Source organism: Schistocerca americana, chromosome 1 (assembly GCF_021461395.2).
Source record: "Schistocerca americana isolate TAMUIC-IGC-003095 chromosome 1, iqSchAmer2.1, whole genome shotgun sequence".
Classification (NCBI taxonomy): domain Eukaryota; kingdom Metazoa; phylum Arthropoda; class Insecta; order Orthoptera; family Acrididae; genus Schistocerca; species Schistocerca americana.
The window spans coordinates 464185162-465228044 of record NC_060119.1 but is presented as its reverse complement, the minus strand read 5'-3'; the positions used below and the strand labels follow the sequence as shown (position 1 = coordinate 465228044).

General features: G+C 43.3%; 2 protein-coding genes and 2 non-coding genes across 5 annotated transcripts; 3 read left to right on the top strand and 1 right to left on the bottom strand.

The window, feature by feature from the left end:
* Positions 1-75943: 75943 nt before the first annotated feature.
* Positions 75944-108369, bottom strand: LOC124603474 (COP9 signalosome complex subunit 5). Its single transcript, XM_047136398.1, has 5 exons — positions 108316-108369; positions 108035-108200; positions 92218-92452; positions 91868-92062; positions 75944-77135 (listed from the first exon to the last, which is right to left on the bottom strand). The coding sequence occupies exons 2-5, from the start codon at positions 108190-108192 to the stop codon at positions 76692-76694; spliced, it is 1032 nt and encodes a 343-aa protein (XP_046992354.1). The 5' UTR covers positions 108193-108200; positions 108316-108369; the 3' UTR covers positions 75944-76691.
* Positions 108370-108422: 53 nt separating this feature from the next.
* Positions 108423-632951, top strand: LOC124603448 (transmembrane protein 65). Of its 2 annotated transcripts, XM_047136396.1 has the most exons (6): positions 108423-108941; positions 289885-290010; positions 513697-513738; positions 576122-576189; positions 606872-607075; positions 629229-632951. In XM_047136396.1, exons 1-6 carry the CDS (start codon positions 108485-108487, stop codon positions 629340-629342), a joined length of 1011 nt encoding a protein of 336 aa, XP_046992352.1. In that variant the 5' UTR covers positions 108423-108484; the 3' UTR covers positions 629343-632951. The 2 variants fall into 2 exon arrangements, with proteins under 2 accessions (XP_046992352.1, XP_046992353.1); XM_047136397.1 differs by lacking the exon at positions 289885-290010.
* Positions 448787-448860, top strand: Trnas-cga. The gene has a single exon. It is a non-coding gene; the product is annotated as a tRNA-Ser (tRNA).
* Positions 464243-464349, top strand: LOC124554858. The gene has a single exon (XR_006968477.1). It is a non-coding gene; the product is annotated as a U6 spliceosomal RNA (small nuclear RNA).
* Positions 632952-1042883: the final 409932 nt, after the last annotated feature.

Genomic DNA, 1042883 nt, shown 5'->3' with positions numbered 1-1042883 from the left:
CGGCAGAATTTATCTCTGGCTTAAGCCAGCTTTCTGTACCTATAACGATTTCAGCTTCGGTGCTTTCTATCAGCGCTTGAAGTTCCGGTACTTTATCAACGCAGCTTCGACAGTTGACAATTACAATACCGATTGCTGCTTGGTCCCCACATGTCCCGACTTTGCCCCGCACCCGTTGAGGCTGTTGCCCTTTCTGTACTTGCCCAAGGCCATCTAACCTAAAAAACCGCCCAGCCCACGCCACACAACCCCTGCTACCCGTGTAGCCGCTTGTTGCGTGTAGTGGACTCCTGACCTATCCAGCGGAACCCGAAACCCCACCACCCTATGGCGCAAGTCGAGGAATCTGCAGCCCACACGGTCGCAGAACCGTCTCAGCCTCTGATTCAGACCCTCCACTCGGCTCTGTACCAAAGGTCCGCAGTCAGTCCTGTCGACAATGCTGCAGATGGTGAGCTCTGCTTTCATCCCGCTAGCGAGACTGGCAGTCTTCACCAAATCAGATAGCCGCTGGAAGCCAGAGAGGATTTCCTCCGATCCATAGCGACACACATCATTGGTGCCGACATGAGCGACCACCTGCAGATGGGTGCACCCTGTACCCTTCATGGCATCCGGAAGGACCTTTTCCACATCTGGAATGACTCCCCCCGGTATGCACACGGAGTGCACATTGGTTTTCTTCCCCTCTCTTGCTGCCATTTCCCTAAGGGGCCCCATTACGCGCCTGACGTTGGAGCTCCCAACTACCAAAAAGCCCACCCTCTGCAACTGCCCGGATCTTGCAGACTGAGGGACAACCTCTGGAACAGGACAAGCAGCCATGTCAGGCTGAAGATCAGTATCAGCCTGAGACAGAGCCTGAAACTGGTTCGTCAGACAAACTGGAGAGGCTTTCCGTTCAGCCCTCCGGAATGTCTTTCGCCCCCTGCCACACCTTGAAACGACCTCCCACTCTACCACAGGTGAGGGATCAGCCTCAATGCGGGCAGTATCCCGGGCAACCACAGTCGTAGTCCGGTCAGGGGATGCGTGGGACGAGCTGGCCATCCCCGACAAACCCCCATCCAGACCCCCACAGTGATGCCCATTGGCAACAGCCTCAAGCTGTGTGACCGAACCCAACACTGCCTGAAGCTGGGAGCGAAGGGATGCCAACTCAGCCTGCATCCGAACACAGCAGTTGCAGTCCCTATCCATGCTAAAAACTGTTTTGCAAAGAACGTCTGAACTAATCTACAGAGAGCGCAAACAAATCGATAAAATTTAAACGGTTGTTAAAATAAAAGATTGCCTAGTAAATGCAGTAATGCCGCTACTTGCGCACTGCTGACACTGCTCGGCGGCGGAAGGAGACTAAGCGAAATTACACTATTCAGGTACTAAAACGCGATGCTACACTCTCAAATACTATAATACGCCCGAAATTTATGAATTAAACAATGCAAGTACCAAAAACACGCAAAGAAATTAAGAATTAAACTATGCAACAAATGAGTGAGCTAGGAGTATACGACTTGCTGCTCAGCTGCTTATGCAACGGCGGCAGGGAGCACATGTAAATAACCATGCCTGTCACTTTCAAAAAATTACTGTTATGTTATGTTATGTTCTGCTTGATTCAGATCCTCTCACGGTGAGATTTAACTGTTTATAATATCTGTTATATCTTGGCATTTATGTTTAGTAAAAAATGCCACTGCAGCTATATGGTTACTTTATTTAAAAAATACGGCCAGTTTTGTAACACTAATCATATCAGGGGAAGTCCTGAACAGAAAGAAACTGTCAATTAATACCAGGAAGTGACAAACATGGATAGGCCGCCCATTGTGGCCGAGCGGTTCTAGGCGCTTCAGTCTGGAACAGCGCTGCTGCTACGGTTGCAGGTTCGAATCCTGTCTCGGGCATGGATGTGTGTGCTGTCCTTAGGTTAGTTATGTTTAAGTAGTACTAAGTCTAGGGGACTGATGACCTGAGATGTTAAGTTCCGTAGTGCTTAGAGCCATTTGAACCATTTGACAAACATGGATAAAAATGTCAGATCCTTGCCAAAAGTGGCTGGATGTAAGTAACATAAAAATACATCAGTGACCAATACTTAAAATTACAATGTGATACTGGAGAACAATTGGTATCAAACTTTTCCCCTATATGTAGAATTTCACAACACTCTCAAATCACGCCACAGCCCATAATAAACTAATGCAGAAAGGAGACAATAGCTGGAACCTAAAAAGGAATGTACATAAACTGTTAAAATATGGTGCAACAGGGAGAAAATGGGAGAAAACAGAAAAAAACTGGGGAAAACCATACCATGCTCTAGTGGATCTGACAAGTAGAGTACAGGGCAGCATCTCGGCTGTCTGTAAACTAACGCAGAAGCATATGACGGGCCACTAGACAGGTGGCACGTGTGCAGAAGAGCTAAGGTGACCTCTTGAGTATGAGGAAAACACTAGGAATCGGGTGCACATGAGATGATAAAGTCAAATACTACAATTGACAATATAAACTGGATACTATTGGAAGCCATAAGTGGAGTAATGTGGGAAACTGCTAAAAATATTAAAACTCTTTGAAAAAACTAAGAGGAACACACAACATATCAAATCATAAAAAGAACCAAAGACAGAGCGGGATGGGAGAGGGGGGGGGGGGGGGGGGGGGGGCATGGGGCAAAGCAGGCAGTACACAACCAGGTGAACACGCCAGGTTATTCACTGAGATAATCAAAATTAGCTAAGATCAATTCGACTTTGGTTTTGAGAGTAGACTAGGAGATTGCTTTAAGGCACAATAAATCTCGAGTTCTTAGAGAATATTAAGAACATTGCCCTTATGTTCCCTATGCAACACCAAATGTTTGGATGAAATAATGGTAGCAGTGACCTGTCACAGAAAGATGGGTACCCAATTCTGGCGTTATCTTGTATCTTAATTTATAAATGTTTATTTTTTGAAACATTATAACTGTACCATCAGATCTGCTAAGTGTATGTATCCAAACCTGATCACCTTAGCTATTTGTATCACATTATTCCTGATTAATTTCATTGAGCTTGTTTTACATGGCATATGAGTGAGATTAGATCTTGCAGCTGCATCTGATACTGAATATCTAAACTGGACAGTGGGTATTTAGACTGCTAAACAGTACATCTTGTGGTTGGCTACTATATGGCAATATACTTGTCTCCTAGTTTTACTTTATAGACAAAGCAACATTTATTCATCACTTATTTTAGTATACATTTCCAAGTAAGCTCCACTTCACTAAAACTGTCCGTCAAAATCAATCCTTACCAAATATCTCTTGGCAGTTGTGCACAATATATCATGTTATATTGTTGCTTTACACATGCATCTATCATTTCTGTACCATTTCATTTTCCCCTTTAATTAAAAAAGAAGTAACTGCTAATTTGTAAAACTTGGAATTAATGTTGTTGGTTTAGTCAAATTGATTTCTGCCGCTTGTAAATTGGGTGTCCCATAATTAATAGTGAAAACCGACATGTTAAAGTATATGACAACAGAATCAAAAACCTTCCCATAAATAGGAGTCGGTATATCAGCAATTTGAGAGAGAATAGTGAATGTGTGGTTACAAGCTACCAATGGCTTCAGTGTGAAATATTGTCTTCATTACACAATACTGTGCGAGTATTTAGCAGAGGGTTCAGAGAGCCATTTTCAGACTATTTCTAGACCATACTGCTCTCAAACAGTGAGTGGAAAAAGTAAACACACATGTTTTTGTGGGAGCTGTGAAATCTCTTCTTCTATTATGATGGTCATTTCTCCCTTTGTAGGTGGAAGTCAAGAAAATGTAAATTGGTAATTTGAATTCTGTGATCTCTCAGAAATGAAATACGCTTTTGTTTTTAGCTATTGTCACCCCATTTTGTTTACCATACCTGTGACATTCTCTCACTTATTTGGAATTAATACTAAATGAGTTGCCCTTCTTATAACTTCTTCAATGTCATCCTTCAATCCTACTTGATAATGATCCCATAACGTGCAACTACACTCCAGAGAGTGAGTGGACAAGTGTAGTGTAGGCAGTCTCTTTAATAGATTTAGTGCAAGTTTTAAGTGTTCAGCCAATCAAAACACTGTCTCTGGTTTGTCTTCGCCACAACATTGCCTGTGTGATGCTTCTAATTTGTTTCTAGTTGTAATCTCAAGATATTTAGTTGAATCTACAATGTTATTGGTGTGACCTGTACATCTTTTCAGTCTTTAGATATAAATCTTTCATCACGTGGGTCGTCGTATATGATTGCTAAATACACACATCAAAAAAAGTTTTGCATCACCCCAGTTCCCAGAACTCCTGAAGATAGGTGTTGACTGTGGGTATTGTATCACAGACACAGTCCCTTTGACTGTCAAGAGATGTCACTAAATCTGCCCAAAGATATAAACAACCATGCATGAGCAGCGCCTTTTAGAGGGAAGGGGTTCGACAGCCAATCAGTTCCACCCATTCCACTTGGAGGGAGGTACACAGCTCGTGTTGTCTGTTGTTCAACCACGCCTAGATGGTCAATACCACGGTTTGATCATGTCTGCATTGTTACTTTGTGCCATGAAGGGCTATCAACAAGGGAAGTGTCCAGGCGTCTCCGAGTAAACTAAATCGATGTTGTTCGGACACGGAGGAGATACTGAGAGAGACAGGAACTGTCGATGACACACCTCACTCAGGCCGCCCAAGGGCTACTAGTGCAGTGGATGACTACCTACAGATTATGGCTCAGAGGAAGTCTGACAGCAACACCATATTGAATAATGCTTTTTGTCCAGCCACAGCAAGTCATGTTATGACTCAAACTGTGCACAATAGGCTGCATGATGTACAACTTCGCGATCGAATGTCCTTGGCGAGGTCCATCTTTGCCACCACGACACCATGCAGTGCGGTACAGATGGGCCCAACAACATGCCAAATGGACCATTCAGGATTGGCATCACATTCTCTTCACCGATAAGTGTTGCATATGCCTTCAATCAGACAATCATCGGAGATGTGTTTGGTGGCAACCCAGTCAGGCTGAACGCCTTAAACACACCATCCAGTGAGTGCAGCAAGGTGGAGGTTCCCTGCTTTTTTGGCATGGCATTATGTGGGGCTGATGTACACCGCTGGTGGTCGTGGGAGGTGCCGTGGCAGCTGTACGATATGTGAATGCCATCCTCCAACCGATTGTGCAACCATATTAACAGCATAGTGGCGAGGCGTTCGTCTTCATGGACGACAATTCGCACCCCCATCGTGCACACCTTGTGAATGATTTCCTACATTATAACGACATCGCTCGACTAGAGTGGCCAGCATGTTCCTCAGACATGAACCCTATCGAACATGCCTGGGAGAGATTGGAAAGGGCTGTTTATGGATGACTTGACCCACCAGCCACTCTGAGGGGTCGAAGCCGAATCGCCTTTGAAGAGTGGGACAGTCTGGACCAACAGTGCCTGGATGAACTTGTGGATAGTATGCCATGACGAAAACAGGCATGCATCAATGCAAGAGGGCGTGCTACTGGGTATTAGAGGTACCGGTGTGTACAGCAATATCGATCACCACCTCTGAAGGTCTTATTGTTTGGTGGTACAACTTGCAATATGTGATTTTCATGAGCAATAAAAAGGGCTGAAATGATGTTTATGTTGATCTATATTCCAATTTTCTGTACAGGTTCTGGAACTCTCTGAACTGAGGTAATGCAAAACTTTTTTGATGTGTGTATGAAGCTGTTACATCTACATACTCCAAAAGGAACCTAATTGGTATACAGTCTGGATAAGACTTGACTTGGTTAACTGACTGTAAGTTGATATTTACTTCATAATACTCATTTAGGCAGCTGTCCGTGATTTGAATTCTGGTATAATTACTGCATCATATTTGGTGAAGCGATTTTGGAACACTGTGTTTGGTAATTCTGTTTTAGTAGCGCTTTCCTCAGTAACATTACCATTGCTATCACACGGTTAAGATTCTGATTGTGCCTTTCCACTAGTATACTTTATGTAGGACCAGAATCTTTTGTGCCAGATTTTGAGGCAGTGTAATTGAGGAAACTGTTGAAGGCACCTTGCATTGAAGTCCATGTATGCTTTGAGCATCTGTAAACAGTTGCCTTTATTATGGTTTTTGCACTCTTTCAAATCTGACATGCTTTTTTATGTGATTCTGCAACTGTGTCCTGATGTGTTTTGTGTACCAAATGGCATCTGTTCCATCTCTTATTAGTGTACTTGATAAAAGACTCTTAATTGCTGTCAACACTGTTTCTTTGAATGTGATGATTTGGCTGATGTCATAATACATTTGTTTGCTGAGGGTTGTTTGTCACCAAGATATACACTATTTGCACAAATCACACTTCATGTGACACTTGAATTAACAGCACTAAATAGATTTTTGAGGAAGTGTTTCGGACAGTATTTCATGTCTACCACTGACTTCAAACATGTATTTTTGTAATCGTTTTCAGAGTAGATTGAAGTCATCGTCACCGGCCGAAGTGGCCGCGCGGTTCTGGCGCTGCAGTCTGGAACCGCGAGACCGCTACGGTCGCAGGTTCGAATCCTGCCTCGGGCATGGATGTGTGTAATGTCCTTAGGTTAGTTAGGTTTAACTAGTTCTAAGTTCTAGGGGACTAATGACCTCAGCAGTTGAGTCCCATAGTGCTCAGAGCCATTTGAACCATTTTTTGAAGTCATCGTCATAATTTGTGAGTTGGGTACCTATTCGAAAATGTGACTAGGATTAAAATTTTTCCATGAACCCTTCAGCAACCAAATCATCTAAGTTGCGAGAGGGGTGGGGAGGGAGGGGGGGGGGAGTAATAAGAGGAACCAATTATAATTTATTCCAGTTGTCAAGTAGAATCTTTATCCATACTAACCCACAGCAACTACAAGAGAAGCTGCTTCTAACAGTAATGCACAGATCATCACCAAGTGAATTTAGTCTGTCATTTCTGAACACAGTTAGGTCTTTGGTTTAAATGTCAGTTGAGTTTAATCTACACATTTAACTAGCTTTCAGTACCAATAATAATTTCTGCTTCAGTGATTTCTATGGGCATTCGGAACTTTTGGTTCTTTCCGAACACAGCTACGATGATTTACAGCTATAATACCGATCTTTCCTGGTTGTACTAGTGTCCTGCGTTTGACCAGCTCATTTCAAACAATGCCCTTGCTCGTAATTTCCTAATACCTTCTAATGCAAAGAAACATCCAATGATACCACACTCGACCCCCACCCCACCTTGTGCATGGGTGGCGGGGATCAACAACTTCGAAAACTTCAGTGGGAACCCTCATTTTATTATTGCAGATTATGATTCTACTGCAAGATCTACAAATATTTTGTCTCTAGCATAATTTATTTTTTTTGCTGCAGAGGGCGCTGTAATCGGAGGAATAGAAATGAGTACACAATCATAATCTATGACATGCTTCTCAGTGGCCCTTGAATATCCAATGGCACGTGGGACCTCACCTCCAAGGTGTGAGAGTAGGATAGGCCAGTATTTCGTAACTTGTAATTGGAAACCCCATTCACAACGTTTTGTTCCTCTGACATGTCGAGCAAGGGACTACGCGACATGCCTCTGTGGCCATGGCTGGAGGCAAACGGTACTCCGCTTTTCTGAACTGAGCAAGTGTTCAAATGTAGTACTGCCAACGTCAATACACTCAGTGATCTGCTTTTCAAATGAGCGTACACAGGACAGAAGCATATCTGCGGGAATGTCACCACAGGAGTTAGTGAGGCAGTTGATCATGTCTCATGGTCTGTTAGCACTCACTGGTACACCTTATCTTTTAAATAGCCCCACAAAAAGAAATCCAGCGATGTCAAATCTGATGGCCTAGCAGGATAACTGCCAATCCACCAACCAGTGCAAACATGGTCTAATACCTACTGTGCTTCAATTGTGTAATGCGCTGGGCAACTGTCATGCCAAAACCACATACATTGTTGAATGAGTAGGGCAACATCCTGCAGTAGTACTGGTAGTTCCTGTTCCAAAAACATCCGATATTTGTGTCCATTCAACATGCCATTGATAAAGTACAGACAAGTGAGTTTGTTCCCTAGGATGCCACACCATACGTTAATCAATAAAGGATGTTGATATTTAACTTCCCATAGCCAGTAATGCATGTTATGTCAGTTAATGCTACTATGGTTTGTGAATGTAGACTTTCTCAGAAATAGTACCTCAGCAAAGAATATGGGGGTCGCTTGCATTTGTTGATGTGCCCATTCGCAAAACACTACCCGGTTACAGAAATCGGTGCCTTGAAGTTCTTGGTAGGTCCTATGGGACCAAACTGCTGAGGTCATCAGTCCCTAAGCTTACATACAACTTAATCTAACTTATGCTAAAGACAACACACAAACACCCATGCCCGAGGAGGACTCGAACCTTCGACAGGGGTCACTTAAAATGAACATCCTGTATAGATTCACTCTGGTACCAACAGCCATGTATCTGTCTGGTAGTCTGAAACTTAACATACTTTGTGAGTTTACACGCCTGGGGGTGTAGCACAGTCACAAGGTGGTCTTTCATAAGCTTCGCCATAGCAGAAAGGTGGACAACTGCAGGCAGCAGCTGGAATTCCATGAAAGTGTTGTGATGCTGGAGCCACTTACAATTGCATGGCTGACTGCCGAGGTATCTCTTTGCAACCACAGGACATCATTCAGCAATTACATAAAATAATACTGAAACTGAATCCAATGTGTCTCCATAATAAATGAGGATATCAATTATCTATTTCCACAGAATTTTCATGTGTTTCATTTAACAGATTTTTTTATTCATTAACTATTGCAATATAAGATCAACTTCATGTGTTTAATCAGTGCTTGACTGACAAAACTATTGTTGACAGCTGGAGCTGTTAGAGCAGATGCACAGTGGTGTAAAACTCACCCCCTAGTGCTATACTTCGTCATCAGGGTTGTTCACTAGCCTGGACCCTAATAAATCCTAGAACCAATTCAGCTTCATAGTAGATTTTTTTCTTCTTGATGATGCTTTCCCTTTTATGCAAATTTGATAAAACCATATCCTCAAAGAAACATAAAAGGTGCAAATTACAAACTGAGCAGAGCTCAGTGGGGAGTTGAATGTGCTTTCAGTACTGTTACCTTCTCAGCAATCACTGGATGACATCTCATGATACTTTTTGGTGTCACTGGTTGCATAACAAGCAGGTGTTGCTGCTTGACAAGGTTGATAATGATAGCTATCTTAAGAGGGCACCACAGCTGATGGAATTATTTTGCCGAGCCTTTCATAGAGGCCAAAAAACTGCAGGAGGACATCATGTTACTTGGAGAGCCAATTAGCAAGCAGTCTGTCATCATGCAGATCTGGTGTACTCATCCACATGATAATACACCCAGGGCCACTGGGCCTCTACAGTCAGTCTACACTCAGCCCACTGAGAGTTCATTAAAGCCTACACTTGGAGCCTATGCCAAGAAACCAACGAGCTGCCACCAGTGGCAGGGATTAGTGAGCAGAACCACTGCCAGTACGTTGAACCTCCAGGACGCCATCTCAGAATACAACTTGGTAGATTCAGGATGTTATTTGAGTTCTAATAAATGCAGGTGTAGTACTCGGATTATTTATTTTAGTAGTTGTCTCTGACACTACACTGGCACAGTCATACTGAGGTGACGTGCTGAACAAATAGCCATGTTACAACAGTGGCACATTCAGTTTTAATTCAAAGTCTATGCATTTTGCAATTCCTCGTTTTTATAGCGTGAAGTTTACACTACCCCAGTGCCACTCAAGTAGTGAACATTATTATTATTATTATTATTATTATTATTTTTTTTTTTTTGTTTTTTTTTTCCCCCAGTGCACAACATTGACATTGTGGTTGTCTCGGTCATAGTATTTTCTGTTTCTTTCTTGCAATTCACTGTAGCGTAGTTGCTTCCTTTGTTTTCTGGGTTTTATGTCAGTGGGTTCCCAGTTTCTTTAGGGACTTTGTGCTGAAACTCTGGACAGCATTTTGTGCCTCGTAGGCCATTGGTTATGCATGCTGCACTAGAAATTCTTATTCTGCATGCATTATTCCAGGTGACAGGACCTGTGGACTTCTTTGTTCCCATGTTTACTCTCCTCCAGTCCCCACTGACTACACTGGACACTTTGGCACCAGCTTAGTGCCTGTAGCTACCCTACTTGGATGACAAATTGCAGTACAATATAGATGTTCAGTGTCCAGCATCTGCATTCATCACCTCAATGGCTGGTGTTGTTTCACATTTTATTTGTAAGTGGGGTTTTTATCACATAATCTAATGGTGGGAGGTCTCAACCGTCCCTCAATTTGAACTCTTCCTCACTCTTTCTTTGCTGTTTGTTTGCCTTTATGTTGTTCTTGTCCCTATGTATGTTCATATCGCCTTCTCTTTTAGACTGGAGATTTTAGTGTTTTGCAGAATGGCTGACTCATCCTTTTTTATTCATACGATCAGCCAGCCTCAGCCACTTGCTGTATTATTTTAATACCTTCCACTACTTTTCCTTTTACTGTACGTTTTCCCATTTGGTTAGCTTCTTTTGTTCCTTCTTTCCATGTGGGTCCCCATTAGTTTTCCGCCATGTCCCCCACTCCTTTTGGGAATTGTTTTAACTTGAGTCTAATTTTCGTGAGGAGAAAGGGACTGATGACTGTTGTTTGGTCCCTTTCTACCCCAAACCAACCAACCAACCATTATTAATGCTTCAATGATTGAATTCTTGTACAAGAGGGTCCTGCGAAAATTCCTTCATCACTTACATTCCCAAGAAATGAAGATGGTCTGGGACTTGGTGTTTGTGTTGTCATGATTTCATCGTCATTCGTGAAAGTGGAGAGACTGAACTGTGTAAGGATCGGGAATTCGTACAGACGCTGATAACCATGCAGTTGAGCACCACACAAACCAATTACATTTGCTGCTATAAATTATCAAATGGTGAAATTAATTCAAGAACTTGGCTCATTCAGTCAAAATCTAAAGATGCCTACTGCTTCTGTTGCCAAATCTTCAACTTTAAATCCGCACCGCATATGAGAAGTAAATTCTGCAAACCTGAAGGATTTAACTGAAGTCATTACAGTGATGCCCTTCGACAACGTGAACACTAGGAGGATTACATTTCGTCCTTCAAAAAATGAGAGGAATTTTAACAAAGGCTAAAAAAGAACTGTGCCATTGATGGCATGAACTAAGACGAATAATTCAAGAAAAGCAATGTTGGTGACATGTTTTAACAGGAGTAATTGCGGTGGTGTAATTTTTAACATAAACGAATTGAGCATTTCAAGATACTTTGTCAACAGTTTACTAACCTGAAGCTAATACAAATGGTCACATATTTCGATGCACTCAAGAAGGACCACTAATGTCGTCATATTCATGATGAGGAAATTCATTGGCACTACCATGGACTGCAAATTCAGAAGGAAGTGATTGAAATGTTAGGAAAATTGTAACTACATTTTTATTCAAGGGCCCAATTACGAAATAACACTTGTGAAGTAAGGTGGGGAGGGGGAGGGGGAGGGTGGGTGGATTGGGTGGCAGAATACAGAGTTACTCATTATACAGCCACCAATTTTTATACATTTTCATTATATATTGGAATTATCTATTCGTCCGTAAAGCACCATTTATATTTCATAGGCATGTTTGCGCTCAGATTCCTTAGCATTCAAGTCTCCCTTTTGAATATGTGCTAGTCCATGGATGGATAGCCTCACTCCTAGATATTTATTTTGCAATATTTTTTTCGTCTCTGATTCGCTGCGCTGTTTTTTACTGTGAGCAAGACACCGAGTTATCAGCGGTCGATATTCAGTGTTGGCACGCAAGACTGCTTGCTGCCCTCACAATTTTCTCCTTTACTATCAAACTTATTTCCATGTGCCATTTGAGGCAATGTGTCGTGCCGCCCCCCCCCCCCCCCCCCTTCCCCCCATTTTTGTGTATCATTTTAAAGAAAATTTAAAGATTTTTTTTTTTTATCAATGGTAATGTAAAGGTGTGATGTAGCATAAATGCAGTGAAATGTAAAAATTATACATTACTTATACAGATGCACTTTAATCAAGGACGCGCTGTACACAGTGACCAATCCAAGACCGTGCATGGCCTTGGCCGATCCTAGTGCATCTGCTTTAGTGAGCGCTGCCGTGCTCACAAACGGATGCACGTGAATCACGGACGCACTGTGCTTGTATCAAGTGCATCCATTTGTGAGCATGGCAGTGCTCACTTGTCAGCTGCTCAGCCAACATCCACTCATTCAAACCAAGCACCATGTTCACGAACACATGCACTAGGAACGGTCAAGGCCGTGCATGGTCACAGGTTGGACACCCTGTACAGTTCAAAGAGCGCATTATTTTCCCCAAGTATTACATCCTTCAACGTTCCTTAAAACTAACGTAAAACCCTTAACATTCTTAAAAATATACTTTTCCTTGCAGGTATGCCAACTAAGGGAAGGATACTAGATGATAGTCAAACAGCAGAATATTATGCAGTCATCCTTGATTGCATCCCAGAACAAATGAGTTTTGATCATCCATTAGGGGAAGAGTGGGAACAGTGAGACATTAGTTTTATGTCTGGAGTTTTGGTTTCAGTTGTTGGTACCCACTGTGAATGTGGTAACCATTATTGTTTAGTCTATGGATTTCCATTTTTAATACTTGACATTCTTGTTGTGATTTCGTTGTTGGTATATTTGTGCTCAGAGGTAAGGAAAGTATCTTTTTACTAAATTTATGTAGCTGGTTTCTGAGTAGGCCATTGGTATTTTCAAATCATTTCATTAGTCACTCAAAACTATGGTTTTTCCAAGACATATAAATCCCCTTCATTGAAATGTTGCTTTAAGCTTAATGTTTTTGGAGCCATTTTGAAAAAAGTTTGCATCTGGGAACAGTGAGACATGAATAATGGGTGTACAGTGAGACATGACACCTTGTTCCCAGTGATTGTTCGTGGTGTCTGACAATGCATGCTTGCTGTATAAAACAGTGATTTCTGTAGATTTTAGTGTGCAAACTTTTCTTCTAGGTTATAAAATGCCCAGGAGAAAGAAGACTGAGAAGGAAATAGGAAGGTTTTCAGAATCTTCAATGATACAACCTGTCATGCTGGTGATAGAAAATAAAATGAGCATCAGGAGTGCACCTAAGCTGAAAGGCTTATCCTTTCAAAGAAATATTGTGATGATAACACGTCATTTTTCCACCAGAATTGGAGCTTAGTTTGTGTGAATATCTAGTGGTGTGTTCTAAAATGTTTTATGGACTTACTATGAATGACTGGCATACCTTAGCTTATGAATTAGGTATTAAAAATAACATTGTTTTACCCAAAACCTGGGCTGAAAGTGAGAAAGCATCTGTCGACTGGATGAAAGGTTTTCGACAGACTCCCTCAACAGTCTCTTCGAACCCCGGAAGGATGCAGCTTATCTACAGCTACAGGCTTTAATAAATTTAATGTGTCAAATTTCTTTGATAAACTGGAGGAAGTAATCAAACGTCTTCCAAATTTTGCTGATGGATCACGTGGTGCAGAAGTCACAGAAGATTTTGGCCTTAAAGGGTATGAAACAAGTTAACAAGGCAACCAGTGCAGAACGTGGAACACTAGTTATGGCATGTTTTATTATAAATTCTCTCGGTAACAGCCTACCCCCCTGTCATGATATTTCTACGTGTGAATTTTAAAGATCATATGATATTAGGAACACCTGCTGGCACATTAGGGCTTGCCATTAAAGGAGGCTGGATGAACTCAGAATGTTTTGTGAAGGTCAGTCCCCACTTCATCAAGTTCTCTGCCAGCTCAAAAGCAAATCCACCTTTGTTACTGATGGATAATCATGAGAGCCACCTCTCCATAGTGGCAATAGATCTGTGCAAAGAGAATGGGATAACGATTCTGACAATTCCACCTCATTGCACCAATAAACTTCAGCCTCTTGATGTCAGTATCGTGAAACCTTTCCATACATTTTATGATGCTGTTGTAGATACATGGATGATGTCTCATCCGGTTGAAACATTTTCAATTTACAATGTTGCTCACTGTGTGGGGATAGAATATCCATGAGGAATGACTCCTATCAATATCATTGCCGGATTTAAGAAGACAGGAATATTTCCTTTAGATCGTCATGTGTTCAATGAGGATGATTTTCTTCCATCTTCTGTTACTGACAGACCTCTAAATGAAAGCCTGGAAACACACAACACCCGAAAAAGACCTTAAACCTGAAACTGATGTGGGACACCCATCACATGATGAAAGTGAAGCATAGTCTACAGCGTCCAGTTCTTCACTGTCACATAGAAAATCTGCACCAACGTCTTATCTCTCTCCAGGAGGCATAAGAGGTTTCCCAAAGGCAAAACCAAGAAAAAGTTTCGGTCGCCGATGGCCTAAATGAAGAACAATGATTGTGACCAACACATCAGAAAGGAATGAACTACAAATGAAAAGGAAACTAAAAGACATTAAGGGACCTAAAGCAAAGCGAGCTTTATTCCTAGTTGATGAAACTGATGCTGACGAAAGTGAATTAATTTTGCAAGATTCTTGAGATGATGAGACCTTCAATCAGACACAACTGATTCTAGAACCGGAAATAGTTAACTTTGAAAACTTACAGTGCTCACCCAAAGTGGGTGACTTTTTTTAGTAGAGTTTGAGGCAAAAAACAAAATATATTATGTAGGAAACATTCTTTCAATCGTAGGAGAGTCATCCGAATGCGAAGTTATATTTCTTAGGAAAAGTTTGAAACTAGAGAACAAATTTGTGATGGCTGTAGGTCCAGATATTTCGTTCATTGACACAAAATGCATAAAAATGTTATTGCCTAACCCTACTACAACATGTACCAAGACAAACAGACAACAATCTGCTGTTTCATTTGAGATCAGCTTTGCTTCTTATGATGTTCGTTAGAATTTGAGACGACACTGACTCACTGTACCCACCATTAAACATTCGTGGGTACAGTGAGACACTTTCATGATTAATTTTTTTAAAGGTTAGAATAGATTAGATTAGTACTTGTTCTGTAGATCATGAATACGACACTTCGTAATGATGTGGAACCTGTCAGGTTAATACATTACTGGCCATTAAAATTGCTACACCACGAAGATGACGTGCTACAAAAGCAAAATTTAACTGACAGGAAGATGATGCTGTGATATGCAAATGATTAGTTTTTCAGAGCATTCACATAAGGTTGGCGCCGGTGGTGACACCTACAACGCGCTGACATGAGGAAAGTTTCCAACCAATTTCTCATACACAAACAGCAGTTGACCGGCGTTGCCTGGTGAAACGTTGTTGTGATGCCTCGTGTAAGGAGGAGAAATGTGTACCATTGCGTTTCCAACTTTGATAAAGGTCGGTTTGTAGCCTATCATGATTGCAATTTATCGTATCGTAACATTGCTGCTCGCGTTGGTCGAGATCCAATGACTGTTAGCAGAATATGGAATCGGTGGATTCAGGAGGTTAATACGGAACGCTGTGCTGGGTCCCAACGGCCTCGTATCACTAGCAGTCGAGATGACAGGCATCTTATCCGCATGCCTGTAATGCATCCTGCAGCCACGTCTCAATCCTTGAGTCAACAGATGGGGACGTTTGCAAGACAACAACCATCTGCACGAACAGTTCGACGACGTTTGCAGCAGCGTGGACTATCAGCTCGGAGACCATGGCTGCAGTTACCCTTGATGCTGCATCACAGACGGGAGCGCCTGTAATGGTGTACTCAACGACGAACCTGGGTGCACGAATGGCAAAACATCATTTTTTCGGATGAATCCAGGTTCTGTTTATAGCACCATGATGATTGCATCCGTGTTTGGCGACATCGCGGTGAATGCACAATGGAAGCGTGTATCCATCATCGCCATACTGGCGTATCACCCGTCGTGATGGTATGGGGTGCCATCAGCTACACGTCTCAGTCACCTCTTGTTCGCATTGACGGCACTTTGAACAGTGGACATTACATTTCAGATGTGATACCACCCGTGGCTCTACCCTTCTTTTCATCCCTGCAAAACCCTACATATCAGCAGGATAATGCACAACCGCCTGTTGCAGGTCCTGTACGGGCCTTTCTGGATACAGAAAATGTTCAACTGCTGCCCTGGCCAGCACATTCTCCAGATCTCTCACCAATTGAAAACGTCTGGTCAATGGTGGCCGAGCAACTGGCTCGTCAAAATACGCCAGTCACTACTCTTGATGAACTGTGGTATCGCGTTGAAGCTGTACACGCCATCCAAGCTCTGTTTGACTCAATGCCCAGGCGTATCAAGGCCATTATACGGCCAGAGGTGGTTGTTCTGGGTACTGATTTCTCAGAATCTATGCATCCAAATTGCATGAAAATGTAATCACATGTCAGTTCTAGTATAATATATTTGCCCAATTAATACTCATTCATCATCTGCATCTCTTCGTGGTGTAGCAATTTTAATGGCCAGTAGTGTAAAAGGTATCTATACAAGATATTACATTATGCAAAATATTACATGACACTTAACATTTTAATTTTTTCTTTTTTTTTGGGGGGGGGGGGGGGTGGGTGGTGGGGGGAATTACACACTTACTATATCCAAAAATTCATCTAATGAGTAGGAGTAGTTCCCATTAAGAAATTCTTTTAATTTCCTTTTAAATGCTATATGGCTATCTGTCAGACTTTTGATGCTCTTAGGGAAATGACCAAAGACTTTTGTGGCAGCATAATTTACCACTTTCTGATCAAAGTTAGATTTAACCTTGAGTAGTGAAGATCATCCTTTCTCCTAGTGTTGTAGCCATGTACACTGCTATTACTTTTGAATTCATTCAGATTGTTAATAACAAATTCCATAAGTTTATATATACACTCCTGGAAATTGAAATAAGAACACCGTGAATTCATTGTCCCAGGAAGGGGAAACTTTATTGACACATTCCTGGGGTCAGATACATCACATGATCACACTGACAGAACCACTGGCACATAGACACAGGCAACAGAGCATGCACAATGTCGGCACTAGTACAGTGTATATCCACCTTTCGCAGCAATCCAGGCTGCTATTCTCCCATGGAGACGATCGTAGAGATGCTGGATGTAGTCCTGTGGAACGGCTTGCCATGCCATTTCCACCTGGCACCTCAGTTGGACCAGCGTTCGTGCTGGACGTGCAGACCGCGTGAGACGACGCTTCATCCAGTCCCAAACATGCTCAATGGGGGACAGATCCGGAGATCTTGCTGGCCAGGGTAGTTGACTTACACCTTCTAGAGCACGTTGGGTGGCACGGGATACATGCGGACGTGCATTGTCCTGTTGGAACAGCAAGTTCCCTTGCCGGTCTAGGAATGGTAGAACGATGGGTTCGATGACGGTTTGGATGTACCGTGCACTATTCAGTGTCCCCTCGACGATCACCAGTGGTGTATGGCCAGTGTAGGAGATCGCTCCCCACACCATGATGGCGGGTGTTGGCCCTGTGTGCCTCGGTCGTATGCAGTCCTGATTGTGGCGCTCACCTGCACGGCGCCAAACACGCATACGACCATCATTGGCACCAAGGCAGAAGCGACTCTCATCGCTGAAGACGACATGTCTCCATTCGTCCCTCCATTCACGCCTGTCGCACACCACTGGAGGCGGGCTGCACGATGTTGGGGCGTGAGCGGAAGACGGCCTAACGGTGTGTGGGACCGTAGCCCAGCTTCATGGAGACGGTTGCGAATGGTCCTCGCCGATACCCCAGGAGCAACAGTGTCCCTAATTTGCTGGGAAGTGGCGGTGCGGTCCCCTACGGCACTGCGTAGGATCCTACGGTCTTGGCGTGCATCCGTGCGTCGCTGCGGTCCGGTGCACCTTCCGCCGACCACTGGCAACAACATCGATGTACTGTGGAGACCTCACGACCCACGTGTTGAGCAATTCGGCGGTACGTCCACCCGGCCTCCCGCATGCCCACTATACGCCCTCGCTCAAAGTCCGTCAACTGCACATACGGTTCACGTCCACGCTGTCGCGGCATGCTACCAGTGTTAAAGACTGCGATGGAGCTCCGCATGCCACGGCAAACTGGCTGACACTGACGGCGGCGGTGCACAAATGCTGCGCAGCTAGCGCCATTCGACGGCCAACACCGCGGTTCCTGGTGTGTCCGCTGTGCCGTGCGTGTGATCATTGCTTGTACAGCCCTCTCGCAATGTCCGGAGCAAGTATGGTGGGTCTGACACACCGGTGTCAATGTGTTCTTTTTTCCATTTCCAGGAGTGTATATTGTGAGGCTACAGTGAAGATTTCTAGCTCTTTAAATAAGTGTAAAAGGAAAGACAATACATTAAAATATTATTGTACCACTTTGAACATACTTAAACACAATATACATGGTTACCATAAGATATTAAACCAATAAAGATTTTTTAAAAGTGTAACTTAGACTTCAATTTTTGCGTCTCTCTTTTCCCACTCTTCCCCTTCATCAAGAGGTCTGGTGTTCCAGTTCCAACCATAGTCGTAAAATAGTAGTGACAGATACAACTGGAAGAGGAGTGATGAAGGTTTTAATAAAAGTAGTGGAAGAAAACGACTGAAACACAACAGATGGCTGAGACCTCGGATATGATAATGGAGCCAATATGAAAGGAAAATCCACATGAGTATACTTTCGAGTTTTGCAGATCAACAAGCTGGCAATGTTTGCGCTTGTGTTAAAGCTTGAACTTGGTCCTTGAGACTTGGCCAAATGTAGTACCTAGGCAACGACATTTTCTGGCATAATACAGTTACCGTACACACTATTTTCGGCGTCTAAAGAGAGGTGGAATATTGTCACTGTGATCTGTTCTGAACTAACCTTAACAAGACATACAGATGTTAGTTGGGTGGAGGCCCGGATCTAAGGGGGGGGGGGGGGGGGGGGGGTAATTGGAGTATTTTCCCCAGGTGGCAATTTCATGAGGCGCCGAATACATATTCTTAAAGAAGAAAAACAGTGTTTCACAAAGCGCCTAGCATCCAGCGCACTTGGTCTATGTCTTGTTCATATGATTTTGAAACGCATCCCTCTTGGTTTTTGACCAGTTTTGAACACATTATAAGCTGCTTTCCGATCAAATCATAAGTTGGTTTTGAATGCGTGCATGACATGAAGTCTCTGCCGTGGGAATCCACGTCGCATCTAGAAATGTAGAAGTTTCCCTCGGACAAAAGGGGACGGGGCTATACGAGCTAAACCGAGTAAACCCGAACATGTGACGTAAAAATGAGCATTTGTGCCAAAACAGTCACGCTTATTTGGCGTGTGTACAATTGCTGCAATATTAGAAAGGTCTATTAGATTTATCTAACAGACAGTGACAAAATAGACGTAATCAAATCGAGAAACCACACCAGTCTTGGGTACTATTCGTTTTAACCGCTTATTCAGTATTGGGCAACGACATTTTGAGTTTTCTTGTAGCAAAACGAACTTTGGTGGGGTATCAGATTTTTTCGTAAAAAGGAAAGCAGACTGTGTAAAGCTGCAATAAGATTACAGAGGGAAAAAATCCTGGGACCCAAGGCTTGAAGAAATGTGTACTATTTTGCTTGTCTCTTGTCTTTACTGCTTTATGTTTCCTATATTTAATTCTGTCACACAAAAGAGAAAACTATAGGCAATAAAGAGTGCAAATCTTCTGGAGAGATCTTATCCTCCCAGTCACAAATATTCCCAATATTAATTGTGAGAGCTTTTCTTTGGCGTAGGATGTCAAAGCGGCCTCTTGGGAGCAAGAGAGGCACGCTAGGACATTTTAATTTCCGCTGTCCTCAATATAAGCTTGATGGCGTCCGTTGTGAAACATACACCTTTCAATGCCACAGAGCGAAATACAGTGACGTGAGGTAGAAGAATGTTGTGTGAAGAGGCGTGGCACTGCACTTTGGCACCCTTAAGATCAAATGAAATGTCTTAGATTCCCTTGGACGTATATATTTTAAATAACAAACTCTTAACAAAGATGTACTCTACAAAATGAATATTTCCGAAAATTCGTTTCTTTTTTTATGTCCTATCTCAAATGCTCGAGGGGGAGGGGGACGAGCGCCGCTGTCAAGTTTTTTTGCCCCGGTTTGAAAATACCGTAGATTCGTGGCTGGACGGGTGTCTCGTATTAAGAGCGCCAAACCTTTCAAATGCCAGTTGGGGAAATTCTGTGAAACACTCGAAAAGGTTGTCGAAAAAACAAGGGATTCCTCTGTCAGATCTGAATCACTGTCTTTAGTAAATCATTCCCTCAGCTCCCTGTAATTCAAGCTGAAGGTATGCAGTTAGACTCCGCCCTGCAACAAATAAGGGGATTGATTTACTTCCTCAGAAATTACAGGGAGACAGAATTTACATCCGCTACGTCAACAGCAAAATAGTTGATAGCATGATTAGGATGGGACGTAAAAGTTTTCATCCAGTCGCCAAAAGAAGTACAAACGATTTTTGGGCGAGACTGAACACAAGTCAGACATTGTCGCCGATGAGACACAAAAGCAGCGCGAAGCCTAAGGAAGATTTGAGGACCCCAGAGGTCAAGGGGTCTAAGTGACAAAATCATAGTTTCGAGATAACGCAGATCAAAGTATAACGGTTTTCGTAGGAGGGCACATGAGATTTTCACCATTTCGAAAATTTCAGACGAATACTCGGATCCTTACCCTTTTAGTACCAATGATAATAAATAAGCAGAACATCCGGTTTGTAGTTGATAGGTACAAAGAATGGACAATACGCACTTAGACCCTTTTACCTCTCACAATAGAATAAAATGATGCTACTCAGAGTGCATACCCAACATAACAGACATTTATTGTTGTAACAGGATACAGTACAGTATTGCATCAATAGCGTACTGACTGATGTAAGAAATACAAATATTCGGGTTTAACACTTACCAACATTTATGACAATCATCATCTGTGTCGTAGATGTTGTTTCCCAAGTCTGTAGCGACATCATCATCATCACCAGTCTTTGTTTCATGGGATAAACGTTTATAAAATTAGTGGTGTATCAGTGGCACAAACTGCAGAAGCTCCATCAAGTCTTCATATTTTGTGTATTTTAGCTTTGGCTTCACAGACTGGGAAGATGTTTAGGCATTTTTAATGTTCGTTGTTTCTTCATTGGCAGTTTCTGGTAAGGCAGAATACCTTCAGTTGATGTCTTATAAAAAGGGGTATTTGGATTTGCCTTTCCAAAATTAAGTACCTGCATTCCTCGTATCCCTGGCACAGTGTTCCTAAAGTGCCGGTTTAGTGGTTGAAGATCAATGAAGTCTTCATCAGTCATTGTATTAACAACAAATTTTCGACTTGCTGCAGCAGCCAGATTCATCCAGTCTTCCAGCATATAAATCTCACGATGGTTCCTCTTTCCCTTAAGTTCAATGACCCCGAAGTCCTGATCACATTCATTGTATGAATGTCCAGAAACTAGGAAATAGTGACCAACAGTTTCAGTTTGGGAGTTTGTAACACTAAAACATCAAAATTTTAGTGTTAAATGGCTCTTATTCTGGCCTCCACAATTGTCACTGAAGGCTGAGATGTGCTTCAGTGTGGGAGGAAGACTCTGGGTATACTTTGACAGGCAAGATGCTATCTGCTGGCAACCCCTACTTGCCTGTCCTTCATGCCACATAAACATATGGGCAGTACTACTGGTTAAGTTGTGAATATTGAGGTTGTATGTCCACAACCGTCGCATATAGCAGGCTTTCGAGTTCGTCACATGTGGTGTCGGCAACATCTTTTGAAGATAAAGCATATTGCGACATGGTTGTCGTCCTTTAATTCCTTGCATTTCCTTTTGGCTTCTTTTCTTGCTTCTGTCTTTCTCAGATGAAATTCTTTTTCAGTTTCTGTTGTGTCTAGACAAGACAGCCTAGACACAATGAGAGGAAGCCGAAAGGCACGCGTTTAGCTAAAGCTGGATGGCGTGAAGTCTGAAACAGGATACGTAATGAATGCTATAAAGAAAAGTACATAGCTTCTGGAATACTTAACTTTAATCCATCCTTTTGGTACATCTGGAGATTGTGGCGATACAAGTGAGACTCTTTAGATACATGCAGTGTTACTAATGGCGTCTTGCTAGGTCATAGCCATTGACTTAGCTGAAGGCTATTCTAACTATCGGCTCGGCAAAGGAGCGAGGCTTCGTCAGTATAGTCGCTAGCTACGTTGTCCGTACAACTGGGGCGAGTGCTATTCCGTATCTCGAGACCTGCCTTGTGGTGGCGCTCGGTCTGCGATCACACAGTGGCGACACGCGGGTCCGACATGTACTAATGGACCGCGGCCGATTTAAAGCTACCACCTAGCAAGTGTGGTGTCTGGCGGTGACACCACATTCCTCCCCCGCAAATCGGCGAACGGTCGTGTTGTAAGGCTTCCGCCCGCCGTGGGGAGGACCCCATGTTGACGTATGCGATGAGGTGGGGAGCCTAACAACAGGCGAGGCTGTGCCACCCGCACCCGGCCATTCGGTCCGAGGGGAGCTAGGAAACGCCTGAAAACCTAGTCCAGGGGGCACGTCAACATGCGGTGTATGCGCCCGTAAAGAGATAGGAGGGGCCGAAGGGTCGACCTCCATTGCGTCGGGGTATCCGACGCGCGATGACGTCATGTGGTCCGGAGCGGGCAAGAGTTCCATGGCGGAGGACAGCTGGTCACGGGAAGCGATCGGTGGCGCATGACCCAGGGAGGCGCTTGGCGGCTGCAGCGAGGCGTCCACTGCGGGCGGCGCCGGCTGGAGGACAGGCGGCGGTGGCGGAGGCGGCAGCGGCGCGTCGCCATGGAGCAAAATGGAAGGCATCGTCGGTAACACCTGGGGATGAGGCGAGCCAGTAGATGGGTCCCCGGGGCGCTGACCGGACAGCACCGTCGCTGAAAGCAGACGAGGAGCGGCAGAACCCATGCGACGACAGAGGAGCAGCTGATTGAGATGCCGACGCACCTCACCAGAGGCCCCAAAAACCAAATACATCGCGCGGCCGAGGCAGCGAAGAATGCGCCCTGCGAGCCAACGCTGTGAACCTCGATAGTTGCGATAGAATACAACATCGCCTGGAGCAGAAGTCTGCCACTGCACAGGAACCTGATGCGGCGGGTGCAGCAAAGACATCAAGGTTCGATGAGGACGACCGTGGAGTAACTCAGCCGGCGAGCGACCATCTCGGGGCTGAGAGCGATACGATGACAAAAAGAGCAACAACGCGTCCTCCCGAGAATGCGACTCTTTCAACTTCAACATCTGTGACTTGAAAGTGCGGACCAATCGTTCAGCGGCACCGTTTGACTGAGGCGAAAACGGCGCGGATGTCAGATGTTGAATACCATTGGCCTGGCAGAATGACCGAAATTCTGCGGACATGAATTGTGGGCCATTGTCGGAAACAATAGTCTGCGGAAGACCTTCAATGCAAAAGATAGCAGACAACGCTTGGATGGTGGCAGATGACGTCGTGGAAGACATTCGGACAACAAAAGGAAAATTACTGAAGGCATCTACCAGAACCAACCATCGAGCATTCCAGAATGGACCAGCAAAATCGATGTGCAATCGTTGCCAAGGGGAAGTGGCTTTTGGCCATGCAAAGACTTTCCGCGGCAGTACGGATTGTTGTTCAGCACACGCCATGCAAGAGGAACACATATTCGTAATCGCAGCATCGATTCCGAGCCAAGTACAGTGCTGACGAGCAAGTTGTTTCGTTCGCACCATACCCCAATGTCCGTGGTGAAGAAGCCGTAAAACAGAGGACTGTAACGAACGTGGGACCACGACTCTGGACTGATCATTATCAGAACGCAACAACAAAACACCACGTCGAAAAAAAAGTCTCTCCTTGTGAGCAAAAAATCGGCGAACCAGCGGATCCTCGATCTGAGACTTTGACAAAGGCCATTGCGTAGCAACAAAACGCAAAACGGTAGCAAGGGCCGGGTCAGCAGCTGTGGCTGTAGCTACACGACGAAAATCAATCGGAAACGATTCGACCACTTCATCGGTTTCCGAATCAATGAACATGCAAGCAAGTTCGGAAGAATCAAATGCTCTATCCTCAGCAACAGGCAAACGGGACAACGCATCGGCGTTTCCGTGCTTAGCAGTGGACTGATACAAGATATCGTAGCGGTACTGCGAGAGGAAAATAGACCAGCGAACGAATTTCTGCGCTGTACGCGGAGTTACAGGCTTGTTCGGATGAAAAAGCGACGTCAAAGGTTTGTGGTTTGTGATGATGGTAAAGTGACGACCATACAAGAAATCATGGAACTTAGTAACACCAAACACGAGAGTCAAAGCTTCTTTCTCTATCTGTGAATAATTTCTTTGCACAGACGAGAGCAATTTGGACGCAAAGTCAATAGGGCGATCATGCGATCCATCTCTGTGCGCAAGCACAGCACCGATCCCGAAATCCGATGCATCTACCATCAACAAAAGGGGTTTCTGGGGATCGAATGGCGTAAGGCAAGTATTTGAAAGCAACGCCGATTTCAACTGGCGAAAGGCGCGTTCGCAGTCCGTCGTCCAGACGAACGGAACACCTGTACGGCGTAAGCGATGAAGCGGAGCCGAAGTGGAAGAGGCATTGTGCACATTCACTCACACCTTGTGATTCTAAATCGTTTAATGTTCTTGCGACCTCATCACGCAATGCGTGAGGAACATTGCGCGCTCTGAAAAATTTCGGTTGCGCGTTGACTTTCAGTTCCACATGTGCTTCATAGTTCTTAGCGCAACCAAGGCCCGGTGCAAAAATGTCTGTAAATTCTTCACACAGACGAGAAACACTGTCTGAAGGCACAGTTTGATTCACTGATAGGACCTGATTTACTATAGACATATTAAACAACTGAAATAAATCTAAACCAAACAAGTTCACTGCAGAAGAAGAACGAAGAACGTAAAATGACACAAGTTTTGTTTGTCCCTTATATGTTGCAAGAAGAGTGCACTGTCCTAACACAGGGATATTCTGACCTGAATAACTATTTAACTGAACATTTGCGGCAAGCAACGGAGGTTGTTTGTACGTGTCATGATTGAGCAATGAAACTGCAGCCCCGGTATCGAGCTGGAATGGTATGACCTTACCATTAAAGTCCAAATCTACAAAAAGTTTATTGTCCTGCTGACGACAAGAGCGACTGTCTCGTGTAATTTGAACTGACACTGGTACAGAAGCACTTGCGACTTGACGCGAATTCCGGCGACGTCGACGCACAGTATTTGTGGGACGAACACAGTCACTGTTAGAGACAGTGGCACTGGACGAAGTGGAATTAACTACATGAATGTCCATGGGCGAAGGTCCAAGAGCCTGAGTATTCTTGGTTCGATTCCGGCACGAAGCAAAGGGCCAAGAATGGTTGTGATTGTCTGATCTGAGCTTTTTCTGGCAATCACTTTGAACATGTCCTTTTTTATTACAGTAAAAACAAATAGCTTGGCGTGACGGGCAGTTGTCACGCGAATGTCTTGTAGCACACCGCGGGCATGATTTCACTGCATTTGTATGCTGGCGCGGCACACCTGGTTTAGAGCGTGGTGGCAGCTGCGCAGACGTGTGCGAGGGCAGTCGACTGTTCTGTGCAGCGCGCCCGGTGGGCCGGTTAACTTGACACACGGCTGACGAAGTTGCAAATGATTCCTGTGCAAAGTCAAGTGTGTCTTGTCTATCTAATATGTCTATCACTTGCTGAAGGGAGGGATTGACTAGTTTCAAAATCTGGTCCCGTATACGAACATCAGAAACGTTCTGTGCTATTGCATCACGTACCATAGTATCTGAATAAGGGAGTCCACATTCACACTCAAAAGCACAATCCCGAGTAAGGCCTTGCAATGTTGCAACCCACTCCCTATTAGTTTGACCGGCCGTACGTTTTGTACGAAAGAAAGTGTACCTTTTTGCAACTACATTAACTGTTTCCTTGAAATAGGCATCTAAAGCAGACAAAATTTCTTTGTAGGACAGAGTTGCTACGTCGCGTCGGGGAAACAACTTCACTTTCACACGGTACGTTTGCACCCCTACACACGCCAATAAATGAGGCTGCCGCTCGTTACCTTGAATTCTGTAGGCGGCGAGATGAAATCCAAACTGGCGTGACCACTCCATCCATGTTTCTGTAGCTGGGTCAAACGGCCTAAAAGGCGGTGCAACTGCGAGTTGTGGCTGCGGTAGCGGTGGAGCGGCGGCTGCCGCATCGTTTTGCAGTGCACGTTGACCCTGGACGAGCTGTCCAAGGGCATCCAATAACGCCTGCGTCTGCTGATTCTGCAAGCGATAAAATTCGGACAGTACATCTGGCGAAGCCATGACACAAGTAAATGTAAGCAATTAGAAAGAACAAGACCCTTTCCGTTGACTCGTCGCCAAAAAATGTTGTGTCTAGACAAGACAGCCTAGACACAATGAGAGGAAGCCAAAAGGCACGCGTTTAGCTAAAGCTGGATGGCGTGAAGTCTGAAACAGGATACGTAATGAATGCTATAAAGAAAAGGACGTAGCTTCTGGAATACTTAACTTTAATCCATCCTTTTGGTACATCTGGAGATTGTGGCGATACAAGTGAGACTCTTTAGATACATGCAATGTTACTAACGGCGCCTTGCTAGGTCGTAGCCATTGACTTAGCTGAAGGCTATTCTAACTATCGGCTCGGCAAAGGAGCGAGGCTTCGTCAGTATAGTCGCTAGCTACGTCGTCCGTACAACTGGGGCGAGTGCTATTCCGTATCTCGAGACCTGCCTTGTGGTGGCGCTCGGTCTGCGATCACACAGTGGCGACACGCAGGTCCGACATGTACTAATGGACCGCGGACGATTTAAAGCTACCACCTAGCAAGTGTGGTGTCTGGCGGTGACACCACAGTTTCAGCTGCATTTTTTTTTCATCAGGCGTACCATGTACAATTTTCATTTGCAACCTATCACAACTTACACAGGTATCGGTATGAGGCCTGTGAAGCTTAGGTTAAGTTCCGTCCTGAATATATGTCTGTACAAACTTTCACTTTCAGGTTTCACTTTTTTTATCTTCGTGGCAGAATGTTTCATACATTTTATACATCATTGCCACCCTAAAGTTTGAATGTAAGTACTTTCGGTATGGAGGTTTTGCTCTATTATAATGGCTTGAGTACATTGGGAATCTTCTTATATGCTCCTTGATTATTGCAATTCTGTTTGCTGGAATTTTATTTGGGGGCTCCTTCCTTCCCCATTTGTCACGTGGCGAAATGACAGATGGGTTTGACTTTTTGTTACTGTTAACGTTTCTTATCTCTTTGTTAGATATGTCAAGCATTTTTACAAAAAAGTTTTTGCACACTCTAAAACCGTCCAGTTTATAAATATATGATGCGTCTTTGTGCTTACAGCTGTGGTTTTCTTCCTCGACACAGGCTGTACGTCTGCTTAACCACTCACGAACGATGTCTGAAGTTCCCAGCTACCTAGTTTCCAGTAATCTCTAAATATTACTTCTCTCTGCTCATGGGGAATATTTTCATTGCATTTGTACGTAACTTTTCAGCCCCATGCAGCGTCATATTACGATCAACATAAGGTTGTCCTGTGTTTCTCAATGTCTTCCTCTTCTGAGATTTCCAGGTGTGATCCCTTCTTACCCTTTTTTTGTCGGGCTGAGGTTCCGGGGGAACAGCATTGGCCATCAAGTCCTCAATTTGACCTGGTCTTCGTTCTGCCGCTTCTTCTGTGTCATAAAAAAAGTATACTAAATCAGGGTTTTTGTCACCTAACAACGTTGTGGTATCTTAAACTGTATTAAAATGTAAACACGTTAGATATCTAGCTTCAGACGTATACAACTCACAAACATAACGTACCTGAAGAAGCCTCACTGGTTTTATCATCATTGTCATCACAAGGATTCCAATCACTGTCTTTATCAGAATCATCACCATCTCCAAACAGTGGTGCATAACTGCTACTACTAATATAATTGCCACTGTCATTATTATTATCGTCATTACTGTTTCTATGATCAGCCTTGGGCATAGACTCTGGAAACAACAACTTTTTTTAAAACAAATTCACACACAATTTCATTGTTTGTTGCTACACTGATGAGAGGCCTAAAGTTTTCTTACTACTACTAAATATATAAATAAATAGTTACCCAGATATAAATACGTAAGCAACTAGAAAAAAGTAGTATTGTAACAAAACGTACCAATCATTTGCAGCTTAGGTTGAACGTCTTTCTCATTCCCATTTATTGTATACAAACGATGTATTTACAATTACTTAGTATGAAACGCCCAAATGTGACTAAACACAGCACCAAATGGTCACATGTCAGATAGTCTTGTATGAAAGATAATGTGGTGACACGCTTCACCACTAGCACTTATGTCTGCTTCCACGTACAGAATCTATTGCACTTTTTGGCGATAAAGGGGTTCTAGTGATATTGGAACTCTAGTGCACCACGGTTCACCTACAACCCACCAAGTAGTTAATGAGCTTCGCGCTAGATGGCACGCACTGTTGATAAAATCACTTGGATCTCTTTACCACCGAACAGATTAGTATATCACGTCCCATTGCTGTACTTAATCAAATTTTCGTCAAAAATGTCACTTAGACCCCTTGACCTCTGGGGTCCTCATTTAGAATCGAATACTTCTTGGCGGTTGTCGATGAATCTTTGAGTAGCATAAGATTCAAGTTTAAAGAGCTGAATTATTATTCCGAATAATTCGGATCTCTCTTTAAGTCGTGCAAACTTCGTGACAGCCACAACGAGGAAATTGAAATGAGCCATCAGAAACCAGCTACTTATCTGCAAGATGGAGAACTAGCTGATGTACACTCATTTTGACCTCGTCTGTGGCTTTCGATTCCTCCCACAGGGAAGACAGCGTTGGATACATTTCAGTACTTAGGCCCACTCAGGGTATCGTATACCACAATCATCAGAGCTTATCTCATTTTGATGACGATACCTGTCACCATAGCGTCTGGAGAAAGAAGTTTCTCAAAATTAAAACTTATTAAGAACTAGCAGAGATCTATCATGGCGCATGACCGCCTTAATGGCTCACTATTCTTTCAATCTAAAGCGACAAGGCATCTCAGCTGAAGAAACGAGAGAGGATTCGAGAGTGCTTTGCGCAAGGCCCGCAAATTTCAGTATTTCTAAACATATGTATAGACAGTTGCGTAGTTTCCGACTGTTAAGGTTTAATTTGCTTATTGCCAAATATTTTACATACTGTACCTGTTCTTGTGTTCGCAGCTATCTTAGTGCGATTCAAGATGCAGTTATTGATAAGAGTTAGCCAAATACTTTACATTGCTATTGCTATGTTCCGTGATTTTACGTGTTTAAAATGTGGTAATCGATGATTTTATTTACTTTACCAATAAAGAAAACGAGTTGTTTTAAAGCAAGTTTTTCAGTTTCTGTCCTCCCCCCCCCCTTCCCCCTCTGCAACCTCGTGATACTGCAATTTCGTTGAACATAATCAGTTCGCTCACTATGCGTTCCTATACAATATTGTTACGAGGTGAGTACACTTTAACTTCTTCCATCACAGCTGGAATTTGTTGCTCATAACTGAGACAACTTTCGGTTGCAGTGTAAGAAAAACGACCGACAAAACTGCTTCAAATGTTGCTACTACGCGATAATGCACTCTGCTAGCGCCACAAACAAAACCACTTGAGTTTGTTCGGGAAGTCATCTCTCACGCAGTTATTCTTCTGATATTATGTCCTCAGATGTTAATCCTGTCCCGTTGCTTATCGAGCAAGAAAATTCCTTTCGCATGAAAATGGTTTCAAACTCGTTTTGAGGACATCTTTAATTCAGCCCCAGTAAGTTTCTATATTCGTGGAATCGTTAAATTACCTGAACATTGCCAGTCTGCTTTCGGTAATGTGAAAGAATATACAGAGTGTCCCAGGAAGAAATGCTCGATGTTCAGGGGGTGTAAGAGGAACGATAATCCCAAGCAAAAGAGTCCAGAAACATAGGCTCTAAAATGTATATTGCATATCTTAAGAGCTAAGAGTACTGTTCGGTAGTAGAGATGTGTTCCACATTAGCGAAGATGAATGACTGCTCATAGCTCTTAAGGTCTGCACTTGAGCCCATGGTTACTGAACTTCTTTTTCTTGTTTTAAAGAATAGGCCTACCATCTCCCAAAATATGGAAAGCAAAGAGCTTGCAGTAGAAGAGACTTGTATCGCAATATCGAAAATAAAGAATTGCTCATAGCTCCTGAGGTATGCATTTTAGAGCCAATGATTACTAGACTTTTTTGCTTCGTATGATCGTTCCTGTTAGATCTCTGAATGTTGCCACTGCTTATGGGAGAACATGTTGTGTGGATAATTTATCTGTGATGTATGCTGTTGGGTTCAATAAACTAATTGAAAATACTATTAAATTATGCAATGTACTAATACAAATCAGTTACACCCTACCGTGATAACATTATGACGAAAGTCTATTTTAATAAAACGAGAAGTATCTATAACATGAGAATGCCTACAATGTTACTCCCTTTGAACTGAACAGGTCTATGTTTACCTGCTTTCATGTATCATATGCAAGCAGAAAGTAAATTTCGTGTTTCATAAATGAAACTGTGTATCCACAGTTACCAAAAAAAAAATGTAGGAGAAGCCGAAAGAGACATTATTAGCTGTGCAGTCTCATACTACCCCATGTTGAATAGCTTTTGAACTTGTAGTATGCCTAAGATAGACAGAACCAAGCTGAGCATGGTGATAATTTTGTACACAGCATTTGACAGCTGGCTCAGATCGTTATTTAGTCCCTGATGTGCTCACATAAACGGTGCCGCTATGCTGCCACAATATTCACAGGAGAATTGTTCAGGTGTAGTGCGACGGTTTTGATAGTAGGTGGTTCACTCTCACAAACCAGTGGAAGTAGAATTATGCCAGGGTGTGGTGACTCTGTCCTATACAAACACTTGTTTTTCCTCACCCGAGGGGAACATGCCCTAAAGCCCTTATCCATCAAAATCTCTAACTCCTATATAACTCTCCATCTCTTTTCAACCCGAATGTGAACGCCACGAAAATACAGGGTCCAAGCCACCCCTGAAAGAAAATATCGAATTTTAAAACACGCTTCCCAGGCAAGTAGATCCGGAGACTCGGATCTTGAACTGAAATGTCAATCTGTCCCATCTATTCTGGGCCAGTTGACAGGTGGGGGAGGGTTAGGGACAAGAGATCGACTAATCAAATTAAATTGCAAAAATAAACACAAAGGAGGAAAGTCTTAGCTGTTCGGGACATGTACTGGAGAACTTCAACTGGGACATACTCGAGATCAGTGAGACAACACTCAAAATCAAAGCGACTACTGTCATCAAGTCTGGGCGCCACATATTTCAGAAAAACTCAGATGTGAATTCACATATTGGCGGCATAGTTCTGCTACTTCACAACAGGAGAGAACATCACCAAAACCATGCCCACTTCTGGAAGAGTGATTGTTAAGGTTAGCCTTCAAATCAGTTGTGCCTTTGTACCTATTTGCACTTGAACCAATGAAGAACTAGAAAGAAGAGTTCTATGAAGATATGACAACAGGAAAAATTTCAGAAATCTCCATATTTTCCTGAACACTTGGCGATAATAATACAAAGATACGAGTGAAGTCTGCATATCAATAGCGCAAAGCGTTAAGGAAAACGTGGAAATTTACGAATTTTTTGCTGTCAGACCTTCATATAATTCTTCTTTCTAGTTCTTCATTGGTTCAAATGCAAGTAGGTGCATAGGCACAAATGATTTGAAGGCTAACCTTAGCATTCGACTCAAGGATCATGTATATCACTCTGCCTGAAATGGACATGGACATGATAAGGTGTTGCACAGGTACACCAAAAATATGTGAATTTACATCTGAGTTACTCTGAAATAGTAGGAGAGTAGTTGCTTCGCTTTTGAACCTTATTTCACTGCCTTTGATGTTCCACAGTTTATGTATCAAACAGCTGAGCTGTTCAACTTTGATGGTATTAATACTATATCTGGTAGCATAAAGAGTCTTGTTGTCATTGGAGCTATTTCCTTGATATTTATTTTGTCTCTTAATTTGATTAGACGCCTTTTTTTGCCGACACCCTAGCCTCCTCAAGAATGCGTGAGAGAGACTGACACTTCAGCGTGAGTCTGAGCCTCCAGATCTACTTGCCTAGGGTGTGCTTGTTATAAAGTTCGACATTTCATTCAGGTAAAGTTCGGACTATATGTTCTCATGCTGGTCCAATATGGGTTTATAAGACGTGGAAGGTCGCTTCTATGTGACCACAATAATCACATGAGAATTATCGAGGTATAGTGTTAAGATTGTGATAGTAGGTGGCTACCTTTCACAAACCAATGTGAGTAATATCTTCTCCAAGAGTGATGACCCTACCCTATATGAGAGTACAGGGACTAAGTTCGTTCTGTGGCACTCTGCATTGTTGGCAGATGTATCCAAGATGGCGGCGTGTAGACTTGGCAACAGTGCATGATGTCATCCAAGATGGTGGTCTTGACGTCATTCAACATGGCAGATTTTGGCGGGAAGTTAGGTCAATTGGGCTACCTCCACTAACCTAACCCCCACCCTCTCGCCCAGAAAATGGTGGGAAGTACAAATTCCATCAGGACAATGCAACACACCTCTAGTAACCTAAGAAAATGGCGGGAAAAAAAGGTCACTTGGACTACCACCACTAACCAAAGTCATCCGACCGCCACTCTTCCTAGGGATTGGTGGGAAAATGACTCAGCCTGCGCTGGGCAGTTGGAGAGAGGAAGAGCGTACTTTATTTATTTTTTGACAATTTATTTAGGGGTGGATTTTGAGAGATAGAATATTTATTACACTGATACAAAACACACACTCTGATGTGCTTGGGGTCACAATACACAGTTTACAGACATGAAAACTACTCGTAAAAATGCAATAGACACACAGACAACCAGTAAATTCTGAAAATATTGCAGTACACAGCATACAGACCTGTAAACTACTTCTAAATAATGCAGTATATGTGGTATCGATAGCTACGATGGCAGGTGTAGGAGCAAGTTCTTAGGTTGGCACCACGACACAGACACTGACAACAGCGATCTCTAGCCAGTGCTGTGGAGCTCTACGAGCACCGCTCCAGATTCTGCCCAGTTGATTCCGAGGAGACGACCAGCAACATTGTTTCTATTTCATAGTGGGCAAGCCACTACAGATTTTGCCTTTGTAACTTCTAGCCACTGTTAGATTTGATGGATGAATGGCTTCGCACCTACGTGATCATCTGTACGCAAAGTTAAGTAAAAGAGTGATAACCTAATTGCAGTACCAAGTGTTCTACTTCACCTGCTCCTCCTAGCTTCCTACATTTGACCTACCCTTCAGTTTTCAGGAGCAGACCTATGCGCCGCCTTCCAGGCGGAATACAAAAGTACATTGATGTGCAGACACAATATTGACTTGCTCATAAATCATCAAAATAATAATCTATCTAAAGGACTCTGCAAACATGCTTGCTAATTGTAAACTCTCAAAATGTTGCACCAGTCTTTATTTAAACAATTTGGGGCACTATCGCCATCCAGTGTGTTCACCACAAGGTCCAGAGTCCAGCTGACCTAGTACACAGTACCACCACCAGAGGGCACTGACATCCATTCTTTTCCGTGACGTAATCCAAGATGGCGGGAAACAGTGTGGTCACCACAATGTCTGGACCTAGTATACAGTACTGTCATCAGAGGGCACTGTCGTCTGTTCCATGACATAACCCAAGATGACTGTCTGGAGGGGAAAGTGACTCAGCCTGCACTGAGCTGATGGAGAGAGGAAGAAGTGTACTCTATTTATTTTGGAACAATTTATTTAGGGATGGATTTGAGATAGTATCTTTATCACACTGATACAAAACACACACTCTTACATGCTGGGGGTCATGCCACACACCCTACAGACCTGTAAACTACTCCTAAATAACGCTCTACAGACACGCCAACATCTCCTAAATTACCAAAATAATTTCAGTACACAGCATACCAAACATACAAACTACTCCTAAATAATGCAGTACACTGATGTGCAGAACTCATAAACTGTCCAAATAACACATAGCACAGCCTACACACGCAAACAACGTGCACAGCACAGGCACTGCCTGCCGCCTCCTGTCCACTGGACCACACAGGGAGCTATCACACATGCTCCCAGAAGTCAGGAAGCACCGGCACCCCCATGACATGATGCACAGGTGCCTGTTCAGATCCCTCAAGCATGGGGCGGCGGCATCCCTTTCATACTAGACACCTGAGAAATTCCTCTCGAAATACGTGATCACCTAGGCACCACTGCTGGCGTGACCGTACGGGAGTGAAGATCTATTTGCAGAGTGGAGACGCTCGAAGGGCATGCGCGCGTCGACACTGCCAGAAGCCACCACTCTCACGCTGCTGCCGACGGCATATAAAAGTCACCTCACAGTTAAAATTCTTCGAGTGTTATACTGACATAACATGTCTATCTAAATAACGCCAAGTCATCCTCTGGGCCGCGTGAGCGTGTGGTCATCGCTGCTGGTGTGATCCCTCTCTCTACCTGTGGTCGAGCAAAGGCCTAATTGCTGAGCGATGTACCCTCACAGACACTGCAGAAATCCATCCCAGAATAACGCAGGCTACTTTCTCCATAGCGATTCTAATGGGACTTGCGTGATGTGTGGCTGATGCATTGCTGCGCATAGCTACATACCACTGCAAGTGCATCTAGCAATGTTCTCAATGTTACACTGAAGCCACATCTAAAATAACAACCAAGTCGAACTCTCGGATATTGTTTAGTGCCCCAGAAATATCTAATGTGTGCTTTTGTAGGAGCTTTCGTGATGTCTCGGCTTATATGCACGGAAATTCTTGCCCTAACAGAACATGTCTACGAAAATAGCGCAGAATAGTGTCGAATGCATTCTTCCTCGCGATCCTAACGTGGTACCCCGTCTGTCACATGTTATCCTTCCTGCTTTCAACACACAAAAATGTCTCACTGCTATGTAGAGACTCCTATATCCCAGCACAGAGGATATCTTGTGAATGAATTGTAGTTAGTTAGTTAGTTAGTTGGTTGTGTGTTCCATTTATCAATTGCACAGTACGGTAGCCGTTATGATGTGGAACGTGTCAAGTGCACAAGAGATGCACATATGAAACAAGATTTTTAATATATACTTATTACAATACAGAGTTAAAGATTAATATTTCTATTATTTACCCCATTCCCTTAAATGGCACAAAATTTATATACTTTATTTATAGATTTATTTATTGCTATTCAAGAATTCATCTGTGGTATAGAAGGAGTTGTCAAGGAGATATGATTTCAATTTATTTCTGAAGCTATTACTGCTGTCTGTCAGACATTTTATTCCATCTGGTAATTTGTCGAAAATTTTTATAGCAGCGTATTTTACCCCTTTCTTTGACAAAGATAGGTTGATTAAAAGATAGTGTAAGCCTTCCTTTTTTCTGGTATTATAATCATGAATGTCACTGTTGTTTTTAAACTGGTCCATGTAGTTCATAACAAATTTCAGTAGTGAGTAAATGTGGGGTGAGGCTGTTGTAAGAATTCCCAATCTTTTAAAAAGATGCCTACAAAATGTGTGACTATGAACCCTACACATTATTCTAACCATATTTTTTCAGCATTGAATACTTTTTGTCTAAATGCTGAGTTACCCCAAAATATTATTCTGTATGACATCAGCGAGTGAAAGTATGTTAGCTTACTAATTTCTATATTCTCAAAATTGGCAATTATTCTGATTGCAAAAGTTGGCGAACATAGTCGCTTTAGAAGATCCAAAATATGAATTTTCCAATTAAGATTCTCAGATTGTGCATTATGATTGGTTCTTATCGAATTTACCAGCCGAATTACTGATGCCGCCTGTGTGGAAGCACATTTTTTTCTTTCTGCAAACGAGGCTTTCAGCAGCAAAAAAACTATTTTACACAAATCGATATAGTGCACTGACAATTAAACCTTGCAAAGTCCCCCAACATATCGTTAAATACTGAAAAACTTGTACCAGTTACACTGCTCTCCCACTGAGGACAGGAGCTTGAATACTATAGTGCGAAAGCGATCTTCAACCCAGCAATACATCACCGCGTACTGTGTCGATGTAGTAAACATGCAATTTGTATCCTGCGCCATACAAAATCAGCCCTTTCACATCATTTGTACTTATACCGCGTACACAGACACACCGTATACACTCCTCGCAGCACTAGATATTTCCCTGCAAGGTCAGAGGCCATCCACCCCCGACAGGTGACCAGAGCGCCCTCAGCAGACAGAAGTCACTCTCTAGAAATTCTCTAAATTCGGGCTCATTTCCCCTCGGCACAAACGTGTTACTGTTTCTGGTCTAAACCTGCTTCCTTGCTTGCTTTCCTGCACCCACTTCCAGACTCTGGGATTACAAGAGCACATGTATTTTCGCGTGGTTTGCCATAATATTATAACATTTTCGAAGTACTTCCTGATATCAAGCACACAGCAGTATCCTACCAATCGCTCGCACAACATAATTCTGAAGATATAGACTAGAAATTATTTCTCTACAAACCCCAAACTTTAGTGAGGTGGAGCATGCTCTAGACCACTGAGTAACTATAAACTTATACCATCTGCAAAGACCTTTACGTGAAAAAAAATTCGAAAAAAAGAAACAGAGAAAACTGATATTTCCACTCACGAAATTGATGTCGGTTATGTAGCAGATTCCAAACCATCCCTATAATTTACAAACTCAACTAAGGTGTTTCTCATATCTCGAGAACCATGCTAGATGCGCACACCACAATCGATCTTCTCTCAACTAAATAAAGGCGTGAAATGTGCAGAAGCAGTCAACTGGACAATTTACATGGGAGGGAACAATAGTACAGTGCAAACACACCTCCACATTCAATCTTCTCTAATTTCCACGCGATCACGAAAGCTATCCAACACATACTGAGTATTAGTTCACTATTCGGTCGTCTAGAGGACAACACAGTTAATTCATCTACATTCCTACACTCCATTCGGACAGCCCCTACCGTTAACAGGAAACGTGAATCATCCCCACACGGCTCACCTGCGCTGCGTACCAAGCACACACAGGTAGATTCATTATCCTAAGAAATCAGTCACATATACAGGGTGGTCCATTGATCGTGGCTGGGCCAAATATCTCAGGAAACAACTGTCGAATGAAAAAACTACAAAGCCGGAAACTTGTCTAGCTTGAAGGGGGAAACGCAGTTGATATCTGTTTGACCTATGGCAGCGCCTGTAGCGGGCCAACCATAGCGCCATCTGGTTCCCCCCTTCAAGCTAGATGAGTTTCGTTCTTTGTAGTTTTTTTGTTTGATGCTTATTTTGTGAGATATTTGGCCCTGTCACTATCAATGGACCACCCTGTATATTTGATCCCTGCATTTACAACTATGTGTTTCGATCGCAGTCTCAGCTGAATGACATTCGACAACGAGCAAACTATCTATAAGCCTGTTGTTCAAGGTGAACCTATCGCACACTCCCTACTACTAAGTATAATACTTCATCAATAACTGGTATCTGGTGATACAAAATAATACTGACCGAAAATCTACGATGGTTGGACATGTCTCATAAGTTTTTCTTGCGAGTGCTACCACCATGTCTTAGAAAGAGAGTTTAATCGTCTTACAAACCGCCAGGTGTTAAAAAAACCCGATCCCAATTACTACTGTACGTTACTGTGACAAGCGGTCTTGGTTCTACATGTGCATACAAGTATCCGTGTTAAAAGCTATATCGGCTTTATAAATCCACCTATGAATCTCGTGGTTTTTCCAGACAAATACCGAGACGGTGATCGCTGGAGTGTATATTATCAGACCAGCAGTCCGGTTACAAATAGCCCACGATGCAACCTCGTCATAAAATCGCTGAATTTTCAAACTGATTTGGCTAAGGAATGTGGTATGAAACCGCTATTTGCAACCTCCTCACGCTCCTGCCACTACATATTTCTCCAGTACTTGTAACATATTCTGTCTTGATACCATGTCAGAGGTTCTGCGATATATCCACTGAGTTATAGGCGATGACTGATTGAGAAGGATCACAAACAGTAGTAGATGGTGTGTTGATTGGGGTCGTAAGAAATGTACACTAGATTTTCAGATCTCTAGTGTTGCGCCATCTGCTAGAAATGATGTCTATGATTTGGAATCAAGTTTTTGCATTCAGCCACATACCTGCGTTGGATCCTATGGAGAAGTCCTTTAATGATTAAAGTCCCTAGTGAATCATATTTCTGGCACTCTCATATCTCGAGACAAGCCACCTTTCTCGAACCTATTTGCTACAGTAAAATTCCAACATGGTTTTAGGTAGCTCCTATGCATCTTGCAACTACCCCTCAGACTCTGCACTACCATCGCTGTAGCTTTGCACAAGTGATTGTTCCAATGTAAGTCGGAACTGAGTAGAAGTCGGAGAAAGCTATATCTACCACCTTCTGCAACCCGTGAAAAAACAGGCGAAGCTGAATTACTGTGACAGAACTGTGTTTTAACCATTCGACGGAAATGAAGCCTGCTGCTGCAACATGAGGTAGTATAAAAGACAGTACAGGAACTGGGGGAAGGATGTGGATTTTTCTACTGCATTGTGGTGCTTCTCCAAACTACAAGCAGGTACTACAGATTGACATCCCTCAGGACCCATTTACGTCTATCACCCCAACAATGTATCATCGTTCTGTTCCATACACAAGAGAAAAATTACAAACTGTAAAAACTCCACTAACTTCATCTGATAGAGAACTCGATAAGATTTTTACCACATTTCTCTCCTCCCACACATCAAAAACAAATACTGTATGCATGCCAGCTTCGAGCACATGTGACGATACTATTAAATATTCAAGTATTGATCCATTGCACAGATCAGTTTAAAGTTTCATCACCTATACTGTAGGAGGATGACCATATCCCACAGACTATCTGTAAGTCGAAAGAGACGCTCCCTGTGACACTGTGTCGTTGTTTGAAACATTGTTTTTTTCTGTTGTAACACGCTTTGTACACTGCCATACATTTTGTTCTTCCACCACGACTTTGAGGTCTGTGTCGGGTTCTAAATTGCCATTAACACGTTCAGATGCATTGCCTCTCGCAGAAAACTAGACGTCACACGGTGTAAATCATGTTGTTACTGCACCTACGATTACACGCCACACACACTGGGTGATTTTAAATAAAATACATTTACAACATAAGGAAACTAGAAGAGTTTGGCGGCGTTATGGAGAGTTTTCAAACTGCGGTCTGAAAGTGATTGACGACCTCTGCATTGATTAAACTCATCTCTCACAGTGATGGAATAGCTGATGGGTCTGCGTTCTGTTTCGACTGATTCCTCATATTGCAGTCATGTATGCGATCACTGTTTTGGTGCTATCCGCCCCCAGAAGGTGTCCCTCCACCAAAATTCTTTCTCCAACTCAAACAAGTGATGTCAGTCAATCATTATGTGGCAACCAACAGCTTAACAGTGGACAGATGGGATGGGAAAGACACCCGCGATGTACTGAAATAATAAACATTACAGTTGAATGTGTAAACAATTTTACCAATTTTACAGTAATTTCAACATCAACAAATGATGTGCCAATTTCGGTATCATAGCTATACCACCACCTCCCCCACTTTGCAAGGGGGAGACTGGGTCCTGGGAGCCATCCGTGACACATGTATATACACAGACATACAGAAAACAGAGCAAATGCTCTCCAGTGTGGAGGTAACTGCCCACAATCAAGTACAGTGCTACACTACACCTCTCGATCAGTGCATTTGGGCGAGGTGTTGGCAGCTGTGCTACATTTACAAGCAATTTTAGAATATAGAACGAGAGGTTATGTCATGGTTGCATTGATAGATCTGACATGAAATCGATAGAATTGCGAAAAATGACGGGAGAATAGGTATAAATTGATTGAATATACACCAAAGTGCGGGGAAATTGAGGAAGTACTTGCGTTTCTTCTGGTTCACGCAGAACAATTTGTACGTGGGAACAAGTATGCGACAGCAATAGGAATCTGAGAAAACCTTGACATGGAAGCAAAGGGAATCAGGGAAGCAGCCAATTTTTCTCCATCGAGGCAGCATTATACTGTATGCCTATTGAGGTACCAGTGATACATGCGAGTTGACTACTGTATTTGAAGCTTTTCAGGAAGACAGAGAACCATCCACTATAAACTTACATGCATCTGTGTTAAAGGATGAGAGAAAGTGGATGGGATGATTGATTGAGATGGAGCTGTAACGAGGTACGATTTAATGGTAGACTGATGATGCATTCTAGTGAGGGAGAAGTTGCTGCATGTCAATTTTTCCACTGTTCTGTCAGGATGCATCAGTCGCATGACATAACCTGCATTCTACTCGTATATAGCCATGTGTTCTATATGTGGTTTAAAACATTGGCTACTTGCGATCGTTAATGGTAAACATGTCAGTCATCAGAGGACAGTACTGTGTACTAGGTCCAGACCTTGTGGCGACCCCACTGTTTCCCGCCATTTTCCCCCACCATCTTGGATTACATCACAGAATGGAATGGATGACAGTGCACTCTGGTAGTGGTACTGTGTACTAGGTCAGTTGGATTCTGGATCTTATGGTGAATGCACAAGATGGCAGTAGTGCCTCAAATTGTTTTAATAAGGACAGGTGCATGATTTCGAGAGTTGACATTAGCAAGCATGTTTGCAGAGTGTTTTAGATGGATTATTATTTTGACGATTTATGAGCTGATTTTGTGTCTGCACATCAGTGTACTGCATTATTTAGAAGTAGTTTATGCTGTGTATTATTTTAAGAATTTATGGGTTGTCTATGTGTCTGTTCCATTATTTAGGAGTAGTTTGCATGTCTGTAAACTGTGTATTGCGAACCCAAGTACGTCAGAGCATGTGTTTTGTATCAGTGTAATAAATATACTATCTCTCAAAATCCACCCCTAAATAAATTGTCACAAAATAAATAAATTACACTCCTTCCTCTCTCCAAATGCCCAGCGCAGTCATTTTCCCACCAATCCCTAGTAAGAGGTGGCGGTCGGATGACTTAGGTTTGTGAAGGTAGCCCAAGCGACCTTTTTTCCCACCATTTTCTTAGGTTAGTAGAGGTGTGTTGAATTGTTCTGATGGAATTTGAAATTCCCGCTATTTTATGGGGGAGGGGGATTATGTTAGTGGAAGTAGCCAATTGATCTACCTTCCCGCCAAAATCCGCCATCTTGAATGACGTCACGACCGCCATCTTGGATGACATCATGTGTTGTTGCCAAGCCTTCACACCGCCATCTTGGATGACGTCATCGCCTCCATCTTGGATACATCTGTCAACAATACAGAGTGGCGCAGAATGAACTTAGTCCCCATACTCTTGTATACACCAGAGTCATCACTCTTTGAGAAGATACTACTCACACTGGTTTGTGAAAGGTAGCCACCTACTATCACAATCTTCACACTATACCTCGATAATTCTCATGTGAATATTGTGGTTGCACAGAAGCATTGTTAGTATAACCTATTAGGAACTAAATTAAAGATGCTGTGCGCCTATTGTGAAATGCTGCATTGAAAATTACCATGAAGCTCAGCTTGGCTCATTCTGTCTTAAGTGTATTGCAAATTGAGGAGCTGTTCAATATAGACAGTTTTGGCTTTTATTGTCTAAGTATCTGAAGATGTAATACTGTGATCACTATGAGTATATTATATTTGTTATGGTTTCAGTATGTACAGACTGAAAGACAGTTTCGTTAACAGATGACATATTCTAGACAATACTGTCGCCATTCTGTGTTCCTTGCTCCATGTTCTGTTACAACTGCTTCTCCTTTCATGTTAGCTGTTTTGACTTTCTCCACTCCTTTTTGAGTAGGGTATATGATTTCCGTACACAGTAGACTTTCTTCATATAGAGCTCTATGATTTTCGTAGCTTCTGATGCGTCTCTGTTGCCATTCACATTTTTCAATCAATGCTGTGGTGTTATCTATTTGTTTGTGATCCTATGTTTTTGAACACTGTCAATAAAAGCGTTCTTAAGAAAAATGTTTTTGAAGTCTCTAATGATCGAAAGACATGTAACCTGTTTACAGAGTTAACACTGGATCGCTCTAAAAACATTGCCTCCTGTCTGGTGAATGAGCTTTTTAGTTTTTAGTACTCTGTAATAGCACTACCATTTGGGATAGGAAAAGTCACTTTTGGTGCAACTTTTCTCAGTGCGCAAGTTACAGCCAGGTGCGGGCCTGTTTATAGTGAGTTACGCTCACCAGCAGTTATGAAATAAAATAGAGGCCACATGGGTACAGAACCGCTGGAAAAAGTACATGCAGCGGTTTGCGTGGTGCAAGTCAAAGGCAGAAGGGGCCCACTGGCCAACGTAAGTGACATGAGTATGTGATGCGGAGCAGTGTGTTTAGCTAAACAGAGGCGCACAGCTGCATATAAATAGGTGCCAGTTCACTAACAAATCATTCAAGTGTGGCAGCTCTCTTGAACGGTGGGGCGTCTCACACCACCGGCTACACAAAGCAGTAGGGGGATCTATGCGTTCCAGTCCACGGCGGGTCACTGGTTTGACCATTTGAGGCTGACACGGAGTCTGTAGCCAGCCAGCGGTGGGCCACTCCATGGCTCACTACTGCAGACAGTCGCCATGGCTCCCAACACACACTGGAGACATCCTGAGGCGAGGGCCACAGATTGAGCTGCCGGATCTTGGGTGCTTGTTGTCGCTGTGATCTTAGCCACGCCGGTGACGATGCAAGCTGCGAGCGCGTTGCGGCACCCTGGTGCGCAGCGCTAAGGCAGGCGAGGACGGAGGCTGCTGAGTCGGCTGGCAGTGCAACCTGACGCCGCCAAAACTCCACGGCCATACAAGGCCACACACAGCTGTGCATTGCATGGGTCGCTGAGGCAGCCATTCAGCGCAAAGCGGTTTCGCAGACAGCAAAGTGTTGTCCTCAGCATTGCGGGACTCAGTGACGGAGACCGAGGGGAACGTGGCTCCGTAGTTGGAAACAATAAATCACTTGGAAAGCTCGGACGAGTATTAATACGATGCCTTATACCTCTTCCCACTACATTTGGTGTTGCTGTTACATTCGGTGTCAGAAGTTGCTACTATATTTGATGTCAGAATAGTGGATGTCATCTGTCCAGTATGACGTTCGAGCCCACCCTCTGCATTACAGTCACAAGATGTGGTGAGTTTTGACCAGTTTTCTTTTGAGTGTTGGACGTTTTCTTTCTTTTTGTGTTTTTGAGTATGGCTCGTGGCAGGCCATTGTAGATGTTTTGCGTGGGCATAGTATCGTTTGTTGTCAGAGTAAGTGTTAGTGTATTTGGGGCAGTAAGATTTTTTTTGTGGCATTTAATTACTTTTGTATTGGTTTGAGTATGATGTTACCTAGTATGATGATACTGAGGTGTAGGGAGTTGATTAATTTTTGTACTCAATTGTTTTGTTTCAGGATCAATGGGGAACGAAAGTAACACAATTTCAGAGTCAGGAATGTGAGGTGGGTTGGAACCAGAGGTGGTACGGATTTTGTTGGAAAAGGTAGCACAGTTGTCAGTGGACACTATGCAGTTGAGGAGTGAATTGACATTTAGAAGTGAGTAGGAAACCGCATCAGATCAACCGTTGTTGCCTAGGATACCGCAGCAAGGAGATTGATTCAGCTGCCACAAGTTTGATTATTCCATTTTCTGGCAAGGCATCTGAGGATGTTCGTTCGTTTCTGGAGGACTTGGAATCTTCTGCTGTGATGTATGGTTGGTCGGATGAACAGTTGTTACACATAGCCAAGATTAGATTAACGAATGAAGCGAAGACATATGTAAGGTGTTCTGATGCCTTAAGGAAGGCAGAACAGTTTAAGCAGTTGAAGGAAGGGCTTTTACAGATGTACAAGTAACAGAATAGCTCTCAGTACTTCTGGGAGAGGTTGAATACAATGACGAAGAGGCAGGGGGAGATGGTAAAAAAATTTGTGGACAGGATAAGAGAAATTAACGAGTATTCTTACGAGTTGGGCCAGAGCAATGAAGCGAATGGTGTTCTGTTGCAGGACGCTGAGCAAAGGGCACTTGATATATTTTCGAGGAGGTTACCGACGCATATGTCGCGAAAGTGCGTGGAAGTACTCCAAAAGATTTGTATTCAGCCATTCAGCTGGCAATTCAACGTGAGGAAATAGACGTCGCAACGGGGGTACATGATAGACAAGCAGTGTTTAAAGGAGGTATAAAATGTTATAAGTGTGGTCGTACGGGTCACATGCAGAGCCAGTGTACCCAGTCACCGAGGAATAGAGGAAGGTGTGGAAATCAGCAGCATAGAGGATGGAGAAGTGGAGTTAGTAGAGGTGGACAGTCGTTAATTGGCAGGGGGGGCCCAATACTCTCCTAAGGGAATTCCCGTTTAATTTCAGTGCTACAAATACGTATGCACAGGTGGAATGTTCGCTGGTAGGATTCACAAGAATTAAAACGTTTAAGATTTTGTTGGACACAGGGGCGTAAGTGTCAGCAGCTACTAAGAGTTTAATGGGACGAAGGAAGTTAGACTCATTATGTTATAGGTTGCCTGGAGTGGGGGATAAGGAGGTCACACCTTTGGGGTGAGTGACAGTTGACTTTCACATAGGAGAAAGTCCGATTTGATGCATGCGTGGAAGTAGCACCATGGGTAAGCGAGGGCTACGACATGATCCTAGTAGTAGATTACCTGCATCAGCATCACGCCAAAATTGACCTTGGACAACGAACTGTGGAACTTGGTGGAATGTTATTTCAGCTAGGGGAAACCGTTGTCAATGCAGGGGCGTTCAACGTAAAGAACAAACCAATTTAACCATGTACATTAGCATTAAGGCTTAATTCAAATGGGTGTGTGTCTGGTGGCACCGGGAAGTCACTTTGGGTAAGTGAGGAGTCAAATCTACCTCTGGATACAGTATGTGTTATTGAACCATTGGAGGATAATGAAGTTTTGGGGCCATTGGGTCGTTTTGTGAAACATAGTGTTATATGTGTACAGTAGGGGAACAATGGGCGAGTAGTTCCCGTGAACGTGGATAATTTTAGAATTTGAGAAAAGGAGTTTTAGTAGCAAATTTGGATGTGCCAGATGACGAAGACTGGTGTTCGAGAGGTAGGCGAAGCGATCAACCACTAAATGCCAATAGAACTGCATTGCGTGACAAAATTCAAGCATTTGAAAAGAGGAGAAAGAGAGCATATGGAACAATTATTGTGGGAATTTAAGGATTTGTTTTTTCCACAAGGGCCATTACCAGCAACTCCATTAGTTCAACATAGGATACCAACAGGGAATGAAGCACCTGTTTACTGTAAACCATACAGAATACCGAGGTATTTGCAGCCGATTGTGGAGGATTTCATTGACCAGCAGCTTGCGGACGGTATTATAGAGCACAGTAATAGTTGCTGGAGAGCGGGCACTGTTGTTGTGCATTAAAAATGTAAGGATGGAACTAAGAAATACGGGTCCTGTTGTACTACCGATACCTCAATAATATGACAGTAATGGACGCATACCCCATTCCAAACATATCGGAGACTTTGGATCATTTAGGATAGTGCTAGTACTTTTCTATCATGGATTTGATAAGTGGTTATCATCAGTTAGAGGTGACTCCAGAGGATCGTCCAAAAACTGCGTTCTCTACTCCTGGAGGCCATTACCAGTACATCGGAATGCCATTCGGCTTGAAAAACGCTCCAGCGACGTTTCAGAGGTTGCTAGACAATGTCTTGAGGGGTTTGAAACCATGGCAGTGTCTTTTGTATTTGGATGACATTATAGTGTTTTCAAGTAGTATCGAGCAACAGAGACAGTGGTTAAGGGAAGTCTTTATGAGGTTAAGAGCAGCTCGTTTGAGGTTGAGCCTGTAGAAGTGTCAATTTGCTTTAGAAGAAGTAAAATATTTGGGTCATATTATCAGTAAGGACGGAGTGCGAACAGATCCAAGGTTGGTACAGGTGTCAGGCTGTAAGGGATTTTCGAGAACCGGAAACAGTTAAGGAAGTGCAATCATTCATCGGAATTTGCAATTTCTATCGAAAGTTTGTGAAGGGTTTTGCACACTTAGCACAGCCATTGACACGATTGTTATGGAAGGGTGTGAAATCGATTGGACAGAAGAGTGTCAGAAAGCGTTTGACAAACTGAAAGAAGTGTTAACATCAAGTACGGTTCTTGTGTTTCCAGATTTTGAAAAGGATTTTATACTAGCATGCGATGCATCAAATCAAGCATTAGAGTGTGGTCTCAATCAGGAAATTGATTGGAAAGATCATCCTGTAGCCTATGCGTCTAGGCAGTTGAATGCAGCAGCAGAGAGCAATTATTCAACAACAGAGAGGGAGGTGCTTAGCGTAATCTGTGGAATCACATATTCTAAATATTATTTATATGGGAGAAGATTTCGGGTAGTGACAGATCATGCTGCATTGAAGTGGTTGTTGGAGTTGAAGGATTCGTCCACTAGACTCGCTAGATGGGCTGTTAGTCTTAGTGAATCCGACTGCGAGGTGGTGCACAAGCCTGGAAAGAAGCACAGTAATGAGGCTGCACTAAGTAGGAAGGTGGCAAAAGTAGAAGTCATAGGTTATGACCTAGCGGTATGGCAAGAATTATAGGACGCTGACAACGATTGTAAATGGTATCAGACACAGCCACAATTTAATGTGTAAGACGGTCTTCTGTGAAGGGAAACGAAGTTAGGACCAAGGGTAGTAGTGCAAACAAAGCCTAGGGATGTGGTTTTAAAGGAAGCACATGATCACGTATTATCCGGTCATGGAGGGTGTAGAGCAACGAATAGCAGAGTGGCAGAGAGGTATTGGTGGAGAGGTAGGAAGGTAGATGAGGTTCAGTATATTAAGACTTGTATACCATGTGTACAGAGAGCAGATTTGTGTCGGAAACAGATACAGCTACAACGATTGCCAGAAGCGACATGTCCATTCTTTGTGTTGGGGATTGATGTCGTAGGACCGAACACAATCAGGGAACAGAGTCGTTCTGACAATAATAGGCCATTTTTCAAGGTATGTTGGGGATGGTGGCTATGCCAAATCAACAGGCAGCAATGGTCACACAAGCGTTAGTAAACAACTGGATTTTGAAGTTTGGTGTACCGGAGACAATAATTACTGACCAAGGGACCAACTTTATGTCGGATTTAATGAAGGAACTATGTAAATTGTTGAACATAAAGAAGTTGAGGACGAGCGTGTTGCATCCACAGGCGAATGGAAGGACACAATGGGAACACAGAACAATCGGGACGATGCTGAGTTTTTATGTGGATTCTCATCACCATCAGTGGGAAGAGTATATGAAGCATATTGTATGCGCGTACAATGTGAAAGTCCACACAAATACCGGTTTGTCTCCATATGACATAGTGTACAGGCGAAAAATGCTGTCACCGTTTGATTTGGTGATGCTACAGAAAGGAAGGACCACTGAATCTGTACGTCAATTCGTGAGAACAATTCGGGATGTTTGGAAATGGGTACAAAAGATGAATACGAAGGCTTTGGAAAGGCAGGAAGACACAGTAAAGCGGAAAGGAAGTTTGCCACAGTATAGAGTGGGGCTATGGGTAATGCTGTTCAGTCCTTGTACGCAAAAAGGGAAAACGAAGAAGTTCCTCACGAGGTATCAAGGGCCATACTAAGTTGTTGAAACCACATCCCCCATTAATGTTAAGCTTCAGCTGTCAACTAGAACAACAATAGTACACATTGGGAGGTTACGGCCATTTAAGGATTGCCCAGATGTGATTCCAGGCATGTCACAGGAAGGGAAGAGGAAGAAAGAGAGAGTGAAGAGAGGTGCTAAGCACAGAGAAAACCAGGAAGATAGAGTACAGCATGATGTACCGTATGCTTTGCGATCCAGAAAGTAGTAGAGTATTTGTAGTTTTTTTTGGTTTTCTTGTTATGTATAATTGGATTTGCGTAGATTAATTAGGCATTGTATTTTTGACTATAGCCTGCTGCAGACAGCAGTTGTTTGGAAGGAGGAGGAAGGGTGATGGTGATCCCTATCCTCAGGTCACTGAAAAGGGGAGAAAAGGGGAGTGTTGGCAGTACGCCGAGATGACAAGGGAGGAATTATGGAGCTGCCATAGAGGGAAGGTAATGGTGTGTCCAGCCAGGGTGATAAGCACCAATCCGGACACGTGCACGGTTCAGTTATTTTTGCCAGGATGGAAGAAACAGACTGTCCAAGGGACATTGTGAAGCCAAAATTGAGCTTGCAATGGGTCAGGATGCATTGGATCTTCTCCACCTATGAGAATTTGATAGTAGTAGCAAGTTGTTTTGAGTGGGGGGTATTTGCAGAAGCGAAACATATAGAGTTCGAGGGGAGCGGAATTCTAATCAGTGGAACTGTTTGTGACATAATAGGACCAACGTTACACCTGTGAGCGTCAATTTCATGAGTCACACAATTGAATGTTATGTAGCCACAGCTATACTGGCCAAAAACCACTTTAGAGATTTTGCCAAGGTAGAATCTGATCTTGTTAAATCAAACTATAGAGTCAGGTCTGTTGAAATCCGTAAACCAGTTCATTTTAGAGCAAGGGGCAGGAGGGCATATGTATCTGCCACTGGTATTACCACCAGAGTTTTCATATCCTTGAGCACCATATCTCTGAACACTTTGATTCCTGTCAAAAGTTCTGGTGCAACGCTAACTTTCGAAAATCTTAAACTTTCTTGAGAAAACAAAAAGCCATATATTTTGAAATACCTAGCCTGTTGCCCAAACATTTCTTTAAACTATTTCAATACTGTGTCAACGACTAATAATATGCTAAGCTAAGTACCTTACGAAGAGTATAATTCTCTTTGGAAACTGATGCCAATGCTCCTTTTTTTTCTAGTTGTTCAAGGTCAATTTGATCAATACAACTTCCTTGTTTCAATCATATCTAACATTCTATCCATTTTTAGTACCATCTGTGTGATTAAATGAGTGTTCATGCACTTGAAGCCGATTTTCTAAATCAGAGTTGCCGTAAGTTTCCCCAAGTGAAATTCTCTGATATTTCCCTGATTTCCTGACAAGTTTTAGCATTTTTCCCTGATAAATTTTGACATCTCAAGGGTGCTGGTAAGTAAAGACATAAGTTGACAAAAAAATGTATTTCTCCCCCATGTGAGCAAAAATCTTAAGTACTAATTTCAACATCTTTTGTAATGAATTGTTTTTAGATGGAGAAAGCAAGCCAAATGGTATGTGTGTTTCATTAAGACCACTGTTGTTATTTTATTTCAATAAAACAAAACACATTTGGTGACAGAAAAATGCATTTCCTTGGTGTCACAAGATAGATTTGAAATACCTTCACTGATTTCAGAAATAACCTCAAAAAATGTAGATGTCTTGGAAGAAGTGTATAAGGTGGGGAAGAGTTGTGTAAACTAACACCATAGGTGACCGCCAGTAAAATGTTGGTTCTACTATGTTTGTTATTGTTAGTTATTACTCACTGTGTTATGTTTATTATTTTACAGGTATTGTGTGATTTTCCTTTCAAGAAATATGAGTACATAGCATACAAACCTCCAGCGACTGCCACAATTTTCTTCTTCTTATCGTCCATACTTTCTAATATATAAACTTGCGCAATTGTGGGAAATGATGGGCTTCAGATTGGCAGAAATGGCTTGCCATTTTGGCCCGATGTGGAAGTCCACTCGTGTGGCCAACTGTTCATGTGTCACAGACACCATGCTGTTGAAATAAGACTACTGGGATTAACCCATGCAACAGATAACTTGCACAAATACTCTGAGAATCAGTTCTAATGAGGACAGGTAGCAACTCATTACAAAGATGATTGCTGAGCCACAGACAGGCATGTAGAAAAGACAACCACACTATCACAACTAAATTTTCGGCCATAGCCTTTATCGGAAAATGGGGGCACATACACAATTATTCAATCTCTCCGACACAACTCATGCACACTAAACCGCTGTCTCCGGCTGGTGCGTCAACATCTCTCAGAATCAGGTCCACAAACAAACCACTCCTCACGCCTTCCTGCCTCTCATTGGCAGCTGCTAGGCTAGCGGCAAGAAGTGGTGGCAACACTGACTGCAAACTGAGGGAATGGTTAGTAAGGGGAGAAGCAGTAAGAATGAGAGAGTAGGGAAGCAACGTCCAGCCAGCAACAATGCATGCTCATAAACAAACCATGTCATCTACTGAGACAAAAACGAGATTTTTCCAGAGTTTTTTTCAAATTTACCTGGAAAATTTTCTTGTCACGTTTGAAATTCCCAGATATTTCCTGATTTCCAGAACTTGAGGCAACCCTGTAAATACAACTGATCACAGGGTCCATTACTTGACAGCTTGTTTGAAAGAAATCCAAAAAGTTTACAGCAATAATAAAAAAAAATTGTAGGTAGATTTCAAATACACAAGCCATTTTCGATCCCTTTTTTCTCCATTGGGTAAAGTTGTTAGGAAAAAATGAGTTGAAAATCTTCTCCTGTTCTTATTTAAATGAGAATCAAAATTTACAATTTCAGTAGGGCTTTTCTGTACACTTTGATCTATCATGGAGGATGCTATGCCATTCACGCATATTTCAGTTTTATTCTTAATTTGTGAAGATATTGGCTGAAGAAACTTTTCAAAAGCACCATTCTGTGAGCTCAAAAATTGTTCATGATGTCGCTTTTTCCTGTTCATTTGAGCTACTGAATCATATCTTAAATCTGTCTCTCTCACGAGCCATTTCCCAGTCAGAACTTAAAAAAATACACAGCATAGGCAAAACACTATATTGTAAAACAGAACGGACACAACACATGAGACAGTATTTAAACTCCCAGCAATTGACAAATCATTCTGTAAGAGATATCCACTGTCCGATGAATAGAATGCTTGATTGTTGCCACAACAATGAGTTGCAAGAGTGCGGAGGAGCAGTGAGGGACAATGAATCGCATACGAATGAGCAATAGCTGTCTGTTAACAACAGACATTACCATTGCGCATTCTTATCATAAACCTTGGTTCCATTGGCTCCAACATAACTATAGACTTCTGTGGCATACTCCAGTAGCCATGTACATGTATCACAATTGTACATACTTCAGTTACATTACATTCGTATTAAAATGAAAAGTGTTTCAGGAACACCTTACTTTTTTTCAGTTTATCTGTACTGCCAAAATTTTAGGTGATGGTTTTAAAATTGTACCTAATCCTTTGAATGGGCCCTGTGCAGTTGCACTATTTGCACATGCCTAAGGTGAGCTCTGATAACAATAAGAAAGATGCGAATATTGCAGCTCTTCACTAGCTGTGAGGTAATGTAGTCACCAATTAAGTGAAGGCTGCTTTGGATGACGGTTCTGGTCTCTCTGATGGCTGGATTTTTAGCCTTTCTGTGACAAAGCTACAAGCAGCTAGATTAAAAATCAATAAGGAAATATTAAGAAATCTCCTCCAGCAAAACTAGTCTTGCTACTTTCAGTACAAGGGCGATAAACTTATGATACTGCACAAGTAATAAGGCCTCTTTGCACTTCTGCCTACATAATTTTTGGTAACTGTGAATACACAACTTTACTTATGAAATGTCACATTTTCATTCTACTTTACTACGACACATGACAGAAATTAAAAGTAGACCATTTTATAATCGAAAGTGTGTAATGTCATACTAATTTGTGAACGCACCAGTGAACATCAGACAGAAATCATCAATAGCACATGTTGTCCCATAAGCAGTGGTCAATATTTAGGTATATGACAGGAATGATCATTTGATGCAAAAGCTTCTAGTAATCATGAGCTCTAAAATACATACCTTAAGAACTATGAGCACTACATCTTCCATACTGCAAAACAAATCTCTTCTAATACAAGCTCTCTGCTTTCCTTATTTTGAGCAGTGGTGGCAAAAAGTCCAGCTAACATGGGTTCTAAAGTTCAAATCTTAAGGCTTATTGGCATTCATTCATCTTTGCTACTATGGAACACGTATGAGCTCATAGCTCTTAAGATATGCATCATTCACTGATTCCATGAATATAGAAACCTACTGGTGCTGAGTTAAAGATGTCATTAAACCAAGTTTGAATGACATTTTCCTCCAGAAAGGAATTTCCTTGGTGGTTGTTCGATGAGGAGTGGGAACAGTAAACATTTGAGGGCATAAGACAAGAATAATAATTGTGTGAAGCATTTCTTCCCAATCCAACTCATGGATTAGCAGGGTGTGTTATCGTGTAGTAGCAACATGTGATGCAGCTTTGTTGGTCATTTTTCTTACACTGCAGTCCAAAGGTGTCTCAGTTGTAGGCAATAAATACCAGCTGTGATGGACACACCATGGGGAAGAGTTTGCAAAGCACAACACTCATTTTGAGCCATTGCTTGAAAAATATTATGCTGATACTGATCTTTGCTGGATTGTGTGCGTTTTTTTAGGGTTCAGTCATTAAGTTCTTCTTATTAAGTTAATTTAAATGCACCAATAACAATACTTCAAAGGAATGCTCAATCAGCAAAGTGATTATGTTCAAGGAAATAACTAAATGGGTGCATATTACACCCATTTAGTTTTGTTACTTTGTGTTAGAGCATCCTGTACTCCTGAACTTGACTTCTGAAGCTTATCTACTGAATGCAAATATTACACTACGGTTAAATGGTTGCAGCCCATCACACGTCAGTCAGTTACTGAGACTTCATGAATGCTGAAAATCATTTGTGCCAGAATATTTTTTCTTGAAACAAGAATACCCTTTTATTGAAGTGTTTTACCCGAAAACGCTTGCTGCACATACAATACAAAGGATTGGAGCTGGCCCGATTCCTTCCCAAACTGAACAATATGTCACAAATGTTACTCTTTTTTTGAACTGTGACTCTATTTTACAATGCTTACATAATGTCCATGAATTTTATGTATGTGAAATCCAATATGTAACTGTTAGATAAGTACTAGAACTTAGAACAAGAAAATGACAGTTGATAAAATATGCACTCATAGATCTGCACCACAGTCACCTGGTTCATGGCAGGTGGCTGAGGAAGCAGGGTGAGGAAACACTTGACCATGTACTGTTCTGAACTGACGCAGCCATTAACTTTTTGCAGAATTGTTTCTGGTAGTTTTTGCCATTACTGGCAAATTAGAAAGTGAAGCAAATTATTTTTGAGTTTCCATCAGACTGATAACTTTAGCAGACAGCTGAAAGGCAGTTTAAAAAATAAGGGTGTGTGTGGACTAGAACTCACAACTTCGTTTCTACATTTCGTGACATTTACAGCTAGAGCATAAGCTCATACAGCACAGTAATATGTCGAGAAGGCGACAACACATTGGAACTTACCTGTTTCAGGAAGTTATTTGTGTTCAGTTAGACTAGAGTTCTGTGGTCAGTTTCAGTTCTTATAAATGCAGCTTTTTTAAGACATCTCCAACACCACACTGGTGGAGTCGAGCTGAGGTGTGATAGGCACATTACAACAAGTATAATGGCAAACATATGTAGAGTGTTGTGTTGTTTAAAGTAACAGCAGACAACATAAAAGCTGTTGATGGAAATGTTCTTGCCTGCACAGTTCTGCACAATTTTTTGAGAAAGAAAAGCCCTACTTAGGTTGATTCATTGTGCTTTTGACCACAATAATCCAGAAACTAGAAACCTGACTGAAAATAAACCTTGCAGTCAGGTAGTCAGAAAATTATACAACTGAATGCACATGACAAACCATCAAAGTATTTGCAAAGGAAAATAAAAACAATATTTCAATGACCTCATTGTATTAGAGTTGCAAGAACTTACATTAATTATATTTATTTCTACATAGTGCATACTATAAGGTACATGAGGTGTACTAGAAAAATAAAAACAGTAACATACAACATCAGTATTAAAATCCTGGGTATTTGTGAGAATATCCAACATTGTGCTTCTTCTTCATTCAGTGCGAAGTTCAGAAGATCTTAGCATCAGATCATTGATTCTGGTTGCTGATTTAGCATCCTGGATCCTCCTGAATTGACACTGAAATGAATTTTAACTGCAGGAAGTTATTTCTCTATGCACTATCCTAAGAACTTGGTGTACTTTGTTTCTCACATTCCTGTTTGAACGGTCTTTCAATTTTGCATCCCATAAACATGGTTGTTCTCTGTACATATTTATAAAAGATACCCACAGTTCATTACTTGCTTGAACAATGTTGTCAAAAAAGTGATGTTCAGAATCAGAGTGAGAGCAAAGAACAAAAGACCCAGCATATCAACTGCATGTATTCACAGGTAGAGGTCTGGCTAAGTAGAAAGTGGTCTGCTGGTGGAACAACTGGACCCAGGTGGGAAACATGCAATGAACCTGTCCACACACATGCATATGAGACTGTGAATTGGTCTGCCTGCAAACGGCAAGTTTCTTGAAGGATAGACAAAACAAGTACAGCTGACCATGTGGCCACATAAATATGGTAATTGTAAGTCCTTGATGGAATACAAATAATGTAAATAGTAAAGGTTGCAACTCATGGGATAGTTGAGGCATTAAGTTGTCAATAAACACACAAACAGGACTGACAATACTGCTAGCTTTGATCTGAATCATTCTTCACAGCTAATAGACTATGTATACATATATAAACCTGCAGAACTGTGTGTCCTAACTGACAACCTCTTGCTGGCAATGCAGGTTAACTGTGGTAAAGGGTTGTGTCAAGTGGAGGATGTGAAGGGAGAAAGTAGGTGGGGTGTATGGGAAAGGGTTTGGGGTAGAGTGGTTGACTTCTGGCTGCGAATGGCAGAATGTGCTCTTTCTGGTGCACAATCATGTTAATGAGTGGGTTTGAAGGGGGAATATAGAATGGGAGAAGAGGAAGACTGCAGAGAGTAGGATGTGAGAGCAAGATGAGTGAATTTAGCACTGTGGGGCAGCAGTGAAGATTAGGGGAGGGTGGAGGGACATGTGGACTAACAGGGAATGAGGCCAGGATGGTTATAGGATTAAGGATCGGGCTGCACTGCAAAGAAAGTGCCCAAGTGTGTCATTCAGAAAAGCTGGTAAGAGGGGCAGGAACCAGATGGGACGTATTGTGAAGCAGCCATTGAAATCAAACAGGTTGTTCTCACACTCAAACCTCCAGATGTCAGACGCTCACATTGGTACCAAATGATGTATGTTGAAAGAGCATCAACCAAAACACTGATTTAGTTCATTCTATGCGATGTCAACCAGTAGAATATGCATTAACAGTAATTAAAAGTAATACCGCAACTACAGAGCACAAGAAAACTGAATCTGTCAGTAATTGTTCTGTAGAGCTCACATGGGTAAGTTGGTGGAGCATGCAATCATCGCACTGAAAGCCTCAAATTGAAATCCCATGGGTGACAATTTTTTTAACTATTTACATGTGAAACTGTTATATGGGAAAACATTTTCCTGGCATGTAGAAGAACTTTTCAGAGTTTGTAGCAATGTTATTTCGGCATCCTGCTTTCGCTTCATTAGTTGAATGTTATGTACTTATTATTGACCTTATCATTTTCTTTGTTACTACTACTACTACTACTACCACCATTCTCCTTATTATTATTATTACTTCCACATGTGTGATATAATTGTTTCTTTATTTTTGTCTCCTGAATGTATATTCTGTGAACCTTCAAATGGACTCTATAGATTTACTATCGCATATAACACTTTGTCATTGAGGTTTGAACCCAGGAACTTCTATATGGGGATCCAATGCACTACCAACTTCCCCACACGACACATACACGTTAGTTACTTACAGTTATGCTTTTCTGTGCCCGGTAAACTTTTATTACTTTTAATTTATGTTTACGCTCGTTCTGCTGGATGACAGCACATAGTAAGAACTAAATCAGAGTTTTGGTTGATACTCTATCGACATACAATGTTTGGTATTGATCTGAGTGTCTGACATCTGGAGATTTCGGTGTCAGCAGTGGGTTCGACCACTGGGAGGTCAATTCTTCTCTTCATCACATATTGACAGTGACCATTCATTTAGGTATACAGCTACTTAATGGACATGGCTCACATAAAATGCAGCACAGCAGTTCTGGTGTCTGTCACTGCTTTTACAGGTGACTAAGCCTCTGATACCCCTGTCAGCCACAGTTTCTCAATCCCTCATCCCACTCCCCACCTCCTTTCTCCACTCATCCTCCCATTCATATGTGTGCCACTCCTTCTTACACAGTGATCTTGAAATCCTCGGATTCCGTCAGTTCCTCTTCCTTCAAAGCTTAATACTACTGAAACAAATTTCCATGTCAGAGGACCCCTGACACAGCTCAATTTCCTCTGCGAGATACTGTTATATACAATCCCAACTACTTACATCCTTTCTCCTAAACTGAAACCATTGTCCTGCAACATATAGAAGAGAACTCCAACACCAGCATCATCATAATGTATCAGTTTGATGATGCCCTACTCCCACCTTAAGAGTACCACTGCGCAACAATAACTATTCTACCCCCCCCCCCCCCCTCCGCTCCCCAATGAATCCAACTGTCAACACTTCATAGCTCCCACATCCTCCCTTGCTGATCTTATTCCCCTGACATATCCCACAATGTTCTCTCCCAGTATCCCACAAACCCCTGAATCTAAACAAATCGAAAACATTGTTTTCAACCTGTCTACCAAAAGCCTCAGTCCTACAGAAGTTTCAGTCCTATACTATCCCAAGTTCAAGTGTGCTGGCCTTGTCATAGATCTACTCTCTCCTTCGCCTGATCCCAACAGTGGAAACTGTGTTTTGCCACCAACTCCTTCAACCAAAATCTCCCAGTTTGTACTTTCGGCCAACCATGAACCTGCACCAATCCCAACTAGCTACTCCCTGTTACCTTACAGAAATTCTTTACTTCAAACTTGGCCACTTCCTCCCCTCTTATGACCCTTTTCAATCAAAGAGACCTTTCAAAGGGGAAAAGAACAGCCATCCACAACCTCAACCCAGGCTCACAGTTAACCATTCTCCCTGCAGAGAAAGGCTTCACCAATGCAATGATAAAGTATAGTGATAATCTTACTGAAAGAATCCCCTGCCTCTCAGACTCTTTAACCAACAAACCTTACACAAATTCTGACTCACGCCCCCGCAGAATCCCCCCCCCCCCCCCTTTGACCAAATCCATCTCCCTTGTCCCCACAGCTAGTCCACGCACACCCACTTTCTACAGTGTTTCCAAAACCCATAGACCTAGCCATCCTGCATACTTCATTGTAGTTGGTCACAGTACTCCCATGGATAAAATCTCAGCCCTTGTTGACCAGCACCTCCAACTTACTGCCTGCAGCCTAGCTTCCTACATTAGAGACACAAACCACTTCCTTCAACATCTTTCAACCACCTGCACCCCTCCTTTCACTGTTGACACCACTGCCCTATGTACCAATATCCCTATGTCAATTTCATTGACTCAATCGAATCTCACTTCTCGCAACATCTAAATGACTACCAACCACTCGATTCTTTATACACCTGACAGACTACATTCTTATGCATAGCTATTTTTTCCTTGAGGTGAAGATACATAAACAAATCTGTAGCACAATCATGGACACTTGCCTGGCATCCTTCTATGCCAACTTTATGGGCCATCAAGAGGAAACCTTCCTAAATAAGCAAATTCCAGATCCCTTGCCTATGAACAATACCTGCATTTAAATAGCTGCCATACCTCACACACTAAAAAGTCTTTCCTGTATTGTCCAGGCACCTGTCAGCCAAGGGCACCTGTAGTGACAAGCAAGCAGTTGTCCAGTATGTAGACGGTCTTACTAAGACTTTCACAAACAGACATTACCCCCAAAACCTAGTTTGCCAAAAGATTTCCTTTGCCATATCTACACATGACCCTAATCCCCCAAGCACTCATAAACCAGCACCTCCATCCACTTTGCCATGTCTTCGACTACTTATCATTATATCCATAAATGAGGATCATCCTACCCACAATCCTTCCGAATGCTCCCAAAGTGATAATATGCTGCCTCTTCCAATGTGCAAAAAAGCTACTCTATCCTGATGCCACACGTACTTCCAACCCCTTGCCCCGTATTCCTGTGGAATATCTAGGTGCAAAACTTATTCGATACCACTACCTAGCACATCCTACTCTAGTCCTGTCACAGGCATATCCTATTCTACCAGAGGCCAGGTCACCTGGTCAAAGCAGTAATGTCAGGTACATCAGCTCTCCGGTAACTTCTACACAGACTGTTACGTGGGCTCACCCGTGCCAAATTTCTATCCAGTGTGCCTGTTCTCTCTCTCTCTTCTAGCCATCAGCTCCTCCACCCCCTACCTCAATTACTCTTCTCAACCATTCCGCCCCACTTTTCAGTCAAATTTGAGTGCTGAAAAAATGTTGTCAGTCTCAGGACAATGTAGCCATGTATCTGTGTCTGTAGTCTAGCGAAGACTTATCATGGACCAAGTAAAATGGTTCAAATGGCTCTGAGCACTATGCGACTTAACTTCTGAGGTCATCAGTCGCCTAGAACTTAGAACTAATTAAACCTAACTAACCTAAGGACATCACACACATCCATGCCCGAGGCAGGATTCGAACCTGCGACCGTAGCGGTCACGCGGTTCCAGACTGAAGTGCCTTTAACTGCACGGCCACACCGGCCGGCTGGACCAAGTAAGTTTCTCAGTCTTTTTACTTGGCTGTGTATGATTCAGTGCCTCAGCTATAATGTGTATTGTTGGCTTTAATTCCTACATATAGTGTTGGAAGTATGAAAACGGAAACACCAGGTAATTCTGTAAAATGTCTTAACTGCTACTGAATCACACTCTATTAGTACTGTACCTACATCATTTGTCTCCCTCAATTGCTAATTCAGTTGATAACAGCAGCTTTGAAACTAGTATACCCAGTAGCTGAATACTGCACCCCAGTATGGCAACTCAGTGATCACGCAAGGAAATTAGATATCCATCTGAATGAATCAATGAGAATTATTACAGATGCACTAAAATTCACACCAATCCCTTAGGTGTACAACCCCTGAATTTTGAAGCAAAGAAGCAACAAGTCCCCAAGACCTTCCAATTCTGCATCTATACTCTGCAAGCCATCATGAGGTGCAGGACAGAGAGTATGTCCCATTGTACCAATTATTAAGGTTTCTTCCCGTTCTATTCACATACAGAGTGCAGGAAGAATGATTCTCTGAATGCCTCTGTGCATGCAGTAATTATTCTAATCTTATCCTCACAATCCCTATGTAAGTGATACAAAATGGGGTTGTAGTATATCCCTAGAATAATTATTTAAAGCCACTCCTTGAAACTTTGTTAACAGACTTCCTCACGATAGTGTACATCTGTCTTCAGGAGTCTGCGCCCTTTTCTGTATACATTCAATATACCCGGTTATCTGGTATGGGTTCCACACACTTCAGCAATGTTCTAGAACCAATCGAACGAGTGATTTGCAATCAATCTCTTTTGCAGACTGATTGCACTTCGCCAGTATTCTACCTATAAGCCAAAGTATACCACCTGCTTTACCCACAACTGAACCTTTGTAATCATTCCACTTCAAATCCCTACAAAGCATTACACCCAGGTATTTGTATGAGTTGGCTGATTCCAACAGTGACTCACTGATATTATGTTCATAGGATACTACTTTTTTTCGCTTTGTGAAGTGCAAAATTTTACATTTCTGAACATTGGGAACAAGTTGCCAACCTCTGCACCAAATTGAAATCTTATCAAGATCTGACTGAATATTTATGCAGCTTCTCTCAGATAGTACTTTCTTATAGATAACTGCATCATCTGCAAAAAGCAAGATTTTACTATTAATATTGTCTGCAAGGTCATTAATATACAGCATGAACAGCAAGGGTCCCAACACACTTCCCTGGGGCACACCCGAAGTTACTTTTGTATCTGACGATGACTCTCCATCCAAGATGACATGCTATCAAAAAGTCCTCAATCCAGTCATAAATTTCACTTGATACCACCATACGATTGTACTTTTGACAATAAATGTTGGTGTGATACTGCAGCAAATGCTTCTCAGAAATCAAGAAACACTGCTTCTACCTGGTTGCCTTGATCCAAAGCATTGAGAAAAGTGCGAGTTGAGTTTCACACGATTGACATTTTCAAAATCCAGGCTGGTTGGCATTGAGGCCATTCTGTTCAAGACACCTCATTATGTTTCAGCTCAGAATACATTCTACGATTCTGCAACAAATCGATGTTAAGGATATTGGACGGTAGTTTTGTGGATCACTTCTACATAGAATGTGTAAGTGGACAAGGAAAAAAAAAAATCCTGGATTTTTCCCGGATCTCCCAGTTAAAAATATACTTTCTCCCAGGTGAAAATACACTTTCTCCGTGTTAAGTGACAGCATACTTTTCCTCAGGACTGTAAAACTTATCAATCATTTGAATGGTTACGGTTTTATACAGTGGCTTAGAATTTCCCGCCACTTTAGAAAACGAAACTCAGAGAAAAAAACACGTTTTGGAAAGTTCTTTGATGTGCAGCAACATTTACGCTGCATATTTTCGTATTCGAGTTTCACCGAATACCGCATGTTGTGTACTAAACCGGGGACCTAGAAACGATGGAGAGGCTTCGTCCTGCCGTAGCCCTCAGTGGTTCACAACAGGCCTCAGCAGTCCACCCACCTCACCGCCGCCCCACATCAAACCCAGGTAATTGTGCGGTTCGGCCCCCTGACGGATTCGTGCCGTGGACCGGCAAGCCTTCCCGCTCAGGAAGCAGCACATTAGACCGTGCGGCTAGCCGGGTGGGCAACACCGCATGTTACTTTCTGAAGCAATGAAATTGAGATTTCGATGTGCTTTTGTAAGCCAGTCACAGGTCATATCACGTGATCTCGCCAGCCGATGACAGCGCATATTCAGAGCACAGGATACGTAATGTAGTCAGCCAATAGCAACATCGCTGTTAAGTGGCACAAACCCACAAACAGGAAAAGTTAATGGTTTAAATTAATATACAGGGTTGCTGAAAGAAAAGAAAAGAAAAGCTTTCATATATAATATTTGTCTCGAAGCTTAATAAGCTACAAGAGAAGCTAGGTTTTCACATACCGGTATAATGTTGATCTTTTATGCGTGTTGTACACTTTAAGATACATCACACAAATGTGCCAGTAAAATGTTTAATATCGACAAAAATCTCTGATCTTCTGGGCTCCAAATTCTTCTAAATGGCTTGTTATCAAACAGTTGATTTGTAAATGAGAGTCAAATGCTCTAAACTTTAAGAAATTCATCGTACATTCTCGCGCACAGTTCATCTTGCATAAAAGGAAATTTACTTTGAAAATAACGCTTTTTAAACCACAATTCGCAATATTTTCCTGCGATCTGTTAGAAATCTATTTGTTCCAGCAGTTGCCAGAGAGCGCCAGATAAGAGGCATCACCGCACTTGCGCAGCTACGATGACGTAGAAAGCCCCCATGTTTGTATGTGTAAAACATTAAAAAATCTGACATTACGTCATAAAAGAAACAAGACATCAGACGATACTCCAAGAGTGTCGGAATTTCGTGAACCATATTGAAATGAATAATTCGCCTTAAAGTGCACATTCGTATGTCCAGATTCCCAGCGAAGCAGGCCTCGACCTGATATTAAGCTTTTGGAATGTAAATTGTCTTGGAGTACCAGTACTACATTATCTCATGTTCCTTTCTTTATTATGGCATAATTCCATACGTGCTAGAACATGGCCGGCCGCTGTGGTCGAGCGATTTCAAGGTGCTTCACTCTGGAACCACCCGGCTGCTAAGGTCGCAGGTTCGAATCCTGCTTCGGGCATAGATGTGTGTGATGTCCTTAGGTTAGTTAGTTCTAAGTCTACGGGACTGATGACCTCAGGTGTTAAGTCCCAAAGTGCTTAGAGCCTTTTTTTTTATTTTGCTAGAAGATGAAATCGTGCACTTGAAATGCAGTGGACACTTGAAACTAGCCAATAGTGTGGAATTAAACACTTCGTTTCAAATAAATTGGCTGCCTCAGTGGAAAAAATAAATAAAAGCCGAATTTCTTTAGCAAAGCGACAAAAATAATTTCATTGTTCTGCGAGGCGATTAATGCTCGACTGTCAGAAAGGTGGAAACTAAATAAAATAAAAACTGAAATTAATAACATTTTAGCCTTCCGTAATAATGTGAATATATTTTAATTCACTTGATAGCTCCCAGTCAGCCACAGAAATCACTTTTTTTTTATTTGACGTGAGAACAGTAAACGAAGAGGAAACAGCAGAATCACTAAATGTAAACATGGAACACGAGGATACGACCCCCCCCCCCCCTCCCCCCCACAACTCAGACTGCTCTGTACAATGCTTCAAAGCGGGGCAATACTAGATGGTGGCGCCCTCCTCCGCACCCCTCCCTCAAGCGTTTGAGATAGGATGTAAAAAAAAAAAAAAAAAAACAACTTTTCAAAAATATGTTCATTTTGTAGCGCACATTTTTCTGAAGAGTCTGATGAATAAAACATATAACTTCGAGGAAATGTAGGACATGTTATTTGGTCTTAAGTGTGCCAAAGTGCAGTGCCACGCCTATTCGTACAGCATTCTTCTACCGCACGTCACTGTATTTCGCACTGTGCAACTCAAAAGTGTATACTTCGTAATGGATGCCATCGAACTATATTCAGGACAGCGGAAATTAAAATGTTATGTGGTGCCTCTCCTGCTCCCAGTCGGTCGGTTTGACATCCTGCCCCTCTTTTTAACCCTTCGTTGCTACTATGTTTGTACCACTCTTACTACGAGGGGTCTCACAGACCCGACTTGCGTCCCAGTCTGATTTGTTAAGGATAGGGAGCACAAAAGGGCTTCACATCCACGTGTGTTGTCTAGATGAAGTAAACAAACATATTTTGCTTTGGGTTTGAGGAAATTGTTGTCCTTTATTATTACGTAAGCAAGTTAGACAGTGATTCTAACATTTACAAACATTACAGGACAAAAATGGTTGCACAATGTGACTGTCGTGTGTCATAGCACACAAAGTAGAACAATGAAAGCTACGAAAACAAAACTCAGGTATGAACAGATGAGTGGAAAACGTTGTAAGTAAATGGAGAGTCTCCACAATGTCTTTTGAACGTACTGTGTCCACACATCATTTTACCACACCAGGTCACTACATGCAATCTTTACAAATTAAACCTGAGTGTTTTTTGAGACATTTGTAACAAATGTATTGCGTGTTGCTATCTTCACACCCATAGCACCGTCCTCTCTTAGGCACCGTACTCTGGTTCACACTCCCATCATCTTGCTGTTCGACCCCCGCCAGTCTGTTGGCAGATCTTTTGAGAGGTCTGTTGTTATGCTTACTGCCAGCCCTGTGTAGTAATTGGCCTCCGACAAGAGCCTTCCCAAGCGATTTCATAAAGTCTCTCCTCGTGGTCTCCCCCTGGTTGTTAGCTCTGAAGACTATTTATGTCTGCTACATTCAGTTCTTCTAGTTGTTCTTGCTACATCATAGATGTCACACATCTGATCTACTGAATCTACCCCACCCTTAGTAGCATTATACAGAGTTATCTCCAGCTTCATTTCTTCTCCATTTGTTGCATCTATTTTGTTGTCATGGTGCAAAGTACTCATTAGAAATAGGTACCTGTTTTTCTTTGGTACATAACTCACTAATGTGCACGTCTTCTGAAAGCCAAAGATACTTGTAAAAGCATTTCTGCCTCTTGTGTTCACGAATTCTGGGGGAATGTCCGTCTTGTTCTTCCTTACTGTTCCCAAAGTGTTAATTTATGGTCTTTCAGAAGTGGCAAGGCCAGTTCATAGCTCGTAAACCAGTTATCCATTGTTATGTTCCTTGATGTTTTGGAAATACGATTACGCAACCTTTTGATGACATCAGCTGCAGGATTACTCAACTTATGCGGTCCATCTGGCTGCTCACCTAAATAAACTTCCGAATTTGACGTGTACACCGTTCTTGAATTGGCTAGATTGAACACTTTTATTAAATATTTGCCAGGTTTGGAAGGAATGTATATTTGAAAACTACATCTTCCTCAAAATTTGACAAGCATTTCATCTACAGTGACATAGTCTCCGAGAGAATAGTGTGCTATGCAGTTTTTGGTGAACAAATAAAATACATTTCGTATAGGAGCCAATTTATTCTCTTTTTGCCTGTCGGAGCTTATTGACTGATCGCCAAATCTCAGACACTGTGCCAGAAATCTCAATCTCTGTAGGGTCATTGCAGAGTAGAATAATTTCAATCCTGTTCCATCTGTGTCCCAGAGTTTTTCTAAATTAACCCTACCAACCTTGTAGATTCTACCCAAATACAATAGACCAAGAAATGTTTCAATTTCACCTTTATCTGTCTCATGAATGAAGGTCTCAGAGGAAGAGGATCTCTACTTAGCGGATTCGATACATTGGTTAGTAAGTATCGCTACTTCATCCATTATTTCATCCGCGAAAAACAGCTGCTATATTTCTATATCTGTCCTTTTATTCTTTGCCATTCTCCTCACACCAGGAATATGTAACACAATATTATGTGACCTCGTTCTGATACGAGGAGAAGGCATGTCTTTCATCCATTTAGTATGCTTGTCCTTACCAACAAAATATTTCTTATTGTTCTCATATCTATCATTGTCATCCCCACTTTCGTCACTTTCTGTATCATGTACACTATATAGTTCGACGTCTATGTCTCCACCTTCATCGCCTGATTCATCAGTAACGATTTCATTTCGCAGTGCATCATTGCCCAGATCTTCTGTTACATCCCTTATAGCCGTCGTCTGAAGTAAATAGGCTGATTCAACACTTTGAATGTGTGCTACAAACGTATTTGTGTTGGGACAAACGATATCATCATTGCTACTCTGGGTCCTATAGCCCCAACAAATACATATCTGCGGTACTTGCCGTGGTCGGTCTGGCAGACCCAGGCAAGCTATAACCACCCAAGACAGTGGACTTCCACCGTCACCTGACGAGCAAATGGCACAGCTGTGTAAGGTGGAAGCTACACGGCACGCAGCTCGTGTGCAGTGTTGTGAACCCAACGAAAAGGAATCGCTCACACAAGTCAGGGTTCGGGAGACCAACCAGTAGCAATGAAGGGTTAAAAAAAATTAAAAAAACCTTCGCAAATAATACAGGATGGGAAAATTTGTAAACGGAATAACAAGAACTCTTCAGAAAATTTGGACTCTTTATTGCCTATTAGCTAATAACTTGCTGTTCTAGGTGACATAAAATTAAATATAGTTTACATAAAACCAGTACAGACAAGAGACAAGCAAGACAGTACACATTTCTTCAATCCTTAGGTCCCAGCGTTTTTTTTTTTTTCTCTCTAATCTTACTACAGCTTTACATGGCATGCTTTCCTTTGTGCAAAAGAATCTATTACCTCGTCAAACGTTTTGCTACATAAAAAATCACCGAGCGAGGTGGCGCAGTGGTTAGACACTGGACTCGCATTCGGGAGGACGATGGTTCAATCCCGCGTCCGGCCATCCTGGTTTAGGTTTTCCGTGATTTCCCTAAATCACTCCAGGCAAATGCCGGGATGGTTCCTCTGAAAGGGCACGCCTGACTTCCTTCCCCATCCTTACCTAATCCGATGAGACCGATGACCACGCTGTCTGGTCTCCTTCCCCAAACAACCAACCAACCAACCAACATAAAAAAACGAAATGTTGTCTAATACTGAAGAAGCCGTTAATACAGGTAGTACCCAGGCTGGTGTGTTTTCTCGATCTGATTATGTCTATTTTGTCACTGTCTGCTACATAAAAGAAAATAGGGTCTTTCTAATATTGCAACAACTGTAATACACACCAGATAAAGCGAGACTGTTTTGGTAATAATGGTCATTTTTATAATACGACAGAATATTACGAGATCGAAAAGCAGTAGTGCGAAATTTTTGTATAAATTTGGAGTCGTCATATTCTTCCATAATTAGTGTGATGTCCCCGTTTCTTCTCCTTCCTGGTTCTAACAAACGATCTTCTCATCACTAATTCTGTAACTGTTCCTACATTTCACTAACCTTTCCAGAATCACCAGTTTAGTTATCCCATATTTATTCTCTGGTTAGGCATTATTACCTGTTCGTACAAAGCGTTTTCAGCACTACTCCCTGAATAGAACTTAGAGGCTGCTAGCCGGGGACTGTACAACTTGACCTTTCTAATGTAGCGATGTGGTCAAAAATTTTCTGTCAAAATTTTATTTTCTTGGATACACCGTGAAGATAATACATAATCTTTCTTACCTGTTATTCCTATTAGCCGTTTATTTCCACTTGGGTAGTCTGAATCTATGGACTTCGCTAGTAATTATAACAACACTGATCATTCGCATACGAAATAAATCACATAAACACACAGCAGTTGCCATTCACCCGTTCGGCTTTATTCCGCTCAGATCGTATAGCCCCGTCCCCTTTTGTCTGCAAGAAAGTTTATTTCTAGATGCGACGAGGATTCCCCTGGCAGACGCATCATGTTTTTCCAGGTAGCTTGGGGCTGCTTGCTGCTTACACAGCCAACAGCGACATTTCTGTAGCCTGAAGTGGGAGAAAACTACTCGCACGTGACTCAACAGCGCAAGCGCATGAACCTGCTCATAACTGCTTCAATGCCCGTCCCGTGAGCTGAGTGGTATGCCGGGACAGTAACTCAGTGTGTTCGGTCGGGGCGCTCTGTAATACAAAAAACTGAGTAAAGGAATCAATGATCAACTTGAACGGATGTCATCTGACGTCCGCCCAGACCAAACGCAACGAACAGCACCAAACGAATTGGGAAAAAAAAGGAAAGGGAAAAAAAGTCAGCGCGACGAACTGTCTTGCCAAGGGGCCCGGGTTTGATTCCCGGCTGGGTCCACGGATTTTCTCTGCTCAGGTTCTGGGTGTTGTGTTAACATCATCATCATCATCATCATCATCATCATCATCATCATCATCTCATTCCCACTGACACGTAAGTCGCCGAAGTGGCATCACCTAATAAGACTTGCACCAGGTGACTGGTCTACCCGACAGGAGATCCTAGCCACATGACAATTCATTTCACTGCTTAAACAAATCTAATGTAAACAGTTGTGACGTCATGCTTATCGGTGGTAATTTGTTGTTACGAAGCAATGCATACTCTTCCTAAGGCCTTTGACACATTTTGCTGTTGGCAGACACTTGTATGAGCACTGCGTGTTTTTTTTTTTTATGGTGCATTTCCTTTGCAATTTAAGTTTTATTCTCACGCTCGTGTTTTGTTGCTGCAGTATTGTTCTGTAGTAGTAGCAGGATAGTTCTTACCAGTCAAAATTACAAAAAATTAACTGTAAACTAAAACAATGAAAAATTCCAAGAATTCTAAAAAAATTCCCTTGTTTTTACCGATTTTCTCCCAGATGAAAAAACTCCCGGGTCATATACATCCTATACTACTCTTCTTGCAAATGGGTGTAGCCTCTGCCTGTCTTACACTACCCTCCTCCAGACTGCTTGATATCATGCATACCTCTGTGGCATAATGTAAGAAACTACTAGTTTGACATAAAGAAGTGTGGTCCATGAGATGGAATGCTGAAACATTAAACATCAAGATCCATCTGCTAACCTAACACGATTTGATCTAAAGAGAACTGAGTGGATAATACTGAACAGGATAAGAACTAGTCACATCAGGTGCAATGTTATAATGTACAACCAGGGACTCCGAAGCTTTCCAGCCTGCAATTGTGAAGCACAAGACCAAACTGTTCAGTGTTTTGTCAGAGATCACCCCCTGAGAAAATATCCAGGACCATTCACAGACTATATTAATGCTGCTCACTCTGCTATGAATTGGCTTCATCCACTAGATGTTGAACTCTGAATAACTGTATCTATTTTAATTAACAGTCCTAATTTTACAGTTTCAATGTTTTCCTTTCAGAATTATTAATTTTTAGAATTTAATATTTGCTGTAGTCATCAAATGATAAATAAACAGATGGAAAATCCAGTAAACATTTATTCATCACATGCCAAATCTATACAGTCTCATGTTCTGGTTTGGGTCAAGCTGTCTGTTAGCTGCACTGCTTACTTGTTAGAGCTTATGGGTGCTCAATGGTGAGGTTATCAGTGAGCACCACATAACCAATGCTAAAGTAATGATTATTTTTCATGTGTTAATTGAAATTAATATCACACTAAACTGATTTAGGTTGGGCACATAAAATTCCACTTAAAAAAATATTTGTTTTGTAATGACAAGCAAACCAGTTTTCTGCCGACTCTGGGAACTGCCTGAAACAAATGGTGGGGAATAATTTGCGCTGGTGGACTCCATTAACCTACTGCAAGAACTATCAAGGCAAATGTCATGGAGGAAAGATTTAGTCAAGAACATATTCAAGCAGGAGAGCTACAAAACTACTGAGAAGGAAAGTATTATGCTGATTACCGTAATGGAGTGCTATGAGATGTTCTAATCTATTTCTCCATAGTACTTCGATATTGTGAGGGAAAGAAAGTTTTGTTTACATCAGTAGGCATTCATAACTGACAGAGCACAAACTTAGATAGGAAAGGATGGAGAATGAAATTTGCTGTGTTCTTCTTTTGCCTAAAGATATTTACATAAATCATGGAATAACCAACTCTGGATGGCTTCACTGGGGATTTGAACAGTCATCCTCCTGGATACAAGTCCAATGTGATAAACATCACCTCACTTGGTCTGAAAACTAAATTTCTGTGCTTACAGACGTAAGTGATAAGTGGAATTCAGCATGGATTAACTGAGATGACTAATCAAATACCAATTCTTAAAATTTCATTACTGTGTTAAAAACGCACAGTTCAAATATTTTAAGCTGTGAAGCTATGTGTTACCCAGAGCTGAACAGTTCTTTGTTGATGTCCCTGAAAATTATTCTATTGTGTGCCAAGATTAAATTCAGTGTGGATATGGTTACAAGGTCATTTGTTGCAAGATCAACTGAAACTGTCCACAGAAGTTGCTTGGGCATATGAGGGATCATTATTCATCACTGTCATTTGGGATGAGCTGAACCATGGAAAGAACGCTATGTGTACTTCCTTGATCACTATTTTGAAGAATGTCCTCAGCTATTTGCATAAACTCAATAATATTTTCATAGTGCTGTGATAAATAAGTACATACTCACCAACATGACATACATCTCAGAAGAATTTTTCATTTCATCAGTAGATCGGAATTTCACTGCCACGTCACATGACAAAAATGCTGTGGATAGTATTAATGCATAATGAAAAAGACCTGTTTGGAATTAACTCCCACATACACATAGCTGATAATGGCCAAAAGCTTGGAATGTGCTACAAAACTACAGATATTCTGACAGTTACAAATTAGGTCAGTGAAAGTGTTGCTTTGATTGAAAAGAAGAAGGTTGCCGAGTTCACTCCATTCCCAAAACACAAAACTCACATAATTTTTCTTCTAAAGGAAAAAGCAAATTTCCAGTTGGTACCACAGCACATTCCGAATTGCAACCCACTGTAAACTCTTGATAGCTGCAGATCTCCAAACACAAAAGAACATAGTCATGTAAGAGAGGAGAGCAGTAGGAGTGAGAGATTTTGTAGACTTTCTTCTGCATATAATTTGGAAAAGGTCTACACTTTCCTGATTACATGTGGCACAAATTGAGGATCTGACTCCGAAAAATAATAATAATAATAATAATTAATAATAATAAAATAAAAAAAATCACATTATCCCAATGGCTAAAAGTGAAAATAATTGGATATGGCCGAAATTCATAGATGAGTTCATTGGAGACAGGTCACTCATAAGGAAGTTTGGTACCGAAAATTATAAATACTTTGGACAAATTTTCATTTATTAACAAAAACTCCACAGAAGGATAAAACAAACCAAAATCCACAGTGTTTCTGTTAACCTGCTTTTGTGAGTCACAATTTGCTTTACTTATGACACAAAATGCAGTATCAACATTGGTTGGACTAGATGCCATCTCTCTCTTTGTAGGTAGCCCCTAATAAGGCTAAGGAAATGCAAGATTAGGTCTCATGTGTTTGGTTAATTGTGACACATTTCAGCATGGTACGTCCTCCACAAGTTGCCTGTCAATGACTTTTGCCTCGGCACTCCCCTGCCTATGCAACACAAGATATACCTCTGAATTGAGGTTTTGTGTGGGCAGGCGCATGTTTTTTTCTTCTGCAATATTTATTATTAATCTACTTACACCTAGATTCCTGCATGCCATAATAAATAATGTTATACATTAAACATCTAACTATGGTCACTGAAGCTGCCCTGAAATTACAGAATGAATGCTCTGCAGCACACAGTCACGATCTGCGAAATCTAGGACTTTCCCTGATAGTAGTGATCCAATCCATGACACATACTTTTCTTTGATAAATATTTGCTGCAAGTTTATTGAGTATGACAGGATTGCAAGCCACTTAGGAAATAGGGTGAAAGACGGGGAGGAAAGGGATGCAGGAGAAGAGAGGAAGGATGAGCACGGAAGCCAAGGCAAAATGGCTACAGAAAAATGTGAAGAAATCAAAAAAGAAATGGTCATCAGAAGGATCAATTCAGCATACAGATAACATCTCTCCAGAATTTCTTAAATCATTGGGGGAAGTGATAACCAAATGACTATTCAAGTTAGTGTTCAAAATATATGAGACAGGAGGCTTACCATGAGACTTCTGCAAAAATATCTACCACACAATCTTAAAGATAACAAGGACAAGTAAGTGCAAGAACTACTGCACAATCAGCTTAATAGCTCATGTAGCCCAGCTGCTGACAAGGATAATAAACAGAAGAATTGGGGGGGGGGGGGGGGATGAGGATCTGTCAGATGAGGATAGTTTTGAATTAGGAAAGGTTAAGTACCAGAGAGGCGGCTCTGACAAAGCACTTAATACAGGAAGCAAGACTTAAGAAAACTCATGATTTGTTCCTGGTCTTTGTCAGCCTAGAAACAGCGTTCAGTAATATAAAATGTTGTAAGGTGTTTTAAATTCTGACAAAAGAAGGAGTAAGCCACAAGGAAAAAAGTAATATACAATATGTACAAGAAACAAGGAGGTAAAATAGGAATGGAAGACCAAGAAGTGCTCAGATTAAAAATGGTGTAAGACAGTGATACAGTCTTTTGCCCCTACTGCTCAAACTACACACTGAAGAACTAAAGATGGAAATTAAAAAAAAAGTTCAAGTCTGGGATTAAAACTGAGGGCAAAGGACATCAATGAAAAGATTCACTGGTAACATTGCTATCCTTAGTGGAAGTGAAGAATTAATAACATTATGTGTTGAATAGAATGAACACTCCAATGAATGCGGTATATAATAGAGAATAAACAGAAGAAAGGCATAAGTAATAAGGAATAGCAGAAATGAGATTATCAGTAAACTTTATCTCCACAAAGTAGACGCAGTTACAGAATTCTGCTGCTCTGGATGTGAAATAATGCATGGCAGATGAAGCAAGGAGGGCATCACAAGCTGGCTTATATGACCAAAGAGGACATTCCTGCCTAAATGAAGTCTTCCAGTGTCATATATAGGCCTTAATTGATGGAAAAAATTTCTGAATATGTACAGCTGGAGCAGAGTATTGGATTGTGGTGAACCATTGACAGTGGGAAAACTAGTAAAGAAGAGAACTGAAGTGTACAAAATGTGGTGCTATAAAAGGATGTTAAAAATTAGGTGAACTAATAGAATAAGGAACAAAAAAGTCCATCGCACATTCAGCAAAGAAAGGAACATGTTGAAAACACTGATGATAAGAAGGGAGAGAATGATAGGACACATACTACAACACCAGGAAATTACTTCCATGGTTTTAGGAGGAGCTGTAGAGGGTAAAAGCTTTTGGGAGAGATATATCCAAGAAATTATTAAGGATGTAGGTTGTAAGTGGTGCTCTGAGGTGGGAAGGTTGGCACAAGAGAGGAATTTGTGGCAGGCTGCACCAAACAGGTTGAAGAAAGAAAAAAAGTTTAACACATCCAAGGAGCTGCTCACTTACTCATAAGGAAGGTTGTCAAGCATTTGTGGGAGTCTTTAAAAAGAAACATCTCAATTTTTACTGATGGCATAGCACAACGCGTCATGCTAAATCATAACTGATACAGTTTCTGGACGTAACTCATGAATTTTAGACATCAGTTTTGTTATGTATCACACCTAGACTAAAGGAAATCCTGTAGTATATTATCATTTTCACTCTGATGTTTACATTATTTGACAACTGTGTGCTGTTCCATGGTAAGCTATAATTGCCGTAATTGCCATAAAGTGAGTGAGTGAGTGAGTGAGTGTGTGTGTGTGTGTGTGTGTGTGTGTGTGTGTATACGAGCACACACGTGGGGTGGGGAGTGTGTGTAGAATTGATTATTTCATTCGTACTACTAGTTAAGTGTGAGTGAAACTAAACAACAGTCCTATCACTACTCAACACAATCTGTCAATTTTTGTTTCCACCAGACAGTTTCCCAACTTTGTATTTGCAGTACAGTAATTGTTGATGTTCTGTGTTATTGTGCATAATGATCTTGCTTTGACATAACCCAGCCAGCTGTTCCACTGATCAACCACGGCCAGGATTGTAGTTAGACTGCTATACTACCGTTTTGAGTCTCACTTTCAAGTGGTGGTAGAAATACAGTATAAGTTCAATGAAGCTGATTTGAATCTGGATTCTGTTTTAACAAATCAAGAAGTTTCATTACAGTGTACACATTGCTGGAGAGTGAAATATTTATTCTGAGATTAACATAACTGCTCCCATAAAGATCTCTAACAAGATAATAACTACTGTGAGATATAGTTTAAATTCTATGCACACTGTCCAAATAGTGATAACACTTTGGCAACTAAGCCCAAAACGACTTGGGCCACTACACTGCATTCAAAAGACTGGAATGTTTCACTACACTTGAGCCACCTGTCACTCAAAACCTGGTTTAATTTTGTACAAGCACAATGTGAGGACATCTCACTACCTGTTCCTTGACAGGTGGTCCCCTCTGTTGTCAATTTATAGATTTACTTCAATAGATGCAGTAGGAAACATTAGAGCTGCTGTCACGACTGATGGAGACATTGTGTGCTTGCACTGTTGTGAGATTTGTGCATTTACTCATTAGATTTTGATGTTCTGCAACAAATAGTCACACTGGCTGAGTGAATAAGAAATTATGGAACACTAGAGGAAGAACTAAATGATTCTGGGCTGGAGAGAGAAACATCTGAGTGCAAATAGTCTGAAGAAGCCAGAGAAAAACTCTTCCAGAAAGGCACAAAAATGGCTCTTGAAACTGTTACTAGTGCAACTATCGGCATCAGGCTTATAGGAAGACACTTTCCAGATAAAATTCTGTGCATCCAAGAGGGGTTTTGCAGGATTTTTATTTTTGTAGTAGACTAAACAATCTACAGGCAAAGCAAACAGAAAATAAACAAGCTGGTATTGCCCTGACTGCAATGTGCTTCTCTGCATGCCAGAATGTTTCAGACTTTTTCATACAAAATCAGAACTCACCTCACTTTTTTTTAAGGACAGTTATACTTTTGTTATCATCAGTTTCAATATGACAGAACTCAAATAAAGATGAAAAATACATCTTGCAGCTTGATATTTATAGTGTGTATTGCTCTTCACAATATCTGGGCCCAAAATTTTTCTAATTGGCTAGACTTCAAAGTGTTACCAGAAACTTTACAAGTGAGATGTGGCAGAGAATAATGGGTACCAAGACAAACAGTGACACTGACAAAGATAACTGAGTTATGATTAAAACTAATTAATTAATCTCCTCAATACTTCATCATATGCCACAAAAATTTCACTGTATCAAAAAATACACTTCACAAAGATAATTTACCAATTACTGTTCACAGAAGTTAAATTTAAATTTAAAAAATATACAAGAGTGCAGCACTGTATTCCACAATGAATGCAGTGTGCTGCATGGTGGGTTTACATTTACTCTCTCAGTTACACACATTACATCCAAGTTATGCGGGCATCTGGCTTCCTAGCAGATGATCTACAAAAGCTGCTCTGCACCACACAGCCACCAGAGGGAGGGAGGGAGGGAGGGAGGGAGGGAGGGAGGGAGGTTACATTTAATGCCCCATCAACATCAAGGTCATTAGAGTCAGAGCACAAGCTTGGATGGTGTCAAGGATGGGAAGGAAATCGCCCATGCTCCTTCAAAGGAACCATCCCAGTATTTGCCATGAACAATTTAGGGAAATCACAGTAAATGATGGCCAGAGGCAGGTTTGAACTGTCATTCTCCTGAATGCGAGTCCAGAGAGCTAACCATTGTGCCACTTCACTTAGTGCCACCAGTGCTGGCCCCACAGACATTTTACTTATACTGGCCACATGACAGAAAGTAAGACAAGCTGTATCCTGATGCTCAGTGCTGTATTTAGACCAGCACTTGGGCCCTGATCAGTTTGTTCATTCCTAGTGGGCTTTCTGGGCCAGATACCATCGCATTTTATCCATCAGGAACTCGCTCTAGAGCCAGTGCTGCACTGCCTGTGCCAGTCTTCACATCCTGGAACCTCTGGCACGGTGTTTCCGGAAGATGATGATGCTCCCATGTAGTGACATGGCGAACATGCAATAATTCTGTGTTCGTCCTTATAATTGGCTTCACTGAACTTAGCATCTTTATCATTGGGAACTCTGACTTTGACCGGCCCCTTCAGGACTTTGTTTGGCACCTAGGTTGCAAAGACTTCTGTTTAGAACTCTTTATTTATTCACCATTAATAGGGATTCTGCTTCAAGTACTGTCTGTGTTAAAACAGGAACATTTATTTTCTTTGTGATCATTTTCAAACAGACTTCAACAAAAGAAACTTTTGTTATCTTGACTAAAATAAAGTTGGAATTCATTGTATACCTGGGCTTTCTTTTCTTGACCATCTGTGGTGGATGCTTCATGGTGCTTTTACCATCCTGAAGCCATGTTATGAATGTCTTCTCCTGTAACAAAGTTGAATAAACTTACAAACCGAAGTTGTGTTTATAGTAATGAAGGTCCTTGGCAAAAGTGTTTAAAAATTTGAATACTGAAACAAGAGCTATGTCTTCTTCTTATGAAGATAAAAAAAGAAAAAGTATAAAGCCCATAAAGCATATCCATTTCTTTTGTAAGGTGTAATGGTGAACTAGTGCAAAAGATGAAGCACGGAGGCAGCCAAGGCTCATTAAGTGAAATGTGCCGTCATTAATTTGGAACAGTTTATGGAAATCATATGAAGCCAACGCCAAAATGGTTACACCATGCTTTGGATACTGTTCCTTGGAATTGGAAGTGAAAATGAAGATGTTTCAACCCACCTTATTTCACCATAATACTTATTCCTTTCTCTTCTCTTTTAGTTTCATCGGCAGGTAATTTTACTGCTTGTCTTTAATGGTTCTTTAGTGATTTTGTGCACTTTTCTTATTTTACATATAGATTCACTTTAAGTAGATGAGCACTTTTAAATTTATTGCTATGTTACACAACAGGCAGTTAAATGCCTAATGTCTGAAATTGATACTTTTTAACTCAAATGTATTTCTCAAAAAGAAAATTATTTCTTGTAGTTTTAGTTTTACCACAAGGGAATGATTCTATGTCAAAAATTGAATACATTGTATGAACCATCTAGCATGTAGCAAAAATGATAATGGCAACACTTGAGAAGTGTATGACAGATGTTTGAGCTTTGTTTCACATACCACATTTCACTGAATTAAGCACTGTAAAGTCTACATAAAGACTTGTACATGAACTACATCAAAAGAAATAATGGTGCATTTACAGGAAGTGAATAAATAATATTTTATTTTTAAAAGCCTGAATAACACGATCATAATTTGGAAGAGTTTAGATGTTGAAAGCAGCTAACTTGTTGAAAAGTTACCTGCTCAGCTGTAATTAGTACTTGCAGTTTTAACCTCAATGAGACAAGGAACACAAAAACATTTCTCTGGCAAAATTAAACTGTGTAACATTATGTACTCTCCTGGATGCACAATCAGCATATAACTGTGCAAGTCTGAGATCACATACAAACATGAAATTAAACTAGTTCAATCAGTTCTCTGATGTAACAAGGTACAATCATTTCCAGTCACAAGGGCCTCTGAGAACCTATTCACAGAAAAATTTATATAAACTTAAGTCATTTTAAATGTCACATTTGGGTTTTATGTGATTGAACAAGCGGTCCTTTATCATCTGTGCCATCAAGCCATGAATTATCTCAATGGTAGTTTTGCAGCTGTCCTTTGTTGCTTTCATTAATTTGTCCTCTGTACGCTTTTCATGCGGATCAGCACCTGATAACATAAATCCTCCACGACCCAGAGCAGCTTCTGATTGTTCAAGTTTGTCAGATAAATCAAAAATCTGCCCAGTGGTATAGTCAGCATTGGTAAGGAGGCTCGAAGAGCTCAGGGTGTTGACCCAATACTTGTTCCACAGTGAATCAAGAAGACGTCTATCCAAAGTTGATTTAAAATATGTCACTTCTAATGAATAGTACTGCTTGCAGTGTACACCAAAGTCCTCTATTTTATTCAGAGGAATTGTCTGGTATTCTGATGGTTCTTCATTAGCTGGTTTGTACCCCTGTTAAGATAAAGACAAACATTTATATTTATATCTATAAAAAATTGGTATCAAGTTGTGTTACTATTAAATCATTATTCATATTGGTACATAAGTGACAATGAACAAAGACAGCACAACTATCAAACAGCCCAAGTTTATATCTAATACCTGAGAAAACTATTTAACTAGAAAAAGTCTGCAGCCATACCAAAATGATAATTACACATGTGTAGATAATTGACATGAAGAAACTTCATGTGTACTTCCATGTGGGAATCAATATACTATAAAGAGGATATGCACCAAAATTTGTAGTTGAAAAATGGTAAAAAATAAATCCCAGAAAATAAAACCACCACGTATAATATGAAAAAAGTCATCAAGCAAGAGAAAGAAAAAGGTTTTTAGAATTGAGCAGCAGCTCTATAAATAAAGTTGTAGTTGTAGTTGTAGTAGTAGTGGTAGTTGTTGAAATGCCATGTGAAATAATTTAATTTTGACCTCAAAAGTTTATGTCGTGGAAAAATGAAGTGATAAATAAAATTTTACAGACCTACTTCTATGTCACTATCTATTCATGAAGATACCTGAGGAAGTGACCACAGAAACTTTTATATGAACAAATGCCATGAATAACAACACAACCCCATTATGACACTATATCTTCTTACCACAGTGAATGCCATTAAAGGGCGTAAGGCTCACTAACATGTTACCTATGATCAATGGATATGAAAGACATTTTTATAAGATATTTTGGCAAACAAGCACTACACTTGACTGCCTTTTGTACTAAATATTTAGATTGGTAGATGTATGACACTTCATTCATAATAAGACAGGACAGTAATTAGATATTAAGTACAAAGGAAGCATTTCAGTGTAAGCTCATCAGACAAAAAAGTAGTTACCCCAGTGCACACGCACAGATGAACTGTTAAGCCTTTACATACGGTGCACCGATTGAGTCACGTGCTCAACCATGTGTGCTCTGGTTCTATGTGAGCATGAGACAGTAGTGATCAGTGAGGCATTTATGTTTCGTGCGGACATTGTATATAAACATGGGCAAATGTAGCGACTGGAGTGACAAAAAGGGGCAATCATGTTTGACCGTACCCATGGCCATATGGTGTGTGAAATTGCAGGATTTGTCGGTGTTTTATAGCACACTCTGTTCAATGTGTTACAAGCAGTTGTGTAACACACATGGCCATACAACATGATGTCACAATTGTGGTCAGAAAAACAGACTAACAAAGTGGCCAGAGACGTATTTCACAGCCTGTGGATCAAGATCACTTCCAAACTCAACAGAAATTGCTGCAGGCAGTGAATGAAGGTCCATCCCAACCCATTAATTAGAGAACATTGCAACAGGAACTGCATTCAACGAATATTTGGAGTCTGTCACCTTGCAACAGGTCACTAATACCCCTATTTTTCAAGATAACTATATTCACCAGGCTGGAAGAATATGTGACTGGTTTTCTGAACACTCCCACACCTAATTATCTTAACTGGCCTGCAAAAAGACCCAACTTGAACTCCCACAGAAAATCGTAGGACATGTTGCAACAGCGAGTAAAATGCAGGCATCAGCATCCCCGCAATTTGGTGGAGTTGTGTGATCAAATCCCCAGCAAGTGGCCTTAACCTGGAAGCGATGTAACTGCACAATCTTGTGGGCTCACCTCTTAACTGAATCCAGTGGTTATCTAGCCTGGGAGAGGGAAAAAGGGGGGGGGGGGGGGGATTTACACAGTATTACATAATGTCTGTAATGATTTCTCCACGAGTGCCTAATTTTTTGTCTAGTGAGCGTAACATGTGATGCCAAATGATGAAATAACTGTATGCAGCAACATAGTATTCAACTACAGAGGTCAGACTATGATTTGATGTACAAACCTGATGATGATGATGATGATGATGATGATGATGAAGATATAGAATGAAAATAATTTTGGAGTAATTTGCCGAATATTAGAGGCACTGATTTGTCGACAAGCACATAAATGAGACTGAAAACTTTGCTAGCTTCCCATTAATGAGATAAAAAAATGAAATTTATAAATAAACTCACCAGCATGGTTTTTAATCCTTCTATACTCATAACAATGAACAAATAGTGAAACACTGCAGACAATATACGCTAAAATATTCACAAGGGTTGTAATGCCATCACACAAAATGACTTAAATGGTACAATGAAAGAATGTGTCAAATGTGCAATGGTGAAAGTAGATGGTATTGTGCGGGTCCTATAAAAGTCTATGAATGGCAGAGATTAATAAGTAGGTTGTACAGTAAATGTTAATCACCTTTAAACTACTGCACACAACAGTATTTCTGGCAGCTTCGGTGTTTTAAATCTCCTATTACTGTTACTAATTCTGCTGTGTAGATACTGCTAACAGAGAAAATAACAAGTTGCTCATAAAACTATAGTCAGTGAATGAACAGCTGACTTTCGTGGCATCCTTCTTACCTCTACTTTATATTGAACTAAAGGTTATGGAGGACTGAATTGAACCTACAACAATGTAGGCTAGATTGGGGATATGTGACACAGGAAGTTCATTTGTACAATGGGTAAGGTGGGACACTATGGTGGCACCATGTCTGGGATGGTGGGCTGGCAAGTTCTCATAGGGGAAAAAAAATGAGCTCTCTGTGCTACTCTAACTGCTCCTGTTCTCCTAGTTTGCAAGTGGTTCACGAGAAGATGGATCCTGGGGTGTGTGGAAAAGTATTGTATAACAGGTATGCCCAAGCACAATGAACCTCAACTGCATAATTAACTAAAAGTTGTTTGTGGTTTATCTTTAAATGTGTAACAGCTATTCCCATACGGAGACTATCAAAACAGCCTGTGCATGAAATCACAAAGTGAACACTGGTGGGCACAGGGTTCATTAGGTTAAGATTTTAATAGAACCCATCAATCATCTCATCATGAAAGATTTTTCTGAGGAAGTGTGATAATTAATTTACAAGTACCGATTGTCTTGAGCTACTTCATGTGCAGCAACCTCGTCAGAACAGCAGACCTAAAAAGTTAAAGTTATTTACCACTTCCGGCTGCTGGTTACCCAAAATAATTGAGGGTGTAGGTACGTAGACTGAATTCTGTATACATCAGAGTAAGAAAAATTAGAAAGTACTGCCCCATTGACAATTAAGTCATTAGATATGAAGCATAAGCTCAGTTTAGGTAAGGAAATCAGCTAGCTGCTTTCAAAGGAAACGTCCCGTTATTTATTTTACTGGTATAGGAAAAATAATCTGGATGACTGGATGAGAATTTAAAATACCATCCTCTCAAAAATGAATCCACTGTTCTACCAATGCATCACTTCACTTGGTTTCTGTGAAAGTGAATGACATGGGATTATGCAGGCAAAAAATAATATCCATGGTTTGCAGCACATACCAATGTTTTATGAATGGCTGTTTGCCGATGAAATACTACCCAGCTTATTGATGTAAAAGTGCACTACAAACACCAATCATTGATATACAAGGCTGACAACACATTTGGTACAGTAGCGGCAGTAACGCCTTTTATGGCAATTGAGAAAAGAGTGGCATTAAAGATCCCTGTTTTGTTGTAAATATTGATTACTAACACCCACATTAACACTAAACAGGAAAAGTTGATGAAGTAATTTATTAATAAAGTGGTAAACAGCCCCCAGCTGTGTTGTACAGTATGCCCCTTGTAAATGAAGCAAGACTGCTATTACATGTTGCTAATGTGAAAGAAAAATCCTACCTAGCAGAAGACTCCATTTTTTAAAGGTGGTCAGTTGGGGATCTAGATCTCCGAAATTCGCAATGAGATGGTACAAGCAAATTTCGTTTCCAGACACCCTCTCCTCAAGATTGCGTATGGTTGTCTTTAAACTGATTGGTCCGTAACTATTGATTTTGTGTGTGTGTGTGTGTGTGTGGGGGGGGGGGGGTGAGGGGCACACGACACATGACACAGGTGTGTACAACTATACTTTCCGTTCAGTCGGTGGGAAAACTCTGTCTGTAAAAGAGCCATTATAGCTTTCCATTTTGCCATTGTTGAAAGATAGGATACTGTGTTGCATTAAGAATACTGTTTGAGGCTTACATGTCAGCATAATTGTGGTGTCACCGCCAGACACCACACTTGCTAGGCGGTAGCTTTAAATCGGCCGCGGTCCATTAGCACATGTCGGACCCGCGTGTCGCCACTGTCAGTGATCGCAGACCGAGCGCCACCACACGGCAGGTCTCGAGAGACTTACTAGCACTCGCCCCAGTTGTACGGACGACTTAGCTAGCAATGCAACACTGACGAAGCTTCGTTTATTTGCAGAGAAGATAGTTAGAATAGCCTTCAGCTAAGTCAATGGCTACGACCTAGCAAGGCGCCATAGCAATTGATAGTTATCGTATGAAGCATGTCTCATCAAGAACGATGTATACAAATGATGGATTAAAGTTAAGTATTCCAGCAGCTACGTACTTTTCTTTATAGCATTCATTACGTATCCTGTTTCAGACCTCACGCCATCCTGCGTGAGCTTATAGCGTGCATTTCGGCCTTCTCTAGCAATATAACAATAATATTCGTCAGTAAATCAGCTATGCTGCAGGAACTGGTATGAAATACTCCTCAATCTAAAACTGTCGGTATTCCAGCTGAGAAAGAATGTCCACTTATACGTCAACGTGCTGTAATAGGGTATATATGTGAACGGAAAAAATTCCTAGATTTTTCCCAGATTTCCTGGTTAAAAACATGCTTTTTGCTGGGTGAAAATACAATTTTCCATGTTAAGTAACAGTATACTTTCCCTCAGAACTGTAAAACTTATCAATCCTTTGAACGGTTAAGCTTTTGTACACTGGTGTAGAACTTCCCACCACTTTAGAAACTGAAACCCAGAAAAAAACAAGTTTTGGAAAGATCATCGATGTGCAGCAACATGTATGGTGTGTATTTTCTTATTATGACATGCTGCACATTTTCTTATTACAAAAGTATATATTTAAATTCCACCAAACACAGCATGTTAGTTTCCGAATTGAAATTGTGATACACTCAAGTCAGGTTATCTCACCAGCCAATGATACCAGATATTTAGAGCATAGGACACGTGACATAGTCAGCCAGTAGCAACATCACTGTTAAGTAGCATGAATGCACAAACACGAAAAGTTAATGGTTTAAATTAATATACACCGTGTGGCTAGAAGAAAAGCTAAGCTTTCACTTATAATACTGGTCTTTTTTTGCATGTGTAACACTTTAAGAGACATCAATCAAATGCGCCAGTAAAATTTTAAATAACAACATAAATGTCTTGTCTTCTGGGTTTGACATTGTTGAAAGTTGTCGGCTCTCAAAGTATTAAGCTTTAAATGAGAGTCAAACAATCTGTGATTTAAGAAATTTATAGCACATTCTCACACGTAACATAATTCTTCATGCATAAAATGAAATTTATTTTGGAAGTAATACTTTTCAAACCACCATTCTCAATATTTTCTCATGACCTGTTAGAATTTGTTTCAGCAGTAGTCAGAGCGCGCCAGAAAAGAGGCATTACTGAGCGTGCATAGCTGCAGTTACTTAGCAAGCCCATACGTTCATACATATTTAACATTAAGAGATCTTACATTACATCATAAACGAAACAGGACACTGGAGGATACTCCAAGAGCATCAGGATTTCGTAAACCATACCGAAATGTATAATTTGGATTAAAGTGCGCATTTGTTTATCCTGATCCACAAAGAAGTAGGCTGATATTAAACTTTTCAGTGTGGTTTTTGGGATGCAAATTTTCTTGGAGTATCAGTACAGTATTATCTCATGTTTGACTCTTTATTACAGCATGATGCCATACATGCCAAAAGATGTAAGTGTGTACTTGAAGTTCAGCAAACAGTTGAAAATAGCTAATAATGTGGAATGAAAGACTTCATTTCAAATAAACTGACTGCCTCTGGGGGAAAGATTAATAACAGCCTCATTTCTTTAGCCATCCTGCGTGAGCTTATAGCGTGCATTTCGGCCTTCTCTAGCAATATAACAATAATATTCGTCAGTAAATCAGCTATGCTGCAGGAACTGGTATGAAATACTCCTCAATCTAAAACTGTCGGTATTCCAGCTGAGAAAGAATGTCCACTTATACGTCAACGTGCTGTAATAGGGTATATATGTGAACGGAAAAAATTCCTAGATTTTTCCCAGATTTCCTGGTTAAAAACATGCTTTTTGCTGGGTGAAAATACAATTTTCCATGTTAAGTAACAGTATACTTTCCCTCAGAACTGTAAAACTTATCAATCCTTTGAACGGTTAAGCTTTTGTACACTGGTGTAGAACTTCCCACCACTTTAGAAACTGAAACCCAGAAAAAAACAAGTTTTGGAAAGATCATCGATGTGCAGCAACATGTATGGTGTGTATTTTCTTATTATGACATGCTGCACATTTTCTTATTACAAAAGTATATATTTAAATTCCACCAAACACAGCATGTTAGTTTCCGAATTGAAATTGTGATACACTCAAGTCAGGTTATCTCACCAGCCAATGATACCAGATATTTAGAGCATAGGACACGTGACATAGTCAGCCAGTAGCAACATCACTGTTAAGTAGCATGAATGCACAAACACGAAAAGTTAATGGTTTAAATTAATATACACCGTGTGGCTAGAAGAAAAGCTAAGCTTTCACTTATAATACTGGTCTTTTTTTGCATGTGTAACACTTTAAGAGACATCAATCAAATGCGCCAGTAAAATTTTAAATAACAACATAAATGTCTTGTCTTCTGGGTTTGACATTGTTGAAAGTTGTCGGCTCTCAAAGTATTAAGCTTTAAATGAGAGTCAAACAATCTGTGATTTAAGAAATTTATAGCACATTCTCACACGTAACATAATTCTTCATGCATAAAATGAAATTTATTTTGGAAGTAATACTTTTCAAACCACCATTCTCAATATTTTCTCATGACCTGTTAGAATTTGTTTCAGCAGTAGTCAGAGCGCGCCAGAAAAGAGGCATTACTGAGCGTGCATAGCTGCAGTTACTTAGCAAGCCCATACGTTCATACATATTTAACATTAAGAGATCTTACATTACATCATAAACGAAACAGGACACTGGAGGATACTCCAAGAGCATCAGGATTTCGTAAACCATACCGAAATGTATAATTTGGATTAAAGTGCGCATTTGTTTATCCTGATCCACAAAGAAGTAGGCTGATATTAAACTTTTCAGTGTGGTTTTTGGGATGCAAATTTTCTTGGAGTATCAGTACAGTATTATCTCATGTTTGACTCTTTATTACAGCATGATGCCATACATGCCAAAAGATGTAAGTGTGTACTTGAAGTTCAGCAAACAGTTGAAAATAGCTAATAATGTGGAATGAAAGACTTCATTTCAAATAAACTGACTGCCTCTGGGGGAAAGATTAATAACAGCCTCATTTCTTTAGCAAATTGACAAAAATAACTTCATCCTTCAGCAAGATGATCAATACTTGACAGCCAAAAATGCGGAAATAAAATAAAATCAGAAAACTGAAACTAATAACATATTTTATATTTGAATTCATTAATAGGTCCCGGCCAAAGAATTCGGTTTTCTTTCCATCTGACATGAGAGCTGTACACAAAGAGAAAAGAGCAAAATCACTAAATGTAAAAATGGGTCTCATGAAGACTATCCCCTTTCCTCACTACAACTTTGACTGTTCTGCGCTTGCACAAATCCGGCAGCTTCAGCGCGTCAGAAAAATTTTTCTGGGTAGCACCTGGCTGCTTGTTGTTACTACTGATACAGCCTACAGCCACACTTCAAATAATCAGATGGCACTGCTCATATGCGACTCAACAGTGCACTCGTGTGAGCGTGCTGGTGACTGCTCAAATGAACCCAATCTAAACAGTTGTGACATCACGCTTGTTGGAAGCAGTTTGTTGTTATGAAGTATTGCATAATCTTCGTCATAAAGCCTTTGACACATTTTGCTGTTGACAGACACTTGTGTGTGTACTGTGTTTTGTTGTTGTAAATGGCGCACGTCCTTTGCAATTTAAGTTTTATTTTATTTTTTCTTTGTTTATGTTTTATTGCTGATGTGGTGGCCTTTAAATCGGCCGCAGTCCGTTAGTATATGTCGGACCCGCGTGTCGCCACTGTCAGTGATTGCAGACCGAGCGCCGCCACACGGCAGGTCTAGAGAGACTTCCTAGCACTCGCCCAGTTGTACAACTGACTTTGCTAGCGATGGTGCACTGACAAAAAATGCTCTCACTTGCCGAGACGATAGTATAGCACATCCTTCAGCTACGTCACTTGCTACGACCTAGCAAGGCGCCATTATCAGTTACTATTGATAGTGAATCATGTACCGTCAAGACCGAAGTTCTTCATTAATGGATTAAAGTTAAGTATTCCACCAGCTACGTCCGTTTTCCTAAATTCTAATTTCCTTGTCCTGTTCCAGACCTCACGCCAGCCTGCGTGAGCTAAAACGCGTGCCTTTCGGCCTCCTCTAGTAACACGGTGTTGGCTCTCCTGCCAACCAAAACAGCTGCAGTAATGTTCTGCAGTAGCGGGATACAATAAAATTCTTTGTTAGTGTATCAATCCTTACCAGTCAAAATTTCAAAAATTTAACTGAAAACTAAAACAATGAAAACTTCTTGGAATTCTAAAACATTCCCAGGTTTTTCCCCGTTTTCTCTGGGATAAAAAAATTCCCGGTTGAACCGGGGCATATACACACTGGTTAAATGCATCTGCCAAAGTGATGTACCATTCCCAACAATTCTACTTTCATTTATCAAATAATGTACTTTTTCTCTTGTAAAATAATAACCAGTGTAGCATATAGCATCCAGTTAACTTTACATTCAGAGCTTTCTTTCAAGCATGCCTATTTCTCATTTCTCAGAAGTTTAGCCAGAAAAGAGGAGGCCCTTGTACATATGGCAGAACAAGGTTCACATTAAGTGGTGCCTATCAAGGCAAGTAAACAGACCAAACATCAATTAACCCTAACTAACATTCAAAATGAAAATTATATAACATAACCTTTCCAAAACAGTTTCAGCCAGTGCCAATCACTAAAGTTGACCAAGTATATTCTTCCAACAGAAAGTAGTTTGTCATGTATGATGCCGTCTAAGTCTGGAGGACGTTACCAGCACATTATAAGTGACAATATACTCTGTATCGGTAGAGAGCACCAAGTTGAATCTGATATGATCATTGCCTGGAACTAGTTATTTATAAAGGTTACGCAGTGTAACTATGATCTTGACTGTGAATTATAATAAAGTGCTACTAAAAATGGCAGATTGAAGATACCCATTTAGTAAAACGTCACGTCCTGCTGTGTGAAGAAGTCTTTAACTGTCTGCTACACATCCTCTTCCAACAGGAATCATCAACCCTTAAAGGACTTTTTTAAGAGACCAAAGGCACGATAATGACATGGGGAGAGATCAGGACTATAAAGCAGATGCTCAAGTGTCGCCCACTTGCACTGGTGTAACTTCTGCATTACAACATTTGCGATATGGCGACATGTGTTAACATGAAGCTGCAGCACCAAGCACAGAACTTTGTTTACCATTCCACAATGGTGATTTTTGAGACATGGTGCCCCAGACACAATCTACATTCTCTGATGGATGTCTACCAGTGTTTGTCCTTAAGCAGCCAAGAAAAGAATAACATGTTGGTCCTCTTTGGACGCGTTGGTAATAATGTTGTCATAGTTCGCACTTCCACATTTACCGCAAGCACATCTGAAAGACACAAATGCCACATTAATACCTTGGCTACCTGTTGGTGCTTATACACCTGTATCATCTTCATGCTGTGTGCAAGTACACTACTGCAACACCCTGAAACGGAAACTTTTTGATCACCCTTCATACACAGAAAAGAAAGAGATTTTGAACGGGGAAGGTTGAAAAGGAAGGGCAGGTCATTTAGGTCCCAAAATGAGAGAGACCCACCCTTACTGAGGATGAGAGTTGACCACGCTAAACACTTCTCCACCCTGAAGGTAAGTACTGGTCAGCAATTCTGCCTCATAGTGTGTTAATTTCCTCAACTGAATTTTCCGATGATACTATTAAAGTCTATTAATAGGGTCACCATGGCCAAGGGGTAGTGACAAAATACTGATTGAAAGGTCTTTGGTTCAGAATTTGATCCCAGCCACTGATTTGAATAAAAATCACCAGTGTGGCAAGCAAAGAGTTCTGGTGAGAAGGCAGAGGAGCAGATACAAATTCAAGGCAACTTCCTGCCCTAAGGGATGGAAACTACTGCTAAAGGGAAATCCATAATAATGGCATGGTCCTGTAAAACGTTCTGGATCAGAACACCACTAGGATATCTGAGAGGTGACTGCCAAGAGGGAGGTGACCAAGAAAAAAGAGATTGAAAAACTGACAAAAGAGTAACATTCAGCTGGTAATAAGCAAATACACTGTTCAAGAACAACAATATAATACACGAAAAAGGGCAACATACACTATCTGGATTATATACTGAACAGACAAGATATTCCAAAATCACATACTGGATTGCTAGGCATACCCAGGAGCAGTGTGATAACAAATGCCATAGTTGGAATTTCAGTGGGGAGGAATGGACATCCCCATAAAGGACAATCACAGATAATTGTAGACAAACACAGGTAGATTGTACACAAATACAGGTACAATGAAGATAACTGTAAAGAAACCTCAAGTACTATAGTTGATTGACAAAAGAAAAAAATATATAAAAATGTCCAGGAAAAGAAAGGTGTACAAGAATCAAATCAATAGGAAATGCAGGAAAGTTATAGTAAAATGACAGCATGAACACGTAATGAAATTGAATGGGGGAAAGGGTTATCTGAAGAGCAGAACAACATACTGAAAATTCAAAATGAATTTTTAAGAAATTGGACACAAATGTATCAACTGCATGCAGAATTCCACTGTTTAATGTGCAAGAGATAGTAAATAGGTGGAAAGAGAACACTGAGAGTCTCTATGAGAGAGAGAGAGAGAGAGAGAGAGAGAGAGAGAGAGAGAGAGAGAGAGAGAGAGAGGTGATATGACATGACATAACATGACAGAAGAAGAAATAGGTGTCAGGTTGGAAGACAGGAGATCCACTGTTAGAGTCTGAGCCTGACAGAGTTCTGGAAGACTTGCAGCAAAAGGCAGATGTTACTAACATCCCTCTGGCATTTCTAAAATCATTGATGGAAGTGGAAACAAAATGATTATTCAGGTTAGTGTCTAGAATCTATGAGAGTGGAGACATGCTGTCAGGCTTTCACTCGGATATCATTCATATAATCACAAAGATCGGACAGATACATAAATGCAAGAACTATCAACACAATCAGCTTAACAACTCATGCAACCAAGTTATTAACAAGAATAATATACATAATAATGGAAAAGAAACTTGTGGCTCTATTAGATGAAGATTAGTTTGTCTTTAGGAAAAGTAAAGCTAACAGGTAGGTAGTTCTGATGCTGCACCTGTTAACGGAGGTAAGATTGGTTGGTTGGTTGAAAGTTCCTGGACTGAGTCTCGAACTTGGGACCTTTGCCTTTTGCAGGCAAGTGCTCTACCATTTGAGCTACCCAAACATGACTCATAGCCCATCCTCACAGCTTCAATTCCATCAGTACTTTGTCTCCTACATTCCAAACTCGGTCTATCACACAGTTTTAATTTGCCAGGAATTTTCACATCAGCACACACTCCATTGCAGAGTGAAAATTTCATTCTGGGAACATTCCCCAGGCTGTGGCTAACCCATGTCTCTGCAATATCCTTTCTTCCAGGAGTGCTATGTGTGCAAGGTCTGCAGGAGAGCTTCTATGAAGTTTGGAAGGTAGGAGATGAGGTACTGGAGGAATTGAAGCTGTGAGGATGGGTCGTGAGTCGTGCTTCGGTAGCTGAGGTGGTAGACCACTTGCCTGCTAAAGTTGAAGGTCCTGAATTCGAGTCTTGGTCCGGCACACAGTTTTAATCTGCCAGTAAGTTTCATATCAGTGCACACTCTGCTGAAGAGTGAAAATTTCATTCTGGGTGGTTGGTTGATTTGGTGGAGGGAACCAAACAGTGAGGTCATTGGTCCCATCAGTTTAGGGAATAATGGGGAAGAGGGACAGTCATGTCGTTTCAAAAGAACCATCCCAGCATTTGCTGAAGCATCTAAATCAGGGTGGCTGGACGGGGGTTAAATCGTTGTCACCCTGAATGTGAGTCCAGTGTGCTAACCACTGTGCTACCTCATTTGGTAATGGTGATAAGACTTCAGAAAAATACAGACATTTTCGTGGGATTTTTTGACTTACAAAAAGAATTTTGCAATGTAAAATGGTGCAAGACGTTCAAAATTGTGATAAAAATAGGAGTACAAGCAAGTACTGACAGTGAAAAATATGGTAGGGATGCTGTCTTTCTCCTCTGCTGTTCAAGAAGCAATGAAGGAATTAAAAGATGGATTTAGAAGTGGGATTAAAATTCACAGTTAAAAGATGTCAATAAAGAATTTGCTGATGAAACTGCTATAAAATGAGAAAAAATTACAGTACCAAATGAAAGGAATGAAATATCAGATGAACACAGAATACAGACAGAGTAAACCAAGGAAAGTCCTGAGGACTAGCAGCAAAGAAATTGAGGGACCACACAGAACATTGGGTGAAGGAATTCTGCTACATATGAAGTAAGATAACACGCAAGAGCTGAGGAAATGAGGACATACAAAGCAGAACAGCACAGGCAAAGAGAGTAACCCTTGCTGAAAGAAGTCTACTAATATCAAACATAGGCCTTAATTTGAAGAAAAAATTTCTGACAATGTACAGCTGGAGGACAATGGTGGCAGGAAAAAAAAGAGTATCCAAGCCATTTTGATTTAGTACTCAGGAAGTTGAAAATAAATGGACCGATAAGACGACACACGAGGAGGTCCTCCATAGAACTTTTGAGGAAAGAAATATTTGGAAAAACCCACTAGGAGGAGGAGGAGGAGGAGGAGGAGGAGGAGGAGGAGGATGATAGGACATGTGTTAAGATGCCAGGGAATAGCTTCCACAGAACTAGATGGAGCCAGAGAGGGCAAAAACTGTATCTGAGAAGATAAAGACAGGAATGTATTCAACCAATAATTAAGGACATTGAATGTAAATGCTATTCTGAGATGAAGTTGGCACAGGAGAGGAAGTTGTGGCAGGTTGTATCAAACCAACCGAAACAGTGATGATAAATATTGGAGGATGTACTGAATTTTACCTGCTTTGTTGAGAAGGTCATGGGTGGGAAATGTATTGGAGAAATTGCGACTTTTTGTGATATAGCAGTAATTTCTTTTATACTTTAACATCTTATACAAGTCGCTGAGCTTAATACAGATGTAGGGAACGTTGAAGCAAAATGGTCATGGTAACCACTTCCCAATATGTCACATACTTGTTTCATTATACAGGGTGTTTATAAATGAATATCGGGGTTTTAACGCTTTATAATATTTATTACATTAAACTTACAGTTATAAATGATGTGTCAAATGAAAGAGCAACTGAAACAGTTTTACCAAGGACCTTATAAATGATCAATGTGAGCACCATTTGTCACACGGCACACATCAAGTCTACAGCAGAGTTCTTCGCAAACGTTAATAAGTTTGCTTTGCATGGCCTCCACATTCACCCAATCTAACGCCATGCGATTTTTTCCTTTGGGGCTTCATCAAGGATCGTGAGTACGTGCCTCCACTACCAGCAGACCTCCCTGAATTAAGAAATTGGGTTGAAGCAGCTGTTGCTACAATCACTGAAGACACACTTGTCAACATTTGGGAAGAACTCGGCTATAGACTTTATGTGTGCCGTGTGACAAATGGTGCTCACACTGAACATTTATAAGGTTCTTGGTAAAACTGTTTCAGTTGCTCTTTCATTTGACGTATCATTTATAGCTGTAAGTTTAATATAATAAATATTATAAAGCATTAAAACCCCGATGTTCATTTATAAACACCCTGTATATTGCCACATAATAATAATGAAAGTACTAAAAATACACTGTGCAGGTCTCAAATTGGTATGAATCTTTTTCATGGGAATGGGTATACTGAAATTAAATACTACCTCTCACACCCATCCACATTCTTTGATCATCCTGACATTAATAAGTAGTAGTATCAGTGTATGATACTGTTGGGTGATATCAGGTCCACAGCAGAAACTGTACTTAAGCTTTTGATGGGGATTAAGCAGTGTGGCACAAAAAAATTAGTGCTCCTACAGCGTATACACTTATTGCAGAAGCATTCCATTGCTGGCTCCCAGTGTGTTATCCAGAGTATGATACACACCAACTCCAAATGATAGAACACTGTAACTGTATCATAATGGCAGTTAGTCCTTTGTGTATGGGAAAACAATCAGAGAAATAGGAGATTATGTTTAATTATAACCTAGGAAATCATTCTGATGGCTTACACAGGAGGCTGTTAAGCCACACTACATATTATGTCACTGGGAAATGTAGGCAAGAAGAAAATCAGTACAATGTGGCACAGAAGCTGAGTTCGTGTGTTACAAAGTTCTGAATGCTAGAGATGCAACTACATTTATTCCCACCATAGCCAGATGCACTTAAAAGTGACATTAGCACAGAACATAACAACAAACAAACCTTGGGATATGTTCTAAATGCCCCCAGGCATACTTTCCCAGCTGAAATGGTTCTAACAGGATCAATAACAATAGCAACAAATGGTTCTTGAAAATTTTGGTTCAGCATCTGAGTAGATACATCAATTCCAGACAACCAACATCCATATCCTGGGTGACTATGGTACCAGCCTATTGCATTTTCCATGCGTCCAACCTGAAAGAAAATAACTGATAATATGTCACATGAGAATATGGAAACTTTATGCTATGCTAAAAACCAACATTATTATTACCAAATACATACAATTTCAAATCTTAAATAAACCCTGAAATATTCATCTCAAAATGAATACTAGAAAAAGTACCCACCTGTTTCGCAGCTTCTATGTAAGCTGTCATGTACTCATAAGCCTGTGCTTGAGCATTGACTCTTGTTTCCGTGCCCTCAACTGGAAGTGCAAATGAATCCATCACTATCATTGTGTTAGCATCCACTTTTCCCAAAAGCAGTCCCATAACTTCAAGTGTTCCACCTGACCTTGCATGCATCACCATTTTTAAAAGTGCAAGGGCAGATATCTTGATGTCTTTGAAAAAGTGCGGACTGTTAAAATAAGATTACTAATTATTTTTCTCCTAGAATGTTTCCATATCATACAGGTGTTTTTTTTTTTTTTTTGAAATGTCATGAAAGCACATATTTGGTTTATAAAAAAAATGTCATCTCAGTGTGATAAAACTGTGGGCAACAAACAGAAATGGCATAACTTTGAAGAACAGAATTCATCCCCCCCCCCACTCTCACTCTCACTCTCTCTGCAAAGTTTTGCTTCTGTAAAGGTATGGTATGGATACAAATGAAATGTTACTTTTGTTTGTTTGTGCATACTGTGCTACAATTTAAATATCAAATTGATCCTTAGAATAGTTTTGCTTATAAGGCATTTTAATTAGCTGTGTTATTTGTGTTTCACTTATACCAGTATGGCAAGACTGTTATACTGTTGTTGTTGTTGTTGTTTTTGTTGTTGTTGTGGTCTTCAGTTCTGAGACTGGTTTGATGCAGCTCTCCATGCTACTCTATCCTATGCAAGCTTCTTCATCTCCCAGTACTTACTGCAACCTACATCCTTCTGAATCTGCTTAGTGTATTCATCTCTTGGTCTCCCTCTACGATTTTTACCCTCCACACTGCCCTCCAATGCTAAATTTGTGATCCCTTGATGCCTCAAAACATGTCCTACTAACCGGTCCCTTCTTTTTGTCAAGTTGTGCCACAAACTCCTCTTCTCCCCAATTCTATTCAATACCTCCTCATTAGTTATGTGATCTACCCATCTAATCTTCAGCATTCTTCTGTATACTATGTTATATGAAAATCTTAGTTTTGAATAGTTTACCACCAATGGAAATATATTTGAAGTTAGTGAAAGTTTATAAACAGTATGTACATTCATTCTACGTGTTAAGAAATGGGATGCTGAAAACGACTGTGACCATACTTTTTCCTAAAGATGAACCGCTTGAAATTTGTCCCAAAAAGCATTTGTTGGGTACTGACCAAAAGAAAATTAATTTCTCAGCAATACAATGATGGCATTAAAAAGAATCTAATAAATTTCATGCATAGCTTTTTTTCTTTTTACTGTGGATGAGATATTAGTTAACCACTATACACCAGAAATGAAGCTGCAATGAAACTTGAGGCAGGAGCCAGTGACTAAGCATAAATCATTTTGGTATGGAAAATGAATTTTTCTGATTTACTATCTTGCAATAATTGTGAACTGTAATATTTTTAGTACCACGCACATGTCCCCCGACATGCTTTACCAATAGAAAAACAGGGGGATCTGAGCTACAATTTGCAGAAGATCTAGTCTAGTTACCATTCTCTTATAGACAGCCTTTTAAAGAGTTGAGCATACAGACAACAGATTTGTAGCACATTAACTGTCTTATGAAGTTAGTTCACAACAACTAATCACAGTTCAAAAACAACAAATAATGTTCATATAATAATACTACATAGGGGAAATTAATTACTCTAGCCATCACTCAGCTACAGTGTTGCACAGAAAGAAGTGACTAATTCAGCCATACGAATCTGTGATGTGAAGCATGTAATCATTACTTCTATTAACTTCAAAAACAAACTGAAACTACACCTATTTGCCACTCTTTCTGCTTCACAAAAGAATTTATGAACGTCTTTCAGTATGTGTGTGTGTGTGTTTTTTTTTTTTTTTTTTGTATAATTCAGAAGAAGCCCTTATGGCTGAAAGTTTACTTGCCTAGCTATCTTTCTGTTGTGCCTGTCTGTGACTCAACATCTTCACAATATGGCAAGTAGCATCCAATCATTTTCATAATATTGTTTGAAATACTAAACAAAATAATCTGTAACTTCCACTTAGATAAGAAATTTGTGAGTGCAAAATGTTTCAAGTCCACGTAAAAGGTTATGGTAGCCATAAATGGACAATCTGAAAAACCTTCCAGACTAACACTTCAAAGATGGGATCTATTCACTGGAGAACCATTTGACAAAGTTCACTGAATTAAAAGGGAACTAACTGGAAAAGTAAGTAACTTTTGCCCTAAAGCACACCATGTCACTGTCATAGTGACAAATTTGTGGTAAGGTTCTATGGGACCAGAATGCTGAGGTCATCGGTCTCTCCTAGTCTTACACACTACATAAATCTAACTTAGGCTAAGGACAACACACACAACAATGCCCGAGGGACGACTCAAATCTCCGACGGGGGGATTTTCAACTTGCCCCCAAGTCTATCTCACATGTATTATATAATAACGAAAATAATCAATTACTGATCATAAAATGTAAATGAAAACAATCAATTGTTGATAAAATTATTTAACTGGATAGATAAAAAAATCTACTCATTATGCAGCAGCAGAACACGCACATAAAACTGTTGTGATAGGCAAGCTTTTGGAGCCAGTGGCTCCTTCTTCAGGCAGAGGGGTTGAAGGGGAAGGAAAAAGGGTGAAACGAAAGGACTGGAGAGGTCTAGGAAAAGGGACAGATTTTGGGAAAGTCACCCAGAACTGCGGGGACTTACTGTAGGGGATCAGAAGGAAAGACCTCTCGTCCTTTACCTTCACCCTTTTTCCTTCCCCTTTAACCCTTCCGCCTGAAGGAGCAGCCACTGGCTCTTTTGCTTGCCTGTCACAATAGTCTTTTAATTCTGTGTTCTGCCGCCACTTGGTGAGAAGATTTTTTATCTATCCAATTAAATAATAAAACTTAAATGGATAAATAAAAAAACCTACTCACCAAATGATGGCAGGAGAACACACACAAAAAGGTTTAACTTTTACAAGCTTTCAGAGCCAGTGGCTCTTTCTTCTGGCAGAAGAGTTGAAGGGGAAGGAAGAGGGGTGAAGGAAAAGAACTGGAGAGGTTTAGGAAAAGGGGCATGGTTCAGGAAAGCCACTCAGATTCCAGGGAGACTTACTGGACAGGATGAGAAGAAAAGACTGATTGTTGGGAACTGCACTGGACATTATTTGATAACATGAGAGCTTAAAGGTGGAAGACGGGGTAAAATGCAAGGCAGAGACTGTTGATAAAACATTGTGCATGAGTTAATAAGAGATTCAAATTTTGGAAAAAAGTTTAAAATGCTGTACATCTGAAACAGTTCTAGATATTTTATTGCCTTTTTTTTAATTGAAAGATAATTGCTTTATGATTACCAAGAAATCGTCCATTTGGACTTTTCTACCAAAGTTCTTTTACCATAGCACTCTGACCTTTTTTTAATAATTTATGGAAAAAATTTGTTTTCAAAAATGTCAGTCCAAAAGAATTTTTGTTGTTGATTAGTACCATACAGTTCTACATTCCCTGAAAAAAGAGAGCTTCCACTTTTAGGTTGAACAGGTTTCATAAATAATTGAAATTTTTGCCATACATAAAACCTGTTTTATTACATTATCACATAACAGGCTCATAAAAATCAAAACCTACTCTTACTTAACATAATTTTAGTTTTGAAAGATGACTCATTTTTCAAGCATTTTAAATGGTTCCAAAACGTATGTGAAAGGTCCAAAGACTTAAAGGTTTTGATTTATACAACTTCTGTGCACTCTGTTTTGTACTGAAATAAGCCAGTTGATGAACTAGAAAAGTGTTTGACTTCCTCAAATCCTGCCCTGAAATGAGATCCATCCTTCATGAAATCCTCCCCACTCCACCAAGAGTGTCTTTCCGCCGTCCACCTAACCTTCGTAACCTCTTAGTTCATCCCTATGAAATCCCCAAACCACCTTCCCTACCCTCTGGCTCCTACCCTTGTAACCACCCCCGGTGTAAAACCTGTCCTATGCACCCTCCCACCACCACCACCTACTCCAGTCCTGTAACCCGGAAGGTGTACACGATCAAAGCCAGAGCCACGTGTGAAAGCACCCACGTGATTTACCAACTGACCTGCCTACACTGTGAAGCTTTCTATGTGGGAATGACCAGCAACAAACTGTCCATTCGCATGAATGGACACAGGCAGACAGTGTTTGTTGGTAATGAGGATCACCCTGTGGCTTAACATGCCTTGGTGCACGGCCAGCACATCTTGGCACAGTGTTACACCGTTCGGGTTATCTGGATACTTCCCACTAACACCAACCTGTCAGAACTCCGGAGATGGGAACTTGCTCTTCAGTATATCCTCTCTTCTCGTTATCCGCCAGGCCTCAACCTCTGCTAATTTCAAGTTGCCGCCGCTCATACCCCACCTGTCTTTCAACAACATCTTTGCCTCTGTACTTCTGCCTCTACTGACATCTCTGCCCAAACTCTTTGCCTTTACAAATGTCTGCTTGTGTTGTGTATGTGCAGATGGATGGATGTGTGTGTGTGTGTGTGTGTGTGTGTGTGTGTGTGTGTGCGCGCGCGAGTGTATACCTGTCCTTTTTTCCCCCTAAGGTAAGTCTTTCCGCTCCGGGATTGGAATGACTCCTTACCCTCTACCTTAAAACCCACATCCTTTCGTCTTTCCCTCTCCTTCCCTCTTTCCTGATGAAGCAACCGTTGGTTGCGAAAGCTTGAATTTTGTGTGTATGTTTGTGTGTCTATCAACCTGCCAGCGCTTTTGTTATACAATTCACAGATGTCTGAAACTTGAAAAGGTCTCTGGAACCATACAGTTTCATTTGATTAATGATTATGACTATAATGTCAATGAGTCACAGCTGGAATTGGCCAACCTGTACAAATACCTGCATGTAACACTTCATAGGGATATGAAATTGAATGTTTACACAGGCTCTGTTGTGAGTAAAGCAGGTGGCAGACTTCGGTTTATTGTTGGAATACTGTGGAAGTGTAATCAGTCTACAAAGGATATTGCATACAAATTACTCATGTGACCCATTCTAGAATACTGCTCAAGTGTGTGGGACAAGTACCAAATAGGACTAACAGGGGCTATTGTATGTATACAGAGACAAGCAGCACGAATGGTCATAGGTTCGCTTGACTTTTGGGACAGGGTTACAGTGATGGTGAAGGAACTGAACTGGCAGACTCTTGATGATGGATGTAAACTATCCCAAGCAAGTCTACTAACTGGCTTTCAATGATGACTCTAGTAATATACTACCAAACTCTACGTATTGCTCAGATAGGGATCCTGAGGAAAAGATTAGAATACTTAACATATTACACAGAGGCATTCAAGTAATCATTCTTCCCAGTTCCATACATAAATGGAACTGGAAGAAACCTTAATGACTAATACAATAGGATGTACACTCTGCCATGCACTTCATGGTAGTTTACGGAGTATGGATGGAAATGCAGATGTAGATTATAGCACCTATATCTGGGTTTGAGTTAGGACATTTCAATCAATGGTTGGTTTAAAGGGGAGGATAAAACTGCTAGGTCATCGGTCCCTTGTTCTGATTAAAATATTATACAAGGGTGGGAAAGAGAGAGAGAGAGAGAGAGAGAGAGAGAGAGAGAGAGAGAGATTGACAACACAAAACTGGGAGAAAGGAAAAAAAACCATAAGAATGACTGAAGGGCAACAAACACTAAGACAAGAAAAACACAGAGACGCCAAAAACAGGTAGAAGGAATTAAAACAAGAGAGCAGATGACCATGGCTGGCTGAGCCAGCCACTCTGTGAGACATTAAAACCTCTTGCCCAAAAGCATGGGCATGGAGGATGCAGAGGGACAAAGGACATGCGCTAATACCTACATAGAATTATAAAACCCACTCTCGCGGATAAAATGTAAAACCAAATCAGCCAATGAGGCATTGTCTGCTAAAATTAACAGTAACTAGACTGGTAACTGAAGATTATGACGCAGGGCAGCCAAAGAAGGGCAGCAGAACAGTATATGGGCCACTGTCAACCGTGCGCCACTCCAGCAGTGAGGTGGGTCATCACGGCGCAGGAGGTAGTCGTGTGTCACCCATGTGTGGCCAATGCAGAGCTGGCAGAGAACCACGGAGTACCAGTGAGAGGCCAGCATGGAGGACTTCCACACACTCATAGTCTCCTTAATGGCACACAGTTTTTTGTGCATACTGAGACAATGACATTTCCTCTTCCAAAGCCAAAAAACCTGGTGGCATAATAATGAACGCAGGTCAGTGACGGGGATGCCAACCTGCAGAAGCGGTTTCCGTGTAGCCTGCTTGGCCAGCCTGTCGGCAAGTTCATTTCCTGGGATTCCAATGTGACCCGGGGCACAGACACCACTGAATGACTGGACCGTTCCAGGGCATAGATGGACTTCTGGACGGTCGCTACCAGAGGATGGTGAGGGTAGCACTGGGCTATAGCTTGTAAACTGCTCAGGGAGTCAGTACAGAGACGAAATGACTCACCAGAGCATGAACGGATGTACTCAAGTGCATGAGATATGGCCACCAGCTCTGCAGTGAATACACTGCAGCCATCGGGCAAGGAATGCTGTTCAATATGGCCTCTGTGGATGTAGGTGAAGCCAACATGACCATTAGCCATCTAGCCATCAGTGTGAACCACTTCGGAGCCCTGGAACATGGCAAGATTCGAGAGGAAGTGACAGTGGAGAGCCGCAGGGTTAACTGAGTCCACAGGGCCATGCATAAAGTCCGGGTGAAGCTTTGGCCTAGTTTTACACCTTGGAGGTGTACGTGAATGGACCTTGAGTACAGGTGGTAAAGAGATGGACTGCAGTTCAGACAGAAGGGATCGTATGTGAACAGCAATCTTAAGCCCTAACCTGGGTCGCCGCTGTGGGAGATGGTTGGGAAAACAAGACAGTAGTTCGGATGCTCGGGAGAACTGCAAATGTGTGCAACGTAACTGGCAAGCAGTTGTGCACTCCTAACCTTCATTGGAGGGACACCAGACTCCACCAGCACACTGATCACTGGACTTGTCCTAAATGCTTCCCCCACTAGTCGAACGCCACAGTGGTGCACTGGGTTGAGTAAACGCAATGCTGAGGGTGCTGCCCATACCGTAAACCAGACCCCCATAGTCAAGGCGGAATCGAATAAGGGCCCCATAGAGCTGCAGCAATGTAGAGCAATCTGCATCCCAGTTCGTGTTGCTCAAGCCGTGGAGGGCATTGAGGTGCTGCCAGCACCTCCGCTTAAGCTGACGAAGGTGAGGAAGCCAATTCAATTGGTCATTGGAAACCAGTTCTAAGAATCGATATGTCTCCACAATAGTGAGTGGATTGTCATCAACCCTTTCGGGACATGAGGGTTGTATACGTGGCTCGATTGTCGCACCAGAAGCCATCAATGATTTGTGACTACACGGAAAATATGGGAGCATCTACTGTGCATCTTACCATTTTGCCAGAAAATCCCTCAGGTGGTGGGGGAAAATGTTCTCCTGATTATTCGAGGTACGATATTCACTTTTCTAATAGGCCTTGGCCTACTTAGTAAATTTTTATTTTGACAAAAGGGTAATTTTTCTGGCTAATTTCAGGTGGGGATCGTCAATGCTTACTTGCTATATGTCATCATAGCAAAGAAAAGAGGAGAGACACCAAAGAGTCATTTGCAGTTTCGGAAGAGTCTCGTCAAGGAGCTTGTGGGCAATGTCAGGGCTCAACCAACCCCATAGAGGAAGAGGCCACAATCTTAGCATGGTGACCTACACAGGATGGACGGCCTGTACCAAGCTATCGCAAGAATGGACATGGAAAAACAGGGTGACTTGTCGTTTGTAGTGATTGCTCCAAGCCAGGAGGGTAAAAATGGTCCCCATTTTTTTTTGTGAAACTTGCCCGTCCAACCCTTCTCTTCATGTGCCTGAGTGCTTCAGCAGGTATCACAAAGTATCAAAGTACTGAAAGGACTTGTAAAATATGGTTGTTATCTAAAAATTGATATGCCAAAGTTGTAAGATTTGTTTTAAGCAAACTTCATGAAATTTTGAAGTTTATTAACATACATCAAATTTTTCATTCCTCAAAATGGAGTTTTTATTATTCTTCCCACGGACGTCCAATAAGAAAGAAAATTGTAATTTGTGTGTCATTTTAAAGCTAAAACTTTAAAGAATAAGATACAACAAATTTTAATATGTCCAATTCAATGCATCGCCTCTCAACTAAAAAAAAATCAAATTTTTCATTTTTTTCTATTTTAACACCACCTCCAAGTCAAAAAGTGTGCGATATGGAATAATGAAAATAGTATGGCAGTAAAGAGCATGTTTTAAGCTTCATTTACAAAAAAGTTACATCAATAAGTCAAAAACTGTAGATTTTATAAGAGACGAAAGAACCCTAAGGGGTATGGAACCTGCACAGTGCTGCCGAATTGTTCTGCTTTGGGGAAACACGTTCTGTCCTGAAAAGGTTAAGATAAAGTTCTGATTCTGGATGAACAGTATGATGCTGACAGAAGTGCATGACACACTGCGCCTTGTAGATGACTCCCTGTAGGCGCTGGTCAGCAACACCAGTACTGGAGGAGCAGTACGAAATGCAGAAGTCATCTGCATACAGAGAAGGTAAGACAGACAGACGGCCCTACAGCTGCTGCCAGACCATTAATAGCCAATAAAGATAGAGATACACTCAATACAGAGTATGGTGGGACCCCATTCTCCTGGGTATGGGGGGGAGGGGGGGGGGAGGGAACTAAGGGAGGCACCAACTTGGACACAGAAAGTACGGAGCGACAGGACATTTTGAATAAAAATCTAGAGCAGGCCACAGAGACCCCACTCATATAATGTGGCAAGGGTATAATGTCACCAGGTCGTGTCATAAGCTTTTCGTAAATCAAAAAAGATGGCAAGCAGATGTTGGTGTCTGGAAAAGGCTGTTCAAATGGCAGACTTGAGGGACACAAGATTATCAGTGATAGAGTGACTCTGGTGGAAACTGCCCTGGCATGGAGGTAGTAGACCATGTGACTCCAGGACCCAACACAACCGCTGACTCACCCTATGTTCTAACAGCTTACAAAGAATGCTGGTGAGGCTGATAGCTATCCACTTCAAGTGGGTTTTTACTGGGTTTGAGCACAGGAATGATGGTGCTCTCCTGCCATAGCAATGGAAAGACGCCATTGAACCAGATCCGGTTGAAGATGACGAGGAGATGTCGCTTGTAATCAGACAAGAGATGTTTAATCATCTGACTGTGGATCCGATCTGGTCCAGGAGCTGTGTCGGGGCAATATGCAAGGGCGTTGAGGAGCTCGCACTCTGTAAATGGGGCGTTACAGGGTTTACTGTAATGTGTAGTGAACAAGAGGACTTTCCCTTCCATACACCATTTGGGGATGCAATAGGCTGGGGTGTATTTCTTTGACGCAGAAGCTTGAGCATAGTGCTCAGCAAAGTGATCGACAATCGCGTTTGCATTGGTAGATAACACACCAGGGACACCTGTTGGAGTCTGGTACAAAAAAAAAGTCTGATCTTTGTCCAGACTTGGGATGGTGACGTATGGCAACCAATGGTCGAGAGGTACTTCTCCGAACACTCCTGTTTCCGTCGTTTTATAAGCTTGTGAATGCAGGTATGGAGCTGTTTAAAAGCAAATAGGTGCTCTAGGGAAGGGTGCCACTTATGTCGCTGTAAAGCTCACCAACACTCTTTAATAGCCTCAGTGATTTCTGGCGAATAACAAGGGACAGACTTTCACCGAGGGGCACCCTAAAGAACAACGGATCACATTTTCCGCCATAGAAATGATCATTCTACTGACCCGCTCAACCACAATATCAATGGAACCATGTGGGGGAGATTCAATGCCGACAGCAGAGGTGAAAGCTTCCCAGTCCGCCTTGTTTAAAGCCCTTCTGGGTAGACGTCCAGGGGACTGGCACGGTGGGAGTGAAAGGAAGATGCGAAAGTGGTCACTACCACACAAGTCATTGTGGGCTCTCCAGGGGACAGATGGGAGAAGTCCTGGGCTGCAGAGGGATAACTCAATGGTCGAGTAATTCCCATGAGCCACACTGAAATGTGTGGGGGCCCCAGTATTTAAGAGGCAGAGGTCGAGTTGAGACCGTTAAGTTTCGGCATCTTTACCTCAGCCAGTAAGCACTGTGCCACCCCACAAGGGGTTATGGGTATTAAAATCTCCCTAAAGTAGGAAAGATTTAGGGAGTTCATGAAACAGTGCAGCCAATACATTCAGGGGTACTGCTCCATCTGGAGGAAGACATAGATCGCAGACAGTAATGTGCTGCGTCGTCCTTATCCTGACAGCCACAGCTTCAAGAGGGGTTTGAAGGGGCACAGTTTCACTACACACTTGACATGCAATTATAGTCGCTATCATTCTTATAATATCTCCTATAGCCTTGGAGGACATTGCTGGGAAACAGGTTTCTTGCATAGCAATGCAGAAAGCAGGTGTAAAGCTTAACAGTTGCCATAGCTCAGCGAGACGGTGGAAAAAAACGCCGTAATTCCACTGGAGGATGATGTGATCATGAAGATGGGAAGGCATGAGTGCTCAAGGAGGCAGTTTACCCCTCAGGGTCACCTGCTGCCACCTATTAAGTTCCTGAGGAGTCTATATCCATTGTGTCTGAGGGTCCGGCAAGATCTAGGTCCCGCTCCTTGGGTTTCTCTGGCTGCAAGGGATTCACTGATTCAGTCTCTGGGACTGAGGAGGATTGTGAAACTCTATGACCAGCTGCTTTTGAGCTCATCAGCCCCTGGCAGGTGCCATCTTTCCTAGTAGTAGAAACCTGGGATGGGAGGGACCCCTTCCTAGTGAGAGGAGCTGAAGAAGGCTTACGCTTCTCTGGCTGAGAAGTGGGAACTGATGTCCCTGATGGTGGGGGGATAGTGCTCCTGAGGTAGTTGGTGTGGGAGCAACAGGGAGGGAACTGCCCCCCCACAATCAATGGGGCAGGTGTAGTCTTACGGCTATGGGAGCCGACTGGAATTGGCGGAACTGATGAGGCCATAACTGTTTTTGTAGTGGCGGCGTAGGATGTTATAAGCACAGGTTGTAGGTGTTTAAATTTCCTCTTATTCCCAGTGTAGGTCAGTTGCTCCAGGGTCTTGCATTCCATGATTTTTCCATTCTTTCTGGAGAATCCAGCAGCCTGGTGAGCAAGGGGAATGGTGCTCTCTGCAGTTGACACAGATGGGAGGTGGGGCACATGAAGTATTGACATGTGATGGACGTCCACAGTCGTGACATACGACGCTGGACATACAGCAGGAAGACATACGCCCGAACTTCCAGCACTTAAAGCACTGCGTCAGGGAAGGGATATTTGGCTTGATATCACACCGGCATACCATCACCCTGACCTTCTCGGTATTGTATCACCCTCGAAGGCCAAGATGAAGGCACAGGTGACTACCTGATTATCCTTTGGACTCCTATGTACGAGCCGGTCAAAATGAACACCTCATTGCTCTAAGTTGGCGTGCAGCTCATTATTAGACTGCAAAAGAAGATCCCTGTGAAATATTATACCTTGGATCATATTGAAGCTCTTATGGTGTGTGATGGAAACACAAACATCTCCCAGCTTGTCACAGGCGAGCAGTGCCCGTGACTGGGCAGAGGATGCTGCTTTTATGAAGACTGACCCCGTTCGCATTTTGGACAATCCCTCCATTTCCCCAAACTTTTCCTCTAAGTGCTCCACAAAAAAACTGAGGCTTCATTGACATGAAGGACGCCCAATCAGCTCTCATACATATGAGGTACCAGGGAGAATAAGATTTGCTGCCATCCTTAGCCTCATGTTCCTCCCATGGTGTGGCCAGGGAACAGAACAATTTGGGGTCACATTTTTCACACTGTAGTTAGACCTCAACCGCTTACAGACTGCTGGCATTGCGCCACCAGCAAGAGAAGACGTAATACGTTTCATGGCATGTCATCTGCCCTGATGCCACCCACTGCGACCGGGGGCCATCCCCATGTGCGTCATCCAGCCGCAGCGAAGACCAGCTGGTAGGATGGCCATTGCCGGGGCTCCCAATGCCACAGGATGGCGGGCATCTAGTCCTTGGCATACATGGGGAGTTAATGATGCAGACATCAGTAGAGCAATCCCTGTGTAGTCGGGGGAGGGGGGGCTACAACTAGCAGGATACATGGTGGCCCCACCACAATGGACTGGCAGCCATGCTGGATATGAGGTGCAAAGAAGTCCATGGTCATCATCGGTGCAGAAAACAACATTGCATAGTGGATCGAGGAAAATGCACACAGGAAGGTGTCCCCGCCCAAGAGACGAAGAATGAGCATGTTTCATTCGATGCTGAGGTGCTGTTCCAATAAGTTGCGGAGCCTGGCAATGATGTTCAAGTTTAGAGGGAATACCAAGTGCCGAGGCATGAATGGGAAATTTGATTGAGAAAGGAGGCATGCTAGGGTAGTCCGTGTAGCTGTGCAAAGACACTGTATCAGGGTGGTGTACGGGTTAGTGCATCTGCCTAGTAAGCAGTTCAGATATTTTCTGCAAAGCAATAACTGCCAACTTTGGAGACACAGAAATCAGTAAATTACTATGTTTCACATATATTAATTTGCATCAGTGGGACAATATTTTGAAAACAATTCTCACTTCGGCAAAACATAATCATTTCACAAAAGAAAGAAATTAAAATTAAGTGTAGGATTCACTTGCATATGTCATTTAGCAATCTATTTTGACAGTTAGGAATATTAGCAATATTCATCAAGTATATTTATCCACTGTTGTAATTTATTAAAAATACAACTGAATTTGAGATTCATAATGCCATTCGTCAAACACAACACAGAAGTAATCTCTCTGTAATTGGGGGGGGGGGGGGAGGAGGGGGGAGGGGGAATGAATAAGCATCATTTGCAAAGTGTATCTTTTATTTATAATGATAAAAGAAACACAATCCTGGAGTTCAAAACTCAAAATCTTCGTTAAACTTCCTCTGTGTCTGCACTTTGTTCTGATATTAGTGGTACATATTGTTATTACTACTATTTTCAAATTAATGCCTGAGTAACGAGAACTCAGTTAAATCATTTTAATGTGAATATCATCAAATTCCAAAGAACACGTCAGTTCATATAGTAAAATAATTATTATGTAATGTTGGTTGTAGAGACAGAAAATGATTGAATTCAGTTTATTGGGAGAATACTAGGAAAATGCAGCTCATCTATAAAGGAGATCATTAACAGCATAATTTTACAACTCATCTTCTAGTACTGCTCGAATGTTTGGGATCCCCACTAGGTCATGGTAAAGGAATACACAGTAGTATTGCAGAAATGTGCTGCTAGTTCTGTTACCTGTAAGTTCAATCAATATACGAGGGTTATGGAATTGCTCTGTGAACTCAAATAGGAACCACTAGAGTTAAGGTAATGTTCTTTTCATGAGATAATATTGTGAATGTTTAGAGAACCAGTATTTGTGACAGACTGCAGAATAATTCTATTGCCAACAACAAATATCTTGGGTAAACGAGATGAGAAACACTCATACAGAAGCATACAGAAAGCCGTTTTTCCCCTCGCTCTATTTGTGAGTGGAGCAGAAAAGGGGATGACTAGGAGTGGTTCATGGAACTCTCCACCATGTATCATATAGTGACTTTTGGAGTATATATATTTGGAGGTAGATCCAAACACACTAAAAGTTTATTAACATGAACAGCCCATCATCACATTTGACTCATAAACTACATACTAAACAAGATAAAATCACTTCCCTTTCTTGTGTAACAGCACAAGAAATTTCCATCGCGATAATTGCACCTAGAAGCCTAGTGAGTTATCACGAAGATCTGTGGAGACTCAACCCATTTTATAAAAAAGGGATCGGGTTCTTCAATCAATAAATTTCGCAATAAAACAGAGCACGAACACAGTACTGTAGTTGTAACTGGTGTAGGGCGAATGACTTCGGTTCCTTATTATTTCACATGGCCTGTGATCAAACAGCTCAAACAATAATGTGTGCAGAAGCAATGTGGGGATACTAGACATTTTCGAATGCAGTGCCCTATTTTATTAAACTGTGTTCTGATTCACTGTGTTACAAAAATAGATGAAAACAGTCCTGGTTCATTGCATATCCTACCTATGACACTTTCTTGGAATAGAAAGCTTACTGTCCACATTGGCACCGGTTATTTAGTATGAAGCATAAGTGCAATGGATGTTATATGGTGGGTAAGTATTTGACTAGAGCTCGCTTCCTCCAGCCTTCTATTATGGACCCAGATGATGTTCACAAACAATAGCTGGATTCTGAGTAGAATCCGTGTGCAATTCTTGTTAACACATCAGAAAGGAAATCAACCCCATCAAGTACTATAGTTAAGTTGGCATAAGTTAAACCCTGAGAGCTGCAGTGGGCTGGGCGTGGCAACTTTGTTGGCCTACATTAACCAACGGCATAACATGATTTTGTAAATGTCTTCTGGAAGTGCCTCAGCTTTGCCACAGTTCTCTAGATGGCTTCTGTTACCAACTCCTGCCATCAGTGCTTCACAGTTGAAAGCTGGCAACAGCACTGCAAGCTGTGAGGGATCTTCTTATACAATCGACTACAGATAACATTTATTAGAATAAGGAGTGGAGTAGTGCACATGTAAAATCTATAACAACAAATCAAATAATAAGTATCAATTTTGAGGCTAGAATTGCCATAAAACTACAAGTCAAAAATAGTAAAGAATGAAAGCTTGATGTGGTGTCAAGTGGTGATACATATCTCTGACAACTAATTATTATTACAATACATCATTTGCAGCATTTACCTTTTATTGCAGTATGTTAATGCATTTGTCTTAATAATGATTTGGTACTAGTTTCGATCAAATTTTGGACATCTTCAGGTACAATGTAGTTGCAGATCGACCTGTCAATTTTATGGTGCTGTGTGAAGTGACTTGCATAAGCTATGCACCACACAAAGAACTGGCTGGTTGCTCTGCAACTACACTTGATCTGAAGATGTTCAAAATCTAAAATGAAACTGGTAGTCATTATTAAGCCAAATGCGACAATAGGCTGCAATAAAACCAAAATATTAGAATAATAAAGAATAATTTACTTTCTGGTATTTGAAGATGAGAAATTTTGGTGGAAACAAATGACAACAATGGGGGAAGATAAGTGAGAAGAATTGAGAAAATCTACTGTAGAACACTAATTGATAAAGAAGCTTCAAAACAATTCCACTGAAAATGTAAATATAGAAATAACAGATTAAATCAACAGAAGGGGAAAAAATATAACTAAAAGAAGAAATAAGGGATACACAACTAGACACAGCAGATTACTGTTGTATAACAGTAGTCATGATAAACATTGTGATGAGGAATGTGGTAATTTAAAAAAATATTCCAAAGGCAATTTAAAAAATCTGTATGGCAATATGTTAGCCAATAAGATGTTCATAATGGACTAAGAAGTTAGGTTCAATACGAAGAATGAAAATAAAGGCAACAAGTCTAACGATACATCACAATCTGTAATGTGACTTCATTCATTCTGCATGTTTAAATACGAATTAACAAGCTTATATTACTTGCGTAAGAAACAAATTTGTCTGGTTTAGGGTATCTAAATGTTGTGTTCCTTGACATAAAAAAATAAACTGAGTAATAAAACAACTTCAGCGTTGAAACAGACCGCGTGAACGTTGTGGTCAAGAATACAATATATCATGAACAGAAAATAAAACTTATCTACACTTACTCTTTCTCCCATGGTTTCGCAGCAAGTATGTCTTGTTGTTGCTTACGATCATATCTGTATATTTCATCCACTGAGCTAATTGTTTCTATGTTATTCGACATTTCCCATGTCTTCTGAGCGATTGCCGACTGTGTTTCGGACGACGATCCACTTGCCATGATAAATTCTAAAAATTGAGATTAAAAGGGACGTTCCACAACTACCGTTTTCGATAGTAGCGTATGTCTCGTTTCACCTGGAAATCTCTGTTCCTTAACAAATAATATTTATTTCCAACATACCTAACCACAAAAGCTACTCCTCACCAGTATCGCACCTCAACTGTTGACAATACAACAGCGCAATTCTAAGAATTCCCGCCAGGGTTGACAGTAGCACCATGGCTTCGGATCGGGAGTCAGTATAGCAGCGTCCATCCGAAGTTCAACATCACGCGAGTGGTTGTTGACAATGAAGTCCCCGTTTTCGTTCAGTATTCTTCTAAAATTTTCCAATTTATTGCAGAGAGCTGAGAGCTGCCGCATCAATTCTTATCCCGGTTACTCATTTAGTACTCGCAATTCAAACAATATTACTCTTCAGTATTGCGGACTTCGGTTGTTTCACTCCACAAGAAAAGCGCCAAATTTAAGAAATGAAACTCATATGGCCAGATCAGCTGCTCGCAATAACATCCCAGTTTCGATATTTTCGCGATATTTTAAAAACTTACTGACTGTTCCAGGAATAAACTCGAAATTATTTAGTAATTCGTCATGCTTGCTAATCGTGGACAAGTCGGTGTCAGCGCCTTTGACCAAACGCCAGGCTCAAGATTTAATACTTCGACTGACCGGAGAAGAAAGGAACGCACTTCTCTGCGCACTGCAAGAATTTCAGTCCGAGAAAATGAAAGCCGAATATGAAGGTACGTAAATGCAAAGGAACTGCATTTCGCTTGTTGTTGAACTTTATGGCAAATATTTCAAAAATTATAGTTTTCAGATAACGACAGTAGTTTGCATAATTTGATTTTTAGCGCTACTGCAACCATAGAGGCATTGTTTTACTTTCTCTGCTTCGTATAACATTCTAAAATGCCTGTAATTCTCATATTAATTTTCAGGTCGTGCCCTGCAGATAACAGGATACTTTAAATGTTTTTCGCTTTTTTAAATCTTCCTTGTCCCTTCATTATTTTCCTGGATCCAGAAACCTGTTTCTTTACGTATATTGTTCATTAATTTCAGATCCATAACAACTACTAACTTGTTGTTCCAGTTCGCATTGAATCTAGTGACGACCAAGTGTTTGACTTATAAAACAAAGTTATACGAGTCTTCTTTCGCGACTAGTTTCACAACGTGCACAGAATACAGTACGTGATTACAGTTATTAGTTACCGTCAGGTCGAAAACAATGCTAGAATAATATGCCAGCAGTGATTTATTAGACAGCTAACGAGATTCAAAATGTGTGTCCTGTCGTGAACGAACTTGACACATTATAACTTATTTGTCACGGGTACTAAATCGGCCTAGTCTGCGCACGTATTACAGGTGTTTTGGGAACAATTGAAAAAAGATTTATTAGAGACGTGCATTTAAACGATACTTTTTCAAACCAGTCGAATAATCAATTGTTATTTTACTTGGGGTGAGAATATTTCCTTAACAATAATGTTTCAGGATGAAGTCTAGCTTTTGGTATCGGTATTACAGTCGCCCATTGACGCAACTAGGCCAATGATTGTCGGAAGATGCGGTCTGACGAGCGAAGCCGGTGCCAAAATCAAATTGTGCGCGACCTGTGCCTGTTTGATCTGAATATTCGTACGACGGTCATTGTGGCAACGGAAACTTGGTGTCCTTACACAGCTTCTCGCGGCAACAAATTCGGTACCACTTTCAAGTCACGAATTCGAAATTCAACTTCAGCTGAGTTCAGCTTTGTGTAATTAGTTTTGTGTGTATCAGATAGTTTTGTGATTGCGAATTTCAGCTATTTGTTTGGTACTTTTGATTCGCTTGATATAGTTGGCTGTTCGAGTAACCCATGATAGGGATCCAGCCAGTGACCAGGCGAAATGACAGTGGGACAGAGGGAGTCTCAGATCCCAAGTTGCCTTACAATTAAGGAACCAAAAGTCTTGGACAGAACTTGGGGATGGGGGATACTTTCAATTTAATTCAGGGACGATATGTCCCACACAAAAATGTATGAAAGTTTGGTATATGTGCAGGTATAATTGTTTATATGTATGAAGTGTAGATGACATGCTCGACGTGTGAAGTGTATCTGATTGTTGAACACGCATGTCACTATGATCGCTTCAGCCGGAATGCAGGCGGAAGATATCTGTAATAATCGGATGAAAAAGGTTTACGATGTGTCGACAAACAATTAATTATACTTGCATTTTTTCTGCAGCGTTGGGCTCATAACTTTCGTATTTAGTTGCCTCGGCTATTGGCGACTGTTAAGTCTTCATATTGAACAGTCATGCTTTTGTTTCTTCAGCGCTGATCGGTTACTCTCATTTCGGTTACTCTCATTCCAATTATCCAGGTCAGGGACTCGTAATGTTAGCCAAACAACAGATTGTAATAATACTTAGAACTTGCATTTTTTGTGCAAACTACGCTTTTTAACCCGAATGACAACTGTTGACATTAACAAACTAAAAGTAGGCTAAATTAGAATGTCAATGGTGAATGTTGCAGGATTCTAGTGGGAGTCGTTTACGAGATATCGTATTTTGAAAAGTTCGCACACCGACAATTGTGCAATACCTGTTGTTGCATACACTAAGGAACAACAGAAGTGCATACACTAGTTATGTGGATTCTTACCAGTAACGAGACAATTGACCGCCACAGGTTGTGTTCAAAATGACCACCGGCAGCGGCAATACACGCTTCCAGTCTGTTACGGAACGACTGCTGCACACTCGCTAGCATTTCAGCGAGGTTGTCCGAGCAGGCTACAATAATTTGTCGTTGCATATTATCGCGTGTAGTTGGTAACTTCTTGTAGACGGCGTCTTTCAGCTTTCCCCGCAGAATAAAAAGCGAGCATTCATGTATTCTGTCTGTGAAAAAAGGGCCTATGGGCTGCTGGTTCACTATCCCACTCCACGCGGTTGGACACCTTAGATGCTGACTTTCCACCTGACGAAGCCAACGGTGATTGTCAACAGATAGAGTAGTAGATGTTGTGTGACTAGCTCCTCCCGTCGGGTAGACCGTTCGCCGGGTGCAAGTCTTTCGATTTGACATCACTTCGGCGACTTGCACGTCGATGGGGATGAAATGACGATGATCAGGACAACACAACACCCAGTCCCTGAGCAGAGAAAATCTCCGACCCAGTCGGGAATCGAACACGGGCCCTTAGGATTGACATTACGTCGCGCTGACCACTCAGCTAACGGGGATGGACAGTGTCAACAGATCAGTAGAGCATGTTAGGGCTGTGATTGGTAAATGTGGCGTCATCACTCAACAAGATACATGATACATCTGGAGTATCCTGTCTTAATGCCCATGTACAGAAGTTAACACAATTTTCATAATCGTTTCCATGTTCTCTTGAGGGAGAGATATGGGACAGGAATGGAACCTGAGTCGATGGAGAATGCATAGGACAGGTGCCTCCCTCACGCCACATACTCGGGCGATTGCGTGGGAGCTAACGCGCGGATCAGCTGCAAGAGCATTGATGTCCCCCTCTTCCTTCATCACTTGTTTCCTTCTGATACGTTGTCTAGGAGTTATACGACGACTTTCATGTAACTGGCTGAAAAGGTGGTTGATAAATATTGCAAGATGGTTGACGTCTGTTGCCGTGTACACCGTGCAAAAACGAACTGCATTCTTCCTACACTCTCGTCCACTCTTGGCATACTGACTGACTAGCAAGTCGCAATGCACTCAAGGAACACACAAGCATACTGTAAGCAAACATAACAACATCATACCTATCAACTACGCGGGATGAATGGTACAAATGAGTGCCGATGTGGAAACTTTGTACAATACGATGTCTCGTAAACGACTAGCACTAGACTCCTGCAACAGACACCACTGACATTCTATTTTACCATACTTTTAGTTTGTTAATTTCAATAGGCATTATTCCATTTTAAAAAGTATGTTTACCACTTTCTAAATATTATAACACTCTGTTTATTGCCTAAAAATATGAGCCCCTGACTATTAATCCATTTTGTAAAAACTGCACGTCTATAGCTCATTTCATATCTGCAATATCTGCGGTGCAAGTTTTACATGATTCACCCTGTACATTACGTCATCTCTTCAGCATACAGATTAATCTTGAGAGAGGTTCTTTCATACGTGACTGGAAATTGAGCCAAAAGCAATGCAGACTGCGTGCTGTACTGAAGTGGAATGATTTCTTGTCTCACTGTGTACATTTCTTCACAATCAGCTTTTGAGTGGGAAGCGGAATTGCACACGTACATTTTTTTTCCGATACGTATCCACATTGACGTCTGCTTACTCAATCTGTAATCTCAGCTGACATATGCAGAATGTATCATAACTAATAGCGTAAACTGACACAGGTGGAAAAATATGATAATAGAGGCAAAACCGTTCCAATAAATATAAGTCCGCAGACGAGCCGTTCGTGAGATAAAGGTGTGGTTACGAGCTACTGACTTCATTAAGAAATATTGCTGTAGTTGGTACAAACGTATAAACGAGGATATTCGGTGAATGGACTGGCCTGCCCATTCCCCCGACTTAAATCCCACTGAGCACGTGTGGGATGCAGTGGGAAGATGTATTGCAGCACGTCCACCTGCGCCAACGAGCCTCCAGTAATTGTCAACCGTGCTTGCGGAGGAATGGAACGCTCTCCTACAAGAACTAACTCCTTACCAACCTGCCAACATAGGAGTACGTTACAGACCCTCCAGCAGAGCATAAATTGTTGTCCATGGTGATTATACATCGTATTAAGAACCATGTACCGCCGTTTGTGATGTCCAGGGGAACATCATAAATGGCAGCGACTTCAGTACAATTATTCTCTTTGAATAAAAATCTCGTTTCTGTTCTCATTTCTTATGATGGGCGTTTGAAAAGTCTGTGCAAAAATAAAAACTACTTACGTGTTTGTTTCGACATAGTCTTCTTTTAGACTTATAAAGTTCGTCAACACTGTTGTAATTGGTTGATCCAAGACGAATAATAGGGATTGTCCAAGTCTGCAAAATAGCTATTAGTTGCTGCAATCACCTCCTCGTTTGAGTAAAATGTTTGTCTCATCAGCCATTTCTTCAAATTGGGGAACAAATAGTAGTCCGAGGGAGCCAAGTCTGGAGAAATGGGGAGATGTGAAACGAGTTGGAATCCTATTTCCATTGATTTTGCCACAACGACTTCTGAGGTGTGTGCGCTGGTGCATTGTCGTGATGGGAAAGGACTTTTTTGCGATCCAATCGCCGTCGTTTTTCTTGCAGCTCAGTTTTCAAAGGGTCCAATAACGATGAATAATATGCATCTGTAAAAGTTTTACCCTTTTGCAGATAGTCGATGAGGATTATCCCTTGTGAATCCCAAAAGACTGCCGCCATAACCTTTCCGGCCGAAGGAATGGTCTTCGCTTTTTTGGTGCAGATTCTCCCTTGGTAACCCATTGTTTAAATTGTTGTTTGGTCTCAGGAGTACAGTAATGTATCCATGTTTCATCCACAGTGGCGAAACGACGGGTAAAGTCTTGCGGATTCTCCCTGAACAGCTGCAAACAATCCTTGCAACACTTCACACGATTCCGTATTTGGTCAAGCGTAAGCAATCGCGGAACTCATCTTGCGGATAGCTTTCTCATGTCCAAATGTTTATGCAAAATATTATTTACCCATTCATTCGAGATGCACACAGCACTAGCAATCTCACGCACCTTAACTCTTCTGTCATCCATCACCATATCGTGGATTTTATCAATGATTTCTGGAGTCCTAACCTCCACAGGGCGGCCAGAATGTTCAGCATCACTTGTGCCCATATGGCCACTCCGAAAACTTTGAAACCATTTATAAACTGTTCTAATCGAAGGTGCAGAGTCACCGTAATGTTTATCAAGCTTGTCTTTAGTCTCCTGAGGCGTTTTGCCTTTCATAAAGTAATGTTTAATCACCATACGAAATTCTTTTTCGCCCCTTTTTTGACAATCACTCGACTTCCTGATTCACACGAATGACAAACACAAAGAAATAGAGCAATATGGCTGAAACTTATTGTGCGTTCTTTCCAAAGATGCTACTAATTAAACATGATCGGTGGTGCCATCTCTCGGACATTGTACGGACTTTTCAAACGCCCCTCGTATTTCGTTCACTTACCTTCTGTACCCCGAAAGACTAAGCACTGTAGTTAATGTGAGGGGAGGGTTTCAAAGTTGACACAAAATTAGACCAATATACCAGGCGCTTGTAATTAAATTGACAGTGTTCCCTGTGCTGCACTGCGGGCTGTATAAATCGCAGGACGTTAAAACATCGTAGGTATGTTCATTAATCAATGCGCTCTTGGAGTACGCTTATAAAACTGATAGTTACACTTTCTGACACCAGGGGGAAACGTATCACTGTAAGCAATCAGAATGTGGTGTTGACGCATGGGTCGAGGAAAAGGGGAGGTAAGATCAAACACAGGATAACGGTGGTTCTGGAACGTTTATTAGAATTTGATCACAAGTTACAACACTTGTTCTGTACGGTCTTCCGACTCAGCAACATACTGCATCCGTAACACGACATGGTCGACATTACTCGCAGCTTATCCAGAGGGACCAGAGTGATATGTTGTCATACGCTGTCCTTCAGAATAGGCAGAGTCTGGATACATACATGATAGACACAGTCTTTTCAGATATCCCCACAACTAGAAGTCATATGGAGTTAAGTCGAGGGTCTGGAAGGCTACATGTCCTGAAATTGCCTAGAGATGATACGGTCGTTACCAAAGGTTTTTCGAAGCAAACCTTTCACCTGGCAAGCGACATGCGATGTCGCTCTATCTTGCATGAAAATACTGGTGTGGACACAGTTGCATTCTTGCAAAGCTGGAATCACGTGCTGCAAAAAATGGTCCTTATACCTTGTAGAGGTCACTGTATACCTAACACGTCCGCGACCTGTCATCTACTCGAAGAAAAGCTGACCGAGAATGAAGGAGCATCTGAAACCACACCACACAGTCACATAAGCTGCATGCAGTGGATGTTCCTGCAGAACACGTGGTGGAGTAGAAACCAAAATACAACAGTTCTGTGCATCCATGGCACTACGTAGAATAAGACGTGTCTTGTACGTCGAAAGAATATTCCCCAGCCACAAGTCGTCCATTTTCATGCGTTCCAAACATCGAAGGGCAAAGTCAATGCGTTGTAGCCTTTCTTGAGACTGTATTTGGTGGTCATTCTGAATCTTGTGGGGATTCTAGTGCAAAATGCACCGAAAAATCGTTTGAGCTTTTCACCAAGGCTGGGACAATTATTGTGACTCAGTTCTAGCACTGGCTGCAGAATCTGAGGCACGTACTGCACGGTCGGCTATAGCTACAGCAACTTTAGCAACATTTGCCATGGGAATGCGCCACCTCCTGCTGAACCACCTAATTTCCCCTTTTTCTTCAAATGTCTTGAGCACGTTCTTTAACAAATTTATTGACGTGAGACCTCCTCGCTGCTGTTTCTATCAGCGATACTCCCGCAGTCCAGCGTTGCCATTGCTGCCATTTCCATAAAACAATTTAGCGGCAGTGCACTGTGTTTTTTTCTCAATAGCTATTGAGTTTCGTATGGAAAGTTTTAGCCTTATTAACCCTTTACACCAAAAATGACTTCACAAAACAAATCAACACGCATCGCCAAGTGACGTCAAAACAGGAAACATTTCACATTCAGAGTGCTTATAGCGCCATATTTTCACCTGGTGGCGGAAAGTGGAACTATTATTTTGTTTTAGCATACTCCGCGAGCGGACCAATTAATGAACACACCTACGATGTTTCAGCGTCCTGTAATATATTCAGTCCGCAATGCAGCACTCGGAACACCGTCAGTTTAGTTATAACCAACCGGTATTAAAAGCCGACATTACACTTGTACAACATCATGCTATTTTGCGAGTCAAGGTGGTGAGTCAGACCCGAATCGAAGGAAAGAAGATTGGAGTTAAACGTCTCGTTATAAGCGAGGTCAATAGAGAGGGAGCATAAGCTCGAATTATGAAAGCACGGGGAAGGAAATCGGCCTTGCCGGTAGTCAAAGGAACCATCTAGGCAGTTGCCCGGAGCGAATTAAGGAAATCATGGAAAACCTAAATCAAGGTGGCCGGATGCTGATTTGAACCACCGTCCTTCCGAACGCGAGTCCACTGTGCTAACTGCTACGCCTGCTTACTCGGTGACCAGTTGAATCCGCGCGGCGGGTTAACAACCGCCGTAGTGTGGTTTTTAGGCGATTTCTAACCCTCGTTTAGACAAATGCTGGACTGATACCTCAGCTCTGTCACAAACAATACTACAAACAAAGAGTTAAAATATTATAACACACAGAACAAACTTTACACGATCCACAGACACCATGCACGATCTCCCTCCCTTAGGTTATCTCTACGGTGGTGGCGTCAGGAAGGACATCCGTCCATTAGCCCAATCCTGCAAAAGCTAACTTCTTAATAGATGGGGTAAACGCTATGAAAAAGAAAAAAGAAAGGAAGATTAACAACCTACACTAATACAACTTTGTTACAACGTTATTACCTACTGTTACAAGTTACAGTTGCTCTTAAACGGCATACTATTTAGAAATTTCAGATTTATGTATTCTTTTTATTTCACACCGCAGGTCGATTCCTTTAACTGGCTTAAATACAGCAAGAAAATAGACACCAAGCATTGACAGAAACGATATTATTCCACATGCATCGTTGCTTACCCAGCTACAATTGTAAATAGCGACAGAAATCATTTGATGCAAACTAGCGTTTATTTACTTCTCGTTTAAATGGTTAACAAGTTAATCACCCTGTTTGTTTTCGCAGTGTCCGGATCTCAGCTGCATGGAAATACGAAAAGAGTTCCTGCAGATGCATACTGCTCTGACGGGCAGGTCTGTCTGTAGATGGTTTAAAGGATATAAAATGAAATTTAAAAGAATCTAATCGACAATACGTTACATTCTCTTAATGTGTATTACGAGCGGCGTTCAATAAGCTGAAAGCTGGTTAGGTTTATTCAGGATTCCAATACTTATTATTCTCCACTCTTTTGGCTACAAAACCCGATTTTTCAACATAATCTCCGTTCAATGCGACGGCCTTACGTCACCTTAATGGGAGGACCTATTTGCCAACATGGTGCTATTATACTGGTCGACATTGGAGCCAACGCCTTGCTGCAACAAAACCTCCCTATCATCCAACTACTGCTTCCCTGGGCCAAACGGATGGAAGTCGGAAGGCGCAAGATCCAGGCTATGGGGTGGATGAGAGAGAACAGTTCAATGAAGTTTTGTGAGCTTCTCTCGGATGTACAAACTTGTATCAGACCTGGCGTTGTCATGGGGAAGGAAAAGTTTGTGGCGGCGAACACGCTGAAGTACTTTCTTCAATTTCCTGAGGGTAATACAATACACTGTTGATCGTTGCACCATGAGGGAGGACATCAAATAGGATAACCCCATTGACCGTCACCATTATTTTCCCAGCTGAGAGTGCGGCTTTGAATTTTGTCTTAAGAAGAGAGGTAGTGAGGCGCCACTGCATGGATTGCCGTTCTGTTTCCGGCTCGAAGTGATGAACCCATGTTTCATCGTCTGTAACGATGTTCGATAAAAATTGCCACGATTAGCTTGGTAACGAGCACGCAATTCCGCACAGATAGTCCTTCGTTGCTCTACACGATCGTCTGTTAGTCGGTGATGGACCCAGAGGGCACAAAACCTTTGAGTACCTCAACTGGTGGACGAGTGTTTCAGCCCTACCAACACAGACGTCCATTTGTGCAGCGAGGTGTTTGATTGTGATCCGTCGATCATCTCGAATGAGAGTGACCGCAGGAGTCACAGCGGTGTGCGGCCGGCCGGCACACGCAGATCGGAGAGGTTAGTACGACATTGTTACGATGATGACAGACGCCTCGTCCAACGACCACCGTGCTGTTGTTCAGTGCCAGGTCTCCGTAGACATTCTGCAATTGCCTATGAATATCTGCGAAACTCTAGCCTTCCGCCAACTCAGTGACAGTTCTCTGCTTGGAAGGCACCTCCTGCATAGATGCCATTTTGAAGGCTAGGTATAGCACCGCCACCCATCTTCACTTCCTGAAACTACAGGGGCTGAAACGGGAATATTCCATGATGTTTCGCAACAAATTCCATATTTTGTAACCGAAATTGACGAGGAAAAAAATGTTACTTTGCTTATTGAATGTCCCTCGTACTTGTAAAAGTAGTAATAGATGATGTATGATAACTTCCGGCAAGGGCTATTGCAAAATATTAGGAGGCCTCATCATTGAACGAGGAAGCCTACTGGACGTCAAGACTTGTTTTTGTTGCTGTGGCCTTTAGTCCGAAGACTCGTGTGAAGTGATGGAGCTCTCCAGGCTATGTATCCTTCATCCCTACATAATTGCCACAGCCTATATCCATTTGCATTTGATTGCTGTATTCGAGCTTTCGTCTCCCTCTACAATTTTAGCCCCCCTCTCTTCCCACTTCCCTCCATTACCAAATGGACGATTCCGTGATGCATCATGATAATTCTTATCAACAAATTTTTCTTGTAGTCAGGTCGTGTCGAACACATATTTTTTTACTATATATATATATATATATATATATATATATATATATATATATATATATATATATATATATATAATCTGTTCCCAAAAGAACAGATACCATTGATGACCGTGCAGCTTCTCTAGAATGATATAGACACCCTAGTTGCAAACAGGCGTTGATATACATCATTGGGACTTGAACCCGGAACCTCCTGCTTACATGGCAGACACCCTATACAATTTTTTCTTTTTTTTTTTTTCGTAGCGTTTTGTCTGGGTGGGCATCACAAGATATCCGTTCAAGTTGATCGTTGATTCCTTTACTCAGTTTTTTTATTACAGAGGGCGAGAAGCCTAAAATTGTGCAGTCCATGTGAGTTTTTTTATTACCCATTTGAGCCACGGAGTAATGAGTGTGATGGGCAAACATCTATTAGGCGCACTACCAATGTACTGGTGTAGACATGTTGGGAGTGTGGGTCTGACGGGGAGCGTGCAAGGGATAAGTCCCTGCAGGCGCACTGTCCCCTGTGCCCTCGGTGGTTCAGATGGATAGAGCGTCTGCCATGTAAGCAGGAGATCCTGGGTTCGAGTCGCGGTCGGAGCACACAATTTCAACATGTCCCCAATGATGTATATCAACGCCTCTTTGCAGCTAGGGTGTCGATTTAATTATCATATCTTTTTAAGCATCTCTATATTTGCTATTTGATCCCACCTGTGTCACCATAATTCAAAAGCTTCCTGTCTGTGAATTGCTTATTGTCGAGATGTCTCTTTAGTACAAGGCTACATTCCAGACAGATACATTTAGAAAAAGCTTCCTAACATTTCAATTTATACTCGATGTTAAAAAAAATTGTTTCTCAGAGACGCTTTTTTTTGCTATTGCCAATATGCATTTTATATCCTCTACTTAGGTCATCAAGTTATTTTTCTGTGTAAATAGCAGGACTACTTTTAGTGTTTCGTTTCTATATATAACTCCCTCAGCGTCGTTGCTTATATCGACTACTTTCCATTATTATTCTTATTTTAGTTTTGCTTGTGTTCATTCTAGAGCCTCTTTTCAACACTCTGTCCTTTCCGACCAACTGCTCTTCCAAGCCCTTTGCTGTCTGCCACAGTCAGAATGACATCAACAAACTTCCAATTTTTTATTTCTTCTCCCTGCACCTTAATTCCCTTTCCAAATTCTTCTTGGATTCGCTCATGACTCTTAAGATATCGACACCTAAGAAGAGAAAAAACTAGTATGCTTCGTAATGAGCCACATTTGTTGTCACATGTGGTCTATGAGCTATACAAATGCGTACGTCTGCAGATAATAAGTATCTCACATTGTTCGGAATTATTTAGCCGGTCGCTTCACGATTACGGTGAATTCTACCACACTTTGACACATGTAGGACAGTCGAAGCTCGTGTCCACCAACATGGCTATCAAACAGGAAAATCGCTGCCCTTCTTCAGTTCGGAATGCTCGACGCTCGCTAGGTCAATAGCCACCCTGGCCGCCCGCCAAGGAAATCGGTAGCTCTGGGCGCTAGCGGGCATCGTCGCGGAACACAGTGTGATCTTTAATGCTTTATCTCAAATGTCTACCGAATATGAGAGAAAGGTTTGAAAAGCTGCTTGATTCCAGCACCATATAAACTCTATATGTACAAAATTTCCGTGTGTTTAGAGGCTTAAAAATAAACTCTTGTTTATGTGGCAAAAATGTCATAGGTGCACCGTTTCGCTTCGAGGGGTCCATAAAGTTTTTGACGCTAGTGATGTTCTGAGACGATGTTCAAACGGCAGTGTGACGAATATCATTTTACAGATGTTGCTGAAAATGTCGTTTCAGATTAATGCACTACTGACATCTGTAGTGCTAATGATTCTGACACGTCTGTCGGTGTCTCGTACATCAAGCGTTTCATCTCCCCCCACAAAAAATCCAGATAGAGAGTTGGGCGAACATGTTGGCTGCGGTACTGGCCCATCTCTCCCAACGCAATTGGGGACAATATTATCTAAATGTTCTGACATCAACAGCAGAGTGTGGTGAGGCTCCGTCGTCCTGGAAACATAGTCGTTGCCTGACTGCTAGAGGGACATTCGCCAGCATTTCTGGCAATTACGTACTATTTTGTACAAAGGGCAGCCACAGATAGAAAAAATACATTGTTAACATTTAAGAATTTTCAAAACCGTTTTTACTAAAAAAAATCTTGTGAAATAATGGATTTCATAATGAATGAAGACTCTTCAAGCCGCTGTAGCTGTTTTGTAATGCTTTATTACTAATGCTACATGTTTTGCACCATTACAGGTGCGTCCTCAGGCGCTGCAATTGTTAGCCCCCAAATAATTGGGAAGCTACGATGTCCCGTAGTTTAGTTGTAAATAAAAATGCTAATCCATTATAGGCTGTTGTTAATAATAAAATTTGCATTAAGCACCAGTGGGTGTATGTCAGGCTGGTCACAGGGTGTGATAGGACCATTAATCAAATGTGAAAACGGCGACAATTTGTTATGTCAATGCTACGGACTGGTAATGAGTGGCTTCTAGCCCAACACCAACAATTACCACTTCTTAGCATTGGCATAACAAACTGTCGCCGTTTTCGCTTTTGCTTAATGGTCCTGGCACTCCGAGAGTCCAGTTTGACATTCCCCTACCGGTGCTTAATGCCAGTTTTATTATGGACGACAATCCACTATGTATTAACATCTTCGATTTACAACTGAACTATGAATATCGTAGCTTCCCGATTGTTCGAGGGCTAGTAATTGCATCAGCGGAGGACCCATCTGTAATGGTGCAAATGGTGCGTTCCTAATAAAAAACTACAGAACAGCGAAAGCGGCTATAAGAGTCTTCATTCTCTGTGAAACTCATTAATTCATAAGATCCCTTATTTTTGGCAAAGAACGGTTTTGAATATTCTTAAATATTAACAATTTCTGGTGATACTTGACGGGGAAAGATACGATAGGTTCTTCTACCGAGTGTGTTAGACAGAAGATACGAGACGACCCAATCAACAATAGTCGTCTACAGTGTTTTGTACCCCGCCTGGAAGGCGGCGCGTGGGTCTGCTCCTGAAAACTGACAAAGACGCCGAATGAAAGGAAGCGAGTAGGAGCAGGTGAGGTAAAACACGTCGGTACTGCAAGTAAAGTAAAAGAGATTTTTTACTGGTGTATGAACATCTCTAAATGAATACGTATCTTTGGTACAGGTGAGCACGTAGGTGTGCAGCCAGAGTGCAGATAAGAAAGTCTCAATAGCAAGCTAAGCTAAAGCAATGGTTCTCCGCCGTCTGCTCTTTATGAACTGGGGGAAAGTGGAGCGGCGCTCGTAGAGCTGCACAGTGTCGGCTAGAGGGCGCTGTCGTCGGTGAAGATCTTCCGCTCTCGTAGTGCCAACCTACGCTGTGGCATCGGAACTGTCGATACCACACAGCGTCAGTTCAAAAATTTGTAGTAAATCTCCATTGATGGTGCAACACACGAATTGCCTTAAGATATGCAAACTTGCAGTCGTGGCTATTGTGGCTGTTCAATATTCCTTCCCTTCCAATGTCAGCCTCGTCAGTGAACAAAGCACATATTTGGAGGGCAAGGATGTTTACAATTTGGTGTAGATATCATTGGCAGAATTCCACGTGGTGGAGAAAATCAACAGCTGATGGTCTCGTACCTTCCGATACTGGAATGGATGCATGCCCGCTCATGCAGGACGTTCCACACATTGGAGTTTGGAGGTACTGGCTGTGGATAGTGTGCTGGTGCTGAGCATATTCTCATTTCGCTGTAATAGAGCTTCCTCAAACTGAGCCGGCCGGTGTGGCCGAGTGGTTCTAGGCGCTTCAGTCCGGAACCGCGCTGCTGCTACGGTCGCAGGTTCGAATCCTGCCTTGGGCATGGATGTGTGTGGTGTCCTTAGGTTAGTTAGGTTTAAGTAGTTGTACGTTCTAGGGGACAGATGACCTCAGCTGTTAAGTCCCATAGTGCCCAGAGCCATTTGAACCATTTGACCTTTAAACTGAATAGTGCGAGGTCTACCAGTTTCCAGTCGGCCTGATCTAAGGAATACTGTTTCACGAAGAGAGTCATTAGTCTTTGAAAAGTGACGCGATATGGTAACTTCCTCCCTGGAAACAGTTCTGTATAAAGGGGTCTTACTACTGGATTGTTGCATCGTGCCCCCCCATGAATGAGATGTATGTCAGTTAACTTGATTGCAGTGAATCACAAACACAAGGTAACATGAACCATAATAATTTACGAGGGCGTGTTGAAAAGTAATGTCTCCGAATTTTTAATGAGAAAACTCTTAAGGCGTTTTGAAATAAAACAAAATTTATAACGTTCTACATCTTTATTATTCATGTCTACATACGAGTATTTGCAGCCCTCTTGCGCTAGAGGGATCCGAATTGTAGCGTGTAACACGGTAGTCTGTGACGCAACTATCGGTGCGTGAGAAACAGCGTGCTTTAATCGAGTTTCTAATTCGAAGAGTTCGTCTACACATGTGCACCGTCTCTTTCAGCATCACAATGCCAGACCAGAGACGAGGGCTGTGGCATCTGCAAGAATCTGACGCCTTGGGTTTACTGACATAAATCATCCTCCATGCAGTCCTGATTTGGCAGTACCTGATTTTCATCTGCTTCCAAAACGTAAAGAACAACTTCGAGGACTTCACGTTGATAGTGATGGAGCGGTGCAAGCAGAGGTGACATTGTGGTTCCGTCAACAGTCAAACATTCTACAGTGACAGTGTCAACAAACTGGTGTCTCGTCGGGAGAAATGTGTTCGTCGCCAGCGTGACGGTGTTGAGGAATAAATATATAGACATGAGGAATAAAGCTGTAGAATGTTAATGACGTCTGTTTTATTTCAAAAGCTGTAAGAGTTTTCATATAAAAAATCCGAGGCATTTTTTTCTGCACTCCCTCGTAAACAGGGACGTATACACATCTAGCTGTAACGAAAACTTAACTTTCCTAGAGTAAGACGCAATTGTTTTGCAAATCAGTCACTGTTGTGAAAATGATGCATACGAAGTAGTCAAAACAGCTGTAAACATTGGACTAAGGAAGTACAGCGTCAAAAGCTTCAATGACTCTTGGTGGGGAAACGGTACACCTGTGACATTTGTGTTCAATAGCGCAAATATTTATTTTTATCTCCTCCAGTAAGTCTACAAATTTGTATACGTAGCTTTTTACACATTGCGTTCTTCGCAACTCACTGAGCAGTGCCGAGTTCATTTCAAAATGGAGCAATGGAAAAATGATTACTAACTTATGTACACATCGTGATCTCTTCCATACTGTCGCCTTCGCTTTACGCGTAATGCAAACACGTACACTCTTAATCTCAAATGTTTCTGGATTCTGCTAATACATCGAAACAAATAATTACCTGAACGCAGCCGGGTAACGTCATCGACGACCGCCAATAAAGAAAGGTAACTTCTCCGTCATTTTCAAGGCACAAATGAAACGAGAGATCTCTATGCATGACAGCTTAAACCAGCGGCGGGCGGGGCTACGTCAACCAGGAACCAAAAGACGGCGTATACAGAAAGCTAACACCACAGTCTAACATAATAATCGCGACACTCCGTCTCGTTTTTGTTAACCACAGGGATAGCAGCGCCCCAAGTGGCCAGCAAACGGTATTTCTGAGTACGGTATCGGATGAATGCGAATACTAACGTTTATATTGGTTTATAACATAGTTTATACAATAGGGAGTGTATGTGGGGCCATAAAAAATCGACAGTAACTAAAAAAATTTCAATTCAATAAACTTTCCGACAGCTGTACACTTTAAGATATTTTATTCTGAAAGCAACCAGCTTCGGCATTTTATTTTGCCATCATCAGGCCCCATACGCTTTTTCAAATCAACGAGATGGGCTCAGCTGCTGTCACGCTTTCGTATGAAACTACTGCACAACGATTGGAATTCACGATATCCAGTTTTATGAGGAGATACTGTAAGTTCGTTGGTTTGAAAAAAGTGTATGGGGCCTGAAAATAGCAAAATGAGTTTCAGAAACTGGTTGCTTTCAGAATAAAATAAAATATCTTAAAGGGTACGGCTGTTGGTAAAGTTTATTGAATTGAAAAATACGTACCAACCGATGTCCCCTGGCCGTAATGGACGGACAGAGATAACTAAAAAATGACACGATATTTGTTATTGTTTAGTTTCCTAAGGACCTTGCAAGATAAGAACCGGTACATTATAGGAATAATGCCGTTTCCTTTAATAATAAAAAAATCGCTATTGAACATCAAAAGACCTGACATTTTCTGGAAAGATGTTGTGTATTTAGCCAACAAAGCAGAGTTCGCCACACGTGTAGCCAAGTCAGAGAATGTGGAACGTAGGTAACACACAAGGAATGTAATACTTGCATTATTTAACATATCAAGTAATCCATAACAGCTGTAGCTTAAGGGAAAGCAGCACAGACGTGATAATAAATCGTTAAAAAACAATAAAATTGCTGCCCAACCCGGAAGAAACCAGTTCCACTGTTATTCCTAAATCTAAGCCACAAAACGCAATATTATTGAATACATTCGCTTTGGAAGCGAAAGTAATTACTTTTACAAAAATATTCGTGTATTAGAAAGTCGTGTGTTAGATTCGATAAAAATTTTCAAGTGTCAGGGGAAGTGCCTATGCTAATAACAACAGACAATAATAGAAATGTATGCGTATCGTGGGTGAAATGTGTGCCTATATTCTCTTGCTTTCAGCGGAATAAGCGGCAATATTACACATACTCGTAAGTATTGTAGCTAACTGTATGTCACTGAATCAGCCTGATTCATTTGTTTTACACATATTTCACGATAATTTATGTCTCTTGGTAATTTGCTAACGAATGGAACGTATAAATATAACAACTATTTCGTTAATTAAGTAGAAACTAAGTAAAACGAAACATTATCCTTGCGACGAATATGACTGCTTTCTCACCACTTGGAGTGCTGTGTGTCGCTCGAGCTGTCAAACGGTAACAACTTTCACATCAGAGAGTGTTGTGACTGTATGTATTACAATATGGGTAACACACACCGAGAACAACGGTCGCCACCGCATAATCGAAGATAACTCAAGTGAGGCTTCATCAGTAGTAAAGTATTAATTAACATCGGATGAGCGAGTAGTGTCAACGCTGCCCCTCTCTTGTTTAACCTGGGACAGAGAAGGACTCCAGGCAGAAATGGAGCAAAAACCCTGTCTCTATTTATAAGACCGTCTTAGTCGCTTGTGCGGGCATCTTCTACTCCAACACTGGGTTACCCTGCCGCCATACAGACGCAAGCAGATTTTAAAACTGGAGTCTATGACTATTTGAGCCACTCATCTGCATTTTTAACGAAATTAATGTATCACCTCTTTGTCACGCTTCATTCCCTAGCGTAATGTAGACAGTATTCACTGAACAACATCTTGACTGGGAGCTATGTGTACACCTACGACCTTTTAACATTGTTGCGCCTGATGATGCGCCCTTGGGCCTCGAAGCCGGCTGTGTATCAATAAAACAACAATTTCACTAGCTGTCATCTATATATAAGGTCACTAGCTAGTCTAATCTAGATAACTTCTTTAGTGACACTATCCCGGTGTTGTATACCATCGCATGTCGGTACCAAGGCAGTGTATTGCAATCACAGACTTGCTTGGCTGTTTGTAGGCGTGTATGGCGCTTATGTGTAACCGTTAACGTTGCACACGCTTACAATAGCGGAACAAATCTGCGATTGCAGTTAACGCTGCTTGCTCACTGTCGATAATGTCTCACGTTAATTGTCTTTGGTTGTGTGATGGGGCTAGTTGTGGAGATAAAAAAAGAAGGGAGACGACATTGTAGACGTACGCATACTTACGTTGTTTTGAAGCCAGAATGGGCGGGGCCTGCTGCCGTCTTAAATAGCTCAAAACACTAGGAGACTACTGTTCACGATTGCTTCTTGTTCATTATTTCTGTCGTGTACACGCAACAACTATCTTAAATACTAAAAATTGCAGCTCTTACACTAATAAAAGGGGAAGGCATTTTTTTCTGTTCTGGTATGCGTATTTGCTCGAATAATATGACACGTTTGGCCTTGTTAATGTAACTTGTTTTTTGTTAATATATTTCGAATAAACAAGAAGAGAAGGAAGTGACGTCAAAAGCATGCTTTCGAAATCCATTTAATTGTGTTTTTACTGTATTTGAACCGATAGCAAATTAAGCTGGAACTTCGAAATCAATGCAGAATAGAGTTCTTGTTTTATTAGATTGTCACTGTATTATTTTCACTGTAGTTCACACATCTTCTCACTCTGGAACCTTATCTACGTTGCGTCATTCAATGTGAGACCAATAATAGCAATTTTGCACTGTAAAAAAGACTATATTATTTTTAAACATTTTCCAGCAATGTAACATGCAATAAATGTGATAAAGCGTATAGTCTCAAACGCTTACACCCTGTAAAATGGATATTTTGTTTTAACATGTATGTAATGTCATTTTTAGTCATTTTTTAGTAAAGACAGCCAACTTATTTAACATACAAGCCTACCTCTCCAACAGAACGAATTTGCTTCTTTCCACCGAATATTTCTCGCCAGTAACTGTCAGTTTTACAGGAATAACCAAACTTGGCACAATTAGAATATACGCCTACTTTGATCATGATGATGATGATGAGTCCCATACTTCTTTACAGAGCGTAGGGGAGCGGCGCGGGAGACCCGCGCCGCCTTACTAGGCAAGGTCCTAGTGAAGGTGGTTTGCCATTGCCTTCCTCCGACCGTAATGGGGATGAATGATGATGATGAGGACGACACAACACCCAGTCATCTCGAGGCAGGAAAAATCCCTGACCCCGCCGGGAATCGAACCCGCGACCCCGTGCTCGGGAAGCGAGAACGCTACCGCAAGCTTTTTAGCGGTAGCGGGCTGCAAATATGTAGACATAAAGAAGAAAATGTACAATGTAGAAATGTTTACTTTATTTAAAAATCTCTAAGGGTTCTCACATTCAAAATTCGGAGGCTTTACTTTTTAGCACGCCCTTGTAGTTCATTATCTCAAGGTACCCAGTTCTGGAATGCCCACCATTTGTATGACTTTGACTGTAAAAGTCTGAGACATCCCACATCAAATCATGGCTACTCTCAACAGCAATTAAGTTTTTGCCTAACAATGTAGAATGCTTCGTTGATAATTGTTAGGCGTCTCATGCCAAATTTTACAGATCAAATTACTTGAAGCGGTTTGGCGCTACCTGGTATGTTGTGATACGCGTTCTTACGAGTATTTTCAAGTATCAATCCTATGTGTGTCACACTGACGTAAGAAAACGATAGTGACAGTTTGAAGGCTCACGAATCATTGCCATCGTTGCGCGGCTTGAGAAACTACAGCTAGGAGGAGAATTCGTTGTTACATGACGTTGTTGTATCACAGTTTGTAATCGTTCAGGTCGTACTTTTGGGAGGCTGCGGTGTGATGAGCCAGAAAAGTTCGTTACAGCGGGGAGATTACCTATTAACCGCTGAATAAAAAACGGTGTCGCCTGTCATAATTGCATCTGTTGCTTGAAGAGTCGCGGGAAATTGCGTTAGAACCGTTGATCGAATTTTTCTGCTTTATACGGTCCTATTGAAGGGACTCTTGTATCCATGAGAGGGTCCTTTTGAATTGTGGATGAGTTGCGGCAGTAATTGGTACGCTAATGCCGATATTATACAGCATGAAAAAAAAGCGAAGCACGGAGAAGGGGAGGGGGAAATGAAATAAAACTTCAGTAGTCGAGAGGAAATGTGACGTTTATGCAGTGACAAAACTGAGTCAAATTTACAGAGAACTTGGTAGTATGAGCGCACTTATCAGTATGACGTCGCGCCTGCTCTGCCTTGGATGCTTGCCCTGATCCGGTTGGGAAGGGTATCATAACGCTGTTGTATCCTCGCCTGAGGCCAGCTGGCCAACTGTTGTAACTGTTGCTTGATATCTTGGATACTGGCACCGGGGCGGAGTTGAGTCCGATCTGGTTCCATGCATGTTCTATCGGGGACAGATCTGTGGCTCTCGCTGGCCACAAGGGTGTCTCAACGCAATGCAGACAGTTCAGAAAGACACGTGCCGTGTGTGGACGAGCACTGTCGTGTCCGAAATTGGCACCGCGATACTGTCACCTGCGAGGTAACACATCAGGTTGCCGGCTATCCTTGACGTAATGCTGTGTCGTCAGTATTCCCTCACTGACTTCAGCTCACGGCTGGTCACTACCAGCTGTGACCTTAAGTCATATATAATGGCTCCCCGCACCATAAAGCCAGGAGTAACACAGTTGTGGCTCTACAAAATATTGGAAGAATCGGACCCCTTCCCAGGTCGCAACCATGGTCGCCGACGATGGTCATCCGGGGTAATGCAGAACAGCGATTATCGCTGAACACAATACGACGCAATTCGTCAGCAGTCCATGCTTCCTGGTCACGTAGGCGTTCGTGCTGTGGTGTCAACGGCAGCCACACGTGGGACGGTAATTCCGTAGTCTGGCTGCTGCTAGTATCCGACCAATGGTGCGGGATGACACAGAACGTTGCAGGAAGTTCATTACTTGTTCTCGGATGTAGGCTATCCCCCCTTCTGGTCGAGTGTCCGCAGCTCGTGGTCTAGTGGCTAGCGTTGTTGCCTCTGGATCCCGGGATCCCGGGTTCGATTCCCGGCCGGGTTGGGGATTTTCTCTGCCCGAGGACTGGGTGTTTGTGTTGTCCTCATCATTTCATCATCATCCTCATCATTCGTGACAGTCACTACATTCGACTGTGAAAAAAAATGGACTGTGAAAAAATTGGGACTTTGTACGGCGCTAATGAGCGCGCAGCTGAGAACCCCACAAACCAATCATCATCCTTGTGGTCAACCAGAACTTTAGTCTGCCCTCACGTTCCCATGTAGTTGAATATAGAAGCACTGTCACTATTGAATGTCCCACAAATCTGAACATTACATGATTTGGGAAATGGAGATCTGTAGTCAAGCCCCTTTCAAACTCATTCAGGTGCAGGTAACACTGTCTCACACGACTACACAGCGTCTTCGTGTTTATTTTTACAGTGATCACTCAACATCCGACGCTGTTCACACCCATTAAATATCCTACCAGGCCTGGTGACAATAGAACAAAGGGACTCTGTTGGCTGTTCTACCTATCAGTCGGAATTGTAACTCTGCTTATCAGTCCACCTAATTTTTAACATTCTTCTGTCGCAACACATCTCAAATCCTTCAATTATCTTCTTTTTTGGTTTTCCCACACTCCATGTTCCACTGCCATACAATGTTGTGCTTGAAACGTACATTCTCAGAAATTTCTTCCTCAAATTCAGGCCTATGTTGATACCAGCAGATTTCTCTTGGCCAGGAATGCCCTTTTTGCCACTGCTAGTCTGCCTTGATGTCCTCATTGCTACGTCCATCATGGTTTATTTAGCTGCCTAGGTGGAAGAATTCTTGTCTTCTTTCTATTTCACTTCACTGACAGCTGCTATATCTAGATAGAACTTTACCACTTCCCTTGTCAGATTTTGTAGCTTCCCTACCACGTTAAAATTTCTTACATTCCACGCCGCGACTCGTAGAACGTTATCCTTTCGTTGGTTATTCCATCGTTTTCTCCAGGTCACTTCTCCCTTCGCAGTCTCCTCTGGATGATCCGAATGTCGGATTAGTGCGGAATCTCAAGCGAGCGGATAGATCAGTTTTCAGTTACAGGCCATATGACCTGTGGATATACATCATGTGCCTCAAATGCAGTTGTTTCCATTGTCTTCTGCATCCTCGAGCCGTTAATCATTGCTGATCCTTCCGCCCTGAACTTCTGCATGCTTCTCCGCCCTGTTTGACAAGGCCATTGGCTGAATGAGGGTGTTTTCTTTTGCTGGAAGACGTCGGCCGCCAATGCTGATGACTTTTATTCAAAATTTAAGGGGTGGCCGGGTTAGAACCCGCGACAGATGACGTTTTGATTACTAATCAAAGGCGCTATCACTGGACCACGGATGTGTTGTGTATAGAAACCAGAAATACATGAAACGCATTGGCGGCTGCGAATGTGGACAACCATTAGCTATGTGGTGGAATGAAGACAATGGAAATTTGTGCCCGACTGGGTCTCGAAGCCGGATTTCCCGCTTATCGCGAACTGTCGGCTTACTGTTAGGCTATCAGTCCACGACTGAAGGCCAGACAGAAACTTCCATATGTCGTTAACCATCTACACTCGTACATTCATAATGTGTATTGCCATACTGAGGGGACATTTTAATGGAGAATTGCTTTGCCCAGTGTCGACTGATAAATACGATATTGCAGTGCCTGTGCGACTACAGCCATTACTGCGAATACGACAACCATCAGCTGTGCTTGTGGCTGTTTCTTCAGACATGCAAGCATGCATGTAGGGACGGTTAATGATCTTTGGAATGTTGCTGGAGTTGTCGTCCGATCATATCCTGGAATGATGCTGGAGTTGTCGTCCAATCATATCCCACATGTGCTCGATTGAAGACAGATCGGTGATAGAGCAGGCCGAGGCAACATGTCGACACTCTCTAGAGTATATTGGGTTACAGCAGCGGTATGTGGGCGAGCGTTATGCTGTTGGAAAAAAAAAAATAACCTTGGGATGCTGTTCATGGGCAGCCGGAGTGGCCGAGCGGTTCTAGGCGCTTCAGTCTGGAACTGCGCGACCGATACGGTCGCAGGTTCGAATCCTGCCTCGGGCATGGATGTGTGTGATGTCTTTAGGTTAGTTAGGTTTAAGTAGTTCTAAGTTCTATGGGACTGATGACCTCAGCTGTTAAGTCCCATAGTGCTCAGAGCCATTTGAACAATTTTTGATGCTGTTCATGAATGGCAGCACAACAGATCGAATCATCAGATTTATGTACAACTTTGCAGTCTGCGTGCGTGCGATGACTACGAGATTGCTCCTGCTGACTTACGAAATCGCGCCCCAGATGTAGCTACAGAGTGCCTAGCACGCAGTCAAGTTTGTTGCAAGCCCTCATTTAGTCTCCTTTTAACCAACACACAGCTACCACTGGCACCCAGGCAGAACCAGCTTTCAACATAAAACGCAACAGACCTTCACCCTGCCCTCCAACGAGTTCTCGCTTGGCACTACTGAAGTCGCAAATGACGGTGGTTTGGGGTCAGTGGAATATACGCTACAGGGCGTTCTTGAAGTAATCGATTTGTGGCAGTTTATTGCGTCACTACGGTGCAAACTGCTGCTCAAGTTGCCGCTGCAGATGAAGTATGGTGCGCCACAGCCATACGCCGAACACGATGGTCTTTTTCTCTCGTTAGTGCCACGTGGCCGTCCGGAAACCCGTCTTCTTGCGACTGTACATTTTCGCGACCACCGGTGCCAGCAGTCATGCACAGTAGCTACATTCCTATCAAATATTTCTGCTGTTTTGTAGAAGGAACCTGCAGCTTCTCATAGCCCTATTACCAGACTCCATTCAAACTCAGTGAGTTGTTGATAATGGCATCTTCGTCGCCTTAAAGGCATTCTTGCCCAACTCAACTCACCACATCTAATCTGGAAGGTAGCTAACTCTCGTTACAGCGTGTATTTAAAGCAAACCAGGTTTGTATTCTCATAGGGCGCTCCTAGCGGCATTCTTATGCACGTTTATGTCGCACAGTTCCTTCTTGATTTTGCGATTTTTTTCCCGTCAGTGTATAATCTGCTGTAGTGCGCTCGGAATTACGTTACGTTCGGCGTAAAATAATGTATTCATTGGCTGGGCGAAATATCGTCATGAGAAAATGACGCAACGGTAAACCTTATCCTCCTGCTTTGTTGAAGAACTCTTCACCATCCTATATATAGTAAAATTTAGGCTTTTTAAGGGCTTTAAAATGTTGCTGTCATCGATAATTACTAAGTGAAGCGTTTGTTCGTTGTCTCTGTGCTAATAATTGAGGACTTAGTATGAAGTGCTACGCTGAGAAGAAGAGGTGGACGCATCAAACCAGTCAGAAGACTGATGACTTAAAAAAATGAAAAAAGGACGGTGAAATGTTTTGTGAAATGATTTGTCCAAAAATAAGATATAAAGAATAAGCAAGTTTCGGCCACATGTACCATTTTCGAGTGAACTAATAGTGCATATCCGTACTCAATTGCTTACAGACAAATTGTCGCAAGGTGTTATTGATTTGGAAAGGGGGGGGGGGGCACATTATTCTACTTGTAGACTATAGAAAAATATGGTAAGGTGGTCTGAGCATCTTAGATTTAATATTCGAGATGACAATTTTCGCCGAAATTAGTTGATTCTTTAGGACGTGTAGACTTCAGTCCAGTTTTGTACAGTATGGGGATTGCAGCTCCAAGAAATTATTAAAATCATAGATCACTAATTGATATCTTCCCACGGCCACATTGTCGCTCGGAGTACCTTAATGTAGACTTTGCAGAGAAAGCTGTAACAGACAGCGGGCAGAGGCTGTCATTACCAGCCCCACCGCGAAAGATGCGATTAGCGACGAGGCAGCTCGTTAATGCGGGGAGTGGTAGCGTGCCTCCAGCCCACCGTTAACAAACAAGCTGCCTTAAATATTTCAGTACCCGCCCTCGAGCGGCGAGAAGACAACGCGGGAGAGCGCGGATGGTGGAATTCGCTCGTTACACACTCCTCTGTGGCGGTCCAGCGGTGGCAGAAGGCTCGCACAAACGGAGCCGGAGGAACGGCACGTAGTGCGCCAGCGGTTAACCTGAAAGCACCCCCTTGAAATATTAAGTTCGTTAAATAATACAAATTACTCACCCTACGCTACTGTGAGCGCGCGCGTTTGTGTAATGAGTACCAGAAAAGCACTCGTACGTGCGAGGCCTCGGGCAAAAGAAGAAGACGGCAGTGGCGAGGCGTGGCATTTTTTGTAGGGTAGGCTGAGAATCACGACTTTCGAAAAAAGAAAAAAAAAATCTTAGAATAAAAACTTGTTAAATAGAAACACTGCAAAATTAATTAATTACATATTTCTACTAGGATTGAAACTACTATAGAAATTGTTGTAAATAAATACATAAAAATATTTAACAGCTACATATTAATAAAAATATAACACATAGTAACTCACCGCTACATCTTTATGTAAGTTAGTTCTGTCCTCCTGCCCTTTTTTCTGGGCGTAAAAATCGATAACATGAGATATGAAGTCCTGACGTTTGATTAAAGATTTCACAGTTCCCTTCTCTATAGCCAAAATCGCCAAGTTTGACAGTATGTTATTTGTCACTGTGTTGCGAAGGTAGGTTTAATGTACTCATGCTTCTTTCGCAAGACGCACTGTTTGATGGAACTGCAAGAGCTAACGACAGTAATTTTATACATTCAGAGAAGATGTTTTTTAATCCATTATTTCTAATGGATTTAAGGAAATCCTGAGGCGGTAGACGTTTATCCTCTCTGCTGTAAATAAAACTAAATTCTCCTTTCAGTTCTTCAATGTCAGAAAAAGGAAATATTTTAACAAGTTTTTCAAAATGGTTCAAATGGCTCTGGGCACTATGGGATTTAACATCTGAGGTCATCAGTCCCCCAGAACTTAGAACTACTTAAACCTGACTAACCTAAGGACGCCACACACATCCCTGCCCGATGCAAATTCGGACCTGCGACCATAGCGGTCGCGCTGTTCAGGACTGAAGCGCCTAGAACCGCTCCGCCACACCGGCCGGCAACTAGTTTTTCAACTTCACGTATCGGGAAATTTTTTGGTCTACTATAGCCTTAGAACTTTTTCTCATTTACAAGTCCTGTAAAACCTGCTTCGCGAATGTCCTGGAATCTCGTTTCCACGTTTACTACTACTGTGCCAATTATTTCGAATGCTATTCTTCTCAATTTCTGAATACTTGCTTCTGTTTCGTTAAAATTTCAGATAATCTTCTTGAATTTACAAGGCTCTAAGCTTCCGCTATGCATATCAGAATAATTTCCTGACATCTTAGTGTTTCAACAGCCTTAATTCAGTTATTACGAGCTTACAGCGTCTTATGTCCACAGTTTTACATTGTAAGATGTCAAACAGGATACTTGCATGCTGAAAAATCGAATTTTACAGCTGCAGTCGAAACAGAAAAGTTTGATTACCCAGTATGCCATTTAGCCCAATTGCTTGATGCAAAGAATTATCATCCCACCCTTCATTGTTTATCACATCATTAAATGCTGCTCCCATGTCTGTGTAATGAAGAACAATGGTTTGTACAGCGCGTGAAAGGAAAATTCCCTCTTGTTGCATAAGGATTTGGTAATTTAAATCTCATTTCCCTCAGAAGTTCTCATCTTTTACTGGAATGGCCATAAAATGCGTGAAATCCTGATAGATTTGCCACAAAAAATTTTACGTTTGTAATTTTTTTACAAGTACAGCGGAGGATCAAGTTCAACTGATGTGCATTGCAGTGGATAAAGGCAGCATGGGGATATACTTGTTTCACAAGTGAATGGACACCATAATTTTCCCCTGCCATTGCACTGCAGCCGTCGTATATTTTGCGATACTAATTTGCTATTATCAGCTTAGCCGTTGAAACAAAACAGTGACTATGCCTTGTACACTCTGGTGTGTGGAGACGTCATAAAGCCATACGAATTTCTCTTGTATTTCTCCTGATTCGTTATTTGGAAACAAAAAATTACACTCATTTGACTACTAGTTGAGACATGCTTAGTTTCGTCGGCTTGTACTGGTATAAAAGGTCTATTTTTAGTTTTACTTGAAATTTGTACTTTAATACTATCCGTAATATAAGCTGCTAATTCGTTCCATGTGTCAGAGGAAGTGTCTTTAAATACTCAGTCGAATGCCTGCTAAGGAATCCAAAAGTTCTAAATAATTACCTTTTTTACTGACACCTCATATTTGTCATGACCCCGAAGAGCTAAATCTTGCTGCGCTAAAAAGCAGACAGTCGAAATAAGTCTCTTCATAACACTTGTGTTTCGATCAACCACATTATGTTTCAAAGCCTCCAGGCCTGTTGCTTCTCAAGGAGCACGGTCAATTCTTACTCTTCCTAACTGATTGTATTTAACGCTTGTGTGATATGTGAAATGGAACATTCAGCTTTTTAGCTTTCGAAAGGAAATTTTGAAGACTCTTTTCCACTACTCCCCACTTACGTCATTTAAAACCATCATTAGTCATCACCCATTCCAAATAGTACACTGTGATAACAAAAATGTTTGTTCCTCACAACGCTGCCACTTAACTACGGTTTTGATTGTAGCATTATGTTTGGAAAAGTCTTGCAAATTTTCAATAAGATTTCTTAATAGACAGACTCGGCGTCGGCTTTCATTGTTACACGAGGAGTTTATCTTCCAAACAAAGACGATAGAAGAATGCAGGATTTTCTAATAAAAAAATTAGTGGATCTTGTGATGAAATAAACGCGTTCATGTCAGTTTGAGATAGTCAGCAATACCATATGGTGCAAGACAATGATATCAATGTAAGATAACTTACAGTTTTCCTCTCGATAACACAATGACAAGACAAATTGTAGATGACCCCTCATATATGACAGGGTACACCGAAACATAGTTCACAATCAGTTAATCACTGCCACTAATTAACTACAGAATTCATGTTCCAGGTTTCACCATAAGCACGTCTAGTATTGTTGATATGAAAACCTAAATACACGTTACGGAAAATCCAACGTTCCAGATAAGTAACGCTACTAAATTTTAACCTGAGGAACAATGAAATTCGATTTTCCTATCATCTTGTAACAACATCCAGTGATGCATTCACATTTATTTTCTATGAATTGCGTATTCCTTCTTGTTCTTTGTGTTAAAGTAAACATTTAATTAAGAGTTAATGGTTTCTCATTCTGCCCGACTTGCTGGTAGCGTGCTTGACCATGCGAAGTAGCTCTATCTGTTAGGGAACTGCTGAATGACTTATCATTCCAAGGCGTGTATCTACCTGCTGGCCAGAAGTAGAAACAAATCAAACGCCAGCTTTTAAAAACCGTATCCACTCTGTAGAAACCCCAGCCCGCCACATGAAAGAAACGGGCTTGCTGCGCATGCTCGTAAGAAGCACAGAATTCCGAGATGCTATTGGTTGCAAAGCTAGAAGAACGATGCTTTATAATACTGGTGGGTGCATATACGAAGATCAAACGTAAAATATTTGAAAAATATTTACGAGGGTATGTGATCAGATCCAATTAAATTCAGTTTGGACGAATTATTATGGAATTTTTTGCTTAGGCTCAGCCTTAGAGCCTCAATGGATGCATCGCCACTGGAAGACAGAGGGAGCGGGAGGCGGAACGCAAAAGAGTGAGTGTATGTGTGTGTGTGTGTGTGTGTGTGTGTGTGTGTGTAACAGAGAGGACGAGACAGGGAGAGGGGAGGAGAAAGAGGGGTGCGGGGCACGTTTGCTTCTCCGACCGCTGTTTCTATCGCGAACGGTGGGATCATTCATCTCCTTCACGTTACTAGTATCAACTGCTTGCGAGATTCACGTTACCTTCTCTCTTGTGGATCTCCGTTTTTATATTCGCTTCCGCTGACCAGTTTCATTTATATACTTCCTGATTGCCTTGAACTCCAACGTAACCAGAATTTAAAATTGCTGTTTTTCGTCAAGTCTCGATACTATTTGAGCTTTCTGCGGACATTCAAAAACTGATCTAGTGTGACACAAGATAGTACTCTGCAAACACATAATCGATAAGCGTGAAAATTGCTTAGATTCAGCAATTGGAGGTCTGAAGAAACGACTTAAACTTTAGACGAATATAAACGTGTTACTGAAAGCTACAGTACAGTGCCCGTATTGTAAACGACCTTTTTTATTGTATGCTAGCTGACAAACCCGACATTTCCCGGATATTCAAATGCCAGTTTTCTGTTAGAAACGAAACCTTGCATGTACTTCTGTAGCGGTCTTGGTGTGATATCCGGGGCAGTTTCTATTTTGTGTGTGTACAACATGATTTTGAAAGCGTACCTGTGACAACGCCCCTTCATAGCTCTATACAGGTTTTTTTTTTTCCTACTGCCGTTTGCACTTTGCAGTTGAAAGCTGTCAAAAGCGCTGCCAGGTGTCAGCGATTTCCGTAAGCTGACTCGACTGTAGGTGCGTCTTAATAGTAAAGAATAAACTTGTTAAAACATCATGCATGATGCGCCATTTTTCGCGTATATCGGTATTTATGATTCCATATCTCTTGAACTACGATATGTAGGTGGTTCCTATCCCTACAACAATTGTTGCCGGACAATAAAGGATATGTGTACAAAGTTACGTTGAAATCGGTTTTGTGGTTTAGGAGCAAATGTGAAACATATTTACATACACAAATACATACATCCATTTTTATAATGTGTACGGATTTCAGCCTCTGGTCTCACAAAGCTCGCTTTCTTCACGAACACCATCTTGCAAATAGTAGAAACAGGCTCTCTTCCCATGTGTCAGAAAGGTAGTCACAGTGTACCACACTATCGACTGATAACGAACGTATGATTATACAGGGTACTCAAAGACTTCGTTACGAATAGCTTTTTAATCGACAGAACGGAAAATGTTGAAAGGAACGTAAAATGTGTTCCCTATAGTGGTAGCAGAACCAGTAATGTTCTCAACATTCACCAACAGTCTGCCAGCAACTAGAGTTAAAAGGGTACTCAGATCACTCGATGACGATGCTGTCGTGCACAAGTAATCACCGCCGCTGGATTATTGCGGTGGAAAGAAAAGAGATGTAGACAGTATGACCATTGGCTGTATTTTTTTCGGTTATTCTCTTTAATTGAAAATGAATGCCAAAAGATCACATAATTTCTGAAAAACTCAGCACCAGATTATGACATTGGATACATATCACTGGAGAACATACTTGGGGTTGAAATTACGCAGCAATAGGAAACAGAATGATTGTGAAATCAATATTCAGGAAGACTTAGATTGTTGCAAAGATTCTGAAAAAATTCTTTGCATGCCTTAAGCTAACGACCTATAAGGCGCTCCAGTTCCTGGTGAAAAATGGAGAAAGATTATAGTCTAACCATCGGCGTCGACTAGGCCGTTAGAGACAGAGCACAAGCTCTGACGCCCTGGGATACGGAAGTAAACGGACGTGCCCTTTAGAAGAATCCGTTGTGGCATGCAGGGGAATCACGGAAATCCTAAATATGGACCGTCGAATAGTCCCGAATACGAGTCCAGTGCCTTAAGCACTGTGCCACCTCTTTCGGTAACTCCTGCGGGTCTCGTCAAGCCGGCCTCCTCCCCCCTGCGGGTTCGGGGGCAAGAATAGGCCCGCGGTAATCCTGCCTGTCGTAAGAGGCGACTAAAAGGAGTCTCAAATGTTTTGGCCTTAATGTGATGGTCCCCCTTGGGGTTTGACCTCCATTTTTCAAAATTCTACAGCAGTACGAGCCTTTTGGGGAAGGACACCTTACATGGTGTACCACTGGTCCTAAGTGCACTAAGACCTTGGCACTCAGCATTGCACCGGCGTTGTCACCATACCCATTATTCCTCAAATTGGGCCTAAACGCCTGATGGGTTGTCCAAGTTACGCCCATAGTGCATCTCCATCTGCACCAGCGATCATGATGGACTTTCCATGGCACCAGAAATCCAGCACGGTAGCCAGCCCGTTGTGGTGGGGTCGTCATGTACCCTCTAGGTTGTAGCCCCCTGACAACACAGGGATCGTACTGCCGATACCTGAGCTGCACCCTCCCCACGTTGGCCAAGGAGTAGATGCCCGTCTCCTTGGGGCATCAGGACTCCCGGCAATGGTCATCCTGCCAGGTGGCCCTTGCTGCGGCTGGGTGGCGCCCGTGGGGAGAGCCCCTGGTCGGAGTGGGTGGTATCGGGGCGGACGTTTCGCACATGAAACGTCAACACGTATCAGGTCGCTCTGCGGCCGAGTCTTCCAAAAGAAAAGGTACCGTTTCTAGTTCTGGTTCTCCTGCCCTTTCCCCCTTGGCCACTCCATGGGAGGAGGGACAGGCCCGCCGGCTTGGGGCGAAGTACTTCCCCCGCTATTTGGTCTGTTCTCGAACAGATGGGGGGACGTTCGCCACCTCCAAGCCCATGTTCTTTGTTCAACACATTGAGGACGTCTTCGGGGAAATCGAGGCTCTCAGCAAGATGCGATCAGGGTCCGTTCTTATCAAGACCACCTCTGCCACACAATCGGTGGCACTCCAGGCGTGCGACCGCCTAGGGGACATCCCAGTCTCCATTGTCACACATCTGGCACTAAATAGGACGCAGGGGGTCATTTTTCATCGTGACCTCCTGCTACAATCTGATGAGGAGCTCAGGGCCAACCTGGAGCGCCGCGGCGTGCATTTCGTCCGGCGAGTCCAGCGCGGCCCCAAAGACCGTCGCATCGACACCGGGGCCTTTATCCTCGCCTTCGAGGGGGACGTTCTCCCGGAGAAGGTAAAGGTGATGTGCTATCGGTGCGACGTGCGACCTTACGTCCCGCCTCCTATGCGCTGTTTTAGGTGTTTGCGCTTTGGGCACATGTCGTCCCGGTGTGAGGCTGAGCCCCTTTGTGGCGACTGTGGACGTCCTCTTCGTGAGGAACATACTTGCACCCCACCACCTCGGTGCCCTAATTGTCCTGGCGTCCACTCGCCTAGGTCCCCAGACTGCCCCGCCTATCAGAAGGAGAAAAGGTACAAGAAATCAAAACTTTGGATCGGCTCTCTTATTCTGAGGCCAGGAAGAAGTATGACCGCCTTCATCCCGTGTCACTGGCCACTTCGTTTGCCTCAGTTGTGTCCACTCCTTCCGCTGTATCCTCACCTCTATCCTGTCCCCCCTCCGCCTCCTCTGCCCGTCAGGGGGCTCTGCCTCCGCCTCCCAAATCCCTCCCTTCCAACTCCTCCTCCCCCGCGGCCCCCACCCCCCCTGCCCCAGGGGCCACCCTTCCTCCTCCTCCTCCCCCCACGCCACCTGAGAAGCGATCCTCTTCTCAGGCGTCCATCGGGGAAACGTTCCGGACCCCAGCTTCCGAGGTCCGGCGTTCCAAAACGGACCCCGCGCGTGAGGACCTTCTTCGGGTCCAGCCCACCATCCCTGTGCCTCCTCGGCCTTCCAAGAAGGCCTCCAAGAAGAAATCTCTATCCCCCTCTCCCCCAGCGCGTTTCATCTGACGCTTCATCCGTGAGTCGCTGCTCCCGGCCGTCCTCAGTTTCGCCGGGACGCTCTGCTGCCAGGCGTTCCGCCGGCCTTTTGTCGGCAAATGATGCGGCCCCTCCTACACAATCAGGGACAGCGGCCGCAGCTGGCGACGAGTCGATGGAACCGGATGCGCCTGCCGTCAGTTGTAGCGTTGTTGCCTCGCAACCTGGCCCTCCGCGGCCATCGAGGTGACCAGCTCTTCCCCGTCTCGTTCCCCCAACTTTTTGACTAGCAATGGCGTTGTTTCATTGGAACATAAGAGGTATTCGATCTAATCGGGAGGAATTACAACTGCTCCTCCGCCTGCACTGTCCGCTCGTCCTTGGTCTCCAGGAAACCAAGTTGCGCCCGACTGACCGTATTGCCTTTTCCCACTATACCTCGGAGCGGTATGACCTCGCCCCTGTGGACGGTATCCCAGCTCATGGTGGGGTCATGTTGCTCGTTCGGGACGATGTCTATTACCATCCCATCCCATTGACCACCCCACTCCAAGCAATAGCTATCCGCATTACTCTTTCTGCTTTTACTTTTTCAGTTTGTACCGTCTACACTCCACCATCATCTGCTGTTAGTCGGGCTGACATGATGCACCTGATCGATCAGCTTCCCCCGCCGTTCTTATTGTTTGGCGACTTCAATGCCCATCATCCCCTTTGGGGCTCTCCTGCATCCTGTCAAAGAGGCTCACTCTTGGCGGATGTCTTCAACCATCTCAATCTTGTCTGCCTCAATACCGGCGCCCCGACTTTCCTCTCGGACTCTACTCATACCTACTCCCACTTGGACCTCTCGATCTGTTCTACCACTCTTGCCCGTCGGTTCTAGTGGTATGTCCTTTCTGACACCTATTCGAGCGACCACTTCCCCTGTGTCGTTCGTCTCCTGCACCACACCCCATCCCCACGTCCTTCGCGCTGGAACATACTGAAAGCTGACTGGGGACTTTACTCCTCCCTGGCGACCTTTCCGGACCGCGATTTTTCCAGTTGTGACAGTCAGGTCGAATACCTCACGGCTGTTATTATCAATGCTGCCGAACGTTCCATACCTCGTACTACTTCTTCTTCACGTCGCGTTTCCGTCCGCTGGTGGAACGAGGCTTGTAGGGACGCTATCCGTGCTCGACGACGTGCTTTACGCACCTTTCGCCGCCATCCTACGTTGGCGAATTGTATTGAATACAAACGACTCCGAGCGCAATGCCGTAGAGTCATCAAAGACAGCAAAAAAGCTTGCTGGGCCTCTTTCACGAGCTCCTTTACCAGTTTTACTCCCTCTTCCGTTGTTTGGGGTAGCCTGCGCCGGCTGTCGGGCATTAAGGCCCACTCCTCAGTACCTGGCCTGACCTCAGGTAATGAGGTCCTTGTTGATCCTGTGGCTGTCTCCAACGCCTTTGGCCGCTTTTTCGCGGAGGTTTCAAGCTCCGCCCATTACCATCCTGCCTTCCTTCCCAGGAAAGAGGCAGACGAGGCTCGGCGACCTTCCTTCCACTCGCTGAATCTGGAGACTTACAATGCCCCCTTTACTATGCGGGAACTCGAACGTGCGCTTGCACTGTCCCGGTCCTCTGCTCCGGGGCCAGATGCCATTCACGTTCAGATGCTGGCACACCTTTCTCCGGCGGGCAAAAGCTTCCTTCTTCGTACCTACAATCGCGTCTGGACCGAAGGTCAGGTCCCCATGCGTTGGCGTGACGCCGTTGTTGTTCCTATACCCAAACCCGGGAAGGATAGACACCTTCCTTCTAGTTACCGCCCCATTTCTCTTACAAGCTGTGTCTGTAAGGTGATGGAGCGCATGGTTAATGCTCGGTTAGTTTGGATTCTTGAATCTCGACGACTACTTACTAATGTCCAATGCGGCTTTCGTCGCCGCCGCTCCGCTGTTGACCACCTTGTGACCTTGTCGACATTCATCATGAACAACTTTTTGCGAAGGCGCCAAACGGTAGCCGTGTTCTTCGACTTGGAGAAGGCTTATGATACCTGTTGGAGAGGAGGTATCCTCCGCACTATGCACAAGTGGGGCCTACGCGGTCGTCTGCCCCTTTTTATTGATTCCTTTTTAACGGATCGAAAGTTTAGGGTACGTGTGGGTTCCGTATTGTCCGACGTCTTCCTCCAGGAGAACGGAGTGCCTCAGGGCTCCGTCTTGAGCGTAGCCCTTTTTGCCATCGCGATCAATCCAATTATGGATTGCATTCCACCTAATGTCTCAGGCTCTCTCTTTGTCGATGACTTCGCGATCTACTGCAGTGCCCAGAGAACATGCCTCCTGGAGCGCTGCCTCCAGCGTTGTCTAGACAGCCTCTACTCATGGAGCGTGGCAAATGGCTTCCGGTTCTCTGAAGAGAAGACGGTTTGTATCAACTTTTGGCGATATAAAGCGTTCCTTCCGCCATCCTTACATCTCGGTCCCGTTGTTCTCCCATTCGTGGACACAACTAAGTTTCTAGGGCTCACGTTGGACCGGAAACTGTGTTGGTCTCCACATGTCTCTTATTTGGCGGCCCGTTGTACACGTTCCCTTAATGTCCTCAGAGTTCTTAGCGGTTCATCTTGGGGAGCGGATCGCACTGTCCTGCTTCGCTTGTATCGGTCCATAGTCCGATCGAAGCTGGATTATGGGAGCTTCGTCTACTCGTCCGCTCGGCCATCCCTCTTACGCCGGCTCAACTCCATCCACCATCGGGGGATACGTCTTGCGACCGGAGCCTTCTACACTAGTCCTGTCGAGAGTCTTTACGCTGAAGCTGCCGAGTTACCGTTGACCTACCGGCGCGACATACTGCTGTGTCGGTATGCCTGCCGGCTGTTGTCTATGCCCGAACACCCCTCTTACAAGTCCTTCTTCGCCGATTCTCTCGACCGTCAGTACGGGTTATATGTGTCTGCCCTGCTGCCCCCCGGAGTCCGCTTCCGTCGCCTGCTTCGACAATTGGATTTTGCCCTCCCTACCACCTTCAGAGAGGGTGAGAGCCCGACACCACCTTGGCTCCAGGCTCCGGTTCGTATTTATCTCGACCTCAGCTCACTCCCGAAGGAGGGTACTCCGGCTGCAGTGTATTGCTCACGGTTTGTCGAACTTCGTGCTCGACTTGCTGGTCACACCTTTATTTACACCGATGGCTCCAAAACTGACGATGGTGTCGGCTGTGCCTTTGTCGTCGGGACCGCCACCTTTAAATACCGGCTCCTTGACCAATGTTCCAGCTTTACGGCCGAGCTTTTTGCTCTCCATCAGGCCATTCAGTATGCCCGCCGCCACCGCCATTCATCGTATGTCCTCTGCACTGACTCACTCAGTGCTCTTCAGAGCCTTGGGGCTCCCTATCCGGTCCATCCCTTGATTCAACGAATACAGCAGTCCCTCCATTGTTTCGCTGATAATGGCGGTTCTGTCAGCTTTCTGTGGGTCCCCGGACATGTAGGAGTGCCTGGGAATGAGGCTGCGGATGCTGCAGCCAAGGCTGCAGTCCTCCAGCCTCGGCCAGCCTCCCATTGTGTCCCGTCATCTGACGTTTGTGGGGATGTATGTAAGAGGCTTGTGTCCTTGTGGTGGGATGCTTGGTCATCCCTCCAAGGAAACAAGCTCCAGGCAGTAAAACCGCTCCCAACTGCTTGGACAACTTCCTCCCGACCATCTCGGCGCGAGGAGGTCCTTCTGACCAGGTTGCGGATTGGGCATTGCCGGTTTAGCCACCGCTACCTGCTCTCTGGTGACCCAGCCCCGCAGTGCCCTTGTGGTCAGGCATTAACGGTGCGCCATGTTTTATTGTCGTGTCCCCGTTTTAGTCAATTTCGTGTTGTCCTGTCCCTGCCATCTACCTTACCGGATGTTTTAGCTGATGACGCTCGAGCAGCTGCTCGTCTTCTGCGTTTTATAACTTTAACTGGCTTGACCAAAGACATTTAACCTTTTTACTTATTTCATCTGCATCTTTGTCAGGTCCTTTTGATGTCCCCCCATCCCCTTGAGTTTTAGCAGGTTCCTTGTGCTCTAACACCAGTGACTGGGCGCTAATGACCTCAGCAGTTGAGCGCCCTTAAACCCTACCAAAAAAAAAAAAAAAAAAAAAAAAAAAAAAAAAAAAAAAAAAAAAAGCCGGCCTCCTGAAAGATGTCGAAAAAATTCAGAAACGCGCTACTAAAATGATAAAAGGGATCAATGTAGCCCATAAGAAAATGACAGACACTCAGGGAAATTCTCTGGAAATCAAGAGAATATTGGCGCGTTTGCTTGTTCCCGACATGAATACCGGACAGTTCTGCTGTTTACAGTACACTGCGTTAATCATACAGCCTGCTGCACACGAGGAACACACGGCACATGGTCATCGCCATCTACCGTGGCAACGATGCTTTACGGACACATGTTCATAGGACCATTTTTCTCCCACATGCAGTGAGAAATTCCTGCCAGCAGTTTGTCCGTTTTGTTAATGTTCATCATGTGTTTCGTAAAGAGATCGAGAGAGTAAGACATTAGAACGCGTCCGGAGGCACACAGACAATTAGTTTTACAACGCGGAAGGAAGTACCTTCCGCCATATATTGTGCAATGGTTTGTAGTATATACACAGGTGCAGGTGTTGGCTAGAGACCGTACGCCACACGTCGATCTTCGACGTGTCTGCTGAACGCCACAGATGGAACGGTATCTGTTAGCGGAGCAGGGGCGGTTTGGCTATTTCGGGTGACTTGTGTTTGGGTGTCGTACATGCCCGCGCAGCTTAACGCACGGTGGGCTAGGAGGCAAGGAGGTGAGCTGCACATGAATCAAATCCTTGTGTTGCATGCAGTAACGGACTTTTGTCTACTATCCCAGGCAACCACAGAGCGTTTTTTACGCGGTTTCGAAGTCTGGTCAGAGCAAATGCCGTGCTTGTTTTCCACATTTCCTCCAAAAAAAAAAGAACGAGTAAACAATTAATTCATAAATATGAACTGTTTATTTCTTATTCGTTTGTTTATTGATTTATTTAACCTTTCAAGATTAGCTTCAGTTCAAGCAGAAATGACGGACTAAATTCATCTCTCTGCTGACGGTGCACAACGTCAGGAAAGACCAATAGCCGGCCGTTGTGGCCAAGCGGTTCTAGGCGCTTCAGTCCGGAACCGCGCTGCTGCTACGGTCGCAGGTTCGAATCCTGCCTCGGGCATGGATGTGTGTGATGTCCTTAGGTTAGTTAGGTTTAAGTAGTTCTAAGTCTAGGGGACTGATGACCTCATATGTTAAGTCCCATGGTGCTTAGTGTCATTTGAACCATTTGAAGAACAATAAGTTTGGGTCGTGCCTTTCTGAAGAACAAAGTTAGCAGAGTACAGAAACGAGGATTTGACCTCAGCCCGAAAAACCTTTTTGAAAATGGTTGCTGACAAGAGTATCGAAAATCCATAACAGCGAGAGTCTTCTCCGGTTCAATGACTCCCTGCCCTCATATATATACCCACCGTTCATCAAGTGCGCCACAGCAAAATATAAACCGCGTTTCGAAAGTAACGGCCATTTGTCTAGAAAATACACTCAATAAATAGAAAAATTTGTAGACAAAAGAATTAAAAAGAAATAAAACAAGAAAAATTGTGAGAGCGTCTCCAAATAAATAACGCATTCCAGAGAAAAATTATAATTTGCTGGGAGGATCTGTTTTACAGAATAGAAAGAGTGTTCCACAAGGAAACGTTTCAACAGGGATCTGAATGCTTGGGGTTTATCATCCAATTTTTTTTTAGTTCTGTTAGATCTATTGGAAACGAAACCCGTTGAATAGTGCACTACTTTCTGCACAATGTTTAAGAAAGCGTTATCCAAGTGCATACAGTTTTTTCCGTGTAGCGTTCATTGAATGAATGCTGCGGTTTCTTCTGACTGAGTCGGTAATCTCAACAACAAATACCACAATGGAATGCCACAGTTAGAATTCCGAGATACCTGAAGAGAAGCCTACACGAAGTTCGCGATCTGACACCACAGAATGTTTTACTCTGTTGGTAGACTAATTACATCCGGCATGTCACTTTTGTATTGTCCGTATAGGAGGAAGAGGAGGTTAGTGCTTAACGTCCCATCGGCAACGAGGTCATTAGAGACGGAGCAGAAGCTCGGAGTAGGAAAGGTTGGAGAAGGAAATCGGCCGTACTCTTTCATAGAAACCATCCAGGCATTTGCCTGAAGCGATCTAGGGAATTTACGGAAAACGTATACGAGGATGACCGGACGCGGGTTTGAACCGTCATCCTCCTGAATGTGAGTCAAGTGTGCTAACCACTGCGGCACCTCGCCCTGTCTTATCGCTATATTTTGCTTTCATTTATGGGAACCAGGGCAAAATGACTGCCATCTTATCGGTCACTCAGTGCATTATAGTTAGTAAATGTTCGTATGCAGAAAACAAGACGCAAATAATTTTATCAAAATGATAGAGAGAACACAAACCTCAAAATAATAAGGCAGATACCTGGGCCATTAAAGTACTAATACATGACAGCCAAACTTTTCAGTTCCATATGATATTGAAGTGTCTTTGTTGTCCAGAATAAGGATGAAATGTTCCTTCGCACGTGCATGTCAGTGTATGTGATCAGATGCAAAGATTTCTCGTCTGCTCCGAGTCCCTACGTGAGACAATTCAGCATCTGTAGAGATCAGATGAACCAGTCGCAAACATCCTTTTTACTCTCGTCCCTTCGCAAAATAGGGAAATAACATGTTACTTCACTGGGTTGCAGGCTAGGTGTGAAACATGTGAAATGAATTGCAAGATGGTGAGAGAAAGTAAGTGGAATTATTGTTCCTTTATCGATTACACTAATTAGAAAGACGTCGTCACGTCTTACACAGTCAGCAGATATCGGCCGCAATGTCCTTTTCTTGTGATCCTAAATTTGAATTATAGAAAACAGTGCACCCGTCCAGCTGGTTCAATGTGTTTTTGTTAACAAACTAACATCAGTTGTCGCGTTCGTTTTTAACTGGTACGCAATCATACACATGTACGCTCATTTCTATCATTCTAATTTCTCTTGTAAATGGACGCACATGAACGTGCAGTAACATCATATCTAATACTTACAAGCGTGGCTACGACAGAGACCGAACCTGCGACCACTACCTTGTGAAGCAGTGGTGCTAGCTCGAGAACAAAGAGGCCGGCTAACTGATAACTGTTCAAACCAAAGAGGCATGTCATTGATGCTGTGAAATTATTTAAAATATCTGTGTTGTCACTCTGCTCTCGACAGTGTTGTGTGTTAGTAGAGGTCGCAATTAACAGGTTGCGGAATATCAACCTCACATGATTTACACCGTTACGTAACGCAGTCCTTACTAAAATCTGAGAAAGTCTCGTCCTTTGACGCAGGGCTACCTCTTCTGATGAGCGAATCCCACCATCGTGCTGGCATGAAGTGTACACCTATCAGTGATACACGTTTTGGTAGAATGCATCTTGTATGTCAAGGAGATGGCAGCCCGTAGTCTGTATGTTGATTTGCCCTCAATTTTTGGTACCGATAAAGTGTCAAGACCCTTCTCAAGTTCCATGTGAGCTCCAAAATCGCACTAAAACTATTGGCTGGAATATATTTTGTTTGACCAACAACCTGACTATAGCCAAACAACATTAAGTAACGATCACATTCCTACCAAATTTCCGTGGTTTGTGATTTAATTTGTAAGCGCATTGACACTATCGATCGTATTGTCAAGTTTTCTGAATAACAACAAGAACATTAACAACGGTAATTGAAGAGTTTTTATAGTATTGTCAATTTCAAATGCATCATTCTAACTTTAGACTTAAGGGGGACGTTCATGAAAAACTTACACTATTTAAAAGATGCACCAGACGCACAATTTCGAAGATACGGCAGTGAAATTTTGTATCATGATTTCTTGAAATTGAAATTATATTAAAAGTTTTCTTTTCAAAAACTAATATACGTACCTTTTTCTCAGAAACTATTCAAGAGATTTCTGAAAAAATTTTCTCTTCTTAATCTCTCTGCATACAATTAGCTTTCCTCACGAGGCTTTTTGGAAATACTGGGTGATCAAAAAGTCAGTATAAATTTGAAAACTGAATAAATCACGGAATAATGTAGATAGAGAGGTACAAATTGACACACATACTTGGAAAGACATGGGGTTTTATTAGAACCAAAAATACAAAAGTTCAAAAAATGTCCGACAGATGGTGCTTCATCTGATCAGAATAGCAATAATTAGCATAACGAAGTAAGACAAAGCAAATATGATGTTCTTTACAGGAAATGCTCAATATGTCCACCATCATTCCTCGACAATAGCTGTAGTCGAGGAATAATGTTGTGAACAGCACTGTAAAGCATGTCCGGAGTTATGTGAGGCAATGGCGTCGGATGTTGTCTTTTAGCATCCCTAGAGATGTCGGTCGATCACGATACACTTGCGACTTCAGGTAATCCCAAAGCCAATAATCGCACGGACTGAGGTCTGGGACCTGGGAGGCCAAGCATGACGAAAGTGGCGGCTGAGCACACGATCATCGCCAAACGACGCGCGCAAGAGATCTTTCACGCGTCTAGCAATACTTTTTTTTTGTTCTAATAAAACCCCATGTCATTCCAAGCACGTGTGTCAATTTTTACCTCTCTATCTACATTATTCGTGGTTTATTAAGTTTTCAAATTTATACTGACTTTTTCATCACCCGGTATATCAAATAAGAGGATTTTAATAATTTTTAATTTTAATTCTGTAAGCGTAATTTAAAATTCCAAGCATATCACAGCTTGCACTCAGAATTTCAAAATTTACTCTTGAGACAACTTTTATTGATCTAAGTGTACAAAATTTAATAATTTTAGCCTTCGTGGATACATAAAATTTAAAAAACAAAATTTTCGGGAAATGCAATTTAAAGTTCAACCTGACTTTTTTTTTATGTCACCTCTTCAGAAGGCCTCAGGTTTGTTCACAGGATCCTCTTTAGCTTCAAGGCTTCTCTTCTGCTTTCTTGTTTTCTGCCTTCTTTTCCTTATCAAGTCTTCAACTGATTTTACAGCTACAGAAAGGCTCTGTAAATCAATTTTTATCAAGATGTCTTGAGTGAAATTTCCTATCTTAATTCCCATTCCGTCTAATACCTTCATCTTTCGGACGTTCCCATCATTAAGGGCATCGTTTCCATGCAGCTGGTTAGTTACTGTTTCTAAGAAACAGAACACAGTCACAGATGAGCTGTTATACCAAAGAGTGTATATCACGGCCTTCTAGATGTAGCCCATGCACGTTTCTTTAAAAGTAACCACGGAATCCGTGTTCATCGAGCTAGTATTGAAGTATTGCTTCAAAGAGTGGGTGTGGCAGAGAGGTCGCGTCCCACATTTAATTATTTTTCAGGCACTTTGGATGCGATTTCAGTGTTGAGACTTTGGGAACTTCTGGTTGAAATGGCTCTGAGCACTATGGGACTTAACATCTTAGGTCATCAGTCCCCTAGGACTTAGAACTACTTAAACCTAACTAACCTAAGGACATCACACACATCCATGCCCGAGGCAGGATTCGAACCTGCGACCGTAGCAGTCCCGCGGTTCCGGACTGCAGCGCCTAGAACCGCAAGGTGAACTTATTGTCCATGAGTTCTACTAGTACTACAAAATAAATTGAAAGTTGGTATTTCCAGTCAATCTCATGAACGTCCGCACTTAAGCGATTTGGAAAACCTAAATTAGAACAGTCGGATGGAAATTTTAACCACAGCCAGCGCGACCCCAACGTACGAACTAGAGCGTCACCTCGCTCGGCAGTCTAACACATAAGGACGTAATAGGAAGTGCTACTGCCTTATCAGACAAAGGCTCCATAGAGCGAACAGGATGCGTGTGACTCTTTGGAAAGAGAATTCTGGTTGGCACTTGAAATTATTCGGACCCTGTAGCTAGGGATGCAATGAAAATTAGGCAATGTGATGACAACTTCAGTAGAGACAGCGGATATGTAGTTACAAATACATGGAAAGATGCACTTGATAAAAGAAACGGCACAGAGGAAGACTTCACACAGTTTACCGCCTTTTACGAGTGGTGACGCTGCAAACGGCGCTGGACAGCGAGCACAAACGTTATCTATGGGTGCAGAGGATACCACCTCTGCACGCGTCACCTCCGTGACGTAATCTAGCCGATGAAATACCGTCTTCCGAGCATAAAAGTAGGATCTCACCGTTTTGCGGTAGTTAGACTTAGCCCCTGACGATGATGACGGAGACAGTCATCTACAACTTGAGATTTCATCCGAAATTGACGCGGAAAAATAGCCGAGAATGTTTTACCCAAGGACTAGGTCGCGAAAGACTTTGTAGCCAAGTCAGTATTTCATTTAAATCAGTGTCTGAGTGAGATCACAAATTTCCAAGATTTTGATGCATTTTTAGTGTGAACCAAATAGCACCGAACTTGTCCAACCCGGTTGTAGTTCTTTGTTCACGATCGAAAGTAGATTTCTATCTAGAATATACATCGACCTTTTAGATAATTCTACATGAGAATAATTACGTGCTCTGGGAGGGGAATGGATGGGGCTAAAGCCTGCAAGTAGGAAGAGACCTTCGCACCTGTTGGTTATGTGAGATGTCGTTATCGTTAGTTTTGATGTCAGGCACACGTATGTTTCAACCCGCACTGGCTGTGGGAGAAAACGAGAGCCATTGAGTATAGGTTGTCTTGTAGAGACACTATGTGTGGGTAATATTTCCCTCCTGGAATTTCGCCAAATTTAAGGGATCTTAGTTACCTCGTCGTATGATTTGCTATAGTTGGAGGCTCAAATTAGACAATGGTGCGGAGTCTGGTTGCTCGCATCTCTTGCTTATAACCAGTTTACCTTCTAAATGGAACAGTCGTGATCACGTGCAAAAGAACATTGGACGCTATGTATTACGAAAAAAAATCTCGAATGCCGCGCGTAGTCCAAACTGTCCAGAAGAAGTACTCCGCATACCAAGCGGCCAAGATAGGATCGTTTAAGCTGTCCGATTGTACCGCCCGCCGTTCTCATCACGGGGTGAGGTCATGTCTAATATTTAGAGGCGCGAAATTGTCCGTTTCGTTCTCCAGAATACAGGAGAACTAAGAGTAGATGAACTACGAATAGACAAAGGGAGACAACATGTTGCTGCCCAGCATATTAGTGTCTACATTCGTCACGTCGTTGCTGGCAAACGTATAGCTATCCGAATATCTGTCGTTGCACAATGAAAGACATTAAGACAGCTGTCTCTGCAGACCACTGTTAATATATATGAAGACTGAAAGTGGACAGCGTGCAGTTCCAAATATCACGTTTTCAGGAGAATCAAAAACAGGTTATCTCTTTTTGTACATAACTTATATGTATCCAAAAAACTGAGAAGGTACGCTAATACCACAGAATTACCAAGCCAACTGCAAGACATAATGGGACTAATTAGAAAATAAATGGTTTATTAAGTTGGTTGTAAGTGACATACTAGTAAACTGACTGGTTCTAACTGTCGATAAGAAAGTTTTGTTCCAGGTGCCATTAACACAAATGGCTCTGAGCACTATGGGACTTAACTTCTGAGGTCATCAGTCCCCGAGAACTTAGAACTACTTAAACCTAACTAACCTAAGGACATCACACACACCCATGCCCGAGGCAGGATTCGAACCTGCGACCGTAGCGGTCGCGCGGTTCCAGACTGTAGTGCCTAGAACTGCTCGGCCACCTCGGCCGGCATTAATACAGAAGCACTATGTTTTATACGTGATAATTCGAATATAGAATTCAGCAGTAATATTTTAATCAGTAGAACTGTAGCCAGCAAAAATAACTTGTCATTTATTTTACATCCTTTTCACAAGAGAATAACAACATTAAATTCATGAAAAGAAAATCGCAGTATTGTCTGATTCTTACACCAATCCATTCTTGGGAAATGGGTTGATAGATTTACTTGACTCAACAATCTGTTGCAAATCTTGCGGAACAAAGACTTTAATGCACGGCTCTTGGACCCTATGAGGGAAACACTGCTCGACACAAAGCAGTGCTCCTTCTATTAAAGAGTGTTCGGCAGATTTTCTCCGTGATTTGACACTTGAAACAAGTATAGGAACGTGCACCGAGAACACAATAGCAATGAAAACGCGTTTTGTGAAAAGATGACACTTAGAAAATTTTCCATTCCCACTCTTCATAACTCTTGTTCAATAGCAGAGGTCCTTTTGTGTACAAAAATAGTGTTTGCTGTTTGCGATGGCGCTGGCGATCATGTACATTGTATAAATATCTAACTTGCCACGGAACAATTTTTAGGGACTAGTATCCTCGAGAGGATCTCGAGTTGGGCCCTTCGTAGTTTGATTGAGTTGGAACCTCTTAATAATTCGATCTCTTGGTCTATTTGTCGTCTAATGAATTCCCTGTCCACAGAAAAATTTAAAAAAAGACCCTAATAGAATACCTATGTAATCCTTGGGGTGGATTTCAAATTTATAACCCCACATCCTTTTAGTTGGATTGACTTTTACAAAGAGCTGTATAGGGGAAGTGCCTAAGGTAGCCGCTTGTCCCATTTTCTCTTCGGTCAGAGTGACTGCCGTGTTCTGGAACTACCACATTGTAGTCTTGATGAACGTACGAGGAGTCGAAACAGATCTTGTACTTATACTTCCTTTGCAGAAGGGTAGTTCGAATACCTTGTGAATGTTTAAGGAGGAAGTAAAGTACATGCACTGTAATACACCTGTTCTTTTCCACCTTGTATTCTTTCTAAATAACTTTCTAAACAATAGCGCCATCAACTGAGACACCGATCACAGGCCTCGCTAAACTAACAAATCATCCTACAGCTCCCTCCATACCTCATAAATTGTATATTAGGATCACCAACCCCCTTGAAGCAAGGCTGTCAACTTATTAGACTTTTATAGCCCCCTCCCCCCGACTAATGCAGTTTCAAAAATCTGCGCCTCGTTTTTTGGATAGGAAAAAAGCAGCGAGTTTGTCAACTGGCCAAACTAGGCCACAATAAAACAATTAGTGAACAGAAAGAACATATTATCTACATCGAAGGAAATAAAGAAATGGAAATAACCTTTATTTATTTTAATGCATCTGGATTCCGTGTCCACTTATCCAAATTTATTCAAGTTTCCGCTGCACTGACGAATGCCACCCCAGTACTGAAAACTTATTTCTTGTAGCGTGTCTGTTTCCAGTCTACTACTCAGTTCTCTCTCTCTCTCTACCCAACCATACTCCTCTAACACAAGTGAAATGGTTCAGTACTGCACCGTGTCGTTCGGACGCCTGCTCGATGACAGAGCCCGCACACACTCACTGCTTTTACAGCGCCTTAGTTTTCTCGTCAACCGCTCATACACTCGACAACTCCCACATTTCGTCTGTCCAAGTCCTTCTCTGCTCTCCGTGCAGTTCACCCCTTCCTTGAGCTATCATCGGCTTCCCAGCTGGTTGGCTCCATCGGAACTGTTAATAACAATTTCTTAGAATTGTTGTAAATATCATCCGCAAAAGTTTGAAGACACCATCCTTACACCACGCCGTGAGACTTTTAAGTCCTTCAGACCGTGAGATTTTTGCAGTACCGATAAGCCTGTTAACGCATGAGAGCTCTTGCGATTCAGCTAATATTAAGCTGACCGGAGGATCAGCAAGTCCTCTCGCCCACGTTATGTGTGAGTTCGTGTGGACACTTTCACAACAGCTCTCACTTGCTGAAATTATCCATGCCACCCCATTTCCGCTTCCTTTCGATCGTTTTCTTCTGAATTCCTTTGGTGCTCCGTCTCCTGTATAGCAAAATTGACTTTTTGTAGTATCTCTTCTATAGCCTTTTACTTACTTTTTAAAGAAACCACTTTCGTAGTGAAGATCGAAAAAAGCGCGTTTCACGCCGCCGTTGTTGCTATAAAGGGACACAGACAACTCGGGAAACAAGCTGGGAACAGGCAGAAGTGAGTGGCCGCGAGTTATTTTATTTTTTTATTTATTTTTTATTCATCAGTCTTTTGACTGATTTGATGCGGCTCGCCACGAAATCCTCTCCTGTGCCAACCTTTTCATATCAGAGTAGCACTTGCAACCTACGTCCTCAATTATGTGCTGGATGTATTCCAATCTCTGTCTTCCTCTCAATTTATGAGAATGTACGTTTGGAGTCCAGCATTGTACGGTAGTGAAACGTGGACTGTGGAAAAACCGGAACAGAAGTGAATCGAAGTATTTGAGATGTGGTGCTACAAAAGAATGCTCACAATTAGGTGGAGTGATAAAATAAGGAATGTGGAGGTTCTCTACAGCATCACCGAGGAAAGCAACATATGGAAAACGCTGACAAGAAGAAGGGGCAGGATGGTAGGACATTGTTAAAACATCACGGAGTAACTTCCATGGTGCTAGAGGTAGCTGTAGAGGGTAAAAATTGTTGAGGAAGGCAGCGGATGTAGGGATAATTACTCTTGCTCTTCCACCCCAACTTTTCCAGAACAGCTACTGTTAAACCACTGCGTGATGTCCTACGAATAACTGCGCTCTGTGACAACAGTCCTTGTCCCTTTGTTCGAATAACTTAGCACAGCACATTATCACATCCACAGTTCCTTCACAAAATAAATCGCGTAACAGAATTCGCTTTGCGTCCCCAAACGCTGTCAACACTTCTTCACTCGGGGTGTTCTATGCTTACGTTGTGCAGAGGCAAACTTTTGCCTCTCATATTTAGTTGTGCAACAGACTTTGGCCTCCCATAGCAACGCATAAAAAAAGACTTTTTCTTCATTCTGTTGGTAACGAATTTGATGTTAGCCATGCTGTGCGGGATCCATGCTGCTGTTCGTGTACCACACATATCCACGTTTCATTCTAACTTCATCGCTTCACCTTTTGCTTTCGCATCATTAGCAACTGTACCCTTCGATGTCGGTAGTCGCATATGAACCCCTGCGGACAAGAAGTAATCCGAAACAAAAGAGACAAATTTTTGCAACTGCTTTGCGAAGTAATTTGCTTCCAGGGACGAAAAAAATGGCTCTGAGCACTATGGGACTTAACATCTATGGGCATCAGTCCCCTAGAACTTAGAACTACTTAAACCTAACTAACCTAAGGACAGCACACAACACCCAGCCATCACGAGGTGGAGAAAATCCCTGACCCCGCCGGGAATCGAACCCGGGAACCCGGGCGTGGGACGCGAGAACGCTACCGCACGACCACGAGATGCGGGCTTCCAGGGACGAGGCCATGGTTATGCCTCGGTTGTCGGTATGGGTTCGTCAGTCCGAGGGATGGAAATAGCTTTCATCGTGTGTAACAAGGTGACAGCGCATTTTTGGCGACTCCCTGCGTGGATACTAAGTTTCAGAGCGAAAACGTTGAAGTTCTCCGCCCTGTCTTACGTCAAGAGAGCATAGACACTGATGGTGATGAATTACGCGTCGGAAGTGTCCCTTGGAGCTTTCGACAAAAATAGGTCGTATGCGTGTCTCTGATGGGCAAAACACAAACATGAGACCAGTCTTCACACGCACACTTTAAAGAATGCACGTAAGAAGATTTTTAAATGATAGTGGATGTGTTCTTTGTATATTCGTTCACACAAACCATTTCGTGATTAAGGACTACCAATTAAGTTAAAGCGACTGCAGTGAAACGAAGGGATTCAGTAAAGGCACCGCTACTGTTTGTTATTTTCTGATGACACCATCTTGGTTGTGAAGATGTTGTGTGCAGTACTGACACATTATCAAATAATGCAGTTCAAGACATAAGTTCATGGCTTGTAGGGAATAGATGCTAAATCACATTAAGACTCAGTTTTTACGGTTTCCAACATAAAGTTCAACAAAAACTGACATTTTGATAACGAAGAATGGGCGTATGATTAGTGAGACTGAAAAGTTCAATTTCATAAGCGTTCAGATAGATAGTAAGCTGTTGTTGAAAGCCCACATTCAGGATCTCATTCAAAAAAAATATTGCTTTACTTACCATTAGAATAGTATCTGAAATAAGTGCTACTTCAAACACCAAAGTAGTATACTTTGCTTACTTTCATTCGCTTATGAGGTACAGTATTCTTTTTTCGGGTAACTCTCCTGAATCAAAAAAGGGTTTCTGGCTAAGAAACAGGCGATTTGAGCAATATACGGTGTAAGTTCGCGAACCCCTTATCGACCCCTTTTCAGAAGTCTAGAAATTCTGACATTGGCCTCTCAGTACATGTTTTCTGTAACGTCGATTGTTGTGAACAGTACGAGCTTATTCCCAAGAGTTATCAGTTTTCACTCTATTAATTCCAGCCAGAAATCCAATTTGCATTTTGAAAGCACCTCCTTGACTCTTGTGCAGAAATGCGTGAGGTATTCTGCTGCACCCATTTTCAATAAACTGCCACAAAAATTCAAAAATCTTAGCAGTAATTGACATACTTTCAAGTCTAAACTGAAGAGTTTCCTCATGGTTCAATATTCCTATTCTGTCAGAGAACTCTAAGAAAACATTAAAAAATTAAGCGAATTTCTGTGTTACATTGTTGATTTTGTTTATTTAAAGCTACGGCTTGTCTTCTGTATAGGATCCCTACACGTTTCATTTTATCTGTTATTACTCCTGTGTTATAATGTCATGTACTGACTCGTATCATGACATGGAAACTTCGTCAGTTTGGTCCTTCGGTTCATGACATATATTAAAAAAAATACTGAAATCTCTACAGAAATTGTGAATCTGTATTTTATTAAATAAAAGGGACAGTGAGAAAGTTTTAACTACTAAATCGGTACAATAAAGTTACTAGCTAATATTTAGTTTGTTTGTAGTTATATGTCTGCAGTCCTAGTACACGCTGAAATCCCCTCATCATAATACCGTAACACGCCGCTAGAGGATCCAAAAGAAAATGGTGCTGCCCGTTAATGAAGTGGAGATGGGCTGCGCCATTTTCTTTTGGATCTTCTAGCGGCGTGACACGGTACTATGATGCGGTAACTTCAAAGTGTACCATGGCTGCAGACATGTACCTACAAACAAACTAAAAATTAGTTGTTCAAATAACTTACGGGAATTTAGCCGGGTAACGTCGTCGACAACCGCCGATATTTCGACATCCTGCCATTTTCAAGGCAAAACTGCAGCAAGTAAGCGCTGTGTAAGCGAATTTAAAACCTCGGTTTTCAGAGAGACTCCGTAGAGATAACACACACACACACACACACACACACACACACACACACACACACACACACTGAAAACACCAGCACCATCACAACCCAAAGATGACCATCGGCAGTGAAATTAATAATCAATGGGTGAAGTCGCATAAACTCTGTCCCTCTATTTTTTGACAAGTGAGAGAGCAGGATTCTATGCAGAATTTAAACAAAAACCATCATCTCTATTTATAAGGTAACTAGCTAATTTAATTTCAACAACTTCCTTAATAACACTATCCCATTAGCCGCCAGGATCTCCGTGTTACATTCCATGGAATAATCGGTGTCAAGACAATGTTTTGCAGTGGCGGATTTCCCGGCTGTTGAAAGTGTGTGTGCTGCTTTGCTCAGTACATCGGTCCTCTGCAGTCGTGATAGTCTGACCAATATATGACAAACTACAACTGTAAAGGATACTGTAGACCCCCTCCTTATGCAAACCAAGATCATCGTTTTCGGAACCTAAAGGACCTGATCGTAGATAGTGGTCGAAAAACACAATTCACATCATATTTCCGCAAAATACGACCAATCCTGTTCGAAATGCCCCCCGCGTAAGGCAAAAAGGCCGTAGACATTGGTGCCACTACGGTATTATCCTCACTCACCCAGTGCACAGTTGGGCGAAAGCGCAACGCACGACTAATCTATCTTTCAATATAACCATTCTGGCGAAAAGTGAATTCAGGGTGTTCTAACTCAGCTGACAAACTCTCAGGGTCCGAGATGACATGGGCCCTGCCCTGTGAACCAAGGTACCAAGTACGCCCTCACGTTGAGCCGGATGGCGACAACTATCAGCCTGAAAACGCAAGTCAGTGTGAGTATGTCTCCTATAAACGGCATGTCCTAACGTACGATCCACCTTCGTCCTGACCAACACATCAAGGAAAGGCAGACAGCCATCCTTTTCCATCCTCAAGCAATTATTCGCGGGATTGATCTCAGGGTTCTAAAAAGTCGTTCAAATTCTCGCTGGCATGAGGCTAAACAACAGAAGTATCGTCTACATATCTGAAAATAAACATGCAGCTTTCAAAGCCGCCAGTTCCAACGCAAGTTCCAAGGCAAGTTCCTCGAAATGTTCCATAAACAAACTGGCAAATTGGCAATAATAGTTGACAACGGGCTTTCCGTCGTAACTCCATCTGTGTGCTCGTGAGTGTGTTATCTGTACGAAGTCTCTCTGAAAACCGAGGTGTTAAATTCCCTCGCACAGCGCTTAGTTGCTGCAGTTTTGCGTTGACTATGGCTACGTGTGCTCCTACCGAAATATCGGCGGTTGTCGACGACGTCGCCGGACTGCATTATTATAACTTAATTGAACATCGCATACGCCAGGAGAAATTGGTAAAAATTAGTGAAAAGTAAGTTGTTACGACCGCCGCTCGTATACTTTGGCAAAAATTTGTACCAGATCTGAATTCGAAACCAGATATCCGGCTTATCATGAGCAGTTGCCTTAAGAGTTAGGCTGCCAGAGCACATCCGCCTGCCCGATTCAAATGTGCACTGTCACTGATACCTACACCTGTTACATCCCAACGTTCTCACATGAAGTATATGCCAGTTGTACGAATTGGGGGGGGGGGGGGGCAAGATTTTTGCGTAGCACCATGAGAATAATATGTGGAAGCATCACTGGCAAAGAAAATTTGTTTCTGCGATGGAGGCGCGCCCAGTTAGGCTGTTGGTTAAAAGGTTACTGTCCCCCCCTCCCCCCCCCCCCCCCCCCCTGTAGGAGGTTCGAGTCTTCCCTCGGGCATGCGTGTGTGTTTTGTCCTTAGCGTAAGTTAGTTTAAATTAGATTAAGTAGTGTGTAAGTCTAGGGACCGATGACCTCAGCAGTTCGGTCTCATAGGACCTAACCACCAAAACCATCACCACCGCCTAAAAGGTGACTGCTGGCGGTTAGCAGGAGAGTCGCAATAAAGTGCCGCTCCGACATAAATTTTCATTTGTTACTACATATTCATAAAAGACTGCAATTAAAATTGCCGCTATTTTCAATTTTTTCTGTTGCTGTCATCTACTGCTCTGTAAGTGCTTCCAGGCACATTTTTTTAGTCGATGTGTGATGAGACGGGCCGTACCACAGATATTCGACGAAATAAGCTAGTGACTGAAGTGTTGAGCTGTTGATTGGTGCTCTACATCATGTTCTTTTCTTAAGGTGGAAATAAATAATTAATTTTCGTTCACTTTACTGTCACCAGTAATAATGTGAAACAGGTGGATGTCAAGCTTCAGTTGCTCTACGTCGTCAAAGAGTTTTTCACGAATGCAGCAGCACGAACGTCCACAGTGAGAAAGATGATTGAAATATGAACCAATGCCTCGTTGCTAACAAACAGCCGTAGAATAATTTATGTAAAATGTGCATTACTTTCTCGTAAACAAGGAAACTACGTCAAAACTCACCATGATATTTGACTCATCCAACCTAAAGCTATCAAGGCCGTTTCCTTGTTTACGAGGGTTCCCCTGCGAGAGTCACTAGAATTGGTTAGTCAGAAGTTTGACGAGAAGACCACTGAACTTTTTAGGCATGTCTTGACCTCCACGTATTTTCTTTTTATTGGAGAATACTACGAACAAACGGAGGGAGTCGCCATGGGTAGCCCACTCTCACCGATGGTAGCGAATTTGTACATGGAGAACTTCGAGGAGGAAGGCCTGTCGTCATCCGATTGGAAACCTACTTGCTTTTTCCGTTACGTGGACGACACGTTCGTCATCTGGCCACATGGTATGGATAAACTCCTTGACTTCCTTACACATCTAAACTCCATACACCCCAACATCAGTTTCACTATGGAGACTGAAACGTATGGTAAATTACCTTTCCTTGACGTCTTGGTCAAGAGAAGGGCTGACGGCACCCTAGGTCATGGGGTGTATCGGAAGACAACGCACACTGATCTGTATTTGCACGCAGACAGCTGCCGCCACCCTTCACAGAGGAATGGGGTACTTAAGACTCTAGTACATAGGGCGCGCACTATCTCTGACGCAGAGAGTCTACCCCAGGAATTGGAGCATCTGAGAACTGTATTTCGAAAAAATGGGTACTCAGAGTGGCAGATTCAATGTGCTCTCCGCCCAACCACTACAGCATAACCTGTGGAGATGGATGAAATCACGAGGGAGGAGGTAGGGACTACGTTTATTCCATATACAGGCGCACTCTCGGGGAAAATTGCCCGCATTTTGAAGAAACACCGGGTCGGAACTGTGTTTTGTCCTCCGAATAAAACTCGTGCACTGGTGGGGAGCGCCAAAGATGACCTCGGTCTGAGGAAGGCCGGCGTGTACCAGATTCCGTGTCAATGTGGCAAGTCGTATATTGGTCAGACGATGCGTACCATCGAGGAGCGATGCCGTGAACACCAGAGGCACACTCGACTGATGTATCCGAGAAAGTCGGCGGTCGCTGAACATTGTTTGTCGGAAAATCACGCTATGGAGTATGAACGCACGAGGATTCTGGTACAGACGTCGAGATACTGGGACAGCGTTGTTAGAGAGGCCATCGAAATTCGCACCAATGACGACCTCATAAACCTTGACTGTGGCTACAATCTTAGCAAGGCTTGGGAACCGGCGATTGGGTTAATCAAGAGTAAATCGAGCAGACGTATAGTTGTGACGACAACGGCGGACAGAGCCATCACACCGACGTCATCTCAGACGCCGTCGCTATCTCTTCGATCGCGTGACTGTGGCGCCGGGCGCGGACGGCGGAGGGAGTGTGCCGCGGGCGGAGGGTATTTAAATCGGCCGCCGCCGCGACCGAAGCCAGTTCCCCCCGAGCAGCCATAGCGTACGGATCTCCGTACCGGCACGTTCACAGGAGCTCAGTCCGTCAGTTCACCTGATGATGGCGACGTGTATGATCGCCGAAATATTGTGCTCGTTGGACACTGTAGACCGGCAGTACACCCGTGAATATTTTGATAGTCAGTTTCTTGATCTTCATAAGCTGAAGAAGACTCATGAATTTCCGAATCTGTCGAATCTGATCCCTCGTTGACCACTGGTTTTCTTTCCATTTTCATTTTGTCTTTGCTTGGGCTGTTCAGTATGGGTTTTCCCTTGGGATCAACAGGTTTATGTCGTGTTCCAGCTCCATTCATCAACTTCCAGTTGTAGGAGAGGTAGGTTAGTTTCGCAGCTCTGTCCGGCGTGAGTCTGTTGCCTATTGCTGAATGAACACTCTGTAGCAGCAGATGTAACTGGTATGCCCAGAATTTTTATGGCAACTTCTGCCAATTCACAAGTTCTTCTTAAACCTTCCCGCCACAGTAAAGGTTTTACACAATGATTTTTATCTTCTTTGACGATGATTTACTTCTACCCACACAAATTTCCTGGATCGAATTCCTTGTTTATCCCTGCAGTCATCCAAGTTCTCTTTAACCTGAATAACATTTAGTCCAGTGTTCTTTGCTGTGCCATAAACAAAGCTTATTGCATCAAGTTCCTCGTTAGATTGCAGGCTACTATCTTGTACTGCCGGATCAAGAAGATTAGCTGCAAAGTGGGAAACGATTATTTGTTATTAAATCCTTGTTAGTGTTCTCATTTTATCTTCACAGCAGTGCAGTCATACGACAGTAGATGAAGAAAGGAGCAGAAAAGAAAACTATAATATGACTCAAACGTCGCTGCATCTGACAATAAAGCTTCTTCTTGCTGAAAACAGTTTAACATTTAAGAATAAATTTGTCATCAAGAAACACATGCCAGTTGTTTAATATATTATGTAATAACTTTGCTATCAATAATCATTCTTCAGTAATGTTAATAGATTTAACAAGGAAGTGCGTGGCAATACAAAGCGATGTCTTAAGGACAATATTTTTTTTATACCGGCTTATCACTACACAGCTGTTCAATGCGGTTATGTGTGTGTTTGTGGGTGCGCGTACGCGTTCGTGCGTGCGTGCGCCTCTATATGAGTGCGACAGAGAGAAACCGAGAGCGAAAAGTAGAACTGGAGCAGCGAGTTGGAATGCTACTAAAAAAAAATATTCAAACTAACTTCTTTAGAAAGTACTTTTTTATATAAATGCCCAGATTTTGGGCATTTAAAACGGTTTTGGGCAAATTCCCGGGCAAACGCCCATTTGTAAATGTCCTGCCCACTGGGCATTTGCCCAACTCACATCCCTAGGTACAAGTATTCCACGATACCCAGGAACATCAGAGGCACCCGGCAAGGGGATTCAGTAGATGGTCGCAAGTCTCCTATCAAGCAGTAATCTGGCCAATCATCTCATCAGTGTCTCCAGAACTACTTCAGAGGAATGTCGCGCTTGGATCTTCCTTTAGGCTGCGGCCGAGTGGTAACTCCATTCTTGATTAATTCAATCAGTATTCTTCTGAAGCTTTGGTGCGTTATTTTAGAAGAGCAGAACAGACGCTGGAATTTCGTAGATTCTGCTTTGTACGTGACTTGAAGAATCGCGACTAGAGAAAAGGATTTTGTATTCAGGATAATATTCGCTACGTGCGGTGTTGTTCACTTGTGCCCCCCTGTTAGCCGTGCTTGATATGTTAAGTTACCTGTATCAATGAATCATGATTTCACGTTTGGCACTTACATATTGATAGTTGTAAGTCTTCATTGTCTACTGCCGCCGCTAGCGCAGTGCTAATGCCACTGTCAGAGGCTTACTTGTTGGTACCACCCCTTTGTGTAGTGTCGTAGCTTATCGATACTGCCAGAGCCGGCGCCTCGAACATTCCAACCTCCGTGTCCCCGACGAAAGGGGACCGATAGGAGGGTATTATAAGGCGCGGGCACCTGGATACCAGTCTTCTAGTAGAAGATTGCCTGATTGGTGCCGAATGTTACATCGAGTTGTTGATACGAGGTTAATCCCAAAAGTAAGGTCTCCTATTTTTTTATAAGTACATGAACCTGCTTATTTCTACAATGGTTTACATCAGTTTACAGCTTGAACGTTTAGCTATTTTTCGACATAATCACCATTTCTGTCGATGCATTTTTGTAGACGCTGTGGCAGTTTTTGTACGCCCATGTCATACCAGCTCGCTGCCATGCTGTTCAGAAAGTTATGAACCTCTTCTTTCACCTCGTCGTCGGAGCTGAATCGCTTTCCGGCCAAATGTTCTTTTAACCAAGGGAACAGATGATAGTCACTGGGCGCCAAGTCAGAACTATAGGGTGGGTGAGTGATTATGTTCCACTGAAGCTGTTGCAAGAGAGCAACGGTTTGCCGAGCGTTGTGTGGGCGAGAGTTGTCATGGAGAATGTGTACGCCCTTGCTCAACGTTCCTCTTCTCCGGTTCTGAATTGCCCGTTTGAGTTTTTTCAGAGGCGCGCAGTACCTGTCAGCGTTAATTGTGGTCCCAGCGATTCAGCTTCGACGACGAGGTGAAAGAAGAGGTTCATAACTTTCTGAACAGCATGGCGGCGAGCTGGTATGACATGGGCATACAAAAACTGCCACAGCGTCTACAAAAATGCATCGACAGAAATGGTGCTTATGTCGAAAAATAGCTCAATGTTCAAGCTGTAAACTGATGTAAACCATTGTAGAAATAAACAGGTCTATGTACTTATAAAAAAATAGGAGACCTTACTTTTGGGATTACCCTCGTAGTTAGCTCTACTGGCAAACATCAATGTTCTTAGACGCACGCCCGTGTCAGGTCCCAGCTTATAGCTAGCTGGGCTGCTACAAGTTGAGTACAATATATGTACTTTTAGTGCACTTGTGTCAACTAATCTTTTGCCTGCCTATCCAGATACCTATGGTGACAAATCCCTTTTGCCACCTTCCACGCATTTATCATTAGCAGCGAAAATGTAACATTTGGCTCCTCGGAATATAGCGGCTGTCGACTCACATCACAACAATTTATGCACTGTGAACTACAAGGCACTGCAGTACAACGCGGAAAATGGCAGGAGGAAACTTTGCTTTCATCCGATTACAGTAGTTGGAAGCTACCACATATAGAAGTTCGGACACAGAAGCGTTGTGGACAAACCAGTATAGCGTAACAGACGGAGCCTTCGGAACTTCTGTGGAGGATAACTTTGAAAGTGCTCGGGTAGCTAATTTATTGCAAAATGGTAGCTAACGCAATAGTCAGGTATAAAAAATACTGGGAGATGAAAATTGGGCTCACTGAAGCAATAGCCCCACACGAATCCAGTTTTTATCCATGTTATACGGACTGTGCATCTTATGCACAGGGATGTACAACTCAGACTGATTGGCGTGGACAGCACTTTCAGTATCCTGTACTATAACACTGCTAAGAGACGATGGTAGTGCTGACAGATATCTCTTTGAGGGGTGGCCTTCAATGCATCTTTAATTATTTTGGTGCCGGCCGTAGTAGCCGAGCGGTTCTAGGCTCTTCAGTCCGAAACCGCGCTGCTGCTACGGTGACAGTTTCGAATCCTGCCTCGGGCGTGGATGTGTGTGATGTCCTTATGTTAGTTAGGTTCAAATGGTCCTAAGTCTAGGGGACTGATGACCTCAGATGTTAAATCCCATAGTGCTTACAGCCATTTGAATTATTTTGTTACTACCGACGACGAGACGTCGCCGGTGTTGTAGGCCGGACCAGGCAACGCCTGATATCCTACACATCCTTAATGGAGACCACATATGGTAGTCCTCTTGGGCAGCGGATTTGACGAAAACTTGGGAATGTATTGGTAACGCGAGAAATTTGTACGCGAGCGTTAACATACTGAAATGGGAAATCTCAAGGACATAGTAGGAACGGCAACTGAGTGGGTAAATTACGTTCTGTGCCTGTCATACAGTGCACAGTGTTTCCTCAACAAGCACGAGAGTCGAGCGGTCATTCTAGGTTACAACTTTAACATCGTCATAAAAATGGTTCAAATGGCTCTAAGCACCATGGGACTTAACTTCTGTGGTCATCAGTCCCCTAGAACTTAGAACTACTTCAACCTAACTAATCTAAGAACATCACACACATTCATGCCCGAGGCAGGATTCGAACCTGCGATCGCAGCGGTCGTGTGGTTCCAGACTGTAGCTCCTAGAACCGCTCGGCCACCCCGGCCGGCTAACATCGTCATACCCGGGTATGAACGCGTATATACGATAGGTGTTCAACATATACTTTTTCTGAAAGCAGGGTGGTTTTGTTGAAGAATCTAATACACCATATTATTCTCCACTCTTTTGGCTACAGACCCCCTATTTTTGAACATAATCTCCGTTAAGTGCGACGGTCTTATGTCACCTTACTGGGAGAACCTGTACGCCTGCATGGTACAAGTCTACTGGCCGATGGCGGAGTCAACGTTTTGCTGCCTCAGCAACCTCCCCATCATCGACGTACTGCTTGCCGCACAGTGCATCTTTCATTGGGCCAAACAGATGGAAGTGGGGAGGCTAGGAACCCAGCGAAGACAGGCCTTTGAGTACCCCCAACTGCTGGACGAGTGTGTCAGCACTACCAACAGGGACGTCCAGCCGTGCAGCGAAGTGCTTGCTTGTAGTCCGTCGTTCACCTCCAATGAGAGTGTCCGCACGTTGCAACATAGCAGGAGTCACAGCTGTGTGCCGCAGCCCAGCACGCGGGAGACGGACAGGTTTGCGCGACCTTGTCGCGATAACGACACACGCCTCGTCCGACGACTTTTGTTCACTATCAGGTCTCCGTAGATATTCTGCAAGCGCCTTTCAATATCTGCATTGCTCTGGTTTTCTGCCAAAAGAAACTTAATGACAGCTCTCTGTTTGGAACGCACCTCCGTTGCAGAAGCCGTTTTCTAGGCTATGTAAAGCGCCGCCGCCTATCAGAATCTCATGAACCTATAGGGGCTGAAGCGGGAATATTCCACGATGTGCCACAACAAATTCCGCATTGTTTCAGTCGAAATTGGCCGAGAAAAGGAACTGTGTTCCATTACCCGCTGAACGCCGCTCAGAAATATCTGAGACACTCTGGTGAGTGCGTCTTTCCTGGTCGTAGTCCCATTCGCTTAAGACCAGTACTGTTGTTAAAGTAAAATCTGTCATCATTTCACATTTTTGTGTTATTCATCCATCCAATTGCGACTCTAGGATTTAACGTCTCGTCGATGACAATGTCATTAGACATGGAGAACAAGCTCGAAACGAGCAAAGATGGGGAAGGAAATATGTTATGTCCCATTGAAAGGGACCATCCCAGCATTCTCATTAATCTACACTCCTGGAAATGGAAAAAAGAACACATTGACACCGGTGTGTCAGACCCACCATACTTGCTCCAGACACTGCGAGAGGGCTGTACAAGCAATGATCACACGCACGGCACAGCGGACACACCAGGAACCGCGGTGTTGGCCGTCGAATGGCGCTAGCTGCGCAGCATTTGTGCACCGCCGCCGTCAGTGTCAGCCAGTTTGCCGTGGCATACGGAGCTCCATCGCAGTCTTTAACACTGGTAGCATGCCGCGACAGCGTGGACGTGAACCGTATGTGCAGTTGACGGACTTTGAGCGAGGGCGTATAGTGGGCATGCGGGAGGCCGGGTGGACGTACCGCCGAATTGCTCAACACGTGGGGCGTGAGGTCTCCACAGTACATCGATGTTGTCGCCAGTGGTCGGCGGAAGGTGCACGTGCCCGTCGACCTGGGACCGGACCGCAGCGACGCACGGATGCACGCCAAGACCGTAGGATCCTACGCAGTGCCGTAGGGGACCGCACCGCCACTTCCCAGCAAATTAGGGACACTGTTGCTCCTGGGGTATCGGCGAGGACCATTCGCAACCGTCTCCATGAAGCTGGGCTACGGTCCCGCACACCGTTAGGCCGTCTTCCGCTCACGCCCCAACATCGTGCAGCCCGCCTCCAGTGGTGTCGCGACAGGCGTGAATGGAGGGACGAATGGAGACGTGTCGTCTTCAGCGATGAGAGTCGCTTCTGCCTTGGTGCCAATGATGGTCGTATGCGTGTTTGGCGCCGTGCAGGTGAGCGCCACAATCAGGACTGCATACGACCGAGGCACACAGGGCCAACACCCGGCATCATGGTGTGGGGAGCGATCTCCTACACTGGCCGTACACCACTGGTGATCGTCGAGGGGACACTGAATAGTGCACGGTACATCCAAACCGTCATCGAACCCATCGTTCTACCATTCCTAGACCGGCAAGGGAACTTGCTGTTCCAACAGGACAATGCACGTCCGCATGTATCCCGTGCCACCCAACGTGCTCTAGAAGGTGTAAGTCAACTACCCTGGCCAGCAAGATCTCCGGATCTGTCCCCCATTGAGCATGTTTGGGACTGGATGAAGCGTCGCCTCACGCGGTCTGCACGTCCAGCACGAACGCTGGTCCAACTGAGGCGCCAGGTGGAAATGGCATGGCAAGCCGTTCCACAGGACTACATCCAGCATCTCTACGATCGTCTCCGTGGGAGAATAGCAGCCTGCATTGCTGCGAAAGGTGGATATACACTGTACTAGTGCCGACATTGTGCATGCTCTGTTACCTGCGTCTATGTGCCTGTGGTTCTGTCAGTGTGATCATGTGATGTATCTGACCCCAGGAATGTGTCAATAAAGTTTCCCCTTCCTGGGACAATGAATTCACGGTGTTCTTATTTCAATTTCCAGGAGTGTATTTAGGGAAATCAAAACCTCCAATCCTACGGACCAAGGTCGCGAAGTTGTAAGCGTCTGCCCTTGCATTCGGGAAGCAGGTGGTTCAAATCACAGTGCCACCATCCAGGTGCAGTGTGGTTTCCCTAAATCGCTTACGGATAGTGCTGGGTTGTTACTTGGGAACGATAATTGCTGATTTACTTCCCCACAGTTCCGTTAACTGGGCTCGTGCAGTGTCACTAATAGCATAGTCGACTGTATGTTAAATCCTAATCTTCCTTTGTTTCCCCGTCCTCCCTAATACGAACCTAGGTGTGGGAGCTACTGTGCCAACATAGTACGGGGTTGCACAGTGATTTACCAGGGGACCCTCGACGTGCAGCACGGTTGCTCGTAGCGCGGCCTGCTTGCTGGTGCTAGCCGACACTCTGAATGTGACTTTGGTCCTAATTTGTGCTGCGGTCTCTGTGTGATTAGCAGTCGCTGCTCGCCTGACGCCGTGCTCCCTGTGTGAATCCGCGTCGCTACCGCCCGAAACCAGGACAGCTTAAGTGTATAGTAGAGTGGATCTTATTTTTTCGGAATTTTTCTTTCTGCTACCCTCTGCTTCGATTCCACTACACGAATAAATGAGTTATGTGTTATTTGGATTCCATATGAAGAAGGGGGGAGGGTGACCCTAGGCCCCAAAGATTGAAAAAAAAAGCGAAAACCCTATAAAGGTATCATTTACTTTTATTCAAGAAACCAGTTCACTGTAGTAGCTGATCAGCTAATTGTTTTCAAATTCATCATTAAAGTTCTTGTGTTAACTGTAATGACTCAATGTCTAACACTGCCAAGTACAATATTTGCAATATTTGTGAGGCAAACACGAGAAAATCAAAGTTTCTGTAACAGATGTTTATTATTTGACAAACTTCTTTGTTTGTGCCCTAGAAAGTTAAAGGGTACTCTTGGATTACTGCTTCTGTTTCTTGCCTTTTTTTTTAAATACTTTACTGGAGTTCTACGTGGGATTGACGCCTCATTCTGACGGGTCATTTACAGCTTTCAATTTATTGACTTGGTGTAGAGCGTTGATAAAAATCATTTTCGAGCCACTGCAAATGATCTGCCTTAAGAAACTCTTGTCTTAATTCTGGTAAAAAATAATATTGTTTTATTAGAAACAAACTGTTCAGTCATATTAGTGATGATATGTGGGACTTAACCGATTTAATATTTTCGTCTGGTGGTTCTGTCTCATGATCCAATTAATTGGTCATTTTTATTTTTGAATCAGAATACAAAATAGGTTCGAAGAACGCGAAGGTGACAGATTCAAGAAGCAGGTACCACATATTGTTTTCCAGATTTTTGTAAAGCCACACGAGAAATATCAGAATCAACATGGTATTTATAAAGCTTTGAAAGAATACTGAAAACCATACACACTGCTTTGGCTGCAGTAAGGGCAGAGAACCACGTTTCAACTTACGTACTGACAAGGAAAATACAAATATCACAAACTGCATTATCTTCCTGTGGTGATATCTCAAATTCATCACGGAATAGAATTTTTTTTCAAGCAATAAATGTCTTTTGCTATCCACCTTACATGATGGATAGTCCCTGGAGGACGGAAACGTTCTCCACGAAATTGTGCTTCCCTAATGGAGATCCCAGTGAATACTAAAAATTCCTAGTAATCCTTTCTTAGTTGTTATCAAAAAGTATCTCGAACAGAATAGAGTATTCGAAACGCATCGACTTGATCCAAGTTTTCCTTGACTTTTCTGTACTGAATTCCAGTTTGGAATTTATTAGCATCAATTGCAGACTAAGTGTTTTGTAACTTTTTTAAAGGACGGTTGCAGCCGGCCCTGCACTTTTACAGCCCATCTCTTCCTCAAAAACAATTCTGAAAATTATTTCATTTATGTGGGCCCTACAAGTTATACAACAGATTTTTCCAAAAAGTTTTCAATAAAAACTCACGCACCTTGAAAACAGCCTGTATTTGATGCTCCTGTGTCAAAAACTGCCGTATTAACATAAGACTGTGCGTACGTTGTTGTAAACTGCTCTTTTCCAGTCGTGGATAGAAATGCATGCACTCCAAGAAGTTGCTCAGCACCACAGTTTGATGAATCGCATAAGGTCTTTCTACCATGTCCTTACCTGTTATTGCTGGTGGTAATTATTTACTATCCCAATCGACGTAGCACTTTGCAATTTCGTATTCTTAAATTGAGTCTTGATTTCAGTAGTCTTTTATCATGGAGTTTCTCTCGGGACTTGTAAACAGAATTCTGTTGACTGCAAAAAGTTCGATATTTTGAAAAAAAAATGTTCAAATGTGTGTGAAATCTTATGGGACTTAACTGCTAAGGTCATCAGTCCCTAAGCTTACACACTACTTAACCTAAATTATCCTAAGGACAAACACACACACACCCAACCCCGAGGGAGGACTCGAACCTCCGCCGGGACCAGCCGCACAGTCCAAGACTGCAGCGCCATAGACCGCTCGGCTAATTCCGCGCAGCTCGATATTTTGACCTAGCGCTTGTAGCTATCAGGATGTGAACTGTTTTCCTGTGATTGACCCTTCATTTTTAAAGGCAGCGGCAAGCGTTGTAACTAACCATTTCTGCTTGGCGACCTTTCATCTGGTGCTTAATCAAAAATTGTTTGTCTTCTTCAGTATTAATGATATGTAAAGCACTGGCATGGGCTACGTCAAAAATGACAAAGCTTTTGAACAAATCTGTTTCATTATGAACGTCCGACGATCTTCCACCAGTAGTTGCCTCCATTGTTAATACAGAGCTTCTAATTTTGTATACAGTTTATCAGCTCCTGTCTCAAAACTGTTGCACTTCCTCAATTAATCATCACCTACCAAACCACTAGGGTGGCACTCTGACGCACAGTTAATTTCCACACGCTCTAGTTGTAGAAGAATACCTTTAACGTTTCTTTCTCACATGGCAGATAGCTTCCAGTTATTTCATGAGGGTAAAAACCGAGTACATAAATTTTCTTTCGTTCACGAACGGAAGACGAAGACATCGTACATGTCAATCTTGTCACCTTCTGTGGAAGCTGAAATACTACTGGGAGGATCGTGTTTGGGTGGAAAGAGAACGGCTCAGCTCTCGCTGCCCTTTCGCTGTCTTGGAGTCACTGAACTGTCATGCGATCTAACCGCCTGAATTATTAAAACGTGATTCGTTAAATTCAGTTTGAGGTCCTTTAAAATACTTACTTCTTAACTTATGGACGCTGCTTACAACATCTGAAACGGAATGGTTGCTGAGCAACTACTGTTGATCTGAAGATGTTTTGTAATCGAACGAAAACTTCTATCATTGTGGAAAAAGTGTGACAAATAGATTTAATAAAAGACCTTATGAGAAGTATTTTAATTATTTTTCATTACTGAGTTCCTATCATAATTTACAGCTCATGTTCATTTCTTATAATTAGTCATTATTTACTTCAAAATTAACTGGTAATTAAGTGTCATTGTCTTTATTAAGGCCGATGCCAAAGGATGATTGGTTCGGATGACGGTCTCTAGTACCCAATTTCACTGGTTAAAACACAGTTAAGGGAATTGTCTGTTTCAGACTAAAAATATTTCGCGAGCGATATCTACATTTCCATCTCCATATACACACATAAAAAAAAGTTATGCATTACCTCGGTTCCGAGAGTTCCGCAAGCTGTACAGAAAATTGGAATAGAGATCAACATAAACATCATTTCCGCCCTTTTTATTGCTCATGAAAACCACACATTGCATGTTGTACCACCATACAGCGAGACCTTCAGAGGTGGTGGTGCAGATTGCTGTACACACCGGTACCTCTAATACACAGTAGCACGTCCTCTTGCATTGATGCATGCCTGTATTCGTCGTGGCGTACTATCCACAAGTTCATCAAAGCAGTGTTGGTCCGGATTGTCCCACTCCTCAACGGCGATTCGGCTTAGATCCCTCAGAATGGTTGGTGGGTCACGTCGTCAACAACCAGCCCTTGTCAATCTATCCCAGGCATGTTCAACAAGGTTCTGGAGGACATGCTGGCCTCTGGAGTCGAGCGATTTCGTTATCCTGAAGGAAGTCATTCACAAGATGTTGTACGATGGGGGCCTGAATTGACGTCCATGAAGACGAATTCCCCGGAAATATACTGCCGATATGGTTGCACTATCGGTCGGAGGATGGCATTCACGTATCGTACAGCCGTTACGGCGCCTTCCATGACCATCAGCGGCCTACGATGGCTCCACATAATGCCACCCGAAAACATCAGGGAACCACCAACTCGCTGCACTCGCTGGACAGTGTGTAGATTAGATTAGATTAGATTAATACTAGTTCCATGGATCATGAATACGATATTTCGTAATGATGTGGAACGAGTCGAATTTTCCAATACATGACATAATTAGGTTAATTTAACAACATACTTAAGTTAATATAACAACTTTATTTTTTTGTGTGTTTTTATTTTTATTTTTTTATTTTTTTTATTTTTTTTTATTTTTTTAATATTTTTTTTTCTTAATTTATATCTAAAAATTCCTCTATGGAGTAGAAGGAGTTGTCATTCAGAAATTCTTTTAATTTCTTCTTAAATACTTGTTGGTTATCTGTCAGACTTTTGATACTATTTGGTAAATGACCAAAGACTTTAGTGCCAGTATAATTCACCCTTTTCTGTGCCAAAGTTAGATTTAATCTTGAATAGTGAAGATCGTCCTTTCTCCTAGTATTGTAGTTATGCACACTGCTATTACTTTTGAATTGGGTTTGGTTGTTAATAACAAATTTCATAAGAGAGTATATATACTGAGAAGCTACTGTGAATATCCCTAGATCCTTAAATAAATGTCTGCAGGGTGATCTTGGGTGGACTCCAGCTATTATTCTGATTACACGCTTCTGTGCAATAAATACTTTATTCCTCAGTGATGAATTACCCCAAAATATGATGCCATATGAAAGCAATGAGTGAAAATAGGCGTAGTAAGCTAATTTACTAAGATGTTTATCACCAAAATTTGCAATGACCCTTATTGCATAAGTAGCTGAACTCAAACGTTTCAGCAGATCATCAATGTGTTTCTTCCAATTTAATCTCTCATCAATGGACATACCTAAAAATTTGGAATATTCTACCTTAGCTATATGCTTCTGATTAAGGTCTATATTTATTAATGGTGTCATACCATTCACTGTACGGAACTGTATGTACTGTGTCTTATCAAAATTCAGTGAGAGTCCGTTTACAAGGAACCACTTAGTAATTTTCTGAAAGACAGTATTGACAATTTCATCAGTTAATTCTTGTTTCTCAGGTGTGATTACTATACTTGTATCATCAGCAAAGAGAACTAACTTTGCCTCTTCATGAATATAGAATGGCAAGTCATTAATATATAATAAGAACAACAAAGGACCCAAGACTGACCCTTGTGGAACCCCATTCTTGATAGTTCCCCAGTTTGAGGAATGTGCTGATCTTTGCATGTTACGAGAACTACTTATTTCAACTTTCTGCACTCTTCCAGTTAGGTACGAATTAAACCATTTGTGCACTGTCTAAGGCGTTCAGCCTGACCGGGTTGCCTCCAAACACGTCTCTGATGATTGTCTGGTTAAAGGCATATGCGGCACTCATAGGTAAAGAGAACGTAATGCCAATCCTGAGCTGTCCATTCGGCATGTTGTTGGGCCCATCTGTACCACACTGCATGGTGTCGTGGTTGCAAAGATGAACTTCGCCATGGACGTCAGGAGTGAAGTTGCGCATCATGCAGCCTATTGCGCACAGTTTGAGTCGTAACACGACGTCCTGTGGCTGCACGAAAAGCGTTATTCAACATGGTGGCGTTGCTGTCAGGGTTCCTCCGAGCCATAATCCTTAGGTAGCGGTCATCCACTGCAGTAGTAGCCCTTGGGCGGCCTGAGCGAGGTATGTCATTGACAGTTCCTGTCTCTCTGTATCTCCTCCATTTCCGAACAACATCACTTTGGTTCACTTCGAGATGCCTGGACACTTCCCTTGTTGAGAGCCCTTCCTGGCACAAAGTAACAATGCGGATACGATCGAACCGAGATATTGACCGTCTAGGCATGGTTGAACTACAGACAACACGAGCTGTGTACCTCCTTCCTGGTGGAATGACCGGAACTGATCGGCTGTCGAACCCCCTGCCTCTAGAAGGCGCTGCTCATGCATGGTTGTTTATATCTTTGGGCAGATTTAGTGACATCTCTGAACAGTCAAAGGGACTGTGTGATACAATATCCACAGTCAACACCTATCTTCAAGAGTTCTGGGAACTGGGGTGACGCAAAACTTTTTTTGATGTGTGTATAAAGAGGAGTGCTGTAGAACAGTTAGTGTTACGATTTATCGGTTTACATCACGAGCTCCATGAGGCTGTTCGTGGGTGATGCTGTTGTGCGTAGCGAAGGTAGAAAATCATAGCAAAATGCAGGGTGACTGACATAGGATCTGCACTGTGCAGTTAGCCTCAAAATATTGCTTATAAACAGGCTAAAATCTTACTGTAAGCAGGCATACCCATGAAATATCTGTGAGTTTATGTGTGGGCCGATTTTGAGGTATTACAGATCGATAACACCCTCACCAAAGTCTCAGTAGGCAGCGAAAATGCATGTTTCCGGCAGACGTCGATAGCGGTCGCGCGGGGCGCAGCGGATCCAGTGATGCGCGCCCGCTGCGCCGCGGCTGCAGCATTTCTAACCACGAGCACCCTCTGCCACCGTGATGTAGAATGGCCTGCGGCAGCTACACGGCCCTGTCTCAGTTGCAGTCTTCCACAGTCTTCAGATCTAGATTGCCTTTGACAGTTTCCTTCACTTGTGCGTTAGTAACTGAAGCCTCAAACTGTCGATGCTGAGCTTTATTGGTGTTTTCTCTGTTGTAAAGTTTCTTCGCAATCCTGCTACAAGGAACAAGTTAAGTAAAACTTCTGTTTACTGTATTTACATGTTCGGAAATTATTTCTGCTCCTGCCCAGTTTCCTTACGACAACAGTTGCTATGCCGCTCTGTGACCCACCTCTCCTTACCGTTGTACACAAAGTAGTACACAACAGATTTAAAGTAGAACGAACACATAAAACCGATCTTACGAAAGACAGATGTCAGACTCGGATTCATTGGAAGAATCCTCAGGAAGTGCAGAACACCTACGAAAGAGGTAGCTTATAAAACTATCGTTCCATCAATAGTTGAATATTGATCGTCACCCTGGCACCCTTACCGCGGATAAAATAAAGAAGATTTAAAGAAGAGTTAACTGTTTCATAACAGGGGTGTTTAGTAACCGTGAACACATATCAGAGATGTCAGAAGAGAGACATTGTGCATCAAAGTGTGGTTTACTGTAAAAAATTTCGAGCATACGTTGCTAGAAGTGTCAACCAAAATATAACTTTTCGCGAAAAGACCGTGATGGCTAATCTAGAGAAATTAGAACTCACACAGAAGCTTACCAACAATTGTTCTTCCCACATACCACTCACAGTTGGGCAGGAAAGGGGAGGGGCGACAGTGGTACACAAAGTACCCTCCGCCACACACCATAAGGTGGCTTGCAAATGTAGATGTAACCATGTCTTGCATAAATATGTCCTCTAAACGGATGTTGGAGTATCGGTGAAATTTAAACCCGGGATGACGCGTCAAGATGTTGTCACTGGTTCCGCAAAGACGGAAATAAATTTCGTGAGAGACTGAACACCGTGCTCTCACACGATATGCGTTATTGTATCGTGTTTCTAGGACTCTTTTAATGCATTACTTCTATGCTTTCCTTTAATAGAAGGACCGATGAAAAAGGCTCCGCTTGAGGCCTTTACTCCAGAGTAAGTGCAACAACAGGGTCGAGTCCGATGCATGTGTACACTGAGGTGACAAAAGTCGTAGGATACCTCCTAATATAGTGTCGAACCTCTTTTTACCTGATGTAGCGCAACAGCTTCACGTGGCATCAACTTAACAATTCGTTGGAAGTCCCGTGCAGAAATATTGAGCCATGCTGCCTCTAGAGTCGTCCATAATTGCGAAAGTGTTACCGGTGCATGATTTTGTACACGAACTGACCTCTCGATTATGTCCCATAAATGTTCGATGGGATCCATGTCGGGCGACCTCGGTGGCCAAATAATTCGCTCGAATTTCTCAGAATGTTCTGACATGGTTCATTATCATCCACTAAAATTCCATCGTTATTTGGGAACATAAACTCCATGAATGACTGCAAATAGTGTCCAAGTACCCGAACATAACCATTAAACAATGATCTGTTGATTTGTGCTAGAGGACCCAGTCCATTCCATGTAAACACAGTCTACGGCATTATGGTGCCTTGATGACAACATGGGTCTATGGCTACGTGGGATCTGCATCACTCTCGAACCCTACCACCAGCTCTTACCAATTGAAACCGGGACCAGGTCACGGTTTCCCAGTCACCAGGATCTAACCGATACGGTCACAAGCCCAGGAGAGGCGCTGCAGGCGACGTTAAAAAATGGTTCAAATGGCTCTGAGCACTATGGGTCTTAACTGCTGAGGTCATCAGTCCCCTAGAACCTAACTAACCTGAGGACATCACACACATCCATGCCCGAGGCAGGATTCTTATCTGCGACCATAGCGGTCGCGCGGTTCCAGACTGTAGCGCCTAGAACCGCTCGGCCATGCCGGCTGACCCAGGCGATGTCGTAATTTTAACACACGTCAGTCTTCTGCTGCCGTACCCCATTAACGCCAGATTTCGCGGCACTGTCCTAACGGATACTTTCGTCATACGTCCCACATTGATTTCTGCAGTTATCTCACTGAGTGTTGCATGTCTATTAGCAGTGACAACTCTGCGCAACTGAGGACCTTCGGCCATTGCGTTGTCCGCGGTGAGAGGTAATGCCTGAAATTTGGTTTTCGGGGTACACTCTTGACTCTGTGGATGTCGGGATATTGAATTTCCTAACGAATTCCCTAACGATATGTCCCATGCGTCTAGCTTCAACTACCATAGCGTTCAAAGTCTGTTCATTCCCGTCGTGCAGCCATGGTCACGTCGGAAACCATTCACATGAATCACCTGAATACAAATGACAGGTCCGCTAAAGCACTGCCTTTTATACCTTGTGTATGGGGCAATACCACCATCTGTCTTTTCTCACTTCAGTGAATAAGCACCAATGTGTAGGCGGGGGATTATTGTGGCATTCGTGTCTTTCTGACATGTGTGCGGTACATGCGGCAACGTGAACTATGGCGAGCTTATAACCAAATGGATCCAAAGAGGACTCGGCTGCCGAAGGACAAGCATCAGTATTCACCCTTCGGAGAATAAAGAATGTCTACGGGGCAGCGGGGCTGTCTAAAACCACCGTTGCGGTGTGGTGCGGCAAGGGGTGCTGCTGCTTCGTAATAAAGCGCGACCCCATATCGCATACGACGAAAGCAGACTTTACGCCAACTCAAATGGGAAGCACTGGAGCACTTGCCCTATAGACGTGATTTATCCCACTGCCAGACAAGCAGGTTAATGACTTCACGGAAAAATGTTTGCTGTCGCCTATGGACCCTTGATTGCAACCAGGCAGGCACATCTTCGTCCGAAACAAATCAACCGCAGCGAATATTTTTCTTAAAGGCTCCAAAAATATGGAAATCGCTTCAGGAGAGATCAAGACTTTATGGAGGACTACGCTGCGTAAGTTTCGCTGGGAAGGCCGTACACATACCCCATACAGTCCCGATCTCTCCCCACGCGATTTCGAAAGGTTTGGGACGCTGAAAAAGACATTCGTGGCCGTCGATTTTGTTCCAGACGAAGAGCTGCTCGCCTGCGTACAATCATGGATCCGTAGGCGACAGCAAACGTTTTTCCATGATGCCACTGACCGTCTTATCTCCCAGTGGGATAAATGTCTTAACAGTTATGGCGAAGTAATAAACAGTTTACTTACTTTTTCTATCCGTCTCGTTTTCATTTGACTGACCTTTATGTTATCAAATGTCGCAAACTATCACGAGCTAGCCTTTGTGGCCTTGTAATTGTTGTATTATCTACATAAACAACATCCATATCCATGCTAATATTATAAAAGCGAAAGTAATTCCGTTACACTTTCACGACTAAGCTGCTGAACCGATTTCGACAAAATCTGGTATGGAGATAACTTATACGCTGAGAAAGAACAATGGCTACTTTGGAACGTGCGTAGCACAACATACTTACTGATTTGAAGAATATAACTGGAAATATGGAACAATAATTGCTCTTTGAAAAAGTTATTTACTCTTTGACTTTTGAACTTCATCATATCTGTGATTCAGCTTTTTGATATATTCTACTTAATATGATGTTTATTTTTATACAATCCTCTATGTGTTTAATCCGTATTTCCATACTATTACGAGTCACAACAGTCACAAGCCCGTCATATTTTAGCCGGTGAGCGTCATGCGTTTCTTATAACTTCTTAGTTACGTTCTAATTTCCGTCAACAGCTCGTAATCATGCGGGTAGCATTGCTGCTCCTTGATCATGGATTCCCGGGTTTGATTCCCGCCCGTGTCGCTTTTTTTCTGCTCACGTCTGGGTGTGTGCGTTTTCCTCATCATCACTTCATTATCGTCGACCTGCAAGTCACCGAAGTGGAGTTAAATAGAGAGACTTGCATCAAAGTCCCGGAAATCCAATCCGGGGTCTCCTGGTCAACAAAAATTCAAATGGTTCAAATGGCTCTAAGCACTAAGGGACTTAACATCTGAGGTCATCAGTCCCCTAGAGTTAGAACTACTTATACCTAACTAACCTAAGGACATCACACACATTCATGCCCGAGGCAGGATTCGAGCCTGCGGCCGTAGCAGCAGAGCTGTTCCGGACTGAAGCGTCTAGAACCGCTCGGTCACAACGGCTGGCCCTGGTCAACAAAGCCGTACGCATATTTCATTTGTTTTTCTGATTCGCGAGCCCAGCCGTGGATAACAGCTAGAATACAATGCCTATGTAATACTCAACGTGTTTAATCCATGGCAATCCGTACTTTCATAGTAATTTGATAAATCCGAAAGTAACTCCGTCATACGTTTTGACGGCTAAACCGCTGAAATGATATCCGTGAAATTTACCGTCAGATAGCTTGAATCTTTATGAAGAAGATAGTCTACTTCACAAACTATGTAGTCCAAGTTATTTATTGAGTTGAAGAATATTACGCAAATTAAGGAAAATATTTACTCTTTGAGAAGGCTATTCACTCTTTCATTTTTGAATTTTATCTTTTTTGTAGAAAATTATTTTATTGCTGGATATGTTTTACGTAATATGATTCAACGTAATCAGTTTCAACGTGTTTAATCCATACTAATACCAGTGTTATTAACTGCGAAAGTAACTCATTCTGTTAGGTTGTCAAGACTGTACTGCCGGACCAATTCCGATGGTATTTGGTGCTGACATAGCTTGAAGCCTGAGAAAGACCGTAGGCTACTTAAGAAAGTTTTATCTTCCTTAGTATTATTAATATTTTAAGTATAGTATACGTGAGTGACATGCAGACGACGCTGCCGCGATGGTCGGCTACTCTTGGTGGCTGTAGAACACTCCGCGACAGTGCAGATCCAATGTTATTGTGCGCGTAGTTTTTGATATTCAGTTCCTACACCATCTGGCATAGTGGAGATACGACAATAAAATCGGACGGTATGCCCGAGAACCTTATTTAAAACTATTTCTATAAGACTCGCAAACGTAAGTCTGATACACTTCACAGTTACAAGAGAGCTCAAGCTGCGAAAGTTTTTCGAATCTTGCAAATCTCAGTGGAGTCTGACGTGCGCCAGAACTTGGATGCAGAACGTCAGGCGGCCTTAAGAGCTACAGAGACATTAGAACAATCACAAGCCCGTCGCATTTTAGACGCTGAGCGTCAAACGTGTCTTACAGCTTTCGAGACGCCATAAGATTCACAACGCCGGTGTAATTTAAAGGCTGTACTACAGATAGTCGTACCTTTTAAGTGTGGAACGTGGGAGACTTTTGGTGTGGTTGCATTTGATTATGATCTATTAACTGACTATGTTCAAATGTGTGTCAAATCTTATGGGACGTAACTGCTAAGGTCATCAGTCCCTAAGCTTATACACTACTTAACCTAAATTATCCTAAGGACAAACAAACACACCCAGGCCCGAGGGAGGACTCGAATCTCCGCCGGGAGCAGCCGCACTGTCCATGACTACAGCGCCTTAGACCGCTCGGCTAGTCCCGTGCGGCAACTGACTATGTTAATCATAAATTGGTCATCATAGGGGGATGGATAAAAATGCAGGCGCCGTAATGCATTAAAATGGTAGGGAGAAAAGGTTGGTATGTGCTGCTCTGGTGGCAAAATCTCACATCCAGTACTACACTGCTGGCCACGGTAAATGCAACACCAAGAAAGACAAGAGGTAGCACAACAAAATTTATTTTGTAGATAACATGTTGGCCAAGTATCAAATGATTACGTTTACAGACGTCTGTGACATCTGGTTCCTGCCAGAATCAGTAGCCACAGTAGCCGCCATTGTTGGAGATCACCGCTGCCACACGTCTCGGCATTGGGTCAAAGAGACGTTGGATGAGTTCTTGGGGTACAGCAACCCAAGCAGCTTCCACACGTTGCCAAAGATCATCTGGTGTGGCAGCTGGGGATGTAATCTGGGTCACTCGTTGAGCAACCATGGACCACATGTTTTCTATCGGCGAAAGATCCGGAGAGCGAGCCGGCCAGGGAAGCACTTCAATCTGGTTATTGAAGAAGAACCTTTGGACAGTGCGTGCCACATGTGGTCGCGCATTATCCTGTTGAAATATGGCAATGGCCGAGCCCTGAATGTAAGGAAGGACAACTGGCTCCAGCACCTCGGATATGTAGCGCCGGCTATTTAAAGTACCGGCAATGCGTACTAGAGGCGTGCGAGAGTAATATCCAATACCGCCCCGTACCATAATACCCGGTGCAAGACCAGTGTGGCGGTGCATAATGCAGCTGTCCAGCATCCTCTCTCCACGGTGTCTCCACACTCGAATCCGACCATCGTGGTGCTGCAGACAGAAGCGTGCCTCGTCAGTAAAGACAACGTCATTCCATTCTGCCGTCCACATCCGTCCGTCATCACACCATTGGCGACGGAGACGTCTGTGGTTCTGCGTCAATGGTAGACGAAGCAATGGACGTCTTGCGGACAGACCACTCTGCTGTAAACGGCGTCGAATGGTACGCGCAGACACTGGATGATGCGTTGCAGACGCAATGTGCTGCGCTATGGTTCGGGATGTCACTGAGCGATCCGTCACTGCCATGCGCACAATTTGCCTATCAGCACATGCAGTGGTGCACCGAGGTGAATGCGATCGACCACGTCGGTCCGTCGTACCCTCCTGCATCCAACGGTCACATATCCGCATTACAGTTGTTTGGTTTCGTCCAACACGACTAGCGATTTCTCTGTATGATGATCCACAATCTCGGTAAGCCACTATCCTTCCTCTGTCGAACTCGGATACTTGATCAAACGATGTTCGCTGTTGTCTACGAGGCATAACTGATCGTCTTGTGAAACAACCACAAGGTAAACACACGTGCCGAACGTACACTCGTCGAAATCGCCAAGCCTTAAATGGCGCTATGAGGTGGCGCCACAGGCGCGCGAGATGTGCGTCTGCGCTGAAATTCTAATCAGTTGCATATCTCATCGCTGCAAACCCATGGTGTAAATTTCACTTGATTCGGATGCTTCCTTCAGGGTGTTGCATTTACGGTGGCCAGCAGTGTAGTTGAGCCAGAGAAATCGCTAAAAACTCTACTTCTGCAGGAACGCATTTTAAAAATATAATTATAAAATATAATCTATCTTTTCCGATTCGAAATACAGCAAAATATCAGAACACGTCTGTTACATACCTACATACCGGCACCGTGTACGTTTTCAATAGATATATTTCTACACTACTGCATGACACCTCGTAAAATGCCTTGCTTATTTACCCAACACCAGTCATCTTCACTGAACTACTGATGTGTGAGCGAAGCAGCGGGTGACAGCTAGTAATACAGTAATTTAGAGTTTTTTGGATGGGACAGGGGGATTGACTCAACGTAACGCGCGAGGGAAAACAGTTTAGATCTCCCAACTAGTACGGCGAAATTCGTATAGCCGGACCTGCCTGACAGAAGAGTTAATTCGCTGCGGTACTTTGTGGCAGCCAGCACGCCGCGTCGGTTCTCTTTTGTCTTATCTACTCGGACGCGGAGTAATCACTGATAACAGATTGCCGCTACCGTAGCGGGAGTGCTGCTACGTTTCCACCAGGGTGTGACGGCTTGCAGATGCGGGTCATTCGTTCTCCCTAGCGACATCATGGCGGCGTACATTTATCGACTGATTACAGCCACCAACGCAGGTGCTTAGTGCTGAAAGTCACGATATTTGTCCGGTGGAAGACACGTTGCAGTACGTAGGACGGGTGCGCACGTGGGAGAGAACAGGCCGCTGAATGAATACATCAACATAAAACACTTCATTAGTGGAGGGTAACAGTGGCGTAACCATCATCATTATTTACACGTTTATTACAGTCCAGACGTGTTGGCTCGACGGGAGACTAGATCGTGAACTCCGTTTACAGTGTTACGGGTTGTTACTCTTTAAGTAAAATATAACACCAGTAGTATATTTTCTACTTTTTAGGACTGAAATATCCTGGGAACGCATTTTTTTTGACTTGTACGAACTTATGCTTCGGTTGAAAGGAGAAAATAAACTGTCTGATACCGCCACATCTTTGTTGTTTCTGCAGAGCAGCAATTTTGCACAGTACTCAGATGTTGGTATGAAAAAACTTTGTCTTCTGCTGTCCAGATAATGTGTACCGTTACTCCAGACTGGCATGTTGTGACCCATTGGCATGTGTGCGCGTGGGCTATACAACACTGTTCTGCTCTCACACTTAAGCGTGTATCTGTGTGTGAGGATGGCAGAGCGAAGTATTTGTGAAGTACGTCGTGTTTTGTTTATACGGCTGTGGATGATTATGGAATGGAAAGAAAGGGAGAGGACGATACCTAAAGCAGGTATCATTAGAGTTTCGCCAAGATCCTCTTCACTGTGATATTTATGACAGTCAGGAATTTTATGCCATCAATCTTCTATAAACAGAGTATGCTTCCACTTAGCCCATTCTGTTGCAGGTAGCGTTTATGTAAAGCAGCTACCAGCTATTAAATTAATGGAAAACTGTATTTAAGTAATATTCTAATGAAGTAAAACGGAGTCCATAGCATACTTGGTTATCTTTTGATGCGTTGTTGTAATGCATCTCAATTCAGAAGTTTTTGGTTGACTGTCTGTTATGTATGACATTGCTCTGACATGGGCTATATAAGCTCTTTTTACAATTAGGAATAGATCTTTTGCATTGGATCTGAATGGTTTAACTGACTTGTAAAATAAACCCTTATAATAACCGGAAAGTCGAATTTCTGTTCCTTACAAAATTTAAATATTTTAGTTTTTCACTGTTATTACCAGTTTAGAGCGGAAACAGTTCATATTCAGATGAATGCATTGCATTTATGGGAAGTATCGCTGAAAGTTCGCCGTATATTATTAGTGCCATGAAAAAAAATTGAATGCTGGAACCTGGAAACGACAATTAAGGAAATTCCAGTGCGTAAGGTAAATAAATTAACAGTAAAAAAAACAAACAAAAAACAACAGTGCAGTTACGCCATCCATATGTTCATTCTTGTGTATTTGTGAACAGCGATGAGCTTCCTGTTACGTTACAAATTCTTGGAATCTGATATGATTTTTCTCCTCAGGGCAGCTCTGAAAAGAAAAAATAAATAAAGTTTCAATGGTGACGTATTATAATGTGCTGCATCCATCTGAAACTAAACTGTTTCGCTTCTTAAATGGGATTGCTAATAAATAATAAAATTATTCAAATGTTTCATCGTTCGGTTGCTAAGTGGACAAGTATCAGACAACACATTCAGAGGTTCGGAGCTTAATTTTCATTCGCTACCAGGATTTTTTCCTTCTTATCGCTTTTTTCATCTCCAGAAGCGATTTTTATTTGAGAAAAATGGAGAGTTTTACAGTAGTTTGTAGTCCACATTAAACTGTAGTTCCCATCTTACAATTGGCTGGGTAAGTCGGTTCAAACACCGGAGCACTGCGTTGCTCAAGTCAATCTTCGTGATGGGGACAGCTTTGTTTCAGATGATCTACAATTACGTTATCGTAACATAAAGTCGCAAGTTCCTTGAAAATGTCAGCTATTGACAAAAAGAAAAAAAAATTCAAATTGACATAAATCTCACAAGCTTCAACAGTACTGGGGTGTAGAATTTTTACAAGTATTTTACGAATAATCTCTTTCGTAGATGAATTGCAGTTTACCAGTATCACAGTAATAAAACGAAGCCTTACCTGTGCATTACCTACGGCTGCGACTGTATGATAATAACATTTCATGCCCTTCCTCATTGCTACTCTGATATATTTATCCGACGTGACGGGCTCTATTTTTTGCGTTTCGTGGAATGCACCACAGGCGAACGCCGCCATGGTTTCTTTGAAAAGCCCACGGCCGATTGCTTTCCTCTTCCTCATCCAGTCTTACTCTATGGTCCGTATCTAATGACGTCGCCTCTACCCTTAACTTACGTCCTTCGTGAAGTGAATAACTAAACATTTCTTTTAATTAAGAGCTACTTGTTTGACAGAAGGAAATATTTTGTGAAAATCCGGGAGGATATTTCACAGTTTTTTTCAGATAAGCCGTCCTCTTAGTTTAGCTGTCTCGATTTAAGAAAATCTTGCTTCTGTCAGGATGTTGGTACAAGACTTGAACCCCTGTAGCTACGACCCTGCGCGAAGCCACTACTTTGACAACTATCAATGACATCCTATCAGTTCCCTATTGTTCTAATCATCGTATCACGAACGTCTCCACGCCAGCTTCTAGATGGGCTTTCTCGTATTCTTCTCTAAGGCAGGAAGGGAGGGAGGAAGAGGGGGCGGGGGGGGGAGGGAGAAAGAGAGAGAGAAAGAGAGAGAGAGAGAGAGAGAGAGAGAGAGAGAGAGAGAGAGAGAGGGGGGGGGGGGGAAAGGAGGGGGTGATGGAGGGAGGGAGGGAGGGAGAGAGTGGGAAGAGACATTCATTCGATCGTCCAGAGGACCTGGTTGTGATGAAAGAGACGTGTCGCTTCAGTTGCCTACGTGCTTGTGCCTTTAGTTCTCGCATGTTTTATTACTGTGTCATTTCCGACATTATAGATCCTAGAGATGCCACTACTTCTACAAAAATCTGTTTCGTTTCTTCTTAAACAACCAAATCTCTTACTCCAAATTATTCGCTAGTTGCGAATTTCAACATATCAGCTGCAATGGGTAAAGATGTATTATCCGATTGTGACATCTGATAACTTAGTGCCGGACAAGGGCTCAAACCCGCATTAGAATGTGTCACAATGGATAATATATCTATATCAACTGCAGCAGAAGTCTTAAAATTCGCATTCAGCAAATAGTTAGGAATAATATTCCATACAGTTGATGATCGTCAAATCATATTGAAATCTCTACCCATAAATGCATGTACTCCAAACAATAATTGTTTTCCAGCTACTACACTTCGAGGTTCACAATACTAAAGATTTTTGACTGCTATTGCGCTCTCCATAATGCAGAAGTTTGTCGTTTGATGACGAGATGACACCAAAATGATTGAACGCGTTGCAGTCTTTAATTACCTGTGCCTCAGTATGCGAGACTTGTACGTCATAGTGGCTTACCAACGTATCTTATATTTTCTTCATGTACTCGAAAGTCATCGATGAAATTTCGAAAGTTCTTCGGGGATAGTTTCTGAATATTTAATATAAAGGACCCGCTGTGTCTGGTGGCTAGTTATAGAATAATTTATCTTTGTATCTGTATTGTACTGAAAATATATCTTCACAACAGCGCAAATTTCGACTACATGTGCTGTATGTATTGTGCGGAAACAAACTGCTTCCATTCATTCATGGTACTTTCTAATGACAGCAAAAATGTTCGCCGGCAGGAGTGGCCGAGCGATTCTAGGCGCTTCAGTCTGAAACCGCGCGACCGCTACGGTCGCAGGTTCGAATCCTGCCTCGGAAATGGATGTGTGTGATGTCCTTAGGTTGGTTAGGTTTAAGTAGTTCTAAGTTCTAGGGGACTGATGACCTCAGAAGTTAAGTCCCATAGTGCTCAGAGCCATTTGAGCAATAATGTTAACTTTACCCCATGACCTCAAGGTTGCATTCTGCACTGCTCGGTTTTTATAGTAAGATACATCAGTATGGATAGTTTTACTGATGAAGAGTTCAGCGATATACAACTCGTATATTCTTTCACAGATCGCAGTGGAACAGCGGCACAATGACGCTATGCAGAGCTGTTCCCACAGCGGCGGCTAGTGCATCGCAGTGCTTGCAGTTGTTACGTTACTTCGTGTGTCCTGTTGTACGATTTCGTGATTTATAGTTCGTGGATTTACACAAGAACAAAGGCAAACGCGGTAACAAACCGAATAAATCATATTATTACTCTGTAACGAGTCACCGGAGGCCACGGATTCCATCTACCAAAATACTCTGAAAATGTCCCTGCACAACCTCCGGGATTTTGTTGTGCAATTCGGTTCCACTCTGTTTGTTGTCATATATTTTTCATTACTTTGAGGTCCCGAATCGAATAATTTGTATCTTTCTGTGGCCTTAGCTAAAAATTTGATCGATAGAAAAAAGTAGTGTGCAGATTGTAAGCAAACCTCATACTGCTTTTATCACGTCATAACCCGCTACCTTCTAGCGCCGTCGCGAAGAAACGCTGTACTCTACTGTCATCCAGTACCCCCGGCTCGCCTACAGAGACATTTTCTAATTGGCTAGAAGACCCGAGGAGAGTTGGTGCTCTACACTCTGATTTAAATAAGTTGGCATCCGACACTTAATTCTTAAGTGTTCATGTTTTTCTCGACAATGATTGTCCGCAGGCAGCCGCCATCTGGCTTCACACTCCGTGGCGATAGGAAGTATATGTCTGCAACCAAAATCACGTAATAAAAGCTGAAATTCATATATCCTACAGCGTCGTTAAGAACGTCAAAAAATCTGATCTCATTTTAATTAGGATCGGTGCAGTGCTTTGTGCAGCGGGAATGGTAACAAAGTGGGAGCAGACAATACTAGGCTCTCATTGGCGTTTCTTTGGCGGGCACAGTCTAGTCCGCTAGCTGCTACTTAAATCGGACTATAGTACAGCCTTGTCACTATTCGTTTGAGTCTGCAATTTCTGAAGAACCTTCGTCCCATCTAACACAATACGGTCCGCATAGTATCGTGACACAGCTGTTACGTTGGTTTCGACCCACCATGCATAAAGGCATAGCTGTAGAGAGACTAAAAAATCCAGAGGCAGAGGGGTGACAAGAGAAATGCTGATTAGTAGTGTGGCGATTCTGCTGTGTTGATTTTCGTGCGCAAAGACACAGGTAAAATATTTAAACCATTTTGTGCACTGAAGTAAGCTAGCGATAAAATACTGAGTAAAATGTGCACTTGGCTTTTATGCGTGGATGAACTATGACATTTTTGCGTATACAGTGTTTACAGATCGGTAGGTTCCTTGTGAAACAAAGTGTGAGCACGGTATCAGCTTTTCACGTTTCGAAGACCATGCTTTGATGTGAACAAGCCTTGAATTGTGTCATATCAAATCACTGTACTGAAACAGTTCGTAGGTGCCACAGAGTAGGACATTTATATGAGCCTGTATTCCGTAAGCACGTTCATGCTGCGTATTTGAAATTGTGCGCACTGGAGAACTGTAATCCGACGACGACAGTTGAGCCAGTACAGGAGTATACCTGTCATTACCTGCGCCAGATGTATAACAGACCTGGAAACATTGTTTTCAACGCAGAACCGCCAAATAGCAGCATCGCACGTCATCGTTGCCACACTGTCTCGGAATTCTGAAACGTGGTGTGGTGCAGCCAATGCGGGTATTTTTGGAAAAGGCTGTTAAATGCAATCAGGCTACAAACTACATAAGTAATGTGGTATTTGTTTTCTCTTGAAAATAAAATGTAAAATGTTGTTCCAATCGTAATATTGTAATTGATAGTTCAATGACAACATTGTCATGGTAACAGTACGAAGAAATGAGTGTAGTGTTCGCTCCTGTCCCTCCCTACAGTTTTTGTACTACTTAATAAAATAAGTCACACCTGCTCACATTCATTCAGTGTGTCGGCCAAGTATCACAGATTCTGATTTCTCACGTAATAAAATAAATAACTGTGTCACGTGAAGAGATTTGCAACCCGCCGTTATACAGTGTCCGCGCGAACGTATGATAAGTGTGTTTTGTCCTGATTGGCCGAGAATCGCAGCTTGCGCGGTATTCGAATTTGACAACTGGTGTAATGTGTTTGGGGCTGGTTTGTTAACAATATGACCTGAGTTACTTAGGCTGACCACATCAGTGTATTTGAAAATTGGAAATTTGTGGTTAGGTCTTATGGGACCAAACTGCTAAGGTCATCGGTCCATAAGCTTACACACTACTTAATCTAAGTTAAACTAACTTACGCTAAGGCCAACACACACACCCGTGCCTGAGGGGGGAATCGAACCTCCGACGCGAGGAACCGCGCGAACCGTGACAAGACGGCCTTGGCCGCGCGGCTACCCCGCGCGGCGTATTTCAAAGAACTGAGTTATTACATGTGTACTTATTATTCAAACCCATTTGCGCTATACGAGGTATGTGAAAAAAGTAATAAGACTGACAACACTGCGAGCTATCTGGCAAGACTGTTGTATTTGTGTAGACCGATGTGTTTATACCTTCCACATGTTCAGGCCGAGTTTCAGCTCCATACAGCCATCACGTGAGTTTTGAGTCGACATGAGTGAAGTGGTGCTTTTGTTTTATGTTACGAAAATGGAAAAGCTGAAGTTAGAACAACGTTATGCCATCAAGTTTTGTGTTAAACATAGGGAATCCGCGAGTGTGCCTTTGAAACAGGCTTATGGGGAACATTCCATATCAAGAGCACACGTTTTTCGCTGGCACAAATCATTTTTGGAAGGCCGAGAAGACGTTGAAGACGAACCTCGATCAGGGACACCTCCAAAATCAAAACCCATGAAAACGTCGAACGTGTACTTGCTCTTGTGAGATCAGACCGACGTTTAACAATAAGGGTGATGGGTGACCAGTTGAACACTTTCACCGTACATCAAATTTTGACCGAAGTTTTGCACATACGAAAAGTTTGTGCCAAAATGGTGCCGAAAAACCTCACAACTGAGCAGAACGACAATTGAAGAAACGTATGCATTGATCTTCTCGATAGGGCTGCCAATGACCACGAATGGTTCACTCGAGTGATCGCAGGTGATGAATCCTGGATTTTTTAGTATGATCCTGAGATAAAGCGGTGAAGTGAGGAACGGCATAATGAGACATCTCCCTGTCCGAAAAAATCTCGAATCCGCAAATCAAAGATCAAAGCAATGCTGATTTGCTTTTTTGACAGTAGAGGTACTGTGTATAAAAAATTTGTTCCCGCAGGACAAACGGTCAACCAAGTGTTTTACAAAGATGTCCTCGAAAGGCTCAGGAAAAAGGTGAATCGAGTGACTAGTAGATGGCTACATGCCACACGGCCCCATGGCACACGGCCACTTCCAGCATGGAAATTTTGTTCTCAGAAAGCATTCCTGTTGTTCCACAGCCCCCTGTTCACCTGATCTGAGCCCTTGTGACTTTTTTCTTCTCCAGAAATTGAAAAAAATGTCTTAAAAGGACGTCGTTCTGGGTCCCTGGTGAACATTCAAAAGAATGTGACCGACGTGTTAAAGGCTCTACCAGTTAATGCCTTTCATCGCTGCTACGAAGACTCGGAACGACGACTCCGCCGGTGTATAGCTGCCTGAGGAAACTACTTTGAAGAGGGCAATACTGTTGCTTGAAAAAAATAAAAATTTTGATAGATAAAAAATCAGTTTCATTACTTTCCTCACACACTTCATATACTTGCGGCTACTGTACTAATTGCCAGAGCATGAAGTTTAATTAATTTATTGATCATGGTTTTAGCATGTTTGAGTAAAGGTGCAAGCTGAGTATATTACAGTTTTATTGCTTTTGACCTGCGCACTAAATGCAGACTCATCTTTTCACCTCAGAATTCCACACGTGGAATTAATGTCTCTACTAGCTCTCTTAAGGGGGGTAGGATGTCAAACGGTCCGACTTGGAGCAGGAGAGGCATCACAGGACATTTTAATTTCCAGTGTCTATACTTTTACAAATAAATTCATAAAATTTTGTCAGCATCACCAGGAAGGATTCAGGATTCACACTCACTGCAGTGGAAGTTCGAAAACATAACGAAATGATTATTTTTGCATGTGAAATTTCATCATTTTTTTCACTTACTAATGGCTGCATTTGTTGCTGTAGGTACACTTTTCTTCATAAGTTACAGAGATTCTTCGATGAATTTTGCACAGCATACATACCATACTTACAGGTGTATGAAACTCTAGAATTTATTTAATTTATGAAAGAACGAATGAGCTGTTATATTTTAAACTTCATGTTTAGAAAAAACACAAATTTTCCTTATTAATTACCTCAATTTTTTCCACAGTTTTTAATAGATTTGGAAAATTCTAGAGTTTCCTCTACCTGTAAGTGTGGTTTCTACGCTGTGCAAAATTCATCGAAGAATCTCTCTTACTTATGAAGAAAAGTGTACCTATAGCAACAAATACTGCCATTAGTAAGTGAAAAAAATGATGAAATTTCACATGTAAAAATAATCATTTAGTTATGTTTTCGAACTTCCACTGCTATAAGTGTGAATCCTGAATGCTTCCTGGTCATGCTGACAAAGTTTTATGAATTTATTTGTAAAAGGATAGACAGTGGAAATTAAAATGTCCTGTGTTTGTGGTGCCTCTCCTGCTCCAAGTCGGTCCGTTAGACGTCCTACCCCACTTAAGTTCATTCAGTCTAACATAACGAGATTCTCTCACCATATTGATTAGACGGGAACTTACATTATTTAAATACATTTTGGTCGATCATTCCCCTTGTAGTATACGCGGCTTCCCCATACAGGTTCTGAAACAGCGGAAGATGATAGTGGCGATGAACTTACGACGAATCTGGAAATGTTGCGTCCGTCTGTGACGTCTTCCCGAGCAACGGGATCTCGTGTAGCGAGGCGACACTCGTTGATGACGGCAGCGGCGGCTGGCGGCTCACATAAACTTTTACGATTCGTTATCAGTGGCGCCACAAACAAGGGTCACGCGGAAGAAGTCGTAGCGGAGCGAGCAGCTGTCGCCCCCACCATTCCGCGGCGCACGGGCGGTCGGTGACACACGCCCGCGGCCTGCGTTGTGTGCGATCGCTATAAATAGCCGGCAGAGTGTGCGAAGTTTGGGCGCAAACCTGGAGCGGCCCAACCCGCTGGAGGCTGTGTGCGGGCTATTTATAGCAGCGCCGTATCGACGGCGCGACGCGACCGGAGCCGCTCTGTCGAAGGCGACGGCCCTCCGTGCCCACTGGTCAAATCGCGGGACCGGCGTCCTGTGCGTTAATTCTTCCAGATTTGGGCTTAGCATCGGAAGGTACAGACGGAGGACAAAAATAATGGAAGCGCTTGAACTTGACACATAAGGATACGAATAAGAAATAAAGAAAACATAGGTTAGCCTTGACGACTGGTAGAGATCGTGGTTTGTTAAATGGTCCAAATCGCTCTGAGCACTATGGGACTTAACACCTCAGGTCATCAGTCCCCTAGAACTTAGATCTACTTAAACCTAACTAACCTAAGGGCATCACACACAACCATGCCCGAGGCAGGATTCGAACCTAGGACCGAGCAGTCGTGCGGTTCCAGACTGGAAGATCTAGAACCGCTTGGCCACAGCGGCCGGTGTGTTTTGTTAAAAGACATCTTGTTAACACAATGTATGTTAAACATTTGGCTGACCGTTATCCGGTCTTAGACCCATAGTCAGCGGCATACAATACAGAAGACAAACAAAATGTCGTGTGCATATCAATATCTACAACATAACATTTCTATACATAACGGTAGAAACCTGAGTTTACTTCCGTGTTAAATAGTTCTATATCAATGACGAGCGAGTCAATTGTAAATTCTCTGTGATATCAAAATCAGTGTTGATCTACAAAATATAGAACCCTCACGATATTTTAAAATCTAATCATGACCGTGCCTATGTGATCACTATAAGATATAACGTCCGTCATGCCTTGCGGTACACTGGGCGTTGAGCGTATATGTTACAGTTGTCAAATGTAAAACGGTAACTTACACATGTCACGTTGCACTGCCCTGTCACGGAATTTAAAAAAATGGTTCAAATGGCTCTGAGCACTATGGGACTTAACATCTGAAGTCAGTGGTTAGCACACTGGACTCGCATTCGGGAGGACGACGGTTCAATCCCGCGTCCGGCCATCCTGATTTAGGTTTTCCGTGATTCCCCTAAATCGCTCCAGGCAAATGCCGGGATGGTTCCTTTGAAAGGGCACGGCCGGCTTCCTTTCCCGTCCTTCCCTAATCCGATGAGACCGACGACCTCGCAGTTTGGTCGCTTCCCCCAAACAACCCAACCCATCTGAGGTCATCAGTCCCCTAGACCTTAGAACTACTTAAACTTAACTAACTTAAGGACATCACACACATCCATACCCGAGGCAGGATTCGAACCTGCGACCGTAGCAGTCGCGCGGTTCCGGACTGAAGTGCCTAGAACCGCTCGGCCACCGCTGCCGGAACGGAATTTAAACATAAAACTTATAGATAGGACAAAGAGTCCGTATTAGACATATCTTATTATCCCTGAGATCATATGCATTAAATACCGTGGTTGGACAATTAGTGCATAAGAGCACAATATACATGGTGCTTCAGCTCCCCCTACTAATACATTTTATGCAACCCACAACATCTTCAAAAACCACGCGCGAGATTTTCATATTCTCTCACTCGCTATGTGCAAATTATTAGTCTTACAGAAGAAAATTAATAGCACCTTTTTGTAGGATATTTGAAATAGTTAAATTTTTTACTGATTTATGTTTTCGCTGGACACCATAGAGAATTTATGACACACACGCCACCGATTCAGATACTTATCTAAGTAAGCTTACGTACTGTTATGAATACAAATATTGCTGTGTAATGTAGTACATATCGATATGCTTGCAATTGTTTGCCCTCTGTATCAGATGTCTCTGATGATGGGCCACATGCCCGAATACCGGTCTGGCAGTTAAATATTTTATTTAGAGCTCACTGAGTTAACAGGCTGTGTTTCAATAAGCTGCAGAGCTCTAATAATTTAAGATTTTCAGACGTATTGGTGTTAGAGAAGCTGCACTAAATCCATTATAAAAATTTCATAATTCACGGCGCATCTCAACAAACAGTGATTTCCGTCGGTGTAATGAATCAGAAACACCGTCTCGGTTATTATTTTTTATTAATTATGATCGGCTCCGATCTGAATAGCAGATAATCTTCAAATCCAAGACGAGGAAACGAAAAATGAGGTTCTACAATATAAATAATATCGGCTTGGTACAGCAAATAACATAAAAACAGCATAAACTTACTCATATCCAGTACTGTAAAGCACAGTTTGTCAATAGTGGTGAAAATGTAACAAAACTACGTAAAAATGTATGGAAGCTGCAGTGGGGAAAGTTACATAGTAAGTTAGGTGGAATGTGCACGGCCAGTGGCCACTACGTTGATACAGTGTAAAGAAGACTCTTCCGTCATAAAATAAAGGAAATTATAAAAATAAAAAAATGTGCTAATCACATATATTTCAGTATGGATGAATTGCTATACACTGAGGTGACAGAAGACGTGGGATAGCGATATGCACGTATACAAACGGCGGTAGTATCGCGTACACTGGGTATAAAAGGACAGTGTGTTAGCGGAGCTGTCATTTGTATTCAGACGATTCATGTGAAAAGGTTTCCGATGTGATGAGACCAAACTCCTGAGGTCATCGGTCGCTAAGCTTACACACTACTTAACCTAACTTAACTTACGCTAATGACGAAACACACACCCATGCCCGAGGGAGGACTCGAACTTCCGAGGAGGGGAGCCGCGCGAACCTCGGCATGACGCCTTGACCGCGCGCGGCAGATTCATTAGCTTGCTTTTCGTAACATAGTGTGTCAAACATCATATTGTATGTCACATAACTGGCTTTCTATTCATTCTTAATCTCCAGTTTCTCTCGTGTTCTGTTTGCCACATCTACATCTACATTGGTATCTGCATGACAACTCTGCAGTTCACTTTTAAGTAACTGGCAGATGGTTCATCGAATCATTTTCATTCTTTCTCTTCTGGTCCGTTCCCGATTTTTTCCATGCGAGTTCTGATTTCTCTGATTTTGTTACACTGATCATTTCTCTTTAGGTGGGTGTCAACAAAATATTCTTGCGTTCGGAGGAGATCGTTGGAGATTTAAATTTCGTGGAAACTTCTCGCCACAACGAAAAGCGCCTTTGTTTTAATGATTGACGCACCAACTCGCGTATCATATCCGTGACACTCCCCTATTTCCGATAATACAAAATGAGCTGCCCTTCTCTGAACTTCCTAACTGGTAATGCTACCATATCACTCTGCAGTACTACAGCAGATGATGGACAAGTGTAATGTAGGCAGCCGGTTCCTGCTTCTAAGTGTTCTGCCAATAAAACGCAGTCTTTGGTTTGCCATCCACACAACGTTATCTATTTGGTCGTTTCAATTTAAGCTGTTCGTAATTGTAGTTGCTGGATATTAAGTTGAGTTGGTAGCCTTTAAATCTGTGTCATCTACCGTGTAGCCGAAATTTAACGAATTCCTTTTTGTACTCAAGTGCATGATCTCACACTTTTCATTATTTAAGGTCAGTTGCCACTTTTTGCACCATAAAGGCCTCTAGTCTCAATCATTTTTCAAATCGTTTCGATCTTCTGATGACCTTACTGGGCGGTAAATGACAGCATCATCCGCAAACAAAGAGTCACACGCATCCTGTTCGCTCTATGGAGCCTTTGTCTGATAAGGCAGTAGCACTTCCTATTACGTCCTTATGTGTTAGACTGCCGAGCGAGGTGACGCTCTAGTTCGTACGTTGGGGTCGCGCTGGCTGTGGTTAAAATTTCCATCCGACTGTTCTAATTTAGGTTTTCCAAATCGCTTAAGTGCGGACGTTCATGAGATTGACTGGAAATACCAACTTTCAATTTATTTTGTAGTACTAGTAGAACTCATGGACAATAAGTTCACCTTGCGGTTCTAGGCGCTGCAGTCAGAAACCGCGCGACTGCTACGGTCACAGGTTCGAATCCTGCCTCGGGCATGGATGTGTGTGATGAACTTAGGTTAGTTAGGTTTAAGTAGTTCTAAGTTCTAGGGGACTGATGACCTCAGATGTTAAGTCCCATAGTGCTCAGAGCCATTTGAACCATTTTTGAAGGCGCAAACAAAGACGGCAGCTCAGATTGTCTCCTAAATCATTTACATAGATTAGAAACAGCACAGAGCATATAACACTTCCTTGGAGAACCCGTCAATAAACACAGCACATCATCTGCATATCTGAATCTATATTTAATTTTCTAAATCCAGTGTGTCTTTCTGAAAGAACACTTGTTCGAAGTCATCCATGAAAATTTCAGATAGTACAGGATTAAGAAGGGAAGCCATAACTAGGCCATCGGACTGACTATACTTGTTCTGAAACTGGAATTAATATGTCATGTCTCATATTGTTACCACATTTTGCCCACTGAATGTTAATTACGTAACTTTATTTTCTCGTGGCCACAGTTACAACCTTGTGACTACCCCTCGTATTCTTAAGCGATATCAGTAATTATTAACTTGTATTTTTTCTCCTGAAATGAAATGTCTTGTGGTCTTTTTGTTTGAGCAGAGTAAGAAGTGTGTTGTGGAAATTCACGTGTCTGCCAAGATTACACAGCAGAGATGCCTTTAAGCCTTTGTTACCGATATATACTGATACGGGCCAGTGTCAGTGCGGTAAGACACTCAAAGACAAATAAAAAAATAAATAAATAATAGAAAAATAAAAATACTCGCACCACGAAGGAATTATTGAAATAGGATGGAAATCGTAGATGTGATGCACGTGTACAGAGAGACAAATTATTACAGTTTCAGAAGAAATTGGATGATTATTCTAGAGATATGGCTTCACAAACTGAGCAAGTCACTGATGCACAGGTCTACCTCTGGCCCTTATGCAAGCATTTATTCGGCTTGGCATTGATTACAGGAGTTGTTGGATATCCTCTTGAGGGCTGTCGTACCAAATTCTGTCCAATCGGCGCGTTAGATCGCCAAAATCCCGAGATGTTTGGAGGGCCCTGCCCATAATTATCCAAACTTTCTCAGTTGTGGAGAGACCCGACGACCTCGCTGGCCAACATAGGGTTGGGCAAGCACAAAGACAATCAGTAGAGAGTCTCGCCGTGTGTGGAAGCGCATTATCTAGTCGAAGAAGTGGCACCCCAGATCTTCAATTCTGGCGAGCGACAGTCAGGTTGGTATCCTAGCACTGTCCAGGGCGTCCCCAGAAACGTCTTCGGCCTCGGATCTCATTGAGAGTGGAATTGTCTTTAGTGATGAATTCCGCATCCAAGTGAGCACCGACGGCTGGTGAAGACCTGTCTGGAGACTCCGCGGGCAGCGATGGGACCAACCTGACTGTCACCCGCCAAATGGCCCGATGACCAGCAGTGGTGGCCTGCGGTCTCTTTTCGTAGCTTCTTTTCGTAACAGGATCACTTTGGTTGTCATTTGCGGCACCATTACAGCACAGCGGTAGTTCGACGATATTTTACGCCAGATTTTGTTGACCTTCATGGCAAGTTACTGCCTGTATCGGCGTTTGCCAAACCCTACTTTGGCCAGCAAGGTCGCCGGACCTCTCTCCAGTTGAGTACGTTTGGAGCATTAAGGGCAGGGCCAGCCAACCGTCTCGGGGTTTTTACCATGTAAAGCACCAATTAGACAGACTTCGGCACGATATGCCTCAGGAGGATATCCAACAACTCTGTCAATCAAGCTGAATAAGTGCTTCCATAAGAACCAGAGGTGGACAGACGGATCTGCTCAATTTGTGAGGCTCTCTCTCTTGCATAAATCTTCCAATTTTTCTGAAGTTATAATCATTTGTTTGCCTGTTCATGTGCATTACATCTACAAATTTCCGTCCTATTCTGATAATTTCTACGTGATAAGTTGTTCTTTTTTTTTCTTACAGTGTATATTCAGACCCAGTACGACGGCGTGGTGGTCAACATATGCACATTTTAGTTTTCTGTGGTTTCACTAAACCAGTTAAGACGGGATATTACCGTTAAAAAGAACGCAACCGACATCCTTCTGTATTACTATTCGTATTGGTCTCCGCCTGTAATGGTCTCGTCGTCTACGAAACTCTAAACGCTAATCTCTCTTCCCTCACTTTTGATTACATTCAGCCCGATATTCATGTCACTAACCCCAGATTCATTCCCCTGCGGTTATTTTTTCCAAAGGCCGAACTGGAGGTACTAAATATGCGGAAGTTTATTTTCTTTTTATAGCTCTCCATCTGTCTATTTTTTTTTCGGTCAGAGCTTGATGAGAAGGCCTCCAGTTTGCGAGTGTAAGGTTTCTAAAGAGTGGCCAGTCAGTGGAACAGAATTGCTCTCACGCTTCACGGCAACTGCTAAGTAAAGTTTGACTTTCTCTCGCTTGCTGACGAGGGAACGCTCGGCTAACTGCAGTACCTTCTATATTAAAACTCGCAGCAATACTGGGCTGCCTAATGGATTCAGTATTGATTAGTGAAGCCTATATATCCCCATCCATCATTTTTGTCTTCGGTTTCCATGCTAGGGAAAGGGGAGGGAGGTGTTCTCTCTTACCGTCCGCTGACGTCGGCGCCCCGTGAAACACTAAACACCCACCAGTTAAACATGTAATGTGGCTCTTTATATTTAACGGTCAGCAAAGATTCAATACTAATTAATAATGGTCGCAAATTAAGAGTGAGATCTTTTCATATGCTTGGATAGACGTAATGTGTAATATCGTAATTTCTGCTTCTAAATGTGTGTGCCGTACAGTCGGTGGCAAAAAAAAAAAAAGAGTGCACCATCCTCATGTTTTACTCCTTCCTAATTTATTCGCGAAATGTCCTGCGTGTAAATGAACCGTATGTGTCTGTCGTTTCCTACTTTTACCATCATGATCACTGTGTGAAAATGTGCAAGAGGAAATAAGTTCCTTGTCTCGTTTTGAAATAAATCTCTTCTTTTTCCTGGCCTTTATCCCATACTTACACGAGTCGGCAGGTGAATTCATGGATTTGGCAATGGCAGTGGTAGAGGGTGGGATGCCCTTTCTTTGGCCACCCCTCCCCTTCGGGACAGAATTTGTGTACCTCATCGATGTGCGCCTAGTATTGCCACATGTAAAAGTCTGCGAATGTTTTATAAATGTTGGCGGATAATACAACTGAGATGGAACGTGGATACCAGTCCGGTATTCAATCAGTCGGATGTGAGAAACCGCCTAAACAAACCACATCCAGGCTGGTTGGCACAACGGCCGTTAATCTGCCTGGCAGATTCGATCCGGGGCCGGTGCGTCTCTCCGAATCCCGGAAGCCGCGTGCTAACGGGCACGGCTAACCGGGAGAGCCCTGTTTTGAAATATACAATCTCTGAATTTTAAGAGTGTTTGTCACTTGTAGCGTTTCCCACGGGATATTATGGAGTGTTTTGTGACGCTAACGCGATAACTAAAAAAATAAATGGCGAATCTCGGAAATTCGTCTCCGAATGTTCTCTGAGTCTTCAGAAGGGTTGAATTGGCAGCGGAGGACAATCTCCAGGCCATTACAATTGTAGCGCTATCTTTAGGAGAAAATCGTCCCAGACCTTGTTGTAGGGACCAAACTGACATTCTCATGAAGGGATGTGTCGAATAGGAGAAAAATACAGATCACCACAACTCTGTGGTGAGACGAAAAGGTAGTGGGGAGGGGGAGGGGGGAGCAGTCCAATCCAACTCTTATCAAAAACAAATCCGTCTTCATTTCTCTCATTAATCCAATGGGATAAGAGTTCTGTCTGACGAGCAAGAATCGGTGGGACAAGGATTTTACGAAGCGGTCTCCCTTTCTCGATGAATTACACTACCTTAACACGTAAACAAGTGTTTTCTTTTTTAACTTTAGGGAATATTCCACAAGTTAGGAGGTCTGCCTAATTTGTAAATGGGGCTCCCACCTCCTCCGTGATATTTTTGAGAACAATTAATATTTTCATTGTATTTTGTATGATTGGTTGTTCACTTTTCTCGCAGTTATAATCTACATAATTTATTTGATTCGTTTTTAATTTAAAAGTAGCCATTTTGTATGCAAAACTTCTTTAATTGATCCTGCTCTGCAGCTGGAAATTGCTACTTCATAATCAGCCGTTTAATTGCAAATATATCAGTAACATCATAATTATCAAATATTCGACATCCGATGCTGGATGGAGGTCATCTTTTATTGTGTCCAAGCGTAAGAGATAGTTCTATTACACGGCAGTGGTTATCCATTAAAGATAACAAATTGTAATTCTAACCATTGCAGCGAAGTATAAAACTAGAGGCAACCATCCTCGCTCGGGAGCGCAAACTTGCAGCCCTTCTGTTATGATTTATCGCACCAGCTAGGACAGATGGGCGGGTCGGCTATGGAAAATTTGCTTGGCTAGATTAAATGGCTAATCTATTTGAAGTAGGCTATGAAACGTTTTGGGCGAAGTATTTTTTCTGATATGAAATATTGGTCATGGCACTAGGCATTAACTTGGGAGGAATTAAGAAGCGAAGTGTCGGCCGCGGTCGGTTTACCGGCAGTAGGAGTAATCTATATTTGCAAGTGATGGATTTGCTTTTAGTCTAAAGCAACTTCAGACGACATTTGACTGATGGTGCAACAGCTTTATTTCGTTAATGATCCGCGAATTAGCTGTGATTAATGGTTACCAGTTCAGAGTATAATTTGTTTTCTTTTTCAAAAGTGAAGCACAGGTGCCCGTTGAGTAATTTGTTAGCCACAGTTCTCGTTTGATATCGTAGCTGAGTATATGGTACTTAAGAGGCCGTGATGAATTTACACTTTTGCCACGTCTTTAACGATGCGGGTAAATTTTGAAGCTTATTCAATTTAAGAGACCGTGCTAAATTTACACTTTTGCCACGTCTTTAATGATGCGAGTAAATTTGGGAGCTTATTCATACGCTCATCTAGTTCTTAGAACGTCGAGTGCCCTATGGTACGTTGAAATGGTCTCATGACGTCTCTTAATGAAATAGACACACGTTTACATAGGTGTTCAAATGGCTCTGAGCACTATGGGACTCAACTTCTGAGGTCATTAGTCCCCTAGAACTTAGAACTAGTTAAACCTAACTAACCTAAGGACACCACACACATCCATGCCCGAGGCAGGATTCGAACCTGCGGCCGTAGCGGTCTCGCGGTTCCAGACTGCAGCGCCTAGAACCGCACGGCCACTTCGGCCGGCTTACATAGGTGTACATCGTGTTTCAGCAATGATTTCACTAATTGTAGTAAAATCAGTTCAGAGTTATTACACTTCTCTGATTTTCAGTAGGCTTGGAAGTTGTAACTGTTTTAATTTTGTGCGAAAGGAAATCTGACAAATAACTTGTTGGACCAGCTCTTCGGTAAAAAAGCTTAATGCACAACGATTTAAATTTTAAAGTCCCACCACCGGCTTTAAAAAACCACCTCTCTGTGGAAGGTCACGTATACATGTTCTGAGGATATTATGCCGTACGTTTATAAGGACAGAACTGTTCACAATGCTAGTGGCTAATTCGTGGCTCGTGTATTCTTTTAGTCTGCAGGCTTCACTTTTCGTCGAAATCTAATGAAGTCAGTGCAGGCAACCTTTGTGGCGATTGATCATGTTGATCATACTTGAACTTAGTTCATCAATGAACAGGACGAATTGTGTGAATTGATGATTAGCAGTTTATGACTTGCAAAATTCCGATGATTTGTAAAGACGCGTTGGTGACGAAAAGGATACGAACCGTGTTAACGTTAATGTTCGCCGAACTGAAATATTAATGTATGTCGAAATTTTTCATGTGCTTCTAGGACTACGTTCTGTTGTTTGCAGACTAACTGTGCATGCGAAACGAAATATGTGGACTGAGAACTGTACCCATGTCAAGAAATTAGTTGAAAATACTTACGTATCCGCCACTCTGTAGTTAGGAAACCACCTACGGTATTCCGAACCACCAGCAGTATTTTCATTACGAAACACGGAAATAAATTCCTGTTGGAAAGTTGAGGAAGTGTAAGGATTTAGGGCATTCTCTTATATACGTAAATTTCCATGGACACGATATGCTTTAATATGTAGTTTTGTTCGCTTCACCCGAGTATCTGTCTGTTCCAGATGTGAATTACAGGCGTCCATTTCAGGCAGCTGCACGTCCACAAGCACTGAAAAATAGTCCATTTTTATGTATTTTTTTTAACTCGAAATTCTCTGTATTACCGCATCTTAAAGTATATACCATTCCAGCCGAAGCATCCTGCGCAAACTTCGCAAGCCGCTGTTTGACGGAGAGTCCTTCGTATCGTCATTAGTAATTCCTTAGTTTTGCAGTGCACATGCGGAATAAGGAAGAAATATTTTTCTGTATGGCACCGTTCTTGTTTTCTTTCTTTGTCACCAGTCTCCACACTGGTTTGACGCGGCCCACCACAAATTTCTGCCACGTGTCAACCTCGTCTCCTCAGATTAGCGCTTGCACCCAACGTCACGAATTATCTGCTGTATATATTCCAGTCTCTGCCTTCGCATACAGTTTATATCCTTTACAGTTTCCCGTAATACCATTTATTTATTCCTTGATGTCTTAACATATGTTCTATCGTCCTGTCCCTTCTTTTTGTCAATATTTCCCACTTGTACACGCCAAATCACTCTTACCTAATCGGTAGAACCTTTCGCGGAATAGATGATCAAGCAATACTATTGCTTCACAGTTTGCTTGAAGTATGGTTTATTACAATTGCCCCATTTAAATTTAGTGCGCCATGACGTGGGCGTTTCCTTTCTGACAATGTCGCTTAAAGTACTCTGTAAGACTTACATAAGCAATAAACTAGCTAATGAGAAGTATGATACCGATTCCTAGAAGCTTTTCATTCATCTCGTCTTTATAAAGATCCAAAGACTGTAACAGTATTCAAGAATAATCGTACCAGTGTTCTGATGCAGTCCTTACCATACGTGTATTGTACTTTCGCGGAAACTCACTGCAGCATTTTGAAAATTTTATTTCGTGTCGGGGCAACGTGGAGAGTCTTGAGGTGAAAATTTCATGTAAAAATGTGCGCAAATTTCAGGCAGTTTGGAGATACAGCTGTTTGAAGTCGGCTTGTAGAGACCAAACGTAGGCGTATAAATCTGATGATAATGATAATATTTGGTTTGTAGGTCGCCCAATTGCGCGGTTATCAGCGGCCGTACAAATTCCCAATCTTTATGGCAGTTCAGGCTCGCCACTTTCACGAATGATGGTGAAATGTGCAGACAACACATTCACCCAGTCCCCGAGTGGAGAAAGACCCCGTCCCGGCCAGGAATCGAATCCGGGGCCTCGTGATCCAGAGGCAGTAACGCTAGCCATTAGACCACCAGCTGCGGACGTATAAATCTGAGCCAGATGACTTAACGTCATTAACCGACTATTTATATGAATACTCTGAATATAATTTGCGTATACCGTCCTGAAATAATTACCACTTCTCCTGAAATCGCAACATGTCATGCATATGTCATGATGTTGGCTTTAAATTTTGAGTTTTACTACGATGTTCTGAAATGTGCCCTTTTACGAGGGCGGTTCAGAAAGTAACCTCCGATTGGTCACAGTGCGGGTTGTGGGGGGAGTAGCGACGCCATCTGTGAGTTCACGCACTCAACAGGTCAGTCGGCATCAAGCCGTGGTCGAGTGAACGTAGTACCTGCGCTAGTTTAGTTTTTGTGGCAGTTTGAAATGTGTGCTGCAATAGAAAACCCCGCCAAATGTGAAGTGCGTGCTGTCATAAGGTTTTTTACAGCCAAAGGATATTCTGCAGCAGCTATTCATCGTGAGCTTTGTGCCGTGTACGGACCAAGAGTTATGAGTGAAGGAGTTGTCCGTGAATGGGTACGTTTATTTAAAAGTGGACGAGAAAACGTTCATGATGAAGAGAGGAGTGGTAGACCATCATTGGTGACTGACGAACTCGTTCAGACAGTTGATGCAAAAGTTCGTGAAAATCGACGTTTCTCAATGTCGGAGTTGTCTACTGGTTTTCCACAGATTTCTAAGACTCTCTTGTACGAGATAGTGACAGCAAGATTGGGTTACCGTAAGTTCTGTGCACGATGGGTGCCCAAAATTCTTACCGACCACCACGAAACTCAAAGAATGGCCTCTGCATTAGACTTTCTGTCACGTTATGAGGACGAAGGAGAACCATTGTTAAACAGAATCGTGACGGGTGACGAAACCTGGATTAAGTACGTGAACCCTGAGACAAAAGAACAATCAAAGATGTGGGCACATTCAAATTCGCCTACCAAACCAAGAAAAGCCTCGCAAGATTTTTCTGCCAGAAAACTGATGGCAACGGTGTTTTGGGATGCCAAAGGGGTGTTGTTGGTTGAATTCATGGAACGTGGTACGACCATTAATCAAGACGTGTACTGTGAAACAATAAAAAAGTTACGACGGGCTATACAGAACAAACGCCGTGATATGCTGACTTCCGGTATCGTTTTTTTGCACGATAACGCCCGTCCTCACTCTGGTCGCAGAACAACGGCCCTTCTTGAGTCCTTCAAGTGGGACGTTATCAACCATCCACCTTACAGCCCAGACCTGGCGCCAAGTGATTATCACCTCTTCATGCATTTGAAGAAATGGCTCGGGTCACAGCGGTTTGATGACGACGAAGAGCTCAAAGATGCGGTCACAGGCTGGCTCCAGGCACAAGCGGGTGATTTTTATGCAGAAGGAATTTCAAAGCTTGTGAAGAGATACGATAAGTGCCTCAATCGCTATGGAGACTATGTAGAAAAATAGTGCAAAGATGTAGTTGTAAGATGTATATATTAAAATATTTTTATTTAACTTGGTGTATTTTTTTAAATCAACCGGAGGTTACTTTCTGAACGGCCCATGTATAACTAAACTGGGTAGAGTGATCTAAGCATTCGTAGGTCTTGTGATAACAGTGTCGGCCTGAACTCAGAGAAGCGACAGTGCTTAGACTAATCAATAAAGGTTTTCGCACTCTTTCGCTTTCGTCCGCAGCTCGTGGTCGTGCGGTAGCGTTCTCGCTTCCCACGCCCGGGTTCCCAGGTTCGATTCCCGGCGGGGTCAGGGATTTTCTCTGCCTCTTGATGACTGGGTATTGTGTGATGTTCTTAGGTTAGTTAGGTTTAAGTAGTTCTAAGTTCTAGGGGACTGATGACCATAGCTGTTAAGTCCCGTAGTGGTCAGAGCCATTTGAACCATTTTTTCGCTTTCCTGCGTTGTGCACGATCGACACAGCAAGCGCCATATTGGACTGTAGTAAAAGCGTCGTATTTCACAATTTTATGTCAGAAACTCGCGGCTCGTAAATCTGTATACCTTCTGATGCGCCGTCACATGCAAGAGCTTCGAAAAAGACGCTTTGGGAGGACCAGCCGATTCGGATAGGATCACAACATCTACTTAAACAGCTATTCCATTTTTAAAAACTTTCTTCCGTTAGATTGTATTAATTTTGTGATAGTTAATTCGAATTACACAGTATCGAAAAAAGAAAAGAAACTGTAAAACGAGAATAGACTAACAAAGATCACTTTGTACTGTTTCAGAAACGGCTATTTTTCTGTTCGATCCGTCAGCCGTCATACTTTCGGCCGTTATTGTTCTACGCATAAAAAAATAAATTCGCTTTCCTGCATTGTGCACGATCGACACAGCAAGCGCCATATTGGACTGCAGTAAAAGCGTCGTATTTCACAATTTTATGTCAGAAACTCGCGGCTCGTAAATCTGGATACCCTCTGATGCGCCGTCACATGCAAGAGCTTCGAAAAAGACGCTTTGGGAGGACCAGGTGATTGCCATAGGATCACGACGTCTACTTAAAACATCTATTGCATTTTTAAAAACATTTCGTCCCCTTGATTGTATTAATTTTGTAATATTTAATTTGAATTACACAGTATCGAAAAATGAAAAGAAACTGGAGGACGAGAATAGACTAACAAAGATCACTTTGCACAGTTTCAGAAGCGGCTGTTTTCCTATTCGATACCTCAGCCGCCATACTTTCAGCCGTTCTACGTATAAAAAAATAAATTCAACAGCAGGGTTTGACGGGTTGGCGAGGTAGATGAAACCACAAAAAAATCAATAAAATGTTAAAAAAATTTAGTATTTTCAAAAACTGATCATTACCACATTATTTACTGCGTAGAAATTATTTATTCTAAGCATTTAGATATCACTTAACGAGTTGTTTTAAATGCTCCGCACAAGATACTAGGAGTTTAGTCTAGTCTCTTAAATTCGATAGTATTTAGTTATCTCGAATAGGGGTGGCTAAACATAGTCTGAGATCGTTATTTTTTAAGTTTGGTTACAGATGCCTCGAAAGAGCTGATTATCATTGGGCACAATATCGGAACCATGAACTCTTGGTGTTCTCTTTTGGAATTTTTGATTGTGCAGGTAGATCAACTACACTCATGCTCATAAATTAAGGATAATTGCAGAATGTGGTGCCACACAACGTGGCACTACATAAAACTGGCGCTAATAGCATAGGCACATAGGGAACACACACGACACAGATATGTAAGTCCACGGTATTGGTGATAAGTTGAGAAAACCGTCCCGAAACACATGTGCTACAAAACGGCACTGTTTGTTGCGCGTGTACCTCGCGATCAATATGGGATATGATCGCCATGCACACGTACACAGGCCGTACAACGGGTTGGCATACTCTGTATCAGGTGGTCGAGCATCTGCTAGGGTATAGCGTCCCATTCTTGCACCAGTGCCTGTCGGAGCTCCTGAAGTGTCCTAGGGGTTTGAAGACGTGCAGCGATGCGTCGACCGAGAGTATCCCAGACGTGCTAGATGGGGTTTAGATCTGGAGAACAGGCAGGCCACTCCATTCGCCTGATATCTTCTGTTTCAAGGTACTCATCCACGATGTGCAGCTCGGTGGGGCCGTGCGCTATCATCCATCAGGAGGAAGGTGGGACCCACTGCACCCTTGAAAAGGCGGACATACGGGAGCAAAATGACGTCCCGATAACACCTGACCTGTTACAGTTCCTATGTCAAAGACATGCAGGGGTGTATGTGCACCAATAATAATCCCACCCCACGCCATCAAACCACGACCTCCATACAGGTTCCTTTCGAGGACATTAAGGGGTTGGTATCTGTCTGGTTCCTGGTTCACGCCAGATGAAAACCTGGCTAGAATCACTGTTCAGAGTGTACTTGGACTCGTCCGTGAACATATCCTGGGACCACTTTTCCAATGACCATGTACTGTGTTCTTGACACCAGGCTTTACGGGCTCTCCTGTGACCAGGGGTCAGTGGAATGCACCTTGCAGGTCTCCGGGCGGATAAACCTTGTCTGTCCAGTCGTCTGTAGACAAAGTGTTTGGATACAACTGTTGCAGTGGCTGCGGTAAGGTCCCGAGCAAGGCTACCTGCGGTACTCCGTGGCCGTCTGCGGGCACTGATGGTGAGATATCGATCTTCTTGTGGTGTTGTACACAGTGGACGTCCCGTACTGTAGTGTCTGGACACGTTTCCTGTCTGTTGGAATCGTTGCCATAATCTTGAGATCACACTTTGTGGCGCACGGAGGGCCCGTGCTACTACATGCTGTGTTTGACTAGCCTCCAGTCACCCTAGTATTCTAACCCTCATAACGTCATCAATATGTGTTCTTTGAGCCATTTTCAACACACAGCCACCGTTAGCACGTCTGAAAACGTCCGCACACTTACTCGCTGCACCGTACTCTGACATGCACCAACACACCTCTGCGTATGTGGACTGCTGCCAGCGCCACCATGCGACAACCACAGGTAAAATGCGCCGTATGGTCATACCCCGAGGTGATTTAAACCCGCAAACCGCCCACCAGTGCGTTGTTTCACCATGTATCAGCATTATCCTTAATTTATGAGCATGAGTGTATATGTAGAGGGGCGTTTTCATGAAAGAAGTCAGTCAATGATAATTAGAACTATTCGACAGCATGACACACATTCCTCCATTCAGTACAGTAGATCCACACGTCACAATTAACCATGTGGTGTCGTCCTATCGCATTAAGAAAGTTGCACTTTACACCTTGCAGGAGCATTTATACGTATAATCATTGTTATAATCATTGTTACACGAAGTAACAGCTGGTACTGATCTGATGGAATTGCATTTTCCTGGAGAATGTTGGGTCTCAACATTATATTCGAGAAGGATAGAAGCTGAAGTAATGAATTAAGATTTGTGTCGAAGATTAAGCTTCAACTTACCATTTACTGTGATATTTTCTGTACGGCCTTGGCACAAATTTTAATTCGTTACGTCAGCTTCTCACCTTAACGAAGACAAAGTTGAACCTCTGTGTGTCTCCAGGAAAATGTAATTCCATCAGATCGATAGATCACCTATGCATGAGGTGCAGGTAGGATTTCCCCATTATGTAAAAACCAGGTTGCTATTCTAATATCGGAGAACCTCGGCAATATTGACGATTTAAGAAGGGGAAAATCAAGATGGAGTGATGTGTAAATTGAAGGTTGTGCTGAGGGGGGAGGGGGTGGGAGACACTGGATTAGGGTAGTCCAGGCAGCTGTGTTACCACAACGTTAGTGTGCTCTTGGTCCCGATTGTCCCAATCCTCAACGGCGATTCGGCGAAGATCCCTTAGAGTGGTTGGTGGGTCACGTCGTCCTTAAACAGCCCTTTTCAATCTATCCCAGACATGTTTAATAGGGTTCATATCTGGGGAACATGCTGACCACTCTAATCGAGTGATGTCGTTATACTGAAGGAAGTCGTCCACGAGATGGACACGATGAGGTCACGAATTGTCGTCCATGAAGACGAATGCCTCGCCAATATGCTGCCGATATGGTTGCACTATCGGTCGGAGGAAGGAGGACGGCATTCACGTATCCTACAGCTGTTACTGTGCCTTCCATGACCACCAGCGGCGTTCGTCGGCCCCACATAATGCCCCCCTAACACAGTAGGGAAGCTCCGCCTTGGTGCACTTGCTGGACAGAATGACTGGAACTGATCGGCTGTGGGACCCCTCCGTCTAATAGGCACTGCTCGTGCATGGTTGTTTACATATTTGGGCGGGTTTAGTGACGTTTCTGAACAATGAAAGGGACTGTGTCTGTGATACAATATCCAAAGTCAACGCCTATCTTCAGCTGTTCTGAGAATCGGGGAGATGAAAAACTTTTTTTGATGTGCGTTAAACGTTTTTGATGTGTGTTGAGAAATACGTCCGATTACATCAGAGGCATGCTTACGACTCTCTCAGTCTGCAGAAATACCAATATCCAAAGGGTTAACAATTTTTCTTAACAAACGAATGTCTACTACTTTCTGTACATTATTAATTGCGATAATTACTTCATAAATAAAGCCAGAAATAAACATAGTAAACAGTACATGATTGCGTAGTTAATAATAGAAATTTTGCCGATAATTCATAATTTGAAATTAACAATTTTAACTGTACATTCAGAACTAGTACTTATCGATTAGAACATCGAAATTAAAATATTTTGTAAAGTAATTCCTTTTTTATAAATTTTAGCTTGATATCTAACATACTGTGTATAAAATTACATGAAAGTTTTCAGAAAAGCAAGCGAGGTAATACTGACCTGAGCAAAATTCGAAAAATAGTACTGGTATCGACAACTACTGTTGAGGAAAAGTAATATTAGAGGAGAATGTCTCGTTACAAGCTTCTGTTTTTATCAAGAAATAGTAGACTGGTAAAATTATAGAAATTACAGGCGCGGTAGAGTAGTTCGGTACACGAAATAATCGTTCTCGTGACAGTGTTATAAGTCATTGTTACTTCGCGAATGACTCTCATCAAGGGACAATATACGATTGACTAAAAAATGATTACACCAAGAGAAGCAAAAAATCAATAGAGCTGTTACAGCATATGATTGAACAAGGAATAGGTGTAGATGAAAATTAATCCTAAAAAGTGTAACTAAATCTCTGCATTACTTTGGTTAAACCCAACTAGTATGCATGCGACACATTAACCTTGAACTTTATACTGAGCTGCTAGAAAGAATAGCATGAAATATGTTGGGTACATTAAGCGACGGTACCTATGATTACTCTAAGTAGTTGCTCTTCTAAATAGCGTTCCATACGAGCAAACCAGTTGTGTCTTTTCCAGTGGTTACTCGTTCTTTAGGTGCTGGGGCTATGCACGGCTCTGTTTAAAAAGAACAGCTCGAGGTAGTCATAGGGAGGAGCCGCGCACGTCTCCTTTCATTCCTCGCAGCTAATTCGCTGAAATAATAATAACCTGTAGCTGTGATGCTACAGTCAAGTAGTTTATGCACTGACTAGAATTACGAGTTGATGAGAAACACAAAAATAAAAAATAAAGTTAAGTCGAAACAAGGCTCCGGGAGTAGACAACATTCCATTAGAACTACTGACAGCCTTGGGAGAGCCAGTCCTGACAAAACTCTACCATCTGGTGAGCAAGATGTATGAGATAGGCGAAATTCCCTCAGACTTCAAGAAGAATATAATAATTCCAATCCCAAAGAAAGCAGGTGTTGACAGATGTGAAAATTACCGAATTATCAGTTTAATAAGTCACAGGTGCAAAATACTAACGCGAATTCTTTGCAGACGAATGGAAGGACTGGTAGAAGCCGACCTCGGGGAAGATCAATTTGGATTCTGTAGAAATGTTGGAACACGTGAGGCAATACTGACCCTATGACTTATCTTAGAAAATAGACTAAGGAAAGGCAAACTTACGTTCCTAGCATTTGTAGACTTAGAGAAAGCTTTTGAGAATGTTGACTGGAATACTCTCTTTCAAATTCTAAAGGTGGCAGGGGTAAAATACAGGGAGCGAAAGGCTATTTACAATTTGTACAGAATCCAGATGGCAGTTATAAGAGTCGAGGGGCATGAAAGGGAAGCAGTGGTTGGGAAGGGAGTGAGACAGGGTTGTAGCCTCTCCCCAATGTTATTCAATCTGTATATTGAGCAAGCAGTGAAGGAAACAAAAGAAAGATTCGGAGTAGGTATTAAAATCCATGGAGAAGAAATAAAAACTTTGAAGTTCGCCGATGACATTGTAATTCTGTCAGAGACAGCAAAGGACTTGGAAGAGCAGTTGAACGGAATGGACAGTGTCTTGAAAGGAAGGTAGGTATAAGGTGAACATCAACAAAAGCAAAACGAGGATAATGGAATGTAGTCGAATTAAGTCGGTTGATGCTGAGGGAATTAGATTAGGAAATGAGACACTTAAAGTAGTAAAGGAGTTTTGCTGTTTGGGGAGCAAAATAACTTGATGATGGTCAAAGTAGAGAGGATATAAAATGTAGAATGGCAATGACAAGGAAAGCGTTTCTGAAGAAGAAAAATTTGTTAACATCGAGTATAGACTTAAGTGTCAGGAAGTCGTTTCTGAAAGTATTTGTATGGAGTGTAGCCATGTATGGAAGTGAAACATGGACGATAAATAGTTTGGACAAGAAGAGAATAGAAGCTTTCGAAATGTGGGGAGAAGAGGAGTTTGTGGTACAACTTGACAAAAAGAAGGGACCGGTTAGTAGGACATGTTCTGAGGCATCAAGGAATCACAAATTTAGCAGTGGAGGGCAGCGTGGAGGGTAAAAATCGTAGAGGGAGACCAAGAGATGAATACACTAAGCAGATTCTGAAGGATGTAGGTTGCAGTAAGTACTGGGAGATGAAGAAGCTTGCATAGGATAGAGTAGCATTGGGAGCTGCATCAACCAGTCTCAGGATTGAAGACCTCAACAACAACAAAGTTAAATGAATAATTTAATAAAAAGGATTGTATCCTAAAGTCTGTAATTGATGTAGACGACAGAAAATGGTGTTGAATGATGTTTATTTAAGAAAGGACATCTCAAATAAATGGGAAGTGGGCCTACGATATTCAAATAAAATACTGACAAAAATACCCTTATCAAATTTGGTAAAGTAATGTTGGAAGCATTACAAGACTGGTAGCCAAGTCCTCAAACTAAATAGCCATCGACGATATCTGAAAAGTAAGTCTATTTCGTGCTGACAATACACGAAATATTCATGAGCTAAAAAAAGATCAGAGTTCGACATGATGATTATCACAAATTAACACCGCAATATAAGGAATAGTAACTCATACACTGTGTATCCTTAGTTCCGTAATACAAGCGGAGTAAGTTAGAGTCCCATGCTGGACCACATTCAGACCTCTCGAAATATAAGGTCTCCTCAAAAGTTAGAGTACTGTAGCGGCTGTTCACCACTTGGAATTATTCACCAGTACGACTGAAAGACACACGGTACCGAAGGCAGGTCTGCCTTCTTCCGGCACTCGACACAATTTGTCCAGAATCGCTCCCTTGAGCTCTTCACTCGAGACGTCCCAGTCTCCATTTGACTCCCATACTGTTCCGCTGCTATCTGCTTTTCCATTGGCTGAAGGCCATCCTTCTCCCCCCCGCCCCCCCTCCCCAAATAAATAAATAAATATAATCGATAAGCTTTACTGACGTGATCTGAATCAAGGTGACCACTTCCCAGAGTAAACTAACATTTACACCAATATTTAAATAAAGAAATGTCAAAAAATGGTTCAAATGGCTCTGAGCACTATGGGACTTAGCATCTTAGGTCATCAGTCCCCTAGAACTTAGAACTACTTAAACCTAACTAATCTAAGGACATCACACAACACCCAGCCATCACGAGGCAGAGAAAATCCCTGACGCCGCCGGGAATCGAACCCGGGAACACGTGCGTGGGAAGCGAGAACGCTACCGCACGACCACGAGATGCGGGCAAAGAAATGTCATAAACATTCAATTATACTTAGATAATTTCCAATAAATGTAAGTAATAGCTGGCTCATAAATAAATAACGCAGCATTCTTGCGCAAGTGTGCTCACAATAAATGACAACAGATTGTTCTTAAGTAAACAGTGATTTATGCCTTCTTGACAGAAGCGTATTTTGTTTCACGACAACTATGTGGTAGAAAAGTGGCTACACTTGGATTAATGTATGGAGTGTGTTGTTCACGTTGGCTTCAACAACCTTCCGTTAGTTGTCAGCGCTGTAGTTCGAGGGTGATATCTTTGCATATGGTCAGAATTAGCAAATTCATGAATGTCCCGGGTTTCTACATTACTGCTTCATGTCCGCTCCGTGAAGTCCAGTTTCATTGACAAAGAGTGTCTGGACTGTTTTGTTTTCTCCGATGCTGTGCCCTTCAGCAGCGCCAACAGATCAGACCGAAAGACAGAACAAAGCTACTTTTAAGTACAGCGCGAGTTTACCCTTTCATTACGGAGCTACTGTTTTGTTGTAATGCACGGCGTGTTCTGTTGTTAACTGGGGTATTTGACGCTGTCAAAATCAACATCAGAGGTGTCCTTTAATTAAATGCTTTGATGCATCTTTTGCCTTACGATCGACAGGACTGGCGCTAACCACACAGTTTTAGCTTGGGTAATTACATAAGGCAAACATTGGCCTGCATTGGTCTTTCCAAGCGCTTTCCCATTCCGTCTCGCTTTGCTTATGTACCCTGCTATACTGGATCTCGGCATGTACTAATTTTACAGTCGTTAACATACAGATCTAGCTGGATTTTGAAGCTCCCGCTTATGTATCGTCGCTCCATTTATCAAGTAACATCAGTCTACATATGTTGCAGCACATAGCTTTCTTAGATGACTGCCCATTGCTTAACACCCGTAACAAACTCTGCGCTAGCTGAGAGGTCTGCAGCACAATATGAAGAAGGTAATCACATCTAAGCAGTGCGATATTTCTACCATAAAATACAGCATGAAATTCAATGTTTATGTATTCTGTTCTTGAGTAGAAGATAGTTCTTCCAAGCAGTGATCAAGATTTCATTAACAAAAAAGTGATAAGAATTTGTCACCTGTGGTCATGTACTGAGAACAACATGTCTGCAGTTCGGCGTCAGCGATTAGAATTTTGAATGAAGTTTTGCCTGCTTAGCTGCTGTCCGCATCAACAGTACCTTATTTTCATTGCATTGTCTAGCACTTAGAGGAAAATCATTTGTACTCTTTGGGTTTCATACTCGTAGACATTGGGGCATAAGGTACACGTCGCCTTCAGCTTCTGCTGGAACAGTGCTGCTGTTCATAACCAAGTTAATTAAGCTCTTTCATTTTGAGACAGAACTTTGAGAATTAGTTTTATACGGAATACGTCGATCCTTTTTCCGGTCATATGTTCGCCGAATTTGCCCCTGGAAAACTTAAGTCTTGTTGTGCGCCACACCCGTCTCGACGCATATACACAGTATTTAGTGGACGGTCTTTGCTAGTGACATGAAAGCTCATTTGTGATATGTCGTTCTTATGACTGGAAGCTGGACATATTACATCTTCGGGTTAAGTTCTTATTAATAATAAGTTCTCTTTCTTCTTTGGGGCTTACCTTCTTCCTCAGGCACTATGTTGCGAATGTCCGTATATGCTTTTATATATTTCGTCTGTACTCTGTAGGAATGGCAGCAAAACACTGGAGACACTACCAAAAGGACCTCGTAGAAACACAGTATAATCACAATTTAATGCGGCTAGATCAGTCAAAGTAGGGGGGAAAATAGGAATAGCGACCGACAGAAGTTTACGTCTCTCCGAGGCTGCTTGTGAAGAGATTTCTCGGTTTCCAATCAACAGAGTACTTGCTTAAAGATTTTTAACAGCTGTTTTCAACGAAATCTATTGAACTGATAAAGTTCCTAATACACACGTTTGTTCTGAACCTGCAGTTACAAACAATACGGATGAAATAAGTCTGTCTTCAGTTTTGTGAACGTAATTATATAACACGCATGCGAAAAATTTTATCAAATGACGGTGTGTAAATTGTCTGCATTGTTTTTTAACTTACTCATCATCGATAAGTGCAACAAATTTACGGAAGTTCTGAAGTTCTATGAATAAAATTGCCTTATAAGGCTTCTAGAGCTCCTTGCAAAATTAGCGCCGTTGTTACTGAAGCAGGTTCGTCTGGCCACGGCACTAGACATATGACACCTCAAGCTCAAGAAGTCCAGCGTCTATCGCAGGATGCACTAAGTGAAACTTGATAAGTACGTGGCCAAGTTCAGTGTTTTCCACGCGACGTACAGCACGGTAGCACGGATACCCTGAGAAAATGTATGTGTGTCGATCACCCGTGGCAGTACTGCAGGGCGGGACGAAGAATCCAGAAGCGCCACATTAGTTTGGTGCATAAGTTCCTAGCGTTTTTGTTTTGCATTTTTATATTCCTGTTGCTATGGGTTTAATTATCGATTGCAATTTTTTATTTTTAGTTCAGTGTTGCTGTTGGAGTTTACATATTGTCATTTGGAGATGGCGAGTGGTGCTGTGGATGCTAAAAATGAAATGCCATGTAGAGAAATCGGAACATTTCCGATACATTCAATTCCGTTTGACTCCAGTAGGGGGGTGACCACAGCGGAGACAGCTAGAAACGTTTGCTCCGTGTATGATGATAATGCCATTGGACAGGGCAAGACAAGGAAATGTTTTCTCGTTTGAAGGAGGATCGTTTTGACATTCTCCACGTTCAGGAACACCTTATGGGTTTGATGAAGATCGTTTAAACACATTAGTCCACAGTGATCCACGTCAATGTACTCAAGAATTGGCAAATGTGATGAACTGTGATCATTCCACCATCGTGCGACATTTGCGTGCAATGGGAAAGGTTCAAAAATCGGGTACATGGGAACCGCACACTCTAACACAAAATGACAAAAATCGGCAGGTGGCCATATGTGCATCTTTGTTTGCTCGTTATCAGTTGGCTCGTGAACAACGCCGACCATTCCTATCCTGTATCGTTACTGGCGACGAGAAATCGTGTCTTTATGCTAATCCCCTTCCAAAGACCAACGCGAATCCACAAAATATAATTTTATGCATTTGGTGGAACGAAGACGGTATGGTGTACTACGCTTTGGTTCCCCGAGATGTAACCATCACTGCTGACACTTGTTGTCAACGACTGAGATGCCGCAGGCGCAGACCAAGAACAACGCTCAGGAAGACCGCGTGAAATGATGAAATGAAACGATCGTATGGCGTTGATGCCGGCAAGCCTCGTCGGGGGAAGTTCGGCCGCCGAATTGCAAGTCTCATTTCAGATGACGCCACATTGGGCGACTTGCGTGCAGGTGGCGAAGGAATGGTGATGAGGATGAGGTCAACACAACACCCAGTCAACGAGCCGAGAAAATCTCCAACCCGGCCGTTAATCGAACCCAGGCCCGCTGCATGGTAGGCAGACACGTTAGCAATCAGCTAAGCATGCAGATTCAGTGAACTATGCTACTCCACGAGAACGCTCGCACCCTTTCCACTACACTGACAAAAAACACCGTACAGGAGTTGGGTTGGGAAGTCATTCGGCACCCACCTTATTCACCTGATCTTGCACCCTCAGATTTTCATCTTTACCTCTCTCTGTCAAACAACCTTCAAGAAACTTCTTTTTCGGATGAAAATGCGCCCCGAACATGGCTCGACGAGCGCTTTGCCTCAAAGCCACATGATTTGTAGACTCGCATAATCGAAAAGTCGCCGCAGAATTGGCAGAATTGTAAATATTGATGACTGAATCTGCGTTGTGTGTTTCTGTCTTGTTTATTAAACTTATGGAAAAACGCTACGAACTTATGCTGTAGCCCAATAGCGGTGACGTAATCAAGAGTCCAGGGGCAGTAGCGGTTAGGAAACTGTGGCACAGCGCAGATGCTTGATGTGGCTGCCCAAAGAGAAACTGATTTCCATCTTTTCTGTGATCCGGTATATGTCCATTCTCATAGTTCCCCATCCGATCGACATGCGTGTCCAGCTGTCACGTGGCATGGTTGACTCCGCTTGTATCGGAGTCGCTAGACCTACGAATCCCATGGTCTCGCTTATCGATGACAAAGATGTAAGAAGCCCCTATACATTTTACCATCGCATTTTACTTTTAACGTAACGCACCATCGAAATGTGCATTGCGTGACTAATTGACCAATCTCAGTCTGGTTCATTGGCTATAAAGCCCTTTGGACCTTAATCCACTAGATTAGTGTGTGTTGGGATTGATGAAAGTTGAAGTCTGGATAGGTGAAGTAAGCACACGATAAAAATTACTCGTCCACTTTACAAAAGAGTGGTAGTCTCCTAAAAGAACACTAGGAATTCCTCAGAAGTGCTACTCGCAGTGTTTGAGAAGAGAGCTAAAAATAGTATTGTCGCCGCTGATCGGTGCGTGAAAATTTAATTTAAACTGTTCTAACTTATTCGCCAGTTTTGTGTAAATAAAATGCTTAATAATTTTGTGGTGCCGCCTATTTTGTAAAGATATACATGAGTAATTAACATTCAAAAGTCCCACATTTCCAGCCTTTCGTACATCTACACCCATAACCGTAAGCTGCCTTGTTGTGTGTGGTGGAGGGTACTTTGTGTAACATTCTCACTTCCCCCTTTCGTGTTCCGGTCGCGAATGGCTCGCAGGATGAATGATTGGCGGTAAGCATCCGTGTGAGCTCGAATCTCCCTAATTTTATCTTCATAGGCTTATCACGAGATATACGGAGCAGGAAGCAATACATTGGTTGAATCTATTAGCAACGTACACTCTTGGAACTTCAATAGTAGATCACAGCGTGACGCGGAACGCCTCTCCTGCAGCGTCTGCCGCTGGCGCTGACTGACCATCTGCGTGACGCTTTCGTGCTTCCTAAATGAACCTGTAATGAAACACTCTGCTCTTCTTTGCATTTTTATTTCCTCTGTCAATCCTATCTGTACAGGTTCAATCAGAAGTTTCAAACCCTTTGTTGGCTTGGCTGTAAGTCTGCTGCGACGAGCAACCCTAACATCCCGTTGTTTAGGCGTAGCATCCTCGACTAGTAATGAAAAGTCCTCGGTCCTACGTTTGAGCCCCGTCACTGCTTAAATTTTGAATAAAAATCGTCAGTAATGGCGGTCGAAGGTTTCCGGCGTAGGAACTGACCCTCGTTCTGCCAACGGCCTTGTCAGAGGGGGCGGAGGAGCGGACAGAGGTTCACGCCACTCTCCTCCTCTCCTTCGAGTGGGAAACTGGACCTAACAGGGGGAAGAATCAGCAGTGATCAGCGGCATGAGGCTGCAGAAGGCAACGGACAATCCCGTATTAAAGACACGTGATGTGTATCCACAGGACATGTGGCTGTAATTGAAAAGGTACCATGATGATCTCTCCATTGGCAAAAGATTCCGGAATAGTCCCCCTTACGGATCTTCCAGATGGGACTCCCAGGGATGAGGCGACCTTGACAAAAAGATTGAAACAAAACGATAAATGTTCTACAAGTCGGGGCATGGGATGTCAGTAGTTTGAATCTGTAAGGGAAGCTAGAAAATCTGAAAAGGGAAATGCAAGAGCTCATTCTACATATATTGGAGGTCAGTGTAGTGAAATGGAAAGAAGACTAGGATTTATGGTCAAATGAGTACAGGGTAATATCAACAACAGTAAAAATAGTATAACGGGAGTAGGATTCGTTGTAAATATGGAGGTAGGGCAGAGAGTGAGATACTGGGAACAGTTCAGTGGCGCTATTCTTCTCATCAGAATCGACAGAAAACCAACACGGACAACAATGTTCAGACGTCTTAAGCAGAAGATGAAGAGATAGAGGAAGTTTGTGAGGGTATTGAATGCGTAAATCTGTACGCAAAATGAGATGAAAATCTAATAGTCATGAGGGCCAGGACGCGGTTGTAGCGGATGAAGTTGAAGAAAGGGTTAGGAAGAATGAGAGCTTGGTAGTAGGAGTCAGAGAGGCTCTTAGAGTTGTGCAATAAATTTCAGCTAGTAATAGTGAATAATCTATTCAAGATTCACAAGAGGAGGAGATATACTTGGAAAAGGCCAGGAGATACAGAAATATTTCAGTTAGATTACATCATGGCCAGGTAGAGATTCCGAAATCAGATATTGGATTATGAGGCAGATCTAGACTCAGATTACAATTTAATAACAATGAAGAGTAGGCTGAAGTTTAAGAGACTAGTCAGGAGGAATCATTGGGGAAAGCAATGGGTTACAGAAGCGCTAAGGAATGAAGAGCTATGCCTGAAGTTCTCTGAGGCTATAGATAATGCGATGACTGCGAGGAAACCATGTTGTAATAGAAGAAATACTTCAGCTGCTCGAAGAAAGAAGGGAGTACAAAAATGTTGAGGAACATTCAATAATACGAACGTACAAGTCACTTAGGAATGAAATAAATAGGAAGTGCAGGGAAGCTAAGGCGAAATGGCTACATGAAAAGTGTAAAGAAATCGAAAAATAAATGGTTGTCAAATGGTTCAGATGGCTCTGAGCACTATGGGACTTAACATCTGAGGTCATCAGTCCACTAGAACTTCGAACTACTTAAACCTAACTAACCTAAGGATATCACACACATCCATGCCCGGGCAGGATTCGAAACTGCGACCGTAGCGAAATGGTTGTCAGAAGGAGTGACTCAGCGTATAGAAAAGTCAAAGCAATCTTTGGCGAAAATCAATGCAAGGGCGGCAACATTAAGAGTGGAATGGGAACTCACAGTTAAATGCAGAGGAGAGAGCAGATAGGTGGAAAGACTACATTTAGGGCCTCTCTGGGGGTGGGGGACGACGACTTAACCTGATGTGATGGAAGAAGGAACAGGAGACGATAGGGGGGAGATATCGTATCCAGTATTAGAATCAGAATTTATTAGAGCTTTAAAAGACTTAAAAACAAATAAGGCAGAAGGGATCGATAACATCCCTTCGGAATTTCTAAAATCATTACCGGAAGTGGCAACAAAACGACTATTCACATTTGTGTTTGTAGAATGTATGAGTCTGGCAATATACGATCTGACTTTCGAAAAAAAAAAAAAAAATCCATACAATTCCGAAGGCTGCAAGAGGCGACAGGTGCACCAATTCCCGCCCAATCAGCTTAATAGCTCATGCATTCAAGTTGCTGACAAGAATAATATAAAAAAGAATGGTAAAGAAAATCGAAGATGTGTTAGATGACATTCAGTTCGACTTCAGGAAAGGTAAAGGCACCAAAGAGATAGTTTTGACGTTGCGCTTGATCATGGAAGCAAGACTGAAGAAAAATCGAGACACGTTCATAGAATTTGTCGCCGTGAAAAAAGCCTTCGACAATGTAAAATGATGGAAGATGTTCGAAATTCTGAGAAATATAGAGTAAGTTTAAGGAAAGACAGGTAATATACAATATACGCAAAAACCAAAGAGGAACAATAAGAGTGCAAGGGCTCGTATTAAAAGGGGTGTAAGGCAGGGATGTAGTCTTTCATGCCTATTGTTTAATCTACACATCTAAAAAGCAATGACGGAAATAAAAGAAAGATTCAATAGTGGGATTAAAATTCAGGATGAAAGGATGCCAATGATAAGATCCGCTGATGACATTGCTGTCCCTAGCGAGAGTGAAGAAGAATTACAGGATGCGTTGAATGCAAAAACAGTCTAATGAGCTCTGCAAATGCATCGAGAATAAACCGAAGAAAGTAATGAGAAGCAGTATAAATGACAACAGCGAGGAGCTTAACACCAGAATTAGGGATCAAGAAGAAGACGAAGTTATGGAATTCTGCTTCCTAGGCAGCAAATTTATCCGTGAGGACGCAGCAAGGAGATGATAAAAAGCTGACTAGCACTGGCAAAAATGGCGTTCCCGGCCGAGAGAAGTCCACTAGTATGAAGCATAGGCCTTAATTCGAGGGAGAAATTTCTTAGAATATACGCTTGGAGTGCAGTATTGTATTTTAGTAAAACATGGACTGTGGGAAAACCGGAACAGAGGAGAATCGAAGCATTTGAGATGTGGTGCTACATAATAATGTTGAAGATTAAGTGGACTGATGAGGTAAGGCATGAGGAGGATCCCTGCAGAATCGACAAGGAAAAGAATGCATGGAAAGCACTGAAACAAAGAGGAACAGGCTGATAGGACATCTGTTAAAACGTAAGGGATGACTTCCATGCTACGAGAGGGAGCTGGTGAAGGCAAAAACTGTAGAGGAAGACAGAGATTGGAATACATCCAGCAAATAATTGAGCACGTAGGTTGCAAGTGCTACTTTGAGATGAAAAGGGTAGCACAGGAAAGGAATTCGTGGCGGGACGCATAAAAGCAGTCAGAAGACTGATGACTAAAAAAAAAACCCGCCTCCTGAAATATGTGACGTTCTTCCTATAGTACCTTTCCCTGTTTATTAACTGAACGACGCGACAAATATTTGAGAATATCGCTGTTCGAATTCTGTCCCAGCCACGCAGATTTACGTTTTCAGTCGCTTCCGTGACTCACATGGCGTACCGAGAAGATGGCAGTCGTGAGTCCCTTTACTGCGACAAGCTCTTCCCCTCCAATAATAGAACTGTCGGTCGCACGTCAGAGCTGGGAATGTACTCTCCAAGGTCTGAACTCCCTACAAGACCGGATTCAGTGCGCAGACAAGAAGGAAACCGGATCAGTTCCACCGACAACACAGAAACACTGGTATTCATATAACTTCGATCAGACTGGTGCTACTTCTACTGTCAGTTTCTCGATGGACTGTTGGAAACACAGCGGTGATGAAGATAACGGACATTGTCATTCCCCATTTTGTGCTCACATTCATTGCTGTGATAGGTACTGTACTTCTGTTATTCAAACTACGACAGAAATCGTAGCAGAACTTTTTACATTACCTGCAAGAGTGTTTGAATATTTTTTTTCGTTTCTGCTCTGTTTTTTTTCTTTACAGTGCCTTTATAACACTAACGGTAGCTGCAGGTTTATTTACTCTCAAAATAATCGCTTTCGGTACATTTTACTTTGATTCTGGTGATCAGAAATCTGACACCGACGTGATGTTAGAACTATGTCAGTGCGAGGCTAATATTGGAATACTTCTTGAGAAAACAGTACTGATTCTTGATATCCTGAAAACAAATGTTTACGATAATCCTTACCGCGAAAGTCCTTCATCAACAGGAAAATAACTGGTTCCTGCGACACAAAACGGGAAAATAACACGAATTTCTTCCCCTTTTGGAAAGAGGAAGACATCACAGAAATCTCCCTGGGAGCAATCTCGACTGTATACGACAAAGAATTATCTGAGTTCCTGGGCGATTAAGAAAAGCCTTCGCATACTGAATAAGATAAAAACTCAGGCCTGCTTCTAGCCGTTTCTCTTTCTTGCGTTGAACTAATTGAAAGCAAACCAACACTCCAGTCTGTAGATATTGTCCTTCCTCCATACCTGATTACGTGGATATGCATCTCTATGTAGTGAAGAAAGTGTTCGTCAATCTAGTGACCACGCTACTTAACTTCTTCACTTTTGTTGGGTGATTGTGGAAGATCCAGAGGCATAACTGCTAGCTCTTCTTTGTGTTAAATCCGTTTGGCCACTTTTGACAAATACTGATTTAACTTGTTAATATTAAACCAGTTTCCAGAACTCCAGCACGTTACTCTCTGGTGTGGTAACTATCGATCCAAAACCTTCCTGACATGAAGTCTTTTATTTTTAAGTCTTCAGCTTTTCTGGTGCTGTGATACAGTCCACTGCTTTATCTGATCCAGACCAACTGGACACCCCCCATGTAATGCGGAGCTGACCAATGGACGTCGAGAGAGGCGGACCCTCCAGTATGAAAGGATGCGGGGTGTACTGTGCTACCACTAGAGAAGCAGTAACAGCAGAATTGGTCTGTCAGGATAGCTCAGTGGCTTCGGACGTGAACTAGTCTTTGGATATCACCTAAATAACAAACACGTAAGGGTATTTAAGCCCTTCTAAAGCTGTCCAGATGGAGAGTTGTTGATGTGATTGTGAAACGGAAACGGGAAGGAACAAGTACAGCTAAATCAAGACCAGACAGACCCATGAAGCTGCGTAAGGAGTTAAAAATAATGGGGCACAATGGTCGAGCAACTCCTCACAAGTCACTGATTTCTGTAGACAATGCTAAGCAACTCTTGATGTGGTGTAGAGAACTACACCACTGGACAGTGTGTGTATCTAGAAACGAGTGATCTGGAAAGATGAAATCACACTGTATCCAGTGGCTGTCCGATGAAAGAGTTTGGATTTGGCGAATGGCTGGAGAACTTCACCTGCTATCATATATAGTGCCTACAGTGAAGCACAGAGCAGATTATGTTGCGGTACGGGACAGCTTTGTCTACTGCGTACACTAAAGGAAGAGTTCCGAGACGATGACTGTATCAGCAAGACAATGCACCCTGTCTTCGTGATGTAACAACTGTTCCCGTTACACTCCTCTTACGAAATTTTCGGTCACTTCTTTCTCTGTTGCTTCGACTTAAAAATGAAATAACGAATTAGACAAGCTGCTCACATGTAAGATCTTAAAGACAGTTTCCGATTCAATCCCAAAGGTACACTGCTCAATGCTTTCTCCTTCGTAGCTGTTGCTGCTGCGCTTCTGGACCGACTGTATCCTCAAGAAAAATTCTGTCGTGTCTGATTCCGCAGAAGCGATGAAGAACTATGATTACATGGGAGAACAGTCCGCGAATGCCAAATGAAATCGTTCAAGATGTTGAATCGTTCGCAGACGCATGTTGGAAATGTAAATAAGTAATACGAAGGAACGAAATACCAGTTAGCAACGGAATACCAACCGGAGCAGAGGTCCCTGCCGTTGGAGTAGCCTTATCGTTGAATCGTACAACGGAAGATTAGACTAGATATTGCGATCTCTTGTCTTACGTCAATGGACTAGAACATAATCATTGTCAAAGCCTTCAGAATGACCATTGCTTTATCACACTATGTCAGCTCAAGGCCACTACAGTGATGAAACACCTCCGTTTGTTTAGTCCTATAGTGGCTCTATGATCATATCAGCCTTTTTGACCTAATATACGACGACTTAGATGGCACAGAGGTGCATTTAATTTTGTTTACCCTCAACTGCTGTCCTTGCACCCTTCCACTGTTATCTGTTACAGTCTTTCTGTGTATCCCATTACTGCCACAAAGATAAAATTAGATATGAAAATGACGTTCGTAAATTCGTTTGCCCAATTCCTGTTCCCTTAATTCGCCACTCGTGTTTTCTCAACAGGACTTACGTCCCAATCGCTGTTTATCGACGGAATTACCACAGAAAGGCCACTGACATGTCTCAGGTTAGGAGTGAATGTAGGAAGTGCTATTTAGCGCCTGTCACTATTTTTGGGGCTTGCCATGTGTTTTATGATTCCTTGTACTTCGTTTCTAAGAAAATTAGTTTCTTTTGTACGTACAAGTTTCAAAGGAGTTATGTGGAAAAGGTTCTGTGGCCAGTCGCTTGCGAAATCTGTCTAAAGGCCTAAATTTTATTCCGATTTCTTAGATTATTTAGCTTTTAATTTATAAGAAAACGAAGTGAGATTTACGACAACATGTAATTACAAATCTCTTTCAATCAAATCTCTTTCCCTTTCGACACCTCTTATCTACCTTTAAACAAAGCGCGATAAAAACAAGTCTCTGTTTCTCAACCATTCACACATGGTATTTAGCAGAGCCTAGCTGTCTGTAAAGCGACGACTCCTGTTAGATTTCTCTAGCCACCTGGACGAATTGCTGTGTTCTGTATGTTGGGGGCCACATGGCTTGACGTCCAAGTATATTGCTGTCGGCTACTGTTTCCTTGCCTCATTACTCTGTTTGGTCAACATTTGCAGTACCTAGCAACCTTTGAGTGGCCAATAATAATGGTAAAAATGGAACGCTTGCTACAGACTACGTCAGCTGTCACGTGGCCGTCGATATAAATTATGTCATCGACGCGCAGTGGTTAAGACAGGACTCGCAGTCGGAAGTCTGTGGTTCAGATCCCCGTGCAGACCTCCAGATTTAGCTTATGCATGCTTTCCCGAAACTGCTTAAGCGAAATGCCGTAATCTCCGTTAGAAAGAGAGAGCTAGTGAGACGTCGCAGAAGACTTCGTCCTCGACGGAGCGTTAAATTCTGATCTTGCTTCTTAATACCCCCCTTTCTACTCCACTTTTGAGCGGCTAACAACGTTTACTCTGCAACTGAAAACGAGGAATTACCCCAGCTTGCAACTGTGCTGATGTCCGTTGTATCATCCTCATAAACATTTTAAAAATTTTTATGAATGTGAATTGTGGCTTCACATATATCACCCATGGATTTCATCCTTTCTCGTCGTTCGGCTATTTCATTACACAGCGGTGACAAAAATCATGAGACAGCGATATGCGCATATACAGATGGCCTCAGTGTCACGTGCACAAGGTATGAAAGGGCAGTGCATTGGCGGAGCCGTTAGTTGTACTCATGTGATCCATGTGAAAAGGTTTCCGACGTGAGTCTGGCCGCACGACGTGAATTAACAGACTTTGAACGCGGAATAGTATCTGGAGCTAGACGGTTGAGACATTCCATTTCGGATACCGTTAGGGAATTCACTATTCCGGGATCGGCAGTGTGAAGAGTTTTCCGAGAATACCAAATATCAGTTATTGCCTCTCACCACGCTTAACGACCTAGAGCAGCGACGTTCGGTAGAGTTGTCAGTGCTAAGAGACAAGCAAGACTGCGTAAAATAACCGCAGAAATCAACGTAAGACGTACGACGAACGTATCCGTTACGACTGTGCGGCGAAATTAGCGTCAACAGACTATGGCAGCAGATGACCCACACGAATGCCCTTGCTAACAGCACCACATCGCCTGCAGCGCCTGTCCAGGGCTCGTGACCATATTGGTTGGTACATAGACGACTGGAAAACCGTGTGCTGGTCTGATGAGTCCCCATTTCAGTTAGCAAGAGTTGATAGTACGTTCGAATGTGGTGTAAACCCCATGACCCAGCTGTCAACAAGGCACTGTGCAAGCTGGCGGTGGCTCCATCCCGGGGTGGGCTGTGTTTCCATGGAATGGACTGGGAACTGTGGTCCAGATGAATCGATTATTGACTGGAGATGGTTATATTGGGTTACTTGGGGCCGCGCGGTTTGAGGCGTCACGTCACGGACTGTGCGGCCCCTCCTGCCGGAGGTTCGAGTCCTCCCTCAGGCATGGGTGTGTGTTGTTGTTCTTAGCATAAGTTAGTTTAAGTAGTGTCTAAGTCTAGGGACCTACGACCTAAGCAGTTTGGTCCCTTAGGAATTCACACACATTTGAACATTTTTGGCTCCTTGAAGACCATTTGCAGCGATTCATGGAGTTCACGTTCCCAAACGACGAAGAAATTTTTATGTCACCGCCCGCAGTTGTTCGTGATTGGTTTGAAGAACATTCTGGACAGTCGAAGCGAATGATTTGGCCACGCAGATCGCCCGACATGAATCCCGTCGGACATTTACTGGACATAATCGTGAGGTCAGTTCGCGCACAAAATCCTGCACCGGCAACACTTGCACATATATGGATAGCTGTAGAGGCAGCATGGCCCAGTATTTGTTCAGGGGACTTCCAACGACTTGTTGAGTCCATGTCACGTCAAGTTGCTGCACTAGGCCGGGCAAATGGAGGTCAGACACGATATTAGGAGGTGTCCCATGATTTTTGTCACCTCAGTGTAGTGTATCTATGTAATGTATCAATTTGGAACTTCGGTTAACAATGGTTTTTTGAGGTTCGTTATAAACACACATGTTTGCCGCAACTTTACGTGTAGAGGAAATAAGTTGAGAGGTACAATGATGCCCGTGTGCGTAAAAATGATACGGCTTGGGCCTAAATTTTCAAATTTAATTTCGCCATAGGTGGGCGGGCGTAGTTTTCCGGTTCGAGTTCAGCCTCGTGCATGTATCTGTATTTTGTATGTGTCGTTACTATATGTGTCGTAAACTGCTGATGGATGTGAAATAATAATCAGAAAATGGACTAAAATAAACTGAAGAAACATTTGTAAATAAATATAATGTGTAAAACCCTGTGTTTAGAGCAGAAGGGATGGCAGTTATGGATTGATGCAAGTAGCTTCTGGGCTACTACAGCTACAGTACAGAGTTACGATGTTGATGTCCGTAGTGCAAGCATTGTAGCCGTGAGAAGAATGTTATTAGGAACGACTGCCTGTAAGAGATTACCTTCCCACTGTTCATAAAACTTCAGTAAACTTTTTTTAAAGTTAGAAACATCTGCAGAACTTTCCCGAACGAGTCTCGGAGCAGTTTACTCAATGTTCGTTAGAAAATGCTGCAACTGCTTAATTTGTCATGATATCCCGCACACGCCCAGCATGCCAACAATTTTTCGCTGGTTTAATTTGTTCTGCTGACGAAATGCTGTATGACGATGTTATTGTGCTCTAAGAACATCATAGCATAAAACGAGATTTTTTTTAAAAATTGAGCAGACACGAGAAGCGAGGTGCATAAGGTGTTATACTGAAGAGTGGAGTGCGTTTATTTTCTTTTTGTTTTGTTTTCTTAGTTTGATTATTTTTCTGTCGGTTTCTTTGTAGTTATTGATGCTTTCTTGTCGAAAACCCGCTTTCAAAATCTGTTCTTCCTGCAAGACGTACGTCGGATGAAGTGTAGACGTCTCAGGAAGGGAAATGCTTTTCTCATGTTAACTTCTGGTTACAGCCATCACATTTCATAATTATCACGATCATCAAAAATCCTTCTTGTTATATTTCTTTTTCTTACACTCCCAAAGATAAGTAGACTTATCACATCAACCACTAAGTAAAACGTCTTGTGAGTACTGAAGTTTTTACTTGTCGATGCCATCTTCGAATAAGGTCTCTCAACATTTCTTTACGACGGCTGATCGAAATGGCGAATTTCTTTACGTGATTGTTGGTTACCTGTAAGTAGTCCTAATGCTTGAGTGTGTACAAGTTTATTTTAAGGATGGGGTGCTCGGCATAATATGTTTGTTTCGAGATTAAATTGCAATTGCGAACCTGCATTCATGCAGTATTGCACTCCTACGCATATGTTTGTTGCGGATTGTCGAGAGACAATATGCGTGTCTGTGCCATTAGCAGCTGCATTTTTAATTAACTTTCCGAAAAATAGTAGATTAATTTTAGTCGTGCTGGTAGTATAAATCAGTTCAAAAAGCTTGCAACAGTCGTAACGGTAGTAGTTGTGGGCTGCACTTAAATTATACGCACAGGAGGCAGTAATCCAAATAGCAACTGAATTCAGTGATGCAGAATGCATAATACAATTACAGTATATTAACCTTCGTTCATCTTCATCCTTTTCTGCGTCCTCGAATACTGTGCCGTCGCCCTATTCCGTAACGCGACCGTAATGTATTCCTCATCACAAAGTTCTCCTAATTCACAAAAAACAATGTTTTAATTCAACTTTCTATCAAATTAGTTTCTTTTCCGCGTCATCAATAATGGACCATCGGACGCTTAAGACATTGTTACAGGAAGATGTCGCCATCTGGGTGCATGCACTATCCTCTGTTTTCACCACATTCCCATTTATGATTATCGAGGAACGTATATTTCCAGTGATTCTTTCATATAGGCACGTCAGTTATAACGTTTTGATACAATTTTCTTCCTTTACAATAAAGAGAAATTTTTAATAAATCTGCTGAAGCATGTACGAACTGACCAGTCCAGTCGTTTCTGCGGTTGTTCTCAAGAGTATCTTAAAAATAAAATTAAAAAAAGAGAAACGAGTGACGCGGTGAGTTGTTGAAGCCTCGAAATCGACGTATTGGAATGTAAGACCATTGTGACTGGTGACAGACGTACTGAAGTAACAAGAAATGCGAGAAGGTCTCCGATCCAGTTCCGTGTCGTATTGTATTCTTCGGACCGAGAGCAGCAAGCCTGATTGTTTTATTGCAGTACAGGAGACTTTACGGTCTCACTGCGAACTTTTGTCGCTGCTCATCCCACACCGCTTTTTCACTATTTACCCACCTTGTTTCTTCAAAGTTTTATGATGGTATAGGAAATTTAAAAGGGGACCTCGGAGACGTGTCCTTTACAAGCTTACTGCTTCAAGTGAAATGCACTTTGAGATTTCTTTTCTTGTAAGCAATGCTTGGTGTCGTTATCACTGCCTTTGGTTTCGTCTCACTCTGATGACATATCAGTTCCTTTGTGAAGTGCTTGTCAGACGTACAAGTCATTAATTCATCAACATATGCAAGTACACCATTATCCTACGAATCGCTGCGCAATTTGTGACAGGGCGCTCTTTTGTCAGCATCGAGACTTTCACGGCCACTTCGAAACCGTATTTCTTTTGCGGACTATTTCGGGTTCTTCCGTCAGCGGCTGCTTGATTAATATTGTGATGTTTCATCAGTATGAGTGGGTGACATTCTCAAACAATTAACATCCATATCTCGTGGTGAACTCGTATTACGCCACATGTTCCGATTGATTTACCCAAGAAGATTGGAAAGAATAATTGCTTGCGTATGTACGAGCATGCTATTATTAATGTAATTTTATCTTCAGGATCTCTACGGGTGTGATGAAAAAGGGGCGGAAATCAACAGATTTCGCCTTAAAAAGGAGTTGTTGGAATTTTCTGAGCGTGTATTGCGTGTCCTGCTTCGTATGTGCATGCTTCGAGTGTGTCTGCCAACTGAAAATTTTGCAAAATATTTGTTACACTCTACCACGATTCACAGAACCTGACCATTCACGCAGTCCTTTCCTCTGCACATTCCATGTCCTCCGTTAATCTGACGTATGGGATCCCAATTATTTGAACTGTATTTGAGCATGGGGCGCGCAAGTGTTTTATAAACAATCCATTTCGCAGAAAAACTGCAGTTTCCTAAGTATTCTGCCTCTATATCAAAACGTGGCAACTATGAAAATGAATCTACGTAATCAGTTCACATCTGCACAGATTATTACTCCCAGAAATTTGTCTGACATGACACTAGCTGTGTTACATTAATCGTGCTAGTGAAAAGACTGGTACATTTTTCCGCTTCGCGATGTAACGTTTCTCTATATTCGGAGCTAAAAACCACTATTCGCACCAGTGTCGTCTGGCGGAAGGAATTACAACTTTAACCGGCTAATACTTCGTACAGTAAATGGTTTTATATGAGTCTGTAACTAATATCGCCCGAGAAGTCATTAATGTGTAACGCGAACGGTAATGACGCTGTTAGATTTCCCTGGGGTGCACCAGATATTACTTGTGTGCCTGGATGAGTCTCCAGCAAGGAGGCAATCTGTCAAGGAATGTAAATTTTACATTTATACTAACATCCTAAGGAAAACATCTTCAAAATTCGGTAATATCAGCCTACTATAATATCGGTATTATTATAGGGATGTGAAGGAAAAAATTAATAAATATAAATATTTGAAACGAAAATATTACTGAATATCTTTCGACCCCTGATCGATGAGCATACCAGGTAGTGGAGACTTGAAAAACAAAGAAATAAAGGCTGTTGTATATACACAATAACGACGTCAAAATGCTAAAGCGCAATTGGTTGAGCTGGACTTACCACATAATAAAAACATCAAATCACATACTGCATGATAATATGTTAGAAAAATAGATGGAACGTGAGGAAGAAGTCGCAGAAATATATGGAGGGACAATATCCGGAATGACGCAGCACGGATAAATAGCAAAACCGGATTAACATCCAGCGAGTGAATCACACAGCAAGAATTGGATGAGGCTTGTAGTGCAGGTAAATGGTCGGTAAATATTTTGCGATACAAAAGAAGAAAAAATAACGGATACCGATATTTCAGAGAGTGTGTCCCTACGTCTTTAAACTTCTCTTTCATAACTGAACGAACAATCCCCTTAACGGTCCAGCAGCCGAAGCCAGCGATGTGTATATCATTAATTAAAGTAACGTGTTTGAAATATAGCGACCTGCTAAAACTTTTACTTTTTAATTAATATTTCGCCTGATTATTGTCGAAGATTGTTATAGCTAAAGGACGACGCACTGGTACTTAATATGTGACAAACAAGAGGAAGATTGGGTTTCTAGGCAATGCCATTTACGAAGTCATTAGATACGGAGCACTAAGTCAGACTGAACATCAGTTTTTATCTCTCTCAGCTGATACAAATCATTCACTTTACTGTGACAACGGAATGTGAGATATTTCGTTCTCTTCGGTGAGCAAATACGGTTTACAATATGGGTCTGAGCGTAATGAATTAGTAAGAAAAAGCTGATACATATAAATAATACTGACCGGTGTTCCGTGAATAGATCTAAAAGTTATTATTTCTTAATAAAAAAAAGCAGTCTTGCTCGGCTAAACACATTTTTAAAAATATGGTGGCCGGTAGCAATATGTTTTAGATCAAGTGCAGTTCACATCCATGTCTCGTACATACCGTTCCTGCTCCGTTTTACCGTCTGCGCCTGCCACCTTTGAAGTATTGTCTGAGGATGGTCTAAAACAGATTGAAACTGGTCACAAATTTTTAAATAAACGTGTCTATGGTAATGAGACTACTTTTTTAAATTTTTATTAACTATTTTTTATTAAATATTGTTTGTAGATCGCTGCTTTTTCAATTACAATTGCAAATATAATTTCTTTTCCTCAAAATAGGTCACGTTAACAGTCCACATTAAATGTTAAGCTAGTGTCAGAAGTTTTATATTCCTACATACTTTTTGTCTCCGAGGTGAGACGGCGGCACAGGTAACAAAACCAGTCTCGTAAGTTAATTGATCTCAAGCAGAAAAACCAACACGGCAAAAAAAGAAGAAACTAATAATGTCAATCTTGAAGGACTTAAATACGTTGAAACAAAGGGAGGGCGGTGAGGGGTACATAGCTCCTTTAAAATGGAACCATCCCGCCATTCTCCTCGAGCGATGCTTGGAGACTACAGAGAACCTAAATTTGGGCAGCCGGTCGGAATTTAAATCCTGCTCCTCCTAACGTGAGTCACGTGCCCTATCCAGTGACTAGTTCTGTAATACGGGTAGCCTACGTTGCACTTCCGCATGCTATCTCAGTTAATTAGTGTTACACGTCTGCTTGCTGATACTGCTACTACCTGGCAAGAATTCAGTAATCTGATTTTTTTCCTGGCCTTCTGCCTCTTGTTCGTACGTTGTTTTTTGTTACACCGTACCGGTCATGTTAAGGAGCAGGCGAGTAAGCAGCACCGTGGAAAAAGGTTCATATGATGTGTGCATTCTACATCTACATCTACATCTATACTCCGCGAGCCACCTTACGGTGTGTGGCGGAGGGTACTTATTGTACCACTATCTGATCCCCCCTTCCCTGTTCCATTCACGAATTGTGCGTGGGAAGAACGACTGCTTGTAAGTCTCCGTATTTGCTCTAATTTCTCGGATCTTTTCGTTGTGATCATTACGCGAGATATATGTGGGCGGTAGTAATATGTTGCCCATCTCTTCCCGGAATGTGCTCTCTCGTAATTTCGATAATAAACCTCTCCGTATTGCGTGACGCCTTTCTTGAAGTGTCCGCCACTGGAGCTTGTTCAGCATCTCCGTAACGCTCTCGCGCTGACTAAATGTCCCCATGACGAATCGCGCTGCTTTTCGCTGGATCATGTCTATCTCTTCTATTAATCCAACCTGGTAAGGGTCCCATACTGATGAGCAATACTCAAGAATCGGACGAACAAGCGTTTTGTAAGCTACTTCTTTCGTCGATGAGTCACATTTTCTTAGAATTCTTCCTATGAATCTCAACCTGGCGCCTGCTTTTCCCACTATTTGTTTTATGTGATCATTCCACTTCAGATCGCTCCGGATAGTAACTCCTAAGTATTTTACGGTCGTTACCGCTTCCAATGATTTACCACCTATGGCATAATCGTACTGGAATGGATTTCTGCCCCTATGTATGCGCATTATATTACATTTATCTACGTTTAGGGAAAGCTGCCAGCTGTCGCACCATGCATTAATCCTCTGCAGGTCCTCCTGGAGTACGTACGAGTCTTCTGATGTTGCTACTTTCTTGTAGACAACCGTGTCATCTGCAAATAGCCTCACGGAGCTACCAATGTTGTCAACTAAGTCATTTATGTATATTGTAAACAATAAAGGTCCTATCACGCTTCCCAGCGGTACTCCCGAAATTACCTCTACATCTGCAGATTTTGAACCGTTAAGAATGACATGTTGTGTTCTTTCTTCTAGGAAATCCTGAATCCAATCACAAACCTGGTCCGATATTCCGTAAGCTCGTATTTTTTTCACTAAACGTAAGTGCGGAACCGTATCAAATGCCTTCCTGAAGTCCAGGAATACGGCATCAATCTGCTCGCCAGTGTCTACGGCACTGTGAATTTCTTGGGCAAATAGGGCGAGCTGAGTTTCACATGATCTCTGTTTGCGGAATCCATGTTGGTTATGATGAAGGAGATTTGTATTATCTAAGAACGTCATAATACGAGAACACAAAACATGTTCCATTATTCTACAACAGATTGACGTAAGCGAAATAGGCCTATAATTATTCGCATCTGATTTATGACCCTTCTTGAAAATGGGAACGACCTGCGCTTTCTTCCAGTCGCTAGGTACTTTACGTTCTTCCAGCGATCTACGATAAATTGCTGATAGAAAGGGGGCAAGTTCTTTAGCATAATCACTGTAGAATCTTAAGGGTATCTCGTCTGGTCCGGATGCTTTTCCGCTACTAAGTGATAGCAGTTGTTTTTCAATTCCGATATCGTTTATTTCAATATTTTCCATTTTGGCGTCCGTGCGACGGCTGAAGTCAGGGACCGTGTTACGATTTTCCGCAGTGAAACAGTTTCGGAACACTGAATTCAGTATTTCTGCCTTTCTTCGGTCGTCCTCTGTTTCGGTGCCATCGTGGTCAACGAGTGACTGAATAGGGGATTTAGATCCGCTTACCGATTTTACATATGACCAAAACTTTTTAGGATTCTTGTTTAGATTGTTTGCCAATGTTTTATGTTCGAATTCGTTGAATGCTTCTCTCATTGCTCTCTTTACGCTCTTTTTCGCTTCGTTCAGCTTTTCCTTATCAGCTATGATTCGACTACTCTTAAACCTATGATGAACCTTTCTTTGTTTCCGTAGTACCTTTCGTACATGATTGTTATACCACGGTGGATCTTTCCCCTCGCTTTGGACCTTAGTCGGTACGAACTTATCTAAGGCGTACTGGACGATGTTTCTGAATTTTTTCCATTTTTGTTCCACATCCTCTTCCTCAGAAATGAACGTTTGATGGTGGTCACTCAGATATTCTGCGATTTGTGCCCTATCACTCTTGTTAAGCAAATATATTTTCCTTCCTTTCTTGGCATTTCTTATTACACTTGTAGTCATTGATGCAACCACTGACTTATGATCACTGATACCCTCTTCTACATTCACGGAGTCGAAAAGTTCCGGTCTATTTGTTGCTATGAGGTCTAAAACGTTAGCTTCACGAGTTGGTTCTCTAACTATCTGCTCGAAGTAATTCTCGGACAAGGCAGTCAGGATAATGTCACAAGAGTCTCTGTCCCTGGCTCCAGTTCTGATTGTGTGACTATCCCATTCTATACCTGGTAGATTGAAGTCTCCCCCTATTACAATAGTATGATCACGAAACTTCTTCACGACGTTCTGCAGGTTCTCTCTGAGGCGCTCAACTACTACGGTTGCTGATGCAGGTGGTCTATAGAAGCATCCGACTATCATATCTGACCCACCTTTGATACTTAACTTAACCCAGATTATTTCACATTCGCATTCGCTAATAACTTCACTGGATATTATTGAATTCTTTACTGCTATAAATACTCCTCCACCATTGGCGTTTATCCTATCCTTGCGGTATATATTCCATTCTGTGTCTAGGATTTCGTTACTGTTCACTTCCGGTTTTAACCAACTTTCCGTTCCTAATACTATATGCGCACTATTTCCTTCAATAAGAGATACTAATTCAGGAACCTTGCCCTGGATACTCCTGCAGTTTACCAATATTACGTTAACTTTTCCTGTTTTTGGTCTCTGAGGACGGACGTTCTTTATCAACGATGATAATGTCCTCTCTGGTAAGCCGTCAGGTATTTTATCGTTTCGCCCAAGGGGGGGTCCCTCTAACCTAAAAAACCCCCGTGTGCACGCCACACGTACTCTGCTACCCTAGTAGCTGCTTCCGGTGTGTAGTGCACGCCTGACCTGTCTAGGGGGGCCCTACAGTTCTCCACCCAATAACGGAGGTCGATGAATTTGCAACCATTATAGTCGCAGAGTCGTCTGAGCCTCTGGTTTAGACCCTCCACACGGCTCCAAACCAGAGGACCGCGATCGACTCTGGGCACTTTGCTGCAGATATTAAGCTCAGCTTGCACTCCGCGTGCGATGCTGGTTGTCTTCACCAAATCAGCCAGCCGCCGGAAGGAACCAAGGATGGCCTCAGAACCCAAGCGGCAGGCGTCATTCGTTCCGACATGTGCTACTATCTGCAGCCGGTCACACCCAGTGCGTTCAATAGCTGCCGGAAGGGCCTCCTCCACATTACGGACGAGACCCCCCGGCAAGCACACCGAGTGCACACTGGCATTCTTCCCCGACCTACCCGCTATTTTCCTGAGGGGCTCCATAACCCGCCTAACGTTGGAGCTCCCTATAACTAATAGGCCCGCCCTCTGTGACTGTCGGGACCTTGCCGGAGAATCGGCCACTGGCCCAACAGGCGAGGCATCCTGTGGTGGCTCGGAAACGATGTCATCACCACTAGGAAGCACCCCGTACCTGTTGGAAAGGCGTAAGGCAGCTGCCACGCGGCCAGATCCCACCTTCGCCTTTCGGCCAGGCACGCGCGAGCCCACCACTGTCCGCCATTCACCCTGGAGTGATGGCTGACCGGTAAGATGCTCACTGCCGGAAGACGCAGCGACATCAGGGGTTCCATGTGATTCCAAGGCCGCCGAAGTAGGCATAGGTCTCACCACAGTTGCCCCAACGCCACTACGAGCCGACGCCTGCGCCTCGAGCTCGATGAGCCTAACAGACAAAGCCTCCACCTGCCCCCGAAGAGTGGCCAATTCTCCTTGCGTCCGCTCACAACAACCACAGTCCCTACACATGACTATGTTTACCCTACTCTATACGGTGACAAATTCCCAAGATAATCTTCTGATGAGCTACTCTGATAATCAAGAAACACTCACTGAAATACGAGACGCGAAAACTACGCTAGGTTTTCCCAGAAAAACTATTTAAAAGCTAAGCGCAGCAAATAAGTACAAAAACGCTTTATACAAACAGTACTCGCTGCTGCTGGTGCTCTCGCTCTGGTTGTCACAAGACAACTGCTGATTCAAGTGACTAGTGGCTAACGGCCGCGAAACAAGCAAAAGACGGTTTTAGGGCGCTTTCTGTTCTAAACGATCAAGAAAACACTAAGAAATCTAACACGAAAACTACGTAAAGTTTTATCAAGAACTGTTAGTTACTATGCAGAGCAGATAAACACAAATAGAATCCCTTCCTTAGTGGAAGGTCGTAAACAAAATGCAAAATAAACGCTTTATACAAACAGTACTCGCTGCTGCTGGTGCTCTCGCTCTGGCTGTCACAACATTCGGAAACAGAAAGATGAGAGCTTAATGTCCCTTCGACATAAAGGCCATTAGACACGGACTACAAGTTAACACAGGAAAAGTAGGAGGGAGAGAGGACGAATGCATTTCAGGGGAACCGTCTCGGCTTTCAGCTTAATCAAATGGTTCAAATGGCTCTGAGCACTATGGGACTCAACTGCTGAGGTCATTAGTCCCCCAGAACTTAGAACTAGTTAAACCTAACTAACCTAAGGACATCACAAACATCCATGCCCGAGGCAGGATTCGAACCTGCGACCGTAGCGTCAGCTTAATCGATTTTGAGAAACTTAAACCTGGATTGTTCATTCCTCTTTAATATGAGTGCAGCAATTCGTTAACGGTCGTTACATCAAAGCACAGTAGGCGGTGAAGACTTGCCTAGTTAAAAAGACATTGAAGTGGAACATTTTGAAGTACAATTTTTCTCTTGCGCTGGAGAAACCATGAAGTGAAACTTTCTGGCAGCCGTTCTCAGCTTTACTTACGCCAATACCTCATCTCCTACCTTACATACTACACAGAAGTTATCCTCCGAAATTTGCAGTACTAAAACTTCTGGAAAGAAGGATATGGCGGAGACATCACTTACCCACAGCCTGGTGGGTGTTTCCAGATGAAATTATCGCTCCTCAGTGGAGTGTGCGCTGTATGAAACTTCCTGGCAGATTAAAACAGTGTGTCGGACCGAGACTCGAACTCGGGACCTCTGCCTTTCGCGAGCATGTGCTCTACCTACTTTTTTTTGTTCATAGTCATTCGTTGGATATTTTCAGGGCGGACGTCCCATGACGCCTGTTTAAGTTCATCGTTGGTCCGTTCACTCAGTTTTTTATTACACAGGGCAGCTAACCCTCTGACCGACGCTGAGCTACCGTGCCGGCACCTACTGAGCTACCCAAGTACGACTCATGAACCGCACTCACAACTTTACTTCCACCAGCCTCTAATTTCCTACCTTCCAAACTCTCCTTCCTCAGGAGAACTACTGACAGTCGTGACTCGTTCTTGGGTACCTCAGCCGCTAGAGCACTTGCCCGCGAAAGGCAAAGGTCTTAAGTTCGAGTCTCGGTCCGGCACACAGTTGTAATGTGCCAGAAAGTTTCAGATCAGCAGTCAATCCGCTACAGAGTGAAAATTTCGTTCTGGAACTACGACGTGCTTCATATTAAACAACGACTTGTGTGATTTCGAGCATCTGGCTACTTTCTTTAAAGATTACGAGTAAATTAAAGTCCCTGATACGGAATGCCACCTACCGAGCTATACGTGTAATGCTGACATCTTTTGACCTCATGACTTGGCAGTGATTTTGATCAAATTTACTTCCTCTATGCTTTGGTAAGGCAGTCCCTAAGTACAAGATGGCAGCTGCTTAATTTTTATTTGGGATTATTTCCCCTAGGTCGGTTGTCTTCGCCATGTTTAACAGCCGTCCTGAAGGCCTTCAAATCCGAAGTTTTCAGCAACCTCGTTATTGGCTGCTCCTCTTCTGGTCTTAACCGTTTGACCTGACTGCCTGCCAAACATCGCACTGAGAAACAGCCTTCAAAAAATGTTCAAATGTGTGTGAAATCTTATGGGACTTAACTGCTATGGTCATCAGTCCCTAAGCTCACACACTACTTGACCTAAATTATCCTACGGACAAACACACACACCCATGCCCGAGGGAGGACTCGAACCTCCGCCGGGACCAGCCGCACAGTCTACGACTGCAGCGCCACAGACCGCTCGGCTAATCCCGCGCGGCAAACAGCCTTCGACCATATAGATAGAAAAATCTTATGAAACATATTAGACAAGAACGGATATTGTCAGCAATAATTAACGTGACAGAAAGCCTTTATAGAGATACAAATGCTGTATGAAAAGACATACCAGCAAATCAGTGGGTCTCACAAGGGTGTAGCTTATAACCCACTTTTTGTACTACATACGTTGACGATATAGCTGAGACATGGAACTAACAAACTGATCCAGGCTTCAGATTTTCACATAACATTTTTTAATACAATGCTTTTCGCAGGTGAACTTGCAGTCATATAGGATGACAAAACTTCAGCACAAAGATCCTTCTGTGGACTGAACCAGACTTCTAAGGAATGTAGTGTGAAAATACCCATTCCAAAAACAAAAGCAGTGGATCTCAAAGGTACAAAACCTCTGTGGTCAAAGATCATGTAACGAAACAAAACAATCAAACAAATTAGTCACTTCATTTATCTGGGAAACATTTTAAGCTACCAGAAAGAACTCGACATTGAAAACAAACTACAGAAACATCAAATGATGCGAACAATAAATAGGTAATTGAGAAATGAAGTTAAAGAAAGAAGCAAAAATTAAGTTTTACAAGGTAATGGCCGTCTCCTCGTTGCTATTTGGAAATGAAACTTGAAAAAATACTAAAAAGTAGAATCTAAGCGGCAGAAATGAAATTTCTGAGCGGAGTGAACAGCTGTACAAGATCATATAGATTAAGAAATGAAGCCATAAGAGCAGAGTTTGGGATATATGCTTTAAATGAGAGGATCAAGTCCAACCGTCAAAGCTGGCTAAAACATCTACAGATAATGGCACATTCGAGACTACCAAAACAGGCTGATTTTCTTCCATTAGAAATGGTCTGTGAGAGCCTGCGACTGTGGATACAATGGGTTTGTTTATAAATATCTTTTCTGCTACCAGTCACAATTTTATTTTATTTATATTTTACATCATGCATTTTAGGAAATGATTCGTATTTTCAAGTGCGCTTTTCTCTGTGCTCTATGCCATTTTCTCGTAACGTTTTTGATACAGTTTTCTTGTGGTCCATTTGTGTGGAGTCTCACACATATTAAACATCACACACAAGTTTCTATGCACATCACAATTCTCTGTACATCGAGAATAACAAACTTACAGAAACAAACAGTTACCAAGAGGTTCTTAGATGTAGCCGATAGAGATAATGCTATAGGTCTTTCACAGAGTTTGATATACTTTTGTGCAGAGGGTATTGATTTAATAACAGTCTGGATCATAATTTGCTTGTATCTGTTTACGATGGTGCTTATTTCTGAGTGTTACTATTTTTATTTAAGTATACTGTCGAGGAAATTCACTGATATAATTTCAGATTTATTGTCTAATATTTTATCTTCGTGCTTTTTTTTAATTTCAAGACATATTCAGTTCTTCTAACACATAAAAAACATTAAGAAAAAAATGGCATAGTACAGGTACATGGAGAAAAAGACACTTGAAACGGGAATCATAACCGGAAACGCGTCGTGTAAAACAGAAACAAAAGAAATTCGTGTCTGGTAGCAGAAAAGTTATTTATAAACAGACCAAACAAGCCTTAAATTTCCGATCTTTAGAAACAAGATCCGCAGGAAGACAAAGAAGATGGCGGGATAGAAGACGAACAGGCGTATGGCCTAGATCATGATCAAAGATGAAGAACAAGAAGAAGAGACTGCTATGATACAAATTATACTTTTTAAAGAACTACGAAATAAGCATGGAATTTTAGCAGTGCTCAGGGGAATTGAAGTTGGTGTAAATGGCATACATTTCGCAAAATTGTTGGCGCCTATGTAAATGGAAGAGGCGTTCGGAGTTTATGTACAAAATACCTTTTGACGAGCCGGCCGGATTGGCTGTGCGGTTCTAGGCGCTACAGTCTGGAGCCGAGCGACCGCTGCGGTCGCAGGTTCGAATCCTGCTTCGGGCATGGATGTCTGTGATGTCCTTAGGTTAGTTAGGTTTAATTAGTTCTAAGTTCTAGGCGACTGATGACCTGAGAAGTTAAGTCGCATAGTGCTCAGAGCCACCTTTTGACGGTTATTTTTTGTGTTGTGACGCTTCATCTACGAGCAACTGAGGACGTCTTTGTGCGTGTGTGAATGATCATAGCACTACAGGATCAAGTCTTACTATTTTTGTTTCTTTTCTTTCCCTCTGCCGTTTCAGAATAAGAAGAATCACTTTGTTGTTGCGCAGGAAAATATCTTGACAGACGATAAAATTAAGGCAAGGAAACTCCAACTCCGAAGTGGATCGAGTCATTGTCTTCTTCAAAAGTCCATTTTCATTTCGAGCCATTACTTTCACAGTATTGGCCACCTGAGAATTCGCTATTGTCTTCGGTCCATAATCAATTACTACCATTCTGTTTTCCATTGCAAATAAATATTGTCGCGAAGCGATTCCTTTTGCCTACATCTTCGCTATAAATATTACTGCTCATACACCGATGGGGTTAAAATTACCTTTGTTTTGGATGACCTTTGTCTTGTTTATACTTGGAGCACATAAAACCCTGACATCGTGGCAGTACCTAAGCTGGCCGTTCTTAATGCGAGAAAGCAAAGTCATGTAAAAACTCTTGTTGATTTGCCCTGAGGAAAGTGATTTATAGAGAACATCTTTATTCTCAGTGGGAGCTTTGGTAATTGCTGTAAAAGCGTATGAAAATCATGTAAACACAAATCCTACAGAGAGAAATAAGGGATCAAGTTATAACTCCATATCGTATAAAATACATCTACTATCAGGTTTAATAGTCGTGCGTCAGTATAAGCTCTCTAGAATGAATCCTCCTATTGATCGCAGACAGCGTCGAAAAGAAATGGAGACCGAGAAACGGCTACAAAAGAATAACGCTAGCAGAAGATATACTTTACTAAAGCTCACCTAACCAATACATCGACCACATGGTGGTAATAATGAGTATTTCAGTCAGGCAAACCAACAGCCTTTACAAATACAGTTGATGTTAAAGAATAAATATTTACACGAGCATCTTGTTCTAATAATACCTTCCTATCATTAAAAAAGAAATAAGGCTTTCTGTATTAGGGAGAGGATAAGAAGGATTCTTTGTTATAAAAAGTTAGGCTTATTACGTATATAACGATGTCTATTATTAAAATAACCGTTTTTTTGTAATGATAACTGTGTTAAACATACGTGTTAAATAAGCGAAGCAAGTCGGTGGAGGAAGCTTGTAGAATCAAGCCAAAAAGCATCGACTGAAATATTGGTGCATCGCAATGTCTGTATCCGGCTTTCAGGAATTTAAGTCCTCATTTCACACGCCGTCTAGGTAGTTGCTAGCATTTGGATGGCCCTTTGAAATGAGAGGGAAATGTCCAATCTTGTTTTGTTTCATCTCTGGAATTTTAGAGACTTTCTGACACTTTTTTCTGCTGCATGGACATTCAGCCTGGATGAACTGAGCGAGTTCTACGGGAAATGGAGGAGGGACGTGGGTTGCGGGTGGGGGTATTGGTAGAGGTTCGTGGGAGGGAGGATGGGGAGGGCGGGGGGGCGGTGCGGTAGATGATTGGCTTGTTGCCTCTTTACATACAGCAAGAATACCCACCTCTTCTTCTTCTTCTTTTTAAGATGATGGGCCCATCCACGCCCGCACCAACGTGGTGACCAAACCAAAAGTTCTACTGTCACCTCCGTCAACATGTTAGTTATCTAGTAAGTGGATCACAGGATGCTGGGCTGTGATGTTATCCGTGCGTCTGGGTAAGACTACGCATTAACACGGTCCATCAGGTTATAGATAGTGGACGAAACACGAGTGAGGGTAGCGATTTGAAGAGCAGAGGGAAAAAAGTGCCAAGGCTCGTGCCGTGGGAAAAAAACCTCTGCGACAGTGGGATGGGTAGTAAGAGCAGTAGTGGCTTACTAGCTGCGATAGTTCATGCAAGGTTGGATTTGTTAGTATGGGTATCATGCATCATTACCGTGGCAAGCGATGGCGATGTATCCCAGTTGCTGCAGCCGCTACATTCCTGGAACAATCAAGATCGTTATACAGTAGTGGGAAATCGGCCATAGATCATCTGACTGTGTGGGGGATGTGTGGAGCTTGTTTGCATGCAGTGTACGGTACGGCTTCCCTGCGTGGTGCCAGTTATTCGGCAGTGTATTCCAGCTGGATATCCAGTAATGGCGTCTGATTAACAGGGTCTCACCTGTACCGTTGTGTTTGCGTGTGCTTGGCCATAGATGTTAGGTCCTTACAAGTATGTCTTTTGGTCTTTTATGTTTCCGTCTCTGGTTGTGGTCGTAGTTCCCCAGATTCAGAATAAACGGGTTCTGCGAATGTCTGGAGTTTCTGTATAGTCTTGTGGTGAGTTTGTGGATTACCTCTGAGAGTCTCAAGTCGGTATTCCCGGTGAAGGTCCGCGATGCGTGTGTATTGTGGAGCACTGCTTATGATTTTGAGTACTTTGTTTTGTATGAGCTGCAGACGGCGCAGGCGTGTAGGCGCAGCGTATCCCCAGACAGGAGCTGCGTACGTCATCAGGGGTCGAATAAGTGTCATGTACGTGGACCTCGACACCCTTCTGTTCAGTGCGCGACGCCTGTTGAGCATAGGGTAGAGCTGTTTGAGCCTCGCGCTAGCTCGGTTGGTCGTGTGTTGTATGTGGTCCCCCCAGAGTAATTTCCGGTCCAGCCAGACACCGAGGTATTTGACTTTCTCACGGAAACGTATTGGGCGTGCATGTAGAGTTATTGGTCTAACAGTATCGGTGTTTGCGCAGTTGCTTCGGTCTTCTAGTGAACAGAACGGCTTCGCACTTGTCGACGTTTACTGTAACACGCCATTTCTCCAACCAAGGCTCAGCCACTCTGAGTGCAGTCTGTAAGCGTGACTTAATGTTTGATGGTTTACAATCTTGCGCGAGGATGGCTGTGTCATCCGCGTAGATTGCCATCGTTGTGTTGTGTGTGGTTGGGAGATCGTTTATGTAGAAGTTAAACAGTAGGGGCCCTAGGATGCTTCCCTGGGGTACTCCCGCGTGTATACCGTGTCGTGTTGATTGTTTTCCCTGCACTTCAGTGTTGAAACTCCTGTCTGTGGGGTATGAGTGTACTAGACGCACCAGTCCGTCGGGGAATCGCGCGTCGCTACGTTTGCGAATGAGGCCGTTGTGCCATAGACGGTCGAAAGCCTTTTCGATGTCCAGGAACACCGCCCCTGTAGCTTAATTTGTGTTGAAGCCATGTGTTATGTGTTCAACGACCCGTAAGAGTTGTTGTGTTGTGGAATGGTGATTCCTGAAGCCGAATTGCTCCGGTCTCAGGATGTCATTTGTTATGCAGTGCCTAGTGATGCGTTTGAGAATCACCTTCTCAACAATCTTACTGAGCGAGCTCAGAAGACTGATGGGTCGGTAATTTTGAGGGAGGCTGTGGTCTTTCCCCGGCTTCCTGACCATCAGGACCTTGGCCGTCTTCCAAAAGGCGGGGAAGTGTTGGTGTTTTAGTATGGCATTCGTTATGTGTGTTAGGTACTCAGTAGGCTTTCGGAAAGCTGTTCCACTTCTACATGGCCTAGGTATGCCCATCCTCCGTATCTTCAAAAAATGTAATTCGAGATTGTGTAAGTTTTTATATAGCTGATCAAGCTAAGAAAAGTACTAGAACACTGAGACTAGTTGTTTAGCTGTCCTCTACTTCATTCATGTTAATGAAGTTCATCAGTTTGCTATCATGAACGTTTGTGATTTACGCCTTGGGCGTTTTATAACAGTGTGTCCAAGCACCAAATTGGTTGTGTTTGTTACGAGATTGACGACAGCACCAGTGCCACTCTTTTAAAATACAGAAGACAAGATGAATGTTCTAAAAAGTACTAGCGAAGGATATTAAAAATAAGTATAATTCAGTAGGAATTTTCGAATCTGTATAAGTAAATTAATAAAGAAGTGATTACGATTACAAACTCACTTAATAAAAGTTATTTACAGCAGTTTTGTTGGGAGAATAGCTAACACTTTTATTCACGGTGGTCAGGAACAGTGTGGAAAGCTTGTAAGGGTGTTTCCTCCCGCCGGAGGTTCGAATCCTCCCTCGGGCATGGGTGTGAGTGTTGTCCTCAGCGTCAAATTAGTTTAAGTAGCGTGTAAGTCTAGGGACCGATGACCTCAGCAGTTTGGTCCTTTAGGTATCCACACACATTTGAACTATTTGTAAGGGTGTTGCAGGATATTTTACGCTAAGAAATAACTGTTAAGAAAAAAAAAATTCGATGCGTTGCGCTGTATCCGACTTACTTAACAACGAAGTTAGACAATCCGGTCGTTGCGCACGCAAATTCAAGCGGCCCGACAGATGTAATTAGTGTCAGGTGTTCTCGTAGCGCCTGACAGCACACGTGACTGCTCACTCTTTAGCTCGGGTTCGATCCTTACTACCGACCCATGTTCCATTTTTGTATCGCTCGCTTGTTCGGTTTCGGGAAACCAAACGATGAACACGCTTGGCGACATCGTCTCTGGTTGGGCGCTTGGATTTGCGCGGGCAACGTCCTGACTGGCTAACTTCGATGCTAATTAAGTCGGAAACGACGCAACGTATCGAAATTTTTTCTTAACAGTTATTTCTCTGCACAGCCTATCCTTACAAGCTTTTCAGAGTGTTTGTAAGACTCTTTCGTGTTTTGAACGTGCTGTTACGAAGTACATGAACTTATATTGCAAACAATTTCGAGAATGCACCAGTGACGAGACTTAGCGTGCACCGAATTACCATGACAATGGGTATGCAGAAGCAGCAGTATTCAAGGAGTGCTGTCGGAAATACCGTCTCGGATATTGCTTCTACAGATGTCTTCCTTATCTTTCTCGTTGACATCGTTAGCGGGCTGATCAATTGTTTATTGGTAAAGCATCCAATTTTCACTTCCTCTGTTGAGACGTCTGTATACTTGTAGCACCAAATGACGTAGGTCTCTACTGTAAAACGTCAGTTTATTTTCCTTAACTATGAAACACGAAATGGGTCTGAGCACTATGGGACTTAACATCTGAGGTCATAAGTCCCCTAGAACTTAGAACTACTTAAACCTAACTAACCTAAGGACATCACACACATCCATGCCCGAGACAGGATTCGAACCTGCGACCGTAGCAGCAGCGCGGTTCCAGACTGTAGCGCCTAGAACCGCTCGGCCACTCCGACCGGCACAATAAACTCAGTTTCGGTGTGAGCTAAAACTACTGCTGTTATTGTCTCCTGCTAAGACCACTGTTGTTATTGTCTCCTGGCATTAATAAAATCAAAATCAAATCAGGATATAAATTCTCGTTGACGATAAAGGTCGTTAGAGAGGTGAAACAAGGAATGTTTCGGTCTGAGGAATACTCGAGAACATGCAGTTAGTTTACGTAGTTCTTGCTAATCGTGTCATCTCTAATCGTTCAGAAATGCAGAGAGAGCGTGTGGCTTACAGAACGACAATGCGCGCACCAGAAACAAATGCACTTGTTACAACTGTAAACGAAATAAACCGCTAATGTGGCTGATAAATTTGTTTATTTAAATTCGCGTGCTCTTGATCTACGAGTGTTGTAGTTCAAGTCACTATTTGTAGTTCAAACGGTAGATTTCAATAGCTCGGCCTCAGATCTGCAATTGCCCTCATTGACATAAAGTAAGTGCCGCATAAATTATAATTAATCAATATACATTACAAATACTGTTCATGTGGATGTTAATGATCTTAACTGTTGCACACACACTCACAACAAACTACCATCACCATAAAAACTATTGCAATTATTGTCTCACTACAGATATTTAAACTGTATGTTGTACTTTTAGTTCATTGGTCACATGAACGTCGTGGTCCTTCTGGAAGAATGTTAGAAATTAAGTTGGCAAATAAAGTAAGAAACGAAAGAGATCCTGAAAATAAGGCAAGGAAAGAAATATACTTAAGACCTTTAACGAGAGAACAGTTTGGTTAGTTGGGCATCTTATAACGTGTTCAAGATTAGTTAACACGAATCTGAATGGCACAGTAAAACGGAAAAGTTGTAGGGACAGAAAAGATTAGAAAAAAGATGAAGTACAGCTTATTGAGATCTTTTAGGGTATCTTGTACGAAGCGATGAAAACACGAACGCGATATGGGAAAAAATGGACGCCACCAAACCAGTCCAAAAATTGGCTTTTAGTATTAGCGAGTGTTATCTTCTAGAATAACTCCGCGAGATCGTCTTTTCAGAAACTATTGCCACCTGCGTGTGTGATGGTGCAGTTAGTTCCATGTTGAACCAGGAATCAAGCGGTCGTTCTTGATCCAAGTTCAGGTACGAAAATGCTGTGTGTTTTTCGTATAAATGTCTGTATGCAGTTTGGCCAGACATTCAGAAATACAAACGAAGCCTCTCTCAGAAAGAACAAATCCGAACAGGCTCGTTTCGTATTTCTATGAATTCTAAAGACAATGGTATTGAGCTGAATTGGTCTCGAGTGATTTGTATCGCAGGCGATGGACGCAGTTTGCAAGTAACGAATAGTGGAAGACTTCCTTAACCATTACGGCATTGAGGTTAGTTAAGACTTTACAGTAATGGAGACTGATAGCACGAGAAACTTCCGTCTAGTGACTCGGAGCTTGTTTGTCTAACACCAGCTGCACCGCCTCAGGCTTCTTTCTCTAATTATAGGAAGACGCCTCGAGGTACACCGGGTCCAAATCAGTACTGCACACGAGCAAGAGAAAGAGACAAAGAGCTATAGAGAGGGCGAGAGGAGATGGGATGGGAATAATGGAATGGGACCAAGCAGAGAGAAAGGAAGAATGGAGATGGATTGGAGGTTGTGCAGCCGTTACTGGCGAAATCCAGTTACCTCCGGCGGCAGCGCCGTAGGTATAGCAGCACGGTTGCTCGTTAGCCACTACGGTAGTTTTTCCCTCGCCTGCGAATAAAAATGTCTCAGGGGCCATGCGCTCTTTTATAGCGAGTAAGTCAGGGAATTCCCTCGCCCCCCCCCCCCCCCCCCCTCCCCACGAAGGCTCTTAACTCCATATCTGTATTAATGCTATGTGGCCTGCGAAGAAACTGTGGACACATAACGTCGTTATTTTCTACGCCGGTCTGCAATATCATAATGGAAGACTGAAACCTGCAAACAGTACCGTAACTCCTACTTACAAGGGCAGCCTGAGAGTACTCGTGCCCAAAAGTGACGATAAAACTGTTGTGTGAAAACAAAATTACGTTCAAATATAATACCTACTTTTTATTCTAATTATGGGGATGGAATGTAACCATAGACTCTGCACATAATATATATAACAAATTACTGGTTTGGACATCCACTCGATTCTGCAGTCAGTTTACAAGAAGAAAATGAATAGCAGCTGGTAAATTTTTTCTCGTTTCTTCATCATTCGATTAGTTTAACGTAAGTTCCATCTCCCCCTATTTCATGCTAATGATTTCTCTGCTACATTCATGCATATTACAGTGTGTCTGGCTCTGTAATTTACACATTTACTCATTTACTGCTCCTTCCAGGGCCAAAATAACTCTACATGGGTATCGTACTAGGGTCGCGTTAATCTGTCGCTCGTTCTACTGATGACGTTCCATAGACTTCACGCCTATAATTTAATACCTTATTTATCAATTAATTTTTTAATATTCTTCGTTAGCTCTGCATTTCAAATTCTCTCTTTCCAGAATTTCGTACGGTTCATGTTCTGTTTCTACATAATACACTCTCCAAATGTAAGCTGCTTCCTCAATTTCATGTAAATTTTTTATTCCAATAAAACTTTCCATCTAAGCAAAAATGTGGCCGTGGCCGCGTAATGGGTAGAACACTAAACGGGAGGTCCCGGGTTCAATCTCAGATGAGGTGGAGATTTTTCGTCGTTAAGTCCCTCCAGGACGGCCCCAGATTCACTCAGTCTGCTATCTGTGAGTACCGTGGATTTTTCCTGGCTGTAAAAGGCAACTAGGACAATGGTCCTCCGTCCTAGTGTCGCAACGAAGAGAGGCCACAATCTGTCTAGGTGTTTTTTGGAACAGAGGCGTCAAGTACTACAATAAAAGCCGAAGAGAAGCTATTGATCTTTGAATAGAAATTCACAAGAAAGACATTTGGACCATTCCGCAAAGAGAACGCCTGGAGACGTAGAAATAACCAATAACTTCATAACCGAACATCGTGCAGAAAATGAAATCGCGAGGGCTAAGTTTGCAAGGGACATTACCAGAAGGTCGGACACATGCCGGGCTAATGCTGTACTTACGGGAAAACTCGGTGTTATATGCTCAACTGGAAGGTCAACGAAGTGATAGGACGGTGAACTGCAAAAAGACCTTCAGCAGCTGGGCGTCCAAGAGAAGTGGATCAAGAGTGCACAAGATGGCCATATGTGTAGGTACATTGAAAGGTCGGTGCGTGATCTTTAGGGTCCGTGATCGTTGATATGTACGTATGCATGCGTACTTAATGATAAAGAAGAAGCATACCAGTTGTTGGAACTGGGTACATTTTTGTGGTGTCCAACTAATGTAGTTAACCTTCGAATACGTCAACTACAAACATGAGTGAATGTAACGCCGTGGAGGTTCCTTCACCAAACTACAACCTTTTTCTAAATAATTACACGGTTTGTGGCCATATTGTGGTAACAGCCTTGACAATAACTTCAGTCGAGCATTTGTTCCTTTGCAAATCACAGAACCTGCCACGAAAATGTTTTGCGGCAGTAAGGGTTAGAAAAAGAAAAAGATCTGTAAGAAGAAGCTACTTGACCTTTGCATCCTCTTAATCTGCTCTAACTATAATGCCCATTTGATACGTTTCAGCGAAAGTGGGCGGTCATCCAGACGAAGATAGTGTATACCACTTCTCTCTGTGCTTGTGTTATACTCTGGAAACGATATCAGCAGTTCTCAACGACTTCAGTTTATCAATGGCTGCGACGTATTATAATTTCTCTTGTTATCTCAGTTGCTCTGACTGTACCCTGTTGTACAGTTTGTCTCATACTCTCAGATTCGTACTTGGGGCACAGTTTATGCTGGCGCAGCTATCTTTACTTGTTCTGACTGCGCGGATAAGCCTAGTTTGTGAGTAAAAGAGAAGGCAAATGAATCATATCTACGCTTTGCTCCGTGAGCAATTTCTTCGGTTTGTGTGATCAATTTGAATAAAATATTTTTACGTGAGTGTCCGTATCCCATTGTCAGTGTGTATACGTCTGGTCAGAAAAGACCTTCATTAAAGGCCGAAACGTTAAGGTGCTTTACACAATAGCCCAGACCCACATTCAAACTACCTATTTTACTTTATTCTCTGCTGCTATATAACAAGCATTCATCTCGTCCGCTATACAAGAAATGAGGTCACAAAAGTCATTGGATACCTCCTAATATCGCATCGAACCTCCTTTTGCCCGGCGAAGTGCAGCAACGGAGTGTGGCCTTGACTCAAGGAGTCGTTGGAAGTCCTCAGCAGAAATATTGAGCCACGTTACCTCTATAGCTTTGCACCATTACGGTACCATTACGGAAGTGTTGCCGGTGCAAGATTTTGTGCACGAAATGGCGCCTAGATTATTTCCCATTAATGTTCGATGGGATTGAAGTCGGGCGATCCGGGAGGCCAAATAATTTTTTCGAATTGTCCAGAATGTTCTTAGAACGAATCGCGATTAATTGTGGCCTGGTGACAACGCATATTGTTATCCATAAGAATTCTATCGTTGAACGGCTGCGAATGGTCTCTAAGTAGCAGAGCATAAACATTTTCAGTCAATCATCAGTTCATTTGGACCAAGGGACCCAGTCCATTCCATGTAAACACCGCCTACACCATTATGCAGCCACCAACAGCTTCCACAGTGCTTTGTTGAAAACTTGGGTCCATGGCTTCGTGGGGTCTGCACTACACTCGAATCCTACCGTCAGCTCTTACCAACTGTAATAGGGACTCATTTGACCTGACCACGGTTTTCCAGTCGTCTAGGGTCCAACTGCTATGGTCAAGAGCCCAGGAGAGGCACTGCAGACGATGTCGTGCTGTAAGCGAAGGCACTCGCGTCGGTCGTCTGTTGCCGTAACCTATTAACAGCAAATTTCATCGCACTATCGTAACGGATACGTTAGTCGTACGGTCCACATTGATTTCTGCTGTTATTTCACTCACTTTTGCTTGTCTGTTAGCAGTAGAACTCTATGCAAACGCCGCTGCTCTCGGTCGTTAAGTGAGGGCCGTCGGCCACTGTGTTGTCCGTGGTGAGAGGTAACGCCCGATACTATGTATCTCGAAATATTGAGTTCCCTAACGTTTTCCGAAATGGAATGTCCCATGTATCTAGCTTCATCTACCATTCCGCCCTGAAAGTCTGTTTATTCCGGTCGTGCGGCCACAACCATGTCGGAAACCTTTTCATTTGTATCAACTGAGTACAAATTACAGCTTCGCGAATGTACTGACCTTTTATACCTTGCTTATGCGATATTACCACCTCCCGTATATGTATATATCGCTAGAACATGATTTTTGTCACCTCAGCGTATGAAACAACGTAGCTCTCGCGCGATCGAATTGAAACGTTTCCTACTGTGAGATGCACCGAAGGAGCAGAACGTTTAGTGAATAAGGGAAGCAGTGACATAACATGACAAAATTCCACTGTGACGTAATGTCTCAAGGTTAAAGTATATTTGCTATCTCCAGATAACATCACAGGGCTCAGGCCTTGTACAATGCACATACGATTGCGATCGCTGCTGTAGAACAAAAGAGGTTCTCAGCATTTAGTCTGCCTGATAAGAAGTTTATGTGAAAACCGTCACGCAGAGGTGAAAATCGACATTACGCTATTCATATTTTTATACTGCAGGTAGGCGGGAGACGAGAATGCAGTCTGTCTCTACTGCTTGTAAGTGATGAGAATCACCGTTATGCTGTCCTCAAATTTGTTAGGAAAATAGGAAAGGAGATAAGGGTTTAACGTCCCACCGACAACCCGATCATTAGAGACGGGGTACAAGCTCGGATTAGGGAAGAAAGGAAAATCGGCAATATTATTTGCAAAGGACCATCCTGGAAATTACGGAAGATCTCAGTACGAGTCCAGTGTCCTACCACTGCGCCACTTCATCCAGTGTGACTTCATAGGAAGTGTCACGCGTGTATTTGTATGGCTCGGAAGACTGCGACGAATCCATGTGCTGTGAATTGCTCATGTTGTTGTGGAAACGTAAAACTAACCTGCTTATTGAACTAACAACATGATTAAGATCCCCATCCGTCAGATGAATCATTATCAACAGTTTTACGCGCTTTCGCAACATACTATCAGATTTTGTATTTGATCCAGGACATTGGCAGAAAGTCTGCTGCTGAGGAATTTCACGTCACCGTCTTTTCTTTTCTCGCCAGCCAAATACTGTCGACGTATTTTTCTTTCACCTCCAAGATTTCAATCGATTCGAGTGTGTATGCACTATGACGTCTGAATGGGAGGTACGACCGTAAATGGTTACACCAAGTTAATTAAGAGATGCGTTGTAAACATCTCAACTAACGGGCACTACTTAAGTAATCTAATGTTCGCTTACACTACTTATATACTGATTGTACAGTTTTAACTTTCCAAGTACCGTGATAAATTAGAAAATAGGTGTTGCTCATCAACAAAATCGAAGCCAGAAAAATGACATTTGGCTTCACTTTTCCGTCCGTTGCATCGGGAGTCGGTTTTTAAGTGGAGTATGTGTCTATTTTGTGATAACAATACAACAAAAAACCAGGCGAAAATTTGCAGAGATGCAATGATCTGAGAAAAGCAATCTCAGAGATGTTTTTATATGGTCTTTGAAATCTGACATTCCAATACATCGTAGGTATTAAAAATATTGTGGACTGAGTAGAGCAGCGTTATACTTACGCTAAGCAAAAACTGTATGTCTTTTATTCGCAAAATTTATCAGTCGTGTTTCCGTTATTTTATGCATATTTACTGAAGAAGTTATTAGGAAAGAAAGATTAGGCAAAGAAAGATCGACAGCAAAAGATGGCGATGAAGCAAAAGAAGGTACTAGCGATAGTTATATTGTCGACAATGTAAGAGAAGTCACTGTTAGGAGATGAATAAAGTAATTTCGCTGCTTGGTGGACGAAATATCTAATGTAAAGCCTATGAAGCTACTTACGTAGCCAGTTACCTCAACACAGAACAGATTCCGAAATCCGATGGACAATGGTAATGTTTTCATACCCAATTTAGAATAATAATATTTAGGGGAAAAGACATGGAGCGCGGATACCGAACCATTGCGGACGATTTTCGCACATCATCTGTGTGGTCAACAATGAGGTTGCCTTACTGTTTCAGAACAAAGGAAACTCGGATTTTACTTTTGTCTGTATGGTCTAGATGATATGGGTGAGTTGGATAATGATTTATGTAGCTTAAATGTCTTTTAAAGGAAGAATATTCTAACACTAACGGCCTGTCTCTGATGAGCAAGGATTCACCAGAAATACATACGATGTTCTGAATAGAGGCGAGAAGAACACCAACAAGAGTCCTGAATTGACACACGATTTAAGTTAATCTGGAAGTTTCATTAAGCGTGTACATCGTTGCAAAGTAAAAGAGTTATTTAGGCGTAGAAGAAATTACATAATAACATGGACTTTCGTCAGACGGTTATGTCATGTGAAAACATCAACAGGCAATCACATTCCACACACAATCTAACCATAAGTAGCTTTCTATCGACTGGCCGTTCAAAACGGAAGCATGTGTTTCTGCAGGTTCTGAAGTGCAGATAAGGGAGAGTTCTAGGTCGCCGGAAAGCGAGCGGCTGCGGCGGTCAGCACCCGGGTTCGGGAAACGGATCGCTGCCGTCCAGCTGACCAAACACGCAAAGCAAATATTTGTCGGTCAGTACAGTCTCTCCGACACTACCGCCCACGCCCACCCAGAGGGAACGCTTCGCCGATCTAATGGCTTTGAACCCGTGTCGGGCCAAGGGGTAGCCCAATGTTTTCGTTCAGTCACGTGTCTCTCGGCGTACACCAGTCTGTTGGATAAGCGACTGAGCAGTAATTGAGCAGTCCCTCGACGCGATGGTCTACAGTTGAATACGTGTGATAAGTTCTTGGAGTATAGTACGCGACGTTATTACTACAGACATATTTCACTGACGTTAATTTGCTGCTGATTTGTGGGGCATATTTTGTGTTGTTTCGTAGTCATAAATCGTGTGAAACTTAACTCGCTCTGTAAACCACGTCTGTGCAGAACAATGGAGAAGTCTGCCGCTATTTGGTTATTACTAGGAAAAGTTTATTCAACGACCTAAATGGCAATTATAACACTAATTAAACGGTTCCGATAGTCACAGTACACATATTCAGATCAAGTCACCGCCTAGGTAGTATGTTAACAAATTACTCCTAGTTCAGTTACATACGACTTCAAAACTAGACACACAAAATTCGTTTGGTGTTTCGAAATTCCATGTTAAATTTACGTAAGTAACTATGAAAGCATATCAGTTTATAGCGAGAGCCATTAAATTGCTAAATGACGTAGTAGATAGTGTCGGAAGTTCCATGCGGCTTTTCGCGGATGATGCTGTAGTATACAGAGAAGTTGCAGCATTAGAAAATTGCAGCGAAATGCAGGAAGATCTGCAGCGGATAGGCACTTGGTGCAGGGAGTGGCAACTGTCCCTTAACATAGACAAATGTAGTGTATTGCGAATAAATAGAAAGAAGGATCCTTTATTGTATGATTATATGATAGCGGAACAAACACTGGTAGCAGTTACTTCTGTAAAATATCTGGGAGTATGCGTGCGGAACGATTTGAAGTGGAATGATCATATAAAATTAATTGTTGGTAAGGCGGGTACCAGATTGAGATTTATTGGGAGAGTCCTTAGAAAATGTAGTCCATCAACAAAGGAGGTGGCTTACAAAACACTCGTTCGACCTATACTTGAGTATTGCTCATCAGTGTGGGATCCGCACGAGGTCGGGTTGACGGAGGAGATAGAGAAGATCCAAAGAAGAGCGGTGCGTTTCGTCACAGGGTTATTTGGTAAGCGTGATAGTGTTACGGAGATGTTTAATAAACTCAAATGGCAGACTCTGCAAGAGAGGCGCTCTGCATCGCGATGTAGCTTGCTGTCCAGGTTTCGAGACGGTGCGTTTCTGGCTGAGGTATCGAATATATTGCTTCCCCCTACTTATAACTTCCGAGGAGATCACGAATGTAAAATTAGGGAGGTTCGAGCGCGCACGGAGGCTTTCCGGCAGTAGTTCTTCCCGCGAACCATACGCGACTGGAACAGGAAACGGAGATAATGACAGTGGCACGTAAAGTGCCCTCCGCCACACACCGTTGGGTGGCTTGCGGAGTATAAATGTAGATGTAGATGTAGATTGTGCCGATTTAACGTGCTGCCTACAGTGATGTCCTTATACATTTCTCGTGCATAGTTCTGATAGCAAATTAAGAGTTACAGTCTGTTAATTAAGAGCGTGGTCGCCTTACTTGAAAGATATCGCCTTACTTGTTTCGAACCCAATAGAGGGAACGTTTGTTCTGAATGCAATGTCCAAAATCTTATTTTAAGGTTCTTCTCAAAATTGGGTTTCGGCTGACAATTTAAGTGCGCAGAAGATGTTACATTTTTATCAAAGAGGTTTGATGCCGATCACCAAACGTTGGTTCATCGACAACAATGAAGACTGGATACTGCAGGAAGCCAACGACCTGAAGCACTGCAGCAAGCTTTGCAGCGACTGGAGAAGAGTGTGCAGGTACTAGACTGACCCTCACAGTCGCCTGATGCCAATACTATTGAAAATGTAGGGTCTTACATCAAAAAGAAGTTGCAAGGAAAAAAGATCTTCACTTCGAAACACTTATCAACGCAAATTCGGCGCATTTAGAGGCCTCTTCCCAAATAATAAGCGGAAAACGTCGTTTCAAAATGATTCAAATGGCTCTGAGCACTATGGGACTAAACTTCTGATGTCATCAGTCCCCTAGAACTTAGAACTACTTAAACCTAACTAACCTAAGGACATCACACACATCCATGCCCGAGGTAGGATTCGAACCTGCGACCGTAGTGGTCGCACGGTTCCAGACTGTAGTGCCTAGAACCGCTCGGCCACACCGACCGGTAAACATCGTTTCAAGCACGCCTCAGAGATGACAAGCAGTTATCGACGCTGCGGTTGACTGGTTTTATTATTAATTGTAATCGCATTTTTCTTTTGTTCATATATGATGCATGTATATGTTTCAGTTTGTTGTCAGATACATTTTACTACTTAACAGACCACGGTCTGGAATCCTCAACTATATTAGCTTTCTGCTGGAGTATTTGGAGAAAGATATGAGAAATATCAGCCGTGGTTCCCAAAATCCATTGAACCGAAGATCATGGCGAAGAGTACCCCAGTAATTTTCTTACAATTTTGATGTTAATTTTTGATGCTACAGCCCTTGGTTACGTGGTATCTGCGTTCTGAACCATTTATTAAAACCGATATTTAAAAAAAAAAGTTTATTTTTCTAATGTAAAACAGTAGTTGGAATCCATTTCTACTAATCTGTGACAGACTTATTCAGTAACATAGAAGAAAACATTAACAATGTATGATTTTGTATTGCTACACATGTTTTAGCTGGGTGCCTAAGTGGGTAACTGTCAGAGAACAAATCTACAAATTCTGTATTCAGTTCTCATTCGAAGCTAAAATTGTTTCCAATTATTCATCGCTTCTTTCGCCTCTGACTATGATTTGAGAATGTGGGGAATGCCAAGTTGGATCATGGCTTGGAATACACATTAAACTGTAGGTGATGCTGTTAGTGGCTGTTGCAAATCGTTTCAAAGGTGGGAAGAAGGCCTGGCATACCACCTCTAGTATGATCATGCCTGGAAAAGCACTGTGGCATTCCAACCAAACTGTGGGTTAAGGAGAGCATTTTGTATGTAACATCATTTTGTTAATATTAGTAGCTATATGGAAGATTAAATGTTTTATGTAACAAAAACATCAAGCGTAAATTTTACATATCTTTAATATTCTTAGTTCGAATAGTCAACCAACTACTCGTTCCTTTAAAAGTTCTTCCAGTGAAAAACATGTATGTTTAAGAAATGTATAAGTAATCAGTCTAGTATATGAAATAAAAGTGTCATTTTGGATAATTGAGGATAACTGTGCGGTAGCGTTCTCGCTTCCCATGCCCGGGTTCCCGGGTTCGATTCCCGGCGGGGTCAGGGATTTTCTCTGCCTCCTGATGACTGGGTGTTGTGTGGTGTCCTTCGGTTAGTTAGGTTTAAGTAGTTCTAAGTTCTATGAGACTGATGACCATAGATGTAAAGTCCCATAGTGCTCAGAGCCATTTGAACCATTTGAGGATAACTAGTTGAAGTTAGGAGAACCGTGTTGGGTGCAGAACTCCACCACTTTCAGAAACTACTAATCTAGGAGTTTTGTACAATCTCTTATGATATTAAAAAAAACTATTTGCGAATATCTTTCTACAGTAATCACCTGTAGCTGGGTAATGTTATTTGACTAATGGCAATTACATTCCTCATGAAAAAAATTAAACATTTTATTTTCAACAAATTCGAAATGTAGTTACTTTACTGACCAGATATACAGTAAAAGATGCTCTAATTTTCGCCGAAATGTTGAATTCAAAACAGAAGTATAATGCACAGTGCAGTGAATGCATTGTTCAAGGGAATGGCAAATTCTGCATTCGGTTCAACAAACATTAGCCTCGTTTTATGCCAATTTACGAGTGAAAGGGGGAAAAGAGGTCGCAGAAGCTGTTTGCATATTCAAAGCGAAAAGGGCCCATTGTGCTTCGAAACTGGATGAAAACAGAGTGTCTGTGTGGTGTTATCATAGGATACGAAAAAATTCGTGATTATCGTAGAAATTGTAGACGTTAATAATGTGTTCGGACCACCATATTCATATTCTGCAGGCAGTCTTTGTAGACTGCTATTTTTTAGTTTATTCGAACTTGTAATTACTGCCGTAAGGATAACATCAAAGTTCTGCTGTTCATTGGTGCGAATATTTTTGTGTAAGAGACTAACAGGAAAGAAACGCTCACGCATTGCACTATTTAAATAAATGAAGCGTACAGTCCCAAATTTGCCGAGAATATTGTAAGTGGGTTTCCATACGTTACCAGAATATCTTATTAAGCCGCTTGTTTCTCGAATTAAGGTTTTCCGCAAGAGAACAGCCGGTGCATTGTCCGCGATATTACAATGAAGGGAGACTTGGCCTTCCCAGGAGCCGGCAAACACCTTACATCTGCATCTACGTAGATACTCTGCAAGTCACGCTTAAGTGCATGGCAGAAGGTTCATCGAACCACTTCACAATAGTTCTCTATTATTCCAATCTCGAACAAATACCTATATCTTTCCGTGCGAGCTCTGATTTCCCTTTTTTTTTTTTTTTAACGATGATCGTTTCTCCCGATGTAGGTCGGCGTCAAAAAGATATTTTGGGATTCGGGAGACAAAATTGGTGATTGGAATTTCGCGAGAACCTTCCGCCGCAATGAAAAATTCCTTTCTTTTAATGGTGCCCACCCCAAACCCCGTTTGATGTCCGTGACACTCTCTCCTCTATTTCGGGATAATATAAAACGTGATGCTCTTCTTTAAACTTTCTGGATGTAGTTTTTCGTTAATCCTATCTGGTAAAGAACCCAGGCCGTGCAGCAGAACTCCAAAAGAAGACGGACAAGCGTAGTGTAGGCAGTCTCTTTAGTAATCTGTTGCGTGTTCTGCCAATAAAATGTAGTCTTTGTTTCGCCTTCCTCACAACATTTTGTATGTGCTCTTTCGAATTTAAGATGTTTATAATTTAAAGTCTAGGTATTTAGTGGAAATTCCGGGCGTTAGATTTGACTTATTTATCATGTAACGGAAGTTTAGTTGATTCCTTTTAGCACTCATGTGGATGACCTCACACGTTTAATTAATTAGGGGCAATTGCCAATTTGCGCACCATACAGGTGTCTGTTCTAAATCGTTTTGCAATTTTGTTTTGATCGTCTGATGACTTTACTAGACGATAGATGACAGCATCATCTGCAAACAACCTAAGACGGCTGCTGAGATTGTCCCCTACATCTTTTATAATGATAAGGAACAACAGAAAGCCTGTAACACTACCTTGCGGGATGCCAGAAATCACTTCATTTACTCGATGACTTTCTGTCAGTTACAACGAACGGCGACCTCTATGACAGGAAATCACGGATCCAGTCACATAACTGAGACGACATTCCATCAGCATGCAATTTCACTACAAGCCGCTTGTATGATACATTGTCAAAAGCCTATTGGAAATCTAGGAATACGTAATCAATTTCAAATTTCTTGTCAAAAGCACTCAACGCTTCATGTGACTGTATTACACACGAACGGTGCTTTCTAAATCCGTTAAACTTCGGTTATACGATAAATCTGTCGATAGACCATTCTCTTCGAGGTAATTCATTATGTTCGAACACAATATGTGTTCCAAAATCTTGCTGCATATCGAAGTTAAAGATATGGGCCTGCAATCTAGTGGATTCCTCCCACTGCCTTTCTGGAATATTGATATGACCTGTGCAACTTTCCAGCCTTTGGCTACGGATCTTGCGTCGAGCGAGTGGTTGTATATGATAGTAAAGTATGGAGCTACTGTATCAGCATACTCTGAAAAGAATATAATTGGTATACATTCTGGACCGGAAGACTTGATTTTATTGATTTAAGTTGCTTCACTACTCCGAGGATATCTACTCTTAAGTTACTCACGGTGGCAGCTGTTCTTGATTCGAATTCTGGAATATTTACTTCGTCTTCTTTGGTGAAAGAATTTCGGAAGGCTGTGTGTAGTAACTCTGCTTTTGCAGCACTGTCGTCGATATGCAGCAGTATTTCCTTGAGCAACCCACACTCTTGTTGGTTACCCTTACTTGCCGAATGTTTATGAGCAGAGGGAGGTTTCGCTCAGACCCCAGCTGTCAGAATACTGTTCCTTTTGTTAATTCACCGTTCTTGACAGGCTGCTACGAGACAGCGTTTAAGGCTATTCGCAGCGCTGATCGCTGAGAGAAAATAATTTAGTTCAGTACTCCTATTGCCACAAACGCAGGGAAACGCCGTGGATGAATGGTTCTTGCTAACTCTTTACTTCTACTGGCCAACGAAATTTCACGAACTGCTTTTCAAACAATTAAGACGTTTTGGACATTATTATTACGAATTTAGACGTTACAGGCATCGATCCATGAGGTCTGAGAACTCCTTGGTAACATCAAGAAGCATCAGATGATGGACGTTGGTGACCTCGAACCAACAGACGGTGTCATTTATTTCAGAGCTGTATCTTCAGTACATGTATGTGAAAGCACTCCAAGGACTGGTTTCGAAATACAGGACTTGACATATACCCTAAGAAATCTTCAACGTTTACCGATATCGAAATGCGATTTCCGCTAAATGGTACTACATAGAGGGAGGTGTGGAGGCGAATATTTTGCGAAACAATCAACACACGAAATGTATTAAGTACCGGGGTAAATACGTGTAAGTATTTTTTTAAAGGAACCATGTAGCTCGTAACATAGGTAGGTGCAATATCATAACAAACTTTATGTTCACAGCGAAAACTTTCTCACAAAAGGAAGCTGGAAAATGTGCTTACTGTGAAGCTGAAGTCTGCCGACACTGTACTTTTTTTCCTGCCATATTGCGCTTTATTTACAACGGAATGGAGCCGAAGAAGCATTGCCGTAGCAGACTTCGGGCTGACATTTAGCGCAGCTTCTAGATTTTTCTTTTGTGAAACTTTTCACTTTGAACTTCAGCATATGCTACATATTGTACTGAACAAAATTCAGCAGTAGCCTGTTGGTATGGCATACGCGCAGCGCGCTAGCTAACAAGACAGGGAGGTGAGCTAGCGTCACCGAATCCGCGCCGCGAATCAACGACCGTTGGTATGCTGCGTGGTTTCTAGAGGGTTTTACTTGCTCGTTTAGGGACATCCTGGGCTACTCCCCGATTTCCATCTTAGAGAATACGCTGCACAAACAGTTAAAATACGATAACACACACAAAAGAGTTTACACAATTCACAGACCGACGGCGCACTCTACCACTCTCCCTTACATTAACTGGCGGCTGTGGACAGTCTACAGAGAAAAAATAAAATAAATTTGTCAGATTATGAAAACAACGAACCACCTACGACGGGATAAATACTAAGGGTGAGTGGGAAGTTAATTAACTTTTGCAGCTAAAAGTATTTTAACAAGCGAACAGCTGTAATCTAGTATAAAATACGTCACGATAAGCCTTTACTTGAAGTGCTTCCCTACAAATGTAACAGAAATGTTACTTCTTTGTCCGGTTTTGCAATGCATAAAGTATTATCCCGAAACAATATTTCAAGGACCACAAGCTATTGTGAAAAAAAAAAAAAATACAGAAACGGGGCGTGAGTCGTGCTTGGGGGGTAGCTCAGTTGGTAGAGCACTTGCCCGCGAAAGGAAAACGTCCCGAGTTCGAGTCTCGGTCCGGCACTCAGTTTTAATCTGCCAGGAAGTTTCATATCAGCGCACACTCCGTTGCAGAGTGGAAATCTCACTCTGAAAAAAAAAAAAAAAAAAAAAAAAAAAAGATACTGTTTCAGTGCAAACCCATGCCCTTTTTGATTTTAGTTCCTGTTGGAGTTTCAAACAAATTCTTTGCAAATGATTGTTGCTGGTTATGGGTAGCGCAGGGAAAGCTAGAAGTCACATATATTGTGATTTGGCACATTAAACAATAAACCGAAGAACTCAACTAAAAAAGAGTCCACATGCAGACTTTAAAAATCCCGTACCAGTTTGACAGTACAGATGTTAGTTTACTGTGAATAATAATTTGTGGTAACAGTTTTACTCAAAATTGTTGCATTTGCAGTTCTTTGCAAATCACGCAGCCTCACACCGGCTGTCAATATTCCGGTCCAGATGGTATACCAATCAGGTTCCTTTCGGAGTATGCAGACACAATAGCGCAATAGCAGTCATATACAACCACTCACTTGACGAAAGGTCTGTTCCTAAAGACTGGAAAGTAGCACACGTCACACCAATATTCAAGAAAGGAAATAGGAGTAACCCATTGAATTACTTACCCATATCACTGACCTCAATTTGCAGCAGGATTTTGGAGCATATACTGTACTCGAACATTATGAATCACCTTCAAGAAAATGACTTATTGATACATAACCAACACGGATTCAGAAAATTATCGTTCTTGTGCAACACAGCTATCTCTTTTTTTCCCATGAAATAATGAGTGCTGTCGACAAGGGATCTCAGATCTATTCCATATTCCTAGATTTCCAGAAGGCTTTTAATACTGTTCATCACAAGCGACTGTTAATCAAATTAGGTGCATATGGAGTATCGTCTCAGTTGTGTGACTGGATTCGTGGTTTCCTTTGAGAGAGGTCACAGTTCGTAGTGATAGGCGGTAAATCATCGAGCAGATCAGAAGCAGTAGGTTCTGGCTGTAGAAAACCATTAAGCGCTGCACTGGGCTGGCCAGGTGGGGTCACTGACACGGTAACCGTACGAACTTCCTCTCACCGATTTGATTCATACTGACAGGGTGTGTAGAGCACGACTAGGATTTCAACATATATGAATAGCAAGACGCAACTCTCAACCGTTTTCGAGAAAAAGGGGTTTGAAAATTTTAAACGTGCATTTCATACTTCGTATGGTCACTAGTGATCAGTGATTCTGCTGGCAGGTGAGTAAACGCTTAGTTTGATATGCTCGAGGTCCGTGGATCGAATTTCGCTTCTGGCACTCTATCAATAGATATCCGTGGTACGCCGCGAAATTGTCTAACGACAGAGAACTGCTTACCCAAGTTTGTTTTGCAATAGACACATTGAAAAGACTACGCACATGCAAAGATTCGGTGTGCGTTATAAGTGCTGTATGTCGCAATAATTATCGTTTTCCATGTTTCTGTGATCAGTATCATCTTAATTTTTATAGTGTTCCATAGGTTACACATTATACTCACCACACTTGTAGATGAAATAATGTAATTAAAATGACTATTGATTTCATTGAAAGTTCTTGTTTATCCACTTTTTCCAATCTCATTGCGAAAATTTTTTCTCTTCAGGATAAAAGTTATGAAAATAATAAATGAATCATTCAGCAACGACAGTTTTCAGTCATAATAATTACGTGAGAAGAAGAGGAAAAAAGAAAAAAAAAGTGCAGGTGGGGGTATTCCATCCACGGACTTCGAGCTCCTGCAACTAGCCGCTGAACACTCTCGGCTGCGGACTTCTTCAATACTAGCGGCCATACAAAATGTTAAATTTTTAAACTCGATTTCCTCTAAAACAGTTGAGACTTCCTTTTTACATATACCGTAATCGTAGTCGTGTCCTACAAACACTGTCAATATGAAACAAATCTGTCAGCGGGAGTTCGCACGGTCCCCTTGTCAGCGAAAGAAGTAAGCATCCTCTTTTGTATCCCGCCTGGAAGACGGCGCGTGGGTCTGCTCCTGAAAACTGAAGGGTAGGCCGAATCTAGGATGCTAGGAGGAGCAGATGAGGTAGAACACTTGGTACTGCAATTAAAAGTGGTTTTACTTAGCTTTGGCTGAGATGAGCACGTAGGTACGAAGCTGTACATCAATCAAATCTAACAGTTACTAGTAGTTGGACAAACTATCATTGAAGTAACAAATTCTGTAATGACTAGCCCTCTGTGAAGTAGAAATAATGTTGGTTGGTCGTCTACTCTGAACTAAATGGGCTGAATCCGGAGCGGCGCTCGTAGAGCTGTACAGCGCCGGGTAGAGTGCGCTGTCGTCGGCGTCGGTGTCGTAGTGCCAACCTAGCAGAGCGCACCTACGTTGTGGCATCGTAGCTATCGATACCACATCCTCCTTGACATCTGTCAACTGCGACATAACGATTGTAAAATATCATAATCATTTTTAAAAAAAGGCATTGAGTTTAAACTGTGAGTACACAACATGATCATGTAAGTGTTGTTTCAGGGTGTATACGACCCGGGATAAACGGGAGATCCGGGAATTTTTTTAGAATTCCGGGATATTTTTGTTTTGTTTTAGTTTTCAGTTAATTTTTTGTAATTTTGACTGGTAAGAAATAATACAAATGATATTACTGCATCCCGCTACTGCAGAATATTACTGCAGCAATAAAACATGAACGAGAGAAAAAAAACTAAAATAAAACTAAAGTTGCATAGGAAATGTGCCATGTACACAACAAAACACAGTGCTCATACAAGCGTCTGCCAGTAGAAAAATGTGTCAAAGGCTTTAGGAAGATTGCAATGCTTCATAACAACGAACTGCCTCCGATGAGCATGACGTCAAAACTGTTTACATTAGATTCGTCTGAGCAGTTGCGAGCGTACCCATGCGCATGCGCAGTTGAGTCGCACATGTACCTTCTCCCGCTTCTGGCTACAAAAGTGTGGCTGTTAGCTATATAAGCAAGCAGCAAGATGAAACATTTTACTGTCGCGCGCAAGCTGCCATATTCACTGGGAGCAAACCGGGGTATCTGCTTCGGGAGGCAATTTCAGTCAAGCATTAATCGCCTTGCAGAACAATGAAGATATTTTTGTCGGTTTGCTAAAGAAATATGGCTTTATTAATCTTTTCCGCTAAGGCAGTCAATGTATTTGAAACGAAGTGTTTAATTCCACACTATTGGCTAGTTTCAACTGATTGCTGTATTTCAAAAGAGCATGTTTTCAAATTATAGCACGTATGGAATTATGCCATAATAATAAAAAAAATGAGACAATTCAGTACTGGTACTTCAAGAAAATTTACAACCTAATCTGGACATATGAATGTTCACCTTACGCTGAATTATGCATTTTAGTATGGTTCACGGAATTCCTCGGATGCCTTGATTCTTTTATGACATAATGTAAGATCTTTTAATGTTTTACACGTACGAACATACGGGCTTTCTGCGTCATCGTAGCTGCGCAAGCGCGGTGACGCCTGTTATCTGGCGCTCTCTGGCAACTGCTAAAACGAACCTCTTTCTAACAGGTCCCGGGAAAATATTGCGAATGATTGATTGAAAAGCGTTGCTTTGCAAGTAAATTTCCTTTTACGTAAGATGAACAAAGTGCGAGAATGTGTGATGAATTTCTTAAATCACAGAGCGTTTGACTATCATTTAAAAATCAAATATTTGAGGACGACCAGACAGTAAAAATTTCGAGCCCAGAAGATCTGACATTTATGTCGGTATTAAAACTTTTACTGGAACATTTGTGTGATGTATCTTAAAGTGTAACACTCGCAAAAAAGATCAACATTATATGTGAAAGTTTAGCTTTTCTTGTAGCTTATTAATCGTAGAGACCAATATTATATGTGAAAGCTCTGCTTTTCTTGTAGCAACACTATGCATATTAATGTACACCATTAACTTTTCCTATTTGTGTGCACGCGCTACTTAACAGCGATAGTGCTATTGGCCGACTACATCACGTGTCCTAAGCTCTGAATATCCGCTGTATCGGTTGGTGAAATCACGTGACATGAGCTATGACTGGCTTACAAAGCGCATCGCAATCTCGCTTTCAATGCTTCGGAAAGTAACATGCGGTGTTTGGTGGAATTCAAATTTATACTTTCGCAATAAGAAAATATGCAGTGCAAATGGTCTTTTTTCTAAGTTTCGTTTTCTAAAGGGCTCAGAAATTCTTCGCCAGTCTATAAAACCATAACCATTCAAAGGATTGATAAGTTTTACAGTTCCAAGGAATAGTATACTGTCACTTAACACGGTAAAAGTGTATTTTCATCTGGGAGAAAGTGTGTTTTTAACCGGGAAATCCAGGAAAAACCCGGGAATTTTTTTTCCTTGTCTGCGTATACACCCTGTGTTTGTTTGTAAACATCAGTCACTATCATATTGCGTAACCACAGTTCTTTGTTTCTCTTAGACTGTACGTTGTTTCTCTGACCTAGTTTTGTTTGTGTGCAGCTTTTGCAGAATGTTAAAACAACCTTATGGTGTCCTTTACAGTTAACTGTCAACTCATCCCTCTAAAAATTTCTTTAACATATTCATGGCGTAATTGGTGCAGTAAATATATTTTTATTTTACTTCTAAGCTGCACTTCTATGTATATGTATTTATTAGGTTACAACTCGCAGTTACAGTCATTAACTTTGTTAGAAGCGATTATGAGGTTTTACAATCGATATGTCGCACTCTATAGACACGAAACAGGATGTTTACATAATATTTCTTTGGCTGAGCGACCCTGGCGGTCCGGGCCAGTATTGCACAGCAGGTTTTTGCATACCTACCTTGAACATACTGCAGGGTGTGCTAATACCAACCACTGTCAACAAAGTGAAGCGTTGTACTTGTCGTATTCCGAAACGTACCTTTCAACGTTTTATTGGCAGATAAAGCATTTTAAATCGTGACACCGGCTCATTTCTGCCACTTTGTGAACGTTACTTACGAAGCTTCTGTCACGGCTGTTTAAGGCACAAGCGACACAAGCCGCTGTTGGGGGAGGGGGGGGGGGCGCTCGGGGTCTCCAAGTGCAAGATTAGTAACGAAACCTGACGCAGATGAAAATATACGAGGGAAAAGAAAGGAGGGCGTGGGAGCCAAATCATAAGGCCCTGGCTTGGAAAATATTCGCTGTGATAGTTGTACATCACATCACGTGCATATCTTACCAGAGGAGGCCAGGACCTTCGGGTCACGGATTTACTTCATACCTTGTAGAGTTTAGTAGTTCATTAAAACAACATAATGTGCCAGTAGTAAGGTGTACTACTCAAGCAATTTCGAGAAAATCGTAAGAGATTTACGCGTGAATGACATACCGGTGCGTTGCGACCCTGTGCGCGAGATGACGACGCTCGTGCGGATAGCGTTCAAGCTGCGTAATCGGTGGATCACTGGATCGAGTCCCGCTAGTATTTTGCTTTAATTTATATTTTTTTCAAGACTAATAATATTATTTCATACATGTTACATTTGGAAGGTAGTACGATTGAAAGCCACGTTTTTCTGCATGAACTGTTATTGAATTTCCAATGCTATTTGGTTATTTGCTAATTTTTATTACCACAACATTATAATTACCGAAAAGTTTTCTTGAAAATGTGTGCCTGTCGTTATTTCCGAAATCCCTTACACCTGCAATGGGTAAGGTACCGAGAATCGCTTTGCACCTGGACGCTTCGATGTGCAGACAGAGGTTTCAAGGGCGAGGGACAGGCTTGGGCATTCCAAGTCAAACATCGATAAATAGAGGTGTATACAACTTTACTCAATTATACAATGAGTTACCATATGCCAGAATATGAGGGTAATTTACGATTAATCATAGGATGTGCTTTCCACATTAAAAATTGCACGATGATATTTTCCATACGGACATGGGGAATATTAATTAAAACGGCATCTATTACCTCGAATGAATGCAATTTTCCTGTATTCGCAAGAAATCTTCAGAGTTTCTAATGGAAAACGAAGCTCGAAGACATTTTGAAAAAATTTCTTCCAACCAACAATTTAGATGAAAGCGCATAGCGCAACATTTTCATAAATATCGGTACTGGAAATTTGGAATGTACGATTGAATGTATTTTAATAACATTTTCACGAGAAGCAGTTTCTCCTTCGTGTCCGTCAGATATGAACAAGTTTGAGTGCACTTGATATAGTTTTTAACTGGCTTTTAGAAATAAAAGTCGCATAATATTTGCTGTAAAATAAAAATTAGTTAACAGCGAAATAACATTGGAAATTCAAGAAAAGTTCGTGCAAATACACGTATCTTTTCATCATATTACCTTTCAAATGTAACATGTATGAACTAATACGACTAGTCTTGAAAAATATATAAATTAAAGAAAAACATGAGCGTGACTCGATCCAGCGAGCCACTGAACACGGAGGTTGAAAGTAAAGCGCGTGACAGTCGCCATCTCGTGGTCTTCGTTGTTGTTGTTTCTGTTGTTGTTGTTGTTGTTGTTGAGGTCTTCAGTCCTGAGACTGGTTTGATGTAGCTCTCCATGCTACTCTATCCTGTGAAAGCTTCTTCATCTCCCAGTACCTACTGCAACCTACATCCTTCTGAATCTGCTTAGTATATTCATCTCTGGGTCTCCCTCTACGATTTTTACCCTCCACGATGCCCTCAAATGCTAAATTTGTGACCCCTTGATGCCTCAGAACATGTCCTACCAACCGGTCCCTTCTCCTTGTCAAGTTGTGCCACAAAATCCTCTCCAATTCTAATCAATACTTCCTCATTAGTTATGTGATCTACCCATCTAATCTTCAGCATTCTTCTGTAGCACCACATTTCGAAAGCTTCTATTCTCTTCTTGTCCAAACTATTTATCGTCCATGTTTCACTTCCATACATGGCTACACTCCATACAAATACTTTCAGAAACGACTTCCTGACACTTAAATCTATACTCGATGTTAACGAATTTCTCTTCTTCAGAAACGCCTTCCTTGCCATTGCCAGTCTACATTTTATATCCTCTCTACTTCGACCATCATCAGTTATTTTGCTCCCCAAATAGCAAAACTCCTTTACTACTTTAAGCGTCTCATTTCGTAATCTAATTCCCGCAGCATCACCCGATTTCATGCGACTACATTCCATTATCCTCGTTTTGCTTTTGTTGATGTTCATCTCATATCCTCTTTTCAAGGCACTGTCCATTCCGTTCAGCTGCTCTTCCAAGTCCTTTGCTGACAGAATTTCAGTGTCATCAGCCGGCCGAAGTGGCCGAGCGGTTCTAGGTGCTGCAGTCTGGAACCGCGAGACAGCTACGGTCGCAGGTTCGAATCCTGCCTCGGGCATGGATGTGTGTGATGTCCCTAGGTTAGTTAGGTTTAACTAGTTCTAAGTTCTAGGGGACTGATGACCTCAGAAGTTGAGTCCCATAGTGCTCAGAGCCATTTGAACCATTTTTTAATGCCATCGGCGAACCTCGAAGTTCTTCTCCATGGATTTTAATACCTACTCCGAATTTTTCTTTTGTTTCCTTTACTGCTTGCTCAATATACGGATTGAATAACATCGGGGAGAGGCTACAACCCTGCCTCAATCCCTTCTCAATCACTGCTTCCCTTTCATGCCCCTCGACTCTCATAACTGCCATCTACTTTCTGTACAAATTGTAAATAGACTTTCGTTTCCTGTATTTTACCCCTGCCACCTTCAGAATTTGAAATGAGGGTATTCCAGTCAACATTGTCAAAAGCTTTCTCTAAGTCTACAAATGATAGAAACGTAGATTTGCCTTTCCTTAATGTTTCTTCTAAGATTGTATCGGACCGATACATCATTGATGCGTAAAACTTCTCTTGTGATTTTCTCGAAGTCACCTGAATAGTACGCCTAACTACTGGCACATTAGGTTTTCCTAATGGACAGCTAAAATTGTACAAAGTTTGAAGTAAATCCGTGATCCACACGCCGTGGCGCCCCATTGTTACTATCTGTTTCGTTGAACTGCATATCACCTGATGATGTCCGTAAAGAATGAAATCTGTCGTAACTTTATAAACGCACTTAAAATAAGAGCTGAAGTTGTGTTAGTTGCGTTAACATCCACGGATGCCAGACGCTGTCTGCTGGGTAACGGCCCGGATGACTCTTTTCACGGGGAGGCGTGCCTCGCACCTGTGGCCAGTGCGGGGGGCCTGCCCGCCTCCCGAGCACATTAGCCAAGGCGGTCGAGTGCCAAATCACCACGTCCCTGCGCGCTGGCGCTGCGCCAGTTGGACAAGGCTGCAGGCAGGAAGCCGGCACTTGGACGCCCCTCGCGGCCTCCATTCACTGCACGCTGACGGGTCAGTGACGACTCTGTGACGTCACCGCTGCTCCCCCAGCTACGTCACCCAAATGCCGTCGTATCAGAATGTGGCCAGCTGGAGGACCGGGACACAGGATGACACAACTTCGACATTTGCGTTTTGCTGTTACTGCGATGAAATTTCACACCCAACGGATAAGATTATTCTTTTCAAGGACAGCTGATGGAGAGTTAAATACAGTAATAGCGATAGAGTTCAACAAGCTCTACTGGTGTTTCTTCTTCTACTAAAGCAATTTTATTCTTAAGCAAGTTAGTCTGCTTCACGGGCAGCTACGTACGGTCTTGTGGTCGTATTCAAATGATGGCCAACATGTGACACATGCTTGAGTCAGTTTTGTAGCAGAGCAAACCATCTTGCATACCGTGTACAACGTTAGCGGTTTTGCATGTACATTGGAGAAGTGAACGTTAAGTGAAATTTTTTCACGTTTATCTCAAAGATGCAAGCGTCTGCTCACATTTATCGGTGTAGTTCCGCTTGCCTGTACAATGGCCTCCACTCTTTATTTCAACTGAAAGTCTGCAACAGATATTCATAACATTTTTTGGTAAAACATTTTCCGCAGCTCCAATATATTTGTAGATATTCGTGTACACATAAAAGCTGCTTTTAGTGAATGAAAGTCTATTGACGTCTAGTTTCGGTACGAGTACAATATTTAAGTCGACGTAAAAAAAAGCCAGTATAGTAAAAAATGTTTATAGGATGTTTTTATTACAGTGTATTCTCACGTCGACCTGAAAAAGACACTTCCTGTCGAAACTTTAATTTCTTGGTAGTATGTTTTTATTGTAATGTATTTTCAGGTCGACTTGGAAATGGTACTACCTACTGAAACTAGCGCGTAATTCAGTAAAAGCAGCTTGGAGTGTTAACATGAATTTCCTGAAGGACATTCATTATACGATCTGGTCTGCTACAAAAATGACGTATATATGTTACAGGTATCACTTGCATACGTCCACAAGGTCGAAACTTACCAGTCGTGACGAAATAATAAATTACTCAAGAATAAATCAACCTAACTTGATGCCGAAATGGTCTTAAGAGGCTGTGGAAACCTGCGGAAAGAAACTAATTTGAATTCAAACGCTTAGGAGGATATGGTATATGATAATCACATGCTGCAAAACTCTCCAGATCCCATGCGCTTATTTCTATAGGATATTGTATCAATGTCTCAGTAAAAGATGTGGACGACATTCCGAACAATTTTTGAGCGATTTTTGGTGAATACGTGTTAAATATTGAGTGGCACTACATCGGAACACGTAGTTTTAGACATGCAGTTAGAGAAGTTGGAAATCGCATCTCCACAAACAGTGTCATTTACGTAATTACGTGCAGTAGGACTCAGAACGTCATTTGGTTCAGTTTCAAATTATCATTTAAGATTTTCTGGATTTCGGTCTCGAGTAACGTAGTGAGTCTTCCTGACACTTGACGAGACTGTCATTTCCGATAATCCCTTACGTATAAGAAAAGTTACGGCGTACCGAGATTTCCATGCTAGCTTGCATAGATTTTGAATCTCCGTCCCTATTCTGCGTGTTGAATGACGCAGTCGTGCGTGTGGAGTATCAGTGAAACTAGCAAATCGCTTCTCGATCTGAAAACAGCTTATCAGCAGCAAGAGGGGCATTGTCTCATGCCTCTGCAAACTCCATTTTTCTAATTTTAATGTCCATGTAGATAGGTTACACTTGTAGATTTACTTTCGTTCCGAGTAATGTGGAGAAACATCATTAGTAATTAATTCTATTGGACTCATAGTAAGGTGGAATGCGATTTGCATCTCCCCCAGGCTATGTTGATCTACCGTGGTTTTCCTAAACTATTTCGATCGAACGGCGGGATATTCATGTATCTATGCCGCGGCCATTTACCTCTTTTTTCCTTTTACACTTGATGTATGAACTTAGCTACCTCAGTGTGAATGAGACGTTAAACGTTTGTCATTTTTCGTCAGGTATTCTGAAAAATAGAGCATATCTCGTCCTGTACGTTTTCTTTCATCATGGAGATATCATATCCCCTTTTTCTAAAGCTGTTGTACGAACAAGTTATACGAAACCAAAACGCGATGCCCAGTAATATTATTACTTTATATTATGAGTATAATACAAGTATGTTGAGGAACATTGTATCTTCACTCAAACGAATTTCAGTTCGCTGCTGCAACGAAGAACTGGTTACGCAGTTAGCAGTAGTTTATACATGGCCAGACGGAGTTCAAGAAAGCTGGAGATTTGACTTTCTACGAGGATATATTCTTGCAGAGGCGAAAAGTTATCAAAGACAGCCGAAGTGTGAAGTGTTTTGGGTGCGACATTGCTCAACGCATGATGGAGCGGTTTACAAGGCTGCATTCGGTCTAACAGATTGAGATTTCCCTAAGGATATCGAGACATCGTGGCCCACCATCCACATCCCTGCATTGTCCAGATTATTCACCGCATCTTCGGAAGTCGTAGTTGGCGGGACGTGAAACGTTGATGTTCCTTCATGGTAAGACATTGCTGTTGGAACGGTCCTTGTGTCCCTTTTATTTGAATGATAACACTGGTTACAAGTTCGGCACAAGTTGAGCCTGACGCACAACACAGGCTTCTGGCTATCTGCGGAAATGCAAAGAATGAACACTTTGAAACAGTGCAAGTCTGTGAATAAAGTCCGTATACTGCTATGAGAAAGCCGGCTAAACACCATTGTCCAGGCTGGCAGCATGGGTCGTCAGCAAGAGGGTAGCTGGTGCGTACGTTGTAAGTATGTACACTGGGTACGACAATGGCTTGTTGTCACTGTGCAACAGCTTTATCCCGCTTCGGAAATAACGGGATCGTGGCACGTGGCGTGACAGGACGAAGGAGGGCGGTGTGCTCGCTGTCTGCTGGCGTAATATGTGGAAGCGCCAGTTGAGATAGAGAATAAAGTCGCTGGCTACAGCAGTTATCAATGGAGTGCGTTGGTGGATAAAAACCAGTCAGTAATTGTCGGGATTCCGTAAAAACTAAGAGAGTTGTTAGAAAGAACCACAGAGAACACGTAACGTAAGTATAGTAAGAATACTATCAGTGCGGCGAGCAATCTAGAACTAAAATCACAGTCGAGTGCAAGTTGCCCAAACTGAACATTCGTGAACGCCTGGCAATTTGTAAACCACCACCAGTAACAACCCAAATGGTGTAAGACCGTGCAACACCGTCCAACTGTTATTGGAAAAGAAGAAGGGCCAACGATGTTCTGGAGAGGCACAGATGGCATCGTGAAGTAAGGAGCTATCGGGTATGACTTAGGGCAAAGCTGGCAATGGTTGAGGGAACTCTGACGGCACAACAATACGTCACAGACATCTTGCGTCCTCAGATGTTACATCTCATGCGATAGTTTAGTGTGCCATTTTTCAACAGGGCAATGCCCGCCCCTACACGAGACGGGTCTCTATGAACTGTACGCATAATGTTGAGATACTCCCGTGACCACCAGGATCTCCAGATCTGCCACAACCGCGCAGGATTAGCCGAGCGGTGTACGGTGCTGCAGTCATGGACTGTGCGGCTGGTCCCGGCGGCGGTTCGAGTCCTCCCTCGGGCATGGGTGTGTGTGTTTGTCCTTAGGATAATTTAGGTTAAGTAGTGTGTAAGGTTAGGGACTGATGACCTTAGCAGTTAAGTCCCATAAGATTTCACACACATTTGAACATTTTTGAGATCTGCCACAGATAAAATATGCGTGAAACCAGATCGTATATGAACTCCGTCCTAATGCCAGTATCCTGGATATCAAGGTTCAAATGGTTCAAATGGCTCTGACCACTATGGGACTTAACAACTGAGGTCATCAGTCCCCCAGAACTTAGAACTACTTAAACCTAACTAACCTAAGGACATCACACACATCCATGCCCGAGGCAGGATTCGAACCTGCGACCATAGCGATCGCACGGTTCTAGACTGAAGCGCCTAGAACCGCTCGGACACACCGGCTGGCCGGATATCAAGGAGTAGTGACAACAGTTACGGGGCAGCTTGCCTCAGGAGAGGATAAAACTTTACTACCATTTTCCCAACCGAATCACTGAATGTATGCAGGCCAGCAGGGATGAAATGTAATACTGGTGAGTGTGCTGATACTGCCAAGTCCTTTGTAAATTTGATTCGATATTGTAATCATTGATATAACATGACATACCCTCTCTACTCGTAAAGTTCCAGTTGTTTCCTACTCCCCTTTAGGGGATGCAGTGTAATTAGCATTTCAGCACAAAGGCTCGAAGTAGGTAAGAATAATGACATAAGAGTACGAGTATGTAAGGAAAGAGCCCGGAACAAGTTTCTCATTGAGAAATAGTGTTGGAATTATGTTTGTTTAGGAGAAGGTCGTGTTATGCCTCTAGTAAAAGGGTAAAACGTCCACCAGTATGTGTCGGAACTCGACAGGTACAGGACAATGGTCTATCGAAAGTGCGGTTCGTCTTTCAACAATAGTGCTGCTTGCGCTGGTGGTATTTCATGACTCTCTTTGAGTGTGCAGTCTATGGGTTCAGCGAGAGTCATAACGACATGCATAACTCAACGAGCCAAAACGACTAGCCCCCCGTGAAGACAGACATATTGTTCACATGAAAGTGCAGTATCGTACAACCACGTCACGTTCTTTGAGTCAGGAAAATGGCTTGTTAGCATTAAGACAAGGATCCACTTGGGCATTGAGACGGTGTCAGAAGCAGCACGCACGGACAGTCAGCATAGCGACCAGGGTTCCTTCTTTCCTTGGTGCAACAGCAGAGGGAAGGTGGGCCGACGGTGGTCCCTCGAACAACACTGGACATTGTCACCACGTCGTATGTTTAGACGAATACCGGAGATACTAGTGCGCACAGCATCACTATGGGCATATGTGTGTGTGGAAGCTCCGGGGAGAAGTAACGTTGCCACAAGTATTCGTCATCGTCATAAGGGCCCAGATGGCTTGAGTACCATTGGCTAAACAACACGATGACGCCTGATTCAAATAGCCGGTAATTGTAACTGCAGCCATTACTTTTCTGGCGAGTTACGTTGGGCTCTCTGGGCAGCCAGCGGCTATGTCGTTTCTTTGAGGTCTCTGTGACGCTATCTTTCAACGAGATGTTGCAAGACCATATGTTACCCATGCTGTCCTGACCTGCCTCAACACACTGCGTGTTCGACTGTTGTCATGGCCAGTACATTCTTTAATCTCTTATCCACTGAAAACATATGCTCATTTGTTGACGAGACACTGGTACGCCACAATTCATTGGCCACTAAGGCTGTTGAGCTCTAGCATAGAGTCGAAGCAACATGAAATTTCGTGCCCGTAACTGTCATCCCAGCTTTCGACTCAGCGTCCACCTCGGTTGGCGCCATTGTCGCTGACAGAGGTGGCAACTCTGTGTACCCAACTGCCAATCCTGTACAGTCCCAAACCAGCTGCAAGTTTAATCATGTATGTTTGCTACTATGCTATTTATACACACAACAAGTAAAATAACGTTTCTAGCTACCCTTCCTGATGTTACAAAGTCAATGGCCTGCATGTATACGTGCTGTGACGTACGGAGAGCAGTTTTACTAGTGTGGAGTAGTGGATTTCATACCTCACAACGTCGAAACGCTTTCGAACTGGCATGTAATTTGCTGAACTGATTGTGGTCTTTCTACCTGCTGTTTCACCCCGAACGATACGCAAAGTCCAATGCCTACCTGACGTCAGAGTTGAAGTGTCTCATACGTCGGACACCTGCGGTCTGACTGACATCAAATTCTTTGATGCCTGTCTTGCTCGTTCTGTTATCTCCTGTCTCACCAGTAGTGTTACCTGAGAATGATGCATAACGCCCGTGGCATCGAACGTTACGTTGGGTGGCGGTTGAGGGTAAGTCGAGCTCAGGATGCCATGGAACATCAGTCCAGGACGTGGGTGAATAGAAGCCTGGCGACTGGGTGTCTGTGTGACGCCAACTGAGCGTAAGACTGCAGTAAAGAACCAAACATTTATTGTTTATGTTGTGACTTGGCAAGACAGCCAAGCCACTAGGAGGTGAAGCCGAAAGGCACGCGTTTAAGCTCACGCAGGCTGGCGTGAGGTTTGGAACAGGACAAGGTAATGAATATAGCTTCTTGAATAATTAACTTTAATCCATAATTGGTGAACATCTGTCTGACGGTACATGCATCACAAGATAAATAGCAAATAATAATGGCGCCTTGCTAGGTCGTAGCAAATGACGTAGCTGAAGGCTATGCTAACTATCGTCTCGGCAAATGAGAGCGTAATTTGTCAGTGAACCATCGCTAGCAAAGTCGGCTGTACAACTGGGGCGAGTGCTAGGAAGTCTCTCTAGACCTGCCGTGTGGCGGCGCTCGGTCTGCAATCACAGACAGTGGCGACACGCGGGTCCGACGTATACTACCGGACCGCGGCCGATTTAAAGGCTACCACCTAGCAAGTGTGGTGACTGGCGGTGACACCACAGTTTATAAGAATAGACAGATGATATAATGGCGTCGCAGGCTGCTCTTGGCAGCCGTGTAGGAGCAGTGTACGACGTGCCTGGAATACGCCAGCACCAGAGAGTGACTTGCGTTGACGCTGCTGTGATGATGTGATAACAGGGGCGGTACAAGGCTGGTGAGGTAGCGACAAGACACGTGCGTCAGCTATGCTACCGGCGGCGGCTACCGGCAGCCGAGTTACGTTGGGCTCTCTGGGCAGCAGAGTGGCCAGCAGAAGTGGAGTCTGCCCATAGGATTCGGAGATGGGCAGCCGATATCGCACAACTCCACGATGTCTGAAGAGTGGCTTGCACGAACCTGGACTGGCACCACAGATTTCCCAGGATGGAATGTGGCAGCAGTTGTAGTAATGCCCCAAAGTGGCTCGCTGATCGAAGGTGTCTAAGTCCTCCTCAACGGACTCAGCATGAATGGGAACGCTGCGGCTAACAGACTGGCCGGATGCAGACTAACGTATCTCCACTGAAAAGTGAGCAATATTTACATGAGATTGGCCCAAGCTTTTTATGCTACTGTATCGGTTTCTTCGCCCTGTCTCATTAGACTGCTGCGGCCTGGACGTGGTGAAAATAGGCCGTCGTAGCTGCTGCATCGTTTTGCTGCGTCCGTAGCTTAGCCTCCTGGACTGCATTGCTCAGCTTGGGGGTGAAGTAAGCTGCCCGTGGTCCGCTCGCAATGCTGCGATATCAGTGGTCTTCACTTGTTGAAATTCCTTTCGACGGTTATGAACTTGACATGCTTCCCTCTGCTTCTTGTGTTGCCAAGAAAGGTGTCTGAATTTTTACTTGGCTGCATCAGATACAATGCTGTAAAAAAATTAATGCAACTGGAGAGACGAGGTCGATTTTAATCCGATGGCGGCATATGCCACCTGGGGGATAGTAGATGTACTGATAATGGTTTCAACATCGTCCGCCAACAGACAGCGTAATGGTATAGCTATCGGAGCGTCATCTGTGTCTACCTTTTGATAGGGAATGATCACATCCAGAAGGCTCAGTGTGTGCAAACGTGTGAAAGAAGCAGGCCACCATGCCATGGGGACGCACTCATGTTTCCTACAGCCAACTGAGCGAGTTTGAGCCGGCCGAAGTGGACGAGCAGTTAAAGGCGCTACAGTCTGGAACCGCACGACCGCGACGGTCGCAGGTTCGAATCGTGCCTCGGGCATGGATGTGTGTGATGTCCTTAGGTTAGTTAGGTTTAAGTAGTTCTAAGTTCTAGGGGACTTATGACCACAGCAGTTGAGTCCCATAGTGCTCAGAGCCATTTGAACCATTTTTTGAGCGAGTTTGAAATGGGATACATCGTTGGCTTTTGAATGGTGGGATGATCCATTTGGAGAATTGGCACACAAGTTGGTCGTGCTGCGCCAGTTGTGCGACGATGCTGGTATCAATGGTCACGTGAACGCTCTCACATCCTTAGACAAAGTATGGACGTCCACGCAACACAGACGCCCACCAGGATCTTCGTATTGTAAGGACAGCACTGGCAGATTGTACAGCATCTACAGCCCAGATAAGAGGGCTTGTGAGCACATACATGTCAACGTAAACCGTTGCAAACCAGTTATTAGCAGTGGGACTACACACACACACACACACACACACACACACACACACAGTAGCCCGTCTTCCAGTCATGCCACAGCATCGACGTGCATGGATCGACTGGTGCCGTCAAGGAATCTCTTGGAAGATGGAATGGTGCGACGTGGCCTTCATTGATGAAAGCAGATTCTGCCTGAACGCAAGCGATAGTCATCTGCGTGTACGACAAAGAGAGCTCTCGTGGAGAGCAATCGTCCACTACACACTGGTCCCAACCCATGTAATCATTTAATGGACTCCATGGGCGCCGGCCGCGGTGGTCTAGCGGTTCAGGCGCTCAGTCCGGAACCGCGCGACTGCTACGGTCGCAGGTTCGAATCCTGCCTCGGGCATGGATGTGTGTGATGTCCTTAGGTTAGTTAGGTTTAACTAGCTCTAAGTTCTAGGGGACTAATGACCTCAGCAGTTGAGTCCCATAGTGCTCAGAGCCATTTGAACCAATAAAACATGTACACACCTTATTATGATGATTGCGCACAATGGCGTCCTATCCGAACAAGAACAAGCATGAGAGTGTCTGGCGCTTTTTGTTTCACGCCGACACAAAAAAGAACAAAGATGATATAATAATAATAATAATAATAATAATAATAATAATAATAATAATAATGACTTTCAGTAGAGTTTCTTTTACGTATGACAAATATAATCGTGGAAAAATATTTAAGAATTTATAGTTTGCCTAATCTGGGCCATGGGACGTCATAAAGATCAGCTGTATACCTAATCCAGTCGCACATGAGTGTGTTGCAGTGAGATGTCAATGACCATTGCATTAAAAAATTTCTCTTATCTAAACTATGACTAGTCCCTGGCAGTTTACTAGCCTTCAAGGGACAATATTTTCCCTTTTGCGTGCTTTTGATAATGTAACATTTCGATAAAACACAATTGCAAAACAAAACCCAATCTTTTTAAATCTCTTCCTTAGATATTTTTGTTTTCTGCATTAAAACTTCCCATTTTCTGACTTTGTTTAATTAATAAAATCATGAAGCTATCCCATTCAAACGCTCTAGTAAACGTGAATGAGTAATTACGACTAGATTGTATTAAATATGTACGATGCCTTGCAGGATGGATTCCAAAAAATAATTGCAATAATAGAAACTATTCAGTGATAGAAACACAGCCTACAGGTTAGTCACAAAGAACGGACAGAGGTAGATGTAGAGTACATTGGCTATTGCGAATACATAAATAAATTTACTTTTGTTTCTTCATTCAAAACAGACATTTTTCAGTAGTATTTAAATGGCGCCAGTGCGAAATATGTTTATTTTTCGGTAATTTTAGGTAGACAACAAAATGTCTTTATCACAGTTATTCTTCTATACGCTAATGATGTGACAAAGTCCGATGAAATGATCAGTTAGCAGAAAAGTTTAGACAAACAATCCGACGTGCCCCAAATCACAGTGAACTCGCATGAGATGACTCTGTCGGATTCCACACTCGGCCAGATCGGTTACGAATCCGCAGTTCTACCTCTATAATAAAAAAAAAATCGTGTGACCGCAACACACATGAATTTCCCTTTGAACGTTTTGCATCCAGTTCGCCACAATTGCCTTTCATAAACATGCATTTCAGTTCAATCCATTCGCGCTGTGCGTCATATCGCCGGAATAATTCCCTCCTGTATGTCGTTCATTTACGTTATATTCAACCGCTCTTGTGAAATTTCAGCTTTGTACTTCCTGGTATGACAATGTTCGCTGCGCCCTTTCTTTACTGTACAATAAAATGCAGATTGCAGCTTTTCTTGGGGACTTAAATATGTAGCATAAAAAGTAATGACCCTGCAGTATGAGGAATCCTAAGAATGAGTTATGCAGTTTTGGTAATTTTCGACCATTCTAGGGGCTGTATTACAGCTAACGACACATTCATTACATTTTTTTTTTTAAAGGAGGTGGAGATGTGCCATTAAAACAGCGGCGAGAGTGTGTAGAAAATTTGCATGTGATTTTCAGGGCGTTGCAGAAACGTTTATCGTATGGACATATTCACATCAGTAGAAGGTTGCATATTTGGGAACATTTCCATTCTTCTACCTGTATCGATAACACTTCGCTGATTATGATTTAGATTCGCTCTTTTACACTGCCGCTGCCTTACTATCAGTGACACCGTAATATTTACAGCTCCTGTCGGCTATCTGTTAAGGATGTTCTAATTCATGCACAACTTCCATAAAAATAAAAAAGTTCCAGTGTGACAAGAAAATGTTAGATGAATCAAATTCCATAGTCTCTAATATCAGTTTAAGAATGTGTCTGGAGTAGATGCAGAAATTTTGACGGCTTCTTGTATTCATAATCTGACATTAGTAAATGGTTGATGAGACGGCGTCTACCTTCTACAACTATGACGATCTTTAAAGTCGGAAAAAAATGCACTTATGTGTGGTTCTCTACTGTCATCAGAATTTTACACACAATTTTTCATCTGCATGCATGAGATGTATTCTCTGACAACATTTTTGGTTATTTCACATTTCATTGTCTTCTCTGATCAAGCGAGGGTCTTTAAGGCCTTCCTTACAACGGCCCAGACAGTACACGTACCAGATTGTTGTAACAGTTACATTTCACAGCTTTTTCTTTTGGCTAAACGCATTTATCTCGTACAGGAACGTCAAATGATTGTAATAATAATGTAATTTGTCAAATTTATAGTTTATAACTGTTTTAATTAAGTGACGTGTCTGAAATGACACGAAAAAAGAAAACTAGAGGCGTATATTTACCAATCCTTCACTATAGTGAACCGTTCTTATATGAAAGAAATTTAGGCACTGGATTTCTTTAATATACATGACTCGCATTTTAACACAGAATTTCTAGGTAGACTGTCATGCACTTCTTACTTGAAACTTACTTTTTAAATGAATATATTGATTGTAATTGCAGTGCTAATAGTAGGATTAATAAAAATTTGAATCATTTTCATACAATGTGAATGTGATTAAAATGAGTGAGGATAGGTACAACTTGAATAATAATGATGCTAATGTTAATGTGAAAAACTTTCAGTGCACGAATATGAGCTCACGAAAGAGGGATGGTAGACAGAATGGAGTGCGGACTGCAATAAGATTTATGGGGAGAACTGTCGTCGTGATATGTGATACGTCGCCAATCTTCATTTGAAGCTGAAAATAGTAAAAATTTTTTGATATCGTTCGACAGTACTTTTCAGGATCACATTCATGTAGAAAAGGTAGATTTTGAGATGGGGACTCTGTTATTAAGTATGAATGCAGGAACATTTACCGGCTAGAGACATTCTTCAATAGCTTTCAAACGAACCTGTTAAAAGCTCGAAAGGTAGGGCTGCAAAAATTGATCCAATGATAGTATCCTCACTAGCCCTCACCTTTCTAAAATATCTGCACGTGGGCCTATTTTTGTAGAAACGTACATTTTCTTTCAGATTTAGAAGGATGTAGGTTGCAGTCGGTACTGGGAGATGAAGAATCTTGCACAGGATAGAGTAGCATGGAGAGCTGCATCAAACCAGTCTCTGGACTGAAGACCACAACAACAACAACATTTTCTTTCATACTTTTGCAAGCGATGACAGACAACTTCCTTTTGGAGTCGACAAGAAAAGTGAAAAATATTGATTGATTGAGCATGCTTTTCCGTGTAACCCTGCCAGGCATCCTGTTTCGGTAGCAAGTCTAATGAAGCAAGCCGTGTGCTCTTTGGTTCATTTACTATTTTATTTCTGACGTTTTCTCGGCGTGACTGGTAGGTGGTATCTAGCTCCGGTTGGAATACAAGTACCGAGAAGACGCAAGAGTTTCATAGACGAGACTGGGGAAGACATCTGGGTCAATCATCGAAATATCCCGGTTTTAAAGCAGGGTCGAGAGGCGACCAACCACAGAAAAGAATGAGTCCTTTATTTGAATCCGTTTCCTCCTGTATTAATTCACGGAAGGACTTTGCTGGTGTGATGTCATTGATGTGAGTTACTTGTGGCAGGTACCCTCCTCGTTTGCTTTCTGTTTTATATTAATAGTAGGTGATACTAGGTTCGTTTAGTTATTTTTTCTTTCGTTTGTTTCCTGAATGGAAGGAAGTGCAATTAATCATCTGTTTTGTTTACATTGTTATCTAATTTATTCAAAATATATTCCTATAAACTTCATTTGGTGTTTTGCTTTTAGGTGCAAAGGCAAATAACGTTTGTGGTTATCTAACAGGCCAACACGCTATATATAGTTGTCCGCATGCGAAAGATGATTTAATAGAAATTCACTCCGCAACATTAGAATGTTTACATTCGTGCTTCATTGATGGTGACACTGGACGCTAATCTTACTGGAAATTTGAACCTTCTAAAGCTGAATGGTACGTTGGATGAAATGAGTGGAATTTTTGGTATCAGTACTTACTCACCTTTTTCTTTTCCAATTAATGTTTCCGCTTCTGTCATTATTTTTAGAAGCTTTTTTACTAGGGGTCACTGAGCGAATTCACGAAATGTGGTGGTGAGCATGCACTTTCGCCATGGTTCATCATTGGAACAACGGTTGAAAGATTTTTTTCTTCACTTTTTCTTCGTTGATTTCTTATTGTTCAATTAAGTAATTTTTTGCTGAATTTGTTCGCCCACACAACTATTATCAGTTCTTCCTCTGTGTTTACTACGCTGCACGACTCATACGTTAAGAAGATTTCGCCGAAGTACGGATTAATGCGATATGTTGTGTTTTAGAACATTCGAGAATATTCTACTTAACAAATGAATTCATGCGAAAGAGACCGAAGATGTCTTGGTAACCACCACTTGCACCTCCACAACCACGACAGCTCTCACCGTACAGTCAGTGCGGTGCACAACGGGCGAACCAAGAGTAGCAAAATGGTTCAAATGGCTCTGAGCATTATGGGACTTAACATCTGTGGTCATCAGTCCCCTAGAACTTAGAACTACTTAAGCCTAACTAACCTAAGGACATCACACACATCCATGCCCGAGGCAGGATTCGAACCTGCGACCGTAGCAGTCGCGCGGTTCCGGACTGAGCGCCTAGAACCGCTAGACCACCGCGGCCGGCACCAAGAGTAGCAAGCGCCAGATATAAAAAAACTTGTGACCGGAGGTTGGTAGTTTTGGAGACATCGTCAGTTTCATCCACAAACACTTCTATTTATATATTGACATTGCGTTACATTCTCTTTCTCAGAAAACATTTGATCAGGCGAGCATCCGCGACTGAGGGACATATTTATAGAATAAAATCTCCGCTTTATTTGCCAGTAATTTCTTAATTTATTGCACATAGGAGGGGATCCTTGGCAGTATAGTGGTTAGTATCTCAGCCTGTGCGCAATAAATTACGAAATTACTGGCAAATTAAGCTGATTCTTTATTCTATAAGTCTGTTTCATAAACGTAACATGTGTCCAGTTCATTAGTACTCCTGTTAAGCCGTGCACTACGTGTAGAGTTGCCAAGATTTTTGTGTGTACCTTCCTTTGTTCTGCTTGTCTTATAATGTGGGACGAACCTGACTTGCTTCCAAGCGTTGGAAATTATTTAGATGCGGCCAGAATTTTGGATGCGAGACCCTCGCCCTATCCGGCGAGTGACCCAGTTTTCCTTGCTGGCGCTTGTAATGCGTAGTTACGAAACGCAGAGCTCTGAATCTTCGGATGCTGTAATTCTCCGCTCCGTCGATAGAAATTGCTGAAAGTTATTTTTCGGTTTCCGCTTGTACTTCTGTTTTCCTTCTCACTCCTCCACTTCGAAAAGTGGCATCGTCATCTTACACACTTGTTGCTGCACATTTCGTTTCCTCGCGAATAGTCCTGTTCCCACCTTAGCATTGATACCGAGTGCGTATGTCAAATACTTTTATTAATCGGTCGTATAATCGTTGAACGACAATTTCTTTAATATCATCTCACTTAACTCATGGCTTTGTGTGACATGACTCATTTTGAAACATCATTGAAGGAAGTAGTTATCGTCGAATTTTCTTTAATTCTCGTAAAATATTCATTGTAGTTTATATTCATTATGCTTCTATGATTTGTCCCGCCTGAATCACTAGTTCTTATACATATCCGCTAAATTTAAAACATAGAAGCTATGCACGCCCTATCAGTGCGTTAAGTGTGCCAATTAATGAACTGGCACCATTTTTAAATCAGAATATACGTAAGTGATTGACTATTCATCTAGTATAATACTTGTTACAATACGTTTTAAAACAAAGTGCAAAACTAAATCAAAGGTCCAATAGTCTGCCATAGCCGCATTTATTGAAGTAGTTAAGATATTGACACAATCGGTTTCGCAATTTTTAAGTAGTTTCTTCTGGTGTATATAAGGCTGTGTCATATCGTATAGTGAGCTATTGCAGAACGCAGAGTAACAGTTGGCGTGGCTAGGCAAAGTACGGCAGGGCCGAGCGGTTCTAGGCGCTACAGTCTGGAACCGCGCGAGCACTACGGTCGCAGGTTCGAATCCTACCTCGGACATGGATGTGTGTGATGTCATTAGGTTGGTTAGGTTTTAGTAGTCCTAAGTTCTGGGGGACTGATGACCACAGAGGTTAAGTCCCATAGTGCTCAGAGCCATCTGAACTATTTTTGATGACAGTCAGCCACTGCGTATGCACTATGGCGGTGCATAAATTTTCGCCGCACTCTCTCAAATGCCCCTGTTGTCTTTGGTAGAATGAGACAGGAAGCTACGACCTTGCCAACCATTTCCTCTTCAGTTAGTACTGTATTATTCTTACTTATATTTCTCAGTAAATTTCGTTTAATTCAGTCCCAGTAAATAATTACTTTGACCACATAGCATCTCTGCCTGCTCGTAGCCGCCCGGAGTGGCCGTGCGGTTCTAGGCGCTACAGTCTGGAGCCGAGCGACCGCTACGGTCGCAGGTTCGAATCCTGCTTCGGGCATGGATGTGTGTGATGTCCTTAGGTTAGTTAGGTTTAATTAGTTCTAAGTTCTAGGCGACTGATGACCTCAGAAGTTAAGTCGCATAGTGCTCAGAGCCATTTGAACCATTTTTTTTGCCTGCTCGTATTTTGACTAATAAAACACCTAGGTCACTGTGGACCCTTTCATTTACCTTAGATTTAGTTCATATCCTTTTTTTCCTCGCACCAGTTCGCTGTTACGCGACCATGGACGGAAATTTCTCCATCACATTTGTGTTGATATTATTATTTCAGCATATGTATTGACGACTTAGAGCTTGTGTACATCTTAGTAAGACTGATGGTGGACAAGAAAGCTAAAGCAACTGATGTACACTCCTGGAAATGGAAAAAAGAACACATTGACACCGGTGTGTCAGACCCACCATACTTGCTCCGGACACTGCGAGAGGGCTGTACAAGCAATGATCACACGCACGGCACAGCGGACACACCAGGAACCGCGGTGTTGGCCGTCGAATGGCGCTAGCTGCGCAGTATTTGTGCACTGCTGCCGTCAGTGTCAGCCAGTTTGCCGTGGCATACGGAGCTCCATCGCAGTCTTTAACACTGGTAGCATGCCGCGACAGCGTGGACGTGAACCGTATGTGCAGTTGACGGACTTTGAGCGAGGGCGTATAGTGGGCATGCGGGAGGCCGGGTGGACGTACCGCCGAATTGCTCAACACGTGGGGCGTGAGGTCTCCACAGTACATCGATGTTGTCGCCAGTGGTCGGCGGAAGGTGCACGTGCCCGTCGACCTGGGACCGGACCGCAGCGACGCACGGATGCACGCCAAGACCGTAGGATCCTACGCAGTGCCGTAGGGGACCGCACCGCCACTTCCCAGCAAATTAGGGACACTGTTGCTCCTGGGGTATCGGCGAGGACCATTCGCAACCGTCTCCATGAAGCTGGGCTACGGTCCCGCACACCGTTAGGCCGTCTTCCGCTCACGCCCCAACATCGTGCAGCCCGCCTCCAGTGGTGTCGCGACAGGCGTGAATGGAGGGACGAATGGAGACGTGTCGTCTTCAGCGATGAGAGTCGCTTCTGCCTTGGTGCCAATGATGGTCGTATGCGTGTTTGGCGCCGTGCAGGTGAGCGCCACAATCAGGACTGCATACGACCGAGGAACACAGGGCCAACACCCGGCATCATGGTGTGGGGAGCGATCTCCTACACTGGCCGTACACCACTGGTGATCGTCGAGGAGACACTGAATAGTGCACGGTACATCCAAACCGTCATCGAACCCATCGTTCTACCATTCCTAGACCGGCAAGGGAACTTGCTGTTCCAACAGGACAATGCACGTCCGCATGTATCCCGTGCCACCCAACGTGCTCTAGAAGGTGTAAGTCAGCTACCCTGGCCAGCAAGATCTCCGGATCTGTCCCCCATTGAGCATGTTTGGGGCTGGATGATGCGTCGTCTCACGCGGTCTGCACGTCCAGCACGAACGCTGGTCCACCTGAGGCGCCAGGTGGAAATGGCATGGCAAGCCGTTCCACAGGACTACATCCAGCATCTCTACGATCGTCTCCATGGGAGAATAGCAGCCTGCATTGCTGCGAAAGGTGGATATACACTGTACTAGTGCCGACATTGTGCATGCTCTGTTGCCTGTGTCTATGTGCCTGTGGTTCTGTCAGTGTGATCATGTGATGTATCTGACCCCAGGAATGTGTCAATAAAGTTTCCCCTTCCTGGGACAATGAATTCACTGTGTTCTTATTTCAATTTCCAGGAGTGTATTTCAATGGCGTACTAGACCTGAACTCGGCGCAGTTCGTTTGCTTTCTCGGAAGGAGGGAGGTAAAGGTGTGCTGTGCTCTGATCAAGACGCTGCGGAGCCCCTTAAGAGGCATCTAGGCATCGGCTTACCAATATCGATCTCGACAGTCCAAAACATAGTTGAGCTGCCGCCAAGTTCTTCGTACTTCGCAGCGAAGCTTCGCCAAACTCAGCCGGCTTGTCGCTCACCGCTGAGCGCACTTGTGAAACCGGAAGTTTCCCTCCCTCGTCGGACATACAACGCAAGCCGAGTGAAAATAAAATACCATTAACGTAGAACGCCCGATAGGAGCTTTATTAGATCAACAGGTCACATCGTCACCGCTATGAAGGCCACATATTGTAGTATCCGAACTATCGGCGTTGCAACAGGACCTAGTCACAAGAACGGGGCAATATTATTTAAAATGAGACCAGGTTCGGATACTTGCACATATTTACGTAATATGCTTAGAACACTTGTTATCAATCAGGAACAGGAACACTGCTGGCAACAAAAAATGTTACCGATTTGGTGAAATAACAATAAAAATCAATGAAATTAATTTCCGTAGAGCGTTTTCGAAGAATTTAGGGTGTTTTTCAGGGAAAAATTTATTACCCTGTACAACTAACCCTTATTCTGATTTCACATTCCTAACCTGCCGTTTCCTGTACGCTAACTATTCTTAATTGTTTTCAGCAAAGGTGAACTCTGCTGCCTGTGGCAGACGCGAGAGCTGCTATTGCCCTCAATCTGGAGCGTTGTGGAATAGTGCTGTACGATATGTTACTAATTTGTTTTATTTGCTACAGCTTATAGTTTCAGGTATTACGAGCGACAATTTGTGTCCAGCTGCACTGTGGAAGCGACAAACGAGCCAGTGCCCACACAGTGCCCGTGAAAACGGGCTCTTTGATACTGCTCTGTTGATCTACGATATAACTTCTCCATTTTACAGGTTTCCGGCAGTCTGCTGTCACGCACTGTTGGCGCGCGTTGGAACTCCTCGTTCCGCAGCGCGAGCCGTAGCGCTTGGAAGCAGCGGCTTTACAGAGCAGAGGCCGCACCGGGAATCTGAACTGATAGGTGCAAGCCCACTTCTTGCGCCATTGAAGGGTTTCCAGTACACGACTGAATAATGTTAGACGATCGTGGTTTTTGCAAAAAAAAGTTCTGCATACTCTGTCAAGTGTGCATTGCAATGATCGATGCATAGCCACTAATTCATACCAGAATGTTGTGAACAATGTTCACTGGTTTTCTTAGCGCGTACTGTAATTCCCGGGAACCTGCACTGTGTGCTAGTACAGGAGGATCAAAGCCAATTCTGTGTTATGTTGCACACGTGTATGTAACGTAGAGCGTGGGGAAAGAAAGGAAAGGGACGAGAGAGAATTCGTGACTTCTGTCCGCACAGGGCATTGTGGTGATGCAATGGCGAAAGCTGAAAATTTTTGCCGGGCAGGGACCCGGACCCGGATTTACCGCTTTTCATGAGCGGTTGCCTTAACTGATGTCCGACAGAAGAGACACCACTCCAATATGTTCATTTCTGTTCCAGCGCGACGGCTCCTTGACGTCTGTTTCAGTGCGGGAATCAATAACTTGCGAGAAGGGTGGCTAACAGACGAGGGACGTAGAATTGCAGCACGCGTTGAGTTGGAAATTTGAGTCCGGGTAGCCGAAGCGGTTGAGACAACGGCTCACAAGGAGCGGTAAATCTGGGTTCGAGTTCCGGTCCGACACAAATTTTCAGCTTTCGCCGTTGCATTTCCACAATGCCCTGTGCGACTGGAAGTCATAAATTTCCACCCATCCTTTCCATAGCTTTCCTCATTCTCGACTTCGTATAATTTTTTTATTTTGATTGTGGACAAAAAATTAGTTGAGTTGGTAAAGATAAATAGGACACCTTGTATATAACAAATAATTGAAGATGTTGAGTGGAAGTGTTGTAAGATGAAGAGATTCTCTCAGAAGAGGAAATTGTAGTAAGTAGCATCAAACTCGAAACTTTCTGGCAGATTAAAACTGTGTGCCCTGCCGAGACTCGAACTCGGGACCTTTGCCTTGTCGCGAGCAAGTGCTCTACCAACTGAGCTTGCCCGCGAAAGGCAAAGGTCCCGAGTTCGAGTCTCGGCCCGGCACACAGTTTTAATCTGCCAGGAAGTTTCATATCAGCGCACACTCCGCTGCAGAGTGAAAATCTCATTCTGGAAACATCATCCAGGCTGAGGCTAAGCCATGTCTCTGCTATATCCTTTCTTTCAGTAGTTCTGCAAGGTTCGCAGAAGAGCTTCTGTTAAGTCTGGAAGTTAGGAGACGAGGTACTGGCAGAAGTAAAGCTATGAGGACGGGGCGTGAGTCGTGCTTGGGTAGCTCAGTTGGACGCCGGCACGGTAGCTCAGCGTGTTTGGTCAGAGAGTTACGTGCTCTCTGTAATAAAAAAACTGAGTCAATCGATCAACAACGAACATAAATGGATGTCTTACGACGTCCGCCCCGAGATAAAAAAAAAAAGTTGGTAGAGCACTTGCCCGCGAAAGGCAAAGGTCCCGAGTTCGAGTCTCGGCCCGGCATACAGTTTTAAACTGCCAGGAAGTTTCATATCAGCGCACACTCCGCTACAGAGTGAAAATCTCATTGTGGAAGCATCAAACTCGTCATAAGTCTGACGAAGAGAAAAATAATAAGCATACGGAAACCATCGTGCTTCACGTTCATCTTTTTCTTCAAAGAACTCAGACTAATTTCATATGCGGCACTGCACTTGGAAAATCGTTGCTTCCAAACGAGACGGTGTGCTTTGTCTTTTTTGTTCTATCCACAGACTGTAAGAAGGCGGACGAGAGGGCGTGGCGTTTGGCGAGCGCATCGTGTTCGCTTGTGGCCGACGGGTGGTGACTTAAGTTGTGCTGGTTGAGCAGGACAGCTGGCCGGCAAGCGGCTGCGCTCGACGTTCGGCCGCCCCAGCAAGGTGCCGCGCCTGGGAGACGTGGACCCCACGGGCGCCTACTGTGCCGTGCCAGAGGAGTGGCTGCTCCGCAAGACCGGTACGCCGCCAATCCAGGCTTGCCCGCATCGCCCGCACGCAGCCCCCCACCCACACGCGCAAGCGCACAGTGGCAGCAGGGACAGCGCGTGCCGGAAGTTCGCTCTTCTCCCTCACCTGAACATTGATGTCACGTCAGCTGCAGAGTCAGCTGCTAGGGTCTCCCAAACTGAGCAGGTTCCGACAAACCTCGAACCACGTGTCCACAACGACCCAACTTACCATATTCCTACATACTGCGATGGCCATGATCGAACTAACGTGCTTAACACTGAAAATGACTCAGACTGGCAAGTCTGTCGGTTCAAATTACCCTGAAAGTTATCCCCTATGTAGCCTAACAACTAGGAGGATATCCGATATGGACTGGCCCTTTAAACTGAAGTAGACAACTACCGTACAAGACTGCAACACTCTTATTCCCCTTCTCTTATCCTTCAGTTTGCTTGTTCATAAAGTACGTTTTGCGGCTGCCAGTCACATTTTTATGTTATACACTGAGGTGAAGTCGTTGGAAGTCCCATGCACAAGTACTGACCCATGCTGCCTTTTACAGGTGCCCGTAATTGCGAAAGTCTTGCCGATACAGGATTTTGTGCAGGAACTGGCCTCTCGATTACGTCCCATAAATGTTCGATAGGATTCTCGTCGGGCGATTTCGGTGGCGAAACATTCACTCGAATTCTCCAGAATATTCTTCAAACCAATCGGGAACAATTGTGGCCCAGTGACATGGTGCATTGTCATCCATAAAAATTCCATCGTTGTTTGGGATCATGACGTCCATTAATGGCTGCAAATGGCGTCCAAGCAGCCGAAAATGCAGCAGTCCATTCCATGTAAACACAGCCGACAACATTACATAGCCACCATCAGCTAGCTGACAACTTGGGTTTATGGTTTCGTGGGCTCCGCGCCACGCTCGAACACCAGCAGACAACATTGCGAGACCTTCCTCCCACAACCCGTCAGACCACAAAGTCACGTATGCTGTCAGAGGCGTGGCCAAGTGGCAGGCGCCGCCGCCTGTAACATCGGCAGTCTGTAGCATCGTTGAGTGAGAATTTGCTGGGTTCCTATCCGAGATTTGTTCCTCAAGACCTCTCTAAAGCCCCTCGAAATTTGTCGCAACATTATTGACACACGCTGTGTATTTCAGTATAGGCAACTCAATAATACAGAACCTCAACATCCTAAACATCAAGGATAAATACCATGATGCACGAAAAACTCACTTGAAAATGGAAAAATTCACAAAACGTTTCGTGCAATAAATAAAAACACACTTAAAAAATTGTATCACCTGGGTTCCGAGAGTTCCGGAACCTGTACAGAAAACTGGAATATAGATCAACATAAACATCATTTCTGCCCTTTTTATTCCTCATTAAAACCACACACTGCATATTGTACCACAATACAGCGAGACTTTCAGAGGTAGTGGTCCAGATTGCTGTACACACCGGTACCTCCAATACCCAGTAGCACGTCGTCTTGTACTGATGCATGCCTGTATTCGTCGTGGCATAATATCCACAAGTTCAAGGCACTGTTGGTCCAGCTACTCAACGGCGATTCGGCGTGGATCCCTCAAAGTGGTTGGTGGGACACGTCGTCCATAAACAGCCCTTTCCAATCCATCACAGGATTGTTCGATAGGGTTCATGTCTCAAGCACTTGCTGGCCGCGCTAGTTCGAGCGATGTCGTTATCCTGAAGGAAGTCGTTCAAAAGATGTGCACGATGGGAGCGCGAATTATCGTCCATGAAGACGAATGCCTCGCCAATATGCTGCCGGTAAGGCTGCACTTTCGGTCAGAGGATGGAATTCACGTATCGTACAGTCGTTACGGCGCCTTCCACGACCGACAGCGGCGTAATCCACCCCAAAACAGTAGAGAACCTCCACCTTGCTGCACTCGTTGAACAGTGTGTCTGGGGCGTTCAGCCTGACCGGTTTCCCCTCCAAACACTTCTCCGACGATTGTTTGGTTGAAGGCATAACCGACACTCGTCAGTGAAGAGAACGTGATGCCAATCCTGAGCGGTCCATTCGGCATGTTGTTGGGCCCATCTGTACCGCGGTGTCGTAGTTACAAAGATGGATCTCGCCATGGACATCGGGAGTGAAGTTGCGCGCCCGCATCTCGTGGTCGTGCGGTAGCGTTCTCGCTTCCCACGCCCGGGTTCCCGGGTTCGATTCCCGGCGGGGTCAGGGATTTTCTCTGCCTCTTGATGGCTGGGTGTTGTGTGATGTCCTTAGGTTAGTTAGCTTTAAGTAGTTCTAAGTTCTAGGGGACTGATGACCATAGATGTTAAGTCCCATAGTGCTCAGAGCCATTTGAACCAAGTGAAGTTGCGCATCATGCAACCTATTGCGCAGAGTTTGAGTCGTAACACGACGTCTTGTGGCTGCACGAAAAGCATTATTCAACATGGTGGCGTTGCTGTCAGGGTTCCTCCGAGCCATAATCCGTAGGTAGCGGTCATCCACTGCAGTAGTAGCCCTTGGATAACCCGAGCGAGGCATGTCATCGACAGTTCCTGGCTCTTTGTATCTCCTCCGTTTCCGAACAACAACGCTGTGGCTCACTCCGAGACGCCTGGACACACCCCTTGTTGAGAGCACTTCCTGGCACAAAGTAACAATGCGGACACGCTCGGACCGCGATATTCACCGTCTAGGCATGGTTAAAGTATAGGCAACACGAGCCGTGTACTGGAGCGCTGCTCATGCATAATTGTTTACGTCTTTAGGTGGGTTTAGTGACACCTCTGAACACTCAAAGGGACTGTGTCTGTGATACAATATCCACAGTCAACGTCTATCTTCAGGAGTTCTGGGAACCGGAGTGACGTAAAACTTTTTTTGATGTGTGTAAATAGACAAATAAAAGAAAAGCGTGACTGGCAGCAGCTAAAGTTATTTTATAAACATTCTCATTGTTTTTGAAAAACATGTCTGTTTAAAAATGACATAACAGAACACCCAGGACTGGCGCTCTTAAATATGGGAATTTGCCTGAACCTGAGCGTTATTTTAATGGTTGCTTGGCTACCAAAAGCCTCCAAGGTGAAGAGGTTAAGTCACTTTAACCTGATGGAGTATATCCTACAATGTCTGGCCATTCACTTGTCTGTTACTCCATCCTTTCATAGTACTGACAGAGTAATCGAATTGAAATATCGGGATGCGCTGAAGATTCCACACCGGTAAACTTTAGAATTCTCGTGAAATTGATAGTTGTGCTGCCGGTAGAATAGCGACTGTTTTTAGTTTCAGACTGAATAGATCCTTGTAAGCTAGGCTTCCGCGACCTTTGACACAATCAATAAATTTCTTCAGGGTATATGATCGCATTGTCAATATGCATACTTCTCTGCCGGCCGGAGTGGCCGAGCGGTTCTAGGCGCTTCAGTCTGGAACCGCGCGACCGCTACGGTCGCAGGTTCGAACCCTGCCTCGGGCATGGATGTGTGTGATGTCCTTAGTTTAGTTAGGTTTAAGTAGTTCTAAGTTCTAGGGACTGATGACCTCAGATGTTAAGTCCCATAGTGCTCAGAGCCATTTGAACCATACTTCTCTGACGTTTCGGCTACTGTTTCAAATGGCGAAAATGTCGGTGAATTTTGCGTGTTGGCAGTTCCGCTACATACCCTGAAAAATTTTGTTGATAATGAGCAGGTCCTACTACACGAAGCAGAGAACTGTGCCCCGTAACACTATTTCCATGGCTGATCCTTTGTTTTTCGCGTTGCGGCTGCTATGAGCGATATGATACGTTCGAAAGTGACTAACAAGTAAGAGTTCACACCATCAAGTAATACTGCTGGTGCAATTAACATACTGGAAGAGTGTCCCAAGCTGCACGGCTCCTGGCGAATTAGTCACCGAACAGCTAATGGAGGAATACGTAACCCAGAACTCTCCTTCCTTTACATATATATTAAGATAACGATCACAATTATCTGAGCAATATACCTAAAAAACGACTGAAGGTTCATACTGATAAGTCTGTGAGTTAACACGCATTACGAAATTGTGAGCAGTACCTTATTCAGATAGGTCGCATCAGATGAACCAGATAAAGTGAGACCCACCATGTCCCAATATTCTCACGCCCCATCCTTTGCTCCTTAGCATTATGTACACTATGATCGATATGAGATACACCTATATGATACTAACAGACCGACTAGGTTACATAAAATTGGAAGTTATACTTGCAATATCTTTGCTAGTGTTAGGGTTTAACTGACCGAGGCTAGGTATGTTTCGCAATGAAGCGGGATAGGTAAAAGAGTGATTTACATCGAGCGACCCATCTGTTGAATTATTTTTCATAGGAGTGAAACGAAAGCAATAACAGCCACCACTGTATAGATACCCTTGTTCGTCTTACAAACTGGTGATAAATATAACAGAGGTTTAAGGATATTAACGAACTGGAGAAATATATCTAAGAGAAAGTATACATGTCATAGTTTTGTGACGTAATAATAGAGAAGTGGAAGAAAGGCATAATTTTAGAGGAAAACGACAGATGGAGCGAAAAGGGAAAGAATAAGTGCTTCTGGACTTCTATGACTTTTTAATTGGTTGTAGTGAATACCCTCTTACAAAATTAAGAGAGAAGGTAAACTCGAGGAAGAGCTGAAGATACGGAAATAAACCAGTTCGACGCCGTAAGTTCGATATTTAAGAAGCAAATAACTTGCTACAACACATATTCAAGTAAAAATATGTATTCGGATAAGTAGGAAGTTAAATTTAGAAGACCATACCAAAGGAACATATAGCAACGAGACGAATACTAATAAGGAAAAAGGAGATGATTCTCTGAGGCATTGTACATTGTTACAATTAAAAATGTTGAGTTTATTCTAGCAGATAAGTAAATATAATATGATAATGAACGAAATAATTAGGTCCAGAGAAGCCAAAGATATTAGTAACTGAGAGAGAGAGAGAGAGAGAGAGAGAGAGAGAGAGAGAGAGAGATGGGCAAGTAACAAAACAGATCTCATTAAATTAAATTAACAAAAACCAGGGAGCATCATCGTTGGATTGCTTGAGAGATCACATCTGAACAAAATCACGAAGGCTCAACGTAATTTCTAGGACATGATAAGAAATGACGTTAAGCTACAAAGTGAAAACAGGAAACTTTCGTTGATCACAAATAGGCGTAAGCGGTGCACCCTAAGGTCCTTATGACAAGAGCTGTCTTGCAGCGTGGCAGAAGACAAGGAGGTTAATTTGGAAGAAGGTGCAGTATTCCGAAATTGATAGAGCACATAATGACTGAGCTCATACGCAAATGCAGTAGTCGATGACACGCCTAAAAGATGAAGAAATCATTGTGAGGTCGAGGAACCACTTGATTATTTAATATGGTTTGCGGAATCTATGAAACGTGGGACTTAGCATCAAGTTTTCAGAAAAGCATAATGACCACACAATTACAGAACGCACGAACACACAAACGTGATTACATCGGACGGATGGAAACTTGTAAATGATGACTACAATAGTACGTGCTAGGGCAGAAACAGAAATTGGAATTTAGTTTAAGAATAGGTGCATAGGCTGGAGAAGGAACGCTGACCTTACGGTTGATAAAGGAAAGAAGAGAAGAAAGCAATCCGTACAGTCTCATGACATTAGTGAACGTCAAAAATTCCTTCGACAATGTAAGAGGGAATGAGACGTTCGAAATCCTGAGACGAGCGGGAATAAACTATAGAAAGGGATGAGTCACATTTAGTATCAACCAGACGGTAACTGGCTTCGATAAAGTACGTTTGGAGATATCATAAACTGACATGAAGGAGAGGCTGGACTGCAGCAGTATTTAGACCGTGGAAATGTGTTGCTACATACGGGCATTGAAGATTGAATGCTCATATTAAGTACGGAATCACGAGGTACTGTAAAATGAAGTCGAAGGAGATAATGAATGGGAGATAATCATGAAGAGAACAGATGTTCCCGAGACGTTTGCTAAGCAATTCAGAAATAGTGAATTTGAAGCAAAGTGTTTTTCTGGATTAAAAAGTGCGTATATGTGGACTACATATTTGGTTGCCATCTTTATTAACTTAAATTTTGACACTCTACAACCAGTAACTTGTACGAACACAGAATCTCGCCATCTGATGATAGAATTTGTTGAGATTGGCGATTACACGAATAAATCTAATTTATTAATGCTTTATCAGTCATTGTTTCTTCATTTTGCCCATAAAGTGCCTGTAACATGTTAGTTGGTCTGGGAGACGCTATTTGTTACCTTCATATCCTATTAGAATAGTTTAATGAAACCACTGTTTTGTTTATTACGTCTTCTAAGCATTTATTACATTTATTCACAGCTAATTTGCGCTTAGTTACTGATGTATGAAACGTTCTATGATTTCAAATTTCGTCTCTAATGTTGTTCATTCCTTTTGTGTGTTCTTTGGTTTCCTGTAGCCAGTTATTCTTCACTTTCTTTAAAGTGAATCTCTTAAATTGATTTTTGTTGAGCCTTTTGTTGTCTATTATACAAAAATGTCAATGGAATTTCAAACACCTCTAGCGCATGATGTAAATGAAGCTATCTAATAAGGATGTAAAGTTCCCTTGTTCTCCACTTACTGCAAATTCCGTTTCATTCTATTGCCTGAGAGTACTCCGGCCTTGATTTTCTGTTGCTACAATAGGGCGAATCTTCCAAAGTATATACGGTGCAGTGTTTTCAGCGATACAAATATCTTAGTAATTTCTCAAATGGTTCAAATGGCTCTGAGCACTATGGGACTTAACTTCTGAGGTCATCAGTCCCCTAGAACTTAGAACTGCTTAAACCTAACTAACCTAAGGACATCACACACATCCGTGCCCGAGGCAGGATTCGAACCTGCGACCGTAGCGGTCGCGCAGTTCCAGACTGTAGCGCCTAGAACCGCTCGGCCACTCCGGCCGGCAGTAATTTCTCAATTGCGGTCTGCAGGATATTAGATGATGTAGTAATTTCATGCAAGTCTTCATTTCTTTCGAACACTCCCTATTATACAGACTTACTTCAAGGAATATGAACGAAAATACTTCCCAAATAGTTCCGTGTTGTCACATATGATATCTAGAGGTCTTCCTTCGACACTGTCATGTGGAGCCTTTTATGTGGCTCATGCAGTCGTAGACTGCTAAGTCGTCAGCAGAGCCTAAGCATTCCATGTCGCATATTGCATGCAGAATTCACGATATTTTGGCCTTTGCTATCACTTTACCATTGTCGGATAATTTTAGTTTAGAACCAAGTTAGACAGAATGGTGGAAAGTCCCTTTCTAATCAAAAGACTCAGAGGTCGAAGGTTATTCACTTCATATATTGATTTCGCAAGAGCTTTGCAGGTTATTTATGTGTACAGTCTTTTGAAATTTGGCATTTATTTGCCTTTAAGGTCATATTCCTAAGTCAAAATCTGCCTACAGTTGCAGCTGATCTTTCACAACTTCATCCACCCACAATTTCTTTGAAACTTCCGATCACACCGGTTGGTTCGAGTAGGTACATACATGTGAGTTACATATTCTGCCAGTAGAAGTCTCCGCACCTTTTTCGTAGACCCTTTTAGGTTTAAACTTAATTTCATAACGTTCTTTTTTCCATGTAAAGCATTCTTATTAGGTAGCTCCATTTACATCTTGCGCTGGAGGTGTTTGAACTTCCATTGATATTTTTGTATAACAGACAAAAAAGACTCAATAAAAACCAATTTAAGATAATCAATTTAAAGATGGTTAAGAATACTGTCCTACTGGCCAAAGAGTTTTTTCAAATTTTTCGGTAAAAAATTAAATTCGAACCGTCGCATAACGCTCTTGATGTAAGGTATCAGTTACACAAAGCCCCGCTGGAACTGATACTCTGCATAAATTTTAGTTTTGTGGACATAGTTCTCGCAAAGTGCGAAAAATTTTTACCCTGCTCACAGCACCACATATCCTTTTAAAGATCCGAAGATGTTGATTGAGAATTTAGGTCGACGATATTATCACCTTGCACACTGAAGAACTAAAGACACTAGTACACATTCATTTCACAGATCTCACCAATCTGGATGTATGGATTTATTTTGTGGGAGTGCACATGTGATCAATTAAATAAATAAATTGTACACTAGTATCCGGCTTCGGTGTGTTAAGTGAAATTGAGTTATTATTACAAAAAATATGTTGTTCTGACAAGAATAACGAAGAATGTTGTACCTATTTTCAATGTCGGGCGGTACTGTACCCTTCCAACATGCCTAATATCGTGCAGGGCTCCCTCGAACACGCAGAAGTGCCGCAACACGACGTGGCATGGACTCAACTAATGTTTGAAGTAGTGCTGGAGGGGACTCACCGTGAATCCTGCAGGGCTGTCCATAAATCCTTAAGATTACGTTGCAAGGCATTCCAGATATGCTCAATAATGTTCATGTCTGGGGAGTTTGGTGGCCAGTGGAAGTGTTTAAACTCCGAAGAGAGTTCCTGGAGCAACTCTGTAGCAATTAAGGACGTGTGGGGTGTCGCATCGTAATGCACAATGGACATGGACGGATGCAGATGATCAGACTGGATGCTTACGCACATGTCACCTACCGGAATCGTATCTAGACGTATCAGGGGTCTCGTATTACTGCAACTGCACGTGTCCCACACCATTAAATAGCCTCCACCAGCTAGAACAGTCCTTTGCTGACATGCACGGTCCATGGATTCATGAGGTTTTCACTGTACCCGTACACGTCCATCCGCTCGATTCAATTTGAAACGAGACTCGTCCGGTCAAGTAACATGTTTCCAGCTGTCGACAGTCCGCAGTCGGTGTTGAAGGCCCAGGCGAGGCGTAAAGCTTTGTGTACAAGGGTACACGAATGGGCCTTTGGCTCCGAAAACCCATATCGATGATGTTTCGTTGAATGGTTCAAATGGCTCTGAGCACTATGGGACTTAACATCTGAGGTCATCAGTCCCCTAGAATTTAGAACTACTTAAACCTAACTAACCTAAGGAGATCACTCACATCCATGCCCGAGGCAGGATTCGAACCTGCGACCGTAGCAGTCGCGCGGTTTCGCACTGAAGCTCCTAGAACCGCTCGGTCACTACGGCCGGCTTCGTTGAATGGTTCGCACGCTAACACTTGTTGATGGCCCAGCATTGAAATATGCAGCAATTTGCGGAAGGGTGCACTTCTGTCACGTTGAACGATTCTCTTCAGTTGACGTTGGTCCCGTTCTTGCAGGATTTTTTTTTCCGGCCGCACGATTTCGGAGATTTGATGGTTTACTGAATTCCTGGCATTCACGGTACACTAGTGATGTAATCGTACGGGAAAATCCCCACTTCATCGCTGCCTCGGAGATATTGTGTTCCATCGCTCGTGTGGCGACTATAACACCACGTTCAAACTCTTAAATCTTGATAACCCGCCCTTTGTAGCAGCAATAATCGATCTAACTGCGCCAGATACTTGTCTTATATAGGCGTTGCCGACCGCAGCGCCGGATTCCGCCTGTTTACATACCTCTGTATTTGAATACGCGCGCCTATGCCAGTTTCTTCGGCGCTTCAGTGTGGTTTCGTAACTGTTCTGCTGGTGTTCACCTGACCTGTTTGTTCTTCTAATTGGCTTAGGAAGAAAGAAAATGTAAGTGTTTGGCAAAAAGAATACGCCACTGTATTTGATCGGATCCGTGTTATCGCCTTTCTTGTTCGGTGGGTGAATAATTTCGTCTTGCGTGATCGATCACTATGTCGTATCTGTTAAAAATGTGTAGGCACTTCCCTTATGATTCACTACGTTGTACAAATACGGGGTTTAGTGGAAAGTGTAGCGTGGACTAATTCTCGATGGGATTGTGTCTTGCTGTCTACTTTTGAGCGGTGCGAGAAGGGAGACGCGGTCTGTTTGCACGTAGCTTTGAGGGGCAGCTAAATGGCCTTGCGGCTTCGGGAGAGTCGCCATCAAAGGGACCGCAGGAAGCGGCCTGGCCGTGTGGCTGCTAACTGGCCTGCCCAGCCCTATAGGGCGCCCAGTCCGCGTTTTCTGCACCGTGGACTGCGAGCGCAGCCCGCTTTTGCCTCGGTGCTCCCATCCACTGCTTGTCTGAGAAGCATTTTATCTTTCTCACAACACACTGACGTTTGTGAAACAGCAACGCCTTGAATGAAACCGTACAGAGTGTATGTGCAGAAAAATGTACTCACATTAAGACTGTAGGGAGACGACGTGCGTATAGGCTCAGTATTGTTCTCTGTCACTGAAGAGTTCTCAAACGAAGTGAAAACACACGAAAAATTAACACACAAGTTTAAACAACGTCGTGATTAACCGCCGAGAGCTTCTGATAAAATTACTCTATTGAACAGGCTGTTTCGGTCCACGAATAAACAGATTGATAAAAGCGTTAACAACATCATACTAGACGATATAAAGGAATAATTGATTTATAATATCATGTACAACAGCGAGGAATTCAAGGATTTTATTATCTGGCGCGATTGATTTTATAATCGGCCGTTGTGGCCGAGCGGTTCTAGGCGCTTCAGTCTGGAACCGCGCGACCGCTACGGTCGCAGGTTCGAATCCTGCCTTGGGAATGGATGTGTGCGATGTCCTTAGGTTAATTAGGTTTAAGTAGTTCAAAGTTCTAAGGGACTGATGACCTCAGAAGTTAAGTCTCATAGTGCTCAGAGCCATTTGATTGATTTTATATATATTATTTCTGAAATCAACTTCTCTTCTTCTCAATACATAGTAATCGTAAAACAGTGAATGAAGTGTCTTTAGACTGGTTTTTTAATCGGCTTCTGATATTGAGTACCAATTTTGCGCTAAAACTAACTATTTGTAGAAAATTTTAACATAAGAGAGTCTCAACCATCATAGGCAAAAGGGAAGGATATCATGGATGTCCAAGTTCATATCTATATTTCACGAAATTGATTTATTAATCATGAATAAACGAGTCCCTTTCCATATTATCTTATTACAAATACCATTTTATTTGTTTTACAGTACTTATTAACTGCATAATTTATGTACAGCATAGTCATGACAATTAGCGTGACCACTGCGGTAGCACGTTGTGTCTGCCCGTCGTTCACGCTGACTTTCTGAACGAATGTACTTTCCGAAACCACAAACATACTGTGGAATTCTGAAATTCATGAGATGCGTCAGGGTTACCGCTACATAAACTTATACTACAGAAAAATACTGTTGTTAATTTAATAAGAAACCTGAGCGCTAAACAGGGCTTAGTCAGTGGAGCACGCTCGGTTATAATGAAACTCAATTAATTTACAAATAATGCTCAGCTGACAGACACCGAGAAAACTGTTGTAATACTACGGATAAACGTAACTTCATCTCATCCAAGCATGCCTTGTCATGACACGAAGACAACTGCCTATTAGAATTGCATTTTCGATTACTATAAACAAGTCGCAGGGACAAATTCTTCCAAGAGTAGGATTGTATTTACCAAATCCCGTCTTTAGTCACGGAAAACTGTATGTAGCCTTTTTCAACCAACATTTTTGTAATCCTTAAAGGAAATGAAAAACAGGAAGTAAACGAGGATTACATTCTTACGTGAACTATAGTTTACGCCGAGGTAGAGGTACTATAATACTCTGTAAAGAATTTTGTTCAAAATCAAGTGCATGGGAATGTAGGTTTATACAAGTATGCACTATAAATTCATGATTATTATTTCACGTCGTTCGGTTCATTTTTCAAGATGTTTTTTCATCATTCCCACAGCTATCTCGACGACTACAAAATGGCTCTGAGCACTATGGGACTTAACCTCTGTGGTCATCAGTCCCCCAGAACTTAGAACTACTTAAACCTAACTAACCTAAGGACATCACACACATCCATGCCCGAGGCAGGATTCGAACCTGCGACCGTAGCGGTTACGCGGTTCCAGACCGAAGCGCCTAGAACCGCACGGCCACACCGGCCGGCTCGACGACTTCACTTTTTCAAATGTTGTCGTTAATTAAAACGTTAGAAGTGCGAAAATTTCAAATGGGTCTCCTGATTTCATATCGTCCCGTACAGTAATAGTCAATCTGTTTTACCTACCGCCCACTTTTGTATCATGGTTAGTAGTAAAATTTTTTAACGGCCCACCTGTTGCACAGTAATGTTGATTTAGAAAGTGGGGAAGTGACGTTCCTTTGTAAAAATTATAAATCAGAATTACAGCATGTTGAAGCATATAATAATAATAACCAAATAATTTACGTCAAAATTTTACGAAAAGCTATGAAAATATTTGTAGAACCCTTGTCACCTGCTGACCGTCGTGGAAGCAGGAACACCCACTAGTGAGCGGTAGGGACCGGTTGACCACCACTAGTCTAGTATGACGTAAATGCTTTTAATAACCTGATGATTGCCCTTGAACCGATACTGGTTCTTCGATAAAGAAATTTTATCAGCATCTCGTGGCAGTAAATATCGCATTCTTCAAATATTAACGAGCGGTGGAGCACCACCTTCTGAAAACAACATACAAGTCTCTTGGGTGTGGCGCCGCATCATATTGTAAATATCACCAACGAGACCGAAACGTCGGTGACAGTTATTTCAAAAATGACATGGTACCAGACCGATTCTGGTCGCAGAAACCTACACAATTACATGCAAAAGATTGCCTTTTGAGCTGTATTAGCAAGTGAGTGAGTTTGAAAGGAGCAGAATGATCGATCTTCTTACTACGTTTCTGTCACGGTCTTGAAATTAAAGGGTGGATGTGTTTTCACAGGTTCCCTCAATCGCTTCAGCTGGATATCGTTAAGGTCCCTCCAATGAAGTAACGCGCTTGCGTCTTCCCCTATCCTTGTCCAACTGGGTTACTCCTGAAGTGGCGTTTAGCTTCCTCCATTCCGCATATCATGAACCATAATATTCAATTCGTAATACTTAAATGATACAATTTTTGTTGTAGAAAGATCATGCAGTGAACTTCGTGCGTAGGTATATGCAAGGATAGAAGCTCAGCCATTGCCATCTGCATCTTTCAACGCTCAGAAGTACGGGTGCTCTGTAGATGTCACTGGCAACGCTATCAGAAACACGTTGACTGTTGTCTGGTGGCATTACATCGTTTCTCCAGTAACATCAGCGTTGACACTTATTTGCATTCGTAGATGACGAGATACATGTTACTTCGCGACGTTCTCGTCAGTTACAGCAGCATCATTAGGCAGACAGATGAGAGGCAAGGTAAGTCAACATTGCACTCCCTGCTCGTGCGCGAAGACCCGTTAGCTGCTGCTGTGCTCTGCGCTGCGCTGCTGCGTCCTTGCATGAGATTTGTCGGGGTTGCGTGCGGGCTGGGACAACAGGTGGAGGGACTGCATGACGTCACACCCTACGAGACGCCGCTACGTACTTCAGCGGACAGCGCTCTATGTTTGTGTGTATGGTTGTCCCTTACTAACAACGCATGAAGGCACTCTTGTTAACTGTATCCAATACTAACAATGCTTTCCTTTGTCTACATTAACAGCATGTTTTCGTTTTCAAGTGTACTCCAACTGACTGGCATATTAAATTTATCGACGAGCAACGTGGTTCGTGTGTCAGTGGAATTTGGAGAAATCATAGTTGTACACATTAAGGTTTATCTAATGAAGAGTTTGTGTAAACGTATTTCATACCTGCGGACGAAAGTACAGTTGGTAGTTGGCGAAAATCATGGAAGTTGTTGTTCAGGTGTCAGGTGTCTCAGAATTATTTAGCTGCCATTTGCCATTTTAGTACATCGATGGTAGGCAATGAAAATATCGTAAGCCCAGTTTGTTAAATTTTGTAGGTGAAGCAAAAACGGTTTCTTTCCAAATAATATAAAGTGTCACAGAAAATTGCTGCATGTATAACAGTATAGTTGAAGCCTAGTTATTCACAGATTAGGGAAATCCGTGCACTTTCAAATCTCTTTAATTATGGAGTTACTAGTTACTGGAACTACGAGATCTAGAGACAGATGAAATTACGTGTTTTCATCGCCTACCATCGACACGTGCTTGGTAATGGTATTTGTAGTAATAAAATGGATTCATTTAAAGAGTGTCCATTGTTCGCGATTTGCGCTTGAATAACACTTCAGTTTCCATTTTCAATAGCTCTCCACCGGAAATGTGAACGAAATAACGTTAGAGTCTCAAACTCTAGGTTGAAAAGCTTTTATTTATTACAGTTTCAATGTTCCACATCCCTAATGGATAACTTTGTCTTAGTCATTCATTCGCTGTATTTTAAAACTCATATTCATGTACTCTGGCATACCGCTTGATTTTCGTGCTGCTCTTATCAGTGTCCTGTGAACTACATGCTTAGTGACTCGTTCTACGGCTAAGAAGCTTTTCCTCAAGAACCTGTGATAATAAATAAAATAAAAATTACTGTCTAGAAGACGTCACACATATTCGATATTGATGCAGAATGATTTATTTCGAAATTAATCCAGTAATCCTCAGAATGAAAAAATAATGTGTGTATTTCTATAAATATTTTATATTTAGGCGTACAACTGTTCTGTCACCTTAACTACCTTTTGGCGTTTATCTTATTTATGTATATCACCTCATATCATCTCACAATTAAAAGCGGTTGCCAGACGTTTGTCAGTGGAGTAATCACTTGCGGCAACAGAAGAAACAATCAGTTTCGTGTGATCTTAAATTCCCGGGTTCGATTCCCGGCGGGGTCAGGGATTTTCTCTGCTTCGTGATGACTAGGTGTTGTGTGATGTCCTTAGGTTAGTTAGGTTTAAGTAGTTCTAAGTTCTAGGGGACTGATGACCATAGATGTTAAGTCCCATAGTGCTCCGAGCCATTTGACCCATTTTTTTGATCTTAAATATAAAATTTGGATGAACGCTTAGACAGCGCAAGGGCGCTGTTTGTTAACTCCAGCTATTCACAAAAGCGCCTTAATTATTCTACAGTTAACTCTTCACATTATGGACAATCGCACAGTATTGATCATTAACTCCTAACGCTCAGTTCTGTTTCTAAGTCCTTCATCTCCCCCTTTCTCGCAATTTCTCTTCAGTGGAGCGATTACATGTGTTTGTTCGACGCCTTTTCTGCTCGGGACTCCTCCATAACGCCACTGTTTTTTCTTAGAGTGCGTTGACTATATGTATTTTTGCTTCTATATTCTTAAATATACTGGTCTTTACTCAGTAGAATCTCATAAGCGCAAGAAACAAAAGGAATGCAATTTATAATTATTCGAATAACTGCAGTTTTTCCCAGTATTCTGCCCTGTTATAATCACCAATGCTTTTAGATTCAGATTAGAAGTTCTATGTGGTTGAGAGAGCTGAGAACACCCGCGGAGGCCCGTCGTTACGAGTGCTCGGTGCGCTGTGCATTCAGACACGCTTGTACTCTACCCAGCATTAAAGTCTGATGTTAGTTCCGCCACTGTTCGCCGCCTGTCCTGTTTTACCAGTGGGCACAGCCTACGTCTATAATGTGAGGGTGGTCACTCAATCCCACGACTTCTGGACGTGGTTTCAGCTTTGTTTCGCTATGTGTTGAAGACGCTCACCGCACCACTCCTCGACAACTCGTGCAGTTTTCGAGATGCTCGCGCCGAGCCTCCGGGCATCATAACCTGCCGTCAATCAAACTCACACATACCGCGCGCCTTCCACATTCTACACAAGGACAGCACGCTCACTGGTACCACGTGGACTGTGCGTGTGTCTGAGTATCTGTCATTCCTCGCCAGGTTTAAATGGAATGTCGCCTGAACGGGTTTATATCGATAGTAGATAGGTGGTCATAATCTTCAGTTTAATAAGTCACAGCTGCAAAGTACTAACGCGAATTCTTTACAGACGAATGGAAAAGCTGGTAGAAGCGGACCTCGGGGAAGATCAGTTTGGATTCCGTAGAAATGTTGGAACACGTGAGGCAATACTAACCTTACGACTTATCTTAGAAGAAAGATTAAGAAAAGACAAACCTACGTTTCTAGCATTTGTAGACTTAGAGAAAGCTTTTGACAACGTTAACTGGAATACTCTCTTTCAAATTCTGAAGGTGGCAGGGGTAAAATACAGGGAGCGAAAGGCTATTTACAATTTGTACAGAAACCAGATGGCAGTTACGAGAGTCGAGGGGCATGAAAGGGAAGCAGTGGTTGGGAAGGGAGTGAGACAGGGTTCTAGCCTCTCCCCGATGTTATTCAATCTGTATATTGAGCAAGCAGTAAAGGAAACAAAATAAAAATTCGGAGTAGGTATTAAAATTCATGGAGAAGAAGTAAAAACTTTGAGGTTCGCCGATGACATTGTAATTCTGTCAGAGACAGCAAAGGACTTGGAAGAGCAGTTGAACGGAATGGACAGTGTCTTGAAAGGAGGATATAAGATGAACATCAACAAAAGCAAAACGAGGATAATGGAATGTAGTCAAATTAAATCGGGTGATGCTGAGGGGATTAGATTAGGAAATGAGACACTTAAAGTAGTAAACGAGTTTTGCTATTTAGGGAGTAAAATAACTGATGATGGTCGAAGTAGAGAGGATATAAAATGTAGACTGGCAATGGCAAGGAAATCGTTTCTGAAGAAGAGAAATTTGTTAACATCGAGTATAGATTTAAGTGTCAGCAAGTCGTTTCTGAAAGTATTTGTATGGAGTGTAGCCATGTATGGAAGTGAAACATGGACGATAACCAGTTTGGACAAGAAGAGAATAGAAGCTTTCGAAATGTGGTGCTACAGAAGAATGCTGAAGATAAGGTGGGTAGATCGCGTAACTAATGAGGACGTATTGAATAGGATTGGGGAGAAGAGAAGTTTGTGGCACAACTTGACTAGAAGAAGGGATCGGTTGGTAGGACATGTTTTGAGGCATCAAGGGATCACAAATTTAGCATTGGAGGGCAGCGTGGAGGGTAAAAATCGTAGAGGGAGACCAAGAGATCAATACACTAAGCAGATTCAGAAGGATGTAGGTTGCAGTAGGTACTGGGAGATGAAGAAGCTTGCACAGGATAGAGTAGCATGGAGAGCTGCATCAAACCAGTCTCAGGACTGAAGATCACAACGACAACAACAATCTTCTGGCTGATCAGAGTATATTATACTTGCTAAGGTTCGACATTGCCATATCGTCTGATTACGCGCCTGTATCCGTTGGTTTGCAGGTTTCGTTGGAAAAACAAAATCCGAAATTTGATCTTCAAACGAGAAATTTCTATATTCGTAGATGTGTTGCATAGATCGAGAAGCTGTCCCCCTGGATGGCCGTGGAAGAGACTTGATCACAGACGATACAGCAAATTGCTGTCGTGTTCGTCCTCATATTCTTGTAGGGAGCTGAAGCCAAAAAAGGAACGTGCCATTTTGTGACATCTACTTGGAGGCTACCCTTGTAGGGTAAGCTCTCTCAATTAGCAATGGTTCTTTACTGTACAATGCACGTGTATGATTGTCGGTCAACTGCATTATAGTCTTCTTCTCTGGAAGTCAAAAATGACATCGATGACAGGTTCACATTTGCAATGGTATTAGTGTTTTAGAGGCATGTCTCTTCGTGTGAGCTGTGGTATGACATTGGAATCTAGTAGACGATGATAAAAGGGCTGATGAAGCGGGAAGTCAGACTCATGTCGTTAAGCTGGGTGTCGATTAGATTTACGTGACAGCTATTTAACTATTCTACAACACGTCTCAGCTACCTAGAACGCCAATTCTAAATCGGGATAATTCAAAGTAACTGCGGGAGCTCTCTGTATGATTTAGCAAAATTTCTGAAGTGCGTTGTTGTGGCTCTGAAGTTCGGTAGCTGTGTTTGGAAGGTGCTGTTTGTATGAGAGTACAGGGGCCAGAGTTATTTTCAGCCTCTTCAGTAGCTTAGTGCTCCTCGGAATTTATTTCTGGTATGGTAAATAGATTGTGCTGCCAGCCAATACGTTGTTTAGGAGGTGGTATGATTGGTATATGGAACAGATCTACTAGTGCCGAAATGGTCAGTCTGATAAGGATGTCTTGTCAAAATCTAAACATGCCTATCTTAAGACTGCATCTGGTCACTCGTAGACTTTAGGATTACACGCAGATCAGATTTCGACCTGTGTCAGGTCATTATCAATGCAGTGCGGAATTGTAGCAGTTGTTCGTGCTCAAGTGAATGCATTCACTGGTATGGTAAATAGATTGTGCTGCCAGCCAATACGTTGTTTAGGAGGCAGTTTTATTTATACAAAACTAGTTTTGTTAGAAGACGCGGGGACGCTCGTGAAAGGAAATTTATTAGTTTTCCGAGGTGCAGCGTGAGCAGCGGTTAGGACGGAAGTCCATCGGCAGCAGCAGTTGTTCGTGCTCAAGTGAATGCATTCACTTGAGCACGAACAACTGCTACAATTCCGCACTGCATTGATAATGACCTGACACAGGTCGAAATCTGATCTGCGTTGAGACTATAAATGTCATATTAAAGCAACTTAATTCTACGACTGATTGCTGCTCTATCTAACCCAATATAGCCGGCGGTTGTGGCCGTGCGGTTCTAGGCGCTTCAGTCCGGAACCGCGCTGCTGCTACGGTCGCAGGTTCGAATCCTGCCTCGGGCATGGATGTGTGTGATGTCCTTAGGTTAGTTAGGTTTAAGTAGTTCTAAGTTCTAGGGGACTGATGACCTTAAATGTTAAGTCCCATAGTGCTCAGAGCCATTTGAACAATTTTTTTAACCCAATGTAAATACTTGGTTTGTAAATAAAACTGCCTTTTGCTGCTGCTAGGTACTGTATTTATCCCATACGCGTGGTAGTGCGACCTCCAGACGAGATGTGAGGGAACGCAGATCAGCAAATCGTAAGTAATTACTTTTTTTACAAAAAAAAAAAAAAAAAAAAATGCGAAGTGAACTGTTTAATAATCTAAAACTAACAAAACTGTATCGTTATAAATCCCACTGATGATGCCTTAGAACAGTAGAAGGCGAAAAGCGTATGGCGTAAATAAAGTAACTAGCAGCAGGAAAAGGCAGTTTTATTTACAAAACTAGTTTTGTTAGAAGACGCGGGGACTCTCGTGAAAGGAAATTTATTAGTTTTCCGAGGTGCAGCGTGAGCAGCGGTTAGGATGGAAGTCCATCGGCAGCTGCCTCGGGCACTTCAAGTGTTCGACATTTCCCATTACCGCAGAGCAAATTGCCGCTGCTGCGTCGCGCCGCGCCGGACGGTCGAGTGTAAAATTGTTTGTGGTCAGCGCGGGGCCACTCGGCTCTGTGACAGAGGCAGCGTTTCGCCCGCGCGGAATTCCTGTCTCCGATAACGGGATAAATCTATTGAGCGCTTACATAAACATCGAATTTGTGTTTTACTGTAGAGTACTTTCTGCAGTACGCTAAAATGTCCCAGAATAAAGTACGTATAAACGCTTCGATAAATGTATAAAATGCATTTATACATGGGTTTAAATGGAATAGCATCTGACGGTCAAGCATTGCATTTTATACGTTACTTGACGGCTGTTAATAGTCACCTTTCAAATACGCTTCGATAAAAAACTGATACGATCTGAATACAGATATAAGAGAAGTACTTCGTTTCTTCTTTAACTTTCAAAATAACTATTACGTATGTATCGTAGCCGTGGATGACCGCTACCAGCCGGCCGAGATGGCCGTGCGGTTAAAGGCGCTGCAGTCTGGAACCGCAGGACCGCTACGGTCGCAGGTTCGAATCCTGCCTCGGGCATGGATGTTTGTGATGTCCTTAGGTTAGTTAGGTTTAACTAGTTCTAAGTTCTAGGGGACTAATGACCTCAGCAGTTGAGTCCCATAGTGCTCAGAGCCATTTTTGAACCTTCCGCCGGCATTTGATTTTGGTTGTTATGCAAATCTATTTTTAAGGTAAGCTCTTCCATATACCGCCAGATGGTGGTGCACATTTAAGCAGTCTAACACCAGAATTTTATATAGTTCACATCATGATTGGGCATAGTTTACGAAACACAGTGTTATTGGCTCGGCTCTGAGCACTATGGGACTTAACATCTATGGTCATCAGTCCCCTAGAACTTAGAACTACTAAACCTAACGAACCTAAGGACATCACACAACACCCAGTCATCACGAGGCAGAGAAAATCCCTGACCACGCCGGGAATCGAACCCGGGAACCCGGGCGCGGGAAGCGAAAACGCTACCGCACGACCACGAGCTGGGGACACAGTGTTACTGATTGTGTTCTGCCTGAAACTTATCACACAATTTCAGAATAGATAACAACAGCATACGCCATAGCTATAAATATTCCAGAAGCTGAATCAAGTATCAGAAAATTGCCAACGTGAGCAATTTGAAAATAAATACCCTCGGTGTGGTGAAGCAACCTTAGGTCAATTAAGGCAAGTCCTCCGGTTTAGAGACTGGAAATTTCCACATGTTACACCAATACACAAGAAAGGAAATAGCCCAATGAATTGTGGCCCCAAATCTTCAGTCGATTCGTAGCAACGCATACTATGTTCGAACATTATGAAGATACTTTGACGGAAAGGACCTGTTGTCACAAACAGCACAGGTTTAGAAAATATTGTTCTTGTGGGACACAACTGCAGTCTTTTTTTTTTTTTTTCACGAAGTAATGGATGCAATCGTGAGAGAACCTCATGTTGATTCTGTAGACTATTTCTAGATTTCCAGAAGGCTTATGACACCGTTCCTCACAAGCAGCGTCTATTCAGATTGCTTGCCTTTGGACTATCGTCTCAGCTATGCGACTGGACTAATGATCTCGTCAGAAAGGTCACGCTCATGGTAACTCACACTGGCAGTCATTTAGTAAAACTAGATATACCTGGGATTCCCTAAGAGAGTGTTATAGGTGCTCTGCTGTTGTTAATCTATATAGACAATTTAGGAGACAGTTTGTGCATCGCCCGCATCTCGTGGTCGTGCGGTAGCGTTCTCGCTTCCCACGCCCGGGTTCCCGGGTTCGATTCCCGGCGGGGTCAGGGATTTTCTCTGCCTCGTGATGGCTGGGTGTTGTGTGATGTCCTTAGGTTAATTAGGTTTAAGTAGTTCTAGGTTCTAGGGGACTGATGACCATAGATGTTAAGTCCCATAGTGCTCAGAGCCATTTGAACCATTTTTTAGTTTGTGCATCCCTCCTAAACTGTTGTGGATGATGCTTTCGTTTACCGTCTAGCAGTCATCAGATTGCAGAATGATTTAGAGAAGATATATGTATGGTGCGAAAAGCGGCAAATGAAGCTAAACAATAAATACTGAGGTTCTCCGCACGACTACTAAAAAAATTTCGTTAAATTACGGTTACATGGTGAGCAACAGAAGTTTAAATGTTGTACATTCAACTAAATACCTAAGGATTACAACTACAAACAATTAAAAATTGGATCCATCGCACACAAAGTTTCTTGAGGAAGGTGAACCAAACACTGCATTTTATTGGGAGGGAGACGTTGCAACAAATCTACTAGACCAGCTACTCTACTCTTGTCCATCCTGTCCTGGAGTACTGCTACGCGGTGTGGGATTCTCCCTTGATAGGACTGACGGAGGACACTGAAAAACTTAATAGAAGGCCAGCTTCTTTTGTATTATCGAGAAGTAAGGGGAGACTGTTAACGGATATGATAAGGGTGTTGAGGTAGTAATCATTAAAACAAGTTGAGGTAGTAATCGTTACAACAAAGGCGTTTTCGTTGCGATAAGATCTTTTCGTGAAATTTCAACTACCAACTTCCTCCTGCGAAGGCCAAAATATTCTGTTGACTCCCACCTGCATAGCGAGAAAGACTGTTGTTGTGAAATAAGAAAAATCAGGCTTCCCGCGGATATATGTGGTTCAGTTTTCCTCACGTACTGTTCGAGAGTGCAACAGACGAGGAATCGTCTGAAATTAGTTACACCAATCCTCTGCCAAACACACTGAATTGCAGAGTAACCCCGAAATATAGGTATCATCCACTGAAAGTTAGAGAGGAAGGAGACGTAATACTAACCAACGATGTACAGAAACGAAGCCCTAGAACGACCGCGATGGCTTCGACGCTATGGACGAGCAGAATCGATGAACGGATGGAATGTGTTGTTAGTTGGCTGCAAGAAGTTGTGACACCAGCAGCTCGATTATACACTCCTGGAAATTGAAATAAGAACACCGTGAATTCATTGTCCCAGGAAGGGGAAACTTTATTGACACATTCCTGGGGTCAGATACATCACATGATCACACTGACAGATCCACAGGCACATAGACACAGGCAACAGAGCATGCACAATGGCGGCACTAGTACAGTGTATATCCACCTTTCGCAGCAATGCAGGCTGCTATTCTCCCATGGAGACGATCGTAGAGATGCTGGATGTAGTCCTGTGGAACGGCTTGCCATGCCATTTCCACCTGGCGCCTCAGTTGGACCAGCGTTCGTGCTGGACGTGCAGACCGCGTGAGACGACGCTTCATCCAGTCCCAAACATGCTCAATGGGGGACAGATCCGGAGATCTTGCTGGCCAGGGTAGTTGACTTACACCTTCTAGAGCACGTTGGGTGGCACGGGATACATGCGGACGTGCATTGTCCTGTTGGAACAGCAAGTTCCCTTGCCGGTCTAGGAATGGTAGAACGATGGGTTCGATGACGGTTTGGATGTACCGTGCACTATTCAGTGTCCCCTCGACGATCACCAGTGGTGTACGGCCAGTGTAGGAGATCGCTCCCCACACCATGATGCCGGGTGTTGGCCCTGTGTGCCTCGGTCGTATGCAGTCCTGATTGTGGCGCTCACCTGCACGGCGCCAAACACGCATACGACCATCATTGGCACCAAGGCAGAAGCGACTCTCATCGCTGAAGACGACACGTCTCCATTCGTCCCTCCATTCACGCCTGTCGCGACACCACTGGAGGCGGGCTGCACGATGTTGGGGCGTGAGCGGAAGACGGCCTAACGGTGTGCGGGACCGTAGCCCAGCTTCATGGAGACGGTTGCGAATGGTCCTCGCCGATACCCCAGGAGCAACAGTGTCCCTAATTTGCTGGGAAGTGGCGGTGCGGTCCCCTACGGCACTGCGTAGGATCCTACGGTCTTGGCGTGCATCCGTGCGTCGCTGCGGTCCGGTCCCAGGTCGACGGGCACGTGCACCTTCCGCCGACCACTGGCGACAACATCGATGTACTGTGGAGACCTCACGCCCCACGTGTTGAGCAATTCGGCGGTACGTCCACCCGGCCTCCCGCATGCCCACTATACGCCCTCGCTCAAAGTCCGTCAACTGCACATACGGTTCACGTCCACGCTGTCGCGGCATGCTACCAGTGTTAAAGACTGCGATGGAGCTCCGTATGCCACGGCAAACTGGCTGACACTGACGGCGGCGGTGCACAAATGCTGCGCAGCTAGCGCCATTCGACGGCCAACACCGCGGTTCCTGGTGTGTCCGCTGTGCCGTGCGTGTGATCATTGCATGTACAGCCCTCTCGCAGTGTCCGGAGCAAGTATGGTGGGTCTGACACACCGGTGTCAATGTGTTCTTTTTTCCATTTCCAGGAGTGTAATTGAATTGAGGCGGGCGCTGTCCTAAACATTCGGCGAGGAGGAGATATTTCTTGACTTGAAAATAATTAATTTTCCAGCACCATCACAATTAACTTCAATACGAAATCATCGGTATCAGCTGTCATTGACAATGTGGTGCCATCAATGATGTGGAATTAACTATGGCATCTGTCTTATCGAAATACATTACTTCTTTAGCTGTGTGACTGCATTTTAATTATCATATAAACTGCCGAAAAAAATTCTCTCAAGATTTATTGTTGCAACGGTGGATATGGATTATATGAAATGAATACATCTACAGATCAGTAGCACAAGTGGTTCTGAGGTACCAGGTATCGACTCATTCTGAAACACCCATGTTAGTACGTCGCGTAGCCTCCACGGGCAGCATTGAAGGAGCTGACTCCGGTATTCAGTCGATCGTAAAGATGACGAATACTGCCCTGCGATATGTTATGCCACGCCTGTTTGAATAGTTCACGTAGTTCTGATAGAGTTGTTGCTTGACGAGTCAGTTCTCGTCCCATCACGTGCCGCACGTGCCGGATTGGAGACAAGACCGGAAATCGTGATGGCCTGGGAAGTTGCTTCACGTGTTGGAGAGCTCGTTGGCTTTCACAGTCAGTATGTAGGCGAGCATTATCCTGTCGAAACAACCCACCACTTTCGTGTTGCAAGGAAGGCAAAAGAACGAGTCTAATAACATTCTGCACGTACCGAGCGGTGGTTAGTGTCCTCTCCAGAAACATGAAAGATGAACGACCATATGGCCTCGGGTGGGGCCACTGTGATTTGGACGAATGCACTCTACGAGACAGCGCTCACTAGATCTATGTCGTACGCGCAAACGACCGTGACTTGCGTGCAGGCAGAATCTGGTTTCATCACTGAAGACCACGGCCCGCCATTCCTCTGACGGCACTAGTCGTATCGTGCATTTCGATGCTATGACGTGAGTGGAAAACAGACTAGAGGTATGCGTGCCCATACGCCACTGCTAATAACCGGTTCGCAACAGTTCGTGTTGACATGTCTGGGCTCACAAGAGGTCTTATCTGTGCTGCACGATCCACTACTGCTGCCCTTACAATACGACGATCCTGGCGGGCGTCTGCACTGCGTAGACGTCCAGGCCGCGCGGGATTAGCCGAGTGGTCTCGGGCGCTGCAGTCATGGTCTGTGCGGCTGGTCGCGGCGAAGGTTCGAGTCCTCCCTCGGGCATGGGTGTGTTTGTCCTTAGGATAATTTAGGTTAAGTAGTGTGTAAGCTTAGGGACTGATGACCTTAGCAGTTACGTCCCATAAGATTTCACACACATTTGTAGACGTCCAGAAACTTGTCTAAGTGTGTAAGAATGTTCACGTGACCACCAATACCAGCATCGTTGCACAACCGACGCAGCACGTCCAACTTGTATGATAGTTCTCCGAACGGACCATCTCACCATTCCAAAGGCCACAATTTGACCCCTTTCAAACTCGCTCAGCTGGCTGTAAGAAGTACGAGTGCATCTTCATTGCATGGTTGCCTACATGCTTCACACATCTGCACCGCAATGATCCTTTTGGCTGTGACCATTCTCTGTTAAAAGGCTGACGCAGTGTAAGTAGGCTGTTTAGGTTTTTATGTTGGTAACACCACGTAGCGCTATCTATTTAAGTCGCTGACTGCGCTGTGTGCAGTCTGCGGCTGGTTGGACTTGTTTATGGAACTTCCCCTTTGTATGAAAAGAATGACTGCTGGAAAAATTCTTACATTATTTGATATTTAAGCAGCTGAGCAAAACTCAACGTACTCAGTGTTCTCTTTACTTCTTCTGATCATCACTAAACTGGCACACAATATTTTAGCGCAACGCATCTGACTTTCAATAATCCCTACAAAAGAATGGCCCTGACTAACAATAACTTATACCTTTCATGAATTACTTACCTCACGAAAATCTTCGTTACCACGAAAATGTTCGTTACTCGAACTACTGCAATACAGTGAGCACCAATACTGCCAGCTAAATAAAAGATTCTAATTAGTGGAGGCATTAACTACTGATAGGCATAGTTAGCAAATGAAAGGTCTTGATAGAGAACAAACAATGTATTTACCTTAATAGTTGGCTCTGAGCACTATGGGACTTAACATCTGTGGTCATCAGTCCCCTAGAACTTAGAACTACTTAAACCTAACTAACCTAAGGACATCACACACATCCATGCCCGAGGCAGGATTCGAACCTACGACCGTAGCGGTCACGCGGTTCCAGACTTTAGCGCCTAGAACCGCACGGCCACACTGGCCGGCCTACCTTAATAGTGTTCAAAAGTCTATATATATAATGACTTTCATGAATAGTGTTCAAAAGTCATTATATATAATGACTTTTGAACACTATTAAGGTAAATACATTGTTTGTTCTCTATCAAAATGTTTCATTTGCTAACTATGCCTATCAGTAGTATATATCGGTTCGTGACATCCAGTTTTACAAATTTCCTTTTTCTGACGGTCACACGTCCAGATCGTCCGCTCATGTTAACATCTCAAAACTCTGGCATCTCTCTCCCCACATCCACCACTGCTGGCAGCTCACCTCCAACTGCCCAACGCTAGGGGATATTCACATCCAACTGCCCAACACTACACTGGCGCATAACTTCCAAAAACGAGTCCAACCAGCCACAGACTCCACACAGCGCAGTCAGCGATTTTAATAGAGAGCCTACTTACAACAGATAGCCCTCTGGTTGCTATGCAACTATGCTGTCTGTTGGCGGACGACATTCAAGCCGTTATCAGTACATCTACTATACCCCACGTGGCATATGCCGTCATCGGATCAAAATCAACGTCATCTTTCAAAGTGTATTTATTTTTTTGCGGCAGTGTAATATGCTCAAATTCTCTTAGCTTTTGAACTTCTTTGTCTGAGTTCATACGAAAATTGGTTATGATCGTGTCAAAAAATTAATTATTTTCAGCAATCACTGGCGTTTACAGCATGACTGAAATATTGTTCATTTATATGTAAGTCGATCGCGCTAGTTAGCAATTCCCAATCTACGAAGAGGGAGGATGCTAGACGAGGCGTTTAGAAAGAAGTTCACCTTCTCCTTCAACGGACACAAACTGATCAAAAGTCTCTCGACACCCGTATGTAATGCCGAATCGACCACTAGATATCACGAGTGGCGGATCAGGCAGCGTAAAAGGAGGCGGGGAATATTGTATTGAGAGTAGAGAAAGAGTAATAGCAGAATCGGCCAGTCAGGAGAGTTCTGTCGCATCGAAAGTGGAGTATAGTCCGACTGAAACTACGTGACAGATGACGCATGTCACTTGTCGCTATAGTGTTGCAACATCCACTACCGGCTACCGCTCGATTATAAGCGACACATGAACACGACAGGTCACTTATCAAATGCTGTTAATGGGCAACACGGAGCAATGTTGGACGTGGTGCCGCGAGGTATGATGGAAGTGGAAGATGCACCGTCGACAGCTGATTTTAAGTGAGCTATGACTGAACTACGACAGACGACGCGTTTTGAGGCCCTGACTTTAAATTCATGTCCCAACCTAAACCACAATCTCGCTATGAGAGAAAACTGCGATCAGCAAATTACGATCGCCTTGCTCATGGCGTCTACGAGAAAACTCGGGAGAGTACAATTTCATAGTATGTTTGTTTACATAGGAATCTTCCGCAGAAAAATTTCAGTTTTAGTAGCAAAAGCAAACTGTAATTTCTTACTGTCATTGGTTACATGAAACTATTCTCACACTGCCGCGTTACCAGCCGATGAGCAGTCCTGGTAGGCATTCAGTTGCAGATTATGGCGACACAAGCAGATTCCAAGCGAAAAAACAATGATAGGAAAAAATTACAGCAAATAAAAAAATAAATTCGATGATAAAATGACGCGGCAAAGTATTATATATAAAAAAATTATATTCAAACCAATCAATTAAATAACAATGATCGTCAAAGTCTTTTGATTAGACTTAGAGAAATTAAAAATTTCACTGCGTTTGACGAGATTCGAACCATTGACCGTTTACACATCAGGTTTGTACGCTAATCACTTTAGGCCATTAAGCTGCATAACGCTCTTGTTTCGATGCCTAAGATGTTCCAGTATCAACGGTTGACACCTTCAAAAATTCGGCTTTACGCAATGCCATGCGAAGCTTATCTAATGCAAGCCTATCTCTGTGGTTGTAATAACTGCATAAGCGACGCTGAATTGCGTTTTGTGCGGAAGGATACAGAACTCTGAAGATAGACGATGACTGTGGATATTGTATCACAGACACAGTCCCTTTGACTGTTCAGAGCTGTCGCTAAACCCACCCAAAGATGTAAACAACCATGCAGGAGCAGCGCCTATTACACGGAGGGGGTCCGACAGCCGATCAGTTCCAGTCATTCCACAAGGAAGGAGGTACACGGCTCGTGTTGTCCATAGTTCAACCATGCCTAGACGGTGAATATCGCGGTCCGATCGCGACCGCATTGTTACTTTGTGCCAGGAAGGGCTCTCAACAAGGGAAATGTCCAGAAGTGTCTCGGAGTGAACCAAAGCGATGTGGTTCGGACATGGAGGAGATACAGAGAGACAATAACTGTCGATGACATGCCTCGCTCAGGCCGCCCAAGGGCTACTACTGCAGTGGATGACCGCTACCAGCCGGCCGAGATGGCCGAGCGGTTCTAGGCGCTACCGTCTGGAAGCGCGTGACCGCTACGGGTGCAGGTTCGAATCCTGCCTCGGGCATGGACGTGTGTGATGTCCTTAGGTTAGTTAGGTTTAAGTAGTTCTAAGTTCTAGGGGACTGATGACATCAGAAGTTAAGTCCCATAGTGCTCAGAGCCATTTGAACCATCTGATGACCGTTACCTATGGATTATGGCTCGGAGGATCCCTGACAGCAACTCCACCATATTGAATAATGCTTTTCGTGCAGCCACAGGACGTCGTGTTACGACTTAAACTGGGTGCAATAGGCTGCATGATGCGCAACTTCACTCCCGGCGTCCATGGCGAGATCCATCTTTACAGCCACGACACCATGCAGCGCGGTACATATGGGCCCAACAACATGCCGAATGGACCGCTCAGGATTGGTATCATGTTCTCTTCAGCGATGAGTGTCGCGTATGCCTTCAACCAGACAATCGTCGGAGACGTGTTTGGAGGCAACCCGGTCAGACTGAACGCCTTAGACACACTGTCCAGCGAGAGCAACAAGGTGGGGTGCCCTGAGGCTTTGGGGTGGCATTATGTGGGGCCAACGTAATCCGCTGGTGGTCATGGAAGGCGTAAGATACGTATATTTCGTCCTCCGACTGATAGTGCAACAATACCGGCAGTATATTGGCTAGGAATTCGTCTTCATGGACTACAATTCGCGCCCCCATTCCTTCCATCAGGATAACGACATCGCTCGACTAGAGTGGCCAGCAAGTTCGCGAGACATTAACCCTATCGAACATGCCTGAGATGGATTGAAAGGGCTGTTTATGGACGACGTGACCCACCAACCACTTTGAGGGATCTACGCCGAACCGCCGTTGAGGAGTGGGACAATGTGGACCAATAGTGCCTTGATGAACTTGTGGATAGTATGCCACGACGAATATAGGCATGGATCAATGCAAGAGGACGTGCTACTGGGTATTAGAGGTACCGGTGTGTATAGCAGTCTGGACCAGAATCTCTGAAAGTCTCGCTGTACGGTGGTACAACATGCAATGTGTGATTTTCATGAGCAATGAAAAGAGCGGGAGTGATGTTTATGCTGATCTTTATTCAAATTTTCTGTACGTTTTCCGGAACTCTCGGAACCGAGTTGATACAAAACTGTTTTTGATGTGTGTAACTGGATGTCATACCACCTCCGCTAGGACCTTGCCTAGTCGGTGGTGCGGTTCTGCCGCATCGTTCCCTACGCTCCTCGGAGTATTGGACCTCATCATCATCATCATCATTGGTGTCATCTAAGTAACAACATTTCAACCTGTCTAAAGCTGCCCAGTTCGACTGTTGCGGAAGCTGCCCAGGTCGACTGTTGGGGTTGTGATTGTGAAATGGGAAAGCGAAGGAACAACCACAACTAAACCAAGGCCATGCAGATCTCATGTGCTGACGGACGGGAACTGTTGAACATTCCGGAGTGTGGTTGGCAAAAATCGCACGAAAACAGTGGAAGGAATCACTCTTGAATTTCAAGGTGCTACCAGCAGTTCAGCTAGCACAATGCTCCTGCGTTGGAAGTTAAAGAATGGGATACAATAGTCGAGCAGCTCCTCATAAGCCACACATTTCTGTAGGCAGTGGTAAGTGATGTGTAAAAAGCGACGACACTGGACGTCGGATGACTGTTTACGACTATCTGTGGCAGTTCGTTGGAAGGGTTTGGGTTTGACTAATTGCGTGGAGAACGCTACCTTCCGTCATGAGTGGTGTCAACAGTGGAGTACAGAGGTGGATGTGCTACGTATTTTTTTTTGGGGGGGGGGGGGGGCGGTTGCGGTGTGGTCCCCTTACTGACTTGAGAAAACGCTAAATACGGAAGCATTTAAAATCATTTTAAAGAGTTGTATACTGCTTACAGTGAGGAGCAGTTCGAAAACAGTTCAGCATGACAATGCATCCTATCATAAAGCAGTAGAGGAACAGCTAGGAACATTTCAGTCTGACGATGCACACTGTCACAAAACAGCGTCTGTGAGACAATGGTCTGTGGACAGTAGCATCCCTGAAATGGCCTGGCCTTCCCAGAGTTCCGATCTGAGTCCAATGAGGCACTTATGGGATGAACTAGAACTTAGCTCCAGAGGCCAACGTACATCACCAGTATTTTCTGTGGTTTCGGTGGTTGAGGATGAATGCGTTATTTTTCCTTCACAGACATTCAGACAGGTCAATGAAAGTGTCTTTAGCACAGTTCAAGCCGTCATAACGATTGGAAACACCCCAGGTAACGTTCACTAATAGATGTCAGTATACTTTTGATCAGGTAGTGCGTGTTAGGATTCTGCCTTTACTGTTCTACACGTCAACTGACGGAAGACACACTTCCAGAAGGAGTTTTTTATTCTTCAACGGAGAGTGCGCTATTGTGAAGCAGATTATAATTATATGAGAATGCAGGCTTTCTCGGCGAATCTCGATGATAAAATCTTCTCGAGTTGACAGCCGAGTCAATGTGTTGTTCTTCAGTAACGTTTCAGCAAGTTTCTTACTTGCCATCTTCAGGCGAAGATGGCAAGTAAGAAACTTACTGAAACGTTGCTGGAGAACACATTGACTCGGCTGTCAACCCGAGAAGATTTTATTAACAGATTACAATTGTTTACCTTAAGGGGCCTCTCACCCACACCCTCACCTTTCGCGGCCAATCCTCTTACCTGCTGAGCTATCCAGAAACGACTCACGAAATGACGTCACAGCTTCAGTTCTGCCAGTACTTGAACCCCACTTTCTAGACTTCACAAAAGCAGCTATGCATATCCTGCTCAACAAGCACTGCTGGAAGGAAGCATATCGCGGGAAAATGACTTGGCCACAGCCCAGACTCTTCCACAAAGTTTTGAAAACAACCCATTGGCAGTGAGGTATCCTTGCCTCCAGGTCTGCTAGTGTAGCAAGATATGTAGGAGAGGTTTACTGGAGTTTGCAAAATAAGGTAGCGATTCTGGAAGGACGGAAACTGTGGAGATGGGTTGTGAGTTGCGCCTGGATAGCTCAGTCGATATGGACAATGCCGGCCAAAGAAAGCGTCCGGATACGATTCTCAGTCCGGAACAAAAATTATGAACACTCAGAAAGTTTCACAGCAAAACACTCTTCCAAACATAGTGCTTCGTTAACAAAGCTGGCAGAATATTAATACAAGTATGCAAGTTCTCTAAAGTGCATTTAAGTAAATACTGACATTCAACCGAATTATAGACACCTCCCAAGTGATATACCGGAGCCAGGCACGCAAATCACTCACGACAGTACATACACCACGTGTGCTCAACATGATTGGGGTCGGGTGGCCTCGGCGCGGAAGCGAGTGCTGTAGTGCCTATGGAGTGTTCATCGAACCACTTTGCCACAATCAGGGTGTGATCGAGTGGCGCTTTGTGTTGAGAGTACCGCTGTTGTTGACGCACATATGCACGTGACCTGCGAGCACGTCCTTCTGTAGATGACATGCGACGAATTGTGGCGCAGAGTGAGAGCTGAGTAAAATATTTTCTTTCCTATTGCCGCGTAGAATTAAGAACTCTTCGTTTCGGCAGCTTCGTTCATCGCTATTGTCAGGAAGAATTGACTTGCGATGCCGCTACCAACACCACTCTATCCCAGACACAGGACTTTTAAACTAACTTCCCGATGAGCTAGGAACTTGAAACTTTCAATATACCTTAGAAATGGAAGAAAATGCAACTCTCCCTTTGTCCAGTGTGTGGCGGAGAGAACTTTGTTTTTATCTTTTGCTTTTTTATATTATTTCTTAGGAAAGTAACAGTTAAACTTATTGATGTATTACTGGTAGGTAGGTGTAACACTTCTATTTCAGATATAGTCACGTAAAAGACAAAGAAATTAAATATAGCAAATGTCTATAATATAATTCCAACAAAATGTTTATAATCCACTGAATAAATTCACACGGGCAGTGCTAAAAACCAGTAATAATTAATTAAATTAGAACTTCAATTTAACACTTTTTATAACTGACTGAAAGATGTAATTTCTCCTAGCTCCATACAGCTTCCTAACCCCATACACGCAGTTCTGAAAGTGTGATTGTGAATTTTTAATAGCGATGAAAATACTTGTAACATTTATAATAAAAACCGTGAGGCGCATGGAATACATAACTGTTACATGGATATTTTGAAATCCCCTCCCCCGCTGTGTTTCCTGAGAAATCAAATAAAATAACCCTTAAAACTTAGATCATACAGTTAAAATTAAGTAACAACTGCTCAATATTTTAAAGACACTTTAGTAAATAATTAAAAAAAAAGAAAACAGAAGGACAAATGATTCAAATCAAGAGGTGCCAGAATCACAACCCAGAGGCAAAAGTTTAACAAATTACACTCCTTGTTACAAAGTTATAATACAGTTAATAATCAGTCCACATTCGCATCGATGTAAGAATTAAGTTTCAAATTCATATATTTCTTTTCTTATAAACGGACGCAACATACCCCAGTGCCAACAATACGTCAATAGCGACCGCCCTCACGCAAATAACATTAACCAATTGGCTTTCTAAAACAGAATAAACAGAACTTTAATACCCAAACAATTATGAAACACTTACACCAAACCTATGCCATGCGCGAGGTAACATTAAAACTTATTTTTTAAGGAAAGAAAGAAACTTCAAAACCTTAATTGAATAACACCAACAAGACAGCTGGAAGACCAGTTAAAACAATTAATGTTTTATTTGTTTGATGATGCAACAGGAATCAAATTTACGCAGTACCAGAAACTGCAGATTAGATTTAGGTAACAGTAATTCACTTGAGAACTGCCCACCAAGCTTAGACACTGGAAGCGCAGTTAATCAATTCATGTTTCATATTTATAATCGTACCACAGAAATCAAATTTACACAGTAGCAGAAACTGGAGACTAGATTTAGATGGCAAGTATTCACATAACAACTGCAAAGGCCCACCAAGTTTAAACACTGAGCTTAAAATTTAAAAACACTTAATATGACTCCTTCAATAAAATTCTTCAGGGTATCAGACCGCATCGTCATAATTTTAAAATGCGCCAACGTTTCGGCCAGCGTTGCAGCTAGCCTTCATCAGGGCCTTACGTTAACTGCTAAATGAACACACTTGGATTCCTTATAGCTGCACGAGAAAACCGTGTCGTTACTTGATTGGCTGTACTAGGAGGAGGAGGAGGGGTGAAAGGTATGCTTTATTGGTGTTTCCTTTATTATCTGTCATTGGCTGAAATAGCTGTTTTCTATTGGTCTTTATATTAATCCACCCCATTGGAGGAGACGGACGAATAGCGAACAGGTGATGGCTGTGACGTCACACTGTTTCCATGCTGTCCAGAAGCCGGCTGCGGCGTGCCATTGCTTTGTGTGCTCGCGACCACTACTGTGGCTCTCCGCGTGTCCGCATGGGCCGCCACGGCTCTGCCGCCGCTCCGTAGCCCTGCTATTGCAGGCAGCCAAGACCTCGGAAGCTTGTACCCGTCCTCTCTATTCATGTTGGCGGGTCTTTTGGCTATTTCTATCGCCTCTCTAATCTTTCTTTTGAAAGTGAGAGGCTGTTTCGCCAGGACGCGGGCTTCTTGAAAAAATATTGGTTTCCCGCACTCTTCTCGGTGTTCCGCCACTGCTGACTTAGTGTGTTGTTTCAGGCGGATATATCTTTCATGTTTCGAGAGCCTAGTGCTGATCGGACGTCCCGTCTCACCTATGTAAACTAATCCACACGCACAACCAATTTCATACACGCCAGCTGTGTGTAGTTTGTCAACTGCATCTTTGGTAGAACCGAGCATGTCTGATATTTTGTTTCTGCTTCGGAAAATTGGTTTGACGTCGGCTTTTCGTAGAATTTTGCCAATACGTTCGGTGACCCCTTGTACATATGGTAACACAACAATGCTCTGTGCCTCCTTCTCCTCTTCCCTATTAGTCTTCTCCCTTGTCGACATGGTGCTGTCTATCATCTGCTTCCCATAGCCATTAGTTCCGAAGATGGACCTGAGGTGTTCAAGTTCTGTCTTCAGATGTTCTTCGTCGCTTATCCTGTACGCTCTCTTCGTTAGAGTGTGCAGGGCGGACTTCTTCTGCGTGGGGTGATGGTGGGAGGAGGCGTGAAGGTACCTGTCCGTATTGGTTGGTTTCCTGTACACTTTGTGGCCAAGTTTACCATCAGGTTTTCGATAAACTTCCACGTCGAGAAAAGGCAGCACCCCATTCTTCTCTGTTTCCATTGTAAACTGGATTTTCCTATGGTGATGGTTAAGGTGCTTGTGGAAGTTCTGTAACTCCTCTTCTCCGTGGGGCCAGATGACGAAAGTATCATCGACATAGCGAAGCCAACAATTTGGACGTAATGGTGCGGACTGGAGGGCTGTTTCCTCAAATGCCTCCATGAAAATTTCTGCTGCGATAGGCGATAGGGGTGAGCCCATAGCTACACCGTCAGTTTGTTCATAAAATTGACCTCTCCACCTGAAATAGGTGGTCGTCAGACAGTGGCGCACAAGCTCACATACATCAGGTGCCACGCGTTCTTCTAGGATGTTCACAGTATCTGACACTGGGACATTCGTGAATAGGGATTTGACGTCGAAGCTAACCATCAGATCTTGGTCCGTAACACGCATTTCCTTTAGGAGAGACACGAAGTGAGTGGAATCCTTAACGTAGGACTCGGTTTGATGCACTAGGTGTCGGAGCCTAGGTGCCAGTTCTTTCGCTAGGTAGTAGTTCGGCGAATTTATACTGTTTACTATGGGCCTTAAGGGGAAGTCGGTTTTGTGTACCTTCGGTACACCATATATCCTTGGTGCCTGTGTTACTTGCGGGATGAATCTTCTGGCCTTGTCGAAATTGATTCTAGAGTGCTTGAGCAGTGCCTGCGTCGTTTTGATTACCTTGGCCGTCGGATCTCCCTGAAGTTTCTTGTAGATAGGTTCTGCGAGAATATCTTCCATTCGTTTTTTTGTAATCAGTCGTGTCCAAGACTACAGTGGCGTTGCCCTTATCTGCCTGTACCACTACTAAGTGGGGATTGTCCCTGAGTTCCTTGATGGCATGGTATTCCTCAGCGTTGATGTTCTGCTTCGGTGGCTTTGCTTTATTCAGAACTCTGACCGTTTCCTGCCGGATTTTCTCCGCCTCGGCCTGTGGCAGATGACGTACCGAAGCCTCTACGGATTCTATGATATCTTCTTTTGGAGCTCGCTTAGGTGCGACTGCGAAATTCATCCCCTTGGCCAGGATTGCTGTGGTTGCTTCGCTCAAGGTGTGGCTGGAGAGGTTGACCACTGTCCGTCGCCTGTCCAGCGTCAATGTTTCGTCCGTGGCTTTCTGTTGTAGTTTGTCGTACTTTCTCATCTGGCGGTTAGTAATACTATTGCTGGTCCTTGATGCTTGCTGAAAGGTTAACCTGTCGACTTTATCCCAGTCTTCCATCTGAAGTTTTCCGGCCAGAAATAGGTGCAGATCACACAAATTCCTGTTGTGAGCATCGAGACTTATGCGGATGTGGTGAATCCTTTCCCGTAGCAATGCTTTACTGGCTTTAACACAGATATTCCTCGCCTTGTTCGTTTTTATGTGAGACGTCAACCGCAAAGAATACGGCACAACACTCGTGTCTCTGCATCTCTTCAAAAAAGCAAGGTCATTCAGCAGTTTAAATCTTTTTAAACGCAGTGCTTCTAACTTCTTGATGTTTCCGTGGATTTCCTGCCCATACAGGTTGGTTAAATGTAAGCGTAGGCTTCCGCGGCCGTTGTCTTCTTCAATAAAATTCTTCAGGGTATCAGACCGCATCGTCATAATTTTAAAATGCGCCAACGTTTCGGCCAGCGTTGCAGCTAGCCTTCATCAGGGCCTTACGTTAACTGCTGGCTGCCTGCAATAGCAGGGCTACGGAGCGGCGGCAGAGCCGTGGCGGCCCATGCGGACACGCGGAGAGCCACAGTAGTGGTCGCGAGCACACAAAGCAATGGCACGCCGCAGCCGGCTTCTGGACAGCATGGAAACAGTGTGACGTCACAGCCATCACCTGTTCGCTATTCGTCCGTCTCCTCCAATGGGGTGAATTAATATAAAGACCAATAGAAAACAGCTATTTCAGCCAATGACAGATAATAAAGGAAACACCAATAAAGCATACCTTTCACCCCTCCTCCTCCTCCTAGTACAGCCAATCAAGTAACGACACGGTTTTCTCGTGCAGCTATAAGGAATCCAAGTGTGTTCATTTAGCAGTTAACGTAAGGCCCTGATGAAGGCTAGCTGCAACGCTGGCCGAAACGTTGGCGCATTTTAAAATTATGACGATGCGGTCTGATACCCTGAAGAATTTTATTGAAGAAGACAACGGCCGCGGAAGCCTACGCTTACACTTAATATGACTATTCATACAGCAGACACCTACACATTCATGGCGCCGACAAAACTGATACTTGCATACCACAATCAATCGTATTGTTAAGTACAACTCAAATGACTCCACCCTTCCTGAAGCTGAGGTGAAATCACAGTGCCTTAGCCTCCGCAGAATAGCACCTTTCCTGCAGCATAGCGGCTAAGCCGCCCCACTCTGCCCCCTATCGGCGAGGCAAACCTCGCGCGTGAGAAAATTATCGCTGATATCGACTGCAGACCGTCTCATATTTCACATTCTAACTCCCAAGTTTTTCTTTACAAGTCTTACAAGTATTTTCATAGCTATTAAAAAATCACAAATTTTCATAACTCTATCTATGCATTTAGGAATCAGTATGGAGCTAGAAGCAACTATTTTATACGACTAAGCCTGTTTTAAACACTTGTTATATTAAGAAGTTCTTTACTTAAATAATTATAATACTCTAATGTAACTGAATGGGCCCTATAACCAATTCATATTTTTCGTTGACTTTGCTTGAGTCGAGTCGTCAACCTGTGTGAGTTGTAATTACGAGGGGCAGGGTGTAAGTGAGTTGTTACAGTCTGCAACTTCAATCATAGAGTTATACTGCTGTAGATGAATTATTATTGTTATTTTACTTTCGCATGAAAGGGTGGGAAAGAAGTGGTTTTGAACTCTCTTTGGATATTGTGCTACAGTTTATAATACACATTTTCAGTGCTATCATGGTGACTGTAACAAGACGTGGCGACATCTTCGTGAGTTGTCACAGTGTAGCAATGAAAAGACAAAGCAACGTGATGATTTACAGATGAAATGACAACCACATGTTACAGATTTCGCTGAGCACTGTGGTATCACGTATCGATACCAACCTATTGGCGTCTTAAAATTGGCTATGGATCTGCAAGTTTCCGTCAGCCGCCGACAGTGGTCGTATGGGATCTGGCGGACCCAGTTTTGCACACCCTCTGAGCCACATCTCCAGCGGCTGTATACTATGGGCGCCCTCTGCCGCCACGGTACAGGGCGGCTGGTGGCGGCCACGCAGCCCACTCCCACTTGGCACTATGCAGACGCCAACTAGACGCAGCTCTTACACCATTGATAGTGCTTTGGTTCAGAGAGCGTCATCCTTGTTGCTATTCTATTAGCTGCATTATTGTTGCATTATTTGTAATGAGTCATTTCGTTTTTTAGGTCTTCGGTCTTCTGACTGGTTTGATGCGTCCCGCCACGAATTCCTGTCCTGTGCTAACCTCTTCATCTCAGAGTAGCACTTACAACCTACGTCCTCAATTATTTGTTGGATGTATTCCAATGTCTGAATTCCTCTACAGTTTTTGCCCTCTACAGCTCCCTCTAGTACCGTGGAAGTCATTCCCTCACGTCTTAACAGATGTCCTATCATCCTAACCCTAATCCTTATCAGTGTTTTACACACCTTCCTTTGCTCTCCGACTCTGCAGAGAATCTCCTCATTCCTTACCTTATGAGTCCACATAATTTTGAACATACGTCAGTAGCACCACATCTCAAATGCTTCGATTCTCTTCTGTTCCGGTTTTCCCACAGCCCATGTTTCACTACCGTACAATGCTGTACTCCAGACGTACATTGTCAGAAATTTCTTCCTCAAATTGAGACCGATATTTGATATATTTGATACTAGCAGACTTCTCTTGGCCACGAATTCCCTTTTTGCCATTGCCAGTCTCCTTTTCATGTCTCCTGGTTATTTTACTTCCTAGGTAGCAGAATTCCTTAACCACATCTACTTCGTGGCCATCAACCCTGATGTTAAGTTCTTCGCCGTTCTCGTTTCTACTACTTCTCATTACCTTCGTCTTTCTTCGATTTACTCTCAATTCATAATCTGTACTCATTAGACTGTTTATTTCGTTCAGCAGATCATGTAATTCTTCTTAGCAATGTCATCAGAGAATATTGTCATTGATATTCTTTCACCTTGAATTTTAATTCCACTCCTGAACCTTCCTTTTATTTCCATCATTGCTTCCTCGATGTACAGATTGAACAGTAGGGGCGAAAGGCTACATCCTTGTCTTACATATTTTTTTAATCCGAGTACTTCATTCTTTGTCGTCCACTCCTATTCATGCCTCTTGACTGTTGTACATGTTGTATATGACCCTTCCTTCCCTATAGCTTACCCCTACTAATTCCGAACATCTTGCAGCATTTTACATTGTTGAACGCTTTTTCCAGGTCGACAAATCGTATGAAAGTGTCTTGATTTTCTTTAGTCTTTCTTCCACTACTAATCGTAACGTCAGAATTTCCTCTCTCGTACCTTTACCTTTCCTAAAGCCAAACTGATCGTCATCTAGCGCATCCTCAATTATCTTTTCTATTCTTCTGTAGATTATTCTTGTAAGCAGCTTCGATGCATGAGCTGTTAAGCTGATTGTGCGATAATTCTCGCACTTGTCAGCTCTTTCTGTCTTCGGAAATGTGTGTATGAAGCTTTTGCGAAAGTCAGATGGTATGTCGCCAGACTCATACATTCTACATATCAACGTGAATAATCGTTTTATTGCCACTTCCCCGAATGATTTTAGAAATTCTGACGGAATGTTACCTATCCCTTTTGCCTTATTTGACCGTAAGTCCTCCAAAGCTCTTTTAAATTCCGATTCTAATACTGGATCCCCTATCTCTTCTAAATCGACTCCTGTTTCTTCTTCTATCACATCAGACAAATCTTCACCCTCATAGAGGCTTTCGATTTATTCTTTCCATCTTTCCTCTCTCTCCTCTGCATTTAACAGTGGAATTCCCGTTACAGTCTTAATGTTACCACTGTTGCTTTTAATGTCACCGAAGGTTGTTTTGACTTTCCTGTATGCTGAGTCCTTCCGACAATCATTTCTTTTTTGATGTCTTCACATTTTTCCTGCAGCCAATTCATCTTAGCTTCCCTGCACTTCCTATTTATTTCACTCCTCAGCGACTTGTAATTTTGTATTTCTGAGTTTCCAGGAACATTTTTGTAATTCCTCCTTTCATCGATCAGTTGAAGTATTTCTTCTGTTACCCATGGTTTCCATTTTCTGCTGCTGTTGATATTACACTATACTCATCTGACCAGAAATCCTTGTCTTCTTTCCACTTCACTTCACTTCACTGACCCGTACTACATCTACTGTAGATTGAGCCTTTGCATTTCCCTTTTCAGATTTTATAGTTTCCCCACCATGTTCAAGCTTCTGACATTCCACGCCCCGACTGGTAAAACGGTATCATTCCGTTGATTATTCAATCTTCCTCTCGCGGTAACCTCCCCCTTGGCAGTCCCCTCCCGGAGATCCGAATGGGGAACTATTCCGGAATCTTTTGCCAATGGAGAGATCATCATGACACTTTTTCAATTACAGGCCACATGTCCTATGGATACACGTGACGCATCTTTAATGCAGTGGTTTCCATTGCCTTCTGCATCCTCATGCCATTGATCATTGCTGATTCTTCCGCCTATGGGGGAAGTTTCCCACCCCTAGGACAAGAGAGCCTTCTGACCCTCTGTCCGCTCCTCCACCCTCTTTGGGAAGACCGTTGGTAGAATGAGGGTAAACTTCTTATGCCGGAAGTCTTAGGCCGCCAATGTTGATTATTAATCAAAATTTAAGCAGCGGCGCGATTCGAACTTTTTTTATTTTTATTTATTTATTTATTTATTATGAATCAAAGACGCTACCCCTAGGCCACGGAAAAAGTACAAGTTACGTAAATCTTCTGGTTACTGTGATGACTTGTTCGCTAAGCGTTTCTGCTCCTGTTCAGCTTTCCTGCGATATTTTTATTTTTTTTTCAAACGGTAGAGCTCCTCCATGCCTACATCAACGTGGTGACCATCTAAATAGCTCTACTGTCACCTCCCGTAAGTTAGTTGCCATCAACGAGTTCACAGAATGTGGGGCCGTGGTGTTGTCCGTGCATCTGGGTGAGATTACGCACTAACAAGGGCCCATCGATATGGCAGAAGTGGACGAAAACGATCAGGAGTAGCAGTTTTAAGGGCAAAGGGGAAAGAGTGCCAAAGCAAGTGTCAAGGGGAAAAACATCTGCGACAGTCGTGACTGGTAGTAAGAGCAGTAGTTTTTGTGCAGCTGGTCTTCGAGCAGGGCTGCCTGTTCGGAGAGTTGCGCTGCGTCCTCTCTGGTGAGCTGCATGCTGGCTTCTCGAGCTTTCGCGGTGAGTGCTGCTTGCTTCTCTTCCTAGACAGGTGACCCCTGTGGCTTGAGGCGTCGCTGCCGTTGCCGATGGGGCGACGGGTGTCTTCGTGGAGCCCTGCTCCTGTGGCGCTGCTGGAGCGGTTGCTGGGGAGGCACCCTTAGAACGGTCGTCTTCTTGGTAACGGTCTTCTGCGATGGTGCAGGAGCGGTCGCCGGAGTTGACATCCCTGCGGCTGGTCGGAGGCCTTGTTCGAGCACTGCGTGTAATTGTCTCAAGGCCTCCTCCTTCTCAGCAAGCAGGACAGCTGGGAACGCGGCCCTGTCTGCCGCTATGACGGATTTAAGGGCTGCTGTTGCTTCATCTACGACGGCGCGAATGCCATCGCTCATCTTAGCGACGGGAGCTGCTTCGCCACTGAACGGTTTTCCCCGCTGCGCGTCTGCGTCGTTGCGGCCGCAGCCGCCGCACCGCCGTCGGTCCGGCTCCGGCTTGAGAGAACTGGGCAGCCACGCCAGCTGGCAACGTGTTGTCTGCCATTACGAGCGCAGGTCTGAGAAACTTCTCTGCCGCGGTCGCAGTTGCGATTGTCGCGCTCACCGGACCACTTTACATACCGCGCTGCATAGCGACAGTATTTGGCCACGTGGCCGTCGCCCTGGCACTTGTAGCGCAGGAGCTGACGGACCACGCCGGTCACTGGGAAGCCCAGTAGCTTCGTCAGAGAGAAGACGTCGCTTGCGCCGTCTGTCGTTTGCACCACTACGACAATTAGCGGCGGTCTCCTCGTGTTAGTCCGATTATGCAGTCTTGCAGCTGCGGCACACGACAGCCCCAAGGCAGCCCGGTCGTCCTCTCTCTTCTTTGCAGAGTCGTCTTCTCTCGCGCCGGTGGCGCATCGACGATGTGGGCGGCTACAGCGCTCTTCATTGCACTGTGGTCGGCCATGCTCGCTGCTTGGACGCAGGTCAATGAGTGTGAGTTAACAGACTCGAAGATCATCTCGTGCCTAGAGCAGCTCGACATCGTGTGGAACAGCGCTATCCACCGGATACCTCTGCACTGAATGTACAAAGGGGGGAAAGGCTGAAACTCTTGCTCGTTCTTCTTGGGTCGATCGGCAGTCTCGGTGAGCTGCACGACCGACGCCCCCTTCGTGGTGACGGCTTTCTTCTGCCCGACTTTTTTGCCCCTGCTGTGGCGTGGAGAGACACGACAGTGTGCTTCGTTGTGCTAACAACGCGACAACTAGCTATATTCGCCACTACCACAGCAAGACACTTCTTCGCGAGCTCTCTCTTTCGGCATTAGTAACGGCGCGCGGGAGCAGCAGAGCGCTCGCCAAACTGGCTCGGATCGACATTCCTACGACGACAGTTGCCACAACACTGTGTAGCCCACCTTTCTTTCTTTCTTTCTTTCACTGGTGCCATGTTCCGCGCTGACGCAGGGTCGGCATTGTTAGGAACGGATTTGGCAAGTTTAGCGGAAAGGGGTGGCCAGATGCCGTTCCTGCCGCCACCCCGTATCCCCCGTGACGGAATTAGTGTACCCCTACTGTCTGCGTCAAGTGTAATTAATGGAATAATGCGAGCGTGTTCAGATGACTGCGAGTCATGGAACTGAGGGGGAACGTGAGGAGCAGACCGGTATTCACCTAGCGGGATGTGGAAAACCGCCTAAAAACCACATCCAGGCTGGCCGGCACACCGGCCCTCGTCGTTAATCCGCCGGGCGGATTCGATCCGGGGCCGGCGTGCCTACCCGAGACTAGGAAGCAACGCGTTATCGCGCTCTGCTACCCTGACGGGTACTGTGTAGCCCACCTCTCCTTACCCTTATGTATGAAGTTGTACACAACAAGAACACTTTATGATTTCTTGGTGAAATATAGATACGTCGGCAGTTGATTGTGTAAGCACAAAATTGTATGGACAGTTCTCAGTGCAGTTGTGTAGTGTATGAATCACGATTACTACGTGCGCATTTTAACAATAACCGGCTTTCTCACAACTTTTCCTTGCTACCAACCAAAGAAACATGCATACGATGTTCGCTACCAGTCAGAGAAACATCTATGCAGTGTTCGTGTGTTGACAAAGTCAGTTTTTCGTTATAGAATAATTTCCAAGCATTTACGAAGCTTGTCAATAGAACGTCAATTGTCGTTCATTAAACTGGAGATTTGTCACTAGATAGTCGGCCGCGGTGGTCTCGCGGTTCTAGGCGCGCAGTCCGGAACCGTGCGACTGCTACGGTCGCAGGTTCGAATCCTGCCTCGGGCATGGATGTGTGTGATGTCCTTAGGTTAGTTAGGTTTAAGTAGTTCTAAGTTCTAGGGGACTGATGACCACAGCAGTTGAGTCCCATAGTGCTCAGAGCCATTTGAACCATTTGTCACTAGATAACAGCATAATAATGCATAAGAGCCACACAATGTTACAAGCTGCAACTACACTGGTGTGCAAAACTAAAGACGATGTCTCATTGCCAAGTAACACAGCTCGATGAAACTTTGAAAGATCATTGAAAGAACTGCTGTAGTATAGTAACCCTACATAATGTAATAAAGAAATACGCGAACAGAAATGACATTTTTATCGAAAACCAATAATTGCACTGAAATCAGCGCGGTTTGTGATGGTCCCCTGGACATTGTGAAATACGTTACATGTTTCTTAAAAGAGTGTGTGATCACGGACGGCAGTGCACGGTCTGCAGTGCGCTCCTCTGCCGCTGTAAGGTCGCAAAGGTGTTCTTGTGGTAGCACTTTCCACTCTACCAGCGCATTTGACTACAGCTCAACGGTCGTCGCCGGCAGCTGTGATCAAGCGATTCTAGGCGCTTCAGTCCGAAACCGCGCGACCGCTACGGTCGCAGGTTCGAATCCTACCTCGGGCATGGATGTGTGTGACGTCCTTAGGTTAGTTAGGTTTAAGTAGTTCTAAGATCTACGGGACTGATGACCTCAGATGTTAAGCCCCACAGTGCTCAGAGCCATTTGAACCATTTTTGAACGGTCCTCGGTGCGTTAAGACGTGCTGCAATATGTTTCCCCAACGCATCCCGCACGAACTCGATCGGAATTAAGTCGGAGGAACGGGCATGCCCGTTTGCTGAATATCCTCGCGTTCCAAGAGATGCTCTACTTAATGCTGTTCGCTGCGGACACACGTTGTCATCCTTAAAAATGAAGTTAGGACCGAATGCACCCTTCAAAAGACACACATGTGGAAGAAGTACAGCAGCACAATAACCTTGACTGGTGAGTGTACCGTGTTCAAAGAATTTGATGGTCGGCTACGCCCATGTAACGTTGCACACCGTAACAGCTGGGCCGCCAAAACTATAATGTTCGACAGTGCTGGAGGTATCCTCGTATGGCGAGAGGAGGGACCGTGTAATGCACGCAGGAACACTGCCGAACATAACCGTTTTGGTATCCCATATGCTACGGTGTGGGGAGACAAAATGTTGCATGGAGATAGTGATACCAAATCTTTGAACACTGTGCACTCACCAATCAACGTGAGTCGAACTGTGCAGATGGAGGAGCTCTTGGAACGAAAATATATGCGGCAAACGGATTGTCCTGCCTTCCCCTGCGATTTATATCCCACCGACCACGTGTGAAATGCGTTGGGAGGATGTGTAGCAGCAAGTCCACATGTGCCATCGACCGTCCAGCAGTTGCCAACCGCGCTGATGAAGGAATCGGACGGCCCACCACACGAACTGCTTAGCAACCTTGCGGCCGGCAACGGAGTGCATGCATTGCCGTCCGTGGTCACCAAACACCCTTCACCTGTTCTAATGTCCAGCGCACCGTCACGAATCGCGGTGGTTTCAGTGTAATTATTGTCTTTGAATAACAGTGTCCTTTCTCTTCATCTCATTGCGTATTTCTTTCTTGCCAGTTACTGTAGTGGTTTTTTCTTTGCATGGCCCCAGGTTTCATCGAGCTATGTTAGTTGACAGTGACGCATCACGCGAAAGTTACTTTCGTTCTTAAATTTTTCACGTCAGTGTAATTACAATAGTAAAATAATACTTGTGAAATTCCAAAACAGTTTTTGTGTATTGTGTGGTGCTTTTACGAAGTCGATGCTAAACGTAACCTGTGATTCGAAATCGGCAACACACAGGCACAAGATAGTTATTTACTGCTTTCCCAATCTTTAACATGAAAAAAGAAGAAAAAGCTTTTCTTCCTTAAAGAGATTGGAAACCAAGATAGGATACATGAGAACTTTCAGTCAAATCAGTGTAGTCTTTGTATTTATATTATTGCATCCACATTTGTGTCAAGTATAATGTGTAGCCTATGCAGCACTACAAGAATCAGGCTGATACTGATCGTAGAAACATAGAAAGCTATAGTTATTGCCACATATAGCAGATGCAATGAACACCGAATTTCTGCATGTCCATGCTTTTTTTTTCCCCTGTGAAGCTTGCAAAACAAACTTGCTTTACAACCATAAGCGATTCTCAAATGGTTCAGATAGCTCTGAGCACTATGGGACTTAACATCTGAGGTCATCAGTCCGCTAGAACTTAGAACTACTTAAACCTAATTAACCTAAGGACATCACGCAATCCATGCCCGAGGCAGGATTCGAACCTGCGACCGTAGCGATCTCGCGGTTCCAAACTGAAGCGCCTAGAACCGCACGGCCACATCGGCCGGCTAAGCGATTCTCAGTCGGCACACACTATCGAAGCATAGCACCGAATATTGGTGCAAGTAATTCACAAAAACTATTAGTACTGGTAGCACTTACGAATCTAAGTGTTTCCTCGCTCGGCTGCTGACTCCCTGAACACGAGCTGCGTACAGGGATCATAAACACACCTATAATTTTCAAACTCTACTTTCTCCAAAAGTGTTAAAGAGTAGCGTCTTCCTGTATACATATGTCAAAGACTTGGTCGGGGCGTCGGCCACAGTGGCCGAGCGGTTCTAGGCGCTACAGTGTGGAACCGCGCGACCGCTACGGTCGCAGATTCGAATCCTGCCTCGGGCATGGATGTGTGTGATGTCCTTAGGTTAGTTAGGTTTAAGTTGTTCTAAGTTCTAGGGGACTGATGACTTCAGAAGTTAAGTCCCATAGTGCTCAGAGCCATTTGAACCTAGTCAATACGAATCAAGTCGGCGAGGGGAATTTTTTACAGTTCCTTTTGTTGGATATGGTAAAGACGCTTGATCTTTCGATTACCTTTGGAAACCAGAAGAGAGGTAGTGCCAGGAGCAAAGCTAACTGGATGGCCCTGTCGGTATGAGTATTTCCCGTGAACGTTAAGGTTCCGGATTTGAGTCACGGACCGGCACCTAGTTATAATCTGCAAATGGTTCAAATGGCTCTGAGCACTATGGGACTTAAAATCTGAGGTCATCAGTCTCCTAGAACTTAGAACTACTTAAACCTAATTAACCTAAGGACATCATACACATCCATGCCCGAGGCAGGATTCGAAACAGCACACAGTTCGCTGCAGAGTGAAAAATTCATTCTGTAATCACACCAGTTTGTTTACATCAGTGGTTAGCGCAGTGGTTTGCTATTATTAGAGAGTGGGAGGTGGGGAGGGAGTTGTAATGACAGCCACGGCCCCGTCCCACGCTGTGGATCCGCGCCTGGTCACTGCGGTATTGGAAATTGACGGGTGTGGGCGCGACGGCGGCCACGTGCTGTCACACAGGTGCAAGTGGCGTCTGGCTTGCTGAGCGATGATCGATAGCCTCTCGCCGCCGCTGCCCGGATGGTCAGTGGGACGCGGCGGAAGGCTGCGAACGCGTCGAGCCAGGTCAGTGCCGCGCTGCCGGCCGCCGGGATCGCACGCGCAGCCAGCGGTGAACTCGACCGCCGTGCATTCCTGCATGTGTACTCCGCAAGACACCTCGCGGTGTATGGCGGAGGGTACTAATGGTATCACTATCATATATCCGCTACCCTTGACACCGGGGCTAGGCAAGAGAATGGCAATAAAATGTTCCTTCAACACAGTGAGACAGAATTGAAATCAACGTTAGCCCAGAACACACAATCAGGCAACAACAACAATAACTGCAGTTATGGTCCTTATCCACAGACGGGGAAAGATAGTAAATATAGCTTCTGCAATTAACCATAAGACCCTAAGACGACTCCCACACTTAATTTAGTGCACCCACATAGCACGCAGATAAGCATTGGTCTATGAGAACTCCCATCACCAATTCCACTACAACAAACAACCAGCAACTATCTACACGTCTACCTTAGCAAATATCTCAATACAATCTTCTATGCAATGAAACATGTAAGTGAAACACTGTCACGTATCGAGTAACGAACTAACTCTCTTTGTACAAATGGCGTAAACGAAATCAATTGCTGGCATGGTTCCTTTGAAGGGGCACGGCCGATTTTCTTCCCCACCCTTCCCTCACCGCTTGTGCTCTGCACAGTGCTGGATGACTTAACCACCAAGATGCAGCAGTTTGCTAATAAAGCACTCAGGTAGTGTTTCCCTTCCTCTTTGTGCAGAAATGCATCCAGGGAGGTCACAGTTTCTTCAAATATAATGTGCCGTCACTTACACAGTAATGTACCAAGTTGTTTATTATTTTATTATAATAAAACGTATAAAATCTTTTAATATAATAATAATAATAATAATAAAAATAATATTTCACAGTAAAATTCAGTTGTCAACTGCAAAAGTATTTTTATTTCACTTTACCGGTTCCGACAGAGTCGTTTGTCGTCTTCAGATGCTAAGTATTGGTTGAGCAGATGCCAGTGTCTTCTTAGTAGGATACTGCCATGATATGTCCAAAATGTGCGTACTATATATGATTATTGTAAACAGACACTGACATTCATAATTTAGAGTAACTGAATCACATGTATGTTCATGTGAATCTGATATGTCAGCAGCAAGAAACACATGTTTTGCTGAAAAATAACAGTTATGAATAAAACAGTCGTAATTATTTAATTATATTAATGCATAGTATATCGCTTTAGCATGAATTTGAAGACTCATTCAAAATATTGAGGAGAAGAACTGAGGGTGGAATTTGTCCAGAAAATATTTATCCCAAAGAAACAAATGAGCCAGTACTGCACGAAAACAATAAAACGTGCAAAAGTCCATTGCTGTGAGGCTTAACAATAAGTATAGGTATTAATGCCGTGCCATACCGACTCTTGAAGAATTTATAACAACGTTCGTTAATGCAGGCAATTTACTATTAAGAAACGGCCTCTCTGACCACGATTAGACTTGTACTCAACCTGGAAAAAATGGTGTAACTTGACAACTTCACGCAGTAAACTGGCCGTACATAGTACCAACATTCAGAAAAAAATTCTAAAAAAATGATAAAAACCATAGTAAAGACAGTAAATGATGCCGATTCCAGAACATAATTAGAATGACACGTAGCCTAAGCAGTGATTTGTAGCTTTAAAAAATTGTAGTAGAAACCCAGCTAGAGCCAGACCGCACTGCCACGACGCTGCAGAAGCCAATGAATCTTGGCAAGTTAAATAAATTCAGTTTGAGGTTCGTCTTATGCAGATACACCGGTCACTCGCTGTGGAACACAGAACCGCTGAAAACGTATGTTTTAAGAGACTTCTCACTAGTTTGTCTTCAGTGCCTGCTGGTGATTTAGCGAATGACGCCGCCAGCAGTTAGTTCCTTAGTTACAGTTGGGCTCAGTCTGCCACCAACGCGACCCTTCACACTGAAGCACGTACTACACGGTGCACCGAGTGCGTCTCCTCCAACTGGCTAGTGGGAACGGCGCACTGCAGCGGCTCGGCGTGCGCTCGTATACACTGGTCAGCGGCAGCACGAAGACTGCAGGCCACTCAACGAGGAACATCGTAGGAGCGAGAGTGCCGGCAGCGCTCCTATATCGGGCAGTCGATGTCTGACGCGCCCACTTGCGGGCCGCTATGATGCTTGCTGCTAAGTTACAACATCAAAGATACGGTAGAGGGAAGACCTCTATCGATACGAGCAGGTACACGGCTGAGTAGTAATCTATACTAATACATGGTGGCTCACAGACAGACGGCAGACTACTCGGCAGTTGCGCACGAATTGTTGCCCGCCACGAGCAGATACAACAACAAATAGATAAACATGTAATAATTACATAAAAAAGCAAGTAAGCTAATGCAAAGGCCTGTATGTACTGAATTGATCTCGTCTTTTTCATTATATTACATTAGGTGATGAAAATGACCTCGTTGTGCTCCAGTGCACATTTATGCGCGCCCTAACATGTTTATATACACTTTGCGCAACTCTGCCACATCAGTTCTCAAAACTTCATCGCGAATATTGTTCTTCTTCTAACGTTAATGGATTATTTGCGTACACTTTTCCCTTTAGACTGCTCCCCATATAAAAGTAATAAGTGGCTAAGTCTGGCGAAAACGGCAGCCACAATCCTTGGCTGACAGTACTTTTCTTCTGTGAATCTTACATGAATTCGTGAAGGGTGAGAGGTCACCCCATCCTGTAGAAAGACAGTGTACGTACGATCATACGAGGGGGTGGGGGGGGGCAGTTGTGCATAAAATTCTTCATATATTCGAATATATACAGCACTGTTTAATACTGTTTCAGAAAAAGGGACCCACAATGTGGCTCGCTGTCACAGCATACCACAGTCCGATTTTTTTTTCACCGTGAAGAGGTTCCTCATTAATCGTGTAGGGATTGTTTGTTGAACAGTATCTGGTGTTCTGGGAGTTCACATGTCCTGTTAGAATGATACAGGCTTCATCACTCATGAAACAGAGCAGCGGATCCATCATTCCACTCTTAATTGTTTGACAGAGCCACGTACAATAATTCACACGTTTTGCTTTCTCTTCCACCTTTAGTTCTTGGACACATGTCATTTTGAAGGGCCTCAACCCTGTTCGGTGTAAGACGTTCAAAAATGGTTCAAATGGCTCTGAGCACTATGGGACTTAACATCTGTGGTCATCAGTTCCCTAGAACTTAGAACTACTTAAACCTAACTAACCTAAGGACATCACACACATCCATGCCCGAGGCAGGATTCGAACCTGCGACCGTAGCAGTCACGCGGTTCCGGACTGTGCGCCTAGAACCTCTAGACCACCGCGGCCGGCAAGACGTTCACTTGGTGCAAAAATTTACGTATCGTCTTCTTTGGACTGTGAATCTTTCGTGTTCGAATATCTACGATCACAGCAGGTGTACGAACAAACGGGGATCGATTCTTTTTTGCGTTTTCAAGAGACCCTGTAGTTCGCAACTTCGTCACCAAATCCTGTATACTTTTGTGAAGACATTTATTTCACACGTCTTAACAAAGCCGCAATAGCGACTGATGACCTCAGATGTTAAGTCCCATAGTGCTCAGAGCCATTTGAACCATTTTCTTTTTTTTCCATTGGCACTGGTGGCAAGCTATTATTACTGATAATAACTTGCCGCCAGTGCCTATGAGTTTAATTTGCGCAACACAGCACTGAAGATGATCACTATGTGACGAAAATCGGTTTTGCTGTCAATAAACCATCAATATTACGGCAAACGCTGATCTTCTCTCTAATCTCTAACTGTCGATTAGTATTTAATCAGTTGCACAACTCCAAGCTAAGGGCAGGATCTCCCGGATGTAAATGATGCACTTTTTGTTTATGGTAAGGACACAGATTATTGAACTTCAGTGTACGCTGTACCTTAGATTGTGAAATGCCTAATCGTTGAGAGATGCGTCGTGTACTGGTACCCGGGCTACGGTGAACACCAACCATAGTATCCTCTGTGTTCTCATGTATCGAGCGCTCGTAATGATTATGAACTCTAGGTGGAGAACCTTTTCCCGTAACCTTCGAAATACTCCGCTAATGGTTCGTGCCTTCGGAATCCTCCGAGTTGGGTAACGTACGCGATATTCGTTAATTGCAGCCTTAGCATCACCATCACATTTGCCGTAATAAACACGATATTCGCGTATTCCTCTGTCGTAAATTTGAAAGGTATCCCTATTTCATAAATAATCTATAAACTACAACAGTTACTATGTGGTTTCACTTTTTTTATATTTTTTTATTTTATTTGGCCGTTGAGTGTGTACTCAATTTAGCCATCGGCAACACAGTGACAATGTACACATAATTGAATAAACAAATACAGAAATGCAGATTTACAAGAATAAAAAGCTTAACTGTTACAGTTTTGTACTTAATGTTTTAAAAATTGAATTGAATTGAAAAATAATTAAAAGTGTCTTGGCTTACAATTCACACCAATTCTGAAATATCTTCATCAGCAAGACATATTTATAATTGACGTACACCATTAAAACCTACAGATTGTGACCATTACTCTTGATGGAGTTAACGATCGCTTTATATAGACGAACGTCTTTAGTACACAAAAGAGAAGAAGCTGATTGAGGAAGATGGTAGCCCATACTCAGCAATATCTTCAAAAAGACCAACCGTTCACGGTCAAATTCGGGGCACATAAATAAGATGTGGTTGACATCAGCTTCCGACTCAGGATCACACTCACATGCCGGTGAACTGTAAACGTTGATCCGATGTAGATGCTGCGGGAAAGAGGCATGATTGAAGCGGAGTCTTATGATGGTAGAAATCGTGGATCGGTCCAGATGTGTCCTCATGAACCACGGCTGTGAAGGAATCCGAGGTTGTAACACTGCGTAATAACCGCCTTTTGTCTGTTGAGAAACGTTCCACATTTCCTGCCATTGTTGTCTTGCGTGATTCTTGACTGCAGGTAAGTAGTCTGTATAAGGAAGCTGCAGATCCAGGACGGTGCCTGACGTTGCTGCTTGTTTGGCTAATGCATCGACTTCATCATTATGGACGATACCAGAGTGGGAAGGTACCCACAACAAATGGATCGTCCGGCCCGTGCGTGTGCTGCGAATATATTCAGATATCACATCCAAGATATAACTGTTGGTCGTTTTGTTCCATCGACTGTACTGAATGTTTTTAAGAACGCTTTGCGAGTCAGATACTATCAATATCTTGGGGAAGGAAGTGCTAGAGACAAACTTAAGTGCTTCCAAAACTGCCACTGTCTCCGCCGTAAAAATAGAAGTGCTCGTAGGCAGTCTGAAGGTTTTGCGGATCTGGATCTCAGGGCAGAAAAAAGCGCATCCTGTACACTCTTCTTGCGGAATTTTGGAGCCATCCGTATATACACAGAGAAAACCCGGCCATTGTGCTTGAACGAGACGATTGAAGCCAACGTTGACATTAGTACTGTCCAGCCAGGTCGTACTTAAATAATGGACTGGGATCTGAGAGCAGAGCGTTTGAAGATCATATTCAAAAATAGGTAGATGCGCTGAACGCCGTATAGAATGTATGACAGGTGACCAAGTGTCAAAGCTGGCGCAAACGGCTGGCACTTTATTCCTTCTGTGGGATGCAATCCACAGTCGATAAATGCAGTCTCTACTTTGATAGACGGAACTGTCCATAATGGCCATGCCTTGAATGTAGAATTTGTCCGATAACATTTGGCGCCTAATGCTCGAGGGCATCTCCCCGGCTTCTATTAAAAGGGCGTTGGTGGGCGTCGATCGCATGGCTCCAAGACAGGTACGAATGGCTCTCTATTGAAGAGTATCTAATTTGGAGAGATGAATCTTTGACGCAGTGTGGTAGAATTGACAGCCATAGTCTAATCGAGATCGAATTATCCCTCGGTACATGGTGAGTAAAACACTCTGGTGCCCTCCCCACCAGACACGAATGAGTGATCTGATTACATTTAAACCTTCTTCACACTTGGTAACTGTGGATCGGATGTGGGGCGCCCAGCTTAACCGAGAGTCAAAAATCATCCCCAGAAATCGAACGTGAGATTTTATTTGGAAGGTGTACTTGCCACAGGTAATGTGATCTTCAGTGCGAGCTGTCGTCGACTTGGAGAAGGGAACGACTGCTGATTTCTCAGCCGAGATCTCCAGCCCATTGATAGAGAGCCACTCATCGATGTGTGCGATGGTTGTGGTTAATGCCGTTTTGGCCTGAAGATATGAAGCAGCAGTAGAATAAACACATATATCATCAGCATACTGTAGGATTTTTGTTGGGGGAGTATGTATGCGTTCTAGGTCGTGCGTATATAGAGTATTCAGGAGAGGACTTAAAATGCACCTTGCGGCAAGCCCTGGGAGACATAAAAAGGTCCGATCATGGCACCTTTGAAACGGACGTAGATCGTTCTTTGAGTAATCAGGGTACTGATACCGTAGATCATTCGTGAAGGAATTCCGAATCCTGCCAGCTTGTCCAAGAGTATCGGTATTTGTACGTGATCATATGCACCCTTAACGTCAAGAAAAGCTGCCACTACAGTCTCTTTCGTTTGAAAGGCTGACGTGATATTAATATTAAGCAAAAACAGGTTATCCATGGTCCCTTTGCCTTTTCTGAAGCCGTATTGACTCCGAGGCAACAAATTACTTTTTTCAAGCCACCATTCTAGTCTCCTTTTTACCATTCGTTCCAGTGTTTTTGCAACGCACGACGACAAGGCAATAGGTCTATAATTAGTACCGACATTTGGATCTTTACCACGTTTGAGAATTGGAATTATTACTTGCGTCGTCCATGTTGATATGAGGTCTTTCTTCATCCAGTACTGATTAAAAATGTTCAAGAGAAAGTCTTTCGCTTCTATAGGCAGGTGTGCAAGCATAGAGTAATGTATGTGATCAGTGCCAGGGCAACTGTCGCTCGATACTTTAATAGCTTCGTTGAGTTCTTCTATGGAGAAAGGACGAAGGAGAACATGGTAGCGGTCTTCTTCAGCAGGGAACCAATGGTTTAAAAATGGCACCGTGGGAGGAGCGATTGTATCTATGAATTCCTCTAACCAGGCCGTGGTAGCAGGAGGGGAGGAAGACAGTCTTCTTGTTCTAAAAGCTTTTATTTTATGCCAGATGCTTGCCATACTGGTTTCATTATTTAGGGACAGGCAAAATTGTTTGCAACTGTCCTTCTTGGTTTTCTTTAGGAATTTGGTAACTCGCGCATTCACTTTTTGTACAGCCAAGAAGTTGTCCAATGAAGGATTCTGACGATAGGTTTTCAAGGCGAGTCGTCGCTTCGCAACTTCCCGAGAGCTTTCCGAACTCCACCAAGGAGGAGAACGGTGCTTCATTACTGTAAACTCTTTTTTCTTAGGGATGCTGATGCCAGCTGCGACGTTCATAGCATTGAGTAAAACTGGGTATGCATCGTCGTCCCGTAAGTCGCGTCTCGTATTTGCGAGTGCCCGCCGAACCGTTTCCTTATAAGAGGCCCAATTGGCTTCCTTGATTTTACACGTACTATTAGAGTAACAGATGTGCGTAGTATCGACGTTGATGTTAATGTGAAACTCTATTGGGAGATGATCGGATCCCATTTAATCCTTTTTAACGCACCAATTAGATATTTCTGTAAAGCAGGGGGTGCAAAGAGTTACATCAACTGCGGAGGGTCTACGGAGAGGTGAAATTATCATAGTAGGAGAGCCATCGTTGAGTATCACTAGGTTATTATCTTCGATAACGCTTATCAAGGTCCTGCCGTTCCTGTCTGTAACGTCTCCTCCCCACGCTACGTGGTGGGCATTCACGTCTCCAGCTACGATAAAGTGAGGACGAAGCTGACATATTACTTGTCTCCAGTCATCTTCCACGATACTGTGGTGGGGAGCGTTATACAACGAGACAACTGTAAAGGTTTTGTGGGCAGTTCGTATCTCCACAGCAACTAATTCAAGGTTGGTGACAGGTACGTGTAACGGGTGTGGTCGATGCGGCAGCGAAGTTTTTACCAGTATAGCTACGCCGTCCCACCAATCGAGACGGTCTTCCCTTACTATAGAATAATTTTGAAAGCGAACAGTTCGTTCGAATTTGAACCAAGTTTCACATAACAGAACGATATCAGGCTGACTTACGAACAGTTCTCGTTGCAAGCTTTCTCTATTAGAATTAGTCGATCTCGCATTCCACTGCAATACTTTTAAAGCCGCCATAATTTAGGGAGAGAGAGATTGAAATATGCCAGTAACGAGGTGCCGGATATAGGAATTGTTCATAGCACTATTTTGTCTCATGTTTTGCATGACAATATCAATCACATTTATTATCTATAAGTTCAGCATGACCTTGAGGCTGTCGTTGATTCGGCGCTTTTGGGGTTGCTAATCTGTGAGCAGCAGGCTGGTATGGATTTTGGCTGATAGGAGTGAATGAATGTTGCATGGGATGTAACAGGCTGCGGTACTGAGACCACTCACGAACGTTACTTGGGGAGGCCGGTAAGCGACGTGTGTCTGATGGGGCACAGTTGCACACTGAGTTGCGTCCCCACTTCCGCGTTGTTGACTCTGCATGCTTGCGGCGGGCAACGGCGGGAAGAGTTGTGGGTTTTGAAAGTCCGGAGAGCTCAAATTTGTTGGAGCAGGAATGATCGGAGCCGGCAAGTGATGTTGTTGAACCCAGGTGACGGATGCATAGGTTGGCATACGAGCAATAGACAGCGCATCCCTGAAGTCAATGTTATTGAACGTAGCTAATTCTTGAGCTCGTCGCCGTATATGGTATTCCGGGCAGGAATGGTCCGTGGATGCGTGTTGTCCCCCGCAATGAGCGCAAATAGTGATAAGTGAGACACAGGATTCAACATTATGTGGACCACTACATTTAATGCATCTCATCTGAGATCGACATTGTTTGCTGATGTGCCCGTAACGAAGACAATTAAAGCACTGCCTGACAGTTGGTACATAAAGGTCTACGGGACATCTTGTTCCGTGAATAGACACGGCTTCCGGTAAGGTTTGAGAGTCGAAGGTTAACAAACAGGTCTGCAATTTAACGATTTGGTCTTTACCATATCTCTTCGTAAACCTCCGAACGCCTACAACAGGGAAGGGAGATTGTACGACTTCCAAAATCTCCGCTTCTTCAAGGTTGGTGTCTACTTTCCTGATTACTCCCAGCTTATGGACAACAAACGAAGGAATGTAAACTTCTATATTTTTTGACTTTAATACCTCACTGGTAACTAGGAAATTAGCCTTGTCTGGGGTTTTCAGTTCCACCTTGACTTTTGTTTTTCCTGCTGAAGAGATGTTAAGGATAGAATTCTTCACTTCTGGCAAGGAAATATCCAATAATTTCCCTAGTGCCATAGGGTGCAAGCGGCCTAAGTTTTTGTCCAAACATTCCATGTAAACTACGAATGTTCCCTTATCTGTACGTTTGTAAAAGTTGAGAGACCTCGGAGTAGGTGCAGGTCCCACAGGAGGGGTGTTAGTTGCAGCATGTTGGTTAGGAGTGAGCCCAGAAGCAGTTGCTACAGGGGGTCAGCTACATTTGAAACGTCAGTTACAGGTAAGAGTTGATTAGCGTCTGCTATGAAGGTTTTGGAATTTCTTAAATCCAGACTGACCTCACTTTGTCGCTTGTTTCTCGTAGCAGAGAAGCTGGAGGAATCCTGTACCGATAAATCCATATGCTCTTCTGCCGGCTGTATTCCAGATTCTCCCCGAACAACTGCTAACGAGTGGCTGATCACAGCCGTCGTGTTGTCCAATGTAGTTCCTGGAGGAGCTGGTAAGGGTGCTGCATCTGGATGTAGCCGCTGGGCAGGTTGTTGTTGTTGATGTTGTCCCATAGGGGCGTCGAAGTCACCACCCCCTTCTCCATACACCCCACCATACATGGCGAGGCTTGCCGTCACCGATAGTAATGTCAGGTGTTAATATGCCTAACAGAAAACCGTACCAAACGAAAGCTGTTACGCGCGTGTACTAGTAGGTAAACACAAGCGTCACACGGAAGAGCGACCGCGTAGCACGTCTTAACACTTCCGCTTCTGCAAGCGAACTGAGGTTTCACTTAAATACACTGTTATTATGTTCTTTCTCTGAACATCCGCGCGGGATTAGCCGAGCAGTCTGATGGCGCTGCAGTGATGGACTGTGCGGCTGGTCCCGTCCGAGGTTCGAGTCCTCCCTCGGGCATGGGTGTGTATGTTTGTCCTTAGGATAATTTAGGTTAAGTAGTGTGTAAGCTTAGGGGCTGATGACCTTAGCAGTTAAGTCCGATAAGATTTCACACACATTTGAACATTTTTTTTCACTGAACAATACAGAAGACTAACTCGTTTCAAAGTTGGAAAACGACTGAAACAACTCACTAACGGTTGCCAACAATGACATAAACGTTTCTACATTCTTGATGAAAAGTAAACAAATTTACTTGTATAATAATCTTTGCTTTTCTGGATGTTAGGGATAACTACTGCAGATACACGTCTGCGACATGTTTTATTAGATTCACCAGATCAATAACTACAAAATAAATGGAAATGGTGCTTTACTTTAACCTCGTACAGTTTTGCGATGGCTGCATATTAGCGAAGTTGCTAAATTTTAGGCAAACTCTTTTATTAGCCGTAACTCCATAACTAAACATTTGCGGACCTATGCTTATATGAATTTTTTCTTTAGTTTTCCTTGTAAAATAACATATTAAAATATTTGCATATCTTCAAGAATCACCCTGTATATGTACAGAATATTAGTGTTCTGCAGGTTCGAATCCTGCCTCGGGCATGGATGTGTGTGATGTCCTTAGGTTAGTTAGGTTTAAGTAGTTCTAACTTCTAGGGGACTGATGACCACAGATGTTAAGTCCCATAGTGCTCAGTACCATTTGAACCAATTTGAACTATTCTGCACATAAATAGAAATACCAGTTACGGCAATTGTATATGTGGGCACTCGTGGAAATGTACATTGCCAATTACAACGAAGATATCTCATGTTAATTACACTAATGGGAGATGCCTAACGTTTTTGGTTTGTAAAAATTTTTGAAGTTTACTTTAACAGTTTCTTATTGCTTGTGTGCTGTGGTTTGAGGATGGACAATGTAGACCGCAACAAGTCAACACAAATAAAAATTTGTGAACGCAGCTGTGACAGAAACTGATGAAAAAATAAACGTTAATAATCCAAGTTGCTGGTTCTCGCTCCTAGTTACATGGGAACTTCATAAGCAGTTAGATATCGAAAAATGATACTTCTTTGCTTAATGAGTAAGAAGTTATTAGCGAAAAAGTGGGAGATGATTCCATAAGGATTGACTCAAGATAGAAGACAACATTTAGCAAAACATGCGAATAAATCCTTACTTAGAGAGTCGGATTCTGCGTTGTTTGTGATGCTAATGGCAACAAATCAGAAAATCTTAATGGTGATGAAAATAAATTAGAATATAATAAGAAACACGATCATGAGAAATCTGATAAAGCGACGAGAAATGCTCCTGAGAGAGATTTGTCTGAAAGGAACTAGGTTCATCGAGAACAATATACGAGTGTAAATACTATACGAACAGATTATTGGTCCATTCTTCAGGTCGAGGATAACTTTTACCAGGACCTTGTAAATTACTTATCTGTACATGCGGCGTACAACTTTTAGGAAACGCACTACTGACAGGGTAACCGAGCACCAGACTGTCAGTGCACAACAGGCAGGAACAGGCCGTGAAGAATTGAATATTCTTCTCGAAAGTCACACAGAGTAATGCAATACCTTTATCACGTACTGTTTCACTGCATTTTTTGAGGTAAATGTGAAATTCTATACAAAGAGTAAGGGGCAAGGAAAATTGGGTAAAGGGTACATTATATCTAAATATATATCTCTCCGAAATTTTCGCATCTCACACGCATTACGTGATCTTAATCCTTAAAATACGCAGAAACAGCCCGAGCAGAAACAGCTGTCTTACATGTAAGTTGGAGATTCTTCCGCGAAACACGTCACTAATGCAATGGGATGATGGAATGAATTGCGACATGATCATGTACTTCCTTCTGCTTATTTTCGGGGCAACAGTAACAACTTAAGACACGATTCCTGCAAGAAGCACCGGTGTATTGTAACCTCGGGAATGATTGATTACGAATTACGTCCTGAAATTACAATTTACAGAAACCCTATAAAGACTTCGATACGCGTTGTAACAGACTGATTGGAGCAGATGTGTCCTGTCGCAAAGCGAGGGAAAAGCTTTAAAACTGTGTGCACAGGATATTACAAAATTCCGTGAAGCGACAACTACGTCGCCTTAATTTCGCTGCGCCGTTGAATTTTGTTTGCGGATAGGGAGTGGCTAGCAGCTGAATTTTCATACTCTGTGTGGGTATGTTTGCTGGTGGCTACCGTCAGCCACACAGCAGCGTTGTTTCGTTTATTAAAAGCGGCCTCTGTGGCTGATTTCACGCGAGTTTTTTACGTTCGCGCAATCCAGATTTGGTGCAGCCGTCCCTCGCTTCTAGAAAAAGCCGAAAAATTGTTGGGACCGTTTCGGGAAGGGTTACATTTTATTCATACACCACAACTGCGCCGCAGTCCTATTACGGGAGGGACGAATGCAGTACGAACCTGAATTTTGTCCTGCGATACTGCCCTTGTAGCTGTCCATTACTTTACGGTTAATGATACCACTGTGTGACCACAGATACAGCTACGTAAACGAAATTAAAGAAGGTAGAACAAGGTTTTGCCACTCTAAAAGCTTTTTATTGAAAAAACGACACCGAGATAGATTAATTTTGAGCTTTTTTCTCATCGCTTTTGAACATTTCTGAGATGGACGATCACGGTATTACTTATTAAATATTAAAGTTTAACAGTCTTCTAAAAATCAAGTTCCTCGTTCAGTATCTGAAGAAAATCCACTACTTAATTACTGTGTCTGGAAAACTACCATAGAAGCATCGATGGAAGGTCGTATTAACAAAATTACTGATTTACTGACTCATATCTCTGTGTTATGTAAGAGAGAGGAAATATTACAATTGACTTCCCATAACGAATATCTCGAAGTGTTGTCTAACACCTGCAAGTTTCGATTGAAGAAAAGGTTGCAACAACGGAACAGTGGGAGTTTACGGTTGAATCTAAAAATCAAATTAATTTTATTAACCACGAGAGGATCTACACATTTCAACAGAGATTTATTGTGCCTACTGGGAAGACTAGAAAAAATTACTTCCCTCACGGCAAAAATACGGTACTGTCCAAAGGAAAACAGGAAATGCAAAGACAAAAATGAACAAAATGGATCTTTCACTCTGCATTGGAGAATGTAGCAGGGAAATAGGAAATGCAAAGAAAAAAAATGAACAAACTGAATCTTTCACTTTGCAGTGGAGTGTACGCTGTTTTGAAGCTTCATGCCAGATTAAAACTGCGCCACGGACCGGGACTTGAACCCAGGCAACGCTTTTCCCGACTGAGCTATCCAGGCACGACACACGACCCATCATCACAGACTTCTCATGGAATCTCCTGCACGTCTTACGAAATCGCGAATCTGAAGATTTGTCGTGGAAACAACGTGTAGGCCGCAGCAAAATCATTTCTCCGCGAGATCATTTCTTGCAGGAGTCCTAGTGCAGAAATGTATGAAACAAACCTTCTATGGAGTTTGGAAAGTAGAAGAGAGGTACTGACAAAATGGATGCTGTGACGAGGGTCTTTATTAGTGCCTTGGTGACTCAGTCGATTAGAGCTCTACCCACGATCAAGCACAAATTTTTAACCTTCGAAGAAATTTCTAAAGGTGAACAACTATAAGAGACCTCAAGATTTCCACAGAAACCTCCTTATAGAAGGAGAGCGGGGGAGACCATTGTACCTTGGTACACTTCTCCGACGTACGCGTCTAAATAGCCCTGCAATGCGAGTTTAATATATTTTATTATTCCACTTTTAAATGAAGACGATCGCTTTTGACGTGCTACAGTCTTTTTTGGAAATTGCAAAACTGACTCCGAAAAATTAAAAATTTTCAAAACGTGGAGATATGTTCCAGCGTAAAACATGATCATACACCTAGAAACCAATATTCTACTGAAATTTTAAAGCTTTTCAGGAGAGAAAAATTTGTCAGTATTGTATTTAATTATCTTCTATTACATTATTAGTCTACTACGTAACAATAATTACTAAGTGTAATAAAATTAAAAGGTATTATCAAAAACCAGTTACAAGTGAAATACATTTTGAAAAAGAAGCTATTGAAAATTAGCACAAATTTCCGTTCTCAAGACAGGAAAAATTATTAAGACAGTTAAGAGCCTCAGTACATTTACAGAGAACTCGTGTTCCATGGTAAAAGTTCCATGGTACAAGTTTGTGCACGACCGACGAAGTATGGCTTAACTGTGCAACAAATTGTATAAATAGATCAAAAAATATGTAGCATTTTACTCGCCGTAAAATTCTCTACGTGAAGGATTAGCTATATAATATGATTCAGCTCCCCCTACCCGCTATGTTACAGCTGTCCTTGATAAACAACGCACGGCATTTTCGTATTCTCTCGCTCGCCAGTCGCTAACTATTAGTTCTACAGAGAAAATTAGCAGGGAGTTTTTGTTGAAAATTGAATGTCAAATTTTGTACTGGCGTGTTTTCGCTGGAGGTCATGGCTTTCGAATTATTCAAGAAAAACATACAAAAGTTACCTTCGAATGTACCCCCACTCAGCCGCCGGTCAGGATTTCTAGTATGTTGTTCATGGTACTCCCTCCTACCACTCTACAAAAATTTCCGACTGTACAAACTATTCCCGATATTCGACCTTTTGTTTGGTCTTTGTTGGTTGGACTATTGCGCCACCAGCATAGTCGGCTATTTCATTGACATTATGAATTTAAACTTGCTCATGAGCGTAATGAACGAAAAACAACTTTCCTAAACATTACACTGAAACTAATTTTGTTGACAGTTCGATCCAAACTAACCTTTAGAACCACAATAGTTCCGTAGTCAGAAGGCCAGACGAATTGTTTTTGTTTTGTGCTGTTCAAATTCACAAAACTGTTACGTAAAATTTACGCAGCCGTCAATTTTACGATATGTAAGTACTCGACTGAGCAGGTGGCGTAATAAGGTCAGTCAGTGAAGGCCAAAAAGGTCGAATGTGGGAAATCATTCGTGCAGTCGCAAATATTTGTGCAGCGGTAGGAGGGAGTGGCATGAACAACATCCCAGAAATCGTGACCGGTTTGCGGTTGGGAATGAGGGTGCATTTGAAGGCAACTTTTGTACGTTTTTATCGAATAACTCAAAACGTACGGCCCTTACCGAAAACGTATCTCAGTATAAAATTTAACTGCATTACATTTCCTACGAAAAGGCCCGTTCATTTTTTCTGTGGGGTTGATAGTTTGTGCGTAGCGGGCGAGAGAATATGAAAATCCCGTGCGTCATTAAGGAAGGCCATCTATAACAAACCGGGATGCATAAAACGACAACAGTAGGGGTAACTGAATTACCCTGTATATTCCAACTTGTGGTCTAGGGTTAGCGTCTTTGATTCATAATCAAAATGTATGCGGTCACGGGTTCGATCCCCGCCACTGCTTAAATTTTTATAAATAATCAGCATTGGCGGCCGGAGACTTCCGGCATAAGAAGTCAGCCTCATTCTGCCAACGGCCTTGTCAAAGAGGGCGGAGGAGCGGATAGAGGTTCAGGGCACTCTCTTGTCCTTGGGGTGGGAAATGCCCTTAAAGGCGGAAGAATCAGCAATGATCAACGACATGAGGATGCAGAAGGCAACGGAAACCACTGCATTAAAGACACGTAACGTGTATCCACAGGACATGTGGCCTGTAATTCAAGAAGTGTCATGATGATCTCTCCATTGGAAAAAGATTCCGGAATAGTCCCCCATTCGGATCTCCGGGAGGGGACCTCCACGGGGAGGTTACCATGAGAAAAAGATTGAATAATCAACGAAAGGATAACGTTCTACGAGTCGGGGCGTGGAATGTCAGAAGCTTGAACGTGGTAGGGAAACTATAAAATCTGAAAAGGGAAATGCAAAGGCTCAATCTAGATATACTAGGGGTCAGTGAAGTGAAGTGGAAGGAAGACAAGGATTTTTGCTCGGATGAGTGTCGGGTAATATCAACAGCAGCAGAAAATTGATAAACAGGTGTAGGATTCGTTATGAATAGGAAGGTAGGGCAGAGGGTGTGTTACTGTGAACAGTTCAGTGACCGGGTTGTTCTAATCAGAATCGACAGCAGACCAACACCGACAACGATAGTTCAGGTATACATGCCGACGTCGCAAGCTGAAGATGAACAGATAGAGAAAGTGTATGAGGATATTGAAAGGGTAATGCAGTATGTAAAGGGGGACGAAAATCTAATAGTCATGGGCGACTGGAATGCAGTTGTAGGGGAAGGAGTAGAAGAAAAGGTTACAGGAGAATATGGGCTTGGGACAAGGAATGAAAGAGGAGAAAGTGTAATTGAGTTCTGCAACAAGTTTCAGCTAGTAATAGCGAATACCCTGTTCTAGAATAACAAGAGGAGGAGGTATACTTGGAAAAGGCCGGGAGATACGGGAAGATTTCAATTAGATTACATCATGGTCAGACAGAGATTTCGAAATCAGGTACTGGATTGTAAGGCGTACCCAGGAGAAGATATAGACTCAGATCACAATATAGTAGTGATGAAGAGTAGGCTGAAGTTCCTGACATTAGTCAGGAAGAATCAATACGCAAAGAAGTGGGATACGGAAGTACTAAGGAATGACGAGATACGTTTGAAGTTCTCTAACGCTATAGATACAGCAATAAGGAATAGCGCAGTAGGCAGTACAGTTGAAGAGGAATGGACATCTCTAAAAAGGGCCATCACAGAAGTTGGGAAGGAAAACATAGGTACAAAGAAGGTAGCTGCGAAGAAACCATGGGTAACAGAAGAAATACTTCAGTTGGTTGATGAAAGGAGGAAGTACAAACATGTTCCGGGAAAATCAGGAATACAGAAATACAAGTCGCTGAGGAATGAAATAAATAGGAAGTGCAGGGAAGCTAAGATGAATTGGCTGCAGGAAAAATGTGAAGACATCGAAAAAGATATGATTGTCGGAAGGACAGACTCAGCATACAGGAAAGTCAAAACAACCTTTGGTGACATTAAAAGCAACAGTGGTAACATTAAGAGTGCAACGGGAATTCCACTGTTAAATGCAGAGGAGAGAGAGGAAAGATGGAAAGAATACATTGAAAGCCTCTATGAGGGTGAAGATTTGTCTGATGTGATAGAAGAAGAAACAGGAGTCGATGTAGAAGAGATAGGGGATCCAGTAACATTCCATCAGAATTTCTAAAATCATTGGGGGAAGTGGCAACAAAACGACTATTCACGTTGGTGTGTAGAATATATGAGTCTGGCGATATACCATCTGACTTTCGAAAAAGCATCATCCACACAATTCCGAAGACGGCAAGAGCTGACAAGTGCGAGAATTATCTCACAATCAGCTTAACAGCTCATGCATCGAAGCTGCTTACAAGAATAATATACAGAAGAATGGAAAAGAAAATTGAGAATGCGCTAGGTGACGATCAGTTTGGCTTTAGGAAAGGTAAAGGGACGAGAGAGGCAATTCTGACGTTACGGCTAATAATCGAAGCAAGGCTAAAGAAAAATCAAGAGACTTTCATAGGATTTGTCGACCTGGAAAAAGCGTTCGACAATATAAAATGGTGCAAACTGTTCGAGATTCTGAAAAAAGTAGGGGTAAGCTATAGGGAGAGACGGGTCATATACAATATGTACAACAACCAAGAGGGAATAATAACAGTGGACGATCAAGAAGGAAGTGCTCGTATTAAGACAAGGCTGTAGCGTTTCGCCCCTACTCTTCAATCTGTACATCGAGGAAGCAATGATGGGAATAAAAGAAAGGTTCAGGAGTGGACTTAAAATACAGGGTGAAACGATATCAATGATACGATTCGCTGATGACATTGCTATCCTGAGTGAAAGTGAAGAAGAATTAAATGATCTGCTGAACGGAATGAACAGTCTAATGAGTACACAGTAAGGTTTGGGAGTAAATCGGAGAAAGACGAAGGTAATGAGAAGTAGTAGAAATGAGAACAGCGAGAAACTTAACATTAGGATTGATGGTCACGAAGTCAATGAAGTTAAGGAATTCTGCTACCTAGGCAGTAAAATAACCAATGACGGACGGAGCAAGGAGGACATCAAAAGCAGACTCGCTATGGCAAAAAAGGGATTTCTGGCCAAGAGATGTCTACTAATGTCAAATACCGGCCTTAATTTGAGGAAGAAATTTCTGAGGATGTACGTCTGGAGTACAGCATTGTATGGCAGTGAAACATCTGTGGAAAAACCGGAACAGAAGAGAATCGAAGCATTTGAGATGTGGTGCTATAGACGAATGTTGAAAATTAGGTGGACTGATAAGGTAAGGAACGAGGAGGTTCTACGCAGAATCGGAGAGGAAAGGAATATGTGGAAAACACTGATAAGGAGGAGGGACAGGATGATAGGACACCTGCTAAGACATGAGGGAATGACTTCCATGGTACTAGAGGGAGCTGTAGAGGGCAAAAACTGTAGAGGAAGACAGAGATTGGAATACGTCAAGCAAATAATTGAGGACGTAGGTTGCAAGTGCTACTCTGAGATGAAGAGGTTAGCACAGGAAAGGAATTCGTGGCGGGCCGCATCAAACCAGTCAGTAGACTGATGACAAAAAAAAAAAAAAAATTAAATTCCAACTAGCTTCAATACACTAAGGAGCACTTAAATGTGTAGCACTCGAAATATTAACAAATGCTGCGCAAAACACATGCTCATGTCTAATAACAACAAAAACGGTAGAAAATGATTGCTGGAGGGGGTCTCTAGTGTCAATTCCCTCATGTGATTCTAAAAGCAACCGCTAGACTAACCTGCTAATGGAATAATATCGTATCTTCCTTGGTACACTAGGATCCACGTACAGCACTCTTCCCATCTTCTGCAGTGACTTGGGACTTGATTCAAAGAAAAAGAAAAAAAAAAAAGCTTGTCGTTAGGTCCTTAACGTCGCAGTCGTATTAGCCCTTTCGCGGTGAGCAGCGAGAAGCCTCTTGGTAAAATTTACCGCAAAATGAAACAATAGGCAGTATGGGCCCTGGTTAACATGACATAACCCTCGGACTGTCCACAGTAGATAGGCGACAGACTGCAGTCTTAGCAGCATCGAATCTGTCACAAATCGTCGTCTCGAGTCCTTGGTGCCGATCACGAAACTCGTGAAAGATTCATTGGGGACCAGTACAAGGTCGTCTGACGGAAACCAGTTGAAAACAGGACAGTTAACTGCAAGATGAAATCCAGTGGTATCTGCTTAATAATTGTCTGCAGAACTCTAAGAGTAAAATATCCCAAGGGGTTTGTATCAGAGGCTCTGAGGAGTTGGACTGTCTTGTGCTTTTCAGCTGCAGTAAAGACGGGCTCGTTTATAGTTAATTAAGCGATACTGAGTATGATCTATAAATGAATCGGTGAGTTGGAAAAGGGGTTGTATCACAGGAAGTAAATTTTTCAGGAGAGACACAAAGTTTTTTTACTACACAACGGGTTTAAGAATGCTGTCGTGGAGTTGCCATATAGCAATTGGCCCCAGGGTAAAACAGTATACGCCATTATAGCATACTTCAGCATCGACTGTGGAGATGACCTCTCTTCGAGCCTATTGCTGCTGATGAGGCAACTAGCGTTCTCTTTGCAGCGGAAGGGTTGTCTTATGCAAGTTTATATTATTCATATTCATTATAGCAATAAAAGAGTGTGTTATGAGCTTAAGGAAGTAAATCAGAAAACTGCAAGAAGCAGTACACTACATTTGAGACACTGATGAAAGTGGATTTAATTACGAACGAACTTTGGTGCGACACTATCGAAAAAAGTGGAAAATCAAAAGTTGCTTTGGTCCAGTCTGCACACAATAAAACTCATAGTTGCACAATGCAAGTTGGACTTTCAGTGAGTGGATACCTAACGGAAGAAGTGTACATTGTTTTTGTCTGCAGCAAAAAGATTTCGAGTCGAAAGTTAAAAAGGCTACTGAAGATAATCGACCTCTAAACATAAATTTGGAAGCTTGCAAAAGTGGGAAAATGTCAGTCATTTAAAATCCTTTTTTGTGAATGTTGTTAATGATAATATCGCAAATAACCAGAAGTGTATACTGTTTTGTGATTCTTGGAGCGCACACAAGGACACAACAACAGTAAATTAGTCATTTGCGAGTAAAGACATTGAATGCATGACCATTCTGGCAAAAACAACAAGTCACGTACAGCCTTTGGATGTCTATTTCTTCCGGCAACCTAAAATGTAAGCAAGAAGGATAACTGACTCAATATGACTCTCGACAATGACTTTGACACTAAATTAGGAAATAGAATTTTCATAACGAGATTGCGTACGATTATTCACAATCAGCTGTCTGCTTCATTTATCAGCCTGTGCTCAATGTTCCTGTGGGGCGACTGGATACAGTACTCCCGCACCTGTTGCTGAATTAAAGAATGTGAGTCAAGTGGCATTTTGATTTTTCGGCTCAAGAATATGATTCTGAGCACTGTCCAGATATTTGTTTTGCCAAAAGTACCTATTGTGATCCTGCATATTGTTCTTTGCATTTTGTTCGGGAATCTCATGTACATTTTTAAAGTCCGATGGTGGGCATACTAAGAGTAACACGATCGAATGCTTTTACCATCCTAACCACAGTCGTACGTAATAATTCTAAATACGACTGGAACACCGAATTCCTGTTAGAGTCTAGAGACTTCCCTTGTGTTGAATGATCGGATGGTATGCATCATTAAGTGATCAACGAGGTAAAGGCAGTGAATTTAAAATAGTTTTACTTCTGAAACTGTTGAGAACCGACAGCGAACGACAGTGTGCCCGTTTCTTCCTGAATCTCCCTGTTTAAGTCGTCTAAGTTCCGTGAGCGTTTTGAAAGTAAACACTTTCACCGGCTCGCTTTTGTAAGAGTTTAGAGTTCCCGAAAGGCGTCAAAGAGACTTTCTACGCAGGGGTTAATCGCCGGGTGGAGGTCGTGGCGTGCAAACGTGCCGTAGATCCGAGTTCATGGAAATTCTCACCATGACGGCACAAAGAAAACACGCCGTCGCTCGATGCCACTTATGCATAAAGAACACGAGGCCCGCGCCTCGAGTGCCCTCGGCACAAAGAGTAGAGCCCTGTGAGTCGGCTGGCAGCTGCCGGCGCTGTCCTACTCAAAGGCACCGCCCCCCTGCCACCTGTTCGACGGGGCCCCACCCGCTATGCTCAGGCTAAGAGATACATGCATGTGAATCAGCAAGGAGAGTCAGTTTCAGTCCTAGATATTAAGGAAATGTAGGCTGTTATATCGGTCGCCGTCATGAAATAGGAAATACTAAAGGATGGTTTCAACATAAACGTTCCTACAGAGAATCTTAAAGCGCTCGAACGGACGAGTTTACACTACTGGCCATTAAAATTGCTACACCAAGAAGAAATGCAGATGATAAACGGGTATTCATTGGACAAATATATTATACTAGAACTGACATGTGATTACATTTTCGCGCAATTTGGGTGCATAGATCCTGAGAAATCAGTACCCAGAACAACCACCTCTGGCCGTAATAACGGCCTTTATACGCCTGGGCATTGAGTCAAACAGAGCTTGGATGGCGTGTACAGGTACAGCTGCCCATGCAGCTTCAACACGATGCCGCAGTTCATCAAGAGTAGTGACTGGCGCATCGTGACGAGCCAGTTGCTCGGCCACCATTGACCAGACATTTTCAATTGGTGAGAGATCTGGAGAATGTGCTGGCCAGGGCAGCAGTCGAACATTTTCTGAATCAAGAAAGGCCCGTACAGGACTTGCAACATGCGGTCGTGCATTATCCTCCTGAAATGTAGGGTTTCGCAGGGATCGAATGAAGGGTAGAACCATGGGTCGTCACACATCTGAAATGCCGGCCGGAGTGGTCGAGCGGTTCTAGGTGCTACAGTCTGGAAACGCGCGACCGCTACGGTCGCAGGTTCGAATCCTGCCTCGGGCATAGATGTGTGTGATGTCCTTAGGTTCTTGAGGTTTAAGTAGTTCTAAGTTCTAGGGGACTGATGACCACAGATGTTAAGTCCCATAGTGCTCAGAGCCATTTTCCATTTAACTCATGATGGACGGAGGAAGGACGACGTAAAAAGCAGACTAGCGCTGGCAAAAAGGGCATTCCCAGCCAAAAAAGTATCAAACATAAATCTTAACTGAAGGAAGAAATATCTGAGGAGGTACATTTCTAGCACAGCATTGTAGGAAACCGGAACAGAAGAGAACCAACGGATTTGTGATGTGGTGCTGCAGACGGATGTTGAAAATTAGGTCGACTGATAAGGTAAAGAATGAGGAGATTCTTCGCAGAATCTGCGAGGAAAGGATTATATGGAAAATCCTGACTAGAAGAAGGGTTAAGATAATAGAACATCTGTTGAGACATCAGGGAATGACTTCCTTGGGACTAGAGGGTAAAAATTCTAGAGGAAGGTAGAGATTAGACTACATCGAGCAAAATATTGGGGTCGTAGTGTGCAAGTAGTACTCAGAGGTGAAAAGGTTGTCACAGGAGTGGCGTGGCGTGTCACGCCCGACTCACCACCAGTCCTCACAACTTCAGTTTCGTCAGTACTTTTCTCCTATTTTTCAAACTTCAGTAGGAGCATTGCCTGCGAAAGATAAGGTCCTGGTTAGAATCCTCACCGACACCCATGAAGTGTTACACAACTCCGCAAGGTCATCTGCAGAGTGAAAGATTCATTATGGAGACTCCTCATCTTATTTACTGTTATATTTCCGTTAAGTAACTTGCACGACTGTCTCATTCGGCAGCTGAGTCCTACGCAGGATGGATATGAGTCCAGCCATTATATTCTAGCGACAGTTCGGGGATAGTTATTGATTCGTTTGACACGAAGAACCTATGCTCGTCAATGGGTCGTTATCGAATGTTCATGTTGTGGTAATTGAATGCTACTGGTACAACGAAGATGAATTCTAATGTAAAAGATTCCATCTACGACTTGTTACTTTATGCCGACTGAAATATTTTGTGTTCAGTAATTAATTACAAGAGTAGTGTAGGACGTACATTTTTGATAATTTTAATGTGTCCAGAGCCTTGATTTGTTTTTCAAAAGAAAGCACAGTGCTTTATATACTATAAACTTTCATTTTATTGGTATTGGTCACTTTCGAACTTTTAGTCTTTATCAAGCAGCCCATAAGCATAATACACAATGAAACATCTAACGCACCTAAAACACCCGCCTGTATAAAAAGCACTGCAGATAACTTTTACGCAACACGTCGCCCAGACGTAACATGCAAGTGAATCCATCAGCCACATATGAAACTTCTTACAAACATTATCATGACCTATATTTAATATTGTAAACAATCTACTCCTGTTTCTTGTAGATGATGTTAATGTGCATAAGGGTTCGACATATGAACTGGTGGATTGATTTGTATGTTACATACACTCCTGAAAATTGAAATAAGAACACCGTGAATTCATTGTCCCAGGAAGGGGAAACTTTATTGACACATTCCTGGGGTCAGATACATCACATGATCACACTGACAGAACCACAGGCACATAGACACAGGCAACAGAGCATGCACAATGTCGGCACTAGTACAGTGTATATCCACCTTTCGCAACAATGCAGGCTGCTATTCTCCCATGGAGACGATCGTAGAGATGCTGGATGTAGTGCTGTGGAACGGCTTGCCATGCCATTTCCACCTGGCGCCTCAGTTGGACCAGCGTTCGTGCTGGACGTGCAGACCGCGTGAGACGACGCTTCATCCAGTCCCAAACATGCTCAATGGGGGACAGATCCGGAGATCTTGCTGGCCGGGGTAGTTGACTTACACCTTCTAGAGCACGTTGGGTGACACGGGATACATGCGGACGTGCATTGTCCTGTTGGAACAGCAAGTTCCCTTGCCGGTCTAGGAATGGTAGAACGATGGGTTCGATGACGGTTTGGATGTACCGTGCACTATTCAGTGTCCCCTCGACGATCACCAGTGGTGTATGGCCAGTGTAGGAGATCGCTCCCCACACCATGATGCCGGGTGTTGGCCCTGTGTGCCTCGGTCGTATGCAGTCCTGATTGTGGCGCTCACCTGCACGGCGCCAAACACGCATACGACCATCATTGGCACCAAGGCAGAAGCGACTCTCATCGCTGAAGACGACACGTCTCCATTCGTCCCTCCATTCACGCCTGTCGCGACACCACTGGAGGCGGGCTGCACGATGTTGGGGCGTGAGCGGAAGACGGCCTAACGGTGTGCGGGACCGTAGCCCAGCTTCATGGAGACGGTTGCGAATGGTCCTCGCCGATACCCCAGGAGCAACAGTGTCCCTAATTTGCTGGGAAGTTGCGGTGCGGTCCCCTACGGCACTGCGTAGGATCCTACGGTCTTGGCGTGCATCCGTGCGTCGCTGCGGTCCGGTCCCAGGTCGACGGGCACGTGCACCTTCCGCCGACCACTGGCAACAACATCGATGTACTGTGGAGACCTCACGCCCCACGTGTTGAGCAATTCGGCGGTACGTCCACCCGGCCTCCCGCATGCCCACTATACGCCCTCGCTCAAAGTCCGTCAACTGCACATACGGTTCACGTCCACGCTGTCGCGGCATGCTACCAGTGTTAAAGACTGCGATGGAGCTCCGTATGCCACGACAAACTGGCTGACACTGGCGGCGGCGGTGCACAAATGCTGCGCAGCTAGCGCCATTCGACGGCCAACACCGCGGTTCCTGGTGTGTCCGCTGTGCCGTGCGTGTGATCGTTGCTTGTACAGCCCTCTCGCAGTGTCCGGAGCAAGTATGGTGGGTCTGACACACCGGTGTCAATGTGTTCTTTTTTCCATTTCCAGGAGTGTATGTTGTGACGTGTTGCACAGAAGTTCAAAATGGCTCTGAGCACTATGCGACTTAACTTCTGAGGTCATCAGTCGCCTAGAACTTAGAACTAATTAAACCTAACTAACCTAAGGACATCACACACATCCTTGCCCAAGGGAGGATTCGAACCTGCGACCGTAGCGGTCGATCGGTTCCAGACTGTAGCACCTAGAACCGCACGGCCACTCCGGCCGGCTGCACAGAAGTTATCTGGACGTATGTACTTGGCTGTACCATATGTTAATTGACAACTCTGCCATTTTGTGTGTGTTTTATATACGTTACATGTTTTATGCTGTGTTTGATAAGTTTATAGGCTGTTTGATATTGACTAAAATGGCGATACACAATAAACCAAGAACTGTACAGCCGTTAGTTTTCCTTTGAAAAGTTCGCTTTAGTCTCGATACTTTTTAAGGTCTGTTGGGTTTTGTTTGGAACTGTCTACTTAAAACCGATGTCCGGCGAGATCTAGTTGTTGTAGATATGGGAATTGTCATGGAGTTTCGCTCAGCCTTTAGAATCGAAATAGATTCTCTCTCACCTTTTGCGACTGCGTCGCCTAACCATCTGGTCGGTATATCCGCGGAAGGGTCATAAACTAGATCTTCATATGGCCACTACAGAAAACCAGCAGTGTGAATAATTGGGACGAAAGTAACGGGAAGGAAACGGTATGGGAAAGAGATAGGAAGGAAATAATTACTTCCTGCCGCAGAGGACATTGCGGCAATGGAGCAGCGAGGGTTGAAAATTTGTGCCAGACCAGGAATCGAATGCGGACGCTCCAGTTCTTTAGAACAGTCACCTTAAACGCCTCGACCATCTGGACAACTTTCCGTGATACCCGAATTTCCAACTTCCTGCTCGCCGCACTGCAACGACCACCGCCCGTTAACAACCTACTCTCAGGTGTCTGATTCCCGTAGAAGTTCGGATATTGGGTGTACATCTGCATTGAAACATTTTCAACAAACGGGTGAACATTATCAAGGGTACAACTCTAGGAAGTGACGAGAAGAGGGCGGGGGTTAAAATTGAAGGAAGGATTTATGACGTCTCCCTGGAGTTACCTTATACTGAATCACTGGAGACCATAGGCTCCTTACACTCTTGGCCAATCGACGTATGGGTACTTACTATACGTAGCAAGTTCTGATAGATACAGCATTGCATCTTGCCATGTTCTCCAAAATGGTTGGGAAGCCATTCAGATCAGTGAGCGATAATCTACTTTCCACATCTTATGGAAATTAGTGGGCGCTGAGACCGAGGTGCGCACACTGCGTGATGTCCTCATGCTCGTCCACTTGTGTGTTATCGCTGACCCTGCAGACGAACAAGGGAGACCTCTGGTTCCTAGTATCAGCAGGTAAGCTCATCAGGCAAAATATTAGACAACCTCTTATAAGAGCACATTGGTAGCTATGTCACGTGACCACAGATCTCGTCAGCCATGGGAATGAAACACTGTGTATGTGCCAGAAGGTTGTACGGAATCAGTGACGTACAGTGGCCGACGTGGAGACGTGGTATAATGGCAGAAAGGACCTTAGTGTTTGAAAGTTCTCAAGACCACACCGTGAATGAAGTCGGCCTAGTTGTAGATATATCAACGCCAACAGTCCATCATGCCTACAAGTAATGGTTTATTATTCGCAATCATGTGACACGGAAGATCGTGCGAGGTGGCGCAGTGGTTATCACACTGGACTCGCATTCGGGAGGACGACGATTGAAACCCGCACCGGCTATCCAGTTTTAGGTTTTCCGTGATTTCCTAAATAGCTGCAGGCAAATGCCGGGATTGTTCTATTCCGAGCTTGTGCTCCCTCTCTAATGACCTGGATTTCGATGGGACGTTAAACCCAATCTTCCTTCCTTCCATGCAACACTGAGTAACTACAATGGCCATAAAAAGATTTTAGGCAAAAGGGAGTGGAGATGAGTGTCACATCTTATTAATGACAATCACCTTCAAAGACAACCGTAATTGCTGCTGTCCATGCATGCAGGACCATCTCAACAAGTTTCTGAGTGCAGTGGTCGTTTCGGTGGGGTACCTCATATAAGGCCATTGGTTACAGCGGCACATACAGTGCACGACTACGTTAGACAAAACAACACTGCATGTGACACACATTGAAACGCCATCTCTAGCCTTGATAATGAGCTGAAGCAGGTAATGAAAACAGTTCACATGCTCCTTCAGACATGCCATTTCTAGCTCTTTGATAATTGAATCCCATAGAGTTAGTACCTCAGTGGTTTAATGGATCTGTTGAGGTGCGATAACATGTCAGAGTTTCCAAACCCAGGAGCTTATGCATTCCAACATGTGAACAACTCTGTTGTCACGAAAGGAATGTCGAAACCGTGCTCATGATGAAGGTTTAGAAGAAAGGGCTTACTGATAATAAAGTTCGCCCTCTACACACTGCAGCTTAAAGGCTTATTCGGCTGTCCGACCACTCGACTCCCAGCATCATTTGAAAAGCGGATAATCAGCGACTCTTCAGACCACACATCAAGTCTATAGTCAGTTATTGTCCTCTTCCAGTGTTGTTTGGACTAATGAAGACGTGTAGCATTATGTGCTGCTGTGAGCAATGGTCCCATAATACACACATAAAAAAAAGTTCTACATCACTTTGGTTCCGAGAGTTCCGGAACGTGTACAGAAAAAGGGAATACAGATCAACGTTAACATCATTTCATCCCTTTTTACAGCTCATGAGAACCACACATTGCAAGTTGTACCACCATACAGCGAGACCTGCAGAGGTGGTGGTCCAGATTGCTGTACACACCGGTACCTCTAATACCCAGTAGCACGTCCTCTTGCATTGATGCATGCCTGTATTCGTCGTGGCATAATATCCACAAGTTCATCAAGGCACTGTTGGTCAAGATTGTCCCACTCCTCTACGGCGATTCGGCGTAGATCCCTCAAAGTGGTTGGCGGGTCACGTCGTCTTTAAACAGCCCTTTTCAATCTATCCTAGGCACGGTCGATAGGGTTCGTGTCTGGAGAACATGCTAGCCACTCTAGTCGAGCGATGTCGTTATCCTGAAGGAATACATTCACAAGATGTGCACGATGGGGGGGCGAATTGTCGTCCATGGAAACTAATGTCTCGCCAATATGCTGTCGATCTGGTTACACTATGGTTGGAGGATGGCATTCACGTATCGTACAGCCGTTACGGCGCCTTCCATGACTACCAGCGGCGTACGTCGGTTCCACATAATACCACCCCGAAACAGCAAGAAACCTCCACCTTGCTGCATTCGCTGGACAGTGTGTCTAAGGCGTTCAGGGTTGCCTCCAGACACGTCTCCAGGCATATGCGACATTCGTCGGTAAAGAGAACGTGATGCCAATCCTGAGTGGTGCATTCGACATGTTGTTGAGTCCTTCTGTACCGCGCTGCATGGTGTTGTGGTTGCAAAGATGGACCTCACCATGTACGCTGGGAGTAAATTTGCGCATGATGCAGTCTATTGCGCACAGTTTGAGTCGTAATAATACGATGTCCCGTGACTACAAGAAAAGCATTATTCAACGTGTTGGCGTTGCTGTCAGGGTCCCTCCGAGCCACATTCCGTAGGTAGCGGTCATCAACTGCAGTAGTAGCCCTTGGGCGGCCTGAGCGAGACATGTCATCGACAGTTCCTGTCTCTCTGTATCTCCTCCATGTCCGAACGACATCGCTTTGGTTCACTCCGAGACGCCTGGAAACTTGCCTTGTTGAGAGCACTGCCTGGCACAAAGTAACAATGCGGACGTGATCGAACCGCGGTATTGACCGTCTAGGCAATGTTGAACTACAGACAACATGAGCCGTGTACCTTAAAAAAAATGGTTCAAATTGCTCCGAGCACTATGGGACTTAACATCTATGGTCATCAGTCCCCTAGAACTTAGAACTACTCAAACCTAACTAACCTAAAGACAACACACAACACCCAGTCATCACGAGGCAGAGAAAATCCCCGTGTACCTTCTTCCTGGTTTAATGACTGGAACTGATCGGCTGTTGGACCCTTCTGTCTAAGGGCGCTGCTCATGCATGGTTGTTTACATCTTTGGGCGGGTTTAGTGACATCTCTGAACAGTCAAGGGGACCGTGTCTGTGTTACAATATTCACAGTCAACGTCTATCTTCAGGAGTTCTGGGAACTGGGGTGATGCAAAACTTTCTTTGATGTGTGTATGTACCCAGCACCACATGTCCAGTGTCACTCTGAAACTTGTGGGGACAGTGGCAACTGCAGTCGGCTCTGTAACTGATTGTCATTGATAAAAGGTGATACTCGTCTCCGATCCTTGTTGGCTGGGAGCTTCTTACGACGACAGTTGTTACGCCGTGTTGGATAGCTGTGAGTGGCACACCGTTCTTTACAGACAGCTTTGAGAGTCGTCTTTGACACACCAACATAACGGACAGCTTCATTCACAGATTGGTCACAGTCACATCCAGACATGATAGCACCTTCCTGCCATTGTGGTATGTTCCCACGTTGACCCGTCCTACAGCACTGGTTCCATATACTGTACTAGGCTGTAAACAGCATTTGACTGCCGGCCGCGGTGGGCGAGTGGTTCTAGGCGCTTCAGTCCGGAACCGCACGACTGCTACGATCGCAGGTTCGAATCCTGCCTCGGGCATGGATGTGTGATGTCCTTAGCTTAGTTAGGTTTAATTAGTTCTAAGTTCTAGGGGCTGATGACCTCAGCAGTTAAGTCCCATAGTGCTCAGAGCCATTTTTGAACCTTGCTAACAGCACACCGCCTGAAGCGCCTCTCCTGGGTTTGGAACCATATCGGTTGGACCCTAGTCGACTGGAAAACTGTGACCTGGTCAAATGAGTACCTATTTGAGTTGGTAATAGCTGATGGTTGGGTTCGAGTGTGGGGAAGACCCCACGAGGCGACTGATCCAAATAGTCAACAAGGCCCTGTGCAAGCTGGTGGTGGCTGCAGGTGGTGTGGGATGTGTTTATATTGAATGGAATCGATCCTCTGGTCCACCTGAATTGATCGTTGACTGGAAATTGTTATGTTCGGCTACTTGGAGATCATTATCAGCGTTTCGTGGATTTGATGTTTCCAAACAACGGTGGAATTATTGTGGATGATAGAACGCCATGTCAACGGATCACAAATGTTCGCGACTGATTTGATGAACAATCTCGATAATCCAAGCGATGATTTAGCCATCCAGATCGTCCGACATGAATCCCGTCGGACATTTACCTGACATAATCGCGAGAACAGTTCATGCCCAAAATCCTGCACCGGCGACACTTTCGCATTTACGGACTGTTATAGAGGCAGTGTGGCTCAATATTTCTGCAGGGGATTTCCAACGACTTGTTGAGTCCATGTCAAAATGGTTCAAATGGCTCTGAGCACTATGGGACTTAGCTTCTGTGGTCATCAGTCCCGTAGAACTTAGAACTACTTAAACCTAACTAACCTAAGGACATCACACACATCCATGGCCGAGGCAGGATTCGAACCTGCGACCGTAGCGGTCACGCGGTTCCAGACTGAAGCGCCTAGAACCGCACGGCCACACCGGCCGGCCCAAGAGTCCATGTCACGTCGAGCCGCTGCACTACGCCAGGCAGAGGGAGGTCCGGTGAGCAGAATAAAGTATACACGAGCAGAATAAATTGTACACAGGCTGATGACACACATTAATTGGGGTAATTAACATTATGGTGGCTGGATGAGTAAATGGCCCCCGCTAGCAGAAGTGGTCAAGTGCGTTAAGAAAAAGCTGAAGTTTTAGTATTCACTGTATAATTCTTAAGCGCCTTATTGCGACTGCTAACTACACTCGTGCATCGGTGCAAAGCTTCCACTATTATCATGTTGTAGAAAACCGTTCTTTCACTTTGCAGGTTGCTGTGGTACGTTCAGAACAAAAATGCTCGGCAGTGCCTTTTGATGCAGGCTAGGGCAGCGCTGTGAACGTCTCATAGAACATTAATGGGAGTCGCGTGGAGCACACAGTGTGCGCCGTGAGCCCCCCGCAGGCAGCGCGCGCCGCACAGTGGATGGCGCTAATTACGCTCCCCACATGGCCTGCGCTGGATGACGGCTCCTTGTGGACGGCCCGGCCCGCTTCTCCTCGCCTCGCTCGCCACGTAGGGAACTGCTGTGGGCTGGCTGACAGTAAAATTACACATTGCTCTCTTTGCACACTGTGGTAGTCCTTTGCGAGATGCGCGGCCTTACGCTATATAGGGCGATCCAGTTGCTCATACCGATGGTTTTTTTTGCATACCTCGCGCAATATTTTCCTATTCTCTCGCACTCTATGCACAAACTTTTAGTCCTACAGAAAAAATGAAATTTAATGTAGTCTAGGCCCTTCAGTCCGGAACCGCGCTGCTTATATGGTCGCAGGTTCGAATCCTGCCTCAGGCATGGATGTGTGTGATGTCCGTAGGTTAGGTTTAAATAGTTATAAGTCTAGGTACTGATGACCTCAGATCTTAAGTCCCATAGCGCTCAGAGCTATTTGAACTTAATGTAGTCAAGTGTTGTACTGGATTCAATTTGGCTAGAGGCCGTAGTTTTCGAGTTATTCACGAAAAATGTACAAAAGTGACTTTCAGACGAGAAAACCGTGGCATACAGCATAAATATATCCCACTACAGAATATAACTACGTTAAATTTGATACAAAAAGGTGTTGTTCTTTTTTCAGTAGGATTGATAGCACATGAAAATCTTGCATGTGGTTTTTGAAGGCGCTGCAGGTTGCATTAAACCCAACAGTAGGGCCAGCTCAAACACCCTATGTAGCAGTGGCGAGGGAATTGCCTGGTATCATGTGAAGTGTTGTGTGTTGTGAACTGTGAGATTCATTACCATTTTGTTGCCAGTCCTGAAACTCAGCATGTGGAACACCACTACAACTAAAATAAGAATCTTCCACTGTGTGAAGAGTTCACACCAATGGCAGTGTAACACGTAAATTCTCATTGTCGGAGATGCAGTACTAGCTCTGTTGGGAAAGGACTAAGGCCGTTTTTTTTTTGATTCTTGACGACGTCGGGGTCGTTGGAGACGCATAGACCAAGAACGCACTGCTCGCATTAGAAAGGGCTTAAGGCTGGGATGCAGTCTTTTGCCCTTCCTGCTTAACATGTGCAACAGAGGAGCAATAATGGAAATCAAACAAAGGGTCATGAGCAGCATTAAAATTAAAGGTGAAAAGATACCAGTACTAAGGTTCACTGATATTGCTGTCTTCAGTGAAAGCACGGAAGAATCGGAGGACCTCTTGAAAGTAAAGAACAGCCTAACGTGTGCACGCTGCGGATGCAAAGTAAATCGCGAAAAGACGAAAGAAAAAAACAGCAGCAGAAATGACATTAGCAACAGACTTGTCATTGAAACTGGAGACCACGTACTAGAAGTGAAGGAATTCTGCTACTTCGGAGGCAAGGTAAACATGACGGAAGAAGCAATGAAGGGCCTTAAAAGCAGACTAGCATAGGCAAAGAGGACATTCCTGCTCAAAAGAAGTCTACTGGTGTTAAACAGTGGACTTAATCTGAGGAAGAAATTTCTGAGGACGCTCCTTTGGAGAGCAGCATTGTATGAAAATGAATCATGGACCGTCAGAGAAACGGAAAAGAAGAGAATCGAAACGTGAGATGTTGAAAAGTAGGTAGACTGAAAACACAAAGAATGATAACGTTCTCCAAGCATCGACAAGAAGAATCTTGTGGATAATTGATAAAAAACGGGCAGGATGATAAACATGTGTTAATGCATTGAGCGACAACTTCCGTGGTACTAGAGGGAGCTGTAAGGGATAGGAACTGCAGTGGAAAACAGAGCTTGGAATACAGCAGCAAATAATTCAGGACGTTGGGTGTAGGTACTACTGTGAGGTAAATTGGTTCGCACATGATAGGAATTCGTCGTCCATCACATCAATCCAGTTGGAAGACTTATGATAAAAAAGTTGCCGTATTTATTTGTTTCATCTGTTAATCGTTTATTTTGAGGTGCTCTCTTATATCTTAAGAAAAAAAAAAGGTTCAAATGGCTGTGAGCACTATGGGACTCAACATCTGAGGTCATCAGTCCTCTAGAACTTAGAACTATTTAAACCTAACTAACCTAAGGACATCACACACAGCCATGCCCGAGGCAGGATTCGAACCTGCGACCATAGCGATCGCACGGTTCCAGACTGAAGCGCCTAGAACCACTCGGCCACCCCGGCCGGCTATATCTTAAGAAATACGTTCAGTAAATGGGCATTAGATAATAATAACAGTACTAATAATAATGACAGGTACAATAATATCTGCGTAATGCGAAGCATGTTATCTTACGAGAGGGAGGATAGATTCCACACGTCGCCTCAACGAACACTAGCCAGCCTGAGCGTAGTTTAGGCAAATGCTCGGCTGATTTCCAAATTCTGCTTGTAGAATGTGGTGCACAAACAGGTAAAACACGAAAACACACAGAACAAAGTTTACACGATTTGCAGACAGAGGGAGCACATGACTTCCTTCCCTTAGGATACCTCGACGATGCGTCAGGAAGAACATCTGGCCGCAAAGTTAATAACATAAAATTTGCCAAATCCAGAAAAAGCGGACTCCATACTACCATAATAATGAGATAAGCACTAGGAAAAAGAAAGAGAGACATACCAATGAATATTTGATATTTCTGAAATGCCAGTGTAATTAATGCTGTGTTAAGTAATTCCCTCGTTACGTTTATATCGAATGTGAGTAAGGACGTTTAACAGAAGTGTGTGGCAGCAATTAAGTTGGAACGAAGTCTGGAGCGGAGATTGAGTGGCCTGCAGAAGACGAGAAATGATACGATAAGGATAGCAGAGGAGACAGAGGAAAGAAAACGGGAATAGTTTGGGATGACTAAAGAATGGATAGAAAGCGGGAATAGACAGGGTTGAGGAAAGAATGGACAGACAATGTGACAGAAATACTGGTTCGCTGGTGGACAGAAGGACGACGGCTGGGATATGTGGAGGAGGAGACTACGCTGGTGGTCACAGGTTCAAACTTAATCTCTTGAATGCAAAATATGATTATTTTTATAAGACTCAGGCTATCTTGGAATTTGTTCCAGAGTCACACGCCTGGCGTGGACAAAGATTTAGTGTTTTGTATAGGTACAGTCAAGGTGCTGTACATATTATACTTTTTGTTGCAGCTGTGGATTGTAAGGGGAGGGGGGGGGGGGTGCGGAGGAGGCGATGTGGCCTTGTTGAAAGCTATTTCTGTTCATTTAGCCAACGACCAAAATTAGTGGTATTAGCTCAAACCAAGAGGAACCTCACGAGACTATCACAGAATTTCTTCCGAATTTCATCAGTGGCCACAACTCACTTCGCTGAGCACTCTTCCTAAGGATTCCCCAGTACACACACGTCCATTTGATTACCAAATTAAGTATGCTGAATTATTAATCCATACAAACTTCTTCCTCTGTTGCACAAACCAATGTCATCGTCGTCTGTACCAACCTGAGTGACATGGCTTTTACGTTCTTGTGATCAGGGTCTCAGCGTTAGGCATGACTATGGAAACCAAATGCTATGGCCTCTCAGCGGGTCATCAACTCACTGTGTTTATCTTAGTTGGAGCTGCTTTCATCTGCAATAACTGACAGGACTACCCGATAAATAAAATATAAAGCAGTAAAGTTATGACGTTCTTTGCTCAAACATGTCGCACATATGTGGGTGACGTGTGCTTCCCAACGCATGTAACTCCTGTGAAATATTATTGGAAAATTGGGCCCCTAAAACTATGCGTAGTTCTAACTCAAGCCTTTTCATTTATTCAGTTTGACAGAAAGCACTTCAGTGATGTTGATGTCTTGTACTTTTGCTTATATCTCGTAGGATGGATACCCTGGGCTCAGATTCACAGGTACGTCTGCGAACGTTTGATCACATAATGTATGTTATGAAGCTAAGGCAGTTAAAGAGCTAGTCATACGGCGACGATAGACGACTTGAATGTGAGTAACATATCATTTCGATAAGATCTATCAAAACAACTGACAACACATATAGTTGTGGCTTCTGTCTGTAAAGTAACTATTAAGAACAAGGTAGTAACTTTGGATGAACGCTAGTTTCTCGACAACCGTCATATGGGGGGGCGAAGGTTTAGCGTGGCGCTACCAAATTCGCTAATCAGCACTTGAGGGTCACCTGACACTGTGTGCGTTTCCGTGATATAATCAGGCCGTTGTGTCAACTTCAATTGGAATATGACAAAATGGTGTAGTACGTGACTACTCTGCAGACGGGCGGTGCTGATTGTACTTCTAAACAAATGCCGGATAGCATACTTCGTAAAATTAACTACTCGACAGTATTGTCCTTGTATTACTATCACGCTGTTACACTGAAGAAGACGAACAGATCCATAAAAAATTAAAAATTAAATGACTTTTCAACAAAAACGAAGCTTTAATGACTCGGCGAGACAATCAACGAGTGCTCGGGAGCCGGCCGCTGTGGCCAAGCGGTTCTAGGCGCTTCAGTCCGGAACCGCGCTGCTACTACGGTCGCAGGTTCGAAACCTGCCTCGGGCATGGATGTGTGTGATCTCCTTAGGTTAGTTAGGTTTAAGTAGTTCTAAGTCTAGGGAACTGACGACCTCAGATGTTAAGTCCCATAGTGTTTGGAGCCATTTGAACCATTTGAAATGCTCGGGAAGAGTGTGATATCACTTTGCTTCTGTAAGAAAACAATGATTTCAAGCAGTCCATGCCAGTAACCTTAACTCCGTCCTCAGGCTTGGCGGACACAGCGGTACCGACCGGCCGCCGTGTCACCCTCTGCCCACAGGCGGCACCGGATGCCGTTACGGGGGGGCATGCGGTCAGAACACCGCTCTCCCGGCCGTATGTCAGCTTCCGAGACCGGAGCCGCTACTTCTCAATAACTAGCCCCTCAGTTTGCCTCACAAGGGCTGAGTGCACCCCGCTTGCCAACAGCGCTCGGCAGACCGGATGGTCACCCATCCAAGTGCTGGCCCAGCCCGACAGCGTTTAACTTCGGAGATCTGACGGGAACCGGTGTTACCACTGCAGCAAAGCCGTTTGCCTAAGCTTGTGGCGAGAGGATAATTATACAGGGTGATCCAGAACTCCACCGACAAACTTTCATAAGCAGTAATATGAACCAAAACAAAAAAAAGTGTCTAGTAAACGTGGGCTCCAGAATGCGTACCTTAAGAGCTGTGACTACCTGTCCGGTAGAAGAGGCGTGTTTCATAGGAGCGAAGATGAGCAAGTGGTCGTAGCTCTTAAGTTATGCGTTTAAGAACCCAAGTTAACATTTTTTTCCTGTTTTGGTCCATATTACTACTTCTGGAAGTTTCTCTTTGAAGTTCTGGTTCACCCTGTATAAAAGGGGGCTTGCATACAATGCCGTGGAAACAGAAAGAAATAGTTTTGTAACTGTGATATATTATTGCACTGTTCACTGCCGTACAAAGTGTAGACAGATGCTTCAATACAATTTTCGGTACAGGACGTACATTTCAGCGGGTAAACTTGGTAGACAGTGGTGTGTTGCGGTGCTCATGAAAACAGCCGTTTTTAAAGGGTAGATACCACGATCAGAGACATCAGAGTTGCTTCTGAGGCTAAATGCATGACCTGTGCGAATATTTATGATGGCCCTGGAAAATAAAAAGGATGCGGCACAGTGAGAAACCGGACGCTGTTTTAATTATCGCACTGTTTAAAGAGGCCCGAAAATATGGCTTTTTTGCGACTGCCACACGCAGTAGCTGACATAGGAGAGCACTCAGAAAAGAAAACAATAGGAACTGCCACACACTGATAGAACGCAACTCCCGGCAACAAAGACTTTTGTGCAGGCGGATTAATTTCGAGTTCGTTTGAGCTTGGATGTGGCTTGATAAATGAACATCAGGCGGACTTCATGACGTCCGTTCCTTCTACAGTTTTAAAACAGTGATTTAAATTACGACATCATGGAAGCTACCACAACCTGATGTAATGTGTTTTTGTTGGCGGACAAAAAAGTTACAGGCGAGTGACCATCTCCAAAATGATTAATATTACAGAAGGTTAAAGGAAGGTTCCTTGTCATCAAATGCATAATTACTGTCTGTTCTATTTGACACCAAGGAGCCGTCCTTTCATTTCAGGTAATATTAACTCAGAAGTTGAAGGTAGTCTCTTGACCACACTGGTTGCCCGTGAGTCAGCACACATTACAGCAGGTTTTGGTAATTTACATGATACCGTAATTTAAATATATTGAAGCTATTCACCACTATTAACAGAATAAATTTTAAAAATGCGGTTTTTTGTGCCTCTTATCGCTTATAGATAACCACAAACTGGTCTAAGTTGTTAAAAGAAGGAGTTATAAATGAATTATCTATAAAGTGTAGCTTCTGAATCTAGTATAAGCTCCCTAATGGAACGAAGCAGGCTTTTGATAGTTCCTGACTGGTTTTTAAGAAACGGTGCGTTGCATCTAGTATGCTTAAAAGTTATATCTTTTGAACTACACTGGATTATTTACAACAAACTTCATGAGTAAAGCGTAATAGTTGTCAGAATACCCAACTCCTTAAACAGATGTCTACAATATGATGGTGGATGAGCACCACGTATTACTCTTACAGCACGTTTTGAATCAGTGAACACATTCTTTCGTAAAGATTCACTATTAAATGAAAATAGACAAAATACGTCAACTTACTGATTCGTTTCTACTCAGGATTTCAACGGGGCTATCTCGCCAAGTGTTACACTTATCACTGATGTAGCAGCTGTCCACAGTCGTAGCACAACTGAATATGTTGTGTGTATTTAAAATTGAGGGTGAGACCATTCCTAGAAAACCAGGTAAGGAAACTTTTAAGAACACTTTTTACCATTTCTTCAGTTGCTGTACATATTCTTGGATTGTTTACTAGTGTCATCCGCAAAAAAACCTAATTGTGCTTGACGGAAGATCGTTTACATATAGGTGGAGTAGTGCTGGACCGAAGATTGAGCCACAGGGAACCCCATACGTGATTTCTCCCGAATCACTACATTGGCTTGGTTATTAAGTATAACTTTCTGCGTTTTTTCGCTTAGATAACATTATTTATTGGTCGGCTATACCAACAATTCTACAAAATTCCAGTTCATCTAGGAGAATATTGTGGTTCACACAATCAGATGCCTTAAATAGGTAACGGAAAATACCAGCCGGTGCTTTTTTTGTTGTTTCATACTTGTAAAATTTGGTGACTGAACGTTTAAACGGCATTCTCAGCAGAGGAACTCTTCTGAAACCCAAACTATCATTAGAGCACTACAATGATTTATTGTTGCCTCTGGTATGTCCCTGTCTTCATCCGTCTTGAGAACAGATGTCCAGATTAATGAGGAGCCCGTGCCATGGACCAGCCTGATATTTTTACATTAATAAATCTCGGCCAGACATGAAAGAAGCGATACTTGAGAAAAAAGAATTCTCCGACCTCTCACTTAGAACTCTGGCACTTTCTCGATGAGCCTCCTTGCTTGCCTTTATCTAACGTATTCCATGCTTAAAAGTGCTGCTCTATGAGGTCAGTAAAGTGTGCGAGAACGCGATGTGTGGAGGTCCGTTCATTCTATATTGACAAATAGACGCGACTTCATTTACTTTTATTTATTGATTCCCGTTCAAAGTGTAATACGAGGGCAACTTTTTTTTTCTTTTTTTTTAAATGTCCGATAGGTCGCGTAATGGAAACCACAATGAAACTCAAAAACGTTTTATCTGCAACTTTTAGCTGCATCTTCCAGCTACTTCTCGCTGCTCTGACTTAGACGTTTGTCCAGCTTGGTACTAATTTCCAAAAACGCTCGTCACTGAAAGCAGCCGCCTGTGCTTTCTGCCAGTTCTCTACGCCGGTCTCGCTGTGTTTGCCAAAATGTTGTCCACCTAGCCAGCGGTTCACGTGAGCAAAGAGCTGAAAATCAGAGGGAGCCAAGTCCGGGCTGTAAGGTGGGCGATCAAACACTTCCCATCGAAAACGCAGCACCACCGTCTTTGATGCAGCTGCATTATGCGGTCGAGCATTATGATGAAGAGGGACGCCTGATGACAACATTCCTCTTCGCTTGTTCTAAATTGCCTTTCGTAGACGATTTCCTCGTTTCACCTGATCCACTCACTGAACAAGATCATCGGCTGACACTTGCTTCCTTCCCAGACTTCCAGCACCATGAATTGCCGCATTTTGCTGCTACAAATGATAGTTACGTTGTGTGGGTTGCGTGTACGTTATGTGGGTTGCGTGACATCAGGTAAAACTCCTCAGCACGAAAAAATGGAATGACAGCACGCACTTCACACTTGGCGGGACAGGCATCTCTAAATGCTCACTGTGCGCTAATAACTGAAAAATGCGACGTGACGCGATCGACAGGTATATTAGAGACACTACGGACCTTGTAAGAAATAAAAACAAAAAAATAGCCCTCGTAGTAACTCCTTGCCCGTTGGCCGACTCCGCTTGGGTGGAATGACCGTCAGATACGTCTGCTCCGTCCTTTCTTCAACTCGTTCGTCGCGTCTTGTCAAAGTACCGAAAGAAACTGAAGAGAAATGCAAGACACTGTTACCAACATCATACTGCATCCTAAGCTCGTGTGATATTGCCAGTGCCAATATTAGGTGTATGACCACATGTACAAAACAGCTTTAAACTTCTAATTACTCTACGAATCAGTTAACGTGGTGTATTCGGCGTTTATCAGGTAAGCGAGAAAAGATTTCGAAAATGTTTGAAGTTTTGTTTAAAGTTTGCTGGAAGTCACTAAGTACTCTCGTTACGAAACACTAGGCAAGTCTGGGTAATTTGCGTTCTGTTTTAAGGTTGGTTCAAATGGCTCTGAGCACTATGGGACTCAACTGCTGAGGTCATTAGTCCCCTAGAACTTAGAACTAGTTAAACCTAACTAACCTAAGGACATCACAAACATCCATGCCCAAGGCAGGATTCGAACCTGCGACCGTAGCGGTCTTGCGGTTCCAGACTGCAGCGCCTTTAACCGCACGGCCACTTCGGCCGGCCCTGTTTTAAGGAAACGCTAAAGTTTTTCACACAGCTGGATGTTTATCACGTCTTATCTCATGTATTACGAGAGGAATTCAATAAGTAATGCAACACAATTTTTTTATTTAATTCAGGATTCCAATATACGAGGGTGAATCAAATGAAAACCTTAAATATTTTTTTAAATATTATTTATTGTGCAGAAGTGGTACAAAGCTGTATCACTTTTCAACATAATCTCCCCCACGCTCAGTGCAAGTCTTCCAGCACTTACAAAGAGCATAAATTCCTTTAGAAAAAAATTCTTTTGGTAGTCCGCGCAACCACTCATGCACCGCGTGGCGTACCTCTTCAAGCAGAACGGAACTTCTTTCCTCCCACTGCGTCTCTGAGTGGTCCAAACATATGGAAATCACTTGGGCGAAGTCTGGTTAGTATGGTGGATGAGGAAGACACTCAAAATGCAGGTCTGTGATTGTTGCAACTGTTGTACGGGCAGTGTGGGGCCTTGCATTGTCATGTTGCAAAAGGACACCTGCTGACAGCAGTCCACGTCGCTTTGATTTCATTGCAGGCCGCAGATGATTTTTTTAGGAGATCTGTGTATGATGCACTGGTGACAGTAGTCCCTCTAGGCATGTAATGCTCCAAAATGACGCCTTTGTCGTCCCAAAAGAGAGTCAGCATAACCTTCCCTGCTGATGGTTGTGTTCGGAACTTATTTGGTTTTGGTGATGAAGAATGGCACCATTCCTTGCTCACTCTCTTCGTTTCCGGTTGGTGGAAGCGAACCCAGGTTTCGTCCCCAGTAACGATTCTTGCAAGGAAGCGATCACCTTCTCGTTCAAAGCGCCAAAGAAGATCTTCACAAGCGTCAACACGTCGTTCTCTCATTTCAGGAGTCAGCTGCCGTGGCACCCATCTTGCAGACACTTTGTGAAACTGGAGCACATCATGCACAATGTGGTGTGCCGACCCATGACTAATCTGTAAACATACTGCAATGTCATTCAGTGTCACTCGGTGGTTTTCCTTCACTATGGATTCAACTGCTGCAATGTTCTGTGGAGTCACAACTCGTTGTGCCTGACCTGGACGAGGAGCATCTTCCACTGAAGTCACACCATTTGCCAACTTCCTACTCCATTCGTAGACTTGCTGCTGTGACAAACATGCATCACCGTACTGAACCTTCATTCGTCGATGATTTTCAATAGGTTTCACACCTTCACTACGCAAAAACCGAATAACAGAACGCTGTTCTTCCCTGGTGCAAGTTGTAAGTGGGGCGGCCATCTTTATACTGATACTGCGACGGAATGTGTGCAGCTGCACCACCTACAGCCCATTCTGCACGCTGTTTGTAGCACGCTTACCAACTTACAGGATAATGGCGCGAGATTTCTTTTTAAGGAAAAGCCAAAGATTTTCACACAATTAGATGTTCATCACGTCATGTTTCGTGAATTACGAGAGGAATTCAATAAGTAATGCAACACAATTTTTTTATTTAATTCAGGATTCCAATATACAATACTATTCGCCACTCTTTTGGTTACCAAATCCTATTTTTCAACATAATCTCCAGTCATTGCGACGGCCTTACGCCACCTTGCTGTGAGGGCCTGTATGGCCGCATGGTCCCACTCTACTGACCGACGTCGGAGTCGTCTTGTTGCGTCAATACTTTCCACGTCATCCACGTACTGCTTCCCGTGGAGTGCATCCTTCATTGCGCCAAACAGGTGGGGATCTGAATGTGCGGGGTCCGAACTGCAGAGTGGGTGAGGAAGAACAGTCCGATGAAGTTTTGCGAGCTCCTCTGGTGTGTGCAGACTTGTGTCAACTCTACTTACTGAGACATGCAGCTGTGCAGCGAGGTGTTTGACTGTGGTGCGCTATTCACGTCGAATGAGAGTGTCCGCACGTTCCAACATTGCTGGGGTCATAGCTGTGTGTAGGCGGCCGGTGTGTGGGAGATCGGTCAGGTTAGCGCGACCTTGTTTGATGGTGGGAGACGCCTCCTTCAGAGACCCACCGTGCATTTGTTCACTGCCATGTCTTCTGTAAGAACCTATGAAGATCTTTGGTGCTCTGATTTTCCGCCAAAAGAAATTCAATGGCAATCCTCTGTTTGGAACGCACCTCCGTTGCAGACACCATTTTGGAGGCTACGTATAGCGCCGTCACTAATCGGAAATTCAAGAAACTATAGGCGCTGAATTGGGCATGTTTCACAACGTACCACAACGAACTCTGGAGTTTTTCAATCGAAACTGGCCGAGAAAAAAAAATGTGATCATTTCTTACTTAACGGCCCTCGTAGTAGCTTTATTAAGTCCAACATGAACTGTGAAAGCAAGAAGCGATGTGACAAAGTGCAAAAAAATTGTGAAATAAAATTGTAACGTCGCGACAGGCTAACATTTTATTCTTATACTAAACGCAAACCTGTGCTTTTATGGAAATGGAAATGCCGTGTGGCTAGAGCCTCCCGTCGGGTAGACCGGTTCGCCTGGTGCAAGTCTATCGAGTTGAGGGCACTTCGGTGACTTGCGAGTCGATGGGGATGAAATGATGATGATAAGGACAACACCCTCCCTGAGAGGAGAAAATCTCCGACCCAGCTGGGAATCGAACCCGGGGCGTTAGGTATGGCATTCCGTCGCGCTGACCACTCAGCTACTAGGGGCGGACTGTGCTTTTATTATGTTGACTGAAGAGCTGCTCCTACTGACAATAAGGGATCCGTAACTTCTCGTTGGAAATACTACCGTCACAACAACGTGGCTTTATTTCCGCTAGGAAGTCCAAGGGAACAGTGCTACAGGAGGCAGATACGCTGTTTATATTAGAAAACACATCGACGTTGGTTGAGGAGACAGGAACGCGCTGGAGTAAATATTGAGCAGCATCTGGCATTTGACAACGACATAGCTAGCTTATATATCTTTTCAAAATTATGGGAACCCAGTTGTTGCATTTCGAAGCAATGATTAAATACGACAGCACTGCTATGCAATTATGTTGCAACGAGGAATTTGCCTGTAACTGTGCACATACCACTGTACAGCAAATGCGGGCAGTGAGTGAAATATTCGTATGTATGCACGTGTACCTTGGATCTAATGATGTACAATCGAACACTGCGTACCATTTGTACGCTTTATAGCTTTCACTGGTAAAGAAAACGTCTGGTCAAGAATACTCTTGTAAAATCTGTGTACATATTCACGCTGTTTTTCTGTACGCTTATTTTCTGCAGTAATGTATTTGTGACAACAGCCTTGGATCCAGATTAGGTTCACTACGATTTACGAGAAGCAGCGAAATGTCACAGTGGTTTCTACCTGGTCAAACGGATTGGTTTTTGCAAGGTTTTTCTATGAATGATTCAAGCAACAAGGTCACCGTCGATTCACTGTCCAATCAAAATGTAATGATCTCGTTGTCAACGGGGCATGGCATTCTATCGCTCTTTTCATTCTAATGCCCTCGCTGTCGCCGAAAGCTTCCTACCTTTTCGCATTTTCGAAAATTTTGCGTAGCTGTTTTCGTTACTGCTCCCAAACGAGGCAATTTAGGCATTTACCATTACTTTTCATGGTACATAAACGTTAATAACGAGAATCCAATAATTTTGTGTGGCAACAGCAAATAGAGGTTATTGAAAAACCGTTCTCATAATAACTGCTACGTTAAATATTGTTTCGATCCCATTCAATAGATGATGACTCTACAGAGGTAGGTACACGACGGTAGAAATAACTCACTGGACAAAATACACTCTAAGGCAAGAAAAGTGACACACCACGAAACAATTATCCGAACTGCACGGAAATCGGTAGATGTGATGTACATGTACAGGGAAGCAAATGATAACAGTTTCAGAAAAAATGGGTGATTTATTCAAGAGAGAGAACATAAACAGAGCAAGTCAATAACGCATTTGTCCACTTCTGGCCCTTATGCAAGCGGTTATTCCCCTTCTCATTGACGGATATCCTGCCAAATTCTATCCAATGGCGTGTTAGGTCGTCAAACTCCCTAGGTGGTTGAAGGGCCCTGCCCTTAATGATCCAATTGAGGAGAGATCCCGCGACCTTTCTGGCCGAGGTAGGATTTGGCAAGCACGGAGACAGGCAGTAGAAACTTTCGCCGTGTGCGGACAGGCATTATTTTGTTGAAGTGTAAGCCGAGGATGGCACGTGATGAAGGGAACTGCTGTGCTGTAAGAGTATCACGGATGACGACCAAAGGGGTCCTGCTAGTACAAGAGAGTGCACCCCAGAGCATGACTACTGGTTGTCGGGCCGTATGGCTGCTGACACGAGGTCGATATCTCACCACTGTGCGGGGCGTCCCCAGGCACATCTTCGCTCGTGATTGGTGCTCAGTTCGAAGTGGGCCTCATCACTGAAGACAACTGCACTCCGCTCAGTGAGATTCCAGGCCGAAGGTATGGTTGGTTGGTTGGTTGGTTTGGGGAAGGAGACCAGACAGCGTGGTCATCGGTCTCATCGGATTAGGGAAGGATTGGGAAGGAAGTCGGCCGTGCCCTTTCAGAGGAACCATCCCGGCATTTGCCTGGAATGATTTAGGGAAATCACGGAAAACCTAAATCAGGATGGCCGGACGCGGGATTGAACCGTCGTCCTCCCGAATGCGAGTCCAGTGTCTAACTACTGCGCCACCCCGCTCGGTCCGAAGGTATGTCTGGAGGCCCCAGACACCAGTGAGATACTAGTCTGACAACCAGGAGTGATGGCTTGGTGTGCCATTCCTTTCAGAGCAGCTCCCCTTTGGTTTTCGTCCGTGGCACCTTTGATACACAGCGATACAAGGACTCGTTTTGTTGCCCTTCATGGCAAGCCGCCCTGGGCTTACATTTCAGCAAGATAATGGCTGTCTGCACACAGCAAGAGTTTCTACTTCTTATCTTCGTGCTTGCCGAACCCTACCTTGCCCAGCAAGGTAACCGGATCTCTCCCCAATTGAGAAGGTTTGGAGCATTATAGGCATGGCCCTCCAACCAGCTCGGGATTTTAACGATGTAGCGTGCCAGTTGCAAAGAGTTTGGCACAATGTCCGCTAGGGGGACATCCAACAACTGTACAAATCGATGCCAAGCCGGGCAACTGGTTGCATAGCGGCCAGATGTCGACCAATAGGTTATTGGCTTATCCAATTTGTGAAGCTCTTTCCCTTGAATAAAACATCAAATTCTTCTGAAACTGTAATATTTGTTTGTCTGTACATACAGATCGCATCTATCGATTTACGTCCAATTCGGATAATTCGTTCGTCATGCGTCATTTTTTTGTCTTAGAGTGTATTACTCACCACCTAAAAAGAACAGAGTGGTCGCATTTGAGACCTGAAGACGGTGTGAAACTGATAAACGGCGGTCATGGGAACCCAAACAGCTGCCAGAAGTCGAGGCAGTGAAACTGCGTGTATGTGCCAGTCTGTTGTGTGGCGTATGGGCAGTAAGGTGGGTCGACATGGAGAGGTGACATAGTGGCAGAAAGAAAATATCAAGTAAGGGTGTACCCATGACAATATCGCGAATGAAATTGCCCGATGCCTTAGTTTGTCAGTGGGGACTGATCAAGGTGTATACAAGGAGCGCTACTACGCTATCTACAGAAACTGACGGTAGCTGAACGTGCATTGGAAATGAATATAAAATTACGTTAACGTCACTTCTGTTATCATGAAGGTTAACAGTTCCGGGGATAGCACACATTCTATCATCTGTTCGTTTACAGTTATCCTCTGATTTCTAGCAGAAATATTTCGTTGCTATCGTCACGGACATGTTCAAAGAAACTGGAAAATAGAAAAGCCAATGAGTTTTCCGCTTTATTCGTTGCTCTGTTAACAACTTAACCGAGTTCAACTCTTTCAGCAGAATTTCTGAGTTTCGCAGCGTGATGAGAAAATTCGCTACAGTAGAAGTTTCGTGAGTAACTAACTCCCTTACAACTTAGATAAGCTAGGGAATTCTCCTGTCAGCAATCAGATTATTCTCAACAACTTTTTGTTTATGTTGAACACTCCGTGCCGGCGCTAGAATAAAACAACTGCAGATTACGTTACTTCATAATTTTCTTTATTTTTTTGCATTGCATTGCAATGTTGAACGAAATTATTATTTTTTTTCAGTAAAAGAAATGGTAGTTACTCGATTAACCAGTAGATGTCACTGTTCCTGAGAAGAATTAGTGGGAACAATAACTTCGCAAGAAAATTATATCGATATCGTGGACCTGATTGTGGGTGCTGATGTATTCCACGGAAAGATGTACCTCTTTAAACGCTTCCCACAACACTTAATTTTAAACACAAACAATTAAGAGACTCTATATTCCTAATAATTTATATTGATCTACACTAAAACCGCTCAGTTTTTGAGAGAGTGATGATTTACTATCAGAACTGACGTTTAGGCTATTGTTATAGGCTGCCTTAATGAACGACAACTCCTGTCGTCATTAAAGGCAATCTTAAAAGAGTCTGTGATCATGAGTCTTTACGAACGTTGCCTTCTAGATTGCTTCATGCATTTTCTTTTATTAGGACGTTTCGGCTACTGTTATCATCAGACAAAAACTAGAAATCGTAAAGCAAAGTTCAGTGTCGGTTACCATAAAACCTGTTCTTAAGTGGGACGTGACTGACGCCCGGCTTAGGCATAGTTTAGATTGCAAGTGACCCTGACTTTTGGTTTACTAGTTGCAAGTTACGATCTGTGGGGATCCTATAGCCAACAAAACGTGATGTTAAACTTCCGTGGTGCCCAGATGAGTATGGGTAAAATCAAACTCATGTACTTATCAGTTGGTTAAAGACTAATTACAAAATAACTTTACTGTCATGCAGAAATGACAGATAGCCTATTCCTCATGTTTTTTGCTTCTTGTTGTCCTGTGGAACTGTTTGCAGGGATAACGCAGCAAAAATCGTCATGAGCAGAGAAATAGAAAACGACTGTTATTCGAAAGTAAGTGCAAACGTATCTTACTAGTTAACCCCAGTGCAAATTATCTGACTGGTATCTGGAACTACATGCCTGTTAGCATCGTCTTGTGAGTCTATAATAGTGTTAGTCACCTTGTTTAACTGACTTATTTTACTTGTCCTATTATCAGATGCACATGCTTACATGCGTGTGCAGTTTATACTAGTAGGCAAGTAATAGCAGAGTAGTATGAGTAGAAACGCTACCGTCTTTTTCGAAGTAGTGTAGTTTCTGTACATAGAGTAGGGTAGTAATTTGCTTCCTTTTTCATGTGTGTTCATAGGGAAGCAAAATGCTTTTAACTGGTGCTGCAAAAGTAGGCGTATCGTAAGGACTAGCGTATGCAGTTTACAGAAATTTGTGATAATAGTGTTCCTTTGTCACTCTGGAACCCGTGAAGAATCTTATTATTTCTGGACAGTAAGATGTACGACGCGACCAAAGCCTTCTATACCTCTTTATCAGTATTCCGCACCGTAGCATGGGCAGCTGTTTTAAGTTTGTGACACGTAATTTTTATGAAGCAGCTGTAGTCATAGTATGACCAAGATATTCGTTTCTTGTGTTTACTTTTACACGGTAGGTTTTTTTCACACAAAAATGTATTTGAGTAATTCACGACGCATCACGTCCACTAAACGTAAGCGCCGAGATCAAAAAAGTTTGATGGACTTTCATATGACTTGCGGGTACGAGGAGTACAAAAACAAAACAAGGAAAAAAAACCTAATGAATTTCTGCCGCCGGGCGTCTGTAGCGCAACTCATTCCCAGTTCATTGCCGCCTGTGTTGTCGACTTGGGTTGTTCTGTTCACCTACAGTGATTGTTTTGGCTAGCGCTGTTTTGTTCTTGTTTCGTTTTTTATGATAGAAAGTTTAAGTGAACAACGTGCAGCTGTGAAATTTTGTTTTCTACTCAGCTAAAATGCTGCTGAAACTATCTTAATGTTGAAAACAGCTTAATGGGGTAGGTAGTATTACTGTTAAAAAGAATGAGACCATCTCAACCAACAGTACACAAGTAGCTAATGTTTTAACAACAAAATCTTAAGTGTAGATGAAAAAATTGGTGAGAATAGCTCAAAAGAAAAAGCCAAGCAGTATACAGAAGAGTCAGTTTTGAGAAATCATTGACATATTAATTTTCATCTAACAACCTCTTGTGAAATGAGGAAAATCATTAAATCTTTGAAAAATAAATGTTCTGTTGGAGTAGATGATGTCTCTAACAAGATACTAAAACAATGTGTAGCAGTTACAGCTGATGTTCTGAGTCAAATCATCACTAACGCAGGGCATTTTCCCAGACAAGTTAAAATATGTGATTGTCAAGCCTCTCTACAAAAAAGGGTACACCACAGATGTCAATAATTACCGGCCAATATCCTTGCTTACACATTTTAAAAAATCATCGAAAAAGTAATGTACTCAACAGTGGTTAGCCATCTCAACAGTAATGGGATTTCAAAAATGCTGTTCTACTGAAACAGCAATATACAATTTAACTGCCCACGTAATGGAGTCTTTAAATAGTAATATGTCACCAATAAGAATTTTCTATGACTTATCCAAAGCATTTGACTCTGTGAACCATGACATTATGTTACAGAAATTACAACTCTACGGTATAAATGGAACAGCATGTGAGTGGTTTAAGTCAAATCTACAGAACAGGAAGCAAAAAGTTTCCCTATATGGATTAAGTGATTTAAGGAAGTTTCCCAATTCATCAAACGAGGGTGAAATTACATTAGGTATTCCACAGGGTTTGATCATGGGTCTCCTTCTGTTCTTTATGTATGTGAATGACCTCCCTTCTTATCTGAAACAAGAAGCTAAACTGACACTGTTTGCTGATGATACAAGCATCATTATTAATCCAGTAAAAGAAACACCAATAGAAAATGATACAAATAATGCCGTTGGAAAAGTTATTGATTGGTTTTCTGCGAATGGGCTTGCTCTGAACTTTGAAAAAATCACAGTATATGCAATTTTCTACTGCGAGGAGTACAGTTCCTTCAATAAATATAACACGTCAACAGAAGTCAGTACCCAGGGTAGAACATACTAAGTTTTTGGGTGTACATATATATGAGAGCCTTAATTGGAAGATTCATATTTTGTATCTCCTAAAGCGTCTAGGTTCAGCAACTTTTGTAATCATAATAATTGCTAATTTTGAGGATATAGAAATTTGCATACTTTCACTCTCTAATGTCATACGGAATAATATTTTGGGATAACTCAACACGTAGGCTAAAAATATTCACTGTTCAAAAGAAAGTGGTTAGAATAATGTGTGGGGCTCATAGTCGCACATGTTGTAGGCATCTGTTTCAAAGGTAAGGAATTCTTACGACAATCTCACAGTACATTTACTCAATTACGAAATTTGTTCTCAACAACGTGGACCAGTTTAAAAACAACAGTGACGTTGATGATTATAATACCAGAAGAAAGAAAGACTTACACTATCCTCTATTTAACCTGTCTTTGGCACAGAAAGGGGTAAAACTTTTTGATAAATTACCAGATGAGATAAAATGTCTGGCAGCAGTAATGGTTTCAAAAATAAATGAAACCATGTCTCCTTGAAAACTCCTTCTATGCCATAGATGAATTCTGGAATAGGAATAAATAAATCTATGGGTATAACATATGCATTTTGTTCGATTTAAGAAATGGGGTAAGTAATAAAAATTTTAAATTAAAAAAAACCCTTGATTTACCTATGCGTTTCTTATGCGCTTGACACGTTCCACATAATAACGCTTTCCGTGAAATTGATCGCTGGGACACGTAACTAACTAGCTAGCTAACTAACTAACTACCTACCAAATGGGAAAAACCCAGCTGTATGATTGGTTGGCTCGATTTAAAAAATGGCGACTTGTCGATAGATGACAAACCTCTTTCTGGACGTCCATGAACACCCCGAATCGACGAAAATATCGAAAAAATTCGAGAGCTTGTGCTCATAGACCGTCAACAGACAATTGATCGACTGTCAGAGATTAGTGGGTTACCGTGGAACTCGGCTCAATCCGATTTGTGGCAGACAGGAAACATCTCTGTTAGACAGTTTTTGGCTAAAATGGAATGATTCCGCTGCCCCATGCACCTTACTCGCCTGACGTGACTCCATGCAACTTCCTCGATAAAAAAGGCCCATGAAACGACACCGATTTGGCAACATTGAAGAACTCAAGAAAAAAACGAGGGAGGAGGTGTCAGCAATTTCTAAAGATGACTGCAAAAAAATGTTTCGAACGGTGGAAGCACCGATCGGACAAATCTAGTAGTTGTAATGGAGAGTATTTTGAAGGGCATAAGGATATTTTGTAAACGATTTTAAAAAATACAGCTTTTAAAAAATAATTCCTGTTTGTGGGTACCCCTTCATATTACGAGGGTAGGTCAATTATTATCCGCAATTTAGTTATATTTTTGTTTATTTTGGTAGTACTGTCGTTTCACGTTGATGACGCATGCTTTATTTATTTGTTGTTATATCTTTGCAATTTGCAAGCTGCTAGGTTAGTTTCGTTATCGCTGCCGTGCTGTTAATCATGGCTGCTCCGCTGTCTATTTGCACCAAAGAAGAGCAACGTTCAGTGATCCGTTTTTTGTTATCTGAAGGCGTATCAGGGGCCGAAAATCATCGAAGACTTTCGGTAGAGTACGGGAACAGTGTTTTGCCACAACGGAGTGTCTAAGAATGAATAGAAAATATCCGAAATGGTCGCACAAGTGTTACGCACGATGAAGGAGCCGGACGACCATTTACCGCCACAAATGAAGAAACCATTGAGTGTTCACGTGAAATGATTCTCTTAGACAGACGATGTGGCACATTGTCTGCAAATTAGTCACGATTCTGCCTACGAAATCATTCAGAATAGACTTGGGTTTCATAAAGTTTGTGCAAGATGGATCCCAAAACAACTCACACAGTTACATAAACAAACGCGGTTGGACATGTGCAAAAAACATTTGGATCCGTGTGGTAACGAAGGGGATAACTTTTTATACAGGATTATTAGTGGTGGCGAAACATGGATCCATCATTGCCAGCCGGAGAGTAAACGGCAGAGTATGGATTGGAAACATCCAAATTCGCCATGCAAGAAAAAGTTCAAGACCCAACCGTCCGCAGGAAAACTGATGCCTACGGTTTTTTGGGACACACAAGGTCCAATACTGGAACATGATGGGGAAAGGGGCACAACAATAAACAGTGCACGTTTCAGTGATATGCTTACTGCTAGGCTAAAGCCTGTAATTCGAAGAAAACGCCGAGGATTGCTGTCAAAAGGTGTTGTGTTGTTGCACGACAATGCCCGTCCGCATACTGCTGCCCACACTGCTGAAATGCCCCAGAAAGTTAAATTTGAAGTATTGGATCATCCTCCATATAGTCCCGATCTTGCCCCTTGGGACTATCAGTTGTTTGGTCCACTCGAATAGGCATTAAGGGGCCGTCGATTTGCCTCGGACGGAGCAGTGAAAGAAGCAGTGCCTTCCTGGCGCGCATGTCAACCGAGAACCCTCTTTTATTAGGGCATCAGGAAGCTTGTACAACGATGGACTAAGTGCTTTGAAACGCAGGGAGACTATGTCGAAAAATGATGTTCTTCTAAGTTTTCTATTTGATTGCAATAAAATTTTATAATTACTTTGCGGATAATAATTGATTTACCCTCGTATGTTTGTAAGAAACCATTTAAAAATGACAAAAGACAACTACTTGATATGTACACTGTGATGACAAAAGTAATTGTGTTCCTCCTGATATCGTGTCGGACTTGCCTTTGCCCGGTGTAATGCAACAGCTCGACGTGTCATGGACCCAAAAAGTCAGCCACGCTGTCTCTGCTGGTGCAGGATTGTGTCGCATAAATGTACGATGGGTGTCCAAATGATTCTCTCGAATTGTTCTTCAAAACAATCGCAAAACATGAAGTCCACGAATGGCTGAAAATGATCTCCGCGTAGACGAATACAACAATTTCCAGTCAATTATCGTTTCAGTTGGACCAGAGGTCCCAGTCAATTCCATGTAAACACAGCCCACACTATTATGGATCCACTACCAACTTGCACAATGCCTTGTTGACGACCAGGGTCAATGGCTTCGTGGGGTCTGCGCCTTACTCGAACCGTACCGTCAGCTCTTACCAACTGAAATTGGGACTCACCTGAACCACGCTGCTTTATCCAGTCGATTAGGGTCCAACTGATATGGTCACGAGCTTAGGAGAGGTGATGCAGGCGCTGTCGTGCTGTTAGTAAAGACACTTGCGTCGGTCGTTTGCTGCCATACCCCATTAACACCAGATCTTGCCGCACAGTCGTAACGGATACGTACATTCTACGTCCCACGTTGATTTCTGCTATTGTTTCACGCAGTGTTGCTTTTCTGTTAGCACTGTCAACACTTCCCAAACGCCATTGCTCTCGGTCGTTAAGCGAATGCCGTTGGCCACTACGTTGTCCTATTACAAAATTGCAAATTCTAAGCAGTCAAAACCCCTTCAAATGCTTGACTGGCTGTAGTATCTATACCGCACTGCGTCTTGTGAACAGTTTTTTTTTCTGAATCATCAGTCTTCTGACAGTTCTGATGCAGCCCGCCACGAATTCTTCTCATGTGCCAACCTCTTCATATCAGTGTAGCACTTGTAACCTACGTCCTCAGTTATTTGCTGGATGTATTCCTATCTCAGTCGCCCACTACAGTTTTACTCTCTATAGTTCCCAGTTCCCTCTAGAAGCTTGGAAGTTATTCCTTTCCTCTTCGATTCTGCGGCGCGCCTCCTCATTTACGTTATCAGTCCACTTAATTTTCAACATTCGTCTGTAGCATCATATCACAAATGTCTCGATTCCCTTCTGTTCCGGTTTACCTACAGTCCATGTTTCACTACCATAAAATACTATGCTCCATACGTACATTCCAGAAATTTCTTCTCAAACTAAGGCCGATATTTGTTACAAAGTAAACTTATCTCGGACAGGATCGGCCTTTTTGCCAGTGCTAGTCTGCTTTTATGTCGTCCTTGCTCCATTCGTCACGAGTTATTTTACTGCCTAAGTAGCAAAATTCCTTAACCTCATCTACTTCATGATCACCAGTCCTGATCCTGAGTTTCTCGCTGTTCTCATTTCTGCCACTTCTCATTGCTTTCGTCTTTCTTCGATTTACTCTCAATCCATATTCTGTACCCATTAGACTGTTCATTCCATACAGCAGATTCTGTAATGCTTATTTATTTTCTCTGAGGATAGGTGCGTCATTAGCGACTCTTGACATTGATATCCGTTCACGTTGAATTTTAATTCATCTCCTGAACCTTACTTTTTTTTCGCCGTTGCTTCTTCAGTGTACAGATTGAACAGTAGGGGCGAAAGACTTCACCCCTGTCCTACATCCTTTTTTATTGGAGCGCTTCGTTCTTGGTCTTCCACTCTAACTGTTTCCTGTTGGCTCTTGTACACATTGTATATTACTCGTGTTTCCGTGTAGCTTACCCTTGTTTTCTCAGAATTTCGAACATCTTGCACCATTTGACACTGTGGAAAGATTTTTCCAAGCTGACAAATCCTATAAACGTGTCTTGATTTCTCTTTAGTCTCGCTTTAACCGCAACGTAAGAACTGCCTCTCTGGCGCCTTTACCTTTCCTGAAGCCAAACTCTTCGTCATCTAACACATTTTCAGTTTTCTTTTTCATTTTCCTCTGTATTGTTCTTGTCAGCAACTTCGATGCATGAGCTGTTAAGCTGATTGTGCGATAATTCTGCCAGTTCTCGGTTCTTTTAATCTTCAGAATTATGTGGATGAGGTTTTTCCGAAAGCCTTATGGTATACCGCCAGACTCGTACACTCTACACACCAACGTGAATAGTCGTCTTGTTGCCACTTTCCCCAATGATTTTAGAAATTCTGATGGAATGTTATCTATTCCTTCTGCCTTATTCGATATTATGTGGTTTAAAATTCTTATTCTAATACTGGATCCCCTATGTCTTCATTATAGACTCCTCTTTCTTCTATCACGTCATCAAACAAGACTTCCCTCTCATAGAACTCTTCAATGTACACTTTCCACATATTCCCTGTCTTCTCTGCTTTTAACAGTGGAATTCCAATTGCTCTCTTAATGTTACCACCCCTGTTTTTAATTTTACCGCAGGTAGTTTTGATTTTTCTGTATGCTGAGTCAGTCTTTATGAGAATCATTTATTTTTCGATTTCTTCACATTTTGCATACAGCCATTTCGCCTTAGGTTCCCTGCATTTTCTGTTTATTTCATTCGTGAGTGGCGTACATTTCTGTATTTCTGAATTTCTCGAAAATTTTTTGTGCTTCCTTCTTTCATCGATCTCTTAGAATTTCCTCTGTTACCCACGGTTTCTTCGCGGTTACCTTGCTTGTACCTAAGCTTCTGTTTCCAACTTCTGCGGATGCCTTTTTTAGAGATGTCCATTGCTGTTCGGTTTCATATTTATCGTTGAGTACCATATTTCAAATCAGCATCTTTTGGGGTCCCTGGCTCCCTTATGGTACATACGTTTACATTCGTCCTATGGATTCTCGTCACTGCGAACGACCTGTACATCGAAATTTTGTCTGGTGTGGTTTGTAGGTTTTCGTAATTGTCTTCTTTCTAAGATTTACGAAGTCGAAAATATCCTCGCCACGTAATGGTTGTTTCATTGCGAAGGAAGATAAGGTTTTAAGGTAATTAGAGACGAAGCATCCGCTGTGCACTATTCAATTGAAGCATCTTGGTGTATAGCTTAATAAATTTTGGGAAGCAAGGAAAGCATAAGTCTGGGTGTTGCACTGTAACTTGAGCCTTCGTCCTCCAGTGTCTTAGCACTTCAATCGGTAAAAGAACTTTACTCCACACATTTTGAGAAGGAAGACACTTACGTACAAAAATTTCTCTAGTCGCACGTTTAAGAGTCCTGTATACAGATTTTCAGAAATTAGGAAAAAATGAAGATTATCGCAATTACAGGAAGGCATAAAGAAACTGGCAAGAAAGATGAACGCTTTATTTCCGTAGTACTGCTGGGTACAAATACACGTACTACCTCGTGCAAACTGCACCGTGATAGTACTGCGTCCTTTGTACGCAGCAAACAAAACCATGATTGAGAATAGGACAGCAGTTGGTGATGTGAGTGAGAGGACAAGCGTGATGTTAAACCTGTTACGTCCAGCCACCGTTTACGGGGATACCCGTTGGCAAATTGTGGGGCTAGTCAAAAGCAGAGGTGGTCAGGTGATTAAACGTCCGTCATTATGCTGTCCATACACGATTTTGAAGCACAGGATGCAAGGCACAGAAGATTTAGCCAAGAATGACTAAGGTACAGAACGCTTGCCACAGGCCATTATTTACCGTTATGCACTCGAATAGAATCACGACCTCTTCCCAAAATACGGTCAGCCATTGCTACAGCCATCGGATATCCCTGCGTATGGCTCCCAGGGGTCTTCACGTAGGCAGTACGTTTGCCGCGCGAGACGACGTGTGTACCGTTGGCCGCTCGATACAGGAGGGAGCGTTTGCAGTGGACACGCCAACATGAAAGCCGGACTGCTGATCAATGTGCACCGGGCCGTCTGTTCCATAGTCGAGTCCCAGTCAGGCTGCAAATTGATGTGAAATGATAGTTAGCCTTCATATAGATGTGTCCTGATTTGACATCAAATCAGGAGCATGCAGTCTCTTGATATGCCATCAAATACAAATACCATTATAGAGATACCTGTTACCTTTCCCCACCCCTGGTTCTTTAGAGAACACCTTCAAACCTCTGATTACAAAGTTTAAGAAATGTTTGAAATTACTGATAATTTGTGAGATCTCAGAACAGGAAGAGCGATCGTAAGCAGATAATGAAATGTAGTATCATACAAATTTTAAAAAGGTCTATAAAACTTTCTAAAATTTTCAAAAAATGTCTATATATTGTATCAATCGGGACAATTTTAAAAAAGCGATGACCACTATCAGTAGCTTAACTACCAACTCCGCATCTCAGAACAGACAAACCGAAAGAAAAAGTGCTGTAAGTGACAAGTTACGTAAAGATTGTTACTGGCTAACTCTTTTTGTTAAAAAATACAAGGAATTAACATGCTACAAATAGTATTATAAATGCAACTAGTACTGTACAACGTCACTGCATCGTCCATAAAATTTTTATTTTAAATCTTCAGATGAAAATCATTTAAATTCAGCCTAAAACGAACCCAAAGGCATATATACACTGAAGAGGCAAAGAAACTGGTAAACCTGCCTAATATCGTATAGGGCCCCGTGAACGCGCAGAAGTGCCGCAACACGGCGTGGTATGGGCTCGACTAGTATCTGAACTAGTGCTGAAAGGAATTCAGACCACAAATACTGCAGGGCTGTCCATAAATCAGTAAGAGTACGAGGGGGCGGAGACTTCTTCTGAACAGCTCGTTGCAAGGCATCTCAGATCAATAATATTCGTGCGGAAGTGTTTAACCTCAGAAGAGAGTTCCCGGAGCCACTCTGTAGCAATTCTGGATGTGTAGGATGTCGCATTGTTCTTTTGGAATTGCCCAAATCCATCGGAATTCATAATGGACATGAATGGGTAGAGGTGATCAGACAGGGTGCTTGCGTACGCGCCACCTGTCATAGTCGTATCAGGAGTCCCATATCGCTCCAACTACACACGCCCCACGTCATTACAGAGCCTCCACCAGCTTGAACAGTCCCTGCTGACATGCAGGGTTCATGGATTCATGAGTTTGTCTCCATACTCGATACAATTTGAAACGAGTTTTGTCCGACCAGGCAACATGTTTCTAGTAATCAACAGTCCAATGTCGGTGGTGACAGGCCCAGGCGAGGCTTAAAGCTTTGTATCGTGTACTCATCAAGGGTATACGAGTGGACCTTCCTCTCCGAAAACCCATATCGATGGTATTTCGTTGAATGGTTCACACACTGACACTTGTTGATGGCCCAGCATGAAATCTGCAGCAGTTTGCGAAAGGGTTGCACTTCTGTCACATTGAACGATTCTCTTCAGTCGTCGTTGCTCTGGTTGTTGCAGGATCTTTTTCCGGCCGCAGCCATGTCGGTGATTTGATGTTTTATGGGATTCATGAAATTCACAGTACATTCGTGAAGTGGTCTTACGGGAAAATTCCCACTTTGTCTCTACCTCGGAGATGCTGTGTCCCATCGCTCGTGCGCCGACTATAACATCACGTTCAAAGTCACTTAAATCTTGGTAAGCTGCCATTGTAGCAACAGTAACTGGTCTAACAACTGCGCCAGACACTTGTCTTATATAGGCGTTGCCGATCGCAGCGCTGTATTCTGTTTACATATCTCTGTATTTGAATGAGCATACCTATACTAGTTTCTTTAGCGCTTCAGTATATATATTGTACGCAAATAATGTTGCCCATAGAGACCAACCACGGAGCCCTGTGAATGCCGAATAACGAAAACAGATATAAATTGTGATTCGTTATTCGCAAATACCAAATATTTTTCGAAACATTATTCACTTATACAAATAAAAATACTTATTCGTCATTTGATAATAGATAAATCTGAAACCCAATACCATTTTTGCTCCAATTCTTTGCCATTTATTAAACGAATGTACTTTTTGTTCCTTTTAAATTAGTTTTCAGAATACCTCTTTTTTTCAGATGTCTCCTCAGTAACTTTCATTGATTTTCAGAGATACTGTGATACTAAAGAAAATATATAGTAGACGTGTTATGCACTACTGAACTCGTGTTTAACAATGATAACAATAACTTTTTTCAACTAAAATCGACAAATCATCCATTCTGCTGTAGGTTTTGGCAAAGAACTCGTTGCAATTCCACTTTTAACTTCACTTGTCAAATCACATTCCAAATAAAGTCTTAATTTTACGCCATGATATCATTCTAAACCTGTGACCCATTTTCTTTGACATCTCTGTGCCTATTTTCTCTCTGTAGGTTGCTGTAAGCCCCCCTTGGTCATGGACAGAAATAAAGAACTACAGTACTTGTTTATGAATCGTACCAAGCAATGTGGCATAGCGATTAGCATATTAAAGCTGCATTCGGGAGGACAAAAGTTTAAACCCACATCCAGCCATCCAGATTTATGTTTTCCGTGATTTCCCTACATCGCTCCAGGCAAATCTAGGATGGTTCCTTCGGAGGGCATGGCCGATTTCCTTCCCCATGCTTGACTCAGAGCTTGTGCTCCGACTGTAATGACCTCGATGTCGACCGGACGTTAAACGCAATCTTACTTCTGTTCTTGATTCCTTTTTTCATAAATCGTAGGTAAAACATTCCTGCAATAATTGCAGTTGGTGTACAAAGGTGAGAAGCGTCTTTCAGTTTGAACCCAATGTGTCTTAAGGACTTTTTGAAACTCAAGCTCTATGTATTTGCATATACGCAAGTCGGATCGAAAAACTATTCCATATTCTAACGCCATGCCTAAAACACTCTGGGTGACTTTGGACGTCCAGCAGCATTCTATAAAATCTGATGGTGTTAGTCATCTGGATCCAAGGATTCTTGCTTAGTTCACTCATTTTGTAGCAATACGAACACGAACGAATCGAGTAATTATGCACTATCTGATCAAAAGTATCCGGACGCCTGGCTGAAAATGACTTCCTCCATCGGTAATGCTGGAATTCAGTATTGTGTTGGCCAACCCTTAGACAGCTTCCACTCTCGCAGGCGTACGTTCAGTCAGGTGCTGGAAGGTTTCTTGGGGAATGGCAGCCCATTCTTCACGGAGTGCTGCACTGTGGAGAGGTATCGATGTCGGTCGGTGAGGCCTGGCCCGAAGTCCGCGTTCCAAAACGTCACAAAGGTGTTCTATAGGATTCAGGTCAGGAGTCTGTGCAGGCCAATCCATTACAGGGATGTTATTGTCGTGTAACCACTCCGCTACAGGCCGTACATTATTAAAAAGTGCTCTATCGTGTTGAAACATGAGTCGCCATCCCCGAATTGCTCTTCAATAGTGGGAAGCAAGAAGGTGCTTAAAATGTCAATGTAGTCTTGTTCTGTGATAGTGCCACGCAAAATAACAAGGGGTGCAAGCCCCCTCCATGAAAAATACGACCACACCATAACACCACCGCCTCCGAATTTTAGTGTTGGCAGTACACACACTAGCAGATGACGTTCACCGGGCATTCGCCATACCCACACCCTGCCATCGGATCGCCACATTGTATACCGTGTTTCGTCACTCCACACAACATTTTTCCACTGTTCAATCGTCCAACGTTTACGCTCCTTAGACCAAGCGAGGCCTCGTTTGGCATTTACCGGCGTGATGTGTGGCCTATGAGCAGCTGCTCGACCATGAAATCCAAGTTTTCTCACCTCCCACCTAACTGTCATAGTACTTACATTGGATCCAGATGCAGGTTGGAATTCCTTTGTGATGGTCTGGATAGATGTCTGCCTATTATACATTACGACCCTATTCAACTGTCGGCAGTCTCTGTCAGTCAACAGACGAGGTCGGCCTGTACGCTTTTGTGCTGTACGTGTCCCTTCGCGTTTTCACTTTACTATCACATCGGAAACAGTGGACCCAGGGATGTTTCGGGGAGTGGAAATCTCGCGTACAGACGTATGACACAAGTGACACCCAATCACCCGGCAACGTTCAAAGTCCGTGAGTTCCGCGAAGCTCCCCATTCTGCTCTCTCACGATGTCTGATAACTACTGATGTCGCTGATATGGAGTACCTGGCAGTAGGTGGCAGCACAATGCACCTGATATGAAAAACGTATGTTTTTGGGGGTGTCCGGATACTGTTGATGATATAGTGTATCAAGGAGAAACGCATATCCGATAGTGTTAGTAATATGAGAAAGGTGTTGAAGACTAAAGAGTTTTGTGACTGCATTCTCATCGTTGACTGCTTACGTAGAGTTCTTGCGCATGTTAGGAGTGGGAGGAGGAGACGTACTGACAGGTGCAGAGACAGTTGAACGGCGCCGAGTTGGTGCTGTATTGGGTCTGTAATGCACTCGGCAGCCCCTTTGCGACAACCAGGCCCCGGCAGCCACTGAAAGCCCACTCACTGACTCACAGGCTGCGGCACCCGTTGGAACAGGTCGGACTGCACCACAGGTAGCTGGCTTCGCGCAGCCAGTTGTGAGTAGGCTATCTCGCGGAGAACGTGCGTGGCTGCCTCCAGTAGACATGGGCAAACTGAAACTCGTAACTGTTTCGAAACAAATGAGACAGTACAATATAATGTTTCGAAACAGTGAAACAGTTTGTGTTTCGTAACTGTATAGGCCTACACATTATATCATATTGAGCGCCTACTGTGTAAATATTGTCATATAAACACAAATGAGGTGCGAGAGCGCCAATCATATCGCAGAAAGTATGAAAATTTGACTTTGGTGTCTTGGCAGTTTCGTATTTCCTGCAGCAAATGCGCTGCTTTCATGTCATGTGACTTTCATATCTTCCAATTGGCGGAGGTCAGAGTTTGTATGGTTGACATAACAGATTTTGCCAAACTCGTTTCCCTATATTCTAGTGCCTAATTTTGATTGGTTTTATGAGTAATGATCTGTATGTGCTCTTGAAAGGCATATCATGGGATATAATTTATTGAGATAGAGTTCTGGGAAGCAAGGCACTGAATTAACATTTATGAGTGTGCCACTCACACTTTTCTTTGTTACAATTAAATTTTCCATTATTTTCGGTATGTTTCCTTGAAGTATAAAATCCAGACTAAAATTTAAAGCAATTCATACAGTGTAATGCCTTTGTGATACCTACATCATGGCACATCTGGTTCTACGCCACTTACAATTCTTGTTAAGGAAGTTTGTTCGATGTACAGGTATATGGAGTTCCCTCACGTAATCACAGCAAGCAGATATATTATCATTTTATTACAAACTTCCCCAGGAAATCAGAGTTAAATTTAAGTTGCTGTTGAAATGCAATTTTTATCATAGTATCTGAAAGCCAAAAACAAAAATATCAAAGTACCATTATTGATATCCCTGAGAATTATCTGCTGGCCGGAGTGGCCGAGCGGTTCTAGGAGTTTCAGTCTGGAACCGCGCGAACGCTACGGTCGCACGTTCGAATCCTGCCTCGGGCATTCATGTGTGTGATGTCCTTAGGTTAGTTAGGTTTAAGTAGTTCTAAGTTCTAGGGGACTGATGACCTCAGATGTTAAGTCCCATAGTGCTCAGAGTCATTTGAACCATTTGAGAATTATCTATGATACACAAGTATTAAGATGCCTATATTGCGTAATAACAAAACATAGCACATTTACAACATACAAACATATACATACATAAATAAAATAATTATTCTCGAACACATAAATAAATAAACTTACTCAAAAAAATTAAACTCACTGAATGGTGAGCAAAAACGTGTTTTTTACGTGCAACAAATCAGAGAAAAATGTTCTTGTACGGTAGCTACATGTAAGATTTAGTGGACTAAACAAAATACAGTCAAATACAAATTCAGTGCACATTGGCCAGAGAAGAACAAAGTCATCTGAAATTTTACTGCTTCATTTCTGAATAGATCTACTGTACCTATTCAAGTTGTTGTTTAGAAATATCATTTTTGATCCTTTTTAGCTTGAAAGACGGGATCGTCTGTCTCTTACTGTTTGCCCCTGCTTTGAAAATATGCGCTCACATGGAACAGAGGTGACCATAACACAAAGACGTCATTTCATTATTTCAAACAGCGTAGGAAACAACACATGATTTTATTTCCACCATAGCAATGGATCTTGTGATCTTTGTATCAGTGGAATCTTCATATATTTATCAAGCTCGACTGTAGTTGCAGCACGTGTATGTTATAAGAGATGTGTAATTTGACTGAATATTTTCGCACTTTTATTATTTTGAATGCGAATAGTTTGCGTTATTTTATTGTTTGTTGGTGTTTTATAAAGTAGATATTACGCCGTTTCGGAATAGGGCAGTCAATTAGAAACGAAGCTTTATGTTCGGAAACCTTAACCTTCGTGCTGTTGTGTGTCAAAACGATTTCGACACACTTGAAAGTGTTTCATAAAGTGAATGTTAAATGTGTTTCAATATCTGTACCGTGCCCGAATCTCGTCCGAGACAGAAAGGAATGAAAAGTCACTGTTTCGATACAATTAGTCCGTCCCAAGCATAAGTGGACTGGAGCAGCGTTATTTTGAAACAGCGATACAGTTTCTGTGTCTGGCAAGTGATCGTATCTGGTTCCCGTATCCGAAACACCACTATTTCGAAACAGTGAAACATAGCCGTTTAGAAACACTGAAACAGTTCCACATATCGATACACTGTATCAAAACATAGAAACAGCAGTGGCCAAGTCTAGCCTCCAGTGTCCGGGCACTTGTCGAAGCAGCCAGGCCATGCTTCCATTCACAAGGAAAGTAAATGTGAGGGAACTGTGGGTAACAGAAGAAATACTTCAGTTGATCGACGAAAGAAGGAAGTACAGAAAGTTCAGAGTGAAAATACAAATCTCTTAGGAATGAAATAAACAAGGAGTGGAGGGAAGTTAAGGCGATATGGATACATGAAGAATGTGAAATCTCGGAAGGACTGAGTCAGCATATGGGAAAGGGAAAACAACCTTCTGTGAAATTAAAAGCGGTAACGTTGTGAGTGCAATGGGAAATTCACTGTTAAATGCAGCGGAGAGAACGGACAGGTGGAAAGAGTACATTGAGAGCCTCTCTGAAGGGGAAGACTTGTCTGATGACGTGATAAAAGAAGAAACAGAATTCAGAAGAGCATTGGAAGACATAAAATCAAGTAGGAGAAGATATTGATAACGTCGGTATTTCTAAAATCGTTGGAGGAAGTGCCAACAATGCATTCGTTTGTTGGTGTGTAGTACATATGAGGTTGGCGATATGCCATCAAACTTTGGGCAACGCATCATCCGCACAATTCTGAAGATTACAAGGGCAGACAGTCGTGCGAATTATCACACAATCAGCTTAACGGCTTATGCATACAAGTTGCTTAGAAGAGTAATGGGCAAAAAAATGGAAAAGAAAATTGAGGAGGTGTTAGATGACGATCACTTTGGCTTTAGGAAAGGTAAAGACACCCGAGGGGTAGCTCTAGCGTTGCTGTTGGTAATGGAACCAAGACTGAACAAAAATCAAGACACGTTTATAGGATGTGTTGATCTAGAGCCGGGGCACCTCCCGTTAATCCACCGTGGTTATCCGGGTGTGTCAGTGCCTCTATGGGGTTGAGTATGCAATTGCTGGTCCCCTAGGCTTCAGCTGGCTGAATCTTAAATATTTTCTCTAATCACTACCACTAGGCACTCTTCTTTTAATATTTGGTACAGGTGTCTTTGGTAAGTGATTGTTGAGTGTTGTGTCGTGCTTGTGTTGTTGGTGGTAGAAGATAGACGAAAGTCTGTGGTGCAAGCCTGTGAACAGGTGGATTACTGCGGACCTAGGAGGTGGAGGGTGGCGAGTTCATCGCTCTGGCCGCCTTTTACCCCTCGGGAAAGAACTCTGGTACTCATCTCGTAGTATGGAGTTTCAACCTGAGCCATTATGTTGGCGATTGCTGTTCAAACACTGCCTCCAAGACGCGTACACCATACATACTCTACCGCGCCAACATTTGGGGTTACACTCGTCTGGCATGAGACGTTCCCGATGGATGGGAGGGGGGGGGGGGGGCACTGGGGCCGAACCACACAACAACCCTGAGTTCGGTGTGGGGTGGTTCAAATGGTTCAAATGGCTCTGAGCACTATGGGACTCAACATCTGTGGTCATCAGTCCCCTAGAACTTAGAACTACTCAAACCTAACTAACCTAAGGACATCACACACATCCATGCCCGAGGCAGGATTCGAACCTGCGACCGTAGCAGTCGCGCGGTTCCGGACTGAGCGCCTAGAACCGCTCGGCCACCACGGTCGGCGTGTGGGGTGGCAGTGAGGTTGGTGAACTGGTGTGGCCTGTTGTGCGGTTGTGAACCACTGAGGACTAGGGCGTGACTAAGCGTCTCCGTCGTTTCTAGGTCACCGGTTCAATACACAAACACAATGCACAATAACCTAGGCCCCGTCTGGAGCGAGAAGAAGTAGTCCACACCCCATACCTGGGATTGAATCCAGCACCAGATATAGTGCTCGACTAGCAGGGCCGTCACGGCCACATAGAATACAGAATGGAGCACGAAAAACCGGCTCGAGTATTAGACTGTTCGTTGTCGCCCGCCAGTAAAGTATCATCTAATGTTTCGAAGCTGTTGCGTGGACGTTGAGTATTTTCAGTGCAAAAGCAGTTGTGACTTAGATATGAAGTGTGAAGCAAACATCTCAGCGAGATGTCTCCTCTTCAAGAAAAAAGTGGAATAGTGAAGGCGCACGTATCTACCGGTTCTTTTACGGAAACGCGTGACATTTTTGCAAAGACGTTTCCCGACATTTCCGTACCAGCAAAGAGCAGCATACGGGATTTGGTGACAAAGTGTCGTAATACAGCATCAGTTGCAAAAGCAAAAAGGAATCGAGCTCCATCTGTTCGTACATCTGTCTTGTCAACGTGTTGTACAGCATGTAATGATGAAGCCCTACAAAATGACATATGTCCAAGAACTGAAGGAGGATTCCAGAACGAGATTTTCACTCTGCAGAGGAGTGTGCGCTTACATGAAACTTCCTGGTAGATTAAAACTGCGTGCCAGACCGAGACTCAAACTAGGGACCTTTGCCGTTCGTGGGCAAATGCTCTACCGTCTAAGCTACCCAAGCACGACTCACGCCCCGTCCTCACAGCCTTACTTCTGCCAGTAGAAGGTTCTGAGTTTGAGTCTCGGTCCTGCACACAGTTTTAATCTGCCAGGAAGTTTCTGAAGGAAGATGATAGGGCAAAACATGTGAATTAGTTTACATGGCTATATGGAACAACTGGAAAAATGATGTTGGATTCGCTTCTCTGTTTCAACACTGATGAAGCCTGGTTCCATCTGACAGGATATGTGAACTTCCAGAACAATCCCTAAGCGATTAATGAGGAACTTCTTCACAGTAAAGAAGTTGGAGTGTAGTGTGCCGTGACAGCAAGTCGCTTTGTGGGTCCCATATTTTTTGAAGCATTAAACAGTGCTGTGCACATTCGAATCTGTGAAGAACTTTACGCACATCTGTCCCCCCTATGAGTGTACGTACACTGTCTTTCAACAGGATGGAGCGATCTTCAAAACTTCACGCGAGTCAGTGTCACGAATTCATGAAAGATTCACAGAAGAGAGGACTTCAGCCAAGGATTGTGGCCGCCATGTTTGACGGACTTAATCACTTACTACTTTTTCCGGCCGCGGTGGCCGAGCGGTTCTAGGCGGAACCGCGCGAATGCTGCGGTCGCAGGTTCGAATCCTGCCCCGAGCGTGGATGTGTATGATGTCCTTAGGTTAGTTAGGTTTAAGTAATTCTAAGTTCTAGGGGACTTATGACCTCAGATGTTAAGTGCCATAGTGCTCAGAGCCATTTTTGAACTTGCTACTATTATTTGTGGGGCAGCCTAAACGGAGAAGTGTACGCAGATAACCGATTAACGTTAGAAGAAGGACAATATTCGTAATGAAATTTTGAGAACTGATATGGCAGAGATGCGCAAAGTGTAAGTAAAAATGGTACGGCGCGCACAAAAGCACACTGAAGCACAACGAGGTCATTTTCATCACCTAATGTAATGTAATGTAAAAAACAAGATCAATTCATTAAATACAAATCTTTGCATTAGCTTATTCGGTATTTCTTTATTATCTAACTGTTAAACGTTTACTTATATGTCGTTGTATCTGCTCGTGCCGGGCTCCAGTGTAATTCGCGAGCAGTACTTTCGTGCGCCACCCTGTTTAAAGTAGTGGGTTAAATCCATTGTCTGCAATCCAGCATACCCCTCTCGAGCAGGACAGAATGGAGAAAATGAAACCTGGTTGCAGGACAGCCTGCTTCTGTGGAATAGCTCGAAGGTGGTGCCGAATTTAGTCTCTTAATCCGGCGGATGACTCACCATTAATAGTACTATATTCTCTCCATGAGACGCTGCAAACAGGTTTGGAATTTAACCCAAGACACCGACGCGAAGTATGATGATTCGGGACTTCGATATGGCCAAATTTGTCGAACATTGTCTACGAAAATTTCATCTACCGCTAGGATACGATCCGGTGGCTACCTAGTAGAGTAAAATGCAAAAACAACGAACACAGATCACAGCTACAGTGCGGCGTTATACAGCTGTGGTCGGGATTGCTGTTTGTTGTTGAAGCCACTTACACTGAATTTCAGACAGAGATTCTGCTCCTTAATGTTTTCTCGGCTCACCACTAATTGCCAATAGCGGGAGAGCGCCTTGTTGGCCGTGCGGCATTTCCTGCCGGCAGCCGGCGCCGCAGCTGACGTCACGGTGCCTACGTAATGAGCCGCCGATTGTTTCCGAAGTGCGTGAGTAATTGACCGCCGCGAGGGACCACCAGGCCTCCATGCTTCCGAGCGGATGCTCTACGTGGCTGACGGACCAAATGAGCTACCGTCCTGCCTGACAATGGCAAGGGCCCTGCCTTCTCACTACCAGCGCCGACTTCTTCTTCTTTGTGTGTGAGGGTGTGTGAGTGCGCTCGCGCCTTAAAGGAGCAGTACCGATTAATCTGGTGGGAGAGACACTGATGGAGGCCGCACGTTTACCTTTTGGCTGTTGTATCTCCCTCTCTGGCCGCGTTTGCGCCACATTTATTTCTTTGCTCGTACACTTAGTTTATGGCCGTAGTTTCTCCATGTTACATCGTCTCCTTGGAGAACCTGTCAGGCGAAGCAGATACTCCCATGTTTTACGAGCGTACAGCAGTTCACTGTTTGCAAAATATGGGAGTTTCTTCGCGGTTTCTCCGTTGTAACATTATACGCGCGACTGAAATGAAATTCAGTCTGACTTGGTCATGAGATATCGATTGTAATTATACACCGAGATGACAAGGCATGGGATAGCGATATTTGCATATACAGATGGCAGTAGTATCGCGTACACAAGGTATAAAAGGGCAGAGCATTGGCGGAGATGTCATTTGTACCGAACTGGTCCGTGTGAAAAAGTTTCCACCGTGATTGTGTTTAACAGACTTTGAACGCGGAACGATAGTTGGAGCTAGGCGCATGGACATTCCGTTTCGGAAATCGTTACGGAATTCAGTGTTCCGAGATCCATTGTCAAGTGTGTGCAGAGAATACCAAATTTCAGGCATTACCTGTCACCAGACAGTTAACGACCGAGAGCAGCGACGTTTGCCTAGAGTGTATGGAGATGGTTTCTGTTCTTTCGGACGTTGGTGATGTTGCAGCGAAGAAGAAATTGCGATGAAATCCAGATCATTAGTTGCTTACAGGCATTGAAAATATGTTCCCCGACCGGGACTCGAACCCGGGTTCTCTGACTGAGGCATGGAGGACACACAGGATAGTGCGACTGCAGAGACTTACCTCTGGCACGCTCCTTGTGAGACCCACATTTCCAGCTTACTGTCCACACACTACATTTGTAGTGTCCCTGCCCACTATACTCATTACTCGCGCAGTCAATCTACCGATTCCCGTAAGAGTTTGAGCAATGTGAGTGCATCCGCACTGAAGAAGATCATTGGTCGGTAATCCTTATCTGTATGAAGTTGACATCTGTTCTTCATAACATGTGGGCAGGGGAACTACAATTGTAGTGTGTGGATAGTAAGTTGGAAATGTGGGTGGATAGTAAGTTAGAAATGTGGATCTCACAGGGAGCGTGCCAGAGGTGAGTCTCTGCAGTCGCACTATCCTCCATGTCCTTGATGGCTCAGTCGTATAGAGCATCTGCCATGTAAGCAGGAGATACCAGGTTTGAGTCCCGGTCGGGGCACACATTTCCAACTGTCCCCGTTGATATTTATCAACGCATGTAAGCAGCTAATGGTCTTGATTTCACTGTAATTTCATTTGCCTAGGGTTGTCAGCGCTAGCAGACAACCAACACTCTACGAAATAACCGCAGAAATCAGTATGTGACAGTGTGGCGTAATTTGGCGTTGATGGCCTGTGGCAGCAGACGACTAAGATGAGTGCCTTTGCTAACAGCAAGACATCGCCTGCAGCGCCTCGATTGGATCCTAGACGACTGGAAAACCGTGGCCTAATCCGATGAGTCCAGATTTCAGTTGGTAAGAGCTGATGGTAGATTTCGAGTGTGGCGCAGACCCCAGGAAGCCATGGACCCAAGTTGTCTACAAGGCACTATGCAAGCTGATGGTGGCTCCATAATGGTATGATCCAACTGAAACGATCATTGGAAATGGTTATGTTCGGCCACTTGGGAACCATTTGCAGCCATTCATGGACTTCATATTCAGTAACAACGACGACATTGTTATGAATGACAATGCACCAAGTCGTCGACCCACAATTGTTCGCAATTAGTGTGAGGAATATTTTGGACAGCTCAAGCGAATGATATGGCCACTCAGATCGGCCGACATGAATCCCATCGAACATTTATGAAACATGATTGGTGTTACGTGCACAAAATCTTACATTGTGTCCCTTGCACTGGGACCGATCTCGTGTCCGTATGGAAGTGTGAAACCGTTTCAGGAATGTTTGCGAATCATGTAACTGAGGCGGGACGTTGATACCAGCCTGATATTCAAGTAGTCGGATGTGGGAAACCGCGTAAAAACCATACCCAGGCTGACCTGGCCACCGGTCCTCGTCGTTAACCCATCGGGTGCATTCTGTCTGAGAGCGGCGCGCGTCCCGGATCACAGGAGCGGCGTGCAACACGCGCGGCAATCGGGGCGGCTTTTGTCTCTACGTTGTTACGAACAAATACAGGTGTTTAACCATCATAAGCAGAGATAACTAAAGATGTTCTGTGGATTAGGTTCTCACATGCAGTAATAGCATATCTTGGTTTTCTTCGCCTCTCAGTATGATAATGTTTTTTCTGCATCTTTCAGTAAAAGTAACATGTTAAGCATAATTATTTATTGGCCATGAACAAAAACTAATAGTAATGTGAACAATGCAGTCTTCTGAAGAGTAGCCTAGGCGCAAAACTAACAACAACCGCCGGCCGGTGTGGCCGTGCAGTTCTAGGCGCTTCAGTCTGGAGCCGCGTGACCGCTACGGTCGCAGGTTCGAATCCTGCCTCCGGCATGGATTTGTGTGATGTCCTTAGGTTAGTTAGGTTTAAGTAGTTCTAAGTTCTAGGGGACTGATGACCACAGATGTTAAGTCCCATAGTGCTCAGAGCCATTTGAACCATTTAACAACAACACAATGAATTTTTAATTCGACGAATTGCCCTCCTCGGAATATTCCCCCTCCCCCCCCCCCCCCCCCCCACCCAAAAAAAAATCACTATCCTGTAATACTCAAAAGATACAGAATTCACCCGGATTTATGAATAAACTGATTATTACCTTTTTCTGTCATTCTTCTTATTTTGTGTTATTTTGGATAGAGGTGCGAACACGTAACGCACCCAAGGACATTGTCGAAAATGACCGTTTTGGTGTCCAGGTGTTATGGTATGGAGAGGCATTTTGTTGCATGGGCGTACTGACCTCCAAATCTTTGAACACGGTACACTCACCGCCAATTGTTATTGTGACACAATACTCCGTCCCCATGTGTCTACTTTCACGGTTGCACTCTGCTCTGAGTTCATTTTTATGAGTTACAGTGTGGGACCACATCGAATTACGCAGGCGGAGGAGCTGTTGGAACGATAGGATATTCGTCGAATGGTCTTGACCTGCACGTTGCCCCGCTTAAAACCCACTGAGCACGTATGGGGTGCATTGAGGAACCTTATTGCAACACTTCCAATTGCAGCAATAAGCATTCAACAACTGTCACCCGAGCTGGTGGAGGAATGGATCTTATCACCAACATTGTGGGCAGAATAGCAGCTTGCACCAGAGCACGCATTGCCGTCTGTGCTGATCACGCACTCTGTTAAGAACCGTGTCCCGTGTTTAGTAACGTCCATAAAACCATTATGAATCGCGGTGACGTCCGTGTAATTGTTGTGTTTGAATAAAAGGGTCATCTCTGTTCATCTCATTGCATATTCCTTTCAGTTGCCTTCTGTAGTACACCTTAGCAGTTCTTTCTGTGTACGGCACAAGTTTCACCGAGCTATGTAACTTGCCTGTGACACATCATTTTACTGTCGTCTTTTAAGTTTTCCACACCATTGCAGAATGGAGATGAAGTATTGAAGGCAGCAGAGGTTCACATAGGTAAAACGACAGTGCCTAGTAGTAATCTTGGATAACTCGGAATATATTGAATGTAACTGATGAATGGAGAAAAGGTAAAAACGCAGCAAATGAATCGGGTGAAAAGGAATATATAGACGTTTAAAAATGAGATTGGCAGAAATTGCAGAAAGGCTAAGCAGAAGTGGCTAGAAGACAAATGCAAGGCTTTAGAGGCATGTATAACAAGGGAAAGATATATCGGTTAAACGCCTAGAGGAAGACTAAAGAGATCTTTGGAGAAAAGAGAAACAAATACATGAATATCAAGAACTCAGGTGGCAATCTAATAGTAAGCAAAGAAGGAAGAGCTTAACGGTGGAAGGGCTCTACAAGGTAAGTAAGTTCAATATTACGGAAAAATGGAGATGCAGAGGAAGATGAAATGGGCGATATGGTACAGCGAGAAGATTTGGCAGAACACTGAAAGATGTAAGTCGAAACAAGGCCCCTGGAGTACTCTACATTCTCTCAAAATGGAGAGGACTAGCCATGATAGAGCTGTTCTTCATGGCGTAAAATGTTTCAGACAGGCGAAATACTCTCAGATTTCAAGAAGACAGATGATTCCAATTCCAAAGAATGCAGGTGCTGACAGATGATAATAATAACAAACTATTAGTTTAATAAGTCATGCTTACAAAATACTGGCACAAATTCTTTACAGAAGAATCGAAAAACTAGTAGAAACCGAACTCTGAAAAAATCCGTTTCGGTTCCGAAGAAATGCAGGAACACGCCAGCCAAACGTACGTTCGTAGCATTTGTAGACTTATAGAAACCTTTTGACAACGTTGACTGAAATATACTCTTCGAAATTCTGAAGGTAATAAGGATAAAGTACAGGGAGCGTGTACAGAAACTGGACAGTAGTTATGAGTCAAATGGCATGAAAATGGAGCAGTGGTTGAGAAGGGAGTGAGACACTGTTGTAGCCTATCCCCGATGTTATTCAGTCTGTACATTGAACAGGATGTGAAATAAATCAATGAGAAATTTACAGAAGGAATGGTATTGTAATTCTGTCAGAGAGGGCAAAGGATTTAGAAGAGCAGTTGAAAACAACGGGTAGTGTCTTGAAAAGGGGTTTAAGATGGACATAAACCAAGTTAAACAAAGGTAATGGAACTTACTCGATATAATAAGGCGATGTTGAGGGAATTGTATAAAGACTTGGGACATGAAAAGTAGTCGATGATTTTTGCCATTTTGGGTAGTACAATGATTGATGATGGCCGGAGTAGAGAGATATAAGTATAAACTGCGGACTGGGTATAGCAACGAAAGCAGTTCTGAAAAGGAAAAATTTTAATATGTAATATAAATTTAAGTGTTAGGAATTCTTTTCTGGAAGTATTTGTCTGGAATGCAGCCTTGTGCGGAAGTGAAACGTGGACTACAAGCAATTCAGAGAAGAAGAGAATAGAAGCCTTCGAAACGTGGTGTTGTAGAAGAAAGCTGTGGATTAGATAGGTAGATCACGTAACTAATGAGGTGGTACAGAATTAAACAGCGAAGGAAAGAAACTTGATAAAAGAAGAGATCGGTTGATAGGGCGTATTCTGAGACGTCAAAGAACACTCAGTTTAGTATTGGAGAAAAGTGTGGTGAGTAAAAGTTGCAGAAGGAGACTAAGGGATGAGTGCAGTAAATAGGTACAGACTGACGTGTATTTCAGTAGTTATTCGGAAACTGAGAGCGTTACACAGGATAGTCTAATGTGGAGAAATGCATCAAACCAGTTATCGGACTAAAGACCACAACAAAAACAGCGGTGTCAACAATGAATCTCAACATTGATATCCTTTTACTCTGAATTTTAATCCCACATCTGAAACTCTCTTTTACTTCCGTCATTGCTTCTTCGGTTTACAGACTGAGCAGAAGAGGAGAAGGACTGCAAACCTGTCTTGCGCCCTTTTTATTCCGGGCAATTGTCTCTTGGTTTCCCTTTCTTATTGTTCACTCTTATACACAGACATACTGTATTTTAAACGCCTGAGCTATAGATCGTAGCTAATGTTCTGAGAATTTCAAACTTCTTCCTTCATATATATTCTAGAACGCTTTTTCGAGGTCGACAATTGCTATGCTTCTTATGTATTGGTAACAGATTCTCAGTTTTCTTTTTCATTCTTCAGTGTAATTATTATCGTCCGCACTTTGAATTTATGAGCTGATGAGCTGATCGTGCTAAATTTCTTGAACTTATGTTCCCTTGCTGTCTTCGGGATTGTGTGGATTATATTCTTCCGAATATGTGATAACATGTCTGCGGCCTCATAGATTACACAAAACCAACTTCAATAATCTTTTGATGCTCATTTCTCTCAGAGCCTACAGAAATGCCGTAGGAATGTGGTCTATTGATCTTCCAAAACTCTCTTTCCTAAGTCTTCCAAAATGAATCCATTATCACGCCAACAGGCATGTCTTCCCCCTCGTAAACACAATGAGTATACTCTTTTTTTCTACTTTATTCTCAGCGTTTGACGCTGTAAATTCGTTTGAACTCTTAATGTTAAAGCCTTTGCTTTTAATGCTTTAATTCCACCGAAAGTTGACTCTTCTATACACTGGACCTGTACATTGAACGATTATTTCCTTGTCTTTTAAATAAATGGTTGTAGCGTTGTCATAAGTTGCATTGAGAAGTATCTTTTTCTATTATTATTGTTTCTTGACGGTGACTAGTTTCGGACATCTGTGTCCATTTTCGAACCATCCTACAAAGAAAATAATAGTTGACATGACAGTTTTGTACAAAAGAGGCACATATTTCGAATGCAATTATAATACACTAATATACATGTAAGGTATACAAATTTGTCATGATTTAGTTTTGCGGATTGCCTTACTAATTACGTACTGTTTCGTAAGTGTGACAAATACAGACTATAGCCTATGCAGAAAAACTGCCCCTGCAGTGATGAGAGCGGCACTATGGCAGACTCAACAGCAGTAAAATACACTACATAGGACGGGCATTAGAGAACTGGTGTGCACAGGTACCAGTCGTTGCCAGGTAAAGCTCTAGAGGCCGTTGACAGCGTCTCGCATCTAAGATAAAATGTTTACTCACTAAACAATTCATTAACTTAATATACATTTAAATATCCTACAATGCAAAAAATCCTTTTGTTAAGACCACTCATTAGTCTCCAGTGGGTCGAATTACTCCAAACTGCAACACGTTACTTCGTGACATGACGTCACCTGTAGAATACTCCTCAGTTGCATGAGCTACGCTTGGTGTTATACCGTTACGCATCACACATCTTTGTGTTCAGACCGTAAAAGTTACATGTCTATACTACAAATCAAAACAAAAAAAGTGCGGCATCTCTGCTCCAAAAGTAAGCTGCCAATTTACAAGAAGACTGTTCCCTAAGCAGATCTTCTCCACAGCAATCCAGAAGTTTATATTCAGAACCCTAGCGGAGAAGAGAAGTTAACCTAAAGCCAAAAAGTGGAGCATTATGGTCAAAGATAAAAGCATAGAAGCAAACGATAAGCATACAGTACGTAAATCATCTGCGCTCTAATGAGCAAAAGTTACATTTCTTTTTGTTACACATTAAATCCATAGCATAACTAGTGCGGCAACACATCTAATATTGAAACGATAAGTCATTTACAACAGATTTGCATAGTATTACATACTGTGCTCTAATGAGCACAATTTACATTTCTATTCTACAAATTGAATCCATAGCGCAACCAGTGAAACAGCACATCCAATACTGAAGCCTTAAGCATACAAATTACGTACGATGCATAGCAGTATAGTTACTGAGCGCAGCTCATGCAACTGCAGCGTCCTCTGCAGGTGACATCATGTCATGAAGAAACGCATAGCAGTTTGACGTAATTCGACCCACTGGAGAACAATGAATGGTCTTAGCAAAAGAATATTTGGTATTGTAGGATTTTTAAATGTATTTTAAGTTTATGAAAGAAAAAGAATGCATTGTTTAGTGAGTAAACATTTTACCTTTGACGCGCGCCGCCGTCAACGGCCTCTAGAGTTTTACCTGGTAACGACAGGTGCCTCTGCACACCAGTTCTCTAATGCCCGTCCTATGTAGTGTATTTTACTGCTGTTGAGTCTGCCATAGTGCCGCTTTGATCACTGCAGGGGAAGTTTTTCTGCATAGGCTATGGTCTGTATTTGTCACCCTTACGGAACAGTGCGTAACTGGTAATGCAACCTGTAAAATTAAATCATGGCAAATTTGTATACCTTACATGTATATTAGTGTATTATAATTGCATTGTAAATATGTGCCTCGTTTGTATAAAACTGTCATGTCAACTATAATTTTCTGTGTAGGATGGTTCGAAAATGGACACAGGTTTCCGAAACTAGTCACCATCAGGAAATAATAATAATAAAAAAAGACACTTCTCAATGCAACTTATGACAAAGCTACAACTATTTACTTTAGTTATAAGACAAGTTGCGGATCTACTCTTCACCTGCAGCATGCTGCAAGTTCGTATACATTTCCTTTTCGATACTTCACATTCTTCCTTTATATATTTCGCCATAGCTTCCCCGCACTTCCTGTTGGTTTCAGTCTTAAGTGACTTTTTCAGCTCCTGAGTTTTTGATTTTCTTTTTTCAACGATCATCTGAAATACTTCTTTTTGTACTCAAGATTTCTTCGCAGTTGTCTTTCTTGTTTCTCTGTCCAACTTCTACGATTTCTGTGGGTGTCTATTCCTCTTTTACTGTAGTATTATCCTGAAGTAAACATTGTCATTGTTCATTATTTCAATATTCACCTTCTGCAAACACTAATTCTTTCTGTCGTTTCTCTTAACCTTAAACCTACTCATCGTTATTAAACTGTGATCGGAATGTATATATTGCACGTAGGTACGCCACACAATACAAAGTCAGACATCAGTAGAAATAGGCTGCTGAATATTTGTGTATTTGCTTGAGCAGGTCAGCAGTCCAGGTGTAGGAGGCTACGAACCGTACAGTGCTGAAACAGTGGACACAGGGACCACACTTTCGCAAGCGTAATGGAACTGTGCAGCGGTTTTTCCGTGAATTTATATTTTTGTGCTCAGCATAATTGGGCGATTCTGTGTACTTTGGCACTGCTGGGTTGCATGTTGGGGCTATATTTTTCCCCCACTTGATCGAATAGCCAGGTGGACATTTTTTAAAAACAAATCCTTTAGAATTTTCCTAGTTAGCACATGTATTCAGTTGTTGGGGGTGGCGGCTTGTGGATATTAATTCTGTGTTTCCAAAAAGCGCGTTGGTCCTTTTTGTTGAGTGTAAACTGTAGAAGCTCCGACTAATTAACTACTCCATTTGTAAGAGGGAACTTAAAGCAAGTGTAAATTAATTATTCTGCCTGGCCATTGTGCAGTGGCAAGCCTGGTTTCGCGTCCTAAAAGATGAAAGCGAAAGGAAAGTCGATTTTCCGTGCATCATTGTTTTCTGCATGGCAGAGCGCCATAAATTACCCTTGGGCGCTACCTAATGTTTGCTTCGTCTTGCTTCCTCCACCCGTTCCTCTCCCTTCGCACATCACTCTTTTACCACAGCGCTTCACCCACACATAGCTGCGTACTGAAACACAGTCCCACACTGCATTCGTACGCGACTGAAATATTGTAGGCCATTCTCAAAACAGGTATGTCATTTCTTTTTCTTTAGCCACAAATGTTTGCAGCTTTGAAACGTATGTAATGAGCTAAAACTAGTTTTCCGGGCGGGACTGAAAACTAAGCACATACCTGCTCTTCGCTGGTGGTGCATTACTAACTGAGTTAGCTAATCACACTCCCACATCTACAATCCATAATCTGCGCACCAAAGTGAAGGGCGTACTCGCATTAGTGTTTTCTTCCTGTTCCATCCGCTTATGAAGCGCCGGCTGCTTAAAAGCGTGTCTGCCTCCCGTAATTAATCTCATTGAGTTTATGGCGGGTCTTGACCCATCGAACACAGGCCAGTGTGAGGTGGAGCGTACACCATTAAGTTAAGTAGTGCTTTTTACTCTGTAAATATGTACTGCTTGTGTTTTCCTTTTCTTTTTCGTTTATAAATGTATAGCTATGGCGTTCTTTTAATCATTGGCAAAGGTCTTCTTAGGCACTTGGTTTTATTGTCGTTCTGAAGAAGGTGTAGTTATCTACGCCGAAACCTGGGTTAACACTTAACATTAGGTGCTTTTTTCGCAATCGAGGCGGGTTTTTAGTTCTGTAATATATTAACCAACGATTGCTGACGCGCTGCTATGTGTAAGGTTCTTAAACGTGTACAGGTATTCTGTAAGCTGGCCGAAGACGGCATTCGGTATAGCGGATACATTGCTCGTTAACAAGTAATCGCAAACCGATTGTAGGTTTCCCTTCTTATACACTTTTATACAATGGTTTGCAAACCTTGAGGACGAAAGTAGCTTTCTCTTGTTGTGTAGCTGTAAAGTAATAGTGCGATGAAACTGAGTACATAAATTGAAAGAACTACTGTAATATACTACAGAAGGTAACTGGAAGAAATACGCAGTGAGACTTAAATACAGTAACTGAACTGAAATTACCGCGATCCCTGGCGAATCCCTGGGCATTACAAAAGGCGGGCACTGATCTTAATACGGTGTGTGATCACCATCGTTATATTCAACGAAGTTCCTGGGTACCTGACATGCTCAACCTCTCTCCATATGATGGTACGTCCAGCATTGTCGAAAATGATCATTGTGGTAGTCCAGGTGTTGTGAGGAGGCATAATGTTGCATGGTCGTACTGACCTCCAAATCTTTGAACACGGTAAGCTCACTGGTCAACGTTATTCTAGCGCTGTATCCTTCACCATGTGCGTATTTTCGAGGGTGCGTTCGGCCCTGACTTCAGTTTTATGGATGGCAAAGCACGACAGCATCGAAGTGCACAGGTGGAGGATCTCTTGGAACGAGAGGATATTCGGCAAATGGACTAGCCTGCCCGTTCCTCCAACTTTTATACCATCGAACACATGTGGGATGCGTCGAGGAGACATACTGCATACGTTCACATGCACCAGCGACCATCCAGCAGATGTCAAACACGCTGCTGGAAAGATGGGACGCCTTACCACAAGAACTCTTTACCAAACTTTTGGGCAGCATAGAAGTACGTTGCAGAGCATACACTGCCGTCCTTGATGATCACGCATCCTAGTAACAATCATGTTTCGCTTTTTGTAAGGTCCAGGGGACCTTCATGAATTGCGTAGTCTTCAATGTACTTATTGTCTTTGAATGACAGTATAATTTCTATTCCTCTCGTTGCGTGTTTCTTTCTGTTACCTTGTGTGCCATACTGCAGCACTTCTTTCTATTTATGGTCCCAGTCTCGTCGAGTTATTTCTTCGCACACACGTGATTTCCATTCAGTAGGACGAATCTCGTTCACAAGGGAAGTATTAAATCTGTAATTATTGATATTAAGTCCTTCGGAAAATTTTTGAACATGTCATGCTGAGACGGTACTTACTTATAGCTTCACAACAGATTTTCGTTATTGATTTTTGTAATTGTACCTGTTCAAATACCTTTCAGGGGCAAAGTGTTTGCGCTACATATATGAAGTGGCGACTATGGCGAGCCTAATTCCATATCAGCTTGGGGTCCAACTAGTGCCGGAAAAAAGGAGCGACTTCGTCAGCTTAGACTACTTCCACAGAAATGTGGTTCTCGTATCGCTGCACATAATGGGTGAAAATTGAAATTTGTGGTAAGGTCTTATGGGACCAAACTGCTTAGGTCATCGGTCCCTAAGCCTACACACTACTCAATCTAGCTTAAACTAACTTACTAATTTACACTATGGACAACACACACACACACACACACACACACACACACACACACACACACACACACACACACACACAACCATGCCTCACAATAGGCGTGGGATTCTAATATTGTGATATTGCGTACGTATTGGTTTATCTTTACTTGCAGTTTTCTGTGTTCCCCGTAGAATTCGAAATTGATTCATCTGTGAATAGCAACATAATCGCTAATCATTTGATGTTTCTCAGTTCTTAGCCATGGAGTCCGAACTCTTTCCGTTCTGATCGGAAAGATAATGATTTTTACCGGTTATTAAGAGCTCTCCGGTTATTTTTTTGTATTAACTTTCTAGACAGTCCACTGTTTATGCCCCACTATGTATACGTTCCTACATCTTATATGAAATTGTTGGACCGTTGCGGGCTTTTGAAGAGCTGACAATATATATTGCGTCATGTGCTCAGAAGTGAGTAGCCGACGGGTATTAATTTACACTGTTTATATACGATTTTATTGAGTCGAAAATTCAGTACTTTCGTACAACTTCTTATCAGTCGTTAAAGAAGGTGGTCTTTTCATTGTTGTACAATGGGAGAGCTGTTTCCGTGGCACCGTCGACACTTTGGAGCTGTACTTTGCCGTCTTTTGTTCTCTTGTCTGGAGCCACCGGCTTTCTTAGGGACGATGGGCTTTTACTCTCGTAACCTCATTGCATAATTACGTGCCCTTGTTATTGTATTAACTGCTTTAATTGCCGTGTTAGCTTTCCTTTACTGCGAAATTTCGTACTCTTGTGGAGTGCTACGTTCCTTGGAAGTAGTATGACGAAATAAGCGAAGGAAAAAGTTAGACATTCAACTAATTAAAACGAATATGGCGAACTTTCGCAGTAAAAAAAGCGATGATATGAACTGGAGTTAATTCTCGAGCAAAGTGACATTTAGAGAGCAGTTAATAAACTTTTCGTGGAGTCCAAAAACATGAAAGTGCAATAAAGACCGGTCCATAAAAAGAAATCGGTTCCTCGGTTGAAAATCGTGTAGTGAAACGAGATTTGGAGTTATTTACCAAAGTGAATTAGAAGTTCAATGCCACCGTTGGTGGATCGATTTAAAAGAGATATAGGGTGAACCAGAGCGCCGGCCGGTGTGGCCGAGCGGTTCTAGGCGCGTCAGTCTGGAACCGCGCGATCGCTACGGTCGCAGGTTCGAATCCTGCCTCGGGCATGGATGTGTGTGATGTCCTTAGGTTAAGTTAGGTTTAAGTAGTTAGGTTTAAGTAGTTCCAAGTTGTAGGGGACTGATGACCTCAGATGTTAGGTCTCATAGTGCTCAGAGCCATTTGAACAATTTTTTTTAACTAGAGCTTGTAGTACGTCAGAGAACTTCTCCAATGCGGGGACCTTATAAATTTTATTTTCTGTGTCTTTCAGAATTCTACTGAACTGAACATGGAGATAAATGGATTTGCGACCGTTTTTATAACTACCAGAGCATGTGAAAAAAATTGGAATCGTGATATCTTATTACAGGGACGGATGAACGGGCATTACATTGTTTCAAAGTGTAATAACGAATTCTGTGAACTAAATCGGTCGCGATGCCATTCTTCGATAAAATATTTTCGGTATTACTACCGCGTCAAATTAGAATAAAAATTTGAGCTTTCAGTGGGAGCTCTCATCGTCTTCGTCAGAAACAAGTTTCTCTCGTTATATGACCAGATATCGTCAGCGATGTTAGCAGGGGACGTAAGTACATTGGCAACGTAAATACATAAGCTAATTTCTTTCATAGACAGGCAGAGAGGGAGAGAGAAGAGAGAATAAATGTAGGCCAAAAGTATCGTCAGCGACATCATTGTAAACAGCGCCCCAGCTCGGATTGAAAATGGGCGGGGAAGGAAATTGTCCTTGTTCTTATCGAAAAGATCATCCCGGGATTTACCTTACCCCTTTCAGATCAACATTTTTTTTCTCGTGGAAACAAAATTTTTATTCATGTGGTAATGGCTTTAGGTGACTTTTTAATAGTCTAGATGCAAGATTTATACAAAAATATGTACCCGTTTTCAAAACATACTAATTGTGAAATATTCTCTGTTGAAATAAACAGTAAAATGATCATTGCATAGTTAAAAATAACAATAGCAATATGTAATTATACAGTGGAATATAGCGAACCAATCACGTCCGTGTATTCTGGTGTTCACGAGCTGCTGCATACTGCTTCACTGACTTATTAATATTTTCATAGCGATGCCCTACACCAGGTAGCACTTGCGCTTGGCGAACAGGTTGATCATTCACAAATGTGACCTCAGGTTTCCATTGGGAAAACATACTTCTTTTGCAACTAAGACACAGTAAAATTTAATGTTACGTAAATGTTTTCAGTCGTTGAACAAGCATTCTCAGATCCGTGAAAAATGGAAACGGTTACCATTTAAACGTTTGTCTCTACTTTACGTATATCTGAAGATGGTTTTGTCTCTACTTTACGTATATCTTAAGACCAGTTTGTAGTGAAATGTTTATGGATCGCGTGTTTACCTCACTGATAATATCATTTCTTATAAATGTGGATGGTTTGACGAGGATACGAACCCGTTTCCTACCAAATAGGTGTCCAGTGTCTCGACTCCTGCACCATCTATCTCTGTAACACCGTCTTCAGTAAATCGTAGCATTCCCTGCATCAGTAAGGTTAGTTGGTCAGCAGAGTATCCTGTACTTCCTCCTTATGTATTTGTGTCTAGCTATGACGCAAGAAATGCACAGAGAAAAAACTGAGAATCAAATTACTGACTTTCAATGTGGGCGATGCTACCCTGCGAAGAGAGAAGACAAATGTATTGCAATGTATAGACATAAGTTCTCTTTGATATTGCTTCAGTAATTCATATGCGCAGTCGCGGTTACAGCGCTTATAACAATTTTATATCTACTGGAAAATTAGTAATAAATGTTTAATCCCATAATAAAAAAATTTTATCTATCGAAATGTTTCACATTTGTTCTGAAATATACTGTGTTGCATACGTTATTGTGAAATGCAGCGTATCTGAAATTTAATTATGTTTTCTGTCGTAGTTTACATAAACGAGGCAGTAGCGTGTGGCCGACGAACGATGAGCTAACGGTACGACTGTAACGATATGAATTCCAATCAATACCGATGAACAAAACTGGAATCGCCTCAAACAGAAACACACTCAATTATAGCTCCAAAATCAAAGGCCAGTTCCAGAAAAGCGAGGTAACAGTTGTTTTCGGGTATAGATGTAACGAGGACTTCAATGGCGAGATACCAACTGATGGTACAGCTTCTTCACCTTTATTGTTATTTCAATTCCCCATGAAGCGGTGGGCTGGCAGCAGGTAAAACCGCTGTTCAGCCATAGATTACACATATTTAAGGGCAGTTTTAAAATACGTAAAGAACAGATGACAAGAGACGATCTTACTTTAAAAAGCACATTGGTGGACACAATTTATGAATTTTAAATTTCTTAGATGATTTTCTTGTAGTTCAAATACACTGAAGCGCCAAAGAAACTGGAATTGGCATGCGTATTCAAATACAGAGATATGTAAACGAGGAGAATACGTCACTGCGTTTGGCAGTGGCTATATAAGACGAGTATCTGGTGCAGTCGTTAGATCGGTTACTGCTGCGGCAATGGCAGCTTATAGAGAGTGGATAGCGATGAAGTGAGTATTTTCCCGTAGGACCATTTTACGAGTGTACCGTATCAGGATCCGGTAAAACAACTGGAGGCGGGCTGCACGATGTTGGGGCGTGAGCGGAAGACGGCCTAACGGTGTGCGGGACCGTAGCCCAGCTTCATGGAGACGGTTGCGAATGGTCCTCGCCGATACCCCAGGAGCAACAGTGTCCCTAATTTGCTGGGAAGTGGCGGTGCGGTCCCATACGGCACTGCGTAGGATCCTACGGTCTTGGCGTGCATCCGTGCGTCGCTGCGGTCCGGTCCCAGGTCGACGGGCACGTGCACCTTCCGCCGACCACTGGCGACAACATCGATGTACTGTGGAGACCTCATGCCCCACGTGTCGAGCAATTCGGCGGTACGTCCACCCGGCTTCCCGCATGCCCACTATACGCCCTCGCTCAAAGTCCGTCAACTGCACATACGGTTCACGTCCACGCTGTCGCGGCATGCTACCAGTGTTAAAGACTGCGATGGAGCTCCGTATGCCACGGCAAACTGGCTGACACTGACGGCGGCGGTGCACAAATGCTGCGGAGCTAGCGCCATTCGACGGCTAACACCGCGGTTCCTGGTGTGTCCGCTGTGCCGTGCGTGTGATCATTGCTTGTACAGCCCTCTCGCAGTGTCCGGAGCAAGTATGGTGGATCTGACACACCGGTGTCAATGTGTTCTTTTTTCCATTTCCAGGAGTGTATGTTTCACTTTCTGTCAGCACCTCTCCTCCATTACCCTCACTCCCAACCCCCCCCCCCCCCCCCTCTGTCCGTCTACCCCACCACCTTTCTCCATTCACCACCTCCATGCCCAACTCTTGTCCTTCTCTCTCTGCACCTCCCCCCCCCCCCCCCCTATCTCCATCACCCATTCCCTCTCGCTTTCTGTCTATCTCTACCTCCCCTCTTCTCCCTCTACGTTATCATGCTGACCCAATAGGAGGTTGCTGATTCTTATCTCTACAGTACTTCTTTCCCTACTGTAACCAACATGTATAACAAATTTGCTTGAAATCGTTCCAGGGGGTTTAACAAGGGCTTTGTACGTGTGCCCTTGCCTGCGTATGCGCATATCAAATATATTTTACACATATTTAAAATATTTCCTACGTATTTGTACACATATTTCACCTGTATCTCGCCCTGCAGTTTCGTTTTCACGAGGCTCAATTTCTATGACATAATATCTCCGGAACTATGGGCTGTACAATAATACAATTTTGCAGGTACATTCGGTGGTATATTTGAATACTGTATGCGAAACGCATGGGGAATAATAATAATAATAAATTAAAACGTCATGCATGATGCGGCAATTTTTCAAAAAAATGATTCAAATGGCTCCGAGCACTATGGGACTTAACATCTCAGGTCATCAGTCCCCTAGAACTTAGAACTACTTAAACCTAACTAACCTAAGGACATCACACACATCCATGCCCGAGGCAGGATTGGAACGTGCGACCGTGGCAGTCGCTCGGTTGCGGACTGAAGCGCCTAGAACCACTCGGCCACCGCGGCCGGCTGTGGCAATTTTTCACACGGCACAATGTTTATGATGTCATATCTCCTGAATTACATGTCGCCTGATGATATATTTTTCTAAATACATTCGACGCAAATGTGGATACCGCGCGAAATGTGTTGTGAGTAGCGTTAGTATTAAAGAAATAAATAAACTAAAAAGCCATGCTTCTTGCAGCAGTTTCACTAGATGAACAATAAAATTGTAGTACGCGATAAACTTTTTTCCTTCATTTTTTGTGAGGGTCGTTAGCTAGAAAATGTTTTCTGAAAATTTGAAATTATGTGCAAAGTTCCTTGCAAGTCTCTCAGTGCTCTCATTCTCAAGTAGTGTTGGTATTCGGAATACACTATGTGTCTCTCCTTAACAGTCGACATGCGAATTTTTTTTCTTTTGTTTCACAGATATTTGTAGTTACGTTTTTGCAATGTGTAACTGGTGTCAGCTCAATGAAATACTGCTCACCACGTCTACATCTACATCGACATCCATACTCCGCAAGCCACCTGACGGTGTGTGGCGGAGGGTACCTTGAGTACCTCTATCGGTTCTCCCTTCTATTCCAGTCTGTGGAAAGAGGGATTGTCGGTATGCCTCTGTGTGGGCTCTAATCTCTCTGATTTTATCCTCATGGTCTCTTCGCGAGATATAATTAGGAGGAAGCAATATACTGCTTGGCTCCTCGATGAAGGTATGTTTTTGAAACTTCAACAAAAGCCCGTACCGAGCTACTGAGCGTCTCTCCTGCAGAGTCTTCCACTGGAGTTTATCTATCATCTCCGTAACGCTTTCGCGATTACTAAATGATCCTGTAACGAAGCACGCTGCTCTCCGTTGGATCTTCTCTATCTCTTCTATCAACCCTATCTGGTACGGATCCCACACTGCTGAGCAGTATTCAAGCAGTGTGCAAACAAGCGTACTGTAACCTACTTCCTTTGTTTTCCGATTGCATTTCCTGAGGATTCTTCCAATGAATCTCAGTCTGGCATCTGCTTTACCGACGATCAACTTTATATGATCATTCCATTTTAAATCACTCCTAATGCGTACTCCCAGATAATTTATGGTATTAACTGCTTCCAGTTGCTGACCTGCTATATTGTCCTTGATGCGACACCCATTGATGAAGGATATCTTCAGTTTGTTACCCTTTTAAAACAAAATGATATTTAAAGCGGAATTTTACGTTATCATGCGATAGAGCAGTCCGATATTAGTCTTTGTGCGATATTAGATCTATCGATATGTGTTAACGGGAACAAAAAAACGCGAAGATCAACCAGCAAACACCAGCAGCGACAGCACCGCCGTGGCCCACACTGACTATCGCCATGCACCTCGAAGCGCTGCTCAGTCGCTGCTGGACTACTGGTCACTAGTCTTGTTTTACTGTCCCCGTCAACACATATCGATAGATCGAATATCGCACAAAGACTAATATGGGACTGCTCTATCGCATGATAACGTAAAATTCCGCTTTAAAAATCATTTTGTTCGTAACAAGAAACAAACCGACGCTTCTGTCGACGTTGGGTGTTGTATAAAAGACTTCATGAGTTGTATTTGTATAGGCTGCCTCCAGCTACACATTACAAAAATGAAATTGCAAGTGTCTACAGATATGTATAATTTGGACACTGTCTTTGCCTTTAGAATAAAGATGTCTACGCCTTGTTGGAAAAAGCAGGCGATACTCGTCATTCGAATCATGTCTCTTCCACAGACATTACAGGGTGAGGTAGATAAGTAATGAGACTCAGTCTAGAAAAACAAATTTATTGATCCAATTTGTACAAACCGTTAATATTCTTCAAAGTACTCGCCTTGGGCGTCGACACAACGTTGCCAGCGCGTTTTCCAAGCTTCAGAGGCCCCACTGTAGTCCGTTTGAGTTTTCCCAGTTAGTGCCTTCGTGACAGCACGTTGGATGTTCGGAATATCGTCGAAACGATGACCCTTCAGGCATCTTTTGATCTTCGGAAATAGGAAGAAATCAGGAGGCCTCAAGTCAGGGCTGTATGGTGGCTGTGGCAAAACTTCAACTCCCGGGTCAAGTAGGAACGCTGTGTGCGCCGGAGCGTTGTTGTGGTGGAGACGCCAGCGTTGAGCAAGGTCCTGTCGCTTCCGTTTGACGGCTCTGTGCAATCGCTGAAGGACTTCTTTGTACACTCCTGGAAATTGAAATAAGAACACCGTGAATTCATTGTCCCAGGAAGGGGAAACTTTATTGACACATTCCTGGGGTCAGATACATCACATGATCACACTGACAGAACCACAGGCACATAGACACAGGCAACAGAGCATGCACTATGTCGGCACTAGTACAGTGTATATCCACCTTTCGCAGCAATGCAGGCTGCTATTCTCCCATGGAGACGATCGTAGAGTGCTGGATGTAGTCCTGTGGAACGGCTTGCCATGCCATTTCCACCTGGCGCCTCAGTTGGACCAGCGTTCGTGCTGGACGTGCAGACCGCGTGAGACGACGCTTCATCCAGTCCCAAACATGCTCAATGGGGGACAGATCCGGAGATCTTGCTGGCCAGGGTAGTTGACTTACACCTTCTAGAGCACGTTGGGTGGCACGGGATACATGCGGACGTGCATTGTCCTGTTGGAACAGCAAGTTCCCTTGCCGGTCTAGGAATGGTAGAACGATGGGTTCGATGACGGTTTGGATGTACCGTGCACTATTCAGTGTCCCCTCGACGATCACCAGTGGTGTACGGCCAGTGTAGGAGATCGCTCCCCACACCATGATGCCGGGTGTTGGCCCTGTGTGCCTCGGTCGTATGCAGTCCTGATAGTGGCGCTCACCTGCACGGCGCCAAACACGCATACGACCATCATTGGCACCAAGGCAGAAGCGACTCTCATCGCTGAAGACGACACGTCTCCATTCGTCCCTCCAATCACGCCTGTCGCGACACCACTGGAGGCGGGCTGCACGATGTTAGGGCGTGAGCGGAAGAGGGCCTAACGGTGTGTGGGACCGTAGCCCAGCTTCATGGAGACGGTTGCGAATGGTCCTCGCCGATACCCCAGGAGCAACAGTGTCCCTAATTTGCTGTGAAGTGGCGGTGCGGTCCCCTACGGCACTGCGTAGGATCCTACGGTCTTGGCGTGCATCCGTGCGTCGCTGCGGTCCGGTCCCAGGTCGACAGGCATGTGCACCTTCCGCCGACCACTGGCGACAACATCGATGTACTGTGGAGACCTCACGCCCCACGTGTTGAGCAATTCGGCGGTACGTCCACCCGGCCTCCCGCATGCCCACTATACGCCCTCGCTCAAAGTCCGTCAACTGCACATACGGTTCACGTCCACGCTGTCGCGGCATGCTACCAGTGTTAAAGACTGCGATGGAGCTCCGTATGCCACGGCAAACTGGCTGACACTGACGGCGGCGGTGCACAAATGCTGCGCAGCTAGCGCCATTCGACGGCCAACACCGCGGTTCCTGGTGTGTCCGCTGTGCCGTGCATGTGATCATTGCTTGTACAGCCCTCTCGCAGTGTCCGGAGCAAGTATGGTGGGTCTGACACACCGGTGTCAATGTGTTCTTTTTTCCATTTCCAGGAGTGTAGAATTCGGCATTGACAGTCTTCCCCAGAGGGAGAAACTCTTTGTGAATTAACCCCCGCTTGTCGAAAAACACAATCAGGATTGTCTTGATGCGGGACTTTGACATTCTTGCTTTCTTCGGCCACGGGGATGCCGGTGTGTGCCACTCCGAGCTCTGGGCTTTCGTCTCCGGGTCGTACTGGAATGTCCACGATTCGTCGCCTGTTACTACGTTGTCTAAAAAGTGTGGATTATTTTCCAAATCATTCAACATCTCACGGCAAACGTCCACTCGTTGTTGCTTTTGTTCAGCGGTGAGCACTCGGGGAACCAATTTTGCGCAAACTTTCCTCATCATCAAATCTTGCGTAACAATTTGGTGAACCGTAAATTTATTCACGGAGACCTCATCGGGGATCATTTTGAGACTTAAACGACGGTCGGAGTCCAGGAGTTCTTTCACTTTGGCCACCGTTTCATCCACACGACTCATTGAAGGGCGTCCAGATCGTTCCATGTCTTCAACGGATTCCCTCCCGTTTTTAAATTCATTAAACCACCGGAACACTTGAGCTCTTGATAGGGAGTCTTCTTTGTAGGCCTCCGTAATCATAGCAAAAGTTTCCGAAGCAGTTTTGCCGAAGCGAAAGCAAAATTTGATTGCATACCGCTGTTCTATCGAGCGATCCATCCTCAGCGTTTTCACAAGTGTCACGGGCACACAAACAACGTAATACGCGAAGCTCGACCCTCACTGCACCAGAGCTCCGACGCGACTGCGAACCGGTTCTATTGTTAGCTCAGATCCCCCACCACGTGACGTACAGGTGGAGACCGCCCTGCGAGCGACTGGGGCGCCGCGCGGCGGCCAGTCTCATTACTTATCTACCACACCCTGTACTCTAATAGTAGAACTACAGTGGTGTCCAAAACTTAAGGAGGGAAGTAAATTTCGCATGATGTGTCACAGCCAAGTAACATAGTTCGACGAAACTTGGACTATACATAGAAAGAACTGCTACAGTATAGTACAGAGGTTATTGCAAGAAATACGCAAAGAGACGAACGGTTATGGCAATTTTACTGAAAGACAATAACTGCACCGATGTCACCGCGATTTGTGATGGTCCCCTGCACGTTAAAAATGGCGGTACATTGTTCTTAATAGGGTGTTTGATGATCAAGGACAGCAGCGCATGCTCTGCAACGTGGTCTCATGTTGGGCACATGGTTGGTAACAAGTTCTGGTGGTAGGGCGTTCCATTCCTCCACAAGTGCGGTTCAAACTGATAGATGATCGTTGGTGCAAGTGGACATATTGCAATACGTCTCCGTCTTCTCAATGTATCCCAGACGCTCTCGTGGGAGGGAGGGAGGGCGGGGGGGTGCAGGCTAGTCTATTCACCGAGTGTCCTCTCCTTCCACGAGCTCCTCCATCTTCGCTGTTCGATGCGGTCACGTACTCTCATCCACTAGGGCAGAATGCACTTATGAAGAGACGCACATTCAAAAGGAGTACAGCGTCACAGTAACGTTGAGCGGTGAGTGTACCGAGTTCAAAGAACTGCAGATCAGTACGGCCATGCAACATCGTGCCTCCCCACACCTTAACACCTGGACCACCGAAACGATCATGTTCGACAATGTCCCTAGATGCATCACGTGTTCCGAGCACTCGCCCTATTAGGGTACGTCCAACATGATCGTTCAGGAGGCCAAGCATAGGAGCACATCGCAGAGCATGAGTTGCCGTCTGCGGCGATCACACCAAAATAAGAACCATGTCCCCCCACCTTTGTAATGTTCAGGATGCTATTGGTTTTGTATAAAAGTGTTATTTCTGTACATCTCATTACGTATTTCTTTCAGTTACCTTCTGTACTATACTGTAGCAGTTCTTCGTACATATGGACCAGGTTTCGTAGCGTTATGTTATTTAGGAGTGACAAATCACGCGAAAGTTACTTTGCCACTTAAGTCATGTACACAATTGTAATATTTCAATATTCTCGTTAACCATGCTTGATCTCCGATCAGTTTTAGTTGCTTGTTTCTGTGGAGTCAAGCTTTCTTTTATTTTATTTATTTATTTATTTATTTTTTTTTTTTTTTGCAAGGGTTTCGAATTTCACCTAAGCCATATTATCTACAATTCCCCATGTAATCCGCAGTCCAATTCCAAAGAGTCGACGGACCCGAAATGATGAACGAGGGTAGTGGCGCGGTGGTGTGACACAGGGTTCGTATTCGCGAGGGCGGTGGTCCTAATACCACTTTTATCATCGATATTTAATTTTCCCGTGGTTTGTGTAAATCACTAAAGGCAAATGCCGAGATGGTATCTTTGAAAAAAGATACGAACAATTTTCTCCCTAGTCCTTCCCAACGAGCTAGTGCTGCGTGGATGATGGACACGTTGTCGACGGGTCGTTAAACCCTAATATTCTTTACTATTTGGATGTGCGCCTCCGCAACTAAGCGGTCAGCGTAGCTAAATGCCATGCGAGAGGCCTGCGTTTTAGTCCCGACCGAGTCATAGATTTTCTCCGTTCAGGGTCTTTGTGTCGTTTTGTCTTCACGATCGTTGACACGCAGTCGCCGAAGTGGCGTCAAATAAAATGACTTGCATGCATCAGGTGGTTGAACTTCCCGAAACGGGATTCCCAGCCAAAATATGCCATACGCACATCACATTTTACCGTTCGGAGCGATGCTGCAAACAGACCCCGCGTGTGAAGCTAGCTGTCCTCACCACCTCCGCCTATCTTCGCCAAACGGAATAGTTTCGAATCCCAGACAGATATTATTGATACCACTTTCTGCAACTGACCGGAGTAGGGAGAAAACCGCCGAAGCGAGCACGAAGTGTGTGGCATGGTTCGCATTTGTGACTGGAGAAAGGGACGATTATATCCAATGGGTCTCACTAGGGGAATCATTGTGGACAGGTCTATGGTGGCAGAGGATGTTCCTCAGAATTACTCTACCGAATGCGCCTTTAGTTTCTGTCGGAGAAACGAACTACGAATGCCAAGTGTCGACCTTTGGGGAGGATGTGCAGGTGCCTGCCGTGGCAAAAGCAGGCATCGGCGCGGCCCGGCGCCCTTTGCATTACGCCCCGTCGCCCACCGCCGGCTATCGCCGCCCACAGTTTGCCAATTAGCGGCCAACCCGCAGCTCGCCAGCTGCACCCGGCTGTAATTTCCTGAGCCCGTCCAGGCGTCCGTACGTCCGGCACCGTCGGTTTTTCATCTTCCACTGTGCCACCGGTTTTTTAATTATTGGTGCGCAATGCCGGCCTTCAGAATGAATGGCACCAGAGTAGCACTCCAGTACTGAAAAGTGTAGTGTAGTCTCTTCAACAGTACAGAAATTTTTACCGTTAACACTGGCAACGTCTTGCAAGAAGGTTGTCACTGATTTGGACAAACAGGAATGAATGATCGAATGCCTGGAGCACGTTCAGTATTATTTCAAATTTAAAATTAGTCCATTTGAATGACAAATAAACGGAAATAAGGCACATATTTTCCTTATTTATCAAACAATGTCCCTGACAGAGAGAAAGGCTAAATCTGAAACAAGCTGATAAAATTTAAATGACTTTTATCCATAGTGGATGCTGTCGAACTCCGTGACTGTTCCTTTATGGGGTTGTAGAAAAATATCCGCTACCAGTCACAATAAGAGGTTGTTTATTCGTCACACGACCGTTTTCGGGCTTCCGCCCATCTTCAGGTATTTATACATTCATGTACATGTTTGTACTGTTGGAGATCACTGTATAAATACAAAAGAATTATTTTCTGGTGACTGCACAAATACAAGTGGGACAATTGTAAGTGGTAAGGCAGCATTTGGCGAAAATATGTCGGTACTTACAAAAAGATGAAGCACCATTATTACAGTTATGCTGTGGTGATAGTTTTGCCACTTAGTTACACACTTATGGTCATTTCACGTCCATATATCAGTTTTACCAAGTATAGCTCCGTATTACACTATTATGATGTGCACTCGTGAAATACACTAGCCGGCCGGTGTGGCCGTGCGGTTCTAGGCGCTTCAGTCTGGAACCGCGTGACCGCTACGGTCGCAGGTTCGAATCCTGCCTCGGGCATGGATGTGTGTGATGTCCTTAGCTTAGTTAGGTTTAAGTAGTTCTAAGTTCTAGGGGACTGATGACCACAGATGTTAAGTCCCATAGTGCTCAGAACCATTTGAAATACACTATGTTTACATACAAACATGTGGCCTGTGGTCAAAGAACTTAGATGTAGCAGATGTAAAGATGTTGCTCACACAGAAACTTGTAGGTTCTGGTCAAAGAACTTAGCCACAGGAAGTGCAAAGGTGTCGCATATATAGAAATTTAAAAAGCTATTATAGACTGCGACGTTTCTTGACACATATTATGATATTTTTTTGATTCATATTTTTGACGGAAAACTTAGATCTAGGAAGTACAATGTTGTTATATATATGAAATTACTCAAAGCTATTACAAATTAAAAAATGATAGCTAGAACTGTTTTGAGCCACACTGTTGTAAGAGAACTTAGATCTAGAAGGTACAATAATGTTACACATATGAAATTTTTGAAAGCTATTACACATTATAGAATGCCAGTTACCACAGCATAACTGTAATAATGGTGCTTCATCTTTGTGTAAGTACAGATATATTTTCGTCAAATGCTGCCTTACCACTTACAATTGTCCCGCTTGTATTTGTGTAGTCATCAGCAAATAATTTTTTTGTATTTATACAGTGATCTCCAACAGTAAAAACATGTACATGAATGTATAAACACCTGAAGATTAGCGGAAGCCTGAAACCGGTCGTGTGACGAATAAACAACCTTTTATTGTGACTGGTAGCGGATATTTTTCTACAACCCCTGAAAAAGTTTCACTTTGTCATAGACCTCGATCCCACAGAAGAATTTTTATTTCGAAGTTTCTATCTTATGTAGTAAAAGATAATACTGTATTCACATCTGTTAAAGCAAAAGTAACTCGCGGTGAGGCCCCGAGGACTATGTACTTCTGTGTGTCCACCATGCCATGATCGGCTAACGACGTACTTGATGCTCAATGTAGGACACTATACTCATCTCCCAGACGTATTAACTTTCTGGCTTACAACTGCTCGGTAGCTCCTGCCAAGCCAGAAGATTGAGTGACGTTCACTATCGTCCTGTTCCATTTCTCCAACCGAAGTGTATTTTTGGCGCTTCGGGAATCGAACCCAGGTCCTCAGTGTGGTAAACCATCTGACCGCCAGAAACGGAGGCGTACTTTAGTGTTTCTTTTACCAAACTATCATTTACAGTTACACAAAATCATTTCTAAATAATAGGTACGTAGCCATATACAACTGCGAACTGTTGACGCACTCATTCGCATAAGGCACGAGTGATAGTGTGCTTGCTGCGAAAGGAAGGAGTCCGAGCTAGGGTCTTAGTGTGTTATACCGAGTTAATTAGTCCACTGTAGCGTATGTTCCGCTGAAAAGTAGAAATTTAGCATCTCACTGGCTCTTTATACGCCATTACGAATGAAGCTCACTGGAAAAAATTAGTCACTACCGTTGTAATACAGTCTCGCGGGCATAGATAACTCATTTCATTTCTGTGTAATTGCCTAGGAAGTTTCTGTTTGTAGGAGGCAAGCACCAGTGTCCAATCATTTCGCCTACGACTACGTCTATGTCGGCCAGATTTTGTGCGAGTCATCTGCGACGTCAGGTGCTTGATTCCAGGTGCTCCAGTAAATATGATTCTTTTCCATGATATGCCAACATATGTAGGTTATTGATCCTGAAAGCACCATTCCAACAATGGGGTGAGTAATGTTGCAGTTCTCAGCACGATGACGGCCTAAATGGAAAAGCCCTGGTTTTCCAGCAATTATTGGTATTTCAGTTTAAGATACTCGTCATCTTCAATTCCGGGTAAATGCAGCACTCTCGGATCATCGCAGGTGTTTCTGCAGTTTCCGCTATGGCTTGTCCTCTCAGATCACGTTGATGACTTCTAAGATATCAAACAAATCGATGGTTCTTATGTCTCTGCTAGCTATGGATATCACTAACATCGCTATCGTGATTTCTGCGCTATCGTTGGCGATAAAGGTGAATTAGTCCCACCAATCGGCCACCAACCAAACTTCGGAAGGACGATATAACTGGCTGCCAAATGGAGCTAACGGAGTTAACGTAGGGCAGCCAGCTGCCACTGGAATCCGATATCGCGGAGTATTTCACTTGACTTCACCACAGCCACTTCGCCCTTGTGCTCCTCATGGTCTTCGACTCCGTCCTCAGTGTTCGTCGAGGAGTGATTTATCCGGTGCACACTGCACAGTTTTTTACGAAGTATCCTTGCCGAATATACTTATTTCCTCATCGATTACTAATGTCTGAGGATAGAGTTCAGAAGTCACAGGAACCTCGCATCCGAAACTGCAACTCTTCAATTATTTTATTGTTTTTCCTCTGCTCACACGGATCCATTTTTTTCGGACTGCATGCATAAATAAACTAACTGTATCGAGACTGGGCTGATTATATACTGTTGATCACAATAATTTTGCGAAAAGGTGTTCAAGATCACAAAATAACATATTAATTTCAAAACATATCATAAACTTTTTATACAAATATTGACTTACCATGTAAAATTCAAGAACACAGAGATGGCTGTCTGTTCTTCAGGCCTAAAAACACAAATTTTATTAGGAAAATTAACGTTATTATTTGACGTTGTCAAACAGAGTGACAGGCGATCAGTTATGTCAAAATATTTGGATAAAAATTCCAAGTATCGCAAAAATGTCTTTATTGATGACTTCTTTCAGCTCATTGACGAGTAATATTCAGACCAAGAAAAGTTATTACTTAACGCAGTATGTATAAGCCACCGGGCCATTACACATCGTCAGCAAGAGTGATTCAGCTGACACACATTGTAACAAGTAATAATTTTTATTGTTATGATTGGCTCATAAATGAGCTGAACCAGTTATTAATAAAGGAACTTTATGGCTGTGACTTAGGATTTTTATCCACATATTTCAAAAAAACTTTAAACTAAAAAATACGGCAAGTCCACATTACTGATCTTACAGTTGTAGAGATTTTGAAACAGTTGGCGGAGCAGCAACAAAAGCAGATGAAATAACAAGAACAACATGACGCAGTGGACCAGGACCAGATGCAGCTCTTGGGGCAACTGTTGACCCGCCTGGGAATAGACCAACCGCATCGTAACCCGCACTTGTGCACCAGCAACCGCAGTGACTTTATACGTACACGATCATACTGTGGCAGGACATATCACAGAAGCCCTGGAATTTCTTCCTTGCATGGCATAGTCTACAGGTTTACCGGTTGATACCGAAGCTTCCCCCCCACCCTCTTCCTCCCGCCTCCAACTCTCGCCTGGCAGAGGTCTTTATTTGGGACGAGCTCGTGGACAGTTTATCCCACAACTATGAGCACTGTGTGCATGTACTTTCCAAAAGACTGCAGATCTTTCAGTGTTACAGACACCAAGGAGAGTCGTACTCGAGTCTACAGATCCACGTATTTGATGTACAACTGTGGCTAACAGTAAGCAGGCATTTTTACGCGGAACAGGGTGGTATACAATGCGGCCGATCAGCAATTCCGAGACGACGCCCTAAAATTACCAGATCTCAGTCTGGAGGAAGCCCTAGTCATTCCGAGAGCTTTCAGAATGGCGCAGATACTTCGAATGTCATCGCTGCTTTTCGAACTCGGCCTCCCCTCCCCTCTCCCCCCCCCCCCCCCCCTCCAGGCATCCACGCCAGACGCCACAGGCCAGACCATCACGCAGTCGTCGTCAGAAGCTTCCTTCCATTCCAGTTCGGAGTGCTTTAGTTACAACCTTGAGGCTTGTCCCCAGCCACTTCACCACCCTCTGTCTGAGCGCCACCTGGAGTCTCCAGAGGCTCTCAATACCAATGCAAGTCGATGTTATACATGTAATACAAAGCGCATATGGGTACACGCTATCATTGCCAGCTACCGGTTCATTTCCAAATGAGTACGGAAGCCACAAGTACGTTGTTATTCGCAGAGCTCTATAAACGGCGGGTCAGGTCCTAATGGGTTTTACAACGTCGTTGGTAGGATGGGGGCAGGCACCAATCCCAGTTTCAGGTATGCAGATCCACATGCAAATCTGAGACTTGTCGTCTGCACTTTGTGGTAGTCGATGCAATGTTTCTAAAACGTTCGGCATTGATTTGTTTAAGGGATTCCACTTATCTGTTGTGGATTCTGTACAAGTGACGTCCCAGTCCAAGAAATCAGTGATATCGGCACTGCTTTACCTGGTTCCAATAAGAATTAGGTTTCGAATAAGAATTATACCTCATTTCGATGCTGTTATTCGGTTTGCGCGCTCTTGGCCCGTACCTTACGCTGTCCGAGACGTCGTTCAGCGTGATCTTGACAGGTTTGTAGACCAAGCCTTATCTGGTCTCTGGATCTCCTCCATTACGATGGTGTACAAACAGGATGGATAACCCTGTATCCATGGAGACTTCGTCACTGCCCACATTCTGTGTGATAGACACCATTAACTAGACCAGTGGAATTGTTTTCTCTTGTCGCTCTGGAAGATTCAGCTCTTGGTAGAATAATTTTAGATTTCCTTTGACGCAAGCAGTTATCGTCAGTAACATCCGTTTTGGGCTGTAGCATTACCGAAAGCTGCTAATCTGTGTCCAGCATTCCGGCTGGTTTTCAACAATTCCTGAAACTAATTTCATGCAATATTTCGAACTGTTAAAATTATTTGCATAATGTAATTGTCACGGGAACCGCCCAACACGAGGTTTCACTCTGATACGCCGAACAGACCAGACACCAGGTTCATTTCAAGATATTCGCATTTTTTCACCTCAAGTTGAATACGTGGGACACGTCATAGGCAAGGAAGGTGTGCGATTGACAGAGGCAAACCTCTAACTTGGTCGCATTCTTCCTACGCCTTAGAAGCTTTAAAATGTGCTACTGGTACCGGACACAAGTCATTAGAGGCTTGTCATTGCCAATGCCACTACAATCGCCACACATTGAACAAACTTCGAAAAACTGTTGTCGCTTTTGAGTGGACATCCGAAAAATTGTTGTCGCTTTTGAATGTACATCGGAATATCAACATAACTTTCCTACCCGTTTCTTTCTTGGTCGCCCCCTCATCCTCGCAACTAACGAATCCTAATATGGACTTAAGATGGAGCTATCTCATTTGAATTTTCTAACGTAATGATTTCACATGGTCAGCGACAGATCCTTTGTCATGACCTTTGACCTCGAAATTTCGAAAACAGAAGTTAAAGGGGTTACTTTCGACTGACTAGAATGCCGAAGCCTGGCCAATTCGGTGGGTCGTAGGACCTGGCCTCTTCTTGTAAGTCATACCTGTGCGATATAATTTCTCCCACGCATGCTAGCCCAGCAAGTAATACAGAATAGCTTTTGTGTGGTGATTAGTAGGAGAAACGTACTGTGACCGTTGGACTGTGAAGGCAGGTCGTGAGTCAGTGAGAGCAGTGGCCACGAAAGGAAAGAGCCGTTTCGAGTTTCAGTTCGTTACTGTTTTAATCTTTTATGAAGTTTCAGCTGAGTGAGGTGAAAGAGAGGGTAAGTGTCAGCGCTAGCATTCAGGAGCAGTGAACTAAATTTGCTGTTCGGCATACAGATTTAGGACATATGCGATTTCCGATAACAGATGCCGGGTAACGTCATTTGGAAAGAGCACCAGTGATATCCTAATAATTTTTATTACATACGAACATATAGTTTATTTCTAATCGTTGACGGGACGTTAAACCATAGTCTAGGTTTTTATGAAGTTACAGATTGTTGTTCTCTTGATGTTCTCTTTTTGTCGATGCTGTTTTCTAACCCACCAATGTTCGTTCCTAATGACGTCATTTCTAGTTTTGTGTAATCTACGATGTGAAATTTTAGTACACCACTTATTAAAAATAAATTTACTGCCCAGAAACATGACTTAAAACACTATCTCGCATCTCTATAACTGTGTTGTCTGTAGCGTAAATGAACAATATTGCACGTAATCTCGGGCAGGTGGGAGGAACTAGTTTAGCGATCTATAGACCTCAGTAGAATAACCTACCTGAATGGAATTTTTTGCTATAGTTTATTTTGGCAGTTCAACTTATTTGAGAAGGGGATACTGGTTTCTGTATCTGCCTCATTCGGTGCCAGCAGTGCAAATTGACTGAAAAAATTCTGTACATTTGAGTTCAATAGTATTTCTATAAGCAGCGTTGATATCGCTGCCGATTCAGTCTGTTTCACATTCCACAGCTGTACATTCGTGTAAGTAACTGCCCTGCAACTGAACATAGGAGCTAGAAATGCACATTTTCTGAGGGTAAACATATATTTTGTACCAAGAAATACCCAGTACACATAGTTCTAATTTAGACGACGCGACGCATTTTTTCCACGCGTTTCGATACGGATGTCTCTGCATCGAAAGCTATCTTATTGCATTCTTATGTTAAAGTCTCTGAAACGGCGCAGAATTGTTTTCCACGAACAAAGGAGCGCCTAGATAGAGGCTTTTTACTCAGTGTTAACGAAATATTATACCTCCTGGAAGACCGGAGAACGCTTTTAATACTGGATTCTATAAGATTAACAGAGGTTCATCTGAATAATCTCCATCCTTCGCAGCAGCAACAGCCAACGAATTTATGCACAGCCCTTCATTTTTTACAGTACTTCACCAGAGCACTTGAAATAATGAAATTCAACATTTATAATCCCTTAAAGTGCTTCTTTAACCAGCCACCAGTTTTTTAACTCTTTATACACTTGATGACTTCACTTCCACATTTTGAACATTACTTTTTTCACGTTGGAGATGTTCAATTTTGATAGCATGGCCGCTTATTGTAGTTACTGTTTCAGTTGGCCGCAGATATGTGTTGAACGTTAAAGTAAAAAAGTAAAAGTAAGTTAAAGTAAAGTAAATACGAGGGTGAAATAGCTACTTCTCCGCTCGCGTAATCGTTAATAAACAACAGTAAACAAAATTTTGTGAAAATTTAACGCCTCACTGTCCGATCTGGGACTAGATGACTGCCGAATCAAACACGAAACCGAAGCCATAATTAAAACTCGCATTCTGCTCTTTTCGCATGCGTTGTTTTTCGATAATTCTGCCGAAAAAACAGTACCAGCTGACGTTTGTATCACCAAACCATTGCGCTGACGGCGGTTGCAACAGTTTGCCACGGTCTACGGGTTAAATGCTTAAGTCTGAACGTATGAACTGATCTCTCTTAATCACAACACGTAGGAAGTAATAGCTGCCTGATGTAGTGTAGAGCATATCAATGTACCGTTCAACAAAACTTAAACTATGGAGTTATTGGTAAAGTATATTTGGATAACAACTATGCAAAGACGCGTTGTCATATAATACAACTTAAGTTTTACTACTTTTACTTACAAATCGCGGTTTCAGAGTAAAGTACACTTAACACATCAGGTTTTAAATTAGAAAGTATTGAACTAGGTAACTTAATGTTGCGTGAAAAACACTCTTTATCATTTTGAATGCTTTAATAACTTTGAAGAAGTCTTCTTTTTTGTCATCAGTCTTCTGACTGGTTTGATGCGGCCCTTCACGAATTTCTCTCCTGTGCTAACCTCTTCATCTCAGAGTAGCACTTGCAACCTCCGTCATCAGTTATTTGCTGGTTGTATTCCATTCTCTGTCTTCCTCTACAGTTTTTGCCCTCTACAGCTTCCTCTAGTACCATGGAAGTCGTTCCCTCATGTCTTAACAGACGTCCTATCATCCTGTCCGTTCTGCTTATCAGTGTTTCCCACATGTTCCTTTCCTCTCCGATTCTGCGCAGAACCTTCTCATTCCTTACCTTATCAGTCCACCTAATTTTCAACATTCGTCTGTAGCACCAAATGCTTCGATTCTCTTCTGTTCCGGTTTCCCCACAGTCTATGCTTCACTACCCTACAATGGGGTACTCCAGACGTACAATCTCAGAAATTTCTTCCTCAAATTAACGCCGACTTCTCTTGGCCAAGAATGTCCTTTTTGCCGTTGCTAGTCTGCTTTTGATGTCCTCCTTGCTCCATCCATCATTGGTTATTTTACTGCCTAGGTACCAGAATTCCTTAACTTCATCTACTTCGTGACCATCAATCTTGATGTTAAGTTTCTCGCTGTTCTTATTTCTACTACTTCTCATTACCTTCGTCTTGTCCACCCCAATAACTGAACGGTCAGTGCGTTGGATAGACACGCACGGGGCCCAGGTTCGATTCCCGGCTGGAGTGGGTGATTTTCTCTCCTCGGGGCCTGGGTGTTGTGCTGTCCTCTCATCATTTCATCTCCAATGTCGACGCGCAAGTCGCCCAATGTGGCGTCGCACTCAATGAGACCTGTACTTGGCGGCCGAACTTCCCTCCTGGGAACTCCCGGCCACTGACGTCATACGCTCATTTCCGTTTTACCTTCATCTTTCTTCGATTTACTCTCAGTCCATATTCTGCACTCATTAGACTGTTCATTCCGTTCAGCAGAAGAACCTAATGAACATTTAGGTGGGCGTTTCTGAAGCATTTTAACTCTGCTATTTTCACTGCTTACCTGTATGATGTTTCAGTAGACCGCTTTCTTCTGAAACGGGAATGCCATATTAGTACAACTCATTTTTAGAAATCCACATGTAAATCTGCTTTGTTTGAAATGGGACGCAAGTTCCAGTATGACAGTTATTTATAGTATGCTTTAACGAATTTGTTATCGGTATTTTTGTTCAGTGCAGCCCTTCTACTTTACTAAAGACCAACATGATGAAATAAGCATTAGCTCCGTATCTTGATATTAATATAAGAGGTTTTTCATTAATAAAGGGAACAATAGCTACAAATAGTGAATTTAAATCCAACATTATTGATAACATTTTCGGTTAAAAACTGAGGAAGCAAGCCAGTCCCCTACTGCACCCAGAGAACAACATAGATAGGCCAAAAAGGAAAAGGTGCAATTTACCTTTCATACGTAAAATTCCTAATAGGATAAGGCAAAAAGTTTCTCTTTGTTCTTCTATGTGCCACAAACATTATGTAGATGTTTCTTCAGTTCCAAGCATCTGTCATTCATGAAAGAGGAGTTTATAAGATCACTTGTCAAGAGTGTCAGTTCTGCTGTATTGACCAAACTGGCTGATCAGTCTGTAATAGGCTCCAAGGACACTACAGAAACTGGAGATTAAAGAGGTCACAAATATCCTTTGCTGAACATTACTTAAGGCAGAGCTATGAATACGTAATAAATGTAGAGGTCCTACACATACTATGTATAGGGAAAGGGTGCAAAGCTGACTCAGTTAGCAATTTAAAACAAAGTATGTGTCCTCAAGTGTAGTGTTGAATGAACAGATTCAATTCATTTATTCACCCCTTTGCATCTTGTACATTCATTAACACAAATACCCATTCCGGTGCACGTAGCTCTACTTCAATGTATGTTTACTCATAGCCAGCATAAATATTGTTGTCCTAAGGAATGTCATAAGGTTGTACAACACAAAAATAATTGTTAGAATCAGTCAAAAGCGTGTTTTAACATTAACTACGTATGAAGTGGATGATAATATAGCGTTACTGTGACACAGAACATAAACCAAGATACTGCAAATCTCAGAATTTTTTTTAAACAGCTCACTGATTAACATCGGACGTGACAAAAGGATAGGATTATATGCTCGATATAGAATTCATTAACTACAAATACACTGATCAGAATATAATAAAAATATATTGTTCTTTGAAATAATTAATAAGAAAGAAAGAAAGCTGACCCCCTTTACAAAATTAAAAATGAAAGGTTAATAACCCTGCGTTATTACAATTGAAAAATACAATGCAGCTTGAGACGGCTGATTGCAGCATCTTTAGATAGTGCGAAGCAAGCCTTTTCCCAGCTCAGCACGACAGTGGTTTCAAACTCTAACATTTCCACCGCGTCATATTTGACCATTCAACACCTGATCATGGAACGGATTCAATATGGCCTGCTTGCCTCCATATTCTCACATTCGTGATGATTTAACGTTTTTAGTTGGGTTTTTATCTCTTCGTACCGCGGAAACCATTTAAAACTCACTAACCTCGACGGAAGTTAAAGGGGATCTATGTTCTTACTGCGCGCGCGCCAAAGCGCTGGTATTTTCGCTATTTATGGTACTGTAGATGGTCAAAATTAATGGTATTTTTTGCTCAGGTAAATATCGGCTTGTACACTACTGGGGTAACGACATAGTTAATATTATTTCATAAGAACGTTTACAATTTTATTTCATATTATAAAAACAATAAATTCAAATGTAATTACCCGTGTAAGTTGCAGTATACAGTTACATAAGCAAATAAATCTACATAGAGGGTAATTAATGGGAACACATGTGGTATATATATTCGTCTGTATATTGTTGTTACAAGATCTGCTTGCGTTCCTCTGCATCACAAAGTGTGTACAAGTTGTGCTTATAAACTTTTAACAGTTAATTGCCAATTGATTTGTCGTTATATAATGTTTCTAATTTTTTTGTGGCATAAAGGAACCGATTCAGTCGTGCAGCCCTATGAAGTCAAAATAAACGCCAATGTCAGTAACGTGTCAGCACCCAGGAGAGAATGTTTCGAATGTATCCGAACTTGGAGAATGAATTACAATAGCTTACCAGCATTACGTAACTTGCAGTGATAAGTTATATACTCAGGCATAAAAGCACCTTGGCTAGTGTTGTCCGGATAATAAGTGTACAATATCAGTCGGGGTAGGCCTGTCAAAGTGGAAATATGGAAGTGCCAGTACGCCTTGTCGACGCCAAAAGGCACGTGAATACTACGATTAGGTTGAGATGACATGTTACGTACATAGATCCAACAACACCCTGTGTAATGCGGTACGGAAGATAAACTGTTATGCCGAGATCTGTTGGCAAAGAGCCGCGGAACAATATAGAAAGTCCTGTTATGCCTGTCGTCGTCAAAGATTGCAATGTAAGAGCGTCAATGTTACGAATAGAGCAGACTGAATTATCTCCGGGAAAAAAAAATTGTCACATCGCAATATTTTAGGTCGTGTAGGGCATACCGCTATGAGAGCGATGCATTTGTAGAACTAAAGGACAGAAGAGGGTCGTACAGAGCGACGAGACTACTAGGGGTGAACGAAAATGTGAAAAAACTAAAAACAAAACACGTTACCATGCTTAATACACCGTTGGCATTCAAAACAGCTTCCAACCGTCTTGGAATGGATAAGATATATAGTTCCTGTGTGCATTTTCGAGGGAACATGGTACCATTCTTCCTCCAAAATTGTGGCAAGTTCAGGTACGGTGACGGAGGTGGATAGCGATCATACACCCTCTCACTAAAGTAGACCACAAAAGCTCAATCAAATTGAGATCTTCTGCCTGTTGTGACCAGGGAAGATGTGACACTCCAACCTCGCAATGTCAAAACCAGTCCTGGACAACGCGAGCTGTGTGAACAGGGCACCTGTCGTCTTGGATCACAGCGTCACTATCGGGGAACAAACACTGTACTGTGAAATGGACCTGATCAGCCAGTGGTAACATAATTCATGGCTATAACGCTACCTTGCAGATTAATCAAGGGGCCCAAGGCTGCCAAAATCGTCACCGAACCCTCGCCATGTTTCACTCTTGGGACGTTAACTAGAGCAGAAGCTAGAAATAATGTGAATCAAGTATCATCCGACCAAATGAATTTCTTCCCGTTAGTCCTTAGCCCAATTTTTAAGGCCTTGGCCGCGCTAGGTAGCCGCACCGTCTCAGGCGCATTGTCACGACCCGGGCGGCTCCCCCCGTCGGAGGTTCGAGTCCTCCGTCGGGCATGGGTGTGTGTGTGTGTTGTCCTTAGCGTAATTTAGTTTAAGTTAGGTTAAGTAGTGCGTAAGCTTAGGGATCGACGACCTCAGCAGTTTTGTCCCATAAGACCTTACCACAAATTTCCAAATTTTTTAAGGCCTTAGATCCACGTTTTCAATCACCAATTGGAATTTCAGCCCGATTAGCAATTCCCTGCTTACGGAGCTCCCTCCGAGCTGTTCTACATCTATATCTACATCTACATATACATCTACATACATACTCCGCAATCCATCATAAAGTGCGTGGCGGAGGGTACCTCGTACCACAATTAGCATCTTCTCTCCCTGTTCCACTCCGTAATAGAACGAGGGAAAAATGACTGCCTATATGCCTCTGTACGAGCCCTAATCTCTCTTATCTAAATCTTTGTGCTCTTTCCGCGAAATATAAGTTGGTGGCAGTAAAATTGTACTGCAGTCAGCCTCAAATGCTGGTTCTCTAAATTTCCTCAGTAGCGATTCACGAAAATAACGCCTCCTTTCCTCCAGGGACTCCCACCCGAGTTCCTGAAGCATTTCCGTAACACTCACGTGATGATCAAACCTACCAGTAAAAAATATAGCAGCCGGCCTCTGAATTGCTTCTATGTCCTCCCTCAATCCGACCTGATAGGGATCCCAAACGCTCGAGCAATACTCAAGAATAGGTCGTATTAGTGTTTTATAAGCGGTCTCCTTTACAGATGAACCACATCTTCCCAAAATTCTACCAATGAACCGTAGACGACTATCCACCTTCCCCATAACTGCCATTACATGCTCGTCCCACTTCATATCGCTCTGCCATGTTACGCCCAAATATTTAATCGACGTGACTGTGTCAAGCGCTACACTACTACTGGAGTATTCAAACATTACGGGATTCTTTTTGCTATTCATCTGCATTAATTTACATTTATCTATATTTAGAGTTAGCTGCCAGTCTTTACACCAATCACAAATCCTGTCCAAGTCACCTTATATCCTCCTACAGTCATTCAACGACGACACCTTCCCGTAAACCACAGCATCATCAGCAAACAGCCGCACATTGCTATCCACCCTACCCAAAAGATCATTTATGTAGATAGAAAACTACAGCGGACCTACCACACTTCCCTGGGGCACTCCAGATGATAGCCTCACCTCCGATGAACACTCACCATCGAGGACAACGTACTGGGTTCTATTACTTAAGGAGTCTTCGAGCCACTCACATATTTGGGAACCAATCACATATGCTCGTACCTTAGTTAGGAGTCTTCCGTGGGGCACCGAGTCAAACGCTTTCCGGAAGTCAAGGAATATGGCATCCGTCTGATACCCTTCATCCATGATTCGCAAGATATCATGTGAAAAAAGGGCTAGTTGCGTTTCGCAGGAGCGATGCTTTCTAAAGCCGTGCTGATGCATGGACAGCAACTTCTCTGTCTCAAGGAGATATTCGAACTTAGAATATGTTCGAGAATCCTGCAACAAACCGATGTTAAGGATATTGGTCTGTAATTTTGAGGATCCGTCCTTCTACCCACCTTATATACAGGCGTCACATGCGCTTTTTTCCAGTCGCTTGGGACTTTACGTTAGGCAAGAGATTCGCGATAAATGCAAGCTAAGTAAGGAGCCAATGCAATAGAGTACTCTCTGTAAAACCGAATCCCAACAGGAACTGGCGATTTATTTATTTTTAACCCATTCAGCTGCTTCACAACCCCAGGGATGTCTATCACTATGTCCTCCATACGGGAATCTGTACGAGACTCAAACGGCTGTTGTGGTGTTGGCAGGGTTCGCAAGTGCGACATTCGGTTCTGCAATTACATTTGATGATGACGTCCTCTTATTTTTCATGATCACTCAGCACATGCTTCGACCACGTAGTGACTTAGCGGATGATGTTTCCCTCTTTCCCTGTAAGCGGTATAAATCTTCTATAAGGTGCCTCTTGAAACACCAAACACTTCGCCTATCTTGGCTACGGAAGCATCCACCATACGAGCATCAACAACATGCCCACGTTCAGACTGACTTAGCTGCGACACAATGCATTCACAACTACGCAGGACACTGTTCTTACTGCGACTGGCTCTCGCATCGCACTGAGGACACCACGCACGTGCCGTTTGTGGTCAAATGCCACAGCGCAACCTGCAGGCTTTACCAGCATCTGCATTTATGTTGAAGCACGCATTTCTAGCAGCGTTTCCGTATTTGTGTCCTACCCCTGTACATCGGTCAAAGAAACTGCAATATGTACATAGACATAAAAATAGGTATTGCTATAACATATATATCCTGAAAATTTTGTGTCGCAGCATCTTTGTACGTAGACCTAGTGTGGCTATAATAATACTTCGGCGTGTGTGTTTATGTTCAAAGTTCAGGAAATTGTTAAGCCTTGTTAAGTATTGTCTGGTATTCGGCGAAATGTGGATTTCTTTGGAAACGATCTCCATTGCAATAAAGAGACGAAGGAGTTAAGATACAAGAAACACAAAAGATAACACAAAGACTAATTCATTTCTACATCAGTTAGATGCTTACGTTAATATAATTCACTAGTAAGTCCATTTAAGGCAAAATAGTCTTTCATACATATCTTTTTTTCTTTGTGCTTTAGGGCTTCACAACCCCAAGAAACCTTTGCCACCACCAGCATGTGCGGCATAAAATCATCTTAAATGTGAACCGCCGTCTAAAGATATACATGCCGGTTAAAAACCGATAATGGCAATATTTGTCCCTAATAAATAGCATTATTAATATTGGCGGGTTGCTGTTTTTACTGCATGGTAAATATTCACTTGATTTTCACAAAACCACGGTCTTACCATGACAATTTTCGACAAATCTGCAGTTACTGACGAGAAACACGCGTGTGTTGGAACGGCAGGCCAGGAACTTGTGAACAAAACAAGACGCTGAAACCGCGTGCTCATGGGGACCACGAAAAACGGCTTTCCAGCCCTGTCACGGCCAAAGTGCGAGAGGTTGGCCAGCGTGAAGGCCGCAGGCTCACCACGGCTCACCAGAGCGCCCCCTACTTGGAGGGTGCGCGAAGAGCTGGTACGAGTGTCTGGCCCTAATTGCAGGGCCCCTCCACCACAACACGACGCGACGCTGCACTGTCGCATAGCACGCTCTGTAGCGCCAAGAAAGACCCTGCATCCATGTTATCCGTGCTACCGACATTTACGAGGGGTAGGTGGAAAGCGCCGACAGAAAATCTTATTTCATAATACCAAAACTCGCGCGTATTATCGAAAGTACGGTCGTATGGGACATCAAGCGAAATTTGTGACCGGATTGAGGATTTCTTGGCAGGGAGCGCGCGGCATGTTATCTTGGACAGACTCGCATCGACAGTGATGTAGAACTACTCCCTGTCCCGCGTCCGGCCATCCTGATGTAGGTTTTCCGTGATTTCCTTAAATCGCTCCAGGCAAATGCCGGGATGGTTCCTTTCAAAGGGCACGGCCGACTTCCTTCCCTAATCCGATGAGACCGATGACCTCGCTGTCTGGTCTCCTTCCCCTAAACAACCACCCAACCAACCAACTATTCCCTGTAAATTCAGGTGTTCCCCAGGAAAGCGTTGGGATCCTTTCTGCCCCTGCTTTGTATTAATGACCTTACAGAGAATATTAATAGTAACCCAAGACTTCTCGCAGCTAATGTGGTCAACTGTAATGAAGTACTGTCTGAAAAAAGCTGCACAAATATTCAGTTGTATTTTATAAGATTTCGAGTGGTGCAAAGACTGGGAACTTTCTTTAAATGTCCAGAAACGTAGAACTGTGCGCTTTGTCTTTCTTTTCATTTTTTTATTGAAAAAGTAAATGAAGTCGGTAATCAGTCGCGATTCGATATGCTACTTTATTGTAGATCTAAATTTCAGTACAGTATAGCTGTCATCAGTGCGTATGATAGCTATACTTCAGCTGAAATCTACCTCTACAATAAAGTATCGTATCGAGTCGCGACTGATTTCTGACTTCCTTCTTGTTTAAATTACATCACGGTCGCTGTGCGTAACGCTTCCAATAGAGTCCAACTTGAAAACCAAAAAGACTACAACTACAATGTGTCGCAGTTGGAATCAGTCAACTCAGTTACCTGGATGTAACAGTTTGTAGGGAAATCAAATAGAACGTTCACATAGATTTCGTCGTAGGCGGGCGACATACTGCTGTTCAATGGTAAGATACTTGGGAAATGCAGTCAGTCTACAAAATACTGGTGTAACACACTGCTCAAGTACGTGCGACGCGTACCAAATACGACTTCTAGGAGGTATTTACTGAATTTATACAAAAGAAGGGCTGCACGAATGATCACACTTTTGCTCGATCGATTGGAGCTGAAAAGGCTGAAATGGCAGGCGGTTGAAGACTTGCGCGTCAGCCCCCTACCTGTCGCTCATCAGGGATCATGAGGAGAAGATTACACTAACGCACAGAGGCGTTCACACGGTTAATCTTCCGACGCTCCAAACATGAATGGAACGAGAAGAATCCTTAGTAACTGGCACAAGGGGAGTACCTAATGACAATGCACTCCACAGTGCTTTGTAAAATATGGGTGTGGATAAATACCTGTACCTACAGCGCACTAACAATAGATACCTATTCATTTTTAAACAAATAGAACAAACAGTTGCTATAAAGTTATCGAACCAAAATAAAACGAGAATTAAAAGAGATAGACACAAAAAGTAATCATATATCCATATTTCTGTATCCATCTTCCTATATCCGTCTTCTGTTTTCCAATCATCTGAATTTAATACTGCCGTCTGTATACGGCCAGGAAACTAATTCAGAGTATCCCTGTAGACAAAGAAGAAACCCAGTGTAACCATAGCTAAAAAGAAACAAATTGAACAAGTAATGATTATTTACGAAATCAGAGACACGTTTATTTTACAAAGAAATGACTCAAAAACTATGAAAAACATGCCGTGGGCACTAAGCAGAAACATTCAGTTGAAGACGGGTACAGTCGCGGAAGCCTACGTTCGTCCAAATGACATTTCCATCAACATGAAAATATCTTTGTTATGTTACCTGAGTTCATTGCCTGCTTTACATGCAACTTCTGACTTACGCAAATTTTTTTACACTAGGGCAATCAACTGTCTTTTTTTGTTTTTCATATACAGTAAACTCAAATTTTGATTTATAGATTGATTTTCACCTTACAACACATGAATCAAAACAGTGTGACGAATATTTTTTGAATTCGTTTCTACATCAAGTCCTTACTCCTCATAAACGTTTTAGATACGGTACAGTCAGGTGTTGGTCTTTCTTCTCTTAACGCTAATTCCGTGTTGCAACTTTTCCCCGTTTTAATTATAACTTTATTATTGCACTTATTACTATAAAATTGTAGTTCATCTTAAACTGAATAAAATGATACAATTCAAATTTATCCGGATTCATGAAATTTCAGCAGCAGTCAAACACTGTCAGCGTCTGCTCTTTGCAGAGTTATTGGTCTATCTCTCCTAAGAATTCGACGTGAAATAACTCGTTTCTTATACGCTGTACCCATTTACATAACTTGTTCATGCAAAGCCTCCTGGTCTATCTCTGCACCCGACCCTCAAGTGACGTCATATATCTCTGCTTCCACATCGCACTCTGCGGCTTCTGCCTTAATAATGCGCCAGTACTTTGTATGACAGTCTTCATGAGCGACGGAGACGAGATAATAGTGCTTCGTGCTGTAATCGTACTGATTTGACAGAAACAAGACCAAATTGAAAGGTGAAGGTACTTCATAAAAATGCAGTCACAGAACAAAACATGGAAACAATGAGCAATATGGTACTGGATAGTTGGCTTTTAAAGCCGTATGAAAAATTTTACGCCATATGGGAACCATAAGAATAACTACGTTCCATTTTTCCTGAATAATAATCTGTGAGAAAGCTTCGTGCAACATAGGTGCCGCGTTTGTTGAATGCTGACGAAAAGAAACTATGAACCGTCTTTATGAGCAGTGTTTGGACCGTTTTAAGATAAACCAGACTAATTTTGGTTTTTTCCTCTTCTGTTGTTGCTTTGGATGGACTGTGTCCCTCACATCAATATCGAAACAGCGATCAAAGCATTGGGCGGAAGGCGATGTCGGTATGTGAAAAGAGGCAGGAGCGTTATAGCCTGTGTTGTTTGGAATAAAGTAGCGTTTCTTCTCATTCATTGTTTTGCAAAAGGGCGGAAACCATTATATTACGCAAGTCACCCAAACTGTAGGCTTTTCCATATTGTGGTAGGATGTGGTGGGTCCGCATGTGTGTTCTTTGTGTAAGGAAAATTTAGTCATATAGTTCCATTTTCAGTGTATCCGAAAATTGGCACTAGTAAACCCAAACAAATACAAGAATGGCAATAAAAAGAAAAATTGATCTGCTCCAGGTCGAGTACTGTTGTATAAGGGGCGTTCAAAAAGAAACGCGCCAGAGGCATAGTTACATAAAGCAGTACCTGTATGCTAGAAGTACTGACCCTGGCTGGTGAGGCACTTGTCCCACTCTGACACAAGGCGGTGAATGGCTGTCTCATAAGATTCCCGTGGGCTGTGATGTTAACGAGTTCCACACGTTCAGCTGGACGTCGTCGTGCGAGGTGACTCGTTTGCGCCTCAGAGCCTTTTTAAGGGGACCAAAAATGACGTAATCACAGGGACAACAGTGAATGCGCAGCGTTACTCGCAAACCTTGGCCACCCTTCGCCAAGCGATCAAGTCAAAACGATCAAGTAATCTCACCTGTGGGGACTTTCTGCTCCACGACAATGCAAAGCTTCATACGGCCGAAACAGTCGCGGCACTCTCGCAGAAATTCAAATGGGAGGTTCTCGGCCACCCTCCATACAGTCCGGACCTCTCTTCCTGAGATTATGCCATTTTTGGTCCCCTAAAAAATCCCTCTGAGGGCAAACGATTCACCTCGGACGACGACGTCCAGCTGTACGTGCGGCACTGGTTAACATCGCAGCCCCGGGAATTTTGTGAGACAGCCATTCACCGCCTTGTGTCACAGTGGGACGAGTGTCTCAATAGCCAGGGTCAATACTTCTGACATACAGGTACTGGTTTCTGTAATTATGCCTCCGGCTCGTTTCATTTTGAACGCTCCTTACATGAGAAGCGACGCACAAGTATTCTGTTTGCCATCATAAGACAAGTCGTTCAATATTGCGATACATTTTTGGTACATATATACTTCATTATTTATGAGACAGTTTTTGAACTGGCATAGCATAACTGTTGCTCATGTTTACCCCAAGTATTGTTTCTCCAAGTTATGTCGCCTTTATTCCAGCTTTACTTTCTGTTGTTTGCTTCATATTTTTGATATGACTATGCCGATCCGTAGCGTCCTTGGCAGCTCGCGTTGGAATTCCTTGGGAAAGAAGACTGGATAATTACGATATCGACGTCGGCGCCAGGCGGATAACTACTTAATCAATGAAGGATCTCATTTCTAGGTCTGCGACTGATAATTTGACATAAACAATTTTCTCCGTCAGTCTCTTCTTTTATTTGCACAACTATGCATATTGATGGTTCATATCATCATCTTCATATGGGAAATGACGAGAATTACTTTGGTTTGCTGGTTAGTGAGGAGAAGGAACGACTTTTTCTTTTTGCAGCAGCAAACCATATGACAAACAGTTTAGTTGTGGTGAGATGAAGAGGAACAAATGAGATATTGTATACTGTTACTTCATGTGTGCAGCGACGTACACATACAACCTCTAGTAATAGCGTTATTGGAGATGGTTTACTAGGATACTGCGAGTGTCTCCGTAAAAATGAACTCTGAGACTGCATTGGTTGCTAGCGTCACAGTGGTATAGTCTCTAGACGGATGTGGCTTTGGTGATGTCGGAACAGATAGTGACTAACTCCGCTGTACACATTCAGTTAACATTTTGAGATAAAACACATGCTCTTTAGTTCTTGAATATTCGCTAAGATCTCTCTGTTCCATCGTTCGGACAACAATGACCTGTTTCAGTGTATCATATAAACTGGTCTTCAGCAGTGTCGTGGTGCACCTCTGCCATCGGTACCACGTCGTGCGCTACTGTTTCCGGCATGGTAGATGACACTGGTACCATTAATCCACGTGTGATACGCTTCCATCACAGAAGTACGCCCAGAGCTCACAGACTTAGCCGTTTGAGAAATCTTGCATTCCCTTCCATCGAAAACAGACGAAACTATCATTTTGAAAGTGGGGCATACCGTGTACATATAACACAGGCGAGGTAAATGCCTACTGACAGATTGTGTGTGACACTACGTATTTAGTTTGCTGGTGCAGGTCACGACATATACAGTCACTCAATCTTCGAGATGATAATAACGTTACTCCATAAAGAATGTATCATTATTTCGGTATACTTACACACTATCTGATCAGCTACAATTAACTATTTTAAAACGAACTATTTCAACATGCATTGCGATTGAATCAAACTTCCTGGCAGATTAAAACTGTGTGCCGGACCGAGACTCGAACTCGGGATCTTTGCCTTTCGCGGGCAAGTGCTCTACCAACTGAGCTACCCAAGCACGACTCACGCCCCGTCCTCACAGCTTTACTTCCAAACTTGCTGTGGCTAAGCCATGTCTCCGCAATATCCTTTTTTTCAGGAGGGCTTGTCCTGCATGGTTCGCAGGAGAGCTTCTGCAAAGTTTGGAAGGTAGGAGACAGGGTACTGACGGAAGTACAGCTGTGAGGACGGGGCGTGATCATGCTTGGGTAGCTCAGTTGGTAGAGCACTTGCCCCCGAAAGGCAACGGCCCCGAGTTCGAGTCTCGGTCCAGATAGTTAATCTGCCAGATAATTTCATATCAGCGCACATTCCGCTGCAGAGTGAAAATCTCATTCTAGCGATTGAATGGTTCTATATTTAAAAAAAAAAGAAACAAAAGAGATTCATGTTTCGTCTCTAATTTTACAGGTTTCAGATGGAGCGGTTTTAGGTGATTGTTACAGGATTGCTTTTGCTACGTGCTTCTGTATATGCGCGATGTCACATCCTGCTTGCGATTTTCGGAAATTAAGAAATTAAGCGCGGGAGGGGGGGGGGGACACTGTTGAGAACCGAGTTTCCAGATCTCTTTTCTGCAAGGTTAATGCAATATAAAGAGCAGCCTCCACCACTGACAGTTCCACATGTCGCATTTCCAGCGACCAGCAGCGAGGAATATGAGTCACTGTGCAATCTCAATTTTCACCATATCATGCTAATATATGCGCAGTTTTATGCACGATGAAACGTTATACGCTGGAGAGAGAGAGAGAGAGAGAGAGAGAGAGAGAGAGCTAATGGTAGGCCTACAGTTGCGGTGTATGCGGAGGGTTGAAAGGGTGTCTTTATTTTCCATCACTGGCGGGAACGAACAAGAATTCTGACAACCCAGGGAACACTGACTGAATGAAGTTTGCTGGCGGAAGGACTGTTCTATATTTCTACATAGCAATCTCAGCCCTTGCCGCCTACAGCGAAGGCCCCGTTCGATCGATAATCAATCACGCTCTTCATTCCTCGCTGCAGCACAGCGCATTCGTCCTCCTGCAACAAAATTTTGCATGTTTACGGCAAAGAGTAGCCGAATTTCAGTTCCATATGTGCGTATAAAGTAAAGACTGTGCTAAAAAATACTGTAGCTCGATGAATTTCTTTAAAACAGTTACTTTAGATTCAAAGTCGCATTTAGGTTCCTCAGACTTTGCTCAGCGGACAGCCGTTTTTAGGTGTAGAAGTATCTACCGTCCAGATTTAGAAACATTATCTTCAGCTTCTTTTTGCGGAAGAGGGGTGAAATAAGTAACTGGTGTATCACTTCTGCCCGGCGGTGGAAACAGTGAGGTCATACTTAACCATATTAAGGGGAGTTGGAACGCCCTAGCCTGATAATGTTAAATTTAGTGACTTGGCTTCCCTGTATTTCAGGAACCACTATAGCCATTGAAATGAATCTTTTACAGGACATTAAACCGTATGTTCTGAGTCTACTGAACTACAGTAATTGCATTTCAGCCACTGCTTTCGGAAATACAATTTCTTAATTACACAGTTAAAATTTAGTGTACTTTTTTGTACATTATCCTAAATAATTTTATTTATACATAACATTATGTTCTTCTTTTAGTTCAGTAGACTCAGGATATGTTTGTTACACTACTGGCCATTAAAATTGCTACACCAAGAAAAAATGTAGATGATAAACGGGTATTCAGTGGACAAATATATTATACTAGAACTGACAGGTGATTACATTTTCACGCAATTTGGGTGCTTAGATCCTGAGAAATCAGTACCCAGAACAGCCACCTCTGGCTGTAATAACGGCCTTGATACGCCTGGGCATTGAGTCAAACAGAGTTTGGATGGCGTGTAGAGGTACAGCTGCCCATGCAGCTTCAACACGATACCATAGTTCATCAAGAGTAGTGACTGGCGTATTGTGACGAGCCAGTTGCTCGGCCACCATTGACCAGAAGTTTTCAATTGGTGAGACATCTGGAGAATGTGCTGGCCAGGGCAGCAGTCGAACATTTTCTGTATCCAGAAAGGCCCGTACAGGACCTGCAACATGCGGTCGTGCATTATCCTGCTAAAATGTAGGGTTTCGCAGGGATCGAATGAAGGGGTCGTAACACATCTGAAATCTAACGTCCACTGTTTAAAGCGCCGTCAACGCGAACAAGAAGTGACCGAGACATGTAACCAGTGGCACCCCATACCATCACGCCGGGTGATTCGCCAGTATGGCGATGACGAATACACGCTTCCAATGTGCGCTCACCGCGATGTCACCAAACACGGATGCGACCATCATGAAGCTGTAAACAGAACCTGGATTCATTCGAAAAAATGACGTTTTGCCATTCGTGCACCCAGGTTCGTCGTTGAATACACTATCGCAGGCGCTCCTGTCTGTGATGCAACGTCAAGGGTAACCGCAGCCATCGTCTCCGAGGTGATAGTCCATGCTGCTGCAAACTTTCCAAAATGGTTCAAATGACTCTGAGCACTATCCAGTGAAGATCGCGAGACAAGACTTGCTGCGGCTCGAGAACATCAGGCTTTAACTCGGTCTTTGGAAACTTCTTCTGAATGGGAGGCACGACGTACCTCTGTTCGAGAGTGTTATGCATTATCTGTCTCCTCAGAACCTTTCGCTCACGGAGGGGTAAAGCTACTTCTCTCCAACGTAACATCATAGAAGCTGAAATTTTGGCGGGAAGTGGCATATCTGATTTTTCGTACCCTGAATCTCGCGTGTTCCTAACAGTTTACCGTTTTATTTTGGAGTGTAAGATTACCCGTGAGTTTATGTTATGGCATTATGGTAAACAATGCACAACGCCAGACGTTATACGTTGAGGGCGTGAACCTTAATGTCAGCTGATGTTAGAACGGCCAGCTCTTTGTAGCACTCTCCCGTGATATTGAAGCAAACAAGCTCTTCCTTCATGTCATCAGCCATACTACTTCAAACGTTGTCCACAAAGAAGCTTTATAAGTCGAAATAAATTCCACGCCTACGAAGTACGGCCACAACAACAAAAATAAATAAACAGGTAACGCTGGGTTTCTCAATTGGTCCTAGAGAATTACTCAAGTGCGGGACCCACACCGTGTAGGACTAAGAGGGAATGCTGAAAGTTTACTAAGGAGGATAGTACGTATGTGACTGGTACTTTTGACCCAGAGTGGCAACACGAAATGTGACTTGTCTATCTGGCCCAAGAGCATCATGGAAATGATGAAAAACCGGAACAGGCAGATGCTTCAAGAAAGACGCCAACTATATCGCCAAAGATGAACTTACAAAGTTACAAGTGCTGCAACTAAGTGAGGTATCAAGGACTATAACACAGCCCTAAATGTATAGCTCCTATAGGAACCACGAAGACAAGATTAGAATATCTATCGAACAGAGGCATTTAACAGTTATTCTTCCCGCGTTCCATAAGCGAATGTAATAACAAGAACCCTTAATACGTCGTGCTACGGGAGGTGCCCTCTGCCATGCGCTTCATAGTGGTCTGCAAAGTATGGATGTAGATCCAGATTTTTGGTTTTGCAGCTAATATCTGTTCCCATACTGAGCTATACCCAGTTGACCAGAAAGTAGAACCGGTTAAATTTTTGTGTGGTTCTGGTTCTGAGGTTTAGCTTGTAAAATAGTAGTGAATATCTCATAAAATGTTAGTCTGATTTTAGCTTTACACATTCAGAGCTGTGTGTCCGTACAATCCTATGTAATTCTTTGAGGCCTCTTTATTAGTTTGGATCTTCATCTGATATGATAGTCCGCTCATTTACTAAAATAAACTTGGAAAACGCTTATTTGCAACAATATCCATGTGAAAATTTTAGAACTTGAGAGTAGTCTTCCATTCTTTAGTGGATTTCCATTTTCTAACGTGATATCCTGCTAGCCATGGATGAAAGCCTACAGGCAGATTTGTGGAAAGCGTTTGACGCGTGAAGCCCACAGCAGACTTAACGATGACAGAAGCATACGGAATAGGTTCCCTGATACGTAAGTGCTCGTTGTCAAGTAATATAACCCAATTTTTGACGTCGAGTGTTCATCACACACAAGAGTATCGTCAGGACTGCCCCAGGGAAGTGTGATAAGATCGCTCTTATTCCCTATACACGTAAATGGGAAGGCGTCATTATTTAGTGACTATGAGGATACACGATGGCTTAGACAAAGTTCTACCTGGAGTGACGATTGATAGCTTGCTCTCAATCTAGAAAAATACAAGTTAATGCAGATGAGAAGGAAAAACAATCCTGCAATATTTGAATACAGCATTAGTAGCGTGCTGCTTAATGTGTGCTGCTTGATACAGTCACGTCGATTAAATATCTAGGCGTATAGTTGCAAAGCGATATGAAATGAGGTGACCACTTAAGGACGGTAGTAATGAAAACGAATGGTCGACTTTGGCCTATTGGAAAAATATTAGGAATGTGTGGTCCATCTGTAAACGAAACAACGTACGTATCACTAGTACCACCCATTCTTGAGTACTGATGAAATATTTTATATCCCAGCCAGGTGGGATTAAAGGAAGACATCGAAGCAATTTAGAAGTGAGCTGCTGTACTCGTTAATGGTCGGTTCTATACTTGTTGACGGTATGTTCGATAAACGTGCGAGTATTACCGACATGCTTCGTAAACTAAAATGGGATTCCTTGAAACACTACTGGTCAAAAAGGAGGCAGTGAAACAAGATGCCGTAGAATCGCAAAGACAGCAAGGTTCCAGCTTCCTAAGACGACCGCTTATGGTGGCTTCGTAATTGCGTAACTTTTTAAAGTTACAGCACGGGTCGCCAATTCTCCGTTAATCATTAATTGGCCACTTTGCACAAGATTGCCATCACGTAATTTCACAGCAGTGTTGGAGAGGGTATAAGTATGAATTATCTTATCTTTCCACTCTTACGTCTTCTTCAGCCTTGAGTAAACAAAGTGGTGCTTCTCCTAGGAATCTGATGCAATGCACGGCGTCTGTATAGCCCAGGAGTAAATACGGGCCTGAGTACATTAGTAACTACCCTGTGGAGGAATAGGTGTAAAAAGGTTTTGTTCTGTTTCAAGTGACAGGTCAATATCAGTGTCGTGATGCATACAGCAATGGATGAAATGACGACTGTGTGGCACGTACACCGTTCGCAGTAAATTATTAAGCAGTGATGAACAATTAAAAAAATTCTGCACTAGAATATGTTTTTATTATACTATTCACTACGAGTTTCGTCTCATCATCATCATCATCATCATCATCACCATCATCATCATCATCATCATCATCATCATCATCATCATCATCATTTCCAAGCACAAGCAGTTTCTTGCAACTGCGTGCGACGTGGTCAGAAGGTTATGTTTCGTCCATGTGTGTGAAGCAGTACGTTAATCGAAACACTAAAAATTAAGAAATAAATTAAAATCATGGCATCTCAAAAGAAAACAACAAATTCACTTGCATACGTCTTCTTTACAACCAAATTAACGTACCAGACAATAGACTCATTATAAGACGAGAAGACCAAAAATGGAGCAGGAAAGGTTGCAGCCAGAATCCAATAATATATGTATTCAAGCAGAACAGTGGTATGAGCCTCACAACGATTGTGTAAAAAAGATTATGAAGGGATTGGCTTGGTATCTATCTCTCTGTTACTTTCTGGAAACATTTTGCAACGTCTGAAAGTTCACGGAGGGGAAAAGGACTTGATCAAAATATGTGGCCACTAATTTTTTCTGGTTATGTGATGCGTGAGGTACAGACTGTATTTCGAAGTAAACAGCACTTTTCTCCTGGGATCTAAGACCGTTATCTGTGCTTTCCGGCCGGCCGGAGTGGCCGAGAGGTTCTAGGCGCTACAGTCTGGAACCTCGCGACCGCTACGGTAGCAGGTTCGAATCCTGCCTCGGGCATGGATGTGTGTGATGTCCTTAGGTTAGTTAGCCTTAAGTAATTCTACGTTCTAGGGGCCTGATGACCTCAGAAGTTAAGTCCCATAGCGCTCAGAGCCATTTGAACCATTTTGTTCTTTCCGAACACTGGTGGAAGTAGCGAAGACCTCCAGTCTCACTCCTGGTTTACAGCACAGTTGGCGATCTGTAGTGTCGATTCGGAGACTGACCAGCCGACTGGAAAGTTGCTCGTCGGTTTTTTGACGATCTTTGTTGTTGATTCCTCGAACTGTGCTACACTGTATTATGGAGGCGTTCTGGATTGGACTGGTGGACACTATGCACGGTCGAGTGGTAGGGTACTTGTCGAACGCACATGGCATTTTTTTTAGATTAACAGAATGACCAACAGAATATATAGCAAATTCTGAGAATGAAAATTTTCACATATTAGTTGGTAACTGCGGAAGTATTCGCAGCAGTCTCAGAACTTGCAGTCACCCAAAAATTATGTTAGGAATTGAGAGATGACTGAGAATTGAAGTTGAGAATAGAGAAATCAACAACCACACGTAGACAGATCAGAGTCCTCAGGTTGTGGAGTGTTTTTAGTACCAAGCAGAAACACCAGGCCTATAGAAATGCAAAATGAATCAAACTGCGAACTCCTATGGAGGATAGCTACCGAATGTTTCGACCACCAGGTTCAGACTCATCAGTCCTAGAATCATTCAAATACATCTTGCACTCGAAACTACGGAAATACTCCGAGCATACGGTGATAATTTGTCCAGTGTCGACAAGGGAAACGGTGAGTACGTTATCGGCGACGAACACAAACGATATTGCGAAGTAATACCGAACAACTGCTCCTAAGAAATAGACAGACTGCTCTCAAATCCTCCTCCCTCCCTGCAAATACTAAGAAAAACCTTTGGCTACACATTTTGAGTTAATCTAAAAAAAGCTACAGAAGACCTGGGTATTTGATAAATAGATCATTTGTCAAAGGTACCTCTCGCACACTAGCCAAAAGGAAAAACAGGCATGGAACGGTTTTGTGATGGGAATAGTGATGATTACGATGATGATTTCTTGGCCATCTAAAGAAGTGCATGTCTGTCCGCCAACTGCATTCCCCCACTTATCATGGATAAATATTAACCTTAGTCATCTGATGAGGGATTTGGTGACCGTCTCAAAATTTTCGGGAATGGTATACTCTCAGACTAGGTAGACCAAATTAGATGTCCATTCAGAAACAACGAAACCTAGTATTACCACTCCTCATGTGATGACAAATCGAAGAGCTGACAACTGACTTTTGATTTTTTCGCCGTTTAAATTGAAATTAAGTGTTGGGAATGTTGACGGTTTTCCATTCACCAGTGCCCTGTACTAGTAACACGATTTCCCAGTGACTATGATAAGCAATTTTGCGACATCTATAATATGTTATTAAATACAAGAGAGGACAAGAATGAATTTTTTTTTCTTTATTTGATTTTAGAACTGTATGTTTTCAGCGCCTTCAACTTTTCTGAAATTGAAATCTCGTTTTGGAACTTGTTAATGATAGTTCATCAACCAAACATCCTGAATTACGTACTTCTTAGTGAGTTTTCAGCCTAAACTTCTGGAAGTGGTTTAGTTATTTTTTTCCCTGTTGGTCTGTTTAGGGGCCCTGTACGGAAGGCAAATGATCGACTTCGATTTATTGGGAGAAATCTGGGAAAGAGTGCTTCATCTGTAAAGGAGGCCGCGTATAGGACGCTAGTGCGACCCATTCTTCAGAATTGCTTGAGTGTTGGGATCTCCACCAGGTCGGATTAAAGGAAGATACCGAAGCAGTTCAGAGGCGGGCTGCTAGATTTGTTAGCGGCAGGTTCGAAGAACGCGCAAGCACTACGGAGATGCTTCGGGAACTCAAATGGGTCTTTTTGAGGAACAGTATTGAGATAATTTACGCTACTGACCATTAAAATTGCTACACCAAGAAGAAATGCAGATGATAGACGGGTATTCATTGCACAAATATATTATACTAAAACTGACATGTGATTATATTTTCACGCAATTTGGTTGCATCGATCCTGAGAAATCAGTACCCAGAACAACCACCCCTGGCCGTAATAACGATGTTGATACCCCTGGGCATTGAGTCAAGCAGAGCTTGGATGGCTCAAAATGGTTCAAATGGCTCTGAGCACAATGGGACTCAACTGTTGTGGTCATCAGTCCCCTAGAACTTAGAACTACTTAAACCTAACTAACCTAAGGACATCACACACATCCATGCTCGAGGCGGGATTCGAACCTACCACCGCAGCAGTCGCACGGTTCCGGCGCTTGGATGGCGTGTACAGGTACAGCTGCCCATGCAGCTTCAACACGATACCACAGTTCATCAAGTGTAGTGACTGGCTTATTGTGACGAGCCAGTTGCTCGGCCACCACTGACTAGACGTTTTCATGTGGTGAGAGATCTGGAGAATGTGCTAGTCAGGGCAGCAGTCGAACATTTTCTGTATCCAGATAGGCCCGTACTGGACCTGCAACATGCGGTCGTGTATTATCCTGCTGAAATGTAGGATTTCGCAGGGATCGAATGAAGGGTAGAGCCACGGGTTGTAAAACATCTGAAATGTAACGTCCACTGTTCAAAGTGCCGTCAATGCGAACAAGAGGTGACCGAGACGTGTAACCAATGGCACCCCATACCATCACGCCGGGTGATACGCCAGTATGGCGATGACGAATACACGCTTCCGCCGGCCGGGGTGGCCGAGCGGTTCTAGGTGCTACAGTCTGGAACCACGCGACCGCCACGGTCGCATGTTCGAATCCTGCCTCTGGCATGGATGTGTGTGACGTCCTTAGGTTAGTTAGGTTTATGTAGTTCTAAGTTCTAGGGAACTGATGACCTCAGCAGTTAAGTCCCATTGTGCTCAGAGCCATTTGAACCATTTGAATACACGCTTCCAATGTGTGTTCACCGCGATGTCGCCAAACACGGATGCGACCATCATGATGCTGTAAACATAACCTGGATTCATCCGAAAAAATGACGTTTTGCCATTCTTGCACCCAGGTTCGTCGTTGAGTACACCATCGCAGGCGCTCCTGTCTGAGATGCAGCGTCAAGGGTAACCGCAGCCATGGTCTCCGAACTGATAGTCCATGCTGCTGCAAACGTCGTCGAACTGTTCGTGCAGTTGGTTGTTGTTGGCAAACGTCCCCAACTGATGACTCAGGGATCGAGGCGTGGCTGCTCGATCCGTTACAGCCACGCGAATAAGATGCCTGTCATCTCAACTGCTAGTCATACGAGGCCGTTGGGATCCAGCACGGCGTTCCGTATTACCCTCCTGAACTCATCGATTCCATATTCTGCTAACAGTCATTGAATCTCGACCAACGCGAGCAGCAATGTCGCGATACGATAAACCGCAATCGCGATAGGCTACAATCCGACCTTTATCAAAGTCGGAAACGTGATGGTACGCATTTCTTCTCCTTACACGAGGCATCACAACAACGTTTCACCAGGCAACGCCGGTCAACTGCTGTTTGCGTATGAGAAATCGGTTGGAAACTTTCTTCGTGTCAGCACGTTGTAGGTGTCGCCACCGGCGCCAACCTTGTGTGAATGCTCTGAAAAGCTAATAGTTTGCATATCACAGCATCTTCTTCCTGTCGTTTAAATTTCGCGTCTGTAGCACGTCATCTTCGTGGTGTAGCAATTTTAATGGCCAGTAGTGTATCAAATTGACTGCAGAATGATTTTACTGCCGCCACGTAAGGACCACGAAGATAAGATTAGAGAGATTAGGGCTCGTTGGGAGGCGTATAGATGTTCGTTTTCCCCTCGCTTTATTTGAGACTGGAGCAGGGAAGAGAAGACTACTAGTGGTGCAATGTACTCTCCGCCACGCACCATACGGTGGTTTGCGGAGTACAGATGTAGATGTAGAAGTTAAGGTTCACAAGGAAAACAAGTAGGAACAAGTTGTAAAGCAAATCACTAGAATTGGTTTAAAGATGCACCAGAAATTGTAAATCACTCAGAATTTTGTAATGGGAATTCAGATCCGCCTCAGCACTTTTGTGATATCATCACAGGCTACTTTTATTCTGCTCTTATTTCCTGCGTTCCTGGGATCTATAGAACCCTCTCTACTGTATATCGGTAGCTCGTCACCTGCAAAGTTATTTATTAGAGCCCGTACTTATCTGCGTCCCTCCTCTGTTGTGGAAACAGACTTACGATGCATATTTTTGAGGAGCTTCACTCACACGTTACATTTGTTCACTTAAGGAAACACAGTGTTTGGCTAAATGGTTCAAATGGCTCTGAGCACTATGGGACTCAACTGCTGAGCTCATTAGTCCCCTAGAACTTAGAACTAGTTAAACCTAACTAACCTAAGGACATCACAAACATCCATGCCCGAGGCAGGATTCGAACCAGCGACCGTAGCGGTCTTGCGGTTCCAGACTTCAGCGCCTTTAACCGCACGGCCACTTCGGCCGGCCACAGTGTTTGTGCTGCCTCTGTGTGTGTAGTCCACTTTGATGTTCACAACCACTACAGAACTAAAACAGTCTCGGATTTAAAAATAGTCAACAAGGGCTAGATACGCAGCAGTAATATAAACATCATGTTTTGTGAAGTGAAAGAGTGTAAGGTACGAGTGGAGTTTCTTAAAAACCTGTACTGTGGTGTTTTCGTGTGTATTTTTACATTAGAGGAGCATCCAAATAAGGACGGATATTTCGAAAATAACTTTGTAGATGATAAGCTACCGATATACAGCATTATAGAGAGGATCCTACGGGGCCCTGGAGTGTAAAAAATGAGATCTGAATGAAAATACTCATTGATGGCGGCACAAAGTTTCTGAAACATGTGTGGACATTTGTAAGTAACCGTTGTTTTCATGATAGGTGGACCTAAATTCCTGTAATTCAGTCCGAAAACACGGTTACTGCTAGTGATTCTAAACTGCTCTAACGGTTATTTAGAACTGCGTCCTTATCAGTACTTCTGAAATGTCTCAAGCACTGGACCACTTCATTCACTAAAAATTCAGTTAACTAAACGAAGCATCGAAAATTAACACTGCGTAAATAACTAACTGATGAAATGATAACAAAGTGTTTGAAAAGCTTCTGGTGATGTCAGTGGTTTTAAAGAACCCAGTGAAACGATGCTGTTCGACTATACGAGCACTGGCTGAAAGCGAGCAGTCAGCTTATTGTAGTGGCAAGAGGCACTGATGCGGCTCGGTCGGATAATGTAGCTAAAACTTGGACTTCTAGTGTGCAGAGAGGAAGGGCATTGGGGCGTAGCAGTTAATGGAATGCCGCAGAGAAGAAAATCAGCCTCTGGCTGTTCCCTCGAGACAACGAGCGCATTCCTCACGCCGTGCCGGCCGCCGGCAGAGTTGGCGGACTGAGGCATTCTTTGTGCAGCGCCAAAGTGCCGCGAGCGAGTTGCGCAGTCTGCACCAGGCAGTAATTAGCTGCCGGCGGCAGTTTGCTTCTTCGCTGAGTGATACACAGCATACTTTTTTAGGATGTGCGAGACATGAGAGCTTTCTAGACGAGCCGCTGAAGAGCGAGTTGTTTAAAGCTCGCAGTATCGAAAAGCAAAAGGAAGGAAGGATGACCGGGGCTTAATGGGTCATGAACGGCGAGGTCAATAGAGACAGACCACAACCTATGATTAGACAAGAATGGGCAAGGAAAAATGGCGTGCCATTTTCAAAGTGACCTTGTCGGACTGTCGAATACATGTATGTCGAGTGGACAGCATAGAACAAATTAATTCGTTTCGTAGATGCGTAGTGACTAGAAGCTCGTACAGGAGCGGATCCGAAGGGGAGAAAGGGTTTTTTTTGGTGGGGGAGGTCATGATTCTTCCCCCCCCCCCCCAAAAAAAGCGAAATCACAGTACCAGCCACTGATAAAAACAATTATTATGATTTTATTTTTATTATTATTTAAATCCTAGGCATCGGCAGCATATTTAAAAAATGTGTTGCTGTAAGTTACATTTGGGGGGGGGGGGGGAGGCAGATACTAAAGACTGTGATCGCCAGCTACCCTATTACCATAGACCACCTTTCCTATCCTCATAAAGCACGTTACTTATTCCGTATGTAAGGCCACAACGAAGGAAGCCAATCCACTATATGGTCAGCAGCCCGCACATCCTAGGCTGAAATCAAGAAAGAGCTTCTAGACAACTACTGAGGCTCTCATCGAGAATCCACATGCGGCAAGGATCTCGCGATAGCGGGAGAAATGTCGATATTTGGGAGAATGGATGGCTCCAAAGGAAGAACTTCCGCCTGGACATTCGGAGAACTGGTCAATATGGAGGTCTCTCAATAGATTACGATCAAAACACAACGAGCTGCAAGACCAATCTGCGGACTTGGGGTTTCTCTGTGGACTCAGTTCTTTGCCAGTGTGGCGTTGAGCAGACTAACAGCCACTTCCTTCAGCGTTTCTCATCACCAACCACCTGCACCATGCAATACCTTATGAGAGATACACCACACAAGTATCCAATCTTTGGTCTTCTTTTGTGTAAAATTATGTCAACACACACTCACACACACACACACACACACACACACACACACACACACACAGACACAGATACGCACGGTAAATAAATATTCCGTATGTAGTATATTTTGAGCTATTGGTTCGGACTGTATTTTGGAAGAATAATGATAAATTAATTAATTAATTGAACCTTCGATCTGCGGCTGACCTCGTGGATGTGGTAATGGCAGAAAACAAAAATTCATAACATAAATTTTGTATGGAACTTGACTGCGTTTACATTCAATAAAATTTTTCTGTTTTTGCGACCGCATTGTCAATATATATAAAACTACTGGCGTATGGTGCGGTATGTCATAGACTAAAACAGCCGGATTCCTATGTAGTGGATGGGTCGGCTTCTCCTAATGTTGAGAAAAAAGATTCCGAGCTTTTCCGCTCACCTGAAGATGTGGCCTCTAGTGCCAATAAGCCGACAATGATTCAGTAATAAAGGACTACACACAGCTTAAGCGGTTTATTAATACTCAGGATGACTACTCATAGCTGTGGTTGCCTTGCCTACAAGTTACCTACTTTTACAAATTAATCCATTTATTAAACATTTATTTCCGCTTGTTGTTGTGGTCTTCAATCCAATGACCAGCACATGAATCTCCGAATGACTACTGCAATTTACATACATTTGAACATGTTTGCTGCATTCATAACTTGGACACACTCTGTTTGTACAACGCTCTTCCCGCCCACACACTTACCTACGTTATTAAACCGACGAAACCTTGACGTTTCAGGATGCGTAATAACATCCTTTTCCTTCTTTTAATCAAATTGAGCTAAAATTACTTCTTGCCACAGTTGAAAAGTTTCTCTTCTCTTCCTGTCTGAACTACTTATCGGACACGTTTCACTTCCGTACAAGGAGACACAGCAGGCAAATTCTTCTAGAAAAGCGTTCCTAACACTTCAGTTTATATTAGATTTTAAGAAATTCGTGTTTATACTTTTTATTCCAGTTACGGATCACAATTTATTTTAAATATTATCTGAATGGTTTCGGTCCATAATGATCATCTTCAGACGTACAAAACACAAACTTATCGTACAAAGTACACCGAAATTACAAAATAAGGCATCAGAAATCATTTCAAGCATTCACGGAGCAGTCATATACTTGAGTGAACACAGTTGTTCGCTAATCATTATTGACTCGGCATATGTGAAAATGATGCAGTCAAAATAGCGAGCGAGACAAGTTTTGTCGTGTATGTATAAATAGACGAGAGACATGCACATTCTGTGAAGAGACTCTAGGACTGCCGTGCAGCGACGACTGGCTTGCCTGCGGTGTGGCACGTTACGTGTCGCTTCCGCACAGCGGGAGGCCTACTCATGGCTTGTGCATTAGCCATTTATGTAATTAACGAATGCACAAAATCATTTCTGTGGGTGTCAATAAAGTACGCTACCAGAGCACTAGCATATATGCTGTATTGTAAAGAAAAGGGAAGCTGTACTTCCTATCATTAATACATATATTACAAAACAGGTCTGAAAATAACATTTCTCAGTTTAAACTATAATTGAACTGAAACCAGTGTGCAGAATAAACCCTAAAACACAGTACGCACAAGCACATTCACAAAACGAACATCCTACCACTACGAGCCTGGGACACGAGGGCTTTCTTTGCATTCTGGGACAAACATCAAAAATATTTCACGACATTACGAAAAAGAGTCAATACGAATTAAAAGGCAATAGCTAATTATGAATCCAGGCTTCAACCAGGACAAGCGCAATACGATAATACATCCTACTTCATGAACAGCAATAGACACCCAGTTTTACAGTTGCGTGATGGAATGGAGAGGCTACTGTCAAACAGAATATATTAAGCGTATTTGTGTCCATACCAATTGTTTATATGAGCTACAGATAAAGTTCATGGTAAGTAAATAGAAGCGTCGACAAAATAATTAAAACAGCCATCACATAAGGGCACGTAAATTGCGGCCGTGCAAGATTCTGCTGGAGCTTCGCTACAGATACGATCTGCTCATCAGAGCTGTAACATAAAACGAAAGTCCAGTTAAAATGTATTACAAAGAGCCATCATACAGCAGCATATGAAACTCTATACACATTACAGCCAATTAAACATTATTCTGCCCTAAGGCATAGACAAGATAATACTTGGGGAGAAAAACCTTCGATATGCATTGAGTGCTGTATTTATTAATTTATCTTGATTCAAAACATGTATAGATTTAGGTAACATAGGTAGCTTGAGGCTCGAATAAAATAAAATATGAACGCCTCAACCACATCCATGAAAAGTACTGTTGGAGCTTCAGTACGCTTGCACACTGCTCATCAAAGCTGTAGCATAAAAGAAAATGTAGGTATAATTACATTACAATGAATAGTTAATTCCTTATAACATATTTATGGTTGCCAGAAGTATACGGGAAATCTCTTCTGTCTCGTGTATATGTTTGTACAGCCATATATCCAACCTTTTCAGAGTAACGTATTTACTGATTGGCTCCAAACTATTTATTAATGTCAATTAAAGTTTCATTAGGAACTATTTTTTAAACTTTCTTCAATTAGCTATTTATAACACCATTCTGCATCATCCAGTAATTTTAATGACGATAGGTCACTAGTAGAGACAAGAGAATATTAGAGTTGTAAGATGGCGCTTTGGCATAACGGTATCCTAACCAGATGACGACTAACACCTTAACACATGGGTTTTTCCTACTGGTATCCTTTATTACGTACTAGAGAGGTATGAAGATAAACAGCTTGCAGTGTGAAACTTCCTGGCAGATTAAAACTGTGTGCCGGACTGAGACTCGAACTCGAGAACATTGCCTTTCGCGGGCAAGGGCTCTACCATCTGAGCTAGCAAAGCACGACTCGCTACCCGTCCTCACAGCTTCAATTCTGCTAGTACCTCATCTCCTACCTTCCAAACTTCACACAAGCTCTTCTGCCAACCTTGCAGAACTAGCACTCCTGGAAGAAAGGATATTTCGGAGACATGGCTTAGCCACAGCCTGGGGGATGTTTCAGAATGAGATTTTTCACTCTGCAGCGGAGTGTGCACTGGTATGAAACTTCCTGGCAGATTAAAACTGTGGGCTGTGGCTAAGCTATGTCCCCGAACTCGCTTCGGCGGTTCATATACTAAAATTGGAACGATACAGAGAAGATTAGCATGGCCCCTGCGCAAGGATGACACAGCCGGCACGGTAACTCAGCGTGTTCGGTCAGAGGGTTAGCTGCCCTCTGCAATAAAAAAAAAAAAAAAAAATGAGTTAATGGATAAACGACGAACTGAAATCGGTGTCTTGCGACGACCGTCAAGAGCAGATGCAACGAACGAAAACGAACAAATTGAGATATATATATATATATATATATATATATAAAGATGGTAGAGCACTTGCCCGCGTAAGGCAATGGTCCCGAGTTCGAGTCTCGGTCTGGCCACACAGTTATAATCTGTCAGGAAGTTTCATACCAGCACACACTCCGCTACAGAGTGAAAATCTCATTCCAGCTTGCAGTATCTCTTGCTACACCATAATATTGCAAGTTAAGTAATGAAACTTGCTATTCAGGAAGTCAAAAGTTATTGACGTCTAATAGATACAAAGAGCGATTCGCAATTAAATTGTAAAATGCAATTTATTTCCTCTTCTTAAACTCTGCCTTGTATTGATCTTTTGGTACAACTTAGAACAGGGTGCAGAATTTGGAGTCGGATCCGGACATCTACATTTTCCGAGAAATTCTCTTACAGAGTCAGATTTGAAGCTTCAGGCACATTAAGCAGATCCACTACGAACGTAATAAAGCATAAGCTCAGAAAGAAAGGACTGTTGCGTGCGAAACGGTAGTGCCCAGGTTCTACTCGGGACGGTACATATAATTAATGTATCTGCACATTTCATACAATGTGTAATTAAATAGTTCGTAAAAATACACTCGATTCCGTAAAGAAGTGTTCCGCAGTTTATAATGCTTCTCGATATAAAATAGAAACACGGTAACAATCAGTTGTGTCGGCGCCACAATAATGCATTGGAATTTAGGACCATTACAACCGTTTCGAAATTTCTAACATTCCATGTCAACAAATATCGAAAGTGTAAAAATATTGCGACACAGGAAGCTTCACACGGAATTCAAAGGTGTTCGATATTTTGCGTAATTTATCAATATGCAGTATATGATTAAAGCGAATAGTAAAGTTGAGATACTAGTAAGCGTTCTAGCTGCAGAGAATGGCTACGGGAGCGATGCCAGCTGGATCACTATGCCGCAAGGAAATACGAAAGGTCGAGGTCAGTATCTGCGTGCATCTTACTTCTTACTTCATATTGCCTTCATTAACTAAAAATATTTGTTTTGCAAACGGCAAATACAAGAGTGCCTTCATATGTGTGTGTGTGTGCGTGTTCGTAGTTTCCACTAACATGGTCTCTCTTCTCTTTCTCTTTTTATAGGACTGTGTTTCTTTTAGCATGTAGCCTGCGTTTCATTACGGATTTGCGAGTGTTAGCGGTAACAGTGTGTGTGCTGATTTGCGACGGCGGTGCCTTGGGATTCCTCGTAGCTAGTTGCAGTTACGGCCAGGCGGTATACTGCTAAGGTTTAAGGACTCACTAATACCAGAACATTTACAATATCTGACGATGATTGTTCTTCAGATAATTAGTCAACGACGTCACCGCGTATTCGGAACTCGTAAAGCAGTAGCAATTTTTCGTACCATGTTCGTGTTTGCATACAGTAAGTTCCTCCTCTAGCACTGTCAGCATCACACGGCGCTAATTCAAGGCACCGAAAATATATGGAGTACGAACTTTGCCAATTAGTCAAAAAGCCTAGTTACTAATTCAGGATCAACACCACTACACAGTAGGCAATATTGTATCACAACCTACTAAATTGTGTTTTGGAGAGGATATTCTCTGCAAATTATCTGTGATGGAAAGGACACGAAAATAAAGCAGGAAGCTATTCTGTCTGCAGGAATACAAATTGCTTGTGCTTGTTGCTTACGTCACCAAGTGTGTTGCTTTCACATCGCACACTCAGTCCTGAATTCTCCAGGAGCGTCCACGGGTGTAGCTAATTTCTGTACCCCGGTCCTCGTACCAGTCTTTATGTTTTGAAATAGTCAGTGCTTCATCTGTCGCCGATTTGTTTGCTTTGTGCCTACATTAAAGAGTCACAGATAGCGCGGAGTCTCTTAATTTTCTGAACTGAAAAAAAAGAGAAACACCAGATTTTAGTCATATACGTTAGACTTCTTTGCTGCTCTTCATTTCAGTTATCCTATTCCAGTAAGGTACATGTATCTTCTAGGCTTCATCTCCTATGTGACTAATCATTCTAATCATTTGGCGGTCCTTTGATGCTCGTAGCAGCTAATATTGGAGGCCTTAACACATGTTTTCACCAATTATCGTCCCCCCCCCCCCCCCAGAACAGTTTTGTTTGCATATTTCTTCGTACATACCGTGAAAAACATTTTATTTCCTTCTTAACCACCCAGTCTAACATTCACTAGCATCATATTCAACTTCTTTATCTTCTTTACCCATTTTCCGGACGTCAGAAACTCACTTCCGCGCACCTGTGTAATATAAAGATAAAAGATATTTGCTAAAGTTAATGTCTGACTCTTGTTTATTATACTTCTAACGCCGAGTATATGCTGGTCCTATTGTGTCTGAATCATACCTCTTCAGCTTGTGGGGTACCAGGACAGAGTACAGGTGAAACGCCCGAGAGAACTTCAGAAAATCAGTGATGTCTTTGAAATTTCTCCAGTGTCTACAACAGCGCCAGTTTCATGTCTGTAGCAAGATGTTTGCTGTCGTTACTGTTTCCTACACTACAGCAATACATTGTTTTATTTTTATAAGTAGTAGTTTTTACGACATGCGTAAGTGGATGTCTATTTGAGTACATATTTTAGCAGGAGAGGAGGTTAAGGAATGCACACGTCTTACAACCACGGCTATAGGGGTAGGGTGGTCGGGGTAGAGGGAAATCAATCTGATTTACTCATTTCGCAGTATGAAAGGCGTCTTCGAAGAGTGGAGGTCGTGCCGACCTAATTAGTGATGATACGCGGACAGCTGACCTCTACTGGCCTGTTCGTGTACAGTGTTCCAGTCTTGGCTTTTCGGTGACGCCGTGAGCCGTAAACATAAGCAAATCATTGCCGCCTGGCTGTGACCTTCATTATCTGTAATTACGCTGACGCGCCGCGCCCGCGCCACTGTGTTCACGGATGTCCTCTTGTTTCGCACGCTGCGCGCGGCCGGCGGGCCGCCCTGACCTGCCGCTGGTTCCTCTACTCTCTACGGCAAGTAAGCAGCGCCTCCTGCCATGGTTGCTTGCAGCTGACGCACAACACCAAAGCTCTGCAGCGCTCAGCAACACGGGCAGCCACAGTGCGCAGACAGCTTCTGCATGACGAAATTTATTTCTTTATCAACGAAGGCTATCACGACCTGTTTATTTTGGTTGCTTATCAATCTTCCAGGTCGTATGGTCATGGCCAATGAAACTCTTTTGTCCGCGACGTTTCGTCCAGAGCTGCGTTGGATAAGGGTGCTTTTGGTTTCGCTGATACGTCCGACGTTCGAGAGGGACATAGGTACCGCCTGCCTGCAAGACTCAGCGGAAATAGGAGCACCTCTCATGAGGTACAACGCTGCTCTGGACGAAACGTCAAGGACAAAAGAGTTTCATGGATAACGACCGTACAGCCCAGAAGATACACCAGCAACTAGTTTATCAGTTTGCTGTTCGTCAAGCCAATGTTCACCAGCATCTATTCACCAACGTTGAGTTTTACATATATACTCCACAGGACATCTGACGGTGTATGGCGGTGGGTGTTCCTGGTACCGCTTTCTCTTACCTCTTTCCCAGTTACATTGGTGAACTGGGCGTGGGAAGAACGATTGACGACAAATTCCATATGAACATTACTTCTCTTTTATAATATATATTATTACAAACTTAGTAGCACATATTCAATCTTGATTACTAGTTTCAATGATAAGCAATGATCATTTTCAGATCTAAAAATAAAACGAAACGAAATTTAATAAATATTCATTTCTACAGATGATATAGATAGAAAAATATTTAAAAGTAAAGACATTAATATTGTACCTGTATATTCAAATTACATAGACTGATATTGTTTAAAATATAAAATACATAAAACGGTACCTGATGCATTAATGTTGGAATTTATAAAAGTTTAAAATACTGAACTATAAGTGTAGTTTCCGCCAAAGGGCGTCGGAGGCGTGTTGCGGTCGTGCACGTTGGGCTGGGTCTGTTTGTGACCGCGCTGCAACGAATGCGGCGAGCTGCTAAGGCCTTGTTTTGCCCAGTGCGGCTGAAGTAGAGTCGTAAAACTATCCTAGGCTACCGCAGATAAGTAAACGTAGGCGATGGCAATTTTCTCAGTAGTTTTGGTCAGTTAAGGTCGTAATCGCGTTACCTTTACGTTGGATGTGTTGCATATTTATCGGGCGTTACCACATTTCGATTACCTTGATTGCGTATGCGATTAGTGTATTACTAGATCCCCCTAGAGACAGGACTAGAAACTGAGTGAAGATATATGAATGGCCTCGTAACCTAATGAAAATTTGTGTTCTACACAGGTGTCCTCCTGTCTGTTACTTACAAATAAACACTACTGATAGCAAAATTGAAGCTATCAATATATGATTCAGGATTTATTCGAAAATTGTTGATTTGTAACGTGAAACAGTGGGGCTCTGTAGTACTGATAAAGAAACAATACAGATTTATCATATAGCTCTATGAAACGCAATACCCTAAAAAAAATCAAAAAAAAATCCACGCAAAACTAAAACACTAGAGACATCTATTCAATACTTCGTGGAACGTATATGAAACATGTTTAAGTTATTCATAAACAACTTTCTCAGTTGTATAATAATGACATGGAACTCGGGCCTTTGATCGTAATGAAGAACTTTCTGTTGAGCACAAAAACAACAAAACTCTATGGCGTGATAGTCAGGTTGCTATTCCACCACTCAAGGGTGTCTCTAGACACGTCTGGGGCCTGAAGTCTCATTTCCTGGAAGATAGTTGTCTTTAGTGATTAGTCCCGCTAGCCGCCCTGAGCTTACATTTCAGCAAGATAATGCCCGCCCGCACACGACGAGATTATCTACTGCTTGTCTTCGTGCCTGCTAAATCCTACCACAGCCAGCAATTGGTATGATGCTGCCCGCCACGAATTCCTCTCCTGTGACAACCTTATCATCTCAGAGTAGCAGTTGCAGCCTATATCCTCAGTTATTTGCTGGATATATTCCAATATATATCTTTCTCTGCAGTGTTTACTCTCTACAGCCCCCTCTAGTACCATCGAAGCCATTCAGCTGTGTCTTAATAGATATCCTATCATCCTGTCCCTTCTTCCTGCCATGTTTTCCATATGTTCCTTTAGCCGGTCGCGGTGGCCGCGCGGTTCTAGGTGCTTCAGCCCGGTACCGCGCGACTGCTACTGTCGGAGGTTCGATTCCTGCCTCGGGCATGGATGTGTGTGATGTCCTTAGGTTAGTTAGATTTAAGTAGTTCTATGTTCTAGGGGACTGATGACCTCCGAAGTTAAGTCCCATAGTGCTCAGAGCCATTTGAACCACATGTTCCCTTCCTCACCGATTCTGAGCAGAACATTCTCATTCCTGACTTTATCAGTACATATAGTTTTCAACGTTTTTCTGCAGCACCACATCTCCAATGCTTCGGATCTCTTCTGTTCCAATCTTCCCACAGTCATTTTGCACTACCATACAATGCTGTGCTGCAAACGTACATTATCAGGAAATTATTCCTCAAATTAAGCCGCGCTGGGTAGCTGAGCGATCTGAGGCGCCTTGTCACGGTCCGCGCTGCTCCCCTCACCTTAGGTTTGAGTCCTCTCTCGGGCATGGGTGTGTGTTGTCTTTTGCTTAAGTTAGTAAGCTAGATTAAGTAGTGTGTAAGCTTAGGGACCGATGACCTCGGCAGTACGGTCCCCTAAGACCTTACCACAAATTTCCAAAATTTTCCTCAAATTAAGACCTATGTTTGATATAATAAACTTCTCTTAGCGAGGAATGCCCTTTCTGCCTGTGCTAGTCTGCATTTTATGTTCTCTTAGCTCCGTCCGTCATAGATTATTTTGTTGTCGAGAGAACAGAAATTCTTAACTTCATCTACTTCGTGATCACCACTTCTGATTGTAAGTATCTCACTATTCTCATTTCTGCTACCTATCAGTACTTTCCTTCTCAATCCATGTTGTGTACTCATTAGACTGCTCATTCCATTCAACAGATCCTGCAATTCATCTTCACTTTCACTGAGGATGGCAATGTCATTAGCGAATCTTGCCGCGGATATCCTTTCATCCTGAATTTTAATTCCACTTCTGAACCTTTCTTTTATTTAGGTCATTGCTTCTTCGACGTATATATTGAACAGTAGCGGCGAAACACTACGTCCCTATCTTATACCCTTTTTAATCCGAGCTTTCCACTCATTATCTTCCATTTTCCGTCTTGGCGCTTGTACGTACTGTATATTACTCATCTTTCCCTGTAATTTACCCCGGTTTTCCTCAGAATTTCGAGCATCTTGCACAATTTTACGTCTTTGAACGCTTTTTCCATGTTGACAAATCCTATGAACGTATCTTGATTTTTCTTCAGTCTTGCTTCCATTATCAACCGCAACGTCAGAACTGCCTCTCTGCTGCCTTTACCACACCTAAAGCGAAATTGATCGTCACCTAAAGTACCTTCAGTTTTCTTTTTCCATTCTTCTGTATATTATTCTTGTAAGCAACTTGGATGCATGACCTGGTAAGGTGATCGTGCGACGATTTTCCCATTTGTCAGCTATTGCACTCTTCAGAATTGTGTGGATGATGTTTTTCTCAAATTCAGGTGTTATATCGCCAGACTCATATATTCTATACAGCAACGTGAAAAGTCGTTTTGTTGCCATTTCCCCCAATTATTTAGAAATTCTGATGGAAAGTTATCTATCGTTTTTGCTTTATTTGGTCTTAATTCTTCCAAAGCTCTTTTAAATTCTAGTACGTGGTCCCCTATCTCTTCCCTGTCGATGTCACTTCTTCAGCCACAGTGCACATGTCCTGTGGAGGATATATACATTACGCGTCTTTAATGCAGTTGTTTCCATTGCTTTCTGCATCCTCATGCCGTGAACCTCTGTCCGTTCCTCCGCCGTCTTTAAGAAGGCCGTTGACAGAATGAGCGTGACTTATTACGCTGGAAGTCTTCGGCCGCGATTGCTGATGATTATTATTCAGAAGTTAAATAGTGGTGAGATTCTAATCATGGATCGAGGACGTTTTGATTACTATTCAGACGCTACTCTTTGACCACGGCTGTATCTGATGATTTAACGCTCCAGTTGGACACAATTTGTCACGATTTCCGTCAAGAGGACAGCCACGAACGCTGTCAATGCCAAACCGAATAACAACTTTCATAAGGGCGAGACGTGGGCCAACGCGTTACTGACTTGCTCAGTATGTGAAACTTTTTCTCTTGAATAAATCATCCAGTTTCTGTGAAGTTGTAATCATTTGTTTGCAAAGGTACATCACATCTACAGATTTCCGTCCCATCCGGATAATACCTCGTGGTGCGTCGCTTTTTTTTCCTTTCATCTTAGAGTGTAATTAGAAGTAACAGTACGGAACAGTTGGCTAGCAATGAGCCTTGAAGACAGCGCAACATACAAATGGGAGCTCTTGTTATAAGAATTTTGCAAACCTTCGACAAGCCTACGTTACCAGTGGTGCATTGGTACGTACCAACAATATGTAGCAAATTCCGGTGGGTTCTCTGATTACCTATCATGTGGCGCATACGTCCCAAAGATTGTGAAAAAGTTAAGGACGAATTTATGCATTCAATACTGCTAACTTAATTACCTTTTCATTATCCACACTGTCTTTCCAAAACCATTGGTGAAATTCCTTGAAACAGAAGAGTCATTTTCTTTTCTGGGTAATAGTCTAGAGTGTTAAGATAAGCTTCAAGTGCAATTCGAGCTGCTGCAATTACGTCATTTTTGAACAACTTTTGTAGTGCGGGCTGCCACGCTGCAGTATGGATAGCCTGCCCGTAAATGCTGCCCTGGAAAGGAGAATAACTAACTGATTAACATCAGAATGGGGAACGGGGCAATACTGGAGGAAGTGGAAGAATTATCATAATGTAGGAAGCAAAGTTACTCAACATGACCGGGGCAAGAAGTATCAGAAGCAGATTGCCGTAGGTGATGAAAACTTTTCCTCATTAAAAATGTTCTACTGGACTGGATACTGATATGGAAATTACTAAGAAGTTCCTGAAAGTGAACGATTGGAGCTCAGCCTTGTACGTAAGTGAAACGTGCACGGTCGGAAAAGAGAAGAACAGCTTGGAAGCATTTAAAATGCGGTACTGTGGAAGAACCTTAAAGACTAAGTGGACAGGTAAAATAGGAAACGAAGAGGTACTAAAAAATAATGGGAGAGGAAAGTAATCTAGCGGAATCGAGTGACTGTCCGTCATGGAGTTACTGTCTGCCACGAAGTTTCAAAATAGCATACACTCCGCTGCAGGGTGGATGATTCGTTCTGGAAACTATCTCTAGGTAAGGCAAAGCCGTTTCTTTAAGATATACTTTCGTTCAAGTATAGTAGTCCAGTCAGGTACGTAGCAGAAGTGAAGCCTGCAAATTAGGAGAGAGGTACTGGCAAAATTCAATTTGTCGATACAGCCACAACGGCAAAAATTAGTGACGAACAGAAGGTTGGCAATGCCTTTGTTTGAGACTGAAATTACAACTGTCTTACAACAGTGGCAAAGAACAATTATAATGAATCTGACGTGACGAATTATTTATAAAACTGAAACAGAAAAGAGTAAAATTAGAATAGTACAAAATCTTCAGTAGACTACATTCGTCACGATGACATTAAATGATTTCGGTGTCGAAAATTTCATGTAAATATTGCATGTAGAACGAACAACACGCTGAAATCAAGACTACGATACAAATTAGCTAATAATAATAGGAAAACATGCACCCAGTTGTTGGCGCAATTACATGGGAAGACTGCAGTAAAGTCAGAGAAACGTAAGAATTTTTAAATTTGGGTATTTTAAAACTCCGCCTTATGCAAAACACAAGTAGTTCTTCTATTCACTCAGACGGGTTTCGACACCTATCTGTCATCTTCTGTGCGTCTCGATTTATTTCTGTGAAATTTTATACAGAGTTCTTCGTTGTTCTTCTATTTCAGGCCGTGAAACAATAACATGTGCATTTTTCAGTTTATTGCGATTTCTGATCTGAAATTACATTACATGTAACAATCATTTAACGGTTTTGACAACTATCATGTGCAGAGTGATCGTAAACAAATATGCTTGTTTTTGAAACAATTTTTCTTGAGTTGTGGTTTTGTATGTCATTATGCTTACTTTTTCGTCCATTTGTGCGTCTCTGGTAGGTTTCCTTTTGTACTGCGACTCTATACATCGTTTTCCACACCTTCTTGTATGTTTAATTATAACCTGTTTTCACACGTTTGCAACAGAAAACGGGATATGATCAAACACTTACGTCGTCATACTCAAAGAGAGGCGCTATCTTATTGGTTCAGAGTTGCAAACAGAATTTTGTTGACAGTTGTGTATATTCGTTCAACAGAGAGTGAAACCGGGAGCCGGCACATAGCCTACTCTTCTCAAATAGCACCAAGAGGGCCGCCGAACTTTACATCCCCATCCGACGGGTGGATCATCATCATTAGCGTCACGTGCCCACATTTCATCATGGATTGTGGAGAGTTTTGAAACTTAATGCAGGACGTGAGAGAAAAGACTAGTGATCAGAAACTTTACGCCACCACTTCTCCTCCTCTGGCCAGCCAAATACTGGCAATGAAAATGTTCCACCACCAGGATCCGAACCGGCGTGTCTCCGAGTCGAGAGACACCGCACATGCGTGCGTTAGCGACCTCGGCAACAGTGGCGGGTGTGCAACTGTCCGCACGTTATCGATTTGGCCTGTAAGTGTGCATTACGAACAATACAGCAAACGCCCCAGCGCTGAGCTACACATAGAAGCTGAATAAGGGAACATCCGAAATTGATTTGTGGTTTCGGGTTCTCTTCACCGACTAGGGAATAACGTCGAAAACCTGACGATCGTCTTGTATGAGGCTGCCACGTAGCAGTGTACGTCTCAGGCAGCTCAGAAGTTCACCTGGCTGTCGAGGGTAATATGAGGGCAGCGCAGTATCGGCACAGTATTCAACAATGTATTACTTAGCCATAAATTCAACATTCCAGTAATAAGTTCGTCCTTTAAGAGAAAAATGTGCGAATACAGGGCGCTTCGCGCGTGAACAACTCCTCCGTACAAGAGGAAAGAATCATCGGAATGGAATGCCCTACGGTACATACTGAGGTAAATTTGATTCATCACACTTGAGCCCTGTTGAAACTTGGAGTTCATCTACGCAGAAAGTCTCCTGAGACACTGGATGACGCCAGGTGTTGCATTATCGATGAGTGGGTTAGTCTTGAGCAGCAATGTCTCTACCTCCTTGTGGAGAGCATCCCAAGGAGAGCCAAACGTGTTCCAATGCAACACTGTACTGACTGCTAAACAATAGCAGATTTTGGTTCCTTATGGATACACTGCCTTTATTTTGGTTATTCTTTTGTATTTATGTCATTGTTACATTATTATTTTTTAGTTTTATAACGCCTTTTGGTCCCACCCGTGGTCTAGGGATAGCGTCTTTCTTTAGTAATCAAAATGTCCTCGGTCCCGGGTGCGAAACCCGCCACCACTTAAATTTTGCTTAATAATCAGCATCGGTGGCCGAAGATTTCCGGCATAAGAAGTCATCTTCATTTTGCCAACGGTCGGAGGAGCGGAAAGAGGTTCAGGGATCTCTCTTGCCGTAGGGGTGGAAAATAATCCCTAAAGATGGACGAATCAGCAATGAACAACGGCACAAGGATGCAGAAGGCAATGGAAACCACTGCATTAAAGACACGTAACGTGTGTCCACAGGACATGTGGCCTGTAACTGAAAACTGTCCTGATGATCTCTCCATTGGCAAAAGATTCCGGAATAGTCCCCCATTCGGATCTCCGGGAGGGGACTGCCAAGGAAGAGGTGACCATGAGAAAAAGATAGAATAATCAATGAAACGATAATGTTCTACGAATCGGGGCGTGGAATGTCAGAAGTTTGAACGTGGTAGGAAAACTAGAAAATCTGAAAAGGGAAAGGCAAAGGCTCAATTTAGATATAGTAAGGGTCAGTACAGTGAAGGGAAAGAAGACAAGGATTTCTGGTCAGATGAGTATAGTGTAATATCAACAGCAGCAGAAAATGTTATAACAGGAATAGGATTCGTTGTGAGTAGTAATATAGAGCAGAGAGTGTGTTTCTGTGAACAGTTCAAAAATGGTTCAAATGGCTCTGAGCACTATGGGACTTAACTTCTGAGGTCATCAGTCCCCTAGAACTACTTAAACCTAACTAACATAAGGACATCACACACATCCATGCCCGAGGCAGGATTCGAACCTGCGACCGTAGCAGACGCGCGGCTCCAGACTGTAGCGCCTAGAACCGCTCGGGCACCCCGGCCGGCTCAACAGTTCAGTGATAGCTTTGTGCTTCTCAGAATCGACAACAAACCAATAACGAAAACGATAGTTCAGGTATGTATGCCGACGTCTCAAGCTGAAGATGAAGAGATAGAGAAAGTATACGAGAATACTGAAAAGATAATGCAGTACGTAAAGAGAGACGAAACGCTAATAATCATGGGAGACTAGAATGCAGTGGTAGGGGAAGGAGTAGGAGAATATAGGCCTGGGACAAGAAATGAGGGAGAAGAAAGACTAATTGAGTTCTGTAGCAAGTTTCAGCTAGCAACAGCGAATACTCTATTCAAGAATCACAATAGGTGGAGGTATACTTGTAAAAGATTTCAGTTAGATTACAACGTGGTCAGACAGAAATTCCGGCATCATGTACTCAATTATAAGGCGTACTCAGGCGCAGATATAGATTCAGATCACAATATAGTAGTGATGAAGAGTAGGCTGAGTTTTAGACATTAGTCAGGAAGAATCAATACGCAAATAAGTGGGATACAGAAGTACTAAGGAATGAAGAGATACGCTTGAAGTTCTCTAAGGCTATAGATACAGCAATACAGCATAGCTCAGTAGTCAGTACAGTTGAAGAGGAATGGACATCTGTAAAAAGGGCAATCACAGAAGTTCGTAAGAAAATCATAGGTACAGAGGATGCAACAGCGAAGAAACCATGAGTAACAGAAGAAATACTTCATTTGATTGATGAAAGGAGGAAGTACAAAATTGTTCTGGATAACTCAGTTATACAGAAATACAGGTCGCTAAGGAATGAAATAAATAGGAAGTGCAGGGAAGCTAAGAGAAAATGGCTGCATAAAAAGTGTGAAGAAATCGAAAAAGAAATGATTGTCGGAAGGACAGACTCAGCATATAGGAAAATCAAAACAACCTTCGGTGACTTTGAAAGCAAGTAAGGCAACCGTAAGAGTGCAACGGGAATTCCACTGCCAAAAGCAGAGAGCGGATAGGTGGAAAGAATACATGGAAAGCCATTTACAAGAGATAGGGGATCCATTATTTGAATCAGAAATTAAAAGAGCTTTGGAGGACTTAAGATCAAATAATGCAGAAGAGATAGATAACATTCCCTCAATTTCTAAAATCATTGGAGGAAGTGAAAAAAAAAACGACTACCCACATTGGTATGTAGATTGTATAAGTCTGGCGACGTACCATCTGACTTTCGGAAAAATATCATCCACACAATTCCGTAGACTGCAAGAGCTGACAAATGCGAGAATTATCGCACAATCAGCTTAACAGCTCATGCATCAAAGCCGCTGACAACAATAATATACAGAAGAATGGAAAAGAAAATTGAAATTGAGGATGTGTTAGATGACGAAAAGGTAAAGGCAGCAGAGAGGCAATTCTGACGGTGCGTTTGGTAATGGAAAGAAGACTAAAGAAAAATCAGCACACGTTCATAGGTCTGTCGACCTGGAAAATGCCTTCGACAATGTAAAATTGTGCAAGATGTTCGAAATTCAGAGAAAAATAGGGGTAAGCTATAGAAAGATACAGGTAATATACAATATATACAAGAGCCAAGGGGCATGAATAAGAGTGGACGACCAAGAATGAAGTGAAGTGCTCGGATTAAAGAGAGTGTTAGTCTGGGGTGTAGTCTTTCGTCCCTACTGTTCAATCTGTATATCGAAGTAGCAATGATGGAAATAAAAGAAAGGTTCAGGAGTGAAATTAAAACTTAAGGTGAAAGGATATCAATGATGACATTGGTATCCTGAGTGAAAGTCAAGAATGAACAATCTAATGAGTGCAGAATATGGATTGAGAGTAAATCAATGAAAGACGAAAGTAATGAGAAGTAGCAGAAACGAGAACAGCGAGAAACTTTACATCAGGACTGATGGTCTCGAAGTAGATGAAGTTAAGGAATTCAGCTACCTAGGCAGTAAAATAACCGATGACGCACGGAGCAGAGAGGACATCAAAAGCAGACTAGCAATGGCAAAAAGGGCATTCCTGGCCAAGAGTAGTCTACTAGTATCAAACATAGGCCTTAATTTGAGGAAGAAATTTCTGAGAACGTAGGTCTGTAGTACAGCATTGTATGGTAGTGAAATGTGGACTGTGGTAAAACCGGAACAGAAGAGAAGCGAAGCGTTTGAGATGTGGTGCTACAAACGAATGTTGAAAATGAGGTGGAATGAGGAGGTTCTGTGCAGATACCATCTAACGTTTGACAACTGTGGCGCTCGACGACCTGCATACTGTGAGATCCCCATCATTTTTAATGGCATAGAGATTTCACAATTGGCACAAATGACATTTGATACGGACATGCATAATAATATATACCATTGGCGGTGAGCACGATGCCAGAAAATAGGTCTGGTAACTAAATTTTTTTACAGACAACTCAAGGTGTGCTGCAAGATGTCTTTTATCAGGTGCAAACAGTCGCCAGGAAGGACACGTCGTTCGGATTCCATGTTAAACTGTGGGTCCCCTTTCTCCAGTTGGATTACTTGGACAGGTCAGGGGCACGCAAGTCGCCCAAGTGACGTCCAAGTGAAACTTGCACTCGGGCTTTGAGCCACATTAAATTATCATTTTTTTCAACCTCCGATCGGTCGCGAACTGGAAACCACAGTGAAAATCAAAAATGTTTTATCTGTAACGGTTAGCTACATCTTTCAGCTACTTCTCCACATAGTCGCCTCTCAGACTTCGACATTTGTCGTAGTGTGTTATCGATTTTCAAAAATGGCTCTGAACACTATGGAACTTAGAACTACTTAAACCTAACTAACCTAAGGACATCACACACATCTCTGCCCGAGGCAGGATTCGAACCTACGACCGTAGCGGTCGCGCGGTTCCAGACGGAAGCGTCTAGAACCGCTTGGCCACACCGGCCGGCTATCGAGTTTCTAACACCCTTGCTACAGGAGGCAGCTGACTCTGATTTGGTCAGTTCCCTTCGCTGGTCTGCAGCTCGTTTCTGTGCCAAAATGCTGCGCTGAAGCCCAGCGGTTTATGTAAGCGAAGAGATGAAAATCAGTGGTTGCCAAATACGGGCTGTATGGTGGGTTAATGATTTTTGTTAACATTAATGGAACAACAGCGATGTCAATGCAAAATTTAAAAGTTAAAGATTAAAACAGACTTGCTCGCATAAAAATATTACAGTGGTGATCGATTTCAGTCTATTTGCAGACCATCTGCAGACAATTCCCAAGTGGTGACAGGCGGAAGTGGTGAACGGAGCAGGTACAATCTGTTGAGTAGTTGACGCTTGTGTTTCAACAGACGGTAACTGGTCCGTTCACCGCCTCCATTGCCATCATCGGAGAACAGTCGGCAAGTAGATTGAAACCGGTCACCGTTATGATATACGTTTTTTTTGCGATAAAGAATGTTTTAATTTTTAGCTTTAAAATGCATAGGAGCGTCTTCGTTGTCACTTCACTGAGCAGCCGAGAACTGTTATGAAGAAGGAAATACATGACAGGTTTGTGATGTGGTGCTGCATAAAATTAGGCGAAACCTCGCAGCAGGCGCCCACATTTGGCGGGAGGCACCATTATTGTAGGCATCTTGACGTGTTCACTGTGCGCTGAAAACTGTAAAGTCGAGGCCCACAGGAAAGAGATTGTAGACCGTGGCGTGTGCGTCACAGCACGTGACACTGTAAGTCTTTCGAGCACCAGCAGGCGCCTCCAGTGGAGAGTGAGTAAGTATTTCAGGCGAGTTTAATAGTTCTTGGCTGAGTGTTTAAATGCATGCAAGTTCTCGATAGCACACGACAAAATTAAGGCCTTTAGTGTCATATAAATGAAGTATTGATTTCTCTGGGTCCTGTACGGAGCGGAGCGTTCGCTGAAGTGTGATGGACAAGCCGACTATTGTGACGTTGCAAGTTCGTCGCAGGGCCAGTATATCTCGTTGGCCCGATGGAAACTGTATACGGTCTTACTAGGGAAAGTGCGCAACACATCTGTGCAAAGTTGCATTGGATTTTCGCTGTGGTTTTACTTTTGTGACCCATCGGTGGTTGAAAAAACAGCTCTCGTATTAATTACACTCCTGGAAATGGAAAAAAGAACACATTGACACCGGTGTGTCAGACCCACCATACTTGCTCCGGACACTGCGAGAGGGCTGTACAAGCAATGATCACACGCACGGCACAGCGGACACACCAGGAACCGCGGTGTTGGCCGTCGAATGGCGCTAGCTGCGCAGCATTTGTGCACCGCCGCCGTCAGTGTCAGCCAGTTTGCCGTGGCATACGGAGCTCCATCGCAGTCTTTAACACTGGTAGCATGCCGCGACAGCGTGGACGTGAACCGTATGTGCAGTTGACGGACTTTGAGCGAGGGCGTATAGTGGGCATGCGGGAGGCCGGGTGGACGTACCGCCGAATTGCTCAACACGTGGGGCGTGAGGTCTCCACAGTACATCGATGTTGTCGCCAGTGGTCGGCGGAAGGTGCACGTGCCCGTCGACCTGGGACCGGACCGCAGCGACGCACGGATGCACGCCAAGACCGTAGGATCCTACGCAGTGCCGTAGGGGACCGCACCGCCACTTCCCAGCAAATTAGGGACACTGTTGCTCCTGGGGTATCGGCGAGGACCATTCGCAACCGTCTCCATGAAGCTGGGCTACGGTCCCGCACACCTTTAGGCCGTCTTCCGCTCACGCCCCAACATCGTGCAGCCCGCCTCCAGTGGTGTCGCGACAGGCGTGAATGGAGGGACGAATGGAGACGTGTCGTCTTCAGCGATGAGAGTCGCTTCTGCCTTGGTGCCAATGATGGTCGAATGCGTGTTTGGCGCCGTGCAGGTGAGCGCCACAATCAGGACTGCATACGACCGAGGCACACAGGGCCAACACCCGGCATCATGGTGTGGGGAGCGATCTCCTACACTGGCCGTACACCACTGGTGATCGTCGAGGGGACACTTAATAGTGCACGGTACATCCAAACCGTCATCGAACCCATCGTTCTACCATTCCTAGACCGGCAAGGGAACTTGCTGTTCCAACAGGACAATGCACGTCCGCATGTATCCCGTGCCACCCAACGTGCTCTAGAAGGTGTAAGTCAACTACCCTGGCCAGCAAGATCTCCGGATCTGTCCCCCATTGAGCATGTTCGGGACTGGATGAAGCATCGTCTCACGCGGTCTGCACGTCCAGCACGAACGCTGGTCCAACTGAGGCGCCAGGTGGAAATGGCATGGCAAGCCGTTCCACAGGACTACATCCAGCATCTCTACGATCGTCTCCATGGGAGAATAGCAGCCTGCATTGCTGCGAAAGGTGGATATACACTGTACTAGTGCCGACATTGTGCATGCTCTGTTGCCTGTGTCTATGTGCCTGTGGTTCTGTCAGTGTGATCATGTGATGTATCTGACCCCAGGAATGTGTCAATAAAGTTTCCCCTTCCAGGGACAATGAATTCACGGTGTTCTTATTTCAATTTCCAGGAGTGTATTTTGTAAGATGTCGCAACAGTGCAGCCAGAAGGATTTTGATGAGATTAACATCGGCTGCTGAAGCCTACGGTATTATCATTTATATCTTTTGTTGCGCAGCGTATTTGAGTTCCCTAGACTAGTAGTGCAATAATTTGAATCTGAAGACTATTCAAATATTTCTATTACAGTTCTGAGAGTGATTCCGTTTCAAACCAGTACTACTTCCGAGAACCGCCTGCGCCCGGCTGTTTTACCATTGCCGAGTATTATGCCCTCGTTGTGCTATAACGTGCCTGCCAACTGATAGGCTCAATCCACAGGCCCGAATGGAGATAAGCGCGACTGGTTTTCCCATGCGACTGATTGCAGATGGTGCTGCGTACGGCTACCTGCGCAGAGGAACATATCGTCAGGCATCCCCGAAGCACCTGCTCTGATGCGCTCGGCCCTCACGGGATGCGTCGTACACGTCGCACGGGAATTCCAATATCCTCTCACACGGAGGAGGTGACGCCTGGCGTTTCTGCAGGGCTAGGGACGTAGGGCATCCTGTTGAGTGGTTCCCTCGGAAGGGCAGGGGCAGATAGGGGGCACCGGTCGGGAGCGTCAGAACCGGCGGCGAAGGTCGATGTGACGTCAGGCGCGACTGCCCACCTAGCAAGGCCTGAAGAGAGCTCCGGCGGGCCGTGTGTTCGCTCGCGATAGCGGGATCGAGTTGCGCCAGCGGTCGGAGTTCATTTTGCTGCTGGAAGACTCTACGGAAGAAGAGAATTTCATCACTAATGATAAAGCTAATATTCGCTTTGTAAATAAAAACCGCCTTTTTCTTGCTGCAGTGTAATCCATTTGTTCCAGACACGTTTCGCCTTCTACTTTAAGGCATCTTCATTGGGATCGAGAATGACACAGTTTCATTTTGATATGCAACATTTGTAGATTGTAAAACAGTTCACTTTATGTCTCTTTCTGTTTGGTTTGTTGAAGTACATGTTACTGTCCTAAAGAAGAGTATGCTGAAAACTAATGTCTTTTCTGTTCTCGTTATCTCTCCCCCTCTCTCTGTCTCCGTTTGTCTGTCGCTCTCTCTGTCTGTCTCTGTCTATCTGTTTTCTCTCTCTCTCTCTCTCTGTGTGTGTGTGTGTGTGTGTGTGTGTGTGTGTGTGTGTGTGTGTGTGTGTGTGGGAGGGGGGGGGGTGGAGGAGGTATGAGAGAGAAGAGAGAAAGAGAGATTGTTTTCAGTAAAATATCTACAACTACTGACAGAAGATTAATAGTGCTCTTCACCAATTAGCACAAAAAACATGGATATTGAGAAGACTAAAGTTCGTAACGTGAAAATGTACTTATGTTTCGCAAGTGAAGTTGTTGTGCGATCTCCAGCATGTGACCAGATGAGAGGAAACGCAGATGCCAGCTAAAAACTCGAATAACTGCTAGTAATCATTTATTTATGTAAAAAAAGACTTGAACTCTTTTATAATCTATGGATACTGGGTATCAAAGCGAAACTGTATCATTCTATATTCCACTGAAGATGCCTTAAAGTACAAGTCGAAACGCGTCTGAAACAAATAAAATACAGTGCAGCAAGAAAAAAGTGGTTTTTATTTACAAAATGAACATTTCATTGCTTGCTACGTATGATAGTTACGCAAATAAACGTGCTATAAGTTAATATCCGTCTCGACTCACAAGTGTATCGTCTTACGTTAGTTTTGCGGTGGATTCATGGTTTCCTGCCAGGGAAGTTCGAAGTAATTGACAAAAGCCGTCTAGTGAAACAGTAGTGACATCTGTCGTTCCTCGTGGGAATATTTAGTCCCCTGCTGTTGTTAATCTATGTAAACGATTTAGTCTGGGTAATTTTTTCAGATCTGCGTTTTCACACGTGTCAATGTTTTGTAATGTCATGTATCGTGAACAATGTGCCGTATAATGATATAATCTTACGTGCGAATTCAGTACTATATATGAATAATGTGTGTAAGACGTGTCCCTTTCTTTATTTTGTGAAGCGTGTCAGCGAGAAGAAGTTTCGAAATGATTTGAAAGTGTCTAACGTTTGTTGCAAGTCACTACGTGCTCTTATTCTCCAATTCTGGACGAAAACAGTCTGAGTAATTTGCGCGCCTGAAGACCTATACAAAGTTCGTAATTTTAGTGCTTAACTTTTTATGTTAATCATTTAACACAAGATTATAGCTATTAATTAGTGGATAATCACAGCATTTTAAATTTTTAAATCTGGTCAAGTTATATGAAGTTATTTTTGTTGCCTTTGGAATCCGTTACATACGGTAGGCAACCTGCAGCTGGTCCTGTGTGATAAGGTTAACATTTTGGCCTTTTAGTGACATACCTATCAGAATAGTGTGAGATGTGGCCATTGACGCTAACCGATAAAAAGTGTGAGAATTTAAACATAATCAGTAAAAAAATCAGTTACACTTTGGTTACACGATAAATTACACAAAGTTAAAGGTAGTCGTTTCAACTAAATACCTGGGGATTGCAACTGCGAACAACTTAAAGTGGAACTACCAGATAGAAAATATGAGGAGACGAGCCAAAGCCTGCATTTTATTGGCAGGTAGAAGATCAAACAAATCTACTAAAGAGACTGATATACCATACTTGTCCATCCTCTTCTAGAAAATTGCTGCTGAGTGCGGGGTTCTTGCCACACAGGATTGACGGAGGACATCGAAACAGTTCAAAGAAGAGTAGCTCGTTTTACATGACCACGAAAAATTGGAGAGTGTGTCACGCATATGATACGCGAGTTGGAGGAGGAGAAGATTAGTGTTTAACGTCCCGTCTACAACGAGGTCATTTGAGACGGAGCACATGCTCGGAGTAGGGAAGGACGGAGAAGGAAGTAGGCCGTGCCCTTTTTTAGGGAACTATCCCGGCATTTGCCTGAAGCGATTTAGGGAAATCACGGAAAACCTAAATCACGATGGCCGGACGCGGGTTTGCACCGTCGTCCTGCCGAATGTGAGTGTAGTGTGCTATCCACTGCGCCACCTCGCTCGGTAATACGCGAGTTGGGTGGCAGTCGTTAAAACGAAGGCGATGTTCGTTGTGGTGAGATGTTTTTACGAAATTCCAGTCATTGGTTTTGTCCTTCGAATGCGAAAATATTTGTATCCCACCTACACTGCAGGAAATGACCATCTGAATAAAGTAAGCGAAATCAGAGCTCACACTGAAAGATTTAGGCTTTCATTTTTCCCACGTGCCATTTCTAGTTTGTAAAGATCGAGAAATTGCCTGAAAGTGGTTGCATGAACCCTCTGCCATGCGTTCAAGAGTGAATTGTAGTGTAGAATTAGAGGCCCGTTTTCGTTACGGTACTACCATCTGCAGATATCTACATGAGAAAGAACAAAGCACATGCCTTATAACAAAGGAAGTGCATGTTTTCAGTAGAAAGATATCCGTAACAATATACAGCAACGTGGCATGCCTATGGATGTATGCTAGAAAGAGCCCATCAATATGATCAAGTAACACAGCGCCGTTTCCTTAACCCACTGCCAAGCGCTTAAGTGTGAATTCCAGAGTAGACATAAAAGATCGTTTTCCTTATGGCTTTACCGTCTTCAGGTATCCAAATGAGAAAGAGCAAAGTTTGTGCATGTCTACACTCGAAAGATTCGCAAAAATTGCACAGCAATGTGGCATACCAAGTGCTCCATTTGTAAAAAAAGAAGTTCCTTTACTGTGACCTTGATGAGGGTGTTCTTGAATTTTAGTCTTCTTAAAATGTTATTTCAAAGATTTTTTGGGCATTAAAAAAGTGTAAATACGGCATGTGTACCGGAAAAAAATAAAACTCCCATGTGCACCAATTGTCTTTCATTACATGTTTTAACAATTGAGTTAAATAGTATTTCTCAGTTTACTATGTGTTACACTAAAGTGAACGTGCGTAAATTTGAGTTGTAAGATACTGAATAAAGGCAAGAAGCTTAAATGTTTTAACTTATAGTCCAAAGCTCTGAAGTGTTTCCGTTGTACGTCCCTCCACACTTTCCTACTGTTGGTGTCCATAACGGCCTAGTTGACACGTACTTTTGAGGGCCATTCACCTTGAGAAAAAACACTGAAGAAGCAGTTTTTGTTAACGGAGAGACTATATTGTCAGTAATGATCTGATTCACATTCACTAGATGACACAGGAGATATCGTGATGGTAGTTTTCAACGGGGGCTAATTTGTTGGATAGATTGCTTTGTTTTCACGATTTCCACAAAAGTTCTCACAGTTGTCAAAAAGATAAGCAAGAAGTGCTTTAATCATATGTCGCCTGTTCAAATGAAATCGAATTGCAAGTGACTTTACAATTTTTCCCCTAAGGTTCTGTCGTACTACTTCTCAAAATATGCGGTCCTTTGTTTTCTACTTGTGCGCACCGTCTCAAATCAAGCGTTGAGCATACCTATGGATGTACGCAAGAAAGAGCCCATTACTATATGCTCATGCAGCACAGCATGGCAAGAAGAAATATACTCATGCGGCAGCAGAAGAAGATAGCACAGAGAAGCTGCAAGAGCGCTCAGAGCTACAAATTGTGAACATAAAATATTAATTTCGTGAAAACTTAGTAAACACAAGAGAATTAAAGTACAATAAAAAATTTGGCTACAAGGAAATCTACATGGATAATCTAATAATTGCTTAAAAAGTAAAATGTTACTTTATGAGTGAAAGAAACTCTATCAACAAAATTATAGCTCTTCTCAGTAATACAGATGCAGGCACAAAAAGAGTTAGATAGGCTCCTCGTATACAAGGTTGTCAGAAGCAGTCTGAAAAGCTTGTAAATGTGTGGCACGGTAGGTCTGCTGAGAAGTAACTGTTACGAAAAAAATTCGATACGTTGCACCGTTTCCGAGCTAACTGAAATTAACCAATCAGGCCGTTGCGCGCGCAAATTCAAGCGGCCCGCAAGAGGCGATGTGGCCATACGTGTTCTTCATTTGGTTTCCTAAAACAGAACAAGAGGGCGATGCCAAAATTGGCCTGGGACGGTAGTAACGATCTAACCCGAGCCAAAGGCTGAGCAGTCTCCTGCACTATCACCTAGGCTATGAGAACAACTGACACAAACTGAATCTGGCGGATAGCTCGAATTTCCACACACGATGGCCTGATTGACTAACTTCAGTGCTAATTAACTCAGAAACAGCACAACGTATCGAATTTTCTCTTGACAGTTATTTCCCAGCACAACCTACCTTGCAACACCCTCACAAGTTTTTCAGACTGTTTGCGACACTGTACTTACATAGTAGACGCTAGCGTCTCTCGAGGCTACCTTCCACCCTGCCCTGTGATGTGTAGTGAGCAGTTATACGTGAGATATCTGTTCAAATGGTTCAAATGGCTCTGAGCACTATGGGACTTAACGTCTGAGGTCGTCAGTCCCCTAAAACTTAGAACTACTTAAACATAACTAGCCTAATGACATCACACACATCCATGCCCGAGGCAGGCTTTGAACCTGCGACCGTAGCGGTCGCGCGGGTCCAGACTGTAGCGCCTAGAACCGCTCGGCCACACCGGCCGGCAACATATCTGTACTGTTCATTGAGTGTAAGAAACTCATATTTCGAATTAAAAAAAGGAAATGATTTCTTCCCTTCACATGTACGCCTAAGTGACGGCAGCTGTAGCGTCTGCTTCGTTTTTCACTTATTTGCGTCGCATTTAGTTCCATGTTTAATATTTTGATCGTTTCTCGTTGTGGATAACTGCTGAATATTGGCTTACAATTACTGGCGGTTTCACTTTTTTCATAGCCAGGATCCTTTCTCTTAAGAGAATTGTATTCAAGCCTGTTGCCTCTCCTTTAACGGAACTCTTGTGTCTCCGGCAGCCTTATTCGAAGGAAGGTCTGAGACTTGTTAATAAGATATGAGACGGCAGTGACACGGAGGTGAGTTAACACTGGCAGGGAAGAGGCGCCTCAGCGCTGCGTTTGAGTTTCTTAGGGTCCAACAGACTCCTCGTCAAAATAGACGACAGAAGTTGCTCGTCCCGCGCCATGAGGATTCGCTAGCCTTGACGGCGCCTAGCTCACGTACTCGTTTCTTACGTCAGCGCTCAGACTGGTTTCCTCTGCACGCCCTGCTTACGGCCGTGGTGGCATCGTGTAACCAAGTCCCTACGTTACTGATGGCGCAGCTCTTGACCATCTTCTCGGCTAGCAATACTTTTTTAAAATTCAGCCCATACCTTCATATGTGTACGTGACTAAGAAAAAGAACATTACGAGTGTGTAGTAAGACTAGCGAATGTTATCCACCTGTGTAAATTAAAAATGATCACATTTGTCTCACGCTTACTCCATTCCGGTTTTATGGGGTTTCATTACCCAATTTCTGAAGATTTTTCACATTTCAATAAATATTGTCTCTACGTTGCTCTCCTCCAGAACCACGCTACATCTTGCTTCACACAGTGTTTCGAGTGCTAGCAAATACAGTGAACAGACGAATATAGTGTGCTGTGGTCCAGCATTCCTTGCTTACTGGAAGTGTATTAAATTCTGAAGTATGAGTTCTCTTCGTTAAGACTAAACTGAAATGTTATCGTTGCTTCAGGATCTTCCCCATTTTTACATTGGAGATACTAGATAATACATCTATATCGATACTCTGCAAATCTCATTTAAGTGCCTGGCAGAGGGTTCATGGAACCACCTTCACAATTCTCTACTATTCCAGTCTCATATAGCCCGCGGAGAGAACGAACACCTACATCTTTTCGTGCGAGCTCTGATTTCCGTTATTTGATCATGGTGATCGTTTCTTCCTATGTAGGTCGGTGTCAACAAAATATTTTCGATTTGGGGGAGAAAGTCGTTGATTTGAATTTCGTGAGAAGATTCCGCCGCAACGAAAAAACGCCTTTGTTTTAATGATGTCCACCCCAAATTCTGAACGTTTCAGTGACACTCTTTCCCCTATTTCCCGGTAATACAAAACGTGCTGCCCTTCTTTGATCTTTATCGATGTAATCCGTCAATTCTATCTTGTAAGGATTCCACACCGCGCAGAAGATGGACAAGCGTAGTGTAGGCAGTTTCTTTGGTAGTTCCGTTACATTTTCAAAGTGTCATGCCAATAAAACGATAAAACCCAATATGATTTTACACCTTTAGAGAGTCGATCCACACTAATTTCCATTTATCAGATGTTTTAACCCTGAACTGCTGAAGCTTAGCTTCGTTGGGACCTGCTTTGCACCCACAAGACTCGTGATCTCAATACTGGAATAAATTATGTTCACTGATTACTTAGCCGCCCACTGGTTCAAATCAATCTCCTCGGATATCTTGAAAGAATGGTCTCAAATTACTGGAAAAAAATACATCTACATCTACTTACATACTCCGCAAGCAACACTACAGTGCATAGCAAAGGATACGTAGTACATTATTGGTCATTTCCTTTCCTCAACCACTTGCATACAGAGTGAGGGAAAAGTAACTGACTGTATGCCTCTGTACAAGCCTTAATCTTTTTACTCTTGCGAGAGGCGACCGTCTCACAAAAGCAGACGGTTACATTTCCATGGAAACAAAATAATTTTATAGATCCTTTGACAAACCTTCCAAATCATTTCTTTATCACTGGCCTTCTGCGATTTGCTCTTAAAATGAAGGGCGTATCACTCCCAACAGGACTATTTACCTTCTTAGTAAAGCCGTCATCACCTCCTATTAAGGGATGACTAAAATCATATCCGGTGAGCTTGTATCAAAAATTCCTGTGCGGTATTCTAACGACAGCAACAACGTGATAGAAAAGGTACACACTTTTTAAACGGGCTGGTCTTCAAAATATTAGTGTGGTATCATAAATATTGTTGGTCCCTCTTTTTTCCATACAGATAATAATTTAAGATCGATTGTTCTGTCAGTAACATATTTCATGTTTTCGGTTATATGCTTGACTTAATCGTAAAACTACTACCGATTATGCACATATAGCAATCTTAGCCACAAGAATACTGATGACCGTCAGATGAATCTTTTTAAAATACGAACTTCTGGTCATACGTACTGGAGAGAGCTTGTCATTGTGACAAAAAAGACGCATAGTACGGTGGCAAATCGGTGGCAGCTGTTATCTCGTATCATCTGATAAACAACGTGACGTCAGACAGCGTGCTTTGAGCCGTGTGAATGGGCTCGTGCGACCGTATAGCGTATGCTGTAGGCTACAGCGCTGATGGTAGCTCATGACGGACGAAATGATTCGAAAATATTTAAAGAATTTTCGTCCTCCTGGAGTTATTACGAGAGAAGGGAATTCTGTAGCAGCACTGCCAGCGATATTTTATTGCAGCACCATCTCCGATATTAGATTTTTTTAAATTTCCGTTCACCGGATAAAATACTGCTGAAATTAACGACCACCTTTACAGCTCGATATAAATGCCGATATCCGACCGACCGTAGAATTTTTTCTTGTAGTTAGCTCGACTTTTGTGTATGTTCATTCCTTGCATGTGTGAAATATGCTACATAGCAATGACAGGCAGATTTATTCGTTACTGGCGTTATTGCCGTTGTCACTGTTTGCATATCGTTGGCCTTCCTGTGCGTAACTTTGTTATTATTGACACTATTGTTACTGATATATTTATATGATAGGATGTTGTTTCTGTTGTCACATATAGGGAGAGATGACTTTTAGAATTAAGCCCTCTTCGTCGACCATGTCATTACAAAGGAAACACAAGTTCGGGTTGGACAACAATGGAAAAGGAATGGGTTCTTGTCATTTTCAAAAGAATTATATCGGTTTAGGAAAACTGGCAAATCTAAATCTGGATGACTGGAAGAAAAATTTGAGTCCCGTTTCATCCGAAAGATAGGCCAATGCCTTAGGCACTGTGCCACCTCGCTCTTTACTTCAAAAGGGAGGGGAAACTTTACCAAAGATGCATGTACGAGGCCGTGCTGAGAAGTAATGCCTCCAAATTTTTTATTGGAGAACTTTTTAAATAAGACAAACGTTATTAACATTGTGCATCTTTATTCTTCATGTCGACGTATTTGCGGCCCTCTGCCGCTAGAGGGCTCCGAATTGTAGCGTTTAAGATGGCGGTGTGTAAAGTGACTATGTCGGTGCGTGACCGAGCGAGGTGGCGCAGTGGTTAGACACTGGACTCGCATTCGGGAGGACGACGGTTCAATCCCGCGTCCGGCCATCCTGATTTAGGTTTTCCGTGATTTCCCTAAATCGCTCCAGGCAAATGCCGGGATGGTTCCTTTCAAAGGGCACGGCCGACTTCCTTCCGCGTCCTTCCCTAATCCGATGAGACCGATGACCTCGCCGTCTAGTCTCCTTCCCCGAAACAACCAACCAACCGGTGCGTGAGAAATAGCGTGCCATATTCGAGACTTGAATTCGGTGAATTCGTCCACATATGCAGCAACCTCTCTTTCAACGTAACAATTCCAGACCACGCAAGACTGCTGCGACAACTTCAGCAATCCGACACCTTTGGTTCACCGTCATTGATCATCCTCCGTACCGTCCCGACTTGACCCCATCTCATCTTTCTCAAAAATTAATGAATACCTTCGAGAACGTCCCTTTGATAGTGATGAAGCGATGCAAGCAGAGGGGGGTTTGTGGCTCCGTCAACAAACATTCTACAGTGGTGGTATCAAGAAAGTGGTCTCTCCTTGGGAGAGTTGAGAAATGAATGTGCAGACATTAAGAATTAGGACGCATAATGTAAATAACCTTTGTTTTATATAAAAAGCTTGAAGAGTTTTCACATAAAAAATAGGAATCTTTACTTATGGGCATGGCCTCGTAGATTTTGCTGCAGGTGCTTTTTAGCTTTAGTTTACCCGTATTAATACCTGGCGTCACTAAGACACATTTGAACAGTGGCACTACACTCGGAGGTAATGGGCTCCAGACTGCATGAAATAATAAAAAAATATCCATTGCTGGTATTTGGTCAGTAGGGTGGTGGCCTACAGTCTTTGGTCCGCTGCTCGCGGTAGCGTTCTCGCTTCCGGAGCAGGGGCTCCCGGGCACGATTCCCGGCGGGGTCAGGGATTTTCAGCTGCCCAGAGATGACTGGGTGTTGTTGTGTCGTCTTCATCATCATCATGTATCCCCTTTACGGTCGGAGGAAGGCAACGGCAAACCACCTCCAACAGGACCTCGCCTAGTACGGCGGTGCGGGTCTCCCGCTTCGTTCCCCTACGCTCTGTCAAGAAGCATGGGACTTCATTTCCATTCCATACAGTTTTTGATCACCAGTATTTGTGCCAACGTCTTGAGTTGTACTGTAAATCTGTGCAGTGTATCATCAAGAGAGTGTATGTGCCGCCTGCGATGCTACTGCTTCTTTTCTCTTATATCATCCGTTCGTTATTAGGAATAACCTTGAGATGACCGTGAGGCATACGACTGACAATCGCTTGTAGTAGCTGCTTGGACTTTAATTTAGCGATATGTGCCCTCGACAAAACAGTGTACTCAAGCTTCTACACTTATAAAATACGTGTCAAAACAATAGGGGAGGAATATCCAGCACTCCAACGACACGATGGCTGCCGGTGTGATGAATACTGCAAAGGGGACACGTTAATCTGAATAACACTGACTAGTACCATACAGACTTTCGCATAATATTAGTATACACAACATGCAATAGTAAACAACAGTGAAACCAATAGATAAAAAATTTTTTAATGTATAAATAACTTTTATTGTACTGAAGGTACAGTGCACATTGTAGTGGTTGGTTGTCTGTGTAATTGTGTAAGTAACGTTCAGAATTAGTAAGAATGTGTTTGAGTTAGCCACTTTTCTAAAAGTGCCTGGTGCCTGTAACAGGCATAAATTAACTAATATGTGTCACTGAAGTGTAATCTTTGAACATTAAATGATTTGACTTGAACATGCACAGATAGTTTGTTTCTTCGCTGCAGTTATCTTCGACACAGTGCATACTATTTGAAGGAACTAATGTAAATACTTATCCGTGCTAGAGTCGTTGTGCTACTTATTGCATACCTTACACCTTTGTCAGAGAGCTGGTTTTGTACTTATTTCGTTGAACGCATTTGCTTCTCTGTGAGTATATTATTTTACCTTGCTCCCACATTAACGTATAGAGAACTGTGAAATACACTCCTGGAAATGGAAAAAAGAACACATTGACACCGGTGTGTCAGACCCACCATACTTGCTCCGGACACTGCGAGAGGGCTGTACAAGCAATGATCACACGCACGGCACAGCGGACACAGCAGGAACCGCGGTGTTGGCCGTCGAATGGCGCTAGCTGCGCAGCATTTGTGCACCGCCGCTGTCAGTGTCAGCCAGTTTGCCGTGGCATACGGAGCTCCATCGCAGTCTTTAACACTGGTAGCATGCCGCGACAGCGTGGACGTGAACCATATGTGCAGTTGACGGACTTTGAGCGAGGGCGTATAGTGGGCATGCGGGAGGCCGGGTGGACGTACCGCCGAATTGCTCAACACGTGGGGCGTGAGGTCTCCACAGTACATCGATGTTGCCGCCAGTGGTCGGCGGAAGGTGCACGTGCCCGTCGACCTGGGACCGGACCGCAGCGACGCACGGATGCACGCCAAGACCGTAGGATCCTACGCAGTGCCGTAGAGGACCGCACCGCCACTTCCCAGCAAATTAGGGACACTGTTGCTCCTGGGGTATCGGCGAGGACCATTCGCAATCGTCTCCATGAAGCTGGGCTACGGTCCCGCACACCGTTAGGCCGTCTTCCGCTCACGCCCCAACATCGTGCAGCCCGCCTCCAGTGGTGTCGCGACAGGCGTGAATGGAGGGACGAATGGAGACGTGTCGTCTTCAGCGATGAGAGTCGCTTCTGCCTTGGTGTCAATGATGGTCGTATGCGTGTTTGGCGCCGTGCAGGTGAGCGCCACAATCAGGACTGCATACGACCGAGGCACACAGGGCCAACACCCGGCATCATGGTGTGGGGAGCGATGTCCTACACTGGCCGTACACCACTGGTGATCGTCGAGGGGACACTGAATAGTGCACGGTACATCCAAACCGTCATCGAACCCATCGTTCTACCATTCCTAGACCGGCAAGGGAACTTGCTGTTCCAACAGGACAATGCACGTCCGCATGTATCCCGTGCCACCCAACGTGCTCTAGAAGGTGTAAGTCAACTACCCTGGCCAGCAAGATCTCCGGATCTGTCCCCCATTGAGCATGTTTGGGACTGGATGAAGCGTCGTCTCCCGCGGTCTGCACGTCCAGCACGAACGCTGGTCCAACTGAGGCGCCAGGTGGAAATGGCATGGCAAGCCGTTCCACAGGAATACATCCAGCATCTCTACGATCGTCTCCATGGGAGAATAGCAGCCTGCATTGCTGCGAAAGGTGGATATACACTGTACTAGTGCCGACATTGTGCATGCTCTGTTGCCTGCGTCTATGTGTCTGTGGTTCTGTCAGTGTGATCATGTGATGTATCTGACCCCAGGAATGTGTCAATAAAGTTTCCCCTTCCTGGGACAATGAATTCACGGTGTTCTTATTTCAATTTCCAGGATTGTATGAATGAACTGTGGAGACAGACAGACAGGTGTTTGGGATCAGATATTCATTCATTACTTAGGAAATGGATATACCTAGCAACAGAATCATTTTCCATGCAAGTAATTGTTAAGATCATTATGAGCCATTCGAGAGAGAGTTTGGGCTCGCAAAATTACAGAACTTCACGTGGCACAATCTTGTGAAAACTTTCATTGTTTAGCTGTAAACTTGCTATAAAATATGCTTGATTACAGTCATCTCATTAACTAGCTGCCTCATGCCTCTACAGCCACTGCTCCTCATTCCACCAACTGCAGCAAGTTCAGCGTTTAGCTCCTTCCAGTAAAGATGCTCCCGTGTTAGATACTGCTTCCTTTGTTGAGTTAGCCATTAACCAGAGCAAGCTACATCTTGATGTCCATATCATCACTGCAAAAGCTGCCTATTAAATAACTCTAGAGTGCTTGGCCAACATTTACCTAAAGACGGCATAATTTTACAACATAGTTGGCAGCTGCAAAGTGTTATTTTATACAACCGTATATTAGAGGCTTTCTTCACGCACCTTATCTGTGATTTTCATTTCGCACTCTCACAATGAATTTTCAGAAAAAGGTGGACTAGCAAGCTGCTTCCTTTCTTTTGTGATTTCCCCTGACTGTGTACATCTCTTGTGAATATGTGAGGACTGCTCTCTCTCTAATTACATTTAAGCATTTTCAAAATAATGTTTTATTGTTTATTCTACTGTTTAACTTCTACATACATGCGAAATTACCAAATGCAGTTTCAAATTTATTGATCTGCCAGATGGCGTCCGCTTTGAAAACCTCTTACACTGCGAGTGATTCCTATTCGATTAGTATAACTACTGCTACAAGGCGCAAGCATACTCAAATCTGATACCTATAACGGCATCATTCTCTGGTTATTAAAGCAGAAAAATGAAAATTAACGTTGATACACTGTATAATAGAAGTGGTAGTATGTGAGTCGTTACATACTTTACAAAAGGAATGAAGGAATATTAGCATTTAATGTTAAGTCGACAACGAGGTTGTTATGCATTATAAAGCAACCGTCCCGGAAAATTTAACTATGGGTAGTCTCATGAGGATCTGAACGTCACTTCTCTGGAAAGCGAGTCCATCTTATTCGAGCGGAGTAAGATCAGGTTTTGTAATTACTTCCTCTCGTTTTCTACTCTTCCCTACAGTGCAACCATAACAGTAACCTACTCGAAGATTGGCCACCAGACCAAGGGACTGCAAGACAGCGGATTTACAAGTGAAAGCTGCGGTAGATATGATTCCACATACGTACGCCATTGGTCTGGGGAACGGGAGTTGGGAAATTACTTTGAAGTGTTACTAATGCTCTTCCTGCCTTTTGTGAGTACTTCTAATCTTATGGCTAATCGCGATTTTGCTAGAAGAGCTCATACTCCCCAGAGAAAATAATAAGCATATGCAAGTGAGTATTATCCCTCTGAGGGAAAGGAAGTGCTACTCCATGAAACACAAGTCCAACATTTATCAAACTTTGTGAAGGTATTCATAACAATCCGAATGTTAAATAATTCAAATTTCATCGTATTGGGAAACAATGTCCATCATCATCAATACAATGCGTGACCCCCCATGGGCATGAAAACGTTTTTATATTAGTTGCAGCGTAGAGGGGGTCAGCCTCAGAATTTCATATGTTGTGTCAGTTCCTGAAGAATCCTGGCTGGAAGGTGATACAGTGTCCAGCCATATTAATGTGACCACCATCTGTGCTCTCCAACTTGCAATAACAGCTCACAGAAGGCAGATGGCAGCACTAGTAGCGGAGGATACGTAAATCGTGTCGGGACGCGGTGTACAGTGCAGACTTTGTCTTCATGCGGACATCCAGAAGGGCTTGATCATTGGATTTCGGGGCATGGATGGAAGCATTTCCGAAACGGCTAAGTTCGTAAACTGTTCGCGTGCCGAAGTGCTTTGCAAAGTGGCGCTATCCAAAACCGGTGCCAAGACAATTGTGATGCATCACAGGCCATAGATGACAGGGATGAACTACGGCTGCAGAGAAATCTACGAGCGAATAGACGTGCAAACCAAGGGTAGACGTGCAAACTAAAAGTATACCAACAGGATCTCCTCAAGAACCATTCAGCGGACGTTGCTGCGTGTGGGCTTTGCAGCTGGTACCTGGTTCGTGCACCCATGCTGACTGCTGTTCATCTTCGACGAAGGCTGGAATTTGCACGCCAGTATCGCAAGTCGACATTAACTGAGTGGCAATAGGCGGTCTTTTCGGATGAATTACGTTTTACGCACTGACGGAGAGATGGCCGACACCCTGCTGCAGTTGTCGAAAGGTTCATGCCGGATGTCTGGGGAATATTTTCGTGGCATTCCCTGCGCGACCTAGTCGTTCTGGAAGGCACAATTATGCATCTATCATTGGAGACCATGTTCACCTCTACAAGCGTAGAGGCACGATGAGATGTACGAGCAGGACACTGCAACGTGTCACACAGCTCGCTGCGTACGTGCGAGATTCGAAGAGCATTAGGATGAGTTTACCGTTCTCCCCTGGCCACCAAACTCACCGGATTTAAGCCCAATCGAGGATTTGTGGGACCACCTCGATTGTGCTGCTCGTGCCACGGTTGTTCAAACGAGAAATCTAGTACAGCTGGCCGCGACACTAGAGGCGGCTTGCCTTCCACATACCTGTCGTTACCTTCGAGAACGTCACTGACTCTCTTCCTGCACGCCTCGCAGCGTTCCGCTCCACAAAAGGTGATTCTTCAGGCTTTTGATACACTAATGTGACTGGACACTGTAAAAGTGTATGTGTACCGATCCGTACCAGATAAAGCCCATGGGTGATAAATCAAGGGCCCGGAGAGGCTGATTACATGAGCTGTTAATCGAAATACATTTCAGTTACATTTATATTTACTAGGACAATACTTCATACCAATTCAGTGTGATTTGTGGCTACACATTCACAGTTATCTCGCAAACGGCTCGTTTGTGGACCTTATTTACTGTGAAGTTTTTGATTTTGATGTCGTACACTCTCATACGTGTCAGTTGTCGTTATTGCGATACAGCCTGTATAAAATCATATTCTGTTTCACACTCAGACACCACTACCGTGCCTCGGTCGAAGTAAGAAAGAAATGTAGGGCGAAACACAGCGCTCTGTTTCCAGCGTGACAGTTTCCTCGCACAGTGTGACAGCTGAGAGTATGTCTCACTGCTGTGTCTGCCCTGTCGCGGCTGTTTTAGTACCGGCCGCTCGACGTCCCAGTTGGGCCATTTCGCCATCTGTGGCTCGCTGCAAATCTCAGATCCGGACAGCGGAACGCAGTTTCCGTTCCCTCCGGTCCCGAGCCCCGCGATAGGAGGCTGTCATATTGTCTGCCGGGCCTGGCCGACGAGGCGCGACAGCACGTCGCGCGGGCTGCATTATTCATGCACGAACCTGGCGCCTGTCTCGTCTCGTCTCGTCATAGTGCGCCGGTGCCGTCATCTGTGACGTCACTGCTGCCGGGCCTGCTGGATGGGATGTGGTGGGGGCTCGCGTGACCTTGGCGGGCCTAGTTCCACGGCGACGCAGTGGCGCGGTGACCTCACTGCCCTATCCGGCCGCTGAATCAGCTGGCCCCATTCCGGCCGAGCGCTCACCGCACAACACCAGCTCCCAGTGACGATGCCTGCTGGCACGATTTTCACTTTACCTCTTGTTGCGATGTTGTTTCTTTCTTAGCTTCGGCCTAGATCGGCATTTTCTTGCCTGCTCTTCCGTCAGTGACTGGTATGTTCAGCATCCACAGGTGGAAACAACGAGAGAGTGTATGAGAGAGTTGGCATGCTAAGACTGATGGTGTGCATCTGGAGGACAAATATTTGGGTAAATTCCAAGATGCGAAAAGAAATGCGACCAACATGTAACTCCTGTAGTTGGTAAGGCAATCTTAGTTACTCACCACTCAGTCCAGAAAATAACTTTTTCTCTTTCTGAAAAGAAAAGCACTGGGACAATTCTGGAGTGCCATTTAGACGGGACTGAACACACAACTGGAGTCTGTAAAAAGGTGTCGGCTTAACTTCACTCACTACGCACGTATAAAAAAATGTATCCTTCCAACCTTGCCGCGGTGGCAACACCAGTTTCCCGTCAGGTCACCGAAATTAAGCACTGTTGGGATTCGATAGCACTTGATTGGGTGACCATTGGGTCTGCCGAGCGCTGTTGGCAATCGGCGTGCACAAACTGAAGAGCCGCTTGATTGAGTAGTAGCGGCTCCCTTCACGAAAACTAACCCTTTCAAGCATAAAAAGAAACTCATGGAATTACTAACACTCTCCATACCTGATTACAGTAGTAGTATTCTCAAAAAAATGGTTCAAATGGCTCTGAGCACTATGGGACTTAACATCTATGGTCATCAGTCCCCTAGAACTACTTAAACCTAACTAACCTAAGGACATCACACAACACCCAGCCATCACGAGGCAGAGAAAATCCCTGACCCCGCCGGGAATCGAACCCGGGAACCCGGGCGTGGGAAGCGAGAACGCTACCGCACGACCACGAGATGCGGGCAGTAGTATTCTCCAAGGCATTTCGTGTGAGAACTCAAAACCTGCTGGAACTGGCACTAAGTGTTTGTGTGCTACATATTTGTGACGTTCACCGTTTCGCCCATATCACTCCTGCCTACTAATAGTTTATCATGGCTACGAGCCGATATGTTTTCACTATCATCTTCTCTATCACTGCACTCCCTCTTATTTATCTTCAGCCTTTACATTATTATCTGCACAGCTCAGCAGAAATACTCGTTCTTAACGAAGTAAAATCCTCTCCCAACCGCTTCTCAAACTCACTTTCTGTATCAGGAGCCCGACACTGTTCTTCCTCAGAAGAAATCCAATTCCTTACAAATAAGACAACTTATGATCCATCTATCACTATAGGTATCTCTTTCATGAACTTGTCTGCAGCTCACTTTCGTCAACTCTCCCCCCTCCTCCCTAACAACTTTTCCCTCGCGCTTCTTCACAGTTCTTATCAAGCAGGCATGATAGAAGACATCGAACGAATACGTAGACCTATTGTCAGGTCGAACCCAGATTCTTCACTCGCCGGGAGCGGTCAACCTAACTATTTCGGCTATCCTAGGACGTCACACGGCCAGATTCAGACTTCCGTAAGTCGTCGTCTATGTGCCAGTAACCTACACACGTGCACTTTCCGTAATCCCCGTACGGAGGAGACATTTGACCGAAAGTTGCTAGCCTGGTATCGTCGGATAAATACAACATTCCAGTGCCTGTGTTTGTAAGAAATACGATGGAGTGTTCCTTCGGACATGCATATGCGCATTTTTGGGTCTAGCCGTGAAGAGTACATGGATGGCCGAATTGGTTATGGCCACCGTTCGCAACAAGCAAGAAATCTAGTTTCGAATCATCGTCCGACACAAATTTTCGATGTCGCCATTCCATTCTTCAGTTGGTGGTTGCCAGTATTCGCAGCTGCGAATACATTGCCTGTATTTCAAAACGGCTGTAACCGCCGCAGTGCCCGCTTCCTTGGACATGCATGTATGTCCGAATGAACATTGCGTCATATTTCTTATAAACACAGTCAGTGCAGTATCATAATCTTCCCATTTGAAAAAGACACAAGACACTGGAGCAGTATTGTAGATTTGGTGGGATACCATCTTGTATACAGTTTGATTAACTGACGCACTGCGCATTTCCAGAATTCTAAATCATCCATTCGCCTACAACACTGATGCTTTCAGGTGTTCGTTCCTTCTGTATCGCATCACTCTACTATTTCTACGTATTTAAACGATTTGAAAAGCTCCAGAATTTGAGTGGTATCTTGAAATCACCTACTAAGGGTTCTGTCTATTCTGTGTATTACCTTGCACTTTATCCATTTGTTATTCGATAATACCTCCACTTCAGTATATTATTCGCCGTTGCTTTTTCATCTCACACAAGTCCTGTCTCATATTCCTGATGCCATCGAGAAATTCCTTGAATATCTCTAGTACACTCTACATTATTTCACCCTCAATGCGTAGCCTTTACAAAGAAATTTGCACATTTCATGTTACCACAGTACTAGAATGTGAGTACTGATCCGTCATTCGTTTGTACACTGAGGTGACAAAAATCACGGGATACGTCCCAATATCGTGTCGGCCCCCCTTTTGCCTGGAATAGTGCAGAAACTCGACGTGGCGTGGACTCAACAAGTCGTTGGAAGTCCCCTGCAGAAATAGAGCCATGGTGCCTCTATAGCCGTCCATAATTGCGGAAGTGTTGCCGGTGCAGGATTTTGCGCACGAACTGACCTCTTAGTTACTCTTATGTCTGCTAAATGTTCGAGGGATTTTTATGTCAGGCGATCTGTGTGTCCATGTCTCTCGCTCAAATGGTCCAGAATGTCCTTCAATTGCGAAACATTGTGGCTCGGTAACATGGCGCAATCTCATCCCATCTTTCTTTGGCAACATGCATTCCATGAATGACTGCAAATGGTTTCCAAGTAGCCGATCATAACCATTTCGAGTCAGTGAGCGGATCAGTTGGACCAGATGATACAGTCCACACCATTATGGAGTCACCACCAGCTTGCACAGTGCCTTGTTGACAACTTGGGTCCATGGCCCCGTGGAGGCTGCATCACTCTGGAACTCTGTCATCAGCTCTTACCAACACTCGCTTCGGTCGTCCGCTGCCGTAGCCTATTAATGCCTTCAGCCGCACTGCCGTGACGGATACTTTCGTCGTACATCCCACATTGATTTCTGCGGTTATTTCATCGAGTGTTGCTTGTCTATTAGCACTGACAACTCTTCGCAAATGCCGCTGCTCTCAGTTGTCAACTGAAGGCCTTCGGCACTACGTTGTCCGTGGTGAGAGGTAATGCCTGAAATTTGGGACTGTAGGCATACTTTTGACTCTGTAAATCTAGGAATATTGAATTACCTAACGATTTCCGAAATGAAATGTCTGATGCGTCTACCTCCAACTACCATTCCGCGTTCGAGGTCTGTTAATTCCCGTAGTGTCGGAAACCTTTGCACGTGAATCACCTGAGTACAAGTGACAGCTCCGGGAGTCACTGCCCTTTTATATCTTGTGTACGCGATACTACTGCCATCTACATTCGTTCATCGCTCTCTCATGACTTTAGTCACCTCATTCTATATACTCGTATGATTGTAGAACTTAACTGCCAGAGTTAGTTTCCAGAAAAAATTCATGGAGTAGATCGTGTCAGATTGTGGAATGATCCTTTTTAAATTGTTTCTTAATATCACATAGGATTTTAGACCGCGTCATGTAGGAAAACGAACTTTTGTTACTTGTTTATTAATATTCAGCTCTTCGAGGACACAGTTACAGCTATGAAAGTGAAATTTTCAGCCGGCGTAGTGGTGGTGGTGGTTAGTGTTTAACGTCCCGTCGACAACGAGGTCATTAGAGACGGAGCGCAAGCTCGGGTTAGGGAAGGATTGTGAAGGAAATCGGCCGTGCCCTTTCAAAGGAACCATCCCGGCATTTGCCTGAAACGATTTAGGGAAGTCACGGAAAACCTAAATCAGGATGGCCGGAGACGGGATTGAACCGTCGTCCTCCCGAATGCGAGTCCAGTGTGCTAACCACTGCGCCACCTCGCTCGGTACCGGCGTAGTAATCATGGTTTAACAGTATCTACGTACCGATTGCCAGAAGTAGTACGATGATGGACACAAAGCGAGAAAATCGATATGTGTATAATCATGTACACGCGTGTGCATAAAGTATGTAGAAATGCAGGCAGAAGTTGACGGTATTAAATTCTTGGGATTACATCTTGATTATCATTTCAGTTGCGAAGTGCACGTCAAAAAACAACCGAAACTCCTAAACAAGTTCTTATCTGCGGTGAGTATGTTATCAGACATAAATCACATGAAAAAAAACAAAAAAAAAAAACGGACAAATGTGAGAAGAACTTGCGCTCTTCGAGTCAAACAAGGGTTTTCTGAGTTCAAAACCGTGAATATGCATTATTTGTGATACGAATTCACAAAACACCTGTAGAAGCCTTGTCAAGGAACTGGGTATACTAATTATTATGAAAATTTGTTGTAAATAATATAGAACTTTTTCTAACAAGCAGAAGCGTACTATGAACAAGAAAAATCTACATAAGGCACTTACTTTACTCCAAAATAGTGCACACTATTCAGGGACACACATTCTCAACGATTTGGCAGCAACGATAGAAAGTTTAGCTACAAATAAATTCACTTTAATAGGAGTCTGAAGACAAACTTGTGGCCAACTTCTGGTACCGAGTTGTCGAGTTTCTGAACAAATTTTTGGAAATTTGTGGTAAGTTAATGCGGGACCAAACTGTTGAGGCCAACGGTCCCTAGACTTACACACTACTTAATCTAACGTAAACTAACTTACGCTAAGGACAACACGCACACCCATGGCCGTGCGATGACTCGAACCTCTGATGGTGGGAGCAGCCCGAACCGTGGCAAGGCGCCCTAGACTGCTCGGCTACCACGCCTGGCTGTTTTCTGAACAAGACCAGTTGATGTAACATATGTATTATTACTGCATTTTTATTAATATCACATAGTATAAGTAAAAACTAAAAATCGTGCATGTTCTAAATCCACGAGGATCTCCTCAATATGAATCCCTGGTACGAAGAGTTCATCTAATGTCATCGCACGAAGTGTACTCAGTGTTCACTGGATGATGTGTAGTATTCCGATTACAACGCTATGTGCTGGACAATAAATACTTTTTGTGCTTTTAATTGATTGCAATTAGGGAAAAACAGTAAATACATGTTTCTACAACATGTTTGTCGGTATTCAGACGGCGTCCAATCTGAGTCAGAACTCGAGCTTTCGAAGATAATCACCATTTCCTTCTCTCAGGTGGACAGCTTGCCTCTTTTATAGTTGTGCTCAAGCTTGTCACTGGTCGGGTGACGTGGCTTGGAATTCTATTGGCGGAGGACAGAGCACGAGATTCACATACGCAAATGTGAGGAAGCGTACCCACCCTTCTTTTTCCTTCCCCAACCGAGGCGCGATTAGGCGGAAGGGAATCGAAGACAACACACAGCAGTTCCAAATTGTTTTATTTCTTTGAAGACGCTCCGTTTCAAGTATCGTCTCAAGTATCTGTTGAAACCAGAAACTATTGCTGCACACACAAATTCCTACCGCTTCTTTTATTGCGAATCCTATTGTTCAGGTGATACCACTCCGCCAATAGAACATCCATGCGCTATCACTCGTAGAATCTCAAGTTTGGTCACTACTATAAAGGACGCCCACTTTGCTATCGGCAGGTAGCCATCTCCTGACGAAGAAGATGTTTATTATCTTCGGAAGCTCGAGTTTTAACTCAGATCTGATGCGGTCTGTACACCGAAATAATTATATGCAAAGATGCCGCCGCGAAAAAGTTAGATTTAATAAACAGAGATGGGTGGCGTAACAAATAATAAAATGATTAAATAGTTAAAAAACCTCCGTAGTAAGATGTCCGTCCTTTGGTTCATAGACAGTGGCAAGAATTTCCATCTTGATGTTTGGCTCCCAGAAAGTCTAGCCAAGACGGTCTAAAGCTATGAAGCGTGATATGTGCAGCTATGCCCTCGGAAGAGCAGGACGCTAACTACAACCCGCAAACGGTGATGTAATTGACAACTGCGCGTCCAAGATATTATGCATGCGAGACCATTAGCCACGTATGGTTGCATGCAGGGTGAGTCACCTAACATTACCGCTGGATATATTTCGTAAACCACATCAAATTCTGACGAACCGATTCCACAGACCGAACGTGAGGAGAGGGGCTAGTGTAATTGTTTAATACAAACCATACAAAAATGCACGGAAGTATGTTTTTTAACACAAACCTACGTTTTTTTAATGGAACCACGTTAGTTTTGTTAGCACATCTGAACATATAAACAAATACGTAATCAGTGCCGTTTGTTGCATTGTAAAATGTTAATTACATCCCGTTCTCCTGATCTTACACCTCTGGACTTCTTTCTGTGGGGTACGTTAAAGGAGAATGTGTACCGTGATGTGCCTACAACCTCAGAGGATATAAAACAACGTATTGTGGTAGCCTGCGGCGACATTACACCAGATGTACTGCGGCGTGTACGACATTCATTACGCCACATTGCAATTGTGTGCAGCAAACGATGGCCACCACATTGAACATCTATTGGCCTGACATGTCGGGACACACACTATTCCACTCCGTAATTGAAAACGGAAACCACCTGTGTACGTGTACCTCACCCCTCATGATAATGTACATGTGCGTCAGTGAAAAAGACCAATAAAAAGGTGTTAGCATGTGGACGTAATGTGCTGTTCCAGTCTCTTCTGTACCTAAGGTCCATCACCGTTCCCTTTGGATCCCTACGTTATTCGGTGCTCTCCGATACACGCGATCAAACAGCGGAGGAGTGGTACTCAAGCGTCAACTTTAGGTTACAATATCTCCGGATGTAATTAACAATTTACAATGCAACAAACGGCACTGATTACGTATTTGTTTATATGTTCAGATGTGCTAACCAAACTAACGTGGTTCCATTTAAAAAAACGTAGGTTTGTGTTAAAAAACATACTTCCGTGCATTTTTGTATGGTTTGTATTAAACAATTACACTAGCCCCTCTCCTCACGTTCGGTCTGTGGAATCGGTTCGTCAGTATTTGATGTGGTTTACGAAATATATCCAGCGGTAATGTTAGGTGACTCACCCTGTATATCCACATTGTCAGTTTGGAGTGAAGATACGTAGACAAAGTTTACAAGTGTGAGTATAGAGATGTAGAGAGATGCTTATGTATATTCATTTTCCTTTGCAGCCGACCGGTGTGGCCAAGCGGTTCTAGGCGCTTCAATCTGGAACCGCGCGACCGCTACGATCGCAGGTTCGAATCATGCCTCGGGCATGGATGTGTGTGATGTCCTTAGGTTAGTTAGGTTTAAGTAGTTCTAAGTTGTAGGGGACTGATGACTTCAGATGTTAAGTCCCATAGTGCTCAGAGCCATTTGAACCATTTTTTTTCCTGTGCAACTAGTGGTTCGATCCTACAACTCGATAACACTGTCAGACAGATCTCGAGTCCTGAATGAATATCGGGAACACCAAAAAATTCAGTGCATCAAGTGGCTTTGCTCTACCTCCCGAGTTGAACTTACGTTGCTACGCTTTCAGGTTACTCGTAGCCGCTCGCCATCTCCTTCCACAGGTCTTTGCTGCGCTGAGAGCACCTTTCTACGGAGTCCATATAGAGTGTGTTAACGGTATCACTTATCATTAGGCCTATCTACTGAGTTGGTGCACGAGGTAGTCACATTCCGTGTTGGCATCACTTGTTCCACACGAATATGTCCACTGCATAGAAATAGCGGATGTTGTACTTGAGGACATCAGTTAATTGTCTGGAATTGTATTTTCAGGTTTTGTTTATTCCGTGTCATGTTTTCTTCACTTTCGCAATGTTTTATCACATTTTGGCTCTGAGCACTGTGCGACTTAACTTCTGAGGTCATCAGTCACCTAGAACTTAGAACTAATGAAACCTAACTAACCGAAGGACATCACACACATCCATTCCCGAGGCAGGATTCTAACCTGCGACCGTAGCGATCGCTCGGCTCCAGACTGTAGCGCCTAGAACCGCACGGCCACTCCGGCCGGCTTATCACATTTTGCGTTCCATTTTTATAGTTATCGTTATCTGAGTATTTTCCCTTGATTTACTTGACCAGAGTTCAAATTTTTCCCGCTTTTAACGCACAAGTTGTTCAATAATAACTCCACAAATATGGGACAAATTATTGTTCGAGTGATCTCCTCTGCCCTGGAAATATTTATCGCATATCTGCTGGCTGCGTCCCACCGAACTGACGTGTAATTAAAAATGTACAATGCGAGGGCTTTATTTTTGCAGCTTCGAATACGGCCAGAATTTAAAATAAGTATTAATATTAGAGCTTATGTACTAACACTACATATGTAAGTGAATATTCTTCAGTAATCTACGATAGGGTGGAAAAGCTTTTGAAAAGGGTTTCAACTACACTGGTGTCCAAAATTAAAGCAATAAACTGCTATTTCTCCGTCATGAGTCTGATTCACGATATAATCATACAAGTTGTTAACAGATGTCGTTACGATCGTGTTTTGCGCGGAAGATGACATGCCGATCAACGGACAACCACGACAACAGTGGCACTTATCAAGATAGTGTTTGCAAGGTGGTCCCACATCACAATCGCTGTGTACACAGTCACAGACAGTTCAGTAGTCACAGAGAAGACCCCCTACAGACTCTCTGATGTGGAGGGCCATAGGAAGATTCGAAGCAGGAGAGTCGTAAACTGATATGACCCGATGGCTTGATATGAATCGTTCTCTTGCCTCTCGGATGAGGCGACAGTTTAATAGAGACCGAAACTGTAACCTAGGGACCAGGACAGGGCCGACCACGTTGACATCAGAAAGAGTGGCCCGGTATTTGGCTGTAAAGAGACGGCGGTACCGCCTTAGTACCGCACTGCAACTGGCATCTGACCTCACAGCGTACCTTTCGCGTGTTGTATCAAGGCAAACGGTGTACAGAAGGCTTCAGCAGAGTGGCCTTTATTGTTGGAGGCCTGCTCTCTGTTTACTACCTCTGGCGTGTCTCCACAGAAGGGAACGTCTAGAGTGAAGCCGTCAACAAGTCACCTCGACGGTCGAGCAGGGGGCCAATGTTCTTTTCACAGACGAGTCCCAATTTGATCTGGAGAGTGATTCTCAAGGATTCGCGTCTGTGGAGTACGCGGAAAAGGATTTTGGGACCAAAAGATTGTGCAAAGAGACCGATATCGAGCAGGATCTCTAACGGCTAGGGCAGGGTTACGTTGACCATTCGAACGCACTTTCATGAAATTGTGCGGGTGAATAAGTAACACTTAAATGCTGCCAGGTACCGCGAGGAGATCTTGGGATCTCACCCGCGATTGGTGGGAGGTGCTGTCGGTCCACACTTCGCATTGCCGGACGATAATGCTCGACCTCGTAGAACACTGGCGATTTTTTTTTTTTTGAAAACGGAAGATACTGCGCGCTGCGCGCTTGGCGTGGCCTGTTCAGTGTCCCGATTTGAATCACATAGATCATGTCTGGCATGCACTAGGGAGATGGGTTGCATCACATCAGCATCCACCAACCACTCTCCAAGACTTGTGAGCAGCCCTGCAGGAAGAATGGGTGTCATTGCGTCTACATGAGATTGATGACATCATTTCTAACATTCTGCGTGGTGTCTGTTTGTTCTATATCATGTCTCCCTACCACTTTCGCGCAACGACGCTCTGAGCGTGTTTTTTAGGGAATTGACTAGTTTGAACCTGGGACCTGTTGCTGGTTAGGAGACGCCAGACCACACATGACATGTAGAATTCAGAAGAGTTCACTGAGACTAGCGATGATATAACCAAATACTTAATGATTTCAGCGTCAGCTCCACTGCACTCCCTGTAAAAGAATCTTAATACTAACTAAATTTAGTGGAAGGGGTTCAAGGCTTTCCTATTTTTAGTTGTCTGGTAAAATAACGTCGAAAAAGCAGTTAAGTTTACCATTGGAAATTTTATTCTACTCACAAAACATTGTTTATAAATTGCACTATCGATAAAAGGAAATGTTTTAATACAGGATGGTAAAAACCAACTGCGTTCAACAAAACGGTGAACGAGTATTCCCTGAATGGGTTTCCAAGTTCTACAATGGATCGAAGGATGACCTATGCCATATCACATGTATAATCTAGGTTTAAATTAAGTTTCACAAAAGAGAAAACTATCAAAATGGTCTACAGTGACCCTCAATTATCTTTATTTACTTATCTAATTTGTCGTAAATTACAGTGGCTGATGTGGCTTCTCAATAACTATAGAACAGTAAAATCATCGCGTTTCAGATTTTTACTTCAAGTGGCAAATGTGAACACCATGAGCTTTAATTGACGATCGACACTAGTATTACGCAAAAAGGGGATGTAACAGATGAGACTTCTGCAGTTCTGAGTGAAGCCTTATGCGCTCAAAAATGCGGCATCGCGTGAGTTCATTACCTTGTCGATGTTCGTCAGGGGGCGGCGGGCAGCACAGCTCCACTCACCTCGCCGTCTCCGAAGCAACTCTCCCCTAACTTCTCCTTACTACAATTTACCGCAGTTGGTTTAAAAAATACTATCTGGCTGTGTTTTCATCTGACCAATCAGGGTCTCAATGTTAACCTTAAGCTCCGCGTACAAAAAATCCATCTATCCAATGAGAAACGTTATACTTTTCGTGGTGTGGCAATGTTTTTAAAGTTTGCAACGTAACAGAGACGCGAAAAAGTCTCACGCTAAAACTTGCGGGTGGTGTGGCCATTTTTGTGTTATCGTAAGATCTATACTGTTCTTCTGGAGGGCTCTAGCTTTTTACATGGGCTGGTGGGTGGTCCTAACGTAACATAGACGCGAAAAAGTCTCACGCTAAAAACTTGCGGGTGGTGTGGTCGTAGCGGTTAGCTGGCGACGTGGGTGTCCGTCCCTTATCGTAGGGCCTTCTAACTTAACGCGGTTCTGCTCTCGGCTTCTGTTCTCGTTTCTCCCCTCGGAACTGCGTCTGTCTCACGGTGGGAAGGCATGACATGCATTTAGGCATTCTTGTGTTAGTCTGTGGTATTCCATTTGCTCACTCGTTACTCGTATTACTTTGGTTAATTTAGTGTCACGATTTATTCGGAGCTATGTGGCGTACTACTGGATTTGCTTATCATGTCGGGGTTTTCATGGAAGGTGTTGGATTTGCCTGACACCCTACACATTCACAGCATGTCCCGTCGTTGCTGGGCCTTTATTGGCGCCAGAGGTGGTCACACCCACACTGAGCACATTAACAAGCTGTCAGAATGTGTGTGCAAATCCGTTAATTTGGCAAACGCGAAGAACATTTTTATCTTCCGTTATGCATGTTGCAGTTGATTATGTTCTATATTCTTTATATTGTTTCTACATTACTATCACCAGTTCGTACAGTTTTGTGGCAAAATGAACGCAACCTTGTAAAATTTTTTGTTGTTGTTTTAATTTTGGACACCAGTGTAGTTATGAAGTGTGATGAATGGTCAGTTATATTTAAAAGTACGTTTAAGATTCTTCTAATAAATTTTCTTAAACTGGTTCAGTATTTTATTTGTAGTTTTACGTGTTTTTTCTCAGAAAAGCCTCGTAGCCTGAAGTCTATGAAAAAGTAATATCCAGAATGAGATTTTCACTCTGCAGCGGAGTGTGCGCTGATATGAAACTTCCTGGCAGATTAAAACTGTGTGCCCGACCGAGACTCGAACTCGGGACCTTTGCCTTTCGCGGGCAAGTGCTCTACCAACTGAGCTACCGAAGCACGACTCACGTCCGGTACTCACAGCTTTACTTCTACCAGTACCTCGTCTCCTACCTTCCAAACTTTACAGAAGCTCTCCTGCGAGACATGCAGAACTAGCACTCCTGAAAGAAAGGATATTGCGGAGACATGGCTTAGCCACAGCCTGGGGGATGTTTCCAGAATGAGATTTTCACTCTGCAGCGGAGTGTGCGCTGATATGAAACTTCCTGGCAGATTAAAACTGTGTGCCCGACCGAGACTCGAACTCGGGACCTTTGCCTTTCGCGGGCAAGTGCTCTACCAACTGAGCTACCGAAGCACGACTCACGTCCGGTACTCACAGCTTTACTTCTACCAGTACCTCGTCTCCTACCTTCCAAACTTTACAGAAGCTCTCCTGCGAGACATGCAGAACTAGCACTCCTGAAAGAAAGGATATTGCGGAGACATGGCTTAGCCACAGCCTGGGGGATGTTTCCAGAATGAGATTTTCACTCTGCAGCGGAGTGTGCGCTGATATGAAACTTCCTGGCAGATTAAAACTGTGTGCCCGACCGAGACTCGAACTCGGGACCCGAGTTCGAGTCTCGGTCGGGCACACAGTTTTAATCTGCCAGGAAGTTTCATATCAGCGCACACTCCGCTGCAGAGTGAAAATCTCATTCTGGAAACATCCCCCAGGCTGTGGCTAAGCCATGTCTCGGGACCCGAGTTCGAGTCTCGGTCGGGCACACAGTTTTAATCTGCCAGGAAGTTTCATATCAGCGCACACTCCGCTGCAGAGTGAAAATCTCATTCTGGAAACATCCCCCAGGCTGTGGCTAAGCCATGTCTCCGCAATATCCTTTCTTTCAGGAGTGCTAGTTCTGCATGTCTCGCAGGAGAGCTTCTGTAAAGTTTGGAAGGTAGGAGACGAGGTACTGGTAGAAGTAAAGCTGTGAGTACCGGACGTGAGTCGTGCTTCGGTAGCTCAGTTGGTAGAGCACTTGCCCGCGAAAGGCAAAGGTCCCGAGTTCGAGTCTCGGTCGGGCACACAGTTTTAATCTGCCAGGAAGTTTCATATCAGCGCACACTCCGCTGCAGAGTGAAAATCTCATTCTGGAAACATCCCCCAGGCTGTGGCTAAGCCATGTCTCCGCAATATCCTTTCTTTCAGGAGTGCTAGTTCTGCATGTCTCGCAGGAGAGCTTCTGTAAAGTTTGGAAGGTAGGAGACGAGGTACTGGTAGAAGTAAAGCTGTGAGTACCGGACGTGAGTCGTGCTTCGGTAGCTCAGTTGGTAGAGCACTTGCCCGCGAAAGGCAAAGGTCCCGAGTTCGAGTCTCGGTCGGGCACACAGTTTTAATCTGCCAGGAAGTTTCAAAAAGTAATATATTTACCGTTTTCATACAATTCTTAAAAAGAGTATATTTTGTATGACGAGATGTTCGTTACTCTCCCAATGACGTGGATGAGGATATATAGTTCCATTGCCTGCAACAGAACATGTTTGTTGAGATAAAGAAGGGAGAAAACGTTAGTTACTAGGCACAACGACAGTAATACGCCATTAGACTCTTTCAGTAGATTACATATTTAGACGTTATGTTGGGATGTGTTGTATATTGTGACAGCAGACAAATTCAGAGAGGGAAATTGGGTGTCTGGATTTCATTCATTGGGCAGATTCTTGGCACGTGTAGTGCTGCGGCATAGTAGTCTCTCGTATGTTATGTTCTGTTGCTTGGGACCTGACCAATATTGTACGTTGATATTTCAGATGACGCTAGATCTTTTTTTTTTTTCTTTTACATACCCAGGAAAGTTTCAGGGGAATCTTTGCTTAGAAGACAGTGTCCTTTCGCGAAATGCCTTAATGCCAGCCGGCCGAAGTGGTCGTGCGGTTCTAGGCGCTGCAGTCTGGAACCGCGAGACCGCTACGGTCGCAGGTTCGAATCCTGCCTCGGGCATGGAAGTGTGTGATGTTCTTAGGTTAGTTAGGTTTAACTAGTTCTAAGTTCTAGGGGACTAATGACCTCAGAAGTTGAGTCCCATAGTGCTCAGAGCCATTTGAACCTTAATGCCAGTTTAAAGAAACAATATTTGTGACAGACTAAGAATCGATTCTGTTACCTCGGTCATAGACTTCGTGGAAGAAGCAAAAGATCGAGATAATAGAGAATCGGGGAGATACGGAGATATACTGCAATTGTTGGCCTACTCCATTCGTAAATGGGACAAGGAAGTGAGTCACTTTATGCCACTTATCATCATTATCTTGTTTATGTAATTATTTAGTAAGCACTAATAGTGATGATGCGAAACGGTTGCTGTGACGAGTTCTTAGGCAGTCAGATAAATTCACTTATGGTCTATTTTATTTACGTTTTTGACTTATATATTCATTGCGTTTAGCAAACGTATGACTAATTTAATACTAATTTGTAGAATTTTTTTCGTGGACCCTGATTGGGGGAACTTAATGACCACAATGTAATATTTACAATTAACTATAAAACAGGTCTAGACTGCTGAAGAGAGCAGTACATCTACGCCTACAGCTGACAGTACGATGTCAGCGTCAACCGATCAGGCTAAGTCAAGAGAATTAGGCACAAGAAAATATATTTATTAGTAAGCAGAACGTCAAAATTACGTAGAATAATATTGTACTAAAGAGTAAATACAACTATTGTGAAATAAATATACTAAGAGCTTTAAACAGGGAAACAAACAAACATCACATGCGTTGTGTATAGATTGCGCTCTAGGGCATCCTGGAAAAATACTCGTAATTGAGATGTTGTTCGTTTCTGTGGAGATGGTGGACTCCGTTCCGAAGATGTAGCAGCAAGGCGATTTCCAAAGAGATGGTTGTAAGTATCCACAGGTGACGTCAAGCAGACGACCTTCCATAGAAGCACGAAGTACTTGGTTACTATGGAGATGCTAGATGCTGATCTTGGGCGGTTTCCATTGAAATGGCCTTTTTAAGGCTCTTACTATATTTATTTGATAATATCTATATTAACAAGCTGTTTCATGTAATGGTCGTAAACGGTCACCATTTAGAAATAAATATGCCTTGCGATCTAGAAGGTTTTATAAACTAAATAGTAGATCTGAAGATGGCCTATTCTTGCTGAAACCGGTGATGGAAAACATAGTAGAATTTTGATGTAGGTTGCATTATACAGTCAGTCACAAATGAATATACGAAGTATACTCCCTTGTGTACTATACAGGGCACTCGGACTATTTATGTAGATGTAGATGTGCAACGGAGATGTCGTCAAGTAGACGGTTCTTGTTAGCAGTTTTCAGTTTGGTATGACCGACACCGTACGGGATTTCCAGTACCTCCTCAATGCTAGCAACCGGTTTGAAGTTGGCGCATTTTTCTTTTTCACAGACAAAAAATTTGTTTTCACTGGAATTAGTGAAGTAGATAGGAATGAATAGACTTTTATCCAACGGTAATTTATAATAGCTTCTTCTGTAGCCATTTCATATCTATGGGTCAGCGTGGCGAGAATTAATAATCAATATAAGAAATTAATGCAACTGTTTGAACGCATTAAACAAACAGTGGAGTTGATAAACTGTTATTACTATTGGAAGAAAATACCTTATTTTTTTTTTTTAAAAAAAAAGAGGAAAAGGCTAGTGACAGTTGATTAGGCCATAATAGTTTGAAAAATTTTCTGTTCAATTACACGAAATATTGCTAACAAATAAAGCATAAATCAGTTACATTATGAGCACAGCACAATTTAAAAACAAGAGAGCGCGTGTTTCATTGGCACGCAGATACACAACACAATTTATGTCAGGCTCTTTGCCGCCAAGGCGAGGAAAATGCCTCACTCTTATCCCATAATCCGTCGCCTGATGACTCAGTTATAGCGGTGATAAAAGGAATTTTCTGCTCTAACGTTAGACCAATTTCTCACTTAACACCCTTTAGTCGCGTGCTCTGTCGCTGCTTTAATTCGATAAATCACTGCACCACGGCTGCAGTTCGCATGCCTGCGGCTAGCACTGCGCTCGCCAGCCAACACATTTAAACGTTCCACCTGCACGTTAATTAAAGCCTCGCCGTCATGCTGCATGTGTATTTGTCTGACAGTTAAAATAATCGTTAGGCAAAAATAGATAAAACAACTGTTTTAGCTAAACAAAATAATTGGCAGCGCCTTTGCAGCTCCGCAGCAATAACTCGCCACGCTGGAGCATTACATTAAATGATGCTTACACCGGCTTTGGCGGGCGTGAGATACGTTGTTTCTAACCGTATGCTGTGCGATCTCTTTTCCAGCCGAAGCAGTTCCTCCACCGTCCTCGACCGAGCTATGGCAAGGTGAGTGTCTCTAGCTCATTTAATCTTAACATTAATTTAGTCGTGTGTCCTATGCTGATACCAACACCATTAATGCAGTATGCCTAGGTGAATAAGTGTAGTAGTGTCAGACAACGATTAAAAGTTCTAAGGCTTTTTCTGACACTTATGGCTTCTTCTACCAGTACTCGGATGTGTGCTGCAGTTGTTGTGGTCTTCAGTCGGAGTATTGGTTTGACGCAGCTCTTCATCCTAGTCTAGCCTGTGTATCACTTTTCATGTAGGCATGGTACATAGGTACCGCCATTGACCATTAATCAAATTCCCTAGGTTCCGGGTTGGAACATAATCTGTGCTTAAATTTTTGAATAAAAATCATCAGAAATGGCGGCCGAAGACTTCCGGTATGAGAGGTCACTCTCACTCAGTCAACGGTCTTGTCGAAGAAGGGTGGGAAACTGCCCGTAAAAGATGGAATAATCAGCAATGACCAATGGAAATTTGAGGCAGAAGGAAATGTAAACCAATGCATTAAAGACACGTAAGGTGTATCCACAGGACTCGTGGCTTATAACTGAGAAAGTGTCACGATGATCTTTCCATTGGCAAAAGATTCCGATTAGTTCCCCACCCGGATCTCTAGAAGGGGACTGCCAAAAGGAAGGTGACCGTGACAAAAAGATGTAATAACCGACGAAGGGATAATATTCTAACAATCGGGGCGTTTAATGACAGAAGATTGAGCCTGCTAGGAAAGATAGAAAATCTGAAAAGAGAAATTCAAAATGTCGTTCTAGATATAGTGGAGGTCAGTGAAGTGAAACGAATAGACGTATATAGTGTAATATAAACAGCAGCAGAAAATGTTATAAAAGCAGTAGGTTTCGTTATGAACAGTAGGTTCAGTATAGGAAGATAAGGCAGAGAGTGAGTTACTGTGAACAGTTCAGTAATAGGGTAATTCTCATCGTATTCGGCAGCAAACCTACGCCGACAATGATAGTTCAGGTATGCTGACGTCGCAAGCAGAAGGTGAAGAGATTGAGTAAGTATGTGAGGACGCTGAATGGGTAAGCAAAGAGGGATGAAAATCTAATAATTCCTGGGGTATTGGAATGCAGTTTTATGGGAAGGAATAGAAGAAAGGCTTGTGGGAGCATATGGTGTTGGTCGTAAGAATGAGAGACGAGAAAGAGCAATTGAGTTCTGCAAAAAATTTCAGCTAGCAATACTGAATATTCTGTTCAAGAATCACAAGAGAAGGGGGTATGTTTGGAAAAGATTCGGATACACGAGAAGATTCCAGATGGATGCGATCATGGTCAGACAGATATTCCGAAATCAGGTACCTGATTGTAAGAAGTGCCCAGAGGTGGATATACAAGAACGGATATATAACGTGTTTATCCGGAAACGTCATCAAATGGCTCTAAGCACTATGGGACTTAACATCTGAGGTCATCAGTCCCCTAGACTTAGAACTACTTAAACCTAACTAACCTAAGGACATCACACACATCCATGCCCGAGGCAGGATTCGAACCTGCGACCGTAGGAAAGGTCATCCTACGACGCTACATAGCGTCGAAATTACAGACGCCGGCACCTGCCTATAGTCCACCCCTTCGGCAACAAACTTGACTTTGTACGCTGATGGACCATAGGTGGAACGACTCGCTATGTTGTTTGTTTTTCAGTGAACTGGAAGCCACGATCCCCAATGGAGAAGATGGAACAAGCTCCTCCATAGACAGACCTGGTCTCCTATGAATGCGATACTCTGTTTCCCTGTTGGATGATAGTTTCTGACACATGTTTCCATATGCAGTTCATTTTTCTCGTGGAACCCTCTAAAATCTCCAGAGTTTTTCGGTATACAGAAGAAAAATAAACTTTGGATGGAAATCCGTATCCGTAATCATCATCCACCAAGGTAACAGAGCATCGCATTCATGGGGGACAAAGTCTCTCTATGCAGCACTAGCTCCGTCTTCTCCACTGGCGACTGCGGCAATCAGTCGCGGTCACTTAGTTAACAAACAACACAGGTCTATAGCGAGACGTTCCGCCTGCGATACGTCAGCGTACAAGGTCACGTTTCCTGTCGAGCGGATGGCCTAGAGGCAGGCGCTTTGTGGCGTCGTTCGATGCACGTTCCGTGTTCCTCACGACATCCTCTGCAACCCCTGGAAGTTTGTCGGTATCGTTTTGTAACACACTGTAGGTTCGGGTCACAATTTAGTAATTATTAAGAGTAGACAGAAATTTAAGTGTTGCACAGAAGGATCAGTGTGAAAGGAAGTGGGATATTGAAGTACTGAGGACTGATGAGATTCACTTGAAGTTCTCTAAAGATGTAGATAGTGGACTAATGAATCCAGTGTAAGCAGTTCAGCTGAAGAAGAGATGACATCTCTTAAAAGTGCAGTCGCAAATATTGGGCAGACAAACATTGGCACAGGGAGAGTTAACGGCGAATAAACCTGTGGTTACAGAAGAAATCAATTGAAGGGCTTATTTCAATAGTGGTACAAGTCCATTTTTGTTCATCCCGAGATACAGAGTCCTGAAGTTAAACGAGCGTTGAAAAATCTGCAGTTGAGGTAGCAGAAATATTCAAGTATATATACGTGAATATTTCTGGTATCTCAAACGTAGATTTTTCAGCGCTCATTTAACTTTAGGACTCTGTGTCTCAGAATGAACAAAAATGGACTTGTACCACTATTGAAATAAGCCCTTCAATTGGTCGACGAAAGGAGGAAGTACGAAAATGTTCCGGGTAAGACAAGAGTACAGAAATATAGTACTGTTAAAAATGTTTTCTTTTACCTACTTCTGTCTTTCCTGTCACATTAGTAAATTGTTCCGCTTTCACTCCTTGGTTATTTGGTTTTCTTATAACCTTTTCTTAAGTAACATGGAATAAGCGGTGGGAATGTTCTATAATGAATATTCTTTATCGAAACGAAGTATCGGCTTATGAATATGATCTTTGTGAAAAGAAACGTTTTTTTACAGTTAATCTACGTAAATTTTCTGTTGTTTACACATAGAGTTTATTACTCTGCGAGGCAAACTGTTTCCCTATCCCTGGTGGCAGCACCGCCATGCTTAAACACGAGAGGAAGAGAAATGAGGTAGTAACAGCGTCCGGTGTTGCTGTCAAGATCATTAACAGGATGTTGCTACATAACGGAATGAAATTAACTAGCGCTTGCATGTGTGTCGTGTGCCAGAAGGGACACTCTTAAAACATTTGTAGAGTGAAAACATGGTGAGTTTACGGTTTTATTCATGCGTCAATCATATTTTTACACGTAATACTTTGGAAAACATGGAGCTCTGAAAATTAATGAAACATTTACAGCAGCCCTATACACTTCAGTATTTTTACAAGTGGAGGATTCTCACATGTTACGTTATCTGTACGCGCCATTGAATAAGTCTCCATTTATAACAAGGGTAGGGAACAAGGCTTACGATACGTCTCCCCTTGATTGCTCGAGACGCCTCGTGGGCACTACCTGTAAAACCTCTCGCCGTTAAGCGTTGTTATACCCAAGAAACAACAACTATCCCTAAGACAACCTGCCTCAGTGATGCCGCTGCATTACACAGCTTTATCTGCTGTTTCAGTCGCGCATGATGATGTCGCATCTACGCTGACTGATTTGCTGCATTTCCTCGTCCGTCATTATATCTCTCCTCCTGCACTAGTCATCACATATTATCTGGGAATGAAATTACAATGAAATCTAGACCTTTAGTTGCATACAGACACCATTTTCATGTAGATAAGGCTGCATACAGATACCATTTTCATATAGATAAGGCTTACCGGCCAATGATCTTCTTCAGTGCGGATGCACTCACATTGCCCGAACTCTTACGGGAATCGGTAGATTGACTGCCGCGAGTAACGAGTATAGTGAGCAGGTCCACTACAATGTAATGTGCGGACAGTAGCTGGAATAGTGGGTCTCACGGGGAGCGTGCCAAAGATAAGTCCCTGCAGTCGCACTATGCTCTGTGTCCTCGGTGGCTCAGTAGGATAGAGCGTCTGCCATGTAAGCAGGAGATCTCGGGTTCGAGTCCCAGTTGGGGTACACATTTTCAACTGTCTTCGTTGATATTTATCAACGCCTGTATGCACCTAAAGGTCTGGATTCCACTGTAATTTCATTCTTCGAGAGCTGCAAGATCACCAGTGGTATCTGTTCTTTCGGATACCATCTTCATATATTGTCTGGGATGTTGCACATTCTTTGTAGTCTTCTAATGTCACAACAGTAAAAGCTAACATTACTGCAGTATAAGTAAACTGATCGGGTAGAGCAGTAGTTAGCGTTTTTGGGTAGTAACACTGAGGTTCCAGGTTTTATTCCCGGTGACCACCACTTATTTTTCTCTTGTGGAAAGGCCTGGAATGAAGTCCAGTTAGCCTTGTGGAGCTAACTGACAGATCAGTTAATCCACCAACAAAATTGGATCCCTAAGTGAAACTATATATGTAAAAAAATTAACACCGATTTTTTTCCATAGTGACGAATGATAAATAAAATGTAGTTAATGCTCTAACAAATACGTCATTTTCGTAATTTTTTTAAACAAAATGATAATGTGTCAATGACAGTTGCTAAGGCTTATTTCTAACTATAGTCATTATTCTGGACAATGGTACATAGCAGGTCACACTTAATTTTCAGTAGGCTCCTCACATTTATTTTTACTGCTACCATACACGTGGCCTATTTTCACACCTGTAAGTAGTGGTAAATAAAAATGATAGTAGTGAATTCTGACCACCGGCATTCGCCAAAAGTGTAATCTGTTTTATAAAAATCTGTTCCTAGTGTGTTGTCTTCACAGACTCGAAGATACTGCACTTTGATTGGTATTTAACAATCTCAAAATACTCCTTTCATCAATGTAATTGTCTTAGACCCTAAAATTTATTAGTCGGTTCATAAAAATCAGGAAAATAGCTGCTAATATGAACTAGTGCTGATGAGAAATGTTGAAAATACAACTAGATTTACAGCAAAAGAAATAAAATTAAGCATGAAGGTGTCCTGAACTGATTTTGGTAAACTGAATTGGTTTTCAGAGCGGAAGTTTCCAATGTGTTTGAAAATTTGTGTGTATTAATAATTTTTCATAATAGCAGTGAGACTTGGGGTCCAATGGAGATTATTCAGAATCTGAGAGTTGTTCAGGGATCAATTGGGAGGTGCAAGTTGGGAGTTACTAGGGGAGACAGTGTTACAAACATATTGATCTGGGAACAAAGTGGACTAGAGGACGTTGTTATGAACACAGTGAAAATGACATGGAGGCGGGTAAGACAAGCAGATGGGTGAATTGACGGAAGATGAACCGAGGAAACTCTTTGCTAGCTTCCAGGAGATAAGATACAACTGACATGAAGGTCTAATGGGAGATAGATAGGCTATTTATAAATGCACTACTGCACAATAGAATGGTCTACCAGGAATTATAGCAAGTACCTAAATTTTAGTTGTTGTGAGCACACAGCAGAGTAAGAAGAAATATGTAGGTGCGGGCTTTAGTGTACAGACCTGCCACCTCCGGTACCCGGCTGGTTATTGAAATGGTTCAAATGGCTCTGAGCACTATGGGACTCAACTGCTGAGGTCATTAGTCCCCTAGAACTTAGAACTAGTTAAACCTAACTAAACTAAGGACATTACAAACATCCATGCCCGAGGCAGGATTCGAACCTGCGACCGTAGCGGTCTTGCGGTTCCAGACTGCAGCGCCTTTAACCGCACGGCCACTTCGGCCGGTGGCTGGTTATTGAACTGAGCTAGATTGACCATAAGGGAATGTCATTCATATGCTGCTCCACTGTGTGCAAGAGTCTACTAATTGTAGTCGCTGGCGAGAGGTGCCGTGCCAGTCTGCCGGCAACCGATGCGCAAGTGTTTTCAGTGGGTGAGAGATATGGAGGATGTGCTGTACAGGACAATCGAAAATCATCTGTCACATTTGATTCCATAGAGAACTCAACCTCTGACGTGAGTAGTACAAGTGTTTTTAATGTTTTGATTTATATTTACTGCACTGAAGATGTCAACAAAGTGACCGAAATCTAGATATGCAATAAACATCATTGCGACGATTGCTGTATCCGCTATTACTTGAAAAATCGTATGTAACAAAATAAGTCAAGACACCACTGGAAACATGCGGTTTTCTGTTACCTTGGTGAAAGGTAACGTCACGGACACCTTGAAACCTGAGCATAGCCACCGCGCTTAATATATCACATTGTAACGGTTACCGACCAAATTATCGACTGTGCGAACGTGGGTGTTCACAGTACTGTATATACCGAGCGGCATTCCACATCATCACATCCGATGCAGAGCCCTCATGTCGATGACAAATCCAATCTGACATCGTTCGTTCTCCTCGAATGCTCCACACACCGTTAGGTCTATCGTGATGCAGTGCACAGAAGCGCTACTCTTCTGGAAGACGACGCAGTGCTACGCCCGTGATCAGTACTATCATTGGGCGCCCAGCTGTCGGCACCTCATTTTTGTCTCTGGTTCAAATGAAGCGGCAACAAAGATGACCGTGCTGACAGCCCATGCTGTCCCACATGTTGTCCTTGTGAACGCAAACAAGTTCATCCCCCAAATCGAGATATGTGACGTGGCGTCACCGAACAACATGTATGTCCTGTAATGCGTTCTCCTCGCCACGCTGCTGCAATGCAGCAACGCTTTGAATATGGCCTCCTTGGGGATCCTGGTCAATGCTATCAGAGATATCATGTTACAAGGAATGGCAATCTGAACAGTCCACGATCCTACCGCTGTCGTCGACTTCCCACACGTACTCGTAGATGCTTTTCCTTCTAACACGATGCGTAACACCATCTTCTCACAAACAACATTTAAATGCAACTTTGTGGATGAGATTTTTTTGAACCATTAATCTTCTGACTGGTTTGATGCGGTCCTGTACCAAAGTAGCTCTTGTAACCTTCGTCCTTATTTGCTGGATGTATTCCAATCTCTCTTTTTCTCTACAGTTTTCACCCTCTCCGATTCCTCGGAGAACCTCCTCATTCCTTACCTTATCAGTCAACCTAATTTTCTTCTGCAATACCATAACTCAAATGCTTCGAATCTCTTCAGTTCCCGTTTTTTCACACTCCACGTATCTCTACCATACAGTGCTGTGCTCCAAACGTATATTCTCAGAAATTTTTTCCTCAAATTAAGGCCTATGTTTGACACTGGTAGACTTCTCTTGGCGAAGAATGGCCTTTTTGCCAGTGCAGATCTACTTTTTTGTGTCGTCCTTACTCCGTCCGCCATGGGTTGTTTTGCCGCCTAGATAGCAGAATTCATTAACGTCTAGTACTTCTTGGTCACAAAACCTGATGTTAAGTTTCTTAAACTTTTCATTAGTTTCATCTTTCTTCGATTTACTTTCAATTCATATTCTGTGTTTATTAGACTATTCATTCCATTCAGCGTGTCCTGTAATTCTTATTCACTTTCACTGAGGATAGCAATGTCATCAGCGAATCTTATCATTGATATCCCTTCAGCTTGAATTTTAATCTCCTTCTTGAACTTTTCTTTTATTTCTCTCATTGCTTTTTCGATGTGTAGATTGAACAGTTGAGGCGAAAGACTACATGACTGTTTTATACTCATCTTAATCCGTGCCCTTAGTTCTTAGTCTTCCACTCTTAGCGTTCCATCTTGACTCTTGCACATAATGTATATTACCCTTCTTTCCCTATACCAAAGCCCTATGTTTCTCAGAATTTCGAATATCTTGCATCATTGACGCTTTTTGCAGTTCGTCAAATCCTATGAACGTGTCTTGATTTTACTTTAGTCTTGGTTCAATTATCAACCGCAACATGGCTCAGATATTGGCTGCGTGATCTTTCCTTATGTACAGAACTAGCTTAGCTATTTCACTCGCTAAGACTGTAAGTTCTGCACAGATTTTGTTTGTTTGTTTTTCTTTAATCGAATTTGTCTGTTACGCCCATTACTCATATGTTAATCTACAAAGCCGATTTGTCATGGTGACTGTTAAATAGCTTCCTTTGATTTAGTTTACAAACTGCAACATCTTCTAAACTTTTCACGCTAATTTAGGCCATAGAAGATAGTCTTTGCCGAATGTACTGGTGACTAAAAAGCAATTCTGGTAGCTGGAGTCGGAGATTTTGTTCATCCTGTCTTTTGAGTTCTTGTTGTGATATTTCCATAGAACCTTTCATCCCCTAACATATTTCTTTATTTCTAACCGTGAAGTGAAATACCAATTTTCGTAGATGCAGCTTCAAAAACGCATTAGTAGTTCTTTAGCAATGATTTATTTCCCAGAAATACTTTCGACCGCTAAAGGGTTGAATTTCCAAAAATGCTGACACATCCATTTTTATATTTCTAAGCGACTAGGCAAATACAAATTTTAGTAGATTTACCTTCAAAAATACTTTCATAATTAAGTATTTCTATAAAAATTTCGTCCCCTGTTTCACCCCATTAAGGGTGTTTCCGGAAACACTGAAACATGTATTTACACTCCTGGAAATGGAAAAAAGAACACATTGACACCGGTGTGTCAGACCCACCATACTTGCTCCGGACACTGCGAGAGGGCTGTACAAGCAATGATCACACGCACGGCACAGCGGACACACCAGGAACCTCGGTGTTGGCCGTCGAATGGCGCTAGCTGCGCAGCATTTGTGCACCGCCGCCGTCAGTGTCAGCCAGTTTGCCGTGGCATACGGAGTTCCATCGCAGTCTTTAACACTGGTAGCATGCCGCGACAGCGTGGACGTGAACCGTATGTGCAGTTGACGGACTTTGAGCGAGGGCGTATAGTGGGCATGCGGGAGGCCGGGTGGACGTACCGCCGAATTGCTCAACACGTGGGGCGTGAGGTCTCCACAGTACATCGATGTTGTCGCCAGTGGTCGGCGGAAGGTGCACGTGCCCGTCGACCTGGGACCGGACCGCAGCGACGCACGGATGCACGCCAAGACCGTAGGATCCTGCGCAGTGCCGTAGGGGACCGCACCGCCATTTCCCAGCAAATTAGGGACACTGTTGCTCCTGGGGTATCGGCGAGGACCATTCGCAACCGTCTCCATGAAGCTGGGCTACGGTCCCGCACACCGTTAGGCCGTCTTCCGCTCACGCCCCAACATCGTGCAGCCCGCCTCCAGTGGTGTCGCGACAGGCGTGAATGGAGGGACGAATGGAGACGTGTCGTCTTCAGCGATGAGAGTCGCTTCTGCCTTGGTGCCAATGATGGTCGTATGCGTGTTTGGCGCCGTGCAGGTGAGCGCCACAATCAGGACTGCATACGACCGAGGCACACAGGGCCAACACCCGGCATCATGGTGTGGGGAGCGATCTCCTACACTGGCCGTACACCACTGGTGATCGTCGAGGGGACACTGAATAGTGCACGGTACATCCAAACCGTCATCGAACCCATCGTTCTACCATTCCTAGACCGGCAAGGGAACGTGCTGTTCCAACAGGACAATGCACGTCCGCATGTATCCCGTGCCACCCAACGTGCTCTAGAAGATGTAAGTCAACTACCCTGGCCAGCAAGATCTCCGGATCTGTCCCCCATTGAGCATGTTTGGGACTGGATGAAGCGTCGTCTCACGCGGTCTGCACGTCCAGCACGAACGCTGGTGCAACTGAGGCGCCAGGTGGAAATGGCATGGCAAGCCGTTCCACAGGACTACATCCAGCATCTCTACGATCGTCTCCATGGGAGAATAGCAGCCTGCATTGCTGCGAAAGGTGGATATACACTGTACTAGTGCCGACATTGTGCATGCTCTGTTGCCTGTGTCTATGTGCCTGTGGTTCTGTCAGTGTGATCATGTGATGTATCTGACCCCAGGAATGTGTCAATAAAGTTTCCCCTTCCTGGGACAATGAATTCACGGTGTTCTTATTTCAATTTCCAGGAGTGTATATATATTTCTAACCGAGAAACCAAATATAAATTTTCGTAGTTCCAGCTTCAAAATTGCCTTAATTGCGACATATTTTCAAAAAACCTTTCATTCCCTAAGGGATGGAATTTCGAAAAATCCCTTCTTCAACGATGTCTACATTATGAGATCAACATCCTCTCCAAATTTCAAGTTTCTGTCCTTACCCCAAATTTGGGAACCACTGTGCTACAGCAATAGAAGAGAAGTGAACATGAAACCAAAATCTGCATTCACAACGCTGAAAAGTTGCCGGGTAGTATTGTTATTACCCTTTACATACTGTCATTTTCTCACGGTGTAAGATGTACGAATCCACAGTTCATCTAAATAAACCACTGCCCGCTTTAATACTGATGCTTTATTTTTCGTAAATCTAATCTAATCTCTTAGCAAGTATATTCTGTCCTTCGCACCTGATGACGTGTTGAATGTGGCACCTACAAAAATCAAGTCTCACAGATGGATCAATTTTTCTCGCGTTTTTTACGATAACAGCAGTGAAATTTTCGCAAATATGGTATTGCTTTGTATTTTCGTAATATTCCAATAATCTGTCTCATTATCTAACAATAATCAATATCATCAGTGAAATATATACTGTCAGGAATTCCTATGCTATGTAGGTGACGTTAACAGCAAGTCGTCGCAGTCTCTCGCGATGGTATTTTTCACGATTACTTTTCGTGCTCTTACTTGGATGGAAACGACTTGCGCTACTTTGTATCGGAACGTGATTGCACCTTGTGGTGTGACCAAGTTCGTTACTGTTACGTCCGGGTGACCAGTTCGCCTTGCCGAGCAATGTCTGTGGTTTGTACGTAGCCTCGTACAGAACGTTCGGTTAGTGAATTAGATTGTTGGGGTTGGCCGTTGGGCTGGTCTATTGAAGTCGAGTTTTCGGTAACACTTCTGGACCATTTCGCTTTACCCACCTGCGACGGCTGAGGTCGCTAACACGCACCTGTGCGGTGCCACTCGGCTCCAAGGTAGCTGGCTCGTATTCAGATGCTGGAAGAATTTTCCAAGCCAAGGCTTGTCCAGGAATAGGAGGAGAGGGGATGGTGTAAGGTTCCTCATCACCAGACTTTGTGCCAATGTGCTGGATTCACTTCCATACATCTCCGAAGTGTCTCATGGACATGTTAGAGTGTCGATGATGACTCGCCCGTTTGATGTGTACATTACGCCCAGCGGCGCCATTGATTTTATTAGTGAGTAGCAGTCTATGTACCGGCACCATGTCTCACCCCCTCCCATTCTGTCATCACCACGCAACAAAAACTTGGAACCAAATTACACCAACATCTCTTATACTCACACAAACTCAACACACACACAAAACTTTCACATATCGTGAGGAAAGAGGCTACTGCGCACCAAGGAAGAAAACGCTTAAGAATCAGGCGAATGAACCTTAACCTCGGGATGTCCCAGTTGCAAAACCAGACGGGTCTTTCATTTTATTTCTCACTTTAAAAACAACACACTTAGGTGACAAAAGTCATGAGATATCTCCTAATATCGCATGGGACACATTTTGCCTGGCGTGTTGCAGCAACTCGATGTCGCATGGTCTCAATAAGTCGTTGTAAGTTGCCTACAGAAATACGGTGCCGTACTGCCTCTATAGTCGTCCGTATCTGCGAAAGTGTTGCCGGTGTAGGGTTTCGTGCACGAACTGACCTCTCGATTATGTCCCATACAAGTTCGATGGGCTTCCTGTCGGGCGACCTGTTTGGCCAAATCATTCGCTCGAATTGTCCAGAACTTCTTCAAATCAGTCGCGAGCCATTGTGACCGCTGACATGGCGCATTGTCATTCACAAGAATTCCATCGTTGTGCGGGAACATGACGTCCATGAATGGCTGCAGATGGTCTCCAAGTAGCCGAACACAACGAGGACCCAATCCATTCTGCGTAGATATAGACCACACCATTATCGAGCCACCACTAGATCGCACACTGCGTTGTTGCAAAACCTGTGTCCATGGCTTCATGGTTTCTGCGCCACACCATCAGCAGTTAACAACTGAAAACGGGACTCATCTGACCAGGCCATGGTTTCTCAGTCGTCAAGGGTCCAACCGATATGGCCACGAGCCCAAGAAAGGCGCTGTAAGCGATGTCGTGCTGTTATTCAAGGCACTCGAGTCGGTCGTCCGCTGCCATAGCCCATTAACGCCGAATTTCGCCGTAAGTCGTACGTCCCACATTGATTTTTTCGGTTATTTCAGGCAGTGTTGATTGTCTGTTAGCAGTACAACTCTACGCTAACGCCGCTGCTCTCTGCCATTAAGTGACCACTGCGTTGTCCGTGGTAAGAGATAATGCCTGAAATTTCGTATTCTCGGCGCACTGACTCTGAGGAGCTTGGAATATTGAATTCCCTAACGATTTCGGAAGTGGAATGTCCCACCTAGCGGCAACTACTATCTTGTGTTCATAGTCTGTTGATTCCCTTCGTACGGCCATAATCAAATCACAAACCTTTTCACATGAATCACCAGAGTACAAATGACAGCTCCGCCAATATTCTGCCCTTTTATACCTTGTGCAGACGATACTACCGCCATCTGTGTATGTGCGTATCGCTGTTACATGACTTTTGTCACCTCAGATTATATTGATGTCCATCTATTTATGAAATTAGAATTAATTTAATACCTTCAGCTGCTAACGGGCGTTAATATATATCAACGGGGACAGGTGAAAATGTGTGCCCCGACCGGGACTCGAACCCGGGGTCTCCTGCTTACAGGGCAGACGCTCTATCCACTTTTTTTTAAAAAAATCTCATTTTGTTCGTTTTCGTTCGTTGTATGGGCTCGGGGCGGACGTCGCAAGACACCCGTTTCAGTTCGTCGTTGATCCATTAACTCAGTTCTTTTATTACAGAGGGTAGCTAGCCCTAAGAACTCTATCCACTGCACTAATTGCACAGCACATCCAGCTGAGCCACCGAGGGCGCAGAGGGTACTGCGACTTCAGGGACTATCTCGCGCACGCCTCCCGCGAGACCCACACACCTTGTATGTCCACACACTACATTCGTTGTGTCGCACCCCAACGCACTCATTACTCGTGGAAGACATTCTTACCAAGTCCCATAAGAGTTCGGGGAATATGTGTGCATCTGCACAGCAGAAGAAGGTCATGGCCGGTATTGCCAGAACTCGGACAGGTTCGAAAGATCAGACACCATATCCATATAAGTATCTATTGATGATGTGCAACATTTCGAGGACTATCTCCGTTTTTGTTTTCGCGTGCTTTTGCCTTAAAATCTCTATGTTTCACTGTCGCGTTAATTATCATGTGGGTTTTCCTCCTGGATATGGAAACGACGAACGCTTTATTTCTAAAGTCACGATATTTCACGCTCTTATAATAAATGAGATCTCTGTAACGCTGATGCAATTTACAATATTTGACAACAATATACGCCAGAGTAATCTCATTCTACATACAGTTTTTCTTTTCGGTACCTTATATTTTGAGTTCTTTGATTGTAAAGTTTGGTAAGGTGCTAGTGTTCCGCGAGGCGTAAAGCGACGCTGTGTGTACCCACAAATTTGTTTGGTAGCTTGTTTCATGTCTCTACTTCAACCTCTCTGAGCCAGCGATCATCTACGAAAACTGCAAACTAAACTCGTGCCACCTATCGGGGCACCAGTGAAAGAAGGCACCGGGAAGATAAAACGAATTAGAGCCGCCACGGCTCAGGACAGTGGTCTCTTTCGGTGCTAAGGTGTCGCGCACATACATTGCCACGCCTCCTCTGCTATCTGTTTTTATGGAAGGCAGCGACTTGGGAAGGTCTCACTTGTTGTTGTCTTTTAGCCACGCTTCCGCAAGTGCCGCAGTGTGTATATTTTCCTTGTGTAGCTTACACATTAGTAGTGGTCGTTTATTTCTCATTTGTTATACGTTGGCAAAGAGGAGATTAATGTGGTGCTGATCTTCCTCGTTAGCCATTGCTAGAGGTCCTCGGGGAGAGCGGAAGGGGGAGGGGGCTGCCCTACTGTGGTTCTCTGTACTTCTGTGTGTGTGTTTTTTGGTGCGTGTGGTGAGGTATTGATTGGGTGGGCGTTTCTTGGTGAGTGTGCAGCGTGTTTCGTGTTCCTATGCCTCTGTTAAAGGAGCACGTTTCTTACTTGTGTCGTTATCACGATCCTCTCAAGGGTTTGTGTTGTTGCTCTGTTAATCGAACTTTTTACGTCCTCACGTCGGCGTATAGGGATGGTAGTCAACAGCCCGATGAAGTCGTCCTTGTAGGCTACCTCACTGGCGAGGTTCTCTTTTGGTGGAAGGGGGTCTGATTCGTCCACGGTCCCTATTGATGCCCTCGTTTCGGTGCTGTTGGCCTCTTTGGTGTGTTGTGCGCATTTTTAGGATAGTGTCGTGTTGCTTGTGTTTTGTTTGCACCGAGACAGGCTGTGAGTTCCCACCGCACCTTGCGCACTTCACCTGTTCCGTGCAAATTACGGTCGCGTGTGCAAAGTGGAGGCACCTACCGCACTGCGCCGGCTGAGAAGCAGGGGGGAGGGGGGAGAGAAGGCGGGAAGGTCGTGTTATGGTTCATCTGTGTTTTGTTTATAATGTATTACAACACCGCCACCTAAAGGTTTGTCTACAATTTGTTGGTCATACGTAATTACACGAAAATTTTCTGTAGGGGCGTTGTTCTGCAGATAATGCTCCAGGGTTACTAACGTCAAGTCCTTGATCACGTAACTGTTATAGTAACGATTCGTCTGTCGGACGTCGCGGTACCTTCTCGATAATGGCAGAGAGGGAGGGAGTTGGTCGTCACAGAAACTGGTAGCAGGTCAATGTTTCCGCGTTAGCTGATGGTGTAGCCACATAAACACATCTGTCTTGTCACCGAGGTTTCTCAGCAGCTAGTGATTGCCCTTCTGCCCCATATATTTTTCGTTATTACTCTGCCAAAGGCTCTGGCGTAGTCTATAAAAACAACGCAGCTGCTGTGGGTCAGCTCTCTTCTTTCCTGAATTATCAGTAGAAAAACGGCAATTTTTAGTTTATGTCACTGAAAGAGTGTATGGCACTGCAAAATACGGGTGAAATGCCCCAACGTGCTCAAAAAACTTTACATCTCTATCTCGAAATCTGTCCACTTCAGGGCGTTGTGTCAGTTTTTTGTTGTAGGCTGCTCCATGATTCGCCACGGCAAGAACGGTGACCCTTCGGCGTTATTAGTGGTGAGTGAGGCATGGGTCATTCAACAAAAGCGGCACATTCTGAATTTTCACACTTTAGATGTATAACGTAAGTTGAATTTAATTTTTAATGCCGCTGATCATTACAAAATGTGTGTTTATACAGTGTCTGTATCTTACATTACAATGTCCTAGAAAGTATCTGTTCCTTCAGACATGTATGTATGTCTGAAGGACTCTGCAATGTAAGATAAAGACATTGTATAAACACAGACTTTCTAATGATCAGTCATATAGATGCCACGATGGGCTAAAACGACGATAATAAAAAATGTTTGTTTCTAGAAATGTGGGAATCAAAAGTGCGAGCCTAAGTGACTCAAAGGGCTGAAGAGTGACCCAGGCATTCTTTTTGTTGAAGACCACGTACGAGGAAAAAGAGTATGCGCAGATCATCGTCAACAGTATCAGGAGAAAGCAACTGAACATCTGTGCAATGCAGTGCGTTGCTGCATACAAGAATAAGAACGAAAAAAATGAAATTTCTGCTATAAAGAAAGCTCATATTGAAACCTTTTTCGCGGTGAAATGTATTCCTGCGCTATATAAGCCCAGGATCTTATGTTTTCGTAAATTGTGTTTCGTAAATAGTACCTAATTGATGTTCCTTATTAAACTGTATTAGTTTTCATAAATTGTAATTTTGCATTTCGTATTTTTCCAATGAAACAATTTCAACTTGTTTTTCATTTTTTTTCCTAACTTAAGTACTAATTTTGCGTGCTGGAGGTTCGAGTGTAATACAACATTACAGTATTTTGTGTGGAAAAGAGGCAAAAGTATTACATGAAGGGTCATAACAAGAACAGAAAAGTTTTTAGAAAAGCAAGAAAAGTGACACAACTCAGCTAATTAATAGGAGCTAACATTCCACGAGGACAGAACTACACTTCCATAGTACTGCTGCACTAAAATACTTGCATTTAATTTAAACAAAGCTTATGCTGTTTCGATATAAGTTTTATAGAAATTTTAAATCGATTTTTCTTAAGTATTGCATTTATGAGTTGTGTCGCTGTTCTTGTCGAGGTGCGATAAATGAGCATTGATGCTACCCAAGCGAAAGCCGCTTTGTTCTTCTAGCAAGACAGTCTGTGTGATTGGGCGAATGCGGAACGTGAGTATTCTGTTGTACCCTGAGTTCAAAAGGCTGGTTCCTTTTTTAGTTATTAACGTAGCCACTGTTTCCTTTCATGAATATGGAAACTAAAACACATTTCATTGGTTTGTGAATTTCTTTTGCTCCAGCGTTGGTTGAGATATCTGTGAGTTTATCTTTCGCTTCTTAATATGTGTATCGAAAGATTTCAATGTTGAAACTGTCTGTTCCATGAGTTTTCCTTTTCGACGTTTATTTAATGCAGTCTGTATTTCTTTCGAATCGATACTATTGATATTGCTGGTTGCACATGCCAAAACTACTATCTTATCAGCGTAATCCTCTTCTGGACTTCAGGGTGTTTTGCAGTTCTGCAGCCAATGAGTTGGATTGAAATAAATGTGATTTGCAGCGTCCTTTTCTCCCTTGTTGAGATATTTCATGTCTTGCGTGTTGAATTCTTTCTCCCATGTACCCATGTGCTCCATGAATCTCTAAGTGCCTCTGCGCCCCAACAATCCGTAAACTTCTGGGGTGGTTCCGGGTGGGGGTATCACATTTTGTTACTGCCCTCCTACTCCCCCCCGCTCTTCCAAATATTTGGCGTCATTTACAATTTTTTCTTGCCACAGATGCCTTCGATTTAATAACAATAACAACGGATCAGAACTCCATCGCCAATATGCAATAACCAAAACGTAATGCAACAAGGTCATATGCAAACGTAGGTCCGCGCAGGATAGGATGGCCGACGCACAGTGATCAATTTCCGTCCAAACCGCTGGGCAAGTTCATTCAATTGTTCGGAAAGGATGGCCAACATTGTTTTCCGGCTTACGCCCGGTCGGCGAAGGCAGAATCGAGGCGTACGCCCTGCAGTCTTTCTCAAACGATTTTACAAAACTACTCGGTAAAGAAAAATCATTTTTGCGTCACTTATAGCTTTATGTGTCAGCTTCATAACGACATGCCCATCATTTCGTTAATGGTCATAGTTATCGCCATATTTGCATTTAAGTAAGACACTGCCAGAAATTCGGAAAAGTTTGCAATAAAAGATAAATAAATAAATGTGTGATTAGGGTCTCCCGTCGGGTAGACCGTTCGCCGGGTGCAAGTCTTTCGATCTGACGCCAGTTCGGCGGCATGCGCGTCGATGGGGATGAAATGATGATGATTAGGACAACACAACACCCAGTCCCTGAGCGGAGAAAATCTCTGTGTTTACTGCATATACATAATGTGTTGCACCGTATGACGTATAACTAATATACTGAATTTATCTTTTGACTTAGATGGAGGACTCTATCTGTCCCCAATCTCGCGAAATTGACCTGAAATAGCGCGATGATCTGCGATTGCGTGCCTAGCTAGAAAGTCAGAATGAAATATCCACAAGATTCCTCGTATTTCATAAACTATTTGAGATCTCGAAATCAGATTTTGGCAAATGATAGCGCGCAAAGAGGAGAGTATTTTGCCACATGGTTATTATGCTGAGTTTCATTATCTACTGAGTTATTCCACTAACTACAGACTTTTCCTATGAAAGATTTGATTTTTAAGAACCATCTATAGTCGGTGAAAAGAGAAATGCTGTGCGTTTTCGAAAAAATAGCAGAAGGCGTTACTCTTTTATTTTTGTATCGGGAATGTGCCTTTTCATAAATAAGTGATCTTACTTTCCCTCAGTCCCTCATTTAATGAACCTAATAAACCACTATATCTGAATTGTCTCACAGTTGCGTCTGCACAACTTGTTGATGTAGTGACATTCTGTAAAGTCTGTTATGTTTTCGCAGAAGAAGCAAATTTTAGCATGGCAACAAGAGAAATGTAGGTTTCACTCAAACTTTGGCACTCATGACGCTGGCTGACAAGTCAGGAGAAAATAAGTGTCGGCTGCTGTTGCATTTTGACGAAATGCTTTTTATATACTAACGAAACCAGAGGTGACAATACCGGTAGATGTTTTTAAATGGTCGCCATCAAGTGTGGGCATGGAGAGGCTCCACTTAATGTTTACAAAAAATATGAGTGTAGGCTTCAGTTTAGAACGCCCTGCGCGACTACACATCTACCGACCACGTTATTTTGCGCTCACTTTACTGTGATGTTGTTGCCATCAGTGCGAGAACAGCAGAGCGTAGCTTCATTGTGCTGCTCTTCTATTGCATACACGAAGTGCATTTTTTACAACTCTTTATCAGTAAACCTATCCACAGTACTGCTGTCTATAGTACTGCTATGTCTCACCATTAATACACAGCTTAAGTTGCCAGAAAACGAAACCCTAGACAGAACTGAGCAGTACTGAATGCTTTTTGAAAGACATCATGTTTACACCAGTGACTGTTGAACTTTTTATTTCCACTATTGCAATTTGGGCCTTAGGCCATTATTAAGTATATAACAGCAAATGATAGCGACATATAAATGTGTCAGCCTGTATAAAGTTGACATGGCTGAAAGCCAAAACATCTGCACTTGATAATGGCCTAAGGCCGAAATTGCAATAGTGGAAATAAAAAGTTCAAAAGTCACTGGCGTAAACATGATGTCTTTCAAAAAATTCACATGACTGTAAATCTCAGTTATGAAAAGTTAGGTACTGAATGCAACATTGAGGATGAAGAGTTAAGTGAACTTATCTGTTATCAACAGTAAGTACAACGAGTGAATGGAACATGTTTCTTCACAAACAATATACGCACACATACTGTCGGCATCTGAGCTGTTGTGCACCACTTTCAATGCAATACAGATACAAAACTAACTGGGGCAAGAAATAAAAAATAACTCCGTATCGAGCTGCTGGAGACCGTGGGTGACTTGTACCAAAATACTCAGAATGTGTAATTGAACAACCTCTGAAAGTTTGTCGGTGGAGTTCTGGTTCATGTTTTAATATAACAATGATATGCACGTAGTGCATCGCTTTAGTATAACATCCAAGAATTCAAAAAAATATAGTGTTTGAAAAGCGCTTGTGAGAAAATTCAAGAAGAACGTGTGTCAAGCTAATAATTTAAGGACTGTGACACCAAAAGACTGTCAAAATTGTAACAGCGTTATAACTTACACAATATAGCATCAAGCTGAGCGCTCAGGATTAGCAGTCTTTGATGACTCACCGGAAGATAACTGGCAGATGCCCAGTCGAAATATCACGCTATGAATTGAACGACGACCAGCTGCAAGTCCGAAATTGTTTAAACAATCGGTACTTAACTTAGAAATCCCATTGTGAGCACAGGTGTGAAGGTATGGCTATGTGATAATGCAAAGGAGGGTAAAGCTGTTGCTTTCATTCGTTTCCATATATGTTAGGGAAGTCAGTCTTCCTGTTATTTAGGTTTTACTAGTGGGGCATCTTTTCCATTCTGTTTCCCATTACTCAGCTTCCTGTGGTTTCCCGGTTCTAACTGTGGACTTACGAACTAGATAGGCTTCGTAGCTGACAGCAGTTGCGGTCGGCTTGGAAATTTGCGCCTTTACCTTACTGGGGTGTTACGGGTTAAGTCGTTAAGTCCTTCGCGTGGGCAGGCTCTCACGAAAGCAAAGTTTCCTGTGTTAAATGTAGCTTGTAGCTTACGGAATTTCTTGCCATTTTCAAGACTCTGTAAGTCTTCATGCTACCAACGCTCCGAAAATCAGCTGTGATATTTTAAGACGTATGTATGCGAAATTATAAGCGTTTATAGTAATTTCTGTTTTGTGGAAGGGAGAAAGGCGAGTATCATTTACCATCATGACGGACCCAGCGGATCAGCGCTTGATTTGGTGTCGGGTGTGGGGGGAAGTAGGGTAACTGAGATTCTTTGCGGATTGTAATTTATTGGCCGACATAGGCATGCAAGGAGGAAGCTGCTTCCGTGTTTAACACACCGTGCTTCGAACACTCGCAAGAACGCCACGAGCAAATGACGGTCGCTCTGGCGGCCGCGTAAGGCCGAAAACAAAGGATGAGTCGAGAAGAAATCAAAGAGTGTGAAATCAGGTGACGGATTCGGGACCTTTCGATGACGAACAAACCGCTGCTCTATCCATAATTTGCACATCAATGTCGTTTAGAAGTGGCTAAACATTCAACGGCGAATGGAAGCACCTAAATAACTGCAGAAACGAAAGAAACCTTGGAATAATGATTCCTTACATACAGAGGAATCGAAATCTGTAAACAGAATTCAGCTGCCGTCATTTTCGGAAGAATTAATAAACTGTACAATGTGGTGGTGGTCGTTAAAAAAATCATGTTTAAACGGAGCGTCTTCTTGATCTCGAGGCCCGCACGAACACAGAAAAGCTCACGGTGCCAACGGTTAGGAAACCTCTCGGACCAAAAGGAAGCGGCGAGTTCTATGGCCCAGCAGGCGTTCAAAAAAATGTGTGTGAAATCTTAAGGGACTTAACGGCTAAGGTCATCAGTCCCTAAGCTTACACACTACTTAACCTAAATTATCCTAAGGACAAACACACACACACCCATGCCCGAGGGAGGACTCGAACCTCCGCCGGGACCAGCCGCACAGTCCATGACTGCAGCGCCTCAAACCGCTGGGCTAATCCCACGCGGCCCAGCAGGCGTCAACTAACTATTTGACAACCCAGCAAGTAGGCACAAGAACTATTTTTTTCAGCCGTAGGCACACTAGTAGGATGTGCCGACCAGCAAACAAAACATCTGAGCATCGCCACTCAGGTCTGTTCTGCAAAGTGTGCTTCGGAAGTCCACCAGCTGCCGTCTCATCCGCGACCGCCTCTTGTCGGTAATTACGCACCTCCAAGCTACAGTAAAGTTTAACGGCGCGTTACGTCGGGTACAGTCTAGTAACAATGTCCGGATTCAGTCTCCGTTTCGTAATACTACGGGAGAGCAACAGCGCCAGCCATGCGATAATGTCACCGTAGTCTGCCACCCGCCTTTTCGTTGCCGTAACCTAGTTCTCATGGTGCTCTCAGTTATACTTGTGTAGTTATTGATTAATGTTATTTGTATATGTAGTGCTGCGAATGTGCCTGTCAGTGGAAGCTGCCCAAGGTTAATAAGAGTACGTTGTTCTGTGCTAACTTCAGAATGTATCTCTTTGTGTCAGCTTCTAAACCGTTAACATCAGAAATTGAGTCCGCCTTGACGCAAAACACCTTGTTATTCGTTTATTTTTTTATTATCCCAAACTAGTTTCGGTGACAAATATCACCATGATCAGTGTTTTTTTTTTAATCTAAAACATGCAGAAAATGGCATGGTTGTAGAAACAGAGTAAAACATTATTACATTTTTACAATTCGTCTTTGCAGTATACTTTTCTATTGGTACTTTCATACTACCTTATTTGTTGTATGTTACAGCTAGTTCTAAGCAACTATTGGCTCTGTTTGCGACATATTTTCTGTGCTCTTTTTATCTGTTGCCGTCTTTTTACTTAGCGGACATCGTGTCATCTGCAACCATGTGAGCGGCTGTTAGTAAACAAATACTTAGAGGTGAACTTCGTATGTCAGCAGTATATACTTGGGTTGTGGTAGTGTTGTGGAAACCAGTTATTTGGTGTGATCTGAGCTGTTGCTTAGCTAATCGTGTACTCACGTACGTTGGATTGTATGCGGTTGCTTTTATACTCAGAAAAACAAAACTTTTGCACTTTATTTCTGATCCAGAATATTACGCCATCTTGTTGTTCGCGTGTGTCGCGAGAGGCGTATCGCATGTGGCGAGAAAGGCTATGGAAAACTGTAGCGCGAATTACGACGACTTCTGTTCATTATTTATGTCTCTGTGTGTGATGGGGAAGTGGTTCTTTTGCGTGTGTGTGCTTTCTGTTCTGTGTCCTTGGTCAGTTCTCTCAGAGCGGTAAAGAGTGTGTTGTTGCAGAGTGATGTGTTTCTGAAGAAGAAAAATTTGTTAACATCGAGTATAGATTTAAATGTCAGGAAGACGTTTCTGAAAGTATTTGTATGGAGTGTAGCCATGTATGGAAGTGAAACGTGGACAATAAATAGTTTAGACAAGAAGAGAATAGAAGCTTTCGAAATGTGGTGGTACAGAAGAATGCTGAAGATTAGATGCGTAGATCACATAACTAATGAGGAGGTATTGAATAGAGTTGGGGAGAAGAGGAGCTTGTGGCACAACTTAACCAGAAGAAGGGATCGGTTGGTTCTGAGACATCGAGGTATCACCAATTTAGTATTGGAGGGTAGCGTGGAGGGTAAAAATCGTAGAGGGAGACCAAGAGATGAATACACTAAGCAGATTCAGAAGGATGTAGGCTGCAGTAGGTACTGGGAGATGAAGAAGCTTGCACAGGATAGAGTAGCATGGAGAGCTGCATCAAACCAGTCTCAGGACTGAAGACAACAACAACAACAACAACAACAACATTTTTCCCTTCGACTATAGCCTTTTGTATGTAGTAATTTTCTTCTATCGTTAGTTGTCGGTATAGACTGTTGCTATTTCTCAGAATGCGTAGATCGTTTTCAATATTAGTGGGGTTATGGTTTTTGTTCATTAGATGTTCTGCAAAAGTTGAATGCGTGCTGTCACTTTTTAGAGATCTCATGTGCTCTGTGTACCTCGTTCGGAAATTTCTGCTTGTTTGCCCTATGTAGTGGGCCCGGCAGGAGTTGCAAGTGATATATTCCAGGTTGCTGAATTTGTCTGAGGTTTTTCTGACTGGTCTTAGTCTTTTCTTTTACATTACAATTGTTTGATAACTTCAGGCCACCAGGCGTTTACCATTTAGCGTATACTAATGTCTGTGAGAGGAAAATTACCATTATTACACCTGGATGACTGAATGCTCTGGCAAGACACTCCTGTTTTAAGGCACTTGTTCGAGGATGTGAGGTTATTGGGTAAAAATAATAATAATGTTGTTCATTGCGATAGCAAATATGACGATTCTCAGGATGATCCACAGACGGCCACCGCTCTCATTGTCAAAATTGTTTTACCGGACTCCGCTGACTCGAAATATAAAAGGAAGGACCATCTAAAGGTGGATAATCATCTAATATCGTGCAGACTGTCGATTCACGCCTCTATCTGATGCCTGCTTCGAATAAAACAAGAAATATATGGAAGACAGTGTGAGTGTGTGTGGCGCTATTTCTTCTTATCTGAGTGTTTTATTCTCACTTTGGGTAATTTCCAAGAATGAATGCCTATCGAAGTCGCGAGGACCAAACGATAAATATCGAACGTGCGATTGTAAATCGAACACGCGAGTCTGGTGGCGAGCGTTATGACCAATTATTTGTGATCGTCATTTTTATCTGTTTTCCGTCGTTCCCTTAGTTGCTCTAAATTACATACCTCCGCAAATTAATGGCAAAAAGGGAGTTGTTCCTGGAGCGTACACATCACATGGACTTTCACAAGACGACAACACTGTCGACGACTAAGGTAAGTCATCTCCTTTGTACGAGGGTAATCAAAAAAGTAATGTCTCATATTTTTCATAGGTACATAGACCTGTTTACAGCTTGAAGATTTAGCCATTTTTCTACATAATCACCATTTCTGTCGATGAATTTTTGTAGACGCTGTGGCAGTTTTTGTTTGCCCATGTCATACCAGCTCGCCGCCATGCTGTTCAGAAAGTTATGAACCTCTTCTTTCACCTCGTCATCGTAGCTGAATCGCTTTCCGGCCAAATGTTCTTTTAACCTAGGGAACAGGTGATAGTCACTGGGCGCCAAGTCAGGACTATTGGGTGGGTGGGAGGGTGATTATGTTCCACTGAAACTGTTGCAGGAGAGCAACGGTTTGCCGAGCGTTGTGTGGGCGAGAGTTGTCATGGAGAATGTGTACGCCCTTGCTCAACATTCCTCTTCTCCGGTTCTGAATTGCCCGTTTGAGTTTTTTCAGAGTCTCACAGTACCTGTCAGCGTTAATTGTGATCCCAGCGACTCAGCTCCGACGACTAGGTGAAAGAAGAGGTTCATAACTTTTCTGAACAGCATGTCGGCGAGCTGGAGTGACATGGGCATACAAAAACTGCCACAGCGTCTACAAAAATGCATCGACAGAAATGGTTATTATGTCGAAAAATGTTCAAGCTGTAAACTGATGTAAACCATTGTAGAAATAAACAGGTCTATGTAGTTATAAAAAAATAGGAGACCTTACTTTTGGGAATACCCTCGTAATTACAGGTATTTTTGTAACGGTTTTCTTTTGCCATTATTGTAGTGACCACCTTAAACATACACATACACATAACGCCCGCCATCAGAGTCGCGTGATCGGTTTAGGATCGCACGTTCGATATTTATCGTTTGGACCCCGCGACTTCGATAGGCAATCATTCTTGAAAATTAACTCGCTTTGTAGGACCGAGTGAGGTGGCGCAGTGGTTACACACCGGACTCGCATTCGACGGTTCATATGCGCTTCTGACGTGATTTCTCTAAATCACTCCACGCAAATGAAGGAGTCGTTCTTTTGAAAGGCACGGCCGATTTCCTTACCCATCCTTGACACGATCTGAGCTTTTGCTTCCTCTCTAATGACATCCATGTCGAGCGGGACGTTAAACCCTAATCTCCGTACCATTCTCCCTTCCGTTGTGTGGGCTTCTGTGAATCCCCCCTATCATAGCTACAACTATCTGGTAAATAGGACACTACAGAAACTACAGAGGGGTCCAAAAAATGTATCCACTGTTTAAAACTCCATAACTTGCAAACTAATTGACGGGGTTGTCTCACTTTTGGTGAAAGTGTAGCTTAAAGTCCAACTTAAAGATATCACTGTAGGTGTTCGAAATTGGCACCATTAACATCCACACACAAACGATGCCGCCGAACTGCAGCACGAACTACTGACTGCAACGTATTCAGTTGGATATTTGAACATGAATGTACGGTGGATTCTTGAAGTTCATCCAATGTGCGTGGCTTTTGTCGATAAACGACGTCCTTCAGTGTTCCCGACGGGTAAAAGTCCAGAGGATTTAGGTCTGGGGAACGTGGAGTATACTCCACAGCGCCTCTACGGCCTATCCATCTTCTTCATAGATTTTCGTCGAGATAAGCCCTAACACGATTTTGGTAGTGGGCTGGGGCACCATCTTGTTGAAAGTAAACTCTTCCGTCTCCATACATGTCTCGGATGGCAGGTAAAATGGATGTATGAAGCTTCTGAAGGTACACCTCACCAGTAACTGTGCCGTCAAAGAAGAATGGCCCAATCAAACCCCGGTAAGACAACCCACACCACACATTCACTCCTGGCAAATTCATGACTTTGTCTACATGGACGTTCGGATTTTTGGCGGCCCAGTAGATGCAATTGTGGCGATTTACTGTACCATTGAGTTTGAACTGTGCCTCATCAGACCACACAATCGTCACTGCAAATTCTTCATCGTTGCGCACCATGTAAGTAAACCACTCGCAGTATTCCATTCTACGATCTGGGTCGTCCTCGTTCATTGCGTGTAGCAATCGTGGGATGTAGCACTTCCACTTTGCTGTCTTCAAAATTCGGCGAACACTTGAGCGACTCACTCCAGTTTCACGGGCACTCTGTCTTACAGACTTCTGTGGTGAGCGAGTGAATTGTTTTAACACAGCCTTCGGCTTCAAATTTGTCTCGAATGCAACGAATCGTTAAACGTGTCGGTGGCTCTGTTTGATACTCATTTCGCCATTGCCGTTGAACCTCATTAATGTTTTCGTACTTAAAATACCTCTACAGCACTGACTTCCTTTCATCGAATGTAATCCTTGCGCCAGCCATGTTTACTCGAGTAACTAGGTGCAACTAAGAACAAAACACTGACTATCTGGCGACTGTCATCTGACAAAACAAAACAACGCAATACAACGCTTGTGTGGCGATTGCCAGAACTACAAACTATTACACTACCAAAGATGAGACAACTCCGTCAATTAGTTTCCCAGTTATGGACTTTTAAAGAGTGAATACATTTTTTTAGACCCCTCTGTATGTTACAGGATCGTAAGGTCGCTTCAAGTAACAGCGGAACTTGGTACTGCAAAACGTCGCCTCTAGTCTGCCCTTCTCCCCCGTTCCCTCCCCCCTGCCTCTGAACACTTCAAGTACATTAGGTGACGCTGTAACTTTTACTTTGACGTACTAGAAGCATTAAACGAAGAAAAAAGTGTGGTAACTGAAAGACGCGGGCAGGAACGTGTGAAGCCTGACACCGCTCATTATGCACGCAGTGTTTTAAGCGAGTGCGCACGCAGGCGGTCGTTAAAGTGGACCACTTCTGTCGTCGACACAGTCACGGCAGCTACCAACAAGGCAACGCTGTGTGACTCGTTACTAGGAGGCACTTTTCACCCACTTCATCCCTATGTGTATACATAAAGTAGTGCAGAATACTCTGTATATTCACAGAGCGAGATTCACAGCAAAAACGCGACTCAACTGCGAATATCCCAGGAAAGAACTGCACTTCGGACAGAAAACTACACTTCTCCTGCGCCCTACATGAGAAATCACTGTGTTCATGTGCGGACGTATGAGTGTGGGCAGCTTACCTACTCCAGTTCCTATTCTTTGCTTTCAAGATCACGTATTACTAATTTGTCCACCGATCTCGAATCATTTTTGTTTTCATACATTGCATGTTTCAATATTGTGACAACAGTTTGCAGCCAGAATTAATGGAGCGTTGTTGCACGTTAAAACGCCTATCTAAGAAATGTAGACCGAAATAGACAAAGCATCACATATCTTCACTAGTGTGGTCCAACCTGCCGGCCGCGGTGGCTGTGCGGTTCTAGGCACTTCAGTCCGGAACCGCGTGACTGCTACGGTCGAAGGTTCGAATCCTGCCTCGGGCATGGATGTGTGTGATGTCCTTAGGTTAGTTAGGTTTAAGTAGTTCTAAGTTCTAGGGGACTGATGACCTCAGATGTTGAGTCCATAGTGCTCAGAGCCATTTGAACCATTTTTTTTGTGGTCCAACCTCATCCATGTATTTAATTCCCACATAAAACACAGGACACCTTCACAGTGTTAAAGACGATCTATGCGTCGAGAAAACACAATGATGCCATGAAATCGCAACACCAAGGAGATGTGCGACATAAAAGAAAGTTGGTAGGCGTGTTTCTAAATCTGAAAGATAATGTCTATTATAATTCCGCGCCAGTAGCCTAAATGTGGAGCATCTAGAGCCGTTGTGGGGATACAAGTCACATTTTCTTTAAATGCAGGTGAGCATTCATTACTTTTGAGATTAAACGTGGTGTGTTTATGATAGTCAAGAATGCCTTTAAGGCGACAGAGACGCCTTTATTAACACCTCACTGAGTTGAATGAGACCATATGATGTGGCTACGGGAAGCTAGATGTTCTTTCTGCGATATTGCAGAAAAGCTTGACAGGAATATAGTCACTGTACATGGTTGTTGGTAGCAGTTGTCACGGGGACTCCGGATGCCCACTTGGCTCTACCAAGAGGGACGACCATCGTGTTGCTCTGGCACATCGTACTGCATCTGCAGCAGAAATTTCAGTGACAGCTGGCACCACAGAGACACAACGAACTGTTGGAGTTCGGTTACTTGAAGGACACCTCCGAGCCAGACGCCCTGTAGCGTACATTTCACTGAGCAAACTACCACCGTTTGTGATTTCAGTTGTGCCAAGCTAGATCTTACTGGAGGACAGTATTTTCTGATGAAAGTTAGTTCTGCTTCGGAGCCAATGCTAGACGTATTCGATCTACACCTGGAGTTATAGTCTGGGATACGATTTCGTATGACACCAGGAACTCTCTCACGGTAATCCCGCGCACACTGACTGCAAATTCGTACGTCAGTCGTGTGATTCGATCTGTTATCCTGTCATTAATGACCAGCATTCATGTTTTTTTTTTCCAAGAGGATGACGCTCGCCCGCTGTTGTAACCCAACATGCTCTACAGACTGTCGACATGTTGCTTTGACCTGCCCGACGGCCAGATCTGTCTCCGATCTAGCGCATATGGAACGTCAGCGGACGACAACTCCAGCGTCATCCACAAACATCATTAACCGTCCCGGTATTGACCGACCAAGTGCAACGGGCAGGCAACTCCATCCCATAAACTGACATCCGGTTTGTGTACAACACAATGCATGCACGTTTGCATGCTTGCATTCAACATTCTGACTGTTACACCGGTTATTAATGTATCAGCATTTCACGTTTACAATGGCATACCTCGCGCTTACATTAACCTATGATCTTACAATGTTAACCAATTAAATATGTTACCTAGACAAATGTATTCCGAAAGTGTCTTTACTCTGTATTAATTATTTTTCGTTTTACGATTTTCTTCCGTCAGAATAAGTTTACACCGCATGTGATGTGTTCCTTTATGGCGGTTGTGGGGCTTGGGGGGGGGGGGGAGGGACTGTTATAGTAATTAAGGAGATATGAACGTAGCCTGCCCCGCTAGCCGCGCGTGTTAGCATGCCCCTCCCAGGATTCGGGGAGGCGCGCTGGTCCCGGCGGATTAACGACGAAGAGCCTTGTGGTGACTACTGAGCCGACACTCACGAACCGCCTCAGTTACATGATACACAAATATTTAGAAAACGTTCGCACACTTTCACGTTGAATAACACTAGAGGCAGCAGTTAGGCTACACAAATTCCGTCCCTGTACGGAAAGGGGCGGCGACAGGAAGGGCATCCGTACACATTCTACTACTTAGACAGTGACATCGAAAAATTAATAGTTTATAAGATAAAGACCATGAAAAGGAAGAAGAAAGAGGTATGAATGTGACAGACCTGACAAAAGCAGCCAGTATAATCAGCTGTTAGCCGTGAGCGTTATAGTGGCAAGACGAGTGTCGCTGTGTAGTCATAAAGTTCTTGAGCCAACGTACATACCGGGTCTAAGGAATATGCACGTCGGAAATTGTTATAGATAGCGAAGGAGGTTTCAGTTGTAGGAAGACATTGGATTCAACACAGTAAATTAAGACACTCATGTCCATTTGGCCCGTAAAACTCTACATAGTGTAGGAAACAGATATTTCAAGGAAATGGCGTTACGAAACCTGTGAAACAAGAATTCAACCGAGCAAGTAGATGACTTTGGGCTGGAATGGGAGTATAAACACCAGCGCAATTCATGAAGAAAAATTGTTAATGGCGAATTTGAAGCTTTGTGTAAAGAGAAATGAAATCACTTGTTCGGTTGGATAGAGGGTCATACAGTATGTATGTACCTTTCACCTAGAATGAAAAGAACACTGAAGACCTGTTTGATGACGATCAGTTTGACTGTAGGAAAAGTAAAGGTACTAGAGAGGTATTTAAGACGCTGCGGTTGATAATTGAAAGAAGACTGAAGAAAAATCAAGATACATTCATAGGATTTGTCAACCTGGAGAAAGCGTTCGACAATGTAAAATGATGTAAGATGTTCGAAATCCTGAGAAAAGTAGGAATGAGCTATAGGGAAAGACGGGTAGTGTACAATATGTGCAAGAGCCAAGAGGGAATAATAAGAGTGGAAGACTAAGAACGAAGAGCACGGATTAAAAAGGGTGTAATACAGGGGTTCGTCTGTCGAACTTACTATTCAGTCTATACAAAGAAGGAGTGATGGAAATAAAAGGAAGTTCCAAGAGCGGAATTAATATTCAAGGTGAAAGGCTATCAATTATAAGATTCGCTGACCACATTGCTATCCTCAGAGAAAGTGAAGAAGAATTACAAGGCCTGCTGAATGGAATGAACAGTCTAATGAGTAAAGAATATAGATTGAGAGTAAACTGAAAAATGAAAGTAATGAGAAGTAGTGGAAATTAGAACAGCAAGAAACTTAACAACAGGATTGGTGATCACGAAGTAGATGAAATTAAGGAGTTCTGGTATCTAGGCAGCAAAATAACACATGATGGAACAAGGAGGACATAAAAAGCAGACTAGCACTGTCAAAAAGGGCATTCCTGGCCAAGAGACAGTGGCGGCTGTTGTGTGAGAGCACAAGAGCTCGTGGACACCCTAACTTTCGACAACTTGCGGATTTGTAGGTTATTCTTCTTTGAATGATGTTAAACGAAACATAGATGCTGCAATCTGAAAGACATGGCACTTAAATTTGCCGCGCTACTGCTCATCGTACTCCGTGAAACTTGGCATCAGGGTCGCGAGCACACCTCCAGTTGCGCACGTTTTTTAAGGAGCTCTTGCGCATGCGCAACTCGCGTGACGTTATTGCCTTAGGGGGCAAATTACGGATTTGATGAATAAGTGCATGGTTCACGACGTGCACAGCTAGCCATTGCCACTTACTAGAAGTATACGTCAGTGCCACCGGGTGGTAGCATGCTGCGGCAGACTTTTATCCCCGTTCGCTCGACATGATTCTTGCTAGATGATAGCACAATGTATACCGTAGTATATATACGTCAGTATATGTTAAAGTTGTACTGATAGTAGACTTATTTTGTGGATTTCTGAATGAGCTGTAGTATATTAAGTTATGAACTATGAAGCGCTGAGAATCATAAGGGCGTAAAGCAAATCACCGTCTATTGTGAGATTGTGACATTGATTCATGCTCCTGAAATCTCTTGATCTTATGTTGAGTCCGGTTTATCTGTCCAGTAGGCCCGCATTGTGTACATGAAAATTCACGAGAAGCTATACCACTGGTTTCTCTGATATTCACTTAAATGTGGGCTCGACGGCTGTGTGCTTTAGGCCTTATGGATCTCAGCGTCTCACTTGTAGTCTACTCAAGTGACCATGTTGGTAGACATTACTACCTTAGATTAATCATTTCCACAAATGGCACCTTTTCTTTGGAGCTGGTTGTTTACTGTGCGGGAATCGGCTTTCGTGTGCAGTGTAAACATGAACTACGTTGTATGTAGTTTAAATGTTAACAGAAAAGTAAAGCTGCAAGTTCGATTCTAGGTCCGGCACACAGCTTTAACCTGCCAGGGAATTTCATGTCAGCGCACACTCCGCTGCGGAGTGAAACCTCTTTCTAGGAACAGGAAAGTAAATTACCAGGAAAAGCTAGTCGCAAAGGAACTAGGGCCTCCGAGAACAGATACTTTGATTGAGGGAGTGACTAAATCAAATAAACATGTCTACAAAAGAACTTTTAACAAGGAAGTGTTGTGGGGGTACAGCGTAAGAATATTTGATTTTCGACCAGGAAGTAAATTCGTGAACTAATACACCTGTTAGGGATATTGTACATTTGTGCGAAAAAATGGAAAAGCACGAAAACTCCCACTTAAAAAAATGCGAAATGGAGAGTTGCGAAAGCTTCCACATTATTTAATTATTGACCTAAACTGTACTTCGTTATGTACAAAAAACAACACAATTCCATAAAAACAATTCTTTATTTTGTCAGATTACTTATGCATCATATTATTATTATTATTATTATCGTTACTGTTGTTGTTATTATCGGCAATGGCTGTAGTTGTATACACTTGTTGATAAGCATAACTGTTGTGTAGCAGATGCTTTAAGTGTCACAATCTCAGGTTTATCTGAATCTAAAAGTTTGTGAAAACCAATATGTATACTCACGAGCCGCTACTGCGAAGAGAAGTCTTCTTGTATCAAACATAGGGCGTAATCACAGGAAGAAATTTCTGAGAGTATGTGTTTGGAACATACCACTGTATGGCAATGAAACATGGATTGTGGGAAAACCGGAAAAGAAGAGAATTGAAGCATATGAGGTGCGGTGGCACAGAAGAACGTTGAAAATTAGGTGGAATGATAAGGTAAGGAATGAGGAGGTTCTCCGCAGAATCGGCGAGGAAAGAAAAGATGGAAATCACTGACAAGAAGAAGGGAAAGGATGGTAGGATATCTGTTAAGACTCACGGAATAGCTTCCATGTTGCTAAAGGGAGCTGTAGAGTTTGAAAACTGTAGAGGAAGACAGGCATTGGAATACATCCAGCAAATAATTGAGGACGTAGGTTGCAAGTGCTACTCTGAGATGAAGAGGTTGAGATAGGAGAGGAATTGGTGGCGGGCCACGTCAAGCCAGTCAGAAGACTGATGACTACAAAAGAAAAAAAAGAATGAAAATACGATAAACTCTGAGGGTTTATCGACAGTGTCTTGAGGAGGAAATGAAGAACGGAATCTAAATCGGAAAATGTATTCCAGTGACGCTACAAAGCATTGTTTGCGGTTCACCAACGTACAAACTCGTGCTTTCTGCCGAATGATTTACTGAGCAGCGCAGTAGGTGTTACTAAGCATAACTCGGAAATTCTGTAGCGTCGTTGAATGACGTAGTTGTTGTCCTCAATTTGTTCCTCAAGACCCTCTGAATAACCCGTCGAAATTTCTCGATTCGTATTCTTACAGCGTATATGTAGAGTGTCTTATACTTAATAGCGAAAGCTAATACAGGGTAAAGATGGAATGAAAAACTTTCATGTGAAAATCGGACCGCCAAAGACCCGTTTGCGAGATAGTGACGAAGCTATGGTTACGATCCGCAACTGTCTTCAATAGGAAGAACTCTTCTGATGAGTACAATTGTGTCTGAAATGTAAACTTCTCGATTAAGTCCCTGTCTAACTGGTCTCAAATTTCACCCCAGACCCTTGGTTGGAAATTGTCGTAGGTTTTGGTGCTGACGTAAGACGACAGCTAACGGGTTAGTAGGGTCCCAGATTGATTGGTCGAACCGGGCCCGCATCATGGACTCTGCGATCAGCTGACCTCAGTCGTATGAACGTCCCTATTTGGCGTCATCACCACTCCTTTCGATAAGACTGAATAATTGGAGCAGGGAATTGAAGAGATTTGTCGAGGCTAATTGGATCTGTCTGAAATAACTTGTAACTCATTGCAAAAACGAGTGTAGTTTTGGCTCTAAATGCGAGGACGAGTCATGGAACACCTGCTTTAACAACCATAAGTGTACAGTAAATTGCTACACGTAATGTGGTGGAAGTTGACGTTGGCCATGGGTGAAATTAGAGCTCAATTATATAATGCTTTAATCAAAATGTTTTAATTTCAGAAACATATGTGCTAACTAGGAGAATATTCATTATTTACTACCGAAGTCAACGACGGCCTGTAACTGAACTTCCACAATTATGTCAAAAATGGTTCGTTTTCGAGCTGATGTCTAGTAGAATGTATTTGCTGCTGTTATCGCATTCTTTTCGTTTTCGCTTTTAATTATGATACATCCTGTATTTGCCATCAGTCACACACTTTGATGCTTTCAGAACTGCAAAAGATTAGAGTTATTTACACTTACCATGTTATTTGAACAGCGTTAAAGTGATACAAGAACATGCATCGTTGAAAAAAGAAATAAAAATAGAAAAACCACTTCGTTTCCACGTAGATGAGTGGAATACGTTTTCCAGTCATGGAAATTAATGCATCGATGCGTAGGTACACGTAACAGAAACGGAAGCAGAGGCAGAAATAAATACATTTCCAGCCAAAGACGTTAGTGTGCAGTAAACCAGTGGATACGTTCTCGCATGCAGATGTCCTACCGGACGCAGTGTTAGGCATTTTGACTCCCCAAAGCAGGGTCCCATACCATGCAGCAGTACTCCAGAAAAGGACGAATAAGCTTAGTATAGGTAGTCTACTTAGTACATTTGTTGTATCTTCTAAGTGTTCTGCCAATAAAACGGTCTTTCATTCGCCTTCCCCACACTACCTTCTATTTTTTACTTCTTAAGCAGTGTTCCAGATTTTAGGTTTTCATTTCATTACAATAACGGAGGAGCTCGAACGAATTTGGAGACACCGTATTTGCCATGTAACAGGCCAGTATCAAAGAAATTCTGACGGAAATCACGAGGGAGGCTTTGTAAGAGGTACAATTTTCTTTCCGCTAAGCACTTTGGGAAAATTGAAAGGACGGATATTCTCAGACAAAACTCACACTAGAACCCTAAGAACAAGAAAAGAGAGATGTCCCAAGGACACATATTTTTTTCCAATCCTCTCGCAACAAATGGAATGAGAAAGGACACAAGGGTGCGAAGTAGACCTAGCCTTCGTTATATACTAGTTCAGCTAGCCGAGTATAGATTGGCAGAATGTAATTTCGTCTATTAAGACTAGACCGACAATGTGACAAAAGTCTTCCATCAGTTTTCTCTTGCATTCTTCTCCCTGTCCTATAAACCCGTAACCGTTTACTTCATTGCGGCTATGATTCAGGATACGTTTACTCCTGCATTTTAAGCAGCACGCAACCTGCAATGCAGAGCCGTTTTGCTTGCAGCATACCGCATGCTTGGCACGGCGCTCACAGCCGAACAAATTGTAACAAGGGACTCGACATACTGGCGCATTCAAGGTTTGCGGCGACAGCATTTCAGAGGCAGAAAAACTTATCACGACCGACTAGGTGTTTGTCTGAGTTTCAGAAGACTTTTTCTATGGTGGCTTGTTCCTTATATCTAAGGAAGTATCACTTTTACTTCATTTGATGTACTAAGAAAAGCTCTTCATAATGATATAGCTGTGAAACGTACTGTGTTAACTAACATGTAACTTAGAAGCTTAAAAACACGAGGCAAAGTCATTCTATCGGCATTGGAATATCCACTACTGCGCTAACGCTTAAGGCAACTGGGCCAGAATCGCGCTCACCTATGAAGGAAAATGGCCGGCAAGAACAAGTGTGATTGTAAAATGTAATCTATCATGGCTGGAAATGTCACTCTTATTAATTCATTCCACTCTGCTATGCCCTGTTCGAACGAAGTTCTTGCTGGAACCCATGATTTTGTCCCCATCTGCGGAAGACTTTTCCAAAGCGGTTCGTTTAGATTTTTCGAAGATCCGATGCACACCTTTGCTCGTTACTGACTGCAGTAAAACTCTGTTTTGGGCGTGCTCCCGCGCTGAAATGTAACGTCACGTATTTCGAAAAATCAAGTGCAATTGGCCGTTGTCGGATGCTTCTGTCCACTATTGCTATCACCCCATGGTGAAAGACTGCTACACATCTTCTTCAGCACTGGAATCCAGATACCATTCAGTTTCACTCATTGCTCCTTCCGACTAAAATTACTGGGGGTGTTTACTCTCTGTATTATCTTTCAACTTGTCCGTTTATGGCTATCAGTATCCAAGCAAAGCATGATCTGTCTGTCTCACGCATTTTGCAGGTACTCTTGTGTTGCTGTAGACCTTGTGAGTGATGAGAAAGACACGCCATGGTTCGACAGCCGCGTTGGAAAACTGCTGCGAAAGCAAAGCCCTGTAGACAAGGAAAAACTGAAGAAAGCCGAATATAGTGCAACAAGAGACATGCATGAAACGTTCAACGAATTAAAAAGTAAAGCTCTACCTAACGATCGGACAGAAAATCCTGAAAATCCTCCTGCATTTGCACGCAGAGAAGTTGCAGCGCTAGAAGACTGCCGTGGAATGAAGGAAGAACTGCAAAGGTTCGACAACATAAATCCGTGTAATATATTGCGCGTAAATAGGCAGAAAGTTCCGTTGTTGTATGATTACACTATTACCAACCAACCACTGAAAGCAACCATATACATTAAATATTAAGGAGCTGTTTAAGGTGGCACGACCACATAAAACTATTCGGAGGTAAGGCAGATGCCTGACTGATACTCATTGTAAGAATCATCACGAAGTGAAATCCCCAACGAAGGAGGTAGCTTACAGAACCCTTTTTCGATCAATACTTGAACATGGATCGTGAGACTGGGACCGCTTACCATGTGGGATTCATAGAGGAAACACAGAAGATCCTGGGTTGAGCAGCTTATTAAGTCACAGGTTCGTTCAGCAAGTGCGAAAGCGTCATGGAGATACCTAGCCAGTCTCATTGGTGATACATATTGCCCGTCAGTAGGGGATCAGACTCTGATGCCGACCGCTGTCAGTCGAGCAGCGGTCATGTATCAAATAGTTTTATCTTGTGACGTTATATCGTTATATCCAAATGGTTTATAAATGTTAATCTACGTTCAGATCCGATGGTGGCACCTTTAGTGTGTTGAAACCGGTTATTGAGTAAACGGTATTTAAGCGATCTTGGCTTTTGAATTATTTCTACAACAGAGTGATCGACCCACTACACACTATGTGTTCACTGCTTCATAATGGATGTTTACCATCCTAAAACTTTGGTTAACAGACGGCAATGAGCAAGCGAGCCTTTAGACCAGTGATTATAATCACTATCCGTACAGGAAACACTGACTTTGTCAACAAATATCTCAGTCTAGAGTAGCTACGTTACCGCGGTCACTGGCGTGTCGAAAGAAAGGGATTGTGCCACCACTGGATAGAACGTGTATGTACGCCATAACAAACTGTGTCGGACAGTATCTGGATTGTTTGTCGCGTTAGGTATCACATATTACATTGTGTATCCAGATTTTGCATTACTTTTCGGCCAAAGCTGACAGAAAGTTCATTCGAAACTCTACAGTATATAGAGAGCTAAAAAAAAAATACCTTTGAAGGGAAATATGTTCCTTATATTGCTGTAATCGTTAGTGGTCTTCTCAACCATTAACTCTGCTCTTGGGCTTTAATGCCTTCGCATTTTCTTTTTGTTTGGTTTCTTACCATAAATTGTGTGGCAACTGGGAGAACATTATTAGATAGCGTTATTTCTGATGCAACAGCCCATATACTTGAAGTTTCATAACAATTACTATCTCATGCATCTGTAATTGTACACGGTCAACTACCTGAAAGTGGATGAGTAAGTAGCCTTTAAGAAAGAATATTTTAACAGAGGTAAACTATGTTTACTGTCACATAATTTCATAAATTCACATGTTTTTGTCAATGTTATGAGCACAGCACTAGGAATTCCAGACTGCCGACCACTGCCTGGTGATTTATTGCGCTAAAATATGATACGAAACATACCGTAAAGTGAAATGAAACCTATCATAACGTTATTGTAGCAATCTGTTTGCTGCTGTTGTCTTACGACATACCACCTCTTATTATGACACTCTTCGAGCAATGGGCGTTAGGGCAGCCTGCTTTCTGTTTTTTGATCGACACACACCTATATAATATTTCATTCACGGACCTGAGTTCCCAGCATTTAAAACATTCTGTGACTGGAATAAACTTCTTTGATGCAAGTGATAGGCTGTAAATTACTTTGAGTGGCAAATGTTTATATATTTTAAAAATTTTGTTTTTGTCCGATATAGATTTAAATGTAATGTAGTGTCAAGAATCGATCAGTGCTCAAAAATTCGAGAATATCTAGAATCCATCTCTTGCCTCGATTGCATGTATTCTGTTTTATAATCGGTTGCCTGAAGCATTCCCCCACCACTTCACGTGTTAATGGAAGCATGTCAGTTCACAAATCATTATGTAATTAATTAACGTTGGAGCAGGATCACTGCATCGACAGGTTCGTCTGCTGCGCTGATTGAATTGGTGTGTCACTTACAGTTTTGCGTCTGAAGCTACCACCTAAAATCCTTAATTATAAATTTATAAAATCACGCCAAATGATCACAACACAGAAAATGTTTCAATAAAAATATGAGGACACATTAATCTACACTCTTTTTTCTTTGCTGCTTTGAACATTACAGCCAATTTTTGCGTATTGCACGCCGTTTATGAAGTATAGTAATAGTTAACACAAAGATAGTGCAATGGCGCGAAGTGCATTCAGACTACTAGAAAAACATGAATGGGCATGTGTGAACGTAGATTTTCCTGGTTCTTCAATTTGATTTGAAGCGTCATATGTTGTAGCTTACTTTGTTGATTGTTCGTAAGTTACAGATATTGTAAATTTAGCAAACTTTACCTGTAATTGTCCAAAGTACTTGCGAAACAAATGTGTTTATTCCAAAAGACTCCTCTGCTCATTAAAACAGCAGCTTTCTGAATGTGTCAGTTCCTTCTCGCAAAGACATATCTCTCCATGTCTGTAATACGCGCCATTTCTGCGCCTTGGATGCAGCCTCCATTATTACCTGGACGGCCGGCACAATGAGCTCTGGGATTTCCAACTCTCACGCTTACGTAGTTTCACGCTCGATGCACGCTTGTCAAACTCTACGGGGCCGCTTGGTGCTTACTCTCCTCTGTCTCTCTCAAACTGTCTACGATCGCGACCAACGGACATATATTGTTAGACAGCCTTTTGTTTGTCACCGGCAGTATATGGAACTTTCCCAACGTACACTTTTTAGGTTCTTTAGAAGCGGTATACTAGATGTGCTATGCACTCTTTACCCCTTCCGATAATCTGTTCAGTAAATGGAATTATACGACACGTACGATATTGCAGTGCCCGTGTTACTCCGAATTAGGATGCAAAGTTCCTTCGGACATGCATACCCGTCCACCGCGAGACCGCTACGGCCGCAGGTTCGAATCCTGCCTCGGGCATGGATGTGTGTGATGTCCTTAGGTTAGTTAGGTTTAAGTAGTTCTAAGTTCTAGGGGACTGATGACCTCCGATGTTAGGTCCCATACTGCTCAGAGCCATTTGAACCATTTTGCATACACGTCCGATGGAACAGGCTTGCGAATATGGACAACCATAGGCTGTATAATGGAACGACGACAATGAAAACTTGTGCCAGGCCGACAATCGTTTTACCATTTGGCATGCATGACCGAAGGAGCTTTGCATCGGTATTGGGAATAACACAGGCACTGCAATATCGTTGCAATCCTCCGACACGGGCAAGCGACTTTCAAGTAAAATGTGTCCCAAATTGCTCTGAGCACTATGGGACTTAAATTCTGAAGTCATCAGTCCCCTAGAACTTAGAACTACTTAAACCTAACTAACCTGAGGACATCACACACATCCATGCCCGAGGCAGGATTCTAAACTGCGACCGTAGCGGTCGCACGGTTCCAGACTGTAGCGCCTAGAACCGCTCGGCCACTCCGGCCGGCAAAATGTGTCCCCTGTACGGAATTATACATAACGGATGTACGAGGATTTGCTGTAGACACATGGTTGACGACATATGGAAGTTAGGGTGTGACCGTGAGACATGGTCTAATAGCCAAATGGTTAGGCGGCCGCTCGCGATATGCGGAAGTCCGGCTTTGAGTCCCAGTCCGGCACAAATTTTCATTTTCATCATTCCATTAGACAGCTGATGGTTGTCCATATGTGCAACTGCGGATATATTTCATATATAAATTTGGAACTGTTCTTGAAAATTGATGCCGGCCAGAGTGGCCGAGCGGTTCTAGGCGCTTCAATCTGGACCGCGCGATCACTACGGTCGCAGGTTCGAATCCTGCCTTGGGCATGGATGTGTGTGATGTCCTTAGGTTAGTTAGGTTTAAGTAGTTCTAAGTTCTAGGGGACTGATGTCCTCAGCTGTTAAGTCCCATAGTGCTCAGAGCCATTTGAACCATTTATTTAAAAAATGGATTTTATTTTCGATTTATGAAGATTATTTCATTTTCACTTCGGAAAACCCAATCGGAAAGAAATAGATTCGTTGCACGAAACGCATGGTTTGTTATCACGAAACATGCTCTTCATCTACACAGATATACAAATACATATTTAGCAGATGTTCATAAGGCTGAAAATAACTAGGGAGCATTGTTCATTCTTGGTCTTTGTGTGATTTTATAACAGTGGAAGTGTTTGGCAATATTAGAACGGAAAATACATTTAAAATAATTGTACTTTTTAGAATTTTTATGAGCGACGAAACTACCAGCACTTCCTTAGTGCTTCCGTTTCTACAGTATTAACGTTTACGTCAAACACTGGCTTTAGCATGTTAATAACGGTAACTTGCCTGCAAGCGGAGAATAAATTGAGGAATGCATATACGTATTTTTCTCCTTTCCATAACCTTTTAGGACTGATACAGTCCCTAACCTACTAATATGGCGAAATTTGATTCGGTATCTAACCGTTGCTTCTCCGGTGCTCTCATCCATGCACTGCTGCCGTGTGAGCTACCACAGACAATAGACGACAGACGGGTGAAGTAGCAGTGAACGTCCCGCTAAAGCGACACGAGCACTGCATCTGCGTCGCCTCCCTGCCGCCAGCCGGGCCGTCACGCTGCGGTGACGAATGCGACCACTTGTCCCTGGCGGCCAGGCTCAAAAGGACGTTTCTTTGTGCCTGCTGCCTTCACTGTTTTCGCGACGACTCCGGTTATGCTCTCGCACAAAGGCGGCTGTGGGTGACTTTGTTCGGTACAGCCAACAGCGAACAGCGCAGTAGAGAGAAAAGTACAGGATGTGTATATGCACCGTAGCCAGTCACGTGTTTAGGATTATTAATCGTGTAACAGTAATGTATTAACGACCCGTTTCGTTATCAGGCATCAAAGCATAAAAATCACTTAAACATTATTTACGATATTTATACTATTAAACAGATTGCCGATAATTTCTTGGGTTGCTAGGGACCAACCTGCGAAGGTTATCAGCCCCTAGACTTACACACTACTTAAACTAACTTAGGCTAAGAACGACACACACACCCATGCCCGAGGGAGGACTCGAACCTCCGGCGGGAGGGGCCGCACAATCCGTGACATGCCGCCTCAAACCACGCAGCCACTCGTGCCATCATCAGAGGATCACTTATGAAGGTGACATGGCGCGCCGTGGCCTTCAGCCTAGAAAGATTCTGGCTGCAGGCAAGTAATGGTCGTTTGCGCGTACGTCAAGACCTGGTGATCGCTGTCTCGCAGATTGAATTCGTCCAAGACACACTTATGGTCTGGAGTGCGACAGGCTGCAAATCTCGTTCACGTTTGCTTTTTCCGGAAGGGACGCTAACCAACGCTTGGTAAGTGCAGAATGTTGTTAGACCTGTTCTTTTGCTGTTCTTGGTACAGGAAGGTGATGTGTTACTCCAACAGGATAATGCTCGCCCACACACTGCCCGTGAATTCAACGCCTGTGCAAGACTTGCAGCAACTTACCCGGCCAGCACGATCTCCGGACTTCAGGCGAGCGCGTGTGGGATTTGAGTGACTTACGCGACTCGTCGAGCAACAACTCTTACAGAACGGAAAAAAATGTTCAAATGTGTGTGAAATCTTATGGGACTTAACTGCTAAGGTCATCAGTCCCTAAGCTTACACACTACTTAACCTAAATTATTCTAAGGACAAACACACACACCCATGCCCGAGGGAGGACTCGAACCTCTTATACAGCTACATGGACCGCTTAATCAGGGTTGCAATAACGTGTCGCAGGACAGTATTCGCCTTCTGTACGATCGACTGGATGCCAGATTCAGCTCTACATAGCCGACCGTGGAGGCTACAACGCGCACTAGCATGAGCGTTTCAGTAAGGGTCGATACGTGGTATCTCAGAACCATGCGTGCTATTGATATGTAAATGTAGTCATTTCATATATTTAATGTGCACTGTTGCAACAATAAATAAAATTTGGAAACCTCTAAAGGTGTATACTAATTTATACTGTTCATTTTAATTGGAGACATTGCAATATTTCGAAAACTATACATCGGACCAAAACAAGGTATGATTCCTATTTGTTTGTTTCGGGGGGAGGGGGGGGACACCCAACGATACCACAGTCGATCCGCCACCCCACCCAGTACGTGGGTGGTGGGGGCTACATTTTGTTGCAGTTTACGATTCTACGTCAAAATGTACATACTTGTTTTGTCTGAAGCTTTTTCTTCGTTTCGTCACACATGGCCCTGTAATCACAGGAATAGAAATGGGTACACTGGTCAATGGACCGTTTAACGAAATCGCTGTAATTGCTGTGTAAATTTCGTTAAAGAATTTTATTTGCTTTTAAGTTAATTTTGTTTACCTTACTTTCTTTGCGTGCGAACTTTGTTGTAGAACCTCTCTCTTATTTACGTGTGGTAATAAAAATTTTCACTTTCAAAGAATTACGTACATTTAAAAATTACGTGAACTCATATTAACTGATTAAGAATATTTGGTTGAAAATTAAATTTTTCACATGATTCGGCCTTGGCACACATTTTCTAAATGCAGTGGATTTTTTGTTAAATATTTTTACTGAATTCTTTCCCGGCGTTAGCTTTTGAACACAAGATTATCACTATTAGCAGAAAATGGTTAATTATTACCAAGCCGACATTTAATTATCACTGATCAAACCTACTTCGCTATACATTAAAGTTATTTGAAAGAACCAAAATTGTTAAATTTCAATGTTAACTATCCGTCTAAGAATGCACAAATGTGTAACTATTTTTTTTAAAATCTCAGTCAGTCTCTGGATCGCTGTAAAAGAAGAACATTCTCTTAGTTCACTGTTAATGTTTATCTATCTGTTCCCGATTTACGGGTTTGGTTGATTTTTCCTTTAGCGGAACAATTTTTTAAATGTGCCGCCGCTGCAAATCGATCGGTCGCGGCACAGCCCAGCAACACCGCTAAAAAAATGCTGAAAACTCTTTAAAGAAATATTATAGATGACATGGGCAAGCTAATTTACATTAATAATACACACTTTTGATAAATTCTGATATATTTAGATCAAACAATAATTGAACTCACATTAATTTGTAACGCCTCCTCTAATGGCGGCTAAATCTAGACAGAGACAAAAGAAGTCTACCCATTCACCAAATACATCGATACAGCTTCCTACCGCTTTCAGCTCTAAACGAGGAAGACCAAAGAATACATAGTGCATTGTGCTTTTATAGTATTGCTGACTATTAACATTTCTTTGTAATTTCACGACATTATTTCCCTCTGGCTGAATTTATCTCTGATATCTCAGATATTGACACATTTCGCAATTACATATTTAATATAGAAATATTACCATCCTAAATACAGAGAGAATATTACTACAAAAAATATTACAATAATAACAAATGTCTTTTACACAAAATTCAATAATATTTTTTGTTAAATAATTACATTATATACAAATTGCTCAGAGTGGCGTATATGGTACAAATAAATTTCAGTTTGTTAATGTGTGAGTTTGCCAGGGAACGTTACAACCGGCAGACGTGGTCCCCATCTGAGACAAAAAAATGGGAACTATAATCTTTTTTGATCCGTCCGATGTTTAGTTTTCGAGATATTTCAATGTCTTCAATTAAAATGAACACGGGGGTGGTCCATTGATAGTGACCGGCCCAAATATCTCACGAAATAAATATCAAACGAAAAAACTACAAAGAACGAAACTCGTCTAGCTTGAAGGGGGAAACCAGATGGCGCTATGGTTGGCCCGCTAGATGGCGTTGCCATAGGTCAAACGGATATCAACTGCGTTTTTCAAAATAGGAATCCCCATTTCTTATTACGTACTCGTGTTGTACGTAAAGAAATGTGAATGTTTTAGTTGGACCACTTTTTTCGCTTTGTGACAGATGGCGCAGTAATAGTCACGAACGTATAAGTACGTGGTATCACATAACATTCCGCCAGTGCGGAAGGTATTTGCTTCACACCGGTAAATGACAAACGACGGCTCGCTTGGTGTGAGGAACGTAAACATTGGACAGTGGAAAAACGTTGTGTGGAGGGCCGACGAATCACGGTACACAATGTTGCGATCCGATGGTAGGGTGTGGGTATGGCGAATACCCGGTGAACGTCATCTGTCAGCGTGTGTAGTGCCAACAGTGTAATTTGGAAGCCGGCCAGGGTGGCCGAGTCTAGGCGCTACAGTCTGGAACCGCGCGACCGCTACGGTCACAGGTTGGAATCCTGCCTCGGGCATGGATGAGTGTGATGTCCTTAGGTTGGCTAGGTTTAAGTAGTTCTGAGTTCTAGGGGACTGATGACCTCAGATGTTGAGTCCCAAAGTGCTCAGAGCCATTTGAACCATTTGAAATTCGGAGGCGGTGGTGTTATGGTGTGGTCGTATTTTTCATGGAGTAGGCTTGCACCCCTTGTTTTGCCTGGCAGTATTACAGTACAGGCTTACTTTGATATTTTAAACACCTTCTTGCTTCCCACTGTTTAAGAGCAATTCGGGGATGGCGATTGCATCTTTCAACACGATAGAGCACCTGTTCATTATGTACTGCCACTGGCGGGGTGGTTACACGACAATAACATCCCTGTAATGGACTGGTCTGCACGGAGTCCTGACCTGAATCCTACAGAACAGCTTTGTGACGTTTTGGAGCGCCAACTTCGTGCCAGGCCTCACCGACCGACATCGATACCTCTCCTCTGTGCAGCGCTCCGTGAAGAATGGGCCGCCATTCCTCAAGAAACCTTCCAGCACCTGATTGAACGATGGAGCGTGCCACGAACCTGTAAGTCATTTTCAGCCAGGTGTCCGAATACTTTTGATCACATAGTGTACATTTTATCCACTAATATGAGAACTTGGCATGAGGTACTAACTGACAATGAACACGTTATGGAACAATAAATTTTGAAGACCAGGAGGTGAGAACAAATTCCGTCGAAACCGGTTATCGAAAATAAATAGCTATTTGAGCCATCTTGGCTATAGAGAGTTTTTTTTTACCAAGTAAAACAGATTGCTCCAGCTCATTTCTCAGCGTGGGAAACTTCTATCAAGAAGCTGGACGGTATCTGACTGGAGGCTCGTAGTGCAGTCCACCGAGTAGCTCTTTTGTCCCCTTTCAAATGATGCGAGGTGTCTAGTGTACCGACGGCGTAATGAGGCATTGCACCCACAGTGTGTCGAGGTGGTATATCGTGCGCTAGGTGGTTCTGTGACGTTTTGGAGGTGTTATTCGTCCCATGACTTGTGCGCACTCATTCAAGTTACCATGAACAGGAACCGAGGTATTTATTTCTACATCCTCGGTGGCCAAGTGTTGCCCTTTCTTCTACAGCTCATGATGAGTATGGTGTGGACACTCCCGTCTTCAAAGAAACAATAACCGAGTTCACGGGGCTTCATGCATACGTTCCTGGCTTGTTGAAGATGGAGGCTCCTTTTTATAACACTATTGGCTCGCTAAATAGAAAATGATGGGACCTTTCGGAACGGCGAGCGAAATGTAGCAGTCAGCATACACGCACTTTGATAGTTGTGTGGTATTTAATCACCAATGATGGGATTCACATTGATGTGGCATAGATGAAGCAACATGTGGACTTCCTTCCTCGCCGCAGTGAGGCCATTATGACACCTGGAAGCATCGCTACACGATACTAGCGTCATATCTGCTAGAAGCATTGTATTTTCGTTATGCATGTTCCACACGAACAGATCAAAGAACATAAAACGAAAAAAGTTGCATCAAAGAAAATAAATGTAAATGATCCAATCGGAAAGACGCTTTTAATATCGTACTGCTCATAATACAGTACGCTGGTCTAATGAATGAATAACCCGATTCATAATTACGATAAAACTGGGCTTTAAACAATAAATTCAATATTTACTAACCGAGAGCTATCTTCTGCCGATTTATCTCAGTGCAGCAGCAGGTCCACAGATTCTTATATCTGGTCTGATGGCTGGCAGTTTGCGGGTTTACGACGACGGAAGGCCGCCTGCAGCCGTCGTAAATCAGGACTACGACCGGCGCTGCGATAAGGACACGTGTGTGTTGCTGCTATACAGATAGTCCACCCCGCTTTACTGTACGCCATGAAACTACATTGTACGCCAAGAAATGACTATCGTCCTCAGTCGTAGCAGAGCTCACGCTAAAGAACAAGAGAGTCGTTTCTTTTTATGTTGACACTGTGGGTCATGTGATCGCCTAAGGTCCTGTTCCCTACTGTACTAAATGGCCTGACCATCAAAGCAGTTTCGGTGGTTTGTTGTCTATTAACTAGGTAAAAATGTCCTGGAGGAAATATTTCCTTTGGAATCTTCAGTCTTACTAATAACAAGAAGCCGTGCTTTTCCTCCTATCGTCTGCTTAATTTTTCGTCTTTGGATACGTCGACTGTCCGTCAATATTATTGACAGATTTGTGTGATCCAACCGCTTTCCCTTTGCTTCTCCTTCCAACAAATTAACCACCCCAACACGCCGTACCAGATGCCATACTAATTTATGTGTTCTTCTGACAAAGGTTTTCTGTGAATCCCTTTTCACGGCCTGGAATCGCATCTAATAGAGTAGACTTGTCTTAAGCAATGAGTCCCTCTTCGAATACAGCTCCGATGACCAGAGAAGACGCGTCTGTAGACGCCCCAGACAGCAGTAGGAGACCAATCTAGCTAACGCCCCACACGATCCGACAACCAGGTCTTGGGTGCCATTTCTTTTCGTAGCAGCACTTCTTTGCTTATCAGCCGCTGCACCCTTACAGCGCAGCGTTATGTCGACGATATTCTACGCCATCTTCTGTTGCCATTCATGGGAAGCCGTTCAGGCCTATATATCAGCAAGATACGAGGTGTGGCTAGAAAAAAACCGGACTAGTACTGGTGAAACAATAAAACGAAAGCAATAAGGCTGAAAGTCGCGTGGCCTGTCACGTGACTCTCGCTCCGCCTACTGCTCGAGTTTCATCTGCCTCCTGCACTCAGTCTGCCCGTGGCGTCTGTTTTAAGTAGTTGACGTTTTGTCTGTGCGTCGGAAAATGTTGAGTGTACAGAAAGAACAGCGTGTTAACATCAAATTTTGTTTCAAACTAGGAAAATCTGCAAGTGAAACGTTTGTAATGTTACAACAAGTGTACGGCGATGATTGTTTATCGCGAACACAAGTGTTTGAGTGGTTTAAACGATTTAAAGATGGCCGCGAAGACACCAGTGATGACACTCGCACTGGCAGACCATTGTCAGCAAAAACTGATGCAAACATTGAAAAAATCGGTAAACTTGTTCGACAAGATCGCCGTTTAACAATCAGAGCAGTGTCTGAGTTAACAGGAGTTGACAAGGAACAAGTTTATCGATTTTTTCAATGTTTGCATCAGTTTTTGCTGACAATGGTCTGCCAGTGCGAGTGTCATCACTGGTGTCTTCGCGGCCATCTTTAAATCGTTTAAACCACTCAAACACTTGTGTTCGCGATAAACAATCATCGCCGTACACTTGTTGTAACATTACAAACGTTTCACTTGCAGATTTTCCTAGTTTGAAACAAAATTTGATGTTAACACGCTGTTCTTTCTGTACACTCAACATTTTCCGACGCACAGACAAAACGTCAACTACTTAAAACAGACGCCACGGGCAGACTGAGTGCAGGAGGCAGATGAAACTAGAGCAGTAGGCGGAGCGAGAGTCACGTGACAGGCCACGCGACTTTCAGCTTTATTGCATTCGGTTTATTGTTTCACCAGCACTAGTCCGGTTTTTTTCTAGCCACACCTCGTAATGCCCGCCTGTATACGTCGAGAGTTACCTTCGTGCTCGCCAAACCCTACCTTGGCCAACAAGGTCGCTGCATCCCTCCCAAATTGACAACGTTTGGAGCATTATGGGCAGCTCGGGATTTTGATCATCTAACCCGCTAATTGAACAGGAAGACATCCAACAACTCTATCAATGAATGCCAGTCCGAGTAACTGCGTGATAAATGTGACAAGTGGAGAATCGCTTAATTCGTGAAGCTCTTTCTCTTGAATAAATCATCCAGTGTTCCTGAAATTGTAATCGTTTGTTTGTCTGCACATGCACATCGCGTCTACCGATTGCCGGACCTAGACACTCTACTGCGTCCTTAGCAGTGGCGGGAGCAAAGCATACGTGTTGTCAGCTTCTATGCAATTCGGTTGGCGTCATTCATCATCGTACAGAAAGGAGCTGATCCAGAAATCGAAGACGAGCTTAGAATCGGCACGGACATTGTTTTCAGACCAATGAGTGAAGATGACTCATGCAGCACATCTACACACTTGTGAACTTCCTGAAAGGTAGAAGTGTGCTCGGCGGTGTTCATCAGTCGTCTGCGCTCTGTCCACACTGAATATACTTTAACGTTACGGTTATCAGTCGCTGTTCGAACATTAACTTCAAATAAAATTCACAAGGCTTTACAGTTTTGTATGGATGATTTAAATTGTTTTCTTTTTCACATAGAAATTTATAAGTAATGTATTTCTCATAGTTCGCATTAGGTTCTTGTTTTTATGTTTACAATTTTTCTTACCACAGACGTCACTATCAGTAGGGGCTGCGTGGTTGATACATGTGAAATTACGTGGATGCGAACATTGCAAAGATACCCAATAAAAATGGTAATATATATGCATATGCCACAAACTTGTCTTCCTCAATTTTCCTCTATATCATTGTAGGTTAGTCGGTTGCCTCTGTCGTCCACCAACAGTCTCTGTTGAAAGATCTAAAATCGTGCTCACATACCTGGTGAACGCAAACACCATCGACAGAATTTCGGGTGTTGTTCAGTGCTATGTCCTGAGTGTTTTGTTTCGTTTATTGCCTACAACATCTTCAAAACAGTGAAAAGTCTGTAATATATTCCATTTTAATACGGAAAGGTCCGGTTTACCGTAGGCGCCTGTATGCAGACTCTGAGGTCACCATTGCTGCATATCGATCGATACGAGAACAAATGCAACCTCTGTGAGACGTGACAATGCGCGGTTAAGCTTCTCTGGGCTCAACTACGAGTATTGCGGTTGCTTACTTTCCAGCGCGCGCCAGCACAGCAGTCGTTAAAGTACAGTCTGCTGATGTGGTCGATCGCGAGCAACCTGTCGCAGACAGTAGTTGAATGGTAGCCGAGTAGTGTACTGATGGTACTGTCGTGTGTCAGAAGAATATTGAATAGTAAAGAATACTGAAAAGTAAACAATATCGTCCACGACTGAAGCATCCATGAATTTTATTCGAATATCGTAGCATCATTTTGTTACTACACGGTCCTGTCACAGTAATGTGACCACCGCTTATGCTCGACTTCAACGTGCAATAATCACTCACAGAAAGCATGTGCTACCACAAATGGCGGAGAGTATATAAAGCGTGTCGGGGGGACGCGGAAAACAGTGCAGTAAAGCAGAAACGAAGCGATTTACCTGACTTCCAAGTCCGGATGTAGGGAGGGAATGGGAGGGGGGGGGGGGGGGAGGGGCAAACCGGGGTCTATTCCTCCGGTAGCAATTTATGGGGGTGACAAATATATATTATTGAAGAAAAAAAACTTGTTTCACAAAGCGTCCAGCATCCAGCGCACGTTGATCTATCGATGGTTCATATGACTTTGAAACGCATCCCTGTTGATTTTTGAACACCTTCTAAGTTGATTTCTGAACGAACCATAAGTTGATTTTTGAGTGGGTGCATAGTGTACGCCTCTGACAGGGAAATCCTCGTCACGTCTAGAAATAATAAACTTTCCCACAGACAAAAGTGGACGGAAATATACGAGCTGATCCGAATAAATCCGAACGGGTGAATGCCAAGCGCTATTTGTTTATGTGGTTGATTGGGTGCGCGAATGATAAGCGTTATTATAATTATTAGCGAAATCCATCGATTCAGACTACCAGAGTGGAAATAAACGACTAATAGGATCAACAGGCAAGAAAGATTATATATTATCTGAAATTCTGACAGAAAATTTTTGCCAGATCGCTACACTACTAAAGGCCAGTTGTACAGTCCATGGTTACCAGCCGCTTAAGTTGTATTCGCGGTATAGCGCGGAAACGCGTTGTACGAACACGTAATAATGACTAACAGGAGAGTAAATGCGGGATAACTAAACTGGTGATTCTGGGAGGGTTAGTGAACCTAACCGGACAGTAAGTTTTGACAGTGGCAGCAATAGTTACAGAATTAGGATTGTTTGTTAGAACGAGGAAGGAGAAGAAACGGGGACATCACACAAATTATATGGAAGAATATGATGATTCCAAATTTATATAAAAATTTCGGACTACTATTACTTTTCGATCAACTGGAGCTTTTGAATGAAATGCGAAACTATTTTCTAACATAAAACTTTTTGCTTGTAATAGTCCTAATACTAATTTGATATTGGTACTTCGTGAATTATATTCTGTCGCGTTATTTATGTAAACGAGGTACATAAAAATGATCATTTGTGCCGAAACACCCTCGCTTCTTTGACGAGTGTTGCAATTGCTGCAATATGAAAATGGTATAATTCGTTTTATCTAGCAGGCTATGACAAAATAGACGTAATCAAATCGAGAAACCACACCGCCCTTGGGTGCTATTCGTATTAATTGCTTTTTTCAGTATTAGACAACGACATTTTAATTTTTTATGTAGCGAAACGTTTGACGAACCTTGATGAGGTAACAGATTTTTTCGCAGAAAGGGAAACGCGCTGTGGAAAGCTGTGTCGAGATTAGAGAGAAAAAAAATGCTTGGACCTAAGGTTTGAAAATATGTTTACTGTCTTGCTTGTCTCGTGTCTTTATTGGTTTTATGTTTCCTATATTTAAATTTGTCCGCAGCTCGTGATCTCGCGGTAGCGTTCTCGCTTCCCGAGCCCGGGGTCCCGGGTTCGATTCCCCGAGGGGTCAGGGATTTTCGCCTGCCCAGAGATAACTGGGTGTTGTTGTGTCGTCTTTATCATCATCATTCATCCCCATTACGGTCGGAGGAAGACAACGGCAAACCACCTCCATTAGGACCTTGCCTAGTACGTCGGTGCGGGTCTCCCGCATCGTTCCTCTACGCTCTGTCAAGAAGGATGGGACATCATTTCCATTTCCATATTTAACTTTATGTCACGCAAAAGAGAAAGTTGTTAGCTAATAGGCAATGAAGAATGCAAATTTTCTGGAGAGTTATTATTCTCCCGGTCACAAATAATCGCACCCAGTATTAACTGTGAGTTGTTACTTCTTCTTCTTCTTTTTTATGGGAGATAGGATGTCGAACCGACTGACTGGGAGCAGGAGAGGCATCACAGGACATTTTACTATCTACTGTCCTGAATATAGGTTTGATGGCTTCCATTACAAAATATACACGTTTGAATTCCACAGAGTAAAATACAGTAACGTGCAATAGAAGAATACTGTGTGAAGAGACGTGGCACTGCACTTTGACTTACTTAAAACCAAATAACATGTCTTATATTTCCTCTAATATATATGTTCTATACGTCAAACTCTTCAGAAAGAAGTGCGCTACAAAATGAACATATGTTTAAAAAATCTCTTTTTTTAAAATTTTGACGTCCTATCTCAAATGCTCGAGTGGGAGGTGGGGTACGCAACTACCAAGTTTTTGCTCCGGTTCGGAAATATCGTAGGTCCGGCGCTGTCATTGGCTTTCGAGCCAAGGGTGGAAGCATTTCCGAATTAGATATGTTCGTAAACTGTTCGCGTATGGCTTGGTAAGAATACCGTGTGTGGCAAAGACAGCTTTCCAAAACGGGCGCCGAGGCAACCGTGGTGCATCACGCACCGTAGATGACAGGGGTGAACGATGGCTGCGGAGATGTGTACGGGGGACCGCTGAGCAACGGACCGTCCAGACGAACTAAGAGGTTAGGAACAGAGTCTCATCAACGAGGGTTCAGCGAATGTTGCCTCCACAGAAGGTGCATGGTTCATGCAACCATGCGGACTGCGGTTCATCGGCGACGAAGGCTGGAATTTGCATGCCAATACCGCAACCGGATGTCCACTGGGTGTCGACAGGTGCCCTTTTTAGGTGAAACACTTTTTATGCTCCGTCAGATAAATGGCCATTGGCGTGTGAAACGCCTGAAAGTAAACCCCCTGCAACAATAGTCGGAAGCATCCAGGCCGGAGGAGGGAGCGTTATGGTCTAGGGAATGTTTTTGTGGAATTTTCTGGATGCTCTCGTCATTCTGGAAGGTACACTGGAGCAGCACAAGTGCGCATCTATCCTTGGGAATCAAACCCACCCACACATGCAGTTTTTTATCCCTCGGCATCTACCAACAGGACAATTTAACCTGTCACATAGCTCGCAGTGTACGTGCGTGGTTAGAAGAGAACCAGTATGAGTTTACCCTACTGTCCTGGCCACCAACTGCCAGGAATTAAACCCAATCGAGAATCTGTGGGAACACCTCGACGGGGCTGTAGCGCCATGAATCCTCAACCGAGAATCCTAGCGGAACTGACCACGGCACTGTAGTGGGAATGACTGCACATCTCTGTCGGCACCGTCCAGAACCTGACTGATTCTCTTCCTGTTATTTTCGCAGCGGTTTGTGTTAAAAAGGTAGTTACGCTGGCTTTTGACAAATGGTCACATTAATGTCACTTGGCAGCGTATTATTCGGTAATAGGTTTCGACAAGGGACGTGATAAAAATTATATTAGTTACATCTCAAGCCATTGTGATTAATGAACATCATACAACCGATCGTCAAATGATGGTAATTAAGAAACAATGAATATGTGACAGGGAGAGGAGTAGCTATCAGCGAAGTGAGCAAGCTAGGGAGCTCGCAAGACGCAAAACTTCCGTGAAATGTTTGTTGTCGCAGCTCACCTTACCGTCGTTATGCCGCTCTACCACTGGATTCAGAAAACCCATACATGAGAAGCATCTTGGCCAACTCTTCATGAGCAAACCTATCCATACTGTTATTTATAAGTGTTGGCGTACAACGAACGGTGCCTGAAAAACAGCCGCGATGGAGAACCGAGCTGTGCGGAATGCAAGCTTGAGGGCGGAGAGTGAGACAGGGATTACTGTTGTCAGCAGGACGTACCGTGAGTGAGTAAAGCACGTTACACAGATACATAGCGCAATCCCCGGCATTTAACTGTCGTTCAGGTATTTTAAGTGCGACACAGATACAAAAACAAATGTAGACAATAAATTGAACGAAATGCAAATTATTTTTATTCAGCCGCCGGAGACTATGGGTACCTTGTACCATAATGCTCGGAAAATATGTCTGTTTATCATCCAAAAATTTGACTGTGGTGTTCAGGTTCACCCTGTGTAGATAAAACCTAGGTACATTATTAACTGCAGATCAGCATACTAGGAAATTTTCAGGGGCATTAACTGAGTGTCGTCTACCGTAGTAAGGGACTGATGAGCCTGTAATTTGGTCCCTTTATGCTGCAAACCAACCAACCAATCTACCGTAGTCTTTTGCATGTTAATTTCTTCGAAGCAGATTCGATTTTCTCCAATACAGCCGGCAGTGGTGGCCGTGCGGTTCTACGCACTTCAGTTCGGAACCGCGTGACTGCTACGGTCGCAGGTTCGAATCCTGCCTCGGGCATGGATGTGTGTGATGTCCTTAGGTTAGTTAGGTTTAAGTAGTTCTAAGTTCTAGCGGACTGATGACCTCAGATGTTGGGTCCCATAGTGCTCAGAGCCATTTGAACCATTTTCTCCAATACATAATCATATTTTGTTGTGTATAGTAAAAAACAATATGTAAGGGGAACTGAAAATTACAGAACAGAGCAAACAGTCTAGTTTTGGTCCAGAACCCCCACCACACACACACACACACACACACACACACACACACACACACACACACACACACACATTGTCAATACCGTATTCACAGCGAAACGTTCCTTGCAGCGTACACATCAGTGGGTGCCATGGGCAGTAGAAGAGCTGTCCCCTTAATCGGACTTCGCCGCATTCGAAGAGTTCAATACAGCTGACGTACCCCGTTATAGATTTGTTTCGAATTTCTGAATGCTGTTTTTCTTTGTGTTTTCTGCAGTGCCGATTGCTGTCATGGTCGCCACAGACTGTGTAGTACGGTAGTCACTTCTCTAACGCTACCGCCAGAATACCGTACATTTTCAGCAGCCGCCTAGTTACTCTGTTCACGTGAGTATCGACCAGAACGTCGCGAACTAAGTTGATGTTCTGAAGGAGAGTTCCTTCACAACATGTCGGGCGATGAGATGGACAGGGAACATATTGAACAGTCCTCTGCCGGCCGGTGTGGCCGAGCGGTTCTATGCGCTTCAGACTGGAACCGCGTGACCGCTACGGTCGCAGGTTCGAATCCTGCCATGGGCATGGATGTGTGTGATGTCCTTAGGTTAGTTAGGTTTAAGTAATTCTAAGTTCTAGGGGACTGATGACCTTAGCTAGTGCTCAGAGCCATTTGAACCATTTTTGAAAGTCCGCCTTTGACCAGACTCTGCGTTAAAGTATTCCCTGAAGACCTGAATACCTTACGGACGACCAAGCAAGGTGGCCCAGTGGTTGAGTCGGCCCTTGGCGGCCGTGGCGTGCGGAAGTGAGCCGTGTTTAAGTCTCCGCTGCTGGCGGCCGAGCGCTGTTGTTGTCGGTGAGGGTAACGCCGCAGAGCGTCCGTGCAGAGCAGATTCGATTTCTGACAGAACCTGTAAGGAAACATACATTGAAGTTTATGTTTGACAATAATTATGCACCACTTAAATCGTTTGAAGCAGAGGATTTTCTGGAAGAAGTAGTTAAGTTAATGACCTCGTTGTCGACGGGACGTTAAACACTAACCACCACCACCAACAGCTGATGATATAATTGGAATTCATCCGTCGATCAGTAGTAGTACCGTCTATCTTATGTTAAAGAGTCCCGAAAAAGTGACAAAATTGTTGAATTGTATGGCAACAACTTAAAGATCAGACATTCTGATGGCAATGGTTATAACATTAAATTTACTCACGCTGTAGCGTTCTCGCTTCCCACGCCCGGGTTCCCGGGTTCGATTCCCGGCGGGGTCAGGGATTTTCTCTACCTCGTGATGGCTGGGTGTTGTGTGCTGTCCTTAGGTTAGTTAGGTTTAAGTAGTTCTAAGTTCTAGGGGACTTATGACCACAGCAGTTGAGTCCCATAGTGCTCAGAGCCATTTTTTTTTTTACTCACGCTGAACTTGGAATCAGAAGTATTAGATTACAAGCAGGAAATCCCGGATTCGAGTCCCGATCGGGGCACACATTTTCATCTGTCCCCGTTGACGTATGTCAACGCCTGTAAGCAACTAAGGGTGTTCATTTCATTGTAATTTCATTCTAACGAGCAGCAGGGTCACCGATGGTATCTGTTCTTTCGGACATGTCCGAAAGAACAGATACCATCTTAGTATATAGAAGTATTAGAGTTCTCGCACTACCATTTGAAATAACCCCAGAGCAGATTAATGCAGTGTTGAAGCCGTATGGCACCATTCTAAGTAACATTGCTGAGAAGTGGTCCGATGCACATAAATTCCCGGTCTCAAATGGTGTGCGGCAGGTTAAAATTGATAAAGCATATTCCCTCCTATGCTAACGTCGGTGGATACAGGGGCATTGTTATTTATGAGGGGCAGCCACGATCATGAGCTGGATGTGGCTCCACGGGACACGTACGGGCTCAGTGTCTGCAGCGCCGAGTGACACAACTACCGACGGGGGAGGCGCCTGTTCCACCCACTGTGTCACAGATACCGATAACGTGCGTCGCAGCAGCTCGTAGAACCCCATCAGTGGCAGTTATTAATAACACTATGGGCCACGTCGAAGACGACACTCGAATGAGAACGACCACTGCAGAAGAAACTCTAGAACATAGAGTTACAGATCATCCCATTGACACTGAACGAGGCAGCGAGGCAGACAATGGCACGACCGTAGCTCCGAACAACGAGAAGCAGTATTCACACGAAATTGAAGCACAGATGACAAACGACGAAACACCAGCGAGCTCCACCAACGAAAATGAAAAGAAAAAAACGCAGGATTACCCATCAAGGAGCTGACAAAATTGCGCTCACTTTGAGAGGAGAAGCGCTGGAGGTACTGCAGAAACTACATGACATGCCATCAACATAAACAAGTGTCGAAGAAATCAAGAAGGGCAGTACTGTCAGATCGAGGTACAGGAAAATTAGAGGAATCCACGAATACCGTAATGATTCAAAAAGGCGCAGCAAACACGAATAACCAACCTACAGACCCATCGAAGGGGAAAAAGAACCATGGAGAGCCAACCATCTAGGAGCATGGGAGGAGGATAAGGAAGACGGTATTCAAAACCAAGCAATGGCAGCAACACCTGAAGGCAAGGCAAGAAGAATAGGAGGAGAGGGACTCCGTCCAACATGAGCCCCCCCCACCCCCCACCCCCCAATCCAATTAGCAGACGCTGAATCTACCGTCTCTGGAGAAACGTTTAGTAACAAATCGCAAAGCAGTGAATCCGCGACTTTTGGCACAGAACATAGTGATCGCCGTACTGACAATCTCGCTCCTAACAGTGTGAGCGTGTCTGCAACACCACAGGACAACTCACCTTGACAGGAAGATATCGAGGAGTGTAATCCGCCGGCAACACACGGTGGCGGACGCGAGCCGTTGAAGATAGGTGGTACTGATGTTGACATGGAAGACAACTTCTATTGACACACAACTGTGAATCGAAGTCTGACAGAAATGTGTAGCAGCACTGATCTGCAATCGTACAGTATAGCTACAGTTAACACCAACAGAATCACTAGTTTGACAAAAATTGAATGCCTACGTGGTTTTATATATGATTTCGATGTAGACAACGTCATGTTGCAAGAAATGTGTACGGATAGAGTGGAACATATTGCAGTATACAATGCTATCCTCAATAGAGGACCTGAAAGCGGCACTGCCACGTTATTCAAGGACGAGATTACACCTAGAGGTGTTAAAAAGTTAGTAAGTGGAAGAGGAATTTCTGTCGAAACAGACACAGATCAGCTTATTAATATTTACACTCCATCCGGTTCGCAAGCCAGACCTGATCGATCTACCTTCTTTTAGGAAAGTACAGTTGGGTTAATTACTCCAGCGAACGAGAACATCATCCTTGCTAGTGACTTTAACTGTGTTCTTTCCGCTGTCGACCAATCCTAATCTATGCCTGGAACTGGGAGACATAGTGAAAGGACTGCACTTCATCGACACCTGGGAAAGCCAGCCAAGAACGAACCCAGGGATCACTTATATTACTAGCCATTCCATGAGTAGGATAGACCGCAACTGCGCCTCTCGCCGCCTAAAAAATAGTGTTCTCAGCGTTGAAACTTCTCCAGTGAGTTTTTCTGACCATTTGGCAGTTGTGGCTACGATTTACATGCTCAGGGAAAGGACATTTCTGGGTAGGTGCGTCTGGAAATTCAGTATCTCACACCTGATGGACACTAGAGCACGAGTTAACGCGAGGTTGAGAAATGTGCTTAAGTAATATGCTGCGCTACAGAAATAAAATGGAATGGTTGGTAACACATGCAAAACCTAAAATACGAACTTTACTCAAACGCTACGCTTTTGAATAGAAACAGTGGGAAAGACACACAGTGGAATTCTACTTCCAGTGCCTAAGGGAACTATACGCAGATATCGCCAATGTATCACGTCACACCATGAGAATAAAAAGGATCAAGGCTAAAATAACTGCTCTGAAACGCCAGCAAATAAAGGGAGTTAAAATAAGATCGAGAGATAACAGCGGCATTGAGAATGAAAAAACTGCGCTTTTCCACCTTCTGGCCAAATTCAAGAGGACGCCGGCTGCACATAAGTTCTCTCCTCAAGGATTAGCAAATCTCTAGTCGAATTTCAAAACAACCTCATGCAAGAGTACGCGAAAATTTCCCGGCAACGAAAATGGAAGGCCCAGATGGGTGGCTATTTGCCGGCAGTATTGAACACAGTGTGACAAAGCAAAGAGCGCCGTCCACGTATGTAGTAGGGTCTTACTGCCTTCTCGCCCTACAGAAAGAATTTCATTTAACGCAAGTATTCTTATCCTAAATGGAAAAAGTGTATCCTCAAAGTTCTTTATATTCACATAACGTCTATGATTCAGTTTCTAGAATGCTTGTTCATTTCTGAGTGCACGGCGCATGGTTAGTTCATTTAGAACAAAGTTTTGTGTTTTGGAGAAATAGAAAGGCACATTTAGCTCTTAGGCAACAGGCATGCCCGAAACTACCATTTCTATTTCAGTTAAATTCTTACAAAAAGGAAACCAGGACAGTACCTTCGTCATTCGAAGGACGACGGTTCCAATCCGGCCATCCCGATTTAGGTTTTCCGCGATTTCCCTAAATCGCTTCAGGCGAATGCCGGGATGGTTCCTTTGAAAGGGCACGGCCGACTTTCTTCCCCATACTTCCTTGACTCTAGGCGACTGATAAGCTAGCTTTTTGGTCCCCTCCCCCAAATTAAACAACCAACTACGGACGAACACATGAATGGGGTGTTCAAACCACGATAGTGCTCCTGCGTGATGATTGGCCAGCTTAGTTTTATTGTATTTGTTCTTGCAAGGACAGGTTGCAAGTTCGTATGGGAGAGACTGTTGCAAGGACAGGAAGAAGCAGGATGATTCAGTAATGATTTCACCTAAAGAAAATGTGCATTGCGTTGGACTGCCTGACAAGAAACCTGAGCGATCTATTTAAGCTCGTCAGAAGAGATACCTTCCACTTTGCATGAGATCTCTTGGCAGTAAAAACACCTACTCATCTCGACACAATAAAGGTTAGAAGGTAAAACCAACAGCACAAATATCGCCATCTTTTAATCAAGACGGAGTGCAAATAAAAGCAGACATATTACCTTTTCCTTCCTCTGCCGTAATATCACGAAATGTTAGCTGCAATTTTAAGTTAGAGTAAATGGGAATTTGAGTTGCCCTGCTAATCTTATTTCGTTATCGTTACATTTCACGATGGATGAAAGCTTTTCTGGTCGACGCAGACTCGGTAACCCGAGTGAGAGCATAAGGATACACCGAATAAAAACTTTAAAGATAAAACCTTACTACTAAATTTTCGAATTTTTACATTTAAAGTATGACGTTTAAAGCTCCTCTAGTAATTTGCTTGCAGTGCCACACGTAGGGTAGCCATGAGTAGGTACCAGTGGACTGGGACTTCCGAATAAATTTAATGTGTACATGCCTGTAGTTTATTGACTCTGAGGTTGAAGCGATCACTGTTGTGTGGTACTATCAACCGTACACATGGAATGTACGACATCTTTCACTGTCAATGAAGATATCTTATCTGGTAATGATTATAGAATTTGGTTTGCTGTGGACGCTTAAAAGCTGTGGCATTTTAGTACTAAACAGTGAGCGACACACTTAAGTGGAAATTGTTAAGGTCTTTATACAATACAATATTAATTAGAACATGTTTCACACCAAACTGCAGACACGATTCAGTCACAATGAGAACTAAAAGTACGTATAATAAGCAGTTCAGTTTTCAGTTAAGAAAATTGTGAGGTCGAGTGACAGGTACGTAAAATAGTTTTGCAATGTGGATCGTTATATGAGGTGACAAAAGTTTCATGGGAGATATCCTAATATGATATGTATTGCGGTCATTTGGACAGGAATGCATGTCCAGAGAAACAGACACTGCTGCGACTACAGCTGTTATGAAATACATTAAATGTATTCGCAGCTGCGAATACCGACAGCCATCAGCTGTAGAATGGAAAGATGACAATGAAAATTTGAGCCGGCCCGGGACTAGAAGCGGGATTTGCCGCTTATCGGGAGAGCTCACCTTACCGTTTGGCTATCCACGCGCGACTCATAACGGCTTTAGTCGTCGCAGTGCCTGTTCGAGATGCATGCAGAATAACCCAGGCACTGCAATATCGTATATATCCGCCGACACCGGGCAAGCGACATTCAAGTAAAATGTTTCACCTGTATGCTAATATATGTAATTGATGCACGAGTACAGGTTGCAGACACACCATTGACGGCATATGGAAGTTTGGGTGTGGCCGTGAGTCGTGCACGGATAGCCAAATGGTAAGGCGATCTTACGCGTGGCCAAGCGGTTCTAAGCGCTACAGTGGGGAACCGCGCGACCGCTACGGTCGCAGGTTCGAATCCTGCCTCGGGCATGGATGTGCGTGATGTCCTTAGGTTAGTTGAATTTAAGCAGTTCTAAGTTCTAGAGGACTGATGACCTCAGAAGTTAAATCCCATAGTGTTCAGGGCCATTTGAACCACTTGAATTTGATCTTACGCGATAAGCGGGAAATCAGGGTTTAAGTCTGAATTCGGCACAAATTTTCATTGTCGTCATTCCATTCTACAGCTTATGGGTGTCCATATTTGCAACTGCGAATTTTATGTAATCCTAATGCCATGCCGTACCTCTTTTTGTCCGGCGTAGGGCAGCATCTCGACATGGCAAAGACTCAACATGTCGTTGGAGCTCCCTTGCAAAAATGAGCCATGCTTCCTCTATAGCCGTCCATGATTGCAAAAGTTTGCAGCGCAGGATTTTGTGCACGAACTGACCTCTCGACTATGTCCCATAAATGTTCGATGGGATTTATGCCGGCGACCTATATGGCCAAATCATTCGCTCGAATTTCTCAGAATGTTCTTCAAACCAATCGCGAAGAATTGTGGCCTGGTGACATGGGACACAGACGTCCATAAAATTCCAATGTTGTTTGGGAACATGAAGTCCATGAATGGCTGCAAATGGTCCCCATGTTACCAAACATACGAAATTGTAATCAGTGGTCGGTTCAGTCGGACCAGAGTACCCAGTCAATCCCATATAAAGACAGCCCACAGAATTATGGAGCCTTAAACAGTGCTTTGTTGACGACTTGGGTCCACGGCTTTGTGGGGTCTGCACCACACTCGAAACCTACTATCAGTTCTTACCAACTGAAATGGGGATTCATCTGACCAGGCCACGGTTTTCCAGTCGTCTAGGATCCAACCAATACGGTCACGTGCCCAGTAGAGACGCTGCAAGCGATTTCGTGCTGTTAGCAAAGACACTCCCGTCGGTAGTCTACTGCCATAAGCCATTAACGTCTATTTTGCTGCACGGTCCTAACGGATACGTTCGTCGTACGTTTCACATTGATTTCTGTGGTTATTTCACGCAGTGTTGCTTATTTGTTAGCACTGACAACTCAACGCAAATGTCCCTGCTCTCGGTCGTTAAGTGAAGGCCATCGACCACTGCATTGTCTGTGGTGGGAGATAATACCTGATATCTGGTAGTTCAAAAGGCTCTGAGCACTGTGGGATTTAACATCTGAAGTCCTCAGTCCCCTAGACTTAGAACTACTTAAACCTGACTAACCTAAGGACATCACACACATCCATGCCAGAGGCAGGATTCGAACCTGCGACCGTAGCAGTCGCGTGGTTCCAAACTGAAGTGCCTAGAACCGCTCTGTCACCGTGGCCGGCTATTTGGTAGTCTCGGCACACTCTTGACAATGTGGATCTCTGAATATTGAATTCCCTAACGATTTCCGAAATGGAATGTCCCATATGACTGGTTCCAATCACTATTCTGCGTTCAAAGTCTGCTGATAATTCCCGTTGTGCGGCGATAACCACTTCGGAAACCTTTTCACATGAATCAGGTGGGTAGAAATGACAGCTCCACCAATGCGCTGTCCTTTTTTACTTTGTGTAAACCATACTATCGCCATCTGTGTATGTACATATCACTATAGCACGACTTTCGTCAAATTAGTGTAGTGGTTACGTACACACAACCCAGCAAAATTTAAATTTGGATCCCGATTTTGTTTAAAAGGACGTCAGACTAGTAACTGTCATAAGGGTGTTTTAGGACCTCGAAGAAAACTTCATCGCAGTTAATAGTGAATATAGTATGCTACTATCTTCATTAGGAATGTTGTTATAATGTGATTCACTTAACTGAAGAAACCTGTGTGTTTTGAAGCTTTTAAGTACTTTCTAGCGTCTTAGTGTTATCATCTTTCTATGTAGCTACACAATTTGATCGTCCTTTCATCGTCTTTTCTGTAGTACTTTCGTTGAGATGCCGTTTCTTTTGAGGGTGTGCATACTCATGCCATTCCTGATTAATTTTACCACGTTCCTTCCATAAGATTAGGTTTTCTTTTAGCTGTTTGTTCTTTCTTGTCTAACTTGGTCATTATTTAGTAGTGTTAGGTGTCAACTGTCGGGGGCGGCTACCTCTCGGCAGTCCATAGAGGGTCCGAGCACCGGATCCTCATGTACTCTGTGTAAAATTTTGTCAGATAATGCTTGTTATAGCCCGTGGTCAGAATGGAAAGAAAAGAAATTGCGTTTTAGACTTAATATTTATTCTTATATACAGTTAAAATCACTGAAGTTACATGTTACAAAAATTTCTTATTGTCACTGATACAGTACCTGTCAGCGATTACTAACTGAGTGTCGACTTTTTCTTTTTCAGTTGCTATCCACAACGCCCTTCCCTTCGTTGGATTCGGATTTCTCGACAATTTCTTCATGATTCTCGCTGTAAGTATGGCTGCTGATTTATACGCTAATGTTAGTGAAATTGCAACATACAGAAATAATCCAAGATAGGAATATGTATAAAAACGTACGGGCAATAAGGGTTTATGATGAAGTGTGATACGATGACATTGAAGTGTACAGTGACCCAGGGTTCAAAGGTTTTAAACGTGAAAACATTTTAACAAAATGATAGTCAACGGTTGTCATATGTTTCGTAAAAGATATGTTTGTGTAGCTACACTGTCAAGTGTTACCAAAACCTTCACCAAGTTAGTAGTGATTTCGGTCATATACATAGACCTCCTTCGGGCACTGTTCAAAAAACTCGTTATATTGGTTTTCTGATGCAACTGCTAATTGATACCGTAGTATTGAGTTAAAAAATAACCACCAGTGAAGTTATTACATGTCACTTATACACTTTTGCTATCTGGACACATTTGCTCTCTCGCTGCACAAGGTAGCACACATGTCTCTTGTAAGACGTGCCTAAGTTACACTTAATCCGCTCACATAGCGGCTCAGCTTTGGAGGGTATAAAATACTTTACTGTTGTTGAATGATGCTCTGGAAAAAAAAGTCAATTATTTGTATTTCTCGACCCGTTTTTATATGATGAGTATTGTATTACACTAATATGCAAGGCATAAATATGGTTCAAAATAACTCACATATAGTACAGTGTCATCGTCGCCATTAAGTGTCCACGAAACTCACATACACTCTCCGACATAAAACCTGGCTGCCGAATCGAAGTCCGCACCGATCGTAACATGGGACAAATAACATCAGATGAATTCGCAATTGCGAATTATGACTACCAGTAGCTGTAGAATGAAATGACGACAATGAAAATTTGTGCCAGACTGGGACTCGAACCCAGATTTCCCGCTTACCGCGAGCGGTCGCCTTGCCATTTGGCTACCCGTGCACGACTCTCGGCCACACCCAAACTTTCAGATGTCAATACCAACAGCAACGCGGCCACGCTGATAGTATTCTAAGTCCAGTTGTCTGCACAACGTGGCAAAATGTAGGCTGCGGCAGTTTCTGGAGAAAGTTTTGTCTCCTGTTCGAGATGTTCAGCTATGTCTGCACCCGTGGTCTGGCGGCAAACAGCACGTCGTCTAAATGCAATGTCTCGCGGTCGAAAGCGTTCATTTTCAAAATTTTTATAGCCCCAGTAGCCCGAACGCTGAAGGCCTGAGTTTAATTGCAGCACAGATCCAGTGTATTTCAGTTTCTGTCAGACAGGTAATAACGGTTCCGTTCAGTACCTCTTTTGCTGCCTTTGAAAGCCGCATTCACTACACCTCTCCAGGGCCCCTTTGCTGACGCACGGAAGCTGCGCTCCCTCGCCCTGTGTCAAAAGTGTCAGCTACCGCTCAGCTCATCTCTTTGGAGAGTATAAAATACTTTACTGTTGTTGAGTGATGTTCTACAAAAAAAGTCTGTGATTTGCATTTATCGACCCGTTTTTATATGATGAGTATTGTATTAAACTAATATGCAAAACATAAATATGGTTCAAAATTTATTTTATAGGTAGTGATCCAGAGTGTGTCAGTACGTTGTTTAGTGTAATTATTAATTTTTTATATCTACATGCAACTTTTTCCTCACGAATTCGTATGCGTTCGTCAAGCGACATTGAATGACTGTGGGATAATCAGTTTTACTGCCGTCTTTCGATTTCTAACGATAAAGGCATGCAATAAACCGTGTGAATGTCCTACAGTGCTTGCTCTATAGCAACGCAGGTACGCTGCACATTCTGAAGATCTCGTCTGGATTCAAGGAGAACTTATCGCTGACCGAAAGTGATATTTAAGGTACTGAACTGTATTTGAATCAACAAAACTGCCCAGTCTTGAAGTTTCCCAAAGTGGAAGAAAGTTGCTGAAGGCGATGTCCGCGAACGTCTGTAGTGGTGCCTAATTACTATTACACAGTTTTAGTACAGAGGAACTATACACATTTCATAGCTATTCCTCTGACACATGGGTCGTACATTACAAACAAAACCCAAATTCGTCTAGTTGAGGGTCGAGTCAAAGCTCTTCAGAGACGTTCGTGTAGTGAAGAAGCTTGGGATTCACAAAGCAGACATATGTGACATATATCGAACTTGTGAGAAGACTCAATGTGTAAAGGTTCTCTTCAAATGTTGTCAAAGAATTTCTTCTAGAAATCTGTCAATCTATTAAATAAAACGGAAAATATGGATCTAGAATGCTCTGGTCTGCACCGTGATTAGAATTGAGAGCTCACGTCGTCCTCGTATGACATGAAATGTATGGAACCACAGGGCTATCTAGACGCTGCTGGGATATGGTCTCTCTCGTCACAGTATTGGTCGATGTCTCTTATAACGCGACGTTGAAGAACAGTTTTTATGTGAAGTGCGGCATTCCTGGTCTCCAAAAATTAAATTTTCTGTCTCATCGTCTCATCTTAAATGAGGATTATGTAGTGTCAGTCATCGAAGTGAAAAGGGAATGCCAAGTGAATTTAACGGAACAGTTCAAGATCACACGCGGAAGTAAATCCTCTGTCACAAGGTTGCATAGTATTTACAACCATGTTGCCAATTCCTAGCTTTGCTGGGGACAGCCGTGTAGCGAAATGCTTGTCGAGCTTGTCTTATTTGGTTTCTCAGAGGACAGACGCGAGCGCATGTTGTTTTTATGTAGCGTTATTCCGGATACTCTGTAACGTCGTCTTTCACGCTGTCTGTATTTGAAGTGTTCAATTATATCTAATAATTAAATTTTTCCCGAGACATTTAAGTCTCATCTTTATCAGTGATAATGACGGAAACTCAAGAAATGAAATCTATAAGACCACGTCTAACGCTGGGGTGTTATTCCAATGCCGGAGAGCCCTGGCAATAGTGACAATGTTGGGGGGGATTCGATTTGTGTAGTTAGTGCAGCACTGTTGACCATAGGGCCGCGGTCGTTTAATGTTTAGCACATCTGCAAATAACCAAGAGGATCTGGGTTCGAGTCCCTGCCGTAGCACAAATTTTAATTAATTTCTTCAGCTTCCATCATCGTCTTGAATTAGCTTTAGTACATAATTCCTCATTTTTAAGCTTTCCAGGGTGGAATGGGAGTGTTAACGAACATTTTCAGCTCAGGGATAGCAAAGCTAATTATATTAGTTTCCGCTCATGCAGCATATGGCATGTGAAATATTGACTCATATAATTTTCCATCACAATTACAATTTCCCCAGAATACAACCGAATAAAACGTAGGCAATCCCCGCTTGGTTAGTAGAGGGCAGGCCACTAAGATCTGTTCTTTAAATTCTAGCCGGCCGGTGTGGCCGAGCGGTTGTAGGCGCTCAGTCCGGAACCACGAGACTGATACGGTCGCAGGTTCGAAGCCTGCCTCAGACATGGATGTGTGTGATGTCCTTAGGTTAGTTAGGTTTAAGTAGTTCCAAGTTCTAGGGGACTGATGACCTCAGAAGTTGAGTCCCATAGTGCTCAGAGCCATTTGAATCATCTTTTAAATTCTAATTGTGCGCAAAGTTAAGTGGATAACGCGAAATTACAGCCGCATAGATACTAAAGTGGGGGATTTGGTTAAACCTGAACCTGATGATATAGAAATGTTCCTCCCGCATCTATGCCCACTTGAGAGTTTCCACTCTAATAAAGTACAACGATATCAGAAATCTCTATAATCCTGCAAATTCCTGACGGAAGTAGTGACTGGAAGTTGGTGACTATCTCCAGAAGTTCACACATTCAGTACAAGTGAAACAGGCGATCGTCCTGATCCCAAAAGCGTGAAATCGAATTAAGCTACTCTGCCGATGCTGCGAATTGTGGTTCAAATAGCTCTAAGCACTATGGGACGTAACATTTGAGGTCTTCAGTCCCCTAGACTTAGAACTACTTGAACCTAACTAACCTAAGGACATCACACAAATTCATGCCCGAGGCAGGATTCGAACCTGCGACCGTAGCAGCAGCGCGGTTCCGGACTGAAGCGCCTAGAACCGCTCGGCCACAACAGCCGGCTCTGCGAATTATGCTCAACGTAAATATGGCTGTCATTCGCTGAGCTGTACGCTGCAGATGTGCTGGCCCCCTTGTGAAGACAATATCGTCAGTCCTCTCTCGCAACTAGAGGATAATGCGGGCTCAGCCGCGATGCCACGGCAAGTCTTTCCTCTACTGCTACCGTACTTGGCGTTCTAAGCCGAAGTCGGTGCGGACACCTCTGTGTCCTAATCCCAAGTGCACCCTTTTTTGGCCCTCATTGACACCCTGCTAATTCGTTCCTGTCAACCAGTGCCAGTTACCAATTGCAAAATTGAGAAGCACTGCGGCCCAGCTGCGAGGTTCCTCTCCAGCTAGAGAATCCCGCCAAAGTAACGCCTCTCCTTCAGATGCCAGTCATAACACGAAACTCTCCCCTACTACCAAAAAAGATTGACTTCACTGCTGCACTCCTGACGCCGCGCACCATTACGGCAATCTCGTGTTTTTTCGCCTATGCCGTTGGCCTCGCAGTTGTGAGGATGAGAAATAGACCCTCTATGAGGGTATACTTAGTTTCCAGTAACCCACGCTTTCTCCACGCAGTTGATGGCTATCTACATAGATGGTCCGCAACACACGGAAAGGCGCTGCACTGCACTCGGCGCCACACTGCCCTCTAACCAGACGTTAGGTTGTGCAGACGTACAGGTGGGCAAAAGGTTGCTGCCCCCTGGGCCGACCGGGCTGGCCTCAGTTCTCAGAATCCTTCACTCAGTCCCGTTTGGCCACAGCGTCCCCTGCTCGCTCAACTCAGACCCAATGTGTTGTATATTTGCGTTCGCACCAGAATCATTCACAAACCAGTTAGTCCGTCACCATGTTAATAATTGAAAATTCATCTGTGTGTTAGTTTTAGTTGCTTTATCGCAACCTCGTTCCTATTTAACGTTGAACAATACAGTTGATGTTAAGAGTTTATGCAACATAGCTCCCTCGTCCCCGTAAATTAAAAAAAATGTTTCGATCCTATGCTAGATATACAGAGAGTTTCGCAATTTCTATTACAGGCTTCTATGACTTGTAGAGGTGAGATGTTAGACACAGTTTTGGTTAAAAAAAAAAAAAAAAAAAACTAATCTACGTGAATGTACACTTGGTCTAAAATAATAGCGTACTTCAAAAAGTAAGTTCTTGTTATTGTGGTGGGCAAGTAACTATTATCAAATAGTCCATTATACGAGAGCCTCAGTGTGAACGCCCTCATCGCCGGAATATCTGCGATTGCTGCGAATTAGTTCCTCGACTGTCTCAACACTATCTGTGATCGTTATCGACGGCCTTCCTTTCCCAATCAGTGTGTCGGTCAAGGCTGGACGCGACATTGCATTTCGTCCACATACAGTCAGAATGTTACGGTGAAACTCTGTACGATACACACCTTTCGCCAATTTCAGCATTGGTGCGTGTTTCCAGTTGCCGCGCCTTTTCGCTCCCACACCGCAGCACAGCTGTGTCGGCAGGAAACCGAGAACACGTAGTCTCTTCTGACAACGCGCCACTCCTGTTGCTCCACGGTCTTAGCGTGGGACGACATATGTGACTTAGTTTCTGCAGTCCCTTCTTAAGTTTGAAGATAGGATCTCTTCAAAATATCCCGCTTCTCGATGCGCACACGAACTGAGAAAAGGTCCCCGTCGCCCCTGTCCCAGTTTTACGTGTTTATGATATCAGATGATATTTTCGTGTTCAAACTATTTTACATCCGAGCAGTATTTTACGCTACAAGGGTTCGTCATCAGAACATCAAGTCCCCTCTACAGCCTTTACAAGCCTGCAATAGAAACCGTGAAACACACTGTGTTTACGTATTGAAACACGCCAAGGAATGTTTTTACCGTGGGTTAACGTACGACAGTGAAACGCCCTGTGAACACCCTCCAGTTACATATTTGACACGTAGGGGATGTAAGCTTGCAGCAGGTAATGAGTCACACAATACGTGGATCAGGCTTTTACTCTGAAGCACCAAAGAAACTGATATACGCATGCGTATTCAAATACACATATATGTAAACAGGCAGAAGACGGAGCTGAGATGTAGGACTTAGGGAATGGCAGATTTCGGTGTGGACAGGGCCTTACTCGGTTACCGTTGGATGCCCATTTAAAAAAAAAAAAAAATCACGTACACTTTATTTGGAACCAATTGCATAAAAGGTTGACAATAAGGAACAATTATCAAATTTGACTGTTAAGGACGATATATAATTAAAAATTCCTTAGACAAATTGCATTCACGGCTGAAGGTCTTATTGACCAGAAATTCAAATTATTTGTCGGCTCAAGCCCCCGATAGTAATAACTCAAAAAACAATTTGATGGCTGAAGGCCTAGATAGCAAATTCTTACAAAAATATTATTAGAAAAAGGGACAATCATATTAAAAGACAATATCTAATTAAAAATTCTTAACCCATTAAGTTCCAAATTAATTTTTTTAATTTGAATTTTTTATTCCGTAATTATAATGTACATAGTGTATGAACCACAATAAGTGCAAAATTGGCCAAAGAATATTTATACATGCTGATATAATGGCCGTCCTCAAAATAGGACGCTGGGATCTAACAGTATCGTATAGCATACTAAACTATTCAAGTCTTAACTATTTATTTCTTGCGAAATGGTACAAAACACTTCACACACAATGTTACACGGTGTTTAACACAATATGTTTTTGGTTTCCCGTTGCATTTAGCTCGTATACATCTTCTTTGCGTGCTTCTTTTGTCAATCATATGACCAATTCCATCAAACATGGTGTCTGGTATCATTCTCAATGCACTTGATGGGTATTCCATTGGACGTCCAATATTCGGTCTTCCAGTGTCCAATTTCGGGTATGTAACTGTAACAGCACGTCTGAAATCCAGCAAATCCAGTGCATTTTTCCATGTACTAGTCTGTGGAAGAGCCAGGCATTTACGAGGGCCATTTCCAGCATACGTGTAAATAGGACCTAGTACCATTTTTGTCTTCTTCGTCTGTCATACAGTCTACTTCAGGAGGACATACGGTGATATTAATATGGTCCTGATCATCTGACACCGCATTATAGAATGCGTCACTGTTTATTATTTCTTCTATTTCTTCGTTAGTGAGGTATATCTCGTCTGAAGGCCATTATAATCTATAAAAAATAAAATGAAATAAAATGTAATAAAATAAAGTGAAATGAAAGAATAATGCATTAGCACAAACTACAGAAATGGGAATGTGTAAATACCTCTGTCCATCTGGAACTGTATTATTTACTAATGGGTAACATATTCATAAATATAGTTACATAATACGCTGTAAATTTCAAAGTAACTTCATATCCTGTAATATATAAAAGAGGGGTCGTTACTTACCTCAGCAACAAAATCTGGTAAAATTATCACGTTCTAAAAAGAAAATACATCAGCAGTAGCAGAGTTTCATAATCGAACGTGCAGCAATACAAGTAACTGAAATGATAACACCAAGTCCCAGTGTCCTATTTCGAGTACACCAAATTTTATAACAATGGAAAACAATGAATATAACTCCAGTTGAGCTAACAATGCAAGTAGTTTAAAAGACACATTGCTGACTATAAATAATCACAAAAAGATCTTTTCCACATATTTCAAATATTACTAAATTGTCGATAAAGTAAATACCTATAATAACGAAAAGCGTGCCTTAGTATTCAATAATCAATTAATGGTAGGATTTATTGCTTTTACTTCCCTGCAAGCATACGTTTGTTATAAAAAGCATCAACAAATGACGGAGAACAGTAATAGTTGCAAATTAATAATTTATTGTGTATTTATAAATAAATATGTGCTCTGTCCTCAAAATAGGACGCTGGTGCTTAATGAGTTAAGACAAACTGCATTCACGGCTGAAGGCCGTATTAACAATCATCACCATCTGATCAAATCAAGAGAGAAGTGGGCCTCAGATAGTGCTCCAAGGATCGACCTGGGAAAGTCGCTCGACTTCGTAAACGATGAGACAGGCAGCCAAGAGTTGTATTCACTTAATCGGATGACAACTCAAACTAGTGACAGTTTAAACACCGGCCAACACTCTTGCAAAATCTACCTAACGTCTGATAACCAACACAAAGATGGAACAACCCAGGCAAGGCGGAACCGGCGGACAGCACTGCGTTTTCTGAATCCGGTGTTTATAACATACAGAAGCACAAGGAACTACTACGACCCAAGTAGTCGTATGCGGAAAGAACTAATACGTTGTTCGACTCTTCACTACATGTACGCACTCGAATTTTAAGCAGTGAATGCTCCCGTGATGCACACTGCAACTGGAGGTTTTTGAGGATCCACATAATGCCCTCGCGCTAACTAAATGATACCGTGTCGAATTGGGAGGCTCTTCGTCGAATATTTTTAATTTTTGTATTAATGTCCGCGCACCATGGCTGTGCTTGGCAGATTGCGCCACAGCTCTACAGGAGCAATGTGCGTAAATTACCTGCCGCAGAAAGTGTCTGCAACTCATTGAATTTATAGGTGCACCTCTCTTGCAATCGGGAAAAAAATTACTTTGAATCTAAGAGTACCTACCCCTCCAATCATCTCAACGTTTAGGGCTGGGGGTGGAAAGAGGTGATATAAAAGCATTACCCAGGGTCGTCTAGAGTAATTTCAACCAAATTTGTTGTATTATACTGCCGTTTATTGATTCGCTCTCTTGTCTCTCTGTTTGTCAGTTCAGTACCAGTTTTGCAAACTGATTTTAAACCAACTTCCGGTTAACTAGAAAATGGAATTTTCAACGTAACTTAGAGATGGATGGCAAAGCAATATTAACTTGCTTTATTGTCTGGTGTTTGACGGAGGATAATCTGTGTACCGCTGCCATCGCGAATGATTTGTAGAAAGAACGGTTGTTGGTAAGTCTCCGTGTGAGTTTGAATCTCTGTAATTTTTACCTTCACGGTCTCTTCGCGAGATATATGTAGGAGGAAGCAATATATTCGTTCAAGCAAGTGAAGAGGAACTGAAATAAACCTGATATTAACCACATGTCTCTCTTACAATCTCATGGAGATTTTTGAAATCGACTAAAAGTTTTCACACAAAAAAGCAGAAAATAATTATTTAAATAAAAATAAATTTCAGTATAACACATTTTTATATCGGAATAAAACTAGAAAATAATTTCTCCTAGTACTGTATAAATTACTAACCCACACAGGTGGTTCTGAAAAACAGTTATTGTGAATTTTTAATGGGTATGAACATACCAGCAACATTTATAACAGGAAACGTGGGGCGGATGCACTACTTAATTGACACTTGATTGGTTCAGTTTCAGACTTGCATCTACTGCACGCGCCCCACGTTTTTCGTTGTAAATCATAAAAGTGTATTCATAGCTAAGCCAAATTCACTATCACAAATTTTCAGGACTATCTGTACGGTACTGGGGATCTGTACGGGCCTACATTTATTCCGATGTTATATCGAAATTTATTTTTATTTAAATAATTATTTTGTTCCACTTTAGGTCAAGTTTCCTGGCATATTCATGGTATACTCTTCACTATCAGACAATACATTTTCTGTTTTCTTAAAATACTTTTAGAGGCTCATTCCTAAACATAATATCTTTGTACCATCTATTGCGTGGATTGTGACATTTGGACTTTCAGCCATGTTTCCAAGCATTCCGTCCGCTGAGCACTTCGCTGCCAGAAACTTGGGAACTCTTCGGGTTCTGGAAGCTTATCCACTGCCGCCGTACTATCCAACTGGGAATCGAAAACCCCAGAGCAAGGAGACCAGCAGTAAAAGTCCCCTGCTTTCCTGCCACGAGTGCTTTTTTCCGGTTTTCCAAACCACGGGTAACGGCGGAGTTAGATAAACTGGGTGTGCTGCCGTCGGCGGATTCTGCACAAAGGAGAAGCGTATTGTCAAGACTTCTCTAACTGTGTCTGACCACTCAGCTACCGGGGCGGACTAACTGTAGGGAAAGCAATGTATTTTTCACATAATTTATCACACCATTTGCGCTTTATTTCACGTTGAACGTATATTTATTTTGGATTTTGTACTTAATATTTCTTTCCCTTGTTAGAACAGAAAAGTTGTCTGAAGAAAGATGAAGGCTAGCTCTATCTATGTTTGTCTTTGCCTTGGCTCCGCAGTATCCTCGAATTTTTTTAAAAGACAAGATTTTCGCCATAGACTGCGATATTTACACGCATTATAAATGTCACAATTGCAATTTATGTTTTGAAGTCATCTTCAAGTGTTTAACCCGCTGATGTGTGCTTATATGGATCTTGTAAGTAATCGTCATATACACCATCTGTATGTAGCAGATAAAAATAAATCTCGTGATAATGGATTCGTGGTTTCTACAGATGCCACTACAATGAGCGATCGCTACTTTTTTGTGGCACGAAAGCAATTCTCGGCGATAGGAAGGCGATTTTCTGTTCGGGAAAGAATGGAGGAAGGTAAGGACAAGAATGGGAGAACGAAATGGACCATGTCTTTTCAAAGGAAACAATCCGGCATTTCCCTTAGTATATTTAGGAGAACTACGGGAACCCTGAATCTGTACGGTCGGATTGGAATTTGAACCTCGCTCCTCTGATTGCGATAACAGTGCGTTAACGACTGCGCCACTTGGATCGATCGCTCTTATGTAACACATCTGCAGAAGAGCAGTATTTTTTGAGTCATCAGTCTGCTTGATTTTTTTTTGTATCTGCAGATGATACAATAAAAATGTGATACGTTAATATATGCAAGGATTTGTAAGCACTTTTATATATAGGCGTTCGAATTTCAATTTATAATGACATCCAACCGTCTGAAACCTCGAAAATCCATCACTAATGCCGGCTTTGTTAGCCATGGTTCACAGCATGAGAGGTTATTCTCGTAATTTGCCTTTATCCAACTGATTTAAATCAGCTGATTTTTCGTATAGATTCATATTGATACGAACCGGGCAGTGTAAGGATCGTACATCTCAACTGATGAAAACTGAATCTCTGTTCTAATTAATAAAAATGCAAAACATTTCTCGCGCGCTGCCGAGATTCTGAAAAATAACTGCCCCTTACTGATTACTGAACGATAAAAAGGAAAAAAACAAGAGCGGTGTGGCTCTCGTGTGATACGTCAGCCGTATGAGCTTATGGAATTGCTGTAACTGGTTCTTAACTTGGGTGATGAATTGCGTCATATAGTGATTTTGATTTTTCAGATGCGCAACAGAGAGGAAAACAGTTGAATAACCAGAGTGGCCGCAGACAGCTTGCCTATGTCATATTTTTTTTTTCTAAGTGTCTATTCCTTTACACAAATCTCAGCAAAGAGCAACACAACGGAAATAAATGTAAAAACTTATTCACCCAGTGTGATCTAGGACCTTGTTTGGAAATTTTTGGAGTAAATGGACATAAATTCTTAACGACTGTGGGATTTTGTGTGTATCCACCCAAACGATCTCTACCAATCACTTCAAAATTTCTCTAAGAGGGTAACATACGGTCAATTACAGATTGAGTCGGGCCATGATTACTCAGTTGGTAAAAAAAAAAAAAAATATTGTCTACAAAGGCAAAATTCTTGGTGTCTGCTCAGCGCTCAGTTTTGATCTATCACGAAATTTCAACCCTGATTTTTTTTCCAATACAGGTCGTAATCGCTGTAAAATATTAAAATCAGGTGACTATAGAGGCTATGGAACACAGATTTCATTATCATGCACACCGAAGAAATCGTGAAATTTTTTTTGTAGGTGCACTATCATTTTGGAAGATGCAAATTCTTGACTGAAACAGTTCCTACTTCACTCAGTGATAATGGTCCCCTACAGTGATTTCGTGGACTTTACCTGTGTAATTTATAGGACTCCCCCAAACCATTACCGAACACCCACCATGCTTCATAACTGACAACACTGTCCCGGTTGTATGTGTGCAGTGTAAAATAAAATGATTTGACTAAATATCACAATCGAAACGGCCGATACATCAGGCTTTGTATTTAGTCCACAAGAGAAAACCTTTTGTTACATCCACCTGGGTGGCAAGTGGCTTGCAAATAACAACTCTATCATTAATTTTTTGTACAGTTCGTGCAGTACGTCTTTCGTTTGGCATTGTTTCCTCTAGACTTACACTTATTAAAATTGCAGCATCACGAAGACGACATGCGACAAATGCCAAATTAGCATGAAGGTCGGGAGGAGTAAAGCCATCCACGGTGCGAGCCATATAAATCTGAACTACTTTAATGAGATATAACATCTAAATCAACAGTAGGACACATTTACAATTTTGGACATGATAATGCACAATTGAGAGATGACTTACATAAATACAAAGTCCTCATAGCAAATGTTGTAAGTGCTCTCCACCAGAATCGAAGCACAACTGTACTCGTTTCACCATATTCCATGACGTTCTGTGAAGTGTGTTCGCGCCAATGTTGCTTATTTCGTGTGTAATGGCCTCATGGATTTCCACGTTTGTCCGTGGTTTATTCTTGTACACTCTGCCTTTAAAATAACCCCCCGGATAATTCGGTCACAAAAGAAACTGGCTACATACAGCATGGAAGGTGTGTGACGCGTTGCTCCATCTTGTAGAAACTAACGTTCTGTAAATTCAACATCATCCAGTTGCTCCACAAATGTATTAAGGGTACCCGTATAAACTGTAGTGTCTAGATCGTACCAAAGGAAATGGGGCCTACAATCCTGGAAACTGACATCCTGCACCGCACTTCAGCCTTTTTATGGTGCAGTGTGTTTCGTGGATATACGGGGGTTTTCATCTGTTGCTATGTTTTTTTTATGTAACCTGACAGATGGAACCATAACTCAGAGAATGTCTGGAAGTTGAATAAGAAACACCCCCGAAACCATCGACAGTAATGCATTCTTTTCTCACGACTCTGTATCGTCGCAATGCCGACTTCTTTTTAAGTCTCTGATATGCGCCATATGAAATACTTGTCTCCTAGCTCAATTGATGGAATGATTTCCTTGGAAAGTTCTGCAAGCGTCATGGAGCCTTATCAACAATCTTGGCGCTCATTGATGGTCAATTTTTACTGCTGTCACTGTTTAGTACACCAGTTATCTCCAGGTTCCTTACAATCTATAAAATTGTTGCCTTTGTTGTGACATCGCGCACGTATAATTCTATCCATAATGCCCGTTGTGTTGTAATCAAATTTCATCCAATATATTTTCGCAATATAAATCCGCTCTCGGAGTGAGTACTGCATGTTTCTACGAGATAAAAACTGCGAATGAACCATTAATTTGCTCGCTATTGTCACGAGACTCAGACTATACACTTACAGACTTCACAAACCGCGGTCGACGAGGCTAAGAATGAACTAACGTGAGCCGAGCAAGCGCGGCGTTATACGGCACAAAGGACCTCACGAGCAGAAACAATAATTAATCAGCTTGCCAACGACTGGAGGTACTTCTGATTCTCCTAGAATAACTGAGATCATTAGAACATGTTTTCCGTTTCTACGAGCATTCGGAGAGAAATTATAACCTATTGAAGTCGTTCAGATTTATATGGATCGCCCTGTAAATTTAGAAAGATCATGGGACGGTTTATCGTTCAGAAACCACAGTTGAATGTTGAATATCTGTGATAAGCTCGTGTTACACTTCGTGCAAGAAGGACAAACGTCTACGAACACATGCTGAAACTCGACAGCGACGTAATGGTGATCTGTCGAGACTGGGGTTTACCATTCTGCTTTACTGCTGTACGCGTTGGTCGGGATCCCACGACTGCCGTACGAATATTGAATCGATGGCTTCAGGAGGCCATGAATGCCACAGGGGATCATAACGGTCCCACGCAGTTAGTACCAGATACATTGATCGCTTGGCCATGCGCGATCGTACATTCACGTCACATACCTTGTGTGAGGAAATGTGCTTCTTTGTAGCAAGACAGGTACCCACATGAACAGTGTGACGATGTGCGGAACGCCGCATACTGTCGGTAAGAGGTCCATCGTTGCGTCTGCTCGTGACACGCCAGCAGGGAGTGTAGCACCGACAGAGTTGTTCGCAAAGACAACTTTGACCGCACCTTAGTGGCACCAAGTCGTCTTTTCAGACGAGTACCTTTGTACATACAGTATTACGTATCCGTGATTGGGCAAACCCAGGCGAATGAACGTTACAAGATTATATTCGTCTTCGCCATACGGGTGTAACACGTGGCAGCATGGTGTTGGGTGTCACGAGGAACACAATTACGTCTTTTCTGCTTGTTAAGCCGGTAACTGTGCCCTCTCTCCGAGGCGTTCCGCCTGTTGTCCGTGCTGACCTAACCTGCCTCGGTAGAGATGGTGCTTCACGTTCTCCACACATCTCACCACTGGAAACATCTGGTCGTGCGTTGCAGGGACAGTGGCATCCTACCACCCGTCAGCCACTATGACTGATGAACTCCGACTGAGTCGAAGCAGCACAGAATGGCGTATTCGTAGCTGTCATCCAAGCTCAGTTCGCTTTCGGGCCATTGTTGTTACTAGAAGTGTCAGCTGTGCATACCATATTCACACTCTGGGTAGGCCAAACCAGCTACAAAGTTAATCATTTTGCGTTCCTACAACAAGTAAAATTTCGTTTTTTTGTTTTTCTACTGGTAGTTTGCTGGCTAGCAGTATATTAAGCTCGTCAGTCACTTTCAAGATACTAATCTTATTAGGAACAACAATTCTTTGTAATACACCTCTGGTACCGTAAATAGAAGGTGTAGTCAAATGCAAACGAGACAAATGGAAGAAGAGAAAGTGAATGTTTATTAATCCACTGTGAGACAAGGCGATTAGTGCCTTTATGGAAAAATATTTGCAGTTGCAAATCAAAAACTTCGATAGATGGTCTAATAATAATAAGGCAAAGCATGTGGCCTGTGACCAGGCTAGAAGGAGGTAGGTGAGAGCCTCCTGGGGTTGAACCCGGGACCTCCACGGTCGAAGCCGAATACCCTAGCTGCCAGAACATCACGTCCATAGATAAAAAAAGTGAGACAAGTGTCAGCACGCTACAGATTGTCGTGGAACAATCTCCAAAACTGGTGTTGCATAACAGGATATTCAATTTGTTTATGCTATACCTGTACTTGTACTGGTTGTCGAAGCCATGCTACCAACAGTGCATCACACATGAGGTGGTTGGAGCGAAGAAGACACATAGAAAGAACATCAAGAATGTGATTAATTCCCATTCTGGGAAAAGGGAATAAATAGAATGGCCTAAGGTATCGGCTAGTCGTAATATGTCTGGAATCAACAAACCTGCAATGCACCCCACTAGCTTTCGAGCGTGCCTGACAGATGAAAAGAGTGAACATCTTGACGGAAATGGAGACATACGCGTTCACCTAGTTTAAAGAGGAAGGAGTTAAGAAACCGGAGAGTAGTTCTATTGTGTCAGTGTTATCAGCAGTATGATAAATCACATTTTTCTGCAGCGAAGTCCCATTCTCCTCAGATGGAGATTTACCTTGTAGAGAAATACTTGATCTTCAAGGATAAGTTAGTAGCCGGCCGAAGTGGCCGTGCGATTCTAGGCGCTACAGTCTGGAGCCGCGTGACCGCTACGGTCGCAGGTTCGAATCCTGCCTCGGGCATGGATGTGTGGGATGTCCTTAGGTTAGTTAGATTTAAGTAGTTCTACGTTCTAGGGGACTGATGACCACAGCAGTTAAGTCCCATAGTTCTCAGAGCCATTTGAACCATTTTTGAAATAGGAGTAGATTTAATAACGAGCAAGCAAATATGAATGCGCGTAAGCTGCTATGAACAGCATGGCAAGGTAGATACGACACCCACACACACACCATAGTAGCACAAGTTTACAGCCAACAATCCCCGGTGAAGCTCAAGAGATTGAAGAATTATATGATGAGATAAAAGAAATTATTCAGACAGATAAGGGACCCGAAAATTTAATTTTAACCGAGCTGCCCGTTTAAGTATCTAGCATTCGACGCTCCGATCCGTAGAACGCCACTTTTGTTTTTCCTGATGACGACATCCTCGTGAGCAGTCCCGAACCGGAGATCGTTACGGGCGACTATTTTAACTCCGGAAAATTTTACCCAAGAGGATGCCATCATCATTAACCATGCATTAGATCTCCATACCCTCGGGAAAAATTAGGGCTGTCGATTCCCCTTGCTTTCAGCGGTTCGCAATGCCAGCGCAGCAAGGCCGTTTTGCCTGATGTTACAAGGCCAGCTGAGTCAATCATCCAGACCGTTGTCCCTGCAACTACTGAAAAGGCTGCTGCCTCTCTTCAGAAATCGAACTTGCGTCTGATCTCTCAGCAGCTACCCCTCCGTTGTGGTTGCACCTACGGTACGGCTATCTGTATCGCTGAGGCACGCAAGCCTCCCCACCAACGGCAAGGTCCATGGTCCATGGGAGGTCCTTAACCCTATGCGATCGATAAGCTCTCTGTTTTTCCATGCAAGTGTACTTGGAAATCCTTTGACCGCTGTTAGTTGCTTTCAGAGTACATCGCTCAGTTTACATCTCTCGTTCGTCTACGAAGCGATTAGAATCCTCGATACATATTATTTCCTTCGTAGTGGCATATATTTGTGCAGTTTGTAAGTTGCTTAAACGGTACAGGCTCAGCATATTTTATTTCTATAAGTGTTGAGCTCGTAGTAAGCCTGATTCCTTCTATCTTCTATTTGCGGTATCTTAGGTCGTTCCTTGATAAATTTCACATCCGTTGATCGTTTGTAAATATTTGCCTAAAGGGTTTGTTCATTTGTATGTATCCAAGTCTTTAGTGATGTTCGTGCTTCTGACAGCTGATCACTGTATGATACCCTTTGTGTGTGTGTGTGTGTGTGTGTGTGTGTGTGTGTGTGTGTGTGTAAACTGGAAATTTGTAGTAAGGTCTCATGTATATGTGTGTGTGGGGGGGGGGGGGGGGGGGCAGGAAATGTATGTAGTTGTTAGAAGTGTTATGCTAATGACCTCCATTTCTGTGCCGCATTCTGAAGCATCTCACAGTTTACATAAAGCGTGATTCCAGGTTTTAGGTATATTTTGCAGTTTCCTACTTACTGCACAATTCTGATTTTCAGTTTTGTGCAAATTAAAATATTCCTGAAAACGAGGCATAGAAAGAATTTCTAATCACTATATGGGATCTTCGATTTGAGAGGACATAGAATAAGAAGTGGTAAATATGGACAGTGGTGCTATAAAGCCATCAACCGTCGGAGAGTCGCAGCATACCTGTAGGTGCCCGGCCTAGCTCTTGGAGATACGCCAGCAAAGATGCAGAACTGCTGCACTAGGTCCTATGATGACGTAAACAGTGCTACATTGCGTGTTACTGCACGGTAGAGACGACGCCTGTGGAAATCACAGAACTACAATCGCTGAATTTCAACTTACTAACGAATCTGCGGCGTTAATACGGAGTTTGTGATATCCGTTTGTTGATGTGACTATGTGTCTCGCCATCGCTACCGTCCCGCTTGTTTTACCATTCCGCCCTTCCATTTCAAACATTTACGGAGCATAATGCGTTTCGTGATGTGAAATTTGCACAGCTGCACTGAGCAGTTTTCTATCAGGGGACTCTGTTATCGATTGACGATTTCTCGCGTCGGGCTGCTCACGGTGGCGTATGTGTGGCGGCACGGCGTTTCGGTGCGTGATTTGCGCCGGCTGATGGCACGATAGCATTTCCGGACCGACCGGCGCCCACCACACCCCTTTTTACGCGACCCTGGGAGAGGCCAGTTGCTGGATCGATGGAGAGTAACCCTGTTCAGGCCGCTTCGTGACCTGTGCACTCGCCTGTCTACGGGCACTGAAGCGGACTCATTCGTATTAAGGCCTATGCTAAAAGTGCATGAGCAACCGATGAGTGGCCTAATTTTAACGGTTGAGAAAAGAGTTTTGAAAGCCCACGACTATAAAATTAAAAATTTTATTTCTAAAATAGGAACACTAATTGCTGCCATCACTATTTCTGTGTAAATATTGCACATTTTTGTTACACTTTTCAAATTTATTCTTTTCCGTTGTAATATTCTCATGTGAATTCTTTCATTCTGAGTTGCTGCATCCAAATTTCGTTCTGTTAATTTATTTTCTTATTCTAACTTCCCAGCTTAAAGTTCCTAGGCCCTAAAATCTACGCGTGCGAGGGCCATCCGAAAAGTAAATTCTTTAAATAAATTCTTTAATAATGCTACAGAGACTGATCATCCGCTTTTTGACACATAGTTTATCTACGTTTCCGCATGCCTTTGACATCAAGGCACCTGTCGTACGTCTTCTCATCACGTGCCCGCCTGGCTATTCATCCAGTCACGACAGCATACTTCAGGTCATCACCACGTGCGATGCGTTTACCAGCAAGGACCATAGGAAGCATGCTCGAAGATGTTCCACTGGATGTTCTCTCGCAGCGGGGCTTGTATCAACCGGGCAGTAAGCAGCAACATTTGTACCTACCGGGGAGCAGAACAAGTCCATGAGAGACCTTGCCTCTTCGGCGGTTCTGGATAGCCGATGTAGACGTTCAAGGATAGAGTATGCTTCACTATTGACTGCTGTGTTGCGGGGCATGAAGTCGACGGGTAGCACCCCTTCACTGTCCCAGAATACAGAAGCCATCACTTTTTGAGTTAATGCTGTTTGTTTGAACTTACGTGGTTTCTGTGGCGACTGGGGATGATGTCACTCCTTAAACTGTCGCTTCATTGAGGAGGTTTTATGAGAAACCTACGTTGCATAGTAAGTAACAGTCACTACATCTACATCTACATTTACATTTTATACTCCGCAAACCACCCAACGGCGTGTGGCGGAGGGCACTTTACGTGCTACTGTCTGTTCCAGTCGCGTATGGTTCGCGGGAAGAACGACTGTCTGAAAGCCTCCGTGCGCGCTCGAATCTTTCTAATTTTACATTCGTGAGGTATAAGTAGGGGGAAGCAATATATTCGATACCTCATCCAGAAACGCACCCTCTCGAAACCTGGACAGCAAGCTACACCGCGATGCAGATCGCCTCTCTTGCAGAGTCTGCCACTAGAGTTTGCTAAACATCTCCGTCACGCTATCACGCTTACCAAATAACCCTGTGACGAAACGCGCCGCTCTTCTTTGTATCTTCTCTATCTCCTTCGTCAACCCGATCTGGTACGGATCCCACACTGATGAGAAATACCCAAATATAGGTGGAACGAGTGTTTTGTAAGCCACCTCCTTTGTTGATGGACTACATTTTCTAAGGACTCTCCCCATGAATCTCAACATGGCACCCGCCTTACCAACAATTAATTTTATATGATCATTCCACTTCAAATCGTTCCGTACGCATATTCCCAGATATTTTACAGAAGTAACTGCTACCAGTGTTTGTTCCCCTATTCGATAATCATACAATAAAGGATCCTTCTTTCTATGTATTCGCAATACATTACATTCGTCTATGTTAAGGGTCAGTTGCCACTCCCTGCACCAAGTGCCTATCCGCTGCAGATCTTCCTGCATTTCGCAACAATTTTCTAATGCTGCAACTTCTCTGTATACTACAGCATCATCTGCGAAAAGCCGCTTGGAACTTCCGACACTATCTACTAGGTCATTTATATATATTGTGAAAAGCAATGGTCCCATAACACTCCCCTGTGGCACATCAGAGGTTACTTTAACGTCTGTAGACGTCTCTCCATTGAGAACAACATGCTGTGTTCTGTTTGCTAAAAACTCTTCAATCCAGCCACACAGCTGGTCTGATATTCCGTAGGCTCTTACTTTATCAGGCGACAGTACGGAACTGTATCGAACGCCTTCCGGAAGTCAAGGAAAATAGCATCTACCTGGGAGCCTGTATCTAATATTTTCTGGGTCTCATGAACAAATAAAGCGAGTTGGGTCTCACACGATCGCTGATTCCGGAATCCATGTTGATTCCTACAGAGTAGATTCTGGGTTGCCAGAAACGACATGATACGCGGGCAAAAAACATGTTCTAAAATTCTACAACAGATCGACGTCAGAATATAGGTCTATAGTTTTGCGCATCTGCTCGACGACCCTTCTTGAAGACTGGGACTACCTGTGCTCTTTTCCAATCATTTGGAACCTTCCGTACCTCTAGAGACTTGCGGTACACGGCTCTTAGAAAGGGGGCATGTTCTTTCTCGTATTCTGTGTAGAATCGCATAGGTATCCCGTCAGGTCCAGTGGACTTTCCTCTGTTGAGTGATTCCAGTTGCTTTTCTATTTCTTGGACACTTATTTCGATGTCAGCCATTTTTTCGTTTGTGCGAGGATTTAGAGAAGGAACTGCAGTGCGGTCTTCCTCTGTGAAACAGCTTTGGAAAATGGTGTTTAGTATTTCAGCTTTACGCGTGTCATCCTCTGTTTCAATGCCATCATCATCCCGGAGTGTCCGGATATGCTGATTCGAGCCACTTACTGATTTAACGTAAGACCAGAACTTCCTAGGATTTTCTGTCGAGTCGGTACATAGAATTTTACTTTCGAATTCAATGAACGCTTCACGCATAGCCCTCCTTACGCTAACGTTGACATCGCTTAGCTTCTGTTTGTCTGAGTGGTTTTGGCTGCATTTAAACTTGCAGTGAAGCTCTCTTTGCTTTCGCAGTAATTTCCTAACTTTGTTGTTGAACCACGGTGGGTTTTTTCGTCCCTTACAGTTTTACTCGGCACGTACCTGTCTAGAACTCATTTTACGATTGCCTTGAACTTTTTCCATCAACACTTAACATTGTCGTTGTTGGAACAGAAATTTTCGTTTTGATCTGTTAGGTAGTCTGAAATCTGCCTTCTATTACTCTTGCTAAACACATAAACCTTTCTCCCTTTTTTTATATTCCTATTTACTTCCATATTCGGGGATGCTGCAACGGCCTTATGATCACTGATTCCCTGTTCTGCGCTTACAGAGTCGAAAAGTTTGGGTCTGTTTGTTATCATTAGGTCCAAGATGTTATCTCCGCGAGTCGGTTCTCTGTTTAATTGCTCGAGGTAATTTTCGGATAGTGCATTCAGTATAATGTCACTCGATGCTCTGTCCCTACCACCCGTCCTAAACACCTGAGTGTTCCAGTCTTTATCTGGTAGATTGAAATCTCCACCTAAGACTATAACATGCTGAGAAAATTTATGTGAAATGTATTCCAGATTTTCTCTCAGTTGTTCTGCCACTAATGCTGCTGAGTCGGGAGGTCGGTAAAAGGAGCCAATTATTAACCTAGCTCGGTTGTTGAGTGTAACCTCCACCCATAATAATTCATAGGAACTATCCACTTCACTTCAGGATAAACTACTACTAACGGCGACAAACACGCCACCACCGGTTGCATACAATCTATCCTTTCTAAACACCGTCTTTGCCTTTGTAAAAATTTCGACAGAATTTATCTCTGGCTTCAGCCAGCTTTCCGTACCTATAACGATTTCAGCTTTGGTGCTTTCTATCAGCGCTTGAAGTTCCGGTACTTTACCAATGCAGCTTCGACAGTTTACAATTACAGTACCGATTGCTGCTTGGTCCCCGCATGTCCTGACTTTGCCCCACACCCTTTGAGGCTGTTGCCCTTTCTGTAATTTTCCGAGGCCATCTAACCTAAAACACCGCCCAGTCCACGCCACACAACCCCTGCTACCCGTGTAGCCGCCTGCTGCGTGCAGTGGACTCCTGACCTATCCAGCAGAATCCGAAACCCCACCACCCTATGGCGCAGGTCGAGGGCCCACACGGTCACAGAACGGTCTCAGCCTCTGATTCCGACCCTCCACTCGTCTCTGTACCAAAGGTCCGCAGTCAGTCCTGTCGACGATGCTGCAGATGGTGAGCTCTGCTTTCATCCCGCTAGCGAGACTGGCAGTCTTCACCAAATCAGGTAGCTACCAGAAGCCAGAGAGGATTTCCTCCGATCCATAGCGGCACACATCATTGGTGCTGACATGAGCGACCACCTGCAGATGGGTGCACCCTGTAGCCATCATGGCATCTGGAAGGACGCTTTCCACATCTGGAATGACTCCCCCCGGTATGCACACGGATTGCACATTTGTTTTCTTCCCCTCTTTTGCTGCCATATCCCTAAGGGGCCCTATTACGCGCCTGACATTGAAGCTCCCAACTACCAGTAAGCCTACCCTCTGCGACCGCCCGGATCTTGCAGACTGAGCGGCAACCTCTGGAACAGGACAAGCAGCCATGTCCGTCTGACGATCAGTATCAGCCGGAGACAGAGCCTTAAACCGGTTCGTCAGACAAATTGGAGAGGCCTTCCGTTCAGCCCTCTGGAATGCCTTTCGCCCCCTGCCACACCTCGAGACGACCTCCCACTCTAATTCATCCTCAATGTGGGCAGTATCCCGGGCAGCCACAGCCATAGTCCGATCGGGGGATGCGTGGGACGAGCTGGCCGTCCCCGACAAACCCCCATCCGAACCCCCACAGTGATGCCCATTGGCAACAGCCTCAAGCTGTGTGACCGAAGCCAACACTGCCTGAAGCTGGGAGTGAAGGGATGCCAACTCATCCCGCATCCGAACACAGCAGTTGCAGTCCCTATCCATGATAGCAACTGTTGTGCAAAGAATGTCTGAACTAATCTACAGAGAGCACAAACAATTCGACACAAAATTTGAACGGTTATTAAAATACAAGATTGCCTAGTATATGCAGTATATGCAGTAAATGCAGTAGTAACAGCATGGCCAGTGATTATGTTGCCATCCCTGTCGTAACGACCGAAGAACGCTTATGCAGCACATACTCTCGCAGCTTTCTGGTTATCCATGAGTATGCGTGACACCCATCGTGCACAGATTTTTTGGTGCCCTGAGTGAAAAGTTCCGTGCACAACTGAACGAGTCACTTGTTGACATGGTTCATGCACGTCGCTAACCGTGCGTCGTCGTTTCTCTCGAATGATGCGATCCACCTTTTGTTTCAGCTCATCTGTGATGACGGATGGTCGCCCTGATTCTTCTCCGTCATGAAAATCTGTTCTTCCATTCTCATGCACCACTTTCGGACACTGGCTACATTCATTGCAAAAAAATGGCTCTGAGCACTATGGGACTCAACTGCTGAGGTCATTAGTCCCCTAGAACTTAGAACTAGTTAAATCTAACTAACCTAAGGACATCACAAACATCCATGCCCGAGGCAGGATTCGAACCAGCGACCGTAGCGGTCATGCGGTTCCAGACTGCAGCGCCTTTAACCGCACGGCCACTTCGGCCGGCAAATTCATTGCACTTTCGCCATAAATGGTAGCAAGTCTGCGGCGAGTGTCACAGGGCGTAACGTTTTCCGCCTGCACAAAACGCACCTCAGGGTCGACGAGATTCTCTGTCGCCACACCCAGGGTCACGGTTATCTCTGCACATATCATTTGACGAGAACCAACGTACAGTTGCATGTGGCAACTGTCTGCATCACACTTAACACCAGAAACCAATAAATGGATGCTACAAGCCAGGCGCGCGCACTGGACGTGTAAACGTTCTTTCCTCTCTGAAAGGCCTTTGGACGATACTCTGTAAGCAAATTTTCTTTTATTTCTTGTCCCATTCGTCAATGGTGCGTGGGAAAAACGACAGTTAGTAAACCTCTGTATGAGTTCCGATTTCTCTGATTTTATCGTTATATGATTTTCGTGGGAGGAAGCAATATGTTGGCTGACTCTTGCTTGAAATGTAACTCTCGAATTTTGAAGTGTTATTCTCCGTGGAGCACCGTGCCTCTCTTGTACGATATGCCGTAGCAGAACCATTAAGGAAGGAAGGGAGCAAGGAAGATTATACTTGAACGTCCCGCCGACAATGCGGTCATTAGAGACGGATCTCAAGCTCGGACGGCTTTCCCGTATGGGGAAGGAAATCGGCAGTGTCCATCTGTGAAAGCCGTTCAATTTCGAATGAACTATCCCGGTATTTACCTGGAGCGATTTAGTGCAACCATTGGAAACCTAAATCTGCATGACCGGACAAGGATCTGAACCTTCGTCCTACCGAAAGCGAGTCCAGTGTGCTAAACTCAGCGCCACCTCGAGTACGACGCGCATCTACGTGACGCTCTCGCGTTTACTATGCGAACCTTTGGATAATCTTCTGTATTAACCCAATGGCCGATCTACCTCCACTTAAACCCGTCTGGTAAGAGACTGAAGAGCAATGCTCAACAATCGGTCGAGTGAGTTTTTTGTGAATACCCTCTTTGATGGATTGACTCAGTATTATGCGGTCGTTTCACTTTGTATCACTCCTGACGAATACGCCCAGTTATTTTGCGAGTGTTGCTGCTAATGAGCATGGATTGAGAGTAAACTGACAAAGGCAAAAGTAACGCGGATGAGGACAAGTGAAATTAACGATAAAAATTATCAAAATTGGTGACCAAAAAGTTGGCGAAGTGACAGAGTTCTATGACCTTGGAAGCACAATAATACTTGACGAACGAAGCTGGGAGGATGTAAAAAGCAGATTATCATAGACTAAGAGGGCATTCCTGGTGAAAAGATGTCTATTAGTATGAAATATCGGCCTTAGTTTAACAAAGAAATTTCTGAGAATGTTTGTTTGGAGCACAGTGTTTTATGGTAGTGAACGATGGACTGTGGGAAAAACGGGAAAAAAGAATATCGAAGTGTTTGAGACATGGTGCTGTAAAGGATATCGAAAATTAAGTGGACTGGTAAAATAAGAAGTGTGGTGCTTCTCTACAGAATTGGTGAGAAGAGAAATATTTGGAAGACATTGACAATAAGAAGTGGACGGTGATAGGACATCACGGAATAACTTCCGTCATACATGGGGGAGGTACAAGGGCCAAAAACTTAGGACAGAGACTGGAATATGTGCATCAAATAGCTGAGGAAGATTGGAGCGAATGCTTCTGTGAAATAAAGAGATTGGCACAGGGGTGGAATTTGCGGAGAGCCGCAGCATGACAGTCTGAAGACTGATGAAAAGACTGATTGCTGTGAATTCATTGCCAATAGAATAATCGAATTATAATAATTTTCCGCCTATTGATGCACAATATGTTACATTTTTTTTTTTTTATTTTGGGGATCAGCAATAGCACCAGCCACGAACAGGCTTACTTTTCTTTCACCTTCATTCACAAGATAATTTATACATGTTGTGAACAATAACGGTTCTATAACATTGCGTTGGAGTGCCCATGAACTACTTATACATTTCACAATTTTGTCCCTTTGAAAACGACGTGTTCGGTGTTATCGGAGCAATCCCTCAATCCAGTCATAAATCTGCAGATAGCCCCGAAGTCTGGTAAACGTCAGCATTGTTCCAGTTCTTGTTCGTTAACGTTCTATTTGATGCACCTCACTTTCTGTTAATTTTTTCAATTTTCGTGCCCTCATCGCGTTCTTCAAAAGGTGAGGGCGCACAACCAAGGAAAGTAATTTGGCCGTCTTCATTGATGGATTTGTTATTAATAGCCAAATTTCAGTGACCTTGAAATGTACCACAAAATCGCGTGGATTCTGTTTTATGCTGCAAAACTTCAAAATTGCAATTCGGTAACATTGTTCAGTTCAAACAGAGCGCGCTTTTGTATGTCTTCAGAGTCTGAAACTGTTGTCTGATCCAACACAATTTTGCAATGTCTGTATTTTACAGTGTCTGTATAGTACTATGCAATGTCCTTGAGACATGCAGAGACGATTTACAGCAGTATGAAGTAGAAGAGATGTATTCGCAAACTGTCGCTGTACAATTTATTAGTCACACATGAAAATTTCTGCCAGATCGGGATTCGAACCCGGATTTTCCGGTTGGCGGGAACGGTCGCCTTAATAACTTCGGTTCTCAGTGCATGCTTCCTGGAATGTTCCAAATCTGCAAATGTTGCCGTGTCCACGTCCCTTAGTTCTCGCAAACTTTCTGTGATTCCCTCACAGGGAGAGACATTGTTATTATCGTCGTTTTGGCCTGTCTTGACAAGCAATCCAATTTTGCAATGCTTGTATTATGCAATGTCTTTCTGTCACGCATACAGGTTTGACGGAGCAGACACATCTGACGAACTATAGCCGAATGCAATAGAAGAAATGTTGAGTTTTGGAAACAAATGAAAATCGTGTACGGCCAAGTCGGAACTGTATGGAGGATGATCGATGACAGTGAACGCAAGGGGTCGGGTTTTTGCAGACGTCGCAGCGTTCAAACTGTATTACGCTGGAAAGTAATGTCTCCGAATTGTTTGTGTGCGAACTGTTCATCCTTTTTAAATAAAACAAACATTATTAGCATTCTACATATTTATTCTCCATGTCTACATATTTGCAGCCCTCTTCCGTTAGAGGACACCTAATTGTAGTGTGTAACATGTCGGTGTATGACGGAATTACGTCGGTGAGTGAGAAGCAGCCTGCTGTTTTCGAGTTTCGAATTCAGAGGAGCACTCTCTCCTTCAGCACGACACTGCCGCATCACGCACGAGCGCTGCCACATCTGCAACTTGCCAAGTGCAGGCTCACAGTAACACCCATGCCAATTCTACACTGACGTGACGAAAGTCATGGGATGGCTATATGCGCATATATAAATGGCGGTAGTATCGCATACACAAGGTAGAAAAGTGCAGAGCTGTGGCGGAGCTGTCATTTGTATTCACGTAATTTTTGTGAAAAAGTGTCCTACCTGATTATGGCCGCACGACGGGAATTAACAGACTATGAACGCGGAATGGTAGTTAGAACAAGAAGCATGGGACGTTCGGAAATCGTTAGGGAATTCAACTGTGTCAACAGTGTGCAAGAATACCAAATTTCAGAGATTATTTCTCACCACGGACAACGATCGAGAGCAGCGGCCTGTACGTAGAGTTGTCAGTCTAACAGACAAGCAACACTGCGTGAAATAACCGCCGAAATCGATTTGGGATGTACGGCGAACGTATCCCTAAGGATAGTGCTTCGATATCTGGCTTTAATGGGCTATGGCAGCAGGCGACCGACGCGAGCGCCTTTGCTAACAGCACAACATAATGTACAGCCCCTCTCCTGGGCTCGTGACCACATTGTTTGGAATGGAATGTCGTGGCCTGGTCAGGTGAGTATCGGTTTCAGTTGGTAAGAGCTGATGGTAGGGTTCGAATGTAGCGCAGACCCCACGAAACCATGGACATAAGTTGGCGATAAGGCACTGTGCAAGCTAGTGATGACTCTACAGTGGTGTTTACACGGAATGGACTGGGTTCACTGACCTGTTTATTGACGGGAAATGGTTGCGTTGCGCTACATGGGGACCATTTGTAGCCGTTCAACGATGAAATTTTTATGGATGACAATGCACCATGTCAGTGGCCCACAATTGTTCACGACTGGTTTGAAGAACATTCAGGACAGTTCGAGCGAATGATGTCGACACGCAGATTGCCCGACATGAATCCCATCGAACATTTATCGGACATACGAATAACTAAGAGCTCAGTTCGTGCGCAAAATCCTGCACCGGCGACACTTCCGGGGTTACGGTCGGCTATAGAGGCAGCACGGCTCAATATTTCTGCAGGGGGCCTCCAACGACTTGTTGAGTGCACGCCACGTCGCACGTCGACTTGCTACACTACACCGGTCGAAAGGAGGTCCACACGATATCTGGAGGTACCCCCCGACTTTTGTCACCTCATTGTATAATAAGGGGAAAATGTTGGTTACATTGGTGGAATGAACTTCTTTATTCATGTTCACGCTGACCTGAGTGGGTGGACCCAAATGACAGTGTGAAAAACACCTTGAAAATACAACAGAATCATCACGTTAAATGGTAGCAGCCAAACAGTTGGAGATTAAATATTTATTGAAATCCTTGACCACGGTTTCGGTATATCTGAATATTCCTTCATAAGAAGCAAAAATACACCTGAACAGGAAGACACCTTCATTAGCAAAAAACTTCGTAACGTGACTTAGATAGAGGAAAAAAACACTTATAGCTTTAAGTAACCATGAAAAATACCAAAGTATTACAAGCACAAATCATTTAGTCACTTACTAAAATCACATCCTGCAGTGAAGATGCATAAAACAATCGTGCCAAAGGCGTCATCAGTAGTTACAATTAAAATATCGCCATTACCTGTACAGCAGAATTATAAAGAGATGGTCGATGCGAACACGGCATACTATCAGTACTTTGCCTGTGAACTAGCGTGAAGCGTGTATAGGAGAACTAGGACAGACAATTTCACCGAAAGTAGGCACTTTTGGTCTGCGCGAGACACTCGCGCACATTAAAACACCGAGATACATACTCACGCGCATCAAAATTTTAAAGGTTGTGCTAATTCAAACACTCTGTCTTAGCAAATAAAACATATCACAACCATTTAAAATACGCGCATACAATAGAAAATCTGAACACCAATTTGCCTGTGTCCTAGTGTCAAGCAGATGAAGCTTACGCTAAGGAAAATACCCCACGAGAGAGGGCACTTGTGTTACGCGTGAGAATCTTGCGCAAATTAAAGGATAGGATACATGCTAGCGAAAACAACAAAATGTTGTATATCTAAACCGTCTGTCGTCATGAATAACAAACATAACAGAATCGTTTAAACCACACATACACATCAAAAACCCCGAACAACAATTATCAGAAATACGTAAAATCCCAACAAGACAGGAAAGGAGCATCTCACCAGCATCAACAAACAAGAAAACTAGCCTCTAGTCAGCCCAGACTATATTATGTTAGAGCAAGAAGCGGTTTGAAACTATCCAAGAAAAATTTGCACCTGTTCATTGAGGACGCTTGAAAATTTCTAATTCCTCCTACAGGTCCAGTTTGTAACCCTTACTCTCTTCGTGTAGCAATTCTGCGTCATCCAGTTTACGTGGCGTATGTTGTAAGAGCAATACATGTTCAGCAAACGTGGAATTGTACACGTTTTCCCCATTTTTACCTAGCATGTGTTCTTTATATCTTGGTTTAATGTGTATACCTGTCAGTCCAATAGTTGGGACAGTCGTTACAAGTAATTTTATAAACTCCAGATTTAATGCCAAGTTCTTCCCATGCCCCAATAGTATGAATCACTCTTTGTTTTAAGCTATTGTTTACGGTAAAGGCAACTCTGTAACCGTATTGCTTCTGCAGAGCTCTCCTATCTTGTATGATGCGTTCCCCAAAAATGGAATAGAAATAAAGTTATTACCCTCACTCTTTATCGCCCTGTTATCTCCTAATGTTGAACATTTTACAGATTTTTTTTCTAACAGTTTGGTCAATTAACATAGGGTCGTAACCATTGTTAATAGCTATGAATTTTACTAAAGAGATTTCTTTTTATAAACAATCCTGTTCTGAAGGTGTGTGGAAGAAGGCAATTTTGTGAGCTTGTGGATGACAAGAATCTGCTGGGATAATATTATTAGAAAAAGTAGTTTTAGGAAAAATGACGAAGATAATTGTGTTGTCGAGTAACTTAAGCTTCAAATAAAGAAAACTGAGTTCTCTCTCATCGTTTTATATCTCCGTTGTGAAATTTTTTCGTGAAAACTATTAAAAACATGAAACATTAGTTGCAAATCTTGGTCACTCCCTTGAAATACTATGAGTATGTCATCAACGTAACGAGCATAGAAAGAAATCATACTACCCAATACAGGATTATTTTTGAAAAAATTCCGTTCTAAAGCATTCACAAAGATGTCAGCCAAGATACCAGCTAACGGGAAATCCATGGCTAAGCCGAATGGTTGTTCATACATTTTGCCATTGGCTGGTATCATTTAACTTGAAGATTTTTAACAGCTGCTGCTTCAGCCATGGTTAAAATTTTGACAACAGAATCACCTGTTGCCAGAAATACGCCATTCACATGCAGCGGATTAAACGCCACGTTGGGCGTCGGTGAACTCTACGCCCTTGGCCTCGACTTGTCGAATCACTCCGCACTCCTGCAGTCAGCTAAAGTCCAGTTTCCGTGTTTCCTGGCCCATTGAAGACGTGTAGGTTTATGTGTCGCTGAGAGAAACGGGTTTTTGCGAGGTGTCCTACTGCATGCTACGCCTTTCGCTATGTTCGCTCGAAAACTGGTTGAGATGCTAATGCATTCACTGACAGCAGCAACTCCTGTCGAGTTGGTAACCGATTGTTACTGACAAGGTGTGACATTCGCTTTCGGTCCTTTTTATGACCTCTATTCTCGCTCTGTGTCACACAGCTGCGAGTGGGGCACCGTTAACGGTAGATACGTTGATCAGTCCACATTAACATCCATATTGATACACCAACAAATCTACCAACGTCATTCACGATGTGGTGACCGGCACGCCGAAACATGGTAGCTAATATTTTCTGCCACACACACACACACACACACACACACACACACGCACACACACACACACAGGCTCACAATACCATTTTACACCTCTACAGCTCTTCTATGCGATTACTGTGCCCTTAAGTGGTGAGGGGGAGGGTGTTGTTCAGTAAGCTTGTAATTATAAATCCAAAACATGAGGTCTGAAGCGTTTTTGTGTTTGCCTAGCTTTTACGATCCAGGGGTGGCCCTACAGAGCAGCTGTGGTGTTTTTGTGCGCAGGGAGACTACATCGAGGTGACGATGGGCACGATGATGGTGCTCTCGACGATGGCGGCGGCGGCGCTCGGCAACACCATCTCCGACATCCTGGGCATCGGCTCCGCGTGGTACGTGGAGCGGGTCGCCGCCAGGGTGGGCGTGCGCGCGCCCAAACTCACCCCCGTTCAGCTGGACATGTCCTCCTCGCGGTGGGCAGCCAATATTGTGAGTACCACCCCTTCCTACGGCACCGCGCCCGGTGCCTTCATGTTTGCTACACTCAATTGTAAGCTTAAAACCCCTATTCTAGACTATACTCCACGGTCGTCATCTGCCGCAAATTAACGGTAATCAGTGTTTAGCTGAGAGGTAAACCAAGCAAGGTTACGAACTGTGACCATCAGCCCAGTTACCATCCTATATCTCTGTTTCGATTTAAATACACAGACTGTTCCAATACGGTTCATCCAGTTTAAAAGCTTCTTTAAAAAATTGCTAGTTTTACTGATAGTTTCTATTGATTGATTTTACATTGGCAACTGCTTTTCTTGGAGCGATGAAATATTTTTTTTTTGTGAAGTTGCCTCTATTCCAAACGATAAATCGAAATAGAAATTAATCTGACCGCATGATTTCCAAGTAAGTGTACTGGGTCGCTGATAAAGAAAAGCAGATTCTACATAAGTTTGCTTGACAAATCGTAACATTCTGATTTAGTCACGGAGAAGTTTTGTGTTAATTTTTGTAGACAACATTTTCTTTCCTGTGTAGTTTCTGGTTCTCTGTTTTCTCGCACTGTTATGCGTAATTTGTCCATATATTGTACATTTTCTATTCTTAAGATTGTGTTTGCTTTATTGTGAATAACTTTCCACGCATTGTAATACTATTTGAAGCCTGCTTTCAATAATTTTAGATTTGACGTTTGGACACCAGCACGGTGACATAGCTATGAGGCACACTGTAATCAAGTAGCACACTTTTATCAAAGAAACTGTAATGTTTGTAGCAATATACTAAGACAATTTTTCTAGTCCTGTCTTCCTCAGTTGTTTAATATTATGGTATATTGACAATTTTTTACTTTTTGTAACGTCTGACTTCCACTGAATGAAACACACTTTTAGTGCCATACGCGTTTTGCTTTTATTCTCTGCAAGGCATCTTCAGCGGCCTGGAATATGTACATATTTTTACTACTTAGTTTACATTTTGGGCACTGTACCTATAGGTTATAAACATTTCTAGTCGTTGGTTTTTGCTATTATGTAATAATATTTTGATGTGTACTTACAGGTTGCGTGGGTGATTTTCTACATATTAATCTTCTGTTCCATTTTTGGTGCCGTTCCTCTTCTTATAAATGCTACTTGCGGTTTTTTCCCCCACATTTCACAGCACTAGGAACTGAACAGTGATTATGCAGTGCCAAGCTCTCGAATCGATGGTGCCGTTTACCATTACGAATCATTTAATAATAAATGGGACTATGCATGTTAATGATAGGAGAGCAGCTGATAATGACCTCAAAGTTGTAGTGGAAATTGAAAATGTAGAGGGAAGTAGGAAGATGGGGTCGTTCAAATAGTGGGGGAAGCTGAGCAGCAAACTGATATACACGGTGATTATAATTAAAGTTAAACTTTCAAACCGCTGTAAAAATAACATCATGGTCAGGATGAAGTCAAATTGCAACGGAATGTTATCGGAGAAGGGGGAAAACGTAAGGCAGAAGAAAAATAAATAGCTTCAAAATGTAGCAATAGATGGCGCTGTAAGCATCATAATTTACACTACTGGCCATTAAAATTGCTACACCAAGAAGAAATGCAGATGATAAACGGGTATTCATTGGACAAATATATTATACTAGAACTGACATGTGATTACAATTTCACGCAATTTGGGTGCATAAATCCTGAGAAATCAGTACCCAGAACAACCACCTCTTACCGCAATAACGGCCTTGATACGCCTGGGCATTGGGTCAAACAGAGCTTGGATGGCGTGTACAGGTACAGCAGCCCATGCAGCTTCAACACTGACAACAGTTCATCAATAGTAGTGACTGGCGTATTGTGACGAGCCAGTTGCTCAGTCACCATTGACCAGACGTTTTCAATTGGTGAGACATCTGGAGAATGTGCTGGACAGGGCAACAGTCGAACATTTTCTGTATCCAGAAGGCCCGTACAGGACCTGCAACATGCAGTCATGCATTATCCTGCTGAAATGTAGGGTTTCGCAGGGATCGAATGAAAGGTAGAGCCACGGGTTGTAACACATCTGAAATGTAACGTCCACTGTGCAAAGTGCCGTCAATGCGAACAAGAGGTGACCGAGACGTGTAACCAATGGCACCTTATACCATCACGCCGGGTAATACACCAATATGGCGATGACGAATACACGCTTCCAATGTGCGTTCACCGCGGTGTCGCCAAACACGGATGCGACCATCATGATGGTGTAAACAGAACCTGGATTCATTCGAAAAAATGACGTTTTGCCATTCGTGCATCCAGGTTCGTCGTTGAGTACACCATCGCAGGCGCTCCTGTCTGTGACGCAGCGTCAAGTGTAACCGCAGCCATGGTCTCCGAGCTGATAGTTCATGCTGCTGCAAACGTCGTCGAACTGTTCGTGCAGATGGTTGTTGTCTTGTAAAAGTTCCCACCTGTTGACTCAGGGATCGAGACGTGGCTGCACGATCCGTTACAGCCATGCGGATAAGATGTCTGTTATCTTGACTGCTAGTGATACGAGGCCTTTGGGATCCAGCACGGCGTTCCGTATTACCCTCCTGACGACCAAGGCGAACAGCAATGTCGCGACATGATAAACCGCAATCGCGATAGGCTACAATCCGACCTTTATCAAAGTCGGAAACGTGATGGTACGCATTTCTCCTCCTTACACGAGGCATCACAACAACGTTTCATCAGGCAACGCCGGCCAACTGCTGTTTGTGTATGCGAAATCGGTTGGAAACTTTCCTCGTGTCAGCACGTTGCAGGTGTCGCCACCGGCGTCAGTCTTGTGTGAATGCTCTGAAAAGCTAATCATTTGCACATCGCAGCATCTTCTTCCTGTCGGTTAAATTTCGCGTCTGTAGCACGTCATCTTCGTGATGTAGCTATTTTAATGGCCAGTAGTGTAATAGTGGCCGACTACAAATGACAAATGACTGAAGTAGACTGAAGATCCCCAATTTTTTAATCATGAACATTCAGGAACTGACTTTCGACTGGAGTTACGCGGCCTCTGTGTGGTAGGTATTAGGTGGTGGTTTCATCGACGCTGCTTTACACTGCCTAGCACGTATCTGCTACCACAGAGTGAACGGATATCGGCAGGAATCCTATCGAGGTAGGCAACTATACGATATGGTAAAAAAAAAGAAAAGAAAAGAAAACCGCAGATGATCAACCCGCCCCGCCGCAGCCAAGGTCATATCACATCGCTGAGGCCAAAACCCGGATAAAAAGCATCAATCAGAATCAAATGGGATTATTTATTTCCTTGTGATTCGCGTAAAACATGTTCAATATGCTGTCCACCGTTTTCTGCAAAACGTTGAAGTCAAGAAACAGAATGTTCCACAACTGATCGAAGTGTTTGCGGGGTGATTTTCAGAATGCGTTGCGCAATGCGTGCCTTCAATGCAGCTAAATTTTCAGTCGGAACACTGAACGCAACATATTTTTGAAAAATGGCTCTAAGCGGTATGGGACTTAATATCTGAGGTCATTAGTCCCCTAGACTTAGAACTACTTAAACCAAACTAACCTAAGAACGTGACACACAACCATGCCCGAGGCAGGATTCGAACCTGCGACCGTAGCAGCAGCGCGGTTTAAGACTGAAGCGCCTAGAACCGCTCGGCCACAGTGGCTTGCCAACATCTTTCAGGTAGTCCAACAGCCCCAAGTCACACGGATTCAGATCAGGTGATCGGGACCGGCAGGCTGTTGGGAAATGGGCGCTGATAATTCTAGGATTTCCGAAATGACGCTCAAGCAGCTGCTTAACTACATTTGCAATGTGCGGAGGTACGTCATCTTGCATAAAAATGATCCCATCCACACATCAACGCTGTTGGAGAGCTGGAACGACGTGGTTGCGCAAAAGACACTCATAGCGCTTACCAGTGACGGTATAGGTAACAGGACCAGAAGCACCTGTCTCTTCGAAAAAATATGGCCCTACAATAAATGATGCCATAAACCCGTACCTCACAGTGACCTTTTCAGAATGAAGTGATACTGGTTGATTTGTGTGTGGATTCCCGTGGCCCATATTCGACAATTGTGTGTACTGACACATCTTGTCAGATGGAAGTGGAATTCGTCTGTCCACAAAATCTTCCATGGCCAATCATTTTCCACTTCCATGCGAGCAAGGTTTCTTTTGCTGGCAGGTCAACAGAAAGAAACTCGTGCATATGGATAATTTTGAATGGATAGCAAAGAAGAATGTTCCGTAAGATTTTATGCACCATGCTAACGGGTATGTCCAGTGTTCGGGCAGTTATCCGTGCACTCGAAGTTTGCACGCCACCTCTCGCCTCCCCCTGCGTTGCTGTGCCCACTGTTCCCATTTACTTCGAATCAATTCGTTTCCTCCCTCTACCAGATTGCACACCAAAAGAACCCGTCCTTTCGAATTTCCGAATAATTTTCTTCAGACCCACGGCAGTCATCGGACCAACGCACTTTTTCAAGCCATTCAGTGTCCGGAACTTCTGCAGAGTGACATGTGAACAGTCATCATTCTTGTAATAAAGCTTTAGCAGAGAGCGATCCTGGATTGAGACAGTCATGGCGAACGTCGCAGACGCGAAAGAAGGTAAAACTGTGTACCAGATGTGTTTATACCAACTTCAATGGGTCGTGCGCATGACAGTTGTTTTCATTTACGTATTCTGACACATACAGGGCCATTTACTAATTAATTTTCACACTAGTTTTTTTCTTCTGCCATACGTTTTTCCCCTTCTCCGATAATATTCCGTTGCAATTTGACGTCATTCTGACCAGTTGTGTTGTTTCTACAGCGTTTTGAAAGTTTGTAAATAATCACCTTTTATACATCGATCGGCAGTTGACAGGTAAGTACGACAGGTTGTGTCTGAGCATTCCAAACTTGGACAACAGCAGTATTAGTGCATCAAAACTCATTGTGCTTGTTGTCGCTACGTTAAAATTAATAGCTGCGGAGTCCTCACACGACCTATTTCTAAAGGAACAAAGTGTCATGAATACAGTTGGTCTGCAGGAAGTGATACGTGCCGCAGTATGGTGGTGTTTTGCTTAGGATAGTGGGTGCATTGAGATGGTGATGTGCTGTTCATGATTTTGGTCACTCAATCATTCTAAGATCAACAAAGTTTGTTGCAAGATGGTATACCTACTCCAACAAGTTGTGCATGCAATAAATGCTGAATGCAAATCACACAAAAAAAACGATTATTTGGAGAATAATGTCACATAGTTTCCAAAAATCAGTCAGTACTATTTACGGACTATGAAGGTGTGTGTGGTACTCCCTCCCACCATTAACAAATGTTCCATTAAAATTAGAGTCTTCCATGTCATATACTGCATGAAAACTCCTTTAAGAAGAAGAAAAAAAAGTACCCAATAATCCAGTGAAGCAATGGAATTAAGTGAATATAACTTAATCTCCAAACGTCTGTCAGGACTACTTAAGTTCAGTGCTGCACTGTTCTTCATGCTTTTTGGCTGTTTTTATCTAGTATTCCTACAGCCATCACATTGTTATCCCTATGTAGGAGACATGGTTTCTCAGCCCTGACAGAGATGGAAATTTTCCTTGTAGATATCTACTAAAACCACCACACATATTTGAAAGTATTTGTCAGTTGGACTTCTCCTTCTACGAAGATGCTGAAGGCTGCTAGGCACTTTAGAGCAGAACAAGCAGACATGATGAATTACCGAGATGTATATATACTGAACAAGTGAACCACACACTCACACACACAAACACACACACACACACACACACACACACACACACACACACACACATGTCTATATCAGGGAGGGACTGCCCTTCATGATACTCACCCTTTCGGTACAGATGGTACAGCGCATGAAATGGACAGTAGACCTAGCGCTGTATCTGAACATGGTTTCGCACAGTGTGGTGCAGCACACTAGCAAGCCGGTAAACTGTAGTGTTGCACCTTAGCATGGTTTTTCATGGGATGGTAGAGCGTACTAGCCAGTCAGTCACATCCTCAATTACGACATTTGCTGCATGTATTCCAATCTCCGTCTCCCTCTAGTACCATGGAAATTTTTCTCTGATGTCTTAACAGGTGTCCTATCGTTCTGTCCCTTCTTGTTGTCAGTGTTTTCCACAAATTCCTTTTCTCTCCGATTCTACGCAGAACTTCCTCATTCCTTACCTTATCAGTCTACCTAATTTTAAACATTCGTCTGTAGCACCACACCTCAAATGCTTCGATTCACTTCTTTTCCGGTTTTCCCACAGTCCATGTTTCACTGTCGTACAATGCTGTGCCCCAAACGTACTTTCTCAGAAATATCTTTCTCAAATTAAGGTCAATGCTTGATTCTAGTAGACTTCTCTTGGCCAAAAATGCCATTTTTCTTAATGCTAGTCTTCTTTTGATGTCCTTCTCGCTCCGTCCATCATTGGTTGTTTTGCTGCCTAGGTAGTAGAATTTCTTAACTTCACCTACTTCGTGACCATCGATCCTGATGTAAGTTTCTCGCTGTTTTCATTTCTGCTACTTCTCATTACTTCTGTCTTTCTTCGATTTACTCTCTGTCCATATTTTCTACTCATTAGACTGTTCTTTCCATTCAGCTGAAAGATCTTCAGCAGAAAGATCATGTATCCCTTTTTCACTTTTCCTGAGGATACCAATGTCATCAGCGAATCTTGTCACTGACATCCTTTTATCTTCAATTTTAATTCCATTCCTGAACCTTCCTTTTGTTTCCATCATTGCTTTCCAATGTATAAATTGAACAGCAAGGGCGAAAGACTACATCCTTGTCTTACACCCTTTTTAATCCGAGCACTTCATACTTGGTCTTCCACTCTTATTATTCCCTCTTGGTTCGGAACATATTGTATATTACCCGCGTTTGCCTGTAGCTTACCCCTACTTTTCTCAGAATTTTGAACATTTTGCACCATTTTCCAGGTCGACAAATCCTATGAACGTGTCTTGGTTTTTCTTTAGTATTGCTTCCATTATCAACCACAATGTCAGAATTGCCTTTCTGGTGTCTTTACCTTTTCTAAAGCCAAAGAGATCGTCATCTAACACATACTCAATTCTCTTTCCCATTCTTATGTTGACTGTTCTTGTCAGTAACTTGGATGCATGAGTTGTTAAGCTCACTGTGCGATAATTCTCGCACTTGTCGGGTCTTGCAATTTTCGGAACTGTGTGGATGATATTTTTCCGAAAGTCAGAGGGTATATCGCCAGACCCACACATTTACACATCAACGAGAATAGTCATTTTGTTGTTAGTTCATCGATCAACTGAAGTACTCCTAGTGTAACCCGTGATTTCTTCGCAGTTACCTTCTTTGTACCGACAGTGTTCTTTCCAACATCTGAGACTGCACTTTTTAGAGATGCCCACTCTCTTCAACCAAACTGCCTATCGACCTGTTCCTCATCGCAGTATCGCTAGCTTCGGAGAACTTCACGCGTACCTCTTCATTCGTTAGTACTTCCGTGTCGCACTTCTCCGCGCATTGATTCTTTCAGAATAGTCTCTTATACTTCAGCCTTGTCTTCATCATTAGGAAATCGTGATCTAAGTCTTTATCTGCCCCTGGATGCGTCGTACAATTCAGGATATGATTTCAGAATCTCTGCTGCTCATGATGTTATCTAAGTGAAATCTTTCCGTATCTCTCGGAATTTTCCATGAATACCTCCTCCTCTTGTGATCCTTGAACACAGTTTTCGCTAGTACTAGCTGAAATTTATTGCAGAACTCAATTAGTCTTTATTTTGTCTCATTACTATTATCAAGCCCATGAGCTCCCCTAAACCTTTCTTCTACTCCTTCCCCACAACTGCATTCCAGTCTCCCACGACTATTAGATTTTCATCTCCCTTTGCGTTTTGCATTACCTGTTCAGTCTCCTCATATACTTCTAATCTTTGGCTTGCGACGTCGGCATATACACCTGGATTATCTTTGTCGATGTTGGTTTGTTGTCGTTTCACATGAGAACAACCCTGTCACTGAACTGTTCACAGTAACACAGTCTCTGCGCCAGCCGCGGTGGCCGAGCGGTTCTAGGCGCTTCAGTCCGGAACCGCGCGACTACTACGGTCGCAGGTTCGAATCTTGCCTCGGGCATGAATGTGTGTGATGTCCTTAGGTTAGTTAGGTTTAAGTCGTCTAAGTTCTATGGGACTGATGACCTCAGATGTTAAGTTCCACAGTGCTCAGAGCCATTTTTGAGCACTCTCTACCCCTACCTTCTTACTCATTACGAATACTACTCCCGTTGTACAGTTTCCTGCTGCGGTCGATGTTACCCTGTACTCATATGACCAGAAAATCTTGTCTTCTTTCCATCTCACTTCACAGACCCCCCACTACATCTAGACTGAGTCTCAACATTTCCATTTTCAGATTTTCTAGCTTCTTATCAAGTTCCAACTTCTGAAATTCTACGACCTGACGCGGAGAACGTTATCCTTTCGTTGATAAGTCAATCTTTTTCTCATAGTCATCTCCCCTGTGGCAGTCGCCTCCCGCATATCCCAATGGGGGCCTTTCCGGAATCTTTTGCCAATGGAGAGATCATCACGACACTTTTACAGGCCACATGTCCTGTGGATACACATTATGCCTCTGTAATGCAGTGGTTTCCATTTTCATCTGAATCCTTATGCCGTTGATCTGTGCTGATTCTTCCGCTTTTAGAGGCCGTTTGCCATCCCGAGGGCAACAGAGTGCCGTGAAGCTCTGTCCGCTCCTTCGCCCCCTTTGACAAGGCAGTTAGTAGAATGAGGGTGACCTCTTAGGCTGGTAGTCTTTCGGCCGCCAGTGCTGATTATTAATCAAAATTTAAGCAGGGCGGGTTTCGAACCCCAGACCGAGGACATCTTGATTATTAATCTAAGATGCTGTCTTTAGACGGTGGGCGATGAAATATTTTATATTCCTGTTATTGATTCTTATCGTTCACGCACAATTCTTAACTTTGACTTCGTGAGATACTCTTACCCAATATACCGCTTATTTATTCAACACACTATCACAGTTTTTTAACCATTGTACTAATTAACACTCTGCCTCTCACGGCATTTACCTCTATACTTACCAATCTCACATTTCATATTCCATACGATTTCACATAATGCCACTCTTCAAAATCCTGACTGCCTGTACTTCAACGATTCACTACCTCCCCGAAAACGTACTCGCGCTCCAAACAAAAACATCGCATTATTAACACTACAGTTCTCAACAAAGAACTTGGCCTCAGTAGGTATGGTACGTTTACATGCTGTAACCAGCTACAAGCTTTTATAAGACTTCTGACGGCCTAATCGTCATCGTGTGTTGCGAGCAACTCAACGTAATCGCCGTCTGCAGGCCAATGTGAGAGCGAATGCCTGCTCACGTTTTATGGCAGAGACGACTAGGCCAGCCTTCTCAACTATAAAAGAAATTCATCGACGCTGCTGGACAGACCTAAATGTGTCCTTTATCAGTCAAACTGGGAAGATATATGTCCCAATTAAATTAGAATGGACGTTTTCATATGTTACTGCCCCATGCTTATTTTCCTTTCGCGAAAGTTTAATGACTTCGAAGTAGTAGATTTGGAACTAAAGCTGGAAACGTCAAAGGACAGCGAGAATGCGTGCGAATGGGTGGATTACAGTTACTCTTTACAGACTATGCCCTAATGGAAGAACACTTCTGCACGTGGAGGAAAGTGTTGTTGTATTTACCGTACCTTGCTCTAATAGTTTGTAACCAGAGGATGCCTAGAATGACGTAGTGGGAATCTTTTCTCATAAAGAGTCTTCGAAGATGCGAATACTATTCATTAAGAGAAGATTGCATGTACTAGTTTTTAGCATGTCGGGATCAAGATTATTTGGTTCAGTGCTCCAATGTCAATCGAACGACTTTTCCGTATATTGTCACTTCTTTGGTGTCGAACTGTTAACTAACATGGCGAAGCATCTGACAATGCTTTGGTTCACCTTGGGCAGACGTTCTACCTATACGGTTCGTTATCGCATAGCTCGGCATGAGAGGGTCAGGGCGACAAACAGCTACGACGATTTCCGTAGATTGTAAAAAAGAGCTTCCTGATTTCATACCTACCTCTGTTACATCATAAATGTATTCGATATATTAATACCTGGCGAATCTGAAGATCAAGAACTCAACTGAAAATCATTTAAACTAGTGTCTAGTAGAGATGGGGGATCCGCTCTTGAACTAATTCATAGAGTTGAATCTTTCAAAGGAGTGAACAATCAGTGATTCAGAAAAAAAGAACGGTAGCTCCAAACGTTTCCCACGGCAGAGAGAGAGAGAGAGAGAGAGAGAGAGAGAGAGAGAGAGAGAGACGGAGCATATCAGCAGCGCCACTGCTGGTCAGAGCACAGTGCACGCCACACAACACAGCCAGCGCCGGCCTCTGCCCTGCTTCTACCTTGGCTGCCTGCATTGTGCAGTGCCCCATTGGATTTTGTGTTTCACATATGCCGTGCCGTCTCTGTGCGTCGTCTGCCGCGTGCAGCCAGTGTCTGGCGCAGCTTAACTTCGCATCGCACTCTGTCGGCGATCGTTTCAGTCGCACGTCCTGCCCTCTGGGCAGTTGATGCGAGCAACAGGACAGAGAGCCACCTAGCGGATAACATAGGAACTACTTGCAACAACCTGCTCGCAAGAGAACAGACGATTTGTCTCGGAGCGGGTGAGTTCACCGCTCCCCCCACCCTCGGAACTCGCCCGCTCAACGCTCACCCCACCGTTCTCGACTCTAGCCAGAGCTTTGAGCAAAGCGACTCAGGTGTCACTCTGGTCTCTGCGGTCTCAGCTCACGCAGTAATACAGCTCGCTGCTCGACCTGCTCGACTCAGCGCCTCTGCATCGGAGTTCGTCCCTACTGGATATTGCTCTTCGTAGTAATACCGCTACGTATATTACATTATTATGTTATGTATACATCAATTGTTTTTATTTTATTTTTATTTGTTTAAACTGATTAGATTAGGTTCTTGATGACTCCTCTTACTATAGGATTTTTATTATGGACACTCGAATTTACGCTGTAATTACGAGCGAACCGATAAATGTATCGCAAAATGTGATACACCAATAATTTCCTTGTTTTATTCTGCGTAAGGCTATATGCAGCACTTTCGTTTTACAGTCAAATTTATATTTTTTTTTCTTATTCTGGTACGGATTTTGCGATTTTAGGCGTCTTCGGAAGGAAACGTTCACATTAAAAATATATGGCTTGCGATGTATTTGTATGAGGTTAATGAAATTTTAATGCATTATAGCCAAATATATTGTTAATGTAAATCTCAAGTTACAACATTTTCCGATCACCCAAAAAACCACGATAGTGCAAAATAAATCAATAATCATAAACTTTGTCATATCGTGGAAATTTCAATACACAATACAAAATTCTTACTCATTATGTGTGTTACTTCAAAATAGGATCAAATAATATCAAAATACAGGTATAGTACTGGAATAAACCAAGTTTAAAGGGCAATGTGCCTTCCATTTATTTTCTATTGTAAATGAGTGGTGAGTCATGAAAAAGAGCTAATTCATTTCAGGGAGTGAACAGTTCTGATCCAATCTCTGAAAAGAACAGTTTTGCCCATCTCTAGTGTCTAGTATTGTGACATGGAAAATATTTTTTGGTGCAAAAAAATTTATCATACCATGAGAAGGATATCAGCCGTGAAAACATGTAATTGCTTAACCACTGGCATAAAAGACAGATTTCGTGATTGCTTCTCTCGTGTCAATGTGTTCCATTACAGTAAACTGCGACTGTTTTCCTTCGTACATCCCTGTGTTAATTTGTCAAGTAGGCACTCTTGTATAAAATTGACTCTCCAGTCTCTATAATAGATGTGGAAGTAACAGGGAGCTCGATTATGGGAGGGTTATTCGTTTCCATTGTTCCATGATTCAGTCACTGTGTTGGCGTGCGCACTGGGAGTATAAATGGGAATGTCATTCGATCAACGATGTCACACGCACCGGTCGTTTGCAGCGGATCTCTGTTTGTAACAGCGTGCAGTTTTTGGAAACACTTCTGCCTCCGTGAATCCTCCGCTGTCTGCTGAACCCCAAGTCGCAGCCAATTGTGCGTTAAGGGGGCGGGCAAGTCTCCAACGTCCAAGTTATTGAGCGATGGGTGGAAATCTCGTGCCTCGTCGTCCGCAAGCAGCTTCACTGCAGTTGATCCTCTTTCGATAAACCCTTCAAAGGTAGAAAAGAGCTTCGCTGATTTCATGATACTTATTCTCTTTTGACGAACGGTGACAATCCTCTCCTCGTCACGCCTCCTCATGTCCGAAAGAAGAGACACATTTTGATCTTGCAGCCAGTATGAATCAAACACAAAGGAATTAGTGACATTAGCTGCTTGTGGGCATTGATTTAAATCAATGAGGAAAGTTGAAATTTCTGCAGGATCGGGATAAGCAGGAGACGCGAGTTCGAATCCCAGTCCGGAACAAATTTTCAACTTTCCTCGTTGATTTAAATTAATCCCTACTAGCAGCTAATGTTCAGGACACCGAATCGATATTACGATTTTTCTATACATACAGCACCTGTTGCACAGGATGAAACATGAACCACCCACAAACAGTGAGGGCCACACATACATTTTCTTTATAGGCTATACATATGAGAGAAACGTTGGTTATGACCCGTAATGCAACGTGGCCCACTCGTAGTCAGTCGCTGCGCTGCCTTCAGTGTATCGTATTTGTTGTTTACATGTGAGGTTCCGGATCCAGCACGGGCTACGACCTGTTTGAGATTCCTGACATGATTACGTGAGACGAGGGACATCGTCGCACCTACGAGCATTATTTTGGTGACATCCACACCACGGTATCTCTGCCGTTATATACGCTTTCGGAAAATAGTTAGACCTTGATTCTCAGTATTCCGTGATTAAGTCCGGTAGTGTCTCTTAAATGCGTGCACGTGCTACGGGTCAGACCACGTAACCGTTAGGATGCTATCCTAGGACTAAAACCTGCACATTCACCAGCTTCAGAAGGTTCAGGCGTTAGTACCATCCGATGTCACAGCTAGTATGGAATTTGTGCAGTGTTGTATATTTTATACAAGGCTATTACAACGGTCTGAATAACACATGCTGCTGCTGAGGGATCTCACTAACAAATTTTGTCGGTAAACAGTAAGCTTTTAAGGTTTTGTATAAATCGCACAGAACCTGAAAGTCTTCCAACAACATCAGCTGCATCAGCTGAACATCAAAGGCTCAAATGGCTCTGAGCACTATGGGACTCAACTGCTGTGGTCATCAGTCCCCTAGAACTTAGAACTACTTAAACCTAACTAACCTAAGGACATCACACACATCCATGCCCGAGGCAGGATTCGAACCTGCGACCGTAGCAGTCGCACGGTTCCGGACTGCGCGCCTAGAACCGCGAGACCACCGCGGCCGGCAGGTGAACATCGGTATCTGGGAACGTCACGTGCTGCTTGTGTGCAGCAACCTGTTGCGATAGCATCGTGGAGCTGCGTCACGTATTGCCGACGTGAGAGAGGCGTTTAGTAGTTCTTTGTTAATCTATATTCTCTTTCATTACGCTTTCGTCAGTTTTGGTGGCAAAGAAGTAGTAGTATCGTCATTGTGATCTATCTTATCTGACTGCACAGTGTATTTGAAAAGAGTTTACTTCCTGTCTACCTATACAGCTTACGAAGAAGTCTATGACTTGAATCTTCTTTTTCTGGAAATAAAAATCGGTTATGACAGTAACATACCTCGCATATGACTTCAAAAATTAAGAGATGCTGCATCCCAGATATTGCTAAATATACATTATGAATAAAGTTTCAGCCTATTTTTATAATCACTTTAGTGCGTGAACTCTTATTTGTAGCCAACATCGCTGACGCACACCTGTGAAATGACGCTCAACTCGGAGATACGCCGGTTCGAATCCCGGTGGTAAAATAAATTTTCACCGCCAGCATTTGGCCAGTAAGGGGAGGAGAGACAAGAGCGTAAAGTTTCAGATCACCGGACTTTGCGCCAACATCCTAGATAAAAGTCCAAACCTCTCCGAAGTGACTCATAAAGTGGGGACTTGTGACAGTGTTCATAAAGATCCGTCCTTCGGATGGGACCTTTAAAACTGACGGCCCCTTGGTGCTAACACAAACATGAACCATACTATAAAATATAGACACGTCCACTACACTCATCTACGCTCAACAACACCCATACATCTGCCAGAAAGGGACGATGATGTAGGGAGATACAAAACTCTTTCTGACTAAGTAGCTGACCCTACCAATCCTTTTCCCAGCCTACAATGTAATAAGGCTCTTTCTTTAGTGTTTGGTGCTGTTCGTTTAAAATAACATCGTTTTTCAGAAATATCTGCCCATTTTAACGTAACAGTACATTTTCCGTATTTATCTTTGTAAGAACAGCGCTCAGCAAGGCAATAATTTCGGAAGATAAAACAACCCGGATGTGTCACCCCAGTGATTTGTGCATCCGAAATTATTGACTAGCCTCAGGGCCATGACATTAGTGTGAGTGGCAATCAAAAAGTTTCCATTCGAAGGCCGTACAGTCCAGAATCGGGATGTCAGTAAGGCGAAATCACCGTGAACACTGCGGCAATCATCCCACCGATGCACAAGGCTGAAGATAAAATGGTTCCAAGCACTATGGGACTTAAAATCTGAGGTCATCAGCTCCTAGAACTTAGAACTACTTAAACCTAACTAACCTAAGGACATCACACACATCCATGCCCGAGGCAGGATTCGAACCTGTCACCTTAGCGCTCGTGCGGTTCCAGACTGAAGAGCCTAGAACCGCTCGGCCACTCCGGCTGGCGGTTGAAGATACCCGTTTGGTAAAAGGGCATTGTGTTGCTGCTTGGAGAAGTCCGTAATTGCCTGCTGCAGATCCTCGTCCGACTGGGATCGTCGACCGTCCAAGGCTTTTTTTAAAGGACTAAAGGCGTGATAGTCGGACGGTGAGGGATCAGGACTATAGGGCAGCTGCTCGAGTGTCTCCTACTTGTCCACAATGGATGAGGTCGGCCTCCCAGATCGACCAGCGTCTTCTGTCGATTCGCGACCAGCACGGAACTAGGCTATCATTCTACAATGATAGTTTTCGGCAGAGAAGCTACGCAATATACACCAATCAAAAAAAGTTTTGCATCATCCTGGTTCCCAGAACTCCTGAAAATAGACGTTGACTGTGGATGTTGTATCACAGACACAGTCCTTTTGACTGTTCAGAGCTGTCACTAAACCCGCCCAAAGATGTAAACAACCACGCATGAGCAGCGCCTGTTAGACAGCCGATCAGTTCCAGTCATTCAACCAGGATGGAGGTACACTGCTCGTCAACCATGCCTAGACGGTCAACGCCGCAATTCGATCAGATCCGCATTGTTACTTTGTGCCGGGAAGGGCTCTCAACTAGGGAAGTGTCCAGGCGACTCGGAGTGAACCAAAACAATGTTGTTCGGACATGGATGAGATACAGAGAGACAGGAACAGTCGATGAGATGCCTCGCTCAGGCGGCCCAAGGGCTACTACTGCAGTGGATGACCGCTACCTAAAGATTATGGCTCAGAGGAACCCTGACAGCAACGCCACCATGTTGATTAATGCTTTTCGTGCAGCCACAAGACCTCGAGTTACGACATGATGCGCAACTTCACTCCCAACGTCCACGGCGAGGACAGTCTTCGCAATCACGTAACCATGCAGCGCGGTACAGATGGGCGCAAAAACATGCCGAATGGACCGCTCAGGTTTGGCATCACGTTCTCTTCACCGATGAGTGTCGCATATGCCTTCAACCAGACAATCGTCGGAGACGTGTTTGCAGGCAACCCAGTCAGGCTGAACTCCTTAGACACACTGTCCAGCGAGTGCAGCAAGGTGGAGGTTCCCTGCTGTTTTTGGGGTGCATTATGTGAGGCCGACGTACGCCTCTGGTGGTCATGGAAGGCGCCGTAACGGCTGTACGGTATGTGAATGACATCCTCTGACCGATACTGCAACCATATCGGCAGCATTGGCGAGGCATTCGTCTTCATGGACGATAAGTTAGCGCCCCCACCGTGCACATCTTGTGAATGACTTCCTTCAGGATAATGACATCGCTCGACTGGAGTGGCCAGCGTGTTCTCCAGACATCAACCCTACGGAAAATGCCTGAGATTGAAAAGGGCTGTTTATGGACGGCGTGACCCAGGAACCACTCTGAGGGATCTACACCGAATCGCCAGTGAGGAATGGGACAATCTGGACCAACAGTGATTTGATAAACTTGTGGATAGTATGCCATGACGAATACAAGCATGCATAAATGCAAGAGGACGTGCTACTGTTAGAGGTACCGGTGTGTACAGCAAGCGCGACCACCACCACTGAAGGTGTCGCTGTATGGTGGTACAACATGCAATGGGTGGTTTTCATGAGCAGTAAAAAGGATGTGTATGAAGTTTATGTTGATCTCTATTGCAATTTTCTATACAGGTTCCGGAACTCTCGGAACCGAGTTGATGTAAAACGTTTTATAACTGGTGTATATTCTTCACTCTCCCGTGGATGTCTACCAGTATTTGCCCTTCGGTAGCCAACAAAGCGTTGTTTGCCCTTCGGTAGCCAACAAAGCAGTAACAGCACATTGGCAATAATGTCGCCATAGTTCACGTCTTCACATTTATGGCATGCATTTACGCAAAGACACTAATGCCACACCAATCCCTTTCCTATGGTTCAAATGGCTCTGAGCACTATGGGACTTAACATCTATGCTCATCAGTCCCCTAGAACTTAGAACTACTTAAACCTAACTAACCTAAGGACATCACACAACACCCAGTCATCACGAGGCAGAGAAAATCTCCGACCCCGCCGGGAATCGAACCCGGGAACCCGGGCGCGGGAAGCGAGAACGCTACCGCACGACCACGAGCTGCGGACCCTTTCCTATGTGTCGGTGCTTGTACACCCACATCAGAGTTGCACTATGTCGGATATATGCTGCAGCAACGCCCTCAAACGGAAACATTTTGATCGCCCCTGATGTAACTTCCACGTTTAGATTCAAGCTGCACAAGGCAGTGTTAGAGTGGCTTTTGGCATCCTTGCTCACGTCTACAGAGCATATGGGAAGTTATAAGAGCAATCCAAGCCAGCCTTTTCATTCAAAACAACCTACGCCGTCTGCTCAAAAGTATGTGGACACCTATTAGTGGGCATTAATGTTTGGTGTGTCCACCTTTCGCCTTTGACAGGTTGAACTCTTGTGGGGACACTTCCAAAAAGATATATCCATGCCTCTGAGGGACTGAAGCCCATTCTTCCTCAACAAACCAAACTAAAGAAGTTAGTGACGTTGGACGCGGGATCTAGGGCAAGGTCGACGTTCTGACTCGTCCCAAAAATATTCCTTTAGGTTCAGGTCAGTCCGTTTCGGGCAAGTAAATATCCAAAAACTACAATCCCATAGAGTGTGCCTTGAGGCAGGGTATACTGCCATGTGATACAATCATCGTCTACGAACTGCTCGTTTAATGTATGCAGTATACAATGCTGTAAAGTGTGTTCACATCCTTCCACGTTTCGTTTATTCTTAATTGAATTGGAGGACACCCTAACCACGAAAAGCACCCCAAGCCGTAACACTACCTCCTCCTTACTTCACTGTTGGCACTACATAAAATGTCAGGTAAAGTTGTCCTGGCACTTGTCAAACCCAAATTCTTCCATCGGATCGCCACAGAGTATAGCGTGATACATCGTTCCAAACCAGCCATTCATTGTCCAGTAGCGGCGCTGTTTTCGCCATATTGCGCGTCTCTTGTCATTGACTACAGAAAAACGTTGCTTATGAGTAACTGCACGGTCAGTGTAGCCCTTTCCTTTTAAGTTCCTACCTATAGTTACTGTGCTGTTTGCACTGCTAGTAACACCCTGGAACTCACCAGTGACCCGGCCGTTGTGGCCGAGCGGTTCTAGGCGCTTCAGTCCTGCTACAGTCGCAGGTTCGAATCCTGCCTCGGACATGGATGTGTGTGATGTCCTTAGGTTAGTTAGGTTTAAGTAGTTCTAAGTCTAGGGGACTGATGACCCCAGATGTTAAGTCCCATAGTACTCAGAGCCATTTTTGAACTCACGAATGATTCCTTTCGCGATATTTTTTTGCCACCCTCTTCAAAGCTCGACGGTCCCTATCGGTCAGTACCTGAGGTCTTCCTGGTCGTGGTTTAGCTGTGGTCGTTCCTTCGCTTTTCCACTTCACACTCACATCACCAACAGTCCGTTTGGGGAGCCTTACAAGCTTTGAAATGTCCGTGATGGAATTGTTACTCACTTGACATCCAATAACTAGTCAACGTTCGAACTCACTACTCTGTCCCATTTTCCTGTTACTACTCGTCTGCTGACACCACGTTACTCCCTCCACCTTTTATACTGGTGGGTCCGCCTCTCGCGACATCTAGTGATCAGTTACGTAGGGCCGTCTACATACTTTTGATCAAATAGTGCACAAAGCGTAAGCCTATAATCTGCATGTCAATCAGACTTACGCAATTGCGGAACTGGTTACAAAGGATTTCGAGACTGAGCGCGGACCTGCACTATAAAGAGATCATCAGGCTCTTGTGAAATACTGATTGTTGCTGGAAAAACTGTGATTTTCAGTTTACCACGAAAATTGTGTAAATTCGCGAATAGTGAAACAGGAAGGCATGATGTGTTTGCGAGCGCCCTGTACATAATGAAGAAAAAAGCAAGTATAGAGCAAGTGCACAAGTTTCCCACTGCATGAGCTTTGCGAGCTACCTTCCTATCAGGACGTTGGGATACATTACTTTCGTGCTTCCTCCATTAACAATTACATTTCGTGCTCCCTCCGTCAACTGAGAGACAAGCACTCAAAATTTTGTACCATTGTGGTTAACGTTGTTAGACAAATGGTTCAAATGGCTCTGAGACCTAACATCTGATGTCATCAGTCCCCTAGAACTTAGAATTGCTTAAACCTAACTAACCTAAGGACATCACACACATCCATGCCCGAGACAGGATTCGAGCCTGCGACCGCAGCGGTCGCGCGGTTCCAGACTGAAGCGCCTAGAACCGCTCGGTCACTTCGGCCGGCGTTGTTAGACAGTAAAGTGTGTTGTTATGCATTAAATTACATTAGCTATACACATATGCGCGATTGTGGAACAGTTTTCCATACAGGTAAATACATAATGCGAGGGTATTTTCTCAATGCATTCTATTACGAGGGTTGCCCAGGAAGTAATGCACCGCATTTTTTTCTTCAACAATTCTTTATTGAACGTAATGAGAATTACACACACGAAAGAGTGGTGTTTTATCTACACACCCTATTTTTCCACGTAATTTGCATCCTGTTCTGTGGCCTGCCTCCTGTGCGAAACAAGGCTTTGTATGCCCTGTCGATACCAATCCATGTCCCGGTGGCAGAGCCAGTGCTTCAGTTCGTGAATCACCTCCTCACCGTCCTCAAAATGTCATCCACGAATAGCAACCTTTAATGGTCCAAACAAATGGAAGTCTGGGGGGGGGGGGGCGGGGGGGCAGGTCAGGTGTGTCAGCCGTGGATGGTCTCCCCGACCGCTGCAAGTCGTGGAGCTCTGCCGAACCGCCATCTGATGACCTCACCCTCCGTGTCCAGCGACTACCTACTTCTGTCGACGGCAGATGCTCCATAGACTTTGCACAAGCGGTTCTGAATATTTCTCACAGTTTCTTTCTCTGCAGTGAGTCATCCAGTGACGGTGCGTTGCTTGTAACGGACATCACATACAGACGCCATTTTGAAACTGCCCTGCAGCTACGCTATCTGTCGGAAGTGATGGAAACTTGGCGCGCTCATTCAGGAGACTTCAAATAATACATAAGTAACACTTCGCATTCGCAGCATTGTTTTCGGCTGAGAAAAAAAAAATGCGGTGCATTACTTTCGGGGCAATCCTCATATTAACGCAACAGACGAGAAAATATCTGTCACAAGATGTGGTACGCAGGTAGCACGTAATGTCGTTTGTATGGATGACGTGTTCACTGAAACACACTAGGAACACGAATAGAGAGGGCGGGTGAAGGGTCCTGGCGCCCCTTCTGTCAGGTGTCCCGGTATGACAGACCGAGTGCGATCATAGGGCAGCGGGCTTACCGGAGACCACCGCGACCGTCTCAACAGCGCACACACAACTATTGTCGCTCCTCCGTGACTGAGAGCAGGAAAGCCAACCACGCTTCTGATCTAGCGCTCGACTCGTAAGTAAGCCGGTTCGAATTCTGTGGTGGAAAATCTTCGCCAACGGTATGTAGTCAACTAGGGGAGGAGAAGTGCTGGCGTAAAGTTCTTGACTTTGCGCCCATGCCCCACATTAATTCCAAACCTTTCTGCAGCGTCTCACACATAACAACACAGACACAACACCACACTCATCACAGCCACCCACACGACACAGATACGCGCTTGACACTTCGTAACAGGTCAGAGGAGGGCAAAAGCAAAGACCTGCACTAGGCTCTTGTACACTCATTTTCCGATATGGAACTCGAAGTTCTGTTAAGAGCAGGAAAATATGGCCGTCCACAAGCTCGCCGCCGTTTATCAGTGGGCTACAAACTACAAGGAAGCCGTGAAACCCTCTCTTCGATCCTCGACCAATTGAACTTTAAGGCCAATAAAATTCTAAGAATTATATCGTTGGTGGTCTTATAACACCGTTAGAAATTTAGTATATTGAAATATTTACTCCACAGATTATTATTGTGTGCCGTGAGAAAGGCCGCTGCAGCACGGCCAAAACATTGCTTGTTTTAGTGTTTTAACATTTTAATTCTCTATATGTAAAAAGAAATTACCTGACTGACTTAATCATCATCACCACCCAGCCGAGTGCGCTGATGATAGAAACTTGAAATCTGGAGAGGATGCTTTTTTTTACTGCAACGTTGTTTTGTGAGGGATTGTTTGCAATTCCACGCCTAAGGGGATGAAGTAGAGGATGAAAGGTCTTTTGAAAATATGTCGCAATTAAGCAGTTTTGAAACCAGAACTACGGAAATTGGTATTTGGTTTCTCGGTCAGAAAAAATAATACATGCTTCAGCACTCAAAAAAATGGTTCAAATGGCTCTGAGCACTAAGGGACTTAACATCTGTGGTTATCAGTCCCCTAGAACTTAGAACTACTTAAACCTAACTTAACCTAAGGACATCATACACATCCATGCTCGAGGCAGGATTCGAACCTGTGACCGTAGCTGTCACGCGGTTCCAGACTCAAGCGCCTGGAACCGCACGGCCACGCCTGCCGGCGACTTCAGCATTTTTGGGTATTCAATCGCTATGGGGGTAAAATAGCGGGTGAAAGTTTCTTTTGGAAATAAAGTACTAAAGCATTTTTAAAGCAACCCCCATGGAAATTGATGTTTGAAATCTCGGGTAGAAATTAACAGAAAGTGATTCACTGTTTCTGGAAATTCACCTCGAAGTGGATGAAAGTGTTTATAAAAATATTTCTTTACATTAAGATGTTTTTAAATCTAAATCGGCTTTTTAAATTGGAATTAAATTTCTGGAGAAATATGTGGTGGGGGATAAAGTTTCTATTGAAACATAACCACAAGAATTGGAAAGACAGGACGTAAAAGACCTCCGGATCCAGCATCCAGAATCGCTGTTTGGTGAGAACGACATTCAGAAAAGACCACGCGTGTAAGTTTAGAAGATGCATGATTAGTGAACAATATTAAGGTTCAGTTTAAGAAAATAAAAAAAAAAAATCTATGTGGACCATACAATCTACACAAGCGAAACAGCGGGCGCTAAGCTAGTATTTTACAAGATGGCTTGGCAGTACACGCAGAGAGATTTAAGTGCAATTGACGCAGGCCGTGGAAGGCTACGTATTTATAATAAGGATCCCTCCAGTTTATTTTGTACTTCTTTGCAAAATAGTGTCCCGCACTTTTTATAGCCAGAGGATAGGGCAAGGGAAGTACAGTAAGCTGAGGTAATTTTGGATGTGTTCGCAGGGCCGCGTGTTCGGCGTGACGCTGGGCTGCCTGCTCGGCATGACCCCGCTGCTCTTCCTCAACAAGCAGCCTTCCAGCCCCTCCCAGCAGCAGCAGGACGCAGAGCCCACATGAATCACCGCCACCGCTGTGACATTGCGCAACTGTAGTTCTAGTACACCCGTATGCCATCCTACGTGGACAGAAAATTTTCCTTTGTGTTCATTGGTATCTGGATTGTGCTGCACATTAGTCAGCATGGATTGTTTTGGATATGAAATCTTTTCTCTCCTTCTGTGAACTTTCCTGTGAATGCTAACATGTATATGTGACGAAAATGAAACACCAACACAATTAGATTTTATATAAAAACTAAATAAAAAGAAATGCACCTACGGTTTACGACACCTTCTTGTTTACACTGCTTTTCAACAGGTAACATGCATAATAACAATAAATTTTTAATTTTATTTTAGCACTTATCAAACATTACTGATAAGTCAAGAAAAGAAGCTGTTAAGGCGGTTTGGTTTGTTATTCATTTTGTATTAACCTCATACAAACCAGTACATTTTAACCGTATTTTAGATTGTAATTCACTTTTTTACAATTTTTGTTGCATTATTATTTCTGTTTATTTTTAACCAGTGTTGCAGAGCTTCAGTGTATTTAAAGATCGACATGACAAAGCCACTAAAATATGCTGTGATGTGTATTTATTTACAGATAACTAGTTTTGGTCAAGTCTCAGATTAACATTACCTCAGATTAAGGGAGGTTTTCTTCACATCAAACACATAACTGGAAACAACCATATTAAACCTTATGAAATGGTAATCCGAGACTTGAAGACGATTGCTTGACAGGTGGGTTGTCCATAAATAAAGCCACATTACAGCAGCTTCCAATGCTTTTGTGAAGTAACTTCTTAAAACTATTTCTTTTCTATCATTTTATGGCTGACCATTATGTCTTCTGTTATTTTCAGTAATGTTATTTTCATTGATTTTATCGTCTTGGTTGAATGTTTGACTTCTGGGGTATGCTCAGTCTTTGAACAAAACTTTTTGTGATATAAATATAAGAAAAGAACTTAATAAGAGTAACCATAGTCCTTTCATATATGGAACGGAGTCTGGCCATCTCCCTACTCTGTAGAAGTACGTTTTGTTTGTGCTGACGACGATGATAACCACATATCTCTTGTGATCTAAGATTTTATGAAATACTTGTTGATTAAACAATTCTAACGCGTGCTGACAGATGTGCTTATCAGAGCTTCAGACGACAGAAAAATATTTCTTGACAAGATTCCGTAGCTGGGTCACATCAGTGTTTTACTCCTAGCCATCTTACAGAAACCAAAATTTGCTAAGGAGCCCCTGAATTGCTTTACTGTCCGTGCAGATCTCTTCTTCTTCTATTTCTTAATTTCAAAGCAGTGGCTGTAATCAGTGGAAACCTTACACTTGTATTAAGTATGCTAATGATTCTCAGACACAATTTAACACAGAGTACGTATGGAAAAATGTTGGCTACATTATTTGTATTACAATAGCAAAGCTAAAATAACGTACATGTTGTCAACAAATAAAATTGTTGATCAACAAACAAAACTCTTTAACAAAATACTGTTATTGTTATTTTTGAGATAGCTTCTAATGTTACATGGTTTGCTTGTTAAGCAAAGAAAATAATATGGTTTGTTAAATGGTTTGCACAGCAAATTTGTAGTGTTACAATACATCATTATTTGATTATTTTTGTGAGTTCTCTTGCACCTCATCATCAGTTTACGATTTTTTGAAGACTGAAGATAATCTGCGAATGTATAAACTGCTTTCATGCAGTCACTATTCCAAAAATGAACATTAATGCTCACTATTATAATAAAAAGATGATCCCAATGTTTTTGGATACATAGTTATATTTACTGCTGTAAATTGTTACTCCTGTTTTAACATACATTAATTTGTGGATAAACTGTTTGACAATATAATATTTTAATGTTTCAGCTTCAAAATGTATAATGTTGGTCTCATTGTTAATATGAACTTATTGTTTATTTTTGTTAACAGAATAGTATATGTATATATCTATGTTGTAAAAATATTTATTTTTCAGCAAATTTATGATATTGCTTGATTGTTCTGACAAAAAGTATAATATATTTTATAAATTAAATTTTAATTAATTTTTTATTAAATTAAATGAATTACAGCCTAACTACCCATAGCTATACATTGTAACAGATTGCTGTCATTCAGCAAGTTCTCTAGAGAGATTTCTTTTTTTTCTCAGATGTATAGTTTGGAATTGAAGCCTATTATAATTCATAGCATCAAAAATTATTTCTGTGAAACGAAATCTACAAGTGCTTCATACACACAAATGATAAGAAATAACAATGCTGTAACTGCACTAACGAAAATATTAGATATATGAAAAGGAGAAATACAATGTAATATTATTCCTTTGCTTAAGGAAGACACTTAATAGCTGTCTGTCCCTGCTCAAGGTATAAGGGAAGGTAGAAGCTTTGTAGCAGCAGATATCACACGCATCTCTGTATTATGTAACACTCTCACATCTGATAGGACCAAACCACATAATGATTCACACAACTCACTCAGTGAGCTTCAGTAGGATGCTTTTCCTTTTCTATTTTGTAAGAAACTAGATAGCATCAAACATGTATATTGCTGTTGTAACTAATAGCTTAGATACTGAAAATTCTGGTGCTACATGAATGTTACGTAGTAGTACACATGACTCTGAAGAAAACTGGCATGTACTTACAAGAACTGATTTCAAAAAATGAAAGTACTGTAATGAGGTCCACAAAATTTATCACTGAGAAGATCCAAATATCTAATGAATCATTATATTACTATGAAGTTTGATTGTGCCCATGTATCTTCCATAGTTGTTATCAGATGGAGCAGGTGCAGATTACCAATTTACATTTGACATTTATCTTTTTTTCCTTGAATTCTTATGAAGTTCAAAAACTAGTATTAAAATTAAGTTTATACCTAATTCTGTGTAATTGGTTCAGTTTTGGTTTAATGAGCTTTTCTCTTAGGAATTACTAGAAACCACAATTGTCTAGTTTTTAAATTATCCTTACAGGATTTATTTAATTTTGATATTTAATATGTACATAATTACAATTTTGATATCTGTGTTCTTCCTATTCTATTTGCACTGTGCACTGAAAGATGTGAATATTATAGGATCTGGCACCTTATGAGGGTAGTCTGAGTCATGTTCATAAAGTGCTCAATTTATGATATGTAAGTAAATGAATTTAATTACTAGTCAGTGTTACAGTTCTGCTACAGACTTACAGCTATTTCCATTTTGAAATCTGTCAGAATGACTCAGTGTTGTGTTAAGTGTGACATGATTCTGAAATGGATTACAGTGCTACAATTATTTACATCCCAGTATAAGAATTGTGGTGCTTTAACTGTCTTGAAAGTCTGACGTTTTTCTATTAATTCCAGCTGAAACTACCCACAGATGTGCACATAATAATTATAAACAACAGAAACAGTGTCAGAACAGAAATATATTTTTAACGGCCTCAGAATGTTAAAAATAGCTGGTGTATATTTCATATGAAACAGATCTATTTCATGTTATGAGTGACTGCCAGTACTTCACAAGAAACTTCTTGTAATAACTATTTTCGCAGAAAGCAACTTCCTTCTTGTATTGTTTGAGAAAATAATTAAAATATCCAAGCAATAACAGACTGTATCTTTGATTTCTAGCAGTATTTTGTCAATTTTCTGTCACCATTATTTTCAAATCCCGCATAAAATGAAGTTATGATCACCACATTGCTTCACTGGAAATTATCCTTACCTTTTCCCATCCTTACGACTAACCTTGTTATTAGGAGACCTACAGCTCGATGTGGACACAAAATCACCACGTAACTTACCATTTTTGCAAAATAAAAATCATTGATGGAGATAAATAAAGCGATAGGCGAGGAAAAAATACTGCAACAGACTGAGGACTGCAATGTGAAGACGCTGATATTTCAAATCTGTTCTGACATGAGGTTTTCATACAAATGGGTTTTAGCGAAATTTGACACATGCTGACCACCATTTTTGGAAATCATAATATCAACCTGTAGAAAATGTAGTGATGTCTTTATGACTGTAGATAGTGGTAAACACCAAAACGAGATATATGAAGATAGTAACTGTTGTCGAAAGAACAGATACCACTGATGACCCATGCAGCTTCTCTAGAATAAATGATAATTAATTGAAACCCTGAGCTGCCGACAGATGTTGTTGATATACCTCGATGGGGACAGCTGAAAATGTGTGCCCCGACCAGGACTCGAACCCGGGATCTCCTGCTTACATGGCAGACGCTCTATGCGTCTGAGCCACCAAGGACACAGATGAAGAGAGCGATTGCACGGACTTATCTCTGGCACGCCTGCCGTGAGAGGCCACTGTAACTGTTATGACGACATGATTACAAATCACTGTCTCAGTACTGATACTGACAATAAGGCCAGGCCTATTTGTAGCTACGAGATCTAAAATCCATTTACTGCGTGTGCAGTGTCGGACAAGCTGCTCAAGACAGCTTTGAAAATGTTTTGAGGGATATTAGGCTGTGTACCGGAAATAGCTGGAAGTTGCGGGGGCACAAATATATTTTCCAAGTTGGAAAACTTTATTACGACAACAAAAATATATTTACATACAATAAATGTGAATGCTATTAGGAAATTACATCAACATAACAAAATATGATCAAAGCTAAAATTCAGACTGATGTGTCCTGCATGGTAGCATATATTCAATAACTGATTGTCTCAGATCGTAGTCAATTAAGATTTTTTTTCATTCCACACAAAAGTGTAAAAATACCAACTTAATCAGCAGTGACTTAGAGTGTCGACTGGACTTAACCATAAATTCATGATTAATAAACAATAAAACTTATTTAGTCTGTCCGTGAAATGAAATTATGGTGTGGTACTACAGGTTGGAGGGCCCTATATGTGGTTGCTCGGCCACCTAGTTAGTGCAAGTCTCTGACGCCACTTCGGCGACTTGCGTGTCACTGGTGAAATGATGATGAGAACATCACAACATAGCCCACCCAGTCCCAGCTAGGCTCCCTGAACGTCATTCAACCATGCTGGCTACTCAGCGATGGATGCGGACGTCTACCCATGAGACCACTAGAAAAATTACGATGACAGGAGTCACTGGGCTGGTTTACGAAAAGGATAATAGATCTTACCTCCATTCAGTAGTGGCCCCCATTTGGCAAAATTAAATCCTTTTCGGTAGTGTGGTGACAGTAACTACTGAGCACAGTTGACAGTCTGCAAGAATACCACTCGAGGGCCACGGGAGGCCAAGTTGGAGGAGGCGAAGTTTCCTGGGTGACGGCTGGGTGTTGGTAGTGGCTGCAATGCAGTATCCTCAGGATGGGGCTGCTGCCGGGACCGTGTGATGCAGATACTACACTACTGGCCATTAAAATTGCAACACCACGACGATGACTTGCTACAGACGCGAAATTTAACCGACAGGAAGAACATGTTGTGATATGCAAATGACTAGCTTTTCAGAGCATTCACATAAGGTTGGCGCCGGTGGCGACACCTACAACGTGCTGACATGAGGAATGTTCCCAAACGATTTCTCATACACAAACAGCAGCTGACCGGCGATGCCTGGTGAAACGTTATTGTGATGCCTCGTGTAAGGAGCAAAAATGCGTACCATCACGTTTCCGACTTTGATAAAGGTCGGAATGTAGCCTATTGCGATTGCGGTTTATCGTATCGCGACATTGCTGCTCGCGTTGCTCGAGGTCCAATGACTGTTAACAGAATACGGAATCAGTGGGTTCAGGAGAGTAATAAGGAACGCCGTGCTGAATCCCAACGGCCTCGTATCCCTAGCAGTCAAGATGACAGGCATCTTATCCGCATGGCTTTAACGGATCGTGCAACCATGCCTCGATCCCTGACTCAACAGATGGGGACGTTTGCAAGTCAACAACCACCTGCACGAACAGTTCGACGACGTCTGCAGCAGCATGGACTATCAGCTCGGAGACCATGGCTGCGGTTACCCTCGACGCTGCATCAAAGACAGGAGCGCCTGCGATGGTGTACTCAACGACGAACCTGGGTGCACGAATGGCAAAACGTCATTTTTTCGGATGAATCCAGGTTATGTTTACAGCATCATGATGGTCGCATCCGTGTTTGGCGACATCGCGGTGAACGCACATTGGAAGCTTGTATTCGTCATCGCCATACAATGGGGTGCCATTGGTTACACGTCTCGGTCACCTCTTGTTTGCATTGACGTCACTATGAACAGTGGACGTTACATTTCAGATGTGTTACAACCCGTGGCTCTACCCTTCATTCAGTCCTTGCGAAACCCTACATTTCACCAGGATAATGCACGACCGCATGTTGCAGGTCCTGTACGGGTCTTTCTGGATACAGAAAATGTTTGACTACTGCCCTGGCCAGCACATTCTCCAGATCTCTCACCAACTGAAAACGTGTGGTCAATGGTGGCCGAGCAACTGGCTCGTCACAATACGCCAGTCACCACTCTTGATGAACTGTGGTATCGTGTTGAAGCTGCATGGGCAGCTGTACATGTACACGCCATCCAAGCTCTATTTGACTCAATGCCCAGGCGTATCAAGGCCGTTGTTACGGCCAGAGGTGGTTGTTGTGGGTACTGATTTCTCAGGATCTATGCACCCAAATTGCGTGAAAATGTAATCCCATGTCAGTTCTAGTATAATATATTCGTCCAATGAATACCCGTTTATCATCTGCATTTCTTCTTGGTGTAGAAATTTTAATGGCCAGTAGTGTAGTAGCCGCTCTCTTTAGGAATTTCTTGCAGTGGCTCAGGGACTGAACTGCTGACAACTGGCCAGACGCCGCCTAAATACACGCCCAGTGTAGTGATAGCTGCTCGATGGTTGGATGGCACATGATTCACAGAGACGAAGTAGTGCCTCGGACTGTGTCGCTGTTGTCTGGGATGAGCGTGCCGCCGGCGACGAGGCTGGCAACTCTTGTGGTGAAACTAGAGCAGCATACGCCCGTGGTACCTGCTTGAGTTCCACTTCAAACGAAACCGCCGTGTTTCGGACACAGTTCAGCTGGTTATGGTTGATACACGGTTCCTCCTGTACTGCTGCTGTCTGGGTCTGCCAAGGGAGTGTCCCCTGCAGAGCCAGAGCATAGGCAACTAGCAGACCATGCTTGTAATGGAGGTAGCTGTGGTCGGAGGTGAAGGCTTTGGATACATCACAAGCAGCGGAATAATCTTAAAAATAAATAGAAAAAATGGATTCTATTACTAACTTCAACAGGAAAATCGACCCGAATAAATTGCAAAATGCAATAAGTGAACTAAAGTACGTCTCATCCACCTTTAAATCTTCGTGGTTGATGGGATACATATGTCCCACTGAAGTAATGTGTAGTTTTGAGCGTTTGTGCGTCTGTGTCGCATATCTCTCTATTGCTAGCATGTAGCGACATGCTTTCGTGACTCGGAGAAAAATACAGCGGACCATGGAGTGGACATACAGAACGCTGCGAGCCGTCAAATGGGGCAGCGTGTGTTCATAGGTGACAATATTCGTTTGTTTCACAAAATCCAGATCGAATCACGGTCTTCTCCATTCCAAGAATGTCCTGAAATGACTAATTATGTTTGCTTATACATCATAGACACTGTTTCGAAACGTTACTCCACACCCCAGAAATTCTGTTGGTTTGTAGGCTACGTAATTTTAATGTTGTGGGACGTATAAGCCCCAGAAAATTTCACAGAATGTAAAAAACGTTGTTGTGTGGTATGTCAAAGCCACCTTAAAATATTATGTTGTCGGGTTGATTGTCAGGAGAATAAATGTGTTTTGATAACTGGTTTCATATACGAGGGCTGCCCAGAAAAAATCCACAGAATTTTTTTTCTTCAACAATTCTGTATTGAAAATAATGAGTATAACACACAAGAAAGAATGGTATTTTATCTAAACAGCCTATTTTTCACGTAATCTCCATCCCGTTCTATGGCCATCCTCCAGCACGAAACAAGGGCGTGCATGCCGTGTGCATGCCCTGTCAGGGCTGTAGGGTGAGTGGGGTAACATTGTCCAATCCTGTTTTGTGATGTGTTCAGCAGTCCTCATACTTGTGTGGCGCCGAGCGTTATCGTGTTGCAGCTGTGGCGCCGAAGGCGTCGGAAGCGCGTCTTGAGTTTTGTTAATGTGTTGGCACATGCTTCTGAATTAATGGTACCGCCTCTTGGCGTCACTTCAGCGAGAATCACACTTTCACCGTCCAAGAACACGGTGAACACGACATTACTGATGGAAGCAGTTGCTTTGAATTTTTTTCTGTGGGGAGTATGAATGGCGCCATTCCATCGACTGTCGTTTTATTTCGAGCCCAAAATGGTGAATCCAATTTTCATCACCTGTCTCAATCCAGGACAAGAAGGCCTCCCTCTCAGCTTCAAGAATTTGAAACAAATCAAGACAAATGTTTTTTTCTATGCGATCTGTGATCCACCGTTGGACGCCGTGGGACCCATCTTGCACACATTTTCGAATATCCAAGAGTGTGTATAATTGCATCCACACTTTCTTTGCTGATTGACAGATGCAACGCCAACAGCCGGTCATAATGCGTCTGTCCTCACCAATGACATCAGCTCGTTGCAATATCTTAGGTGTGACAGCCGTGGATTGTCTCCCAGATCGCTGCAAATCGTGGAGCTCCACCGAACGGCCTTCTGATAACCTCGCCCCCCGTGAGCAGCGGCTAACTATACTTCTGTCACCAGCAGATGCTCCATTGACTTTGCACAAGCATTTGTGAATCTTCTCCACAGTTTCTTTCTCTGCAATGAGAAATTCAATGACGACACGTTGCTTGTAACGTACATCACCTACAGTCTCCATTTTGAAACTGTCCTGCAGCCACGCTATCTGTCGGAAGTAACGGTAACTTGGCACGCTCTCTTAGGAGACTTCAAATAATACATCGTAATGTTTCTCATTCGTAGCATTGATTTCGGATGAGAAAAAAAATGCGATACATTGCTTTCTGGGCTGCCCTCGTACTTTTTTTCATAATTGCGGTCCTGATAAAATCATTGAAAAATGAAAAATTTAACTCTGAAAATCCTAAGTTCATATGAAAGCATGGGTTTAGTTAGGGTTGCGGGATGCATGTGACCCGTTTTACCGATTTCCAAAACCAGTCAGCTTAAAAATTTTTTGGTAGTGAAAGTATTTTATTTACCACCTTCAAGACAGTATTTGACCTGTTTTTCAAATATGTACAGAATAAATTTTAACCACGAAAGCGTTAAACCTTGCTGGAGACACATTCAGCTAATTCCATGCAACTTCCACAAGGTAGAGACTGGATAAAATAGGAGTGCTTCACTTGAGGAATCTTAAGTACAATTGGATTTACTGTTAAGTTGTTTTTATGTCGTAGTGGCATCGGGCGACAAGCAAATCTTCAGCGGCAACAATAAGTGGTGTTGTTACGTGAACAACCTTTAACAGATGTACTTCAAGCAGTCGTATCCACACCTTACAGAAAATAGAAAGTGGGTCACTACAGCCGAAACGACAGAAAGACCGCTCTAAGGTGTTACGTTTTCGACCAACATCAGGCTCCTTACAGTCAGTACATTTTTTTTTCTATGAGTCTTGACATTTCACCAAAGTCCTCTTCTTGGCAGATAGTTCATTGTGTCCTGTTTTGCTTTTTTTAAAATCAGGAACCAGCGTATTTCACTTATGATATAGCTTAAATTTTGGATAAAAAGTAAATGATACAAGACGCTTATTGGTTACGAGACAGACTACGGACCTGACAACGTTCGAATAGCGGCGACAGCAACTGGATACCAGCACATATGAGGCACGGAGGTTACAGGCAGAATGTAATTGTGAGTTTAAGAATTGAAAAAGGCTGGAAATTAACGGAAAATAAGTGCGAATGCTTCTTTTTTTGTCAGAATTTACAATAAAAGTACCATAAAACATGACGTCGTTTTTCGTTTCGTGATTGCGTAGCAGACAAATGAGCTGTTGTGAAGGTTTTTTACTCGGTATATTAGTAACATTAAATCTTTTACTTTGTGGAAAATTTTTAAGAGTTTTAGGGCTGCGTTGAGCCTCACGCATTCACATATTTTCGGTAAATGTTTGATGTCGCTGGATTCTTTTCCTAGATAGTAAGAAACAGTACTGCTACCATAAAAGATAAACAGATCTTCTCAAGGACTTTTTTGTTGACATTTTGGAGATTATATTTCAGTATGACATCAGACTATGTATCACACATTGATTAGGCAGCATGTTGCTTATGTTGTTTGTATACAGTAAAATTGCCCGTGGTCGTATGGCTTGGTGCAGTAAAACTGCTGGTGGCGGATTATGCAAGGTACACATTATTTCTGGTTGGCGTGTGGCGGGTACAAATGATGCGAAACTGGTAAACAACTTTATTTGAAGTTACATGTTTCGGTTTTCGACCAACATCAGGCTCCTTACAGTCAGTACATTTTTTTTTCTATGAGTCTTGACATTTCACCAAAGTCCTCTTCTTGGCAAATACACTCCTGGAAATGGAAAAAAGAACACATTGACACCGGTGTGTCAGACCCACCATACTTGCTCCGGACACTGCGAGAGGGCTGTACAAGCAATGATCACACGCACGGCACAGCGGACACACCAGGAACCGCGGTGTTGGCCGTCGAATGGCGCTAGCTGCGCAGCATTTGTGCACCGCCGCCGTCAGTGTCAGCCAGTTTGCCGTGGCATACGGAGCTCCATCGCAGTTTTTAACACTGGTAGCATGCCGCGACAGCGTGGACGTGAACCGTATGTGCAGTTGACGGACTTTGAGCGAGGGCGTATAGTGGGCATGCGGGAGGCCGGGTGGACGTACCGCCGAATTGCTCAACACGTGGGGCGTGAGGTCTCCACAGTACATCGATGTTGTCGCCAGTGGTCGGTGGAAGGTGCACGTGCCCGTCGACCTGGGACCGGACCGCAGCGACGCACGGATGCACGCCAAGACCGTAGGATCCTACGCAGTGCCGCAGGGGACCGCCCCGCCACTTCCCAGCAAATTAGGGACACTGTTGCTCCTGGGGTATCGGCGAGGACCATTCGCAACCGTCTCCATGAAGCTGGGCTACGGTCCCGCACACCGTTAGGCAGTCTTCCGCTCACGCCCCAACATCGTGCAGCCCGTCTCCAGTGGTGTCGCGACAGGCGTGAATGGAGGGACGAATGGAGACGTGTCGTCTTCAACGATGAGAGTCGCTTCTGCCTTGGTGCCAATGATGGTCGTATGCGTGTTTGGCGCCATGCAGGTGAGCGCCACAATCAGGACTGCATACGACCGAGGCACACAGGGCCAACACCCGGCATCATGGTGTGGGGAGCGATCTCCTACACTGGCCGTACACCACTGGTGATCGTCGAGGGGACACTGAATAGTGCACGGTACATCCAAACCGTCATCGAACCCATCGTTCTACCATTCCTAGACCGGCAAGGGAACTTGCTGTTCCAACAGGACAATGCACGTCCGCATGTATCCCGTGCCACCCAACGTGCTCTAGAAGGTGTAAGTCAACTACCCTGGCCAGCAAGATCTCCGGATCTGTCCCCCATTGAGCATGTTTGGGACTGGATGAAGCGTCGTCTCACGCGGTCTGCACGTCCAGCACGAACGCTGGTCCAACTAAGGCGCCAGGTGGAAATGGCATGGCAAGCCGTTCCACAGGACTACATCCAGCATCTCTACGATCGTCTGCATGGGAGAATAGCAGCCTGCATTGCTGCGAAAGGTGGATATACACTGTACTAGTGCCGACATTGTGCATGCTCTGTTGCCTGTGTCTATGTGCCTGTGGTTCTGTCAGTGTGATCATGTGATGTATCTGACCCCAGGAATGTGTCAATAAAGTTTCCCCTTCTTGGGACAATGAATTCACGGTGTTCTTATTTCAATTTCCAGGAGTGTAGTTCATTGTGTCCTGTTTTGCTTTTTTTAAAATCAGGAACCAGCGTATTTCACTTGTGATATAGCTTAAATTTTGGATAAAAATCGTCAGCAATGGCGGCCGAAGACTTCCGGTACGGTCTAAGGCGCTGCAGTCGTGGACTCTGCGGCTGATCCCGGCGGAGGTACGAGTCCTCCCTCGTGCATGGGTGTATGTGTTTGTCCTTAGGATAGTTTAGGTTAAATAGTGTGTAAGCTTAGGGACTGATGACCTTAGCAGTTAAGTCCCATAAGATTTCACACACATTTGAACATTTTTGACTTCTGGTACAAGAAGTCACCCTCACTCTACCAATGCCCTTGTCAAAGAGGGCGGAGGAGCGGACAGAGGTTCAGGGTCCTAAACCTCTGTCCCCTCCTCCGTCCTCTTTGACAAAGGCATTGGTAGAGTGGGGTGACGTCTTGTACCGGAAGTCTTCGACCGCCATTGCTGACGATTTTTATCCAAAATTTAAGTACCTTTACGTTCAAGCAACAGTACAACACTTCTGACTATCATTTATGGATGTATAACAAAAAAAATTATGATACGTCCACTTTCGCACCAGCTGGGTGTTGTTTTCGCACTACCAAGCAGCAGAAAGGACTCCTGCCACCACATGTTTGTCGATGACTAAAGGATGTAACTGCAATTTAAAAAATCCGTAGCATCTTTTTATATTTATCCATCTCACCACTACCACAAAACCTTTTCGTACTTTTGATACTTGTAAATCCAGCAATCACACAGTGGCGTCTTATATATATTCAGACTGCGAAGTTGGGGTTCGTGTCAGTGCATTCCATGCTTAGCTACCGTAGACCTACTTACCACCCAGATCATACAAATTTCCCCTGACTAAGAAATCATTGCGAACGCAGCATAAACTAGAGTACGTCCATTCGGAGTTAATTTTCAGAGGCCAAGCAGTTCTAGTCTAAGCACATTACCTGTTGCTAAGCACTGTACCTGTCTAACACTTTGGAGCAGGAGAAGGATCACTGCGAGACGGATCTGTTGTTGTAGCTGGCAAAACTGAGTTTGATATGAAAAAAGAAACGAGTCTGTTAGAGCGTTTTACGAAGATTGGTTGGTTGTTACATGTGCGGGTAACGGCGACCTCTTTAGATCCTATAATGTGTGTGAGTGTGCAGGAGCAATATTTTCAAAAAGGAATACCACGTTATATAGACACCTACTATAAGCTTGAACGCAAAAAATTCCTTGTTAGCTATTTGCTTTTGATGGAAGGCATCTCTCCCTTGCACTGGTATCTGACAGGTTGGGTCATGCACACGGACCACTTGAGATGGCAGGGGGAAGGCGACAGGAATTTCTGAGGCGTTAATATCTATGGGTTGACGCCACCTGATGCTTTTGTTCAGGTATTAGCGCGGTACTTCACGAAGTCGTTGAGATGCCGACAGCCGTAGCGGGCCCTGGGGTACGCTGCCGGGGCAGCATGCGTGAGTAGTGAGACTGAGAATCTTTTTCACATATGTTTAAGCGGTCTGTGATAATGTAATTACGCCTTTCCTTACGCCATCGGAATGAAAAAGCGCCCAATCGTTCAAATATTCCACAAACAGCGATCGAATTCCTGGCCAATTCTTTAAATAAACCATGTTCGACACACCATCTTGTACCCTGTTAATTTTTAAATAAACGGTATTCCACACGTTGTCTAAATTGTTTAAGCAATGCTCCATATACTGTGATCGATCAATCAGTACTTCCAGAAGGGGGAGGACGGCAAGGAAATCTAAGGAATATCGATTTAATTAATTAATTAATTAGTAAATCAAACTCATATAGTTCTAGGGCATGACTGTATGAATAACTTGAAGCAGCTTCTGAATACCTAAAGTGGCGCAACTGAGATATTTTCCATTTTTCAAACAATTAATTTGGTATCAGAAGTGGTGCCGGGTGTCTGAAAGCTGGGAGGGGTGACACAGAAAAGCACTTACCCAGACAGTGCATTAAGGACCTGTCAATCGGTTGGACGGATTGTCCCCAGGGAGTCATAATCCTCTAATTTGAACAATAGGTTAAGGACCTGCCAATCAAAATAGAACAACAGGCTTGTCCCTGAATGTATACTTGCCCGGCTCGTCCTGTGGAGGTTCGAATCCTCCCTCAGGCATGGGGGTGTGTGTTTGTCCTTAGGATAATTTAGGTTAAGTAGTGTGTAAGCTTAGGGACTGATGGCCTTAGCAGTTGGCAAACGGCGAACGAGGGATGACTCCTTACTACTCACGAACAGTGACTACGTAACTGCCAAGTGTTCCTACATGACTGCAGAATAATCATACAACTTCTCGCAGCCCAATTACACGACCTCGTTCAAACGTTAATAATGGCATCTTCGTCGCCTTAAAAGCGTTATTCACTAACTTCAACTCGCCGCGTCGAATCTCACGGGTAAGTAACGTGCGTGACGGTTACATCGTATGTTTAAAGCAAACCTGATTTGCATTCTCATATTGAAACTACAAGCGCCACTCTCATGCGGCTGGCGCGAAATTCGAATAGACATGTTTCAGATGTACTAACTATCGATTACGTCATACAACACTTTGGTTCAAAAATGTGTGTGAAATCTTATGGGACTTAACTGCTCAGGTCATCAGTCCCTAAGCTTACACACTACTTAACCGAAATTATCCTAAGGAAACACACGCACACCCATGCCCGAGCGAGGACTCGAACCTCCGCCAGGACCAGCCGCACAGTCCATGAGTGCAGCGCCCTAGACCGCTCGGCTAGAACATTTTGGTGCTGCAATCATTTTTCCATTTAACACACACACACATATATATATAAAGTTGAACTTTCAAACCGCTGTATAAATAACACCGCTGGTCAGAATGAGATCAAATTACAACGAAATACGAGTATTATCGGAGAAGGGGGAAAACGTAAGAAAAATAAAGTCACAAAATGTAGCAATAGATGGCACTGCAAGCATCATAATTTAATAGAAGTGGTGGTGGTTAGTGTTTTAACGTCCCGTCGACAACGAGGTCATTAGAGACGGAGCGCAAGCTCGGGTTAGGGAAGGATTGGGAAGGAAATCGGCCGTGCCCTTTCAAAGGAACCATCCCGGCATTTGCCTGAAACGATTTAGGGAAATCACGGAAAACCTAAATCAGGATGGCCGGAGACGGGATTGAACCGTCGTCCTCCCGAATGTGAGTCCAGTGTGCTAACCACTGCGCCACCTCGCTCGGTTTTAATAGAGGCCGGCTACAAGTGACAAACGAATCATACAACAATGCCTAAGTTGTACGTTTGACGTTAAACAAACTGTACTACTCAGTGTGCAGAATGTACAGGTGTGATACTGTTAATTACGTAAGCCTATATACCACGGCAAGGTCATATCACATCGGATGGGAAAAAGCGGTTTTTAATTGGCCTGAGACCAAAAACCGTATAAAAAGCATCACTCACATCGGTTTTTAACTGTCCTAAGGCCAAAAATCACATAAATAGCATCAAACAGAATCAAATCTGATCATTAATTTCCCGTGTGACTGGCGCAAAACATGTTCAATATGCTGTCCACGGTTTACTGCAACAAGTTGAAATCGAGAAACAGCATGTTCCACAACTGATAGAAGTGTTTCCAGGGTCACGTTCAGAATGTGTTGCGCAATGCATGCCTTCAATGCAGCTAAGTTCGCAATTGGAACACTGAATACAACATCTTTCAGGGAGCCCCACATTCTGACCAGTGGTTTTATTGCTAAAGCGTTTTGAAGGTTTAACTTTAATTGTAATAACCCTGTATAATTTATGAGGGCTGCCCAGAAAGCAATGCACCGCATTTGTTTTCTCAGCCGAAAACAATGCTACGAATGCGAAACGTTGCGTATATATTTTTTGAAATCTCCTCAATGAGCGCGCCAAGATTCTGTCACTTCCTTCAGATAGCGTAGCTGAAATACAATTTCAAAATGGCGTCTGTAGGTCGTTGTGGCTATGGCCTCTCGTCGGGAAGACCGTTCGCCGGGTGCAAGGCTTTCGATTTGACGCCACTTCGGCGACTTGCGCGTTGATGGGGATGATATGATGATGATTAGGACAACACAACACTCAGTCCCTGAGCTGAAAAAATTTCCGACCCCGCCGGGAATCGAACCAGGGCCCTGAGGATTGACATTCCGTCGTGCTGGCCACTTTTTTTTTTTGTTCGTTGTATCTGCTCTGGGCGGACGTCGAAAGACACCCGTTTCTGTTCGTTGTTGATCCATTAATTCAGTTTTTTTTATTACAGAGGGCAGCTAGCCCTCTGACCGAACGCAGCCACTCAGCTGCCGGTGGCGGACGCGTCTGTAGGTGATGTACGTTAAAAGCAACGTGTGCCGGCTGAAGTGGCCTTGCGGTTCTAGGCGCTGCAGTCTGGAACCGCGAGACCGCTACGGTCACAGGTTCGAATCCAGCCTCGGGCATGGATGTGTGTGATGTCCTTAGGTTAGTTAGGTTTAACTAGTTCTAAGTTCTAGGGGACTAATGACCTCAGAAGTTGAGTCCCATAGTGCTCAGAGCCATTTGAACGAAAAGCAACGTGCCATCATAGAATTTCTCACTGTAGAGGAAGAAACTGTGGCGAATATTCACAGACTCTTGTGTAACGTCTATGGGGCACCGACAGAACTATAGTTAGTCGCTGGGCACCGAGGGTGACTAAGGCGGTTCGGCGGAGCACCACGATTAGCAGCGATCTGGGAGACCTTCCACGGCTATCACACCTGACATGTTGCAGCGAGCTGATGTTGTCATTCGCGAAGGCAGGCTCATTATGACCCGGCAGTTGGTGCTGCATCTGTCAATCAGCAAAGGAAGTGTGGATGCAATTATATGCCCTCTTGGATTTTCAAAAGTGTGTGCAAGATGGGTCCACGGTGTCTTGATTTGTTGCAACGTTTTGAAGCTGAGAGGGAGGCCTTCTTATTCCGCATTGTGACTGGTGATGAAACCTGGGTTCACCGTTTTGGGCTAGAAACAAAACGACAGTCGATGGAATGGCACCATTCGCACCCCCGACAGGAAAAGAATTCAAAGCAACTGCTTCCACCAGTAAGGTCATGGTCACCGTGTTCTGGGTCTGTGAAGCTGTGATTCTCATTGATGTGTTGCCAAGAGGTGGCACCATTAATTCAGATGCATATGTCAACACATTAACAAAACTCAAGACCCGCTTCTGGGGACTTCGGCGTCATAGCAAGCCAAGAGATATTTCGCTGCAACCCGATAACGCTAGGCACCATACAAGTCTTAGGACTGCTGAACACATCATAAAACAGGATTGGACAGCCACCCTATAGCCCTGATCTAGCTCCGTCGGACCTCCACTTGTTTGGGCCATTAAAGGATGTCATTTGTGGAGGAAATTTTGAGGATGATGAAGAGGTGATTCAATCAATGAAGCACTGGCTCCGCCACCAGAGCAAGGATTGGTACCGACAGTGCATACACGCCCGTGTTTTGAGCTGGAGAAAGGCCACAGAACGGGATGCAGATTATGTGGAAAAATAAGGTGTATAGATAAAGCACCATTCTTTCTTGTGTGCAATTCTCATTAAGTTCAATAAAGACCTTCATTACTTTCTGGGCAACCCTTCCACTATGAGGATGCGAATCATGTTTGCTTCAAATACATGCTGTGTCTGTGCCTCTTTATTTCAAAATTTGTTAAGCCTACGAGGACATGTTTTCCCTTTTGTATCCAGCCTCCCTCCCTCTTTTGAAAACTGAAATTGTAATTCACATTTAAGAATGGAGAGTAATGTTCAGAAATTACCTTCCATATTTGAATGGACTCTAGTGATCACCGAGCGAGGTGGCGCAGTGGTTAGCACACTGGACTCGCATTCGGGAGGACGACGGCTCAATCCCGTCTCCGGCCATCCTGATTTAGGTTTTCCGTGATTTCCCTAAATCGTTTCAGGCGAATGCCGAGATGGTTCCTTTGAAAGAGCACGGACGATTTCCTTCCCAATCCTTCCCTAACCCGAGCTTGCGCTCCGTCTCTAATGACCTCGTTGTCGACGGGACGTTAAACACTAACCACCACCACCATCTAGTGATCAGAGCATCATTTTGTCGCGTTTGAGGAGAGGAGCGGTGATCTGAAAGGCTTACTTTTTTTAATCATTTCAAGAAACAATTTCGTTAGAAAGGAGAGACGGTGAGATTTAGGAGAATGTTCACCCGAACTACGCAATCAAGTGAGAGAGTAACTAAGCAGTAGGCCTTACTTTGTATCACCTGACTGTAATTGAAATATTTTTTTCTTCTGAATATATCGAAATATATGGTCTCAGAGGAGGTACACAGACACTAAAGAAATTTTGGAAAACTGATTTGTAAAAGAAAGAACTGAACTCACTCCCTTCCTCCCGCTTCCTCTCATTCTCTTTTGGACTGTCCTATCTCTTGTCCTTTTATTCTGTCATGTAAAAAAATAATAAAAAATCAGACATTTTTTGGCTAAATTATACTTTTTAACTTCTCTCTCTCTCTCTTTCGCTCGCAGACACGAACACACACGCTTATTCGTTTCTTCAACATTACACACCTAGAGTGTGTCGAGATCTCATCTAGTCGGCGGGTATGAGGTTTAATCAGCATTTACCAACTTTCGAAGTCGGATGTTGTCATTTAATGCAAAGGCACGAGATTTTACTGGACAAGTTCCTGTAGTGATGGCTAATCAAAGATATTGTATTCCATAGTAGGACGCTTGAAGACTTGGAGGAAACTGATGTTATTAACAGAAGGCAACCTTATCATGTGAATGACCAGAGTAGGGAGCTCCTGAATGAAAAAAAAAATCTGAATTTTGTTTTCAAAAAAATGGTTCAAATGGCTCTGAGCATTATGGGACATCTGGGGTATCTGTCCCCTAGAACTTAGAACTACTTAAACCTAACTAACCTAAGGACATCACACACATCCATGCCTGAGGCAGGATTCGAACCTGCGACCGTAGTAGTAGCGTGGTTCCGGACTGAAGCGCCTAGAACCGCTCGGTCACTGCGGCCGGCGAATTTTGTTTTCGTGAAACACTGTGTCTGTCGGATCTTTCCGGTTCCAAAGTTTGGAATTAAAAATTAAATTTCCCTTTTACTGTGATTTTTTTTATGGCAGTGCAGTGTTCTAGTTGGTAGCGGCTCGTGTCTCCGGTTCAGTGGTAGGAATTTGGAGCTAAAGGAATGTAACCAGTTGCTACAGAGTTGATAGGAATACATACGTTGTGAAGTTTTTATCCTCGTCTTACAGGTCAAGCGCAGGCTAGTTACCCTTTTCTACACTATTTCGTTAATACTGGAGTGTTTGAGTTGATTCCCGTAATGACAGAACAGCCTCATGTAGTGAGGCCGCACACCCTATCGCACTGGGTGCATCAGAGGTTGTTCTTTAATGAACTTGATTGGTGTCTAAATGTATAAATTTTCCTCTGTCCTGTCATTTGAAACCGTTGCTTTAGCCTTTTTAGACTTCTTAGTCATTTTGTCGTCAAGTATGTAAATGAAGGTGGAGGTTGAGAGAAAGGAAAGGACGGGGATTAATGATGTCAGCTGCATCGGGATATTACGCGGAGTCAGCGGCGACGAGTGAATATGTGTACCGGATTGGGAATCTAACTCGGGATCTCCTGCTTACTAGGCACAAGCGTTAACCACTGCGCCGTCCGGACACAGAGTGATCGCCACTGCGCGTAATATCTCGTCGCGCCTCACGGCCTATCCACACTCCGACCGAGCGCCATCTATCCGCATGTTCGAAAGAATAGATAATAAAGAATAGATACAATTATTTCGCCTAGATGAATAATGGATCCAACTTCTTCACTGCGGATGCACAAATACTTCCGACTGTCTTTGGGAATCTCAGCGTAGCGAACATGGACAAAATGGACAGGGGTTTCTTTGGCGATTACAAGGGTGGGTTCGCTAGTGTAGATAGCTATTTGCCACTTCCTTATTTTTATTCGACCCTCTCTTTTATGCGAAGCCAAGGCTAATCAGCAATAGTATCAGCATACAGCTTGATGTTCCCAGGACTTGTCTCGAAGGCGTTATTCTACTGTTACGATAGACTCCAAAGACATTGACTGGTTTTGGAGATGTCGGACGCCTTATGGGTTGAAATCAAACGATTTCCTTTAAGAATTAATCATTTCAGCTACATCTCTTCAAGAGGGGGTTTAGCTGAAACAGAACGATATTCACATAACACAACATTATAATACATCCGGGAAAGTAATTTACGTATCAACCACATGGTGGGGTTTCAAGATGTGGTGATCATCTGAAACCATTATTTATCGCTTTCATGACACTTCTAATACAGAAAAAAATTAAGTTGTCATATACTCACAAATTTTTCAATGGCAGTTAGTATCTGAATTAAGTATTCACAGAAAATTTAAAATTTTATTGGGTGAAACAGAAACATGCTGACATCAACAAGTGCGTAATTCAGAAATTAAATAAACTTTTCATATTCAGATCTACAGCGTGCTGAATCAAGGTCGTGAGAACGTTTTCTTAAAACTTTTGCTCGCCAATTTTCTATGTGGTTGTTTGCAAAGAAGAGAGGAATCGCAGACAGTACTAGACTTTGAGCGAGATTGGACACAACAGCTAATGTAGCCGTCATTTCAGACAGCGGTCACATTATCACTAGGTTAGTGAGCTACTACTGTGTACCCTGCTCTGTCATTGCTGAAGTGATGAGAGAGATGGATAAATTACAACGTAAGAGCCGAGATAAATTGTATTTTCTGCATTGGATGACCTTACGCTACTCAAAATGATAAATGTGATAAACTCATGTCACCATTTTGAAAATAACTCAGATTACTTAATATAAATGACAGAAAATATCAAGTGAATTTAGTAAGATGATTCTGTGATCGACGAAGATAACTCGATGATCACAGAGTTGCCGAACGCATTCTGCAATATTGCCAATTATATTAGCCGCGGGAAGATTGCGTTTCCGCATCCGATATATTTCATGAGTCAGCTCGGAAGTGAGGAGCACAGATAGCGTACTCAGTGTGATTAAGGTCCAAAATACCTAATGTGTAAGCCAGCCGCGTCTACTCCTATTTCTATAACTAGGTTTAGTGCTAGAGCGTAGGTACTAATAATACTTAGATGCTAATGAAAGAGAGCGTTCGCCCTGGTCTCTGAAGTCAAACAACTGTGACGTAATTTTTGACATTAATTTTCATTTCAAAACGTAAAAGAGTAAAATTTCAGTTTGCAAAAGACTGAGGTAAAATATTTTAGCAAGCAATATGCAGGGTGGTCCATTGATAGCGACCGGGCCAAATATCTCACGAAATAAGCATGAAACGAAAAAACTAGAAAGAACGACACTCGTCTTGCTTGAAGGGGGAAACCAGATGGCGCTATGGTTGGCCCGCTAGATGGCGCTGCCATAGGTCAAACGGATGTCAACTGCGTTTTTTTAAAATAGGAACCCCAATTTTTTATTACATATTCGTGTAGTACGTAAAGAAATATGAAAGTTTTAATTGGACTACTTTTTTCGCTTTGTGATAGATGGCGCTGTAATAGTCACAGCAGGCCGGAGTGGCCGAGCGGTTCTAGGCGCTACAGTCTGGAACCACGCGACCGCTACGGTCGCAGGTTCGAATCCTGCTTCGGGCATGGATGTGTGTGATGTCCTTAGGTTAGTTAGGTTTAATTAGTTCTAAGTTCTAGGGGACTGATGACCACAGTAGTTAAGTCCCATAGTGCTCAGAGCCATTTGAGCCATAATAGTCACAAACGTACCTGGTATCACGTAACATTCCGCCAGTGCGGACGGTATTTGCTTCGTGAAACATTGTAAATTATGTTAACTGGGGACCTAGAAACGACGGAGAGACTCCGTCCCCGCCGTAGCTGCAGTGGTCCGCAACCCCACGACGACTACCGCAGTCCACTTCACCCTCCGCCGCCCCACACCGAACCCAGGGTTATTGTGCGGTTCGGCCCCCGGTGCACCCCCCAGGGAACGACTCACACCAGACCAGTGTAACCCCTATGTTTGCGTGTTGGAGTAGCGGTGGTATACGCGTACGTGAAGAACTTGTTTGCAATCGCCGACATAATGTACCTGAGGCGGAAAAAGGGGAACCAGCCCGCATTCGACGAGGCAGATGGAAAACCGCCTAAAACCATCTACAGACTGGATGGTTCACCGGACCTCGACACAAATCCACCGGGCGGATTCGTGCCGGGGACGAGGCGCTCCTTCCCGCCAGAAAAAGAGCGGCCTGAGCTGGCGAGGCGAGCGCATCGCTGCTGCTGCGCGCTTCGCTTACTCGGCCGTTGAGAGCTCGTGAAGAGGTTTTCTGTGCTGTGGGCGCTGCGTAGAGCAAATTGTCGTGCGTTGTTTTGACAACGCGTGCAAATTGTCGTGTTCCGCGCCTCGCAGCATGGGAAAGAAGGGTGCGCAGAGGAAACCTGCCGCTGCGAAGGGTCCTTCGGTTGTGCGACTCTCTGAGTCTGCCGACCGTGCAAGGAACTCCCGAGAAGACGAGTCGCGGCCTGTCCCCCCATTGTACGTCAAGTGCAAAGGCGGGTGGACAGCGCTGTTCGACACCATGACGAATTGCGTTCGGAACGAGGTGGTCTACGAGTCTGTCGATACAGGCTCGCTGATCTGCGTTCGAGCCGCAAACGTGGCCGACCACAGGGCGATCAAGGTCGCAGTGGCCGACCACATCGTCGACGCGCCGCCGGCGCGTGAGAAGGCACCTTCCGTAGGAAGGATGAAGACGACTAAGGCACTCCTCAGGGGGTTGCCTTGGTGCTGTGACGAGGCAGCGGTCCGGGAAGGGCTGCTGCGAGCCGGGTTTGGTAATGCAGCCGCAAGGTTGCACAACCGGACCAACAGGAAGAGGGCGCCGCTCTATGCCGTGACCGTGCAAACGGTCGACGGCGGGAGCGACATCTTCGACTTGCGGAAGTTGCTGGGCTTCCCGGTTACGACGGAGGCTCTCCCGACCGCCATGGATCCTCAGCCCCAGTGCTTCAGGTGCCAGGGCGAGGGCCATGTTGCGAAGTACTGCCGCAACGCGGCGCGGTGCGTCAAGTGCTCAGGTGAGCACGACAGCCGCGCCTGCGACCGCGGCAGCAACGCTCTGCCGACTTGTGTCCGGTGTGGCGGCCCGCACGTCGCCAGTTGGCGCGGTTGCGCGGCTTTCTCTAGCGCAACCGTGCCGGGGGCGGCGAAGCGGCTGCGGCCGCACCGACGCAGCAGCAGAAGAGAAGACGACGTCGGAAACGGCGTAGGGCGGAGATCAGCCCGGTGCAGCTGAGGGACGGCGCAGCAGCAGATCCACCTGCCAGGGGCGGGGACGGCCGCTCGGAAACGGGCAGCCAGGACGCAGCTCGCCCTCCCGCGAAGAGATGTGACCTCGAGCTCGGCATCGCCGTGAAGGAGGCCACAGCAGCCCTCAAAGCCGTCATGGCGGCGGAGAGGGCTGCCTTCGCAGCCGCCGTGGCTGCAGAGAAGGAAGAGGCCTTGAGGCAACTGCGAGCAGTCTTCGCCCAAGGCCTCAGTGCAGTCGTACCTGCGAACACTCCTGCGACCTCGCAGAAGGATGTTCGCGCGCCTGTCCCAGCGGTTGCCCCAGCAGCACCGCAGGTGAAAGGTGCAAAGAAGAAAACCGCCAGGGCAGTCTTCATCGCGCAAGCGTCGCCGCGCTGCCGCGCCGAACTTTTATGTTACAGGGAGTAAGCCACTGCGGCCGGCCAAGGAGACAACGAGGGAGCCCAGCCGCGGCACCGGACTGACCCAGCGAACGACCACGCAGTACATAGGTAACGTTGCACGATACCTCACGCTAACCCCCCTCACCTTGCATGCTGTGTCGCAGCTAGCAAACCGCTACTGCTCTTACTACCCGTCCTACTGTCGCAGAGGTTTTTTTCCCTTGGCGCTGGCCTTGGCACTTTTTTTCCTCTGCTCTTACAACCGCTACCCTTCGTTCGCTTTCGACCACTTCTATCTCCTGATGGACCATGTTAATGAGTAGTCTTACCCAGACGCATGGATAACATCACAGCCTGCATCCTGTGACGCCTTGATTCAAAACTAACATGCATACGGAGGTGACAGTAGAACTTTTGTGTTGGTCACCACGTTGGTGCGGGCGTGGAGGGGCCCCATCCTTAGTGTCCCGCCAGAAAGCCGTGCGTTAGACCGCACGGCCAACCCGTGTTGAAATGGACCGTTTACCAATTGCGGAAAAGGTCGGTATCGTGTTGATGTATGGCTACTGTGATCAAAATGCCCAACGGGCGTGTGCTGTGTATGCTGCTCGGTATCCTGGACGACTTCATCCAAGTGTCCGGACCGTTCGCCGGATAGTTACGTTATTTAAGGAAACAGGAAGGGTTCAGCCACATGTGAAAGGTCAATCACGACCTGCAACAAATGATACCCAAGTAGGTGTTTTAGCTGCCGTCGCGGCAAATCCGCACATCAATAGCAAACAAATTGCGAGAGAATCGGGAATCTCAAATACGTCGGTGTTGGGATGCTACATCAGCATCGATTGCATCCGTACCATATTTCTATGCACCAGGAATTGCATGGCGACGACTTTGAGAGTCGTGTGCAGTTCTGCGACTGGGCACAAGAGAAATTACGGGACGATGACAGATTTTTTTGCACGCGTTCTATTTAGCGACGAAGGGTCATTCACCAACAGCGGTAACGTAAACCGGCATAATATGCACTATTGGGCAACTGAAAATCCACGATGGCTGCGACAAGTGAAACATCATCAACCTTGGCGGGTTAATGTATGGTGCTGGATTATGGGAGGAAGGATAATTGGCCCCCATTTTATCGATGGCAATGTAAATGGTGCAATGTATGCTGATTTCCTACGTAATGTTCTACCGGTGTTACTACAAGATGTTTCACTGCATGACAGAATGGCGATCTACTTCCAACATGATGGATGTCCGGCATAAAGCTCGCGAGCTATTGAAGCGATATTGAATAGCATATTTCATGACAGGTGGATTGGTCGTCGAAGCAATATACCATGGCCCGCACGTTCACCGGATGTGACGTGCCCGGATTTCTTTCTGTGGGGAAAGTTGAAGGATATTTGCTATCGTGATCCACCGACACGCCAGACAGCACGCGTCAGCGCATTGTCAATGCATGTGCGAACATTACGGAAGGCGAACTACTCGCTGTTGAGAGGAATGTCGTCACACGTATTACCAAATGCATCGAGGTTGACGGACATCATTTTGAGCATTTATTGCATTAATGTGGTATTTACAGGCAATCGCACTGTAACAGCATGCGTTCTCATAACATAACTATCCGGCGAACGGTCCGGACACTTGGATGATGTCGTCCAGTATACAAAGCAGCATACATAGCACACGCCCGTTGGGCATTTTGATCACAATAGCCATACATCAATACGATATCGATCTTTTCCGCAGTTGGTAAACGGTCCATTTTAACACGGGTAATGTATCACGAAGCAAATACCGTCCGCACTGGCGGAATGTTACGTGATACCACGTACTTATACGTTTGTGACTATTACGACGCCATCTGACACAAAGCGAAAAATGTGGTCCAACTAAAACATTCACATTTCTTTACGTACTACACGAATATGTAATAAAAATGGGGGCTCCTAATTAAACAAACGCAGTTGATATTCGTTTGACCTATGGCAGCTCCATCTAGTGGGCCAACCATAGCGCCATCTGGTTTCCCCCTTCAAATGGTTCAAATGGCTCTGAGCACTATGGGACTCAACTGCTGAGGTCATTAGTCCCCTAGAACTTAGAACTAGTTAAACCTAACTAACCTAAGGACATCACAAACATCCATGCCCGAGGCAGGATACGAACCTGCGACCGTAGCGGTCTCGCGGTTCCAGACTGCAGCGCCTTTAACCGCACGGCCACTTCGGCCGGCCTTCCCCCTTCAAGCTAGACAAGTTTCATTCTTTGTAGTTTTTCCGTTTGACACTTATTTCGTGAGATATTTGGCCCAGTCACGATCAATGGACGGCCCTGTATAGGTATAATAGGACTTCCGTTTTTAGCTGCTTTCAGTTATGCAGTTTAAAGCCTGATTGGTAGGTTGCGAGCACTTTCAAATGTACTGTTAGAAGTTTTATAGCCCCCGTGCCTCATATGTTTCTATATCCAGTTGCAGTCTCTGCTATGCGAACGTTCATTCAGGACCATAATCTGTGTCGCCAGGTGTTCTGAGGCAGCCCCTTTCAGTCATGCAAGTAAGCAGTCCTTACAAACTGCGCATAGGCAGTTGCAGAGTGAGCGCCGGATACCTCACACTTCCTATATCACTGGGTCACTTCCACTGTCTGACATCATGCCATGGACCGGTTTTTCTGCTGCTATTTCCAAATGGTCCTATGTCTATAGTGACCCAACAGTTTTGATTTTGAGTGTACATCGGTGGTAGTACATGCCTGATGTCAATAGAAATAGTAGTTAAATGAACATCAACAGAATAGGTAGCGTATTTGTGCGCTAATTTCTTAAGATCGTAATGTCCAAGTTCAGAATTTGCTCTAGGATCACGCAACAGTCTCGTGGCTACTGCTCAGTGAAACAGCGGTTCACTGAAATTTGTTTTTGTGGAGTAATGAACCGTCATTTGGGGACGGCGTCGTCTTGACGGATGGATAATGAATGGTTGTAGCTACATTTCTTTAATTTTGAAATGTGTGGGGGCACTATCTTTTTATTGCTATACACGCCGCGTCATGAATTCATGAGCAGCTGAATAATACATAGCTGCTATGTTTAAGAGAGAACTCTCCTGTAGTCATGGCGAATGAAAATAGGTATTCGTGTCAGACAGCAGCGATGTCTACAGACCTTGTAATAGTGTGTGGCGTGACACACAAGCGCAGGACGGCAAGAAATCACGGTAACGTCCCTCGGTAGGAAACCTAATTTACATAATTATAACTACTTATTCGATAAAAGGAACGTAATGTAGCTTGGAAAACTTGAGTTTCTACCAGCACATAAAACGTTCAAACAGCTGAAGGGAATGCAGTCAGTTGACGTCCCCGGCAACCGCCAATATTTCGAATGGTTAACACGTCATTTCGAAGCCACAAATACGAGACGAAACTGTGCAAGCAAATTCAAACCCTCCGTTGGCGTAGCTATAGCGATCGAGTATAATGACTTTTCTGGAGGTCTAGAAATCTACTCCGTAGGAATCAGCATGGGTTTCGAAAAACACGGTCGTGTGAAACCCAACTCGAGCTATTCGTCCACGAGACTCAGAGGACCATAGACACGGGTTCACAGGTAGATGCCGTGTTTCTTGACTTCCGCAAGGTGTTCAATACAGTTCCCCACAGTCAAATGGCTCTGAGCACTATGGGACTTAACAGCTGTGGTCCTCAGTCCCCTAGAACTTAGAACTACTTAAACCTAACTAACCTAAGGACATCACACACATCCATGCCCGAGGCAGGATTCGAACCTGCGACCGTAGCAGTCGCGCGGTTCCGGACTGCGCGCCTAGAACCGCGAGACCACCGCGGCCGGCTCCCCACAGTCGTTTAATGAAGAAAGTAAGAGCATATGGACTATCAAACTAATTGTGTGATTGGATTGAAGAGTTCCTAGATAACAGAACGCAACATGACATTCTCAATGGAGAGAAGTCTTCCGAAGTAAGAGTGATCACAGGTGTGCCGCAGGGGAGTGTCATAGGACCGTTGCTATTCACAATATACATAAATGACCTTGTGGATGACATCGGAAGTTCACTGAGGCTTTTTGGCAGATGATGCTGTGGTGTATCGAGAGGTTGTAACAATGGAAAATTGTACTCAAATGCAGGAGGATCTGCAGCGAATTGACGCATGGTGCAGGGAATGGCAATTGAATCTCAATGTAGACAAGTGTAATGTGGTGCGAATACATAGAAAGATAGTTCCCTTATCATTTAGCTACAAAATAGCAGGTCAGCAACTGGAAGCAGTTAATTCCATAAATTATCTGGGAATACGCATTAGGAGTGATTTAAAATGGAATGATCATATAAAGTTGATCGTCGGTAAAGCAGATGCCAGACTAAGATTCATTGGAAGAATCCTAAGGAAATGCAATCCGAAAACAAAGGAAGTAGGTTACAGTACGCTTGTTCGCCCACTGCTTGAATACTGCTCAACAGTGCGGGATCCGCACCAGATAGGATTGATAGAAGAGATAGAGAAGATCCAACGGAGAGCAGCGCGGCTTCGTTACAGGATCATTTAGTAATCGCGAAAGCGTTACGGAGATGATAGATAAACTCCAGTGGAAGACTCTGCAGGAGAGACGCTCAGTATCTCGGTACGGGCTTTTGTTAAAGTTTCGAGAACATACCTTCACCGAAGAATCACGCAGTATATTGCTCCCTCCTACGTATATCTCGCGAAGAGACCATGAGGATGAAATCAGAGAGATTAGAGCCCACACAGAAGCATACCGACAATCCTTCTTTCCACGAACAATACGAGACTGGAATAGAAGGGAGAAGCGATAGAGGTACTCAGGGTACCCCCCGCCACACACAGTCAGGTGGCTTGCGGAGTATGGATGTAGATGTAGAAGAACCATAACGCGGCGTATGCAGAAAGACAAGACATACGTCGTTAACAAATAGCACCACTACACAATCGAAGTAAGATGGCGAATGAGTGAAATTACTGATAGTGAATGTCAATTACCAGTAGGTAAACAAGTAGTATTATCTCTGTCCCTTTGTCTGACCAAGGACAGAGCAGGATTCCACAACGGCCCTCCATGGTCATGATCGTATGATCAATGATGTGCCACAACTGGTTGGATACGGTAAACGTCCGTGTTGTGTACACAGTTCCGCGTAGTCAGCGCGTACACAACTTTCCCACTAGGCTAAGCGCAACAGCGCAGGCGTAGCGCTCGTCCGTCTCCGCTCTACGAGATGGACTGCCATAAAGACGGACCAAATTCTGCTTCCCCCGATCCGCGTATTAATATGTAACGCAGCCAATGAGATTGCTGCTAACGTAGAACCTTTTCTCCTCGCGGATCACACTCGCGCAGTGATACCTGAACGGTCGAGGTATTATAACGAGTGTACAGATGTCCGATTAGTCAGTCTGCATTTGTCTGCACCACTCTGTACCAGTCTACATTTGTCTGTACCAGTCTAAAGTTTCAGTCTGCGCCTAATAAGATTATCATATACCTGTACATAGCCATGAAGATAAATGAATAGACACTTTTTCAAGTATCAGAGATATGTGAGAATAAGATTAACGTACCAAGACCAAAGGAACTTCAGATTGTCAATTGTAAATAGCATCCAGAATCAAGTTGAGTAATTTTCTGCTTTTTATTATTTTAATAAATGTGTTTGTAAATTAATCAAGTTCTATTTCAAGTTGGTCACCGTCAATCTGCTACTCTAAGAGTGCAAGTAGCATTTCTATCGTCTCACCTAACGGCAGAAGATAAACACGCCACGATAAGACCACGAGACATATTGCTGACACTCGCCTACTTCGTTAGAGCGAGAAGTCAAATAATCTGATGGTGTGTGTACCGAAGGTCTTACAGCACGCTCACCACAATCCGCCTAACGCAAACGAAGATCATCCTTTACAGACTTAAAAAAAACCTAATCTTAGACGGTGATCTAAAGGCACATGTTTCCACAGAATACAACGAATTTAACTAAAAGTACTTCTTGTGTAATGCAAGAAGGCTATAGACTTAGGATCACCTCGATGTTTGAATCACTCACCCGATTTTTCATCTGCCTTTCACAATAACCATTCTAGTGAAATGTGGCTTCAAAGTGGGTTGACCCAGTTGAAACTTTCAAGGTTTTAATGGAAAAATATATATATATATATATATATATATATATATATATATATATATATAATGTAAAATGAATGGATGAAAATGGGGAAGAAATGGCTTTGAATATTTTTGTTATTTACTCTTTCAGTACGAACTTTGTTGTAGAACCCTTTTTTTTACGTGTGGTAATAAAAATTCATTTAGACATAATTACGCACATTTAAAATTACTGATTAATAACATTTTATGACTTTGAAAATTATTTAAATTAAATTTTTTACGTATTTCGGCCTTGGCACACATTTTCTAAATGCAGTGGGTTTTTAAATATTTACTGAATTCTTTCCCGGCGTTAGCTATGGAACACAAGACTGTCTCTGTTAGCATAAAATGGTTAAATATTGCTAAGCCGACCTGAACATTTAATCATCATTGGCAAAACACACTTCACTATACGTTTAAGTTATTTGCTTTAGAAATTGAAAGAACCAACAGATTAATAACTTCAACGTTAATTATCCGCCTATGAATGCACAAATGTAAAACCAGTAATAAATTCAGTCAGCCTCAGGATCGCTGTAAAAGAAAAATATTTCGTAATTCACTGCTAATTTTACCTGCTCCTGATTTACGGGTTTGGTTAATTTTATAGCGGAACAATTTTTTAAATGTGCCGCCGCTGCAAATCGTTCGGTCGCGGCACAGCCCAGCAACACCAACGATAATCGCTAAAAGTGCTGAAAATTCTTTAAAGAAATTTTATAGATGACATGGGCAAGCTAATTTACATTAGTAATACACAATTTTGATAAATTATAATGTATTTAGACCACAACAATAATTAAAATTACGCACCTTTATAATTTCTCCTCTAATAGCGGCTAAAGACAGATACAGACAAAAGAAGTCTACTCATGCATATAATGCTACGTCACAGGTTCCTCTCTCTCAGCTCTCGAGGAAGACGACAAAGAATGCACGTTATGTAGTGCTATTTATATTATTGCTGATTATTAATATCTCTTTGTAATCTCACAACATTATTTTGCTCCTGATTTACGGGTTTGGTTAATTTTATATCGGAACAATTTTTTAAATGTGCCGCCGCTGCAAATCGTTCGGTCGCGGCACAGCCCAGCAACACCAACGATAATCGCTAAAAGTGCTGAAAATTCTTTAAAGAAATTTTATAGATGACATGGGCAAGCTAATTTACATTAGTAATACACAATTTTGATAAATTATAAAGTATTTAGACCACAACAATAATTAAAATTACGCACCTTTATAATTTCTCCTCTAATAGCGGCTAAAGACAGATACAGACAAAAGAAGTCTACTCATGCATATAATGCTACGTCACAGGTTCCTCTCTCTCAGCTCTCGAGGAAGACGACAAAGAATGCACATTATGTAGTGCTATTTATATTATTGCTGATTATTTATATCTCTTTGTAATCTTACAATATTATTTTCCTCTGTGGCTATATTTTACATTTTTACATCGCAGATATTAACATATTTCGTAATTACATTATGAGTATAGAAATATTACAATCATAAATACATCGAGAATATTATTACAGAAAATATTACAATAATAACCAATGTCCTAAATACAAAATTGAATAATATTTTTTGTTAAACAATTACATTACATACGAATTGCTTCATAGCGGCGTACATAGTACAATTAAATGTCATTTCAGTTTATTAACAGTGTGTGTGCTGCCAGGGAACGCTACAAGGTCTGAGATGGTGTGAGCCCCATGAATCACCATGAAGCCTCTTCACATTTAGAGCAGGTAAACGAAGTTCAGACTTGGCACCAAACTGATGGTAAAGCAAGTGAACATCTTCAAGATCCGGATACGCAGCAGCAACTTTAAACTGTATTTTGTGAAGTGGAAAAGGGTAATGGAGTTCCGCAAAAACATACATTGTCTTTGTGTGTGCACTTTCACAACGACGAAAATGCAAATGAAAACGGATATTTCGAAACTGACTGTAAGTAACTGTAAAATATAGTCACGAAATATTTTCGCGCAACAAATTACGTTTTTAGACGAAGTGATTTTGTTTAACTCCGTAACCAAACTCGTAGTAATATCATTTAATTGCAGATGACAAGCTACCGTATACAGTAATGTTGAGAGGGTGCGACAGAGCCTAATAATGTAGAAAAATTAAGGTGGTAACAACTGACAAATACTGTTTTTAAGCCTACTTTCGTTAGAATAATTGTTACTTAAAACATGTTTATGTTTTACAGAACTGATTAAAGGTACCCACTGATGATGGCGCAAAGGTGCTGAAGCATGTTTGTGCATTTATAAGGAACAATTGTTTGCATAATAGGCACGTCTGAAACCCAGTAATTTTTATTTGCTGACATGGCTAATGCCACACCTTCAAAACCAAGTGATGAATAATATGTAACTGAAATTACGTAATCCATTTATTTTCGTATTTTACAGCGAAATAGAGTACTGCGCTAAACCCAAAAACTTCACCTTTATAAATCGTCCTGTGCGAATTCGATATATGTGAATAATTTGTGACAACCTACGAGCTATTTTAGTTTTTCCTGTAGTGGGTTAATTGCATGCATATGTAACTAAGTACAGGACTTGCATTTCAATCTCTCTCTCTCATTCCATATATATTATTTGCTGCATGATGGCATTAGCTGCCACATAGATCAAACGACGCCACTGTTGTTATCAAAGGTTTCTTAAAGATAATTGGCAAATACACCGGATCATTTAGTTGAGAAATTATTCGTATGCATTACACTGGTTAAAAAAGGTAGTTCTGAAATGGGAAAATGAGTAATTTTAAGTACGAAAGCACCTAGTCCACCAGATTTGATAACCTCTGCTTTCCACCTATTCCATCACCGAAATAATTTTATATCACATAGGTGTTTAACATTGAAGGACAAATTATATCATGTATCGGACTTTAGAAGCGGAGTCTGTTCACTGCATTTTTATCCCCCCTCCCGCCCAAAAAAATAGTGTTTCACAGCTAAGCAGAGAAACTGATACTTCTCCTTTTTATTCACAGCCTGCCATGTGTTTCAAATGATCACTATCATCATAACCATCACAGTCACCATCTGCACGTCCGGGTCTTTGCTTGTTACGTCTGCTCATGCAGATTCCATCTGATTGTGGGCCTGGCATGACGTCAGACAGTGGAAGTGACCCAGTGATATAGGAAGTGTGAGGTATCCGGCGCTCACTCTGCATCTGCGTATGCGCAGTTTATTCGTCCTGGCGGTTTGAACTTGGGTTACAGCACTTTTGCTAGTCCTCCATCCTATTGGTGTACTGTTTACTCTTCTTTCTGTATTGTTCTATTTTTTCATTTAGAGGCATTAATCCAAATCCTGTTCTTATTTCTGTATTTCTCTTTCGATCTGAAGTTTCTGATCTTGCTGAGTGTCGGAGAAATCTCATTCCCACACTTTGTATTCTCACAAGTAAACCTACCGAAAGGAAAGGATACTCTTCGACTTTGATCGGCCGTCAATATGTTTTAGTGCAGAGCAAAACAACAGAGATTTTTTTATACTTGCTCATACGGCCGATAATGGATGAAATACATCATTGAAAAAAGTGAGTTTAATATTGCTAAAGAAATGTCCTAGAAACGGTAACATAAAAGCTTCAAATAAAAGTTCTATGGTTTTTAATGTACACAACAACGGAGCATACAGATTTGTCGAAAATGTCCTTTTTCTCTAAATCCCCTCCCCCTAATACTTTGTTTTTCGTTTCGACGTTTGAGTAATAGCAAAACGTATAGCATCGTAGAGTCGAGGGACATGAAAGGGAAGCAGTGGTTGGGAAGGGTGTGAGATAGGGTTATAGCCTCTCCCCGATGTTATTCAATCTGTATATCTTAGAAACTAGATTAAGGAAAGGCAAACCTCCGTTTCTAGCATTTGTAGACTTAGAGAAAGCTTTTGACAATGTTGACTGGAATACTCTCTTTCAAATTCTGAAGGTGGCAGGGGTAAAATACAGGGAGCAAAAGGATATTTACAATTTGTACAGAAAGCAGATGGCAGTTATAAGAGTCGAGGGGCATGAAAGGGAAGCAGTGGCTGGGAAAGGAGTGAGACAGGGTTGTAGCCTCTCCCCGATGTTATTCAATCTGTATATTGAGCAAGTAGTAAAGGAAACAAAAGAAAAATTCGGAGTAGGTATTAAAATTCATGGAGAAGAAGTAAAAACTTTGAGGCTCGCCGATGACATTGTAATTCGGTCAGAGACAGCAAAGGACTTGGAAGAGCAGTTGAACGGAATGGACAGTGTCTTGAAAGGAGGATATAAGATGAACATCAACAAAAGCAAAACGAGGATAATGGAATGTAGTCGAATTAAGTCGGGTGATGCTGAGGGAATTAGATTAGGAAATGAGACACTTAAAGTAGTAAAGGAGTTTTGCTATTTAGGGAGTAAAATAACTGATGATGGTCGAAGTAGAGAGGATATAAATGTAGACTGGCAATGGCAAGGAAATCGTTTTTGAAGAAGAGAAATTTGTTGACATCGAGTATAGATTTAAGTGTCAGGAAGTCGTTTCTGAAAGTATTTGTATGGAGTGTAGCGATGTATGGAAGTGAAACATGGACGATAAATACACTCCTGGAAATGGAAAAAAGAACACATTGACACCGGTGTGTCAGACCCACCATACTTGCTCCGGACACTGCGAGAGGGCTGTACAAGCAATGATCACACGCACGGCACAGCGGACACACCAGGAACCGCGGTGTTGGCCGTCGAATGGCGCTAGCTGCGCAGCATTTATGCACCGCTGCCGTCAGTGTCAGCCAGTTTGCCGTGGCATACGGAGCTCCATCGCAGTCTTTAACACTGGTAGCATGCCGCGACAGCGTGGACGTGAACCGTATGTGCAGTTGACGGACTTTGAGCGAGGACGTATAGTGGGCATGCGGGAGGCCGGGTGGACGTACCGAAGAATTGCTCAACACGTGGGGCGTGAGGTCTCCACAGTACATCGATGTTGTCGCCAGTGGTCGGCGGAAGGTGCACGTGCCCGTCGACCTGGGACCGGACCGCAGCGATGCACGGATGCACGCCAAGACCGTAGGATCCTACGCAGTGTCGTAGGGGACCGCACCGCCACTTCCCAGCAAATTAGGGACACTGTTGCTCCTGGGGTATCGGCGAGGACCATTCGCAACCGTCTCCATGAAGCTGGGCTACGGTCCCGCACACCGTTAGGCCGTCTTCCGCTCATGCCCCAACATCGTGCAGCCCGCCTCCAGTGGTGTCGCGACAGGCGTGAATGGAGGGACGAATGGAGACGTGTCGTCTTCAGCGATGAGAGTCGCTTCTGCCTTGGTGCCAATGATGGTCGTATGCGTGTTTGGCGCCGTGCAGGTGAGCGCCACAATCAGGACTGCATACGACCGAGGCACACAGGGCCAACACCCGGCATCATGGTGTGGGGAGCGATCTTCTACACTGGCCGTACACCACTGGTGATCGTCGAGGGGACACTGAATAGTGCACGGTACATCCAAACCGTCATCGAACCCATCGTTCTACCATTCCTAGACCGGCAAGGGAACTTGCTGTTCCAACAGGACAATGCACGTCCGCATGTATCCCGTGCCACCCAACGTGCTCTAGAAGGTGTAAGTCAACTACCCTGGCCAGCAAGATCTCCGGATCTGTCCCCCATTGAGCATGTTTGGGACTGGATGAAGCGTCGTCTCACGCGGTCTGCACGTCCAGCACGAACGCTGGTCCAACTGAGGCGCCAGGTGGAAATGGCATGGCAAGCCGTTCCACAGGACTACATCCAGCATCTCTACGATCGTCTCCATGGGAGAATAGCAGCCTGCATTGCTGCGAAAGGTGGATATACACTGTACTAGTGCCGACATTGTGCATGCTCTGTTGCCTGTGTCTATGTGCCTGTGGTTCTGTCAGTGTGATCATGTGATGTATCTGACCCCAGGAATGTGTCAATAAAGTTTCACCTTCCTGGGACAATGAATTCACGGTGTTCTTATTTCAATTTCCAGAAGTGTAGTTTGGACAAGAAGAGAATAGAAGATTTTGAAATGTGGTGCTACAGAAGAATGCTGAAGATTAGATAGGTAGATCACATAACTAATGAGGAGGTATTGAACAGAATTGGGGAGAAGAGGAGCTTGTGGCACAACTTGACTAGAAGAAGGGATCGGATGGTAGGACATGTTCTGAGGCATCAAGGGATCACCAGTTTAGTATTGGAGGGCAGCGTGGAGGGTAAAAATCGCAGAGGGAGACCAAGAGATGAATACACTAAGCAGATTCAGAAGGATGTAGGTTGCAGTAGTTACTGGGAGATGAAGAAGCTTGCACAGGATAGAGTAGCATAGAGAGCTGCATCAAACCAGTCTCAGGATTGAAGACCACAACAACAACATAGCATCGTTAATACCAAATACAATCGTATATGCTGAAGTGGTATTTCAAAGAAGAATTAGCCAGAAATATCTCCATATCGCGCTTTGCGCGCCCGATATGTGTCCGCTTCAATGCCAGTCGTCAGGTTGGGTTCTTTAATAAGGCTTTCCCAGATAAATATATTCTAAATGTATTTTCTGCATATGTTTACATTTTTTCTTTTAATTTAATGAAATATGAAATATCTTGTTTTGTATTTGAGTTTTCTTTTTAAATTTGGTGAATTTTTTGTTTTGCAAGTTGCAACCTTTTCACATTCACTCATGTGATATTTGAAATTATTTGTACATTATTGTTGTAATGGTTCAAATGGTTCAAATGGCTCTGAGCACTATGGGACTTAACATCTATGGTCATCAGTCCCCTAGAACTTAGAACTACTTAAACCTAACTAACCTAAGGACATCACGCAACACCCAACCATCACGAGACAGAGAAAATCCCTGACCCCGCCGGGAATCGAACCCGGGAACCCGGGCGTGGGAAGCGAGAACGCTACCGCACGACCACGAGATGCGGGCTATTGTTGTAATATTCTTGTAATATTCTTGTAAAAATGTACAATAATAAGAAAGGCGCAGAACTGTTCGGATCAAAAAATGCTAAATGCATTTTGATATAGAGAATTTCTAACTTATTTCTGACGAATGCGTATTTGGAATAACACTTCATTATAAACGACTGAAATTTGCCTTAGCGATTCTATACGTTTTGCTCTTAGTCCAATGTCGAAATGGAAAACAAAAGAATGGGGAAGAGGGGTTTTCGAAAAAAAGACTTTTTCGAAAAATCTGGATGCACAATTGTAACGTACATTAAAAACCACTGAAATTTATCTGAAGTTTTTTTCGTATGTGCTACCGTTTCAAAGGCATTCATTGAGGAATAATAAACTTCCTTTCTCTAGGGCATGTTTCACTCCCTTAACGGCCGTACGGGCACGTGTAAAAAATTTGTGTCTGTTATTTTGCTCTACATTATAAAACATTCAAAGCCGATCAAAATCGAAGCGTATCCCTTGGATAGATTTGCATGTTAGTGTATCGTTTTCCTTTGTTATCTAGATTTCGCTTCCTTGTTTTACAGTTGTTGACGACAGCTTTTGTAAAATTCCAGGGGTGTCTCTTTTCTTAATTTACTGTGGAAAGGTTTCTGATGGTATCGTTCTTTACATTAAATTCTCTGTTTTAGGTTGAAAGCTAATTTTTTCTTTATTATATTTATTTAAATCCCTTTGCAGGAAGAACATTTGTTGGCATACTACAAAGATCTGTTTCGAAGAATATTTCTTTAAAATTATCTCTGATTGTGAAGGGCTTTGATAGTCGTAGTATTCTACTTGTATCTAAAGAATCAAATAAGAAAGTGACGAGATAATTCAAAACAAGAATGTGAAAGTGAACAAAGAAAAACAGCTTTGTTCAACGTGCCACCTGGTACGTATTTTTTCACAGGAGGAGGACTCAGAATTAAACTGAAACACTGTAGGAGGTTCAACTGAAGGGTAAACGAAGGAAAGACAGCAGTAAAGAGCAGCGACAGAAACAGAGTTAACAGACTACTATGGATGGGTGTTTAAAGTTTACGAATTCTATCGATAAGCAAGCAATGTTACCTGAGCCTAAGCTAAGGTAGGTGAAAGGAAGCTGTTATTATAAAACGGCATCTAATTGCCAGAAGGTCTGGGCTGGAGTTTTGAGTTAGGTTTTTGAACTCTTTCGTTTGGGAAACCACATAAGATTTTAAAATATGTTGACGAGCGATAAAGCTTCTACAAGAATATGAAATAAAGCAGAACAATGTACGAGTACTGAGTAATCGATCTTAACTGAAGCCACTCTCCGATGGAACAGGAAGGGCAACTATGCCATTACACTGTGTACCTTCAGAGAGCACCGCATGATAGACTTCAGAGTACAGACATGGCTGTATATTTCTGTTTATCACAGTGGCTTTCTTACAGCGGAACTTCGGCCATAACTAATAAGATGCCCTTGTTACAGAAGGCAGTATTTCATGTTCTTTTCTCGTAATTTGATTCTTTCTTCCTTATGTCGCTATCAGTTTGATATGTAAGGTAAAAAAAGCACACATCTTATAACTGCTCTACTACACTTTATTTAATATTGAAATTCGGTTCCGCCGGCTATGCTCACGACTAACAGTTTTACTGCCCATATTTATTTCGACACATTTGTGCTGTGATTAGCGGTCGTGTTTTATGTAATAATTATTGAAATGAAAATTAGCTCTAAGAATATTGTATATTTATTGTGATTACTACCTTATTCTCTAGGCTGTAATGTCGTGTGAAAGTCTTAAGAATGAGGTCGTGACACCCTGACGATGGCACAAATGTGCCTAAACGCGTTTTGGCAGTTAAAAATGTTAGTTGTTTGCATAAAAGGCGGAACCAAATTGCAAAATTTAGTCTGGAAACGCCGCTGCTTTTAGCGATGTAAACCAAAATATGAGATTTTATTTAGTTTTCAAACGACTTCTGGGCTTACTCAGATAACCTCTGCTGAGACCTAATTAGCATCTACAAATATGTTACCTTTAAAATGTAACAACACCTTAAAACTAAAGGTACTGAATATCTGGTCACAACAGTTGGCAGCAAGCTATAACATATTAAGAGAGCTTCGTAAGCGTAGAAAATATGCGATATGGAGTGTGCAATACAAGGAGAGATAACTATTGCATCTATAAATAAGTGACCTTGCAACATCAGAGAAGCATCCACACTGACACATACTGACAATGTAAAACATTTGGATCTCAGTTTACAATACATAAAATGAATTATCATCAATTTAAAATAACAGAATGAATAGGAAATAACATTCCAGTGTAAGTCATATCATGACACTAGGATACAGTACAGCCACACAGAGATACAAACTGCATTACAAAAACAGAACAAGTATGAAAAATTAATGAATATCAAATACAGTATACACGTTATCCAACAAAATATGCAGTGCCATGTATCTGCATATACAGAGCGAACATTAATAAAACAGACAAAGTGCAGAGACGGATTCCTGACTAAAAATGGAGGAAGAAAGCTGCTATCAACATGTGCATGGAAATGAACGGTGTGCGTGCAACGACAAAAAATCGTCCCTGAACACAGTACAGAGCTGCGTCCCATCCACGTCACAACAGATATTCAAAATGGCCTCCATGAGATGCAGTGCACGCGTAAAAATTTAGGGGGTTTATGGTCTAGTGATCTAGCATGCCGTGCTACAGGGCCTCCGCATCCTATTCAGCTCCAGGGAAGATTACGTTAAGGTGTCGGCGAACTCTAATGGGGAAGTGGGATGGTGCTTCTGAAACCTGGTTCCGCAGGATAGAGTGGATCAGGTTATGGTTGTGGAGGGGGCCGTAGTCAGTTACTGTCAGTTGCACAAAACACACAAACTTTTATTTTGCTAAGAACCACTTAATTACACATTGCCTTAAAAGGATAAAAATAAAACAATATGGCTGAAGACCTAGTTAAGAAAACTTGAGATACTTCCTGGGCTGAAGGCCCAAAACCACATCAAAAACAAGAACGGCTGAAAGCCTGAACACAAGTTATAAAAAAATTGCTTTAAATAACACATGTGGCTGAAGACATTACTTAAAAAAATATTTCACGTAAATAATCGGCTGAAGGCCACACACAAGACATTGAACAACTCAGGGCTTAGGGCTTAGATAACAAGAATTTCAGATAGAGCAAATTAAAAAAAAATCGTTTTAAAGAAATGAATCTTCAAATTTTAATTTAAGACGGGTGAAGGCCTTATCTTATAAATATTTCATGTAAAAGCTCGGCTGAAGGCCACACACTGGACATTGAACAACTCAGGGCTTAAGGCCTGGATGACAAGAATTTCAGATACAACAAACTTTCAAAATTTAGTTTTAAACAAATCAATCTTCAAATGTTAATTTAGGTCGGCTGAAGGCCTTATCTTAAAAATATTTCATGTAAAAGCGTGCAGGCTGCCAGCGGTCCTGGCCTGACCCCGTGCCGCGGAGACTTCCTCGCTGCTCTGGCCCAACCGACCGACTGCCACACACACCACCACACGGAAATATAGCGGTCACACCAAAGATGGTACAGCAGTACTAGTATCCATAAGCGTTGGTGCTGCCACTGACGGAGGCAAGTCAGCAACTCGTTATGGTAGTAAGTGAAGGAGAAACAGGACGCCAATCGATTGTGACAAAATGCCAAAGAACAAATGGCATGAACGCGAGCCGGCCATGGCTCATCTGCGTCATGCAGAAACCGCATAACCCGTCGTATTGCCATAGTCACATTCCCAGGCAGCCCAGGCAGAGTACTCCGTAGGAAGCCCAGGTATGTTCCTCCGCCGAGGTGTTGTGGAACAATAATCGGTCCAAATATGTGGTGGCCAGGAATCCCTGTTCACACGCTGAAGCTAAACCGATGCTGATGAGGCGCCTCAAACATTCTCCCAAGGGTTAACTGTAGCCGACAGGTGGTAAAGGTTGCCTCGTCAGAACGTAGGACTGATGACGGGGATCCTATAACTATGATGGTTTGTGTAAAAGCATCGACAAAATTCTTCCAGGAGAGGAAAACATTCCGGTAATCCTTCCACTCGTTGCAGGCAATAGGGATAGTAGTGGCTTATAACACTGCACTCTGCTACTGCTATACCTTAACCTCAAAACTGGAGGCAGTTTGCAAAACAGGATTATTTTGTTATAGCAATTATGGTATAAAGCAACAGAGCGGTGTTACCCTCTGAGAGGAATTTTGTTATGTTGACCGTGTTGTTCCTCACGGAAGTGGCTTATCGGAAATGAAAGTCAAAATTACGTACGTATTGGAATAGTAACAAACAAAATTTTGCCTAGCTATATTGTTTACAGAATAAGGGAAACGGTCGCCAGCCTAATTAGGCAAGAGAAAGATTAATGTTCTCGTTTATGAAAAAGATATAAGTAACTATAATGGACAAACACAACCTAGACTTAGCCACACGCGAGTGCAATGAACTCTGACACACATATGTTTTAAGATTGAAGCTAACAACTGGAGCAGCACAAACTATTTGCAAAAATTATAAGAGATACCGAAACACCCTATTACTTTCAGGCTTATATAAAGTGAATGGTCTTTATAACAATACTATTAACATGCACTTATAATACACAAGATACACAAACACTTAGCAAACTTGAATATATAATGTTCAACAACTGCAGCTTTCTCACTTTTACTACAGCGAAACACAATACTGACCGAACTGCAAGAACTGACTCAACTTTAAGAATTTACTGCAGACAATAATGTGATCGTTTGCCTTATAAGCCTCAGTCTTAAGAACTTTTAATATTGAAGTTAGCAACAACACTTTAAATAAGCAGTTTTACTAGGAAAATTATTTCAGCAAGCATCAATAACTTTAACTCACCCTCTTGCCACATTAACTTTAACTTTCTCTTCACTATGTTCAAGAGGCATTAATTAGCATAACATTGGTCATAAAAGTTCTCCGACCGGTGGCTCGTCCCCGACAGACTATCAGTTCCACCTTTTCCACCTAGGCCAACCACAATTTGCGCGCGCTACCCAGTTCCGTTCCCGAGGGGAACCACTACACCTTTTACATACAGAATAACTAAGAGCCCTAAGTGAGGATCAGCAATTTACATAACAGCAAACAAATATATTAAATAAGACAGAACATTTTCGCATATTGACACTTCTACAAAAATTATTCACACAAAATTACAATCATATACAGTAAGTTTTGTTCCCTCCAAATGGGACAAAGAATTTAAATTACAGATACATTACTTTGCATAGAATCAAATCACGACATCAAATATTTGACAAAGAAAAGAGTACACAATTTTATGTTATCGATTCAAACATATTTACAAAAGATCAACTATGTGACATTAAATAAAGCAAAAGCAAAAAATAAATAAATCCATACAGCATAAGAGCTGTGGTGTTACAGGCTGTCATGCAGGATATACATTATCGACTTTGGCTTGCACCACGTTGGCGGGACACCTGCCGGAGCTCGTACTCGGTTCGTCTCAATATCCTGTAGAAACCGCTCCTCCATATCTGGTGTACGCACAGTCCGCAACATGCCTGCACGTTTTGTGTGAAAGGACCCATGAGCACACAAACGCCCAAAAAGGTTTGAAATGCTGGGTGATGTGGTTGGTGGCTGTGAGGGTACTTGTTTTGACATATCCGTGCTGCCTCTCGACTGTATCCATCTGCTTGCCCATACCCGAACACAATCTTGGTTCGTCCCCAACATGAACACCGGACCATTCTGCTGCTTAAAGTACGCTGTATCAGTCACACAGCCTGCAACACAGAAGAAACACACGGCAGAAGGTCACAGGGACTTTCATTCGTCAGCGCCATCTACCGTGGCAGCGATGCATTTCCATACACATATTCATAGGACTTTTTTGCCTTCATTTCTAGCCAGGAATCTGTCCCTGCAGCTTTTCGGTTTTATTAATGTTCATCCTGTACTCTCCGTTATTATGCTTAGATTGTCGGGACATGAACTATGAATAACTTTCTGGCAAATCACGCTGAAAAATTAAAGTAATGATGCGGACACAGGAACGCTACATTTGCTTCAAACTTCACGTTATTTGTAATTTCACAAAATTGTTGACAGGCAGCAGTTTTTAGTGAAAGAGACTCGTGAGAAACGTATGTATTGGTGCAAGTTCACAGTACAGAGATATATGGGCATTTACATGCATGTCAAAAACGAATGATTCGAAAGCAGTACGAAAAATGAATGGACAATGTATTATAGAATACAGTGTGTGCGAATGCTTGATAGCAGTACGGGAAATATCTATAACCAGCTTACTGTGTAATGACGCTGTTGATTCCCACAAGTTTCTCTCTTCTGTAATCCACGTTTTTTCGTTCGTTGCTACCTCCCTGGGACGTTACTGCTGAAAAAGAAGGCCTCGACAAGGGCGTGTGTGACGAACGTGCTGGCCTGGGAGAGACAGCAACCACTCACCACGAAATACAGCCGAGCTGTCGAGCCCCGTGGAGGGGGGGGGGGGGGGGGGAAGCTCACCTAAAGAGCAGGATTCACCATTTGGATCACCCACAGAACGACAAAGCTGTATCATACTCGTCCAGCTTCAAATTAGAGCCGCGGACTTTACAGCAATATAACATTTGGAAAAAAATAGAAAAAATTAAACGTTGATATAGCAAATGAATGTTATGGAACATGCAACAAATTAGAGATTCGTTAAATTTCAGCGACAGTACCAAGTTGCTTACCGCTTTGTAGCGGAACGGGGCTCTTTGATTGTCTATGATGGAATACGAATATGTTTGCCGAATGTGACTTCCGTTCGTAATTAAATAAGTCCCTGTGTTTACTGTGCAAAACCGCATTAATGTGGCATATTAAAGGTGTATACACTTCTCATACTAAACATATATATAGTTGATATTCGTGAGACATATTGAGTCTCGCCTTTATCTATGATAATGATGCTGGTCGAAGAAATGAATTTAATTTTGTTCGGTGCCAGCATTCGAAGCTGGACCGCCTGCTTAGTAGGGGGTTGAGCTAACCCTACGCCACACTAGCACCTCACCACCTACGCTGACCGCAGCCCCTGAAGCAGCCTCCCGCCAATCTGGTTGCGGAGTCTTCAGTACATCGCATCCAAAATGGGGCACGTGGCTGGATGCGTCATTCGGAGTCCTTCACTAGCGCAAAAGGCCCAAACGCCTGCTGCCTACAGAACAAAACGAGATAAATGAGGCTAAAATGTAGCCACGCTCCGATTGGTCACAGCTGTGTCAGACGATCTCACACCAACCCACACACACCCACACACACACACACACACACACACACACACACACACACACACACACACACACTCAACCATCCCCACACTACATCTACATCCATACTCCGCAAGCCACCTGACGGTGTGTGGCGGAGGGTACCCTGAGTACCTCTATCGGTTCTCCCTTCTATTCCAGTCTCGTATTGTTCGTGGAAAGAAGGCTTGTCGGTATGCTTCTGTGTGGGCTCTAGTCTCTCTGATTTTATCCTCATGGTCTCTTCGCGAGATATACGTAGGAGGGAGCAATATACTGCTTGACTCTTCGGTGAAGGTATGTTCTCGAAACTTTAACAAAAGCCCGTACCGAGCTACTGAGCGTCTCTCCTGCAGAGTCTTCCACTGGAGTTTATCTATCATCTCCGTAACGCTTTCGCGATTACTAAATGATCCTGTAACGAAGCGCGCTGCTCTCCATTGGATCTTCTCTATCTCTTCTATCAACTCTATCAGGTACGGATCCCACACTGCTGAGCAGTAGTCAAAAAGTGGGCGAACAAGCGTTCTGTAACCCACTTCCTTTGTTTTCGGATTGCATTTCCTTAGGATTCTTCCAATGAATCTAAGTCTGGCATCTGCTTTGCCGACGATCAACTTTATATGATCATTTCATTTTAAATCACTCCTAATGCGTACTCCAAGATAATTTATGGAATTAACTGCTTCCAGTTGCTGATCTGCTATTTTGTAGCTAAATGATGAGGGATCTATCTTTCTATGTATTCGCAGCACATTACACTTGTCTACATTGAGATTCAATTGCCATTCCCTGTACCATGCGTCAATTCGCTGCAGATCCTCCTGCATTTCAGTACAATTTTCCATTGTTACAACCTCTCGATACACCATAGCATCATCTGCAAAAAGCCTCAGTGAACTTCCGATGTCATCCACAAGGTCATTTATGTATACTGTGAATAGCAACGGTCCTATGACATTCCCCTGCGGCACACCTGAAATCACTCTTACTTCGGGAGACTTCTCTCCATTGAGAATGACATGTTGCGTTCTGTTATCTAGGAACTCTTCAATCCAATCACACAATTGGTCTGATAGTCCATATGCTCTTACTTTGTTCATTAAACGACTGTGGGGAACTGTATTGAACGCCTTGCGGAAGTCAAGAAACACGGCATCTACCTGTGAACCCGTGTCTATGGCCCTCTGAGTCTCGTGGACGAATAGCGCGAGCTGGGTTTCACATGACCGTCTTTTTCGAAACCCATGCTGATTCCTACAGAGTAGATTTCTAGTCTACGGAAAAGTTATTATACTTGAACATAATACGTGTTCCAAAATTCTACAACTGATCGACGTTAGAGATATAGGTCTATAGTTCTGCACATCTGTTCGACGTCCCTTCTTGAAAACGGGGATGACCTGTGCCCTTTTCCAATCCTTTGGAACGCTACGCTCTTCTAGAGACCTACGGTATACCGCTGCAAGAAGGGGGGCAAGTTCCTTCGCGTACTCTGTGTGTGTTCCAAAAGTCTACAACTGATCGACGTTAGAGATATAGGTCTATAGTTCTGCACATCTGTTCGACGTCCCTTCTTGAAAACGGGGATGACCTGTGCCCTTTTCCAATCCTTTGGAACGCTACGCTCTTCTAGAGACCTACGGTATACCGCTGCAAGAAGGGGGGCAAGTTCCTTCGCGTACTCTGTGTAAAATCGAACTGGTATCCCATCAGGTCCAGTGGCCTTTCCTCTTTTGAGCGATTTTAATTGTTTCTCTATCCCTCTGTCGTCTATTTCGATATCTACCATTTTGTCATCCGTACGACAATCTAGAGAAGGAACTAGACTGCAGTCTTCCTCTGTGAAACAGCTTTGGAAAAAGACATTTAGTATTTCGGCCTGTAGTCTGTCAACCTCTGTTTCAGTACCATTTTGGTCACAGAGTGTCTGGACATTTTGTTTTGATCCACCTACTGTTTTGACTTAAGACCAAAATTTCTTATGATTTTCTGCTAAGCCAGTACATAGAACTTTACTTTCGAATTCATTGAACGCCTCTCGCACAGCCCTCCTCACAATACTTTTCGCTTCGTGTAATTTTTGTTTGTCTGCAAGGCTTTGGCTATGTTTATGTTTGCTGTGAAGTTCCCTTTGCTTCCGCAGCAGTTTTCTAACTCGGTTGTTGTACCACGGTGGCTCTTTTCCATCTGTTACGATCTTGCTTGGCACATACTCATCTAACGCATATTGTACGATGGTTTTGAACTTTGTCCACTGATCCTCAACACTATCTGTACTTGAGACAAAACTTTTGTGTTGAGCCGTCAGGTACTCTGTAATCTGCTTTTTGTCACTTTTGCTAAACAGAAAAATCTTCCTACCTTTTTTAATATTTCTATTTACGGCTGAAATCATCGATGCCGTAACCGCTTTATGATCGCTGATTCCCTGTTCTGCGTTAACTGTTTCAAATAGTTCGGGTCTGTTTGTCACCAGAAGGTCTAATATGTTATCGCCACGAGTCGGTTCTCTTTTAAACTGCTCAAGGTAGTTTTCAGATAAAGCACTTAAAAAAATTTCACTGGGTTCTTTGTCCCTGCCACCCGTTATGAACGTTTGAGTCTCCCAGTCTATATCCGGCAAATTAAAATCTCCACCCAGAACTATAACATGGTGGGGAAATCTACTCGAAATATTTTCCAAATTATCCTTCAGGTACTCAGCCATAACAGCTGCTGAGCCAGGGGGCCTATAGAGACATCCAATTACCATGTCTGAGCCTGCTTTAACCGTGACCTTCATTCAAATCATTTCACATTTCGGATCTCCGTCAATTTCCTTCAATACTACTGCACTTCTTATCGCTATAAACACGCCTCCCCCTTCACTGTCCAGCCTGTCTCTGCGGTATGCATTCCAATCTGAGTTTAGGATTTCACTACCCCACAAGTGCCCTCCATTCTGAATGTGAAAACACTTCACTGTAATGATTATATTTAATGTCAACAAACGAGCATCTTTTAAAAAGGAAAACACAGTCATGACGATAATAAACGTTATATCTGTACGAAAATAGGTGCAGTCCAGTTTCTTTTAGTTTTATGAGCAACGTCAGTGCAGTTTTTCCATTCGACTGCAGGATAAAATTTCCAGCTCATTCTTTTGCTATATCTGACAAAGTGCACTGCCACCAAATACAGACGACCAAAATTCAGAGGTTGGGTTAAACATCCCCTATACATCTCCACACTGCATAAAATTGGGAAAAACACTTCCACTATTTTTCTGCGAAAACTACCGATTCTCGAGTAATAACAACATACCAAAGTCATACTGCTGCGTCTATCACATCTCCTTTTTTACTCTTCAAGATCCATGATGACGGCACATAATCATCCCAGTTCCGTTGTTTTATGTGCTAGGTGTCCGTTGGAAGAAGGGAGACAGTCGTCTGTGAGTATTATTCTTATGTACAAGATATAACTGCACGTTAGTCAGACGGTAGAGTATAGCACTGCACGCAGTCACTCAAAACCAAATTTTCTGAAGATGGAATGCATTTTCTCCATTTTTTGGATGTCTGTGTCCAAGTGTGTGTTGCGGATAGCTCCAATAAACCTGGCCCAGACCTCCCGCTGGTGGATCTATCGCGCATTGTGTCGAGAATGCTGTCTAGAGGATGATCCGCAATGCAGTGCGTCTGGAATAGGGCTCGAAGGTGGACCCGCCAGTGAGAGGACTAGGTGAGGTTAATGGCAGCCATCCATGACACTCGCATAGACATAGACATAAAAAAATACAGAAAATGCTCTCGTCTGTAGAATATATGATTGCAAGTGACTGGGAGCATCGGAGTACAGTACTATACTATACCGTCCGCTTAATGTGCTGTTATGGCTTGTACGTAAGAATAATATTCATGAAAAACTGTCTCCCTTCGTCCAACTGACAGCTAGCACACAAAATAGCAGAACTGGGATGATTATGCGCCGTCAAGGTGGAGCTTTAAGAGTATAAAAGGAAGTATGATAGGCTCAGCAGGATTCCTTGGTTTGTTGTTGTTGTTGTTGTTGTTGTTACTCGAGAATCTAGACAACATTGTAACGAAATATCGGTAATACAACTTGCGTTGAAGATGTTATGCTCTTTACTAGGATGAATTTGAATGTGCTTACATCCCCTACAGAATCGTTTTGCGAAGAGTCTTTTGCTATTTGCGGGCTGTAGCACTGTCGAAACTACCGTACAAGCGGTTGAAATCGAGAATTTGTGACGATGCATAGTCTCTGTATGTATGTGTGTAGAGCTATCAGCGGCGGACGGTTGCGGTTCGAATGCATAACTTGATAACTGCACTCTGTAGGTACGAGGAAGGGAAATTCTCACTTTCCAGGATGCTAAGTGCACACGACAAACTCTCAACTAACGAATAACTTATTACTAGGATATAAAAATACCTGAAACATATAGTTTGTAGATGTCCTGACATGGTTGTAGGAGCGCATCGGTGTTGGATGGCGTAAACGATGGTAGCGACGCTCATCTGGTAAGCAATAACATGATATACGCATGGGAAAAAATATCAGAGCAGCAGCAGAAATCAACTCTGTACACATGTGAATTCCCATTTGCAGATCCGTACACAATAGAGCGGAAGTCAGACGATCGTGTAGAACTGTGCCAGGCTTTGAGTTTCCATCGTGCATCACTACATGAGTCTGCAGATAAGCTCTCTGACGTGACGTAGCAGTACAGGGATTTGTTTACTGACTGCCAGTTTCCAATCTGCACCACTCGTGGAGTCTCATCTAGGTGCGAGGAGAGTGTTACAACACTTTTCCTGATCTTCCTACCCAAAATGCAAGCATTTAGATCATCAGGAAGAGCGAAATTCTTAGGTTTTTTTTTAGTAGGTTCGTCTATAGGACACATAAATATCCTCGTATAAAATCAAACAGCGCCTGTGTATGACGGAAATATGACCATATACATACGGAAAAAATATCGAAAAAATATGAGAATGATATAAAATTAGTAAAAATCGAGGAAAACCTGGTACAATTACGAAAAAATGATGGTAAATACGTAAAAATGAGGGAAACACTACTAAATACGTAAAACTGTGAAAAAACGTGCAAAATGAATACACAACATTAGAGAAAAAGTACCTTGAAATGCGGGGGACTGAGGTAGGTTGGGGGTAGCCGGAGACTCGAGACCTAGAAGGGGTAGCCGGAGACTCAAGAACAAGAAAAGTATAAAAAATATATTGTGTCTCACTGTTTAGAGGCACAAAACGCGTGTGTGTTTTCAGCTCGTTACTAAATTGCAAATAAGGAGAAGTCCGAGTTGATAGGAGCTGAAGGAGTCCAGGTTGCAGTAATGTGCGGTACGGCACACTGTTAGAGAATGAGTATTATTCAAGAAACACATAGTACAGTGGAATTACTTATCTTCAGTAGTTTGTAGGACTGCAGCTGCGGCTATGAACTGACAACCCCGTATAACATGGAATACCATGAACTAATACAACATATTCTCAGGGACTAAGCCTGATGGGCCCTCCTCAGAGAATCAATGCAAACATTACAGAACTGGCTGAGGGCTGATTATGAAAGTGCGTCTGCCTAGGTTGAAATCTAGCTAAGAAGTGAACGAGGCACACTCCAGTTCCGTCGAGCTGCACAGCCTGCTAGAGTGCACTGTGCTCGGCAGACGACGGGCTGCCAACCTTGTGTTGGCGCGGCGTTGTAGTAGTATCTGTGGAAAATGATACCCTCCCCCTGTAAACTACGTGGGTTTTCGTAACACATACTTCAACAAAGTTGAAATAAGTATTATACTGAGGCGCTATATTAAAGGAGGCAAAATACAGGGTGTTTCTAAATGAATATCGGGGTTTTAACGCTTTATAATATTTAATATATTAAACTTATAGTTATAAATGATATGTCAAACTCAGTTTTACCAAGACCCTTATATATGTCCAATGTGAGCACCATTTGTCACACGTCACATGTCAAGTCCTTGGCCGAGTTCTTCCCAAACGTTGACAAGTGAGTCTTCAGTGATTGTAGCAACAGCTGATCCAATCCGGTTTCTTAATTCAGGGAGGTCTGCTGGTAGCAGAGGCACGTGCACACGATCCTTGATGAAGCCCCGAAGGAAAACATCTCATGGCGTTAGGTCGGGTGAACGTGGAGGCCAGGCAAAGCAAGCCCTGTCATTGGGCCGCTTGCGGCTTATCCAGCGCTTGGGTACAGTGAAGTTCAACCAATCGCATACTTCGCTATGCCGGTGAGGTGGCGCACCATCTTTCTGAAGTTCTCTGGCTCATCTTCTTCCAACTGAGGGAAGAGCCATTGCTCTAGTGTGTCAAGGTAAGAAGTGCCAGTTACAGTAGCTACACCAAAAAACTCGGCCTATAGACTTGATGTGTGCCGTGTGACAAATGGTGCTCACACTGAACATTTATAAGGTTCTTGGTAAAACTGTTTGAGTTGCCCTTTCATTTGACATATCATTTATAACTGTAAGTTTAATGTAATAAATATTATAAACAGTTAAAACCCCGATATTCATTTATAAACACCCTGTATATGTGTCCCAATCCATAACTGTGTTCTCACACATGGAGTCGTATATAGATCAGACTAAGAACAGCCGACCAGTTGCAAAGGATAAAGTAATCTTTACCTAGGTTTCAATAGATATAAATCTATCTTCTTCAGAAGACGGCCTGGGGACAATGAACATCGTAATATATATTAAGGTATGAAACATGAGTCAAGAATAAAGTTTAACATATATTAGGAAAATATTGTATTACAAGATGTGAGAAAGATTCTTGGTACTTACAGTATTATAACAACATGAAGTGATATGTCCTTATCGTTTAGGCAAACATCTGCATAGTTACATTAATCATATAAAATATAGCCCTGACAACAGGGTTTGTCAAACAAATAAAATAGGTACATAGAAGTTGCAGAGCGCCTAAGCGACTGAGTAAAATCGGCCAGCGTAGTAGCACAGCGGCCAGGGCAGGTGGCGCTCATGTCGCGAACTATGTGCCGATAGGCGTACTGAAGCAATATTTGAGACATCAATATTAATTGCATTCTTAAATAGAGTGATAATAAATAAATTTGGCAAGCATTTAACACTCCCGTTATGACATTGTGGGAGGTATAGGAACAATAACGTAGATACATACATCAAAAAGACAGGTGGCACTTCCGCCGTGAGTTACATGCAGTGGTCTATATAGCCAAAATATAAAGTTATATTACCATATTAGTGAAGCCCATAGAACGTATATAAGTCAAAACATCAAGAACAATCAGTAATGGCTTTTAAGAAAATTACGAGACCTGGTCTACAATCCAGTTACTACGTAATATAGAATAAGAGAAAATTACATGAGGGCCGCTGTAGTGCCAGCCATACATCGTGAAAAGAACACATTATATAAACGATAGTATACTGGAAAATTTGAAAGTGCATTATAGCTTCCTGAGGAAATAGACTACTGAGGTTACTAGCATTAAAGTTATATATTACACAGTACGGGTTTAAAGCCTTCGAAAAATTGTTTACAGGCAAGGTTCAACTGATCATTCAGAATATTACCGTCTTTGAGCTCTAGATGTTTAAAAATAAATAGCTCTTCCCACAGATCTAGTCTCCGTCCTTTGACCTGTCTATGTAGGATAACCGTGTCTTCTAACTGTTTAGGCGTATGGCCGGTTATCAAGAGGTGTTCAGCAAAGGTAGAGTTGCGAATATTCGTTCCTTTTTTACCTAACAGATGTTCTTTATATCGTGTTTTCACAGCTCTGCCGGTTTGACCAATATAATAAGAGGGGCAGTTATTACAGGTTAGCTTGTAAATGCCTGAATTAGAAAACCAATCGCTGGCAATCTCTACTGACTGTACAAGATTTCTTTTTAAACTGTTATCTGTAGAAAAGGAGACGTTACAGTTATATTTTTTATTTAGAAGACGTTTAATCCTATACGATAAGTTACCCAGGAAAGGGATGGAAATAAATTTTTTTAGTTTCTGTGGTATCCGTGGGGAGAATATTTCTCAAAGTCGAACATTTTTGGGAGATTTTCTTATTGAGCAGGTAATCGATCATATTCTGGTTATACCCATTATTAACCGCAATCGCTTTGATGACATTCAATTCCTTTTTTTGATCCGCAGGTGATAAAGGAGTGGTTACCATTCGGTGAATGGCGGAATGAAAAAATGCCAATTTATGAGCTTTTGGATGGGTTGAGTCAGCAGGAATGACATTATCAGAATATGTTTCTTTGCGGAAGATATTAAAATGGAAGGAATTATCTTCTATAGAAATTGTTAAATCGAGAAAATTAAGTTCACGTTTATCATTTTGAAGTTCTTTTGTGAAGGAAATTTTTTCATGTAAACCGTTGAAAGTGTTAAAGAGATGCTCTAACTCATGATCAGTGCCATCAAAAGCAATGAAAATGTCATCAACATACCGTGCATAATAGCGGATTTTGTGGCGTAATTCTGAACTTGAATTGAAGAACGTCGTTTCCAGGGCGTTAATGAAAACCTCTGCTAGAATACCGGCGAGGGGGCTACCCATTGCTAGACCATCTGGTTGTACATACATTTTCCCGTTAGATGTGAAGTAATTGTATTTTAAAATGACCTTGAGCAAACCAATGAGTTCGGCAATCTGAGTTTCACTTAATTTTTTATGTTTAAGAAGATTCTCTTTTACAAGGTCTATGGTTTCATCAACCGGAACATTTGTGTAAAGGCTGACGATGTCAAAGGACACCAGTCTAGTGTCAGGTGTACAACTTATAGATTGAATATTGTTAATTAATTCCTTACTGTTTTTTTACAGAAAAATTATTTTCAAAAGTGAAAGCATCTTTAATTTTAAAATGGAGGCGCCTAGCAAGTGTGTGATGTGGACTGCCTATACCATTCACTATATAGATATTACCGAATTACAGCTAATTCTCACAGTCAATGCTATTCCTTAAGTATTAAGGAGAAGAATCAATGCTTTTATCAGATTGAAGCCATTCCCTAGATAGTCCTGTAGGAGAGTGGACCGATGCCACATAGATCATCTTTAATAGCGTGAGGGTGTGTACTCGGGAGACATGGTGTTGGGAAGAAATTGCTGTATTTTCCTACACATGAGCAAAACTATCTAACATGAGACCAGGACTTCTTTATGCAACAGGAATGCTACCAGAGCTATGGTGATGCTACTGTAATCAGGCATAAGACTATTACATCTCCTCTGGCTACTGATCGTGGCGCTTAATCCCTCGTAAGAAATTGCTGCTTCTTGGTGTGCATTTTCGTACGTCAGGGCTTGTGTAGTACCTCAATGTATCAGCTGTGGAAAATATTCATGTCGTTTTTTCCTCACTCTACTTCCTAATCACACTTGGGTGCATCCGTCAAAACCGATACTACTACTAACGACAAGCACAACTGACACGGGAAGTGTGGTTGAGGGTACGACATGAAAATACGTATAAAATCGATTATTTTCGTAAGAGACAGAACAACAGTCTCCTGACTCCATTCCACTTGGTTTCCAAGCAGCTCAAGCGGCGGCTATACACGATGCCATCCCATGATACCACAGTAGTGTAGAAGGAAGTAGTCTCATTGATTTAAAGTATGTCATTGTAGTGAATGGGGTAGGAAACTTGCGGGGTGGTTGTATGTCTGATTTTTTACAAATATATCCTGCATTAGAGTATTAAGAGCGTTGCATTTCAAACGACTAATACGTACTTTCGAAACCATATGGCTTTAACAATACAGCATTTTCGGGTGCAGAACTGTGTAACCATAGAAGTGTGTATTTAAGCTCTACGGTCATTTTTCCGTGCTGGTACCTTCCTGGTACTGACTCCAGGCAGCGCAATAATGTTTCAGAATTGATAGCACAGTAGATTTACGTGAAATGTTTCAAACTCCATCTGTTTGGAGCTCCATCATATACAAGCACACGTTTCTTCTTAACTGTCTATAACCGCACCACTCTCACGTCTACTATACACCGATAAGAAGTGCTACACTCCTTGACATGCACGCATCTAGAGCGATCTTTTGCATTTGGATGGGTGCCGTGGGTAAGAGTGGTTTGGAACAGTCTTCACTGGACAGCAGTCAAGGATGCAGCTCACCCTGTTCCTTCATGAGATGTCTAATGTAGTGGGTGTAGGATCCTCATACTTCTGGTCAGCTGCAGATGTCTAATGTAGTGGGTGTAGGATCCTCATACTTCTGGTCAGCTGCAGATGTCTAATGTAGTGGGTGTAGGATCCTCATACTTCTGGTCAGCTGCAGATGTCTAATGTAGTGGGTGTAGGATCCTCATACTTCTGGTCAGCTGCAGATGTCTAATGTAGTGGGTGTAGGATCCTCATACTTCTGGTCAGCTGCAGATGTCTAATGTAGTGGGTGTAGGATCCTCATACTTCTGGTCAGCTGCAGATGTCTAATGTAGTGGGTGTAGGATCCTCATACTTCTGGTCAGTTGCAGATGAAATTCTTGACTGTGTTACATGGAGCATTGGTCAAGGGCAATGTGGCAGGGATCTGTCAGAGAATACACTGTGACGCCCATGCACACAGGGAAAGATGGCCAGTCGTAATCGTAATTTCTGCACTATGATTGATATACTGGGCATATGTAGATAACCTAATTGCATCCGTATAGGATGCTATCTTATATACTTTGGTATATATGGCTGAACGGACCTATTACACAGTCACCTGTCTACATTAACGATTTAGTATGTTACCTGCAAAGTAGTGGACAGGTAACTTAGCGATTATACAGACATTGGGAAGCATGCTGACGTATCATTGGACGGTGCTGAAATTATGAAAAACTGGATGCTAAAATTGATTGCGCTATGAACTGTGGTGTGTATTACATCATCCCATATCAACCGTGTCTTTCCCATCCCATCCTTCCAGTGGTGCTCTGTTGATTACCACATAATGATTGACTGACAACACTTGGTTTAGATGGAGAGAACAATGTCACTGTGGAGCATGGGATTAAATGTAGAGGTCATCGCTTGCAGACAGTTCTTCGGAAGCGTTCGTCAATGCTGTAGACACATCCCACTTCCATATGCTGCAATGTCCTCCACATTTTTTTTCACCAGTAAGATAAAAGTACCTCTTTTTATTTCTGCTACTTCACACGTATCGTAAGCAGGATCTTCCAGCAACGGTCAACACTGGAACAGTAATCATGTACATGACTGCAAAAATTAGGAAAAAATGCTCTGGTATCCTGTCACTGTATGGGTCATCAGCTGTTGTAAATGCTCTGCAATGCCGCAAACTCTTCCAGTCTCCAAATATTACTACGTTTTCCACATTTTTGTTGATGAGAAATACTGCCTCAGTGTGTTGTGTGAGATGAGTAGTTTTCACCATGTGATTTCCAGATTTCTATGAGAACCATGGATCTAAACATGTTAATGTCAGTTTAGCACCTGAAACATACCTCAAAGTCATGATAGAAAAATGAAGTGTATGGTGGTGTACGAAGTTGTAATGCTTAGTTGTGTTATAGCTGAAAAATGATGTATTAAACTGCTTATGAATGAACAATACAGGAACCCTCTCTTGTGATGACAGTCTTTTGGATATGATCTTCCTCCAGTACAGTTGACAAAACTTAACACAGGTTTGTGAAATCTACTTTGACCGCTGGCCACCTGCCCCAGTGGAGAAATACACTTCTATTTAATATGTTCGATGTCAACAAACAGACAATGTTTATTTTTCGATATATCAGAAGAGGGATATAAGGCAAAATCTTATAGGAGGTAATATTGCAAGGAATGGTATAACTGATTAAAGCTTAGATGCAGATAGTTCCCTCAAAACTACACCCATTCTGCTCATAAAATTAACAGAAATCGGCTGTACCTCTTTTCATGGAATTATGGCTGTTTTTATTATTATCATCACGACTGCGTGTTTAAAACTAGGTGTTGCCGCAAGTCCTGTGTTATGTTATACTTCATACTCTCTAATTATGAAGTAGATACTATTTCAATTATAGCTTATTGTGTAACCTAGAAATGACAGTGCTTTTTTCCGACATAGGAGTATATTATGTGAAACAGGTTGTAATATTAAATTGCTTACAATGCTAGAATGCAAGAATCTGCTACTACTGCAAAAGATTGGCTCCTGGATGAAAGACATTTTACACGCAGTTCGGTAGAGGGTATTTATGGAGAAACAATGTCAAATGTAAGCACGCAGATGGTATTTGGCTTCGATTAACTGAGGATAGAGAGAGAGAGAGAGAGGGAGACGCTCTGAAAACTATGGAGGTTCTATTACAAGACAGGCACTCATGAGTTGTTTCGTAAACAATTGGTAAAATGGGACTTGCCATAGTCTACAAAACAGCAGTGCCCTCTTGAATTATAGCCTGTTGTTGTCAAACGTAAAATCATAGTTTTTTTCCGACATGTGAGCAAATGGCGTGAAATACTGTGTTCTCTAATGTTATTTCACGTGTCTGAAATGTTTGTAAGACACACATGCATGACAGTTTATTTGCAAACATTGATTTGAACGCGAGAAATACTTTCGGGCCATGTAATTTGTCCATCAAGCTGAAACAAATTGCTGAACATAGAGGTTTTTTCTTCGGAGTTTAAATTCTCGCTTTTTCTTTACTTTGATGATGGTTTCGAAATAACGAGGACATTCTGTGGTGATTGGTAATTTTCGCTGCAAAATAATAGAAGTTTTTCTTCGATTTTATGCAATGTGGACATGTCTAGGCGGTGTATAGCCCAACCTCTGATTTTTGGTCATCTGTAATCGGCGGCGGTGCACTTCGCTGGATGTCACAAAATAATGAGATGTGAATTTTATCCTGCAGTCGAATGGAAAAACTGTACTGACTTTTCTCGTAAAACTAAAAGAAAATGGACTGCACCTGTTTTCGTGGAAATAGGACATTTATTACAATTGCAATTGTGTTTTCGTTTCTAATAGATGCTCGCTTATAGGGGGTGCATTGATGTTAAATACAGTTGTTACAGTGAAGTGTTTCCACATTCAGAATGAAGGGCACTTGTGGGGCAGTGTGGGCATAGTCGAGTGTGTGTGTGTGGGGGGGGGGGGGGGGGGGGGGCGTGAGATCGCCTGACACAGCTGTGACCAATCGGGGCGTGGCTACGTTTTAGCCTCATTTATCTCGTTTTATTCTGCAGGCAGCCGGTGTTATGACCTTTTCTGTTAGCGAAGAACTGCCTAATGGAGCATCCAGCCACATGCCCCCCTGGGGCTGCAGTATTGAAGTCTCTCCAACCAGATCGGCGGCAGGCTGCTCCAGGGGCTGTGGTTGGCATAAATGTGAGCTGCCTGTTTTCCAAGCAGCCGACATTTGAAAAACCGATCTGAAGAGTTCACTGGAATTTCGTTGTTGTTCCAGGGGGGTTCAGTCTTTTGCCTATCTGTGACTGATTACTACAGACTGGAGACAGTACATTAGTACTACCAGAAGAATCTCTTTGTGCACCACTAGCGGCAAGATAGATCAGCCCTCTATCTCTCCATACGGTGAGGAGAGGGAGGGATGAGTGGTTGTAGGGGGGAGGGTAAAACTGACTCTGAAATGGTTAGTTCGTGAGCACCCATCAAGAAGGTCACAGCTGCAGCTGCCACCACCTATGCAATCTTTTGGGACGACGATATTGCCCAGCACCTGTGTTGCATTATGACCCATTGATTACAAGTGCTGTTTTTCCCCACAACTTCGATGTGTAATTAGAATATTGAACCATATTCCACCAGTTGTGTGTATTGGCTTCGATTACATGGATTTGCAGGGTGATTGCCGAGCAATGTAGGGAACTCTGATATAAAACAGCGAATTTAGGCACTCCTTGTGTAGCGCTATGCATATAGTTGTGTAACTGGGAGTGGTCTTTATAAGTAATTACGTGATTAGGATCGATATCTATCTCAGTTTCCAAACCAAAGAAAATAAAGTACACTAACCTGAACTTCGTCTCCCGCATCTGGGAAGTTTCTGTGTGTTAGGGGTTGCACTAGGTCTCTGTTCTGAAGGACCAGAGTCCCAGAAACGGCATCGCCATTTTGAATATCCCTCCAGTTCCCGGGTGGGGATTGAGGTGAGACGTCACCCCAGCACTGACTGAGACAGCGAAACTCGTGCCAAAATGCGAAACTCGCGCCAAAATGCGAAACTCGCGCCAAAATGCGAAACTCGCGCCAAAATGTGAATTTCCCGCCAAATTCGAATTTCCCACCGAAATTCGAAATTGGGTGAGGGGAAGGGGATGGAGTGGGGGGAGGGGGCGGTGAACCCACGTGCACAAGCTGTGCGGGCGGTGGTGATCAAATTAATTAATTTTCCTTTCAATTTGATATAAAAATTGCGTTAGTTCCCCCTCATCCTGAAATGGTTATAAATTAATTCAAGTTTTGTAAGAAAATATTATATTGAACCAGAGATGGTCAAATGCGGTATTGATTGTGTAGTAGCGTTGCTGCTCAACAGCGATCGCTGATGTTATGGATAATGTATTAGAGTAACTTGAGATAGAGAGATGTATGGAGGATTCTCAAGTGTAAAGATGTATTGTATCCGAGGTGTACTGATATATACTTACTCGCTATGGGCAGTAATGATTCTTTTTATTTGCAAGACACTGATGTTTGCTAACTGTAAAAGGAATCTCAACAGAATCTGGAAATACTTAAGAAGTAACGACGAAGTAAAGAAGTATTGTATCCGAGGTGTACTGATATATACTTACTCGCTATGGGCAGTAATGATTCTTTTTATTTGCAAGACACTGATGTTTGCTAACTGTAAAAGGAATCTCAACAGAATCTGGAAATACTTAAGGAAAAGAAAGTTGTTTTGTTCCTAATGCAATGCATGTACCCGTAAGTGATGATTGAGACAATGTATGCCACTCAGATCCAATGATTTTATAAAGCTGATTGTTAATATATAATCAGTTTATTGCGTGGGTTAATTGTGAACATTATTATTTTTCAAAGAGTCAAAATATGAGTTTCAAAGTTAGTGCTATATTGTTACTTACCCCAAGTCAATACTAGTTTCCAGATCCATGTCGTTTTTGATTAACTACTTTTCTCAAGAAGTTTTTGTCTCAATCATATTGTATTTAATTAAAATGTTTACTAATCAACAGCCTTGCACAATAGCTGTTTGCTGACAATATAATTTAAAGTACTAAGAGAGAGCAGTGCCAAGAGCGTTCCCATTGCGCACATAAACATAAGAAATTTGATTAATTCAGGGATAACATTCATTAAGAACAAGGACCATTATTTTCAAATTCATCAGGGTTGGTTTTATAACCAGGGCCAATTGCAAATGATTAGGGTTTCATCAAATTCAGTTTTTGCGTTACGAAAATTCATGCAGTTTTGGTTTGGTTTAGAGTTATCGACGGTTTACATTCTCGCAGCTAAATTAAATTTACATTCTCGCAGTCAAAAAAGTTTAGTACACAGTAAAGTGCATGAGGGACGAGATAAAATACACATTCACATACCATACCCACTCCAAAAGTTGTGTTTCAGGCTACTGTCAGTGACGTAATTTCAAACGTACATATTATCGCTATTAAAAGCTCAAGAACATTTTTCCGGTGTTCAGTTTCAACATTCAGTAGCTTTTGATGACCGACGTCGACAGTTCGTGCATTTTTCAGTCTTTCGGAAAACACGATCCGCTTTTTCTATGTATTCAATTGCTCGGTAGTCTTCACATGACTTTCGAGATGAGAAGCAACGTGCCGCCAGTCGCCTGTAACGCTCTTTGCAGGTTTTAGAGTCCATCAACTCATGTCTATCTGATTTTGCTAGATTGTTCAAAGAATAGCTACAATGCAAGGGTTGAAGTGCTGGTAGGTCCGCGTTTTTATGACACTCTTCAGCTTCTTTAAAGCGTTGGGAAAGACCTCGCATGACCAAAGTGGTTCGATCGCCATCGTTAGTAATTTCCAGCCATCTTCCGTGATCTGACGCAGTTGTCTCTCCAAGCTCATCTGCAGTAGTGACTACAGCAGCTGATGTTCCTTCGATATTTTCCGTGTCGGGTCGCCTAATTTCAATTCTGCTTGATGCGTCGTTCTCGGAGCTTCCCTCATAAAGCAAATCTTCAGTCGAGTGGAGGCTTCTTGAACATCTTGTGGGTGGTCCACTGTCAGCATCGCTGCTGTCTTCGCTGGTCACAGAGATGTTCTCGTCAGCTTTGTGGTGAAGTCCTGAAGATGAAGACGTAGCTTCAGTAATTCCAGTAGCTCCTTTGGTCTGTGGCTCAGTATCCGTCTTTACACCCTCGACGCTGCTTGGTCGTTCTCTCTTGGATTAAATATCAATGTAGAACATCCTTTTGCTTTTTATAGTCTTCTCCCTTAAGCGCCCGTCTTTTCCTATATTCACTGCCAGACAGACATTTTCTCACGTCGGACATGTCTCGATCCGGCCTATAAAGAGCGATTATGTGAAACTAACTGTTGAAATCGGCATTTTTTAACGTTTATCTTCATTTGGCTTTCCTAGTCTCTGCTTTTCTCATATCTTAAGCTAAAAAATTAAAGAAAAGTGGGAAGGAAGTGGCCCTGGTCCAAATAAAAGAATGATTCCGGCGTTCGTCTCGTCGAGCTGAGGAATCCTTTTCTTTTCCTGCAATTCATTGAGATTATTTCTCATTTCATCGAACCCATAGAATATTCTCTCTGAATTACTAATTAGGCCTTCGAAATTTTATGTGGATCTGGTTTCTGGCAATTGTCAGTAATCATTTTTTCTGGGTTAAAATTCCTGAAACTGATACGTTTATAATTCACACCAGGGCATTATAGAACTTCATATCGTGCATTATTAAAGACGTAACAAGTCAATATTCGTACAAGGAGCGAGTGCAAGTGCAATGAACAAAATAAACATTTTGTTGATACAAAAATTTAAATTTAAAATTCTGCTTAAACAATTAGGTGGTTCAGACTAGGTTGTTCAGCCTGCTTTTAGAATTGTTGAAAAAAATACACGCACACAGGCAAGACTCCATGTTTTCCAAACAAACACCTTAAAAGAAACTTCCTGGCAGATTAAAACTGTGTGCCCGACCGAGACTCGAACTCGGGACCTTTGCCTTTCGCGGGCAAGTGCTCTACCAACTGAGCTACCGAAGCACGACTCACGCCCGGTACTCACAGCTTTACTTCTGCCAGTACCTCGTCTCCTACCTTCCAAACTTTACAGAAGCTCTCCTGCGAACCTGCAGAACTAGCACTCCTGAAAGAAAGGATATTGCGGAGACATGGCTTAGCCACAGCCTGGGGGATGTTTCCAGAATGAGATTTTCACTCTGCAGCGGAGTGTGCGCTGATATGAAACTTCCTGGCAGATTAAAACTGTGTGCCCGACCGAGACTCGAACTCGGGACCTTTGCCTTTCGCGGGCAAGTGCTCTACCAACTGAGCTACCGAAGCACGACTCACGCCCGGTACTCACAGCTTTACTTCTGCCAGTACCTCGTCTCCTACCTTCCAAACTTTACAGAAGCTCTCCTGCGAACCTGCAGAACTAGCACTCCTGAAAGAAAGGATATTGCGGAGACATGGCTTAGCCACAGCCTGGGGGATGTTTCCAGAATGAGATTTTCACTCTGCAGCGGAGTGTGCGCTGATATGAAACTTCCTGGCAGATTAAAACTGTGTGCCCGACCGAGACTCGAACTCGGGACCTTTGCCTTTCGCGGGCAAGTGCTCTACCAACTGAGCTACCGAAGCACGACTCACGCCCGGTACTCACAGCTTTACTTCTGCCAGTACCTCGTCTCCTACCTTCCAAACTTTACAGAAGCTCTCCTGCGAACCTGCAGAACTAGCACTCCTGAAAGAAAGGATATTGCGGAGACATGGCTTAGCCACAGCCTGGGGGATGTTTCCAGAATGAGATTTTCACTCTGCAGCGGAGTGTGCGCTGATATGAAACTTCCTGGCAGATTAAAACTGTGTGCCCGACCGAGACTCGAACTCGGGACCTTTGCCTTTCGCGGGCAAGTGCTCTACCAACTGAGCTACCGAAGCACGACTCACGCCCGGTACTCACAGCTTTACTTCTGCCAGTACCTCGTCTCCTACCTTCCAAACTTTACAGAAGCTCTCCTGCGAACCTGCAGAACTAGCACTCCTGAAAGAAAGGATATTGCGGAGACATGGCTTAGCCACAGCCTGGGGGATGTTTCCAGAATGAGATTTTCACTCTGCAGCGGAGTGTGCGCTGATATGGAACTTCCTGGCAGATTAAAACTGTGTGCCCGACCGAGACTCGAACTCGGGACCTTTGCCTTTCGCGGGCAAGTGCTCTACCAACTGAGCTACCGAAGCACGACTCACGCCCGGTACTCACAGCTTTACTTCTGCCAGTACCTCGTCTCCTACCTTCCAAACTTTACAGAAGCTCTCCTGCGAACCTGCAGAACTAGCACTCCTGAAAGAAAGGATATTGCGGAGACATGGCTTAGCCACAGCCTGGGGGATGTTTCCAGAATGAGATTTTCACTCTGCAGCGGAGTGTGCGCTGATATGAAACTTCCTGGCAGATTAAAACTGTGTGCCCGACCGAGACTCGAACTCGGGACCTTTGCCTTTCGCGGGCAAGTGCTCTACCAACTGAGCTACCGAAGCACGACTCACGCCCGGTACTCACAGCTTTACTTCTGCCAGTACCTCGTCTCCTACCTTCCAAACTTTACAGAAGCTCTCCTGCGAACCTGCAGAACTAGCACTCCTGAAAGAAAGGATATTGCGGAGACATGGCTTAGCCACAGCCTGGGGGATGTTTCCAGAATGAGATTTTCACTCTGCAGCGGAGTGTGCGCTGATATGAAACTTCCTGGCAGATTAAAACTGTGTGCCCGACCGAGACTCGAACTCGGGACCTTTGCCTTTCGCGGGCAAGTGCTCTACCAACTGAGCTACCGAAGCACGACTCACGCCCGGTACTCACAGCTTTACTTCTGCCAGTACCTCGTCTCCTACCTTCCAAACTTTACAGAAGCTCTCCTGCGAACCTGCAGAACTAGCACTCCTGAAAGAAAGGATATTGCGGAGACATGGCTTAGCCACAGCCTGGGGGATGTTTCCAGAATGAGATTTTCACTCTGCAGCGGAGTGTGCGCTGATATGAAACTTCCTGGCAGATTAAAACTGTGTGCCCGACCGAGACTCGAACTCGGGACCTTTGCCTTTCGCGGGCAAGTGCTCTACCAACTGAGCTACCGAAGCACGACTCACGCCCGGTACTCACAGCTTTACTTCTGCCAGTACCTCGTCTCCTACCTTCCAAACTTTACAGAAGCTCTCCTGCGAACCTGCAGAACTAGCACTCCTGAAAGAAAGGATATTGCGGAGACATGGCTTAGCCACAGCCTGGGGGATGTTTCCAGAATGAGATTTTCACTCTGCAGCGGAGTGTGCGCTGATATGAAACTTCCTGGCAGATTAAAACTGTGTGCCCGACCGAGACTCGAACTCGGGATCTTTGCCTTTCGCGGGCAAGTGCTCTACCAACTGAGCTACCGAAGCACGACTCACGCCCGGTACTCACAGCTTTACTTCTGCCAGTACCTCGTCTCCTACCTTCCAAACTTTACAGAAGCTCTCCTGCGAACCTGCAGAACTAGCACTCCTGAAAGAAAGGATATTGCGGAGACATGGCTTAGCCACAGCCTGGGGGATGTTTCCAGAATGAGATTTTCACTCTGCAGCGGAGTGTGCGCTGATATGAAACTTCCTGGCAGATTAAAACTGTGTGCCCGACCGAGACTCGAACTCGGGACCTTTGCCTTTCGCGGGCAAGTGCTCTACCAACTGAGCTACCGAAGCACGACTCACGCCCGGTACTCACAGCTTTACTTCTGCCAGTACCTCGTCTCCTACCTTCCAAACTTTACAGAAGCTCTCCTGCGAACCTGCAGAACTAGCACTCCTGAAAGAAAGGATATTGCTTAGACATGGCTTAGCCACAGCCTGGGGGATGTTTCCAGAATGAGATTTTCACTCTGCAGCGGAGTGTGCGCTGATATGAAACTTCCTGGCAGATTAAAACTGTGTGCCCGACCGAGACTCGAACTCGGGACCTTTGCCTTTCGCGGGCAAGTGCTCTACCAACTGAGCTACCGAAGCACGACCTTTGGAAGGTAGGAGACGAGGTACTGGCAGAAGTAAAGCTGTGAGTACCGGGCGTGAGTCGTGCTTCGGTAGCTCAGTTGGTAGAGCACTTGCCCGCGAAAGGCAAAGGTCCCGAGTTCGAGTCTCGGTCGGGCACACAGTTTTAATCTGCCAGGAAGTTTCATATCAGCGCACACTCCGCTGCAGAGTGAAAATCTCATTCTGGAAACATCCCCCAGGCTGTGGCTAAGCCATGTCTCCGCAATATCCTTTCTTTCAGGAGTGCTAGTTCTGCAGGTTCGCAGGAGAGCTTCTGTAAAGTTTGGAAGGTAGGAGACGAGGTACTGGCAGAAGTAAAGCTGTGAGTACCGGGCGTGAGTCGTGCTTCGGTAGCTCAGTTGGTAGAGCACTTGCCCGCGAAAGGCAAAGGTCCCGAGTTCGAGTCTCGGTCGGGCACACAGTTTTAATCTGCCAGGAAGTTTCATATCAGCGCACACTCCGCTGCAGAGTGAAAATCTCATTCTGGAAACATCCCCCAGGCTGTGGCTAAGCCATGTCTCCGCAATATCCTTTCTTTCAGGAGTGCTAGTTCTGCAGGTTCGCAGGAGAGCTTCTGTAAAGTTTGGAAGGTAGGAGACGAGGTACTGGCAGAAGTAAAGCTGTGAGTACCGGGCGTGAGTCGTGCTTCGGTAGCTCAGTTGGTAGAGCACTTGCCCGCGAAAGGCAAAAGTCCCGAGTTCGAGTCTCGGTCGGGCACACAGTTTTAATCTGCCAGGAAGTTTCATATCAGCGCACACTCCGCTGCAGAGTGAAAATCTCATTCTGGAAACATCCCCCAGGCTGTGGCTAAGCCATGTCTCCGCAATATCCTTTCTTTCAGGAGTGCTAGTTCTGCAGGTTCGCAGGAGAGCTTCTGTAAAGTTTGGAAGGTAGGAGACGAGGTACTGGCAGAAGTAAAGCTGTGAGTACCGGGCGTGAGTCGTGCTTCGGTAGCTCAGTTGGTAGAGCACTTGCCCGCGAAAGGCAAAGGTCCCGAGTTCGAGTCTCGGTCGGGCACACAGTTTTAATCTGCCAGGAAGTTTCATATCAGCGCACACTCCGCTGCAGAGTGAAAATCTCATTCTGGAAACATCCCCCAGGCTGTGGCTAAGCCATGTCTCCGCAATATCCTTTCTTTCAGGAGTGCTAGTTCTGCAGGTTTGCAGGAGAGCTTCTGTAAAGTTTGGAAGGTAGGAGACGAGGTACTGGCAGAAGTAAAGCTGTGAGTACCGGGCGTGAGTCGTGCTTCGGTAGCTCAGTTGGTAGAGCACTTGCCCGCGAAAGGCAAAGGTCCCGAGTTCGAGTCTCGGTCGGGCACACAGTTTTAATCTGCCAGGAAGTTTCATATCAGCGCACACTCCGCTGCAGAGTGAAATTCTGGAAACATCCCCCAGGCTGTGGCTAAGCCATGTCTCCGCAATATCCTTTCTTTCAGGAGTGCTAGTTCTGCAGGTTTGCAGGAGAGCTTCTGTAAAGTTTGGAAGGTAGGAGACGAGGTACTGGCAGAAGTAAAGCTGTGAGTACCGGGCGTGAGTCGTGCTTCGGTAGCTCAGTTGGTAGAGCACTTGCCCGCGAAAGGCAAAGGTCCCGAGTTCGAGTCTCGGTCGGGCACACAGTTTTAATCTGCCAGGAAGTTTCATATCAGCGCACACTCCGCTGCAGAGTGAAAATCTCATTCTGGAAACATCCCCCAGGCTGTGGCTAAGCCATGTCTCCGCAATATCCTTTCTTTCAGGAGTGCTAGTTCTGCAGGTTCGCAGGAGAGCTTCTGTAAAGTTTGGAAGGTAGGAGACGAGGTACTGGCAGAAGTAAAGCTGTGAGTACCGGGCGTGAGTCGTGCTTCGGTAGCTCAGTTGGTAGAGCACTTGCCCGCGAAAGGCAAAGGTCCCGAGTTCGAGTCTCGGTCGGGCACACAGTTTTAATCTGCCAGGAAGTTTCATATCAGCGCACACTCCGCTGCAGAGTGAAAATCTCATTCTGGAAACATCCCCCAGGCTGTGGCTAAGCCATGTCTCCGCAATATCCTTTCTTTCAGGAGTGCTAGTTCTGCAGGTTCGCAGGAGAGCTTCTGTAAAGTTTGGAAGGTAGGAGACGAGGTACTGGCAGAAGTAAAGCTGTGAGTACCGGGCGTGAGTCGTGCTTCGGTAGCTCAGTTGGTAGAGCACTTGCCCGCGAAAGGCAAAAGTCCCGAGTTCGAGTCTCGGTCGGGCACACAGTTTTAATCTGCCAGGAAGTTTCATATCAGCGCACACTCCGCTGCAGAGTGAAAATCTCATTCTGGAAACATCCCCCAGGCTGTGGCTAAGCCATGTCTCCGCAATATCCTTTCTTTCAGGAGTGCTAGTTCTGCAGGTTCGCAGGAGAGCTTCTGTAAAGTTTGGAAGGTAGGAGACGAGGTACTGGCAGAAGTAAAGCTGTGAGTACCGGGCGTGAGTCGTGCTTCGGTAGCTCAGTTGGTAGAGCACTTGCCCGCGAAAGGCAAAAGTCCCGAGTTCGAGTCTCGGTCGGGCACACAGTTTTAATCTGCCAGGAAGTTTCATATCAGCGCACACTCCGCTGCAGAGTGAAAATCTCATTCTGGAAACATCCCCCAGGCTGTGGCTAAGCCATGTCTCCGCAATATCCTTTCTTTCAGGAGTGCTAGTTCTGCAGGTTCGCAGGAGAGCTTCTGTAAAGTTTGGAAGGTAGGAGACGAGGTACTGGCAGAAGTAAAGCTGTGAGTACCGGGCGTGAGTCGTGCTTCGGTAGCTCAGTTGGTAGAGCACTTTCCCGCGAAAGGCAAAGGTCCCGAGTTCGAGTCTCGGTCGGGCACACAGTTTTAATCTGCCAGGAAGTTTCATATCAGCGCACACTCCGCTGCAGAGTGAAAATCTCATTCTGGAAACATCCCCCAGGCTGTGGCTAAGCCATGTCTCCGCAATATCCTTTCTTTCAGGAGTGCTAGTTCTGCAGGTTTGCAGGAGAGCTTCTGTAAAGTTTGGAAGGTAGGAGACGAGGTACTGGCAGAAGTAAAGCTGTGAGTACCGGGCGTGAGTCGTGCTTCGGTAGCTCAGTTGGTAGAGCACTTGCCCGCGAAAGGCAAAGGTCCCGAGTTCGAGTCTCGGTCGGGCACACAGTTTTAATCTGCCAGGAAGTTTCATATCAGCGCACACTCCGCTGCAGAGTGAAATTCTGGAAACATCCCCCAGGCTGTGGCTAAGCCATGTCTCCGCAATATCCTTTCTTTCAGGAGTGCTAGTTCTGCAGGTTCGCAGGAGAGCTTCTGTAAAGTTTGGAAGGTAGGAGACGAGGTACTGGCAGAAGTAAAGCTGTGAGTACCGGGCGTGAGTCGTGCTTCGGTAGCTCAGTTGGTAGAGCACTTGCCCGCGAAAGGCAAAGGTCCCGAGTTCGAGTCTCGGTCGGGCACACAGTTTTAATCTGCCAGGAAGTTTCATATCAGCGCACACTCCGCTGCAGAGTGAAAATCTCATTCTGGAAACATCCCCCAGGCTGTGGCTAAGCCATGTCTCCGCAATATCCTTTCTTTCAGGAGTGCTAGTTCTGCAGGTTCGCAGGAGAGCTTCTGTAAAGTTTGGAAGGTAGGAGACGAGGTACTGGCAGAAGTAAAGCTGTGAGTACCGGGCGTGAGTCGTGCTTCGGTAGCTCAGTTGGTAGAGCACTTGCCCGCGAAAGGCAAAGGTCCCGAGTTCGAGTCTCGGTCGGGCACACAGTTTTAATCTGCCAGGAAGTTTCATATCAGCGCACACTCCGCTGCAGAGTGAAAATCTCATTCTGGAAACATCCCCCAGGCTGTGGCTAAGCCATGTCTCCGCAATATCCTTTCTTTCAGGAGTGCTAGTTCTGCAGGTTCGCAGGAGAGCTTCTGTAAAGTTTGGAAGGTAGGAGACGAGGTACTGGCAGAAGTAAAGCTGTGAGTACCGGGCGTGAGTCGTGCTTCGGTAGCTCAGTTGGTAGAGCACTTGCCCGCGAAAGGCAAAGGTCCCGAGTTCGAGTCTCGGTCGGGCACACAGTTTTAATCTGCCAGGAAGTTTCATATCAGCGCACACTCCGCTGCAGAGTGAAAATCTCATTCTGGAAACATCCCCCAGGCTGTGGCTAAGCCATGTCTCCGCAATATCCTTTCTTTCAGGAGTGCTAGTTCTGCAGGTTCGCAGGAGAGCTTCTGTAAAGTTTGGAAGGTAGGAGACGAGGTACTGGCAGAAGTAAAGCTGTGAGTACCGGGCGTGAGTCGTGCTTCGGTAGCTCAGTTGGTAGAGCACTTGCCCGCGAAAGGCAAAGGTCCCGAGTTCGAGTCTCGGTCGGGCACACAGTTTTAATCTGCCAGGAAGTTTCATATCAGCGCACACTCCGCTGCAGAGTGAAAATCTCATTCTGGAAACATCCCCCAGGCTGTGGATAAGCCATGTCTCCGCAATATCCTTTCTTTCAGGAGTGCTAGTTCTGCAGGTTCGCAGGAGAGCTTCTGTAAAGTTTGGAAGGTAGGAGACGAGGTACTGGCAGAAGTAAAGCTGTGAGTACCGGGCGTGAGTCGTGCTTCGGTAGCTCAGTTGGTAGAGCACTTGCCCGCGAAAGGCAAAGGTCCCGAGTTCGAGTCTCGGTCGGGCACACAGTTTTAATCTGCCAGGAAGTTTCATATCAGCGCACACTCCGCTGCAGAGTGAAAATCTCATTCTGGAAACATCCCCCAGGCTGTGGCTAAGCCATGTCTCCGCAATATCCTTTCTTTCAGGAGTGCTAGTTCTGCAGGTTCGCAGGAGAGCTTCTGTAAAGTTTGGAAGGTAGGAGACGAGGTACTGGCAGAAGTAAAGCTGTGAGTACCGGGCGTGAGTCGTGCTTCGGTAGCTCAGTTGGTAGAGCACTTGCCCGCGAAAGGCAAAGGTCCCGAGTTCGAGTCTCGGTCGGGCACACAGTTTTAATCTGCCAGGAAGTTTCATATCAGCGCACACTCCGCTGCAGAGTGAAAATCTCATTCTGGAAACATCCCCCAGGCTGTGGCTAAGCCATGTCTCCGCAATATCCTTTCTTTCAGGAGTGCTAGTTCTGCAGGTTCGCAGGAGAGCTTCTGTAAAGTTTGGAAGGTAGGAGACGAGGTACTGGCAGAAGTAAAGCTGTGAGTACCGGGCGTGAGTCGTGCTTCGGTAGCTCAGTTGGTAGAGCACTTGCCCGCGAAAGGCAAAGGTCCCGAGTTCGAGTCTCGGTCGGGCACACAGTTTTAATCTGCCAGGAAGTTTCATATCAGCGCACACTCCGCTGCAGAGTGAAAATCTCATTCTGGAAACATCCCCCAGGCTGTGGCTAAGCCATGTCTCCGCAATATCCTTTCTTTCAGGAGTGCTAGTTCTGCAGGTTCGCAGGAGAGCATCTGTAAAGTTTGGAAGGTAGGAGACGAGGTACTGGCAGAAGTAAAGCTGTGAGTACCGGGCGTGAGTCGTGCTTCGGTAGCTCAGTTGGTAGAGCACTTGCCCGCGAAAGGCAAAGGTCCCGAGTTCGAGTCTCGGTCGGGCACACAGTTTTAATCTGCCAGGAAGTTTCATATCAGCGCACACTCCGCTGCAGAGTGAAAATCTCATTCTGGAAACATCCCCCAGGCTGTGGCTAAGCCATGTCTCCGCAATATCCTTTCTTTCAGGAGTGCTAGTTCTGCAGGTTCGCAGGAGAGCTTCTGTAAAGTTTGGAAGGTAGGAGACGAGGTACTGGCAGAAGTAAAGCTGTGAGTACCGGGCGTGAGTCGTGCTTCGGTAGCTCAGTTGGTAGAGCACTTGCCCGCGAAAGGCAAAGGTCCCGAGTTCGAGTCTCGGTCGGGCACACAGTTTTAATCTGCCAGGAAGTTTCATATCAGCGCACACTCCGCTGCAGAGTGAAAATCTCATTCTGGAAACATCCCCCAGGCTGTGGCTAAGCCATGTCTCCGCAATATCCTTTCTTTCAGGAGTGCTAGTTCTGCAGGTTCGCAGGAGAGCTTCTGTAAAGTTTGGAAGGTAGGAGACGAGGTACTGGCAGAAGTAAAGCTGTGAGTACCGGGCGTGAGTCGTGCTTCGGTAGCTCAGTTGGTAGAGCACTTGCCCGCGAAAGGCAAAGGTCCCGAGTTCGAGTCTCGGTCGGGCACACAGTTTTAATCTGCCAGGAAGTTTCATATCAGCGCACACTCCGCTGCAGAGTGAAATTCTGGAAACATCCCCCAGGCTGTGGCTAAGCCATGTCTCCGCAATATCCTTTCTTTCAGGAGTGCTAGTTCTGCAGGTTCGCAGGAGAGCTTCTGTAAAGTTTGGAAGGTAGGAGACGAGGTACTGGCAGAAGTAAAGCTGTGAGTACCGGGCGTGAGTCGTGCTTCGGTAGCTCAGTTGGTAGAGCACTTGCCCGCGAAAGGCAAAGGTCCCGAGTTCGAGTCTCGGTCGGGCACACAGTTTTAATCTGCCAGGAAGTTTCATATCAGCGCACACTCCGCTGCAGAGTGAAAATCTCATTCTGGAAACATCCCCCAGGCTGTGGCTAAGCCATGTCTCCGCAATATCCTTTCTTTCAGGAGTGCTAGTTCTGCAGGTTCGCAGGAGAGCTTCTGTAAAGTTTGGAAGGTAGGAGACGAGGTACTGGCAGAAGTAAAGCTGTGAGTACCGGGCGTGAGTCGTGCTTCGGTAGCTCAGTTGGTAGAGCACTTGCCCGCGAAAGGCAAAGGTCCCGAGTTCGAGTCTCGGTCGGGCACACAGTTTTAATCTGCCAGGAAGTTTCATATCAGCGCACACTCCGCTGCAGAGTGAAAATCTCATTCTGGAAACATCCCCCAGGCTGTGGCTAAGCCATGTCTCCGCAATATCCTTTCTTTCAGGAGTGCTAGTTCTGCAGGTTCGCAGGAGAGCTTCTGTAAAGTTTGGAAGGTAGGAGACGAGGTACTGGCAGAAGTAAAGCTGTGAGTACCGGGCGTGAGTCGTGCTTCGGTAGCTCAGTTGGTAGAGCACTTGCCCGCGAAAGGCAAAGGTCCCGAGTTCGAGTCTCGGTCGGGCACACAGTTTTAATCTGCCAGGAAGTTTCATATCAGCGCACACTCCGCTGCAGAGTGAAAATCTCATTCTGGAAACATCCCCCAGGCTGTGGCTAAGCCATGTCTCCGCAATATCCTTTCTTTCAGGAGTGCTAGTTCTGCAGGTTCGCAGGAGAGCTTCTGTAAAGTTTGGAAGGTAGGAGACGAGGTACTGGCAGAAGTAAAGCTGTGAGTACCGGGCGTGAGTCGTGCTTCGGTAGCTCAGTTGGTAGAGCACTTGCCCGCGAAAGGCAAAGGTCCCGAGTTCGAGTCTCGGTCGGGCACACAGTTTTAATCTGCCAGGAAGTTTCATATCAGCGCACACTCCGCTGCAGAGTGAAAATCTCATTCTGGAAACATCCCCCAGGCTGTGGCTAAGCCATGTCTCCGCAATATCCTTTCTTTCAGGAGTGCTAGTTCTGCAGGTTCGCAGGAGAGCTTCTGTAAAGTTTGGAAGGTAGGAGACGAGGTACTGGCAGAAGTAAAGCTGTGAGTACCGGGCGTGAGTCGTGCTTCGGTAGCTCAGTTGGTAGAGCACTTGCCCGCGAAAGGCAAAGGTCCCGAGTTCGAGTCTCGGTCGGGCACACAGTTTTAATCTGCCAGGAAGTTTCATATCAGCGCACACTCCGCTGCAGAGTGAAAATCTCATTCTGGAAACATCCCCCAGGCTGTGGCTAAGCCATGTCTCCGCAATATCCTTTCTTTCAGGAGTGCTAGTTCTGCAGGTTCGCAGGAGAGCATCTGTAAAGTTTGGAAGGTAGGAGACGAGGTACTGGCAGAAGTAAAGCTGTGAGTACCGGGCGTGAGTCGTGCTTCGGTAGCTCAGTTGGTAGAGCACTTGCCCGCGAAAGGCAAAGGTCCCGAGTTCGAGTCTCGGTCGGGCACACAGTTTTAATCTGCCAGGAAGTTTCATATCAGCGCACACTCCGCTGCAGAGTGAAAATCTCATTCTGGAAACATCCCCCAGGCTGTGGCTAAGCCATGTCTCCGCAATATCCTTTCTTTCAGGAGTGCTAGTTCTGCAGGTTCGCAGGAGAGCTTCTGTAAAGTTTGGAAGGTAGGAGACGAGGTACTGGCAGAAGTAAAGCTGTGAGTACCGGGCGTGAGTCGTGCTTCGGTAGCTCAGTTGGTAGAGCACTTGCCCGCGAAAGGCAAAGGTCCCGAGTTCGAGTCTCGGTCGGGCACACAGTTTTAATCTGCCAGGAAGTTTCATATCAGCGCACACTCCGCTGCAGAGTGAAAATCTCATTCTGGAAACATCCCCCAGGCTGTGGCTAAGCCATGTCTCCGCAATATCCTTTCTTTCAGGAGTGCTAGTTCTGCAGGTTCGCAGGAGAGCTTCTGTAAAGTTTGGAAGGTAGGAGACGAGGTACTGGCAGAAGTAAAGCTGTGAGTACCGGGCGTGAGTCGTGCTTCGGTAGCTCAGTTGGTAGAGCACTTGCCCGCGAAAGGCAAAGGTCCCGAGTTCGAGTCTCGGTCGGGCACACAGTTTTAATCTGCCAGGAAGTTTCATATCAGCGCACACTCCGCTGCAGAGTGAAATTCTGGAAACATCCCCCAGGCTGTGGCTAAGCCATGTCTCCGCAATATCCTTTCTTTCAGGAGTGCTAGTTCTGCAGGTTCGCAGGAGAGCTTCTGTAAAGTTTGGAAGGTAGGAGACGAGGTACTGGCAGAAGTAAAGCTGTGAGTACCGGGCGTGAGTCGTGCTTCGGTAGCTCAGTTGGTAGAGCACTTGCCCGCGAAAGGCAAAGGTCCCGAGTTCGAGTCTCGGTCGGGCACACAGTTTTAATCTGCCAGGAAGTTTCATATCAGCGCACACTCCGCTGCAGAGTGAAAATCTCATTCTGGAAACATCCCCCAGGCTGTGGCTAAGCCATGTCTCCGCAATATCCTTTCTTTCAGGAGTGCTAGTTCTGCAGGTTCGCAGGAGAGCTTCTGTAAAGTTTGGAAGGTAGGAGACGAGGTACTGGCAGAAGTAAAGCTGTGAGTACCGGGCGTGAGTCGTGCTTCGGTAGCTCAGTTGGTAGAGCACTTGCCCGCGAAAGGCAAAGGTCCCGAGTTCGAGTCTCGGTCGGGCACACAGTTTTAATCTGCCAGGAAGTTTCATATCAGCGCACACTCCGCTGCAGAGTGAAAATCTCATTCTGGAAACATCCCCCAGGCTGTGGCTAAGCCATGTCTCCGCAATATCCTTTCTTTCAGGAGTGCTAGTTCTGCAGGTTCGCAGGAGAGCTTCTGTAAAGTTTGGAAGGTAGGAGACGAGGTACTGGCAGAAGTAAAGCTGTGAGTACCGGGCGTGAGTCGTGCTTCGGTAGCTCAGTTGGTAGAGCACTTGCCCGCGAAAGGCAAAGGTCCCGAGTTCGAGTCTCGGTCGGGCACACAGTTTTAATCTGCCAGGAAGTTTCATATCAGCGCACACTCCGCTGCAGAGTGAAAATCTCATTCTGGAAACATCCCCCAGGCTGTGGCTAAGCCATGTCTCCGCAATATCCTTTCTTTCAGGAGTGCTAGTTCTGCAGGTTCGCAGGAGAGCTTCTGTAAAGTTTGGAAGGTAGGAGACGAGGTACTGGCAGAAGTAAAGCTGTGAGTACCGGGCGTGAGTCGTGCTTCGGTAGCTCAGTTGGTAGAGCACTTGCCCGCGAAAGGCAAAGGTCCCGAGTTCGAGTCTCGGTCGGGCACACAGTTTTAATCTGCCAGGAAGTTTCATATCAGCGCACACTCCGCTGCAGAGTGAAAATCTCATTCTGGAAACATCCCCCAGGCTGTGGCTAAGCCATGTCTCCGCAATATCCTTTCTTTCAGGAGTGCTAGTTCTGCAGGTTCGCAGGAGAGCTTCTGTAAAGTTTGGAAGGTAGGAGACGAGGTACTGGCAGAAGTAAAGCTGTGAGTACCGGGCGTGAGTCGTGCTTCGGTAGCTCAGTTGGTAGAGCACTTGCCCGCGAAAGGCAAAGGTCCCGAGTTCGAGTCTCGGTCGGGCACACAGTTTTAATCTGCCAGGAAGTTTCATATCAGCGCACACTCCGCTGCAGAGTGAAAATCTCATTCTGGAAACATCCCCCAGGCTGTGGCTAAGCCATGTCTCCGCAATATCCTTTCTTTCAGGAGTGCTAGTTCTGCAGGTTCGCAGGAGAGCTTCTGTAAAGTTTGGAAGGTAGGAGACGAGGTACTGGCAGAAGTAAAGCTGTGAGTACCGGGCGTGAGTCGTGCTTCGGTAGCTCAGTTGGTAGAGCACTTGCCCGCGAAAGGCAAAGGTCCCGAGTTCGAGTCTCGGTCGGGCACACAGTTTTAATCTGCCAGGAAGTTTCATATCAGCGCACACTCCGCTGCAGAGTGAAAATCTCATTCTGGAAACATCCCCCAGGCTGTGGCTAAGCCATGTCTCCGCAATATCCTTTCTTTCAGGAGTGCTAGTTCTGCAGGTTCGCAGGAGAGCTTCTGTAAAGTTTGGAAGGTAGGAGACGAGGTACTGGCAGAAGTAAAGCTGTGAGTACCGGGCGTGAGTCGTGCTTCGGTAGCTCAGTTGGTAGAGCACTTGCCCGCGAAAGGCAAAGGTCCCGAGTTCGAGTCTCGGTCGGGCACACAGTTTTAATCTGCCAGGAAGTTTCATATCAGCGCACACTCCGCTGCAGAGTGAAAATCTCATTCTGGAAACATCCCCCAGGCTGTGGCTAAGCCATGTCTCCGCAATATCCTTTCTTTCAGGAGTGCTAGTTCTGCAGGTTCGCAGGAGAGCTTCTGTAAAGTTTGGAAGGTAGGAGACGAGGTACTGGCAGAAGTAAAGCTGTGAGTACCGGGCGTGAGTCGTGCTTCGGTAGCTCAGTTGGTAGAGCACTTGCCCGCGAAAGGCAAAGGTCCCGAGTTCGAGTCTCGGTCGGGCACACAGTTTTAATCTGCCAGGAAGTTTCATATCAGCGCACACTCCGCTGCAGAGTGAAATTCTGGAAACATCCCCCAGGCTGTGGCTAAGCCATGTCTCCGCAATATCCTTTCTTTCAGGAGTGCTAGTTCTGCAGGTTCGCAGGAGAGCTTCTGTAAAGTTTGGAAGGTAGGAGACGAGGTACTGGCAGAAGTAAAGCTGTGAGTACCGGGCGTGAGTCGTGCTTCGGTAGCTCAGTTGGTAGAGCACTTGCCCGCGAAAGGCAAAGGTCCCGAGTTCGAGTCTCGGTCGGGCACACAGTTTTAATCTGCCAGGAAGTTTCATATCAGCGCACACTCCGCTGCAGAGTGAAAATCTCATTCTGGAAACATCCCCCAGGCTGTGGCTAAGCCATGTCTCCGCAATATCCTTTCTTTCAGGAGTGCTAGTTCTGCAGGTTCGCAGGAGAGCTTCTGTAAAGTTTGGAAGGTAGGAGACGAGGTACTGGCAGAAGTAAAGCTGTGAGTACCGGGCGTGAGTCGTGCTTCGGTAGCTCAGTTGGTAGAGCACTTGCCCGCGAAAGGCAAAGGTCCCGAGTTCGAGTCTCGGTCGGGCACACAGTTTTAATCTGCCAGGAAGTTTCATATCAGCGCACACTCCGCTGCAGAGTGAAAATCTCATTCTGGAAACATCCCCCAGGCTGTGGCTAAGCCATGTCTCCGCAATATCCTTTCTTTCAGGAGTGCTAGTTCTGCAGGTTCGCAGGAGAGCTTCTGTAAAGTTTGGAAGGTAGGAGACGAGGTACTGGCAGAAGTAAAGCTGTGAGTACCGGGCGTGAGTCGTGCTTCGGTAGCTCAGTTGGTAGAGCACTTGCCCGCGAAAGGCAAAGGTCCCGAGTTCGAGTCTCGGTCGGGCACACAGTTTTAATCTGCCAGGAAGTTTCATATCAGCGCACACTCCGCTGCAGAGTGAAAATCTCATTCTGGAAACATCCCCCAGGCTGTGGCTAAGCCATGTCTCCGCAATATCCTTTCTTTCAGGAGTGCTAGTTCTGCAGGTTCGCAGGAGAGCTTCTGTAAAGTTTGGAAGGTAGGAGACGAGGTACTGGCAGAAGTAAAGCTGTGAGTACCGGGCGTGAGTCGTGCTTCGGTAGCTCAGTTGGTAGAGCACTTGCCCGCGAAAGGCAAAGGTCCCGAGTTCGAGTCTCGGTCGGGCACACAGTTTTAATCTGCCAGGAAGTTTCATATCAGCGCACACTCCGCTGCAGAGTGAAAATCTCATTCTGGAAACATCCCCCAGGCTGTGGCTAAGCCATGTCTCCGCAATATCCTTTCTTTCAGGAGTGCTAGTTCTGCAGGTTCGCAGGAGAGCTTCTGTAAAGTTTGGAAGGTAGGAGACGAGGTACTGGCAGAAGTAAAGCTGTGAGTACCGGGCGTGAGTCGTGCTTCGGTAGCTCAGTTGGTAGAGCACTTGCCCGCGAAAGGCAAAGGTCCCGAGTTCGAGTCTCGGTCGGGCACACAGTTTTAATCTGCCAGGAAGTTTCATATCAGCGCACACTCCGCTGCAGAGTGAAAATCTCATTCTGGAAACATCCCCCAGGCTGTGGCTAAGCCATGTCTCCGCAATATCCTTTCTTTCAGGAGTGCTAGTTCTGCAGGTTCGCAGGAGAGCTTCTGTAAAGTTTGGAAGGTAGGAGACGAGGTACTGGCAGAAGTAAAGCTGTGAGTACCGGGCGTGAGTCGTGCTTCGGTAGCTCAGTTGGTAGAGCACTTGCCCGCGAAAGGCAAAGGTCCCGAGTTCGAGTCTCGGTCGGGCACACAGTTTTAATCTGCCAGGAAGTTTCATATCAGCGCACACTCCGCTGCAGAGTGAAAATCTCATTCTGGAAACATCCCCCAGGCTGTGGCTAAGCCATGTCTCCGCAATATCCTTTCTTTCAGGAGTGCTAGTTCTGCAGGTTCGCAGGAGAGCTTCTGTAAAGTTTGGAAGGTAGGAGACGAGGTACTGGCAGAAGTAAAGCTGTGAGTACCGGGCGTGAGTCGTGCTTCGGTAGCTCAGTTGGTAGAGCACTTGCCCGCGAAAGGCAAAGGTCCCGAGTTCGAGTCTCGGTCGGGCACACAGTTTTAATCTGCCAGGAAGTTTCATATCAGCGCACACTCCGCTGCAGAGTGAAAATCTCATTCTGGAAACATCCCCCAGGCTGTGGCTAAGCCATGTCTCCGCAATATCCTTTCTTTCAGGAGTGCTAGTTCTGCAGGTTCGCAGGAGAGCTTCTGTAAAGTTTGGAAGGTAGGAGACGAGGTACTGGCAGAAGTAAAGCTGTGAGTACCGGGCGTGAGTCGTGCTTCGGTAGCTCAGTTGGTAGAGCACTTGCCCGCGAAAGGCAAAGGTCCCGAGTTCGAGTCTCGGTCGGGCACACAGTTTTAATCTGCCAGGAAGTTTCATATCAGCGCACACTCCGCTGCAGAGTGAAAATCTCATTCTGGAAACATCCCCCAGGCTGTGGCTAAGCCATGTCTCCGCAATATCCTTTCTTTCAGGAGTGCTAGTTCTGCAGGTTCGCAGGAGAGCTTCTGTAAAGTTTGGAAGGTAGGAGACGAGGTACTGGCAGAAGTAAAGCTGTGAGTACCGGGCGTGAGTCGTGCTTCGGTAGCTCAGTTGGTAGAGCACTTGCCCGCGAAAGGCAAAGGTCCCGAGTTCGAGTCTCGGTCGGGCACACAGTTTTAATCTGCCAGGAAGTTTCATATCAGCGCACACTCCGCTGCAGAGTGAAAATCTCATTCTGGAAACATCCCCCAGGCTGTGGCTAAGCCATGTCTCCGCAATATCCTTTCTTTCAGGAGTGCTAGTTCTGCAGGTTCGCAGGAGAGCTTCTGTAAAGTTTGGAAGGTAGGAGACGAGGTACTGGCAGAAGTAAAGCTGTGAGTACCGGGCGTGAGTCGTGCTTCGGTAGCTCAGTTGGTAGAGCACTTGCCCGCGAAAGGCAAAGGTCCCGAGTTCGAGTCTCGGTCGGGCACACAGTTTTAATCTGCCAGGAAGTTTCATATCAGCGCACACTCCGCTGCAGAGTGAAAATCTCATTCTGGAAACATCCCCCAGGCTGTGGCTAAGCCATGTCTCCGCAATATCCTTTCTTTCAGGAGTGCTAGTTCTGCAGGTTCGCAGGAGAGCTTCTGTAAAGTTTGGAAGGTAGGAGACGAGGTACTGGCAGAAGTAAAGCTGTGAGTACCGGGCGTGAGTCGTGCTTCGGTAGCTCAGTTGGTAGAGCACTTGCCCGCGAAAGGCAAAGGTCCCGAGTTCGAGTCTCGGTCGGGCACACAGTTTTAATCTGCCAGGAAGTTTCATATCAGCGCACACTCCGCTGCAGAGTGAAAATCTCATTCTGGAAACATCCCCCAGGCTGTGGCTAAGCCATGTCTCCGCAATATCCTTTCTTTCAGGAGTGCTAGTTCTGCAGGTTCGCAGGAGAGCTTCTGTAAAGTTTGGAAGGTAGGAGACGAGGTACTGGCAGAAGTAAAGCTGTGAGTACCGGGCGTGAGTCGTGCTTCGGTAGCTCAGTTGGTAGAGCACTTGCCCGCGAAAGGCAAAGGTCCCGAGTTCGAGTCTCGGTCGGGCACACAGTTTTAATCTGCCAGGAAGTTTCATATCAGCGCACACTCCGCTGCAGAGTGAAAATCTCATTCTGGAAACATCCCCCAGGCTGTGGCTAAGCCATGTCTCCGCAATATCCTTTCTTTCAGGAGTGCTAGTTCTGCAGGTTCGCAGGAGAGCTTCTGTAAAGTTTGGAAGGTAGGAGACGAGGTACTGGCAGAAGTAAAGCTGTGAGTACCGGGCGTGAGTCGTGCTTCGGTAGCTCAGTTGGTAGAGCACTTGCCCGCGAAAGGCAAAGGTCCCGAGTTCGAGTCTCGGTCGGGCACACAGTTTTAATCTGCCAGGAAGTTTCATATCAGCGCACACTCCGCTGCAGAGTGAAAATCTCATTCTGGAAACATCCCCCAGGCTGTGGCTAAGCCATGTCTCCGCAATATCCTTTCTTTCAGGAGTGCTAGTTCTGCAGGTTCGCAGGAGAGCTTCTGTAAAGTTTGGAAGGTAGGAGACGAGGTACTGGCAGAAGTAAAGCTGTGAGTACCGGGCGTGAGTCGTGCTTCGGTAGCTCAGTTGGTAGAGCACTTGCCCGCGAAAGGCAAAGGTCCCGAGTTCGAGTCTCGGTCGGGCACACAGTTTTAATCTGCCAGGAAGTTTCATATCAGCGCACACTCCGCTGCAGAGTGAAAATCTCATTCTGGAAACATCCCCCAGGCTGTGGCTAAGCCATGTCTCCGCAATATCCTTTCTTTCAGGAGTGCTAGTTCTGCAGGTTCGCAGGAGAGCTTCTGTAAAGTTTGGAAGGTAGGAGACGAGGTACTGGCAGAAGTAAAGCTGTGAGTACCGGGCGTGAGTCGTGCTTCGGTAGCTCAGTTGGTAGAGCACTTGCCCGCGAAAGGCAAAGGTCCCGAGTTCGAGTCTCGGTCGGGCACACAGTTTTAATCTGCCAGGAAGTTTCATATCAGCGCACACTCCGCTGCAGAGTGAAAATCTCATTCTGGAAACATCCCCCAGGCTGTGGCTAAGCCATGTCTCCGCAATATCCTTTCTTTCAGGAGTGCTAGTTCTGCAGGTTCGCAGGAGAGCTTCTGTAAAGTTTGGAAGGTAGGAGACGAGGTACTGGCAGAAGTAAAGCTGTGAGTACCGGGCGTGAGTCGTGCTTCGGTAGCTCAGTTGGTAGAGCACTTGCCCGCGAAAGGCAAAGGTCCCGAGTTCGAGTCTCGGTCGGGCACACAGTTTTAATCTGCCAGGAAGTTTCATATCAGCGCACACTCCGCTGCAGAGTGAAAATCTCATTCTGGAAACATCCCCCAGGCTGTGGCTAAGCCATGTCTCCGCAATATCCTTTCTTTCAGGAGTGCTAGTTCTGCAGGTTCGCAGGAGAGCTTCTGTAAAGTTTGGAAGGTAGGAGACGAGGTACTGGCAGAAGTAAAGCTGTGAGTACCGGGCGTGAGTCGTGCTTCGGTAGCTCAGTTGGTAGAGCACTTGCCCGCGAAAGGCAAAGGTCCCGAGTTCGAGTCTCGGTCGGGCACACAGTTTTAATCTGCCAGGAAGTTTCATATCAGCGCACACTCCACTGCAGAGTGAAAATCTCATTCTGGAAACATCCCCCAGGCTGTGGCTAAGCCATGTCTCCGCAATATCCTTTCTTTCAGGAGTGCTAGTTCTGCAGGTTCGCAGGAGAGCTTCTGTAAAGTTTGGAAGGTAGGAGACGAGGTACTGGCAGAAGTAAAGCTGTGAGTACCGGGCGTGAGTCGTGCTTCGGTAGCTCAGTTGGTAGAGCACTTGCCCGCGAAAGGCAAAGGTCCCGAGTTCGAGTCTCGGTCGGGCACACAGTTTTAATCTGCCAGGAAGTTTCATATCAGCGCACACTCCGCTGCAGAGTGAAAATCTCATTCTGGAAACATCCCCCAGGCTGTGGCTAAGCCATGTCTCCGCAATATCCTTTCTTTCAGGAGTGCTAGTTCTGCAGGTTCGCAGGAGAGCTTCTGTAAAGTTTGGAAGGTAGGAGACGAGGTACTGGCAGAAGTAAAGCTGTGAGTACCGGGCGTGAGTCGTGCTTCGGTAGCTCAGTTGGTAGAGCACTTGCCCGCGAAAGGCAAAGGTCCCGAGTTCGAGTCTCGGTCGGGCACACAGTTTTAATCTGCCAGGAAGTTTCATATCAGCGCACACTCCGCTGCAGAGTGAAAATCTCATTCTGGAAACATCCCCCAGGCTGTGGCTAAGCCATGTCTCCGCAATATCCTTTCTTTCAGGAGTGCTAGTTCTGCAGGTTCGCAGGAGAGCTTCTGTAAAGTTTGGAAGGTAGGAGACGAGGTACTGGCAGAAGTAAAGCTGTGAGTACCGGGCGTGAGTCGTGCTTCGGTAGCTCAGTTGGTAGAGCACTTGCCCGCGAAAGGCAAAGGTCCCGAGTTCGAGTCTCGGTCGGGCACACAGTTTTAATCTGCCAGGAAGTTTCATATCAGCGCACACTCCGCTGCAGAGTGAAAATCTCATTCTGGAAACATCCCCCAGGCTGTGGCTAAGCCATGTCTCCGCAATATCCTTTCTTTCAGGAGTGCTAGTTCTGCAGGTTCGCAGGAGAGCTTCTGTAAAGTTTGGAAGGTAGGAGACGAGGTACTGGCAGAAGTAAAGCTGTGAGTACCGGGCGTGAGTCGTGCTTCGGTAGCTCAGTTGGTAGAGCACTTGCCCGCGAAAGGCAAAGGTCCCGAGTTCGAGTCTCGGTCGGGCACACAGTTTTAATCTGCCAGGAAGTTTCATATCAGCGCACACTCCGCTGCAGAGTGAAAATCTCATTCTGGAAACATCCCCCAGGCTGTGGCTAAGCCATGTCTCCGCAATATCCTTTCTTTCAGGAGTGCTAGTTCTGCAGGTTCGCAGGAGAGCTTCTGTAAAGTTTGGAAGGTAGGAGACGAGGTACTGGCAGAAGTAAAGCTGTGAGTACCGGGCGTGAGTCGTGCTTCGGTAGCTCAGTTGGTAGAGCACTTGCCCGCGAAAGGCAAAGGTCCCGAGTTCGAGTCTCGGTCGGGCACACAGTTTTAATCTGCCAGGAAGTTTCATATCAGCGCACACTCCGCTGCAGAGTGAAAATCTCATTCTGGAAACATCCCCCAGGCTGTGGCTAAGCCATGTCTCCGCAATATCCTTTCTTTCAGGAGTGCTAGTTCTGCAGGTTCGCAGGAGAGCTTCTGTAAAGTTTGGAAGGTAGGAGACGAGGTACTGGCAGAAGTAAAGCTGTGAGTACCGGGCGTGAGTCGTGCTTCGGTAGCTCAGTTGGTAGAGCACTTGCCCGCGAAAGGCAAAGGTCCCGAGTTCGAGTCTCGGTCGGGCACACAGTTTTAATCTGCCAGGAAGTTTCATATCAGCGCACACTCCGCTGCAGAGTGAAAATCTCATTCTGGAAACCTTAAAAGAAATTTTAACCCTCTAACAGGTTATTTTCTTGGATGACTGGAAATAACTGAACCTAAGAAATAGTTTACTGTTGGGAGGGCTTTAATAGTAATTCCACAGAAACAGCTGGATCATTCAGCATCGTTCGTAACACACTTATTTACCATAACCTACCTATATAAATAAAAATCAGTTGTCGCATGTATGGAAGATCATCACCTTAGAATGACTTGACCGATTTGATTCATTTTTGTTGTTGTGTCCGTTATTGCCAGGACAAGTTTTGTATGAAAAAAATTTTGGAAAATCCTGCGTAAAAATCGAAAATTAAAAACATTGTGAGTGACCCTCACCTGAGAACGACTCAACCGATTTGGTTGACTTTTTTCTGCAATAGTATTTTTGGTAAAAAAAAGAAAAGAAAATAATTCTGCGTTCAGTTTGACAGTTCTACTGTTTTCATAATGAAAAAAATCAGCTTGACAGTATAAGGGGAAAGGTTGTTACCGAAAATCCTGAAAAGTTCTTGACCTATTTGCTACAAATTTTTACACGACACTAATGAATGTTCGGATCCACATAGGCTGTATATTTTTGTAACATATATAATATGTACATGTGTGTTTAACATATAAAGGGAAAGCAAGGTGGCGCAGTGGTTAGCCTTCGGAAGGACGATGGTTCAAACCCACGTCCAGCCATTCTGATTTAGGTTTTCTGTCATTTCCTGAAATCGCCTCAGGCAGATGCCAGGATGGTTCCTTTGAATGGGCACGGCCGACTTCCGTCCCCATCCTTCCCTAATCCGAGCTTGTGCTCCGTCTCTAATGACCTCGTTGTCGACGGGACGTTCAACACTTATCTCCTCCTCCACTTCCTACTCCTCCTCTTCGGGAAGCGTAGTTACCACAAATCTCAAAAAGTTTTTGACCAATTTACTTCAGATTTTTACACGATGCTCTAACATTCGGACGGGCATTGGCAGATAGACTATATATTTTTGTAATATGTAAAGGGTGAAGGTTTATTGCCTCAAATTTCGAAAAGTTCTTGACAGATTTACTTCCAATTTTTACGAAATGTTTTCCTGATCATTCAGGTGGAAATGGGCATACAGAGGGAGGCGGGGGGTGGAAGGGTGGGCGGATAAACGGAGAGAGAGGGGAGGACGAGGTTATGGTCAGAGAGACGGAGTGAGGAGGAAATGTATGGAGAGAGAGGCAGGGATGAGATGATGTGCAGAGTGGCGGAGGGACAACGAATTTAGGATGTATATGCAATTCCTAGACAAATTTCGCAATTGCAAAGCGTGCCAGGTTCACTAGTAATTTCTGTAAATATACAAAGCTAAGCGTTTCTCAATCGATTACTTTAGGAGGAATAACCACTTGAAGTTGTCACACCAACGTGCTGTGGTCTTGATCGACTGTACATGAAATAAAATCTGATTTCAGCAAAACAAAATATCTAATATTATTATGTTAAGATCAGTTTAAATGCCTCTGTCTAGCTGCGCTTTTGTCCGCCCTGTGAAACGTGGTCTTACCCTACCCGTGCCTACAACTTTTTTTAAAAACTTCTCAGACAACAGCCAAGTAAGCGTTACAGGAAAGTGCAGCCCCCTGAGAGAGTCTGGCTTTATGCGTCAGTAAGGCCCAGTTCCGAAAGTTTTTTTCTGTTTCTTCTGAACTCACTGTTTCATACCCTATGCAGCGCGTAGCAGAGACTGTGCATCTACAGAGATAGGGAGAAGATTTCTCGTGACGGCAAAAGGATGACGTTCTTTTTATTTTTCATAATATTTTGCTTTATGATTCTTAAATTAAGAACGTAATAGAAGGTAAACAGAAAAATATTAACTCGCAGCTCCGCGGTCGCTGATTAGAAAGAACCGCCACTGGACGAATGTCATCCTTACCACGCATCATCTTTTTCGTGTCTATCTATTCAACAAAGGGCAACAAACCAGTCTTCATCGTCATATGACATCGCTTTCCTTCCTTTACATTCTAGCTTTTGGGAGAACGCGTGCTTATCTGCCGTCCTGTCAATTTTTCAAGTAACCGAACATAAAAAGATAAATTTTCCTTTCTGCAATGTTAAAGAAGAGAAAGTCTGACCTATGAGCAACGTGCATGCACAGTAGTAGTTGTAGTGTACATGAGAAAGAGCTACCTATTACATCAGTGTAAACTGATGTGAGCGCCTCTTTTTACAGGCTTAGGGAAAGCAATAAAAGTGCGTCTGATCATTCCTGACGACCTCGGCCAACTGCCAAAACGAATTCTGGATTTTTCAGATGTGAAGAAAGCAACAGTAGCTACAATGGTTCTTCTCAAAATAAAGGCAATTGAAAAAAATTGCTTTCATACTGAGCGGCCACATAAACACAACAATAGCTACTCACAAAACAATACAAGGAAGAAATGAGTTCTTACAAAATTCCTCTCCCCTTGCCTCCCTCGCTTTGTCCAACAGGGGCGGCAACCTGACACTGTATTGCCGCCCCTCAGATGTGCCACCCCCTCAGGGCGCACGTTTCGCCTGGCGCCGGCCCTGTCGCTCCTCATATAACGCGATTTATCTTACGATACGGCGATGTCTGCAGAAGCAGCTGAGAAGAGTGCCAGCGAGGAGTAAGGAGGGGAGCGCCGCGGGGATACAGCCTTTTGCTCGCTTCCTTCCGACTCCTTACACGTCATGGACTGTTTTACTGCCACTCCAAACTATATTGATATAATGGTGCACCAATAGGCTTGATTGACATCCTCGGGTGTCATTATTCGCCGGTTATGGTCTTACAGTTCCTTCTTCCATTTTTAGTTACAGTGCCATTGCCAAAGGTGAAAATCCAAGTGAAACTGGAATGTAAACTACTGGCCATTAAAAATGCTACACCACGAAGATGACGTACTACAGACGCGAAATGAAGAGTATGTTGTGATATGCAAATGATTAGCTTTTCAGACCAGTCACACAAGGTTGGCGCCGGTGGCGACACCTACAACGCGCTGACATGAGGAAAGTTTCCAACCGATTTCTCATACACAAACGGCAGTTGACCGGCGTTGCCTGGTGAAAGGAGAAATGCGTACCATCACGTTTCCGACTTTGATAAAGGTCGGAATGTAGCCTATCGCTATTGCGGTTTATCGTATCGCGACATTGCTGCTCGCGTTGGTCGAGATCCAATGACTGTTAGCAGAATATGGAATCTGTGAGTTCAGGAGGGTAATACGGAACGCCGTGCTGGATCCCAACGGCCTCGTATCGCTAGCAGTTGAGATGACAGGCATCCGCATGGCTGTAACGGATCGTGCAGCCACGTCTCGATCCCTGAGTCAACAGATGGGGACGTTTGCAAGAGAACAACCATCTGCACGAAAAGTTCGACGACGTTTGCAGCAGCATGGACTATCAGCTCGGAGACTATGGCTGCGGTTATCCTTGACGCTGCATCACAGACAGGAGCGCCTGCGATGGTGTAATCAACGACGAACCTGGGTGCACGAATGGCAATCCGCCACTTTTTCGGATGAATCCAGGTTCTGTTTACAGCATCATGATGGTCGTATCCGTGTTAGGCGACATCGCAGTGAATGCACATTGGAAGCGTGTATTCGTCATCGCCATACTGGCGTATCACCCGGAGTGATGGTATGGGGTGCCATTGGTTATGCGTCTCGGTCACCTCTTGTTCGCATTGACGTCACCTTGAACAGTGGACGTTACATTTCAGATGTGTTACGACCCGTGGCTCTACCCTTCATTCGATTCCTGTAAAACCCTACATTTCAGCAGGATAATGCGCGACCGCATGTTGCAGGTCCCGTACGGGTCTTTCTGGATACAGAAAATGTTCGACTGCTGCCCTGGCCAGCACATTCTCCAGATCACTCACCAATTGAAAACGTGTGGTCAATGGTGGCCGAGCAACTGGCTCGTCACAATACGCCAGTCACTACTCTTGATGAACTGTGGTATCGTGTTGAAGCTGCATGGGCAGCTGTAGCTGTACACGCCATCCAAGCTCTGTTTGACTCAATGGCCAGGCGTATCAAGGCCGTTATTACCGCCAGAGGTGGTTGTTCTGGGTACTGATTTCTCAGGATCTATGCAACCAAACTGCGTGAAAATATAATCACATGTCAGTTCTAGTATAATATATCTGTCCAATGAATACCCGTTTATCACCTTCATTTCTTGTTGGTGTAGCAATTTTAATGGCCGGTAGTGTACTGGCGAAGTTTTAACTGCATAAAACGAAACTATTACCGTAACAAACAAAAGGGAATATTTTGGTAGTATTATTAAATTACTGATACTGTTTCCACTCACACAAATGAACCAACATTATTTCGGAAGTAACAGTGCACTGCAGGCGTGAGTCGACTTAATAGATTTACGTCGCCTGAACTTCAAGTCAATCACAGTTACAATTTTCACTTAGCTGCATTCATTACAGTGTTTTTAGAACAATGCATGCTATCCTATCTAGAACAATCCACCCCCCTCTCAGCATCTCGCATGATCTTCTCTGCTGTACACAGTAGCTACTCACGAGGCTTCCGACACGCCCTGAACGCCTCATGTCCGCGATGGTGACGACGACCAGCTCCGGCGACAGCGCCTCAAACCAAATTAAGAGCGCCGGCGCACTACCTAAGTGTTCAAATATTGCCCTAGATGGGATGACAGTGCGCTCACAGTCTCATTACTATGTTGATCACATCGCTAAGTAAGAGTTTTAATAGATCGTCTAAATCTACATCTCTACTCCGCAAGTCACGTTACAGTGTGTAGTGGAGGGTATTTCATGTACCAGTACCATTTTTCAGCTTCCCCGTTCTATCCGCGAATAGCACACGGGAAAAGCGACTATCAGTAAGCTTTGCTTGATATCTAATTTCTCTTATTTTCTCGTCGTGGTCACGTGCTCACTACGTGAGATATGTATGGGTAGAACTAGTATTGTTTGGCGATGATAACCTTATGATTTCGTTAGTGCTGCCAGAAACGGAGAAAATCGGCATTATTTGAGAGATATTTTTTTGTCTCCTAGTGATGCGGACGGCAAGCTGCCCGTGGACGTGAAAGCATGTGTCCACTAGCAAGCAATTTCTGTTAGCACTTGTTGAGATGTTTACATCTGCTCAAAAACTTAGGGTTACTTCTCTAAGTCACAGGGGCAAGTTTATTTCAGGAACTCGCTGCAAGTACGGAACATGCTGAAGTGCAGTTATTCTTAAAAACCAAAGCAGTTGCTACTATTGTTGCGTTATTAATGAATAAAAATTGTGACGAAACACAAAAATAAATAAAAATTGAAAAAAGATGTTGAATGAGTACATATTGATTTTACCAAGAAACACTGTTCAGTTAAATAAAATTGAAGGACATCAGTTCAATTAAAAACTTTGAGGATGTTTTATGAAAATTTCGATCATCTCTTCTCTATTGTATAATCAAACATTCGAAAACAGGAAACAAAAATGCGGCGCGGTATCTCACCAAGAGACTTCCTTTTAGTTACTCTTCGATTTTTGAAAGCAATATTTGTTACTTTTATCGCAAATGTAGTGCCTGTACGTTTACAGTAACATTTAAAAGTCAGCTACAATTTAAAGATGTCCATACTGTCATTCTGCTATCCCTATCCGAAATATGATTTCAGGATTACGATATTAGAGTGGTTGCGAAACAGGCAAAAAACTGCAACGACCCAATGAGGAAGGCTAAAGTGTTATCTAAAATGAAGGAAAACAAAACAGCCGTGAAAGTATACGTCATGTAGTGCATGCACGTTTACAAAAAAAAAAAAAAAAAAAAAAAATGGCTCTGAGCACTATGGGACTTAACTTCTGAGGTCATCAGTCCCCTAGAACTTAGAACTACTTAAACCTGACTAACCTAAGCACATCACACACATCCATGCCCGAGGCTGCATTGGAACCTGCGACCGCACGTTTACAGTAACATTTAAAAGTCAGCTACAATTTAAAGATGTCTATACTGTCATTCTACGATCCCTACATGATAAAATGGTTGGTAAATCATTCCTTGACTGGTGGTGCCAATTATATGCGTTTGGGGGCTACAATGGTATATTTGCTTCAGCCATCTGTCTTTAAGCTATTCTCCTTTCCGACACAGTGATATTTTCGCACCGGTACTTAAAACAATGAATATTTGTGAATTTGAGTCAAACTTCCATGCCATGGCAAACTCGGCAAGTACTTGCAGCAAGATACAAGAGATTAAAAACGAATTTTCACCCTCTAGTGGACTGTACGCTGATTTGAAATTTCCTGGCAAATTAAAAATGTGCTGGGCTGAGACTCGAACAAGGGAACCCGGTCTGCCATACAGTTTTAATTTGTCAGGAAGTTTAGTGAAAAATACTGTTTCCACTAACTTGTAAATCTCTTGAAGATGTCAAAACTAGCGGACGTCGACGGGGAGGGGGAGGGGCGGTTTCAGATATGGTGGTTCCTAACACCCACCCATTTCTGTAATTGTATGGATAATTCGCCGTACCATAGCAGCAAGTTCCACAGAAAGCCTCATAAATATGATTTCAGGATTACGATATTAGAGTGGTTGCGATACAGGCTAAAAACTGCAACGACCCAATGACGAAGGCTAAACTGTTATCTAAAACGAAGGAAAACGAAACAGCCATGAAAGTGTACGTCATGGACCTGATAGGATACCAGTTCGATTTTACACAGAGTACGCGAAGGAACTTGCTCCCCCTTCTTGCAGCGGTGTACCGTAGGTCTCTAGAAGAGCGTAGCGTTCCAAAGGATTGGAAAAGGGCACAGGTCATCCCCGTTTTCAAGAAGGGACGTCGAACAGATGTGCAAAACTATAGACCTATATCTCTAACGTTGATCAGTTGTAGGATTTTGGAACACGTATTATGTTCGAGTATAATGACTTTTCTGGAGACTAGAAATCTACTCTGTAGGAATCAGCATGGGTTTCGAAAAAGACGGTCATGCGAAACCTAGCTCGCGCTATTCGTCCACGAGACTCAGAGGGCCATAGGCACGGGTTCACAGGTAGATGCCGTGTTTCTTGACTTCCGCAAGGCGTTCGATGCAGTTCCCCACAGTCGTTTAATGAGCAAAGTAAGAGCATATGGACTATCAGACCAATTGTGTGATTGGATTGAGGAGTTCCTAGATAACAGGACGCAGCATGTCATTCTCAATGGAGAGAAGTCTTCCGAAGTAAGAGTGATTTCAGTTGTGCCGCAGGGGAGTGTCATAGGACCGTTGCTATTCACAATGTACATAAATGACCTGGTGGATGACATCGGAAGTTCACTGAGGCTCTTTGCAGATGATGCTGTGGTGTATCGAGAGGTTGTAACAATGGAAAATTGTACTGAAATGCAGGAGGATCTGCAGCGAATTGACGCATGGTGCAGGGAATGGCAATTGAATCTCAATGTAGACAAGTGTAATGTGCTGCGAATACATAGAAAGATAGATCCCTTATCATTTAGCTACAAAATAGCAGGTCAGCAACTGGAAGCAGTTAATTCCATAAATTATCTAGGAGTACGCATTAGGCGTGATTTAAAATGGAATGATCATGTAAAGTTGATCGTCGGTAAAGCAGGTGCCAGACTGAGATTCATTGGAAGAATCCTAATGAAATGCAATCCGAAAACAAAGGAAGTAGGTTACAGTACGCGATCCGTACCAGATAGGGTTGATAGAAGAGATAGAGAAGATCCAACGGAGAGCAGTGCGCTTCGTTACAGGATCATTTAGTAATCGCGAAAGCGTTACGGAGATGATAGATAAACTCCAGTGGAAGACTCTGCAGGAGAGGCGCTCAGTAGCTCGGTACGGGCTTTTGTTAAAGTTTCGAGAACATACCTTCACCGAAGAGTCAAGCAGTATATTGCTCTCTCCTACGTATATCTCGCGAAGAGACCATGAGGATAAAATCAGAGAGATTAGAGGCCACATAGAAGCATACCGACAATCCTTCTTTCCACGAACAATACGAGACTGAATTAGAAGGGAGAACCGATAGAGGTACTCAGGGTACCCTCCGCCACACACCGTCAGAAGGCTTGCGGTGTATGGATGAAGATGTAGATGTAGATGTAGAATCACTGACTGCAGAGGCAAACCTTATCTGTTTACCGCCGTACAGTTTCGATCTAAATCCGACCGAATTTGCGTGGTCCAAAATAAAACAAAATTTGGTGTAGAATAATGTTACTGGTGACATGTCGAAGGAGACTGCTGAATCTTGTTAATGCTGCTTTCCTTTTAGTTAATGCACATGACTGGCAAGATTGCTGCAGGGAAGTGCAAGAGCTGGAGCAAGACTATTGGACACTAGATGGAATAATGGAGGTTGCCATCGATGAAGTTATCATAAATACCACGTCCTCAAGAGATGATGCTGATGATCTTAAATCAAACACAAATGACAATGGTCCTCAGTGAGCATCATTTTGACAATTCTTTCAGGCACAGCTAATAACACTTTGTAACTTGACAACTGCGCTGTGTTTAATAAATGTAATGTGCAGATTCCCAAAATCAGCTTTTGACTTTCGATGGATAGTGTGGTAAGTTGTATTTACATCTACTTTCATTTTCCATTATTTTCGATAGATAAACAATATGTAAGTTGCAGGGAAAGCTTTCGAGCATGAATATGTTAATATATTAGGTGATTTCCGATCCAACGAAAGTCTGACTTGGCGGGAAATATTTCCGTAGTGCCACCTCCGTTTTTGTGTAATGCGCAGAAGGTGGGTAGTGGTGGCAACACTGCTGCAAGTAGCCGACGCTTCCTTCCCCTCGCCGTTCCTCTTCACTCTGGCAGTCATAATGCGGGGGCACGACCGTTCCCAACAGCCACTGGGCTAGTCGTCACCTTTCCGTGGGCAAACAGTATGCAACCCGACTCTGCCCGGAAGGTACGCTGTCAGAATTTCAGCACTAAATCTCATTGTGATGCACAACGCCTGCCTTCTATATTCTGTCACTGCATTTTGTTGAGAAACTTGTGACACATTCATGCTTGCCAAACGATCGAATGACAAAACGCGTTACTCTTCGTTTGATTTTTCTCTATCTCCCTACGAACCAAATTTGACAAATATCCAAGATTGCTGAACAATATTCAAGAACCAGTCTTACGTGTGGTGGCGCAAAAGAGCCACTGGGCCATCGCTGGCGGAACAGTACTTTCCATAGCGCAGAGTGAGCTGGAATTCCATCCCACTCATTAGTGAAACGAATTTGTAGATGACTGTAACAGGAAAACGAGGTGCCGAACCCATAAAATCTGGCCTGTGGAGCCACTGGAAGAAAGTAATTTCATCGGATGAGTCTTGTTTTGCACTGCTTCCAACTTGCGGCTACCCCCCAGGGGCTCAGCATTCATTTGCTGAGTACGGGCTTGGCGACCCCGGGGTCCTGAGCTGGGGACTGGTCAGCGCCGTCAGTCTCCTGTCACCGTAAACGCCGGACATGCTTCAGCGACCACCGCATGGCGCAGCGGTGGAATGTTGTGTGCTGCGGGGAATGGTAATCTTGGCTTGACCGCCTGGATTGCGAGGAAGGTAAACCTCTATAAAAAACCCTCAATCTTACGGTGTGCTGCGCGCCTATAAGATGCATGGCTTTTGGGGTGGAACAGTCGCAAGCGGGCAACCTCTGGGGCACCTGCCGCACCCCAGTTGTATAAGGCTTACTCAGGCACGCGGGGCTCTGTCTGAGCGGACCTTTGGTTCCCTAGCTGCTCGTGGGACCACAATGGACCCTTCGACCTCTACATTTCCCCCTACCAGTGGATTGGGTGGGCCACTGGTAGGAAAACACACCCAATCGAAAAAGCGACTTCGTGCTGGGAGTCCTCCAACGCCTGGTGTTACTAGAGATTTATCAGACTGTCGTAACAGAGCACATGCTGATATCCAGAATGTGTTTTTGATTGTCAAACGGAAGGAAGGTAGCTTTGAGAGAGTATCTCCCTTTTACATCCACAAGGGTCTTGAGGGAATTGCAGGAACACTGAAATCTGTGAAGCGTCTGCACAATGGGACTCTGTTAGTTGAAACTTCTAGTTCCCGTCAAGTCACTTCTCTTAGGAAAGCAACCTGTCTCGGAGAGTACGCTATCGAGACCGAGCTCCACTCCACTTTGAACTATAGTAAGGGTGTTGTGACATGTAGGGACTTGGTGGATATCCCCAAGGACGAGTTGAAATCTGAGTGGGCTGACGAAGGTATTGTCGACGTGCAGCATATTATGAAACGAGTCGATGGGGACCTAGTCAAATCCGACTCGTTTATTCTCACGTTCAATTGCCCGAGACTCCCAGAGCATGTTAAAGCGGGTTTCTTACGTTTTCCAGTACGGCCATATTTCCCCAACCCAATGCGCTGTTTTAAATGTCAGCGCTTTGGGCATACTACGTTGTGGTGCAATGGGATAGCCACTTGTGGTAAATGTGGTCAGCCTGCCCATGAAGGAGCCGATTGTTCATCGCCTGTGAAGTGCGTGAATTGCTCTGGGAGTCACCCTGTCTGGAGCCGGGTCTGCCCCATTTATCTCGAGGAACGGAAGATACAGGAGATCAAAACATCTAAGCGCATCCCCTATGGTGAGGCCAAGAAGCTCTTTAAGGCCATGCAGCCTCCTGTGTTTACAATATCTTTCGCTTCCACTCTGCAGAAACCGGTACAGTTGGCCACTGTTGCTACACAAACGGAGGTTGCTAGTGTCAGCACTAATACCTGCATTTGCCAGTGCACTTGTGCTGCTGCGGTTGTTTTGCAACCTGCAGCTCTCCCCACAACGTCGGACAAGGCCGTGGTTGCTGACATTGGGGTACTTCCTGCACCTCCCCATATGGCACCTTCTGCCCAGGCGAGTAAAGCTCCAACTGTTGACAAGGTTCTGCATTCTAAGCCCCCCAAGATGAAGACGCCGAAGGTGAAGGTTTTGCCACCTGAGGAGACTAGTCAGGGTCAGTCCGATGACGATGGCATCGTACTATCTGACATCTCCCTTGGGTCGCCATCGGAGCTGATGGACATTGATGTCGACCGGGGGCGATCTTCTCGCCCCAGGAATAAATCTCCGGCCAGTAAGGGCTCTCCTCCAAAGCACAGGGGCAGGGTGAAAATTCAGCCACCCTGATCACTGGCTCCCATATTACAGTGGAACCTGAATGGGTTCAGGAAGCATGTGGTCGAATTACAACTCCTTGTACGAGAGCGCCCCTTGTGCTTATGTCTCCAAGAGACACATTTCCGGGCCACTGATGCTCCTTCTTTACGGGGCTATACTGTGTAACGAAAAGATGATCTGATGGGGGAAAGGGCAAAGGGTGGTGTTGCGGTTTTTGTCCATGACATGCACCACTCATCTGAGCTCCCTCTCGTTACGGACTTGCAAGCAGTTGCAGTTGACCTTCTTGTGGGGCGGAGGCTCACAATTTGTTCCGTTTACTTACCGCCTCAGGATGCAATAGACTCTGAGGCTCTCACAGGCCTTATTACCCAACTCCCCCGCCCATTTCTCCTTCTGGGGGACTTCAATGCTCATAATGTCTTATGGGGCTCTACGACTACTTGCCCCAGGGGTCGCATTCTGGAAAGCCTCATGGCATCCGAAGAACTGTGCATCCTCAACTCTGGTGCTCCCACTCATTTCTGTACTGCTTCTGGGTCGTCGTCAGCTATTGACCTTTCCTTTTGCTCTCCAGCACTCGCGGATTCTGCTCTGTGGGAGGTTGCCGCTGACCTCCATTCTAGTGACCACTTCCCCCTTTGGATTCGCCTCCTGGATGAGACTGTGGCATTACCAGTGCCGCCCAGGTGGCACCTCTGCAGAGGTGACTGGACACTCTTCCGCGATTTAGCTGTTTTGGAACACCGTGCCAGCGTCCACGAATGGGTCGACCATGTTACAGCCGTGATCTCCCATGCTGCTGAATTGTCGATCCCACGGTCCTCAAGTCATCCCAAGAGGCGCCCTGTCCCTTGGTGGACCACTGAGTGCCGCTCAGCCATCCGAGCCCGCCGTGCAGCTCTGCGCCGCTTCAAGTGCCGTCCCTCAGCTGACAATCTTGCGGCCTTTCGGGTGGCAAGGGCCAAGGCGCGGCGAGTGATTAAAGAGAGCAAACGACGGTCATGGCAATCGTTCCTGAACTCCATCTCCCGCTCCACTAGTTCTACAAAAGTATGGGAAGCCATCAGGAGGATTTCCGGGAAACGCAGCCAACTACCTGTCACGGCATTGCTGCATCAGGGTTGTCTACTCACGGTGCCGAGAGACATTGCCCAGACACTGGCCATGTATTTTGCCGAATCTACTGCCACTATTATCTGTGATCCAGATTTCTGTCGCTACCGCACTGCCATCGAGAGGGATCACTTGGACTTCCGGTCTCCAAATTCTGAACCCTACAACTGCCCCTTCACAATGTGGGAACTGGATTCGGCGCTGTCTGTGGCTCATGATACTGCGCCAGGTGATGATCAAATCCTGTACAGCATGCTGGAGCACTTGTTGCTGCCATCCAAGGAAGTACTCCTGAATTGTTTTAATATGATATGGTCATCCGGCACGTTCCCTGACTCGTGGAGGGAGGCGATTTTGGTTCCCCTCCTCAAACCGGGAAAGGACCGAATGCATCCCAGTAGTTATCGGAGTATTGCTTTGACGAGCTGTGTCGGGAAGACATTGGAACGCATGGTCAACCGTCGCCTGGTTTGGCTGCTCGAGACCAGGCAGCTCCTTAGCCACTCTCAGTGTGGCTTTCGGAGATGTCGTTCAACTATAGACAACTTGACCCTGCTTGAGGCGGCCATCCAGCAGGCCTTCCTACGTAACCAGCATTGTCTAGGTGTATTCTTTGACATTAATAAGGCGTATGACACTACTTGGCGCCGCCTTATCCTCAATCAACTCCATCAGTGGGGCTTCCGCGGCCATCTCCCCATCTTCATTCGGTCCTTTCTTTCCCGCCGCCTCTTTCGATATCGGGTTGGTAATGTGCTATCTGATTTGTACGTGCGGGAGAATGGTGTTCCTCAGGGAAGCTTTTTAAGTGTCACCATCTTTGCCGTCGCCATTAACAGTATCACGTCCACTATCCGGAGTCCTGCCCAGTGCTCCTTGTTTGTGGACGATTTTGCTGTTTTCCGTTCTTCCTCCAGTCTTGTCACTGCTAGTCGGCAGCTGCAGCTTACGATAAAGAGATTAGAGGCATGGACTGCGAAGACGGGTTTTACCTTTTCTGCAGACAAATGTGTGTGTGTTCATTTTAATCGTTCTCGACGTGCTTTTACCTCCCCTGAATTGCGTCTGAGGGACACCATTCTTCCTTTTAGAGACACTGTGAGGTTCCTGGGCCTCACTTTTGATTCCAAGTTGTCGTGGTTGCCGCACCTTAAAGACCTTAAGGTGCGGGCCCTGAAGGCGCTGAATATTTTGAAATGTCTGAGCCATCGGTCCTGGGGAGCAGATCGGGCGCGTCTGCTGCAGTTTTATAGGGCTTTCGTCCCGTCGCGTCTTGCCTATGGATGCACTGTGTATGGGTCAGTGAGGCCTTCGTATCTGAAGATTCTTGACGCAGTACACCATGAGGGTATCAGGCTGGCTACTGGTGCCTTCCGTACCAGTCCCATCCCCAGCCTGTGTGCTGAGGCAGGGGAACCGCCGCTCGCCATCCGGCGGAAACTCCTCATGGTGCGACGGGTGTGTCAATTCCTTGCCTGTCCTACCTCCCCTGCATACCCTAGTGTTGCCCGACCGCCTATGGAATGTCTCTTTTCCAGTCGTCCAAGGGCAACGAGACCATTTGGGATTCGTGCCAAGCATTTGCTTGAGTCCCTTGGTGTGGAGCGTGTGGCACCCCAACTCCAGGGTTTTACCCGCCTGCCTCCCTGGTTGCTCCAGAGGTTCAGCGTCCTTTTAGACTTGTCAGAGTACCGGAGGAGCTGCACTTCTGCGTTTGTTCTTACCTCCTTATTTTACGATATTTTAAACCAGCATGCCGACCATGCACCAGTATTTACGGATGGCTCTAAACAGGGGGACTCTATTGGTTGTGCTGTTGTTTTCCCTGATCGAGTCGTCAAGTTACGGCTTCCTGCAGCGTTTACCATCTTTGATGCCGAATTGTTTGCGATCTTGCGGGCATTGGAGCAGATGAGATGTGTTCCCCAGTCTTAAGTTTCTCATCTGTTCTGACTCCCTGAGTGCCCTTCAGACCATGCAACACTTGTACCCAGCGGATACGGTCGTCCAGAACATCCATGATGCCCTACTCCACCTGCAACGGCAGGGGAAGGAGGTTTCTTTCTGCTGGGTGCCGGGGCACGTGGGTATTAGGGGAAACGAACTGGCGGATGTGGCTGCCAAAGATGCATGTTCCCTCCCTCACGTTGTTGAAAGTGCCGTCCCCCTCCATGCTGTTACCACACTTTTGCGTTTTCGTGTTATGCGTCAATGGGAAGAGGGGTGGCTGGCAGTCGGTGAAAACAAGCTGCGTCTGGTCAAGGCCACCACGCGGCCATGGCGTACGTCCTACCAGTCATGCAGGCGGGATGAGGTTCTCCTCACTCGCCTCCGCATCGGGCACAGTCCCTTAACGCACGGTTTTTTACTCCGGCGGGAGGACCCCCCAATCTGCAGTGCTTGTGGCGTCCAGATAACTGTCCGCCACATTTTATTTGACTGTCCTGTATTCTCTGACCAGAGGGCGGTGGTTTCCTTGCCACCGGATTTGCCCTCTATTTTGCATGAAGACGCAACGACTGTGGTTAAGGTCTTACGGTTTTGTGTCCTGTCCAATTTGTTGCCTCGGATTTTAGGGAGAGGATTTTAATGTGCTGCTGGGTGACTGGCTCACCCAGGCTTTAGGTAAGAGGTCCGCCAGTCACGATTACCTACTTGTTTCACTTCGATTGCTGTTCTCTTTTCCTTGTGTTTCCTTTCCTTTTTTAGTGCGTTTCTTCTCCTCTTGTTTTGCCTCTGTATGTGAGGATTTGTAACTGCGTCAGGTCTGTGTCTTTTAGCCGTTCTCCTTGTTCGCTGTCCGTCTTCGTCCCTTCACCGCATGTGTTCCTGTTTCTATGCGTTTGGGCGCTGATGATCACGCTGTTTAGCGCCCGAAAACCTCAAACCACACACACACACACACACACAACTTGCGGCTGGGTTTACGTCCCAAAAGTGAAACACGGTGGGGGTTCAGTGATGATACATCGTGTTATTTCACAGGTCGCACTGATACTATGCATGGTCACATTACTGCCAAGGATTATGTGATAATTTTGGCCGACCAAGACCATCCCAAGATACAATGTTTGTTGCCCAACGGTGACGATGTGTTCCAAGACGACATGACTCCATACTCACACAGCTCGCATCGTCTAGGACTGGTTTTGTGAGCACGACGATGAATTGGTGCATCTCATGCAGCCATCTCAGTCACCAGATCTCAATACTAGTGATCCTTTGTGGTCTACTTTGGAGGAAATGGTGCGTGATGGTTATTCACCTCCGTCATCATTACCTGAACTTGCCATAACTTTGCAGGAAAAATGGTATAAGATTCCCCTAAAAACCGTACAGGAACTGGTCAAGAAAATTCTTCTCGGTTTGTGGCCGCATTGTCAGCTATAAATTTCCGACATTTCGGCGGATGTTGCAAGACGTCTTCCTCAGGGCATCTTGCAATAGTCGCCGTAACGTCGGAATTTTATAGCTGACAATGCGGCCTCAAACCGAGAAGAATTTTGTTGACTGTGACAACGGCCATGGAAGCCTACGTTTGCATACGGGACTTGTATTTACCCATTCCAAGTTGACTGGAAGCGTTTTTAAATGCCAGCCGCTTCCTCCCTACACTGTATTAATCATAGTAATGCGTTCCTGGTGTTTCCGTGTTTTTGTCTACCCCCTGTATATTCGGAAGTAAGGTTTCTTTTCAGTGTGCTGGACCCATCGTTGGGTAGAGTACATAGCTATGCCTACAGAGAGCGCCACATTTAGGCAGTCTCCAGCGTGGCGCCACATAGATATGATCAGTCGGCACACACGGGATGCGACGCCGGAATTTCCTTATTGAGAACGCGCGCCTCACACCGGCCCATTGCTCATTGTTGTGAGATATTTCTATGTACAAGGAATGTTTATTGATCCGTGTAAATAATAATGTAAATAAATGTAATTTATACTGGGCTAATGCTGATTAGGGAAACGTTTTGGATATGTGTCTAAGAGTAAAAAACGCACTCAGGGCCGGGCTTAGCTGGCGCGAAGCCATGTCTGGACTCCCGCTCCGGGCTCTCCCGCATCCCCCTCCCCTCCCCCCCTTCACTCCTGTAACACCGATTATACATCTTCGTCACATTCAAAAGAATTCTAAGTTTCGTCATTGACATACTACCAATATATCAAAAGACTGTTACTACAGCAGACCTACTGTTGTGATAGGAAAATAATTAATCAGAGAAGAAATCTTAATAGGTACAGTAATTACTAAAATGTTAATAATAAAAACTAACTTATTTACGGGATCCTTCCAATTTAATGAAATTCAAAATCAAATAACGTTTATAAGTGTTGTTCAGGATATACACTTAAATGTTTTCATCACTTGACTGTGTTCTATATTTACAATAAATTAAATGAGTTGCAGGTTGTAAACACTAAGAGTTTTCTGCTTTACACACTTTACACAAAGCATCTTTTCCTTGCATTTTGACGAGCAAATTCGTCAGTAATATCTTCAAAATTCAATTTTGAATCCACTTTCTGTTCCACTGACAGCATGGCAAGGGAAGACGGGTATTCTTTCGAGATGCTGCTTCTGAAATAATTCTTGATAAGCTTTAAAACGTGGAAAGCTCCTTTCAGCGGAGGCGACAGTCACTGGCACGGTTAGAAAAATTCTGTAGGCAATATAAATGTTGGGAAAATGCTTTCCAATGTCTTTTATGTCTTTCAGTATTGACATAGAAGTTTTCACATCCTCTGGCACAATTTCTCTGAACACTTTAATTTCTGTCAAAAGATCTAATGCAATAATGTCTTTCGAAGATTCACAATTTATGTTTACACTTAGCTCTTTATCAAGGTTTTTATGTAGCATTTTCAGTTCTTCGTCCTGACAGTATTTTAAACTTTCTGGAGAGAATAAAAAGCTGTATATTTTAGAATACTTTGCCAGTTGGCCAAACTTTTCTTTCAATTTTTTAGCACTGTATCAACGATATGGTGGAAGAATCGATTTTGTATTTCTCCTCTGAAGGTTCAGCTCTGCAAACTCTGCAAACCATTTCGTCACCTTCATAATCAAATTGTTTGACTTACTGCAATTTTCTTTTCTCTAAATTTTGGATTAATCGGCAAACTTTCAGCTCTTTCGCTGTTATCTAGGCGTTAACAAAACCTTCTTTGTGGAAATTCTCAAGAAACTTCACTAGAGTTTTGAGTGATTTAGTTGCTACTTTAACATTCATTTATTGTGCTTGAAGTGCCTTATTTGCTGCGTTAATAGCGAAGAGAAGATCATATCATATGTCAACGCCTGCAGTAAACTCGAAGCTTTCCAACTGCTCCACAGCAATTGAGTGTGCTTCGCTCTTTGCTTTAGATTTAAAAGTGCTATTGCTCACCTCAGGAAGGTCATCTCTGACTTCTCTTGTTTGGTACTTTATAGCTCCGACACTCTCCACCTTACTTTTCCATAGACTGTCTGAAAGCTTCTTCACTGCTAAAGTTGGTTCCGTGCACAATAAGATTTCCCCTCTGTGAGTGGATGCATTGAAAACAGTGTATATTCTTTGAATCACACCAAAAAATGTGGGTGTTTTTACTATAGAATTCGCCGCATCTAATAGCACGTGATTATGACTGTGGCTGGCACATGGTATATAAAATGCTCTTGGATTGCACTTTAAGATACTGGCTTGAACATCACTTCGATAATCTTTCATATTTGTTCCATCATCGTAACTTTGGCCTCTGCATTCATGAATGTCGAGTATAAGTTGATCTAGTTTCGACAACAGGGTTTCAGTCAAACTTTCTCCAGTTAATGAAGTGACGTTCAGGAAATCGAGGAAGTGCTCTTCTACAGTCACAGTGTCTTCTGATAAATCTACAAACCTAACAAAAAATGTCATTTGTGCATTGTGGCTTGTGTCAGGAGTAGAATCAAGTATGACAAAAATATTTTCTTTCTATTAGAAAATTAACAATGCTGTTTTTTGCTTTGTTGGCAAGCTAATTTATGGGTTCATTTTGATTGTTTTCTCAAGATAATGTTCACGAATTTCTTGAGTTTTTATCCGCCTACAAAACAAGGCCAAATTCTGCTGTCATTTCGTTCAAACCAAGAAAATTGCCATTGTTTTCTTGGTAGAGCTAGATTATGTTGCTTTTTAGAACCTGACAACAATGTTCACTCTTTTTTTTCCATTATCTCAAGGTCTGTTTGATTACTACCACTTTTTGTTTCAGACGTATCTCATATTCTATTCACCTTTTTGTACAGTGTATATGGTTAAATGGTTGTTCATTGTCTTGAAGCCGATTTCCTAAATGAACAGAGTCCATTGCTTGACAGCTTGATTGATGGTGATCTAAAAACTGCACAACAGAAACGAAAAAGATTGTCGGTAGATTCCGGATACACAAGCAATTTACAACCCCTTTTTTCTGGATTTGGTAAAGTTCTTACCTAAAAATTAGTTGAAAATTTTCTTCTGTTCTCATTTAAGAGATACTCAAAATTTACCATTTTAGTAGGCCTTTTTGTGCAATTTCATTTATATTGGAGGATGTTAAACGTATTTGGCCAAGTGTAGAGGTCAGAGTTTGTGATTACTTTACTATTACTACTACTACTACTAGGCCTACCTGAATGTGGGAGAAGATGAGATCTGCATTTCAACGCTTCATGTTCACTTGTATCTAAAGCACCACATGACGAGAGGCTACTGTTAATGCTATTGTCCTTTAATGGCACTTTAGTCTCACTGTCTGAAGTTGCTGGCTGAAGAAATGTTTCGGAAACGCCTTTTTGTGAGTTCAGAAACTGTTCATGTTGTAGCTTTTTTTGATCTTCTGAGCAGCTGAATCGTATTTTCTAAATCTTCCCTTTCATGAGACATGTCCCTGCTGGCACGTTGAACTTCACAGAACACGCAAAAACACTGTTTCTGCACACAGAGCGCACACACAACACGTGAAACGGCGTGAATTGGAAAAGTATCGTACGTTTAAACTGACGACAATCATGCTGGCAAACACTTTCTGACGGATGAATGTGATGCTTGATTGTTAGCCACAACAATGAGTAGAAAGGGCACGGAGAGGCGCTGAGAAACAATGTATCGTGTACCTCTTAATTTAGGCATGAGCAATAATGTGTTGAAAGTAGATACTGCTACAGCACATAAATGTCATAGTCCCGGCTTCCCTCGACTCCGATTCAGATATAATCTTCTGAGACGTACTCCAGTGGCCATAGTCGTGTCGCAATGGCAATATAATAATTACATTACATTACAAGTAGTTTCAGAAACACCTTACTTTATTTTTCAGTTTATCTCTAATACCCAAATTACGGTTGACAGTTTTCAAATTACGTTCTAATATTTTGCACGTGTTCCCTAGAAGAGGGAGGCTCTGCGCTGTCGCCCCGTTTGCAGATTCCTAAAGTCGGCCCTGAACGCACTGTTTAGCGGATTCTCTGAACGCGAGTCACGGCCGACTAAAAATACTTGCCTGGCCGCGCTTTGAGGACGTCAGCTATGTCTTGCTATTGCCGAAACACAGCTGTCTAGTGCCTGAGCTTCGCAAAACTACAAATGATGTTACTGTTCAGTGATTATCATTTACTCTTGATGGTAAAAGACTACTACTCTCAGTAATTCTGTTAAATTCTATTATCTTTAAATTACTTCAAACCTTTGGCCTCAAAAGAGTTTAAATAATGCAATTTAAGAACACATTGTACTGTCTCGACATTTTATAAGAAGAAAAGGCATAACACTCACTCACAATGATACTCATAAATAATTATTTTATACCGCAATACTGCATTTTATTTATCAAATAGTGTCGTTCAGCCTCACCATTAAACTCCTTGACACATTCAGATATTCGCAAACACAATCTTTTTTACTTTACTACAGAATGTTTTAAGTCAATCATTGCACTTCAAATTCAGTTCAGATGTTACCAACATCAACATGTCTTGTAAAAACGACACTTTAACATCGATTTCTGTTTAGTTACAGATATTCAGGACAATGGAGAGAGAGGCAGAGGGAGGGAGGGAGTGAGAGAGAGAGAGAGAGAGAGAGAGAGAGAGAGAGAGAGAGAGAGAGAGAGACAGAGAGAGAGAGAGGCGGGGGTTGGGGAGGTTAGATAACAGGATATTGGTCCAAAAATTGTGTCTTATACTGTGTCTTATATATGTTCATAAATGTTTTTTGTTTTTATCTCATTACAGCATATTTAAGTGAAACATTGCACTTCACGTTCTGTATCACCACTAAATTGTACTCATACATTGAGGAAATGGAGCATTCAGCTCCTAATTTTAAATGACCTACCCTGAAAAACTGCACAAGTGAAGTGTACAACCCTTTAAGTGGAATCTTCTGTATTTTCTCTGCAGACACTTTGAGACGCCCTGCTAAACCCGCAGGACAGGACCGGTAGTTTAAATTGTGGAAAGGGGCCAAAAGAACGGGCTGTCAGTTACACTCGAAAATACAACTTAATTATTTGATCAAACATTAAAAGAGCCCGAAAAAATTTTTTTAGACACACACCCTTAATCCCTGGGACTTAATTACCGGCTGAAAGCCACTTTAATTTCAAAATGGTTGAAGGCCAGTAACTTAAAACGCAAGCATAATGAGAAATTTAAAAGGCAAGCCTTATCTTACATCAGTTCTTTATTTAGACTGAAGGCCCAAAGAATTGAGATTTTCAGAGCAAAAAATTTGAATTCAGGATCGGCTGAAAGCCCAACACTTAAGGCTAAACAACATTATAACCTTTAAAATGCCAAAGGTCTTACGTGACACAGTTCTTTAAATCAGGCTGAAGACCTATAGAATCATATGCCTTAAGGGCAAAACAACCTTAATTTTAAAAAACAAAAAAATCTGCTAGAAGCCATACAAGTACCAACAACAAGAAAAATAAAAAGGGGCAGTACACCCAAGGGTGCTCAGATGTTCGAAGATCGGCCTGGAATTCAAACACTAACGCTCACTTAGGTGAGACAGGCAGTCTGGCCACGATCCCACCACAACCCAACCGACCGACCGACAGTCAACGGACCAAGCGACAGGATAATATCCCAACAGCACACAACAAAATTCAAACGACAATACGTTAACAGTTGGGGCTGGCTGGTAGATAAAGTAAAGACTCAAATTTTGTGTCCCGGATCGGTGAGCCACGAACCTCATAGCAATGGAACAGTCCCTCACACTCCTACCGCGCGTGGATGCCGCCAGCGGCGCCCGGCCAGACACGCGCTGCGGATACTTCGTCGCTGCTCCACGCCAACCGACCAACTGCCCAGGCCCGGAAACGGTAAAAGGACCAAGTATACATCGGCCGATGAGACGACCAACCAACGGTCGTCCCGCTCCAATCTCCCTCCGTCAGACAGTTCATGTGTGTCGCCAGCGTTCGGCGAGCACTGGCTGTCGGCACCTCACCGGCGCTCCGTCCCAACTGTACTGCTGGTCCGTCCCGAACTGATTGCCAGACACACAACGACCCGGAAATAATATCGGTCGCTCCAGAGATGGTACCACAGTGCACTTATCGATACGTGCTGCTGCTGCCGCACACGGGCAAGTAAGGCAGGACGTTAGTGACGCGAGTAAATGGAATAAGAAAACGAGGCGGCAGTACCGTAATAGAAGGTAACAAATCATAAATGGGATAAACGCGAGCCATGCACGGCTCACACTTCACCAAAATTTGAGTTAAAAACTAATTGTAAAGGCAAATTGGAAATGAATTATTTTTTTAAAGATATGTTTTTAGTATTCACAAGTAATTTATTGATGAACTACACATTTCATGATTTTTTAAAAGTAGTATAATACTTTATTTACATCTCTCATTGACATTTTTGCCACTTCATGTGTTCAGAGCTACCATGTTAGCTATAAATTTCATTTTGTGGTGGAAAGTATAGAGACTATATTAAAAAATTGTGTGTACTTTGCCACATATTACTTGACAGTAGACTCTTCTCCGCTGATACAGTCAGTTAACAAATTTAAAAAATTGTACACAAAAATATTCTATGTTGTCTTCAGTTTCTTTAAATACCTGCCACATTTATTACTGTTTACAGTGTTATTGATATTTTTAGTGGAATTGTTTATCATTATGATACAGGATTGGAGGACAACATTTTGTGTCATGTCCAAAGTTATCTGACATTTGCAAACATAACTTAAGCGAGACTTATTAAGATCACAGCTCTCCAGCTTTAAGCAACGTATCTTGTGCAGGACAAAAAGTTGATGTGAATCAGCAATGAAATTATCTGAATATAAATCTAACATTGCTTTCAGCATGAACCAAACAAGGCCACTGTAACAGCAGTTTCAGTAGGAACTGTCAACTTCCCACTGTCATACTCTGTTATGAAGTAATTTTGGATGGATATTTCAACTTCCTTATCAGATAGCGCCCTAGGGGAGCAAATCTCACATTTTTTTTTTTTTTTTTTTAGAAAACGCTCCTTGTTTACACCATAAACAGAAATGTACAAATTTTCTGGTATTTGTGACACTTCAAAATTCTCCCATAATGCTGCAGAATATTTGTCAACATTCACACATTTATTGAACATTCCATAGTAAGGAAGCAATGTATGCAGAGGAATAATTTTATTCAAAGAATTTAATAGTACCACATCTTTGAATCTTGATTTCTTTTCACTCTGAATTATCTAACGTAACTTACATAATAATTTGTCATACTCATTTGACTGTAATTGCTAAATCTACCTTCCAGACTGTCGTTCTGAAACTTACTCACTAATATATAATCTGGAATCAGTAAAAAAAACCGATTACGAGCATTGATTAATGCCAGAAAATTTTGAAAGTTTAAAGTATGGGAGTTACATACACTGTCCCTCCAATTTTTTAACTATATAGAGATTTTGCTTAAAAAAAACCTAATTGTAAAAAGCTGTTTACCCTAATAGGCTACCTACATTGATCATTAAGCCTTTCACCTTCATATGCATCTTTCACATTAACAATGTGCCACCAGTTACAAATAGAGATTTTGCTTAAAAAACCTAATTGTAACAAGTTGTTTAGCCTAATAGGCTGCCTACATTGATCGTTAAACCTTTCACCTTCATATGCACTTTTCACATTAACAATATGCCACCCGCTACAAACTATTTGTATGAAGGATGAAATATATTTAGAGCCTGCAAAATCTCCCTCTCTTGGAGCTAAGATCTGTAAAGCAGCAACATTTCTATCATCAAAAATTCTGAGTGCAAGGTTAACATTTTCTTCTGATAACTGGATTTTTAGGAAAATAAATTATTGTATTTCACCATCAAACCTTTTTCATTCTTGTACATCAGTTCTAAATCCTGGAAGTTTGCAGTAACTACAACTTCAAAATTGTAAAAATCTGGAATCTTCAAGACCGTCAGGTTTATTAGACCAGTCATCATAGGTGTATTTTAGTAAATATACTCTGTCGAAAATTAGAAAGAACTTTCTAATATTGTCATTAGCATGTTGAATACAAGGCTGCAAAATACCACTAAGGGTAAGTAACTCATAAGCTTTTCGATTTACTGTATTATTATCTGAAATTGAAGCCAACACAATAAACCCAACTTTTTCTACTTCAATAATTATATTAGTAACATATTTCTTAGCTGTTGAGCAGTTAAATTATTAAATAATATGGTAGTCAGAACATCTTTAAATTTTGAAAATACACTGGATATCACGGAAACCAGAGCTGCTTTGATAAGATTATTGCTATCAGTGGAACTGGCACCACAAATTGTACCTCCCTTAAAGATCAAACAAAACTCGATGTAGGTCTCATCGAGGAGCACAGTTCTCACAAGTTCATGATCTTTCAAAAATGTTTTCTTAACTATTAAATACTCTACAGTGCCATCTACATTTACACTATTTAATCTGACCTTACTTATCAGCGTCCTGACAATGCATGGATGTGGCAAATATAGGTAACAACTATTGTGCAGAGCTGTGTATGCTGACGGTGAATGAACACATGGAGAAATTGCCAATAACGTTGTATTCCTACAATATCTACGACTTGTTATTTTTTGTTATGAACTGAATCTGCTCAATTATCAGCTGCAGATGTGAACAAGAGTCACTTGAAAATTTATCTTCTTGCACTTTCATTCTATTTCCAGCCACCAAACGCTTTTTTGAATTGTCTTTCAGACACTATTGATTCAGTATATTTCGATATTCTATCAAATAACTTAACGGACTTATATTCAGTGGACCCTTTATGCTGGGTAATTTTTTAACCCTTAACAGATAGTAGGACAATTAAATCAGTATTAATAGTAACAGAACCTAAAATAGCTAGTAATTCGTTACTGACATCGATAACACAGCACTGTGTTCTGATCATACTCGATATGGTATCAGCTTGTTGATATCGGTTGCATTTGAAAAGTAATTGCGTATGTTTCCCAAATTTTTAAAAGCGATTTGTTCTTCATATTGCCTGTAACCTTCCAAATTTTCTTGCCACTGCTTTCCCAAGATTGTCACGTTCCCCATCAAATAATCTTCTACATGAGAGTCCATCTGTTATCAAGTAATCTAGTAAATGTGGAAAATTGAAGGCACTGTATTGGGTTTCAACTTGGGATATCTTCTTCCAAATGTCTTTATTTCTCCATCAACTACAAACTTTTCTGTCTTGATTAGGCACTCTTCAGTAAAATGTTTCACACATATTACTGGTTTCTTTAACTTTGAGAAATCGGTGAGTATTTTCGTTAGCCACGTGTTCTTTAGTTCTTCGTTTGGAAAGGAAAACGTGCTGAGAGCTTCACTTTGAGATCCGTAATTAGTTTTACAGCCAACCACGCTACAGCCCCCCGGTATTTGTAGTACCTGAGCTGTGGCCGTTTCAGTTACTACCTGTTACTACCCGAACGAGTTGCTCACTTGCCTTCGTCAGTGGTAGCAGCAGCGTTTATCGATACTAGTACTGCAGTACCACCTTTGGTGTGACCGCTATATTTTCCATGTGGTGGTGTGTGTCCGTAGTCAGTGGGATGCGACAGAGCAGCGAGGAAGTCTTCACCGGGTGTGGTCAGGCCGGGGCCGGGACCTCTGGTGGCGTGCACGCGCGGTCGGAGTTGTGAGGCGCTAGCTGCGAGAGCTGCAAAGTTCGTCGCCCACCGAACCTGGATACCGGAGTTGAGTAATCAGTTAACCTGTTATGAAACTTCAACTGCTGTGACATCTCTTCGTTCATTGCCGGTTGTTGATTCCTGGGACGTTCCCGCAAGCAGCAACGTATGGTGTGCTGGAGTTGGTAGATTTTGCAGCCGTCTTCCTGTATGGTGTTTAACTATTCGAATGATTGTAACTTATTAGTGAAGTGCACCAGCGGTATCTTCTGCCTCGTGGCCGTTAGCGTTTCGGTTACCTGCCCTGGTCGTTAGCGTAGCTTTCCGGCAGTGTGGTTTCCTCACCGTGTAGATGCTGTCCGGCACGGCGTGCAGTTCAACAGCTTGATGTTGTTCTCCTTTTTTTTTCTTTTAGTGATTATTGTGCCTTGACTGTGTTTAGATGGCAATTATCAAGGCGTAGTGCTGCTGCGATCTTCGTCCTCGCTGATAGTTTCGGTTGTCTTGTCGTTGGTTGGGTGGATGGGAATTGATTTGGTTTTTGGTTGGTTCACCAGCCGTCCCTAGGTCGTGCTGCCAGCCAATTATTTAGTGTTTACGCTTGGCTGCCTGTCTCACCTGACATATTGTTAGGGTTTCCTCTCCAGGCCGACCCTTGGAACACTTCTGAGCACCACTGTTCTGTTGTTTGAGACTGTGATTTTCTTTTGCCTCAAGTACTGTGCGAGGCCTTCAGCTTTGTATTAATTTAGTTTGTTTTGACGTTCAGTATATGGCCTTCAGCCGAACCTTATATGAAATATTTTAAGATTAGGACTTCAGCCTACTTCAATTAAAATTTGAAAGGTCTTTGTCTAAAACCTTTAAATTTTTTTTACTGGAGTTCTTGTTATCCAGGCCTTAAGCCCTCAGTTCTATTTTGTAATTGAGGCCTTCAACCGTGTGTATTCCTTAAAGCAATTTTAATAACTTGCGTTCTGGCCTTTAGCTGTATTGTTTCTGAATTCTTTTAAGGGCTTGTATGATAAAGTGTTTTTGCAAATAAAGTTTGTATGTTTGTGCAACTAGCAGCAACTGATTTGTCTTATTATTCAAGCAAATAAATTTATTCTTTATAAATCACATTTATTCAGCTAGAAACATAAAAACTGAAATTAAATTCATAATATTTTATCCCTACTATCTCTAGGTGGTTTACCACAATTTCTTGGATTCCTACCAAAATGAATTGTAATACAATCACTAACAGAAAACAACATAGCAACCCTATCCACAACCTGATCCGTTCTGTCCTGCGAAACCATATTTCAGTACCAGTATCGGAAGAAAGAATTCAGTGCAGCTTTTGCGATGTAGATATACACATTTCAAAACGTATTTGTACAAATTTAATTAGTTTATAATGCAGCCTTCGGCATAACCTCTCAATCAAACACAAGTGTTCTCTGCCTATCAAATAGTCGCAAAAAGTAATTACATTAGCATTTATGATGTACTTACTGCTCAAAGAATTGCAAATTCATAAACTTTTCTTTGGTAACAATACGGTAGCTGCTAGTGCTTAATTCACAAGTCAATACAAAGATCCACGCGCTGAGCAGCAGACCACGAGGCGCACGGCTTACGAATACTGGATCTACTCTGCCTATGTCGCGAACAACGTGGCTTCCGGTGCCCCAGGCCAGTATGTGTAGTCGGTCGTGGCTGCGGGCGCTGATGTGATCGGATGCGCGAATTGCGCGCTATGTCAGTGTGAGGAGAAGTTTTAATTAGCGACACGATAGCAATGGACAAGCGTGGGTGGATGAATCGGCTGCTCCATTCACATCAACATCCTGCTCCGCCAATGGCCATTGATAAGTAAAACTGTGCTCGCAAATTTTGTCTGGAGCTGCTGCAGCATAGTCGACGACGGTTTCGGCTCCATCTCTTGAGCAACAAACGACTGTAAGACTGTTCCAGTTAGTTAATGATTTTAGAACTGTTACGGCATTATACAGTGATTTAGTGAATTTTTAGTTTTAATAGTAATTACTGATGAGATCGACAGGTAGTGCAAAATGGCTAAGCAGGAATGGTTAGAGGACAAATGTAAGGATGTAGAGGAGCATATCGATAACGGTAAGATAAATACTGTCTACAGGAAAATTAAAGAGACCTTTGGAGAAAAGAGAACCACTTGAATGAATATCAAGAGCTCAGATGGACACCCAGTTGTAAGCAAAGAAGGTAAAGTAGAAAGGTGGAAGGAGTATGTAGAGGGTCTATACAAGGGCGATGTTCTTGAGGACAATATTATAGAAATGGAAGAGAATGTAGATGAAGTTGAAATAAGAGATATGATACTAAGTGAAGAGTTTGACAAAGCACTGAAAGACCTAAGTCAAAACAAGGCTCCTGGAGTAGACAACATTCCATTAGAACTACTGGGAGCCTTCGGAGAGTCAGGCCTAACAAAACTCTACCATCTGGTGAGCAAGATGTATGAGACAGGCGAAATGCCCTCAGACATCAAGAAGAATATAATAATTCCAATCCCAAAGAAAGCAGATGTTGTCAGATGTGGGAATTACAGAACTATCAGTTTAGTAAGTCACGGCTGCAAAATATTAACCGAATTCTTTACAGACAAATGGAAAAACTGGTAGAAGCCGACCTCGGGGAAAATCAGTTTGGATTCTATAGAACTGTTGGAACACGTGAGGCAATACTGACCCTACGACGTACCTTAGAAAATAGATTAAGGAAAGGCAAACCTACGTCTTTAGCATTTGTAGACTTAGAGAAAGCTTTTGACAATGTTAATTGGAATAGTCTCTTTCAAGTTCTCAACGTGGCAGGGGTAAAATACAGGGAGCGAAAGGCTATTTACAATTTGTACAGAAATCAGATGGCAGTTATGAATCGAGGGGCATGAAAGGGAAGAGTGGCTGGGAAGGGAGTGAGACACGGTTGTAGCCTATCCCCGATGTTATTCAATCTGTATATTGAGAAAGCAGTAAAGGAAACAAAAGAAAAGTTCGGAGTAGGTATTAAAATCCATGGAGAAGAAATAAAAACTTAAGGTAATTCTGTCAGAGACAGCAAAGGACATGGAAGAGCAGCTGAACGGAATGGACAGTGTCTTGAAAGAAGGATATAAGATGAACATCTACAAAAGCAAAACGAGGATAATGGATTGTAGTCGAATTAAATCGGGTGATGCTGCGGGAATTAGATTAGGAAATGAGACGCTTAAAGTAGTAAATGAGTTTAGCTATTTGGGTAGCAAAATAACTGATGATGGTCGAAGTAGAGAGGATTTAAAATGTAGACTGGCAATGGCAAGGAAAGCGTTTCTGGAGAAGAGAAATTTTTTAACATCGAGTATAGATTTAAGTGTCAGGAAGTCGTTTCTGAAAGTATTTGTATGGAGTGTAGCCGTGTATGGAAGAGAATAGAAGCTTTCGAAATGTGGTGCTACAGAAGAATGCTGAAGATTAGATGGGTGGATCATATAACTAATGAGGAGGTATTGAATAGAATTGGAGACAAGATAAATTTGTGGCACGACTAGAAGAAGGGGTCAGTTGGTAGGGCATATTGTGAGGCATCAAGGGATCACCAATTTAGGATTGGAGGGCAGCGCGGAGGTTAAATATCGTAGAGGAAGACCAAGAGATGAATACACTAAACAGATTCAGAAGGATGTAGGTTGCAGTAGGTATTGGGAGATGAAGAACCTTGCACAGTATAGTGTAGCATGGAGAGCTGCATCAAACCAGTCTCTTGACTGAAGACCAGAAGAACAACAGTAATTACTGCAAAAACTTAGAAACTTTAACTAATAATTGCCCCATGTCACTATTACCAAGCAGGTCCCATGTCCATTCCTGGTACTGAAATAATCTGTCTGTCGTTGATTTGAAAATAAAGAACTATATCAAAATTAATCACAGTGCCAGTTCGTTTCTATGTTTTTCAATAATTTCGAAGTAAAAGTATTTTTTATGCACCTCGGTAACATCAGTGTTGAGATTAATATTATTTAGAGGCAAAAATAAATTCCATTATCTGAAAGAAAATTCCTGGCACTTCTAACTGAAGATTTTATTTAATAGGAAACAATTATTCATAGCTGCTAATTTCAGGTAAACTTGCGTTGCTGTTTTGTGTGTTGGCCTGGTTCGTATTTCGGTGTTGCAGTTTTGTTGATATTCAGTGGTGGTCATTTTATGTAAATAATTCTAAAGTCAGTTGAAGTCTTCTTTCGTGTTTCACTGCCAATTGCCAAGATAACAAAAGTGAGTAAATGCTACTGTGAGGTTACGCAACTATTTAACATAACAGTAACAAGCTCCAGTTAGTGTGATATTTATTTATTCCAAAGTCATTTCATTGTGTTTAGTAACGAGTGTAATAATAACATATTCTTTCTCATTATTTCGTGATGTGTTTTGTTAGATTTATTTACTGCAAAGTCATTTCATTGTGTTTAGTAAAGAGTGTAATAATAACAAATTCTTTCTCATTATTTCGTGATGTGTTTTGTTAGATTTATTTATTCCAAAGTCATTTCATTGTGTTTGGTAAAGAGTGTAATAATGACAAATTCTTTCTCATTATTTCGTGATGTGTTTTGCAAGCGCAAACGTGTGTGTAGCCTTCTGTTTCCCCGCGCATTCAAATTGTAGTCATTGCTATTGGCAAGTTTAATTACTTAGTGAAAAGACAGAGCCCATTTGGGCAGCAACGTTTTTTCATTTATTCCAAAAGTATTAGTAAAGTTTATTGTTTAGTATCCATAGCCCCGCGGTACCCCTTTCTGTTGGAAGACTACGTGCACGATTGCTCAATTTTGATAATTGAACTAAATAAACTGAAAGTAGAGAAGGCGGAATAAGCTGTCCTTAGAGATGACTTCTTGTAAACCTCTCCCTTACTAACCGGTGTTACATTTTTCTTCGGAAACGATAGCATTGCCGTATCGAACACGGTCAAACATATTTTCGCAAAAGCCAGTTATGTAAAGGGGGATGTTACATTGTACACCGCGTATATACCGCCGATTCTCCACCTGTACTGATACTGATTAACTATTGCCGGATGCCTTTGCGTACATCCCGATAAGCTGCCCTTTCATCTGATAAGCGTGTTCCATAGGCTTTTTTCTTTATCTGTTCGTTTTAGTACTTTTTTTCGTATTTTACCCTCCCACTTTATTTCTAGCATTCTCCAACAACACCACATTTCAGACACTCCCACTTTTTCCCCAGATTTCTGATGGCCCATGTTTCATTACCATAAAATACTGTGCTCCAAAAGTACACTTTCAACAGCGACCTCCTCAGATCCACATCATCATCTGATATCAACAGGGCTCTTTTATTGAAGAGAGGGTTCCTACTTGCCTCCTGCACCAAGTAAGTGTCTGAATTTAATTAGTGGTCGTGTTCACAAACTAGGTAGGCCGTGGCTGCAGCAGCAGCACACTGCCGACGTGTTACCGTTTGTAGGCACGACGCGACTGCTGCCTTCACTTCCAGTCCCGCTAATGGGCTAGTCCACGCTCAGTTAAATCACCGGGGTGAGCTTTTGTGCTGGTTCCGACATCCTTCACACATCACTGAGCCTGTTTGGTAGGCTCATTACAGCTTCAGGCCAGTACCGATGCACAGTTCCGCCTCGATCGAAAGCTAGCGCGGGATAGCCTCTGTCTCTCTCGTATTGCATGCACTAAGCACCACTGCCTCTAGTAATAGAAAATTGAAAACAACGAAATTCCCCCTTGACCGCTCTAAATAGCAATCACGTCTTACAAATTATTGAACAAATAGTACGTGTTTTGATACATAGCATTTTAAATCATTTACGCAATTTCAGCTCTCAAACGAGAAAAAGTTGCGACATACACTGCCTGAAAACAAAGTGAAGCACGCAGAAGGGAAGAAGGGAACGAAACATCAAAGGTTAAGAAGGTATGTGTATGTGAAATCTTACGGGACTTAACTGCGAAGGTCATCAGTCCCTAAGCTTACACACTACTTAACCTAAATTATCCTAAGGACAAACACACACACCCATACCCGAGGGAGGACTCGAACATCCGCCGGGATCAGCCGCACAGTCCATGACTGCAGCGGCTAGACCACTCGGCTAATCCCGCGCGGCGGTTAAGAAGGAATTTGATGTTATTTCTATGATTACAAAATCGAGTCAAATTTACAAAGAACATGGCGGTACGAGCCCACTTACCAGTATGACGTTGCATGCCCTGTGTCTTGGATTCATGCGCTGACTCGTTTGAGAGGGATGCCACAAATCCGTTATATCCTCTCCTGTTGTAAATGACCATTGGTGTCCTGGGTACTGGCATAGATACGGAGTTGACGTCCAAGCTGGTCCCTGACGTATTTATAGGCGACGGATTTGGGTAAATTGCTGGCCACGGAAGCCTTCGACATCACGGAGACACTTCACCTGACGCAGGTGCCACGTGTGCACCAGCGCTGTCCTGTTTTTTTTTGTTGTTTTTTTTGTAAAAAAGTGAAAAATAAAACTCAGTCATACTGCCTCATGAGAAATAACAGATGTGAACGCAGTAAGTCCGCGACATGCCGTTGTGCCGTCAGAGTTTCCTCAGGCACTGCCAGCTGTGAACTGAAATCATACCCGATGACCCACCATACCATGACGCCACGAGTAACGCCGACGTACCTCTCCAAAATATTGGAAGAGTAGGATCTCAAAAATGGTTCAAATGGCTCTGAGCACTATGGGACTTAACATCAGAGGTCATCGGTCCCCTAGAATTTAGAACTACTTAAACCTAACTAACCTAAGGACATCACACAACACCCAGTCATCACGAGGCAGAGAAAATCCCTGACCCCGCCGGGAATCGAACCCGGGTGCGTGTTGTTTCGCATGGAATGGTAATTCCGTAGTCCGACTCCTGAGTCTCCCGGACGGCGGCACAGATATCAAGGGGTTACGATGATGTGTGTGACGTACAATACAGCGATCTTCCCTAGTCGTGGACAGACTTGTTCGACCGGAACATTGACGACGAGTATGCCTGCTGTCGCGTTCCCTTTCAGTCCAATATCGGGCACTGTCACATCTGAATGCCCTACAAATCTAGATATTGCACGATTCGATCCACCGGCCAAATAGAGATCCATAATGATGCCCCTACCAAAGACTGTCAGGTACTGGTTGCTCTGACACACACAAGTATACAGCATCTCCGTGTCCACAGGGATCACTCAGCATATGACACTGTTCACGCTGCTTGTTAACAACACTAAACACCAACAACTCTAAGGGACTCTGACGGCTGTTCTGCCTGTCACAAAATTTCAGCTATAATCATTTATGTACATCTGATGTTGCGTACGAGTGCGAAGTAACATTGAAATACGAACAAGTCGTCTGGGTGATTTACTTTTCTATTTTTGTCAGGCGGTGTAATATTATGATTTAACAGTGTTACAGAGACAGCCAAAAATGTCACTGAAGACTAAGCACACTGAATTACAGTTTTTAAAGTACAGATGAACAATTGCGTGTAACAGTTTGTAATTTAATAAAAAAATAAAAAGAAAACGGCACGAATTTTCGCTATCGTACGGCTATTTAGCTGGTAAGCATTTAACTGTAACACGGATTTTCTCGCTTATGGAGGCTGACAAATGAATAAAATTAATAACTTTTAACCAACGTATTGTCACGCGGTAAATGTTTCTGGATCATCTGATAAATTACTAATCGAAGACTTCCTGTGGCGGCAGGTAGCTGGGTTTGGTGCGATAAGGTTCGGACACCGAAGAAAATTCAGTCTAAAGCTGCCAATATATTTATTAACCATTTCCGAAAAAAGGGAAATTCTTTCCAGACGTCCAAAAACATTGGAATTTATTTGCTCTGACTCAGTCGTTCGTTAGTTCGTTCAAGAGCATTAAAATAATTGCCTGCTTTTTACTCTTAACTGAATGTACTGTCCTCTGTTATAAGAAGGTTGAACAGAAATTACTACTCCAAACAGTGTTCTAAGAGCACACATTTACATAAAGACAAAACTAATCGGCGTTCGCTGCTCAGGAAATTAAATCAAAACCGTTACTCAAAAACTACTACAAAAATCAAACTGTGTAGTGCCCAAAAAATTCGAACACTGAAATACATAGCTACACTATGAAACATACACTGCTCGCTAACGCATTAAAAATCTGAATTAAAAAGAAAATGCTTAGAATTTGCACAGTGGAAACGTGAGATGAGAAACGAAAGGCCCAACTGAAAAACTACAGCATAATCAGCAGCAACAGAGCAAACTGCGACAGCTAAAATATGCTAAAGTAAAACTATACTACTGGGAGAAAATTTTTCACCTTCCTAAAAATTCTTACTTGAACTGAAAATACTAATCCGCCCATTATAATGGGAAAGCTGTATTTTAAACTCTTATTTTACAAGAAAATAAAACTCGCAGAAAACCAACTTTACTTTCTTTACAAAAGTCTTACAAGGCAATGCTTTTATGATTATGCAAATTGAAACGAATTAAACTGAAATGACCTTAACTGAAGTGGGGAGGAGGTCTGTTCTGTTGTAAGAATCGCTAACATTATCAGTACGCATCAGCAAAAGTTATCACCTGTGAAACATATCCGTAATGCAAATCCATTCTCTCTCTTCCATAAAAGCTACGTCTGTAAGTCCTTCCATCAGATTAATAATGCCTAACAATTTTCTTCAGAAAAATCCTTGTCGAATATCCACTACCTTACGGTTCTGTAAGCTTACTCCATGTGCAACACTCGTTCCGCTCTACAACTGAGCCAAAGATACACAAGTTCAAAGGTACTTATCACTGCCACAAGTCGACTAGTCCACAGATGTCACTGCGACTGCCTGGCTCACGAAACATGTAATTTCCACTCATTCTGAAACTATCCACAAATAAATGTCCAGTCCACCTATATATGTCCATTTTTCAACTTCAGACCACAAATTTTGTATATAATAAAAAAACGAAGCGGAACTCAAATTAATCTCAGCTTAACTTTGTCGTGCATCCGCATTTCACCAACTTCTTACTAAGTTGTCTGAAACAGCAAAATTTAAATAATGGACCCACACTACAATAAATAAAGTCTGTCAAAATTTAGAAACAATGATCAAATATCAACCCAAACAACAATAATTACCATAGGTACAGAAAATATAGGGACCGAAAGGCTATTTACAATCTGTACAGAAACCAGATAGCAGTTATAAGAGTCGTGGGGCATGAAAGGGAAGCAGTGGTTGGGAAGGGAGTGAGACAGGTTTGTAGCCTATCCCCGATGTTATTCAATCTGTATATTGAACAAGCAGTAAAGAAAACAAAACAAAAATTCGGTCTAGGAATTAAAATCCATTGAGCAGAAATAAAAACTTTGAGGTTTGCCGACGACACTGCAATTCTGTCAGAGACAGCAAAGGACCTGGAAGAGCAGCTGAATGAAATGGACAGTGTCTTGAAAGGAGGATATAACATGAACATCAACAAAAGCAAAACGAGGATAATGGAATGTAGTCGAATTAAATCGAGTGATGTTGAGGGTATTAGATTAGGAAATGAGACGCTTAAAGTAGTAATTGGGGAGCAAAATAACTGATGATGGTAGAAGTAGAGAGGATATAAAATGTAGACTGGCAATGGCAAGGAAAGCGTTTCTGAAGAAGAGAAATTTGTTAACATCGAGTATAGATTTAAGTGTCAGGAACTCGTTGCTGAAAGTATTTGTATGGATTGTGGCCATGTATGGAAGTGAAACGTGGACGATAACTAGTTTGGACAAGAAGAGAATAGAAGCTTTCGAAATGTCGTGCTACAGAAGAATGCTGAAGATTAGATGGGTAGATAACATAACTAAGGTATTGAATAGAATTGGGAGAAGAGAAATTTGTGGCACACCTTGACCAGAAGAAGGGATCGGTTGGTAGGACATGTTCTGAGGCATCAAGGGATCACAAATTTAGTATTGGAGGGCAGCGTGGAGGGTAAAAATCGTAGAGGGAGACCAAGAGATGAATACACTAAGCAGATTCAGAAGGATGTAGGTTGCAGTAGGTACTGGGAGATGAAGAAGCTTGCATAGGATAGAGTAGCATGGAGAGCTGCATCAAACCCGTCTCTGGACTGAAGACCACAACAACAACAACAGCAGTACAGAAAAAGACAATGACCTCTTTGGCTGCCGGCCTCGATGGTCTAGCGGTTCTAGGCGCTCAGTCCGGAGCCGCGCGACTGATACGGTCGCAGGTTCGAATCCTGCCTCGGACATGGATGTGTGTGATGTCCTTAGGTTAGTTAGGTTTAAGTAGTTCTAAGTTCTAGGGGACTGATGACCATAGATGTTAAGTCCCGTAGTGCTCAGAGCCATTTTTTGAACCTCTTTGGCTGAATGGCAGTTAAGAGATGTTCGAAAATTCCTAATTTGAAACACAAATTAACAAGTCTCATTATAAGCAACACACAATACAATGACAAATACGTCAGGTTGATGACAGTTTAACTAGTACTCACTAGGAGTGTATATATATTTCATGCTGGCGCTGGAGCGCGAAAGAAGAATACAGTAAGACAACCTTTAAGGTACTATCTGGCCAGTATAGGCCTCGAGCTAAGAAAGAAGACGTTTCTATCCTATGATTACGGAAATGTACACTACTAGAAACCAGCACAGACGACTGTCACTCGTGATAAACGAAATCTATTTTACGAGGGACATATTAAAGTTGATTACTTGATGCAAAAACACTGAAAATTAGATCGGATGTGGTTGGCAGCTTTTTTTTCTCACTGTGTACTCTAAAACAAAATTGGCAAGCGGTAGAAACGGATCATGAAGGGATGTGGGATAGTATGACTGTTGAAGGCCACAGGTCGTACATCAAGATCGAGGCTTTACGCGGCAAAAACCCAACAAAAATCCACAATGCATTAAGTGAACCATAGTGGACAATAGTACAGTTTCACATTGGGTTAATCGTTTTCATGGTGGTCGTATGAGCATAATACAAGACTCGAATTGTCCATATTGATGAAACGTGGATTGGAGACTTTGCACCGAAGTTGAAATTACTGACCAGTGAGTGGAGAGCTTCAGGTTTTCCACGTCTAAAATGTTTACGACATGCTCAGTTAGAGCTCAGGCAAATGATAATTTTTGGTTATGATCAGCAAGGAACAATCATGACGGAGTCCCATGTGGAACAAATGTCACTGCAGCGTATTATCGCAACGTCATGCAAACCCTGTGCGGAAAAATGCACATAACCGGACCTCAGTTGCTCGAGGCTGGGCCACTCCTGTCTCCACGACAATGCTGTTCCGCATATCGGCGATGTTGTCGCCCAAAAAACAGGGATAATACGGATTGGAAGTGTTGCCGCATCCTCCCTACAGCACGGACATGTGGCCACCAGTCCTTGCTTTTCGTTTCACCGAAGATTGTTTTGACTTTTCTATTTGCTTGGTCAGTACTTCCGACAATCGTTTCTTTTTCGGGTCTTCCCATTTTGCTGTAGCCATTTTGCCTTAGCTTCCCTACGCTTCCCCTTTATTTCATTTCTAAGTGTCTTGTATTTCTGTATTCCTCAATTTCCCTGAACATTTTTGTACTTCCCTCTTCCTTCGATCAACTGAGTATGTCTTCTGTTATCCACGGTTTCTTCGCATTCACCTTCCTTGTACCTATGTTTTCCTTCTCAACTTGTCTGACTGCCGTTTATAGAGATGTCCATTCCTCTTCAGCTTAACTGCCTACTGTGCTATTCATTATTGCAGTATCTATTGCCTGAGAGAACTCCAAGAGTTTTCACTCCTTACGTCTTCCATATCCCACTTCTATATGCACTGATTCTTCCTACTGGGCTCTTTAATCTTCAGCCTACTATCCACCATTACTGAATTGTGAGTCTGTTATCTGCCCCTGTGTACGACTCACAATCCGGCATCTGGGTTTTAAATCTCTGCCCGATAATGACGTGATTGTAACTGGAACTTGCCCTATCTGTCCCGGCCGTTTCCAAGTATACGTCCTTCTCTTGTGATTTCTTGAACAGAGTATTCGCTGCTGCAAACTGAAATTGATTCCAGAACTCAGTCATTCTCTTCTCTCATCCCTAGTATCAACGTCACGTTGTTGCGTAACCCTTTCTTCTATTTCTTCAACAGCCACATTCCAATGCCCCATGACTATTAGATTTTCATCTCTCTTTTTCGTACTGAATTACTATTCAGTATCCTCATAAACTTTCCCTACCGTCACTCATCTGTTCATATTGACCGCTCTCTGACCTACCTTCCTATTCGTAATGAACGCTACTCCCGTGATATAATATTTTTCTGGTGTAAGGCGCTGCAGTCATGGACTGTGCGGCTGGTCCCGGCGGAGGTTCGAGTCCTCCCTCGGGCATGGGTGTGTGTGTTTGTCCTTAGGATACTTTAGGTTAAGTAGTGTGTAAGCTTAGGGACTGATGACCTTAGCAGTTAAGTCCCATAAGATTTCACACACATTTTTGAACAATATTTTTCTGCTGTTGAGATTAGCGTGTACTCATCTGGCCAGAAATCTTTGTCTTCTCTCTATTTCACTTCATTGACTATATCTACGTAGATTGTTCCTTAGAATTTCCCTTTTCAGATTTTCGAGCTCCCCCACCACGTTCAAACTTCTGACATTCCACGCCTCTACTCGTCGAACGTTATCCTTCAGCTGATAATTCAATCTTTTTCTCACGGTCACTATCCCTTTGGTAGCATCTCCCGGGGATTCGAGCCAGATAGATTGTAAACTGTGAATGGTTACTAATAATGGCGAATCGAAGTCTACATATGTACCGGCCTCAGCCGCCAACCAATCAGTGCAGGAAGATGTGTGGTTAGGAGCGTTCGCGCAGTCTCGGTTTGAGATCAGTTTCACCGACCATATAAATGCGTATCATCTCGTTATCAACTGCGTGGAGTAGGGCCGTGACGTCAGCTACCTTAGGCAGCGGGGGAAGAGCAGTGCGAGGCTCCAGCGCCGGGCGAGGGTGGTGCCGCATTGGCAGGTCTGCAGCTGCGGCTTGGTGTGTTGCTGCTGGGGCACCGCATGAGGTGCTGCAGGCAAATACAGAGCACGGTAAACCCACGTCGTAGTGTCTGCATGCGTTGGTCCTCAGGGTGTCACGAAGGAGGAGCAGTAGGTACTTGCGAAGAGCATTCCGAAGAGTCGTCGCTGAGCATCTAGAGGGCGCAGGTTTGTTGGAAAGCTGCGGGAGGCCTCGCTGACGGTGGCTTGCATTTTTTTCTGATGAACACAGCCTCTGTAGCTTGCCAGGAGAATTTGCCCATTTTGAGCATACGCAGCAGGTTTGTACCGCTGATGCTCACATCGTCTGCTTTTGAGATTGCCCCCAAATTTGACAAACAGTGGAGGCATAGTAAAGTGTCTAGCGACATGTCACTGTTCCTGAAAATTATAGGCCGGCCGGTGCGGCCGATCGGTTCTAGGAGCTTCAGTCCGGAACCGCGTGACCGCTACAGTCGCCGGTTCGAATCCTGTCTCGGGCATGGATGTATGTGATGTCCTTAGGTTAGTTAGCTTTAAGTAGTTCTAAGTTCTAGGGGACTGATGACCTCCGATGTTAAGTCCCTTAGTGCTCAGAGCCATTTCAACCATTTTTTTGAGAATTGAAATTTGGAGGTAGAGTGCAATTGGCGCGGAGTTTCTCAACAGTAACGGTGAGCGAGTAAAATCTGTCCACCTAGAAGAATGTGCGATGCTCTGCGTTGTTACTATTTCATTCGGCACTGAGTACTTGGATACTTCACTCGGACAACTGCAAAGTGAATAGATTTGAGTTCTTCCTTAAGTTCGTCTTCCATCATCTTCAGCGGAATTCCACAGCTTTGATCGGCTTCGGCTTGACAGTGGGGAAAGTGTAATAAGGAATATTCTGCTCCCCCACCATGTTCATAACTGTAATGTGGTCATATTTACAAAAAGTGTCCCCACAGCAGCGCTTCACCGTAAAAGACATCTTGCAATCGTTCTTGGAAATTTGGAAATTTGTGGTAAAATCTTATGGGACCAAACTGCTGAGGTCATCAGTCCCTAAGCTTACACACAACCTAACTTAAACTAATTTACGCTAAGGACAACACACATACCCATGCCCGAGGGAGGACTCGAACCTCCGACGGGGGGAGCCGCACCAACCGTGACAAGACGACCCCAGACCGCGCGGCTACTCCGCGAGGCTCAATCGTTCTTGAGCTATTCGTAAAACGTCTAATACGTCTCAAGATACTGGAGGATGATAGGCGGCAGCGTCCGCTTCAGTTCCTGTTGTGATCAAGCTGCTACTCCAGCAGGCAGATCTTGAGCAGCAGCAGTCGCAATGTAGTATTACTGCGTCTCTACGGGCTGAAGCAGTGGAACTGTCTGTCCTTTGCAAACCTCTGCCGCAGTGGTTTCATGAAAACTAAAGAAAGCTGTGTGTCCGTTTACGGGGCGCAAAGCCGGCTTGCAGCTGCTTTGCACTGCACCCTGGTCCACAGACTCTTTCGCGCAACAGTCCGTCAGTTCTTTCGAAATAGCACGCCTCGCGTAGTCCACTTCCGAGTCCAGGTCCGTCGTCAACGGAGCGACCGATGGAGGGCAAGTCCTGCCTGCGAGCGATCGGCCGCCTCAACAGCGCGTGAGGCAGCTACCTCGGCCGCGCAACATATACACATCACGCTGTTAACGCATCCTGCGCTCAACTCGCCTAGCTAGCGGCTTTGCGACGCTTTAACTATTCCAGCAGACGGATGTTTGTGCCTGTCACGTTAGATGCGGACGCGTGTGACATGGTGCGCGGACGAAATTTAGTGCAGCAATTTGTAGCATCGCAGTCGGCTGCGCGCGTTGCTGCCGTGCGATGGTGGTGCTTCTCGTGGAGCCCGTTGGAATCTCGCAGGTACACAGAGGAATGTTTATGTTGCTGTTGTCCTCTCGCGTGTACACAGCAGAAAAAGCTGCTGTTGTAGTCCGGCGTGTACACAGCGCGGTGTGTACAACCACTGTTGGGATTATTGCGTGTCTCTCGCTTGGATTCTGTAGAGGACGCCTAGCGATAAGAAAACCCGCCAGCTGCGCATTTCCGTGATAATATTTGGCCGTTGTAGTGGCCGGATACTGCAGTTACAGCATTCATCTTTTTGTCTTCTATCAGGTTCCGCTAGTTGTTGTAATTATTAAGAAAATCATTCCCAATGCATCAGATTTCCAGTACTTCCAAACTTTTTCTTTTTTCTTTTTGATATTTTGAACCTAAACTCAGTTATACAGATTTTTTCGGACAAAAATACCTCGAATGCAGATATAACACAAGCAGTAGAAAAAGTTACAGAAAGGGCGAGAAATATATTAAGTATACATCTAGTTATTTCAGATGACTTATCGTTAGAATGTTTATCAATGGTGCAGGAGCAGAATAGTGGCTAAACCACTCTTCATGTGTTACAAATCATATCTAAAATTTATGCATTTTTGCCGTTAGTATCATAGGGAGGTAGTAGGGTTTAAAAATGGTTCAAATGCCTCTGAGCACTATGGGACTCAACATCTGAGATCATCAGTCCCCTAGACTTAGAACTACTTAAACCTAAGGACATCACACACATCCATGCCCGAGGCAGGATTCGAACCTGCGACCGTAGGAGCAGCGCGGTTTCGGACTGGAGCGCCTAAAACCGCTCGGCCACCGGGGCCGCCAGTAGGGTTTAACGTTCTGTCTATGCAGAAAGCATTAGAGATGACGCACAACCTCGGGGCCGCGGGGTAGCCGCCCGGTCTCAGGCGCCTTGCCACGGTTTGCGAGACTCACCCTCTCGGAGGTTCGAGCTCTCCCTCGGACAAGAGTGTTTGTGTTGTCGTTAGCTTAAGTTAGATTAAGTAGTATGTAAGCCTAGGGATCGATGGCCTCAGCAGTCTGGTCCCATAGGAATTAACAACCACCACAATGTCGGGTTAGACAAGGACGGAATGAAATCGACCGAGTACTTTTTAAAGAATCTTCCCAGAATTTGTCTTAGGTCATTTGAAGGAATGACTGATTAGCTTTATCTGCAAGATAGTACAGATTTTTATACTCGGCTACCAAATGGGAATCCAGTGTGTTCAAACACAGAGCAACCTCAATCACTCAATTTTCTGTTCACACCATACCTATAAATATTACTCTGTTCCGTTCGATCTATTATTGCTGACATCATTATCGATCGGTTTTGAGACGTCATTCTTCCTTCTGGTTTTATGCAGCCCATCACGAATTCCTCTCCAATGCCAATCTTTACATCTTATAGTAGCACTTACAACCTACGTCCTCAATTATTTGCTGGATATATATACCAGTCTCTATCTTCCTCCAACGTTTTTACCCTCTGCAGCTCGCTCTCTAGTACCATCGAAGTTATTTCCTGATGTCTTAATAGTTGTCCTGTAATCCTTCTTATCAGTGTTTCACATACATTCCTTTCCTCACCGGTTGTGCGGAGAAAATCTTCATTCCTGTGCTACAGAAGAACGTCCAAACTTAGGTGAACCGGTAAGTCCACCTAATCACAACGTTCTTCTATAGAACCACATCTCAAATGCTTTGAGTCTCTTCCATACCAGTTTTCTCACAGTCCAGGTTTCACTACCATACAATGCTGTGCTCCAAACGTACTGTCTCTCAAATTTCTTCCTTAAATTAAGGCCTACATTTGGTATAAGCAGGCTTCTCTTGGCCAAGCATGCCTTTTTTGCCTGCATTTTTATGTCGTCCATGATCCGCGTATCACGGGTTCTTTTGATGCCTAAGTAGCAGAATTCCTTAACTTCGTCTGCTTCGTGACCCCCAATTCTGATATTATGTGTCTCACTGTTGGAATTTCTGAAACTTCTCATTACTTTCGGCTTTATTCGATTTATTCTCGAACCATATTATGTATTCACTAGACTGTTAATTCCATTCAACAGAGCTGCTTAACCTTCGTTGAGGATAGCAATGTCATCATCGAATCTTATCATTGATATTCTTTCACCTTGAATTTTAATCTCATTCCTGGATCTTCTTTTCTATTTCCGACATTGCTTTTTCTAGAATGTATAGTAAGGGCGAAGGAATATAGCAGTGTCTTACACCCTTTTTAATCCGAGCACTTCGTTCTTGGTCTTTTCCTATTGGTCGCTCTTAGTTCTAGTAAATGCTGTATATTACCCGTCCTTCAATATCGCTTACTCAAATTTTTCTCATAATTTTGAATATATTGCACCATTTTATATCGTCGAACGCTGTTTCAAGATCGACAAATCCTATGAATGTGTCTTGATTTTTCTTCAGTCTTGCTTGCATTATTATACACAACGCCAGTATTGCCTCTGTGGTGTCTTTACCTTCCCTAATGCCAAACTGTTGGTCATATAACACGTCATCATCAGTGTTCTTTTCCACCTTCTGTATATTATTGTGTCAGCAACTTGGATGCATGAGCTATTAAGCTGATTGTGCAATAATTCTTACGATTGTCAGTTCTAGCAATCTTTGGAGATGTGTGAATGACGTTTCTCCGAAAGTTTGAGGGTATATCGCCGGTTTCAAACAATCTACACACCAGTGTGAATAACCGTTGTGCTGCCACTTATCTTAGAAATTTCGATGGAATGTTATCCATCCATTCTGCCATATTTGATATTAAGTTTTCCAAAGCTCTTTTAAATTCTGATATTAATACTGGATTCCCTATCTCTTCTAAATATACTTCTTTGTTTTCCATCACACCAGCGAAATCATCTTAAATTAGCACAGTCCGAGCTCTAGATTGGGTTGTAAGTATACAGTTTGGTCGTGGGTTGGCGAAGCTGTATCGAACGCTTCAACAAATCCCAGAATTTTGAACATGTTGTCCCAGAAATGTTGCATAACATTAAATTTAGGCCATTTAAATGAATACGAATAAACTGCATCTGCATGGTAAGACAGGGATTTGTACTTCGTTCCCAGACTGCAGAAGTACGTCGATCGCAAAATGTTTGTCATTCTGTTCACAACCTACACATGTGAGGTTTATTCAAATGAAACATGGTCAGTACGTCTACCTTTGTCTTAAACGTAAGTGCGGGTACGGTGGCGCCATCTTTACAGAACCTTAGACGAGCCATCAAGTCGAAACGCCGAGGTAAGTTGTCCAATGGCGCTATCCTCCTGCATGATACTGCCCGCCCACACACGGCCAACGCGGTAAAGACGACATTGCAGCAGTTTCGGTGGGAAACGCTGGAACATTCACCCTACAGTCCCGACCTATCACCGTGTGACTTACGTGTGTTTGGATCACTGAAACAAGCTATTCGCGGACATCGATTTGCGACGGACGACGAAGTGTGTAACTGGGTCCTGGCCTGGATCCGACAGCAGCCTTATAACTCCCTCAAGGACGGAATCGACCGGCTAGTGTCGCAATGGGATAAATGTGCCAACATTTTTGAGTATGTGTACTGTGTATAACTACATTTTTCAATTAATAAAATCGTTACCGTTACTTTACTCTAGTGACCAGGGTTCATTTGAAAGCCCCTCATAGATTGGAGTGTCTGTTCCACAGAGTTTATTATTGCTGCCATCATCATTTTCACTGTCGATAACCCTTAAGGTATCAGCTAAACTTGTGCCTACGAATGATCACAAAGTAACGCAGTGCTTCACATAAATAAAAAACTATATCGGTTGTAATTTTTTTGTGCAGTTGCAATTAAAGGATCTGTAATTAAAATTAAGTGTTCAGGATTTGGGTCAACTGAAGTTACTGATACAGGATGTTGTTGCCTTTGCCCCGTCACATAACAGTGTGGCGTGTGGTGTCATACGTGAGCAAACTGAAAAGATCACTGACAGTATTTTTTTTCGGCTGTGTTAGTTAATGAAATGCAGGCTATGGTGACATCTGTAGCGTTGCCCGAGCTCTAAGGTTAGGTTGTAAGGATGTATGTTGGGTTGTGATTTTGCGAAGGATTATCGATCGCATCAGCAAATTTCAGAATTTTGTATGGGCTGTCACAGAAACGCTGCCAAAAACTTCGAGAGATTGTAGAGGGTGGCTTGAGGAACAAATGGAGGACAGGAACCGGTGTCCGGAAACGTCATCCAACGACAAAACAGGGCGTCGACCGTAAACGTGACTTTGTCCGCAGACGGACCGTAAGCAGAAAGTCTCGCAATGATGCTTTTTATTCAGTGATTGCGACTAATTACCACGATCGCGATTGCAGAAGATGGAGCTAGCTGCCTGAAAGTGCTTGTATCCTATGAATGCAATGCTCTGTTGCCTTGGTGAATGATGGTTTTCGATACGCTTTGCCATCGACAATTTACTTCCCTCCTGGAAACCTCTAAACTTTCCACTGTTTTTCGGTACACAAGAGAAAAAAAATTGCGGATGGAAACTCATGTCCGAAACTATCATCCACCAAGGCAACAGAACATTGCACTCGTAGGTGACTAGGCCTCTCTACACAGCTCCACCTTCTTAACTGGCAATATTGGCAATCACTCGCGATCACTCAATAACAAACGACATAGCGAGACGTTCTGCCGAAGATGTGGCCTACTGCAGGCAGGCGCCTGTAACTTCGCCTCCCTGTAGCGCCGTTATAAGACGTTTCCGGGCATTGGTTCGTATTCTTGACTTGTTCCTCAAGACACCTTCTACAGCCTTCCAGTTTGTCGCAACATTTCTGGGTCACTCTGCATATTTCTTTTTAAGTTGTATTTTTTTTTATGTCTGTACTTCTTTCTGTATCGGTTGCATGTGACATCACGAAGAACTTGAGATGACCTCATCCTCATTCCATTAGGGTAATATTGTTGAAAGTTGTGCTCCGTTTTCTCAAATCATTCAATGCGAAAACCGTCGTGACTGATTCCTCCTTCACTTTTCTCCGTTTCAGTTGCTTCCGCCTCCCTCGCTTTCTCTCTCTCTCTCCCTTTCTCTCTAACCTCGCTATCGAGGAACGTTAACTTTTAAGGAAGGGGAATCTAAACCCTTAGTGATTTTGTAGCATTCACCTCTGTCGGTTATAAGAAACAAGTTTCTGCCGAGGGAAACGCACCACCTCACGATTTTTGCAAATAGTGCAACACTGTTCGAGTTTTTGCCGACTAGAGGCAAATTTTCCCGACTGTCGATAAGGCTCTCGCATCGCTGCATCTGTCGCTCGCCGTATAACAAAGTTGGGAAGCTGCTCACCGGGGCGTCGAAATGTAGTCAACGAGTGGGTGCGTGGGAGCCAGGCCGCGTGGAATACAAATAACGCGCCACTTTGTTCACGTCGCATGTCAGCAGACGAGGCAAATTAAATCTTGACATGAAAGCGCTACTCATTCCTTTGATCCGACAAGTAAATAAAGGCCAACAAAAATGTCACTAACCGTGTCGCCTGTTTTGATGTCTACCAACCATTATTAGAAGATAAAAGTGTGCCATATGAAAATATCAGAGCAATGTTTGGCTGAAATCATGTTTTATAGTCTGTGATCGGAAGCGACTGATTGACAGAAGCTTCTTTTTCACCATAAAGGTCACACGATTGCATTACGGTCTGCGATCCTCAAATAGGCGCTGATGATATTGGTGCATAGGTTCTTTTATTCTTTTTCTTTTTGTACTTGAGTGGTTTACTAGTTACACGTGTGAGATTTTCCATAAATTTGACTTCTCAGAAAAGGGATAATTACGCATCACATCCAATGACAAATATAACAGAAACTCCATACAGGCTGGCACCTTGTTCCCTTTGAGTGGTATTAAGTGTCCTTCTGATAATTACGCATCATGTCCAATGAAAAATATAATAGGAATTCCGTATGGGGTGGCACCTTGTTCGCTTTGAGTGGTATTAAGTGTCCTCCTGTTCTGGACGCTCTTGTTTCATTTTCGCTTATCAGTGCGTACTCCAGCCAAACATGCGCAAGGTAGTATCGTCATGCAGAGACTTCGACTGTTTGCCTACCTGCAGGCTGTTTCAAATGCTTTCGTTTGAAATGAACTGCACCGTTGCACCTCAGTGACAAACACTTCTATACATAGAATTAACACATAATGTAGAACATTAGGTGTATTCTGGGGAATCCAATTACATTTACAGTGATCAAGTCATTTAAGGAAGCTGTGTGTGCAGTAATAAGTGTTAATTCTCCCTCGCTGTTCGATCTCAGAACCACACTTACTTTTGGTTTATGATCTGACAGAAGTTAAATTGCAGTACTTCTTACAAAATTAATTTTAACAGTTCCGCCATTAAGTGGATTTTTTTCGAAAATGAGTTCCTGAACACAGAAGGTTATTCACTCGCTACGTAGTCATGTACGCGATATTACAGGAGAAATTATTATTATCATTGAATGTGCTGGAGGTAATGGATAAAAATTTGAGTCCGTACTTGAGTAGGTTCTTCGAAGAGTCCATCCATCATGCTGGAGAAATGTCTGAGTCCTTTGTTTCCGAAGCAGATCTTCGCGACGCCGTCCTTGTACCACAACGACTCTCCTCTGGCCGGTGAGGGGTGCAGCTTTCGTCTGCCGGAGCAGACGGCGAACGGGACGCTCGTCCTTCAAACTGCCAGAGGGATGCTTTCACGCGGAACTGATGTGGTCCATCTGACCACCTAACTCACACTTGCTTCTTATTTGGGTCTCTGCTTCGGCTTATTTATCATTCACGGATAATTTCCTGAGTAAAACAAAGGCACAACGCAAAAGCACGGATTTTTTTGAAGGATCCACATGTTCGCCTGCGGCGGTCTGAATGAACTCGCAAAGGCGTCACTTCTACTAGAGTGGCAATTTGAGAAAGTCCAAAAACCACCCATTCCGACTAATCACTGTATTGTTGGCCACACAACATCTAAATATTTAAACTGAGGGCCTAAAACGAAGGGTAGTTAATATAAAGAGGTGACTTCTAAATAGATTCTTCAACTGAAAAATAGTTTTAATGGGGATGGGGAATGTTTGCTGTACATGAAATACTAATTAGTCCTAAATTGCAGCTCTCTATTCCCTACCAGCCATAAATACATCGGACATCTGCAGTATCTTCTAAAGTATGTTTAATTAAAAGGGAACACCGCATAACATGCTTTCTGAGTCTGATCAGTGCAACGGTAACAAATTGTTCTCTTGTTAACGGCTTTAAAAAGGACCGACGCATGTGTGTCCAAACAACTGGTGGCGGCTAGTATAAAGTCAGACAGTGTTATTGGTTTCTCCACAGAGAGAGAGGTAGACACAATCAAATCGTGGACAGCTCGATCAGCGACTAGTCTGACCTGTGCTCTATCGTCATTGACAAAAAGGAGATGGAATGAACCGTTCGTTCAGTGTAACTAGTCGTAATGTGTAGGTAGCACTTAACACATTTTTTCTCTGCATCTTATCACAAATGTGGCCCTGATGGTGCCTACAGCTATGAACTGAAACAATGTAACATGCAAAACACAAAGGCATATTCAAGAAAGACTAGAATAAAAGTCCACATCTGGAAGGATTACACAAAAGTGACTCGTAATGTTCAAGAACCAAATCATTATCAAGAAAAGAATGATTTAAACAATAATTATTCAATGGGAATTTTGAATAGGATGTATTTGGCCAAATTTTGTCTACAAGTATAAAAATCGGTGAACTTTACAACGAGAAAAATTGGACTGTGTTCCGAAAAATATGACTAGCGAAGATTCTTATTCACCCTTATTTGAAAAGGACTATATAAGAAAGTTATCATCGCAGTTGGGAATAGATCAAATAAGCTCACCCATGTGTGCAACATACTCAATTCAAATTACAAAATTTGAGTACCACATGCATACACAAAATTTCAGACATGCGCGTACTGCTCCACCATACTGTATAACGGAAAACTACTAGCCTTCTTTTTCGACGTGAACGACTAGAATATTCAGCATTAATAATAGCATACTACACATTAAGATGTGGTTATATCTTACCAGAAACTGCGACCTGCTTCACTGGAATCTTCGTAACGAGACTCTTTTTGCCACAGTCGCATATTCAAATAAACCAGACAACTACCGGCATTGTAAAGACTCCACCACACCGGGAAGACGAAACTGTCACTCGTCTACTTGGTCATTCAAAGGTAATAATACAACCGTAGCTGGTGAGTCAGAGATCCAATTGCCCTATTTGTCGCCACATGCCAAATTCCAGATGTGGGACTAACGTCCATGGAGCTATGAAATTAGGGCTGCTAAAACAGGAGCCACGTTCAAATACAACTTATAAATAAGTATACAGAATGGTTCAGATACGTTGCTCACCTCAGATATTTCCTGAACAGTTTAATATATCGTAATTCTCCTTCCATTCTGATGAACACTAAATGACGTACAGTCTCATTTCATAGCATTAATTACAGAGATATCGGGATCAATTGCATTTTTTCAAATGGTACTGTACATAAATTCAGCTTCTATTATTGGAGCCCCAAAAGAGACGAATTCAACGGCGTTTAAATTCCGTTAGGAGTTTCGGAGAAATTAAAAGATTTATAACTTATGAATTTATGTTTTGAACTTTAAACTGACTGCCGCATAGTGAGGAAGTGAGCGTTGTTGGAGCTGTCGCCTCAGCCTTATGGGACATTCCAGATTGCCGCAGGTAAGAGTGTTTATATAGGAGCAGAATAGTGAAGAATCATTTAATTTAAAAGTGATATTCGTTACACTTGGCTATGTAAGGCTGGACTGACACACCAACTGAAACGGAAAGGAAGCAGCATTTAATGATGACGCACCTGTTAGCTACAGTAACAATTCTGATCGTATTTCTTCCAGAGGCTTGCAAGAAAGGCGCACGTCGGAAATTGAATGGATAAGTTAAACAGGGAGTCGAGGTATAAAGGTTGTTAAAATAATAATAACTTCACGTCAGGTCAGTTAGTCACATGATCCACAGACCATTTGAACCATTCTTTCATCGAAATGTGGAACGATCAGCGTACAGGATATGTGTACATCATTACTGATAACATTAATGAACACATTACTCATGCAACTACACTCTGTTTTTTTTTTACTGGCTACCAGTTTATAAGCAGAAATTCGTCAGTGGAGTAAAATGAGTTATCCAGGAGAAGTGATTTTAGATTAGATTTGAAACTTTCTTCGAATTTTGTCATATCAGGCAAATGATCAAAAAATTTAATTGCTGTATGCTGAACTCCTTTCTGTGCCACTGACATCTTAACAATGGGTAATAACGATGGGTAATAACGATCATTTTTCACTCTAGTGTTATAGGTATGGACCGTTCTTCGGAAACTGTGATGGAATATTTATGAGGAATTTCATTAGTGAAAATACGTATTGTGACGGCACAGTCAAAATGCCTAACTCCTTGAAGAGGTGCCTACATTACATTCGTGGGTGGACACCATCTATTATTCTTACTGCTCACTTTTGTGCATTCAGTACTTTCTTTCTAAGTGATGAGTTACACCAGAAAATTATTCCGTAAGACTTCATTGAGTAGACATATGCAAGATATATCAGGAGACTGATACGTCTGTTTCCAGCATCGCAATTATACGAAGAGCAAAACTAGCTGAACCTAATCGTTTGAGAAGCTCAGTAACATGCTTTTTCCAGTTCCAGTTTTCGTCAATACGTACAACCAAAAATTGGAGCATTGTACACTGTTTACTGACCTCTGCTCATGTGTTACATCAGCTGTTGGTATGACTGTTGTACAGAACTGAATGTACTGTATTTTTTGAAAATTTAGAACGAGTCCATCTCCACAGACTCAATAATTATTCGGAGAATATCATTTAGCTACCGTCTTGTTGCTTTCCCTCTAATGGGATTTATTTAATGTTAGCATCATCTGCAGAAAGTACCGATTTTGTCGGTTCGTCATGACTTTAGTGTCAAGATACACACTTACATTGCAAGCAAACATCAGCAACAGCAACAAAAAGGAAAGCACCAAAGAATGCCATCACAAACAGGTCCTTCAAATTACATTCAGTTAATCAGATGTTTGAAACTACTGCCGTTTATAGCAATACACGTTTTGAATCGCCGGTGCAAGGACTCCTGCACGAACTGAAGATATCATTATCATTGAAAATGCTGCATCAATGTCATGTTTTAAACTCTTCACGCCATCGGAACTTGTGCGTAAATTTCATCTTTTAGTTACTCCAGAGAAAAGGGTCTAGTGGCGGCAAATGAGGCTAACGAGTGGATTAGCTGATAACGCTTTCACGTCCTGGCCAGTAATCAGGAAACAGCTTGTGTGGGCGCTTCATCATTATGTACACCCAAATATATGGAGCATTCTAGCCTATTTACTGGCTCCTACTCATGTGCTACATCAATGGTTGGTATGGCCCTGTTGTGTGTTTTCCCAAAATTTGGAGTGAGTCCGTTTTCAGAGCATCACTTTAGAATTGTTTGGAAGATATCACTGTTGTAGTAGCTATAGGCGAGAAGTGAGTCGAACTCCCGTAGGGCTTGTGCAACATAGTCTACGAGTGGAACTTCTGTAAGAAACTGTGCACACCGTTTACCCTTTCTTCGATGAAATAAGGTGTAATCAAGCAGATTCTAATTACCTTGCACCAAACGTTCACACTCTATTGCGTACGATGTTCAATCGGCCTCACCCAGTGTGAAGAAAGAACCTGTTGTCCTGATGTCGCATGTGAACGGAGCGACCTAATTCCATGTCTCTCCTGCAATCCTAATGGTTAATCCGTTGGTGAAGTGATATGTGGTAACTATGGAAGTTGTTTGCGCGCGAAGTGCGATCAACGCTGGGCTGAAATATTTCGGAAGGACTCGCAATTCCTAATGGAGTTAACATGTCAATTATGAGCCACAGCTGCAAGAACCACATTTAGTTTTTCGACGTGCTCGTTGCATGCTTCCATCCACTGCTATTCCAGTAAAACGATTTTTGCACATTCGCCGAACTGTCATTCTCGTTGGACATTATCTCTCAGAATGCCATTGTGCGTACAACTAAACTTTTCTCTTCACGTTTCTTGTGCATCCTGCATAAGGAAGTAGTGTAACTAGTATCCGTCGGTTTGTGAAGTTTATTTTTTCAAGCTAACCAGCACTGTACACGTGTGAACTGTACAGACAGAATGAAAGTCGTCTGTACACCTTTACATCGGTACCGCCGTGGTGGAACACGCTGTTCCTCCTTACTCGACATGACCTAGTTCCTTATTTGGGTATAAAATCACGAAATTCCGCATAAGACAGCAATCATTTTCATGTTCTAAACAGACAAATCTTAAGTTCTACTAGTTGAATTACTTTGAAATTAATAATTGGGTTTTGAACAATGAAAGACCGTTAAATTCTACTCTTTTGAAACTATGATTCTCGTAGCAGAAATTACTATAATTCTAATTGAAAAGAAAACATGTTGATACCGAGACCTTAGTAATTAATACAGCAATGAAAAAGACTAAGCGTTGTTAGAAGGAACTTTCTCGCACTTCATATGGGTGAAAACAAAACATATCTTCAACATATCCGAAAATATTTGAGGTGAACATCTTAAGTGAATCACCCTGCATTTAAAAATGGCAATAGCAAGATAACTGACGATGGAAGGAGACTGGTAGTTGCGAATGAATCGTTTCTGATAAAGAGAGATTTACTAACACCTAGTAAAAATGCGTAAGTCTGGAATTATTTGTCTGAGGTATTGGTTTGTATGGGAGTGAAACGTGGGAGATGAAAGGCTCAGAGAAGAAGAGGACAGAAGCATTTGAAATATCGTGTTGTAGAAGAGTGCTGAAGATTGGGTGCCTGTATTGGGAAACTAATTGCCGGCCGGGTGGCCGAGCGGTTCTAGGCGCTACGGTCGCAGGTTCGAATTCTGCCTCGGGCATGGATGAGTGTGATGTCCTTAGGTTAGTTAGGTTTAAGTAGTTCTAAGTTCTAGGGGACTGTTGACCTCAGCAGTTAAGTCCCATAGTGCTCAGAGCCATTTGAACCATTTGGGAAACTAATTGATTTATTTATTTACACGTCAAGTGTAACTGAGGAGCAAATCTTCAAGGTCATGAAACGGGTCAGTACATGAAATCGCATCATAAAAGTAACAGATAAAAATAAAATGTTTATGAACCCGAAAAAGTCAATCCATAAGTTTAAGAATAGAAGGAGAGACCCATGAGAAAACTCTTCAGTTTCGATTTGAGAGCCCGTGGATTACTGTTAATATTTTTGAATTCGAGTGGTAGCTTATTGAAAATGGATAGAGAAGTATACTGCACACCTTTCTGCACCAGAGTTAAGGAAGTCCGATCCAAATGCGGTTTTATTTCTACCGAGTATTGCTTATTCTTGGGAATAAGCTAATATTGTTAACAAGAAATGACAGTAAGGAATATGTATACTGAGAGGCCAATGTCAAAACACCCAGACTCGTGAACAGGGGTCACCAGAGGTTCGTGAACTTACACCATTTATTGCCCGAACCGCGCGTTTCTGAGCCAAAAATATCCTTTTACAACAGGAAGAGTTACCCCAAAATATAATACCATACGACAGGCTCGTCCAAACTGTGCCCCTACGGCGCTAGCGCCCGCGATCGCCCGCAGCCAGCGCCCCGGGCGAATTCGTATGTTGCTGAAGTGGCCAAGCCGTGCCGCTTAGCTGGCCGTGCAAACCGCCCGACCGCCAGCCGATTGATATACACTCCTGGAAATTGAAATAAGAACACCGTGAATTCATTGTCCCAGGAAGGGGAAACTTTATTGACACATTCCTGGGGTCAGATACATCACATGATCACACTGACAGAACCACAGGCACATAGACACAGGCAACAGAACATGCACAATGTCGGCACTAGTACAGTGTATATCCACCTTTCGCAGCAATGCAGGCTGCTATTCTCCCATGGAGACGATCGTAGAGATGCTGGCTGTAGTCCTGTGGAACGGCTTGCCATGCCATTTCCACCTGGCGCCTCAGTTGGACCAGCGTTCGTGCTGGACGTGCAGACCGCGTGAGACGACGCTTCATCTAGTCCCAAACATGCTCAATGGGGGACAGATCCGGAGATCTTGCTGGCCAGGGTAGTTGACTTACACCTTCTAGAGCACGTTGGGTGGCACGGGATACATGCGGACGTGCATTGTCCTGTTGGAACAGCAAGTTCCCTTGCCGGTCTAGGAATGGTAGAACGATGGGTTCGATGACGGTTTGGATGTACCGTGCACTGTTCAGTGTCCCCTCGACGATCACCAGTGGTGTACGGCCAGTGTAGGAGATCGCTCCCCACACCATGATGCCGGGTGTTGGCCCTGTGTGCCTCGGTCGTATGCAGTCCTGATTGTGGCGCTCACCTGCACGGCGCCAAACACACATACGACCATCATTGGCACCAAGGCAGAAGCGACTCTCATCGCTGAAGACGACACGTCTCCATTCGTCCCTCCATTCACGCCTGTCGCGACACCACTTGAGGCGGGCTGCACGATGTTGGGGCGTGAGCGGAAGACGGCCTAACGGTGTGCGGGACCGTAGCCCAGCTTCATGGAGACGGTTGCGAATGGTCCTCGCCGATACCCCAGGAGCAACAGTGTCCCTAATTTGCTGGGAAGTGGCGGTGCGGTCCCCTAAGGCACTGCGTAGGATCCTACGGTCTTGGCGTGCATCCGTGCGTCGCTGCGGTCCGGTCCCAGGTCGACGGGCACGTGCACCTTCCGCCGACCACTGGCGACAACATCGATGTACTGTGGAGACCTCACGCCCCACGTGTTGAGCAATTCGGCGGTACGTCCACCCGGCCTCCCGCATGCCCACTATACGCCCTCGCTCAAAGTCCGTCAACTGCACATACGGTTCACGTCCACGCTGTCGCGGCATGCTACCAGTGTTAAAGACTGCGATGGAACTCCGTATGCCACGGCAAACTGGCTAACACTGACGGCGGCGGCGCACAAATGCTGCGCAGCTAGCGCCATTCGACGGCCAACACCGCGGTTCCTGGTGTGTCCGCTGTGCCGTGCGTGTGATCATTGCTTGTACAGCCCTCTCGCAGTGTCCGGAGCAAGTATGGTGGGTCTGACACACCGGTGTCAATGTGTTCTTTTTTCCATTTCCAGGAGTGTATTTGCTCGCCCGTTTTCCCTTCGGGCAGAGGACGTCTCACAAGTGCTTCAACTAGAGCTGATTGACCTGCAGTGCCATATCCGTCTGAAGGACCGCTTTCTTATGTGTAAAACTTTGGATGACTTTTACAGCTTTCTTCCACGAGAGAAATATCCTCTATTGCACAAGCACGCGGCCAAAGTTCTCTCAATGTTTGGTTTCACGTATATTTGTGAGCGTTTTTTCTCTCTTTTAAAGCTTGCTAAAACTAAGAACCGTTCATTCCTTGGCGATAAAAATTTGACCAATTCGTTGCGGTTAGCAGTCTCACGGAATATTGTACCAAGCCTAGACAAAATCGTTTCCTCGAAAAAGAAAAACGTGTAAAATGTTAATTGTCTTCTTTGACAATGTTGACTGTAATTCTATTTTAATAAGTTTTCAAACTTGGTCAGTTAAAATTATTACGTACAAAACAGCAAACTAAGGATCCGATTTCTAAACTCTGAAAAGGGATACAAAAAATTGTAGCACGAAGTATAACAAAAAATACTTACTTGTAACTACTAGCAGTAAGAATGAGACTCTATATCCCTTACATAAAATTAATTCTAAAATAGAATATTTTGCTTGCGTTAGATCTGACCGCGGGACAGTCCAGCGCAGAGCAGTGCTGTGCGGTCTCACTCGCTCCGTAGCTGTCTCTGTCTCTCTCTCTCTCTCTCTCTCTCTCTCTCTCGCTCCTACGCCGACACTAGCGACACACTGTCGCGGACGGGGCGCTGAACTACACTGCGTTGCGCCCGCGGGACGCGGACGCCTGCCGGGCGCAATTCTTGGATGAGCCTGCCATACGACATAAGTGAATGAAAATAAGCAAAGTAGACTAATTCGCGTGTCGAACGATCACTCACTTCAAATACCGTTCGAATAGTAAAAATGGCAGCATTAAGTCTTTGAACAAGATACTGAACGTGGGCTTTCCATGACAGTTTACGATCTATCTCAGCACCTAGAAATTTGAACTGTTCAGTTTCTCTGATCATAAGTCCATTCTGTGAAATCAAAACGTCAGGTTTTGTTGAATTGTGTGTTAGAAACTGTAAAAACTGAGTCTTACTGTGATTCAGCGTTAATACGTTTTCTACAAGCCATGAACTTAGGTCATGAATTATACTATTTGAACCTGAGCCAATGTTGCACACAACATCCTTTACTACCAAGCTAGTGTCATCAGCAGACAGAAGTATTTTAGAGTTACTCATAATACTAAAGGTCATATCATTTATATATATAAGAAATAGGAGTGGCCCCAACACTGATCCCTGGGGCACTCCCCCACTTGACTGTACCCCTCTCAGACCCCACATCACAGCCTTTCTCAACATTGTGAATAATGACCTTTTGCTGTCTGTTGCTGAAGTAAGAAGTGAAACAATTGTGAGCTACTTCCCGTATTCTGTAATGGTCCAACTTCTGGAACAATATTTTATGATCAACACAATAAAACGCCTTTGTTAAATCGAAAAAATGTGCCTTGCTTTCGAAACACTTTGTTTAACCCATCCAGTACATTACAAAGAAAAGAGAATATAGCATTTTCAGTTGTTAAGCGACTTCTAAATCGGAAGTGTACATTTGATAGCAAATAGTGTGATATAAAATGATCAATTATCCTTACATACACAGCCTTTTCAATAACTTCAGCAAACACTGATGGTATAGAAATACGTCTACAATTGTCTACATTATCCCTTTCCCCTTTTTATAAAGCGGCTTTGCTACTGAGAACTTTAATCGTTCAAGAAACTGATCATTCCTAAAGAAAAAATTACAAATATGGCTAAATACAGGGTTAACATGTGCAGCACAGTACTTTAATATTCTGCTAGGCACTCCATCCTAACCATGAGAGTCCATAGTCTTCAGTGAATTAATCATAGACTCAATCTCTCCCTTGTCTGTATCAAGGAGGAGCATTTCTGACATCAATCTCTGAAAGGCATTCGCCAAGAAAGTTATGTGATCCCTGTAGAAACTAAATTTTTGTATAATTCACCATCAGTGCTCGGATAATGATTGTTAAATATTGTACATGTATCTGACTTATCAGTAACAGAAATATTTTTACTACGAAGTGACTTTATATCGCCGACGTAGTGCTGCTGACCAGACACTTCCTTCACAACTGACTATATGGTTTCAATTTTATCCTGTGACTTAGCTAATATACTGTACGTAAACAAAATGAAAAAAAAGTTATGACAAAACTGAAGAAGGGCTCAGCCCTGAGGTATAAAAAAATAGGTAATTTAATAACAGACTAGGGAAGTGATGGCAAATACTGTAGAAAAAAGACCAAAACATGACTGTAGCGAGCAACATGAACTGTATGTAAATTACAGTAGCTAGATTATATTAGATTAAATATACTTTTCATTCCAATTGATCCACAGTGAGCAGGTGCTCTAAGATTCATAACTGAAAAGAGTTGTGCAGTATAGGTGACCGCACAGAACTACAACAAACCATTTTCGGCCTTTAGATAGCAACAACAAAAATCTTAAAAAGTATCAAAAGTAAGATGCCAGTACGATCATAAATGTCGTAACCACATTGTTCTGCACTACGTCGTATGCAGCAGTCCAACTGTGAATAAAAGTGAACCTCTTGCGCATGGGACAGCACCGTGTGTTGCTCTGCCTCTCAGTAATTTTTGAGGTATTTCAGAGTGTGCAGGTAGAACTAGGAGTGCAGGAAGCTACCACACAAGTCAGGTCGATGTCTGTAAACAGCTGCGGCTGACCGCTACTGAATTACGAGCGGTCCTCCGTTGCAGAACTCATTGATCTGCGGTCATACGAACCTCGGCTTAGCTGATTCAGTTCGAGTAGAGAAAGCACGAGAGGCGAAACCTGTTTCTGCTTTATCTTACCGATAGAGGCGAGGAAGAATACACTTACGTATCTTGCAATAGTGATAACGGGACCTCTTAGTTAGCGTTTGAATTTAATTTTAGATAATATGAATCCTTTCTTTTCCCAAAATTTCTTCGTCTTCTCCCTTTCTTCCTCGTTCTGCTGTATAAGTCTTATTACTTGTAGCTCTGGTACTTTGTATTATGAACATACATCAAGAGGCGAATTCTTTCAACATGTCTGGAGCCGTTCACTCTGATAAGGTGACCGTATAAATTCAAATGTCTCATTCTGCATCAGAGATTATGTTCAGATTCATTTGTACATCTTATCTAATGTAAGGTATGGGGACCTCTGTAGTAAAACAGGTGGCTTCTGGACTCCTCTCGGTAGACTATACTATCTAGCTAAAGAAACAAATAAATAACCAAGACTCGCTGGTCGTGACAGATTTGCTCTTAAATTCTGTTACTTCATTCAGCAGACTATTTCATCCTGGATCCTATTTTTCACAAGAATTCTTTACGTTGATTTCATTCATTGATAATAATGTACACAAGGCCATTTGCAATCAGTTTCAGGCAAAATACTTTGGCCGGCCGGAGTGGCCGAGCGGTTCTAGGCGCTACAGTCGCAGGTTCGCATCCTGCCTCGGGCATGGATGTGTGTGATGTCCTTAGGTTAGTTAGGTTTAAGTAGTTCTAAGTTATAGAGGACTGATGACCTCAGCAGTTGAGTCCCATAGTGCTCAGAGCCATTTTTGCCAAAATACTTTGGCCAAACAGGAAGGAAACAGAAAACCCGTTTCCAAGCATACTTTGATTGAATCAGAATAGACAAAGCTGATAAATCTCCTATAGCAACCCGTATCCTAGGAACAGGCCATTCAAGTGTGCTGACATTGGAAACATTGGAACATGAATATCATGGAAGAATTAGAAAGACACTAACGTAAAGAACTGCAACACCCAAAAATGTTAATAGAGAGACTGGAAATTCGGGAATATATTTCTCTAGGTAACATATTTAAGTGATCAGCATTATAAGATCACATGTTAATGTAAGCACGAGATAAGCCATTGCAAATGTGAAATACTGGTACCTTAATAACCGGTGTAACCGCCACAATGTTCATTGTAAGCACGCAGACGTGCGTGCATTGTGTTGCACAGGCGCCAGATGTCAGTTTGTGGGATAGAGTTCCATGCCTGTTGCACATAGTCGGCCAATACAGGAAGGATTGTTGCTGGTTGTGAGTGACTCCGGAGTTGTTGTCCGATGATGTCTCATATGTGCTCTATTGCAGACAGAACCAGTGATGGAGCAGGCCAAGCCAACATGTCATCTATATATAGAGCATGTTGGGTTACAACAGCGGCATGTGGGCGGGCGTTATACTGTTGGAAAACACTCTCTGAAATGCTGTTCATGAATGGCTGCACAACAGGCCGAATCACCCGAATGACGTACAAATTTGCAGCCAGGGTGTGGGATAACCACGAGAGTACTCTTATCATACGAAACCGCAACCTGGACCATAGCCCAGATGTAAGTCCAGTGTGTTGCACGCAGACAGGTCTGTGGCAAGCCCACAGCTGTCATCGTTTTAACCAACACACGACCATCACTGGCAACTTTCTTCACGAAAAAACAAGCCACCTCCACCATGCACTCCGGTGAGCTCTCTCTTGACATCACTGAAGTCTCAAGTGGCAGTGATTTGGGGTCAGTGGAACGCACGCTACAGGGAGTTTGGCGCCGAGCTGATCTTGAAGCTACCAATTTATAACAGTTCGTTCTGTCACTGTGGTGCCAACTGCTGCTGCGGATGCAGTACGATGCGCCAGAGCTGTACGCCGGATACAATGGTATTCCCTGTCGGTAGTGCCCTGTGACCGTCCGCAACCAGGTCGTCTTGCGACCGTACATTCTCGTGACCATCGCAGACAGCAATCATGTAGAGTGACTACGTTCCTGGCAAGTCTTTCCGCAGTCTCGTGGAACATCCATCTTCTCGTAGGTCTATTGCACGACCTCGTTCAAACTCAGTGAGGTGTCGATAATAGTGTCTTTGTCACCTTAAAGTCATTCTTGACTAACATCAACTCACCACACCATATCTCAAAGGTAACTGACGATCACAACTGTTACAGCGAGTATATAAAGCAAACATGATTTGCATCCTAATAGACAGGTGCCAAATTTCATCAGACATCGTCTTTGAGATGCAGAAACACGCAAAGAAGCTTACGCTTTATGTCGCACAACTCTTTCCTGACGCTGAGATTTTTTTCCGTCAGTGTATAAGAAATGAGGGGAGAGATCGTGGACGGAAGGAAGTTGCTTAATGAGGTAACATCATCGAAAAGTAAATAGTTCACAGCAATTTCGTGCACAGTTTCACAGCAATTTTGTGTAATAGCTATCTAGTACACCAACACATTCTTGTGTGTATAACTATTTATTTAAATTTAGTAATATATAAACCAAATATCGTGAACTATTAATTTACAGAAAATATAAAGCAGTCCCATACGCTAGCAATACCTTTGCTTATGTCAAAACATAAACAGAACACATACCAGTGTTCATTATACACTGAAGAGCAAAAGAAACTGGTACACTTGCCTAATATCGTTTAGACCCCCGTGATCACGCAGAAGTGCAGCAACACCATGTGGCATGGACTCGACTAATGTCTGAAGTAGTGCTGGAGGGAACTGACACAATGAATCGTGCAGAACTGTCCATAAATCTGTAAGAGTTCGAGGGGGTAGACATCTCTTCTGACCACCACATTGCAAGGTGTTCCAGATATGCTCACTAATGTTCATGTCTGGGGAGTTTGGTGGCCAGCGGAAGCGTTTAAGAAGACTTTTCAAGGAGCTACTCTGTAGCAATTCTGGAGGTGTGGCGTGTCGCATTGTCCTGCTGGAATTGGCCACGTCCGTCTGAATGCACAATGGACATGAATGGATGCGGGTGATCAGATAGAATACTTACGAACGTGTCACCTGTCAGAGTAGTATCTAGATCTCTCAGGAGTCCCATATCACTACAACTGCACACGCTCCACACCATTACAGACCCTCCACCAGTTTGAACAGTCCCCTGCTGACATGCAGGATCCATGGATTCATGATTTTATCTTCATACCCGCACACGTCCACCCACTCTATACAATTTGAAACAAGGCTCGTCCGACTAGGCAACATGTTTCCATCAATCAACAGTCCAATGTCGGTGTTGGGGGGCCCAGGAGAGGCGAAAATCTTTGTGTCGTGCATTCATCAAGGGTACACGAGTGCGCCTTAGGCTCCGAAAGCCCATGTCGATGATGTTTTATTGGATGGTTCACACTCTGACACTTGTTGATGATCCAACGTTGAAACCTGTAGCAATCTGCAGCATGGTTGCAATTCTGTCACGTTGAATGATTCTCTTCAGTCGTCGTTGGTCCCGTTCTCGCAGGATCTTTTTCCGGACGCAGTGATGGTGGAGATTTGATGTTTAACCGGATTACTGATATTGAGGGTACACTCGTGAAATGGTCGTACGGGAAAACCCCCACTTCAGTGCTACCTCGGAGATGCTATGTCCCAACGCTCGTCCCAAGTTCAAACTGACTTCAGTATCGATAACCTGCCATTGAAGCAAATAAGACAGGTCACCCCAAATATATCCAGAGCGTAGAAAATATCGACGTGTGGCTTTTGCCAAGATATAGCGCGTAATATGGTGAATTTACTGACGTTAGCAATTAATGGTAATCTTTTATACTCGCATCGATTACAGTACCCGAATCAGAATATACCTAATTTCCTAAATTAGCTATATACTTTTTTGTGTAGCGTTTGAAAGAAACTTCTAGCAGACCTTCAACGATACAACTTTTATGGGACTTGATCGATTAATATCAAGACAAAATCGTCCCAAAGCACTGTCCCGCCGTGTGGAGAAGAGGATTCACAAACATTTGCCCTGTTTGCCAAATGTAAACAAACACGTAGCTCAGTGTGGTTCTTGTGTTTTCCTGTGCGCCTTAAGGCCATCATTCTGTCTTCTGCGATTGTAGCAATTAGATATCTTGCTCGTAACGCTACTGAGATATTCATAATGTATACGACAGTCGAAAATGTGAATATCGTTCATGGAAAATATCGCCAAATTATTAGAACAGTGGTGAAAATGTGTGCTGAAGGGTACTATATCGTGCAAAGCATTCACGATCAATCTTTGCAAACATTATAAACAAAGTTCTAGGAGCTGCGAGTGTGGAGAGTAAAATACGCCATAGGAAAAAGAAGAGCAACTGATGAAAGATGTTAAACTAACCTTCTAGAAGCAGTAACAGACAACGCAAACATCACTAATAGATATATCGGAAGTACGAGAGGCAGCAACCAAATAAGCGTTCTACGGACACCTCATTCCATCGCATTTCATCCTCTTCACATTTCGCTGCATCTACAGCTTCATGACAGTGATTTCCAAATTTGGTTATAGTTCCCCAAATGTTATCTACGAAACATGCAAAGTGACGCGGCGTATCTATGAATATTTTTTTAAGGAAGGAGCGTAGTTTACAAACCACTGGCCAGTCAATCTTCGCAATATGCACTAATCGTCAGTTGAAAATCCACGCCGACTCAAAGAAGTGGATAAAAACAAAGCTCTTGGTCTATGAATGTTTAGTGCGTATTTTTCAAGATCTGCATCATTGGTCCATGTTTTATTGATGGGAATCTAGATACAGTCTAGTATCTCGAGTTCCTACGATATGCTGCTGCCGCAGTTATTGGAAGACATTCCAGTCAGTGTGATATCGTGGCGACGGATTTCCCTCCCATTCCGCACATGTATGGCAGATCATCTTAAGACAACATTTGGAGAGCGTTGGAGAGATCGTTGAGGAAACGCATGTTGGTCTGCACACTCATGAAACTTAACACTTCTGAAATCTGGTTTGGCAGGACAGAGCGGATCAAGTTGTGGAAAGGGGTCAAGGTCAATTACTGTCAGTTATACAAGAAAACAAGCACCTTTATTCCTCAAACCAATGCCCGGTTTTCTTTTTAAAACAACAAGGATCAATTCACGGCTGAGGGCCCAAGTAACTTCTCAATAATAAAATTAAATAATTCCTTTTAAAACACCAGGATTTAGAGAAACCGCTGAAGGCCTTACTTAAGTCAAATTACAATATCTTCTCGGCTAAAGGCCAAAATAACATTTCAGATCAGCAAAGGAAATTTTTAAAAGGCAAGCATTGACAATGTACAACAGAAAACCATCTTAAGAAAACTTGAAATATTTTGACGGCTGAAGGCCCAAATAATTATTGGAAATTATTAAAGACAAACCTTAAGATAAGCATTTACACAGTATGACTGAAGGCCATTTTAAGATTTTAAGATAATTAAAGAGAAACCTTACAAACAGGAATTTACACATGGCGGGCTGAAAGCCACAGATTTTAAAACAAACGTGGCTGAAGGCCTAAATACAGAGCAACAAAAATTTTAATTAAAACACGGTTGAAGGCCTAATCTTTAAATAGTTGTCATGAAGTTCGGCTGAAGGCCATATACTAAACATAAAACAGACCATATTAATATACGGCTGAAGGCCTGGCACAGTACCTGCGACCAAATAAAATGACAATCACAAACAATGAACAGTGGTGCTCGGAAGTGTTCCAAGGGTCGGTCTGGGGAGGAAACTCTAAGCACAGTTTAGATGAGACAGGCAGCCAATAGTAATACTAAACAATCGGGTGGCAAAACGACCTAAGGACGGCTGAAGAACCAACCAACAGCCTAATCAGTTCCCTTCCACTCGACTCACTCGCTGCTCTTTTTCAACCAACCGACTGACTACTCCGGTACGCAGACAGCATTGATCTGCTCAGTGGAAATCACAGAAGCTACACATGGTTCCACGTAAACAGACCTCCACAAGAATTCGATCAATCGTAAAAGCAATCACTAAGGAATAACAAAGACGAATCAATTCGACACTCAGAGAGTTTGCACAAGAGGTCGGCGAACAAACACACGTCGTCCAATGAGACGACCGATCGAACGACCAACCCAGGTCGTTCTCACTGAAGTTACGTGTGTCGGCAACGGTTGTCGAGTCTTGGTCGTCCGAAGCTGACTGCAGCTCCAACCCGACTCAACTCGATGTCCGTTCGTAATCCGGAGACAAGGCGACACTGGCACACTGTCTCGGACGCAACCATGCAGAGGTAAATCTTGCCCATTGGCCACGACATCTCTGCACAGGGAAGGAACCGACCCACGTCCGGCAAGGTGACCAACTGACGAGGCCCAGAAACGGTCAAAAGACCAAATGCACGTTGCCCGATGAGGCGACCAACCGAACGACCTACCAACGGTCGTCCCGCTCCAATCTCCTTCCGTCGAAAAGTTCATGTATATCGCCAGCGGTCGGCGAGCACTGGCTGTCCGCACCTCACTGGCGCTCCGTCCCCGTCTTCACTGCTGCTGCGTCCCGACTGAACTCCCAACTGGTCCTCCAGACACACGACGACCTGGATACTAGCGGTCGCTCCAGAGATAGTACGACGGTGCACTTATCGATAAGCGCTGCTGCTGCTGCCACTCACAGGCAAGCAAACCAGCAACCTAGAGACACCAGTAAATCGAATTACAAGAAAAACGAGGTGACAGAACCATAAAAACAAGATGACGAGCAATAAACGGCAAGACCGCGAGCCGCGCACGGTTCAGCTTCTGTACTTTTATGTGTGGTTAGGAAACACCGACTCCCGAAGGCTGAATGTCTTATAACACAGGCACGTGCTGCAGTTAACTTCAGATGAAATCCGGGGTGGCGTGTTGTTTTTCCAGAATAACTTCACAGCGTGTATCAGCGCTCAAGGTCAATATTCTGAGCACTTGGTACGATAGCCCTGGTAATAGACACACGAACCATACCTGAGCTTCGTTTTTGCTTATATCTGACACAATAGGACAGACGTTTGTGGAACCTCCTTTTCCTGACGGCGGGACAGTGGTTTGCGGCGATGTTATCTTGATACCATTTGATCAAGTGCCGTAAAAGTTATGTAGTTTAAGTCTTCTGAGGAGCTTCTTTCAGATGCCACGGAGAAAAGTATGTTGTCGGAATCGGTGTCGTAATTCGGCGACTATAAACGATAAGAATTACTTGGAACATCAGGAAATTCGTCATGTTGTTCGCTGTAACTTGGTGACAACGACACCTAGATATGTCATGCATGATGTATTTGGGGTAGCCTGTCTTAGCTGTTTTTTCCTGTGTATTAGCACTTTAATAAGAACAACAAGCAAAATACAGAGCGTGTTATTTCATTACTGTATGGTACGTCACCAAAGTGGAAAATAAGTGAAAGCATCTCCTACAGTTTTAATAAACGACATCGTTTCTACAAAGCTGTTATTTTAAGTGAGTAATTTATGATGGACTACTAACTAGTTTAGAGCGTAGACTCATACTCAATAGCATCTACAGACACAATAACAAACCAAAATTAAATGGAAGCCAAAAGCTTTACAACTGGATAGTATGTAGCGTTTTCTCAAAAACAAAAAAGTGTGAAAGGTTTCAGGAATTACTGGAACCAATTGCCGTCATTTCTTCAATTTTTATTTATTCATAACCGGTTTCGAATCGCCTGGCAATTCACCCTCAGATGATACAATTTAGTTTTGGAGTATTGGGGGGTCGTGCGTGATTTTATTCTTGCTGCAAGCACTGCTCTGGAAAACACAATGTATGCTTTCCAGTATCGTTAAATATCAATACCCCCACAATACTCCAAATTAAATTGTGTCATCTGATGATGAATCGCCAGGTGATTCGAAACCGGTCATGCATAAATAAAATTTGAAGAAAAAACGGCGATTGGTTGCAGTAATTCCTGAAACCTTTAACAAGACAGTCGCAGTGTTCCAAATCCAGAATGGATATAAGTTTTAAAAAAGTGTGAATCCGACATCCTCCTAAGCAGAACAAAATAGAAGTAACGTGCCATACAAAGCTGTAAATACTAACATTGTCTATGTAAGCGACATAAAATACGGGTGGAGCAATAGTACGTCGATAGAAGCAGTCATAATATACAGTTTAAAAAGGTACCTATAACCACGAGCAACTGGAAGACCTGAAAATTGATAGCCACAAATCAAATGGTTCAAATGGCTCTGAACACTATGGGACTTGTAATATTAGTAATTTTCGCCTCACAAACATTAATATACGCTCAATAGTACACGCCTGATGGCCTAAAGTTATCGAACAATTGTAAAGTAAAAGAAATGAACCATCGCATAGCAGCGACAGAATCTATCTTTGTCGTTCTTGAGCGGTGCCTATAAATCTCTATGTACGTGTATCGATCAATAATATAAAAAAAGAATTCTGTTGTTTCAAGACAAATGAGGCATTGGGCACCTCACCTTTTACTGTTTGTATTCCATGAAAGGCGGACGCTGACTTGTTGCGATTCGCATCGGTATTTTATATTTTATGTTAAAATATTGAGTGGATATGCTAATTGTTATTTTTCCAATCAGAAAACGTGTAGTTTCTTGTAACTGATTACGAACAGACAGCATCAAGAGGACTTTTTGACTGTTATGTATAAAGTATTAACCACAATGGTCATCTATTGTAATTTAATATGAAAAGGTACGTAGCATTAAAAAAACGTGTGTTAAAGATAAGTGTGCTAATTTTAGTAAATTAACCTTGATGATTTCCATCTCCTCATTTACATAAATGATAATTATTTTGTGTTAATTCATCACCAGAAATTACGATCACGCTGATGGGCCGAACGCAGCATGAGGCAGAAGGAACATTATCGTTTTCGTATTATTTCTGAACCAACTCTTTTTTTAAATTGTGTATTGTTGCATTTCTTTTTAAAGTCTATAAATCTTCTGGTCCCTTAGAGTTGTTCCGGGTATGACTACATCGCGACTATAAAAATGCACAGAAATGATAATGTTTCTTCCGAACGATCTCAAATATATCAATATGCTGCTCTTATTCAGGTATTTGATGCTCAACGTATGTTATTGTAATAGTGTAATCAATCCCTGATTCTGTTCCCAAGTGGCCCACCAAAATATTAACTTTTTCGACATAAAAAAATAACAAATAAAAAATAAAAAAATAAATAAAGAATAACAATTCTTTTTCTTTTCGCCCCCCAAGAGCAACGCTACATACTTAACATCTGAGGTCACCAGTCCCCTAGAACTTAGAACTACTTAAACCTAACTAACCTCAGCACATCACACACATCCATGCCCGAGGCAGGATTCGAACCTGCGACCGTAGCGGTCGCGCGGTTCCAGACTGAAGGTCCTAGAACCGCTCGGGTAGCCACAAATCACACATACACAATTCCATGCAGTTCCGCCACATGTGTAGTAGTGTGCGAGGGTAAATTTGGAACTTTATCAAATGGTGTAGATTTAGATCTTAGGGTATTATCGATACACAGTTCCAAAGCACATCTTTAATGTAAACTTATAGTTACACTTACGGTGGGGTGAGCGTACCACATAAACTAAAATAAAAAAAGCGGGATCACACATAAACGATAAGCACTGTTACAAATTGTTTTAGAAATGTTAAGACATAAACCATCACCAGTACAAGGAATGAAACTAATAATAATTTTAATGTATTGATTGCTTGTAGAATAGTAGCGTAGTACATAGTGTCTCGTCTCGAAACTACAGCAAATTCGAGGCTCCGTTGATGCTGCGACGATTTTAGGTAGAGATATTTTGACCTGCGTTGTCGGATGGAAAAATCAAATTAAGCCATATAGTTCCAGAGACCTTCTCAAGTCTAAAACATCTATGATGTATATACACGCAAACTAAAGCGACAAATGAGAATTTCTACCAACACTGTGTCAAACTCCTGGACTTCGTGGCTGCCGTCTGCTTATATACATAGTGGGTGGAAAATGCAGTATCTCCATTAATACACACATCAAAAAAAGTTTTGCGTCACCTCGCTTCCGAGAGTTCCGGAACCTGTACAGAAAATTGGAATAGAGATTAACGTAAACGTCATTTCTGCCCTTTTTATAGCTCATTAACACCACACATTGCGTGTTGTACCATCATACAGCGAGACCTAGAGAGAAGGTGGTCCAGATTTCTGTACACGCCGTTACCTCTGATAGCCAGCAGCACGTCCTCTTGCATGGATGCATACCTATATTCGTCGTGGTATACTATCCACAAGTTCATCAAGGTACTGTTGGTCCAATTGTCCCACTCCTCAACGACGATTCAGCGTAGATCCCTTGGAGTGGTTAGTGGGTCACGTCGTCCATAAACAGCTCTTTTCAATCCGTCCCAGGCATGTCTGGAGAACATGCTGGCCACTCTAGTCGAGCGATGTCGTTGTCCTGAAGGAAGTCATTCACAAGATGTGCACGATGGAGGCGCGAATTGTCGTCCATGAAGACGAATGCATCGCCAAATGCTGCGAATATGGTTGCACTATCGGTCGGAGGATGACATTCACGCGTGGTACAGCCGTTATGGCGCCTTCCATGCCCACCAGCGGCTACGTCGGCCACACATAATGCCACCCCAAAACAGCAGAGACCCTCCAAAAAACGCTCAAATGTGTGTGAAATGTTATGGGACTTAACTGCTAAGGTCATCAGACCATAAGCTTACACACTACTTAACCTAAATTATCCTAAGGACAAACACACACACCCATGCCCGAGGGAGGACTCGAACCTCCGCCGGGACCAGCCAGGGACCCTCCACCATGCTGCACTCGCTGGACAGTGTGTCTAAGGCGTTCAGCCTGACCGTGTTGCTTCCAAACACGTCCCCGACGATTATCTGGTTGAAGGCATATGCGACACTCATTGGTGATGCCAATCCTTAGCGGTCCATTCAGCATGTTGTTGGATCCGTCTGTACCGCACTGCATGGTGTCGTGGTTGCAAAGGTGGACCTCGCCATGGACATCGGGAGTGAAGTTGCGCCTCATTCAGCCTATTGGGCACAGTTTGAGTCGTAACACGACGTCCTGTGGCTGCCCGAAAAGCATTATTCAACATGGTGGCGTTGCTGTCAGGGTTCCTCCGAGCCATAATTCGTAGGAGCGGTCATCCACTGCAGTAGTAAACCTTGGGCGGCCTTAGTGAGGTATGCCGTCGACAGTTCATGTCTCTCTGTATCTCCTCCATGTCCGAACATCATCGCTTTGGTTCACTCCTAGACGTCTGGACACTTCCTTTGTTGAGAGCCTTTTCTGGCACAAAGTAACAATACGAACGAGATGGAACCGCGGTACTGACCGTCTAGGCATGGTTTGAATTACGGACAACACGAGCCGTGTACCCCCTTCCTGGTGGAATGACTGTAACTGATCGGCTGTCGGCCCGCTCCGTCTAATAGGCACTGCTCATGCATGGTTGTTTAAATCTTTGGTAGGGTTTAGTTCAAATGGCTCTGAGCACTATGGGACTTAACATCTGAGGTCATTAGTCCTCTAGAATTTAGAACTACTTAAACCTAATAGCCTTAGGACATCACACACATCCATGCCCGAGGCAGGATTCGAACCTGCGACCGTAGCGGTGATGCAAAACTTTTTTTGATGTGTGTATTAATTTCAGACGTACAGTACGTTCTGGAAGCAAGTACATGGCTAACAGAGTGCATATGTCATGTAAGTGTAGTTATGAATGGGAAAATGCAACATTGTAGTCTCAGTCATAGAAAGAAATTTGCTAGCGTATGGTAATTAACTGCAGAATCATTCAAGGGAAGTTACTGTCAATCATTAAGGGCAACAGTACGTATGTAATATATGAAATAGAAAGGTTTTTGAAATCAGAGACGAATAACAAAAAGAAGAAAGGAAGGAAGATTAGTGTTTAACGTCCCGTCAAGCACGAGGACGTTAGAGACGGAGCACAAGCTCGAATTAGGTAAGGATGTCGAAGGAAATAGGTCATGTCCTTTCAAGGGAACATTCCCAGCATTTGCCTTAATCGATTTAGGGATACCACCGAAAACCTAAGTCTGGCTGGCCGTAGCAGATTTGAACCGCTGTCCTCTCCAATATGAGTCCAGTGTGCTAACGACTGCGCTGCCTTGGTCAGTCGGGTATTAAAATAAATAAGGCGTTTATAAACGGTTTATAGAAACTAATTTCGCTTACAGTCATTCATTCTAAACTTCAGCCTTAGAAGCACACTAGTTTGGTTGTAAGAAGGCCAGAAAAACGAATGGTTCAAATGGCTCTGAGCACTATGGGACTTAACTTCTGAGGTCATCAGTCCCCTAGAACTTAGAACTACTTAAACCTAACGAACCTAAGGACATCACACACATCCATGCCCGAGGCAGGACTCGAACCTACGACCGTAGCGGTCGCGCGGTTCCAGACTGTAGCGCCCAGAACCGCTCCGCCACTCCGGCCGGCGCCAGAAAAACAATACTGTTTCATTGTCATTTTCAATTTGTTAAAATTAACAAAGTTATAAGGTAAATTTTACACCAAAGTCACTTTTACAGTGTGCTAAGTGCACGAGAAAGCTGGTGTCGTAATAAATAGCTCAGTCAATGAAAACCTAAAAGAGTCGAATACGGGAAATAATTCGTGTAGCAGCAAATTTTTGTACTTTGATGGGAGGGAGAGTGATAACATACTAAATATCCTGAACAGTGGAAGGGGGCTTTGTATTTGAAGGTCCACTTTCGTACGTTTTTTTTTTACCTTGAATAACGCTAAAATGGCTCCATCTAACAAAAATCTATCCCGGCACAAAATGAAACTACACTGAATATCCTACGAAAAAAGATGTATTCATTTTTACTGTAAGACGAACAGTTTGCATGCAGAAAGCCAGAGAATACTGAGCCGGCCGAAGTGGCCGTGCGGTTAAAGGCGCTGCAGTCTGGAACCGCAAGACCGCTACGGTCGCAGGTTCGAATCCTGCCTCTGGCATGGATGTGTGTGATGTCCTTAGGTTAGTTAGGTTTAAGTAGTTCTAAGTTCTAGGGGACTAATGACCTCAGCAGTTGAGTCCCATAGTGCTCAGAGCCATTTTTGAGAGAATACTGAAACTCTCGCGCAACGAACATGCGCTATAGCTTATGTTGGTATTGCAGGCCAATTTGAGGTTTTTTCCCGATTTCATGGACAAGTGTCTGTATGAAATGGTTCGTCTCGACTTCCTCAACACCGGTTTTGTACGTGGTAAACAATTATTGTTTACACCGTGTCGAATAGAATATACAGCGAAAGGCTTGCGTGGATACCAAAGTGACGGCGTATTTGTAGTTCTAAAGAAACACGATTCATATTTTCACTGCATTGTAGTGTTCTCATATGTCTCAGTATTTGGAAATACATCCACAGCTTTATACGTACTGAGCAAGCCATCCTACGGTGCGTGACAGAGGATACCTTGTACCACTGCATGCCTTTCCTTCTGTTCTACTCTCAAACGGAGCGAGGTAAAAAAAACTGCCTATATGCCTCTTTATGAACCATAATTTGTCTTATTGTGAAATGTACATTTGTGTCAGTCAGCTATAAATACTAGTTCTCAAAATTTTTTGAGTAGTGTTTAGCGAAAAGAACGTCTTTCCTCCACGAATTCTCATTTCACTTCACGAAGCACCTCCGTAATACTAACACTCAATTGTTGATCAAAGTTACCGATAACGGATCCGTCAGCATGCCTCTTCAAACTGGTTCAAATGGTTCTGAGCACAATGGGACGTAACTGCTGTGGTCATCAGTCCCCTAGAACTTAGAACTACTTAAACCTAACTAACCTAAGGACATCACACACATCCATGCCCGAGGCAGGATTCGTACCTGCCACCGTAGCGGTCGCACGGTTCCAGACTGCAGCGCCTAGAACCGCTCGGTCACTCCGGCCGAGCACGCATCTGAACTGCTTCGATGTCTTCCTTTATTCCAAGCTGATAACCTGATGGGGATCCCCCCCCCCCTCCTCCCAAAAAAGAGCAGTACTCAGGGATGGGTCGCTCTAATATTCTGTACGCGATCTCCTTCAGACGACTCACTTTCCCAAAATTCTTCCATCAATCCAAGGTCAACCATTCGCCTTCCGTAGTACCACTCTTACGTGCTCGTTTCATTTCATATCTTTGTAACGTTATGTTTGGATATTTAATCGATGTTACTGTGTTTACCCGCCCATCACTAACACTGTATTCGAACACTGAATGACTATTTTTTTTATTCATATGCACTATCTTATAGTTTTTGCATTTCATCACAGCTAATTAAGGCATACGCTACGCAAGGAAGACAAAGGGCTGTTTATTGATATGAATCAATGCATTTCACTGTAATTCTCGGAAATTAGGCATCCACGTCATAGCACGTTTCTATGATACACGAAAGAAGTACGAAAGGCGGAAAATACGAATTTTTGTATGTTCCAACGCAAGGTTCCTCCGATTTTGTGGCACTGTGTGGTCAGCGTGCAAGTTAATTTGCTGATTACTACGTTCTTCTGTTTTATGTTTATGGAAGCAGTTTCACGTATGACGATACCTCTCTACGCTTGTAAGACGGAACCGTAAATGAGAACCCGTTGCGGTCGTTTGTGACGCTGCAACGGCCAGAACAGCGTTTGTGCCGTAATAGCATTATGCGCGGAGAGCAGCCTTGTGATGTGACACTAACGCGATTCCAGCTGAGTACCGCGAGAGAGACAGCATCCCGGTTATATCTCCACACCATGAAGTCGTACCTAATAGGAACATTGATAGTCAATAATCGCAGAATCAATACCGAACTACCGTTTACATCTGCTACAAGTTACCGAAGAGGATGGACGGTGTATTCTGAAAATACCGTTTACAGTTAGACGCTGTGAGTTGATAAGTGTCACGTATGGGCGTTAATTCTTTTGGGTGTCTCCGTCAGTACAGGGTGTTTCACGTACCACTAAACCGAGTACACTTTGACCGCCGTGGTGAATGACCATTCGTATACCAAAAGTCCTACACCTCTCTGCTGGCTCTTACGTGGGTGTTTATTATATACTGTTTGGTGGAAGTTCCATCAGTATACGCTAAATGACAGCATGTAGTGGTGATTTTCTTACCCAACAGTTAGCGAACCTGTTGCTATTTGTAACTGTATACGAAAAAGTGCATTAAAATCAGGTTGCGCAAAATCCGTCGATATCGTTTAACTGGAAAGCGATCGGTGTTTTCAAATTTATCATGTACGTTACTCGATTAATTCTCAAAACAGATCACTGGTTAGTATTTTGTTCATATGTATATATATGTCACTATACTAAGATCTTTGAGGTCATGTGCAGAATTTATCCGTTTCACGGTTACTCTGACCACTGATCGCTTGTTGCTCCTAGATTACAGATGCACAATTTATTAAACAGTGTTGACGCAAATGACAGTGTGGAACTAAGGAATACATACATTAACCGTCGGTGTACAGACGAAGGCTCATTTGTAATGGTTACAGCGCCTACAACTAAGATAAACAAATGTCAGTCGTATATTGCCCAAATTGCAAGCTGTTGTTATTCAGGAGTATTTGTTATTTTGATGATCAATCACACTGATTTATGTACCTTACTAGGTTTTCTAGGCCTAATAAAGCACGTAAGTCAACTTTAAATCAAGATATTTATTTGTGGATGGTCGAAGTTCCATTGTGGTTTTGGAATACTGACCACAAACGGAAAGGTAGCTGACAGCTGAGGTGTATCTGTAGATCCATACTAATTTTGACCACCTACATTTTTTTCCGATAGTTCCTCTGCATTTCAGAAAATGTATTGTACTAATTAGTATGTATGTTTTCATACAAGCCCCTATGTTCACTAACATAAATATCACAAAACTTTAAAAAACAGTCATAGTAATCACGTTAGACTCTGAAAATCCTCAGGGTGCACCCGGTGTACGATACTACAGAAGCGCTGTGTACGGCGTCGCGCTCGGACGAGTATTGGGACGCAGTTGGCCACCGTTTCCTCGGACTTTGGCAAGTGGCCTATTCGTTCCAGTCCAACCAGACGAGTTTGGAGCGGCGTTGGAAAGAAGTCCGAGAAAATTATTACGCAATTAGGCTTTTAGATTGGGGTGTCAGTACCCATATAGCTGTGCACAAACTAGATGTGTTTTTGATGATAGGAACTATCTTCGCAATACTCAAATGGAGACATTGGCAGAGTGGGCTCTTACCTTGTTCTGTAAATCAAAAAGGATACAAATATTGTCCTCATACTTGTTAGAAGTTATTGTGGGAAAAGACCGGTCCAGTAATTGTTGTTGCACTAATTGGACATCTCACTCCTGTTTTAACATCTCGCAGATATTTTTGGATTAACTGATGTAGATTTTCATAACTCCAACATCCACTGTTCTGCAATATCACATACCCCGATAAATACAGTATTGCTTGAACAGCAAAATGAACGTTTCATGATAAGCTTTTCCATTATGCACAGACTGCAATAACCAAATAAAGCAACGATATCTGGATTGGTTAGCCTATGCGCAGTCGTTACTTTGTAAGCCTAATGTTTACGTTTGTGCACAGCTCTGAGAGCAGACGCTGCTGACTGAACAATATGAAGTGCTGACGGCTTTCTCGCTTCCAACTCGCCTAAATCGGTTAAAACCGTTACGCCACCTGCCAAAGTCAGAAGAAATTGGCACAGCGTATGCGATGTTCGCGACCTGTCTCTCTTACTGCTAGCAGCGTAACACCAGACACAGCACTTGCTTCGCATTGAGCCATATCGCTGAGTAAGACTCTGCTTTAATTGTGTGTCTCTGTTTTCCAAACCTCTCACGAGCTTCCCTGCATATCTCCCTGCCGCCGTTGGATAAGTAGCTGAGCAGCAAGTCGTATACTCCTAGCTCACTCGTTTGTTACATAGTTTAATTCTTAATTTCTTTGCGTGTTTTTGGTACTTGCATTGTTTAATTCATAAATTTCGGGCGTGTTATAGTATTTGAGAGTTGTAGCATCGCGTTTTAGTACCTGAATAGTGTAAATTCGCGTAGTCGTTTGTCTACTGTTTTTGTTTTTGAACGGCCAGTGTCGGTTGGTCACAGTCAGTGTGCTCCCTGCCGCCGTTGGATAAGCAGCTGAGCAGCAAGCAAGTCGTATACTCCTAGCTCACTCGTTTGTTACATAGTTTAATTCTTAATTTCTTTGCGTGTTTTTGGTACTTGCATTGTTTAATTCATAAATTTCGGGCGTATTATAGTATTTGAGAGTGTAGCATCGCGTTTTAGTACCTGACTAGTGTAATTTCGCTTAGTCTCCTTCCGCCGCCGAGCAGTGTCAGCAGTGCGCAAGTAGCAGCATTACTGCATTTACTAGGCAATCTTGTATTTTAATAACCGTTTAAATTTTGTCGATTTGTTTGCGCTCTCTGTAGATTAGTTCAGACGTTCTTTGCAAAACAGTTTTTAGCATGGATAGGGACTGCAACTACTGTGTTCGGATGCAGGCTGAGTTGGCATCCCTTCGCTCCCAGCTTCAGGCAGTGTTGGCTTCGGCCACACAGCTTGAGGCTGTTGCCAATGGGCATCACTGTGGGGGTCCGGATGGGGGTTTGTCGGGGACGGCCAGCTCGGCCCACGCATCCCCTGATCGGACTACGACTGTTGTTGCCCGGGATACTGCCCGCATTGAGGCTGATCCCTCACCTGTGGTAGAGTGGGAGGTCGTTTCAAGGTGTGGCAGGGGGCGAAAGACAATCTGGAGGGCTGAACGGAAAGCCTCTCCAGTTTGTCTGACGAACCGGTTTCAGGCTCTGTCTCAGGCTGATACTGATCTTCGGCCTGACATGGCTGCTTGTCCTGTTCCAGAGGTTGCCCCTCAGTCTGCAAGATCCGGGCAGTTGCAGAGGGTGGGCTAACTGGTAGTTGGGAGCTCCAACGTCAGGCGCGTAATGGGGCCCCTTAGGGAAATGGCAGCAAGAGAGGGGAAGAAAACCAATGTGCACTCCGTGTGCATACCGGGGGGAGTCATTCCAGATGTGGAAAGGGTCCTTCCGGATGCCATGAAGGGTACAGGGTGCACCCATCTGCAGGTGGTCGCTCATGTCGGCACCAATGATGTGTGTCGCTATGGATCGGAGGAAATCCTCTCTGGCTTCCGGCGGCTATCTGATTTGGTGAAGACTGCCAGTCTCGCTAGCGGGATGAAAGCAGAGCTCACCATCTGCAGCATCGTCGACAGGACTGACTGCGGACCTTTGGTACAGAGCCGAGTGGAGGGTCTGAATCAGAGGCTGAGACGGTACTGCGACCGTGTGGGCTGCAGATTCCTCGACTTGCGCCATAGGGTGGTGGGGTTTCGGGTTCCGCTGGATAGGTCAGGAGTCCACTACACGCAACAAGCGGCTACACGGGTAGCAGGGGTTGTGTGGCGTGGGCTGGGCGGTTTTTCAGGTTAGATGGCCTTGGGCAAGTACAGAAAGGGCAACAGCCTCAACGGGTGCGGGGCAAAGTCAGGACATGCGGGGACCAAGCAGCAATCTGTATTGTAATTGTCAACTGTCGAAGCTGCGTTAGTAAAGTACCGGAACTTCAAGCGCTGATAGAAAGCACCGAAGCTGAAATCGTTATAGGTACAGAAAGCTGGCTTAAGCCAGAGATAAATTCTGCCGAAATTTTTACAAAGGTACAGACGGTGTTTAGAAAGGATAGATTGCATGCAACCGGTGGTGGAGTGTTCGTCGCTGTTAGTAGTAGTTTATCCTGTAGTGAAGTAGAAGTGGATAGTTCCTGTGAATTATTATGGGTGGAGGTTACACTAAACAACCGAACTAGGTTAATAATTGGCTCCTTTTACCGACCTCCCGACTCAGCAGCATTAGTGGCAGAACAACTGAGAGAAAATTTGGAATACATTTCACATAAATTTTCTCAGCATGTTATAGTCTTAGGTGGAGATTTCAATTTACCAGATATAGACTGGGACACTCAGATGTTTAGGACGGGCGGTAGGGACAGAGCATCGAGTGACATTATACTGAGCGCACTATCCGAAAATTATCTCGAGCAATTAAACAGAGAACCGACTCGTGGAGATAACATCTTGGACCTACTGATAACAAACAGACCCGAACTATTCGACTCTGTATGTACAGAACAGGGAATCAGTGATCATAAGGCCGTTGCAGCATCCCTGAATATGGAAGTTAATAGGAATATAAAAAAAGGGAGGAAGGTTTATCTGTTTAGCAAGAGTAATAGAAGGCAGGTTTCAGACTACCTAACAGATCAAAACGAAAATTTCTGTTCCGACACTGACAATGTTGAGTGTTTATGGAAAAAGTTCAAGGCAATCGTAAAATGCGTTTTAGACAGGTACGTGCCGAGTAAAACTGTGAGGGACGGGAAAAACCCACCGTGGTACAACAACAAAGTTAGGAAACTACTGCGAAAGCAAAGAGAGCTTCACTCTAAGTTTAAACGCAGCCAAAACCTCTCAGACAAACAGAAGCTAAACGATGTCAAAGTTAGCGTAAGGAGGGCTATGCGTGAAGCGTTCAGTGAATTCGAAAGTAAAATTCTATGTATCGACTTGGCAGAAAATCCTAGGAAGTTCTGGTCTTACGTTAAATGAGTAAGTGGCTCGAAACAGCATATCCAGACACTACGGGATGATGATGGCATTGAAACAGAGGATGACACGCGTAAAGCTGAAATACTAAACACCTTTTTCCAAAGCTGTTTCACAGAGGAAGACCGCACTGCAGTTCCTTCTCTAAATCCTCGCACAAACGAAAAAATGGCTGACATCGAAATAAGTGTCCAAGGAATAGAAAAGCAACTGGAATCACTCAATAGAGGAAAGTCCACTGGACCTGACGGGATACCAATTCGATTCTACACAGAGTACGCGAAAGAACTTGCCCCCCTTCTAACAGCCGTGTACCGCAAGTCTCTAGAGGAACGGAGGGTTCCAAATGATTGGAAAAGAGCACAGATAGTCCCAGTCTTCAAGAAGGGTCGTCGAGCAGATGCGCAAAACTATAGACCTATATCTTTGACGTCGATCTGTTGTTGAATTTTAGAACATGTTTTTTGCTCGAGTATCATGTCGTTTTTGGAAACCCAGAATCTACTATGTAGGAACCAACATGGATTCCGGAAACAGCGATCGTGTGAGACCCAACTCGCTTTATTTGTTCATGAGACCCAGAAAATGTCAGATACAGGCTCCCAGGTAGATGCTATTTTTCTTGACTTCCGGAAGGCGTTCGATACAGTTCCGCACTGTCGCCTGATAAACAAAGTAAGAGCCTACGGAATATCAGACCAGCTGTGTGGCTGGATTGAAGAGTTTTTAGCAAACAGAACACAGCATGTTGTTCTCAATGGAGAGACGTCTACAGACGTTAAAGTAACCTCTGGCGTGCCACAGGGGAGTGTTATGGGACCATTGCGTTTCACAATATATATAAATGACCTAGCAGATAGTGTCGGAAGTTCCATGCGGCTTTTCGCGAATGATGCTGTAGTATACAGAGAAGTTGCAGCATTAGAAAATTGTAGCGAAATGCAGGAAGATCTGCAGCGGATAGGCACTTGGTGCAGGGAGTGGCAACTGACCCTTAACATAGACAAATGTAATGTATTGCGAATACATAGAAAGAAGGATCCTTTATTGTATGATTATATGATAGCGGAACAAACACTGGTAGCAGTTACTTCTGTAAAATATCTGGGAGTATGCGTGCGGAACGATTTGAAGTGGAATGATCATATAAAATTAATTGTTGGTAAGGCGGGTACCAGGTTGAGATTCATTGGGAGAGTGCTTAGAAAATGTAGTCCATCAACAAAGCAGGTGGCTTACAAAACACTCGTTCGACCTATACTTGAGTATTGCTCATCAGTGTGGGATCCGTACCAGATCGGTCTGACGGAGGAGATAGAGAAGATCCAAAGAAGAGCGGCGCGTTTCGTCACAGGGTTATTTGGTAACCGTGATAGCGTTACGGAGATGTTTAATAAACTCAAGTGGCAGACTCTGCAAGAGAGGCGCTCTGCATCGCGGTGTAGCTTGCTCGCCAGGTTTCGAGAGGGTGCGTTTCTGGATGAGGTATCTAATATATTGCTTCCCCCTACTTATACCTCCCCAGGAGATCACGAATGTAAAATTAGAGAGATTAGAGCGCTCACGGAGGCTTTCAGACAGTAGTTCTTCCCGCGAACCATACGCGACTGGAACAGGAAAGGGAGGTAATGACAGTGGCACGTAAAGTGCCCTCCGCCACACACCGTTGGGTGGCTTGCGTAGTATCAATGTAGATGTAGATGTAGATCTTGTTGCACTAACACTCCTGCTGTAAAGGACTTTGTGGAGAAATGGCTCAGTCACAATCATTCTGCAGTGGAGTGCGTTCATATGAAACTGTGAAATCTGGGAAGTATTGGCAGAACTGTAGCTGTGACGGAGGTTAGTGAATCGAGCCTGGCTATCTGAGACGATAAGTGCAAAGCAAGGCGCACAATATTAATCTGCCACGAAATTATAAAACAAAGCAAACTGTGCTGCAGAGTGAAAGAATCAATCTGGAAATAACAAAATTGGTTATAAATGTCGTTGTTGCGATAATTCACAAAGCCAAGCTTTCGACAGTAGCCACCACTTTTGTATGTCCATCCTTTTAGCAGGACGTCTCTGGGACGACGGCCGTTTACTATCTTGACAAAAAGTAAAAACACCTACAGCCGTCCTTATGATTTTATTTTATTTTATCGCTACCAGTTTCGACGTTTCATTGCGTCATCTTCAAACAGTTTTGATGCGGTACAGGTTGATACGATCTCCATGCGTAACCCATTAGTTGCCAACATTACTGGATTCGCAGATAATCTGAAACTCACGTGTCAGCACTCCAACCATCAACTGTCAGTGATGTAACACATCCCACTGTGATCAGAGATTGTATTAGCATCAATGATTAAATGTCACTCGGCCCCTCTTTGTTTTCATCACAACGTACCAAGGTACATTCTTTACGCCAGTCATCTCTCGCGTCAGATACACATATAGAGATAGTCATCTACTTTTTCTCAGTATGCACGTGAATAAATATATATGCACTAGGCTTCACGCATTTTGGCTGGGACAATTCGTCTCAGAATTCAAAATATTTCCCAACACCCTTGATCCTGATCAAAGTTTTCTGGAATCCTTCTTGGTTGTAAGGCAAATAACGGAACGGGGAATCTCCTCCCAAACTGGGCTTCCTTTGCGCCACTACATGCTCGCGTGTACTTACTCTCACTCTGCTGGCCCCACAACCGCAGTCGCTTTTGGCCTCGTCATGTAGCCTCTTCCACAGTATTCTGTCTTCGCAGCTTCTTTCCTTGCTCCCAGTACCTGGAGATCTTTGACAACCTGGCCTCCAATTTCATTTTCGGCCTGCCTAGAGATCTTTGCCCTTCCGGTTTATTCTCTGAGGCTTCTCTCAGTAAAGATCCCTGCTCTCTCCTATATGCATTGCTGGCCCATCTTAGTCTTCTTGTCTTGGTTTCCGAAACTACATCTGGTTATTGTTTAGCTCCCTGAGCTCCCTGTTGTTTCTTCTTCACCGTTCTTCTGCCTCATAGATTGGTCCAAATATCTTTCGCAGGATTTTATTTTCAAAAACTGTTATCTTTCCATCTAGCCTCCATATTTCAGCCTCCTTATAGTGATACTGATCTGATTTTGGTTTTATATTTTCTGACTTTGGTTCCTCTTGATAAAATGTTAGATGACGGTAGTTTGTTGAGTATGATGCTCTGGATGCAGCTTTGATCCTCCCCTCTATTTCTTGTTTCTCGTCGTTTTTATTGTTTATTGCTACCGCAGGTATTTAAACTCATCTAATTCTTCAAACACATGGTTATCAATTTGTAGAGTTTCCTGTCTTTTTGTTCTGTAATTTCTTCGTACCCTCATGAGTTTTGTTTTCTCATCATTTACTTCTAATCCAGCCGCCTTTACTTTTTGAATGAATCGTTTTGGCAGTATTTTAAGGTCATCCGGATTTTCAACGATTAGTGCTACGCCATCTGCAAAGGTCAGCACATTTATTTTTGTTCCTACTTTAATTCCCTCTTCTGCTTCACTTGCTGCGTCCAGCTCTTCCTGTATTACAATGTTGCTCGCGTGATACTTGGCTTAAAAGATCCTGAATTTTCAGTGGGACATTACTCGTAAAGCTGTTTTCACTTTTAAGGTTGAGAGGAGGAGGTTCCCTTGGTCATCAGGTGGAGCCGAAAGCCGGAATTGGAGATTCCATTCCAAAAACTCTCCTACTTGGAAAAAAAATAGAAAGCAGAGGGGCTCCTCTTGACGCAAGACTCAGCTACGAAATTCGTCGAGCCAGGCAGCTCGAAGAGAGAGAGAGCTAAGACCCATGTCTGCTCAAATAAGATTTTGTGCTTATTCATAATTATATCTGCGTGATTCCGTTACTTCTTCGACAGCCAGCTGCTTTCCTGGCGAGGAGTTGCCTCTACCTTTCGTGCTGTATTTACTTTCCTAACAACCATATTTATCATGAATGTAGGTGCTACATGTACTGATAAAACAAAACAAGACAAAAAAAGTGAAAGAAAATCCTTTCTTTCCAACTAACCGACGTTCATAAAACACCAAGATAATGTTGTATCAGAAATTTTGTATGGGTAAATGTCTGTTGTTTCAGTATACGTTTGAGCTTTTCAGACTGTAGATCGTATGTTGTGAAATGATGTATGATAGTAGTATTGCTGGGATGGTGGAGACACGACACCTACGTCTTTTGCACGTATTGTCAAATATTTTTGCGGTTATACACTACTGGAAAACAATTAGTAGACATGGAAAGAAGACGTCGATTTTGAGCTGATGGCGGAATACGCTACCTGGGCGATAGTAGTGAGACGCCCTGCTAAACCCGCAGGACAGGACAAGTAGTAGGAATTGTGGAAGCGGGCCAGAAAGAGCGGCTGGCAGTTACACTCCAAACATAACACTTTATTTAGTTGTCCAAACATTACAGTGCAACTTCTAAGCTTGACTATGGACAGGAAACGTCTTTAATTCTAAAACGGCTGAAGGTCCATGGATTAAATACAACTGCTCTAGGCTTTAACCTTAAATAGTATTTAAGGCCAAGCGATGTAAGACTTGACTAGTCAGAGAGATTAAACTTTTTTAAATCGGCTGAAGGCCGATAAACTTAAAACAACATAACTACAATAACCTTTGAATAGGCAGAAGGGCCAAGCTTTGTGACCAATAAGAAACCTTACTAAAAAAAAAAAAAAAAACTTCAACCAATTTTCCAAGGCAGAAGGCCCAAGGCCTTTAACCTCAAATAGTATTTAAGCCCAAGTGATGTAAGACTTGATAAGTAAGAATCCAACATTTTAAAGCGGCTGAAGGCGCATCATTTTAAGAACAATACAACTACGATAAATTTTCAGCAGGCACAACGCCCACAGCATTATCTTAAAACAGTGTAATACTTGATAAGTAAAAACCTTAAAACTTAAAGCGGCTGAGGGCCCATGCTTTTAAAAAAGATTACAACTAGAAATAAATTTTCAACAGGCAGAAGGCCCAAGCTTTATCTTTAGGCAATGTAACACTTGCCCAATTTAGAAAAAACTTACTTTTAAAACGGCTGAAGGCCTTTGTTTTTAAAAACACAATTACAAGCATACAAATTCCAACCATCGGCTATGAGCCATTAAAAACACACAATTAAATGCCAACAAGAAGGCAGTATAGACAAAAGCGCTCAGAAGATTCCAGGGGGCTCGGTCTGCCTTGAAATCTTACCGTTCACTTAGGTGAGACAAGAAGTCGGCCCAACTATGCTCGATCCGCCAGCAACACAACCAAGAGACAGTCAGGGACCCACCGACAAGACAACTTGCTAATCATCGACCAGTATACAAGAATTCCAAAGCCAGATCGTTACAGACATAGCTGCCCAGAACAAAAAATACATTAAGCTGTCAAAAACTACACACCATGTTGGACAGCGACATCAGGTGAGGAAAGGACACTGCCTGAATTTACGTCAGCAACCAGAGCAGGTAATCGGAACACTAACAGCCACAAGGCAGAAAATTCCGCTGGTGCACTTGACTTTCAAACCGACAAATACAGTTACTTCCACCACACGGTGGCTAAATCTTCACCAACTCGAACACTCGCTGTTGCTCTCAGAATACCACCAACAGCTGACCACCAACCAAGGGGACAACGTGAACAGACGTGGCCTCCGTAATTAAAGCATCACTCAACTTTTATCTTCTGGGTCGGTGAGCCACGAACCTGGTAGCACTCAGAACAGCCCCCAGATGCTCCAACACTGCATAGAGACAGCCAGCGGGCCCGGCTGACTGTGCCACGCGGAGACTTGCTTGCTGATCCGCTCCTACTGACAGACTGGCTGCACACCGCCAAGCCGGAACTATAAGCATCAGACCAAAGATGGTATATGGTGCAAATATCGATACACACCACTGCTGGCACACGTAGAAAGAGGAAGAACCATGACATAACCGCGGGAAACCAAATGCATAGTAACAGCCAAGTTTTAAAGCAACCCATAAGCCGGGGTCAGCACAGCTCAAGTAGATGTGCTGATAACGGTTTCAACACTGCCCGCCAAGAGAAAGCGCAGTGCCATAGTCATCAGAGCGTCATGCTCACAGCCAAGTCTCAGTGTGGTGGAAACGTGTGGAACAAGCAGGCAACCACGCCACGGAGACGCACTCGTGCTTCCAACAGCCGACTGAACGAGTTTTGAAGACATCAATTTGTGGTTATCCGTCTGGCGGGGTTGTTCTTTCGGAGAACTGGCACAAAAGCTGGACGTGCTGTGTCAGTTGGTCACATGAGCATCATCACACCCGTAGACGAGATTCTGGACATTCATGCAGCACAGACGACCGCCAGGATCTTCCTATTGCAGGGGCAGCAGTAGCGGGTCGTACAGCTACCACAGCACAAACAATTGGGCTAGTGATGAGCCCAGACAGGTCAACATGAACTGTTGCGAACCGACTATTAACAGTGAGACTACAGACACACACATCTCTAGCCCATCCTCCAATCACACCACAGCACTGACCTGTACGGTTCGATTGGTGCCGTCAGAGGATCACTTGGAACGGCGCGGCGTGGTCTTCAGCGATGAAAGATCGCAAAGGATGTTTGTTTGCGTGTATGACGTACACCTGGTGAGCGCTGTCTCGTAGAGTGCTTTCGTCCAAGACACACTGGCCGCACACAGGCCTTATTGCGTGGGGTGCGATAAGCTACAACTCTCGTTCACCTTTGGTGTTTCTGGAGGGGAGGCTAACCAGCGCTTGGTGCGTGCAGAATGTTGTTAGACCCAATCCTTTGCCGTTCTGGTAACAGGAAGGTGATGCGTTGTTCACACGATACTCGTGAAACAAGTGCTCTGCAAGACGTGCAGCAATTTCTCTGGCCAGCGCAATCTTCGATTTGTCTCCAGTCGAGAACGTGTGGGATATGATGGGACGAGAAATGAGTCGTGCGACTCTTCAGCCAACAACTCTTACACAAATATGTGAACAGGTCGAACAGGCGTGGCATAACGTATCCTAGGACAGATTTCTCAATCTGTACGATCGACGGGATGCGCGAGTCAGCTGCTGCATTGCCGCCCATGGAGGCTACACGAAATACTAATATGGGTTTTTCAGCATGGCAACTCAGAACCGCTTGTGCTTCAAAATGGCTCTGACCACTATGGGACTTAACATCTGTGGTCATCAGTCCCCTAGAACTTAGAACTACTTAAACCTAAATGACCTAAGGACATCACACACATCCATGCCCGAGGCAGGATTCGAACCTGCGACCGTAGCAGTCTCACGGTTCCGGACTGAGCGCCTAGAACCGCTAGACCACCGCATCCGGCGCGAACCGCTTGTGCAATTGATATGTAAATGTAATCATTTCATGTACTCCATATGCACTGTTGCAACAATAAATCTTGAGTGATTTGGGAACTTGTAAAAGGGTGTACTAATTTTTTTTTCACGACAGTGTATTTCTTGACAGTCGGAAGACATAAATAGTACAAATACAGACTACAGAGATAAGGTTTCATTTATGTCAGAGGGCTCAATAAGTTTTTCTCATAAGGCCGGGACCTTTAAGACCATCCACTGCTGCAATTTCCTTCTCTGCCTTCAGCCTTCCTCCCGCGCGGATACAGAAATTCATAACAGAAAACTCATTTCCGCCCTGCTGAGAAACTGCCGCCGATTCCATCCGGACGCAGACGAGAGGGACAGAATGGAAAAGGAAGGTTATTGCGGGCAGTCTTATTTTTTTTTGCTGCCTTCCATTTCTTTACCATGTGTTACATTTCTGAATCTAGGATGTGATCCAATGGACAGCATATAAAATTGTCTATGGGAAGCCTCCGAATGGCCAATAGGAGACGAGAACCTTCCAATTTGTATGAACGGTAATAAAGGATTTTCTTGAGATTAAGCGTCCAAATCTTCACGAAAACATGCTGCGAAACGCAAACAGCATATATTGCAAGGAAGATGGTCTGTGCCATTTGACTGCAAAACTATGCGTTTTCGTAGGTAGCTGTCAACACACAAAAACAGGTTGGCATGAAACAGGTGCTAGAAAGCTTTTCTCTACGACAACAGAACATGGGGTGATAGATTCTTGCAATCATGTTTATGCTATAGCAGACCACTTGATATTTAATGCAGTAGGTTTTCAAAGTGCTTCCCTTCTGCAGCATTCCTAATTCCGTGACGACTTTCTGGATTACGTAAGTTTAACTGCACGAATATCTGTAGAAACTGCGCTATCAACATCGTGGAGTGTTGCAGGTGCTGCTTTGAAGACTTTGTCCTTTAGATTTCTGTCTATAAGAAATAATTGCAGGGGTTGAGATCTGGATTGTAAGGGGGTCTTTCCATACCATGTCCAGCGAATACTAAGGTGTCATCGGCAACGATATGACCTCTGAACGTCTCCTGAAAGAAATCGAAGATGTCCACAACCCTGTGTGGACGAGCATCATCCTATCATCCTGCATGTACCAGTAGTTTCGGGATATTTGACCGTGTCGTGCAGCCGGTACAAATTCACGTTCCAGTACCTATCGGAATTTGTCTGCTGAGGTCGGTCCCCCAATGAAAATTCATCCAATAATGCATTGTGCACTGATTGCGCACCAATCAGTGACTTTTTGTTGATGAGGTGGGGAAGCAGCTTGAACATGTGGATCCTCGGCAGACCAGCCATGCCAGTACGTTGTTCTCAATGGCGAGTGTTCAACAGAGACAAAAGAATCGTCAGCGGTGCCCCAGAGAAGTGTAATAGGACAGCTGTTATTTTATGTACACGCAAATGATCAGGAGGACAGGTAAGCAGCAGTCTGTGGCTGCTTGATGATGACGCAGTGGTGTAAGGGAACGTGTCGTTGTTGAGTGACTGTAGGAGTACACAAGATGACGTAGACAACATTTCTGGTGATGAATGTGGCAAAGGGAAATTAATGCAGATGAGCAGGAGAAACAATTCCATGATGTTCGAATACAGTGTTGGTAGTGTGTTGCTTGCAACAGTCAGGTCGATTAAGTACTACGCGTAACGTTGCAAACCAATATGAAACGGAATGACCATGTAAGGACTGTACAGAGAAGGCGAATGGTCGGCTTCGGTTCATTGGGGGAATTGTAGGAAAGCGTGTTTCACACGTAAAGAAGATTGCGTATAAGACATCTGTAGGACCCATAGTTGAATACCGTTCGAGTGTTTGGGGTCCGCGTCAGGTTGGATTAAAGGAAGACATCGACGCAATTCAAAGGCGGGCTCAAAAATCTTAGGGGGGCGTCGTCGATAATTGCCGATAGTTCCACAGGACCAGACCCTGACATTTTCAAAGAAACTGTGGAGAAATAACACTCATACCATATAGACACTAGCATTTTCACAAACCAAAGATGACCGACGTCAGGAGTTATTGATAGTGAAATTAATAATAAACTTTTGTCCTCTTGTTTTTCGACAAGCGAGAGAGCAGGATTTCATTCAGAATTTGAACAAAAGCCACGATTTATATTAATCAACAGCTTTCTTAATAACACTGTCCCAATAGCGGAAAGTGCGTGCCAGAATCTCCGCATCATATTCCATGGGATGACCGGTTCCAAGATAGTGTTCTGTAGTGGTGGATTTGTTCTGGTGTTGTAAGCGTGTGTGCCGCTTATGGTTAGTACGTCGGTCCTCAACAGCCCTGATAGTCTGCTCAATATATGACATGCCACAACTGTAAGGAATATGGTGGCACCTACCTTACTTAAACTAACATCATCCTTTACGGAATCTAAAAGGATCCTGATCTTAGATGGTCGTCCAAAAACACACTTCATATTTCCGCAAAATGCGACCAATACTGTTCGAAGTGTTCCCTGTAAGGCAAAAAGTTCGTAGACTTTGGAGCCACCTTGGAATTATCATAATTCACACGGTGCACGGTTGGTCGATATCGCAACGCATGTCTGATCTGCCTTCCGCTGTAACCATTCTGGCGAATGGTGACTTCGAGATGGCCTGTCTCTGAGTCCGAGATGAAATGGGCCCTGTGAATCAAGGTACGAAGTTCCCCTTCACGTTGAGTCGCGTGGAGACAACTGTCAGCCTGCAGATACAAGTCAGTGTAAGTAGGCTTCTTATAGATAGCATCTCCCAACGTATCATCCACCTCACCTGACCAACGCAGCATGGAAAGGAAGACAGCCATCCTTCTCCACCTATATCGTGAAAAAAAGGGCTGAGCATTGGCGGCACACACGCATACAACAGCCGAGCAAATCCACCAGCTCAGAACACTGTCTTGGCACTGGTCATCCCATGGAATGTAACACGGAGATTTTGGCATGCACTTTCCGCTATTGGGATAGTGTTAGAAGGAAGCTGTCGATAAATAATGATGGTTGCTTTTGTTCAAATTCTGCGTGGACCGCTGCTCTCTCCCTTGTCAAAAAACGGAGGGACAGAAGTTTATGCTACCTCCCGTTGACTATTAATTTCACTATCGACAACTTCTGACGTCGGTATCTTTGGTTTGTGATGGTGCTAGTATGTACAGTGTGTGCGAGCGTTACCTTTCCGGAGTTTCTCTGAGAACCATGGTTCTAAATTTCCTTGCACAGCGCTTACTTGGTCCAATTTTGCCTTCAAAATGGAAGGATGTGCTCCTGTCGACATTTCGGCGATTGTTGACGATGTCATCCGCTTGCATTCCAATTACAATTATTTGAACACTGTATACGCCACGATAAAATCAGGTCTCACAGAGAGGTGGCTACTAGATTTGTCACCGATAGGTCCGAATAACAAGCAAATTTTACGGAGATGCTTCGGGAACCCAAATGGGACTCAATGGACGGAATGCAACGTTCTTTTCGAGGGGCACTATTGAGAAAATTGAGAAAACCGGCATTCGAGGCTGACTGGTGAACGATTATACTGCCGTCAACATACATTGCGCGGAAGGACCATGAAGATAAGATCAGAGGCATTAGGGTTTGTACGGAGACACGTAGACAGCATTTCTTCCTCCCTTCTATTTGCGAGTGGGACAGAAAATGAAATGATTAGCAGAAATACAGGGTAGCCTCCGCCACCCACCGTACGGTGGCTTGCGAAGTATGTACATGTATTTAGATGTAAAATCCTGTTTGGTGACGTTGAGATGGAAGAGCGCCTAGTCACTAAAGTAGATTTCATCCTTATCGACTACTCCATTTTCAAAAGCCTTAGTCATCTCATTTGCAAAAGAATGTCACCGATTCCGAGTGCTATCCTTCAAATGTTGGCACCGTTGAATTTAATGAGGGAAAAGATTAAGTTTCTCTTTCATTATCCTCTGGAGCGGCCATCATACTGGATGTTTTGTTGATGTAGCGGATTCATCACTGGATAAGCTTCGCACTTGTTCCACTTTCTCCGGGGCTACAATCGAGGTTGATCGTCATGACTGGCCCTTTCTGGAATCCCGTCTTCTCAAAACAATTCATCTTCCTTTTACGAAACAAGGAAAACATTACACAAAATGTGTAGCAAGGGTGCTAAAATTGTGTCACCACAGTTTTACTTCAGTTCTGTACCGTAATATCACCGAGAAATTGTAATGTAGGATAGCGCTGTTCTTGTACCAACTGTGCTGTTGAATGCGCGTCTCATCACCACGGCACGTCTACAATGTGCGCCAACTTTATCTACGAACAACAAACTATGTTTCAGTGTGTGTGGTCCCACTTTGAAATGTGAGCTGAGACATCGATGAATTAGCTATAGAATTTTCAGAGCAACAATACAACAGTATCACAAAGAGGATCATTTACAGCATAGAGTTAAACCACAGTAGGCAATTGTTTTCTAATACCTTTTTCTTGCCACTCTGTACGAAAAATAACGATGTAGCAATACAGAAACCACTTATCCAATTTTTGCGATTATATTACTATATGTACTGCTTAAATCTACGAACCTACTACGGTGTCGTAGCAGGCGGAGAGGTGATACTCCGACGTGGCGCGTCCCAGGTGGCGGATAGGGGGGTCCTCACCAGTTTACTGGCGGACTTGAGCGAAATAAAATAGCTCTCGCGGACCAAACACTAAACAACCTCTACGGCTAACAACCGTAGTTGTAACTCGGAGCTTGCTCCATACAAGGTTGACTACCTTTGAAAGTCAAACATGGAAGGAAATCTTTCAAGGAATAATCCACCGCTTGGCAATAACCAAGGAAGACTGCACTCGGATACGGTGGGCAGTCACCTGAAAGATAACTTGGATGAGTCGGAGCATCTGAAAATACCCAAAACGGACAGACGAGCAAAACTCAAGACAGGACAAATAAACTACATTGCGACACACAATATAAATTCCCTCATACAACCAGGCAAACTCAAAATTCTGACGGATGAAATGGATCGCAAGGGGATTCTCATAACCGGACTTCAAGAAATGAGAAATACTGATCAGGAGCCGATAGAGTCACAAGGATATAGGATTTATAAGGGAATACCAGGGAAAAGAGTCATGAAACAGTGTCCACAATTTGGAACAGGATTCGTGGTGAGTCTGAAAATAATAGAGTCCATAATAGAATTTAAAGCACAATCTCCCAGGCTCTCAACATTAACTCTAAAGGCTACAAATAAAATGTACACAATAATAAATGCCCATGCCCCGACAAATGATAAAAATAATAAAAAAGAACACAGAGAAGAGGTAGAAAAATTTTGGGAGCTCTTAGATCAAACGACGAATAACATTAATAAAAATCACATCAAAATTTTAATTGGAGACTTCAATGCCCAGCTAGGAAGGGAAAAGAGATATAGAGACATAATAGGGAAATGGACAGCACAAAGAAGAACAAACAAAAATGGCATAAGACTAGTGGAATTTTGCAGAAACCATGACATGATCTCAAAGTCGACGTATTTTAAGAGAAGACCAAGTAAACTAAAAACTTGGAAACATCCAGACTGGAAAAAAGGAGAATGGCAACTGGACCATGTCTGCATGGATAAGAATTACCACAAGGAAATTTACAATGTGAAAGTACTGAGAGGGACAGATACCGGATCAGATCATTACATGATAAAAATTAAAATTAAATTAACCCCATTAGCAAAGAAAAAATCCCACCAAAAGAAGAAGAGAACCTATGACCCTCATAAACTGATACAAAATGAGGATTATGAAGCACAAACCAGGGATATAAAAATAACAGATGATCTGGAAGAAATAATTCCCAAATTGAAACAAATAGCTGAACAAGTTGCCCCTATAAATCCAAGGAAAAAACACCAGTGGTGGAACGATGAATGTGATGAAGCAGTGTTGGGTCGACACCAAGCCTGGTTAAGGCATCAAAATGAAAAAACAGAAAAATCATATTTGGAACTCACAAAACAAAGGAAGACAACACAAAAAATAATAAGGAGAGTTAAACGTCAGTACCAAAAAGATATACTTCTAATGATAGAAACAAATAGTGAAAAAACAAACTCAAGAGACTATTACAAAATATTTGGCAGACAATTACAAAGATATGATCCTCCAACATTAATGTTAAAAGATAAAGATAATAACCTAGCCCATAGCAATAGTAAAAATACAGAAATTCTAGCAGAAACATTTAACAAGTTACTAAATTGTGAAGATCCCCCAGAACTTCTTCAGATAAACACAGAAACCCCAATTAAAACACCAGCAGAAAATATAAATCCACCTACAATTAATGAGGTCTACAGAGCTTTGAAAGAACTCAAAAACTACAAAGCAAGTGGAGAAGATCAAACGTTTGCTGAACTTTGGAAATATGCAGCAGAACCAGTAAAGATAGCATTACACCAATGCATAGTAAAAATCTGGAATGAAGAGAAATTACAGGAAAATTGGACTACTGCTATAATACATCCATTACATAAGAAAGGAGAAAAATCAAATCCAGACAACTATAGAGGAATTTCCCTTTTGGACTGCACGTATAAGATCATGTCAAGAATACTATACAACCGCTGTAAAGATCAACTAGAACTGGAACTGGGAGAATATCAAGGAGGATTTAGATCCTGGAGAAGCTGCCCAGAACAGATAATCACCTTGAAATTAGTTATGGATGTCTACAAAAGAAGGCAAAAACAACTAGTCATAACCTTTGTAGATTTCAAAAAGGCGTATGATTGCATCCATAGATCTTCAATGATGAAAATATTAAGGAATTTTGGACTTCATCCTAAATTAATAAAAATGATACAGTTAACCTTAACAAACACCAAATCCAAAGTAAAATTTAGAGGAGAAATATCTGAACCATTTACGATTAAAACAGGGTTGAGACAGGGAGATTGTTTATCACCATTGCTATTCAATTGTGCTCTTGAATATGTAATGAGAGAATGGTACAAGGAAAATCCTATGAATATTAAAATTGGAACTAAGAAAGATAAAATAAACCTAAATTGCTTGGGATTTGCTGATGACCTAGCATTACTAGCTAATAATATTCAGGAAGCCACGAAACAAATAACAAGCTTACAAAATATAGCACAAAAATTAGGACTCCAGATATCATTTGAAAAGACTGAAATAATGGTAACGGATCCACTTGTAATAGATCACATCACAGTGAACAATAGGGAAATTAAAATAGTGAAACAATTTAAATACCTGGGTGAAATTATAACACACAAATTGGACGAGAAACCTGCATGGCGAGCAAGAACTAATAAAATGATAAAAGCTCAAAAACTAACATGGTCTACGTACAATAAAAAATGTCTATCAATTAAAACAAAATTAAAACATTACAAGACGGTGGTTCAACCAGAGGTTACATACGGAAGTGAAACTCTTTTTAAAGTCACCCAGAAAAACAGAATTGACAAAATTTTAAAAGTAGAGAGAAGAATTGCTAGAACATGCATAAATAAGAAATATCAAAAAGCTGGGCAATGGCGGATAGTTCCAAATGAAGTGGTATACAGAGAACTGGAGCCCATCACCGATACTATACGAAAGAAAAGGATCTCTTTTTGTGGTCACATTCTGAGGACACCAGAAACCAGATTATCAAGGAAAATTATTGAGAAACTCTGGAATTTGAAACAACAAGGAGGATGGCTTAAGGAAATAAGAGAGGATATGGAAGAACTGGAAATAACTCTGGATGATTTGCAGAACAAAACGCCAAATTTAAAGAAGTTGAGGGACACAGAAATAAGATTTAAACCAAAAATTGACAAACGACATACAATGAAAAGGGTATTTACAGATGAGGAACGACGAAAAGCATCGGAACGAATGAAGAGATACTGGGCCACTCGGAAGGGGAAAATACCAAAGAAGAGGACCAGAAATGATTGACTGAAGTGGTCCAATGAGGCCGTAAAAGCAGAAGAAGAAGAAGTACTGCTTAAATCATGAACAGTGCTAATAAACAACTGATGATATATTCAGGTGACAATAGTCATGGGACATCTCCTAATATCGTTTCGGACCTCCGTCTGCTCGGCGCAGTGCAACAACTCGACGTGGAATGAACTCAGCAAGTAGTTGGAAGTCCCCTGCAGAGATACTGAGCCCTGCTGCCTCTATAGCCGTCCATAATTGCGAAAGTGCTGCCGGTGCAGGATTTTGTGCGCGAACTGACCTCTCGATTATGTCGTATAAATGTTCGGTGGATTCATGTCAGGCGATCTGGGTGACCAAATCATTCGTTCAAATTGTTCAGCATGTTCTTTAACCACTCGCAACCAGTTGTGGTCCAGTGATATGGCACATTGTCATCCATAATAATTCAATCGTTGTTCGGCAACATTAAGTCCATGGATGGCTGCAAATGGTTTCTAGGTAGCCGAACATAACCATTCCCAGTCAATGATCGATTTAGCTGGACCAGAGGACCCGTTCCATTCCACGTAAACAAAAGCCACATCGTTATGTGATCACCACAAGCTTGCAAAGTGATGTGCAATCTGGGTTCATGGCTTCGTGGGGTCTGCGCTGCACTCGAACGCTACCATCAGTTCTTACCAACTGAAATAGGTAGTTATTTGACCAGGCCTCAGTGTTCCAGTCGTCTAGGGTCCAACTGATGCAGCTACCAGCCCAGGAGAGGCGCTGCAGGCGATGTCGTGCTGTTAGCAAAGGCACTCGCGTCGGCCGTCTGCTACCATAGACCGTTAACGCCAAATTTTGCCGCATTGTCCTAACGGATGCGTTTGTCGTTCGTCCCGCATTGATTTCCGCGGTTTCACACAGTGTTGCTTTTCTCTTAGCACTGGCAATTCTACACAAGCGCCGCTGCTCTCGGTCGTTATGTGAAGGCTGTAGGCCACCGCGTTGTCCGTGGTGAGAGGTAAGGCCTGAAATTTGGTGTTCTCGACACGCTCTTGACACTGTGCATCTCGGCATATTGAATTCCCTAACGATTTCCGAAGTGGAATGTCCGATTCGACTAGTTCCAACTACCTTTCCGCGTTCAAAGTTTGTTAATTCCCGTCGTGCGGCCGTAATAACGCCGGAAATCTTTTTGTATGGATCACCTGTGGACAATGGCAGTTCCGCCAGTGCACTGCCCTTTTATACCTTGTGAACGCGATACTGCCGCTGTAGATATATGTGGATATCTCTATCTCCTGGGTAGTCATCATACCAAAGACCCTAATTTGATTAGGAAATGAAACACTAAAAGTGGCAGATGAGTCCTACTATTTAGGTAGCAAAATAAATATCGATGGCTTAAGTAGGAGGTGCACATGAAACAGAGACTGGCAATAGAAAGAAAAGCGTTTCTGAAAAGGAGAAATCTGTTAATATCGAATATAAACGTAAGCTATAGAAACTCTTCTCTGAAGGTATTCGTCTGGTGTGTATCTCTGAACGGAAGTGGAAAGTAGACGATAAACAGATAAGACAAGAAGTAAATAAAAGATTCTGAAATGTGGTGCAAAAAAAAAAAAAAGGATTGGGGTTGGATGGGTTGATCGAGTAACAAATGAGGAGGCACTGAATCTAATTTCAGAAAAATTAACTGTGTCAGCATTTAACTGAAAGAAGGAATCGGTTGGTAGGACACATCCTGAGTCAACAAGGAATCGTCGATTTGATAGTGGAGTGAAGAGTGGTGTATAAAAATGATAGACGAAGATAGAGGATTGAATTCAGTAAGAAGGTTCAAACGGATGTATTTTACAGTATTTACACAAAGCTAATGACCCCTTCACGTGATAGAGAGCCAGCTGCAGTAAAGCAGACTTTGCATTACAGACCACAGCTACGACAATATCACTTCGAAGCATAAGAGGCAATCAAATTTCATTTGTATATTCAAAGTGCATAATTTTGTTTTATTACTACGATTCATGTTGCCATCTTTTTCAAACCAATAATTTGAAATTACTTCTCCGGGCCGTCAGAAAGTAAGGTCCAATCGGTTGCGAGATGGAAACTACAATTAAAATCAAACGTGTTTTATTTGCAACAGTTAGCTACACCTTCCAGCAACTTCGCTACACTGTCGCCCTCCGAATGCGACATTTGTCGTAGCATTGTATGAACTTTCCAATATTCAAGTCATAGAAGGCAGCCGCCTCTGCTTTCTGCCAATGCTCTAAGCTGATCTGCAGTTTGTTGTCTGTGCCAAAATGTTGTCTTCATAGCTAGCGGTGCATGTGAGCAGAGGTGAAAATCAGAGGGAGCCAAATCTGGGCCGTATGGTGGGCGATAAAACACTTCCCATCGAAAACGCTGAAGGAGCGCCCTCGTTGACCCTGCAGTGTGCGACCGAGAATCGAAGAAGAAAATATGTGATTTTTACGTTGTGTAGGCTGCAATAAATCAGGCAAAATTTCGCACAGGCACTCGTAATGGATGGCGGACAATATTTTTTAGGCATCTTTACGTGTTCACTGTGCGCTCAGGACTCAAAAGAGCATTGTGACGCGATCGACGAGCGTACTAGAGACACTGTCCAACACGTATGCAAAGCATCATGGGATTTTCACTGTGATTGCCATTTCGCAATCGAGCAGACCTTACTTTCCGAACAACGCTCGTATGATTAAATCAAGCCGGCCGCGGTGGTCTAGCGGTCCAGGCGCTCAGTCCGGAACCGCACGACTGCTACGGTCGCAGGTTCGAATCCTGCCTCGGGCATGGCTGTGTGTGATGTCCTTAGGTTAGTTAGGGTTAAGTAGTTCTAAGTTCTAGGGGACTGATGACCACAGATGTTAAGTCCCATAGTGCTCAGAGCCATTTGAACCATTTTTGATTAAATCAAGAGTATCAGGAAAGCTTTTTGCAGGTTCATGTATCAATAATTTTCAGCTGCCTCTGAAAATTATTAATTTGCAATTTAAATGAAATCAGAATGGTTTAGAAAATCCTGTCAGACATCAACAAAAATAAATAAGAAACCCACTGATTCTTCTCTCCGTCCTGGAGAAACATGAAACAAATTTTCAATGTCGGTTATCGAATTTTGATGCCATTTGAGAGCTCCACATCTTGTTATCCTGTTGAATGTACTGTAGTCCCATTTTTTCATGTTAACTGGCCTGTTGTATAAACGTGTTTTTCAAACTACATTTTTGGGTTGTTTGTGTAAGACGACATTCAATAGCAGTGCCTTGGAACTGGAGACCTCCTCCGTGTAACAGAGTACTGGAACGGTTCTTCTTCTACAGCTCGATACCGGGCTGTACTAGGAAGCGACAGAGGAAAGTTCAGGGACTCAAGTCCGGTAATGTGCTGCACGGGTTCGCATCCGCCCTGCCTGCAGGATATCTTCGAAATTGCTTTCGTGTGCCAGGGGGAACGAGATAGTTTCCTGCTAATTTCGAACCAAATAAACATGAGTTACGTAGCCACCGCTAAAAGCACAGTATTCCTGTCGCAACAGTCATCAGTGCTGTATTTGAAGTCTAGTACAATAGCAGACAGTCTTTTCTAGAAGAGTCTAACGAATTAGAAGTCTACACACTAGATTCCAGGAGGGACATGTGCCCTTTTAGAGAGCAGCATACTCTAAGCCTTATTTCATACCAATGAACCATTTTAATAGATAATTTATATTCATTGACGAATAATGATCAATAATTGACATTACGATGTATTCCAACTGTAACTGTTACTTCATAGTTATGTATTAAGTTATCTAATCATGAACGTGTTTTCTGATTGGCTACTTATGATGTCATACTCAGAACGGTGGGTGTGTCCAGCCCTATTAATACCCGTTCCATCCATGCACAGTCAGCAGTTACACGAGCGTCGAGGGTCGACGGAACTGGTGTGGCAGTGTCCATACACCGCTCGAGGTATAATTTATTACTATTTATCTTATTTTTATATATTTTTATATGGCTATTATAACGTCTACACTACTTTGGCAATACATCTTTGCAGAGTCTGAAGATGGCTCTATGAAAGAGTCGAAACCGGTCACTCACTAAAAAAAAAAAAAAATTTATGACATCTTCTAGTGTCTTGAAGCTACCTCTGTTGGGAGTTAAGACGGGACAGCGATATCCACATACGCCGATGGCGACAGTATCACATTCGTGAGGTATAAAATGGCGGTGCATTCGCGAAGCTGCAATTTGTAATCAGGAGATTCTTGTGAAAAAGTTTCCGAAGTGATTATGGAATTAACAAACTATGAATGCGGAATGGTAACTGGAGCTTGAAGCATGAGACAATCCATTTGGAAGTCTTTAGGCAGTTCAACTTTCCGCGATCCACATTGTCAAGAACGTGCCGAGAATTCCAAATTTCAGGCATTACCTCTTACTTCGGACAGCTCAGATGCCGTGTGGGGCGTACTACGAACGTACCCTTAGGACAGTGCGGCGAAATTTGGCATTAATGGGCAACGGCAGCACCACACAACCGACGCGAGCGTTAAATCGCCTGCAGCGCCTCTTCTGTGCTCGTGAATATATCGGATGGACCATACACGACTGGAAACCCGTGGTGTGGGCAGATGAGTTCCGATTGCAGTTGGTAAGACCTGATGGTAGCGTCCGAGTATGGCGCAGAGCCAACGAACCCGCGGCCACAAGTTATCAACAAGCCTCTGTACAAGCTAGTGGTGGCTCCAAAATGGTGTGTGCTGTGTTTACATGGAATGGACTCGGTTCAAAAAATGGCTCTGAGCACTATGGGACTTAACTTCTGAGGTCATCAGTCCCCTAGAACTTAGAACTACTTAAACCTAACTAACCTAAGGACAACACACACATCCATGCCCGAGGCAGGATTCGAACCTGCGACCGTAGCGGTGGCGCGGTTCCAGACTGTAGCGCCTAGAACCGCTCGGCCACCCCGGCCGGCAATGGACTCTGGTCGACTGCTCCGATCATTGACTATAAACTGGTATGCTCGGGTACTTGGAGAACATTTTCAGACATTCATGGACTTCATGATCTCAAAAAAGGATGCGCCATGTCACCAGGCCACAGCCGTTCCCGATGGATTTGAAGAACACTCCAGGCAGTTTAAGCAAATGATTTGGCCACGCAGATCGCCGGACATGAATACCATCGAACATTTGTGGCACGTAATCGAGAGGTAAGTTTGTACACAAAATCCTGCTCTGGCAATACATTCGAAATAATGGACGGTGTAACGTCACCGGTTTTTCTAGCTGGTAGTTGATAGATTAGTATTGATCGGCCCTGGCTAAAACTCGGCGAAGTCGGAAGAGCAATGATACTGTTATTGGGTAAAGACGAAGTTACAAAAAACAGTGCTGAACTGAACTCTCGACATGTGCGTGATATTTACTTCAGCAATTGTAGCCAATATTACGCTACTCGTCGTAATTTACTCGTTTATATTCGATGGTTTAACAGTTGCTATTAAAATTTTAATGATAAATTCAATTCAGTTCCACCGACACCAACTTCCACATAGTTTGGTTGTAATTTCAAATCTCTAATAAGTCGTAACATTGCGATTGCTTCCTAACGTCAAAGAGTTTATATATATGCGCCGAGCGCTTCAGTCAAATATTATCGCAGCACGCGAAAGATCACAGTTATGTCTCTAAAAAATTTTGTAATTTGGGATTACAAATGTGTAAATTGGCATAAAATGGTGGTTTATTTCATAATAACAATCACTTCCTAACAAGGCCGTGAGGAAGAAACTTTCTCAGGTGGTTGGGGGGGGGGGGGGGGGGCGGGGGAATTTATAAATTGTCTGCTTCAAAACTATTACCAAGTTCCAGAGTCCATTTGCAATTACGAATGAAGTTAATTGTCTATCACTGGTCAATGCCTAACTAGAGCTGAGTTCGAGTTGTCTAATTAAAAGTTCACTTCGGTCTAATATAAGGTAGTCCTCTATCTGAATTCTAAACGATGTTATAATTGAAGTCAATGTTTCGTTTCACTGCGTCATAGTAGATCGCAATTATCAATCCTCGAAAAACAATGTAACCGCGCCTACATGTACGAGTATTCAAACAAATCTGACCAGCTTCGGCTAACTCTTGGAACGTAGTGACAATGGATCAAATTTTCCTTAGCCATTACTGTCGATTCTCAAAGAGTACTCTCACGAAGTATTCTTTGAGATTGTTGGTTCTACTCTGCTAATTTTAATTACAATGATTTTGCAGTTTACTATGATTTTGAGTTTGAGTTTACTGACATTGTATCTTTCTTTTGTAAGCTGATAAATTGATATGTATTAGGTTCTTGTTTCAATTACACGTTATTATCCAAATAACAGTGTTAAATGGAACTTTGGTTACTTGTTCACTTTTTATGGAATTTGGAACTTGTTTTGGGGAAATTTTTGGGGTATTGGTTGCTATTTTTTCTTTTTTCATTTTTCGTCCGAGGAAGTGGCATTACAACGGGCGTGGAGTGACCATGGCTCAATATCTCTACTTCCGTCTTACAACGGCATGTTGCGTCCATGCCACATCGAACTGCTGCACTAATTCGGGCAAAAGGAGGTCCGGCATGATATTAGGGGGTATTCCAGGATTTTTGTCACCTACAATAATAGCAGAAAAAGATCTTTCCTGCTTTTTTCCTCTTATTAATTAGTAAACAGTGTTACTAAAATGAAAAGAGTTTTATTACTATATATTAGTAAGTAGTATGACTACTTATTTATTAGCAAAGCTGTCAGTGGCACCGAAAGGACTCTAATATGAATCAACAAAAATTTTTGATCATTTATGCAATAACATGAACTATCTGACAAGTGCAAAACAAGTATTACATGTAACTTGAAATCATTTCTTCTGAACAAATTTTTCTATTCCATAGACTCATTTCTATTCAAAGATTGGTAGCCTGTAAAAAGTAATTAATTTGTTGTGTAGTACTGTGTGATGTAGTTGCAAGAGTAGGACTGAGAAATAATTTATTCATTAAAGTCATGACTAATCATGTACACACATCCTTTAAGTTGGTACGTTTCACGTCATTTCGATGAAAAGTATCGTTGAAGTGATTAATAAAATATGTGCTTAACTAACTATGTAACTAAGCTCTGAAAGTGTGGATATTAGGTTTCATTGAATAGAACGGGAGCTACAAGCATAACCAGAGATACTCAGAAGAAATAACCAAGAAGTTGCTGTTGCGTGAGTATACTTATTTAGAAGTGTTGGTTTAATACGGAATGTTGCAGATATGAAAACACACCCTGGGTCACATGTTTCAGTCGACAAAGTACATTCAAATAATTTTTGACAAAACGACATTTTTATACAAATTTGGAACAGTAAGGAGCTAAAAACAAAACAATCAAACAAAAACAAAACATACCGTGTCAGTGCATTCGTCGAAAAATTTCAAAATTTATGTTATTAATTTAGTGAAGCTACGTATTGGTACACTGTAAATCTCAGTATTATGAAATGTTCTCAAAAGTAAAAACGTTTACGTAATGCATCGATTTTTGCTGATGTTAGTGAGGGGCATTCCGTTTGGCGTGACAATCCACGCTTGGTTGTGGTCTAAGGACAAACGTCTTTAGAAGCATTCAAAGCTGTTTGATGCTGCGGAATTTGGCGGTTGCCGATACAGATTCAGATGGGGGCGTTTACAAGAGACGATCTATTGAAAGGCGATATAGGTGCCGCAGAGCAAATAGCGAACATAGAGAGAGAGGGAGGGGTGGCGCTGCTTTGACAAGGTGGTCGCTGTGGTAGAGGGGAGGAAGGGAGGCAGGTCCAAAAGCGAACGCCGCGGTATTTACATTTCAAAGGAGCCGCGCGGGTCGCCTTTGTTGACTTAGGCGGCGAGCTAGGTCGATTGCTACAAAATCCGCAATAATGGAATACACACAAAGACTGGCTGCCGGATTTGTTCTGGCGGAAAGAACAGCAAACGGTCTTTGTGAAATGGCTACACAAAATGTATAGCAACGTTAAGCTGTCGATCCCTTGAGTAAGCCGTCTCGAAACGAAGCTGTCCCCGTAGTTTTTTAGATTAACTACTGTGCTCTGCTTCTGCATCTGCATACAAGTGCATACTCTGTAAGCCACTGTACAGTGCATGGCGGAGGGTGCTTCGTACGGACCTTATAGTTTTTCTAGCTGAGTCCATTCGCATATTGAGAGAGGCAAAAATGGCCAGCCGAAGTGGCCGAGCGGTTCTAGGCGCTACAGTCTGGAACCGCGCGACAGCTACGTCCGCAGGTTCGAATCCTGCCTTGGGCATGGATGTGTCTGATGTCCTTAGGTTAGTTAGGTTTAAGTAGTTCTAAGTTCTAGGGGAGTGATGACCTCCGAAATTAAGTTCAAAATGGCTCTGAGCACTATGGGACTTAACAGCTATGGTCATCAGTCCCCTAGAACTTAGAACTACTTAAACCTAACTAACCTAAGGACAGCACACAACACCCAGCCATCACGAGGCAGAGAAAATCTCTGGCCCCGCCGGGAATCGAACCCGGGAACCCGGGCGTGGGAAGCGAGAACGCTACCGCACGACCACGAGATGCGGGCTACGAAGTTAAGTCCCATAGTGCTCAGAGCCAGAGGCAAAAATGACTCTCTATATACCTTTTTACGTGCCCTAATCTCTCCTATTACCATAGTTCCTACACGAAATGTACTATGGTAGAAGCATAATGGTTGAACAGTCTTCTTAGAATACAGTGTCATTGACTTTACTCAGCGTGGTTTCGCGAGATCTACATCGCCTTTCAAAGACTCTGTAACGTTACATGAGCTAATCGGCAGCCCAGAATTGCTACGAAGTTAGGTGTATTTGATGTAAGGCTGAACGCCAGCAGGCAACGTACTCTGAAAGTGACTGCACAGTGCATGGCGAGGGGTGCTTCGTACCATAGGTTTTTTAACTGAGTCCATTCGCATACTGAGAGAGGCGAAAACCCTGTAGGCGCGACAATGGTCGCGCTTAACAGAATGCGGAATTATCAGCTATGGCGGACTCGGAGACAAGCTGAAAGATGGCGGCTTACAGCCCTAAATAATTTACAGTCAACATTAAATGCAAATCTGAATACATCAGCGATTGCAGAAGTGAAACGTCAATATCAATATTTTTAAAACAACAGTGGCTAAATATTTTTACAGTGCCCCCCCTCCCCCCCCCCCCCCCACCTTAGTAACACCGAGCGAAATGGCGCAGTGGCTAGCACACTGAACTCGCATTCAGGAGGACGACTGTTCAATTCCGAGTCCGGCCATCCTGATTTAGGTTTTCCGTGATTTTCCTAAATCGCTCCAGGCAAATGCCGGGATGGTTCCTTTGAAAGGGCACGGCCGACATCCTTCCTCTCCCTTCCCTCATCGGCCGGCCGGAGTGGCCGTGCGGTTCTAGGCGCTACAGTCTGGAACCGCGTGACCGCTACGGTCGCAGGTTCGAATCCTGCCTCGGGCATGGATGTGTGTGATGACCTTAGGTTAGTTAGGTTTAAGTAATTCTAAGTTCTAGGGGACTGATGACCTCCGATGTTAAGTCCCATAGTGCTCAGAGCCATTTGAACCATTTGAACCTTCCCTCATCTGATGAGACCGATAACCTCGCTGTTTGGTCTCTTCCTCCAAACAACCCCCCCCCCCCCCCATTAACAACTTTTAATCGCTGTTTCATAAATACCACATAGGTAATTATTGCACTGACATGCAAGTATGGTATTCCATTTATTACTTTATGTAGGTATTTACTAGTTTATGTATGTCAAATTTGGTACTACTTAATGTGCCAAATTAGAGAGCTAATGTGCCACATTAAGTATAGGCGTGTAACGTTACATGAGCTAATCGGTCGCCCAGAATTGCTACGAAGTAAGGTGTATTTGATGTACGCCTGGACGTTTGCGGAACCAGGACTTACGGCGGACCGCCACTCCAGGACAGCTCCGGACGAAGACAGGATGTGGATGAATCCCACAAGAAGGAGCTGGACAATGGTCGCTCGCTTAGCAGAATGCAGAATGATCAGCAATGGCGGACTCCGAGACGTGGTGAAAGATGGCGTCTTACAGCTCTCTGAGAGTCTGTAATAATTTACAGTCACCTAATAAAGGCAAACTGAATACATCGGCGATTTCAGAAAAAATGAGGTGCATCCAATGACAGTAATTATATCAATATTTTTAAAGCAACAAAAGTTAATAAATTACAGGTACTCAACATATTCACAATGACCCCCTGATCAACAACTTTTAATCGGTTCGTGAGGTTTCTGTGGTGTCACCGCCAGACACTACACTTGCTAGGTGGTAGCCTTTAAATCGGCCGCGGTCCATTAGTATACGTCGGACCCGCGTGTCACCACTGTCAGTGATTGCAGACCGAGCGCCATCACACGGCAGGTCTAAAGAGACTTCATAGCACTCGCCCCAGTTGTACAGCCGACGTTCATAGCAATGGTTCACTGACAATTACACTCTCATTTGCCGAGACGATAGTTAGCATAGCCTTCAGCTACGTCATTTGCTACGACCTAGCAAGGCGCCATAGCATTTGATAATTAATATTGTGAAGCATGTACAGTAACGAGAGATGTTCTACAATTGTGGATTAAAGTTAAGTATTCCAAGAACTACGTTATTTTCTTTATAGGATAATTACTTTACCTTGTTCCAGACCTCACGCCAATGTGCAGACGCAGGCCTTATTGGATGCCCTTGGACAGCTCGTCCAGGGTCAACGTGCACTGCAAAACGATGCTCCGCTGCTACCGCAGCCACAACATGCCGTTGCACCACCTTTTCGTCCTTTTGATGCAGCTCTGGAAAGCTGGACGGAGTGGTCACGCCAATTTGGATTCCATCTCGCCGCCTACAGAATTCAAGGTAACGAGCGGCAGCCTTATTTGCTTTCGAGTGTTGGCGTCCAGACGTACCGAGTGATAGTGAAATTATTTCCCCGCCGCGACGTAGCAACTCTGCCCTACGACGAAATTTTGTCTGCATTAGATGCGTATTTCAAAGACTCAGTCAATGTAGTTGCCAAAAGGTATACGTTCTTTCGTACAAAACGTGTGGCCGGTCAAACTAATCGGGAGTGAGTTGCAACTTTGCAAGGCCTTACTAGGGATTGTGCTTTTGAGTGTGAATGTGGCCTCCCTTATTCAGATCCTATGGTACGTGATGCAATTGCACAGAACGTTTCTGATGTTCGTATAAGGGAACAGATTTTGAAACTAGTCAATCCCTCCCTTCAACAAGTGATAGACATATTGGATAGGCAGGACACACTTGACTTTGCTCAGGAATCGTTTGAAACTTCGCCAGCTGTGTGTCACATTAACCGGCCCGCCGGGCGAGCTGCACGGAACAGTAAACAGCCCTCGCGCCCATTCGCACAGCTGCCGCCAAGTTCTCCGCTACGTTTGCCGCGCATGCAGGCAAATGCAGTGCTAAAGTCATGCCGGCGGTGTGCTACTAGACATTCGCGTGCGAATTGCCTGTCACGCCAAGCTATTTGCTTTTTCTGTAATAAAAAAGGACATGTTCAGAGTGTTTGCCAGAAAAAGCTCAGATCGGACACTAAAAACCATTCCAGGCCCTTTGCTTCGCGCCGGAATCGGAATCGAACCAAGAATACTCAGGCTCGTGAACCTTCGCCCATGGAAATTCATGTCGTTCATTCCACTCCGCCCAGTGCCACTCTCTCTAACAGTGACTGTGTTCGTCCCACAAATAGTGTGCATCGATGTCACAGGAAATCACGTCAAATCGCAAGTGATTCTGTACCAGTGTCAGTTCACGTTGCATGAGACAGTCGCTCTTGTCGTCAGCAGGACAATAAACTTTTTGTAGACTTGGACATTAATGGCAACGTGATCACATTCCAGCTCGATACCGGAGCTGCAGTTTCTCTGATCAATCACGACACGTACAAAAAACTGGGCACACCTCCGTTGCGTGCCGCAAATGTTACGTTAAATAGTTATTCCGGTCAGAATATCCCTGTGTTAGGACAGTGCAGCTTTCTTGCAACATACAAGGGACAAACAAAACTTGTGTCTTTTACGTCCTTCATTCTTCTTCTGCTGTGAACTTGTTTGGTTTCGATTTATTTCAGTTGTTTCACTTGTCTATCGTCAATCAGGTCCTATCAGTGAACCAGACTGTGCCTTCAGACAGTGTTTCTCGTCTATGTGAAGAGTTTGCAGACATTTTTGCACTTGGCCTTGGTTGCGCTAAGAACTATAAAGCACATTTGGAACTGAAAGTAAACGCGCAACCGAAATTTTTCAGAGCGCGCAATGTTCCCCACGCATTGTGTGATGAGGTCGCAAAAACGTTACACGATTTGGAATCACAAGGTGTAATTGAACGTGTGCCGGCTTCTCTCTGGGTATCACCCTTAGTAATTTTGCTAAAACCTTCCGGAAAATTGAGACTTTGTGTGGACTTCAAAGCTACGGTGAATCCACAACTAGTGATAGCAACTTTTCCTTTACCCCGCCTGGAAGATCTTTTTGACAAACTGTGCCCGGGTAAATATTTTTCGAAGTTGGACCTAGCAGATGCGTACTTGCAAATACCACCCAGAGCGTCTTGGTGGTTAACACGCATCTTGGTTTGTATCGATTCAAAAGACTGCCATTCGGGTGTGCATCCGCCCCTGCATTGTTTCAGCAATATCTGCAAACTGTTTGTGCCTCGGTCCCTACTGCAGCAAACTATCTGGACGATAGAAGAACATTTAGCCAATCTCAGGACATTATTTCAGGTCTTGCGACAAAATGGTCTTCGCTTGCGGAAGGACAAATGTGTGTTCTTTGCTCGTGACTTACCCTATTTGGGACACGTAATCAATGCCCAAGGCATATATCCCAGTCCCGAGCACCTCCGTGCCATACAGGACTTGCCTTCGCCGCAGACTTTGAAGCAGCTACAGAGTGTGCAGGGAACAATTAATTATTATCATCGCTATGTTCCCCATGACTCTTCTATTTCAGCTCCACTTCCTCGCTTACGCCGTAAAGGTGTTCCGTTCGTCTGGACGACGGAATGCGAACGCGCTTTTCGCCAGTTGCAATCGGCGTTGCTTTCCAATACTTGCCTTACGCCTTTCGATCCCCAGAAACCCCTTTTGTTGATGGTAGATGCATCGGATTTCGGGATCGGTGCTGTGCTTGGGCACAAGGATGGATCGCTTGATCGCTCTATTGCCTTTGCGTCCAAATTGCTCTCGTCTGCGCAAAGAAATTATTCACAGATAGAGAAAGAAGCTTTGGCTCTCGTGTTTGGTGTTACTAAGTTCCATGATTTCTTGTATGGTCGTCACTGTACCATCATCACAGACCACAAACCTTTGACGTGGCTTTTTCATCCGAACAAGCCTGTACCTCCATGTACAGCGCAGAAATTCATTCGCTGGTCTATTCTCCTCTCGCAGTACCGCTACGATATCTTGTATCGGTCCACTGCTAAGCACGGAAACGCCAATGCGTTGTCCCGTTTGCCTGTTGCTGAGGATAGAGCATTCGATTCCTCCGAACTTGCTTGCATGTTCATTGATTCGGAAACCGATGACGTGGTCAAATCGTTTCCGATTGATTTTCGTCGTGTAGCTACAGCCACAGCTGCTGACCCTGTCCTTGCTACCGTTTTGCGTTTTGTTGCTACGCAATGGCCCTTGTCAAAGTCACTGATCAAGGATCCATTGGTTTGCTCACAAGGAGAGACTTTTTGTTCGACGTGGTGTTTTGCTGTTGCGTTCTGCTAATGATCAGTCCCAGGTCGTGCTCCCACGTTCGTTACAGTCCTCTGTATTACGGCTTCTCCACCAAGGACATTGGGGTATGGTGCGCACGAAACAACTTGCTCGTCAGCACTGTACTTGGTTCGGAATCGATGCTGCGATTACGAATATGTGCTCTTCTTGCATGGCGTGTGCCGAACAACAATCCGCACCATCGCGGAAATTCTTTGCATGGCCGAAAGCCACTTCCCCTTCGCAACGATTACACATCGATTTTGCTGGTCCATTCTAGAATGCTCGATGGTTGGTTGTGGTCGATTCTTTCAGTAATTTTCCTTTTGTTGTCAGGATGTCTTCCACGACGTCATCTGCCACCATCCAAGCGTTATCCGCTATCTTTTGCATTGAAGGTCTTCCACAGACTATTGTTTCCGACAATGGCCCACAATTCATGTCCCCAGAATTTCAGTCATTCTGCAAGGCCAATGGTATTCAACATCTGACATCCACGCCGTTTTCGCCTCAGTCAAACGGTGCTGCTGAACGATTGGTCCGCACTTTCAAGTCACAGATGTTGAAGTTAAAAGAGTCGCATTCTCGGGAGGACCCGTTATTGCTCTTTTTGTCTTCGTATCGCTCTCAGCCCCGAGATGGTCGCTCGCCGGCTGAGTTGCTCCATGGTTGTCCTCATCGAACCTTGATGTCTTTGCTGCATCCGCCGCATCAGGTTCCTGTGCAGCGACAGCCAACTGCTTTTGCTCCAGGCGACGTAGTATATTATCGCAACTATCGTGGTTCACGGCGTTGGCTCGCAGTGCGCATTCTTCGCTGCCTCGGCCGCGTTATGTATCTGGTTTTGGGGGCCTCTGGTGAGGTGCGTCGCCATCTCAATCAGCTGCGCCTCTGTCGTCGCACGGGTTCTGTCGCTCCCCGTCTGCTTTCAGCGACGAAGCCGTCCGGTCAGCGCCCTGGGGACCCATCTACTGGCTCGCCTCATCCCCAGGTGTTACAGACGCTGCCTTCCATTTTGCCCCATGGCGATGCGCCGCCGCCGCCTGTTCTCCCTCCGGCGACGCCCGCAATGGACGCTTCGCTGCAGCCGCCAAGCGCCTCCCTGGGTCACGCGCCGCCGATCGCTTCCCGTGACCAGCTGTCCTCCGACATGGACCTCTTGCCCGCTCCGGACCAGATGTCGTCTTCGGCCGTCGGCTGCCCCGCCCCGATGGAGGTCGAATCTTCGGCCCCTCCTGTCTCTTTACGGGCGCATACACCGCATGTTGGCGTGCACCCTGGACTAGGTTTTCAGGCGTTTCCTAGCTCCCCTCGGACCGAATGGCCGGGTGCGGGTGGCACAGCCTCGCCTGTTGTTCGGCTCCCCACCTCGTCGCATACGTTAACATGGGGTCCTCCCCACGGCGGGCGGAAGCCTTATAACACAACCGTACGCCGATTTGCGGGGGAGGAATGTGGTATCACCGCCAGACACCACACTTGCTAGGTGGTAGCCTTTAAATCGGCCGCGGTCGATTAGTGTACGTCGGACCCGCGTGTCGCCACTGTCAGTGATTGCAGACCGAGCGCCACCACACGGCAGGTCTAAAGAGACTTCATAGCACTCGCCCCAGTTGTACAGCCGACGTTCATAGCAATGGTTCACTGACAATTACGCTCTCATTTGCCGAGACGATAGTTAGCATAGCCTTCAGCTACGTCATTTGCTACGACCTAGCAAGGCGCCATAGCATTTGATAATTAATATTGTGAAGCATGTACAGTAACGAGAGATGTTCTACAATTGTGGATTAAAGTTAAGTATTCCAAGAGCTACGTTCGTTTCTTTATAGGATAATTACTTTACCCTGTTCCAGACCTCACGCCAATCTGCGTGAGCTTAACAGCGTGCATTTCGGCCTCCTCTAGCAACACGGTGTTGGCTCTTCTGCCAACACTTCAGTTTCAACATACGATCTCAGATAAAAACACTGCACTGTAGCTACCATCAGTGAAAGCTGTATATCGGGATTTATCATTTCTGAATTTATTACTTTTTTATATATTTTTTATTATGCTAATGTTTGTAACCACATCGTATCCTCCAAAATTATATGACTAATGAGTATAGCACCAATACCTCACATTTTGTCATACTTGTGTTTTTATTTAATGAATAGTTTACTGTTGTGGCAGTGGCTTTATTTAAATGTTGGTTGAAAGTGCTATTAAGAAATTGTTGGTTGCAAGTGCTATTAAAAAAATGTACTAAGTTAAAAGTGGTCAGCCACATGTATTAGCGGACGCCACAATTGAAAAGAGAACCAAAAGACACTCCAGTCAAGAAGGCATAAATAATTGTTTAAATACTATTAACGACAATTTGTTGTCTTTTTAAATGAGCGCACTTGTGCAAGAATACTGGCGTATTTAATTATGAATCAGCCATCACTTAAAGTAAATTATCTAAATGTAATCAAATGTTTATAACATTCTCTTTCAGCCAACAGAGAAGCAGACAGTAGCGGGACACTATGAGAGTTAAGTGCAGATGGGGACTTTTCGAGGAAGAGCTCAAGGGGGCGATTAGGGACACTTTTACATTTGGTCTTGAAGAAGGCAGGCCTGGCTGTGATATAGCGCTTCATTCAGTCGTGTTGAAACGTCCCCTTAGAAAAATTAATTAATTACTGTGCTGATAAATCTCTTACATTATTTGATTTTCCAACAGCTGAGCAGAACTGAACTCACTCAGACGTTTCGCTCTCTACCTATACTGATCAACACTAAACTGACACACAATATTTTTAGCGCAACGCAATCTGACTTTCAAAAATCCCTACAGGAGAATGGCCCTGACTAACATTAACCTATACCTTTCACAAATCACTTACCTCACAAAAATCTTCGTTACTCGAACTACTGCAATACAGCGAGCGCCACTACTGCCAGCTAAATAAAAGATTCAGACTACTGAAGGCACTAACTACTGATAGGCATAGTTAGCAAATGAAAGATTTTGATAGAGAACAAACAATGTATTTACCTCAATAGTGTTCAAAAGTCATTTTATATATATATATATATATATATATATATATATATATATATATATATATATATCATGTCATCCAGTCTTACAAATTTACTGTCTCTGTCCAAAACTCCGCAATCTCACTCCCCACATCCACCACTGCTGGCGGCTCACCTCCAACTGCGCAACGCTACGCGCTGTTAACATCCAGCTGCCCAACACTACAATAGCCAACAACAATGCAAACCAGCCACAGAGTGCACACAGCACAGCCAGTGATTTTCATACAGAGCGCTACATGGCGTTACCAATAAAAAAACCTAAACAGCCTACTTACATAGCCCACATGCTCCCCACAAAAAATTTTACATATTGTTTTGGGCAGTGGCCAATAATGGTTTGATAAAATTTTTCGTAATTATAATAACAAAAATATCAAATGCACACACTTATTGATACAATGTTGGTCAATAGCTAAAATTTTCTCACAGTCCATAAAGACAGTCCTGATCATTCATCACAGTAAAATTGCAGTGTTTTTTTTCCCTCAAAGTCTGAGCAGTAAAAGAAAATACACATGGAAGTAGTGGATTTCCATGCAGTCTTGAACACGTGGTGTTGTCCTTCCAAAGGAAAGACAGTGCTGACTCCTGACATACAGACAGGTAATGGGCCACAACAGAGCAATCCCACAGCAGAGTCAGTCGAAGTTGAAGAATATTGGTAGGTTGGTCATCACAGAGCAGACCACTGTAATCCTGTGAGAGATTACGGTATTGGTGGGCCATCAAAGATTCAGAGCCACTGTAGTCCTTGTAGAAATAATGGTATTGGTGGGTCATCAAAGGTGCGGAGCCACTGAAGTCCTTGTAGAGACGGCCAGCAGCCATCTGTTGCCACTGTGCAGGTGCACAATCACCATCGAAGAGTCTTGTACTATATAGCAAGTTCATGAACCACCGTTTTTGAAACGTCCTTATAACCATCAATGTTGGTAACCAGTCCCTTGCTGCATTATTAACACACGTGCAAGCACTAACAGTCCCAACTTCTCACATATTGTGCATATACTATGACCATCAGAAATATGTGCAGTGAAATGATTGCTTACAACTTACTTAATTTGATGAACTGGTGTCAATTACAATTTTATAACATGAGAATACAATAACAAAGGTACAAAATACATCATTAAAGACCATAACAATACAGATAACATTTGTAGTAATAGGGGCTTTACAAAAGAATAGAAATAAACATATACATCAGCGTTACAAGAATTATGACATAAGTACATACATAAATGATCAGAATAACTTTTGAAACATCAACTTCACACATGAGCATTAAAACAAAACAGAATAAATAATGTCTAAACATCTTTACAAAGTAAATAACATATTATAAATGCAAATTATATTTGAGGATAAAAATATTCCTCATCATAGTGAGTGTAGCTGAGTATTAGAAAAATTCTACAACATAAGTCTTATCGGATAAACATATAGAGACAGGAAGAACACAAATACACAACGGTACACAAACACATAGTGGAGTAACTCAGAAGGAAAGGACAGGGTTTGTTTTACTGCAGTATTTTATGCAAGTAGGCTGTTTAGGTATTATTACTGGTAACGCCACGTAGCGCTCTGTATGAAAATCACTGGCTGTGATGTGTGCAATCTGTGGCTGGTTTGCATTGTTGTTGGCTATTGTAGTGTTAGGCAGCTGGATGTTAACAGGGCATAGCGTTGCGCAGTTGGAGGTGAGCTGTCAGGAGTGGTGGATGTGGGGAGTGAGATTGCGGAGTTTTGGACAGAGACAGTAAATTTGTTAGACTGGATGCCATGAACTGATATATATATAATGACTTTTGAACACTAAAGAGGTAAATACATTGTTTGTTCTCTATCAAAATCTTTCATTTGCTAACTATGCCTATCAGTAGTTAGTGCCTTCAGTAGTTTGAATCTTTTATTTAGCTGGCAGTAGTGGTGCTCGCTGTATTGCAGTAGTTCGAGTAACGAAGATTTTTGTGAGGTAAGTGATTTGTGAAAGGTATAGGTTAATGTTAGTCAGGGTCATTCTTTTGTAGGGATTTTTGAAAGTCAGATTGCTTTGCGCTAAAAATATTGTGTGTCAGTTTAGTGTTGATCAGTATAGGTGAAGAGCGAAATGTCTGAGTAGGTTCAGTTCTGCTCAGCTGTTGGAAAATCAAATAATGTAAGAGATTTATCAGCACAGTAATTCATTAATTTTTCTAAGGGGACGTTTCATAACAATCATAAATTAATTTTTGTAAGGAGACGTTTCATATGTCGACCTTTAGCCGAGGATACCTCACTGGAATCTTCTGATTTTTTCTTGTAGTTTGTGTAATTAGTGTAGCTTTTGTTTATTGCTAGCGCGTAATTGTAGAGAGAATCTCCTTTGTAGTTGCAGTCTTTCATTGTTGTACAGTAAGACAGTTGTGGCATGCATGTAGATTTGCACCAAGTATTTCGCAGCTGCGCTTGCAATTAACCAGATATCATTTTCAGTGCTATGTTAATGTGTTTTCTTATTTTGCTCTTCAAATTGTGCTTTTCTGTGTTGTCGTGTGAAATATTGTGACATAATGTCGTGTGAAAAACGTAACACTAGGCTCCAAAGTAAACTGAGAAATAACAGTGACGACGAGCGTAGCTTATCAGCACCACTGTGTAATGAATTAACAGACATTCGAAGTAGTAATTTCGTAATTGTGCATAGGGAAATGGAGCGGGCGGCAAATAATGGTGTAGACAGTGAAACAAATAGTGAACAGGGAAGCATTATCGATCGATCGGTCGGCAACAGCTCGCCTCAGGAATCCGAAATGACAGAACACAATATTGCAAATACTGTAGTCTCAGGTTTTGGGTCCTCACCGTTTTCTCAAATGAGTCAAGACACATTTTCTGCTTGTCAAAATGTGAATGTTGCCGGTGAAAAGGCACTGCCAAAAAGCATAGAGAAACAGATTCCAGACACTAATACATTATTATTGCAATTACTGCAACAAATGGAACAAAATCAGAGACAAACACAGCAAAAGCTTCAAAAGTTAGACACAATGGAACAAAATCTTCAAAAGTTAGACACAGTGGAACAACACCAGAGACAAACACAGCAACAGTTAGACACAATGGAACAAAATCTTCAAAAGTTAGACACCACACTTGAACAAACACGTGAAGATTTATTTACTGAGTTACATAAAATGGAATCGAAATGTCAAAAAGTCTGTAATGACGTAAAAACACAAATTTGTGAGCATTTCCAACCTATTTTTTTGCGGCGTGAAAATACAATACAGAATCACGAAGCAGCCATAAAAGAACTGCAAACTATTGTTCATGAAAATCATGAGACCTTGCAAGCTAAAATTGACTCAGTTTCATCTACCGATTCGGTTACGCAACTTGCAAAAACTCAGGAAAACTTAAAGGACACAGTAGATACTCTGAAAATTGGTTCAGAAAGACACATGGAGGAAATTAGTTCATTATCAGAGAAAGTAGTTGAACTTTCGGATCAGCTAAATAATTTATCTACGAAGGTAGATGATAATCTGAATGACACAAGACCTGTAGCCATCACTGACACAGAAAAGTACGAACAAATTAGGAAATTCAAACAAAGTCAGAATCAAATTAATACGCAACACCAAAGAGAAATCCGGGAAGTACAAAATCAGTTGACACAGGTAATACAAAAATTACGTATTTCAGAGGACACTCGCGCTCCAACACAAGGAAGAGGGACTCAGAAATACGGAAAAGCCGCAAAATAATAACACAGGGCACTTCGGAAATTATGAAAGAAATTGTCAAGGTTCACCGAATTTTGAGATGGAACCGCCGAAACGAAGTAACAATGAGCGATATGCGACTCGCCGACATGATGATTTTGTCTATAAGCTGTTTATTACTACATGTAAATTCAAAATATTTAAGAATTCCGGCAACGACAATCATCCACAAGCGTGGCTTCATCAATTCTGTCATTGTTTTCCTCCCAACTGATCATTATAGCACAGATTAGAATTTATGTGTGGCTATTTAGAGAATGAACCAGCTGAAAGAATGCGATCGGACATTCACGATTGTCACAGTGAAGGGGAATTTTATCCTGCCTTCCTCTCAGGATATTGGTCTCAAGTTACTCAAGACCAAGTAAAACATAGCATCATAATGATGAAACATTTCGAACAATCTGAATTTTCCAGTCTTGTGAAATATTTTGAAGACATGTTGCACAAGAATCAGTACCTGTCAAACCCATACAGCCCCTCAGAACTCATCCGCATTTGCTTAATCAAATTGCCTGAACATTTACGACATATTATTTTGGCAGGGCGTTGCAAAGGGACATTGAAGCTTTTCAGGGACTTTTACAAGAACTGGAAATTGACACTGACAATCGCGGGACGCGAAAACAAGAACACAACAATTACAGGTCACATCCGTCACAATTCCGCGGTGAAAGAAATAATAACTGGACACGACAAGGCTATTGTTACAACGCAAATCGTGACCAAAGCAGACACCACCAGTATGACCACCGTTGGCAGAGTAGTAATAATTACAGGGAAAGATCACCTCTCCGCGGTAATGACTATCACAGAGGCAATCAGAGAAACAGACAATATGGGAACCAAAACAATTATTATCAAGGGAGACAGAAAAACTTCAGACACAACGGTCCTCCGCGCAGTTACGACTCAGGGAGAAGTTCTCCACCACGTGACCGACAAGAAATTAATTACAGAAATTACCGACATGACGACAGACGATATAATCATAACGACAAACCTGAATTGCATCAGAACTGGCGGGATTCAAACAGGGATGGACCCTCTCGGCAAGGTGAATTTGTAGAAGTTAGGTCTCCTAATCCCAATAACGGCGCACGCCAACAAAGAGATAGCAGACAATGACTCGCACCGCAGGCAGCCACGTGCGCCGGCTGGCTCAGAGAAAAATAACATAGACGCTAACCTTGAGAAAAATTTGAGCATTTTTACCGATGTACCATATACCACATGATAATTCCGTTGAAGCTGGGGCTCTGCATAGTAGGAAGAGTAAAGGCTTGCACCACATTTCACATGTAAAACCGTTTATTGAAAGCTAATCTGCTTTTTAACTTTGTCTTTGGCATAAAACTTTTCACTTTACATTACTAGTATGCTTTGTCAGACTTAGAATCTATTAACATGCAACAATGTTTGAAGTTAAATATCCAGTCAAGAACCAAGAGAACGTATTTAAACAGAAATTACGAATGCATTGTTATAGTGAACAGACGACACAGTATTGTTATTTGTATATTCTTGCTTATTAGCTGCACAGTTACATAACGACTACCAGGCTTACGTACTTAGAACATGTAACAGTACTGCTAATGAGATTTTACTCCAACATTATGGTTTACTTGAAAATACATTATGGATTTAAAATGCTTTCTGAAAGATACCAGATGACACAGTGGTTAGTTTATTTGACAGCTACACGATTATATCACGACGCTACTAAAGTGTGACACAATTTACATTGTTGCTTTTGCAGTGTATCTGTTTTATATTTGCACAGTTTTTCTGTATTATTCTGGAATGTAAAACATGTTTTAGTAGTAACTTTTGCGGTATAGCTACAATGAGACAGCCTTTTCCGTAGCACAACAATACGTTACAGCACAGTACTTTCTTCATCACGGCAATAAGCGTAATAACTAAGATATCTATACGCAAAGGATTTCACTTTCCTTTATGATGAGGTAAGTACATTGACTTCAGCAGCACTGAACTTACTCAGACATTCAGCTCTTTACCTATACTGATCAACACTAAACTGACGCAATATCTTTAGCGCAACGCAATCTGACTTTCAAAAATCCCTACAAAAGAATGGTCCTGACTAACATTAACCTATACCTTTCACAAATCACTTTCTCTCAAAAATCTTCGTTACTCGAACTACTGCAATACAGCAAGCGCCACTACTGCCAGCTAAATGCTAAATAAAAGATTCAAACTAATGAAGGCACTAACTACTGATAAGCATAGTTAGCAAATGAAAGATTTTGATAGAGAACAAACAATGTATTTACCTCAATAGTGTTCAAAAGTCATTATATATATATATATATATATATATATATATATATATATATATATCAGTTCATGGCATCCAGTCTTACAAATTTACTGTCTCTGTCCAAAACTCCGCCATTTCACTCCCCACATGCACCACTGCTGGCGGCTCACCTCCAACTGCGCAACGCTACGCGCTGTTAACATCCAGCTGCCCAACACTACAATAGCCAACAACAATGCAAACCAGCCACAGATTGCACACAGCATAGCCAGTGATTCTCGTACAGAGCGCTACGTGGTGTTACCAATAAAAAAACCTAAACAGCCTACTTACAATGTGGTTGATACATTCTGGACGGCGAACGGCCACTAAGAGACTAACTTTTACCTTACATCTCGAAGAAGGCAGACGTTCCTATGGTAATGTGCTTGATTCAGTCATAGGTGAGCCGGCCGAAGTGGCCGTGCGGTTAAAGGCGCTGCAGTCTGGAACCGCAAGACCGCTACGGTCGCAGGTTCGAATCCTGCCTCTGGCATGGATGTTTGTGATGTCCTTAGGTTAGTTAGGTTTAACTAGTTCTAAGTTCTAGGAGACTAATGACCTCAGCAGTTGAGTCCCATAGTGCTCAGAGCCATTTTCAGTCATAGGTGATTATCATATTGTTTGGTTTGGGGGGGTCATCAGCGCCCGTGAAATCCCCAATTTTTACACAGTCAAATTATTTTTTTCACTAACCAGTCTACCCACTGTCACGAATGATTGTGCTATGCAATGATGAGCACAACAAAAACACCCAGTCCCCGAGTAGAGAAAATCCAAATCATGCCCGGTAATCGAACTCGGGACCCCGTGATCCAGAGCCAGCAACGCTAGCCACTAGGCCACGAGCTGCGGACTCAGGTATACGTGATGGCTTATAGACGGTAAACGGCCGCTACCATAGTTTAATTTCTCAAGGGACTTTATATTTCGAGATGATTGGATGTTCTCCAGTGTAGGACTAACTTTTGCAGCTTGATTTACGAAATTGGTTTAATTTGTGAATAACCATTTTTTGAGCTGCTGGATGTTGCACATATTTTTATTACGAAATGGATTAAGTACTTGCATGTCTTCGATGACCGTTTAGTTTGGAGATTTTGTTACTATTTTAGTCATGCTCTCAACGTAACTTCGCTGGATTTGATAAGAGTATTTTCTATCTGTATTTTAACTGAATATAGGACCACTTCACGTTTACTAGTATGTCCTTTCTTGAATAAATATTATTCAGTATAATTTTCTGTCGTCTGCATCAGTTGTAAACGTTAGAACAGAACCCCCTTTCATTAAATTATTCGTTTATCTTTTATTTTATATATATTATAACGCATGGACTATTTGACTGGAGGATCACGGCTACATATTATTTGCAGCGGATTAGCAGCCGGGTTTGAAAGCAGACGTGCACGGCTCGACTATGCCTTCATCGAGCTGTCCTTTTTAAACATAATGGTGCGCAGTCCGGAACCGCGCGACTGCTACGGTCGCAGGTTCGAATCCTGCCTCGGGCATGGATGTGTGTGATGTCCTTAGTTAGGTTTAAGTAGTTCTAAGTTCTAGGGGACTGATGACCACAGTAGTTAAGTCCCATAGTGCTCAGACCCATTTGAACCAGAATGGTGCGCCCCCCCCCCCCCCCCCAATATCTAAAGTACGATAAGCACAGTCGAAGACGAAATTGGTTTGCTCGTATGGGATGCTGTTTAGAGGAGCAATTACAATCAGCAGTAACCGTTAGGTACCGTCACAAGTCCCATTTAAGTTCCCCGAGCACTTCTGCTACACGTTCGTATGTGTTTGGTGAAAGCAGTCCGTTTCTTTCACGTGAAGAAAAAGACAGGGAGACCCGTGGTCTAGGGGTAGCGTCTTTGATTCATAATTAAAATGTCTTCGGTCCCGGGTTCGATCCCCGCCACTGCCTAAATTTTGATAAATAATCAGCATTGGCGGCCGAAGACTTCCGGCATAAGAAGTCAGCCTCATTCTGCCAACGGCCTTGTCAAAGAGGGCGGAGGAGCGGATAGAGGTTCAGGGCACTCTCTTGTCCTAGGGGTGGGAAATTGCCCCTAAAGGCGGAAGAATCAGAAATGATCAACGACATGAGGATGCAGAAGGCAATGGAAACCACTGCATTAAAGACACGTAACGTGTATCCACAGGACATGTGGCCTGTTAATGAAGAAGTGTCGTGATGATCTCTCTATTGGCAAAAGATTCCGGAATAGTCCCCCATTCGGATCTCCGGGAGGGGACTGCCAAGGGGGAGGTTACCATGAGAAAAAGATTGAATAATCAACGAAAGGATAACGTTCTACGAGTCGGGGCGTGGAATGTCAGAAGCTTGAACGTGGTAGGGAAACTAGAAAATCTGAAAAGGGAAATGCAAAGTCTCAATCTAGATATAGTAGTGGTCAGTGAAGTGAAGTGGAAAGAAGACAAGGATTTCTGGTCAGATGAGTATCGGGTAATATCAACAGCAGCAGAAAATGGTATAACAGGTGTAGGATTCGTTATGAATAGGAAGGTAGGGCAGAGGATGTGTTACTGTGAACAGTTCAGTGACGGGTTGTTCTAATCAGAATCGACAGCAGACCAACACCGACAACGATAGTTCAGGTATACATGCCGACGTCGCAAGCTGAAGATGAACAGATAGAGAAAGTGTATGAGGATATTGAAAGGGTAATGCAATATGTAATGGGGGACGAAAATCTAATAGTCATGGGCGACTGGAATGCAGTTGTAGGGGAAGGAGTAGAAGTAAAGGTTACAGGAGAATATGGGCTTCGGACAAGGAATGAAAGAGGAGAAAGACTAATTGAGTTCTGTAACAAGTTTCAGCTAGTAATAGCGAATACCCTGTTCAATAATCACAAGAGGAGGAGGTATACTTGGAAAAGGCTGGGAGATACGGGAAGATTTCAATTAGATTACATCATGGTCAGACAGAGATTCCGAAATCAGATACTGGGCTGTAAGGCGTACCCAGGAGCAGATATAGACTCAGATCACTATATAGTAGTGATGAAGAGTAGGCTGAAGGTCAAAACATTAGCCAGGAAGAATCAATACGCAAATAAATGGGATACGGAAGTACTAAGGAATGACGAGATACGTTTGAAGTTCTCTAACGCTATAGATACAGAAATAAGGAATAGCGCAGTAGGCAGCACAGTTGAAGAGGAATGGACATCTCTAAAAAGGGCCATCACAGAAGTTGGGTAGGAAAACATAGGTACAAAGAAGATAGCTGCGAAGAACCCATGGGTAACAGAAGAAATACTTCAGTTGATTGATGAAAGGAGGAAGTACAAACATGTTCCGGGAAAATCAGGAATACAGAAATGCAAGTCGCTGAGGAATGAAATAAATAGGAAGTGCAGGGAAGCTAAGACGAAATGGCTGCAGGAAAAATGTGAAGACATCGAAAAAGATATGATTGTCGGAAGGACAGACTCAGCATACAGGAAAGTCAAAACAACCTTTGGTGACATTAAAGGCAACGGTGGTAACATTAAGAGTGCAACGGGAATTCCATTGTTAAATGCAGAGGAGAGAGCAGATAGGTGGAAAGAATACATTGAAAGCCTCTATGAGGGTGAAGATTTGTCTGGTGTTATAGGAGAAGAAACAGGAGTCGATTTAGAAGAGATAGGGGATCCAGTATTAGAATCGGAATTTAAAAGAGCTTTTGAGGACTTACGGTCAAATAAGGCAGAAGGGATAGATAACATTCCATCAGAATTTCTAAAATCATTGGGGGAAGTGGCAACAAAACGACTATTCACGTTGGTGTGTAGAATATATGAGTCTGGCGACATACCATCTGACTTTCAGAAAAGCATCATCCACACAATTCCGAAGACGGCAAGAGCTGACAAGTGCGAGAATTATCGCACAATCAGCTTAACAGCTCATGCATCGAAGCTGCTTACAAGAATAATATACAGAATAACGGAAAAGAAAATTGAGAATGCGCTAGGTGACGATCAGTTTGGCTTTAGGAAAAGTAAAGGGACGAGAGAGGTAATTATGACGTTACGGCTAATAATGGAAGCAAGGCTAAAGAAAAATCAAGACACTTTCATAGGATTTGTCGACTTGGGAAAAGTGTTCGACAATATAAAATGGTGCAAGCTGTTCGAGATTCTGAAAAAAGTAGGGGTAAAGCTATAGGGAGAGACGGGTCATATACAATATGTACAACAACCAAGAGGGAATAATAAGAGTGGGCGATCAAGAACGAAGTGCTCGTATTAAGAAGGGTGTAAGACAAGGCTGTAGCCTTTCGCCCCTGCTCTTCAATCTGTACATCGAGGAAGGAATGATGGAAATAAAAGAAAGGTTTGGAGTGGAATTAAAATACAAGGTGAAAGGATATCAATGATACGATTTGCTGATGACATTGCTATCCTGAGTGAAAGTGAAGAACAATTAAATGATTTACTAAACGGAATGAACAGTCTAATGAGTACACAGTATGGTTTGAGAGCAAACCGGAGAAGGACGAAGGTAATGAGAAGTAGTAGAAATGAGAACAGCGAGAAACTTAACATCAGGATTGATGGTCACGAAGTCAATGAAGTTAAGAAATTCTGCTACCTAGTATGGGAATGAAGCATGGACTGTATGAAAACCGGAACAGAAGAGAATCGGAGAATTTGAGATGTGGTGCTACAGACGAATGTTGAAAATCAGGTGGACGGATAAGGCAAGTAATGAGGAGCTTGAGCGCAGAATCGGAGAGGAAAGGAATATGTGGAAAACACTGACAAGGAGAAGGGATAGGATGACATCTTTTAAGACATCAGGGAATGACTTCCATGGTAGTAGAGGGCAAAAAGTGTAGAGGAAGACAGAGATTGGAATACATCCAGCAAATAGTTGAGGACGTAGGTGCCAGGTGCTACTCTGATGTGATAAAGTTGGTACAGGAGAGGAATTGGTGGCGTGCCGCATCAAACCAGTCAGAAGACTGATGACAAAAAAAAAAGAAAAAAAATGCACTTTCGCAGGAACCATCCCGGAATTTACCTGAAGCGATTTAGGAAAATCACGGAAAACCAAAATCAGGATGGCCGGACGCGGGTTTGAATCGTCGTCCTCCCGACTGCGAGCCCAGTGTGTTAACATCTACGCCAGCTCACTCGGTTTTAATTTAAGCTGTACTTAATTGGACCAAACAATTTCATACACAGTTTTGCGCATTCACTTCCACAGACTGAGGTAGCGCAGAGGACGATACATTGGGCTTGCATTCGGGAACAGTCAGTCTCTAATTTCTGTCCAGTGGTACTGATTTATATTTTCTGTGGTTTCACTAAATAGCGTATATTATATTCCGGGGTGGCCTTTTTCAAAAGCACACGATCCATTTTGTTCCCCATTCTGAGAATTTACTGCCTTTCTACCGGTCTTCTCAAGAACGTTGGACGCCCTTCGTTCCTCTTTCATCCTTCCGTGATGCTTAAGTTTTGGTTTGTGTACGTAATGCTGCTGTTTGTGGAATGCGACATTCGTCTAGCACCCAATATGTTATGAATGCACGAAATTATTACTTGTTGATTCAGTTACCTACTTGTGTCTTCATTGTCGATGAACTTTCACCTCAACCTCAGTTTTACAAATTAACATTTGAGACTGCATTACTGTGCAGCTCAAATGTCTATCGCGGCTCTGTTTTGTGTACAGATTTATCAATCACTCTTTTACAAAACTGACATTGTGTTTCTGTCCAGCTTCCCGAAGTGTTACGTAGATATCACTTTGTGAAGTGGATGGGATTTGCGCGTCAGTACGCACGTAATGTCATCATGGTTACTGAGGCAGTGGACAGAGGCCATTAGCGCTAACGGACGGGTGAAAACCGATACGCGGTAACTGGCATAGCTAGCGATATCCCGGGGGACAGCTCGCAATCTACGAGCCCTGTCGTCCAATAGAACAACTGAGAGCATGTCGCAACGGTCTGCTGATAACACTTCTACTTTATTCAGCGCTGTGGCTCACTCGCGGAGAGAGTTGTGCCCTGATTATCCAGTAACGCTGGACGACTTCAGCACTGGACGAACACATTCAATATCTTAGCCAATGATTAGGTTTTAACGAATAATCGCAAGAGTATTGAAAGCAACACCTGTTTTTGTTACTTTAACCAGGGATTTCATAAGAGATTATGACGCTTGATTTATCCTCTGAAATGTTACCCTTTTATATTAAATCTGACCAATATATAATTTAACTCAATTTGACTGAAATTATTTAAGTTTCGGAGTGGTAAGGACTTTCGTGAAGCTCATCAGAATAAAAAAAAGGGAGTATTAACTGGAGTTAACTAAGATAAAATTGGTATTAGAATTCTCATTGTAGACCACATACATCTACCAACTACGTACGTACGTACGTAAATAAACTGCATCGTACAGATACAATATGTGCATTGCAAATATTTTTTCAGTGTGTGGTTCAAATGGCTCTGAGCACTATGGGACTTAACTTCTAAGGTCATCAGTCCCCTAGAACTTAGAACTTAGAACTAGCGTAGCGGTCGCGCGGCTCCAGACTGTAGCGCCTACAACCGCTCGGCCACTCTGGCCGGCTTTCAGTGTGTGCCCTACCTGACATAGTAATCAGGTACCCCTGAGTTGTCTGGTAACAGAAATTACCTCGATATCTTCATCTCCGCTGATTCTTACCTCCAGTTCAACAGTCACACACACTTACCTGCATGGCTCAAACTTCTATCAATAAATCTGCAATCTCTGCTTAAGGCTGGCAAATTCAGCTCAGCTTTGAATACAATGAAAATTAAAAGGTACATTTCGAAAACATGAATCTTCAGTAAACTCAAAGAAAGGCATGGAACACGTGTAAAAACTGATTCAACAAAACTGGAGGTGAGAATATACTAAGTTCTTAAAAATTCTAGCTATATTCAGACATAATATAATGATCAGTATCTTAATGCGGGCAACATACTTACGTAAATACAACAGATAATGCGCCTTTGTATTAGCATAAAATACGTACAACAGATTAAACAATATCGCAGAACATTATTATTGATTCCTGAAACACTGAAGTGAAAAGCATTGAGGTAATTCTCTTGAAATCTCGATGTTGTTGTTGTTGTTGCCATGACGGTCTTCAGTACCTCCACATTAGTTACGTGATCCACCCATCTAATCTTCAGCATTCTTCTGTAGCACCACATTTCAAAAGCTTATATTCTCTTTTTGTCTAAACTCTGTATCGTCCATGTTTTACTTCCATACATGGCTACACTCCACACAAATACCTTCAGAAAAGATATCCTGGCACATAAACCTAAACCAGACGTTAACGAATTTCTCTTCTTCAGAAATGCTTTCCTTTCCATTGATAATCTAAATTTTATATCCTCTTTACTTCGACCATGATCAATTATTAGAATTATATTTATACCTTCAGCTGCTGACGAGCGTTGTTATATATCGACGGGGACAGGTGAAAATGTGTGCACCGACTGGGACTTGAACCAGGGATTTCCTGCTTACATGACAGACTCTCTATCCAATTGAGCCACCGAGGGCATCGAGGATGGTGCGACTGCAACGACTATTTCGTGCACGCCTCCTGCGAGACCCACATTCTCACCGTGTATGTCCACACACTGCATTTGTAGTGTCCCACCCCAACACACTCATTACTTGTGGAAGACATTCTTACCAAGTCCTGTAAGAGTTCAGGGAATATGTGTGCAACCACACAGAAAAAGAAGGTCATGGCCGGTATTGCCAGAACTATATGCTTATATGGATATGATGTCTGTTCTTTCGGACATGTCCGAAAGAATAGACACCATTGATGACCTGCAGCCGTCTAGAGCGAAATCAGAACTATATTAATACCTTCAGCTGCTGACGGGCATTGATATATATATCAATGGGGACAGGTGAAATTGTGTGCCCCAACCGGGACTCGAACCCGGGATCTCCTGCTTACATGGCAGATGCTCTATCCATCATTTTTTCTTTTCTTTTCTTTTTTTTAAGTTCGATGAACTACCGTTCTAACATCTTATTTTATTTTATTTTTTATAATTTTGTTCGGGATTGTTCGTTTCGTTTGGTCTGGGCGGACGTCACATGATATCTGTTCAAGTTGATCGTTGATTCCTTCACTCAGTTTCCTTATTACAAAAGACAATCGGCCCCCTGACCGAACACGCTGATCTAGCATGCCAGCATCCATCTGAGCCATCGAGAGCACAGACGATAGTGCGACTACAGGGATATCTCGCGCACGCCTCCCGCGAGACCCACATTCTCACCTTGTATGTCCACACACTACAATTGTAGTGTCCCACCCCCAACACACTCATTACTCGTGGAAGACATTCTTACAAGACACTATATCCATATAACTACATGATCGGTTATGTTGCTGCCAAAATAGTAAAATTCATCCCCTACTTTAAGTTACCCTCAGCATCACTTGATTTAATTCAACTACATTCCATTACCATTGTTTTGTTTTTGTTGGTGTTCATCTTATATCCTCCTTTCAAGACATTGTCCATTCCGTTCAGCTGCCCTTCCAAGCCTTTTACTGCCTCTGACAGAACTAAAATTATTTCTTTTCCCTGACTGTATTTTCTGTAGCGAATTTTTCTCTGTTTTCCTTTACTGTTTTATCAATTTACAGACTGAAAAACTTCAGGGAAGGCTACAGACCTGTCTCACTCGCTTCTCATCCACTGCTTCCCTTTCATTCCCCTCGCCTGCCCTGCCGTCTGGTTTCTGTGTAAGTTGCATACAGCCTTTCGCTCCCTGCATTTTACCCTGTTACCTACAGAGTTTCAAAGAGAATATTCCAGTCAACGTTGTCAAAAGCTTTCTTTAAGTCTACAAGTGCTATAAACGTATGTTTTCCTTTACTTAATCTACCTTCAAAGGTAAGTTGAAGGGTCAGTATTGCCGTGCATGCTCCTGATCTTCCTCCAGGTCAGCTTCTACTAGTTTTTTCATTTTTCTGTAAACAATTCGTGTTAGTATTTTGCAGCCGTGATTATTAAACTCTTGGTTCGGTTATATCGACACCTGTCAGCACCTGCTTTCGTTGAAGCTGGAATTATTACTTTCTTCTTGAAGTCTGGGGGGGGGGGGGGGGGGGGGAGGCGGAGCGTATTTCGCCTGTGTCTTGTATCTTGCACACCAGATGGAACAGTTTTGTCGTGGCCGGGGCTCCCACTACATATTAAATCAGCACTTCCTACGACATTGCAGCAGGGAGAAGTGGGAGTGTTTTGTGTGCGTGCCACGAGGCCAGCTAAAACAAATTCTGGTGCCTCGCATTCCTATTGCCCGGCTCCATTCAGAGCTCGCACTGTCCGTTAAGACAAACCCTACTGTTTCCGTTGACAGATGTACTTCTGCTTCTATCGTCTACTATTTCCAGGTTCTGACAATGTTAGATATCCCCTTTACACAGGTATCGTTACAAAGAGTCGTCAGTCGCATTTTCTCTGGTGTTTCGACAGATATTTGCAACTTCTTTTTTGCAATGCGTAGCTGGAGTCAGACCAAACCAATACTGCTCGTTGTAACACCGCGGTTCAGTTTGCGGTGATAAAAGCTATATAAAGAACAATTCAAAATTAAGAATAGAATTCTTAGAGGGGAAAATAGTGTAGAATAAGAGTTCGGTAATTGCAGATCAAAATTATAGTATATCAGCAAGAAGTTTAGTGTTTAAGTACAGCAGAAGCCACAGAAGCTCCGTCGTGGAGAAGGCAGTGACGTTAAACTCTTGTGATGAAAAACCTATAAAAAGGCCTGATCGTCATTACTGCCGCCTTCTTTTCTTGATTGTTTCATTAAAGGGCGGGGATCCCGTGTCAGTCAGCGAGACAATAATTAGATTGGACTTTATCGTGTTAAGATTCGCGATAAACTGTTAGAATATTACGGAGATTAAAAGTGATGTAGTGTACGATCTCTGACTGTTGGTAGCAACGAAGTATTAAGGGGATTTTAGGACTTTAGTGCTAGATTGGAACTTTAAGGACATATAGACGACAGAAACTCAAATTATCTGCTGATACGAGTGAATTCAGAGGTATCGGTATTCAGATATTAACGTGTGGACTTTTGAAAGTGGCGTGTGCCGTAAGTTGCGAATCTAGACGTAGAGCGCGCGCTTATAGGCCTTTTCGGACTATTTAGATTCCTCCAGGCTAGGAAACTTTGAAATAGACCATCATCCATCACCTTCTTAATTCTTGAGTATAGAGTGAAAGTGAAATACAAGAGTGTTGTACTTATTTCATTTACCTAGTACTAATCAGTGAAGGTTTTACGGAACCAAAGCTATTCAGCAGTAAGTCAGCACCATCCAGCGGAAAGCGTAGGCATTAACTAACACACAAACTGAAGTGAACGTTTACGTGTTTTACGGACTGCTTAATATGAACTTTTGTGACTCTTTGACGTCCCCACTCCCTTCGAAAGGTGGCGCAGGCTGTCTTAATCACAAGAGGGGAGAGTTTTAGCCGGGCAAATTACTAAATAAAAGCGATATTTACAAGGCTCGCAGTAATAGCAAAACACAAGGCTCGCACCCCATCGGAGAGTCGTCGCTGTCACGTCGGGAAGTAAAGCCGCAAAACCTACCGACGATACGTATCTACGAGGAGACGTCGACGTGGAGTACCTAAAAAGGGAACCACAAGAGAGTTGGCGATGCTTCATCCTCAAGTTTTCCCTGCGACACCCAGCGTCAGCGGAAACCGTCAGTTTATGGTTCAAGTGGCTCTGAGCAGTATGGGACTTAACATTCGAGGTCATCAGTCCCCTAGAACTTAGAACTATTAAACCTAACTAATCTAAGGATATCACACACATCCTTGCCCGAGGCAGGATTCGAACCTGCGACCGTAGCAGCTGCGCGGTTCTGGACTGAAGCGCCTAGAACCGCTCGGCTACTAGAGCCGGCGTCAGTTTATTTCCCGTTACAAAGAAAATAATTTTTAAAACGGGATTTTACTTGCCTATCCGGTAGTACGATCCCAAATTAGTCCAGTGCGATGCTAATTTTACCGATGTGTATTGACAGGGACGGTAAAACTCTAAGTATTCCCAATACTACAGCAGCGCCAGCACGACCTTGGTCCGCGCTGACCGCTGCTTCCATACAGCAGCACTGTTCAGTCACTGCTGGAGTACTGATTATTCTTCGTGTTTTGCTGTCTCTGTCAATACATATTGATAAAAAAAAGGTCGGGATAGACTAACCTGGGACCGCTGTCTCAAATGGGTACGTAAAATTCCGTTTTAAAAATCATTTTGTTTGTAACAGGAAACTCTGCCTTGACACAGTCAGTCGCATGAAAGACGTTATGAGCTATATTTGTTTCGGCTGACCCCAGTTACGTACTGCAAAACCGAAATTGCAAATACCTGCTGAAACATCAGAGAGTTTGCGACTGGCGACTCTTAGAAGAGACACAATAATTTGCAGAAAAATATTGTGCAGTAAGGTTGACGTTGTCTCTAGACTGCTCAATAACGTTGTCAATAATATTGTGTAATAATAGTGTGGTTCGGAATGTCGGTCGATAAAGAAGCTGATGCTGTGACAATTGCTCTGATTTTTTGTCTGGAAAAAAGTGTCTGAAAAACTGTTTGAAGGAGCATAAATTAATGATCATAACTTTTTGTGTGTTGATGGTCCGCTATTTGATATATTACTGGAAACGGCCCTCCGCACCCGTTCTCGGGATAGATTTCTGCGGGTGGCCATATCCTCACCATAAAAAAAAAAAGATTTAACAAAGAGAGACGGTGTTCTGTCAAGTCAGCGCGCATTTAATACGTTCCGGTAACTTGATACGGGCAAGTCTTTCGAAGACTTGGAATTTACAAGTGCAGTTTCACCTTATAGTGTTTGAGACATAATTGTGGAAAAGTCTCATTTAATAATACGTACACCAATTGATTATATTCGGATAAGTAACGTATACACAGAGATAAATATCTATATACACTTCTAGTCATAAATTTGAATTAATTAAATTTTTTAAAAACATCTTCGTTTGTAACCGTTCCTTACACTTTCTGAGAAACAAATAACACGATCCATTATTCTTAACACTTACGTTGCTGCACACATCTGTCCTATCAGCTAACAATGCGGGCAATGATTTATAAATTTCGATGCGTTCCAATGTTCAAGCTCTTTCGTCTTGTTTTGAACTCATTTTCCACACAGCTAAACAAGCCTAACCGGGTATAACATCCATGGTCTGTGTAGCATACGAGAGACCGTCAAGATTATTGTCAATACTGCCCACAGACGGCACAATATTTCCAGGCAGCGCAATATATTTCCAAAGCTTCTGTTGTTCTCAATATTAATACGGAGCCTCTCAATCTCACTCCTAGTCGGTCAATATTCTTGCACATTTGGAAAGTATTGTCAACTTTATCAGTCGTCTAGAGGCCACTTGAGAGATAGCTGATTCCCACTGCACCGCTTCAGCAGACGGAGTCGATTAGCGTCAGATCGTTTTCCAGGTGACAAGTGACCTGCGCTCCTACTGCACGGATGCGCGGTTATCAGAGACGCTCGCGCTGAAGTGACCGTCTTTCGAGATGTATTGACTCGATAGACACTAGGGGATATGTAAAAAGTTCAGCAGCGACTTACGTGCATTCCCGTCTAACTCAATGACAGTTTGCTTGCTATTTGGCTGAAGTGTCCTTTTCTTACCAGAGTTACACAAGTGTCGTGTGCTTTCGAAATGGGCTCATTCTACCGACAACTAATACTATAGTGAGATTGCAGCAAGCGCCGAGCTTTCTGCTAGTAGTGACGCAAGTGGAATTGAGGAATGCTTTGGAGCTATGCAGAATTGCGTCCTTTTCGTGTTGCACTTTATATTATAACTTTGTTCTCGCCTTTGATCTCTTCAGAACAGGTGGTGATGGGTTTTCGTTTTTCAGTGAACCATACATGTATTCAAATGACCTACAGGCTCTAACTTGCAAAATCATGTTTCAGAAGGTTGGAATCTTAGTTTAAATATTATGCTATGATGTCCAGTCTGATTTTGAAGGTGCTTGCACTTATCAATGACAAATAATCGTATAAACAGACCGGCTATAACTAAATTTTCGCTACTTGAGAGGGCCCTCATGACAAGCAAGTAATCGTAGGACAATGAAACATAGTAGGAACATTTATAAGGACACTTGGAAGAGAAATAATAAGTAAATCACTGAAACAAACACTTTAAAATTTCCGTATGAGAGGGTAATATTTGCTAGTTGTATACCTCTTTTACGTTGAAGGTTACAAAGCACTGTGACGACCACCTGCATCCATGACAGCCTGGAATCGCACTAGAGATAATATTTCATAATATTGTCCGCTGAACTGTTCGAACGATGGAGCATCGAGCATCCAGCTTTCGTGCCACAGGTTGTGTATTCTCAGCCGTGGAAGCAATAATTTCTACAACGATTTGTGGAAAAATTGGTCGTCGACCTCTTCCAGGAGCAGTTTCCGAATAGGCAGTTAATTCGAATTTCCGAATCACGTTCTTCAATCCCGGTGTGGAAATAGGATCTCTCTAAATTCCTTTAATGCATCGATACTCGAAGGGCAGCAGTACTATTGCTGTTGTTTTGATAAACAGCTTTACGAGTAAAACCCTGCTCAGCTCGTACGGAACCATGTCGACTCTTTGCAACTGTCACGCACATTGATGCTTGTGTTTCATCTCTACATTGTGGTATCAGTACTGACGCCTAACGTCAAGTCAATAAGTACTGCAAACACGTTTTTTTCTCAGCCTGTTCTTGAGCCGTGCGTAGCTCGTATTCTTGCCGTTTATTTCTTGTCATCTTGTCTTTACGGTACTGCCGCTTCGTTTCTTATTCGATTTACTGGCGTCACTAAGTTGCTGGCTTGCCTGGCCGTGAGTGGCAGCAGCAGCGCTTCTCGATAAGAGCACTGTCCTATTACCTTTCGAGCGACCGCTAGTATTTCCGGGTCGTCGTGTGTCGAGAGGTCAGTCGGGGATGGAGCCCCAGTGAGGTCTGGACAGCCAGTACAAGCCCGATCGTTGCCGACACACGTGACTTGAGTGTGAACGACCTTGATTGGTCGTTCGGTCGGTCATCTCATCGGACGACGTGTATTTGCTCGCCAACCGCTTCTGGGTTCTCTGTGTGTGTCGACTTGTAATTCGTTCTTGTTGTTCCACAGTGACTGGTTTTAGTATTGTTCGAACAGTCTGTGGAAGTGTTTTCGTGGAACCTTGTGTGGCTTGTGTGGTTTGACTGAGCGGTTATTTTAATGCTGTCTGCGTGCTGGATTGGGTCAGTCGGTTGGGAAGGAGCAGCAAGCAAGTCTCCGCAGTGTGGGGCCAGGCTGGGGCCGCTGGCGGTGTGCACACGCTGTCGGATCGTGAGGCGCTAGCTGCGAGAGCGACAAGTTCGTTGCCCACCAAACCTGGACGCTGAAGTTGAGTAATCAGTTAATCTGTTATGAAACCTCAAGTATTGTGGCACCTCTTCATTCATTTTCGGGTTATTGCCCCTTCACCGTTCAGGCTAGCAGCATTGTACGATGTGTTAGAGTCAGCAAAATCTTGCAGCCGTCTTCCTATGTTGTGATTAATTATTAAATTGCCTGTTACTTATCAGTGATGTGCACGAGCAGTATTTTTTCGCCCTGTGGCCGTTAATGCTCCAGTTACCTGCTTGGTCATTAGCATAGTTTGTAGGCAGTGTGGCTTTTCCTCGTCGTGTTGTTGCTGTCCAGCATGGCGTGTAGTTCGACAGCCTTTTAAGTTATTTGGTTCATATTTGCTTAGAGTGGTTATTGTTGCCCTGGCTGTTTTTGACGCCAATTTCTGGAGTCGTAGTGCTGTTCGTATTCTCGTGCTCAGCCGATATTCTCCATCATTGTGCCATTGGTCGGACGAAAGGGAATTAGTTAAATTGTTGGTCGGTCCTTGGGCCTCTAGTTTGGGTTGCCATTCGATTACCTAACTTTAACTCTTGGCTGCCTCTCTCACCTAACCTTACGTTTGTGTTACCTTCCCAGGCTAACCCTTGGAACACTTCTGAGCACCACTTGTTTTGTTTGTTTTAAATTGTGATTTTGATTTTGGCCATGTATTAATTCAGTTTTTTTTAAATTTTACATAAAGGCCTACAGCTATATTAAATTAAACTTTTGAGCATTGAATGTTTTAGGAAAAGAATTTATTCTTAGAAATTGTTCTATCTGAAGTTGTTTGTAATCCAGGCCCTAAGCCGTTAGTTGTTCCTTTTGTTATGTCAGGCCTTCAGCCAAAGATTTGTGTGAACCCCTTAATAAGGCCTTCAGCCGTGTGTATTCTCTAAAGGAATTATTTTATGTAAGAAGCAAGGGGTTTATTCTAAATTATTTATCTGACTTGTTGTTCAGGTCTTCAGCCCTTGTTTCACGTTTGTTTGTGGCCTTCAGCCGTGCAATAAGTTAATCAGGCTTCAGCTGTTCTGTTTTAAATTTAAAACGAATAGTTCTTGCTTAGAAAAACTTGTTTTTTAATGTGCCTTAATTATAGTTGCCCTTCAGACGTGTAGTGTAGGCCTTCAGCCGTTAATTCTTTTCATTGCATGTTTTTTTTTTAAATTTTTACCTTCTATTTTAATTGCTTTTGATTTCTAAGCCAGGCCTTCAGCTGTTCTTCTGTTTGCTGTGTGGTTTTTGGCCTTCAGAACAGAAAGCATCTCAAGTTTTCTTTAACTAGGCCTTCTGCTGTATTATTTATTTGTATTCTTTTAAGCCAATGTGTAAGTAAGTGGTTCTTAGAAAAATAAAGTAGTGTGTTTGATTGTGCACTGTTTAGGGTCTCATTCACAACCTTAACCCTATGCTGTGCGCTCTCTGACTACCTACCGTCAGGTTTCAGTTTTGATTGAAAAAAATGCGGAGTTTGCTATTGAATCTAGATTAATATTCCCGCTTCAGACTCTGTAGTTTCATGAAGTTCCGATAGGTGGCAGCACTATACGTAGCCTTCAAAATGGCGTCTGTAACGGATTGCGTTCCAAGCTATCATTGAGTTTCTTTTGGCGGAAAACCAGAGCATAGCAGATAGTCATAGGCGCTTGCAGAATGTCTACAAATACCTGGCAGTGAACATGAGCACGATGAGTCGTTGGGGGAGGCGTCTGTCATCATCCCATCAAAGCAGCGCAAACCTGTCCAGTCTCCTGCGTGCTGGCCGGACGCACATAGCTGTGGCTCCTGTAATGTCGGAACATATGGACACTCTCATTCGAGGTGATCGACGGATCACATTCAGACACTTAGCTGCACTACTGGACATCTCTGTTGGTAGTGCTGACTCACCCGTGCATCCTTTGAGGTACACAACCTGCAGCTCAGATCTCGCACCTTCCTAGGTCCATCCGTTTGGCCCAATGAAGAATGATCTCGGCGGGAAGCGGTACGTGGATGACGGGGATGTGATTGATGCAGAAAGACGCTGGCTCCGATCTCGACGAATAGAGCGGCACCATGCGGGCATACAGGCCCTCCCAGCAAAGTAGCGTAGGGCTGTCGCATTGAACGGAGATAACGTGAGAAATAGGGTTTTGTAGCAGAAAGAGTGGTGTATTGGAACCCCAAATAAAACCAACCTACTTTCAAAAAAAAAAAAGTGTTGAACGCTCTTCGTCCTATCCCGCAGCGCACAATCGGACCATTATTCCTATACAGTTAGGTACCCATATGGTAAATAGTTTTCCGCACACACTGGCTCAAATAGCGAAAGTTTGATTATAACCACCCTGTATACAGCACAAGGTATGGCATTTTTCACACGCTTGGCCTTCGCGAGTTTATTATGTTGTATATGTTCGTTTTTCACGAGTTCCACCATGTGGCCCACATCTCTATGTGTGAATACCTGCTTCATAAAACACGTTCCATTCACTTATGTTACAATCTGCTTTGGGGCTGCAATATACAGGGTGAGTCTCTTACTGTTGCCACCAGATTAACTCTAAAAGTATGATAGTAGCGGAAAAGTATGTGGGACAAAGGTTGCATGGACGACGGGGACCATATTATGTCGTTGGTTTTTTGTTGCTAGGTGGGATCACGTCAGAGATGTGAAGGTCAACTTTGTTTTTCTAGATGGGATGCTATAGTTTCGTACTTATTTTCTGATAGCGGCTATCAAGACGAATCCAGTCATGTGTAACAGTAAGGTCTTTGACAGTCAACAATGGACAAAAAGATGGCATGAACGTCCATAGACAGAAGGTGTTCGAAGTGATGACCATTGGTATCAATGCAGCGCTGAAATCTTCTTATCATGGATTGAGTGGTATTCCTTATCACTTCGGCACTTATCGAAGCACATGCTCTGACAATTCTCTCTCGCATATCGTGTAAATAGTAAATATTCACCGAATATCCATCTAACGTGCCATTGTCATGTAAACACGATTCGACGGTTTCGCAATACGACACTAATAGGAACGGTAAGACTGCTATCGGCGAACCAAGCGAAAGTGAGTGATGTATTCCTTCGAAGAACAAGTCGATATGCTTCTCATTCACGGAGAATACCAACGGAATTCAGTGAGATCTAGAGATTTATACGCTGAAAGATATCCTCAAAGTACTCACCCTACACGTTGTACATTTGAGTATGTGCATGATAAATTGAGAACAACTGGATCTTTAACGCATCGGAAACATATCCGGCAAAGGAAAGTTAGTAACGAGGAAAGGGAAACTGGTACTCTTGCCAGTGTGGTTCGAGATCCTTGTGTTAGGTCGCGTTAAATCGCAAGGGAATCTGGAATGAGCCAGAGTAGTGATGTTCATGTTCTGCATCGCCGTAAATATCATCCTTACCATATCAGACCCCACCATGAATTAACTGGTACGGATTGTATGCGTCGCATCGAATTCTGACAATAGGCTCAACTTCAGACTCAGAGAGATAACACCATGTTACTTTATTTACTGACGAGGCTACATTCACGAACCATGGAAATATTAATTTGCATAACATGCATTATTGGGCAACTGAAAATCCATGTTAGGTGCGGCAAGTTGCACACCAAAAACCGTGGTCGGTGAATGTATGGTGTGGGATTCTGGAGGACAGAGTTATAGGTCCCTATTTCATCGAAGGAAATCTTAATGGTAGGAAGTACACCACATTACTGAAAGAAACATTACGTCTGTTATCGGAAGAAATACCTTTAGGAACAAGGAACAGAATGTGGTATCAAAACTATGAGTATCCGGCACATTTTTCGCTAATGGCTATAAAATCGTTGGATTGGACGCAGAGGAGATGTTTCATGGCTGGCTCGTTTGCCAGACTTGCACCTCTGGATTTTTTCTAATGGGGATTCGTAACAGACGTTGTTGGGAAAGACGTCCCAACTACACCTGAAGATACACGAGAGAGAATTGTCAGAGCATGTGCTTCGATAAATGCCGATGTGATAAGGAATACCACTCAATCCACGATAAGAAGACTGCAGCGCTGCATTGATACCAATGGCCATCAATTCGAACACCTTCTGTAAATGGACATTTATGCCACCAATCTGTCCTTCGTTGACCTCCAAAGACCTTCCTGTTACACATCATTGGATTCGTCTCGATAGCCGCTATCGGAAAATAAGTACCAAACTATAGCATCCCATCTAAAAAAACAAAGTTGACCTTAATATCTCTGACGTGACCCTACCTAGCAACAAAAAACAACGTCGTATTATGATCTCCGTCGTCCCATGCAACATTTGTCCCACAAACGTTTCAGCTCCTATTATACTTTCAGAGTTATTCTTGGTGGCAATAGTTAGTGACACCCTGTATAGACGAGCACCGTTTGCAGTTATCTTACGTAAGACCTTCATAACAATCAAGGTAAGGCGACGTAAATACAGTACTTCGAGATATGAGACGGCAGAAACTGCTTCATCTAAACTTATCTCCTCCACCGTACGAGCTCCTAGTGTTTCAGGTTATTAGGCAGTGTAGGCCAAAAATGACATACACGTTTGTGCTGCGAAGACTGAATCGATGAGGCACAATTTATCACACTCTGAGAAAGTATAGCGCGGTGTTTGCAGTCGATGTTCTGATACAAATTCAAATCCCAGCTGTGTTACTTTGGCGTAACTCCCACCCCCACTTTCGTTACGCTTTGCGATAGTTTTGACGTCTCGGGAGCTTTATGCTAGTTGTCAAACTGCGTTTTTGATGAGTGTTTTTCAGTGTCTGGCGCTGTATCTCAGGGCAGAAACCAGGTTCATGATTGTATATGTCCTGGTTCAGCTTCAAAAGGATCGGCAGGCTTTCAAACTGGCGATTGAGAGTAATGACAATGGGATATACTATAAATTCTCCTAATAGCCATATCCAACTTTGAGCCGGCCGGAGGTGGCCGAGCGGTTCTAGGCGCTACCGTCTGGAACCGCGCGACCGCTACGGTCGCAGATTCGAATCCTGCCTCGGGCATGGATGTGTGTGATGTCCTTAGGTTAGTTAGGTTTCATTAGTTCTAAGTTCTATGGGACTGATGACCTGAGATGTTAAGTCCCATAGTGCTCAGAGCCATTTTCCAACTTTGAGTTGTGTCTAGTGTAGGAATGTTTGTGAAATACAGAGTTACAAACGAAAGAAATGTTCCGAACCTAGGGCATAACGCACCGCCTAGCTTACAAATAAATGCTGAAATCGACCTGCTCGTCCCATACAGTGTTACCTATTGTGTACACTGCCTCAATGAGATACTAAGGAGAGTTATGGATTTAGGCTTGGACAGTGGCGCCATATCTGGAGATCAGACGCTATGCACCACACCTTCTCCCCCTCCAGCATACCAGAGTTATCCCAAACGACCCCAATAAGTACAGTTTACTTTTTAAATGATCTAGTTAATATCTGCACTGACTTCCCAATTGTCTTTGCCTGCCCCTGTAACTATTCCCCTTTGCTACTTTTTCCTGCACCAAGTTAACCATTGCCGAATGCCAAACAACTTACCCCGCAATCTTGTCTCTTCTTATGACGAGGATATTACATAGACTTGTTTCTTCACCTCCTCTTTCTAGCACTCATTAATTTCGTGTTTTATCACCCTCTTAATTTTTAATATCCTTCTTTAGCGACACGGTTAGAATGTTTCCAGTTTCTCCTGTTGAGGTTTTCGAGGCTTCGCGTTTCATTTCCATACAGTACTGTCCATCAGATATGGACCTGAAGAAACTCTATCCCTACTTTATCAACGGCACAGCTGTATTGCTGCAGAAACCTTTCCTTGTCGCCCTTACTTTGCTTATCCTGCAATCAGCTTTCTAAGGAAGAGAATTATTTCTCTTCCTCTTCCGAGCGAGTGTGCATTGTCGTTAAAATACGATTCCCTTATTTGAGAGTACCGGCGTTTTTATTCCCGTTTTGTCATCGTGATTTAGGTTTTACATGGTTCACACACTGGAACAATGGCAGGACATTCCTTCAAATGTGTTGCAGGTGATTGATTATCATTCTTATCCTACTCATCTGTTTCTTATCAGTTGAAATGAAACTCGAAACCATGAGCAGGAAAGTTGAAATCAGAAAGTTTTTTTCCTTAAAATCTTTTAAAGGGAGGCATCTTGCCTTGAAAGTACCTACCGATTTCCAAACTGATCTGAGCTAGTGTTTCACCTTCAATAACCTTGCCACTGACGAGAAGTTAAATCATAATGATTTATCATTTTTACCGCTTTTTCTTAGCTTTATTGGTCCTTGAGTAAGGTGTCGGGTCCTGTAGGATTTTAGCTATTTGAGGTGTGTCGTCTGCAACCTTAGATGTTGGCATGTGTTCCTCTTGAATATTTCTGACTTCAAATTTCTTTCACTTCCACCATCACTTCTTCGGCGGATGCAGTTTTTGATCAATGACTGCTTTTAGTGTACCCAGTACTACAAGGTACTGTAGTAGTACAATACTGTGCTGCATGTACCCATACTGTAAATAAGAAGACATTTTTGCAGTTGCTGTTCTTCTAACTTACAGTCTCTATAGATGAGCAGCATATTCACACCCAAGTAGTTACTACGGACATATGCGGAGCATGATGGTTCTTATTTCTTCAAAGTAAATTTTCACATAGTACAGATGCAGTGATCATATATTGCTTCACAGACAGCGAAGTCACAGAAAGGTTGCTATAGTCACAAACATTGTTGCAATAAATCAAAACACACCTTTTAATGTCTGTTACTCATATAACACGTCCTGTCAGCCGGAATTAAACAATCAGAGGGGCAACACAAATGGTTCACAAGGCTGGACTAAAAAACAGACTAGCTAGCCTGAAGCTATACAAGACGAAGATTAATAGAGGAATGAACAGAATTACACCGAGCAGAGTGAACGAAATGCACAGATTACAGAAAGAGTGATAGAAAATGGCGCGAGCTTTTGAAGACCCGTTGCAGGATATTACTAAACTTATTAAATTAAAGTAGTTTTCAAATACTGTAGATTAGGAAGTTCTTCTTTGTCGGTTGTTGATTTTGTCTTTATGTTTTGTTTCTGTATTGTTTCTCTTGAGTATCATTTATTATTCAGTGCTTTTTTATGCCTATGTAATGGGAATCCCATGTTTATGACTGTGGGCTCCATCTTGAACACCCAAATTTAGGTACTGAAAATCTAGAAGTTTTTAATGAAGGACTCTTGTTTATTTATATGGCTGCCAGTACATTCAGAAAAATCAGGTGATCAAAAGCGTATCAACAGATCCCCAAAATTTAGAGTAATTAGGTTATAATTGGCACTGAAAGTTTGGGCCAGGTGAAATGTTTCATTAACGGTATCTTTCAAAATAATTTTGTGTTAATATAAACAATTCACTGAAAAGAGGAAAAATGTGGTCTTTCCTTCCGAATTTGCTTCTAGCACATAAGATTTTTCTCTGTGTTAAATGCACGAAATTTTATAGCTGCGATATTTTTTGATGTCATCATTCCTGACTAAACTACTTAGCTCATTGCAACCAGGACAAAAATCTGAATGATCTGAGTAATAAAGTTTTGTGTGTGTTTGTGGGGGGGAGGGGGGGGAGGGGGGGAGGAGAAGGGGGGCATTTGTTTCTACTATTTTGAGAACATACGTGCTGTGTTCTTAATCCAGGAAATTTTACATCAGAATTTTGAAAAGAAAGCGAAAATTTTATATAGACCTTATTACATGAAATACACTCCTGGAAATTGAAATAAGAACACCGTGAATTCATTGTCCCAGGAAGAGGAAACTTTATTGACACATTCCTGGGGTCAAATACATCACATGATCACACTGACAGAACCACAGGCACATAGACACAGGCAACAGAGCATGCACAATGTCGGCACTAGTACAGTGTATATCCACCTTTCGCAGCAATGCAGGCTGCTATTCTCCCATGGAGACGATCGTAGAGATGCTGGATGTAGTCCTGTGGAACGGCTTGCCATGCTATTTTCACCTGGCGCCTCAGTTGGACCAGCGTTCGTGCTGGACGTGCAAACCGTGTGAGACGACGCTTCATCCAGTCCCAAACATGCTCAATGGGGGACAGATCCGGAGATCTTGCTGGCCAGGGTAGTTGACTTACACCTTCTAGAGCACGTTGGGTGTCACGGGATACATGCGGACGTGCATTGTCCTGTTGGAACAGCAAGTTCCCTTGCCGGTCTAGGAATGGTAGAACGATGGGTTCGATGACGGTTTGGATGTACCGTGCGCTATTCAGTGTCCCCTCGACGATCACCAGTGGTGTACGGCCAGTGTAGGAGATCGCTCCCAACACCATGATGCCGGGAGTTGGCCCTGTGTGCCTCGGTCGTATGCAGTCCTGATTGTGGCGCTCACCTGCACGGCGCCAAACACGCGTACGACCATCATTGGCACCAAGGCAGAAGCGACTCTCATCGCTGAAGACGACACGTCTCCATTCGTCCCTCCATTCACGCCTGTCGCGACACCACTGGAGGCGGGCTGCACGATGTTGGGGCGTGAGCGGAAGACGGCCTAACGGTGTGCGGGACCGTAGCCCAGCTTCATAGAGACGGTTGCGAATGGTCCTCGCCGATACCCCAGGAGCAACAGTGTTCCTAATTTGCTGGGAAGTGGCGGTGCGGTCCCCTACGGCACTGCGTAGGATCCTACGGTCTTGGCGTGCATCCGTGCGTCGCTGCGGTCCGGTCCCAGGTCGACGGGCACATGCACCTTCCGCCGACCACTGGCGACAACATCGATGTACTGTGGAGACCTCACGCCCCACGTGTTGAGCAATTCGGCGGTACGTCCACCCGGCCTCCCGCATGCCCACTATACGCCCTCGCTCAAAGTCCGTCAACTGCACATACGGTTCACGTCCACGCTGTCGCGGCATGCTACCAGTGTTAAAGACTGAGATGGAGCTCCGTATGCCACGGCAAACTGGCTGACACTGACGGCGGCGGTGCACAAATGCTGCGCAGCTAGCGCCATTCGACGGCCAACACCACGGTTCCTGGTGTGTCCGCTGTGCCGTGCGTGTGATCATTGCTTGTACAGCCCTCTCGCAGTGTCCGGAGCAAGTATGGTGGGTCTGACACACCGGTGTCAATGTGTTCTTTTTTCCATTTCCAGGAGTGTAGAAGTGCATATAAAGAACACTCCTGGAAATTGAATTAAGAACACTGTGAATTCATTGTCCCACGAAGGGGAAACTTTATTGACACATTCCTGGGGTCAGATACATCACATGATCACACTGACAGAACCACAGGCACATAGACACAGGTAACAGAGCATGCACAATGTCGGCACTAGTACAGTGTATATCCACCTTTCGCAGCAATGCAGGCTGCTATTCTCCCATGGAGACGATCGTAGAGATGCTGGATGTAGTCCTGTGGAACAGCTTGCCATGCCATTTCCACCTGGCGCCTCAGTTGGACCAGCGTTCGTGCTGGACGTGCAGACCGCGTGAGACGATCATCCAGTCCCAAACATGCTCAATGGGGGACAGATCCGGAGATCTTGCTGGCCAGGGTAGTTGACTTACACCTTCTAGAGCACGTTGGGTGGTACGGGATACATGCGGACGTGCATTGTCCTGTTGGAACAGCAAGTTCCCTTGCCGGTCTAGGAATGGTAGAACGATGGGTTCGATGACGGTTTGGATGTACCGTGCGCTATTCAGTGTCCCCTCGACGATCACCAGTGGTGTACGGCCAGTGTAGGAGATCGCTCCCCACACCATGATGCCGGGTGTTGGCCCTGTGTGCCTCGGTCGTATGCAGTCCTGATTGTGGCGCTCACCTGCACGGCGCCAAACACGCATACGACCATCATTGGCACCAAGGCAGAAGCGACTCTCATCGCTGAAGACGACAAGTCTCCATTCGTCCCTCCATTCACGCCTGTCGCGACACCACTGGAGGCGGGCTGCACGATGTTGGGGCGTGAGCGGAAGACTGCCTAACGGTGTGCGGGACCGTAGCCCAGCTTCATGGAGACGGTTGCGAATGGTCCTCGCCGATACCCCAGGAGCAACAGTGTCCCTAATTTGCTGGGAAGTGGCGGTGCGGTCCCCTACGGCACTGCGTAGGATCCTACGGTCTTGGCGTGCATCCGTGCGTCGCTGCGGTCCGGTCCCAGGTCGACGGGCACGTGCACCTTCCGCCGACCACTGGCGACAACATCGATGTACTGTGGAGACCTCACGCCCCACGTGTTGAGCAATTCGGCGGTACGTCCACTCGGCCTCCCGCATGCCCACTATACGCCCTCGCTCAAAGTCCGTCAACTGCACATACGGTTCACGTCCACGCTGTCGCGGCATGCTACCAGTGTTAAAGACTGCGATGGAGCTCCGTATGCCACGGCAAACTGGCTGACACTGACGGCGGCGGTGCACAAATGCTGCGCAGCTAGCGCCATTCGACGGCCAACACCGCGGTTCCTGGTGTGTCCGCTGTGCCGTGCGTGTGATCATTGCTTGTACAGCCCTCTCGCAGTGTCCGGAGCAAGTATGGTGGGTCTGACACACCGGTGTCAATGTGTTCTTTTTTCCATTTCCAGGAGTGTATGTTGGTGCGTGTGAACCTGCTTTTTCACAAGCAGCAGTTACATTTCTGATAAGGCGAGGACTAGAGCTATGCCATGTCTTCGGGATTTCCTCGTCGGTATTTTTAACATTGTGTGATTTGACTGCCGTTCTGGCCAGCATATTCTCGATATCTCTCACCCACTGAAAACATCCGGTCATGGGTTGCCGAGATAGTGACATAGCATTCCCTCTCTCCAGTTACTACGATTGATGACCTCTGGCATGGTCACATTACACAAATTGTGTAAGTGGTGGTAGGTAATAAAATCAACATTATGCCTTTCTAACTTTTTCAATATCTTCTGCCTACGTCCTCTTACTAATCCATTCCATATGGAAACATTTCTGTACGTCTTTATTGCACTCAGAGTGCCAGATTTGCAGCTGGTGGCCAAACTTGAAACTAAGTTTTTTCCGGCGAAAATTAATTGCGCATTGATGCACTAGAGTACATACATTCTCAGCTGAACTTTGAACTTCTTGATGGATGACTCAGTGTTGCTTTACTATTCATCTGAACTCCAGTTACGTTGAGTGGCTAATTTCGTATATTGACATTGATATCTGATAACTGTATCTCATTATTTCATTGGGAAAATAGATCTATTACGCACAATTTAAACCAGTTATTTTCTGTGAACTACTTAAAGCACCATTCAGCTACAGTCTTGCCTTTATCACATAGGTTTAATTTTGAATTCTTGCTTAATGGATTACTGTTATCAGTAAAGGCTGCACTTTTTTAAGAGTCCTGTGATCAAGTTTTGGATCAGTGGCTTGATGGTAAAGTGCTAGACTCCATATCTAAAGTTCCCGGGTTCAATCTCCGATCAGTCCTAAGATTTTCCTGTTACTCGTCAGTTCATTCACTTCTCGCACGTGTTTGTTGATGTGAAAAATGCCGAGTTATACATTAAACTGCAGGTGCTTCTGTAACGGGCTGAGTAAGTCAGTTCATAGATAGGAGCATGGCAACAACATACCCCCTTCAAAAGGACGGTGCCTAGTAAAGTACTGTGGTGCGCGAAACAGCCTTCGGATGATGAAAGCTTTACTTCAATCAATTTGTACAAAGTGATGCAGATAACAGAAGCAGACCCGTCACCAAAATGTCTATTTCTGATACTAAATGATTTGATCCCTTGCTTTCTGTCATGCAGATAGGATTGCATGCATTTCATTGTCACATTTAATTTCAATGTGTATATGCATCTTGTAAGGTGTCAGGCAAATCCAACACCTTCCATGAAAACCCTAACATGATAACAAATCCGGCAATATGTCACATAGATCCGAATAAATCCTGACATTAAATTATCCAAAGTAATACGATCAATTAGTGAGCAAATGGAAGACCACAGACTAACACCAGAACGTCTAAATGCATGTCATACCTTCCCACCGTGAAACAGACGCAGTTCCGAGGGGAGAAACAAGAACAGAAGTCGAGAGCAGAGCCATGTAGGCTAGAAGGCCCTACGATAAGGGACACCCACATCACTGGCCGACTGCCGGGAGGTCTATCCCTCAGCCCATGTTAAAAGATAGAGGCCGTCAGAGGAACAGTATAGATCTTTTGATAACACTAAAAGGGCCACACCAGCTGCAAGTTTTAGCGTGAGGCTATACGTGTCCCTGTTACGTAGCAAATATTAAAAACATTGCCCCACCACGAAAAGTATAACGTTTCTCATTGGATAGACAGAATTTTTGTAGGTGGAGCTTAAGGTTAACATTGAGACGCTGATTGGTCAGTTGAAAACACAGCCAGATACCTTTTTCTTAAATCAACTTCAGTTAACAGTAGTAAGGATAAGTTCGAGAGAGTTGCTACCGAGACGGCGAGGTGTGTGGAGCTGCGCCGCCCGCCGCCCCTGATGCTGCCTAACCACCGGAAAGGTAATGAACGCATGCGATGCCGCATAAGAGTGCATAAGGCTTCACTCAGAACTGCAGAAGTCTCATCTGTTACATTCCATTTTTACGTAATACTAGCGTCGATCGTCAATTAAACTTCGTGGTATTCACATTTGCTACTTGAAGTTAAAATCTGAAATGCGATGATTTTTCTGTTATATAATTATTGAGAAGCCACATCAACCACTGTAATTTACGTCTAGTTACCTAAGTAATAAAAGATAATTGAGGGTCACTGTAGACCATCTTTGATAGCTTTCTCTTTTATGAAACTTAATTTAAACCTAGATTATAGATGTGATATGGCATAGGTCATCCTTCGATCCATTATAGAACTTTGAAACCCATTCAGGGAATATTCGTTCACATTTTTGTTGAACGCAGTTGGTTTTCATCATCCTGTATTAAAATATTTCCTTTTGTCAATAGTACAATTTATAAACAATGTTTTGTGAGTAGAATAAAAATTCCAATGGTAAACTTAACTGCTTTTTCGACGTTATTTTACCAGCTAACTAAAAATAGGAAAGCCTTGAACTCCTTCCACTAAATTTAATTAGTATTAAGATTCTTTTACAGGGAGTGCAGTGGAGCTGACGCTGAAATCATTAAGTATTTGATTATATCATCGCTAGTCTCACTGAACTCTTCTGAACTCTACATGTCATGTGTGGTCTGGCGTCTCCTTACCAGCAACAGGTCCCAGATTCAAACTAGTCAATTGCCTAAAAAACACGCTCAGAGCGTCGTTGCACGAAAGTGGTAGGGAAACACGACTTAGAACAAACAGACACCACGCAGAATGTTAGAATCTATTACGCAACATGGTTCGTAGAAATACAATAGTTACACAAGAATACAACAAGCTGTGAAACAGAATTAGATTGCACAGAAATGTGTAGTTTCGCGGCGATGTATACGCATAAAATTCTCTCGGGCTTCTACGCACATCGAGTGGGTTTTAAACCACTAGACGCGGCTGGAAGCCCGAGAGAATTTTATCAGTGTTAGGCTCTGTCCTCTTACACACAACTATGATGCAGAAGGATGAGCAATTTTATACACTTTTTGCCGAACAAGAAGTGTGGCTTTTGACCTACAACTTGTGCGTGTGGAAAGAAAGGGATTATCTCTAGCGAGCGTCTTCATTGCAGCAAGTGCGGTCATATACTGATCACGTGAGAGCGAGATAATGATGTACTACTAGTCCGTTTCGGTGAAACAAGCGGCTAAAAGTAGCCGACCGCCTTCTGTATGGATACAATGGCGCCGAACCTAAATGTGATTCTAATGTTTCAAAGGCAGGTAGCGGCTTTCCTCTAAAAGAGAGTAAGGAGATTTTACGATATTGCAGTGCCTGTGTTATTCAGATTTACAATGTAAAGTTCCTTCTTACATACATGCATGTCCGAAGGAACTTTGCATTGCAAATCGGAATAACACAAGCACTCCAATATCCTATTTGTCCGCCGACACGGGGCAAGCGACATTCAAGTAAAATGCCTCCCCTGTTTGGGAATATATATAATGGATATCGAGTACAGGCTGTAGACACATTGTTAACGACATATGGAAGTTTGGATCTGGCCGTGATTCGTGCTCGGATAGCCAAATGGTAAGGCGACCGCCCACGATAAGCGGGAAAGCCGGATTCGAGACCCTATCCGGCACAAATTTTCGTCGGCGACATTCCATTACACAGTTGATGGCTGTCCATATTCGCAACTGCGAATACATTTAATGTATAAGATGATTTTGGTTTTTTATTGTCTAAAACTACTTTTGCTTTCTAATGCTTATAGTTCAGATAGTATGATTGTTATAAAGGAAGAGCCAATTAAACTCGAGCCTGCCCAGTTAGCCGAGCGGTCTAACGAACGGCTTTCCGGAGTGGGAAGGAGCGCCTGGTCCCTGGCTCGAATCCGCCCGGCGGCTTTGTGTCGAGGTCCGGTGAGCCGGCCAGTCTGTGGATGGTTTTTAGGCGGTTCTCCATCTGCGGGATGGTTCCCCTTATTCCGCCTCAGCTACACTATGTCAGCGATTTTTGTGCAAACAATTTCTCCAAGTACGCGTACACCACCATTACTCTACCACGCAAAAATAGGGGTTACACTCGTCTGGTGTGAGACGTTCCTTGCAGGGGGGGGGGGGGGGGGTCCACCGGGGGCCGAACAGCACAATAATCCTGTGTTCGGTGTGGGGTCGGCGGAGGGGGGAAGTGGACTGCGGTAGTCGTCAGACGTCGTGGGGTTGTGGACCGCTGCGGCTGCGGCGGGGACGGAGTTTCTCCGTCGTTTCTAGGTCCCCAGTTAACGTACAACATACAATTAAATCCGACACCCATGAAGTTTATACCGGTCATGGCAACATTAAAATGTCTATTCCAGTTAGAATCTAAAGTATTTCGGGAAACCAAAATTATACACTCCTGGAAATGGAAAACAGAACACATTGACACCGGTGTGTCAGACACACCATACTTGCTCCGGACACTGCGAGAGGGCTGTACAAGCAATGATCACACGCACGGCACAGCGGACACACCAGGAACCGCAGTGTTGGCCGTCGAATGGCGCTAGCTGCGCAGCATTTGTGCACCGCCGCCGTCAGTGTCAGCCAGTTTGCCGTGGCATACGGAGCTCCATCGCAGTCTTTAACACTGGTAGCATGCCGCTACAGCGTGGACGTGAACCGTATGTGCAGTTGACGGACTTTGAGCGAGGGCGTATAGTGGGCATGCGGGAGGCCGGGTGGACGTACCGCCGAATTGCTCAACACGTGGGGCGTGAGGTCTCCACAGTACATCGATGTTGTCGCCAGTGGTCAGCGGAAGGTGCACGTGCCCGTCGACCTGGGACCGGACCGCAGCGACCCACGGATGCACGCCAAGACCGTAGGATCCTACGCAGTGCCGTAGGGGACCGCACCGCCACTTCCCAGCAAATTAGGGACACTGTTGCTCCTGGGGTATCGGCGAGGACCATTCGCAACTGTCTCCATGAAGCTGGGCTACGGTCCCACACACCGTTAGGCCGTCTTCCGCTCACGCCCCAACATCGTGCAGCCCGCCGCCAGTGGTGTCACGACAGGCGTGAATGGGGGGACGAATGGAGACGTGTCGTCTTCAGCGATGAGAGTCGCTTCTGCCTTGGTGCCAATGATGGTCGCATGCGTGTTTGGCGCCGTGCAGGTGAGCGCCACAATCAGGACTGCATACGACCGAGGCACACAGGGCCAACACCCGGCATCATGGTGTGGGGAGCGATCTCCTACACTGGCCGTACACCACTGGTGATCGTCGAGGGGACACTGAATAGTGCACGGTACATCCAAACCGTAATCGAACCCATCGTTCTACCATTCCTAGACCGGCAAGGGAACTTGCTGTTCCAACAGGACAATGCACGTCCGCATGTATTCCGTGCCACCCAACGTGCTCTAGAAGGTGTAAGTCAACTACCCTGGCCAGCAAGATCTCCGGATCTGTCCCCCATTGAGCATGTTTGGGACTGGATGAAGCGTCGTCTCACGCGGTCTGCACGTCCAGCACCAACGCTGGTCCAACTGAGGCGCCAGGTGGAAATGGCATGGCAAGCCGTTTCACAGGACTACATCCAGCATCTCCATGGGAGAATAGCAGCCTGCATTGCTGCGAAAGGTGGATATACACTGTACTAGTGCCGACATTGTGCATGCTCTGTTGCCTGTGTCTATGTGCCTGTGGTTCTGTCAGTGTGATCATGTGATGTATCTGACCCCAGGAATGTGTCAATAAAGTTTCCCCTTCCTGGGACAATGAATTCACGGTGTTCTTATTTCAATTTCCAGGAGTGTATATTACAAAACAGAACTGGAACCACTACATGTAAATTTTATTTAACAATCTGGGATCACAAACGTTATTCAAATACACTGACGGAAAAAAATTGCAACAGCAAAATGGAATGGTGCGACATAAATGAAAGCAGGTAAGCGTATTTTGACATCTGAAAGATGCGTCAGCCGCATGACAGCAGGAGTGCTCGTGATGTTATTCCACGCACCCGAACTGCAAATTGTTAGTCTGGTTATTTGACCTGTTGTGCTCCCATTCATTAGTAGCATTCAACAGGATAATGTTCGCTCACATACTACTCTTGTAACACAACATGCTATACAGAGCGCCGACTAGTTGTCTTGACCTGCTCGGGCATCAGATCTGTCTCCAGTCGAGCACATATGGGACATCATCGGACTACAATTCCAGTGTCATCCACAAACAGCATTAAGCTTCCCTCTATTAACTCACTAAGAGCAACAGGCACGGAACTCCATCCCACGAACTGACATTTGGCACCTGTACGACACAATACATGCACGTTTGCACGCTTGCTTTCAACATTCTGGAGGATACACCGGTTATTAATGTAGCAGCATTTCCTTTTGCATTGGCTTATGTTGCGCTTACGTGAACCTGTGTTCTTGCAATGTTAATCACTTAAATATATTACCCGAAGAATCACTTCGTGATCAGAATGAATCTGTAGATGGATATATGAGAATATGAAATCTGAGCTTTGTACAAAATTTACTATCTCAGATAGTTTCACACTCTATTTAAGGTACCTTGGAAAGTTTTCTTCTCTGGTTTCCGGACTATGACTTATACCTTGCTTCATCTGCAATACGAATCATGCCAGAGACAGTCACATCATTCTACTCCACAAGTAGAGTGGTACTTATATTGATACGTACTATGTACGTACAGCAATTTTTAGAAAACGTGAGCATTCTTACAAATAAGTCTTCATGCATTATCGCACTGTGTGTACCAGTGGAGCCGGCAAGTAGAAATTTAAGATGGAATTATTACGACACTTAATCAGTGAAATGTGATGCTGTTGAGGTTAACCCTGCATCTTCTTGTGGATGTTTGGTTGTGTTTAGACCGAATGTATCACCCAAGAAGTTGTGTTTATTTATCTCAGCAAACAATTTACTACAACATTGTACATGAATTTAAAGATCACACGAAATTAGCACCTACAAACTGTATTAAGAACATTCAGAATTTATTACCCAAGTTTGAAATTGATAGGGAATATGGGCTGAAAAACGATAGCGACTGTTTTCTGCGAATCACAGCGAACTGTTATGATTGTGTGTATCGAAAATGGTAAAACGATGACTAGCGCTTACTATACAAACTGTCGTAAAATATGTTCTTGTACCAGGATTAGTCGCCTGTTCAGAGTTTGGCCTTCTTGGCGTCATAGGTGCACGACGTGGAATTTGAAGCTGTCCCACGTAATTCCTTCCTTAACAAAAAAAAAAAAAAAAAATAAATAAAAATAAAAAAAAAAAAATCTTAGAAGGAAGATTTTTCGTCGAGGTTATATAAAGTGGAACCAGAATTTTGTAGACTCGGAAACATATTCATTCCTTGAGGGTGTGTAAACTTGTCTAGCCGCATGTAGCCCCAACGAAGATAACATTGTAAAACATTTTCGTTTCAAATTATTGTTCATTACCATGTTTTTGTACAACAGGGTCCGCCGAGGCAGCATCCGTTACGACGAGATTTCGTAGCCATCGTCGTATTTCTTGCTGACAGCATTTTTTTCATTTTAGTGGTAAACAGTGGACCTAAGCACAAAAAATACGCCACACTTAAACATTATAATAACCAAAGTAGTCGCAAGAGAATTCCTTTTTTCATCGTAAAGTGTGGTGTTATTATTCTGTCAGATGGAGAGGTCCGTACAGGTTTTGGGGGTCAGCAATTAGGGTTCGAGTATAACTACGTAAAGCAAAATTTCTGTGTTGGAATTACACTGGTGTGCAAAACTTCCGTATAATGTGTCACTGCCGAGCAAAGTGGTTCGATGAAGCTCTAACAGCCGACCGGTGTGGATGAGCGGTTCTAGGCGCTTCAGTCTGGAACCGCGTGACCGTTACGGTCGCGGGTTCGAATCCTGCCTCGGGCATGGATGTGTGTGATGTCCTTAGGTTAGGTAGGTTTAAGTAGTTCTAAGTTCTACGGTACTGATGACCTCAGATGTTAAGTCCCATAGTGCTCAGAGCCATTTGAACTATCTAAAGCTTCGAACATGCATAGAAAGAACTGATACAGTACAGCACAGAAGGTAACAGAAAGAAATACATAAAGGCAATAATTACAACGAAGTTGCCGTTTTTCTTGATGGTTCAAAAATGGTTCAAATGGCTCTGAGCACTTTGGAACTTAACATCTGATGTCATCAGTCCCCTAGAACTTAGAACTACTTAAACCTAACTAACCTAAGGACATCACACACATCCATGCCCGAGGCAGGATTCGAACCTGCGACCGTAGCGGTCGCGCGGTTCCAGGCTGACGCACCTAGCACCGCTCGGCCACACCGGCCGGCGCTTGATGGTTCACTAGATATAAGAAACGAAGGGACGTGGTTCTTCATAGGGGCATGTGATGACCACGGAAGGCAATGCGTTCTCTGTAACGTGCGTCCTTGTGGGCCGCAAGGTACGGCGTTCCATCCGCCCATCAGCAGGGTTGACAGGTGCTGGACGGTCGCTGGCGCTTGTGGAAGTGTTGCAATACCTGTCCCCACCGCATCCTGCAAGTGTTCCATGCGAGATTTAAGTCGGGGAATCGGACAGGCCAGGCGACGGTAGTCAACGGAAACCGGTTGATTAAATATACATATATCGTCAGCAGCTCAAGGTGGCAATCATGATACTTTTAAGATTCTCTTGTAGTTAAAAATGACTGATTTCAATAGAAAATACTATGTAATGTCGAATGGCGTTTCCGTGGAGGAATGCTCCTGTTTGCCTGGCGTAAGACTTCTTGAGATGATGAGTCTGCCTGAAAGAAGAAGGATGGAGGAAATGTTTCGTCTAAAAGATTCAAAGATGAGACTGAAAGCGTTTGTACACTGCGTAATAAACGCTGTAGTTTAATAGGCAACTAGGTCAGTGCACGGACAACTCTCGTAGTATATTCTTGATGGGAGGCGTTACCATTTTATCTGAAGCCAAGAGTATCTACATCTACATCTACATAGTCACTCTGCAATTCACACTTAAGTACCTGGCAGAGGATTCACTGAACCATTTTCATACTACTTCTCTAGCATTCCACTCTCGAATGGCGCGTGGTAAAAAGGAACACCTAAATCTTTCCGTTCGAGCTCTGATGTCTCTTATTTTATTATGATGATCATTTTTCCCTATATAGGTAGGTGTCAACAAAATATTATCGCATTCGGAAGAGAAAGTTGGTGATTGAAATTTCGTAAATAGATCTCGCCGCAAACAAAACCGCCTTTGACTGCTACCCCAACTCGCATATCATATCAGTGACACTCTCACCCTTACTGCGTGATAACACGAAACGGGCTGCCCCTCTCTGCACCTTTTCGATGTCCTCCGTCAATCTTACCTGGTAAGGATCCCACACCGCGCAGCAATATACCAGCAGAGGACGGACAAATGTAATGTAGGCTGTCTCTTTAGTGGGTTTGTCGCATCTTCTAAGTGTTCTGCCAACAAAGAGCAGTCTTTGTTTCGCCTTCCCCACATGTGGTCTTTCCACTTTAAGTTGCTCGTAATTGTAATTCCTAGGTATTTAGTCGAATTGACAGCACTTAGATTTATGCGATTTATCGTATACCCAAAATTTATAGGATTTCAGTTAGTACCCATGTGGATGACCTCTCACTTTTCTTTGTTTAGTGCCAGTTGCCACTTTTCACGTCATACAGAAATTCTCTCTAGATCATTTTGTAATTGGAATTGATCGTCTGATGATTTTACTAGACGGTAAATTACAGCATCAACTGCAAACAATCTATGAGGGGCTGCTCAGATTATCACCTAGATCATTTATGTAAATCAGGAACAGCAGAGGACCTATGACACTATCTTGCCTAACGCCAGGTTTTACTTCTGTTCTACTCGATGATTTACCGTCCATCACTACGAACTGTGATCTCTCTGAGAGGAAATCTATAATCGAGACACACAACTGAGACGATACTCCATATGCACGTAATGTGATTAATAGTCGCTTGTGAGGAACAGTATCAAAAGCCTTCTGGAAATCTGGGAACATGGAACCGATCTGAGATCCCTTGTCGACAGCACTCATTACTTCATGGAAATAAAGAGCTAGCAGTGTTGCACAAGAACGAATTTTCTAAATCCGTGTTGGTTATGTATCAATAAGTCATATTCTTCAAGGTGATTCATAATGTTCGAGTACAGTTTATGCTCCAAAATCCTACTGCGAATTGAGATCAGTGATATGGGTCTGTAATTCAGTGGGTTATTCCTATTTCCTTTCTCGAATATTGGTGTGACCTATGCTACTTTCCAGTCTTTAGGAACAGACCTTTCGTGAGCGGTTGTATATGATTGCTAAGAAATGTGCTATTGTGTCTGCATACTCTGAAATAAACTTGATTGGTATACCAAATGGTTCAAATGGCTCTGAGCACTATGGGACCCAACTGTTGAGGTCATTAGTCCCCTAGAACTTAGAACTAGTTAAACCTAACTAACCGAAGGACATCACAAACATCCATGCCCGAGGCAGGATTCGAACCTGCGACCGTAGCGGTCTTGCGGTTCCAGACTGCAGCGCCTTTAACCGCACGGCCACTTCGGCCGGCGATTGGTATACCATCTGGAACGAAAGACTTGCCTTTCTTAAGTGATTTGAGTTGTTTCGCAACACCTAAGATATCTACTTTTATGTCACTCATGCTAACAGCATGTTTTGTTTTCGAATTCTGGAATATTTACTTCATCTTCTTTCGTGAAGGAATTACGGAAAACTGTATTTAGTAACTGCGCTTTAGTGGCACCATCATCGATAATATTTCCTTCGCTATCGCGCAGTGACGGTATTGACTGGTTTTTGCCACTGGTTTACTTTACATACGACCAGAATCTCTTTGGGTTTTCTACCATATTTTAAAGACAACGTTTCGTTGTGGAAACTACCGAAAGCATCTCGCATTGACGTCCTCACAAAATTTCGATCATCCGTGAAACTTAGCCAGTCTTGGGGATTTTGCGTTCTTCTGAATTTGGCATGCTTTTTTCTTGCTTCTGCAACAGTGTTCTGACGTGCTTTGTGTACCAAGGTGGATCAGTCCCGTCTCTTATTAACTTATGCGGTATGAATCTATCTATTGCTGTCGATACTGTCTCTTTGAATTTGAGCAATGTCTGGTCTACACTTACGTAATTAGCTTGGAAAGAATGGAGACTCTCTCATAGGAAGGCATCAAGCGAATTTTTATCTGCTGTTTTAAATAGATATATTTTGCTTTTATTTTTAGTGGTTTTGGTTGATATGGTTTTGAGCTGTTTATAATTTCTACCTTTTGCCACAGGTTTTTCCAGAATTGCTTGGCCCCTTCTCGTATAGTGTGCAGTACTGTCATCATTGAGGACAGGCATCAAGCTTGTGTGGTACATATTGTTTTAAGATTTAATTCCCTGAGTGTAAATGTACCTCTCATAGTAATCGCGCTGCGAGTTTTTGTTTTTTGTGTTCCTAAGGTCAAGCTGCACACTGAGACACGTCCGCTTTCACGGGAACGCCTCTCAAATCGCGTACTCATGCGCCGTTCCTGAGTCACTCGTTCCGGGTTCCCGGGTTCGATTCCCGGCGGGGTCAGGGATTTTCTCTGCCTCGTGGTGACTGGGTGTTGTGTGCTGTCCTTAGTTTAGTTAGGTTTAAGTAATTCTAAGTTCTAGGGGACTGATGACCATAGATGTTAAGTCCCATAGTGCTCAGAGCCATTTGAACCATTTTTTTGAGTCACTCGTTAATTCACAGAAGAGCCGACGCTAGCCGACCCATGCCGACAAGTCATTGTGCAGGGCACGTATATTTCGGTTTCGACGCTTCTTGGAGCTGTGTACAAAGCACTATAGATCACGGCAGCACATCAAATGGATGTGATTTAGACAGTTGAGTTTTCGAGATGGATGCATCCAACCGAGAACCTTCGATGCACCTTGGGATTGCAACAAGCGATAGATATTCTGGTTCCGCTTAGGTGTTTGTAATTTACGTTTGGTTTAAGATTGTTCAGAATTGTGTTGGATTTTGGATTAGAACGGGTCGTGGGGAACGTTAAGCCATTGGTCTCTCCTTCGATCTTATCGCAACACGTGGTATTCTTTGTCCGTTTCTATCCATAAATTCAAGTGACTTATCAGCAGCTTCTCTCACTTGCAGGATCATGTTTCAGAAGGTTGTAACCTTATTTTGAAATTTTTTTGTGGTATAATGTCTGGCGGGAATGTTAAACGGTTTGATCTGTTCTTGTGTTAGCCCATGACGGATAATCTTATGTATCTTGTCTTTTGCATACGTTGAATGTTTTCCCTCGTACACAAGTTTCACCACATATCCGAAATATGTGTATGTGAACATGTCTCACAAAGCGTGCGCTATTCATTTTTTTACTGTTAATGTCAGGATAAGGAAGTGTGAAAGCTGAGCGCTCGCAATTAGAGAATATGTTTCAGGGCTTGAAGTAGGTTAATAATTTTATATGAACTTTCAGATTCAGTTACAACAGAGTGGTAGGCTTTCAATATGACTAGCCCTAGTCCTCCCCCCCCTCCGCCCCCTCCCCCCCCCTCCCACGAGGAGGATTAGATACTGCATGTAGACTTCCTCAAGAGAAGGAAGGAAACTTACCAAATCAAAATTGATTCATCAGGCTGTGCAGGTGGCAATTCCAGCTCCCACACCACGAAAAGCAACGAGATCTACGATGTTCCGTCCGAGCTTGGAAACTCGCAGTCTACACATAGACGTCCTGACGTCATTAGATGATCCCAACAGAGACACTTCTCATGCAAATCAGCACGCATAAAAAGTCTGTTTCAATGTTGATGAAGTACGTGGCACATTTTCTATCGAGAATTTTTGTACTTGAATTGTGGATAATGGTATCTAACCACTTTAAGTAGTGACAGAACAAAAGTCTCATGGTTGAGTAGAGTGGCTGAGGCAGGTCGATGTGCTTGTGCATGTTACTTTTCATAATTGACACGAGCAAGCTGCGTTTTTATAACCATGGTAACCTGCATTAATGATACGTAAATTACGAGAAACCATTGTACGATTTACAGTTTTCACTTTATTAACAGACAACTTGCTTTTGAATTGAAAGAAATAAAACCCATTTGTGTTTATAAATTGAGGAGGGCACTTGCTGGTTTAACGCAAAAACTACAAGACTAATAAATAATACAACGGAAAACTATACAACATCAGTTAAACGTCAATCACAGACCCCACTTGCCACCAGTCCGAGCAGAGATGGAACTAACAACCAGCACAGTCAATAGCAAGAGACAATGTGTGTACAGAATGTCTGCACCTGCCCTTCGACATCGATGAAATATTCCGTTGCATTCTCCCGCAGGCAACCGCAGCTAATCGAAGGTCGGCTTATACAGGTTGTGAACGCTAACTGTTTGGAACGTACCACAGTGGTGAATGGGAAATCAAGATGAACAGTTTGATACAGGGCACTTGTGATCTATATGGCCGAAACACAAACTTAAATTTTCATACAAAAGCAACTTACAGATTGCAAAGTTTGCGTTTACGTAAATGTTATGTCACAAACTTATGAATTTTAACAGCATAAATTTAACAGCTACATCGTTTTGTTTCTCTGTCTTCTTACTACGAGACAACTATGCTTGTAAGGAATAAGTTTAGATCGAATTCTAAACGTGTTTATTTCTTTACAACAAGTTAAAAACCTTTACCTTTCATTACCCTCGTAGGAAAGGTTAGGTTACTAATGTTAGCGAAAGACAGTGGTATAAGAGAGCGAAAGGATATTAAAAATCTCACGTTACGTGCATGCGCTTTTGTTCAGGTGGGTTTTGTAGACCAACATGAGGTCGTTTCCCTGCTTCGTAGACCAAAAGGTCATCTGTCAAGTTATTCTTCTTGACTTACCCTCCATCACTGTGGTACTTTGCAAACAGTTAGTGTTCAACAAGCTGCGACATGGTCGCGAATAAAACAGTGATCCGAATATAGAATAAATTTCTTTTGCTTTACATCTGTGATCATAAATTTTTTGTCATCAGACTACCGGTTTCGGTCTATAATGACCATTTTCAGATCCGTGTTTTTATAGAACAGATATCAAGATGGTCATTTTAGACCGAAACCGGTAGTCTGATGACAAAAAAATTTTGACCACAGACGTAAAGTAAAGGAAATTTAGTGAGTGTTTATATCCTATAGCTTCCACAGAACAGACGCGGCAGGCCACAACAGTGACGCTCGGCCCCTGAAGTCACACCACGACGGCAACAGCACGGCTTCGCGGGTAGTCGCCTCCATAGGTAGTTGCCCACGCTCACACGCCACTCCTGTTACATCTAGGCCGTGCCTACACACATGTGGCACTAGCTGTCAACATCTCCAGTTCCGTGGCTACACTCACGGGTTCTTGGATGTGAAGGTTGTGCCACAATGTCTGGTGTACGAACTGTAGTTCACACAATACAACAACACATTTCGAGAGACAATGCTCCCATCTAGGGCTGCACTCTACCGAAACTACGATGCGACAGTTTTGGTACAGTATGTAAATGACACAATAAGTTGCAGGATTACAGGTGGCATTGATAGGGAGAGAAACAAAAATGTATTTATGCAGACTGAAGCGACAAATGAAAATTTTTACCGAGGCCAGGGGTTCGAATCCCAGCTTTGATACAAATTTTTATTCTTCACTTGAGTCTCCATAAATACATCATAAATATTTGACACTTAATATGGTCTCTGGAACCACATAGTTTCAGTTGATAAATAAATGTGTGAGAGACATACTGGGAGACGACGACTTCTCTTCGTTTATTATTTATTTCATTAATCGTTTTATTCATAATTAGAATCGCACTTACTCGTGTATGTTATAATTTACAGAATGTAAATTGCATTTATAAGTAATAAAAATTAACTACTCGCTTAACTTTTGCGCTTTTGTGTAACCAAAGCAATTACCTTTGATTCATGCATAAACACAAGAAAATAAGTATAATTATTATCGTTAATTTGTACTCAGTAGAATGTTCCTCATCAAGATCAAAGGCAGGAGTATTCTTTTATTACTGATAAGTATGAAAGTTGTTTAGCAATAACAGAAACATGTTTTATATATTCTAGATGAAGTATTGCAGCGACATTTGATATATTTTTGTTTCGTGTTTTTTTTTAGTTTTACCCTTTTTTTAGAAAATTGTGTATTCTGGTGTTACATGTTCAATCTGCATTTTTAAAATTTTTTCTACAACATCTCTCTCTTTCACGATAAAAAAATAAATAATTTCCGCATAAATCTGAGTTAAACATCTACAATTTCAATTTTGCTCTATATACTGTTCATTTTTTAAGTAACTGACAGGAGTATAACTAGGTAGAACAAAAATGTTCTGTTTGCTACGAGGCGCTTTATATATTTTCACTCAGAGTCTATATGGTTAGCTGCTTCCCGTTTCTGTGGGAATCTGGGAGGACTCTTATCGTATGCGAAAGCAAGGCTATCGAAATGAGCTAACGCCCGACACGTATGCAACACACATAACGTAGAGGTAACTTGGTGACGGTTTTAACTGAACAAAGCTATTGAGAAAACTACCACCGTCAACGCTCAGTTACGAAACTCTTAGGTAGCCAACCTTCTTTTACAACTATACACTCATCATTAGGTTCTTGACACTAAACATTGGACTATTTAGCCTCGTCTTGGATTAAAGTCGTCCACTTCTGTCCTTGTCACATCACATACCACAAGCACACAACAAGTCGTGTTTTCTTGATCAGATGTGTGCGCCAACAATGTCCAGTAGAAGCGTCTGATTGGCGTACTGCCGTAGACGGGAACTGCTAACCACGAGGAGCTATTGCATACATGCAACTACTGAGTCAATCATAATGTCATTTTATTGGCTACCTCTTCTGCCCTCGTTTCCAAAGATACCACTTACAGCTTCCGTCCACGACGCCAACATCTTGCTATACATCAGCGAAATATTTAATACTTAAACCTATGCATCTGCCTCTAAATAAATCCAAAAACTCTTAAAAAATCGAGATTCGCTGCTTTTTAAGAGAACATTGTCGTATTTACTTCCGTGGACGTCTGCTTAGATGCTAGGTCGTCTTCTATTCCCTTTAAGGAGTGGCTTGTTTGATATTTAAGCTGTACAAGATCTCTTAAATTTATGCTGAAACAGTGGGTACCCTGTTTCGTCCAATACAGCTTCTTCGTTTCTGTGACAGTCTGTTATTCCCCTTTGTATGAGATTTAGTGTAGTCGTTGCGCCAATGCCCCTGCCAATAGTAGTGACTTTCCGCTTCATCACTGCAATGTCGTCGTTGTCCTGCTTGACTTTCAATAAAATCCGTCTGAACGGACCTCGGACCTACTGCCGCGTCATCCTCAGCCGATAGGCGTCACTGGTTGAGGATATGGAGGGGCATGTGGTCTCCCGGCATTGTCAGTGATCGCGACTAGAGCCGCTACTTGTCAGTCGAGGAGCTCCTCAATCGGCCTCACAAGTGCTGGGCGCACCCTGCTTGCCAACAGCGCTCGGCAGACCTAGACCCTCACCCATCCAAGAGCTAGCGAAACCCTACACCGCTTCGGTGATCTCGCGCGAACCAGAGTTGCCACAGTGGCAAGGACGTTGACCTTACTTCAGTGGCACCTCGGTAAGTGCTAAGATAAGCAGCACTGGATTCATGGCGAGAGGATATGATTTTTCGACGAGAAATTATTCAATTAGTTAGCGCTCAAAGCGATGTCTCTTCAACTGTGCTGCTTCACCTCCGAAGACATTCCTGTAGTAGTTGCAAATAGCGGATCTCACGTGTGACATTTAATTAAGGAATGTACAGTGGGTGGGTATTCTGTATAAAGTCCGGAATGTCATCTGAATTTGCGCTTTAAGCACATCTGTACTCAGTACATCCGCACAGTCAACCGATCTGGAACAGTGAGTTCTCAGCTGAGCATCTGCGATAGATGCTGAATAACGCTTGTGCGCTCGCAGCTGTCAGATCTGCCCTACAGCCCGTAGCACAGTTTAAAACAGAAAAGGCGTGCCACATCATGTAAATGTTATCCTAGGAATTTTCGTTCTTTGGTACCTATTCATAAGCTGAAATTCGCAAACACTCCGAAATGCTACAAGAAGACTTATTTCAGATTATCAAAGAAACTGAAGAAGTAACCAAAAAACTATAAACCTAGTGGAGAAGGCTCTATTGCAGCAGAACTTTGGAAATGGTCTCTACCAATAATAAAAAATGAGCAAAGATTTAAGTTTGAGGTAATCTGGAAAATAGAAAAAAATCTCAGGAGAAAGCAAAGTAGCTTGATACACCCATCACGTAAGAAAGGAAAGAAACGGAATGTTAACAACTGCAGAAGAATTTCTTTGTTACCAGTTGCATATAAAGTATTTTCCAAGATTGTGCTAAACAAAGCAGAAAGGACTGTGTACTGTTATTTAGGTGAATATGGGTGGTTTTAGGAGCGGGTGATCACGTTCTGAACAAATATTCGCCACAGATTACTGAATATGTATGTGTGAAGTGATTTTATGGTGCTAATTTGACTCATACCTGAAAGCATCTTTCGTCCAAAATTACATGATTTTGGCCACAGTTATTTTGTATCGAATCTTGGCCGATGGTATGCTCTAGAACTGACCAGTCATCAGCGTTCGCTACAACTCCAGACAATTCCCGGCTGTTTTGTAATCTGCCTAGAATTGGATCTAAGCTTACATCCAAGAAATCGCGAGCACATACAACACATGAGCACACCCTTTCGTAATAACTTTGGTATTCATTGTTGTAGGACTATACAGCGTCACGTATCGGGATCTCTAGTCATACGACAGATAGTAGTACAATATTCTTGGGCAGCCCATTTCCCTCTGTCTTCTACATATTGACCAAACATGGTCTTAGAAATATTTTGTGCCATGGAAAGAACACCAAACACATATTAGTGATCGATCATTAGTGAATGCTAAAGAGCCGAGCATTTTACGGCTAGCGGAAGTTTCTGCCGGAGTGGCGCTTCAATAGGCATGGTGAATATGTCGTCGCTAATGAATACCTGTGACGGACCAGGATTGGAGCCCCAATTTCCTGCAGTTAGTGAGAAATCGCTTTAATTATTGGGATATATGAGCACGTCTCAAAGCATACAATCTGTCACTGGTGTTTCCACCTATTATTTCCCAGCAGACACAGGCTGTCCTCTATTCAGAAACTGGAACGAATATTATGGAGGATCACGACTTCACTTACCACGAGGGACACACACCAGAAATATACCAACTGAATTCATTTCACTGCCATGAGGTGGATGGAATCGATAAGGCTGAATAGAACGAAATACAATGCCACCTAAATTTTGAGAGCAACTGCATGTTTTTGTACACCTTCACTTTCTGTACTTTGAGCGAGTTCCAGTTATTTTCTTTTCAATACCTGCATATTGTTCACTGAGTCATATTTCCTTAGTTTCCTGTGCTTCAGAATTATTTCGTTGCCGTGCGAGCTGGACTGCGTGCTTTATCAAAATTATGAGCATATCTGATTTCACTTATACCTACATATTAATTTACAGCTCTGTTTCCAACTTTATTTCTCCCTGAGACATATGCCTCCACCAGAAACGCAGTATTTTTTTCTTATCCTGATGCTTAAAAGCATTACGTATTACTAATATACATTATCCTTTCTTAAGGTTTTTAATTGCCACTTTATGTCGCATCTTTTATATATGGTCTTGTATTTGGCTCTGCAATTCCTCAGATCATTTTATATGTGCGAATACCAGCAATGTGATGTTTCCATCAGTGTTTGTTTTCCATAATCTTTACACAATTGTAACGTTGGTGGTAGAATATATCTGCTACATCTCGATTGCAAGCGCCCCTATCTGCAATTGTAAAGCGATTTCCTCTGGTCATAGACTCGAGTAGCACAGCACGTCCGTGTTCAGTATTCGGAAACACGCCCCTTACTTCACTGTAATGCTGACATTCTGTTTTGCCTGTCTAAAGGAGAATCGACCGCGGTGTATCAGTCTTCACGCGTGCCTCGTGTGCTGGCCAAGGCTTGGACTACGTCGGCTTTGCTCGGTCCGTCTCAGGAGAACCCGCTGCAGCGTGACATTTCATTTAATACTGGGGTGCACCATTTTTCGGTCGGCACGACTCTCTTCAGTTCGGCAGAATCGTGGTGTCAGCGCTGTTAATCCTATGCTGTTTGCTTGTGGTATGAAGGACGTTCGCATGTCCAGTGGCTATTTGCAAAGAAAGAGGCTATCTAGCTATCTATCGTTACAAGTCTTTAAAAATAAATGGAATGACAAGGAAGTATATGTTATGCAGTCAAGTAAGCGACAGATACTGTATGTTTGTTACAAAACCACATTGCAATACCATGCAGAATAAATTTAGAGATTTAGTTGATAGTGAAAGAGCAAAAAATTACAGCGATCGTCAGATGGGAATCATTGCTCTGTACATTACGAAGCACTTTGTGCTAAATTTGTAGGCATGTAACGCGCAGTGAAATTGGTGGTACGAATACAACCACTTCTGAAGTCGCATACATTAGTCCGATATCAGTTGCGACAGTTTTCGATGGAACTGAATGAAGGAATGGTTCAAATGGCTCTAAGCACTAAGGGACTTAACATCTGAGATTATCAGTCCCCTAGACTTAGAACTAAGTAAACCTAACTAACCTAAGGAAATCACACACATCCATGCCCAAGGCAGGATTCGAACCTGCGAGCGTAGCAGCCGCGTAGTTCCGGACTGAAGCGCCTAGAACCACTCGGTCATAGCGGCCGGCGCCTGAATGAAGAGAACGGAAACTTTATATATTGCTGTGAAGTATATTAGTTAGCTCATGATACATGCCTGGAGCGATTTTTCGATTTAAAACTCGATATTGTTGAGTCTATGAAGGAAAAAAGAACGAAAACTAGAACATCCGAAATGGATTGCAGACTCCACACTTTAAATGGACTTAACTGGACACATAAGAAACAACTTATTTATGATTTGATGAGAATGCATTTAAAAAGAAAATCGAACTGTAGAAGGAACATCTTCTGACAAACTTAGTCGGCTTGTTACAGTGCACGGTCTGACTAAAACTGAATGAAACACAGTTTTCGTGCCATACGCGTTTCGCCTTTTTTCTCTGCAAGATATCTTCATTTTCCCAAAATGTAAATTAAATAGTAAAAATATGTATATATTCTAGGACACTGAAGAGCCTTGCAGATAATAAAGGCGAAACGCGTGTGGCACGAAACTTGAGTTTCATTCGGTTGTAGTCAGACAGTCCCAAAAGTAAAAATTATCAATACACCATAATATTACACGCAACTGAGGAAGACAAGACTAGGAAAGTTGAAGATGTTAGTCCACTTGCCTAAGCTCACTGGCGTTAAACAAAACGAGAGCTTTGAATGATTCATTGCAATCTTGAAAAAATTGCAAGGATAGTTTTTCTGAATGTTTTGAGGACATTGCCAGTCTTACATATGTTTATGAGCTGTTTTCGAGGCCGTTTGAGCCGGCCGAAGTGGCCGTGCGGTTAAATGCGCTGCAGTCTGGAACCGCAAGACCTCTACGGTCGCAGGTTCGAATCCTGCCTCGGGCATGGATGTTTGTGATGTGTTTAGGTTAGTTAGGTTTAACTAGTTCTAAGTTCTAGGGGACTAATGAGCTCAGCAGTTGAGTCCCATAGTGCTCAGAGCCATTTGATTTGAATCGAGGTCGTTTGCCTTTTCAGTTGAAAGCGCCACTGTACATTTGCAGATATAACTGATTCACCTGCAAGGTAATTCCCATTTCAGAAGCAAATGCCTTTACCTTGAAACTGACCAGGACGTCTACATTACATTCCTCAGGTGGTTTCGACGTCTCCATAAGATGTCTGTAAAAGTGCTACGATATTAATATCAACATATGTATGTGAAAGACTTTTTTTAGATTATGAAACTAAATAAGTTACAATTTTGTGGCAAACTGAGTGCGAAAATCAGTGAGATAGTCTGCATCTGTTTGTATGCTCACAGTTTGTTCCAAATAAAAATTATTTGTTTTGTGGGCCAAATATATCTAAATAACATTGAAAACGTGTTTAGTTTTTTAGTCTATGTTGTTCAGAAATGTGAACTACAAAGGTTCACAGCTTTACCCTCTTCCCTCTCCCCACAGTCTGATGTGAGGCTCAGGGAAATGTGCAACAAGGCTGAGTACTAAGGTACTCGTGCAGAGGCATAGCCTGCGGACCGAATTAGAGTTTACAGCTTGTGTAGTATCCAGGGGGTGAGAGGCCACCATGGCGGAGTGGTTGAGGTGCGGTGTGAAGTGGTGCTAGCCAATAGCGACCGGGAAAAAATAGTTGAAAGGTAAAACACTTTTATTCAACTTGAGCTACAAAATTCGTAGTGTTGTGATATCATGGACGTGCTCCCTGAGGCGTGCGGCCTGGAAGCCCCACTGACAGCTGTTGAAGCCATTTGTTGGTGGCAAGGCTGGTCGTGGCATCCGAGCGCAACAATGCTGACACTTGTTTACCCCACTCAGTAACGCGCATCTCAGCTAGTACACAGGGTGCTCCATTGATAGTGACCGGGCCAAATATCTCACGAAATAAGCATCAAAAGAGATAACTACAAGGAACGAAACTCGTCTAGCTTGAAGGGGGAAAACAAATGGCGCTATGGTTGGCCCGCTAGATGGCGCTGCCATAGGTCAAACGGATATCAACTTCGTTTTTTTTTTAAATAGGAACCCCCATTTTTTATTATATATTCGTGTAGTACGTAAAGAAATATGAATGTTTTAGCTGGACCACTTTTTTCGCTTTGTGATAGATGGCGCTGTAATAGACACAAAGGTATAAGTACGTGGTATCACGTAACATTCCGCCAGTGCGGACGGTATTTGCTTCGTGATACATTACCCGTGTTAAAATGGTCCGTTTACCAATTACGGAAAAGGTCGACATCGTGTTGATGCATGGCTATTGTGATCAAAATGCCCAACGAGCGTGTGCTATGTATGCAGCTCGGTATCCTGGACGACATCATCCAAGTGTCCGTACCGTTCGCCGGATAGTTACGTTATTTAAGGAAACAGGAAGTGTTCAGCCACATGTGAAACGTCAGCCACGACCTGCAACAAATGATGATGCCCAAGTAGGTGTTTTAGATGCTTTCGCGGGTAATCCACACATCAGTAGCAGACAAACTGCGCGAGAATCGGCAATCTCAAAAACGTCGATGTTGAGAATGCTACATCAACATAGATTGCACCCGTACCATATTTCTATGCAACAGGAATTGCATGGCGACGACTTTGAACGTCGTGTACGTTCTTCCACGGGGCACAAGAGAAATTACGGGACGATGACAGATTTTTTTGCACGAGTTCTATTTAGCGATGAAGCGTCATTCACCGACAGCGGTAACGTAAACCGGCATAATATGCACTATTGGGCAACGGGAAAACCACAATGGCTGCAACAAGTGGTACATCAGCAACCTTGGCGGGTTAATGTATGGTGCGGCATTATGGAAGGAAGGATAATTGGCCCCCATTTTATCGATGGCAATCTAAATGGTGCAATGTATGCTGATTTCCTACGTAATGTTCTACCGATCTTACTACAAGATGTTTCACCGCATGATAGAATGGCGATGTACTTCCAACATTATGGATGTCCGGCACGTAGCTCGCGTGCGGTTGAAGTGGTATTGAATAGCATAATTCATGACAGGTAGACTGGTCGTCGAAGCACCATACCATGACCCGCACGTTCACCGGATCTGACGTCTCCGGATTTCTTTCTGTGGGGAAATTTGCTAATGTGATCCACCGACAACGCCTGACAACATGCGTCAGCGCATTGTCAATGCATGTGCGAACATTACGGAAGGCGAACTACTCGCTGTTGAGAGGAATGTCGTTGCACGTATCGCCAAATTGTGAACCATACGTTTGTGACTATTACAGCGCCATCTATCACAAAGCGAAAAAAGTGGTCCAACTAAAACATTCATATTTCTTTACGTACTACCCGAATATGTAAATAAAAATGGGGGTTCCTATAAAAAAAAGCGCAGTTGATATCCGTTTGACCTATGGCAGCGCCATGTAGCGGGCCAACCATAGCGCCATCTAGTTTCCCCCTTCAAGCTAGGCAAGTTTCGTTCTTTGTAGTTTTTGCGTTTGACGCTTATTTCGTGAGATATTTGGCCCGGTCACGATCAATGGACCACCCTGTAGTGACGCGTCATGCGGTAAGTGCTTGTGTCGTTACTCCCGCCAGAAGTTCCGTGGCGACTATCAGCAACTGGAGCAAGAGCTCGCCACAGCAGCCGACGATGGCGGGAGCTGGAGCACTTACCCTGTGTTTGTGTGTGCGGTGCCGCACCACCACGGACGTAACTGCTGCCCTCCAAGAGTGCTACTGAAGAGAGCCTGGAAGTGGCTCTTTCGTCATACAGCACAGGTGGTGGTCTTATTACTGGGAGCTGGTCTGGCAGAGATGGTGATCCACATCAGTGTCGGCTGCTTGTTGAACCATAACCTTGTGGTGACTGCTGTGGTCCTAGCGTCGTGGTGGGTACTGTCAGACAGTTCATCTCTCTGCTAAAAATCAACGAGTATTTATACTGATTAATGACACCTAACGCGAAGCAATGCCTCCATGGCTCAAAGATATAGTAATCCCCTGGACCACACCGCAGCTAAGCTGCGTTTCTGCTACGTTTCCAGGATTGCGAGGCACGGCCTGGTCCGCCACGTGGTGGGTAAATAGTCCGCTGATGAAATAGTAATACGAGAGCCTCAGCGCCCATCGGCTGCCCATGGCTTTCGACACAGCCCAAGCAGAGCTGCTATTTCCACAATAGCGACCAAAAAATAGCAGCATCGACATTGACATGAATATTCCGCAATTCACAGCTGACTGGCAGGCAGAGGGTTCATCGAACCACCTTCAAGCTATTTGCCTGCCTTTCCACTCCCTAACTGCGTGCGGGAAAAACGAACATCTAAGCCTTTCTGTGCGAGCTCTGATTTCTCTTATTTTATTACAATGATCGTTTCTCGCTGTGTAAACAGGTGTCAACAAAATATTTTCGCTTTTATAGGAGGGCGTTGCAGATCAAAATTTTGTGAAAATATCTCGCCACAACGAAAATATTTTGCTTTAACTCGCGTGTTGTATCCATGACATTATCTGCGCTATTTCCCGATGATGAAGAAACTGAGCTTCCCTTCTCTGCACATTTTCAGTGTGTGGAAAGAATCCCTTGCTTTACAGCAATAGTCTAGCAGAGGACGACAATCGTAGTGTAGGCAGTCTCTTTAATAGATATGTTGCATCTCCTAAGTTCAAAAATCGTTCAGATCACTCTGAGCACTATGGGACTTAACATCTGAGGTCTCAGTCCCCTAGAACTTAGTGCTACTTAAACCTAACTAACCTAAGGACATCACACACACTCATGCCCGAGGCAGGATTCGAACCTGCGACCGTAGCGGTCGCGCGGTTACAAACTGAAGCGCCTAGAACCGCTCGGCCACACCGGCCGGCAATCTCCTAAGTGTTGTGCCAATAAAACGCAGTCATCTATTTGCTTCCATAATTACCTATGAGATCGTTCAAGTTTAAGTTGCGCGTAGCTATAATTACTAGATAGTTAGTTGAACTGACAGCCTCTATAGTTGTTTGATTTATCGTGAAACCGAAATTTAACGGATTCCTTTCAGTACTCGTCTGGATCATTTATCACTTTTCACATCCTACAGATATCTTACCTAAGTCATTTTGCAATTGGTTTTTGTCTTCCGATGACACTGATAGACGGCAGATGACAGCATCATACGAAAAAAATCTAAGGGTTCTGCTCGGACTGTCTGCTAAATCGCATAAGTAGATTAGACACACTAGAGAGCCTGTAACACTTCCCTGGGGAACGCGAGATACTAGTTCTTTTTTACTTGACTTTTCGTCAATTACTACGAACTGTGTCTTTTCTGTAAAGAAATCAAGAATCCAGTTGCACTGCTGAGAAGATATTCCATAAGCATGCAACTTGAATAGAAGCCGCTTTCGATGAACGGCATCAAACGCCTTCTGGAAATACAGAAATATGGCTTCAATTTCAAATCCGCTATCGATAACACTCATTAATTCGTGAGAATAACAAGTCAGTGTTGTTTCATAAGAACAGTATCTTCTGAGTCAAGGCTAACTGTACGTCAACAGATCTTTTCTTCGAGGTCATTCATAATGTTCTAACATAGTACATGCCCCAAAATCCTACTGGGTCTGTAATTCATGAGGTAACTTCTACTTCCCTTCTTGAGTATCGACATAACCTGTGGAATTTTCCAGTCCTTGGATACGGATCTTTCGTCGAGCGAGCGTTTGATATGCTTAGTTAAGTACGGAGCCATTACTGTATATCTGCATATTTTGAAATTAATCTAATTAGTATAAAGCGTGGCCCGGACGACTTCTCTTTCTTAAGTGACTTAAACTGCTTTTTTAGATCGAGGACATTTACTATGTAAGTCATGTTAGCATCTGTTCTTGATTCAAAATCTGGAGGATTTGGTTCTTCTTTAGTGAAAGAAGATTGGAAATCCGTATTTCGTAACTTAGTTTTGGTGGCGCTTTCAGCGGTAACATTACCGTCGCTGTCGCGCAATGTAAGTATTGACTGCCCCTTGCCGCTGATGTACTACACATACGACCAGAATATCTTTGGATTTTCTGCTAGTTTTCCAGACAGAGTTTCATTGTCTAAACTACTAAAATCATCTCCATTGAAGTTCGCGCTAAATGTCAAGCTTTTATTAAACTTCTCCAATATTTGGGATTTCAAGTTCGTTTAAATTTGGCATACGTTGTTCGTTGCTTCTGCACCAGTACTCTGACCTTTTTTTGCGTACAATGAGGCGTCAGTTCTACCTCTTACTAATTTATTTGGTATAAATTCCTCTACTACTGTCGATACAATTCTTTGAACTTAAAACGTATCTGGTCTGTATTCTAGTACTTCGGAAGGAATGGAGGTCGTCTTTTACGAAGGAGTCAAGTGAATTTTTATATGCCTTATTAAATAATTTTGCGTTTATGTATGGTTGGTTTGGATGTTACACTATTCAGTTTGCCTGTAACGACCTTTAAGAATGGATTCAGAGTGTAAACACACTAATGGATGATAAAGAAAAGAATCTAAAATTTTAACATCTCGTCGATGCGGGAATATTCAGGAAGGAAATTATAAAATCGGATGTTTCCATTCTTTGAACGTTAAGATAATGAGAGACATCGTACTTGCGCAGTTGGACAAGAAAGTAGGGGAGAATACAGTTGCGAATATGCATGACCCCTCGGAGATTTGAACCCTGATATTATATTACTTGAATCCAACTTGCAGTGGACGTTAAAAGCAGAAATTTGATTTATTACTGCCCGGAGTCTGGCATTTTTTGAAGTGATTTTTTTATCTTTCCATAAATCGCGCGAATATCTTTTAGGGAGTCTAGGGAAAATGTTAGTCCGATATCACACGAAGATTTTAAGGCGACTCCTCCGTGAAACGTGTCTAGCATACTAAGCACAGTTTCGTCCCGCTCGGTTCGATAGTTGAGGTGCACCTCTAGTGACGCATTTCCGCGCAAATATTAATAGAGGGCAGCAGAGTAACCGCTCCCACACGAAGCAAACTCTTTTTTTCTTTCAGTGCATACGTCAGTGGTATACAGTACGCGCATTAAATCTTAAATTATAACTTCTTTGGCATGGGACTAAAAATTTAAAAATTAAATTAATATAAATAAATTCCTGCACAATAAGTTGTCTTTATGTTTCTTTCGTAACCCATTTCTGGAGTATGAGTTTTGTAGCCTGTGGCTGTAACTAAATTATATGATGCTTATAAAGCAAATACACGTCTCTTACAATTAGACTGCTGGGCACTAAAATCGTAACCTTATGAAGGTAGAGTGCAACAAACGTCAAATTAAACTAAATGGTTCCATCTATATGCTGACTAAAGCGACGAATGAAAATTGATACGAAGATTGGAACGTAAATAGTGGCAACTATTTATTCACAACCGATACAAAAGAGTTACATGTTTGTACCTGTTACTGCCCTTCAAAGTAGTCACCAGCGTTGTGTAGAACCCGTTGCCAGCGATGTGGAAGGTGTAGTGTACCGTTAGCAGAGCCTGTTCTGTTGATGGTGCGAATGGAGTGGTCTACTGCCTGTCAAATCTCTGGAACAGTTCTGAAGCGAATGCCACGAAGTGGTTCCTTCATCTTCGGAATCAAATCAAAGTCACAAGGGCCGAACAGAGCAGCCACAGGTTCCGCTGTATGCCCCCGCTCATTGTCGTGCAAAATGACGGGTGGATTGCTCAGAAAGTGTCGCTTCTTCTTTCGCAAACCTGATCGCTGGTTATGCTCCAAAACGAATAGTAATACTGTGCATTGGCGGACTGCCGTAGAGGAACGTATTGCGTTACGATAACACCATCACAGTCGTACACGAGAATCACCATGACTTTCACCACAATGGAGCCCTGACCCACTTTCGACTTTAGCGACGACCCCTAATGACGCCATTCGTTGGGTTGGCGTTTCATTTTTGGCTCGTGTGATGTGGCCCACGTCTCATCCAGTGTCTCCTTTGCGTTCATAGCGCTCCGAGTGCGTCTCAGCATCGTCGTAGCGCATCCATTTCTGCATTTCCGTCAAGTCATGCGGCACCCATCGTGATGCAATTTTTCGCATGCCCAGGTGTTTCTTCAGGATGCAAAGCACGGTCGTATGCGTTAATCCGGTTTCGTGGGCGAGCTAACGAATCGTATAGCGTCGATCACTGTCCACTAACGCGGCAACAGCATGCACTTCTTCTTCAGAGACGCTAGGACGACCTGCCCGATGCATGTCTGCCACAGTTTGCCGACCTTCGTTGAAGGGTTTTATCCAATGTGCCACTGTTCTGTACGGCAATGCCGATTCCCTGCACGCCTCTTGAAGACCTTGATGACACTGTCGTGCTGTACGACCTCTGGCACATTCAATCTTGATCCAACTGCGTCGTTCCTGTAGTAGTGTAGTGACACCGTTACGTTAGACCGCTCGCTCACAAGTGACTGTATTTCCCTCGATTGTGCGCACGCCGGTGACGTGGAACGGGCGAGTCCATTTGCTCGGAGGTAAGGTAGGTATGTCAACAACGTGTGCTATCAGCGACCACAGTAGATTCCATTGCATAGTGTTTCCACAGCAGTGTTGCCACTATTTAAGTTCACACCTATGTACCAAGGTCGAGATTCGAACCGTGGTCTCCTGCTGAGTAGGCCGGTCCGCTAACCATTACGCCACCCTGGACGCACTACTCTAGCACGCCTCCCTCTTCAGTCCAAATTACCATTTCGATCGATTCTGAGATGCTACTCCAATATAGTTCGAGAGCCCTTGCAGTGCTGTTCGAGTCTAGGGGGCAAACCAAGTAGGCTGAGGAGAGAATGGAAATTTGGTGAGGCGGGAGGCGTGTAGCGTATTCTACGTAGTGATTCACAGCAACCGTGGCATAGCACTTAACGCATCTGCCTACTGAATAGAAGAACTGGGTTCGAATCCCGGCCTTGATACATATTTTAATTCGTCACTTGAGTCTTCATACACAGGATGAAACTCCTAGAACTTGCACAGAAAATATTGCATAAATGGGAAGTGCTATTGATGTGCGGTTTTCACAGAATGGGTTGGTAGTCAGGGGCTCATATTGTTACTCAAAACACAGATTGTAGTAATTCTTAGACAGTGTATTTTTGTGCAAACATACAGTTTTAAATGGAACAATGGCTATCGACATTAACAAATTAAAAGCAGGGGAAATTAGAATGTCAATGGTGTTAGCTGCAGAAGTCTAGTGCTAGTCGTTTACGAGATATCGTAGTGCGCAGAGTTTTCACACGCCACTTGTTTATGCCATTCAACCAGCGTATCAGCTAGGTACGATGTTGTTATGTTTGCTTACAGAGTACTTGTGTGTTCCTTGAGTGCATTGCAACTTGCTAGTCAGCTAGTGTGTGACAGTCCTAGCATCAGATCGTGAGTGGACAATGGGATTTACCAATACAGAAAAATGTGACATGCTCATGGTATATAGAGAGTGTAGGACAAATTTAAATATTTAGGCGAAATAATAACATACAATCTAAATGAGAAGCCATAATGGCAGAATAGAATAAAGAAACTGAACTACGCAAACTACATTACCAAAACTACATACAACAAAAAAGCCTATCTATAGATGCAAAATTTAAACACTATAAAACAGTTACACAACCAGAAATAACGTATGCAGCTGAAACTATCTTCAAAACAACTAACACAGCAGAAATTGACAAAATACTAAAAATAGAAAGAAGAATAATTAAACATGTATAAATAAACAGTATAAAATAAATGGACATTGGAGAATAGCATCAAATGAAACAGTATATAAGAAAATAGAACCAGTCATGAGCACGATCAGGAAGAAACGCATCTCATTCTTTGGACATCTGATGAGAACTCCAGAAAACAGAATTAGTAAAAAAAATAATACAAAAATTGTGGAACAGGAAGGGCGACATTAAATGGATCATAGAAATTAAGGAAGATATAAAAGAACTCCAATTTACAGTAGATGACGTAAAAAACAATACAGAGAAAACCAGAATACTGCAAGACCCACAAACCAGACTACAAATGATAATCAATAAAAGGAGTACAGGAAGAGTGGTATCAGATGAAGAAAGAAAGAATGTATCTGAAAGAATGAAGAAATATTGGGCAGACAGAAGAGCAAAACACCTTTCATATAAGAATAGACTCTAACAATTATATTACCTAAATATGATATTAAGTTATTGTTGAGCCAAATTGTATCCCTGTGTAACAACTCATTTAAAACTTTGTATTTTTGACTAGAGTGGTCCAATGAAGGCTATAAAATAAATAATAATAATAAAAATAATAAAAGAGAGCGTAGGAAGAAGGCAGTTTGTTCTTGTACGCTGTATGCGGCCAGATATCCCAATACACGTCACCCATCTTGGCAGTTACTCATTAACCTCTTCGACCAGTTACGTGAAAGTGATAGTGTAACATCTAGACGACGTAACACAGAAACGAGTGACGACAGAAGATGGGTAAATTAATGTTCTGGCTACTGCTGCAGTTGATCCGTACGTTAGCTCCTTCGCAGTTGCATAAGGACATGAGTCAGGCACGTGTCCCACGCATTCTCCATCGGCGTAAGTTGTTCCATCCCTGTCACATCTCTGTCCATCAGAATGTGGCGTTCGCTGTGTTATTCAGTGGTTTGGTATTTAACTAATTTGTAAATAGAAATGATAATCTTATTTTATTACATTGAGTAATTACTAAATAATTTTTCTCCCGGCTAAAGATTTGATCAAGTTGCTAAAGAACTCCAAGTTAACGTCGTGTTAAAGTGTTATCTGTAAGTTGTGTAAGTGTCACTAAATCGCAGTTCATACAACAGATTCTATACAACTATTGATTAAGATGGAAGCAGTTATCTTCAGCAAAATGATCATTAAAACCACCGAATATCAGCCGCGCACAACACTGACATATGTTACCTGAAACAATATTCTTCGTAACTCGTGCGTAATTAATTTCGGCTCCATGCATCAGCTAGAAAAGTTTCTTATAAGGATCTTGCTATGAGCACTGTTTTTAAATAACCAATCTGATTCGAATCATTTTCATTAAAATGAGTTCAGGACCACCGGTGCACATTTATTTTTACACATTTGTATTACGTTCAGCATTTATGTCTGCAGAGTTGCGTAATTAGAATTTGCCGCTGTGAAAATTGTTAAGATGGCGGCAGACAATTGATAGAGACTTTCTATTATTAGAGCAAATAAGTATTTTAAATGCTTATTGAACTTTACAGAAACTCTACTTTCGTATTGTGCACTATTTAGACTTCATCAAGCAAACATTTGATTTGTTTCTAAGGAAAACACAGACAAAAACGCGATACAAATCGCTATCATCAGTGGCTGCGCTCCTTGCAGCGGAAAGAAACAATTATCACAGATAATGCTTACTGAGAGAGGAATTACAGTTATAAATAATTATTCACTCATGTTTATAATAATAATGAACTCTATTTTCAAGTAATAATTAACAAATAATTACAATTTCTTAACAGACCTCAGTTAGATATGCGTCTTGCGTGCTGAACCTACAAAAGCCAACCAACAAAAGGTAAAAACAAAGGAAGACAAACGCAGATCATAAAAGCACTTTACAATTATCATTGTCTTTGTATGATACCCATCGGTATGTCCAATTATATCATAGAATATTATATAAATAATTAATATTTATCATCGTGTTCACTGTTTTTCCATACGTCGAATGGATAACGTTTATAACTGTTAGAGGCATAATTTCCTCTCGTCGCACTGTAGCCAAAAATTTATCTCGTGGATGTTACAAGGAGCGCATGGAAATGATTATGAGAGTTCTGTTAACTTCTGTACATGTGCTTTAAGGCAAAATGTTCCACATGTATCCTGTATCTTGTTTAGTGATGAAGCTACATTTACAAATCATCGCCAGGTAAACCGCTGGAACATTCATTTTTGGTCTGTTGAGACTCCCCGTTGGCTTCCTCAGGTGGAACGTGAGCGTCCGAGAAGTGTAAACGTGTGGTATGGAACAGTGAACCATCAGTCCATAGGTCCGTTTCTCATAGACGGAACACTGAACGCACACAAGTGTCACAGCCTCCTAACAGACCATCTTCCACGAATGCTAGAAGCCGTTTCTCTGCAGACTAGGAGGTACCTGTGGTACCAACATGATGACTGTGCAGCACATAGTGCATATTTTCAGGAATTTCTTCCAAATCGTTGGACTGGACGCAGAAGACCTGTACATTGTCTGGCCCGTTCTCCGGATTTGACGCTTGTAGACTTTTTTTCTGCGGCGAAAGCTGAAAGACGCTGCCTACAAAAACATATCCGTCATACCCGATGATATGAAACGACATATTACTGTAGCCTGCTCGAAAATCTCCACTGAAATGCTAGTACGCGTGCAGCCGTCGTTCATACTAGTCTGGAAACGTATATTGCAGCTTCCGGTGGTCATTTTGAGCTTAATTTGTGATAGTCGTTACCGGTGTGAATCCACATAAGTAGTGTATGAATTTGTGTTGTTCTTTAGAGTGTGCTACTACTGGTATTGTATACGTGTGTGGGAACTTCTCAAAAATTCCGTGAACGACTCGCGCTAGAATCCTGCAACGAGCACCACTGACATCCTAATTTACCCTGCTTTTAGTTTGTTAATGTCAGTAGCCATTGTTACATTTAAAAAGTGTATAAAATATGGCGTTTCAGTCTTCGATCGCTATACTTTATTTTCAATTACCGGTTTCGGGATAGCTGGTAACAGCATCCAAAAATTCATTTCACGATAGAAATGGAAAACAATGGGGCGATTAACTATTTAGATTTGACCGTCAGAAAGGAGGGAGGCAGGCACGTTTTCGGCGTCTATAGAAAAGACACTTGCTCCGACAACATCATAGAAGCGATGTCGCACCACCCGGCACAGCATAAAAGACCGTACTTTCATGCAATGTGCAACAGAGTCCTGAGATTGCTACTAAATGAAGATGAGTTGCAGAAAGAACTAGGTATTATTAAGCAAGTAGCAGCAGATAATGGATACAGGACACAAGATGTTACACGTATGTTTAACAAGATCAAAAATAAATCCGCGGGTATCAGTAACGATTCTAGGAAAATTAAAGTTAAGAAGAAGTTCGTCACCCTGACATACAAAGGGCGTGTGTCGGAAAGAATTGCAGTGGCATTTCAGAATGAAGGGCAAATGCCACATAGACTAAGACATAAACCAGCAACGACAAAACAAATACAACAATTCCGGAGTATATAAGATCAAATGTGCTGAATGTGACTGTTATTATATAGGACAAACAGGGTGGAATTTTGAAATTCGATACAGGGAACATTGCAGTCATGGCAATCGAACAGCATTTGGAACACATGTAAAAGAGAGTAAACATGAAGTGAGTTATATAAATGAACAAATGGAGGTGCTACATAAAGCTCCAAAAAGTCTCTATCTCAACGTGCTCGAAGAGATTGATATATACGCTCATCAAAGAAAAACCCCAGGCCTACTACTTAATGAGCAAAGCGATTTTATGCACAGGAGTTATTATGAGATTTTTAAAGACCTGTTTTACGCTTACTCTTGAATGCAACAGCACGCCCCAGTAAGAACCAACTACAGCGGAACGGCCCTCAGTGTACTGGCGGCGAGGTGAATTGGGCGCGGCGGAAGAGGACTCGGAGTGGCGTTGTATACGTTCTGACCTAGGGAAATCCACTCCACCACCAATCAAAACAAAGAAGAGGAAACGCACATTTTCGAAAGAATATCTACATTTTAATTACGTTTTATGTTTCTTTATAAAGAAATTTTAAATTAGTGTAAATTTTTTCGTTTCATGGTCCATTCAAAAAAAGATTATTCATGTTATTTCTTTAAAAACTGTTTAATTAAAAAGTATATTCGCCATTAATATATACGGTGAAATAATGACAGATGCACAATTGTTATAGGTAGAGGGCACTTTTTACTGTTACCAATCAGGTTACTCTTAAAAACTGCGATATAAGGTTTTAACAAAAAAAAATTACTTTACTTATGACAGCGAACCGATTGTTCTGTACGGACAAGTTACTCTGTAACTGCAATATATGGTATCTTGGCACTTAATACGTTCCAAAATTTCTTGTTGTAAACTAAAGTATTTCTATCACTAACTGTATCTCTCTTATTAATTATATTTTTAACTTTGTCTAACAGATCTGAAGATGGGCAGCTAGCCCGAAACTGGTAATTGAAAATAAAGAATAGCGATCGAAGACTGAAACGCCATATTTTATTTAATGAACGATCGCGGAATTCCATCAAGACAATCATGTCTAGTTTTGATAAAAAGTTTATATTGCACAAAAAATACTTTTTCTAAATATTATTATAATCTTTGAATTGGGTAAAACTACGAACCTCTGACTGCTGAACCACCATGTATCCATCAAGCGTCAAATTGACGTGAAATGGACTTCGTAATAGCATATGTAAATGACTAATATTTCAGAACAAGTCTACATGGCAGCTAGGATGAACCCCATCCCCATTATGTACATAAAGGAAGATTGCGCAGCATGTTTGCTGTGTTGCTTTTTATGAGGAAATAGAGATATGCCTTGTGTAAGAAGATTAATCCACCGGCACGTGTCAGAATTCGACAGCTACTGGATCGTGGTCTGTATGGGCTGCAATTTATCGTTTCAGGATATTACTGCTAGGACAATGTCAAAATTGACGACTAGCGTGCGAATATGAAATGGGGGTGGGTTTAGAAGGGCCGTACTCAACGGCATGCAACATCTCAGCGGGCGACTAGCGTCCGAGAGGACAGACATTGTCCACTAAGCTGTGCAGGGTCGTACATCCCCATCACATGTATTGAGTCAGGGCTTGGATTTCGTAATAAGTATCCACATGGACATTGTGACAATATACCACACACTGTCTGCATTGCGCCTTATATTGTAGTTCCATTCACTCGGCAGCAGAGAGAAGCGCCCTGAAAATGGTGCGCCCAGCAACACCGTTGCACTCTTTTAAGACGAGTTTGGATTTTGCGTGCGGCATCAAGATGAACATACGCGGTGTAGAGGCGGCGAGGGGAATGTACGTTGCATATTGCATTCGTGATCGTCATACCCATATAGCACCAAGTGTGATGGTTGATGGTATGGGACGCCACTGACGCCCAACTCTTTCGCCTATTGTTCTCGTAGCCGTTAATTTTGGTAGCAACCGTTTCGATTCTGATTCGTTAATACCCTATCTTCAAGATAACGAATACTGTATGTTGTCTGTGCTGTCCCGACCTATCGTGATACAGAGGGTGTTCGACTGTTGCCCTAGCCAGAGCGTTTTTCGGAGCAGGAAACATCTCGTAGTGGACTCCCGAACGACCGGTATGTCACCACTCGCCAGCCGCTTCAACTGTTGAAGTCTGGCACGGAGATGAAGCGGCATTGAATGACATCCTGTCAGACAGGCTCAGTTCGTCTCTTGCCCAGCCAGGTTAGATCCACCATAGCTCCCAGAGGCCGAAGTTCTGTGCGCTAAATTTCTCATCCTGTACACCCCGGAATTACCTACAAAATGAATCGTGAAGGAGGAGCTTACAACAGGTAACGCAATACTTTTTTTTTCGAAAAGCAGTTTGGTTTTATTCAGGATTTCAGGACATCACATTATTCCCCTCACTTTTGGCTGCGAATTTCTATGGTCTCCGTCAATGCGGGACATGATGACACCTTACTGGGAGAGCCTGTTTGCCACCAAGCTGCCACTCTACTGGTCGACGTTGGAGCCAGCTTCTTGCTATATCAATAAACTCTCCATCATCCGGTTACTGCTTCCGGTGGAGTGCATCCCTCATCGGGCCAAACAGATAAGACGTCGGAAGGTGTGGGACTCGGGCTGTAGGGAGGATGGGGGAGAATAGACCAGTGAAGCTTTATGAGCTCTCGGTTGTGCAGGCTTGTGTGAGGTCTTGCTTTGACATGGAGAAAGAGAAATTCGTTTGCATTTCTGTGGCTACGAACACACTGAAGTCGTTTCTTCAGTTTGCCGAAGGTAGCACAGTGTTGCACCGCGAGGGAGGACATCAAAAAGAATAACTCCTTCAGTGTACCAGAAGTCCGTCGTCATGGATTACCGCCTGAAAATGAACTTATTATTCGGAGGAGAGACACCATGGATTGCCGTTTGTTTCCGGTCTGCCTCGTAACGCGCAAGCATTTCCTCAGAGATGGTTCTTATTTGCCCTTTATAGTTTTCTGTTAGGCGGCGGGGGGCACCCAGCGGACACACACTTCTGAGTAACACAACTGATGGACGAATGTGTCAGCACTACCAACAGAGATGTACAGTTGAGCAGCGAGGTGCTTTATTGTGATCTGTCGATCATAGAGACAGATTTGTTGAAAGGCGTCCTGCCCAGTGACTCACCGTGCTTTTGTTCACTGCCGGATCTCCGTAAACATTATGCAAGCGCCTCTGAATATCTGCGATGCTCTAGTTTTCTGCCGAAAGAAATTCAACGACAGCTCCCTTCTCTGCTTGGAACGCACCCCTGTTACAGGTGCCATTATGAAGGACAAGTACATCGCCACCAACCATCGGAACTTCATGAAGATATAGGAGCTGATGCAGGAATATTCCACAGCAAATTCCGCATTTTTTAAACCGTAATTGGCCAATAAAAAATTTTGCATTACTTACTGAACGCTGCTCGTATTATTCCTACTATAATTTACAAGTATATTAAGTAAGATTTCTTTCTTTCCTATCCTTCCTGGTATTGCAATTATAATGCATATCGTTGAATTTACACTACAAAAATTTCGAAGAACAAATAATGGTGGAGGACTGAACTATAGCCCATGGTAGGATATATATGACTGTCACTCTCAAGTCCGAGTGCAACATGCACCCCACTGAGTGCACCACAGGAATCAAGTATCGGTTTAGTTTGAAGCTTCTTTCTTGTGCACCACTGGAATCAAGGATCGGTTTAGTTTGAAGCTTCTTTCTTGTTGAAACTGTTCTAACGTTTGTGTATGTGGCTTCCTTTAACAAGCAGGCGTGGTATCTCTTCTCCACAGCGAGAACCTGGTCGGTCTCTCACAGCGCATGCTCCCCACGGCTCATTTTTCTACCTGTTGCAACCTGCTTGTCATGGTTGAAGTCGTCACTGCAATAAATATGTACTAATACCATTATTGCTGGCCCCTGTTTTGATCGAAGCGAGACAGATTATTCCTACTCATTGGTCATAGGCCTGAAGATGGCGTAGTAAAACGCTGAAACTGGTTGCCCAATAAAATAAGGTTGAAAATTGGCGGCTGAAAGGCGTTTGATTTCACATTCTCTATCGAACAGCCGAGTCTGACAATCATCGCTGAAACTATGGACACACAGAGACTAGGAATGTATGGCTGAAAGGCCGTACCCAACATTTCTTCTTCCGACGACTCACTTCGCCGAGTATTAGGTTTGCTGGAACTTCTTATACAACTGGTTGAATATCTACAGCTCCACAGGAGGCATTCGGGCGGGTGTAGCATCTCGCGTCTGAGATTCTTCGACTCACATATTAATCTCGCACGCATTACAGGTGTATTAATTATTCAACATTTTAAACATAGCTGCACAACAGCGACGGTTCCACGTAATAAAATTATAAACAGCCGACCAGTTGCAATGGATAAAGAAATTCTTTACCTAGGTTTCGACAAATATAAATTTTTCTTCTTCAGAAGGTAGCAATTTTACATTAGTAAGGACTTATGTACCATCGCCGTTTTTACAATTGTCGGCATAGATCCAGGTGTCTAAAATAAAATATAGCCCTAGAGTTAGGGTTTGTCACGTAAATATAAAATAGTTCATGGATCTTTCTGATGATTTGACATTGTACGAGTCAGTTTTCGATATCCGTTGTTGTACAGGTTGTAATCATAGCAGGTGACCAGTACATCTGGAAAATGGTAGTTGTTCGTACTTTCTACCTGCACAGTAAATTTTATGTTGGCTTGAAGACTGTTCAGAATCTTTACATGGTGTGAAGACAATTTGCCAACCTAGCAAGAGATTCATATCGACACAGAACAAAAGGGACAATGGCGCGATGTCAGGAGTATGCCACATAGTCTGAGCATGTTGAGAAGCCTATGTTGAAATCACTGTACGATCCACCAGGAACATGGAACATAAACTGTATTGCGGTTTGGGACAGATGAAGAAACGGGCTGTAGCAAAACATGTGGGGTGTGATACTTACCAAGTAATGAAATTTGCCGACACACAAGTTGTGGCTGTGGAGAAGAGCTACCTCGACCGTTCGTCCAGTGCGGCTTTACAAAATTCACGAATATGACAACTTTAGCAAGAAACAAAATTCTCAAGAGAAACAGCTCCTGGATTCTCGTACTGCGGGTAACAAGGGAAACATCGCAGCTGTTATAAGAGGGAAAAACCCTCAGGCATTGGCGTCTGCAAGTACAGTGTTTCAAATATTTCGTTACCATTTCATCTGGACAGTTATAAAAATCACAGCCATTCTATTAATATTGGGGGTTTCGGAGAAATTAGGTTAACTACACTACGACTACGTGTATAATACTGATACCTTAAGTCGTCCAATTGTTGAAATAAATGCTTGATTTTTTTTTATAAACTGTAAATGTCAGTTCCACTTCGCGTAAGTTCGTAATAGCAAAAACTCTGCTTCCTACCCTAGCATCGCATGACTTAGATGTTGGTTTCAAACATTAACAATGTAGAGATAGTCACGCGGGCGCTCTGTATATAGGCATGATCTAGCAAGTAAGATGGACAATGAACCTTTGATGTGCTGGCAAAAGTCAGGATCCGCAGGCAGAAGTCAATAAATGGTCACGAAAGGCTCAGCAGTCTTGTAATTTTATTTCTCCTGGGACACTTTGTTTTTGCATGCGAAATCGTTTCTTTGAAATTTCTGTATCGTCTTTAACTAATGTAGTACCAAAATTCTGCGCTAAATCGATGACAAAATGAGGATATCGGAGAGATAGTGTTTTGTGTTCAGTCATTCTGAAACCTGGCTGTGTATAGCGACGTACGACCCGTTCGGTGGATTACAACTTGCCGGTTTCTCCTCTCCCTAGAGCAGTCTATGTGATATGCAGAGCTAGCTTCCTTCCTTCACTTCTCGCACGTCTTTGAGATGACGATTGTGACACAGATAACCAAGAATGCTAAAAGTTGTTCGCTCATATTTACTTTGATCGTGCCAGTATACAATTCTCCACGATTAAACATCCATTTGGGTTGAGATGGTTACCGCAACTTTGATCTGTATTTCAGACTGTTTCTGTTTAAAATAAGTCGTTTATGGCCTAGAAGGCACGAAACCATTAATTTATATCCTGTGACAATTCTTTAATTTTGCAGTAGAACATGAATTCATTTTGTCAGGCCAGTACCAAGTTGGAAGTAGTTGATTCAAAAACAGCTATGCTAGCTTAATATAATCGTAAAACACATTAATTAATTTCATAAGTAGGTGAAACAAAACAAATTCAGTTTTAGAACAAGTCTTTCAAATCTCTTATTTAGGCTGTGCTATAAGTTTTGATTTTGAAGCTGATATTGAAAAGACAATACACAAATTCCAAGCTGTCTGAAGTTACCATTAGCAGAACATATAGCCATAAAGAACAAAAGGAGACCATAATGAAATTCTATAAAGCGATGGCGGTTCATGTGTTATTCTATGTAAGCGAAATCTTGGTAACCACAAAAAAAGAAAAAGTCTAATAGCAGAGATGAGGTTCCTAAGCAATACGGAGGGCTGTGCAAGAAGAGACATGATAAGAAATAAAGATATTAGAAGAGAATATTTTCAACATGAATGAAAAAAATTCAAGAATATTGTGAAGATTGGAGACAATACCTCATTTGAATTCCTCAGAAGATCCTTAACTACAAGACGAATGGAAAAAGAGATATTGGACGACTTCGAAAAAGATGGGAATGAGTTTGTGAGCTAGAAATTGGCAATAGTCTAATCCTTGAAAGGATGATGATAATGAAATAGGTGTAACATAGCATACTCATACCAGTTAAGTAGTTTCCAGCACTGATATACCGGAATGAACGATTTCAGCAAGTTCCTGATGATCAACGATTCAACAAGCGTCACTCCATCACAGTTTCCTGTTCTCTTATCTGTAAATTTTGTGTGCTGTCAAGTCATCGTTTATGGAATATTTACTTTTAATCTGAGTAGAGGTCGATAATCTCTATTGAAGTTGATGTTTGTGTTCTGGCGTAACCACAAGTGCCCGAACGAAGATGAAGAACGCAAGAGAAGAGAAGCCGGTGAGACGACGTCGGCCAATGGTGTGCTGATTAGGACCGCACCATGACGGGAGCGCCCTCTAGCTGAATAGAATATAAGCGCCGCTCCTGCCAGCCTCAGTCGACAGTATGTGGACAGTATTAGCACAGTGCTAGCGGAGAACACTACGATAGCAGCGACGTGTGATCCATATCAGTTCCTTACGTGGACCTTGTATACATCAAATGACTTTGATTGTTTGTGTGTCGCCCATCGCTTGTGACGCCATTCTAAATTCAAAGTTAAGTATTGTCTATCTTTTTTATTGTAATAAAAACTACTAGTGTGGTTTGCTTGAATTGTTGTATACTCCCCTTCAGTGTCTCTGCACTCCCTCCTGCCTTGTCTTCCTTTTTCAACTCCTGCCGCAGCTGTCTCCTGCCCCTTGGTACACCCCCTGAGCCCCCTATTCCTTTCATCCCGCACCCTCCCCCCCTTGCACCTTGCTCTCCCCTCTCTTTTTTCATCCTCTCAGGCCTATCCATCGATAGGTCCCTCCTGGCAGTTTTTATTCTTTGTCGTGTGTGCTTCTTCTTTTAAAGTGGTTTTAAGTTGCCTTTGTTCTCAAGTGTTTTAATACTGTGCCCAAGTTTTAACCTGTGCATGCGACTTCAGTGTCTTTTTTTGTGCTCTACGAATCGCCAATTGTGTTTTTTAACTTTATGTAGACTTTTTTAACTGTCCGGCCATTAACGTCTCCGTGTCAGTGTATATTTTCCCTCCATTGTCTCCCCTTACTCTGTTTTTATGCCCCCCTTTTTTATCGACTTTATATGTCTAATTTTCTTTTTTTATTAGCTGTCTTGTTGCTCGGCTGAAGAGCGGTGGATTATGCCGCTGCTAGCTCTCCCCTACCAATATGGGGCAGGCGAATGAAATCACTGTAAAGGAAAATAAGAAATTGTTGTATAGCACTCCGAGAACGCAGCGTTCTTTAGGTAATCCTGTAAGCGATGAGTGGGCAGGACCCCACAGTTTGGATAGCGAATGATACCTTTGTACTGCACGACTTTTATCCATGTAACTACATCAGATTACGAAAACCCTAATTATTACCCTATTCGACTGAGAGAGCAAGCAGTAAATTTTAATGAGGTATTCGCTCACACAGAAAGGTGCATAACTGCAAATTGTGCTTGACATGGATACAGAGGGGAAGTGGTTAATGGATGAAGGTATTCGACAGCAGACACTTTGGAGCGTGGAGATATCCGCTTTATCTCGCAACCTCAATCCCGTGCAGCAAATTTGGGATTCTTTTGAGAGGCGTGTTGCTGCTCATAGACCTCTTACCCAAAGCGTTACCATCCTTGCCAGAGGGGTTGTATTCTTTGCTTTTGTAGCTACTACACAGAGAAGTCCCAAGAAGAGACAGGCAATCTATTACTTTGAGGTAATGAGAACTAATCGTATAGATTGTGATGGAACAGTTTCAGCGAAGATAGACGACGCAGTTTAAACAACACCGCCCTAAATAAAATTGGAAGTTGGTAACTTACTCTTTGCCACATGTTTGTCACCATCCGGTAGCCATTACTTAAGAACTTTAGGGTAGCGGTATAAATTTTTATTACTGTAACTAATAATGGCCACGAACAATTCACTAACACATTATCTTTCCACGTTGATTTTCTCTCTGGTCTACAGCTCAGTTTGGCACATAAACGTTGTCATTATTTCCTGCTTTTTCACTGTTTTTATGCTAATAAGTGTACTTTTTTCTATAAAGGTGTTTCCTGCGCCCGTGAGACTTTGGAAACAGTATGAGGCAGCAAAGGCATCGAAAATCATATATATATATATATATATATATATATATATATATATATATATATATATATATATGTATTTCTCGTCATAATGGTACCTAGAGTTCTGTTATCATAGATCTGGATCCGAAAAAAGCATAGAATATATACGCTCGTCTATGCTAGCCACATTTCTTTTCACAAAACAATCCGAGGAAAAAGGGAGCGAGACGAGCTAAGCCTGGCTCAGGAAGAACCGGTGAAAACCCCTGGGATTCTGGTTCCCCGGTAAGTCTCGTCTCCGACGAAGAGCGCTACGCTTCTTGTCAGGCGAATCAATTCCAAGACACGGAGGCTGAGGAGCTTCGTGATCCGTTCTCCGGCTTATAGTTGTCGTTCCTCCACTGATTTAGAGTTCGAGTTTCGCGTCCTGTTAGTCAGCACGCGGAGGAGAACTGTAAAACTCTGCAGAAGCGCAGCTTGACGCCCTTCACTCGTCTGCGAGGAGAAGCTTTCTAAATTTAATTGCATACAGACGGCTCTCGGAAAACAGGGATGTCCATGGCCACGGGCATAGGGCCATGGTTGTATAGTCAGCGAAGCTGCACTTCTTGTAATCAAAGTCGTAAAGAAAATTGTGAAATTCTGGGTGTTTCACGAGTATTCATCTAATTTCACAGGACTATATCTTTCCCAAGAACCAGAATAGAAATGTGTGGACAATTTCAACTTACGCAACGGCACTAAAATTTTAACTTGGCGCCAGTTGCACGTTTCTAGTCTTGTTTGCCGTGTTTTCGGTGAAGTTTCTGTTTCAGACGATACACTGCTAGACGCCCTTCAAGACATTCATAAATAAATTGTAGATTTTACTGAAATCTTTCTGGTTGTGGAGATAATTTGGTTTCACGTTTAGCATTCGGTGAAGAGGCTATGAACCATTTTACACTACTGGTCATTAAAATTGCTACACAAAGAATAAATGCAGAAGATAAACGTGTATTCATTGGACAAATATATTGTACTAGAACTGACATGTTATTACATTTACACGCAATTTGGGTGCATGGATCCTGAGAAATCAGTACCCAAGACAACCACCTCTGGCCGTAATAACGGCCTTGATACGCCTGGGCATTGAGTCAAACAGAGCTTGGATGGCGTGTATAGGGTACAGCTGCCCATGCAGCTTCAACACGATACCACAGTTCATCAAGAGTACTGACTGGCGTTTTGTGACGAGCCAGTTGCTCGGCCACCAGTGACCAAACGTTTTCAGTTGGTGAGAGTTTTAGAGAATGTGCTGGCCAGGGCAGCAGTCGAACATTTTCTGTGTCCAGAAAGGCCCGTACAGGACCTGCAATATGCGGTCGTGCATTATCCTGCTGAAATGTAGGGTTTCGCAGGGATCGAATGAAGGGTAGAGCCATGAGTCGTAACACATCTGAAATATAACGTCCACTGTTCAAAGTGCCGTTAATGAGAACAAGAGGTGACCGAGACGTGTAACCAATGGCACCCCGTACCATCACGCTGGATGATACGCCAGTATGGCGATGACGAATACACACTTCCAATGTGCGTTCTCCGCGATGTCGCCAAACACGGATGCGATCATCATGATGCTGTAAACAGAACCTGGATTCATCCGAAAAAATGACGTTTTGCCATTCGTGCATCCAGGTTCGTCGTTGAGTACACCATCGCAGGCGCTGTCTGTGGCGCAGCGTCAAGTGTAACCGCAGCCATGGTCTCCGAGCTGATAGCCCATGCTGCTGCCAACGTCGTCGAACTGTTCGTGCAGATGGTTGTTGTCTTGCAAACGTCCCCATCTGTTGACTCAGGTATCGAGACGTGGCTGCACGATCCGTTACAGCCATGCGGATAAGATGGCTGTCACCTCGACTGCTAGTGATACGAGGACGTTGGGATCCAGCAAGGCGTTCCGTATTAGCCTCTCGACCAACGCGAGCAGCAATGTCGCGATACGATAACCCGCAATCACGATTGGCTACAACCAGACCTTTGTCAAAGCCGGAAACGTGATGGTACGCATTTCTCCTCCTTACACGAGGCATCACAACAACGTTTCACCAGGCAACCCCCGTCAACTGCTGTTTGTGTATGAGGAATCAGTTGGAAACTTTCCTCATGTCAGCACGTTGTAGGTGTCACCACCGGCGCCAGCCTTGTGTGAATGCTCTGAGAAGCTAATCATTTGCATATCACAGCATATTCTTCCTCCTGTCGGTTAAATTTCGCGTCTGTAGCAAGTTTAATGGCCAGTAGTGTAAAAAGCAAAATCATGTCACATTCAAGTACGAGAGAGACTCTCAAAAGCTTCATGTGTATTTTTTTTTTTGGAAAGACAGTTACAGGAACGATGTACCTGATACGTTGGAGATCTTACAACACGCTTCTTAAGTAAGAAGACGTGGCCTAGTATCTAATGATAGCAGCGTATCCGTACACGCGAGGGTTGTCGCTGGAAATATGCGCATCCGTTACATACGGCGACTGTTCTCCGTAAATCACGTCCGCCCTGGTAGCTGAGTGGTCAGCGTGGCAGACTGTCAATCCTAAGGGCCCGGGTTCGATTCCCGGCGGAAATTTTCTCCGCTCAGGGACTGGGTGTTGTGTTGTCCTAATCATCATCATTTCATCCCCATGGACGCGCAGGTCGCCGAAGTGGCGTCAAATCGAAAGACCTGCACCAGGCGAACGGTCTACACGACGGGAGGCCCTAGCCACACGACATTTCCATTTTTTCCGTAAATCACGTGCTGCAGTGGAAGCGCTCGGTCATGATCGCTTATAGAAGAGGCGCTGTAACTGTGAAAATCGGAGGAAATCCTCAACTACTCTGCAGCATACAGCAGTGCTTTTTGAAGAGGTCCCTTTCATCAATTCCTGTGGTTTTGGACCAGACCACAGTCAATACTAGACATATTGTGTTGCGCATATTCTGAAATCACTCTTACCTTAAATATTTAATTATTTCTGGCTAACATACACGACCACATTAATCATCGTACCGCAACTAACTCTTTTTAGTGAAATTCTATTAATATTATACAACAAATCATTCCTTGGTGCGAATCCATCTCTCTTGTTTCCTCCAGCCAAGACCCTCAACCGACAAAAGTTAAGTTATTCTGCTACCTAGCCAGCAAAATAACTCAAGACTGACGGAGCAAGAACAAAAATGCAGACTACCACTGGCAAAAAGGACATTCCTGGCCAAGAGATATCTTCTAGTATCAAATATAGGTCTTCATTTGAGGAAAAAATTTCTAAGAATGTTCGCCTGGAGCACAGCGTGGTATGGCAGCGGGACATGGACTGAGGAAACACCGGAACTGAAGATAATCGAAGCATTTGGAATGTGGTGCTACAGAAGAATCTTCAAAATCAGGAAGAATGCAGAGGTAAGAAATGGCGAGATTGTCCGCAAAAAGGGCAAGGAAAGGAATATATGTAAAACACTGACAAGAAAAAGGGACAAGATGATGGGACATCTGTTAAGAGATCAGGGAATAATTTCTATACTTGTAGATGGATATGTAGAGGGTAAAAACTGTACAGGAAGACGGAGATTAGAATACTTCCATCAAATTATTGAGGACGTAGGATGCAAGTGCTACTCTGGGATGAAGAGGTTGCCACAAGAGAGAAATTCGTGGCAGCCCGAAAAAAAAGTTGAATAATTTGGCAAACGAGTATGACGAGTCAATTAGTCTATGCAATAAGCTAGGAACTCGACCTGCAAATAAACATTGTTCAGGGCAAAGACATTATCTACTGCCTTAATTGTTTTAACGAATTAGAGCAAAGGTATTTTCGTGATACTAATATAGTGGAACATTTCTTAGCCAATAGCAAGCGAGGACTTTGTTTCCAGGTTGGTGACGCCGTGCCACGTTAGCAAATGCTACGCTAGAACCACCACGTATTCTTCTGGCCAGACTGTAGGTCTTCTCACGTATTGAACCGTATTTGAAATATGCGATACCCATTTTTATATTAGTGTTGTAACCTGGATTCGTCTCAATTGTGAGAACATGCGGAAAATTTCTTTACTCACCATGACGCTGCATCACATGCAAGAAAATTTCTTAGCAGTTAGGTGCCTCAGCGACAGATGGGCCGTAAGGGTTGTACGGATATCGCGTTGCATCGTTGGCTTCCAGGGCAGCCTGATCCCATAGTATGTGACTTTTTTATGGGTGCTTGCGAAAGACGTTTATGTGACTCCCCTCGTAAAAACTCTGGGTTAACTGTCATGTCGCACGGCAACAGCTGTGGATGCAGTTACCTACGAACATTCTTCTAAAAGAGTGAGACTTTGCCTCGTTGGTTTTTTTTGTGTCCGGTGGAGAGTACAATAAGAATTTATGAAAGATAACTTTGATTCTAAACACTATAAAAAGAACCCTAAAGTTGTATGCCCTTACATGTACAAGACATACCCTTTTGAAACTAAAACCTTTGTAGCTCGATGTGTATGCTCAAATTCATCTCTAGTTTCTATTTTCATTCATGCAGAAGATATAGTCTTGTGAAACCGAATTAATATTTTTGAATCACACTGTAGTACTTCCACACACAAAATCTGTGAGCCTCGGTGTCTGTGTGGAAGAGGAAGGTCTAAACTGAGGACACCACATCTTCAATATACCAACTGAGCAACAAAGTATGTTTCCCCAGTCGCGTAAGTTGGTAGTCCAAAAGGCTTAAGAGATTCGCCCAGAAGAAAAGGGAAAGAAAAAGACAGCAAAGAAGTTATAATGAAATTCGTGTTAATTGTGGTAGATAATGTATTTGCACTCGAAAAAGCTTATTTTGCTAGTCGAGTTCAGAGTTTATTGGACAGACTAATCGAGTCGTCATACTGGTTTGAGAAATCATTCAACTGTTTTTTTTTTTTTTGAGTCATCAGTCTTCCGACTGGTTAGATGCGGGCTGCCACGAATTCCTCTCCTGTGCTAACCTCTTCATCTGAGAGTAGCACTTGCAACCTACGTTCTCTAAATTATTTGATGGATGTATACTAATCTCTGTCTTCCTGTACAGTTGTTACCCTCTACATCTCCATCTACACGAATCGAAACTATTCCCATCATCTTGTCCCTTCTTCTTGTCAATGTTTTACATATATTCTTTGCCTTGTTCGTTCTGCGGACAAGCTCGTCATTTCTTACCTCTGCATTCCTCCTGATTTTCAACATTCTTCTGTAGCACCACATTCCAAATGCTTCGATTCTCTTCAAATCCGATGTTCCCACAGGCCACGTCTCACTTCCATACAACGCTGTGCTCCAGGGGTACATTCTCAGAATTTCTTCTTCACGTTAAGTCCTAAGTTTGATGCTGGAAGATTCCTCTTGGCCAGGAATGCCCTTTTGCCAGTGTTAGTCTGCTATTTTGTGTTTACTCCGTCAGTCTTGAGTTATTTTGCTGGCTAGGTAGCAGAATTCCTTAACTAAATCTACTTCGTTATCACCTATTCTGAAGTTAAGTTCCTTACTGTTCACATTTCTGCTACTCCTCATTACTTCGGTCTTTCTTCGACTTAGTCTCAATCCATATTCTGTACTCAGCAGACTGCATTCCATGCAGCAGATCCTGTAATTCTTCTTCACTTTCATTGAGGATAGTAATGTCATCTTGAATTTTGGTTTCACTCTTAAACCTCTCTTTTAGTTCCAGTATTGCATCTTAGATGTATGGATTGAACATCCTTTTTAAGCCGAGCACTTTGTTTTGGTCTTCCACTCTTAGTATTCCCTCTTGGCTCTTGTACATGTTATATATTAGCCGCCTGTCCCTATAGGTTACCTCTACATTTCTCTTGGACCATTTTTAATATTCGAATGCTTTTTCCAGGTCGACAAATCCTGTGAATGTTTCTTGATTCTAATTTAATCTTGCTTTCATTATCAACCGAAACGTATCAACCGCAACGTCAGAATTGACTCTGTAGTGCCTTTATGTTTCCTAAGGCCAAACTGATCGTCATCTATCAGATGCTCAATTTTCTTTTCCATTCTTCTGTATATTATTCTTGCCAGTAACTTGGATGCATCAGCTGTGTTGCTCGTTGTGCGATAATTCTCGCACCTGTCAGCTCTTGCAGTCTTCGGAATTGTATGGATGACATTTTTCCGAAAGTCAGATGGTATGTCGCCAGACTCATACATTCTACACAACAACGTGAATAGTCGGTCTGTTGCCATTTGATGATCTTAGAAATTCTGATGGAATGTTATCTATACCGTCTGCCTTATTTTAAAATTCTAATTCTGATACTGGATCCCCCATTTCTTCTAAATCGACTCCTGTTTCTTCTATCACATCAGACATATCTTCCCTCTCACAGAGGCCTTCAGTGTACTCTTTCCACCTACTGCTCTCTCCTCTCCATTTAACTTTAAAATTTCCGTTGCACTCTTCAAGTTACTACTCTTGCTTTTAATTTCACCAAAGGTTGTTTTGACTTTTCTACAAGGTGTTACAAGGAGGTACGGCCAAACTTTCAGGAAACATTCCTCACACACAAATAAAGAAAAGATGTTATGTCGACATGTGTCCGGAAACGCTTAATTTCCATGTTAGAGCTCATTTTAGTTTCGTCGGTATGTACTGTACTTCCTCGATTCACTGTACCATGCACAGCGTGTGCAGGCACTATCAGCAGCTGATTGGCCTCCACGGGTACACTTCTGCGAATGGTTCATCCAACAATGTGTCAATCCTCATTTCAGTGCAAATGTTCTCTTTACGGATGAGGCTTCATTCCAACGTGATTAAATTGTAAATTTTCACAATCAATATGTGTGGGCTGACTAGAATCGGCAAGCAATTGTGCAATCACGTCATCAACACAGATTTTCTGTGAATGTTTGGGCAGGTATTGTTGGTGATGTCTTGATTGGGCCCCATGTTCTTCCACCTACGCTCAATGGAGCACGTTATCATGATTTCATACGGGATACTCTACCTGTGCTGCTAGAACATGTGCCTTTACAAGTACGACACAACATGTGGTTCATGCATGATGGGGCTCCTGCACATTTCAGTCGAAGTGTTCGTACGCTTCTCAACAACAGATTCGGTGACCGATGGATTGGTAGAGGCGGACCAATTCCATGGCCTCCACGCTCTCCTGACCTCAACCCTGTTGACTTTCATTTATGGGGCATTTGAAAGCTCTTGTCTACGCAACCCCGGTTCCAAATGTAGAGACTCTTCGTGCTCGTATTGTGGACGGCTGTGATACAATACGCCATTCTCCAGGGCTGCATCAGCGCATCAGGGATTCCATGCGACGGAGGGTGGATCCATGTATCCTCGCTAACGGAGGACATTTTGAACATTTCCTGTAACAAAGTGTTTGAAGTCACGCTGGTACGTTCTGTTGCTGTGTGTTTCCATTCCATGATTAATGTGATTTGAAGAGAAGTAATAAAATGAGCTCTAACACGGAAAGTAAGCGTTTCCGGACATATGTCCACATAACATATTTTCTTTCTTTGTGTGTGAGGAATGTTTCCTGAAAGTTTGGCCGTACCTTTTTGTAACACCCTGTATATGCAAAGTCACTTCTTCCGACAATCATTTCTTTTGCCGATTTTTTCACATTTTCCATGCAGCCGTTTCGTCTTAGCTTCTCTGCAGTGCATATTTAATTAATTCCTCAGCGACTTGTATTCCTGTATTTTCCTGAACATTTGTGTTCGTCATTCTTTTACCGATCAGCTGAAGTATTTCTTCTGTTACCTATGGTTTCTTCACAGTCTTTGTACCTATGTTTTTCTTCCCAACTTCTGTGATTACCCTTTTAGAGATGTAGATTCCTCTTTAACTCTGTTGCCTACAGCGCTATTGCTTGTTGGGGTATTTACAGAGTCAGAGGACTGCAAGAGTATCTCTTCATTCCTTAGTACTTCCGCATCCCACTTCTTTGCGTTAAAATGCTTCCTGACTAATCTCTTGAACTTCAGTCTACTGTTGTCCACTACTGCATTGTGATCTGAGTCTATATCTGCTAGTGGGTACGCCTGACAATCCAGTATTTGATTTCGAAATGTCTGTCTGATCACGTTGCAACCTAATATCTCCCGGCCTTTTCCAAGTTTACCTCCTCCTCTTGTGTTTCTGGAGGAGAATTCGCTATTACTAACTGAAATTTGTTACTGAACTCAATTAGTCATTATCCTCTCTCATTTCTAGTATAAGCCCCATGTTCTCCGGTAACCCTTTCTCCTAGTCCTTCCCTTACAACCGCTTTCCAGTCCCCCATGACGGTAAGATTTTCATCTCTCTTTAAGAACTGCATTACCAGTTCAGTATCCTCATACACATTCGCTCTCTCTTCATCTTCAGCTTGCGACGTCGGCATGTATACTTGAACTATCGTTGTCGGTGTTGGTTTGTTGTAGATGAGAACAACCCTATCACCGAACTGGTCACATAACGCACTCTCTGCCCTACCTTCCTATTCATAACGAATCCTACTTCCGTTATTCCATTTTCTGCTGCTGTTGATACTATCCTATACTCATCTGACCAGGAATTCTTGTCTTCTTTCCATTTCACCTCACTGACCCCCACTATATCTAGATCGAGCCTTAGCATTACCCTTTTCAGATTTTCTAGCTTTCCTACCGCGTTCAGACTTCTCACTTTGCACGCTCCGACTCGCAGAACGTTATCCTTTCGTTCCTTTCGTTGGTTATTCAATCTTTCTGTAATGGTCGACTCCCCATTGGCAATCCCCTCCTGGATATCTCGATGAGGGAATGTTCCAGAATGTTTTGCCAATTGAGAGATCATTACCATACTTTTTCAATTACAGACCACATGTCCTGTGGATACACATTATGTGCCTTTAATGCCGTGGTTTCCATCGCCTTCTGCATCCTCAAGCCGTTGATCATTGCTGATTCTTCCACTTTTTGGGACACTTTACCACCCCAAGCGCAAGAGAGTGCCCTGAATCTCCGTCCTCAACTCCGCTCTCTTTGACAAGATCGTTATCAGTCTTCCGCCTCCAGTGATGATTATTACTCATAACTGAAGCGGAGCTCAAACCCGGGACCAAGGACGTTTTGATTGCTAATCAACGACGCTACCCCGAAACCAGGGGAGATTTTAAGAATGGAGAAAGCTTAGCGCCGGCAGCTGACTGCGATGCATTGCGCGGCACTCTACGGCGACGGTGCGCGCTAGCTCAAAACCGGTGAGTTCAGGTGTCTGTAGCCTTTCGCGATTGCGGTTTATCGTATCGCAACATTGCTGCTCGCGTTGGTCGAGATCCAATGACTGTTAGCAGAATATGCAAACGGCTGGTTCAGGAGGGTAATTCGGAAAGCCATGCTGGATCCCAACGGCCTCGTATCACTAGCAGTCGAGATGACAGGCATCTTATCCGTGTGGCTGTAACGGATCGTCCAGCCACGTCTCGATCCCTGAGTCAACAGATGGGGACGTTTGCAAGACAGGTCGACGACGTTTGCAGCAGCATGAACTTTCAGCTCGGAGACCATGGCTGCGGTTACCCTTGACGCTGCATCACAGACAGGAACGCCTGCAATGGTGTATTCAACGACGAACCTGGGTGCACGAATGGAAAAACGTCATTATTTCGGATGAATACAGGTTCTATTTACAGTATCATGATGATCGCATCCGCGTTTGGCGACATTGCGGTGAAAGCACATTGGAAGCGTGTATTTGTCATCGCCATACTGGCGTATCACCCGGCGTGATGGTATGGGGTGCCATTGGTTACACGTCTCGGACACCTCTTGTTGGCATTGACGGCACTTTGAACAGTGGACGTTACATTTCAGATGTGTTACGGCACGTGGCTCTACACCTCATTCGATCCCTGCGAAACTCTACATTTCAGCAGGATAATGCACGACCGCATGTTGCAGGTCCTGTACGGGCCTTTCTGGATACAGAAAATGTTCGACCTCTGCCCTGTCCAGCACATTCTCCAGATCTCTCACCAATTGAAAACGTCTGGTCAATGGTGGCCGTGCAACTGTCTCGTCACTACTCTTGATGAACTGTGATATCGTGTTGAAGCTGTACCTGTTCACAGCCATACAAGCTCTGTTTGACTCAATACCCAGACGTACCAAGGCCGTTATTACGGCCAGAGATGGTTGTTCTGGGTACTGATTTCTCAGTATCTATGCACCGAAATTGCGTGAAAATTCAATCACATGTCAGTTCTAGGATAATATATTTGTCCAATGGATACCCGTTTATCATCTGCATTTCTTCTTGGTGTAGCTATTTTAATGGCCAGTAGTGTAAATATAACCTGAGGTCTGCACAACTTTCGTTACTACAAAAAAACTTTTGTACTTAATTAATAAAATGTCTTGTGACGAGGACCTCCTGTCGGGCAGACCGTTCACCTGGTGCAAGTCTTTCGATTTGACGCCACGTCGGCGACTTGCGCGTCGATGGGGATGAAATGATGATGATTAGGACAACACAACACCCAGTCCCTTAGCGGAGAAAATCTCCAACCCAGCCGGGAATGGAACCCAGCTCCTAAGGATTGACAGTCTGTCGCGCTGACCACTCAGATACCGGGGGCGGATATTTAATTAATGAAACGGATCAATAGCGGTGGCTGCAAAGTACGTCATTGGTTCAAAACGGTTTATCTTTCAGTCGTTTGTTATAATAAGAGTTGACAATTTTATTATCTCTATTGTAAGATACAAATAAGTAATGCATATGCAATTCTGCGATCTACCACAACCGGGGTGGCCGAGCGGTTCTAGGCTCTTCAGTGTGGAACCGCGCGACCGCTACGGTCGCAGGTCCGAATCATGCCTCGGGCATGGATGTATGTGATGTCCTTAGGTTAGTTAGGTTTAAGTAGTTCTAAGTTCTAGGGGACTGATGACCTCTGATGTTAAGTCCCATAGTGCTCAGAGCCATTTGAACCATTTTTGATCTACGAAAGATGTTCATGTCGACGTAAACAACACCTTTGCTATTAATTAAAATAGAATATACATCTTTTTCATAGCATCCGTGTGGAATATAATCTGCATAAACATGTATTCAGTTCGCGTTTGTCCTAATATCTCCAAATTCACTTATTTTGCACATTTACGTTGTAGCGTCCGCTATAATTTTAAATCTACTTTCATTTGCCAATCTTGATAAATACTTGTTGCGCCAGCAATGTTGGTTCTTATCCCGTTTTGCGTAAAGACGTTAACTGTTATTTATGTCCTAATGAATATGTTTCAATAAAAGTTATTCATTTGAAAACAACTAAACTTTTGAAGAAAAATGCTTACTTTGTCAATGCCCAAACTTTTAAAGATGTGTTTCGAATTACCTCATGATTAATTCGTGCAAGTTAGAAACGTTTACTTAAAACATTATTTTTCTATTCTTTTTTAAATCATGTAATGATTTTTTTGTCCTAGACTTTTCTCTCCTGGGAGTCTCTGAGTGTAAATCAAAAAAGAATTTCTCTGACAAGGTTTTTTACGATTTAAAAGAACCATGTTCCTTAGTGCAACATTTTTTTTGCAGTAACTTTCTTTAAGTAACACAATGCACTCACTTTTTGTAAATACATTTTCACTAAGCACAGAATACACACGTGAATTATTCGCTACATACGAGTACAAACGGAACAAAAGCTACCGCTTTACAATAGCAAGCGTAACTTACATACAGCATAAGAAATGATCTGACTCGAAGTGATTTTAAATACCTTTTTTCTCTTATATCTTATGATAAAGATAATAATGTTAGTTTTGGACACGTTATGCACTACGATCTTATCAAATATAACTAATGTCTTTTTATTACATTGCAATCCATATAGACTTTCTTCGAGGCTAATACATTTTCTTAATTAATTTGTCGTTTAAGTCCATATAATATTATTCAGTGTTCTTTTATTATTTACTTAAAATATATCGGCTTGAATATTTGAAAAGGGACACTATACACGTCAGTTTCCTGCATCCCATTTCTTCCTCTCCAAGGACAGCGTTGCATTTTCTTTGATATACCTCTGCACATTTGATGGAAATTTGCCGTGGCTCCCCTTACGCCTCAGCAATTAACATCGTGGATACACAATAATAAAACATAACATGAAAACTAATTACATACTTCACACTTCTCAAGTATAGATCCATGTATTGGAAAGTAATGCCTCCGAATTTTTTCTGAAAGTTCTTAAAGCTTTTTAAATAAAACAAACATTATTAACATTCTATACCTTTATGCTTCACGTCTACTTATTTGCAGTCTTCTTCTGCTAAAGGACTCCAAATTGTAGCGTGTAATATAGAGATGCGTGACGTAACTAGGTCGATGCCAAAGAAACAGCCAGCTGTAATCGATTTTCGAATTAGGAGATTTCGTTCCCAGAGGGACACCCTCCCATTCACCATGATAAAGTCAGATCACACACAAGCACAGCGGCCTCTACAACAATCCAACACCTTTGGTTCTTTGTTACTGATAAACCTCGATACAGTCTGGACTTACCAGATTCGATCTTCATCTGTTTCGAAAACTCAAAGAACACCTTCGAGCACTTTGACAATGATGAAGCGTGGCAAGCAGAGGTGAGGTTGTGGCGCCCTCAATAGAGTCCACCATTCCACCGTGACTTATCAACAAAATGGTCACTGTTAGGAGGGATGTGTTCGTCGCTCGGGTGACTATGTTGAGAGGTAAATACATAGACATGAAAAATAAAGAATTATAATTGTTTGTTTTATTTAAAAAGATATAAAAGTTTTCACATTAAAAATTCAGATGCATTACTTTTCAGCACGACCTCGTAATTAGCCTCCATCTGATACGTACACAATGTAGTGTGACACTTCGCTACGTGACGAGCCCGCAGTCATTAAGGAGCGCCACGTCACATCAGAGATCCAGGCGGCTGCCTAAGTAAGAGCAGCTTAATGTCACGTTGATAAAATCACGGCTGGGTTCCTAATGCACAGATTGCATGCAGATCATTCATGTTACGCCAGCTCATACAATGATATAAAGTTAGTAGCGTTCGGGCTTTATTTCCTTGTGGCATTTGTGCTATGAACCATATTTCATATTAATAAATGGTCCTGCTTCGTATACCGCGTTGACATCCGACGTTAATAAATAATTTAACACGATCAATACACTTGCAATTGTCAGTAGTTTATTAGTCGCTATTGAAACTTCGGCGGACTTTCATTATCAATCACATGGAAGCATGAAAAATATCTTAGACACAGAAAGATTTATTCTGGAGGCATCGTGGATTCAAAGCATGTACGGTAAGTTGTAGTTACACATATTGATGGCGTACAGTAGAAAAGTTACAAACGAACAAAATCGGCTGGCGTACACATGCTGACACCACTTGTTCTTGATTACGTTTTGTGAAGGCAGTTGTTCTTTCACTCACATTACTATAGACATCCAGCGAACACAGAGCCTTGATCCGCTCCATTTACTCCTATGCCAATGAAGCTTGTACATCTGATGCCACCAAAGTTGTATCATTCGCTTCGGATTCTTCTTGAACGCCACGTACTTCTTGATTACACGTCTCCCCCGTCCCCTCTCCTTTACACCAATATTTACCAGGTCACCACTTCTTCTTCCCGCCCCTCTCTCTCATACATATTGAATACAGCTGACTATCTTATAAAAGCTGTGATCCAAAAGCAACGTGAGTTTTTTTAATTTCATATGTTTTATACATCCGATTTCCGGTATCTTTTTTAAATCTTGTTAGCACACATGTTCCTGATGTACGTTTGCAATTGTAGTTTTTTGAATAGTTAGTTTATTCTTAACAGTCCAGAAGGTTACATGAATTTTGACTTACGAGAGAGATGGATCAAAGAATTTGCATTTAATTTTGCTTGAGAAATGGAATAAAGGACATCACGGCATTCTAAATGTTGACTGAGGCTTTTAGCGAATCTACTCTGATTAAGACCAGAGTTTACGAGTGGTATAAACGTTTCAAAGAGGGCTGAGAAGACGTTGAAGACGACGACCACCTCGGGCACCCTAGCTCATCGGTTACTGTTGACAATGTGTAAGAAGTAAAGAAAATGGTTCTGGGAAATCACCGAATCACCAGAGAGATCGCTGATGACGTCGGCATATCCTTTGGCACACACCAAGAAATTTTTAGGATGTTGTGGGCATGAAGCATGTAGCAGCAGGATTTGTTCCGAAACTGTTGTTGAAGCAAAAACAACATTACGCAGATATTTGCTCAAGAACCGCTGAAGGAAGTTGACAACTATCCAGAACTTCTGAAGAAGATTATAATAGGTGATGAAACGTAGGTATACGGGTACGACATGGAAACTAAGGTCCTGTCGTCCCAATGGAAACTGTCTAAAGAGCCAAAGGCGAAAAAAATCCGACAAGTTCGATCACACGTGAAAGTTCTTGTCATTGTTTTCTTCGATTATAATGGAATGATGCATCATGAGTTCCTACCTTATGGCCGTAAGGTCGATACGGAATAGTACCTGAACGATATGCGTCGTTTGCGAGAAACAATCCGAAGAAAACCACCAGAATTGTGGCAAAAACCACTCATGGAAATCACACCACGATAATCCTCCGCTCACACCCCAACGGTTGTTCGTTATTTTTTGGCAAAAAGCAAAGCCTTCATGATACCTCAGCCGCCGTATTCATCGGACATGGCCCCCGGCGATTCTTTTAATTCCCGAGGCTGAAGAGAACCATGAAAGGACGTAGTTTTACCACCATTGATGAGATAAAAACAGAAACGCTGAAGGAGTTGAAAATCATAACGAAAAGTGAGTTCCAAAATTAATTGCTTCCAATGTTTGAAAAAGCCCTGGCACGAGTGTTTTTGAGCTTATCTGAGAGGAATTATTTTGAAGTGGACCGAGTTGATATTGATGAATAACGACACTTTAAGAAAAGCAAAACTTCCCGTTATTTTTTGATCACATTACATACATCCAGCCATGGCCTGGCCTCCACCATAATTACACACATCTCATGTTCCATGTATCCGTGCGACCCAACTTCCCACATTACAGCAATTCCCAAATACCGAGCCTCCATATACCATCAGAACCATTCAGTCTCCTGCTTTGTAGACGTATATTTTGGAGTAACTGGTGAATAGCTAAGAAAATAATACTGAGGACTAATATTCTTATTGTCATTCTATTTAAGTCAAATTCTTTTCTTTTGACACGGAACCTTTGGTTCCATGACAATATTGGGGTGAGGTTGACCTCAGATGGTTAAGTGATTTTATTGTTTTTCACCAGATGGAGGAACTTTAAGTGTCCGAAACATGACGTGGACTCAATAAAAGGATTGTGGATTAAGAAACTGTTGTACGGTTTCTTCATTTTATCAAAGTGATGCATTTCATAACACGTTACTGTCATCATACAGCACAAACAAGTCGTGTACTGTAATGGTAGCCTGTAACTGGTCTCGTTCTACATTTTGTCGATAAAATCTGTGCAAATGATCTACGGAACTTATAATTAAATAACCAATTAGCTGAATAAGAACGAATTATAGGATTCAAAATGGCATAATATATTCCGTATAATGCCAGTGCAGCTTTTGTTCAGTTGGCACTTTCCACATGACAATATTCTCGACCGTGATCTACGGGACGCTCAACTATTATTTCTTTTCAGAAGACCAGTTTTTGGTAAAATAATACGACTGTAAGTCATATCTGCCTTAACAGAAGATATTTCAGACTTCTGTTCACGGTTAAACGTAAAAATAGTTAAGTGGAAACTTCCTGCTGCTGCACAAAGTTTCCAGCCCAACCTCGCCGACTTTCTGGGCGGTGTTTATCTGTTGCGTTGGCGGCAGCTGAAAATACCTTTGCCGACAGGTCAGTCTCCTACCCAGCTGTAATGAAGATAATAAAGTTGCCTGCCAGATAAATCGATCCAAAGGGCTACTCCAAACAAAACAATTCATTACGAAGATTCAGTTAACATTAGGGACAGAAATAAAATTACCACCGGGCTGGCGAATTTGCCTTCGCGCAGGACCTCATCACCAAGCTATAAATCACATAGCCGGTCGCTTCCAAAAACGGAAATGAAGGAAAGTGGAAGATATAGCTGCTGCTTGAATTTCTAGAGTTTTATCATAAGCGCAGAGTACGTTTTGTTATATTTTATGTATTACTCTCGACATGCTATTTTGTTTATCTCATTGTAAATATAATGGTATATCCTCCGACAAGAACACTATCCGCTTGTAACTTGAAGAATTTAAACACTGAATCCTTACGGAACAATAATACGCAAACAGTGAATAAGTACTTTTTAGGACTTTATTTTTTTAAAAAATTATCTCACTACTGGCAGTACTCTAACCCACCATCACTGTATGTATCGACAGATATTTAAGTCTCCCATTTGTGCGACCACTGTCTCCGAAGTTTCTGCATAGTTAATTGAGTTATTTCAAATCCGTCTGCGCAAATACTGGAAATACGTATTTATTTTGCTATTATGTTTCGTTCTATTCGTTCAAAACATTGTCAGTGGTCTACAATCATATATATATACTACCTCTTTTCTGACTCACATAGGTAAGTACAGATGAATACGAATAAAGTCACATCGTAATTATAATGCAAAGCTTAGGTAAAAATATCTTTAAATAAAGCCAAAACCGAAACCAGGAGATACGTTGACACCCCTAAAGACCCTTGTATAGTCAACTTTGATTTCATGAGCTACCCAGAATACTTTGTTGTGCTTTCCCCCTTGCCGCAGTGGATACACCGGTTCCCGTGAGATCACCGAATTTAAGCGCTGTCGGGTGTGGCCGGCACTTGGATGGGTGACCATCCGGGCCGCCATGCGCTGTTGCCATTTTTCGGGGTGCACTCAGCCTCGTGATGCCAATTGACGAGCTACTCGACCGAATAGTAGCGGCTCCGGTCAGAAAAAAACCATCGTAACGACCGGGAAAGCGGTGTGCTGACGACGCGCCTCTCCTATCCACTTCCTCAGATGAGGTTGACACGGCGGTCGGATGGTCCTGATGGGCCCCTTGTGGCCTGCAGACGGAGTGCTTTATAAGTACTTTCTTACATTACTAAATAAACTCCATTTTCGTTCACTAAACCTTAATCTCCAGTTTCGTTGACTAAACCTTCACGGATTTGTAAAAAGCTTGAGCTTAATGGCTATTGTTCCAATATGGTGATCTCAGAGGCAAAGTTGGTTTCTTGGCTGATTTTTTAGTCAGGTTAGCTACATTGCCTGGGGTGATCCTTTCCTCACGGACACGAAAGGGCTTTTACATGAAATATCCCACCAGTTTCGGCTCGTCTTTGCAATCCAAAATAGCCGGAAATGCCAAGAACTTCATACGCGTTTGCCAATAGATTACTTTTTTACTTGAACGTAATTTAACCATCACTTTTGCACTGGTGTCGTGAAATAACGTTGTCTAAATGGATATACTGTACTTTAGTCAACTAGGCACTGTCAACGTTACTAGACAATTTAAATGGCAGTAATACACTGTCGTTATTTTTTGCTCAACCGACGTTTGCCTAACGATTGCGGTAAATCCTTCGCATCGACTGGCTGGAAGGTTCTCAATCATTTGTTTGAGTAGAAACCGTCATTCCTGTATGATTCATGACATTATCTGTATAAACTGAGAAAATAATTTTACATCTTGTAGAATATCTTCTTAAAAAATTATTTTCCGTTTAAGTATAGTATTCACAGCGCCCTTTGCTTTTTTAAATTATGCAATTTTCTACACACATTATTTATCCGCTGAGCAGTAGCTTCTTCGTTTGAACTCCAGCTCTCTTAGCCCAAATACGTCATCCTATGTGGGTGCGCCATTCTGTCTGTACCTTCCATCGCTCGAATGAGAGAGACAGACTTAGCCATTGCACCATCCAAACTTTCCAGGTATCTGATGGCAAAGAATCAAAATCCGATAAAGTCCAATACTCCCGTCACTAACATTGTATTTATTACACTGTAGTCGCTGAAGAAGTATTTTTCATCTTTTATTTTTGTAATGATATCAACAAGGTAGCTGTCGAAATCACAATTTTTGGCACCGAAATCAATTTTCAACAGTTTTACATACGAATGAGCAAAATCAGCTACAACGTGGAGCCGTCGTGCGAAAAGCAATGCCGGAAAATTCACACTTCGGAGGAACGAATATTGGGCAGCTTTGAAAGCTGATGTATCCCTTGCCTAGGGAGTTTATTCAAATGCAACCGAATATTGGGAACCTGACGGGACGAAAATAGGTCACCGAAAAGAAGAAATCTATAAACTTCAAGTAACACTGTTAATGGGAGGACAGAACACAACTAATAGTACAAGAACGAAGAAGGGGCTGAGGTATTTTGGGAGAGGAGAACACGGAGGATTAAATATTATGAACACTGAAAGAAAGTCTTCCTTTCTGATTTATTAAGAGGTGTTACTTGTTTGCTGGAGGTCTTACTCGTTTGAGTATTACGAGACTCATCAGCCAAACAAAGGTGTTGGAGTTGACTTTTCGTACTAGAAGCAGCGAATTCATATGGATGGACACACAACACACGGAGACAGTGAACTGTGCTACTGCTTATGAATTTTTAGCATACATATTGCCACAAGCCCCACTACATCAGTTTAGTCATTCCAGACCTAAAGGTTGCTGCCAGTGAATTCAGTGGGCATTTCAACTATGCTGCTGGACCCGTCGTTCTGACGCTGTTGTATAATTGGCTGTAATTAAAATGTACAACAATTAATGTTAATATGTTGACGCATCGACGTCGTCGATCTCGACTGCAATGGGCACAGCAACAGTGGCCCGTGGATCAATGGAATTATCCCTTAGTCGAGTGACGCACATCACTTGTTACCCCTGGTTGATGGCCGTATCCAGACACGCCGTCATCCCCACAACTGCTGCTCGAAACATACACCGCACCAAGGACGCAGACAAGTGTCAGCTACTTATGGGGAACATTCACCTGGGCTTCCATGAGACCTGCGGGTAGCAACCGAAGCCAGCACGACGGCCGTGAGCCATGGACTACCTGCATCCCTTCAAGTTTGACGTGTTCCCCGACGGCGATGGCGTCTTTCGGCCGGAAAACTTTCCACTCATAAATTCAGTATGGTACTACATTGGTCTGAGGACCATGGTGTGAATTCACTTTGATGTCTTGGTCACCAAATTCTTCTGATATGAGTCCGATAGAACGCGTCTGGGACTTGGTCGGGCGCCAGCTCTGCGGCCGCTCATCACTGGCTGGTAGTGTATCAGAACTGCGTGACCTGTGCGTAGACGTTTGTGCGCAGACGTTTGCTGCCAAATAATCCTCGAAACCTATCAAGGGTTTGACGAATCCTTGTAAAGTAAAACCGCTACTGTAGTCAATTCGAAAGGCGGACCAACATGCTGTTAAGCAAACGGTCATAATGTTTTGTCCTATTAGAGTAGATTTGATTGTCAGAAATTAAAACTTTCATTTAGGAGCCATCTATAATCGTAAAAACAAATTACGTGGTAATTAGGGACGGGTTACTATGCTGGACACAGCAGAGATAGCGGAATCAGATATTGCAGCATAAATTTCCGTTTTCATGCGGCATGAGGGAGGTGCAGATTAGTTGCACTCATATTTGATCCTAAAAACATAAACAAGTGAAGCGAACCAACAATAACCAATCAGGTGTGCATTCAGACTGTAACGAGGATTAATATTTTGAATCAATGTACACATTAAAAATTTTCCTCTTATACGTAACGAAACAGATTATTTTAGTAGTATTCTTGCATGGAAAGTTAATTGAACAGTGGTATTTACTAAGTGATTCCGCGCAAGTGTGATTGTGTATACAATCCATATTCTACATAAATGCTTGTATCCTTGTAGCTGCCGGTACGTCAATAATAAAATCTTTGTAGCCAGCGATTATCTTCACTATCACACATAGACTCTAATAATTGAACTAGCAGAAAGTACATGACAATTTTACAGGTGTTGTTGCTGGGTACTTGAATGTTTATATATGTATTCTGAATTCGGTTGTATCATGTATGGTAAATTTGTCAAACATAAACTTAGGTAAGAATATACAATGTCAATTGAACGATTAATATATGGGATTGCCTTTCTTAGATAAATAATTTTCAGCAGTAACTAAGGACTACAACGAACAGTAAAGACTAATTTCAGTGTATTATAGCTAATATTGAATTACTATTGTCTGAAAAACATAATTTTATCTACAAACGTTCTTTTGGTAGTATCATACAATTTTTTAATTAATTACGTTTGGTTATGGAAGGTTACAGCAAATAGAATGAAAGATTTTGGGAACACATTGAAGGCATTCATTTTTACTTGTGAAAACTCAAGTTGAACCAAGAGCCTTTCCATTTGCGCTCGACTACTGGGATTAAGGTCTTCCCTAAATTGCATTTCCAATGCAAAGACGTCTGTACAGAGAGTTTGCTTTATCATCCTGTTGGGAAGATAGCTTGAACTTTCATCGGCTGAATCATGTTTTGAAAGTACAACATTCTTTTATTTATGAGGAAGAGGAGGAGGTCAGATGTAAGAGGTGGGAAGCGGAAATCAGTAGCAGTGACTCATGAAAATAATTCTACAGAATGACATAGATTGATGAATGCATCAACAATGTCAAGGCGGAAGTAGGGAAGGGACAGTCTGAATTAAGACCAGCTAGGAAAACTTAGATGGGAGATGGAGGACCAGTGGAGAAAAATTACAAACGGAAATCCAAAAACTTTCAAATGAGAAGGATTCCGTAAAGAACAAAGTGGAATCAGTAGATACGGGAAAATGAAAACTGCAAAATGAATTGGATGGCTGTGTGTATGTGTTTTGGTGGTGGCGAGGGGAAGGGGGGATGTTAGTCTTCTGACTGGTTTGATGCGGCCCACCACGAATTCCTCTCCTCCGCCAACCTCTTCATCTCAGAGCAGCAGTTACAAACTACATCCCCAATTATTTGCTTGAGGTATTCTAATCTCTGTCTTCCTGTACACTTTTTGCCCTCTGCAGCTCCCTCTATTAACATGGAAGTCATTCCCTGATGCCTTAACAGATGTTCTATCATCCTGTCCCTTATCCTTGTCAGTGTTTTCCACATATTCCTTTCCTCTCCGATTCTGCACACAACCTCCTCATTCCCTACCTTATCCGTCTTCCTAATTTTCAACATTCGTCTGTAACATCACATCTCAAATTCGGCGATTAGTTTCTGTTCCGGTTTACCCACAGTCCATGTTTCACCACCATACAATTCTGTGCTCCAAATGTACATTCTTAGTAATTTCTTCCTCAAATTAAGGCCTATGTTTGATACTAGCAGACTTCTCTTGGCCATGATTGCCCTTTTTGCCAGTGCTAGACTGCTTTTGATGTCCTCCTTGCTCCGTCCGTCATTGGTTATTTTGCTGCCTAGGTAGTAGAATTTCTTATCTTCATCTACTTCGTGACCATCAATCCTAATGTTAAGCTTCTGTCCTCATTTCTGCTGCTTCGCGTTACTTTCGCCTTTCTTCGATTTAGTCCCAATGCATACTCTGTACTCATTAGTCTTTTCACTCCATTCAGATCATCATGCAATTCTTCTTCGCTTTCACTCAGGACAGCAATGTCGTCAGCGAATCGTATCATTCATATCCTTTCACCTTGAATTTTAATTCCAATCCTGAACCTTTCTTTTCTTTCCATCATTGCTTCTTCAATGTGCAGAATGTCTTACACCATTTTTACACCGAGCACTTCGTTCTTGGTCATCCACTCTTATTATTCCCTCATAGCTCTTGTACATATCGTATATTACCCGTTTCTCCGTGTAGCTTACCCCTATTTTTCTCGAAATTTCGAACATCTTGCAGCATTTCACATTGTCGAACTCTTCCTTCAGGAAGACAAATCCTATGAACGTGTCTTGATTTTTCTATAGTCTTGCTTCCATTATCAACGGCAACGACAAAACTGCCTCTCTGGTGCCTTTAGCTTGCTTAAAGCCAATCTTCATCATCTAACACATCCTCAATTTTCTTCAGCATAACTCTGTGTATTATTCGTGCCAGCAACTTGGATGCAAGAATTTTTAGGCTAATTGTGTGATAATTCTGGCAGAAGAATTGCGGAATGCAATAACACGATAGTTCAAAGTGTTAAAGCAGAGGTAAATCAGTATGAACTGAAACGTCCCCTTTGAACAATTTATACATGACTGTGCTTAAACTGACACACAATATTTTGTTAGCGCAATGCAATCTGACTTTCAAAATTCCCTACAAAAGAATGGCCCTGACTAACATTAAACTATACCTTTCACAAATCACTTACCTCACAAAAATCTTCGCTGCTCAAGCTACTGCAATACAGCGAGCGCCACTACTGCCAGCTAAATAAAAGATTCAAACTATGGAAGGGACTAACTACTGATAGGGATAGTTAGCAAATGAAAGATATTAATAGAGAACAAACAATGTATTTACCTTGATATCATCATATATAAATATAGCAGTTCATGACAAATTTCAAAACTCCGCCATCTCTCTCCCCACATCCACCACTGCTGGCGGCTCACCTCCAACTGCGCAACGCTACGCGCTGTTCACATCCAGCTGCCGCTGCCCAACACTACAATGGCAGACAACAATGCAAACTAGACACAGACTGCACACAGCACAGCCAGTGATTTTCATACAGAGGTGGCGTTACCAATAAAAAAACCTAAACAGTCTACTTACAGAACAACAGAATACAGAGATGGGTGGCGACAAGTCAAGTTGCAAAAATTATAAATGTACCATGAAGTGGACTAGGTAATGCCAAGTGTTCTGCTAACAATTGTAAGTGTTACACGTTGAACTTTATTGCTGGATGTAGAGATTGATTCGTGCTGTGTGTGTCAGATGATGCAAAGATCAAATTTGCGAAAAGGCTCTTAGAAGGAGAAGTCCAGTTTTGGTAAATCTTATGAATAGTATATCAAGTAATTATGAGGCGTCTGAAAAGGTGTTCTTGAGTAAATTTTGGAGCGAGTCCAAACAAAGACGACTACATTACAAATTCTTTAATGACCTGAGTTATCTAAGCGTTTACCTGTGTTAGAATTTTCGTTCCTTTATGACAGTTATGTACGTCATGTACTCCAGTTTTTTATTATTTGACTTCGATGTCCTACATTTCCAGTTTTTCTTTCGCGTATACATAACAGAATAATTGTGCTGGCGGTCTTATTACTCCAGTAGCCAAACTGCAGAACACCATACACACATTGTCAGTACTTACTATATGTAGAGAGTTCTGCCCCTCTCCCCCCCCCCCCCCTCCCCACCAACCAAAGGAATACGACAATAGGCTGCTATGGAGCTCTTCCAATTTACTATTAAAAGCTGTTATTCCATTGGTTTTAAGATCTGCCGAAAAGATTGTTATTCCGTTATCGTATGTCCCTTAATGCACTAAACTGCCGAATCCAACATTTTTCGATTAGTACTCCAACATATAGCTATTTGCAGTTACTATTGCTTTCAAAATCACTGTCTTCCCAGTGGTTTTCTTCATAGTGTGATGAATAAGGACAAACTCTAGTAAGAGGAATGCAAAGAACAGCGAGTGAACTGAATGTCTTGCTGGCAAAGATATAAATACCTTAAAAGAGCCAACGCTTAGAGAAGACCCAATGCTTTAACTTTTAAGAGCTTATAAGTTCTTCACATTACCATGACATCGTTTTTCGTTCCTTTATGGCAGTGGTCTCCTGCAAATACTCCAACTCTCGTTTCTTGACTTCGATGTAGTACAATCCCTGTTTTCTCTTTTTAATACACATCAAACATTAACAGTGCTTTTAGGAGCTTGCTACTCCAGTAGACTAAATGCAAAACACTAGGCTTACAAATGGAATGTGACAGTAGGCTGCTGTGGAACACTTCCGCTTCCAGCGTCGTTTAGCGCTGTAGAACTTTAACAATTTTCTTCCAAACAAAGCCGCGCGGGGTAGCCGCGCGGTCCAGGGGGTCTTGTCACGGTTCGTGCGGCTCTCCCCGTCGGGGGCTCAAAATGGCTCTGAGCACTATGGGACTTAACATATATGGTCATAAGTCCCCTAGAACTTAGAACTACGTAAACCTAACTAACCTAAGGACATGACACAACACCCAGTCATCACGAGGCCCGATCGGAGGTTCGAGTCCTCCCTCGGGTATGGGTGTGTGTGTTTTCCTTAGCGGAAATTAGTTTAAGATAGATTAAGTAATGTATAAGATTAGGGACCGATGTACTCAGCAATTTGTTCCCATTAGACCTTACCACAAATTTCCAAATTTTTTCAAACAAATTACCAATAAAATCTCTTATTCCGTTAGTTTTAAGCTTTGTAAACGGTGGTTATATTGCTAGATGTACAGCATGTTAGCAGGTTTCGATGTGAATGGAACTTTTAAACAGTTTCTTTCCGTGTGTCCCTTAATGCAGTAAATGGTCCGATTACAACATATTTGGCCAGTTCAACTTCTGGCTAGTCGTGTCTACTACGCCCAGCCAAAGAATCAACTTCTCAGTGGCAAAGATATGGATACCTAAAAGAGGCAAATTGTATAGACGACTCAACGCATTACCTGTTAACAGCTTAAGAGCTTGTCACATGACCATGACGTCGCTTTTCGTTCCTTTATAGCACTGGTCTCCCCCTTATACTCCAGTTTTCGTTTCTTGACTTCAATGCCGTTAAGAATTTGGTCAGAATTTAATAAAAAATGCAAATAATAGCTATACGTCTCTAGACACTTGACTGTCTTGCTGGAAAAGATATAGATACCTAAAGGAGTCATTGTGTGCTGGCCAACTGCATACATGTTGCATATTCTTCGTGTTGGAAACTTCTCAGGATTTTTTTTATTGGTTCACGAGTAAAACAAGCAAATGCTATTATACAAAATATTTATTAATTTCTGCCATATTCATTTACACATAGAAAACTAGGTTTTCTTTTAGTTTTAATAACATCCATCTTCATTTTTAATTTACAATTTAATTCTACATCTGAATCATGTATTTCTTTCCCCAGGCAGTAAGCTGACGAGTACAAAGAAAATAAGTTGTCAAATTGTAAAACATATTTTTATTCCTGTAAATTTTCTCGTTTGTGGCTTTAATAATTATTTCCATTCCTTCCTGTAAATCTTCTTGCTGAGAACATTTGGGTAGTTTAATTGTACCTCTCACTGCCCTACATAACACTACTGTTATAACACTCTACATGTGTCAGGGAGTCTTCTGCTTCATATTCTCGTGAGATTTACGTGCAGAACTTTAAGTGTACAACGTCTGCGATACATAAAGAAATAACACAGTTACCGGTCATGTTCGATCTGACCTATGATTATGGAGGATATACATTTACATATACAGTAGTCTACTTCTTTAGAATGTTTGTTAATGGGTGGTGTGTTTATGTGTGTGCTTACAGGAAATATCATGAGAGGTTTTTTTTTTTTTAAAAAAATTAATGAAGTTTCCTGTTCGACCCGCAAATGGAGTTGAGGGAAATACGTGTCTGTGTACTCGGCGGCACGGAAGCATCCGTGCTGGTATTGGCAGCTGGCTGATGAGTAACGCGAAATACCGTTGCGAATCGACTTGCGAAAATCTGCTACATGCTGAATTTCCATCGGACGATGCAGCTGTGTGTGTGGGGACGCCACAGTGCCTCGTAAAATGAGCCCAGTAGAGTGCTGGCCGGTTGGGTGACATCCTGGTGCTCTAAATTCTCTCTATATACACTCCTGGAAATGGAAAAAAGAACACATTGACACCGGTGTGTCAGACCCACCATACTTGCTCCGGACACTGCGAGAGGGCTGTACAAGCAATGATCACACGCACGGCACAGCGGATACACCAGGAACCGCGGTGTTGGCCGTCGAATGGCGCTAGCTGCGCAGCATTTGTGCACCGCCGCCGTCAGTGTCAGCCAGTTTGCCGTGGCATACGGAGCTCCATCGCAGTCTTTAACACTGGTAGCATGCCGCGACAGCGTGGACGTGAACCGTATGTGCAGTTGACGGACTTTGAGCGAGGGCTTATAGTGGGCATGCGGGAGGCCGGGTGGACGTACCGCCGAATTGCTCAACACGTGGGGCGTGAGGTCTCCACAGTACATCGATGTTGTCGCCAGTGGTCGGCGGAAGGTGCACGTGCCCGTCGACCTGGGACCGGACCGCAGCGACGCACGGATGCACGCCAAGACCGTAGGATCCTACGCAGTGCCGTAGGGGACCGCACCGCCAGTTCCCAGCAAATTAGGGACACTGTTGCTCCTGGGGTATCGGCGAGGACCATTCGCAACCGTCTCCATGAAGCTGGGCTACGGTCCCGCACACCGTTAGGCCGTCTTCCGCTCACGCCCCAACATCGTGCAGCCCGCCTCCAGTGGTGTCGCGACAGGTGTGAATGGAGGGACGAATGGAGACGTGTCGTCTTCAGCGATGAGAGTCGCTTCTGCCTTGGTGCCAATGATGGTCGTATGCGTGTTTGGCGCCGTGCAGGTGAGCGCCACAATCAGGACTGCATACGACCGAGGCACACAGGGCCAACACCCGGCATCATGGTGTGGGGAGCGATCTCCTACACTGGCCGTACACCACTGGTGATCGTCGAGGGGACACTGAATAGTGCACGGTACATCCAAACCGTCATCGAACCCATCGTTCTACCATTCCTAGACCGGCAAGGGAACTTGCTGTTCCAACAGGACAATGCACGTCCGCATGTATCCCGTGCCACCCAACGTGCTCTAGAAGGTGTAAGTCAACTACCCTGGCCAGCAAGATCTCCGGATCTGTCCCCCATTGAGCATGTTTGGGACTGGATGAAGCGTCGTCTCACGCGGTCTGCACGTCCAGCACGAACGCTGGTCCAACTGAGGCGCCAGGTGGAAATGGCATGGCAAGCCGTTCCACAGGACTACATCCAGCATCTCTACGATTGTCTCCATGGGAGAATAGCAGCCTGCATTGCTGCGAAAGGTGGATATACACTGTACTAGTGCCGACATTGTGCATGCTCTGTTGCCTGTGTCTATGTGCCTGTGGTTCTGTCAGTGTGATCATGTGATGTACCTGACCCCAGGAATGTGTCAATAAAGTTTCCCCTTCCTGGGACAATGAATTCACGGTGTTCTTATTTCAATTTCCAGGAGTGTATTAATTCATACATACACGTCAAGATGTGGTGCTGATACGTACATGGATTTGGAACGCGTTTTGGTGCAATATTCCAACATTTTTTGTATTATTGATCTTGGCAGCTCAGTTGGCTGATGGCGTGCAAGTCCTATGCATTTGGTGTGGTTGCCAAGTGACAGGACGAAACACATTGTAAAAGACGGGCAATGGAATAACATACACATAGTGCATCGACTCTTTGGCGGGTAGTAAAAGTTTGTCTTCGTTTATAGTGGAGGCAGTACACCTAACCGTATTATCTTAACGTCAGGGGGATAATTCTACTAATCTGTATACGTTTGATAAGTATATTAGTCACTCACTGTCACGCCATATTGCTCCTGATTGTTGGGCAGTTCAAAGAAACTCTTTGTAGAAGGCTACTACTGTGGTTGATGGGACACCTGTCTCCTGGTCCTCCATTGGGTTAGGGACTCTTTGGGATCTGTGGCTGTGCTACGATAGGTCAAACAGACTTACTTGGAGAAGTTCGTCGGTGCATGTCTGTCACGTGCCTGGCAGTAACCTCTGTGTGTCTCAGAGGCAAAGAAGCGATCAGAAAGCCCACCTCGCGAGACATGTATTTTTACAATTCCGTTGCACTGTCGTTATTTGCTGAACAATATTCCTCCTGCCTATAATCATATGATCCTCAGTTATAATGTTTTCCCATCCTTGATGCAGAAAACGGTGAGAACATTTCTCCGACATGTGTGTACTAGAAATAGAGTTTTTGAAGTCTTCTTTGCTAAATATAAGCATCTCTTCAGTTCAAAAAATGGTTCAAATGGCTCTGAGCACTATGGGAATCAACTGCTGTGGTCATAAGTCCCCTAGAACTTAGAACTACTTAAACCTAACTAACCTAAGGACAGCACACAACACCCAGCCATCACGAGGCAGAGAAAATCCCTGACCCCGCCGGGAATCGAACCCGGGAACCCCGGCGTGGGAAGCGAGAAAGCTACCGCACGACCACGAGATGCGGGCTCTCTTCAGTTCAACATTGAGACCTGGACGTACATACACTTGCAGAGGAAACGAAGACGCTGGCGCCTTCGAACTACAAAAATTTAAATTGCTCAAAAGATGGATGCCGAGTTTGCACGCTATTGGTGTGTTGGGTCGGCACTTCATTTTTGAATAAACGTGTAACGCCTTTGACATCAGAGGAAGGCAGAGGGGAAAGGGTAGTGAATTTCAGGAGTAATGTCATTGCCCGAGGGCTGGATGCTGTCGTCGGAGTTTCCGGGAAAAGCTGAGTTGATGTCATCAGTTCCAGAAATGTTGATGCTGACGTCAGCAAAATTCTTGCCCAAGCCTGCAGTGACCGTCTATAGCGGCAACCTATAAACAGGAGTGTCCGCTTTGCTCATGGCACTCCGCAACCATCAAGGGACCACTTCACTCAGTTTCGTACTAAGTTCTCCAATGCACTAGTCCACTTTGAACGATCCAGAAAAGCAGTCAGGCTGACATAGAAATGTGCCACGCGTCACATTACCAATAAAACACGAAATTACACTTGTCTGGACGTTAGCAGGTGATGAACGATTGTGTTCTCTTTGGCGGTACTCGAAGAACCCGTGTCCTCTGCTGACCGCGTCCGCAGCTCCGGGGCCACAGCCTTCTGGGGCACCAAAGCAGTCAGCAGCGCCGCTCACGATTAGCGACGATAGTTCAGATTCCCCCTGACAACGGTCCTTGGCTCAAGCGAAACAGTAGTCGCAGAGTACTTAGTTGTTGAAGTTCTGGCGGAAGACCGAAATATCTATTGCAGTTCCTTTGAATTATCACATTAAGTGTTCTGGCTACGTTTGAAGAGGCCAGGAGGACAGGTCATATCCCAGGATCATTGTCACCGATAGGGGTGGGAAAACATCAACGAACGTCGTTTCAGAATGCGACTGCGTGGGTGATTCTTGCAGCTCCAGGGTCACCAGAGTAGGCTTCTCCAGAGATTTCTTCTTTTTCTTAACAACTTTTGGCGACCGAGACTCTTGTCAAGGCTTCTTAACTAGGGGCGTAGCAACCGAAGAACTGCTGACAGCGCCGGCCGCGGTGGTCTAGCGGTTCTAGGCGCTCAGTCCGGAACCGCGCGACTGCTACGGTCGCAGGTTCGAATCCTGCCTCGGGCATGGATGTGTGTGATGTCCTTAGGTTAGTTAGGTTTAAGTAGTTCTAAGTTCTAGGGGACTGATGACCACAGATGTTAAGTTCCATAGTGCTCAGAGCCATTTGAACCATTTTTGAACTGCTGGCAGCCCTGGACCAATTACTGGCTACTGTTGGATTGCTGGACTGTACCTTTCCACCGACACTGTTCCCGAAACGGAACCCTGTCCTCAATAGGCACTGGAAGACAGTGTTGCTTCTCCAGCTGGGTGCAGTTAGTCGAGCTTCTCAAAGATGGTACAGCTGGAAACAATGGAGGAGTAGACGTATCGTTCGCATGATTCAGTTTACTGAAGGTAGGTATTGAGGTGCTGCCGAAGGCCTGGCCACAATAGTTTCTAAGATGGATACTTTTGAAACAGGATATTTAATTGTGGAAGTACACTTGGAGGATCGGGGTGGGTGGTTATTTTCGCACCAGGCACGGACAGTTAATAGCGCACATGGCGTTTCTTTGTGAAGTGACCGCCCAAACTCTTCTTCAAATGAGGTCGTATGGGCACCAGAAAGACAAATGCCTGAAGTGTTGGCATTTAAGGCGCCGAATCGGGGGTAGGAAATACAGCTTTACGCAACTGCCACAAGCACAATTGTGATCTCTGATAGCGAATCACCTCCAAAAGCAACGATAAGTGCTCCAGTAGTAACTTGTTGTCTTGTGGGCCTCGACGTACACGACGGGTGAAATGGATTCCACCCTTCTCAGAGTGTTCGTATAATTATTCTTCGTCCGTCTGCGGTTTAAAGTGCCGGTGAAAAATTATACCCTGCACCATGTTGAGGTTCTTACACGATGTTACGGTGCCTGGTGACAAAAGAGAAACGACAAGGTCTAGGAAGGACTTAATTTACTAAGGGGAAAGATTTCTCCAAATATGTTTTCAATATTCTCCACAGAGAACACGGAGGACTTAGTGGCTTCTCCCAGACTTTTGCAGTCTTCCGTCCTACAACTGTAATCTATGCTGTCTGTCCCAGAGCAAATGATGGCTACAGCCTACTCTTTCGCTTGGCAATTGAAACTCTACCGTCTCCGATTCCTACTAGAGGACTTTAAAAAGTATGTTACTCATCTATCCAAGTGCATAGCAGATACTAAGGGAAGTAAGTTTCTACCAGCCGCTTTTCCCCCCATGGCGCGGCCAAGTAAGGAAAATTTCCTGGGGGCGTAACGTTCGGCACTGAAACATTACGGTCGGCCGGCCGGGGGATTCTAGGCGCTACAGTCTGGAACCGCGCGACCGCCACGGTCGCAGATTCGAATCCTACCTCGGGCATGGATGTGTGCGATGTTCTTAGGTTAGTTAGGTTTAAGTAGTTCTAAGTTCTCGGAGACTGATGACCTCAGCAGTTAAGTTCCATAGAGCTCAGAGCCATTTGAACCATTACGGTCGGAAGAAGCCGCCATAGCGCCGCGGGCATCTGGTGCGATGGCCGTTGTCCGGAGTCACTGTACCCATAAACGGACAGACAAGGCATGGTCGGGAAGGTAACAAATCGGGTTCCAATAGAGCGTTCCATGTGTAGTCACGGGATACCACCAATCAGCTTGAGACATGCTGGCCCCGGGTTATGCGTTGGTTTCAACCTTGACTGTTACTCTGCGTTCGGTTTCCCGCGGTTACGTTATGCCATGGTTCTTCCTATTTCTATGTGTGGCACCAGCGGTGTGTATCGATATTCGCACCTTGTACTATCTTTGGTCTGATGCTGATAGTTTCCGGCTAGCCAGTGTGCGGCAGTCGGTCGGTTGGTGTGGATCAGCCAGGAAAGCTCCACGCGGCGAAGTGGCCGGGCCCGCTGGCGGTCTCTACGCAGTGTCGGAGTGTGTAGGCTACGAGGTTCGTGGCTCACCGACCCAGGACATTAAAGTTGAGTGGTGATTAAATACCGAAGCCAGTCTGCTCACATTGTGCCGTTGGTTTTCATGGTTGGCTGTTAGGGATATTCCCATGAGCAACAGCGAGTGTTCGAGTGGGCGAAAGTTTGGCCACCATCCGTTGGAGTTTAACTGTATTTTGGTTATATGAAGTCCGAGTGCACCAGCGGAATTTTCTGCCTTGTGGCCGTTAGCGTTCCGGTCACCTGCCCTGGCCGCTGACGTAAAATTCAGGCAGTGTCCTTTCCTCACAACACAACACGTGTGCGACAGCTTATGCATACTTGGTTGTGGGCGGCTACGCCTTTTACGTTTCGGCTTTGGAGTTCCTTGTGTTCTGGTCGGGTGGAAAGCAAATCGTTTTGTCGGTGGGTCCGTTGACTGTTGTTGGTTGGGTTGTCGGGATCGGATATAGTTGGGCCGACTACCTGTCTCCCCTAAGCGAACGTTAATATTTCAAGTGCAGACCGACTCCCGGAAACTTCTGAGCGCCGCTGGCTGTACTGCCTTTTCTTATTGGTGTTTGACTGTGTATTTTAATGGCTCATAGCCGATGGTTTGAATTTGTATGCTTTATCTTGGGTTTTAAATAATGGGCTTTCAGCCGTTTTAAAATTGGAAGTTCCTTACTTGTCAAGTCTTGCATTGTTTGGGCCTTCAGCCTCATTAAAAAAAATTAAGGATAGAGCCTTGGGCTTTCTGCCTTATAAAATTTATTGTAGTTGTGTTTTGAATCATGGACCTTCAGCCGTTTTAAAAGTAAAATTCCTTACTTCTCAAGTCTTAGATTGTTTGGGCCTTCAGCCTCATTTGAAAAATTATTTGAGGATAAAACCTTTCGCTTTCTGCCTTTTGAAAATTTATTGTAGTTGTGTTTTTTAATCATGGGCCTTCAGCCGTTTTAAAAATTTAAGAGGTTGTGCCCTTGAGCCATAAGATTGTATGAAATATTCAATCGATAGTTAAGCTCGCAAAATTTGCACTGTAATGTTTGGGCAAATAAATAAAGTTACACGTGTTCGAGTGTAATTGAAGGCCGCTCATTTTTGGCCCCTTTCCACAATTCCAACTACCTGTTCTGTCCTGCGGATTTAACCAGGCGTTTCACAGCTATCTGACGACGTCCATTTGGATTGGCTACAATGATGACCATTGATCGACCTTCATTGCCCGGCTCGCACTTCAGTAAAAAAAACTGAACAGGTGTTGGGGAAACACGGATGCGGGGACCAAACATAAGTTGTGTGGTGTAAAATAAAGAAACAAAGTGAGAAGAACTCTGAGTTACTTCCTACTAGCAAGCTAGGTTGTTAGTAGGAATCTGCCCTAGAGCCAAGGTGTAAAAAAAGATGTAGAGTGAGGCTGTATCGTAGAAAAGGTATAAGTATTGCAAGGAATTGGAGCGCCATGCGCATTCAAGATATTTTTAATTTTATTCCATACTGAAGTGTCGAAGAAACAGGTATAGGCATGAGTATTCAAATATAGAGATATGTAAACAGGCAGTATACGGCGAGGCAGTCGGCAACGTCTAAATAACACAACAAGAGTCTGGCGCAGTTGTCAGATCGGTTACTGCTGCTACAATGACAGGTTATCAAGATTTAAGTGAGTACGAACGTCATGTTATAGTCGGCACACGAGCTACGGGACACAGCATCTCCGAGGTAGCGATGAAGTGTGGATTAACCCGCACGACCATTCCATTTAACGAGTGTACAGATGTGCAACCCTTCCGAAAATTACTGCAGGTTTCAGTGCTGGACTGTCAACAAGTGTGAGCGTGCGAACCATTCAATGAAACATCATCGATATGGACTTTCGGACCCGAAGGTCCACCCGTTTACCCTTGATGACTGCACGTCACAAAGCATTAATCCTCGCCTGGGCCCTTCAACACCGACAGTGGGCTGTTGATAACTGGAAGCATGTTGCCTGGTCGCACGAGTCTCGTTTCAAACTGTATCGAGGGACTGACGTTGACGGCTATGAAGACAACCTCATGAATCCATGGACCCTGCATATCAGCAGGGGACTGTTCAAGTTGGTAGAGGCTCTGTGTTGGTGTGGGGCGTGTGCAGTTGGAGTGATATGGGATCCCTGATACGTCTAGATATGACTCCGACAGGTGAAACGTACGTAAGCATCCTGTCTGATCACCTGCATCCATTCATGTCCATCGTGCACTCCGCCGGACTTGGGCAAATTCCAGCAGGGCAATGCGACACCCCACACGTCCAGAATCGCTACAGAGTGGCTCCAGGAACACTGTTATGAGCTTAAACACTTCCGCTGGTCACCAGCGACGTGCTGTTCAGTATAGACCCCTCGTAAGCTTATTGATTTATGGACAGTCCTGGAGAATTCATGGTGACAGATTCCTCTAGCACTACTCCAGATATCAGTTCAGTCCATGCTACGTCATGCTGCGGCACTCCTGCGTGCTCGCGATGGCCCTACACGATATTAGGCTGATGTACCAGTTTCTTTGCCTCTTCAGTGTAAATCCAATCGTGGGCCACAAATATTGATTAGTTGTTAATTTCGGTCAAGTGTGGCTGTCTTCAGACGTGAGTAATGTATTGTAGCGTACTACACCGACTCAGGGGCCAAGTTGATTAGCGTTGACCGGAAGTAATAACCTGATGGACTTGTTTGACAACAAAATAAATTTCTTGTCACATCGAGTCGATTCAGTACGTCTTCATTAGCTATCCGATATATCCATGCGATCTTCAACATTCTTCTGTAGCACCAAACATAAAAAACCACTTTCTTCTTGTCTGAACTGTTTATCGTTCAAATTTCATTTCCGACAAAGCTGCACTCCCTAACACTAAAATTTACATTCGATGTCAATGAACTGCTTCTTTTAATAAACTCTTCCCTTGTAATTGGTGCTCTTTAGTTTGTATCCTCTCTGATTTTGCCATTGTCTTATTTTGCTGCCAAAATAGCATAATTCTTCTACTACATTTCCTTATCCAACTCCACTACTTTCTGTTATACTCTACTCATGATGCAAATATTACAGTTCGCATGTGTATCCGGTTGTCGCATGTCTCAAGTGTTTCAAACAAAGCACCTTAAGCAGCTGAAATGCAGTTTTATATGGAGCGTGTAACGTTTCCCGCTTAACAGGAAGTGTCTTCATTTTTGAGAGAAGTGTGCGGCGTTGGATGTGGCCGAACACGAGAGCGCTCTTCTATTCTTCACTGGCGAGGAGACGCCCCCCGCCCCAGAAAAAGAAGTAATGAGAGCTGCCTCAACAACAGCACGACCGCGCAATATTGTCTTTGTTCCTCACGCCAGTGTACGCCCCACAGGCGGCTGGAGTACACCCATTGTTCACGCTTCGACAACAGTCAAAGCACGGCTCCACCACCACGAGGTCTTTTCAGAGCGCTTTTAGCAAACGAGGCGTCACTACTTGGCTGCTGTTTCAGTTTTTAACAGCCTGAAATTCATGACAATTTAATGTCTAATTTTGTATTCTTTCAGTTAAAGACCAGTACACAGTTTCACGCTGCCCATTCAGACGTTGTATAGACACCGCTATTCCCAAGGTTTAACATGTACTCCGAATCCTTGAAGGACGCACACTTCACCTGACTTTCTGCGTACGACTCACTTCTTCCATCCGAGTCATGCACCGTTTATAAAGTTCTTCCACCTCCTAAGAAACTCAAAACAGCCTAACTCGAGCCCCGACACCCCATTCTGTCGCTAAGTAGAGAACCGTGATCTCCTTCCATGCTTATACGAGCACATTCCAAATTATTATCGCCTGTAAACACTCCACGCCGTTTTCCAGGGCATTTTCAACCTATAAGAGTCTACCCATCCTACTAACAGTAACTCGTCGCACACCTCTCGACGCAACTGAAGCCTCCTCTCTGTCCTTTTTCAGGCCAACTGAATTCCTATCTCCTCCTCTTCTTCTAAAAGTAAGTTACATGTTGCTACAGTAGGCCACGTAACTTTTATTCAGTGCTACATTACATTTCAACGTTTGGGGTTTGACGTATAGGCACGCCTAAGAGGCATCTGGCCATTTTATTGATGTGGAGATAGGAACTACCTGCTTTCATCTGTTTTCTCACCCACCCCTATCCTTTACCTTAGATTTAGTTTTTTTTAATGTAATTCTCTTGTTTTTTGAACCGAGCGAGGTGGCGCAGTGGTTAGCACACTGGACTCGCATTCGGGAGGACGACGGTTCAATCCCGTCTCCGGCCATCCTGATTTAGGTTTTCCGTGATTTCCCTAAATCGCTTCAGGCAAATGCCGGGATGGTTCCTTTGAAAGGGCACGGCCGATTTCCTTCCCTATCCTTCCCTCACCCGAGCTTGCGCTCCGTCTCTAATGACCTCGTTGTCGACGGGACGTTAAACACTAATCTCCTCCTCCTCCTCCTTGTTTTTTGATATATTGTAATGCTGTATTTTATGGTCTTTGCTGTATAACGACCTGTATATATTTCTTTTTTTTTTATGTAAATCGACAAATGATTACCGGCCATCTAGTTTACATCTGTTTTCTCCTCCGCCTCCATGCTTTACCTTAGATTCCATTTTTGTTCTTATTGTAATTCTCTTGGTTTGATATACTGTAAGTATGTATTTTATGGTCATTGCTGTATAACTGTCTATTTTATACACTTCGTTTTCAAGAAATTTGGCGTGTTTGTTTGGCTTACTGAACGCTTTAAGCGCTACCTTGTGCTACAACACACACCACCCGGTAATCGTATTTTTTGCTTTGTACGTTATATCCTGTTTCATAACTCAGTTGTATTCTGATGTTGGTTCTGGTACATGGCGACATACCGTCTGTATGAAGCTCCATACCTCCTCTGCTATGTTCATTTTAATTTATGGCCTTCTAAACATTGGTAAATTTTGTCTTTTGTTTATTAATTAGAAGAAATCTGTGTTCTTTATCAATTAATAACCCTTCTGCAGATATTCTAAAGATGAAATTACTCGAAACGCGTCAATAAATTTGAGTTGCTGAACATCAGGTGACTAACGACCATAACAACAGTTATATAGAATCTACACTTAATGACACACATAGTACTGTTTTTCAGCATTCAGTAGAACTTCGTTAATCCGACCTAGGATGGTCCGACTCTCTCTTAATGCGGCCGTCCCATTTCCGATGTTTGTTTACCTAAAGGGTCCGCTGCTACAGTCAGGTCTGGCCTTCTCGATGGCTCGCTGCCTGCGATATGAATCGGTGGACAGTGGACCGTTGCTAGGTGCGATAGTTCGATAACTTTTAGTATGAAATAACTTGTTGCTAACTCGACCAGTAAGTGCTATTGCGCACGTATTTGTTTTATTTGTTTTATAAATTAATAACAGTGTTCTTACACATTAAAGTGCATAAAACTAAATTATGGCATCAACTAAACCTCCTTACAGCCGGACTTTGAGTCCAGTGACGTAACTGAATGGGTCAATACAGCTGGTACAGCGGAGGCAGGGTTAACTGACGACCAAATCATTGACTCTGCATCTCGAACAATCGATGAGAACGAGGAAGAAGACGAGACAATTAAGACAATGAACCTAAGGCTGGCGTTTTACATACATATGATAAAAACGCATTTGATATAGCCCTTCAATACATCGGACGTCCGCCAATGGTAGCTGAGTGGTCAGCGAGAGGGAATGTCATACCTAACGGCGCAGATTCGATTCCCGGCTGGGTCGGAGATTTTCTCCGTTCAGGGACTGTGTTGTCCTTATCATCATCATTTCATCCCCATCGACGCGCAAGTCGCCGAAATGGCGTCAACTCGAAAGACTTGCACCAGGCGAACGGTCTACCCGACGGGAGGCCCCAGCCACACGGCATTTCCAATACATCAGACGAAGCTCTGGGACTGTCCCAATAGACATCGGGCAAAATGAAACTTATCGTCCGCTAAGCAAAAGAACATTACAGACTTTTTTCGTGCTGCTTATGATGTATGATTTCTCATGTTCTAAAAGTGAATTTCAAATCAGTTGTGTGTCAATGCAGTACTGAGTAAGATGTGTACAGATGTTAAACTTAAGTTGACAGTAACAATAGGTTACCGTACGATACAAACGTATTTCATTATACAGACACTACTGCACATTGCACTTTCGTGTGCGACTTTTTAGTATGTTTCCAGTTTCTTTTAGTTTTGTTACATTTTTAACCCGGAGGAGTATTTCAATCAGTTTTTTACATTTGATAATTTAAGTTATGCTGTACTGTTTTGTTATGTTATGGGTCAATAAAGTTGTCCTCTGATAACCGACCTTTACTGCGTTCCGACCACGCTCCCTGTCTCATAGGGGACGGGTTAGCGAGGTTGTACTGCAGTCACTAAGTCTGTGTAAATAACGTTCGAAATTTTCTATCAATCGTTCACTTTCTCGACAACAGCAGTCCGATCCTTGGTCACGGAGACATTCGAGAACATCTGCGTGAACGTCCTCGTCGTTGGAAAACCTCTTTCCCCCGAGGTGTTGTTTTAGCTTACCAAAAACATGGAAATCGTAAGGTACAAGATCTGACCTACGTCCGTGCGTCCTGAGTCAAACTGACGGCACAAGTCCACTACAGCTGGACGCTGTACTGTATCTCTCGGGGTGGTCATGAATTTGAAATTTAGAAATGCCATGTAGCGATAATTATTGTATGAATAGCTGGCGATGACATCAAAGAATAATCAAACGCATTGTGTTGCAATATATTCCATGGACATTCGAGATTCTGTGACTGAAATCTCTTTTATTTGTCTTCCTCTGTTCTTGGACTCTAAGAGGAAAGAACGACTGTCTGAGGTTCATCTTGCTGTAACAGTCTATGTAAGTTGTAAACGAAACTAAAATATATGTGTTCATGACTTAAAATTTGTGTACGGTACGCAATTATTTGTAATCATAAACCTTGCTTGTCCTGAGCAGACGTGGCCTTAACGGAACATTGACCATTGTTAGGCGCCATACTAGAAAATATTTAATAATTTTCTTTCAGCTTATCTTCGAGACGTGCCGCCTGTTAGGTCACTAAACTTTCTTTCAGATTCCACGAGATACGCGGCCGCTACGAATAATTTAATATATTTCACTTTCAGATTTCCTCAAGGTTGCGAGATAACATCCCAGGCAGAAAGGCCTGGTCACAGGATTCTAGTTCTAGTATAAGATTTCATCTACGAAAGACAGTGTTTGTTACCTTATATTGGTATTAGAGACGAAACCACGATCTGGAGTTACGGGTTTTATTACTTCACATTGAACTGACATACGAAATATTATCTGGTGCTTTAAGAACATGAGTTTTAACTAAACTTTTGATATATATTGAGGAATATCTGTCATGATTCAAGAGAGAGACAATTAATTATTTATAATCCCGTAACCGCCCTGAATACTGAGCCAATTTTCTGATTGCTGATCCGCGTCGTGCTAAATTAAATTAGATTATACTGTTAATAGTATTATTAGAGTTAGTTCTCTTTTCTTTGACGTCATTTTATTAAAAGCTATCAAAGCTTATATAAACTGAAATAAATTACATTACAAAGCTATTTCGCAGTTGGTCCAAATACCGCCAGAATTTCACGGTGAATCTGTTTGCAGTTTACATATATTGTCCATACGAATTGCACTGCCACACACGCGTCAGCTTTGGAATATGTCGCCAGCTACCACACCCACCTCACTCGCACACTTGATCCATCTGCCGCCATACCGCAGCAGAACTGTGTCTCCAAGGAAACCGGAACATGTACTCTCTTTTGACAATAAGTCACTCTCGCCGAACAATAATCTTTGCGTGTTGAGCTGTGGTAGATTTACTTTAAGCTTAGAACCACGCTATGTTGTGCTTTGATTGCATTCCTCTATTCAAATTGCTTACCTACTTCAATTAATCACAAGCACAACAAAATTATTTAACACAGAGAGCAAGCACATATACAGAAGCACAGAATTAATCATAAAAGGACCGCAGAAATAAACGGTCAGGCCAGGTAGTGTATGTTGCTTAAGGGAAATCACTCAGAGGAAGCGAACTTTGAATTCAAAACTTTTTTTTATGTAGAACATTTACGAAATTAATTAGGAATGAAAACTCATGAAATTACAACAGTTCATCCAACAAATTACTCCAGTTACAATACCCTCACTGAAGTCCGCCCCTGGTAGCTGAGTGGTCAGCGCGACGGAATGTCATACCTAACGACCCGGGTTCGTTTCCAGGCTGGGTCAGAGATTTTCTCCACTCAGGGACTGGGTGTTGTGTTGTCCTTATCATCATCATTGCATCCCCATCGACATGCAGGTACCCGAAGTGGCGTCAACTCGAAAGACCTGCACCGGGCGAACGGTCTACCCGACGGGAGGCCCTAGCCACACGGCATTTCCATTGCCCTCACCGAATGCCAACACCGGCCGCCTTTGATCAGCTTTACATAACAATTGACGACAGCATGAACAGGAATTTCTAAAAGACACATAAAATATAACAATTATCACCCACGAAATATTTCAATAAACCACTCAGTTAACATAAAACGCCCTTTAAAAGAAAACCCACCCGTGGTCGAGTCTATATGTAATTTTTTACCAGCAAATGGATAAATAATTAACATCACTTAAACCTGATGAAACACATAGATTGACAAAACGTGCAGAGATCAGCACGAGCTTAAAACAGTTATCTCTAAAACAAATGAAACTTTAAACCAAGCCGGCTTGTACAGCAATTACAATTAACGGCTCAGATCTAAAAACCTATTAGCTGCTCCGTTCACAAACAAATTGGAAGTACATGCAGTTGTGGACTGCGTGAGCGAGAATGTGCTTTAGATTAATAATAGAGAAATAAAACTGCACGTAGCTTTCCACGGCTAATTTACAATTTCAGAGGAACCATAAAACTTTGTAAAACTAGCAACGCTGCAAAGCAGCACAACAAGGAGTTGTAACTTTACACGGAAGTTCGTTCCTAGCAGCTCATTACAATCAAAGCGCAATAGTGACGACGTTAAGGGAGAAGCCACTTTGAACCAGTTTCCGCACGACGAAAGCAAGTAACCACTTACATTTAAACCGGTTGATGCGCACTGTTTTCAATATGTAGCGCTGCAGAGCCTCCACAAATAGACCGTTATTTATCCAATGTGACTGCTCGACAACCGTGAAGGCAGGATTTGGCAGACGCTTCCATTCATCCAAATTCAATCCACCAACTCCGTTTACTTTTGACCGTGAACGCCACCACGCACCGCGGCTACACTGGCCGGCTCCATCTAGAGTTCAGTGTGGCAATGGATACACAGCACACCGTGCCCCAGTACAGGCCCCACACCACAACGGGCCTGGTACAACTTCATAGATTCAAAACGAAGATATTCAAACTGGTGGATAGCACTTTAGCCAAGGCACGGGGCAGAACACACCGACAGACCTTTCCCGAGCCGGTCCGCGTATCAACTTTAGCTACTCGATGGCATGACTCGCCCGTGTCCCAGCTGGCAACGATACCATGCATCAACGAGGTGGAAGCAAATATTTGAGATAGACAGAATACCGGATCAATTGGAACGACACGTGTAACATACTTTCTGGCGTCCCAAATCTCAGGTTCTAGAGTGTCCAAACAATCTGAACTGCGTTTTGCTGATTTGTATGAAACTCACATACCATAACTTTCTTACAGGTCCTCTATATTTTGCGGCCGTCCTCCGGATATCCAGAGGAGAAGGTGGGCACAGAACAGGAGCGACTGTGAAGACGAGAAGTAAAGGCAAAGATTTCGAATCGAACTTTGAAGGCTGTAAGGAGACTGAACAACATGTATGTAGATGTAGTGGCAAAGTGGAGTGATAAAATTATACAGATTTTTGGTACGACGTTTTTTTTAATACTAACAACCGCGTCACTAACCAGTGCAGCTAACTAATTAGGCACTGATAACGTCTCGAACAAAGCTCACTTTCTACGGTCGAGGAAGATTTCGTGACAGAAGTCAGATTCGTCTCCTGAAACGATGTCTGAAAAGCGGGCAGAGCTTCAGGAAAATGGGACAACGAGTATATCCGTCTGCATTCGGTACGCCAACGAAAGGCATGTGACAGAGAATACATAATGCACCAGGTTCATTTACTCCGTTTGATCATTCGCATGTAGTGAGCGAAGACAGATCGATCGTAAACCGCTGTAAAGGCGTGCCTTAAAATTCTACCCCCGTGATCATTACACGAGGGAAAGGCCACAGTAAATAAAATGTTTCTCAATTCATAGTGTAACGCGGGCTGTAGGAAGTTAGAGAGTACCGCTTTCCGCAACGTACATCATCGTTTCTGTGACTAATCCCACTGGAGTATGTCGAGAATTTCTGTGTCGTTCTCTCTTAGATCAAAAAATGTTCAAATCTGTGTGAGTTCTTAAGGGACCAAAGGTCATCGGTCCCTAGACTTACACACTACTTAAACTAACTTATGCTAAGAACAACACACACACCCATGCCCGAGGGAGGACTCGAACCTCCGGCGGGAGGGGCTGCACGTTTTTCCGACTCTTCTCTAAATATTCTCTTTCTGCTCCGTTACGCCATCTCACTTTCTGTCCCGTTAATCGAACTCAGTACGGTTGCCAGAAGAAATCAGCGAACCCAAGACTTATTCGGAAGCAGATTCTGCACGTGACCTCTACGGTGGGCTGTCATTCAGATAAATATGTCAGCATTATAGTTTTTCACTTCTACATTTGAAACGTCCCCTTTGAACAATTCTACATGACTGTCCTTAAACTGATACACAATATTTTTTTTTTAGCGCAACGCAATCTGACTTTCAAAAATCCTACAAAAGAAGGGCCTGGCTAACATTAAACTATACCTTTCACAAATCACTTACCTCACAAAAATTTTCGCTACTCAAGCTACTGCAATACAGCGAGCGCCACTACTGCCAGCTAAATAAAAGATTCAAACTACTGAAGGCACTAACTACTGATAGGGATAGTTAGCAAATGAAAGATATTAATAGAGAACAAACAATGTATTTACCTTGATATCATCATATATAAATATAGCAGTTCATGACAAATTACAAATCTCCGCCATCTCTCTCCCCACATCCACCACTGCTGGCGGCTCACCTCCAACTGCGCAACGCTACGCGCTGTTCACAGCCAGCTGCCTAACACTACAATGGCGAGTATTACAGCAATGCAAAGCAGCCACAGACTGCACACAGCACAGCTAGTGATTTTCATACAGAGGTGGCGTTACCAATAAAAAACCTAAACAGCCTACTTCTACATTTAGCTTAGATCAACCCGGACAACTGCGCTCAGGTATTTGATTCCTGTAACTGTTCGCCGCTCGCGTAGTCAAAACATATCGTGTCATTTGTCTAATGATACGGACTTATATCAACCAACGGAAAAATGTCGCAACACCAAAAAATAGTTAATGTAGAGTAACGAACTTCCGGCAATATATTCGTAGGTGATATATTTAAATGATTAACACTGCGAGATCACAGATTAATGTATGCTCGATATTAACCATTGCAAATGTGAAATGTTGATTCATTAATAACCGGTGTAACCGCCGAATGTTGAATGCCAGTGTACAAACGTGCATACATTGTGTTCTACAGGTGCCAGATATCAGTTTGTGGGACGGAGTTCCGTGCCTGTTGCACTTGGTCGGTCAAGACAGGGATTTGATGCTTTTTGTGGATGAAGCTGGAATTGTAGTCCGATGACATCCCGTATGTGCTCGATTAGAGACAGATTTGATGATCGACCAAGCCATATCGACAGTCCGTAGATCATGTTGAGTTATGACAGCGGTATGAGGGCGAGAGTTATCCAATTTTAAAATACCCGCTGGAATGCTGTTCATAATGGTAGCCCAACAGTCGGATCACCAGACTGACGTACAAATCTGCAGTCAGGGTGTGTGGACGTATCACGAGAGTGCTGCAGCTGTCGTACGAAATCACGATCCCGACCATAACTCCAGGTGTAGGTCCAGTGTGTCTAGCACGCAGAAGGCTTGGATGCAAGCCCTCAACTGGCCTTCTTCTGACCAAGTCACGGCCATCACTGGCACCGAAGCAGAACCAGCTTTCACCGCGAAACATAACAGACCTCCACTTTGCCCTGCAATGAGCTCTCGTTTGACCCCACTGAAGTCGCAAATGGCGCTGGTTTGGGATCAGTCGAATGCACGCTAAAGGGTTTCTAGCTCGGAGTTGTACTTGAAGTAACCGATTAGTAAATGTTTTTTGTGTCACTGTGGTGTCGACTGCTCCTCAAGTTGCTGCTGCAGATGCCGTAGAATGCGCTGGAGACATACGTCGAACACGGTGGTCTTCCCTCTCGGTAGTACTACGTGGCCGTCCAGAGGCCGGTCGTCTTGCGACCAAGCAATCTTGTGACCGCTGCTGCTAGCAATCGTGTACAGTGGCAACATTTCTGCAATATCGCGGAAGGAACATCCAGCCTGTCGCGGACTTACTACACGACTTCGCTCAAATTCATAAAGCTGTTGATGATGGTGTCTTTGTCGTCTTAAAGACATTCTGTGCTGACATCAACTCACCATGTCCAGTCTCAAAGGTAACTAACGCTCACTACCGTTACAGCGTGTATTTAAAGCAAACCTCATTTTCTTCCTCACTCTTAAGCGACTCGAGCGAAACTTCTGTATCCATCATCTGTCAAATGTAGAAAAACGAGTACCAGCTTTCGTTTATGTCGTACAACTCCTTCTTGGCGTTGTGATTCTTTTCCGTCAGTATATGTTGACAGTCAATTACCAGTATTTGCGGTGAAGAACTGGCCGTCTTCAGTTCTGCCTGCATTACGTAACTACTTACTGTTGCCTCAAACCTGCTGAACTGCGACGTTTACGAAAAGGTTGAAGGAACGGAAAAGGTATTCGGTACGTCAGCTTCTTTCCTTTGGTTCTGTAGTCTCGCAAACGAAGTACGCGATTCCGAACAGCTAAAACCGAACTGAAATGATTTTAGAATATGAAGCTGTGTCTCTTCCAAAATACATCTGTGTAGTTTATCTGTAAAGTTCTACATCTGTGCACAGTCGGTGTTTGACGGTTAACCAAACCGCAGATTACAGAAGCACACGGAACAATACCGTGCAACAGGCAATTACGGTTGGCATATTCGCAATTCCGTAAATGAGGTATTATTTGGCAATAAGCTAAACTTTGCTTATAACAATGTACATAAAGAACATTCTACTGAACAACGTTACATTAGTATTTACTTAATTTGCAGACTAATAGTTACAGCTATTAGTGTAGAATGGTTTTAGGTTAGTTTGCACCTCCAAGTACGCGTGGCAAAATGAAGCCAGTAACACTAAATTGCAGTGCTCGTTGTCAAGAAGTACGATGCAATCTTCCCTCGGACATGCATGCATTTGTTGTCAAAAATGTTGCACGTGTTTTGGTAGTATTAGTGATTATTTAACATGTACAACAATCGATCACAGGATATATACTAAAGTCGCTACAAAGCGAAATAAAGTGCTGCAAAGTATTTGAAATGTTAAATGTTTACTTAACGTGACTCTGTTGCGAGTAAAACAATGGTTTAGGAGTCGTATAAGAATTTCGGAGAAGACCGTGGAAATAAGGAGAATGACGCGAGCTCTGGACGCTCCAGCACATCATCAAACGCGACCGAAATGATCAACAATGGCCAAATCACAATCAGAGAAGTCGCTGATGACGTTCGCATATAAGTTGGCAAATGGAATAAAATTTTTCGTATGTTATGGGCATGAAACGTATGACTGCAAACTGTGTCCAAAAATTGATGAATTTCGAATAACAACGGCGAATGCAAGCACCACTGGAGCTACTATATGAAGTCCAGAACGATGCAGAAATACTGAAACGTGTCGTAATAGGTCATGAAGCACCGGTTTACGAATATGACTTAGAAACTGAGGTAGAAACGTACAAGTCGAAGCGTTCTGGATCTCCAAAGCCGAAAGTGGGTCGAGAACTACGGGGTCGATGACGCGAATATACGGCATCTCCCATCCAACTTCTAATGGCGTACCCCGCCAAGCAGACGAGGCTTTCGCGGCCGAGTATTGGCGGTATAGCCATAACATCGAGTAAGGAGGAAATGCTGTATCATACTCACTTATGGAAAGCTCAGAAATGGCAGACCTGCCTGCAATGGGCTGGCACCACACTCTTGCAGTACTCTTTCTAGCCTCGGAAACAGGACGAATTACCGAGATACGGTATGGGTAAGAAATAGGAACAAGAGAAAAGTCATTCAGTGGAGCTTGGAAAGTTGCCACCTGGAGCGTTAGGGAAAATGCTCTTAAGGAAGTCGAATTAGCAAACATTTGAAAGAAGAGCAAATAGATTTTCCAGTTTTGCAGCAGTTACAGAAATAAAGAAAAAAAAGTCAGGAATTAAATATGTAGACGATTATACTATGAATTACAGCGGAGTAAAGCAGGAACAAGGAGCAAGCAAAGGTGTTGTCATCTACATTCATAAAAAAACAGGAAGAATAAATACTGGACTATGAATATGTAAATGAATGCATTATAGTAGCATGAATTAAAGGTCGAAGAGGAATGTCAGAGTAATAGCAAAAAACGCCCCAGAAAAAGGAAAAATTGACGAGTCCTAGACCTTTTAGAAACAGGTACTAGTAATCTCAAAAAATAAGTTTATTTATGGGAGATCTCAGCGCTAGAACTGGAAATATACCAATTCGAAAAACAGTAAGCAGATTTAGAGGAAAGTATGTAATGAAAATGAAAAAAAAAAAAATACTTAGACTTCGCAACCTTTAATCGTTTAAAAATTACCAATTGTTTCTTTAGGAAGAAAGACATACACAAATTTACCAGGTCAGCAAGAGGATATGGATCTACTGTATATTATATAATAAAAAATGTATTATTTCCCGGCCACGTCAGAGATATAAGACTTTATCGAGGAGTCGATACCGGATCAGATCACTTCTTGTTGCTGTCAGTAATTGACATCTATGCAAAATGGAGAAGGCCGAAGAAACCAGTTCAAGATCAAAAGGAAGAACAAGTTCTTAAGTTATTTTTAAAAAGAAAATAGCATTAGAGATCTTCACCAAAAGGGGATGACAAAAAATTAGCAATTTACAGACGGTAGAAGACTTGGAAGAAGAATGGAAAAGTTTAAAAATAGCCGTATCGAACGTAGCTAATGAGATTCTGCGGAAGAAAAGGAATTACAGGAAACGCAGAAGACTAACGATTTGGACACCAGAGATGAAAAATCAATTATAGAAAAGAAAGAAGCTCACAAGCCTTACATAAATAATCCCACAAACGAAAAGTGTAATAAATATAAAGAGAAACGAAGTAACACGTAACTCGGAAAGCGCTCGCAGGATCTTGGGAACGTTTTATTAGCAATATTGATTACGATTTACATGGCGGGCAAATAATTGCATATAAAGTGATGAAATCATTCAACAGACAAGAAAAAAGAACGTGTTCAGACGCTACCTGTGCTAAATGACACAAAAGGCCTGGACGATATCGATATGAGAGAACTGGCAGAATCTTTAAAACTACAGAAAGTAGGAAAGCTATTGGTTTAGACGGTATTAATATGGAATTGTGGAAATATGGAGGGTTATTCCTACACCTAAGACTTCTTCATATATTTGATCAATGTTGGAGAAATAAGAAGGGAACAAAGAACTGGCTGAGAAAAAGCAATATTTATCTATAAAAACCCGATAAAAATCAATGTAATAACAATCGAGGTACTGTATAAGCCTCCTGGATTTAGCTTATAAATTAGGTACCAAAATCGTCAATGCAAGACTTGAAAATGCTATGGAAAAGCTAATGTCTGAAGAACAATCAGGTTTTAGAAAAGGGTGATCGGCTGTTGTCTATTTTTTTACACTGCAACAAATTACAGAAAACAGAAGAGAGTTCATTGGGGAAATCCATCTTGGTTAAGTAATCAGCAAACGGAAAATGTTAAAAATAACATAAAGGGAATTTTCTTAGGTAGTGACAGTAAACTAAATGTACACAGGATAGACAAAATAATGTGAACAGTGGTAGTAATGGGATGGTTGTGTTTGATGGTCAACAACGCAGGTAAGACACGTGTTACGGTGGATTTTTGCGTGTTCAATACGAACTAGGCATCAGTGCAGGTTGATTACGAGTAGTGCACTTCTTATTTGCATTCAGAGACCGAGATCGACGTCCAATGAAAGACATAACAGAGTTCCAAAGAGGGCAGATTGTGGGGGCCCCATTAGCTAGAGCATCAGTAACCAAGACAGCCAACTTATTGCAAATTTCCAGAGCAACTGTTTCAATTATCATGACAACCTAGACAAAACATGGAAAAACGTCACTGTGTAAACTTAATAGTGGGTGCAAATCAAACCTAAATGACAGAGATCGTCTTATGCTAACAGGAATTGTGTCAAAAAACACAAAATTAAGACGGCTAAAGTGGCTGCAGAGCTCAATAGCCATCCTCGAGATCTCATATTTATCGACACTGTCCGACGAGTACTCCATAAAGCGAATATTGATAGGCGATTGCTGTACAGAAACCATTATTGACGAAAACCAATGAAAAGCAGCGAAAGACGTTGTCAGGAACATAAATCCAGGACGGCTGATCAGTGGAAACACGTCATATGGTCCGACGAGTCAACGTTTTCGTTATTTGCAAAATCGGGCCGGGCTTACATATGAAGAACGCCAAAAGAAGCCTACAATCTTTATTGCTTGATTCCAACGGTTAAGCATTGAAATGGAAGTGTGATGTTATGGGCAGTCATATCATGGTTATCTGCTGGTATCATCATTACTCTCAAAGGCTGTGTTACACCCAACGATTATGTGAACATTTTAGATGATCAGGTGCACCCCATAATTTGCACCCCATAATTCAAATGTTGTTCCCCAACAATGATGTCATATTTCAAGCGGATAATGCACCCATTCACACAGCGAGGACAGTACAATCGTGGTAAGAGGAGCATGCAACTGAACTGCAGCGTTTCCCTGGCCAGCTCAGTCCCCGGACATTATCGAACCCTTGTGTGCGGTATTGGAGTGCGGACTCCGGAGCAGTTTTCTGCCTCCATCGTCACTACAGAAGTTAGAAGAGAATGTGTTTGAAGAGTGGCATAACATTCCACTGGAGACTATACAATCATTATATGCCAATATTCCAAGAAGACTCGTTCCAAATGGCGGTCCAACCCCATATTAATAAACCATTCCCAAGTAAGTACAGGTGTTCAGATTATTTTGCCTATCCCCCGAAATTCTGTATGCAGGTGACCTAACTCTGATTACAGAGAAAGAAGATGATCTCCAGATGAGAAGTTGTGATAGATACCCTCAAATTACAATCTGACATTGTCAGTAGATAAAGCTGTAGTGATGGCATTTCAAAGTATACAACTAATAAGATCTAAAATAGTCTTAAATAATAAAATATTGGATGTTGTAAGACATTTTAAATATCTCGGTTACGAGATATTCACTGAAGAGCCAGAGAAACTGGTACACCAGTGTAATATCGTGTAAGGACCTCACGAGCGCACAGAAGTGCCGCAACACGACGTGGCACTGACTCAATTAATATCTTAATTAGTGCTGGAGAGAACTGACACCATGAACCCTGCAAGGCTGTCCATAAATCCTTGTGATTACGAGGGGTGGAGATCTATTCTGAACAGAACGCTGCAAGGCATCCGAGACATGCTCAATAATGTTGATGTCTGGGGAGTTCGGTGCCCAGCGGAAGTGTTTAATCTCTGGAGCCACTCTGTAGCAATTCTGGACGTGTGGGGTGCCGCATTGTCCTGCTCGAATTACCCAAACCCGTCGGAATGCACAATGGACATGAATGGCTGCAGGTGATCAGACAGGATGCTTACGCACGTGTCACCTGTCAGGTTCGTACATAAACGTATCAGGAGTCCCAAATCACTCCAACTGCACACGCCCCACGCCATTACAGATCCTCCACCAGCCCGAAATGCCCCCTGCTGACATCCAGGGTCCATGGATTAATGATAAACCCGTACACATCCATGCGTTCGATACAATTTGAAACGAGACTCGTCCGGCTGGGCAACATTTTTCCAGTCGTGAACAGTACAATGTCGGTGTTGACGGGCCCATGCGAGGCGTAAAGCTTTGCGTCGTGCAGTCCTCAAGGGTACACGAGCAGACCTTCGGCTCCGAAAACCCATATCGATTATGTTTCATTGAATGGTTCGCACGCTGGCACTTTCTGATGGCCCGGCATTGAAATGTACAGCAGTTTGTGGAAGGGTTGCGCTTGTGTCAAGTTGAAAGATTCTCTTCAGCAGTCGTTGATCCCGTTCTTGTAGGATCTTTTTTTCGGCCGCAGAGATGTCGGAGATTTCCTGTTACATCGGATTCCAGACATTCACGGTACACTGGCCGTACAGGAAAATCCCCACTTCACTGCTACCTCAGAGATGCCTCGCCCCATCGCTCATGCACCGACTACAAAACCACGTTCAAGGTCATTTAAATCTTCATAATCTGCCATTGTAGTAGCAGTAACCGAGCTCACAACTGCACCAGACACTTGTTGTCATATATAGGCATTGTCGACCGCAGCGCCGCATTTTGCCTGCTTGCATATCGCTGTATGTGAATATGCACGCCTATACCAGTTTCTTTGGCACTTCAGTGTAACCAAGACGTGGAGCAAAAATTAAATAAAATTTATTTTCGTATGTGGAACCATCGTAAAACGTATGCGGAATAAAGGCAAAAAAGAAACACAGATAAAGTTTTACAAATCGTAGCAGTCCCAGCCGTTACTTATGGAAGTAAGGCATGAGCAACAAGAAGACGCTAAGAACATAGAATACAGGCCCAAGATATTAGATTTGTAATAATAGTGGAAGGATGTACGAGGGACGAGCGAAAAGAAATGAAGATACAAGGAAAACCTTAGGAATACATAACATAAACGAAAGAAAGGAAAAAATACAAGGAACACGTAGATTCCCAATACAGGCTCTCAATTACAAATGCACTGGAAGGAGAAATGTAGGAAGACCGTAAAGGATATGGAGTACCGTATCAGCAATTTACCTAATACGTGAGATCAAGAAGAAGTAGAAGAAGCAGTGCTGTGAAATGTGAATGATCAACAAGAAGTATTAGCTACGAATTAAATACCGTTTGTATGAAGTATTCAGAAACAAACTCCCGCATTTGTGGCGAAACAATTCGTGGCTTTTGCACCATGGTAATGCACCTGTTTTCATTTCGTTGCTTGTTCGTGAATTTGTATCTGAAAACAATATTGTAATGATGCCCCAACCCTCCATTGGCCAGATATTGCCTCATGTCACTTTTTTCTGTTCCCAAAAATAAAGAAAAAAGTCGTTCTTTTACATGCATAGATAACATCAAAAACGCATCACAGAGAGCGAAAAGCTCCCCTGAAGATCAAGTTCCTGATAGATTCCGGAGACTGGGAAAAATACTAGCTTAAGTGTATACTATCTTTTGTGGATAATTTTGAAGGGGATGACATCTGCAGACTATTAAATAAAATTCTTTCTAATAAAGAATTCTTTTATTTTTCTAACATATTCCGCATACAATTATATATTTATTAGTGCGTTCGCACTCCTCATTAAGCCGTGATAATATATGCGTTTCAGTTTAGTTGTATTTTGGGCATGCTTGCTCTCGCTGTGAGTCGGCCATTGCTTAGGGTGATCAACACCGGTACAAGCGTATGTCAGGCTTTTCTCAACACTGTTTATAACAGTTCCGCTGGTTCCTGCAGAAGCAATAGGGTGTCAGTCGAGAAGGAAAGCGTGTTTCACGGCGCCTGGAGGCGGCCTACCTGCGTCACTCGTCTCCCGCCTGGTCGGGGGTTAACGGTGGCAGCTGTGGGGGGTGGGGGGGAGGGGGGGGGGAGCTGTCACGTCACGTGTTGGGGTGGGCTGGGCTCGGCGTCTTTATTGCACATTCCGCGCGGGCGTGCCACGGGTAGCTGATTGACGCCTCACATGGCACCAGGCTGGCTAGGGTAGCAGGGCCCACCTGTTAAGTAATGAAAGTGTCACACAAAAAGAGACGGCCACGAGTTAACTTTCCACCACACCATTGTAAAAGAACTTACAAAATGGAAATTATTAAACAAAACAAGACTCTGCGCAGTTAGATTTATCAAACAACATTAATCTAAAACTGCACATGGATTTACACTGTTTCTGTAAAACAGGAGACGTACATCTCGCACGTGGCGATCGTCGGGAGGAGAGAGTGTCAACTGAAAGCGCCTTCCCACTGCAAACAGAAGAAATCAAGAACCATCATACACTCAAAAATGAAGCCTCTATATCGACAAGTAACAGTAGCTTTCTTCTTATAGAATGTCATCTACACTTTTTAATACATTGGAAAACAAACTTTCTGCCATCTGAAAATCTTTATTACTTTTCTTAGTTTCACTTCTTGCCATTAAATGTCCTGTAAAAATGCGTGTACTTTACACCAAATACTCTGTTCTGTACTTCTCATTTCTGTTTCAGGTCTCGACAACTAGTCCTTGTTATCAAGCAATTGATTTCCTAGGCTTTTAATGAACTGTAGGTCTAACGAGCGGAGACACTTGTAGTACATTGTCAGGATGGTGTTTTGGGACCTGTGGAGCGTCTTTAGACGCTAATAAAACGTGACTACCAAGTTAATAATTATCCGTTCGGGTTTAGAATGCAGTGTCTTCTCGTTGGCTGATACGACGTGCCAGTGACACGGAGGATTTCCACTGGCTCTTGTGGTTGTCTCGGCAGGCAAGGCTACTGCCGCAGCAATCCGGCAGGGTAGCCGTAGCGTGAGATTGTGTCCCCATACTGCGTTAGAGCGTCCTCTGTACCGCTCCGGAAGAAAACCCGCGTCTCCATTAGCAAGAATGCGAAAATCGAGAGGTAGTTGCTTACTACCTGAGCCCCCATCTAACTCTGTTACTCGCTCCTGTGAACGGGAACGTGTTATGCAGATCTTGGTGCCTCTCGCGTCCATCTAGAAAATATACCTGAAGATGGATAAATAAGGCGAAACGCGTCGTTGAAAAATAAAAAACTAAAATTGCAACCGAGACTGTTTTTAACCAATAAGGTAGTTTATCCAACGAACGAGTTGACCATCCATCTGGCTCAGGTCACGTCGTTCTATCCACTGTCCCACAAAACCATCACTGAGGAAACCTTGGACTTCGTCAGGATGCGGGACATGTTTTGGGAGTGTGTAAACCATTATTCTAAATATGCCAGAGTTATTTTTGTTACATTTATTTTCAAAACAACTCCTTTCACAACGGATATTTACACAACAATGTTGAACTTTTAGTAATTAACCTTTGAGCTTCTGTACATCAGGCCGTTCTTCTGGAAGGATGTCATCATTATCGCTAGCCTCAAAAACAAAAGTTTTACTTGATGTGAAATATTGCAACACAATTAACATGAAGAGGCAAATCGCATTTTATGCCCATTGTTGCAGCTTTTCTGCAACTCATTCTGCAATGCAGTTGTCTCTTAGTTTTTCCGTCCACTATCAAATCAGCAATATAGTCTTCTGTACCATCTCACCAGGACACTTTGTTGACTTAGGTCTCCCTTTGCAGCTGGCAACCCTTTTGTTAGTTTCAACAATGGCATTTGCTACTCTGCAATGAAACACAAAGTGGTCTATGTTATATTCATTGTGTCTATACAGAAGCTAGGCATTTTGACCATCTACGCTAAGTAGATAAGCAATGATGGAAAATACCATTTTTTGGCTCTTACAGATGTGTGATAAAGGGATACATCTTGATCGGCACGGTGAACCTGCATGTACATCTACATGATCAATCTGCAATTCACGAACCACTCTCAAGCTATTTCTCTACTGTTCCACTTTCTTATTTTATTATGATGATCATTTCCCCCTGTGAAGGCGGGCGCTAACAAAATATTTTCGCACTCGCAGGAGAAATTTCGTCACTCAAATTTCATGTCAAGATCCTGCCGTAACGAAAAACGCCTTTGTTTTAATGATTGGCACCCAAATTCGCCTTATGACGTCCGTGGCACTCTCTCTCCCCTATTTCGTGATAATACAAAACGAGCTGCCCTCCTTAAACTTTTCCGATGTCTTCCGTCAATGCCATCTCATGCGGGTCCCACACCGCGCCACAATACTGCAGAAGACGCCGGACAAGCAGTCTCCAGGCCCGGCTCCAAGGGTTTTGCGCCCCATACGAAAAGTTCAGGTGCCGCTCGCCGCCCCTCTCCTCTCCCTCCTTTAGTTTTCAGACGTAGTCAATCTTTAACAGAATGTCATTCATCAGTTATGTCATTTCCTCACATGTCACTCATGCATCTTTTTGATATGAATACGCGTCAGAGACCAGAGCGAGGTACAGGGCGCCTTTCAATGATAAAAAAGTGAGTTGTTTATTATGAGTTATAGCTACAAAATTAATCATGTCAACTAAAATCAAATTATGTGACGCACCAGGATATATAACTAAATCCATCCACATTTTCTCCTGCCCTGTGAGAGACCTGTAGCAGCCAGCGCAGCTGAGTACTGCATCGTCGGCAGTATCGTCGAAGCTTAAGCTGTACAGAATGGAACGTCATAGGACAACGAGTAAATTAAACATTAGTGCCTTACTTGTTGAAGAAAAAAATGTGTATAAATCGTCAGTGACTGGTTAGCGTGTCCATAATACGTAAAGGTAAACCGGTTGTAGTCGGATGTCGAGAAGATGTGCTTTTCCACATGCCACAATTTATAGTTCAAAATAAGCAGTTTTGGAACAACTTTCATTTATTGTCGCGAAAAGTAACAGTTAAATCCTGAATAAAGATTCTGAAACGAAAGCAGTGTCATATAAGTCGAAACACTATAAGAAGAGCATGCAATGCTTTTTAGTTGCTTCAGCACCAAAATAAGGTTTCATACGTATTCTTATTTTTTTCTTTTTTCTTTTTTGATTCATCAGTCTTCTGACTGGTTTTTTGCTGCCCGCCATGAATTCCTCTCCAGTGCTAACCGCTTCGTCTCAAAGTAGTTCAAAAATGGTTCAAATGGCTTTGAGCAATATGGGACTTTAAATCTGAGGTCACCAGTTCCCTAGAACTTAGAACTACTTAAACCTAACTAACCTAAGGACATCACACACATCCATGCCCGAGGCAAGATTCGAAACTGCGACCTTAGCGGTCGCGCGGTTCCAGGCTGAAGCGCCTAGAACCGCTCGGCCACACCGGCTGGCCTCAAAGTAGCGCTTGAAACCTACGTCCTCAATTATTTGCTGTGTGTATTCTAATCTCTGTCTTCCTCTATAGTTTTTCTGCTCTACAGCCCCGCCTGGTTGATCGCTGATGTCGTATCATCCTGTCTCTTATCTTTGTCAGTGTTTTCCACATATTCCTTTCAACTTCGACTCCTCGCAGAACCGCCTCATTCCTTACAGTATCAGTCCACCTAATTCTCGAAGTTCGTCTTTAGCACCATATCTCAAATGCTTACATTCTCTTTTGTTTTGGTTTTCCCACAGTCCATGTTTCACTACCACCCAATGCTGTGCTCGAAACGAATGTTCTCAGAAATTTCTTCCTCAAATTAAGGCCTATGTTTAATACTAGTAGACCTCTTGGCCAGGAATACCCTTTTTGCTAGTGCTAGTCTGCTTTTGATGTCCTCCTTACTCCGCCCGTCCTTGATTATTTTGCTGCGTTGGTAGTAGAATTCATCAACTTCGTCTACTTCGTGACCACTAATCCTGATGTTAAGTTTATCGCTGTTCTCATTTCTGTTACTTCTCGTTACTTTCGTTTTTCTTCGATTTATTCCCAATCCGTACTCTGTACTCATTAGACTATTCATTACATTCAGCAGATCATGCAATTCTCCTTCACTTCCACTCACGAAAGCAATGTCGTCAGCGGCTCGTATCCTTGATATTTATTCACCTTAAATTTTAATTCCACTCCTGAACCTTTCTTTTATTTCCATCATTGCTTCTTCGATGTACAGGTTGAATAGTAGGCAGCACTTTGATCTTGGTCGTCTACTCTTATTATTCCCTCCTGGCTCTCGTACATATTATACATTTCCCCGACTCCCCTATAGCTTACCGCTATTTTTCTCAGACTTTTGAACATCTTCCACAGTTTTACATTGTCAAACGCTTTTGCCAGGTCGACAGATACTATGGACATGTCATGATTTTTCTTTAGTCTTGCTTCCATTATGAACCGCACGGTCAGAACTGCCTCTGATGCTTTTACTTTTCCTGAAGCCAAACTGATCGTTATCCAACACATCTTTAATCTTGCTTTTCCATTCTTCTGTATATTGTTCTTGCCAGAAACTTGATTGTATTAGCTGTTAAGCTGATTGTGCGATAATTCTCTCACTTGTCAGACTTGCAGTCTTCGGAATTGTGTGGATGACATTTTTCCGAAAGTCAAATGGTATGTCGCCAGACTCATACGTTCTACTCACCAACGTGAATAGTCTTTCTGTTGCCACTTCCCCCCAATGATTTTAGAAACTCTTATCTATACCTTCAGCCCTCCAAAGGGCTTTTAAATTCTGATCTTAATACTGGATTCCCATTCTCTTTTAAATCGACTCCTGTTTCTTCTTCTGTCACATCAGACTCCCCTCACACAGGCAGCGTATTCGTTCCACCTAACCGCCATCTCCCGTGCATTTAACGGTGGAATTCCTGTTGCACTCTTAATGTTACCAACCTTGCTTTTAATTTCACCGAAGATTGTTTTGACTTTCCTATATGCTGAATCAGACTTTCCGAGAATTATTTCTTTTTCGATTTCTTCACATTTCTCATGCAGCCGTTTCGTCTTAGCCTACCTGCAAATCCTATTTATTTCATTCCTCAGTGACTTGTACTTCTATATTTCTGAATTCCCCTAAACATTTTTGTACTTCCTTCTTTTATCGATCAACTGAAGCATTTCTTCTGTTACACATGGTTTCTTCGCAGCTACCTTCTTTGTACCTATGTTTTTCTTTCGAACATCTGTGACTGCCCAGTTTCGAGATTCCAATCTTCTTCATCTGTACTGCTAGTGAGCTATTTCTTATTTTCGTATAAAAAAAAATGGCTCTGAGCACTATGGGACTCAACTGCTGAGGTCATTAGTCCCCTAGAACTTAGAACTAGTTAAACCTAACTAACCTAAGGACATCACAAACATCCATGCCCGAGGCAGGATTCGAACCTGCGACCGTAGCGGTCTCGCGGTTCCAGACTGCAGCGCCTTTAACCGCACGGCCACTTCGGCCGGCTATTTTCGTATCTATAGCCATAGAGAACTTCAAGCGCATGTCGTCATTCATTAGTACTTCTGTCACCCACTTCTTTGCGTACTGATCTACTCTTCATCACTACTGCATTGTGATCTGAAACTATAACTGTTCCTGAGTACGCTTTATAATCCAGTAACTGATTTCTGAATCTCCGTCTGACGATGATGTAATCTAACTGAAATCTTCCATTATCACCTGGACTTTTCCAAGTATATCTCCTCCTCTTGTGATTCTTGACCAGAGTATTTGCTGTTACTAGCTGAAATTTGTTGCAGGACTCAATTAGTCTTTCTACTCTCTCACTGCGTGTCCCAAACCTGTATTCTCCTGTAACCTTTTCTTCTACTCCTTCCCCTACAACTGTATTCCAGTCCCCTATGACTCTTAGATTTTCCCGGGTTCGATTCCCGGCGGGGTCAGGGATTTTCTCTGCCTCGTGATGACTGGGTGTTGTGTGATGTCCTTAGGTTAATTAGGTTTAAGTAGTTCTAAGTTCTAGCGGACTGATGACCATAGATGTTAAGTCCCATAGTGCTCAGAGCCATTTGAACCATTTATTAGACTTTCATCCACCTTTACATACTGTATTACCCTATCAATATCCTCATATACTTTCTCTATCTCTTCGTGTTCAGCTTGCGACGTCGGCATGTATACCTGAAATGTTGTCGGTGATGGTTTGGTGTCGATTCTGATAAGAACAACCCTGTCACTGAACTGTTCACAGAAACACAGGAAATGGTTCAAATGGCTCTGAGCACTATGGGACTTAACATCTGTGGTCATCAGTCCCCTAGAACTTAGAACTACTTAAACCTAACTAACCTAAGGACATCACACACATCCATGCCCGAGGGAGGATTCGAACCTGCGACCGTAGCGGTCACACGGTTCCAGACTGAAGCGCCTAGAACCGCAAGGCCACACCGGCCGGCACAGAAACACCCTCTCTGCCCTACCTTCCTATTCACAACGAATTCTACCTCTGTTATACCATTTTCTGCTGCTGTTGATATTACCCTATACTCATCTGACCACTTCGCTTCACTGACCCCCTACTATATCTAGACTGAGCCTCCCCTCTTTAGATTTTCTAGCTTCACTACCACGTTCAGGCTTCTGACATTGCACACCCCGACTCGCAGAACGTTTTCCTTCCCTTGATTATTTGATTATTTAATCTTTTTCTCATGGTAACCTTCTCCTTCGCCAGTCCACCCTCGGAGATCCGAATGGGGGCTATTCCGGAATCTTTTGCCAATGGGAAGGTCATCACGATACTTTCTCAATTACAGAGCAAATGTCTTGTGGACACGCGTTATGCGTCTTTAATGTAGTCGTTTCCATTGCGTTCTGCATCCTCATGTCGTTGATCATTGCTGATTCTTCCGCCTTTAGGGACAGTTTGCCACCCCAAGGAAAAGAGGGTGCCTTGAACCTCTGACCGCTCCTCCGCCCTCTTTGACAAGTCCGTTGGCGGAATGTGCCTGGAGCATTCAGTCGCAAATGCTGATTATTAATCAAAATTTATGCGGTGGCGTGTTTCGAACCCGGGATGGAGGATTTATTTATTACAAAACAAAGACGCTACTACTTTCTTTCCTTCCTTTTTTTTTTAAGACAGAATGCCTACTACATATGTAAAATGTTGTAGGTAATGACAAAGCAAATAAAAAGCTCTGTTGTTCGAAAATAAATGATGCTCTTCATCACAAAATAAAAAGATATTCCTTGAAAACGTAAATGAGTATGCTTTTTTAACATCAGCTTTTTTTCAGATCATGTATCATACCAATTTTTTGTGTTTTTGTTTTGTTTTTTATATGTTTAGACGACATAGAACGCCCTCTAGGCGGAAAATAATGATGTGTCATTAGCATCAATAACAAACAAAATATAAATTGAATTAAAAGGCACTCTCCTGGCAGAACAAACAAAAGGGCACCCGCGCCCCGCCAACTTGTGGGTAGACGCACTCAGAATCCCAAGGCAGTCAGGCATGTTCCAGGCTGTTCTTTGCGAGGAATATTCCCTTTTGCTGGTACATTTGACCGAGTCCTGGTATTACACAATCTTACTGAAATCACCTTCTCATACCCGGGACACCCCAGCTACAGGGGGAGGGGGGGCGGGTCGAAGAAGGCACTACCCAAAAATTTGGCATAGTATTGGCGGTATCGCGGATAATGCGTGAGAACAGTAAAGTGATCTTGCAGGAATGTCCAAAAATCAAGAACACTCTTATCGCCTTCGTCGAACAAATAAGAGATCGAGAGGCATTTTATCCAGTTCACTACGATGGTCTTCGTATGTGGGAAATAAATCTCATTTGGAAACAAAAGTGTTCGGTGTAGTGACATGTGGAGCCGTACGTGGCAGAAGGACAAGCAGTTTCTGAATCAGCTCCCACACCTCCGCAGAAGATCCCACATCAGTCGATGTTCGACCGTATCAAGCGTTTAACAACGACGGCAAGCGGCGAATCTGTCATGTTTATGAAATGTATGGGAAGTTGTGTTGTGTCTTTTCCATTAACGACCAGATATCTTGTCACACGGGGTTTCGTGCCGATGAGGACATGGAGCACAGAATGCCAGACCACGGACCATGCAATCGTAAAAAATCGACTTTCCACAACATTCCAAGTATGATTTCTCATCATTAGGCGGTAAATATTACGTACCATAGGGTTCCTGGTAATAGGCAAATCGGCATGCACATAGCTGTATTCGATGTAAAAGGTACTGACATGTGAGAGAGAGGAAGAAACATGCGCTACTGCAACGGGTGCCACTCGGGAGGGAGGGGCCAGTTCGTCAATCAGACTTCCAGGTAATCCGGTTTGGAGGCGGGTCCACGATTTAACCATCGTATTTACATAAAGGGCAACTACTCTCGCTTGGACGATGACAAGGCCGAGGCCGCTATTTCGAGGAGCAGGTGTCAGCGTGTCGTAGAGGACTCTGAAGATAAGGCCCACTCTTACAAAGTAGTCGAACGCCACGTGCGGTCTGCCTGATATTGCCTTTGGTATCGGTAAAATCTGTGCTAAATGGGGTAGTCGCGAGGCCACATGAGTGTTAACAAAATCCACCCGTAGTAACATGTCCATTGCTCTCAGGAGCTTGCAACGAACGTTCGTTCGGAGGCACTGAGACCGTCTGTTTCTCCTCCCTGGAAAACGTCCAACTCGTCTGAGCGGCAAAACTTGTTTATAGTTTGTGCCACTGGTAACAATGTTATCGTATTTACATCGGGCGATCGAAACACCTGAAAAAATGAAAAAAACAACTTCTTGAGTATGGTACGTATATTCAGGTATTTCATTGTAAAGCAACTAATTTTCTGAGTGACAGTAATATTTACCCGACTCTCTATCTGAGCAGGGTTCGTGTGCATCTCTGTCCTCCTTCTCGAGTTCTTCAAATTCGGTCAGTATACAGATCTTGGGAATTGACGCATCAATGCCTGTTTTCATCAGGTCTTGTAAAATTTCAATACTGCTAAACAGATTATCAAAGAAGAATCGATATGGTACATCACAATGGAGTTGGTTGGCAGATTTCATTACGGCTCCGTATTCTAAGTACTTTCTGAACAAATTTTTCGTTGCGAGTTTCATCTCCTTGATAAGGTTCCAACTACACAAAGTAACAATCACTAGTCCCTCCATCCCAGAAATTGTACCCAGGTCAGTTTCGTTGGATTATGACCATCATTCTGTGGAACTAAAGCAGTGTCCACCGTATCAGCATGTATAATAATTTGTTGACTACACTATTTTGACAATTTGCTAATTTCACTTCTACTATTAACCATTAGTTTCGTCTGTCCCGATCCTCATTCTGTGTTCGTTAGACTGTTAGTTATTCTTCCCCACATTTACTGAAGATAGCACTGTTGCAATGAAATCTTATCACTAATGTCCTTTCACCCTGAATTTTATCCATATTGCTGAACGTTACTTTTATTTCTGTCAGTACTTCTTCGATTTAATGAATGAACACGGGACGATAAAGACCGCAACCCGGCGTTAGACCATTACAAATACTATCGATTCTCTCTTGGTATTTCATTCTTGTGGTTCCATTATGGTTCGTATGCACATTTTATTATACCCGTCTTCTCATACATCCTATATGAAACATATTCTTTAATTATGTCGCTAAATCCCATTTATATTTCGTAAGTCTTGCCTTCGTTGTCAATTCGGATGGCGCGCTGCTATCGGCAGTCGTATGACATAGTGAATCATCCTCTTATGCATGTTCTCTGGAACATTCGGAGTTTAGTATGCCTTTTCCGGTAGGAGGCGTTGTCTAGCATTTCAGTTCATCAAAGGCCAGGCGCTGCCGGTCGTGCACCTTTATGCGAGGTGATGGCAAACTTTCAGGTCTCACAAGATATGGTTTTATGCAGTCGCGTAAGAGAAAATAACAATAAGATTTTGTAGATAGTAAAATATTAGCTTCGAAGCTTTATGACGAATGGTAGACTAACAATGAGTGATTAGTCGGCGTATTTGAAGAGGGTGCGCAAATTTACGTAAAAAACCAATGACCAAATCACTATTGTCATTCTTGCCAGGAGCAGTCTTTTATCGGCTATATTACTAGCTGAACAAGTTTACGCGAACTTCTGTAATGTGATAGCTTAAACTGGAAAAGCAATACAGTGCTGGTAAACTTCTGTGTGAAAGTCTAAATAAATTTACCTGGTAGTATGAGCACGTTGGGCCTAACCATTGCTATGAAGGAGGTTACGAACTCAGTTAACGAAGATAGTATGAACTGTTATGCTTTCTAAGCAGGTTTTCACTTCATTCGAATGACTGATGACATAAAACTAGTAAAATAAACAAACACATTTTTGTTTTAGGTAAAACGGTTAGGTTCTGTTCGCAACATGTTCATCCTGTTAGCAACCCCTTATTTGTTACCGATGATCACAAAGAAAACGCTTCACTAGCGCGAGAGAGATTACAAAAGTAACTTCAGAACTTCGTCTCTAATTTCCTACGCTGCGCTTGTCCAACCGAGCCTCGTATGATCTCGGCGTAGATAAGTTGAAATATTCCTTCCCTTCCCTATCCGACAGACATCCGAGTTCGTGCGTCAGTCTCCAGCCGACGCTGGTGGCTAGGATGCAGACGTGGGTCGTTAATCCCCTGCGGGCGCTCTGAAGTGAAGTGCAATTACGGCGGCGGACCGCGTGTGTCAGGTGGGCGGCAGCAGCTGCAGCCAATGAGCGCTGCCGGCAGTCAGCTGTCTGCGCTGACGAGCCGATACGTGCGGGGCGCAGCGCTGCACCTGCCCTCGGCCCGCACTGCAGCCTGACCTCTGCGGCCACGTTGTTCGCACCGACAGATAAGCGAAATTTGCTTACTTATACTCGCACCGACAAAAGTCTTGCATCACCCCTTTATTTCGAAATTCATGGCAGAGGAAACAAAAACTGGCGCTGAGGCATGTGTATACGTACAATGTGTCGAGATCAACATAAAAGAAAAGAGTTGTGTGACGGCTAAAGGACTCCTTCACACTCTTGCTGTAGCACGTGACTACAGAATCGTCGCTTAAGGCATATTATTACATCGTTTTGTAGCCCGCTGTTTTAGATGTGTCTTCTGTTCTGCTGTGTGCACTTAATGTATGTGTAACTGAAGAAAGCATAGGTTTTTTGGACTAAAAATTTGCTCTTGGCGTCGGTTATTAGTCGGAAGTATTAAACAAATTTACTTTCCCTTTCTTCGCTCGTTGGTATTCTCATTATGTCATTTGGCATTTCCACACATAGCCACGCGGGATTAGCCGAGCGGTCTGGGGCGCTACAGTCATGGACTGTGCGGCTGGTCGCGGCGGAGGTTCGAGTCCTCCCTCGGGCATGGGTGTGCGTGTTTGTCCTTAGGATAATTTAGGTTAAGTAGTGTGTAAGCTTAGGGACTGATGACCTTAGCAGTTAACTCCCATAAGATTTCACACACATTACATCATTTCCGCACATAAAAGGAAAATACCAGTGTTAAATTTTATCTTTATATAGAACAGGATGCGGAAACTAGGGAAGCCGCCATGTTATATGTGTTGCTCGAAAGATTTTCATTATATTCTGTAACTCTCTGCAATAATTTTAGTGACGCATAAAAAATTTCAGGAACAGTATTGCAGATCCAGCTAAAATACTAGTAACTTATTTAATCTGAGTACTACAAGCAATACATCTTACGAAAGGAATTCTATTAGTTTATAAATCATGTGTAGTGTAATCATAGTGTGACAAATTGAAACTATTTGCCAGATCGACGTTGTTGCAGTTTCCTATTGCCGCGACTGTTTGAAGTCTGAGAGCCGGCCGGGGTGGCCGTGCGGTTCTAGGCGCTACAGTTTGGGACCGCGTGACCGCTACGGTCGCAGGTTCGAATCCTGCCTCGGGCATGGATGTGTGTGATGTCCTTAGGTTAGTTAGGTTTCAGTAGTTCTAAGTTCTAGGGGACTGATGACCTTAGAAGTTAAGTGCCATAGTGCTCAGAGCCATTTGAACCATTTTTGAAATCTGAGCAGCGCCGAGTCGTGTACGTACTATCAGTCGACCACAATATTATTGCACCTGGGAGTGAGTGCGCTTCGGCCGATTTACTGGAAGTTTTTATCGTGATTCTCGGGGACACTCAAAACCACTTGATACTCATGTGCACAACTCCCTTGAAATCATTCACAGTTCGGTGAGTTCTCCTTAGTCATAACTCTACTTGTTTACTGTAACGTCACCGCGTGTTTCCGGTATCGTCCACACGAGCCGAAGAGCAGTAATATCAGGTGTCCGCCTCGGCAGATGGACGGTCAGCGTGGTGGCCCGGGTCGATTCCCAGCCGGGACGGAGATTTTCTCCGCTCTGCGTGTTATGTTGTTCTCAAGATCGTATCGTCAAATTCACATTCTGCTACTCAGCTGACAGTATGGTTAAGTCCATGAAGCCAGTGAATTAAAAAGGAAATGTCGTGGTCGGGTAACACAGTTGTGTAGAGCAAATTACTGACTATGGTTATGGCTTTCTGATTAGCATAATGGTAGCGTTGCCTAGATGTCAGTGGCCAGTACGACTTTAAAGGCCACACTGTTTCCATGAGGTCGATCCGTCTGTGCTCTCCGTGCACTTAGTTCACAAAAAAGATTGTCATTCGCCTTCAGAATCATCCCGAGTGCATTTTCGATCGCTCTCTTGGTATCTACGTCAAACATGTGTACTTAGTGAGGTGGTGGTTCTGACCTCTCCAGTCCAAGATGAGAGCTGCAAGGGTGAGTGGCACAGATACGGTACATGAGCCGTGCGCGGTTCGTGTTCATGCCATTTATTGTTTGTCATCTTATTTTACGGTACTGCTGCCTCGTTTTCTTATTCCATTTACTGGCGTCACTAACTTGTGCCTTACTTACCCGTGAGTGGCAGCAGCAGCGCTTATCGATAAGTGCACTGTCATACCATCTCTGGAGCGACAGATAGTATTTCCTGGTCGGCGTGTGTCTGGAAGTCAGTTGGAGACGGACCAGCAGTGCAGTCGGGAACAGAGCCGTGGTCGGCAACGAAGGAGCGTCCGGGACAGAGCACCAGTGAGATGCGGACAGCCGCCAGTACTTGCCAAACGCTGGCGACACACATGGACTGTCCGACTGAAGAAGACTGGAGTGGGAACGACCGGTGGTTGGTCGTTCGGTCAGTCGTCCCATCAGCGGACGTCTACTTGGTCCTATGACCGTTTCCGGGTGGAGGCAGTCGGTCAGTTGGTGCAGAGCAGCGTGGAGGTCCCCGTCGCGTGGAGTCGAGCCAGAGCCGCTGGTGGCGTGAACTCGCTGTTTGAATTGTGAGGCGCTGCTTGCGAGGGTTACGAAGGTCGTTGCCCACCGAGTCTGGACACTATAGTTGAGTGCTCACTTAACCTACTATCAAGCCTCAACTGCTATCACTTCTCTTCGTTTTATCCTGGTTGTCGCTTTATTCGGGATTCCCGCAAGCAACAACGTACGTGCTTTGAAGTCAGCTAGAACTGAAGCCGTTTTCTTGGATGGGCTTTAACTTACTTTAATTCACTCCTTCACAAATGGAGTGCACCAGCGGTATCTTCTGCCTTGTGGCCGTCAACGTTCCGCTTACCTGCCCTGGGCGTTGACGTAGTGTTTGGCAGTGTATTTTCCTCGTCGTGTTGTCGCTGTCCAGCACGGCGAGTAGTTCGACAGCTGAGGTGTGTTGGTATTTTTGGGCGTTTATTCTGACGTGGCTGGATTGGGCACCAGTATCCAGAAGTTGTGCTATTGACGTCTTGTTGCCGTTTGCTCGTCTGGTGGAGCAGATCTGATTTTGTTAGTTGGTTTGTCGGCTGACCTTTGGTTGGGTGGCCTTTCTATTGAGGGGTTGTCGGTCTGGCTGCCTGTCTCACCTAAACGTACGTTAGTGTTACCTCCCAGGCCGACCCTTGGAACCTTCTGAGCTCCGCTCCTTGTGTTGTACATAGTGATTTCGTTTTAGTCTTAAGTACTCTGTGTGGCCTTCAGCCAAGTTTTAGCTTATTAAAATTGTAAGCTTTTTTCTCTTTAGGCCTTAAGCTGTGAAATTGTTTTCTCCATGGTGTTTGGCCTTCAGCCCAGTTTTAATCTTTCTTAAACTAAAAATTCAAGATCTTGGTCTTGCCTTAAGTCATAACATTGTTATTCTTTAGTATGAGGCCTTCAGCCGAGTTTGCATGAAATGTTTTAAACTAAGGCCCTCAGCCTGTTAAATTGAAAGCTCTTCTTCCTAGGCCTTAAGCAGTAAAATTGTTTTGACATGGTATGTGGCTATTAGCCGTGTTTTAATCTCTGTTAAATTAAAATTTCAAAATTTTGTCTTGACCTTAGGTCATAAGATTGTTATTCTTTAGCATGTGGCCTTCACCCGGGTTTCACCCTATTTAGAATTAACATTGAAAATCTTTGTTTTGGCCTTAAGCCTTAACACTGTTCTTGCTTAATGTGTGGCCTTCAGCCTATTTTATTGATGTAAAAAAAAATTTTTTTTTTGAAGGAAGTGAAACTTCCAGGAGAACTGTACCTCAGTTCCTTGCTTAGGTCTTGGGCCCTGGATTTTCGTATGCGGCTTTCAGCCGATTTAAATCAAGTCAAAGGAGCTCTTTCGTTAAAGCCTTGAGATTTTTTAATTTTTGCTTATGTTATTGTGTGTTTTAACTAATGAAAGTTATATGTTGGGTGTAACTGACAGCAACTTATTTTGGCCCCTTTTCACAAATATAACCTCACCCGCTCTGTCCTGCTAGTCCAGGGATTTCAGTACCTTCTGTTGGTAAACACGAATCTAATGGTAATTCAAAAAAATGGAAATGAGCGTATGGCATCGTTGGTCGGGAGGCCGCCAAGTACAAGTCTTATTTCGTTCGACGCCACATTGGGCGACTTACGCCCCAGTGATGAGGACAACACAACACCGAGACCCCGAGCGGAGAAAATCTCCAACCCGGACGAGAATCGAACCCGGGCCCGCTTGCGTGGGAGGCGAGCACGTTACCACCCAGCTAAGCAGATAATTAAAGAAGATATGAAGCTTTGAAAAACGTAACGTACAATAATTGTTACCTGGATAATTGAGCAGCTGTCTTGAATTCGCCGATGAGATAGCGAAGCTGTCAAGAAACACAGACAGCTCTGAAACAGATAAACACGGTGAAGAAACAAGCAGAAAAAATTAGTCTCCAAATGTCTTTTGATAAAGCAACGTATATAACCAACATCTGAACATCACCTCATCACCCAACAACAGAGTACCGTGCAACAGAAAAAGTGAGCAGATACCTTCGTGAATCAGAAGAAATGAAGACTGGCGAAAAACACCCAAACGATAGCATGAGAGAGAAGATGGCCGCTTCTTTTCTTAGGACGCAAAGGTATCTCAAGAAACTTTAAAGTCGAATACAATAACTTAGTGATCAAATCCGAATGTATTTAAACGAGCGAATGCCTCAAAATAACAGAAAATTCTGGACTGGGAAAAACCGAGAAGTTGGAGTGCAAGATCTTTAAGAAAGTAATGGGTCTTATGCTTACAGACGTACGTTATAGACTGCTAGGAAGAGTGATGAAGTCAGTAAGGAAACGACGAGTAACGTTCTACGGGAATATTGCCAAGATGTCTGCAACTCGAGTAGCGAAACAGATTTTTAATGTACTGGACAGCAGACAAACTCTCCGATAAACTGTTGAGGGAAATAACGAAGGACTTCACGAGGATTGGACTGAACTAGTAACACATTTCTAATACATCGGAATACAGATCACGGATCACCAGCTTTCAGAGCCTCCATGAGAAGCAGAAGCAGAATGGCACATGGCTGGACAGAGGGTTGGGTTGGTTGGTTTGGGGAAGGAGACCAGACAGCGTGGTCATCGGTCTCATCGGATTAGGGAAGAATGGGGAAGGAAGTCGGCCGTGCCCTTTCAGAGGAACCATCCCGGCATTTGCCTGGAGTGATTTAGGGAAATCACGCTGGACAGAGGGGTAAAGGCAGATGGGCAGAGAGAGAGTGCAACGATTACGAGCTAGAAAAGAAGGTTTTGAGAAATACTTTATAGTTACTTGATGCGGTCTCTAATGGTCCTAAACTAGAGAAGGAAAAAAGGGATATCCGGATACTATCTACTGCGTTTTTAAAATGTTATGCCCTAAGTGGAACAGATTTGTGAGTGGCTCAAGCAGGAATTCTCTGACTACGTATGATATGTAATGAAAGAGGATCTTTCCCATTGCGACCTGTGGATGGGTAACTCAGTAACTGAAAGTGTAGTAGTAGCAGCTTTTTGGGAGAGTAACTAGTGTGCCTATGCCTGAACTGGAGTTATTAACAACTTGATGATAACTCACCTTTTTTAGTTCGTCTTCTGTGATTAGGCATGATTTTTTTTTCTGATATGAGAAGGCTAAGTTTATGCTTTAGTGTGTAGGTGGATTCAACAAAACTGGTTAGTCATTAGCCAGAGCTGAATTAATTGGTTGTCTTGTCATTTTGCAGACAGAACTCTTAATGTTGGTGGAGTAGCTGTAATATAAAGTGAATTAAAAAGAGATTGATACAATGTAATTAAAGAAAAATATAGACATACCTTAAGAGTAAATAGCCGAAGGCTTCTTCCTGAGCAGATCCAAATAATAGTACCATTACTATACATTTAGAAAATGTTAAGAATTCATGATTATCTGGTAGTATTGAAATTACACAATAAAAAGAAAAGCCAACTCAGTCAAATGAGTTGTTCGTTGGAAAGTTCCAATGGTGTTGCACATTAAATATATTAGTGTTTATATTCTGGAGAAAATATGAGCAGTGATAGATAGATTGTTATTAATGTTAGTAAGACTAATGAGTTATTTCTTCATACTTAAAAAAAACCAGCCAAGTAGCTTCGCAAAAATGTCACAAAAACACCTTACAATCAAATATCTCGCGAAGGGTGCCGCATATATTTAATGACCCATTATTATGACCAAATACGAGATGTATATGCTGACAGAGACGTCATCAATTACGATGACGTGAATGACAAGCACATTCATGTTATTTCAGGAACTTTTAAGCGACAGTTGTGTATAGGGCCTCCAGTATTCGTGGCCGTGTGAGGGGGAGAGAGAGGGATTCATACCTAGAGATCAGTTTTGCGGCAAAGTGGTATCGTGCGTGCGGTTGCAACAACGAAAACAGCTTCGTTTGTTGGCTTAATGGGTTTAATTGGTATGAGGTATGTTTTGCCATGCTAACGCAATGATCATTCTTACCTACATGTACAATCATGGGGAAGTTAACCAATTATTTGGTTTTCTTTTGATCCACTCTGCTGAGATAGTTAATCACTCCTTCACTTAGCAGATAACTTTTTAAACGCTAAAACATCATGAGTTCACACCTATGATGTCAAAAGGATTCGATTTTGCTTATATAATGTTGAGAGGAAGGCGTGGCAGTATGCATCAGAACAGTCAGACTATCGAAAATAGTGGAAAGTCTTTTTATCGGAAAGGTGGTTTTTCAGATGCCCCTATTTATTTTTAACCAAGTAAATTTTACTGCAAGTAATGGTGGCTTGAAGTAATTCACTGAGGGACTGCATCATCCGCATGAAAATAAATTATAATGAGGATACCACATAATTAGAGCCTGAACCCATTACTATCCCCCTTCTATCTTTGTCACGTAACATTTTAACTAGGGATAAGTACAGTTAGTCTATTTTGCAGATTATTGTTATTCTGAGAAAAGGAGTATCAACGGAATAAATCACATACGATGATTTTGAATAAGTTATTGACTAGATTTACACAAATGCGCTTGATTTGAAGAAACAGCCCATCCAGTTGTGTACGGTTGTACAGGGTGAACGTTAATAAAACTGACAAACTGTAGGGACGGATTTCTAACTGGAAATGGAGGAAAGAAGTTGCTATGAAGATATGTCCGGAAATGTATCGTTGCCACTGTAGCTAAGCAGATGAATGAAAGTTACTCAGGTCACGTGCCGTGTCTGTAGACCACAGTCGACGATTACGCAGATTCATGTCAGTCCTGGTTATGACTGTTTCGCCGGTAAAGAAGAAAAATGACAGAAATCCCGTAATTGTGATGGTTTGGTGCCAAAGTCATCGACATAATCGTCGCCGTAGAGGGAAATCCGCTGCCGATTATCCTTGCACACGTTGCAGGTGACAGGGATAGTAGCGATCGTCATGCAGGATACATTTCATCGTACTTCGTCTTACACCATGTTGGCGGTCCACTTGCCTGGAGCTCAATATCTGGCAGAACCCTGTCCTCCAAATCTGGTATACACAGTCCGCCACCTCCCTGTCTGAAAGAACCCATGATGTGGTTGGTGTCTGTGAGGTTACTTGTTTTGGCATAGCCGCGCTACCTCTCCACCGTTTCCATGTGCTTGACCCTACACAAACACCATCCTTGCTTGCTCCCGACATGAATACCAGGCCATTCTGCTGCTTAAGTACGCTGGAGAATATACGGTGCGTGGTCAGAGGAACTTTATTCGTCAGCGCAATTTACCGTGGCAACAATAGATTGCCGATCACATGTTCAAAAGACCTTTCTTCCTCCATTTCTAGTCAGGAACCCCTCCCTGGTTTTATTAATGTTCACCGTGTATAGTGAACTGTCACCGAAGAGTGTTCAGCGTAGAAAGTTGTATATTTTCGGTCCTAAAATTGATGAAAACTTTGAGATGGAAAAGATATACAGCAGTATTTGCCCTTTTCTCAGCTGTCTCTACACACAAACATCTAGAGGTAGCCGTAGCACCTTCTTGGTGGACTCGAATTACGGGACACTGTATGTAGCTGACACGTGTAACACGGGGCAGATCTCATTGTCTCCTTTTTCACTGCCCCTGCAGCTGGACGCGTAGACTGAAAATCGTGACAGCGCGTCTCACTGACTAACGGAATTAGAAGTCTGGAATGCAATTTAGAAAAATTAATTAGAGTAACGATCTTGCTAAAATCAATGATTTTCACCAATTTGAAATTGCAATGGAAGAACTTGTTCAGAAGTATTGCCCTTATTACATCACATAATGGCACAATCGATTAAATGCAGCAGAGCGGCTCTTTTAATAGACGAAATTGATGAAACAAGACTTATTGCAAGCCATGGCTTTACATAGAGCCCGATTACAAATATCGTACTTCAGAATGACTACTCACTAACAAATGCTCACAGGTACAGGCTCATGTCGACATATAAATGTAATAGGTGTCACAGGATAAAATATTGCTGTAACTTACATGTACCTTATACTGTAATCTGGCTCCGTGTAAAGCCATGGCTTGCCATAACTCTTGTTTCATCAACTTCGTTTATGATAAGAGCCGCTCAGCTGCATTTAATCGATTATGCCATCATGTAATGTAATAAGGCCACTATTTCTGAAGAAGATATTTTTACAAATATCGAAACCATGGTCAAGGGATAATAAACCTTTATTTCCAACTGGTTGGCTGATTTTTCAATTCCTCTTATATTTTACTTTACAATTGGTACTGAAAATGACCTTCTTGTGCATCAATGCAGTTTTTCGATCCGTAAAACTTTAATTTATACTTTGCGCAACTCTGCCGCATCGGTTCCCAAAATGTCATTGCAAATATTCCCCTTCAAGTCTTCCAACGTTATTCGATTGTTTGCAAACACATTTCCCATTAGACAGTCCCGCAGATAAAAATCACAAATGGTTAGGTCTGTCGAACTCAGCTGCTACAATACTGTACTTTGCTGACAGTCATTTCTTCTGTGAATCTTTCATGAATTCGTGAGACTGACTCTGGTAAAGTGTCGCAGGTCGCCCCATCCTGTTGAAAGACAGCACGCGTTGGTTCATGGTGGTCAACTGTGCGTAGAATCCCTCAAAGATTCGTATATACACAGCATCGATTACTGTTATTTCAAAAAATATGTCACCCACAGTCCGACTTACTGAGGCGGCGCACCACACTCCAATTTTTTCACCGTGAAGAGATTCCTCAGCAGTAGTACAGGGATTGTTTGTTGAGTAGTATCAGTTGTCTTGGGAGTTCACATGTCCTGTCAGATGGCACCACGCTTCATCACTCATCAAATACAGCTCCAGACCAAAATTCTATCGTTAGTTGTATGACATAGCCACGTACAGTAATTTACATGTTTCGCCACACATTCCTCCTCCAGTTATTGGCGAAACGTTTACTTGTTGCAACAGTTTATGTGTCGACTTCTTTGGTCACTGCATCATTCGTGTTCGAATATCCGCGATCACAGCAGGTGTACGAACGGACAGGGCTCGATTCTTCTTTGCGTTTGCAACTGTCCCTGTAGCACGCCACGTTGTCACCAAGTCCTGTATACCGCTCTTTGCTTGTATGGAAACGCCAGAAAACTTCATTGCAAAAATGACTCGCGTTTCCTTAAATGAACCAGTAGACTCGTACGCCTCCACTATTTGCGATTCTGTTTTGAGGAGGATACATCTCGCTAAGATATTTAGTTCACACATCTTAACCAAGTCGCAACGGCTTTCGTGCTGGCAATACAAAAAGTACTTGCAGCAGCTTCAGAACAACAGATGAAAATTGACGGGCTACTGTGAGCAGTCTAGCCAGTACCCGGGCCGGCCTTTCGTGCACCACTCTCTATATAACTAGAGGCAGGAGTACCTACACACTGAGCCTTTCTCTTTCTTACTCTCCACTTATATCTACTTCACGTGTAGCATCTAGCTCAGGCACAGTATAAAACTGTAATGGAAGCACTCTAGAAAGATATTAAAGGGTAATTTACTCAATCAAGATAAACTATGCATTGAAAATGAGAGAATTTGCTGTGAAATACGACGTGCACTAATCTCCAGACTGCAGGATACGAAAGTAAATAAAATACTATGATAAACTAAGTTAAGGTAAAGTGCTTCAAATAGCAGTGCCCGTCCGTTGCCAGTTTTCAACAGTCTGAGCTGAATCTGAGTCGCACCAAGCGCCTGCTACACAATGTCGAGGGAGCATCGTTCTTGGAGTTTACCAGGGGCTTCTAACAGGAGAGGCTAAGCATTTCCATTACATCTGGAGGCGCTCCTGTACAGCGGAAAGGGAAACGCCTAATCCAGCAGGCGCAAAGACGGCGAGCAGACCCAAGATTCGCATGCCAGCCGGCGCGGAGAAGGTACTTCCTCGGAAATTACTCGGCGCGATGTTAATTTAACTGCGGAGGCGAGCGACGCTAAACTCTACGCAAGCGGGAAGCGGAGAGCGGTGATTGCTTTTAAGGCAGGTCTTAATAGACTACTCCTGGGTAACCCACGCAGATAATTATTTAACAGGTTTCCGACACTGTTACGGGAATATTCGTTTTCGAGGCTACATTTAAAAGCCATGTCACGGATATTCTATGCTAAGTACCAGAAACAACTGCAAAACGAAATTCTACGGTCAGAAGGAGATTGTAGTTACCGTTGCCATCATCTTCATCTTCCGAGAACGCATCTCACCTGTTGCTGATTCAAAAGCCACTCCCTCGCTCGGATGGCCCAGCCATTTCCCTTACTTAGTGGATCCATTCTACAAGTTTTAACGTTTTTTTCTTTTAATCAACAGTCGTCTGACTGGTTTGATGCGGCCCACCAAAATCACGAATTCCTCTCTTGTGATAACCTCTTCATCTCAGAGTAGCATTTACAACCTACGTCCTCAATTATTTGATGGATGTATTCCAATCTCTATCTTCCTCTACAGATTTTGCCCTCTGCAGCTCCCTCTAGTACCATGGAAGTTATTCCCTCATGTCGTAACAGATGTCCTATCATCGTTTCTTCTCCTTATCAGTGTTTCCACATGTTCCTTTCCTCTCCGATTCTGCCTAGAACCTCCTCATTCTCATTCCTTACCTTATCAGTCCACCTAATTTTCAACATTTGTCTATAGCACCACATCTCAAATGCTTCGATTCTCTTCTGTTCCATTTTTCCCACAGTCCTTGTTTCACTACCATACAATGCTGCACTTCATACGTACATTCTCAGAAGTATCTCCATCAAATTAAGGTCGATATTTGATATTAGTAGACTTCTCTTGTCCAGGATGCCCTTTTGGCTATTTTTAGTCTGCTTTTGATGCCCTTCTTGCGCCGTCCGTCATTGGCTATTTTACTGCCTATGTAGCAGAATTCCCTAACTTCATCTACTTCGTGACCATCAATTCTGATGTTAAGTTTCTCGCTGTTCTCATGTCTACTACTTCTCATTACCTTCGTCTTTCTTCGATTTACTCTCAATCCAAACTCTGTACTTATTAGACTGTTCATTCCGTTCAGTAGACTCTATAATTCTTCTTCACTTTCTGTCAAGATAGCACTGTCATTAGGGAATCGTGTCATTCATATCCTTTCACCTTGAATTTTAGTTCTACTCCTGAACCTGTCTTTTATTTCCATCATTGCTTTTTCGATGTACAGATTGAACAGTCCACTCTTATTATTCCCTCTTGTCTGTTGTACATATTGAATATGATCCGTCTTTCCCTATGGCTCATCCCTATTTTTCTCAGAATTTCGAACATCTTGCACCATTTTACATTGTCGAACGCCTTTTCCAGGTCGAAAAATCCTATGAACGTGTCTTGATTTTTCTTTAGTCTTTCTTCTACTATTAACAGCAACGTCAGAATTGCCTCTCTCGTGCCTTTACCTTTCCTAATGCCAAACTGATCGTCACCTAGCACATCCTCAATTTTCTTTTCCATTCTTCTGTAGGTCCGCAGCTCGTGGTCGTGCAGTAGCGTTCTCGCTTCCCACGCCCGGGTTCCCGGGTTCGATTCCCGGCGGGGTCAGGGATTTTCTCTCCCTCGTGATGACTGGGTGTTGTGTGATGTCCTTAGGTTAGTTAGGTTTAAGTAGTTCTAAGTTCTAGGGGACTGATGACCATAGATGTTAAGTCCCATAGTGCTCAGAGCCATTTTGTAAAGATATTTTTTTCAAATTTATCTAATATTTTTTGTAAGATTCGCAGTCGTCGAAGCTAAAACAGTTCTGAAATTTGGGTCTGTTAGCCAACGGATCTAAGCCACCGCCTTCATGAATAGGTTCTGCTACTGTTCAAAGTGTGGTGTCACCGCCAGACACCACACTTGCTAGGTGGTAGCTTAAATCGGCCGCGGTCCATTTAGTACATGTCGGACCCGCGTGTCGCCACTGTGAGATCGCAGACCGAGCGCCACCACAAGGCAGGTCTCGAGTTACGGACTAGCACTCGCCCCAGTTGTACTACGACTTTGCTAGCGACTACACTGACGAAGCCTTTCTCTCATTTGCCGAGAGACAGTTAGAATAGCCTTCAGCTAAGTCCATGGCTACGACCTAGCAAGGCGCCATTAACCGTATCTGAAGATAGTCTTATTTGTATTATCAAGAGCGATGGACCACAAGGATAGAATAAAGTTAAGTATTCGAGGAGCTGCATACTTTTCTTATTAGAATTCACTACTTATCCTGTTCCAGAATTCACGCCCGTCTGCGTTAGATAGCGTGCATTTCGGCCTCCTATATCTACAAGGTGTTGGCACATTTACCAACACATCACAAAGTACTTGTAAAGTCTAGAAGTGATATTGAAAACAATCTCCCACGAATTCCTGTTCTTGGCACCTGCTTTAATCATGTGAATTATGCCGTCTATAACAAAGTTCAAATGTCCATCATATCAGAGTGATCAAGAAATATGTTCCCTCTATTCTTCAAAATTTCTCTGAAGCATTGCGTCAGCTCAGCGCTTGAGGTAATTTGTCTATAAAATAATACGACTGCTAATTTGAGGCAACTTCGACTCTTACATTCACGCAGATCTCATTGGGAATAGTTCTAGCCTGAATAGATATTATTGACCTTATTATTCTTTTACTTTTTTGTGAGTCGTCATTCTTCTAACTAATCTGATGCAACCCGCCACACAGTCTTCACCTGCGGCAGCCTCATCATCTCAGCGGAGCACTTGCCCCCTACGCTCTTGGATAGTTTCTTGTTTGGTAGGAGGCTGGAAAGACGGGGAAAGGGGGGGGGGGGGCGGTCGAGGGACTAAACAGCGAAGTCATCAGTTCTTTCAAGAGATGGGTGATAGAGAGCTAGTGACTTTGCCAGAAATTTGATCAAATTACGAAAATTTATATGAACGATAAAATCGACGTTTAGACAGCAATATTGATGCCAGAGATGAGAAATATTTCAAGAGGGATAAAAGTGTGGGGTCGATACATGTAAGCCAGCCTCATCTATGTGAAGAAAAACTTCACCCACATCTGACCTCTCTCAACTCAATTAAGGTCTAAGGCACTTGTGAAGGAAAGAAGTCCTTCTTGCCGGGAGATTCGTAACACTGAAAGTGAGAAGGCTAAAAATGTAAAGAACATCAATCGGACAGAGAATGACAAAATAATGTCTGATTCATGGCCAGGGGACATTGGCTGGATAAGTAATTGTCAATGTCAATAAAACTCACCAACAGCCGTGTACTGTAAGATATTATTTTATTTTATTGTGAAGGCTATCAGTTCCAGCATTTCATTATGCCATCTTCAGGCCCCATATGCATCAATCCAAAAAAAAGAACCTGTCGTATAGCGCCATAAATCACTGGTTATCGTGAATTCAATCATTATACAATTGCTACATTCGAAGACGTGATAGCAACTGAGCACCCCTGCAGGAGGGATCTGAAACTGGTTGCCTTCACAATAAAATGAAATAAGATCTTAAAGCGCACGGCTGTTGGTGAATTTTATTGATATTGACAATAACAAAATAAGGTGGGAGAAATGATTAAGTCAGTTGTGGCAGGAATGGAATAGTGTTCCGCAGGGCTCTGCAGGCGAAGGGTCCGACTATCCAGCAGCTGTCTCACCAGTGACTTAATGAATTTTTAAAGATGGGAAAAAACATTCATTATCTCGGAGGACGCGTAAAAATCTCTTCACGTTCTCTTTCGTCATACGCAAGAACCAGACTTAAGCAATACTAAAGGTCTTACTTCCATCGGAGCTCTATCCCTAAAATACAAAATAAGGTGTGAAGTAAAGCAATAAAAACAGAGTAACAGGAAGATGACAGAGGTAGCCGGCAAAATAGGTATGGTGGAGAGTCCACCACACCCAGCGGCGGGAGATGCCCCAGCCCTAATCACCATGTCCCTACCCCGGTAATACACTACTGGCCATTAAAATTGCTACACCAAGAAGAAATGAAGATAATAAACGGGTATTCATTGGACAAATATATTATACTAGAACTGACATTTTCACGCAAGTTGAGTGCATAGATCTGAGAAATCAGTACCCGGAACAACCACCTCTGGCCGTAATAACGGCCTTAATACGCCTCGGCATTGAGTCAAACAGAGCTTGGATGGCGTGTACAGGTACAGCTGCCCATGCAGCTTAAATACGATACCACAGTTCATCAAGAGTAGTGACTGGCGTATTGTGACGAGCCAGTTGCTCGGCCACCATTGGTTCCAATGACTCTGAGCACTATGGGACTTAACATCTGTGGTCATTAGTCCCCTAGAACTTAGAACTACTTAAACCTAACTAACCTAATGACATCACACACATCCATGCCCGAGGCAGGATTCGAACCTGCGACCGTAGCATTCGCGCGGTTCCGGACTGCGCGCCTAGAACCGCTAGACCACCGCGGCCGGCTCGGCCACCATTGACCAGACATTTTCAGTTGGTGAGAGATCTGGAGAATGTGCTGGCCAGGGCAGCAGTCGAACATTTTCTGCATCCAGAGAGGCCCGTACAGGACCTGCAGCATGCGGTCGTGCATCATCCTGCTGAAATGTAGGGTTTCGCAGGGATCGAATGAAGTTAGAGCCACGGTCGTAACACATCTGAAATGTAACGTCCACTGTTCAAAGTGCCGTCATTGTAAACAAGAGGTGAACGAGACGCGTCACCAATGGCACCCCATACTATCACGTTGGGTGATACGTCAGTATGGCGATGATGAATACACGCTTCCAATGTGCGTTCACCGCGATGTCGCCAAACACGGATGCGACCATCATAATGCTGTAAACAAAACCTGGAGTAATCCTAAAAAATGACGTTTTGCCATTCGTGCAGCCAGGTTCGTCGTTGGGTACATCATTGCAGGCGCTCCTGTCTGTGATGCAGTGTCAAGGGTAACCGCAGCCATGATCTCCGAGCTGATAGTTCATGCTGCTGCAAACGTCGTCGAACTGTCTTGCAAACGTCCCCATCTGTTGACTCAGGGATCGAGACGTGGCTGCACGATCCGTTACAGCCATGCGGATAAGATGCCTGTCATCTCGACTGCTAGTGATACGAGGCCGTTGGGATCCAGCACGGCGTTCCGTATTACCCTCCTGAACCCGCCGATTCCATATTCTGCTAACAGTCATTGGATCTCGACCAACGCGAACAGCAATGTCGCGATACGACGAACCGCAATTGCGATGGGCTACAATACGACCAAATCAAAGTCGGAAACGTGATGGTACGCATTTCTACTCCTTACATGAGGCATAACAACAACGTTTCACCATGCAACGCCAGTCAACTGCTGTCTGTGTATGAGAAATCGGTTGGAAACTTTCCTCATGTCAGCACGTTGAAGGCGTCGCCACCGGCGCCAACTTTGTGTGAATGCTTTGAAAAGCTAACCATTTACATATCTCAGCATCTTCTTCCTGTCGGTGAAATTTCGCATCTGTAGCACGTCATCCTCGTGGTGTAGCAATTTTAATCGCCAGTAGTGTAGTTTAAAATTTTACACCTGAAAGAGGAAAAATCTGAGCAGTCTGTACGTCGCCAACAAATGTTAGATGCAAGAAATCTGGAAGATCGTGCTTAGCACGGTGAGCCAAAATGAAGGGATATATCAGTAGGATGTGATCTACAGTCTGTTGAACCCACAACCACGCACATAAAATAAAAGTATGAGACCCTGGTGTGACCGCCTGAGCAAGTGACTTCCTTTTCAGTCATCAGCCTTCTCACTGGTTCAATGCCACCCGCCACGAATTCCTCTCCTGAGCTAATCTCTTCATCTCAGAGTAGCACCTACGTCCTCAATTACCTGCCGGATGTATTCCAAGATCTGTGTCCCTCTACAGTTTTTACCTTCTGCAGCTCCCATTGCTACCACGGAAATTATTCCATCATGTCATAACAGATGTAGCATCCTACTGTCCCTTCTTCCTTTTCAGCGTTTTAGATATATTCGTTTCCTCGCCGATACAGTGGAGAACCTACTGATTCCTTACCTTATCCGTCCACACAATTTTTACGTTCTTCTGTAGCACCACATCTCAAACGCTTCGATGCTGTTATTTTCTGGTTTTCCCACATTGCTTGTCCCCTACCATAGAATTTTGTGTTCCAGATGTACATTATCAGAACGTTCTTCCTCAACTTAAGGTCTGTGTTTGACACTAGCAGACTTCTCTTGGCCAGGAATGAACTTATTGCCATACTAATCGAGAATGAGATTTTCACTCCGCAGCGGAGTGTGCGCTGATATGAAACTTCCTGGCAGATTAAAACTGTGTGCCGGACCGAGAATCGAACTCGGGACCTTTGCCTTTCGCGGGCAAGTGCTCTACCAACTGAGCTACCCAAACACGACTCACGCCCCATCCTCGCAGCTTTACTTCTGCCAGTAACTCGTCCCCTACCTTCCAAACTTTACAGAAGCTCTCCTGCGAACCTTGTAACGTTTGGAAGGTAGGGGACGAGGTACTGGCAGAAGTAAAGCTGTGAGGACAGGGCGTGAGTCGTGCTTGGGTAGCTCAGTTGGTAGAGCACTTGCCCGCGAAAGGCAAAGGTCCCGAGTTCGAGTCTCGGTCCGGCACACAGTTTTAATCTGCCAGGAAGTTTCATACTAAACTACTTTTTATGTCCTCCTTGGTGGCCGAGCGGTTTTAGACGCTACAGTCTGGAACCGCGCGACCGCTACGTTCGCAGGTTCGAATCCTGCCTCGGGCATGGATGAGTGTGATGTCCTTAGGTTAGTTAGGTTTAAGTAGTTCTAAGTTCTAGGGGACTGATGACCTCTGAAGTTAAGTCCCATAGTGCTCAGAGCCATTTGAACCATTTTTTTGTCCTCCTTGCTCCGTCCGTCATGGTTTCTTTACTGCCTGATTCATCATCAAAAATCCTGACGTTAAGTTTGTCGCTGATCTTTCTGCTACTTCTCAATACTTCCGTCGTTCATCGATTTACTCTCAATCCATATTCTGTACTCATTAGACTGTTCATTCCAATCAACAGATCCTCTAATTCTTCTTCACTTTCATTGAGGATGACAATGTCATCAGCGAATCTTATCACTGATATCCTTTCACTTTGAATTTTAATTCCACATGGGACGACGGAATTCTTCAGGGAGTTTGGTTGGTTAGTTGGCTGGTTGGGTTGGGATATAAAGGGACCAAACTGCAGGGTCATCAGTCCCTTTTTCCTGACGTAAGTAGGCTCAAGATACAAAAACACCCAAAGTACGTTTGAGAAAGTAAAAGAGGGAAAAGGAATGGTGAACCACACCTAAAAAGAAAACGAATGGAACGAACCGTTACCACAAGGTAAAGTAGAAGAAGGTATTAAAACCATAGAGCAGATGGTCTGGTCTGGCTGATCACAAAAATAAAAGAGGATGGGCCAGCCACTCTGCAACACATTAAAATGTCCACCGCAAAAAGACAAGGCGAGAGGAACACATTTAGGGAAAAGACGACCACCAAGACAAACAAATGCATCGAAAGTAAGACATAGTTACAATGGAGGAACGCTGGCGGCCTCGGAGATAAGGCTAAATATCCACGTCCTGTAAAAACCCTCCTAGCGAATAAAACGTGAAACTAAATCTGCAGTTGATACATTGTCACCAAACACCGAAAGCAGGGTGCTGGGAAGGTTTAAAGCCCGTGAAAAGGGGCTGAAACTAGGCAGTCCAGAAAGACGTGGACAACAGTCATATGTGAGCCACAGTGATACCAAGGTGGGTCTCGCGACGGACGAGGTAGCAGTGTGTTAGCCACATACGGCCAATGCGGAGTAGGCAGAGAACCAGAGAGTCACTGCGAGAGGCCCCCATGGAGGACTTCCACACATTCATAGTCTCCTTAATGGCACGCAGTTTGTTGTGCGTATTGAGATTATGCCATTCCGTCTCTCAAAGTTGAAAAACATTGCGGCGTAATGATGATCGCAAATCAGTTACGTGGGCGCCGATTTCCAGAAGCCGTTTCTGTGTAGCCTGTTTGTCCAGCCAGTCGGCAAGTTCATTCCCTGGAATTCCGACGTGGCGTGGGGTCCACACAAATACCACGGAACGACTGGACCGTTCCAGGGCTTAGATGGACTCCTGGATGGTCGCTACCAAAGGATGGAGAGGGTTGTATTGGTCGATAGCTTGTAGGCTGCTCAAAGCGTCAGTACAGAGAAGGAAGAAACGACTCGCCAAAGCATGAGTGGATGTGCTCAGGAGCATGAGAAATGGCCGCCAGCTCTACAGTGAAAACACTACAGCCGTCTGGCAAGGAGCACTGCTCAATATGTCCTCCATGAACATACGTGAAACCGAAGTACAGTAACCATCAGCTATCGAGCTGTTGATGTAAACCGCTTCATAATCCCAGTACATGTCAAGAATCGAGAGGAAGTGACAGCGGAGAGGTGCAGTGGTTAACTGTGATCTTAGGACCATGTGAAAGGGCCAGGCGAAGCTTCGGCCTAGGCGTACATCATTGAGGTGTACGTGAATGGACCTCGAGTATGGGTGGTAAAGGTAAGGACTCCAGACAGAAGAGATTGGACACGAACCGAAATCGTAAGCCCTGACCTGGGCCTCCAATGTGGGAGATGAAGCACTGTGGGTAGGAAAGAGAGACAGTAATTAGGATGCTGAGGAGGACTACGAATTGATGCAATGTAACAGGCGAGCAGTTGTGCAAGCATATCCTTCAACGGAGGGTCTCCAGCCTCCACCAGGTCGCTGGTCACCGGACTCGTCCTAAAAGCTCTCGTTGCCAGTCGAATGCCATAGTTGTGCACTGGGTCGAGTAAACGCAACGAACCATAAACCATACTCCCATAGTCAAGGCGGGATTGAACAAGGGTGCTGTAGGGGTGCAGCAGCGTAGAGCGATCTGCACCCCAGTTGGTGTTGCTCAGGCAACGGAGGGCACTGAGATGCTGCCAGCACTTCCACTTCAGCTGACGAGGAAGACAGGTCAATCGGGCGTCGAAAACCAATCGATATGTATCCACTACCGTGAGTGGATAGTCATTAAGGTAAAGTTCTGGTTGCGGATGAACGGTATGACTCTGACAGAATTACATGACACACGACTTCGCAGCTGAAAACTCGAAGCCGTGGGCTAGAGCCCATGACTGCGCCTTGTGCATGGCTCCCTCTAGGCGCCACTCAACAACAACAGTACTGGAGGACCAGTACGAAGCCGGCCACAATGGTCAAGCGGTTCTAAGCGCTTCAATCGTGAACCGCGTGCCTGCTACAGTCGCAGGTTCGAATCCTGCCTTGGACATGGATGTTTATGATGTCCTTAGGTTAGTTAGGTTTAAGTAGTTCTAAGTCTAGGGGACTGATGACGTCAGATGTTAAGTCCCATAGGGCTTAGAGCCATTTGAACCGTTTGAACCAGTACAAAATGCAGAAGTCCTCTGCATAAAGAGAAGGTGAGACAGACGGCCCGACAGCTGTTGCTAAACTGTTAATGACCACTAAAAATAGAGATACACAGCCCTGCAGGACCAAATTCTCCTGGATATGGAAGGAACTATGGGAGGTACGAACTTGGACACCGAAAGTACGGAGTGGTAGGAAATTTTGAATAAAAATCGGGAGTGGGCCCCAGAGACCCCAATCACATATTGTAGCAAGGGTGTGATGTCGCCATGTCGTGTTGTAACTGTTTCGTAAATCAAAAAAGACGGCAACCAGGTGTTGTTTGGATGTTTGGATGGCAGACTCGAGATAAACTAGATTATCAGTGATAGAGCGACCCTGGCGAAAACCGCCGTGGTATGGAGTCAGTAGGCGACGTGACTCCAGGACCCAACACAACCGACGACTTACCATACGTTCTAACAACTCACAAAGAACGTTGGTGAGGTTGATGGGCCGATAGCTATCGACCTCAAGCGGTTTTGAGCACTGGAATGATGGTTCTTTCTCGCCATTGCAATGGAAAGACGCCATTGCACCAGACCTGGTTGAAGATGATGAGGGGATGTCGCTTGTAGTCGGAGAAGAGATGTTTGATCATCTGTGGATCCGATCTGGCCCAGGAGCTGTGTCAGGGCAATGTGTAAGGATGCTTAGAGCTCCCACTCTGTAAATGGAGCATTATAGGGTTCACTGTGACGTTCAGTGAACGAGAGGGCTTTCCTTTGTATCCGCCATTAGAGGGGGTAAAATGCTGGGCGATAATTCTCCAATGCGGAGGCTCGAGTATCGTGGACAGCAAAGTGCTCGGCAATTGTGTTTGCTATGGTGGATAACACACCATTGATGTTAATGCCAGTCACACCTGGCTGGGTCTGGTACCCACAAACAGGTCTGATCTTTGTCCAAACTTGGGAAGGTAATGTATGGCACCCAATGTTCGAGACGTACCTCTCCCAACATTCCTGTGTCTGTCTTTTTATAAGCTGGCGAACTCGGAAACGGAGCCGTTTAAAAGCGATTAGGTGCTCTAGGGAGGGGTGCCGCTTATGTTGCTGTAGAGCTCGCCGACGCTCTTCAATGGCCTCAGCAACTTCCGGTGATCACCAAGGTACTGATTTTCGCCGGTGGCACCCTAAAGAACAAGGGATCGTGTTTTCTGCCGCAGAAACGATCACCTTAGTGACCCACTCAACTACCACATCGATGGTACCATGTGTGGGGATTCAAAAGTGACAGCAGAGGTGAAAGCTTCCCAGTCTGCCTTGTTTAAAGCCCATCTTGGTTGACATCCGGTGGAATCGCGCTCTGGGAGTGACAGAAAGATGGGACCGCTCAAGTCATCTTGGGCTCTCCAGTGGGCAGATGGGAGAAGTCCTGGGCTGCAGAGGGATAAATAATTGGCCGAGTAAGTGCCGTGAGCCACACTGAAATGTGTGGGGCCCCAGTATTTAAGAGGCAGAGGTCGAGTTGAGACAGGAAAGTTTCAACGTCTCCACCTCGGCCAGTAAGCACGGTGTCACCCACAAGGGGTTATGAGCGTTAAAATCTGCCAAAAGTCAGAAAGGCTTAGGGATTGATGAATGAGTGCAGCCAATGCCTTTAGGGTTACTGCACCATCTGGAGGAAGATATATGTTGCAGACTTATTTCCTGTGTCGTCCTTATCCCGACAGCCACAGCTTCAAGAGGGGTTTGGAGGGGCACAGATTAACTGCATACTGAGTTCAGGATATAGACACAAAGTCCGCAGCTCGTGGTCTCGCGGTCGCGTTCTCGCTTCCCGAGCACTGGGTCCTGGGTTCGATTCCCAGAGGGGTCAGGGTTTTCACCTAATTCGAGAGGACTGGGTGTTTGTGTTGCCCTCATCATTTCATCATCATTTAAGAAAGTGACGAGATTGGACTGAGCAAAGGTTGGGAATTTGTACGGGCGCTGATAACTGCGCATTTGAGCGCCCCGCAAACCAAGAAGAATCATCATCATCATCATCATAGACACAGACTCCACTATAATAGTCACTGCCGCTTTTGTAATACCCCCTATAGCTGTGGAGGGCAGGGGTCTGCATTGCAGGGAACCAGGTTTCCTGGAGGGCAATGCAGAAAGCAGGTATAAAGTTTAACAGTTGCCTTAGCTCTGCCAGGTGTTGGAAAAACCGCAGCAATTCCACTGGAGGATGATACTATCGTGAAGCTGATAAGGCATGAAGCATGCAAGGAGGTAGGTTATGCCTCAGGGTTACCTGCTGCCACCGATTGAGTATTTTATCCATTCCTATTGCGGATGAGGCGTCAGTGAGATCCAGGTCCTCAGGGGATGCTAAGTTCTCCACCTCATCCTCAGGTGCAGAATCGGTATGGAGTGGTGGTGTTGGGGCCACTGGATGATCCTTTTTCTTAGCAGACTTCTTTATTTATTTGCCCTCTCGCTTCTCTTTAGGAGATTGCTGGGAGGACTTCTCCAAAGTAGCTTCAGGCATGAAGGAAGACTGTGAAGCTCTTCATCCAGCAGCTTTTGGCTCCTTTAGCTACCGGCGAGTGTCCACTGTGGCATTAGTGAAGACCTTGGGCGAGAAGATATCAAGGGACCCCTTCCACACCAAGAGGAGCTGGAGTAGGCTGTTGGTTCTCCAGCTGGGGGGGGGGGGGGATTGATGACCCCTGCATTTGTTGGGGGCCTTGCTCCCCAAGAAGGTACTTTGGGAGCAGCAGAAGGAGATTTTCCCTCTACCACTAATGGGGTGGATGTATTCTGGAGGCCCACAGGGCCCACTGTTCATGGGACAGAGTTGTGGTATGACTTGTACTTGTGACACGGATAGTAATGTAGCTGCAGCATATGTGGACGTCAGCAAAACAGGGTGTAATCGTTCAAATTTACGTTTAGCCTCTTGGTATGTCAACTAGTCCAAGGGCCTTTTACTCCGTGATTTTCTGCTCCTTTTGGTGTACTGTGCAGTCTGGCGAGCAGGGGGAGTGATGCTCTCCACTGTTGATACAAGTGGATGCAGTGGACGTCAGCAGCCTCGACATGTGGCGATGAAAGTGCAGCGGGAAGACATGTGCCCGAATTTCCAGCAATTAAAGCACCACATAGGGGGAGGAACGTATGGTTTAACGTCACAGCGGTAAACCATCACCTTGACATTCTCAGGCAACGAATCACCCTCAAAGGCCAAGATAAAGGCACTGGTAACAACCGAGTTGCCTTTTGGTTCTGTGTAAGTGTTGTTGTTGTTGTTGTGGTCTTCAGTCCTGAGACTGGTTTGATGCAGCTCTCCATGCTACTCTATTCTGTGTAAGCCTCTTCATCTCCCAGTACCTAGTGCAGCCAACATCCTTCTGAATCTGCTTAGTGTATTCATCTTTAGGTCTCCCTCTACGATTTTTACCCTCCACGCTGCCCTCCAATGATAAATTGGTGATCCCTCGATGTCTCAGAATATGTCCTACCAAGCGATCACTTCTTCTAGTCAAGTTGTGCCACAAACTCCTCTTCTCCCCAATTCTATTCAATACCTCCTCATTAGTTATGTGATCTACCCATCTAATCTTCAGCATTTTTCTGTAGCACCACATTTCGAAAGCTTCTATTCTCTTCTTGTCTAAACTATTTATCGTCCATGTTTCACTTCCATACATGGCTACACTCCATACAAATACTTTCAGAAACGACTTCCTGACATTTAAATCTATACTCGATGTTAACAAATTTCTCTTCTTCAGAAACGCTTTCCTTGTCATTGCCAGTCTACATTTTATATCCTCTCTACTTCGACCATCATCAGTTATTTTGCTACCCAAATAGCAAAACTGCTTTACTGCTTTAAGTGTCTCATTACCTAATTTAATTGCCTCTGCATCACCCGACTTAATTAGACTACATTCCATTATCCTCGTTTTGCTTTTGTTGATGTTCATCTTATACCCTCCTTTCAAGACACTGTCCACTCCGTTCAACTGCTCTTCCAAGTCCTTTGCTGTCTCTGAAAGGAATTACAATGTCATCGGCGAACCTCAAAGTTTTTATTTCTTCTCCATGGATTTTAATACCTACTCCAAACTTTTCTTTTGTTTCCTTTATTGCTTGCTCAATATACAGACTGTATAGCATCGGGGAGAGGCTATAACCCTGTCTCACTCCCTTCCCACCCACTGCTTCCCTTGCATGTCCCTCGACTCTTATAACTACCATCTGGTTTCTGTACAAATTGTAAATATCCTTTCGCTCCCTGAATTTTGCCCTTGCCACCTTCAGAATTTGAAAGAGAGTATTCCGATCAACATTGTCAAAAGCTTTCTCTAAGTCTACAAATGTTAGAAATTTATTTTTGCCTTTCCTTAATATTTCTTCTAAGGGAAGTCGTAGGGTCAGTATTGCCTCACGTAAGGGTAAGTGCTCCGGTTGAAATGAACGCCCTGCCATTCTAGATTGGCGCATAGCTCGTCCTCTGGACCATTTGAGGCTTTTATGGGGAGTGACAGGGACAGGAATATCACCCAGGTTACAAGCGAGTGACGCCCAGGATTGGGCTGGGGATGCCGTCTGAACCAAGACTGCACTGCTTCTCATCTTGGACAGCGCTGTCACTTCGCCAAACTTATGTTCAACAAAAAACTGAGGCGTCAGATGTAGAAAGGAGTCCCTGTCCATTCTGTTACGAACTAAATACCATGGCGAATATGGCTCTCGTCTTTCTGTAGCCCTACATTCTTCCTATGGTGTAGTGAGGGATGGAAACGATTTAGGGTCATACCTGTCAGCATTGTACTCGATCTTGCCCTTCTTAGAGACTGCTGGCGCCGTACGGTCACCAGCAAGAGATGACTTAGTCCACTTCATCGCAGGTCATTTGCCCTGAAGCCACCCACTCAGATTAGGGGCTCTCCCCATGGGCGCCAGCAGAGGCCACCTGGCATGATGACCATTGCTGGGAGTCCTGATGCCCTAGGAAGACAGACATCTACTCCTTCGCATACATGGGGAGTTTTCAGCTCAGGCATCAGCACTGCAATCCCTGTGTTGTCAGGAGACTACCAACAATGGGTACATGACGGCCCCACTACAATGGACTGGCTACCGTGCTGGATGTTGGCACAGAGAAATCCAATATTGTCATTTGGGCAAAAGAGTACAGGAGACAACAGAAGAACATGACGTACCCCAGAAAGTTTCCTTGCCCAAATAGTTGCAGGTGGAGATGCAAAACCATGACAAGAGGTTCGGGACATCGAATCTAAGGGTGCTATGGATAACTCATGCACCATGTAAGACATCCTTCCCCATATGGGCCGCACGTCTGCAGAATTTGGAATGTGGCAGGTCAAACCATAAAACGGGACCGGAACTTATAGGGCCGAAAACTGTGAGACTTCTTTTAGTTGCCTCTTACAACAGGCAGGGATACCTTGGACCTATTTTAACCCCCAGACCCCCAGGGGGTCCTTCATTGAGGAATGGGAGGATAAGCACCATACACTATAGGTCTTGTTGGTAGTGCAGAGTTTATTATAGAGGGCAGTAGCCTACCAGATTCTGTATCATCTCCGGTGGAGAAAGCTCTTACTTGCACCCATAATTCCTCACCTGTGATCGTCAAAACGAATGTTGGGCGAGTAATCGGTTCTGTAGCCGAACTGTCAGCCACTTCACTCCCTGGGATACCCACATGACTTGCAACTCAAAGAAAGACAACTGAGCAGGCAGTATAGCTAAGGTCAGAGAGAAGGTCATGAAAAGCAGATATCACAGGGTGAGAAAGGTAACATCGGTCAATGGCCTGGAGACTGCTCTTTGAGTCACTAAAATGGAAAACGTAGTCGCGGGAAGTCTGTTTAATAAGATGGCAGTCGTTACGCCGTAAAAACTACATGTTTCTGGCAATATGTTTTTCCTGAATAGTGGGAGAGGTAAATGCATATCCCGTGCTATCCATGGTTTTAGAGCTATCAGTGTAAATGATGACAGCGCCATGATATTCCTGAAGAACAGAGAGAAACAGATGTCAAAAAGATCATGGTGACTACTGCAACTTTACGACCTTGGACACTCTCCAACTGGTAACACCACACAATGGACGGTGTAAAGAGTGTTTTATTAAAAAAGAATTTGATCAAATGGGTGGCTGGGAAAATGTCGTATTCTGATTGGAGAAGCGGGAAAAATTTGTCACCATCGGAATAAGAGGGAAGATCCCTACTTCGACAAGGAAATAATCTATGGAACTAGTCTTGAAGGCACCAGCGGCCAGTCTTACTCCACAATGCTGCACTGGGTTCAACAATTTCAAGATAGAAGGTTTCGCTGATCCATAAAAGTGGCAACCATAGTCTAATCTGGACGAGAACAGTGCCTGGTAAATATGGAGGAGGGTAGCGCAACCTGCACCGCAAGATGTATGAACAATCAAGTGGAGAGCAATTGCAGCTGCTCTGTGGTTGTGAAATATCGGTGGCCATCTCAGTTTCGTATCAAAGGAGAGTCCCAATAATGGGGATTAGGCAACAAAATCCAAGCGATGGGTAAGCAAGTAGGTTCTGGATCTGGATGGACGATATTATGATGACAGGAATAGGTGAGCCACGTTTACAGGTTAGTGGGAGAGAACGGAAAAACATCGGAAAGGCCTACTGGATGACCGTTTGGAACTGACGTGCAGGTAGGACTACAAACTGGGAAAGTCGTCGACGAACAGTGGAGGTATGTAACAATTTGTTCTGAAGACATGAGTACTGTAACTGCGACGCAATATGGCCGCCTGGCCAAGCAGCACACACGGACATCAAATGCATATAGGTGAACTCTTCTGTCGGCTGCCAGAATTATTCTTACATCTGTTATTACTTTCTGACGTCATCCTGTTTGCGCTTTTCTACGTAAGTAGCCGCAACGTGGCGCGTTGTTCATTCGCTGAGATGACTCACTTGCAGTCGTGTTCATCACGGTATGGGTGGCGTCTTCCCATCTATAAAACTGTTACCGATATTGAAAATGACTAGAAAATATACACTTCTGTCATCGTCAGAGTGAACACCGAATAAATTTTCAACAGTCAAGATCTCTAAAATCATTTATTAACGTAGATGACCGGTTTCGGCAATTCTTTGTTGCCAGAGGATCCGAAGATGGCAACAGAGAATTATCGAAACCCTCATCTATGAATAAATGATTTTAGCGATCTTGGCAGTTGAAAATTTATTCAGTGTTCGCTTGACTATACTGTTAAAGTCGATACGTCTAACTTAATTGTTGTGCTTCATGGTCAAACTGTTTTTCGTGGTGATCGTTTCGATTTTGCATCGACTGATGCAGAAGTTACTGCCTGTGAAGCATGGTTTACTACTGCTAATGTTCGTGTAGATTCTGTATTGCGGTCTTTAGCTACTATTTTGGAGAACTTTCCACTCAGTGATGTGCTGACATGAGGAATGTTTGTAGTTACACGAATTGACATTTCTAGAGATTTTTTCGTTGGTAAACTTCTATGTCCCCCCCATGAACCATGGACCTTGCCGTTGGTGGGGAGGCTTGCGTGCCTCAGCGATACAGATAGCCGTACCGTAGGTGCAACCACAACGGAGGGGTATCTGTTGAGAGGCCAGACAAACGTGTGGTTCCTGAAGAGGGGCAGCAGCCTTTTCAGTAGTTGCAAGGGCAACAGTCTGGATGATTGACTGATCTGGCCTTGTAACATTAACCAAAACGGCCTTGCTGTGCTGGTACTGCGAACGGCTGAAAGCAAGGGGAAACTACAGCCGTAATTTTTCCCGAGGGCATGCAGCTTTACTGTATGATTACATGATGATGGCGTCCTCTTGGGTAAAATATTCTGGAGGTAAAATAGTCCCCCATTCGGATCTCCGGGCGGGGACTACTCAAGAGGATGTCATTATCAGGAGAAAGAAAACTGGCGTTCTACGAATCGGAGCGTGGAATGTCAGATCCCTTAATCGGGCAGGTAGGTTAGAAAATTTAAAAAGGGAAATGGATAGGTTGAAGTTAGATATAGTGGGAATTAGTGAAGTTCGGTGGCAGGAGGAACAAGACTTCTGGTCAGGTGACTACAGGGTTATAAACGCAAAATCAAATAGGGGTAATGCAGGAGTAGGTTTAATAATGAATAGGAAAATAGGAATGCGGGTAAGCTACTACAAACAGCATAGTGAACGCATTATTGTGGCCAAGATAGATACGAAGCCCACACCTACTACAGTAGTACAAGTTTATATGCCAACTAGCTCTGCAGATGACGAAGAAATTGAAGAAATGTATGATGAAATAAAAGAAATTATTCAGATTGTGAAGGGAGACGAAAATTTAATAGTCATGGGTGACTGGAATTCGAGTGTAGGAAAAGGGAGAGAAGGAAACATAGTAGGTGAATATGGATTGGGGGACAGAAATGAAAGAGGAAGCCGCCTGGTAGAATTTTGCACAGAGCACAACATAATCATAACTAACACTTGGTTTAAGAATCATGAAAGAAGGTTGTATACATGGAAGAACCCTGGAGATACTAAAAGGTATCAGATAGATTATATAATGGTAAGACAGAGATTTAGGAACCAGGTTTTAAATTGTAAGACATTTCCAGGGGCAGATGTGCACTCTGACCACAATCTATTGGTTATGACCTGTAGATTAAAACTGAAGAAACTGCAAAAAGGTGGGAATTTAAGGAGATGGGACCTGGATAAACTAAAAGAACCAGAGGTTGTACAGAGATTCAGGGAGAGCATAAGGGAGCAATTGACAGGAATGGGGGAAATAAATACAGTAGAAGAAGAATGGGTAGCTTTGAGGGATGAAGTAGTGAAGGCAGCAGTGGATCAAGTAGGTAAAAAGACGAGGGCTAGTAGAAATCCTTGGGTAACAGAAGAAATATTGAATTTAATTGATGAAAGGAGAAAATATAAAAATGCAGTAAGTGAAACAGGCAAAAAGGAATACAAACGTCTCAAAAATGAGATCGACAGGAAGTGCAAAATGGCTAAGCAGGGATGGCTAGAGGACAAATGTAAGGATGTTGAGGCCTATCTCACTAGGGGTAAGATAGATACCGCCTACAGGAAAATTAAAGAGACCTTTGGAGATAAGAGAACGACTTGTATGAATATCAAGAGCTCAGATGGAAATCCAGTTCTAAGCAAAGAAGGGAAAGCAGAAAGGTGGAAGGAGTATATAGAGAGTCTATACAAGGGCGATGTACTTGAGGACAATATTATGGAAATGGAAGAGGATGTAGATGAAGATGAAATGGGAGATATGATACTGCGTGAAGAGTTTGACAGAGCACTGAAAGACCTGAGTCGAAACAAGGCCCCCGGAGTAGACAATATTCCATTGGAACTACTGACGGCCGTGGGAGAGCCAGTCCTGACAAAACTCTACCATCTGGTGAGCAAGATGTATGAAACAGGCGAAATACCCACAGACTTCAAGAAGAATATAATAATTCCAATTCCAAAGAAAGCGGGTGTTGACAGATGTGAAAATTACCGAACTATCAGTTTAATAAGTCACAGCTGCAAAATACTAACACGAATTCTTAACAGACGAATGGAAAAACTAGTAGAAGCCAATCTCGGGGAAGATCAGTTTGGATTCCGTAGAAACACTGGAACACGTGAGGCAATACTGACCTTACGACTTATCTTAGAAGAAAGATTAAGGAAAGGCAAACCTACGTTTCTAGCATTTGTAGACTTAGAGAAAGCTTTTGACAATGTTGACTGGAATACTCTCTTTCAAATTCTAAAGGTGGCAGGGGTAAAATACAGGGAGCGAAAGGCTATTTACAATTTGTACAGAAACCAGATGGCAGTCATAAGAGTCGAGGGACATGAAAGGGAAGCAGTGGTTGGGAAGGGAGTAAGACAGGGTTGTAGCCTCTCCCCGATGTTGTTCAATCTGTATATTGAGCAAGCAGTAAAGGAAACAAAAGAAAAATTCGGATTAGGTATTAAAATTCATGGAGTAGAAATAAAAACTTTGAGGTTCGCCGATGACATTGTAATTCTGTCAGAGACAGCAAAGGACTTGGAAGAGCAGTTGAATGGAATGGACAGTGTCTTGAAAGGAGGATATAAGATGAACATCAACAAAAGCAAAACAAGGATAATGGAATGTAGTCTAATTAAGTCGGGTGATGCTGAGGGAATTAGATTAGGAAATGAGGCACTTAAAGTAGTAAAGGAGTTTTGCTATTTGGGGAGCAAAATAACTGATGATGGTCGAAGTAGAGAGGATATAAAATGTAGGCTGGCAATGGCAAGGAAAGCGTTTCTGAAGAAGAGAAATTTGTTAACATCCAGTATTGATTTAAGTGTCAGGAAGTCATTTCTGAAAGTATTTGTATGGAGTGTAGCCATGTATGGAAGTGAAACATGGACGATAAATAGTTTGGACAAGAAGAGAATAGAAGCTTTCGAAATGTGGTGCTACAGAAGAATGCTGAAGATTAGATGGGTAGATCACATAACTAATGAGGAAGTATTGAATAGGATTGGGGAGAAGAGAAGTTTGTGGCACAACTTGACCAGAAGAAGGGATCGGTTGATAGGACATGTTCTGAGGCATCAAGGGATCACCAATTTAGTATTGGAGGGGAGCGTGGAGGGTAAAAATCGTAGAGGGAGACCAAGAGATGAGTACACTAAGCAGATTCAGAAGGATGTAGGTTGCAGTAGGTACTGGGAGATGAAAAAGCTTGCACAGGATAGAGTAGCATGGAGAGCTGCATCAAACCAGTCTCAGGACTGAAGACCACAACAACAACAACAAACTTCTATGTATCCATACTCGTTGCATGTGTAAATATTCTAAATATGATAGTGGTATCAACATGATGTTTTAATTTGCAGGCGATATGACTTTATGCAACAGTATACAATGAATTTTTAGTTGTCTAAAGACGATACTGTTTCTGGTCCGTCGATCTAGCCCATTGAAGGTGATGAAGATTGTAACAGCATGGGGCCCTGTGATATGTCATGATCTTGGATCTGTTGGAGGTTAATAACTCTAAACAACCATTGGGTTGAAAACTAACAAATTAAAATCAGTAGGTTGCTTTGAAGCCCCCAGTCATGAAGGGTAAGTAAAATGTGGTAGTGCCATGTGGCATCGTATTCCTATACAGGGTGTAAATTTTTAAGTTGACAAACCAGAATAACTCGAAAAATAAGCTTCACACGAGAAAATGTGTACAATCCACAGTTGATTATTTTCGACGGGGACATCTGCTGGTGCTAAAACTAGCCCGCCACCCCAGCCCCCTGGGGGTGGAGAGGGAGACAACTTTAAAAGTTCAAATGGGAACCCCCATTTCTTATTGCAGGATCAGATTCTACATAAAAATACGTACATTTTGTCTTAAACATTTGTTTTGATTCTTGGTAGTTGGCGCTGTAATTCAAGAAAATTCATGTTCTTATTTGAATTTGAACCATGATCCTACGGAATGGTGGCTGTTCATAGACTCCTCCAAGCTAAGTTTGAAAGCTGTATTACTTCACAAAGGCTACAATCTTCATTCTTTTACTCTTGGTCTTGCAGTTCGCATGAACGGGACTTAAACAAGCATGAAAGTGCACCTATACTCAATCAAATACGCTGAACACAAATGGAAAATATGTATTGATCCAAAAGCTATCGCTGTTATGTTAGGAATGCGACTAGGCTACACTAACAAGGGAAGCTCCCCATCGCACTCCGCTCAGATTTAGTGGTAATATGGCACGGTGGATTGACCGTAAAAATTGAACACAGATCTAGTATGAAAAAAGGAAGAAGGTGTGCTGAACTGTGAAAAAGAAGCAAAATAGAAACAGTAAACGGTCCGTATTCAAGATGTGCAACATGGAGTTCATCCGCAGAGTCATGGTGTCGTGGTTATGTGATCACAGTAATGGAATACAAAACCGGAGATCTGTGTTCAAATCTCCCTCGTGCTCCTCCCCCCCCCCCCCCCCCATTTTTTTCTCAAAATTATAGATTGTCCGTCCTGTTATTGACGTGGCTGTTCTCTTCCTGTAGTCTTGGCAATCGTCAAGCTGCACATTGGTCATAGAGTATGAGTCATCCGGTAAGAATATATTACCGTCGCCAGTAAATGTGATGAATAGTGAGAGCGGGCGAGATGCCGCATAGACCTCTCACAGAAAAGAAACAAGAACTAAACGAGTGCGCAATATGCCACAAAAAAGGAATTCAAAAGCCAAAATTTCCAAAACGGAACGCAAGATCCTTAACAAGTGGTGCTGTGTAGAACAATTGGGAGGTACGTGCGTATAGCGGCTCCCTCCTTAACCCTCGTTGTTGGCAACGGACGTTATATCACGACAGACACAAACTTGAATACAGCGAAGAGACACGTCAATGACAGGATGGACAGTTCATCATGGTTGTTGTTGTTGTTGTTGTGGTCTTCAGTTCAGAGACTGGTTTGATGCAGCTCTCCATGCTACTCTATCCCGTGCAAGCTTCTTCATCTCCCAGTACCTACAGCAACCTACATCCTTCTAAATCTGTTTAGTGTATTCCTTTCTTGGTCTCCCTCTACGATTTCTACCCTCCACGCTGCCCTCCAATACTAAATTGGTGATCCCTTGATGCCTCAGAATATGTCCTACCAAGCGATCACTTCTTCTAGTCAAGTTGTGCCACAAATTTCTCTTCTCCCCAATTCTATGCAATACCTCCTCATTAGTTATGTGATCTACCCATCTAAACTTCAGCATTCTTCTGTAGCACCACATTTCGAAAGCTTCTATTCTCTTCTTATCTAAACTATTTATCGTCCACGTTTCACTCCCATACATGGCTACACTCCATACAAATACTTTCAGAAACGACTTGCTGACATTTAAATCTATACTCGATGTTAACAAATTTCTCTTCTTCAGAAACGCTTTCCTTGCCATTGCCAGTCTACATATTATATCCTCTCTACTTCGGCCATCATCAGTTAGTTTGCTCCCCAAATAGCAAAACTTATTTACTACTTTAAGCGTCCTATTTCCTAATCTAATTCCCTCAGCATCACCCGATTTAATTCGAGTACATTCCCTTATCCTCGTTTTGATTTTGTTGATGTTCATCTTATATGCTCCCTTCAAGACACTGTCCATTCCGTTCAGCTGCTCTTCCAGGTCCTTTGCTGTCTCTGACAGAATTACAATGTCATCGGCGAACCTCAAAGATTTTATTTCTTCTCCATGGATTTTAATTCCTACTTCGAATTTGTCTTTTGTTTCCTTTACTGCTTGCTCAATATACAGATTGAATAGGGGATAGGCTACAACCCAGTCTCACTCCCTTCCCAACCACTGCTTCCCTTTCATGCTTTCGACTCTTATAACAGCCATCTGGTTTCTGTACAAATTGTAAATTGCCTTTCACTCCCTGTATTTTACCCCTGCCACCTTCTCATCAATTGCGAAAAAATATATATATATGGCGCAGTCCAGCACCATGACCACAATAATCACGATGCTCATCTTGAGCTGGTACCGCTGACTGTTTGTATTTTGCTACTTTTTTCACAGTTCAGTACGCCTCTTCCTTTTTTCATGCTTGATCTGTGTTCAGTTTTTGGCGATCCAGCTACTGGGACATCCTACACCATTAAATCAGAGTGGTGTGTGGTTGGAGATTCTTTTGTATGTATTGCTGCTTCTTTTGTATGTGGGACAGTAGGGATAGAAAATCACGTTTGAAGCACATTGAACTACAAGAAGTCTTAACCCTGACGAGAAAAATGTCATTGTTGAGGCTGTATACCACAGGAAGGGTTTCATTCATGATGTTAAACAATCAATCAGTCTTACGATCAGCAGATTTTGGAATGAATATTCACAACCCAGCGCTTCACCTCCTTTTCCCATTCCACTCCGTCTGAGGCTATCCGAAAGAGTACGGTTTGAATTTGAGAATTGGAAACATCGCGTAAGGAAGGAAGCTGGACCTTGTACAAGTCAAAACCACTGATTGCGCATGTCACGGCGCCGTTTGCTCCTACCATCTGCATGCCCACCGAGTATACAGTTGACTCATATAGCCATTATTCGTTGCGCATCAGAGATAGTTCCATTAATAATCACCTTATTGGGCCGACTATGCCATGTATTACGTAATTCTTCCGACTGGAATACAAGGTGACGAAAAGATTAGGCGCCTGAAGGAGTCCTGAGTACGGGAGTCAGTCGTAGGGGGTTACGGCAGTTGACACAGATAGATTGTGACGTAGAAAGTGAGTTTTCACAGGACATAGTATCTGCAAATCGGATCGGATCTAGTAAGAAGGAAATAGAGTGATGAATAACTGTAGCTAGTATTTGTACACTCCTGGCCATTAAAATTGCTACACCACGAAGATCACGTGCTACAGATGCGAAATTTAACCGACAGGAAGAAGATGCTGAGATATGTAAATGGTTAGCTTTTCAAAGCATTCACACAAGGTTGGCGCCGGTGGCGACACCTACAACGTGCTGACACGAGGAAAGTTTCCAACCGATTTCTCATACACAAACAGCAGTTGACCGGCGTTGTCTGGTGAAACGTTGTTGTGATGCCTCGTTTAAGGCGGAGAAATGCGTACCATCACGTTTCCGACTTTGTTAAAGGTCGGATTGTAGCCTATCGCGATTGCGGTTTATCGTATCGCGACATTGCTGCTCGCAAGGGTCGAGATCCAATGACTGTTAGCAGACTATGGAGTCGGTAGGTTCAGGAGGGTAATACGGAACGCCGTGCTGGATCCCAACGGCCTCGTATCACTAGCAGTCGAGATGACAGGCATCTTATCCGCATGGATGTAACAAATCGTGCAGCCACGTCTCGATCCCTGAGTCAACAGATGGGGACGTTTGCAAGACAGTTCGACGACGTTTGCAGCAGCATGAACTATCAGCTCGGAGACCATGGCTGCGGTTACCCTTGACGCTGCATCACATACAGGAGCGCATGCGATGGTGTACCCAACGACGAACCTGGCTGCACGAATGGCAAAACGTCATTTTTTAGGATTAATCCAGGTTTTGTTTACAGCATCATGATGGTCGCATTCGTGTTTGGCGACATCGCGGTGAACGCACATTGGAAGCGTGTATTCGTCATCGCCATACTGACGTATCACCCAACGTGATAGTATGGGGTGCCATTGGTTACACGTCTCAGTCACATCTTGTTCGCACTGGCGGCACTTTGAACAGCGGACGTTATATCTCAGATGTGTTATGACCGTGGCTCTACGCTTCATTTGATCCCGGCGAAACCCTACATTTCAGCAGGATAATGCACGACCGCATGCTGCAGGTCTTTCTGGATACAGAAAATGTTCGACTGCTGTCCTGGCCAGCACATTCTCCAGATCTCTCACCAACTGATCAATGGTGGCTGAGCAACCGGCTCGTCACAATACGCCAGTCACTACTCTTGATGAACCTTAGTATCGTGTTGAAGCTGCATGGGCAGCTGTACCTGTACCCGCCATGCAAGCTATGTTTGACTCAATGCCCAGGCGTATCAAGGCCGTTATTACGGCCAGAGGTGGTTGTTCTGGGTACTGATTTCTCAGGATCTATGCACCCAAATTGCGTGAAAATGTAATCACATCTCAGTTCTAGTTTAACATATTTGTCCAATGAATACCCGTTTATCATCTGCATTTCTTCTTGGTGTCGCAATTTTAATGGCCAGTAGTGTAGTAGTAGTGGTGCTGAGATAAATGCGAACCACTTTTTGTGTGCGGAAGAGCACCGTAAACCAGGTAATACAACAGCAGTTTCCGAGCTTGTCGAGCCATGTTTCAAATTGTTTTCTTATTGTTTTAATCGAGTCTTGATGACTTAAGATGTGGGACTTGCAGTTTCCGATTCACGTGCCCCAGTCTCGTGCTTTATGTCCGGTAACCGAAAGCGTAGAGAACTTCATATTCATCAAAGAATTTCCTACTTTTTGACGGTTTCATGTATAACTTGTAAATGAAATCTTTGTCTGCTACTGGCGTAACCACCATGTGGTCCACATAATGCTAATTCTAATGTTTCAATTAAACCGATGGTTTTCTTTGGACTTTAATAATCAGAGATCAATATCAAATCTTCAGTCTTTATTTACGCTTCATTCCCTCATCAAACTAAATGAAATTATACACGCGGTGATGCCTCATGTAGCAATGATAAAGGAGTACAACCTTGTGCCTTCAGAACAGTAGTTACTACGATTAGGACCATTTTCTTGTTGTATAAAAAAGTAAGGAAAAAACGAAATCATTTACATTATGCAGATTGTTTACAGTTTCCATGAAGTAAGTTTTCCCCAAGAACTTCAGACCAGCAAATTTTTTGCGACGTATTCATACAATGTTCGAGGGAAATATATTAACAATTCTTTATAACAGAGTATTCTGAATCATAGTGGAGAGCCTAATAATAGTACATGTGTTGCCCAGAAAATTTTAATGGAACCATATATTAGGTTCAGTGACGAGAAGTTTGATCACTAAGCAGTAGAAAATTATTTCAAATGCTAAACTATGCCCGATGCGGTTAATGTGTGTCTGTGTATTTCTGAAGAACATTCACATGGCGTAATGATAGATTTTGAGCCACTACTCTCATAGTAAATTGGGCGTCTTTTATCAGTGAAATCATATGAACAACTTTTATGTCCGCTAGTTAAACTTTTTACATACAGGCTTACCTGGTCTAATCAATGTGAGGATATAAGAAATTACAATTTTGGATAATATTCCTTGTTGTTAGTAACAACGATTTCGTAGGATACTGAAATGAAAAGTCTTGCTGCGTATTATGTTAGCTACCTGTCAGATCGAAGATTCCGAATAAACATACTACACCCCGATATTCTATCGCCTTTGTGCGCTGTACAGTGATTATCATTGTTCGTATGGTTTACATGGTCATTTTGCGTTATTAGATAAATGATTAAATATACATAAAAACATACTATAAAAAGAAACATAATACAAAAAACACACTCTAAAATTTTATAACTGAATATTTAGGTCTCTTAATCAGTACACAAATCTTGATGTCGACAAATGCAGTTCACTGAGTACACCAGGAAAATTAAAAAAAAAAAAAAAAAACCTCTCTTCGATCAGGTGCTGTGCAGTTTTCCTAGCGGCCCCACAGTAACTCTTCGGGGCATCTTCGAAAACGTTGTCATACTAACAGGCACCACACCTTCCATGCCCTGTACGGAATCTATTCAGAGCCGTCCATAGTTTCCACCGAGAATCAAATCCATTTACACGTTTTGTAGGGTCAACATTGAGGCGAGAATTTGCTGGCGGAAGCTGCTGGCAAACCTCACTCTACTATTGACTTATATCGTATATAAGAGGCTCATCTTGTGCCGTTCAGATTGGCGTTTTGGATGTAAGTCTGCTGGCAGTTACATTCTGTAGCTGGTTACACAGAAGTGAGCTCTGATGAGGAAAAACTTTCGGGGCCCTCTCACAGCTGCTGCTTCTCGTTTAATTGATTGTGGTGCATGATACAGACAACCATAGAAGTAGTGTTGATTTAGTAGTGCCACTAATTGTTCTCATTGACTTATCTTAACATCAAGTTTCCATGCACTGCACTGTTATACAGAGAAATACTTCGCTTTCGGAATTTATTGTCATCCGCATCTGTCTATGGAACATACTCTTTATCGCTGTCTCTGACAGAGGACAAACAATACGAATTCTGAGCCATCCCAAATATTTTATTTCTTCGGCTCCACCCGTACCTCTAAGGCATTCTCATATCCGACCTCAGCAGTATGGTCCCTTAGGAACTCACACACATTTGAACATTTTTTATTCCCCCGGGACAAGGCACTGTCGACAATGTCATCTGTTACTTTCAACGGTAGATTGGCGGACGTAATGCAGCTGTGAGTGGTTATTTGCATGCCTGGCAAGTGACTCGTGTATGGCATACGACGGTGATTACTGTGTAAAGAAATACTGAGTGCAATTAGTGCCGTAACAAATGTTATGCGTTACTGACAAATTACCCTTAATGATCGGGCTGCATTAGTTCCAGACATCGTCTCGAGATAAGAAATGAACGATACAACATGAAAGTACTCTAACAGTCAGGTTACAGATAACCCGTTTATCTTGTAGGTGTAACATGCCGCAGGAAACCCTGTCTAGCTGGAAGACCAAGGTCTGTGTCGCAACAAAGACTGCGGAAGAGACGACACACAGCGCTGACGTATTTGTCTCGGAATTTAAAAAATGCCAAAAAGTTCTATGTCACATGGACAGCGAGGGTGGAACAGGAAGAAAATATCGAAAAGAACTGGGACGAAAACAGCTTGGAGAAGGGGGCACGAACCTTCTAATAGTCATTTGCTCATATATTATTATTACAGTTAAGGTAATTGATGCGGGTGAAAACTGCGTTTTGCGGGTAACAGTCCCGGAAGTGAAATTCAGAACCTCGTCAAGTTATTTTAATTTACTTTTCCGCGCTCTCAGGCGAATCCGGATGCGATTCCTTCCCAAATAACACTTGCAAAATTTTCCTCTATCATTTTTCTAGTGATGCGGCGGTTCTGCGTGTTGCGTCAGCGATACGGGGTGAACACTTTACTTCGATCCTCCTTCTTTCTTTTGTTTTGGAAACGTTCTGAAAAGAGCTGTGTAAGTCGAATATAAACCGCCATCAAGTTATACTTTTCTGTGTTCTTGCTTTTGAAAAACTTGCCTTGAAAAAACATTTCAAATCGTACGCTACTCACAAACAAATATCCGTTAACACTACTGGACATTAGCAGTGGTAATAGCACAAGTTCATCAGAAAAAATTATTTTGACTTACGACAGGATATATTGTTACTCACGTGTACTCTACAAAAACCACAATGGGTGGTTACATAGACAAACACAACGAATTAAAAAACCGTCAGTGCTGCGCGACAATCATTTAAAATCAAAAAAGTGAACAAGTTTCTCTGTTGCAAATAGAAAGTTGTATCATATTCTACGCCGAGGAGCCAAAGAAACTGGGGCACACCTGTCTAATATCGTGTAGGGCCCAACCCGACCACGCCGAAGTGCCGCAACACGTCGCGGCACGGACTTGACTAATGTCTGAAATAGTACTGGAAGTAACTGATACCATTAACCCTGCAGGGCTGTCCATAAAGCCATAAGATTATGAGGGTTCTATTCTGAACAGCACGTCGCAAGGCATCAGAGACATGCTCAATAATGTTCGTGGCTGGGGAGCCTGGTGGCCAGCAGAAGTGTTTAAGCTCAGAAGAGTGTTCCTGGAGCCACTCTGTAGCAATTCTGGACATGCGGGGTGTCGCATTGTCCTGCTGGGATTGCCCAAGTCCGTCGGAAAGCACTATGGACATGAATGAATGTAGGCGATCAGACAGAATGCTTACGCACGTGTCACCTGCCAGAGTCGGATCTAGACGTATCAGTGGTTCCATATCACTCCAACTGGACGCTCCTCACACCATTACAGAGCCTCCACCATCTCGACCAGTCCCCAGCTGAGATGCAGTGTCCATCGATCCATGATGTTGTCTCCATACCCGTAAACGTCCATCGATACAATTTTAAACGAGACTCGTCCGACCAGGCAACATGTTTCCAGTCATCAACAGCCTAGTGTCGATGTTGACGGACCCCGGCGTCGTGCAGTCATCAAGGATACACGTCTGGGCCTTCGGTTCCGAAAGCCCATATCGATGATTTTTCCTTGAATGGTTCTTCGTGCTGGAACTTGTTTGTGGCCCAGCATTGAAATCTGCAGCATTCTGCGGAATGGTTGCACTTCTATCACGTTAAAGGATTCCCTTCATCGCTACCTCCGAAATGCTGCGCACCATAGCTCGTGCGCCGACTATAGCACCGCGTTAAAACTCACTTAAATCTTGACAACCTGCCATTCTAGCAGCAGTAACCGATCTAACAATTGTGGCAGACACTTGTTGTCTTATATAGGCGTTGTCGACGGCAGCCCCTATTCTGCGTGATTACATGTCTCTGTATTTGAACCCGCCAGGGTAGCCGAGGGCGCTAACGCGCTGCTTCCTGCACTCGGGTAGGCGCGCCCTCCCCGGATCGAATCCGCCCGGCGGATTAACGACGAGGGCCGGTATGCCGGTGGTTTTTAGGTGCTTTTCCACATCCCGCTAGGTGAATACCGGGCTAGTCCTTCAGTTCCGCCTCAGTTACACGACTCACGGCTATTTGAAAACGTTCGCACTATTTCATGACTTACACTAGACGCAGACAGCTCGGGTACACTACTTCCGTCCCGGGGGTTCGGGGTGGCGGCAGGAAGGGCATCCGGCCACCCTCTGCAATTAACACTGTCAAATCCGTCATAACAAAGCCGATCCCGCGTTGGAGCGGGACAAAGGCCCATGAAAGAAAGAAAGAACATGCCTCTGTATTTGAGTTTGCATGCCTATACCAGTTTCTTCGGCGCTTCATTGACTAAAACTAGTACAGCGTTTAGTTTTCTGTTAGAGACTTCTAAATATTGCAGCCTCTTATTTCCAAAAGTAATGTTATAGGTTAAATTTTCGTAATAAAATTAAAAACCGACGTGGTTAGCCTCCGAGCGTACGTCAAAACCTTTAGCTGCCTCTAAAAATATAGTTATTATTCCTACATTTGGAAATAGTTGTAAATGAACTATATTAAAATGCTGTTACCCATTGTGAAAATTTTCCACAGATGAATAATTACAGTTCCACTGAAGACAATGCATAATATGATAACAAACTTGCGTGAGTTAAAGAAATATATATCACTAGTGATTTCTATGAAGCGCAATTTGTATACACGTACGTGTAATCTATAGGTATAATATCTAGTACGTGATTGTTTTCATCTGAGGTTGCAGTTTTGAGACGTCCTTTCACTTCGATGGCTCTGAGCACTATGGGACTTAACATCTGAGGTCATCAGTCCCCTATAACTTAGAACTACTTAAATCTAACTAACTGCCCGAGGCAGGATTCGAACCTGCGACCGTAGCGGTCGCGCGGTTCTAGACTGAAGCGCCTAGAACCGCTCGGCCACACGGGCTGGCGTCCTTTCACTTCGATTATCTTCAGGAGGAGTACGGTAGTCTTCGAAATTCGCATTACGTTTCTTAGCTGTTAAAAATGAAAGACCATTCTCTTTGTAAGCCCTCTTCGTCATTGTATAAGGTTTTGTGAGTGATAATCGAATTTTATGATGGTATGATATTACATTTTATGCACTCCACCGAAACACACCAAAAATGTGGGTATGTCAGATTTATGTAGTTGGCTGATAACTCTAAATTAATTAAACAGGCATTACAAATAGTATTATGACACGTTTGGGAATTAAATCTTTCCATCCACAAAACATGAGCACACGCTTTTCCATCGATCCATTATCAGTTAAAACGGATAACAATACAGAACCTGAGAGCTGTCCTCTGTTACCGCCACAGTACCTTCTACTGATAGATTCAAGACTTTCTGCGCAAGCGGTTGTACAGCGTATTTTGACACTGCGCATTCAGTTTCCAATTCATTAGGGACTGAATCACTTATTAATTCCAAAAATTCCGAAGAACCAAAAGAAAAATGTGTTTTCGGTACCTTCATTGTAAATGGAGAGTACCCTGATGTTTTGACCTTATTGTCTTGTAGCTACATGTGTTGGGTAGACTGAGGTATTCAGGACAGACGAAGTACCTCGATTTACACTTGTAAGTTGCCAGCTCCAGAGTCTTAAGAATGGTTTGTAGTTAATTTGGGAGGCGAATACTGAGGAGTTCTAGAGCTCATTGTGACCGTCTGAGTTCAGTTTACATGGCTATAGAACGTCACTGCCTCGTAAATAATTCACACAAAGGTTATTAAGAATCAAACTAATGCCAAAAACTCAACAAGATTGTTATTGAATGCACACTGTAGTAAAATGCAGGACGGCGTGGTTAGAGGCGCCACGTCACTGACTGCGCGGCCCCTCCCGCAGGAGTTTCGAGTCCTCCCTCGGTGTTGTGTTGTCCTTAGTATACGTTAGTTTAAGTAGTGTGTAAGTCTAGGGACCGACGACCTCAGCAGTTTGGTCCCTTAGGAATTCACACACATTTGAACATTTTGAAAATGCAGGACGACCTACTGAGGACTAACGTTTGGTGCAGGGAATGGCGGCTGAGCCCCAACATAAACAAATGGAACGTACTGAACATAAATATGCAGAAAGCCCAATTATTGGAAGTATACACGATTCATTCAATAATGTCATATGGACTAATGTTCTGGGGTAACTCATCTTTAAGAAAAAAAGTTAAGGTTGTCTTTAGCACATAAAGGGTGCACAGTGCTGTAACAAAAGCTTTTGATAACTTACCCAGGGATATAAAATGTCTACCAGATAGCAAAGTAAAATTTGAAAACAGACTAAAAGAAGTTTCTCCTTTACAACTCCTTCTGTTCTGTAGAAGAATTCTATAACTGTATTGTTTAGATATTTTTTCTAAAAATTTCAGCTTGTAACCGTACTTAATAATGAAGTTGGGATGTATGAAAAGTGACTCGTTCCACATCCTTAGGATTTATTGTGCAAACGTCCATGGAACATGAAAGTAACTCACTAACTACGTAACTAACTTACTAAGCATCACGAAGATGCCAACACCAGTGGCCGACACAGCAGGAGTTGTGCGCCACGGTGGGGTTTACTGTTAAAATTCCGAAAGGGCATATTTTATTTCTTTCTGTGAACGTGTCACGAAAACACAATGAATGTAAAATCAGTGAAATCCGAGTTCACACGAAGGTTACAATCGTTCTTTCCGCGAATCAATCGCGACTGTTAAGAGGAAATGAGAAGAGTGAATGTGGTCCTTAAAGTACCCTCGCTGCACAGTAGAAGGGACTTGCGAAGTACAAATGTAGATGTAGATCGTCACAAATTGTTTTCTTTCTTATCTTCGTACGTGTTCCCATCACTTAGAGTTTAGTAAGAACTGTCTTTGGGAGTATTAAATGATACATTCATGAAGTAGTTGGGAAACAAGAAATTAAACTCTAGACATCCCAGCGACCCACTAAAACTTGCAGGTAGGCCAAATATACTGGATTGCATGTCGAGGCAAATACTGAGTATACTGTGTTCCAAACAGTGGGCAGTATCACGTAACAAAACTTATACAGTTAAACAAATAACGATTCCCTTTTACCTTTATACTTTACCCACGCTTACTAATAAAAATAAGAGAAGACTTATTATTTATTCTTGTTGTTGTTGTTGTTGTGGTCTTCAGTCCTGAGACTGGTTTGATGCAGCTCTCCATGCTACTCTATCCTGTGCAAGCTTCTTCATCTCCCAGTACCTACTGCAGACTACATCCTTCTGAATCTGCTAGTGTATTCATCTCTTGGTCTCCCTCTACGATTTTTACCCTCCACGCTGCCCTCCAGTACTAAATTGCTGATCCCTTGATGCCTCAGAACATGTCCTACCAACCGATCCCTTCTTCTTGTCAAGTTGTGCCACAAACTCCTCTTCTCCCCAATTCTATTCAATACCTCCTCATTAGTTATGTGATCTACACATCTAGTCTTCAGCATTCTTCTGAAGCACCACAGTTCGAAAGCTTCTATTCTCTTCTTGTCTAAACTATTTATCGTCCATGTTTCACTTCCATACATGGCTACACTCCACACAAACACTTTCAGAAACGACTTCCTGACACTTAAATCTATACTCGATGTTAACAAATTTCTCTTCTTCAGAAGCGCTTTCCCTGCCATTGCCAGTCAACATTTTATATCCTCTCTACTTCGACCATCATCAGTTATTTTGCTCCCCAAATAGCAAAACTCCCTTACTACTTTAAGTGTCTCATTTCCTAATCTAATTCCCTCAGCATCACCCGACTTAATTCGACTATATTCCATTATCCTTGTTTTGCTTTTGTAGATGTTCATCTTATACAAAAATGGTTCAAATGGCTCTGAGCACTATCGGGCATAACATCTGAGGTCATCAGTCCATTAGAACTTAGAAATACTTAAACCGATGGACATCACACACATCCATGCCCGAGGCAGAGTTCGAACCTGCGACCGTAGCGGCCGCGCGGTTCCAGATCATCTTATACCCTCCTTTCAAGACACCGTCCATTCAGTTCAACTGCTTTTCCAAGTCCTTTGCTGTCTGTGACAGAATTGCAATGTCATCGGCGAACCTCAAAGATTTTATTTCTTCTCCATGGATTTTAATACCTACTGCGAACTTTTCTTTCCTTTACTGCTTGCTCAATATACAGATTGAATAACATGGGGGAGAGGCTACAACCCTGTCTCAATCCCTTCCAAACCACTGCTTCCCTTTCATACCACCCGACTCTTATAACTGCCATCTGGTTTCTGTACAAATTGTAAATAGCCGTTCGCTCCCTGTATTTTACCCCTGCCACCTTCAGAATTTGAACGAGAGTATTCCAGTCAACATTGTCAAAAGCTTTCTCTAAGTCTACAAATGCTAGAAACGTAGGTTTGCCTTTCCTTAATCTTTCTTCTAAGGTAAGTCGTAGGGTCAGTATTGCCTCACGTGTTCCAACATTTCTACGGAATCCAAACTGATCTTCCCCGAGGTCAGCTTCTACCAGTTTTTCCATTCGTCCGTAAAGAATTCGCGTTAGTATTTTGCGGGTGTGACTTATTAAGCTGATAGTTCGGTGATTTTCACATCTGTCAACACCTGCTTTCTTTGGGATGGAATTATTATATTCTTCTTGAAGTCTGAGGGTATTTCTTCTGTCTCATACATCTTGCTCACCAGATGGTAGAGTTTTGTAAGGACTGGCACTCCCAAGGCTGTCAGTAGTTCTAATAGAATGTTGTCTACTCCCGGGGCCTTGTTTCGACTTAGGTCTTTCAGTGCTCTGTCAAACTCTTCACGCAGTACCATATCTCCCATTTCATCTTCATCTACCTCCTCTTCCATTTGCATAATGCTGTCCTTTAGAACATCACCCCTGTATAGACCCTCTATATATTCCTTCCACCTTTCTGCTTTCCCTTCTTTGCTTAGAACTGGGTTTCCATCTGAGCTCTTGATATTCATGCAAGTGGTTCTCTTTTCTCCAAAGGTTTATTTAATTTTCCTGTAGGCAGTATCTATCTTACCCCTCGTGAGATAAGCCTCTACATCCTTACATTTGTCCTCTAGCCATCCCTGCTTAGCCATTTTGCACTTCCTGTCGATCTCATTTTTGAGACGTGTGTATTCCTTTTTGCTTGCTTCACTTACTGCATTTTTGTATTTTCTTCTTTCATCAATTAAATTCAGTATCTCAAGTATTTCTACTAGCCCTCGTCTTTTTACCTACTCGATCCTCTGCTGTCTTCACTATTTCATTCCTCAAAGCTACCCATTCTTCTTCTACTGTATTTCTTTCCCCCATTCTTGTCAATTGTTCCCTTATGCTCTCCCTGAAACTCTGTTTAACCTCTGGTTCTTTCAGTTTATCCATGTCCCATCCCCTTATATTCCCACCTTTTTGCAGTTTCTTCAGTTTTAATCTACAGTTCATAACCAATAGATTGTGGTCAGAGTCCACATCTGTCCCTGGAAATGTCTTACAATTTAAAACCTGGTTCCTAAATCTCTGTCTTACCATTATACACTCCTGGAAATTGAAATAAGAACACCGTGAATTCATTGTCCCAGGAAGGGGAAACTTTATTGACACATTCCTGGGGTCAGATACATCACATGATCACACTGACAGAACCACAGGCACATAGACACAGGCAACAGAGCATGCACAATGTCGGCACTAGTACAGTGTATATCCACCTTTCGCAGCAATGCAGGCTGCTATTCTCCCATGGAGACGATCGTAGAGATGCTGGATGTAGTCCTGTGGAACGGCTTGCCATGCCATTTCCACCTGGCGCCTCAGTTGGACCAGCGTTCGTGCTGGACGTGCAGACCGCGTGAGACGACGCTTCATCCAGTCCCAAACATGCTCAATGGGGGACAGATCCGGAGATCTTGCTGGCCAGGGTAGTTGACTTACACCTTCTAGAGCACGTTGGGTGGCACGGGATACATGCGGACGTGCATTGTCCTGTTGGAACAGCAAGTTCCCTTGCCGGTCTAGGAATGGTAGAACGATGGGTTCGATGACGGTTTGGATGTACCGTGCACTATTCAGTGTCCCCTCGACGATCACCAGTGGTGTACGGCCAGTGTAGGAGATCGCTCCCCACACCATGATGCCGGGTGTTGGCCCTGTGTGCCTCGGTCGTATGCAGTCCTGATTGTGACGCTCACCTGCACGGCGCCAAACACGCATACGACCATCATTGGCACCAAGGCAGAAGCGACTCTCATCGCTGAAGACGACACGTCTCCATTCGTCCCTCCATTCACGCCTGTCGCGACACCACTGGAGGCGGGCTGCACGATGTTGGGGCGTGAGCGGAAGACGGCCTAACGGTGTGCGGCACCGTAGCCCAGCTTCATGGAGACGGTTGCGAATGGTCCTCGCCGATACCCCAGGAGCAAAAGTGTCCCTAATTTGCTGGGAAGTGGCGGTGCGGTCCCCTACGGCACTGCGTAGGATCCTACGGTCGTGGCGTGCATCCGTGCGTCGCTGCGGTCCGGTCCCACGTCGACGGGCACGTGCACCTTCCGCCGACCACTGGCGACAACATCGATGTACTGTGGAGACCTCACGCCCCACGTGTTGAGCAATTCGGCGGTACGTCCACCTGGCCTCCCGCATGCCCACTATACGCCGTCGCTCAAAGTCCGTCAACTGCACATACGGTTCACGTCCACGCTGTCGCGGCATGCTACCAGTGTTAAAGACTGCGATGGAGCTCCGTATGCCACGGCAAACTGGCTGACACTGACGGCGGCGGTGCACAAATGCTGCGCAGCTAGCGCCATTCGACGGCCAACACCGCGGCTCCTGGTGTGTCCGCTGTGCCGTGCGTGTGATCATTGCTTGTACAGCCCTCTCGCAGTGTCCGGAGCAAGTATGGTGGGTCTGACACACCGGTGTCAATGTGTTCTTTTTTCCATTTCCAGGAGTGTATAATCTATCTGATACCTTATAGTATCTCCAGGCTTCTTCCATGTGTACAACCTTCTTCCAAGATTCTTGAACCAAGTGTTAGCTATGATAAGTTAAGCTCTGTGCAAAATCCTACCAGGCGGCTTCCTCTTTCATTTCTTAGCCCCAATCCATATTCGCCTACTATGTTTCCGTCTCTTCCTTTTGCTACTGTTGAATTCCAGTCACTCATGACTATTAAATTTTCGTCTCCCTTCACTACCTGAATAATTTCTTTTATCTCATCACACATTTCATCAATTTCTTCATCATCTACAGAGCTAGTTGGCATATAAACTTGTACTACTGTAGTAGGCGTGGGCTTCGTGTCTATATTGGCCACAATAATGCGTTCACTATGCTGTTTGTAGTAGCTTACCCGCACTCCTATCTTTTTATTCATTATTAAACCTACTCCTCCATTACCCCTATTTGCTTTTGTATTTATAACCCTGTATTCACCTGACCAAAAGTCTTGTTGCTCCTGCCACCGAACTTCACTAATTCCCACTATATCTAACTTTAACCTATCCATTTCCCTTTTTAAATTTTCTTACCTACCTGCCCGACTAAGGGATCTGACATTCCACGCTCCGATCCGTAGAACGCCAGTTTTCTTTCTCCTGATAACGACGTCCTCTTGAGTAGTCCCCACCCGGAGATCCGAATGGGGGACTATTTTGCCTCCGGAATATTTTACCCAAGAGGACGCCATCATCATTTAATCATACAGTAAAGCTGCATGCCCTCGCGAAAAATTACGGCTGTAGTTTTCCCTTGCTTTCAGCCGTTCGGAGTACCAGCACAGCAAGGCCGTTTTGGTTGGTCTTGCAAGGCCAGGTCAGTCAATCATCCAGACTGTTGCCCCTGCAACTACTGTAAAGGCTGCTGCCCCTCTTCAGGAACCACACGTTTGTCTGGCCTCGCAACAGATACCCCTCCGTTGTGGTTGCACCTACGGTACGGCTATGTGTATCGTTGAAGCACGCAAGCCTCCTCACCAACGGCAAGGTCCATGGTCCATGGGAGGGGATTATTCTTAAGTGCATGATAAACATAATTATATTAATAACTAAAGAAGAGTGGCTGCAAAAATTTACAACTTTAAGGCACATATACACAAATTAGTCTTTAACATGTTTTGTGTTTAAGATATTGTAAACTTCAGTATTCTCACACATCAAGTTCAACGGGAATTTTAACACTGATTACGTTTAGTCAGCAGAGAAAATCAGTACAGTCGATGCTGAGCTTACCCCACTGCTAGTGGATGAAGCTATGAATAAAACCAATCTTTGAATAACAAATATGAATTGTCAGTCGACAATATTAAGCCACAGAGCACCAAAATATAAGTAGCACACTACCCGTGTTACGATTCGGAAGACGAGAATGACAGCAGCGCTCCTTGTGGCATGACAATGAACTTCGAATACTGGAAAATATGGCGCGAAAATCCTTATTATTTCATTTAGAAACATATTAGATGACAATATTTTCATTTATACTCTACAGGTGGCTTCCTAGTCTAATGGTAATGAGTGTACCTGAAAATAATTTTGTGACCATCCAAAGTAAAGTATTTGAGAATTCTCTGTCATACTCGTAACTATGATTTACAGTTACGTAAAATTTTGTAAATGAAATAGTGGTCACCTTTTGAGCGTGAATTTATTTGTATGTAATGCCCAGTTTTGCAATTACGATCACGTGGCTGTCATAAAGTGGAAATAATTGCTCTTTAGAACATTTCAAAACTTAAAAATAATCCGATTTGTCATGCATCTAAGGTACATGACTTTAAAATTTTGAAATGATCTGAACCGCAATTATCTGCACTTAATTATGGCCACACAACCAAAATTGCAATAGTGGATTGTACAAATAAATAATTTTACAATCAAAAGGCGACTATGATGTTTCATTCTGACAACATACGGTGCAAACTACTTCGTATCCAATGTTATTTAGTTCAGTTATGATGTAAACAATGCTTTCAAACCGTCGTAGCGAAAAATGGTTACAGTAAACTAATATATAAGAACTTGATACCAAGTCCAGTGAATGCCTTTCAGCACAAAATCTAATGCGTGATTAGCAGCTACGTGTGATCAAATGGTTCAAATGGCTCTGAGCACTATGGGACTCAACATCTTAGGTCATAAGTCCCCTAGAACTTAGAACTACTTAAACCTAACTAACCTAAGGACATCACACACACCCATGCCCGAGGCAGGATTCGAACTTGCGACAGTAGCAGTCCCGCGGTTCCGGACTGCAGCGCCAGAAACGCACGGCCACCGCGGCCGGCCTACGTGTGATCGTTCTAGCTGTTTGTGCACCTCTTCGAACATACCTTCATCCAGAGATATTTCGTCAAAATGTAGAACTCAGTACTTGTCATTTTCATGTACATTACTTACTTCGATTGTTAAGATGTGAAAAAAAGCTGGATTAAGTTTTGTATGAAGCGATATATGGGAAAGCACTGACTTTGAGGAGTCGGACAGATGGAAGGAAGGAGTATGCAGCCCAGCATATAGAATTGAGGACTACTCTTATAAAGAGATAAAGCAAATGCCGTATTTTGTATAGACCATCGCATTGCTGTGAATGGTTTCTTGGCATTCCTTAAGCGGCTGTTAATAAATGTTTTAGTCACATCATTTAGCTCATCTTCAAATAATTGAAAATTCTTATCATACAGCTCTCTTCGAAATTTTAGGTGGCTTCCCTCAATCCATAGTTGTTTTTACAATTTACGTACTCTAGAAAGAGTATTTCAATGCAATTTCTACGTTCGTTCTTTTCTTACACTTAAATCACATTTTAAAACTGCAGGTCCCATCACACCTTTACTACTTTCACCAGTTTAGATATACATAAAAAGTTGTTCTCACCATCATCTGTGCACTGCAAAAGGGTCTGGGTTGTTCTTCCAATATTTTAGAGTTTGCCCTGTAACCTATGTCAAGCACACCTATATTTGCATCTGACACTGTGGTGAAAACATTGTCACTACTACTACTACTACTACTACTACTACTAGAACTATTACAACTACTACTAGCACCAACACCACCAACACCTACGTAAGATACATGGAGGAAGACTGGTATATCATCAGTTCCGTATATTTGGAATAATGCAAGGATTTAGCCTATGTCTGGAGACTTTTACAAAATCCATTTGGCAAAAATGTTTCTCATATACACAATACTAACTGCAGTTTATGTCTTCAGCCACATTACAAATTAATATCAAGATTTTAAAATTTATTTCTTTGTTACAGTTGGGAATTTGTAGAAATGCTTATTTTTGGGTTGTATTTGGCCTTAGAGAAAACGACTTTTGAATCCAGGAAACTTAGCTGAGTGTTTCAGTCCCAAACTGGAATTTTCTCTTGCTGTCTGATTGCTCTACATGTCTCTAAAACGACATTCAAACAAAAAAAAAATCTGAAAGAAGGTACATCAGTTTCAATACACATGGACAGTAAATTAGCTTCACATTTAGTTTGCATTATTAAACTTTTACAGACCAATACAAGTCTTATCTAAGTATTGTTACTGTTCTGTTTTGGTTAATATTATGAAAGGTAATATTTCTTTTTAAAACATTTACAATATGTTAAATTTAACAAAGATTTTTTTGTAAGAAAAGAAAAAGTATTTCAGCGTAAATGTACAGTGCTCATTGGGATGGAGAAACTGGAATGCTGATTTTTTTTCATATTTATTTAATTTTACTGCACCTTATGACAGAAGGAGTATGAAACTCTTCTCTCGTGACATATTGGCTGTTGTTACAAAGTATGGCTTGCAATCTTATGTGCTACTGGTATATAGGAGGGCAGAACAATAGAAAGATCTCATTTGCACCTCAGATCTGGATGTAATGCTACTCATTACAGTGCGAACATGCTTCCATTTCATTTAACATTATTGTGTTTCAGAACAGGTCTGTAATGTAACTGCACCGAATAGGACTACCGAGATAGTGAGGATTGTGACACCGCTAACAGTACCATTCTAGCATATATCACTATATATCATGATAAAGAACAAATCCATCTATGTTAAAAAAATACCTCAAGACGTTACAGTTACAGATCAATTGAAAGGGAACTTGTAACGACATTCAGTAGAGTCCATTTCAACTCCTAGAGTATAGTGTAATGTCAAACAGAGCGTTCTTCCTTACAAATGCTAAAATCGTCTTCAGGTGTTATTAATAGCTACAATAAATTTTACCATAAGCCAGCACATGGGAATAAGTCTCCCACTCCAGTGTAAATTTCAAAGTGAAGAAGACATCTGTCTCGTACTTTCGTCATTGAATGAACTAGTTAACTGTTTATAATTAGAACTTACTAAATACAGGAGCAGTCAGTGCTTTGTAAGTACGTTCACGCTACACCATACAACTCTGTACGTAAACGTGTATTTCTACTTAGAATATTTTTGCTGTTTAATGTAAATGGCGCAATAACTACATATTACTTCACTAATAAGACAAAGGATACTCAGTGACAAGAAGCTACACCATTTAAATCAGAATTACATACTCAATCAGTGACAATATTAATACAATTGAATACCAATTATGGTAAAAACTGCCAACATGGAATGTTCGTGTGAAAAACGAATGTGAACAAAAATAAAGTAGAATGTGAGTAAAACACTTATAACGCAATTAAATCAAGCAGTACACATACGTATTCGTAGGTAGGAATAAATATAGACGAGACCACAGAATGCCTTGCAATTAGACCAGCTTATTTCTTACGTGAAAAAAGAAATGTGTATGGAATCATTTACATCATCCATTATTGTGGATGCCAGCAAAAATCAAGCAGAATACAAGCAACATAATTACAGCGCAATTTAAAGAGAACAATAAACATACGAAGTTGTAACCAGAAACACAATGAAATGAAGCCATCTTTTGTTCTGAATGAGATCAAAACAAACACGGAAGACTTCAAAAAATGGTTCTAATAGCTCTGAGCACTATGGGACTTAACATCTATGGTCATCAGTCCCCTAGAACTTAGAACTACTTAAACCTAACTAACCTAGGGACATCACACAACACCCAGTCATCACGCGGCAGAGAAAATCCCTGATCCCGCCGGGAATAGAACCCGGGAACCCGGGCGTGGGAAACGAGAACGCTACCGCACGACAACGAGCTGCGGACGCGGAAGACTTCAAATTACCAAATAAGAAAATGAGGTGATTAAGGTTGTACCGCTCACAATGGCTTGGTAGCGAATGGAGGTTTTGCTATCGGGAAGCCTTATACAAGTTTCACACCTCTGGCGTTAAACGCTGCTTGCGTGGGAATGGCAGATTCGGTCGAATGTGCAGTTGGCTCTCATATAGGTGTAGAGCGAAGTAATGATGATTAACGACATGCTGTATAATTCTTTAGTGGAAATCTGTAAATACGTTATACTCTATTTCGCTGATAACCTGTTAATTAATGCCGGAGTTCGTTACTCGTATAGGTGAGCTGGAATTAGATACACTTTTTACAACCAGTCATAAATAACTAGAGAAAAAAGTAATTAATATTAATTTGGGCTACTTTATCAGCAGCAGTAGCAGGAGAAGTAACATGATGCAACTTAGCTTGTACAGTCATCCCAAGATGGAAGTAGGCGGGTAACACCATATTATTGTCCTAGAAAAGCTCCTGCTCCCCGATCCTGGTCAAGCTACTCAGGAGGTTTTGTTTCGCTGCTGGTCAAATTGCGGAGCTGGCAATTCCGTTCTGAGCATTTTTGATGGCGAATCCTCCTGCCCATCCCATACTGGTGGGCTATGGCTGAAGAGAATCGATCTCGACACTGGGCCACATCTCTCACAGCACAACCCCTTTGTCGTGCCGAATGAAATGTAATAATAAAACGGTTTACAACCCTGATTCTTCCCTCTTGTTCTGGGCGCTACAGTCTGGAACCGAGCGACCGCTACGGTCGCAGGTTCGAATCCTGCCTCGGGCATGGATGTGTGTGACGTCCTTAGGTTAGTTAGGTTTAATTAGTTCTAAGTTCTAGGCGACTGATGACCTCAGAAGTTAAGTCGCATAGCGCTCAGAGCCATTTGAACCATTTTCTTCCCTTTTGAGAGCCTTGATTATTATCGTTTTTGAGATAAAAAGGTTCACAAAAGTCACCCCTATGACAAAGATTGAGACTACGATTGTATATTCCTATGACAAAGACTAACACCGTGACTGTATATTCCTCTCACTCAAAGATTACTCGAGTGGAATACCTCTTCTGTCCGCCTTGATGCCAGACAGCCAGGTGAATAACTGTAATGGTAAGAATTCCACGAATTGAGTTGACGGAAAAGAGCTTGAGTAAAAGAAGACGTAGGTTGGTAGAACATTCTGAGGTACATTTGATGAAGGGGGAAGGAGCAAGCGTGTGTTTGAAAGGAAGAGGTTAAAAAACTAGGGGGAGACCAAGACTTTAATACAGTAAACACACTCAAAAGACATTTACGTATTTCACCATGAAGTCAGGACAGAACCAGCAATTTGGATCACATAAATTATTTATTATAATTATGTCAGGTTTTATTATGCTGGCGACAAGAGTTTGAACTATCACTTTCATTTTCAAGCCAGGCCTTGTAAAGCTCCACTAACAGTGCCTGGTAAGATGACAGTCAATTTACACACAGGTAATATGCACATAATTCATAGTCACGTGGAATGTGAGACGAATTTCACAGTGTTGACATGTTCACAAATTGCAGCGGCTCTAGACGTTATGTTAGTTATGTGTAAATTGACTGCGATCTAACCAAGTACTGTCAGTGCAGCTTTAATATTCCTGGCTTGAAAATGGACTTTGCAGTTCTAAGCTAGTCGCCAGCATAATATCGCAACTGTGATGGAATTACAATAAAGAATTTATCAAATGGATATAGTACGCGTAAAACCAGTCTTAGGACTGAGAAGTACAACAACAATAATTTTGCAGCTGCAATACCTCCTGCTTTGAGGAATGTAGGCGTGCCTGTCACACATAGTTTATATCTACACAGTTGATATTTGCTGTTGTTAAGGTACATCGAGGAGAAGGAAAGGACTCAGCAGCAGAAGTTGGTAAAGTAAGTTCGGTGATTTGTAGAAAGTCATAACACAGTGTTAAGATCAGAAATTAAACAGTGTTCCTCCCGGTTTTGAGCACAGCGTCTAAGGGTGACAACTGACTCATGGGATGTCATGAGAGCAAAGCTATTATTTTTTCAGGTAGCATTGGTCTCTTCTTCATCCAGTCACTGCCATAGTTTATCTGGAACATAACCATCTTGACATACAACTTTTATCGTTAATGCAACAGACAAGTTTCGGGAAGCTAATAGAGTGCTGTACGCGTTTTCTTACTAAAACATTAGTTCTTTGAGATTTGTAGAGGGAAAGCTCAAGCATGTTAAATGATGTATGTTCACTCCCACTGTCCCAATGAAATACGCAATAATTCTTTGGTACACTAACACAAGTTAAGAAAATAGGTCCCATTGAAGTTGGGTGAAAAAGTCATTGAATATGTATGAATTCTATGCAACGTGGTAATTCATACCCATTGGTCCGTTCTATGACATCAATCACAACTTGCGTTATGCTATGTCCATCTGTGTGGACATACTGTTAATTTCCTCGTTTAAAATTTAATATTTGTTTCTACGTGTTTATTGAATAGCTCATAGGGTATTTAATATTTATTTTCCTGTCTGTCGGTTTCCTCGTGGAAAAGAACTATTACAGTTTCGTGCCACTTTGAGGGAATTGTCTGCATAGAATATGTAAATAATTTTATAAGTTGCTTTTGCATTCTTTATACATGCTGCGCTCAGAACGCCGGACTAAATTTAGTTCTGTAAATAATATTTGCAGCAGATTTTAACTGCAGTGCGTACATGGTGTAGTGTCGAATATCAACTGTGTATTAAAAGTTTCAAGTAATGAACAAATATATAGTATAGTTAAATGTTCCACAGAACATTAGAATGATTTTTCTATCGAAATCATGTGGAATGAGTCAGTTTACATGAGGAGGGGCTATACATGATTAGTTTCAGTGGATGGTTACATGGAAGATATTTACAAGTTCTCAATCGAACACTGGCCTGTACTTAACATTAATTGACAATTTTTTTCAGTCCTAGTGTTGCATCTCGACTTAAAACTAGTTTCTTTCTTACATTCGTCTATGGACTAGAAAAAGTTGCCCAGAGGAAATGATTTTAGGTTATATTTAAAAGTTGTTTTACTACCTATTAGACAATTTATGTTATTTGACAAACGATTAAAAATTTTGTTGATGCATACTGAACTCCTTTCTGAGCCACTGACAGCTTCAATAATGAGTAAAAAATGCCATATTTTCTTCTAGTATTGTAAGTCTGGACATCATTGTTCTTCTCAAATTGTGATGAGTTAATTATGGCGAATTTCACTAGCGAAAATGTACTGGGTGTCTCTCCTAAGAGTCGTCAGGCGCATTTTCACGGGTGTTTCGGTGGATACTTCCAGTTTCATTTCTTCAACCTGCAGCTGTAGAAGCCCGAAGAAGTCATACTCATCACGTCTTTTATCCGTTGTCCAGCATCCGTTTGTTCCCATTACAAAGAAAATAATACGTAAATCGGAATTTTACTTGCCCACTCGAAAGAGCGGTCCCCAGTTCGCCTAATGCATTATTCATTTTATCAAAATGTATTTAGAGGAACAGTGATATACGACTGAGCAGCGCTTCTGCATGGCTACAGCAGCCAGCGCAGGCCATGGCAGTGCTGCCACTGTTGGAGTATGCTGGTTGTTCTTCGTGTTTTACTGTCCCTGCCAATACACTTCAATAAAAAGAACATTGCACTAGACTAATATGGGATCTCTCTGTCCAATGGGTACGTCAAATTTCTCTTTAAAAATCATTTTGTTTGTATCGGAAAACAAACCTTCGCTTTCCATCGACGCTGGGCGTCGCATGAAAAACTTGATGAGCAGTATCTGTCTGCGATGACTCTAGCTACACGTCGCAAAAATGCATGTGCCCAAACACGAAAAAAATACGCTCTAAGGCTCCCTAAGGCTGTTAGAGCAGACAGCCTTTGTATTGTGAAGGACTGGTTAAAATTTCCGACTCCTCGGAGATGTACCTATAAAACGGCTGCTAGTGAATTCCATATTCTTATTGCTCGCTTCTGTGCAATCAGCACTTTTTTTCAAAGTCACGAGTTACCCAGAAAATCATTCCGTCAAACATATAAATGTGCATCAGTTATTCCAGTACTAAAATATACACTTGCAAAGATCTTTTGGCATTTAGAACATAAACAGCGCACTAAAAAATGCCGCGGTTTATTGACCTCTATTTTGTGCAAATACGCCCAACAGGATAACGTCTGTAAGGTGGCGATGGTATCCGTAGTCTCAGCAGCAGACAGACCACAGCCGTGCATGACGCGGACCACAGGCACAAACGTCGAGTAGCGCTCCTGTGTCCCAGCGCAGCAAAGCATAGAGACAGCCTGTGCGGTTCCGCAGGGGCCAGACGGAGCGTTGACTTTGGCAGCTGTTTACCCGGTAGCTGCCAGACGCAATTTGCTCGTGCGGTCCGTTTGAAGCTATACCAATGGCTCGCTGCCCTCCTGCACTTCCCCATCCCCATTACACAAGTACCAACTGACCATTGTCGTTGGACTGTTTCCGCCTCCAGCGCAGAAGAACCCAGCGGGGGGGGGGGGGGGGGGGTCAGGGGGGGGGGGCGGGGGTCGGGCTGGCAGCAGCGTAATGTGCTGCTCTACAGCCTCCAGAAAAAGAAAAAAAAAACATAATGAGAAGATAAACAAACAAGCAAACAGGCGATAAAATGGAGACATTGTAAAAAAAAAAAAAAAAAACTGGCAAATGGGGGGAAGTTGTGGAATTTAAAATATAAAAACACTGCGGTGACGATGTGGATGAAGATACACAAGAAGTAGACAGGCATAATTAAAAAACACGGCGACAGTCTGGTTTCTGTTCGCAAGAGAGAAAAAACGCAACTAGCGACAGTATGCTGGCTGTTCGCAACACTGACAAGGGACGCACCACACTGAACACCCACTTATAACACCACTATACAGATGACACGGCGGAAGATAGAGGGGGGGGGTTGTTTTCAGACAAACAGGAGATTAAATTGTATCTAGTGCCACGCCTTACTTTGAGCTCTTCCCTGTAAAAGAAAGCAGCTTCCATGTGATTAGCTATATTCTAACCTTAATCGTACAGTAAAAAATTAATGTAACATAATTTAATAGTACTAGAGGAATAGTGTATTTACGAAAGTGATAATCAGCAGCATTAACCAGCAGAGCGAACTGTTCATCCGGCAAGGGTTGCAGCACTGTCACGTTTACGCCCGGGAAGCAGACTGGCAGGTAGCACTAGCCGTACACTCCAGTAATGTACCGATAAGGGTGCCATCACACGCTATGCGTCGTTAAGCGTCGCAGACATTAGAACGAGCAGTATTTCTCACATTAGATGGTCAAGACGCTTCGCAGCCAGTATCTGTAAAATTACCTTCACAGCGGTGCCTGCTGATTCGTCGTCTGCTGTTTCATTTGCAGACGATAATGTTGGCTCTTGTTCACCTGTAGTATCTATGTCGACTGATTTTATTATATTTTCAGTTTTCTCGTTGGTCAGAGTAACTTTCCTCCAGCAGTCATCAGACACGTTTTTAAGCGTGATACGCGTTCTTTCATACCTTCTAATGTCACATGTGCAAAAGCTAATAAATAGGCCGGGCTGAAAATTGAGTGCATGGTTTAGGGAGTAGCTGTTTTTGCTTAATAATATCATGGTTCGATTCCTCCTTAGTGCTTAAATTTTTTTCTGTGTAAAAATTTGCACGGATGTCTACTCAGCTTAATGAGGCCAACCGAAAGTATTCTTGAATATAAAAGCATTTACATGGATTCACAAGTCACCGAAGTCACCGAAGTAGCGTAACGTTGAAATGCTTGCACTGGGTAGTGTGGCGAACAATGTTTACGTATTCGCAAAAATGTTCAAATGTGTGTGAATTCCTAGGGGACCAAACTGCTTAGGTCATCGGTTCCTAGACTTACACACTACTTAAACTAACTTATGCTAAGAACAACACACACATCCATGCCTGAGGGAGGATTCGAACCTCCGGCGGGAGGGGCCGCGCAGTCCGTGAAATGAAACCTCAAACCGCGCGGCCACTCCGCGCGGCACGTATTAGCAGCAAAAGCCTTTATTTGTTCGGCTTAGAGAGCGAGATGCTTGGCGTATTACAACCACAAATCCTATTCTTGGCAACATTCCGGACCAGTTGTATAGCATTTCGTTTTGGATTGTGTGATGGCAGTAGGTAGGGAACCATTTTCTTGCAAAACATTGTCAGTGAAATAAAGAATAGAAGGTCGGTGCTCCTTGATAAGTGCCAAAACTTCAGCTTTCCTTGTCCATTTCTACTGAAGTTTTCCCATTATAGTCATAGAGGAGAAATGACTATGAAATGAAATTCTGAATTTACAACAATGAAACACTGTCTGGCACTGTTGTTCGAGGGTCAGCCACTGTCACTTTTCAAAATTTATTCGCACTGCAGCCAGTATGAAAAACAATATTACTAATTCTTTTATTCAGATACCTTTTAAAATCAAATCCCATCCATGGAACTGATTTTTCTCAAAGTTTCTTTGATAGGCTCTCGGTACAGTTGTGTGCACATAGCTGTGCAAATCTCGCAAAGGCGGTTTTCTTTTTCTTGTTAACAGTATAGCAGAAATCGCTGTCATACAATGCATCAACCTATACCATCAATGAATCACCTTGTATTGCGTAACGTTACGTGGGTGACAAACGCGCCAACTTCACTGCTTTCATATTTAAGTGACATTTCTATTAAACTCACACGGCTGAAATGACTTCCTTGCAGACCTTCTTATCAGAAAAACTTTGAAGTGATCCCTGGGAATTGAACCCAGTACCTCGCGATTACAGCCAAAAACGTTTACCAACATACGTTTACCGTTTCATCAAAAAACCAGTACTGATAAATCTAAATTTCCACTAAGTCTAATACTAGATTTGTGAAAATCCCATTTGTAAGCAATTTATCGTATGACCTCGCAAAGCTATTTAGTAAATACGCTGTGGACAACGCCTTTTCGTCGTCAAGTCCAGCATCGGTGATTCCATAATGAACTATCCACCAAAAACAAATACGCTGACTCCGGGATTTATAGAATTGAGTGCGTCGACTGTGAAGCTTCATATGGGGGCCAGAGTGGTAAGAAATAACGAACGAGATTTAGTGAACATTTTCTTAGCAAGAAAGGTCAGATTTAATAGCATTCAGCTTTCGCTGAGCACCTAAAATCTAACGGCCACAGTCCACCAACGTTAAAGAATTTACATGTACTCCACACAACCTGCAGAGGGAAGAAAGCTAAATCTTTTACAGGAAATGGAAGTTGTTAAGCACTCCTCTGCAGAGAAAGGCAGATAGATTACTGAGTGGTCAACTGATTATCAGAAACCAGTTTTATTATGATACCCACTATACTAACCCATCAAAAGTTCTTCATCGCATATGTAACGCTGGCGTATTCGTTACTTTACCTTCTCACTCGTTTAATATGTTCTGACTTGTTAATCTTAAGATATACCACAAGAGCGAAAAGCGTCATTGACAATAAACAGATAAAACAGTTTTCGACTGTTACAAACGATCTTTTAAAGCGCAAAACCATCAAATTTATCAGATTTATTACTGAAATTATGTTTTATGCGCACTTTCAGAGTGTTGTTAACTTGAAAACAACGTCTAATCTTAGATTTCCTTAATCCCTTTCTATTTGTTGGGACATTTTTCCGTAAAATTCCATTGGAATAGTTTTCAGTTTTTCTTTATTACTTCTTTTTTCTGGGTGATTGTGGGTCTGCCTACTATTTACTTTCTGTTTTTTTATCCTATTGTACGGGCGCATGACATCATTTGCAGAAAAACCGTTGGCTACTGCAGTTTGCTTCAATATACTAAGTTCTTGGCGTATTTCATTGTCAGCCAATAGTAATCGAAAGAGTCGGTGGATCACAGAGGTGAAAAGAGCCGTTTTATATCGTGGCGGATGCCATGAACTGGCACCGATGATAGTATCTGTACATGTAGGCTTTCTGAAAATCGAAAATTTATGTCTCTTATCCACCTTCTTAATAGTAAGGTCTAAACAGTTAATGGAGCCCGCGTCTTCTATTTCCGTAGTGAAAGCTATTTTTTGGTGCATGTTGTATATGGCTTGAGCAAATGCGGTAACCTCATTTTCGTCACCCTCTAATAGTAGCATGATGTCATCAACATGACGTTTATGGTTTAATGGTCAAGATAACAGAAAATATACTAAAAGTAGTCAGTATCATTGACCCTCCTTCCGCAATTTGTACAGCAGTGACTTAACTTTTGAATTACAACTACTGGGTGCACATCACACCTTTCTTGTTCCCATTGTCAGTAAAATTAGTGACGTTAATAGCAAGTTGTCGCGGCTTCCAGGGAAGCTATTTTGCGCGATCGTTTTTCGCGATCACGTTTCACGTCAATTGCAAGTTAACAATGTGCGCTGCATCGAATTGGAACATGACTGTACCTAGTTACGTGGCCACGTTACTTTCTGCTGATTTAGAGGACGCAATAATCATTGAAGGAAAAATCGAAACAGACAAATTGTGATGTAATTGTTTTCTCTTTCAGCCAGATGTAACATTCCCTTGGATACCGACCAAGATGGGAAGTCGATGGAAGACATGCCTTGCCTGCAGAGCTGGCCTTTCACTTTACATGACTTCTGTCGAAGTACGTTCACCAGTTTTATTATCAATGTATGACAGATTCTCTGCTGGAACTTCACCGACTGCGCAAGACATCCCTATCTCGTACACAGTTACGCTAAGTTTCTGCTTACTGGTTGATAGCTCTCTACTAATAAATTACCATGACAATTTAATTGTTTTTCGGCAATCGGACTGTTTAATTACTATTAGAACTCACGTATGTTGGTCGTATTCGCTTCTGACAATGCTTGGACTCAACCAAATTGACCCTGGCTAATGTAATTATTATGGGTGCATCCTATTAATTACTGGTAAACTAATGAATGTCAATGTTCAAGTTTCAGCACTCTTTTGGAATTTATTATAAAATATCAGCCACTCTTTGTCCTATCTTTTACACAGGAACTATTGAAATCACAATTCTACCTTTCACATACTTAAGTCCATTACCAGCGATGATTCTTTCAGCTGCATCAATGGAAGACACATTTCGCGTAAATTACTCACGAGATCGTTCGTCCCTCCTCTGCTAACTGTGTTTTACTCACTTCAATATTCTTAACACGTCGACGCACCTCGCTTCCATGTTCCAATCCCTGACTCCACAGTGATAACTCCCAAGGCTTCTACATTGGTTAACTCCGACAACGCCTACCGGCCGCCCTTAATGTGCTGCAGGAGAAGGAAAAATTGTAAGAATAGGAAGAGTACACTATCCACAGCAGTACTAATTAAACAAATTGTTATCAAGGGTCACGAAACGTGGGCATAGCGCTAATATCAAGCAACAATAAACGCTCAACGCACACTGTACACACTAAATTTTCCAGTTCCGCCTCCTACCGCCACTCGGAAGTTACAACATTATCGGTATTACTAGAATTTTCGATGACACTTGTGATTTTCGTTCGCTCGGTCAGCCAGTGATTTAACTCGATACATCATTTATTCAGAACATCATTTCCCCTAGCTTATACCACAGAGCCTTCGAATAGAGTGCTACTGCAGTAAAAAAAAAAAAAAAAAAAAAAAAAAAAAGGCTCTGAGCACTATGGGACTTAACATCTGAGGTCATCGGTCCCCTACAACTTAGAACTGCTTAAACCTAACCAACCGAAGGACATCACACACATCCATGCGCGAGGCGGGATTCGAACCTGCGACCGTAGCAGTCGCGCCGTTCCAGACTGAAGTGCCTAGAACCGCTCGGCCACACCGGCCGGCTAGTGAATTCATCTTCGTCTTGATGTTTCACTAACGTCGGGCTTGAATTTGCTAGACTTCACTCCACGTCTACTGTCTCCTAGTGTCTTACGTCAAAGATCAATTCCATGAGCATTAAAGCATTGCCACAGTACTGACAGAAAAAAGGAAGTTGTTCCTCCACTTAGAAGAGATTTATCCCTGCTGCGTCTTAGAAATTAGTTTCATATTATTGTAATTATATATCGAATAAAAATTTGCTCTTCCAAGATGCAATCCAGATACCTGGTAGCTGGAGATGCGTTATATAACGGTATGTGAGTACGAAACGGTAATTAAGCGAATGAAGTGAGTTTTCTAATTAGAAATTTTAATTTCATTGGCATGATTTAACCAACCAGTTTCTGATAATATTATTATGAGCAAAGTAACAGACACCAAAAATCCAGAGAGCAGCAAAGCGTGACCAGAATCTATACATATTATAAATTAAAGTTCCCTGCTGCGTTTTTCTTTCTGCATTTGAAGGCTAATCTCAGAAACTACTTACGGTGTTCATTAATACACTAATTCACGAGGATCGTATGCGTATGTCACTACTTATTATGAAATATTCGTCCGAGCGTAGTCACTTAATGTGAAGCAAGGTTACAAGGGGCGTTTAATAATTAATGCAACACATTTTTTTCTCACCAGTATCGGTTGAAAAGAATGTGGAACTTGTTGTAGGACATTGTGGAATATTTCCGGTTCAGCCGCTGTAGTTCCTTTAGATAGCGGCACTATACGTTGCTTTCAAAATGGCGTGTGAAACGGAGTGGTGTTCCAAGCAGAGTGCTGTCATTGAGGTTCTTTTTGGTTGAAAACCAGAGCATTGCATGTATTCGTAAGCGCCTGCACAATGTTTACGGGACCTGGCAGTGAACAAAGACTGCGGCGGGTCGTTGGGCGACGCGCCTGTCACATCATCGCTGCAAGGTCGAGAGAACCTGCCCGATCTCGCGCGTGCTTCCTAGCCACACACAGCTATGACTCCTGTAATGTTTTAACGTGCAGACACTCTCACTTGAGGTGATCGACGGATCAGAATCAGACACCTCAATGCGCAATTGCACGTTTCTGTTGGCAGTGCTGATACACTTGTCTACCAGTTGGGGTACTCAAAGGTGTATCCCCGCTGGGTTCCTCGCCACCTAACAGAAGGCTATAAAGAGTAACGAAGAACCATCAGTGCGGAACTGCTTGCGCGTTATGAGGCTGACCATGACAGTTTTTGTCAAACACCGTCACAGGCGCCGAAACATGAGCTCTTCACTTCGAACAGAAAACAAAACGGCGATCCATGGACTGGCGCCACACCACCTCCCCTCCGAAGAAAAAGTTCAAAGCCTTTCCCTCAGCTGGTAAGATTATGGCGACGGTCTTCTGGGACTTATAAGGGATTATTCTGTTCGATGCCCTCCATCATGATGCAACGATCAACCCTGAAGTGTGTTGTCCTACACTCAGGAAACTGAAGAAACAAGTCCAGCAACATCGTCGTCACAAAAATGCAAACCAACCTCTCATTCTCCATGACAACGCATGACCTCACACCATTCTGCGCACCCGAGAACAGATCACAGAACTGCACTGGACTGTTCTTCTTCATCCACCCCACATTCCGGATCTCGCACCTTCAGGCTTCCATATGTTTGGCCGAATGCAGGATGCACTCCGCGGGAACCAGTACGTGAGTGATGTGGAGGTTATTGACGCAGCAAGATGTTTGCTCTGACTAGTGGAGTGGTACCACGCGGGCATATAGGTCCTCCAATAAGGTGTAAGGCCGTCACCCCTGAACGCAGTTTATGTTGAAAATTAGCCAGGTGTGAGTAGGTATAATTATAAATTGAAATTCTTCATTTTTTTAATTTACCTCTACTATGTAACCCTTATTGTTGCCAATTTTCATAATTTTACGTCTAGGGAATAGTACCTTAAGGGTCTTAATGAGTAAGTTTGCGAATATCAAACTATGTGGCATAAATGACCATATCGTTTTATTATATTGACTTGGACGCTTAACATTTCTACACCACCAAAGGACTATAAAGCTCAGTACATGACAAATTTCAACTTGGTACGTCCATCATTGTATGTTGGTGAAACATGGACTGTGGGAAAACCGGAACAGAAGAGAATCGAAGCATTTGAAATGTGGTGCTACAGACGAATGTTGAAAATTAGATGGACCGATAAGGTAAGGAATGAGGAGGCTCTGCGCAGAATCGGAGAGGAAAGGAATATGTGGAAGACACTGAGAAGGAGAAGGGAGAGGACGATAGGATATCTGTTAAGACATCAGGAAATGACTTCCATGGTACTAGAGGGAGCTGTAGAGGGCAAAAACTGTAGAGGAAGACATGAGATTGGAGTACATCCAGCAAATAATTGAGGACGTAGGTTGCAAGTGCTACTCTCAGATGAAGAGGTTAGCACAGGAGAGGAATCCGTGGCGGGCCGCATCAAACCAGTCAGAAGACTGATGACCAGAAAAAAAATCCACCTGTTCCTGAGAAATTGCATTGGCTTAGAACAATCGCTTTCTTGATAATCTACAAGTCTTTGAGAAAAAGTTTTTAACAGCCGAACTGACAGTAACACCAAGAAGTGATCCTATAAGGGTTCCCTCTTTTACTATTTCGGGTGTGGAACACTAACAATAGTGTTTTGCAGTCAGAAAAGGGGGGGAATAATATGGTGTATTGGAATCCCGAATAAAACCGCCTGCTTTCAGAAAAAAAAAATGTTGCATTACTTATTGAACGCCTCTGGTATGTTCCTGATAACTATATAAGACTAAATGACGAAGAATACAAATGTGTTTCAAACATATCACCGACAAACACAGTTTTTGTGGAATATGCAGAGAAATCCAATCAAACCACACTCGCATAACTAGAGGAGAAGTAGAATCCTGTTCATATGACAATTTCAGTCTTACTTCACTGTACGTTCGTATGTAGACACTAAACAAAATGAAATGGTGGCATCGTCATTGGGATGTAGCGATCGCAGTACTGTTGATAATACAAAAAATTTTCTAGCCCAACGCGAATTATTTTTGTTATCATATAACCGGTTTCAGTGCCATATGCACAACATAAATTATGCACACATCAAAAAAAGTTTTGCATTAAAAAAAAGTTTCAAATGGCTCTGAGCACTATGGGACTTAACTTCGGAGGTCATCAGTCCCCTAGAACTTAGAAGTACTTAAACCTAACTAACCTAAGGACATCACACACATCCATGCCCGAAGCAGGATTCGAACCTGCGACCGCAGTGGTCGCGCGGGTCCAAACTGTATCGCCTAGAACCGCTCGGCCACCCCGGCCGGCAGTTTTGCATCAGCCCGGTTCCCAAAACTACTGAAGATAGACGTTGACTGTGGGTATTGTATCACAGACACAGTCCCTTTGACTGTTCAGTGATGTTACTAAACCCGCCCAAAGATGTAAACAACCATGCATGAGCAGCGCCTGTTAGACGGACGGGGTCCGACAGCGGATAAGTTCCAGTCATTCCACGACGAAGGAGGTACACGGCTCTTGTTGTCTGTAGTTCAACCATGCCCAGACGGCCAATACCGCGGTCCGATCGCGTCCACATTGTTACTTTGTGCCGGGAAGAGCTCTCATCAAGCGAAGTGTACAGGCGTCTCGGAGTGAACCAGAACGGTGCTGTTCGGACATGGAGGAGATACAGAGAGACAGGACCTGTCCATGGCATGCCTCGCTCAGGCTGCTACTGCAGTGGATGACCTCTACCTACGGAATATGGCTCGGAGGAACCCTGACAGCAACGCCACCATGTTGACTAATGCTTTTCGTGCAACCACAGGACCTCGTGTTACGACTCAAACTCTGCGTAATATGCTGCATGGTGCGCAACTTCAGTCACGACGTTCACGGCGAGGTCCATCTTTGCCACCACGACACCATGCAGCGCGGTACAGATGAGCCCAACAACATGCCGAATGGACCGCTCAGGATTGGCATCAAGTTCTCTACAGCGATGGGTGTCGCATATGCCTTCAACAAGACAATCGCTGGAGACGTGTCTGGAGGTAACCTGGTCAGGCTGAACGCCTTAGACACACTGTCCAGCGAGTGCAGCAAGGTGGAGGTTCCCCGCTTTTTCGGGGTGGCATTATGTGGGGCCTATGTACGCCGCTGGTGGTCATGGAAGGAGCCGTAACGTTTGTACGATACGTGAACGCCATCCTTAGACCGATAGTGCAACCATCTCACCAGCATATTGGCGAGACATTTGTCTTCATGGGCGACAATTCGCGCCCCCATCGTGCACATCTTGTGAATGACTTCCTTCAGGATAACGACATCGCTCGACTAGAGTGGCCAGCATATTCTCCAGACATGAAGCGTATCGAACATGCCTGGGATAGACAGAAAAGGGCTGTGACCCACTAAACACTCAGAGATCTTCACCGAATCGCTGTTGATGAGTGCCATGATGAACTTGTGGATAGTATGCCATGACGAATACAGGCATTCATCAGTGCAAGAGGTTGTGCTACTGGGTATTAGAGGTACCGGTGTGTACAGCAATCTGGACCACCACCTCTGAAGGTCTCGCTTATGGTGATACAACAGGCAATGTGTGTGTGTGTTTTTTTTATGTGTGTAGAATGCTTGGCTACGAGTATCACGTCAGTTTAAACTGTAGTACCATAGACAGAAAACTCAAAGCATAATATGATAATGGTGAATAAAGCATTGAATCCGGTGATGTGTTAATAAAAATTAAAGAAGAAATACTAACTGATCAGAATATTCCTCGCTAGCGAACCAACGAAAATCTTTTTGAAGGGAGAATAATAGGCCGAAACGAGGACGCTCACTTCATCAATAAAATAAGTACTAAACAGTAGGCAGCAGAAGCGAAGGGTACTGCTATAAACTTTTACTATTCCTGTAAATACTGAAACAGATTCCCTAAGCTATCTGGTCACAGTTTTACAGTCTCCAGAGTTTTACCTCCTTTCTGTAGCTTTATCACTTCATGATCTTCCACAGGTTTTATTTCGTAAGGCATCAGCAATTTCTATTTAGGGCACTAGAGGAAATAGAGGTCCTTCATGAAACACTGGCGGTACTCTCGTTTGCATCGAAATGGGCCCTGCCATGCTGATAAAGTATTTAAAATGACGAACTGCAGTTACAGCTCATAAATTTTGACAGGTATTTTACTCGTAATGGATACCTCCCGGTTAAAATTAGCGTGATGCCTACACAGGGTGATTAAACTGCCCTCTGCCGCGCGCGATGGCCGCGTGGTTTGAGGCGCCATGTCACGGATTGCGCGGCGCCTCCCGCCGGAGGTTTGAGTCCTCACTCGGGAATGAGTTTGTGTGTGTTGTTCTTAGCATAAGTTAATTTACGTTATTTTAAGTAGTGTGTAAGTCTAGGGACCGATGACCTCAGCAGTTTGGTCCCTTAGGAATCCACACACATCTGAACATTTTTTTAAGCTGCCCCTATGTTTGGGTTTTATGCAACCCGCAACACCTTCAAATACAATGTGCATGAGTTTCATATCCTCTTGTCGGTTACATGCAAATTATTAGTACTAAATAAAAAATGAACAGGACACTTTTGTAAAAAAATGGCATTCATGTGAAATTATGTAAATTAAATTCTCTGCAAATTGAAATTGCCCCTGTAATAAGTACATTTGACACAACTGCCTTACATAACAACAAAATTGGTAATATTGCGGTGACAATACCAACACTAATTTTTGAGGAGCTGATGCAAACGGTTAGTTGAGTTTACGAAACTGGAAAATGAAATAAAAGAAAATATTGTAGGAACTGGATTCCCCACACACGTATTACATAATGCTGCAAAGACAGCCTCAGAGGTGACAAATACTGATGTAGAAACATTTGTAATTAAACTTTTCAATTACTTCTCCATATACCCAGAATTAAGGGAGTGTGTAAGAGAATTTTGTGTTTTTTGACAGAGAGCATCAGGCACTGTTGTCACATAAAACACTGAAATTAAATGATTCTCACAAATCAGAAGAAAAAGCACCTAAATTTCTGACAACTTTGTTTCAGAAGCATTGACTGAGCCATATTTATAGTTTTCGTACTGTCGGACGGCGAGCTGAAATCGGACGTCGCCGAGGCCTGTTGGTGAGCGTGTGTTCTTCCCCACCAAACTCACCGGTTTGTTCTCTGCAGACTGTGGCGCTTTCCTATCCGCCGTCTGTGCCGTCTGTTGAGAAGCCGTCTCTGGTGATCACCGACATGTGGTGGCGTCCTTATGATTCTGCACCTGGAAAAAGCACTGGTGTTGTTTCTGTTTCTTGAATGGACGATGTAGAGGAGGAATTTGAACAGCTTGTAAATACCATAGACGGGCGCGTTCCACAGGTTACGCCCACCGTTACCTCATCACAGTGATCGCAACGGTTTCGACTGTCTAGTGGGGCCTGGCCCGAGTGGATGCCACTAGTTGACTCTATGCGTCGACAGTACAAGTGACAGAACAGAGATATCGCCCAGCTACGATCAGTGCCCAACATAAACTGGCGATGCTCTTCATCCTCTTACAAGAACGCATATCGATGGTTTTCTTAACTTGTTTGTCCTTCCGTCCCTAAGTCGTTGGATGCCTGTAGTGGTGTGAAGGGTTATCCGTCGACGACGTCAAATATGTTCCGAATGCAAGGAGCACGGCTCTCACCCTCTTCGGTGTCCGAATTATTAACATCAACTTTCCTTCATGATCGGGGAGGCAAAGGGAATGCTCTGCCTTATTTATTTATTTATTTACACGTCAAGTTCCGTAGGACCAACTTGAGGAACAAATCTCCAAGATCATGGAACGTGTCAGTGCATGAAACATAAAATTAATAACAGATGAAAATAAAATGTTTATGAAAGTCCAGCCATAAGTTTAAGTAAATACTATCAATAATGCAGCAAGAATCAGCTTAATTTTTCAAGGAATACCTAGACGGAATAGAAGGGGTGACCCATGAGGAAATTCCTCAGTTTCGATTTGAAAGCGCTTGGATTACTCCTAAGATTGTTTTAATTCTTGTGGTAGCTTATTGAAAATGGACGCAGCAGCATACTGCACACTTTTCTGCACAAGAGTTAAGGAAGTCCGATCCAAATGAAGGTTTGATTTCTGCCGAGTGTTAACTGAGTGAAAGCCACTTATTCCTGGGAATAAGCTAATATAGTTAACAAAAAATGACAGTAAGGATTATATATTTTGAGAGGCCAATTTCAAAATATCCAGACTCTTCTACAGGGGTCGACAACAGGTTCGTGAAATTACACCACGTATTACCCGAACCACCCGTTTCTGAGCGAAAAATATCCTTTTAGAATAGGAAGAGATGCTCCAAAATATAATACCATACGACATAAGCGAATGAAAATAAGCAAAGTAAACTAATTTCCGTGTTGAACGATCACTTACTTCAGATACCGTTCAAATAGTAAAAATGGCAGCAATAAGTCTTTGAACAAGATCCTGAACATGGGATTTCCATGACAGTTTACTATCTATCTGAACACCTAGAAATTTGAACTGTTCAGTTCCACTAATCGTATGCACATTCTGTGAAATAAAAAGGCGGGTTTAGTTGAACTGTGTGTTTGGAACTGTAAAAACTGAGTCTTTCTGTGATTTAGCGTTATTTTATTTTCTACAAGCCATGAACTTAGGTCATGAACTGCACTACTCGAAACTGAGCCAATGTTGCAAACAACATTCTTTACTACCAAGCTAGTGCCATCAGCAAACAGAAATATTTTAGATACTCATTATACTAGAGGGCATATCATTTATATAAATAAGGAACAGGAGTGGGCCGAACACTGATCCCTGGGGCACCTCCCACTTGACAGTACCCCACTCAGACTCCACATCACGGACATTCTCAGCTCTGTGAATAAAGACATTTTGCTGTCTCTTGCTAAAGTAAGAGGTAAACCAATTGTGAGCTACTCCCCGTATTCTGTAAAGGTTCAACTCCTGGAGCAATATTTTGTGATCAACACAATCAAATGCCCTAGTTCAATCAAAAAATAAGTGTAGCGTTTGAAATCTTTTGTTTAACCCATCCAGTATCTCACAGAGAGCAGAGAATATAGGCTTTTCAGTTGTTAAACGGCTTCTAAAGCTGAACTGTACATTTGATAGCAAATCGTGTGATATAAAATGATCAATTATCCTTACATACACAGCCTTTTCAATAACTTTAGCAAACACTGATGGTATAGAAATAGTTCTAAAATTGTCTACATTATCTCTTTCTCCCTTTTTATAAAGCGGCTTCACTATTGAGTACTTTAATCGTTCAGGAAACTGATCATTCCTAAACGAAAAATTACAAATGTGGCTAAATACAGGGCTAACACGTGCAGCACAGTACTTTAATATTCTGCTAGGCACTCAGTCATATCCAGGAGAGTCCTGTCTTCAGTGATTTAGTTATTGACTCAATTTCCCCTTTGTCTGTATCACGGAGGAGTATTTCAGACATCAATCTTGGAAAGGCATTTGCCAAGAGAGTTATATGATCTCCTGTAGAAACTAAATTTTTATTTGATTCACCAGCAGTGCTCAGAAAATGATTGATAAACATTCTACATCTATCTGATTTAACAGTAACATAAATACTTTTACTATGAACTGACTTTATGTCGTCGACCTTGTGCTGCAGACCAGACACTTCCTCCACACCTGACCACATGGTTTTAATTTTATCCTGTGAATTAGTTATTCAGTTTAAGTACCACATACTCTTTGCCTTCCTAATGACGTTTTAAGCACCTCACAGTACTGCCTGTAATGGGCTACTGTAGCTTGATTGTAACTACTTCTAACATTTTTATATAATTCCCGTCTTGTTCCCCATTATATCCTTATCCAAATAGTAACCCCCCCCCCCCCCCCTGGCTGCCTTTTACTGCTATTACCCTGTTTAGAACGTTCTGATGGAAAGCAGCTCTCAAAGAGCAGGAGAAACATGTTAAGGAAAGCATTATAATTGTCATCTATGTTATCGGCGCTACAAACATCTTGCCACTCTTGTTCCTTGACGCGGTTTAAAAAACTGTCTACAGCTGTTGGATTAACTTTCCTACAAAGTTTATAATTATATGTGACTTTGTTTGAGTACAAAAGTCTTTTAGTGTTAAAATTTGTGCCTCATGGTCAGAAAGGCCACTCAACCTTTTACTAACAGAATGCCCATCTACTAATGAAGAATGAATAAAAAAATATTGTCTATGGCTGTGATTCTGTGCCCCTGCACCCTAGTTGGGAAAAAAAACAGTCTGCAGCAGATCTTATGAATTTATGAGATCTACAAACATTCTTTTTCTTGCACAATCATATTCAAAATTAATAGTGAAGTCACCACATATAACTAATTTCTGGTACTTCCTATAAAGTGAATCAAGAACCCTCTCCAGCTTGATCAGAAATGCCCTGAAGTCAGAGTTAGGGGACCTATAAACAACAACAATTAGAAGTTTAATTTCACTAAATGCAACTGCCCCTGCACAACATTAAAATATCTGTTCAGTGCAGTGTCGTGATACGTTATGGTCTCAGATGGAGTACTATTTTTTACGTACATAGCGACTCCCCCACCCCGCAAGGAATTTGTTGAAAAACAGCCTCCTAATCTGTATCTTGGTAAAGGAAACTTCTGAATTGTCAAATTATTTGAATGGTACTCCTATACACCAATAATTTCAGTCAACATCTATAAGCAGTTCAGTAATTTTCTCTAATACCTCTTATATTTTGATGAAATATGCTAATTCCTTCTCTACTTGGAAACATGACATCCTCTGAATGTGAGCCCTTAGAGGGTCTTCCTTTAAGCAGGTATACCTATCAGCTGACTTCAGTCTAAAAAAGGTGCAGCTCTAACACCAACTACTACAGGAATTTTTCTACAAGTGATCCCACCACCACCCACTACACTGTCACCTATATATAGGCTTTGCCAGCCTCCCCTTCGCGTACCTACGGAAGTGCAGTCCACGCCTAGTGAAATTCGATCTACTCGTAGACTAACAGGGACCACTGCAATGTGACCCATGCCCTGTGCCGTCAGTGCCTTATCCAGCCACATGGAAATGGGCCTAACAGCCACTTTAAGATGAGGCCGATCATGAAGCTAAAACAGTTGCATGAAATGGACATTAGTGCCGCCAGTTTGAGTAGCCATCTTTACCAGGTGTCCCGTCCCTACCCGTCTTTACCAGGTCCCCGTCCCTATCGACTCCACCCACTATCACTGCCTGATCCTCCTTCGTGAAATTCCTACATAATTCCCCTATGCTGTCAATTACCTGAGCCAACCCTGCACTAGGCTTCACAATGCTGGTAACCTGGTACTCACTCCTCAACACTTCCTGCAACTGCTAGCCCACACCTCTACCGTGCGAACTACCTAGCAGCAGAACCTCCTCCTTTCTGTTAGACTTTGCAACTGACCTAGGCCTCCTAACTTCTGAGGACTGCTGCATGTTCCCTACATCTACGGCTACAGGAGGCTCCTCTGCACTGAACTCTGACAGCTTGTTAAATCTAATGCATATCTGCAAAGTACAACTGCCTGAATACCTCCTCCTCCTAGCTGCCTTCTTGCCAACTGACAGTACCCATTCGCCAGCACTCTTCTCTCTCCTCAACCTATCTAGTTCCTCCTTTGCGTGTTGTAACTGCACCTGAAGGGCACAGATCTTACGCTCCTGCTCCTCTATCAACTTATTTCTACTGTAGATTCTGCATTCCCAGCAGAGGATCTCGCTAGAATGCTTACTGGCTTACCTACTCTATAGCCTATAGCCCCCCCCCCCCCAATGAAAATACTTTGATTACATCCCACACCGTAACCCGCTACTCACAAACCTACGACAGAGCCCACACTTCTCACTCATGGTAAAATTTTACCGTTACTTGAAAAAAAAACTATATGTCTACGTTACCTAAGTTCAGTTACACCAGCAGAACTATTTATGGAACTAACAGCGGTCTCGGAACTCTATCCCTGCTAAGAAAGCAACTACTTTTATTAGTACTACTAAACCACAACTAATAACAATACCAACAAAACTAAAAATTCAAGTGGTCGATGGAACACTCAACGAAGTTGAGACAGTGAATGAAAATGTTACTGAAATATTTCACTAGAAACAATAAGAAACGTCAGCTGAAAACTAAAGCACGAAATTTATTATACAACTTCACCGCACAGAAAACTCTAAAAAACACAGCGAGCGATCGTTTCGAAAAGCTTATTAAATCGTTACTTCGCCACGAACAGCACGAAGCACCACTGAAAGCTATTAAATTTGATAATTGTATAACAGTGCACAAATAACTTTGTCAGTACTTAGCTTTATGCCGCTACAGCGTCTGCCCCCGGTAGCTGAGTGGTCAACGCGACAGAATGTCAATCCTGAGGACCCGGGTTCGATTCCCGGCCGGGTCGGAGATTTTCTCCACTCAGGGACTGAGTGTGGTGTTGTCCTAATCATCATCATTTCATCCCTATCGACTGTCGCACTTACCCGTCTACAATGGCGTGGTGTCTATTCTGCACAACACCTGCCTTCCCCCCAGGACATTATGGCATATGACAGAGACTCAACAGCCTAGAGGAGGCAATCTCTGGACTTTTATTACCAAGCGATACTGTTTTCGCCTGAACAGTGTGCAATACTGAATCGTGCCAAAACACAGATCACAGTCTTCATGCGCCGCCACTTTGCGACCAGGATTTGGAAGGTCCATCAACCTTCTAGCAGGCAGACGACAGTGGCGCCGGGGCCTGATTCGAATCAACACTGGTGATGAGGGCAGGCCTCATGACACCCAATGTAGCACCTTTATCCACCAGGTTTCGCTGAAGAAGTCTCTCAGCTCATGTTCAGCACGATACCAGAGGACGCAGCATTGTAATTGGAGACTCGATGCTATACGAGCGGAAGATGCTGACAAGTCTCCTGGCCTTGGCGGCATCCCATTCTAATTTTATCATGCCTTCCGCTATCTCTTAGCGCGCACGTTTTGTCTGTGGAGAACTGATGTCCTCAACAGTGGGAGTCTACGATGTCTTTCTAGAACGTCTCATTGTCTATTAGGTTTGACCCTGCTAAGTGGCGACATGAAAGACTTGAAACGTCCCCTTTGAACAATTATACAAGACTGTGCTTAACCTGACACACAATATTTTTAGCGCAACGCAATCTGACTTTCAAAATTTCCTACTAAAGAATGGCCCTGACAAACATTAAACTATACCTTTCACAAATCACTTACCTCACAAAAATCTTCGCTGCTCAAGCTAATGCAATACAGCGAGCGCCACTACTGCCAGCTAAATAAAAGATTCAAACTACTGAAGGCACTAACTACTGATAGGGATAGTTAGCAAATGAAAGATATTAATAGAGAACAAACAATGTATTTACCTTGATATCATCATATATAAATATATCAGTTCATGAAAAATTACAAAACTCCGCCATCTCTCTCCCCACATCCACCACTGCTGGCGGCTCACCTCCAACTGCGCAACGTTACGCGCTGTTCACAGCCAGCTGCCGCTGCCCAACACTACAATGGCGAGTATTACAACAATGCAAAGCAGCCACAGACTGCACACAGCACAGCCAGTGATTTTCATATTGAGCGCTACGTAACGTTGCCAATAAGAAAACATAAACAGCCTACTTACATAGCCCCCATGCTCCCCACAAAAAATTTTACAAATTTTTTTTTTGGGCAGTGGCCAATAATGATTTGATAAAATTTTTCATAATTACAATAACAAAGAGATCAAATGCACACACTTATTGATACAACGTTGGTCAAAAGCTAAAATTTTCTCACAGTCCATAAAGACAGTCCTAATCGTACATAACAGTAGAATAGCAGTGTTTTTCTCAAAGTCTGAGCAGTAAAAGAAAATGCACACGGAAGTAGTGGATTTCCATGCAGTCTACTTCTTCCCACGGAAAGACAGTGCTGAGAAACGTCCCCTTTGAACAATTATACAAGACTGTGCTTAACCTGACACACAATATTTTTAGCGCAACGCAATCTGACTTTCAAAATTTCCTACTAAAGAATGGCCCTGACAAACATTAAACTATACCTTTCACAAATCACTTACCTCACAAAAATCTTCGCTGCTCAAGCTAATGCAATACAGCGAGCGCCACTACTGCCAGCTAAATAAAAGATTCAAACTACTGAAGGCACTAACTACTGATAGGGATAGTTAGCAAATGAAAGATATTAATAGAGAACAAACAATGTATTTACCTTGATATCATCATATATAAATATATCAGTTCATGAAAAATTACAAAACTCCGCCATCTCTCTCCCCACATCCACCACTGCTGGCGGCTCACCTCCAACTGCGCAACGTTACGCGCTGTTCACAGCCAGCTGCCGCTGCCCAACACTACAATGGCGAGTATTACAACAATGCAAAGCAGCCACAGACTGCACACAGCACAGCCAGTGATTTTCATATTGAGCGCTACGTAACGTTGCCAATAAGAAAACATAAACAGCCTACTTACAGACTCTACAAGTCTTTCAGCAGTGTGACTTAAGACGATCCGTCATGTCGTGTCCTGTGATCAGGCGTCCTTAGGTAGGGCATACAACATTCGGACAGCCCTCTGCCTCTGCAGGGAAATGATATCCCTCGCTCTAATTTGCCCACATTTTTGGTGTCCTTAGACTTCATCCGGGCCTTTGATCAGGTCGATCATTGTTCACTTATGGCTGTCGTCCATCATGTGGGATATCTAGAAACTATTGTTGAGATAGTCATACGCCTCCTGTGCGGCTCGACATTCAAAGTGCTGTATAATGGTAGACTCACACAACTGATGCTGATCACACGCTCAGTGTGATTGACGTGCCTCCTGTTGGCGCTGCTGTACACCTTCGTCCTAGAACCACTGTTACGTGGCCTGTGACAACAGATTTTGCTGTAACGCGCATGCGGACGATTTTGTCTTCCTCCTTCGGTGCCGAAGATATGCGGGAAGCCTCTGCGTATGTAGCGATCTATGGCGGGGCCTCAGGCAGCTTCCTTAACGTATACTAGTCGCGAGCTACGTATATCACTACGGGCCTGCCTGATGAGGTAGTTGTCTGCTCAACGTGACCAACGTCTTAAGCTACCTTTGCGACGATTTTATGACTGACTAGCGACGCTCTGTGGCCCTCGACTGCAGACGACTGCATCAACGAATGAGGTATGGACTCTCTCAACATCTCCTCCGTTCCCTTAACTCGTGCAACACACGCTCTATGTAGCGGATCCCTCACGTGGTGCAAACTCTTCCGGTCCCGCACACCCTGGCTTGCCACATGTTAGCTGCGATGGTTTCCTTTGTAAGCCAGTGGATGATTTTGAAAGTCTGCTGTGAGTTCTTCACCTCATCCAAGCTCGAGGGGTGTGGGTCTTTACCACGTTCCGAACAGAGCTCCATTTTGTTAGTTCACAGTCGACAATTTGGTGTGGCGGTGCCCGCCAGCTTAGCTTGGGTGGTAACGTGCTGCTTCCCGTGCAAGCAGGCTCGGGTTCGATTCCCGGCCGAGTTGGTGATTTTCTCCTCCGCTTGTGGATTGGGTGTTGTGCTGTCCTCATCATCATTTCATCCTCATCACCAGCTCGCAAGTCGCCCAATGTGGCATCGACTGAAATAAGACATGCACTCGGCGGCCGAACTTCCCAGAATGGGACCTCCGGGCCAACAATGCCACACGCTCATTTCATTTCAATGTGGCGGCATTTCCCGATGTGCCTTACCAGCTTACTGCGTGATCCATATCTCCCGGTCTCTTTGTCCTCTCCAGCAACGTTGTAGGACATCCCTGTGCCCCTCTATCACATCGACCTCCTTTTTTTTTGTTTTTTTTTTTTTTTTTTTTTTTTCAAAGTCCAGCTACCCTGCTGCCTGCGGCGTACGTCGGCCCCAGATAGTGCCACCCCAAAACAGCAGGGAACCTCGACACTGCTGCACCCGCTGGACAATGTGTCTAAGACGTTCAGCCTGATCTGGTTGCCTCCAAACACGTCTTCGACGATGGTCGGGTTGAAAGCATATGCAACCCTCGCCGGTGAAGGGAACGTGATGCCAATCCTGAGCGGTCCATTCGGCATGTTGTTGGGCCCATCTGTACCGCGCTGCGTGGTGTCATGGTGGCAAAGATGGACATCGCCATGGACGTCGGGAGTGAAGATGCGCATCATGCAACCGATTGCACACAATTTGAGTCGTAACACGACGTCCTGTGGCTGCACGAAAAGCATTATTCAACATGGTGACGTTGCTGTCAGTGTTCCTCCGAGCCATAATCCGTAGGTAGCAGTCATCCACTGCAATAGTAGCCCTTGGGCGGCTTGAGCGACGCATGTCATCGACAGTTCCTGTCTCTGTATCTCCTCCACGTCCGAACAACATCGCTTTGGTTCAATTCGAGACGCCTGGACACTTCCCTTACTGAGATCCCTTCCTGGCGCAAAGTAACAATGCGGACGCGAGCGGACCGTGGTATTGACCATCTAGGCTCGGTTGGACTACAGAGACAACACGAGGCGTGTACCTCCTTCCTGGTGGAATGACAGGAACTTATTGGCTGTCGGATCCCCTCCGTGTAATAGGCGCTGCTCATGCATTGTTGTTTACATCCTTGGACGGATTTAGTAACATCTCTGAACAGTCAAGGGGACTATGTCTGTGATGCAATTCCTACAGTCAACGTTTATGCTCAGGAGTTCTGGGAACCGGGCTGATGCAAAACTTTTTTTGATGTGTGTGTAGTGTGAGTGTGGTATTTTCAGCGTTTAGAAACTTTTAAAATTTTCTTATTATTATATTTGCTTTGTAAAATAGTTATTATATATTCATATATTTTATCCTTGCATTGGAAATGATCGTTTGGCGTCGTTGGTCGGGAGGCCCCTTACGGGGCAGGTCCGGCCGCCTTGGCGCAGGTCTTATTACGTTATTGGGCGACCTGCGCTCCGGATGGGGATGAAATGATGATGAAGACAACACAAGGTCCAGTCCCTGAGCGGAGAAAATTCCCGATCCAGCCGGGAATCGAACTCGGGCGCTTGACGACGGCAGTCCGTCACTCTGACCATTCAGCTATCGGGGTGGACATCCTTGCATTTATTCTTTAGGAAGATTTTGATCGTAGAAACATTCGAAACATAGATAGTCCGAACACCACGAGCATCGCGGGAAGTCAGGTTTGTCTCAGTGAAACAAATTTCGTTAACTGATTATGAACCAGGACACCCTACAGGAAATTCGCCGAAAACAATTAAAACAATTTTCTCATTCATTTATTGTATTTTAAATCTTTCACCAGACATACAGTTGGTAGATGAATAAGGACAACATTGTTTCAATATACATCGGAAAACATTCGTGTGTAAATCTTCTGCGGACAACGGTAGATAAATGAACAACAAAAATAGAAATAATGATTGGATTCCTAGCACGGGTCGCAGACAGTTGAAGCGGCAATGCTACCCGGTGTGCCATCGCTTTCGCTGGACTATTTGCCCGCTAAAATGCACATACAGTACCTCGAACATTTTGACCATCATTTTCTCAGAAACAGTCGAGTATCTACTGATAAGCCGAGACACGTGTTCCCTTATTTTGACCCTTCTTTCACTGAGGGAAATTTCTGGGATATCGGATTATGAAAGCTGCCGTGTTCTCCTCGTGGGTCAAATGAGAGAGCGTTCAGACGGGAGCACGTCGGACAGCGCTTCGGCTCTGTAATTGGCTTGCCAGCTATAAAGTGAACCGCCTGTTACTCGCATTACACATGACGGCTCACAAGTTGCAATGTTGAACGTCTACCGTGTGAGCAAGCCGACTAATATGTACACGCCAGTGTGGAAGCGCGGTAATTCTAACAATAAAGGAACAGTGCCACGCCTAAATTCCGCACTACTGCGATACCAGATAACTGTCTACGTTGCTTCTAGACAGCCGAATTGTAATCTGTAAAGTTATCTCTCTCTCTGATTAGTTTGGTTGTAACCTCCCCCTTCCTGATCGACCTTCGGGAGTGCGATATAACTGACCGTGATCGCGTATGCCTTACGAAAACTTACAGTGAGTGAGGCTATCGTTCCAGAAAGAAAATAATACCGGTTAGTAGAAGGAAAGCGTCAAACTGACCCTTCTGAAGGAAGTATTTATTATGAACCTACTCTACAAACTGGTGATAATTTTGAAATGGGTTGAAATTAAGTTTAATCGCTCACGACACACTCAGGGGAGAAAATGGTACCACCTAATGTTTAATACCCAGGAAATTATGATTACACCAAAAATAATCATTAGAAAAAAGGGATAATTAAATGGTCGCGATCCCACTAGGTCAATGAACATCCAATCTGTTAAGAAAGGTAATGGCAAAGAAAACTGAGTGAATAATCACTGGCATGGCAACGGAAGGTTATCATGCTTTTCCACAACACAACAGTTCACGAGAAAATAAATGAATCAGCAAGCACTGAGTTTGCAGTTAATGTGAAAAACTAAATTTTGAAAGCAAAGTTTAAATGAAGTTGCTGGTTAAATAAATGGCTGCTTATAGCTGAAACTTGACTTTTGGTACCCTCAGCATTTACGTTAAGCAAACGGGCAACTGAAATTGTGGTGTCACCACCAGACACCACACTTGCTAGGTGGTAGTTTTAAATCGGCCGCGGTCCATTAGTACATGTCGGACCCGCGTGTCGCCACTGTGTGATCGCAGACCGAGCGCCACCACAAGGCAGGTCTCGAGATACGGACTAGCACTCGCCCCAGTTGTACGGACGACGTAGCTAGCGATGCACACTGTCGAAGCCTCGCTCGTTTGCAGAGCAGATAGAATAGCCTTCAGCTAAGTCAATGGCTACGACCTAGCAAGGCGCCATTAGCCTTACATAGGTTGTATCTAAAGAGTCTCACTTATATCGTCAATAGCGATGTACCAAGGATGGATTAAAGTTAAGTATTCCAGAAGCTACGTACTTTTCTTTATAGCATTCATTACGTATCCTGTTACAGACCTATCTCTTGCCTGCGTGAACTAAACGCGTGCCTTTCGGCTACTTCCGTGGCGTGGCTGTCTTGCTACGCCACAACAGAAATTACTTTTAACATAAGAACAATAAGGTACTTTTTAAGCCAGCAGAAGTCACTTACTAAGCTAAATAAAAATGAATGAAATTGCTGAGCCGTGGTAAAAGATTTGGTTTTGAAAAGCGCATCGCAGCGCGTTATGTGAAGCAGTCGCCCTCCGTTTCTGGCGGTGGCGCCGCTGTGGCAATTGCAGCTTCGGTGTCTCCCTCTGGTGGGAGAGCGGAAAGGTTGCCTGTTCACGTGCATTAAGGGGCGCTATCAGCTCGGCAACTGGTCAGTCGGGGTGAGGCTATGTCAGTCTCGCGTCACCAGTTGCTGGTCTGTCTCTCGTTTGCATTTGTGCGGCAGTTAGTGTCTGTCTGTCGTCGGAGTGCGAGTATGTCTGTCGTTTGGATCAAACTTTAAGCCAGAAAATGAGAGTCTTGCCACTCCGCCAGTAACAGAACTCAGCTAGTGGTCGCCCGGTCGGGGCTGAGTTCCTGCATCTGAGTCTGCGCGTTACGCCGCCAGTCTGCTCGAGTTGCTCGGGCAATGGTCATTGTTGATTTGATCGGTCGGTTGGTCGGTCGCGCACTGAGACACAAGATGACTTGTCCGCCTTGAGCGTCGGCGCATGTAAGGTCCCCACTTGATTCCAGTGGGCCGCGCCGTGTAGAAAGGGGTACTGGCTTCGCGGTTGGCACGAGAGAAACAGGAGTGAACAGTTCGCTTGCAGACGCGGAAGTGTTAAGGCGTGCTACGCGGTCGCTCTTCCGTGTGACGCTTGTGTTTACCGACTAGTGCACGCGCGTAACAGCTTTCGTTTGGTACGGTTTTCTGTTAAGCACATTAGCACCTGACATTACTATCGGTGACGGCAAGCCCCGCCTTGTATGGCGGGGTGTATGGAGAAGGGGGTGGTGACTTCGACGCCCCTATGGGACAACATCAACAACAAACACCTGCCCAGCGGCTACATCCAGATGCAGCACCCTTACCAGCTCCTCCAGGAACTACATTGGACAACATGACGGCTGTGATCAGCGACTCGTTAGCAGTTGTTCGGGGAGAATGTGGAATACAGCCGGCAGAAGAGCGTATGGATTTATCGGAACAGGATTCCTCCAGCTTCTCCGCTACGAGAAACAAGCGACAAAGTGAGGTCAGTCTGGATTTAAGATATTCCAAAAGCTTCATAGCAGACGCTAATCAACTCTTACCTGTAACTGACGTTTCAAATGTAGCTGACCCCCTGTAGCAACTGCTTCTGCGCTCACTCCTAACCAACATGCTGCAACTAACACACCTCCTGTGGGACCTGCACCTACTACAAGGTCTCTCAACTTTTACAAACGTACAGATAGGGGACCATTCGTAGTTTACATGGAATGTTTGGACAAAAACTTAGGCCGCTTGCACCCGATGGCACTAGGGAAATTGTTGCATATTTCCTTGCCAGACGTGAAGAATTCTATACTTAACATCTCTTCAGCAGGAAAAACAAAAGTTAAGGTGGAACTGAAAACCCCACACAAGGCTAATTTCCTAATTACCAATGAGGTATTAAAGTCAGAAAACATAGAAGCTTACATTCCTTCCTTTGTTGTCCATAATCTGGGAGTAATCAGGAAAGTAGACACCAACCTTGAAGAAAGTGGAGATTTTAGAAGTCGTACAATCTCCCTTCCCTGTTGTAGGCGTTCGGAGGTTTACGAAGAGATATGGTAAAGACCAAATTGTTAAATTCCAGACCTGTTTGTTAACGTTCGACTCTCAAACCTTACCGGAAGCGGTGTCTATTCACGGAACAAGATGTCCCGTAGACCTTTACGTACCAACTGTCAGGCAGTGCTTTAATTGTATTCGTTACGGGCACATCAGCAAACAATGTCGATCTCAGATGAGATGCATTAAATGTAGTGGTCCACATAATGTTGAATCCTGTGTCTCACCTACTTGCGCTCATTGCGGGGGACAACACGCATCCACGGACCGTTCCTGCACGGAATACCATATACGGCGACGCGCTCAAGAATTAGCTACGTTCAACAACATTGACTTCAGGGATGCGCTGTCTATTGCTCGTATGCCAACCTATGCATCCGTCACCGGGGTTCAACAACATCACTTGCCGGCTCCGATCATTCCTGCTCCAACAAATTTGAGCTTTCCGGACTTTCAAAACCCACAACTCTTCACGCCGCTGCCCGCCGCAAGCATGCAGAGTCAACAACGCGGAAGTGGGGACGCAACTCCGTGTGCAACTGTGCCCCAGCTTACCGGCCTCCCCGGCGGCAGGCGCAAGTAAACAACCAAAGTCACGTTCGTGAGTGGTCTCAGTACCGCAGCCTGTTATATCCCATGCAACAGTCATTCACTCCTATCAGCCAAAATCCATACCAGCCTGCTGCTCACAGATTAGCAACCCCACAAGCGCCGAATCAACGACAGCCACAAGGTCATGCTGAACTTATAGATAAGATAATAAATGTGATTGATATTGTCATGCAAAACATGAGACAAAATAGTGCTATGAACAATACCGATATCCGGCGCCTCGTTACTGGCATATTTCAATCTCTCTCTCCCTAAATTATGGCGGCTTTAAAAGTATTGCAGTGGAATGCGAAATCGGCTGATTCTAATAGAGAAAGCTTGCAACGAGAAATGTTCGCAAGTCAGCCTGATATCGTTCTTTTATGTGAAACTTGGTTCAAATTCGAACGAACTGTTCGCTTTCAAAATTATTCTATAGTAAGGGAAGACCGTCTCGATGGGTGGGGCGGCGTAGATATACTGGTAAAAACTTCGCTGCCGCATCGACCACACCCGTTACACGTACCTGTCACCAACCTTGAATTAGTTGCTGTGGAGATACGAACTCCCCTCAAAACCTTTACAGTTGTCTCGTTGTATAACGCTCCCCACCACAGTATCGTGGAAGATGACTGGAGACAATTAATAAGTCAGTTTCGTCCTCCCTTTATCGTAGCTGGAGACGTGAATGCCCACCATGTAGCGTGGGGAGGAGACGTGACAGACAGGAACGGCAGGACCTCGATAAGCGTTATCGAAGATAATAACCTAGTGATACTCAACGATGGCTCTCCTACTATGATAATTCACCTCTCCGTAGACCCTCCGCAGTTGATGTAACTCTTTGCACCTCCTGCTTAACTGAAATATTTAATTGGTGCGTTAAAAAGGATTCAATGGGATCCGATCATCTCCCAATAGAGTTTCACATTAACATCAACGTCGATACTACGCACATATGTTACTCTAATAGTACGTGTAAAATCAAGGAAGCCAATTGGGCCTCTTATAAGGAAACGGTTCGGCGGGCACTCGCAAATACGAGACGTGACTTACGGGACGAAGATGCATACCTAGTTTTACTCAATGCTATGAACGTCGCAGCTGGCATCAGCATCCCTAAGAAAAAAGAGTTTACAGCAATGAAGCACCGTTCTCCTCCTTGGAGGAATTCTGAATGCTCTCGGGAAGTTGCGAAGCGGCGACTCGCCTTGAAAACCTATCGTCAATATCCTTCATTGGACAACTTCTTGGCTGTGCAAAAAGTGAATGCGCGAGTTAACAAATTCCTTAAGAAAACCAAGAAGGACAATTGGAAAAAAATTTTGCCTGTCCCTAAATAATGAAACCAGTATGGTAAGCATCTGGCATAAAATAAAAGCTTTTAGAACAAGAAGACTGTCTTCTTCCCCTCCTGCTACCACGGCCTGGCTAGAGGAATTCATAGATACAATCGCTCCTCCCACGGTGCCATTTTTAAATCATCGGTTCCCTGCTGAAGGAGACCGCTATCATGTTCTCCTTCGTCCTTTCTCTAAAGAAGAACTCAACGAAGCTATTAAACTATCGAGCGACAGTTGCCCTGGCATTGATCATATACACTACTCTCTGCTTGCACACCTGCCTATAGAAGCGAAAGACTTTCTCTTGAAAATTTTTAATCAGTACTGGATGAAGAAAGACCTCATATCAAAATGTAAGACGCAAGTAATAATTCCAGTTCTCAAAGGTGGTAAAGATCCAAATGTCGGTACTAATTATAGACCTATTGCCTTGTCGTCGTGCCGGCCGCGGTGGTCTAGCGGTTCTAGGCGCTCGGTCCGGAACCGCGCGACTGCTACGGTCGCAGGTTCGAATCCTGCCTCGGGCATGGATGTTTGTGATGTCCTTAGGTTAGTTAGGTTTAAGTAGTTCTAAGTTCTAGGGGACTGATGACCACAGATGTTGAGTCCCATAGTGCTCAGAGCCATTTGAACCTTGTCGTCGTGTGTTGCAAAAACACTGAAACGAATGGTCAAAAGGAGACTAGAATGGTGGCCTGAAAAAAGTAATTTGTTGCCTCGGAGTCAATACGGCTTCAGAAAAGGCAAAGGGACCATGGATAACCTGTTTTTGCTTAATATGAATATCACGCAAGCCTTTCAAACGAAAGAGACAGTAGTGGCAGCTTTTCTTGACATTAAGGGTGCATATTATCACGTACAAATACCGATACTCTAGGACAAGCTGGCAGGATTCGGAATTCCTTCACGGATGATCTACGGTATCAGTACCCTGATTACTCAAAGAACGATCTACGTCCGTTTCAAAGGATCCATGATCGGACCTTTTTATGTCTCCCAGGGCTTGCCGCAAGGTGCAATTTTAAGTTCTCTCCTGTATACTCTATATACGCACGACCTAGGACGCATACTTACTCCCCCAACAAAAATGCTACAGTATACTGATGATATATGTGTTTATTCTACTGCTGCTTCATATCTTCAGGCCAAATGCAACCACAACCATCGCACACATCGATGAGTGGCTCTCTATCCATGGGCTGGAGATCTCGGCTGAGAAATCAGCAGTCGTTCCCTTCTCCAAGTCGACGACAGCTCGCTCTGAAGATCACATTACCTGTGGCAAGTACACCTTCCAAATAAAATCTCACGTTCGATTTCTGGAGATGATTTTTGACTCTCGGTTAAGCTGGGCGCCCCACATCCGATCCACCGTTACCAAGTGTGAAGAAGGTTTAAACGTAATCAGATCACTCACTCGTGTCTGGTGGGGAGCGCACCAGAGTGTTTTACTCACCACGTACCGAGGGATAATTCGATCTAGATTAGACTATGGCTGTCAATTCTACCACACTGCGTCAAGGATTCATCTCTCCAAATTAGATACTCTTCAATATAGAGCCATTCGTACCTGTCTTGGAGCCATGCGATCGACGCCCACCAACGCCCCTTTAATAGAAGCAGGGGAGATGCCCTTGAGCATTAGGCGCCAAATGTTATCGGACAAATTCTACATTCAAGGCATGGCCATTATGGACAGTTCCGTCTATCAAAGTAGAGACTGCATTTATCGACTGTGTATTGCATCCCACAGAAGGAATAAAGTGCCAGCCGTTTGTGCCAGCTTTGACACTTGGTCACCTGTCATACATTCTATACGGCGTTCAGCGCATCTACCTATTTTTGAATATGATCTTCAAACGCTCTGCTCCCAGATCCCAGTCCATTATTTAAGTACGACCTGGCTGGACAGTACTAAAGTCAACGTTGGCTTCAATCGTCTCGTTCAAGCACAATGGCCGGGTTTTCTCTGTGTATATACCGATGGCTCCAAAATTCCGCAGGAAGAGTGTACAGGATGCGCTTTTTTCTGCCCTCAGATCCAGATCCGCAAAACCTTCAAACTGCCTGCGAGCACTTCTATTTTTACGGCGGAGACAGTGGCAGTTTTGGAAGCACTTGAGTTTGTCTCTAGCACTTCCTTCCCGAAGATATTGATAGTATCTGACTCGCAAAGCGTTCTTAAAAACATTCAGTACAGTCGATGGAACAAAACAACCAACAGTTATATCTTGGATGTGATATCTGAATATATTCGCAGCACAGGCACGGGCCGGACGATCCATTTGTTGTGGGTACCTTCCCACTCTCGTATCCTCTATAATGATGAAGTTGATGCATTAGCCAAACAAGCGGCAACCTTAGGCACCGTCCTGGATCTGCATCTTCCTTATACAGTCTACTTACCTGAAGTCAAGGATCACGCAAGACAACAATGGCAGGAAATGTGGAACGTTTCTCAACA

Bases quoted from the DNA above. Each gene is read 5' to 3' on its own strand.
- LOC124603474 (XM_047136398.1), bottom strand. From the start codon at position 108,192: ATGGCAAGTGGATCGTCGTCCGAAACACAGTCGGCAATCGCTCAGAAG. The intron at 92,063-92,217 runs GTGGGTACTTTT...ATTTTCTTTCAG, and splicing joins ACATAGAAGCTGCGAAACAG to GTTGGACGCATGGAAAATGC. The intron at 77,136-91,867 runs GTTTGTTTGTTG...TTATCTTAACAG, and splicing joins CATTTAGAACATATCCCAAG to GGGTACAAACCAGCTAATGA.
- LOC124603448 (XM_047136396.1), top strand. From the start codon at position 108,485: ATGAAGTCCCCGTTTTCGTTCAGTATTCTTCTAAAATTTTCCAATTTA. The intron at 513,739-576,121 runs GTGAGTGTCTCT...TTTCTTTTTCAG, and splicing joins CTCGACCGAGCTATGGCAAG to TTGCTATCCACAACGCCCTT. The intron at 607,076-629,228 runs GTGAGTACCACC...ATGTGTTCGCAG, and splicing joins CGCGGTGGGCAGCCAATATT to GGCCGCGTGTTCGGCGTGAC.